This window comes from Aedes aegypti, chromosome 1 (assembly GCF_002204515.2).
Source record: "Aedes aegypti strain LVP_AGWG chromosome 1, AaegL5.0 Primary Assembly, whole genome shotgun sequence".
Lineage (NCBI taxonomy): Eukaryota > Metazoa > Arthropoda > Insecta > Diptera > Culicidae > Aedes > Aedes aegypti.
The window spans coordinates 70,552,115-71,686,529 of NC_035107.1; the positions used below are offsets into that span (position 1 = coordinate 70,552,115).

At 38.7% G+C, this 1,134,415-nt stretch overlaps 14 protein-coding genes and 2 long non-coding RNA genes across 34 annotated transcripts; 8 read left to right on the plus strand and 8 right to left on the minus strand.

Annotated features, from left to right (window-relative positions):
* Positions 1–620: 620 nt before the first annotated feature.
* LOC5569551 (proto-oncogene tyrosine-protein kinase ROS) lies at positions 621–148,044 on the minus strand. 4 transcript variants are annotated; one of them, XM_021839478.1, is made up of 14 exons: positions 147,071–148,044; positions 45,445–45,507; positions 9,750–9,809; positions 9,340–9,684; positions 9,164–9,274; positions 4,703–8,807; positions 4,423–4,642; positions 3,644–4,365; positions 3,330–3,523; positions 3,165–3,272; positions 2,482–3,107; positions 2,274–2,419; positions 2,085–2,144; positions 621–1,995 (listed from the first exon to the last, which is right to left on the minus strand). In XM_021839478.1, the coding sequence occupies exons 1-14, from the start codon at positions 147,251–147,253 to the stop codon at positions 1,400–1,402; spliced, it is 7,539 nt and encodes a 2,512-aa protein (XP_021695170.1). In that variant the 5' UTR covers positions 147,254–148,044; the 3' UTR covers positions 621–1,399. The 4 variants fall into 4 exon arrangements, with proteins under 4 accessions (XP_021695170.1, XP_021695169.1, XP_021695167.1 ...); XM_021839477.1 differs by having other exon boundaries at positions 3,330–3,460; positions 9,032–9,274; XM_021839475.1 differs by having other exon boundaries at positions 9,032–9,274.
* A 54,935-nt stretch (positions 148,045–202,979) lies between these two features.
* LOC5569552 lies at positions 202,980–676,947 on the plus strand. 9 transcript variants are annotated; one of them, XR_002499267.1, is made up of 9 exons: positions 202,980–203,697; positions 299,679–300,784; positions 627,241–627,398; positions 658,873–658,975; positions 659,039–659,188; positions 659,309–659,459; positions 660,682–661,123; positions 661,431–661,463; positions 675,513–676,947. XR_002499267.1 is itself a non-coding variant. In XM_021839480.1 (8 exons), exons 2-8 carry the CDS (start codon positions 300,026–300,028, stop codon positions 675,578–675,580), a joined length of 1,422 nt encoding a protein of 473 aa, XP_021695172.1. In that variant the 5' UTR covers positions 202,980–203,697; positions 299,679–300,025; the 3' UTR covers positions 675,581–676,947. The 9 variants fall into 9 exon arrangements, 3 of the variants coding, with proteins under 3 accessions (XP_021695172.1, XP_021695173.1, XP_021695174.1); XR_002499268.1 differs by having other exon boundaries at positions 675,516–676,947; XR_002499270.1 differs by lacking the exon at positions 661,431–661,463 and having other exon boundaries at positions 202,981–203,697; positions 299,679–300,233; positions 300,426–300,784.
* Positions 464,043–464,939, minus strand: LOC5569555. The gene is made up of 2 exons (XM_001658563.2): positions 464,705–464,939; positions 464,043–464,648 (listed from the first exon to the last, which is right to left on the minus strand). Exons 1-2 carry the CDS (start codon positions 464,915–464,917, stop codon positions 464,307–464,309), a joined length of 555 nt encoding a protein of 184 aa, XP_001658613.2. The 5' UTR covers positions 464,918–464,939; the 3' UTR covers positions 464,043–464,306.
* Positions 475,729–478,206, minus strand: LOC5569553 (transmembrane protein 205). Its single transcript, XM_001658564.2, has 2 exons — positions 477,610–478,206; positions 475,729–477,231 (listed from the first exon to the last, which is right to left on the minus strand). Exons 1-2 carry the CDS (start codon positions 477,870–477,872, stop codon positions 476,484–476,486), a joined length of 1,011 nt encoding a protein of 336 aa, XP_001658614.1. The 5' UTR covers positions 477,873–478,206; the 3' UTR covers positions 475,729–476,483.
* Positions 676,948–679,014: 2,067 nt separating the features above from the next.
* On the minus strand, positions 679,015–686,556 carry LOC5569554. The gene is made up of 2 exons (XM_001658568.2): positions 686,385–686,556; positions 679,015–679,560 (listed from the first exon to the last, which is right to left on the minus strand). Exons 1-2 carry the CDS (start codon positions 686,442–686,444, stop codon positions 679,129–679,131), a joined length of 492 nt encoding a protein of 163 aa, XP_001658618.2. The 5' UTR covers positions 686,445–686,556; the 3' UTR covers positions 679,015–679,128.
* Positions 686,557–692,674: 6,118 nt separating this feature from the next.
* On the plus strand, positions 692,675–694,220 carry LOC110675039. The gene is made up of 2 exons (XR_002499271.1): positions 692,675–693,071; positions 693,281–694,220. It is a non-coding gene; the product is annotated as an uncharacterized LOC110675039 (long non-coding RNA).
* An 8,034-nt stretch (positions 694,221–702,254) lies between these two features.
* On the plus strand, positions 702,255–705,135 carry LOC110675050. Its single transcript, XR_002499272.1, has 2 exons — positions 702,255–703,970; positions 704,180–705,135. It is a non-coding gene; the product is annotated as an uncharacterized LOC110675050 (long non-coding RNA).
* A 939-nt stretch (positions 705,136–706,074) lies between these two features.
* On the plus strand, positions 706,075–707,609 carry LOC5569556 (malignant T-cell-amplified sequence 1 homolog). The gene is made up of 4 exons (XM_001658569.2): positions 706,075–706,246; positions 706,322–706,474; positions 706,972–707,274; positions 707,336–707,609. Exons 1-4 carry the CDS (start codon positions 706,236–706,238, stop codon positions 707,415–707,417), a joined length of 549 nt encoding a protein of 182 aa, XP_001658619.1. The 5' UTR covers positions 706,075–706,235; the 3' UTR covers positions 707,418–707,609.
* Positions 707,610–716,861: 9,252 nt separating this feature from the next.
* LOC5569562 (brefeldin A-inhibited guanine nucleotide-exchange protein 3) lies at positions 716,862–725,694 on the plus strand. Its single transcript, XM_021839484.1, has 8 exons — positions 716,862–717,009; positions 717,317–717,638; positions 717,700–717,833; positions 717,896–718,527; positions 718,588–718,908; positions 718,967–720,574; positions 720,635–721,070; positions 721,130–725,694. The coding sequence occupies exons 2-8, from the start codon at positions 717,554–717,556 to the stop codon at positions 724,094–724,096; spliced, it is 6,183 nt and encodes a 2,060-aa protein (XP_021695176.1). The 5' UTR covers positions 716,862–717,009; positions 717,317–717,553; the 3' UTR covers positions 724,097–725,694.
* Positions 725,695–742,004: 16,310 nt separating this feature from the next.
* LOC5579329 lies at positions 742,005–744,029 on the minus strand. 2 transcript variants are annotated; one of them, XM_021839485.1, is made up of 4 exons: positions 743,907–744,029; positions 742,747–743,841; positions 742,534–742,689; positions 742,005–742,465 (listed from the first exon to the last, which is right to left on the minus strand). In XM_021839485.1, the coding sequence occupies exons 1-4, from the start codon at positions 743,934–743,936 to the stop codon at positions 742,262–742,264; spliced, it is 1,485 nt and encodes a 494-aa protein (XP_021695177.1). In that variant the 5' UTR covers positions 743,937–744,029; the 3' UTR covers positions 742,005–742,261. The 2 variants fall into 2 exon arrangements, with proteins under 2 accessions (XP_021695177.1, XP_001647638.2); XM_001647588.2 differs by having other exon boundaries at positions 742,111–742,465; positions 742,543–742,689; positions 743,907–744,027.
* Positions 744,030–771,523: 27,494 nt separating this feature from the next.
* On the plus strand, positions 771,524–1,115,314 carry LOC5569559 (sn1-specific diacylglycerol lipase alpha). 6 transcript variants are annotated; one of them, XM_021839515.1, is made up of 14 exons: positions 798,303–798,753; positions 800,504–801,258; positions 808,641–809,226; positions 926,575–926,670; positions 1,021,920–1,022,026; positions 1,022,081–1,022,685; positions 1,022,744–1,022,842; positions 1,022,902–1,023,111; positions 1,034,645–1,035,063; positions 1,035,122–1,035,496; positions 1,053,740–1,053,763; positions 1,090,146–1,090,281; positions 1,112,455–1,112,655; positions 1,112,710–1,115,314. In XM_021839515.1, exons 4-14 carry the CDS (start codon positions 926,576–926,578, stop codon positions 1,114,348–1,114,350), a joined length of 3,912 nt encoding a protein of 1,303 aa, XP_021695207.1. In that variant the 5' UTR covers positions 798,303–798,753; positions 800,504–801,258; positions 808,641–809,226; position 926,575; the 3' UTR covers positions 1,114,351–1,115,314. The 6 variants fall into 6 exon arrangements, with proteins under 6 accessions (XP_021695188.1, XP_021695207.1, XP_021695182.1 ...); XM_021839490.1 differs by having other exon boundaries at positions 1,112,455–1,115,314; XM_021839502.1 differs by having other exon boundaries at positions 1,090,149–1,090,281; positions 1,112,455–1,115,314.
* On the plus strand, positions 790,152–791,422 carry LOC5569560 (fatty acid hydroxylase domain-containing protein 2). Its single transcript, XM_001658572.2, has 3 exons — positions 790,152–790,313; positions 790,518–791,148; positions 791,212–791,422. Exons 1-3 carry the CDS (start codon positions 790,223–790,225, stop codon positions 791,351–791,353), a joined length of 864 nt encoding a protein of 287 aa, XP_001658622.2. The 5' UTR covers positions 790,152–790,222; the 3' UTR covers positions 791,354–791,422.
* LOC110675150 (ornithine decarboxylase antizyme-like) lies at positions 907,799–908,924 on the minus strand. Its single transcript, XM_021839533.1, is given in 2 exon segments — positions 907,799–908,673; positions 908,675–908,924. Coding segments are annotated over 2 exon segments (768 nt in total). The 5' UTR covers positions 908,903–908,924; the 3' UTR covers positions 907,799–908,133.
* On the minus strand, positions 1,003,642–1,015,662 carry LOC110675153. 2 transcript variants are annotated; one of them, XM_021839541.1, is made up of 5 exons: positions 1,008,369–1,008,654; positions 1,004,793–1,004,954; positions 1,004,615–1,004,732; positions 1,004,437–1,004,555; positions 1,003,712–1,004,038 (listed from the first exon to the last, which is right to left on the minus strand). In XM_021839541.1, exons 2-5 carry the CDS (start codon positions 1,004,889–1,004,891, stop codon positions 1,003,895–1,003,897), a joined length of 480 nt encoding a protein of 159 aa, XP_021695233.1. In that variant the 5' UTR covers positions 1,004,892–1,004,954; positions 1,008,369–1,008,654; the 3' UTR covers positions 1,003,712–1,003,894. The 2 variants fall into 2 exon arrangements, 1 of the variants encoding a protein (XP_021695233.1); XR_002499295.1 differs by lacking the exons at positions 1,004,437–1,004,555; positions 1,004,615–1,004,732; positions 1,004,793–1,004,954; positions 1,008,369–1,008,654 and adding an exon at positions 1,015,274–1,015,662 and having other exon boundaries at positions 1,003,642–1,004,038.
* Positions 1,097,565–1,099,173, minus strand: LOC5569558. The gene is made up of 2 exons (XM_001658574.2): positions 1,098,909–1,099,173; positions 1,097,565–1,098,845 (listed from the first exon to the last, which is right to left on the minus strand). Exons 1-2 carry the CDS (start codon positions 1,098,909–1,098,911, stop codon positions 1,097,691–1,097,693), a joined length of 1,158 nt encoding a protein of 385 aa, XP_001658624.2. The 5' UTR covers positions 1,098,912–1,099,173; the 3' UTR covers positions 1,097,565–1,097,690.
* Positions 1,115,315–1,125,583: 10,269 nt separating the features above from the next.
* Positions 1,125,584–1,126,559, plus strand: LOC5569563 (nucleoside diphosphate-linked moiety X motif 8). Its single transcript, XM_001658576.2, has 2 exons — positions 1,125,584–1,125,993; positions 1,126,053–1,126,559. Exons 1-2 carry the CDS (start codon positions 1,125,699–1,125,701, stop codon positions 1,126,472–1,126,474), a joined length of 717 nt encoding a protein of 238 aa, XP_001658626.2. The 5' UTR covers positions 1,125,584–1,125,698; the 3' UTR covers positions 1,126,475–1,126,559.
* Positions 1,126,560–1,134,415: the final 7,856 nt, after the last annotated feature.

Here is a 1,134,415-nt window from a genome sequence, read left to right on the forward strand (position 1 = left end):
ATTTCATAATGGAGTTCTTTCTTCTTCTTCTTCTTCTTTATCTTCTTGGCATTAATGTATTTACTGGGACAGAGCCTGCTTCTCAGGGGACTGAGGACTTCTCAGGAACTGGGACAGCACCTGTGCTCTTATGAGCACATCCCCAGTTATTAACTGAGAGCTTTCTTTGCCATAGTTGTCATTTTCGCCTTCGTATATCGTGTTGTAGGTACGATGATACTCTATGCCCAGGGGAGTCAAGGAAATTAACGAAAAGATCCTGGACCGACCGGGAATCAAACCCTTCAGCATGGCTATGCTTTGTAACCGTGGATTCTAACCACTCGGATAAGGAAGGCCCCTTAATGGAGTTCTAAAATATGAAAATACAAGAAACGACTAATTAATTGCATCTGCTCAAAATGTAAGAATGCATGAGAGTTAAACAGCTTCTAACGTGTTTTCAACCACTGCAGTCGAGTAAAGTACGCTTGCGTCGAAAAAGCTTGTTCCATTCTCATGTTATACCAGTTCTGACTGGTATAAATTATAGCAAGTTTGTGGGTGTATTTTTATCAACAGAGAGCTTTCCGTTTTCTTGACAATGCTTTCGAAGAAATAAACTATAAGCCCTTCAGTTCTTACATTGAAAATAAATCATTTTATCAATCCTGAAAATTCTATTTTTTGGTTTCGTTCTTACTCCTAATCCTAGCACAATAAATTGGATAAACTATAAACATGAAGGAAAACGAAAATAATTTACTGTAGCATAGAAGTAGATCTGATAAACGTAGTACATTGGATTTACAACTTACAAGTAAAGGTTTAAACTTTGATCAACATATTCCCTTTCCCACTCTCTGGGAACAAAAAATATCACCTTTAATATAAGGGTGAAAGTATTGCCACTGTTATCATTATTTACAATTGATTTCCATCGGTGAGCTTTTCGGTGATGTATGTAAAGTTCTTGGGTTATGATCCTATGTACAAATGCTTAATCCTAGTAGGAAAATTTTACACGGAAGCTTTGCACGCTTCGCCGGTAGAAGTTTGCGTCGAAACTTCAACCGCCGCGTGGAAGGCTCCCTTTTTTGGCGACGAGAACACTGACATTGCGGAACTTAACATCTGCTTGCCTATCTTAAGCCTAATTTTTTAGCTAGGGCTAGGTGTGATGGAGTTGGGTTCTTTGTAGATTTTATGTACACATGTTTGACTGAAAATTAGGCTAAATATCGTGCGATTGGAAGAAATTCGTTTGACAGTCGGTTTGACGTAGGACTACGTTTGTCTAGTAGTTCTAGTAGGTGGTGCGATTTGAGCGATTCTTCCTACTTGAGTTGTTCGCTTCTTTGGAATGTTAGTATCAGAGAATGTCGACTTTGTAGTTCTTGTAGGGTTTCTCGGAAGAGTTTCACATGGCCGACCTGCTCTCGTCGGCGCTAGATTCCGCGATCGGAAGCTGTTCGTCGTTAATACTAGTTTCGTTTGGTTCTGTAGACTGAGATGTTGCGGAGTCTACGCCGTCGATGGTCGAGGGTTCGTCCTCAGTGGGGAGTTTGACGGTGAGGATCGAGGCCATCGGGAGCAGTGCCTCCAAACTGGAGCAGTCGTCCTGACAGTGGGACGACGAAGCAGCCTCAATTAGAGTGGTTACCGCTGGCAGCGTACTCACGTTGCTCACCGTGGAGGAGTTGGAGAACGTTCGACCCTTTATACTGTTGCTGGAGTGCTGCCTCAGGAGGATCTCGTTGATCGGGATCTCGTAGCCGTTATCGGTGGGCATGACCTGGTTCTGCTGAGATGAGGCAGGAGGTAGTCCGACGGTTAGCGGGACGTCCTCTCCGGTCGAACACTTGCTGTTCTGACTGTGACTGTCGTCGTAGACCAGCTCCAGGTACTTGGGGATCGTCGTGGTCATCACGGTTGCTCCGCTTCCTCCGCTCGACGAAGTCGGCGGAGTTATGATGAAGCCGCCACCACTTCCGCTGTTCCCGACGAATTTGATATCTGTTTGACGAGGTGGAAGGATACAGTTAGTTGAAGGCGAACGACTGTTCGATCATTGGCAGTATGAAATGGATCTTGACTATATGTACCTGTCATGAACGGGTTGTGATTGATGTCGGAAAGCAGATAGGATCGGTTAAACACCGCACCTAGAATGCGTAACGAGAGATAGAGAGAGAGAGCAAAGTGAATTGCCGGATTAGTGTGATGCGTTCAGCGCGATGAGCGTGGATGAAAGTTAGTGGATGATCGAGAAGTGCGGATCGTAATAGACGTACCATTCTGAACCTTGCAAGGGAACTGGGAAGTGATTTTGATGGAGTCACTGGTTCCCGCCTTGTGTTTTTTCAGCTCTTCCAGTATGTAGCGGAAGGTTGGCCGATCCTCCGGCGAATAGCTCCAGCACTTGAGCATCAGTTGATACCTGGAAGAAACCGTGAATGCATTAAGGATTTGTGCGAAGCAGTGGAGAAGATCAAAACCTACAGCTCTTCTGGGCAGTCCTGTGGTCGCGTGAGTCGACCACCATCCCGTACGTAATGCAGCACTTCGACGTTGTTCCTCGCGGGGTAGGGCTGCTGCCCAAGGGTCATGATCTCCCAGAGAAGCACACCAAATGCCCAAATGTCCGACTGCGAGGTGAATACTCCGTCGACCAAGCTCTCCGGAGACATCCACCTGACAGGCAGGAGTCCTTCACCTTCCTTTCGATAGTAGTCGTTCTTGTAGATGTCCCGCGCTAAGCCGAAGTCTCCAATCTTGACCACACGCTCCCTCGGATCCATCGACGATACCAAGCAATTACGGCAAGCCAGATCCCGATGAACGAAGTGCATCTCTTCGAGGTAGCGACAGCCGGTGGCCACATCCACGCACATCGAGATCAGATCCAGGAGTGTAAGCATTGACGGGTTGCCCGGCGTTGGTCGGTTCGAGCGCAGGTAACTCAACAGGTCACCTCCCTGCATCAGTTCCATGACGATGTACAGCGAATCCAGATCCAGACACACTCCGATCAGCTTCAGAATGTGCTTGTGCTTGAAGTTGCTCATCAGGTGAGCTTCCTGCAGAAACTCGGCCTTCTCCTGCTCGGTCGCTCCCTTCCGGAGAGTCTGTAAAACAGGGTTTAGGTTAACTCAAACTTGTCAGCTAGATGGAAGTGGACTTACCTTGATAGCTACTCGAGTCTCCGCTTCGCCTCCGACTCCCTTGACGATTCCTTCGTAGACTTCACCGAACGCACCACTACCCAAGAACGGTGAACTGGTCATCGAGATCTACAACGAAACACGTCATTGAAACACTAACATTCCATCTGCCTTACCGGAACTTACCTGTTCCCGGCGGATCTGCGGCAGCAGGGCAATCTCCGAGTCCGTCAGCGGGCTCGAGCTGTACAGGATGTTGTTGCTGTGAATGAAATTGCCGCGGCGTGGCAGCTCGCGAAGGTTCGCCAGCTCCACATCTGGAATGCGAGTAGTGGTTGCATCGATTAGAATTTTCTTTTTAAGCTCGGCCCGACGGCACGCTGCAAAGGAGAAACACAATGGAAATAACACACATGAAGCATGAGTGATGGCGAACGATGGCATGATTCCGGGATGGAACGAACGATGGAGATGCGCAAAGATGCCGCAGCAATACTCACCACAGACGAAGATCAGCACGAAGAAAACGATCACGATCGCGGAGATGATGACCCCCACGATCATCAGGTAGCTGCCGGTTTGACTGGAGAGTAGGGGCTCGCTGATTGGATCGCTCTCACCGCTGAATGGGCCCCAACCGCAGGAGTTTCGGGCGCGGACTCGGAACTTGTTCTTGTGAAAGGTCAACTTCTCCGGAATTATCCAGTAGACGTCGGTTCCGTTATAGACCAGGTCCCAGCGTTCATCAAAGGTCACGTACTCCTGGCTATCGGTTGTCATGACGTCCATGCGCGTCGGAATCGTGTTATTCATGTCCTCGGAGCTGTCTCCGTCGAGCTGTTCAACGCTTCGTTCAACTCGATTCGTACTGCGAGGTAGTCGAACCAATGCTTCCAGGGCGTATTCCAGAATAACAGCTCCGTTGTCCTTCGCAGGTTCCCAGGAGACTTTGTAGACGTCCTGTCGGAGTTGTGTCACGATCGGACGACCCGGAGCGCTTGGATGATCGGCATCGGTTTCGTAGACGAACCGCGCATCCGGAGGCCACACGTAGGGTTCCTTGCGGTTCGGGTAGAACAGCAGCACAATGAAGCGATACTGCGTCTTCGGTTGAAGCCCGGTCACCTTGAACTCGTCGTTCTCCGGAGAGGTTTCGTTGACCCCCGTTTCGAAGATCGTCACCCAGGACTTGCTGCCGACCGCTGAGTACTGGATTTTGTACCTGCGGGAAGATCAATAAGTTACGTGACTAGTGAAAGGATCGTGAACCTGAACTTACCGGGAAATATGCTGGTGAGGAACCCAGCTGATGCTGAGCTCCGTGGAGGAATTGTACACCAAGTGGATATCGTCCGGCTCCGGGAAGGTAACGATCTTCGTCTGATCGCTCACGGTGAACATCGTTTCGGTCGAGTACGCTTGAACCCAGATGGTGTAGGCGTGGTTCGGTTGAAGTCGGTTGAGGTTGATCGAGACATTACCTAGCAGTTCGTCGTAGTCTGCAATCAAAATGAGATTCTACTCTGCGTTCGATCTTTGCTGAAGTCCCACAAACTTACCTCCGATCACCTGCTGCTGCTTGTTCTTCACCCCGTCGTGGATGTTCTCCGTCTGCCAGTGGATCTCGTACCAGACGCGATCGCTGTTCTTCACCGCCGACAGGGTCCACTGCACAACCGCTTCAGTTGGGCTGATGGCCTCCGCGTAAATATGCTCCGGTTTGGACGGAGCACCCGCGGCCGTACTGAACACAGCGATCGACCCCATTCGGGGACTATCCAGCTCGGCCACCTCTCGGTAGTGCTCCTGGTAGTAGTTGATCAGCATTACTTGGAATTTGTACTTGGTGAAGGGTTTCAAACCCTCGATGGTCTTACTGCGATCGTACGAACTAACCTGCAGACAACTTCTGGGACTGCAATCGATCGTTCCGTTCAGATTCGCTTCGTTCAGTTCCTCGTAGAAGATCATGTATCGGATTCCGCTGGGCTGAGTGGAACAGTTCGGGTAAACTTCCGCTTTTGGCAGAAGCAAAGTCAAAGAGTTCTCCGTACGCTGCAGAAGATTCGCTCGATAATCCTGATCCTTTTGCAGCGGAATCAAGCATCTCCGCTCCGGGAAATACTGAAGCTGCAGAGGCAACAGTGTCTTCGCATAAGGGATCGCGATCGTTGCTTGATCTCCAGTTTCATCCATTCGTACGATCGTATCATTTCCATCCAGCCAATAGAAGTGATCACTATCCTTCGCGATGCTCGTCATATTCGGATAGTACTCCAACCCGAAGTTCACGCAAGTCTTGTTGTTCAATCCAATGTACCTCAAACCAGTCTCACCCCAAAACAGCTTGGCTTCTTCGCTGACCGATGTCTGCAGCGTGAGCATCGGATGAACCGTAATACCCGCCGTCCTGTTGGGACATTCCTCGAAGCTGTCGTCGAAGAACTCCCTTGTCCTGTTCTCGCTGAAGCTGTGCACAAAGATCACGTCCTCTGGAACCTTCTCCACCCAAAACAGCTTTCGATCGAAGGGAGACACCACCAGATTACTGAAGTAGCCTTCTCTGTGCTCGATCTTCTGCAGATGTACTCCTTCGTGTTCGAAGCGGCTCAAATCGAACGCGAAGATCGCACTGCCAATCAACTCCCTCTGAGACCAATACAGTATCCGTTGGATCCAGTCCACCGTCAAGGCTGTAACAGTCCCACTGATCGAGTACAGTTTCAACTTCGTCAACCCGTCGTACTGGAAGAGTTCGTTGTTCTCATCCACCCAGAACAGCTTCCGTTCCCTGGCCAAACGAGCCAAGAATTTCACCGGAGTCGACGTTCCCACCATGTAGGTCCAATTCTTCGTATCGAAGTCCACCTGGATGATGTGATCCCGGGTCCCGATCATCGCCTGCGGGATCGGGTGATCTTCGGCAGTGTCCACCGAGCGAATCGGAGTCATTTCGCTGTCCCGGGCAGTCGTAGCAGCTTGCACCCGGAAGAAGTAGGTAACGTTGTGCAGCAGGTTTCGAACGATTCTCTCCGTCCCGTTGATGCGCTCGCCCTGGAGGACGTGATTGGAAATGCCGTCCTCTTCATACCAGCAGTGGACCTTATAGGCGATAATGGGTCCATTGGGAGTTTCTGGCGGGGACCAGCGGAAGATCGCTTCGATGTTGTGAGTGTCCATAATGGGGTCGATGAAGTGCCTTACGTAGACTCGGGGTCGCGTTGGTTGAGAAGGTTTACCGGAGGGACTGAACAGCCGGGCGGAGGAGGACGGCGAGGACCGCCAGTACGTGAAGGCGCTGATCGTTACGTTGATCTCCGTGTGAGGGGTGATGTGATTCGGTCCGGAGACTACGAAAGGGTGAATGGGCTTGGACAACTCAAGGATCTCTTCGGGTCTACCGGCAACTTTGATTGAAAGCTTATAGAAAACCTTGCCGTAGTCTACGTTAGTGACAGGATCCCACACGATCTGGAACTTCTTCCAGGTGCCATGGATGCGGATGGAGCTGTCGTTAACTTGCATGGGCAGAACGTTGACTTTCCGGTTGTCCTCCGGGTAGACGTGATGAGCCGGATCGATGATCGCGAAGGCTCGAGTGCCGTTGAGCTTCTGGTTCTTGATATGTGCGAGGTTCTCCGCTTGGAGATCGCCCACAACGATCTCGTCTTTTTGTAGCCAGAGAAGGCGATCGCTAAAGTGCGTCAGAGGACCTACGGAGTGTTGATCGGATAGGACGGCTATGGTGGAAATCGCCTTCGGCGAACCCGTTCCGGCCATGTTTGCGCTGAACACTTCCAGGTTGTTCATAGCCCGGACAATCCAGTAGAGTTTCTTGCTGTCCATGTCCAGGGTCATCCCGATCACCTCTTTCCCAGCGAATCGGTTGTTCTCCATGTAGTAGCTGTGTCTGTCCTTGCCATTCAACCGGAATGCTTCCACGACGTAAGCCGTGAAGTGGTAAATGAAGCCTCTCAGCGCATCGAACTTGATCGACCGCACGTTGTTAACGTTATGAATCAATTCGGGTTGCTCCCCATGTAGACTACTCCGCATGATCATCTGCTGCGACGGGTTGTAATAATACAACCGCCTTCCGATCCAATCCACAGCCACACACTCCACCGACTCCATCTCCCGCAGTTTCGTCACCCCACTCTCGCTCTGATTGTAAAACATCAACGTCGAGCTGCTGACCACGTACAAAATGTTCTCGAACCAACCGATATCCGTAACTTCCCCATCTTCCAACTCCGTTCGGCTGATTAAAGTCTCAACGCTATCACCTATCACGTCACTGCGCAGAATCCCCTCGCTGCTGGACCACACCAGATGTCGATCGTGTGTGTCCTTCAATGTCCGCACCCGAAACTCGGAACTCCACGGCCCCTGACCGGCATCCGTATAGGCCGCCGCCTTGATCAGATACTCCTGCCCCGGGCTGACCAGCGCCAGATCTTCTGAGGTAAACGTCGTCCCGTTGATGTTCCGTATCTTCTTGCCGTCGTTCACCTCCAGCACGTAACGCCACTCTTGCCACGCGCCCTTGCCCTTGATGCCCAGCAGATGCGGAACGTTCCAGAAGATTTTGATCTTGCTGTTGGTGAGGAGCGCTTGGACGTTTCTTGGGGGGTTGACGGGCGTCGGGACGGGTTGGGCGGATGAGAGATTCACGTAGATGCTGAGGTAGGTGATGTTGGTTTCGATCGAGATCGTGTTGTGGTAGTAGCGGTCGTACGTTTTGTGGTGGTCTTCGACGAAGACGTCTTTGCCGTTGGTCCAGTAGAATAGACCGTTGACGAGGACGATCGATTTGACCTTGCGGAAGCGAGCTTGCTCCGTGTTTTTGCGGATGTCCTCGGTGATGGAGCCGTCGAGTGAGATCGAAAGGACTGTATTGTTGGTTTGATCGGAAACGAGGACTCGGAAGTTGGCGTGGTTGATCGTGAAGGCACCGAGGTTGTGGAGGTTGTTGAGCCGATGGGGACTGATTTCGTGCTTGACGCCGTTGGAGATGTCACCGAGGTCCAGTCGGAAGAGCCCGGCATCTTTGCCGAAACCGCTGATCACCCAGAAGAGATAGCCGTTGAAGGGGTCTACCTCGAAGTGGGCCGGTTCGCTTTGAAGTCCGGCGTAAGCGACGGTCATGCGATCGCCGTTCAGATCGCAGCGGGAGATTTGCCATAGGTCGGTGGCTTTGACGTAGCCGAGGATGTACAGGTGATCGTTCAGCCAATCGATGGAGAGAAGTGTGGGGCGGAAGTTGTGCCCGGCTTCGGGAACAAGAATGGCGGTTCGATTGCGTTCGGCTGCTTGCAGGGGTGTTTTGTAGATGTAGCCGGCATCGTCGGAGATGAAGATAAGGTTACGGCGAATGTGGATGGCAGTGCCGCGGATGGCGTGCACCTTGCTGCGGTAGAAGTAGGAGGGCCGGTCGGTGAACATGTTGGAGCTTTGCAGGAGGACCGAGCGGTCAGCGCACAGTATCAGGGTGGGGTTGATGGCTTCCTCCTGGTCCGGAGGTTGAGGTAGGGTTTTGACGAAGGTCGTTGAACGAGGTCCTTCGCCTTCGGGGTTGCGCATGGATACGGATACGGAGTAGTTGCGCTCCGGCTTGAGCTTCTCGTAGATGTAGTAGCGAGACGAGTTGGACTCGGGGATGTCCTGTGGGGGATGAGCAAAAGCGAGATTATAACGGGCGTGGATTACCGGTGAATTTGGGTTAGTTCTGTTAAAGTGATAGCGAAATGCGAGGGCATGCATGAGCGGGTGCTGTTAGTGAGACTTGGCAACGAAGAGAAGCAGATCGGGTGCCGCTGCGAGGAAGCAGTGCAAAAAGCGTAAAAAAGAAAGATCAAACACAGCAGAGATCGGGGAGTTGTTAGAACCTTGAGGGCACTGTAGTCTTCGGAATCGAGATCTGTAATCTGGAGCACGTATGAAAGGATGGGACCGTTCGGGAACGGTCCGGGTTCCCATGAGATGGATATTCGTGAATGATCTACCGCAACGGCTCGTACAATTTTCGGCTCCGACATTGGCACACCCTGCGAAAGCGTCAGGATGATGACGCTCTGCTCCGAGATGAGGGCGTCGTCGCGGTTCGGCGACAAGATCAACGCTACCCGGAACTGAAAAGAGGAGAATACTGTGCGTTAGAGACTCGATACGTGTCAAGAGTTATGAGAGATCCTACCCGATACTTGGTGTACGGCTGCAGGTTGTCAACTCGGATAGTCGAGTTATCGCCCATACTCTGATTCCGGCAGAACTTCCAGTCGCCGGCGACTTCTTCGTACCGCCACTGCACCAGGTAGCTCCGAGGAGCGTGATCCTTGTGTCGTGAAAGCTGCACCAGCCGATCAGGGATCTTCCACTCCAGAGACAGCGAGGTAGCGGTCAAGCTGTCGGCCACCAGCGCCGGTGCCGGTGGCGAGCCAATCTCCGCCTTGAGCCACTTGAAGTACCGCTGCAGCGCATCGTTACATCCCATGACGCAGTACAGCTCCTTCGGCTCGAACAGCTCCTGATCGGTTTTGTTCTGAGGAAGATGGAAGGGTCGTTGATGCTAGGGAACCATTCTTTGGAAGGTGTTGAACTACTTACGCAAACATTCTGACATGAAGATTCCAGCGCTAGCTCCCACAATCTACAGCCGACTCCACACTGGAAATAGACAAAGCAGTAAACGATCGTTAATCCAAGCAACTCAGAATTTCATTCATAACATTTATTTTGGACTACTCGATTGATAACTTCGCAAATTGCGAGATTTGATTTAATTACCCTCCCCAAGCAGATCGCAGTCGGCCTTGTGCCGTATTACCATTCAAAATCTCCCGTCTGATAACAACGGGATTAAAAAACAGTGCGAAAAGTCCAGAGTTATCACTTCAGATTAAGGAGCATCATAAAACTCGAGTTGAACAATGACGCGTCGCGTCACAAAGTCGCATATGCTCTCTCTGTCTCTAAATCATTGCCGTTAATAGACCTAATGCGCTGATTGCGCGTCGCCTTCGTCCACTAACTGGCCGAAGCAGCAGTCCGTGTCTCAATGGGCACTTCTTGTTAGTTGCCGTGGCAGCTCAGACCGGAAGGCGTAGGAGTTGACCGCACGCGTGCCATCTGACGACCGGCACTGCAGTTAATCGACCGAAGAGGTACAGTACGTAATCTAGTAGGCCATTTCTTGATGTCAACGCAGATCCACACTGCCTACTAAGGTGAAGTGACGGCAGTTGGTTTGTTGATGTTTTGAGTTCGTTGTCGTTTCGCCTTATAATGAAATTTCGGGGACACGTGGCTGAATTCTAGCCGCTACAGAAGTTGCGCAATCATTGCATGGGATCAATTCCATTCGAAGCGAATTCGCTCCGGACACATGTTTGTCTACAATGCCATTCATATGTGTGTAGAAACGATGAGTTGCGACGGGCAAGATTATCTCTAGTAACGGCGGAAGCTATTCATAAGATGCTTTGAGGGAAATTCTCACGACACAGCTCTAGGTCACAAGGTTGCCACTGGCGAATGCTACTCGAAATATGGGATTTGTCATTTGAGAGTAGTAGTTCATCGAAAAATGATATTTTTGCGTTATTTGCTGAAATTTACTCGCTTTTTTGTTCGAAGTGTGACTTTTGACAGGGAGTAAACAAAAAACAATGACAATTGATCGATCCAATCCATTGTCAATCTTATTGATTAGCTGTCAAACGACAGAAGCTGAATGTCAAATCGATTGAACCCTACCAAAAAGTAAGCTTAATTAAGGACAGCCGTTATCGTTCGCAGAAATCTGGATTCTGACAGATCCAGAGTTGGATCTAAAGTTGTCATGTTTATTTAGTTTTATTCAAATATCAAACTAATTTCTCAAAGTTTATTATTACCCAATAAACTGTAAATGAGCCACCCACAACTCGTTTCCAAACCGAAATAAGAACCCCGAAAAGTCACACAAACCTGTCAAAACAACAACATGTGTCAACCGAGTTCAAAATATGCACGCTATTTCGCTCGTGCAACAATTCAGACGAATCATAGAAGACGCAACATCGGAAAAATGACCGCAAGTCTGAAATGCGCGCGAGCATTTTCTTCTTTATCGTCTGTTTATTTTGACGATTTTGAACCCATAACCTCTCTGATCCCATAAAAACGACCGAAGGCACATATGTCTTGCGAGGTCCACGCAGAGCTGTCCCTAACAAATCGACCGGCTGGAAGACACTTGCCAAATTGTCATGTTTCTCTCATTCGTTCTTTTTTCTTCCAGGGCAACCTAATTCTAACCTCAAGTGGTTGATGCGTTTAGGATCGGATCGGTAGCATGCGGACCGATAATTTGTATCCATGGCCTACTACTGCACTTGAAGCGGTTGCTACGATCGATTTCAAAGTTGTAAACAAGAGAAATGCGACTTTTTCGGACTAGAAGGAAATTCCCACCATCTTCGATGGTGGGTTGCGGCTAATTTCACCATAACTCAATTGCGTTTGTTTACCAGTGCAACTCCCCATGCATGTCGAGTGCCTGAAGTCAAGTGGATGCGTTCATTTTCGTTAACTGAATTATGATGATGATAAACAGACGATAATCAAGATCGTAGTAACATCCAGACGAGATACGATTAAACATTTGTAGCGCCACGATCGCGGCCTGCTACGATCGTGGCGGGAAAGTTACTTCACAGATACGCAGGCGTACCATTGTAAATATTTCCATCGATCATTAATTTGACGATCATTTAAAACTTACTATGTTGCAAATCTCACAACCAGAGGCGCGTGCATCGTTTTTCTTCGTGGTTGACTACCGCCATCTGCAGGTCTCGATGTGAAATGGGCGATAACTGTTAATGACAGTTTTCAAATGTTATGTCTGTTTGTCTGTAGTTTCCCGCCCGCGTTTGCTTCCACTCAAAAATGTAAACAAATGTAGCGGCTTTGTAAAGTGGATGGCGATGGAAACGCATTTATTTATCAATTCCAATGATGCAGTTTATTCGTTGCATATCAGTAGCGCCTCTGCGGAGATGCGTTTTGAAACGAATCAAGTGACATTTTTCGCTTCCTAACCACTTGTTTATGGGCGTTGATCAAGATGAATAAATATTGGATGTGACAATGATTGGATGTCGTGAGAATTAGGTTATAATATTTTGTAGAAGCTATTGACAGACAGCTCTTTTTAAATGTAGGAACTGCGAAAATGACAAATCGAAACAACGTACCTAATATATGAAACACCAAACCGGCAAAAAATGCCACAAATATGATTTTACAAAAAAAAAAAAAAACAGTAAAATCCACAACAAAAAAAGGTTTAAACAATCAAATACAATGGATAATTCCAGAACAAAACTATTAGGAAGGCAAAAAATAAAAGCGAACGCAAATATTAGAAACTAGTGGTCCCGGCAAACTTCGTCTTGCCATCAAGTAGGCTGTTAAAAAACATGACAATGACATGTCTCATACAAAATGACAGTCCCGTCTACTCTCATAGGCCAGGGGAAGTGGTTCAACTAGAGTGAATTTATAGCAGAGAAAAGTAGATTTTGTATGAAATTTTTTTTTTCTATCTTTATTAACGAGATTTTTAGCCCTGGGCTAGTTCATCTCGGGACCAACGGCTTTACTTCCCTTCCGAAGGATGTCGTCACTGAAAATTAACAGGATTTCCCGATGAATATCCTGAGCTTTATATACACACAAACACGTCGGAGCATTTCAGGAACAGAACTACGAAAGAATTTTTAAAATCCGATAATTCGTTCTCCAGCCATTTCGTGACATACAAACATCATTCCATTTTTATTTATATAGATATAGAATAGAGAGATAACTCAGCGCTGAACATATGGTTGAAAATGGCAAATAACAGAAAGCACGCCTACAACTATTTGTCCGTCGTTACTGACACTGTGGCAAAAAATGGCGTAAAATGACAAATAATCTAAAAACCAGCAGTAGAAGTTTTAATTTGCCTTCTACTGCTGTTTTTTACATTAATTTTCATTTTAGGCCATTTTTTGCCAAAAAGCAATCAACTGTAAAATGATGTGGAACGACAAACATAAACAGCATAAAACGGTTGTAGCCGCGAATATTTTGGTCGTTTTCGGAAGCACGGAACTTATAACGCGACGGACTTCGCCATGACTAACACCTTTATTCCGGTTAAACTTCGAGCAATTGGGACACAGATAGTATGATTCAACTAAGATTATATTTCAACTAACTTCAGTCTGGTTTGTGTCTTGCAATATATGCGAAATCAAAACAGAACATTTTTGATAAGTGATTACGGGCAAAAAATAAGAAGAAGGAAAAACAACAACCAAAAACAGCAAACGACGCCGAAAAGAAGCAAACAAGCATCGACAAGAGACGCAAAAAGAGTAGAAAATGCCAAAATAACATAAAACGGAGAACGACAGAAAACGAGATGTAAAAGGTAATAAGGAAGAAGGCCAAAAGATGGAACATATGTGGCAAACAAAGGCGAAGAATGACAAGAAAATGCAAAACCACGATAAAGTGAAAAGTTGGAAGAAGGACTCAACCATGATTCTGAAAAAAAATGCTCTCAGCGTCGAGAACAACATTCTCTTGAATCCTGGGATGGAATTGGATACGGATTCTTAACCGACCTGCAGGAGAATTTGCTAAGAACGTAGAGAAAGGATAATAAAGAAAAATATTTCAGAATCCTGAGAAGAATTTTCCCAGAATCCTGACCAGGATTTTCAAAGAATGCTGACCAGGATTTTCAAAGAATCCTGGGAAGGATCCTCTCAGGATGCTGGGCAGGATTCTCTCAGAATCTTGAGAAGGATGCTCTCAAACTCCTGAGAAGGATTCTCTCAGAATCATGAGATGGATTCTCTTAAAATCCTGAGAAGGGTTCCCTGAGAATCCTAAGATGGATTCTCTCAGAATCCTGAACAGTATTCTCTCAGAATCCAGAGCAGGATTCTGAGAGAATCCTATTACCAGTTCTGAGCAGGATTCTCTCGGAATCCTGAGCAGGGTTTTCTAGGAATTCTGAGCAGGATTATCTAGAAATCTTGGGCAGGATTCTCTCAAAATCCTGAGCAGGATTCCTTAGGAATCCTGGACAGGATTCTTTGGGAATATTGAGCAAGGTTATCACGGAATCCTGAGCAGGATTCTGTCGGAATCCTGAGCAGAATTCTGTCGGAATTCTGAGCAGGATTTTCTCAGAATCCTGAGAGGGATTCTCTCAGAATCCTGAGAGGGATTCTCTCAGAATCCTGAGAGGATTCTCTCAGAATCCTAAGAGGGATTCTCTCAGAATCCTAAGAGGGATTCTCTCAGAATCCTTAGCAGGACGCTTTCAGAATCCTGAGCAGGATTCTCTCCGAATCCTGAGCAGGATTTTCCCCGAATTCTGAGCAGGGTTCTCTCCGAATCCTGATCATGGTCCTCTCCAAATCCTGAGCAGGATTCTCTCCGATACCTGAGCAAGATTTCTTTCCGAATCCTGAGCAGCATTCTCTCCGAATACTGAGCAGGATTCTCTCCAAATCCTGAGAAGGATTTCCTCAGAATCCTGAAACAGGATTCTCTCAGAATCCTGAACAGGATTCTCTCAGAATCCTGAGCAGCATTTTCTAAGCATCCTGAGAAAGATTTTCTCAAAATCCTGAGCAGGATTCTCTCAAATCCTGAGCAGGATTCTCTCCGAAACCTGAGCAAGATTCTCTCAGAATCCTGAGAAGGTTCCCTTAGAATCCTGAACAGGATTCCCGCCAGAATCCTGAACAGAATTCTCTCAGAACCCTGAGCAGCATTTTCATAGCATCCTGAGAAAGATTTTCTCAAAATCCTGAGCAGGGTTCTCTCCGAATTCTGAGCAGGATTCTGTCCGAATCCGGAGCACGATTCTCCCCGAATCCTGAGCAGGATTCTCCCCGAATCCTGAGCAGGATTCTCCTCGAATCCTGAGCCGGATTCTCTCAGAATCCTGAGCAGGATTCTCTCAGAATCCTGACAGGATTCTCTCAGAATCTGAGCAGGATTCTCTCAGAATCCTGAGCAGAATTCTATCAGAATCCCCTGAGCAGGATTCTCTCAGAATCCTGAGCAGGATTCTCAGAATCCTGAGCAGGATTCTCTCAGAATCCTGAGCAGGATTCTCTCAGAATCCTGAGCAGGATTCTCTCAGAATCCTGAGCAGGATTCTCTCAGAATCCTGAGCAGGATTCTCTCAGAATCCTGAGCAGGATTCTCTCAGAATCCTGAGCAGGATTCTCTCAGAATCCTGAGCAGGATTCTCTCAGAATCCTGAGCAGGATTCTCTCAGAATCCTGAGCAGGATTCTCTCAGAATCCTGAGCAGGATTCTCTCAGAATCCTGAGCAGGATTCTCTCAGAATCCTGAGCAGGATTCTCTCAGAATCCTGAGCAGGATTCTCTCAGAATCCTGAGCAGGATTCTCTCAGAATCCTGAGCAGGATTCTCTCAGAATCCTGAGAGGATTCTCTCAGAATCCTGAGCAGGATTCTCTCAGAATCCTGAGCAGGATTCTCTCAGAATCCTGAGCAGGATTCTCTCAGAATCCTGAGCAGGATTCTCTCAGAATCCTGAGCAGGATTCTCTCAGAATCCTGAGCAGGATTCTCTCAGAATCCTGAGCAGGATTCTCTCAGAATCCTGAGCAGGATTCTCTCAGAATCCTGAGCAGGATTCTCTCAGAATCCTGAGAGGATTCTCTCAGAATCCTGAGCAGGATTCTCTCAGAATCCTGAGCAGGATTCTCTCAGAATCCTGAGCAGGATTCTCTCAGAATCCTGAGAGGATTCTCTCAGAATCCTGAGAGGATTCTCTCAGAATCCTGAGCAGGATTCTCTCAGAATCCTGAGAGGATTCTCTCAGAATCCTGAGCAGGATTCTCTCAGAATCCTGAGCAGGATTCTCTCAGAATCCTGAGCAGGATTCTCTCAGAATCCTGAGCAGGATTCTCTCAGAATCCTGAGCAGGATTCTCTCAGAATCCTGAGCAGGATTCTCTCAGAATCCTGAGCAGGATTCTCTCAGAATCCTGAGCAGGATTCTCTCAGAATCCTGAGCAGGATTCTCTCAGAATCCTGAGCAGGATTCTCTCAGAATCCTGAGCAGGATTCTCTCAGAATCCTGAGCAGGATTCTCTCAGAATCCTGAGCAGGATTCTCTCAGAATCCTGAGCAGGATTCTCTCAGAATCCTGAGCAGGATTCTCTCAGAATCCTGAGCAGGATTCTCTCAGAATCCTGAGCAGGATTCTCTCAGAATCCTGAGGAGATTCTCTCAGAATCCTGAGCAGGATTCTCTCAGAATCCTGAGCAGGATTCTCTCAGAATCCTGAGCAGGATTCTCTCAGAATCCTGAGCAGGATTCTCTCAGAATCCTGAGAGATTCTCTCAGAATCCTGAGAGGATTCTCTCAGAATCCTGAGAGATTCTCTCAGAATCCTGAGCAGGATTCTCTCAGAATCCTGAGCAGGATTCTCTCAGAATCTGAGCAGGATTCTCTCAGAATCCTGAGATTCTCTCAGAATCCTGAGCAGGATTCTCTCAGAATCCTGAGCAGGATTCTCTCAGAATCCTGAGGATTCTCTCAGAATCCTGAGAGGATTCTCTCAGAATCCTGAGAGGATTCTCTCAGAATCCTGAGCAGGATTCTCTCAGAATCCTGAGCAGGATTCTCTCAGAATCCTGAGCAGGATTCTCTCAGAATCCTGAGCAGGATTCTCTCAGAATCCTGAGCAGGATTCTCTCAGAATCCTGAGCAGGATTCTCTCAGAATCCTGAGCAGGATTCTCTCAGAATCCTGAGCAGGATTCTCTCAGAATCCTGGAGGATTCTCTCAGAATCCTGAGAGGATTCTCTCAGAATCCTGAGCAGGATTCTCTCAGAATCCTGAGCAGGATTCTCTCAGAATCCTGAGAGGATTCTCTCAGAATCCTGAGCAGGATTCTCTCAGAATCCTGAGCAGGATTCTCTCAGAATCCTGAGCAGGATTCTCTCAGAATCCTGAGCAGGATTCTCTCAGAATCCTGAGCAGGATTCTCTCAGAATCCTGAGCAGGATTCTCTCAGAATCCTGAGCAGGATTCTCTCAGAATCCTGAGCAGGATTCTCTCAGAATCCTGAGCAGGATTCTCTCAGAATCCTGAGAGGATTCTCTCAGAATCCTGAGAGGATTCTCTCAGAATCCTGAGCAGGATTCTCTCAGAATCCTGAGCAGAATTCTCTCAGAAATCTCCTGAGCAGATTCTCTCAGAATCCTGAGCAGGATTCTCTCAGAATCCTGAGCAGGATTCTCTCAGAATCCTGAGCAGGATTCTCTCAGAATCCTGAGCAGGATTCTCTCAGAATCCTGAGCAGGATTCTCTCAGAATCCTGAGCAGGATTCTCTCAGAATCCTGAGCAGGATTCTCTCAGAATCCTGAGCAGGATTCTCTCAGAATCCTGAGCAGGATTCTCTCAGAATCCTGAGCAGGATTCTCTCAGAATCCTGAGCAGGATTCTCTCAGAATCCTGAGCAGGATTCTCTCAGAATCCTGAGCAGGATTCTCTCAGAATCCTGAGAGGATTCTCTCAGAATCCTGAGAGGATTCTCTCAGAATCCTGAGCAGGATTCTCTCAGAATCCTGAGCAGGATTCTCTCAGAATCCTGAGAGGATTCTCTCAGAATCCTGAGAGGATTCTCTCAGAATCCTGAGAGGATTCTCTCAGAATCCTGAGCAGGATTCTCTCAGAATCCTGAGCAGGATTCTCTCAGAATCCTGAGCAGGATTCTCTCAGAATCCTGAGCAGGATTCTCTCAGAATCCTGAGCAGGATTCTCTCAGAATCCTGAGCAGGATTCTCTCAGAATCCTGAGCAGGATTCTCTCAGAATCCTGAGCAGGATTCTCTCAGAATCCTGAGCAGGATTCTCTCAGAATCCTGAGCAGGATTCTCTCAGAATCCTGAGCAGGATTCTCTCAGAATCCTGAGCAGGATTCTCTCAGAATCCTGAGCAGGATTCTCTCAGAATCCTGAGCAGGATTCTCTCAGAATCCTGAGCAGGATTCTCTCAGAATCCTGAGCAGGATTCTCTCAGAATCCTGAGCAGGATTCTCTCAGAATCCTGAGCAGGATTCTCTCAGAATCCTGAGCAGGATTCTCTCAGAATCCTGAGGATTCTCTCAGAATCCTGAGCAGGATTCTCTCAGAATCCTGAGCAGGATTCTCTCAGAATCCTGAGCAGGATTCTCTCAGAATCCTGAGCAGGATTCTCTCAGAATCCTGAGCAGGATTCTCTCAGAATCCTGAAGGATTCTCTCAGAATCCTGAGCAGGATTCTCTCAGAATCCTGAGCAGGATTCTCTCAGAATCCTGAGAGATTCTCTCAGAATCCTGAGCAGGATTCTCTCAGAATCCTGGCAGGATTCTCTCAGAATCCTGAGAGGATTCTCTCAGAATCCTGAGCAGGATTCTCTCAGAATCCTGAGGATTCTCTCAGAATCCTGAGAGGATTCTCTCAGAATCCTGAGAGATTCTCTCAGAATCCTGAGGATTCTCTCAGAATCCTGAGCAGGATTCTCTCAGAATCCTGAGCAGGATTCTCTCAGAATCCTGAGAGGATTCTCTCAGAATCCTGAGCAGGATTCTCTCAGAATCCTGAGCAGGATTCTCTCAGAATCCTGAGAGGATTCTCTCAGAATCCTGAGCAGGATTCTCTCAGAATCCTGAGCAGGATTCTCTCAGAATCCTGAGCAGGATTCTCTCAGAATCCTGAGCAGGATTCTCTCAGAATCCTGAGCAGGATTCTCTCAGAATCCTGAGAGGATTCTCTCAGAATCCTGAGAGGATTCTCTCAGAATCCTGAGAGGATTCTCTCAGAATCCTGAGAGGATTCTCTCAGAATCCTGAGAGGATTCTCTCAGAATCCTGAGAGGATTCTCTCAGAATCCTGAGCAGGATTCTCTCAGAATCCTGAGAGGATTCTCTCAGAATCCTGAGAGGATTCGCTCAGAATCCTGAGCAGGATTCTCTCAGAATCCTGAGCAGGATTCTCTCAGAATCCTGAGGAGGATTCTCTCAGAATCCTGAGCAGGATTCTCTCAGAATCCTGAGCAGGATTCTCTCAGAATCCTGAGCAGGATTCTCTCAGAATCCTGAGCAGGATTCTCTCAGAATCCTGAGCAGGATTCTCTCAGAATCCTGCAGGATTCTCTCAGAATCCTGAGCAGGATTTCTCAGAATCCTGAGCAGGATTCTCTCAGAATCCTGAGCAGGATTCTCTCAGAATCCTGAGCAGGATTCTCTCAGAATCCTGAGAGGATTCTCTCAGAATCCTGAGAGGATTCTCTCAGAATCCTGAGCAGGATTCTCTCAGAATCCTGGAGGATTCTCTCAGAATCCTGAGCAGGATTCTCTCAGAATCCTGAGAGGATTCTCTCAGAATCCTGAGGAGATTCTCTCAGAATCCTGAGAGGATTCTCTCAGAATCCTGAGCAGGATTCTCTCAGAATCCTGAGAGGATTCTCTCAGAATCCTGAGAGGATTCTCTCAGAATCCTGAGAGGATTCTCTCAGAATCCTGAGCAGATTCTCTCAGAATCCTGAGCAGGATTCTCTCAGAATCCTGAGAGGATTCTCTCAGAATCCTGCAGGATTCTCTCAGAATCCTGAGCAGGATTTCCAGAATCCTGAGCAGGATTCTCTCAGAATCCTGAGAGGATTCTCTCAGAATCCTGAGAGGATTTCTCAGAATCCTGGAGGATTCTCTCAGAATCCTGAGAAGGATTCTCTCAGAATCCTGAGAGGATTCTCTCAGAATCCTGAGAGGATTCTCTCAGAATCCTGAGAGATTCTCTCAGAATCCTGAGAGGATTCTCTCAGAATCCTGAGAGGATTCTCTCAGAATCCTGAGGATTCTCTCAGAATCCTGAGAGGATTTCTCAGAATCCTGAGAGGATTCTCTCAGAATCCTGAGGGATTCTCTCAGAATCCTGAGAGGATTCTCTCAGAATCCTGAGCAGATTCTCTCAGAATCCTGAGAGGATTCTCTCAGAATCCTGCAGGATTCTCTCAGAATCCTGAGCAGGATTCTCTCAGAATCCTGAGCAGGATTCTCTCAGAATCCTGAGCAGGATTCTCTCAGAATCCTGAGAGGATTCTCTCAGAATCCTGAGCAGGATTCTCTCAGAATCCTGAGAGGATTCTCTCAGAATCCTGGAGGATTCTCTCAGAATCCTGAGCAGGATTCTCTCAGAATCCTGGAGGATTCTCTCAGAATCCTGAGGATTCTCTCAGAATCCTGAGCAGGATTCTCTCAGAATCCTGAGCAGGATTCTCTCAGAATCCTGAGCAGGATTCTCTCAGAATCCTGAGAGGATTCTCTCAGAATCCTGAGAGGATTCTCTCAGAATCCTGAGCAGGATTCTCTCAGAATCCTGAGCAGATTCTCTCAGAATCCTGAGCAGGATTCTCTCAGAATCCTGAGCAGGATTCTCTCAGAATCCTGAGCAGGATTCTCTCAGAATCCTGAGCAGGATTCTCTCAGAATCCTGAGCAGGATTCTCTCAGAATCCTGAGCAGGATTCTCTCAGAATCCTGAGAGGATTCTCTCAGAATCCTGAGCAGGATTCTCTCAGAATCCTGAGCAGGATTCTCTCAGAATCCTGAGCAGGATTCTCTCAGAATCCTGAGCAGGATTCTCTCAGAATCCTGAGAGGATTCTCTCAGAATCTGAGCAGGATTCTCTCAGAATCCTGAGAGATTCTCTCAGAATCCTGAGGATTCTCTCAGAATCCTGAGCAGATTCTCTCAGAATCCTGAGCAGGATTCTCTCAGAATCCTGAGCAGGATTCTCTCAGAATCCTGAGCAGGATTCTCTCAGAATCCTGAGCAGGATTCTCTCAGAATCCTGAGCAGGATTCTCTCAGAATCCTGAGAGGATTCTCTCAGAATCCTGAGGATTCTCTCAGAATCCTGAGAGGATTCTCTCAGAATCCTGAGCAGGATTCTCTCAGAATTCTCTCAGAATCCTGAGGAGGATTCTCTCAGAATTCTGAGGAGGATTCTCTCAGAATCTTGAGGGGGATTCTCTTAGAATCCTGAGGAGGATTCTCTCAGAATCCTGTGGAGGATTCTCTCAGAATCCTGAGGAGGATTCTCTCAGAATCCTGAGAAGGATTCTCTCATAATCCTGAGCAGGATTCTCTCAGAATCCGGAGCAGGATTCTCTCAAAATCCTGAGCAGGATTTTCCCAAAATCCTAAGCAGGATTTTCCCAAAATCCTAAGCAGGATTTTCCCAAAATCCTAAGCAGGATTTTCCCAAAATCCTAAGCAGGATTTTCCCAAAATCATGAGCAGTTTGCGCTCAAAACCCTGAGCAGAATTCTCTCAGAATCCAGAGCAGGGTTCTCTCAGAATCCTGAGCTGGATTCTCTCAAAAGCCTGAGAAGGACTCTCTCAGAGTCCTCAGAATGAATCACTAAGAATCGTCAGAATGAATCTCACAGAATCCTGAGAAAGATTCGCTCAGATTCCTGAGAAGGATTCTCTCAGTTTTCCGTTATTTTTGTCACTTTCCCCTTTTTAAGAGTCTTTTCCTTCTATTTGCCATTTGTTACGATTTTTCCTTTATTTTTTATGCTTTTTCGTCTTTATTTGTGACTTTTGCTACACCTGTCGTTTTTGTGGAACACTTGGGACGGTTTTGCAAATTTCCATTGTTTTTATTTTTGGTGTGTGACGTTTTTTGCCGCTTTTGCCAAACGTTTGTTTGTCATTTTATTTAAATTTTTTTGAGGTACATAATTATTTTTGTCATATAAATATCATTCGTTGCCTTTTATGTATTTCTTTTGATGACCTTTTATTTTTTATGATTACCACTCATTTTTTTTTTTTTTGTTATTTTTTTGTATTTTCTGAAATCGCTGGCTCTTTTTCCGATTAACTGCTTTTGCCTTTCTTTGTTTTTGTTTCAGTCATTCTTCTATATATTACTAATTTCTCGTGTTTGATCGATTGAATCCTTTGTGTTTAATATGCTGTTATATACCTTTCATAATATTTTGCTAGTTTTTGTTGTTTTTTTTTTACTAATTTTTCAGATATGTATCCGTTTTTTTACAAGTTTAGGAAGCTGTCTATTCCGTCATTTAAGTGTTTTTGTAGCTTTTTTTTTCGTTTTTGTCAGATTGTTATTATTGTTTATTTTTGCTAGTTATTGCTGATGTTTTGTGATTATTTTTTATTTGTTTTTGGCTTCAATTTTTGTTGTTTGTTTTACAAATTTAGTGGTTCTCTTGCCAATTTCTACAATGTTTTAGTATATGGCTTCTTTGTACTGTCTAATTTATTCCGTTCTAATTGCCGTATTTTTTAAAGCTTTAAGCGTTGTTCGACGTTATTTTGCAGTTATAGACATGTTAATTGTTTTCAACATTTTTTTTTCCAATTTTTCCTGTTTTATGTTTTTGGGAAGCATGTGGTAGACGATATTTTCATAGCTCTTACAGAATTTTGGCATTTATTACAGTTTTTTCATGATAGTTTATGATGTTTTTGCCACTATATAAAATTTTCTTTTTTATTGCCGCTTTTTCCATTATTAAGGTTTTGTTTTTCTTCTATTCGCCATGTGTAGCTATTTTTACCCCTTTTCACTCTTCTTTGAATGTCGTTTCGTCTTTATTTATGTGTTTTGCTGCTTTTTTCGGCTTTGTGAAAGATTTGTGATGTTTTTGCCAATATCTACCGAGTTTAAAAGTGTAACGTGTTGTGTCATTTGTGCCAAAAGTTTGTTTGTTATTTTATTGTTCTTTAATTTAAGTATTTTGCTGTTTCTTGTCATATGGGAATCTTTTTATGCCTTCGATTTAGTTTTCGTTGTTTGATGCTAGTTGCTGTTACTCTGACGTTTTATTATGTCTCTCAGTTTTTTGGCTGATTTTTAATCATTCTTTAATTAATTTGGCTGTTCTTCAGCATATTTTATCTGTTATGTCGATTTCATTATTTTGTTTCTTCATCCTGTTTTCATTGAACTATTTGCCATTTTGCCGTTATGTTAGCATTCTTTTCGTTTTTCGTCACTTTTTCATTTTTCTTCCGCTTTCTTTGTGACGTTTTGTATGTTTTCTGTATTTATATTTAGTTATCATAAGCTTTCTTTATTTTTTTCCATATTCTTAAGAGATGCTTTTTATGAATCCTTAGAGATTTTCTTCTTAAACGTTAGAGGTTGTGGAGACTACTTCTCACTGTTTTTTTTTTTGCAGTTCTATTTCAGATAACCTTTTATTTTGATGCTCAAAAGAGTATACAAACATTATCATCATAATCATTCCCCCTTTGAATGAATTTAACTACAAGCAAGATGAATGAAAATTTCCGGGTCATAACCTCACTTCCCATTTGCGACCACAATGCGAAGGGACGACAGAGTTTACGATGATTGGAAACCGCAGTGAAAACAAAACCAGAAAGAACTCCCTCCACACAACGAAAAACCCGACCTAATTAGGAAGTTAGATTTATCTGTTACTCACATGTCGTTAATGTATACTGCGTGTAACTACAACAGCAAATTGCCTTCACCATGGAAACGCGAGCGGGGGTCTCCCTGGATGTCAAACCGTTTAAATGCGTATCTTCCCTTTCTTTGGCCCTTTCTCTCGCATCCAAGCAGCCTAGAGCCCTACCGAGGTCGAAGCAACAGTTTGACGTGACGAAAACAAGGTGACAGATGATTCGAACCAGAATCAGAGTATGGAATGGAGACGCAACATCAACAACGCATGTCAACCTTGCTGTCAGGTTGTCATAACATTAACCTGACGCAGCCATGCTTTCGGGTATTGTCGCTCCCATGCAGCTCCATGGCATTCCCATCAATCATCCCTCTATTGTCAGAAGTACACGTAATCTCAAAACCGTCGGACGGGGCTACTTTTGATTCCAGGGGCTACTTTGGACACTCACCTTTTATATTTATTAGCAGCGTAAATATTAATCTGAGCTATTTTGTGTCTTCAGCACTTTTATTAACCAATATATGCTCTACCACTAGGCATGATTTTTCTTGGAACAATATCAACAATAACAGGATAAACAAGAAAACATTTCAAAAAAGCCCGAATAAATATTCACAAGGTATAAAACATTGGCTATACAAACATTGTTTGAATTTTACCCATGTCTTGGAAACTTATTGGGAGCATCACAAAACTATCAAATCGTCATGTTTCATGAAAATCTTGTGATTTGTTTTGCTTAAAATTGTTGTTTTATTTAAATACTTGATCGAAGGTCTTATTTTTGCGACTTTAATTTTATTATAATGTTTTGGTTTGTGTATTTTACAACTTAAAAAAAATAAAATAAATGTTTGTAAAAGTGAACAGCCATAAAACGCATATATTTTAATACGTACCAATGCCAAATCCACAACATAATCTCTAAAAAACAATTTTTTGTCATAATTTACATGAATTTGTAGTACAGAACAGTTGCATCTTTCAAATGCCTAAATTAAAATACTCTTAAGCCAGCTCTAAACTGCTTAGAAGCTAAAAGCATATTACAAAAGCAAACTTACTTCTTTACGATTATGCTAAACTTTACTTCATAGATTGCGTTTTTTATGAAAATTACTGACTGGTATTAAATTAGTTACCAGTATTATTGTGATCCTTCAACATATCGTTCATATAACAGTAAGAATAGAAAAAAAGAGTTTTTGTACATAACTCGTTTATCATCGCAGTACCTCGTAGTCACGACGTTCGTTTATGTCAACTTGAAAATCGAGCATTCGTAACTGATAGTTCCATTTAAGAGGAAGTTGAAAATTTAAGTTTCATACTGCAAACTGAGAATAGTGAATGGAATCTTTCGTTCTAATTTGTTATATATGTGTAATTGATTCTAGCTTTGCAATTTTCTACATTAAGTTTATCAATGAAAAACGTTTCATAACATCACAGTGGACGACAATTTATTGAATCAGTTTGAAAGTTATAAAAAAAATCATTTCATTAGCAAATTGTGAAAATGTCCAAAGTAGCCCCTTTTTTGTCTTGAAGGACACGTTTTTTTCGCTATTTAAGCATTTTTGTTATTTCTTGATGGATTTGCCTCATATTTTGCACATTTGTTACGTACATATACAACTTAAATATAGGCAAAAATTATCAACATCTATCCATAATTCTAAGAGTTACAAATCCTCAAAGTTAAAGAATGTGGAAATAATGTCAAAAGAAGCCCCGTTTGACGGTACCCGAAAAAGGGAGAAAATTGATTTATCTCTTCTGAAATACACCGCGACCGCGAACGTAAACAACTTCGAACTCTATATGGATGCTATTTTCGGCTAAATGGCATTTTCTTTTTTGACCACCCGTCCGTCCGTTGCCACAGAGACGGATCGGAGTCAGTCAGACAGAGACAGTGCACGGTGGTACCGTCCATAGGCCGTAAATCGGAAAATAAATAGTCTGCTTTCCGAAATAATAACGAAAAATCGGACTCTTCTTAGCATACGCATCATGTGTTATTTGCACACATCCCGTAGTAATTGTGAAGAGGCAGAGTTATTCTCGGTCTCTAGAAGGAACAATCATTACACACTAACATTTCTTCCCGATCCCAACTGACTGTAAGGACTTAGTCGGTGCCGATATTGTTCAATAATAGAAGAGCTGCTAGCTCAAAAGTTTCGTATGATATTTTTTTACGAAATGTATTGTAAGATTATTTATGACCGCTTCGTAGAATAACCGGAACCACTGTGCTGCGCGGGAAGTGGAACAAATTAAGCTCAATTAACGCATGTTCTATACAACTCTTCGGATTCGAAAACGGGAAGACGGACGCATAATTGAATCTGTGCCTCGTTTTTGTTGTCGTTGCGGTGGCGGGAGTTCAACTCGTTCGATTGGTACATATAATCTGTTTTCCTCTAAAAAAAAATAAAATGAGGAAATTTCAAACAGATTCTAGCCCAAGTGACCCCAGGTCTTCCGAATCAATTGACTCGGGACACGTGCTCAATTGGATGGATCCGGTGGGAACTGGAGATGCGGTCGAAGTGGATAGTGGCCTTGCTCTAAATTTTCGGGATTTTGATGGTTCGGGCTGGCGGGTGGTCTTTCAGAAGAGATTCCGCTTTCCAGCGCAATAGGCAAATCGAATTAATTGCGATCTGCTCTGGCAGATGATCGTAAATTAATTGATGATCGGTCGATTCCCTGTCTGGCCTCAGATCTCGTGCTAGATGAAACGGCTAATTTTGGCTTTTCGCAGAAAACAAAAGCTGAGGAAAAGATCAAGTTACTCTGATCGTTCATATTCATCAATGCAGCTCCGAAAGATTAGCGCAAAATGTCCATATCTGTCTCAGGGTTCCAAGAGAGAATCTTTCACAAAATTCTGAGAGAATTCTGTCCAGGATTCCGAGAAAAGTTTTCTTAGTATTCCGAGAGAATCCTGCACAGGATTCCAAGAGAATCCTGCTTAGGATTAGGGAAAGTGTATAACTGGTACATAGTGGTTCCCTATTTGACCATATGTGAAATATTGATAACTTTCACATTTTAAATCTTTTTGAATGTTTTAACATCACGATCTATCTTAAATCTAACTACTACAACACACAAAAATTTTCAAAATTTGAAGACATGAAAGTAATCAGGTATGGCGAAATAGGGAACCAGTATGTCCATAACTGGTACACCTACCCTATGAGAGAAACATGCTCAGGTTCCCGGTAGAATTATGCTCAGGATTCCAAGATAGTTATGCTCAGAATTCCGAGAGAATTCTCCTCAGGAAGAATCCCTCTCAGGATTCTGAGTAAATCCCTCTAAAAAACAAAACGATGCAGAACGGTAAAAGTAAGTAAACTGATTAAGAGTCAGCAATTTCAAAAACCGATTAGAAAAGAAACAACAACAAAAAATAGGATCGCAAATTTGATAAAAAAATATACCGAGGCAGAAAAGGCAAAAAACGTCACAGAAAAGATAGAAATTTGCAAAAACAACACAAATTGTCCACAAATCCGAAAAAAGTGGCAAAAAGAAAACAAAAAATATTAATGAAAGAGTAAAAAAATAAATAGAAAATCACTGAACATGGCAAATATAAGCAGAAAAGCGTTGAAATAGGAAAAGCGTCAAAATAGCAGAAAACTTATATAGTGACGAAAACATCATGAATCGTCACGAAACAGGAACATATTTGCGATACAAAAAACCTTCAAAGATTGCCGAAAATAAAAAAAAACTGAAAACGACCAGTACGTCTGTAGCTGCAAAATAAAGTCGAATAATGCCAAAAACTAAAAAAGTGGATTTAAAAGAGATGCTGCATAAGAGCCAACAACTTTTATAGAATTCTGCAGAAAACGACTAAATTTGTAAAAAAAAACAACAACAAACAGCATTAAACAAATTAAAAAAAATAAATAAACAAAACCAACAATCTGCAACAAATGACAGAAATAAACCCACCTAAGTAACGGTAAAGCCAAAAGTGTCAGAAGACACAAATAAAGCAAGCATTAATGAAACAGTCAACAAATGAAATTAAAATCGCTAAACACGGCAGGAACAACAAACAAAAAACGTTGAAAACTGAAAAGCGACAAAATAGCACAAAACTTAGGGAAAGTGTACCAGTTATGGCCATAGTGGTTCCCTATTTGGCCATATGTGAAATTTCGATGACTTTCACATTTTTAAACTTTTTGAATGTTTCAACATCAAGATATATCCTATATCTTACTGCTAAAACACACAAAGCTTTTCAAAATATGGAGACATTCAAGTTATCACGTATGGCGAAATAGGGAATCATTATGGCCATAACTGGTACACCTACCCTATATGGTGACAAGAACAAAATAAACCGTCATTAAAAAACGGTACAAAATGCGAGAATTCTACAGAAACTATAACAAAAATCAGCCGTAACATGTTGAAAAAAACTTTGAAAACTAGCGAAAATTAAAAAAAAATAATGAAAACAACCAGTGCGTCTATAACTGCAAAATAACGCCAAACAATGGCAAAAATACTAAAACATAGGTCGATAAAACATCACATAGGCTTCGAAGGAAAAGGTCGCATCTACGTGAATGAGAACTTGACACCACTCTCCAGGCGAATATTGAATGCTGCAATCCGACACCGTAATGAAGGGCGTTTACATAAAGTGTCTACGAAGAATGGGCTGGTCGCTGTTATCACCCACAAAGAGTGTGACGTCATTGTAGTGGATACTCTCGATCGATGGCTGCTTCTAGAATCAACCTTATCCTAACCGATTTCTCTTTCCTGCCTATTTTATTCCATGTTTCACATCCATTATTTTTTCCATTGCTTCCATCCGCTCCTAAAAGTCAAAACATTATCACCTTTCCCAGCTTATCTCACTTTTGTCCATGTATCCAATCCTTCAATATCCTTGTTGTTTCCTTCCTGAAAGTATTGAGGGTTGGGTATGTGGATATGTTTCCACTCGTTGTTGCTGTTGCTGACGCTGTTGGACGCTGTTGCTGTTGCTGCTATAAATTTGCTGTTGATTACCACATTAATATGCTCGATGCTGCTAATGGATTATTGAGTGCCACGTTTTGTTTTTCTTCAGTTGCTTAGAGCCACTTGACTGCACCACAGAGTCTGTGAAAATTATGTTAGTTAGAAATTTTAGTTTATGGTTCCTGGTAATTAGTATCTGTTCATGTTGTGTGGGTCTCGATAATGATCTTAGCTTAATCCAACTTCTTGTTCCTATAAATGCTGAATAACGTTAACAGTGATGATGCTTCCACAAGTAATTTGATACCCAGGGCGGTTTTGAGGTCGGCTTTAGATTCAGATTTGTTCAACATTTGTCATATCAATGTTCAGAGTTTAACAGCCCGTAGATTTTCAAAGTTCAATGAACTAAAAATGAATTTGTTTGATTGTAATTTGGATATGATCTGTATGACAGAAACATGGTTGGATGATTCCATTGAAAATAGAATGATAGCTGTAGATGGTTACAAAATTTATAGGAACGACCGTACCCGACACGGTGGGGGAATCTGTGTGTATGTTCGTAAAAACTTAGTATGCCGTGTATTAGAAGCATCTTCCATAGTAGGTAATGATGCACGAATTACGGAGTTTATGTGTTTTGAAGTCATGAGTGGCAAAGATCGGATTATGTTAGCAGTATATTATAATCCCCCAGATGTAGATTGCTCAAATACTTTAATGCAACACTTTGATCAGTTCACTGTGAAATATAAATCAACCTTTTTCATAGGTGATTTTAATACAGATCTTCTCAAAAATAATAGCAGACAAAGACGATTCAGAGATGTTATTTCAGGCATGTCTTATGTATGCGTCAATAATGAACCAACATACTTTCATAACACAGGATGCTCGATGCTAGACCTCTTTTTAACTGATTCACTGGATAAAGTATGTAAGCATGACCAGATTTCGTTACCTGGAATTTCCCATCATGACATGATATTTGTATCGTTGAAAATAGAAGCACCTAATGTAAATGTCAATGCATCCTACCGAGATTACGCTCATTTCGATGCTAATGCTTTACAAAATGCATTCAATGCTATAAACTGGAACGAATACTTTTCACAAGACGATCCCGATCTTCTTCTGCAATTTCTGAATGAAAAATTACTCATGATGCATGATTCTTACATACCTCTCAGAATGATCAGACCCAAAAAAAATCAGTGGTTCACATCTGACATAGAGCGAGCGATTATTTCAAGAAATATTGCTTATAAAAATTGGCTTAGGAATAAAACAAGTGTCAATAGTTTACAATATAAGCAGATTCGTAATAGAGTTACCAACATGATTAGAAATGCCAAGTCAAACTATGAGAAACGTGTATTGAATATTAATATGCCAAGCAAACAATTGTGGAGTAACATTAAAAGGCTTGGTGTTTCCAAAGATAATAGTTCCGGTATTGACTGTAATGCTTCTCCAGACGACATTAACCGTTACTTCTCTTCAAATTTCTCTTCTGATAGTTATCCTAATCATTCATTTCCAGCTAATTCAAATGGTTTCGTATTCCGTGAAGTTAACGATTTTGAAATCGTGAATGCTATATTCGATATCAAGTCTAATGCTATAGGACTAGATAACATCCCCATTCAGTTTATTAAAATAGTTTTACCATTAGCAATTATTCATTTTAAACACCTTTTCAACAGGATTATATTGACCGGCAAATATCCCACTGTATGGAAGCAAGTCAAGGTTATTCCGATTAAGAAGAAATCCAAAAGTACTGATATTACGAACCTTAGGCCAATTAGTTTACTGTGTTCACTTTCGAAAGTCTTCGAAAAAATCTTAAAGATTCAGATCAGTGAATACATAGATCATATGAACTTCCTCGATCCACATCAGTCTGGTTTTCGTAAAAAACACAGTACCACTACTGCACTTTTGAAAGTACACGATGACATCGCCCAAGCTATTGACAAAAAAGGAATCGCTATACTTCTACTAATAGATTTTGCTAAGGCCTTTGACCGTGTATCCCATCATAAACTGCTCAACAAATTATCGTCAAAGTTTCTTTTCTCGAACACTGCTGTCTCTCTCATTAAATCATATCTTTGTGATCGTAATCAAGCTGTCTTTCACAACATGATATATTCATCTTTCGTAGATATTAAATCTGGCGTACCACAAGGGTCAATTCTTGGACCATTATTATTTTCATTATTTATTAATGATTTACCGTCTGTTTTAGAATATTGCGCTGTGCACCTGTTCGCAGATGATGTGCAAATTTATCTCTGCTGTCATAAAAATATGAGTCTAGACGAGGTAGCAAGAAGAATAAATTCTGATCTTCAAAAACTTTTTGAATGGTCAAACAGAAATCTCTTACCAATTAATTCAACCAAAACCAAAGCTCTTTTAATCAATAAATCTAGAGATGCACTGAGAACACCAGATTTATATTTGGGTGGCGAAAATATAGAGTTTGTTGATCAAGCTTCTAATCTTGGTATGATTTTCACATCTAATCTGTGTTGGGATGCTCAGATAAACCAGCAATGTAGAAAAATATATTATGTTTTGAAGCAACTTAACTTAGTTACGATTCATTTGGACGCTCAAATAAAAACCAAACTTTTCAAAGCACTCTTACTACCGCATTTTATCTACTGTGATTTTATATACAGTAATGCGTCCATGGCTGCCATGAACAAAATGCGTCTTGCCCTTAATGCTTGTGTGCGATATGTCCATTGCCTTCCCAGATATTCCAGAGTTTCACATTTGCACGAATCATTACTTGGATGCTCTTTCCGACGTTTCTATGAATACAGATTATGTTTAAATTTTCATAAAATAATTAAATCTAGAACCCCGAATTATCTATTTTCAAAAATAACTCGTATGCGACAGCCTCGTACAATGAATTTTAGCATCCCTCAACATTATTCTGTTTATTACGGCCAATCTTTCTTTGTGCGAAGCATCGTACACTGGAATGCGTTACCCATCAGTATTAAATTATGTTCTTCTGTTATTGGATTTAGGCGGGATCTTATCAGATTCAGCAACATGAATTAGGTAGTACGGAACCTTCAGGAACTAGGAAAATAGAATTGTATAAGATAAGTGAATTAAATCATGAACTCCAATTTGAAGTCAGTTTGTGGCAATTTAAAAGACAATGTCTTACGTCGCAATAATTATTACAAATAAATAAAAAAAAAAAAAAAAAAAAATAAAAAAGGAACAAATGAGACAGTGTAAAAAATCCAACATCCAAAATATTGTAGAAATCAGAAAAAAGCGAAACAATTCGTAAAAAAACAACCAACAGCGATTAAAGACAAAATCAAATTGAAAAATCCACTCAAAACATTAGCAACAACTAGCAAAAACAAGCGTTAATCAACAATCTGCGATAAAACGACAGAAAGCTACAAAAACTCTGAATAACGGTAAAGACAACATCCTTAATTGGCCAAAAAACGGATACACATAGCGAGAAACTGGGAAACTCTCACAAAAACTAGCAAAACGTAAAAAAAGCTGAACTGTATCAAAAACATATGACCCAACTCGAAAATAGGAAAATATAGCAGAACGAAAAAGCAGTTAAAACTGAAAAAGAATTAGTAATTTCAAAAATCATTTAGAAAAGATAAGTAGGAGTGAAAATCGTAAAAAAATAACAAGAACCGACAAGAAAAATGCACTAAATGATACACATACGACAAAAAAATCGATGTACTTTAATAAACGAACAAAAATAAAATAAACAAACAAACTTTTGGCAAAGGCGGCAAAAAACGTCACACATCAATATACAGAAGAAATTTGCAAAAACGTCACAAATCGAAATAAAGACGAAAAAGCATTCATGAAAAATTAAAAACTAAAATAAAACATCATTGGACATGACAGGTATAAGCAAAAATAAGCGTAGTAGAAGGAAAACCGAGAAAATAACTGAAAACTTATGTAGCGAAAAACACATCTTAAGCCGTCAAGAAAAAACGGAAAAAATGCGCGAATTCTGTAAAAACTATAAGAAAAATCAGCCGAACCAAGCCTGAAAAATAACTTTAAAGAATGACGAGAATAAAAAATTGAAAACAACCAATACGTCTGTAACTGCAAAATAACGTTGAACAAAGGAAAACAAGTAAAAAAACGGTGAATCAAAATAAATATATGGGACACTGCGTAAATGTCAACAACTGATATAGAAAACAAAAATAATCTTCAATCAAACGGCAAAAATCGACAAAAACACCTTAATAACGGCCTAAAACACCTTAAAGTTGTCGAAAATCAGAACCACATGCCTATAATTGGGGAAAAATCAACAAAAACAAAACAAGCAAAATAGTAAGAAAAGTCAACAACGGCATTAAAAAAAAAACATGTATAATCGACCAAACATAAAATAATAGGGATATAAAGAAGAAACGAAATGAACGGTGGAGAATGACAAAAGTAATTGAAACTGATTAAGAGCAAGAAAAATTAAAAATTCGGTTAGAAAAGACAAACATAAACAAAAACCAGGAGCTAAAGCTGATCAAAAAACAAAAAAAAACGTACAAAACAGGCAGCAAATGAGAAAATGAGACACTGCAATAAAGCCATCAGCTATTGTAGTTTTCTGCAGATAACGACTAATTTATTAAGAAAAAACAGCAAGTCTAGGGGGACGGACCTGGTGTAGTGGTTAGAACACACGCATCTCACGCCGAGGACCTGGGATCGAATCCCGTCCCCGAGATAGTCACTAAAAATTTTAGTGACGAATTCCTTCGGAAGGGAAGTAAAGCCGTTGGTCCCGAGATGAACTAGCCCAGGGCTAAAAATCTCGTTAATAGAGATAAAAAAAAACAGCAAGTATCGCAAGAAACAATTAGAGGGAAAAGCAAATATCAAGCAAAGCAAAAGCAAATTCAAAAAATAACTAGCTAAAACAATCAAAGAAAATCGGCAAAAACACTTAAATAACGGTAAAGTCAGCTTCAATGGTGCCAAAAAACAATTACACAAGCCAAAAAATGGGGAAAACATCAACAAAAACAAAAAAAAAAAAAACAAAAAAACATACAGAGTTTACAGGATGCTAATAATGGATATAATCGACCAAACATGGAACATTAGGAAAATAAACAAGAAAAGGAAAAAAATGACAGAGAATCATAAAAATAGTTAAAGCTAATTAAGAGCAAGCAATTAAAAAAAAATTGACAAAAAAACAGGAGATGCAAAAAGTAAAATGCAAAATAAAACGATCAACGGCAAAACGCGACAAAAACAAGCAAAAACGTCGAAAACATAAAAATATAGTGGAGACAAACATCGACAAAAAAAAATGAGATATCGTCAAAAAAAAAACCGCAACCAAAGGGAACAAAACTTCCAAAATCCAATTTTGGGGAAAATAGCAAAAACCAGAAAAAAAAACCCAAAGCATACATAACGTCAAAATATAACAATTCCAAAACGGTAAAACGACAAAAACGTCAAAACAGCAAAAAGGTTAAAAAAAAATCAGTAACGCCAGTAAAATAAAAACCGTTATCTAAAAAAAAATCGTCGATAACCGCAAAAACTGGAATAGCAAAACGAGGCGAAACATCAAAAATTCTAGAATTATGGTTAAAAACGGAGAAAACATGATGAAAAGAGTGTAAATAGATAAAACGAGGTGCACTAAAACCTCAATTTACGAAGTTTTTTTTTAACGCAAATTCAATTCACGTCACTTTTTAACGAAGTGCATAAATTGAGTTTAGATAATTATGTGGAAAATTATGTACTGGAATGACCTCCGGTTGGGGAAAACCATTGGAAATGCATGCAATATGGAAATTTTTTGGAAACAGGCACGACAAGGGGATGACGAAAATCAACGTCCGGCGCCATTTTGAAATCCAATTTGACGATCTTCGCACGCTATGTTCGAACCAGACGATTAAAAAAACCGGATGTACATCGGATTTTTTTCTCACTAGAGTTTATTATTTGAGTTATATTTTCATAATCAAAAGGATTTAAAATACCTATTCCATCGGTAAAATTTTAATTGTTTTCACTTCACCATATTTTATCATACTAAAACTCATGAAAATCCTGTTTTTGACGCTTTTCAGCCCGTACAAAATGGATGAAAAAAAAAAACACGGGTTGAATATATTAACCCTCTAATACCCAACCCCACCTTTAGACGGGGTACACTTTGGAATTTTGTGTATTTTTTCGTAGCTCGGAAATCAAAATGATTTCATTTTCGGCTTGAAGCTTGACTCATAACACGCATATGAGAAAGTTTTTTTTTTTGACTTTTGAAACTTTTTTGTATTTTTGAAAAATTGTATTCTTATGTAACCTACAAATGCCTGAGGTTTATTTAACGTGTAATATAAAAAATCGTACTTTTTATATTTTTCTGCTATCAACATATAAAAGAAGAAGAGCTGTGCGGCATTTAAATAATTTCAAACCTGTTTTTTCGTTGATTACACGGAAAATAAAAATATTTCCAGTTAAATATTAAAAATTTATTATTTTTCAAAGTACCGTAAAAACTTGAATTTTTATTATTGCCAAAAATCAGTAACTAGAAGAGGCTTCAGGAAAAAATGAAAAAGGATAGGGATGTTCAAAAATAAAAATTATAAAAATCAAAAACCAAAATTCATAGATTTGCGAATAAAAATATATCATTGCCCAAAACGTGTTTAGAACGATTTTAGGTAACTAAAAATGATATTTAGATCGAAAATAAAAATTTGGGTATTAGAGGGTTAAAAGCATCCTATTATGAATATATAAACCAAATACTGATCTCTAGCGAGAAATCCGATATGCATTCGATTTTATAACATTTGTTCAGACGGTGTCCGGCCATTTGGCCGAACGCCGTTTGGCCGAATGCCGTTTGGCCGAACGCCATTTGGCCGAATGCCATTTGGCCGAAAGGGTCATTTGGCCGAATGCCGTTTGGCCGAATCATGAACAAAAAAAATTGCTACAATGCTGATGTATAGGATTCATAAGCGTGACCCAATAACTGATAAGCTAATTAATATGTCGATTTTTATGATGTGACAGGACGTCATGTTTGCCACTATATGAGCTGATAACATCGAACCTTTAATTCAGGACGAAGCTGTGAACAACACACTTCGCGTCAAGACTCTGAGGTGATGATTGAATCGCCACTGGATTACCAACGGTGTAATAAGGTTTCAAGTGTTTTTATTAATTTCATCAGAAATTTTTCCTTCTTTAAAAAAAAGGCTATTCTTTCGAGTTATACTGGTTTCATAACTATCGGTAATAGTTTTGCTTATATTTTAATTGGGATTTTTTCCTTCTTTAAATAATCGGTAGTTCTTTGTAGTTGTACGGATGGAATGATTATATGCATTACACTTGCTTTAATTTTTATAAGAGATTTTTCCTTCTTTTGATCATAGGCTTTTCTTTCAAGAGAGAAATATTTTTCATAGTTATTGGAATTAAAGCTTATAATAAGTTTTATTCAAAACATATTGTTTTAGCTCAAGGGTTAACTTAGGTGAGGTGTTATTCTCTTCCAAGATTAAGATTACAACATTAGAACTGAAAACTGCACCGTTGCTTGAGTATAGTAATTAACGACTCGACGAACACTTACGTCAATGTAAAGCAAACTGTTTCTCCGTCTTGAAAAGAAGAAGCCAAGACTTGTTGATGCCAGAATTATGACATATATCACTTAGTACGGTTCGAGAGATCGAAGCAAGCCGATCCAGCAGAAGAACGAATAAACCGTTTTAATTACTGTCAAAAGCTAACTACAGACGCGATGCCAAAACATCTGCTGGTAGCTATTACCGTTGGCATCGAAGTGAACAACTGCTTACATTTAGGATCTTTCAGCACTGTCTGTTTCTTCAACTAATACTAAAAAGCTTATGTATATCAATGATGATTTATCTTTTCTAAGAATAAGCTGACTAAGTTCATTGGAATTTATCATAAATTCATGCTAACTGTAGTTCACTTTTGTTTTCAATTTCGGCCAAACAACATTCGGCCAAATGGCATTCGGCCAAATGACCCTTTCGGCCAAATGGCGTTCGGCCAAACGGCATTCGGCCAAATGGCATTCGGCCAAATGACCCGGAACCGTTCAGACATAGCGTCCTCCGGTGGGGGAAAATCGTTGGAAACCCATGCAGTATGGGTATTTTAGCACATCGACAGGATGATGAAACACGATGTCCGATGCCATTTAGGCATCCAATTTACTTAAACCTTAATTAAAGAAGTATATTTTTAGGCAAACAACTGACATCACAGTTTTACGTAATAAATTCAAGATCATCAGTACAGATCAGTACTGATATATTATATGAAGTGTTAAGATTTTATGCCAATACTAAATATTATCAATATACAACTACTTACGTTTGTAAATACTCAGGCCTTTATTCCGTGGAGTCCTAGGAAGTCCAAGAACATCGACACATCTCAATACAATACATCATTTACTAATATGGATAGGTGCCTTCGCAATTGAAGAACTATCAAATCTTCGATAAAAATCTTGGAGGACCAAGAACATTCGTATAAATTAATACAATACACTGTTTACTCAGATGAATGGTTAGGTGCCTTTGCAGTATTTGAAAACTAACCTTACATTATTTATTACGGTCGTAGGCCTTGTTCTATATTCAATGGAGTCCTTGGAAGATCGAAAACATTCGTACAAACCAATAAAATATTCCGATGATTCAAATAAATGGTAACAAAACTGTACCAAATTAAAAAACTATCGATAGACCATTGATAATGCTGGCAGATCTATAGGCCTATATTCGACGAAGAGGACCTAGGACATCCGTACAAATTATACCAATACTCATTTTACTGCTACGAATAGATAAGGGCCTGTCCTTATAAAAAAAAACATCAAAGGATCTCTAAGTACGCCAGTATATTGCAGGTATATATTCCAGGAAGTTTTTGGATGAACTAGAATACCTGTTGTACTCACTTTGTTACCAAAACTCGATCGATAGCCCAAAATCTTTCCACCGGACGAATTTCTGGTGAATTTGGGGATTGGCGGTTTTTGGTACAAAAATAACGTTATAGTCTTTGTACCAATCCAACGTCTGTCGCGCGTAATGGCATGATGCCAGATCCGGCCAAAATAATGACTCATCTCCATGAGACCGCAGGAAGGGCAACAGACGCTTCCGGAGGCACTCGGTGTTATAAATTTCACTGCTTATGATACAAGTTGTAATGCACGGTTTATTCAGTTTACCGCATTGGCATATGGCCTGCCATAGCAAGTTTTTTTTTTGCGAATTTGTCCATTCTTTTCTTCCTTATGTCTTCCGGAACATCAAACCGTGATTTGGCAACGTAGAACTCCGGCCCCGGTATCTGCTTTGCGTCTGCCTTGATATAGGTTTCGTCATCCATAACCACACATTTCGGTTTCGTTAACCACTCTCGATACAGCTTCTTTGCGCAGGATGTTTTGTTGATCACGCCTTCCGGACCTTGAATTCACGAAGCTCAGCTCGTTTCATGGTTTGTTGAACGAACCAAGCGGAACACTTGGCCTTCGGAGCAGCGAATCGAAAGGTTCGGATTACGATTGAAATAATCCAACACCTTCCGGGCCTTCACAGGGTCAGCTGTCTTCGATTTTATTCCACTTCCAGCCCGCCGCTCGGTTGTCTGGGACTCTTTAAAATGTTTTACCACCTGAGAGACAGTGGTATGGGTGATTCCCAGTTGTTTTCCGATCCACCTCATGCTCGCAGTCGAATTTTCCATGACGGTGCGCAAAATTCTCCGGCGATTTGTTTTTCGATGCCATCTCTATAATCACTGAACCAATGTAAACAATACACTACAATCTAGTTGTACCCAGATTTTTATCATTTTTTACCCACGGACAAAAAAGCTAGACCCGGATAAAAATGGTGTATTTTATTCAAGTACAGGCCTTATGCCCAAAACTCGAAAGAGCTCTTGGAAGACCTCAACTTGCACACATTTTAGCCTGATAAAGAACCAAATATATCAATACAGTATAATTTCTCTAAATAATCTATATTAATAAAAATGGAATGGTGTTTGTATGTCACGAAATGGCTTACGAACGGGTCAACTTATTTGAATAATTATTTATCCGTTTTGTTCCTCAAGGGCTCCGACGTGTTTGTATGTAGCGGAAAGCGGAAAAGTCGAAAAAAAACGAGAGTGAACGGTACTGTCATTTTGTATGGGACGGTCCATAGCGTTTTTCGACAGCCTACTTGATGGCAAGACGAAGTTTGCCGGGACCACTAGTTTAAAATAATTTCAAACAAATAGACTCCAAAAGGCAAAACCTCGTTTTACGAACTAAGCTCGCTCGTTTTACGCACTGATTAAATTCACGCACCATTTCAATTTGTGCACCCCTGATCTAGTTCGTAAACTGATGTTACTTAATAGCTTTCAAAGATCTTACATGGATGACACATTTTATTTGCTAACTGAATAGTTTTCCATGTCGTCACTAGGGTAACTAGATAATCGCAAATGTTGAGTTTTCGAACGATGATTTGTCGACAAAGAATGAAAGCCGGAGGTCGTGTTTGAAACTGCTTCCACAATAATATTTTTGAAAATAGATATAAAGTAATAATTTCAAACTAAAACAAAATGCATTAGGTGTGGCTCATCAAACATTCTAGACGATAGAGCACATCAGAGGCGATGAATTTAATGACGTTTTGAGTAGCGTTGCGAATGCGCTCGAGTGATCGCCATATTCCACCGTCCGCACGCTACGGCTTTATTTTACGGCCTGCTTTGATGATTGCCATATAACGTTTAAATTTCTCCTGAAATATCCCAAGGATGTACCTAATTTAGAGACCAGCCTTAATTGACGATAATTAATATGCAATTCAAACAAAGCGATTCGACGCATACTGCGATCGAGTAAACAATATTCGAATCCACTTGAATCAAGAATTATATTCCTTCGGAAACAGTGGCGTAGCTAGAGTTTTTGGGGCCCGGTGCGGAGATCGATTTAGGGGCCCTCAAAATTAAGATGAACGCCGTTTAAATGGAAGGCGCTAATGTGAAATCGATGGTATTTACGTTGATATGTTGTTGAAGTTGTTTGATGGCATAAATGTCTATTAATGAGCCTACAGTTCTTTTTTTTCTAAATCCTTGTTCAAAAATACATTATATTACTGAAAGATTGTTGAAAAATTAAACATAGAATTTTTCTAAAGATAAATATAGAGGTTACCTCATGAATTCTTCATCATGAATTCTTTCAAAGGTTCTTTCAGATTTTTTTCAAGAAACTCAATGATTTTACTACCGTTTTCTTGTCAACCAAGGTCCCGTTAACAGCATCTTCACAATTTCAAGTATTTTCTCCATGGCTTTTCTAGAATTTCCTTCAAAATTATCGTTCAGATTCCATCCACAGAATTTCTTCAGGAATTACTCCAAAGATTGTTCCTAAAATTCCTTCAGCAATTATTCTAGAAGTTCTTAGAGAAATTTCCCAACGATGTTTTCCCCGATGAATTTCCCCAATCATTTTTCCAGGAATATCTCCAGAAAAAGATCAAGGATTTTCAGGAATTATCAATGCAATTTTTCAAAATATCAGGAGATATTTCAAAATTAAATGCTAAAGTAACATGTTATGAAATTTGAAAAAGTGTGAAAGTAACACTTGGTGAACTCCCACAAAGTTCTTTGAAGGAACTCCAGGTCTCTTGGGGAAGGGTCTCCAAGATAAGTTGTTTAGATGATAGGAATTATTAGATTATTTACTGTAGTATGAGCTGATGTGCAACCTGAGATGAATTTAAAAAAACATGAAGATTTTACTTGACAACGTACACTAGAAATTGTTGGAAAGAACTGCAGAAGTAATTTCGCATGAAATGTTAGAGCAAGCTTTAAAAAAAATTTGAAGGAGCTTCAAGAAAAATCCCAACCTAAATTTAAAGAGGAATTCCTGGAAGAGTATCAAATAAATTTTCTCGGATAATCCCTGGATCCTTGAATATCCTTGACGGAATCCAAATAAAACTCCTGAAAGGATAACTGGGCATAGACATTCTCGTCGATCTTCCTGTAAAAATCACCGAATGAATTGCTATAAGAACTGCAGAATGTTTTTTTTTCTTATAAGAACTTCTGTAGGAAACTTTGAAGATCTACTAGAGTTACAACTGGGGAAACCTAAATAGTCAAGGAAAGTGTTGTACTGCTTATAGATTTCCTGGAGCAAATTACCAAAAATTCCATCCCTTGAAACAACGCTGAAGGATTTTTTTGTTTTTGAAACCTGGTGATGGAATCAATATAGACGTTTCTGAACGAGATCCCAGAAGTCTACCTGAAGAGATCTTTGTAGCAATCATTCATTATAGCCAGAATTCCTAAAGTTTTTCCTTGAGGAATCCGAAAACAAATTTCTGAAGAACCTGTGAAATAGTCTCTGAAGGTCTCCCTGGTACCGCTTGAACCACGATTCACTTTAAGCAGAATAAATAAAAAAGTTACTTTAGAGAATATTTGAGTTAAAATAGACTTTAAGACCTCCACTTAAAAATAGAGATTTGCATTAAAATAGAGACTAAGCCTCTAAAAAGAGATCTGCTATCAGCCTTGAATGTGTACAAACCATATCCCGAAGTAGATGAAAAACCGAATTTAGTACTATACCATCTAATTTCACTAGAATTAAATGGTATAATACTATATTCAGTTCTTCATCTACTCATAGGTATTCCACTAAACCAGGCCTGCCCAATCTTTTTGAACCACGGGCCAAATCGCACACGGATAAAAATCTGATTCCCACACCATGATTTACAAGTCATGAAATTCATAAATTGGTTAGGTCGTGATATCAGGACGACAAATCGTGGTTTCTGGAGTCATAATCAAGTTCATAGAACATGACAAAAATTAGTGAATGGAGTAAATTTCATTTAAAGGAATCGAAAAAGAAAGATAATTGCTGCTAAGCATTCTGCTGGTAATTGTGACAGTCCCTTTCAAAACTAAATAATAGTCTAGTCCAGAATATTTTTAAGAATCTACCCCAGAAATTTTGGATCGTGTGAGGGTTTTTTTTAATCGTACTCCAAATTCTATCAAAATCTGACCTAATATTATTAGCATGGACCGGATTACAGGATTTTAGCACATCCGGATTACGAAAATCTTGGTCAGTATGTCCAAGATTTTACAATAATCATGCCTAGGATTCCATCAAAATCTTACTCAATAATCATTTTTAAATGCCACCAAGAAATCTTTGAAAAAGCTTAAATGTATTTCAAAATTATTCTGCTAATAATTTTATAACAGATTCGTTTAGTTTTCTGGCAGAATGTTACATAGCGTTTTGTTGTAATATTGCTCAGGGTTCTAGAAAATTATGTATTGAATTCGTTGAAAATCCTGGTTAAATTGCTGTGAGAATATTGTCAATGTTAAGGCTGATTTGCTGCTGACAAGAAAAGTAATCGACCATTTTGATGCATGTAAAATTACTTGCATGAAATGGTCAAGAAAATCACATTTCTTTTATCGCAGTATGCAGTTGAGAAGAAATTTCATTTCAAATAGGGCTCTCTGTAGGAAATTTCTTGCCCCATTCAGTCAAGAAATTTCTTTACTTTTCTGTAGCAAAAGCCGTGTCCAGAATTCTTAAAAAAAAATCCTGTTCAAGATTTTGTAAAAAGCCTGTCTTTTTGTAATACTATCAAGGATGAATGGCGAAGGATGTCATGGTAGAAACATTGTTGAAACACCCAGAATTAAGATTAAGAATTTGAATTATTCAAAAAATTAAATATCTAAAAAGGTTGAAAAACTAAACAATTTGAATAATTCCTAAGCTAGACTATTAGGTTGAAACTAAATTGAAAATTAAATAGGATTAATATGTTCTAATTTCGGGCTGGCAGAATATTCACGGGCAAAATATGAGAAAAATCATCGAACCCTCCGCGGGCCGCACAAAATGAAGTCCGTGTGTTGGGCAGCCCTGGTTCATTATCTCAATTATAATGGATCATTGAAGATCACTCATTTGGCACTCACCGCATCATAAAACAGCGGCACTACCGTATATGAGATTTAAGATTGTGTCAGCATTGCTGTTCTGTCAAACACACAAGTCTACGGTGGCGGTATCTATGCATTTCATAGCGGCTCTTTTGGTTATTGAAACGATAAAATGGCCCCCGCATATTTACGTAAATCCACCTGAATTACAAAATTTAACCGATTTATCGAGAATAAAATTTTGAATAGGTATTTAGGCTACTCTAATCACTATACTATTGATCATGGGGCCCCTACATATTGCCGATCAAGGTCAACTTCAATCTGAATTTTTATCTACCTGTTAACGTGTTGGTTTTCTAGAAATAAAATTCATAATATTAAATGAAATTCTTTTCACCATTTGGGGGCCCCTGTGAACTCGGGGCCCGGTGCGGACCGCACATACCGCACCCCCCCTAGCTACGCTACTGTTCGGAAACATAATCGAGGATCTATTCCAGAAGCTTAGTCAAAGCCCTTCGCAACCTCATTTTCCGAGCGGTTTTTCCCCATTAGGCACGTACCGTTTTGACTCATATTCCGAACACTTAAGGCCAACAGTGACTTCAAATGCATCTGATAGGCATAAATTAGCTGATATTTGGAAAATATTCAATTTATTCGCTAAGTTCAACTGTTAGTTGTTGGGTGTGCCGATAAAATTGTTTAGTTTAGCTTATTTAGTATTGTTTTTACGTTAAAGTATGAAACATCATTTTGATTCAAATGCCGAACACTGTGTTAATTCTGTCTCATATTCCGAACACCTTGATTCAAATTCCGAACAGCACGAATAAATCGTATTCAAATGAATAATTTCGCAAATAGATTTATCTGAGCTAGTTTTACTGGTCTCAAACTAGAGAATCATCACTACTCCAGAGGTATAAAATAGATTTGAAGACGTTAAAATTGAATTGCAATTGGCTGCCTTTTCCTTTTAATTTGATGACATATTTCAGCGAAACATTTCAGCCACATCGCCATACAAAAACCGAGTGTTCGGAATTTGAGACAAAACGGTACATCGCTGGAACAAACAACACTTCGCTTTGACCGGAGCGAGCTACCGTTTTATGTGTGCGACAACCATCACATCGTGAACAACAACGATTTAATCGGAAGCACCCATTTGCATGCAGCCCTCAATTTCATTGTTTGGTGGCTGCGGCCTGCGGCCGGCGGTGGGTTGGCTTCAGTGGAAAACGATTATTATAAACGCGCATCATCAGTTCGCTACCACCCACCGGCTTCTCCTCACCCACACTCACATTTGATATAAGCTGTTTGGTGCATAAAGTTGTCGGTCACCGTCACTAGCTATCGTCATCAGCAGAAGCTGCAGCCCGAATGGATGGATCGTCATATGATTGCAGATGTTCTCAGACTTGCTAGCCACCCCCAACCCGATCCTATTCGACTGCACAAAGCAGCGTCGAGTTTTAATCGGTTGAATAATAATTGCACTTTTAAACTTTCATATGCACAATGAAGACTATTTTGTTCCGAGTTGATGTTTGATGTTTTGGACAGCTGGCGGCAGACTGGTCTGATGGGAAAACAAACTTTAATCTGTTTTATAGAAAGACAAAACTTCTATCAGCTGACGATCGTTGCTTCCCATCTTGAGATAAGATGACTTCACGATTAGAACGTGTATGTTAGACACAAATTCGACGAAACAAATATTATTGAGGTGTACACAAATATTGAGTTTATATTGGCGCCATTATTTAAATGTTCCAAGTCAATTAACTGATTACATATTCCAGAAAATTGGGGCCTTCCTTAGCCGAGTGGTTAGAGTCCGCGGCTACAACGCAAAGCCATGCTGAAGGTGTCTGGGTTCGATTCTCGGTCGGTCCAGGATCTTTTCGTAATGGAAATTTCCTTGACTTCCCTGGTCATTGAGTATTATCGTAATTGCCACACGATATACGAATGCGAAAATAGCAACTTTGGCAAAGAAAGCTCTCAGTTAATAACTGTGGAAGTGCTCATTGAACATTAAACTGAGAAGCAGGCTCTGTTCCAGTAAGGACGCAACGCCAAGAAGGAGAAGAAATTGAATGAAATTCCACCATAACTAGTGATCGAATTGTAACATGTGCTGTAATTGTTGCACATGGTTTTTACTAGTTAACCAAAGTCACCCATCGAAAAGCAAAAGGCGAACCTTCGCTTAAAAAACAATAAATGAACTCCCATTCATACTTCTATGTCGGTTCTTGGTGTACTTGGTGCTCGCGTTCTTGCTTTCATCCGCTCGGCACGCATAGCCGCGTCCGGAATCAACCATCGAGAACGCAGAGCCCACCAGAAAAAAAGGGCACCAAGCAGAGCAAAGCCAGAGTGAGAGAGACCCCTTCCTGTGTCCGGACGGACTTACGGTCGAGTGATTTTGTAAGTCATCGCTTGGCTCGCGATGTCGAAAAGTCTCCAGCGAGATGACAATCACCAAAACTGAATCAACCATCCAAAGCGAGTCAGGTGTTGAGCTGCTGGTTTTTGCGACGCTCTTTACATATTTCACCCAAGCACACTGATGAGTTTCCGTTCCTCAAGTAGCCGAGGAAGCCGCAAAATTACCTGCGTAATGTAGCAATCACTGCCACAGCTGACGTCGATATGCTCGTTGAAGCCGGTTCGATTCTGAAAGTAGAATGGAATGGAAAAAGAATTAAGAGATTGAAATTGGATTTTTAAAATATTAGGGGTATTCACTTAAAGTCGCGTACAGTGTAATTTTGCGAAACTTCTACAATGAAATGTTTCAAATGAAATATTCCTTACATTTTTCGGTGGGATCTGGGAGGGAGGCACCGATACTACACACGAAATATAAGACAACGTTATTTTGAACTGCAAGATAACTCCAGTATGCCAACAACAATCAAGGCAGGCTTCGAGAAAATCGGTAGTTTCCTTTTGTTGTGCACCTTCGATCTTTCCTGAGAAACATGAAAAAAGGGCCACAGTTTTCTATGCACTAAATATTCATTTTCATTGGAAAAAGTAGAACACTGCGTTTTTCAATGCTTTATGTTTAATCAGATTAAATGGTGCTCACGTGACATTACTAGCATTATGTGCATGAATTGATTTTTATTCAATTTTTATCACTTTTGAAGAAATACGAAAATGTGTTTTAATCAGTTACGCGCTTTTTTCATGTTAGTCCAATGTTTGAGATCTGGGCTCACAGTGACACTTCGTGACAGCGGAATCTCGGCTCACTATGACGTACAGAAATTTTGTATTGGTTTCTCCCTCCCAGGGTGGGATGTCAAACGAGAAATTTTCAATCTAGTTGTCTACAGATTTTGCCGCTGTAAACACCAATAATTTGCGTCAAAACCTGTTGTTCCAGCTTTCAATTGAGTTCTCTTTGGGGTCTAAAACACTGAAAATTTGTTGGCGCACCATGTTTGATGTTCAGAAATTTCAATTAAAATCGCTTTCTGCCCTCGTGAGTTGCAGCTGATTTTGTATAATCAAGAGGGAACTCTTGTAATAGGCGATGAAGATCTCTTCAATAATCCCAAACATTGCATAGCTCTAAAATTGATTCGAAAACATTCCCAAAGTACTGAAGCCTTTTTATTGTCCGTCTTCACTAACGGTACACAAAATTAATATTATACACCATGGTCTTCACTCAATTGGTATAAAATAAAAGTCCTGGTGATTGAGTTAACAGCTTGAGATATTTACGCGTAGAGACAGTCTCAAAAAAAATCCCGTTTCCTATGCGGCTGAACCAACTCATCTAAGATTGAGGTATTCAATTTTCCCACCAGAAGTCCTGGTCCAGGACACACAAGTTACGGATCGGAATACAAGCTTTAATTGGGAATCAGCAACCGTTTGGCAGCATCAAGTTGTAGTTCATAGTGCAATTTCGTCTTGCACCCAGCCGAGAATCTAAACTTTTTTCTTCCGTATCCGTCCCAACAAAACAAATGATTGACATTTGTTAGATTACCAAAGCGTTCTTGGATTGTTTAGCTGTTGAATTTGAGCACTCCAAAATGTTTCATTTGCATTGTTTGACAATGTCATGAAATATTTAATTAATCAATTTAGCATGACTTACGCAGCGTTTTACGCTGTTAAGTGAATACCCCTAATAGGTATTATTTCAAACATTACATTCATTTTTTATATCTAGGTGTTCTGTAATAGAGAACACTTTCATCCTATTTTGGTAAAATATATTCAAGCTTTTCTTAACATTTTGTTAACAACATATTAACAGCATATTTGTCGTTGCAGATTGGAATTTTCACAGGTGAATGATTTCGATTTTTGTTCAAATTAATAATAATTTTACTGGACATTTGTTCCAATGTATCAACATAGGATATTCTATGTAACTCATTGGTACTATACCAGGGAGGAAGCTTCAGAATCATTTTCAAAATTTTATTTCGAATTCTCTGCAGAGCTTTCTTTGTGGTATTACAATAGCAAGTCCGTTTTGGTACAGCATACAACATGGCTGGCCTGAAAATTTGTGTCAATATCAAAAGCTTGTTCTTAAGACAAAGTTTAGATTTTCTGTTAATGTGTGGACACAAACAATTTATATATCTATTTGTTAATTTGGCTTCAATGCCCTCAATGTGATTTTTGAAAGTTAAATTCTTATCTAGCATGATACTAAACATCATCTGACTAATTCATTGGAACTCCTCTCATCGTGACAACATGTCTACTTGAAGGTTTCAAATAAAGAGCTTTTGGTTTATGTGGGAATATTATTTGTTGAGTTTTGGAAGCATTAGGAGAAATCTTACATTTTTGCTAGTATGAGGAAAAAATATCCAAACTTTTTGCAATCGACTACAGATGACACGCAGACTTAGTCCTTTGGCGGAGAGGACTGTGTCAGATGTGAAAATATTGTATAATATTGGTCCCAAAATGCTGCCTTGAGAAACATCAGCTCTTACAGGAAGTCTTTAAGATCTGGAGTTCTGATAATTAACCTGAAGTGTACGATTTGACAGATAACTTTGAATGATTCTAACAATGTATGTTGGAAGATTAAAGTTTTTTAATTTTACAATCAAACCTTCATGCCAAACACTGTCGAATGCTTTTTCTATGTCTAGAAGAGCAAGACCAGTAGAGTAGCCTTCAGATTTGTTGGAACGGATCAAATTTGTTACACGTAAAAGTTGATGAGTGGTCGAATGTCCATGGCGGAATCCGAACTGTTCATTGGCAAAAATTGAATTTTCGTTGATGTGGACCATCATTCTGTTCAAAATGACCTTTTCAAAAAGTTTACTGATGGATGAAAGCAAACTGATTGGACGATAGCTAGAAGCTTCTGCAGGATTTTTGTCTGGTTTTAAAATTGGAACAACCTTAGCATTTTTCCATTTGTCAGGAAAATATGCTAATTGAAAACATTTGTTAAATATATCAACTAAAAATGATAAGCTACTTTCTGGAAGTTTCTTGATGAGGATGTAGAAAATTCCATCATCGCCAGGAGCTTTCATATTTTTGATTTTTTTTAATAATAGTTCTCACTTCTTCCAAATAAGTCTCCAAGGAATTTGTCGAAAACGTCCTCTTGATTGAGAATGCTTTCGAAATCCTGAGTAACTTGATGTTCAACAGGACTAGTGAGTACTCTATTGAAATAGCGCGTGCTTGCAAACTGCATAGCAAGTTTATGAGCTTTTTCGCAATTAATTAGTAATATTTTGTTTTCCTCTTTCAAATCCGGAATTGGCTTCTGAGGTTTTTTTCAAAATTTTCCGAAAGGATTTTGTAGAGCTAATTTCCATTCCATTTTTTTTTTTCTCCAAAATTTTTGTTCCTAATAAAGAAAAACGTTTTTAATTCTTTTTGCAGATCTTGCCATATCGTTTCCATAGCAAGATCGCAAGTACGTTGAAATTGCCTTGTAATTTCTTGGTTTACCGAAGTAATATCGGTCGCAATAACCACGATTTTCACAAATTTCGTAGTTTGTGATTTTTGTCTCATGCCGCTGCAAATATTCATTCCTTGTCTTATTCAGTAGAAAAACTCCTTCGAAAATACTTCCAACGAACTCACGTGATATATCCCTTTGTAATTATTCCACGAACTTCTCAGACATGGGAAATTTTTTCATGAATTATGTTCAATGCATTCCAAAAACTCCTTCACCAGTTTTTACTAAGCTCCTGCTAAGATTCTCACGGAAAATCATTCCCGGTATAAGTAGATTCAGATTTCTTATTCCTGATGTTTCTTTAGGTTTTCTGATCTAACCAGAAAATTTCTAAAGAAATCTGTATAAAATTGCTTAAAAATCTATTGAAGTATTCCACCGGAGAATGCATTTGGAATTATTTTAAACAGTTTTAACATTTCGCAATTAAGGTTCTCCACAAACATTCCATTTGATAATTTAAAATATCATAGAGTTGTTCAAGATATTTTTTGAATTATTGACAATTTCTCCAAGAAATAGTACAAGAAATTTTAGGCGTCTCATCACAATTGTCCTCAAGATCATCAGCATGAATTCTTTCCACAATTTTTTCAGAAAATGCACCAACATGTTTTCCAACTTTGCTTTTGAGCAGGGATGCCAGGTGATTTTTTCCAATGTCTTCCAATTGCACGGAAAAATGTCTTCCAATGTCTTCCACTTTAAACTTTTCAATTATCATGGTAACTTAAGGGCAACTTAAACGGTGGTCCATTTTTTGGTCCAAATTTATTCCAAATATGTCAGAATTAATTAGACAAGTAAAAATAAATCAAACCGCCCGCGCATGCACCGGTGTTTTTTTATCTGATAAATTTCAAACGTGATCACAAAAACAAACATGTTGGTGATGCTTGGAACAAGCGAAACTCTAGCTGAATCCTTTGAGGAATTTCTGTAGAAATTCACGTAAGAACCACCGGAGGAATGGGCATTAAATATACCGCGAAATGTGCAAAGGAGTTCCTGGCAAACTTCATTCATCCTGAAGTTTCTGGTGGACTTAGGAATTCTCGGCGTTTTGCATATTGGAACTACTGGTGAAACTTATCGTTTCCGGAAGAACTATGACCTAGGAGACGGGCTGATTGAACTCCCGGTAAGAGTTTTTGAGGAACTTTTGGGAACGGAATCATCCAAACATTTTGGAGGATCTTTTAAAAGAATTTATGCAAGAACTCCCGGGGGGATTCTGGAAAATTCCTAGCTCCGAAGGAATTCCAGGCGGAGTTCTGAACGAAATCCCAGGAGCTATTGCTATTGGAATTCCCCTGAGGAATTAATGGATAAAATACCCGGAGGAGTTCTTGGGGGATATCTTCGGAAGTATCTTTGAAATAACCGGTACATCCCCAGCGGAATCCCTGGAGAAAAACTCCGGATGAATTCTCGGAAAATATCCCTGCATGATTTTCTGAAGAAAATTCCCGGAGAAATTTCTCAATGAAATCCCAGAAAGAATTTCTGGACGAAATCCCCAGAGGAATTCTTGGAGAGAATCCCCGAAAGTTTTCTGTGGGAAATCCCTGGAGGAATTATTGGAAAAAATCCCCGAAGGTATTCCTGGAGGAAAAAACTAACGGAATTCCTGGAGGAAATCCTCGGAGAAGTTCTTGGAGGAAACCCCGGAGAATTTCATATCCCCGAAGGAATCTCTAGAGGCAATCTCCTGAGGAAGTCCCCGGAGAAAATCCCAGGAGAAATCCCAGGAGGAATTCCTGGAGAAAAGTTCCGGAGAAATTCCTGGTGCAGATCCCCACAGAAATAACTGGAGGAAATCTTCGGATAAATCTTCTGAAAAAACCGCAGAAGGAATTTTTAAAGTTCATCTTTCCTTTATTAATGCATTGCTGAACAAAATCAAATTGGAAATCCCAGGAAGAATTCCTGGAGAACATCCCCGGAGCAGATCTTGGTGGAAACCCCGGTGGAAATCTTGGTAGCAATTTCAGGAGAAAATCCCCGGAGAAATTCCTGGTGGAAATGTCCGCCTAAATTTTCCTAAAAATCCCCTAAGGAATTTCTGGAAGAATTTCATAATGAAATTCCCAGAGAATCCACGAAGAAACTCTTGATTTTTTTTGAAGAACTCTGGAGGATTTCCCGGAGGAAATGTAGAGAATTTTCTGAAGTAACTTCAGGATAGTTCGAAGTGGACTACTAGAGGAACTTTGAATAATTCCTGTAGAATTCCGAAAAAAAATCTAGGAAGAAATATAGAGGAAATCCGAAGATATTCCCGGGTAAAATTTGAAGGAACTCCCGGAGGAACTTCAAAGAAATTCAATGAAGAACTCCGAAAAAATCCATGAGGAACTCTGAATAAATTTTTGAAAAGTCTTCAAAGGAATTCCTGCAGGACTCCGAAGCAATTTCTGGAGGAAATGCGGATTATTTTTTAGAGAAATTCCGAAGAAATTCCTAAAATCCCGGAGGAACTCTGGAAAATAGCCTGGAGGATCTCTGAAGGAAATTCTGAAGGAGCTCCAGGAAATGTATGCAGGAAATCCTATGAATTTCTGAAGGAACACTGAAAGAATTCTATGAGAATCCATGGAAAAACCCGTAGGAGTTTTCGGTGGAGCTCCGAAGGAATTCCCGTAGTAACTACTATAGAATTCTCGGATAAACTTTGAAGAAGTTTCAGATGGACCTCCGTAAGAATTCCCGGCAAGTATTCTGAAAAAAATCCTGAGGGCTCTAAAAGAATTTCTAGAGAAGTTAATTCTACAGAAACTACGAAGAAATGCTGAAAACGTCTCCGGTGGTGTAAATCCCCAGAGGAATTCCTGGAGGAAATGTTCGGATTAATTCCTGGAGTAAATCCCCGGATTAATACTGGAGGAAATTGCCTAGAAATGCCTGGTGAAAATACTTAGAGAATCTTTTGATGAATTTCTGGAGAAAATCCCCGGAGAAATTTTTTTTTAAATCTTCAGAGGAAATCCTGGACAAAATCCCCGGAAAAATTTCTATACAAATTCCCCAGAGGAATGCTTGGACGAAGTCCACGGAGGAATTACTATTTGAATTCTCCTGAGGAGCTCCTGAAGAAAATCCCCATTGGAGTTCTTGGGGGATATCTCCAAAGGACCCCCGGGAGGAAATCTCATGAGGAAGTCTCTGGAGGGAATTCTCCTAAGAATTCCTGTTTAAAAAATTTCCGGAGGAATTCCAGGTTAAATTGCCCAGGTCTGTATTGGTAGCAAAGCTTAAAGCTTTTAGCCAAACTTTCTCCAGTAGAGAAGCTAGGTAGAATACAGAACGCTTCGATGCTTACTGACTTAAAAAGGGCTTAATTTTCACCACTTAATAAAATTTTAATCTTGTCGCTTCCTTTGCGATGCCTATCCACCTATTCATTTCCATCATTTGCAAAAATCTGCTATAGACTCCCTTTATCTTTGAATCGCATGACCGCTATGGCCATAACAAAAATAATATAAAATGACAAAAGCTAAGTAACTGCTCAGAAAATCCTAAGTCACCTACTTACCATGCTCAGTTCAAAATTTGTGAAAAAAGGATTTTATTCGCTAGAGATTTCTCTGGAGGTTCCTAATGCAAAGCTTTGAGGGATTTGTCTACAGATAATATATTAAATATCTCCAATAAGTTTTTTTTTCACAATTTTTAATGTATTCCTTCAGCAACTCTCAATGCCTAACAAAATATCTCCACTGTTTCTTGTGCTAATTTTTAGAGTAATTCCGGAAGTTATTAATTACTCGAAGAATTTCTTCAGTTTTTTTTGAAGGTTTCAATACTTCTTGATGTTTCTCATTGTTTTTTTTTCTCAAGATGTTAGGGATTACTTGGATAATTTGTGCTTTATTTAAAATGCATGAAATACATAAAAAAAATCAAACCAGCTTTTTTTATATTCACATGAATGACTTATCTATATTTTATTTTAGAATCTCCCAACAAATCCCAAAATCCGTAAATTTTTAAAGGAGTTCGATGGGAATCAAACCAGGAATTTTATTGAAAATTCAGTTTGTTTTTCTATATCCAGGGATTTTTTTTTCAGGAATTACATGATCCAATAGCTCTATAAAAATCGTTAAAGATTCTCAAAGATTTTCACCAGACATTTATCTACGGACAACTTTCTTCCGAGAATTTCTGAGGTAACTAATGAAAGGGCACTTCATAGAAAGTTTTAAGACAAGTACACAAAATATTACTAGTATTTGAGCCTTTTTTTCCTCTGCAAAAAAAAATAAAAAAAAACATAAAAAATTCTGGAAACGGTTTTAGTAGAAACCCCCTGAAAAACCTGTTTTTTTTTTTGTTTTTTTTTATCCTAGTAAAATTTTCGAATAAGTTTCTTGGTTAGAAAATTGGTGCTCTTTCCATAATTGTTTAAAATCTGGGTGGAGTTTCTTAGAAAACTCCATAAATTGCTGGAATAATTTGTTGGAAATGTGTAAGAATTCCAGAAAAAAAAATCTGAAGAAATTTCTATAAAAATTCATGGAGGTATCGCCAGTGGTATCTGTGGACAGATATGTGAACGAATACTTGCCTTTATTTTACTAGAAATTCTTGGTGCAGTGTAAGTCAAAGTTGTTCTGAAAAGTCTTTGGAAGTAATCCTCAATATTCCATAGATGAATTATGGATAGTATTCCAGGACGAAATGCCAAAAGAATTGTTTTAAGAGTCTCCAGAGAAATGTTCAAAGTAGCGACTAGTAAAATTCTAGAATGAATAATTGAAGATTATATAAGTATAAACTTTTAGCAAAATTCATGTTTTTGAAGAAATAAATTCTCATTTAGTTTTTGAAATCATTATTTTTTTGAGAAATCTCTGGAATATGGATTATTATTATTTTGGTGAACTATAATAAATCTCCAAGAACTGTTCCATAGTCAAATTATTCTATTAAAATGCATGTTGAAGAGAATGTTAAAAAAATTAAGACACTTCTCACACTTGTTTATTTTTGCATTGCCCATGATGTGTGTATTTAAATCAGTGATAAACTTCATGGATCAAAATTTCAATTTCAAAGCATTTTTTATTGCACCTTTACTTCTGGTTGTTCAGGATTTCTCTAGGATTTCCCATGTGCATATCAGCAATATACTCTAGGGTTCGTTCCCAAGCATCTCCCAAAAAACAGTATCTGTATTTCATTGGGCTATTTATCCGAGAATTTTGGTAAGGATTTCTAGCAAGATGATACTTCCACGATATTTTAAAAAAATCGATAACAAAATTATTTATGATTTATAAATTCCTACACATAGTTTTAAGAACTGGCAAAGAGATTTCTGCAGGATTTTCACTAGGATTGTTTCAATTAGTTTCATCCCAAAGTATCTAGAGTACTCCACAGATTCCTTTGAAACATACCTAAGAGTATTCCCAAACAAATCTAAAATAATATCATGGAAATTTCTTAAGGATATTTTTGCAGATATTTTTCGAAATATTGTGAAACAATTGTTCAAAGAATTCTTAAGGAGTTTCCGAAGAAACCAGTGGAAAAAATCTTGACAGTTATCCCGAAAGTCCCTGGGATAATTTAAGAAGCAACGATTGTAGCATTCTCAGGAAAAAATCATAGTTGTATATTTTTTTTGAATTCGTAAAAAATACACGAGAATCACTGAAACAGATCATAGAAAAAATGATTGTAGGAATCCTTGAATACCTTTGATGAATCTCTGGAATAATATTTAAATGCATTACTAAAATGTTTTTACAAATCTCTGCAAGAGTTTATAGAAGAAATTATGGAAGAATCCTTGGCCGAATTCTCAGATCAATATCTAAAGAAATCAATGGAATTTGGAGAGGGTTAGCTAAAAATGGAGTGAGACGTGCAAAAATCTTATAGAAGCATTTCTGTAATTTTCAACTCACATTTTTTTTTTAAATCTAGGAATTGTTAAAATGCCAATAATTTAAAATTGTCTTCCAAATGTCTTCACAAATTGTGAAAAGTCTTCCAAAAATCTTCCGTCTTCCAAATGTCTTCCACACTACTCAAATGTCTTCTAATGGAAGACATGTCTTCCAACCTGGCATCCCTGCTGAGATTCTTTCCGAAGTTGTTCTACATATACTTTCAACAAATCTTTCAGAAATCTCTCGGAAATTCTCAAGCGTTGCTTGCTAAATTTATCCAGGATATCTGCAAAAAAAAATGTTCCATTTCAGGTTACTTTACGGATTTCTCCTAATAATTCAAAACATTGCTATCAAGTTTCTAATGGAATACATTTGACTGTTCATTTATGAACCCTTCAACGAAAATACTCAAAAACTTCTGGAGCAATTTGTTCAGGGATCCTTCGAAAAAATATGTTGTAGCACACGTGTTATAATTGAGGCAGAATAACTCTTATATAACTAGATCTGGTCATATAAGAGTTATTCTGCATCAATTATAACATGTGTGTTACTCGGTTGTTTCCTCCTCTGGGATGTCTTATTTCAGGCTGTAAAAAACACACCGTAATTTCTTCCGAAAGTTAATTCAGGGATTCTTCCATAAATACTATCTAGAAATTAATCTACTCTCCACACTTTGAACCAATCTACTCCAGAAATATCTCAATATTTTTTTAGGGATTTATTCACAAACTTCTCTACGAATAACGCCATTTCCATATCCAATTTACACCAGATTTATAGAGTTTAACAAAAAACTTCAAGTTTTTTTTTCGATATAGACAGCATAAATTAAATTTGTAAAATTTACTTAACGCTTATCGGGAAATTGAAGAATTCACCGCAGAATTTCTGAATCTTTTTGACTAAATTCCTGACGATGTACTTCACAGAAAAGCTTTGATGTTTTTTGTAGAAATTACTACAAAAAAAATCTGGTTGTTTTTAATTCGTCCACAAAAATAAATGGACAATGATTTGTTTTAAAAATGATGGAATTTCTACTGAAAGCATTTGTGTCCAACATCTTGGAAAATATTTCGCATAAACTCCGAAGTGCATGATACTATGGCGAACAGATTTATTTAAAAAAATGTTTTTCCTACCTGCAGAAATTCCAAACTTGGGGCTTTGTTTTACTATTGGGGTAGAACAGTTTTAGTTTAACGTGAAAATATTGGGGTTTTTTTTAACAACATTGCTAAAATATCTAAAGTAAAACTCATTATGTAAGATTTTACTGAATTTAAATCTTGGAGGAATGTTGCTTTTTCGAGTATGAAAAGATTTTTTGCACGAAGTTGTTCAAGAAAGCGTCATGCGAAGGAAGGAGAAACAACAAAATGCTGAAGCATGTAGAAACTACCGATGAACAATGGAACAACTACAGGCAAGCGATAATTTACAATATTTTTTTCTCTAGATGCATGACTACAAAGTCAGTTGGATTAAATACAAATACAGGGCAATTTGAACCTCTTTAATGAATTAAAAAATCTCAAGAAATTGCGTCAGAATTTTTTTGAGATATTATTCTCCTTGAAATTGCACAAAAATTCAATCTAAGAAAACGGATTCGGTCAATAATTTATTAAACTATCTCTAAAGTAATGTTTTGAGGAAGATGCTCACAAATTTCATTTTGAATTTGTTAATAAATCCATCCCCAGTTATTTTACAAAACGTCTCTCCACGGATTCTTTTACTGCTATGCTATGTAATTTCGGAAACAAAAGTATGCCTGAGAGCTTGCAGACATTCTAAAATTTTGTTTTGTAGCTAATTCCTGAATAATCCAATGAGTTGAAGTAGAATGTATGGAAAAGCAAACCAAAGGGAATTTGCGATGCAATTTGAGATGCATTTTGAAAATGTTTCCGAAGGGTTTTTAATGAACTATTCGAAAGAATTTGAAATACATTTTGAGAAAACCATATGAAGCAATTTGACAGAACCAATGAAAAAAATTGCGAGGGAAAATTTTGAACTTTTGAAAGATTAAGTAATTTTTTTAGTCAACTCTGGGAACATATTTTAGCATCAATTTGTGGATAAAAAGTAGACAAAGAAGGAATGGCTGTTCTTCAGAAAGAATTCACGCTGAAAGTATAGACAAATCTTGTAATTTTTTTCGACGAAAGTATTTGTTGCAAAAAGTTGTTGAAGATTTTTATTATACTAAAGTTCTTCATGAAATATCGAAAGGTTGCTTCAAGAGTTTAGCTACAAATCTTGGAATAAATCAAGTTATTTTTGAAGTTTCTAAAAATTTGTTTTTAATAACGCAGTTTAGAGTTTAACTTAGAATTCATGCAAAATTATTTTAAAAAATTGAAGCGAAATTGAAGAAAGAATGCAATCCTGGAATAAAACTATAGCTGATTTGGTTGGGCTTTCTTCGAAGTCTTAGAATTTCCTTTAAAAGATCTGTTATGAATTAGGTCTTATTTTTCGTCAATCCACCTATCTTTTGTCTAAGAATTACCTTTAGTAATTTTGCCTATTTGCAATTAATTTACAATGTTTCGTATAGGTATATGCAATTCCTTACATAATTCTTTTAAGGGCAACCATCATCATCGGACACCTCGAGTAGGGCACCTTCCAAAAACATGGGAAATCATAATGCAGTGAACATGCTGCCTTATGCTTAAACATTTGAATCAGTATTGTTGGTATTATTGAGAAAATACGGATTTGAAGACCCGAATTTCTAAGATACTGGCGTTTTTTAGTGTCAAGAAATGTTTTGTAACGGTTACATTTGCTTATTGCTCACAACAATGAGCTGGTTCTAGAGATAATCAATCGATCAACATCCAAGCGGTTGATTTTTCGGTTATCGCGCCATTCACCTAAGTCAAAATCGCCACACAGATGTTGTGTACAACGTTGCACTAAATAGAAGATCATCACTACTAAAAAGCTTTTCTTTGTCAATAATAAAAGTCATGTAAATTGATTCCAACATTTTGCTTCACGTTAGAATCATGTATACACTAAGATTTTTTTTTAAACGGTCCCCCATTGCTTGCAAAAAATTCCGCGCAAATAAAACCGTGCTAATTCCGGAATTTGTGTAAAAATAAACCGTGTTAATTCTGGAACCCGTGTAAATAAGTAAACAAAACCGTGTTAATTACGAATTTCGTGTAAAAACAAGTACAATGTAAATTCCGAAAGGCGTGTTTAAAAATGCTGTCTAAAAATAAAACGTTTAAAAAGAACCAAGAAAACAAAAACTTTAGTGTAAATCGTTTGTTTTTTTGTTGTTTAATTTTTATATGTATTATGATCCAACATTCTGGGGAAGCCTGGATGACCCTGGGTGAGGGTAGTAGCATATATCTAACGAGGCTTTGCCGAGGAAAACACCGTAAATTTGAAACATGTTCTGGAAATTGGGAGCAAAACGGACTGTACACTCTACACACAATCGTCCAGTCGTATTCTGATACATATCAGCGCGATGTTATGCTACTTGCCTGACAAATGCGCGCGAGCAAAATATGAAAGACAAGCGTCCAACCGTCGCCGCCTGGCCGTCCCCGGTCCGAGTTGCATTATAAATTCTAATTGACCCTAAACTAAATCTTCCGGTCGCAGCAGCCTGATGCTGTTTGTTGCCATTGGTACTGCCGCCGCTGCATCCAGCTCTGGAAACGATCCCTTGTTTTAAGTTTTAACCGCAGGGATGATGGCCGCAATTCGTTCCGCTCGAATATTTCGGACCAAGTCTCGCTCCGAGCAGGACGCGCGGTGCCATAAAATTATGGCAAAAGTGACGGACAAACAGACGTTGCACTTAGAACAAGTCGCGATCAGAGTCGCTAGCGCGAGTGTCAATATATGTTAGCGTGTATGTTTTTTAGCGTGTCAGCATTGACAGATCGCAAGCTTGAATAAGCGCGCAAACGCCTACACGGCAACGCGGATCTACTTAAATCTGAGTTGTTTCAACGCAAAACCGTAGTTGAGCCCAATAACCCAAATTTGGCTAAATTTCCAAGGCCTCCATTAGGTACTTTGCCTTTAAAGCCATAAGAAAAATTTACTTAAATTTGGTTTGATTCAACGCAAAATTGAGTTCATTCAACCCAAGCTTGAGAATAATGCATTTACCCAAATTCGGCTTATTGGGCCAAACTACCCCCATTAGGTAGGTGCAGATCTCTCTGTTTATGACAACATTGGTGGGGAAAAGAAAGAATACCGAGAGATTTTGGGTTGAGAGAATAATCGATATACTTATTTTTGGGTAAAGTCAGCTCAAAAATTAGGTAAACTGTTTTTTTTCGTTTAGCTACTTGTCTCATGAACGAGACGTCAGTTAAATGTAGATTGTTGTGGTCTAAAATGTATCCAAATTAACCATTGGAAAGGTAGTCGATGGACATCCGGTTGTCTGTGCTCGTGGTTTACCAACGGGCGCACGCTAGAATGCTTCTGCAATCCGCGCGATGACTGGCATAGTGCACGAAAGGTAAATATTAATTATCGGCGATGGAGTGGCCAACCAGATTTGCGCTTGGCTGAAGATGCTTCCGAAGAAAGCTAATGACTGTGCTCCAGAGCAGAGCAGAAGGGGAATCCGTGTAAATTGACCATTCAAGTGCATTTGAGTAAATTGGAGTGTCCGTGTCCAGCAACGGCTTTCCGCACGCTTGGATGGCGGTTTGGTTCGGTTGTTTTGTTTCAACGGCGGGTGTTCTTGTTTTGCACCGGGGGTCCAACGATGCGTCGCCAAGCTGCATGCTCTTACAGCATTGTCGAGCCCGTCGTTTGTCTTCGCAGCAATGGTTGCTCTGTTACAGAGATTGTAAGTAAGACCACCATCAGCAGGCGGCGGAGACAGTGGCAGTAGGCGCCGAAAGTAATCGCTGCCAAGGGATTTACGATGCGAAGGAAAAGCATAAGCAGAAGAGAAGACGACGAGGAGGATGTAAAAAGTGTACAATAACAAGCTGTTGTCGGACAGCGGCGGCACGCGAGCTTATGGTTACTTGCACTTGCTCTTGGTTCTTTTACATACATTGATGAGGCGAAGATGAGCAGTCGCGCGTGCCTCTTTCTCTGTCTTGAGCATTATCCATTAACGTTGACTTGAATGGTACCTACATACAACACTAAATCATAAATTACTGAGTAATTCATCTTGCGGTTTGATACAGACTTTTTTAAGCAACCGATTTTGTGCACAATATTTGTCATTGCAGACAACTCCGTAACCTCACTTTTTATTAGTTTCAGGACACTTATCATTGTATTTATAATAAGGGACCCAAATAGTAGTGAACCTACCCTAAAAGATCAAGATGAGGGTCGTGGAATCGAATCCCATCGATCAAGGAACCTTTCAGGTTGGAATTTTATCCAATATTTCGTTGTTTCAAGTGCAAAAAATATTTTTTTTTTCCGGTTCTTGAGTTTTTCTCACACCCCTTGGCTTAAACCTGGGAGGGAGAAATTGATACAAAATTTCTCTACGTCAAAGTGAGCCGAGATTTTGCTGTTACGGACTGTCAGTGTGAGCCCAGGTCTAAAAAAATGGACAAACATGATAAAAGCGCGTAATTAATCAAAGCATATTTTTGCATTTCACCAAAGGTAACAAAAATCGAATGAAAATCAATTCATGCACATTCAAAAGTAACGTCACGTGAACACCCTTCATTCTAATTGAATATAATGAAAAAATGAAAATTGAACGCATAGAAAACTGTGGCCCTTTCTCAATGTTTATCCAGAAAGATCGAAGGTACACAACAAATGGAAGCTAGCGATTTTCACCAAGCCTGCCTTGATTGTCGTTGGCAAACCGGAGTTATCTTGCAGTTTGGAAAAACTTTGTATCAAATTTCGCGTGTAGTATCTGTGCCTCCCTCCCAGGTTTAAACTCAAATTTTGGTTGTAACATGTTTTTCCTGTTCCCCGGTGTTAAAAAAAGTAAAAAGGCAAAACATCTATGAGGTTCTTGTTGACTAAGTGAACGTCAATCATGTTCAAAAGTGTCAAAATTCCAATTCGGACCCACATTTTCACTTACATTTTATATATGATATAGCCGTTATTTAAGCGGCAAAACAAGATTTTATCAAAAATTTTAGGACCTAACTATCAACTATTTAGGTGACGGCTTGATTTTAAGTTTTAAATTAAATAAGATTCTCACTCAGAACATAAGGTTATTAGGTGAATAGGATCATATAGACTTGTTCTAATAGAGTCCTAAAATGTTTAATGAATCTTTTTTTATTTAATAACCCGAAAGAGCATGTTACTGCAACTACTTTAGCATTTTTTCCGCTCAAATAACGGCTATATCATATTCAAACTTTTATTTGAAAATTGGGTCCATAAATGAACCTTGACACTTTTGATCAGGTTTGACGTTCGATTAGTCGACAAAAACACCACAGGGGTTTTAGTTTTAACACAGGGTTTGTTCGTATCTGACATTTTGGAAGCGAAACGGGAAACAAAATACACCCAAAAATTTTAGTTTAAGCCAAGGGATGTGACAAAATAAAAAAAAACACAACACAATGGTTTTTGGTCTTAAAGAAACGAAAAACAATAAAAAATTGAGTAAACATGTGTCTTTGGCCTGAAATTAAGCGTTTGGCACTAAAATTGGGACAGGGATTTAGGACCCTATTTTTGTATCAAACGCTTAGTGTAGGTCTGAGCTACATACTAACTCAATTTTAAATGTTTTATTGTTGATAAAAGAAAATCAAAAATAATCAACTGATGGCACATACACTTCATAGTTGCTACTCCGTGATCAATCATGATAGTGATAGTGCACAGAGATTCACTCAGATGAAGCTTGGGTTTAAGCTTTTTTCCATCTTCAACGTACATAAGCACTACCCTTGATATTTCTAGATTGATAACGGCGCCGGCCACGTCCTTAAGTCCATCGGGAAGAGGAAGGAATGTTAATTAGAAATGTCAGAAAAGAGCGACCTCCTGCTTGCAAAGCAAATGTGATATTTGACCACCAACCCCGTCTTTAAATGTTGTTTTTTTGTTGATTAAAGCTTTTAAGCATTCTTACGAGTTTTTGAGATTCGACACACCGTATTTTGTTTACCGTGTTCCTTTTGAAATGTCAGAAAAGAGCAACTCAAGTGCATTATGGTCCAGGAATCAGTTTTACGCGGAAAGATGCATTTTGAGCTTTAGAATGAAACATTAAACGGTCTTCTACAAAGTTGTTTGTATTAGTTTAGCCCTTTGTTTGGTTTTATTGAAAATTAGGGTGGACCACATTTTCATAGAAATTGTGTAACTAACTTTCTTATTTGTAGAAATTATATTATTTATGCTTCAGCCAAGTTTTAGACCATTCAATTTTAAGCAAATTTGCCAAAAAAGTTTTATGTATCTCTTAAATTGACCGATTTAGAGGTTTTTTCCTACGGTGACATAGGGTGGTCCGAACAAAACTGGTTTTCTGGCTCTAGAGTTTTCAATTCAAATTTCTCATCAAAGTAGTCTATGGAACACTTTTAGAGCTTTGAAAAATGCGGAATTTGGTGAGTGAAGAAACTCGCTATCTCCTTCCTATGCATAGCATAGCCCTCAAAAGTTCTGGCTCGTTTGAAGAATGATTAGGTATATCTATAGTGAAAATTCAGAGAAACTTACTGTAAGAATTGTTACAAAAAAATTTGGCCGTCAGAAAAAAAACTAAACTAATCCTCTGAATGAATGATTGTATATGAAAGAATTTATGGCCAACCCTATATATGCTCTGGAATGAACTGACATGAGTATTCCTGGAAATGGTTCTAAAGAAGTTTCTGGAATATTCATAGTAAAATTATCAGTTTATTTTTGAAGAATCTTTGGAAGAAGTTTTTAATAATAATCTAAGACCAGTTGTATCGTGTAATAGGTACACGGCATAATCAATCAAAGCATTGGTGAACCTTTGATGATTTTCAGGAAATTCTTATAAACCTCCCACAGCATTCTCTTTAGAAGTTCTTTGCTGATTAAAAATTGCCATTAGAATTTCTGGAAGCAATTATTAGTTAATTTTTGAAAAATGATTTGATAAAACTTCCATTGAAGTTTTGCGGTTAGCTCGGTAAATTCGGTGCAAAAAAAAAACCCACTTCATAGAATTTTTACAATTCATCTGTTTGTCAACTAGAAATAGATAAGGAAATAATACTAAAAAATATATGTCATTTACACCCCTTTGTGATTGGGCCCTTCAAATATAATCACTTCCAATTTCCAGCCTAGGTTCCCTTAAGTTTATTAATTTTCTTGCCTTCATTGTGCACAAAATATTAGCCAACGTTTGTCCTACCCATGGTTTGGAACGTGGACGCGCCTCTGGCTGCCGTTATTTATCAAGCTTGTTAAAACTTGCGAGACATTACCGATCATGGACTGTCACAGATGTGATGTTTTTCTTCGCCTGCTTTGATCGTGTTTCAAAATAAAATGAAAGCAATGAGCCTGTCAATGCTATAAAACGTTTGACTTTTACTGTGCGCGCTGTTTTCAAGTTACCCGTGAGAGAGAGCGAGAAAGCACCAACACACGGCGCACAGTAAAAGTCAGAATAACAAAAGAATTCATAGCACGTACAAAGGCCCATGCCCGGAGGGAGTGAAAAAATACTACGCAACGAAAGAACACAACAAAGAAAAATTCCATAAAAAAATAGCATCATCACAACCTCGCGAGGCCTGTTTTGTTCGGACGGGTTACGCAAGAGTATTTTTTAAGTGTGAGTAAAGACGAGCATAGCAACAAGAGAGAGAGGGTTCCAGACAAATCCTCGCATTTCGTTGCACTCTTTCTCGAATCGTTTGAGGAATTGTGTAGTGAATTTTAAGTTTGATCATTACTCCTCAGAAAAACCTCCAATCCAGCTATTTACGCTAGGCATGCCATAAATTTTGCATCACCCCTCTCTGACGTTTGATTCGATTTGTCTTTGATTGTCCCGATTTTAACAAGTCCTACGTTATTCGCAATTGCGTAAGGTACTGGTTGCTCCACCGTTACCAATAGATCAAAAATGCTTTTTTTGTTAGTATTGGTCAAGCAAGTTTGTGGGATAGAAATATCTATTAGAATCAAGGAGGGCTTTCTTCTAGCAAAAGCGTGCGGAAGTTTGCGCTCTAAGGTTGAGTCATCTGGTAACTAGGGACATGAGGATGTAATGTACAGTGGCTTTCTGTGGACCTTAAGAATGAGTAATTTATTCGTTTATTAATGCATGGGACATTTATATTTCTTTACTAAGAAAGTATATTAGTGAAAGCAACTGGTTTCTTCTCAAAGCTCTTAGTTTGTTTCGGTATCAAGCAAATATTTGTATTTGTCTGAATGTATTATTTTGATACCTGATAAATAATAATAAATAGAAATCCTTCGGTATACAATTCGACTGCCAGGGCTCAAAGCGTATTGTTTTTTTTTCGGGAAAGTGAGCAATTTGCACTTTTGTAAATTTTTCACAATCCAAAAATAATCAAACTTTTAAAAGCACCGATTATCGCATACGAATGGCCGAAGAACTGTGATAGGTAGGATAATTTCAGTATTTTGACGTGATGTGACGATGTTGATGTACTTTGCGTGTTAACTTTAATTCCGTCATCCAAATAATCTAAAATTCGTTCACACCAGAAGAACTGCGATGAATCATAATAATCGACTGCCTTAAATGGTACAAAATAATTGAACTTTATTAGAAAATGGGTAATAATAAAAAAAATGATTTCGAAGCTATTGTAGATGCACACATCATCAAGGAAAACTTAATGAAAGTTCAATCAACAACATGAAATCATTGCCTACTATAACCTGGCTGCCGTTTTGACTCATTTTCCGAACAATTAAAATATGTTTTTCATTTAATTTTGACTCATAATTGGCTGTCATAAACTCGTCGTCACACAGTATTCCGTCTGGAACCCGCTCAAATCAACAACTCCCGAAAGGATTAATTCGGAAAAAAAGGAAGAAGGGTCCCATATTTCGCACATCCACCACCATTGCTCTCGCATTCTCATCCTTCATCATCACCACCAATACCCAATCCATTGACTTATCGTGGACAGACAGCTTGTCGGGATGTCGGGATCCTGTGCCACTGCAGTCGCACCGATTCTGTCTGGGAACATTTTTATTTTTATCACCACCGACGACATCGTCGGCTTATAGCGCTAACCCGAACAGGAAATTACAACAAAGTGAAAACTTTGATTTTGTAAATGTGTTGTTAGATGATGATAACATGATTTGATGTCATTTCAAGTTAATCACAAATACATCAGTAATTTAGATTAAAGTTTAACATAAGAATTATCAACATGTTAAAAAATTATAGATAACAAATCATAACTAATTATGTTATGTTTTGTTGAAACTATCAGAACAAGTAATCTAGTTGTTTTTTCTTTATCGCAGAAGTATAAGAAGCAAACTTGTGTTTGTGTACAAATTCAAATTTTTGATATCAAAACATGTCATCATAATTTTTTTTCAACATTATGAAATATAATTTAAAAACCGAATCTGCTCGGGTAACCACTTGTCTTTAGTTCTTCCTTTTTTTCATATTTTAATTTGTCGATTTGTTTTCATTACCAATGCGTTGCTCTGAAGCATTTGTTTTCCCCCTTTTTCTTGTCGACGATGACCGTTAGCCTCGTAGTGACGGTGGAAGGCTTCCTGACCATTTTTTCTGCTCTCCCCCCTTTCCATATAACTCTGTTTTTATTTTTTATCCGCTTAATTCATTCACTCTCCGAGACAGGATCCATTTCAAACCTTGCGGTGTGGTCGGCTTCCGTAAACTTTAGTTTTAATTCAATTCGCATAAATTGGTCTCACCCCTAAGCCAAAACCTCACAGCACGGTTTTTTTTTGCATATAACAATGTAATTTGAATTAATTGGGTTGTCGGTCGAACAGAATAAGGGTCACCTGAACTCGGTGGGAAAATGAGGTTTTCTGAATCAAATGTTTGGTTGGAACAAGTGCAAAAGGACTTCCTATCGCCGGATATTGGAACAATACGGAGGAACTTGATTTTGAGGCTGAAAGGTGCATGTTTTCAAGTGACATTCACATTTAACGACATCAACATTAAACGGGATCAACAAATTTTCTGAACAAAACAGTGAATCACAGAGAAACATATTGTAGGATCCACAGCCACAGCGCTCGCATCGTTTTCGTTCATGTTTGACGTTTACACACTATCGCCATCTGTTGGTTCATCGCACAGGTCTTCGAATGTATGGAACCTCGGAACAAAAATCATAACTTCCGCCATAAGCGTTTTAGCTCAATGATGTTAATAGGAAAGTTGTCAGGAATCATCAGAGCTATAATTGACATAATCACCTATGTGATAAACGAAACCGCATAAGTAACATAATCTATTCTAAGAATTGGAGATGGCAAAATTTGGTATTGGCAAAAAATACTCACTATTAATTGATCCCATGAGTGGCGTAAACGCCAAACGATCATAGTCTATTTTCCAAATTATGACAGATAAAATAAAAATACAAAATCACTTTTGTAAAAATCTTCTATATCAAGATTATTAAGAGGTATTCTACAGCGAATAGATCAAAGCAATAATCTTAAACTTGCATTTGATGGTATTTCGTCACATATTTTTGTTTTCCAAAAATTATAGAATCGAAGTGCACAGCAGCTGCATATATGCCATCAAATCCTTGTGACTGTTAAAACCAAAAAATTATGTCTATATCAAACAAAATTTAAACTTTTCCAACCGGTGAGCTATGTTAATCACACAATGAAAGCAGTCGAATTAGCAATGGAGTGCGTGGATATCAAAAATGCAAATTTTGGCGTTATGAAATACTTGAATGAGCCCGAATGACAAGAAAGTAAATTTTCACTTTTTGAAAATATAGTATTGAAAAAAATATTATTGAAAACAAATCAAAATCTGTATCCATTGAACGAAACTATTCAGCAACACCATGCTCAGGGCCCTGGGTTCTAATCACTCCAGTTGAGGACTTTTCCGAAATGAAAATTTCCTCCAAAAATGTATGAATGCAAATGCAAAAATGATCAAATGAGCATAAAAGTCTCAATTAACTACAGAGGAAATGGTTATTGGAACACTAAGCTGAGAAACAGACTCTATTCCAGTATTTTGTCCAAGGGACGCAGCACTGTGCATCGGCCAAACACGATTCTACCCCATTACCCCGAATGCCATTTTCCCGAATGCGAAAATTGGTTGAAGTTTCTACCCCATCAATGCAATCGAATGCTATTTCCCCGAATTTACAATTAACTTGACATAATATTGATGACATTTCCTCATCATATTGGAATTTGGGGTAATGTCATTCGTGGTAATGGGGTAGAATCTTTAACGAATTTTACTTTTCTTCATCAATATTAGAACATCTTCTGTCTTTACCTGCAACCATGTTCTTTGGATTGCTTCAATTAATGATCATTTTTTTTTCATCAAAGCTAAGTTTTCTAGTTTCCTCAACGGATTGTCGGTGTGATTGTCATGGATGATTTTCAAATGGATTTTGACGTTTATCTGTCATCCTCCCGTCACATTGGCAACTGAAGGGAAGTGCAATACGAAAGAATCTAGGTTGGAGAGTGTATCCTCGACTCGAAGAGAAAAGTGAAACACCTGGGAGTGATGATAGATAATCTGCTGAACTTTAGCAGTCTTGTTAACTGTGCATGTAGAAACGAATTTGATTTTTTATTTTCGGTTTCTCCAAGACTTTTTTAAGAAATTCCTCTAAACATACCTTCATAAATCTTTTAGAGAATTAAGGTTACAATAACAATTCTTTCAAGGTTACGCGTATGAGTTCCTTCTATGCAAGAAGCTGAATAAGCTTCTACACGAAACTGTCTGAGATTCTACGATAAGCTGGCTGAACTTCTACAAAAAACTGCCTGAGTTTCTACAAGAAGCTGTCTCAGCTCCTACGAGAAGCTGCCTGAGGTTTTAGGGAAAGCTGTCTGAGCTTCTACAAAACCCTACATGAGCTTCAAAAGAAGCTACCTTATTTTCTACAAAAATCTGTTTGAGCTTCGGCAAGAAACTACCTGAGCTTCTAAAAGAAGCTGCCTGAGCTTTGAAAAGAAGCTGCCTGAGTTTTACAAGAGGCTGTTAAAGCTTTCACAAGAAGCTGCCTACAAGAGGCTGCCTGAACATCCACAAGAAGCTGCCTGAGCTTATACGAGAAGTTGCCTGAGCTACCAAAAGAAGCTGCCTGAGGTTCTAGGGAGCTTCTACATGAAGCTGCCTGAGCTTTTGAAAAAAGCTGCCTGGGTTTTACAAGAAGCTGCCTGAGCTTTGAAAAGAAGCTGCCTGAGTTTTACAAGAGGCTGTTAAAGCTTTCACAAGAAGCTGCCTACAAGAGGCTGCCTGAACTTCCACAAGAAGCTGCCTGAGCTTCTTAAAGAAGCTGTCTGAGGTTCCAAGGATAGCTGCCTGAGCTTCTACATGAAGCTGTCTAAGAATCCAGGGAAAGCTGTCTGAGCTCCTAAAAGAAGCTGCCTGGTTTTTATAAGAAGCTGCCTGAGCTTCTACAAGAAGCTGCCTGGGTTTTTCAAGAAGCTGCCTGAACTTCTACAAGAAGCTGTCTGAGTTTCCACAAGAAGTTGCCTGAGCTTCTACAAGAGACCGCCTGAGCTTACACAAGAAGCTGTTTTTTTTTTTTTTTTTTTTTTTTTTTTTTTTTTTTTTTTTTTTTTTTTTTTTTTTTTTTTTTTTTTAAAGTTTTAGAAGGTGGTAAATAACATTTACGAACTAACCCAGCGTTTCACGTTCGATATGGAGGCTAGTCATATCGAATTCGTCCATCGTGCGCCAGAGTGTCGGACTCTTTTATACCGACTAAAGTCCACCTTCGCCCACGAGCCATTCCCCCCGGAACTGCCTCTTGGCATTACTTCATGGGGGAGGCTATTGTGCTAACCACTGCACTGCTCCTTGCTTCTTACGCTCCTGTACTTCCCTTGCTCTCTTCGTACTGCTGGCATCACGCCAGGGCCATGTTTCTACTGCCGCTTCTGTCATTGCTACGCTTCGTTGCTCTAATGCGACGTGTTTGGGGCTGGCATCTCGCCAGAGCCCTGCGCAACTTTTGCGCCTGCTGCTAATCCGCCGATTCTCGAGTTCTCCAGGTTGGACCAGTTGGATGCCGAGGTCGGTCCAGCGATTCCGGTTGGAGGGTAGCTTCCGGTTCACTGGCGCCCCGACGACCCAAAACTGGTGGTTGTCACGATCGCTACTCGGCATAGTCCCCGACGGTGGATCTATCCTACTCCAGCGGAGAGTTCCTGACGTAGGAATGTCTCCCGAAACCGTTAACGTTACGCGTTTGTTCCCGCTTCACTGCTGCTGACCGGTGAAGTGCCGAGGTCGATCCTGCGATTCCGGTTGGAGGATGGCTTCCGGTTCACTGGTGCCCCGACGACTTAAGCCGGTGACTCGCTACGGACTACTCAGAATAGTCCCCGACGGTGGATCTATCCTACTCCGACGAAGATTTCCCCGACGGCGGAAGATCTCCCGAACCGATGCTTTCCGGGCTGATGCCGAGGTCGGTTCTGCGATTCCGGTGGAGAGAAACTTCCGGTTCACAGGCGCCTCGACGACCATTTGCCGGTGCAACTACGCGTTCTACTCAGTTAGTCCCCGACGGTGAACTTAACCTACTCCGAAGCTGACCGGGCAGATGCCGAGGTCGGCCCTGCGATTCCGGTGGAGGGAAACTTCCGGTTCACAGGCGCCCCGACGACCATTTGCCGGAGCTGTTTCGCGATCTACTCGGCTAGTCCCCGGCGGAAGGACATAGCCTACTCCGACGCGATGTTGGTCGGTAAGTGCCGAGGTCGGTCCTGCAATTCCGGTTGGAGGATGACTTCCGGTTTGCAGGCGCCTCGACGACTTATTACCGATATTACGTTACTCCCGCTCTACTCGGTCTAGTCCCCGGCGGAGGATCTAGCCTACTCCGGTCGCGCCCGTAGGTCTCCTTCATATGCTCGCTTCAACAGGCTGGCTTGTCAAGCGCCAAGGTCGGTCCGCCGATTCCGGCTGCCCCAACGATTCAGAGCCATGTGCTGTCCGCTGTGTTGAGTTCCGCTGCTCCTCTCGCCATCTTCGTTGTAAAAGAGACATCATCTGAACGATAGTCGTGTTTACCGCATCCCATTTCTCTTCGTCGGCACACATTCGTTGGACGATATTGTGCACATTAACGTCATTGCCGACGACGGATGTCATCTCGGCTCGCTCATGCTCGAAGCGTGGACATTCGAAGACCACGTGCTCAGGGGTTTCGTCAGCATCGCCGCACCCGGTGCATAACGGCGATCTTGCGTGTCCAAACCTATTGAGGTATTTCTTGAAACAGCCATGACCAGACAAAAACTGCGTCAAGTGGAAATTCACTTCTCCGTGTTTTCTGTTTACCCACGTCGACAGGGCACGGAATTAGACGGTGGGTCCATCTACCGTTCTCAGCGCTATCCCACTGCTGTTGCCATTTCCTCATGGTTTCATCCCGGGCTCTTTTCCGAATTCCCCGCGTGCTTCGGTCCCTGTAGCACTCGCTGTCCTCTTCGAGTTGAAGGCTTATAGGGATCAATCCTGCAATCACACAGACTGCCTCCGATGAAATCGTACGATACGCGCTCGCCACACGCATGGCCATCAGTCTGAACGTACTGTTCAGCCGGGAGCGGTTCCTCTTCGTCTGCAGTGCTGTCACCCACACGGAGCCAGCGTATCTGAGTACCGACGTCGACACGCTCGCCAGTAGTCGCTTCTTGCTGCTGCTGATCGCTGAGTTGTTGGGCATGATCCGGGATAGAGCTGATATCACCTTCACGGCCCTCTCACATGTATAATCGACATGGCTGTTGAAGCTCAGCCGATCATCGATCATCACTCCTAGGTGTCTGACTTCCCGCTTTGAGTCGATGGTACACTGTCCAACCGAGATTCTCGCCTTCTACACTGCCTTCCGGTTGCTTATCATCACAACTTCGGTTTTGTGATGGGCTAACACAAGCTTCTTTCCTCGCATCCATTCTTCCACGGTGTCTACTGCTTCGGAAGCAAGTATCTCTACTTCCTCTAGTGATTCGCCGATGACCACGAGCACCACGTCATCCGCGAAGCCGACGATCTTCACACCCCGGGGGAAGCTCAGCTTCAACACTCCATCATACATAGCGTTCCAGGTGAGTCGGGCCAAGAATAGAACCCTATGGGACGCCCGCTGTGACTGTCGTGCACCTTTTCCCAGCGTCTGTTTCGTAGATCAGTGTACGATTTTGAAAGTAGCTCCTCAAAATCTTACAAAGATACTCGGGGACCTCCAATCTGTGCAGCGATTCGGCGATCGCAGCCCAACTGGCACTGTTGAAGGCATTTTTTACGTCTAGAGTGACCACACCGCAGTACCGATTTCCTCTCCTCTTTTGCTTCCGCGCCGTATCCATAGCTTCCACGACCGTTCGGATGGCATCAACGGTGGATCTACCTTTCCAGAAACCGAACTGCATGTCGCACAGGCCGTTTTCTCCCTCCGTGTATTTCGTAAGCCTGTTTAGGATTACTCGCTCCAGCACTTTGCCAACTATGTCCAGCAGACATATCGGTCTATATGCTGAAGGATCTCCAGGAGGCTTGCCTGGTTTAGGCAGCAGCACCAGCTTTTGTCGCTTCCAAATGTCGGGGAAGTTACCCTCCCCGATACATTTTTGCAGAACGGTCCTGAACATATCCGGGTTTTCTTGGATTGCTGCTTTCAGAGCTACGTTGGGGATACCGTCTGGTCCCGGAGCCTTCCTGGTTTTTAAGGCTTTTGCCACCGCGATCAGCTCATCGTTCGTTATCTGGGCTTCTTCTTCGTCGTTCTCTTGTGCTCCGTAAGGTGTGGACGGCCAGCTCGTCGGATCGTGCCGGGGGAACAGCACTTCAATGATGGTCTTCATCTTCTCCGGACACCTATCGGGTGGTACAACTGGGCCCCTCAACTTCGCCATTGCAACTCTGTAGGCGTCACCCCACGGGTTTGAATTGGCGTTGCGACAGAGCTCCTCCAGACAAGCTTTCTTGCTGAGCCGGATTTCCCTGTTGAGAGCGGTTTTTGCCGCCTTGTACGCTGGTCTTCGATCTGCTCTTTCAGCGTCGTTGCGGGCTCTCTGCATCATTCTCCTAGTCCGAAAGCAGCTTGTACGCAGATCGGCAATCGTCGAGTTCCACCAATAAGCTGGGCGGCGACCATGTCGCGGTTTACCTTCCCTCTGCATGGTTGCATCGCACGCTCGTGCTAATGCCGCTGTCAACTCATTCGCAGTAAAGTGCTGGGCATTGCGCTCCAATCTCAACGCTTCAACAAACACCTCCTTGTCAAACTGCGACGTTTTCTACCTTCGCTCCTTTGATGGAATCGCACGCGCTTCCAACTGCCGTCCGCTACCAATATTGTATCGAAGCGCTTGGTGGTCACTGTGCGTATACTCCTCACTCACTCGCCAGTTCAAACTTCCTGACAGCCCAGGGCTACAGAAAGTTACGTCGATAACTGACTCTCGACCATCCCGACGGTATGTGCTGGTGGTACCATCGTTGGCAACATCGACGTTTAGCCTTGCCAAGGCCTCCAGTAGACTGCTCCCTCTTGAGTTGGTGAAGCGACTGCCCCATTCTATGGCCCACGCGTTGAAATCGCCGGCTATGACGACTGGTCTGCGGTCTGTGAGCTCTTCAGTCAGCTTGTCGAGCATCTCGTTGAACTGGTCAATAGACCAACGCGGGGGTGCGTAGCAGCTACAGAAGAAGACTCCGTTAATTTTGCCTATAACAAAGCCTTCATCTGCACGATGTACCACTTCTTGGAAAGGATATCTTCCCACCGTCCATATCGCCACTGATTTTGCGTTGTCTGCTATCCAGTTCCCATCGCCGGCCGGGACACGGTATGGCTCCGAGATGATAGCCACATCGCACTTGTACTTCGCCACAGATTGCCTCAGCAAGTGTTGTGCTGTGTCACAGTGGTTGAGGTTAATTTGAATTACCTCCACTGTGGTTTGGTAGCAGTCGCCTTTATGAAGGCCGGGCATCGCAGGCCTCCTGTAACGTGGTTGTTATTATCTCCGTTAGCGCAGATCATGCACTTTGGAGGCTTCCGGCAGGCTTGCGCCTCAGTGGACATACCGACCAGCCTACTTTAATCTTCTCCGTTTTAAGTGCCTTGACGGCCGCTTCAATCGGAAGCCTAATTGATGCTATTAGCATTCCGGATGGCCCCTTCCTTATGCGGATCTGCATCTGCACTTCTCCTAGCTTGCACTGCTCTTTCATGGCAACCCTTACATCGTCGTCCGTAGAGATTGCGTCCAAGTTCTTGCATTCAAGGACTGCCTCCGGACACACGGCTCTCACTTCTACCGTATTACCCATGGCTTTCTCGGCGAGCTCTTTGTAGGAAGAGCTGCTGGCCATCGGGTCTCGTTTTAGCTCCAGGATCATATCTCCGGTGCGGGTGCGCCTGACTTTCCGCACGTCTGCACCCAGCTGTTCGAGCTCCGGGTTTGTCCGCATTGCACGGAGAACCTTCTCGTACGAGTCATCGCTTGCCTTGACTATAAGCGCCTCGCCTCTCTTCCGGCCCTTGAAGAGGCTTTGTTTTTCGGACCTGCTCTTGGTTTTCGTCTTCCGATTTTTTGCCTTGACGATTTTCCATGGGGTATCGTTGCCTTCCTTGGTGGTTGCTGCGTTCGCTGGGCCTGACTCGTTGACGCGGGTGTCCTTGTGTTTCTTGGAACCACCCGGTCTTGCATCTCCTGGTGATGCTCTTGGCTTCTTCGGTGTGAAGGGCACGCTCTCCGTCCTCTGGGATTTGTCCCTCTTTGCGTTGGTTTCCCTCGCAAAAGTAATTGGCATCGCCGTTTGTTGAATCGGCACTTGCCTTATTTCTAAGGCAGTCTTGGCCGCCGACAACTCCTTCTCAGTCGATTCCACTTTCTGTGCAACGGCCGCCCATTCCTTGACAGCTAGTCCAAGGGTTCCTTGGATCTTCAACACCAAAGTCTTGATGTCTTTGTGCACATTACTTCTTTTATCGACGAACTCGTGCAATTCGTCCACCAGTTTCTTGGCTGCTACAACTCTCGGTAGCTTTGGCACCTTCGACCATGCACTGACCTGAGCCTGTTGCTGCTGCTGAAGCTGTTGCTGCTGCTCTCGAGGCTGCTGCTGTTGATGCTGCTGCTGCTGCTGCTGAAGCTGTCGCTGTACCTGCTGCTCCTCCTGATTGCGCTGCTGTTGCCCTAGTTGCGATGGTGGTGACCGTACTAAGCCACCTTTAGCGAAAGGGTTCGCCGCGCCTTCTTCGATCTCAATTATACTCTCTTCCATTCTTCAGGGTCCCCCCTCTGGGCCGCTATCATTTCCCGCCGTACGTAGTCGCCTTTCATGATCCCATGGTTATCTTTGCAAGCAGGGAGGCCATGCAAGGGTTGACACGATCCCTTATGAGAATCGTGTTCAGAGCCGGATCGGCGTAGATCGGGGTTTAGTCATCCGAGCCTAGTACTCATCACTTAAGATGGACGGGATCCGAACGTATCCAGAGGCCTGCCAAGGTTTTACCGGGACGGGGACAATCGCACCATTAGCCTACTCGCCGTTTCAAGTTGGTATCACCCATCCTTACTCGGGGAATAGAATAACACGACTGTCAGCTCTGTGTCGCAATGTGGTGTGTAATCCGTAATCCGTGTCCTGTCCGTTGTTCTGCGCCGTGACCAGTATACCATAATCAGGATTTTACTGGCATCCATCCTGATGTGCCGGTTGGCACTCCAGAGGGCTAAGGTACTTTGAAAGCGGTACCAGGTCGCTTGTTCAGGGCTACTTGCAGATCTGTGGTTTTTTGTAGAGATTCACCAGAGCCCACTGATGAACCCCCGCCACATCCTAGGTAGACCATGCTTGAGCCCCTGGTCAGATGGACCAGACGCTCGGCCACCTCCCGAAGGAAGTACTAAAGGTGGTATTCCATACGGCTGTATGTATGAGTTTCGCTTGGAAAGGGTAAAAATCCCAAGCTCCCACCTGGCACCTCCTCACTCTAGCTGATGTCAGAAGGACAACAGTGCCCAGGTTGCACTACCAGCTAAGTACGCAACCCTTAGCTGGCGGTCTTTGTCATCGTTAGACCCGTGAAAGCGTGAGGTAGGGGCTTGTGAGGACCAGAGCTATGTTGGACGCTCCTTCCTGGTTGTCGACTCACCATTTTGCAACCCACACAAGAAGCTGTCTGAGATTCTACAAGAGACTGCCTGAGCTTCAACAAGAAGCTGCCTGAGCTTGTACAAGAAGTTACCTGAGGCTGAGCTGCTACAAGAGGCTGCCTGAGCTTCCACAAGAAACTACTTGAGCTTCTACGAGAAGCTGCTTGAGCTTTGAAAAGAAACTATCTGAGCTTCTACAAGAGACTGCCTGAGCTTCCACAAGAAGCTTCCTGAGCTTCTTAAAGAAGCTGGCTGAGGTTCCAGGGAAAGCTGTCTGATCTTCTATAAGAATCTGCCTGGTTTTTATAAGAAGCTGCCTGGGTTTTACAAGAAGCTGCCTGGGTTTTACAAGAAGCTGCCTGGGTTTTACAAGAAGCTGTCTGAGCTTCTAAAAGAAGTTGTCTGAGGTTCTAGGGAAAGCTGTCTGAGTTTCTACAAGAAGCTGCCTTGGTTTTACAAAAAGCTACCTGAGCTTTGAAAAGAAGCTGTCTGAGCATCTACAAGAGGATGCCTGAGCTTCCACAAGAAGCTTCCTGAGCTTATACAAGAAGCTGCCTAAGGTTCCAGGGAAAGCTGTCTGAGTTTCTTGAAGAAGCTGCCTAGGTTTTAAAAGAAGCTGCCTGAGCTTTGAAACGATGCTGCCTGAGCTTCCATAAGAAGCTGCCTGAGCTTCCAAAAAAAGCTGCCTAAGGTTCCAAGAAAAGCTGTCTGAGCTTCTAAAAGAAGCTGCCTGGGTTTTACAAGAAGCTACCTGAGCTACTACAAGAGGCTGCCAGAGCTTCCACAAAAAGCCGGCTGAGCTTCTTCAAGTAGTTGCCTGAGCTTCTGAAAGTAGCTGTCTGAGCATCTACAAGAAGCTGCCTGAGTTTCTACAGGAAGCTTCCATGACGTCTACAAGAAGCTACCTGAGCTTCTACAAGAAGCTACCAAAAGAAGCTGCCTTAGCTTCTACAAAAAACTGGCTGAGCTTCTACAAAAAGCTGGCTAAGCTTCTTCTAGTAGCAGCCTGAGCTTCTAAAAGTAGCTGTCTGAGTTTCTACAGGAAGCTGCCTGAGTTTCTACAGGATGCTGCCATGACGTCTACAAGAAGCAGTCTGAGCTTCAACAAGAAGCTGCCTGAGCTTCTAAAAGTAGCTGTCATAGTTTCTACAAGAAGCTGCCTGATTTTCTACAAGAAGCTGCCTGGACTTCTGCAAGGAGCTGCCTTAGCTTCTACAAGAAGCAACCTGAGCTCCTACAAGAAGCTGCCTTGGCGTTTACAAGAGGCTGCCTGAGCATCTAAAAGTAGCTGCATGAGCTTCTGCAGGAAGCTGCATAAGCTTCCAAAAAAAGCAACCTAAGGTTCCAAGGAATGCTGTCCGAGCTTCTAAGAGAAGCTGCCTTGGTTTTACAAGAAGCTACCTGAGCTTTGAAAAGAAGCTGTCTGAGCATCTACAAGAGGATGCCTGAGCTTCCACAAGAAGCTTCCTGAGCTTCTACAAGAAGCTGCCTAAGGTTCCAGGGAAAGCTGTCTGAGTTTCTTGAAGAAGCTGCCTAGGTTTTAAAAGAAGCTGCCTGAGCTTTGAAAAGATGCTGCCTGAGCTTCCATAAGAGGCTGCCTGAGCTTCCAAAAAAAGCTGCCTAAGGTTCCAAGAAAAGCTGTCTGAGCTTCTAAAAGAAGCTGCCTGGGTTTTACAAGAAGCTACCTGAACTACTACAAGAGGCTGCCAGAGCTTCCACAAAAAGCCGGCTGAGCTTCTTCAAGTAGTTGCCTGAGCTTCCGAAAGTAGCTGTCTGAGCATCTACAAGAAGCTGCCTGAGTTTCTACAGGAAGCTTCCATGACGTCTACAAGAAGCTACCTGAGCTTCTATTAGAAGCTGCCTGAGCTTCTATTAGAAGCTGCCTGAGCTTCTATTAGAAGCTGCCTGAGCTTCTACAAGAAGCTGCCTGAGCTTCTGCAGGAAGCTGCCTGAGCTTCTGCAGGAAGCTGCCTGAGCTTCTACAAGAAGCTACCAAAAGAAGCTGCCTTAGCTTCTACAAAAAACTGGCTGAGCTTCTACAAAAAGCTGGCTAAGCTTCTTCTAGTAGCAGCCTGAGCTTCTAAAAGTAGCTGTCTGAGTTTCTACAGGAAGCTGCCTGAGTTTCTACAGGATGCTGCCATGACGTCTACGAGAAGCAGTCTGAGCTTCAACAAGAAGCTGCCTGAGCTTCTAAAAGTAGCTGTCATAGTTTCTACAAGAAGCTGCCTGATTTTCTACAAGAAGCTGCCTGGACTTCTACAAGGAGCTGCCTTAGCTTCTACAAGAAGCAACCTGAGCTCCTACAAGAAGCTGCCTTGGCGTTTACAAGAGGCTGCCTGAGCATCTAAAAGTAGCTGCATGAGCTTCTGCTGGAAGCTGCATGAGCTTCCAAAAAAAGCAACCTAAGGTTCCAAGGAATGCTGTCTGAGCTTCTAAGAGAAGCTGCCTGGTTTTACAAGAAGCTGCCTGGTTTTACAAGAAGCTACCTGAGCTACTACAAGAGGCTGCCAGAGCTTCCACAAAAAGCCGGCTGAGCTTCTTCAAGTAGTTGCCTGAGCTTCTGAAAGTAGCTGTCTGAGCATCTACAAGAAGCTGCCTGAGTTTCTACAGGAAGCTTCCATGACGTCTACAAGAAGCTACCTGAGCTTCTATTAGAAGCTGCCTGAGCTTCTACAAGAAGCTGCCTGAGCTTCTGCAGGAAGCTGCCTGAGCTTCTACAAGAAGCTACCAAAAGAAGCTGCCTTAGCTTCTACAAAAAACTGGCTGAGCTTCTACAAAAAGCTGGCTAAGCTTCTTCTAGTAGCAGCCTGAGCTTCTAAAAGTAGCTGTCTGAGTTTCTACAGGGAGCTGCCTGAGTTTCTACAGGATGCTGCCATGACGTCTACAAGAAGCAGTCTGAGCTTCAACAAGAAGCTGCCTGAGCTTCTAAAAGTAGCTGTCATAGTTTCTACAAGAAGCTGCCTGATTTTCTACAAGAAGCTGCCTGGACTTCTGCAAGGAGCTGCCTTAGCTTCTACAAGAAGCAACCTGAGCTCCTACAAGAAGCTGCCTTGGCGTTTACAAGAGGCTGCCTGAGCATCTAAAAGTAGCTGCATGAGCTTCTGCAGGAAGCTGCATGAGCTTCCAAAAAAAGCAACCTAAGGTTCCAAGGAATGCTGTCCGAGCTTCTAAGAGAAGCTGCCTTGGTTTTACAAGGAGCTACCTGAGCTTTGAAAAGAAGCTGTCTGAGCATCTACAAGAGGATGCCTGAGCTTCCACAAGAAGCTTCCTGAGCTTCTACAAGAAGCTGCCTAAGGTTCCAGGGAAAGCTGTCTGAGTTTCTTCAAGAAGTTGCCTAGGTTTTGAAAGAAGCTGCCTGAGCTTTGAAAAGATGCTGCCTGAGCTTCCATAAGAGGCTGCCTGAGCTTCCAAAAAAAGCTGCCTAAGGTTCCAAGAAAAGCTGTCTGAGCTTCTAAAAGAAGCTGCCTGGGTTTTACAAGAAGCTACCTGAACTACTACAAGAGGCTGCCAGAGCTTCCACAAAAAGCCGGCTGAGCTTCTTCAAGTAGTTGCCTGAGCTTCCGAAAGTAGCTGTCTGAGCATCTACAAGAAGCTGCCTGAGTTTCTACAGGAAGCATCCATGACGTCTACAAGAAGCTACCTGAGCTTCTATTAGAAGCTGCCTGAGCTTCTATTAGAAGCTGCCTGAGCTTCTATTAGAAGCTGCCTGAGCTTCTACAAGAAGCTGCCTGAGCTTCTGCAGGAAGCTGCCTGAGCTTCTGCAGGAAGCTGCCTGAGCTTCTACAAGAAGCTACCAAAAGAAGCTGCCTTAGCTTCTACAAAAAACTGGCTGAGCTTCTACAAAAAGCTGGCTAAGCTTCTTCTAGTAGCAGCCTGAGCTTCTAAAAGTAGCTGTCTGAGTTTCTACAGGAAGCTGCCTGAGTTTCTACAGGATGCTGCCATGACGTCTACAAGAAGCAGTCTGAGCTTCAACAAGAAGCTGCCTGAGCTTCTAAAAGTAGCTGTCATAGTTTCTACAAGAAGCTGCCTGATTTTCTACAAGAAGCTGCCTGGACTTCTACAAGGAGCTGCCTTAGCTTCTACAAGAAGCAACCTGAGCTCCTACAAGAAGCTGCCTTGGCGTTTACAAGAGGCTGCCTGAGCATCTAAAAGTAGCTGCATGTGCTTCTGCTGGAAGCTGCATGAGCTTCCAAAAAAAGCAACCTAAGGTTCCAAGGAATGCTGTCTGAGCTTCTAAGAGAAGCTGCCTGGTTTTACAAGAAGCTGCCTGGTTTTACAAGAAGCTGCCTGGGTTTTACAAGAAGCTGCCTGAGCTTCTACAAGAAGCTGCTTGAGCTTCCACAAGAAGCTACCTGAGCTTCTACAAGAAGCTGCCAGAGCTTCTACAAAAAGCCGGCTGAGCTTCTTCAAGTAGTAGCCTGAGCTTCTAAAAGTAGCTGTCTGAGCTCCTACAAGAAGCTGCCTGAGCTTCATCAAGAGGCTGCCTGAGCATCTACAAGAAGCTGCCTAAGGTTCCAGGGAAAGCTGTCTGAGTTTCTTCAAGAAGTTGCCTAGGTTTTAAAAGAAGCTGCCTGAGCTTCCCCAAGAAGCTGCCTGAGGTTCTAGGGAAAGCTGTCTGAGCTTCTAAAAGAAGCTGCCTGAGCTTCTAAAAGAAGTTGCCTGAGCTTCTACAAGAAGCTTCCTGAGCTTCCACAAGAAGCTACCTGAGCTACTACAAGAGGCTGCCAGAGCTTCCACAAAAAGCCGGCTGAGCTTCTTCAAGTAGTATCCTGAGCTTCTATAAGTAGCTGTCTGAGCTTCTACAAGAAGCTGCCTGAGTTTCTACAAGAAGCTTCCACGACGTCTACAAGAAGCTACCTGAGCTTCTACTAGAGGCTGCCTGGACTTCTACAAGAAGCTGCCTGAGCTTCAACAAAAGGCTACCTGAGCTTCTAAAAGAAGCTGCTTGAGCTTCTGCTGGAAGCTGCCTGAGCTTCTACAAGTAGCTGTCTGAGCTACCAAATGAAGCGCCTGAGCTCCTACAAAAAGCCGGCTGAGCTTCTTCTAGTAGCAGCCTGAGCTTCTAAAAGTAGCTGTCTGAGTTTCTACAAGAACTGCCTGAGTTTCTACAGGATGCTGCCATGACGTCTACAAGAAGCAGCCTGAGCTTCAACAAGAGGCTGCCTGAGCATCTAAAAGTAGCTGCCTTAGCTTCTGCAAGAAGCTACATGAGTTTCTACCGGGAGCTGTCTGGGTGTCTACAAAAAGTTGCCTGAGCTTTTACAAGAAGCTGCCTGAGTTTCTACAGGAAGCTGCCTCGGCGTCTACAAGAAGCTGCCTGGACTTCTACAAGGAGCAACCTGAGCTTTTACAAGAAGCTGCCTGAGCTTCTACAAGAAACTTCCTGAGCTTCTACAAGAGGCTGCCTGAGCTTGTACAACGAGTTGGCCGAGCTTTTACTGACAAGCTGTCGAGCTTTTTGTGAATCTTAATAGATTAACCTTATGGTAAATTTATCTGTGAATAATTGTATTAATTTTGAGATGAGATCTTCTCTAATATTCAAGTCCATGGCCATCCGCTTGTAATGTGTAGTGTATGCCGTCTCGAACTTCAATTCATTTATGTTCTTTAAGAGCTTTTGCTTCTGGGTGTATAACTACCTATTGTACAAATACAGCAACTGATCAAACAAAATTGCCATTTTCCCATCATTTACTTGAACACCAAGTAGTCACTGTGTAGCAGACACTTTGTTCTTAAATTAGAACCAAGCCGAACACCTAATTGAACGGAATCGAAACGAGGAAGCACTTGTAGTCGATCCCATAGACAGAGGTACAGATCGGGAGATCGAATGACCGTTTTCAATTCAATTGTTGGACACTGGTCAGCTCCCACCTCTAACGACAGGTCACCTGATGAGGGCCCTCCTATAATTGAATCGGCTTCCGATCCCATTGGCGACCTTCACCGCGCGACGGAAAACTTTGTAGTGTGATCTGGAATGTATGATGTCACTTGTCGCGAGAAGATGTTTGCTTGGAATTTAGATATGTACTCGCCATGATCCGAAGCTACCGCGGCTAACTAAACGTTTACATTCAAGCTGTATTGTGTCCGCACTTTAATGGATAATAATAGCGTTGCGAGCAATCATAAACCCTACGAAGAAGGTGCTCACGAACGGCCATATTCACAGTTGACATAGTTCAGTGTCGAGCGACGAAAAAAAAATCTAACGCTCGGAGAAATTGAGGCTAGCAGGCGGATGGTAATTTGCGTGCGTGCTCTGTGTATTATGATATGGCGAAATTGGCTGGCCTACTGAGACCGCGATGGTGCTGGAAACTATCTGAACAATGCCATGGAAGATAAATTTGCGGATTTTGAATGTGATGTTCCTGATGCTAATTCAAGAAATCTCTGGGTGACACTATTGTATGCTATGTAAGATCGCAACCTCGCTGGTCGTACACTACACCAGCGAGGTTGCGTCGACCATATTCGTTACAATAGTTACGAAAAATCCATGATTTCGAACAAAAAGAACCACATTCGTTCAAAATGATCATCCTAATTTATACTCATCTAGATCATAGTCTCTCTGTATGCGTGTCCGTATTGACGTGCGTGACAATCCACCGTCACGCTTGACAGCTTCAAAAATATGTAGCTCCATTTAGGCAAATCTAGATCCGCCTCATGGTGATGACCGCTTTAGCCCCAAGGGGGGAAAATGTGCTGATGCTGATGAGCAGCCTCCCGTCATCGTCCCCCTCAACAATAACAACAATAATGCAATGCAATATTATGGCCCCCGGGGCAGTTCCAGTTCCCGGCAGACAAGTGGCAGCAGTTTGTGAGGTTGGTTGTTCGTTGGTTATGATTAAATAACTACCGGATACATCCTTCCTGCCTGCGCACGCTGCACTGCCATTCCGCGATGCGATGTGTTTCACATTCGCTTACAGCTTGAGCTTTGCTGGGTACTGAATGTTTTGAAGTTGATGTTCTGTGGTGGACGGGTTCTGGGTAGAATGAGTGATCCCTGTCACCGAAATGAGAAACCCATCGCAGTAGGCCACAGTGACGTACAATGAACGATAATGGGGCATTTTCAGTAGGTGTCTTAGTTATCCTAATGAGCAAAGCGACAGAACATCAATCCTGAAGCTAGCCAGTTCGATTCTCGGTCTGGTCAAATTCGACTATGAGTAAAGAATATTGTAAAAACGTGGAAATAGCCTCCTTCCATCAAAACAAGTATCTGATTATCAACGTCCCATTCGACCTCATTATCATATTAGTACGTGATTCATCGATAATAAAGCTTAAAAGCATTCCAGAGAACGCTATTCAATAGTTTCAGCCAGCATCGACCCCGATTCGTGTGACCAAAACAAACAAGACATTGATTGATTGGTTTTCATTCATGAACCGAAAACGGCCGCCGACGCTTCCATGAGTTGAAAATTCAATTGAATTGATTTCGACCGGATTTCGTTTGGCAGACTCCAGCAGCAGAGTCACACGAATACTGACAGTAGAAGCGCACATCACTTGAGAGGGCTGGCAGCGAATCATTGTTCTGATAATATAGGCACAATTCTCGATCCGATCACTTAAAAGGCACTAATTGCAACAAAACAAAAAAAAACTCTTTTCTCATTTTTTTCTTCTTTAAAATGATCATTAAAGTCACTTTTTTTATCCGACGAAAAAAAAACGATAATTAGGTATTTGTGTTTGCTGTCCTACTAAACAGAGCAAACCAGCAATGTTTCATTGAATTTCATTATTCTGAAGATAATTTTTTTATATAAAAAAGCCAACTCGAAAAAAATGGAAAAAATGAAAAAAAAAATGGAGGGGAACTGTCTGGATAATGTAGTTCAATATTCGGAATAGATATTTCTGGTGACACATTTGAACTTGTCGAAATTTCTAGTGAAATTTGGTGATTTTAGGCTGCATTTCCTGGCCGAGTTATTTAAATTAAGCTCTTCTCGGCATGATGCGAACTTACCAAATTGATCATCTATTCTTGACTGAGTAGCCGTAATCTGCTTCTATCGGCATGCACATTAGAGTGATGCAAATTTTGAAATTTTGGCTCCCCTATGCTTAAACGATTTTTATTATGGTAAATAGCATCCTCCCAAAATTTGAAGTGATTCGGAAGATATTTGACTGTGCACACGCCATTTAAAGTTTATATGGAGATTACTATGGAAGACTCTCACCTTTTGTGTTCAGCCCTCTATCTCGCGGTCATAAAATTTTATGGAAAAGTGAATAATCTCTACTCATGTGAAATTCTTGCAGCTACAACTTTGCCGAAAACCATATTTCGATTGGACTCCAGGATAAATTGCTATTCATAATCATAAAGTGAGTTTGCATTTTTTATGCTTAGCCAACTGCTCGGCAGGCAACATTGGTGATCCTGGTGGGAAGAATAGATCAAAGTAATCCAGGCTACTATGTTCTACAGCAAAAAAACAGTGTTGCTCTGAAAGTAATTGAATGATCATCTCCGCATGGTTTAGACTTTGGAATCAAGAATAATAAATTATCCTTACGTCCCAGCAAAATGTGGTCTTCGGCTAAGTTGTAGCAGCGAAGATTTCACTTGGGAAGAGTGTGTTCACTTTTTTATATATTATTATGACGAGCAGATAGAGGACTGAACACAAAAGGTTTGTCTTTTCCATAGTAATTTCCGTATAAACTTCAAATGGCGTGTGCACAACCAATGTTCTTCCAAATCAATTCAAATTCTGGGAGAATGATTTTCATCATAATTGACATCGTTTAAGCATAGGGGAGCAGAAACTTCAAAATTTGCATCAGTCTAATGCACATTGCACTAAAAAAGCACTCAAAACTAAAAATTAGTAAACGAACTTACATTATCGATTTATCTTACTCCGCAGATAAAATTCTAAACATTTCACTCTGAATCTACTCGGTTTTCACGTTTAATTTCCGAATTTACGAAACGACTTTAGTCAGATTTTCTACTTTCGATACCTAACCACAACTTATGACGCTGCGTTACATAGAGAGACAAAGCGACGTAAGCACGAATCAAAACAAAAAACTACTTCTGGACAAACATTTCAAAAGGGTACATCGACATTGGTAAACATTGGGCTTGCAAGACGCTGTTGAGCCCCATTCAACTCGATCACGCTCACCAATACCACTATCAGGAAGAGCTAACATTGATCTGGTGGTGTTAGTTTGCGTGGGCAGACTAGAAAAGGCTCAACAGCAACGTTTCTGTAGAAAGGCTCAAGACCTCTTGTGCCCTTCTGTAATGTTTGTCCAGACTTGAGTTGATTTTACACTGGTGAAAAACGGTAGTGAATAATTGAATAAAACGTTGTTTTATTTTGTCATCATATTATTGTGGAAAACAATAGAAACTCCCAAGTTTTTGAACGCGAGCTGATTGCATGCAAAATTAAAGCGATGTACATGTTGAAAAAAAAAATGTTAAAAAAGGAATTCGTTTCAAAACAGTTTAAGAAGACAAATGGTGATTCTTCTAAAATAATTTTTCAAAACTGTATGATAGGTTCTTACGTCTGTTTGAAAAATTAGTCGAGATTTGTTCATTAATAAGCCATTTAACGAGACGTTTCGGAACAGCTGATCGCCGCAACGGCGTCAATTGACAGGTGACCTGGTATTAAATCCAGCATGATTTTTAACAACGCCTCATTTTACCAAACGGGGACATGGAGAAAATGACAAAAAAGAGATCCAAAAATGTTCGTTACTGCAAAATCACAGCTAGTTATTTTATCAGCTATCTCTTTGTTGCCCATATTGCGCATAAAATGGCACTTTTGTGATCAGAAATATTTCAATAATTTTTCTCCATTTATGTTTTCGCCTGGATGAAAACTTACTCTAGAAAGGAATCATCAGCATCGCGAAAACTGTCATTTGACCAGTTTCGTAAAATGGCTTATTACATGAGAACAAAGTTGTCGAAATTCGCCAGACAGACCGGTAAATGAACCAGAAATGCTGGCTTATGACAGATTCCACTGGAATCCCTAAAAAGTATCAATGAATTTTATAAGGATTCCGCCAATTTGATGTTGATTGGCTGTTGCAGAAATTTCAGAAACATTTTCCCTAAAATTAGTTTTGTTTAGGTTCGTCATAAAAAGTTCAAAAAATATCGTTAGAAGACCTTTCTCCGTGATTCATGAATTCGATATTTCAAGAAGTTTCCTACTTTAAGCGGTCAGGATCCGTAATTAATTTCGGAATTTACAAAAGCAGTTTTTTCATTCAAAATCAAGAACATATACAGGAAAATGTGTTTACTGTATTCTATTCTCCAACCGAAACACAGTGGACACATTTTCATCGAATAATTTTTAGTTTTGAACAGAAAAACTGCTTTTGAAGTTTCGATGATGACGATGATTAAGATGACGGAGCGTTGAACGTGAACTTTTCCTCATCATGATGCTTCATGCGTATTGTAATTCAGTGACCTGATTTCTAAAGAAGGGCTGTTTAGAAACATTTCAAATTACTGATTTTTACAACAACTCTAATTTGAATATAAAAATTGCACATCGGCTGGTATTATCCATTTTTGTAAGCAATGTATCCTAAGTCGAGTCTAGTACACGGCACTGAAGACGGCCTTACCGTTGAGGTCGAAATACGCGTATCCTTCAAAGGATACAAACTCTAGTGGAATTTAATGGTATACCGGGTACCCCCGTTGGTTTGACCATATATAATCTGAACACTTTTTACTCTGTACCCCGCTAATTTGCACATCGTTCAGATTAAAAATGGTTCAAACGTCATTTGCCCCATGGAATGGAGTAAAGCGGAATGGAACGCTGTGGAACGGAACGCAGAATCAAAACAAAACAGTGAAAGAGGTAACCAGCAACACGGTTCTTGGGTGACTAGATGTTCAAATTAAAAATGAACCCCGATGGTTTGCATGAGGTACCGTTCAAATTAGCGGGGGTGCACGGTAGTACTAAATTCGTTTTTTTTTTCATCTACCGTAATCCGGGGTATCATTGATATCAGCGGGGTAACATTGATCGGAATGACTCATCTCGTAAGAAGTTGGTATTATCATTTATTGGTGGAACATTTCCAAATCATGAATGGTACACCATGGTACTCATATTCATAAGCTAATAACAGCGACGATTTTTGCAAAAATTGCGTTTACCTTTTGCATAAATTTGTCAACTTTTCGAAACAATGATTTCAATGCTTAAGGATGACACTACCGAAGATTCATGTCTCACATAAGTTTGGCAAACAATATGAACAAGAAAAATGTGGTTCTCACTAAAATTGGCATCGCCAAAAACTATTCCGTTGTCAAAACTTTCATAAGTATGCTCAATTGGGCAAAATTAACGAATAACTGTTAAGTATGTAGACATCCCTTAGGAAATTGCCTACATTTAGGCGTATTCCGTGGTTCGAGGTGTTTTTAATTTTAAAATCACTCAAAAAGTATACGACTTGTAAGCGTTTGGCCTTCATATTCGGCTTCAGGAGCCATGATTTAAGCAAGTAACGCTATATTAGATATTGGCGAACGTTGTTTACATAGGTGATCAATGTTACCCCATATCAGCAAATCAAAAAGTCGCTCAAAACATTTTTTTAAACATGCTTAAATCTTTCAAAAAAACAAAATACAGTATACAGTCACGAGCTATGGGTGACAGTACGTGTTTTAAAAATATAAAATTGGCAACATTTGCATTTTCAAACGATATATTTAAGAAATATTAAAAAAAGGTCAATGTTTCCCGGATTACGGTTCTTAATTTATTCTCGTTTCTAGGCATATTTTTAAAGTTACTTTTAAGCAGTGTTGTAAGCAATCACGATGGTCGACAAGTTTAGTTGGCAAACAATCACAACACGAGCGATCAAACGAACGTCGGAAAGAAAAATGTCAATTGAATGCCTCCGACCACGATCGATAACTTCGCAAGGAAACGTTACGGTTTTGTTTGTTTCTGTCATTTAACGTAATAGGCGCTGCTTTTACTGCATGTGTGTCACATGCGACATAACAAGCAAGGTTAAACTTTTCATGTTGTCATCGATCCGATTTGTCAGAATTCAATGCAAAAATTATGATTTTTGCAGATGTCATCGTGTCAGATGACATTCAATTGACAGTTTTTTTTTGTGTTTCTCGATGTTAATTCTACCACTTGTGATATGTGTGAGAGATGACGCTAGCGGATGAATGCAGAAAAATGAAATGACTGCTGATCATGTACATGAAACAAACATCGCGCAAAGGGTCGAATGTTTATAGCACTGCTATTAAGTCATTAATTTGAAAATTTTGGTCACTAAATTCACAATTTTACTGTATGGTTACTGTTTGGTTACTAAAGTCACAATTTTACTGTATAATCGCTGTCAGCCCAGGTTCAGTAGGTTTATGGACAAGAGGACGAAAAAAAAAACGTCGAAAGATCAAAAAGACAAAAGGTCGAAATTGATTTGCTTGGTAAGAAATTTTTCCTTCTTTGAGAGGAGATTTTCGACCTTTTGTCTCATCCTGTTTTTTATTGAACTTTTGTCTTTAGACCTTCTGTCCTTCCGACCTTTTGTCACAGATTTATTTTAATCTTTTTTGAAATTAGCAAATATTTAGGCCAGTAAACCCCGTAGCGGTAAACGTACTGCTATTCAGCAAGCTGAAGGTCATGGGATCAAATCCAAATCGTGAACGAAATATTCTAGACTTCCTATACAGCAAAAAAAAATAAATAATAACGACCGACGTAATTTTTTTACTATGTATCAATAAGATGAGATGACCAATAGGTATCAGACGCAGTTCTCGCTCGCTAGACCAGGGTTCAAATCCCGGACAGACTTTTACATCTTTTTTGTCAACTTTTCTGCTGAGAGTTCGACTGTATTTTCAATGATTGATAAAATATCGGCAACGCAGTCAGCCATAACCCTAGACACAAAACGAAAGTATCAACCCTGAAGAAGACGCTATACCTGCATCGAAACGTCGGGTTTAATAATAAAACTCGTATTTAACAAAAAAAAAAAAGACTGCGTTGCCGATATTTCATCAATCATGTTTTGTCAACTTTTCAAACCGGTTCCACCGATTGCTTGACCTCGATTTTCATCAGTAGCTGGCTGGTTTTATACGTTTAAGACAGTCTCCATTCAATATATAACGCTAAACTTAAAAAGTTTTGGGAAATTGCGTAAAAATCTTTACTAAAATCTTAAGTTATACCCGCCGAATTTGTCTATTCAAACTTTTTGGCTTACAGTGATAATCAACAACAGATATTCGAATGAAGTCTGTTTCACAACATAACGTTCCCATAAGTCGATGGTTCCTTCAATGTTGATTGATGGAGGTATCTTTAATTTAGTCTATCACACAAACATGATGTTTTTTTTTATACGCTTCACTTGTTGTGACCTTATATTTCCAACGTATGTCAAAGCCTTTCCAAATTCTATAACGACCAAGTGTTGACCATAAAACCCTACAATTATTCTTCTTCCTCTCTCTCTCTCTCTGAGATACGGTTACACTAGACGACAAAATCAAAACTTTTTCCACGCAGTTTGACCATTTGCAATAGATTTAATAAATTTAAAAGAAGACTTAAGTTATTTGTTTCAGAGCAATAAATTATATTTGCTTACTAAAATCCATGCTTAATAGACTTTGAATGTTCACCCTTGAAAGTGTTTTATTATGTAGATTTTCCAAAATAGTAAAATTTGTGTTTTATAATCATAAGTTTCACTCTGTCTTTCAAAACCTTAACATGAATTTCATTAAACACACATCGCCTGAATTTAGTGTACCCTGCAAAATTGTATATGACGTAGTTTTTTTTTAACAAATTGTTTTATTCATAAATTTTTGCATTGCCATTTTAAATGCCATCAAAAGATATCTTTATATTTACCCCTATAAGTGATATTCCCAATCAAAATAAGCATATTTCTGTAAGAAAAACGACAATAACTCCCAAATGGAAAGAGTTAGTAAAGGAACTAGTTTACTCACCAAATGTCGTATTTTTTAAAGCTCTAAAAATGTTTTATTGCCTACTTTGATAATGTATTCGAATTGAAAACACTAAGTATAGGAAAAAAAAAATCTCAATCGGTCAATTTGTTTATTTACTAAATCGTTCAATTTAAGAGCTGCAACATATTTTGGCACAACGAATTAGCACAAAAAACTTTATGGAAGATAGTACAGGATCTGTCATATGTTTTATTATAAAGAATGTATCTCTTCACGTGAAAATGCTTTCTGGACCGCTGTGCAATACTGAGAAACAGGATCTGTCCCAATCGAGCCGTAATACAAGAAAGATGCAAGAAGAAGAACATGATATTCAGGCGATGTCTATTTAACAAAACTCATACGAATATTTGAAAGGGCAGTGTTAAAACTTAAATATGTAGCTTTGAAATTTGAACTTCTTCAAAAATATGGTACTTTGTGATACAAAAAGCCATTTCTCTCAAATATTGTACGTGTTATAATAATTCTGAGAATAATTTCAGTCTTCCTAAATCTATTGCGTTTATTGCAAATGTTCAAAGTGTGTGAACCAGTGTTGACCAGTGTTACCGCTCATCATATGCGAGAAAGAGAACAGAAGCGAACAAGACGGCGATGATGTGAAAACACTGGCGAAGATTGGAAAATTATGTGTTAGGCGCTATCAGATGTTGGCTGATGTCTTTCATAGAATTTGGTTAATTTTGACGCCAAAAAAATCGGATCGTACACTTGCGATATAGAAGCCTCGCTGGCGGATAGCATCTGATTAGTGGGAAGAGGTTCTATGTTACGTTGATGAATGGCGAAAGAGCGTTTCGCTTTTCAGAGACACATGTGCGTTAAAGTGGATCACCAAAACGTTAAGATCAGAGGCACGGCCACGTTCCCAACCATGGGTAGGACAAACGTTGTAAAATGTTTTATGAACAATGAAGCTAAGAACAATGTTAACTCTGGACTGGGAATTGACAGTTAGTATAAGGAGTGTATGTGTCATTTTGGTCGGGTTTTCAATGAGTTGAGGAAATTCTACAGTTTCCAAGCGCTCTAACGATATTTTCAGGAGATTGTTTCGCTCAACAACAAAAATGACATAAATCTTAGGAGTTTCTTTTGTGACTCCCATACAATATACAGATTATTAAGAAAATACTGAAAAAAAAAATAAATTTTCTCAAAACTAGGTTTCTATCACTGACATGCCTTTGTTGCTAACACCTTCATTTTCATGCAAGTCGTTACCACAAGATTAAGAAAGCTTTTCCCTTTTAAAGTGCTGGTAGCGACTAAGTGCCTTGAAAGTAGGAAATTGAAGACCTCTTTCCAAAAAAAGAGACATAAAGAGCCCCAAAAGGAATCGATAAGATGCCGAAAAGAGACTAAACAAAAACAAAAAAAAAAACATAATAAGTGTCAAGGGATAAGTTTAAGAGAATCCTTCAAGATTTTTTTTACGTTTTTTTTCAAGATTTTTTTTAGGATACCTGAAGAGATCAACTTGGATATTCCCAAGAAAATCCACAGAAATAAAATTCCGCCAACGATTGTTTCAGAAACCATCTGAATTCCTTCACAAATTCTTTGATAAGTTTTTCAAGAAGGTCCTAACTCTTCCAGTAATTCATTCATCGATTTCCTTATGACATCCTCCAAGACTCTCGACCAAAATGTGCTCTAAAATTTAAAATTCTATCAATTTTTTATCCAGAAAATTCTAGGGGTTCCCTTTTAAATTGTCTTTCAGGATTTATATAAGATTTCAACTAGGGATTTCTCTAAAGATATCTTCAGTAATTGGTCCAGAGATTCCTTCTAAGATTTCTACAGAAACTCCCCCAGTTGTTCTTTGAGATTTTCTCAAGTAATAGCATTCCACATCATTTTCTAAAGAAATTTATCAAAAAAAATTGGACAGAATCTCTACAGAAATTTTGTGTAAGAATGGTTAGAGGAAAAATTGGAAATTTTTTTGTAGTATTAACTGATGTAAAAACATAAATAAACTTTTGAAGATAGCATGGGAATTTTTTGAGATACTTTTAAAAAAATGTTTTGTAATACTGCAGGAATCAGACTTGGATGAAATGTTGGAAACATTCCTACAAAAAAAAATTGTCCGAAGAACCCCCCAAAGAATTTTGGTTTCTGGGAGAAACGTGGATGAATTCTTGAAGAAATCCAAATGAAAATTTGGAGGAATTCTTGTAGTTTCTTGTAAAAAAAAAACTCTTAAGCTATTCTTTCCATGAAACTCACCAATAAACATTTGTGGATTTCCTCGGAAGAAACTCTGTAGAACTCTTCTGAAGATCCCCAAGAGCAACAACTGTGGAGAATTTGGTTGAAGAATTAGTGAAAAATATATGGAGGATATTCTAAGAAAAGTAATACCAGAGGAAATAACTAGAGATAGTAGCTTTGGAGTTTTCAAAGATTTTTGGAGTGAATTCTGAAGAAATTCTTTCAACCATCCTTTGAAAAATCGCTGGAAGAGTTTATGGGAGAATTGGTAGAGATATCTTTAGAGGATTTTCTGGAGAGATCCCTGTAGGAGAACGTATTTGGAATATAACGACTATGATAACTCTTGAAATTCTTTCTCAAGGACGAATTTCTTGAAGATGCTCTTGGACCCGTTATAGTCACTGAAGTTTTTTTAAAGCCTGTACTATTTTGCATCAGAATTCAATGCAAAAATAGGCACTTTTTAGACACTTGCATTAAAATGGAGACCAAATCTCTGTAAAGAAACCAGTCCTGTCGTTAGGATCATTCATTGGATCAAGTCAAGAAAATATGAATGTCTTTTGTATTTATATTATTTTTATGTATTTTTTCAAACAAATTTGACAAAAATAGACCAAACTGCTTGTCTTTACAACCCGAGAGGTTGTTCTAATTTCCTCATATATTTCTACGGCAACACTGATGATATTGCTGTTACTTTCACACGTTACGACACCGCCTCCTGTCAAAATTCTATTCATAAAATAAGCGATAAGCTGTTCAAAAACGTCTCGTAAAATGGTGTATTCTCAATAGTTCTTCTCACGAGCCGGAATTTTGCGGAGGTCATGCACAAACCATGTTGCGCTTTAGTAGGCAGGAAAATACTATAGTCACTCTATTCACAGTCTGGTACATAAAACTATCGGATCCAATCGGATCGCAGCCAATCGAATATGACATGTAGAGTGTTTGAATCGGTGAGCAGTATTCTGACAACCAACAAAATATAAGAAATTATATGAAAAATTGACAAAACTTTATTGGTATTAAAACAAAGTGCAGTTCAAAAATATTTGGCGCAATTTGACCTTAATGAAACACATTCGTTGAACGAGAAAAATATTATTTTGTCATTGTTCAAACAAAAAGGTCACTTGAAGAATAAAACATTTTGTTCAGTTGCCAGCGATTTAAGTGAGATTATCACGTTGCCAGTTATTGGGATTTTCTATTTGCCAGACTGCAAATAGAGTGACTGTAGAAAATATCATGAAAAACCTTATAGTGTCTTTCATTCTCCATAAGAATAACTGCGAAGTTGATCGAGTTTGAATGTATATTGAACAGGTGATAAATAGTTCAATTAATTTTTCAAGCTTTCTTCGGTTTTTTTTGTTCAATCGTGGGTAGGACAATCCTTTGACTGTCCTACCCAGGTGTTTTTGTGCGTAGTACATGTCCTACTTGTCCTACCCACTTCCCGCGCCACTGGTTAAGATTAACAGAAAAAAAACTCGATAATATCGAAAGTTGTCATTTATACCAACCTAAGCTAAGATATTTTGCAAAATAATTAATTGAGTGCAACTTCAAATCATGTCATAGTTATAACAAAATTAGTTATTAGTATGTGAAATGCATGCGATTTATATTGATATACAATTGTTGTTATTTTAACACCTAATCGACTACAATATATCACTCATTCTATTATAAAATATGTTTTGAAATAGTGTTAACCCTCTTTGATCCAGAAACTAAATTATTAGTAATTGTAATGATTCTTAAAAATTATCATATTATTACTGCTTCCACCTAGTTCAGCAAATGCTAATAATCATGAGTGCCTTCATGATTCACAAGCAAAACCGTTACACTAATCAGCGTCCAACCGTTACAAAAAAAAATGCGGGTTGACTTGAGCAGCCAATTGAACGGGAATTCCGCAAGCCAACGATGCCTCCAAAGTAGCAGACGACATGATTCACATCGCTTTTGATCGGGGTGATCTCTTTTGGCCAGGAAGTACAAATTTAAGCTTTCGGCACCAATCAGATCCACACGACAGGATACCGCATATCTGCTATCCCGGGTACAAAATTGATGATTGTATCCTCTTGAGCGGAGATTCTGCACCCTTTGAGGGTATGCGATACTTTGAATTATTCCGTCGAATTGATTTTTTCATGAACATTCTTCTTCAGAAAATACCGTTTTGCTGTGTTTTTAGGCTAAGCAGTAAGTATGAACCACGTGGTCAAAATTTCTAGACAATGGCTTTTGAGCATCAGCATAGATGACCGTACAATTCGTTGTTTGCTACTGGGGATTTTTTTTTATTATCGGACAATTTGGGCCGGAGGTTCTCCGATTTGCATGAAATTTTCACCAAAGGTAGAGCTCGTGGATACATGACCAAAAGTGAAATTCAAAAAAATATAGTGGCCTATTTTCCCGGAAAACTCTAGATGAATTTTCACGATTTTTCTATATACCTCAAACTTTAAAAATTCATATCTCCTGAACTTTTTTTTTTTATCTTTATTAACGAGATTTTTAGCCCTGGGCTAGTTCATCTCGGGACCAACGGCTTTACTTCCCTTCCAAAGGAAGTGGTCACTGAAATTTTTTAGTGACTATCTCGGGGATGGGATTCGATCCCAGGTCCTCGGCGTGAGAGGCGTGTGTTCTAACCACTACACCAGGTCCGTCCCGTCTCCTGAACTATGCATTGTAGAACAAAAGTTTTTTAGTGAAATCGAAAGGAAATTTTCTCAGCAATCTATTAAAAATATAAATCGAAAAACATTTCTCGGAAAATTTTTCACCATGGAGAAAATTGTCGGAAAAATAGCGAAAAAACTATCGTCTGTATCATGAAAAATTTTCAAAAAAACATTTTTTGTTTCATCAATCCATACTCTAACTTTCGTCCATAGACGCCAAAGTGGTATCTTTTACCGTTTGGGCGACAGAACTGAAAAACCGATGACCACCCGCACGCTTCCCATAGAAAAATTTGTTCTCTTGTGGGCCTCATAATCGTGCGCTAACGGCGGCAGTAATTTACACGCATTGTAAGTGTAACACAGTAAACCATCCTTTCCTTTCCAGTCAGAAGAAGCTTTTCGTCAATCGGAGCACTCTCCTTTGGTCTGTTGGTCCTTTATTCGTAACCTTTACTATTGAGACCAACAGTCTTTAATTGAAAACGATCCTAACATTTAATAATATAGATAATAGGAACTGACCCTCAACAAGCATGGGAAAATTCACTCACTCACCCGAACGCCACCGATGAAAAATAGCAAAAAATCTGCTGCTATCGAACATTCAGTGATAGCTGAACCGTCCTAGGCTACACTCCGTAGCATGAAAGCGTCGAAACCGATTTTGTAAAAGCGACAATCGGAAGGAACGCGAAGAGAAGTGAATACCAATACACTTGTATCTGCGTACAATCATTCCTGGACAAACATTTCAAAAGGGCACATCGACATTGGTAAGCATTGGCTTTGCAAGCCGCTGTTGAACCCAATTCAACTCGATCACGCTCACCAATACCACTATCAGGAAGAGCTAACACCAATCTTTCTGATAGCGGGGTTAGTTTGCGTGGACGGGCTAAAAAAGGCTCAACAGCAACGTTTCTGAATAAAGGTTAAAGACCTCTTGGGCCCTTTTCAAATGTTTGTCCTTTGTCCGAATTTTGGTATTGCATTCGACTGATCAGATGCCGTTTTTTGTTTCGCTTAGTGCTCGCCGAAGAAGCAGAATGGGCACTGGAAATTGAAACTTTCGGCTTGGTTAAAAAAACGGCTTTTTCGCTCCCGACTGTGCGTGGAAGCGAGTGAGGGAAACACAATAACTGAGTGAGTGTTTCCCATGCTTGACCCTCAGTATCATATAGTTGCCAAGCAAAACGGATATTTATGCATATATAAAGTGCTATTTGTAACTTTCTTGCTTTTTTCAAAATTTGTTCAATTTATCAAATGATTAGATAATTAACTAAAAGCTTGCGAATAAACTTTCAGTTTTGTTTTCTATACAAAGTGATTTATTTGATATAAAATAAATTCTGATTGTTCCTTGGAAGAATATAGTACAGTATTTGCATGTACATAATATCAATCAACTGTATAACACTCAGGGACGCTATCTATTGTTCCATTGATGGCTGCTGTGGAATATTCCACTGCCACCCAGCGTGCAACCTCTACAGTTGGCGCCAACCCAACAGCGCGCCAAACTGTATTGAGAAGCGTACGCGCGTAATGAATATTTATGGTATGTTTTGTCTGGCCCTATCGTGCGCCTATATAAGGCGCACCCATTGTATTTGTAAGAATGTAGTTTCTTTCGTTTCTCCACCGAGTAGACATGCTGCATCTCAGTGGTAATAAATCTGTTAAAGAGAAGCCAGGCTTGATAATTTTCCTGAACATCATCAAAGTTCGGTGACTTACAGTAGAGCAGCGTGCTGCCTTTGCCTGTTTGCGAGGGAGCGAAAAAATGCTAAGCAAAGAGGCAACGAGAAATGAGCGAGGAAGATGCTGTAAGGTATCCCGGGGCAAGTGAGAAAACGGCGTAAGTGAGAGAGAGAGAGAGAGAGAGAGAGAGAGAGAGAGAGAGAGAGAGAGAGAGAGAGAGAGAGAGAGAGAGAGAGAGAGAGAGAGAGAGAGAGAGAGAGAGAGAGAGAGAGAGAGAGAGAGAGAGAGAGAGAGAGAGAGAGAGAGAGAGAGAGAGAGAGAGAGAGAGAGAGAGAGAGAGAGAGAGAGAGAGAGAGAGAGAGAGAGAGAGAGAGAGAGAGAGAGAGAGAGAGAGAGAGAGAGAGAGAGAGAGAGAGAGAGAGAGAGAGAGAGAGAGAGAGAGAGAGAGAGAGAGAGAGAGAGAGAGAGAGAGAGAGAGAGAGAGAGAGAGAGAGAGAGAGAGAGAGAGAGAGAGAGAGAGAGAGAGAGAGAGAGAGAGAGAGAGAGAGAGAGAGAGAGAGAGAGAGAGAGAGAGAGAGAGAGAGAGAGAGAGAGAGAGAGAGAGAGAGAGAGAGAGAGAGAGAGAGAGAGAGAGAGAGAGAGAGAGAGAGAGAGAGAGAGAGAGAGAGAGAGAGAGAGAGAGAGAGAGAGAGAGAGAGAGAGAGACTGAAAAAAACGAATCGCTTGAGGATCTGGGTTGATTTTGCGGCCGAAACGAAAGACGTGGTGGCGTAGGGTACAGATTTTCTTCGAAATTCTAGGTCACTTTCACTGCACTCGCGATCGCACTGGCGGACTTCTCGGACGCGAAAGGAACGAAGACGAGGAGCACTTGACTTAAGCGTGTATTTCTCCTGATGGTCAAACACTAACTGGTTACATGAAACCTAATATACGAACTAGCTATATCGATCTCACAATCTCCTTCTGCCGTTAAATGAGCGTGAGAGCCCCCTACTGGTCCAATTTAGTGAGAGAAGGACTCAGAGAAAACAAATTCAAGCTAATCTTATATATACCTACAAACTAATATACAACAGAATTCATATCAAACAAATATGTTTCAACATGTCGGGCCCCGTTGAAAGGGACTTTCAAAATATAATTTGTCTTATACTAATGGAGCCGCATGGTGCAGCGTCGCTGCCGGTGGAGAGGAGGCGGCTGGTTCTTCATTCGCTGCATCAGCAGTTTCAATTGGAAGAGGGCATATTTCAGTGATGGATCGTCGATAACTTCCGGTTGCCGTACGGACCTGTACAACCCGCACGTGACCGTCTTTGCCAGGAAACACGGTGTCAATCCGACCAAGAGGCCATTTCATTGGTGGAACAGCTTCCCTCTTTAGCAGTACCATCGTTCCAACCTGTACGTCTGGTTGGACTAACGGCCACCGTTGTCGACTTTGGAGCTGACCAATGTAGTCTCGAGACCACACCTTCCAGAAATGCTGTACCTTCTGTTGCATGAGCTGAAAGGAAGTGAGACGATTAACGGGAATGTCACACAAATCTGGTTCTGGAAGAGACTGTAACGGCTCTCCTATCAAAAAGTGCCCTGGTGTTAGAGCTACCACATCAGCAGGATCGGATGTTAAGGGTGTGAGAGGCCGTGAGTTCATGATACCCTCGATTTGAGTTATGAGAGTCTGGAACTCTTCGATGGTCAGGAGTGTGGTCTTCATGATGCGATAGAGATGATGTTTGAATGTCTTGACGGCGGCCTCCCACAGCCCTCCGAAGTGAGGAGACCGCGCTGGGTTGAAGTGGAAGTTGATTCCAGCTTCGGTGCAGCTTTGTGCTAGGGCATCCGAACGGTGAACATCATCGAACTGCTGCTTGTGCTCTTGGAGATAGCGATTTGCCCCAACGAAGGTGCGAGCATTGTCGCAATACACGTCGGTCACGTGATCGCGACGAGATGTAAAACGTTTTAGCGCACTCACGAACGAATCCGATGACAGGCTATAGACCATATCGATATGGACTGCCTTGGAGGCCATACAGACGAAAATCGCGACGAATATTTTTACCGAATTTCCCCGACGATTCGGCGGCCGAACGAAGAATGGACCGCAGTAGTCCACGCCGGACTTCACGAACGCGCGCGACGAAGTCACTCTCGCTGCTGGCAAAGGCCTGCTGGATTGTTTTCGGTTTACAATGGAAGCATACCATACATTTGTTCACTACCCTTTTCGCAACATCTCTTCCTCGAATAACCCAAAATCTTTGCTGCAATGTCGCTAGGAGTTGTTGTGGGCCAGCATGCAACGTGTCAATGTGGGTTTTGGTTACAATTAGGTTAGTTAGATGATGTTTCGAAGCAAGTATAATGGGGTAGCGGGTATCGAAAGGTGCATCCAACATTTCCAAGCGGCCATGAACTCTTAATAATCCTTCAGTATCCAAAAACGGATTCAGTTTTTTCAAAGGAGATTTGAAATTGAAGTTCTTCTTTACTGGACCAGGATGTTGTAGCAAAAAGCGTATTTCAGAAGAAAAGCAATCGTTCTGAACTTGCTTTATAAGCCACTTTAGCGAAGTATCCACTTCTTTTGGCGTGAGTGGACCAACCATTCGATTTGCAATAAGTCAAGCGACAGTTGAATACAAATCGTCTAACCCATGCGAGAGTGTGGGTGAGTGCAGCTAATGTCGAATATTTGTTAATGAGAAAGAGTGCCATGGGCAGCGAGGTCGTGACTAACGATACAGTTTGCCGAACTTCTTCTTCTCTGGCACGAAGATGTAGCGGGGAAAGCTTGATGATATTTTGAGGCCAATGGTTTCTCTCAGATCTCAAAAACGGTGGTCCATGCCACCAAATCTGAACGTTGACGACTTGCGAGGGGGGCACCCCGCGAGATACACGATCGGCTGGGTTCTCTTCTGATGGCACGTGGCGCCATTCGCTACCACGAGTGAGCCGATGGATTTCAGCGATGCGGTTAGAGACGTACACTTTCCATGCTGACGAAAAAGATGCGATCCAATGCAATACAATGCTCGAATCTGACCAAAACGTTGTTGAACAAGACAATTCAGTTGCTTTCTTTACGCTATCAGCTAGTTGTGCTGCCGTCACGGCTGCACACAATTCGAGACGTGGGGTTGATTGTTTCGTTAACGGAGATACTTTGGATTTCGAAATGAGAAGATTGCGAGCGGAATTGCCACTTCTATCGATCGATTTGATGTAAAGGCAGCATCCATATGCTTTGTTTTGCATCCGCAAAACAATGCATTTCGACGTGGACATAATGGTCAATAAGAACCCTTCTGGGAATCTTGAGAGTGGACAGAGTCTGGAGTTCTTCTCTGAAAAACTTCCACCAGTTCTGGTAATCCTGTGGTAGCACGCTATCCTATGAAAACGAATTAGACCACAGCGATTGTAGGAAGATTTTTGCGGACACAATTACTGATCCCACCAAGCCCATGGGGTCAAATAATCTAGACATTTCGGACAAAGCAATACGCTTTACTATTGGTTCTGACGGCGATAGTTGGGGAACTTTGAATCCAAAGCAATCAATTTGAGGATGCCACAACAACCCAAGGGTTTTCACTGAGTTCGATTTATCAATTTCCAAATCATCACGATTGTCTCGCAAATGTTCCGGAATGTGAGAGAGGATTTCGGTGTCATTAGAACTCCATTTTCTTAGAACGAAACCTCCCGAAGCGAGCAATTCTATCAATTGATCACAACTTTCCATCATACGCTGCTTATCGTCGTCTCCAGCCAAACAGTCATCCACATAGAAACATCTCTTTACTAATCGAGCTGCCAACGGGAATCGCTCCTTTTCATCATCTGCGAGTTGGTTCAAAACACGCGTTGCGAGATACGGCGCTCACGCTGTGCCATAGGTCACAGTATTGAGTTGGTAGGTTTTCAACTCTTCACTCCGGTATTTTCTCCAAACAATTTGCTGTAGTGCACGATCAGAGCAATGTACCCAAATCTGCCTGTACATTTTTTCGGCATCAGCGGTGATAGCATACTTGGTCATGCGAAAATTCAAACTAGTAGCGAGCAGTGGTGGCTGAACAGTTGGACCTACATAGCAAATATCGTTTAGCGACAGATTATTTGCTGACCTACACGATCCATCAAAGACAACTCGGGTTTTAGTCGTCGTACTGTTCGGTCGAAGGATAGCATGATGTGGGAGAAAGAAATGGGGAGTGGAATGATCAGGGTCAACAGCTTCCATGTGTCCGAGCGACTTATACTCATCCATAAACTGGCTGTAATCAGAATGCAGCCTTGTGTTGGTGAGAAACTTTCTCTCCATTGCTTGGAACCTTTGATGAGCGACCGGTAACGACTCTCCGAGTTCCGACAACATTTCTTCACGAATCGGCAATCGCACGACATACCGACCATCAGGGGCTCTAGCGTAAGTGCTTTGAAAATGGTCTTCGCAATATTATTCCTCCAGCGATATAGCCTTCCCTTCCTCAAAGCTTTCAACCTCCCAGAATTTTTGCACCGCAGTGGTCAACATGTCAATAGTGAGAGCAGCATTACATACAACCGTTTCGATTTTCTCCGTGGTCGCATGATCACCTGCCACTGCATACCCGAATACCGTTTTACGTAGTATTGGGAGCTGGGGACCCAAAATGATCTGATGGTCTTCTAGTAGTGTGAAGAACCATTGTATCCCAATTATCATGTCGATGCCGTGGGCGACATTAAACTTTGGATCAGCTAATGGGAGGTTTCTAGGCACAACCCATTTCGAAATGTCCACATTTGTGGACGGCAAAATTCTGGTTAAGCTGGGGAGCACAAGAAAGTCTATGCTAGCACTAAATGCAGCTACTCGTGACGATAGGTTGACCGAAACCGAATGAGTAACATGTTGTACACTGTTGCCAATCCCGTACACGTCGACGTCTGCTCTCTCTCGCTTGAGACGCAGTCGTTGAGCAAGATTCTCGGTCACAAAGTTTCGCTCTGAAGCTGAATCTAATAGAGCGCGAGCTAGCGAGTAGTTTCCATCAATGTCACGAATCCGGACGTAGGCTGTGAGCATAAAAATGGTCGAATTCGTCCGTCGACGAAGACCCCTGAGCCGACTCTGACGGTGTAACCGACGGCGGAGAAACGAACGATTGAGAATGGCCTCCAGCCGACGACGAATTGGGTCTCATTTCCCGAGAGACCACGTGCGACTGATCGGCAGTGCACGCCCTAACCGACGACGACGACTCGACGACCGACGCCAATTGTGAAGCATGTCGGGATTGTGGGGGTATCGGATTTTCCACTTGAACAGCCAATGTAGTGGAAGCGTCGATATGCAACAAAGTGTGATGTCGTTTGTTGCATGTTCTACAAGAACCAGAAGAACAGTCCTTCACCAAATGCGAGGACCGCAGGCAGTTCAAACATAAGCCGTACTTCTTGGCAACACTGAAGCGCTGCTTTGGCGTTAGCTTCAGAAATTCCCCCAACGAAGACAGGAAGTGAGTATCTTTTCGACAGGCAACACAAGGTTTCGAACTCTCACCGGTGGTAGCTGAGTGAGATGAAACACGAACGCGAGTAGTCCGTGGTTCTGTTTTGCTGTTGGCGTTCGAGGATTGGGAGAGAGTCAAAGATTGAAGCACTCGGGATCGCTTGTGTATGAATGCAACCAACTCCTTGTATGTTGGCCGCTGATCGTCAGGCAACTGATTTTCCCATTCCTTTTGTGACGTGGGATCTAGTCTGCTGCTAAGAAATTCCACCAAAAACGAATTCCAATGATCATCCGTTTCTTCCAATTTGTCCAGCACACCAATGTGCTTTTCGAAAATATCGGCGAGATCCGAGAGTGCCAACGAAGACTCCTTCTTCAGTGGCGATATACACAGGAGAGCTGAGAAATGTTGCTTAATCAGCAAATTTTTGTTGTCGAAGCGTTGCTTCAAGAGATCCCAAGCAATGCTATAGTTCGTTGCCGTTACTGCCAGGGACTGCACTAGACGAAGCGCATCTCCCTTCAATACTGCCTTCAGGTATTGGAACTTTTGAATGGCGGAGAGTTTATGATTTGAGTGGATGAGTGTACTGAACAAATCATGGATATTCATCCACTCATCGAAATCTCCCTTGAACTCTGGAATTTTGAGTTCTGGGAGCCGAACGCCTAATGCGTGGGTAGGTGGAGCAACAGAGAGTGAGGTACTTGGCGACGATGTAGACGGTGAGTTACTCAAAGCGAGCTTGGAGTCCAATGAACCTTTCAACCGATAGTACATATCTTCAAAGGTCGCCTTTCCCTCCGAAAGTTCTTCGCTTAGCCCATATTCTAATTCAATTTCAGCTTGGACCTCATTAAATTCGATCCAGAGCGTGTCCAGCTTTTGAAGCCGAAATTTTAACTGAGCGTAATCAGTATCTGGATTGTATCTCTCGTTAAAAGCCCCAATGAATGCCATTTCGACGAATAATTAAACGTTTACATTGTTTGGTGGCTGGACTACCTGGGTCGGATACATCCTCGTGGCCCGATGTCACCATTTTGTCTGGTGGCAAAACAATGAGGTAGGAGTATAAAGGCTATTCACTCACCTGCTCTTTGTAGTGATACTACCCTGTGCTCACTTGGCTGACCTACCACCACGTGTTCGTAGCTGAACAAAAGACTCGTCGATTTCCGCTGATCTCGTCCGAAAATGGTCCAAATGTGGTCTGGAACTGCCTTGAAGTGCGCTGAAACTGCTAATGGGCATCCAAAGCCCCGAAATAGCGATAATCCACCTCGAAATGTGGAATGACGGGAAAACTAAAACCCACGCTAACCTCCAAAGTAGCAATGGCGATGATCCGTAGCCGAAATCCCCGGCACCAAAAATGATGTAAGGAAACTCACTGCGGTCGAAACGAAAGACGTGGTAGCGTAGGGTATAGATTTTCTTCGAAATTCTAGGTCACTTTCACTGCACTCGCGATCACACTGGCGGACTTCTCGGACGCGAAAGGAACGAAGACGAGGAGCACTTGACTTAAGCGTATATTTCTCCTGATGGTCAAACACTAACTGGTTACATGAAACCTAATATACGAACTAGCTATATCGATCTCACAATCTCCTTCTGCCGTAAAATGAGCGTGAGAGCCCCCTACTGGTCCAATTTAGTGAGAGAAGGACTCAGAGAAAACAAATTCAAGCTAATCTTATATATACCTACAAACTAATATACAATAGAATTCATATCAAACAAATAAGTTTCAACAACTACTTTACACTTACAATGCGTGTAAACTACTGCCGCCGTTAGCGCACGATTATGAGGCCCACAAGAGAACACATTTTTCTATGGGAAGCGTGCGGGTGGTCATCGGTTTTTCAGTTCTGTCGCCTAAATGGTAAAAGATACCACTTTGGCGTCTATGGACGAAAGTTAGAGTATAGATTGATGAAACAAAAAATGTTTTTTTTGAAAATTTTTCATGATACAAACGATAGTTTTTTCGCTATTTTTCCGACAATTTTCTCCATGGTGAAAAATTTTCCGAGAAATGTTTTTCGATTTATATTTTTAATAGATTGCTGAGAAAATTTCCTTTCGATTTCACTAAAAAAACTTTTGTTCTACAATGCATAGTTCAGGAGATATGAATTTTTAAAATTTGAGGAATATAGAAAAATCGTGAAAATTCATCTAGAGTTTTCCGGGAAAATAGGCCACTATAAATTTTTTGAATTCCACTTTTGGTCATGTATCCACGAGCTCTACCTCTGGTGAAAATTTCATGCAAATCGGAGAACCTCCGGCCCAACCCTGTCCGATAATAAAAAAAAATGCCCTACTCCTTGATTGACATTTTGAAGTCCAAACATTTGAACGACACCGACCACGTCCTTAAGATTATCGGGGAAAGGGAGTATGACATCTATTGTTACTAAAGACTGAGTTTTCCTCTGCATGCATGGTTCTAACTGTAAGGATTTTTCGTTATCGGGAAGGATTAAAAAATTACACGATCTGGATTCTAGTTGGCAAGTGGTGCGATTCATGTAACCTCAATTAAAAGTCAAATTTTGACGTTAATTTAACAAAAGATTTTAAAGCTTCATTTAGTTTCGTCATTTTCTTTTCGAATCGACATGCTAAAAATGCATATCGCATACCCTTTCGCTCAGGACGTGAACGGGACAAGGTGACCATTGCCGATGAAGTCGATTTTTGTCCGTTCATCCGACGAAAGGATGATTGATGAATGGACCATTACCCAGACAGTAAACGAGACGATGACGGTTAGAAAACTAAGCAAGCTGAATGGTTATCCCGCGACCAAACAGAAAGGTGAATGACATTCGTGTGGCCTGGAAAACTTTAGAAGGCGGTGCGTGACATTGTGACCGACAGAGATGATTGGGTTTGACAGTAGCAGAATCTTTCGATCATCATTTTAGTTACTGTACTGACAGTGCAAAAAAAAAAACTGTCAAATACAAATTACCGAATTCATCTATAAATAATGAATATAGACCAAACGAGAGGAAAGCAAAACAAAACATGTAAGTCAGCTGGGGAAAAGAAAACTCGGAAAAAGTCAATCACAGCCAGCCCTGTCGTCGTAAAATTTGAGCTTCTTAGTCGTCCCTTTTTTAGGGGGGCGTTACTATAATCCAGATGGCGTTCCAAGGGGTGGGACAGCTTATTGATCTCGAGTTGAATCACGAGTTGTTTTTGAACAGCTCTGACCTAGGATAGGCCGTGACAGCTCAACTAAGACTGCCCCGTTTTTTTCAGTCGATATCCTTGACGGTACAAAAGCCAGTGCTATCAGTATTCTTTTTTAAGTAAATCTTGTGAACATATTCAAATATCAAGACTCATAATTTTGTTGTTTCTTGCACGTTTCACTCATACAGTGCAATAGAGGATGATAGCTTATTTGAAAATCAGGTTTATATTTAAAACCGGCGAGATTATTGAAGAGAATTGACATAATTTCTATTATTTTGCTTTCATTTATGTATTTTTTAATTATTGTTACATTGTAAGAGGACTTGCGGTAAACTTAACATCGAATATAAATGGATTTGAAACAAAAAGATTTCATGAAAAATTTCCAAACTTTTGATAAAAACTCTACCTTATAAACTAGCAACACGGCCAGGCTAGCAACAAAGTGCCCTGTTGTAATGCAACTCAACGATGTGAAAGTAGGCCTTTGCCAAACCGACCAATGAGAAGTGGTCTTTTTTGACAGGCAATTGGTTTCATTTTTGTACTTCGACCTGACACGTCTTGTCTTAGGCTCTGACTAACTCGATTTGCACGGCTACATGTAAGCATAGCAACCATAAGCGTGGCCTTGTTTGTTTTGTAGTGAAAATTTTTCGCGTCTTGTCATACCGTTTTGATTCATATTACGGACACTTAAGGCCTCAGTGAAGTATAACCCAGCAGAGAGCATACAAAATAAATCATTCTGTATGATTCTTTAGCATTATCAAGCGTTGGAAGCCCTTAACTTTCGAATGGTGGATAAAGAATTCGCTTCCGCAACTTGAATAATTTTTAATAAATCAAAATGTGTGGCCTTTTCATGATTCTTATTCCGGACGCTTCCTCATTTTTGCCTTATATTCCGGACACTTTGATTCGAATTCCGGACAGCTCATGATAATCATTAATGGAACAGTCAAATCATTATTTGAAATCGTCAAACCACTAAAGAGACATCTAAGGTAGTTGGGCAATATAAATTTTCAAAGATATTTATGGAAAATGCTTACTAAAATGAGCCTTGAAATCGAGAACTTTTAAACGGCAAAAATTGAAACATTTCGTGTGAAATGTTTCCCATACAAAGTAGAGTGTCCGGAATTTGAAGCTGTCCGTAATATGAATCAAAACGGTATGCAATCGGCAATCCTTATCAAAGGTTTAGCTTTGAAATTTAAAGTACAATTTATCATACTTTTTTGTAATCTAATCCACCAAACATGCAAAATAGAACTTGAACTTTCATTTCAGACATAATTTGATTGAAATTGCTCGATTAAATTTCGATTAAACCGATTTTTTTAACATGCTTGCAGTCTCCATACAAAATTCTTCGTTTCTTCTATATGGCAAAATACAACAATTCTTTAAACCATCAAAAAATAACTTTTCCGTATCGAAAATAATACAAACTTTGATGATAAGTATTGTTATACACATAAAGTTTGAATTCAGTGGCAAATTAAGCCAATATATTACCTTACAAGCTGGGAAACTTGCATGCAAGTTGGCTGAAATAGTCATTTTTTGCATTTTCAACAGTCAATATCTCAAATACTGGACGTGCTATGATATTTCTGAAAACGGCAATGGATTCAGCAACCCTTAATTAAGTGAATAGCGGTATTTTGGTGCTGGAGACAAAAACGTGTTCCGCAGTGTAATGGGAATGAATTGGGGAACGTATACATGTCGGTTTGGAGGAACCTATAATCTATTATTCGATTTAAGAAAAGTGTAAAGTATAATTGATAAAATGTAGCGGATATTTGTTTACGAACACCACTTTTTGTTTAAAACTTTTGATTCATCTAAGATTAAACAAAAATACCAACTTCCAGGTGTTAATGAGGTCGCCTTATAAGAAAATTTCATTAATACATCAACTTGTACAGGGGATAGGCAAAATGATTGAGAGGGGCAAAATTTTGCCCAAATTCAAATGCTTACAACTTTTTGAAAAATGGATGAAATTGGATGCATCTGGAAGCATTCGATGGCAAATTTGGTCTAGTTTCAGAAATTTACTTGGCCATGCATATTGGCCGAGATATTATGATCAGTTACGTTTGTATTTCCAATCAACCAACCAGAACTATATCCAAATGGCATCAAATTTTAAGATGATACATCCGGGAAAATATTCAGAATCATCAGATGCTCTGACCAATTTATAGTAGGTTCCGGGTACCCTGAGGGAAGTGGCCAATTATGAACATGTGCGATGCAATATCAATGTGGGTATAAAATTTAAAGATTTTTGAAGGTAATGCTTTCGAAAGCACTTCCAGAATCACTTGATGTCATGGCCACTCTATAGTAGGTTCCATGTACCCCGGGGGATGTGGTCAATTTAAAACATGTCCAGAACCATATTAATATTGACAACAAACTTCAAGATTTCTAAAGCTGAGGCTTCCGGAAGCATTTTCACAGCCACCGGCAGCTATGGCCACTCTACAGTAGGTACGTAGAACCCCGGGAGAAGTGGTCAATCTCTTCCATGTCCGAAACCATATCAATATAGGCATCGAACTTCAAGATCTTTGAAAATTATGCTTCTGGAAGCAGTTCAAAATTTCTTACATCCCCTTACTCAAACCTACTATAGATTAGTCATAGCAGCCGGTTGTTCTAAAAATGATTCCGGAAGCACATCCTTCACGAACCTTGAAGTTCCATACCCATCTGGGTATGACTCCGAACATGTTTTGAGTTGTCCACATCCCCCAAAGCACATGGAATCTACTATTGAGGGGTCATGGCAGCTTGTAGTTTTGAATTTGTTTCCATCACCTTAAAAAATGTTAAAGTTTGATTAAAGTTAAAGTTCGATACCCATATTATATAATTACATATATAATATATAATTACGAACACGTTCGAAATTAGCCACATACCCCGGGGCACCTCGAACCTACTGTAGAGTGGCCATAGCAGCCAATGACTCTGAAAATTCTTCCGGAAAACTCAGCTTTAAAAATCTTGAAATTTGTTACCCATATTGATAAGGTTCTGGACATGTTTTAAATTGGCCACATCCCCGAGGTACTTGGAACCTACTATAGAGTGGTCAAGACAGCAAGTGATTCTGGAAGTGCTTTCGAAAGCATTACCTTCAAAAATCTTAAAATGTTATACCCACATTGATATTGCATCGCACATGTTCATAATTGGCCACTTCCCTCAGGGTACCTGGAACCTACTATAAATTAGTCAGATCATCTAATGATTCTGAATATTTTCCCGGAAGTATCATCTTAAAATTTGGATATAGTTCTGGTTGGTTGATTGGAAATACAAACGTAACTGATCATAATATCTCAGAGGATTTCCAACGAATCTTATTGTGTCCACCTGCATTCAATCTTCAATTGGATCTAGTTTCTTGGAAAAATCTGCAAATCTATAGAAAGTCACACCGCACAAAACTACAAGCGACAGAAAAAATGTGTTTTGGACATGACCTCGGAAAATCTGGAACATCTCCGGTGTCCGGTGGCCAATATACATGGCCAAGCGAATTCCTGAAACTAGACCAAATTTTCCATCGAATGCTTCCAGATGCATCCAATTTCAGCCATTTTTCAAAAAGTTGTAAGCATTTGAATTTGGGCAAAGTTTTGCCTATCTCAATCATTTTGCCTATCCCCTGTATGCATTTGCACGAGGTCAGTTTGTATTCTAATTCGATTAAAATGTGGAACAAACAATTCAAGTAGGGGAAGTGGTGGTAAAATGAACAGGGGTGGTAAAATGAACACCTAGCCTTTTATCGAGAAAAAACAAATTTCGATAAATTTTTATCACGCACGGGCGATTTATAGCATAAATCAGAGTGTTCGAGTTGATACGTAGGTCAATTGAATTGAGAATATCAACGAAAACTAAGATTTAAGAAAACCACGTTTGAAAATTAGAACCGACGTAACTTTTAGCTCGGAAGACTTAAGGTTTTTCAGTTAGGTGAATGTCGTTATAATATGAGGTCAAATCTGATATCTTTGGAATTCTCTTTGAATGGGTTACAATCATTAGGGTCAGTGTTCCCTTAGTGGACAGTCCCCTATAGTCGCACTAGTGGCTTTTTACGGCCGTTTTGCTATGATTTTTTTCAAAATATTCTTTGACATGAAGGTCAGGAGCTATTTATCTAAGTACCATTGATACACAGCTTGATTTTGTTCAAAAAATGATCGAAATAATTAGTTTTGCTTAAAATTTGAGCTCCCTTGCGCCTATAGTAAACCTATTGATCCTATAGTAGCACTACTGAGAGAAACAATTTTTTTTAAACGAAATAATTAATGAATTAAGCACTTTTTTTACATCAAACGAAAGCTTTTGATGCACACTTTGTAGGAAAAATATAAAAGTTTTGTAAAAATACGGTTTTGATAAGTATTTTGCCAACGCCGTGATGCTAGTGCTACTATAGGAACAGAAATTAGAAATAGTGCTACTATAGGCACATGTATTCCTATAGTGGCACAAGCGATAATAAATGCAAACATATGAGTTTTCGCAGTTTTCATATTTTTCCCACAAAACCAAGATAAAAAGCTTTCAGATGATGTAAAAATAATGACGCTAGCGTTATTTTTAGATTTTATACGAATATTTGTTCTTAGCTATGCGGCTATTGGTACATCGATCCTAATAGATATATTTTCGGTGTGGCAATAAAAATTTTCAGAAATATTTGTTTTGCTCACGTTTTTTGAATGATGTTCATTTTACCACCAACAGCTGTTCATTTTACCAACATAGTGCAGGTAAAATGAACATTTACATGGTTTTTTGCTAGCGACAAAAATATGTGAAAATTCAGCTGTTTTAGTCTGAATTCGTGTTGCTGCTATAGATAACATCCCTGTTTTTGATGTTGTGGAATAGAACTATACAGATTCCTCGTTTTTCTATAAGAAACAAGATGATTTCCTTAAGGTGTTAATTTTACCACCCCTTCCCCTACAAAGGATCGTTCAGTTCAAATATTTTTTCTGAAAGTATACCCCAACTTGTACTATAATTCGGCTAGTAGTCCATCGGTTTGGAGAAGTAACCCGTACCCTTATGTATGAAGTGTCAAGAAAGCCTAAATTCAGTTTGAAAAACTTTAAAGCTTTAGTGTGGTTCAGTATAAAATATTTCGAAAATTAACACTTATGCTAAAGCCAGTGCCGTAGCGTGCGGTTGGCCAGGTTGGCACCCGCCAAGGGCGCCAGCCTGAAGGGGGCGCCAAAATGCGTGAATCACTCGGTAAAATTCTCAAAGGTGCATATTAGATAAGGGCTTATTATCAGTAACAATTCAAAAAAAAAAATAGGACATAATAAAGAAACATACAAAACAGGTTTTGAAAGGCTTTAACAAAAAAATGCAATAAGTATTTCAAAAGATATTGTTCATTCCTATATATATATATATTTAATGTATAATGTTCAAATAAATACACATAAATTAAGTTTGTTAATGATAAGACACAAAGATTTGTATCATTCAGATTTGTATGTATGCTAAAAGTAAGACTGTATGTTTCGATCACTCGTTTTTTTTAAGTAAAATTACAAGAAATATTTTCACAGAATACTGAACATGAATCTAAGATTATCCTGAATGGGATCCACGAAATTATGGGCAGGATTTCAACAGAAAATTGGGCAAGATTCTCACAGAATCAATTACAAGAATCTAAGCAGCAGGCTCTTGCTTTATCTTGATCTTGATCTTTTCAACGTTCCCGGTGAATATCCTGGGATTTTTATACACACAAACTCGTTGGAACCCTTGACGAACAAAACGGAGAAAAAATCATTCAAATCCTTTGACCCGTTCGTAAGCTATTACGTGACATACAAACACCATTTCTTTTTTATTTATATAGATAACCGTAAACATGTTCTACACTAGCTGAAACTCGTTTGGTTTAAAGAAAAAATGCGGTGGAAAAGTTGAATGTAACTATTTAGACTTCTTCATTAACATTTTTGTTAATATTTGACTACCTTTCAAGAAGTTTGCATGATTGACATTTTCCATGTTCACCTTTTCTTCCACCGTAAAGGTTCTTGGAAAAAACTTTAGATTTTTTGTGAATATTTCCATTTTTCGATAAATATCTTACTGTGAAGAATGCTTTCAATTTGAATGGTAATAGCAATTCCTTGAAAGTATATTGAAAACTCTTAGATATATTTCAAATATTATTTTATTGATTTACAAACAGCAGTTTTGCAATAAAGCTTTTAAATAATGTCTTGACTAAATCTACGCAATATTTCAAATAAAAATACTTCCTTTTATATCCTAGAGAATTTTTTTGCTTTCTCTATGAATTTCCTGAAAAATGATATTTCTTTAAATGTCCAAAGAATCTAAACCATCCTATTATATCTCAGAAAATATAACAATTTTTTCCTTACGATTACTATTATGAGGTTGGTCTTTGTTTAAGAATCATAATTTTGTAAAGAATTGCTATGGCTTTCGAGTTGTATTTCTGGCATAAGCTCTAAAATTCTTTCCAAATATTCAGAGCGAAAAGTTTTAAAACTCTGCTTGAAAGCAAATGATCTGACATGTAGGGGCAATGGGGGCAATATGAACATACGGGGCAATATGAGCCGCTCCGGTTTTGACCTCAAAAACAGTGTTTTAATGTCTAGTGTCATTATGATCTGCTATAGGATGCCTCAAATAGCCACCACAATGAAAACCGTAAGAATATTCGTTTGAACACTTAAGATATTTACAAAACTGTACAAATTAGTCCTTCGTCATGAAAAGCTTATAATTTTGGCAGTTTTTAATTAAGCCTATAAGACAATTATATTTATAATTCTGGTAAATTTTACCAATCCATTGAAACTTCTGATCATAATGAACAGTTCGTGAGCGAAATTAGATTTGTTCGTAATCAAAATTATTGAAAAACAATATATTATTTTCAAGATGAAGGAACGGGGCAAAATGAGCCACCTAGATTTAAGCAAAACAAACGATGTTTTGAACATAAAAATACATTGCCTAAATATACCAGATTACTCTTTTACTGCATAGTCATCTTTATGCACCATTACAAGTGGAACACTTTGCTAGAAAATACGTTGAACCAAGTATCGCAATTTAGTACTAGTATAACATGGTCGATTTACTATGTATTATGTATCTTTAAAAAATAAGCCGTCAGAATCAATAATTTCAAGCAGTGCTAATACAATTTCCTTTCCAATAATGTACTCTTCACCACTAACTCTTCTCTATACTGTTTTAAATAAAAAATCATTCGATTGAATGAGATGGCTCATATTGCCCCGTAGGGTGGCTCATAATGCCCCATATGGTTGGTGACCACGTAGAAAAACATGGCTTTCCAAAAAGTTCCTGAAATGATTTGCAAGTTGATGTTAACATTAATTACCGACGTAACATGGAAGATTACATTTTATAGTGCAAGTCACTTGCATTTAAACCATAATTTCTGCTGTTTTTCTATGCATTCCATGACGTTTTCCTTAGGCGGCCCATAATGCCCCGATTACCCCTACAGGAGAATTTCTTCAAAAATTTGCATTTCACCAAAATTTACAAATTTTGTATGAAACATCTAGAAGAAACTGTACATTTGTTCTTAGTTATATAAAATCTATTTTTCTTCGGAATTTGTCAATGCATCTTTCAGATATTTTTCAAATGTACTCAGAAATTTTTCATTAAAAAATAAAAGATTATTTATTTATTCTTGCAGGAGATTTAGTCAATAATTTAATATGTTCTGATCTCAAGGAAATAATAAAACTTTTTGTGACACTTTTGACGATTTTCAAAAAAATTCTCGTAGAAATCGCTGATTTTTGTTTTTTTTGCTGAGCTTTGATTAAGGGGCGCTGAAATGGAGGTTCGCCAAGGGCGCCATAAAGCCACGCTACGGCTCTGGCTAAAGCATATGTCAAAATTATAAAATAATTTTGTATTACATACGAAACAGGTGATGTTTATACCAAGGGGCGATTTCAGAATTGATTGGTTAAGAAAACACTGGTCTACTGCGTTCTTTTGCAAATTTGGGTAACGTTCAATTTTATGAAATTCACTTGCATTGTTTTTTTCATAATAACATTGATAGCTGAATAACAATCTATGCAGCTACAAGGCTGTTTATAAAAACACTTTTCAACTAAATAAACCATTATTTAGCTAACAATATAACCTGGGTTTTCTAGTATATTTTCATAAATTGTCCTTGAATTGAAAATTTTTCAATTGCTTCCAAGATTTCTTTTTTCTGTCAATAACTCGTTCGTTTACTTGCAAGTGAAACAATTAAGAGCTATCTATAAAGCACGTTATTTAATGTTTATGTTTAATTGCTCCATCCCTTCAAATCGTAGTTTCTTGACCATACTTTTTTTTTAATTTATATGGGTCATAACCCTGTTGAAGCCCATGTGATTCTATTTGTAGATCTCTGTAGGTGTCAAAAAAACTGGAACCAGAAATTTCTTAAATACTAACGAGTAATTACTTATCAGTAGACGAGTTGCGGCGAACAATTTTCAATGAAAGATTTTTTTTCCATTTCAAGCTGAGTAAAGGAGAAGAATATCTACGAACCCCGAATGTTTATCACATGTTAAATTAAAAACTTTTTGTATAAGACACGTATAGGCCTGAGTGAAAGCAAAAACATCAAAACCTTCACTGCTCAGCGAATACTTAACAGATTTCAATACCTATTTTGTCAGTATACTCGTACATATATCTAGTTTCTGAAACTGGCTAAGGGAATTCTGGGATGTACTTACAGTGCTGTTCTGAATAATAGCAGCGCATGTCGATTTTCATACAAAATGCTCAACTTTGACATGCTGTAGTTTTGTTCCCTTTCAAGCAATCGAGTTGAAATTTTCTCCACAGAACTACAAATATAATCAATTTTGTTACTACAAAATTGCAGTTTTTTCTGAGTCCCTGCCGAAAAGTGAGACACTAGGTGAATATTTTCGAAAAAAATAGCAGTTTTTCATTTTAAAATTTTTCTTCTACAAATATTTTAAACATTTTCGGTTTAGGTGTAGGTTTGATAAGTAGGAGGAGATTGTTCCAATGGCAAGTGATATACAATTTAAAACTATAATGTCAAGCCGAAATTCAAATTTTTAAAACTGCTATTTTTTCGAACAATTTCACCTAGTATCTCACTTTCCGGCAGGGGCTTAGAAAATTTTGAAATTTTGTGTTTACAAAATTTGGCATATTTGTAGTTCTGTGGAGAAAATTTCAACTCGATTGCTTGAAAGGGAACAAAACTACAGCATGTCAAAGTTGAGCATTTTGTATGAAAATCGACATGCGCTGCTATTATTCAGAACAGCACTGTATGTTCAGAGTGGGTCACTGGGTCATTTCAGGTTAAAAGGGCTATTACTTGGGACACGCCAAATTGCCTGGTGCGCCTGAACTAATTAGGATAACACATCATACTCCAGGGCGTTCATACAGCTTAAAATTTTCAATGTACGTCCAAAAGAACTCAATATGCAGTTGATTTACATGGGTCAAGGTAAAATTGCCTCAGGTAGCTGATACAGCTTGAAACTTTCAATTGATGTCCTTGATGGCGTTAAGATGCAATTGATCTACGTGAGACGAGATCAATTTACTCCAGGGCGTTGATACATCTTGACAATTTCTATTGATGTCAAACAATACGTTAAGATTCACCTGATCTAAACAGGATAAAGAAAAAAAAATCTTCAGGGCGTTCATACAACTTGCAATTTCCAATTGATATCCTTGAGGGCGCTTAAATGACTTGATCTACGTGGGACAAGGTCAGATTACACAAGGGCGTTGATACATCTTTACAATTTTTATTGATGTCATACAGGGCGTGAGGATGTAGCTGATGTATATAGGGCAAGGTCAAATTTTTTAGGGTGCTGATACAGCTTGGAGATTGATGTCCTAAAGGGCGTTAAGATGATCTGATTAATGTGAGATAAGGTCAAAGCACTTCAGAAAATTGATATATCATTACAATTTCTATTGATGTTGAACAGGGCATTAAGATGACATGGTCTACGTGAGACAAGGTCAAAGGCGTTGATACAGCTTGAAATTTTTAATGTATGACCTAAGGGGCGTTAAGATGCATCTAGGTGAGATGAATATGATTTACTTCAGGGCGTTGATACAGGTTTATATAGTATAACGTTGATACAAGTGGATACAGTATGACAATTTCTATTGATGTTATACAGGGTGTTAACATAACCTGGTTTTAAAAGGATAAGGTCAAATTTATTCAGGGCGTTGATACTGCTTAGAGTTTTCATTTGATCCTAAAGGGCGTTGAGATGACCTGATCAACACTAGATAAGGTCAAATTACTTCAGGGCATTAAGAATCACCTGAGCTTGTAAGGAAAAAATAATCCAGGGCGTTGATATATCTTGGAATTTCCAATGCATCTGCAGCGCGTCAAGATGCACCTACATGCTACAAGGTAAAATTTCCCAGGAAGTTGATACAACTTGATGATTTTTATTGATGTTATTCAGAACGATTAGATCTGATCTAATTAGAACAAGGTCAGGTTTAGATTATTTTGGATAGATTTAGATACGGGGTGTTGATACTGCTTAGAGTTTAGAATTGATGTCCTTAAGGGCGTTAAGATGACCTGATATACGTAAAACAAGGTAAAATAATGTCATACAGGGCGTTAAGGTGCACTTTATCTCAATAAGATTACAAAAACATACTCCAGGGTGTTGATATAGCTTGGAAATTTTCAATTAATGCCCTAGAGGGCGTCAAGATGCAGCTGATCTATATGAGACATGGCAAATTACTCAATGGCTTTGATACATCTAGGAATGTTTTATTGATGAAAAAGAGCCAAACTACTTCAGGGCGTGAACATTTTTTATTGATGTCATACAGGGCGTTAATATGTACCTGATCCCGCAAAGTTATTTGATAAGGGTTTGGTAATTTTAATTGATGCCTTATAGGGCGTTAGATTGTAACTGATTTCAGAAACATTTTTGTTTTTGAAAAAGAAAAGCTTCTCAGTCGTCGACTAAGCGCGACTAAGCAGGACGACAGGGCTGATCACAGCGTGTGCGAAGGAAACTTTTCTCGCGGTTTCAATGCGCGCGCGAAGAGTGACGCAAGCGAAGTGCGCGAAAAAAAAGTGCAAGATAAATTGATGAGCGGTCGCATTTTTGAACAGGTTTGTTTTGCTTTCTGTTTTTTATCCTTCGGGCAATTGTTCTGCAGTTGAGTTAATTTTACGATAATTTACGGTGGAATGTGATTTCGGGAAATTCAGCAAGGAATTGTGCAACCCAAAGAACAGATTGGCGACAAAATTTTATTTTTCCCTTATTTCATAGGAAAAATGCATTATATTTTACGAAAATTGTTGATTTGTTGATTTTTTATTGTTGTAAAAAGCAGTATCTGCCCAGGTAACCAATAAGCCGTATATTGGGCCAAAATGTTGATTTACGGCTGATATAATTCCAATAAGCCGCTAAATAGCATTATATTAGCCGTATATGGCTGAAAGGGCCCGATATACGGCTTATGGTTACCTGGGTGGGCTCATCTTGACGTACATAAAATTCGGTTCGGTACGGTTTCTCCCTTCCATGTGGTGACCAGTGAGTAAAATTTGCAGCGCAAACGGTTGTCTGGATCTCTAGATTTCACTATGGCTTATCAGGTGGCCAATAATCAAAAAAGTGATGTGCCCCAAATTTCAATTCTTGTTCGCCATTTCATTGTAAACATGTCTGCTAAGAAATCCCCAAAATATTAGGGCATGATTTGCATTGCACACTCAGATATGAGATGCCAAAGTTGAGCCTATGGAGAAAAACTTGTTTTTATTAATAAAAACTATGATTTACTCAAATTAATATAACTTTTTTTCTATAATACTTACGTGAAATGTTTTTACACCATTTGAAAGCTTACAAAAATAGCTTCCTAGAAACTATAAAAAAAATAAAAAAAGCTTCAAAATAGTGGCTTTTATGATGTTTTTTTATAAAGCGTTCAAAAAAATCGAATAAGCTTATAGTTAACACATCGAGTACTTTTTTGTCCCAAGTTGTCCCAGGCTTAAATTCAGTTCCAAGGGTACTTTGAGATGTAAACTAAAGGATCGTGAAAAATTTAGCTGCACAAATTTGCACTTTTTTAATTTAAGGCTTTTTGAATTTTTCCAATATTTTTAACCATTTTCTATTGAAAACAGCTAAAAACTAATTCAGAACATAACTAAATTTCGCTAAATCATTCATATCATCATTTCTATGTAAGTTTTAATATTTATAATGGTTTGCACAACGTTAATCGCATAAATGGCTTATATGAATCATAAGTAACAAATTTTAATATTTCGCTATAGGCCCTATTCAAAAGATAGTCTCGAAAACTTGTTTTTGAAAATAAAACATCAAATTTGTATCATAAAACTCATAAATACGACATGAGATGGAAAAAATATTTTTGGCCGCCAGTCTGTATGGAAACCGCCCATAGTGGATTTGTGCCCTTGAAAATTCGAGGTTTGTTTCGATGCATTTTCACCTTAAAGTACCACAGCCACAACTTCCAAAACACCGAAGGTCACAAACCGCTTATCGGTGTGTAGTTTCATTTTTAAAAAACGCCAGTTTCCCGTTACAAACTCCCAGGACAGTGCAAGTGAACCGCGTTTGCTTTTACGTACAGCCAAACACGATAATCTCGCTCTATTAAAAGCACGGTTCTGCTTCTAACCGAAGAGCGCATCAAAGTTCTTCAGAGGTCATCAAGGTCCGCTGGCTGGCTGATATGCTGCTGCTGCTTGGGATGATGCTGAACGTTAAGTTTAAGTTCGTATCAGCGTTCATTTGGCCGTTGTGTCAAGATTGTTGTTGGTGGCACACGCTTCTCGCGTCGATCACAGATAGGCCACAGAAGGATCTTCCGTCTGTAGTAAACACCAACCAAATCAAATCAGTGACCGTTACGACGACGCAAGAAGATTCTAGTCCTACGTTCAAATCTATGGTTCGAATATTGCTCTTTCTCCACAAACACCGATAAGCGATTTAACCCATCTAGCTCGGTTATGGGTTTTCCCTACTCTAGTGATAACGTCCGCGGCTACAAAGCAAAGCCATGCTGAAGATGTCTGGGTTCGATTCCCAGCCGGTTCAAGATTTTTGTGAATCCTTTAACTGGGCAAAAATTTGAATTTTTTTGTTTGGATGAAAATCTGATTAACTATGTATTATGATTCAAAGATTTTAAAAATAAGTGCTGGTATCATAGTTATTCATTTCAGTTGAATCGTTGATGATGATCGTGGAACAGACAGCGTTAACTTTAAAAGCTCATCAATTTCCAATGTTCAAATGTAGAGCCTTAAATGTTATCAACCGCAATGAAAATATCTTGACTATGTCCCAGTTGGGACATAATGCCAAACAGAAGAATCTCGGTTCTCCTTCAGCGCCATCATTTTCTTTCACTTGAGCGAAAGGATGCTAACTTGGAAGTGGAAGCAAACAAAAAGCGTGCCTTCCACGCCGTGCTCGTAAGAAAGGCTATGGAGCGTAAAATATGCAAAAAATTACAGCGATTTTCGTCTGCACTGGTGCACTTCATTTCGCACCGCGCTCGAGAAGCTCGGACGCCACGCGCGTCGACGTGTGACGATGCGCGAAGGAAGAGGCTCTCATCGACGGAACAAGATCTAGGGCAAAGTGATTCAAATTGCACTCCTAGGGTAAAATGTTCCTGTTCCCATTTTGATTTGATGCAATTCCGTTGCATATCAGCCAACTCTCATGAATGGTATGAATATTTTCCTAATAAAACAGACAGAACCTGGTTGAAAATACCGACTTGCTTCTACGCAGGGATGTCCATGAAGATTCTATTTTAAATTTCGATTTTGCTCCCAGAAATAATAATAAAAAAAAATAAAAACAATAGCAAAAATATTCATCATATACATAAATCATCATTTACTTACAGTACAGTACTTACAAAGCTGGTAATACGCAAAAGCACTCCATTGGTAGTCTAATATCTTTCTCAGAACTAGATTCTCTTGCTGTTCCACTTCAATCAGAATAATTATAGAAATCGCTAGATCTTGGTGAATGCATACCAAACACAGACGAGCTATATATATAAGCTTTTTACACTACCACAAGCACAAACATTTTAAGGATTTGCCAGGGGATCGGCATAGTAGAGAACATGCTGATATTTTATTTTTCTGTTTTTTTTTTTTTAATTCTTCGTTTGAGGTCTTTGAAACCGCCTTGAAACTCGCTTAAATTCATCATAACCCGCGTTCTACACAACCTACCCAGACAACCAAAATGTACGTAAAACGAAATCACCTGGAGGCTTTGTATGTGCAAAATTTCACTTATAAGATGTTGCGAAAAGGCCTTCTACGTACAAAAGTGGAGGCGATATACGTGCATATATTATGTGATGAACAAAAACATACAATGCGAGTGTATAAATTTTCTTCCGAACTAACCTGTGATCTTAAGCGACTTAACTTATGATTACAAATGTTGATTTGACAGCTGCTACGGATTGATTCGACTTACTTTGTACGAGTGTACGGGACAAAACAAAATGCACAAATGAACTCAGAAAAAAGTGTTTTATGCGAGGAAAATCATCAATCTGACGATTTTACCCACCGTGTGTTGCGGGTTTAATGTAATTTGTATGAATAAACGAGTTATTACGAACACTTTCATGCGACTTCTGGTTGTCTGGGTAATGAAATTCCGGGAGAGTTTAAATATGTGTTCGAGAGAGCTTTAGGGGAACGCAAATTGAATTCCATGACCGTTTGAAGAAGTTTACAGGGGAGGCATCCAGTATTGGTAAGAGGTCTGAGTCAACTGATATAGAACCATAACAATTTTTTTTTCAAATCCCCTTCAAATTCATTAAACCCCTTCTATTATTGACCCCTTCTAACACCTCGTTATATTTAGGGTGAGTTGGACACTGTCCTAGAGTGTTTTAGAGGCACACAACTTGAATTTCGGAGCCGTTTGTGGGGGGAAGTATATCAGATTCTAATTATGGGGAGTTGGCATCTAGTCAAGTTTTTTTTTTATCTTATCAACAACTTTTTACCAGTAGTCTTTAAAAAATAAAATTCATTCACATCCTCCTTTCTTACGCTTATTATGACCCCCTCTCACAACCCTTAATGAGGTGCAGGAGGTTTGTTTAAGAAACCAGCGGGGTTTTAGGGGGACAGAAATGGATGTTTACGTTTGAGGTATTCCAGTAGAAGCGTATCCACTTCAATATTGCTTGTTGTTATGAGGATATCGAAATGTTACAAGATTTATACCACCAATACATTAATCGACATTGTATAGAAATGAACCAATGATAACATATGTCCTGAGTGGCAACGAAGGAAATGCAAGTTACTATTTTTGGTACAACTTCAGAATTAGATTTGCGTTACCCAGATTTAAGATAATTGATTCTATGTATGTCAAGGGAGTCGGGCATGGATTATCTGTTCACACCCTTTTGGCCGAATCTAACCTGCTGGACGGTCTACGATTTTTCTCTTTTCAGGATTTCGAACGGACCACCAAACTTCGCTAATGGAACCTATGGGCTGAATCTACAACGTTGGTTTGCTGGACCGATAATGCCGCACGAATTCATTTGCATGACCTACTAAAAGTCCTGTTTTCTAATCAATTAATCACACAAACTATTGTATAACTAATTTAGTAAATTCACTGTACTGAAATTAATTTACTGAATGTTTCACTTTTCACCTCACTGGAGCTAGCTAATTTTCGACTGTGCACTTTCAGATCTGATTTGGAAAAGGACGACCGGAAGCAGCATCTCCGTAGTGATATCTGTCACTCGTGATGAAGCAGCGCTTTGACAGCTGTTGCATGCCCTTCAGTATTGTCGTTTGGCAGGGTTGCCAGCTTCCTGACTCCTGCGCCGACAATGTATAACCCAAGTAACACCAAACACATCTTTTTCTGCAGCATTCACCACAGCAGACAGAATCGCAAATCGACCACGTTCTGATTGATGGTCGGCATTATCGACGTCAGGGCCTATCGTGGCCCTAACATCGACTCTGACCACTATCTGGTGATGGTCAAATTGCGCCCAAAACTCTCCGTCTTTAACAACGTATGGTACCGACGGCCGCCCCGGTATGACCTAGAGCGGCTAAAGCAATCAGATGTCGCAGCGGCATACGTGCAGCACCTCGAGGCTGCATTACCGGAAGAGGGTGAGCTGGACGAAGCCCCTCTTGAGGACTGCTGGAGAACAGTAAAAGCAGCCATCAACGATGCATCTGAGAGCAACGTCGGGTACGTGGGACGGAGTCGACGGAACGATTGGTTCGACGAGGAGTGCCAGGAGGTTTTGGAGGAGATGAATGCAGCGCGGGTGGTCATGCTGCAGCAAGGGACCCGGCAGAACGTGGAACGCTATGGACGGAAACGGCAACAGCAGACCCGCCTCTTTCTGGAGAAAAAACGCCGCCTGTAGGAGACGGAGTGCAAGGAGATGGAACAGCTGTGCTGGTCTCAAGAAACGCGTAAGTTCTATCAGAAGCTCAACGCATCCCGCAACGGCTTCGTGCCGCGAGCCGAGATGTGAAGGGATAAGCATGGGAGCATTCTGACGGACGAGCGTGAGGTGATCGAAAGGTGGAAGCAGCACTTCGACGAGCACCTGAATGGCGCTGAGAGCACAGGCAATGAAGGGCGGGACAACGGAGGAAACGCCTTCGTCAGTACTGCGGAAGATGGAAACCAACCAGCCCCCACTTTGAGGGAGGTTAAGGATGCCTTTCACCAGCTCAAGAACAATAAAGCTGCTGGTAAGGATTGTATCGGAGCTGAACTCACAAAGATGGGTCCGGCTGGTCATTTGTCTGCACCGGCTGATAGGCACAATCTGGGAAACAGAACAGTTACCGTGGGAGTGGAAGGAAAGGGTAATATGCCCCATCTACAAGAAAAGCGACAAGTTAGATTGTGAGAACTTTCGAGCGATCACCATTCTAAATGCGGCCTACAAAGTATTATTCCAGATCATCTTCCGTCGTCTGTCACCTGCAGGGTTGGGAAAAAATCTGAAATTCATTCTGCAGTAGCCAAACGAAGCCAATCGCAGTCAGCGAAGCCAGTGAAACTCACGGCTATCGCTGCTGTAGGCAAAGAGCCTTGAAAATTGCAAAACACCTGTTGCCAAGGGCAACCCAAAACTACTGTAGAAAAATGTTCTATTTCCCGATGCACTTCCCGCATTTAGAGCCTTCAATGACACTAACGATTTAGAATATGCATGCACCCAACATAGGCTACTCGATGAGGTTCACATTTTTGGAAAGCCACGTGATTTTTGCGAAATTCAAGCCTACTACTATTACCATTCCCAGCACTGGTCACCTGTAGTAAACGAGCTCGTGGGAAGTTATCAAGCCGGACCAGATTTTTACTGTACGGCAAATCCTCAAAAAATGTCGTGAATACCAGGACCCAACGCATCACCTTTTCATCGATTTCAAGGCGGCATACGACAATATCGACCGCGTAGAGCTATGGAGAATCATGGACGAGAACAGCTTTCCCGGGAAGCTCACGAGACTGATAACTCTGTTTTGTCCAATACTGTAAGAAGGAGAAAAAGTACGAATATGGATCGAATGAATTCACTAATTTTACGTTTGAGCAATGCCAATTTAACTCAAGAGAAAAAGTTCTTTGCATACTGTACACCACTTACAGTGCATGTGCTGGTTTTAGTGTGTCCTCGGTGGTGCGGCAACCTCACACTCTCTGAGGAACCTTCTCTAGTTGCGGATTTTCCACTTGTAACAAAAAATCGTTCGTTGCCATGGTTACGTATATAACACTATAGAATGAAGTGCATCTAATAATCCTCCTGGAATAATGTTTTTGGAGTATGATTCCTGTTGAATATAATTCCGAATAGAGTGTCCATTTCCCGGCCATTTTGCTTATCCCGAGATTAGGAACAAAAAATGGAGCTTGTCCCGACCCCCGGGATCCTGAGACTTTTCAGTTCTCATAGTTAACTAGCATTTTGTGGTGAAATCGAAGTTAAATTTCAGCAAAAAATGTTTTACAATGTATAGAAAGTAAGTTTCCAAAGCAAAAAGTTAATTATAACATGTTATATTTTATATATAACTGTTTTATTACGATCAAGTAACTAAACGAAAATTAAAGCTTAGCTTGACTAATATCGGATTCTACGTTTTTCCAAGTTTTTTTTTAAATATAAATAAAAGTGTGGTAAACATTCAAGTCATAATATCAAAATAGTTTGCATCGACAATTGTGTATTCTTTCAGAATGGCTTTTTCAATTGTGAACAGAATCACAATGAGCACAACTAGATGTATGAAGATATATTTTACCGTTTTGATTCATATTACGAACACTTGAAGCCTCAGTGTAGTATAACTCATCGAAAAGTATATAAAATAAATGATTCTGAATGATTCCTGCACGTTATCGATCCTTGAACGCACTTAACTTTCGATTGGTGGGTGACAATTTTGATTCCGCAATCTGAATAGTTTTAAATAAATAAAAATGTGTGGACTTTTAATGATTCTTGTTCTGGACGCTTCCTTACTTTTGCTTCAAATTCTGGACACTTTGAATCGAATTCCGGACAGCTTTAGAAAATCATAGTCAAATCATTAATTCAACTTGTTGGAATCTATGACAAAAGGTCGAAAGACAAAAGGTCGAAAGGACAGAAGGTCGAAAGACAAAAGGTCGAAAGGACAAAAGGTCGAAGAACAAAAAAGAAGGGACAAAAGGTCGAAAATCTTTTTTCAAAGAAGGAAAAATTTCCCACCATACAAATCACTTTCGACCTTTTGTCCTTTCGACCTTTTGTCTTTCGACCTTTTGTCCTTTCGACGTTTTGTCTTTCGACCTTTTGTCCATAAACCGAGGAATTTGAAGCTGTCCATAATATGAATCAAAACGGTACTTATTTAGAAGTATGGTCTTCACATGAAAAAATGACATGTCTATTCCCTCTCTTTTATGATGCTTTATAATTTATCAAATTAAGCTTGAGTCTGAAAGTAAAGTCATTTTTTGTATTAAAATAAAGTGGTTTTCATCAACTTATATCCAGGGAAACGGGAAATCCCGAAATTTATCGAATCACGGGATGGCCCGGAATAGACACTCTACTTCCAAATAATATATACACGATTAAGTTTGGAAATTTAAACATGACTGACCATATTTCCCGGAATCCGTTTTGCGGAAATGGCCATATTTCGGAAGATTGTGAACGAACCTTAAATCGTCAACCGGCAATCAATTTTTGGTTGGTTATGATTTCTACGAAAATCGTCAACATAAAAAAATAAACACTTCAAACCGCATAAAAATACAAGTGACAGAAAAAATGTGATTTAGGCATAAACTCGGAAAACCCGGAGCATCTAAAGTGTTTGGTGACCAATATGCAGGACCAAGTAAGGCACTAAATCTATAGGGTAGGTGTACCAGTTATGGACATAATGGTTCCCTATTTCGCCATACGTGATTACTTTCATGTCATTAAATTATGACAATTTTTGTGTTTTGTAGCAGTTAGATTTAAGATAGATCTTGATGTTAAAACTTTCAAAAAGATTTAAAATGTGGAATTTATCAAAATTTAGCATATGGCCAAATAGGGAACCACTATGGCCATAACTGGAACACTTTCCCTATTAAATTTGCCGTCGAATGCTGTCAGATAAACTCAATTTCATCATTTTTTTTATGTTATGAGCATTTGAAACATGTAATGTTCAATGGAATGTAAAGCCAATCTAAAAGCATGATATCAAAACAATTTTACCCACCCTAATAAAACCTACAAATTAAGCATTGTATTTGAAATTGGTGCAAATAAATTCATAGTGAGACAGATATGCATAGAAATTCAGTAGCGAGACAGTTATGCGTAGAAGTTCAATAGTGGGACAAATTGTCTTAGTATGCTTTTCATAGAGTCTTCGAGCAAAGTATATTGTGTTATATTGTTTTTCAATAATACAGATTAAAATAGACTATTTGGCTACAAAAACTTAAAAATGACAAAAAGTAACATGGGACAATTATGCGTTTAACGGCAGTTGAGGACTTCATCAATTCAGTTTTTTTTTCGATGTTATTTTAATACCGATAATCATTATAAAAAGATAAATTCCATTATTACAGTAAATAATGCAATAAATTCATTGCTGTAGTAGGCGTTGAACTGACAAGAAGTTGTTTTTTCAAGCTACTGACATTTTTCTCTATTTTCAGAGAAAAATTTTTCAAGCGATTCGAAAATCGAACTCGAGTCATTTGTGATTCGAGTAGCTGATTTTCATTCTTCCTGTCTGGTGCGGCAGTGGACTTTTTCCTGTGTGGTGCGGCGGAAGTTTTTGGAGTCGGCGTGATACTTGTGGAGCGAGAAATCTCCTCGAGATTTATTTTTGAAGCTATCAGATTGAGAGGACTATTCGATTGAGCCTGTGTGGCGCGGAGGACGTCAAGAAGTATCGTTAGTGCGGAGTAGGATTTTTTCAAGAGGAGGTTGTACACTTCTGGTTTGAAGCTTGAAGTCTCATCTTCCAGACATTTCACGTGGAGTTTCAAGTTGCTAAGTATCTTTTCATTTTTACTGTATTATATATTTATTTTCATATTCGTGTTGGTTTTTTTTCTCTTAAATTGTTTATTTTTGCACCCCAATCATGGATATTGATGTAAATGGTTCAGTTCTAAAAGATGGTGATCCTCCTCCGGGACCATCATCTTCTACTGCAAAACCTTTTCGTATCAAAATATATCCGGTTTCTTTTGCCGGTCCATTTGTAGTATATTTTCGAAAAAAAAACAAATACCTATAAATGTTTTGTTGATTTCGGCCAAAATATATGAAAAATATTCTTCCGTCAAGGAAATCAAAAAGATTTCACTTGATAAATTACGTGTTGTTTTCGGTTCTCGTGATGATGCAAATTCACTTTTAGAATCGCAACTTTTTTCAGATTCATATCGTGTATATGCACCATGTAATTTCTGTGAAATTAATGATGTTTTATATGATGAATCTCTTCAATGTGATGAAGTGATAAATTACGGAATTGGTATTTTTAAAAATCAAGCCATTTCACCTGTTGATGTTTTAGATTGTCAACGTTTATCAAAATTAAAATTGAACGATAAAGGCTCTGAATATATTCATTCTAATTGTATGAAAATTACGTTTGCTGGATCAGTTCTTCTTGATTTTGTAAAAGTTAATAATGTTATTTTTCGCATTAGGCTTTATTTTCCAAAAATAATACATTGTGAAAGATGCCTTCTTTTTGGACACACGAATTTATTTTGCTTCAATAAACCTAAATGTACAAAATGTGGTCAACCACATTTATCATCAGATTGCACTAAAAATTCTGAGCTTTGTATATATTGTAATCAAAAACATAACCTTTTGAAAGATTGCCCTGTTTACATTAATAATCAGTCCAAATACAATCAAAAACTGAAAAACAAAAATCAGTCATCTTATTCTGAAATTTTGAAAAATTCTAAGGATAGAACTGCTCCTAATATTTATGAATCTCTAACTGATGATGAGCTTGATGACACTTCGAATTTAGATAACTTTATTTATAAACCCCCTTCTAAAAGAAAAAGAATTCAAAAATCTTCTTCTGAAGTTCAGGGTCAATTTGATTCTAATACAAAGTCATTTAATGAAAATTTTCCGCGGTTAAATTCTTCCTCTTCCCGTATAATTCCAGGTTTTCAACGAGTAGAATCTGATCCATCAAATTGTAATATGAATACAAATGCCAATTCGTCGAATAATAACAAAAATGTTAATGAAAATTCCCCAATTTTAGGAATTTTGGAGGAATTATTAGAAATGTTGGGATTCAATGATTTTTGGAAAAAGATAATTAAAATAATTTTACCATTTCTTGCCTCCATCCTTGATAAATTGAATACATTTGGACCCATCATTGCTTCATTATTTTCATCGTAATGGCTTCAAATTCTAATGGTATTTTGAATATTTTACAATGGAATTGTAGAAGTTTACTTCCTAAAATAGATAGATTGAGAGTTATGCTTGAACATCACAAAATTGATATTTTCTGTTTGAATGAAACTTGGTTAACGGAGTCAAAAGTACTACGCATTCCATCATTTAATATAATTCGTAAAGATAGAGATATTTCTTTTGGTGGGGTTTTGATTGGTATTCGTAATGGCATTGAATTCAAATATATAAATTTATCATTAAATATACATTTGGAATATGTTATTATTTCTATAAAACATATAGATTACAATTTTCATATTATTTGTTTATATATCCCTCCCAATGCAAACTTCTTAATATCTGAATTGAAAATGATTTTAGATAGTGTTCCTCATCCATTTTACATTTTGGGTGACTTTAACGCTCATAATTATTCTTGAGGTAGTGATAGAACTGATGGTCGCGGTTCATTATTAATGGATTTAATTGATGAATATAATTTAAACATTCTAAATGATGGATCATTTACTAGAATTGCTGTTCCTCCATTGAAAAATTCATGTATTGACTTATCCTTGTGTTCAACTGATTTATCTTTCAAATCTACTTGGAACATAATAAATGATCCAAATAATAGTGATCATCTTCCAATTTTGATTCACTTGAATCATTTAATGCAAAATAGTAATAATGTAAGTTCTTCTTTTCCAAATTATACCAAAAACGTTGATTGGAGTAAGTTTTCGGATTTAATTTCTGTGTCACTAATTAATTTGCAAGATTTAAATTCCCCAATTGAAAATTATATTAAATTTATTAAAATTATGATGGATAGTTCACTTAAATCACAGAAAAAGAAAACTCTTTGTAATATTAAAAAAAATATTCGTCCTACGTTTTAGTGGGATAACGATTGTTCTATTGCTCTTAAAAATAAATCGGAAGCTTTTAAAAAATTTCGTCGTTTGGGTACTAGAGAAAATTATTTACTATATTGTAAAGCAGAAGCTTGGTTTACTCGTACTACTAAATTCAAGAAACGAAATTATTGGAAACATTTTATTGAGAATCTTGATAGTGACACTTCATTGTCTACATTGTGATCTGTAGCAAGAAATTTAAGAAATTATGATAATTCTTCTCCTGCTTTATTGGAGTACTCCGATAATTGGATTGATCAATTTGCATCAAAAATTTTCCCAGATTTTGTTCCTCAATCTATTAATTTTAAAACCAAACAATCAACCAATTATTTTCCAGAATTATGTTCTCCATTTTCAATACATGAGTTTAATTTAGCATTATCTATTACCAATAATACTGCGCCAGGTATTGACAACATTAAATTTATCGTTCTTAAAAAATTACCGCACGAAGGGAAAGCTCATTTACTTTCAATTTACAATTTATTTCTTTTACAAAATGTTATTCCATTAGAAAGGGGGGGGGGCTTTTGAGAATGGTTTTACGTTTTCTGTGCAAAAAACTAAATATATTATATTTTCACGTAAACATTCTACAGTAAATATAAATCTATTTCTTAATGGATATGAAATCGAACAAGTATATGAATATAAATATCTTGGTATTTGGTATGATACAAAATTAAATTGGGGTTTACATATTAAATTTATCCAGAAAAAATGTTCCAAAAGGATTAATTTTCTCCGAACTATTACTGGTACTTGGTGGGGTGCTCATCCTTCTGATATGATAGTTCTTTATAAAACAACAATACGCTCAATTTTGGAATACGGTTGTTTTACTTTTGGTTGTGCCACTCAAACTCATTTTGCAAACTTGAAAAAATTCAATTTCGTTGTTTAAGAATTTGTTTGAAATTAATGAATTCTACTCATACTAAATCTGTTGAAGTTTTATCTGGAGTTGTTCCTCTTAAAATTCGTTTTCATGAACTAAATTGTAAATTCCTCGTACAATGCTTCACAAATAAGCATCCGCTAATAAATATTTTAAAAGATTTACATAAATTAAATCCTTCTAGTAAAATGTTGAATTCATTTAATCATTGTTCTACAGAGCATATATTACCTGTTTTATCAAATACGTTTTACAATTGTGATATAAAGGTACATTCTTTTCAACCCTATATTGATAAATCTTTACATTGGGAACTAAATCAAATACCAAATAATATGTGTATTCAATATGCTAAATTGTTTTTTGAACGTAAATTTTGTGGATTTGATCAAAAATTTGTGTATTACACTGACGGATCATTGATTAATAATAATGCAGGATTTGGAGTGTATAATATGGATGTAGCATATTTTTTCAAATTACAATCTCCATGTTCAGTTTTTGTAACTGAATTGACTGCATTGTATTTTACATGTAATATAATAAAGGATTATTCTCCAAACATATTTATCATTTGTACAGATAGTTTGAGCTGTATCAATTCTATCGAATCATGTAATTTCAATTTTAAAGCCCATTATTCAATTTTATTGTTAAGAAAATTGTTATATGATTTGCATTCTCGGGGATTCATTATTAGATTTGTTTGGGTTCCATCCCATAGTCATATATTTGGTAATGAACAAGCTGATTGTTTAGCAAAATTAGGAGCTACTCGTGGAATTATTTATAAACGAGATGTGGCTCATTCGGAATATTACGCAAAATTTAAAAATAATGCTTTGAATTCTTGGCAAGATGATTGGGATTCTAGTGACAAAGGTCGATGGTGTCATTCCATTTTACCAATTGTAAATAAAAAACCTTGGTTTAAAAATTTATCTGCTGGTAGAAATTTGATTTGTACGATTTCAAGACTTATTTCTAATCATTATACTTGTAATAGTCATTTATATCGTATTAACATTATAGATTCAAATTTATGTGATTGTGGTGAAACTTATCAAGACATAGAATACATAGTTTTTTATTGCAAAAAATATATTTTGCCTAGGAAAAAACTTATAAATAACTTCAAGAATTTAGATACTGTTGTACCTGTATCTGTTCGTGATATTCTTGGTATTAGATCGCTTCCTATAATTAAAATTTTATATGATTTTTTCAATGATATTCATTATGTTATATGATACTGTTTTGCGTTTTATTTTATTTCGTTTCAGAAATCAAGAACTACGGCCTCCCTTGAACTCCTCCATCATCTCCCATTTTTGGTTCCTGAAACTCCTTCTCAAGATTATGGCTCTGATATGGATCATTCCCGGTTGAGCCTTTAGTTTTAAGTTTTTTTTTTGTAACGTTATTAGAAAAGATAAAGAGGTTTTGTGCCCTTTTGAGAACGATTTCAAAGGAAATCACTCAAAGGGGTTTTCCCTCTTTCTAAATTTGTTGTTTAATAAATAAATAAATAAATAAATAAATAAATAAATGAAATAAATTATAAATTTCAAATTAAGTTTTTCTGAAACTATGAAAAAGCACTTGGTTCAGTATGTCTGAACACCGACAAATTGTAAATCGAAAAAACATGTCGAAAATTAAAAGCGGTTCGATCCCAAAATGGTTAAAGTGCTGGAGATGTCGTAAAAAGCAATTTGTCAGGAATTCAAAAAGTTCAAAACCTACAAGGAAACCCTGAATGTGGGAAGGAATCAACGGATCTTCAATAAAGCTGGAACCAGGGATCATCAGCTGCACAGTAAGGTGGTAAGGTACGTTAAAGCAAAACCCGGTCTTTCGATCCGAGATACGGTCAGAAGGTCTAACTGTCAATGTAACAAAGAGAGATTTTTAAAAAAAAAAGACACTACACGTTAATGCTTCCAGTGGGCTATTTGCCCTTTGAAGGAAGCACCACACTAGACAACGGACTAGCATGCAACGCCCTTTCGATTATAACAGTAAAATACTAAAGTTTTTGAGAAATTTATAGATTTATAGAACCATAGATTGAAAGACAGTGTCCTTGGCTAGCGTTTCATAAAAAATAACAAAAGAAGAGGTAAATGTGGCTCAGTTATTGATTAAAGAGATACATTTTTTTCACTCCGAATAATCGAATCTTTCGGATAATCAAATCACTAAGAAAAAAATTGAAATAAAAAAGGGCCTCTCAATGTTAGATAGGTCGTTTTGAAAAGTTACGCGAGAAATTGATTCAAAATGTAGCGTTTTTTGCGAGGATACTCGTCAAACAAACATTTCATCCACCGTGTAGTGCGTGTATGCAGTAATTTGCTTTTTTGACCTCAATTCTTATGCGTCCTTTGGTTGTCTGGGGTACTAATGGGCTCCATCAAGAGAAAGGTTTTGTTCGAACTAAATAAATCTAATCCTGCAATGTTGTAACTTTGAAATTTAAATTAAAAAAAAAAACTGTAAAACCACCATTCCTGGTCTTGTAAAACATGTTGAATCGTGAATACCAGGTCTTTTTGTGCGTATCAATTTACTTTTTTATCAATCTTTGATAATTTAAAAAAAAAATAGTAAAAGTGTCAAGAATAGTATTTGACTCCCTACGTTACAAAGCTATAGTAAAACTATAGTATTTGTGTATAAAATGCTATCGATTTTAATGAGGCAATTTGAATCCTCTTCCCTTAAGGCCTTTTGGTACGTCATCACAAAATGGCTTCTTCCAAAATCATTAACATATTGTTATGATGGTATTGGTATTTACAACATCGATGAAATATAACTGCTTATCACCTGATTTAATGGATAATTCATGCGAAGAAAAATGCTTCAGGTGGTATTTTAATATTTAATCAACACTTTCAGATACAGCATTATCAATTTAGCGACAATATACATGAGATTTATATTCTCAAAAAAAAATCTCCGATTTCATGCCGCATTTCATTGCCTCACACAACTACACTTGTAAATAGAAGGTGTTACCTTTTCCATTGTAATTCTGCAGTAAGCATTTGTTTTTTGGATTTCATATTGCGTTCACTACACTTCCACTTAACAAATGTTTCATTCACTTTCCTTGAAGGAACACATTTCAAACGGGAATCCAATATTTATAATGTTTTATCAACCGCATCATTCAAAACTATTATGGCGATGGTTTTCACTTGCTGTGAATCGACGCCGCCACCGCACACTGAGACATGCCTGTGTTTATAGTCTAAAATATCCAACTTTTTTTCTGTTGTATTAATTTTCAGTACGGAAAGGTTGGGTAAAGCATAGAAACTTGAAACTCATACGTTGTTTGTTTTTCGATTCTCTCAAATTACAGAAACCATCTCTACAAAGCATAAAATCATACCAAGTGTTTATCAATTTGGACCACCCAAAATAATTGAAAAGCTCCACAGTGCGATGCGTCGGGATGCCTCGGGACGCGTCTATCGTGTGTGCACAATCATCGCGATCGTTGAGCGCAGTGATGTCAGAGTTTCTATCTGTAAAATCATATCATTTAAGGCCGCACGGGACGTCATCATAATCACCCTATCCATTTCAAGAAGCAAATCTCAAGAACCACTCCATATATCGATGCGAAAATGTATCACTATGATTCTATATATGTAGTGCACAACCCGATAAATTTTCAGCTTCATCGGTTCACTAAAACTCGAGATTTGCTTCCACAAAGTTTTGATGATTATTGTTAGAGTGAGACGAAAGATAGGGAAAATAACACGGTCTCCCGTGTCCCCTTAATGTGGATTGATCACAAAAATCATTAAAATTGTATTAGATCAGTGATCTTGTGATGGAAAACTATTTGCAAAATTATAAGATTTTATAATATGCAGCAAATGTTCCGAAAACAAGCATATAACAATTGCTAGAAAAATCTGCGATAAATCCTATAAAAAACAGAGAAATTCCGTTGCCCTTCATTAAATTGTAATGTTTTCTTTTGATATGTACGATTGAACGGTTGATTTTGATTTCCAATACTCGTCAATCTACTAAATTTCTCATGTGTTTACATAAAAATATGCTTGACAAAAATGTTATATTTCTTGTTTGTTTGTTTTGAAAATATACATGGAAAGGCGACACTACTACTATTACATCAATGATGATTCTAATGATTCTTTGAGTTACACGCCGCTTCACCTTAAACTAAATGTACTAAATGTGGATGGCAAATAATTTGGCAGATTTTTTGCTGGGATAGAAAGGTATGCAGTTTCTAGAAAACATTCGTGAAATCTAGCTCTGGATGTTGCGTAGCAAACTCAAGTTTCAGCTTCAGACAGTGCCTACTGTGCAGAACCGACTCTGTTTGACAGTTGAGGCGTTAGATAATGCCGCATATGTAGCGTAAAACACTACAGATGTTTGCGCGGTGGTTTGACGATTCTTCCCTCAACAATACATCATTTGTTATGTAAATCACATGTTTTCAGCGGAGGAATTCTCGCGCGCATCATCTTTTGTCGTTCACCACTTCGCACTCTTTCAAAAGATTTGCCTCTTTTTATCACTGTGCCGTTGTTGTGGGGCTTCAGTTGTGTGTCGCCGACTTCTAAGTAAACGTCCGAAAGTAACGATAGTGGAGTGTTTGCGAGGATGGTGGGCCGAGCTTCGAAGTGGGAAATTCTCTACGAACGGGAAGTTTCAATCAATGGGCAGGAATTCGTTTTCTATTGAAAATGCCGTCCGCACTCCCAAGGGCACAATGCTCCGTCGTTTATTGGCAAAGAGAGCTTCCAATGAATACTTGAGGAAGTGCAAATAGAACATTTTGTCGGAAACTTGACTCTTTCTTCTTCTTCTTCTTCTTTGGCATTAACGTCATCACTGGGACAAAACCTGCTTCTCAGCTTAGTATATGTATTTATGTGCACCTCCACAGTTATTAACTGAGAGTTTTCTTTGCCAAAGTTGGGTGTCCGGCCATTTGGCCGAACGCCGTTTGGCCGAATGCCGTTTGGCCGAATGCCATTGGCCGAAAGGGTCATTTGGCCGAATGCCGTTTGGCCGAATCATGAACAAAAAAATCAAATTGCTACAACGCTGATGTGTAGGATTCATAAGTGTGGCCCAATAACTGATAAGCTAATTAAGGTGAAGATGAATCGAAGCCAAAGTTCAAATTTTCAAGAGCACGGATCTGGGGAACCAAACATCCGATTGAGCTGAAAACCTAATCGATTGGTCACTAGCTAGTGGTGACCAATCGATTAGGTTTTCAGCTCAAACGAATGTTTGGTTTTCCAGATCCGTGCTCTTGAAAATTTGAACTTTGGCTTCAATTCATCTTCACCTTAATTTGTTGATTTTTATGATGTGACGGGACGTCATGTTTGTCACTATATAAGAGCTCCAAGAGAATGATAACATCGACCCTTTTATACAGGACGAAGTTGTGAACTCCACACTTCACGTTAAGACTCTGAGGTGATGATTGATTTGCTACTGGATTACCAATGGTGTAATAAGGTCTCAAGTGTTTTTAATGATTTCATCAGAATTTTTTCCTTCTTTTACACATAGGCTATTCTTTCTAGTTATACTGGTTCCATTACTATCGGCAATGATTGACCTTATATTTTAATTGGGAATTTTTCCTTCTTTAAATCATCGGCAATTCTTTGTTGTTGTACTGGTGAAATAAATTATTATATGCATTGCACTTGTTTTTATTTTCATAAGAGATTTATCCTTCTTTTGTTCATAGACTGTTCTTTCAAGAGGGAAATATTTTTCATAATTAATTTAATTAAAGCTTAAAATACGTTCTTTTCAAAACATATTTTTTTAGCTCAAGGGTTAACCTATAGATGAGATGTCATTCTCCTCCAAGATTAAAGTTACAACTTGGGAACTGAACACTGCACCGTTTCTTGAATATAGCAATAAACGACTCGGTGAACACTTACGTCAAAGAAGTACACTGTTTCTCCGTTGTGAAAAGAAGAAGCCAAGACTTATTGATGTCAGAACTATGCCATATATTACTTAGTACGATTCGAGGGATCGAACCAAGCCGATCCAGCAGAAGGACGAATAAGTTTCAAACTGTTTCAGTTACTGTCAAAAGTTAACTTCTAACGCGATGCCAAAACATCTGCTGGTGGCTATTACCACTAGCATAGCATTGAACAACTGCTTACATTTAGGATGTTCTTCTTTCAGCTCTGACTGTTTCTTCAACTAACACTAAAAAGCTCATGTTATGATATTTCCTATTTTTATGAATAAGCTGAATAAGTTCTTTAAAATTCATAATAAATCCATGCTAACTGTAGTTCACTTTTGTTTTCAATTTCGGCCAAACGGCATTCGGCCAAATGGCGTTCGGCCAAATTACCCTTTCGGCCAAATGGCGTTCGGCTAAACGGCATTCGGCCAAATGGCATTCGGCCAAATTACCCGCAACCCCAAAGTTGTCATTCTCGCATTCGTATATCGTGTGGCAGGTACGATGATACTCTATGCCCAGGGAAGTCAAGGAAATTTCCATTACGAAAAGATCCTGAACACCTTCAGCATGGCTTTGCTTTATAGCCGCGAACTCTAACCACTCGGCTAAGGAAGGTTCCCTTCTCCATGGATCACATGATGTAAATCTCCTCAAACATTCCTCCAGTAAAAACTACATAAATTGCTTTTGAAAAACCTCTTCATGGATTCCTCCAGAGATTTGTCCAGGAATTTCTTCATGGATAATTTCAGGGATTTCTACAGCTTATTTTTGTAGGAATATCTGTAGGGATTTCACCAGGTAATCTTTACAGTAATCCTTTCAGGGATTCCCCCAGAGATGTCTCTAGGAGTCCTTCAGTAATTAGCTTAGATAATCTTTCAAAAAATTCTACAAGAGTTTCTCCAGAGACTCTTGCAGGGATTCATCTAGGAAAATCTCTACAGACAGTCCGGCAGAGATCTCCAGTTTTTTCTTCAAGGATTGCACCAGAAAATTTCTACAAAATTTCCTCTCGAAATTGTTCCAGAAATGAGCTGGCAGAGAATCGAATACGCTTTTTGTCTGCGCATACTTTCTTTTAAAGAGTAGTTAATAATGAAGACTGCGTAGCCGAAAATAATACATGATATTCCAGGGATTTCCTCCATAGGATCCTGCAAGAATTTCTCCAGGAACTCTTCCTGGAATTCAACCGGGGATTCCTTTAGGAATTACCGTAGATTTTTTCTAGAGGTTCCTCCAGGAATTGCTGCAGGAACTTGTCCAGCGATTTTTTTTTTTAAATCGGAAAGGAGTTCCTGGAGGAATCTTTAAAAAATATCTCGGAAGAAGCCCGGGAGTAATTCTTATTATTTTTGATGAAATTCCTAGAGAAATTCATGGATGGATCTCTGTAGAAATTTCTAGAGAAATTGTTAAATGAATACTCTACCGGATTTTTTGAGGCCCAGAACGAATCTTTGGAGAAATTTTCAGGGGATTTCCTGGAGGATTACCAGGAAAATTTCGTAGAATAATTCGTGTAACGATTTTCCTGGAGGTAATTGGGGAAGAATTCCTGAAGAAAACTCTAGATGGATTCCTATATGAATTGGTGGTAGGTCATTTGGCATAAAGTCGTTTGGCATAACGGTCATTTGGCATAATGGTCGTTTGGCATAATAGTCGTTTGGCATAATGAGTCTGCAACCAAGAATTTCTCATTTTTCCATTTTTACGTTTCCATTGAATCTTTCTGATGACATCAGGCGGCTCCATCCCATTACCCCGAACGCCACTACCCCGAACGCCACTACCCCGAACGCCACTACCCCAAAATCCATTACTTCGAATGGGTCATTACCCCGAACGCCACTACCCCGAATGAGCCATTACCCCGAATAGTATGAGATACAGTACAGTATCTTGTTTTGCGTGCAAAAATGCGTCTCTAATGGAGGCTGGTAATTAATGGCACGTAAAATTCGTCGGTAAAATGTTCATCATATATTTATTCTTTTGAAATATCTTGATGGCTATATTCTTCTCATTCTTTCTGAGACAGTGCCTGTTTATCAGCTCAGTGGGCCCCTTCGCAATTCAAGGGTTCATTCACAAATTTAATTTCGCCAACAATTGACATTTTTAACACCTACCCACCCCCTCGTACTTTTTTTTTGTATGGTAATTCTACATATTGTGAATGGGCTGTAACATTTTGAGGACAACTACCCTAAACTTTTTTGCTTCCTTCAGCGTTACGAAATTTGTGAATGGGCTTTAATAAAATAAGCCTTTTATTGACTGAAAGGAATTCGAATCCATAACCCTCAATATGGTGTTGCTTAACAGATGCGTAATCACCGGTATTTGGACTTGTTGGTGGTGTACATATTTCAATTTTGTTTTTGAACAAATATTTTTCTTTTTATGAATATAGGTTGTATTATAGCATCACGTTGTTATAGTTATCATTCACGTCATAGCTGCAAACATTTTACCAGAAATTTGCCCTTCTTTCTTAAATAGGCTGTTCTTTCACGTTTTTGTTGGATAAGCTAATCACTAATATTTCCATATAGAACAGCTTTTTATAAAGCAATATATCTTGAAGGCATTCACTAATTCCTGCTATAATTCTAATCGGAAATTTTCCCTTTCTTTTATCTTCTTGTATTAAAAGAGACAGGTCTCTTATGGATTTACTCATCACTTTTCTGCCATCATCATTTCTTCATTATCTTGAATCAAAAAAATATTTTTTTTGTGGTTATCTCACAGAAATTCAAATTAATGATCCCACAAATCAACAAAAGTTCTTACTGTAGCGTCAATCAGAGGCCGCCGATTTTTTGACATGTATAAGTGTACAAGTGCGATAGCGGAACGGTCGTCTATTAGGTTGGTTTTTAGGCGGGTTCCATAGAACAACACATGCAGCGACTATCTCAGGGTGAACTTCCATTACCATCGTTTACGAAACAAAATCTTTACGAAGATCTTAATCTTAATGCCCGACACCTATAAAATGAGTAAAGGAAGTGGCTACCGACGTCCAATAAGAGACTTTACTACATCCTAATTTTGTACATATTATAGCTATCCTTCTCATGATAAATTCACCCTTCTTTTCAAAAGGCTGTTCTTCAGAGCATTGCAATGTGGCTGTGTGAATCTTCTCAAAATTAGAGGACAAATCTTAGTGTGTAAAAATTATTTGCAGAACAACTAGCTGCTTTTTTATCTTCTAATATTTTAAAAATACATTTTTGAGCCAAACTCGTGAAATACTCAAAAGGAATCGTACAATTATCTTCCCACTCTCTAACTAGAATATGTCTCAAAATGTTATCCATTCGGGGTAATGGCGTTCGGGGTAGTGACCCATTCGGGGTAGTGGCATTCGGGGTAATGACCCATTCGGGGTAATGACTTTCGGGGTAGTGGCGTTCGGGGTAGTGGCATTCGGGGTAATGACCCATTCGGGGTAGTGTCATAGAATCCATCAGGCATGTTTTGGAGTCAATTGATACAAAATGACACTTTATCCAACAATCATGCGCTCTTGAATAAATTTAAGCATATTAGTTGTTGCCAATAGTATTTTATTATTTATCTAAAAATTACCCTTCTTTCCAATATTAATTCTTCTTCTGAGTTTCGCTATTGGAACAAATTTTTGCAATGAAGATTTTTATATATTTTTAGCACTTTTGATTGTTCTATTTTTTTTTTCTAAATATGATGTAACCATAATTATAGGTATGAAAACTGTTGATCTAAAATTTCAATTAATTTCTTCTTCTTTTATGAATAGGATGTTCTTTGGGGTAAGTATTATTTTGTTACCAACTGACATAAGGGCGGCAATCGATAACATATATCTGCTCAAATTATCAGCGAAAAGAGAAATTGATTACTGCAGTTACTTCGAGGGGTTGCGCTACTTTTCCTCGAATGTCGTTTCCCCGAACGCCAGTTCCCCGAATATCCCGTTTGCCCGACTAGCCCACTTCCCCGAAAAGTTTTTAGCACTCATAATTGTCGTAACTTTGTACATTTCCGGGTGGTGAACGAACTGACCATCTAATATGCACCCTTCTTTATTTAATTGGCGGTTCTTTTCGAGTTTTACTGTCCTCAGAATTTTTGCCAACATGTGTATAGCCGAGAATGGCAGAATACTTCCTTCTTTTGACTGTTTATCGTTATTACTCGTCACCACTTTTCGGAGAAACCGGTAATTCGGGGGAATGGCATTCGGGGAAAAGTAGCACAATCACTTCGATGATTCTGAACGCACTTTTTTATGTCTTTTCGTTTTATTATGCCGCAATAATCTTTGGCGTCCATTCTTCTATTGGTTTAATTATGAATTTTGCCTTCTTTTAAAAATAGGCTGTTCTTTTTATTTATACTGATTCAAATTTTATTATTTAGTATAGCTAAATGTTAACGATTTTTATATTTTGCTGTTTTATCAATTCTTGCCAGATGTGTTGTTAGAATGATAATTACTTTAGAACCTGCCAATATTCAACATACACTTTTTTGGGCAAACGCGTGATCTCCTTCCGAGATATGCTGGAAAAAATGTTATTTCAATCACAAATTTTCCCTTCTCTCGATAATAGACGATGTTTTTGATGAGCACTTTATTGTTTAAATTTATATTGAATCGTTGAAAAGTTTTGCCACAAATATTTCTTTTAAAGATGTGAAGCTATGCTGTAAAAAGATTTTTTTTGCGTTAAAGCCTCAAACATTTTAAACGGAAATTGATCTGCTCTCGTATATAGGCTATTTTTGCATTAAGTCGCATTGATAGATCTTTGGATTAGAGCTTTTGTTATTTTGCAAAATAAATTCCATTCTTTTATCGAGTACCTTTCATCGAGTGTTACGTCCAAACTGGGACAGAGCTTGATCTGCAGCGAAATATTCTATGAGCGTTCCCTTGATGAATAACTGCGAACTTTCTTTGCCAATTTACTGTTTTCAAACATGTATATCGCAACAAGCTCAAAGATACTCTATGTTCTGAGATGTAGAGACTCGTCACGAGTTTTATTTAGCATTGCTCTCTAATGTCACGACAATCTTTTAAATTCTTAACTTGGAAAACCTATGAACGAACACCACGCTTGTTTAGAACCTACCATTTTTTTTTTGCTATGGGCTCGGTTGTGTTGATCTCGGTAAAAGCTTAAAAAATGCCGATATTTATTTTAAGTCAATCATTATGCCAAACGATTGTACCCCGTTTGGCATAAAGTCGTTTGGCATAAGGTCGTTTGGCATAAAGCCGTTTGGCATAAAGTCGTTTGGCATAACGGTTGTTTGGCATAATGGCCGTTTGGCATAATGGTCATTTGGCATAATGGCCGTTTGGCATAATGATTGACTTAGAATGAATATCGGCATTTTTGAAGCTTTTACCAAGATCAAACCTACCGAGCCCATAGCGTGATGTTCGTTCAGAGATTTTCTAAGCAACGAATTTCAAACATTTTTGTGACATTAGAGAGCATAACTGAATAAAACTCGTGACGGTTCTGGTGGAAGATAATCATTTTCCCTACATCCCAGAACACATAATATCCTCGAGCTTGTTGCGATCTACATATTTGAAAATAGTAAATTGTCCCAGTTTGAACGTAACACTTGATGAAAATTACTTGATAAAAAAGGGAAAAATTATTTGTAAAATACTAAACTCTCTAATCTAAAGATCTATCAATGCAGCATAATGCAAAAATATCTTAAATTTTCTGTTATTATTCTCATATTATTGCGGCGCTTATTTTAAATCCACATCCAGCGGCGGTGGTAACGCGCAGAAGATATGCGCGCAATTCAAACGCAACGTCAAAATTCAAGTAGGCTTGGATTTTTTCGTCCTTCAAGAACACAAATGTTTCAAATTCGCTAAATCTGAAACATTTGGTGATTTTCATTACCACTGCGACGGTATATCGACATTTTCAGATAATCGCATTACGTGGATTTATCTTGCAGAGCACAATATTTCTCGTTTAAAATGTGTAAGACTCTAACACAAAAAAAAAATTCTCACAGCATTACTCAAATGAACAACACATTTTTAAAAGAAAATAATTGCGGCAAAACTTTTCAACAATTCAATAAAAATTTTAATTTTGGAGGCTTCACTAACACCGTCTGTTATCGAAAGCAGGCAAAATTTGTGATTGAAATAATATTTTCCCAGCATATCTCGAAAGAAGATCATGCATTTGCAAAAAAAAATGTGTTGAATATTGGCAGGTACTAAAGAAATTATCACTATAACAGCACATTTTGCAAGAATTGATAAAACCGCAAAATATGAACAAAACAGTATAAATATATAAAACAGCCTACTTTTAAAAGAAGGCAAAATTTATGATAAAACCAATAGAAGATTCGACGCCAAATATTATTGCGGTATATTAAAACGAAAAGACATCATAAATTGCGTTCAGAATCATAAAAGTAATTGTGCTACTTTTCTCGAATGTCGTTACTCCAAATGTCGGTTCCCCGAATGCCAGTTCCCATAATAAGCCTTTTCCACGAATGCCATTTCCCCGAATGACCGGTTTCCCCAAAAAGTGGTGCACTTTAAATAGGTGCTGTAATAGTCTTCAGTGGCTGGATAGTGAACGAGAAAGAACGATAAGCAATCAAAAGAAGGAGGTATTCTGTCATTGTCGGCTATACACATGTTGGCAAATATTCTGAGGACGGTAAAACTCGAAAGAACCGCCAACTAAATAAAGAAGGGTGCATATTAGATGGCCAGTTCATTCACCACCCTGAAATGTATAAAGTTACGACAGTTATGAGAGCTTAAAACTTTTCGGGGAATTTGGTTAATCGGAGAAGCGGGAAAAGTAGCACAACCCATCGAAGTAACTGTAGTAATAGATTTCTCTTTTCGCTGATCAGATCAATGTTATCGATTGACGCTCTTTCGTCAGTTGAAAACAAAGAAATTATATTAAAGTATATAGCTCCTGAGAACAGCCAATGTATAAAAGAAGGTGAAATTTATTTAAATTTAAAATCAACCGTTTTAATACCTATGATTATGGTAACACCATATTATCAAAAAATAAATAGAACGTCTGAAAGAAGGGTAAATTTGTGCTAAATATATCAAAACCTGCAGTGCAAAAATTTATTCCAATATTTAGTCCAATAATTCCAATACTTAAAATTTATTCCAATTTATTCCAAATTTATTTAAGGATTATTATTTGAAAGAAGGGTAATTTCCAGATAAATAATAAAATACTATTGGCAATAACTTTCCTTATATGCATTCGTTTATTCAAGAGTATATGATTATTGAAAGTGTCATTTTGTATCAATTGACTCCAAAATAAGCCTGATGTCATCAGAAAGATTCAATAGAAACGTAAAAACAAATGTCATCTGGAGAAATCCTTGGTTCCAGATTCATTATGCCAAACGACTATTATGCCAAACGACCATTATGCCAAACGACCATTATGCCAAACGACTTTATGCCAAATGACCATTATGCCAAACGACTTTATGCCAAACGGCTTTATGCCAAACGACTTTATGCCAAATGACCTACCACCATGCCAAACGGCCATTATGCCAAATGACTTTATGCCAAAGGGCTTTATGCCAAACGACCTTATGCCGAACGGCTTTATGCCAAATCATATGAATTCATGAAGTTATTTCTTGTGCAACTCCTAGAGGATTTTTTGGAGGAATTTCAAGAGAAATTACTTGAAGAATATTTCGAGGAGTCCTTGAAATCATCTGTGCAATAAACCGAGGAACTGTTTCCCAAGAAATCATTGTAGAAATTCCTAGAGAAATCCAAGTGATTTCAAGTGATTTTATTTGATGAATTTATGCTTTTTTTTTTAAATGATAATGTTTAACTCCCAAATTTGCAAGTTTTGCAGAATAATTAAATTAGCTTATTTGGAACCGGTTCCACGGAGGTCCCATAAATAACCGAAGCAAACTCTGCTCCCATTTTCTAATATAGTTACCAAATGACGTCCGCAGTCGAAACTATAAAAAGCGATTCGAAATTGTGTCAGATTTATATCAATTAGTTGGGTTAAATTTGATTGAAAAAGAAGTAGGGGTCTTTTTCACCCGACTTAACCTTTACGTTACCGGCCTCCGACAAGGCATTTTCAAACAGCTGCCATTTCGTCAATTTCTATTCGATTTTTTTGAAACTACCCTCAGTTTGCTTTAAAAAGGTTTCAGTTATTTGTCATAAATGGACAATTCTGTATTCGGAACCATGCCGGAGATATTCCGGGTTGTACTGGGGTCACGAGGGTGCCAAATTCGGAAATGTGATTATTTTTTTATCTATTTCAGCTACAACACTAAAGTTTTTATGTAAAACGTGAGATAATGGTCGATTGTCATCATTTCAACATAATTTGAATAAGTGGACCGTTCCGGAATATCGTAACCGATTCCGCCAGGGCCAGTTTGGGGACATTTCCGTTTCATGTCCAAAACATATCGTGCGACGTCTTTTATTACCATGTTACCTGTGCCAGGATCTGGAGTGGCCACATCTGTTTTTACCGAAGTTTTTCTTGGCATGTTCTCTCGAATTCATGAAGATTGATACGTCGCACGGTATGTTTCCGACAAAAAACGGAAATGTCCTAAAAGAGGCCCTGGCGGAACCTGTGTCAGATGCTCAGGAGTGGCCAAATCTATTGAAATTTAGTTTATTCTTCCTCTATTGACATGTTCTCCCGAATTCATCAAGATTGAGACGTCGCACGGTATGTTTTGGACATGAAACGGAAATGTCCCCAAACTGGCCCTGGCGGAACCGACTACGATGTTCCGGAACGGTCCACTTATTCAAATTACGTTGAAATGATGACAATCAACCATTATCTCACGTTTTACATAAAAAATTTTAAGGTTGTAGCTGAAATAAATTAAAAAATAATCACATTTCCCGAATTTGGCACCCTCGTGACCCCAGTACAACCCGGAATATCTCCGGCATGGTTTCGAATACAGAATAGTCCATTTATGATAAATAACTGAAACCTTTTTAAAGCAAACTGAGGGTAGTTTCAAAAAAATCGAACAGAAATTGTCGAAATGGCAGCTGTTTGAAAATGCCTTGTCGGAGGCCGGTAACGTAAAGGTTAACCTAGTGACCCACCGGAATAACTCCAAACCGATGAACGTTTCCAAAAATTCCAATAATTATTGGAAAAAAATGAACATCCAGACGATTCCATTCGAACTAAAACGAAGGCAATCCGTCAAGAACTGCCAAAATGGCAGCAATTTGAACATTTTCCAGCTTGCTGGGTGTATACGGGTTAACTAGGATTAAAAAGTGACTTTGATTATGAATCCGATAATTGTTTGCTTTATTTAGGTGAGAATTAGTCATAATTAGTAAATGTTTCCATTTTTTCAAGATCTATTGTTGGTTGTCAATAAGGCTAACGTGTAATAAGAAAAGAACAAAACTGATCAATAAAAGAAAATTAAGACAACACATTAGTTAAAAAATCGATCATATATTCAAGATATGCTTCTGTTTAATACTCTTCGATAGAGTTAAATAAATTTACTCTTACTCTTGTATGTATCTTTGCTGTAGCAATCTCAGGAACAATTTTGAAGAAGTGATACGAAAAGTTATTAATGATTAAATTCTTGCAAATCTATTGATCAGTCACGGATAAATCACATTATAAATCCCTGAAAAAATGTCAAACAATTCTTCGAAAGTTTACCTTGAAAAATCTGATGAACGAATAACTGTTGAAATTTTTCAGGATTCCTGGAAAAATTTCTAGATGAACACAAGATATTTTTTCTGAGAATTCTTGAATGAATTCCGCGAAAAATGCATTAGGAATTCGTTGGAGATATTCGTAGAAGAAGAATTCTTGGAGTAACGCATGGAAGAATTCTTGTAGAAATTCGTGAAGGGTCATTTGGCCGAACGCCATTTGGCCGAATGCCGTTTGGCCGAACGCCATTTGGCCGAATGCCATTTGGCCGAAAATTAAAACAATAGGGAACTGTAACAGTTAGCATGTAATTGAAATGAATTTCAAAGAACAGCTTATTTTTGGAGAAGAATAAATCATCATAATGAGTCCAAGTAACAGTCAGAGCTGAAAGAAGAACATCCTTAATGTAAGCAACTATTCACTTCTCTACTACCCGGAACAGCTGTTAGTTGAGGTTTTTCTCATCGCCTTTGTAATCAACTTTTGACAGTGACTTAAACGGTTAACGACTTCAGGATCGGTTTGCTTAGATTTCCCAAGAATCGTACTTAGAAAATTATTTCATAGTACTAGCAATCAAAGTAACATGCAGCTTGTGCAAACACGAAATATTTGACAACGGAGAAACAGTTAGCTTCTTTGACGTGAGTGTACGCCGAGTCACTTGATTTACGGCTTCGCGCAAACAACGGTGCAGGGTTCAGTTCACACGTTGCAAACTTAATTTTGGAAGAGTAACATCTCTAACAACCCTTGTACTGTTTTGAATAAGTCTCTGTGAACGTTTATAATACGTTCTTAATGCCTTATTCCAAAAAATATGGAAGAACAGCCTTTGGTAAATAGAAGGAAAAATCTCATATGAAAATATAAGCAAGGGTAATGCAAATAACAATTATATTAGTACAACTACGAAGACCTATCGAAGATTTAAAGAAGGTTAAATCCCTAAATAATTGCCAAAAATTATGAGCAACACGTTGCTTTTGAAAGAACAGCCTTTTGTCAAAAGAATAAAAACACTTATATGAAAACATTAGCAAATGTATCGCAAATAATCGTTAGATCAGTATAACCACAAAGAACTGCCGATGATTTAAAGAAGGTATAATTCCCAATCAAAATGTAAGCGAAATTATTGTCAATAGTAATGAAACCAGTAGAACTCGAAAGAAGAGCCTATTTCCAAGAGAACGAAAAATTTCGGATGAAATAATTGAAAATCATCTTAAACTTCAGCACACCGTTGATAACCCAGAAACGAACCAATCATCAGCTTAGAGTCTTGAAACGATGTTAAGTTCGCAACTTCGTCCTGAATTAACAAGTAATTTTTTTTCATTCTCAACAAAAATGACGACCTGTCCTATCACAGTTATGGGGCCACTCTACAGAATCCTACACATCAGTGTTGAAGCAATTGGATTATTTTTTGTTCGTAATTCGGCCAAACGGCATTCGGCCAAATGACCCGTTTGGCCAGATGGCATTCGGCCAAATGGCCGGACACCTTCTTTAAGAAACCCTTTCAAAGATTTTCATACAATTATACTGGTAGATATTCCAAAATGAATCTGTGGGGAAATCCCTGGGGATATGTAAGTGGTGATCTTCGAAGAGAAATCTGGAAGGGTTCTCGATGGAACCAATAGAGGATTTGGTGAAGGAACGATGAGGAGATTCCATGGAGAAATGTTTACATGAATTTCCATTAGAATCCCTGCACGAATTCCCAATCAGCGTAAACATGCAGTGGTAAAAACTTTGAAGAACTTTTGGACAATTGAACCGAGATTCTCGTAGTTTCTCGAAACTGTCAACGATGGGAAAAATCCAATTATGGAAGATTGATCACCTTTCCAAGAAGCACTTACTGTTGGTTCAAAATTCCTAGTATTTGAATTCAATTCATCGTTGCACAAAAAGATGGATTGTAAATTGCAGTTGCATTCGTTCCAACAAGGAACTTTCTCCTTCGAAACCCACATCGACTGAGATTGACTATAAAGCGCCATCAGCTGCTGAGCGCACAACTTCCATCCTATACCAGCTTTGAACATCACTTATTGGTCATGTTTGTTTGTCAGTGGTAATCCTTATCAAACATTCCCTTTTTCCTAGACACATGACAACGAAGTGCGATTAAGATGAGACTACACCGGGGAAAGTCGTCACACTAGTTTTGAATGAATTCTAATAAGATTGAATCAATTAACAAGTATCATTCACTGATCTGAAGATTTTATCAGATTTTGATCAAAGTCAAATGAAAACATATTTTTGGTAAAAGTTCATAATGTAAAAAATGGACAAATGTTCATCATTCGTCTGAGTCTGAATAGCGATTTCCCCAAGTGTAATTAAAAGTGATACTATTTTCCAAGAATCATAATTTCAACTGTATTATGGCGGATTTCATACGAATCAAATAACGAACATATTATTTATTGTTGAGTATTCGCACAAGTGCCAACACCATCCTCATCTACCAGTAATAACTTTTACTCGGGAGCAATCATTTGTTTACATGATTTCTCGGTAGCGTCTTCGAACTCTGATGGAGCGTGTTTTTTAATATTATATTTAGTTCAACTTTATCTGCTGAAAAACCGTGTCCGAGTCGGAGAGGCTTCTTGCCATAGGGCGCACAGCACCCGCTTATCACCCGCTTATCGCCTCTTCGAAGTCTTGAGTTCAACTCAACTAACCTGGTCCGGACATCGATGGATGCACTGCTGCTCGAACTCCTTGGTTGCGACGAGGTAGTCATCTTCCAATTCTACGTCCGTCAGGGCTTCCGACCCTTGGGCCCCAAGCCCCACCACAATCAACCCGATCAGTACCGCTGGACAGAATACCCCCTTTTTGGGATCGCCCAAAATCCGTTGCATTTTTTTGAATCTTCTCTCTTCTGAACACACTTGACTCCCTCAACGAAGGCTTCGATCTTTATCATTCACTGATCACGACCATCATGTTTCACCTGTTTCGAAATAGATCACACACCACTCAACAGTCGTCTCAGAGGATCACCTTACACTTGGATGTCTTCGACAGATCGACAACCTCAAAATCTTTTCTCACCGTCTATGCGATGACCACGATGAGCACCGCTGGGAACTTGGATTACACCGATCCCTTCCTGAACTCTTCATGCTTCCGCTCTCCGATCCACAGTGATCACTCTTGTTTTTCGGGTCTGGAAACCACAAGATCTTCAAATTACTTCACTCCGAACCTCCGATCTTTTCCCCCGTTCAGAAATTTGTGTAACTCAATCCTTTTTCTGTCTTCGTTCGCAGCCACGGATCGACCTTTCCAAAGTCGATCCCTTGTCGTCGAAAGATGTTACTCTGTTAATCCTTCCTTCTTATCGCACTCTCTCTCTCTCCCTCTGATACTTAAACCACTTGCCACACACTGATCACCGAACTCTCGGACTCGGACGACTTAATCCCACGACGGTCAAACGGCAACTGACGGTTCGAGATCGAACTCAATCGAGTAACGTGTTCAAAGTTCCACTCATGCGATCGTCGTCGAAGGATCGCGCGCGATCACGAAAGTTAGTTCGACGCTTCACATTCAGATGGCGCAAAACCAACGAAACCCTTTGATTCGGGCAATAAATCGCTTCACTTTCGGTCCTAACGAACGCACATCCACGCAGAACAAGTGCCGATGCACGACTGGCTTAACTATCATTAGTCGTTGCTCGTTCGGTGGCGATCGTTAGCGCAGCAGAGTTAAACTGAATGAGTGACTTTTTTCCTGCCCCCGCCGTCATCCTCAACATCGTCGTCGTTGAATTCATTCTTTATTAGCCCGTAAGGCTACTTACTGTTGGCTTTTATTGTTCTGGTTGAGTGTCACGGACGGCTGACGACGGCCGGTGGTCAACATGTGGAAGTAGCGTTCGTTATGACGAACGAACGGGGCCGAAAACGAATGGCAAGAAAAACAGTCAGTCGGTTTCGGGATCGGATGGAGCGGAAAACGTTCGCGAGTTTCAGCGAGGGAGGAAAGAGCGGGAAATGGGAAAATGCAGTAGCAAGCAACAAGTGATCGTGCGTGAAATGATGATAGACGATCGTTTGCGCGCGATCTTCGAGCCGGGCGCCGGGGAGGTGAAAAGATGCAAAAGATCGTCAGCTGATAAGATTTGCAGGAGGAAATATTTAAAAAGAATTTTTGAGTAAGGATAGTGTTTTTTTTTTTTGACTTTATTTGTGTGAATTTTAACTCATCAGGCTAGTTCTTCACTCAAGGATAGTGGAATTGCCACGGACATTATGTTTAACATAATTTTCAAAATATGAATATGTTCGTTCGATTTGAAATACCTAATAAAATATCAATCAATCGAACAAAATCATGTCTAGTAATAACCAAAATTGATAACAATTGTGTAGCGAATAATAGAGGGACGTCTTTCAGGTTTAAGCGTTTATTACATAATGAGCCAGTTTAATGTCACTCTTTTTCTTAGTACTAAGTCAAGACCTACTACCGCCTACTACATCTCGGGCATCCTGACATTATCGATGTCCTCATCGATATCACTATCGTCAGATATATGATCACTCATCCATTTCCTCATATTTTGAGGTGAGCACACCGAGTTAAATGGGATAATTGCAATTTAGAACCCATCTATGTCAGTCACAACGTACCTATCATTTGGCAAAACTTTACGAATTTTATATGGACCTTTATATTTTGCAGCTAATTTTTGTTTTTCATCAGTTTTCAGAACTATGAAATCACCTTCTTTATAAACTATGCACTTATTTCTCTTACGATCAATATTCTTTTTATTATAAAGTTGATTTTTTAGATTTTGCCCTCCCCTTGGTTATGCGACCTTGCCGCGATGGGAGGGCATAATCCATTAGCCCATATGATGGAAACCAAAGGCGTAACCTGTAGTGGTGGTATCACATTTTGGCACTTTTTGCTTAAAGCCGCGTCATAATTCATATGGCATAGACGCAATAATATCTCGGATGTGATCCAACGGACATTCTGCGTCATTGATAGAATTGATATATGAAATGAATGTAATGTTTGGAATGATACTAATAAAGAAATTAAAAAAAAAAAAAAAAAAAAAAAAAAAGATAGAATTGATGCCCATTTCAAATAATTTATCTATTCGAAGTGGACATTAATACTATTGGTGACGTTCAGTTTGCCTTTTGCTAACCAGAATGATCCGTAGCCACTCTTACTCTTACTATTAGCTAGCTAGATACATCGTTATCATATACGACGTAGGGAATACATAGGAACTCTTAGGAAAATGACTAGTAGATTCACTGAGTAGAAATAAGTGGCGACAATCTTATTTTAATATGGTTTTTACATTGCCATAATAAGAAATACCTCTTTTGTAACAGCGGTATAAATAATCTAATTCCAGCTTCATTTTCGCAAAATTTACAAGTAGAAAGTAGGCGTTGTGAAGCATTGCATTTGCCACCGAAAAGTGAATCATGTAGGAGACTGTAATAGAAGCCTAAGGTAACTTTACTTTTCAATATTCACTATAAAATGACTGTGGAAAGTAAGACGCTGAGATCGATCATTAGGGTACACTTGCTAGTTTCGAAAAATTGTTGAACAGACAAGGAAAGCGACTTTTTTTCTTCAAGGATATATGAACGTAATGACCAATAAATACTTTTAACAACAACAAATTAAATTAACTAGAACTACTACTAAACAGCCTAATTTTGTTGAAACTTGACGACAATTGACATTTAAGACTCTAACACAGCGTAACAAAAATAACATTTTTGCGTGTCTCAAGGATCAAATTATGTGTCTCTAGTAGATTTGGGGTTGCTAAATCTGGTGTCATTCTCAGAAATGTTCCAGCACGTCACATTTTTTAGCTACAGATTGCCAAAGTTGTATAAAACACTGGTTTTATTAATGTTTTCATGAAATTTTAAGTACAATTTTTCATACTATTTTGTAATCTAATCCACCAAACATGCAAAATAGAACTTGAACTTTCATTTCAGACATAATTTGATTGAAATTGCGCGATTAAATTTCGAATAAACCGATTTTTTCAACATGCTTGCCGTCTCCATACAAAATTCTTCGTTTCTTCTATATGGCAAAATACAACAATTCTCTAAACCATCAAAAAATAACTTTTCCGTATCGAAAGTAATACAAACTTTGATGATAAGTATTGTTATACACATAAAGTTTGAATTCTGTGGCAAATTAAGCCAATATATTACCTTACAAGCTGGCAAACTTGCATGCAAGTTGGCTGAAATAGTCATTTTTTGCATTTTCAACAGTCAATATCTCAAAAACTAGACGTGCTATGATATTTCTGAAAACGTCAATGGATTCAGCAACCCTCAATTAATTGAATAGCGGTATTTTGGTGCTGGAGACAAAAACGTGTTCCGCAGTGTAATCTAACGTAAAAGACAGGAGTAATCAGAATAGCACTTGAATGACAAATTATTCAAAACCATTTCGACTAAACAGTATTAGTAATGACACTACTACACTACTATTTCAAACAAATTCTGATGGAGCTGCTGATTTTCACAATGCTTCCTTTTCTCAGAAGCAAGGGAATATGGGTACTTTTCAAAAACTACCACGTCACAATACTAAAGTTGATTTTTTAGATTTTGTCTACGAGTATTTTCACGAGTATCCAAAATATTAATTGGTTCAGATGATTCTTGTCTGTTTGCAACAAAATTAGATATATTATAACTTTCAATATTTAAATTATTTTGTGGAACTCCAAACAACAAAACGCTAGCTAAATTACCAATCGACCTATTAAAAGAATTGTTAAATACAAACTCAACTTTTGGCAATAATTCATTCCAATTTTTAGTGTTTCATGACACAACTTTGCAAGCATAGGAGTTAGTGTTTTATTCATCCGCTCAACTTGACCATTTGCTTCCGGAGTGTAAGCTGCTGTTTTTACATGCTCAATTTGATTGATGTTGATAAAATCTTTAAATTTCTGTGATGTAAAACATTTACCTTTATCAGTAATGATTCTTTTAGGTGTGCTATAATTATTCATATAACTAGTCAAATGAACAATTGTATCATCAGAACTTATTGTTTTTGTAGAGTATAGCTTAGTAAATTTTGAAAATGCGTCTGTTATAACTAAAACATACTTTGCTCTATTCGAAGATGATAACTGAATTGGTCCATAATAATCTAAATGAATAGTATTGAATGGTTTATTTCCTTTATCAATAATTTTAACAAAACCTTCTTTTTTTACAGCTGGACTATAAAATATACAAGTTAAACAATTATTTATATAAATTTTAACAATTTTTTTCATTCTACTAAACCAAAATTGCTTCTTTATCTCATGTATAGTTTTTTCTATTCCAATATGTCCAACATTATCGTGATTTAACTTAATAACTTTATCGATCATTAATTTGGGAACAACTAATAAACGTTTACTACCATCTTTTTTGAATAGAACTCCATTTAATAATTTAAATTCTGGAAATGAAGATCTCTCTAATAACTCTTTGATTTTAACTATTTTACTATCTTGTTCTTGAGCAATTATTATATTATGTTCTATATTGCTATCATTCAACACATGTATAGTATCATCCACAATATTCTTTTCAATTAGCCCAATCTTTTGAATTTTGTCATCATTTGGATGTTTTTTAGCTATGGTGTCTAGGCGGCTTAACGCATCTACATGTTGCATTTTGTACCATCTCTATATTGTAGATCAAAGTTATAATTTTCTAAAGACATAGCCCATCTACATATTTTTGGATTAACTTCTTTTTTTGACAGTGTGTGAACTAAAGCACTGCAATCTGTAAAATTTTTGAAATGTATTCCAGACAAATAAATGTGGAACCTTTTGATTGCATAAACTACTGCAAGGGTCTCAAGCTCAAAACTGTGTAACTTTGATTCAAATTCGTCAGTCTTTTTGCTAAAGTAACTAACAGGATGAAAATTGTTGTCATCTTGCTTTTGCAGCAAAATAGCTCCGAAACCAAAAGAACTTGCGTCACAATGTAGCTGTGTTTCAGCATGAGGATCATATGTGGCAAGAATTGGTGACGAAATCAACTTATTTTTCAATTTATTAAAAGCATCTAACGCTTCATCATTAAATATAAATTTAGCATCCTTTTTTAAAAGACAATACAATGGTCTCGCTATCATAGCAAAATTTTGCACAAATTTTCTAAAGTAACTTGTTAGTCCTAAGAATCGCTGAGCATCTTTACTATTCATAGGAACAGGGAAATTCGAAATACTTTTTATGTGACTTTTATTTAGTTTTTTCCCGAATTTATTGATTGTAAATCCTAAATATTCTATTTCTTCAAACAAAAATTTACATTTACTCAGATTAATTTCTAACAAATTATCGTTTAATATTTGAAAAACTTGTGCCAAAGTTTCTAAGTGTTATTCAAAAGTTTTATTAGCTATCAAGATGTCATCCATATATACTAAAATTTTACCATTATCAATCAAATGTTTAAAAACTTTGTTAATATATCTTTGAAATACTGCAGGTGCAGTACATAATCCAAATGGAACGCGAAGATATTCATACTGACCTCTAGGCGTAACAAAAGATGTATATTTAGTAGATTCCTTTGCTAATCTGATTTGATGGAATCCGGATTTTAAATCTATTATTGAATATATAGTTATATATAGGCAATGGATAATTATCTCTATCTGTGTTTTTGTTTAATTTTCTATAATCTACACATAATCTGAAATCATTTTCTTTTTTAGGAATTAATACTATAGGACTTGCATAAGACGAATTGCTTTCTTTAATTATACCTTCTTTTAAGTAGCTCTTGAATTTTTCATCAACTTTATTTTTCTGAGCAAAAGATAATCTTCTAGGTTTAAAGCTTAGCTTAGCTTAGCTTAGACTGACTACACATATCAATGGTTGCTATTCCGTGATTGACCGAAGTCAGTGAAAATGCACAAAGAATCAACTAGAAGTTTGGCTGGGATTGGCCATAATCTTCTTCAATGTGCATAATTCAGTGCCTCTATTTATACAGGGTCAATAACGGCGCCGGCCACGTCCTTGCAGTCAGGTGGGATTTGGGGAAGGAATGTTAGTGTGTAACCTTTGCTATTTGGAGACCGTGTTTGCCTCTGCATCTCCGCAAAGGTTACTGGGAGGGATGTTTGTTAATGGGGAGGATCGTTGGGTCACAGGATTCACTTTGATAAGCGATTAGACCATGATAAACGATTATTCGTGAGATATAAACATACTTAGAAATATAAAATTTTCGATTGACATGAAAAATTTTCAAGTAAGAGAAAATAATGCCGTTACTTGAAGTGACGAACCATTCAAAGTTTGTTGAACAAATAGCTAAAAGCAACATTCCTACAGGATATTTTACTCAAATTGAAAAAAAATATCGATTGGCTAGACCATCACATAATATTCTTATGCCGACACTTACAGTGGCGATCCATTCAAAGTTTTTTGAATAAAATGAACGTTTTGCAAGTCTACACTTCTAGCACAGACCAAACCATTCAAAGCATTTTTTTATGTATAAAAATAAAGGTAAGTGATTTAATACAAAAAATATAAAACAATAAAGTTATGAATAAGAGTTTATGTCGACACTCACAGTGACGAACCATTCATAGTTTGTTGAAAAATCATATTTATGTAACGATTAAATGTGCGGTCATACATATTTTATAGACTTGAAAAAAAAGGCATGAAACGAGCTCACCGATTGATCCTTCATCCTTGATTGAGCAGCCACAATCCACTTTCAGCTTCACTCGTGTGCTCGGCCATATAAAAGCACTCAGAAAAAAACGCGTCACCTGAGAGGAAAAAAAAACTGACGACTTCTCGGACTTTCTCGACGCACTGCCCGGCAGAAAAGAACGCGTCACCTGAGAGGGAAAAATAATGACGATTTCTCGGGCTTTCTCGACGCACTGCCCGGCAGAAAAGAACGCGTCACCCGAGAGGGAAAAAACTGACGACTTCTCGGGCGTTCTCGATGCACTGTTCGGACTTTCTCGACGCACTGCCCGGCAGAAAAGAACGCGTCACCCGAGAGGGAAAAAACTGACGACTTCTCGGACTTTCTCGACGCACTGCCCGGCAGAAAAGAACGCGTCACCTGAGAGGGAAAAATAATGACGTTTCTCGGGCTTTCTCGACGCACTGCCCGGCAGAAAAGAACGCGTCACCCGAGAGGGAAAAAACTGATGACTTCTCGGGCGTTCTCGATGCACTCTTCGGACTTTCTCGACGCACTCCAAAAGATAATCTTCTAGGTTTAAAGTGGAAAAATTCTTCTTTCTTTAGAGTAATGGTCATCTCATAGTGTGTAACTGGTTCCATTGGTTTTTTGTTAAAGTAATATTTGGTCTTGAAACATTCTAAAAATTTTGCCTTTTGATTATCACATATATTGCCAATATTAGATAACAATATTTGGTACGTATCTGAACTAATATTGCATATTTCTTTGTTATTTACCTTTTTAATAGATGGATTTTCAATTTGCAAATACCTTTTATTGGTTTCATAAATTTTGATACCGTTTTGAATGACCTTCGAATTTCCGGACGCATGATCACATTTCTTCCGATAATGGCATCGAAGAGTCCCATACACTTGTCAGCAATTACATGGAATTCAATTCTGAAAGAAATATTTTGAATAGTTACTTCACTTGTAAAAATACCTAGAATTTTGAGTCTCTTTCCACTAATACTCCGATAATGATTGTTTTTAACGCATTTAGAAATTTTAGTTTTTTTCGACCAAACCACGGCGTATTAATGAAATTGGACTCCCTGTGGCATATAATGCTTTATATCTACAGTGTTGACCAAATAACTCAAAATCTACCAGTCCGTGATGTCCATCTCCTATCGCTACGTCATTATCTACAACTACATTGATGTGTTTTGGTATTGGAACTTCATTTTGAGGGTTTCTCCTGTAGTGATCTGGTCGTTCAATATGCTCACGTGTGTTCCGACAAACAGCAGCAACATGACCAAGTTGATTACAAGCATAGCATCTTACTGATTTCCTTATTGGTTCGTGGTATCTTGAATCATTCCCAATCATGCGAAAAGCTTGAACTATTTCATTTACGGTTTTGAAGTTTGATTGTTCAAAACAGGATCGAGAATTCCTTCAACAATTATTTATTTATTTATTTATTTATTTATTTAGATGGTATTACATCAATTAGTTTGATAAAACCTCGTTAACGATGTTACGCCAATTTACTCGGTCCATGGCTGTGTCTCTCCAACCTCGATTTTGGCCCACGTTCTCCAGATCTTGTTGCACCTGATCAAGCCACCTCGCTCGCTGCGCTCCTCGCCTTCTTGTGCCAACCGGATTCGACGCGAACACTATCTTTGCAGGATTGTTGTCCGGTAGTCTTGCAATATGCCCTGCCCAGCGCACCCTACCGGCTTTCGCAACCTTCTGGATACTGGGTTCGCCGAAGAGCCTAGCGAGCTCGTGGTTCATTCTCCGCCGCCACACACCGTTTTCCTGTACTCCGCCAAAGATCGTCCTAAGCACCCTTCGTTCGAACACTCCAAGTGCTTGCAGGTCCTCTTCCAGCATGGTCCATGCTTCATGTCCATAGAGGACCACCGGTCTTATAAGCGTTTTGTACATGGTACATTTGGTGCGAGGGTGAATCTTTCTCGACCGCAGCTTCTTCTGGAGCCCATAGTAGGCGCGACTTCCACTGATGATGCGTCTCCGTATTTCACGACTAACGTTGTTATCAGCCGTTAACAAGGATCCGAGGTAGACGAACTCATCAACCACCTCAAAAGTATCCCCGTCTATCGTAACACTGCTTCCCAGGCGGGCTCTGTCGCGCTCGGTTCCGCCTATCAGCATGTACTTTGTTTTTGACGCATTCACCATCAGGCCCACTTTTGTCGCTTCACGTTTCAGGCGGGTGTACAGGTCTGCCACCGTTCCAGATGTTCTGCCGACAGTATCCATATCATCCGCGAAGCAAACAAATTGGCTGGATCTTGTGAAAATCGTACCTCGGTTATTGAACCCGGCTCTTCGCATGACACCTTCTAGCGCGATGTTGAACAGCAGGCACGAAAGTCCATCACCCTGTCGAAGTCCCCGGCGGGATTCGAACGAACTGGAATGTTCACCCGAAATCTTCACGCTATTCTGCACACCGTCCATCGTTGCTCTTATTAGTCTTGTGAGCTTCCCGGGAAAGCTGTATTTGTCCTTCAACAATGTAGTCTACTAATTCTGCTTCAGGCATCTTCAATGTTTGGGCAAGAATTTTCTTAGCTTGACAATAATCAGCAAATGAATCAAATTTTCCTGACCAAATCCTCTTCTCCAAATGCTTTCTAATTTCAAAACTGTTGATGGGACGATCAAAAAAATCTTTCAAGCTTTGTATTATTTCATGGTAACTTTTCAACATAAAGTCGACTTGAGAATGTAACCAGGCTTGCGCTTTCCCCTTCAGGTTACGAATCACTACCAGATTCATAGTAAAACTATCAACATTCAAAGCTTGTTTCGTATTTTCCAAAATAGCAACGAAATGGTCAACGTTTTCTTCAGGACTTCCAGAAAATAATGGTAGCATCATTGAAATTTCTTCTGGCTTGAATCGACCAAAAACCATTTGAGGATTGTCTCGCTGAGCTTCATTTACTGTACTCCTATCGAGTGACGATACTTCTCCTTGAACTGACATACCTTGATTCAAATTAAGGTCATTACGGACGTAGTCTCCACCTCCATTTCCAATGCGATTCAACATCAAAGTTGGTTGGGCAGCGGTAGCAGCAGCATTCATTGCGTTCGTGACGTCGATACCTGCAGCACATGATCCGCCTTTTTGAAGTGAACTCCTTACATTTCTCGTCTCATACGACAAAACATCAGCAGCAATGGTTGCACCGGAAATGATTGGATTGGCATTTTGAACTAAGTTATCATTCCGTGTCTCTTCATTCTCCAATGTTCCGGACCTCGTTACGATAATATTCTCCAGTTCGGCCTAAGTTTTCTGGCTTCGAAGTAACATGGTGTATCCCACTTCTGACTTGTAGCGAATAATAGAGGGACGTCTTTCAGGTTTAAGCGTTTATTACATAATGGGCCAGTCTAATGTCACTCTTTTTCTTAGTACTAAGTCAAGGCCTACTACAAATTGTATAATTTAAATGTTTTGACCAGTTATAACCTGAGAGAGAGGAGGCAGCTGGCTTAGATTGCGAGCTCCCAAAAGTCAAGGGAACCTGTCATCAACTGTCACTGGAAAACCGCACATTCGAAGGGCAGAGCGTGAAAAACCGTCAAAATTTGGCCAAACTAAAACTGGATATGATAGTAAATTCAGGTCGGTTTCCTGTGATCTTGCATATAAAATCGTAGATTATTTAAATATTGTCGGTTAAACTCAAATTGATATTGAAATTTTTAAATTTTATGATCTTTTCAATAGCAAATGGAATGTGGAAATGGTTTTGACCCAGTTTTTGCTCTCCGAACCATTGTGCACAACCCAAACATGAGAAGAAGAAATCAAAGAAGCCAAGAAAACAAGCCAGTTGTCAGTGAGCTGTCTACTCTCTCTTAGGTTATAACGAGAAACCATAATTAAAATTAAAATATAAATTTTCTGAAAAACCTGAAATTATTAGGGAATTTTATTAAACCTGAAAAAAACCTGGAATTTGTATAACAATCAACAATCAGGGAAATTTCTTTGAGGTAGTTATTCAAGGTAAAATATGTTCGTTACAAAGGATTTTCGGGTCAAAACCGCTCAAAAAATTAGTTATGTTGACGTAGAGAAGTCAAGCCTGATGCATTCTGGAGTTTTTGGAAACGAAAATCGATCTTATTTGAAATCCCACAAATTATTCTAATCGCTTTCGTATTTTAGATTGACAGACAACGGTTTACCAAAAAAAGTGCATATGGCTGTGATACTAACCGATTTCAAAGAAGTTATACACGTGGGTTGCAACTAAGCTGTAATCTGACTTCTCCAAGGAACTGACAACTTAAAATACGTGGGCTTCTACTGCGAGCACCCTTTAAATAATTTATAAAAAAGTGTTGGAAACCAATTTTTAGTAGATGGTTCCGCTGACTCGTCCAGAGACCGTTGAGTTCATGATTGTGTGTAATGGGGATTTTTTTTATTTCCGTACGGGTTTGGGCAGAAAGGTCTCAGATTTTCATGAAACTTTTTCCACAGGCAGGGCTCATGAATATATGAATAAAAAAAATTCAGGGTCGCCTATTTTCCCGGAAAACTCAGTTGGAAATTTTTTGTTTTCCCCTGACACTACTTACTTTGAAAAATCATAACTCAAGAACGAAGCATCATAGAAACAAAGTTTTTTTATGAAAATGAAAGCAAATTTTCTCAGGAATAAAAAAAAAATATTAACTGGAAAAAGTTTTCCACAACCTTTTTCACCGTTGAGAAAATTCGTAAAGAAAAGCCGGAAAAACTATGCTCCAACTCGTGGAAAATTTTCAAAAAAATATTTTTGAGAAGATAATTTTATAAGCTTTAATCGCTGAAATTTTTGAAATGTACTTTTTTTCGTTTTTGAGTTATGGCCAATTTTGTGGAATATGACCATATAAGCCTTTTCTTTGAAAACCCATATTTCAATCGAGGCATCGGATAAACAAAGATTTTTTATCAAAGCAATTGCAAATTTTCTAAAACATCTGAAAAAAAGATATGGGATTAGTTTTAATGAAGTATAAGTCGGAATAGATGATATTTTTCATGAAAAATTACATTGCTAAGAAAAACTGAAAAAAAAACTGTTTCTGCCTCAATTTTTCATTGCAAGGAAAAGGGGTTCTTTTTTTTCTATGGAACAAATAAGATTATTATTATTTTTTTTATTTATTCAATTATTTAGTATATAACTTAGATTTTCATCTTAATACTATCTATTTTTTCAACCGGGAAGATTGTCTTTGGTTGCTAACACCAGAAGATTTTCGTTTTTTTGTATTATTAAGAACAAAGCATGCTGTAGAGTTTGTTTTCAGGACGCCAGGAGTTTGTTTTTGTTTTTAGTTTCGCGCGTTTGCGGGACGCCGGGAGTTTGTATTTCGTTCTCGCGCGTTTTGCTGGGCAGTGTTTCGGAAAGCCCAAGCAAGACAGTTTGTTTTCGGGACGCCGGGAGTTTGTGTTTCGTTCTCGCACGTTTTGCTGGGCAGTGCTTGGAAGAGCCAAAGCAAGACAGTTTGTTTTCAGGACGCCAGGAGTTTGTTTTTGTTTTTAGTTTCGCGCGTTTGCGGGACGCCGGGAGTTTGTATTTCGTTCTCGCGCGTTTTGCTGGGCAGTGTTTCGGAAAGCCCAAGCAAGACAGTTTGTTCTCGGGACGCCGGGGTTTGTGTTTCGTTTTCGCGCGTTTTGCTGGGGAGTTCTGTTTGATCTTTCGACCTTGACGCTTGCTTTTGCCGGAGCGAGCGACGAGGGCAGGATCAAACATGTCGCGCGTCGATCTCGTAAGTGAAAAAGTGGCGTGATCGGGGAGTTCGGTTGGAGTAAGTTAAAAAGTGCCGCGATCGGTTCGTTCATTTTGATCTTTCGACGACCTTGACGCTTGCTCCTGGGCAGTGCGTCAAGAAAGCCCGAGCTGTCGTCCGTGTTTTTTTTCGGGTCACGCGCCTATTTTTTTATTTTTTTTTTTCTGAGTGCTAGCCGAGCAAACGAGTGAAGCTGAAAGTGGATTGTGGCTGCTCAGTCAAGGATAACGGATCAATTGGTGAGCTCGTTTCATGCTACTATTTCTAATCTATAAAATGTATGACTGCACATTTAATCGTTACAATGGTGGGATGTAAATATGATGTTTCAACAAACTATGGATGGTTCGTCACTGTGAGTGTCGACACAAACTCTGATTCATGATTTATTTATGTTTAACATTTTTTTGTCAGAACACCCCTTATATACCTTTATTTTTGTAATTAAAAAAACTTTGAATGGTTCGACACTACAAGTGTAGACTTGCGAAAGGTTCACTTTATTCACAAATCTCCCAACTGGTGGGGAACGTGCCTTTGGAGCCGGCCTTCTGATGATGTCCCACCCAATCAAGTTTTTTGTTTCTTTTCAAATGAGTAAAATATAATAACACATGCTTTCGTACTGACAGCTGTAGCAATGTTACATTTAGGTATTTGTCCAACAAACTTTGAATGGTTCGTCACCTCAAGTGTCGGCATAATTTTCCTCTACATAGAAATTATATGAACAATTATATTTACGTATAAGCATGTATATATCTCACAAATCATTGTTTATCATGGTCTAATCGCTTATCAAAGTGAATCCTTTGACCCAACGATCCTCCCCATTGACAAACATCCCTCCCAGTAACCTTTGTGGAGATGCAGAGGCAAACACGGTCTCCAAATAGCAAAGGTTACACACTAACATTCCTTCCCTCAATCCCACCTGACTGCAAGGACGTGGCCGGCGCCGTTATTGACCTTGTATAAATAGAGGCACTGAATTATGCACACTGAAGAAGATTATGGCCAATCCCAGCTGAACTTCTAGTTGATTCTTTGTGCATTTTCACTGACTTCGGTCAATCACGGAATAGCAACCATTGATATGTGTAGTCAGTCTAAGCTAAGCTAAGCTAAGCTAAGCTATTAAGAACAAAGCATGCTGTATTTTCTTGGTTTTCATGTGCATCTGAGAATTCACTAGAAAAATGCTTCGTTCGTCTTTTGGTATAAATGAATTATATTTTTTGTTCCAGGAATTGGAACAAGATTAGAAAATCTTTCCTGAAGAAAATTTTCAGCCTCTGAATCTGAATAGTCATTTTCAGTTGCATAGATTAGTTCCCAATCTTTTTTAAATTGGTCTTTCACCTTTTGCGACACAGCCCAGTCGAAAATTTTTTTGGCATTATTAATTTCTGCTGACTTTCTAATACTAGCATCTCTAGCCATTCGCTTAATGTTGCCACCGATACCATCGCAAGGACTTTTTCCATGTGAGGTTGTGAAAAAGTGCCATTCTGCTTTAATTTTAAAATCATTTTCATGGTTGCTTACATTTTTGAAATTTGACATTAAACGAATGGCTAGAGATGCTAGTATTAGAAAGTCAGCAGAAATTAATAACGCCAAACAATTCTTCGACTGGGCTGTGTCGCAAAAGGTGAAAGACCAATTCAAAAATGATTGGGAATTTATCTATGCAACTGAAAATGACTATTCAGAGGCTAAAAAATTTCTTCAAGAAAGATTTTTTAACCTTGTTCCAATTCCTGGAACAAAAAATATCATTCATTTATACCAAAGACGAACGAAGCATTTTTGATAGTGAATTCTCAGATGCACATGAAAACCAAGAAAATACAGCATGCTTTGTTCTTAATAATACAAAGAAATGAAAATCTTCTGGTGTTAGCAACCAAAGACAATCTTCCCGGTTGAAAAAATAGATAGTATTAAGATGAAAATGTAAGTTATATACCGAATAAGTGAATAAATAAAATTTAAAAAAAATAATAGTAATCTTATTTGTTCCATAGAAAAGAAAGAATCCCTTTTCAGTGGGATGAAAAATTGAGGCAGAAACAGTTTTTTTTTCTCAGTTTTTCTTAGCGGTGTAATTTTTCATGAAAAATATCATCCATTCCGACTTATACTTCATTAAAACCAATCCCATATCTTTTTTTCAGATGTTTTAGAAAATTTGCAATTGCTTTGATAAAAAAAACGTTGTTTTTCCGATGCCTCGATTGAAATATGGATTTTCAAAGTAAAGGCTTATATGGACGGATTTCACGCCAACTCGACAAAGGGATTGGCAGCACCCCTTCAGAATTCAATGAAACTTTCTGGGTGTGAAGACTATGTGAAACTAAGATACTTTACATACTTTGTTTTTTCAAAATCGATCTAGACTAACATTTGGAAAGGGTCAAAGTTTATTTTTACTTTTTTTATAAACCCGAAAACGGTAAGACTTACAAAAAAAGTTGTATGGAGGACTGTCGTTCAATTTCCTGACGTTTTAGAGAAAAATATTGAAAAAATAAAAACACATTTTCTACACTGAAAAAAATGATCCAAAACTTTAAAGTCGATTTAAAAAAAACGGCCATTTCAGATTTTGTTCATCCTTAAGCAAAAAGTTTGGTAATTAAATTTACTAAAAGTCTTCGATACATTGCAAATTGGGCATATTATAGGGAAAAAAGTTTTTCTAACTTCGAATTTTTTAAGTCCTGGTTGTTTTTTAGGAATATCTCCAATTTTATCTAAGGATTACAATTGCAGATCTTCCAAACATTTTCAACGTATTTCTGAAAAAAATCTCATGGAATCTACAAAAGTTTATTTAAGGTTCCATTAACTAGTATACTAGCATTTTTCCAAAGTTCCTTCAGCAGTTCCTTCAGAAAATCATGCAGGATATTTATTATCCAGAGTTTTGATTGATTTGTTTTTTCAAAAATCCTCACAATTTAACTGGAAAATCTACTGAAATTTCCTCGAGGGTCTGTGAATTTTTTTAGTAACCCTAATTGATCAAGGGTGACTTAATAACTTACACAAATTTTGTCGTACGCTGTTCGGCTGCTTGGGCACGTCATGAGTTAATCAACAATATTAACCTCCTTTTCCCGAGCAGCCTAGATAGCCGCGTAGTGTCGGTAGCGGTTGTTCCAACTGGCTAAGAATTAACACTACGGACTGCCTGTTCCGGTGGTAAAAGTCCACCTCACAGGTGACCCCTAATTTATGGTGTGATACGTACCGTGCCTAGGAATGAATGGTTAGGGGGGTCTAAATAAAACCTAACCGCTAACGGAGCCTGTGGGGTACCAGGGCGCCCTCCACAGTGTTGAGCCCTTCCTGTGCTACCCGGAGCAATGGTGCAGGTGACCTTGTGTTTCTCCGAGATAATCGGCTGCCCTTCTTCAGTCTCTATCCTGAGGCTTAATAAGGGTGGGCATATGAATATGTTGACATTTAATTTAAATTATCACCTATATGGATTTGCATTATGCGTTTTACACAGTGTATTCTGTGCTCTTTTGCCTTTGGCGACTTTAAGTAGATACCGATCTAGTTTTTTCGTGCTGAGATTGCAAAAAGCTTAATCCTGCCTAGTTTGGGTAGTGGCTACAGTTAGGTTAGCTCAGATCAATCTTCAGCATTAGACTGGCCCTTAAACAAAAAAGTTGTAAAACTCAACGGGGCACCCCCTAGATATGAGCCTTAGGGTAAGAGAAACGCTCTCTCAAAATTCCAACTCAATTGGTTGCTCCACCAGCTGGCGCATTCGATTTGAAGTTTGTATGGGATATTCGTCTCAAATATATTGAAAATTGATCCCATATCACTGTTTCGTTCCGTATACTAATTGTTCACGTTCAAATAAGCCCAGAATGACAAATACACTAGTTGATACCCTAAAGAACATAATTGCAGAAGGTTGTATCTGGATTTAATCTAATTTTCATTACTCTTTCAGTTGTTGAAAGTTAGGCTTAGATCAGCACTCCCGTACAGTCACTTATATCCATGCGACATGTGCCTCAGCTCGCCCAGCGTCATAGGTGGCTATGATGCGTTTAGTGGCTACCTCCAAGCTATGTTGAAGAAATGCAAGCAGTATTGCATGATATACTTCAGATGGTTAAAACACAAACTTTATTATATTTGATCATTTTACAATCTTCTACAATATTCTTCGCTATTACATCAAGTAGTGTTTTTGACATTCTGGGTCTAATTGAACGCGATCATTTATTTAACCAAACAGTAGATGATGTGCTGTTGCTCATATGTTTGAGCTGAAAATCCCATATTAACTTCAATTCAAATGCGCCAGCTCATGGAACGACCAAATGAGCTGAATTTTTCAGAAAGGCTTCCTCTTACCCCAAGAAATAAACCTTAGGGGTGCCCCTTGGAATCATGCAACTTGATTTTTCTCCCATACTGAGCTGGGCCAGTCTATTCAGCATAAAAGAACAGCAACGATCAATATTTGCAGACTGATGCAAAATAGTGCATCTGATCTGGATGATGCCGTTGATACTACAACATCCTACATAATGGAAGCTTTTGAAGAAGCATGTCCTCTGCGGTCTGTAAAGACTACAAGAGGGATCACAGTCGTTAAAGTCGGCTCGCAAGGCTTACAAGAAGGCTCTTCGTTCTGCTGAACGATCCAGCTGGAAAAGCTTTGTACAAATGTTTCCAGTTTGAGTGCAGTCAATCGGCTAAACAAAATCCTTGCAAAATCTAAGGATTTCCAAGTGAACGATATTCGCTTACCTAATGGTGGCTTTACTTCTTCCGATGAAGAAGTTTTAGAATGTTTATTCAATACACACTTCCCCGGATGTGTGGACATAGCATCTACGGATGAACCAAATGTCTTTTCATGTAGTTACGAGTCTCTGGCCTCGGCTCGCAGTATCGTAACTACTGAATCGATTCAATGGGCACTTAATAGTTTTGCGCCCTTCAAATCTCCAGGAGCGGATGGGAGCTCAAAGTTCAAAACTGTGGAAGTGACCATTAAACTCTAGGTGATGAGAAGTCTATGTTCTAGACTAACTGCTTATGTCTCCACCTGCAATCATGTACCTTATTTCACCAACGCTTATCTACTTCATAGTTTATGTACAAAATTGTTCACTGAATTCCAAAATTTATTATCCGCCTCATATTTCTTCAGCAATTGCATATCCCCAAAAATCAACGACCAAAAAACACCCCAACAAAACGCGCGCGCTGCTCCATTATTCATAAAACTCAATTCGGATCAAGGGGAGCACAGAACGCAGCATCCAACGAGCTGAATCGCATCCCCTTGCAACTCTGAGCCTCTCTCTCGCTCAGATATCCAGCAAACAGCAACCATATCTCTTTGGGTGCGTTTGATTGAAGTGAATGAAAACAAGTGGAGTCGAATTAAATTTGATCATATTTCATATTTTGCGAGCTCGCAGCACTCCCTCTCCGGTCGCCGTCATATTTCATACAGGGCACAGCGGTCGTGATCCATGCAAAGAGGCGGCCAAAACTAGCAAAAATTATTATGGATTTATGTATATTATTTTTTTTTTTTTTCAAAACATACCTTTTCTATTAAAGTATTAGAATCCGTGATTGATTTGTAGTAAAATTCAGATTTCTTTGTTTTTTATGTCCTACCGGTAAGGCAAAATATCGTTTAACATTCTTGTGCGAACAGTCGATCGAAACGGACGTAAGGTAAAAAGGTATAATACGCCCCCCCCCCTTAAGGAAAAACTGCCCTATCGCAATAGCAAATGCATCACTTCTAAAGTTTTCTATGTCAATGTGTTGCTTACTTAGTTGGCCATGCTCTGCACGCAATTTGCTCTTTCCAGGTTGCTTAAAAAAGTGTACAAGATGTTTTTTTTTTGTAAACGGTTCCAATGTTTACGTTTCAAAACAACCCGGGCAATATGCCCCTCCCGTAGAAAAAAGGTCCACAGCGTAATAGAAATGTTTCCAAGGAGAATTCCACCACCTGCTTATCTTAAAAAGGTCCATTAGCAGTCGTCTTCCGGTAAAAGTTTTTGTATTAAGTACAATATTAAAGGATGGGCTTCATCCCCACTGAGGCTTGCTTATCAAAAGCAATTTTTTAAACAAAAGACCTGATTTTCGATATTTTTAGAATTTTTATCGATTGTTTATGCTTTTCAAAGAGCATATATGCGTAATTTCATTTTTTTCGCGAATATTCAAGATATGTAATCATATTTACGTGTGAAAGAAGCCTCAATCCCGTGAAAATGAAGAGGGGCGTATTGCCCCGTTGGGGCGTATTACACCCAGTTACCCTATATATGATAATGTGAAACTAATATCGATCAGTGATAATAGTCACACCAGCACCTATTGTGCTGTACAACAATTGTCGGAAGCGTGCTCTTGAACAAAAGAGCAAAATGGAAACTCGGGTTCGAAAGAACACGGTGAAGCTAGTGTGCTCCTCTGGAAGCAAGACCCCAGCTCACTTGGAAGTATTGAAGTTTACTCTGCAGCACCTGAAAGTCCCCCCAGCTGACCATCATTCCGTTTATCGGGATGAAAACGAAAACAGGTTTTACCTCAAGTTCATCGACGAAGCAAAGTTCTCGAACTTCATGAGTGGCCTTGAAGAGGCCTACACGTTCTACTACGAGGATGGCAGCACGACACGAGCTCACCTGGAAATGGCCAGTAGGATTTTCAGGTTCGTCAGAGTGTTTAGTTTACCCCCGGAAATCGAAGATAAGGACATCGCGCACGTCCTTGGCCAGTATGGTACAATCCGGCAACAAGTAAGAGAGCGATTTGCTGCAGCACATGGTGTTAGCATCTACACGGGTGTCCGGGGAGTTCATATGGAAGTGGCCAAAGAAATCCCCCCACACGTGTACATCGGTCATTTTCGGGCCAGAGTCTTCTACGATGGCCTGAAAAACAAGTGTTTCCTTTGTAAGGTCGAAGGCCACGTGAAAGCAGTTTGTCCTCGAGCGGTATCCAAAGATGGCGGCAACGGCAGTAGTAGCGGCGGATCATCATACGCCAATGTGACCGCGCTGGGCGAAGCGGCAAAGAGTGAACTACCAAGCGTCAGCGTCAAGCAGCCCGGAAGTGATGGAGCGGATGCACAAAAACCGTCATGCTCCAAACTTGCAACAGATCCAGCAATCAACGAAACAATCTCACAAGACACAAGCGCGGCAGAGGCTTCGAACGCGGCCGACGATCTCGAAGCATCCAATGGTGAGGATGTGCCTGTTCCACCCCAGGATCAGGAAACAGATCAGGAAGCCAGCGAGGAGATGGAAATGGACGAAAAGAAAGCGGCTCTCAAACGTACAATGATCTCTTCGTCGGATGATGACACGTGATCAACGAATGAAACCCCTTTCGTCACGGTGCAGCAACGGAAAGGTAAAATTGAAGCGAAAAAAGGTAAACTAACAGAGCCGTTGCCAACCGCAGCTCTTGAGAAAAGATCCTTATCCAAAAGTCAACTAACACCCGTGCCAAAGGTACCACCCAACTTACAAAAGCGAACAAAATGATCTTTATTAGAAAAATTGCAACACTGAACATCAACGCAATTGGAACAGACACGAAAAAGTCATTGCTTAAAGATTTTATAAGGAATAACGACCTGGATGTTATTTTCTCCAGGAAGTGTCTTTCGAAAGTTTCGCGTTCATACCATTTCATTATGCATATGTCAATATTAGTTCGACCAACAAAGGCACTGCTATTCTTCTGCGTAAAAATATTGAACCAAAAAGCGTTCTACTAAATCCAAACGGTAGAATCTCGTCTATTGTCTTCGACAATACAAATTTTGTTAACATCTACGCACACTCTGGAGCTCAATTCAAAAAGCAAAGAGACATTTCTTCACCGAGGATGTCATCCCGCATCTCTCTGGTGACTACCCCAACATCCTACTTGGCGATTTCAATTGTGTTCTTAATGCCAACGATTCAAACTCGAACGTAAAAAACTTGTGCAAGGGTTTACAAACTCTTGTCACATCGTTACAGCTTTTCGATGTAGAAAAAGTTTGGAATAAGAAAAATTTATTCACGTCTTCCCGAGGTTATTCTAGATCACGATTAGATAGGATTTACAGCCCAGATGCGTTCACTAAATAAGTAAGATCGATTGAAATTCTCCCAACGGCATTCTCTGATCACCACTCTGTGATCATGAAATACACATTCACTGATCCTGCTTGCATGTTTCGCCAAGGTAAGGGGTTTTGGAAAGTAAACCCTTCCTTAATCGATAAGCCGGAAGTTATAGGCAAATTCGTTCGAATGTACAATCAGTTGAAATTGCAAAATTGTTTCAATGAAAACTTCAATGTGTGGGGGAATCTTAACTATAAGAAAAAGACAAAGTATTTTTTTTTTAAACAGAATCATTTGCAATCAACGAAGAAATTCGAATGCAAAAATCTTTTTCATACGCCTGCTTGAAACAAATATCTGATTCTATGATGCTCGGCAGATCATGTCCAGATGAGATGTCCTTCGTAAAATCAAAGCTAATGGAAATTGAAAACAGACGGCTTCAAAACTACAGTTTGAAGTATCAGCCGAGTACCTTACATGAAGAAGAAACACTAGGATTTTATCAAATTTCGACTCGACTGAACAACAGTAGCCAATTAAATTTGCTCAAACTGAAGATCAACGGTTGTATAACTGCGGATAGCGCTTCCTTGAAGATTTTCTTAGAGAATCATTTCAAAGATCTCTTTGAAAAGAAAGATTTCAATAGAGTTGGTGTCGAATCCATCTTAGACCATGTTAATGGATCTCTAAATGCATTAGACAGACAAAATTTAGTAGAGCCAATCTCCAATGAAGAATTTGAAATCGTATTAAGACAATGTGCCAAAAAGAAAAGTCCCGGACCTGACGGCTTAACATACGAATTTTATGTTTCGCTTAAAGATCAAATCAAGAATGAATTGATTAAATTGTTTAATATGTACCTGTTAGAAGGAGTGCCCTCACCGGCAGCTTTTTCAGAGGGAATGATAACGCTGATTCCAAAAAAAGGTGATTCCACTGAAATTTCCAACCGTCGTCCCATTTCAATGTTAAATTGTGACTACAAAATTTTTTCAAAGATACTTATGAATCGGCTGCAACCATTAATGGAAAAACTTCTCGGACCCGGATAAGCAGCTTGTGATCCGGATAAGTCTTGTATCACTAACCTCAAGTTACTCAGAAACGTTATACTCCGGTCACAACAAACGAAACGGTTCAAGGGACTTTTGTTATCCTTAGATCTGGAGAAAGCCTTTGACCAAGTGAACCACGATTTTTTGTGGATCCTACCTAAAAAGTATGATTTTTCGAGACAATTTATAAAATGCATACAAAACTTGTACTATACTGCTTCGTCAAGAATCCTTTTTAACGGATTTCTAACGAACCCCATTAAAATTACGTCATCCGTAAAGCAAGGTTGCCCCATGAGCATGGCGCTCTTCGTACTCTTTATAGAGCCCCTCGTTAGAATGATATACAATAATATTAATGGAGTGCTGATTGATAACATTTTTATCAAAATTGTGGCCTTTGCGGACGATATCAATATAATTGTTCTGAATGATAGTGAATTCGACACGGTTCTAGCGTTAATCAACTATTTCAGCATTTATTCAACAATCAAACTCAACATTTAAAAATCTCAATTTTTAAGGCTCAACAACTGTAGATCAGGACCGCATATGTTAAAAGAAGTTGAAAAACTGAAAATATTGGGAGTAACCTTCAAATCAGCTTTCAAAAGTATTGTCAGTGAAAACTATGACGATCTAATAAGGAAACTAAATATTTCTGTCAGGAATCACTCTAAGCGAAAACTCAATTTTTTCCAAAAAGTTCAAATCCTCAATTGTTATGTGCTTTCGAAAACCCGGTATGTAGCTCAGATATTTCCTGCTGAAAACAAGCACTTTGCTCAAATAAGAACCATTTGCCAACAATTCGTTTTTAATTCACACATATTCAAAGTTCGGATGCAACAATTATATCTACCAGTTGAAAATGGGGGATTAGCTCTTATAGATGTAGAATCAAAAACAAAAGCATTGTTCATTAAAAATTTAATTTTTGTACCAGGAGAACAACCGGTAGACAATTTTATGCTCTCTCAAAAAACAAACACGAAAGTTAAACGTAATACTCGCGAGTGGAAAATAATAGCAGAGGAAAAAATACAATACGATCAGTCAAATACATGCAATCTTATATATAAAAGCTTGATAAACGATCTGAACATAACTCCAAAAATAGAATCAGAATCTCGATTGGGAAAACATATGGCAAAATATGAATCATGGATTTTTATCCACTGATGGTAAGCATGCTATGTTTATCACACTCAACAACATTGTACCATATATAGAGATAAGTTGCTCCGTAAAAATGTTCGTGGAACGGTTTCAAATTTATGTGAATCGTGTGGAGAAATAGATTCTTCCAAACATCGTATCAAAGAATGCGTTACTTCGAAGAAAGTATGGACATGGGTAACCCAAGTAATGAACTACAGAATGCGATTAAAAATCAATGATCCGGACGAAATGATATGTACAAAAATATATAAAAAGGCATCAAATAAAAAAGCAGGGCTGTATCTGTGTACAGAAGCAATGGCTTACAATTTGTTACATTTTGGTTCAGGCTCACTTTACGATTTCCAAAGTATAATACGTGATAAAAGATGGAATAACAGAAAACTGTTCAAAACACATTTTGATAACTTTATGAGCATTTGTTAAAATTAGTTGTAAGTATTGTAACGTTTTTAAATATGCCACAATAAATAAACAGAAAAAAAGACAATAAATTGTAAGACTTTCAAACTGTTTTTCTTAAATCAAATATTTTTACTAAGGTCAAACTTTTGCCCCACTTTTCTCTTATTATTTCTTGGATGCAGAAGATACTTCGATACAGACTAGGTTTGGCCAATTTCTATCATTCCCCGACCATTGCACATTGGTCCCAAAGCCATATCTAGGAAGACAAAAATGATTGCGCCTAAACCGTCAATTTTAGATATATGGTGTCTTCGGCAAAGTTTCTCCATATTTTTCAGACATTTTTTTTTTCAGTGATGTGAAATTAGGGTGGCCCACATGGATTACGAGATCAGCAAATAAACTTTTTTGCTGACGCATTTAGGACTACACAATGTTCTACAATGTTTTAGAACAATCGATTTGGAGCATTTTTGCCGAAGAACCCAAATTTCTATCTCTTATGGTTCACGAGTTATGATTTTTTTAAACAAAAACGTTAGGGTGGTACTGAAAAATCAGTTTTTCCGTGATAACTTTTTATACGATAATTTCTCGCAAAAACTTTGTTCCCAGCACTTTTAGAACTTTTGATTTCGCAACTTTTTGCCGAAGGAACTACTGTTCTATCTCTTATGATTACAGAGTTATCAGAAATTTTCTTCGAAAAAAATGGTTGTTTTCAAATGCCGACATCTCCGAAAGACGCAAACGGATTTTCAATCATCTGTCGCCATTAGAAAGATTATCTCTTTCTCTGTTTATGGTGAAAAAACTATGAGGACGTTTTTTGTTTGAAAAGTTTGACGAAATTTTGAAAATAATATGTTTTTTAACCGTGAATTGTCCATAACTTGAAAAATAATCGAGATAGCTCTTTGGTGCCTTCAGCAAAAATGTGCAAAATTGGAATTTCTGAGAGTGTTTCATACCAAGTATTCATAAAAAAATCAACGCTTCAAGATATATTCACCATAAATCGAATTTAATATGGTAGAGAAAGCGAAAAATGAGATATTTGCTGTAACAACTGGAATAACTGTATGTAAAGTCTTTTAAAATTGAACATACATGTATTGATATAACATCGATCACAGTAAGCGAAATCTTAGAAGTTAGAGAGAGTTAATGTCTGAAACAGTTTTAACAGTGATCCTTGGAACATTAATCCTTAAACGAAGTCTTGTTATTTCACGCGACATAAAGTTTGTCCAGCTATCCTATGCCGTGGACGGTTATAAATTGCAACCGCTTCGGCTTACTAAGCAGAAGGTCATGCGTTCAATACCGGTCCCGTTCATTGTACTATCAACCCTAAACGATAACAAAACGTATACTTCGAAGAATTCCTTCATATTACCAAAACCTTACTTCTTGTAATATCCTCTCATAGAAATATAGAAGTATCTGTAATTATTCTATCTGGGCATCCAACTTATCCCATTCAATTCAATCAAATCCAATAAATCTGCCACAACAAATAAGTCAGGGCGGCATTCACCTGTTGCAGAATGCATGAATCTTGAACAAGAGCCAGATGTTAGTCCCAATTGTCTGTCTAAGGTAACGAACCAGATGGTGGGCCTTGATCCCTTGAAAACTGCTTCAGCAAATAATTTTCCTTCTTTCATTTCCTTAGATTCCGCTTACTATGATCGATATCAATACATGTGTATTCAATTTTAAAAGACTTTACTTACAGTTATTTCGATTGTTCTAGCAAATATCTCTTTTTTCGCTTTTCGGTTTATGGTGAATATTTCTTAAAGCGTTGGTTTTTTATGAATACTTTGTATGAAACACTTTCAGAATTTTCAATTTTGCACATTTTTGCATAAAGGCACCAAAGAGCTATCTCGATTATTTTTCAAGTTATGAACAATTCATGGTTAAAAAACATATTATTTTCAAAATTTCGTCAATCTTTTCAAACAAAAAACGTCCTCATAGTTTTTTCACCATAAACAGAGAAAGAGATAATCTTTCTAATGGCGACAAAAGATTGAAAATCTGTTTGAGCCTTTTGGAGATATCGGCATTTGAAAACAACCATTTTTTCGAAGAAAATTTTTGATAACTCTGTAACCATAAGAGATAGAACAGTAGTTCCTTCGGCAAAAAGTTGCGAAATCAAAAGTTCTAAAAGTGCTGGGAACAAAGTTTTTGCGAGAAATTATCGTATAAAAAGTTATCACGGAAAAACTGATTTTTCAGTACCACCCTAACGTTTTTGTTTAAAAAAATCATAACTCGTGAACCATAAGAGATAGAAATTTGGGTTCTTCGGCAAAGTTGCTCCAAATTGATTGTTCTAAAATATTGTAGAACATTGTGTAGTCCTAAATGCGTCAGCAAAAAAGTTTATTTGCTGATCTCGTAAACCATGTGGGCCACCCTAATTTCACATCACTGAAAAAAAATGTCTGAAAAATAGGGAGAAACTTTGCCGAAGACACCATATATCTAAAATTGACGGTTTGAGCGCAATCATTTTTGTCTTCCTAGATATGGCTTTGGGACCAATGTGCATTGTGCAGTGCATAGCCGAGAAGCGAAGGTTAGTCAACGATGACGACGACAACGACAATGGCTCGCAAAGTATGAATGAAATTGTACTCTCGCTCCTTCCATCCCGCTGTCTCTGGAGCGCATTAGAAGCGTATGCAAACATCAATAAAAATAGGATTCGGATCAAGCGCAGTTTTGCGGGTCGGCAGGGGCTAATAAATGTGCGGAATTGCCTCTATGATGATGGTTGGGTGATTTGCTTGGCGTGGTTCCGAATCGTTAACATCGGGTGCCGCCGCATCAACGTTGACGACTACGGGTCTGCTGATGGGGTCAGCTTTGGTCGCATAGCTTTTGTCTAGTAGAACGGTAATATATTTGAGTTGAATTTGATTAAATTGCTTTTGAGCTGATTTTGGGAATTAAACTTTTGAATTTTTGATACCATACATTGTCGAAGCAAAATTTAAAGCATGTAAAATTCAAAACAATCATGGAAAAGATTATCTTAAAATCCTAAGAAGGATTTTCTCACAATCCTGAGAAGGATTCTCTCAGAATCTGCGAAAGATTATTCCAAAATCCTGCGAAAGAATCTCTCAATCCTGGGAAGGGTTCTCTCAGAATCCTAAGAAAGGTTCTCTCAAAACCCCCAAAAAAATTCTCTCAGAATCCTGAGAAGGGTTTTTTCAGAATCATGGGAAGGATTCTCTCAGAATCCTGAGAAAGATTGTTTCAGAATCCTGAGAGGAATTCTTTCAAAAAACTGAGAAGGATTTTCTCAGAATCCTGAGAAGAATTCTCTCAGAAACCTAAGAAAGTTTCTCTTAGAATCCGGAGAAATATTCTCTCAGAATCCTGGGGAGGATTCTCTCAGAATCATGTAAAAAAAAGCTCTCAGAACCATGAGAAGGATTTTCTCAGAATCTTGCGAAGGATTCTCCCAAAACCCTGAGAAAAATTCTCTCAGAATCCTGTGCAGGATTCTATCAAAATCTTTCCAAAAATTCTCTCAGAATCCTGAGAAAGATTCTTTCAGAATGTTTCTCTCAGAATCCTGAGAAGAATTCTCAGAATCATGAGAAGGATTCTTTCAGAATACTGAGAAGGGTTTTTTCAGAATCATGGGAAGGATTCTCTCAGAATCCTGAGAAAGATTGTTTCAGAATCCTGAGAGGAATTCTTTCAAAAAACTGAGAAGGATTTTCTCAGAATCCTGAGAAGGATTTTCTCAGAATCCTGAGAAGGATTCTCTCAGAATCCTGAGAAGAATTCTCTCAGAAACCTAAGAAAGTTTCTCTTAGAATCCGGAGAAATATTCTTTCAGAATCCTGGGGAGGATTCTCTCAGAATCATGTAAAAAAAGCTCTCAGAACCATGAGAAGGATTTTCTCAGAATCTTGCGAGGGATTCTCTCAAGAATCATGCGAAGGATTCTCCCAGAACCCTGAGAAAAATTCTCTCAGAATCCTGTGAAAGATTCTATCAAAATCTTTCGAAAAATTCTCTCAGAATCCTGAGAAAGATTCTTTCAGAATCCCACAAATGTTTCTCTCAGAATCCTGAGAAGGATTCTCTCAGAGTCCTGCGAAGGATTATTTTAAGAATCCTGAAAAAGATTCTTTCAAAATCTTGAGAAGGATTTTCTCAGAACCCTGAGAATGATTCTTTCAGAATCATGAGAAGGATTCTTTCAGAATACTGAGAAAGGTTTTTTTCAGAATCATGGGAAGGATTCTCTCAGAATCCTGAGAAAGATTGTTTCAGAATCCTGAGAGGAATTCTTTCTAAAAACTGAGAAGGATTTTCTCAGAATCCTGAGAAGGATTCTCTCAGAAACCTAAGAAAGTTTCTCTTAGAATCCGGAGAAATATTCTCTCAGAATCCTGGGGAGGATTCTCTCAGAATCATGTAAAAAAGCTCTCAGAACCATTAGAAGGATTTTCTCAGAATCTTGCGAGGGATTCTCTCAAGAATCATGCGAAGGATTCTCCCAGAACCCTGAGAAAAATTCTCTCAGAATCCTGTGAAAGATTCTATCAAAATCTTTCGAAAAATTCTCTCAGAATCCTGAGAAAGATTCTTTCAGAATCCCACAAATGTTTCTCTCAGAATCCTGAGAAGGATTCTCTCAGAGTCCTGCGAAGGATTATTTTAAGAATCCTGAAAAAGATTCTTTCAAAATCTTGAGAAGGATTTTCTCAGAACCCTGAGAATGATTCTTTCAGAATCATGAGAAGGATTCTTTCAGAATACTGAGAAAGGTTTTTTTCAGAATCATGGGAAGGATTCTCTCAGAATCCTGAGAAAGATTGTTTCAGAATCCTGAGAGGAATTCTTTCTAAAAACTGAGAAGGATTTTCTCAGAAACCTAAGAAAGTTTCTCTTAGAATCCGGAGAAATATTCTCTCAGAATCCTGGGGAGGATTCTCTCAGAATCATGTAAAAAAGCTCTCAGAACCATTAGAAGGATTTTCTCAGAATCTTGCGAGGGATTCTCTCAAGAATCATGCGAAGGATTCTCCCAGAACCCTGAGAAAAATTCTCTCAGAATCCTGTGAAAGATTCTATCAAAATCCTTCGAAAAATTCTCTCAGAATCCTGAGAAAGATTCTTTCAGAATCCCACAAATGTTTCTCCCAGAATCCTGAGAAAGATTGTTTCAGAATCCTGAGAGGAATTCTTTCTAAAAACTGAGAAGGATTCTCTCAGAGTCCTGCGAAGGATTATTTTAAGAATCCTGAAAAAGATTCTTTCAAAATCTTGAGAAGGATTTTCTCAGAACCCTGAGAATGATTCTTTCAGAATCATGAGAAGGATTCTTTCAGAATACTGAGAAAGGTTTTTTTCAGAATCATGGGAAGGATTCTCTCAGAATCCTGAGAAAGATTGTTTCAGAATCCTGAGAGGAATTCTTTCTAAAAACTGAGAAGGATTTTCTCAGAAACCTAAGAAAGTTTCTCTTAGAATCCGGAGAAATATTCTCTCAGAATCCTGGGGAGGATTCTCTCAGAATCATGTAAAAAAGCTCTCAGAACCATTAGAAGGATTTTCTCAGAATCTTGCGAGGGATTCTCTCAAGAATCATGCGAAGGATTCTCCCAGAACCCTGAGAAAAATTCTCTCAGAATCCTGTGAAAGATTCTATCAAAATCCTTCGAAAAATTCTCTCAGAATCCTGAGAAAGATTCTTTCAGAATCCCACAAATGTTTCTCCCAGAATCCTGAGAAAGATTGTTTCAGAATCCTGAGAGGAATTCTTTCAAAAAACTGAGAAGGATTCTCTCAGAGTCCTGCGAAGGATTATTTTAAGAATCCTGAAAAAGATTCTTTCAAAATCTTGAGAAGGATTTTCTCAGAACCCTGAGAATGATTCTTTCAGAATCATGAGAAGGATTCTTTCAGAATACTGAGAAGGGTTTTTTTCAGAATCATGGGAAGGATTCTCTCAGAATCCAGAGAAAGATTGTTTCAGAATCCTGAGAGGAATTCTTTCAAAAAACTGAGAAGGATTTTCTCAGAATCCTGAGAAGGATTCTCTCAGAATCCTGAGAAGAATTCTCTCCGAAACCTAAGAAAGTTTCTCTTAGAATCCGGAGAAATATTCTCTCAGAATCCTGGGGAGGATTCTCTCAGAATCATGTAAAAAAAGCTCTCAGAACCATTATAAGGATTTTCTCAGAATCTTGCGAGGGATTCTCTCAAGAATCATGCGAAGGATTCTCCCAGAACCCTGAGAAAAATTCTCTCAGAATCCTGTGAAAGATTCTATCAAAATCTTTCGAAAAATTCTCTCAGAATCCTGAGAAAGATTCTTTCAGAATCCCACAAATGTTTCTCCCAGAATCCTGAGAAGGATTCTCTCAGAGTCCTACGAAGGATTATTTTAAGAATCCTGAAAAGGATTCTTTCAAAATCTTGAGAAGGATTATCTCAGAACCCTGAGAATGATTCTTTCAGAATCATGAGAAGGATTCTTTCAGAATACTAAGAAGGGTTTTCTTAGAATCCTTAGAAGGTTTCTCTTAGAATCCGGAAAAGGATTTTCCCAGAATCATGAGAAAGATTCTCTCAAAATCCTGAGAAGGATTCTCTTAGTATCCTGAGAAGGATTCTTCCAGAATCCTGAGCTGCATTTTCTCAGAATCCTTAACAGTATTCTTACCGATTTATGAACAGGGTTATCTCCGTTTATGCCATTCATCTAATGATCTTCAAATTAAGAACATTAGCTGAAATGCGTTCGCCATTTCAATGCCATACCCATAAAAGTATCATTTTCAGTTGATCGATTCTCGATTCTCCGAAACCACTTGCCCCGATGTCTGTTTGTAACATTCCCTCTAATCCAACAATCATTGCGTTTGACAAACAACCGATCAGTTTCTGGAAAAGGGTGAAAGACAAACATAAAACCTCAAAATCTACACAAGAAAAGATCAACAGAACAGAAAACCTAAACTAAATATCATTGTCAAGTGATCCATTACCGCTCAGATTATGTTCTCGAAAAAAGGGGTAGAAAAAGTCAACTGTCAACGAACAAAAAAGTCATCCAAATTGAGTTGTCTCTTTTTTCGAACTCCGATCCGTATCGTGGACTAATGTAATAATAATTATCTTTATTGTTCCTGTCGTCGGCCGGGATTTGGATCGGTTCGAAGTTACAAGTGGGTGGATCAAAGCGTTGTACCGATTCGTGAAAGTGCTTTCGGAACTTGTCAGTTGGCTGTCAAGTGCCATACCGCATCGACCACGCGTGGAGCAAATCCCGGAAAAGTCGTAATCGCTTTGACATTTCCCGTTTGCCATGGACTTTTGGGAGGTCTGGCCGTCTGGTTATTGTGGCCGGACGAGAAATGCGGAAATGAGGCAATAATGGATCACTTTAGGTAGAAAGTTCTATCGAAATGTGTTCTGGCAAGGGTGGATTTGTTTGACATGGCGAAGAGGAAAGAATTTCTCGCACCTTCGGTACGTCAGAAGAAGCGAGCAAGTTAAGCCTTTCGGTCAAGTGTTCAATATTTGCTTCCTTATGCGCTTTGTTCAATGACCGATGACATTCGAACAAGTTTCATCCTATACAGGGTGTCCGCAAATTATCCGCACAGATTTTGGAGGCATGGACATTCGTTCGGAATTAATTTTAGAATATCCGTTGGAATTCCCTTCAAAATTTCCTTTGGAACTTCTTTCGGAATTTCCTTGAGAATTTTCTTGGAAATTTCCTGCGGAATTTTCATTGGCATTTCCTCCAGAGTGTTCTTTGAAATTTCTTTTGGAACTTCCATCAGAATTTCGTTCAGAAATATCTTAAAAATTTTCTTTGGAGTTTCCTTCGGAATTTGGAATTTTTCTGTGCATTTTTTTCGGAATTGTCTTTGGACTTGCCTTTGGAATTTCCTTTGGATTGTCCTTTGGCATTTGTATCCTAATTTCCCTTGGATTATTTTTTAATTCGTAATTTTCTTCTGAATTTCTTTCTGATTTTCGATTGGAATTTCTTTTGCCTTTGGAATTTCCTTCGGATTTTCCTTTGGTATTTCCTTCGACATTTTCTTTGTAATTTTCTTCGGTATTTCCTTCGGGATTCGAAATTCACTGTGGATTTTTTTCGGGAATTTTTTGGACATGCCTTTAAAATTTCCTTTGGGATTTCCAGCGTAACTACCTTTGGCTTTTCCTTCTGAATATCTTTCGGATTTTTTTCCTTTGCAATTTCCTTCTGAATTTCTTTCATTTTCTTTGTAATTTCCCTTGGAATTAGGAACTCCTTTGGAACTTCCATAATTTCCTTCAGAATTCAAAACTTTCCTTTGGATCTTCCTTCGGAACTTTCCTTAGCATTTCCTTTGGAAAACGCTTGGAATTTTCTTCGGAATATGCTTTGGATTTTTTTTCGGCATTTCCATCGGAATTTCCTTTGGAACATCCTTCGCTATTTCATTTGGAATATTCTTCGGAATTTCCTTTGGAACTTTCATCGGAATTTACTTTGAAACTTACATCGGAATTCCCTTCAGAATTTTCTTTGAAATTTCCTTCGAAATCAAGAATTTTCTACGGAATTTCCTATGAAATTCCTCTATCCTTCGAATCATTCTGCGGAATTTCTTTCAAATTCTTCTTCGGAATTTGCTTTGGATTTTCCTTCGGCATTTCCATTGAAATTTCATTCATGGGAATTTCGTTCGGAATTTTCTTTGGACATTCCTTCGGCATTTCCATTGAAATTTGTTTCGTGATTAGGAACTCTTTTGGAACTTCCATCGAAACTCCCATGGTTTACTTCGGAATTTTCTTTGAATTTCCCTTCAGAATTTCCATTGGTATTTTTTTTGGAATTTTATTTGGAATTCCCTCCGGAGTTTCTCGAAGGAAATTTTCCTCGGAAAGTTTCTAGGAAGTTTTTCCAGAAAATGCTCATCCAGAAGTTTCCTTCTGGAGAAATTCCAAAAAGAATGGAGGAGTTCCTGGAAAAAATCCCTGTGGAAATCCTGGTGGAGGATTTACGGATAACATTTTGGTGGATTTTCGAAGGAATTACTAAGGTATTCTTGGAGGAATTTCCAGCATAATTCCTGTAGGAATTCCTTGACGAATGATGGAAGAATACGTTAAGGAGAGTTGAAAAGAATCCCTAGAGTAATTCATGAAGTAATTTACGGTAGAACCAAAGAAGAAATATCTGGAGAAAAACCTAAGGATTTTTCTGGAACATCCAGACATCTTTGTGGAGGAATGGAATGCAATGAGTGGATTTCCCGAATAAGTTCTGAATAAATTCCAGAAAAAAATCCTTGATTTGAAGTCCATTAATTACGTAAGGGATTATGGGGGAGGGGGGTCTGATATTTCTTATGCGCCATACAATTTATTTTTAATTTCCATACGAAAAACCTTATCGTAGGGGGAGGAGGGTGTTTGAAAAATCCCGAAAATTGTCTTGCGTTTGGACCGCCCCGAAGGAGCTTCCTGAATAGATTCTCAGGAGGAACTTCCGAAAGAAATTTCAAAGGAAATCCCGAAGAAATATCCAAACGATGTTTAATTTTTATAGAAATTCTAAAGGAAATTTTCAAATAAAACATGAAGGCAAATTCTAAAGGAAACTCCGAAGGAAATTCCAAATAAAATTCCGAAGAAAATACAAAGCAAATGTAGAAGATAATTCGGAAGGAATTCCGAAGGAAATTACGAAAGGAACTTCGTAGAAAATTCCAAAAGGAAATTCGACACGAAATCCCGGAGGAAATTTATTTGTAAATTTTGAATTAAATTCTAGAGCAAATTCCGAAAGAAATTCTGAAGAGAATTCCAAAGGAAATTTTGAAGCGAATTCCGAAAGTGATTCCGAACGAAATTCCAAAGAATATTCCGAAATAAATTTAAAAAAAAAATCCAAAGGAAATCACCAAGGAAACTTCAATGGAAGTTTTAAAAGGAATTCCGAAGGAAATTCCAAATAAAATTCATAACGAAATACCTAAACGAATTTCAAAGGAAATTCCAGAAGGAAATTTCTAAGGATATTTCAAAAAAAATTTCAAAGGAATTCCTATGTTAATTTCAAAGGGAGTTATAGAAGGAAATTTCAAATAATATTCCGTAAGAAATTTCAAAAATTCCTTATTCCTTTCGGGATTGCTCCGAATTCTTAAGGATACTCCAAAAATAATTCAAACGGAAATTTTTATGTTAATTTCAAAAAAAAAATCAAAATTCCGAATACTTCCGAAGAATAATCCGAAAAAAAATCTAAAGGAAGTTCCGAAGAAAAATTCAATGATAATTCCAAAGGAAATTTCCATGGAAACTCTAAAGGATATCCCAAAAGGAATTCCGAAGGAAATTTTTAAGGGAATTCCAAAGGAAATCATGAAGTAAATACCAATGCGAATTTCGAATAAAATTCCAAAGGAAATTTGGAAGGAATTCCAAAGGAAATCCGGAAAGGAATTTAGAAGGATATTCCAAAGGAAATTGCGGTGGAAATTCCGAAAAAAATTCTAAAGTAAATTCCGAAGGCATCTTTGAAGGTAATTCCAAGAAATTTCGGAGACAATTCGAAAAGAAGCACTCGAAAGAAATTCCGAAGAAAAATTTAAAAAATTCCAAATGAATTTCCGAACAAAATTTTATAGGAAATTTCTATACTAATTTCTAAGGAAATTCCAATGGAATTTCCTGAGCAAATAAAAAAAAGTGTAATTTCCGAAAAAAATTCCTTAGGAAAATTCAATGGAAATTCTCAAGGTATTTCCGAAGAAATCCCATGAGGAATTCTGAAGAAATTTTCAAGGATTTTCCGATGAAGATTTCAAACGTATCCAAATTTGAAAATTCGAAGAAAATTGCGAAAAACTCCAATAAAGATCCAAAAGGAATTTCCTAAGGATATTCTGATGAAACTCTTCCAGATTAATTCTCATTCCTGAAGAAATGTCCAGAAAATTCCTGTAATAACTTCAGAAAAAAAAATCCATGAAGAATTATGTTGGAATGCTTGGAGAAATTCCATGAAGGAGGAATTTATTAATTTATTACCTAAATAAATTTCGCTGCAACGATTCTATACCAATACCCGGAATACTATTACCCGGAATGCAATTTACCGGAAGACCATTTACCGGAATGCACCATCTATCGGAATGAACCATTACCCGGAAAACCAAATGTTTCATTTTCGACGACCTTTATCAGTAGATTTGTATACAATGTTTATTCTCTTTCATTGATGCTCAGCACTCAGGCTTCCGAATTCTCACTCACTCTCACGATAATGGATTTATCCCTCACAGCAATTTTCAGCGATAAGCTGCCTTACGATTTTATCCATCCACAAAACAAAGCGAAAATAGATAATTGCACATTTCCGCAGTTGTGAGAAGTTTGTTTTTTCTTTCTCCGATCAATGGAGAACTTTTCCTGTATCCATCGCCACGAGCAGTAGTTGCTTTTATGCACCAAATTAACCACACCTTTCGTCAAGTGGGTGTGGTAGCATGGTTAGCGTGCACGCATTGTGGTTGTTTTTAGCAATGTTCTAGGTTCGAATCCTGTCGCCGGCACTAGTTTTTGTTTATCCACATAGTGATAATTCTTGGGAGCAGTTGGTGAGCGAAAATATGATGGAGTGAAAAATAAGTTATCCCCAGAGTGGAGTGATTTTCAGTTATCCTACATCATAGCTGCCTGACGATGAAAAGAAACACTGATCTTGTGAAGGAAGCGACATACAACAGTGCAATTCTCATTTCAGTTTTGTGGTTTGAGGAAAGCTAAAAAATCAAGACGAAAACTAAGAGCGCTTTGGTGATTGAATGTAGGAACACTATTCGCCATTGTGACGTCTATCTTTGGATTCCGAAATATTGAACCTCAATAGATCTACTTTTCCTTTGAATGTTCTTGATTGTGCTATTTGTCTGTATCCCGAATTCAATGCCAGGGCAATACACTAGAAAGAACAATAATCAATCAAAAGAAGATATTTGATCATTTTCGACTAAACACATCGACATACTAAACCAAAATTCGGTGGAACTCGAAAGAACCGCCAACCAAATAAAGAAGGGTGAATTTCAGATGACCCGAAATGGGTCATTCTAGAATAAGGGATATACGGGGAATTTGCATTCGGTTGATTGATGTTTGCGGAAACGACAATCGGCGAAAAGTAGCACAATCAATCGTATTAAAATTTCTAATCATGTTTATTTATTACCAATTGGATACTAGGAGAACCGACGGTTGAATGTTAAAAGTAAAATTACATAGTTGTAGCCAAATTTAGCCAGTTCAGCCACGACAAGCTAAAGAGATAAGTTGAAAGAACAACTTATTTTTGAAAGAAGGGTGAATCATTTATGAAATGCAAATATATGAAGATGGAGCATATTGACATAATCAAGTATGAAGATATCTTGGACTCCTCTTCGATGCTTATGTGTTGAGGGAAGAACCTTCCCTGTCCATTATCGTTGGTGGTTATTTTAAATATTTTAAGTCACCATACTGATCTGAATGACCGTGAAACGGTTGAAAGGAAGTTAATGAAAAAGTCGAGAAATGGAGATATAATTTTCCGGTAAATGGTCAATCCGGGTAATGGTTTTCCGGTAAATGGTTCATTCCGGTAAATGGGTTTCCGGTTAATGGTCTTCCGGGTAATTGCATTCCGGGTAATGGTTTTCCGGGTGATGTCGGAGAACCGCTGCAACCTATAATTGATTTATCTTTACATGATGAATTGAAACAAATTTCATGTCATGACTATTCTCGATTTGCTACTTTGTTTTTTAATCGTAAATTTGTTGGAATAAGTTCTGATCAGTTTTATTTTACAGATGGATCTTTAATTAATGATATTGCAGGATTCGGGGTGTACAATCATTTTACAGCACATTTTTTTAAATTACAATCTCCCTGTTCCATTTTTGTTGCTGAATTAACTGCATTATATTTTACATGTAGTTTGATAAAAACTTGTTCACCAAATATATTTTTTATTTGCTCTGATAGCTATAGTTGCCTTGAAGCCATTAGCTCAGTGAATTTTCATATTAAAACTCATTATCTAATTCTAATGATAAAACAATTATTATTTGAACTAAATTTACTAGGTTTCATTATAAAATTTGTATGGGTTCCAGCTCATTCAAAAATTTATGGTAATGAACAAACTGATTCATTAGCTAAACTGGGTGTTCGCTGTGGTATTACATATAATCGTAATATTTCTACATTTGAATATTATTCAAAATTAAAAAGATCTTCCTTATTGATTTGGCAAGCATCTTGGGATTCAAGTGATAAAGGACGTTGGTGTCATTCTATTCTTCCAAAAGTTTGTCTAAATCCATGGTTCAAAAATTTATCAGTTAGCAGAAATTTTATTTGTAGTATTTCAAGACAAATTTCAAATCATTATAATTGTAACAGTCATTTATATCGCACTAACATAAAATATTCCAATTTATGCGATTGTGGGGCTTTTTATAAAGATATTGATCACATAATTTTTCATTGTACAAGATTCATTGTACCAAGACATACATTTTTGAAACAAATTCAAAATTTAGGTAGTCCCACTCCAATATCAGTTCGAGATATTTTAGGAAATATGCATCTCTCAATTTTGAAACTTTTATTTCAATTTTTGAATGACATCTCCTATTATGTATGATATTGTTTTATCCTTTTTCGTATGTTTCTTTTCAGATTTGAAGAGTAGTTTACTATGTGTGGTATGCTAATAATTATGGACATCTTCACGGACCTCTCGATCTTTCAAGAACCTGGCTCTGCTATGGATCAATGCCGATTGAGCCTTTTATTTTTAAGATTGTTTATTTTGTAATGTTTTTTTTTGAAAAGATAAAGAGGTTTTATGCCTTTTTGAGAAAGATTTCAGTAAGAAATCACTCAAAGAGGCTTTTCCCTCTTTCAAAATTTCAAGTTAAAAATAAATAAATAAATACTTAAATAAATTGCTGGAAGCACTAACTAAGTAACTATCGGAGGATTTCTTGAAGTATTTTTCAGAATTGTTCTTGTTGTATCCTCCAATGGAAATCCAGTACAGATTTGGAGAAAATTTTTTAGAGAATCTGTAAAAAAATCACAGAAAGGTGCAGAGCTACTTAGGTACTTCCATGATTCACTTCGGCATGGGTTTTTTTCTCGGCCGAGTTGTCTGAAATTTTGCTTTAAGAAGCATTTCAATACGACGCATATTGTGGCCGAATATGAGCTCAGTAGTTGAAAACAAAACCCACTTCTAAAATGAATCAAAAGTGCCAAGAATAGGATTCGGCACCCTATATTAAAAAAAACCTTGGAATTACTGGATCAATCTAAACAGGAATATTTTTGGAACCTCCGTGGCATTATTACTAGTGTTCCTCGATGATTTTTCTGGATCTTCACTCAGATATCTCTATAGGAGTTTCCGGAGAGACAAATGCAACAGCAAAATTGACCCGAGTGGACCTCTGCAAAATTTCCTTTCTCTGCATTTTTCCACCACCATAATCACTTCACTGGATCTATAAAAACACATACATGCATGCCAATTGAATATTGCTTTTTAATCCTTCCATTTTTAGCGCACTTGGGCATGGTAATTTTTTTTGCAATTTCTCATCGTAATAGGCTGTTTTTCATCACGCCAGTCTGTCATGATACGGTCTACTTTCCTGCACTGAAGTATGCAGTGCTGTAATGATTCATAACGCAACGTTTTCTCATTACGCAACTGTTTTGAGTTGAATGAATCATTACACAACAATATTTCAGAAATTGTAAATAAATGGTGAATGCATTCCGACATAATTTGTGATACCCTCAAGTGTTCTTCTACGAAATTGAAAAAAAAAAATGGTGTTCGTAACTCGTTGAAGAATTAGATTTTTACAACACTCGTCGTAATTATCCTACTCGGTTAACCTCGTAGGATAAATTTATAACTCGTGCTGTAAAAATCATCATTCTGAAACTTGTTCTGTAAACTTAGGGTTACCATCCGTCCTGATTTTGAGTTTCTTTTGAGGTGTCCTGATTTATGATTCAAATTTTAAGTTTTGTCCTGCTTTTTACTGCTTGGTGAATACCGTAGAATGTCAAAGATATTTTGAATTAGCTGTCCTAATACCGAAAAACAGCAAACATGTTCAAATGGCAAATATCTCAAAATCCATGTTGAGTTTTGTGAAATATCAATCAAGTACAATTTGCAATTTAAGTAGAGTTTTTTTTTCCTGTGTCGGGCATATTATCACTACGGTCATTTGGTTGATCTTTCAATGGAGTTAATATTTATGATGCTTGGCTCGCATTCCATGACTTCTAGAAAGATCGTTAACAAATGGTGCCTGTTGACCACAATATTTTCAAGAATATGAACGTTGAGTTAGCATAACTGAAATATTATTTCCAATGTTATCACGTTATTTCGGTGTAAAGTTATTCATAGTTGAAATTGTACTGAATTGACATTTCCGAAGCAAGCAAAAATGGCGCACACGGTGCCCCGACAGACCGTTATTATGTAAAAAAAATTGTCCATCAAATCTGAGTACAGGGCTCGATTCCTAAGGTCATTCTGCACCTCTGGGCCAATTTTTAAAAAAATCCCTAGGCGGAATCTCGAGAAATCGTAATTTGAAGGTTTTGACTTAAAATTTCATTATAATTTATATACAAATTACAATTAACGCCGGGAAAACCTAAAAAATCGTCCAAAAAGACGTTTGGTCGTCTTAACTAGTTAATAATTGTTATGGATGTTATATTCATAAATATTTTCAACTAACTTAACTAACCAGCGTGGTTTGAGTATGTTTTTATATGGCTTAAACCAGTAAGCTTAGTTCAATGGAATGAAATCAAAAAAACTAAATTTCAATTTACTAGTGATGCTTCGTTCGAAAAAAGTAAAGCTTTCAATGGTTGATATTATTTATTTACAGCTTGTTTTAGACTTTTACACTAAGTGACCAGCCCACTGAAGTCTGCCGTGTTAATTTTTCTTAATATTATTTGCTTCTTTGTACGTCTTGTACTACTCTTGATGTATACGTCAAGCTTTCCACCGAGTAGTGTTCTTGAACTTTACGTTAAAATTAACGTATTTTGTTTTCTCATCCACAACATGATTTTGACTACTCGGGGAACATCATTGTCACATGTCGGAAGTATTCTAAGATTTACAAAGTCTTCAACAATTTCAATGCCTAGTTCTATCCGAATTTCAACATCACTTGGACTCTCACTCTCTTGCCCTGCTATCATGTATTTTTTATTATTATTATTGAAGACTATTTTTTTTTCGAAACTCTTTTCAGTTCACTTTCTACGATAAAGCATCGCGATATCGTAAGATAGAAACATTGCAGTGGTGTTTATTATTGCGAAATTATTTACGAAAGAGAGAATGGATGAAGTTAGATAAGCTTTTATTAGGCAACAGTGTAGAAATGTAATTAGTCATTGCAAGTACCGGGTTCTCAAGCTAATTACGTAATCCATAAAAGTTGATAATCGTAGCCAGAATAAGTGTTTTTACTGCACGGGAGACATAATTGTCACACGTCCAAGGTTCTTCGACAATTTCAAATACATCCCCTTCAAGCACTGCCTCAGCCATAACACAACTGAACCTGCTTCTTTCTATTCATGCAACCATGTACATTTGGGTAGGTTAAATGGCATCACAAGCTTATCTTAGTTGTGTGTCTTCAAGATAGTGAAAGCCCGCTCAACTGCGCTGCGATCGATTCCAATAAAGTCATCGCCTACAAAGCCTGCAAAAGTGTATACATCAGAATGTAATGGTGACTAGTAAATTTCGAAATGCATTTTTTATAATTCATGTAATATCACAAACGAAGTTAACACCTCGTATGCAATCTATACACTTGATCGTATATATCAGCTTAATCAGCTTTTAAAGTATTTCCTGCCACAGATAGATTAGCGTAACTGAGTCGAACGCGACCTTGAAATCAATAAACAGATGACAATGAATTGCATAAAAACAAATTACATGGTAACAAGCTAAGTAAGACAAGAACTAGGACTCCCAGTGATGTTGAAACTTTAGTAGTACTTATTGGGTTTTTTTTATGAAGTTGTTGAAAACTATGTTAATCTCGGAACACTTTTGACATGTGGAAATGATGCTCTACGTGTAGTCAAAACCATGGAGGAATCTCCCTGGTCAAAACCCTGTTGTGGCTAAATATACAGAATACGTTAATTGTAACGTAAAGTACTGAGGACAATACTTGGTGGAAAACTAGACGTATACATCAATAGTAGTACAATATGTATGAAGAAGCTAATATTTTCAAAAAAAAAAACGGCAGACTTCAGTGGGCTGGTCACTTAGTGTGAAAGTCGAAAAATGGGCTGTGAATAAATAATATTAACCATTAAAAGTTCTAATTTTATCGAACATAACAACAACATTATATTGAAATTTAGTTTTTTAGATTTCATTCAATTGAACTAAACTTACTGGTTTAAGCCATATAAAAATATACTCGAACCACTCTGGTTAGGTAAGTTAGTTAAACATATTTATGAATATAACCACTATATCAATTATATACTAGTTAAGAACAGTTTGGCCGTCGTTTTGAGCGATATTTTTAGGTTTTCCCGGCGCTATTGTGTAATTTGTATATAAATTATATTGAAATTTAAAGTCAAAAACTTCAAATCAGGATTTCTCGAGATTCCGCCTAGGGATTTTTTTAAAAATTGGTCCAGAGGTGCATAATGACCTCAGGAATCGAACCCTGTACTCAGATTTGATGGACAATTTTTTTTACATAATAACGGTCTGTCGGGGCACCGTGGCGCACCCTGTACTTGTGCTTACACCCACTAATTAGAAGGTTTTCAAGATCGTACATCTTCGAATGTCTTCGAAATAAAAAAAAAATGAAAAAAAAAATCTTTGTAATCACTACTGTTAGGACTATAAATTTGAGACAAAATATAGTTTGCTCAAAAAAAATTGAAAATTGCAAAATCTCCTTATTTTGAATTTTCAGGATATGGTCGGTCACCCTACGTTAACTACTATTGCGACACTGCATAATCCAGTGCATGAAAGTAGGCCGTTTCATGGCAGATTGTCGTGATAAAAAATAGCCTGTTACGATGAGAAATTACAAAAAGTAAAGTTTATAAAGATTGCATATAATGATTATTCTTGTGTGAAATTAATATAAAAAATTTAATTGCCACTCGCCCTCCTGATGGAAAACTAGGCTACGCCCTTGTTTGTTTGACATGACGAGGATAAAAGAATTTCTCGCACCTTCGGTATGTCAAAAGCAGCTAGCGATCTAAGCCTTTAAGCCAGTGGTCAATATTTGCTTCCTTCTGAGCTTTGTTTAATGAGCTATGATGTTTGGACAAGTTACATTCTTTTCAAATTATTGATATTTGGAAACCAACAAGATGTTGCAATGAGTTGAAGCGACGAGGTACCAACCATTGTAAATTTCGAACATATTGTCCTATTAAGGTAAAAATTGATAAGTTAAAAGCCCTGTATCTTTCTAACAACTATAGATCCTCTGTATTATTTTCATTTTCCAAAAAATCATTGAAACTGATCATAATGTTCCAAAAATGAATATTTTTCTAAAATCTAATAATTATTTAAACATCTCATCTTAACTTGAATGCAACAGTTTCGATGCAATATTCAAAAAATCTAGTGCCCATCAGATGTCGTTGCACATTCGCTCGGTTTGCAAATGCCGGGTGAAGCGTGAGCTCACTCCTCACGTTGAGCGTGAGAAGTTGTATTCTCTTTGATGGTTCCAAAACTTGCGAGCTCTCTCTTATGCTACTGCTCTCGACACGACGACCCTGCGCCATGGATTCTGTACTCTTTATGCTCTTTATGCTGTCTTTGCATACGCACTTACACATTTCTGTGCGATGAAAACATTGGCTACTTTAGAGAGGGGTGTTTTGATGCGAGAAGGATAAAAAACAGCAAGTATACGATCGTATGAGTTGACCATACAGTCGATTCCATACGAAATAATTTTGTTGGTTTTATACAAGAGGGACACAAATCCCTATTAAATTCCATTGTTGAAGCAAAGAGAATAACAATATCAAAATGTGAATAATAAAATTTGAATCAGTTATAAAAGACGGTGTTCCAGAGGGAAATAAAAAAAATTCGAAGCAGCTGATTGGTTTTCAGCATCGCTCAAACTGTAAATATTTATTACTTCTTAATTTATATGTTTCTTAAAATAAACTGTTTTGATGGCTAGTTACAAGAGAGTGGTTTCCTTTCCTTCACTTCTGAGTATCTGTATTTCGCTATCTTTGGGTTGAATATTGCACCGGCTACCCTAGTTTACTTCTGCAAGGCGGATTCACAGGTAATTGGCTATATCAATGCATGCAATCCTATCGTAATCTACTGTAATTTTACACTCACTAGCGTTAGCGTAGTTACGGTATACTTCGTGAATTGGATACTAACAATATTCATGTTTTTTTTTTGATAATCTCATCTAGAATGCCTTCAGGAGCAAGCCTAGGGAATAAACCATGATCCAATCTTAAACAAGAATACCAAAATCATGAATATTGCTATTCCCGGCCACGACCATCTTGACCGTAACTTGGGATTGGGGAAGAAAATGTTGATGTAGCACTTACTTAACGAGAGGCCTCCGACTCAGCGACAGCCTCATAAGTGCTACGGAGTTGAGGGTTGGGAGGGGTATTAGGTCATCAGGATTCGCCTAAAAAGCTAGCGATGGACCCAGAGCATTTATTGTTTAATTGTTTTCAATTTAATCTGCCGGCATTCAAAAGAGGAAAGATGTTTGATTTACAGAATGAAGAATTCGATTACGCGTTCAACGGTATTAACGATCTGCTATTTACCGAGTAGAAGCAGAATAGATCCCTCCAGGGTCATCTTATAAAAAAAAGGTTTATGAACTTCGCGAAGCGACCGGTTGGAACAGGTAAAATGAGGTGCGGCAATAAACAAGACCAAAAAAAAAATATTAGCACCATAATATCCGACGTCCATGTAAGCATAAACGGAAACCGCAGAAACAGGTTGCACTCCAAAACGCGAAAAGCGTTAAAATACACTCAAATAAAGTTTTAAAAAAAAAAAAAAAAAAAAAAAAAAAAACAAAACGCGAAAATCTGATCTCCAAATCGTTACGTCTAATTCGGGGTTTTTGTATAACAGGAACGGACTCACCAAATGCTTGCATCCTCCGGAAAAAAAAAGTTGCTTAATCCCCCTCCGTCACGCCGGTCAACGTTCACCACACTCTTCGAAGTACTGGACTGGAGCAAAAGCTGCAAACCCCGTATCTGCTATCCTTATTTTATTTTTATTTATTGGGGTTTGCAACCGGAAGTTGTAAATTATTCTCACATGTTCACAAACTGAATGCATTCGATTGTTTTCAACGCGACTCTGAACAACACAAAAATGCCGGAAGAAAATTTCCACTCTTTTCCACTTTCACGAAGAACAATTCTAAAAATTTGAAACGATTGAAACATTCGCACTATTTATTACAGAAAAATTTTAAGTTGATATCGTAGAAATATTATAATTATTCCGCCCGATTTGCGATTGCATCAGTCGAATTAATATGATGCGCGGAAACGAAAAAAAAACGTGACAGTAGATCTAAAACACAACCGCTCGCGGGCGAGGCTTGCTGCGATTTCTCTACTGTAATTTTACACTCACTATGCAGAAACCAACGAACGCTAGGAACTTCTGTTATCACGTATAACTTTTGATCTTCGGCACCATAGTTTGCTACGGGTATGTATTTCAAGGTAAGTATCCTTTTCTTTTAAACTATCGATTTCATGTTTCTTCTACTTACAGGTTCTATTACGATACTTCGAAACTATTTCAGTTTCTTCTGGTGATAATGCTAGAGCACAAACAGCGCTACGCGGTGAAAATTTATCCCATTGCTCACCACCAGAAAGCAAGCAATTTGATTATTTTTTTTTTTTTTTGACGTGAACTGTTGTCAGATTATCCAGTATTGTGCACTTGAAAATTCAAAATTTGGCTTCGTTTTATCATCGCCTTAAGTGTACATAACCAATAAACACCTATAAACACGATCAACATCGATTTGATCACTCGATTTGCTAGTAAACGGCAATTATGTTTTTTTTATCTCTACTCTATTCCGCATAGATTGACACAACTATATAACTATGTTAACAACTACCACTACAGCTGTTCTCAAGCTGGCATGGTTCACCTATGCTCACGATTAGGTGTGTTCAAGCGACGTCGCAACAGACGGTGATCTAGAACACTCGATTCATCCTAAAACGTGCAGAAATGGTAATTTAAACGTACTCGTGATCTTGTTTTGAAAATTTTTTGTCAGGACTCAGGATCTGCTCGATCTATTCGATTTTTTTTTCATCTTAAAGTTTGGTCCTTCTCTTTGTTACATAGAAAAAACAGCACCAACAGTGTTTGGTATGAAGATTTCTCACGTAACTTTTCAAAACGACCTATCTAACGATTCACACATTTGGAGAAAATAGAGCTTGAAGGTTGTGAAAATATATTTTAAAACTGTATCAAACTGAAACCATTTTTCCCCACTGTGTTGCTTGCAGAGGGAAGCAGTGTAATAGAATTCAACGTAAGAATTCACATTTTGTATCTACGTGCGCAACAATTCAATTTTTTTGTGGTGCTATCAGAGGACTGACACGGCTGTCATCTTGCATACATTTCGGCTCTTCCTCACACTGATTTTTGAGTATACGGCTCATGTGCTGCTAGTGCTAGTTTCTGGAAATTAAATATATTGCGTTGAACCGTCGTATTTGATGACGCTTTTCCTCTCTTCGACATTTTGTTGGATGTTTTACGCATCAGTAAGGTATCATTGATGTCAAAATAATCTCTTTTTGTTACTTGAGCGTTTTAAATTTTACGAGGCAGTGCGAGTCTGAAAATATCGACTAAAATGATTGAGAATTAGTCTTTGTAGCATTCTATACTTCTAAGCAGTGTCTCAGACACGATTCTACCGTTAAAACTACATTCCAAAGCTATCTATATTCATTAAAGTCCAATGTAACATTAGAAACGTGTTTACTTATAAACGTGACAAACACTGAGGCAAAAATACAAAGATTTTCCATAAATCATGACTTATGAATCAACCAAATTATGGTTTTATTAAACGCTTAATCAATTCGAAAATGGGATCATAAGTTTCATAAGTGAGAGCTTTAAAATATTTAAGAACCATTACTTAACCCTTCAGTCGTCGCGCGGTTTGCCACCGTTAGAACAACCACGCTGTAGCTGTGTACGAGAAGCGAGGTTTTTTCACCACTGTTGTACAAAATACAACAGCGCGACGACTGAAGTGTTAAAATAATTTTCATAGCAATCGCTTGAAAAACTGCTCCGCTTTCGACGGCTACAAGTTAATCGAAAACAGAACGCATGTTATTCAAACACGTCAATTTTTGAGCTTGTCTGATATAAAAAGCAACCGTTCTTAGTGATTGATAATTTTAATAAAGCAATTTTCATTGCGCTTATTACTGTTTTCATTGATTTACTTATGAAATTTAATAATGAAATTCTTCACCAAAATCATAAGTTAACTATCAGAGTGATGAGTGAGTTGGGATCAATCTGATCACCTTTAGTTGAGTGTGTAACTTACATTACATGAATTCATACACACCTTGGACCGTTTTTGTTAATATGTATTTCGTCGGATCGAAGTGAAGGGATTTGTTTTTTTTTTTTGGTCGAGTGAGAGTTTTTTTCACAATGGAAGTGGACAGAAAAGTGTATCTGTTTGACGGGAGCAATTTTGCTAATTGGAGCTTCCGGATGGAAGTCCATTTGGAGGAGCTCGGGCTTCTCTCGTGTATCGAACAGCCAGCGAAAGATGTGCCGGAATATCGTGTTGTTGCGACCGACGAAATTGAGGTTAAGTTGGAGAAGGAAAGGTTGCTGGCGGAAAGAAGAGTGAATGACGTGAAGTGCAAATCGGTCTTGATTCGAAACATAGGGGACTCGCAGCTTGAGTACGTCAAGCAGAAGCGAACTCCGGTTGAAATCTGGAGGGCCTTGCAAAGTGCATTCGCTCGGAAAGGAATTTCGGGCCAGTTCTTTCTGCTCAAAAAGTTGTCGGCAATGAAATACGATGAGTGCGGTTCGTTGGAAGAGCATCTGTTGGTGTTTGACAGAATAGTGCGCGATTTGCAATCAGCGGGTATCAACTTGGAGGAGCGGTTGATCGTTTTCTATCTGTTGCAAACGATGCCGCGGTCTTACGGTCAGTTGGTGACAGTGCTCGAGACGCTTTCGGATAATCAGTGTACCGTAATCCGGGGTAACAATGATCATTTTTTTGACTATTTTTTAAATATTTAGTTTGAAAATGCAAATGTTGCCAATTTTATATTTTTAAAACAAGTACTGCCACCCATAGCTCGTGACTATATACTGTATTTTGTTTTTAGAAAGATTTGAGCATGTTTAAAAAAATGTTTTGAGTGACTATTTGATTTAGATGATATGGGGTAACATTGATCATCCATGTAAACAACGTTCGGTAATGTTGAAAATGTCGTTACTTACTTAAATCATGGCTCCTGAAGCCGAATATGAAGGCCAAACGCTTACAAGTAATTTACTTTTTGAGTTATTTTAAAATAAAATACTCCTCGAACCACAGAATACGCCTAAAGGTAGGCAATTGCATATGGGAATTCTACATTCTTAACAGTAATTCGTTAATGTTACCTAATTGAGCATACTTATCAAAGTTTTGACAGCGGAATCGTTTTTGGCGATGCCATTTTTAGTGGGAATCGCATTTCCCTTTTTCATATCGTTTGCAGAACTTATGTGAGACATTAATCTTCGGTCATGTCATCCTTAACCATTGAAAACATTGTTTCGAAAAGTTGATAAATTTACGAATAAGGTAAATGCATTTTTTTTCAAAAATCTTCACTTTCATTAGCTTATGAATATGAGAAAGAGGAACACCATTCATGATTTGGAAATGTTCCATCAATAAATAATAATACGATATTGTTATGAGATGAGTCATTACGATCAATGTTACCCCGCTGATCAATGATACCCCGGATTACGGTACGCTAGATTTCATGCGGGCAATCTGCTGCATTCGCTGGGAAATCGTTTCCGAAAAGTGATTATCGAGGCAAGAGCAAGTTGAAGTGTTTCTCCTGTGGAAAGCTCGGACACAAACAATCCGAGTGTCCGGATCGAAAGGATCAGGTGTCGGAAAAGGAGAAGAAGAAGAATGTGTACAAGGGAAAAGCTCACGTGAGCGAAAAAGAAGTGGCTTTCGTTAGCAGTCTGATTGGTGGTAGTTCGGGTGGCAGTGCAAATGACTCGCCGAACAGTGCCGTTACGTGGATTTTGGACTCGGGGGCGTCCGACCATATGGTTGGAACGGCAGAGTGGTTGCGCGATGTAAAGAAGCTCGATGAGCCCGTGTTCATAAAAGTTGCGTCCGGGCAAGTGCTCGAGAGTAAATACAGTGGAACAGTGGACATGGTTGCACGTATTGGCAACAAGCAACAAAAGTGTGTTGTGAGAGATGTTCTTTACGTTCCCGGACTGCGGTACAACTTGTTCTCGATACGACGGGTTGGTCTGTTGGGAATGGAAGTTGTGTTCGAGAAGAATAGCGGAGTGATAAAGCGCGACGGTGAGATCGTTTGCATTGCCAAACGAGAAGACTGCCTTTACGAACTAGACTCGGACGTGCGGAAAGTGAAGAAGTCGAAAGCCCTACTGAGTGAAAAGACGATGAGTGATGAAGAATTGTGTCATCGGCGGTATGGCCACATAGGAAAAAGTGGACTCATGAAACTGATAAATGAGGATATGGTGAAAGGCTTTGTGCTTAAGAAAAGTGAAGTGCCAGAAAGCAAATTGTGTGAACCCTGCTTGAAGGGAAAGCAGACGCGGCGGCCCTTCATCGAGACGCCCTTGCCTAGGAGTACACGACCGCTGGAGCTGATTCACAGCGACGTGTGTGGAGGTATGAAACCCGCAGCATGGAACGGTAAGCGATACTACGTTTCTTTTACTGATGATTATACCCATTTTTCGGCGGTGTACATTTTGCACTCCAAAGACGAGGTTCACGATGCTTTCGTGACATTTGCGGCCATGGCAGAGTCGCACTTTGACAGCAGAATTTCGCGCCTCAGGTGCGATAATGGAGGCGACTATGTGGGAGAGAAGTTTCGCGATTTCTGCCGGGTGAAGGGTATACAGTTGGAGTATACCGTTCCGTACACGCCGCAGCAAAATGGCGTGAGCGAGCGGCTTAACCGGACCATTATGGACAAGGCAAGGGCGATGATAGAGGATGCAGGGATGGACAAAAATATGTGGTGCGAGGCGGTTTTGACAGCAGTCTTCATTATCAACCGGAGCCCAACAGCAGCGTTGCCTAACGGAAAAACACCCTACGAGATGTGGTACGGCCATAAGCCCGACGTTTCTAAGTTCCGGATTTTCGGTAGCCGAGCTTTCAGTTTTATACCGAAGGAAAAGCAGAACAAGTTGGAGTCGCGTAGTAAGCCTTGCTTCTTCGTCGGATACGGTGTTAATGGGTATCGGCTGTGGGACGGGCGGAAAATCTTCATTGCCTGTGATGTTGCTGTTGAAGAATCTGCTAAGTTGTTGCGTGAGGAAAGCGAAAATGTTGGGGATGATGGTTCCGAAACTGTGGAGTTAGCTGGACCACTGCGGGCGTCAACAACAGAAGCTGAGGCTACTGCGTTGAACAAACCTGGACCGGTCGGCTTGAATCCGGAAGTAGCTGCGGAAGACGATTATGACCGTCCGCTGGAGATGCTTGACGTCAGCCAAGATGAGGTATTCGATGACTGCGAAGAAAACGACCCTGAAGAGAGAGATCCCCTAGAAATCCGTCGAAGTGAACGAGTTCGCAAACCACCAACGAGAATGGAAGACTATTCTTGCGTGGCTTTCGCTCTCAACGCAGAGAGCTACGTGGACAACTTACCAGCCACAATCGAGGAACTACGAAAACGGGATGATTGGCCCGATTGGAAAGTAGCCGTAGACGAGGAACTCAAGTCTTTGGCTGATAATGAGACGTGGGAACTGGTCAACATTCCAAAAGGTCGAAAACCAGTGGACTGTAAGTGGGTATTCCGCTTGAAAACCAACCCTGATGGTTCAATTCACAAAAGAAAGGCTAGGTTGGTCGCAAAGGGATTTACCCAGCGTTATGGCTACGATTTCCATGAAACGTATGCCCCTGTCATCAAGATGTCAACTGTGCGAATGATGCTGGCCTTGGCAAATCACCACGACTTTGTTGTCCACCAAATGGACGTCAAGGCAGCATTTCTCAACGGGGTCCTCACTGAAGGCATATACATGCGTCAGCCCGAAGGATTTGAGGAGGGGGAGAAAGTGTGCAAGCTTCACAAATCAATCTATGGGCTGAAGCAATCTTCCAAGACCTGGAACAATAGATTCGATGAATTCGTGAAGAAGATTGGGTTCGGGCGCTGTGAAAATAGTTGTTTGTATGTTCGCCAAGGGAAGTTCGGTCCCGTTTATCTCGTGTTGTACGTCGATGATGCTCTTATTATGTCGAAGAATCTGCAGGAAGTCGAGACGGTCAAACGATTGCTGTTAAGAGAATTTCGCATGGAGGATTTGGGCGAAGCTCAAATGTTTTTGGGCATCCGGATCGAGCGAGATATCAAGAAGGGAGAAATGAAGTTGAGTCAGCCAAGCTACACCGAGGCGATCCTAAAGCGTTTCGGTATGGAAGCCTGCAAGCCGGCCTCATCGCCAATGGCCACGAACTTGCAGCTACAGGAGTCATCGGAGGTAGAAAAGCTCGAGAAACCCTACCGTGAGTTAATAGGTTGCCTCACATACCTGATGGTAACCACACGTCCTGATATAAGTGCGGCTGTTTCATACTTCAGCCAATTTCAGTGCACTGCAGGAACACTGGACATACGCCAAGAGAATACTACGATTCTTGAAAGGAACGATGCAGCATGGCTTGGTGTATAAAAGACAGGAATCGGCAAAGCAGATCACTGGTTTCGCAGACGCAAATTGGGCAACCGATCCCAATGATCGCCACTCTGTTTCGGGGTACGTATTTCAGACGTATGGAGCTACTACTTCCTGGAGTACTCGTAAGCAACGAACTATCGCTTTGTCATCTACGGAGTCAGAATGTAGCGCCTTATCCGACTGTATGTGTGAATCACTATGGATTTCAAAGTTATTCAAGGAGCTGAACATACTGGATAATGATACCGTTGTTATATTTGAGGATAACCAGTCGGCCATTGCGATTGCTCAATCAGAGGGTCCTTCGAAGAAGCTCAAGCACACAGACGTGAAATTGCAGTTTATCAAGGAGTGTGTTATTTATTTATTTGGTTCTACATCTTCAACACTTATGGTTGCACAGATTGTGACTTAATCTAGATTCCTTATCCTACTAGCAAAAACATTTTTAGAGATATTCAGGTCAAATTTATCGGAAACATCATTAAATAATCTACAACTATCGTCAAAAGGGTCAAAAAAAGCGTATTGAGTGCGTCTAGTAGGAATCCACAATATAGAACGATTACGAAGAGTGCGTACAGGAGCATAAAAACAAATATTACCTAACAAATAATTACAGTCAATACGATTCATAATCAGGTCAAACACGAATAATCTGCGCAATTTTTTCCTACGGTTCGCTAGCGTTTCTATGTCAATTAGTTGGCAACGGTCTTCATAGGCCGGTAATTCGATGGGATTGGACCACGGTAGACGACGTAACGCGTATCTAAGAAACGATTTCTGGACGCTCTCTATTCGATGGCACTGTTCGTTATGATACGGTGCACAGACTTGGACAGCATATTCCAAAGTGCTACGCACTAAGGAGCAAAAAAGAGTTTTTAAAGCATACACGTCGTCAAAGGCAGCTGTGTTGCGCCGGATGAAACCCAATAGTGCATACGATTTGGCTGTGACGGTAGATATATGCTCGTTAAACCTTACTTTAGAATCAATAACGACGCCAAGATCCCGAATTTTGTCAACACGTTCCAATTGTTCACTGTCGAGTCTGTACGGGAAGAAGAACGGAGAGCGCTGACGACTGTAGGATATCACCTTGCATTGCGAGATGTTCACTTGCATTCCATTCCTTCCGCACCAGTCCAAAACAATGTTCAGATCTTCCTGAAGAGCACAGCAGTCCAACGGTGACAATACGGTGCGGTAGATTTTTAAGTCATCCGCGAACATCAAACAGTCACAGCGAAGAAGACTACAGATGTCGTTGACGAAAATTATAAAAATTAACGGGCCAAGGTGGCTGCCTTGTGGGACTCCGGAGGGAACGGAGAAGGTATCGGAAAATGCGTCGCTAATTTTTACGTAACTCTTACGATTAGTTAAGCACGATGACGTCCAGTTGATGATCCAGTCGGGCAAACCAATGTGCCGCATTTTCTCCACAGCTAACGTGTGGGGCACTTTATCGAAAGCTTTGGAGAAATCAATATAAACTGCGTCAACCTGCTGCCTCTTTTCGATCCTCTTCGTTAATTTGTTTGCAAATGTCATGAGATTTGTAGTCGTCGAACGGTTTTTCATGAATCCATGTTTACTATCAGATATCACATGACGGACGGAGCGGTAAAGAACTTCATGAACCATTTTCTCAAGTACCTTACCCAAGCAGTTTAGTATTGAGATCGGCCGATAATTCTCGATATCGTGTATACTGCCACTTTTGTGAATTGGCGTAATAGATGCAATCTTCCACGCTTCAGGAAAGATGCCGTCCAATAACGACTTGTTGAAAATAATCGATACTGGTAACGAGAGCGAGGACGCACACTTTTTGAAGAAAACGGGAGGAAGGCGATCCGGCCCAGCACCTTTCATCGGGTCAACATCTGACAGCGCTGTATGGACATCGTTTGTTGATACTTCCAGGCGAGGTAGATGTACGGAACTGTTAGAAGCAGATTGAACGGCGTTGAATTGTTGGTTGCTATAAACGGTTGAAAAAAGTCGGCAAAGAGATTTGCGGTATCTCGGAAACTGGACGCTTTACAGCTGCGGTAAACCATGTCCGACGGGACTCCCTGGCCGTGCTTCCTACTTTTAACGAAAGACCAGAACGAAAAGGGGTCGTGCTTGAAGTCGGATTCCAGTCGTCTGATGTAATTCCGAAATGTTATGAAGCGAAAAGTGACAATCAAGTACATGCAGAGCAGCGAGCAACCGGCGGATATGTTGACGAAAGGTCTACCTCCCGCCTCCTTCAACAAGCACTGTTCTACTTTGGGGATTAAAAAGTGATAAGTTTGAGGAGGGGTGTTGGGATCAATCTGATCACCTTTAGTTGAGTGTGTAACTTACATTACCTGAATTCATACACACCTTGAACCGTTTTTGTTAATATGTAATTACCGTGTAATAAAACCATTCCAATCTGAAAGTCAAACTATACAGACGTGTTTGTGTTTTACTCCGCTCGTATCCCTGACTCGATCATCTCACACTCGACCTGATAGATTTTCTGTAAAAGCTGGAGTTTTTCGAGGTAGCATTGTGTGACGGATATATATTTGCACACTTGATTTACCTGACTTACCTCAGGGATGTCAAAAACCTTTGTTTACGAATGACACAGGCCTTTTCTTCCAAGATTTAGGTCTGATTTTTATTTGAAGTAAATTGAAAAAAAGTTTGGATTAATTTTTCATACCTGCTAAAATAGAAGATTATCCTGATGCTTATTGAACTCAACTTTAACTCCGACATCAACCAAAAGCTCTTTATTTGAAACCTTTAAGTAGCATCTAGAACTCATGTCAGATAACAATATAACTTTTAAAAATTACATGGACTCCTGTTAAGCCAAATTTTACATTTGTTTCTAGGGACTGTTTCAACTTGTTAACAGATAATCAAAACTTTGTCCTAAGAACATGCTTTTGATCTTCAAATGAATGTTCAGGCCGACCATGTTGTATGATGTTCCAATAGGCCTAGGGTGATCAAAGTATTTTGGACAGACTGTTACGCGTATATAATTTGGCCATTTACGGCATAATCAAATGGAGGTGGCCAAATTATATATGCGAAACGCTCTGTCCAAAATACATAAAACACCCTAGCTGTTGTAATGTAATATCAGGAGGAGAGCTCTGAATGATGATGTCTATCACAATCTGTCTATTTGAAATGATACTAATAAATTAACAAAAAACTTACTGATAGAGCAGAAGGATGTAACACTTTCATACTCGGTATGGCAACACTGAAAACATCCTCAAAAATTCTCACGTCTTTTTTCACCTTCTCACTAGTTTTCTGCTCCGATACTGAAAATGTATCTTTCGCACATGACTTCCTCATTGACCGGAGCGTAACACACATTCTCACACTCAGCTCTTTTTAACAACCGTTCCTCTCCGATTGCGTTGTGCAGCTGATTGTGCTTCCTCTCTCTTCCGTTCGACAATAATGGCAATTGTAAACACAGCACGCACATGTGTAAGTGCTTGTTATTGAATCGAAACTTGCACTAAGGAGTGTATCGAAAAGTAGTCGCAAACATTCAAAACAATCTTGCTGAACTTTAAGGTTAATGTGGCTCAGTTATGTATTTAAGAGAAAGTAAACAAAGAAAACCTCTTAATGGTAGATAGATTTTTTTTTTGAAAAATTACACTTGTTTGTAAAATCAAACTCTCGCATACTTTATGATCTCGCCCTAAAACCATTGGTAACCGAGTGTGTAACACGTTGTTTCTAAGCAAATGAATTGACCGAGATGAATACTATCACCATTGGGAGATATAAAAAAAATCCTTTCTTCATCGTAGCATTGTTAAATGACGTGTAAATCTATTCATTTGCTTAGTAACAGCAAGGTACAGTCTTGGATCCCATGGCTTTTAGGGTAAGATCATAAATTAAGCGGAACAACCCAAGTAACATTCGTTGCTGAATAACAGCTTGATCAGCTAAAATTCTGTTTACACAGCTGAATAAACCGTTATCCAGTTACCAATGTTACCTGGGAACACACTTAAATTATCTTCCCGACGCAAGCAAAACAAATCGTCGAGATCCAGTGGTGGAAATCTTTACATCACAAAGTACCTCAAGACTGTGAACCAATGCAAAACAAACATGACAGACTCGCGAAAAGGCTTGGTGTGAGTAACTTGGCACCCGCTTGATCGGATGAACGTACCAAATGAAATAGCAAAAAGTTTACTCGGAATCGAACAAGGTCTGATTTATTATGGTTTTCACTGACAAATCAAATGTATATTCATCAGCAATCTACCAGTTTGTGGTCAAAACCCCTTGAAAGCCAGAAATCAGCAATCTTTCAGGACAATAGCATTTTTCCCAAAATCACAATTGATTCTGAACAGCTCCGAAAACGTTCACGAGTAACCATAACTTCGTTTACTCGCGAGCACAACAGATGCAAGTAAATCAGCACTCTGAAGCTCGCGGGCATTTTGTTTTGTTTTTATTTCCGGCAGCCAAGTTTGCCACTTTCCATCACTGCCGAGAACCCAATAGCTGAGAATTCGGTATTTTACAATACCGTGTCTTGATACTCATTTAACCGAGTTTACCACAATCCATTTTTTTACTGGTGATGGATATGGATATAAATGGATATCTCGGTGAAAGTCTTACTGGAATTCGTTAAATAATCACCGAGATATCAGCAGTTGGGTTCTAGGCAAATCCGTTTACCGAGGTCGATTTCCAAATTCAGGTGTGTATGCTCTGATATATAGCGTTTTTTTTTTTCAATTACTTATCGACACACTCCTTACAGATAGCAAGTTTAACTTCCACGAACAATCTTCAGAGTGGAAATTCTCCTCGCACATGAATCACAACCGACACAGCGTTCTCCGTAATCAACACTCTCGACTTCTTTTCGCACAAAATCCTCTCCCTTTTCATCGTCTGCGAGTGAGTGAGTGAGTATTGTGAGAGCATTTGCTGCTGCGGCTGATGCCTTTTCCTGTACACCAAACAACCACCAGTATTGTTCGGTGTGGAGACCTGTCCAGTTCGCGGTGTCGTCCGGTTCGTTTGAAGAGACTACACACAATTTGGTGCATCCCAAAACAGAAGCTGAAAATTTGTGAAAATTTTTGGGTGAAATTTTCACTCCCCCCAATACGCGCGTCGCCCGAAAGTGTTTAATGGCAGGCGTCGGTACCGTCTCCTAGCTGCTATCACGTGTGTGAGAGGTGGAGTTTCACGGCGAAGGTTCGCTGTTCTCAGGTTACTTGGATGGTGGAAGGGTGAATGCATGTGCATTAATTCAGAGTGTGGTGTTAAAAAAAAATCGAAAATAAAGGTGCCTACTTGGATCAGGGCTCCCCGGTGTTTGTGTGATCTATTGTGAATCGAGTAGGCGAAGGTGATTAAAGTTTTTTAAGTAGGAAGAAAGGCATTGGTGTTTTCTCGGTGTCTAATGGAAGTGAAGGGGATTCAGCTTTAACAGTGTACTTCGGAAGATTGCTTATCGTGTTTCGTCTGTTCGAGTGCAAGTGTCTGTGTGGTGAAAGAGAGTACCAGCAAAGGGTGTTTGGGGCAGAGCAAGTAACGCACGTCTTTGATAAGAAAGAAGAAAATACCAACGGAGAGAACCGTGTCAATTAGAATACGTCCAATGCTACACAGTTCTGCGGAAGGCTTTGTGCACTTCCGGACATCGAGGTCGCCGTCATCAAGCCAAGAAGACGTGAGTTCCAATTAACTCGACCGAGACGAGAGTTGAGCTATTAACCATTCGCAAATTTCGCTTTCACACCATCTATGGGTTTCCCCAAAATTTGCCTCAAGTTTTCGACGAATATCTAGGCTCGCAGAAATGGCAATAATCGTCGCTTGACACAATAAACATCCATACAAAACCGAAAAGCAAAGAATCATGCGGGAATACAGTAGCAGAAGGGGAAGAAACTTTACTCGCCTTCACGGAAAAAATCGATTTTCCAATGTCCCTTTCTCCGTAGCCTTAGTTGGATGATCTAACGTGGAAGGGGGCAAACAATGTGCGTGCGATATATGGGGAAGTCTCCGTATCGCGAGAAGGGAGAAAAACTTTGACACATGGACGACAAGTTGATCAATTACTGCGGCATCGCGGCTTCACTGCCAGCGACAGTGAATCAAATTATCATCAAAATAGACGAAAAACAAACAACAAAGCAAGCTCGCTCACAACCGTTTGTCACAACTGTTGCGGATAAGGACACAATTAAAAGCAGAATTGTCATGACAATCACAGAGCGCAATATTGTTGTAACCTTTTCAACTCGCGAATAATCAGTAATTTTAAACACAAAACCTAATTTGTTTTATGGATGCTGTTTGATAATGTGTCAATGTTTACCAACACGGAGAAAGTTCTCGAAAATTGCAATGCGAAGCCCAGAAAATCGCCGCGCACGTTGTGATAGATCTTTGTCATATTCTGTTCAGGTGATGACAAACTCATGTTGCGGAATAAAATTGTTGCAACAAGAATAGGAGGTGACAATGTCTTTGTTGCTGCGTGTTGGGTGACAATTTATTCACTGGCCAGCGATGTAAACTTACATACATTACACGGAAGCAGCAGAAAGGGTTGCTGCTAGCCTTTCGCGAGAAACAGAATGTAAAAACGGGGTGCAGCTCCCGTCTAAGTAGGCTTGGGCGGCTGAACAGCAAGCAGCTGCGGTTCTAACAATAGAATGCAGGTTCGAAGCATGGATGCAGTGCTATACAATAAACAACTTTGCTGGCGATGTAAATACGTAAGGTCGCTCTATGTTGGTTGCGTAGCATGCGTCATGCTTGGAGGAATGGTGTCTTACGATTTTACTTCTCATGAGAAAAGGAGTGTTTGTTAGTATTCTCAAGTGCTCATAATTTTATTATACTACACTGTGGCAAAAAAACTTTATAGTTTCTTAAGGAATAATTATGATTTGGCGCCACAACGATTATTGTTGAAATTTTTAAGTTTTACTTATGATTTTGGTGAAGAATTTCAGTAATGAATTTCATAAGTCAATCAATGAAATTCGGTAATAAACACAATGATAATAACTCAAATCGAACTATCAATTGATAATGATGTTCGCCTTTTATTTCAGGCGTGCACAAAAATTGACATGTTTTGAAAACATGTGATCTGTTTTCGATTAACTTGTAGCCAACATCGAAAGCGGAGTAGTTCTTCTAGCGATTGCTATGATACATATATCAAGTAATTATTATTAAAGAATTCAAAGCTCTCACTTATGAAACTTATGATCCCATTTTCGAAATTTTTAAGCGTGCAATGAAACCATAATTTGGCGGGTTCATAAGTCTTGATGTATGGAAAACCTAAGCATTTTTGCCTCAGTGTAGATTGTTTATAAAAAAAAATGTTTTTCTACTTATCCTGTGCTACTTTTCCTTGAATGTGGCTTCCCCGAACGTCAGTTCTCCGAATGGCGACTCCACAAAAAGTAATTTCCCCGAAAAGTTTTTGATACACATAAATGTCGTAACCTCATACATTTCAGGACGGTTAACAATTGATAAGGTGAGCGTTAATAGTGGCTTTTAACGGTTCTGTAGGCCAATTTTGGCGCGTATTCTCTTCGAAGAAATAGAAATTTCCTTGCTGGTGAGCAATGGAAGAATGTTTCTTCTCTTCAAAATCTTCCAACCGTTTGTTTTTAGTTTTGATGTTTTTATGCGTTTTTTAAATTAAAATATATTTTAGAGTCCGCAGAAGATGGTTGAAGTAAATCGACCGAAACGTCCGGACAGTCAAGTAAACACAAATAACCCCTTCGAAAACAGTTCTAAAGGCTTCTGATTCGACATCATATCATTACGTTATTAACCTAATTGAAAAAGCTCAACATCTCCGTACCTAAAATTACATTAGTTCTAACTTTTGAACGTGGTTTTCTAAAATCTTGGTTTTTGTCGAAGCTTCTTCCACTTTAAATTTATCTCCGTAATTTTTAAGAGTAAGGAAATCTCGGAGGAATTCGGAGGGAATACTAGTTTCTACTCGTGAGAAATGCCCCGAGGAACTTTGGAGGATTTCTTGGAAAAACTCTGGATGATTTCCCGGAGGAAATCGATGGGAATTCTCGGAATAACTCCAGAAGGATTCCTAGTGGAACTCCGGACTGTTTCCAAGGAATTACTGGAGGATTCCTGGAGGAATTCCGATTACATTTTTGGAGGAACTATGTCGCAAATCCGAACGAATTCCCAAAGGATCTCCAAAGGAATTCCCGGAGGAGCTCCCAGTGGAGCCACCCAGAAATTACATCTTGAGATTCGTTTTTAAGAATTCCCCCGAAGTTTTCCCTGAAAAACTCCTCCCGTATTTTCTCCAGGAATTTGTCATGGGATTTCCAATAGCATTTCCAATTCCTCCCGGGTATTCGTCCAGGATTTTCTCTGAGGATTTCGCCCAGAAATTCATAAAGAAATTCTTATGAGGATTTTCTTCAGAAATTCTTCCGGGGATTTTTTTTTAGAGAATTCAAACCAGCTCTTTGGGGATTTGCAGCAGGAATTGCTCCGGAAATTTCCTCCAGGAATTTCTCTTGAGATTTATACAGGAATTTATCCGAGAATTTGCTCCAGGATTTTTTCGTAGAATTTCTCCTCCGGGAGTTTTCTCCACGAATTTCTGAGGGAGTTTTCAATAGTTATTACTCCGTGGATTTTGTCTAGAAATTCCTCGATGAATTTAATCTAGAAATTCTTTCAGGTATTCCTACCAGGAATTGTTCCGGATATTTCTTCAAAAAGCACGTCCGAGAATCTCCGGAGGATTTTTTAGATCAAATCACCAGAGGAGTTTCTGGATTAATTCTACGAATGAATTCTCTGAAAAAAAATCATCGAAAGAATTTCTGGAGAAAATCCTGAGTTCTTGAGGGATATCTTCGGAAAAATTCTTGGAGGAAATTTCCCGAGAATTTCCTGGTGCAAATCCCCAGAGATATTACTGGAAGAAATCTTCGGGTTATATTCTCTGAAAAAGTCTCCGCAGGAATTTCTGGAGAAAATCCTCGTAGGAACTTCCTAAACTTCCGGAAAAAGTCCGGGAGCAACTCCTCAGAGAAATTTCTGTAGAAAATCCTTTCTGAAGAAAATACGAATCCGAAGGGATTCCCTTAGCAAATCCCCAGAGTTATTCTTGCAGCAAATCCCCGGATAAGTGCCTGAAAGAAATCTCCAAAGAAATTGCTGGTGGAAATTCTGTTGGACACTTCTGGAGAACTTCAGTGGGCAGACTACGTGGTAGACTCTTCAAATATATTCCCGTACAAATTCTTGGTGGAATCCTTGAACGAATTCCGAAAGGATTCCCCGGAGAAAAGCCCTGATGATTCCTGGAGGAGTCCCCAAATGAATTGCCTGAGGAATCATTGGGAGCGAAATAAAAATTGTTCAAAAAACATCAGCGATGCAATATTGTTTTAGTTTTTGCTCTCCTCAAATGAGTAGGATAAAAAGACGATGGCAGTTTCAGCGAGCAAAATCCGAACTGATAAACAAACATGTGTCAAACCAGTTTTGGAACAGTTCAAATCTTGGTCCAAATCCGACAAAAAATGGACCACGTTCCTGTTCCAAAAAAATAGACCAGAAAACTGGCATAGAACAAAATTGGACCATTATTTGCAACACCTGTGCAAGCTCCAAATTCAAACATGGTCCAAAAATTTGAAACCAACCCGTGATTTGGACCACCGGTGAAGTCGCCCTAAATTGAAAATCGTCAATCAGGCATGCTACAAATTACCTGAAATGCAACGGCATTGTAATTTGTTTTATTTTTCTAAAATATTGCATTTATTACCAGTGCCACTTGGGTATAGTTGCACTACTAAGAGAAACTTTATTATATTAACCCAAAAATTGAAGAATTTTGAACTCAATAGCTTTTGATATATTATTCATAGGAAAAGTATCCAAGTTCTGTAAAACTTCGATTTTATTCCATGTTTTACCTGCGCCTGTGGAAAATAAGAAATAGTGCTACACCCCAACCTCTTTTAACGAGGGGTCGTAAAAAAAATCGGTCGTAAAAAAATCAGGGTTATAATTATGTTTTTGAAAAATGCAACATCTAGATGCGGAAATACTGATTCGACATATTCGGCAAAGTTGAAGCATGGGTTGAGAACTTTCCAAAATGGCCGTTCAAGTTTTCATATTTTGGTAATAGATGGCAACACTGCTCGATTGTTATCAAAAGAGCCAATTTTATGGGGGTGTGATATGCAAATACCAAGAAAATTTTAAAAATAACGATACCGAATGTTCACCAAAGTTGAAGGAAGTGTTGCGTGCCATACAGTCGGCCGAATCACAAATGTTCATGTGGCTGGCAACACTGTTTAAGAAGAATAAAGTAAAGATCAAAACCATCAAACTTCAGCGGAACAGAAAAATATAATGCTTAGGAACATAGCAATACTCTTCAACTGTAATCCAGTTTTTCATGAAGGGTTCAAAATTTTTTTCATAGCTGGCAACACTGCTTAAGTGAAACTGCGCCACCAGGCAGTACAAGTGTGTTTTGCGGATATCTCAGGATCCTGACCACTTAGAAAGATGGCGTCTTCCGCTAAGTTGTTCAGTAGCTCAAGCGCTATCATTATAAAAGTTATGAGATTCGAAAGTTTGCAACCAGGCGGCGCTAGTGAGCATTGAATGTTTATTTTGCGGATAGCTCAGGATCCTGGCCACTTAGAAAGATGGCGTCTTCGGCAAAATAGTTCAGTAGCTCAAGGACTATCATCATAAGAGCTATGCGATTCAAAATTTTGCCACCAGGTGGCGCTAGCGAGTATGAAACTTTTGTTTCGCGGATATCTCAGGATCCTGACCACTAAGAAAGATGGAGTCTTCGGTAAACTTGTTAAGTAGCTCAACTTTGCCCAAGACAACATGTCTATATAGTCGGGATTCTGATATATCCGCAAACTTAAAGTTTCATGCTCACTCATAATCTAGAGCTATCCAAAAAACAAAAATTATGTGCTCACTAGCGCCGCCTGGTGGCAGAATTTCAAATCTCATAGCTTTTATAATGATAATCCTTGAGCTACTGAACAACTCTGCCGAAGACGCTATCTTTCTAAGTGGTCAGGATCCGGAGCTATCCGGCAAAACAAAAGTTTTATGCTCACTAGCGCCACCTGGTGACGGAATTTTGAATCTCATAGCTTTTATAATGGTAGTGCTTGAGCTACTGAACAACTTTGCCGAAGGCGCCATTTTTCTAAGTGGTCAGGATCCGGAGCTATCCTCAAAACAAAAGTTTTATGCTCACTAGCGCCGTTGGTGGCAGAATTCCGCAATTAAATGACCACCATATGTTAGCCCTTGAGCTACTGAACAATTTTGCTGAACACAGGGTGTCCATCCATCCGGGAAATCCGGAAAAAGCGGGAAAAACCCGGGAATTACAAATGACCGGGAATAATACGGGAAATACACGGGAATTTGGAGATCACACCGGGAAATTGTGTATTTGTGTACAGACAGCTTCATTTTTTCAGCACAAAAAATATTCAAATCACGAAAACTTTTTTGTTTCTCAATATTTCTGCATAATTTTTCACAATTGAGAACTTTTCTATTCTTAGAATCATTACCGGTTTTGATCAATCCCAGATTCCTTGGGGGACCGACGCGTAGCTATAACCCATGAAAATATCTCAGGCTACATGCTGCATTCCCATTTTCGGTCATTTGCTTTTCAAAATTATACTTTAATTAGAGTCTGTTGCGAAAAAATGATACAAATCGGTGCAACTGTTTTTGGATGAGTAATGAGTAATGAGCTTTTATGTTTTTTGAAACACTCCGGCCGTACAAGGTCTTGAAACTTCAAAAAACTTTGTTTTGTAATTTTGATATTTATATGATTTTTTACAGAGAAAATTCTCATTGCCTAATATTTTATAGTCCACATTTTAGTTTTTTTTTATAAATTCACTAAACATAAAAGGACGACCAAATAAATTTTATATGAGAAGTGTCGGTCCTTCAAGAAATACCGGAATATCTTAAAAACCAGATAATCAATTGTCAATGCCGATACAGATTAATATAGAATAGAGTTTTTTTTTAGAATTTGTAAATATTGTGAAAAAATGGTGCAAAAAAAAAATGGAGATGAACCAGCCACGGGCTGAAAATCTCCCTAATAAAGCTAATAATAATAATAGAAAAACAAAATTCGTCAAAACAACAAACATGTTATCGCGATTTGAATATTTTTTGTGGTTAAAAAAAATAAGCTGCCGGTAGAAAGGTTAATTGAGATTCTTGAAATATTTCTAGGAACGGATTTAGGGATTCTTGACAAGGTTCTTTATGATATGCTTGTTAGATTTCCATTTCGATTCATTACAATCTTTGAATGAGATTTTTGCTGAAATCCTAACGGTAATCGAGTCAATAGTTGAACAGTTTCTCAAAAGTTCTTTCTGACACTTTAAAGTTTATAAGTACAATGCTAATAAGGTTTTTAGATATTCTAGAAAATATGCTTGTATGATTTTTTAAAATTCTTGAACGTTGACGAAAAGTTGAGCCAAAAGAATATATATCTTGGTGGATCTACTGAAGTCATGGACAGACTCATTATGAATTTTCGTTGGCGGATTTCTAGGGTTGTTACGACACTGATTCTGGACTAATTTTGCTATCAAGGACTGACAAATTCCTTACGTAGCCTTTACGAGATTTTGTATAGATTTTGGCAGATTTATAGTTTTATTTTTATTATTCCCAACAAATTACTTGTAAGATTATTTATGAATTCATATCAAGACCTTCGGGGATGAATAAATAGCGAGGTAGTTTAGGTATTCTTGCTCTGATTTTGTGATGTTCTTCATTAGATTCTTGGCTAAATCAATGATATACTGCTTAAGTGATGCATGTTTTTTATTTACGACAAAAATTTCAACCAGCCTAATAAGAGAACAAGTAAATGTTAGACATACTGTCCCAGTTAGGGTTACCATATTTGCTCTTACCGGAAAGAGTACATTTTTCGAACTCTATAAAAAAGTACTTAAGAGTACACTTAACCTAATAGCTTAATATTTTGAAAATTCTTTTTTTACTAACGGGTTTATCTAAATTTACTTGTTTTGATCATTTTTGTATTATTTTTTAATCTCAAGTAGTTGCTCACATTATCTTTAACCCGTATAGGCCTGAGTGAAAGCAAAAAATACTAAAACATTCACCGCTCAGTGAATATTTAACGGATTCAAATAGTTTTTTGTCAGTATACTGGCCCACATATCTAGTTCCTAAAGTGGCCAAAGGATCTCGGGAATGCTCCTGTGGTCGGAGATTTTCTGGTAAGTCACTGGGTCAGGTCGGGTAAAAAAGGGCAATTTTTTGGGACACGCCAAGTTATCTTCATTTATTTGCAATGGCAATAATTTTGAATTGCATAAATCATTAAGATCTGATATTTAACACTATTACTAAATAGGTTAGGACCGTTTAGGATGTAATGGATGTGGCCAATCGGACTTCATGCCCTGAAGAACCGGCTATAGATTTGTAGGATACTAAACTGGTTCAATTCTCTAACAGGAGAGATCAAACAAAATAGTTTACTGAAATGTGTTCCCATAAGCTTGAAACATATGTTTAGATTCAAACTGGCCACTTTGTCGTAAATTTGAGGCGTCCTGGGGACCTGATATGGTAAATTTAAGGACCAACCAAAAGCAGGACATATGCTTATCCAATTCAATCGTTTCTGGACAGGTTTACGTTGATGCGATTTTCTTCAAATTCCTTGATATAGTGGCCACATCATAGCCGATTCCGGAAATTATCTTTGACTTGAAATTTGCCTTCCTTCAGGGGCACAGAAGTAAAGCGACCTTTTCAGCCGACCTGACCCAGTAACCCACCTGAATAACTCCGACCATAGGAATATTCCCGAAATCCTTTTGCCACTTTTAGAAACTAGATATATGTGCCAGTATACTGACAAAAAATAATTTAAATCCGTTAAGTACTCGCCAATCGGTGAGAGTTTTAGTTATATTTCTTTCACTCAGGCCTAATGACATTGATTCTAGGTGAATAGATTTGTTCAGTCGTTTTTTTCATAATGACACATATCATAAAGGGGCCCAGATAGCCGTAGCGGTAAACGCGCAGCTATTCAGCATGACCAAGCTGAGGGTCGTGGGTTCGAATCCCACCGGTCGAGGATCTTTTCGGGTTGGAAATTTTCTCGACTTCCCAGGGCATAGAGTATCTTCGTACCTGCCACACGATATACGCATGCAAAAATGGTCATTGGCATAGTAAGCTCTCAGTGAATAACTGTGGAAGTGCTCATAAGAACACTAAGCTGAGAAGCAGGCTCTGTCCCAGTGGGGACGTAACGCCAGAAAGAAGAACATATCATAAAGAAAGCCTTTCGAGTTTTGGCAATTTTATAGTCTATCAATTATTTTTTTAGTACTTAGCAAGAATGTTCTATACCAAATGTAGAACAATATTGGTTTGTACAGTATACTAGAACTGAGAAGAGTGCTTTTTCAAACCTTGGATCTGAAAAGAATCTCGAGTATTGTCATTAAATTAAATTTTTCTAGGGAATTGTTGAAGAAATATAGAAGACGTAAGCTTGATTAGTTTAATAGTTTATTTTCGTCTTTTAGGCACTATATTTTAAAGTTAAATCCTTCCATTCTCACAGCTGTGTTCAACCATTGGACCATCGGGAAACGACGTTCTAATAAAAGTGCCTGAGCAAAAATTGTTCCCAATAGTTCAACTAAATCGATAATCAATAATGAACTATAAACTAAAAATCAATAGTTAGCTAATTACTTAACAATAGTTTTACCGTTAGGTCACTTATATCTATAATTAGTGAGATATATGACCTTATGAATACTTGCTGATAATTATTGAGCGAATCGTACCAATTCGAATCAGCTATAATTTAACAAAAATCGTTGGATTCCTGTTTTCATGGGAAATTTCTGGTTTCTTCATAATATTATTTGATTTGTTCGGCAATCGTCAGTTATAACTAGAAAAGAGTATAATTTTGCCCATTTAGCAAAAAGAATAGTACACAATTTTTGAAGACAAAAAAAAGTACATGTACTCTAAAAAGAGTACGTCTGGTAACCCTAGTCCCAGTGCATCCAACATGAGTTTCAACAGATAAATATTTTCTTCAGGAACCAGCCATAAGCCATATCTACCCCATAGTTTCGAAGACATTCTTAAACGGTAATGGGTTAGCTATTGAACTTTACTATTTTATGGAAATATAGTCTTAATTAAGATGCACCGAGCAAAAAATCTCTTTGAACTTCCCATAGATTCTAGGAGGTGGACGGTCTTTTAAATATTTCAACAAATTGTGTGTATCTTTCTGTCCAAAACTCCTTCGAAATTCAAACCATTTTGAGATCACAATATTTTATAATTTTAATCAAAAAATAATACATAAAACAGTTAGATCAAGTACTCCAAATTTGACCATTTTGTATTTAAAAACAAAATAGAAAATATTAAATCAAGAATCATTTATCAATCCGTTTTTTACCTTTTTGGCATCCGGGAAAAATCCGGGAAACGGAAAACTGATTTTGAATGGACACCCTGTGAACATCATGATTCTCTATTTTGAATACTTTTTAAGATAATGATCGTTTATAAAAACGGTCGTTAATCTGAATTTCGGTCGTAAAAAAGTGGTCGGTAAAAAACGGTCGTAAAAAGAGGTTGGAGTGTACTACACTGCCCATGTTCGCATTGTCGACATAAGCACCAATATGACCAAAGATATTTTTTTCATTGCTACGCTTTCTTCAATTAATGATACACTCGTAAGACATGCGAACGGCACTATCTGTTCGAAACAGGAAATAATAGTGAATTACAGTTAACATTTTATTGTAGTGAGTTTCGTAGCTGAATTTCAAAGAACTTATTCAACTTATTTTTAAAGAAGGTTAATCATCATTGATATACACATCATCATCTGTTTCTGTTCGGGATGAACCACTGCGACCAGTTTTCTTTGATCTTTTGTGGTATACCCGTGTCCTTTGTTTAGTGCATGTCGTTCTACTCCATTACTTTTGAGAAATAATGAAGTTGTCGTTTTTTATACAAATATCATTCTTTACAATTTTGCATAGAGCCTCTTTAGAAAAAGATACCGCTATTTATATTTTTTGGAGAAAACAATTTATCACCATTAAACTCTCAAAAGCGCGCCCCTTAATCAGGTTCGGCCACTAAGCTGGTTGAATGATACTGATTTTGACCATGCATCGGTACTCGAGCGTACCAAATTGTTGGTTCTACTTATAAGGTTCAAAGTCGTTTTTTGTTTAACTATATGAGTAAACGTGGTTTACGACTTAAGCCATGGTGAAGAAATCGACCCTAAGTAATATATCACATCTATGAAAATGACCATAAGCTGGATTGTGAGAACTTCGGAGCAATTACTATTCCAACTTACTTACATAGCCATAGCCATGTGTGGTCGAGGATCTTTACGAAATAGTAAAAAAATGTGTGTGACCACTATACGATAAAGTTAGTCGCGTAGAGCTATGGAAGATCATAGTTGAGACCAGTACTCTTGGGGAACTTAAAATATCAATAAGAACGACAATGCATGGAATCTCGCTGGAGACTACAATAAGTAATGGGTTTAAATTGCAATTGTTCAATATTTCGTCACGATTTTCAACAGATCCCGACAGTTTATTTGCTTCGTTGATATGGATATTGTCGACCAAACATTTGGAAATGACGACTGCAAAAATCGGACAAAGACAAATTTCATTGCTGGACAGGACAAAGTACGCATTGGCCGTAAGAACCTGGATTTTATCGCAAACTGAACCCAGACATAGATAGCCTTACTTTATGGCCACTGACATTACTACAAGGCTTAGAAGGATTCTGAATGCTAAGATAGGCCTCACGTCTGTAGGTTTTCCAATACCTCGCGCGGAAAAAGTAAACATCGCGATTCCAATATCCACCACATACGCACACTGCAACCCATGTGTGTGCTGTGCACTCGTTATAGCGATGTCTTCAAACGAATATCAACGGATGAATCAACATTGACTGTTTCATGGAAGTTTGCTTTACAACCGCGGCAGACTACGACGACGATGAATTTAAAGGTTAAGAAAACATGCAGGAAAATGAAGAACTGTTCGATTACAGCAGTTCCTTCGAATGCGCGTCTGACAGTTATTGTAATTTCTCAGTTGTATTCAAAAGAATAGAGTAGGCCTTCCTTAGCCTAGCGGTTAGAGTCCGCGGCTACAAAGCAAAGCCATGCTGAAGGTGTCTGGCTTCGATTCCCGGTCGTTCCAGGATATTTTCGTAATGGAAATTTCTTTGACTTCCCTGGACATATAGTATCATCGTGCCTGCCACAAGATACCAATGTTAGTCAAATGTTCTATCAACATTGAACTTGATGCGTCACTCTATTTGAATTAGTGGAATACGTGGTGGCAAAGCCATGCGCGTAAATCGAGCGATTACTGTAGCTCACAAATCAGCGTAAAAGAACTTCTTGATGCGGTGTTATAAACAACCTTGTTCGGTCCGTGTGTGAAGGAAGCCTATTTCCATTGGATGTTTCCTCGCTACTGTTGATCTATGGATATAGTGGTAGATCTAAATGTTCGCTCTGATTGATGTGCTGGTGCTGGTGGCGCTGCTACCTTCTGTGTCTACCGCGGACGGAGAAGAATCCGGAATGGAGAGCATCAGACAGACGAAAATGGAAAACAGAACTCGAATCAATACCTTGCTTGTTGGTTTCTAATTTTTCAAGTGTTCTGTCTGTCGTAACACGCGCCAAGTGGAAACAGCCAGATCCCGCGTTTGGACCGACGAAATAGGGTCCTAAAACCCTATTTCAATTGATATACCGCACCTCTTGATTTAAACTAAAATTTTAGGTGATTTTTATGTTTGTGTAGCTTTCAAAATGTCAGATAAGAATATTCTGCCTTTGACGTTTTTGTCAACAAAAGAAACGTCGTATTTGTACGATAGTGGCAAGGTTTAAATTTTGACTGAAATATAGTTGTTAGAACCCTATTACGACGGTTACGTAATAGAGCGAACAGATGGCGCACAGGGTGAGTTTATAGGACACGGGAGTTTTTGATTTGATGAGTTAGCCGATATGAAACACGGGAATGTCAATTAAAGTCGCTCTGGTTCGACGCGGGGTACGGCTTCAGGGATGAAGGGATGAGTCAGTAGGTAAATGCTGGTTAAAGTGATTGATCGGCCCGAACCGGGGGTTCAATTAGTTTAATGAATATTCATTTTATCTGATGTTTAATAAGAGCTAATGGACCTGTTGGGATGTTGGTTATAACCAGCTAATGTAGTTTGGCATGAAAAACAATATTAAAACGATTTATCGAACTGTTGTTATGTTATGTATCGTACAGGCAGTGTCTCTCACTTATAGCTCTTTGAAACAATCATGATCCGCAGCACATCATGAGAGTCTGTGTATCGTCTACTGCTACCCCAGACAACCAGAAGTTGCATGAAAGTTCACGTAATAACTCGTTTATTTATGCAAACTTTATCAAAACCGCAAAACACGGTGGATAAAATCGTCAGATTGATGATTTTCCTCGCATAAAACACTTTTTTCTGAGTTCATTTGTACATTTTGTTTCGTCCCGTACACTCGTACAAAGTAAGTCGAATCAATCCGTAGCAGCTGTGAAATCAACATTTGTTATCATAGGATAAGTCGCATAAGACCACAAGTTAGTTCGGTAGAAAATTTACGTTCTCGCATTGTATGATATTATTCATCACATAATGTATGCACGTATATCGCCTCCACTTTTATACGTATAAGGCCTTTTCGCGACATCATATAAGTGAAATTTTGCACATACAAAGCCTCCAGGTCATTTCGTTATACGTACATTTTGGTTGTCTGGGACAGCTTTGAATCTATCGGGGGGATAACGATGCATGATAACACCCATCTAAACAAGCTCCAAACCTGGATGGTGTAGAGACGCCAAAACAAGTCTTACTTTTATGCTGTTCGGAACAAGAGTGACATTTATTATCCTCGCAACCTAGAGACTTCTATGTCCCAGCCTACTACATCTCTCTTTGTCTTTAATAAAAGTGAAATACTTAGTTGACCTAATTTCTAGATTTATATCTCTGATTTTGTATGTCAATTTGAGTTGCATCTCCAGCTGCAGTCTGCCATGGACATTCTTTTCCATATCCTTAGGATCAATAACCATTACCATTCTGATTTTCTTCATCGTGTTTGACACTGCGTATCTAGCATAAGTCGTAATCGTTCGCCAATCGCCATGCTGTGTTTTTCCGAAGTATATCATGACCGAGTGAAGATAACATAACTACCCAGACAACCAGAAATCGCATGAAAGTTCACGTTATAACTCGTTTATTCATACTAATTATATCAAACTCGCAAAACACCGTGGATAAACTCGTCAAATTGATGAGTTTCCTCGCATAAAACACTTTTTTCTGAGTTCATTTGCACATTTTGTTTCGCCTCGTACACTCGTACAAAGTAAGTCGAGACAATTCGTAGCAGCTGTCAAATCAACATTTGTTATCATAAGTTAAGTCGCATAAGATCACAGGTTAGTTCGGTGGAATATTTAAACACTCGCATTGTATGTTATTATTCATCACATAATATATGCACGCATATCACCTCCACTTTTGTACGTAGAAAGCCTTTTCGCGACATCTTATAAGTAAAATTTTGCACATATAAAGCCTCCAGGTGATTTCGTTATGCGTACATTTTGGTTGTCTGGGTAGCGTAACATTTGAAAAGGGCCTATCTGCAAAACGTAAACATTGAGAAATTCTCAATTGAAGATTCCATACCATATTTATATTTCTATTTTAAACCCATTCGCATTTTTACTAGTTTCATACCTGTGTTCGACACCCATTAAAGTCTGTTGCGTGGCCCATTATGTTTCTAATCTCAAATAACACAACAACTCGTAAAAATTGTTGAATTCAAACATCATCGACAGATAGGCCCTTTTATGAATCTTCAAATCAGTTAGGCCCTTTCTGTTAGGCCCTTTGATTGAACATGGTTTCAGTTAGGCCCTTTTATAATTTGCTAATTTTATTGATTTTTGAATTGGTTTGCATAAATCTTGAACAAAATTTAGCGATTATGTAAAAAAAACACTATATAATAGCTAAATATTGGAAAATTTCGGTTGAAGATTCAGTACCATATTGATTATTCCTATTTCAAACCCATTCGCTTTTTACTAGTTTCATACTTGGGGAAGATCTAAAAATGACGTCCATCGTTTTTCGGGATTTCTAGAACCCTTCTACCCCCTCTGTCACGCTTTTTCTAATACCCAATCCATGCACTGTCACATTTTCGTACATCCCCCCATTGGAGGAGGCCCCAATTGATGGACGTCATTTTCGGATAACCCCTTGTGTTCGACACTTATAATGGTCTATTACGTGGCTCACAACGATTTGAATTTGAAATAGCACAACAACTCGTAAAAATAGTTTAATTCAAACATCATCCGCAGATAGGCCCTTTTACGAATTTTCAAACCAGTTAGGACCTTTTTGAATTTGCTAATTTTATTGATTATTGAAGTAATTTGCATAATTCTTCGACAACATTTAATGATTATGTGAGAAAACAACACAATATCATACAAGCTAAATATTGGAAACTACTCTATACAAAATCAGCAATATATTGATTATTGATATTTCAAACCCATTCACTTTTTTTTACTAGTTTTATACTTTGTTTAGACACTCATTATGGTTTATTACGTGGCCCAGAACGTTGGTAATCTCAAATAGCATGACGACTCGTGTAAATGGTTGCATTCAAATATCATCAGCAGTTAGGCCCTTCAATGAATCTTCAAATCAGTTAGGCCCTACGATTGGACATGGTTTCAGTTAGGCCCCTCCAGTTAGGCCCTTTTATTAAACATAGTTCCATTTAGGCCCTTTTGGAATTTGTTGATTTTATTGCTTATTGAAGTGATTTTCATAGTTTTTAAATAAAATAAAGCGAGAGAAAAACAATGTAATAGCTAAATGTTGGATATTCTCGGTTGAAGGTTCAGTACCTTATGGGTTCATTCATTTATTTCATAACGCTGAAAATGACCATTTTTGACACCCACCCACCCCCTCGTAACACATTTTGTATGAATATTCTACAAATTTTGTATGTGCCGTAACATCATGAAGACGCCCACCCACCCCCTTCAGCGTTATGAAATTTGTGAATGAGCCCTATTGACTATAACTATTTCAAACCCATTCACTTTTTTACTTGTTTTATACTTGAGGGCCTTCCTTAGCCGAGCAGTTTAAGTCCGTGGCTACAAAGCAAAGCCATTCTGAAGGTATCTGAGTTCCATTCCCGGTCGGTCCAGGTTTTTTCGTAATGGAAATTTCCTTTACTCTCCTGAATATAGAGTACCTTCGTACTTATCACACGATAAACGAATGCGAAAATGGCAACTTGTCAAAGAAAGCTCTCAGTTTATAACTGTGGAAGTACTCATTGAACACAAAGTTTAGAAGCAGGCTCTGTCCCAGTGAGGACGTTAATGCCAAGAAGAAGTATAAGAAGAATTCTTGCAGGGCTGTTACAAAAACAATCGAATTTGTTTTTGTGAAAATCGCGTATTTTGGAACTCGATCCACAACTAGAGGCAACAAATAAAAATTAACAAATAAAAATTATTCAAAATTTTTAATGTAATTGATTTTTTTTCAGGATAAAAAATCAGTTTTTCAACTAACTTCGCATTAAGATTATGATAAAACTACTAAAATAGAGAATGGGCTTGAAATAGGAATCAATAAAGTACTGAATCTTCAATAAAGAATTTTTAATAATCAATGTTGATTTTCTCACATACCTAATCGATTGATTTTGATCTAAAACTTTGAAAATCACTTCAATAATCAATAAAATTAACAAATTCCAAAAGGGCCTAACTGGAACTAAGTTTAATAAAAGGGCCTAACTGGAGGGGCCTAACTGAAACCATGTTCAATCAAAGGGCCTAACTGAAAGGGCCTAACTGAAAGGGCCTAACTGGTTTGCAGACTCGTAAAAGGGCCTATCTGCCGATGATGTTTGAATTCAATCAATTTCACGAGTTGTTTAAGATTTAAAACGTTATGGGCCACCTAGTAGACTATTATGAGTGTCGAACACAAGTATAAAACTAGTAAATAGGAGAAAGGGTTTGAAATATGAATAATCAATATAGTACTGAATCTTCAATAAAGAATTTTCAATATTCAATGTTGATTTTCTCACATAATCGATTGATTTTGTTCGAAAACTTTGAAAATCTATTCAATAATCAATAGAATTAACAAATTCCAAAAAGTGTAGAACTAGCCCTCGTGTGTTAAAATACACTCAAATAAAGATTAAAAAAAAAAAAAAAAAAAAAAACAAATTCCAAAAGGGCCTAACTGGAACTATGTTAAATAAAAGGGCCTAACTGGAGGGGCCTAACTGGTTTGAAGACTCGTAAAAGGGCCTATCTGCCGATGATGTTTGAATTCAACATTTTTTACTAGTTTTTATGTTATGTTAGATTTAAAACGTTACGTGGCCCAGTAATAGACTATGAGTGTCGAACAAAAGTTTAGATAGCAATGAGTCTAAAATAGTAACAATCAATATGTTACAGAATCTTCAATCGAGCATTTCTCAATTTTTACGTTATGCTGATAGACCCTTTTCAAATATTTCACTAGGTTCCATTATGTGAGAAAAACGCTATACAATGGCTAAATATTGAAAAATATGGAGGAAAATTAAAAATGCACGGAAGGGCCAATCTGATTTTGATGGAAATTTTCAGTTAGGCCCTTTTATGACCAGTTAGGCCCTCTTAGTTTTATCATTTTCAGATAGGCCCTTTAAAATTTGAATAAAATTACCATTAATAATGCATTTTGCATGCCCGTAAGAGTATGTAGGAGTAATTTACGTAAAAAATGATACGAATAATGAATAATCAAGTTTGTTTACATTTTGCAGTTAGGCCCTTTTCAAATGTTACGCTCAAACCATTTGTTTCTCGTTCATGTTACTCAACGTTGACACTTGTGCTTTTCTAAATTTGAGGGGAAAGAAATATGAGTAGATACACTAACATGTAACATTCAATTATATATTTGTCTGATACTTCGCTGCCTATTAGTTTCTCAATGTAAATAGAGAAATCCTTACAACTGCTTCGGATTCACGCTTTCCATTTGCTTCGCCAGTGCTTCATGTTTCCATACCGTGCAGCATCAATACCCGGACACTTAAGCTGTCACGAATGTTTAAAATCCGTTTTGGATAGGGTATCTTCAAAAGCGATGAAAGTGTTGTTATGCAACGAATTCTTTCATGTTTAACCTAAGCAAAAATGATCAATTTTCAGATTAAATTGAAGAATTTACTATAAAAATGATTAAAACAATGCAGCATGTCTTGTCCTTAAATCCGGACACCATCACAAATTATGTCTGTAAATCCGGACACTTGTGAATCAAAATCCGGACAGCTATTTATTAGCATACTATTAAAAAATAACTGATTGTAAAACTCATTAAATCAACTGAATTTATCACGCTCTTTCAAATTGGAGCAATGCGTATGTTTTTCAATAGCTTTAACACACAACAATGTAAGCAAATGTGTGGTTTGCTTACCTGGACTGAGACGTCTGTGGGTTGAACTGCACCAACCACTTATTGGTTCAAATTTTTCACGTAAAATGACGCTCTGTCATGTTTTATCATTAATCTCACTTGTATTGGTTGTCTTAAAAGTATTCTTCCGGTTTTACTGGTGAATTATGTTCTTACACCTTACAAACACAATATTCGATTTCAATGTCCGGGTTTAAAAAACTTGGCTCCAGTTCCGGACAGCCTCTTTCTCAAGACCTTTTCACTGTTTCAAACGCGTGTTTGCTCCATATTTGTGTAATCCTGTGTCGGTAAACTCTTGAACAATCACTTCGTGCACAATTATGTTACAATCAATACATTAGCAGTATAATTTCACAACCAAACGTTGTGAGTGCGTTCGTTGACGCTATCAACAAAAACACTTGCACCGCGTAGAAATGACGTTCAACTGGAGCTACTTTTCTGTTTTGTTAATTTTAATTGATATAAAATGGTAACTAGATGATAAATAAATTTCAAACGATTAGCGTTGTTCAAGCAAAAGTTATTATATAAATACAACATGTTAACATATTAATTCTGCCTTAAATTAACGAATATAATCATAGTGTCCGGATATTGGTGCCGTCCGGATTTTGATTCACCACGGTATATCCGCTCTTCACTACACTTCTTCATTATTTTTTTCTGCAAACCTAAATTGGTGTCTTGATTCAATCATGCTGAAATCAAACTAAGGTGTCTATTTTATTTGTTGGATATGTTTCTCGTTTTTATCTTGTTCGAGTTTCACTTTATATTATATTTTTCTCTTTCAAATAAAGATTATTTATTCAGAACACAATTTATTATCTTTTGATATAACTTCAGATTTGTTATTCTTTCACATAAATGGACCATGATTATGTTATCCTCTTCATTGCTTACGGAGAAGTAGCCCGGAATCTTGTTAGACATTCCCTTTATTCTCTATTGATTTACCATTAGTTGATTGGGAGATTTATTGTGCTTCTTTATTTCTTTCTAGATACTCAAAATTTCCAAATCACTCTTATAATATTTTTTTTCTATAAAAACGGACCAGGATTGTCATCCGCTTCGTTTCATGTAAGACTGAACAGTAGCAATTTTACCATGTTTTTTTTTTCAAGAAACGGACTGGATGATGCGTGATATTCCTACGGATCTCTTATGAACATGACCGAATATTCACGAACACCCTATGTTCTTTTCCCAGAAATGGACCAGCATTATTTTATCCTCTACATTTCTTATGGAGAAGTAGGCCAGAATCATTCAAAATGTTCTCTTTACTCTCTACTTAGTGACTAAGAACGAGTCGGACGATTAGTGTTATTCCTGCATTTCTTCCTAGAAATGGCCCGAATTTTCACAATCTCCCTACGTTCTTGTTACATAAAAGGACCAGGATTTCTATCCTCTTCGTTTCTTATGGAGAAGTAGACGAGAATCAGGTGTTCCCTTTACTCTCTACTGTTTGATAAAGAGCGGACCTGACGATTTGAGTTATTCCTTCATATCTTTTTGAAAATGGGCCGAATTTCCACAATCTCCCTAATTTCTTTTTTTCAGAAACAGACCAGGATGACTATCCTCTTTGTTTCTTCCGGAGAAGCAGACCGGAATTACATTTAGTATTCCCTTTACTCTCTACTGTTTATTAAATGCTGCAACTGGAAAGTTCACAATATTCCTTCATTTCATTATTGAAATGGACCGAACTTTTATATCCCTATCTGCCATTTGCAAAGAAAGACCATAGTAATTTTTGTACACCAAAATTAATTGACGAATTATCCTCACATCACGCATCGTACTTAAAATTATTTTCAATATACTCCTGCAATCGCATTGAAGTACTAATTTCATATTATTTTTGTTATGAGCAATTCTCGCTGAAACCAGGCCGCCATCGGCACCCATCGTTAGAATTCCAATTTTATGTCTCTGATCGCTAGCTTTCGATAAAACTTAAGGGTGGTCCTTTTTGTTTTCTCAAATTGGTGGACCCCTCGTACGCCAGCTAGCTAAACAGTTTGCAAAAAAGCCCATTTTTTGATAAATCTTGGGTATTTCTTCACGTGATATGTCTCATATTTCCCTTGGAACACATACCAAACTTAATGGCATCGTATAGAGAAAGAATATAGCTTTCATTTGAAGTTAAAAAAAAATCCGGCGGCCATTTTGAATTTGGCCGCCATCTTGAATTTTGTTAGAAAAATCGTTTTTTCACCATTAGCGCACCGCTCGTTTTGAATTCTGAGATCACCATCAGAAAGCTGAGGAAAAATTGCGTAAGATAGGCTACAGAAACTAGGTGTGCAATGGTATTTACCCTATGAAATGAACGATTTTCTAAAACATGTTCCACGATTTTGACGTATATGGCGAGTGCAATCAATGCAAACATCATTTTTTGTACAACAAAGATACAAGTTTTCAATAGTTGGTGTATTTTTCGAGTCAGATGAAGAATAGGAGTATTATTTTGAGTGAAAAAATCTGGCGGCCATCTTGGATTTTGACGCCATCTTGGTTTTAAGTAGTAGAATGAGTTTTCACCTTGATAACACTCCACATGTTGAATTTTAATGCCACCGTTACACTTACTATTCTTCTTGTTCTTCTTTTTCCTGACGTTTCGTCCCTATTCCTCTATTCCAGGAGTCAGCCCCTAAGCTTCAAAAATAAATTAACAAGTAGAATTTTTTAACGCTTATTTGCCACCTGAATGATTGTTCTGCATATCTGCGAGTTGAAAAATAGCATTAATTCTTTTATTTATTTGGTCTAAAACCATTGATAGAAATGAACAATCTGTTGAACAGCTAAAATAAGATAAGAAATAAAGAATCTGTTTGTTTTTTAACGGAGATCTTTAATTAATTAAACATGAAGAGCGCTGAGATGGTAAAAAATCTTTCTACTGCTAGAAACTAAGATGGCGTCGAAATCCAAGATGGCCACCAGATTTTCCAAACTCAAAATGATTCACCTGAATTTCGGCATTACGTCCACATTAGAACAAAGCCTGCTTCTCACCTTTCAATTTCGCTATTTTTCACATGCATGTTGGGTGTTAGTAAAAACAATACTTTATGATTCAGAAAATCAAGGATTTTTTTTGCTTAAAAATTAAAGATTTCCATTCTAAATTAATGCACTTTTGGAAATGCTTTACGTTAAAACTACAGATATTACCACAAAACTTACTAATGTCCCAACGCACAATTTATAAACTTCATTCGATGACAAAAAAGCATATGGTAAAAAAAAATTGTTTATTTCAATAAATGTTTTTGGACGGTTTTTATTCATTAAATTTATTTATTCATAATAACTGAATTCAAAGATATGTCGAAGAAATATTCTGTTATTAAAAATCGTATTATAAAAGAAAATTCCTATTTAATAACCTGTATTTATAACTAATAAAGCTGAGTATCAGGCTCGGTTCCACTAGGGACGTAATGTCAGGAAAATGAAGAATAATAAGAAGAAGAGTATACGTAACCTTGTTTTTATTGGTAACCTCTAAATTCGACATGCTGAGTGCTATCAAGGTGAAAAATTCATTCTACTAGTCAAAATCAAGATGGCGTCAAAATCCAAGATGGCCGCCAGATTTTATCACTCTAAATAATACTCCTATTCTTCATCTGACTCGAAAAATACACCAACTATTGAAAACTTGTATCTTTGTTGTACAAAAAATGATGTTTGCATTGATTGCACTCGCCATATACGTCAAAATCGTGGAACATGTTTTAGAAAATCGTTCATTTCATAGGGTAAATACCATTGCACACCTAGTTTCTGTAGCCTATCTTACGCAATTTTTCCTCAGCTTTCTGATGGTGATCTCAGAATTCAAAACGAGCGGTGCGCTAATGGTGAAAAAACGATTTTTCTAACAAAATTCAAGATGGCGGCCAAATTCAAAATGGCCGCCGGATTTTTTTTAACTTCAAATGAAAGCTATATCCTTTCTCTATACGATGCCATTAAGTTTGGTATGTGTTCCAAGGGAAATATGAGACATATCACATGAAGAAATACCCAAGATTTATCAAAAAATGGGCTTTTTTGCAAACTGTTTAGCTAGCTGGCGTACGAGGGGTCCACCAATTTGAGAAAACAAAAAGGACCACCCTTAAGTTTTATCGAAAGCTAGCGATCAGTGACATAAAATTGGAATTCTAACGATGGGTGCCGATGGCGGCCTGGTTTCAGCGAGAATTGCTCTTATAACGATTACTCAAAAATCTATGTTATATGTGATTTTACATATTCAATGCCATTCTTCCGAATCCACAGCTGCTGAGTATGTTTTTAAGTAAATAAACTCTGTATAACTGCATGTATAAAACAATGTAACTTTTTCCTAGAAAATACCAAATGAAATATGAAATAAAGTATTTAACGAGTACAATCGCAATAGTCACTTGGAATTGTAATGATGGACCATCAATAAATAACGACAACTTACACCGGCTTCAGCTACAAACTGCACAGACTATTTTTTGACAACTAGTGGCCCAATGAAGAATATATCGTTTGACGAAGAGTCACAAGTGAGCAGATAGAAAGAATTGTTTATTTGACCATTAATTCAAACAAAAGCGCTGAAAATTATAGCAGTCAAGAAAATCTATGTAAAATTCTTATAAATTTACTGAAATGTACTCTTTTTCCATATAAATTATATGAAAACTCAGAGATTAATTAGCCCTGAGCCAAAAGTCTCTTACATAGAGATAAAATAATAATAAAATTTAATGACTTAGTGTATTCTTTAAGCTGGTGCTCTCCGTATTCTTATTTTCTCAATTGATATAAATATGCATTTATGTACAATCAAGTGTATTTTTGCTATTCATTCAGAATCAGGATAACTGGGACTGCGCTCTGTCATTGCATCTTCCTATCGTCATGATTATTACTAGTAATTTGGAATAAGCTGTTCCACCACCTGTCTTTTATTGTTCAATATATGAGCACAAGCTTCTTAGAGATTATTATCGTTTATTGATTTATGTTTCTCCTTTTGTTAGTTTAGCATACATGTTTCTCAAGCCATTTTGATTATTTAAGAAACTGTATTTGGAAAGTCATAATATGGATTTCTGTTTTCTACAAATTAAGTTGACACATTATATCTTTGAAATTAATTCTACAAAAAGCAAGACAAAAAGCTATTATTTATAACTGTCACATTGAATGCACACAATGTTTCACTTAAATTAACTATTGAATTGACTCTTTATTATGGGGAAATTAAGCCCGAGGCTGGCTCATCTCCGAATTCACTTAAATAAAGAATTCTCTACTCTGACTAATGAAAACACATTATCTTACTGCGCATTCTTAATATTTAATTCTCAATAAAAGAAGTCCATCGTATGATGATAAATCATGTTATTAAACAAAGTTTCACTGTCGCTCGCAAATTGTCACAAAAAAAAATCACTCCTATCAGAATGTTAGACTAGAGTTCGTTGATTGTTCAGAAGTAGACACTCTCTGATGTTTGCCAAACTGTTATTCACTATGAAAGCACTGAAATCATAAGAAATACCGACTGTCAATTGTTTAAATTTACTGCAATTTAAAAACACTTAAAATGTCAATCATCAAAAACCATTTGTCTTCCAAATAACCAATGTTTGTTTGTTGAATCGTTCTAATGCAGATCGGATATTGTTCGTTGCAAGCTGCTTTTTCGAAGTGTTCAATCAGTGGCAGCTGCTTTTATTTTTTTAAATTCATTTCTACATCAAATATTGCACACAACATGCAAAACATATATTCATATTTACTATTCCAAATCACATCCTTCCAACTTGGGATTTATCTAATTTACCTTTTTTTCTAGTTCATTTATTTGAGGCTCAATCGCGTTTAACGCTTTACGGAGCCGAAATTCATTTTTTGTATTGTTTACAAATCATTCACTTTTTTGTACTAAGATTAGTATGGGAAGGAGCCAGGGTACTCGTGGCAACTCGAGGTTAATGGTCACATTTTTTGGAAGGAAGGACATGGTGAGGATTGGGTTTAGGGTTTTCTGCAGCACATCCGGGAGGTATATCGTGGTATCGCGATTAACGTGTAGTGGCGTTGGTACCAATTTCTTGCCGGTATTCGTCTGCCGGATGGCCAGGATCCTCAATCCAACATACAAGGGACAAAACACAGAAAAAAAAACTGGAGAAGAGAACACAGAAGAATTAAACTTTTATACTGGACAAGCGAAGAAAATCGTAAATTGCGACCATATAAATTAGATCGCGGGTGCCCAACACATCTCTAACTGGAACATAGGGTTGTCTACCTCGGGCCGCAAGGGTATCCAAAAGTTGCGCTCTGGAGGCGTCCATATCCGGGCATTTCCAAACTACATGATCGATGTCATCATAACCTGAACCACACCTATTACAAATATTGCTCAGCGCGAGGTTAATTCTGTGCAAATGTGTACCTAGCGAGTAATGGTTGGACATAAGTCTTGACATCACGCGAATGAAATCTCGAGTTACATCCAAACCTTTCCACCACGCTCGCAAGGAAACTTTAGGAATTATGGAATGTAACCACCGTCCCAGTTGGCCATTTAGCCAATCGCTTTGCCAACCGTGAAGAGAACTTTGACGTACTAAATGAAAAAATTCATCGTGTGAAATTCTTCTATCATAAATCTCACCTTCCTCAGCGCCCACCTTTGCGAGAGAGTCCGCCTTCTCATTGCCATAAATTAAGCAATGGGAGGGGACCCATACAAAGGTAATCTTATATGATCTTTCGACCAGTGCACACATCTGCTCTCTTATTTTTGTAAGAAAGTAAGATGCATGCTTTACAGGTTTCATCGATCGAAGTGCCTCAATAGAACTGAGGCTATCCGAAAAGATGAAGAAGTGGACTGCGGGCATGTTTGAGATCATCCCCAAAGCGAAGTTGATTGCTGCCAGCTCAGCAACATAAACCGTGCAAGGTTCCTGAAGTTTTCGGAAGGCGGAAGAGTTTTCATTGAAGACACCGAAGCCAGTGGATCCATTGATGCGGGACCCGTCAGTGAAATATCTCCTGTAGGAATCGACATTCTGATACTTTGCGTTAAAAATAGTGGAATCGTTATACATCGAAGTTGATCTGGGATTCCATGAATAGCTTGTTTCATGGACAGATCGTATTCAACAGAGGAACTGTCATTGGTGAAGTGTACACGTGGAGCGTTATAACATGGAAGACTTATGTCAGATGACATGTAGTAGAGATAAACTCTCATGAATTTTGACCGAGTATTCAGTTTGAGCATTTCTTCGAAGTTTTCGATAACGAGTGTGTTGCTCACCCCACACTTAATAAGTATTCTTAGCGAGAGCTCCCAGAATCGGTTCTGTAGTGGTAAAACCCCTGCCAGCACCTCCAGGCTCGCATTGTGAGTCGAATGCATACAACCTAAGGCGATACGCAAACAACGATATTGAATTCGTTCCAATTTAATAAGGTGGCTGTTTGCTGCTGAGAGAAAACAGAAAGAGCCATACTCTAGAACAGAGAGAATTGTTGTTTTATAGAGTTTTATGAGGTCTTCCGGGTGAGCACCCCACCATGTTCCGGTAATTGTTCGTAGAAAATTGATCCTTTGTTGGCATTTTTCCGTTAAATACCTAGTATGGGTTCGCCAAGTGCCTTTTGAATCAAACCAGACCCCAAGGTATTTTGAAGTCAAAGACTGGTCGATGTCTGTTCCCAATAGCTTAAGCTTTAGTTGGGCTGGATTCCGCTTCCTAGAAAATACAACCAGTTGAGTTTTTTGCGGCGCAAACTCGATCCCTAAATTTCTAGCCCAAGTGGATAGATTATCAAGGGAATTTTGCAATGGTCTTTGCAAGATTTCCGCTCGTGGGCCCTTCATAGAGACCACAGCATCATCTGCAAGTTGTCTAAGCGTGCATGGTTCTTCCAAACAGTTGTCAATATCTTTAACATAAAAATTATAAAGCAAGGGACTTAGACATGAGCCTTGGGGAAGACCCATATAGCTAATTCTGGAAGTTGTCAGTTGACCGAGAGTGAAGCACATGTGTTTTTCTGACAACAAATTGTACAAGAAATTATTTAACATTCCAGGTAGTCCACTATTGTGCAGGCTTTCTGACAATATTTCTATGGAAACTGAATCAAAAGCGCCCTTAATGTCCAAGAAAACCGAAGCCAATTGCTCCTTGTCTGCAAAGGCTAGTTGAATATCTGATGAAAGCAACGCTAAACAATCGTTTGTTCCTTTGCCCTTACGAAAGCCAAATTGTGTACTGGAAAGCATGTTGTTTGATTCGACCCAGTGATCGAGTCGGGATAGGATCATTTTTTCTAACAATTTCCTTAAACATGATAACATAGCGATCGGGCGGTACGAATTATGATCAGACGCTGGTTTCCCAGGCTTTTGAATAGCTATTACTTTGACCTGTCTCCATTCAGGTGGAACAATGTTGTGCTCCATGAATGAGTTGAACAAGTCAAGCAACCGTCTTTTAGCGATATCGGGGAGATTTTTAAGAAGATTGAACTTAATCATATCGCGTCCCGGAGAGGAGTTGTTTGATGAAAGAAGAGCCATAGAAAATTCCAGCATAGTGAATGGTCTGTCCAACGCATCGTCTCTCTGGGTTTCCCAAAAAGGCGGATGAGCTGGAACTGAGTCTGGACAGACCTTTTTTGCGAAGTTGAATATCCAACGATTGGAGTATTCGTCACTCTCATTTGAGGATGAGCGGTTTCGCATGTTGCGAGCCACTCTCCAAAGCGTCGTCATTGAAGTTTCTCGTGAGAGGCCATCGATGAAACGTCGCCAATAGCTACGCTTCTTCGCTTTAATAAGATTCTTCAGTCTTTTTTCGAGCTTCGAGTACTCTAAATAAAGTTCTGAGGTACCATATCTACGAAAAGCTTTAAAGGCATTAGATTTTTCTCGATACAACTGAGTGCATTCATCATCCCAACCAGGTGTGGCTGGTCGTCTTTTGAAGGATGCACTTGGAACTCGTTGCTTTTGGGATTCTAATGCACTTTTATAAATCAATTCTGTTAGGAATCGATACTCATCCAACGGTGGGAGAGTGTTGAATGATTCGATACCGAAAGTTACCGCTGATGCAAATTTTTGCCAATCTATATTCCTAGTGAGGTCAAAAGGAACCTGAATTGACTGTTCTGACCTTTCACAATTATTTTTGATAGAGGTTATTATGGGCAAGTGATCACTACCATGGGGATCATCGATAACCTTCCACATGCAATCGAATGATAGTGAACTTGAACCCAGAGACAGGTCAAGGCGGCTTTCTTTGCCGTCGGATGAAATACGTGTCACTTCACCTGTGTTCAAAATGTTCAAGTTGAAATCGTCGCATAAGTCATAGAAAATAGCCGCTCTATAATCATCATAAGATTCGCCCCATCCAGTACCATGGGAGTTCATATCACCCAGTATTAAAATCGGGAATGAGAGCATGGAAACTGCATTCCAAAGATGACGGCGGTTTATTGAAACTCTTGGAGGAATATAAACAGAAGCTACGCAAAGATCTTTACCCTTTACGTTTATTTGGCAAGCAACGATTTCTATGCCTGGATGAGTCGGAATGGGGATTCTGTAGAATGAATGGCACTTTTTGATCCCTAAAAGCACACCCCCGTAATTATCATCTCGATCCTGGCGTATAATGTTAAAGTCGTAGAAGTTAAGATCATCTTAAGAAGAAAGCCATGTTTCACAGAGTGCAAATATATCACAATCGGAATTGTGAAGCAAAAACTTAAATGTGTCTAATTTAGGTTTTAGACTATGACAGTTCCACTGTAGCACTGTGATCATATCATGTACCTCACTTGATGAATTATCCATCGAAAGATATGATCGAAGCAAGGAGGGGCCACGAGATAGTCAATTCCCTGAGATATTCTTCTATTGCGGGGAGAAAAAGTTCGAGTATGCCTCTGAATGAGTCTGAAACTCCGAGAGCATTACATATGCGATCCACAAGGGCCGTAAAAGTTATCAGTCCTCGCTTAGCCCGGGCCGTTTTCGAGGAAGAGCGAGGGACTTCAGTAGCATTTCTTTTGCTTTCTTGTCTAGAGCTTCTTTTCGAAGTGTATTTTATCTGTGGAGGCGGGGGCGGCAGATCTTTGCTGCAACACGGAACGGAAGCATCAAAGACCTGTTTCTTCGGGTTTTTCAAATTTGCCCCACCTCCTTTGGAATTAGGCAAACTTCTGAGGGAAGATTTCAATACCTTACGGCGCAGTCCCGGAGAAGATGGAGACTTTCTTTTACCGGGTGCGTGTACCTCCGAAGAATCTCCCCCATCGGTTTCGTCGTCGTTCGCTTCATCGGAAGACAACTCTTGAAAAGAGTTACCAACTGGGATGGCTGATGAAGACTCTTTTGCAGGCGGATTCAAAGCTTTCACCATTTCCGCATACGTCTTCTTGGAGCGCTTCACAATTGAGCGACTCTCATTTCGAATGCGCTTTTTGTATGCCGGGCATTTTTGCAAGTCATGCAGATCCTTGCTACAGTAGCTGCATTTTTCAGCTTCCTGTATGCAAGCATCTTCTGAATGAGCTTGGTTGCATTTGCCACAACGGGGCTTGTTGTCGCAAAAGCTAGCACTGTGGCCAAGCTGCTTGCAGTTGGTACAATTGAATACCTTCGGCACGTAAAGACGCACTGGGTAAAAAACACTATCAATGCAAACAAATTTCGGGAGGACGGAACCAGGAAAAGTCACTCGAAACGAGGCTGACGGCGAAAAAACTTTCTTATTTCCTTCCATGGAAACTGATTGCAACTGTTTGCAATCCAGTATAGCCACATCAGGAATTGACCGGTTATCAAAAACACCTTTGCCAGTCTTAATGTCTTCACATGTCAGACTCGCGTCGATGATTTTCCCTTCCACCTCGACTTCTCGTGCCGGAATATAGGTAAAGTATTCCACAGCAAAAGCCTCATGCTGAGCAATCTCGTTCGCTGCTTTGTAACTAGGTGCAGTTACACGCAGCTTGGATTGCTTCACTTGGTGAATAACGGTCCCTGGATATTTACGCGTCAGCTCTCGAGAGATCGAGAGCACATTCAAAATCTTATTTTTGCGCCGGAAATAGACAACCCAAGGCCCAGCCGAAGACGGTTGGTAAAACCGCGTTCGAGCAACGAGATCTTTTGGAGGCGTATTGCCTCCATCCGAATCGTCCATGCGGGATAAAAATCAACCGCAACCAAATAAAAAAAAAATAATAAAAATAATAATAATAAAAAAAAACAAAACAAAAATATGCAGAAAAAAAATTAACCTATCAGTGGACTATTTTGTACACACCTCCCCTAAATGAGCAAAGCAAAATTACAAAGGAAAAAAAAAAGAAAAAAAAACTTAACCAATCAGTGGGCTATTTTGTACCCAACTCCCCAATTCGGTCGAAAGAATCGCACCGGGAGAGAGACAGAGGAGAAGCGAAAACAACCTTGAACTCAGCACTGTTTGTTCGGAGAAGTAAAAGCAATTCAATAGATATCCAAATTGATACTTATCCGTATACAGCAGCTCGTCCACGCACCGTAGGTAGCAGAACCGATTTGCCTTCTGCCTTGTTGATGCTCTTGGTGCGGGGAGAAAAAAATCAATCACCGTTGATGCAGTTGGTGATGACTTTCCTTATGGTGGAACGATGCTAGTTTCACTAGCTCGCTTCCTTCGCGAAGCGCGATCGCCTAAGCACACAATTGCACTAATTTAATATTGATTGTGAGCACAAATTGAACCAAAAACCCACGCGGGCGGTGGGAGAAAAAGGCCTAAAATACTTTGCAAGAGTGCCGTGCGATGAGACCGGGAATCAGTCAACCGACTCGTACAAGCGCTAAGCAAGGAATGTATCTAATTTACCTTAACGAGATTGAATTTGCTTTATCAAGCTTGAAGAAGATTCCAATTTTCCACACTCCATTTTCGGCTATCCTGTATCCATGACTTTAATTCAAATTTATCATTGCAACTGGCCAATTGCACTAGTTTATACGAGCAATATCAATCTGTTTTTCTATTTTTACGATCCTATTTATCACTCCCCAGACAACCAGAAATCGCATGAAAGTACACGTTACAACTCGTTTATTCATACTAATTACATCAAACTCGCTGAACACCGTGGATAAACTCGTCAGATTGATGAGTTTCCTTGCATAAAACACTTCTTTTCTGAGTTCATTTGTACATTTTGTTTCGTCCCGTACACACGTACAAAGTAAGTCGGATCAATCCGTAGCAGCTGTCAAATCATCATTTGTTATCATAAGTTAAGTCGCATAATATTGTAGGTTAGTTCGGTAGAATATTTATACACTCGCATTGTATGTTATTATTCATCACATAATATATGCACGCATATCGCCTCCACTTTTGTACGTAGAAGGCCGTTTCGCAACATCTTATAAGTGAAATTTTGCACATATAGAGCCTCCAGGTGATTTCGTTATACGTACATTTTGGTTGTCTGGGTCGTCGCCATTGTAGAGACGCCAAAACAAGTCTTACTTTTATGCTGTTCGGAACAAGAGTGACATTTATTATCCTCGCAACCTAGAGACTTCTATGTCCCAGCCTACTACAGATGGCACTATTGTTATAGAATGTTCGGGGATTGTTTATCATGCCAGTAGAGCAGGGATTGAATCCTGAGAAAATTGAGAGAATCTCTCACGTATCGCTCTCTGTAACTATCATAACATGATGCACATTATGAGAGACTGTTTATCGTATCCTGCTACAACTTTGATCAGATTGGGGGGATAGTAGTGCATGATAAAACCCCTCTAAACATGCTCCAAGCCTGGGGGACACTATTGCTATTGGAAGTTCGTGGATTGTTTATCGTGCCAGTAAAGAAAAACACCTATCCCCAACGATAAACAAGCGAGTAAAATGGGTTTTTATCATCGCTCTCTCTTTGGGGCTCTCGCTCGCTGCTTCCATTTATCAGACTTGTTACACCTTGCGATACAATGACGATCGTGGATCGCAACAGATAGGATGTTTTTTTTTTGCTTGCTTTAATCGTGTTTCATACTCAAATGAGAGCGAATTCTGCAATGCCTGCAGTAGAGTAAGTAAAACACCTACTCCCAATATGGTAAACAAGCGAGAGAAATTGGTTTTTATCTGGGAGGGAGAAACCTATACAAAATTTATGTACGTCATAGTGAGCCGAGATTCTGCTGTCACGAACTGTCACTGTGAGCCCAGATCTTAAAGAATGGACAAACATGAGAAAAGCGCGTAATCGATCAAAACAAATTTTTGCATTTCAACAAAGTTGACAACAATCGATTGAAAATCAATTCCTGCACACCCAAAAGCAATGCCACGATAGAATGTTTCAATTTGATCGAATATAAAGTATTGAAACACGCATCTTTTTACGATTTTCCAATCAAAATTAAAACTGGATGCACATAAAACAATGGCCCTTTTCCCAAGTTTGTCCAGAAAGACCGAAGGTACACAACAAAAGAAAACTAGCGATTCTTCGCAAGCCTGCCTTGATTGTCGTTGGTGAGCGGGAATTATCTTGCAATTTGCAAAAGTGTTGTGTCATATTTCGTGTGTAGTATCTGTGCCTCGCTCCCAGGTTTTTATCATAGCTCTCTCTTTGGGGCTCTTCTTGCTGCTGCTATTTATCAAGGTTGTTACAAGTTGCGAAACACCGATACAGATGCAATATTTTTCTTCGCTTGCTTTGATCGTGCTCAGAAATCAATTGAGAACAAATTCTGCAATGCCTGACAGGCAGTGATCAACTGTTATAAAGCTATTTCAAATTGCTTCTTAAGAATAATGAATTTTCATCTCTGTGAAATAGTTACCCTACCTGAAAAATATTAGGATTTCTACAAGAGAATGAAACCATTTTTGATTCTACATCGTTGCACTGGTGCATTATAATCCACAGTGCAACACATCATCATCGCTTGCGATCATATGCGTTCCATATGTATGTCACAAACGCGTGTACATCGGTACTCAAACAACATAGACACTTTTCGATTTTACATTCGGTTCGTTTTTACGACCAAAAACCTACTGACCGTCTTGTCTGTGTGACGACCATGTGCTCGCACATGACCCGCATAATTTGTCCCTTTCGACAAGATGCTGTCTTGGATGCAAAGAGTCGTAAAACCGGACATCCATTTCTGGGTACTCGGCGTTAAAACGTTTAGTTACAGTGCAAATCCTTTAATCCGGTTCGTCGTTCTTACGAAATCGATTTACGACGGATAAACGTAGCGATCGTCGTTGTTAAAATTTCCTTCATTCGACAGCTATAGCGAACCGCCGCCTATGGCAATAAATCGACTGTCATCCGCGTTTTTGCCCGGTGACGTAATTTTTACGCTTCCAGCCCTTTTTCGGCCACTTGACATTGAACTTTTGTCTTCTTATGGCGCGATGGATGTTTTTTTTTACCTACTCTCAACACAAGCTCGATTCCATAATTCATTGTTATGGGTTTCGGCTCAGTTTTCGTGAATGTATTATGGCCAAAGGCGTCCAACGGGTGCTGTAGCTTAAAAAAAAAACACAACAACAATATTACAACAGAGTGGCGCACAGAGGTCCAGTTTATAGAGAAGTTGACAGAAATTCAATTCGTATCCGTTTTTTTAAAGGGCAACATTAAGTCAGTCCTCGCATAACTTGTGATCTTGCCCTTGAAGCCATTGGTAACCAAGTGTGTAGCTTGTTGTTAGCGAGCAAACGAATGGATTTAAACGTTATTCAACAATGTTACGATGAAGAGAAGATTCTCCTCTATCTCCCAATGCACTATGGGCCAGGGACGCAATCTGGCGGGACAAAATTAATAACTCAGTAACGAAGCGTTTCCGGTATTTGGTGTCTTCAGCAAAGTTTTCTGTAACAACGAGGACCATTTATTGACATAAACGGATAGTTCGTAAATCTTCCGCATAGGTGGCGCCACAATCTAACTTATTACTGTGACGTTCTAGAGACTTGGCATGTTCGACAAAGTTTTTTCATTTTGATAAAATAAACAACTCTCTGGAAGACGTCAAAATTCCACAGCCTACTGTTTTCGAGTTATTGGCAAAATTAGAAAAAAATAGTGAAAAAACGATTTTTTCACCGAATTTGACATTTTTCCTAAGAATCATGTCATATAATATTTTTTGCTCATAAATATATAACAAATGCAAGTTCTGGTGGAAAAAATTTAATAATACGACGCACAAAAATTAAGAAACTATGAAAAAACTTGAAAAATAGAGAAATTTTTTAACATTAATATCTCCAAAAGCGCAAAAAATCGCAAGCTCAAATTTTCAGGAAACATAGAGCAATGCTTGATTAAACGGATGTCAAAATTCCAGAGAGGTATATTTTGGTGTTTTTGAGATATTTCATTTTTTACAATGATTATATTACTCCAATATAGTTAGTTTCCATTAGGAATCTGAAGGGACGATCGACTTTAAGAAATAACGAATCGTGGAACAAAAACTTTCGAAAAACTGTTTAAAAAAGCCATCATAGTAGCCATGAAATTCAGTTTAAGAGACTGAGTTGATATCGAGTAATGTAGATGAAAGTGTAGATTAAAAGTGGGTACATAATTTTTGTTCTTCAATAATTCAAATGGTATAGTATGCCATGATAAACTTGATCATGTATCAGTTAATTGTTGTCATCATGGTTCGAGGTGAGTAATTTATTTTGTGAATGTGTTACTTTTAACACGGAAAATCAAATTTTAAAGCATATTCATGTCGATATCTTTAAATACTGAAATTTCAGAGCGCACGATCTCTTGTCCGGAGCTTGTATATTTGTTTCAAAGCGGAAAGAGCGTTGATGCTTGGATGTTTCGAAACAGAGGATCAACAGATCAAAGGTATCAATTTGGAGATTCCTTCGATTTTGAGAACTGTTAGGTTGTTTAACCTCAAAAATGTGTTTAATCACCGGATTTACTTAAATTTAGAGCTTCCGGAAAACTGTACCAACGAATTCGAGATGAAATCCAATGCAGCTTGTACTGTGAGAAGATATAATAATTTCATGAAATAATAAAATATAATTTTCCGCTTATTTTAAAATACACTTACATATTTTCCACGAAAATATTAATCGCGTAATGAAAAGAAAACCGTAAAAAAATTAAAATATCTCAAAAACACCAAAATATACCTCTCTGAAATTTTGACATCCGTTTCATCAAGTATTGCTCTTTGTTGCCTGAAAATTTGAGCTTGCGATTTTTTGCGCTTTGGGAGATATTAAGGTTCAAAAATTGCTCTATTTTTCAAGTTTTTTCATAATTTCTTAAGTTTTATGCGTCGTATTATTAAAATTTTTTCACCAGAGCTTACGTTTGTTATATATTTATCAGCAAAAATATTATATGCCATGGTTCTTAGGAAAAAAGTCAAATTCGGTGAAAAAAATCGTTTTTTCACTAATTTTCTCTAATTTTGCCAATAACTCGAAAACAGTAGGCTGTGGAATTTTGACGTCTTTGAGAGAGTTGCTTATTTTATCAAAATGAACAACTTTGCCAAACACGCCAAGTCTCTAGAACGTCACAATAAAAAGTTAGATTGTGGCGCCACCTATGCGGACGATTTACGAACTATCCGTTTATGGCAGTAGATGGTCCTCGTTGTTACAAAAAACATTGCCGAAGACACCAAATACCGGAATCGCTTCGTTACCGAGTTAATAATTTTGTCCCGCCAGATTGCATCCCTGGTCTATAGTGCAGTGGTGATAGTTTTCATCCTGGTTCATTCATTTGCTTAGAAACAAGGAGCTACACACTCGGTTACCAATGGCTTTTAGGGCGAGATCACAAATTATGCGAGAGTTGTTCTTCTACAACATCGAACAGTTAGCCAAGCAGCACCTGCAACATCTCTGCAATGCTGTTTCACATATATTGCTTCAATAAGGTTTCATTGAAAATACCCCTAACATTCCTTGTACCAGTTCAGTTTCATTTTACCGTTAACAAGTCTTAAAGTTTCAACTCAGATCCACTGAAATTGCGATCTGTCATGTGTTTAATGACGAAATTCGTCACTTTGTTGGTCAAACGTTGGTTTGTTTATGTGTTGATCACCGACCCAGTTCCTAAAAACAAAAACGACAGTAGATGTTTTATACAAACACCAATACGGTCAAGTTTCACAAGATGCATCATGCAACATCAAGCTCCAATTAACCCGTAGTCTACGGGGCTGACATACAAAATTCAAATAGCTCGTATTTGGACATAACTCCATATTTTTTAATGAAATTTTGAGCATTGCTTCACTGTTAGTTGGAGTTTCATTAGTGATGGGACGGTTTAGCTCCGGAGTATTGTAGACAAAGTTATTCCAGAACATCTCATTTTTCATTTGGAAACGAAATGTTTTCATATAAAATGTGAACAGACGCGTTATTTGTAATAAGTTACGAAGACCAAGAATATTTTTAAAATTTATAATTAACCTAAAGTAAAATTAAGGCCTCCAGAATATTCTGGAATTTTGCCATAATCAACACAGGTTCATAAGTTATTTTTTAGCGATTGCCTCACAAAGCCTTAACAGACGTGTCCACAAATTTTGACAAGAAATTGTCCTGGAATTCAGGTCCTTATGATCTAACAAATCTACTACAGTCTATACTAATACAATTTTCTTGAAATTTTCTCGTTTCTATCCATAAAGCTTCATATGGCCCACTGTGTACTGCTATGGTCTCTAGAACATACTGAAGTTATGGGCATCAATTTCTATACGCAACTTAACTTATTATTCAAATAAAATGTTTTTAAGATATTCATACTTGATCATAAATTTCCGTTACAGGTAAAAATAGTTGTTTCGAAGTTTATTGGCTCTACTATGAATTATAAATTACTCTGATGACAATATTAACACTACTGGATCTACACTGTTTCTTACTTGTTTTCAACATCTGATATCGCAGAATCTCTAGGAGTATCTTCAAAGCTTTGAAAATGTGGTTCGGATGTTTCCTCTTATTTTTGGCCTTAAATCACAATTGAGACAGAACCAGTTGAGGCTCTCTTTGTTATGAAAATCATTGATAAATTTAAAGATCCCAGTAAATAACTGTGACAGAAAAGATCCCAAATAACTGTAAAAGTTTTCATGAAAACAGGATCTGCTGAGGAGCATGTTCTGTCTCAATTGGGACGTATCGCCAGAAAGGAGAGGAAACATCTGAATCACATTTCCAAAGCATTGAAGATGCCCTTGGAGATTCTGCGATCTGATGTTGAAGGCAAGTGAGAAACAGTAACAGTAGATCAAGTAGTAGTAGTTGTTAATATTTTCTTCAGAGTAATTTAAAAATCATAGTAGAACCAATAATCTTCGAAACAATTATTTTTAACTATAACGGAGATTGGTGATCAAGTATGGATATGTTAAAAACATTTTATTTGAATAATCAGTTATGTTGCACATAGAAATTGATGCCCAGTATATTCTGAAGACCCTGAGATTATCAATATTCATAGCAGACGAATTCCATCCAGAATGAGTTGAAAAAAAAAATTAAAATTGTGCTCGATAGTCTTCGATTTGGATTAAATTTTGCACATGTTTTTGATATGGTTAAATAAGCATTTTCCATAGAAAATTTGATCATTTCGACTCAAATGTAACTTTTGAAAATGACCTATAAATTTTTGCATGCAACTTATTTGAAAAAAATCTAACTTCGAAACTGTTGATTTTAGAGAAAAATGTTCTATGAAGAAGTTGTAGTGAACCGTTTGAACTATAAGAAAAAAATATACACTGAAAAAATATTTTATTTACTTTCATAAAAAAAATCAAAAATGAAACTTAAATTTTAAATTACACAAAAACCCCATTTTTGATATTTTTAAATTTTCACCATAGAATTTTGATAGTAAACATATATTTGAGACAAAGTTTCATGATGGAGAAATTTTTAATAAAAAACTTTTTTTTAAGAACAACTTATGGTCGATTTTCCAAATTTTGATTTTTTGTCAAAATAATACGTTCCGATGATACAGTAAGCATCTTGAAATGATTCTAAGCCATAATTATTATATGAATACCCAGACAACCAGAATGTACGTACAGTTGTGTTCAGAATAATAGTAGTGAAAGCCGATTTTCATACAAAATGCTCAACTTTGGCATGCTGTAACTTTGTTTCCATATGAGCAATTGGCATGAAATTTTGGCAGTGAACTACAAATATGCTCAATTTTATTATCACAAAATTTGAAAATTTTCACACTACCGGCTAAAAAGTTAAGCACCAGGTGAAATCGCTCAAAATAATAGTAGTTTTTCTTTTGTAAATTTTTGTTTAGCAACAATTTAGTAAAAAATTGTATTGTCTATACATTTAAAGCTTGGGTGGAAATGGTTGAAACGATGTGTAAAGAAAAATTCTAAAACTCAAAATACAGCAGATATTTAAATTATTAAAACTACTATTATTTTGAGCGATTTCACCTGGTGCTTAACTTTTTAGCCGGTAGTGTGAAAATTTTCAAATTTTGTGATAATAAAATTGAGCATATTTGTAGTTCACTGCCAAAATTTCATGCCGATTGCTCATATGGAAACAAAGTTACAGCATGCCAAAGTTGAGCATTTTGTATGAAAATCGGCTTTCACTACTATTATTCTGAACACAACTGTATATTGAAATCATTTTTTGCGTTATGCGATGCTTATGGGTGCAAAGTTTCACGTATAAGATGTCGCGAAAAGGCCTTATACGTACAAAAGTGTAGGCGATATACGTGCATATTTCATATGATGAAAAATAGCATGCAATGCGAGTGTGTAGATTTTATTGCGAACTAATCTGTACTCTAATGCGACTTTATTTATGATAATAAAATTTATTTGACAGCTGCTACGGACTGATCCGATTTACTTTGTATAAGTGTACGGGACGAACCGAAATGTATATATGAACTCATAAAATAGCGTTTTATGCGAGGAAACTCATCGATGAAACGATTTCATCCACCATTTAGTGCGGATGTGATACAGTTTGCATGAGTAAACGACTTTGTTCGTAAACTGTTACGCGACTTCTGGTTGTATGGGTAATTTCTCTAGAAGTATCCATTTTCGAATTATATCGAGTTTAATGCAAACAATATTATTTAAATTATTCATATAATCATTATGGCTTAGAATCATTTCAAGATGCTTACTGTATCATCAAAACGTATTTATTTTGAAAAAAAAAATCAAAATTTGGAAAATCGACCATAAGTTTTTCTTAGAAAAACTTTTTTATTAAAAATTTCTGCATCATGAAACTTTGTTTCAAACATTTGTTTACTATCAAGATTCTAAGGTGAAAATTTAAAAATATCAAAAATGGGTTTTTTGTGTAATTCAAAATTTAAGTTTCATTTTTGAATTTTTCATGAAAATAAATAACATATTTTTTCAGTGTATTTTTTTTATAGCCCAAACGATTCACTACAACTTCTTCATAGAAATTTTTTCTATAAAATCAACAGTTTTGGAGTTAGAATTTTTCAAATAAGTAAATAAAATGCTTATTCTACCATACCAAAAACATGTGCAAAATTTAATCCAAATCGAAGAAGGTCGAGTTCTGTGACTGACCGATTTGACATGGAATCCGTCAGCAGTAAACTCTTTGAGCCATATGAAGCTTTATGGCTAGGAACGAGAAAGTTTCAAAATTATTGGGTTAGTATAGACTATAGTAGATTTGGTAGATCATATGGACTTGAACTTCAGGATTATTTGGATGCCTTCCAATATCCAATTTCTTGTCAAAATTTATGGACATGTTTTTTAAGGCTTAGTGAGTGCTGTAAACCAACATACGTAGACATCAATCTCTAAAAAATTATGAACCTTGATTATGGAAAAATTCCAGAATATTCTGGTGGCCCTAGTCTTACTTTAGGATAATTATAAATTTTAAAAATATCCTTGGTCTTCGTAACTTATTACAAATAACGCGTCTGTTCACATTTTATATGAAAGCATTTCGTTTCCAAATGAAAACTGAGTTTTAAAAGGAAGTTTATGTGATTTTTACCCTACCTGACCCAGAGATGTTCTGGAATAACTTTGTCTACAATACTCCGGAGCTAAACCGTCCCATTGCTTATAAAACTACAACTAATATTGAAGCAATCCTCTAAATTTCATTACAAAATATGGAGTTATATCCAAATACGAGCTATTTGAATTTTGTGTGTCAGCCCCATAGCCTACGGGTTAAGTTTTCGATATATTACAAGGGACCTTGGGTTCTTATGGGAGACTCCTCATTTTTGACACCTGACCATGAAGGCACAATGAAATAACAACAATAACTTGAGCTGCTTTCATCGTGGATTTACCTCTAGGATAGGTGTACCAGTAATGGTCATAGTGGTTCTCTATTTCATCATTCGTGATAATTAGAATATTTCCACATTTCTATAGTTTTTTTTGTGTTTTAGCCAGTAAAATATAGGATATAGCTTGAGGTTTAAACATGCAAAATGTTCAAAAAGTCCTTTCAAAAAAGCTGGTTTGAAAATGCTTGATAGAATAAGTGAATGATTATCGCGACGCCCTTGGTGTGACTTTAGTTTCAATCCTTCCCTTGTTTAACTTTTTTGCTCTGTTTATGTTGCAAATAGACTCCACCCTCTGCGTTTTCACAAGTGCCGACAAGTTACATATAACGATACAGTAACCACCAAAATATAGTACCCACTTGCTCTTAACCAATCATGAGAATTGTATTACGTCAAATCGAGAAATTCTTTGATTTAAATGTCTGTTCTTCAGGCTTAACATATACTCTGAGTTATGCACAGTAAAAGTTCTTATTTTTAAATAGAAATAGTTTTCTCAAAAACAAAACAAATGTTTCCAAAAGAGATGTACCACATAATGGCGTACTAAGCATCTCCCTCACATAGCAATATTTTATTCCATTTGATCAAAGAACTTTGTCGAAAGATATTGTTTTAGCTAGTTTCAGTCGAAATCTGTTCAATTGGGTTGTTTTATGGCGTAAATGTATTTTCAGCTGAAAAATCTTCTGTTATTGTTGGTTTTAATATATTTAAAAAAACGTTAAAATTAAAAGGGTGATACGGTCAAATTTTTATTAATTTCACCTTGACGTATTTCTTTCAATTGTGCTTTTATAAACCTGAACACCACTCATTTTAAAGATGTGTGAGTGTAGAATGTTGCTCCTATTTTGATTCTGAAATTCAATTTGTCAAAATACCGTCCAAGCAAGAAAAGCAGTGTATCAAAATTTTGCTCGCGCATTACGAAAATCACTCGCACGCAAAGTTACCAGAATCGCTAAAAGTTGCCAAATCAATCGTTATAAATGTAAACGTTTGTCAACAGCTAGGTAGCCTGGATCAGAGGAAGGCGGGGTTGGTGGTCCAATTGCTACCGCTTCTGCTTCATAATTAGAATGTCATGGGTTCAATCCCAGGCCCATCCCTCTCTTACTTTGTAGCTGAATATTTCACTTCTTTTGTCATCTTAATGTATCACAGTTCATAGCATTTGCTGGATCCCGAAACGAGCAAAAATCGTTGCCCTACGTTTGCTATCACCTTCTAACTCCTGGACCAAAGCTATCTGCAAAAGCAAAGTAGGATTGCAGATAGTTTTTTTTTTCATAATATCACTGCCGGACAGTGGGGGTTAGATGGAATACACACACATACACAAATCCCGGGACGAGCAATATGATCGGGAAATGGACACTCTAGGCCAAACGTTCTTATGCCGCATGTCCAAGTCAAACGATCATTCTTTCATAATAGGGTAACGGTCGTATTTTGGACCCCCTATGGAAGTGATTTCAGTTTTGCGTCCCAATTAATCAATTGCACAGCGTAACCAAGTCAAAGAACATGTCAAAATGTAGTGAAAAACTTCCTCTAAGAGATAAAAATGCCCAAACGGTCATATAGGATCCAAAAAAACGTCGAAAATAATTGAATTGTGAAGCACTGTTTTTCATTATTTTGGACACAAAATACTATCCATGACCATCCAGACACCAATACATTTTGGATCCTCACAGTATATATTTTGGACCCCCGGAATTTTTTTTATCGTTTGGCGACAAAGTCCATATCACTGGATGTATAATATACTTGCCCATAGTCTAATCAATCGGTCGACAATGGAAAACCGAACAAATTCTACGCTTTTTGTCCAGACATTTGGAAAAAATTTTTTATTTACCTAAATGACCTAAAACTAACAGCCTAAAACCTCAAATGAAGTGAGCATGTTAATTATACCGTCGATGGGGGTGACAATGGGTCTAGGGGGTGAGATTGGGTCAAAACGAAAAAATATGTTTTGTGAAATATTTCAGCTAATAACGCTGATATTACTGAAATTAATAATTCATATGTTAGGGAACATATTATTACACAAAATTCATAGCAATATACATTTTTAGAAATAGTAGTTTAAACTAAACTTGCATGTTGAAACTAGATAAAATTTACAACATTAAATTTCCCTGTACAAATTATCACGCATGTACTCTAGCCGCTATCGTTGTATAAGTAGAATGTTGAAAGTCTTTTCATTACACATCACAGGTATTTTCCGAAATCTGTTTGATTGTCCCACAAAAAAAATCATTTTTTCGATACGATGTCTATAACATTGAAAATGGGGGTGAGATTGGGTCAAGCAAGAACGATAGTAAATGAAATTCCAAGTCCACTTTTTTGACATTTTACGGTGCCGGGTGTTCTCTTTTTTTCATTAAGATGTGTTTATTATTTCTAAATACAGCATCTCTGAAACATCAAACAAGTCTACTTGAGTATTCCGTGCATTGAATAACAATACAACGCATTTTGACAACTTCTCAAACCAGCAACTGTGTTTCGTGTGCAGCATCATCGTAAATTTTTATCAAAAGGTGTTTTTTTTTTAAATTTGATTATTTATCAATGTTTTCATATTATAGAAACATCTCACGGAAGTACAAATGAGTTGGATCGCTGAAATACTGCGATTATGACGTCAACTTCTGCCTGAAATTTATTTTGCGTGGTATGTCGCACCGAAATTTAACTGTTTGCGAAGGTTTAAAATAATCACTGTTTCAGTACACCTTTGGGGAAACTGAATGGGCTTCATAGCAATGGGTATGACACTTTGAAGACAATTTGAGGGAAAAACCAAGAAAATTTATGTGAACTTGATGATAAATGTTGGGTTTAAATATTTTTTCTCATAGCTGTTCAATTTTCAGTATAATCTTTCTTTTAAGTGGGTTTATTATACTTGTGAAACATCTTAGATATCTTTTTGTCTTGTTTGCATCGTTTTTTGTCAATATTTTTCAGTTGTGAATGGTTTTGAAATCATATTCTCAAAAACAAGTTATTTCAATTACAGTGACCCAATGTCACTCCCTCTATGGGGTGAGATTGGGTCATTTTTCATTCACTTGTGGTGCCGCTGTGAATAAATATTTGTCTTTAATATGTTGAACAGTTGTTAATGTACTATCAAAGTACATACACACCAAATTTGAAGTTTATTGGAGTTAAATTGCGATAGTTATTCAAAAAACAAATCGTACATATCCCTTTTTGACCCATTGTCACCCCCAATGACGGTAAATAAAATAAAGGCTAATAATCACTAATACTAGAAAATAATGCCTATTCAATGGAGAATATTTATAACGAGTAGATCGAAAGCATTGAAAATGTTGAATCAAAACATTAGAATCTGTGATATTTGCATTTACAAAAAATGTTAAGGAATATCATATAATTACCAGATAGAAATCTGTTTAAAGTTTCAGTAGTTCTGTTGATGTTTGTTGATATATTTATCTAAGATCTATATTTACATTTATTAGGGCTTCCTTAGCCTATTGGTTATAGTCAAAGCCCTGCTCAAGGTGTCTGGTCCCGATTCCCGGTCGGTCTTTTTGTATGAAAATATTCTTGACTTCCCTGGGCATAGAGTATCATCGTACCTGCCACACGATATACGAAAATGACAACCTTGGCAAAGGAAGCTCTCTGTTGATAACTGTGGAAGTGCTCATAAGAACAATAAACTGAGAAGCAGATCTTTCCCAGTGGTGACGTCTTCATCGCTTCCTGCGGAGACATCTTGTACGAGTGCTCTTTCGAGATTAGGGAATTGATTCGAAACAATTCACATGCTTAACCTTGCCAAAACAATAGATTTTCGAAACAGTTAGTAGCCCCAAAGTGTATGAAAATGTTCAAAATTGTTCCATAAAAACCAAAGCTAATGGCAATCATTAGTGTTTTCCACAATACTTTTTAGAAATAAACATTTTGCTTGTTTGATGCTGTTTTCCTCAATCTAGACCCCTGTGCGATGGCAGATTCTATCGGCACGATGACTATTTTAGTCATTTTTGTTGCTCTCAAGCAGCAGTAAACCAGCAAACCGTGTGGTGCCTCTCAAGTGGCTAGCCATCGTTTTGTCGTGTCCGAGGGGATTGCAAGCGCTTAAACACTCTCTATGTTTGTCATCTACCATTGCATTTCGACTGGGGACAACATTAGTCACACACTGTCCCGACGACGCCGGCTGTTATCTACTCTGGTAAATGTTACGGTTATGAGCCGTTTTGGTGTCACTGTTTCTTCTTTGTAAAATTACTTTCCAAGTGGTGCAGGGGCTCCAAAGGCTTTTACGCAGTTGTGATCTTATTTCTCTGTCAAGACTAAGACTTATAAATTCTTGAATTTATTTATCAAAAAATGGTTGCACTTTAATTGGAATCGATCTCAGACACATTTCACCTAACTGACTACACAATGAAAGACTCCAATCTCGTTGAAAATTTAGAATTGGCGCAGGTTGCATTCCATAAATGTTCGATCACACTTTTTATTGTAGGTACTGCAAAACATCGAAGAACTTCACTTCAAGGTGAATTAGTCACACATGTGTTTTGTAGGGTTTCTTTTCTCTGCTTCTCGATTCCTAACCGACTGACTGAAGTAAATGTGTCGCGGTTATGTTCTTTGTGTTATAATGCCACAGTTAGTGGTGCATAGCAGTTGGTTATTATGATTCACAACGTATGCAGCGAATGCGGAGAATTTGCGCTGCGGACACTTTCGACCACCGATTTTTGGGATTCTTCTGGCATGGATAGAAGCTACCCCTGTCATTTGCATTTTCGGATTAATTCTTGTTAAAATCAGGTTGTCTTGCTATTCAAATATACACAGTTAAAAATAATGAAGATTACACGTCATGTAAACTTCATTGATGCGATGTAAACATGACGTCATGTAAGTTTAAGTCTGAAATCATGTAAAAATGTGTTATATGTCATGTAATCACACAGAATCCTGCTGAATTACATGACATATAATTGAAGTTTACATGACATATCATGTAAATATCCTTGGTATTCCACGCTCCAATTATATGCATTATATGTCTCAGAAATTTACACGTTTCGTTCGAACTGTGTACATAGTATACATATTGCTTTCTTATACCCAAGTATTATCAATGCACTGCAAATTTAAAACTATATTCATCAAATTTTCAGGATCGATCACAAAATTATTCTATTTTTTGGTGCTTCGGTCGTTCATTGAGTAGTGTTTGATCCTTCGACCTTGACGCTTGCTCCTGCGGAGGCTAGTGATGAGGGCAGGATCAAACTTGTCACGCGTTGTTCGCTCAGAGAAATGTAAAAGCGCCGCGGATCGTTAATAGTGTTTAATCTATTGATCGTGTCGCTTGCTTTTGCGTGGGCGAGTGACGAACACTTTTTCGGCGTACAATGCGATTATCGAATTATTTCGCGAATCCGGTTAGGCGTGATTATATCATGGATCGCATCACCAAACATTGGTGACTCCCAGATCTCTACCTTATCCCACTAACTCAATATCCTTTCCATGACAACCGTGGAGATGCAGAGGTGATCTCGGTCTCTTGTAACAACGGTAGTCACACTAACATTCCTTCCCTTCCCCGATGACCGTAAGGACGTGGCCGGCGCCGTTATTGACTTTTAAATTTGAGTTCTCGATTTGTGCACATTGATGAATGGTAAGTTAATCCCAAGCCCCATTCATTAATTCCCTGTGCAACTTCGATTGTTCTGGTCAATCACGGAGTAGCAACTACGAATTGTACGGTCATCTATGCTTATGCTTATGCTTTTTGGTGCTTCGGTCGTTCATTTGGAAATTACGATTGTTCTGGATTTATCGCTGGGAGTACCAGGGTATCCCATGAATGTTGGAAGACATAATTTGTGAAAGTGACCACTATATAACCTAAACCCGGCTTGCGATGCATTGAAATTCAAGATTTTGCTAATCAAGACTAAAGAAGAATGGCTGAAGATTGGAGGAGGTGTGGATCCCCGAGGGAAGTAGTCACAATATTGATGGCTTGCGATGTAGTAAAAATCGTGATTTTTTAAACCAAATCTGAACAAGTTTAACTATTTTTAACCGATTTGACCACCAACCAGCGTGATCTGGTTACCCGATTCCCAGAGAGAAAGAGTGTCATATTGGTGGTTCTTGAATCTAGATCGCAACTTTTCGAGTTTAGGAGACACCTTCCTTAGCCTAGTGATTAGAGTCCGCGGCTACAAAGCAAAACCATGCTGAAGGTGTCTGGGTTGGACATCCGTTCGGTCCAGGATCTTTTTGTAATGGAAATTTTCTTGATTCCCCTGGGCATAGAGTATCAACGTGCCTGTCACACAATATACGAGTGCAACAATGGCAACTTAGAGCATCTTTAACGGGGGCGACTATTCCGGTGAGTAAAATGATCACCCACAGAGCTGTCATTTTAGTTTAGTCACTCATTCTCACATCGGTTGCTACTATATTTAGTAACTCATTTCCGTACCGGTCGTTGCCTTTTGGGTCAACATATTAGGTCATATGAATAAAACCGAGTACTTGCTCATGCTCAACTCGATTTGACCAAAGTAAAGTCTCTGAGCATTTACTCAAAACCGTATGAATAAAACAATACTTTGCTCAGAGTAAGTTCGAATTTCGAACATAGCTTTTACTCTGTCAAAATGTTGTTTTTGTTTTGACTATCCGATTTTTGCAACGAACAAAGTTTAGTCCCGAGGTGCAAAGAGAAGTGCCTTTGCGGATATTATTTGTTTTTTATCGATTATTACCGCTTGATGATGGAGTCACACACCCGGTGGAACCCAACCGTCTACTGAAATGCGTCGGTAAATGCTGCAGATCAGGAGACCCTTTCAGCGGAATCGATACCTGCGGTGTTGATTACCGTTCTCGATCAACAACAAAATCAGAATCCGAAGCGGTAGCAACGGAGAAGCTGTCGGTGTGAAATACCATGACCACCTCGGACACATCGGCGTAACCAGATGGTTGCGGATACTACATCAGGGTGGATAAAGAGGGAACGCCATCTAAGGAGCCGGATACGATTCTTGGCACTTTTGATTGATTTTGGCAGTGGGGTTTTTTTGAAAGTTACAGAGTTCATGTTTGGCTAAAATATGTGTCGTACTAAAGTGCTATTTATGCAAAGTTTCAGACAATTCGGCCGAGAAAAACCCCCCATGCCAAAGTGAATCATGGATGTGCCCAAGTAGCTCTGCACCCTACCTGTTCACCTGCCATCAAAACTATGTGGTGCATGTTACGAAACCTAATCAGATGTTTAAATGTTTTAAATACCTTATGGAACAATTGCGGAAAGGGGAACTATTGGATTTTTGTTAAATTCCAGAATTAATGCAGTGATTACTCTGAGAAAATCTTCTGAATTTCTCCAGGAAATTTAAACATTGATGTTTCCAAATATTCTTCAGTAAAGAACAAAGATGTTTCCTATAGATATCTTAACAATTCTTGAAGAGGTTCCGGAAGGAATATCTTCATATCGTACAATAATTACCTATGGTATCTGTTCTGGACTACTTCAATAATGCTTTTAAGATTTTTTGAATATTTTTTTTAAAGATATGTACTTCCAGAAATTCTAATAGGAATCCAGTAAATTTAAGGAATGTTGAAAGTTTTGAAAATACTCATCAAATAATTCTTGAAGATTGCTGGAATAATTATACATGGACGTATAAAAACCACTTCCAATGGAACTTTCCAGGAATCGTTTGAAAAATATGAAAACTGTGGATTCAGGAATTTCTTGCATATTCTTATATATGAATGCTCGGAGTTTATGTTGGACTTTTCAAAGAAATTCTTTAAAAAATCTCAGGAGGAATTTTGATGTTATCCGTAGAGGAATTGGGTCCTAAAATTTTTAATAAAATCTTGTTTTTATTTAATAACACGAAAAAGCATGTTACTGTAACTACATTAGCAATTTTTCCCGCTCAAATAATGGCTATATCATGTTTAAAATTTAATTTAAAAATTCGGTCCATAAATGAACCTTGACACTTTTGATCATGTTTGACGTTCGCTTAGTCGACAAAAACACCACAGAGGGTTTAGTTCGACCACTGGGGTTGTTCCTATCTGACATTTAGTAAGGGACACGGAAAACAAAATACACCCAAAATTTGAGTTTAAGCCAAAGGATGTGACAAATTCAAAAAAAAAATGTTTTTTGGGCTTAAACCAACGGAAAACATTAGAAAATTGAGTAAACATGTGTTTTTGGCCTAAACTCAAGCATTTGGCACTAAAATTGGGACAGGGCTTTAGGACCCTATTGTGTCATTCTAGTAGAACAATTATCAGGAGTAATTGCTGTAGAAATTTATATTGAAACTCTTGGAGATGTTCTAATGGTGATAAGCTCCATCGAAGTTAATCGAGGATAATACGCGATTGGCGTATTAACTTCGATGGAGCTTATCACCATTAGAACATCTTCGATGGAGCTTACCACTATAAGAGTTATAACTACGAGAATTATGACATGGATGAAAGCATAAATTTTTCATGCTGATTGATAAGAAATATCCGCAGTTCATATAGGGCAAATGTAAAATTATAACTGTTCGGATTTATTCTAGGAACCAGTCTTTGGAATCACCGTCTTCTTTTACAGCTGATCAAAGCTAGAATATGGTATGTATTTAGTAAATTTCAATTGACAGTAAAGATTTTACTACTCACAATTTGGTTTTCAATCCGTCAGCCTCTTGCAAGGTTAGCACTGGCAATGTTCGATCTCCTACTCCATATAGTTCACGATTAAATTGTACATAGTAGAATAAGGAATTTGTAAATAGTTTCAAGCAAATGTATCTAGTATTAGGATTTCAGGTAGTTGATAGGAAATGTGTAAGAACTTACTTTAATTTTCTGGAGTTTGCAATAGCCTTTGGTGCAATTGCTGCAAGCCTAACCTGAGTTATCGTTCCGTGCCTAATTATTGAACTTTAAGTTAGTTTGAGGATAAATATTTACCCAATTCAATAGAAATTACTTCTTCAGCAAATTTTCAAGCTTATTGGAAATTTATGCAGTGTATTTTGCAACAAAATAGAGTAAATTTTAATGATTTCAATATAGCACACCTCCACGTTTTATGAATAATTATTTTGGTTTGTTTTGTTCTGGATCTTACAACTACGTTACTTATACTGTCCTGAGTTGCCAGTCTCGCTGTATTGTACGTGCGCACCGACTCTGCACACTCCGGCAGGGATATCGTGATGAGCCCAGTGGTGTTGATCGGAACAATAACATAGGGTGCTTGGGCACTTCCATGATTCACTTTGGCATGGGGGGTTGTTCTTGGCCGAATAGTCTGAAACTTTGCAAGAAGAAGCACTTCAATAGGACGCATGTTGTGGCTAAATATGAGATCAGTAACTTTCAAAAACACACTGCCGAAGTGAATCAAAAGTGCCAGAAAATAGGATCCGGCTCCCTATGATCAATAATTTTAACTGTTGTAAGGGACCGATCAAAAATATAGGCTTTTTTATGCATCAAATAAAACTGTTCTTCCAATGATGAAATTTGAAAATATTCTTTTAGTTCAGCTTGGGAATATTATAAACTTCCATCATCGATAATAATATCCAATGAAAATAGAATTTTCGATGAGTAGTGGGGATTAAAGACTCTTATACCGCAATAATGGGCTAATAATCCTTATTCATTAACAAATTTAACCAATCACATTAAGATTTTTTTTAGATATTTTTAAATTATTTGTTCTTAGAAAATCTCCAGATTTCTCTAAGAGCCTCTGATAAACATTTCTTCAAGGATTTATACAGAAGCTTCTTTAAAGTGGCTGGACAGACTGAACAAAATATGGAGGTAAAATCAGGTAATGTTAAACTGTAATATAATGCGTTTTGTTTTAATTGCTTAAATAAATAATTTTGAATTAGGGTTCTAGAATCAAGCTATGCACGGATTACCAGGATTCATGTGTAATATTATAGAACCCATATTTTTGTAGGAACCTTTAGAGGTTTTGTACTAAAGTATCTAAATTAATCATAACGTGAATTTCTCGAGTAGTTTTTTATGCAATTCTAAGTTGATTTTTTACAGGAATTCTGAAAAATATTTTGCAAAAGCTTTTATGGATATCGTTTAACTAAACTGCTGTAGAAATTGCAACAGCAAAGTTTGGGTAAACTACTAAATAAATTCACATATATAAGTTATTGATGAATTCTAGGATGAAATCTGGAGAAATTCCTTAAAGAATTATTTTGGGTGTTCTCTGTGTACCTCCGAACAATTTGTTGAAAGTATCCTCAATTCGTCCTAATAATTATTTTTATTTTAATTCCTTGGGGTAGAAAACCATGAAAAATGATGAAGAACAGAAAATAAAAATATTTGAATAAAAAAACAAATGATTCCTGAAAAACCCATTGGAAGTCTTCTTTTTCTTCTTCTTGGCATTACGTCCTCACCACAGTTTTTAGCTGAGAACATTCTTTGTCAAAGTTGCTATTTTCGCATTCGTATATCGTGTGGCAGGTACGATGATATTCTATGCCCAGGGAAGTCAAGGACATTTCCATTACGAAAAGATCCTGGACCGAAAGGGAATCGACCCAGACACCTTCAACATGGCTTTGTAGCCACGGACTCTAATCACTCGACTAAGGAAGTATTCCTGCTGTATTCCCAAGAATTCTAGAACCACTCTTAGACGTTGTCAAGACGAAATGGCTGATTTTTTTCACATTTTTTAGATAAACCTAAGTATACATAAATAGTATTGCTGTTTGCATTTGAGATGCAAATTTTGACTAAACGTCCTCCAAATGCGGTAAAACAAAACAATCAAAGGACACCTAGCAACGTTTTTCAAAATCACCGCCGACCTTGGGTTGTGAAAATAATGGTGATCATTACAGGTTGGGAATTTTTGGAACTCTACTGGAATATCTATTATATTGTGGTGCGGAATCATAATATTTCAATGTGAATCTGACTACAATCCTTGGGATTCTGACTGGAATCCTTGGGATTCCGACTGGAATCCTTTGGATTCTGACTGGAATCCATGGGATTCCGACTGGAATCCAGAGGATCCTTGGGATTCCGACTGGATTCCAGTCGGAATCCCGAGGATTTCAGCTGGAATCTGGTTCGAATACCAAGAATTCCGGTTGGAATCCCGAGAATTCCAGTTGGAATCTCAAGGATTCCGGTTGAAATCCCAAAGATTCGAGGTGAAATTCAAATGAAAGACAAATTCTTTCGAGAAATCGAATATTTCAAAAATTTCTCCCGGATTTCCAATAATTAAATCAGATTCCTAGTATTCTTATCAAAATCTTGAAATTTTACTAGAATTCCCAAAATTTCATAATTTCCACTTTATGCGCATCATATTTTCAAACTTCCCACCAGAATCTCAGGACTCCCACTGTATGCTTAAATTAAAATCGAATAGCAGCGCTACTATCGCGCAACTAAATTTGCTCACCCGATGCTTCCCGAAAGCAGCGCTGTCTTTTTGCTACCCCGGTTAGCAGCGCCCGGTACGGATCAGCGTAATGATGCTGCGCAATGTAATTTAGTTTAGTCGCGCACCGTTAAAGTTGCTCTTAGGCAAAGAAATCTCTCAGTTAATAACTGTAGAAGTGGAAGGAACACTAAGCTGAGAGGCAGACTCTGTCCCTTGAGGTCGTAATGCGGAAAAACAATTGAAAGATTAATTTAGAGAATTCTTGAAGGAATTTCGGATGAAATCAGTTTGAAAATCGGTAGAAATCTTCAAATGAGATCTCGGTGATCTCAATAGGTGATTTTCAGCTCTTTCTTAATTTTCTTAGTGACTCTAGGTTTCAGCCGAAAAATTGATCAATTTATCAGTAGAATCAAATTTTCTCGATACACCAGAGTGAAATAACTGATAATAACTATGCATTCGTCCACATTCAGACTTGGGTGTAAATATCATAAGTGGAGCCTGGTAAACGACAGTTGAGGTCAAAATACGCGTATCTGTCAAAGGATGAAAAGTATAGTGAAATAAAATGGTATAGTACTAAATTCGGTTTTCGTTTATTTCAAATCATGAAGTTTGATACGTTACAAAATATTTACATAGCGACGACAAAGTGGGCATTTTTCTGAAACACGAATCGAATATCCGGAACACATTGCACAATGGTCCGAATTAATAATATAGTGGGTAAAAAGTGTTTTCTCTTTTTCCGTTTATTTCAGATCATACGTCTTCAGAAAAAAAACTTTTTCGTAATTGAGTTTTGCATCTTTTTTGAAAAAAAAAAAAAATGAATGGATTGGTCCCTATTTAGGGTTTTATTCTGAACCAAACTTTTTTGCTTAAGAAAATTTGTGATTGCAATCTGTGGGCTTCGTGGCCTTGCGGTTAGCGGTGTCAGTCGTCTAGGCGTATTGTGCCACGAGGTGTGGGTTCGATTCCCGCTCCAGTCAGTGAAAACTTTTCGTCAAACGAGAAATTCATCACTGGGCTACTGGGTGTTTCGTGTTGTCCGTTGCCTAATGTTAGTGATCGTTCAGTCTGTGCAGCCTATGGCTGAAGACGGTGTAAATTGTCTTTTTTTTAAACAAACTTTCAGAAAATGTTTTTGTGGACAACTTTGCCCAAGACGCTTTTTATCTAACTCTTCATTTGGACGGAGTAAATTGATACTCAAAGTTTCATCTTAGGGTGGACACAAAAAAATCAGTTTTTAGTTCTAACTTTTTTGTTTTCAGTTTCACGTGAATCTGGAGCTGTAGAGGATGCAATGATATACATTTTTGCTAAACAATGAATTTGTAATTTTTGCCATTTTGAAGTTATGAGCAGATTTATTAATGTGAAAAAATATATTAATGGGAAAATCTTAAAATGCCCATAACTTCATAAGTTGGTTCGATGAAAAATTTCTTTAAGCGGCGTATAAATGACCATACATTAGGATACTTTTGCTGTGCAAACTTCAGCAAGGTTTAAGATTTCATATCAAACATGTTGAAGAAATGTAAAACGAAAAATGTAGAACCTGGAATACATTTCAATATTTGTTTGATATATTTTTACTTTCATTTATTCTGCACATTTTTGATAATCTTGGTCAGCTTATTCCACCGCTGCAACAGCTCAGATCCCCATGACACTACTATATGTAATTGGTAGCAATGGAAGCATTTTCGATGAAACAACACCTAAAGCTTTCAAATTACATTAGCAAAATTTATCATTTAGAAATATATATGACTTGCATTACTAAGTATTAATAAAATAATAAGAAAACCACAAAATCATACAAACATGATGACAACAAGTATATGGAGTTCGTTAGAGTTAGTTAGAGAATTACTTTAAAAAAATATGTATTGAAATAAATACAAGGTGCCGTACATCTGCATTGTATAATAATTACTACATTTTGTGTTTTACATTCCTCCAAAACAATTGTTTGGGAAAGTTGTAGGTTTAGTTAAAAAACTACAACTCTGCTGAGGACAGTAACTTTAAAATCCTGTGATGAAGATGTGATTCTTGGGTGTTTAAGGGTATTTTTGAAGTAATTTTTCTCAATTCTTAAAAAATGACGTTCACACAGTTTTGAAAGCAAAAGTATCCTAATGAATGGTCTTTCGATTGCCCCAAATAAATTTTTTGAACCAGCTACTGGGCACCCAAAATTTACATAGTCTTTCACTTCAATTTGCTTACAACTTCAAAATGAGAAGACTTGAAAACTTACAAAGCACAGAAAAAAAATGTGTATCATTACTTCCTCTACAACTCTTCTACAAGACCAGATTCACGTAAAACCGAAAACAAAAGAGTTAGAACAAAATAACTGATTTTTTGGGTCCCCTTAAGTTAAAACTTTCAGTATCAATTTAGACGATCAAACGAAGAGTTAGATATAATGTTGATTATAAGTTCCCCGAATGTCACTCTTAGAATTCCCTGTCTTCCCAAATATCCCATTTCCACGAAAAGTGTACGGTACTCATAATTGTCATAACTTTATACATTTCAGGGCAGTAAACGAACCTGATATGCACCCTTCTTTATTTGATCGGCGGTTCTTTCGACTTTAACTGTTCTCAGCATTTTCGGCAATATGTATGTATTTGAGCGATAATGACCCCACATCTCTTTCTTTGGATTGCTTATAGTTTTTTCTAGTTCATCTCAGTTCATCTTTTGGATACAATGTGGCAACTACATATTCATTTGTTCCATAAAAAATGTAGAGGCCGCGAGAAATTCTACAATGATTTTGCTTAGCAATTCCTCCGGAAAATATATTTTTTTAATTGTTTTGTCTAGAGTCTGGAATAGAGTTACGTATTTCTCAGGAGCACATCAATGTACAGACGAGCCTCCAACCAAACAGTCTCTCAGCTCATCGGAATCCTAGTGTGCTGCGCTAGACGGAGGCTCACAAAAATTCTAAAAGCACGCGCTAGCTAATGTGCTCCCGGGGAGACTCGTCTCATGCGCTACTCGGCGCTACGGCTCGCCATCGGTATCCAAGATTTGAAACAACTGCTTAATAACGAAGAGCCTCTACAACTATTTTCACCTCATTATGTACACGCAGCGAACTGGACTATCGAAATTCATACATTTTGCCTTATGAATGGTGGAACGATTATTGCAATACGAACGCTTTATGTATCGTTTTAGCATCACTCCACATCAAGGCATCGGTAGGCGCGTGGTGTACGCTCGGGTCTATTGATTGCAAGGTTTCTGTTTCGATTCCAGGTTGCCACGAAAACGTTTTTTGTTTTCAAATTCTGGTTTCATAAGGCAAAATTATGAATTTCAATCCGATTTCTTATGGCGAATTTTCATAAGGGGTTCCTATGTTTATCGATAGTCAGTTTGGCTGAGTGTAGGTGTCTGGATGGCCTACATGATATGGTCGAAGACTCACGATCCAAGAGTACAATTTCGATTCTCGTTGAAAGCTTTTGTAATCAATTATTGCGCTGAATTTTAAACAGCACATGTGACGGAGTGCATGAGCCCGCAGTGAGACACATCCCAAGAAAAATGAGGCGCACCAAAAAAGGTCTCATAATGTACAGCGTGCTCGTGCGCTTGTAATGTAACTCTAGTCTGGAAGCAAATTCGTCAACTCAACATCTTTTTTAGTGGAATCAGAGAAAATTGTTAGAATTTTTTTGTTTCGCCAATCCAAGTAGCACGCGAAACATTTCACAAAGAGATGTTTTTACAAAAATGGTTTCAATCGCGTATCAATAAAAGCATCTGTAACTTACCGGGTTCTAGTTCGATTGCATATCAAAATAAAAAGGCTCATAAAGTTTCATTGCCGTTCCAATGAACATGCATTTCACTCCTTTTTTACGTTCAATATTTTTGAACCGACAAGATTTGCTGCAAATGTCCTTTGCAAATAGCAATGTAGTCAAGTTTATCAAGATGTTTTCATCAACTTAACAAACAAACTCCTGAAACTTCTCCCGAAATGCCGGTTTAAATGTAATGTTTCAAATTACTTTCATTTAAAGCATCCGCAACTTGCATTCAATTTTCAAGAAGTTCCATCTCAGTTGCGAGGAAGTTAGTTTGTTTCAATCCAGTTGCAATATGGTTGAGTTGCACCTTACGTATCATCTAACAACGAAAACATGGTCTAGCAACAGTTTGTTTGTTTAAAAGGTGTTTCTCATGTGTTGCGAGGAAGTTTTTGCGAAAAGTTTGGATTATTTCAGGCGTGGCCTAAATTCGCCTCTAATTAATTGTATTCCGAAGGATGAAGTAAAGTTTTAAGCAACACACTTTGATTAATGGGCCATGTGGTCGCTTTTATAGTGCATTGGCGAAACAATTGTTCGAAGAGCTGGTGCGCTTTTTGCTCTGCTATTCAGTGTAATTGAGCAATTCCACCGAACATGACGATTTTTTTTTTAAATTTAATTTTTGTATATTTTGAATCGCCTGAAAATTTGCATACAGATTCTTTATGACCAAAAATGACATTTTGCACCTTCAGACTGCCATTTTGAATCTCGCCTTATTTTTGAGAAGGGCGTATCGGAAAATGCATAGCAAATCTTTAAAAAACTGTAACTCGAAAACAGTTTGTCCGATCGATTTGAGATCTTCTACAAAGTTGTAGGTATTGCTTAGGACTATATGGAGAAAAATATGCACGGTAAAAAAAGTTACAGATTATTTTTTATTTCAAAAACAAAATTTTAAAATCGATTTTCTCCAGAAACGCAGTTTTGATTTTTTTTTAATTTTTGGATTTGTTTTAGGGGACAACTTATGTGATTTATTGCACAATGTTTCAAAATGGAAGAATTATGGACAAAAAAGTTAAGATTTTTAAAAAAATTACAGATTTTGAAAAAAATCGAAATAGAGGAAAACAATAATTTTTTATGTGATTATTTGAAAGTACAAAAAAATTGCAATCGAAAAGTACTAAAGTAATTTTTTTCTAGGTTGCATCAATTTCGAGATATACTCATATTTATATAAAATTTTCAAATAAAAAAAAACAAAATAGGCCCTTTTCAAACATATTTCGTGTTTCTTCATTCCAGAAATATTTTATTTTGATTGAGTGAATCGTAGCTGAATTGTTTATTGTTTGATCAAAACCTATATACCAAAGTATTTAAAAAAGTATGCACGGTAAAAAAAATATGAACGAAATTTTCAAACGAAAATTTGAAGTTCATTGTTCTTAAAAACCGCAAAATTGATGTTTTTAATTTTTGGATATGTTTTGCAGCATATTGTTTGTAATTTCTTGCACAATGCCCCAAAACGGAAAATTTTTTGGATAAAAAATAAATTGTTTAAAAAAATAAATAAAACAAATTTATGTAAAACGATATTTTTGGTGTGTTTTTTTTTGAGTACAGAAAAATAACTATATATTTTTAAAAATGAAAAATTTCTATCGAAAAATACTCAAGTAAAATTTAGCTGAGATGCATCACTTCCGAGATATACACGGTAAATCTAAACGTGGTATTAAAAATGTAATTCTATCACAATGGTGTACCTTTGGTCCCCAGAGCTAAGCCCGGCTAATGGGTTAAGCCCTCTCTTCGCGGCAAGATCGTACAACCATGGAGAAGGAGTTTTTTTTTGTTTTATTTTTATATTATTTTATTTTATTATATATATTTTATTTTTATTTTTTTTTCTTAATTATATCAACTACTTTCTTGTTATCGTCACAGCTCAAAAATTGTCTAATTTCAATTTGTGTTACAGAGATAGGGATAAACGAGTGATATTTCTGAGTGCCTTGAACTGTTTTTGCACTTGAAAATAGTTGGTTAAGTTCTTGTGTAATGATATCATATTCCTCAGTAATTGAATAACAAAAGGAGATTTGTGTAAGCTGCTCTTCTTTCCGATTTTGAGCCCAATCATATAGTTCCTTAGCATTTTTTATCGGATGTTCACGTTCTTTGGCAAGACTGGCTCTGGTAGCCATACGTTTTAGTGTCCCTCCTATGGCATCGTATGGCCCTTTTACATGTGATGTTGCAAAAAAAATGCCATTCAACTTCTATATCATATTTGATTTTAAATTGCCGAAGAGTTGAAAAGTTCTTCCTATTTTTATACTGTGATGAGGCTCCGTCGGACATAAAATATATCTTGTTGACAGTCAATTTGTGATCCAATCGCAAAATTATAACTTTTTGTCCATAATTCTTCCATTATGAAACATTGTGCAATAAATCACATAAGTTGTCCCCTAAAACATGTCCAAAAATAATAAAAATCACAGATGCATTTTCATAGAAAATCAATTTTTTTTTTATTAGAAAGATCTGTCATTATTTTTTACCGTGCATATTTTTTTTTTCAAATAGTCCTAAACAATACCTACAACAACCGCAAAATATATCCAAAATTTAAAAACATCAATGTTGCGGTTTTTAAGAACTATTAGCTTCAAATTTTCATTTGAAAATATCGTTTATATTTTTTACCGTGCATTCTTTTTTCAATACTTAAGCATAAATGTTTTGTTCAAACGATAAAAGATTTAGCTAAGATTCGCTCAATCAAAATATTTTTTTTCTGGAATGGAGAAACACGAAATATGCTTGAAAAGGGCATATTTTTCTTTTTTTATTTGAAAATTTTATATAAATATGAGAATATCTCGAAATTGATACAACCTAGAAAAAATTTACTTAAGCACTTTTCGATTGCAATTTTTCTGTACTTTCAAATAATCACATAAAAAATATTGTTTTCCTCTATCTAGATTTATTTTCAAAATCTATAATTTTTTAAAAAATCATAACTTTTTTGTCCATAATTCTTCCATTTTGAAACATTGTGCAATAAATCACATAAGTTGTCCCCTAAAACATATCCAAAAATATAAAAAATCGAAACTGCGTTTCTGGAGAAAATCGATTTTAAAATTTTGTTATTGAAATAAAAAATAATCTGTAACTTTTTTTTACCGTGCATATTTTTCTCCATATAGTCCTAAGCAATACCTACAACTTTGTAGAAGATCAAATCAAATCAAATCGATCGGACAAACCGTTTTCGAGTTACAGTTTTTTAAAGATTTGCCATGCATTTTCCGATACGCCCTTCTCAAAAATAAGGCGAGGTTCAAAATGGCAGTCTGAAGGTGCAAAATGGCATTTCTGGTCATAAAGAATCTGTATGCAAATTTTCAGGCGATTCAAAATATACAAAAATAATCGGGTTTGCGAAACGGCGTGGAACCGCTCAATTGTAAGTCATATTTTCAGTCATATTTGATTAGTTTCAAGAGATAATTTTATTCTTGAGTTGAAACAAACTGTGTTGCTTGGGATACTAAGAGCTTTCATGTTTTTTTTTCTCAATCTAATTCCGATAACTTATGGAGGGCTATTTTGGATACTAGCCATCCCATCAGAGTTCAGAGTTGAGAAGATACGAAAGCTTCCATTGCCGACCACGTCCATCTTCTCCGTTACTGGGATAAGAAAGGATAATGATAGTGTGATATCTACTAAGCAACGCTGACCCGTTGCTGACTTACCGACTCCCACATAGATATTAAGGATTTGGGTGGGTGGAAAGTTGGCCTAGGATTCACAATATGCGAGCGATACGACCGGATTATGACCGTTGGGAGTGGTATCACTAAGAATAATTATATTATCACCATAGTTATCCCTAGGTCCAGAGTAGGAACAACGGAATTTCCACCTAGTGTTCTGGCTCTTACTAAAGCTTAGGCTTAAGCGCCACTATTCGCACTCTGGAGCGATAAAATGAAAAAAGGATGCATCACTCAATATTTAACATCCTTTAACAGCATTCCGATAGTTTAAATGCGATATAAAAATATTGTGTTTCTGTAGCATCGTACATTACGGAGATTAAAAGAGGATTGTTGTATGATATCTACTTAGCAAGAGGTATGTGACTCATCGACGCTTATATTTATATCAGAAGATAAGGTGAGTGAGGAGGTATAAATCTAGTTTTCGTTATTATTGAGTGATGCTTTTAGATAATAATATTCGGGGGGTCTTCAAGAATATTCGAATAATTCTCTATGAATGTTCCAGAAACTTCTCAAGAATTACTAGAATTAATTCCACGACATTTATAGGGTTTAGATTTTTTGCAACCATTCATTGATTCATTCAGAAATGACATCGAGGAATTGCCTCATTAGTTTTCCTAACGGTTAAAGAGCTTGTAACAATTCTTACAGTTAGTTTCCCAGGATTTTCATTATAGGTAATAATCGCACAAACCAAGTCACGCTTCACTAGGCATTAGTAAACAATGAAAAACCTTATTGTGTATTCGATCTTCCATAAGAATAAGTACGACCTTGATCAAGTTTGTATGTATATTAAACGGATGATAAATAGTTTCTGCTGATATTTGTTTTTTTATTTTGCTTTTGTTGAACCATGAGTAGGACAATCCTTTGAGTATCCTACTCAGGTGTTTTTGTGCGTAATACATATCCTATCTGTCCTATCCACTTCCCACGCCATTGATCGCAATAATAACCATAATTTTTTTTTGCATTTTCAGATGGGTTTCTGCTTATATTTCTCCAAGAATTTCATATAAATATCTATTGAAAACTGCCACAGAGCTTCTTAAAGTTCATAATAATTTCATTTGCGGAACTTCTAAATTCTTCCAAGGACGCCTCTATGTATAACTTCAGGAATTCCACATTATAATCTTTATTTGAGATTCCCCTGCATGCAGGTCTGCCCAACTTTTTTCAATTTCAATCCTAAAATCTAACAACCGATCTCTATCTTTTGTTAGATTTTAGGATGATGCAAGTTTTTTTTTTTGAGGAATGTTGAAGAAATTTCTCCAAAGTAATGAGATGAAGCAAGTTATTTTGTCCTGAAATTGAAAATAAATCTGATGAATATCTCGCTAGATATGATATGAAACGTGTCCGTAATCATGCGATCCAGTCTAAAATTTTATGAAAAAGTTTTCCATGGATTCTCGAGGAATAATGACAAGGAGTTCATAGGGTTTTTGGAGCCTACCTTAGCCTAGTGGTTAAAGTCCGCGACTACAAAGCAAAGCCATACGATCCTTACAGCAGCTTTATTACTCTTGAGCTGTTAAAAGGCATCCCCAACCTCCTTCAAAGTGGGGGGAAATTTGGTTCCCATCGTTCGCAGTACTGACGTAGACATTCCTCCGTTTTCTTGATCTCTTTTTTTCGCAGCGCTCTCATCATCATTCAGGTGTTCATCGAAGTGCTGCTTCCACTTTTCCACCATCTTTCGTTGGTCCGTCAAGATGTTCCCATCCCTATTCCTGTTCATCTTGACTCGTAGCACGAAGCCATTGAGCCTTTGACAGAACTTATGTGTTTCTTGAGATGGCATGATTTTATGAGTAACGTTGTACCTAATAGCAACAAAACCATTGGTCATATCTGCGGAAATAGCATTGCAAGCTCACCAAAGTGAAGCCTCCTGTTCTTTTCTCGCCAACCTCATTTGACAGCTCAAGTTTGGTAGAAATGAAATCGCCATTGAAACTTTTTTTTTTCTTTGGCAACAGCACAAAGAAAACGGTTGACCTTCTTCTTTCCATCGCTAGTTTTCCCCGCTACTCACTCCTCACTTCAATACAAGCCGCAAAGAATCCATCATGTCCAAGTATAGATGAAATAATTTGAACGGGAACACGTTGGAAAGCTGGTGATATTTGAAACAAAAGGGGATACCGACGAAATGGGTGTCTTTTGGACGGTTTGAAACTACCGGTGTCGTATCATAGAAGCGGCATTTTCGCTGGAAGTGAGCCAGAAAATCGAAAGATCTATCGCTCCAGCTCTGACAGTAGCATTTTGGTGCATCGAAAAATCTTATTGGGACGGAGCAACACTCAGCATAAAGTGAATCGACTGTCTTCCATTTCACGATGAAATATTATTGGTAGATCGTTTCGGTCGCCATCGATGCCGGTAGCAGTAGTGGTATTGCTGACAAGTGTGACGAAATTGACACCCCTTGGGAAAAGGGGGGGTAGCCTCGGTTTCGGCGGAATGTCACTTGGTTTTGTCTTCTTTGGCGCCGAGGAAGACATTTTCCTTTTAGGTTTGCCGAAGAAACAGTTGAACTCTCCTAAGCAACATATCAAATAGTATACAATTTTGTATTCGTATATATTTAGACAAGCACGATGATATTTTTTAGTATTATACGTTTAAAGTAGGAAATCTGAAAAGCTCTTCAAACAGATTAGAATTCACATTCAGCATTATCTCGTTTAATACTATGTATTCTAAAATTATCACCGACGTGACAATATCGTGCAATTATCGACAAATCTGTCACACTATTACACACAATTTCCCGTCCCTAAATTTGCTCATTGCGTGCCAAATGATTTGTTTTATGTGGCGTGCCACATTTCCCCGCGAGTTTCGACAGCAATTAACGCTAGAACGATAGACAAAACGATAATTCAAACCAACGTCCGCCCAGCGCCTCCAAATGATTCCACCAACAACATATATGTTGTATGCATAATTCAATACCCTTTCAATTATGACCGACATCGACAACGGGTGATCAACGAAAATATGGCAAATAGCTATTTCTATGCTATTGGCGAATGCTGAAAGAGCCAACGCTGTCGGCTATGCATCATATCGTGGGGTGCGTTTCTATATTTATATCTACCGGCGAAAATAGCATTGCATTTTTATATTGTAACTAATAAATAATAAATTCTGTGAATGGAAATGAACCGCCCTTTGGCACCTTCGGCGGGTGATAGGTGATAACTAAATACACTGAACGAAATCGTCTGGTGTATCTAGGATAATTTATCTTTGCTCGTTTTCCTGCAAAATCGTATTTCATAAATTGCATATTTTAATACATTTAATTTGATAGTATGAGGAAATCACAACACAATTGCAACAGCATTAGTAATAATGGCAAAGGTCGCGTTACATTAAACCCTCTCACGGAAGCTTCATTTTCTCACCACAAAATGAATTCGAATCGCGATAACTTTTTTGTTTCTCAGTATTTTTACACCATTTTTGTACAAGTTGTCAAAAATCTCTTCTATTTCTAGAATCAGTGTTGATATTGATCATCAGTCATCTGGTTTTGAAGATATTCCAAAGTTCCTTGGAGGACCGACACTTTCTAGCAGATGTTAAAACGAGAAATAAATCAAACATACATATTAGTAGAAAGTGTAAAATGTCATAATCGGCAAAGAGAGCAAGAAGAAAAGTTAAAAAGGGATTGTTGTGGCCAACAACAAGGCACCGAGGTGCATCATTCCGCGGCCACAAACACTCCATAAATTCACAGCCATTCTGGTAACACTCTACTGGTACGTCATATCGATGTATACACGCATAGAACATACCTGAAACAAAACAAATCATAAGAGGACAATTAACATTAATTTGAACATTTACTCACCATCGAGATTATTCCAGATCCATACATTGAATGTGCATTGTTATTGTTTACCTTTCTTGCATTGTATCATTGTCTGACAGTTCCAGAAGATTCAATCTATCAATTGTATAACAGTTACCTTTCAACACATTATTGTATACAACAATACACTTCTGGAAAATTCTATACAAGTTGAATAGGGAAGAGCGGAGTATAAATATGACACCATTACGTTGTACAAACCAGTCTGAAATAAATTAGTACGTATCTCTCATAGTTATTATACCCTACCGGATCGCATCCGTGGGAACAGGGCATATATGCTACATAGAATATACAAAAACAGGCAAAACCGACCGAAAAAATAAAAAGTATCTACAAAAAAAAGTTTAAAAGACAAAAACAGGAACAAACAAGAGAAAAAGATAGGAACATGCAAAAAAACGTTGGAATAAAACTAAACAAAATTAAACTAAGACCAAACAACTTTTAAATCACATAAGAAATGGCAAAAACCATAAGAGAGCAAATATTTGTAAAATTAAAAAAAAAACGATGCGATATCCTAGATATGAAACGATCTACAGCCAAATCTCCAAAACTAGATATTCTGTAACCCGTGAATGGCAGTTGCACTGATTTTGTAGTATTTTACTCGCTTTCTCCCCAACTTAATGATCCATTCAATATCAAGTGATAAGAAATTCACCTTAATACACGATGACCGGGCTCCATATAAAGAAGCGGCCAAAACTACCAAAAATGAATTTGAGATATTTATGTTTTTCATCATTCTAAAATGTATGGTCCTTGATTGGAACTGGAATTAAATTTATTATTATTATCATCTTTATTAGGGAGATTTTCAGCCCACGGTTGATTCGTCTTCATATAAAAATGATAAGTTCTGAAGCTACCTTAAGGGCAGCAGCAGATTACAGAGTTGTTACTGGGTATAACTTGATTTTTTCCTTACTCACAGTTAAATCTAATATCAGAACGTATCCAGCTTTTTACGCTAGCATGCCATAAACTTTGAATCACCCCCCTTCTGACTTGTATTGCCTCCACTATAATTTTTTATAGTTCGATCGAAGCAAGCTTCGTGGAAGTAAAAAAAAAAATTGTTTATGAGCCTCTGTACGTGCCATAAATTCTTTTGTTCTCATGACTTTTACTGTGCGCCGTGTGTTGGTGCTGTCTCGTTCTCTCTCACGGGCATTTTGAAAACAGGGCGCACAGTAAAAGTCAAACGTTTTATAGCATGCATAGGCTCATGTCAGATTTTTTCGCCTTTGTTTTCAAGAACTTGTTACTCATTTTTCTAGTGAAATGCTAATCCTTTATGGTAAATAAGAAACAGTAGACAGAGGTTGACAGTAGCTAATCGATGCCAATAGTGGTAATGTGCTAAAGTGAATTATGCTACCATAATTTAGATTGTCGTTTAAGGATGTTTCAGCCATTGAATCGAGCACCGCTCACTAATCCAAAAGAGACTTATTCTTTTCCTCAAAATATGCAGTGGCGAATCGCCCCTATTTGCATTTTTACAACTGTATTAAATAGTTCGATTTAACAAATATGTGTTGGATTATTTAGTATGAAGATTTAAAAACAATCGACCAACAAGTTTGATGGATAACTTAACAAGAAAATATTCCACACAAAGATAATGCATGTAGTACTTCTACTTGACCTGCGTTGAAACTGTTGTACAGTCGCCTCTCCACATCTCGATATCGAAGGGACCATCGAGATAGGGAGAGATCGAGACAAAGAACAAATTTTTGATGCATACTAGATTGAAAAACACTCCGTTGCCAAGAAAGTAATACACAAACAGACGTCATTTTGCGCTTCTAATTTGTTTTGAATCCCAAAACTTTGGTCTAGTAACCTTCGATATTGGTCACATCGACATACGGAGAGAAAATTGAGAACGAAAAATCAACAAAATCACATCGAGATATGGAGATATCGAGATAAGGAGGATATCGAGATATGGAGAGTGAAAATGTATGCAGACTGAAGGGACTTATGAAATCATCGACATAGGGAGAGATATCGAGATGTAGAACATCGAGATGTGGAGAGTCGACTGTAATCCTAAACAAATAAGAATTACAACTTCGACTAACTACGTCTGCAAATTTTTAACATAGATTCAAAATTGTAAAACTATGTAAAACAGCAACTTCCCGTATAATAAAAACAATGCTAACGCATTTTTGCTAGTTTTTTCTTCATTGTATCGGAGATACATGAGAACTAGTGACACAGTGAATTGCTGCACAGATAATCCATTTTCTGTATTAGTAACCATGAAACGATTGATTTTTGTTCCAATTCCAGAGATTTCAAAAGCAGCACCGATAGATTGTCTTAAATCCACATCGATTAATGATGAGCATGATTCCTTCAATAGAATACCTAAAATAATATAATAAAATGCAATTATTGAAATAATTAAGATACATGTAAAAGAATTTGGATACTACGAAATTCATAACAAATCAGGTGAAAATTTTTGACAAATGAATCAACAAACATACTTCATTGCCTACTACGACCAAACCATAAAAACTGTTGGCAAGATTTGTCAAAATCAATTCACCCCTCTTTGTTTTATGGCTAGCTAAAAGCTGGACTCGGAAGGGTTTATAAAAACAGAAATGCTGACAGAGTACCTTAAATATAAATGTAACATGAGTTAGATGCTGTCGAAACTTCCTGCGTCCTTTAGAAAATTCATCAATCGTTTTTCAGATGATGGATCATTTTGACGACTAAAATTTAGATTTCTTTGCTTTTTATGCCGTCGAATTGCCTGAAGTCAAAAAAAAAAAATAGAGTATAACAATAAAAAAAAAAAAATTTATATATTAGGAAAGCAATATTTTCCTCATACCTGAAAGCTGAATAGTTCAACACTTTTATCGAGCATGAAGATGAACAAAATGTTTGGTTGAAGTTTTTGTGTTATTCAATATAACGCTTAAGTTATTTTGATGATTTTTAACATGACAAACAATTTTTGTCGTATCTTGTCACCGCCAATTCGAATAGTGCAGATCAAAAAAGCATCCTATGGGTTTACAAAAAGTTTAATTTTTTCGTTAAAAATATCTGATTTTAAAGTTCGGGGTCATTCAAAAATGACGTCCATCATTGGGGGGGGCGACTGCGAAAGTGTGACAGTACGTGTATAAGGTATTAGAAAAAGCGTGACAGAGGGGGAAGGGGGCCTAGAAATCCCGAAAAACGATGGACGTCATAGGGGTCATGCACAAATTACGTCACGCTCCAAGGTGGGGGAAGGGGGTCAAGCCAAGCGTGACAAGCCTTACAAAAAAATCGGAGGACTCATACAAAAACGTGACAAAGGGGGGGGGGGGTCAAAAAACTTGAAATTTAGCGTGTCATAATGTGTGTACCATCCCATATTTGAATCGTCCCTTGAGCTATTTGAACAATCAATAAATTACATATATTTTGACTATATTAATCAAACTAAGTTCATATAAAATATATTTATTCTCTCTTCCTAAACATTATGATCAAACTCGATCGAATACAAATAAAATACAAACCGCGTTTAAAAAAATATGATGACGAAAAAATGTTACGTAATATGAGAAAAGTCACTTCTGAAACAATAAAAACAACAAGTAACATTCAGATTACATATTTTTTGGATTGAGGTGATAAAATAAGCTTTGGCCAAACTTCATTTTTCTTCGACCATTGTGTAATAATGTAAATTATATATGTATCGAGATACGGCGAAAAACATGGAATATCACAATAGGAAAAACAGGAAAAAAGAAGCTTATAGACGAATATGTCATGAAAAAACGAAAAATAAAAACTATTTGAAGTAGTAGTAGCAAAATGAATTGAAAACATCAAAACTCGACAACAATCATAAAATATACAAAACAAACATATTTACAAAATATGAATGCGACAAATGGGGCAAATATTATCAAAAATATTGTGTAATTAAGACTCACAAAAAATCGAGAAAACATACAAAACATTTGTATCAGGCCAAAAGCCACCAATAAACTGCAAAATGTACCAAAATGCGTATGAAAACGTTAAAACAAACAGAAAATGGAAAAATTCGACAAAATTTGCAAAACACGCAGCAGCAGCAAAATATACAAAAAAAATCACGACAAAAATCGTCAGAAAACAGCAAAAACTGATAAAAAGGAAAAATAAGCAGATACTACTAATTACACAAAACAACGGCAATTACAAAATGCAATTAAAATAAAAGGCAAATAACGTAAAACGGCAAAATGTTAAAGAAAAAAATGGAAAAGGAAAAATAAACTGACAATAAAGAGCTTCAAATAATGATAAAATAACATGCAGAAGCAGCAAATGTTATTTAAAAAGAGAAGACCTATTGTAAAAAACACTGGATAACAGAATAATGCTAAATATGGTAAAGGCTTAAACAGTCTTAACGACAAAACATGAAAAAACGTAAAATAAACGGCATGAAAGGTCTAATAGACAAAAAAACGTGGGAAGCAGCAGAATATGAAATATAAGGATGCTCCAAAAAATCATGTTTTCTTCACACCACCCATTCAATTCTAGATCAATTTGAATACAGTCTTCAACCAAATTTTATCTGATAAATGTACCTAACAGTATCAGCACAAGTTTGAATCTATATCTACCTAAGAAAATAGCACTGCATTGTATCTAACAAAAAATATTCTGTGAATGAAAATGATTCTCTCATTGGTACCTTTGCAACGGATAGGTGATAACAGAATACACTGAACGCATTTGTTTGGTCTATCTTGGATGGCTTATCTTTATCCGTTGTTCTGCACATTTGTGTTTCAGTCATATCAAATACTGTAATAGAGTACAAATATTGTGATTGTGCTATTTTTACCTGATTGTCGGTTCCACAAATGCCGTTTCTCCGAACGCCAGTTGCCCGAAAGCCAGTTCCCCGAGTATCCCATTTCTCCGAATAGCCCATTTCCCCTAAAAAGTTTCTGACACTCATAACAGCCATACATGAACACTAGGGAGCCAATGGAATGTATGGGAAAAATTTTGTCATCGAATTTCAAAAAATGGTAGGGCTCAAAAGTTTTGTCGCCTCGAAAAAAGTCCCCATGCAAAATTTGAGCTCAATCGGACCTCATTAAGTGGACCCCCAAAGCGGTCAAAGTTTGGCTTTTTTGACCCATGAAAAATCTCCAAAGGGGTACATGAAATATCCGAAATCGATTTTTTTTTTTTGATGCCAGATGTCTTAGAAATGCGTGAAACGTCGAGATCTGGTGTTATTTGAAATTTTTGAGTTGGGGGTGTGAATTGAATTTGAAATGAACGATTTGAATTCAATTGCTGAGAAATTCAAGGCAATAGTATTGAAACATATCCTATATCATTGTTGGCCACTGAAAGCATATTATATGTGATATTTCATTAGGGTGGTTCATTTACTTTCCATTAGGGTGGTCCTTTTTGTTAAAAAAAAAATAAAAACTAGAATTTCAATTGAATATTGAAGACAATAGTATCGTAAGCCATTTTCTACATTTAATATGTGGTATTTTATTAGGGTGGTTTACTTATTTTCCATTACGGTGGGCCTTTCTGTCGAAAAATCATAATTTGAATGGGATATTAAAAACAATAGTATTTTATCACCTCTTCCATCATCGTAGGCCATTTCCTTCATTAGATTCGTGATATTTCATTGGGAAGGCTCACTTATATTCCATGAGGGTGGTCCTTTAAAAAAATTGAGAATTTTATGGAATAATAAATACAAGAGTAATTAAACATCTCCTATGTCATCGTAGGCCACGGTTAACATATAATAAGTGATATTTCATTGGGGCTATTGTCCTCAGTTTTGCATAAGGGTGATCATTTAATTTGTAAATAAAAAAAAATCTCAACAGATCTAACAAATCAACTTTGTTTGTATAGTTTTGAATCATGATTCTTCATTGGCATGCAACTCTTCGTTAAGATATTTTCATTAAGGTTTTCTTTTGAATAGTTAAAATAAAACGTTCCAATAACAATAATCAGTGAATTCAGTGAAGCACTACTCTAACTGCCATAATCAAAATACAGATAAAAAAGGAATAAAACAATTTTTGACGTATTCAAATTATGACAATAGTTTGATGGGCGACGATGAAGGGCAACAAAAGTGTTTAGTTTATATTTTAAAAAGAGATTCTCAGCCTTGGGCTCCTTCATTCCCGAAACAAAAGTACGTTGCCTTCTGCTTGCTATAGTACACGCGATTCGGTTGTGACAACGTAGGCAATTCCAGTTTTAACAATCAGTTCTCGTTTATTCTTCAAAGATGTAACAAAGGTCCTTATAGAAATTTCGTCGGATTTTCATATGAATTTTTTTGTTGGAGTTTTCAACGGAATTTTCTATGGAGTTTCCTTTGGAATTTTAATCGGAGTTTCCTTCGAAATTCCTTTTAAAATTTTTTATTGAACTTTTCTACGAAATTTCCTTTGAAATTTTCTACGGAATTTTCATCAAAATTGGAAATTTATCCTGAATTTTCTTCGGAATATCCTTCGTTTCTTCGGTATCTTTAGAAGTGCCCTTTTGAATTTTTGGTGGTATTTCCTTCGAAATTTCCTATGAAGTGTCCTTCGGAATTTCATTCTGAACTTTTCATTGGAATTTTCTTCGAAATTTACTTCGGAGTTTCTTTTTGAGTTTCCTTCGAAATTTGCTTTGGAATTTTCTTTGGAGTTTCCTTCCGAATTTCTTCTAGAGTTTGTTTTGGAATTTCCTGTGTAATTATCTTTGGAGCTTCCTTCAGAGTTTTATTCGAAATATTATTTGGAATTTCTTTCGAAGCATTGGAATTTACTTTGGAATTTCCTTCGAAATTTTCCTTGGAGCTTTCTTCGGAATATCATTTGGGATTTCTTTTGGACCTTTGAAATTTAGTGCGGAATATTCTTAGAAATTTCCTTTACAATTTTATTTGGAATTTCTACAGAGTTTTCTTGAGAATTTCCTTACAAATTTGCTTTGGATATTCCATAGAAAATTCCTTAGAAATTTTCAACGAAATTTCCTTTTAACTTCCTTTTTTCATTGCATTTTGTTTCGGGATTTGCTTTGGAATTTTCTTTGGAATTTCCTTAGAAATTCCCTTTTGAATATGTTTTGGATATTTTTCAGATTTGTCGTCGGAATGTCCTTTGGAATGTGCTTCAGAATTTCTTTTAGAATTTTATTCAGTTTTTTTAATTTTTTTTCGGGATTTCCCTTATATTTTGAAAGTTTCCATCGAAGTTTCCTTTGAAATTTCTTTTGGAGATTTGATTTTTTCTTCGAAATTTCCATAGAAATTTCCTTTTTGAATTTCATTCGGAATTTGCTTTGAATTTTTTTATGGAATTTCCAAAGGAGTTTTTGAAATTTCCTTTGGAATTTTCCACGGAATTTTCTTCGGAATTTCCTTTGGATTTTTTTCGGAATTTCTTTTGGAATTTTCTACGCAATTTTCGCCCGAATTTTCTCTGAAATTTGCTTCGGAAATTCCGTTGGATTTTTTTTAGTTTCCTTCGGAATTAACTTTGGAATTTCCGTCGAAATTTCCTTAGGAGTATCCTTTAAAATTCCTTTGCAGTTTTCTTTGAGGCTACTTATCAAATTTTCTTTAGAATTTCCTTTGGAATTCCGTTATTACTTCCCTGAAAATTCTCTTTGAAATTTCTTGAGAAATTTCGTTTGAAGTTTACTTCCAAATTTGTTATAAGTTTCCTCGGAATTTCTTTTGGAATTACCTTTGGAATTTCCTATGGAGATTTCGGAATTTTTTTTAGAAGTTTTGATTGGAATTTTTTACGGAATTTTCCTTTGGACTGTTTTACGTAATTTTCATCAGAATTTCCGTTGAATTTTCTCGGAATTTACTTTGGAATTTCCTTCGAATTGTTTTTTCGGAATTTTCTTAGGAGTATCCTTTAAAATTCCTTTGTATTCTTCGGAACTTCATATCTCATTTACTTCAGAATTTCCTTTGGAATTTCTTCATGAATTTCTTTCAGTAAGTTGCTTCAGGAAGTTATTTTCGGTTTCTTTGAAATTACTTTCGGAATTTCCTTCTTCAGTTCTTCAAAATTTTCTTCGGTGTTTCCTTTGGAATTTCTTTCGGAATTTCTTCTGGAATTGCCTTCGGAATTTCCTTTGGAATTCGCTTCGGAAGTTCCTTTGAAATTTCTTATGGAATTTACTTTGCAATTTCTTTTAGAGCTGGCTTCGGAATTTCATTTGGAATTTTCTGCGCAATTTTCGTCCGAGTTTACTTTGGAATTTGCTTCGGAACATCCTTCAAAAATCCATTCGGATTTATTTTTATGGAATTTCTTTTTGAATTTGCTTTTAAAATTTCATTCGGGATTTGCTTTGGAATTTCGTTTGGAATTTTTTTTGGAGCTACCTTTGGGATTTGATTTGGAATTTTCGACGTTATTTTCGTCAAAATTTACTTTGCAATTTGCTTCGGAATTTCTTCTGGAGTTTCCTTCGGAATTCCTTTTGGAGCTTCATGCTAAATTTGATTCGGAATTTCATTTGGAATTTCTTTTGAAGCTTTGAAATAATTTCGGAATTTTCTTCGGAAGTACCTCTATAATTCTCGTTTCCTCTGGAATTTCCTTCGGTATTTCCTTCGGAATTTTCTCTGTAATTTCCTTCGGTATTTCCTTCGGAATTTTCTCTGGAATTTCCTTCGGAATTTCCTCTGGAATTTCCTTCGGAATTTCCTCTGGAATTTTATTCGGAATTTCTTTTGGAATTTCCTTCCGTATTTCCCCTAGAATTTTCTTCAAAATTATCTCTGGAATTTCCTTTGGAATTTCCTCTGAAATTTCTTTCGGGATTTTCTCTGGAATTTCCTTCCGAATTTTCTCTGGAATTTTCCTTCTAGAATTTCCTGCGAAATTTACTTTGGGATTTCCTAATAAATTTCGTCTGGAATTTCCTTCGGAATTTTCTCTGGAATTTCTTTCGGAATTTCCACTGGAATTCCCTTCAGAATTTCCACTGGAATTTCCTTCGTAATTCCCTCTGGAATTTCCGTTGGAATTTCCTTTGGAATTTCCTTCAGAATTTTCTCTGGAATTTCCTTCGGAATTTGCAAAACTAAATTGGAAAGGGCACTGAGGCTCAATGCTTGATCTCTGAGATGAGTGCATCTGAAATTACGAAGTAGCAAGCGGATTTTGTATGAGACGAGGACTCCGAACTGGTTCAGCTTAGTGAAGTGTTGCATTCCGAATGAAAATCACGCAAAACTTTTCAAAAGGACCTTTCTAACAATGAGAGGCTTTCTAGAAAACTCTTTTGTTGTTAACTAAGTTACTTTTACATTTTTCGTCGAACATTACGCAAATATTATGTAGTAGTTCACACCATAATCTTTCGGTCTGTAGAAATTAAGGTTGAAATTTTTACAATGACACCATAATAAACGGAAGTGGACGAGACTTTTTCGAGAAATCATGGTTTCAAACTGTACGAAAAATGATGCACCCTAATGGAAAATGAGAGAAACTCCCTAATGAAATATGTTAACAGTGTCCTACGATGATGTCGCATATCAAATAGAACTAGAGACGCATGAATTTAAAGGAATTTAAAGCCTCTCTAAACAAAAATGAAGACAATGGCCTACGAATTTCTTGATATATTTTTTTTTTTAATTTTCGGCAACACCAATGGAAAATAAGTGAGCCAGCCTAATAAAATATCACGAATCTAATGAAGGAAATGCCCTACGATGATGAAGAAGGTGATAAAATACTATTGTTTTTAATATCCCATTCAAATTACGATTTTTCGACAGAAAGACCCACCCTAATGGAAAATAAGTGAACCACCCTAATAAAATACCACATATAAAATATAGAAAATGGCTTACGATAATGTGAGAGATGTTCCAATACTATTGTCTTCAATATTCAATTAAAATTCTATTTTTTATTATTTTTTTATTTTTTAACAAGAAGGACCACCCTAATGGAAAGTAAATGAATCACCCTAATGAAATATCACATATCATATGCTTTCAGTGGCCAACAATGATATAGGATATGTTTCAATACTATTGCCTTGAATTTCTCAGCAATTGAATTCAAATCGTTCATTTCAAATTCAATTCACTCCCCCAACTCAAAAATTTACTAAGTCCCAAAAGGTCGATTTTTTCAAAAAAAAATTTCCAAATAACACCAGATCTCGACGTTTCATGCATTTCTAAAACATCTGGCATCAAAAAAAAAAAAAAATTGATTTCGGAAATTTCATGTCCCCCTTTGGAGATTTTTCATGGGTCAAAAAAGCCAAACTTTGACCGCTTTGGGGTCCACTTAACAAAGGCCGATTGAGCTCAAATTTAGCATGGGGACTTTTTTCGAGGAGACAAAACTTTTGAGCACTACCATTTTTTGAAATTCGAAAAATCGATTTTCATTGGCACCCTAATGAACACCAGGGTGCCAATGGAATGTATGGGAAAAATTTTGCCATCGAATTTCAAAAAATGGTAGTGCTCAAAAGTTTTGTCTCCTCGAAAAAAGTCCCCATGCAAAATTTGAGCTCAATCGGCCTTTGTTAAGTGGACCCCAAAGCGGTCAAAGTTTGGCTTTTTTGACCCATGAAAAATCTCCAAAGGGGGACATGAAATTTCCGAAATCGAAATTTTTTTGATGCCAGATGTCTTAGAAATGCATGAAACGTCGAGATCTGGTGTTACACTGATACCTCCATGAGTCGATGTTTCATGACTCGATATCGACTTATGGAACCATACTAAAAACATAATTTCATGGTTGCTATGATGGTCCCTAGAAGTAGCTTTCCAAAGGATTGCTGTTCCTTGTCTCGATATTTCCTTGAGTCGATGGTCCCTTCAATATCGACTCATGGAGGTTTTACTGTATTTGGAAAAAATTTTTTTTTGAAAAAATCGACCTTTTGGGACTTAGTAAATTTTTGAGTTGAGGGTGTGAATTGAATTTGAAATGAACGATTTGAATTCAATTGCTGAGAAATTCAAGGCAATAGTATTGAAACATATCCTATATCATTGTTGGCCACTGAAAGCATATTATATGTGATATTTCATTAGGGTGGTTCATTTACTTTCCATTAGGGTGGCCCTTTTTGTTAAAAAATAAAAAAAAATAAAAACTAGAATTTCAATTGAATATTGAAGGCAATAGTATTGGAACATCTCTCACATTATCGTAAGCCATTTTCTACATTTAATATGTGGTATTTTATTAGGGTGGTTTACTTATTTTCCATTACGGTGGGCCTTTCTGTCGAAAAATCATAATTTGAATGGGATATTAAAAACATTTCTCCAAGAATATTTTCAGAGTTCCTGCAGCAATTCCTACGGAGTTCCTGCAGGAATTTTTCCAGACTTCCTCTGAAAAATCCTCAAGAGTTCTGTCGGGAATTCCTCCAGACTTGCTCCGAGCACACCCCCAAGAATTTCTTCGGAATTCCTTCAAGATTTACTTCGGAGTCTCTCCTGGACTTCCTTCGGAGTTTCTCCATGAATAATTTTTGAAATTTTCTAGGAATTCCGTCGGTGTTCCTTTAAAAGCTCCTCCAGGAATTCTTTGAGAGTTCCTCTGGGAATTTCTCCAAGAATATTTTCAGAGATCCTGCAGCAATTCGACAAAAACGTACGTAAAAACAACAAAAACGGCAAAACTAACCGATAAATAGTATATTTATGTATGTTTGTATGTAGGTAGCCACCATCCTAGCTTGAGTCTTGCTCTGCATGCGGTTCCACTTAACAGTACAGCCAAATTTCATTATCCATCTGAATTCAACATGCCATTGTATGAAGGGCCAAAATGGGGTGTGGCGGACCCGTAAGCAGAGACACTTACGCGAAACCCGCGGGAAATAGAGAATATCCTTCGAATAATTTGATCCAACGGAAAGTATAATGAAATTTGCAATACCTGTCAAGTTATCCACGGGATGGTTTGTTATAAGAAGGGCGCGTCAAATCCATTACAACTGTTGGGATAGAAGAACCCATCTACAAGGATGTTACGGTTACTTCAACCCTTGACTCCGGCTGGCACTCCACTCCATTGTCCAGCTGTAACTTCAATGATGCCCTGATGCACCCTCCCAATATCACCCATGTTATATGATTCCATTAAATGATTGTTATGTAATACAATTAAAACTAACCGAAAAATAGAATATACGCAAAAACAATAGACAAACAAAATGGCGGCAACTGCGAGAAACAGAGAAAAACAGAGCAAAATACGCAGAAACGGTAATCATAAGCAAGAAATGCAAAATTCCACAAAAAATGGAACAAAATAGACAGATGTACAAACAAAAACAGTAAGGCCGGTATAACAGACAAGCAACGATTAAAAAAAGCAACAATAACGAAAAAAAGCGAAAGTTGTAAAAGGCAAAAATGAAATGTATACATTGAATGACAGTGATGTAAACGACGTGAAAAAGCAAAATCAAATGACAAAAATCATCACTATAGCACACTTGAGAACAAGCGATGAAATCGTATGAAAGTTGAAATCATCGGGAAACTGTCATTAACAGCAAAATAGGCATAAAACCAATTAGGTGTTAAATGGCAAAATAAATATTGAATAACGTAACGGCGATAACACAAAAAAAAACTACAAAAAGAAAAAATTAAGAAAATATTTAAAAATAATTAAAAAATGGCAAAAACACACCATAATTTACATCAAAGAAAAACGTTAATCGTAAAAAGTCAAAAAAAGGAAGAGAAACACAAGTCTGGTATATTATTATAAAGCACAATTAGAACAATCCAAATATGCAAAAAATATTTGAAAATAGATAAAATTTCCAATACAAGGCTAACGTTAAACAAATAAGATAATTAACGTCAAAAAATAAAAATGGATGCCTCTGTTAAACTTGAGGAAACGCATTTATAAAATTTCTGACAAAACCCTTAAGATGCGAAAACTATCTTCACTTTCCAAAACACAGAATAGTTTTTTGCTTGTCACACGATATACGAATGCAAATATTCATCTGGTCCATTGGCAAAAAACGCTCATCTAACACAACACTAAGAGGCGTAAGCGCTATATCCGTCAGAAAGTAACGCATTACAGAAGCAGATGAGGAAGGAAGAAAACCTCTAGGGATTCTCAGTGGTTGCTCCAGGATCCCCTGGTAATTATTTGAGTATCCTCTGGGAACCTTCGAAACACCTTCGGAACGTATCACCTGAGAACACCTGGGAGCCCTGCCATCTTCTGGAAATCTGTAACCAACCTCTGAGAACTTCAAGAAAACTCCTTGGAAATTATTAAGGAACCTTGCTGAACCTCTGTAAATGCTTTGGTATTCACTGCTAACAGTTTGTGAATCTCTTAAACTCATTTAAACCTGAGAAGCACTTGAAAACTTCTTGAAGAACCCTTAAGAACATCTGTCAACACTTTGGGAACTGCTTTAAAAGACTCGATGACGGACCAGGTGCAGTGGTTAGAACAGACGTCTCTCACGCCGAGGACCTGGGATCGAGTCCCATCCCCAAGATAGTCACTTATGACGCAATGGTTATAATGATAACTTCCTGATAACTTTCTGATAAAAATTGAAAAAAAAGTTTGTTTGGGAATTACTATGGAAAAAGCCTGCAATTTATTCAATCAGTCATACTATTTGCCCAAGTGCTCTCGAGGTTTAGAGCTACGCTGAAACCGTTCGTCAATTACTTAGGCGTCCGACTTGAAAACGGTCTTCGGAAAAGTTGTAGCTGACGAATGTATCTAACAGTTTCAGCGTAGCTTTTAATCTCAAGAGCACTTGGGCAAATAGTATGACTGATTGAATAAATTGCAGGCTTTTTCCATATAAATTTCCATACAAACTTTGAAGGGCTTGTACAGTCTCAGATTTTATCCAAATGAGCTCAAATTTTGGGAGGAAACTCAAAATTTGATCTAGAATCGAATAAGCCGTGTGGAGCAAAAAGGACATTTTGAACCACCTTCGTTTAATATCACAGATAAACAGAACATCTCTTTTGAAGTCTTCAAATTCAATTCTACGTCCAAACATGGTTTTATTAGAGTTATCCAAAGACCTACGTCCCCACAGTTTCTGTTGCCAATGAAGCCACTATCAATATGCACTTTACCACTCATCGTGCATTCAACAAGACATGTCGAGCTAGTGAGTACCCGGTCTTTGCAGCGAAGCCGTATTCATATTGACATATTGTTTATATTCTGAAGAGTGTTTGCCGGCGCCTTTACTCCGCCGTACCGATGAATAAACGTTGGCGTTGGCAGTGTAAACACGCTGTGTTCCGCTATCTACTTGGTCACCTGATGAGGGAAGGGGGGGGGGGATTGGTTGTTAGCCAGGTGCTATCGATGAAACAAGGCTCCCTGCCGTGAAATGGTAAATTAATGAACTCAAAATGAGTGGCGTAACCGTCTGTGCATTCTGATGCATTTTGAGACGAAAGATGTAGATTGCTAGAGCAAATCGGATTTGGTTAACCCGACCAGGGGACTACAGCAAAATTGTAACAAATGTTGTTATTGTTATAAAATGTGCTATGATTTTGGCTGGAAAGCTCAAGGCTTCACTGCCTGCTTTTCAGCATAGTGTTCTTATGAGCACTCCCTCAGTTATTAACTGAGAGTTTTCTTTGCCAAAGTTGCCATTTGCACATTCGTATATCGTGTGGCTGGTACGATGTTACACTATTCCTAGGGAAGTCAAGGAAATTTCCATTACGAAAAGATCCTGGACCGACCGGGAATCGAACCCACTCAGCTAAAAAAGGCTGGTTAGTTAATGAAATAACGAACTTTATAAGAAAATTTTCTTTACATAAAAAAATTGAAACCAAATTTTTTATAATTAAAATAATATTTTACCTCATTGTGTTATTTCCCGTAGCTGATTTATAACAGAGTATAAATAAGACTGCCCTGTATTTAAAACAAGTTGTACTATAATTATGTTTTCAAATGAAACAAATTTAAAACAGCTTATAGTATTATAGCTGGTCTTGTTTTAATTATGTTATAAATTCCTCTACCAATTCATAATGCTTCTAACGAAAACGAAAAGAAATGTTATTTGTAACAAATTTTGTAATAACTGTGATACAGTTTTGCAGTTATCCACTGGTCGGGAATTTAGTCATAACGAATGTGGGTGAAATGCGCGATGGAAGTTTATTTCTTTCGATCAGCTCCGGAACTGTGTGGGCGTTTCCAATTGGTAAGAACAGGCGTGACTTCTGCTTGTGCTCAATTCTCAATGGTGATCTTTTGACTGATGCCGCCGTTTATGGTATGGGAGCAGTGGGTGAGTTGGGATGTAACTGGCGCTTAATTGGGCGCTGATCTAATCTGCCTTACTTGGTAATGTCTATCACGATGCGATCTGTTTCAATTTTCGAACAATCAGTTTTTTAAATCGCCAAATAAACCTTTTCCTGTTGAAAAACTTTCGCGAAATATCAATTTTCAAGCTTATCTAGAACATTAAAGCAAGATTGTTACAAGCGCCACCAAGCAGATGAATTTTCATACGGATTTTAGACAGCCAGCTATACCTTGTTCTGCTAAACAATTTTACCTAATGCAGCCCACAGACGCTCAGATGGTTTGACCAACATTGACTCCGCCCCCAAGTTGGTCAAACCGACTTATGTTGATACCGTTTGACCAACTGTCAAGGTTGGTTGCAGCAACACGATATTTCTTTGCATTTTTTAGACTTGCCGAGAGTCTAGTGAATATGTGATTATTATTTTTTCGAATGCTGTGGCTGTGAGGGAGAATCTTTTCGTGATTTTCTGGCAATAATCGCAGTTAGGAAGAAAAGAATATTCAACATTTAAGTACCGGAAAAAATAAATATTTAAGAGGATTTCCAGTTATAATTCGTACGAAATATTCCAGCAAAACTCAGAAATCATGATGGGTCTCTCTCGGGAAATATTCTGAGCAATCATTGATATGTGAATGGCCGAGGGATTTTTTTCAAACATTCTATCCAGAATCTTTTAGTCGTTTCCTCTATTTATTCTGCTTTGAAGCACTTCCTGGGATTTTTTCCACGAATTTTATCAATAATTCCTTTAGAAATTCATCCACAGATTCAACCAGAAATTTCTCCGGAGAACATTCTTCAGGCATACCTTCAGGAAGAATTTTTCCAAGGATTTCTTTAGAGGTTTCTCTACAAATTATTGTGGATTTCAACCACTGATTCCTTCAAAGATCTGTCCAAAAAAATCCCAAGGAATTTCTTCAGGGCTAACTCCAAGGCTGCCTCCTTGAATTCGTCCAGATTGTTTTCAAAATTTTCTCAAAGATTTCTTCAGAAATTTCTCTAGAAGTTAGTTCCAAGGATTCCATCACTCGTTACCCAAGAATCGCATCACGAATTCTATCAGATACTTCTCAAGGGATTTCTAAAAAAAAAATCATCACCAGAAATTCTCCCAACGATTTCACCAGGACTTTTTTAAGGGCTTGCTCCTAGGACTCCTCCTCAAATTCCTCAAGGAGTTACATCAGAAAATCCACCAGCAATTTCTTCAGCGATTCTTTCTAGCAATTTTTTAACCTATTTCTCCAGGAATATATTCAAATGTTTCCCAAGGGATTTCTCCAGTGGTTCATCCAATGCTTTTTTGAAGAATTCCACAAAAATTTCCTCCAAAGATTCATTTCAGAACTCCTGCAGCGAAACTTCAAGCATTTCTATACAGATACTACCCACAATTTATCCAAGGATTCATCAAGTTCCTCCAGGGACTCCACCAACAATTCCTACAAGAATTCCATCAGAAAGCCTTCAAAGATTTCAAGAGAAATACTGCAAAAAAATTCATCAAAACTTGATCAGCAGTAATTCTTTTAGAGATTCTACTTGTAATTATTTGAGAGGATCCCACTGGTTATGCTTCGGTATTCCTCTAGAGAGAATCTTCAATAAATTCTTTTATAAACTCCACCAATGTTTCATCCAAAGATTCTTCCTTGTATCTCTGAAGGGACCCTACGAGGTATTCGTCCTGGGATTTCTGCAGAAATTACTTCAATAATCTAATATAAATTTCTCCAAGGATTCCTAAAGGAATTTATCCATCGTTTCCATCCAGTATTTCTTGAAGGATTTTTTCCAAGGAATCTACCAGGAATTACCTTAGAGAAGCTTTCAGAAACTCTTTCAGGGATTGCTTCCAGAAATATACTAAGGAATCTCTCCAGGAAACTCTCTAGGAATTAATCTATTGATTTCTTTGGTGATACCTCCAAGTATTTCTAGAGATATATCTTCATTTCTGAAAAAAAAAATCTTTTAGGTCTACTTTAGGGATTCATCCTGAGGCATTTAGAGATATGTGTTGTTTGAAACTCTGAGTAAATATCAGTTAACTCCCTGGAGGAATTTATGATAATCCTGAAGCACAATCCTAGTAACACCTTTGAAGTATTTTATGGTTGAACTTCTGGCGAAACTCTGGTAGATTTTTCTGGTGGTAATTCTAGCGAAACTCTGGTGATATTCCCAGTGTTAACGCTAGAAGAACTCCTTGTGAAATTAATTAAAAAACTTCTCTCGCGAAAAATTACAGGTGATATAATTAAGGAAAATACTGTTAAAGTATCTGAAAGAATTACTAGTGGAATCTTTATAAGAAATTGTGATCGAATCGCATAGAAAATTCGTTATTGGATAATTTGAGTTCATCTTGGAACCTCCCAGAGGAAATCCTGAAGGGATTCCTGTTTTGAATCCCAGGAGGAATTCCTGATGGAGTCACTGGATGATATATTGGTAGATTCCTAAATTACAGGTAAGACTATTATAATAAATGTCTGGTAATATCGCTGGAGGGTTCCTGAAAACCCCCAAGAGTCCCTGAAGTTATTCCACGAGAACTTTCTTGAAAAATCCGAAGAAATCCCTTGAGGATTTCCGGGATTGATTTCTTAAGGAAATCCGGGAGAAGCCCAATGATGAATTCCGCGAAGAATCCTTTGAGAAATTCCGGAAGGAATCTCTTGAGTAATGCCGGTGATGGAATACTTATAAGAAATTTCTGATAAAATCCCTGGAGGAAATCCTGATAATCTTCGAGAATCGTTGGAGATTTTGCTGAAGGAATTATTCTATTATTATTCTCTAGAAGTTCGGGTAGTATCTCCTAATAAATTTCGAAAAGAATTCATAATAAATTAAGTCAGAATAACCCTAGAGGGATTCCTGAAGGAACCTTTAAAAGAATTCCTGATAGAATACCTGACAGAACTTCTGATGGAATCCCAGTAGGATTTATAATAAAGTCTTAGAAGTTTTTCTAATGGAATCTATGAAAGAACTTCCGATGGAATCTTTGCAGAAATACCCAAAAAAATCTATTGAGGAACTCCTTCAGATGGAATCACTGTAGTAATTCCTGATAGAATCATTAGAGAAACTCTTGATAGAATTCCTGTATAAATTTCAGGTGGAATCTCTGAAGGAACTCCTAATGGAAACCCTAGAGGAACTCCTGATAAAGTCCTTAGAAGAACTCCTTATGGAATCCCTTGGGAACTAGTGATGAAATGCCAAAAACGACTTCTGTTGTTTTGCCCTGTAGAAATTTCTAATTGTATCCCTATTGGAACTCCTGATAAAATCCTTAAAAGAGCTCCTGGTGGAAATCCTTGGAAACTCCTATTGGAAGACTCAGGGGAACTCCTGATACTCCCTATAGAAACTCTTGATAGAATCCCAGAAGGAATTCCAGGTGGAATGTCTAAAGAAAATGCTTATGAAACCCCTGAAGGAACCCTTCTTGAAATCCCCAGAAACTCATGGTGTAATTCCCAGAAGAAATCCTGATGTTATCCCTAGAAGAAACTTCTGATGTAATTCCTCAAGGATCCAGGTAAAACCTCTGAAGAAACTTCTGATACAATCTCTAGAGGAACTCCTGATGGAATCTCTAAGGGAAATCCCGTTTAAATTTCTGAAGAATTTAATGATGATTCCTGAAGGAATTCCTGACGGAATCCGGAGGAATTCCTGATGGAACCCTTGGAGGAATTCTTGATAAAATTCCTGATGGAACTCCTGATAGAATGCCTAAAGAAATTCCTTATGATATCCCTAGAAGATCCTGATGGAATTCTTAGGTGACCTCCTGATATAAACACTTGAAGAAGTCCTAATAGAATCTCGGAAGAAATGCTAGCTGGAATCTCTGAAGGAACTCTTGGTGGAATTTCTGGAGAAACTTCTGATGAAATCCTCAGAAGAACTCTATTGGTAGCCCTAGAGGTACTTCTAATAGAATCCCTATTGGAATTCCTGATAGAATCCCTGGAGGAACTCCTGATGAAATCCTTGGAGGAAATCCTAAATATATTGTTGAAGGAGTTCCTGATGGAATCCCTAGAGAAGTTCCAGTTGCTATCACTGAAGGAACTCCTTATTGAATCCCTGGAGGAACTTCTGATGGAACTCCTGTAAGAATCCCTAGAAGAATTCCTTATGATATCCCTAGAAGGAGTCCTGATGAAATTCCTCAAGGAATTCCTGATTTGATCTCTGGAGGAAATCCTGATTGAATCTTTGGAGGTAATCCAGGTGGAATTTCTGAAAGAACTCTGGAGGAACTCCTGATGCAATCCCCAGAAGAACTCTAATGGAAGCCCTAAGGCATTCTAGATAGTATCCCTATAGGAACTCCTGATGGAATCCTTGGAAGAACTCCTATCTATAGATATTCTTGAAGGAACTCCTAATCATTGAAGGGACTCCTGATAAAATCCCTGAAGAATTTCTGATAAGTTTCCGGATCGAACTCCTGATAGAATCCCTAGAGGAACTTCTGATATTTCTAGAAGAAACATTGATGGGATTCCTCGAGGAATATCTGATTTAATCTCTTGAAGAATTCCGGGTGAAAATTAAGAAGGATGGAATACCTGGAGGATCAAAACGCATTTTGACTTTCCACTCCTGATGAAATCTTCAGAAGCCCTAAAGCTACTCCCGATAGAATCACTACAGGAGCTCCTGATGAAATCCTTGGAAGAATTTGTATAGATATTCTTGAAGTCCATAGAGGAATTTCAGGTGAAATCTCTGAAATTAGTGATAGAATCACAGGAGAAACTTCTGATGAAATACCTAGTTGAGTTCCAGGTGGAATCCCTGAAAGAACACCTGATCGAATCTCTGGAGGAATTTCAGATGGAATCCATGAAGAATTCCTGATGGAATCCCTAGACCAACATCTGATGAAACCCCCCCCCAAAGAATTCTTGATGGAATTCCTAAAGGAACTTCCGATGGAATCCGGAGAGGAACTTCCGATAGAATCCCTAGAGCTAGTCCTGATAAAAACCCTGAAGGAACTGCGTGTTTAATTCCCTAGAATAACTCCTGATTCTAGAGGCCTTCCTTAGCCGAGTGATCAGAGTCCGCGACTACAAAGCAAAACCTTGCTGAAGGTTTCTGGTTTAAATTTCCGGTCGGTCAAGGATTTTTTCGTAATGGAAATTTCCTTGACTTCCCTGGGCATAGAGTATCATCGTACCTGCCACACGATATATGAATGCGAAAATGGCAACTTTGGCAAAGCAAGCTCTCAGTTAAAAACTGTGGAAATGCCTATGGAACTCTAAGCTGAGAAGGAGGCTCTGTCCCAGTGAGGACGTAACGCCAAGCAGAAGAAGAACTCCTGATTCTCAGAGTAATCACTTATGGAATCCCTGTAGGAACTCCTGATAGAATCCCATGAGGAATTCCAGGCAAACTTTCGGAAGGATTTTATAAAGGAATTCTTACAGGAATTTCTTGTTAAATCACTGGATAAAATTTTGATTAAACTCCTGGAAAAACACCTGGTGGAATCATGAATCAGTTTTGGAAGAATTCCTAAAGATATTACAAGAGGATTACCTGGAGAAATTTATGGTTAAATTCCTGATGGAATCCCTGTAGTTCAAATCCAGGTACAATCCATGGTGGAATTTTTGAATCACAGGTGAAACTGCTGATGGATTCATTGAAGATGTTTCTGGAGAAATTGGTTGAGGAATAATTAAAGAATAATTGGTGAATTTGCCAAAGAAAACGGTTATATATAGAAACAACTCAAGAGCGGGCATTTGATAGATCACTATGGCACCGACGCTGCGTAAATTCACGCATTTTGACTTTCCACCCATCTGCATCGGCAGTTCCTGGGACGTCCAAGCTTCAATTTGACATGATGACGTCGATGTTCGTGCAACATCCCTACAGACGGTACGATCGGTTCGTCGAACATTTGGCTCCGCCCACCGGTGGTTTGAGCAACATCAAACTCGTTTGATTTTGGCCGATCGATTCGTCAACCGTCAAATTGGTTTCACAAACTGTCAAATTGGTTCGTCAAACAGCATCACACACGGTCAAACATATCACCAACATGAGCATCAACCTGGGGGGCGGAGTCAATGTTGGTCAAACCGTCTGAGCGTCTGTAAGGTGCATAAGACCCCAGCCTTCTAGGGCAAACGCTCCCTTAGTGGAGGTAGCTCCAATAGTGGAGGTAGTGTATTTTGGCATGTTTCGCGCTAATAAATGATTATGTGATATTTTTGTGTTATGTACGATGCGAAAATGATACAAGTAATCAAATAATATTCATGAAATTTAACCGTAAAACTATTTAAAACAATTATTTTGCTTAATTTTTTTGCTCCTTTGCACCTATAGTGGTGCATCAGTACCCATAGTGGAGGGTCCCATAAGAAATCAATGGTTTGCGCCACTAAAGGAACCATCCTTAAAATATACCTCCACTAAAGGAACAGTGTTCCTATTATTGGTGCAAGGCTTTTTGCAGGGAAATTTCAAATGAATCGTGATTTTTATACATTTGAATGATAGAAGGATTTGAGATCTATCGAATGATACGTTAAAATCATATATTTCATGATCTTAACACCGTGTTTAAGCAGTTTTCCCTTAGGTGCACCACTAATGGTACACTTGCCCTAGCTCATTCAGATCTCGAGATACTGCAGATTGAAAAATTCGTAACTAGCGTTATGTAGCTGACGAATCCTCAACTAGATATAGCACTGTTAGATCGTCCTTGGTCTGCTTAACAATTTGGCTGAATACACCAACCTTCTAGTTTAGCTAGATCTCGAGGTATCCAGCTTTTTACGCTAGTTTACTATAAACTTTGGATCACCCCTTTCTGACATTTATTGCCCACACTATAATTTGTTTATGGTTGAATCGTAGTAAGCTATTTAAAAGTGAAAATTTTCCGTGTTGATGAAAGAACGTCAGAAAATTGCATTCTTGTTCAAGAGGAAATTAAAATCGGTAAATTTCTTAACATTCTATTTAATATTAGCTCTGATTATTTTAGGTTTGTGTATAGCAACAAATACAGAGTTATTGATACCGATTGATGCTGAAAAAAATTGGTCTTACTATCAGCCTTCCTGAACTGAGCTACGAAATGCACGCCCAAATTATTTTCCAGGAATTATCATTTAAGCTTTAACATTCATCTGCATGCAAGTGAGCGTACCAATGACAATAGAGAAGGTTTAGAGAGCACTCAACAGCCCGAGGAACGCTGGCCATTATTATTAGTCGCTGGTCAATTATTTTAGTCCTGGAAGTACGCTCACTGTCGTTTCAACAGGAATTCAATAAAATGTGTGATTTTTTTATCTCCCACGTTTTCCCTGTATCTACATACATTATCGCCCCACAAATGAGAAGCACAAATTGGGATACCTTCTTGCACATGAAACTTACCATCCAAACATCTATATCTTGTTAGATGATAGGTATTAGTCATTAATTACATAGACCTAGGTGAAAGAAATGAACGTGCCATACCACGCTTCCCCTTGTAGACAACTTAAATGGATCATAGGTAAATTTGAGCCAGTCCCATTTTCACATAATGTGCACCTCATAAATTAATGCTCCTTCTTAAAATATGCGTTTGGATTGTTCCCATCATGCTGGTCGTGTTATTAAAAGAATAGTCTAGCCAACTATCATGTACAAAACGATGATTGAACTTAATGTTTCAAAATTTGCTACATTCCGTATCGGTCTAACGTAGCAAAAATTCCTTCGTATAGGCTTGCTGTCCTCCAGTGCCTAAAAAGGTATAAAAAGAATAATTACTGAAAAATATGATAATCTTTCAATTTTGCAATACAAAACATCCGAAAATAAATGAAAGAGAAAATTACTGACAGTAGAATAAACAATCTAATATCAATGCCTGCTAAGACCGCACTATAAAATCTGTAGGAAAGAAATGCCAAAATTGAATTACCCCTCGCAGTTTTATAGCTAGCGTAAAAAGCTGGATAGAAAGTTGAAGGAAATTTGTTACTAGTGCCACCTAGCAGATGAATTTAGAATTAGATTTATCAGAGTTATCCTTAATGTACTGAACAACTTTGTCGAAGACGCTTACATGCTTGTTTAGCTATGCTAAGGTACAGAAGTTTGAAGCGGATAAATTCCTAATAAGATTTGGTACTTCATGTACCCCTTCTATCTCGTCAGTGTCTTATGATATAGAAGATTGAAGGAAATTTGTTACTTTTTGACCTGCTGAACAACTTTGGTGAAGACATCAACTTTCTAGCTCATCAAGGTCTTAAGATATCCGTTGAATGGATGATTTGGCCAATATAGGTATCCTAAGACAATCCGGATCAACTTCGGAACCACTTGGACCATGTTTCCAAACATTCCGGATCATCAACTTGAAGAATTTTTCAGGAAGTTCTGAAAATTTCAACAAATTCCGTCGAGAAACAATAAAGATATGCCCATTTCAGTGTGTTTTTCAGCATGTAAAAAGTATGTTGGCTGGATGTAGGTTAATTGCCTCAATTATCGGGAAACTTCTTCTTCGCTTCTAGAAGCTCACTTTGAGGTGAGCTGGTGGATGGCAACAGCAAACTTAAGTATTGTGGTACCTAAAATGTAGCTTGCCACTGTATGCCTTTTATACAAAGCGATCCAAGCAACTCATGACAAGAAGTGTTATGACATCAATTTCTAAAATTTAAACTTGAAAGAAAATATAAAGCAAAATTTGTTGTTTTACTGTCTACAATAATCATCATTATCGAAGACTGCATTTTGGATTTTGCTCGTGCTTTGAACTTCCGGTTTTTTTTCACTTGAAGATAAGTTTTGCTTAGGGATACGTTGAAACATCTTCTGTAGAAAGTAATCTTGAGGTTCCCTTCATTACATAAATTGGTATGCTACCAAAATATCGACATGACAAAGAATATAAAAGAAATGTAGCAAATCGTTGTTTATTGGAGTATACTTAAAGAGTTGGGAAATTTATAATCAATACCTTTAAGTTTTCATGAAGTGAAAAAAGGGACACATTATTTTTTATAATATTTTAAACCCATCCACCCTTCACAAATCGTTCCGACCTTACGCTTGAATGGCAATCCTGGGCGAACTTTCTTTCTTAGAACCGATCTAAATTGATATCACCTTTCGGGGGAAATCTCCAAACACAGACCCACAATCGCAAACCGCAAATCTTCTATTTACAACACTTCGGTGTGGAGTTGCCGGTAGCTTCCTCTAACTGGTGCTGTAAATTATCTGCTTGAGTGGGTATTTTATTTATAAGTCGGCATTTATCGCTCGGTAGAGCCGCCGCCGCCGCCAATTGGTGCCAGTCTGGCGAAGATGAATCATTGCGGGTTCGGTGATTAGTGGTGCATTTGATCGAAGGCTTTTTTTTCTTGTTCTTCTTCTTGGCATAACGTCCTCACTGAGGCAAAGCCTGCTTCTCAGCTTGGTGTTCTTATGAGCACTTCCACAATTATTAACCGAGAGCTTTCTTTGCCAAAGTTGCATTTTTCGCATTCGTATATCGTGTGGCATGTACGATGATACTCTATTCCCAGGGAAGTCAAGGAAATCAAACCCAGAAACCTTCAGGATGGCTTTGTTTTGTAGCCGTGGACACTAATCACTCGGCTAAGGAAGGTCCCAAGGCTCTAAGAACGCTAAATTTCAATTGACTGTGGAATCTCTTTCCTTAAGTTTTCCAATTAAGAAGAAGTTTTGGCCATCAGACCAGAACATCAGAGATTCAAGACTTAAATACTCAGTAGGCCACCTCTTTGGATCTATAAGGCTATTATGCGATTTATATAGGGCCTGTCAGCTCTATAATAGCTCTGATCAGGATTCAGGGCGAATAAGAGTGCTATTTAGTAACGAGGTAGCCTATGTCTTCATATTCTAACCCTGTTATGATCTCAGGTCATTCAAGTCATTATGCAGTTGTAACATTTAAAATAAACAAATTATTCAGTCTCTTTAGAATTTTGAATGACTCGTTAACTTTCGTTGTGCATTGGTGTCATTTTTCGCTAATTGACACTGTAACAAATAAAAATGAAAATGGTTTGTAAGAGGTATCGTTCAAATTAGCGGAGGTGCACTATATGTTTAAATTGTTCCAGCAATTACTGCGGGGATTTCTGCAGAAAGTTTTATAGGGAGAGGAATTCATGTAAATGGATCTAGTAGTTCAACAAAAGATTCATTGACCATACTCTTCTTCAGCGTTTCCACCAAGAGTTTCTCAAAGATATTTATGGGCATTATTCTAGAAAGTTTAAAAAGATTGCTTCTAAACGATGTACAGGAATCGACTGTGATGGAGGTATAATATGATAAATATGATAGAAGCCGAAAACCCATAGAAAGATTACTGCAAAACTTATTCCAAGTTATCCACCAGTAATTTCTCCCAGACATCCTACAGGAGTACCGCTAAGAATTCCTCCAGAGCGTTTTCACCGAAAATTCTCATACAAATTGCTCCAAGAAAGTTTTCAATGATGGTTCCATGAATTTCTGCTGTAAATATTCGAGAAACCCTTTCAGGAATTTCTCGAAAGTTTTTGCTGGAAATTCCTCTTGGTATTTATCCAATGAGTGCTCTAGGTGTTGCTTCGTGTATTTCTCGTAGAAGAATTCTTCCAATTTTCTCATGAATTCCGGATTTCTTCACAAATGTTTCCAAGATTCATCCAGTAGTTTCTCAGAAATTCGTTCGTTAATGAGTTATTTGTATAATTCCTCCGTTGATTCTTCCTAAGATTCCAGCAAACTCTGTAATATAACCTGCATAAATAAAAGTATGTGTTTAAAAAAATTCTGAAACTATTCAGTCATTTAATCAAAAATGCCTCAGTGATTGCTCTAGGATTGTCCAGTGATATTCCTAAAAACAATCTTTTTAGAATTCCTGCAAAAAATCCTACAAGGATTCAACATGTCATTCCTTGGGGGGTTTCTCCAGGGACTTCTCAACGAGATTTCCTCCAGAATCTCTTCTGCCAATTTTTGGAGTAATTTCTCAAGTAGATTTAAAAGAAATCCCTTGAATATCTAGAGGAGATCCTTAAGCAATCTATTGCGGAATTCCTGTTGATGACGAGATTTCATAAAAGATAACAGTAGGAAATCCTGGCAAAGCTCCTACTGAAACTCATGGAAGAACCTCAGAAGGAATCATTAAAGAATCTCAAAATGAATGGAATACATGTATAAATCTCTGGACGAGCTTCTGGGGTAATCTCTGAATTTCAGGCGTAGTTCCTGGAATTAATTCTGGTCTTATAACTAGACATACCTTTGAAGAATTCCTGGCTAATTCTCTGGAGGTATTATCGAAAGATTTCCCGAGATAAAATTCTAAAAGATTTAAAATGTATAACTGGAAAAAATCCTGCTAGACTCCCTCTATAAAATCTTTGGAAGAATTCTTAGATTTATGTTTGAAGCAACCCCTGAAGAAATGAGAGCAGGGATACCAGGAGAAATTCCTCGAGGATCTTATGAAGCAATTTCAAGTAGAATTTCTGTAGTGATCTCTGAAGGATTTACTGATGGTCATCCAGGAGAAATAATTTGATATAACTTTGGAGGAAGTTTGTGGCTAAATTCTTGAAGAACAGAAGCACAATCCTGAGAGAATTATGAGACGAGAATTTTGAGGGGATTCTGATGAGAATTCTGAAAGGATTTCGATGAAAATTATGAGAGTATTCTGATGAGAATACTGATGAGAATACAAATGAGTATTATTAAAGGTATCTGTAAGGAATCTAGAGAGAATTCTGATGAGAGTCCTAAGCAAATTCTAATAAAAAAGGAAGATATTGAAATTCTACATTAGAAGATACCGATGAAAATCGTTGGAAGGTTCTGATGAGAATATTCAAAGGGTTCTAATGATAACCATGAGGAAATTCTGATGAGAATTCTGAGGGGATTCAGATGAAAATCGAGAAAATATTCTGATTAGAGCCCTGAGACAATTCTGATGACCGGAAACGAACCAGACAACGGCTGAAAGTCTAGAAAATGAAGATTATTATTAAAATAATTTTGTTGAGAATCCTGAAAAATTTCTGATGAGAATCCTGAGACGATTGATATGACAATCCTGAGATGATGCTGATGAAAATCCCGAGAGGATTCTAATGAAAATTCTGAAAAGATTTTGATGAGAATCCTGATAAGATTCTGCTTAGAATCCTGAGAGGATTCTGACAGATTTGATTAATATCGATCATATCAGCTGATGGCTGATGGTCTAAAACTATCACTATCACTTGCGAGCTATCAATATCACTTTGATTTGACAACCAACAGCAGTGATGCGACATCGCACTCTAGATCATAATCACTGCGGAATGAGTGATCACGTGGTAATTATCCATGTTATTACTATTTTTCTGTGACCAACAAATAGTTTCAATCTATCTGCAATACTGTAAAAAATATCGTACCAATAAATTACCATTTTGACTGTTTAATTTAAGGCTAAACATAATCCATCAGTGATATCCATAGTCTATCGCCATCAATGCACTTGTGATGGAGTTAACAGCATGATGTTGATGTGATAAAGATTGATCCGAATTGTATCGCAGTCGGCCTGTACAAATCAGCAAATTTTAAGCGTTGATAGTGACAACGTGCAACTCTGGATTCTGATGAGAATCCTGAGAGGATACTGATTGGAATTATTAGAGTATTCTAATAATCCTTAGAGGATTCTGATGATAATTCTGAAAAAAATGATGATAATTCTGAGAATCTTAAGAGGGTTATGATGAGAAACGTAAATGGATTTTGAAGAAAATTCTGAAAGGATTCTGATGAGAATACTGAGAAGATTCTGATGAGAATCATGAGAGAGTCCTGATGAGAATCCTGGGAGGATTCTGATGAAAATCCTGAGAGGATTTTTATGAGAAACCTGAGATAATTTTGAAGAGAATCCCGAGAAGTTTTTATGAGTTTCTGATGAGAATCGTGAGAGTATTTTTATGAGTTTCCTGAGATGGTTGCAACTAGATGGAAATTACTGGAGTATTCTGTTGACAATCCTGAGAGGAGAATGCTAAGAAGATTTTGAAGAGAATCCAGAAAGGATTCTGATGAGAATGCTGAAAAGATTCTGAGATCATTCTGATGAGATTTCTGAGAAAATTTTAATTATAATGCTAGGAGAATTCTGATGGAATCCTGAGAGGATTCTGATGAGATCCTGAGAAGATTCGAATGAGGATACTGATGAGAGTCTGAATCACAGTCAGCGAAGACAGTGAATCTCACGCCCATCACTGATGTAGGCAAAAAGTTATGAAAATAGCAAAATACCCGCCGCTAAGGGCAACCCAAAATTACTGTAGAAAAATGTTCTATTGATCCTGCTGCATTTCCCGCATTTAGAGCCTTCAATGACACTACTGATTCAGAAAATTCATGCACCCAACATAGGCTATTTGATGACATTCTCGTTTTTGAACTACTGTACTGGGAAGAGCGACGTGATTTCCTCGAAATTCAAGCCTTCTACTATTACCATTCCCAGCACTGATCCTGAGAGGATTCTGATAAGAATCCTGAAAGGAAGCTCGAGAGAAACATGAGAGAAATCTGATAAGAATCCTGAGAGGATTTTTATGAGAACCCTGAGAGTATTTTGATGAGAATCCTGAGAGGATTCTGATGGGAATTATTAGAGTGTTCTATTAACAATCCTGAGAGGATTCTGATGATAATTCTGAAAAGATATAATTGATAATTCTGAGAGGATTCTAATGAGAATCCTGAGAAGCTTCGAATGAGGATACTGATGAGAATCTTAAGAGGATTCTGATGAGAAACGTAAGAGGATTTAAATGAGAATTCAGGAAGGATTCTGCTGAGAATCCTGAGAAGGTTCTGGTGAGAATCATGAGAGGATTCTGATGAGAATCCTGAGAGGATTCCGGAGAGAACCCTGAGAGATGAGAGTCCTGAAGGGATTGTTATGAGAATTTTGAATCCTAAGAAGATTTTTCTGAGAATCCTGAGATGGTTCTGATGAAATTTCTAAGAGGGTTTTGATGATTACCCAAAGAGGATTTTTATGAGAATGTTGAGAAAATTTTCTTCAGAATCCTGAGAATATTCTAATGAGTATTCTGAACAAAACATAGCGAGGGGGCGCTGATGAGAAACCTGAAGGGATCTTGATGAGAGTCCTGAAAGTATTCTGGAAACAATCCGGATAGGATTCTGATGAGAAACGTAAGAGGATTTTGGAGAGAATCCTGAGAGGATTCTAATGAGAATCATTAGAGGAATCTGATGAGAATCCAGAGATGATTCTGAAGAGATTAGCTAGTGGTTTTTGATGATACTTTTTTTAATATTTAAATGAAAATCTTTAGCGGACTTTTCCTGGGCTTGGAATTTTATTTTCCAGGGAGCGATGAGTTTTGATAATTGATCGCTGTTGTTAGTAGTTTTGATTAGATGTTGGGTGAAAATCAAAGCAATGGCAACCTTTTTATAACAAAATTTAGATTTTATCTTCTGACCCAAAAGATTCTGATTAGACTACTGCATAGTACGGCTATCACTCAACAAAATTACTTTCACTTCGGGAAAATAAAATTTCAAGCTGGCGAGAAGATTACAAACTGAGGGTGGGTAAGGAGCACAATCAGACCCTTTTGGTGGTATGGTATTGATGGTTTGTAATCTTCTACGAGGGTTTCGAAACCCAACAGGGCGCATGCACCGGGTTGCGGATAGGAGCAAAAGTCGTTCCATGATTAGGTAATGGTAAGCAATCTTCTATGGTGTACTATAAAATTCTTCACTCATTGGGAATTCTTGCCTTGTTAATATCAATAGTAATAAAACATAAAATAATATGTTCCTTATACTTTTAAGTACAATGTAGCTTTACTGAAGTAATAAATGAAACAAAATCACTTTTCTATACTTGACAAGGTTTTGAAGACAATCAATGAGTGAAAAAACTACCTATTAGAAAAGCCACATCAGCTAAGCCTATACATATACAATTGTTGGTCATAGGGTCATGGCGAGCATTCGGTGTGTATGTCTATGACTGATTCTTATCTAACAGGGGCACTAGAAGACCACGCGGGCGATTTCGAAACAAATTATTTTTATACATCGGTCTTACGATCAGAAAGGCCTATGCTGTGAAATCATTCTTTTGAAGCTACTCAATAGTACTGTTACACTGTTTATTTCTCTAACAAAATTACATAATCAACTTATTACTAATCACTGCACTGTCCCTATATTCTCTCTTTCTCACCGTCTTATCTGTTGCATGATTATGATCATCTATCTATCTATCTTCTTCTATATAAATAAAAATGGAGTGGTGTTTGTATGTCACTAAATGGTTTGAGAACGGGCTATCGGATTATAAAAATTCTTCCATAGTTATGTTCTTGAAGTGTTCCGACGTGTTTGTGTTTATAAAAATCACAGGATATTGAACGGGAAAGTTGAAAAAACAGGAGAACATGAGTGTACGGAACTTCCATTTTGTACGGCACAGTCTACTTGATGGCAAGACAAAGTTTGCCGGGACCACTAGATACTAATATATTGCATGAGCATGCACAATAAGAATAATTTCATGATTTTTAGCAGTACATGGATAACTGAACAGAATAGCTTCGAAAAGGGTGCTTAAAATATGATAATCCTGGTCAGAGAAGTATAATAAATAAATAAATTAATAATAAATTAAATAAATAATTCTTCATTATTCACACAAACAAATAAACTAAAAATATCAAATATCTTTATATAAAACAGTACTGTCAGATAGTGCACTCAATTAAATTATATATCAGCACATGATAAAAACAGATAAAGTTTGTAAAGTCGTCATCATCGATTGAATTACGTTCTTTACAGTAATGTTCATCCATTGTTAAAAACTCCTATAGCATCGTAAGAGCAGCACCCTCGTATTGTTATTATTTTGTTGTTTATAAAGTTTATGAATAACGATCAGCTCATTCTTCCTAACTTGTACAATTGCCAGTCTATTTCAAATTTTAATAAGCAAATTAAGATTTTGATAAGGATCCTTAGATAATTGTGATGAGAATCCTGAGAGGATTCTGATAAGAACTTTGAAAAGATTTTGTTGATAATCTTTTGAAGATTCTAATGATAGTCCTGAGAGAATGCTAATGATAATTCAGAAATGATTTTGATAAGAGTCTTGAGATTATTTCGATCAGAATCCTGAGAGGGTTCTGATGATAATCTCAAGATCTCCTAATAGCACCCTCGAGTGCAATGTTGAACATTGAATTCGAAAGTGCGTCTCCATGCTTCGACGATTAACGTCACAAACAAGGTTGATACCTCGTTTGCAATCCGAACATTTGATTTCGAAGCATCCAGCGTTGAGCGTATCAGCCTAATTAGTTTCGCCGGAAAACCGTGTTCAGACATTATCAGCCACAGCTCATTTCATTTCATTGAATCTTACGCTGCCTTGAAATCAATAAACAGATGGTGGGTCTACAATTTGTACCTCACGAAAACCATCCTGATATTCTCCGACGAAGAACTCCTCGAGTGGTCTCAGTCTGTTAAACAGGATGCGTAGCATAATTTTGTATGCCAAATGCAACAGTAATTGACATACTCGAGTCTGTGCCTTTTCTTGTAGATTGGGCATATGTGGCTATCCAAATAAACCAGTAGGCATTTCTTCAGCTCGCTGACAGCCTTTTTAATCTCTCCTATAGACCAATGCACGGGTTCACTATTTGACGTTTGAGCGGTGCCGTGTTTTTTACGTGGCCATGGCAACGAGTGAATTCAGCACCGCTCAAACGTCAAATTAGTGAACTCGTGCATCGGTCCATGGACCGATGCACGAGTTCACTAATTTGACGTTTGAGCGGTGCCGAATTCACTAGTTTCCATGGTCACATAAATAACACGGCACTGCTAAAACGTCAAATAGTGAACCCGTGCATAGGTCCATGGTCGGTAAGTCCACAGTTTTCATCAATGGGGCTCTGCACAAAAATCTTCCTCTCTCTTTCACTCTACCATGAAATTAGTAAACAACAAGGCCAGTAAACGTCAAAATCCCAAACATAATCAAAATAGTGCAGAACCCCATATTCACCCTGTTTCCACTACATTTCCATTTTCGCCGTTAAACAACTGCTGAAGTGATCCATCCACCTGGCAACCACTGCTATTTTATCGGTCGGAAAATTCCTCTCTCGATTATTGCGCACTACTATTTTAAATTACCGTTTTGACTCATATTCCGAACACTTAAGGTCAGCAGTGACTTCAAATGCATCTGATAGGCATAAATTAGGTGATATTTGTGAAAATTTAAATTTCTCCACAAAGTCTAACCCTTAGCTGTTGGGTGTACCGAAAAAAATATTTATTTAGACTTGTTTACTATTGTTTTTACGTTAAACTATGGAACAACATTTTGATTCAAATACCGAACACTGTGTTCATTCTGTCTCATATTCCGAACACCTTGTCTCAAATTCCAAACAGCACGAATAAATCTTATACAAATGAATAATTTCGCAAATAAATTTATCTGAGCTAGTCTTACTGGTCTTGAACTAGAGAATCATCACTACTCCAGAGCTATAAAATAAATTTGAAAACGTTAAAATTAAATTGCAACTAACAGCCATTTCGTAGTGATTTGATGACATATTTCAGCGAAACATTTCAACCAAATCGCCATACAAAAACCGAGTGTTCGGAATATGAGTCTGTTCGGAATTTGAGACAAAACGGTATTATAAAAATTGTCTTAATTTCAAAGTTCCTCAATCAATAATAATGATTTCTTCTCTTTTACAGGTGCTCTCTCTTCAGCAACAAGTGTAACCAGTAATGAAGCGATGATTAAGTGATGTGAAATAATAACGAATAAAGTTCGATAGTGCATTGTGGCAACAATCATCTCTAATCGAAAATGTGATACTCCTCGCCAAGGCATTGTACAACCACAAATAGTTCACCAGAAACTGGCATGTCACCAGAATACTCTCGCCTTGTAATGCCTCTCAGTTCATCAGCAGCCGCAACACCCCCATCACACCTGTGAATGCTCCGGAAGCGCAAACGTAGGCGCAACCTCCGCATCAGCTCGTCTAGTCATCCATCGCCACCAGCAAAGCTTCAAACTGGAGCTCCTACAGCGAGTCATGTTCCTGCTGGGTTGGACCCTGGCCTTGGGGTTGGTGGAGACCACCAACCCTCTCAGCGCGGTCCATCGAGCCCAACAGCAGCAACAGCAGCAACCGGCTCCACCACCTTCCGGGATCGGTAGTCCCGAGGGGCTCATCATCGAGGACTCCCCGATAGCCCCTTCCTCGCAGTACATCGTCCAGAAGGACGTCTGGAACGGAGGAGGTGCCAGCAGCAACCATCATTCTCACCACCACCATAGTAGTAGTCAACCCCAGTCACCGTCATCTCCATCATCTTCCTCATCTTCCTCCTCTTCTAATGGTAGTAGCGATAGTGACCCTAGCGATGTCCCCCATCGATCCCCGCTGATTCCCGGCGTAAGAAGTAACGACACTTTTCGTTCTCACGGTTCAGGATCAGGCTCGTCCTCATCGTCCGGAGGAGGATTCGCGAACTTTTTCGGCTTCGGCAGTGGCACCGAGTGGACGCTGATGGATTGCTTCTCGCTGCGGAGGACCCATCATCTGTACTACCAGCTGGGCTGTGGGTTGTTCTTTTTGGCCTTTTTGGCGCCGAATGCTCCCTTTGGGATGCTGTGGCTGCGGTGTATGGTCATAGCGGGGAGTGTGCTGCTGATCATTTGGGGATGGCAAGTGGAGTGTACACTGGATGCCGTAGTGTGGGCCAGTCTGTTCCTGATCATCAACGCGATCTACGTGGGAGCGCTGCTGTGTAAATTGAGGCCGGTCAAGTTCGAGAAGGAGATCGAAGCGGTGAGTAGAATGAGCTATATATTACTCAATACATGTGATTTTTACAAGAGGGAAATCTGCAATAGGACTAGAGCATCGTTTCATAAACTTGCATTTCGCGACCCTCCGGCCGCGAAATTAAAGTTTGGGAAACAATTTACTAGAATATTACTTTGGGGAGGGGCCAGCGCTCATTGCACTTTAGCACAAGGTTTCTTTTGTTCCAATATGACACATTTGATACTATCCGAATGATGCCAGGAATTACAGCAGAGCTGTTAGACATCATCCTCGAAAGCGCTGCTGTAGAAACCCTTTTACAGGCATAACGTGGCTAGCGAAGCTGAGCTATGCCTAAGGGATCGCTTTGTGCAATAAACTAACAAGATAAGCGCCCATCGCTCGAACCATCACCACCTCTGTCTTGTGACGGGCCAGTCCTAGTTTCCTAGACTTCATCCATTCCTCAGCTATGGGAATAGAGTGCACCCGTCGGAAGGGGCAGCCTCAGTGGGTCATCGTACGTACATCGCCTTTACATAATATCGGGCCCAGGATTGAACCTTGAGGTACTCCCAAGGTAATTCGAACACTTTTCTGCCCCTCTTCTGTGTCATACAGTAGAATCCTACTATTAAAATAGCTTTCTAGAAGCTTACACAACAGTACCGGTACCTTGAGGCGGTAAAGTGCGTGGACTATCGCTTTCCAGCTTGCGCTGTTGAACGCATTCTTGACATCCAGAGTGACAACCGCGCAGTAACGGAATCGGTTGTCATTCTGGATGTCAAGAATGCGTTCAACAGCGCAAGCTGGAAAATGATAGCCCTCGCAGCTTGTTTTATGCTCGATTACCACCTCAGCTGTCTGAACGACCGACTAGATGGCGTCCAGAGTAGATTTACCTTTTCTGAATCCAAACTGGTTGTTGGACAGGCCGTCCACATCTTCCGTTTACGGTACTAGGCTGTTGAGGATCAACCTCTCCAATAACCTATCCCGTCGTATCCGGTAGACTGATAGGACGCCGACAGGACACCTCGTGGTATCCCCGCCTTCGGTAGTAGCACCAATTTCTGTCGCTTACATAAAAAGTCGCTTAGATCTGGGGGCGCTTAAAGCTGCACCACGTTCTTCTCTTTGTGATTCTGTGCATGCGCGTTGCATTCTTTGTCTGACCCTAAGGCAGATTGCTCGAAGATTTGCAATTGATTCGCACCACCAGTACACCGGCGGCCTGTTCTCTGTAGGAAGGGACTTTCTCGGCATGGAAGTATCACAAGCTCTTTCGGATCGCGTTTCGAATAATATCATCTGATATATTCACATTACCTTTGAAGGAAAAAACTTTAGTCTGGTATGACTAAGTGTCCTTTTTGTCTTCTGCCTTGCAAAGTTATGCCCTGGCTCTCTGTTTCTTTCGGTTTTCTAGTTATTTTTGATGTTGCTTTTACTCTTACTAAACTCGATGAAGACATCGAGTTGTCCAGCACACCTACATTTTCGGGAGGTGCTCTCTATTGCGATCCATGGCCTCGATTAGTCCCGGGCTATCGGTCACCTCACATGTTGCACTGGAGCGGCCAGTGCCTGCCGTCGTCACAGTATCTAGGCTATTGCCCACACTGTTCTCACTTAAGTTGATGTTGGTCGCCTCCTTTCTTGGCGGGAACCTTAGCCAGTTACTGATGGGTCTAGAAGCCTCTCCTTCACATTCCGCTAGTTGTTTGTTTTGATGGATCATCTTCATTGAGTCCTCCTAATAGCCGCAATCCATATCCGCTGGAATAGTCGCGATCCCATGGTTATATATGCAAGTGAAGAGGTCATGCTAGGGTTTATTAAATTTGGAGATCCGGAACCAAACCGGATTATTTGGGTTTCACTTTGTGATAACAGCACTACTTGTAATAAATACTTTTACTTCAAATGGGGGACTTTGTTCGGGTATGTATAAAGATGTTGACACGACTAAGTTCAGTAAATGAAAGAGACCGTCACGGGTTTGTTTATTTTCTTTTATGCTGTTCGACAGCAGTGTTGCGCGTACGCCTGCGCTTGCGCTTGATGATTGATGATTTTTCTGAATACACTCTAAAGTGTTTTAACTCAAATTGAAATACAATATACATTAGGGTTGACATTGTCTATCATGGGGTTTAAAGCCGGATCGGCACAAGTCAGGTAATGGCATCTGAGCCTACTCCTGTCGAGTTGGAACAAACAGACAGATTTGTAACGTACTCTAATTAAAACCTGCTACGGTTTTCGGGGACGGGAGCAGCTTGCACCATTAGCCCACTCACCGCTGTCAGCCTCAACGCATATTGTCCAGTACTTACATATACCGTTACTTCTCCTCAATCGTGAGCTGCCAGGATCAGGATCTTACTTGAGTTTCCTGGAGGCGACAAAACGTGTAGAGCAACAAGTAAGTAGCTACGCTCAGGTAGCCACCCAACAAAATTTGCTCAAGAATAAGCTGAAGGAGTTGGAAGCGGCTATGGTAATGAAAGATAAGGAGAATGCCAAACTGCAGGGAGAGAGCAAGCAGAAAGAATTGAGCAGATAAAGGCTTTCATCCAGCAGATGAAGCAGCAGTCGAACACAGAACGAGTACACCATGCTAGTGAAACTGAACAACTCTCCGGCCGTTTAGGAAACAAAGCGAAACCATTCACCTCACCAGACACCAGCCCGGCCCCCTAGGTAGACCGCACCAACCACCCATGACCTGACCCAGATTGAGTATTCAGGCGAAGAGTCTGGGGTATCGGAGACACGGACAACGAGACTTTTCAGTTCGGAAGTAGGGAAAGTGTAGTACCTTTTCCGTCGCAAGTACGGCAGACTGAAGGAGTCATCCGGGACGTCTTACTCCAATCCTTTGATGACGAACTCACCTCCGTGGCCGATGGAATCCTACACGACACCATGACATTGCAAATCCACCGAGATACCATTCACTCTGTACCAACATCAAGCAACAGCAGCTATTGCTGGTGTTTCTGGAAGCAGTCGTGTAGTAGTTTCGGCAATGGCTGGCACTGTGAGACAAGACGTCCCACAGGTCAGTCTTTCTACTTTACCATCACAAACGGTTGCTGCTGCGCCTGATAATCTTTCAGGGTACGCTGCATCACCCCCATCTCCCGGGGAAGGCCCTTCGAGAGTTCATCGCAGAGACATTACCCAAAGTGCTTCCCCGGTGCCGCCAATCCGAAGAACATCAACCTCGTCATCCACCACACGATCAGCTACGGATGGTCGCTCCGGCGGCTGCTCCGCCCTGCAATGGAATATCCGTGGTCTTAGGTTCCAATATCAGCGAGCTAAAACTGGTCATTTCTGACCTCGAACCATGCGTTGTAGCCTTGCAGGAGACCAAGGTGAACCAGACTGTTGTTCCGCCAGACTTCGTTGGTAGAAACCTGAGAGAGACTCGCGAAGAGGAAAAATATCAACGTCATATGCAGCCCAGATTCCCCTCTCACGAAACGTCAAATGCAGCCCACCGTTTTTATGGCTGAAAAAGTGAAAAGTATTGTGTTCAAAGTAAACTGTTATTAAAAACTTCAATCGGCGGAGCAGTTTTTTCCAAAGATGCTGATAAATCTAAGCAGAAGAGGTTGTCTGCTACGTTTGCTGGCATGAAATTTCACTCAAACGGCTATTTATGATTCGATGTGATGCAAACTCAATCATTTTTTGCTGAGAGGTTCATGTGAGGATTTGAACAGCATGCGCATAATTGGTATAAACACAAAGTGGAATAAGAAAAAAACTCAGCAATCACAGAAAAAGAAGACCGTCTTCGCGAGTCTCGTCTCAGGTAGAAACTACACGTTGCTGCTACTGTCGAAGAACGCCAACTATTGGCAACACGGTGTAGACCTTGCCATCCGAGAAGGTATAGCGTTCGAACGTGTGCAGATCCGCCGAGTTCAGCTCAGTGCCAGACCACACTGGCTGAATTGTTCGATCAGCTTGAAGGTCCTATTTTGCTCCTACACAGAAATAAATCCATTCTCGCATCCGTGAACAGCAGACGTGAACTTATCAACAAGCAAAAATACACCGTGAACTAGATCATGTTTATGCATAAACATGATGGTAGTTTATGGTGTATTTTTGACAGTTCACGTTTTCCAGAACTCTTTTTTGAGCGTGTACACGGTGTACTATATTAAGAATGTGATATATTCCGAAAACTTGACGACGTCATTCCTATCCACCTCGAACAAATTTGCGAAAAAAAATCATCTAGTGGTCCGGATGATATATGGTACGATAGGAGTGACGTCACATGTTTACAATCAAACTTGATATTTACATCAGTAAAAAGCCTGCCTTGTTAATTTTTGTGCCGTGAGCATGTAGGAGACTTCAACGCGCACCACATCATGCGCGCTTGGGCAATTCATAGCAGAAACAATACCTGACGAAGCAAATGGTGATCTTGAATGATGGCTCAGCTACCCGCATCGACCCGGCTTCGGGTAACACTTCGGCGATTGATGTGACCATCTGCTTAGAGAATCTGCCTCGGAGGTTCACCTGGCGAACCTTATCAGTCACGCACAACAGTGATCACCTACCAATTGCGGTGTCCACACCTGGGTGGTCAAATCAGCAAACAACGCGACTATACGATCGGGCTTAAGAATAAGAATATTAAGAATGGGTTACAGCAGAAAACAGCCGTCCATTTCGAGTCGAATGCAGGAAGCTTCAACGAAAAATAATTGCAGTAGCGTCTAAGTACATCTCGCGAACTACTAGCCTAATCGGACCGAAAGCAGTACCATGAAGGTGCCCCGAGGCCAAGGCGGCAATTCGTCGGCGACGAAAGTGTCTTCGGTAGCTCCGACGTCTACAGCAGGTCAACCCAGATTAACCCGAAGCGTTGACGGAATTCCAAGCTGCGGCACGAAAGGCAATTAAAGAAGCGAAGTAGCAATCTTTGGATCTCAAACGGCCCAACGAATTCACGGACAACCCCGAAGAAGTAGCTGAAGAACTGTCGACGTTCTACGGCAAAAGACCGGCGACGTCTAACTACCCTCCATCATTTCAGATGGTACAGACGGCAGCTGATAGAGTGTCCATAGATGATTCGGCTAATACCGGCGACGTGTACAACACTGTCATTACCCTAGCCGAACTTCTGTGGGCTTTCGACAAAGGGCGAGGTGCTTTGATAGGTACCGATATGATAGGGTATCCGCTTCTTCAACGACTTCCTATATCCTTGAAAATGATTCTGCTTGAGCAACAAAATCTGGCAAGGTGGTGAATTTCATTCCAGCTGGCGAAACGCTCTGATCATTCCCTTCCCGAAACCGAACTGTCAAGATTCCGGGCATGTTGCCTTTCGTTCAATCTCGCTTTTTAGCTGCATGGCAAAGCTTCTGGGGCGAATTCTCAACCGTCGCCTCATAAACAAATGAAGCTGAGAGATAGGAGACAGCTGGCTTACATTGCTAGCTCTCAAAAGTCAAGGGAACCTGTCACCAACTGTCAATGGAAAACCGTACATTCGATGGGCAGAGCATGAAAAACCGTTGAAATTCAAGTAAATGTAAATAAAATTTCTGGGTGTTTTTGAATAATTGCACATATTTAAAAGTTGCATACTTAAATACAGTTGTGTGTTGACAAACCATTAATATTTTTTTTATTCATATTCTTTTTCATAGTGTGCAACGAGAAGTGAATATGATTTTGACCAAAATAAGTTCATTTAGCCGTTGTGCACGACCTAAGAATAAAAGGATGAAGTCAAAGAAGGCAAGAAAACATGCCAAATGTCAGTGAGCTGTCTCCTCCAAGAGATTGCTACGAGGATACTTTTCGGTTGCCTCTTATGAACCGATAGCAGAGCTCACCCATACGAATGTGCACATCAACAAAGTAGCTGGTGCGAATGTGCTGAAACGAACCACAGCACACAAATTCAACGCATTACTTGCGTTTCATTCTGAAGAAATAGGGTCCTAAAGCCATGTCCCAATTTTAGTGTCAAACGCTTAAGTTTAGGCCAAGAACACATGTTTACTCAATTTTTTTATGTTTTCCGGTAGTTTTAAGTCCAAAAACATTTTTTATGTTTATTTTAGATTTTGTCACACCCCTTGGCTTAAACTCAAAGTTTGGGTGTATTTTGTTTTCCATGTTCCTTCCGAAATGTCAGATAGGAACAACCCCAGTGTTAAAACTAAAATCCCTGTGGTGTTTTGGTCAACTAAGCGAACGTCAAACATGATCAAAAGTGTCAAGGTTCATTTTTGGACCCAATTTTTAAATTAAAGTTTAAATATGATATAGCTGTTATATGAGCGGGAAAAATTGCTACAGTAGTTACAGTAACATGTTCTTTCGTGTTATTGAATAAAAACAAGATATTATTAAACATTTTAAGACCCTATTGATTCACACTTCCTATTTTAGTCTGTTATCTATGGCTTGATTATCCGAAGAAACATTTGCTTTTCTGTAGCTCATTAACATCAAATAGCTAGCAGATTTCGTTGCGCTCCATGCATTTTGTACAGTTTTCCCTCGTAGGAAAAGGTAAACTTCCGAAAAATATACGTGTGTGAGTGGAATTTAAATTCTGGAGTATAAATTCTGGACAAACATTTCAAAAGGGCACATCGACATTGGTAAACATTGGCTTCGCAAGACGCTGTTGAGCCCAATTCAACTCGATCACGCTCACCAATACCACTATCAGCAAAAGCTAACACCAATCTTTCTGATAGTGGTGTGAGTTTGCGTGGGCGGGCTAAAAAGGGCTCAACAGCAACGAATCTGAAAAAAGGCTCAAGACCTCTTGGGCCCTTTTCAAATGTTTGTCCAGAATTATGCTCTCGATAAGGAGGCACAGCTCAAGCTGTCAAATTCCGTAGTGAAAAAATAGGACGCCATCCCTCTGGTTTCCTCTCTCTCAAGAATCGAGTAGGCGGCTCGACAAGCGTCAACACGCTTTCTGTGCCGGGCATGGCACCGACACGGTAGACACAACAAGTTAGGCTATTCCCACGTGTAAACAACGGTTTTCAATCAAAATATGTGTCGTCAAAAAACGCCGCCTGAAGGAGACGGAGTGCAAGGAGATGGAACAGCTGTGCCGGTCTCAAGAAACGCGTAGGTTGTATCAGAAGCTCAACGCATCCCGCAACGGCTTCGTGCCGCGAGCCGAGATGTGCAGGGATAAGGATGGGAGCATTCTGACGGACGAGCGTGATGTGATCGAAAGGTGGAAGCAGCACTTCGACGAGCACCTGAATGGTGCTGAGAGCACAGGCAATGAAGGACGGGACAACGGAGGAAATGCCTTCGTCAGTACTGCGGAAGATGGAAACCAACCAGCCCCCACTTTGAGGGAGGTTAAGGATGCCATTCACCAGCTCAAGAACAATAAAGCTGCTGGTAAGGATGGTATCGGAGCTGAACTCATAAAGATGGGTCCGGAAAGGCTGGCCATTTGTCTGCACCGGCTGATAGGCACAATCTGGGAAACAGAACAGCTACCGGAGGAGTGGAAGGAAGGGGTAATCTGCCCTATCTACAAGAAAGGCGACAAGTTACACTCTTAAAAATAATGAAAATTACTGTGAACATAATTCATAGTATGACTGAGTGACACATGATGTAAATGATTAAACGACACAAAAATGTGTCCCTGAAGAAGTTTTGAACAAAATATGTAATTTTACACGTTAAAGGACACGAAAACGATGTCACTATAATCGGCATTTCCCGAATCAGACGCTATGGTAATTGAAATATGACATAAATTCACGTCATACGGCTCGCTTCTTTTATGTGCATCCAAAAGACGTAAAATCACATGATTTTTTCGGAGTGTGTAGATTGTGAGAACTTTCGAGCGATCACCATTCTAAATGCGGCCTACAAAGTATTATCCCAGATCATCTTCCGTCGTCTGTCACCTGTAGTAAACGAGTTCGTGGGAAGTTATCAAGCCGGCCGTTGACGGCCGATCGACAACGGACCAGATCTTTACTGTACGGCAAATCCTCCAAAAATGTCGTGAATACCAGGTCCCAACGCATCACCTTTTCATCGATTTCAAGGCGGCATACGACAGTATCGACCGCGTAGAGCTATGGAGAATCATGGACGAGAACAGCTTTCCCGGGAAGCTCACGAGACTGAAAAGAGCGACGATGGAAGGTGTGCAAAATTGTGTGAAGGTTTCAGGCGAACACTCCAGTTCGTTTGGATCCCACCGGGGACTACGACAAGGTGATGGACTTTCGTGCCTGTTGTTCAATATTGCTCTAGAAGGTGTTATGCGGAGAGCCGGGCTTAACAGCCGGGGTACGATTTTTACGAGATCCAGTCAATTTGTTTGCTTCGCGGATGATATGGACATTGTCGGCCGAACATTTGTAAAGGTGGCAGACCTGTACACCCGCCTGAAACGCGAGGCAGCAAAAGTTGGACTGGTGGTGAATGCGGCCAAGACAAAGTACATGCTAGCTGGTGGGGCCGAGCGCGACAGGGCTCGCCTAGGTAGCAGTGTTACGATAGACGGGGATACGTTCGAGGTGGTCGACGAGTTCGTCTACCTTGGATCCTTGCTGACGGCTGACAATAACGTTAGCCGTGAAATACGGAGGCGCATCATCAGTGGAAGTCGGGCCTACTATGGCCTCCAGAAGAAGCTGCGGTCAAAAAAGATTCACGCCCGCACCAAATGTACAATGTACAAAACGCTCATAAGGCCGGTAGTCCTCTACGGGCATGAAACGTGGACGATGCTTGAGGAGGACTTGCAAGCACTTGGAGTCTTCGAACGTCGGGTGCTTAGGACGATCTTCGGCGGTGTGCAGGAGAACGGTGTGTGGCGGCGAAGGATGAACCACGAGCTCGCCCAACTCTACGGCGAACCCAGTATCCAGAAGGTGGCCAAAGCTGGAAGGATACTATGGGCACGGCATGTTGCAAGAATGCCGGACAGCAACCCTGCAAAGATGGTATTCGCTGTGGATCCGGTTGGTACAAGAAGGCGTGGAGCGCAGCGAGCTAGGTGGGCGGATCAAGTGCGTATCGATTTGGCGAGCGTGGGGCAGAACCGAGGATGGAGAGATGCGGCCACGAACCGAGTATTGCGGCGTGAAATTGTTGATTCAGTGTTATCTGTGTAGATGTTAACTAAATAAATGAAATGAAATGTGTCGTCATTCCTATCGTCAAGCATGAGGCTTACAGGATGGTAGAAGATAGCGAGCCTTGCTTTTTTTTTTGCACTATTTCGAGTTTGCGATAGGAATGACGTCACTGCCAATTGTCATTTTTCGTCTTATTTTTACCGTGGGCATAATACATACTTCGCCGAACTAGAGAGATCACTACCAACAGTCGATGAGCACTGCTTGGTAGCATCCCTGGACCTATCGAAAGCGTACGATACAACCTGGCGATATGGTATCCTACGTACACTCAAGTCGTAGCGTATTCGAGGTCGCATGCTGAACATTTTGCTGAGCTTCCTCTTGGAGCGAACGTGCCAAGTCTCAGTAGGTGGACATATATCTCATGAACACGAGTTGAAAAACGGAGTGCCACTAGGTTATGTGCTGTCAGTGGCTTTGTTCCTCGATGCAATACAACCCATCTTCCGGGTACTGTCGAATAGAGTCGCTGTTCTCTTATACACCAACGAAATCCTTCTTAAAGGGCATTTTTCGGTTATTCAGTCTAGAGAACCTTTGCGTTGATTATTATAGAATCTCCGCCATCGTTTCGGTCCTTGTTGGGACCTTCTTCAGGGCAACAACAACAAGTTAAACAAGTTTTTTATAAACATGAAAACGTCGGGTCTTGAGAGGGTCAATAGACCATTTCCGTGAAAATATTTTATTGGCTTATATGCTTTCTGTCAATTTACTGAACAGACTTTCCTAAGAAACCGATATGTTTTGAAGCCTCTTACTATTAGAAAACCATGAAAAACTTGCGGCACGTTAGTTCACCCCTCGGTCCCCTACTATTTATTTCTCTCCGTTTTTTATGCGACCCCTTTTTGCACTATGATTTTTTCTCCACGTCGTGGTGAATATTTGATCAGCTGGTTCGGATCAATCATGATAGAGAGAGTGTACATGGTGACATCACGGAAAACTTTTCATCTTAGTCCCTCTTCCATTAACCTATATTGACTGTCCCGCTCTTTGACTTTCCTGCTGAATTTTTTTATAAGGAGTTGCCATTCACTGCTGGAAATGTTGGAGTTTCGAGGTTATGTCAGGCGTACAACCATCTATAGCTTTATTCATGTTTTAATACGTTATATATTAGATGCTGTTTTGGTTTGCTGGTGACTAATTTGGTGGAAGCGAAAGATCACGACGAAATCTTTTGCGATCATACCATCTCCTTTGCCTGGAGCTGCTGTGATGCTCCAATTTGATATACGAAGAATCTTTCTCTCTTCCGGTTTTGTGGTCGACCGGGGGCTGGCGATGAGCGTAGCACCATGTTTTGAACCTTTTTTCCAAACTGTAAATACGGAATTTTATACAAGATGTCCTCGATTGGCACATCCATCATTCAGTATGGATTCCCCCAGCTTCCATGCATGGTTATTATGTGGTCAGAACAAAATGCTGTCGCATGGAGAAATCTTCGTCGCTCCCTCCAGTTTACCGCCGTCCTCCCCACCGTTTTTGGGAACTATTGTGGAGCACCGCAGCGGCTGCGGACGGGGAAAATATTTGTTGTGGTCGTGAAGGTTTTTGTTGTGGAGGATAAGATTGGAGGAACTGCGAGAATTACTTTTGTTTCAGGAAGACCTATGAGAGGGGTAAATTAAACGGGGAAGCGCTCATGGTTCCGGAAAATAAATGAGGAAGCGGAACCATAAGGCTTCCGGTGGCAGTCTGATAACAAATATGCATCTGAGCTTGCGACTGATTTCTCCGCAATGTTCTGGCTTACTTAGGTGGCAAATATAATTGATGCGAACCACTAGCTCACTTTTTTATTCTTCCGCTGTGCTTATTCAGAACAAATAGTGACGTCACAATCTGCGCGGCATAAGCACAGCGGATGAATAAGAGAGAGGAACAATGACACGCATCGATGATCTTCTCCACCTGAGTAGATTCAGAACATGGATTATTCCATTTCTGTTGATTGTCGTGATTGTCCGATTTGACATTGACATTTCATCATGTCTACAAACACGCAACGCAGGGGTATGACTAAAAGTTGTGGAAAAATCTCCACTTTGTATCCAGCTTTTTACGCTCGCCATGCTATAAAATATCTGACAAAAGCTAACTACCACCACTGAACTGAAACTCGAAAAAAAATCCTTAGTAACCCATCACTCAAATATTGCTTGTCTGTCACTCAAACTAAAATATAATTCCAAATTGCATTGATAATGTTTTAATCGCTTAATAATCATTCCTTTATTTTTAGGTTTCCTTTAGGTCATGTCCGCTACACTTTTGAGCTGTAGGCCAAATTTTTGAAGCAATATAGTGCGGTACGAAACTTCCGTAAATCAAATGACAACCAATCAAGGAACTGTTGTCCGGAAAATTAAATGAAATTTGTCGTGAATGAAATCTCTACTACATTGCAATTTGCACAACATTCTGTGAGAACATCTTCCAGGATTTTGTGATTACCCAAAATTAAAGTCGCGCTTAATATTACGCCGGACTCTAGCTCTGAATTCTAAGAACTATTCTTTCCAATCTGTGAGAATGATTTCCAGGATTTTGCAATAATCTCGCCAAATAATTTAAATAAAGCTTCAAATTTTCTAAGAATACTAATTGGAATACTGTAAAGGATTTTGCGAGAATCTTTTTCAAAATTAAGTAACAATTCTTCCTAAGATTAAGTGAGAATCGTGTGCTGGAATCTGTAATAAACTTTTCATCAGAATATTTTCCAAAATTCTAAACTACAATCCTGTCATGGAATCTGTAAGGATGTTGTTCAGATATGTGTCAAAACTATGCTTTGAACTTGTGAATTACGGCATGAAGACATGCTGCGTAAATTCCTTGCGTAAATCGAAAAGCTAAGCCGGGTCTTTTAAATATTTCTTCTTCAAGCTGTTGTGAGGTATGCCAAACCAACTTCATCATTATCATCAAATTGTTTAAGCCTAGAATAAAATAAAGAATTCTTTATAATTAAACTTAACTGGAGAAATATAACAATAATATATCATGATTATTTCCGCAAATGAATAAACAAATCATTTTTGACAGAAAAAAGAAAACAATGAAATTCAACTGTTCGTCACGGCATGCTGAGAATATATTTCCAAGTTTCAGTTCAATGGTGGAAGTCAGCTTGTGTCAAATATTTTATAGCATATTGATTTTATAGCGAGCGTAAAAAGCTGGATACCCACAGGGTTGAAACAACTGTGCCGCACGACAGTTTTGACATCAAAAAGTGATGAATTTCCAAGTTTTCAAAAAATTGTAAGAAAATAAGGACTTCAAATAAATTAGATCTTGAAACGCCAATAATCATTAAAAATGGTCATCTTTCGAAGAAAAATATAAAAATATGGGGTAAGATCTGACGGAAATGGTCTATTCTGTTCCACTCGTATACCTGTTCATTTGATACCGTTTGGCTGGATTTTTCTATTCGGTAGAGTTTTAGTTTTGGGAGTTTATACTGTTATTTCTACGCTGCGATTTGGGTATGGCACTCGGTGATAAGTCTACTACAGATAATATATCTGTAGTAAAGCATTATCAGTGATTCTCAAGTGATCCAGTGATTAAACAAAGGTTTTCAAAGGTATTTTAAATCTTCCTAGGAACTCTCAAGAGTTTCTGCAAATGAGGGACTTAGTGGTTTTCAGAAGTTATCAAGCAATTCCAGGAGTTTCAAAGGATTCCAGGGGTTCGAAAGAATTAGTTAAACCTATTGGAAGCCGTTGGAATTCCCTTGCCAATTTGTGGAAACCTCTTAACATAAGAGTACTAAGCTGAGAAGCAGGCACTGTTCTAGTTGAGATATAACGTCAGAAAGAAAAATAGTTTTATAAGGGGCTATAGGGGATTTTTTATTATTTCCGTACGGGTTTGGGCCGAAAGGTCTCAGTTTTTCATTAAACTTTTTCCACAGGCAGGGCTCATCAATACATGAATAAAAAAAATTGAGAAAAATTCAGGGTCGCCTAGTTTCCCGGAAAACTCAGTTGGAAATTTTCTGTTTTCCCCTGACACTACTAACTTTGAAAAATCATAACTCAAGAACGAAGCATCGTAGAAACTTTTTTTTATGAAAATGTAAGCAAATTTTCTCAGGAATAAAAAAAAATTAACTGGAAAAAGTTTTCCACAAAATTTTCCACCGTTGAGAAAATTCGTAAAGAAAAGCCGGAAAAACTATGCTCCAATTCGTGGAAAATTTTCAAAAAAATATTTTTGAGAAGGTAATTTCATAAGCTTTAATCGCTGAAATTTTTGAAATGGTATTTGAGTTATGGCCAATTTCGTAAAAAATGTGCAAATGTGCCATTTTGAGCCTCGTAGCATCGTAGAAACAAAGTTTTTTCATCTTGCTGTGGTTTTAATCACCCTTCTCTTAATCTTTTCTACTTTATTGGTATTTTTCGGTGACGTCACCGAAAAATACCAATAAAGTGAAAACAAGTTTTTTTTATGAAAATGAAAGCAAATTTTCTAAGTAATAGAAAAGAATGTTAACTGGAAAAAAATTTTCCACCGTTGAGAAAATTCGTAAAGAAAAGCCGGGAAAACTATGTTCGATTAAAGCTTATGAAATTATCTTCTCAAAAATATTTTTTTGAAAATTTTCCACGAGTTTCCAACTCTATTGTTTTTCCGGCTTTTCTTTACGAATTTTCTCAACGGTTGAAAATTTTGTGGAAAACTTTTTCCAGTTAATATTTTTTTATATTTCTGAGAAAATTTGCTTTCATTTTCATATAAAAACTTTGTTTCTACGATGCTTCGTTCTTGAGTTATGATTTTTCAAAGTAAGTAGTGTCAGAGGAAAACAAAAAAATCCAACTGAGTTTTCCGGAAAAATAATCGACCCTGAATTTTTCTCAATTTTTTTATGCATATATTGATGAGCCCTGCCCTTGGAAAAAGTTCCATGAAAATCTGAGACCCTTCGGCCCACTTTGTACGGTAATAAAAAATATCCCCATACTTGAATTATGCGTGTTACCTAGATCATGCAGTTTGCTGCTCATCAGGAATCTTACAATAATTATGCCCAGCTTTTAATCAAAATTGTTCTCAAAATATTATACTTTCTGGGTAGTGTCAAAGAGTCGTTTGCGAGATATAGCCATACTAAGGAAAAATCAAGATGAATCATTGAAAAGGGCATAACTCCAAATTTCGAGCTAACCCAAAAAATCATGCGATTTTCGTCTTTTGGGATGCACTTAAAAAAAGCGAGCCGAATGACGTAAATTTGTGTCAAGTTCTAAATACGGTAATGTCTGATTCGAAAAATGTGGATCACAGTACCATCGTCTTTATGTTCTTTAACATGTAACATTACATTTTTTGTTTAATACATCTTCAAGGACACGTTTTTGTGTCGTTCCATCACTTACATCATGTGTCATTCATTCATAACCAGAATTACGTCCACAGTAATCATTGTTTTTAAAAGTGTACTTTCATAATTTTGTTCACATTTTGTTATATATGAAGATATCATTGATTGTATTGCTAGAACAAGCTCTGACTGCTGATGTTTGTCAGTTACCTATAAAATAAAAGCTGATCTATTCACAGCACATTGTATCTATAGACTATCAATCGTGCTTGGTTTGCAGTCGTGCAAATGTCCAATTTGAGCATTGAGAGATCGATTTTCATTCAGCCTATAACAAGAGACCAAAAGCCTCCAACGAGAAGCGTCGCATACCACGCATTGCGTCCACGCAAATAGTTCTAAACAACTCAAATCGAAAACAAATACCAACCTTGAAATCGAAACCTAAGCCACTTAACGGGCTGACTGATTGACTGCGACTTCTCAAAGGTTTCCATAAACCACGTGGTCATTCGTGGGGGATGAGAAGGAGGTCTGGCCAAAGACAACGGCAAAAGACCACGAGGAGACAGAGGATGTCTAGATATCCAAAAAATGACCACGTGATTTAGGGACGACCCCTAAGCTACCGCCTCAAACGACGACATTGAAGGTGTCCACCGATAAAGATCTCCAATTTCCATGAACAACTCTCAACCCTCGCACACCGCTTCAAGCTCGATCCAAAACGAAACGTGCACCGAACGTAAGCTGGGATCCAAAATATTTACCGAATCCGAATCGATTGGTTGGTGGTTGGTGGGTGTGAAATTGGAAACATTTGGCGAAGCTGATGATGGACGGCGCCAATGGCGACGCGTCGTGTGTGCTCCCATCTGCAACTAATTAGCAGCCCGCTTCCAAATTCGATGTACAAACATCATAGAGTAAGGCGGGGTGAAATTTTGAATACACTTATGCTGACAAAATTTGTGTCAAAATATTTTCCCATTTCTAGTCATAACCTGCGGGATGCGAAGCAGTTGTTCGCAAAACTACGGTAAAACTTCAAATTTTGGTGAGTTTTTTCATGCAACCAGGCTAATTTTGTTAATTTTAAAACTAATAAGTCGATTTTGAGCAATTTGCAAGTTTTTACGCGAGATTGGCTTGAATTTGCCCCACTTTACTCTATGAATATTACACTTCTTCGCGGGGTCACAATTTGGCTGTCCAATTAGGGAAGTGGGGTTCTTTTTCGCGCCTTCCTTTTGCGGACCCAAAATCAGGTATCGCTGTGCCTTCCCTTCGTGTGACCACGTTCCTCACTTTTGCAAGTCGTTGGAAGTTACGTGGTCACGTCGGGTGCATAAATTTTGCTCCAGCAATTGACGACGATGACGACGGCGCAAATGGTTGTGATGGGAATATGTACGTTTCTGTGGTACATGAACCAGAGCAGTACGAATTAATGATTAATCAAGCAGTGCGCCAAACGGCGAATGTGACATCCATACCAAATCGCCGGTGGTGCGAAACTGTGTAATCTCCAGCCGTTTGGTCATCGTCGATTAAGACGATTGAGAAGGGGGTGGAACAGATTTTCTTCGATTGACTGGCTGCAGTTGTTCAGAAGTTATCAGTTATATGGCTCATTAGGCAAGCAGTCTGTGTGGCGTCGATGGAAAGTGGTACGCTAAAGACTTCCATCAAGACTGCATTTTTTTTTTGCAAGGTAAAACAAATTTTCGCCTTCATCGTTATACATATGATGCCCAGATTCGTACAGCACTGATCTTCCAAGGTCATGATGGAACTATGGAAGAGCAATAAACAAAATTATTTTATGCACCTCTCAAGTTTGAAAGCTCCTTTCCCCTGCTTACAAAGTACTCGACCTGAGTAATTACCCATAGGCTGCGCTGGCAGTGGCAACTGCCTAATTAAAATTTACTGTGCGAACTACTCTGCTAGCCACCAAAGCCAACATGTGAGGCTCCAATTCTGTAAGTACATACTGCCAGTGCAGCAAAAGCACACGGCTCGGGGAAGATTGTTTATTTTTTTTTGATTAATGTCCCCTTGAAACGTAACGCTTTGTGACTGTAGCCAGTTTGTTACCAGTGCGCTAAGCTCTCAGAGTTAAGCCTGAATTGCCTCGCTGTCTAAATCCGAAATAATCTGCATATTTATTCGATCAGGAGATACCTCCGCGGAAGAGTTCTAATCTTGATCTATTTTAATCAAATTGGACGCGTGCGCTGAAAGGTAAACGTGATTGGCATGTATCAAAATCGATTGATACCAAGCAGACCACTTTTTGTGGCAAGACCCTCTTTCTTTCCTTCTCTTCAACCTACAGAGGAACCTTCTTTCCTGCCCGCCGCACCACAATCCAATCAATGAATGGAACGCGACGATACCCGCATCAATCAATTAGGTCCAATTGCGCTCCACATTCGGTACCTTTCCCCCTTTCCACTGCAGACAGTTTCGATCTTGCGGACGCTAGACCAGTGGTTTCCAACCTTTTCGAAGCTGCGACTCCCTTGAAAGTTTTACAAACATCCCACGGAGCTCTGAATGGATGATTTTGAAATGGAGATATATGAAAACTTTTTAACGATTACATTATGAACCAACAGATATCTTTGCCGCCCAAATTTCACAACTGTACAATGTGTCCCATGAAAATGCGAATTTATTTATTTCGTCAAGCATAGGTAGACTACATACAATAATTACAATACTTTCTTACATGCTATGGATTACTTCTATTGTTCTTTAGTCGTGTTTTAAGCTGCTCTTTGGACATAGTAATGCCAATGAATTCGCAATGTACATTATACTGACGCATCATACGGTTAATTGGTCCGTTTTGAGCATAATGCGTTCTGCATGATTTTTCTGAAATTAATTTTCTTGTTCTTAAATGCCGAGAGGGGGTGTAGAAGTTTAATTGAGAGAGAAGTGCAGCGGAGTCTACACGATTCGGAATAATGTTGTTTATAAAGAGAATCATTGCGAATTCCCGGCGTTGCTTAAGTGTTTCCAAGTTGATGAGCATGCAGCGTGCTTCATATGACGGAAGTGGCAGTACAGTCCAATTCAATTTCCGAAGGGCGTATAAAAGGGATTGCTTCTGTACTGATTCTATGCGTTCTTCGTGTATGACATGGTACGGGTTCCATACAAAGTGACAATATTCCATAATTGGCCTTACATATGTAATATATAATAATTTAATAGTATATGAGTCTTGAAAATTGTTGCTGAACCTCTTGATGAAGCCAAGCATGCTGTTTGTTTTGTTTATTATGGAATTATAATGTTCTACAAAAGTTAACTTAGAGTCTAGGATTACGCCCAAATCCCTTACAATTTTACACTTCTGCACTACTTGATTTCCTAAAAATACTTCAATTCGAGCTGTGGCATATTTTCGACTAAATGCTATTGAATTACATTTTTTGATATTGAGTTGAAGTGGATTTTTTGTGCACCAAGCGAAGAATAAGTTAATGTCATTCTGGAATTCTTCTGCTTCGCTAGATTTACTTACTTCCATGAATAATTGAAGAATAAGAAATAAGAATTTTTATTTTTCTAAGTGAAAAGGAAATGTCGTTTATATACAAAATAAAAAGAAGTGGGCCTAAATGAGAACCTTGGGGTACTCCAGAGGTTACAGAAATGGGTGCTGATAATGTATTTAGAAAGCGCACTGTTTGTTTACGATGTGATAGATATGACTGGATCCAACTCAACCATGCTGCCTGTAAGTAAATTGGTTTTTTACTTGCTGAAAAAATTTGTCGTTCACGAGAGATTCGAAGAGTTTGGGGATACAGGAGATAATGGCAATTCCGCGATAGTTCCGTATGTCAGATTGTGTACCCGATTTGAAAATAGGCACCAAATACGAGGATTTCCAAGCTTCTGGGAATTTTCCATTTTTAAGAGACATGTTGAAATCTTCTGGGAGATTTTTGAAGAACACGGGTGCAATGCCATCCGGTCCTGCTCCCTTTGATACGTCCAGGTTTTTTAGTGCCGATAAGATTTTATGTTGTGATAAATTTTCAATAGATATACTATTAGAAAATTCTGAAAAAAAAAAAAAATTGCCGTCGCGGTCTTCTTCGGAATAGGTGGTATACACTTCTTGGAAGAAATATGCAAAGAGGTTGCAGATATCGGAAGAGTTTTCAACCTACTTTTCCGTAAAAATGCATACGCGAAGGGAAATTGCCACTTTTTAATTTAGTGTTTACAAAATTAAAAAAGTTTTTAAAACATTATTTGACTTTGGATTCGACCTTATGATTATATTCTTCATGTGCGGAGTTAATGGCTGAGTTGAGTTGGTTGCATATGTCATGATACAAATGTACTTTATTTTTTGTATAAATTTCTGCTTCTTGTTCTTCAGGTTTTTAAGTTATTATTATTATTATTTTTCTTTATTAGAGAGACTTTCAGTCCGAGGCTAGTTTGTCTCTAGGGTTCTTCAGTTGTGGGCTAAACTACACCGGTAATTTGTTATTTTGTATACGTCTTCTTCCTCTTGTTGGTACAGTTCCTTAATTATTTGTTGAATAATTGAATGGAATTTATCTACTTCGGTGTCGATATTTTCTTCAATACTGATAATATGTTGCCAATTATTTGTACATAGTCTACGTTTGGCTTCTTTGTAATTTGCTTTATTGTATTCCGGCACTTCCTCGTACTCCCAGTCGCTGGGGAGAGAAGTTTTATGTATGCAGCCAATCCATGAAAAACCGATCTAGTTGGTCACCGAATTCCGTGAAAATCTGCTATTTTGTTCCTTATCCGTGTTTTTGGATTTTTTTTATTAAGGTGGCCATTTTCAAAAAAAAAAAATGACCAGAAAAATCGCGATTTTGCAAAATTTTTATTTATTTTTAAAAAAGTCATAACTTTTGAACCGTTTGACCGATTTTTAATTTTCTTGGACAGCATGAAAGCTAAGGACTTTTCAAGAAAAATATAAAATATCAAAACAATTTTTTTTTACGTAAAACAAATCAATAATTTCCCTTTTTCGTGTTTTGAAGGCTTCGGGACCAAAGGGACTATTGCTGTTCTCATTTTTTCTTCAATTTTGCCGGAATTAGGTGACCTACTAGATCGGTTTTTCATGGAATGGCTGTGTGAAGATTGAGTATTCAATTGCTGTGTGAAATACTTCATTTTTCCATAGAGGTGAAAATGGTGCATATACACAGAAATCTTCAGTGCGATTTGTAAATGAGAGGTCCAAGTAAGAATTTTGCTGGTTTTTTGTCGAATAAAAATTGTAAAGTGCTGTCTTCGCCTACGACGCAGTTTTTCTTCAGGTTTCATAATTGAAATAATAGTTTCGACAATTTTGAAGAATAATTCAAAATAATGTTCGTTAGCGTGTTCAGGTGAAAAATACACGGATGAAAAAATATGCGTTTTTCCATAAATCAGAGGTTTAGCCCAAATATTTTTGAATTCTTTGTGTTTGAAAGTTTCAATTTCTTCAGAAGTCTGGATTGATGGCTATGAGGACTCCACCACCGGAATTTTTATTACAGTGTTGCAAATTTCGGTCGTGCCGAAATACCTTAAAATTGTTTAAAAAAATGTCTTCGCTTCTTACGCTTTCGTCCCAGCTGGTTTCAGTACCATTATATCATGTTATGTGGTAGTTTTTATATGGAATTTGAAAACGAATAATAAATGTAAGTGTTAAGTCGAGTCGTTCAATGTTTTTAGAATCTATTTTTTGTTTTGCATATGATTTTGAATTGTCCATTTCCCTTACGAGAGAGGATTTGGCAGCATACATTCTAAATGTATCATGTAATCATCGAGTTCAATAGCTTCGTGATTAAAACTTCAATTTAAAGCTTTTAAACGTCAAAAATCTGAAGAAACTTTTCGCATGCCTTGCCTTGAACATTCGCACTTGTCAAGTAATAGAAAGTGAATAGAAATAGCACTGGAGATATAACCATACTTTCACTCAAAATGTGTATTCTAATGTACCGTGATTTAGGTACTATTGAAGTGTGATAAGCGGCTCTGTATTGCTAATAAACTCTGAGCCGGTGTTCATATTTGTGGTCTCTAACTTAAGGAACGCATTTATTTTAAAAAAAAAAATCAAACAAACCTCTGTATTTACATTTTATTACACTTTTAATAATATTTAAGGTACATGTAAGTTACATCTAATGACCTGCTTTCATTGAAAAATTATCAATAAATTCTAAACATTTAGCGCCAACCCATCATTTTCCCAGCAACACTGGTCCACTAAAACTCGAGATTTGCTTCCACAATGTACCGTCAAAACATAAAAGATAAAATAAATCAAACATTTTTTTGATTTTCTTCTAGTTTTCCGCCAATTCTTCATGGTGAAACATTTTTAGGAAAATGTTTTTTTTTTAAACATTTAATAGATTGCTGAAGAAATTTCCTTTCGATTTCACAAAAAGACTTTTGTTCTACGATGCATAGTTCATGAGATATGATTTTTTAAAATTTGAGGGATGGTGCATAGCTACTTGGGCACTTCCATGATTCACTTTGGCAGGGGGAGTGGGGGTTGGTTTTCTCGGCCGAATTTTCAGAAACTTTCCAAAAATTTGCGCTATAGTACAACGCATTTTGTGGCCAAAAAAAAATGCCAAGAATAGGATCCGGCTCCTTAAATAGGGAAATCGTGAAAATTAATCTAAAGATTTTCCGAGAAAACAGACCACTATAAATTTATTGAATTTTACTTTTAGTCTTATATGCACGAGCTCTACCTCTGGTGAAAATTTAAAAGAAAAATACAAATCGAAGAACCACCGGCCCAAACCTGTCCGATAATTTAAAAAAAAATGCCCCTTAGTTAGGCCCTTTGTTTGGTGTTGTAGAAAATAAAAGTGATACGTATTTTCATAGAAATGGTGTAACTAACTAACTAGTCAATAAGTGTTTCATAGACTACTTTAATGACAAATTTGATTTGAAAACACTAGAGCCAGGAAACCCATTTTGTGTGGACCACCCTAAGACACCGTAAGAAAAAAAATCTAAATCGGTCAATTTAAGACAAACAAAAAACATTTTTTGACGAAGTTGCTTGAAATTTAACTTTGCTTAACTTTAACATGTATACTATAATTTCTTCAAATAAGAAAGTTTGTGACATCATTTCTATAAAAATGTGGACCACCCTAATTTTCAATAACACCAAATAAAGGGCCTAACTAATACAAACAACTTTGTGGACCGTTTTTCATTCTGAAGCTCAAAATTACTGCTTTCTGGACCACTGCACAATGGTCTGAATCGACATTTTGGCAGGAAAAAAAGTGTTTTCTCTGTTCTCGTCGATTTTTGACGTTCGATAGCTTCAGAGAAGTTATTCGTCATTATGTTTTGCATCTTATAAGAAAAAAGTTGAATAGGGTGGTCATCGTTTATGTTTAAATAATGACTTAAACCTTTTTGTTTGATTAAATTTGTGGCTGCGCTCTTCTGCAAACTTTTAGAATATGATTTTACACATCTTTATCGAAGACACTTGTTGTGGCCAACAACAAGCCATCGGGGTGCATCATGCCGCACCACACCGGTGGGCAAACATGCCTCATGTTGAGGCCACAAATCATCCATACTGGCAACACTTTACTCACCTGAAATAATACACTCATTCATGCTGCATACCTAGAAACATAAAACAATTAGTATCAAATCGTTATAATACAGAGTAATCAACTTACCTTTCAAGCATTGTTATTGTTTATCTTCGCATTGTATCATTCACTGACAGTTCCAGAAGATTCTGCAGTACAAATAGGTTGTATAACAGTTTAGACACAACACATTATTGTATACAACAATACACTTCTAGAATATTCCATGCAAGTAATTAGGGAAGAGCGGTGTATAAATAGGACACACTTACTTTGTAAATATCAGTCTGAAATAAACCGTGATTTCGAACGTATCTCTTTTCGTGTAATTCAGTACTTCCCAAACTGTGCGCCGCGGCGCCCTGGTGCGCCGTAGCACTTCTTCAGGGGCGCCGAATAAATTAAATTTGAAACTTTCTCATTATCTGAGAAAATGTTTCAAAATTTCGGATATAAATAATGATAAGGCTCGTTTAAAGAAAACCGTTTTTCAACGACATTGAAGCAGATTATAGCCAGTCGATATAAATACTGTCATTTGAACATTCAATGTCGAGAACTTTTGAACTTGAACTGATTTTTGGAGTTCAAGGCCGTGCGGTTAGTGTCGTCATGCATTGTGCTGAGGAGTGTTACTACGATTCCCACTTCACCCCTGAAAACTTTTCATGAGGAGCGTTTGTTCCGATTGTGTCACAGGGCGTTGCATGCTGGTCCTTTATCTGAAGTGGTGCTTCTTCTTTCAAGGGACAAAATTGTCCACTTGAAGCATTTATGTGTTGGTGTCTTTAAAAGATCCAAGTATGATTAGTGTATTTATTTGATTGACTCAAAATAAAGCATTCAATACTATTTTTGCAAAGATTGCTTGGTTTTCCACTGTAAATTTTGAAAAATATCGATGTTAAATGGTTTTTGACACAATGAAATTTAAAAAAAAATTGTTAACAGCAGATTTTTAAAATTGTTACCATTGGAGGTTTTACAAAAAAAAAATGGTTATATATGGATATTTTTGGTAAGATAAGCAAGAAAATTTGATTCAACATTAACAGTTCAGAAAACACTAATTTTTGATGAAACGCTATCAAATTTATCATTTGTTGAATGTCAAATCCAACGTTTTATTTGAGTTTTGAAAGCTGGAGCTTCTCTTTTATTTTTTTTTCTTATCTCATTGCTTGAGGTGCTTGCACAGTTAATAAGTTTCAACAAATTTAAAGTACAGTTTAAAAAATTATATAAGCATCAATGAACAATAAAAAATATTTATAAAAAAATAGATTTGATGTGCAGGATAATTTTCAAGAAAATTGTCAATCGTTCACAATAAAAGAAACAAGAAAGTTTGGAGTGTGTGCATTGATTGTAATTATTTAGTAAAGTACATTTTTATCGCTATTGAAAATTGAAGTAGAATACTCACTTATTAGACTAAAAGTTTCACGAATTCACATTTTATTTGCAACAGCATATTTGAATGTGTAGATTTGGGAATAAATTAGATTATCTGAATAATGAAAATTAAACTCATTTTTGATTTCAATAACCCCTAAAGTTGTGCTAAGAAAATAAGTATTTTGGATAGACCGTTACGCGTTATAATTTGGTTATTTACGGCAAAATCAAATTGAAGTGGCCGCATTATTAACGCGTAACGCATTTTCCAACATACATAAAACATTCTAATAATCCTCGAAATTATTTTAGTGTTTTTGGTCCATATTGAAATTTTTATACTTATGGTTATGAAGTAAGGAAAATACAAGAAAAATATATAGCTAACCCTTCAGTTTTTTTTTTTTTGTTCCGGTGCGCCGCGCCATTCCCAGAAAATTGTTAAGGGCGCCACGCTCTTAGAAAGTTTGGGAACCTCTGGTGTAATTATTCCCTACCGGATCGTATCCGCGGGAACAACACTTTTGATCTAACTCTTCATTTGAGCTAAGTAAATTGATTTTAAATGTTTTAACTTAGGATGGACCCGAAAAATCAGTTATTTTGGTCTTACTATTTTATTTTCAGTTTTACGTGAATGTGGCCTTGAGAAGAGTTGCACAGAATGATATACCTTTTTGCTGAACATCACAAGTTTGTAATTTTTGTAATTTTGAAGTTATTAGCAAATCTAAGTGAAAAATTGTAAAATCTTTAGATGCTCATAACTCACGGAGTTGGTTCCATAAAATGTTTCTTTTACTAGCTTTCGGAAGGTCATACAATAGGCAACTTTTGCTGCAAAAACTGTGAGAACGTATTTTTTTGTAAATTGAGAAAAGTCTCTTCAAAAATACACTTAAGAAAATTCGCCTGTAACTCACAAGATTTTAAAGTTAACGGCGTGCTGCCTTCAGCAAAGTTGTAGAATTTAACTGGATCTACAGCTTTTTCATATGGATCTTTACGGAGAAATGTATGTGGAAGTGTATTCTCTGGAAGAATTCCTGAAAGGACCCATAATGAATTACTGGAGTCATACTAGTATATATTTGTTGAGGAAAATTGGGGAGAAATTCAGGTAGAACTTCTTAAAGCAACACTTGGATGAATTACTAAAATAATTGAAGAAAAAATCCCTGGTGTGATTCCTAGTTAAACTCCTGAAACATGAAAAATTTCAAGTAACCTTAAATTTTGAGTTAATTACTGGTAGAATCCAATAGAGAATTTGTAAATGTGTACCTGAAAAAACAATCCTGGAGGAATTCTTGGGAAAACATCCTTTAAAATCTTTGACCTAATTTAAGAATGAACATTTGAAAGAATCCTGTGATAAGTTCATAGAAGAATTCAGGTTTTTATTTTCACGTGAAAAATAATTACCGTTTTGTCTCAAATTCCGAACAGACTCATATTCCGAACACTCGGTTTTTGTATGGCGATTAGGTTGAAATGTTTCGTTGAAATATGTCAACAAATTACCGGGAAATGGCAGTCAATTGGAATTCAATTTTAACGTCTTCAAATCAATTTTATACCTCGAGAGTAGTGATGGTTCTCTAGCTCAAGACCACATAAACTAGCTCAGATAAATCTATTCTCGAAATTATTCATTTGGATACGATTCATTCGTGCAGTTTGGAATTTGAATCAAGGTGTTCGGAATATAAGACAGAATGAACACAGTGTTCGGCATTTGAATCAAAATGATATTCAATACTTATACGTAAAAATAATACTAAAACTAATATAATCAACATTATTATTGGTACAATCAAAAGCTAACAGTTATACTTTGCGAAGAAATTAAAATTTACACCAATTTCAGCTAATTTAAGCCAATCAGATGCATTTGAAGTCCCTGTTGGCCTTAAGTGTTCGGAACTGTTCATTTTATAAAGTGGACACTTTGTACATGCAATATCTTTTTAATTTTTCAATGAAATCGCAATCGGTTTTCTGTACATCGTTCGACTAATGTTGTACAATGTTGTGGTGAAAAAAAAATCATAAAAATACTTAAATTTCACACTTAAAAGGTACAACGTTTAGAACGGTCGATTATTGGAGGTTTTAAAAATCAATGATTTGCAGAAATTGGCTAGAAAAGTCGACAATCTATATTTTTTTATTTTCAAAAAAGGCATGTTCTTCAAAAGCATCATCAATCAGAAGCCTGCTAAAATATATCAAGTTATTTTTGGAGTAACAATTTTCCAGATATCATAAAATCATTTTTTGATAGAAAAATATTTAAAATTTAAATAGAACTGACATGAGTAGAATTTTAAGGTTTAAAGTAAGTGCTGACGGAAGCAATAACATAGTATGAATATGAAAAATAACCTACGCCTTCATAGAGTTGCTTATTTAGTCCCTACATAATATTTTAAGCACAATAGAAAAACAAATGCTTTATTTCAAGATGTGCTCTCAAAGCTCAATGACAATCATCAAATTTGGGAACACTGCTTTAAAGAAATCGAATTTATTTTCTTTGTACCATATTCAAAATGTGTAATTCTAAGATTACGTATCAAAATATTCGAGGGAAAACGCTTACAGTTTGCTCTAGATCGATAAATATGCGTAAATAATTTGAAAAGTATGGGATTTTTCAATAAAACGACCATAAAGAGTAAAATATGTACCTAAGAATGTGGTCAAATCTCAAGATTTAGCTCTCTTATATACAAATATAGTTTCTTTAGTAATCTAAACCCATTTTTCATACGCTTTTTACTTTACTTTTTTGTTGAGAGTAAAAGGATGGTGTGTCAGCAAATTTGGCCTTAAGGAATAAATCACTAAAGTGACCTAGTCTCAAAGAATGGTGGAATATTATTGATGTTTTTAAAGCTCTACATTCAGTTGAATGGTAAAGGATACCAACATACAATTTGTTCATATGAAATAGGATTTTTTTTTCAAGCAAAAAATAATGCTTAACTTTGACCAACAGTTTTTCTTATGAGTTTGAGCTTGAGCTTGAGCTTGATTGGCCGCCCGTGGATGCACTCCAGTATCGCCAGATCAGCTGCACTTACACAAGGAACCAACCGAATGACTGCTTGGGACTAACAGGCATCCTCAGTGTATAAGTGCTGGTGATCTCCTATTTTTAGGCAACAATGGCACCTGCCACGTCAGAATGCAGACCAATGAGGGGAAGGGGGAGGAATTGATGATGCATTGAACTGGCTCCCACGTAGACCGTATATTCCACTGCATCCACGCCAGTTTATGCGGGAGTGTATGGATTGGGGGAAAGGCATGGCAGAGAGGTTTGCTTTTGTGGTTAGCAGACTGCCTATGTATCAGGCGTAAGAAAGGCGTGCGCGTGGAAGTAGGAAGCGTTAGGGAAACGGTTCCTTGTCCGTCTCTGGTTCTAGCGTTTGCTATGAACGAATAGTTTGAGTGTGATATATTTAGAATGGAAGATAGAAGCAAGTGAGAGATATACAACTACAAAGTACGTGGAAAGGACAGGCCTGGGATTGAACCCATGACCTTCTGCATATGAAGCAGAAGCGGTAGCCATCAGACCACCAACCCCGTCGACCAACAGTTTTTCTTATGAGTTTTTGGAAAAACTATTTAGTTCTAAAACCAAAAACATTTTACAGAAAACCGATTACGATGTGATCAATAAATAAAAAAGATATAGCATAAACAAAGTGTCCACTTTATAAAATGAACAGTCCTTATGTACAGCTTATCATAATTTACCAAACATAACCAAATAGTTTTGAATTTGCAAATTGTAAAAACGTTCTCCAATCAAAAATTTTGGGTTAAGACTATTCACATTCTATGGCTTTCTCCTGGATTGCTTCATTGAACTCCTTTAAAAACTTTTACAAATATTCATTGAAATGTTATTCAAGAGAGTCACCAGAGATTTATTTACGATTTCCTCCAAATTTTCATTTATTTCATATTTATGATTTTTTATAGACTGTTTTAGAACTCTTCGGATGCGCATTTTATTTTGCATTGTTCAGTAATTCTCCCAAATTATCCCTTAATAATTCCTGAAGGGATTTTTTCAGGAACTCTTTCAGATCCCTTAATCTGTTTCTCAAGAAATTTTTTGAGGACTTTTACAAAAAACAACCTCCCGGAATATCATTTTCGGCTAATTGAATCGGCTTATGCTGCATTGCCACCCACCAGGTCGTTTTATTATTCATAATTTTCTCCAAATTTCGACACTTTTTTCAGAGATCTATTTCACCAAAGATTCTTCAAAGAATTTTGCAAGACATTTCTCAAAAAAAAAAAAAAAAATTCTAGCGATTCCCTTAGGGGTCATCCATATACCACGAGGTCATTTATGAGGAGATGGGGGGTCTGGCCAAAGACCACGGTGCATACAAATTTTAAAATTTTTGTGTGGACAAATGACCATGATGGAGAAGAGGGGTGGTCTGGAATCCCAAAAAACTGTCCAGCCCTTTAGAACTTTCAGTCACAATCGTATTTTCCTGACCAGTTTCGATAAAACTCCATTCCATTACTCCAGGTATTTTTCTAGAGAATTTTACCGGAGACTGCTCCGGTGATTTTTTCAGAAAAAATTTCTGTGATTTCTCCAGGTATTTCTCCATAAATTTGGCAATTCGTCCAAGAATTATTCCGGGAATTAAAAAAAAATATGGGAAGAGATTTCTCCAGCATAATTTCTACAGTAATTCCTCCAGAAATTTGTCCAGGGATACTCCAGGGATTTCTTCAAAGATGACTTATGAAATGTTTCCGAGGATTCCTTCAGCAATTTACTCCGGTAATCCTTCTAAGATTTTTCAGCAGTTTCTTCCGGAATTTATCCAGAGATTGTCCCGGGTGTTCCTCTAAAAACTCCGGCAATAATTCTTCCAGGGATTTTGCCAGATATTTAACGAGAGATTTCTCCAGGAATTCTCCCAAAAGTTCGTCCAGAAATTCCTCCATAAAATCCTACAGGGATGTTTTTATTTTTTTCTTGAGGTTCCTCTTGGGATTGCTCCTGGGATCCTTCCAAGTATTTCTCCAGGAATTTCTCTACTAATGTCTCCAAAATTTCTGCATGCAAAGAGTTTCTGGGAAAATTCCTAAAGGAACCCCTGGAAGAATTCTTGGGATTATTTCTAATGAAATTTCTGGGGGAATTCATGATGGATTTCTAGAGGAATTTTTAGAGAAATCCCCGAAGGTATTTTTTGAGGCCCAGAACAATTTTCTAGATGAACTTCTAGGTAAATCACTGGAGGATTTGTAAAAATAGTTGTGTAGTTGTAGAAATCTTTAAAATACTTCCAATAATGATTTTGCTAAAGTTATCTCTAGGAGAATTGCTGGAGAAAACTCTTGAAGAATCCTCTTAAAAATTCGTGATGTAATTACTTTTAGAATACCAGGAAAAAATCCTGAAGGAATTCCTGATAGAATCTCTGGAGCAATAGTTAGAGAATCCCTGAAGAAATTTCCGGAATCACTCTTGGAGGAATTTCGAGAGGTTTACCTGGGGAATACACTAAAAGCATCCTCGAAGGAATTTCTGGAGAAATATCCGGAATACACCTAATGGGATTGTTCTCACTGTAACCCCTGAGATATCTGTCCAAGAATCCCTTTAGATATTTTTCCAGAGAAAGGCTTGGAGAAGTCTTTGGAAGAATTTTTGGAGGAATGTTCCAAGAAAAATCATGAGAAATCGCTTGAAAACGCCTGCAGGAATTCCTGGACCGTTCCCTGAAAAAGTTCCTGGGGGAGTTCTTGGAGATGTTCCTAGATGAATCTTATTAAAAATTTTACCGAAGAATTCTATGGAAAAATCACTGGAGATATTCCTGTTGAATCTCTCTGAGAAACTAGTTGTGAAATCTGTAGAGAAATCACTGTTAAGATTTCACTGGAGGAATCTCTGGAAGAATCCTTAGAGGAACTCCAGACAGAATTTCCGTAGGGATTGCTGAAGGTACTTCTGGAGTCCTATCTGATCCGGTTTTAAAAAATCTGGTTGCGATTAAAACTTCTCCGTCAATGAATCTCTGGCAAAATCGTACATCGCTGTAGAGATTATCTTGGATAAATTTGTGATTAAATCCCTTGAGAAATCTTTCTTTGGAGAAGTTTTCTTCCAACTCCGCGAACCACCAGTTGGGAGCCGCTGTGCTAGACGGTCCGGGAAAGCATTTAACCGCTATTTTTTCTCCATCGTCCGTCGTCGGTTGAGGAGCGAGCGTCGTTTGCAAGACTGCAGACAGCGAGGGAATTACACATATACGGCAAACGTCACACCCGGGCGGCGATCCAGGTTGATTTGACGGGGGAAAGAGCGATCTTGGTTTGTCTGGATCTTACCCCAGATTTGCCTTGCTGAGTGCAACGAAGTTGAACTTTCATTCAGAAAAAGGTGCATCGAATGCTCAGTATGTGTGACTATTCGGTCGGTCAGAGGATCGCCATATGGATAAAAATTATTTGAATGATCAAACTTTGATAGTCAGATTCTATCGGATGCATTTTGGATTTGTTTCAACTAGTGAGGGGGTACTATGAATTACTGCAAACCACGTATAGCGTGAAAATGGATGAAACAATGAAGAATGTACAGTGGCTCAATCTCATTTTCGTACGGGGCACTGTTTTCATATCAAGTTGGTAAAAATCTATTAAATGGTGCATGGACTTCGATATACTTTATCAATAATGAAGGTTATAGGTGTCATCTATTGTTTGGCAATGACAAACTATATTCATTTGCATAAATCTTTGGAATAATGGAAAAGTATTGAGTTTCATTTATTTAGTTAACATCTACACAGATAACACTGAATCAACAATTTCACGCCACAATACTCGGTTCGTGGCCGCATCTCTCCATCCTCGGTTCTGCCCCACGCTCGTCAAATCGATACGCACTTGATCCGCCCACCTAGCTCGCTGCGCTCCACGCCTTCTTGTACCAACCGGATCCGAAGCGAACACCATCTTTGCAGGGTTGATGTCCGGCATTCTTGCAACATGCCCTGCCCATCGTATCCTTCCAGCTTTGGCCACCTTCTGGATACTGGGTTCGCCGTAGAGTTGGGCGAGCTCGTGGTTCATCCTTCGCCGCCACACACCGTTCTCCTGCACACCGCCGAAGATCGTCCTAAGCACCCGACGTTCGAAGACTCCAAGTGCTTGCAGGTCCTCCTCGAGCATCGTCCACGTTTCATGCCCGTAGAGGACTACCGGCCTTATGAGCGTTTTGTACATGGTACATTTGGTGCGGGCGTGAATCTTTTTTGACCGCAGCTTCTTCTGGAGGCCATAGTAGGCCCGACTTCCACTGATGATGCGCCTCCGTATTTCACGGCTAACGTTATTGTCAGCCGTCAGCAAGGATCCAAGGTAGACGAACTCGTCGACCACCTCGAACGTATCCCCGTCTATCGTAACACTGCTACCTAGGCGAGCCCTGTCGCGCTCGGCCCCACCAGCTAGCATGTACTTTGTCTTGGCCGCATTCACCACCAGTCCAACTTTTGCTGCCTCGCGTTTCAGGCGGGTGTACAGGTCTGCCACCTTTTCAAATGTTCGGCCGACGATGTCCATATCATCCGCGAAGCAAACAAATTGACTGGATCTCGTAAAAATCGTACCCCGGCTGTTAAGCCCGGCTCTCCGCATAACACCTTCTAGCGCAATATTGAACAACAGGCACGAAAGTCCATCACCTTGTCGTAGTCCCCGGTGGGATCCAAACGAACTGGAGTGTTCGCCTGAAACCTTCACACAATTTTGCACACCTTCCATCGTCGCTCTTATCAGTCTCGTGAGCTTCCCGGGAAAGCTGTTCTCGTCCATGATTTTCCATAGCTCTACGCGGTCGATACTGTCGTATGCCGCCTTGAAATCGATGAAAAGGTGATGCGTTGGGACCTGGTATTCACGACATTTTTGGAGGATTTGCCGTACAGTAAAGATCTGGTCCGTTGTCGATCGGCCGTCAACGAAGCCGGCTTGATAACTTCCCACGAACTCGTTTACTACAGGTGACAGACGACGGAAGATGATCTGGGATAATACTTTGTAGGCCGCATTTAGAATGGTGATCGCTCGAAAGTTCTCACAATCTAACTTGTCGCCTTTCTTGTAGATAGGGCAGATTACCCCTTCCTTCCACTCCTCCGGTAGCTGTTCTGTTTCCCAGATTGTGCCTATCAGCCGGTGCAGACAAATGGCCAGCCTTTCCGGACCCATCTTTATGAGTTCAGCTCCGATACCATCCTTACCAGCAGCTTTATTGTTCTTGAGTTGGTGAATGGCATCCTTAACCTCCCTCAAAGTGGGGGCTGGTTGGTTTCCATCTTCCGCAGTACTGACGAAGGCATTTCCTCCGTTGTCCCGTCCTTCATTGCCTGTGCTCTCAGCACCATTCAGATGCTCGTCGAAGTGCTGCTTCCACCTTTCGATCACCTCACGCTCGTCCGTCAGAATGCTCCCATCCTTATCCCTGCACATCTCGGCTCGCGGCACGAAGCCGTTGCGGGATGCGTTGAGCTTCTGATAGAACCTACGCGTTTCCTGAGACCGGCACAGCTGTTCCATCTCCTCGCACTCCGTCTCCTCCAGGCGGCGTTTTTTCTCCCGAAAGAGGCGGGTCTGCTGTTGCCGTTTCCGTTTATAGCGTTCCACGTTCTGCCGGGTCCCTTGCTGCAACATGACCGCCCGCGCTGCATTCTTCTCCTTCAAAACCTCCTGGCACTCCTCGTCGAACCAATCGTTCCGTCGACTCCGTCCTACGTACCCGACGTTGCTCTCAGCTGCATCGTTGATGGCTGCTTTTACTGTTCTCCAGCAGTCCTCAAGAGGGGCTTCGTCCAGCTCACCCTCTTCCGGTAATGCAGCCTCGAGTTGCTGCGCGTATGCCGCTGCGACATCCGGTTGCTTGAGCCGCTCTAGGTCATACCGGGGCGGCCGTCGGTACCGTACGTTGTTAACGACGGAGAGTTTTGGGCGCAGTTTGACCATCACCAGATAGTGGTCAGAGTCGATGTTAGCGCCACGATAGGTCCTGACGTCGATAATGTCGGAGAAGTGCCGACCATCAATCAGAACGTGGTCGATTTGCGATTCTGTCTGCTGTGGTGATCTCCAGGTGTATCGGTACGGAAGGCTGTGCTGGAAGTAGGTGCTACGAATGGCCATATTTTTGGAGGCGGCAAAATCAACTAGTCGTAGGCCGTTTTCGTTCGTCAGCCGGTGGGCGCTGAACTTTCCAATCGTCGGTCTGAATTCCTCCTCCTGGCCAACCTGAGCGTTTAGATCTCCTATGATGATTTTGACGTCGTGGCTTGGGCAGCTGTCGTACTCGCGTTCGAGCTGCGCGTAAAAAGCGTCTTTATCATCATCAGTGCTTCCGGAGTGAGGGCTGTGCACGTTTATTATGCTGAAGTTGAAGAACCGGCCTTTGATCCTCAACTTGCACATTCTCTCATTGATCGGCCACCACCCGATCACGCGCCTCTGCATATCACCCATCACTATAAAAGCTGTTCCCAGCTCATGTGTATTGCCGCAGCTCTGGTAGATGGTATGGTTACCTCTAAACGTTCGCACCATTGATCCCTTCCAACACACTTCCTGCAACGCTACGATGCCGAATCCACGGTCCTTCAGCACGTCGGCGAGTATGCGTGTGCTCCCGATGAAGTTGAGAGATTTACAGTTCCACGTACCGAGCTTCCAATCGCTAGTCCCTTTACGTCGCTGTGGTCTTCGCCGATTGTCCCGGTTCGTATTCTCTCGTTGATTATTCGTTGCTTGATTTTTTTACGGCTGGCTTGCAGGGCCTGACACCAACCCCCTAGATTTCCGGAGGACCATTCCCCCTAAATGTTCGGAGGACCATAGTGCGCAGTTTAGCTTAGAGTCCTTCTCTGGCACTCGGACGATGATCAGCCGCCCCTGACATGGGGAACAGACGCTGTTGTGAGCCGCTCCTAACATGGAGTACAGACGCTCAAGGTTTGCAGAAGCAAAAGCAAAAGCAAACCCCCCCTTCCCTGTCAGCATACGACCAAAGTTCCCACCGGGGGTTGGTTACCCGATCTTCCCTAAGGTTACTCGTACCCCGGCCAGTACCGCGAGGAGGTAGGGATAGGAGTTGCTGGGCAAGAGGCTAAGGACCGCACAAAGGGGTCTATTTTATTCCTTCAGGTACGCGAGGTACCAATGGTACGCCATGCCCAGCCATTTACCAACCGGAAAAGTATTGAGATTGTGTCTATAATTGACCCAATTCCATATTCGTACACCTAACAAAACAGAAATATACAGCATTCAAAACTAATTTTTAATGGACTAGATGATTACTAAAGCTCTTCGTTGTGTTGTTCAGATGCAGTAGAATACATTTGGAAAATTTAAAAGCGGACATATTTTAAACTTAAGTAAATTTAAGAAAAATAGCAGTTTTCCCATGTTTTTTGCTAAAATATTCGGTAAGTCGAACAATAAATTGCATTTTTGTCAACATCACTTCCTTAATAATGATAACTGCGAATATTGAACAAGTTTCAAAAAAAGTATAATCAGTTTTAGAGTAGCTAGGAGTGGATATCGACAACTTATACTTTTGAATCTTAGGTAGTATAACATTTATAACAAATCCAAAACCACAAATTTTAGTCAATTTCTTTATGTTTGGCTCCTAAATGTATATACATAATCCATAGTTAATGTTTCTATCAAAACATTGCGTAATTATCATTTTTAATTTACATTTTACTACCAAACATGATTATAGAGATTTAAAGAATAAATATTATTGCCATAACCGCAACACAAACGTTTTTTAAAATGATGAAAACAACAGGATATATTCTATTAAATAGTATATCAATGCTCTCTGCTCATTCAAGTTATTTTGTATCTTTCTTATAAAATCAATAAATTGCGAAATAGGGTGCTATTTTGAATATAATTTGAATATTATTTCAAAGATAATTGAATATTACGATGACATCAATTATGTGGAGGTATGTACAGCGTAGTTTAGGGTACTTTATTGTAAAACGAAGTTCGTAGTTCAAATTATTTTTACAGGCAAATTCAAAATTAACATTTACCTGTTGTTTAGAATGAAAATTTGGTTTACATTGATTAAAAATATCATTTTAGAAGAGTTTTGAACTTATGGCACAACAATTTTCTGAACTCAAAAGGGATAAAAACTGTTAATGATTTCTGTAAACTATATATATTTCAACTAAATTTCTATCAGAGCTTACGAGTATAATCTATAGATCGGATCCAATGACAAAAATAAACGTTATTGTTCGAATTGTAGGATTTAATAGCAAAAATCAATCGAAAACTGGCATTTTTCATAACTTTACCTAAATTTCATATATGTCCACTTATAAATTGTCCAAATGTATTTCACTACATCTGAACATCATAATAAAGCAAATAGAGCTTCTAAATTTAGTTTTGAACGTTGTGCGTATGAATTTTGGTAGGTGTACGAATATGGAATTGGGTGAATTTTAGACATCAATTCAATATTTTTCTATTAATCCATAGATGAATGTAAATGGAAACATTTTGTGATTGGCAAACAATAGATAACACCTGTTACCTTCAATGTGGATAAAGTATTTGTAGCTCAATACTTCATTTAATAGTTTTTTACTAACTTGATGTGGAAACAGTATCCTGTACGAATATGAAATTGGACCACTGTAAATGTACAGGGGAAACGACTAAACGCAATTCGATAGCACATAAAACAGACGTTACTTCCGATGACTCAATGTGTAGAATGGAGCAATTGGACGGAAAGACACTGAAAGCTTGACCTATCCTACTAGCTGTCAACCAACCACACCATTATGTGAAGGTTTCGTCTGATGGAATGGTAAACATCCAACGGAACATGTCAATCAATTAGCCGTCACCGATTGACTTTGCCCCGTTCGTTGGGCGTTTTGTGGTTTGTGGACTGGTAAATTTCTTTGTGCTAAGAAAGAAAAGAAAAGGCTTTAGCAGACTATTAACCCCTCTTAAGTCAACCTAATTCTTCACCCAAAAAAAATTGGCATCAAAAACAATAAAAATTAAACTACATCCTGTTGCCGGGTTCACTCAGAAAAGTTCATCGACCCTCTTCATCAGAAATACAACAAGTGTGATACCCATCACTGACTCGGTAGGGTTAGCGAAATATTTTACGATGATTATCTCAATTTCGGGCACTGACATAACTCGACCCGGCTGCCTTCCTTTACAGGTACATCTACTTCGAAGCCAAACCCAAAGTGGGTGGAAATAATCCGGATTTCTCATTTTTTATGCAAACTCGGTCCATTTCGGTTCAAGGTAGGCAGACCTCTTTGGGTCGTGGGAGTTTCCCGCTTATTGTATTCCGACGACGACGACGACGACGACGACTACGGTCACCGAAAGCGCGGGACCCATTTCGCTGCTTCACTGTCAAGTTGAATAATACAGTAAGAAAATTCAAATTTTTAGCGAGTCGATTGCTGGAACGTGCTTCCGAGGAATCGTTCTTTCTTGTCTTGTGAGTCTAATTGAAGTCGTCTCCATCCAGAATGAGATCGCGGTATCACGATGGATATTCATCATTTCTGTGTCGGGTTCTTAAGTTGCCAACACAGAGGAATCCAAGATTCCAAGAGCACGAGTAAATGATTTATTAAAAAAAAAAGAACAACAGCGGCAGTTGCCAACAAGGATGTGAAACAAATTGAATGTCTAAATAAATCATCGTTGCTGTATGGGAAGTGGTGGCAAAATGAACAGTGGTGGTAAAATCAACACTGTGCCTTTTACCAAAAAAAAAAAAACAATTTGAATGAATTTTTATCACGCATGGACGATTTAGAGCATAAATCAAAGAGTTCGGTTGATACGGAATTCAATTGAAGCGAAAATATCAACGAAAACTAAGATTTTAGAAAATCACGTTTGAAAATTGAAACTGACGTAACTTTTAGCTCGGAGGTCTTGAGGTTTTTCAGTGAAATGAATACCGTTATGATATGATGTCAAATCTGATACCTTTAGATTTCTTTTTGAATGGGTTACAATCATTAATGGATACATTTTGGGAAATACAATGAAAATTTTCATAAAAAATGGTTTAGCTCTCGTTTTTTGCATGATGTTTATTTTACCACCAACAGTGACGGGGTTGGTGGTCTAATGGCTACCGCTTCTGCTTCATAAACAGAAGGTCATGGGTTCAATCCCAGGCCCGTCCCTTTCATCGTACTTTGTGGTTGTATTCTTTCTTCTATCTACCACTCTTAATGTATCACAGTTAATGTTATCTATCACAGTATTTGCTAGAACCCGAAACGGACAGAAATACGTTACGCTTCCATTCGTTCATCATTATAGCATGCCTTCCTTTACGCCTGATACATAGGCAGTCTGCTAACCAAACCAGCAAGCCTTTCTGCCATAAAAATTACCCCACCCTTTCACCTTTCCCGCATGAACTGGCGTTGACGCAGTGGCGTTGACGGTTTGCTGCGTAGTTTCTGGCTTATAGAATAAAACTACGGACGACCTGTTCCGGTGGTAAGAGTCCACCAAACGGGGTAACCCCAATTCAAGGTGTCAAGCGAAAAACCGTGCTGAGGAATGAATGGTCGAAGGGGTGAAAAAGATGTTCGGCCATTAACGGAGCATGTGGGGCACTTGGGCACCCCTTACAGTATTTTGTCCCTTACCGCGTTAATGCAGGGCTCTGGCGTGGTGGACCTCTTTTCCTTGGTGCTCTTGTAAATCGGAATGAAAAACCATGAAATTCGAACCGTCGTTATATACATGTGTATGAACTGCTGAATATGATATACGCCAGTTCCTTCTGAAACAGGTTCCAGGTCCCTTGTGCCCTTGTGCCCAGAATGACCATACTGACAAACAATTTCCAGGGTTCCATTCTTGAGTTTCATATCTTTTATATAAAGCTAATAGAATCAAAATCGGTTCAAAAATGGATTTTTGAGTGCATTTTAAAGTCATGGGTCATTTTTGACCCTTAATGCATAATGTGTCACTTTTTTTGTAGCGCCGATCCTAGAGGTCGCTGAAAGCTTCTTTTAGCACGAAAATGTTCGTTTTCAAATGTTAGGAAAAGTCAGAAAATTTCAGATTTATAACTCTTTTCTCAACAAAGCTACAGCTTATTTACCGTGCCGATTGGCCAAAAATGACCCCAATGTACAAGGAAGGTTAAACCTTTTTTCGAATGTTACTTCTAAAATATAACCATGATAGTTGATCCAATGGCTTCCCGAGGAGGAAAAAATAAATCGCAATAACTTATGCATACCATATTTTGTTATCATACCTTAATTAGGTACTGTTCAGTTGTCATTACCTTATTTTTGTATTATAATGGTATTGGAAAAAAATTTTTGAAACAATTAAAAATACTTCATTTTGGTATTCTATAGCTATTGAGGATAGCTGGAGGTATTTAAAAATTACACTTTTGTATGAAAATCCATCATGTATTATTGAGGTATTACAATACCTAATCTAATTATCAGTTTGGTATTTGTAGCATATGCTTGAGATACTATTTGAGGTATTTTACCTCTTATGCAGGACTCATTCATATCTCACTCAGGTTGTAAGTATTGGAAATTATCTGGTACGAAATTCTTTAGCACAGACAAACAGACGTAACACTTAGAACAAATCGCGATCAAAATCATAGTCGAGAGAACATGTACGCCCAATGCTAAAATCGGTGTGTTTGGCCGATGGGCCAACAGGTGGCGCTAGTGTGTAAACGTCAAACGCGAACAAAAACGATGCGAGCGCTGCGGGTGGTGTATTAACCACCTACAATATATTTGAATTGACCGTTAAAAAGGTGGTCGTTGGAGAATGATGAGAGTGTGACGTCTGTTTGTCTGTGACTTTAGTTTGATATTCAGTAGTTGTTTTCTTCTGCTCGGGTTATTAAACTTATTAAAAGAATGCCATGCGTATAATTGCAGGACCATTTCTATTACACATTATTATATTTAAACAACTGCGATTTTAACAAATGCCTGCATATTAGAATGTTACTAGGTATTTGCAGCTTTCTGTAAAAAGAAAAACAGAATTTATGAAAGAAAAATACGTTATATTCGACTCCAGAAATGTGCCCCATTTTTGAACTTCCTTTCTCCCATTTTTTTCATCCAATACGCTATGGTCAGCCTATCCCATAACAATCTCCACATTCCACCTGGATTTCAGAATTCTTAGGTTGTCAGTATACTCACGAACATAGGTTCTCAATGTCCCATAGATGCCCACCAGAATGCTAGGATAACCATTGAAATCCCAGGAATGGCAATATACCCATAGGGATCTCAGGGATCTCAGGATTCCCACCAGAATGCTAGAATAACCATTGAAATCCCAAGAATTGCAAGATACCCATGGAGATCTCAGGGATTTCCGTAGAAACCTAAATAAGCTTGCAAAAATTCCAAAAAATAACACTGAATTTATCAACATTCCTAATTAATTTCATTCTACGTATTCTAAAAAAAATCATAAAGTCTATTTCACTTAGTAATTAGCCGCTTCATTTTAGTTACTATGGTGCATCTAGGATTCACTTTTGTAAGTGATACGATCCATGCAGCCTTAGTTCAAACAGTCACTTAGTCACTAAAAACATCGTGAACCTATAGTAAGTCTACACTTAGAGTGTCAAACAATCCAAAAAAATTCTGTGATGACAAAAATTAAGTTAAAATATGAGATATGTGTTTTCGAATGCTATTTAAACATTAACAAAAGTTTTTGTCGACATTTACAGAAACCATTATTTGAAAGTATGAAACGAACTCACCAAATTAATTATTCATCCTTGACTACGCAGCCATAAGCTGCTTCATCAACATGCTTGCTATACACCCAAAAAAAATCACTTCGGCGACGCGAAATTCGTACTCGCTTGCTTGGGCCTTCCAAAAGTACTTTGTCAAATTTTATGTTTAATAGATTCAAAAATGTATTCAACCCAGAACTTTATAGAAATGCGTTTTTATGACAATTTATTCCTGTATTCTTACACAGTTTCACGAAAATTCACAATTCATGAATTAGCAATTTAAGCGGTAAAAAATGTGTGGAATGTATACCGTTTTGATTCATGTTACGGACACTTAAGGCTGAAGTATAATTCATTGAAAAGCATATAAAATAAATCATTCTGTATAATTCCTCCGCCTTATTAAGCCTTCAAAACGCTTAACTCTCAATGGGTGAGTAAAGATTTAGATTCCGCAATATAAATTTATTTTTTCATGATTCTTATTCCGGACGCTTCTTTATATTTGCCTCATATTTCGGACACTTTGATTTGAATTCCTGACAGCTCATGAAAATCACACTTTGCTTAAAGTCAATTCAAATCGTTAAACCATCAAAAAGGCGTCTAAAGCAGCTGGGCATTATAAATGTCAATAGATATTTATGGAAAATGCTTCTGAAAACGAGCCTCCAAAGTCAAAACTTTTGAACCAGTTCATTATTTAAGAAAACATCTGGATGCATACACTTTCAAATATTGAATGATCAGAGACGAACCAGCTCAGGACTGAAAGTCTCTATAATAAAGCAAAACAAAAATTCAATGTTATTCAAAAACTGAATAAAATCAACCCATGCATCAGTCGGCCTTTGCCGATTGGAAAACACATTCCATTCATCATAAAAATTTTCATAAAAAAAATTGTTTCTACGATGCTTCTTTCTTGAGTTATGATTTTTCAAAGAAAAGGCTCAAAATGGCACATTTGTACATTTTTTACAAAATTGGCCATAACTCAAAAACGAAAAAAAGCACATTTCTAAAATTTCACCGATTAAAGCTTATGACATTATATTCTCAAAAATATTTTTTTGAATGTTTTCCGGAACATAGTTTTTCCGGTGTTTCCTTACAAATTTTCTCAACGGTGGAAAATTTTGTGGAAAACTTTTTCCAGTTAATATTTTTTTTCATTCCTGAGAAAATTTGCTTTCATTTTCATAAAAAAACTTTGTTTCTACGATGCTTCGTTCTTGAGTTATGATTTTTCAAAGTGAGTAGTGTCAGAGGAAAACAAAAAAAATCCAATTGAGTTTTCCGGGAAAATAAGCGACCCTGAATTTTTCTCAAGTTTTTTATTCATATATTGATGAGCCCTGCCTGTGGAAAAAAATTCATGAAAATCTGAGACCCTTCGGCCCACTCTGTACGGAAATTAAAAAAAATCCCCCGCTCTTGGCAAAGGTATCTATATCCGTAAAAGCTGAAAAGGGGTATATTACTGCCACTTCTGTGGTCGCTAGTGGTAGATGAACTACTGACAAACGTAGAATCACAAGCATTCGAAATAATAGACTACACGATTCAATGGTGAAGGATTAGACATAAATCCTAAAAAAAAACGCATATTATCCCATTTACCAAAAGAAGAAAATTGGTAATTTCTAGACTGCATATGAAAGTAACTTTAATGACACTTTCTACAGAAGTAAAGTACCTAGGAATTATGTTAGATTGTAAAATAAACTGGAATTCACACCTGAAACAAATCACAGAAAAAGCAACAAATGCGCTATGGTTGAGTAAACGTACTTTTGGTAATAAATGGGGTCTGAGGCCGATCATGACTCACTGGATATATACGACCATCATTAGACCCAGAATAACATATGCTGGTCCACCACCCAAAACTAAAAAAAAATGTGCTATACAAAAACTAGCAAAACTTCAAAGACTAACAACAATGTGTACAACAGGTGCAAAACTTTTAGATGCGATTCTAGTGCTCTTCGATTTTTTTTTTCTTAGTGGTGACATCAAAGGACATTTAAACATCTTAAATTATATCAAAATTAATCCATTAGTTACTGTCAACACAGACTGGATGGAAATACAGTTCAAATTCAATCGTATGTTCAATGTGGTAGAATCAGATGGACCATGAGAGGACCACAAATTCGATCTAGATCATTTTTTACACCGATGATTCAAAACAAAATGGGCAAGTAGGAGCTGGTGTTACAGGCCCTAGTGTGTTTACCTTTCAGTTTCAATGGGTAGATGGCCAACCGTCTTCCAGGCAGTAATACAAGCAATTTTGGAATGTGCTTCTATTTGTTCAAAAAATAAATAAATAAACATTCTAACATATGTATATTCTTCGATAGCCAGGCAGCTTTATCTGCTTTGAAATCGTTTACGTGCACGTCAAAACTTGTATGGGAATGTTTTCTCTTGCTCCAATAACTTTGTATTAATAATACGGTAAATCTTTACTGGGTTCCTGGATATTGTGGAATCGATGGCAATGAAAAGGCTGATGAATTAGCCAGGATTGGATCAACCGAAAAATTTCTAGGTCCAGAGCCATTTTGTGGAGTTTCAACATGCTTCATAAAAATGGAACTCATGAACTGGAAACAGTCAATGGTGATTACAAACTGGAATAAAACTGCTATAACTCGACAGTCAAAACAGTTCATAACGCCGCATGCTTCGAATGCACAAAAGTTATTATTTTTGTCTAAAAAAGACCTGTGCAAACACAGGAACTGATGAACCTAAGACTGATGAGTAAGGTTGAAGTTGATATTTGTCGTTTTTGTCATGAGAGTTGTGGAACCTCTGTACATTTACCTGCTACTCGTGGGATCCAAAATGAGTACAAATTCAAATCAAAATAGCAGTAGTAGCGCAGGTAGTAGCAGTAGTAAGGAAGCGAACCCCTTCGCAAGAAGTGGGCTAGCTAGGTCTCCGTTGAGGAGAGTGGAAGCAGGAGGAGGCAGCAGTGCACGTAGTGCCAGTGCTGGAAACCATATTTCATCCCCGGCTAACGCATCAGGTGAGGTTATGGATGGAGCGTGGTTGATGAGGGCCATCAATAAAAGAAGAGATGGGCTCTCTGCGATGGAAGTGGCTGCACAGCAGCTCGACTCCATAATTGACTTTGCGTCCTCGAAGTCTAACATCAGCAAGGACCTCAAGCAGGCCCTGTTCAGACTTCGTAAGTCGATGTTGGCGGCCAAGCAGAACCATGCTGAACCCATGGCGACTGTGGCTGCGGTAGAACCCGTGGAATTTAAGGTGCCGAAGCCTACCCAGACAGAGCCCTTCGTCTTCGCGGGTAGCCCCAAAAGTGCGGAAGCGAATGCTTACAACAAGCAATCGCAGAAGCGTGCGAGGCAGCCGTCATGGGAGGAGCTACCCGGCGGCGCTCGCAAGGCCAGGCGAATACTGACCCCGAAAGTCGGCAAAAGTGCTAGAAAATCAGACCCCAGCCAGGCGTCCCGGAAAGCCGAGAAGGGTGGGCCCGAAAAGGTTGGCCCCTCACGGAGTGATGGGAACAGGTGGTTGCTACCTTTGAGAGGTCCTCAATCACCACAGGTTAGGGCGGATCATGGGGGGACGCCCCCTGGACAACCGTTGTGAGAAAAAAGAAGAAAAAGAAGCAGGAAGTGCAGGAGCGCAGAGATACCAGGCCTGAGAAATCATCAAGACAGAAGAGTCCAAGTACTCGGAAGTCCTGAAGGCGATGCGCAGTGACGCAAAGCTCGCAGATCTAGGTGCCGACGTACGCAGTGTCAGACGCACTCGTACAGGTGAAATGATCCTCGAGCTTAAGCGCGACAAGGAGCGCAAGGGCGCCGCCTACAAAAGTTTGGCGGAAGAGGTCTAAGGCAAGGGTGTCCAGGTGAGGGCTCTGACGCAGTCAGTGACTCTGAAGGTGATGAACCTTAACGAGATCACCAACGCAGAAGAGCTCGTCACGGCACTGCGGCAACAGTGTGAGATTCAGGTGCCCACCGCTGCCGTTCAGCTACGGAAATGTCCGGCAGGTACTCAGGTGGCCTTAGTACACCTACCTGTGGCGGACGCAAATAAGTCCGCTAAGGTAGGCAAGATCAAGGTTGGTTGGTCAGTATGCTCACTGAACATACATTAGCAATCGGTGATCTGCTTTAGGTGTAGGGAACCAGGACACAAGTCCTGGGGCTGTAAAGACCCTGATAGGACCAAGTTGTGCAGGCGTTGTGGTGAGGAAGGTCATAAGGCACTAGGCTGCAAGAACCCTCCCAAGTGCTTCATTTGTTCCGGTAGGTCCGTGAACAACAAGCATCCAACGGGAGGCTCAAGGTGCCCGACCTTCAAACGAGCCATAAACGAAAAGTCACAGTGCAGGTAACGCAGTTGAACCTGAACCACTGTGACGCAGCTCAACAACTGCTGTACCAGTGGGGTCAAATCCTGCTAGAGGCACTGGCTGTGCTAGATGTTGATCTGGCTAATGTTGGTACCAAAAGTACCTTCAGCCGAAACGGAGCGGAGTCGATTATCGATGTTACTTTTTGTAGTCCTGGCCTAACGAGTAGTTCGAACTGGAGGGTAGACAATGCCTACACTCACAGCGACCACCTGGCGGTTCGCTACAGTATCGACTACAACAACAGCAGGCAGCGCGTAGAGGAAGCGGCTATAGGTCAAGGCCAAGCCCTCGTAGGTGGAAGACATCGTACTTCAATGGCGAAGTACTTAGGGAGGCGCTCCGTCGTGAGCGTAACCTACTCGGCCTAAGCGGGGACGAACTGGTAGCGGTGCTTTCGCGTGCGTGCGATGCGACCATGCCTAGGAAAGTCCACCCAAGAAATGGGAGACCACCGACGTACTGATGGACTCAAGCAATTGCGAACCTGCGCCGTGCCTGCCTACGGGCCAGGAGGCGGATGCAGCGAGCACGTACCGAGCAGGAGCGTGAAGAACGACGGGCGGTGTTTACCGCTGCCAAAGTCGCGCTGAAGTCCGAAATAAGGGCAAGCAAAAAGGCCTGCATTGAGGGACTCTGTCAGAGTGCCAACGCGAACCCGTGGGGTGATGCCTACAGGATCGTTATGGCGAAGACAAGAGGTGCAATTGCTCCTACGGAGCAATCTCCACAGATGCTCAGCGAGTCGCGTGGATGGTTCGGATTAATGGACATGCATAAGTCACGCAACTTCGCGGTTGATCAAACTGATTGCCTTTTGTTTATTTTTCCATATACTTATAGCTACCTTACATTCTACTACTTCAATTGGACATTCGCATAAGTGCGTTACTCACGCTCTCACTCTCTTAAGCCTATACGGTCAGCTGTTAAGAGCACGCTCGCAACTCGACCATGCCTTTGTTTTATTATACTAATGACCTGGTTCTGGTGTGGCATGAATAAGGAAGTTTGAATGTTTGCTACTCAGCGCTTTAAGGTTGCTACTGGTATGTTTGGTGTTATGCTTTACTTTCGGTTGGAATGTAGGAAATGTATAGAAATGGAAAGCTATGTAGGTCATGTAGAAAAGGTCACCACACCTCCCCCTTTTAAAAAAAAGAATGGTGTCACCATTCTGATTAACGAGTTAATAATTAACAACGATTAACGATTAATAATAATAAACCATATTTTTCTTTTGCTTTATTTTACATTTTGATTAACCTATTTTTATGAACTGTAGATTGTTTTTTAGATTGAGGGTGAATTATAACACAGTTTGGATCTTCATTTTTATGAACAATATACGGTCCTAGATAGAAAGGATCTAGTTTTTTTCTGTTATGGTTAGAAAGATATACACTATCTCCAGGGCAAATGTTGATTGGATTAGTCTCTTCATTATTTTTCATTTGTCTCTTTTCTTTATTTTGAATGAGATTTTTTCTTGCAATTTGGTTGGTATACTGCAATTTGAATTTAAGTTCGTTATGATATTGTTCGATATTATAAATTGGCTCAATTTTGTGTACATCATGTTGAATATTTTGTGGTAATTTAGCCTTTTGGCCAAAAACAAGCTCAAATGGGGTATAACCATGTTCAGTGTGTGGAGTCGTGTTAAAGGTAAATTCGTAATATTTAACCCAATCGTCCCAATCTGTTTGGTGAGCGTTAGTGAATGATCTCAGATATTCATTTAAACATCTGTGATTTCTCTCTAACGCTCCTATAGATTGTGGGTGATAGGCAGTTGATAATGTATGCTTGATTTCTAAATGTTTACATATTTTTTCAATTACTTCGTTATTGTATTCAGACCCTTGGTCTGTTCGAAGTTGAAGAAATGATCCAAAAGTTAAGATGAAGTTATCAACAATTGCTTTAGCTAAAACGTTTGCTTCTTTTGTTGGTACAGGGATCAATATCACGTATTTCGATAAGTTACATTGCAATGTTAGTATAAATCTATTCCCGTTGTTCGTTTTTGTAAGTGGTCCCACAGTGTCTGCGGAGATAACTTCGAACGGTTTGGAAGGAGTCGTAGTAATTACTTCTGCTTCCTTTGTGTGTCTATAGACCTTATTTATTTTACATTGGACACATTTTCCGACAAAATTCATTATGTCATTTTTCATGTTTTTCCACACGAAATATTCTCTTACCTTCAGGTATAATCTATGTCTACCTACATGTCCACCGGTGGGTATTATATGAAATTGTTTGAGGATATCCTGAATTTCTTTAATATTCTTCAATATTCGTGGAGGTGTAAACAGGATAATTTTATAATTGGATATGGCAATATTTGCGATTTCCTTAAATGTTTCAATCGACATGTTCTTGAACATGTTATCCTTCTTTGAAATTGCTAGCATGTTTCTGTTATATTTACTCATGAGTGTTGATAATTGTAGGAACGCAAACTCTAAAGCTTGACTTCCATTTTTGTTTAGTATTGGAACAATAATTTGTCCTAACATTTTTCGATAGTTATGATTGAATAGTTTTAATAAAAGTTTGCTGTGGTGCACTTCACAACTAACTTTAAGAAGTTTTCTTACTTCCGAGGGGTTGTCCGTTTCCCAAATTGCAAGGTGATCAATCTTGTTCAATGGTTTTGACACTTCCACCGGTTTATTATTAGTTCTGAATGATCGAGTCATCGATCTTGTGTTTACTCTAAGGATACTTAATGTTTTCAAATCTTCTGAATTACTTGGTATTCTTGACAGTGCGTCAGCACATACATTGTCTTTACCTGGGACAAATTCAATATCAAAATCAAACTCTTCAAGTTCGAGACGCATTTTGGTCAGCTTTGAAGTTGGATTTCGCATTCCAAATAAATGAACTAGTGGTCTATGGTCCGTACGAACTTTGAACCTTCGACCGTACAGATATGATTTAAAGTAGTTGATTGCCCAGTGTATAGCAGTCAACTCTTTCTCAATTACGGGTTTATTCTTTTCTCCTTTGGTGAATGCTCTACTGGCGAATGCAATAGGTAAATCACCATGTGTGTATTTTTGAGACAATACAGCTCCACAAGCAATGTTGGAAGCGTCTGTTGTCAAAATGAATTCTTTTGTAAAGTCTGGATAGCTAAGAATTTTTGGAGAAAGTAAACAACTTTTGAGCTTATTAAATCGGTCTTGATGAAGATAATTCCATTTGAAGCTAACTCCCTTTTTTAACAAATCGTTGAGAGGTTTAGTTATTTCTGCGAAATCAGGAATAAATTTCCTATAATAATTACAGAAAGCTACAAAACGACGCACTTCATCTGCATTTGTAGGTACAGGATATTCTCTTATAATTTTGAATTTGGAATCATCTGGTAAAATTCCACAATCTGTTATTTTATGACCTAAGTATGTTACTTCGGTCTTGAAAAATTTGCATTTCATAGGGTTGAGTTTCAGGTTATAATATCTCAGCCTTTCAAAGACTTTTGATAAATTATTCAGGTGATGGTTGACTGAACATCCAATAACTACGATGTCGTCAATGTAAACGAAAGCACATTCTGGATTCAATCCAGCCATTGCTATGTTCATCATACGTTGAAAGCTATTTGGACTGACATTAAGCCCAAATGGCAATCTTTTGAAATTAAAATGTCCGGATGGAGAGGAAAATGCTGTGTATTTTTTTGATGATTCTTCTAGCGGAATCTGATGAAACCCGGCCATCAAATCTAGAGTACTAAAATATTTAGCTCGGCCCAGTTCATCCAAAATTACATCAATACGTGGTAACGGGAATTTATCCGCAACTACCTTTTTGTTGAGTTGTCGAAAGTCAACAACTAATCTCCATTTCTTTTCATTGCTATCGGACTTTTTAGGAACTAACAGTATTGGCGAATTAAAAGGTGAAGTTGATGGTTCGATGATGTCATCTTCTAACATTTTGTTTATTTGTCTGTTAATTTCATCTTTTTGCGCATGAATAATTTTATAATTGGGAATGTAAACCGCTTTTTGGTCTGTCAGTTCAATGTTTTGAGAGTAAAAATTATTTGTTGATAATTTTTCATCTGTGAGCGAAAAAATATCTTCATATTTTTCTATCAACTTTTTAAGAGAATGTTTTATGTGTGGAGGAAATTCATCTACTTTTGTCAAATTTAAAATTTCTTGTACTCTTTTTTTATGAGGTTTAGTACAACTTGTATTCACTGCCTGTTTGTAGTTTTCTAAATTTTCAATTTTTGGGACAAAATCTGTAATAATGACTGATGAATCAGTTGTGTTAATAAATTTTACTAATGGACTTTGATGTGAGACGATGGTATTGCCGCAAAAGATACCTGGTTGAATCTCTTGAGACAATATCAAAGAATCTTTAGATAAATTCAAATTTGGTATTCTTCGCACCACTTCACATCGTGCAGGTATGCATATGTTGTTTTGGTAATTGTCCTCAATTGGTATTGCGATTTCTTCGTTGAAAATTCTAAATGTCAATAGCCAATGGTCGTAATCTAAATTGCATTTAAATTTAGATAAAAAATCACGGCCTAATATGCCATCAGTGTGGATAGGAAATTGTGAATCGACAGTTTGAAAATTATGACATATTGTTATGTCATTCTCAAAATATAAAGTTGCTAACGTTTCAGCTAAAGTTTCCTGGGTTCCATGCGTTATACCTGTAATTTGGAACCGTTTATTTTCATTGACTATATGTTGAGGTGGTAATTTATTTATTTTTATTATTGAGATATCTGCACCACTATCAACTATAAAGGAACATTCACGATTTCCTTCTAACCAAAGATTGACAAAATTAGCTGCCTTCAGATTTATTGTATAAATGGAGCTCGAGGTGTTGTATGGGGCAGCTGATCCATTTGACCTAAAAAATGTCGATTCATATGTTGACGTTGATTATTGTCGAAGGGGCGTTCTTGTATTTCCGACTCAGGATTCAAGTTCGGAACATTAGCAGCACCTGCTACATAGACATTTCTAGCATTGTTATTCCGATTATTATGGCCTCGATTACTATTAAAGTATCGCGGTTGCATGCGATTCTGAAAATTATTTCCATTTCTGGTAGAATAATTACCGTAAGAATTTCTGTTGTTAAAATGTCCACGGTTGTTGTTACGATAATCGTATCGTTTATTATTTTGATTCCGATATTGATTTTGATAATTATTAAATTTTTGTTGAAAGTTGTGATTTCCTTTCATAGTTAGTAGTTGGGCGGAATTATCGATTTCTGGTATATTTTCGTTTACTTTTTGGATCGCATCCTTGAGATCTGTAAATGTACCTGCCTTCAGTATCAGTTTCACATCTGGATTACTGACTCCATTTATCAGGGCTTCTACACCAATCTTAGTTGACATTTTAGAAGCAACGTCCGCAGGAATTTTGCTTTCAATGTAAACATTTTTCAGTTGAATAGTGAGATTTTCAACTTCTTCGCAAAATTTTTGATTTGATTGTTTAGATTTTATCGCCTTAAGTTTTGCTATGATACTCTCAGGTGTTGTTTTATCTTGACACCTGTTTTTAACATCTTGGATTATTAGAGGTATTGTTATAGCTTCATTTGGCAATCCAATACGAGCCTTTCCTGTAAGTCTAGTTCTGAGGAATTTTGCGGCTATTTCTTCCTCACCAGCTTGAATAATTTCCAATAAAAGATTGGATGCATCTATAAATGCATCTAACCCCGCAACTGAACCATCGTATGGTTGTACCAAAGAAGTAGCCGTTTTATAATCGAACATGTTTGTTTGTATATGTTTTTTTCGAAGTTTAAAAAATGCAATTATTATATTCGCAAGTGCTTTAAATTTAATCAAATGCTTACCATAATCTAATCTGATATCAATGAATATTTTTATTTCACTAAATAAAGAACGAGCATCTCTTAATAATGCTTTTTGATGATATTGATCATAGTCTTCTAAGATATATAGAATATTTTCGTATAATTCTTTTGCTTTCCTAAGTTTATCTAACAGGGTCGTTTTTAAATACTTCCTGTTTGGGGATTTTCTTAGGGTTTTCAGCTCTTGCTGGAGATTTGATAATAGTTCATCTACTTGTCTTTGGTTGTACATACCGATCACATATCAATTATCTTTATGGTGCGTTATGGTGCACTGTATTCCTCTGCTGCCAGGGCTCCGACGACGGCGATGAAGAGGACGAATGCGGCGATGACCTTCATTTTGACGATTTGTTGATTGGTTATTGCTGGAACCACTGTGCTGGTTCATGCTGGAACTGCGATGGATCTTCTTCGTGACACGTTGCTTTTTCAATGTTATTTTTCACTAATTATTAGTCACATCACATTGTTCTTGTTCATACATTTGTAACACGCGAACTCTTGTTACTTTTCGCTATGCGCAAATCAATTTCTCTTTTAAAACAACGCCACACGAAATATGCGCTTGTGGCTAAGATAGCCAGTACAAAACATGCTGCGATAATATCATTCGATTCTAAACTGTTTTTTGTTACAGCAGGAGCAACTTGTTGGGCTTGCTGAGCCACAATGATATTTTCTTCTTTCGACTCGGTTGCACCCATTTTTGTACTTTTAGTTCACTTTCACTTAGTTTGTAAGGGTGATGTATTTTGCTTGCTTCATAGTTTCACACCAGCTGTCAAATTCTTCTTTTAAAATTTTCACGACAATCACTGTTGTAATAATTACAATTGCTATGGAAATCGCGATTAATTTCGACATTCTTCCCAACAGTGCTTTATGGTTCGTTTCTGCACTGATCACTAATTGCACTTGTTCACTTTAAGTAACTGTCTCTTATTAATCCTCGCGGCGCTTTTTGATTAAGTGCGAATTCACAGGTTCACTTAGGACGGTCGCCATCAGCGAGTCGCGTGGATGGTTCGGATTAATGGACATGCATAAGTCACGCAACTTCGCGGTTGATCAAACTGATTGCCTTTTGTTTATTTTTCCATATACTTATAGCTACCTTACATTCTACTACTTCAATTGGACATTCGCATAAGTGCGTTACTCACGCTCTCACTCTCTTAAGCCTATACGGTCAGCTGTTAAGAGCACGCTCGCAACTCGACCATGCCTTTGTTTTATTATACTAATGACCTGGTTCTGGTGTGGCATGAATAAGGAAGTTTGAATGTTTGCTACTCAGCGCTTTAAGGTTGCTACTGGTATGTTTGGTGTTATGCTTTACTTTCGGTTGGAATGTAGGAAATGTATAGAAATGGAAAGCTATGTAGGTCATGTAGAAAAGGTCACCACAATGCTGGAGAGGATCATCGAGGGGCTCTTTCCGCGCCACAACCCTAGCCCATGGCCTCCTTTTGTAGGACAGCCGGGGATTGGGGCTGGCGATGAGGATAGAGTAACCGATGAGGAACTTGTAGGGATTGCAAAATCCCTAAGCATGGGGAAGGCACCAGGTCCGGACGGAGTTCCAAACCTGGCCCTCAAAGTCGCAATCTTGGAGGCTCCCGGTATGTTCAGATCTGCTATGCAGATATGCCTGGACGAGGGAGTATTTCCAGATGTGTGGAAGAGGCAAAGGCGGGGAAACCACCCGGCGTATAGACCAATATGCTTGATTGACACGGTGGGGAAGGTGCTCGAGAAGATCATCCTCAACAGACTGTTGAGGTACACTGAGAGTGTAAATGGTCTCTCAAGCCAGTTCGGCTTCCGGAAAGGGAGGTCCACCGTGGACGCTATTGTGACGGTTAAGAAAACCGCTGAGATAGCATTCCAGCGTAAGAGGAGGGGTATTCGCTACTGCGCAGTAGTGACTCTGGATGTAAGGAACGCATTTAATAGTGCCAGTTGGGCGGTTATTGCTGATGCGCTCCTGCGTCTGGGGATACCCGAGTACCTGTACAAGATTCTCGGAAGTTACTTCCAGAATCGGGTATTAGTCTATGACACAGAGGTGGGTCGGAAGTGCTTTCACATAACCTCAGGAGTCCCGCAAGGTTCCATCCTGGGCCCGGTGTTATGGAATGTCATGTACGACGAGGTGTTGAGATTAAAATTCCCGGCGGGTGTGGTCATCGTTGGCTTTGCCGACGATATTACGCTGGAGGTCTACGGTGAATCGATCGAAGAAGTGGAATTGACTGCAGCCCACTCGATCGCAATTGTGGAGGAGTGGATGAGCTCCAGGAAACTGGAATTGGCTCACCACAAAACTGAGGCTGTTGTTGTCAACAACCGAAAGTCGGTGCAGCAAGCGGTGATCAGTGTAGGTGACTGCACGATCACTTCGAAGCGCTCCGTCAAACACTTGGGGGTGATGATCGACGACAAGCTTACCTTCGGTAGCCATGTCGATTATGCCTGCAAGAGAGCCTCCACAGCTATTGTGGCACTGTCCCGGATGATGTCCAATAGCTCTGCGGTGTACGCCAGCAAGCGTAAGCTTCTGGCCAGTGTCGCCTCGTCCATACTGAGGTATGGTGGCCCGGCTTGGGGCACGGCTTTAAGTACCGATAGCTACCGTAGCAAGCTAGAGAGTACTTATAGGCTAATGTGCTTGAGGGTTGCGAGCGCGTACCGTACCGTGTCACACGATGCACTCTGTGTCATCACCGGTATGATGCCTATTGGTATCCTTATCATGGAAGACATTGAGTGCTTCGAAAGGCGCGGCACAAGAGGCATACGCAGGACTGCCAGACTGGCCTCCATGGTCAAATGGCAGCGTGCATGGGACAGTTCCACCAAGGGAGTGTGGACTCACATGCTGATTCCGAGGTTAGATATCTGGGTCAATAGGCGCCATGGGGAACTAACATTCCACCTAACACAGGTCCTTTCGGGCCATGGTTGCTTTAGATAGTATCTACACCGTTTCGGTCATGCGGGTTCTCCCGAATGTCCAGTTTGTGCAGGTTTAGAGGAAACGGCGGAACACGTTTTGTTCGTGTGCCCGCGTTTCCGCACAATGCGTGACCGCATGTTTGCCACATGCGGTCGGGACACGAATCCGGACAATTTGGTCCAGAGGATGTGTGCAGACGAGTTTGGCTGGAATGCCGTTTCATCGGCTATCACCCACATCGTCTCGGAACTCCAAAGGAGGTGGCGTGTGGACTCGAGGAGTGACTAGTGCAGACGCTAAATCACAGGTGGTCCAAGGGTTCGCAGTCGGCTACGTAGGTCATACCGGTGCCCTACGGTCGAAATCGACCCTTACAGCGATTAAGTGGCCGCGGGGAGAACATCCTGGTAGCGTTGCTGTAGTGGCGCCGGCCTACTGGGTTGGAGTCTCTGGTTGTTCGGGGCAGGTGGAGGCCCCTTCGTCAGCAATCCCAGCTGGTGCTAGCTGATAGGGCCTGAGCCTTAAGTAGGTCAAATTGCGAAGCCCGCAGTATCAGTTCTTGATACCTGCGGTGCAGCTGGGCGCGGGCTTAGTGGTCGACCCTGCCCGCCTTCAGCGGACAACGGGAGGTGAGGACCACCCGGGAAGCTGGCAATGCGCCAGCATGCTACCTTGGTGGACCCCCCTAAGCGTGTCATCGATGTTCGTTGCTGCATGGCTACGCAGCTAACCTGGAGGATGCGATGTGCAATAGCCCCTCTCCGAAGCAATGCCTACTTGGTGGTCCCGGAGAGACGAAGGGTTTGGCGGCAACGGAAATGGTTTAGTGGGTCGGGGGTGTAGTCCTGTTTACTGCTTGCATGTAGTAAATGGTCCCCAACCCCACTCTCCCGGACCTCGGTCCGGAGTCTGTTGAGCAGATTATCCCCCCATTGCTTAGAAGAAAAAAAATATACGGTCTACCGTAAGAGCCAGTTGAATGCAGGCACCATTATTGCCTAAAAATAGAAGATCGCCAACACTTATACACTGATGGTGCAGCTGATCTGGCGATACTGGAGTAGTAACCACGGGCGGCCACCACCAACAGCTGTTCATTTTACCTACATACTGCAGGTAAAATGAACGTTTGAATAGTATTTTACTAGATATAAAAAAATGTGCAAATTTAGCTATTTTAGTCTTAATTCGTGTCGCTGCTATAGATAATATCCCTACTTATGATGTTGTGCGATAGAACCATATAAATTCTTCGTTTTTCTATCAAAAAAAAAAGATGATATTCTTAAAGTGTTCATTTTACCACCCCTTCCCCTATGCTGGCGTTTATTGTGCTTGTTTCAAACTTGCTTCAAGCAAAAAGTGCTGCAATTGAGTTCGATCTGTTTCAATCTTTAACTTCAGAGAACTTCTCTCGTATGACAGTGATATTCAATATGGTATTCATTGCAGAGCTTTGAGAAAAAATAACAATGAATGTTTAAATAAATGTCAAAGAGTGCTGTTATAGAAACAGATGTTCCAGTGGCATCGTAAAAAAAACTTTGTTTCACCAGGCGAGTATCCTGATAATTTGTCACTGTAATGACTCTCTACAAACTTTTATTTCGAGGTAAATACGACGAGTAAGAATTCGGCGGCGCACAGTTTAGGAAGTACTGGGCTAAGGTAATATGTTCTGGCAATTCGAGAATTCGCAGTACAAAGTCCTTGTTACTGGCAATAGTTTTTGAAATCAGGTCAATTTTATCTAGTTGATGGTTGAAGACCTGTCGTTTTTCAGTCCTAAGTTTACTATAGAAGCCAAAACAAAAATCATATGTCAGATCTAACTCATCAAGAACTGTTGTAACGGGTATTTTACCCTTCCAGTCGTCGCGTGATTTGCCACCGTCAGAACCACCACGCTGCTGTTGTGAACGAAAAGCGAGGTTCTTCCAACAGTGTTGTACAAAATACAACAGCGCGACGACTGAAATGTTAAGAACTCACTTCAGAAGCACTGGTGATAATAGAGACGCTTTTTACGCGCAGCTCGAATGCGAGTACGACAGTTGCCCAAGCCACGACGTCAAAGTCATCATAGGAGATCTAAACGCTCAGGTTGGCCAGGAGGAGGAATTTAGACCGACTATTGGAACGTTCAGCACCCACCGCCTGACGAACGAAAACGACTTACAACTAATCGATTTCGCCGTCTCCAAGAATATGGCCATTCGTAGCACCTACTTCCAGCACAGTCTTCCGTACCGATACACCTGGAGATCACCACAGAAGACATAATCACAAATCAACCACGTTCTTGTTCATGGACGGCACTTCTTCGACATTATCGACGTCAGGACCTATGGTGGCACTAACATCGTCTGTGACCACTATCTGGTGATGGTTAAACTGCGCCCAAAACTCTCCGTCGTTAACAATGTACGGTACCGACGGCCGCCCCGGTACGATCTAGAGCGGCTTAAGCAATCGGATGTCATAGCTGCGTACGCGCAGAACCTCGAGGCTGCATAACCGGAAGAGGGTGAGCTGAGGCGCTTCATCCTTCAGCTTGAGGACTGCTGGTGGACAATGAAGGCAGCCATCAACAATGCAGCTTAGAGCAACGTCAGCTACGTGGGACGGAGCCGACAGAACGATTGGTTCGACTAGGGTTGTAGGCAGATTCTGGAGGAGAAGAATGCAGCGTGGGCGGTCATGCTGCAGCAAGGGAGCCGGCAGAACGTGGAACGTTTTAGACGGAAACGGCAACAGTAGACCCGCCTCTTTCGGGAGAAAAAACGCCGCCTGGAGGAGACGGAGTGCAAGGAGATGGAACAGCTGTGCCGGTCTCAGGAAACGCGTAGGTTCTATCAGAAGCTCAACGCATCCCGCAACGGCTTCGTGCCGTGAGCCGAGATGTGCAGGGATAAGGATGGGAGCATTCTGACGGATGAGCGTGAGGTGATCGAAAGGTGGAAGCAGCCCTTCGACGAGCACCTGAATGGCGCTGAGAGCACAGGCAATGAAGGACGGGACAACGGAGGAAATACCTTCGTCAGTACTGCGGAAGATGGAAACCAACCAGCCCCCACTTTGAGGGAGGTTAAGGATGCCATTCACCAGCTCAAGAACAATAAAGCTGCTGGTAAGGATGATATCGGAGCTGAACTCATAAAGACGGGTCCGGAGAGGCTAGCCATTTGTCTGCACCGGCTGATAGGCACAATCTGGAAAACAGAACAGCTACCGGAGGAGTGGAAGGAAGGGGTAATCTGCCCCATCTACAAGAAAGGTGACAAGTTAGATTGTGAGAACTTTCGAGCGATCACAATTCTAAATGCGGCCTACAAAATATTATCCCAGATCATCTTCCGTCGTCTGTCACCTGTAGTAAACGAGTTCGTGGGAAGTTATCAAGCCGGCTTCGTTGACGGCCGATCGACAACGGACCAGATCTTTTCTGTACGGCAAATCCTCCAAAAATGTCGTGAATACCAGGTCCCAACGCATCACCTTTTCATCGATTTCAAGGCGGCATACGACAGTATCGACCGCGTAGAGCTATGGAAAATCATGAACGAGAACAGCTTTCCCGGGAAGCTCACGAGACTGATAAGAGCGACGATGGAAGGTGGGCAAAATTGTGTGAAGGTTTCAGGCGAACACTCCAGTTCGTTTGGATCCCACCGGGGACTACGACAAGGTGATGGACTTTCGTGCCTGTTGTTCAATATTGCTCTAGAAGGTGTTATGCGGAGAGCCGGGCTTAACAGCCGGGGTACGATTTTTACGAGATCCAGTCAATTTGTTTGCTTCGCGGATGATATGGACATCGTCGGCCGAACATTTGAAAAGGTGGCAGACCTGTACACCCGCCTGAAACGCGAGGCAGCAAAAGTTGGACTGGTGGTGAATGCGGCCAAGAGCGCGCAGGGCTCGCCTAGGTAGCAGTGTTACGATAGACGGGGATACTTTCGAGGTGGACGACGAGTTATTGTCAGCCGTGAAATACGGAGGCGCATCATCAGTGGAAGTCGGGCCTACTATGGCCTCCAGAAGAAGCTGCAGTCAAAAAAGATTCACGCCCGCACCAAATGTACCATATACGAAAAGCTCATAAGGCCGGTAGTCTTCTACGGGCATGAAACGTGGACGATGCTCGAGGAGGACCTGCAAGCACTTGGAGTCTTCGAACGTCGGGTGCTTAGGACGATCTTCGGCGTTGTGCAGGAGAACGGTGTGTGGCGGCGAAGGATGAACCACGAGCTCGCCCAACTCTACGGCGAACCCAGTATCCAGAAGGTGGCCAAATCTGGAAGGATACGATGGGCAGGGCATGTTGCAAGAATGCCGGACAGCAACCCTGCAAAGATGGTATTCGCTTCGGATCCGGTTGGTACAAGAAGGCGTGGAGCGCAGCGAGCTAGGTGGGCGGATCAAGTGCGTATCGATTTGGCGAGCGTGGGGCAGAACCGAGGATGGAGAAATGCGGCCACGAACCGAGTATTGTGGCGTGAAATTGTTGATTCAGTGTTATCTGTGAGGATGTTAACTAAATAAATAAATAATAATAATATGTGAACAGTCCTTTATGTTCCTCGCTACTGTCTCAAATACCCACCTACGTAAGTACTACTTTAACCACCCTTTTGCCACTAGTTTGCACATTACGCCACAATCCAAGTGGGATCCGATTCCACACAAAGGAATCTCAACTTTTCATAATTAATTGCTTGCTCGGGGGGGAAGGAATTATGCTTCCTTCGCTCGTGGCCTTGCTTACCAGTTTGCATTCATTGTATGTAAAATGGGTCCTCGACGAATGGAAAAAAGGGGAGCATATCCAAGGCATAACAAGAGCTCCTTGTGAGTCAAGGTTGTTTTCCGCACTGGGAGTCGTCGGATTTGTGCTTCGCGAGTGGAATCTATTATCAGGCATCTGAATTCTGATCTAGAAAAAAATCTTTATAATTCACTCAAGTAGCACACATGTTATAATTGAGGCAGAATAACTATTATATGGCAAGATCTGGTCATATATCAGTTGATACGCTTTAATTGTCACATATGTGTTAATCAGGCTTTAGTTTTCAATGAGTATTATAGATTTTCGTTTCTTTTTGTCCTTCGAGCGTCAATCAATATAATATGGTCGAATATAAGATCGATATATTTTCCAGTATTTTTTCTGCTGACTCAAATTACTAATTCAAGTTCAGGGTCATGCGATTTAGTGGTGCAAAATTGCGAGAAACGACTCTCTATTGCCAAAAATGCTAATTATCTACCGAAAGTGGCCATAAATCTTTATTTACGGGCCCGGATGGTTGGATGCCTCCTCTCTTGAGCAGTTGAAAACATAAACACAATCAAATGAGAATTAATGCGAGGATGTATCTTGGGCAACAGACACATACCTTCGTTTTGCGTGCAAGTGCAAACCGAAACAAAATGACAAAAGTTTTCCTTCAAGGTCGGATGCAACTTTACTAGTCTCTGCTCTCATGGGGGGAAAACTTTCTCAATTATATTATATGGGCAGCCTCAGCAGCGACGACTGGTGGCGCCCTTGCACGTTCCTCACTTTGTGGCTTTTTCCTAGAAGGAAGTAAACGGCTTTTTGACGAATATCATAAGTGCTAGAAGTTTTATTTTTCTTGGAACTAAGGCAGGAAGCAGAATTTTCCTTTGATATTGAGGCAAACTATCTTAGAATATCAGACGAACATGACTCGGAAATCCGAAAGATTCTGTATTAGTCAAATATCATTTGGAATAAAAATAATGATCCCAAGGAAATTCAGTCAAATTTCCCTAGGAAATTCTATCGAATTGCCCAAGGAAATTCAGACGAATTGCCCAAGGAAATTCAGACGAATTTCCCAAGGAATTTCAGACGAGTTTTCCAAGGAAATTCAGTAGAATTTCCCAAGGAAATTCAGTAGAATTTCCCAAGGAAATTCAGTAGAATTTCCCAAGGAAATTCAGTAGAATTTCCCAAGGATATTCAGTAAAATTTTCAGGAGAAATTCAGTAGAATTTCCTAAGGAAATTTAGTAGTAATTCAGTTGAATTTTCCGAGGAAATTGAGTAGAATTTCCCGAGGAAATTCAGTACAATTTCAAAAGGAAATTCAGTAGAATTTCTAAAGGAAAATCAGTAGAATTTCCCTAGGAAATTCAAAAGAATTTTCCGAAGAAATTTAGAAGATTTTCCCGAGGAAATTCAGTAGAAATTTTCAAGGAGATTCAGATGAATTGCCCAAGGAAATTCAGACGAATTGCCCAAATAAATTCAGACGAATTTCCCAAGGAATTTCAGACGAATTTCTCAAGGAATTTCAGTCGAATTTCCCAAGGAAATTCAGTACAATATCCCAGAAAAATTCAGGAGAATTTCCCATGGAAATTCAGGAAAATTTCCCATGGAAATTGAGGAGAATTTCCCATGGAAATTGAGGAGCATTTTCCATGGAAATTGAGGAGCATTTTCCATGGAAATTCACGAGAATTTCCCATGGAAATTCAGGAGAATTTCCCATGGAAATTCAGGAGAATTTCCCATGGAAATTCAGGAGAATTTCCCATGGAAATTCAGTAGAATTTCCCATGGAAATTCAGTAGAATTTCTCATAGAAATTCAGAAGAATTTCCCAGGGAAATTCAGTAGAATTTCCCAGGGAAATTCAGTAGAATTTTCCAGGGAAATTCAGTAGAATTTCCCAGGGAAATTCTGTAGAATTTTCCAGGGAAATTCAGTAAAATTTTCCAGGGAAATTCAGTAGAATTCAGTTCCCAAAGGAATGCAGTAGAATTTCCCAAGGATATTCAGTAGAATTTCCCAAGGAAATTCAGTATAATTTCCCGAAGAAATTCAGTGGAATTTCCCAAGGAAATTTAGTAGAATTTTCCAAGAAAATTTCAGTAGAATTTCCCGAGGAAATTGAGTAGAGTTTTTCGAGGAAATTCAGTAGAATTTCCCAAGGAAATTTAGTAGAATTTCCCGAGGAAATTCAGTAGAATTTCCCAAGGAAATTCAGTAGAATTTCCCGAGGAAATTCAGTAGAATTTCCCGAGGAAATTCAGTAGAATTTCCCGAGGAAATTCAGTAGAATTTCCCGAGGAAATTCAGTAGAATTTCCCGAGGAAATTCAGTAGAATTTCCCGAGGAAATTCAGTAGAATTTCCCGAGGAAATTCAGTAGAATTTCCCGAGGAAATTCAGTAGAATTTCCCGAGGAAATTCAGTAGAATTTCCCGAGGAAATTCAGTAGAATTTCCCGAGGAAATTCAGTAGAATTTCCCGAGGAAATTCAGTAGAATTTCCCGAGGAAATTCAGTAGAATTTCCCGAGGAAATTCAGTAGAATTTCCCGAGGAAATTCAGTAGAATTTCCCGAGGAAATTCAGTAGAATTTCCCGAGGAAATTCAGTAGAATTTCCCGAGGAAATTCAGTAGAATTTCCCGAGGAAATTCAGTAGAATTTCCCGAGGAAATTCAGTAGAATTTCCCGAGGAAATTCAGTAGAATTTCCCGAGGAAATTGAGTAGAATTTCCCGAGGAAATTCAGTAGAATTTCCCGAGGAAATTGAGTAGAATTTCCCGAGGAAATTCAGTAGAATTTCCCGAGGAAATTCAGTAGAATTTCCCGGGAAATTCAGTAGAATTTCCCGAGGAAATTCAGTAGAATTTCCCGAGGAAATTCAGTAGAATTTCCCGAGGAAATTTCCCGAGGAAATTCAGTAGAATTTCCCGAGGAAATTCAGTAGAATTTCCCGAGGAAATTCAGTAGAATTTCCCGAGGAAATTCAGTAGAATTTCCCGAGGAAATTCAGTAGAATTTCCCGAGGAAATTCAGTAGAATTTCCCGAGGAAATTCAGTAGAATTTCCCGAGGAAATTCAGTAGAATTTCCCGAGGAAATTCAGTAGAATTTCCCGAGGAAATTCAGTAGAATTTCCCGAGGAAATTCAGTAGAATTTCCCGAGGAAATTCAGTAGAATTTCCCGAGGAAATTCAGTAGAATTTCCCGAGGAAATTCAGTAGAATTTCCCGAGGAAATTCAGTAGAATTTCCCGAGGAAATTCAGTAGAATTTCCCGAGGAAATTCAGTAGAATTTCCCGAGGAAATTCAGTAGAATTTCCCGAGGAAATTCAGTAGAATTTCCCGAGGAAATTCAGTAGAATTTCCCGAGGAAATTCAGTAGAATTTCCCGAGGAAATTCAGTAGAATTTCCCGAGGAAATTCAGTAGAATTTCCCGAGGAATTCAGTAGAATTTCCCGAGGAAATTCAGTAGAATTTCCCAAGGAAATTCAGTAGAATTCCCCAAGAAAATTCAGTAGAAATTCCCAAGGATATTTAGTAAAATTTTCAGGAGAAATTCAGTTGAATTTCCTAAGGTAATTTAGTAGTAATTCAGTTGAATTTTCCGAGGAAATTGAGTAGAATTTCCCGAGGAAATTGAGTAGATTTTCCCGAGGAAATTGAGTAGAATTTCCCGAAGAAATTCAGTAGAATTTCCCGAGGAAATTCAGTAGAATTTTCCGAGGAAATTCAGTAGAATTTCCCGAGGAAATTCAGTACAATTTCAAAAGGAAATTCAGTAGAATTTCAAAAGGAAAATCAGTAGAATTTCCCTAGGAAATTCAGAAGAATTTCTCGAAGAAATTTAGAAGATTTTCCCGAGGAAATTGAGTAGAATTTCCCGAGGAAATTGAGTAGAATTTCCCGAGGAAATTGAGTAGATTTTCCCGAGGAAATTGAGTAGAATTTCCCGAAGAAATTCAGTAGAATTTCCCGAGGAAATTCAGTAGAATTTTCCGAGGAAATTCAGTAGAATTTCCCGAGGAAATTCAGTACAATTTCAAAAGGAAATTCAGTAGAATTTCAAAAGGAAAATCAGTAGAATTTCCCTAGGAAATTCAGAAGAATTTCTCGAAGAAATTTAGAAGATTTTCCCGAGGAAATTGAGTAGAATTTCCCGAGGAAATTGAGTAGAATTTCCCGAGGAAATTGAGTAGATTTTCCCGAGGAAATTGAGTAGAATTTCCCGAAGAAATTCAGTAGAATTTCCCGAGGAAATTCAGTAGAATTTTCCGAGGAAATTCAGTAGAATTTCCCGAGGAAATTCAGTAGAATTTCCCGAGGAAATTCAGTAGAATTTCTCGAGGAAATTCAGTAGAATTTCCCGAGGAAATTCAGTAGAATTTCCCGAGGAAATTCAGTAGAATTTCCCGAGGAAATTCAGTAGAATTTCCCGAGGAAATTCAGTAGAATTTCCCGAGGAAATTCAGTAGAATTTCCCGAGGAAATTCAGTAGAATTTCCCGAGGAAATTCAGTAGAATTTCCCGAGGAAATTCAGTAGAATTTCCCGAGGAAATTCAGTAGAATTTCCCGAGGAAATTCAGTAGAATTTCCCGAGGAAATTCAGTAGAATTTCCCGAGGAAATTCAGTAGAATTTCCCGAGGAAATTCAGTAGAATTTCCCGAGGAAATTCAGTAGAATTTCCCGAGGAAATTCAGTAGAATTTCCCGAGGAAATTCAGTAGAATTTCCCGAGGAAATTCAGTAGAATTTCCCGAAGAAATTCAGTAGAATTTCCCGAGGAAATTCAGTAGAATTTCCCGAGGAAATTCAGTAGAATTTCCCGAGGAAATTCAGTAGAATTTCCCGAGGAAATTCAGTAGAATTTCCCGAGGAAATTCAGTAGAATTTCCCGAGGAAATTCAGTAGAATTTCCCGAGGAAATTCAGTAGAATTTCCCAAGGAAATTCAGTAGAATTCCCCAAGAAAATCCAGTAGAAATTCCCAAGGATATTTAGTAAAATTTTCAGGAGAAATTCAGTTGAATTTCCTAAGGTAATTTAGTAGTAATTCAGTTGAATTTTCCGAGGAAATTGAGTAGAATTTCCCGAGGAAATTCAGTACAATTTCAAAAGGAAATTCAGTAGAATTTCAAAAGGAAAATCAGTAGAATTTCCCTAGGAAATTCAGAAGAATTTCTCGAAGAAATTTAGAAGATTTTCCCGAGGAAATTGAGTAGAATTTCCCGAGGAAATTGAGTAGAATTTCCCGAGGAAATTGAGTAGAATTTCCCGAGGAAATTGAGTAGAATTTCCCGAGGAAATTGAGTAGAATTTCCCGAAGAAATTCAGTAGAATTTCCCGAGGAAATTCAGTAGAATTTCCCGAGGAAATTCAGTAGAATTTCCCGAGGAAATTCAGTAGAATTTCCCGAGAAAATTCAGTAGAATTTCCCGAGGAAATTCAGTAGAATTTCCCGAGGAAATTCAGTAGAATTTCCCGAGGAAATTCAGTAGAATTTCCCGAGGAAATTCAGTAGAATTTCCCAAGGAAATTCAGTAGAATTCCCCAAGAAAATTCAGTAGAAATTCCCAAGGATATTTAGTAAAATTTTCAGGAGAAATTCAGTTGAATTTCCTAAGGTAATTTAGTAGTAATTCAGTTGAATTTTCCGAGGAAATTGAGTAGAATTTCCCGAGGAAATTGAGTAGAATTTCCCGAGGAAATTGAGTAGAATTTCCCGAGGAAATTGAGTAGAATTTCCCGAGGAAATTGAGTAGAATTTCCCGAAGAAATTCAGTAGAATTTCCCGAGGAAATTCAGTAGAATTTTCCGAGGAAATTCAGTAGAATTTCCCGAGGAAATTCAGTAGAATTTCCCGAGGAAATTCAGTAGAATTTCCCGAGGAAATTCAGTAGAATTTCCCGAGGAAATTCAGTAGAATTTCCCGAGGAAATTCAGTAGAATTTCCCGAGGAAATTCAGTAGAATTTCCCGAGGAAATTCAGTAGAATTTCCCGAGGAAATTCAGTAGAATTTCCCGAGGAAATTCAGTAGAATTTCCCGAGGAAATTCAGTAGAATTTCCCGAGGAAATTCAGTAGAATTTCCCGAGGAAATTCAGTAGAATTTCCCGAGGAAATTCAGTAGAATTTCCCGAGGAAATTCAGTAGAATTTCCCGAGGAAATTCAGTAGAATTTCCCGAGGAAATTCAGTAGAATTTCCCGAGGAAATTCAGTAGAATTTCCCGAGGAAATTCAGTAGAATTTCCCGAGGAAATTCAGTAGAATTTCCCGAGGAAATTCAGTAGAATTTCCCGAGGAAATTCAGTAGAATTTCCCGAGGAAATTCAGTAGAATTTCCCGAGGAAATTCAGTAGAATTTCCCGAGGAAATTCAGTAGAATTTCCCGAGGAAATTCAGTAGAATTTCCCGAGGAAATTCAGTAGAATTTCCCGAGGAAATTCAGTAGAATTTCCCGAGGAAATTCAGTAGAATTTCCCGAGGAAATTCAGTAGAATTTCCCGAGGAAATTCAGTAGAATTTCCCGAGGAAATTCAGTAGAATTTCCCGAGGAAATTCAGTAGAATTTCCCGAGGAAATTCAGTAGAATTTCCCGAGGAAATTCAGTAGAATTTCCCGAGGAAATTCAGTAGAATTTCCCGAGGAAATTCAGTAGAATTTCCCGAGGAAATTCAGTAGAATTTCCCAAGGAAATTCAGTAGAATTCCCCAAGAAAATTCAGTAGAAATTCCCAAGGATATTTAGTAAAATTTTCAGGAGAAATTCAGTTGAATTTCCTAAGGTAATTTAGTAGTAATTCAGTTGAATTTTCCGAGGAAATTGAGTGAAATTTCCCGAGGAAATTCAGTACAATTTCAAAAGGAAATTCAGTAGAATTTCAAAAGGAAAATCAGTAGAATTTCCCTAGGAAATTCAGAAGAATTTCTCGAAGAAATTTAGAAGATTTTCCCGAGGAAATTGAGTAGAATTTCCCGAGGAAATTGAGTAGAATTTCCCGAGGAAATTGAGTAGAATTTCCCGAGGAAATTGAGTAGAATTTCCCGAAGAAATTCAGTAGAATTTCCCGAGGAAATTCAGTAGAATTTTCCGAGGAAATTCAGTAGAATTTCCCGAGGAAATTCAGTAGAATTTCCCGAGGAAATTCAGTAGAATTTCCCGAGGAAATTCAGTAGAATTTCTCGAGGAAATTCAGTAGAATTTCCCGAGGAAATTCAGTAGAATTTCCCGAGGAAATTCAGTAGAATTTCCCGAGGAAATTCAGTAGAATTTCCCGAGGAAATTCAGTAGAATTTCCCGAGGAAATTCAGTAGAATTTCCCGAGGAAATTCAGTAGAATTTCCCGAGGAAATTCAGTAGAATTTCCCGAGGAAATTCAGTAGAATTTCCCGAGGAAATTCAGTAGAATTTCCCGAGGAAATTCAGTAGAATTTCCCGAAGAAATTCAGTAGAATTTCCCGAGGAAATTCAGTAGAATTTCCCGAGGAAATTCAGTAGAATTTCCCGAGGAAATTCAGTAGAATTTCCCGAGGAAATTCAGTAGAATTTCCCGAGGAAATTCAGTAGAATTTCCCGAGGAAATTCAGTAGAATTTCCCGAGGAAATTCAGTAGAATTTCCCGAGGAAATTCAGTAGAATTTCTTGAGGAAATTCAGTAGAATTTCCCGAGGAAATTCAGTAGAATTTCCCGAGGAAATTCAGTAGAATTTCCCAAGGAAATTCAGTAGAATTCCCCAAGAAAATCCAGTAGAAATTCCCAAGGATATTTAGTAAAATTTTCAGGAGAAATTCAGTTGAATTTCCTAAGGTAATTTAGTAGTAATTCAGTTGAATTTTCCGAGGAAATTGAGTAGAATTTCCCGAGGAAATTCAGTACAATTTCAAAAGGAAATTCAGTAGAATTTCAAAAGGAAAATCAGTAGAATTTCCCTAGGAAATTCAGAAGAATTTCTCGAAGAAATTTAGAAGATTTTCCCGAGGAAATTGAGTAGAATTTCCCGAGGAAATTGAGTAGAATTTCCCGAGGAAATTGAGTAGAATTTCCCGAGGAAATTGAGTAGAATTTCCCGAGGAAATTGAGTAGAATTTCCCGAAGAAATTCAGTAGAATTTCCCGAGGAAATTCAGTAGAATTTCCCGAGGAAATTCAGTAGAATTTCCCGAGGAAATTCAGTAGAATTTCCCGAGGAAATTCAGTAGAATTTCCCGAGGAAATTCAGTAGAATTTCCCGAGAAAATTCAGTAGAATTTCCCGAGGAAATTCAGTAGAATTTCCCGAGGAAATTCAGTAGAATTTCCCGAAGAAATTCAGTAGAATTTCCCGAGGAAATTCAGTAGAATTTCCCGAGGAAATTCAGTAGAATTTCCCGAGGAAATTCAGTAGAATTTCCCGAGGAAATTCAGTAGAATTTCCCGAAGAAATTCAGTAGAATTTCCCGAGGAAATTCAGTAGAATTTCCCGAGGAAATTCAGTAGAATTTCCCGAGGAAATTCAGTAGAATTTCCCGAGGAAATTCAGTAGAATTTCCCGAGGAAATTCAGTAGAATTTCCCGAGGAAATTCAGTAGAATTTCCCGAGAAAATTCAGTAGAATTTCCCGAGGAAATTCAGTAGAATTTCCCGAGGAAATTCAGTAGAATTTCCCGAGGAAATTCAGTAGAATTTCCCGAGGAAATTCAGTAGAATTTCCCAAGGAAATTCAGTAGAATTCCCCAAGAAAATTCAGTAGAAATTCCCAAGGATATTTAGTAAAATTTTCAGGAGAAATTCAGTTGAATTTCCTAAGGTAATTTAGTAGTAATTCAGTTGAATTTTCCGAGGAAATTCAGTAGAATTTCCCGAGGAAATTGAGTAGAATTTCCCGAGGAAATTGAGTAGAATTTCCCGAAGAAATTCAGTAGAATTTCCCGAGGAAATTCAGTAGAATTTTCCGAGGAAATTCAGTAGAATTTCCCGAGGAAATTCAGTAGAATTTCCCGAGGAAATTCAGTAGAATTTCTTGAGGAAATTCAGTAGAATTTCCCGAGGAAATTGAGTAGAATTTCCCGAGGAAATTCAGTAGAATTTCCCGAGGAAATTCAGTAGAATTTCCCAAGGAAATTCAGTATAATTCCCCAAGAAAATTCAGTAGAAATTCCCAAGGATATTTAGTAAAATTTTCAGGAGAAATTCAGTTGAATTTCCTAAGGTAATTTAGTAGTAATTCAGTTGAATTTTCCGAGGAAATTGAGTAGAATTTCCCGAGGAAATTCAGTACAATTTCAAAAGGAAATTCAGTAGAATTTCAAAAGGAAAATCAGTAGAATTTCCCTAGGAAATTCAGAAGAATTTCTCGAAGAAATTTAGAAGATTTTCCCGAGGAAATTGAGTAGAATTTCCCGAGGAAATTGAGTAGAATTTCCCGAGGAAATTGAGTAGAATTTCCCAAGGAAATTCAGTATAATTCCCCAAGAAAATTCAGTAGAAATTCCCAAGGATATTTAGTAAAATTTTCAGGAGAAATTCAGTTGAATTTCCTAAGGTAATTTAGTAGTAATTCAGTTGAATTTTCCGAGGAAATTGAGTAGAATTTCCCGAGGAAATTCAGTACAATTTCAAAAGGAAATTCAGTAGAATTTCAAAAGGAAAATCAGTAGAATTTCCCGAGGAAATTCAGTAGAATTTCCCGAGGAAATTCAGTAGAATTTCCCGAGGAAATTCAGTAGAATTTCCCGAGGAAATTCAGTAGAATTTCCCGAGGAAATTCAGTAGAATTTCCCGAGGAAATTCAGTAGAATTTCCCGAGGAAATTCAGTAGAATTTCCCGAGGAAATTCAGTAGAATTTCTTGAGGAAATTCAGTAGAATTTCCCGAGGAAATTCAGTAGAATTCCCCAAGAAAATTCAGTAGAAATTCCCAAGGATATTTAGTAAAATTTTCAGGAGAAATTCAGTTGAATTTCCTAAGGTAATTTAGTAGTAATTCAGTTGAATTTTCCGAGGAAATTCAGTAGAATTTCCCGAGGAAATTGAGTAGAATTTCCCGAGGAAATTGAGTAGAATTTCCCGAAGAAATTCAGTAGAATTTCCCGAGGAAATTCAGTAGAATTTTCCGAGGAAATTCAGTAGAATTTCCCGAGGAAATTCAGTAGAATTTCCCGAGGAAATTCAGTAGAATTTCCCGAGGAAATTCAGTAGAATTTCCCGAGGAAATTCAGTAGAATTTCCCGAGGAAATTCAGTAGAATTTCCCGAGGAAATTCAGTAGAATTTCCCGAGGAAATTCAGTAGAATTTCCCGAGGAAATTCAGTAGAATTTCCCGAGGAAATTCAGTAGAATTTCCCGAGGAAATTCAGTAGAATTTCCCGAGGAAATTCAGTAGAATTTCCCGAGGAAATTCAGTAGAATTTCCCGAGGAAATTCAGTAGAATTTCCCGAGGAAATTCAGTAGAATTTCTTGAGGAAATTCAGTAGAATTTCCCGAGGAAATTGAGTAGAATTTCCCGAGGAAATTCAGTAGAATTTCCCGAGGAAATTCAGTAGAATTTCCCAAGGAAATTCAGTATAATTCCCCAAGAAAATTCAGTAGAAATTCCCAAGGATATTTAGTAAAATTTTCAGGAGAAATTCAGTTGAATTTCCTAAGGTAATTTAGTAGTAATTCAGTTGAATTTTCCGAGGAAATTGAGTAGAATTTCCCGAGGAAATTCAGTACAATTTCAAAAGGAAATTCAGTAGAATTTCAAAAGGAAAATCAGTAGAATTTCCCTAGGAAATTCAGAAGAATTTCTCGAAGAAATTTAGAAGATTTTCCCGAGGAAATTGAGTAGAATTTCCCGAGGAAATTGAGTAGAATTTCCCGAGGAAATTGAGTAGAATTTCCCAAGGAAATTCAGTATAATTCCCCAAGAAAATTCAGTAGAAATTCCCAAGGATATTTAGTAAAATTTTCAGGAGAAATTCAGTTGAATTTCCTAAGGTAATTTAGTAGTAATTCAGTTGAATTTTCCGAGGAAATTGAGTAGAATTTCCCGAGGAAATTCAGTACAATTTCAAAAGGAAATTCAGTAGAATTTCAAAAGGAAAATCAGTAGAATTTCCCGAGGAAATTCAGTAGAATTTCCCGAGGAAATTCAGTAGAATTTCCCGAGGAAATTCAGTAGAATTTCCCGAGGAAATTCAGTAGAATTTCCCGAGGAAATTCAGTAGAATTTCCCGAGGAAATTCAGTAGAATTTCCCGAGGAAATTCAGTAGAATTTCCCGAGGAAATTCAGTAGAATTTCTTGAGGAAATTCAGTAGAATTTCCCGAGGAAATTCAGTAGAATTTCCCGAGGAAATTCAGTAGAATTTCCCAAGGAAATTCAGTAGAATTCCCCAAGAAAATCCAGTAGAAATTCCCAAGGATATTTAGTAAAATTTTCAGGAGAAATTCAGTTGAATTTCCTAAGGTAATTTAGTAGTAATTCAGTTGAATTTTCCGAGGAAATTGAGTAGAATTTCCCGAGGAAATTCAGTACAATTTCAAAAGGAAATTCAGTAGAATTTCAAAAGGAAAATCAGTAGAATTTCCCTAGGAAATTCAGAAGAATTTCTCGAAGAAATTTAGAAGATTTTCCCGAGGAAATTGAGTAGAATTTCCCGAGGAAATTGAGTAGAATTTCCCGAGGAAATTGAGTAGAATTTCCCGAGGAAATTGAGTAGAATTTCCCGAGGAAATTGAGTAGAATTTCCCGAAGAAATTCAGTAGAATTTCCCGAGGAAATTCAGTAGAATTTCCCGAGGAAATTCAGTAGAATTTCCCGAGGAAATTCAGTAGAATTTCCCGAGGAAATTCAGTAGAATTTCCCGAGGAAATTCAGTAGAATTTCCCGAGAAAATTCAGTAGAATTTCCCGAGGAAATTCAGTAGAATTTCCCGAGGAAATTCAGTAGAATTTCCCGAAGAAATTCAGTAGAATTTCCCGAGGAAATTCAGTAGAATTTCCCGAGGAAATTCAGTAGAATTTCCCGAGGAAATTCAGTAGAATTTCCCGAGGAAATTCAGTAGAATTTCCCGAAGAAATTCAGTAGAATTTCCCGAGGAAATTCAGTAGAATTTCCCGAGGAAATTCAGTAGAATTTCCCGAGGAAATTCAGTAGAATTTCCCGAGGAAATTCAGTAGAATTTCCCGAGGAAATTCAGTAGAATTTCCCGAGAAAATTCAGTAGAATTTCCCGAGGAAATTCAGTAGAATTTCCCGAGGAAATTCAGTAGAATTTCCCGAGGAAATTCAGTAGAATTTCCCGAGGAAATTCAGTAGAATTTCCCAAGGAAATTCAGTAGAATTCCCCAAGAAAATTCAGTAGAAATTCCCAAGGATATTTAGTAAAATTTTCAGGAGAAATTCAGTTGAATTTCCTAAGGTAATTTAGTAGTAATTCAGTTGAATTTTCCGAGGAAATTGAGTAGAATTTCCCGAGGAAATTGAGTAGAATTTCCCGAAGAAATTCAGTAGAATTTCCCGAGGAAATTCAGTAGAATTTTCCGAGGAAATTCAGTAGAATTTCCCGAGGAAATTCAGTAGAATTTCCCGAGGAAATTCAGTAGAATTTCCCGAGGAAATTCAGTAGAATTTCCCGAGGAAATTCAGTAGAATTTCCCGAGGAAATTCAGTAGAATTTCCCGAGGAAATTCAGTAGAATTTCCCGAGGAAATTCAGTAGAATTTCCCGAGGAAATTCAGTAGAATTTCCCGAGGAAATTCAGTAGAATTTCCCGAGGAAATTCAGTAGAATTTCCCGAGGAAATTCAGTAGAATTTCCCGAGGAAATTCAGTAGAATTTCCCGAGGAAATTCAGTAGAATTTCCCGAGGAAATTCAGTAGAATTTGTTGAGGAAATTCAGTAGAATTTCCCGAGGAAATTGAGTAGAATTTCCCGAGGAAATTCAGTAGAATTTCCCGAGGAAATTCAGTAGAATTTCCCAAGGAAATTCAGTAGAATTCCCCAAGAAAATTCAGTAGAAATTCCCAAGGATATTTAGTAAAATTTTCAGGAGAAATTCAGTTGAATTTCCTAAGGTAATTTAGTAGTAATTCAGTTGAATTTTCCGAGGAAATTCAGTAGAATTTCCCGAGGAAATTCAGTACAATTTCAAAAGGAAATTCAGTAGAATTTCAAAAGGAAAATCAGTAGAATTTCCCTAGGAAATTCAGAAGAATTTCTCGAAGAAATTTAGAAGATTTTCCCGAGGAAATTGAGTAGAATTTCCCGAGGAAATTGAGTAGAATTTCCCGAGGAAATTGAGTAGAATTTCCCGAGGAAATTGAGTAGAATTTCCCGAGGAAATTGAGTAGAATTTCCCGAGGAAATTGAGTAGAATTTCCCGAAGAAATTCAGTAGAATTTCCCGAAGAAATTCAGTAGAATTTCCCGAGGAAATTCAGTAGAATTTTCCGAGGAAATTCAGTAGAATTTCCCGAGGAAATTCAGTAGAATTTCCCGAGGAAATTCAGTAGAATTTCCCGAGGAAATTCAGTAGAATTTCCCGAGGAAATTCAGTAGAATTTCTCGAGGAAATTCAGTAGAATTTCCCGAGGAAATTCAGTAGAATTTCCCGAGGAAATTCAGTAGAATTTCCCGAGGAAATTCAGTAGAATTTCCCGAGGAAATTCAGTAGAATTTCCCGAGGAAATTCAGTAGAATTTCCCGAGGAAATTCAGTAGAATTTCCCGAAGAAATTCAGTAGAATTTCCCGAGGAAATTCAGTAGAATTTCCCGAGGAAATTCAGTAGAATTTCCCGAGGAAATTCAGTAGAATTTCCCGAGGAAATTCAGTAGAATTTCCCGAGGAAATTCAGTAGAATTTCCCGAGGAAATTCAGTAGAATTTCCCGAGGAAATTCAGTAGAATTTCCCGAGGAAATTCAGTAGAATTTCTTGAGGAAATTCAGTAGAATTTCCCGAGGAAATTCAGTAGAATTTCCCGAGGAAATTCAGTAGAATTTCCCAAGGAAATTCAGTAGAATTCCCCAAGAAAATCCAGTAGAAATTCCCAAGGATATTTAGTAAAATTTTCAGGAGAAATTCAGTTGAATTTCCTAAGGTAATTTAGTAGTAATTCAGTTGAATTTTCCGAGGAAATTGAGTAGAATTTCCCGAGGAAATTCAGTACAATTTCAAAAGGAAATTCAGTAGAATTTCAAAAGGAAAATCAGTAGAATTTCCCTAGGAAATTTAGAAGATTTTCCCGAGGAAATTGAGTAGAATTTCCCGAGGAAATTGAGTAGAATTTCCCGAGGAAATTGAGTAGAATTTCCCGAGGAAATTGAGTAGAATTTCCCGAGGAAATTGAGTAGAATTTCCCGAGGAAATTGAGTAGAATTTCCCGAAGAAATTCAGTAGAATTTCCCGAGGAAATTCAGTAGAATTTCCCGAGGAAATTCAGTAGAATTTCCCGAGGAAATTCAGTAGAATTTCCCGAGGAAATTCAGTAGAATTTCCCGAGGAAATTCAGTAGAATTTCCCGAGAAAATTCAGTAGAATTTCCCGAGGAAATTCAGTAGAATTTCCCGAGGAAATTCAGTAGAATTTCCCGAGGAAATTCAGTAGAATTTCCCGAGGAAATTCAGTAGAATTTCCCAAGGAAATTCAGTAGAATTCCCCAAGAAAATTCAGTAGAAATTCCCAAGGATATTTAGTAAAATTTTCAGGAGAAATTCAGTTGAATTTCCTAAGGTAATTTAGTAGTAATTCAGTTGAATTTTCCGAGGAAATTGAGTAGAATTTCCCGAGGAAATTCAGTACAATTTCAAAAGGAAATTCAGTAGAATTTCAAAAGGAAAATCAGTAGAATTTCCCTAGGAAATTCAGAAGAATTTCTCGAAGAAATTTAGAAGATTTTCCCGAGGAAATTGAGTAGAATTTCCCGAGGAAATTGAGTAGAATTTCCCGAGGAAATTGAGTAGAATTTCCCGAGGAAATTGAGTAGAATTTCCCGAAGAAATTCAGTAGAATTTCCCGAGGAAATTCAGTAGAATTTTCCGAGGAAATTCAGTAGAATTTCCCGAGGAAATTCAGTAGAATTTCCCGAGGAAATTCAGTAGAATTTCCCGAGGAAATTCAGTAGAATTTCCCGAGGAAATTCAGTAGAATTTCCCGAGGAAATTCAGTAGAATTTCCCGAGGAAATTCAGTAGAATTTCCCGAGGAAATTCAGTAGAATTTCCCGAGGAAATTCAGTAGAATTTCCCGAGGAAATTCAGTAGAATTTCCCGAGGAAATTCAGTAGAATTTCCCGAGGAAATTCAGTAGAATTTCCCGAGGAAATTCAGTAGAATTTCCCGAGGAAATTCAGTAGAATTTCCCGAGGAAATTCAGTAGAATTTCCCGAGGAAATTCAGTAGAATTTCCCGAGGAAATTCAGTAGAATTTCCCGAGGAAATTCAGTAGAATTTCCCGAGGAAATTCAGTAGAATTCCGAAATTTCCCGAGTAAATTCAGTAGAATTTCCCGAGGAAATTCAGTAGAATTTCCCGAGGAAATTCAGTAGAATTTCCCGAGGAAATTCAGTAGAATTTCCCGAGGAAATTCAGTAGAATTTCCCGAGGAAATTCAGTAGAATTTCTTGAGGAAATTCAGTAGAATTTCCCGAGGAAATTGAGTAGAATTTCCCGAGGAAATTCAGTAGAATTTCCCGAGGAAATTCAGTAGAATTTCCCAAGGAAATTCAGTAGAATTCCCCAAGAAAATTCAGTAGAAATTCCCAAGGATATTTAGTAAAATTTTCAGGAGAAATTCAGTTGAATTTCCTAAGGTAATTTAGTAGTAATTCAGTTGAATTTTCCGAGGAAATTGAGTAGAATTTCCCGAGGAAATTCAGTACAATTTCAAAAGGAAATTCAGTAGAATTTCAAAAGGAAAATCAGTAGAATTTCCCTAGGAAATTCAGAAGAATTTCTCGAAGAAATTTAGAAGATTTTCCCGAGGAAATTGAGTAGAATTTCCCGAGGAAATTGAGTAGAATTTCCCGAGGAAATTGAGTAGAATTTCCCGAGGAAATTGAGTAGAATTTCCCGAGGAAATTGAGTAGAATTTCCCGAAGAAATTCAGTAGAATTTCCCGAGGAAATTCAGTAGAATTTCCCGAGGAAATTCAGTAGAATTTCCCGAGGAAATTCAGTAGAATTTCCCGAGGAAATTCAGTAGAATTTCCCGAGGAAATTCAGTAGAATTTCCCGAGGAAATTCAGTAGAATTTCCGAGGAAATTCAGTAGAATTTTCCGAGGAAATTCAGTAGAATTTTCCCGAGGAAATTCAGTAGAATTTCCCGAGGAAATTCAGTAGAATTTCCCGAGGAAATTCAGTAGAATTTCCCGAGGAAATTCAGTAGAATTTCCCGAGGAAATTCAGTAGAATTTCCCGAGGAAATTCAGTAGAATTTCCCGAGGAAATTCAGTAGAATTTCCCGAGGAAATTCAGTAGAATTTCCCGAGGAAATTCAGTAGAATTTTCCCGAGGAAATTCAGTAGAATTTCCCGAGGAAATTCAGTAGAATTTCCCGAGGAAATTCAGTAGAATTTCCCGAGGAAATTCAGTAGAATTTCCCGAGGAAATTCAGTAGAATTTCCCGAGGAAATTCAGTAGAATTCCCGAGGAAATTGAGTAGAATTTCCCGAGGAAATTCAGTAGAATTTCCCGAGGAAATTCAGTAGAATTTCCCGAGGAAATTGAGTAGAATTTCCCGAGGAAATTCAGTAGAATTTCCCGAGGAAATTGAGTAGAATTTCTCGAGGAAATTGAGTAGAATTTCCGAGGAAATTCAGTAGAATTTCCCGAGGAAATTCAGTTAGAATTTCCCGAGGAAATTCAGTAGAATTTCCCGAGGAAATTCAGTAGAATTTCCCGAGGAAATTCAGTAGAATTTCCCGAGGAAATTCAGTAGAATTTCCCGAGGAAATTCAGTAGAATTTCCCGAGGAAATTCAGTAGAATTTCCCGAGGAAATTCAGTAGAATTTCCCGAGGAAATTCAGTAGAATTTCCCGAGGAAATTCAGTAGAATTTCCCGAGGAAATTCAGTAGAATTTCCCGAGGAAATTCAGTAGAATTTCCCGAGGAAATTCAGTAATCGGAAATTTCCCGAGGAAATTCCGGAAGTAGAATTTCCCGAGGAAATTCAGTAGAATTTCCCGAGGAAATTCAGTAGAATTTCCCGAGGAAATTCAGTAGAATTTCCCGAGGAAATTCAGTAGAATTTCCCGAGGAAATTCAGTAGAATTTCCCGAGGAAATTCAGTAGAATTTCCCGAGGAAATTCAGTAAAATTTCCCGTGGAAATTCAGTAGAATTTCCCGAGGAAATTCAGTAGAATTTCCCGAGGAAATTCAGTAGAATTTCCCGAGGAAATTCAGTAGAATTTCCCGAAGAAATTCAGTAGAATTTCCCGAGGCAATTCAGTAGAATTTCCCGAGGAAATTCAGTAGAATTTCCCAAGGAAATTCAGTAGAATTCCCCAAGAAAATTCAGTAGAAATTCCCAAGGATATTTAGTAAAATTTTCAGGAGAAATTCAGTTGAATTTCCTAAGGTAATTTAGTAGTAATTCAGTTGAATTTTCCGAGGAAATTGAGTAGAATTTCCCGAGGAAATTCAGTACAATTTCAAAAGGAAATTCAGTAGAATTTCAAAAGGAAAATCAGTAGAATTTCCCTAGGAAATTCAGAAGAATTTCTCGAAGAAATTTAGAAGATTTTCCCGAGGAAATTCAGTAGAAATTTTCAAGGAGATTCAGATGAATTGCCCAAGGAAATTCAGACGAATTGCCCATGGAAATTCAGACGAATTTCCCAAGGAATTTCAGACGAATTTCTCAAGGAATTTCAGTTGAATTTCCCAAGGTAATTCAGTAGAATTTCCCAGAGAAATTCAGGAGAATTTCCCATGGAAATTCAGGAGTCTAATGGAAATTCCATGGAATTTCACAATGGAAATTCAATGGAATTTCCCAATGGAAATTCAGTGGAATTTCCCAATGGAAATTCAGTCGAATTTTCCAAGGAATTTCAGCCGAATTTCCCACACAAATTCAGTCTAATTGTCCATGACATATGAAACGTCGAAGAAATGTATCCTTGTAGGAAGGTTTACCTTCGCACAAGATAAAATTCAACAGATCAATATTGAACAGAACATTAATGAAATCATGCATTACTAAATCATAATATTCATATAAAAAAGTCTGCAATATTGTCCTGACAGCTACTGATTCAAATTTATTGCACCTTCAAGTTGTTGTTCCTTCTCCTCATAACTGATTTCCCGAAACCAAGAACGTTGCTCTCGAGGCAAACAAACTTTGATCCAATTAGGCGCTCCTTTTAACAGGAATTACGTCACCTTCTTCTGATTCGTCGAAAAAATAAATAAACTTTTATGTGTCGCCAAAATTTGCGCTCAACCCGAGGGGGTAACCAAACTCACGTGCCGCACCGCATACGAATGAGACTTGAGTGAATTATACATACATACGGGAGTTTGCCAGGGAGCAGTTTTCCTTTCACTTACTCTCTGGCCCGAAGCGCCGAAAGGAACGAAATCCCTAAGTCAGACTTCAGTTTGCATCGCCCCATGAATCGTTGATGAGTTTCGGAGGTCGAAGCGCGCTGCTCACACCAGTTGAGCGTCGTCGGACTAGTTTAAATTCGAAACCGCACCACCAACCGGGTTGGGCCGAATCAGAACTACTTCTCCACCAGGATGTGCGGCGGGCCCTCTCAGTGCCAAACCGTTCTCTGACAGACTGCATCAGCAAAATGTGTTCGTTCTGATTCGGTGAGATGTGTCTCGCTTGAAAGCAAGTGCCGGAAAAGTGGTTTTCCCATGCAGGCAAAACCACCTCACCTCGTATACTGCATTTTCACTGTGCAGTAAGCAGCGCGTCAGCCGGCGAAAGTTTCTGCTTGGGCGGTTTTATTTTTAAATGACGTCAAACCATTGCCACCGACTAGCTGCTTTGATGATGCTGCAACTTACCAGTGCTAAAGTTTGGGGGTTTTGAGTAGTTAAACTTATGATGATGTGACCTACTTTTGCTACTTGTTTGTTACTGAGAAGCTTCTCGTTATTATCGGGCACAGTGGCGCGGGGAGTGAGAAGAATTGTCCTACCCACGATCCAACAAATAAAAAACAATTTAGGCAGAAAGTTTGCAAAATAATTTAAATAATTCATCATTTAGAAAAACAGATGCAGCAATCCTCTATGGGATTTTTGAATGGATCAATGAATATTTTCTTAACAGTATCTGGAAAAAATTGGCGTGAGCATTCCTGGAAGTAATTCTTTATAATTTTCTGGAACATCCGTAGAGAATTATCAGAAGATTATTGAAGAATCTTTGGATGAAGTAAAGATTATACCAGTCGCATTGTGTTATACACAGCATGAGTGTGATGGTCCTAGCGATTTCTGAAAGCATTGCTGAGTCTGTTGATGATTTTCAGAGCGATTCCCATATAACCTACACAGTACACTATCTAGAAGTTCTAGGCTGATTCACACCTAGAAATCTATAGAAGAAGTTCTTAGTTAATTCCTGAAAAATGATTGGATCACATTCCTACTGATATATTGTGGTATCATTCATAAAATATTAAGAGAAGACGATTATTGTAAGACTTTTTTTTTGGGAAGTTGTTGGAGAGATTCCGGTGGAATATTTAATGGAATATCTGCGCAATGAAACATTTTTAAGGTGAAGTAGGCCGTCATTGAAATTTGTACGCGTCGTTGATGATTGTTGCTGATTCATCTCACGATTTTGAAACAAAGAAAATCAGTTAGTTTTCAGCTGAAAATGTATTAGCATACTTAATGCATGTTAGCACGTAAGGGATACTTTTTCAAGCCAATGTGAACTATCAAGACTGAGTTTTATCACTTTGAAATTGCAAGAAGAAAAGTCATCATTGTTGCTAAAACGAATGACGGGCTACTTAGCCTTAAAGCATCTTCAGTTTCTCCTGAAAACTTTTGCGATGATTCGGGTCACTTCAATGCAAATAAAAAAAACAAAACAAATTCATTGAGTTTTTGCTGATTATCCATTTGTTATCTAGAAATAAATGAGGAAATTAGAAGGATTGTTCTCTGGTTGTTAACTTTTGTTAAAATTGTTCAAAAAAATTGCTTTAAAATGAATGTAAAGGTCTCTAAAGTGTCTATTTTAATCAAATTGTCTTTTTCCCTTATTCTGCTTGCAATTAATGCTGATGCAAAATTGTACAGGCTCCGAAGAAACCTTAAGAGACTATAACGGATTCAACAGGCTTTTCAAGAATTTCCTCTTAAATTCCTCGATTAAAAGCTTCAGAAATTATCATTGTGATTTTAAGGTCTCCTACAGGGATGTCTCCAGACATTTTTCTAGAGATTTCTCTACTCTGAAATGGTTTCAGCAATTTTTGAAAGGATGCTTAGAAGATTTTTTCAGAATTTTGCTCAAGGAAATCCTAACGAACTACTAGCTTCTACTTCCAGTAGTTCCCTCAGGTATAACACAGATTTTTTTTTCCAAAACTATCCTAAAATTTCCTCCAGATAATTTTTTACTAATCCTTCATCCGAATTCTCTAGTTGTTACTCTAGGAGATCTTTCAAAAAATTCTACCGAATTTCTTCCGAGGAAATCCATAAAGGTTAATTCCAGAGTGTTCAACAAGAATAGCACAACAATAGCCGTCTGCTCATGTGGATTTCTTCAAGAGTTCATCCACATTTACTCCCAAAAATCCAAAAATTCTTGAGGGGTTCTCAGAACAAATGTTTTTTTTTTTCTAAGATTTATTCCAGCATTTCATGCAAGTAATACTCCTGCAGTTTGAAAATCCCGAGATGAACTAGCCTAGGGCTAAAAATCTCATTAAAAAGGAAAAAAATAGATTAATTTCCTTGGCATTTCCCTGGAATAAGGCTGATACAAATATTAAATTTCTTTTATGTCCGAGACCACTTGGAAGTTACGAGGGGGGATAAAAATAAATAAGGAACAAAAAAATAAAAAGGAAAATTGTTAAACTTTTATCGAACGTCCTCTGGTTAATTATTTTACTTGATTTCTACTTTAAAAATTGAAAAAACCTAACTGATGTCAAAAAAATGATGAATCTTTTTTTTCTCCCCTTTAAAATTTTCGGATTTTTGAAGGGGGGAGGGTGACATAAAAGAAAGTTAATATTTGTATCAGCCTAATTACTTATGAAAAAGTTTTAAGACTTCTTATTTGGGAAAATTTCAAAGAATTACTAGATGAATTTCTGTAGCAATCTTAGAAGGAATCTCTGGAGCAATTGCTGAAAGTTTCTTTAGAGAAATCCCTAGTTGAAACCTCATATGAATAGTGAAATATTTCTAGACATTTCCTTCAATATTGAAAGGAAATGTCTAGAAATATCTGAAGAAGTTATTGATTGAGTTTTGGAAAACGTTTTGACCGTGAATCTTGGAGGATGTCTAAGGGAAATCGATGGATGAATCACTGGATAAAATCTTAGAGAAATTAGGACTGCCTTGTAAAATTTCTCAAAGAATTTTTGGAAGAATTTGGATTATTTCTGACATAATCTGTGGAGAAATTCTATTTTTGTGCTTCTTCTTCCTCTCAGGGTGAATTCTTGAGGAAGTTCCCTAGGAAAATTCGTGGAGAAATTCCTTGGGCAATGATCATTAAATAAACTCCTCTAGCAATACCTGCGTAATACTAGTCGTAATGTCACGAGCAGGCTTTATTCTGCTCATCTTGATCTGATAGATGAAGCGACCTCGTACGCTCACAACAATTATGAACCAGCATTCGCTGTTGGTTGAATAATCCGTGGCTGAGAGAGTGGAGAGAAACGTTGGCTCTATCCAAACGCACATCTTCCATTTGACAGCTCTAGCTTACTGCGAGGCTCTGCAAACACATCATCATTGCTTTTGGGATGAACTGAGGTTGGTTTCTCCGTCAACACAAGAGCATGATTTCGCTGTCCTCTTTGCCCTTTTGGGCAAAGAGCTACAAAGAGACAACGAAGAGCTGTCTGGAAATGCTCTTCCCCGAACTGAGAAATGGGAAAACATGCTCTCCCCCTAACTGAGAAAGGGAGAAAATAATCTCCTTCTCTTTTAAGCACTGAGGTTGTCAAAACAAGCTCTTTACCTCTGTGGGAATGAAAATAACAAAACACAAACGTGTGAACTCTTCATCCCGCAGAGCTCGTACGCTCAGTTTGTGTGTGGATAAAATCGCTTCTCTTTTGTAGTTCTCGCGGAACATTACTAAAGGACCTATGTACAAATGAGAGATTCTCTCCTCTCTCGTTCTCTTTCGATTATAACAGTGGAATACTGAAGATTTCGGGAAGTTTTTCACTATAGATCGAAAGTCAATTTCCTTGACTAGCGTTTCATACAAAAAACGCAACAGAAGAGGTTAATGTGACTCAGTTATTAATGAAAGAGAAAGTAAACAAAGAGAGCCTCTCAATGTTAGATAGGTCCTTTAGTAATGTTCCGCGAGAGTTGATCATTAAAAGGGGGAGAAAGAGGATAAGTCAAGAGCAAGGAAGAAGCCTGGTCACGATAAATTCTAAAATAATCTCAGATCTTAGATGAATGTCGGCTCTGATACTATAAAGGATCTAACTCTTATCTCTTGGTTCTTATTAGGTTTCTTATTGATTTCTTGGTTCCTGGTTGGTCACTTTTCGGCCTCTTTTTGATTGCCTTAGGGTTTTTTTCTGACAAGAGGTCTCTAATTTCCTATTTTTAAGGCACTTAGTCGCTACCAGCCCTGCACAGACAAAAAGCTTTTTAAGTCTTGTGGCATGAAAATAAAGGGGTTAGAAGCAAAGGGGTGTCAGTGACAAAAACTAGTTTTGAGAAAATCTACTCTTGAAGTCAAAAAACCAAGCTAGTTTTCTAAAAATTATGTTATTTATTCTGTTAAACGGAAAATCATCTGAAAATATCGTTCTAATGCTTGCAAACAGTAGAATAGAATTCCCTCAACTGAACCCAACTCAAAACCGACCAAAATGTTACTAACCTCTATTAACTTTCAATTTTCAGTCCAGAGTTAAAATTTTGGTTTGCTTTACTCTGCACAAAATATTTGCCAACGTTTGTCCTACCCATGGTTTCTAACGTGGACGCGCCTCTGATCGGGCATACTGTAGAGTTCTATTTACAAGGTTTCTAAAGGTTTCTCAAGCGTCAAGGGCATTTTCAGGTTTACCATAACGACCTTAAAAGCACATTTATCAATTTCTTCTGAACACGTTATATTTTGTACAATAATTGTAAAAATGCGCCCGAAACACGACAGAGTTTAATTTCTTGCCTGGGTAACTGGACTAATTACGATTGAAAGAAGAATTACGAGCTAATGCCATTACCCCGAATTCCATTTCCCGGATTCTCGAATCCTAATCAATAAAGCAACAGCATCCAGTGTTTTGGAACGCAGGGTTACGGTAGGGGTAGACGGGATAAGACTACCACTTTCAGTTTTGCATGAAAATGGCGTTTTTATAAAGTTCACCAAACATTTGACTTAAACACAAGATTTTTGTCATTCCGAAGCATTGATGATTGCATTAAATTGTCTTAACAATTATCAAAAACAAAGTTTCTGCTCATCAATATTGAATTTTATCTAAATTTAACAGATGCTCACTTAAGGAATCAAAAAAATAAACTTCCATAAATTAACAGAAATGTAAAAATGTTTCAGTGAAGTGAAATATGAATTGTAAATATTTAGCTATGAAATAAGGCGCTAGCTTTGAAAATTCCGCAAGCTTGGTAAAACGGATCACTGTTGATGGGGTAAGTCCACCATCCCTGATTTACAGGTGATTTTTTTTTTTTTTTTTTTTTTTGTTGGGAAGGTTAAGCCACTGCGTCCATTGGATTGAACTTTTGTGGCATGTTCCTTTTTACTATGCGCATCATTGAAGGAAATAAAACTGTCCACCATGAATCAAGTGAACAGCTTAAGCACTTTGACGCGTCTTTTCCCAGTCAGGCAAAATAGAGTTAATAAAACCCACAACCTTACTGGGATTTCCAGTCCAAATTTCATTTGGTGGTAAATAACCCCCGTTTAGAAATTTGGATCTGCGCTTGTATAATGACCAATATTCTTTAAATGATATCTACTCGGACAGTGTCCAGTTAATAGGCCAGTGTATATACAAAGAACTCTCTTGTTGAGCTCTAAGAGTCTTTTCGTGATAGTTTCATTTGGAACTAAAAATCTTTTAGATTGATTACACCTTATGGTGACCATCCAATTGGTCATCACCCTTTGTCGTTCCCAGCTTTTTAGTTCCAGATTTAGTGCACAGTACGATATGCACAGTACAGAATGGCTCCGGTCCAATGAACTGTGTATTTGAACCCTGTTTAGCAAGCTCGTCTGCCTTTTCATTTCCTACAATGCCATTGTGTCCCGGAACCCAATACAAACATACAGAGTTTTCTTGGCACACCTTTCGCAATGAGAGAATGCATTCCCAGACAAGTCTTGATGAGCATTTATATGCGCCCAATGCCTTCAACGCAGCTTGATTATCAGAAAAAATACAGATATTTGCATGTCTGTATTTTCTCTTAAGACAAATATTAGCGCATTCTAGTATGGTAAAAATCTCCGCTTGGAATACTGTTGGATAGCTTCCCATCGCCACGGAGACGTTTGTCCCAGGGCCGTAGATTCCTGCTCCAGTTTGTGTCCCAATTTTTGAGCCATCTGTGAAGAATTTTATGGAGCCTTGACGAACATTGGGACCTCCAACATCCCAATCCGTACGCGTCGTATCGCATACATTGTAAGGGATATCAGAATTGTCCACAGTTTTCATCCAGTCCTCATGCATAGTCATTACTGGCCCACAATGGATATGTTGTGAAATATTCAAGTGCCCAACAAGATCACCTGATTTGAACTTATTTAATCTATTAAGCCTTGGAAAACTCTTCTCCGCTTCTAATTGTACAAATTCGTACAACGGTAGCAGATGAAGAATAGCATCTGATGCTTTTGACGGAGTGCTTCGCATCGCTCCCGTTATAGCGATGGACACAAGACGTTGTACTTTTGATAGTTTTGCTTGTGCTGTGGCCTCTTTTGTTTTTGGCCACCACACTAGCGAAGCATATGTTACTTTTGGACGAATTATGGCCAAATAAATCCACATTATCATTTTTGGTTTCAAGCCCCATCTTCTGCCAAAAATTTTGGAGCATGCCCAAAATGAACTTGTAGCTTTATTAGTCACATATTCAATATGAGCATTCCAATTCAGTTTAGAATCCAAAATTACTCCTAGGTATTTGACTTGTTCACTAAGGTGCATTTGTACTCCTCCAAGCTTCAAAGCTTTTAGGATGAACTTCCTTTTCTTAGTAAAAGGGACAATTACTACTTTTGAAGGATTTATATTAAGGCCCTCCTGAATACACCAAGAATTGCTTAAGTTTAGGGCCAGTTGCATTCGTTCTGAAATGATATTGTCAAACTTTCCTCTCACAATAAATGACTATATCATCTGCAAATCCTACAACTTCGAAACCTTTTTCTTCCAAGCTTTTAAGAAGATCATCAACTACTAAAGACCACAATAGAGGCGAGAGAACTCCTCCTTGTGGACAACCTTTTGTAGCCCTTACTGTTATAGACGAACTTTCCAGCTCGGAAGTGATTTCTCTTTTTGCAAGCATATTATTGATCCAGTTAATGATATTCTTGTTGAAATTCCTTTTCTTCATTGCACGAGTCATTGAAAAATAGGAAGCGTTGTCGAAGGCTCCTTCAATGTCCAAGAATGAGCAAAGTGCTATTTCTTTCACTGAAAGAGTTTTTTCCACTTTTGTTACCGGCACTTCATCCGTAACTGTTGACTTACCAGATTGATAAGCAAACTGCGAGTCAGATAATGGACACTTGAGCATGTATGTTGAATTTATGTAATCATACAACACTTTTTCCATAGTCTTTAACAAAATTGATGAGAGACTAATAGGTCTATATGACTTTGGATGCATTTTATCTCGTTTTCCTATTTTAGGAATAAAGATAACCTTCACTGCTCTCCCATCAGATGGAACATAGTTTAATCTTAAGCTCGCCTTAAACATCTCAATTAGAGGCGAAATCAGCACTGCTTCTCCGTTTTGAATCAGTGCTGGGAATATTCCGTCCACTCCTGCAGATTTGTAAGGTTGAAATGATCTTATAGCGTGTTTCACTCTTGCATTTGTAAATATTTCGTCTGCAAGATCTGGTTCAGAGATTACTGTTCTATCAGATGACAAAGCTTCGACAGAACACCTTTCATACTCGATTGGTTCAGAGCTGTTTGAATCCACACAAGAAATTGACACAGGAAAATGAGTTTCCATAATCAAATTTAAGGTTTCATCCGGAGTTTTTGTAGAAACTCCGTCCTCTCGTTTCAACGACCCTAGCTTGAACGTGTGATCTTTGGCCAGCGCTTTCTGTAGTCTTGCGACTACAGGAGTAGCACTTATATTTTCACATATTTGAATCCAAGATCTTCTCTTAGATTTTCTTATTTCCCTGTTGTATTCAGTCAAAGCTCTCCTGTATTGAGCCCAGTCTGAAGTTTGTTTCGCTTTATTAAAAAGTTTACGAGAGAGTTTTCGTAACCTTTCAAGTTTAGTGTTCCACCAAGGCACGTCTCTACTAGAAGAAGATTGCTTCATAGGACAATTAGTATGGAACGAATGAATAATTTTCCCCTTTACTTCTTGAGAAAACGACTCTAGTTTTTGAATAGAATCAATGTTTTCATCCTTAGTAAATGAGTTGGAATTCAAGCACTGTGCATATTGTTCCCAGTTGGTTTTCCTGGGATTTCGAAAAGCAATACGCGGATAATCACCTCCGCTCCACTCAAACATAATGTGCTTATGATCGGACAGGGAAGTTTCTTCTGACATGTGCCAGTTTGAAATTTTATCATAAATTGCAGCATTACACAATGTCAAATCCAAAACCTCCTGTCTGATTGCATTTGAAAAGGTAGGTTCATTACCCTTATTACATATATCTATGTTACTAGAACATAGGTAGTCCAGAAGACATTCACCACGGCTATTAATATCCGTACTACCCAAAACGGTATGATGTGCATTAGCATCACAGCCAATAATGAACGACTTATTGATTTTTCTGCAATGATTGACGAATGAAACGATCTCAGGAGGAGGAACCTCTAAAGCGTCACCAGGGAAATAAGCTGAGGCTATTACAACCTCTGTAATTCCTCTAGTGGTCGGTACCTCAACCATGACCGCAACAATGTCACTTTGTATAAATTCAGTTAAAGGGTAGCATTTCAAAGTGTTATTAATGAGTACATCAGTTCTGGGTGAACTCTGATTACCATCATAAAATAGGTTACACTTATTGGTTTCAATTCCAAGTATTTTTCCTTTATTATACCATGGCTCTTGTATTAGTGCCACGTCCAATCCCTCCTTTCTGAACCTCCGACTCAAAACAGAAGATGCACCTTTTGCATGATGGAGGTTCACCTGCAGGAATTTGATGAACTTCATATTTGTGATTATTTATGTCACATAAAATGTTTTATTGTTGTGTGTCTTAGGCAACCTTTATGACGTAATACTCTTGAAGAATTATGACCAACCATGTCACTTGTGACACAACTTTTAAAACTAATCAAGACGTTTATCATCCACAAAAAATAAATAAAAATAAAAAAAAAGTCAATAAGTTAAAAAAAAACAATGATAATGAATAACAAGTTTAATATATTTTATGGTTTACTGTTATTTAAAAAAAAAATATTTTTTTTTACTCTTATTTTAAGCTTATAATTTTCCAACGAAACTTGCAGCACTGATTTGATGCAAGTTCCACAGATGTCATATCATCCAAGTTTTGACAAAATGTTGCATGCAACTTACCATCCAAGCATATAATAGCATGCTATGCAAGAAAATTATTGCTGTCACTATCATCATGCACGATGGCCGTGTTCTTTAATCGTTTTATATCTCCGTCACACCAGATTTTTGTATGAGGAAAAGTCGTTTATTTTCACTGTTTCTCACTCTTACACACGCGAAAATCTTCAAAGCGGTATCTAATGCACCTTTTGCACTGCCACTCACGATTTTTATACCGGTAATTAAACATAGAAAGTCAATTTCTATGTGAGCCGGAAAAACACTTGTGCACTTGAGAACAGTGGGATTGGTAACTTTATGATTGTATGATATGTATATGAAATAAAATGTATAAACCATTTTGAAAGTTATAGCTACGCTATATATCTTAAGTAAAATAAAAACCACAGCTAACAGGTATCGCCTTCAAAATTCCCCTACTGATGCTGAGAGTGCTGGATCGTAACACAGCTGCACCGTCGGTATAGTGTAGGAATATGCTCTACATCCCCATCGCACGTTGCATCAGCCTGATGACGTTGCCGTCTACCTTATACAACTGCAGTACCTTGGGAAGGTAGGGGAAAAGCACTAATCTTCGACCCTGTACTAATTTTCGACCCATTCATACGATTTTGGTCTACTTTGTATGAAAATCCGAAAATTGGCACAGGTTTCTTGTGGGTCGAAAATTAGTGCTTTTCCCCGACGAGTGCGGTACTGAGTCGTATGCCTTTTTGTAGTCGATGTACCTACGCCATACTCAGGATGCTTTGCTTTTGAGTAACTTGCCCTACAATGACTGCATCTACGAAGACCTGATCTTTGCTGCCTTGCATGTTTCTGCGACACCCTTTCTGTTCCTCGGTCATCACGTTGTTGGCGTCGCAATGAGCTTGCACCCTCCTCGCGATAACCGACGATAGCTCTTTGTACAGACTTGAAAGGCACGTTGGTCAGTTGTGTTTTTGGTCCTTTGGCAGAAGAAATGTGACTCAGGGGTGTGAATTCCGATAGCTGTTAGTACCGTATTGAAGCATTACGCGCCATCCGCCCATGGATTGTTATGAGTTTTACATACCAAAAATTGTGCACAAAATCAGGTCCTGGTGCAGCCCAATTCCTGGTATACCGGGTAGCCTCACGTATATCCCGAGTGATTACCACAACCGCGGCCATATCTCGAATTCCATTACTCTGTCTATCTTCTTCTGCTAACCACATCCCATCGCCGTTCTATTTGGTGGGGTTCTCCCACGATTTGGCCAAAAAATTGTGTTACGTCGCCAATCTCTGGAAGTCCCTCACCAAAGTCGACCTTGTCATTTCGGATGTGGTTGAAGAACTCCCTCTCGTTTATGTTGAACATCCGGTTTTGTTCCTTCCGCTTCGAACATTCGCCGTAACGTCGCAATCGTTTCGCAAGAGCACTCAATATGAGTGTCGAGGATCTCAGTAATATCGACTTCTCCTCGATCTCGGAGCTCTGAGTTCCTACGAACTAGCCTCGTTGATCGATTCCCCTGCTTGTATTATGTTAATCGACCAATCTTTGACCGCAGTGTGGCGATCCGATTCTCGAGATGTCACATCCATGCATGGTTTCTGTACATTGGGGCGTGTGCCAGCTTCTCCTTGCCTGCGCATTCGCAATCCCAACGTCGTTACTAATGCTACTGCAGTTGAATACACGATAAACTGCAGATCCTCAAGGTTCTTCACGGCTTCCAAGTTCTGTGGCAAAATATCCTGATTTACGATGCTTACTGCACTCGTCAGCCGGTAGGAATACCGCAGCTTTGGTATCCAGTGCCGAGACATGGGGTCTGTCCCACGGAACTGCGTAACTGCTGTCCCAGACAACCAAAATGTAAGCATAACGAAATCACCTGGAGGATTTGTACGTGCAAAATTTCACTTATAAGGTGTCGCGAAAAGGCCTTCTACATACAAAAGTGGAGGCGATATGCGTGCATATATTATGTGATGATTAATAACATACAATGCGAATGTATAAATATTCTCCTGAACTAACCTGTTTTCTTATGCGACTTTACTTATGATAACAAAAGTTGATTTGACAGCTGCTACGGATTGATTCGACTTACTCTGTACAAGTGTACGGGACGAAACAAAATGTACAAATGAACTCAGAAAAAAGTGTTTTATGCGAGGAAACTTATCAATTTGGCGAGTTTGTCCACGGTGTTTTGCGGGTTTGATGTAATTAGTATGAATAAACGAGTTTTAACGTGAACTTTCATGCGATTTCCGGTTGTCTGGGGTGCCCATATGCATAGCATAGCATAGCATAGACTGACTGTACATGTCAATGGTTGCTACTCCGTGATTGATCGGAACTGGTAAGAATTGCACTACGATCCAAATGAATAAGGGATGGGAGTTTCCGCTTACTTTCGAAGTGCAATTTTAGCAGATCTAATATTATTGATCAATAACGGCGCCGGCCAAGTCCTTACAGTCAGTTGGGATGGGGAAGGAATGTTAGGGTGTAATGATTGTTGCTTCTAGAGACCGAGAATACCTCTGCATCTCCACAATCACCACGGGAAGGGTGTTTATTAGTGAGGGAGGAAAAGATCTGGGAGTCACCTCTGGTCGGTGATGCGATCCATGGACAAGGGGGAAATATACGACTTATATTTAAAGCTAGTTTTGTATTTTTGTCTCGAGAAGTTTTTGGTAGAAGCTTTAAAAAATAGGTCAACATCTGTAATGTCGAACAATTCAAAAGACGTTTTTATTAATGCCGAAAACTGAAAATTACATGTATATATTTTAAATTATATGAAACAGGAATAATGCCGACACTTGTAGTGACGAACCATACATAGTTTGTTTGAAAATGACATATGAGTATTACTGTGCATTTTGTCTCGATATGGTAGAAGTTTTAAAAAAATACGTCAACATTCACAATGTCGAACAATTCAAACGATAATTTTTAATAATGTCAAAAAGAGAAAAATATATGTATATTGAAATTGTATAAGAAAATAGCATAATGCCGACACTTATAGTGACGAACCATACAAAGTTTGTTTTAATATTACATAAAAGTTACGCTTTCAAGAAAAAATATGTTATCATAAGCATGAAACGAACTCACCAGTTGGTAATCCATTCTCGACTGAACACAAAACTGACACTGACAGCAAAACTTCTTGGCGTTCCGAAAACAAACCGTCTTGCTTGGGCCTTCCCAAATACCTACCCAGCAAGACGCTCCAGCACAGGGAAAAAAAATTCTACGGCGACGAAAACGCGCGAAATCGTGAGCAAAATCGATCGGGCGACGTAAAACCGAACCGTCCTGCTTGAGCCTCACGAAGCACTACCTCCGGTTGTCTGGGGTGCCCATATGGAGCGTTAATTTGTCTCGTAATTGCTGTCATTGCATATCCGCTTTCGGTCCTGGAGCAGTGGGTGCAGTGGAATCACGACTCTCACTCGCGATTGACCCAACAGAACTCCTTTTCGACGTATCGCTCGATCTTGTCCTCTCCTCTCATATTTCGCTTTGCACTTCCAGCTTGATGCACGCCACTTCTGCAGCGGTCAGCATATTATGAGCATATTATGAGCTATACAGCTTGTTCAAGTCAAGCTGGTGCGCAAAGCGAGGGAATCGCTAGTTGAACATCTCCAGCATCCCTGATCTGCCAGACATGTCCGTCTCCATCCTTGTGCAGACATAGTAGCAGCGAATCACATACATATTCATCTCCCTCGTCCACATGATCCGCTGCCTGCCAAAGTGAGTGACTGACGTCTATCAGGCACAGCAACATCAGTAGGTGCAGCATGGCCTTGGTGATTTTTGCTGCTGCCGTTTCTGTTTTGCGTTCGCGGCACGGGCTGTGCCCGTTTGACTCTTGCACATTATCCTCTTCCAGTCGCTGGACGCTCACTCTGTCCCCCGTCCCAGGAACAGCTCCAATAGGGGCTCCCTTCTCGGGCGATCGCATTCTTCTATTCCTCACTGAGCGTGTTGGTTTCCATTGCTGGGTTCGCTTTTATTCCCGGAAGCAAGATTCTGCATTGGCATTTCCTCCAATTACAGTGCTTAATAGTTTAGTTCAAACCCCGCTGCTCGCCGAGGGTGGTTTTACATAGACGCCCAGGATATTTTACCTCAAGCTCCCACCTACTCAATATGGTCCATGGGTGCCAAGGATGTTACCTGAGCTCTCACCTTTATTTTTATTATTATTATCTTTATTAACGAGATTTCCAGCTCGATGCTGGTTTATCTCGGTGAAGAAATCACTGAATTATCTATCAACAAAATTGCTGTACAGAATTAAACGTAATCCAAATCTCAGTCCGTCTTTGTTTCGTATCCTATGTCTTCATCGTAGTTAGTTCGTTTCTTGTCTTTGTCTCAACGGGGTCATTTTGAAGCGCTCGGCTGGTTGAGGTAATGTGTCGCTAGCACAAGAGTGATACTAACAATTATGTTAAGATGCAAGCTGAATTCCATCACATGGGTATCTCAAGGTAATAATAGGTATACTGTCTAAGTTGCAGGAATAAATAAAAATAATTGAACATCTACGTTAAACAATGCAAAATTCATAAAACATCATACTACTTAGAATCACAGTGAACTGTTTATTGTTCGCAACACTTCACGCTCAAAAACCCCATAAGCTCTCCAGTCGACTTCCTTCAATGTCCACTATTCATAGCCATATAATAAACGGAAGTATCAGTGTCTTGTGTATTGTGAGTTTAGCTGGTTACGGAGCCCGTAGAAAGCCCAACTCTTATTTGCAATACGCCTTGTCGCCTCGCGGATAACATCATATTAGCACGTCACTAGCGTTCCAAGATACACGAATTCTTCCCCCACTTCAGAATTTTCACCACCAAGCATCATTTCGTTGCAACTAACACGTTCAGACCCACGTTGACAACCAGCTATCATATACTTCGACTTTGTGGTGTTGAGCGTGAGTCCTATCCTCACTGTCTCCCTCTTGAAAGTTTCGAACGCCTCTATGCTAAACAGCAAGTTAGAAAGAGCGTCACTCTGTTTAAATTCATCCAAGTTTACGAACAATGATGAAATCCCGTCCACGACCAGCACACGAGTTCGATCCTTCAAGCGTGGTACGAATCAGTCTAATCAGCTTCGCCGGAAAGCCATGTTCGGAGATAATTTGCTACAACTCGTTTCTCTACACTGAATCATACGCTGCTTTGAAATCCACAAACAGATGACCAGTCTGCAAGTTGTAATCCTGCAGTTTATCTAGGATTTGACGTAAAGTAAAAATTTGATCCGTCGTTCATGCGGTTTCTTGAACAAAATTCCAGACAAGATTTTGTACGCAGAATCAAATACTGGTAAAATCTCTTGAGGTATTTGTGGTAGAATATTTATAGAAAACTAGTTGCCCCGGCATACTTCGCACTGATCAGTAGGCTTTGGAAAATCCCCACACAAAATGTCAAATTTATTTTTCCGTGAGTTTTTCAAAAATATCATTCTACACAAACACGGAAAAGTGTGCGGGAGAAAAAACAAAACGCGTCAGTAGTGTCAGATCTGTTGAATCTGTTGCTTGCTCCTTTGAGATGGTACACAAATTATGTCACGCTAAATTTCAACTTTTTTGACCGTTGAATCTGTTACATGCTCCTGTGGAGCGTGAAACGAAATCAGGATCGTGTCTGGTTCGCGTAGTAGTCACACTATCGGTATCGGTCATCCATGCTTACACTCCCGTGCATAAGTTTGGGTTCACCCCCTAAAAAACATACAAAAATGTCCAGTCCATATCTCTGAGATTACACGTCCAATTGAAACTCTCTAAGCCGCATTCGAAAGGCAAAGAGTTATTCTTACTTCGTATGTATTTTTCCAAAAACATTTTTCGAATTTTATATACTAAATTTTAACTTATAGTTGTGCATTTTTCAAAAAATACACTGAAAAAACCTTTGTAATTTCCACAGCATTGGATGGACCAAAATTTTAAAACAAGGTGTCATTAGAATCGTAATCTTATATTCTCTGAAAAGCGCTCACGAATTTTTTGCGGAAAAATCTGGAAAGTATTCAAAATCAATGAAACAGTCATTCAAGTCATCGTGCAAAAGTTTGGGTTCACCTCTCAGTATGGTGTGTCGTGCAAAAGTTTGGGTTCACCTGAACTTACTTAAAACACGAAAAATCGGTGAAATATCAAACCAATCATGTACGCGCCGTTATTTGCGTTTGAAAAAGCTATGAATTATTAAAATCGGTTGAAGAATGGCTGAGATATTGACAAAAATGATTTGCGTTTAGCTCAGGTGAACCCAAACTTTTGCACGATTTGCATCATATCGAAGGGTGAACCCAAACTTTTACACGATGACTTGAATGACTGTTTCAATTATTTTTAATAGTTTTCAGATTTTTCCGCAAAAATTTCGTGAGCGTTCTTCAGAGAATATAAGATTACGATTCTAATGACACCTTGTTTTAAAATTTTGGTCGATCCAATGCTGAGGAAAATACAAATGTTTTTTCAGTGTGTTTTTTTAAAAATGTCACAACTTTAAGTTAAAATTTAGTACATAAAATTCAAAAAAATGTTTTTGGAAAAATACATACGAAGTAAGAATAACTCTTTGCCTTTCGAATGCGGCTTAGAGAGTTTCAATTAGACGTGTAATTGCAGAGATATGGACTGAACACTTTTGTATGTTTTTTAGGGGGTGAACCCCAACTTATGCACGGGAGTGTACGTATTCATATCAAATTATATCTTTATCGTTTACCAAAACGAATCCTTTCCTATTTCCAAACTCCCAGTGTTTTCTTGTGGAAGTGCAGAGGACTTCTCGGCTTCCAGAAAGCAAGTAACACGTCAACATTTCCCTCCCATCCTGAAATTGACCTGCATTCGGACGCAGCCAGTGCCGGTATTGTTTGTTAGAATAATGAGAGCACCAGTACCTGAGTAGCATCTGTTTGTTCCTTGTGTAAGTACAGCTTTTCTTGCAATAACATGCTCATGCTCAATATCATTCCACACAAACACGTCGCATCACTTGATGAATGCAACTGCAAAGGGATCACGTGAATTCGTTGACCCGTGTTCGAGCTGTTTCGTGACATACAAACACCATTCCTTTATTTTCCATTGTGGTCTATTTTCTTGAGAAATTTCTTGTGTGACCCTCTGAATTATCTTGACGGAATCACTGGAGGATTCTGTTAAGTATTTTCTAAAAGAACCTCTGGAGGAATTTTGAAATTCCTGATGAAATCATCGGAAAATTGTTGGTAGAGCCTCTGAAAAATAGTTGGTTTCTCGCTATAAGAAATCAACTGAAATACTGGAGGATTCACTTGAGTTATTTGACAAATCAAAATAAAATATTTCTGGTAGAAACCCTGGAAGAATTCCTGATATTACTCGAGAATCCCAGGATAAATTCCGGGAGAAATTCTGGGAGGAATCCGAGGAGGATTTCCGGGAGGAGTCCCAGGAGGACATCTGATAGATATCCCAAGAGGTATTTATTAAAGAAAACCTGGAATTGCTGCTGAAGTCCTTAAATAAATTCCTGACAGATTTTTTGGAGAAATTCTTACTGGAATCCATGGAGAATTGGTGGTGAAATTCCCAAAGAAAACTTTGGTGGAATCAGTAGAACAAAATTCTGACAGAATCCCTTAATAAGAGCCGTAGTGAATAACCTGATGGAACCCAGAATAAATAACCATAGATGAACTGTTAAAGAAAGTTTTAGAGGAATTTTTGGTAGCATCCCTGACAGAACTTCTTATTGAAACGCAGAAGTTACGCATGGTGAAATCATAGGAGGATGTCCCGATGGAATCTTTTGAAATTCTTCTAATGAAATCCATGGAAGAACTTTTGATCAAATCATCTTCTCTCTTTCACTCTGCCATTAAATTAGTAAACAACAAGGCCAGTAAACTTCAAAATCTTATGCAAAATCAAAACAGTGCAGAGCCCCATTCTAAGCAGACTTCAAAAAATCCCACTCCAAGAGCTGCTAAGATCAAAAACCATCAGAGCAAGATTTTTTCCGTGCGCATATTTCGTTCAAATCCAGGCATGCAATTAATCATGCCACGTGTATGAGAGGATTGAATCCAAAGATTCAATCCTTGATCGATTGATAGCCGGGTGAATGAATCGAGAAAGCATTGATATCTCATTCCATATCGGTTGACTTTTGTCTGATAGGACACACTTGGAATGTGGCTGAAAGATTTTATCATGCACAGCTGCTTCCAGTGAATGGTAGCTGGAAACCAACGACAAATTTAGTTAACGTTCTGACCTAATGTAATGACGTCTCATGTACAGGGGACTTCCAACTCCTAAACAGCAAATATGAGTCAGGTGTTATCAGGAGTTTTTAAGATTGAATTTCCACATTTCTGGATTCAACGAAGCTCTGGCGAAGCATTTTACCTTCACTCGATTGCCTATGAGCATAATGATAGAGAATCAATCATGGGATTGAATCCCAGCATAAAATCACGCAAGCTGAGATTGGAAAAATCGCGATTCAAAACGATCCCGCGCATTGAGATGTTTTCAAAGCATGCTTGTTTAAATCTGGGAGCAGAAGGATGCTCTTAGAAGACTGTTCCTAGGGAACTCCTAGTGAAATCTCTTGAAGAACTCCTAATGAAATCCCTAGGACGTCCTGATAGAATCCATGAAAGAACTTCATATGGAATCTTGATGAAATTCCTATAGCAACTCCTGATAGAAACTCCAGGATGAATCGAAGGAACTTCTAATAGAATCCATAGAGAAGCTACAGATGAAAGACCTTCTGATAGAATCACCAGAGGAACTCCAAATTGCAAACCTGGAAGAACTTCTGATGTAATAACTGGAGGAACTCCTAATCGATTCCCTATAGGTACTCCTGATAGAATCCCTGTAGGAATTCCTAATGAAATCCCTGGAAGAGCTCCAGATGAAATCCTAAGAAGAACTCTTGATGGATTCTCTAGATGATCTCATGATTAAATCCTTGGAATCCTTGGATCCAGATGGGATCTTCAAAGGGTCTCCTGATGAAATCTCTAAAAACTCCTGATGGAATCTCACTTCTGACGAATTTCCTGAAGCAACTCCTAAGGGAATCTCTGATGGAACTCCTCATACAATCTCTATCAGAAAACCAGATGAATTCTCTGGAGGAATTCCTGATGATATCCCTGAAGGAAGCCCCTGATGGAATCTCTAGAGAAACTTCTGATGGAATCGTTAGAGAAACACCTGATAGAATTCTTGGAGGAATTCAATGTGGAATCTCATAAAGATCTTCCGATGGTGAGAGTCGGGCCTGTTGTAGTGGTTAGAGCTCACACCTCTCACGCCGAGGACCCGGGATAGTGACGACTTCTTTCGGAGAGGAAGGAAAGCCGTTGGTCCCGAGATAAACTTGAGCAGGGCAGGAAATCCGGTTAATAAAGATAGAAAAGAAATCTTCTAATGGAATCCTTAGAGAAACTCCTAATGAAATTTCTAGAAGAACTCCTGATAAAATCTCACTCCTGATGGAATCCTTATAGGAACTCCCGATAATATTTCTGAGGGAACTCCTGAATGGAAGGATTTAATGATGAAATCTCTTGAAGAATTCTTGATAGAATCCCTAAACGAAATCCTGATAGAAGTTCTGAAGGAACTCTTAGTGGAATCTCTGGGGGAATTCAAGAATTTCTAGAAGAACTTATTACATTGCGGAGCACGTTTTTGTCTCAAGCACAAACATACCGTTATTTTCTAAATTAAGGGTTGCTGAATCCATTGCCGTTTTCATAAATATAATAGCACGTCTAGTTTTTGAGATATTGACTGTTGAAAATGCTAAATTTGACTATTTCAGCCAACTTGCATGCAAGTTTGCCAGCTTGTATGACAATTTATTCGCTTAATTTGCATACAAAATACATAATTCTTTCGATGCTCAAATGTTATTTTTTAATGGTTTCGAAAATTAATGTATTTTGGCATATAAAAGAAACGAGCAATTTTGTATGGGGACAGTAAACATGCTGGAAAAATCGATTTAAACTTAAATTAATCGTGCAATTTCAGCCAAATTATATCTGAAATGAAAGTCAAAGTTCTATATTGCATGCTTGGTGGATTAGATCACAAAAAATATTGATAAATCATACATTAAATTTCATGTAAACAACAATGAAAACAGCGTTTTGTACATCTTTGACGACCTGTAGCTAAAAATTGTGACGTACTGGAATATTTCTGGGAATGGCATCAGATACAGCAACCTCTAATCTACTAGAGACTAGTGGAGTTCACGATTGAATCTTTAGAAGTATTCGTGATCCCTGGAGGAACTCCTGATTCCTAGAGGAGCTTTTGATGAATTCCAGCAAGAAGTGGAATATCCTTAGGAATTCTTGGTGAAACCCCTGCAGGAACTTCTGATGCAATCTTTTGAAATTCCCTCCAAGGAGTCTCTGGAATAATTTCTTAAAACATATTTAGAGGAACTGCTGATAGAATCTCATGAAGAATTCCAGTCGGAATTTCTGGACGAATTCCTGAAAGAATCATACAGGAATTCCTATTTAAATCAGTGGACAAATTCTTGATTAAATAGTTTGGTGGAATCAAAAAAGGAATTACCGGTGAAATATTTTCGGAATGGTTTTTTTTTTGTAGATTTCCTAATAAATTTCTTGGAACGTTTCGTGGAGGAACTTTTAGTGGAATTCCTGATGGAATCCCTGTAGGAATTCCTGGTACATTTCTAGCTAACGAATTGTATTTCAAAACATCAAACGAATTCATAAGCACTGTTCCTTGTTCGGCAAACCTTGCTCATCAACAGTCGACGCTCATCACGGCGCCATGAGTTCTTAGCAGCATTATATGTATTATTCAAGGCATCTTACAAGAGACCGTAACCTTCAACAACCCACAAGGAAGGACCTCCATAAAATCTGCCTCCACGTATTTACAACTTCCCATGTTCGATGCAGTCAGTGAAGTGACAAGCTCTCACACTGCATTAATGTTAAAATCCTCTCATGTATGAAAAGAGCGCACGTGTGTGTGTGTGTGCTAGTGCTTATGCCTCCAACGCCATAACATGACAAGGCTCTTCATTTTGCGGGAAATTCCTGCTTCATCCTATGGAATGGAACGATGGCTGAAAAATTCCATCACATTCAACACCGACCATATTTCTATGCTTTACAAACGACGAGGAAACTTTCCATCACAACCAATGCACAGTGGGAAATCATTGCTGGCTTCTGAGGATTTTTCAAAATTTTATTTGATTTCCAAAAGGCGTTTGAGCAAGGGTTCAATTGAGATATGTTATTTACATTTGTTTTTGTTTCTTAATGAAGTAAAACGTAATTTTTTGCTGCAGATCCTGCCATATAATTTTAATAGCAGGATCGCGAGTGCGTTGAAATTGCCTTCTCCTCACGTTTTTAAGACGGATCATGAGTTTAAGATCATCATCTATAATCACGGATTCACATTTTGGAATTGCAATGCTCCTGGCTTCAACAATGGAATTTGTTAAAGTTTCAAGAGCATTGTCAATAACAAGTTTTGTTTGTAAAGATATGTTAACATCAAGATTAGAATCAATATATGTTTTATTCATATTCCAGTCAGCTCGAAAATAATTGAAAGTGGAGCTGATAGGATTGAGAATCGCTTCATGGGGTATTTGAAATGTAACAGGGACATGATCCGAATCAAAATCAGCATGAGTAACCAGTTGGCTGCAAATATGACTAGAGTCGGTTAAGACCAAATCAATCGAAGATGGATTTCTAGAAGAGGAAAAACATGTAGGGCTATCAGGGTATTGAATTGAGAAATATCCTGAAGAGCACTCATCAAATAAAATTCTGCCGTTGGAATTACTTTGTGAATTATTCCATGACCGATGTTTGCCATTGAAGTCACAAATGACAAAATTTTTTGACTTATTACGTGTCAATTTTCGCAAGTCAGTTTGGAGCAATTTACTGCCCAGAAAATTGATGTTTTATATGCCTATGAAAGATGAAAGCAACTCCACCACATGCTCCATCTCCGTTACGATGAACAAAAAAGTTTGGATATGTTTTGAGTTTGGCTCCAGGTTTCAGTAATATTTACAATATGTATGTTAGTAGCTGTTAGAAGATTGAACAGCACGTCTTTTTTACCATTCAAAGAAAAAGCATTCCAATTTAGAATATTTAAAAAAAATGTGGCGACATTGGTGTAGGAATTTACTTGGGTATTTCCATTTGCATATTAAAAAAATCGTAAATTGACACCTTCCCACATTTTTCGGTTTCTGGATCTGTTTCTGCCCACTGTGCAATGGATCGTATTTATTTTTGCCTGTAGCTTCTGTACTGTGAAGCGCTCTAAACTTTGTATTCTGTGTAGTAAAGCCCTCGGTAACAGCCGGCTTCCGGTTGATCCTTTTGGCGCCGTTGCCCTGGCGGCTTTTTCCCGAGCCCCCACCAGGGATTTGCGAGCGCATATCGATTCCTGCGAAGGGAAATGAGTTTCCCATGGCGTAGCGAAGAAGCTGGTGATGATGAAAAATTTCTGTCTGCGATTCCGTTTGTGATACTGGTTGAGAGAAGGTCAAAAGCCGTTTCGAGTGAGGGAACAAGGATTCGAAGCTTTAGAGGGTGTAATTGAATTTGAAATTTATTACTGTTTGTGAAATGGTCGATTCTAGTGGAAGACACGCAGAGATTGGATCATAAATAGAGACAAATGACCGAAGCGAAGAGAATGCCATTAGTGGTAGAATCTTTGCTTTCCGACAGACGACGATACGTGATCCATTAAACTCACATGAGATGACCGAGGTCCGGTCTTTGGTACATAGTTTTTGCATCGGAGAAAATTTATTTGATAGCTACATCCGAGCTTCATAAATGGAATGGAGCTTTATATGCTTCTGAGGAGAAGCTTTTCAAGCTCCTGGAGAGAAGCTTTTCAAGATTCTCAAGTTTCTGGGGAGAAGCTTATCAAGCTTCTGCAGAGAAGCTTCCAAAGCTTCTGGAGAGAAGCTTCCAAAGCTTCTGGAGAGAAGCTTTCGAAGCTTCTAGAGAGAAGCTTTCAAAGCTTCTAAGGAGAAGCTTCCAAAGGTTCTGGAGACAAGTTTCCAAAGCTTCTAGAGAGAAACTTTTAAAGCTTCTTGAGCGAAGTTTCCAAAGCTTTTGGACAGAAGCTTCAAAAGATCTGGAGAGAAGCTTCACTAGCTTCTGGAAAGAAGCTTCTCAAGCTTCTGGAGAGAAGCTTCTCAAGCTTCTGGATAGAAGCTTCTCAAGCTTTCGGCGGGAAGCTTCTCAATCTTATAGAGGGAAGCTTCCCAAACTTCTAGAGAGCACTAAAGAGAAGCTTTACAAGCCACTGAAGAGAAGCTTCTTATGCTGCTAAAGAGAATCTTATATCAAGCTTCTGGAGCGAAGCTTTTTAAGCTTCTGGAGAGAAGCTTGTCAAGCCTCTGAAGAGAAGCTTCTCAAGCTTTTAAACAGAAGCTTCTAAAAAGAAGCTTTTCAGGCTTTTGGAGAAAAGGTTTTCACGCTTCTGGAGAGAAGGTTTCTATGCTTCAAGAGAGAAGTTTGTACAGCTTCTGGAGAGAAGCTTTGCAATCTTCTGAAGAAAAGCTACTCAAGCTTCTAAAAATTAGCTTGTCAGGCTTTTGGAAAGAAGATTTTCAAACTTCTGAAGAGAAGTTTTACAAGCTTCTAGAGCGAAGCTTCTCAAGCTTCTAGAGCTTCTCAAGCTTCTGGAGCTCCTTAACTTCTGAAGAGAATCCGCTCAAGCTTCTAGAGGGAAGCTTCTCAAGCTTCTGGAGAGAAGCTTTCCAAGCTTCTGGAGAGAATCTTCTCAAGCTTCTAGAGCGAAGTTTTTGAAGCTTCTAATGAGAAGCTTCTAAAAAAAATCTGGTCAGGCTTTTGGAGAGAAGCTTTCTAAGCTTCTGAGAGAAGCTTCTCAAGTTTCACAATCTTCTGGAGAGAAGCTTCCAAAGCTTCTGGAGAGAAGCTCCAAAAACTTTTAGAGAGAAGCTTCCAAACATTCTGGAGAAAAGCTTTCAAAGTTTCTGGAGAAAAACTTCCAAAGCTTCTTGAGAGAAGCTTCCAAAGCTTCCAAAGCTTCTGGAGAAAAGCTTCCAAATCTTCTGGAGTGAAGCTTTCAAGGCTTCTGATGAGAAGCTTCCAAAGCTTCTGAAGAGAAGCTCCAAAGCTTCTAAAGAGAAGCTCCAAAGCTTCTGAAGAGAAGCTCCAATGCTTCTTGAGAAAAGCTTCTCAGGCTTTTGGAGAGAAGCTTCTCAAGCTTCTGGAGAGAAGCTTCTCAAGCCTCTGAAAGGAAACTTCTCAAGCTACTAAAGAGAATCTCCTTAGGCTTTTGGAGAGAAGCTTCTCAGGCTTTTGGACAGAAGCTTCCAAAGCTTCTGGGGAGAAGCTTCTCAAGTTTCTAAGAAGAAACATCTCAAGCTTCTGAATTGAAGGTTCTCAAGCTTCTAGCGGGAAGCTTCTCAAGCTTTTGGAGAGAAGCTTTACAAGCTTCTGGAGAGAAGGTTTTCAAGCTTCTAGGGGGAAGCTTCTTAAGTTTCTGGAGAGAAGCTTCTCAAGCTTCTAGTGCGAAGCTTTTGAAGCTTCTAATGAGAAGCTTCTAAAAAAATCTGGTCAGGCTTTTGGAGAGAAGCTTTCTAAGCTTCTGAGAGAAGCTTCTCAAGTTTCACAAGCTTCTGGAGAGAAGCTTCCAAAATATCTGGAATGAAGCTTCCGAAACTTCTAAAGAGAAGCTTCCAAACATTCTGGAGAGAAGCTTTCAAGGCTTCTGGTGAGAAGTATCCAAAATTTCTGGAGAAAAGCTTCCAAAATTTCTGGACAGAAGCTTCCATAGCTTCCGGAGAGAAGCTCCCAAATCTTCTGGAGTGAAGTTTTCAAGGCTTCTGATGAGAAGCTTCCAAATCTTCTAGAGAGAAGCTTCCAAATCTTCTAGAGAAAAGCTCCAAAGCTTCTGGGGAGAAGCTTCTCAGGCTTTTAGAGAGAAGCTTCTCAGGTTTCTGGAGAGAAGTTACTCAAGCCATTGAAAGGAAACTTCTCAAGCCTCTAAAGAGAAGCTTCCCAAGCCTCTAAAGGGAAGCTTCTCAAGCTTCTGGAGAGAAGCTTCTAAAGCTTCTGGAGAGAAGCTTCCCAAGCCTGTGAAGAGAAGCTTCTCAAGCTTCTGGCTTTTGGAGAGAAGCTTTCTAAGCTTCTGAGAGAAGCTTCTCAAGTTTCACAAGCTTCTGGAGAGAAGCTTCCAAAACATCTGGAATGAAGCTTCCGAAACTTCTAAAGAGAAGCTTCCAAACATTCTGGAGAGAAGCTTTCAAGGCTTCTGGTGAGAAATATCCAAAATTTCTGGAGAAAAGCTTCCAAAATTTCTGGACAGAAGCTTCCATAGCTTCCGGAGAGAAGCTCCCAAATCTTCTGGAGTGAAGTTTTCAAGGCTTCTGATGAGAAGCTTCCAAATCTTCTAGAGAGAAGCTCCCAAATCTTCTAGAGAAAAGCTCCAAAGCTTCTGGGGAGAAGCTTCTCAGGCTTTTAGAGAGAAGCTTCTCAGGTTTCTGGAGAGAAGTTACTCAAGCCATTGAAAGGAAACTTCTCAAGCTTCTAAAGAGAAGCTTCCCAAGCCTCTAAAGGGAAGCTTCTCAAGCTTCTGGAGAGAAGCTTCTAAAGCTTCTGGAGAGAAGCTTCCCAAGCCTGTGAAGAGAAGCTTCTCAAGCTTCTGGCTTTTGGAGAGAAGCTTCTCAAGCTTTTGGAGAGAAGCTTCTCAAGCTACTGGAGAAAAGCTTTTCAAGCATCTGGAGAGAAGCTTTGCAAGCTTCTGGAGAGAAACTTCACAAGCTTCAGGAGAGAAGCTTCACAAGCTTTTGAAGAGAAGCTTCACAAGCTTCTGGGGAGAAGCATCTCAAATGTCTGGAGAGAAGCTTCTCAAGCTTCTGAAGAGAAGTTTTTCTAGAGTAACTTCACAAGCTTCTGGAGCTTCTCATGCATCTGGAGAGAAGCTTCTCAAGCTTCTTGAGATAAGCTTCTCAAGCTTCTGAAGCTTCTCAAGCTTCTGGAGATAAACTTCTCAAGCTTCTGAAGAGAAGCTTCTCAAGCTTCTGGGGAGAAGATTCTCAAGCTTCTGGGGAGAAGATTCTCAAGCTTCTATAGAGAAGCTTCTCAGGCTTTTGGAGAGAAGCTTCTCAGGCTTTTGGAGAGAAGCTTCTCAAGCTTTTGGAAAGATGCTTCTTGGAAGAAGCTTCTTAACCTTCTGTAGAGAAGCTTCTCAAGCTTCTAGAGAGAAGTTTCACAAGCTAATGAAGAAAAGATTCACAATCTTTTGGAGAGAAGCTTCTCAAGCTTCTTGAGAGAAGCTCCTCAAGCTTTTGGAAAGAAGCTTCTCGAGCTACTGGAGAGAAGCTTCTCAAGCTTCTGGAGAGAAGCTACTCAAGCTTCTTGGGAGAAGATTATCAAGCCTTTGAAGGGAAGCTTCTCAGGCTTTTGAAGAGAAGTTTCTCAGGGTTTTGGAGAGAAGCTTCTCAAACTTTTGAAGAGAAACTGGTCAAGCTTCTGGAGCAAAACTTTTAAAGCTTCTGAAGAGAAGCTTTTCAAGCCTTTGAAGAGAAACTTCTCAAGCTTCTAATGAGAAGCTTTTCAAGCTTCCGTGCAACAGCTTTTCACGCTTCTGGAGTAAAGCTTCTTTAGCTTCTTACGACAAAACACAAAAAAAAAAAATCCCAAAAGTTGCCTCGCCTTAAAATATGGGATGAGTTTTAGAGTATTAATATTGTAGCCTTAACTAACCTTTGAATATTGAACGTTTCTCAAATTTTGCTCTTTTCTCTTTTTCTTTTCAGGTAAGTGAATCACCTTTTGAACCAAATAGGAGAAAAATCGCCTACCCATAAACTGGGTTACAAAGAGTTCGTTTAAAGTGGCAATTTCCGCATGAGAGCACCCCGTTTGCATCGTCAAGCCCCTCTCCCTCCTCAGAAGAATAAGGGCCATTGGAAAAATCCAACCGGTAAGCACAGGAATTGGTTTGCCTCTTCCATCCCCGCACCTCAATGATGTAATGGGATAACGAACGGACGGAATGGGCAAACAACTTCCCTCTTTCTTTAAATAGCCCATCCTTTTTGCTGGAAGGTGGGCTTGGTCGTCGTCCATCGGCATCATCAACTCGGAGCCTTTCTCGTTACGAGCTTAACCCTCTAATGGCTTGATTTTTATTTTCGCTCTCAATTTTTTTTTAATTTTAATTCACAAATTTACGAGTTTTAGTTTTTGATTTTTCTAATTTTTGGTTTTGAACATCTCTATCTTTTTCTATTTTTTTTTCTGGAAGCCTCATCATCTCATCAAGTACCAACCCTAACAAAAAAAAATCATATCAAATTAATTTTTTTCTGAAACATTAAATTTCCCGTGTTATTAACGGAAAACGGTTTTGCAGTTAATTTAATGTCACCAGGATTGTCTTTTGTAGATGAGAAACTGAATTTAGTACTATACCATTTAATTCCACTAGAGTTTGTGTCCTTTGACAGATACACGTATTTCGACCTCAACTGTAAGGCCGTCTTCAGTGTCGTGTACTAGACTCACTTGGTCTAGTTGAATCTAGTACACGACACTGAAGACGGCCTTACAGTTGAGGTCGAAATACGCGTATCTGTCAAAGGATACAAACTCTAGTGGAATTAAATGGTATAGTACTAAATTCGGTTTTTCATCTACTTATAGGTATTCTACTAAACAGCTCGAAGATTTATTATCATTGTCTTTTGTGTTAGATGGATTGTAGAAAAATCTAAAATGTACTCAATTCTGTATTACATTTTGGAGAAGACTCAGATATTTGTGAATCATAAAATAAATCATTTTTACAAAAATAATTAACATAATTTTTTAGAATGTCTTGAAAAACATTCCTGGCAAATGCGTTTTGATCTATCAAAATATCCAGAAAAATTATCATTTTTATATTATAGCTTTGATAAACAACTACAAATTCCAAAGGGTACCCCGTTTAAAGGAGGGATTGGATATTAGAGGGTTTGCGAGGGAAACCCATTTCGTTCGACCAAAGTTCACTCCGTGCGTTGCGAAACGAAGGAAAGCTTTTGTCCTGCCATTGCCGTGTTTTTTCCTTGCAGATTAGATGGTCTATTCAAAGGTGAATGGAAAATCTTGGTAAGGTTGAGAGAACGGGATTAGAACTGTGTGTAACCTTGACGATGATGGTGGGTGCATTTATTGAAAGAGATGCATTAGTGCTATTGAGCTATTGTAAAATCGAAAGAGATTAATTCGGTAAAGACCTATTCAAATAAAATGGATTGCAAGATGTGATCTTTAACCTTTCTAAGTTTTGGAAAAAAGTTGCTTTGGGATCATTCATAAACTACTTTAAGTTTTGAGTAAGCTTTTGGAGAGAAAATTTTTGGTCTTCCAGAGAAAAGCTTTTCAGGCTTCCGGAGAGAAGCTTTTTAAGTTTCCGGAGAAAAATTCAAAACAGTTTGAAGAGATATATGCCATCTTTTGAAGAAATATATCTAATGCTTGCAGAGAGAAACTTTCAAAGTTCCCTGAGAGAAGCTTTAGTAGCTTACGGAGAAAAACTATCATGATTCTTGAGTAAAATCTTTTCAAACTACCTGAGAGAAGCTTTTATAGCTTTTGGAGACCTTTTTGAGCATTCAGAGAAGGGATTCTCTTCGAAACTTCTCCAGATTCTGAAGATATTTTTTTTTATGAAAAGCTTTCCAAGCTTAAGAAACCAAGCTTCTAAAGTTTCTTGACGGAACCTTTTTCAAGCATTGATAAAACAACTTCCCAATTTTGCACAGAAAAGATTATCAAGCTTCCAGAAAGACGTTTTTCAAGTTTCTGGAGAGATGCTTTTCAGGCTTCCGGAGAGAAGATTTTTTTTTTCAAAGAGAAGCTTTTTAAGCTTCCAAAGAGAAGCTTTTTAAGCTTCCAAAGAGAAGCTTTTTAAGCTTCCAAAGAGAAGCTTTTCAAACTTCCTGAGAATTTTTTTTTTAAAGAAGCATTTCATGCTTCAGGAGAAAAGATTTTCAAGCTTACGGGTAGAAACTTCTCGTGTGTTCGAATGGAAGCATTCCGTGCGTCCAGGAAGAAGCTTATCAGTATCCAGTAGATAAGCTTTTAAGTTTCCGGGGAAAAACTTGAGAACTTTTGAAGAAAAAATCAAATGCTTCCAGAGAAAAACTTCCTTCACAAGCTCTACAAGCTTTTGGAGAAAGAAACTTTTACGATGCTAAATAAAAAGTTTTCCAAGTTTTCAAAGTTCCCGGATACAAGCTTTTCAAGCTTTCGAAAGAAAGTTTTCTTATTTTGCACAGCTTTAAAGGAGAAGCTTTTCGAGCTTCCAAAGAGAAGTTTTACAAGCTTTCAGTTTTTTTTTGCTTTTGAAGAGAAGCTTTTCCAGGTTCTGGAGCGAAGCTTTCCAAGCTTCTGGAGAGAATTTTGCCAAGCTTCTTGAGTGAAGGTTTCCAAGGTTCTGAAGAAAAGTTTCTCAATCTTCTGGAGTGGAGCTATCCCAGCTCTTGGAGAAAAACAAGCTCCTTGCACGAAACAAGCTTTTGGAAAGATGCAAACTTCTGGAGAGCTTTGAGGAAAAAGCTTTTCAAGCTTATGGAGAAGCTTTTTAAGTTCCTGAAAAAAGTTTTCCAAGCTTCTTGAGAGAAGTTTTCCAAGCTTCTGAAGAGAAGCTTTCCAAGATTCTGAAAAGAAGCTTTCCAAGCTTCTGGAGAGAAGCTTTCCAAGCTTCTGGAGATAAGGTTTTCAAGGTTTTGGAGAGAAGCTTCTCAAGGTTCTAGAGAGAAGCTTTTCAAGTCTCTGAAGAGAAGGCTTTCAAGCTTCGGGAGAGAAGTTTTTTAGAATTATCAAGTTTCAGGAGAGAAGATTTTCAAGCTTTTGGATAGAAGCTTTTCAAGTTTCTGGAGAGAAGCTTTTAAAGCTTTTGAAGAGAAGCTTTCCAAGCTTCTGGAAAGACTTTTTCCAAGCTTCTTTAGAGAAGGTTTTCAAGCTTCTGGAGAGAAAGTTTCCAAGCTTCTGGAGAGAAGCTTCTCAAGCTTCTGGAGAGAAGTTTTTTAAGTTTCTGGAGAAAAGTTTTTGAGGCTTCTGATGAGGAGATTTTTATGCTTCAGGAGAGAAGATTTTCAAGCTTATGGAGAGAAGCTTTCCAAGCTTCTGAAAAGAATTTTGCCAAGCTTTTTGAGAGAAGGTCTTCAAGCTTCTGGAGAGAAGGTTTCCAAGCTTCTGATGAGGAGATTTTCAAACTTCAGGAGAGAAGATTTTCAAGCTTCTGGAGAGAAGCTTTTCAAGCTTCTGGAATGTATTTTGCCAAGCTTCTGGGGAGAAGCTTCTCAAGCTTCTGGAGAGAAGCTTTTCAAGCCTTTGGAGAGAAGCTCTTCAAGATTCTGGAGAGAAGCTTTTCAAGCTTCTAGAGAGAAGGTTTTCAAGCATCGGGAGATAAGCTTTCCAATCTTCTGGAGTGAAGCTTTCAAGCTTCTGAAGAGAACCTTTCAAGCTTCTTTAATTTCAGTGGGAAGCATTTCAGGCCTGAAGAAATGCTTTTCAAAATTTCAGAGAGATGGTTTTCAAGCTTTTACAGTAAAGCTTTTCATGTTTCCAGTGACCAATTGTCAACCTACTAGAACGAAGTATTTCAATCTTTCGAAGAAAATCATTATACAAGCTTAAGGAGTTTTTCAAAAGTCTGGAAAGAAGCTCGTCAAGTTTACGGACAGAAGCTTTTCAAGTTTGTATAGAGAAGTTTTATAAGCTTGCGCAGAGAAACTTTTCATACATCTGGAGTTAAACTTTTCTAGATGGTGTAATTTTAGGCGTCCTTTAGAGATTTCGACGAGAATTTTTCCATGTTTTCCATCAGGAGTTTTTTCAATAAATCTCGCAGGAATTCCAATATTAATATCTTCAAAGACTCTGCTGATATTCCCTCAGTGTTTTTATTGAGCCGTCTATTTAAAAATGTAAATGATTCCTTCAAGATTTTTCATGGGATTCCTCCTTTAATTGTTAAGAGAATTCCCTGGATTAAATCATGGAGACTTTCTGAAAGAAGAGTTCTAGAAAGATAGAGAGACCGTAAAAAAATCTATTACAAACATTCTTGATAGCTCCTCTTCTGAAGTTCCTGCGTGACGTCTTATCTAGATTGAAGGAATCAATATTGCAGTAATTCTTGGAATAATACATAAGAAGGTTCCCTCAAGGAGTACATGAAATTCTTGAAAAAATATTTTATGGAATGTATGTAGAAATTCCCAGAGGAATTACTTTGACGAGTAGTTTATTTTTATTTACATTTAAAACATTTATAGGATTTTTTACAGATTTCCCACAATATGAATCTGTTATTCTTCAAAAAAAAAAAAAAAACCTTAAATTTTTATTTCCAAAATTATTTTAGTATTTTAACAGGGATTTTTTCAAGAAGAAATTGTTTTAAAAAATGTTCTTGAAATTAACTGAATAATTTTTCATGAGGTTCTTCAAGCATTTTTTCTTGGCATTTCAAGACTTACTCGTTGACGTTGTCCTAAAACTTCTTGTGCGCAATGATTGGTGCGTTTTCAGCCTGTGCAAAAGTTGACTTCTCATAACGATACCTTCATGAATTTTCTGTGTTATCCTCCAGTATTTCATACAGTGATTTTCGTGATATTCGCGCTGGAAATCCTCTTTGAATTTTTCCAGTGATTTCCTGGTTGAATCCATGGAGGATTTTCGAAAGGGAATGAAGGAACTCCTGAAAAATTTCGTAGGTTAAATCATGGGAAAATTTCTCGTGGTATTTTTTTGAACAATTCAAGAAGGATTCCCAGGATAAGGAGTGAAGGAATCACAAGAGATTCTTTGTGGTGTAGTAGAAGATTGGCAGCACCAAATGAACCATTCGGCCAAAACAAATGTGAAACTTTATTCTTCAATTATTTCTCAAAAGATACCTCCAGTTTCAGACATGGAATCGTTTATAATTCCTCTAGAGTTATGTTTTCAAAAACTTCCTTCAGTTTATTCAAATTTACTTATTTTTTGAATTTCTACAGAAATACCAAAGATATCAAGGTTCTTTTTTTTTCAAGAATTCCTCCATAATTTCTGCAAACTTCTCTAAAATTCTCATGAGGTTCTTCACCGAATACCTCCAAGAATCCCTTCTTTAGTTTTCAAAAAATTCCCTGAGGGATTCCTCCAGAAACTCTTAGAAATATTTTGTGATGTATTTCTCCATTGTTTTTTTCTATAAATGCTGTTCAGCAGATATAGAAGTTGATTGGGAAAAATTCAAAAAATTATCGATAGTTTGCACTAGAGGGTTCTCAATGAATTTTTTATCTTTTCTCTTAAAGAATTTCTACTGAATTATTCTAAATATCTGTTCTAAAACGTTCTCAGATTTTATCCCAAATTTAATCCAATTATTTCTGCAGAAGCTGTTCCGGAATAAATAGCAGAAACGGAAAAAAAAATTTCGGGGATTTTTTCTTTCACAGTTTTTTAAAAAGTCCTCCAAGAATGTCTGCACCAACTTTTTTACAAACACCAGGAAACAATTCAAAAATTTATAGAATATTTTCATACGACTCTCCAGAAAATTTTCTAGCAAATTTCAGGACATTTGACAAAAAACACGCAGAGATTTTTCAGAAACTTTTTTTTTAAATACTTCATAAACTTTATGAGCATTTTCACACGAAATTTCACCTGTAATTTATATAGAAAATTCCTCAAAAGATTCTGTAGCAATTTCTTCTGCAGTTAAATCAAGAATTCTCTTACAATTTTCACCAGAGATTCCTTCAAGAGATCTTCTTTGATATCAATTTCTATTACATGCTCTCATTTTGAATGAAATTTGTCAAAGTATTGTACCGCGTTTCCATAGGTTTGCTGTATATATTTGTAATATCATCAGAACAAATATCCCCAAATTTATTGAATCAAAAGACGTGTTGTTCATGGCTAGTCGTTTAAATCAAGCTTTAAGATGTAGTCACACATATATTGAGTTTTTGGGTAATCCAATCCGCATGGTTATTAAATTAATTAACTCATTACGCGTGGTAAAGATGGATAAATTATGGGTGAAATTATGAAAAAAAATCCACGTGCTCGGTTGGGATTTGAACCCAGGACTCTTGTATGCTAGACGAGCGCTTTGTCAACCAAGTCATCAAGTGGCTCGGTAGCTTAGTTAGTAAAGCGCTCGTCTAGCATACAAGAGTCCTGGGTTCAAATCCCAACCGAGCACGTGGATTTTTTTTTCATAATTTCACCCATAATTTATCCACCTTTACCACGCGTAATGAGTTAATTAAGCTTTAAGAGCTAAATGAAGTAAACGACGTCTTCTGCAGCTTACTACATTCTTCGTCATTCCCGGATACAGGATTTGCTTAAATCTCATTCCGTCGCTCAGAAGGAAATGAAAAAAAGCTAAAAAACCCGAGAGTAAAACTTTCTTCTCGGCCCATTGCTGCTAGGCAAATTGTTGAAACACCCGCTAGATATTTTTTTTCCTTTGCAGCTAAAGCAGTGGATATATCCATATTCAGGCAAATATGATTATCGCGCCTGATCGCCACCGATGTGAAAATCGCTTCTACGTGATGTGAAAATTTATCTTTCGTATCGGATTTCTTGTATCTTTTGGAGCCAGAACCATTCATCTGTTTGGTGGCCATGTTCTTCTTTTCGTTTGCAGGCTTAGGTTTGATGTCAATCAAACGATACTTTAGGTAAAATTTCAGTCGAAATGTTTCTTCTCTCTTTTTTTCTGAATAATATTAACAGAATTGTGCCTAATGCCGTATTCAAAAGATGAACATATTGGACTTGGAGCATTTCCAGTTCAAAATACAAATTGCGTAGACGCTACTATTTTCTAATTTAATTCAACTTCGTACATGTATAAGTGGCTTTCCAATATGACATTTCTCTTCAAAATTTTGCTTAATTTCCTAGATTATGTTTTGACCAAGCAAGAAATATATTTTTTCTAATTTGAACAACTTCTTCTTGTCATTAACATGCTCACGAGGCCAGAGCCTGCTTCTCAGCCTAGTGTTCTTATGAGCACTTCCACAGTTACTAACTGAGAGCTTTTTTTTGCCAAAGTTGCCATTTTCGCATTCGTGTATCGTGTGACAGGTACGATGATACTCTATGCCCAGGGAAGTCAAGGACATTTCCATCACTAAAAGATCGTGAACCGACCGGGAATCGAACCCAGACACCTTCTGCATGGCTTTGCTTTGTAGCCACGGACTCTAGCCACTTGGCTAAGGAAGGCCCAATTTGAATAAGTATAACTCAAAAACGACGACAGAAGTTCCAGTAAAGTGCAAATTATATGACAAAAAGTACATTGATAGACAAAACCATAGTAAACATATAGATAATTTGGCTCTTCAATGATGTTTCAAATCTGTACCTAATACTGCTATGGCATCCAAAACTATAATCAACAAAACAGTACCTCTCCTAATTGGGGGAGGCTCTCTTTTCAATCACATGCCAATTTCCTGCCAAACAAGCAATCATCCGTCATCGTCGTCGCGATCCAATAATGTGTCGCGTGCCACCAATTTTCGTCAGTTGCCATCACCGTACGTTTCCTCAGTCCACCCACACACTCGGCTCAGTGGAAAAACTCTTCCACGCCTCCAAATATGTGACCGGTAACAGATTGGCACCCAGCTGAAACTGGGACCGGGTGCCAACAGATATCAATTGGTAAAACTATTTGCCCGACGAAGTGAGCCATAATTGAATTTGATGCAATGTCTGGGTCAGAGATTTGCAAATTGATCCTTTTGAATGCATCATTAAAATTGTCGTAATTTTTTGATTATATCTAGAGACCTTATTTGTATAAATCCTTTTAGAAATCTTCACGAAAAATCTTAATTTACTTGCACATAACCTAAAACTGACATTAATGGAACAAGTTCATGGACAGAAGTTTCAAGAAGGTTGAAAGAAGCTTCCTCGTCGAACTTCTGGAGGGAATACTGAGAAATTTCCTGATAAAATTCAGTGAGGACTTTCTAGCAGAATACCTGAAGGACACATTTCATGGAATTACCTGAAATTTGAAAATAATCTGTGGAACTTTTGGAAAATTTACTAGTGAAGTCGATTTTGATGACATTTCTTGAAGATTAACACTTAAAACTTATTTCCAAAGAAAAAAAAAAACTGTGGAAACTGTAGCATAGCCAGTTGAAACAAGAAATGTATGCTGTAAAAAACAGATGAAAACAAATTCACCTATGTAACAGTGTTTGGATTTTAATCCAAATAAGCTGATAGAACCATATTCAGAGAGAATAACAGCTCGTGAACCATAACAGATCGTGTCACATCGCAATCTGAGAGCCCTCTGAATGTAAACATTCACTCTCTCATTTGGTACGTGGCGCGGGAGCGTCCAAGAGCAGCAACTCCCACAGACAACAACAGTATCGAGTCATTCGGGTGATTTATGTTTTGCATAAAATTGGTAATAACTTTCATATTTTCTGGTAATGAATCGATTGGATCATCCAACACCACTTTGGTTGTAAACATAGCCCAGAAGATGGAAAAATTTCGCCTCTGTTTCTTAATCAGAATGGGAGTGTGTCAGCGAATGTTACAAGTGATGACACACAGTAATCGGCACCGAACAGTGGGTGATGTGTACAGAGCCGTAGCGTGGCCTCCTGGCGCCCTTGGCGAACCACTATTTAAGCGCCCTTTATTTCAAGATCAAGTTTTTCATTTCACTAAAAATGCATTATAATAAAGATTCTTTCCAAAATCATAGAGTGAGATGTTCTTAAAAATCCGCAATCTGTGTATTAAAAATTCGAATGTCTGCTTTGAACTAGGCTTTGAATAATATTTTTTAAATTCTGTTAAAAAGCGTAGACCATGTTTCAAATGTTATTTTCAAGAGAGCTGATTGGTAGCCACGAAGTTACCAAATTTTTCAATATATTTCCTTTCATATGGCCAGAAAACAATCTGCAGGATCTACCCGGATGTATTAAACAAAACTAAGAAATGCTTGTAGACTTTGCCGATTTTTTCTAAAGGAATTTTCAGTTTACTCCTTCAATATAATTTATTTTGTTGATCAAAAAGCGATATGTTATAACAACTGCAGATTTTAAATTATATTTCAAGAAAATCTATATAAATAAAAATGGAGTGGTGTTTGTATGTCACGAAATGGCTTGAGAACGGGACAACCAATTTACACAATTCTTTCACTGTTGCTTTCTTGAAGGGTTCCGACGTGTTCGTGCGACGAAAAAGTTTAGAGAAGTTTTCGGGAAATTTGGTAAAACGGGAGAGTACTAATATGCCATTTTGTATGGGAGGTATCATTGACATCTTCCAACAGCCTACTTGATGGCAAGACGAAGTTTGCCGGGACCACTAGTCCTCAATAATCTCCTTCTTCTTGGCGCTTCTATCATATCGGGACAGAGCCTACTTCTCAGTTCAGTGCCTAGCCGAAGTTGCCATTTTTGCATTTCATTGATAAACCAGCTCGGGATTCTGTGAGAATTAAACTTATAATTTTATCAGAATTTTTAATTCGATTCTATGAAAATTCAGCCTGAATTCTCGTGATAACGAAGAATCTGTTGGACCGAATCATAGCCCGCCTGAAATTTTGTCAGAATCACACATTGGATAATGTGGAAAGACTGACCAAAATTCTTTGTTGAAATTATGGCTTGGTATGTATGAAAATTTGACAAATATTAGTTTCAACTGTATATCTTAATATCGAAGATTTTTGGTGAAACAGTGACGTGGGAAATGCACTCATTAAAAAGAAACTTGTTGAATTTCGTCAAGTACGTCACGCATTTTGGCGCCCCTAGATGCTGGCGCCCTTGGCGGGTGCCAACCTGGCCGACCGCACGCTACGGCACTGGATGTGTATCTGCCTTGTTTTTGTTTATGGCTCGTTACCTTCTACGAACGATAAATGTCATGCGTGTTGTATGAATGCAGGCGGACAAATGGGATGAAATAATGACTCGTGTGTCAATGGTCGTTAAATTTTCCAGAGCTATGTAACAATGAGATGTTCTCTCCATTATTGCTCTCTTTCGATTATTACAGTGCAATAGTGAAGCTTTTGGGAATTGTTTTACTATAGATCGAAAGACAACGTCCTTCATACAAAAAACGCAACAGGAGAGGTTAATATGACTCAGTTATTGATTAAAGAGCAAGTAAACATTAAGAGCCTCTCAATGTTAGATAGATTCTTTGAAAAAGTTACGCGAGATTTACAAAATATCACAAGAAATTCGTGCTAAATTTTTCAAAGCCAAGTTATTTTAAAATTTAAAACTCCTCAAACCAAGGAATAGGCCTAAAGGTAGGCAATTTCCTAAGGGAATTCTTTATTCTGAACAGTAATTCGTTGATGGTATCTAATTGAGCATACTTATGAAAGTTTTGGCAACGGAATCGTTTTCGATAGTAAGAATAGCATTTGCTTTGCTAATATCGTTTGCAGAGCTTATGTAAGATATGAATTTTCGGTAGTCTTATACTTAACCATTGAAATCATTGTTTCGAAAAGTTGACAAATGTATACATAAGGTAAACACAATGTTTCGCAAAAAATTTACTTTTATTAGCTTATGAATATAAGAAAGAGTAGCATCATTCAAGATTCGAAAATGTTCCATCAATAAATGATGATGCGAACTTTTTACGAGATGAGTCATCTCGATCAATGTTACCCCGTTGATCAATGATACCCCGGATTACGGTTATCTCTTATTTTGCATGTTTTGCAAAAGAACATTATTAGTGAAAGTTCAAATCCTTGATGGATCATATTATCTTAATCTTAAATCTTTATGTTTTGAATACGCAAATCGGATAAAGAACCACTTGGTTACTTCTAAGATTCACTTTGGCATGTTTTTTTTTCTTCCCGTGTTGCACAGAGGCTCCGCCATAGATCATAAATTCAAAAATTCGACTTAAACGAAATCGTGATATTTTTTCAATCATATCATGTTAAATACTTATAGAACAAGGTTCCATAATTGTTTCAACTGAACTCTTGCTTTTACGTTTTGATATGGGTCTCTTAACCCTTTGGGGCCGGCGCGGTCATATATGACCGCAGTACAAAAAAGGCTGTTAAAAAAGAATCAATGAACAAATGTATATACTGTCTTCGGCAAAGTTGTCCCAAATATACTCTTTTATCAAAGAAAAATATGAAGTACATGCCTTTATGACCTAATTGACAACCTAGAACATTAGGCTAATTCAAGGAACGTTTGGGGTATTCTAGGCCCTCCAAATTACCTTAGTGTTCGTAACTTCAGGTTTACATTTGTTTCAGTAATTTATCTCACTAAACTGAGTGAAAGTATATAATCTAACATGCTCACTAAACCATCTCATGGATCAATAAGCTCTTTCAAGGAACGTTTGGAATATTCCAGGCCCTCCAAATTACCATGGAGTTCAGAACTTCAGGTCTGCACTTGTTCAAGTAATTTATCTCGCTAAACTGAGTGAAGTTATAAAATCTAACATGTTCACTGAATTTTCTCACGGATCAATTATTTGTTTCAAGGAACGTTTGGGGTATTCCGAGCCACCCAGATTACCCCGGAGTTCAGAAATTCAGATCTACAATTGTTCTAGTAATTTTTCTTACTAAACGATGAAGTTATTTAATGTTCACTGAGCTTTCTCACGAATGAAAAAGATATTTCAAGGAACGTTTTGAGTATTCCAGGCCCTCCAAATTACCCTGGAGTTCAGAACTACAGGTCTTCCCTTGTTCCAGTAATTTTTCTTTCTAAACTGAGTGAAGTTATATAATCTACTATGTTGACTGAACCTTCTCATGGATCAATATGCTGTTTCAAGGAACGATTGAGGTATTGCAGATCCTTCAAAATTTCCCCAGGACTTCAGAACTTCAGCTCTACTATTTTTCCAGTAATATTTCCTTCTAAACTGAGTGAAGTTATATAATCTACCATGTTCACTGAATCTTCTCACAGACCAATTAGCTATTTCAAGGAACGTTGGTGATATTCCAGGCCCTCCAATTTACCCTGGAGTTCAGAACTTCAGGTCTACCCTTGTTCCAGTAACTTTTCTCGCTAAAATGATCAAAGTTTTCCCTTTGGGGCCGGCACGGTCATTTATGACCGCAGTCGGAAAATGGCTGTATAAAAAGAACCAATGAATAAAATTTACTGTCTTCGGAAAAGTCCTTGCAAATATACTTCCCTGTCAGGGAAAAATTTTAGGTGTATGCTTTAATGTCCTACTTGGCAACCTAGAACATCCTGAACATGCAGAAGTCTGACATTTTCATTTCATGTCCCGGGATATTCTACGACGTTCAGACAATCCCGAAGCTCAATTCTCGAAATTTCCAGCAGTAGTTGCTTGCGCTAGAAATAATCAGCTATGCCAGATTTCTTTGGAAATCATTCCGTAGACGAAAAGTGATAAGCGGGGGGAGCGATCCCCGGCATTGCAATTCCGTAGATTTCCATTGGAAAAATCCGTAAATTACCGTAGAATAATGAGAATTTCCGTAGCTTTCTGTAGAAAATATACATTTTCCGTAGAATTATCTTACGGATCCGTAGAAAGTGCTCAATTCCGTAGATCTACGGAAATTTCTGTAGATCTGGCAACGCTGCAAATAATAATATTTTCAACTCAAACGGAATCTATTGACCTCTGAGAATCTCAAAAGCTTTTCCAAACTATCCTGGAGCTCAGAACTTCAAATCTGCCCTTGTGGCAGTGTTTTTTTTTTTCGCAAAATGGAGTTCAGTTATATAATCTACCAGGTTATATAGGGCCCCCATAGCCGAAGCTGTAAAGACGCGGGTATTCATCATGACCATACTGAGGGTTCCGGGTTCGATTCCCGGTCGGTCCAGGATCTTTTCGTAATGAAAATATTCTTGACTGCCTTGGGCATAGAGTAAAGGGTGTCCACGATGAAATTGCCACACACAAAATTAACCTGTGAATCAACCGTTTTTTGCATGTAAACCCATACTTTCATGGACAACGAAACATATGTGAAGGCCGACTTCAAACAGATCCCCGGCAACCTGTTTTTCACAGCCAAGGATAAGTTCAGCGTTCCGGAGCATGTCCGCACTCAGAAGAGGTCCAAATTTGCGAAGAAATTCCTGGTTTGGCAAGCCATCTGCACGTGCGAGAAGCGGAGTGCACCTTTCGTGACCTAGGACACGATGAACGGACAAGTGTACATGAAAGAGTGCCTCCAGAAGCGGCTGCTCCCTCTTCTGAAGGCCCACAACGTCCCAACAATCTTCTGGCCGGATTTGGCCTCATGCCACTACTCCAAGGACGTGCTGAAGTGGTATGCGGATAATAAGGTCAATTTCGTGCCGAAAATGTTCAACCCTTCCAACACTCCGGAGCTCCGCTCTATCGAGAAGTACTGGGCGATTATGAAGCAGTACCTTCTTACACACAAATATCGTTAAAATTTTACCGAATCGGCAAACCAAATTTTTTACCGATATTTAGGAAAACGTTACCGAGATTCGGTAATGGTTTACCGAAATCTCGGTAAAAGTTTTGCCGAGATTCAGCAAATATTTTACCGAGATTCGGCTGTTGGATTCTCGGCAATCCGTTTTACCGAAGTCGAATTCGGAAATTAAGTGTGTAAACGACCTAAGGTAGTGAAGACAGTCGAGGAACTGAATAATGTATGGGTTCACATGCAAAAAACGGTTGATTCACAGGTTGTGCAGAATCTCATGGCCGGGGTTAAGGCCAAAGTGCGGGCATTTCCGTATGGACTGTTAATAAAATACGAGTAAAATGGTAAAATGAAGTTTAACAGTTATTTATCAATCCCTGAAAATTTGATGGCAATCGGATGAAAACTCGAATTTTGCGAATCAATTTTGTGTGTGGCAATTTCATCATGGACACCCTTTATCTTCGTGTCTGCCACACTGTGGAAGTACTCAAAGAACACTAAGCTGAGGAGCAGGCTTTGTCCCAGTGGGGACGTTACGCCAAGAAGAAGAAGAAGAAGAATCTACCAGGTTCACTGAACTTTCCGTGTGATCAAATGGTATTGCTAAATTCTTTTGAGATACTCAGGGTCATCCGCAATGCCCTGCAGCAGTCCCTGAAATCTACAGTCGTAGCCTAGTCCGTAACAGCAGTTGTTTTCGCTTACATAACCATTCGAAATCTGTGAGCCTGGGGGTCGGCTCTGTTCGCATGGTTTGCTGCTAGGGTTTGATTACCATCAATAAAGAGGAGTAAATATCAATAGAATGATTCGTTTGGGGAACAAAGGAGATTGGTAAGCACTGATGACGCTTAACGAAATTTCGGTAAGTTTAGTGTTCACTGTGCTTGCACTTTGAGCTGTCAACCCAATCGCAAAGTGTCCTCTTGGATAGTCTTATAGTCCACACTGCCATCTGTTGCGAGAACCGCGCGAAGCACTGTCTGCCATGATGGATTTTTAGTTGACGTTTGCCTAACACGCACACTACTACACGAATTGCCTGTAAGTTTTGTTCGCATCATTCAGCAACGTGTACACTATCAAAAGTCAAAGCGGTCGAACACTAGCGCCTCTGGTGGAACGATCGCGTCGGTCAAATGAAATTCAAATTCATCGTTAAACGCATGTACCATGAGCTTCTCAAGAGTGTTACGTCTGTTTGTCTGTGACAGTACAGTAGTGACGCCTCTACACGGATAGTCGTGTTGCACGATTGCAAAATAGAAGTAGAGCTCGAGATTTGTATGACGATTACCGGATCTTTTCGTAAAGGAAAGAGTTTTGACTTCCTTGGGCACAGAGTATGGGCGCATGCCTGCCACACGATATATCCATGCAAAAAGGTCATTAGCTGAGAAAGATCTCAGGTAATAAATGTGGAAGTGCTAAACTAACACTAAGCTGAGAAGCCAGCTTCCTCCCAGTGGGAACAATATGCCAAGAAAAAAGAAGAAGCTTCGTCGACAAACACATATATTCAAAACGTGTTTCTACTCGTTTACGCATTTAGACTCTACTGACGTTTTCACAAATTGTTCTCAAACAAAAGGTGAAAAGCAGGGGGGTTGAAAATAGTATATTTTTACGTGACATAATTTATGGATGCTTCCCAATAGATGTCGCTAATTATGACTGGAAACTTTGTCGAATACACCATGTTTCGGAAGTGCTTCGTTTCGTGGTTATTAATTTATTACCACTAAATCCTGACTCTCATCGCGTTGTAGATCTTATGTACTGAACATCCCGACAAGTTAGATAATCTAGAATATTCGAAATGATCTGATAATATTTGCTGAACACTCAGAAGGTTCAGAATATACGGTAGATTACAGTTCATCACCTTGTATGATGAACAAGGTTGTTATTACAAGCATAGACTTCAAGTTTTGAACTCAAGAGCAGTTTGGAAGACCTAGCACCTCCCAAAAAATATTTGTCATAATTTTTTGTTATGTTTAGCATTTTGAGCACCAAAACTATTGAAAGGCGTTCAAAAAACTGTATAATAGTTCTTGGAAAAAATCAGGCCCCAAAGGGTTAAGTGAGATGAGTTAAGAGGAGATGTAAATCTTAAAAATCTAAACATTATAACACCTTCATTACGCTGACAGAAATGTTAACGAAACTTTACAAGTACGCTAGCAATAGTCGTACAACAACAGCCCAAATTCAAAAAAAAAAAAATAGATTCTAGAAACATTCACTAAGCCGAAAAGAATGTTTCCTTTCCAAATCCCTTTATGCGTTCTTCTATGAATCTTACCTATGTAGTTATATTAAATTTTGCACATAAATGCATCTACGACCGTTTGCGACCAGATTGGTGGTAATCGCTTTCATGTCGTATGTCCAGTTTAACTTGATTAACCATTTGTTGTAGCTGTCAAGTATCCTAATTTTGAGTTTTAAATTTATAGTCATAGTAGGCTCTACAATACACTTATAAAACATTTATTGTACAGCTTCTGCGACTTAGTTCATTCTTCTAGTACATGTAAGTGAATAGAGCTGAAATCATGTTAAAATCACTCAAGTCAATACGTGGTGGGGGAGGGGATAAAATCCATAGCACCTCCCCCTTTTATCAGAATAAATATTTTGCATGTAGAACGAGAATACATTTCAAATTTCAGGAATTTAGGACTATCTTACCGACCCTCCTATGTAGCTGGAACCACTGTGTGTTGTCTCAAACATTACAGTTAATAGCACTCCAATACAACTCATATTGTTTCTAAAAATGAGTTCAGTTATGATAAATCTTCGAGCTTTTCAGTTGTTTCTTAAAAAAGTGAAAAAGTGAATCATAAGAATGAGATCCCTCTGTAATAAAATATTTGCAATGTCATTCTATATAATAAGAGATTGACAGCCTTATTTCACCTCATCGACTATGCTTGAATATTCTCTCAGCGCAAATTTTGAAATGAAACGAACATAGTTCCATAGTATTGAATTGAATTGAATTTAAGCTCAATTCTCGGCTAATTTTGCCAGTTCTCTAAGAAAACAAAAATCGTTGGACGTCCCTTGGCAGACTTTCGGCAGGAAATGTCAAATTCTTAACTGCTTCCACCATTGGCGTAATTCTCTTGAGCAGGATTTTTATGCCATTTTCGACTAATATGTGTAGCAGTCAAACTTGGAATTTTATGCAAAGTTTCTTGATGGATGTTTGATAAATTTTTCAAAACTTCTTAGCAAATTTTTAAACATTTTTTCCTGATGTCCATAATTTGGCTCCTAAAAGCCCATATGCTAGTTTCTTAAAAATGTTGAAAGCTGTGTGCAGAGGTGAGGCTTTTCTTATCTATCTTTGACGGAATTCTTGGCGAGAACATTGTGGATTCTTGTGAAATCCTTGGCCATATCTAACAGATTCTTTCGAATATTGTGAAATGTAATGATTCTCTAAAAAATACGTCACCTTCTTGTTCAATATATTTGGCAAATTGTTGGTGGAGATGGGAACTTCGGGAGTATGTTTCATTAAATTTTGGTAAGATCCTGTTTTGGGAGTTTAAAGCAGTCCCTTAGAAAAAAAATGGTAGACTCCTGACTAGTTTCTTATTCGATTTATTGGGATTCAAAGAATCATAGCAAAACTATACATTGTCTGTGGTGGAAAATAGACTTAACTTTATGTCATTAACATCCAGTTTTTGGGGATCCGCGGGAAAGTTGCATAGGAGCGACAGCTCCAAAAAGGTTGAGAACCACTGAGGTAGGGAAAGGATTTAGGATTAGAATAATGAATATTTTCTATGGGCTGATAGTACAACATCAAACATAAGGATTTTTTCAAAAGCAGTAAAACGAAAGCTGAGTAATCTAAAGGCTGACATAACTAAATTTTCAAATACCGACATCAAAAATCACAAAACCGAAGGTACAAATTTCTGTATTTCCAATGCATATGTAATCACTTCTGTAGGAAAACAATATTATTTTGTTGGTAAGATTTCACAAACCTTTATTTGAAATGCTCGATGAACCACATTATTTTTACTGTCAATATTTTTTTGTATTTTCATTTTTTCAACTTTTAATACAACTTTCAAGTATTTATTCACCTCCAAACTAGAATCGGACCAAGTTTCCCCAAATAAAAATGATTTTAAAATAGAAAACGAGTTATGGAGAGAAATTTACCTCTCACGTGACATCGACTAATGGAGATATCGAGTCATAGAAAAAAAGACTTATGGAGAGCATGATGTATGGAAATTTTGAAGGACCGAAAAATCCATCAGTATTGTTAGTGCAATGAAAATTGATGGAAATGTGCATTTTACGTGCACTATCCCAATCAGGAAGACATTACAAAATAAAAGACAATTTAATCCACTGTTGATATTTATCCAGCTTTTTCGCTAGCTATAAAACAACAGGGGGTGATTCAATTTTGACATTTCTTGCCTACCGATTTTATAGTAAGATCTTAGTAGGCAGGGATTTGCGTTTGTTGATTCAACTGTCAAGAATTTTCACTTGTTATCAAGGATGGAAAAAATCGTCTCTAGCGACTAACAACACAGTATTTGAATGGTTAAAGCGGGCCGTTGTTCTTGCAAAAGCATGATTGCAACACCTCATTACGCGCGCTTTGTTGAGATATATGGATCATCTGATGCACTGTTTGTCGCGGGACAAAGCGTTTGTCGGATATTGTAACATGTTGCGATTAACGTTAATCGGATCACATCCACGGCATTAATTTTTGCCCAAAGCATGCCAGATAAGCTTCCGGATCAAGAATTGCATACTAGGAGTCCAATCTCAGAATAAAAGCTTTAAAATCTTCCAAAAATTATGACTTCGGTTTGCAAACATTTGATCGTTAGCACCCATGCTGAATGATACATTATTCACGGAGCGTAGTTTGTTTTGATAACTTGACGACAAAAGGTTAATCGTTGTTGCTATGATCGCAGGATAAAGGAGAACCGCGATGCATCATTTATTTTGTCATGATCACTAGATTTTCATCCTTGCTTGTTATGCATTTATTTATATCAAGGGTCCTATGAATTTATTATTTTCCATTTTAATACATTTTTTCTCGATTTTAGGTTCTCAATCAAATGGATTTTTCGATCTTATGCTGCATTATCCTTGTAATCCTCCGCAGTTCTTCCAACATAGAGCATCTTTCATGATACAGCCTTCCACTGCTCAAAACTGTCGAAGGAGTATGTTGTCGGCATTTTAATATGAGCTTCACCAACATATGAGGATTGCCTTTGTCCGTAAAGCAATCATAAGATGACCTACGTTGAACTACGATATTTGCTCTAAAGTTTAAATTATGTGAACATTTCAATATGTGAATATATTTATGATATGAGACGTGTTTTGAAACTGGAGTATTGTCAAATATAGAAACAAACCTAAGTAAAGGGAATCTGGCTGATATATATGTTTCAACGATGGTTTATGTCAGGTTTACGCCAGTTTGAACGCCAGTTTCAAAAACAAATTCACCATCTAGGTTTATATTGTCAGTCACTTGTTATAATACCTCGAATGACGTATAAGGCGATTAATGTTAATCAAATGGAAAATTTCTCACCTCATTCGACTCGTTGACCTCATTGACTATCAGAATAAGCCTATTTATCTAGCTTTTGGCCAATCTTTTCTCCTGCATCAAGACGATTTCTAGACGTATACATTTAATCGTCCATTACGTAATATGTCTTATTTTATTGTGCCATAATAATATGGACGACGACTGCTTCAATATTTGTTGGCACATTTTTTATTTTCACAAACTCCGTATTGTTTCATTGAGTGGTACTTATTGGCATGTCTTTAAGTAACGCATTTGTAAAAGGAAAGTGTCAGAAGGGGGTAATTCAAATTTCATCAAAGCTAGCGTGAAAAGCTGGATATCAAGTTTAGTTTTATTCAAATATCCTTACGAAACGTGCTCTGCATACATTTCATAATAATGACATAATAATAACAAAACATTATTATTTATTTTAAATAATTTTACCCAAATTAGTATGTTATATGTAACAAAATGTGTTATAAAGTTTTGTGGAGTACAATGTTCAAAGAAACACTGTATTCAGTTTTTCATTAGGGTATTCACTTAAAGTCGCGTAAAGTGCAATTTTGCGTAACTTCTGCAACGAAATGTTTCAAATGAAATATTCCTTACTTTGTTCGGTGGAATGTCAAACAAGAAATTTTCAATCTAGTTGTCTACAGATTTTGCTGTAAACACCAATAATTTGCTTCAAAACCTGTTGTTCCAGCTTTCAATCGAGTTCTTTTTGGGGTCTAAATCACTGAAAATTTGTTGGCGCACCATGTTTGATGTTCAGAAATTAGAAATAGAATCGCTTTTTGCCCTCGTGAGCTGCAGCTGATTTTGTATAATCAAGAGGGAACTCTTGTAATAGGCGATGAAGATCTCTTCAATACTCCCAAAAATTGCATAGCTTTAAAATTGATTCGAAAACAGTCCCAAAGTACTGAAGCCTTTTTATTGTCCGTCTTCACTAACGGTATACAAAATTTATATTATACACCATAGTCTTCACTCAATTGGTATAAAATAAAGCTTGAGATATTTACGCCTGGAGACAGTCTCTAAAAAATTCACATTTCCTATGTGGCTGAACAGAGTGTAAACCAACTCGTCTAAGATTGAGGTTCAATTTTCCCACCAGGAGTCCTGGTCCAGGACACACAAGTTACGAATCGGAATACAAGCTTAAATTGGTCGGTGTTCAGACAGGCCGGACTAGACGATATTTTGGCGCTCTTAAGATACGTTAAGGACTCCGTCCAATCTGATTTTTCCAAAGCTTTTTTCGATACAGATGTATCATCAAATAGATAAGCTCCATTATTACAGCAAATAACGCAAATATTTTGATATTTCGAATGCCTGGGGAACGTTTTCCTGGAACCATGAAAAAACGCTTAGTCCAGTCTGTCTGAACACCGACCAATTGGGAATCAGAAACCGTTTGGCAGCATCAAGTTGTAGTTCATAGTGCATTTTCGTCTTACATCCAGCCGAGAATCTAAACTTTTTTCTTCCGTATCCGTCCCAACAAAACAAATTATTGACATTTGTTAGATTACAAAAGCGTTCTTGGATTGTTTAGCTGTTGAATTTGCATTGTTTGACAATGTCATGAAATATTCAATTAATCAAATTAGCATGGCTTACGCAGCGTTTAACGCTGTTAAGTGAATACCCCTATTGTTAATTGTAAAATTTAATTGCCTGACAGGTATGTGCCTCTTGGAAATTGTAAACCAATTATCGTGCCAAATGGGTCATCAGAGTGATTGTACAGAAAAAATTAAACTTCAAAGCAGTGTTGACAGACTCACACTCAAATCTCAGTGAATGGGCTCTCTCGCGTGAGCAAACTCACTAGAGAGCTGCTTCGAGAATCCCATGCTTGAGTTTTTCGTGCAAAATCACTCAAGCCGCCATAAACTCGTAAAAACCGAATGTTGTTGTTTACGTTAGAAATGATTACCGTTTCGATTCATACTACGCACAGCTTCAAGTTCCGGTTACTCTACTTTGTATGGGAAATATTTCACACGAAACGTTTCAAATTTGTCGTTCAAAAGTTCTCACTTTCGGGGCTCGTATTTACAACAATTTCCCGTAGATATCTATGAAAATTTATGATACTTAACTGCCTTAGACGCCTCTTTAGTGGCTCGCTGATTTCAATTATTCATTTGACTTTTCTGTTTATGATTTTCTTGAGATGATCAGAATTCGAAAATAAGGAAGCGTCCGGAATAAGAATCATGAAAAATTCGTACATTTCTACTTATTTAATATTATTCATGCAGCGGATTAAAAATGTCCACACACCATTCGAAAGTTAACTGTTTTGAAGGCTCCATAACGCGGTGGAATCGTACAGAATAATTTATTTTATAAGTTTTCTAATGAGTTACATGTCACTGGGGTCTTAAGTGTCTTCTAAAATGAATAAAAATGGTACTAGAAATTTACCAGACTAACAAGGATTAATTGCTTTTTGTGAGTTAACTGTAGAAAAACGAGACGATGAGTCAACAAGATGAGCCAACTCATCCATGCTAAGTTGCGTGATTGACAACTCACGCATGAAAAATTTCAATTGTGAGTTATGAGAATTTGAGTTTCTCGCAACACTGTTTTAATGTAGTGTAAACCACGGGCTACTGTATCAATAAACCAGACTCATGTACTGTTACAGCCAGTGATGGAAAGTGACGAATATGTCTGCGGAACAAAAACAAAACAAAATGGTGGCGAGCATCAGAGCGCTGATTTACACGCATCTGTCGTGTTCATGAGTAAACGAATTTGAAGTGATTCGTGGACGTATTCGGAGCTGCGCTTTTGGGAATAAAAACTTTCCTTTACTGCAATCGATTAGACATTTTTTTTTTTGCCAAATTCATTCATAACCACAACTGTTCAATTTAAGTGAAAAGTTGCCTCGATATGAAATTGTTGTTTTTGAATGACAACAGTGATGCCAAATGAGAACTCAATCAAGATTTTGTTCACAAATTAAGTCAAACGAAGTCAAAAGAGGAGTTAATACTGATTTTCAGCTGCTTTGTAAAATGTTCAATTAGGCTAAATGTACACAAAAAAGTGACATAACTGTCTTTTCAATCCATTTTACTGTTTTTTCCAATCATTTTTATTCTGGAATAACCCAATCAACCAGCAGCTTGATTTGTTTCATCACAAAAAAATTTGGGGTGGGTAATGTCTATTACATTACCGCGGGGTTGACGTAGAACTACGATGATTAATAATTTGATTTGTCATGTGTATGAATTTGTAAGTGTACTAGTTTTGTGTAGTTATTGATCGGATGAAGTTTTCAGAAGTTAACTCTTTTTGGACTCATTTTGGTAGTCTTGAAAAGAACCATTTGTCGTTCTGTGGTTCCGAGAACCAGTGTTTGGTGTTCCAGGAATAATGCCAGATGATTGAATTTGTTTGTTTGGTCGTTGCTTCCTTGTGTTGCTTGGTTGGGTGATCGGTTTCTGGCTCCAGCTGTAGTTCGCCAAACTTCTCCAGTAGATAAGATGTTTGATAGCTCGGGTGCTTCGATCGTTAGAATCGATAGAATCGGTCCAGTGCTTTGGTCTGTAGCAATATCCATTGCATGACCATTTAGGCTCTGTACATTGATACTCATCAATATGCAGGCTTGGCCGCTATGATCCAGTATTTCACGCAGTTCGTCTCAAAGCGTCACTAATCGATGATTGCCTAAGCGCTGCAGCTCATTCCTTAAGTCAATCTTCTTGGGAGAATTGCTGCCTTTGGCGTGATGGAACTTGAAAAAAGTAGAGTTTGTCAAAAATAGTCCTTGCAATGAAGTAACCCGCGACAAACCAACATATACCAATTGCTGATCCTGGCTTTTGTCATAGTCGTACACGACCTCGGGGAAAGTTCCACCTTGCGACTTATGAACAGTAAAAGCACAGGCACTAACCATCGGGAACTGAATGCGTTTGCATTTGATTATGCCGCACAGTTTGAAAGTAAAATAAAAAATTCTCTATACATAAGCATAAGCATAGATGACCGTACAATTCGTAGTTGCTACTCCGTGATTGACCAGAACAATCGAAGTTGCACAGGGAATTAATGAATGGGGCTTGGGATTAGCTTACCATTCTTCAATGTGCACAAATCGAGAGCTCAAATTTAAAAGTCAATAACGGCGCCGGCCACGTCCTTACGGTCATCGGGGAAGGGAAGGAATGTTAGTGTGACTACCGTTGTTACTAGAGACCGAGATCACCTCTGCATCTCCACGGTTGTCATGGAGAGGATATTGGGTTAGTGGGATAAGGTAAAGATCTGGGAGTCACCAATGTTTGGTGATGCGAGCCATGATATAATCACGCCTAACCGGATTCGCGAAATAATTCGATAATCGCATTAAACGCCGAACAAGTGTTCGTCACTCGCCCACGCAAGAGCAAGCGACGCGATCAATAGATCAAACACTACTAGCGATCCGCGGCGCTTTTTCATTTCTCTGAGCGAACGACGCGCGACAAGTTTGATCCTGCCCTCATCGCCCGCCCCCGCAGGAGCAAGCGTCAAGGTCGAAGGATCAAACACTACTTACGAACCGATCACTTTTTCACCGCTTCACTACCGACGCGCGACATGCTTGATCCTGCCCTCATCACCCGCCCCAGCAGGAGCAAGTGTCAAGGTCGAAGGATCAAACACTACTCTATTCAAAAGATGTTTTTATTAATGACGAAAACCGAAAATTACATGTACACATTCCAAACTATATGAAACAGGAACAATGCCAACACTTGCAGTGACGAACCATACATAGCTTGCCCGAAAATTACATACGAGTACTACTGTGCATTTTGTCTCGATATGGTACAAGTTTCAAAAAACACGTCAACACTCACAATGTCGAACAATTCAAAAGATAATTTTTAATAACGTATAAAAGAGACAAATATATGTATATTGAAATTGTAAAAGAAAAAAACATAATGCCGACACTTCCAGTGACGAACCATACAAAGTTTGTTTTAAAATTACTTAAAAGTTACGCTTTCAAGAAAATATGTGTTATCACAAGAATGAAACGAACTCACCAGTTGGTAATCCATCCTCGACTGAACACAAAACTGATACTGACAGCAAAACTTCTTGGCGTCCCGAAAACAAACCGTCTTGCTTGTGCCTTCCAAATACCTACCCAGCAAGACGCTCCAAAACAGAAAAAAAAATCTTAGGAGCCGAAAACACGCGCGAAACCGTGAGCCAAATCTATCGGACGCCGCAAAACCGAACTGTCCTGCTTGGGCTTCACGAAGCACTACCCAGCAGGACGCTTGGAAACAGGAAAAAAAAAATCTCCGGCGACGAAAACATGCGCGAAACCGTGAGCCAAATTTATCGGACGACGCAAAACTGAATTGTCCTGCTTGGGCTTTACGAAGCACTACCCAGCAAGACGCTTGAAAACAGGAAAAAAAAATCTCCGGCGACGAAAACATGCGCGAAACCGTGAGCCAAATTTATCGGACGACGCAAAACCGAACTGTCCTGCTTGGGCTTCACGAAGCACTACCCAGCAAGACGCTTGAAAACAGGAAAAAAAAAATCTCCGGCGACGAAAACATGCGCGAAACCGTGAGCCAAATTTATCGGACGACGCAAAACCGAACTGTCCTGCTTGGGCTTCACGAAGCACTACCCAGCAAGACGCTTGAAAACAGGAAAAAAAAAAAATCTCCGGCGACGAAAACATGCGCGAAACCGTGAGCCAAATTTATCGGACGACGCAAAACCGAACTGTCCTGCTTGGGCTTCACGAAGCACTACCTAAAATAAAAAATTCTCTATACAGGAGTGAAATTGGAATTTCAAAACCAAGAGCCTTACGTTGGCATGAAATATTTTGAACTCTTATAACTGTTTGCTGGTTTAACGAAATTCCTTGAATGGCACCTCAATTGAAAGACAACCCAAGTAACCATAGAGCATTATATCATTGCATATATAATGCAGCTGCATTGCCGTAAGCCTACCATTAAAGTAGTTTTAAAGTGGAAATGGGCACTTTTACAGTTAAATTAATGCAAGAAGGACGATCAAGCAATGAAGCAACTTATAAAGTAATATTAATGCACCAATACAATTTATAAAGTGATGTAAGTGCATTGATACATTTGTAATGTAGGGTTAATGCTTTATTGCTTGACAGCTCTTGCAATTTGTTGAATAAAAGCAATGTTGCATCAATGTTGTTGATATGCAGTAGAATACGTGCAATGTTATAATGCATGTGGTTACTTGGGAAGACATCAAAGGGTCATGTCGTTTACTTACTGAATCCTATATACTTGTCCAAATAGTTTAATTACTGTTTTAAAAGAGAACGTTGATTTCAAGCAAATTTATAAATAGGGGTGCTAGAGAAAATTTGACGTCATTTGCTTTCCATTCTCCGCTTGGATCGCATCTCAGCAGGCAATAGATCGTCTGGCTCTGATCGGGCGTGCTTCTCAGGCACAGACATCGATAGCGAAGGACCTCCCCATTTGTCTTGCTTCGCTCAAATCAAACTGTCGAGCGAGCGAGAGAAGATGCCGTCCGAAGCCAAAGTCATCACCGCTGCCACCGCCAAGAAGAAGAAGAAGGGGAAGCAGTCCACAGGAAAATTTGCGGTCGAACTGTGAACACGGTCGGGCAAGTCATTCTCGCTTTGTGCTTCACCGCTTGTTTGCGTTCACCCAGCCATCGTCATCGCCGCCATCATCAGATTTCGACTTAATCCCTGTGATCCACTACCTGTTACTGTTGTGCGCCATCCACGCCACGAAACTTTCGGTTCGTCGTATAAGCAAATAACTTGCTCAAATTTATACATTTGAGTTGAGGATTCCCCGTTTGACCATGGAAATCAACTGATAACATCCCGCAGTGTTATTTATCTGTAAGAGCATCAAAGCTAAAAAAGCCATCGGCCCTTTTCAGGGCCATCAAATTAGTAGAAAAGAGTTAAAAGAGAAATATTTCCGACTTTATATATGACTTCTAATATTCCTAAATCAATTTCACGGCTTCATACAAAATTTCATTTGTCATGAATAATTTATGACTAATCATTTTGAGACTGTAATCGCGGACGCTGCTGCAGTGCCGTCGGGGTGAGTGCTCAACATTCCACAACAATTGTAAAATAGAGTGGCATTTCCAACAGCGTCTTTGATGTTCCATATTTTAAGGGAACACTTTGATTAGGAAAATTATCACATGTAACAAAATTGCGACATATTTAGAATGCGTTTGAAAAGACATTCTCATTGAACAATTGTTATAATTTTGGCACCCATGGATCAGAAATTTACCTTCATAATAAAGAAAACTATTGATTATCAATAGCTCGTATTGAATATTTAGTTGATATCAACCCTTCCAGCAATTCATGTTCGACCAATTTCTCACGCATTAGCATTCTCCGCAATTTTCAAGTAACTCCAAGCCCAACAAATTATTGACACATACCCATTTCCCAGATTGGTCGATCAGAAAGCGAAGAGTACAAAAGGGAGGAGCATCATCTGCTATTCTGAGGTTATAAAACATGCTTCCTTCGTCGGATTCAGTTTCATTCCAATTCCGCTTTCGAGCTGGTAAGAGCTCCTCCGAACTTTCTCAGTGAGAAGTATCTCGCTGCTAGAAATCTGCTGAGCTGTTTATCTTCAAGCTGCCAATCCAGCATCTGGTTTGTGAAATCGCTCAAGATTTCTAGGTTGACCGATCCGCGCTTCTAAATTTCTAAATTTTCGACTCGTGGTAAACTCGTGGTCACAGCATCCAAGCTCAATCGGCCCTTTTCAGGGCCAACATACGTTCATAAAGGGTTTATTGGATGATATTTACTGATTTATCTATAATGATCTAAATATCGCGGTATACTATAATTTGGTTCACATAATTTACCCCACATAATTACATGAATTTGAGAATTTACCGCTGCAGCACCGTCGGACCGTAATAACATCATACTACTCAGCATTGTATGGTATTTCTAACAGCATCGTTGATTTATCATATAATGGGGGAACACTTCCTAAATTCTCGAGTATGGGAATTGGAAAATGTATTAAAATTGCGACAGATTTTAAATACTGTTCAATAAACTGGTTTCCTGACCAATTGTAATGAGCAACTATTGATCTGAAATTTTTCTACAGGTTAGTCTATTTCAAATGTCATAGTATATAAATCAGAACACATTGAACATTGATCAGAAATATTTAAAATTTGCACGAAACCAAAACATGCGTGATTTTAATTTATTGTAAGCTGTTAAAATAATGTTGATATTTTTACTGTCCATACGAACGCGCATGTGAATTTTCCAAGATATGTAAATTCCTAACCAAGACATCAACTTGATGTATCTTATCCTAGATTGGTCAATCAGAAGAAGGCGAAGAATACGAAAGGGAGGAGCATCGTCTGCAATTCAAATTATGTAAAACATACTATCTTCGACAGATTCGGTTCATTTAAGGGACGAATGACCTTCGGATTAAAATCCCTCTGTAACAACAACTGGATTCGGTTCATTTCATTTACACTTTCGAGCTAGTAAGAACTTCTCGTGATAAACACAGTATAGCTAGTAATATTTCTTAATGTGCGTACCACATACTTGCTATAATCTCTTAATTCATCTCGTAGCATCATACAATATCTGATATATCACGAATAATCGACAATACGGCAATTTGAGGATGGTCCGAGAACGCTGCTGCAGTGCCGTCGGGATGCCATAACAGCATAATGCTCATCTTGTACATCCCTTGCCAAGATCAATTTCATATAGCCTATTTCTCAGATTAACGCAATAGACAACATTTAGAAAAATCAATTCAGATCAATGATTGCTCATTACAATTGGTCAAGAAACAGTTTATTGAACAGTATTTAAAATCTGTCGCAATTTTAATATATTTTCCAATTTCCGTACTCGAGAATTTTGGAAGCGGGGGCCGTGATGTTCGGGATGGATTGTCCTCCATGACTGGTCCTGGCTGGAAATTTTCGTGGGGAGAAACTCGACCCTTTTCTGCAGGAATTTCATTAACAACTCTTTAGTAAAGCAGAAATTTTCCGAGGAAAATTCTGCTAAAAGTGAACTATTTCAAAACAACTCTTTTTGATTGGAATATTTAACAACAACTCTTTGTCAAGTAAAATCATCCTAAATAACTCTTTGCTCCATCGCCAAACCAAACCATTTCATTGAATTCATCAAGTACAAGAATATGAATGGTAAGGAGAGGCAGATGGTGTACATTTCGCTGGCTTTAGTTTCCAACAGGTCGCCGGTTGGCGCTGACTACTAATCCGTTCACTGAATGTTTTTCAGTTGTTGCTTTCGCTTCGTTGCTCTCTGGTTCCGTTCGCTACTCGCACACTGCTGTGGCTTTCACGCGCTCTTCTTTGCTGCTCCGCTGCTTGATCCGTTCGTTATGCCGTTCGATTTGTGAATGAGCTGGGAGCAGAACAACCAGTGGTTTTATTTGCTCGAGCTCCGTTCACCGATGGCGAGTGGTGGGGTTCTCGCTTGGTTGTTTCGTCACTCCGTTCGCTACTCGCACGCGATTGGTTATTGCTTTCGCGCTATTTTCGTTGATGGTGTGATTCTTCGCTGAGAAAAAAAAAACTGCAACTCTTTTGATTTTTCATGCAAAATGACCAACTTTGATAAACTATATCTCAGTTATTTATGGACCGATTTGAATGAAATTTTCACAGAATATCAGACATAACTTAAATTTTAACATATATTATTGAGTGATTTCAATCACACGTTGAAAAGCAGTAACGGTTTGACTAAAGTGAATTTTTAGACGATTTTTTCATAATTGACATAACTAAACATATTGAAGGAATAGCTTCATGGTATCTTCAGCAAAGTTGTAGATTTTGACGAGATGAATAAGTTTCCTGAAGACAGTTTTTGTGTAAGGCTATTAGATTTTAAGATAAAAAGTTTTGAAATTTTCATCGAAACTTACAGTTTAGTCAAACCGTTATTACTTATAAACTTGTGATTGGAAAACTTATTCAAAAATATATGTTAAAACTCAAATTACATCTGATGTTCTGTGAAAGTTTCATTCGAAAATATTTCCATAAATAACTGAGATCTAACTTACCAAAGATGGTCATTTTGTATGGAAAATTGAAAAAGTTTCAAATGCATGTGAATAAGTTGGGGCCTTCCTTAGCCGAGTGGTTAAAGTCCGCGGCTACAAAGCAAAGCCATGCTGAAGGTGTCTGGGTTCGATTCCCGGTCGGTTCAGGATCTTTTCGTGATGGAAATTTTCTTGACTTCCCTGGGCATAGAGTATAATCGTACCTGCCACACGATATACGAATGCAAAAATGGAAACTTTGGCAAAGAAAGCTCTCAGTTAATAACTGTGGAAGTGTCATAAGAACACTAAGCTGAGAAGCAGGCTCTGTCCCAGTGAGGACGTTAATGCCAAGAAGAAGAAGAATAAGAAGATGTGAATAAGTTCTCAGTTTATTCGACAAACCAGCTAAATATTTCATGGGTGCACAACAGCAACAGGGTAGCGGATCACAGGGATTTAGTTGGAAACGTAGCTCAATTTTGAAATCTTGAGCGATTTCATAAACCAGATTCTGGATTAACAGCTCAGCAGACTTCTAGCAGCGAGGTACTTCTCGCTAAGCAAGAGCTCTTACCAGCTCGAAAACGGAAATGGAATGAAACTGTATCCAACGAAGGCAGCATGTTTTATAACCTTGGAATAGCAGATGATGCTCCTCCCTTTTGTGCTCTTCGCTTTCTGATCGACCAATCTGGGAAATGGGTATGTGCTAATAATGTGTTGGGCTTGGAATTACTTGAAAATTGCGGAGAATGCTAATACGTGAGAAATTGGTCGAACATGAATTGTTGGAATGATTGGCATTCCCTAAATATTCAATACGAGCTATTGATAATTAATAGTTTTCTTTATTATGACGGTAAATTTCGGATCCATGGGTGCCAAAATTATAACAATTGTTCAATGAGAATGTCTTATCAAAAGCATTCTTAATATGTCACAATTTTGTTACATGGGATAATTTTCCTAATCAAAGTGTTCCCATAAAATATGGAGCATAAAAGGCGCTGTTGGAAATGCCACTCTATTTTACAATCCTTGTGAAATGTTGAGCACTCACCCCGACGGCACTGCAGCAGCGTCCGCGAGTACAATCTAAAATGGTTGAGTCATAAATTATTCATGACAAATGAAATTTTGTATGAAGCCGTGAAATTGATTTAGGAATATTAGAAGTTATAAATAAAGTCGGAAATATTTCTCTTTTAACTCTTTTCCACAAATTTGATGGCTCTGAAAAGAACCGATGGCTTTGTTAGCTTCGATGTTGTTACGGATAAATAACACTGCTCGGACCAGCAAAACTCAGGGGGCTTCTGGTATTTGCTTCTAACGGGATTGCTTCTTGACCACCAATGATGATTTCATCACGAGTCGAAATTTTGAAGCGCGGGTCAACAGCTCCTCGGCCGATGAAATTTGCGGCGGCGATGACGATGGCTGGGTGAACGCAAACAAGCGGTGAACCACAAAGCGAGAATGATTCGCCCGACCGTGTTCACAGTTCGACCGCAAATTCACCTGTGGACTGCTTCCTCTTCTCCTTCTAGGCGGTGGCAGCGGTGATGGCTTTAGTTTCGGACGGCATCTTCTTTCGCTCGCTCGACAGTTTGATTTGAGCGAAGCAAGACAAACGGGGGCGTCCTTCGCTATCGATGTCTGTGCCTGAGAAGCACGCCCGGTCAGAACAAGCCGATCTGTCGCCTGCTGAGATGCGAGCCAATCGGAGAGTGAAAAGCAAATGACGTCAAATTTTCTCTAGCCACCCCTATTTATAGATTTGCTTGAAATCAACGTTCTATTTAAAAACAGTTATTAAACTATTTGGACAGGTATGTGGGATTCAGTAAGTAAACGACATGAAGCTTTGATGTCTTATCTTTCGATTGAGGTGCTAATCAAGAAATTTCGTTAAGCCAGCGAGAAGTTATAAACGTTTAAAATATTTCATGCCAGCGTAACGCTCTTGGTTTTGAAATTCCAATTTCACTCCTGTATAGAGAAGAAAGACGTACTTCTACGTCAAAAAAACAATCGCGATAACTTCTTTTGTTTCTCAATGCTTTACACCATTTTTTTCACAAATTTCCATAAAATTCCTCTGTGCAAAAAATCTGTGTCGATATCGATCATCAGTTATTTGACTTTGAAAATATTCCGAAATTCATTGAAGTACCGACATTCTATCAAAAAAAACATGGGCAATGTCAGGTAATAAGAAGTTTTTCTGATAAAAATCATACAAATCGGTTGAGTCGAGTCCAAGAAAACTGTATGACGTTCTTAGAAGTTTTCAAGATCCTAATACGGCCAAAGTAGTACCTACCACAAATATAAATGCTAATTTCTCAAAAACGGTAGCACTAAATCGCCTTATTTTTTTCACAACAGCCTATCATTAAAGTACTGTTTTGAAAATAGAATTATCGGACATTAGACAAATTCTGGCGGTCCCCTGAGGAATTCCGAAATATCTCCAGATCCAAATACCCGATGATCAAAATCGATACAAATTCTGTAAGTAGAAGAGTTTTTTGAGATTTTGTGATGAACTGGTACAAAAATATTGAGATATGAAAAAGTTATAATTATGTCAACATTTTTAGTGAAGCTGTGCCAGCTGCGTCCAAATGCGATCAATGGTCAATTTGCGATTCGAAGGGAATGTTGGCGTTTCAATCGGTTTAAAAAAAAGCCGTTGAGTTCTCTGCACTTCCACGAAGAACACTGAGAGTTTGGAAAATGGGAAAGGATTAAATGACTGGATTCGTCTTTATAGACGACGCGTTCAGTTGTAAGGGCCTTAGAAATAACGCCACATTTTTGCTGGTTACAGATACTCCAAGCATGATAAAGTGAATTACAATGTCTTGATAGGTCCAAAAAGAAAATGACTGAACGCACAATGTGTCGATGACATTGCACGATGCTAATCACGCAACATCAATCCAAAAATTCATCTATTAGTCTTCAAAGACAAAGTTGACACTTCTAGTGTTAAACCATGCAAATACACCCCTACATTTTTTAACGACCGTTTTCAGAGGGTCGTAAAAAGAATCGGTCGAAAAAAAAAAAACGTCTAGATGTGGAAATACTTATTCGAGATATTCGGAAAAGTTGAAGCATAGATTGAGAGCTTCCCGAAATGGCCATTCAAATTTGTATATTCTGGCAACACTGCTCGGTTGTTATCAAAAGAGCCATTTATATGAGGGTGTTTTTCCAGATATCAATAAACTTTAAAGATAGCGATCACCAAAGTTGAAGAAAGTGTTGCATGTCATACAGTGGGCCGAAGCATAAATGTTCATGTCACTGGCAACACTGTTTAAGAAGCATTAAGAAAAGACATCAAATCCATTTAACTTGAGCGAAATAGAAAAACAGAATGCATAGCGACATAGGAACACTCTTCAACTGTAATACAGTTTTTCAAGAGGGGTTCCAAATTTTGACGTAGCTGGAAATACTGCTCAAGTGAAATTCCGACACTTAGCAGTGCTGTTTTGCGAAATTCTTAAGATCATGACCACTCAGAAAGATGACGTCTTCAAGGACTATCATTATTCAAGTCAGGAGATTCGATATTTTGCCTACAGGTGGCCGAGTGAGCAACAAACTTTTTTTAATACCTTAGGTTCCTGACTACTAAGAAAAATGACGTCTTTGGCAAAGTTGTCTAGTAAGTCAGGAGTGTTATCATTGTTCGATTACAATTCAATATTTTGCCACAAGACGGCACTAGTAAGTATGATTTTTTGCCAAAAATCTCGAACCTCTAGGCTAGCACAAACAATTTTAACGAAGACGCCATCATTCTGAGTGGTCAGGATCACGATCTCCAAAATAAGAGATTCATGCTCACTAGTACCACCTAGTGGCAAAATCTCGAATCCCTCTGGTAGAATAATTATAGATCTTGAGCTACCGCAAATGCTTTGCCGAAAACGTCATCTTTCAAGGCATGTTACATTCAACCATTCCTAGAAACATGAAGTAAGCTTCATTCAGTATGTAATCGACTATTTAGTAATTGCTGAACAGTTGCAAATACAGTAATGTCCCGATTTTGTCAGCCCTATGCTGCATTTAGGGTTGACAAAATCAAGAAAGAGCTAAAATCGGGAAAAATAGGTTCGATAGGTTCCAAGTTTTATTTTAACTTATGAACTTAGTTTTATGATTTTATTAAAATAAACATTGTTTTCTTACTTCCATTTTCGGTACATTACATTACATATCAAAGGTAACATTGATGAGTTTCTTGGTTAATTATTGAAAATTTGAAATTACAAAATCTCGGTCTTTAGATAATTATATATACGTGGCAAAGGTCATAATTGACTTTATTCACCCAATATTGCCAGTATAGACGTGTTTACTCTGATTAAAATAAATATAAATTTTAGGCTGACAAAACCGTCAAAAAGGGTGCTATAATCGGGGGTAGATAAAATCGGGAGCTGACAAAATTGGATCATTACTGTATGTAGTATCCCTTTCGCTGTCTCGATAATAAAATCAACACATTTAACTTAGTTGATACAAAAGCATGGAATGAGTTTAGATCCTCGACTGCGTAGCAAGCAGCTGCCAAGCAAAATTCGAAAATCGAAATTTACTCCGACGACGCAAAAAATCCGAAAGCAAGCATGCTTGGAATTTCCGAGGCATACTGCCTTCCTGTAAAAGCATCTAAACGAATTGATTCAAAAACTTCTGATATGAACATTTTTGGATTTTTTTGGTAGATCTCGGTTAGGAATCTTTGGAAGATTTCCTACAGGGGAAATCGGTGAAAGAATTAGTAAAAAATATATGGAGGTCATTCTGAGGTAGCTTTTGTGAAATTACAGGAAGTAGAAGCGCCGGAGCAGTGAAGGATTTCATGGAGCAAACACGCCTGGGAGATTTTATGGAAGAATTGGTGGAGGAATCAGGAAAATTTTTGAAGCTTTTTTTCGAAGCATCTGAGATGAATTTCCTAAAGAATTCACCGGTTCTGATGGTCTCTGAAAATTTCTTTAAAACCTCTTGAATTTGACAGCAGGATTCACTGCAAGCAGAATCGGGAAAAAGTTACTTTAGAAAACATTTTGGATAAAACGAAGACCAATTAATTTAGAGGAGACCACCCTGCGAATATATCAAGCAAAGTTCAGATCAATTTACCAAATCTAGAAGAATTTATTTATGAATTTATGAATGTTAATGTTTTGGTGGAGTCCATCAAGTCTATTAGGGAGCTAGAAAATATTGATGTTTTCATTGGAACAATAGACCCAATTTGTATACCTTATGATAACGCCCTAAAAGCCCATAGCAACCAAATGTGTAGCTCGTTGTTTCTGAGTATTTGAATTAAAGTTGGCAACACTGCATTTGAAAGATATTTTCATAAAAGTTCCATACCAGTCTTGTAATTCTAATTTTAAATAACTTAGAAACTGAATTTGACTTCCAAGTCACCAACATGCTTTCCAAGTTTGGAAGTCACTGCTGGATTTAGATAATAAAATAAACGATCAGCTTAAAAAGCTCTCCACCGTCATCACCTTTTCGCCTGGATGTATGCCACCCGAGCGTTGCACCACTCGACACACAAAACAATGTGCTTTATAAGAGCGCTGAATAAGCCCTATACCAGTGCCGTTATGTACAATCGTGCAACTCTTTCAGTGAGGCAAGCACATATTGCTACCACAGTGAGTACTGCTTCTCGCGCTCTCGCGTGATTCCCCTTTGATCTCTCATTCGCTTTGACAGTCACTTCGAAAGAGTTGACTCTCACTCGCTCTCGCGTTTCGCGATAATCTCACCTCGTGTCGCTTGTTTTTTCGCAAATATGATGTTTTTGTGCATCAGCCAGCCAGCACTATTGCTCCAATAATCAATTTGGAGCAGACAACGAATTGGGATGTCACGACAAAGTAACGCATCTCACCTGACTGTGGCCAAATCCGGTTACGGTCGGTTTATTCTCATCTTCCTCATTAACTGATGGTTAACAAGAAGAAACACAAATGTCCGTCATGAAATGTGCGGTCTTTCGCACGGTCAATCTTCATACAAACAGAGAAAGGCGGCTTCCTGTAGTGTCTGTTGTTTGCACGAAAGAAGGTGCAAATGAGTTGTTTGTCTCCGGTTGTTGTCAATGAAAATGGTTGTTATACAAAAGGTACGCAGATCACAAACGTTTGTCACTATGGGAGGGATCGGAATACCTATTTGACAAACACCTTGTTTTGCAAGTAGTAACTGCGTGATTGAATCGTTTGCTGCACGAACGTAACGGCAATGGTGCTAGCTTTGTGATTTTTTCAGAAGTAGATATTGGCGATCAAAAGTGAAGTTAAGTCGCGAAAGTTTTTCAAATTTAAATGAATATTTACGGTTTCATGTGCCTTAAATTGCAATAATCTTGTCAGTTAAATGATTGTTGTGATTTTTCTTCCAAAGTAATCATATAAAATTTCGATAAAGATGCACTAATCCCTATTCTAGAAAAGCGCCATCTACGCATTTTAGCTTTGCGTTAGAACCGATGTTCTTGATTTTATTCAAACACGGATTGTATGCCAAGTAGAAAGATGTGGACTTTATTCTGTGACATAATCAAGATAATTCCCAACCCTGCCTTCGTGACCGCAGGGTTGTAAAATTTCAAATCGCAACTACTCCATCACGTTGAGCAACAGGCCCCGACCGGTGGCTGTTTTGATCGGTTAATTTAAATCACCCAAAAGTCGTAAAACAATGTTTGTGTGCCTGTCGGGTACTTAGCACTATTGGAAGCACAAGCAAAACGACACTGACTGCGGTGGGAATCGGATTCGCTTGGCAATATGACTTTATTACCTTTTGATGATTCCCTATATAATTAATCTGTTCTCTCCCCCTTCTGACGGATCACCAAGCCGACTGCGAGCGATGTCACGGCCAGTCGTTGCATACACAAAGCTTCAGATTCAGTCAGCTGGGGTTTCGAATTTCATAAATATAGTTGCATATCGTGTTCAGACTTTGTGAAGAGGGGATTGAGGAAGAAGCAATTATTGAACAATGGCGTATCTGTGGTTTTTAGTCGACTAAACAGTAACATTAAAACAGTTTTTATTTTAATTAAAAAAAATGTGTCTAAATTGTATAGAATGTTTGAAAATTATAGATTTGACCGAAAACCATTACACTTATCTTCATAAAACTGAAACAAAAAACTATACATGGGGCTTTCTTAGCCAGTTTTATGAAGATAAGTGTAATGGTTTTCGGTCAAATCTATAATTTTCAAACATTCTATACAATTTAGACACATTTTTTTTAATTAAAATAAAAACTGTTTTAATGTTACTGTTTAGTCGACTAATCCCGGTCGGTCCAGGATTTTTTCGCAATAGAAATTTCCTTGCCTTCCCTAGGAATTGAGTATCATCGTACCAACCACACGATAAACGAATGAAAAAATGGCAACTTTGGCAAAGAAATCTCTTAGTTAATAACTGTGGAAGTGCTCATTGAACACTAAGAAGAAGAAGAAGAAGAGTGGAAACTTGATTCGGGATTCACGTACAATGCAATTCAACTGAGAATAGAATAGGTGCAACAACCTTCCAGTTATCACATCACCATCCGTCAAACAAAAGCGACCCAAGAACAGTTTTGGTTTCATAGTAGTTTTTACGATCAATTTCGGTGTTAATCTGACTTTAAAACCACGACAAAATCTCAAATATTATTCATGACCCATTTTGAACTAGCAAGCGACCATTTTCTTCAATTTTGCCCCTTCCGACGCCTCTGAGCGTTGGGGTTTTCCACTATAAATGCAATTGCATTAAATGCTGTCCGTTTTTCTTGCTTCAATAAAAATTTTGCCTACGTGACCAATGGGACGGTCCTTGCTTGCGGAGGCTGCTTGATTACCTTCACCGGCCGGCTGATGATTTATGTTCAATCCAAGTGGTTTTTATGGGTGAAAAGGGGAAGGGGGGGGGGGGGTTCATAAGCGCCTCAGGGTGGCTCATATAATTTACTTTTTGAATTTTATCAATTCATATTTTCAAATTGTAACCTCAACTTAGGAACTAGATCGGAGGTTTGTAAATTTAATTGAATCAGTTCGTAATACAAGCTTTTGCTTTGTGGTACTTGTAAAAAAAACACCGTTTGGTAACTAAGTGTGTACAACAGGTATTCCAGTTCATCCAAAAACTTCCTGGAATAAATATTCTCAATCGACTGGTGCAACAAGCATCTAATGATAGTTTTTAATGTGGCACCAACTCCTAACCATTCATATAAGTAAACAGCCGGATAGGGCGAGCTCGATGGGGCGAGCTGAAATGTGCAGGGATAAGGATGGGAGCATCGAAAGCGAAGTGAAAGAAGGGTGGAAGCAGCTCTACGATGAACACCTGAATGGCGCAAAGAACACAGATACAGAAGGTCAGGACAGCGAAGGCGATGGCTACGTCAGCGGACAGTGGAAACCAACCAGCTCACACGATGGAGGAAGTGCAGGATGCCAGGATTCAACAGCTCAAGAACATTAAGGCAGCTGGGAAGGTTGGTATCGGAGCGGAACTCATCAAGATGAGCCTGGAGAGGTTGGCCGCTTGTCTGCATCGGCTGATAGCTAGAATCTGGGAAACGGAACAGCTACCAAAAGAGTGAAATCCATGTGTTATACTTACAAAGAAGGTGACAAACTATCGTGCAACTAAACGCAGCCTACAAAGTGCTATCCCAGATTACCTTCCGTCGTTTATTACCTATAGCAAACGAGTTATCAAGCAGGTTTCATTGACGGCCGGCTCGTCAACGTACCAGATTTTTTTCGTGCGGCAAATCCTCCAGGAATGCCATGAGCACCAGGTCTCTACGCACCAAAAAATCACGATTTCATCGATTTCAAAGCATGCACAGTATTGACCGTGTTGAGCTATGGAAGATCATAGACGATAATAGCTTTCCCTTGAAGCTCACAAGATTGTTTAAAGCAATGATGGACGGTGTACAAAGCTGCGGGAAGATCTCGGGTGAACATTCCAGTACGTTCGATTCGCGCCGGAGTCTATGACAAGATGATGAACTTCTGTGCATACTGTTCAATATTGCGCTTGAAGGTGTCATGCGGGGAGCCGGACTTAAACACGATTTTCACGAGATCCGGACAATTTGTCTGCTTCGCGGACGACATGGATATTGTTTGAAGATAAATTTTAAAATTGAGCGCGACAGAGCCTGCCTAGGAACATTGTTGCGATAGACGGGGATTCTTTCGAGGTGGTTGACTTGTGCGTCTACCTCAGATTCTTGCTGAAGGCCGAAAATAACGTCAGTCGTGAAATACGAAAGAGCATCACATGTGAAACTTGTGCCTACTATGGGCTTCAGAAGAAGCTGCGGTCAAGAAAGATTCACGCCTAGGCGCGCCTGAACCAAATGCACGATGTACAAAACGCTCATTAGACCGGTAGTTCTAGTAGACATGAGAAATCCCTGCAGTGATTCTTGAATGGAACTTTGGAAAGTTTTCAGAAAAGATTAAAAAAAATGATTTTTTGTAGGAATAGTTGAAGAAACTTGCTAAAAAATGGTTGTCATTTTTATCAGTTTTACATTTGGTTGTATAACTGATATTTTTCGAAAGCTAAAGGGACCTCTGCAAAAAAAAACAAATACTGCAACAACCCTGGAAACAAGTCTAAAGGGGTGCTAAGAGAGAATCCTACGAGAATTCATGTTAAAACGCTTGAAGAAATGATCAACTACCAATAAACTAAACATTACATATATGGCAGCGTCAATTAATGACGTAGCTATCTTTACACAATGTTTGACACCCCTCTCCTCCATCGTAGCCTATTCTCCCATACCTAATACATGGTTCGTTACGAAATTGTAGACTCCAACCCGTCATCCGCCTCCCCTAAAATGCTACGTCATTTATGGACAGTCCCTACTTTGCAATTGGATTAAATGGACAAATTAATGAAATCCTTGTTAAATTTCATAATTGAATTTCTGTAGAAAATTGCCACGCGTTCACGAATTCCGTCAATATATTTTTCATCACAACATCGGTTTATTTTGAAAAATCATTTTTTTTCCTGAGGACTTTCGGGAAAGTATCATGACCCAAATCGGACAGTTGACATGAAAATGTCAATTCTAAAATTATCAAAAGCTATTGCGAATTTCAAGTACTTTTAACAAAAATAAGATTGCTGAGGATTACGGAAAGCTTCAAGATCGATTATCAATTAATTATGTACACTCCCGTACAAAAACAAACAAATTGCCATTTGTCGTAATGCCGTTTGGTCATTTAAATTAACAACATTTTTTAGCTATGTAAGTGAAAAGTTTAAATAACATGTCAAAAACAAGAAAAAACTTATTTAGGATCCCAAGGCTTATATATATATATATATATATATATATATATATATATATATATATATATATATATATATATATATATATATATATATATATATATATATATATATATATATATATATATATATATATATATATATATATATATATATATATATATATATAATATATATATATATATATATATATATATATATATATATACAGGGTGTTTGGTTCCATGTTTTTAATAATTGGAGGGTAGATAGGTCTCCATGAGATATGAAAAAGTGCCCATGGAACATAGGGTCGCAAATCACTGCTAAGTGAGTTATTCACGATTTTAAGATTTTTAACTTGTTCATCTTTGGAACCACATATCTAATTAACTATGCGTCATACATTTAATCTCAGCGCATGAATCGAAAGCTTATGATCTAATCTATCTTAGTTTCTTGGACGTAACTTTTGTAGAAAATGATTCAAAGGCTCAAATTACGAAAAGTTTGCAAAAAGTGACGGAAAAATCAGCATTTTTCGACGTATTTTTATGAATTTTATTAAAATTATCGTAATTAATGTTAAAAAAATTCTTCTACAAAATATGCATTAACATGTTAGCTACCAAAGTGTCTTTGAGAGCAAAAGTGTATCTCTTGTAGATTCGTCACAATATCATGTTGAAAGTTGTGCTTCAAAGAGCAAAAAAATCAAAATAAATATCGGCTGATAACTCTATTCGTTCGTCCGTTCGTGTGTTGATGCCTCCGCGTGTGGATGAAGTGCTCGGAAACGACAGATTTCGGTCGTGCCGAAGCGAAGGGGAAATGAAATCGCTTCGCAACATGCGCCATTTATTTCTTCTCTTCGCGGCGTTTGGTTTGCAAACAGACGCATAAATAGATTTAGTGCGGTCGCCGCACGACCACCGCAGTAGCGAAAGTGTGTTCATAAAGACTGATCCCTTTAAATTCCTCGCACTAGTAGCTGAGCTACGGTGCAGAGCAGATGGGGGGGTGCGCTTGCGCGTGTAGCGAGGACTCAATTTATGCATTTCTCGCCTATGACGTGGAACTTTTGATGCATTTTGAAGGGTTTTAGGTCGTCTATTAATTACATAGAGGTGGACAAGTGAGAGTAGAATTTATGACGTGCCATTCACGCCGTTGTAAAAGTACAACACTACCAAGTAAACCTCGCCCGTGATACACAGCACGAGCGAGGTGAATTCTTAGGTTCAATAAAGTAATTTAGGTATCGCACTAATGCTCAGCGTGAACTGTTGGAGCAGTAGGATGAAATATCTCACAAAATTAGTGACCGTCTATCCTACTACAGATTGGTTTTCTGTATAAGGTTGCTTACAAATTATGTTCAATAGATCAATAATCTCTCAGTTAACTATTTTTATAAAATCAAATAATAGACCTACATGTAATATTTCAAATAATTTTCAGTGTCGTATCCAGAAAATTGCTCAGGGGAGACGAACGATGCAAAAAAGTGGATATTTTTACAAAAATTGGGATGGCTTAAGACGGTTCAACCACATCATTTTGTTTTTCTTTTATCCAGCAAAATAATAGAATAACTGCATAAAATTAAGAATTTCTTTTGAAATTGAGACTTTGGCAGTTTAATAGGTTCTATGTGCAGTCACAACAATTAAAAGTCACAATTTGTAGATCAGTACTATTCTTAAAAAAAAAAGCCTGAAGCCTTGCAATGTTTGTAATATGAAATCAAATATTTTGAAAAAAAAAATCAAATAATTCATCAAATTCCAACATTTTTACTTCATTATTGAAACAATTTATGATAGATTGAACGAAAACGACACAATTTTATCAAGCAGGTTGATGCGGTTCTTGTACAAGAATAATAAAATATAAATAAACCTTTTGTTATGCTCTAAATCAAATAGTAATCAGATCAGTACCCAAATATTTGTAGTTCAAAATTTCATTTTTTTTTTCTCTCTCTCTCTCTCTCTGTTGAGTTACTGAGTCTTATTTTTTTAAATTTGAATTAAAAACCAAGAGAAGTGTTAATTTTGAACGATAACATTTGAAATATTTGCAGTTTGCTCTAATAGATGGAAAATTAGAAATCAAATTGAATATAATTTAACAATTAAATGTATTAAAATGCTACCACAGCAATTTACGGATGCTAATGGTTGTCACTATGGCAAGCCTGTAAAATTTCGTGAAGGGAAATATCCTTCATCATTTTAGTAACAGAACCTCCGAAATGTCAAGAAGGCTAAAGTGTAAACACGACACGTAGCAAAACATTTTTTGGGATGAACAATATTTCATTAATAGTATGTCTCACTATCAAGAACTTTGGTGATCACTAAAGCCTCTCACTAATTTGAATTTCAAATCCAAATGTTTAATTTTAAAAATAAAATTTAATTCACATTTTCAAAACTGAATAAGCCAAACATGCTTTTAAGAGCGTTTTTCGTATTTCAAGTGGTTTCACACCAAAAACTTACTCCAAAATCCACTAAGGTGGAGAGTAGACTGATGCAAATTTTGAAGTTTCTGCTCCCCTATGCTTAAACGATGTTAATTATGATGAAAATGATCCTCCAATTATTTGAAGTGATTCGAAAGAAAATTGATTGTGCACACGCTATTTGAAGTTTATATGGAATTTACTATGGAAAAGGCAAACCTTTTGTGTTCAGTCTTCTAACTGTTCGCCATAATAATCTATGGAAAAGTGAACACACTCATCTCATGCGAAAACTTCCCAGCTACAACTTTGCCGAAGACCACATTTCGATGAGACTTAAGGTTAATTTGTTATTATTGATAACAAAGTCTAAATCATGCTGAGATGCTATTCTTCCCGCCCGGAGCACCACTGTTGCCTGCCGAACAGTTGGTGAAGCATGCTACATGCAAAACAACTTTATGATGATGAATAACAATTTATCCTGAAGTCCAATCAAAAAGTGGTCTTCGGCAAAGTTGTAGCTAGAAAGTTTTAGCATTAGAAGAATTTGTTCACTTTTCCATAAAATATTATAACGAAGAGATAGAGGGCCGAAAGCAAAAGATTGGCGTTTTCCATAGTAATCTCCATACAAACTTCAAATGGCGTGTGCACAGTCAAATTTCTTCCGAATCACTTCAAATTTTGGGAGGATGCTATTTACAGTGAAACCTCCATGAGTCAATATTGAAGGGACCATCGACTCATGGAAATATCGAGTCATGGAACAGAAATCCTTTGGAATGCAGTCTCGAGGGGCCATCATAGTAACCATGAAATTTTGTTTCTAGTATGGTTCCATGAGTCGATATCGAGTCATGGAACATCGACTCATGGAGGTATCACTGTACCATAAATAAAATCGTTTAAGCATAGGGGAGCAAACATTTCAAAATTTGCATCACTCTAGTGGAGAGGGAGGGAGGGTTGACCCTCAAACACACCCCCTCCCACTGATCACTTGTTTCTGTTTTGTAGGCAATATGATCTTAATTTTCTTTCTGACGTTATGTCCCAACTGAGACAGAGCCCTGCTCCTCAGCTTAGTGTACTTATGAGCACTTACATAGTTGTTAACTGAAAGGTTTTCTCAGCCAAAGTTGCTGTTTTGTATGTGTATATGGGCAGAGGCATATACGTTTTAAATATTTTATATGGGACAAAGTCCACGAGACCCCTCCCAGCTCTGAAATTCTTTGGAAATGAGCATGTAGCTTAAGGACAGCCATAAAAGCACTGCAATATTAAATAAATGAAAAAAAAACTCTAGTGGAATTAAATGGTATAGTACTAGATTCGGGTTTTCTTTTATTTATAGGTATTCCACTAAACAGCTCGAAGATTTAATACACAATATTCTTAATTTTTTTCATGATCTCAATTAAATGCTTTTCACACAAAACAAAAGCATGATTACTGCATTCAGATGAAAATATTAATTTAGAAAATATTCAAGATCTATCCTGCAATTTCCAAGTTGTTCCAATAATTTCTCCACAAAATCCTTCAGGAATTCTTTCAGTTAATGTTCTCAGGAGTTTCCCAGGGATACCTTCAGACTGGACCACTTGAGGAATCCTTTGTCGGCCAATACCAGGCTGGTTTTTGGGAGGGCCGATCCGACAACGAATCAGATATTACCAGATACATCTTGCAAATGAACTTAGATAAATTCTTGGAGTATAACTAGGGAAAGTGTACCAGTTATGGCCATAGTGGTTCCCTATTTGGCCATATGCAAAATTTGGATAACTTTTACATTTTTAATCTCTTTGAATGTTTTAACATCAAGATTTATCCTTTATTTTACTGCTAAAACACAAAAGATTTTTCAAAATGTGAAGGAATTAAAGATATCACGTATGGCGAAATAGGGAACCACTATGGCCATAACTGGTACACCTACCCTAGCAGACTCACCATCTGTTTGGATTGGAGACGAGGTGTCAATGTCGTGTGTGAATTTAGATGGAAGTAAGGAGACGCACTTTGGAATTCATTGTTCAACATTGCACTCCAGGGTGATATTAGGAGACCAGCGAGCAAAGAAATGACACTATCATGACACGGTCACATCTTCTTCTTCTTCTTGACATTACGTCCTCACTGGGACAGAGCCTGATTCTCAGCTTAGTGTTCTAGCACTACCACAGTAGTTAACTGAGAGCTTTCTTTGCCAAAGTTATCATTTTCGCATTCGTATATCGGGTAGCAGGTACGATAATACTTTATGCGCAGAGAAGTCAAGGAAATTTCCATTACGAAAATATGCTGGACCAACCGGGAATCGAACCGAGGCACCTTCAGCATGGCTTTACTTTGTAGCCGCGGACTCTAACCACTCGGCTAAGGAAGGCCTACGGTCACATATGGTCCTTGGTCTTGTGGACGATATCGGCCTCATTTAAATCGATCGCAGGTCAGTGGAGGAGGTTTTCGAGGCTCTGAAGAAACTGTATTTTTAGGGATTACCCCTGATACTCCTTCAAGAATTATTTTTTGAATTTCTCCAGGGTTTTCTCCAGAAATTGTTTGGTAAATTCTGGCAAATTTTTTTTCAGGGATTTCCTATGAGAAACATCAAAGGATTCCTCTAGGAACTCTAAAATTTCTTCGGGGATTTCGCGGATTTCACCTAGCACTCCGTCTCTTAGGAATTCCACTAGGGATTTGTTCAGAATTTCCTCCAAAGATTTTAACAGGAATTCTTCCAAAGATTCTATCAGGAATACCTCTTTGAATGCCTCCAGAAATATTTACAAGGATTTCTCGTAAAATACTTCCAGAGCTCCCTCCAGGAATTCCTTAAATTACATTCCTTCAGCATTTTCTTCAGAAATACCACCAAGAATACCTCCAAGAGTTTCTTTGAGAATTCCTCTAAAAATACGTCCTCCACGATCTACACAAGAAATAACTTTAAAATTCTACTAAGAATAGCTCCAGGGATTCTTTAGGATTAACTTCATGGTTTCTTCCAGGAATACCTTCAGGTAGAGGAATATCTTTCAGGATTCGTCCATAAATTACTGCTAACTGGAATATCTCTGATGAATTGTTAGGAATACCGTCAGGGTTTTCTCTAGCAATCAATAATATATCCATTGATTTTTTTCAAGAGTACCACTAGGGTTTTCTCTAGGATTCCGTCAGTTATAACCCGATGAATCCTCTAAAGCAGTAATTCCTAAAGTGGGCGCCCCTTAGGGGCGATTTTCAGGTCCAAGGGGGCGAAAATTTGTAAAACAGAAATTGGGGAGCGAAAATCTAGAAAAAGCTGACATGGGAGCAGTTGAAAATTGTTACTTATAACCTTTGAAGAACACACTCAAGTACAACTATACAACAAGAAACTATTACTAATGCATCTGAAGGAGAATCATTTCTAAACTAAACCATTTTCATGATTTCCTTTATCTTAGACTGCTTAGAACTCTAAGCATGTTTCGTTTAAAATTATGATAGAAAACACTGAATGATTGTCAAAAACAAAATGTTTGTAATATGCATTCATTTTTTCCATATCATGTGAATGATCGGTATTTGAGATTTTCTCTGAATCGAAAAGATAAATCACTGATATCATTGAGAACACAGATAACATGTTTTGAAAGTTCAAAACATTTATCTGAGAATTTTAAGTAATTATCCCAATGTTCAATATTGAATACCAGGAACTTTTTTGTATGGAACTTTGAAATTAAGGACTGTTCATTTTATAAAATGGACACTTTGTGCATGCTGTAACTTTTAAATTTATTAATGAAATTTCAATCGGGTTTCTGTACATCGTTCGACTAGTATTTTACAATGTTGTGATAATAAAAAATCTCCAAAAAAATTAAATTTCACACGAATATAGAACAACGATTAGAACGGTCGATTTTTGGAGGTTATCAAAACCAATGATTGCTCAAATTGGCTGAAATATGCGACAATTTATATTTTTTATTTTCATAAAAGGCTTGTTCTTAAAAAACATCATCAATCAGAAGCCTGATGGTAAAAATCGAATTATTTTTGGAGCAATAACAGATATCATAAAATCATTTTTCCCCTATATTTTTTAGAGAAAAATATTTTAAATTTGAAAGGAACTGATATGATTAGATTTTTTTTGGATAAAAGTACGCCCTGATGGAAGTGCTAATATAGTATTAATATGAAAAATAACTTACGCCTTCACAGAGTTACTTATTAAGTCCCAATGTCACATCGAAAGCACAATAAAAACACAATTGCTTCATTCTGAGAAGACCATTCAAAGTACTTTGATATTCATCAAAATTGGCAACACTGCTGTAATGAAATGGATTCTATTTTTCACATTTTCACATATTGTTTTCATAATATGTTATTCTGAGATTACCTATCGGAATATTCGAAGAAAATCGTTAACAATTTGCTGTAGATCGATAAATATGCGTACAAAACAGAGTTGTTAACGTTAATCAACGATTAACGTCGTTTAGATAATTCGTTGACGTTAACCTTAAACAGTTTACGAAGCATGCGTTGATTGCGTGGAAATACGAAGGAAAATAAGCAAAATAATAAACAAGCAGACGTCATCTTATGCACCTATATTATTTTGAATCACGAAAATTTGAACTAGTATCCTTTGATAATGGGCATAGCGACGTACGGAAAGAAAATCAGGAATGAAAAAACTACAAGACTAAACTATCCATATCTGCATATTTGTAACATTCGACAAAAGTAGGCTTTTAGTAAATGATATACCTAGTTTGCATTTCATTGCAGTATTGAAGGAAACTAAAATTTCAAAAAATCACTTTGAATCCATAATTGCTTATTTGAGGCTGAAATTTAGTACAACTCATGTTGCATATAGGAAGAGTAGTCAAAAAATAATTCTGATAGAAATTTTGTTGCTACTACATTATGAGGCTCACGTATAATCTCAATGTGACTGTTTTGCGGTTACAATTGCCAATGTGACAAAACAACTATGCATTTTTTTTCTAGAACAATCTCATAGATTTCGGTAAGTATATTGAAAGTATTTGTCATTTGATAACTCTCCCCGGTACAAACTCGAAATTTTCAAAAATGTCGATTTTGACAAATATGCAGTTAGGCCGGAACAAATCTTAAAATCTTCTTTTGTCACCTTCCATCAAAATGTGTCGAGGGGGGGGACAATAAATAATAAAATGAAAATTCAGTTAAATTTATAGTTTTTTCATACTCATATGCTGCAAAACCATAAACCGCATAACCGTCAAATCAAAATGTTTTGAACAATAATTTTGCCATTTTTTATTTTTCATAACATTATTCTATAACATTTTTCATAATTCGATTTTTCATAACTACAATCTCCAGGTTTTTTTCTTTCTTTTTTTTTGAGTTTTTATGAGAGAAAATATTAAACTTTCAAATTGTATTCAAGCTATTTACAATTTTAGGAACACTGCAGAAATGTTGCACTTGGATGCAACTTTAAAAAAAAAATAGGTTATTTTAATTTGATTTAACATATATCTAACATTTTGTTTGGAAAGATATTTCACTAGATTACTTTTGGTACTTTTGGTCAAATTTTGCACTAAAGTGAATATACATTTCAAATGTGTTAACTCAGCGATGTGGTAATAATTGTAATTTGTATTTTACAAATCAAGGTTAAAAGTTTATTTTCAGAGTAGCAATTAAAAATTTAAAACGAAACAAGCTATCAGAAGAAGTCGAAGATAAACTAAATGATACAAAAAATTGGTGGAGGAACCTTAACTTCAAAATAAATAAGCCATTTTAATAGGAAATAAACTGAAAATTACTGCGTTTTTCATATGAATTAAAACAAACAAACGAATTTTGCGGGTTTTCCAGAATTTTGCGTCGACGGCCTAATTTCACGGCTTCCGCGAAATCGTGAATTTCCATTGTCCCTAGTTGTACGTGTCCTGAAAAGAAGCATTGATGGCACTCTTTCTATTTACGGCTTTATACTTATAGAGCGATTTTCCCCATCATTAAGGTTATATTCTTCAATGAAAAAATAGAATCATAACGTTTACACGAATACAATGAAGACAAAGACAAGGACATTTGATATGCAGCTTGTGGATGATGATCACGCTTTCAATATTTATACATCCAGAAGCAGGACTAGGAAAACATGTCTTCTTCTTCCTGGCGTTACGTCCCTACAGGGGACAGAGCCTGCTTCTCAGCTTAGTGTTCTTATGAGCACTTCCACAGTTATTAACTGAGAGCTTTCTATACCGATTGACCATTTCTGCATGTGTATATCGTATGGCAAGTACGAAGATACTCTATGCACAGGGAAATCGAGAAAATTTTCAATCCGAAAAGATCCTCGACCGGTGGGAATCGACCCACGACCCTCAGCTTGGTCTTGCTGAACAGTTGCGCGTTTACCGCTACGGCTATCTGGGCCCCTAAACATGTATTCAAATAAATTTTAAGATCGAATTGCTGAATTGATTTTACAAATTGATTGTTCATTGAAAGTTTGTATAAATAATAATTCACCGAAATCACTAAAATATTATTTTTCCAAAGGCTACACTGTCACAGTGAAAGTGACGTAAACTTTATTCTAAAAGAAAAACGTTCAATGAAAATCCCGCACCAACTAGCATTAACGAACAGATTTAGGACTTATAATCCAATAACTCTTGTTATCTCATCCAAATCTAAAAACACAAAAAAAAACAATGAAAACCATCACTGAATATAAGACATTTTATTTATTTCCCCCTCTGACTTTTTGAAAAATTTGAAGGGGGGGGTGACAAAAGTAAAATTTCAAGTTTGTTCCGGCCTTATGAGCAGTACATCGACACATGGAGATGATAATTATATGCAGAATAAAAGGACCGAAGAATTCATCGACATAGGGTGAGACATCGAGATGTGGATAGTCGACTGTATAAAATACTGTTCAGTTAATCGTTTTTAATCATTGTCCGATAACCGACAATATTAAGGGATATGCAAATCGAAGACATTTTTTGGCATACATATGTGTTTCATAAATTAAAGTGGCGATTCCAAAAAATATTAGCCTAAAGGGGGCGAAAGTTAATAAAGTTTGGGAAACACTGCTCTAAGAAGTTCCTCCAAGAATTCCTTTAGGGTTTCATCCAACAATTTCCTTAGGAATCTCTCCGATGATTCCATCCGGAGCTTCTTCATTGGTTTCTCCAAGAATTCTTCCAGAGTTTCTCCCTGTTTTTAAGAATGGATTGATTCCTGAAGGGGTCACTGTAGAAATCTCCATAAGAATTCTTGAAAAGATCATGAAAAATATCCTGAAATTATTCTAAGAAGGATTCTTTGAAGTTCCAAGAGAACATCCAAGAAGTTATTCTTAAAAACAGGGAGAAACTCTGGAAGAATTCCTGAAGAAACCAATGGAGAAGCTCCGGATGGAATCCTTGGAGAGATTCCTAAGGAAATCGTTGGATGAAACCCTAAAGGAATTCTTGGAGGAACTCTTTAGAGGAATGCCTGCAGGAGTCACCGAAGAAAAGTTTAAACAGAATTCCAGAAAGACTCCCTGAAGGAAATCTTTATAGTTTACTTGGAGCAATCTTTTGAGATATTCATGGAGGTAGGATATTTCTGAAGAAATCTTTGAACGTTTTCCAGTAGGGATTCATGGGTTTATAACTGACGGAATCCTTGGAGGTATTCCTAGAGAAAACCCTAGTGGTACTCTTGAAAAAAATCAATGGATATGTTATTGATTGCTAGAGAAAACCGTGACGGTTTTCCTAACAAATCATTGGAGATATTCCTGGAGGAAAAAATGAAAGTATTTCTGGAGGAATTTCTGCAGGAATCTCCGGAGAAGTTACAGGATGTTACTAGACAGCTCCTATACAAATCCACGGAGAAATTGATAAAAATATCCTGAAGTTTATCAGGAGGAACCCATGGTCAAATATCAGGAGGAATCTTAGAAGCTATTGCTAGCGGAATCTAAGCAGTAATTTATGGACGAATCCTGAAAGATATTCCTCTACCTGAAGGTATTCCTGGAAGAAACCATGAAGTTAATCCTAAAGAATCCCCGGTGCTATTCTTAGTAGAATTTTAAAGTTATTTCTGGTGTAGTTCGTGGAGGAAACCTTGGACGTATTTTTAGAGAAATCCTTAGAGAAACTCTTGGAGGTATTCTTGGTGGTATTTCTGGAGAAAATGCTGAAGGAATGTAATTTAAGGAATTCCTGGAGGGAGATCTGGATGTATTTTACGAGAAATCCTTGTAAATATTTTTCTGTATGAGTGAAGAACTAGCCATATGTGTCAAAATTCACATTAATAAAGAAAAAAAATGTAAATATTTCTGGAGGCATTCAAAGAGGTATTCCTGATAGAATCTTTGGAAGAATTCCTGTTAAAATCTATGGAGGAAATTCTGAACAAATCCCTAGTGGAATTCCTAAGAGAAGGAGTGCTAGGTGAAATCCGCGAAATCCCCGAAGAAATTTTAGAGGAGTTCCTAGAGGAATCCTTTGATGTATCTCATAGGAAATCCCTGAAAAAAAAATTGCCAGAATTTACCAAACAATTTCTGGAGAAAATCCTGGAGAAATTCATAAAATAATTCTTGAAGGAGTATCAGGGGTGATCCCTAAAAATATTGCTGAAGGATTTTTTGCAGATATTCCTCAACGAATTCTTAGAGATATTCAGATTCTTCAGAGCCTCGAAAACCTCCTCCACCGACCTGCGATCGATTTAAATGAGGCCGATATCGTCCACAAGACCTAGGACCATATGTGACCGTAGGCCTTCCTTAGCCGAGTGGTTAGAGTCCGCGGCTACAAAGTAAAGCCATGCTGAAGGTGCCTCGGTTCGATTCCCGGTTGGTCCAGCATATTTTCGTAATGGAAATTTCCTTGACTTCTCTGCGCATAAAGTATTATCGTACCTGCTACCCGATATACGAATGCGAAAATGATAACTTTGGCAAAGAAAGCTCTCAGTTAACTACTGTGGTAGTGCTAGAACACTAAGCTGAGAATCAGGCTCTGTCCCAGTGAGGACGTAATGTCAAGAAGAAGAAGAAGATGTGACCGTGTCATGATAGTGTCATTTCTTTGCTCGCTGGTCTCCTAATATCACCCTGGAGTGCAATTTTGAACAATGAATTCCAAAGTGCGTCTCCTTACTTCCATCTAAATTCACACACGACATTGACACCTCGTCTCCAATCCAAACAGATGGTGAGTCTGCTAGTTATACTCCAAGAATTTATCTAAGTTCATTTGCAAGATGTATCTGGTAATATCTGATTCGTTGTCGGATCGGCCCTCCCAAAACCCAGCCTGGTATTGGCCGACAAAGGATTCCTCAAGTGGTCCAGTCTGAAGGTATCCCTGGGAAACTCCTGAGAACATTAACTGAAAGAATTCCTGAAGGATTTTGTGGAGAAATTATTGGAACAACTTGGAAATTGCAGGATAGATCTTGAATATTTTCTAAATTAATACATATTTTCATCTGAATGCAGTAATCATGCTTTTGTTTTGTGTGAAAAGCATTTAATTGAGATCATGAAAAAAATTAAGAATATTGTGTATTAAATCTTCGAGCTGTTTAGTGGAATACCTATAAATAAAAGAAAACCCGAATTTAGTACTATACCATTTAATTCCACTAGAGTTTTTTTTTTCATTTATTTAATATTGCAGTGCTTTTATGGCTGTCCTTAAGCTACATGCTCATTTCCAAAGAATTTCAGAGCTGGGAGGGGTCTCGTGGACTTTGTCCCATATAAAATATTTTAAACGTATATGCCTCTGCCCATATACACATACAAAACAGCAACTTTGGCTGAGAAAACCTTTCAGTTAACAACTATGTAAGTGCTCATAAGTACACTAAGCTGAGGAGCAGGGCTCTGTCTCAGTTGGGACATAACGTCAGAAAGAAAATTAAGATCATATTGTCTACATAACAGAAACAAGTGATCAGTGGGAGGGGGTGTGTTTGAGGGTCAACCCTCCCTCCCTCTCCACCTTAGTGGATTTTGGAGTAAGTTTTTGGTGTGAAATTACCTGAAATACGAAAAACGCTCTTAAAAGCATGTTTGGCTTATTCAGTTTTGAAAATGTGAATTAAATTTTATTTTTAAAATTAAACATTTGGATTTGAAATTCAAATTAGTGAGAGGCTTTAGTGATCACCAAAGTTCTTGATAGTGAGACATACACAGAAAGAAGAATCCATGTAAATTTCAGCGTGAAATCATGCACATAAAGGGAATGCCAGATATGTCGCAAATTTACACCTCATATCGTGTAAAATTACAATAACATCATGTAAGTTTCCGCTATACATCGTGCAATCAAGCATGGGCTCTAACCATTTACTCGTTAATTCGCATAAATTTACATGATGTTGATGTAATTTTACGCGAAGTGTCATGTAAATTTGCGACAAATCTGGCATTCCCTTTATGTGCATGATTTGAAGCTGAAATTTACATGGATTTTTCTTTCAGTGTACTATTAATGAAATATTGTTCATCCCAAAAAAATGTTTTGCTACGTGTCGTGTTTACACTTTCGCCTTCTTGACATTTCGGAGGTTCTGTTACTAAAATGATGAAGGATATTTCCCTTCACGAAATTTTACAGGCTTGCCATAGTGACAACCATTAGCATCCGTAAATTGCTGTGGTAGCATTTTAATACATTTAATTGTTAAATTATATTCAATTTGATTTCTAATTTTCCATCTATTAGAGCAAACTGCAAATATTTCAAATGTTATCGTTCAAAATTAACACTTCTCTTGGTTTTTAATTCAAATTTAAAAAAATAAGACTCAGTAACTCAACAGAGAGAGAGAGAGAGAGAGAAAAAAAAAATGAAATTTTGAACTACAAATATTTGGGTACTGATCTGATTACTATTTGATTTAGAGCATAACAAAAGGTTTATTTATATTTTATTATTCTTGTACAAGAACCGCATCAACCTGCCTGATTAAATTGTGTCGTTTTCGTTCAATCTATCATAAATTGTTTCAATAATGAAGTAAAAATGTTGGAATTTGATGAATTATTTGATTTTTTTTTTTCAAAATATTTGATTTCATATTACAAACATTGCAAGGCTTCTGGCTTTATTTTTAAGAATAGTACTGATCTACAAATTGTGACTTTTAATTGTTGTGACTGCACATAGAACCTATTAAACTGCCAAAGTCTCAATTTCAAAAGAAATTCTTAATTTTATGCAGTTATTCTATTATTTTGCTGGATAAAAGAAAAACAAAATGATGTGGTTGAACCGTCTTAAGCCATCCCAATTTTTGTAAAAATATCCACTTTTTTGCGTCGTTCGTCTCCCCTGAGCAATTTTCTGGATACGACACTGAAAATTATTTGAAATATTACATGTAGGTCTATTATTTGATTTTATAAAAATAGTTAACTGAGAGATTATTGATCTATTGAACATAATTTGTAAGCAACCTTATACAGAAAACCAATCTGTAGTAGGATAGACGGTCACTAATTTTGTGAGATATTTCATCCTACTGCTCCAACAGTTCACGCTGAGCATTAGTGCGATACCTAAATTACTTTATTGAACCTAAGAATTCACCTCGCTCGTGCTGTGTATCACGGGCGAGGTTTACTTGGTAGTGTTGTACTTTTACAACGGCGTGAATGGCACGTCATAAATTCTACTCTCACTTGTCCACCTCTATGTAATTAATAGACGACCTAAAACCCTTCAAAATGCATCAAAAGTTCCACGTCATAGGCGAGAAATGCATAAATTGAGTCCTCGCTACACGCGCAAGCGCACCCCCCATCTGCTCTGCACCGTAGCTCAGCTACTAGTGCGAGGAATTTAAAGGGATCAGTCTTTATGAACACACTTTCGCTACTGCGGTGGTCGTGCGGCGACCGCACTAAATCTATTTATGCGTCTGTTTGCAAACCAAACGCCGCGAAGAGAAGAAATAAATGGCGCATGTTGCGAAGCGATTTCATTTCCCCTTCGCTTCGGCACGACCGACATCTGTCGTTTCCGAGCACTTCATCCACACGCGGAGGCATCAACACACGAACGGACGAACGAATAGAGTTATCAGCCGATATTTATTTTGATTTTTTTGCTCTTTGAAGCACAACTTTCAACATGATATTGTGACGAATCTACAAGAGATACACTTTTGCTCTCAAAGACACTTTGGTAGCTAACATGTTAATGCATATTTTGTAGAAGAATTTTTTTAACATTAATTACGATAATTTTAATAAAATTCATAAAAATACGTCGAAAAATGCTGATTTTTCCGTCACTTTTTGCAAACTTTTCGTAATTTGAGCCTTTGAATCATTTTCTACAAAAATTACGTCCAAGAAACTAAGATAGATTAGATCATAAGCTTTCGATTCATGCGCTGAGATTAAATGTATGACGCATAGTTAATTAGATATGTGGTTCCAAAGATGAACAAGTTGAAAATCTTAAAATCTTGAATAACTCACTTAGCAGTGATTTGCGACCCTATGTTCCATGAGCACTTTTTCATATCTCATGGAGACCTATCTACCCTCCAATTATTAAAAACATGGAACCAAACACCCTGTATATATATATATATATATATATATATATATATATATATATATATATATATATATAGGGTAGGTGTACCAGTTATGGCCATAGTGGTTCCCTATTTCGCCATACGTGTTAACTTGATTTTTTTCACATTTTGAAAAGTTTTATGTGTTTTAGCAGTAAGATGAAGGATGTATCTAGATGTTATAACATTCAAATATATAAAAAATGTGAAAGTTATCGAAATTTCACATATGGCCAAATAGGGAACCACTATGGCCATAACTGGTACAATTTCCCTATATATATATATATATATATATATATATATATATATATCTATATATCTATATATAAGCCTTGGGACCCTAAATAAGTTTTTTCTTGTTTTTGACATGTTATTTAAACTTTTCACTTACATAGCTAAAAAATGTTAATATATATATATATATATATATATATATATATATATATATATATATATATATATATATATATATATATATATATATATATATATATATATACAACCGTGCAGGTTGTGACTGTGAGTCTTCCTAGTACAAATTAACACCACTTTCGGCCACCTCATGCAGATAAGAGAATAGTGGCTATAATAATTCTAGAATTATCATTTGAAAGAATAAGAAAAAAGAAGTCAAAATCTTTTATGAAAACATTATGAGCTATGACACAAATAATCACAATATCTACTTAAAAAAAACTGTTTGTAACTTCAGGAAGGCGAAATTTCAAATTTAATTATTTTTTGCTTTGACACTGATATTCATAAAAAAAGTTTAACTCTAAACAACTGTCCTACGTTAAAGGAGGGAGTATCTTTGATATTTTGGGTCACTCTTCTGAACCCTATTACGGCAATTACCCAATTACGACAACTAAATTAATTGTGAATCCATAATTAACTCTCTATGACTCATTCGAAAGGCATTCAAAATCAACTAATCTTACTCCGCATGTATTTTTACGTAAACGTTTTATGAATTTTGATTACTAATTAAATTTAGAGAAAGGATCTGAAAACTATTTGAAATCATAAAAACCATCGTGCAAAAGTTTGGATTCACCCCTCATGTCTATCGCACAAAAAATAAACGAAAGGAATCCCAAGAAAAATTGTTAGACGTTGGACGATTTCATGGGTATTGTTAAGACAGGTAGATAAATGAATAAGGTTTTTGATTTGTGGTTTGCAGGACGTCAAAACCTACATCTGCTAGTGGTTCCATCGATGCGATTTTTTTCTAAATAGAAAGAAAACTTTTTAATCCTTTGTTACTAAATGAACTCAAAAGCTTAAACTGTTTTCCACTTATCTGTTTTGAGTTAATTGTATAAATACAGCGCTGCAACACGTAAGGGTGCCGTAAAGAGAATAATAACTGCTTGGACGTAAATCACACCTAATTACGCAAGGTATCAATCACACGGAAGAGTGCTAATTTTGGACGCCGCTTGCATGACTGCCCATAATTGAGCAGGATGGATAGTAAACGGACATGTGACCCATTCGCGTTGCATGTCTTATAAGTTCGTGTCATTATCGTACTCAGTTCGTATTAACAACATGAAAGTAGTCGCGCTCTCAGCCAATATAAGCAGCACCACGCTTGCTCTGTGTACCACAAGCGTGCTTTGTTCAAGCTGTGTGTACTCAGTACATGATGGGACTGGGTTTGGGTTACATACGTAGCAACAGTTCACAGCGACTCTTAGAACCCTGAGAGGGTTTCTCTCAGAATCCTGAGAATGATTCACTCAGAGTCCTGAGATGCATTCTCTAAGAATCCTGAGAGAGATTCTCTCAGAATCCTAAGAGGGATTCTCTCAGAATCCTGAGAGGGATTCTCTCAGACTCCTGTGAGCATTTCTCTCAGAATCCTGAGAAGAATTTTTGCAGAGTCTTCAAAGAGATTCTTTAGAAACCCTGAGCAGAGATTCTCTCAGAATCTTCTGAAAGGAATTCTCTTAGAATCCAGAGAGGGATTATGTCAGAATACAGAGAGAGATTCACTCAAAATCTTGGGATATATTTTGTAAAAAATATGAGAGGGATTCTGTAAAAATCTTGAAAGGAATTCTGAAAATATCCTGACAACAAATCTCTCAGAATTCTTAAAAGTATTTTCTCAGAATCCAGAGAGGGATTCTCCCAGAATCTTGAAAATTGTAACAGTTTTCTGTTAGGGATTCTCTCAGAATCTTAAGAGGGATTCTCTTAGAATACTGAGAAGGATTTTCTAGAATCCTGAATGAGATTCTCCCACAATGCAGAGATAAATTCTGTTAGAATCCAGAGAGGAATTCTCTCAGAATCCTGAGAGGGATTCTCTCAGAATCCTTAGAAAGATTCTCTCAGAATTCTTAGAGGGATTCTCTCAGAATCCTGAGAGGGATTCTCTCAGAATCCTGAGAGGGATTCTCTCAGATTCCTGTGAGCATTTCTCTCAGAATCCTGAGAAGAATTTTCGCAGAGTCCTTAAAGAGATTCTTTAGAAACCCTGAGCAGAGATTCTCTCAGAATCTTCTGAAAGGAATTCTCTTAGAATCCAGAGAGGGATTATGTCAGAATACTGAGAGAGATTCACTCAAAATCTTGGGAAAGATTTTGTGAAAATTATGAGAGGGATTCTATAAAAATCCTGAAAGGAATTCTGAGAATATCCTGACAGCAAATCTCTCAGAATTCTGAAAAGTATTTTCTCAGAATCCAGAGAGGGATTCTCCCAGAATCTTGAAAATTGTAACAGTTTTCTGTTAGGGATTCGCTCAGAATCCTTAGAGGGATTCTCTAATAATACTGAAAAAGATTTTCTAGAATCCTGAATGGGATTCGCTCACAATGCAGAGATAAATTCTGTTGGAATTCCGAGAGGAATTCTCCCAGAATCCTGAGAAGGATTTTGCAAGAATCCAGAAAGCGTTTCTCTCAGAATCCTGTGAGGGAATATGCCAGAATCCTGAGAGAGGTTCTCTTGGAATCCTTCGGGGGATTCTCTCAGAATCCTGAGAGCGATTCTCTTCGAACACTTAGAAGGGTTCTCTAAGAATCCTGAGATCATTTCTCTCAGAATCCTGAAAGCATTTTCCTCAGAACACCGAGAGGGGTTCTCTCAGAACTCTGAGAGAGATTCTCTCAGAATTCTGAGAGGAATGGTTCACTCAGAATCCCTTGAGAGATTCTCTCAGAATGCTTAGGGGGATGCTCTCAGCATCCTGAGAGCGATTCTCTCAGAACTCTGATGATACTCTCAGAATCATCAGAGGGGTTCTCTCAAAATCCTCAGAAGGATTATATGGGAGTCCAGCGCAGGATTTTCTCAGAATCTTGAGAGGGTTTATTTCAGGATCCTGAAGTGGAAAAAATCCCTCGCAGGATTCTGAGAGAATCCTTTTCTAAATTCTGAGATAATCCTTTTCAGGATTCTGTGAATTTGCCTCTCAATATATTTACAGAATCCCTCTCAGTATTTTTACAGAAACCTTCTTAGGATATTGAGTGAATCTCTCTCAGGAATCTGACATAATCCCTCTCTGAATTCTGAAAGAATTCCTTCCCAAATTCTGAGTGAATTCCTCTAAAAATTGTGAGAATATCCCTTTAAGGATTCTCAAAGAATTCGTTTAAGGATTCTTCGATAATTGCTGCTCAGGATTTCGAAAGAATCTATCTAAGAATTCAGAAAGGATTCTCTCAGAATCATGAGAAGGACTCTCTCAGAATGCTGATAGGAACCCTGAGAAGGACATTCTCTGAATCCTAAGAATTCAGGATTCTCTCAGAATCTTGAGAGGAATTCTCTCAGAATCCTGAGAGGGATTCTCTCAGCATTCTGGAATGGATTTTCTCAGAATTCTTAAAGAGATTTTCTCAAAGTTCTGACAGTGATTCTCCTGAGAGGTATTATCACAAAACCCTTAGCAAGGGTTCTTTCAGAATCCTGAGAAGGATTCTCTCAGAATTCAGATAGGGATTCTTTCAGAATTTAGAGAGAGATTATGTAAAAATACTGAGAAGGATTTTCTTATAATCTTGAATGGGATTCTCTCACAATCCAAAGATTACTTCTGATAGAATTCAGAGAGAAATTCTATCGGAATTCTGAGATTGATTCTCTCAGAATCCTGAGAGGGATTCTCTCAGAAATCTAAGAGGGATCCTTCCAGAATCCTGAGATGGATTTTCTCAGAATCCTGAGGGGGTTCTGCAAGAATCCTGAGAGAATTTCTCTCAGAATCGTGTGAGGGAATATTTCAGAATCCGGAGAGGGATTCTGCCAGAATCCTGTCTGAATACTGAGAGTGGTTCTCTTAGAATCTTGAGATGGATCCTCTCAGAATTCTGGGAGCGATTCTCTACCAATGTTTAGAAGGGTTCTCTCAGAATCTTGAGAGGGATTCTCTCAGAATCCTGAGAGCATTTCTCTCAGAATCGTGAGAAGGATTCTTTCAGAATACTGAGAGCGATTGTCTCAGAACCCTAAGAGAGATTTGTTGAAGAGCTAGTCCGCTAAGACCACGCAGATCCTAGCGAGGCTAGCCCGTCCACATCCGATTGCAAATCATAAAGAAATACAATGCAGTAGATGTTTCCTTCAACTGGGCAGCTAACTGACTGATATCTCAATCAGCAGCTGCAACTCTCTTTATTCATTCCAGGTATATATTTACAATTCAATCACACTTATCCAAATATCATACCTCTCGATAAATCTTCCACACTTTTACCTACGACGACGCATGCTTCTCAACTGACGATTCTTCTACCTGAGGTGCGACACTACCTTTATTCCAACAAGATTCTCTCAGAACCCTGAGAGAAGGGGTTCACTCAGAATGCTTATGGGGATGCTCTCAGCATCCTGAGAGCGATTCTTTCAGAATCCTGAGGATACTCTCAGAATCAAGGATTCTCTCAAAATCCTCAGAAGGATTCTCTGGGAATCCAGTGAAGGATTTTCTCAGAATCTTGAAAGGAATTCTCTCAGAATCTTGAGAGGGATGAATCCTGAGAGGGATGAATCCTGAGAAGGATTCTCAGGATTCTGAGAGAATCCTTCGCTGGATTCCCAGAGAATCCCTCTGAGGATTTTGAGAGAATCCTTGATTCTGAGAGTATCTTCAGGATTCTGAGAGAATCCTTCTCAGGATTCTGAGAGAATTCTTCTCAGGATTCTGAGAGAATGCTTTCAAGGGAGAATCCTTCTCAGGATTCTGAGAGAATACTTTCAAGGAAGAATCCTTCTCAGGATTCTGAGAGAATCCTTCTCATGATTCTGAATGAATCTTGCTCAGAATTCTGAGAAAATTCTGCTCAGGATTTTAATTGAATTCTTCTCTGGATACTGAGTGAATCCTTATCAGAATTCTTATTGAATGCTTCTCAGGATTATTAGAGCATCCTTTCCAGGATTCTGAGCAAATAATTCCCTGGATCCTGAGCGATTTTTTCTCAGGATTGTGAGTGAATCCTTCTTAGGATTTTTAGTGAACTCTTCGCAGGTTTCTTTCAGAATCTTTCTAAGGATTCCAGGACGCCGTTCATGACAGCGCAGATTCGATTGAATTTTGTGACTCAGACGTTGGAACTTAGAATATCGGAACCTTGGCTCTGGTGCACTCTTTGGAAGCTACCTATCGAATGGACTAGCATGGAAAGTGTTGGCAGTAAACAGATCAACCGTAGTTGAAGAAGCATGCTGCACCTAAATCTACCGAGTCAATGTTACTCAGTGAGTGGGTTGCTCGCTATTAAATGGATTTCAATGGTACCCATTATAGTTGATTGAATGGTAAAGATTTCACTACACATAAAGGGCGGGGCTTGGTTACCCAATCAGTGGAATAAAACAAAATTGCTTCTGAATTGTATAATGAGCACAGTTGCGAGCACTCGAAATATGAAGAAGAGAATTATAACACAATTTTTTTTACAAATTTTTTTATGATAAAAGATTTTTTCAAATGAAGTCAGCTGGTCCCGTTAGGATTCTCTCAGAATCCTGAGAAGGATTCTCTCAGAATCTTGATATCCTAGAATTGAATCCTTTATCATCCTGAATTATTATTACCGAGCTGAATTTGCCCAATTTTATTCCGACCCAATACAATTGACAGCACGAAGTCATCCTTTACCAATACGACTCCTTCGAAATCCTCATGTAGATCAGCAGAGATGCCGTCCGACCGCCCTTCTCGACTATCAGAAACGTCAGGCGCCAGTATCCTTCCGGGATCATCTGCGGCATGGTTTCCGGTTTGAAAATGAAGTGCTTGAACCAATAGTGTCCCGCCGGAAATGGGCACAAACCGTCCCGGCCGACCTGCGGGAAGTTTGTGGTGCCCTCAAACAGCTCTTGGTGCTCGGAAAAGGTATCGTTCAATGCCCAACACATTGCCTGCTCGGCAATCTTGTACGGATACTCGTTGAACTGATTGTTCCCCAGCCGGCTATAGGCACTCTTGATCTGGAACTGCGATTCAGTGTGTTTATTCGAACATCGAAGGCAGAGATGCCATACCCAATTACCGTGAAGTCATTGTCCAGGTCAACGAGAATGTCTATGGTACCGTTAAGGACGGCGCTGGTTCGGTTGAACTTGGTGATCCGGAGAGACGAATTGAGGATGTCGAAGCCGGTGGTTTGCTCAATACGTTGAAAGCTTACGTCGGCAATGCCCATCAGGTGGGCGTGGCCCAGAAGCGTCAACGGAAGCAGGAAATTAAAAATCGATGGAGGCATTGCGTGTTCAGAGAACCACTTAACTTTGGGGACTGACAGGACTGGTTGGTCAGCACTAGCTTTTACTTAATTACCGGAATTCCACATTAACTACATATTATGTCAAAATCTATATTGATCAGCAATTAATGGCATGAACTACATCATGTTGGTCCATGTAGAGTTGCGATCACGCAAGGCATGTCTATTATCGAATTTACGCTTTCTTCAGTGTAGTTTAATTGGTTCTGAATGCTTGACATTTTTACCCGCACTTAAGCTGTCGTATACATCTGAAATAATACGGACAATGTACAACAACATTTCTAGGTATTGTTAGAAAATACCACTTAGGATTCTGAGATCCTTTCAACATTTGGAGAGAATCCCTCTCAAGATTCGGAGAGAATCCCTTCAGGATTCTGAGAGAAATTTTCTCAGGATTCTTAGAGCAGTTTTCAGGGTTCGTAGAGAAAAGCTCTAAAAATTCTTAGAGAATCCCTCTCAAGATTCAGACTGACTGACTGAGAAGGATTCTCTCAGAATCTTGAAAACGATTTTCTCAGAATCCTGAAAAGGTTTCTCTCAGAATCTTGAAAACGATTCTCTCAGAATCCTGAGAAGGATTCTCTCAGAATCCTGAGAAGGATTGTCTCAGAATCCTGAGAAGGATTCTCTCAGAATCTTGAGAAGGATTCTCTCACAATCATGAGAAGGATTCTCTCAGAATCCTGAGAAGGATTCTCTCAGAATCCTGAGAAGGATTCTCTCAGAATCCACAGAAGGACTCTCTCACAATCATGAGAAGGATTCTCTCAGAATCCTGAGAAGGATTCTCTCAGAATCCTGAGAAGGATTCTCTCAGAATCCTGAGATGGATTCTCTCAGAATCCTGAGATGGATTCTCTCAGAATCCTGAGAAAGATTCTCTCAGAATCCTGAGAAAGATTCTCTCAGAATCCTGAGAAGTATTTCCTCAGAATCCTGAGAAGGATTTTCTCAGAATCCTGAGAAGGATTCTCTCAGAATCATGCAAAAGATTCTCTCAGAATCCTGAGCAGGATTCTCTCAGAATCCTGAGCAGGATTCTCTCAGAATCATGAGCAGGATTCTCTCAGAATCCTGAGCAGGATTCTCTCAGAATCCTGAGCAGGATTCTCTCAGAATCCTGAGCAGGATTCTCTCAGACTCCTGAGAAGGATTCTCTCTCCCGAAAGGGATTCTATCCGTATCCCGAAGGGGATTCTCTCCGAATCTCGAAGGAGATTCTCTCCGAATCCCGAAGGGGATTCTCTCCGAATCCCGAAGGGGATTCTCTCCGAATCCCGAAGGGGATTCTCTCCGAATCCCGAAGGGGATTCTCTCCGAATCCCGAAGGGGATTCTCCGATCCCGAAGGATTCCACCCGAAGGGGATTCTCTCCGAATCCCGAAGGGGATTCTCTCCGAATCCCGAAGGGGATTCTCTCCGAATCCCGAAGGGGATTCTCTCCGAATCCCGAAGGGGATTCTCTCCGAATCCCGAAGGGGATTCTCTCCGAATCCCGAAGGGGATTCTCTCCGAATCCCGAAGGGGATTCTCTCCGAATCCCGAAGGGGATTCTCTCCGAATCCCGAAGGGGATTCTCTCCGAATCCCGAAGGGGATTCTCTCCGAATCCGAAGGGGATTCTCTCCGAATCCCGAAGGGGATTCTCTCCGAATCCCGAAGGGGATTCTCTCCGAATCCCGAAGGGGATTCTCTCCGAATCCCGAAGGGGATTCTCTCCGAATCCCGAAGGGGATTCTCTCCGAATCCCGAAGGGGATTCTCTCCGAATCCCGAAGGGGATTCTCTCCGAATCCCGAAGGGGATTCTCTCCGAATCCCGAAGGGGATTCTCTCCGAATCCCGAAGGGGATTCTCTCCGAATCCCGAAGGGGATTCTCTCCGAATCCCGAAGGGGATTCTCTCCGAATCCCGAAGGGGATTCTCTCCGAATCCCGAAGGGGATTCTCTCCGAATCCCGAATGGGGATTCTCTCCGAATCCCGAAGGGGATTCTCTCCGATCCCGAAGGGGATTCTCTCCGAATCCCGAAGGGGATTCTCTCCGAATCCCGAAGGGGATTCTCTCCGAATCCCGAAGGGGATTCTCTCCGAATCCCGAAGGGGATTCTCTCCGAATCCCGAAGGGGATTCTCTCCGAATCCCGAAGGGGATTCTCTCCGAATCCCGAAGGGGATTCTCTCCGAATCCCGAAGGGGATTCTCTCCGAATCCCGAAGGGGATTCTCTCCGAATCCCGAAGGGGATTCTCTCCGAATCCCGAAGGGGATTCTCTCCGAATCCGAAGGGGATTCTCTCCGAATCCCGAAGGGGATTCTCTCCGAATCCCGAAGGGGATTCTCTCCGAATCCCGAAGGGGATTCTCTCCGAATCCCGAAGGGGATTCTCTCCGAATCCCGAAGGGGATTCTCTCCGAATCCCGAAGGGGATTCTCTCCGAATCCCGAAGGGGATTCTCTCCGAATCCCGAAGGGGATTCTCTCCGAATCCCGAAGGGGATTCTCTCCGAATCCCGAAGGGGATTCTCTCCGAATCCCGAAGGGGATTCTCTCCGAATCCCGAAGGGGATTCTCTCCGAATCCCGAAGGGGATTCTCTCCGAATCCCGAAGGGGATTCTCTCCGAATCCCGAAGGGGATTCTCTCCGAATCCCGAAGGGGATTCTCTCCGAATCCCGAAGGGGATTCTCTCCGAATCCCGAAGGGGATTCTCTCCGAATCCCGAAGGAGATTCTCTCCGAATCCCGAAGGGGATTCTCTCCGAATCCCGAAGGGGATTCTCTCCGAATCCCGAAGGGGATTCTCTCCGAATCCCGAAGGGGATTCTCTCCGAATCCCGATGGGGATTCTCTCCGAATCCCGAAGGGGATTCTCTCCGAATCTCGAAGGGGATTCTCTCCGATTCCCGAAGGGGATTCTCTCCGATTCCCGAAGGGGATTCTCTCCGATTCCCGAAGGGGATTCTCTCCGAATCCCGAAGGGGATTCTCTCCGATTCCCGATGGGGATTCTCTCCGAATCCCGAAGGGGATTCTCTCCGAATCCCGATGGGGATTCTCTCCGATTCCCGAAGGGGATTCTCTCCGAATCCCGAAGGGGATTCTCTCCGATTCCCGATGGGGATTCTCTCCGATTCCCGAAGGGGATTCTCTCCGAATCCCGATGGGGATTCTCTCCGAATCCCGAAGGGGATTCTCTCCGAATCTCGAAGGGGATTCTCTCCGATTCCCGAAGGGGATTCTCTCCGAATCCCGAAGGGGATTCTCTCCGAATCTCGAAGGGGATTCTCTCCGATTCCCGAAGGGGATTCTCTCCGAATCCCGAAGGGGATTCTCTCCGAATCTCGATGGGGATTCTCTCCGATTCCCGAAGGGGATTCTCTCCGAATCCCGAAGGGGATTCTCTCCGAATCTCGAAGGGGATTCTCTCCGATTCCCGAAGGGGATTCTCTCCGAATCCCGAAGGGGATTCTCTCCGATTCCCGATGGGGATTCTCTCCGATTCCCGAAGGGGATTCTCTCCGAATCCCGAAGGGGATTCTCTCCGAATCCCGATGGGGATTCTCTCCGAATCCCGAAGGGGATTCTCTCCGAATCTCGAAGGGGATTCTCTCCGATTCCCGAAGGGGATTCTCTCCGATTCCCGAAGGGGATTCTCTCCGAATCTCGAAGGGGATTCTCTCCGAATCCCGAAGGGGATTCTCTCCGAATCCCGAAGGGGATTCTCTCCGAATCCCGAAGGGGATTCTCTCCGAATCCCGAAGGGGATTCTCTCCGAATCCCGAAGGGGATTCTCTCCGATTCCCGATGGGGATTCTCTCCGAATCCCGAAGGGGATTCTCTCCGAATCCCGAAGGGGATTCTCTCCGAATCCCGAAGGGGATTCTCTCCGAATCCCGAAGGGGATTCTCTCCGAATCCCGAAGGGGATTCTCTCCGAATCCCGAAGGGGATTCTCTCCGATTCCCGATGGGGATTCTCTCCGAATCCCGAAGGGGATTCTCTCCGAATCCCGATGGGGATTCTCTGCGAATCCCGAAGGGGATTCTCTCCGAATCTCGAAGGGGATTCTCTCCGATTCCCGAAGGGGATTCTCTCCGAATCCCGAAGGGGATTCTCTCCGAATCCCGAAGGGGATTCTCTCCGAATCCCGAAGGGGATTCTCTCCGAATCCCGAAGGGGATTCTCTCCGAATCCCGAAGGGGATTCTCTCCGAATCCCGAAGGGGATTCTCTCCGAATCCCGAAGGGGATTCTCTCCGAATCCCGAAGGGGATTCTCTCCGAATCCCGAAGGGGATTCTCTCCGAATCCCGAAGGGGATTCTCTCCGAATCCCGAAGGGGATTCTCTCCGAATCCCGAAGGGGATTCTCTCCGAATCCCGAAGGGGATTCTCTCCGAATCCCGAAGGGGATTCTCTCCGAATCCCGAAGGGGATTCTCTCCGAATCCCGAGGGGATTCTCTGCGAATCCCGAAGGGGATTCTCTCCGAATCCGAAGGGGATTCTCTCCGATTCCCGATGGGGATTCTCTCCGAATCCCGAAGGGGATTCTCTCCGAATCCCGAAGGGGATTCTCTCCGAATCCCGAAGGGGATTCTCTCCGAATCCCGAAGGGGATTCTCTCCGAATCCCGAAGGGGATTCTCTCCGAATCCCGAAGGGGATTCTCTCCGAATCCCGAAGGGGATTCTCTCCGAATCCCGAAGGGGATTCTCTCCGAATCCCGAAGGGGATTCTCTCCGAATCCCGAAGGGGATTCTCTCCGAATCCCGAAGGGGATTCTCTCCGAATCCCGAAGGGGATTCTCTCCGAATCCCGAAGGGGATTCTCTCCGAATCCCGAAGGGGATTCTCTCCGAATCCCGAAGGGGATTCTCTCCGAATCCCGAAGGGGATTCTCTCCGAATCCCGAAGGGGATTCTCTCCGAATCCCGAAGGGGATTCTCTCCGAATCCCGAAGGGGATTCTCTCCGAATCCCGAAGGGGATTCTCTCCGAATCCCGAAGGGGATTCTCTCCGAATCCCGAAGGGGATTCTCTCCGAATCCCGAAGGGGATTCTCTCCGAATCCCGAAGGAGATTCTCTCCGAATCCCGAAGGGGATTCTCTCCGAATCCCGAAGGGGATTCTCTCCGAATCCCGAAGGGGATTCTCTCCGAATCCCGAAGGGGATTCTCTCCGAATCCCGATGGGGATTCTCTCCGAATCCCGAAGGGGATTCTCTCCGAATCTCGAAGGGGATTCTCTCCGATTCCCGAAGGGGATTCTCTCCGATTCCCGAAGGGGATTCTCTCCGATTCCCGAAGGGGATTCTCTCCGAATCCCGAAGGGGATTCTCTCCGATTCCCGATGGGGATTCTCTCCGAATCCCGAAGGGGATTCTCTCCGAATCCCGATGGGGATTCTCTCCGATTCCCGAAGGGATTCTCTCCGAATCCCGAAGGGGATTCTCTCCGATTCCCGATGGGGATTCTCTCCGATTCCCGAAGGGGATTCTCTCCGAATCCCGATGGGGATTCTCTCCGAATCCCGAAGGGGATTCTCTCCGAATCTCGAAGGGGATTCTCTCCGATTCCCGAAGGGGATTCTCTCCGAATCCCGAAGGGGATTCTCTCCGAATCTCGAAGGGGATTCTCTCCGATTCCCGAAGGGGATTCTCTCCGAATCCCGAAGGGGATTCTCTCCGAATCTCGATGGGGATTCTCTCCGATTCCCGAAGGGGATTCTCTCCGAATCCCGAAGGGGATTCTCTCCGAATCTCGAAGGGGATTCTCTCCGATTCCCGAAGGGGATTCTCTCCGAATCCCGAAGGGGATTCTCTCCGATTCCCGATGGGGATTCTCTCCGATTCCCGAAGGGGATTCTCTCCGAATCCCGAAGGGGATTCTCTCCGAATCCCGATGGGGATTCTCTCCGAATCCCGAAGGGGATTCTCTCCGAATCTCGAAGGGGATTCTCTCCGATTCCCGAAGGGGATTCTCTCCGATTCCCGAAGGGGATTCTCTCCGAATCTCGAAGGGGATTCTCTCCGAATCCCGAAGGGGATTCTCTCCGAATCCCGAAGGGGATTCTCTCCGAATCCCGAAGGGGATTCTCTCCGAATCCCGAAGGGGTTTCTCTCCGAATCCCGAAGGGGATTCTCTCCGATTCCCGATGGGGATTCTCTCCGAATCCCGAAGGGGATTCTCTCCGAATCCCGAAGGGGATTCTCTCCGAATCCCGAAGGGGATTCTCTCCGAATCCCGAAGGGGATTCTCTCCGAATCCCGAAGGGGATTCTCTCCGAATCCCGAAGGGGATTCTCTCCGATTCCCGAAGGGGATTCTCTCCGAATCCCGAAGGGGATTCTCTCCGAATCCCGAAGGGGATTCTCTCCGAATCCCGAAGGGGATTCTCTCCGAATCCCGAAGGGGATTCTCTCCGAATCCCGAAGGGGATTCTCTCCGAATCCCGAAGGGGATTCTCTCCGAATCCCGAAGGGGATTCTCTCCGAATCCCGAAGGGGATTCTCTCCGAATCCCGAAGGGGATTCTCTCCGAATCCCGAAGGGGATTCTCTCCGAATCCCGAAGGGGATTCTCTCCGAATCCCGAAGGGGATTCTCTCCGAATCCCGAAGGGGATTCTCTCCGAATCCCGAAGGGGATTCTCTCCGAATCCCGAAGGGGATTCTCTCCGAATCCCGAAGGGGATTCTCTCCGAATCCCGAAGGGGATTCTCTCCGAATCCCGAAGGGGATTCTCTCCGAATCCCGAAGGGATTCTCTCCGAATCCCGAAGGGGATTCTCTCCGAATCCCGAAGGGGATTCTCTCCGAATCCCGAAGGGGATTCTCTCCGAATCCCGATGGGGATTCTCCGATCCGAGGGATTCTCCGAATCCGAGGGATTCTCTCCGAATCTCGAAGGGGATTCTCTCCGATTCCCGAAGGGGATTCTCTCCGATTCCCGAAGGGGATTCTCTCCGATTCCCGAAGGGGATTCTCTCCGAATCCCGAAGGGGATTCTCTCCGATTCCCGATGGGGATTCTCTCCGAATCCCGAAGGGGATTCTCTCCGAATCCCGATGGGGATTCTCTCCGATTCCCGAAGGGGATTCTCTCCGAATCCCGAAGGGGATTCTCTCCGATTCCCGATGGGGATTCTCTCCGATTCCCGAAGGGGATTCTCTCCGAATCCCGATGGGGATTCTCTCCGAATCCCGAAGGGGATTCTCTCCGAATCTCGAAGGGGATTCTCTCCGATTCCCGAAGGGGATTCTCTCCGAATCCCGAAGGGGATTCTCTCCGAATCTCGAAGGGGATTCTCTCCGATTCCCGAAGGGGATTCTCTCCGAATCCCGAAGGGGATTCTCTCCGAATCTCGATGGGGATTCTCTCCGATTCCCGAAGGGGATTCTCTCCGAATCCCGAAGGGGATTCTCTCCGAATCTCGAAGGGGATTCTCTCCGATTCCCGAAGGGGATTCTCTCCGAATCCCGAAGGGGATTCTCTCCGATTCCCGATGGGGATTCTCTCCGATTCCCGAAGGGGATTCTCTCCGAATCCCGAAGGGGATTCTCTCCGAATCCCGATGGGGATTCTCTCCGAATCCCGAAGGGGATTCTCTCCGAATCTCGAAGGGGATTCTCTCCGATTCCCGAAGGGGATTCTCTCCGATTCCCGAAGGGGATTCTCTCCGAATCTCGAAGGGGATTCTCTCCGAATCCCGAAGGGGATTCTCTCCGAATCCCGAAGGGGATTCTCTCCGAATCCCGAAGGGGATTCTCTCCGAATCCCGAAGGGGATTCTCTCCGAATCCCGAAGGGGATTCTCTCCGATTCCCGATGGGGATTCTCTCCGAATCCCGAAGGGGATTCTCTCCGAATCCCGAAGGGGATTCTCTCCGAATCCCGAAGGGGATTCTCTCCGAATCCCGAAGGGGATTCTCTCCGAATCCCGAAGGGGATTCTCTCCGAATCCCGAAGGGGATTCTCTCCGATTCCCGATGGGGATTCTCTCCGAATCCCGATGGGGATTCTCTCCGAATCCCGAAGGGGATTCTCTCCGATCCGAAGGGTTCTCCGATCCGAAGGGGATTCTCTCCGATTCCCGATGGGGATTCTCTCCGATTCCCGAAGGGGATTCTCTCCGAATCCCGAAGGGGATTCTCTCCGAATCCCGAAGGGGATTCTCTCCGAATCCCGAAGGGGATTCTCTCCGAATCTCGAAGGGGATTCTCTCCGATTCCCGAAGGGGATTCTCTCCGAATCCCGAAGGGGATTCTCTCCGATCCCGAAGGGGATTCTCTCCGATTCCCGATGGGGATTCTCTCCGAATCCCGAAGGGGATTCTCTCCGAATCCCGAAGGGGATTCTCTCCGAATCCCGAAGGGGATTCTCTCCGAATCCCGAAGGGGATTCTCTCCGAATCCCGAAGGGGATTCTCTCCGAATCCCGAAGGGGATTCTCTCCGAATCCCGAAGGGGATTCTCTCCGATTCCCGATGGGGATTCTCTCCGAATCCCGAAGGGGATTCTCTCCGAATCCCGATGGGGATTCTCTCCGAATCCCGAAGGGGATTCTCTCCGAATCCCGAAGGGGATTCTCTCCGAATCTCGAAGGGGATTCTCTCCGAATCTCGAAGGGGATTCTCTCCGAATCCCGAAGGGGATTCTCTCCGAATCCCGAAGGGGATTCTCTCCGAATCCCGAAGGGGATTCTCTCCGAATCCCGAAGGGGATTCTCTCCGAATCCCGAAGGGGATTCTCTCCGAATCCCGAAGGGGATTCTCTCCGAATCCCGAAGGGGATTCTCTCCGAATCCCGAAGGGGATTCTCTCCGAATCTCGAAGGGGATTCTCTCCGATTCCCGAAGGGGATTCTCTCCGATTCCCGATGGGGATTCTCTCCGATTCCCGATGGGGATTCTCTCCGAATCCCGAAGGGGATTCTCTCCGATTCCCGATGGGGATTCTCTCCGAATCCCGAAGGGGATTCTCTCCGAATCCCGAAGGGGATTCTCTCCGAATCCCGAAGGGGATTCTCTCCGAATCCCGAAGGGGATTCTCTCCGAATCCCGAAGGGGATTCTCTCCGAATCCCGAAGGGGATTCTCTCCGAATCCCGAAGGGGATTCTCTCCGAATCCCGAAGGGGATTCTCTCCGAATCCCGAAGGGGATTCTCTCCGAATCTCGAAGGGGATTCTCTCCGATTCCCGAAGGGGATTCTCTCCGAATCCCGAAGGGGATTCTCTCCGAATCCCGAAGGGGATTCTCTCCGAATCCCGAAGGGGATTGTCTCCGAATCCCGAAGGGGATTGTCTCCGAATCCCGAAGAGGATTCTCTCCGAATCCCGAAGGGGATTCTCTCCGAATCCCGAAGGGGATTCTCTCCGAATCTCGAAGGGGACTCTCTCCGAATCTCGAAGGGGACTCTCTCAGAATCCCGAAGGGGATTCTCTCCGAATCCCGAAGGGGATTCTCTCCGAATCCCGAAGGGGATTCTCTCCGAATCCCGAAGGGGATTCTCTCCGAATCCCGAAGGGGATTCTCTCCGAATCCCGAAGGGGATTCTCTCCGAATCCCGAAGGGGATTCTCTCCGAATCCCGAAGGGGACTCTCTCCTAATCCCGAATCCTTAACTGGATTGTCTTCAAATCCTAAACAGGATATTTTCTGAATCCCGAACGATATTCTTCAAATTTCGAAGGCGTTTAGGTCATAACTCCGAAGTGGTTTCTCTCCGAATCTCAGAGGGGATTCTTATGGAATTTTTAATGGGATTATACTAGAATATCTAATTGAATTTTTTTTCGAATTTTGAATGGAGGTCTTTCCAAATTCATAATGGGATTTTATTCGAACACCGAATTTTATTCTGTCTGAATCCCGAATAGGGTATTTTATTCTGAAATTTTGATAATATTCGCTTAGAATCGTTAGTGCGATTAGCTTCGAATTCGGGTCAACTACCGAATGGATCTTGCTCGGAATCCTGAATGGTAATTACTCCTTAGTCCGTCTTCCAAATTGGAAATTTTTCCGAAGAGAAATTTTTCCTGAGATCGTTTGAATTTTTCTCTACTATTTGCTTAAGAAGATTTTCTTCAAATTGCTTGAGGGGATTCTCTATGAATCCCAAAAGGGAATTTTCTCCGAATTTCTACATGGAATTATCTAGGAACACAGTAGACAGTAGGGTTTAGGCATCCGGAAAGAATCCTCCGGATGCCTAAACCCTACTGTCTAAAGGAGATTATTTTCAAAATTCAAAAGAACATCGCTCCCGAATAGTGAAACAGTGAACAATTTTTTTTCAATTTCAATGAAAAAATTAAGGCAAGTGAAACCGAAAGAATTATTCCGAAGTCATTCCGACGCCAATCAGGCCACTTTGCGATAAGCAGATAAGTTCAGCACCTCTCCGGATAGAACATATTCTACCCAGTTAGCGACACGGGGAGAGGATGACTGCTAACAATTTTTTGATTGTCGCGAACTATTACCACCAACGCACCCACCCAATTTGCAACCGAATCGTCGGAGGCGGAGACGGAGAAACAGTGACGTCGAACGGTCACGAGTTTTTTTTCGGTAAATATTATTTCTACGTCGACCAACGTACGTACGTCTTCAAATGGGATTACGGCCGCAATAGGACGACATGCATATATTTATGTACAAGTGTCGTAAATTGGAGTGGTGAAAATTTTACCAGCGGTTGAAACCAGATAGATTCGATTGAAGTTCAGGGCCGAACCCGATCGGTCCAGATATTCCTGGGGGGATGTGATAAAAAATTTCGATGGATAAGTCTTGTTCAGAGTTTCAAGTTTGAAATAATTGTTTTCTAGTTTATTCAGGATAGAAGGTGCTGCCCATGGCAGTCACCTCGTTATAAATTCGTGCTTTTCCTTCGCTGACGTTTGCGTTGCTTTTTGAACTACTTACGAACTAGGCGTTTGTCGTTGATTATAATAAATATTTGCTGTCTTATGGCAATTTGTGTGATCTGATTAAAGGCTATCTACGTATATCTCCTAACGAATACTACTTCAGATCTGGTTTCTCTAGTTGATCTACGGCGGTGGCCGTAGATCTCCCTGTTTCTGGGTCCTACACGGAAAAATTTTCGACCATTGCTAATAAATATCACCGAACTAAAGAGGTCTTAACAACTAGGCTATCTATGCTACGAAGGGAACTATAAGCTTTTTTGCTGCAATAATCTCCAAAAATTCAGTGCTTTTGCGCGGACTCTTGCCGAGACCGCATGGGATCTGAAGTAGTCTGCTATTGGCTGTTCGAATCGAAATCGACTTCAGTCTCTGATTGGTTCTTTTTTCTCTCTCTACCCCCACAGCTGTGGGGATGAAAACGACTAGATTCTCTCTGATTCTGATTTTGATCGCTAGGTTCTAAAACACAAAAGAACACCATAATACTGCTATCATATAGTTCCAGGAGTAGGAATCTTCCGCAATAATACTTTGGCTTGGCACAACGCACTCGTCCCGTCTCTTTCTAATATCACAGTACACTCGACAGTCGTCGCCAAATTTTCAAAATGGCGGCCGTCTTCTACAGCAGTTGAACTCGCGATGCAAGGTAGTGTAGGTGAACAAAGGTGCACAGCAGGGACACCATATTGACCATGGCCGTCGCCATGTGGATCTTCCGGAAGCGCTTGTGCACATTCTGGTAGTGGTTGGAGCGCCTCAGTTGGGCATTCTCGGCTCCACTGAAGTGGCCAACCTCCTGTCCAACGGTTTCACTAGCCTCAAAGTGGTACTTTTGGTGCATCAGGCGAAGCATGGGAGGGGCCAGGTAGAGCCATACGATCAGCTCCAGGGCAGCACAGAGGGCCAAACTGACGAGCTGGAGCACGACCAAAGGGTCCCAGCTACTGAGGTTGGCAGCCTGGAGTTCAGGATGAGCCGTCTGCTGCAGCTTGATGAACGTCAGCAGGGTCACAACGCTCAATCCGGTACCCATGGAGAAGTACTTGGGGAACAGGATCTCCTGAACGCGACCGAAAGTGTGCCGAGGCAGGTTGAAGTAGAGGGCCAAGCCGGACACGAAAGTCATCCACATCTGGGCACCGAAGTGCGTGGCAAAGGATCCAAAGTAAGCCAACGCTACAAGAACATTGGCGCGGGATTGAGTTACGGGACAGGCCGAGAGGTCAGCCACAGCCTCCACTCCAGCACCACTCGTGCCGCTAGTGACTGGTGATTGCCCTACGAGATTGGGCCACAGCACAAGCAGGATGAAGGAGACGAACAGCATCGAGATTGCATGCGATGGCTGCGTGGTACGGGTAAGGATTCTGCAAGCAAGCAAGAGAAGAACATTCTGGTTAGAAAAGTGACCCCAATCGATGCGGACGTTGGTCCGTTGTTTATTCTCCCCCCAATTTAGTCAGGTCATCGACATACGCTACTGGTGCCGATGATGTAGAGCAAAATCTGGTTGCAGCAGGTTGGCAGAGCAAGGTGGAGCGAGCGAGCGGGACGGCATCACGCTCTGACGTTGAACTCGAGTGGCGTACGTGATTTTCGCACTGCCTTCTCCACTCGCACGCTCACGCCCTCCGCTCTGCTCCTGTTTTGCATCGCTACTACACCGTGCAGCACCGAACGCTTGTGTCAAGGTGATAGGAAACTCTTGTTGATAATCATGACCCATTGTTGAACAGTATACTCACTTGTAGGTGGTACTCCTTCGAAATTTCTCTCGCAACTCCATGCAGACGTCGAACAGCTGCCGCGTGGCTTGCGTAGCACCAACCAGAACATCTCGATAGAGCACTTCTTCCTCGGCCACGTCCTTCACTTCCGGATGCACTTTCTCCAGCAGGCTGGCCTTGGCCACTTCCTGCTCTTTCTGCATCACGCAGAATTCACTTATCACTGCACCGTCGAACAGCTGACCGCTTCCCAATCGCTGTTCCATTTTATGCAGGCACATTTTCACTTTTAATGCAGTTGCACTTGCTCCCCACTCTCTAGCAATTAATTACCGTTTGGCAGAGTTCTGCCAAAAAAGAGGTTCTACTCGTTCGTCTATTCCGCTATCGGGTTTGCTTTGCGAAGCGTTCTCGCTTTTTGGTTCTCGATCTCTATCGAGCGCGTCGGGGGAACTGAATGACGGTCAACTCGCGCCACCGATCGTATATATAACTCTCACCTTTCACCACTACACCCAAATGGACGGGCCCGCGAAGATAAGGCGCGTGAACACGCGCTTCCATTCGCGCTCTTCACCTGCTGTGCTTTGCTGCCTATTTTCGTACTCTCCACGCGCCAATAGGCGATGCTTTCGCGCTCTCGGGAGAGAGCGAGTTGCGATTCGCTCCCGATTGGGACCCGAGCCCGAATCGCAGCAACCCGATTGCAATCGGCGACCGTCGTCCACTCGGTCAGTTCGCACACGAGGAAGGTGGGTGTGTGTTTCGTAATTAATGTGCTCCGATTGCTTTGATTGCACTCGGGAGTCCCGTGGTCCGGCGAATACGTCGCCAACTCAAGAATACATCACCGGCGATCATGGGAAAGCTGCTGCAGTGAGAAAACCGGAGATCGGTGACGTCTTCCAATATTCGCGCGGAGGATGCAGTTGATATCTTCCATCCAAAACGGGATTGACCGGCTGATTCGCAGTCGCAGGATTTTTTGCGTTGACGATCGAGAGTGACGTGGACGCGTTGCGCACTCACTCGCTCTCGATCGTTAACCGATCGACGTCTGCTGCGATCGCGACTGAGTGGAATCGTGGAAGCCCCGAAAAAGTGTCTGTTGGTCAACCGGCAGCATCCGTGCGTCTTTGACGCGGGATGACGACTACCGATGCTTAATTTTACGACTCTGTAATTGAGGGGGATCTTTTACGAGCTGACGGGCGGATCGCACCGGTTTTCGGGTGCTAAAGTCCAGATTAGCGTGATGGGTTTTATGATAATTTTTGATGCGTTCAATGGCGACGATTTTGAGTCATTGAGAGGCCCACCCAGCTATAAAACTCTGAAGAGTTGGTCGAAAGTTTCCACTTTTGCGAAATAAAGATCAAGTTTGTCACGCCATTCGACTCAGCACGTCAAGTCGTGTGAATGTCCGTCTGGATGAGCGTTTTCGCAGTCCTCAAAGTAATTGCCTGTTTAAGCACTCAATGTCAATCAAATGAATGGTTTTTAAATGGCTTTAAGGAAGCTGCATCTGTTCAACTGAAATGAGATCTTTGGCTTAATTTATTCTGGCATTACCGACCAATTGTGAAGCCTGCTCCTCAGCTTAGTGTTACTATGAGCGCTTTCACAATAATTAATTGAAAGCTTTCTTCGCCAATTGGCCAGTTTTCCGTGGCAAGCACTAAGGTATCCTAAAGCCTTAGGTAGGCTGAAATATTTCATACCATAAAGATTCTTGACCAGTGGGATTCGAAACCGCTACCCTCAGCACGGTCTAGCAGCGCGTTCACCACTACGGCTATTTGGGCCCCACTCATTACCAATGAATATAATGAAGTTTTAAGATAGCTTTGAAGAAGCTATTGAACTGAAGTGTTTTTATTTGCTTATTTTACTATTTTCTAATTATTTATTACAAAGTGACGCTTCTTAGGTCAACCCTGAGAGAGAGAGAGGAGACAGCTCACTGACAGTTGGCAAGTTTTCTTGCCTTTCTTGACTTCTTTCTTTAACTCTTGGGTTGTGCACAACGAAATTATTCGAATATTGTCCTGCGGGTGACTTTGATTCCACCGTAAATTAATGCAAGTTGCGTCTACATAAGAGAGAGGTGTGATTTATAGTTCCAAAGTGTATAAAAACTTGTTTGACCGCAAGCGCCGTATGTTTTCAAGCTTTATCAATGTTGTTTTGCCTGGATGTTGATTTCTAGCTGCAATAAACGCAATAGGTTGTACACAATAATGCCGCAGGAGATCAGTGTGAAAGCGATAGTCTGATAGGGAACGACTTAGTTCATTTTGTAATCTCAAAGCGCCTTTCAACAAGCTGTTTACCTTAGTAGATTCAGTTCATTAAAAGAGAGAATTGGATTGTTCATAAGTATCCATTTTTTCATATTTTGATTCTACGATAAAAATTTCTTCATTTTCCGTATTCTGGAACTATTTTTTAAACATGTTTGAAGTTAGTATGGGAAGCATTTTTGAATCACCCCTCGACAAATTTGACTATGGGACGAGCTGTCATTATGTAAATTGAAATGTCATTGAGTCTAAATATTGAAATCTTCATTTGTCAGTTATAATGACTGGCCCAGATAGCCATAGCGGTAAACGCGCAACTACTCAGCAAGACCATGCTGAGGGTAGTGGGTTCGAATCTCACTGGTCGAGGACCTTCATGTAAAAAAAATGTTCTCGATTCCCGGAGCATAGAGCACGAAGATACATGCCACATGGTCAAATTGACAAAGAAAGCTCTCAGTCAATAACACTAAGCTGAACATCAGGCTCTGTCCTAGTTGGTACGTAACGCCAGAAAAAAAATAAGAAGAAGAAGAATGTCACATTTAATTTTATACTTAGGAAAATGTGCTCTTCCGATCAAGCTACAAAAACCCGTGACTCTTTCATCACTCAATCAACAACCCAATTAAGTTTGTGAGACTCGTTCTATTTCTTGGATTCTTTTTGTAGTAGATTAAGTTAAAATATTGTCAGAAATTTGACTTATAGAACACAAATGAGATTGTCCTGTAGCTGAAAATTTCAAACATTCATCATATGTATGTCTGTGTTATAGAACGTATTGAAATCAATATACATTACATTAAACATTAAGTTTAGAAAGAAGATTTTGAAAAGCGTTTAATTTACCTAAGGGTCGTTCCATATCAAGTGTTCACAAAAAAAGACAAACGCGTAATCGATATCACCGATTTCAACCAAATTTTGGGTAAATTTTCATTAACTTGAAACATGCATTTTTTATGCCAATCGGTACCAACTCCCGTAATTGAAAATTAGCAAACAACCCATTATTTTGCTTTCATTCCTCAATTTATATGTTATATCTTTGAACCTGTGAGTCATAGAGAAGAATGACCTTCGGCACCTCGGAATTAAATCGTTAAAGCGAAAACTATGATTCCATCGTGATTATCGGACATTTTACAGTCCAGAACACTTAACTCCGCGAGGTGTTTCGAGTAGCGTTGGGCTAATTTGTCCAGAACATCGATGTTACTGAATCGATTCTCATTTGAACTGTCGAATCGATTCACCGATTTAATCGAATCCTTTGCATCGATGTTTTTGAATCGATTCGAATCGGATGTAAATTGAAATTTTTGAAGTTTGAAATGGGACCAAATGCATTTGTATTCGATTTCAACATCTTTCAATCAAATCAGTTTTGAAAATCAATCAAAGCGATTAACTATTTCAAGACTAGTTCAACATATGGTTTCTTCTCCACAAACTTATTAAAAAATATTTAACGATTTCAACAAAATGAATCGAATAAATCGAATCGAATGAAGAGAATCGATTCACCCAATTTTAGGTGCTCCAAACATCGATTCAAAAAATCGATTAATCGGAATGCAAACATCGATTTTCGGAACATCGATTCAAAATCGCCCAACGCTAGTTTCGAGCCAATCTTCAGAAATTTCGTTTTAAAGTTAGAAGGTCGGAAATTTTCGATATAAAATCTTAAATAATCTTGGATATCGACGAAGAATTTATGTTCAATGCAAAAACAAGGTATTATGGGTGGATTAGGGACTAAACAAACAACATTAATTTAGAGCAAATCTCACAACAGTATTGTCTACTAGAGTTGCCTCTCCACATCTCGATATCGAAGGGACCATCGAGATAGGGAGAGATCGAGACAAAGAACAAATTTTTGATGAATACTAGATTGAAAAACACTCCGTTGCCAAGAAAATAATACACAAACAGACGTCATTTTGCGCTCCTAATTTGTTTTGAATCCTGAAACTTTCATCTAGTAACCTTCGATATTGGTCATATCGACATACGGAGAGAAAATTGAGAACAAAAAATCAACAGAAACACATTGAGATATCGAGATAAGGAGGATATCGAGATATGGAGAGTGCAAATGTATGGATGTATCATCGACATTGGGAGAGATATCGAGATGTAGAACATCGAGATGTGGAGAGTCGACTGTAATTTGTTTTTAGTTAATGTACATTTGTTTAAAAATTGGTTAAAGTCGGTTATGTCGATTACACGGGCTGTGGGCTCGTGGTATGAAATGATGACCCCTTACTTGATTTAAAGAGTAAAACTGTGATGTTACTGATGGAGGAGGGCCACTTCGCAAAAGGACGTTTGGCGAAATTTTAAGTGTGGACATTTAAAATAATGGACAACTGGCATAATAAGGATTACATTTCGTCTTTAAAATTTTACCAATCAGTTCACAACGGTCTTCGTAAATGGTTAAGTCAGTGGGGTTGTCCCATGGCAATTGGTGCAAAGCAAAGCGTACAAATCTGCGCTGCATTGCCTCTATGCCAGGGCTGTCCAACGTACGGCCCGCGGAGGGTTTGAAGATTCTTTCCATTTTTGGCCCGTTGTAACCCAAAGTTACAATATACCAGGACTATTCCATTTTCAATTGAGTTTGAACCTAATATTTTAGCTAGGTTATTATTTAAATTGTTTTGTTTGTTGTTTTTTAATCTTCTTATATATTTAATTTTATGCATGATTCAAATTCTAAATCTAAAATTCTGGGTGTTTAGACAATGTTTTTACCATGATTTTCTTTGACATAAAAAAATATGTAGCCTGAACAAAACTTATGGGCAAAACGCTAAATTTTCATACATAATGTCATTAAATCATAGGCTAATATTCTCACAGGATCTTGTAAATAAATTTAATCAATACCTGGGTGTAATTCACGCAGAATTCTTGACAGTATCATAAACAATACGGGCTTTTTTTTATCAAACCTTGAACAAGATTTTAATAAGAATTCTGGACACGACTTTGATGGAAAACATTGGCAAGATTCTCACAGAATTTTCAACCAAGGACTTCAAGCCGGATTTTCAAAGAATTCAATACACAATTTTCTAAAATTCTTGGTCAGATACAATATAACGCTATGTAACTTTTTGTCAAAAACTTAAGTGAATTTATAATTTTGAGCAGGTTTCATTTGAATTATTTTCTACCACTCTCAAAGGTTTCAAGTTTTGCAATGATTATTGAGTAAGATTCTGAAAGAATCAAAGATATTCGTTATAGCTTGACCAAGATTGTTGCATATTCTGGGTCATACTTAAAATACTAGGTCCGACTCTGATAGAATGCGAAGTAAGATTTTATTAAAATCCTGGGCATTTTCACACAAGATCCAAAATTCTAGATTCTTCAAAATATTCTGAACTGGATTATTATTTGATTTTGAAAGGAACTCTTACAATATGCAGCACAATGCTTAACATCAATTATATAAAACTACAAATAAAACTTTAACACTTCACTTTTTGCAACAAAAAAAACTTAAATCACTAGTATGGCGAGCAAATACCTTTAAACTTTAATACGTGTTGCTTATCTTGACAGATAGGCCTATTTCGTCTGCGACTTACAGAGTTCTTCAGTGTCGAGTGCTCGACTTTTTTTTGCAAAAAGTGAAGTTTTAAAGTTCAATTTGTAGTTTTAAAAATACTCTAATAATCCCTCCCCTAAATTTAATTCAAAAAAGTGTAGTGAATCAATTATCTGTTTTTCGAATAATTTATATTTACTTTATTCACAGATTTCATGAATGTCATTTGCTGGCTTTTGTAAACTTCATGCGAATATTTGTGCGTTTAAAAATGTGGCCCGTGACACAAATTTGTTTCTGCGATTTGGTTCAAAAAGGTTGGGCAGGCCTGCTCTATGCGATGTACACTTCTGGTCTATTCCACCATGTTTATCTCTTGAGACGAACATCTGACTTACTCAAACTAATTCCACAGAACGCGAGTTGTAATTTCGCGGCCAATTCCACCATTTGGTTAAATGTGGCTCGGCACTGAAAACAAACTTTCACGTCATGCACGAAGGTCACATATTTTATACTTCAAAAATTGATTTGAAAAACTGTAGCAAGATATTTGCTCTGAATCACGATACTTGCTGTTGAATTCAATGACAAATTTATTTTGGTTTTGCTGATTGAGCTGTCAAAACATTCCAAGCATAAACAATGTGCTTTTGTATTGTACAGCTAGTTTACGTCTTGACAACTTGATTGTAACCTTCTAGTCATAGTGATGTAGATATAGTATGACACTCTGGTGTATTCTGAGCTCATTTATAACCAACTTGGTTACTTGGGTAACCCTCCTGAATTGCTCCTCCTGAACTAGGATTCCACTACCATTACACTGCGGAACACGTTTTTGTCTCCAGAACCGAAATACCGCTATTCACTTAATTAAAGGTTGCTGAATCCATTTCCGTTTTCGGAAATATCATAGCGCGTCTAGTTTTTGAGATATTGACTGTTGAAAATGCAAAAATTGACTATTTCAGCCAACTTGCATGCAAGTTTGCCAGCTTGTAAGGCAATTTATTTGCTTAAATTGCCACATAATTCAAACTTTATGTGTCTAACAATACTTATCATCAAAGTTTATAATACTTTCGATGTGCAAAAGTTATTTTCTGATTGTTTAGAGAATTATAATTTGACACATCATTTGATCCTTGAGACACGCAGAAATGTTATTTTTGTTACGCTGCACACTGGGCCAGGAACATAATTTAGCCAGTCAAAACCTCTAGCGCTTTAGGAGTGCATTTTTTCGGGTTTGTGTCAAAGGAGACTTATCTTGAATTTGTTTGCTCTTCAATTTGATCATAAAATTTAGTTGGAAATTTCGCCGCATAGGTGGCGCGGCTCCATCCCATTACCCCGAACGCCATTACCCCGAACGCCATTACCCCGAAAGCCACTACTCCGAATGGGTCATTACCTCGAACGCCACTACCCCGAATGAGCCATTACCCCGAATAGTATGAGATACAGTGCAGCATCTTGTTTTGAGGGCAAACAGAAGAGAAATTCATATTTCTCTAGAACAACGACCCGAAGCATACTGCCAAGAAGACCAAGTCTTTCTTCCGGTCTTGTCGGATTAAACCACTGCAAAAGCCCAGACCTCAACCACTCCACAAAGACCAGACCTCAACCCCATCGAGAATTTGTGAGCGATTCTCGATGCCAGGGTTGACAAAACTGGTGTTACCAACAAAAATAATTATTTTGAAGCCTTGGAGCGCGCCTGGGAAGAACTAGATCCACAACACCTACAAAACCTGGTGAAAAGCATGCCGAAGCGCCTGCAGCAAGTTCTTAAGGCCAAAGGAGGACACATTAACTATAAAAATGCTTTTTATTTTTCTTAAATCATCTTTTCTGGGGCCAAGAAGGAAGTGGGCACTTTTTTTTTGTCACTATATTTTTTTCAATACAAATTGATTTTCTTTTTCTTTGAGTAAAACTCTTTTTACTATCAAATTTTCGTAAGTGCAACTTTAAAAGAATATCGAAAATAATATATCAAAAAAGGTATAAGTATGTTAACTTTAATTTGAACCAAATCAATGAGAGAAATTCGAAAACGGGTAAGGTGGGCACTTTATTTTGCCTATCAGTGTAGCATCACGTTGTAACAGTGATCATTCACGTCATAACTGCAAACATTCTACCAGAAATTTGCCATTCTTGCTTAAATATGCTATTCTTTCAAGTTTTCCTTGGATAAGCTAGTCACTACTATTTCCATATACACCCGATTCTGTTTTTGCACGGACTTTTTTTTACACGGCCGTACAAAAAAAGTATCCATACATTTTTTTCCGCCAAAATCTTATTTTTGCATGAACGGTCGAGAAATTATGTTACTTTTTTTTTGCACGGTTTGTGAAATTTTGAACTGAAAACTTTTTTTCACGGTACACATCCCCCGTGCAAAAACAGAATCGGGTGTACAGTAATACCTCCATGAGTCGATGTTCCATGACTCGATATCGACTCATGGAACCATACTAGAAACGAAATTTCATGGTTACTATGATGGTCCCTAGAAACAGCTTTCCAAAGGATCACTGTTCCATGACACGATATTTCTATGAGTCGATGGTCCTTTCAATATCGACTCATGGGGGTTTCACTGTAGAACAGTTTTTTTAAAGGGATATATCCTGAAGGCATTTACTAAAGTGAATCCTGCTATAATTCTAATAATAAATTTTCCCTTTCTTCAATCTTCTTGTATTAAAACAGACAGGTGTCTTACGGATTTGCTCATCACTTTTCAGCCATCATCATTTCTTCATTGTCTTGAATCAACAACATTTTGTTTGTGGTTATCTCATCAAAATTCAAATTAATGATCTCACAAACCAACGTAAGTTTTTACTGTAAAATAAATCAGAGGCCGCCAGTTTTCTAACATGTACAATTGTACTAACGTTTCCTTGATATAGCGGAACGGTTGTCTATCAGGTTGGTCTTTAAGCAGGTTCCATAGAACAACACTTGCAGCGACTATCTCAGGATGATCTTCCATTACCATTGTTTACGAAACAAATTTTTTAAGTAGGTCTCAATGCTAGTAGCCTGACACATACAAAAATGAGTAAAGGAAGTAAGTACCGACGTCCAATCAGAGACTTTACTACATCCTTATTTTGTGCATTTTATAGCTATCCCTTTCTTTTCGAAATAGGCTGTTCTTCAGAGCATTGCAATGTGGCTGTGTGAATCTCACCAAAATTAGAGAACGAATCCAAATACAACTTAGTATGTAAGAATTATTTGTTGGAAAAAGCAGCTAGTTTTTTATCTTATAATACTTGAAAAACACATTATTCAGCCAAACTCGTAACATACTCATAAGGAATCGAACGATTATCGCCCCACTCTCTAACTAGAACAAGTCTCAAAATGTTATGCATTCGAGGTAATGGCGTTCAGGGTAGTGGCGCCTGGGGTAGTGGCGTTCGGGGTAGTGTCATAGAATCGGTGGCGCTACGATGCAAACTTTTTTGTTTTGAGTCCTACAGTTTTCGCGTCTTCGGCAATGTTTTAGAACGTGTAAAAATACGACAAGTTGTCGAAGACACCAAAGTTCTAGGACTTCAAATAACAAAGTAATGGTAAAAAATGTGTAAATCACTTAAATTTTACGTTTGTTTCTACTTTTTACGTCAAAATCGTAAAATGTTTCATTTTAAAAACCATGCGTTGCTTAATTTCGCTAACATGCAACTTTACTCAAAAAGTTGCAAGTTTTTGCAAAAACTTATCAATGATTCCGAATACGCTATATTTCATCTATCAATTGTCAAAATTTGCCGGAAGTATATTTTGATATATTTGAGATATCCGAACTCAAAATAACTACCTTTTTCATATAAATAGAATAGACTTATTATTAATTTTATTATTATACTACAAGATTTTTGACAGATTGTTTCATTTAAGATTTGTTATTCAAATACTTTTGTTTTGATACTTGTGATTTGTGAATTGTGATTTATGACAGAGAGAACTGTATCGACAAGGTCATAACAGGATGTAAAAAATGAATTATAGCAGGCCACAGCGAAGTTCTAATTAGACAGTTGCTGGAGATGACAAAAGAGTCACACAACAATATGAAAATATCTAGATACTGAAGCACCTGACTTACAAAAAGTATTTGATAAATACAACTTGACTGACGCAATGTGTCAACAATCTTATAGTACAAAGGTAAAATTAATAATAAGTCTATTCTATTTATATAAAAAAGGTGGTTATTTTGAATTCGGATATCTCAAATATATCAAAATATACTTCCGGCAAACTTTGACAATTGGTAGATGAAATATAGCGTATTTGGAATCATTGATAAGTTTTGGCAAAAATTGCAACTTTTTGAGTAAAGTTATGTTAAAAATTATGATATTTTAACAATAATTTGTTCAAAAATTCAAATATTTATATAAAAATAAGGTTTTTTTCATACAGTACATGCATGTTATCGAAATTAAACGACGCATGGTTTTAAAAATGAAACATTTTACGATTTTGACGCAAAAAGTAGAAAAAACGTAAAATTTAAGTGATTTACACATCTTTTACCATAACTTTGTTATTTGAAGTCCTAGAACTTTGGTGTTTTAGACAACTTGTCATATTTTTACACGTTCTAAAACATTGCCGAAGACGCGAAAGCTCTAGGACGCAAAACAAAAAAGTTTGCATCGCAGCGCCACCTATGTGGCGAAATTTCTAACTAAATTTTATCATCAAATTGAAGAACAAACAAATTCAAAATAAGTCTCCTTTGACACAAACCCGAAAAAATGCACTCCTAAAGCGCTAGAGGTTTTGTCTGGCTAAATTCTGCTCCTGGCCCAGTGTGCGCTGTGTTATCAACCACTAGCACTATCTTTTTTTTCCCTAAGATCACTTATAAAGTTGGTAGATCTCAGGGGCTTAGAGACAAAAGATTGAGAATCACAACGTCGAAAATACAAAAAGTTGAAAATGTTTTGTTTGATGCGAAATTGTTCCTCCAAGAAAGATTTTCGACGGATTGTCCGTTATGTTTTTATTCCTCGACCTTTTGTCATAGATCCATTTGCGGTGCAAGGATTATTTTCGAGAGCTTAGATTGTATACAAATGCGATAATAGCATATGACAACGAAAGCTCGTGAAGTGTCCAAGCAGGTCCCCTAAATGGATGCTCTTCAAAATCTAACAATTTCACGTCATGCAGGCCATGGATTCGAACAAATAGGATTCGTACGAAAGTTGGGTCAGCCGGGGACACCATCAAACTGGGGGACACCATCGTTATCGGATGTTTGGAGATTGTTTATTGTGTTAGTATAATAAAACACCTACCTCCAATGGTAAACAAGCAACGACGGCATTCAAAAAACAAAATAAAATTGTATATAATATCAAAAAATTACAGATGTGTTATTTTTGTAACTCTAATAAAATGCCCTGAAAAACAAAGGATTTTAAGCAGAAAAACTTTAAAACCTTTTGAACTAAAATAGATATCATCAATATTTTTGCATAAAAATTTGCGTTTTGTTAAGTTCTTAAAATCGTTCATAGACTGCTGTGATGAGAAATCTGAAATAAGAAAGATAAGGCTCTAAAATTATTTTGAGGATTTTCATAATATGTATTTCTTTATTATTTTGCATTTTGAGCATGAAAATAAAATTTTAGACAAAAATGATCTACTACAAAATAGTTTCTTAACATATAAGCTTCCATACTGTGTCATTTAAAACTAGGGTGGTCCACAATATCACACAAATCATATAATCAACTTTTTTATTTGCAAAAATACTGATATATACTCTTAAGCAAAGCGGTAGAACATGAAATATTGATCAACTTCGCTAAAAAAGTTTTTCTGTAGCTCAAAATTTGACCAATCTAGAGCATTTTTTCCTAATCATCGCAGGGTAGGGTGGGGCTTATTTCCAAAAATCTTCCGTAGTCAGGATTTACAAAGTGGAAAATGATCATCGTTCCCAAAATAACATCCTGTGAAAAAATGAAAATTTTTGGTGACGATTTAGAGGTGGCGCAAAGGGCGTAAGTGCAGTTTTCCCATTTTAGTGAACTCTGAAAAATTTTGGTATGCTTTTCAGCTTGTTTTGGAGATTTTAAGACCCTTAAGGGCAAAAAATCACCTCAAAATTGCGATATCTCCACTCCTTTAGATGATATTTGACGAAATATATTTTATGCATGCGATTTTTGGCCCTTGAATAGGTTACGCTGACTGGGGAGAATTCCTATGCTAGTAGAATGGAACAAAGAGCAAAGAAGAATGAGAGAAAGAACAAAGAACACAGAAGAATGTAAGGTGGGGTGGGTTAAACAGGTGGGAGGGTGAAACTAGTGATATCTTGAGCGTAACTGAGGAATTTAGAAAACGATGAATATATTTATTGTCTTCATTTTTTTTTTAATCTTTATTAACGAAATTTTTAGCTCTTTAGCTATGGGCTAGTTCATCTCGGGACCAACGGGTTTACTTCCCTTCCGAACGATGTCACCACTGAATTTTTTAGTGACTATCTCGGGTATGGGATTCGATCCCAGATCCTCAGCGTGAAAGGTGTGTGTTCTAACCACTACACCAGGTCCGACCCCTTGACTTCTGTTTAATATTACCTACTTCAGAAATATTTCGAGCAATTTTTCTTCAAGTAGGGGGAGAGCATCAATTTTTTAACCATCTCTAGTTTTCGACCCATGTATACGATTTTATTGGAACTTATTGCAACTTTATTGGACTTTATGGAAAAATTTCAATAACGGCTAAAATGTCCTTAATTCCATGCGAAGTTTTATCATTATTCTCCTGGTAGATATAGATAAATGCACGTCACTTTACTGCTTTAGTTCAATAATCGTTTGGTTGTTTTTTTTTTCTGAATGATGATAGCAATTTATCGAAAGGGACCGTTGCAAAATTTACATCCTGGAAATTCAGCCTCACGCAGTATCTATTAAATTCATAACTAATGTATATAATTATTTATATATACATAGGACATCCTGTGAAAATTCCTTCATGTAGCTCTGTCCTAAAAAATATGTTTCAGAACTGTGACGACTTAATTTTGGTTTTATTTGAGAGGTTTTCAACCTGAAGTGCTTTATCTCTTGCACCCTATTTGAATTTTGACTACCGATTTTTTTCCTTCTGCTGTTGTTTATACACATCAATTTCAAATACAGATGTAGAACGATGTATTGAACTTCATCTGCATTTTCGTTTGTCCGAAGTTATGTTGAAGGTGTTGTGGTAAAAGTGAAGTATTGAAACCCCAAATGGCATCATAATCCAGAAATTCCTGTGGAAATTCTAACAAGAAGTGTTATTGCTGGAAAGCAAAAATCGTTTATGGATTTACCTAATAAGGATATATCGTGTGGGATCAAAATCCGAACACCTAAGAAATGAATCTAAACCCTTCCACTTCACATAAAACTCCTTCTATTTGTATGAAGTGTACGGATTTTGAGCCTGTATGGATTTGGGCCCCTCTATAATTTCTTTCAGATTATAAAAACAATTGCTGGAGTTATATCAAACGGACATTCTAAAATACTAAATGAGTGTTAAACTTGCATATAATCACATCTCATACATCCAACCGAGATATTTTCACGGCTCCATAGTTGATTATAATATAACATCATCAGTTACACCCTCCCACCTGTTTAACCCACCCGACCCTACATTCTTCTGTGTTCTTTGTTCTTTCTATCATTCTTCTTTGCTCGTTGTTCCATTGTACAAGTATAGGAATCCTTCCCAGCTATTCTTATTCGGGTTCATAGTAATCAGTCATTGTAACCTATTCAAGGGCCAAAAATCGCATGCATAAAATATATTTCGTCAAATATCAACTAAAGGAGTGAAGATATCGCAATTTTGAGGTGATTTTTTGCCCTTAAGGGTCCTAAAATCACCAAAACAAGCTGAAATTTTTTCAGAGTTCACTAAAATGGGAAAACTGCACATACGCCCTTTGCGCCACCTCTAAACCTTCACCAAAAATTCTCATTTTTTCACAGGATGTTATTTTGGGACCGATGATCATTTTCCACTTTGTAAATCCTGACTACAAAAGATTTTTGGAAATAAGCCCCACCCTAATCGCAGGGTGGTCCAACAAAAATAAGTTTTTTAACTCTAGTTTTTTTTAATACTAGTTTCTCATCCAAGTCATCTATCAACGACTTTTAGAACTTAACAAAACGCAAATTTGCATATAAAAAGATTGTTGATATCTATTTCAGTTCAAAAGTTATTAAAGTTTTTGTGATAAAAAATATTTGTTTTTCAAGACAATTTATTAGTGTTACAAAAATAACACATTTGTAATTTTCTGATATAATATACAATTTTATTTTATCTTTCGAATGCCGTCAAAATATATGTTTTATGTTTGCCCCAATCAGAGATATTCTCAATCAAAGTAAGCATGTTTTTGAGAGTAAAACAACAATAACTGGAAGGAGCTAGAGAGTTTCTTCACTCACCAAATTACGCATTTTTCAAAGCTCTAAAAGTGTTTCATAGACTACTTTGATGAGAAATTTGAATTGTAAACTCTAGAGCCAAAAAACCAATTTTGTTCGGACCACCCTATGTCGGCGTAGGAAAAAAGCTCTAAATCGGTCAATTTAAGAGATACAAAAAAACATTTATTGGCGAAGTTGCTTGAAAATGAATGGTCTACAACTTTGCTGAAGCATATAATATAATTTCTACAAATAAGAAAGTTAGTTACACAATTTCTACAAAAATGTGGTTCACCCTAATTTCAAATAACACCAAACGAAGGGACTTTCTTTTTTTTTTATAATGGCCCACCAACTACCCCCGCACCAAAAAGCTCTACAGAGCCCCCTGGTAGCGGACACCATTTATTAGATATTAATAACGATAAAAACAAGACAGAGTAACATTGAAATAGGAGTAGTAAAGTGAGTTGAAGTTCCAGTGGATAAAAATCCTTTGAAGGAACTCCGGAGATATATAGGAATACAGTTATGATTATGGTAATTAGATCACACTAAACAAATTCATGAATCTTTTCTTTTAAATGCATTTTCAATCTGCTTTTGAAGATGTTTCTGTTATTTACTGATTTTAAATAATTAGGCAGTACATTGTATTTTTGTGGACCAATGAAAGTAATCCTTTTTTGTCCAAGAGTGGTTTTAGCCTGAGTTCGCAATAAGTGATGTGCTTGCCGAGTGTTTTGCAGCTGATTATTTAACATGATTGGTAGATTATTATGCGTATTATCATTATATACTGCATCATAGACAAATAGGCAAGTTTGAAGCTCACATAAACCACGAATAGGAAGAATGCAATGATTTCTATTTGTATACAGATTGACTGTGGAATACAAAGGAGGGAAATTGAATATATGTTTCAGGCAACGATTTTGCAAAGTTTGCAGTCTTTTGAGTTTAGATTTGCAAGCGTATCCCCACACTATATTCAAATACTGTAATAAGGAATGAATGCAAGCATAATAATATTTCAACAAGGCAGCCTGAGATACAAATGATTTAACTCTTCTGATAGAACCACAGAGGAACTTACTAATACAAACAACTTTGTAGAAGACTAACAACTTTGTAGAAGACCGGTTTTGTCTAATGTTTCATTCTAAGGCTCAAAATGCATCTTTCCCCGTAAACTGATTTCTGGACCATAGTGCATTGCATTGAGTTGGCTGTTTAAGCTATTGCCAAGCGAAAACTATCTTCAGCAATACGCCAGTTATCCCAAGGAAGAGCCTATTTTTAAGCAAAAAAAATCAGCTCGATTCGTGGCTCCATGTAGAACACAGTAGCTATCTTGATCTATACTGCCCATGAAAACATAACTGTCCCGTATGGATTTTTGAACCAACAACACCTTTTTTCATCTTTCAATGTATACTAGGATGCGGTTTTCATTTTTCATTAGTTCTCAAAACCAAAAAAATCGTGTGCTCTTCTGAATTTAAATCACATAAAAAGAGAATGTTATTTTTCAACCAATTTTGAAACCTTTAGCAATATTCCCTTCAAAATTAAATTTATGAAAACTTTGTAGAACATTAAATTTGTCTAACATCAAAACAAGTTTAAAGTTACAAGTAGTTTACTCCAAATTTTTCTTCATTTACTAAATATTTTATCTATGGTTGACCATAACTTCATGAATACTTAACCGATTCAAAATATTTTCACATGCTTTCGAAGCTCAATTCCATTATTTTCCAACTGTTCATACAATACATTTTACCAGTAGATTGTTTTTACCCAATTTTGTTACATAAACTGCACGAAAACATGATTTTTTAACGAAAAATGCCAGTTTTTTTTTAATTTTTGCCTGTTTGACATTATTTTTAATGCTGAATCTGGTTTTTGTTTCATTTGTTAAACCTTTGAAAAGGGCTTTGCAACAATTTTTCATTAATTTTGAAACAAAAATTTTCTTGCAACTGTTTAAAAATATATGCATTATTCAACTCATATTTTTTTGTCTTTATTTATGTGAATTTCAACACACTCGTAATTGAAACGAGGTGCTTTATAAACTTAATTTTTGTAGAAAAATGCAATTTCTGTCAAAAAAATTTAAATAATCCAAAGAAATTTGATATTTTCATCAAAAAATAATGTTTTGGGTACTTGTTTTTAATTATGAATCGTGGTTTACGGCTAACCAGCCGAGTGGAAGTTTAACAACTACCGAAAAGCTAAACATTACATATTATTTGCAATTGGATTAGATGGACAAATTGATGTGAAGATTTGCGAAAAAGTTACACGTCTTCTCAGTGAGAATCGAACTCACGACTCCCCGATCTCTAGTTGGGGCGCGTTACCACCACGCCATGAGAGGACTCATGAACGCAGAAGTTAACCTGAATTTCACGATTTCAGCTCAATAATCACGTGGTCCTTTTTCGCAAAGTGCACCTCTTTTGGAAGAATTAGATGCCCATCCAAACACAACGCTTTCTATATACATCCAATGCCTAGCTAGAGATCGGAGAGTCGTGGGTTCGATTCTCACTGAGAAGACGTGTAACTTTTTCGCAAATCTTCACATCAATTTGTCCATCTAATCCAATTGCAAATTATATGTAATGTTTAGCTTTTCGGTAGATGTTTTGGGTAATTTTTGCTGAATAACTAAGTCAAAACCATTTTGTGAAAAATGTGTTGTATGGACATTTTGAAAACAACTAAATTTGCTTCAAAAACATGTCAATTTTTTTTTAGTTAGATAAGGAAAAATTTGGAGAAAACTATACGTTCAGATAAGACTGTTTCGATTTAAGATAAATTTGATGTTCTACAAAGTTTTTAGTTTTAATTTTGAAGATATCGGTGCTAAAAGTTTCAAAATTGAAATTTAAACAAGAAATTCTAAATTTTGGGATAGGCAACGTCGTTTCTCAATGATCTGCTGCAGATAATATGTTTAAAGCATATACTTAACTCGCTTACTTTGAACCACAAGCTGATCAAGCAGCTTTGGACACGTGACAGAACAAACTTAGCCATTTGTATTGAGATATTGAACTCAAAAACTATTTTTTTAAACTCATTTCTTTATTTTAAACTCATTTCTTTATTTTAAACTCATTTCTTTATTTTAAACTCATTTCTTTATTTAAAACTGTACTCTCAGGCATTACGGAGATCATTTTTTGTATTTGTTCACGACGATATCTTTATTATTTAGCAATCTATGTTAGTTTGGGAGAAATTTTGAATTACCTTGTTGTAGCATTGAGGGGGCAGTATATTCCAGGTTATTATAGTTTGTGAAAGTAAATCGCATTATCATAGTACATGTAATTCTTTTTTTTTTTCTACGCAAAGCATTTTCCGTTTGCATCACAACCAAAGGCTCAAAGGTCGCTGTCCGCCTTAATTCAACGGAACGCAGCAACGCAACGCAATGAATTCCACTGCGGCGAGACAAACGGAAACGAAAAAATCCTTCAATTTTGGCTCGAATTATCGGACCATTTGGTCTCCGCCGCCGTAAGTCAAAGAAACGAAAATCGCGAAGGAGGCTTGTGCCTCGGCCGATTGACTTGAAAGTCTCAATCCCCGGTAGTACTGGGTACTGGAACTAAGCCAAACCTCGATAAGCTTGATCCCATCCGCTCACCCGTGCTGCAGTGGTGGCGATTAAAGAATCCCACGCGAAGAAAAGTAACACTCCATCAAACGCGATCTAATCCTCGTAAAAACAATAACAAAATGGGAAAAATATTAACATGCATAAGAAGAAGGATAACCATCACTAGTTTTTCGACAAACAGCCGATTAGCCATAACAATCAATAATTGTGTATGTAATGCTTTGTTTCAATTTTCCATTGGATATTTTTTGGTTGTTGAGCTATTTTTTTTTCTTGAAATGTTTTAAACTTTCTCGTGTTTTTCATATAAATATCGATTGATTTTTAATGATAGTTTCTAATTTCCCATTGCTTATTTTTATCAATTTACTAGTGAAAATATGTATTTTTTATTCCTTCTTTACACGTTTGTTAATTTGGCTGCCATAACAAAAAAAAAGCAATCGAAATGCGAATTGTGCGCGAGCGGCACTTGAAAGGACCTCATTTCTTGTGCAATCGACAATTTCGCGCTCTTAACAGCCGGGAGCAGATCGCACTCGTGATGGGCTAAATCCCGCCAAATCCAACACCATTGAGAAATTCCATCCACACCCATCGACGGTTGATTGCTATTGTTGTCGTCCACTGGTTATGCGCGATGCGAGGGCACGAGGTTTCGATATTTTTAGCTCTTCTAATCCTGCGCAGGACTCTTTAGAAAGCAATGCTTAGCCATTTGAAGGGAAACCACTTCAGTTCGATGGCATTGTTTACCCGATGAAAGCAGATCTCGGTCGATTGGGCGGTTGTTGAAGCAATATCTTAAGCCTCCAAAGGAAAAAGACTCGATTGTCACGTACGAACCGTGAAACCAGTTGAGGATCGGTTATTTCCCCAATCGTTTATAGGCTACAATGTTTCTGAAACCGTTATTATCGAAAATAATGTTCACAAATTCGGCACTCTCCACTCGAAAGATTTAATAATGTGAATTCGAGCATCTCCGTGAAATTGAAAATATTATAACGAGCAAAACGAAAGTATTTGAGTTTTGATGGTTCTCTCTTCTCTCTTCTCTCTTCTCTCTTATCTCTTATCTCTTATCTCTTATCTCTTATCTCTTATCTCTTATCTCTCATATCTTCTCTTTCTTTTTCTTCTGCTTCCTCTACCTCTCTCTTTTCAGTGTTCTCTTCGGAAAGTTGAATTTGCAAAAGATTATCTATTGAATATTTTTCCAGTCGTTCTTCCAGTTCTTCTAGGGAATCTAATTTTTAAGAAGTTCCTCTCGAGAATATGGCATGAATTTATTTAGTTTCTATTTTTTCAAGTCTAAAGAATCAATTATCTCCTGAAAGCCAAATTTGTAAACAAATTGAGTTTCAAATTTATCTCCACGAGTTTTGTCTTGATTTCCTCCAAGATTCAATAGAGTTTTTCTAAAACTTGCTGCAGGTATTACCCCCTAATACCCAAATTTTTATTTTCGATTTAAGTATTATTTTTCGTTATCTAAAATCGTTCTAAAGACGTTTTGGGCATTTATTTATTTTTAAAATTTTTAAATTTTGGTTTTTGATTTTTATATTTTTTTTGAATATCCCTAGCTTTTTTTATTTTTTCTTGAAGTCTTTTCTAGTTGTTCATTTTTGGCAATAATAAAAATTTAAATTGTTACGGTATTTTAAAATTTATTAAATTTTTAATTTTTTTTCGGAGCGTATTTTATTTTCCGTGTAACTAACGGAAAAACAGGTTTGAAATGATTTTAATACCACCAGGCTCTTCTTTTGTGATAGGTTAATCGTAGAAAAATATAGAAGGTACGATTTTTTTATATTACACGTTAAATGAAGCCCAGGCATTTGTAGGTTATATAAGAATGCAATTTTTCAAACAATTTCTAAAAATACAAAAAAGTTTCAAAAGTCATAAAAAACTTTTCTTATATGCGTGTTATGAGTCAAGGTATAAGCCAAAAATTTTGATTTCCAAGCTACGAAAAAATACACAAAATTCCAAAGTGTACCCCGTCTAAAGGCGGGTTTGGGTATTAGAGGGTTAATACAGCAAACGCAGGAAAAAAATCAACCGGAAATTACTCCTAGGAAACATTAGTAATAAAGCAAGAGAAGAAAGATCATCAAAATATTTTTTATAAATTCAGAAATTCTGGAGCAATGATAAAAAAAAAAAACAAAAATTTCTACTGTAAAAAAATCCGATGATGGATTCGGATGGAAATACTGCGATGATGATTCATGGAGGGAAATATTACTTAAAATATTTTGGAAGTTATTTCCAACCAACCCTGCAATGCACTTCCTCCTAACTCTTCTCTTCTACTTAATGCACAAACAGTGCCGTAGCTTGCGGTTGGCCAGGTTGGCACCCGCCAAGGACGCCAGCCTTTGGGGGGCGCCAAACTGCGTCACGGATTTGGTTAATTTTTCAAAGTCAAGTCAAAATTTCAATTAACGTGAAAATGAAAAATTTAAATAATTCCTAAATCGCTTTCAAAGATTTTAGTCAGGTCTTCTATAAGACGCTGCCATTCACTTTCCTTCACGTCAATTTTTCAGCAGTTGCTCAAGGGATGAAGCCGATTTTTCGTATGCGTATTGCATAACAGCCATTTTTTTTTTTTTGAAACACAATCTTTCTGATTCACCGGTTGAATTCTAGCAAAATCCTGGAAGAAACTCACCGAACCATTCACTGAGTTTTAAGGATACGGTACAGAGTTCTAAGGATACGGTTACAGAGAATCCTGAACAGGCCTTCACATGATGCAAGGTGAATTTCAGGCGAATTTCTTAACGGCTGGGCAAAATATTCAAAAAGTCTAAACTTTGGAAAAAATCTAACAAAATCTTTACATTTTCAGAGAATTTCAGCAAACATGAATAAAAAAGAATGAAATGATTTTTTCCTGTAATGAACATTTTTACACTCTCTGACAAATTTGTTTTTCTAATATCCTGGAGATGATTTAGCACTTTAGTACAATGTTAGATCACATTATAATATCATTTCTGAAATCCAACCCCAAGAAGAGAAAATGTTGGGGGTTGTAGAACAGTTGCAATCCTAATTTAGTGATTTACTCGTGAGAGTATCGCTCAAACAAGGCTATTGAATAAGCAGTGCTTTGAAATTTGTAGCGAATTCTGCGCTTGATTTGGCTTCTATTTATTAGAAGACTCTTGCCAATTGAACAACAACAAAAAATTTGGGGGAGTTGTTTAGCAAAATCATTATAAAATTTTTAGAAGCCTCTGTATGTTTTTGAAACATGTGAAAATATAGTTAGCACATTGTAATGACGAAATTTAAAAACAAATAAACAAAATAAACGGTTCAACGATTTTAAAAACAATTTGTTGAATGCTATGCTCAGTTGTTTCTGCAGATTCGTCTCATGATCATTAATTTTCTTATACATTTCTTCAAAACATCTCTTAGATATTCTCAGACTGTTCTCAAGAAGAACTGTCTTGAACACCTTCTATTTATATTTACACAATATCTTAATGTACTCAAAATTAAAATACTTTAGTCTCAATATGATATTATTAGTGGATTTCGATAATAATTCAATACAATAGATTAGCATTAGCATTAGCATTGGCATTAAACATTTCGCACAAATTCATAGGTGGTACTGTCCTAGACCATTGTATGAGGGTAACTTCCTTCCCGTCCGTTACCAAAGTCTGAAATTTGGGACTAATCGCTAACTCTTAAAGAAGATTGACGCATCCTCCAACAGTCTAGAGCTGTCCTGGCCACGTCCTTGCGAAAGCTGGGGAATGGTAAAGGATGCTTGATTGAACACCTACTTAAGAAAGATGCAGAGAACTCTACGACCTCTTATAGGTGTAACGGGATGTTGTGGAATGTTAATGGAAAGGGTAGTGCCATAGGATACGCACGCACCGAACGAAAACCGACAAAAAACTGCAGTGCATAATCCATCTTGAACGGAGCATTCACGAGCCACATTCAGTTTTTGAATCAACTCGTTTAACACACACAGGAGATAAAAAATCACGCAAAACGAGTTCATGCTTTCTCATCTTAGGTTATTACAAAAGTAAACAAAAACTATCCGGGTGGCGTAGCACTGGCCGAACCATTAGTGGGATTATTTAAAAGCTTAGCACATTCAGAACAAACTTCAGATATAATCTTTCAAATGAAAAAAATACACTTTTATCACTTTAACAACATGTTTCCAAGTTATCCACATTTGCACGTAGCATAGCGCCATCCGCCGAATCAAATTCTTCACCAGCCGGATTAAAAAAAAAAGAAGAACGCGGGACGAAGTAAACATGAGACAAAATTCAAAACGCAGCCACATGGTTTGCTGCGATCATAATAATTTAATACAGTAGATGTCCTAGAATTAAAAAAATGCTTCAATGTCAATTGACTATAATTCCTAGTAACCATACTGCTGAAGCTGCAATTTATGCATATAAAATAAACGGTATACATAGAGCTAGCAATATTGTTTAACTACAACTAAAGTAGATTTAATGTGGAACAGGACTTCGCTAGAGCCTTAGGGCTCATTCATTTATTTCATAACGCTGAAATTGGCCTTTTTGGACACCCACCCACCCCCTTGTAACGCTTTTTGTATGAATATTATTCAATTTTTGTATGGGCCGTAACATCGTAGGGACACCCACCCCCCCTCTAGCGTTATGAAATTTGTGAATGGGCCCTTATTGATGTTATCTCATTTAACTGTAGTTGTACAGTATTGCTAGATTTATGTACACCGTTTATATGCATACATTTCCGCTTGAGCAGCATGGTTACTAAGGTTATTTCACGAAAACTTTAATCACATATTTAATCATGAAAACAAAATTAACTTAGGGGCGCCAAAAGGGATGTTTGCCAAGGGCGCCGTGAGGCCACGCTACGGCTCTGTGCACAAAGGAAACTCCTGAAAGTTCAAAACAAATATTTTGTGTGATTCACCTCAGATTTTTCCAATAACCATGAGTAGTCCAACGTTTGCTCTCCAGGACTTCTCTAGGAATTCCTTTGATGCAGGCTGCAGATACACTATGAAATCCATTTTTATTCATGTTTTAACTTTGATTCTATTTCAATAATTTTCAAAACTATTTCGTCTCTATTCTTTTTCACTATTTGATACACAGAACTAAATTTATAATAGTCTTTAAACAAAAATTGCGGAAAGGCTAAATTGTTCAAATACGATGTTATTGATTCACAGTGTTGATTCTCACAAATTCCTGGACAATTTCATGTGAGGAAAGACTCTCACAGAATCCTCGATATGATTTTGACAGACAGCAGGATTTTGAATTGATTGAGGACTATTGAATCAGGGAGATTTTCATTGAAAATCTTCAAAATAAGCTTTTCCTTATCTGACTCTCAATCAATCATACTAAAGCGTTGTAAGGGATTGTGCACAAAAAATTGACCACACGCAATATTTTTTCTGCGATCAGGATTTCTTCAAACATTCTTGTAAAGATTCTGCCAGATTACTGCAATTTTTTTTAGAGATTTCTACAACTATTTAGAAAGAATATGTTCAATAAACTCGTATGTCTAGTAGAATGCCGAACCTTCACTCGTAAATTATTTCACCGACCTCAGCATAACGATTAGCCGAATAAACAGCTGAGAGTACTGTTATTTTCAATACTAAATCTCGGTACCTATTTTTTGCGATTCCTCTTCGTAATAGGCTGTTTTCCATCACGTCTATTTCGTTATGAAACGGCCTACTCTTTTCACTAAATTATGCAATGCCGTAATTATCATTACGCAACTGATTGCAGTTGTTTAATAACTATTACTCAGCGCTTTTTCATTGCGCAACTGTTTTGATTTGTATACCGTCAAACGGGGCTTCTTTTGACATTATTTTCACATTCTTTAACTTTGAGGATTTGTAACTCTTAGAATTATGGATAGATGTTGATAATTTTTGCCTATATTTAAGTTGTATATGTACGTAACAAATGTGCAAAATATGAGGCATATCCATCAAGAAATAACAAAAATGCTTGAATAGCGAAAAAAAAGTGTCCTTCAATACAAAAAAGGGGCTACTTTGGACATTTTCACAGTTTGCTAATAAAATGATTTTTCCTTATAACTTTCAAACTGATTCAATAGATTGTCGTCCATTGTGATGTTATGGAACGTTTTTCATTGATAAACTTAATGTAGGAAATGGCAAAGCTAGAATCAATTACACATATATAACAAATTTCAACGAAACATGCCATTCACTATTCTCAGTTTGCAGTATGAAACTTAAATTTTCAACATCCTCTTAAATGGAACTATCAGTTACGAATGCTCGATTTTCAAGTTGACATAAATGAACGACGTAACTACTAGGTACTGCGATGATAAATGTGTGATGTACAAAAACTCTTTTTTTTCTATTCTTACTGTTATATGAACGATATGTTGAAGGATCACATTAATACCGGTAACTAATTAAATACCAGTAAGTAATTTTCATTAAAAACGCAATCAATGAAGTAAAGTTTAACAAGATCGTAAAGAAGTAAGTTTGATTTGTACTATGCTTTTAGCTTCTTAGCAGTTTAGAGCTGGATTAAGAGTAGTTTAATTTAGGCATTTGAAGGATGCAACTGTTCTGTACTACAAACTCATGTAAAATATGACAAAAAATAGTTTTTTAGAGATTATGTTGTGAATTTGGCATTGGTTCGTATTGAAATGTATGTGTTTTATGTCTATTCACTTTTACAAACATTTATTTTATTTTTTTTTATGTTTTAAAATACACAAACCAAAACATTATAATAAAATAATGGTCGCAAAAATAAGACCTTTGATCAATTATTTTAATAAAACAACAATTTTAAGCAAAACAAATCACAAGATTTTCATGAAACATGACGATTCGATAGTTTTATGATGCTCCCAATAAGTTTCCATGATATGGGTAAAATTCAAACAATGTTTGTATAGCCAATGTTTTATACCTTGTGAATTTTTGTTCGGGCTTTTTTGAAATGTTTTCTTGTTTATCCTGTTATTGTTGATGTTGTTCCAAGAAAAAATCATGCCTAGTGGTAGAGCATATATTGGTTAATAAAAGTGCTGAAGACACAAAATTGCTCAGATTAATATTTACGCTACTAATAAATACAAAAGGTGAGTGTCCAAAGTAGCCCCTGGAATCAAAAGTAGCCCCGTCCGACGGTACCTACAGAAATTGCAAAATAATGGTGAAAGCATAGCAATATGATTTGTGATACCTCAAGCGATTTTCTACGAAACTGCAAACTTGTTATACACAATCACGCGTTACTTTTCAAAAAGGTTTCTGTAGCAATGACAGTTTCTCTCGATTCTCGCCCATTTTCGATTTTAACAGTGCAATGCTAAAACTTTTGGGAAGTGTTTCTCTATAGATCGGGAAGCAATGTCCTTGGGTAGCGATGAATACAAAAAAAAATGCAAAAGAAGAGGTTAATGTAGCTAAGTTATTGATGAAAGAGTCTTTTTTGAAAAGTTACGCGAGAAATTATGGACACTTTTTTTTTGTTTATAATGGTTTAAGACCCACCGTGTGGTAGATACCCATTGATTCACCGCAAACATCAACGTGCAGCACTGATTTGGCGCGGAAGTAAACCTTGAACGCAGCATGCTTGCCGTAAAAAAGTTAATTGATTTTATCGATTTCGTAGAATCGGGTTCGGTTGTGAACCCCCCACTGCCTACTATGGTGCAAGTTTGGAGTTTGAACAATGATTCGATTCTTTTGGAAATTTTTACCTACGCTACTTGAGTCACACGTTGCGAAATCTTATACGCGAAAGGCAATATGGCAATTATTTTTGTAGCATCGCACGACCAATCGTTTTACCAATCTTTAAATAAACTACTTTCCTTTAAATTCCTTGTTATCATTATTCTATTTACGATCACTCTCGCGAATTGCTCTGTTTGGCTCTAAGCTTTGCAAAGACCTTTCTCGGTCAGTAGACAATTCGCTACCATGTGGGCGATAGGAGATTTATGTCGCTGAGTCTCCAGGTCTTTCGATGCGGCATTCGTCGATCTGGTTTGAGAGTTGCGTGTGCATCTGAAAGTGCAAACGAGCTTGCGATTCAAGCGAGTCCTTCATATTAGTATTTCTTCGCTCGTGAAACCTTCTTCTTTCAACCGTACTCAATGTGAAATAACGTATTTTACAGAGAACAGAATCTATCGAAATATTCGTACAGAATTTATGATGTTGCAACACATGTGTGTTGCATTGATCGAAACAAACACGCGGTGATATGAAACTGTACTTATTTAAGTAAACACCTTATTAAATAAATGATGAAATTTAGCACATGCTGACATAAGAATAATTGCTTGGGTTGAGTCTTTCTTTCATAAAGTGGTTTACTCCGTCGTTCTTTGGCTTTTAACCCATTAACGCACGAATTATTTCACATAGTAATCACCTGATTATTTCTGGAATGTCGCATTATAATAAGGGAATGCGAGAGCCGTAATTTGAATGTAGACCTACGGTCACATTGTTTTAAAAAGTACACAGTCATATGCACGCAAAATATTGAAAAAAAAAACAAGATCATGTACACAATCGTTTGTGGCGCATTAAAAAGTGACAAGATATTGTGGAAAATATAATAAAAACGGTAATAACATGTTATCATAAATATAAATAACAAAATGAAATTTCTTTGAGAAACATGAAAACTACACCACCCATTCCTGCTGGAATGGGACATTTCTCAAAATTTCTCCATAGTAATTTCCATATAAACCTACATTGTCTTTGGGCCACCTATAAATCACCACCTAGAAAGCTGAAAATTTCACAGAACACTATTTTTATGGTAAGGGTGGTAAGGAGCATATGGGAGATTGGATTTTCAAACATTTATAAAATTTGAATCGCCCTAATGTGACGCGTGTACGAAACACATACTTACTTACTTGATACGTGATGAGCTACAATCCGATGTGGGGTATTTAGATGTGCGGGCGAACATCAAATTAGTATATGTGATAACATCATTTTTGAAGTGGTAGTTGTGCAATGCCAACTTCGGTAAGCCGAAAGTTCACGAAGTAGCCGAAGATGACGTCAAGTTGCGAAAGCTGCGAACAAAATTATTCACAGCCTTGTCGTCACCATCAGCCGATCGTTTTGTTTACATCTTTTTCGTGACTTATACAAGCAAACACATACTAAGGACCTGTTATATATGACATTGGCTACAATCCGCTACGTTGAATCTACGCCGAATGGATAATTCTTCTCCACTGGACTCGGTCCTGAGCCAATCGCTTCCAGTCGCCCTGAACGTTAAGTGCCCTTAAGTCCTCTTCAACTGCAAAAAGCCAACGTGTGCGCGGCCTACCACGAAGCCGACGGCGTCGTCCGGGTTCTCTACTGAATATTATTTTTGCTTGTCGTTTTTCCGGCATTCGTACCACGTGACCAGCCCAACGCAGCCTGCCGTGTTTTATGAGCTTGATAATATCCACGTCTTTATATACTTGGTACAACTCATGATTCATGCGACGCTGCCAGATGCAATTTTCTTGTTTACCGTCTAGAATTGTTCGCAGCACTTTACGCTCAAAAACTCCAAACGCTTTCCGGTCGACCTCTTTTAACGTCCAGGATTCATGGCCGTACACTGTAAACTCGGCATTACTCTTTAATGTGGGAATAATACCCATTATTTTCTGATATATGGAAACGTCAAATAAAGGGTACTTTATTTTTTTCAAATAAAGGGTATTTTATGCCCATTTATATATTCCGTCTATTTACCCTTTAATGGGTGAAAAAAATCTTGCAATGTTGCATATTAGATTCACGAAACAGCGTTTGTTGTTCTTTTGTTAGTTAATATTATAACAGGAATAAGCATTTAAAAATGCGGATACGTCGAAGGTAGGTTACTTTTCTTTTCTTTTCGCGTCATCTATCTAAACAAACAATAACATATTTTATAGAACGACTGCTGCCCAATACATCCCGTTACATGTCTCGCTGCATAAAACTACCAGGAGCACCAGCCCCATTAGCGTGTTGACGAATGGATTGACAAGAAAATAGGAGCAGAATTGTTATTGTAAATCTTTTATTAAATAAATCTTTCTTGTATTTACGAGTCTTGAAGCTGATGATTTTATATATACGAAAATGAACATTAAAATTATTATAATTTAATATTTGGAAAAAAGAGTAAATTTTACTCTGTTTCTCAAAAACTATTTTATGGATAATGGGTAAAATTCACTCGTTGATTTGACGTACAAGCCGTTTACTCTTTAAAGAGTAAAGGCCCTTTACTCTTTTTATGAGTTAAACTAGTTTCTCTCAAAGAGGGTACTTTTTTACCCTTTAAAGAGTACTTTGGTCTTACAGTGTATAGAGCAACCGGAAGGATAAGTGTCCTATATAGCGCAAATTTTGTTTCCGTCTGCAGGCTACGGGGCTTAAGCTGGTTACGCCGCCCGTAAAAAGCCCTATTCGCAGCTGCAAGACGCCTTTTCACCTCGCGGGTAACATCATTATAGCACGTCACTAAAGTACCAAGATACACAAATTCTTCCACTACTTCAAATTTTTCACCACCCAGCACCACTTCACTGCCAACGTCACGATTGGAGCCACGCTGTCTACCAGCGATCATGTACTTAGTTTTGCTGGTGTTGACGGTAAGTCCAATCCTCGCTGTCTCCCTTTTAAAAAGCACGAATGCCTCCTTGGTTCGACGATCAATTCCGATTATATCGATATCGTCCGCAAAGCCCAGGAGCATATGCGACCGGGTGACGATGGTACCGCTTCTTTGCACGCCCGCTCTCCGTATAGGTAGCTCCTTCGAGAGCAATGTTGAACAATAGGTTCGAAAGCAAATCTTCTTGCTTCAATTCATCTAAGGTTACGAAGGATGTTGAATTCTCATCCGCAACCCGCACACGTGATTTCGATCCATCAAACGTTGCACGAATCAGTCTAATCAGTTTCGCCGGAAAACCGTGATCTACCATTATCTGCCATAACTCATTTCTCTTTACTGAATCGTACGCCGCCTTGAAATCAATGAACAGATGGTGAGTTTGCAAGTTGTATTCCCGGAACTTATCCAGGATTTGTCGCAAGGTAAAGATTTGATTCGTCGTTGATCGGCCCTCACGAAAACCAGCTTGGTATTCGCCGACAAAGGACTCCTCCAGCGGCCTCAATCTGTTGAACAGACCACGCGACATTATTTTGTACGCCGAATTGAGGAGCGTTATTCCTCGGTAATTGGCGCACTCCAATCTGGCAATTCCTCTTCCTCCCATATCCTTAACAGAGTACGGTGCAGTATTTCGTACAGCTGCTCACTACCGTGCTTGAAAAGTTCGGCCGAGAGCTCGTCTTTTCCAGCAGCCCTACAGTTCTTCAACTCCTTAATCGCTCTTCTAACCTCATCTAGCGTCGGGGGCTCCACAGCTTGTCCATCGTTGCTGATGATCAATCTGTTCTCAGACGTGCTCGTGTCCTCTCCATTCAACAATTGCTCGAAGTGTTCTTTCCACCTGGCAGCCACCAAGATTTTGTCTGTCAGCAAGTTACCTTCACGGTCATTGCACATGACGGGAGACGCCATTGACAGTTTTGTATAATCTCCGCATATCGTTTTGTTCCATGCTGTTTTGCGCTGTTTTTGTAATGATGTCTTCTTCATACTGCCTTTTCTTTCTGCGGTGAATTCGTTTCTCGGCTGTTCTAGCTTCCTTGTACCGCTCTCTATACTGCCGGGTACCAGACACTAACATCCGGCTTCTGGCAACATTCTTCTCATCCGTCACATACTGGCACTCCTCATCAAACCAACCGTTTTTGGGTCGTCTCTGATCAGTACCTATCACCTCTCGCGCTGCTGTACTCATCGCACCGTGGATAGACTCCCACAGATTGTTGAGCTGTAACCATTAAAACCAAGAAGGTTTCGGGACCAGACGGTATCCCCAACGTACCTCTGAAAGCAGCAATCCAAGAAAATCCGGATATGTTCAGGATCGTGCTGCAAAATGTATCGATGAGGGTAACTTCCCCGACATTTGGAAGCGACAAAAGCTGGTGCTGCTGCCAAACCAAGGCAAGCCCAAGTGATCCCTCAGCATTTTTTTTGGGTATTATCACTGCGACCAATAATTGATCTTTTGTGTACACAACCCATTTTAATGTACCTTGTTAAAGTGATAAATTACTATAAAAGTAATTATCAACGCATAACTTAGGTATTATCCCAATAATGTGACGTATGAAACGCACAACTTTATTGGGAGGCAGAAACCGTATTTCAAAGGGCTGTATATCTCCCTTGTTTGGATATTTTTTCTTCATACTTGCAGAAATGCTAGATTTCTCCTAATGCTTCCAAAACTCAACTAATAATATTCCCACATAAACCCAAAGCTCTTTATTTGAAACCTTCAAGTAGACATGTTGTCACGATGAGAGGGGTTCCAATAAATTGGTCAGATGAAGTTAAGTATCTAGGGCTCATGCTAGATAAGAATTTAACTTTCAAAAATCACTTTGACGGCATTCAAGCCAAATCTAACAAATATGTAAAATGTCTCTATCCTCTTATTAATAGAAAATCAAAACTTTGTCTTAAAAACAAGCTTCTGATATTCAAACAAATTTTCAGGCCAGCCATGCTGTATGCTGTACCAATATGGACTAGCTGTTGTAATACCAGGAAGCAAGCTCTGCAGAGAATTCAAAACAAAATTTTGAAAATGATTCTGAGGCTTCCTCCCTGGTATAGTACCAATGAGTTACATAGAATATCCAATGTTGAAACACTGGAACAAATGTCAAATAAAATAATTAATAACTTCAGGCAAAAATCGTTGCAATCTTCTATTGCCACGATTAATGCGTTATATGTTTAGGTTAAGTTAGGTTAAGTAAATTAAAATGTTTTTTTTCTCTTATAAGCAGGCATTGGCGTAGGAACAGGGGGGGCCAGGGGGGTCTGGCCCCTCCAGAATCATGCAGGCCCCCCCAGAATTTTTGATGGTAATAAAAAAACAATTTAATCATGAAGCAAATTTAACTTGGCTCTTTTTATTGACAAAAATCTCTTCAGTAGTAACGTTATTTTATGTTGTTGTATATATAGTGAGAAATCATCGCTTGTTGTACACAGCATCAGCGTGGTGGTTCTGACTTCGGTGAATCGCGCGACAACCGTAAGCCTAACCGTCCGGCTGTCGATCAATTGGTTGCTGTTAGAACTAGCATTTTGTTGTATGCGATATGCGCAATTTTTAGACATCACCGTTGCAAACAATACCGTGGTATAAAAAAGCGTCAATATCTTGGAAGTTTGATTTCCAAATTCGTTGTGTTTGAATAATGCGAATAATGCTGTTTCAGCATAAAACAGCATATTTTTGAGGATACTTTGCTCGAGGTGTTCGGTGATGATGATTTTCCTTATGAGAATTTACTAAAGAAATCCATACATTAACTTCAACTCCGAAAAAATAATTTAAAAAATAGACAAAATTACTATAGGAATTTCTCAGACAAAGCGGGATTATTTATCAAAAAATAAAGCTTAACTTTCAAGGAAATTCGGCATAGCTAAGTTTTCTTCAAATAAATGGCAATTTTTATTTATTATGGAAAAATGTAACAAAATCGACCATAGTGTCTTATTCCAGCAATAATTATCTCATTAATATTGATAAATTTTTTAAGTATTTCGCATGAATAAATTTATTGCTTATACAATATTTTTTCAAGAAACCTTATTATTTGTAGCAAAATTTTTCAAACAAAAAAAACTCTTAGATTTTTTTTATATAAGTTTAGTATAATCATATTCCTCAAGGAGTATTAAAGGGTGGCTTCACATCTTTTGCAAGAGATTTGAAATAAGTCGAATAATTTTGTAGGACTTGTTCATATATTTTTTTTTTTTAAGCGAATTCTCCGTGGTGGACATTTATTTCTTCTATGTCTACCTTTTATTAGAAAATTTTTTAGATTTACCTAAAAAATGTTACTTAATCTTTCAAAAGTTCAGTTTTTTCTCACGATTCTTCTAAAAAATCATTGATTCTGTCAAATCTTAAACTGAAATATTTCGCTGAAAGTTCTACTAGAAATTCTTCTGTGAATTTCTTTAAAAAAGTTTTCTTAAACAAATTACATATTACAAATTTTTCCCTGAAGTTCATTACAAGTCCTCAAGAAATGTTTCCATAATACATCACAAATTGCGCCAAAAAATTCTTCTATATTTTTTCCTAGACATTTTGCTTCGAATCCCCGGATTATTCAAGAATTGGAATGAAAATTGTTCTAGACATGTCTTTTGCCTTCTAATCAGAGGAAATTTCTTGAAAAACCCCAGGAAAACTTTTGATTCCGAAATTAGCATAGCGGGGGAAGAGAGAAAATATTTATTAAAAAAATCATAAAAAAATGTATTGATCTTTCTTAAAACACTTCTCTGGAAAGAATGCTATTAGTTGATGTCAATAATCTCTGAAGAAGATTCTGATATAACTTCTTGAGCAATATGTTTTATTTGTTAATTCAGAAGAGAGGTTTTAACTATCCTGTAATTTACCTCTAGAGAATTATAAATTATCTTTCATTTTACCATTGCCCATCTATTGTTCTACCTGCTTTAACATTTTGTTGTTTCTCTTTCCTTGGCATGATGCTTTGAGGAACTTCGTACAATTTTTTTTCCATACTCCAAAAAGCAACACTTTAAAGAATCTAAACAAGATAAATTATGAGAGTTTTGAAAAATATGCATGGTTCCTGATTTTTGTAAGTCCATAAGGAATTCCTCGACAAATTGTGTTGAAACGGATGGAATTTTTACTAAACAACACCAATCAAAGTAATGCAAAAGCACAGACAAACAGACGTCACACTCTCATCATTCTCCATCGACCACCTTTTTAACGGTCAATTCAAATATATTGTAGTTGGTTAATCCACCACCCGTTTTTGTTCGCAAACACCCGTTTTGTTCGCAAACACACCGATTTTAGCATTGGGCGTACATGTTCTCTCGACTATGATTTTGATCGCGATTTGTTCCAAGTGTTACGTCTGTTTGTCTGTGGCAAAAGCTTCCCCTAAGATTTAAATTCAATAAAATCTTACATTACGAATTTTACCACAACATATTTTCGGTTATGTTCTTAAAAATAACGTCAAAATTTCGCGTTAAACTACTACAGTGGTACAAAATAATCGATAATAGGACTTTCAAAAAAGTTTGTTTATAAAAACTCCAAAAGGTAGGAAAAAATGGGTTCTTTCTGCATCAACATGTTCACCAAACGTATCAAGAAAATTTGGAGTTCATACAAAATATTATCTAAGATTTTAGTTATAAATTCATCCAGTAAAAAATCCATCCGTTTTAACACCAATCGTTTTCTATTATAAAAGACGAATAAAAAAGAACAAGATTTTTTGTAGTAAATCCGACAAATGGGTAAATGGTCACTTAAGCTTTTCTGTGAGGTACATTATCAATAAGTTTCAGAAACTCACGATTTAATTCTTGCATTTTTACGACAGGAATTTTGGTAGATTTTAACGAATTATATTTAAGCTGCAATTTTCAAAAAATTACCATCTAAATTGTCTCAAATCTTTTTTGTAAGTGCTTCTCTAGAAATTTGATATAGAGTAATTTGTAAAGCTACTTCTTAAAATATTGAGATATTCCTGGAATAGTTTTTGAACCAAAACATGGAGAATGGATAAATTTTTAAATGTTATTTATGGAAAAATCCCGAGATTCCCGTTAGGAAAAAAAAATTGGAGTTATTTCTAGAACATAAAAGAATACTTAATGAAACTTCTGGATATTTATTTGAGATGTTCAAGAATGGATTTTAAAATCTTCGATTTGATCTGATGAAAATTTCTTCAAAAAATCCCAAAAAAATCGCTAATGTGATTTAACGAAAAAATCTCTGGAAAATAGTTCACTAAAAAAATTCTGAACAAATTACTCGGGAGATCTATGAGTAAAACCTGCGAAAGAGTTTTTGACAGAACAGTTCAACGTTACCGGTAGGAACTTTATAGGACTGTTGGAATATTTCAAACATTTCTTAATTAGGTTTTTATTTTAAATGAAAAAAATACTTTCTAGAGAGTTTTTAAGAAATGCGGGATGTTGCTGCTTGATTTTAGAGAAATCTGTAAAATAATTATCGATGAAAAAATGCAGATATAACGGAGAACTTCTTGGAGAAATTATAACATTTTCCCAATTGATTTATTTTCAATAGCTAATGAAATTTTTGTGGAATATTACGAAGAATGCTTAGAGTAACACCTAGAAGAATCTTTTCTTTTAATGAAGTCTGGATAATCTGTGCTGCGATGTTTTCAAACAATCCCGTAGAGAAACTTTAGGAAGAACTTAAGAAAGCAAAGTTAGACAAAACAGAAGGTGGTGAGACTCCTAGGGTTTTGTGTACTATTTTTTGGAGAATCAGTTATACCTGTAAATCCTTAACAATTTGTAAATGAACAACTTGAGGATATTTTGAACTAACAATTGGAATTTATATGAATAATTAATTACAAAATAAATTATTAAAATAATTTCTAGAGCATTATCTAATGGAATTCTTCATGAGATTTTCAAAGCAATTTGAAAGAGATTCTTCGTGATTTTTTTTAGTGGGATTAGAAAGTCTGGGAATGATTTTCCTTGGGAATTGCAGGACAAACTCAGTGAAAGCAGGTAATGTAGCTCTTGAAGAAGCACTGAAAATTATGAAAATAATTCATGAACAAATTCCCGTAGGAATTCTCAGAGGAATCTCTTCAAAGCACATACCTGAAAAATTGTGGAAGAATCACAACGGACATTCCTTGTAAGATTTGTTTGCTAGAATTCTTGAAGGATTTTTGACTGGATAACTGAAAGATGAAATCTCTTCCGCAACAAAAATTGAAATTCACAAATATCACTCATGTGCCACGAAATGAGATAAAATAACAAATAAATAAAATCCATACAAATTTGATAAAACTTCGAAATTTGTGAAAATCGTCATTATCGCGACCGACAATACTTCTGTAAAACAAGTATTTGCTAGACCCCCCTAGGCCCCCTCCAGAAAAAAAATCCTAGCTACGCCAATGTAAGCAGGTGATATCAACTCACCTGTAAACAATCTGAACTGCTACGGCAAATGAAATGCAATATGTTGTTAACAAAATGTTAATAAAATTTTAAATTTGTTTTACCAAATTAGGATGATAGTGTTTTCTAATAACACAGAACACCTAGATATAAGAAATTAATGTAATGTTTGGAATGATACTAATAAAGAAATTAAAAAAAAAAACTTTTATTTTTTTCGATTTTGCAGCTCCCTTTTGTCTTCATCGTAGCTCTGTAATGGGTACGGATCACTAGTTTATAAACACTAAATTATAACATTTTAATTACTATGAAGAATGAAGAATAATATGATATTGATCAAAACAAAAGCGTTAATCAGCAATTATCCTATGAAATTAATTATATTTAATTAATGATGCAATCTTGCGCAAACCGGCACAAGAATAATTGTGCGTAATTTCCACCGGTTTGAAGCGGATGTTTACTAGGTTTTACATCGACTGGTCATAACTGTTATTAGACGCACTGTAAATAGTGTAATTAAAATACCTTTACGCAAAGGCGTAACAAAATTTGCCATAATGGGAAACGCACGATTTCGAAAGATTAATATACACATTCAACGTAACAACAATTCTTTATTTCTTAACCAATACTGCCTGTATGATTGGGGTTGGTAATCCGTCATATGAATAAAAAGAAATTTGAATCAATCCAATCAGATCAGAGTTATTGATTCCATTTGAGACCTCAAACAGATATGCAAAATTTGAGGGCTTTGGGTTTCGTTTAAGATGTGCGCATTGCGATTAAACAGCAGTATGAATTTTTATATGAGATGTTTATTTGTATTTTCTGTTTTTTCTATTTTATAATTACTGAAAGATGTTATCTAATTTCGCAACTGTAACGAGTTGCAAAATAAACTCGGTTTTATTACTTTACAATTTTGTGGTCTTCGTGGCCGTGCGGTTAGTGTTACCACCAAGCATTTAGCCGCATCGATCCAAAGAGTGTGGGTTCGATTTCCACTTCTGAATCCGAAAAAAAGGATCATATTTTGACTGTACCATTGGAGGTTGCATGCTGATCCGTTCTCTAGTGTGGTGCTTTCTTCAAAAGGCAAATTATCCCCTGGAAGCATTAACATCTTGTTCTTCTTGGCATTACGTCCTCACTGGGACAAAGCCTGCTTCTCAGCTTTGTGTTCAATGAGCACTTCCACAGTTATTAACTGAGAGCTTCCTTTGCCAAAGTTGTCATTTTTTTTTGGTTACGATGATACTTTATGCCCAGAGAAGTTAAGCAAATTTCCATTACGAAAATGTGATGCATGTCTTTTTCTCTGATTAAATGCATTAGTATATCTTGGAACTGATTTTTTGACTGGCATTTGAAATGTTTTCTCTGTTCCAGCCCATCTCACAAATGTTGTTTCAAAATGATTGACTGCTGAGTAATATAGCAGGAATTAAAAAAATCTCCAGTAAGGTTTAACATGTTGCAAATACTTTCTCACTTCAAGCAACAGGTTTGCATCTTTAAAACTCCTAACTAAAATCCGCCGTGAAAATTCTCGTCCCGCGTTGCTTTGAGAAGCATGACAACGGCACGGTCACTACGATCAGCAGGTGGTCACCACAACGAATCCCCCTCATGACACACTCGCCTAGCAACCATCCAAGCAACCCAACGCAAAACGGCACATCGAAGCGCATAAAGCCAATTTCTTCCTGCCCTGGTTTCACGCCATCTCCCATCTGCAATATCACTGTAACCGAACTGCGTTGATAACTGGACTACATAAATTGGCACAAAATTTGCTGTGAGGTTCAAAAGGATTATTTTTAAAGTTTTTAATTTCAATCTCGAAAAATATGTTATTTTTTCTAAAATAAGAAATTTAAAATTAGTTTCAACAAGAGCCAAAACAAACACAAAACGGTTTGTCCAAAAATTGATATATTATACAATCAACTCGTCATAACTAGATATTGTAAGAGCCTTTGAAAAAGGGAAATGTCGAATTGTATGGAGGAAAATAAATTGGCACAACTACGATTTAAGAGACCATTGATGTAGCATGAAAACTAACTTTTACTATAATTTTGTAACCTAATATCGAGTTATAAAGAGTGTATTGTACATAGTAAAAATGCTGTCACAAAATTGTGCAAAAATATTGATGAAATTTTAAACAATTACGGAAATCGACACAAAACGGTATCATATGCTTTTCCACATCTCTTTCTTTCCGTTTAAAATGCAAAAAAAAAACTCCCTTAGCAACAATATTTGACACCGTTGTTGTCTCGCAGAGCGTGGCTGGACCGAAAGGGAACGATTCATTTTTACGTTTTGGGGAAGCCACGGGGATTGAACTTTGCAACGATGAGTCTCTTTCAGGTTTGCATTTCGCATTCACTCCTCAGGGCGCTGCCATAGTAAACGCGTCGAGCGATGCGTGCGCGTGTGCGAGCCCGCAAAGCAGAATATCAACAACAGGAAATCCTTTGATCGCATCGCGTTCGCGAACGCGGACGCGTTACTATGGCCGCACCGTCACTCCTCGCGCTTCGCAGCCACCTTCAGTGATGTCTGGTTATTCTTTTTCTTTGCATTACGTTCCCATTGGAGCAGAGACTGCTTCTCAACTTGGTGTTCTAATATACTGCTTTTCTTAACGATATGGCCACTAGCCTGGGACACGGGTATATGAAAAATTTAGATTCTCGCTCCAGTCCACTTTTTGAATTGCATTTAGGTCCCATAACAACTGTGTAAAATTTCAGCGCGATCGGAGAAACTATATTTTAGCGCCAGCCCTTCAAAGTTTGTATGGGATTTACTATGGGAAAACTTACCTTTGCAAAGAAAAGTCGCCAGAGGTCGCCCATTGACCTCTATAAAAATTCTGAACACAGATCTCGATAGGTATTTCTACGATGAACAACATTGCCGAAGACCGCAAAGCAATCCGATATGGACAAAAACTTGTGTATGTTCTTGAATGGGTAAACCCAAAGCCTCGCACGGGAGTGTATCTTATGAAAATACTGCTTCAAACTTCCACAGTTATTATTTGAAAGCATTTCTTTGAAAAAAAAAACTGATAGCTTTGATTACGAAAAGATCCTGGACTCGAACCCAGACACATTTGCTGTTAACCCTCGATCGTTACCACAAAGCCATGGAAGACTCATGTAGCTGTACCTCTTTCTGTCATTATTCGTCGGGGACTTTTTTCGGCCTTCGGCTTCGATTATTACCAGGTCCACCGAGCAGCAGCCCGGAGAAAACGAGTTCAATGTTGCGGTTTGGCAGCGTCCGACGTGCTGCGGGTTATGATTTAAAGTTGGGCCCCCATTTTTGCTAATTTACTTTTCTTTTCCACAGAAAAAATGCAAAAACTCTGATCATGTGCGTAACTCACGCTGCGCGCATTCAGGGCTGAATTTTAAACACTTACTTATCGACTTATGTTTTCTCTTCTAATTGCAGGTAAGATCACGTCACTGGAGATTCTTGTTGAAATAAGTGCATCGTCTTTTAAGCGATGGCTGTTACCGATGTAAGTTAATGCTTTTGTACATATTGAAGGCAAATATCTTGCTTCTCAATGGATATAAAATACCCCAGTCGCAGTCGAGAAATACTAAGTTTGCTCTCCCATTTGCTTGCCACTACAAATTCAATAACAATTACCTATGGTCAATAATTTGCAGTGCTGAAAATATCATCCGCATATCCCGTTATGGGCATCGGGATACGTAAAATGGATTTGCTTTTGTAGGGAAATCCATGTGAGTGCAAACGATCAACAAATGTTTCGAACCTGACCGAACAACTATTACCCCTCTGCACTGTTTGCAAACTGTCACGTCAGCGTCTGGGAGCTGTTGTATGTGAATGTTTTTGATTTGCCATTCCTGCAGTATACCGTTTTGTCTCAAATTCCGAACAGACTCATATTCCGAACACTCGGTTTTTGTATGGCGATTTGGTTGAAATGTTTCGTTGAAATATATCACCAAATAACTAGGAAATGGCAGTCAATTGCAATTCAATTTAACCGTCTCCAATATAATTTATATCGCCGGAGTAGTGATGATTCTCTAGTTTGAGACCAGTAGAACAAGCTCAGATAAATTTATTTGTGAAATTATTCATTTGAATACGATTTATTCGTGATGTTCGGAATTTGAATCAAGGTGTTCGGAATATGAGACAGCATTAACACAGTGTTCGGCATTTGAATCAAAATGTTGTTCCATTCTTTTGTGTAAAAACAATACAAAAACTAATTAAATCAACATTATTATCGGTACATCCAACAGCTAACAGTTAGGCTTTGTGAGGAAATTAAAATTTACACGAATATCAGCTATTTTTTGCCAATCAGATGCATTTGAAGTCACTGTTGGCCTTAAGTGTTCGGAATATGAGTCAAAACGGTAGATAGGCAGCACACTGATGGTAGACAGCTAGCTACGTCATTATTATTTGTGGTATCAAATTTCTTCACGAGCGCAATATTAAACTGTTTTAGGAGTGCAAACAGAACAATATAACACGATGACCTAAGCTTAAACGAATCAAATATCTGTTATTGCTAACAATTAAATATTTTGACGTAGGACTACGCCAGTGGTCAGTCAAACAGCGTGCTGTAATTGGCCCTGAAGAGGGATGTCTGCGTTCCGCGAATGGGTTTGAATATTGATGCTATTGGCAGGGTTTATGTTTCACTACACGTTAATGCAGCCCTTTGAAGGAAGCACCACACTATACAAGGGACTAGCATGCAACGTCCAGTGGCACAGTCGGAAAACGTTCCTCACTAAAAGTTTTTCGGCCTGAGGCGGGAACGAACCCATACTGACCCAAATTTGTATGTGACTGAAAACCTAAAGTTTGTCGTATCTTGAAGCCCATGAGGATTCAAATCTTCCTCAAATCCCAAAAGAATTTATAAACCCTCACATTCACTTTGTGGAAAGCATTTAATTAAGTTAAAATAACATTTTTATAACCTATTTTGATGATTATTCCTTTATTTCGTTGTAGGTCTGAACATTAAAGAGAGTATTTAGTATTGTAGGAAAGCTGGAAACTTCAGAAATGTGTCTAAAACGTTTTTTAAAGTTTTCGATATGAAATTTTTGAATCTAATGTAGAGCAGAGCGGGTCGCGATGGGTTACACAGCGTAACAAAAATTATGTTTTGCGTATCTCAAGGATCAAATTATGTGTATCTAGTAGATTTGGGTTAGCTGCAGGTCGCCAAAGTTGTTAAAACACTAATTTCATTGATGTTCACATAAAACTTAATGTATGATTTATCAAACTTTTTTGTGATCCAATCAAGCAATCATGCAAAATAGGACTTCAAAATTAATTTCAGATATAATTTAGTTGAATTTGCACGATAAAATTTATTTTAGATCGATTTTTTCAACATGCTTGCAGTCTCCATACAACACTCTTCGTTTCTCTGAGGACACCCACCCCCTTGAAATTTGTGAACAGGCCCTTTCGGATGAAGGGAATCAACACCATTGATTCTGCTAGTCACTATATTTTATTTGCACTAAACTACACTGCTGCTCACCTGAGACGAGACTCGCGGGGACGGTCTTCTTTTTCTGCGATTGCTGAGTTTTTTTTCTTATTCCACTCAGTGTGTACATCAATTTTGCGCAAACCGTTCAAGCTCTCACATGACCATCTCAGCAAAAAACTATTGCGTTTGCATCACATCGCAGCATAAGCAGCATTTTGAGTGAAATTTCATGTCAGAAAACGTAGCAGACATTATAAATAGCTAGTCGTGTGTTTAAATTTATCAGCATCTTTGTAAAAACTGCTCCGCTGACTTAGGTTTTTAATAATAGTTTATTCTGAATACAACACTTTTCACTTTTTCAGCCATGGAAACGATGGGTTGCATTTGACGTTTCGTGACAGCGGAATCTGGGCTGCAAATGACGTTGATATTTTTCCTCTTCGCGAGTCTCTCTCAGCTGCTCACTATTTACACTACTCTTACTTTTTACTGTTCACTTCACTGTTCGATGTTTAAGTTGCAGCGGTAAAATCAAGACTCGTCTACGCGAAGGGATCGCGTATTTATAGCACCGCGCCACGTGCTCTAGAAGCACGCGGAAGCTTCTAGAAGCACTTGAAATAGGCTGATATTGTCAAATTTTGCATTTGCAACACCCAATCTCTCAAAAACTAGACGTGCTATGATATTTTTGAAAACAGCAATGGATTCACCCACCCTTAACTAGGTTACAGCGGTATTTTGATGCTTGAGAGTAAAACATGTTCACAGATAATTATCTAAGGACCCTTCTTCTATCGATGAAAAAACATCAGCTGCTTTGTCAGGGAAATTACTTTAATGCTTGGAACGATCAAAGATTATCTCCCGCAATCATATTTGTAAAACCTGTGATATTTTTTTTTGTTGACTCTTTCATACCATTGAACAATCTGGCAACTGCCGGAGAGTGCATTCACCACACTCTTCGAAGGTTAGGAACCTTTCAATTAGAATTCTTTCCTGTGACCAAGTTTGGAATTACAACTGTAAGAAAACCGAATGCTTTATTACTTCTCCATAATGACAAAGTAAAACAATATGCTCATGCACTAAACAAAGTACACGGGATATACTGAAATAAATCAAATATTGGTCGCAGTGCAGTGGTTTGTGTTCCAATTAAGAAAAAAAAAATGTTCACCAGGAAAATCGTTTTTCTTTGCGTCGTCACGTCGCCGTAGTTTTTTTTCTCGTTTCTCGAAGGCGTGCATCGTAGTGAAATCGAGTTCAGGTTTTCGCGTCACCGGAGTGATATTGAGGCGCTCATTTTAAATCCACATCCAGTGGCGGCGGTAACGCGCAGAAGATATGCGCGCAATTCCATCGTAACGTCAAAACTCAAGTAGGCTTGGATTTTTTTCATTCTTCAAGCACGCAAATGTTTCAAATTTACTAAATCTGAAACATTTGGTGATTTTCATTGTCACTGCGACGGTATATCGACATTTTCAGATAATCGCATTACGTGGATTTATCTTGCAGAGCACAATATTTTGCTTTTGTGAAATGAGTATGCCAATCTAAATAGCTACAGCTGGGCAATCAAGGATGGTTGATCAATTTGGTGAGCTCATTTCATGCTTTTATTTTAAATGTACAATATATTATGAAAAGAATTTTTATCAAGACAACAATGGGAATGATACTTAAATGAATTGATTTAACAAAATATGAACAGTTCGTCACTGTAAGTGTCGACATAGATTTTTATACATTAACATTAAAAACCCCATACCTTTCCTTTTACCTGCTTTTTATCGTTATAAAAAATAACATTTGAATGGTTCGACGCTAAAAGTTTCGACTTACCGTATGTTTACGTTGTCTTTAGAGCATATCTTCCCAAACTTTTCATGTGCGCAACCCACCTAGCCATCACATGTAATTCTCGCGACCCATCAATGAAAAAATATTTTGTTATGAAACTTTAGAGGTTATCCGCTGCCGTGTTATAGAAATTTTGATCATAAAGCGTGATGAACATGCTAAAATTTTATTTGAAATCATAAATGCATATTTTTGATGTACACAAAATTTGTGTTAATCAAATGATGTTTTTTCATGTTTTCAACATTCGAAAAACATTAGATCAATTCACAGCTGAATGAACAATTTAAGTCATGGATTTGAATATCACCATCATAAATTTAATCAATTTAAAAACATTGAAAAAAAAAATAATAAGTTTGGAGTAAAAAGGGTTGGAGTACTTATCCACAGACCAGGTTAGTAAGAGACGTTAGTGTGTCAATTATACTCAATATTTTATTAAATTTTACAGAGCTGACAATTTAAACAAAAAGAGTGTTAATAATCAGTCAAAACCCACCGAACAGCTATACAGAGGAAACATATTGAACAGTTGTTCTATGGAAATGAGTGCCCCGTTTGTAGGCCTTTTCATGTGACAGCTCCGTGTATGCATTTGTTTACATCTGCCTAAGAGTAGTGCATACTTGGGAATGCCATTTCCGAAAAAGAACTGTCGAACAGCTTTCGAGTCAGCTGATTTGAAACGTCTCGTGATGCACCAGTTCTCCAGCAATGAAAACAAATGTAAACACGGAGCAGTGTAAACACGGAACAAATGTAAACTCGGCCGTTATCAGCACTAAAACAAACATAGGGAGTTGATGCCGGTTATGCACCCCCTACATAAAAACATAAAATTAACACTCAAAGCATCCTTATTCCTATGAAAATCCACCGGGGGAACTTCGATTACATTGTTAGACAGCAGTTTCAGGCAAAGTTTTTGGTTTCATAATAGGCACGTCGGTAGCGAGCCATGTTAGCCGGGAATCAAATGGAGGGTCCATAATAGGAAACGTCAAATTTGTAAACATTCCTATTATGGACCTCGGGAGGGTCCATAATAGGCATTCGGACAACAGTTTTCCAAATGCATATTTCGCTGGAAAAATCGAATGATTTTGTAGTTTCATAGGCGTACTATGGAGTAAAACCATTGAACTTGTTGTAAGACTCCACAAAACGTGTATGCGTCTGAGATAACATTGCGGAAAAGCGTCGAGAATGCTACTAAGGGGTTCTTTACTAGCATTGAAACCCTACTTCGAATGGATCACTGAAGGTCCCTCATTTGGCACTCACCGCATCTAAACAGCGACACCACTTTGAAAGCACAAATCTCGCGAAAGAAGCATCGTACGACTGTGCTATTTTTATTTTAGCTTTGTGCACTAGCAGAAAGTTTAAAATATGAAGATCGACTTCGTAGCTTCGTTATTTCTGTAGAAAAGCGTCATTGAAATCGTGAGTAGGAGCAAAAGACGGCCATTGTGACAGCCATGTCTGGACTCCGATATGTTTCACCTTAATATTGCTGTTCTGTCAAACTCACAAGACTACGGTGGCGCTGTCTATGCATTTTAAAGCGGCCGTTTTGGTTGCTTTAATGATCCACTTATTTTGATCAAACTTAAGGCGATCGTCTAATGGGTTTGAGCGATTTGAAATTTGTATGGGAGCGAAGGCGTTATGCTGACTTTAGACCATTGGGCTGCTTAAACCTGGCCGAATTGGGTCATATAAAACCTTTCACGCTACGAGGGATCATGTTTCCTTCAAATCGTGGAAAAAACTTTTCCAGAATTTTCCCTCGTTTTTCCAGCTTACTTCGGCGAAACAAGCAAAGTCGGGAAATTTTTCCACCAATTAGGTATTTACGTGATTTTCAAGAAATTTAAAGCGGTGACATATACTTTTTTTTACTCAGAAAGGTTTAAATGATCTCAAACATTGTCACTGAGGCATTTTCCGGAAAATCAGTTCTCGATTTTCCCGGAAAATTTGATACTTTAGTACCGTGGAAATGTGCCTAAATATGGAACGACTGGGCTGGATATAAATTTACAAAATATTTTCAATTACTAAATAAAGGGTAACTAACTGGATTCAGGTGATAAATTGAAAATATGAACGTTTTTCCCAAGGGTTTTCCCCAATTTTCCACAAACCGGTTCAAAAAATTGAACGCGTAACGCGTGCGTATACGGATCAGTGTACTGAAATGAATGATTTTTTCACCCTCTCATTCAAAGCTTATAAACCAAAAATATACCCATATTTTTGTATATCCTGCACCCTCATATTCCCTTGCAGGTCAAAGGCATAGTCGGGGGCCCTAATTTGAGCATTTTCGCACCAAATTTTTGAAAAATTTGGCGTGACCCAACTTAGCAGCGACATATTTTTCCAGCCAGCTGCCGTGCGGATAGAGAAACGTCATTTGAGAAGTAACGCTGCCACACACGCCTGAAATAGGCAGGGCCGAATCATGTAGAATGCAGGATGCTATCGTCAGATCGTCACCAAACCAGATGGCGCACAACCAAATCGCGACTCGGCTCGACTCGTAGCAATATAGAATCATGTTTGAAACATTACGCATCTATTAGATAATCTTTGAATACGCAGCGCGCTGTTATTAGTAGATTAGTCGCGGTACAAGGGACTGAAAACAATATATTTTCATATGAAATGTTTGTCTTACGAGTCTTTTCGGATCTGATGATCTCTTATTTTATGAATGAAAATTCGATAAGAAGCAGTCGCGTATCGCATAAAAGTAACAGCAATATCAGCAAGTTTTGCCAAATGGATTATCAATCATTGATTTAGATGCTTGATATAAACTTTGTTCAATACAATAATGTTTTCTTTGCTTGTATGATGTTGAGTAAACATAAAAAATCACAGTTCTTTCAAGAAGAATATGCAGCTATGTGACGATAAATATCAGAGAACTACGTTTATTTATCGCTTTGTTCATAATTTCGTTATTTCATTCAATTATTTCGTCAGATGTTTTTTTTTTTTTTGACAGGAAAATGTTATGAAAAATTTGGATTTCTAAACCTTAAATATTTTAGAAAAAAGATTCTTGATATTTAGGAAGAATGATCTGAGAAGTTAGTATACATTATCCCAAAATTCGTTCACTAGATATATTTTGTGACCAGGAAAAATATTTGAAAAAAATCCGACATCATTCAAATTTTAGGAGAAGCATACATACTTCACCAAAGTGGCTTAGGAGGTTGTGAGATAAGAAAATAGAAACAGATTATTCCGATATTCGATCTAAGTCATCTTAGCCTGTTTCGAAATTTGAAAATCGAACATTATTTTAGAATTATTTGCAAAATTCATAATTTCAAACCCTTAATATTTTAAAGCAAAAATTCTTCCCAGGGCATATGAGATTCCATCAATTTGGGGTGCAGCACAGTATTATCTCCCGCGAAGATTCAGCACTCAGTACGTCGGAGTTGAGGATCATCCTTTTATTTGAGAACTAACTTGTCCAGTAGGGGCGCTTTTTCTGACATGCCCTATATGAACCTTGAGGAATAAGAATGCAAACTTTGTATCCTATGATATCTCTAGATCCTGATGTTTTGGAAGGTTGGTGTCTTCGGAAGAGTTGTTCAGTTGTTCTGGCTGACACGTGGTCATTCTGATACGCAATTACGCCACCAGGCAGCGCTAGTGAGCATTTAATTTTTTTACGGGATAGCCCAGTAGCCTGACCATTAAATAATACCTTGGACAGACATTTGATACCAATACAAGTTGTCAAAAAAATTATTCCAAAGCTATCTTGAATGAAGACAATTATCAGTATGGAACTCATTTCAAGATAATAGGGAGATATTCAAAACTGAAAAGGCAATAGATGGCTCTTTTTCAGTGGTAGTAAAAACGAAATCCTTTAGCAAAAAAAGCGACACGGAAGATGAACTAAACACAAAAAGTTATGTATTCACTTTACACTTGATTTCTAATCACTACTTTTTTGATCCAATTTCCTAATTGCAAGTAATTTACGTTTTGCATTATTTTCCATACAGTTCTCCGATTACCATTCTTCCATGCGCTTGTGTTGAAAGTTTGAGAAATTTGAGAATCCAGCGTAGCGCGATCAGTGGGTGATATACAAACCACAGTGTCGCCGCTCGGCGACCAGTGTAATAAACTGAATGTTCGAAAGGATGTTGTCTGTACTTTTTGCCGCTAGCGCCAACTGTTAGCGATTATTAACGAAATAAACAGTCGTTACCCTATTGTACCATGGTACGTATACCACAAGTGTGACATAAGTATAAGATAGCGTCTTCGACAAAGTTGTTCAGTGCTAACATTATACGAGCCAAAAGCTTCAAGATTTGCTCACCTGGTGGCGCTAGTGAGCATGAAACTTTTGTTTTGCAGAAAGTTCAATAGCCTAACCACTTAGATAGATGGAGTCTTTGGCAAAGTTGTTCAGTAGCACAAGGGCAAACATTATTTGAACCAAGAGATTCAATATTTTCTCACCAGGTGACACTAGTGGGCATTGAATTTTTGTTTTGCGAATAGCTCAGTGGCCTGACCACTTAGGAAAATGGCGTCTTCGGCAAAGTTGTTCAGTAGCACAAGGGCTATCATTATTTGAGTCAAGAGATTCGATATTTTCTCACCAGGTGGCGCTAGTGAGCACTGAATTTTTATTTTGCGAATAGCTCAGTGGCCTGACCACTTAGAAAAATGTAGCAGTAGCACAAGGGCTATCATTATTTGAGTCAAGAGATTCGACATTAGCTCACCAGGTGGTGCTAGTGAGCACTGAATTTTTGTTTTGCGGATAGCTCAGTGGCCTGACCATTTAGAAAAATGGCGTTTTCAACAAAGTTGTTCAGTAGCACAAGGGCTATCATTATTTGAGCCAAGAGATTCGATATTTTCTCACCAGGTGGCGCTAGTGAACATTAAATTTTTGTTTTGCGAATAGCTCAGTGGCCTGACCACTTAGGAAGATGGCGTCTTCGGCAAAGTTGTTCAGTAGCACAAGGGCTATCATAATTTGAGTCAAGGGATTCGATATTTTCTCACCAGGTGGCGCTAGTGAACACTGATTTTTTGTTTTGCGGATAGCTCAGTGGCCTGACCACTTAGCAAGATGGCGTCTTCGGCAAAGTTGTTCAGTAGCACAAAGGCTATCATTATTTGAGCCATGAAATTCAATACTAGTGGGCATTGAATTTTTGTTTTGCGGATAGCTCAGTGGCCAGACCACTTGGAAAGATGGCGTCGTCGTCAAAGTTATTCGGTAGCACAAGGGCTAAAATTATTTCTCGCATAATTTATGATTTCGCCCTAAAAACCATCGGTAACCAGTGTGTAGTTCGTTGTTTCTAAGCATTTGAATTGAGTTACACGTTATTTAACAACGCTATGGTGAAGAAAGAATAATTCTCTATCTTCCAGTTGTGTTGGTTTGGATGTTTGTTCATTCATTTGCTCAGAAAAAATGAGCTACACACGTGGTTACCAATGGCTTTTAGGGCGTTATCTCAGATTATGCGAGATTTGAGCCAAAAGATTCGAAATTTTGGTGTAAGTTAGCGTGAAATTTTTGTTTTGCAGATAACTCCCCAACTAACAATTCAGAGCCACAAACAAGCATGCATGTTTAATTATTGTTCAATAATGGTAATGACAGCTGAATAAAAATTTTGCTCTATAAAGAGCTGAGAAGGTGCTTTTTTAACATAAACTTAGGTCAATGTTCAACGTTATGCATTAGAATGAACAAAAGTTGAATCGCCACTTATTAAACGTTTCCAAAGATTCTCATTCGACTAGTCAATATTGTTTTACTAATGAGCTGAATAAGACATGTTTCCCCCAATTAAAAAGCCAATATTCCACTAAACAAATGTATATGTATAAAAGGATATTCAGAAGACGAACTAACGTTTTACTTGCATCGCACTTCAGCTATTTCCACATGTTTAACATAAGCATGAATAAGAGCTGAATAAGTATTTTATAACATCCTAATTCAGCTTCGGTATATTATAAGAACAGTTGATTCAATAGAGGCCAAAATGACGATTAACAAACACATTGTTCAGTAATAAATAAGCCTTGTAAAAGCGATCACACTATAGCTAAATTTCATAGAATGGACAAAATATCCGAAATGCGTGTTGAGTTTCGAATGCATTTCGAAGCTTATAACTTATGCTTTCTCAAAACTTTTTGAATAGTCGTTCAGAAAATAAACATGGTCAGCCTCCAGAAATGTAGAATTATTTTGAAAAACAAACTTTTGTGCTAAGTATTCCTAGTAGGAGCGAAGTACTGACAAACAAAGCGTTATATTGACTTGATTGACATAAAAGATCTGAAGACAACATCAAAATTTTGTTTAATTTTTGTATGTAGTTAATTTTAGTTATCGTTTCCAGATCATTTACATATTATATCTCTCAGGTTATTATCACTTTCTGCTATCCATATTATAATTATCTATTTGCTAAGCTTTTTTCGCCTGCTCGGGATCTTGTTCCGTACAAGAAAAGTGGACATTTCTTTGACAGAATTGATTAAATAAATATCTATAGCGAGCTACATTTAAAATGACATTTCTTCCCAACTGACTAGTGCGATCTAAGAAAAATGATTTACTTGGCCATTTCTGAAAAAAATCCCACGCGTCAAGATATTCGAACATTTTTCTATTCAGGCGCATAGTCTTCAGAACACTTCAAATGATTTAAATATATTCATAATAGGTTTATGAAAAATACAAATCAATAATATAATTAATTAATACAAACATAATTTAAAAAATAAATGAATTTAAATTTAAGTTAATGAATCATTAAAATTGAAGTTTTGAACAAACTAAAAATTATTAAGAAATTAGATTAAGGTGAAGATGCATTGAAGCCAAACCTCAAATTTTCAAGAACATAAATCTAGAGAACTAAACATCAGTTCAAGCTGAAAACTTAATCGATTGGTCACCACCAGCGAGTGACCAATCGATTAGGTTTTCAGCTCGAACCGCTGCGCAGTCTGGTTCTCTAGATTTCTGCTCTTGAAAATTTGAGGTTTGGCTTCGATGCATATTCACCTTAATCATTTCAGACTGATTTCACTTTGTGTAAATAAACATTATTTTTGACCATCATTGACATAAATTTTCTCACTGTGTGCTAAAAATAGCCGACTGAACTCAGCTTGAATCAGCACTAAACAGCAGCTGAATAATATGCTTGTTCAGTTGTTGATTAGCGTACCATGTGTTGATTAGACGATGTCGAATAGAAGCTCAAACAGGATCAATATTCAGCTATGAGAGGTTTATATTTTGCACTGGATGATTCATTCATCAATTCTAGGATGACGCAGATGGCAAGGCATACCGCTGACGATTGGAAGCTCTCGAGTTCGAATCCATTATCCAAGCGATTTTTAAATATGGTTGTCATATCATGATAATTGTGTACACTACATTTTAATTGAAGCGCCTGAAAAATATTTTCTTGTTTTTTATTTGTTTTTAATTATTTTTGGACCAGTCGTAGAAAAGCTGAAGCAAACTGCTTGTAAAACGTTTAAAAGCTGAAAAATAAAGTTGGAATTCGACGACATGCTTTAAAGTTTCTCCAAATTTGTGTGAACAACGCCTGAACAAAGGTTGGCCATGAAAATTATTAAAATGTTATTAAACATGATGCTGAATAAAACTGCTATAATGGTGTTTCTTAGATGAGTGAATGTTAGTTGGGTCAGTAGCTCGACCGCCTCGAAAAATGGCGTCTTCGGCAATGTTGTTAAATGGCACACGGGCTTATATTATTTGAACCAAGAGATTCGAGATTCTGCCACTGTACTTAACCCATTACGCGTGGTAAAGATGAATAAATGATGGGTGAAATCATGATAAAAATCACGTCCTCGTCTGGAATTCGAACCCAGGACTCTTGTGTGCTAGACGAGTGCTTTACCAACTAAGCTAACTAGCCACGTGGTGACTCAATAACTCAGATAATTGCAAGTTACGAATTCAAGTCCCCGGATTACCGAACATCTCAATTTACAGTCGACTCTGCATAGCCCGATTTTCAAACGATAATCGACTTATAAAATAATGGAGTTATATAATATATTTAAAAAAATATATATGAAAACTTTTGCGTAATGCTTGACGAATAACGTTAGTTCTACCAACAATATTTTTTTGTTTTTTAATGTTTTTCAACTTTTAAAACAACATGCAAGTATTTTGTCCCTCCAAATAAGAATTGGTCCAAGTTTCCCCGAATACGAAGAATTTTAGAATAAATATCGAGTTATGGAAAGAAATTTAACTCCCACGTGATATCGACTAGTGGAGATGCAATGTTTCAAAATTTTAGGGGATCGAAAAATCTATCAATTTTTAGAGTATATCCATATATAGAATATCGAGTCGTCGATTGTTTGCGTCAATATATATTAGAGTGTACTGCAACTCTGTAGCAGACTGAACCAATTGATCCGATTCAATTTATCTGGAAAATCACATTGACATTCCACGATTGAAATATGATTAACTTTATAAACATCCAATAATGGCTTAACGATTTACTTATGCATCGTAAATAAAATTCAAACGAACATTGTATGCATCAGTTCAATTTTCATCTGACTGTGTTTTCATCAGGCATTACAAAATCAGATAGACGCTATATGATTGTCTAATATGAAAAAAAATATCGATGATAATCAAGTCAATGAAGTGCAAATCGTCTGAACAACAATCATCTCATTTCGTGACGCCTGTATTGCACTTATCCGGAATGTGGGGTAATTTCTCGTTCATTTCAAAACATAATAGTGATGTAAACTTTATGTTCTCATTTTAGATTGTAGCAGAACACTTTACAAAGAAGTGATCTGTTCGTCGTAGTAAATGCTAAACGCCCAGAGGACATATACTTCATGGCCGAAGCGACAGTTGATAATGTTCATAAATGTACCCAGATAATATAAGGCGATTAAAACAGGTTCGAGCAATATTATAACTGTGTGTCTATTGTATTTGAATTAATCCATAAAAATAAATATTGTGAATAACATTATACCACAGACAAACAGACGTAACACTTAGAACAAATCTCGATCAAAATCATAGTCACGAGGACATGTACGTCCAATGCTAAAATTGGTGTATTTGGCCGACAGGCCAACAGATGACGGTAGTGTGTAAACGTCAAACACGAACAAAAACGATGCGAGCGCTGCGGGTGGTGGATTGGCCACCTACCATATTTTTGAATCGATCGTTAAAAAGGTGATGAGAGTGTGACGGCTGTTTGTCTGTGATTATACTATATTAGGGGGAGATCCCCCAGTGCCGGACAGCACCCAATACCGGACAAAGTCGAAACATTGAGAAATCATGGTCCAATCAAGATGGTGTATTAGTAGAAAAGAAAGCTATTATGTAGACTAATGTTTGCGTAGAACAACACATCCTTGAAATATGCATGCCTTTTAAAAAAAAGTAGGAAAGTTTGAAAATCTTTAAAAAATTGACGTATGCTCTTAATTTTGAGCCTATTTAGTAATTATTTTAAATATGAAAAAAATACTTTGGATCCCGCAAGCATGATCGAACATAATCCTTATTTGATAGTATGAATGAATTTTGTTCCATAATTGAACTAAATATTGACAAATTACAATTTTGGTTAAGCACCTCCTGTCCCTCAGTTTCGGACAGCTTGATTTGTTATATGATATCATTGTAATTATTGCACCAGTGTCTCAAAATACTTTCATTTTTCATGGGTTTCGTCGATCATGGTATCGAACATGCAATAAAATTAACAAGAATGAACATTCAGAACAACATCGTAAAATGTGCTACTTTTCATCATATATGAAAGAGGTTTTTGATAGGCATCTTGCAAACTAAGAAAAACTCAAATTATTCTTGTAAATGTTGCAAATGCATTGAATTGGTAATTATAAACGATTCCTTTAGTGTACACATTCAATCATGTTCAAATTTACAGAATTTTGGGCATTTCCAGATCGTGTCCGGTATTGGGTGCCACCTTTCAAGATCGAACAATTTGGTACTAAAATATATCATCAAAATGCAATGTCAAAATTCATATTTACACTTTCAAATTTATTTTTGTACACTATAAAAATGATAATATTTATCATAAATGGGTAACACGTGCCCATAAAATCAATATTTTTCTTATTATGAATTTAGTGGCTTAAGTGTCCGGTACTGGGGGATTTCCCCCTACTATGATATGAATATTGTGAGAGAATCCAACACGCAAACAAATTTTGTTGTATAATCTACCGAATCCATGGTAGAATTAAGAACTGCACCAACGATTTTCAACCGACTACAAAAATCTGTTAAGTTTACTATAATCTGGTAAAAATCACTGAGCAGTGTAGTAAATGTGACTATGTCCATAGTAGCCTCGACTACAAAGCATTATATTTCAATCCGTGACACCCACCGTAAAACGCAGCGTGGTCAAAAGTATAATGCCAAACTTGTCAAATCAAGAATGTTTCTAGTCATAAATACTACAGCTCTGGTTAAATAAACAGAATATATTTTCTTGTGTAGTACTGTTGGCTATGCTTTGGTAAAATTAACAGATTAATGTAGTCGGTTGAAAATCGTTGGTGCAGTTCTAAATTTTACCATGGATTCAGTAGTTTCTACAATAAAATTTATTTCAGTGAATACGTTCAATATGCGCATAAAATAAAAAAAAGTATCTGAATTGGTATATGAATGCGATTTAAATTGATTCTATATATAATTCAGATATAAGTTATCGGATACAAATATTGAGCGCTCTTTATGATATTAATATGAATGTTTAGTGTAAAGCAATATGGGAAAAAGCTTCAAATTTTTGATAATGATTTAAATCTGACGACTTCTTAGAGTGTAGTCATGTCGTCACTTGAATGCGAACAACACGTACAGTTGTTGTGAAAGCGATGTAGGTATGATAGGCAAACAGTTTCAACACCAAATAAATTGCTCTTGCTCTGCGCGCGTGTGTAGTATACATGAGATGGATGAATATGGGTTATGAAAAGGGTCTGCGTGATCTGTAGGGATTTCAATTCGAAACATGTAACCTTTTAAGTTATTGGGTCACAAAATGGCTCGGTAGCTTAGGTGGTAGAGCGCTTGTCTAAAAATGATGAGACTACCGAACATCTCAATATTTGTACCACTGTATAAATGACATGCTCACTAGCGCCGCCTGGTGGCAAAATCTTGAAAATTTTGACTTAAATAATGTTAGCCCTTGTACTACTGAACAACTTTGCCGAATACGCCATATTTTCAAGTGGGCAGGCTACTGTGTTATCCGCAAAACAAAAATTCAATGCTCGCTACCCAGCCAACATTTTGGTTGGTATAACTTTTGCAATACATCATTCTATGAGAATCAATCCACTTGTATAACATGCATGAAGAGGCTATATACATACCAAAGTAGAGGTCAAATACCAACTTCGCACTATTTTTTTTTATATTTTCTGCGACCAGGAATAAAATGCTACAAAATTTGGACAAAAATTTAAAAAAAAAGTTTTCTTCTTGTCTCGAATACAGTACGTAGAGGAGAATGATGTACAATTTGTGCTAATAATTATGCATATTAATTTGGAATATTGTGTGATTCTGATTTTTGACGTAAGAACATGTGATTTTGGGCGCACATTCTCATACGATACGTGGTTCACTGGGTAGCGCCACCTGATGAGAAAAATCGAATCTCTTGACTCAAAACTTGATAGCCCTTGTACTACTAAACAACTTTGCCGAAGAAGCCTGACTACTGAGATATCCGCAAAAAAAAATTTCATGCTCACAAGCACCACGTGGTGACAAAACCTCAAATCTCTTGGCAAAATTTCGAAACTTTTGGCTCAAATAATGATAGCCTTTGTGCTACTGGACAACTTTGTTAAAGGCGCCATCTATCTAAAATGTCAGACTACTGAGCTAACCGCAGGACACAAATTCAATGTCCACTAGTGCCACTTGGTGAGAAAATATCGAATCTCTTAGCTCAAATAATGTTAGCCCCTGTACTACTGAACAACTTTGCCGAAGACGCCATCTTCCTAAGTGGTCAGGCCACTGAGCTAGGGCTGTGCACAAGGACGATTTATCGGTATCGGCGATATCCAATTGATTTAATATCGGTATCGGCGATATATCGGATTTGACATTATCGGTATCGAACCGATATCCGATAATTTTTAATAAAGGGATTTTCAAGCAATATCGACTATTCTGGCTTCAAACACCAACTGTTGTATTATAAAGTCAAATATTTGAATTTTGTAATTGTGGTATTTTACATTTTACGGATATTTAAAATTCCGTTAAACTAGTTTTAACAAAATCATTGAGTGTTGTCCTAATTATCGGACGGACAATAGTTTTATCGATATCGGAAAATATCGGGTCGGCATATATCGGATATCGTATCGATAAAATCGAGCCGATAATATCGATATTATCGATAATATCGATATTTGCACAGCCCTACACGGAGCTATTCGCAAAACAAAAATACAGTGCCCACTAATGTCACCTGGTGAGAAAATATTGAATCTCTTGACTCAAATAATGATAGCCCTTGTAGTACTGAACAACTTTGCCGAAGACGCCATCTTGCTAAGTGGTCAGGCCACTAAGCTATCCGCAAAACAAAAATTCAATGTTCGCTAGTGCCACCTGGTGAGAAAATATCGAATCTCTTAACTCAAATAATGAGAGCCCTTGATCTATTGAACAACTTTGTCGAAGACACCATCTTCCTAAGAGGTCAGGCCACTGAGCTATTTGCAAAACAAAAATTCAATGCCCACTGATGCCACCTGGTAAGAAAATATTGAATCTCTTGGCTCAAATAATGTTAGCCCTTGTACTACTGAACAACTTTGCCGAAGACGCAATCTTTCTAAAAGGTCAGGCTACTGGGCTATCCGCAAAACAAAAATTCAATGCCCACTAGTGGCACCTGGTGAGAAAATATTGAATCTCTTTGCTCAAATGATGTTAGCCCTTGTACTACTGTACAACTTTGCCGAAGACGCCATCTTCCTAAGTGGTCAGGCCATTGAGCCATCTGCAAAACAAAAATTCAATGTCCACTAATGCCATCTGGTTATAAAAAATTGAATCTCTTGGCTCAAATAATGTTAGCCCTTGTACTACTGAACAACTTTGCCGAAGAAACCATCTTCCTAAGTGGTCAGGCCACTGAGCTATTCGCAAAACAAAAATTCAATGCCCACTGATGCCACCTGGTAAGAAAATATTGAATCTCTTGGCTCAAATAATGTTAGCCCTTGTACTACTGAACAACTTTGCCGAAGACGCAATCTTTCTAAAAGGTCAGGCTACTGGGCTATCCGCAAAACAAAAATTCAATGCCCACTAGTGGCACCTGGTGAGAAAATATTGAATCTCTTGGCTCAAATGATGTTAGCCCTTGTACTACTGTACAACTTTGCCGAAGACGCCATCTTCCTAAGTGGTCAGGCCATTGAGCCATCTGCAAAACAAAAATTCAATGCTCACTAGTGCCACCTGGTGAGAAAATATTGAATCTCTTGGCTCAAATGATGTTAGCCCTTGTACTACTGAACAACTTTGCCGAAGAAACCATCTTTCTAAGTGGTCAGGCCATTGAGCTATTCACGAAACAAAAAATCAGTGCTCACTAGCGTCACCTGGTGAGAAAATATCGAATCTCTTGGCTCAAATGATGCTAGCCCTTGTGCTACTGAACAACTTTGCCAAAGACGCCAGCTTTCTTAGAGGTCAGGCTACTGGGCTAACTGCAAAACAAAAATTGAATGTTCACTAGCGCCACCTGGTGAAAAAATATCGAATCTCTTGGCTCAAATAATGATATCCTTTGTGCTACTGAACAACTTTGCCGAAGAAACCATATTTCAAAATGGTCAGGCCACTGAGCTATCCGCATAACAAAAATTCAATGTTCACTAGCGCCACCTGGTGAAAAAATATCGAATCTCTTGACTCAAGTAATGTTAGCCCTTGTACTACTGAACAACTTTGCCGAAGACGCCATCTTTCTAAGTGGTCAGGCTACTGGGCTATCCGCAAAACAAAAATTCAGTGCTCACTTGCGCCACCTGGTGAGAAAATATCGAATCTCTTGGCTCAAATAATGATAGCCCTTGTGCTACTGAACAACTTTGCCGAAGACGCCATTTTTCTAAAAGGTCAGGCTACTGGGCTATCCGCAAAACAAAAGTTCAATGCCCACTAGTGCCACCTGGTGAGAAAATATTGAATCTCTTGGCTCAAATGATGTTAGCCCTTGTGCTACTGAACAATTTTGCCGAAGACGCCATCTTCCTAAGTGGTCAGGCCACTGAGCTATTCGCAAAACAAAAATTCAATGCCCACTGATGCCACCTGGTAAGAAAATATTGAATCTCTTGGCTCAAATAATGTTAGCCCTTGTACTACTGAACAACTTTGCCGAAGACGCAATCTTTCTAAAAGGTCAGGCTACTGGGCTATCCGCAAAACAAAAATTCAATGCCAACTAGTGGCACCTGGTGAGAAAATATTGAATCTCTTTGCTCAAATGATGCTAGCCCTTGTACTACTGAACAACTTTGCCGAAGAAACCATCTTTCTAAGTGGTCAGGCCATTGAGCTATTCGCGAAACAAAAATTCAGTGCTCACTAGCGCCACCTGGTTCATATAATACTGCGATAATACTGCGCTACACCCCAAATTGATGAAATCTCATAAGCCCTGGGAAGATTTTCTTCTTTAAAATATTAAGGGTTTGAAAATATGAATTTTGCAAATATGTAATTCTAAAATATTATTTAATTTTTCAATATTGAAACAGGCTCAGACGCCTAAGATCGAATATCGGAAAAATACGTTTCTATTTTCTTAGCCCCTGACCTCCTTATTCGATTTTTTTAAATAATTTCTCTTGGTCAAAAAATATATCTAGCGAACGAATTTTGGGATAATGTATACTCACTTCTCAGATCATTCTTCTTAAATATTTAAGAATCTCTTTTCTAAAATATTTAAGGTTTTGGAATCCGAATTTATATAACATTTGCTTGACAAAAAAAAAACATCTGACGAAATAAATGAATGAAATAACGAAATTATGAACAAAGCGATAAATAAACGTAGTTCTCTGATATTTATCGTCACATAGCTGCATATTCTTCTTGAAAGAACTGTGATTTTTTATGTTTACTCAACATCATACAAGCAAAGAAAACATTATTGTATTGAACAAAGTTTATATCAAGCATCTAAATCAATGATTGATAATCCATTTGGCAAAACTTCAACATTGCTGATATTGCTGTTACTTTCACGCGATACGCGACTGCTTCTTATCGAATTTTCATTCATAAAATAAGAGATCATCAGATCCGAAAAGGCATTTCATATGAAAATATAATGTTTCGAGTCCCTTGTACCGCGACTAATCTACTAATAACAGCGCGCTGCGTATTCAAAGATTATCTAATAGATGCGTAATGTTTCAAACATGATTCTATATTGCTACGAGTCGTGCCGCGTCGCGATTTGGTTGTGCGCCATCTGGTTTGGTGACGATCTGACGATAGCATCCTGCATTCTACATGATTCGGCCCTGCCTATTTCAGGCGTGTGTGGCAGCGTTACTTCTCAAATGACGTTTCTCTATCCGCACGGCAGCTGGCTGGAAAAATATGTCGCTGCTAAGTTGGGTCACGCCAAATTTTTCAAAAATTTGGTGCGAAAATGCTCAAATTAGGGCCCCCGACTATGCTTATGACCTGCAGGGGAATATGGGGGTGCAGGATATACAAAAATATGGGTATATTTTTGGTTTCTGAGCTTTGAATGAGAGGGTGAAAAAATCATTCATTTCAATACACTGATCCGTATACGCACGCGTTACGCGTTCAATTTTTTGAACCAGTTTGTGGAAAATTGGGGAAAACCCTTGGGAAAAACGTTCATATTTTCAATTTATCACCTGAATCCAGTTAGTTACCCTTTATTTAGTAATTGAAAATATTTTGTAAATTTATATCCAGCCCAGTCGTTCCATATTTAGGCACATTTCCACGGTACTAAAGTATCAAATTTTCCGGGAAAATCGAGAACTGATTTTCCGGAAAATGCCTCAGTGACAATGATTGAGATCATTTAAACCTTTCTGAGTAAAAAAAAGTATATGTCACCGCTTTAAATTTCTTGAAAATCACGTAAATACCTAATTGGTGGAAAAATTTCCCGACTTTGCTTGTTTCGCCGAAGTAAGCTGGAAAAACGAGGGAAAATTCTGGAAAAGTTTTTTCCACGATTTGAAGGAAACATGATCCCTCGTAGCGTGAAAGGTTTTATATGACCCAATTCGGCCAGGTTTAAGCAGCCCAATGGTCTAAAGTCAGCATAACGCCTTCGCTCCCATACAAATTTCAAATCGCTCAAACCCATTAGACGATCGCCTTAACGGACCGTCATTTGAAACGCGCATACGGTTGATGTAACCAATTGTTGCGTTCAGTATCATAAGTGCGGAACTGCAGTGATCGATTTTTTATTCAGCTGTTTTCACTTGCTATTTTTCATTCAGTAGAAAGTACTTATGATCCTTTATCATGTTGCAACGTAAAATGTCACAAAAATTCATTAAATTATGTGTAATAATCAAAATACAAAATAGACTAAGAGAAATCAATCAATGCAGATACGCCCGTTCGATATTGAACACGAGAAATCATTGTTGTTTTCAACAAAATGTTAAATATTGTGGTGCGGTTAGTGTCGTCAGGCAGAGGTGTCATGAGGTGTGGGTTCGATTCCTGCTTCAGTACTTGAAATTTTTCCTCGGAAATGTTTCTCGGCATCGGAGCATGCTTGTCCGTTGTCTAGAGTTGAGGAGGAAGTCTCATGCACACTCAAGAACTCTAGTTATGGATGTGTGTTCGTGTTCAATAGATCATTTTGCAGAATGTTGTTGTTATTGATGTTGCTTTCACACGATTCTCTCCTTTTTGATTTGGAAACGCCATTCATGTGTTGTTATTTCACGAAACGGTCTATTGCTGTGAACACCGAAAAACTCGCAAAGCCGAGTGTCCTCGTGTGCGAGAGATTTTGAATCTCACTTGCACCTTAAGTAATAGTCTGTGCAGCTAAATGTCTGAAGACATTATCCGTCACGGTGTCTTTTTCATGTAACTTTAAAACAAAAAAATCGGCACGTCTCAAATTTGGACCAATGAAAGACAAGACCTTCCTCTTTCATTTGCTGCTAAAATGAAAATAATCCATCGGAGGGCCCAGAGCAATTTTTTTTTTTGAAATTTTGTTGTTTGTTGTTTTAAATGCACCTTAAATTAATAAACTTTGGTGAGGTGAACTGTTCATACGGATTTAGATAAAAATGTTGCAAAAATCTAGTGTCAATATGATGTAGATTATATTTTAGACAGCATAAAAATTAACAGGCCGAGGCGGAAATTTAAATTTTTGAGTTGCCTCTCTGTTGCTTTCATCCATTGTTGAAATTTGCATTGCTTTTAAAAATAAGTATGTCAAACAACCTCTTTTCAATTTTTGTTCGTAACTCAAGAGCAATATTCATCTTTCTGACTTGGTTTAGGAACAAGCGATCGAAAGACAAAAGGTCGAAAGGACATTAAGTCGAAAGACAAATGGTCGAAAATGCAAAAGGTCAAAAGGACCAAAGGATTTGCATTATGGGAAAATAAGTCATTTTTGAAAGAAAATTTTTGACCTTTTATCCCCTCTTTATTCTTTTTATTTATTTATTTATTTATTTAACCAAAATTTTGAAAGAGGGAAAAACCCCTTTGAGTGATTTCCTTTCGAAATCTTTCTCAAAGAGGCACAAAACCTCTTTATCTTTTCATATAACGTTATAACAGAAAAAATAATACTAAAGGCTCATACGGTAAAAATTAACCATAGCAGAGCCATAAACTGCAACATGGATCCAAGTTAAGTAATGGGGTGTGGGGTGGCTTCCAAAACGGGATGAGGGAGGGGGTCTACCAAAAATGAGTCCATATCCCCTCTTTATTCCTCTTCGATCTATTGCCCTTTCGACCTTATGTCATAAATTCTAGAAAGTTGGCAAGTTCACATTTGTTCCAATGACAGACGTATTATAGCATTTCATAAATCCAATATTCCAACCCAATTGCAAAAGCAATGCAATGTTGACACTATTATTGTGAGAATTGACAGAAAATTACTTTTGTTTGCGATGGTAAAACTAACAAAACTGCTGACAAATATTCTCAGATTAGCAGCCAGTCTAGGGCTGAAAATCTCGTAAATACAGATAACAATATTAACAATAATGGTGACGAATATACACTTATTTTTTAAATTGATAGTAGAAAAAAATCAAATGAATTCATACAAACATCGAAAGGTTTCATTCATAACAAATCTACCTTGTGAAAGATTGATCGTGTGATCGTAATATTTTACTCAGAGATCTCAATAAGTGCTGTATTGTTCAGTTTTAGCATAGTTTTATTAGAGTTGTACAGAATTCTATACTAATTCATAAAACAAATACATTCAATCAGCTTGAAAATGTTACTCAGTAACTTTACGATTTTACTAGCTTAACATCGAAATCATACGAAGCTTTAACAAAAATATCAGGTGAATCATAAAAGTCTCCGATTACTTTGTTTTCTATAGCTTTTTTGTGTTCTAAACTTATAAAAGCGCCAGCTCGAACGACTTTTGATGTTAATTTGATCCATCAAAAAACGTTCGAGTTGGCGCTATAATTGAATTAGAAGAGTCAAAATCATGAAGTTTGAGCCGTAGCATGCTTAGTTTTGGTGCTAAAACTTAGTGGTCCCATATTACAGGTTTTCCGTTGGTCATTTCGGTGCTTCAAAAGGACCAGAATTACCATCAATTCATTGTTTTGGCAAAATACATTTGAACATAATAAATCGTTATGAGTTGGACACAATTCATTTGGTTTTATGGCATCAATCCGAGTAATTTCATCGAATTGTCAAGATTGGCTACCTTCCGGGTCTCCAGGAACCTGTTCCGCATGGACCATACTGGGCCGAGTTTTTCAAGGGATGTGCACCGGTAATTGGTTCCTTATTACTGAGAAATGTTATGACAAAATATCCATCAACCGAATAGTACTGATGTGAATAACATACACAAAACTGCGATGGAAACTTACTTTTCGGATGTTCCGGGTTTCCGGAACCGGGTATGAATAAGTAAATGATTTGAGAATCTCTATTTACAGTCCACTTAAATACCTATTCAACAATATGAGGACGGTTCAGACTACTTGTTTAGTTACGAAACTACAGGTTGTCAAAGTAAGGGTATCTAAAGGGACTTTTTTCAGATGTAGCAGGTTCCCGGTGGCCACAGTGACGCAATTCCGGATCTGCGGATGGGTTTCCGAAAATCGACATGTGTATTTTTCATTTCAGCCCAACAAAACTAAATTCGGTCAATACACTGATATTTTCGAGCTGTTTGAATTTTCGGGTCAAAAACAACCCTAAGTCCCAATTTATAACTTCTATTTTATGAAAGCTCCTTAAGAGGCCATTCAAAACTTTTGTTTCCGCAAAATTAAATGTTCCCACACAAAAATACCTAATTGTCAGAAAACGTCAAATTGTTAGATTATTTTAATCAAAAGTTACAATGATTTGAATTTTGAAAGAGATCGAAAACGACCCAACGTCCTTACTTAGGTTAATTTATTGCCCAAACTCGGTAAAAAAATTGAAAAAAAAAATTGTTCTAGACCCCCCGACCGATTATTTTCGTTTTGGTTGCAAATAAAAGGGGAGAATCATGGCTTTCTTGTGTCAAAATTTCAGACATGCCGAATTTTTTGTTTTGAAATTGCTCTACGAAACACACCGTGTCCGTGTCTTTCTTTAAACCAGTCAACGTATGTTTGAGACATTTGCATATAGACGTTTGGCATAAATTCTACAAGCTCTTGTAGAAAACTGCTTTATGCGAAACGTGCTGATGCAAAATGTTCTTAGGTGTAAGGACGAAATGGGCTACCACTGGTCGTCGTCGTAACTCATAGCAATGTACCGATAATTCGAAGCAATTATATTTGATAACAATAATATCCCGATCGAAACGTAAACAAAGTCGCTTGATGAAAGAGCCAACAATAAATTGTCTTTTAATCAAGGTGTGTGCATTGTACTCTGTAGCCAGAATAATGTGGTCTCACTTTGCGAAAGTTGCTAGGCATCTTTAACTTGCTGGCCGTTTCGTTTACAAACATTACTGCCTGGCCTGGATAATGCTGTAACTGAACCTAACCGTGCTGCTATTAGTGCGGACGAAATAGTTAAAAAGAGAGATACAAGTAGAGAACATTACGCGCAGATACGACTGCATTAGAATAATTTTTGACACCACTTTTCTCCAGCCAATCAGATATCATTACTGCCTGGCTCGGATGATACTGAAACTAAAACTAACCGGGTGTCGTCACGGATCCCGTTCGTTCGGTAAGTTTTTGAATTCCGGCTGAAATTAGACAATTCTTTGTCAAAACCAACTCTTCTGATCAAATTTTCAGCCTCCATCCACTGAATTTCTATGTTCGATGTACACAAGTGTATACACACTTAGAATAAATCGCAGTATACTGTGAAATAAATCACCCAATATTAACTGTAAACAACAAAAATACAGATTTTCCTGTGAAATCTTGTATTTTACCGACAAAATCTACTATTTTACCGCCGAAATCCGTGAAAACAAAAAAATGTACCGTAATTCTGTAAAATAGCAACGAACAGTTCGGTGAAAGCATTATTTTCACCGAACTTCTGTGAAATCATTTGGCAGCCGCTCTGGCAGGCATGAGCTACTTTTGTTCAACTTTTAGCACACCACTTATCAGCAGTGAAAGCTGGTGTAGTGGTAACAAGTCTGCTTCCTGATCGGTAGGTCGAGAGTTTAATTCTCGATCGGACCATTTTCGTGTTTTTCTTTATGATTTTGTTCAACGATTTCACAGATTGTTCGGTGAATTTTCACCGAATGTTCAGCTGTTGAGATTTCGGTGAAATTTCACAGGAATCCGTAAAAAAATCTAAGTGTGTACCAAATGCTAAATTTTATTTATTCTGAAATTTATCTATAACTTTCTTCACAAAAACCACGTCACAGAAACAAAACATTAATAACAAACTAGTGTGGACAGTCGAAAAAAAAGGTATATGAAAAACTTCGAAACATTAATAGTGATTAAGTGGTAAAATTTCATGAAAATCATGTCAACAGTACAAAATTTATTTTTTGGAATTTGTAGATGGACAATTCTCCCTCAGGAAGATCGAATCCTCCAAAGGGTCCTCCCCTTGAGAACCACTGATCTATAACCTGCGAGAGATCACATCGAAAGTAAAGTTTTGTTTTCTTCAAATATAGCACAGTGTTTTCAATGGCATGATGTTCCAAAAATAACTTTACGGCTTTTCCCGAACCAAATCAAACTGGTTTCCGACCAACCAATCCGTAAATAAGTTTAAAATATTCCTAGAATCATCCACTTCGAAGAAGCATTTCTAGTGGCCGCATCAGACGAACCGCTACAATCGAAAACACAATCCCACACTAATAATTTCCGCAATCTGATTCATAAGAAGCGTGCCACCACACTCTTCTTCCATGGCATACTTCGAAATATCATGATTCAGCGCCGTAGTTTTGTTTTTTACGACCACAACACCTTAGGCCAGACCGGATCGGATCAAGTGAGCCAAATCTGGTTTACTACTGTACTGTGCTGCCCATAGAGGCATGACTGTCCCATGTAAACAAGGAGGCATTGAGGAAATAGCACCAACGCACGGATTATTCGTCTTACTACTATAAATCAGTAAAATATATAAACTTGAACATTCTCCACGTTTTGCAGTTCCTATTGAGTTTTAAGGTTCATATAGAGAATGTTATCCTTTCATAACACTAACTTCGAATTTTTTACAACATTTTCAAACAAAATGTGTTAATTTTTAAATGCAAGGTGAAGAAAATATTAAAACAAAAATGTTGTATTGAAAAGAGGTGTTGTTCGAAAATCCACATAAGACAGTTAAGCTCTTATGGGCCGCGTGCTTATGAATGAATGCAAAACATCCAATCTACCATCCAAATTTGGCGAAATCATTTCGATGGAACCCGTCAATCCACCACGTGGTGGTTCTTTAAGAAGGGGAATTCACAACTGACAACTTCACAGTGCACAACGTTACTCATCAAGCTTGGTAGCTCTGGTGACCTGTTCTCCTCCACTACAATTGCCGCTGGGCAAATATCAAAACCTCACGGTTCCTTTCATCTTCTGGGTGCGCGCTGATCGATGGAAGGTGTAAATTTATGGGTTTTGCATACCCGTCCATTACTGGGGGAATTGAGATTGATGGTTTATACCGGACAATTTTGCCTTAATTGAGGGTTGTTTCCTTTTTTTCTCTCTCTTCTGGGGGTTACCGTTCATGATGAATCCGCTACCTTGGAAAACGTGTTTGTGGATGCGAAGTTCTGCGATCCTCACACTGAAATAGCATCCCGAAAGGAGCTGAGCATACTGAAAGATTTTTTTTCGAGACTCGAGTAAATTCTCAACCCCGAAATTGAGCGAAAATTCAAATAAGTTTGACTTCGTTATCCCTTTCGGGACGAACCAGCACAATTGTGCTGTTCGGCACCCTTGACATCGAATGACTATTTCAGCCAATAAATCATTGTTTTACTAAACTTTTTCGATTTCGATTATTGAATTATTATTGATACTTGTAATCAAGCACAACAGCTTTTGTTTACATCGTGTTTAGAAAACACCAGCTCAGGGTAAACAAAAAGTAAACAAACACCGTAAGAATTGAAAAAGTTTTATCTGTCGCAACTTTTTAACTATTCGTTATTTCTAGGTATGCACAGATACGAATCGAGAGTGAAAGAGTCATTCTTTGAAATGGTGAAGACCAAATGAGAATTGATTCACACAGCAAATATTTCTGGAGGGACAAAGTGAGACCAGCACAATTGTGCTGGTGCCGGCACTTACCCGGTCGATGTTCGTTGTAGACTACCAATTTTCATTTTCAGTATTTTGATCGAATTAAGTGGCTGAATCTGGTTCTAATGTCCACAATAGTGCATAATATTTCATTAAAACATGAACGAGTAATTTCATACGAATCATAAGGATGATGTACCGTTCGAAAACTATGTAACAAAAACTCATAGCTTTGGTTTAAAAACTTTTATTTTTATACGTCCATATTTGAAATAGATTGGGAATCACATTTAATGTTTTAAATCTCCTTTAGCAAAGTTTAAGACAAAGTAAAAGTTTAGGGGAACGTTCAAAAATTACGTCATTCATTTAGGGGAGTAGAGGTGTATGAAAGTGCGACAGTGCATGTGGGCAAAAGCGTGATAGTGGACATGGGGAGGATTTAGATTGTCTTAAAAACAATGGACGTAATTTTTGAATTTCCCCTTGCTTTGATAATCGATTAATACCACGTTGACGCGATAATCCATTTTGGAGTTCTACAATGTATGCCGGTACAATTTCTGCCATAATATTTATGAAATTTGACAACTGAAGCTGAAAACCTTTACTTACTATTTGCTTCCAAACCACAGAGTCCTTTAAATGGCATACTATAGATGTATGCAGCCCATGCTAGTCTTCTTCTTTTTCTTCTTCTTGACATTACATCCTCACTGGGACAGAGCCTGCGTCTCAGCTTAGTGTTCAATGAGCACTTCCATAGTTATTACCTGAGAGCTTCCATTGCCAAAGTTGCCATTTTCACATTCGTATATTATGTGGCAAGTACGATGAAACTCTATGCCCAGGGAAGTCAAAAAAATTTCCATTACGAAAAGATCCTGGACTGACCGGGAATCGAACCCAGACACCTTCAGCATGGCTTTGCTTTTTAGTCGTGGACTCTAACCACTCGGCTAAGGAAGGCCCCTGCTGGTATCACTCGCAAATATGTTGTTTATGATGTATGAAATGCGTTTGAAATAGTCTACTTAACTATTAAACAATGTATGAAGTTATGGAGTCTAGATTATCCGCTCATATAAAAAATATCGTTTCATTCCTTTTACGTTTAAAAATATATTGTCTAAATCTGGAATTTTGAGACTTCTTCTTCTTCTTCTTTTCTGGCGTTACGTCCCCACTGGGACAGAGCCTGCTTCTCAGCTTAGTGTTCTTATGAGCACTTCCACAGTTATCAACTGAGAGCTTACTATGCCAATGACCATTTTTGCATGCGTATATCGTGTGGCAGGTACGAAGATACTCTATGCCCTGGGAAATCGAGAAAATTTCCAACCCGAAAAGATCCTCGACCGGTGGGATTTGAACCCACGACCCTCAGCTTGGTCTTGCTGAATAGCTGCGCGTTTACCGCTACGGCTATCTGGGCCCCTGAGACTTAGATAAGCTGATATATTAAAAATAAAAATCTGTACTTTATTGCCGTGCGTATAGTGTTGCAAAGTAACTAGCAGTATCGATCAAAGAAGTTTAGGTTCAATTCCCGCTGCAGTATTTTTTTTGTCAGATACGTATTACCATTGTGCCATTTGGCGTTGCATGCTAGTCCGTTGATTCGTGTGATGCTCCCTTTAAAGGCCAAAATCGTACATAATGCTTTCCAGGAAACTTTCCACGGTAGAATTGACAGCTAAAAATGTACATGCGACCGAAACGAAAGGGAAAACAAAACTTACGAGCATGGTCGAGCTTTACATTTTCCTTAGTAATCCGACGGTCACACCGATTGCGAAACTTTAAAAGCTCATGGAAAATCAAAAAGTCTACTGTTTGCAGCTGTCTAGCTGTAAGAAAAATGCTTAGATAATTCAAAGGTTAGGTAGAACTAAGATTCAGATTGATGCCGGTTGTATTACAGGCCAGAGCAAAATTGCCGATCAAAGGGATTCTTTGGCGTGAAATTTGAGAATGAAATTGTGAGGGCCGCTTTTCTCCCCCTGATAAACAAAAAAAAACCTGACTACGCCCATGTCCCTCGCCCCCTTTAATAGCTATGTAGGTCGTAAACGTAGTTCATAAGCAAATATTAACATGTTAAAATGTCGAATTATGCGTAACTGTCAAAGGATACAAACTGTGGTGGAATAAAATGATATAGTTCTCAATTCGGTTTTCATTTGTTTATAGCTATTCCACTAAACAATTCGAAGGTTTATTATTATTTTCAATTTTAATTTTTATTGCATAATTATTTTTGAGGAAAAATCCCACATAATTTAGGAGGATATAAACAAACATAGCAAAACAAAGACGATTTGATTGAGCTAATTAGTTTTCAAGTTATTCACACATGTATTTTACCCATTTTTATATGTCGTAGACTAGTTCTTGAATAATCTCGATAAACGTCATCGTCACGTGATGCTTTGAATCTTAGAGAGAATATGAAGTATGTTTATCTCTCGTACATTGTTCTCGTTCCATTTATAAAAAAAAAATCATATTAATTAAAATACATTATTTTTTTTAAATTTCAATGCGCATTAAAAAAACATAATTATTTCTGAATTTTTGGGTCACCCTATCTCACGAAAGAGCACCCTAATGACGAAATAAAAAAAATACGGGTCCAAAATTTTTTAAAAAGGCATGACTTAAACAACTTTCTAAAAAAATAATTTTTTTTTTTTTTTTCGAACATCGACCGCCTTGGGGACGGACCAGCACAATTGTGCTGGTCTGAATTTGACCCTAAAAAGTTCATGGAGTGATAGAATAGCCAAAATAAAGAATGTTTTGTTCTACGAGATGATTAGTTTATAAGGTAAATTTTGAAATAATCACTCAAATATGGTCCGTCCCGAAAGGGTTATGTCTGATGGCGCATGAGCCTGTAAATGAAGGAAAAAGCAAAAATATGTTCATTTCCCAGGTATAGTTGTTATCCACTTCATCCCTGGTTTCATCGAAGCTCTACAACATCAATCGCATATCCAATGATAAAAGTCGACACTGACACCTCCGCTTACGTAACTTCTATTTACGGAAGCTCCATAAAATCTTACATAATGAAAAATTTTGGTTTGGAAACACACCCAAAAGTAATTGAAGCATTTAACTTCGATTTTTGGTGAATACTGCAGAAGTTAAAAGTCATCCAAAAACATTTGGAAAGATAGACCATAAGATCCACCAACATAATAACTGATTGTTCGATATAGACGTCCAACAAACTCATGTTTTTAAGTTGAACAATTTATTGAGAACAGCGGGCGCTCTTAATAGTAATAGAAAGTATCATACACTCAGGCAAATGGACTATCAAAATACATAAGAACCCCTTATGAAAATTCGCCACAAGGAATCGGGTTGAAATTCATATATTTGCCTTATGAAACCAAAATTTTAGAACAAAAAATGTTATAAAGCGGCAACCTGGAATCAAACCAAGAACCTTGCGATCGATAGGCCCGTGCGTATACCACGCGCCTATCGACGTCTTGATGTGGAGTGATGCTGGAACGGTACATAAAGCGCTCGCATTGCAATAATCGTTCCACCTTTCATAAGGCAAAATGTATGAATTTCGATAGTCCAGTTCACTGCGTGTAAGTACCATAGAGATAGAAAAATATCCTGGAGAGCGCTCATCATATAAAACTGCCGTTGGAATTGCTTAGCGAAATATTCCATGAACGTTGTTTTGCATAAAACTCACCAATTACAAAAATTTTTTACTCTTTTCGAGTCAATTTCCGCAAGTCAGTTTGAAGCAAATTGGAGGTTTCAGTGTACATACATCGAAACTGCTTCGATTGCCATTCGCACAACCATTCTCTTCAATTCGCCGTATATCAGTTTTTTCTTCGTCTTAATCCAATCACCTAAACCACAAGCATCCAGAAGAAAACGCTACGATTTTCGCAGCACCCATCATCGTGCATAACTTACATAACCAGCAAATACGACACGATGCACATGCCCCGTTAGCAATCATCATCGGCGGATGGTCATGTGCAACGGTAGAATTATTGCCGTTTTTTTGTCGGCACTGCATTCGAAAACTAATGCGGCAAGCCATAAATATATCAGCCGGCGTGCCACCTCTCGCGGATGCATTTGTCACCGAACCTGTCTCAGCTGTTTTATCGTTCTTATACTAGGTTGAGAAAGTTATTCCCTCTAAACAAAATCTGAAATTAAAATAGTTATTTATGCAACAAGTTTAAACATTATTTATGTTTTCAGCACGAGTTGTACATGTATCCCACGAGTGTTGAAAAAATCGAGTTTGCAGTTTTCCCACCATTTCAATTTGCATTTCAGCTTACTTGTTATCAAAAGAATGAACAAGATAACGGCCTACTTTTCCTACCAATAAAATAAGTGCCGAAAAGTAGTACTTTTCAAATCAATTAACTCATTACACGTGATAAAGATGGATAAATAACGAAAAAAATCCTCGTGCTCGGCTGGGATTAGATCCCAGGACTCTTATGTGCTCTGTGGGGATTTGAATTCGAAACTTGTAAACTTCTAAGTTATTGGAACACCAAGTGGCTCGGTAGCTTAGTTGGTAAAGCGTTTGTCTAGCATTCAAGAATCCTGGGTTTGAATCCCAGCCAAGCACGTGGATTTTTTCATAATTTCACCCATAATTTATCCATCTTTACCACGCGTAATGAGTTAATTAATTTTCTCTTATGTGATTCCTGCATGATTCCCGAAGTATTTTGAAACTAAGCGTAAACACTTACAGTGCCAGGCCAACTCAGGACACAAGAGACTTCGGCAATCCCAAGGGTCGGCTAGCTTGCTACTGGGTAATCAAGGGCTTTCGCGTACAAAAACTAATAAAACGGGAACTTTCACTTTTCTTGCATTTATTATAAAAATTCCCTAATTGTGGCGTGTGCGCGTTGTTTTGTTATTTCCAATGAAGTGTAAATTTGTAAAGTGTGTCCTATTCTAATGATTTTACCGGTACATACCGCTGCCGTTAGTTGTTGATGACGAATGGCCAACACTGCGACTCAAACTTGCTGTGCGTCCGGAACTCTCGCCGGAATGGCGAAGCGGGCGGATGTACAGACGGGTTTTCCGACGGTCCAGTGGGCGTTGCTGTACTAGGTGGGCAGGCGTCTTCCCTATTAGGCGCCCTATCTGCCGGCCGTGGCATGGCCACCTTTGACGGCCGAGAGGGAGAACTCCTTGATGTTTAGGGCCCGAGATATTGGTTCTACTAGAGGACAGGGTCCTTAACATTTAGGCCCGGAAGCCTGATGGCTTCACGAGCCGAGCCGTGTACTGGACGGCGGAAACTAATCAAGGTCCGAAACGAAGACACAAGAGGTCCTGAGCTATGTTTCTTCCCTTACGCACACTTAGCTCCTGCTAAGGGCATATGGGGGGGGCTATTCGCACTATAACTTAACTACTGCACTTAGTTAAAACCTACGTCTGTAGCACACAGACGCCTGATATTGAAAGAGGCCGATTATTGGAAATGGCCGTTCTTTTAATGAATTCCCACATTCAATAATCCTTCAGTGTTACTTATGTCATCTCGCTCTACATCATTCTTCGGCCATGCTTTATTATTGACAGCAACGATGACATTTGAACGGCGCAGGATCCTATCACTACTGTGGTAGTCCACTGTAGTTGCACAAGAAACGTGAAGGGTCCGACAAACAACAATATAAACAAAACAAAAATCCACAATTTGTAATCAAACGGTTACAATTTCTAATTGTTTTCCACATAAATCTCACAGAATTTCCCAAATTTACACCGGATCCTCTAAGAATTTCCACAGAACTTTCACAAGAGTCCTAGCTTTCCCGTAAGATTCTCTATGTATTTTCAAACTATTTGCTCACTCTTTGTTCAGTATTTACACAACATTTGCGCAGCCCAAGGAATCATAGGATTCCCATTTTAACATTCCCACTGGAATACCAGAATCCTCATTGCAACTCCAGGATCCATACAGGATCCGCCAAGACTGGATTCCAAAGATCCGTAGTGAAATCCTAGGAATGACATATTTTTTATGTTTGCCCCAATCAGAGATATTAACAATCAAAATAGATATTTTTTGCGAGAAAAACAACAATATCTCCTGATCGAAAAGGGATAGCGAGTTTATTCACTCACCAAATTACGCATTTTTCAAAGTTCTAAAAGTGTTTCATAAACTACTTTGATGAGATAATTGAATTGAAAACGCTCGAGCCGCAAAACCATTTTTGTTTGGACCACCATACTGCCGTGAATCGCAAGTCAGTCCCATCTGTAAAAAGTTGGCATTGAGAAAATGGTCTGTGAAGTTTCCAAATTCGTTTTCCATACGAATATTCTAAAAATTCCAGAAGAATGGAACATGTTCAAATCTTTATGAAACTTTCACAATTTACTTTTCACTACGGTATCTTACCGAGAAAAAATATAAAAATGATCAGAACACGGTTCATTTTTGTGTTACACGGTGTGGAAATTTGTAGTGGGACTGATATGCGGTTACTTTTCTTTATGGGACAATCTGACTTGCTGTTTTTTTCCTATTTTTCCGAACAAATCATTTTATCTTATTAGTGCAGCTGAAAGAGCATTGGAAGATATGTTGAAAACTAAACTCATCTCAATTTTGACGAAAATGCAGATGGGACTGACTTGCGATTCACGGCAGCATATGGCTCCTTAGGAGAAAAGCTCTAAATCGGTAAATTTAAGAAATAAAAATAAAAAAACACATTTTTTGGCAGAGTTGCTTGGAATTGAATGGTCTACAACTTCACTGAAGAATGTAGAACGACAACAATATTTACCCCCTGAGGAAGACACAATTCCCGTGTCGAAACGTCGGGCAAATAAACAAGCCGTTGTAAAAATTAAGTCTGCGTAGCCGAAAAGCATAATTGAATAAACTATAATTTCTACAAATAATAAAGTTGGTTACACCACTTTTATGAAAATGTGGACTACCCTAAGTTTTTCATAACGCCAAACAAAGGGCCTAAGTAATACAAACAACTTTGTGAACGGCCGTTTTCGTCTAATGTTTCATTATAAAGCACAAAATGTATCTTTTCGCGTAAAACTGCTTTCTGGACCATAGTGCACTGTTATTGTGTTCGGTGACTCGATACCTCCCTAACTTAGGCTTACCTTTGGGAGGACATGTCCTCCTTTGTGATCAAATTAATCGAATATTCATTTTCATATCTAGTATTCTTATTATTTATCGATTACTTTTTCAAATAGACGTAAGTTACTTTTATACAGTTTTTCAATATTAAGAAGAATCACAACCTGTCTTCTTAAACTGTTTTAAAATCACTTTTTTACATTTTTTCGCCGTGTACATCGCTTAAATTCTTGCCAACTATTAGAGAAGGGCCCAAGAGGGCTTGAGCCTTTTTTTTGGAAACGTTGCTGTTGAGCTCTTTTTAGCCCGCCCACGCAAACCAACACCACTATCAGGAAGATCAATGTTAGCTCTTCCTGATAGTGGTATTGATGAACGAGATCTAGTTGAATTGGGCTCAACAGCATCTCGCAAAGCCTTTGTTTACCAATTTCGATGTGCCCTTTTCAAATGTTTGTCCAGAAATTGCATACAATCAGCTCGCATTCAAAAACTAGGTAGTTCTGTTATTTCCCACAAAAAAAATATGACAATGCGATAAGCCATTTTATTCATGACGATAATAAATCTTCGAGCTGTTTAGTAGAATACCTATAAGTAAATGAAAAAACCGTATTTAGCACTATACCATTTAATTCCACTAGAGTTTGTATCCTTTGACAGATACGCGTATTTCGACCTCAACTGTAAGGCCGTCTTCAGTGTCGTGTACTTAAGAAATACGCGTATCTATCAAAGGATACAAACTCTAGTGGAATTAAATGGTATAGTACTAAATTCGGTTTATTCATCTACTTATAGGTATTCTACTAAACAGCTCGAAGATTTATTATCATCTTGAATATTGTATTAATTTAAAAAAGGAGGACATTTTCCGCATAAGGGAGGACGGAAGGACACATGATCACAAAGGAGGGCATGTCCTCCCAAAGGATACCATCTGGTAAGCCTATGTTCATGTAAACTTCAAAACGTTAAAACCTTATAACAGCAAGTTTCGTTAGGCGGGAATTGCCTACATGATCATTAATTAACAAACTGTGCAATTTGCAGAAACATGTTTTTTTGCTTCCTAGAGACTTGTTTGACGGATGTATGTTGTTTTCTACAAATGAAACATTCTATTTTTTTTTAATTCAGTTTTTGTTCTAGCATGGCAAATTCTTGATACGTTCTCCTTTTTCAAAACCAGTAAAGCAAAATGTCCTTCTTTCTGAAATTTTCTTCTGGTAAGCCTACCCTAACTCGAATGTCCCTTCAATATCGTAGAGTGGACTTTACCAACAATATTTTTATTCAAAAATTTGCACATTTTCGAATTCTAACAGTCGTTTGTAGGCTACTTTAACAAATAATTCGGAATAATAAATACATACGTTTTTCATTAATTTTCCTTTCAAGGCCAAGTATGCTGTTTCGCTCACGAAAAGTAAAAATTTCTTCAACAGAAATGGTCAAGATTTTTTCTACGACAAATACTTTACAGGTATTCTGCCCCATTACCCCGAAATCCAAAACCCCGAATGACATTATCCCGAATTCCATTATCATGTGGAAATGTCATCAATGTCATTATGTCAAGATAATTGTAAATTCGGGGTAATGGGTTAGAATTCTTTACAGCTGCATAATCCCCTTGGGTATGAAAATGTCACTTCAGTCAAAAGTTGTCTTCAACCAAACAACCAGAAACATCATTTTTTTCGTACAACAAAGAAACAAAATTACATTTCAGAGCTATAGAGTACTTTGCGAAGACCCAAGCAGTCCGATTCATTTTCGCGCGCTCGGAGTGTTTTCGGTGGCTTCGTTCGCTTGGGTAGTGCTTTGCTGTCCGATTCATTTTTCTTTTATATTTCTGCTTATACGTGTTGACGCTGCGATTGTAACTGTTCAGTCGAGGATGGATTACCAATTGGTGAGCTCGTTTCATGCTTGTAATAACACATTTGTATCATAACATGTATTTTTTTATGAATTTGTTGAACAAACTATGAATAGTTCGTCACTTTAAGTGTTGACATAAGCGCTTATTCATGTTTTATAAAATTTCGAGATTCAAACCTTTGAATAGTTCGATGTTTAAGATGTCGACGCATTGATAGATAGATAGAACTTTTTAAACAGAGGTTGCATGAATCGCATCACTTACCAAGGTGAATCCTGATCATGTAGCTTTGAAGCCCTCCCACTAACAAAACTCCTTCCCGTGGCAACCATGAAGATGCAGAGGTATACTCGGTCTTTAGTAACAATAGATGTCTTACTAACATTCCTTCCCTTCCCCGATGACCGTAAAGACGTGGCCGGCGCCGTTATTGACATTACTAATTTCAGAGCCCTCGAAAATATACATTGAAGATGGTATGCTATTCCCAAGCTACATCTGTTGGTTCCCTGTACAATTTCGATGATTCTTGTCAATCACGAAATAGCAACTGAGAATTGTACGGTCATCGATGCTCATGCTTATGCTCATGCTCATGCTTAAAATTTCAGTTCAGAGCTATAAATGCATCTTCCCGCGTAAATCTGATGTCTATGCCATAGTTCATTGAGACGGCTATTATTGAGTCAGAATTTAAATTTATTGATAAGACCAAGTTTCTTTTCTAAAAAGTTGAATAAAAAAACTGATAAATTCGTTTATATTCCCATTCTGCCTGACTGTGCTTCTGACAGCAAACCCAGGAAAACCGCCCGCGGGCTCTGAACAAGGACCGTACCATGTTCGATCGTTGTAAAAATTTATTAAATTTTAAAGAAACTCGTTCATCGAAATGGGAGTAGGTATTATCTCTTTCAAACCACAGCCATCGAAAGCACACGCGAACGCACTTGAACGTGAACACGAGGCAAACGTAAGCCAGAGTGAGATAGCGCAGCGCCAATAAACGAAGGACTTAATTGAATGATGAGCAAATTGGATGATGGCAAAATGCCAGGTCGGTTGGTCTGTTGGTCTGTCGGTAGCCTAATGTCTCAGGTCTCCCCCTCAAGAAAGGCGACCACCAAAGTCTCCGCGGCCCGGCATCAATTTCTTCTTGGCATTACGTGTATGCTGGGACAGAGCCTATTTATCAGTTATTAACTGAGAGCTTTATTTGCCAAAGTTGCCTCTTTCGCATTCGTATACCTTGTGGTAGGTACGATGATACTATATGTCCAGGAAAGTCAAGGAATTTTCCATTACGGAAAAATCCTGGACCGATCGAGGATCGAACCCAGACACCTTCATCACGGCTTTGCTTTGTAGCCTTGGACTCCTACCACTAGGCTAAGGAAGGCCCCCATCAATTTCTGTCATGTATTCTAAAATCCCGCATAATTTATGTCGAAACGGGAGGTTGTCCCGGAGGCTGGAATCAGCGCAGAGTGCTTTGCGGTCCCCTCCGTCGAGTCCTCTTTGTTGGTTGGCTTTTAAGAAACCGGCAGAAAACTTTGGAGCTGCCCGCCGTCCAGTGACTGACATTATTTGCAAAGGAGAAGGCGGAGAGCTTGCGAAAATCGTGGTGACTACTTGAGCCTGGTCACGTAGACACATTTTCTGCGCGCGCGTCTCCATCGGGCTACTTAACTGCATCGCGGTTTGGCACAGATATCTCTACGTATTTATGTACCTATCTAGAGCTATGCAGCGTGGAACCCTGTCAAGTGCAGCGGTGTGCCAGGCCTTAGGCCAACTAGACATTCAACCAGCCAGTCAAATCGGATATGCAAAATGGGACGGCCTTATAGATTCCTTAGAGAGGAGTTGGGAAGGGGGTCAACTTGAAACCGGCAAATGAAAACGAAAAAAGTCTACGTTGGCATTCGTTACAAATGCATCGTCAGAGCAACTACTGCGCTAAGATTGGCTAGGCTAGTGTAGGGGAAAGTCGCTCAAAATAAACGTTTTATGAGATTGACTGCTCCAAGGATGGTTTCCGCCACTGCGCCTGCGACCAATATTTAGATCTATGGAAGGATTACTCATATCCTTAGTTTGGAGCATGTCGTATTATTTAATTGTCATGGATGAATTATCGATGTCAATATTTGGTAAGATTTTGATATTTGGCCATGCATCGGAAACCTACTGCTCATCTTCACCCTGCCTCCAGTAAACCTTATAAAATCCAGGGCCTACCAGCATTCCTGTATGTTCCATGATTACCGTAATGCGAGGTAACATTGATCAGGTTTTTAGGATCTTTATAAAAAAAAAATCATTTGAAAATGCATGGGAATGAACCTGCCTACGGCAGAAAATCCCTTCAATGAAAAGTAATTCAATTCAATTCAATTTAAAAAAGGAAAAAAATGAAGGCCAAATTCTTACAAGTCATTTACTTTTTAAGTTGTTTTTGTTTTTTAATTTTAAACAATTTGTCCGCAGAATACATCAAAAGATAGGCAACTTCCTAGGGAAATCGCGCATGGTCCAATCCAATTGCCTGCGTAGTAGTGCAATGCTGACAAAATTTTCTTTGTTTGCTGTGAGCAAAATATATAAACAGAATTGTTGCCGAGCATTCACTTCCTTGTTGGACTGACGTTGTCCCAAAGCGCGAATTACGTCAAACAAACATCAGTAGGGGAAGGGGTGGTAAAATGAACACCTTAAGGATATCATCTTGTTTCTAATAGAAAAACGAGGAATTTCTGTAGTTTTATCGCACAACATCAAAGGTATGGATGTTATCTAAAGAAGCGACACTAATTCAGACTAAAATTGCTAAATTTTCACATATTTTTATCGTTAGCAAAAAACGATCCAAATGTTAATTTTACCTGCACTATGTGGGTAAAATGAACATCTGTTGGTGGTAAAATGAACATCATGCAAAAAACGAGAGCGAAACAAATATTTTTGAAAATTTTCATTGGATATCCGAAAATATATCCTTTAAGGATTGTAACCCATTCAAAAAGAAATTTAAAAATATCAGAATTGGCATCATATCATAACGATATTTACCTCACTGAAAATCCTCTAGACCTCCGAGCGAAAAGTTACGTCAGTTCTAATTTTCAAACGCGATTTTCTAAATTCTTAGTTTTCGTTGAAATTTTAACTTCAATTGACCTCCGTATCAACCCGAACACACCGAATTGTGCTTTAAATCGTCCGTGCATGATAAAAATTCATTGAAATTTGATTTTTCTCGGTAAAAGGCACGGTGTTCATTTTACCACCCCTGTTCATTTTACCACCACTTCCCCTACGTTTTCATTCTGAGCAAACCGACTTGCGTAAGATTGATCGTGCATTGGTATTCGTGGCAGTTTGATTGTAGATTGTAGACCTGGGTAGGGTGGTAAATGACTGGACAATGCGTACCATTGGTACTTCGCGTACCTGCAGGTATAAAATAGATCCCATTTGTGGTCCTTAGCCTCTTGTCCAGTAACTCCTGTCTCTACCTCCCCGTGGTGCCGTCTGGGGTACGAATAACCGTAGGGAAGATCAAGGTTGGTTGGTCAGTATGTTCACTGAACATACATGAGCAACCAGTGATCTGCTTTAGGTGCAGGGAACCTGGACACAAGTCCTGGGGCTGTAAAGGCCCTGATAGGACTAAGTTGTGCAGGCGTTGTGGTGAGGAAGGTCATAAGGCACTAGGCTGCAAGAACCCTCCCAAGTGCTTGATTTGTTCCGGAAAGTCCGTGAACAACAATCACCCAACGCGAGGCTCAAGGTGCCCGACCTTCAAACGAGCCATCAACGAGAAGTCACAGTGCAGGTAACGCAGCTGAACCTGAACCACTGTGACGCAGCTCAGCAACTGCTGTATCAGGCAGTTGCTGAGTGGGGGACGGACATCGCCATCATATCGGACCCATACCGAGTACCCGCCGGCAACGGCAACTGGGTCGTGGATGGATCCGGAAAAATGGCGGCGATATGGACAACGGGTAAATACCCTGTCCAGCAGTTGGTGTCTACTACCTACGAGGGCTTCGTGATCGCCAAAGTAAACGGGGTCCTCTTCTGTAGCTGCTATGCGCCTCCGAGTTGGTCGACCGAGCGGTTCACGCAGATGCTGGACTGTATGACGACCGCGCTGACAGGGCGAAGGCCAGTTGTAATAGCGGGTGACTTCAATGCCTGGGCCGTGGAATGGGGAAGCCGTAACACGAACCAGCGAGGTCAAATCCTGCTAGAGGCACTGACCGTGCTAGATGTCGATCTGGCTAATGTTGGTGCCAAAAGTACCTTCAGCCGTAACGGAGCGGAGTCGATTATCGACGTTACTTTTTGTAGTCCTGGCCTAACGAGTAGTTCGAACTGGAGGGTAGACGATGCCTACACTCACAGCGACCACCTGGCGGTTCGCTACAGTATCGACTACAACAACAGCATGCAGCGGGTTGAGGAAGCGGCTAGGTCAAGGCCAAGCCCTCGTAGGTGGAAGACATCGTACTTCAATGATGAAGTACTTAGGGAGGCGCTCCGCCGTGAGCGTAACCTACTCGGCCTAAGCGGGGACGAACTGGTAGCGGTGCTTACGCGTGCATGCGATGCGACCATGCCTAGAAAAGTCCACCCTAGGAATGGGAGACCACCGACATACTGGTGGACTCAAGCTATTGCGAACCTGCGCCGTGCCTGCCTACGGGCCAGGAGACGGATGCAGCGAGCACGTACCGAGCAGGAGCGTGAAGAACGACGGGCGGTGTTCACCGCTGCCTGTGCTGAAGTCCGAGATAAGGGCAAGCAAAAAGGCCTGCTTCGAGGGACTCTGTCAGAGTGCCAACGCGAACCCGTGGGGTGATGCCTACAGGATCGTAATGGCGAAGACAAGAGGTGCAATTGCTCCTACGGAGCAATATCCACAGATGCTGGAGGGGATCATCGAGGGGCTCTTCCCGCGCCACAACCCTAGCCCATGGCCTCCTTTTGTAGGACAGCCGGGGATTGGGGCTGGCGATGAGGATAGAGTAACTGATGAGGAACTTGTAGGGATTGCAAAATCCCTAAGCATGGGGAAGGCACCAGGTCCGGACGGAGTTCCAAACCTGGCCCTCAAAGTCGCAATCTTGGAGGCTCCCGGTATGTTCAGATCTGCTATGCAGATATGCCTGGACGAGGGAGTATTTCCAGATGCGTGGAAGAGGCAGAGCCTGGTACTATTGCCAAAGGCGGGGAAACCACCCGGTGACCCGTCGGCGTATAGACCAATATGCTTGATTGACACGGTGGGGAAAGTGCTCGAGAAGATCATCCTCAACAGACTGTCGAGGTACACCGAGGGTGTAAATGGTCTCTCAGGCAACCAGTTCGGCTTCCGGAAAGGGAGGTCCACTGTAGACGCTATTCTGACGGTTAAGAAAACCGCTGAGATAGCACTCCAGCGTAAGAGGAGGGGTATTCGCTACTGCGCAGTAGTGACTCTGGATGTAAGGAATGCATTTAATAGTGCCAGTTGGGCGGCTATTGCTGATGCGCTCCTGCGTCTGGGGATACCCGAGTACCTGTACAAGATTCTCGGAAGTTACTTCCAGAATCGGGTATTAGTCTATGACACGGAGGTGGGTCGGAAGTGCTTTCACATAACCTCAGGAGTCCCGCAAGGTTCCATCCTGGGTCCGGTGTTATGGAATGTCATGTACGACGAGGTGTTGAGATTAAAATTCCCGGCGGGTGTGGTCATCGTTGGCTTTGCCGACGATATTACGCTGGAGGTCTACGGTGAATCGATCGAAGAAGTGGAATTGACTGCAGCCCACTCGATCGCAATTGTGGAGGAGTGGATGAGCTCCAGGAAACTAGAATTGGCTCACCACAAAACTGAGGCTGTTGTTGTCAACAACCGAAAGTCGGTGCAGCAAGCGGTGATCAGTGTAGGCGACTGCACAATCACTTCGAAGCGCTCCGTCAAACACTTGGGGGTGATGATCGACGACAAGCTTACCTTCGGTAGCCATGTCGATTATGCCTGCAAGAGAGCCTCCACAGCTATTGTGGCACTGTCCCGGATGATGTCCAATAGCTCTGCGGTGTACGCCAGCAAGCGAAAGCTTCTGGCCAGTGTCGCCTCGTCCATACTGAGGTATGGTGGCCCGGCTTGGGGCACGGCTTTGAGTACCGATAGCTACCGTAGCAAGCTAGAGAGTACTTATAGGCTAATGTGCCTGAGGGTTGCGAGCGCGTACCGTACCGTGTCACACGATGCACTTTGTGTCATCACCGGTATGATGCCTATTGGTATCCTTATCATGGAAGACATAGAGTGCTTCGAAATGCGCGGCACAAGAGGCATACGCAGGACTGCCAGACTGGCCTCCATGGTCAAATGGCAGCGTGCGTGGGACAGTTCCACCAAGGGAGTGTGGACTCACAGGTTGATTCCGAGGTTAGATATCTGGGTCAATAGGCGCCATGGGGAACTAACATTCCACCTAACACGGGTCCTTTCGGGTCATGGATGCTTTAGACAATATCTACACCGTTTCGGTCATGCGGGTTCTCCCGAATGTCCAGTTTGTGCAGGTTTAGAGGAAACGGCGGAACACGTTTTGTTCGTGTGCCCGCGTTTCCGCACAATGCGTGACCGCATGTTTGCCACATGCGGTCGGGACACGACTCCGGACAATTTGGTCCAGAGGATGTGTGCAGACGAGTTTGGCTGGAATGCCGTTTCATCGGCTATCACCCACATCGTCTCGGAACTCCAAAGGAGGTGGCGTGTGGACTCGAGGAGTGACTAGTGCAGACGCTAATCAACAGGTGGTCCAAGGGTTCGCAGTCGGCTACGTAGGTCATACCGGTGCCCTACGGTCGAAATCGACCCTTACAGCGATTAAGTGGCCGCGGGGAGAACATCCTGGTAGCGCTGCTGTCGTGGCGCCGGCCTACTGGGTGGATACGAGCCTCTGGTTGTTCGGGGCAAGTGGAGGCCCCTTCGTCAGCAATCCCAGCTCGTGCTAGCTGATAGGGCCTGAGCCTTCAGTAGGTCAAATTGCGAAGCCCGCAGTATCAGTTCTTGATACCTGCGGTGCAGCTGGGCGCGGGCTTAGTGGTCGACCCTGCCCGCCTTCAGCGGACAACGGGAGGTGAGGACCACCCGGGAAGCTGGCAATGCGCCAGCATGCTACCTTGGTGGACCCCCATAAGCGTGTCATCGATGTTCGTTGCTGCATGGCTACGCAGCTAACCTGGAGGATGCGATGTGCAATAGCCCCTCTCCGAAGCAATGCCTTCTTGGTGGTCCCGGAGAGACGAAGGGTTTGGCGGCAATGGAAATGGTTTAGTGGGTCGGGGGTGTAGTCCTGTTTACTGCTTGTACGTAGTAAATGGTCCCCAACCCCACACTCCCGGACCTCGGTCCATAGTCTGTTGAGCAGATTATCCCCCCATTGCTTAGAAGGAAAAAAAAAAGATCGGGTAACCAACCCTGGTGGGACCTTGGTCGTATGCTGACAGGGAAGGGGGGCTCCTCTCTTCTGAGGGTGTAGCTTATCAGAGCGTCTGTTCTCCATGTCAGGGGCGGCTCAAAACAGCGTCTGTTCTCCATGTTAGGAGCGACTGATCATCGTCCTAGTGCCAGCGTGGGACTCTAAACAGTGCTGTGCACGATGATCCTCCGGCGAGACAGGGGGTTGGTGCAGGCCTTACAAGCCAGCCGTAAAAATCATCAGTACAGGAAGCATACAATGTAAATTCGGACCGGAACAATCGGCATAGACCCAGGCATCGAAAACGGACTAACGATTGGAAACTCGGATCATGGAACTGTAAGTCTCTCAATTTTTTGGGAAGTACCCGCATTCTTTCCGAATTATTGAGGGTCCGCAAGTTCGAAATCGTAGCGCTGCAGGAGGTTTGCTGGAAAGGGTCGACGGTACATACGTATAGAGATGGTTATACCATCTACCAGAGCTGCGGCAACAGACATCCCAACTAACATTCACTCATCTAAGAAACACCATTATAGCAGTTTTATTCAGCATCATGTTTAATAACATTTTAATAATTTTCATGGCCAACCTTTGTTCAGGCGTTGTTCACACAAATTTGGAGAAACTTTAAAGCATGTCGTCGAATTCCAACTTTATTTTTCAGCTTTTAAACGTTTTACAAGCAGTTTGCTTCAGCTTTTCTACGACTGGTCCAAAAATAATTAAAAACAAATAAAAAACAAGAAAATATTTTTCAGGCGCTTCAATTAAAATGTAGTGTACACAATTATCATGATATGACAACCATATTTAAAAATCGCTTGGATAATGGATTCGAACTCGAGAGCTTCCAATCGTCAGCGGTATGCCTTGCCATCTGCGTCATCCTAGAATTGATGAATGAATCATCCAGTGCAAAATATAAACCTCTCATAGCTGAATATTGATCCTGTTTGAGCTTCTATTCGACATCGTCTAATCAACACATGGTACGCTAATCAACAACTGAACAAGCATATTATTCAGCTGCTGTTTAGTGCTGATTCAAGCTGAGTTCAGTCGGCTATTTTTAGCACACAGTGAGAAAATTTATGTCAATGATGGTCAAAAATAATGTTTATTTACACAAAGTGAAATCAGTCTGAAATGATTAAGGTGAATATGCATCGAAGCCAAACCTCAAATTTTCAAGAGCAGAAATCTAGAGAACCAGACTGCGCAGCGGTTCGAGCTGAAAACCTAATCGATTGGTCACTCGCTGGTGGTGACCAATCGATTAAGTTTTCAGCTTGAACTGATGTTTAGTTCTCTAGATTTATGTTCTTGAAAATTTGAGGTTTGGCTTCAATGCATCTTCACCTTAATCTAATTTCTTAATAATTTTTAGTTTGTTCAAAACTTCAATTTTAATGATTCATTAACTTAAATTTAAATTCATTTATTTTTTAAATTATGTTTGTATTAATTAATTATATTATTGATTTGTATTTTTCATAAACCTATTATGAATATATTTAAATCATTTGAAGTGTTCTGAAGACTATGCGCCTGAATAGAAAAATGTTCGAATATCTTGACGCGTGGGATTTTTTTCAGAAATGGCCAAGTAAATCATTTTTCTTAGATCGCACTAGTCAGTTGGGAAGAAATGTCATTTTAAATGTAGCTCGCTATAGATATTTATTTAATCAATTCTGTCAAAGAAATGTCCACTTTTCTTGTACGGAACAAGATCCCGAGCAGGCGAAAAAAGCTTAGCAAATAGATAATTATAATATGGATAGCAGAAAGTGATAATAACCTGAGAGATATAATATGTAAATGATCTGGAAACGATAACTAAAATTAACTACATACAAAAATTAAACAAAATTTTGATGTTGTCTTCAGATCTTTTATGTCAATCAAGTCAATATAACGCTTTGTTTGTCAGTACTTCGCTCCTACTAGGAATACTTAGCACAAAAGTTTGTTTTTCAAAATAATTCTACATTTCTGGAGGCTGACCATGTTTATTTTCTGAACGACTATTCAAAAAGTTTTGAGAAAGCATAAGTTATAAGCTTCGAAATGCATTCGAAACTCAACACGCATTTCGGATATTTTGTCCATTCTATGAAATTTAGCTATAGTGTGATCGCTTTTACAAGGCTTATTTATTACTGAACAATGTGTTTGTTAATCGTCATTTTGGCCTCTATTGAATCAACTGTTCTTATAATATACCGAAGCTGAATTAGGATGTTATAAAATACTTATTCAGCTCTTATTCATGCTTATGTTAAACATGTGGAAATAGCTGAAGTGCGATGCAAGTAAAACGTTAGTTCGTCTTCTGAATATCCTTTTATACATATACATTTGTTTAGTGGAATATTGGCTTTTTAATTGGGGGAAACATGTCTTATTCAGCTCATTAGTAAAACAATATTGACTAGTCGAATGAGAATCTTTGGAAACGTTTAATAAGTGGCGATTCAACTTTTGTTCATTCTAATGCATAACGTTGAACATTGACCTAAGTTTATGTTAAAAACGCACCTTCTCAGCTCTTTATAGAGCAAAATTTTTATTCAGCTGTCATTACCATTATTGAACAATAATTAAACATGCATGCTTGTTTGTGGCTCTGAATTGTTAGTTGGGATGAGCTGGGCACAGCTTTTATCGTGATGGGCGAAATGCAGAGGCGCGTGATTGGGCGGTGGCCTATCGACAACAGAATGTGCAAGTTGAGGATCAAAGGCCGTTCCTTCAATATCAGCATAATCAACGTGCACAGCCCTCACCTAGCAAGTGACGATGACGATAAGGACGCTTTCTACGCGCAGCTGGAACGTGAATACGACGGCTGCCCAAGCCATGATGTCAAAATCGTTATCGGAGATCTCAACGCTCAGGTTGGCCAGGAGGAGGAATTTAGACCGAATATAGGGAGAAGTTCAGCGCTCACCAGCTTACGAACGAAAACGGCCTTAGACTGATTGATTTCGCCGCCTCCAAAAACATGGCTATACGTAGTACCTACTTCCAGCACAGCCTCCCGTATCGGTGCACCTGGAGATCACCCCAACAAACTGAATCGCAAATCGACCACGTTTTGATTGATGGAAGACACTTCTCGAACATTATCAACGTCAGAACTTATCGCGGCGCAAACATCGATTCGGACCACTACCTAGTGACGGTGAAAGTGCGCCAACGTGAACAACATTCGGTACCGACGCTCGCCACTGTACAATCTGGAACGACTCAAGCTACCCGACGTCGCAACTGATTACGCGCAAAGCCTTGAAGCAGCGTTGCCGGAAGAGGGAGAGCTCACCGAAGCCCCTCTTGAGGACTGCTGGAGTAGTCTCAAAGCAGCCATTAACAACGCAGCGGAAGGTGCCATTGGGTTCCTGGAAGCAATTAAACGGAACGGTTGGTTCGACGAGGAGTGTCAGACGGTTTTGGACGAGAAGAATGCAGCGCGGGCGATGATGCTGCAGCAAGGCACCCGTCAAAACGTGGAACGATACAAACAGAAGCGAAGACAGCAAACCCATCTATTCCGGGATAAAAAGCGCCGCCGGGAAGACTTGGAGTGCGAAGAGATGGAGCAGCTGTATCGTTCTCAAGAAACACGAAAGTTCTACAAGAAACTAAATGCATCCCGCAAAGGCTTTGTGCCGCGAGCCGAAATGTGCCGGGATAAGGATGGAGGTATCTTGACGGACGAACGTGAGGTGATTGAAAGGTGGAAGCAGCACTACGATGAACACCTAAACGGCGCAGAGGAGGAAGATCAAAACAGCAGGAGGAATGGCTTCATCAGTACGGCGGATGAGGGAGACGTGCCAACTCCCACAATAGGTGAAGTTAAGGATGCTATCAAACAGCTCAAGAACAACAAAGCAGCTGGAAAGGATGGTATTGGAGCGGAACTTATTAAAATGGGCCCGGACAGGTTGGCCACTTGTAGGCACCGATTGATAGCCAGGATCTGGGATACAGAACAGCTACCGGAGGAGTGGAAGGAGGGAATAATATACCCAATATACAAAAAGGGTGACAAGGTGGAATATGAGAACTATCGAGCGATCACCATTCTTAATGCAGCCTATAAAGTGCTTTCCCAGATCATCTTCCGCTGTTTATCGCCACTGGCAAGCAGATTTGTGGGAAGTTATCAAGCCGGTTTTGTGGACGGGCGATCGACGACAGACCAAATCTTTATGTTGCGGCAGATACTCCAAAATTGTCGCGAATATCAAGTCCCTACGCACAGCCTATTCATCGATTTCAAAGCGGCCTATGATACCATCGACCGCGAAGAGCTATGGAAGATTATGGACGAGAATGGTTTTCCCGGGAAACTGACTAGACTGATCAAAGCAACGATGGATAGTGTACAGTGCTGTGTAAAGATATCTGGTGTATTATCGGACCCGTTTGAAACACGCAAAGGACTTCGACAAGGCGATGGTCTTTCCTGCCTCCTGTTTAATATTGCGCTAGAAGGTGTTATGACACAGGCGGGCTTCAACATGCGGGGCACGATCTTCAATAAATCCAGCTAGTTCATTTGTTTCGCTGACGACGTGAACATTGTCGGAAGAACGTTCCAGGTGGTTTCTGAACAGTATACCAAGCTGAAACGTGAAGCAGATCGGGTTGGATTGAAGGTAAATACGTCGAAGACGAAATATCTGCTGGCTGGAGGAACCGAGCGCGATAGAGCTCGCATAGGCAGACGCGTGACGATCGACGGGGATGAGTTCGAGGTGGTGGACGAATTCGTCTACCTCGGATCATTGATAACGTCGGATAACAACTGAAGCAGAGAAATTCGAAGACGTATCATTGCCGGAAGTCGTGCTTACTATGGACTCCACAAGACCTTGCGGTCTGGTAAACTTCACTTCCGTACTAAGTGTACCATGTATAAGACGCTAATAAGACCGGTAGTCCTCTACGGGCATGAGACGTGGACAATGCTCGAAGAGGACCTGCAAGCGCTAGGAGTTTTTGAACGACGTGTGCTTAGGACGATCTTCGGCGGAGTATGTGAGAACGGCGTATGGAGGAGAAGAATGAACCACGAGCTTGCGCAACTCTACGGTGAACCCAGTATCACGAAAGTCGCCAAAGCTGGAAGGGTACGATGGGCGGGACACGTTGTGAGAATGCCGGACAACAATCCCGCAAAAATGGTGTTCAACTCAAATACGGCCGGTACAAGACGAAGGGGAGCGCAACGAGCTAGGTGGTTTGACCAAGTGGAGCAGGATCTTGGAAGTGTGGGGCGATCGAGGAATTAGAGGTTAGCAGCCATGGACCGAGTTAATTGGCGTAACATTGTGGCGCAGGTCATGTCTTGAAGGACGTAGAGCCAGCAAAAGTAACTAAGACCTGGGTTGAAGCATCGCTAAGCCTCAACCCAGCCAAAATGACAGTAAGTGTAAAAGTTCAAAGCAGAATGAAAGAGAGGCAGATAGAGATGGTTAGGTGGCCTATCGAAGACTCTTCACCAACCAAGAAAGGCAAAAGTAGAGCAAACGGATTGATTTTACGGCAACAGACCGAGCAACGAATAAAGAACAACGATTGGACAACGTTGCTGGAGACGTCAACAACCTGTGGGACCCTATACACGAAGCAGTGATAACAACGGCGCGGGAAGTGATTGACAGTGGTCAACGACGGAGACGAAACTACTGGTTCGATGAAGAGTGCCAGAGAGTGACAGACATGAACAATGTCGCCAGAAGCCGTATGCTTGTGGCCGGTACCCGACAGAACAGAGAGCGGTACAGGGCAGCGAGAGCCGAAGAAAAGCGAATCCACCGCAGAAAGAAAAGGCAGCACGAAGAAAGTGTGGTAACTGAAGCTCAAGAAAGCATGCACCGGAATGATATGCGGTGATTCTGTGCAACGGTCAATGGTGCGCAGCACAATACCGTACCAGTGCCCGCCATGTGCAATGATCGCGAAGGGAATTTGCTGACCGATAAACCGGCGGTGGCTGCCAGGTGGAAGGAGCACTTTCAGCAATTGTTGATCGGTGAAAATAGAAATGTAGCGAGAAACAGGATGAACATAGATGATGACGAGCAAGCTGTGGATCCACCGACCATAGGGGAGGTTAAAAAGGCTATCAGCGAGCTGATGAACTGTAAGGCTGCTGAGAGGGATGTGATCCCGGTCGAGCTTCTCAAGCACGAAAGTGAGCAGCTTTACCAGTTGATCCACCGATTACTTCTGAAGGTATGGGAGGACGAAGAATTGCCCACCGGCTGGTTGGATGGCCTCATACGCCCAATCTACAAGAGAGACCACAGACTAGAGTGTGCCAATTACAAAGGAATTACCCTGCTGAATTCGGCGTACAACGGAGTCCTTCGTCGGCGAATACCAAGCTGGTTTTCGTGAGGGCCGTTCGACAACGGACCAGATGTTTAGCTCGCGAATGATCCTAGATAAATTCCGGGAGTATAACTTGCAGACTCACCATCTGTTTATTGATTTCAAGGCGGCGTACGACTCACTTAAAAGAAATGAGTTTTGGCAGATAATGTCTGAACATGGTTTTCCGGCGAAACTAATTAGGCTGATACGTGCTACGCTGGATGATTCGAAATGAAGTGTTCAGATCGCAGACGAGGTGTCAACCTACCGTTAGACGGGTTGAAGCAGGGAGACGCACTTTCGAATTTACTGTTCAACATTGCACTCGAGGGTGCTATTAGAAGATCTGGCGTGCAGAGAAATGACAATATTATCACAAGGTCGTACATGCTCCTTGGCTTTGCGGACGACATAAACCTAATTGGAATCGATCGCAGGTCAGTGGAAGAGGCCCTGAAGAGGGAGACAGCGAGGATAGGCCTGACCATTAATTCTACCAAAACGAAGTACATTGTTGCAGGTAGAGATAGAGTCAGGCTTGGACCTACACCACGGTGCTGAAGTAGTGTTTGATGTGGATGTGTTTGAAGTTGTTGAAGAATTTGTTTACCTTGGAACACTTGTGACATGTGACGACGACGTTTCCCGCGAAGTGAAAAGACGTGTTGCGTCTGCAAATAGGGCCTTTTACGGACTACGTAACCAGCTTAGGTCCCGCAGCTTGCAAACGGAAACAAAATTCGCCCTGTATAAAACATTGATTCTTCCGGTGGCTCTCTACGGGCACGAAGCGTGGACGTTGAAAGCGTCAGACCGGAAAGCTCTTGGTGGTTTTGTGCGTAAAGTGCTGCGGACAATACTCGGTGGGAAACTCGAAAATGGTGTGTGGCGCAGACGCATGAATCACGAGTTGTATCAAGTGAACAAAGATGCGAATATTATCAAGCGTGTAAAATACGGCAGACTTCAGTGGGAATGTCGGAAGAAAGAATTACGAAAATAATATTCAGCAAGGAACCAGGTAGAGGTCGGCGGCTTCGGGGAAGACCACGAATACGCTGGCTGTACGCAGTGGAAGAGGACCTGGCGACCCTAAACATTCGGCAACTGGAGAAGTTACGCCAAAGACCGACGAAGATGGAGCTCTACAATACTACACCCGGCAATGGCGTGGAGCTACGCTGTAGCCATCAAGGTATCAAGGTAGGTACATTGGGCGATATGAATAAAAAGCTTTGCACTTTACTACATGTAGCATCTACTCAAAAACAAAATCCACAAAGTTTACTACACTTTTGGTATGAATTAAAAACTTTTCGACCACGTAGTCAGGCTAGACTACGGGGCCCAGATAGCCGTAGCGGTAAACGCGCAGCTATTCAGTATGATCATGCTGAGGGTCGTGGGTTCGAATCCCGCTTGTCGAGGATCTTTTCGTAAAGGAAATTTTCTCGATTCCCAGGGCATAGAGTATCTTCGTACCTGCCACACGATATACGAATGCAAAAATGGTCAATCGGCAAAGAAAGCTCTCAGTTAATAACTGTGGAAGTGCTCATAAGAACACTAATCTGAGAAGCAGGCTTTGTCCCAGTTGGGACGTAACGCCACAAAGAAGAAGAAGAAGAAGTCAGGCTAGACAATCGTCACCGTCAAATGGAAAAAGTCGGCGACGAAACTAAAAGAAGCATCGTCATCGTCACTCAACCAGCATCGGATGACGATTTGCCGTAGAGATCCCATCACATAGGCTCGGCGTCATGACAAACATTGATTTTCAGAATTACAAATATTCACACAATAATTCGCAGGAATCCTACCAAAATCTAATAGATTCTTACAGAAATACCGTCTCCAAGATACTCACAGAATTCAAAGAGATTAAAAACCGGCATTCCATTATCACCCCAATTCTAGAGTTTTTACCAGATTTCTAATATTTCCACAATAATCCTGAAATAGCTATTAAAATTCCAGAATTATCATTAAAAATCCGACATCTCTATCGGAATCCCACATTTCCTACAGGAGTTCCAAAGGAAATCTGAGATGTCATAATTTACATGTAAAATTCAGAATTACATTATAAATATCGTTACTGTAGTTATGTACTCCACAAAACTGAAACTGTCTTTGATGTTGTACTGGCTGCTGAATGTGCTTTTCAGGATGTTAGCTATGTACTTCGATAATTGGTAGGCAGGAGCTGTGACATTTGGAACAACTGGACGTAGCGGTAAATTGGACTTGTGGGCTTTTGGTTGGCCGTAGATTCGAGGACAGGTAGACGTTTGGGTTTGAAGGGTGTGTAACGTTCGGTAATCTATTAGCTTGAGGTTGTGGAGACGTTTGGCCATACTGTTGATTGATTTCTGTATACTACTGGTCGGGTCATTTTGGAGCACAATATACGTGGAGTCATTGAGTAACTCTAGCATTTTGGTTTCGTAGTCCTGGAGTTTCATTACCACCATTCTTTTCCCTTTATCGGACTCTAAAATGCACAAGTCTGGATGATCGGCAAGGAATATTCTTATGGTGGCTGTTGCGCGTGTACAAAACTGTTGGAGTGCGGAGTTTGGTTGCTGCTGGTGGCGTACGAGATGATTCTGGATTTGCGTACCTACTAGGCATCTGTTTCGGTCTTGTAGGGTTTTGTCAGGGTTTGTTCGTAGGATCGCTTCTACATCTGCTATCAAATGATATACTGTACTGGGTGGGATATGATGAATCGGCAACGAAAAGTTGGGTCCTAGGCTGAGAAGTGTTTTCATCTCGTTTGGAAGGAGGATGTTTGTGGCATTGAATATGGCGTTTTCATTCAAGTTAGGAAGTGTTTCATTGTTTGTCTGGTCGAAAATGAGTAGACGTTTGAGCTTGTTGCGCGTAGTTCGTTCAGCAGTAGTTTTCCTGTTAGCAAACGCGATACGTTGCGATGTTAGGAACTGGGTTGACATGGTTTGATTTGTATATCTGAATTTCTACCGACATCCCAAAATTCCTAGAAAATAACATAATTATCGTAATGCCAGAATTCACACGGATATTACAAATTGCTACAGCCGGTAATCTTACCGAAATCTCCGAATTGGCGGGGCGAATGTTTTCATAACCTCAGAATTCCTAAGCAAAACTCAAAATATCTTCCGAAATATCAAAACTCATATCGTTTTCCCATGATTTTTACTCAAAAGTAAATTATTCCATTCAATTCCGCAACCTCTGAAGCTAACTACCAGTAGCTTTGTAGTAAATGCTACTACCTTTATTCGAAAGGTGTAGAAAGGAAAATGACATAAACATGTTCCACTCGTGTTCCACATATGGCGTTTACTACCGAAAATGTAGTAAACTCAACTTTACTACATTTTATTCATACCACCCATTGTCTGGGAGCCAAAAAAAAAACATTTTTAAAATTACGATTAAGATACTTTTCCTCATTTCTTACATACACAAAACAGGCTAAATCTCGTTTATAAAAAATATCTTACAAATCCTTTGCTTCGTTAATCGAGATTCCAGTGTACTCACTGCAAACATACTGCTAATATAATGCTATTAAATAGTTTTAACACTTCAGTCGTCACGCTGTTGTATTTTGTACAACACCGCTGAAAAAACCTCGCTTTTTGATCACAACAGCAGCGCGGTGGTTCTGGCGGTGGCAAACCGCGCGACAACTGGAAGGTTAAAGGCATGTATCATCCGTATAAGTTTGGTATGTGATGATTTACGACTTTAATGTGTTCTTGGATGATTTCACAGTGTGCAGGGATTATTACAAACACGAAACAATCTGTCTATCTATATAAATAAAAATGGAATGGTGTTTGTATGTCACGAAATGGAGTGAGAGCAGATGAACGGATTGACGTAAATTTATCACAAATGCACTCGACGTGATAGTGCGAGGAAAAAGTGTGGAAAAGTACCTGGAATGTTCGGGAAATCGGGAGTAGACTAATTTTTCATTTTGTATGGGGGTTTACATGACGTTCTACAACAGCCTACTTGAAGGTAAGACGAAGTTTGCCGGGACCACTAGTTTTAAATAGTAAAAGATTCTCTTTATTCCGAAATTTTCGAAAAATTTTGTTGCGTCTTTTTTTAATGTTAGCGTTGCGAACCGTCAATGGCCCACACCTACAAACGTCTATGTCTGCTGTAAAATCTTCTTCATAGTCCGTTGACAGCAGTTCCGAAATGGAAACAACAAAATTACACTCAATCTATCAATCTTTCACTTGACTTTTCATGTTTCGCTGATGGTGGTCGTGACCATTGAAGTAAGTACCTACAGCTCATCTTCTCAGGTTGTTGCCTACCTTTCTAGCCTTACAAAATTGCACTGGAATGTCTGCAACAGGATCAACCGCGACCTAAATCCACGGACATGGAAAGCCCCATGAATGAATCAACCATTCAAAAAACGCATCTTCAGGCCATTTACATCGTTCGCGATCTTGTTTGCCAAATCAGGTCCAAGTCAAGTGGGTATAGCGCCTCTGGTCGTGCGCTTAGTCAGGAATTTCATTTGGGAGAAACCGACTACCCGTCAATCAGACTGTAAAATCCTTTCGAGCTTGTTTGAGTTTATCATCACGGAATCGATTTATGGCGCCTCGCTCAGCGTTCCAGTTCACTTTTGACGTGCGTCCATCAAGTTGAATGGATTCAAGTCAGGCTCAACATTTAAACCTCTTGTTTCATGACGAACCCCTCCAACAAAGTGTCGACAACCTAATCTATGCTAAATTTGCTCATCCTGTTCTAGAGAAGCTTAAAGCAACGAAAATCAATGGATTAACGAAATGTTTGGCGAAACCCGTTTACATAGTTAAGCCCTCAGTGCTAAACCTGGGCGGCAAAGAAATCCCTTCTTCGGGGTTTTTCCAAAGGGCACTTTGCAGGTGTCTGTACCGCAATAAAACCGGATGCAGTGTCACTTGATAAAACAAAAGGATACTAATACCTGCTCAGGTGAGCAAGCATAGCTCACTATGGGCCAGCAATCAGAGTTTTACGACAAAATTACAAGCAGTTCCATAATGAACGAAAATTTCAATTACGAAAATATCCTGGACCGACCGGAAATCGAACCCAGACACCTTCAGTATGGCTTTGCTTTGTAGCCGCGGACTCCAACCACTCGGCTCAAAAAGGCCACTAATAAAATGTTTACGAAATAATCATACATGTTTTCAATACTGGTAAATTCACCTACCAAAAAATTGTACTTTTGTCTCACAATATGATTTTCTGGCCCATAGTGGCCCAGATGCAGAGCCACTTCTAGAAACAAACAAATCGATGTAGTAAAAGTGCCTAGTCAAAGTGACTTTCCACTTCCAGACGCGCTAGCTACTGGTGGTGGCTCGTGCCTGTCTCTCTCCGCCTCTGTATCTGTCTCGTTCTCCCCCCAATAGATTACGGGATGGACGCGAATCACTCGAAATGTAATTCATCGATAAGAAGCAAGGCCCCATTTCCGGCCTTATCCGGTTTCCGAGAGTCTCCGAGGTGGTCCGATATCGACGGCCGCCTCACGGGAAATCCTAAATTGACTTCTGCTACTAGGGCCAGACAGTGATTAACCATTAAAAACCATCTTATCAACGCCATATAGGTGTATCGGTGGGTTCATAAGTGTCTAAACAGTTGGATATTAACAATATAGATAAGAGGTTTCCTCGGGGAGCAATTGCATTGGTGCCGAGCACAGGTGCAAGTATCCAACAGTTTAGCTAACCAACTTGATATGTCTAAATGTGCTCAACTCTCGTTCCGTTTGGGGAAAAAGATCTCTGTGTTTTGTCGCTTGTAAGCTAATATAAAAGTGGTAGTCCATGGTCTTCTCTAGTTGATTCTCAGGTGTCTGTTTATGAGTGGCATGTGACGAAGTGTTTACAATAAACAATACTTTTCATTTGTTCAGATTAGTAATTGAAGCGCTTAAAATTCCTTTTCCAACCATTCTTTCTAATTCAGAGCCTAGGATCTAAAGCAGTAATTGTAACTTCAAAAGATGGACAAAGTTGTAATACGCATTCACCTATATCCCCTCAATCCCATGATAGTTCATCAAGGAAAGTAAACGATTATCCGAAATATCTAAATCAATATCCTTTCCCTGACAACTGTGGAGATGTAGAGGTATACTCGGCCTCTAATATGAATGGTTGCCTAACTAATATTCCTTCTTCTTTTCGATGACCTTGAGGACGTGGCCGGCGCCGATGTTCACTTTGGTGTTTTGATCTAGATTTGTGCATATTAAAACCCATTTTCTTAATTTCTGTGTAATTGTTCGATTATTCTCTCCGATTCAATTCCACTAGAGAAACTAGTGGAGTTTATTGCGCTATAAGTGGTTTTCTTTTATATATCCAGGACGATTTTTCACGATCCTCGCAAAAGAATTTTTTTTGAGAAAACATATTTAAATAAATCAAAACAAAAATGTTCAGAACATTCAGCGAAATGTTTTGGTTAAATGTTTAGAAAAAGCTATCTTGCATATGCCAGATCAAATATTTTCGAATATTTGAAGAAAATTATTGATCGTCTAATTTACTTCTCAATATAAATATTTTCATGCTGAGGCGAACTGGCTAATCTGGTTTAAAGCCTCATAAATAAACACGAAAGAAAAAAAAAATCATATGATTTTAAACAGCAATTTAAAAGCGTTATTGTTGTGGTTGAATTTTATGTGAAACTGGCTACACTGAGTGGTAGAAATAGCAGAAGTGAAAATTGAACTCAATGTGTTGGGAGGCCGCATCTTGGGTCGCTTTTAGTGTATATCAAAATGTATGTATAATACAGTACTGACCCGATTTTGTCAGCCCCCGATTTTGTCTGCCCCCGATTTTGTCTACCCCGATTTTGTCAGCTTTTTGACCCGATTTTGTCAGCCTATTTTAAATTTGTCTAAAATTTGTATTGTCATGTTTTACCACGTTTACATTAAAATTTATGATTATGTTTGATGTCATGCACGCATGGACGTAGCCAGATAGGGTAATGGCAATGCCTTTTATTAAGTGTTAAAAATCGATATTACTAATATAAGGGAGGGGGAGCCCCTGATAAAAAAAAAACTGTCTACGCCCATGTCCATCACTCTCTTAAAAGTCCATGTAACCGACGTGTTACATGTCAAAATTTGAAAAACAGGAACAAAATAAAATGACCTGATTTTGTCAGGTTCCCCATTTTGTCAGCCTAAAATTCATCGAGGGGCTGACAAAATCGGGTCCTTACTGTATTAAGTTGTAAAATAGTATAATATAAATGAATGAATTACAGCATTGAAGCTGCTACCACGAAAGCTGCTTTAAAAAATTGATTTATTGCGCCAACGATGACGAACCCCAGCAGTTATCAATGTCTATAATACATTCAAAACATTCACAAAAAAAATCACAAATTTTTGTAGTTCAAAATTTTTAAAAATGTTTTTAAAAGTATGAGCATAGATGACCGTACAATTCGTAGATGCTACTCCCTGATTGATCAATTAGGGAGTAGCATCTACGAATTGTACGGTCATCTATGTTCATACTTTTATAAACATTTTAAAAAATTTTGAACTACGAAAATTTGTGATTTTTTGTGTATGTTTTGAATGTGTTATGGATATTGATAACGCTTTTAAATTGCTGTTTAAAATATGTATGAAAATATTTATATTGAAAAATAAATTAGACGAACAATAATTTTCTTCAAATATTCGAAAATATTTACCCTGGCATATGCAAGATAGCTTTCGCTAAACCCTAAACCAAAACATTTCGCTGAATGTTTTAGACATTTTTCCTTTGATTTATTTAAATATATTTTCTCAAAAAAAAATAAAATTATTTCTTTCGCGAAGATCATGAAAAATCGGTGGTAGGTCATTTGGCATAAAGTCGTTTGGCATAAAGTCGTTTGGCATAATGGTCATTTGGCATAAAGTCGTTTAGCATAATGGCCGTTTGGCATAATGGTCGTTTGGCGTAATGGTCGTTTGGCATAATAGTCGTTTGGCATAATAGGTCTGAAACCAAGAATTTCTCAAATTTTCGTTTTTACGTTTTAATTGAAACTTTCTGATGATATCAGGTTGTTTTGGAGTCAATTGATACAAAATGACAGTTCATTCAACAATCATTCGCTCTTGAACAAATTTAGGCATATTAGGAAAGTTATTGCCAATATTATTTTATTATTTATCCAGAAATTACCATTCTTTCAAATATTATTTCTTTTTAAGTTTCGCTATTGGAATACATTTTTGCAATGAAGATTTTTATATATTTGGCACAAATTTACCCTTCATTTAATTTGTCTATTTTTCTTCTAAATATGATGTAACCATAATTATAGGTATGAAAACTGTTGATTTAAATTTTTAATAAATGTCTCATTCTTTTATGCATAGGCTGTTCTTTGGAGTTATATTTTTTAAGTATTTTTTTTTGTTTCCAACTGACAAAAGGGCGGCAATCGATAACATTGATCTGCTCAAATTATCAGCGAAAAGAGAATTCGATTACTACTGTTACTTCGATGGGTTGTGATACTTTTCCCCGAACGCCAGTTCCCGAATACCAGTTCCCCGAATACCCCGTTTTTCCAACTAGTCCACTTCTCCGAAAAGTTTTTAGCACTCATAATTGTCGTAACTTTATACATTTCAAGGTGGTGAACAAACTGACCATCTAATATGCACCCTTCTTTATTTAATTGGTGGTTCTTTCGAGTTTTACCGTCCTCAGTATTTTTGCCAACATGCACACTCAATCTGTTCGGTAAAAATAACTGGGTTTTGGAACTACCGAAAAAGTCAGTAAACTAAGAAAAAATGTCAAAAATCGAAAAACAAAGATTTTTCACTGAAATTTTGCAGAGAGCTTTCTTTTTTTATCATATATCTATAAAAAATAAAACATGGTGAAATTTGCTTTTCAATTTTGCGTGGCGACAGTTTTCATTCTACTGACTTTTTCGGTAGTTCCAAAACCCAGTAAAATTTTACCGACCCCAGTAATTTAATCTACACACTCAATCAGAGTATGCGCGGTCGGTAAATAAAATTACCGAAACAAATCGGTGATTTACAAGAATACCGATTATTCGGTAAATCAATAGTTTTTGACAGCTCATCACTGACAGAACTACCGAACTACGGTGAATTGTGAATGAGCTGTCAAAAAACTTACCGAATAATCTGTGAATCGTTTGTATCACCGAGCACTGTAAAAATTGTAACTGAAATTTCGGTAAAAGGTCCGCTAGATTACCGACTTCAGTAATTTGAAAAAATAACAGCATCAGTCAGTCGTCTACGTTTTTCTTTCGGGCATAGCAGAAACACTGTTCAGGGAATATCTGAAATTGAAATAGTGTCAGAATCTTCATGATTTTCTACACAGGTAATTATGACAAAGGTGATTATGATGGTAGTGTATAATCGTTTTATCTAAAAACTAACTTTTTTGCAGTCCGACCGTCAGCATCCGCTGCTTCCTTGCAGTTTCCCGTGCGCGACCTGCTGTGTTTACGACCAGAAAGGAGGTGGCATCGACCCCATCCGCGATTATGTTTCGGCAATAATTCATGAATAAATTATGTTGATTTCTATGTGCTGTAGGTTTAATGAAATGTTTGTTGAGTTTTGTTGTAAAATAAAGAAGCGTAACTATGCGAATCCATTTCCATTCTTTTTGTTTCGAGAAAATAAGGTTCCAAGGAGAGTAATCTGCGCCCCAAGTTTACAGTTCTTCGGTAAACGATTACCGACAGTTCGGTTGTTTTGACAGCTGAAATTAAAAATGCAAATTACCGAAAGATCTGTAATTTATTCGTTTACCGAACCGATTACCGATCGATCAGCTGTTGAGATTTCGGTAAATGGATTACCGAATTCGGTAATTTGATCTAAGTGTGTAAGTGTGTGTGTATAGCCGAGAATGACAATACTTCCTTCTTTTGACTGTTTATCGTTCTTTCTCGTCACCACTTTTTGGGGAAACCAGTCATTCGAGGAAAAGTAGCAAAATCACTTCGATGATTTTGAACGCACTTTTTTATGTCTTTTCGTTTTGTTATGCCGCAATAATTTTTGGCGTGCATTCTTCTATTGGTTTAATTATAAAATTGTGTCTTCTTTTAAAAATTCTTTATTTTTATACTGTTTTGAATTTTATTTAATTTATCAATTCTTGCCAGATGTGTTGTAAGAACGATAATTACTTTAGAACCTGTCAATATTCAACATATACTTTTTAGGGGCAAACACGTGATCTCCTTCTGAGATATGCTGGAAAAAATATTATCTCAATCACAAATTTTCCCTTCTCTCGACAAAAGACGGTGTTTGCGATGTACACTTTTAAAATAAGAATTTATATTGAATCGTTGAAATGTTTTGCCACAAATATTTTCTTTTAAAGATGTGTTGTTCATTTGAGCTATGCTGTGAAAAGATTTTTTTGCGTTAGAGTCTTAAACCTTTTAAACGAAACATAATCTGTTCTCGTATAAAGTCTATTATTGCGTTAAGTCGCATTGATAGATCTTTAGATTGGAGCTTTCAATATTTTGCAAAAAAAAAATCCGTTCTTTTATCAAGTTATTTTCAGCGAGTGTTACGTCCAAACTGGGACAGAGCTTGATCTGCAGCGAAATATTTTATGAGCGTTCCCTTGATGAATAACTGTGAACTTTCTTTGCCAATTTACTGTTTTCAAATATGTATATCGCAACAAGCTCAAAGATACTCTTTGTTCTGAGATGTAGAGACCCGTCACGAGTTTTTTTAGTAATGCTTTCTAATGTCACAACAATTTTTAAAATTCTTAGTTTGGAAAATCTCTGAACGAACACCATGCTTGTTTAGAACCTACCAATTTTTTTTGATATGGGCTCGGTGGAGTTGATCTCTAATGAAAGCTTAATAAATGACGATATTTTTTTCAGTCAATCATTATGCCAAACGGTCATTATGCCAAACAGTCATTATGCCAAATGACCATTATGCCAAACGGACATTATTCCAAACGACCATTATGCCAAACGACTTTATGCCAAACGGCTTTATGCCAAACGACTTTATGCCAAACGACCTAATGCCAAATGGGGTACAATCACCTAACATCAACAAAAAATGTTTTAAAATGTATCTGGAATATTCACCTTAATCGATCTAGAAGTTCTGAATCACTCTGAGAATATATAGTAGAAATTCATGTGAAAATTTGTTGAAAAAAATCGAGAATTCTCATGATTTCGAAATTGGCTTAGCGGTAAAGAAATCTATGGAAAAAAAAATCAGAAAAATAACTGTAAAAGTCAATATAACACCGGAATTTTATTATTATTTAAATATTAATTCAGTAATTTGTAAGGATCTTCCTCCAAACGTATCTGAAAAAAAATAACAATTTTGAAATCCATATTCTGGAATTAGGTTCTTACGTATTTCCTCGGCAGAATTCTTGAAGGATTTCTGGCATAATTCTTGGGAAACTAGAAGTCAAAAGAACCGATTGAAAGCAGATTTTTAGAAAACTTTCTGAAGGTGATTCTGGTGGCACTTCTAGAAAAAAATTGCAACAACCTTGTCATACTCCAAAAACAGTACTTAAAAATATTAAAAAATTTCTTAAAATTATAAATAAAATACAATTCTTTAAAAAAAATCCAAGGAATGTTCATTTTAAAAAGTGGACATTTGACGTTTGACTAATGTTGTACCATGTTGATATAATAAAAAAAAAACATCAAAATAAAAATTTCACACGGATAAGAAACACCGTTTAGAACGGTCGATTTTTGGAGGTTATCAAAAGCAATGATTGTTAGAAATTTACAGGAAAATTACACAATTTTTTTTTTTTAAACGGCTTGTTTTTCGAAAGCATCATCAATTAGAAGCCTGTTGAAAATCTTCAAGTTTTTGTTCTGGAGCATCAATTTTTCAGATATCATACAATCATTTTTCAGCGATTTTTAGGGCCCGTTTCGAAGTTATGCCCTTTTGATTGTATAAGTCTACTAATTTAAATGAAAACTAATATATTTGAACGGATTTTCATTGGCCGTGATTATCAGAAGAAATATACCATCCAAATATGGTTCAAAGTTGGTTTGTTTATTCATTTGCAATCTCTTGGTAGAATTTTGAATGAAGAAATGAACGAAATTTGGAGTTAAGCCCTTTTTTAGGTTAAACCATTGAAAACACTAATTTCAAATAGATCAATTGAACTTTTCAATACCAATAAGCATGTTCTAATAATTTCAATGACACATTGCACTTACATGTCGCAAAAGTCTTCAACTATTGATTATTTTTTCAAAGGCCAAGCGTTGTTAGGCATGACGGAGCCATTTTTTGTGACATTATTATTATTTAGAAAATATTGTCATAGCCCAACTAGCTACCCCTTCAGCTGTTCCGGCTAACTTTGTACTGCCCTAGAACATAAACTTCAATCGCTGAGTAATGGACTATTGGCCAAACTAAAGAACTCTAGACCACTGTCAATACTTTTGCGTTCATTTGTAACTTACATTTTGATTTTGCACAAAGCTGCATTTTTTTCCTTTGGGTTTCCGGTCTTTTCGATAATACATAAGAGCCCTGGATAAATATTGTATAAATCAATTCACTCATTCTCAACCTAACTCGTGAGGAGAAAGCCTCAGTACTTGAAGTATGCTTAAGAGAAGTATGAAACATGCGCTGTTGTTTGGTTTCATTGATATCAAAATAATAACACTTGCAGAGCTTAATGTTACATGTCTTTTTTAGGTATCAGAGCTCTCTTGAGAAGATTCTATACCTCAACCTCGAATTTCATTAACCCGAGTGTCATCACACTGAACGCACTGTTATGCTGAATGCTCTTATCCCGAATATAGTATTACCTTGAATGACAGTGTCTCGTGATAATGGAATTCGAAGTAAAGCCGTTCTAGGAACTGGAACACGCGGTGATGGTCTTCAGGTATTCAGGGTAATATTTAAAAAGATATATTAAATATGATAAAAGCAGAGTTGTTCATGGATTCTACGTCAATTCCAGTTTTGATTATCGGAAAATCGGAAAAATCGTTCTGTGGCCCTGTTGATTACCTGGTAGTCTACCTACCATAATATAGTTCGAAACTGAAGATTTATATGTAAACTTTATTTGTTCGTTCGCGAACTGTGCTCAAGACGTAGAGACGCCCCAGCTGCTATGACCCTTCACAAACGAAAAAAAACATACTTTAGAAGCTACACAAAGTTTTTCAAACTGACAAAGACAAACATTTAAAATTAAGCTCTGTAAATGCTACGATTTTGAATTCCATCAAACGGATGATCTAAACTTTGCATTATTTTCTTCCATTTTGTATCGCCCATTTCTACATCGGTAATTTACACTGCTACCCATAACAGAAAACTCAATTCGTAAAGTACTCATGAACGTGTACATCGCTTCGATATACAACAGGTAGCAATCAGTAGCATGTAAAATAATCTTAATCGTGAGAACATGAGTTCACCAACCTAGCCAGAATATTGTGCTACAAGAACTAATTTGGTTACATGGTGGAATTTGCTCCGTAATGGCTTAAAGCACTTGAGCCTATCAAAAATCAATTGATAGCGAAAGACTATTGTGGCATGTAAGTGCAATGTTTCATTGAAAAGATTTGAACATGCTTAACGGTATTAAAATGCCTAATTATTCTATTTAAAATTAATGTTTCCAATGGTTTAACCTAAAAAAGGGCGTAACTGCAAATTTCGTCTATTTTCTCATTCAAAACTCCCCCAAGAAGTTACCAATAACTAAACAAACCAACTTTGAATCAAATTTTGGTAGCATATTTCTTCTGATAAACAAGGCCTATGAAAATCCGTTTAAATATCTCAGATTTTCTTTGAAATAGCATACTTTTTGAAAAGACAGCTTTGAATATACAAATTTACATTTATTTTAAGTTCGTTAAGAATTTTTGCAAGTAAGAAAAAATCTATTCCTGTGTAAATCTCGTCGTCATAGTTAGGAGTTTGGGTTAAAGTTTGGAGTTCCCGCAGAAAACTTTCTGAGATTTTTGCTACAGTGTTTCCACTAATAATTCCATTTCTGCGTATCGTAAATAACACGGCACCGCCCAAAGCCAAATAGTGAACTCGTGCATCGGTCCATTGAGATCGAGATCGAGATATAGAACAATTTTTTATGAATACTAGATTGAAAATCACTCCATTGCCAGGAACATTAAAAACAAACAGATGTCATTTTGTATTTGCAAATTGTTTCGGATCTCTAACATCAAGTCTACTAACTTTGAATAATGGGAATATCGACATACGGAGAGAAAATCGAGAACGAAAGTCACATCGACATATGGAGATATTGAGATAAGGAGGATACCGAGATATGTAGAGTGAAAATGGGAGGGAGAGATTTCGAGATGTGGAACATCGAGATGTGGAGAGTCGACTGTACTAGATTAATTGAACGAGATATTCTTGCTCCATTCTAAGAAGAGTTTCAGAATAATTTCCAGAAGAATTTCTAAGAACAAAATAATCTGTACACTTAATAAAATCGAGAGAAAGCTTAGGGCTTGTTTATGGAGGAAATTAAGAAGGAATCTTTATATCAATGTTTTCCGGAACTCTTTGAGATAAACCTTTGTGAATTGATTCCTGTAAGAACTTTTAGAGAATCTCTGAAAAAAATATTGGGAGATTTCCTTAGGAAATTTTTGGATGGATTCCTTGAAGAATCTCCGGAAGAGTTCCTACAAGAATTTCTGGAAAAGCTCACCGAAATTTCTAAACAAATTCTTGAAGGAAATGAGTTTTGGAATATTTCCAGCAGTCAAATTTTGTTTCAGCATGGTAGTTTGACGTTTTTAATTCTCATGGAGTTTCCGTCACATTCAGGGAAATTGTTTTGAATTAGTAATAGCATGCTGGAATATGTCCTTTTTTCGACACAAAACTTTTCCGATATTTTTTTCAAGAACCCCTATAATAATTCTCAAGCATTTTTTTTCCTTTATTGCAGGCATTTCTGTAAGGATTATTTAAAAAATCGTTTTAAAAAAAATTGAATAAATCTATTATAAACTTTTCCAAAAATTTCTCAATAAATTCGACGGTATTCCTCATTAGGATTCTCCAGAAATTTGTCTCGGCAAATGCTATCAAAATACCGTTTTGCTTCGAATTGCCGGACGCTTCGAAAGCCGGACACTATGATTATTTTGTACATTTTTTATAATATAAATTTAAATTTTCTCTCTATACTTATGTACAAAACTATTCTTTAACTTTAATAGTATGTTGTAAATATAAATGTATCGCAGTAGGCTGGAGTATAATAAAAACAAAAATAAAAACCAAAATACGTTTCGACATTCTACAGATTTCAGTCCTTGTTTAACTGCATTTTACAGTTGCCATTGAAGGAAGATTCGATTAATTTGTGCTGAAAAGTGTTATCATAGTGTTATTGTGCCAGTATACGTTTAAAATGAAAAGTAAACTATTGTGTCCTATTGATGTAAGGTGAATATCATCGGAAAAAGCACTTATTATTGGATATTTGTGTCGAATTGTGTCCGGATTGAGAAGCAAATTATTTGACTGCTTCGGAAGCCGAACGCGCATGATTATTGAATGAAAACGGGACTTATACAGATCATTAGGAGCTGTTGTGTTGAAATCATCAACGAACAATTATTTCGGAACATTATAGATGAGAAAATGTGTTTCTGGTTAGTTATATCAAGAGTATTACCGTGAAGGTGGTGCATGACTTTGTGGGCGCTTTCCAGGCGCTAGCATAAGGTGAGTGAAGCAATTTTGCCAAAATTTCCTGTACCTTTATGGCAGCTTCAGCGTTTTGCACGACTCGAGACTTTTTTGGTTACGTCTAGCAAACTGTTCAAAATCCAAAAATTAAGGGTTGGATAGTTGAATTTTATACAAAATATGCAAATATTTAATCAAAAAGAAGTGTCCGGAATTCGAAGCAAAAGTGTCCGGAATTTGAAGCAACATAGTAGAAGTGTCCGGATTTCGAAGCAAGACACATCTCTTATTTTTGCATATTTAAGTAATTTTTGCATAAGTTATCGCTATTTTTTTCTAAACCATGTCAAATTATAAACATTTAGCTTTATGAAAAGTCACAGAACTTTATTAAAATGGATTCCATTGATTACAAAAATGATGTTTGAAGTTAATCCGGTGCTTAAGTGTCCGGATTTCGAGTCAAAACGGTATTATTGCTGTGGTTCAAACATTTTACGATCGATTTTTTTTTTAAATAAGATTTCCAAATCTCCATGGATTCTTCACAACTTCATTCAAGGTTCCACATCAGTGAATACTTACTTACTTATGGGTCCTGGACACCCATTCTGGTGCATAGGGCCGACGTGAAAGATTTCCATCCTAGGCGATTACCAGCTATCGCCTTGACCTGCGGCCAGGTCAAATTGCCGTCGACTTCTTTTATGTCTTTGTTGAGGCTGCGCCGCCATGATCCTCTGGGTCTGCCTCTGCTGCGATGTCCTGCTGGATTCCATTCCAGCGCTTGTTTGCAGATTTCGTTTCCGCCCCGACGTAGAGTGTGGTTAACATCAGTTAATACTACAGCAATTATTACAGTAAATGTTCCAATCATTCATACATAACTTTCTTCAGGGATTTTTTTTTCGATTTTTTTCAGGGATTCTGTTAGAATTTCTTCAAAAAGTCTTGAAGGCCATTACTCTTCCGTAACATTTCCCTGAAGCCAAAACAAATTATGGAGACTTCTTCTTGACATTACGTCCTCACTAGGACAGAGCCTGCTTCTCAGCTTAGTGTTCAATGAGCATTTCCACAGTTATTAACTAAGAGCTTTCTTTGCCAAAGTTGCCATTTTCGCATTCATATATCGTGTGGCAGGTACGATGATACTCTGTGCTCAGGGAAAAAATGGATAAATGGATGGAATTCATGAAGGTATCTAAAATGAAATTCTTAGTAGAATTACTATGAAAGTTCGTGAAAAACCACAAATCAAACTCCTGAAGAGCTTTCCATAGTAATGCAAAAGAATTCTGTAACAAAACGACTTGTTGTATTTTTTGTAATATAACGAGGATTGAAAAAAGGTCTAAGAAATAATTTTAAAGAAATGTCTGTTTAAATGAGGAATTGAACTCTTATGTTGTGATTCCTGTTAGGTTTCTTTAGGTTTGGTTTTTTTATATAAGAGGCCTCTAAACATGTTATTTCCAAGACTGTCGGTCACCCCAAGCCTTGATTTCCCCAAGATATTATTTATGACAAACGCAAAACTCTCTCCAGGGAATTTTTCTGGGTACGTTGCTGATGTCCAAAAATCTGAATACCATTTTCAACGCAATGCTATTATTTCTTAAGTTCAAATGGAATTTATTCTTTATTTATGACTTTTGTTGTTACAAGTACTTTCAGATTATTTGATAAGCAATCTTGGTTTTTGTGGATATTAGAACGAAGAACACAAATGTTTCTCCTAAGTTGATTACACATCTAGAACAAACAGATATTTGTTTTCTTTTAAGTGAAAAATATTTTGAAATTGATCGTTAGATGTTTTGTTTGAGTGGATATACAAACACATTTCCGAAAAATTAAAAAGAGTTTCAAAGTGTAATTTGAAGTGAATTTTTTGTAAAAAGCCAAGTAGGGTAGAAGCACCGGTTTTGGCCATACGCCAGTTGTAGCCATAGTGTATTATACACCGTTTTACATTGAAACCTTTTGTGTTCAGTTGATTATATTCATATGATAGAGCTACATTCATTTACTTGTTCAAATTGATTCAAAACATAAGAAAAACAATTCATTTTCCTTATAATTTTAACTCCCATACACCTAATTTGGTCAGGGCACTCCTAATTTGGCCACTCACATGAGAAATCAATGCAATTGGCCAATTTAGGAAGCGAAGTTAAATCTCTGGCCGAAACTGGTTCCGTTGGCCTATATTGACCAACGGGATTTTGAAAGCGAAAAAATGGTTTTAGCTCAGTTTTGATATTTTACACACATAATATGGATTGAAAGCTTGCATTTGACATATTTGTACAGTCGACTCTCCACATCTCGATGTTCTACATCTCGATATCTCTCCCTATGTCGATGATTTCATAAGTCCCTTCAATCTGCATACATTTTCACTCTCCATATCTCGATATCCTCCTTATCTCGATATCTCCATATCTCGATGTGTTTCTGTTGATTGTTTGTTCTCAATTTTCTCTCCGTATGTCGATATGACCAATATCGAAGGTTACTAGACCAAAGTTTTGGGATTCAAAACAAATTAGGAGCGCAAAATGACGTCTGTTTGTGTATTACTTTCTTGGCAACGGAGTGTTTTTTAATCTAGTATTCATCAAAAATTTGTTCTTTGTCTCGATCTTTCCCTATCTCGATGGTCCCTTCGATATCGAGATGTGGAGAGGCGACTGTAGTATAAATACGGCTTCCCATTTATTTTTTAATTACATTTTCTCTTAGGCTGGCCAAAACTGGTGCTTTTACCCTAACTCCCTTGAAAATATTAGGAAATTTTGAATATATTCCTACTCTGCTGAACATTCAAGAGTATATTGAGTTTATCTTCTTTCTGTTCGAGCAGTGTTGCCAGTTGATGGGCATAAAAATCATCGTACCTACCACACGATATTCGAATGCGAAAATGGCAACTTTGGCTAACGAAACTCTCAAGTAACAACAGTGGAAGTACTCATTAGACACTAAGCTGAGAAGCAGAATCTGTCACATAGGGAGGACGAAATGCCAAGAAAAAGAATGATGGTTTCTTCACACAGCTTTCCTAACAATTGAAGGTCACAATGGTGTTACACGGGGTTTTCAACCGGTAGATTCTACATGTCAAAATATGAAAAACCCCAAAGCCTTTCGGGTGATGGGCCAGTGGTGTAGCCAGGAGGGGCTCTAATAGGGGCAATTTTGTACGTATATTATATTACTAAGCTAATTGGAAATTTGACAAAAATATTTTTTTAGCATTTATTGTGATGGTAGAGAACATAATTGATATTAATATATGTTTAAAATGTATGTTTTCCATTCCATAGGCGCAATTGGCATGGGTTTCTTGTTAGTATACTATTCTAATAAAATCAAATTCGTTTTGGTGTCCATATTCCATGTTAGTTACGCCAATGGCATAAAAATACATTACAAATATACATTAATGTCAATTCTGTTTATTACTATCGTAATAAATACTGAGACAAATCTTTTTGACAAATTTTCAATTGACTCAATAACATTATATTCGTACAAAATCGACCCTTTCAGAGCCCCTCCTGGCTACACTGGTCCATCACCCGAAAGGCTTTGGGATTTTACATATTTCGACATGTAGAACCCCGTGTAACACCATCGTGACCTTCCCTTGTAAGCAATTTTGTTTCATGACTCAATGATTCTTTCAGATATCGATTCATGAAGGTCTGTCACACGTCTGAATGGAAATTACAAAAAAAATATGTTACATAAACTTATCAACGGTTATTAAGCTTCCGCGCTACAATAACTATGCCACTGTAAGCTTTACTAATTGCTAACGGTGTTAGCGACTTTATTGTCTGTCAGTTGAACGCAAATTAGTTGGACTGTGAACTTGTCCTATCTTAATGCACCAAATCCACGATGACAATCCAAAAACGAAACCTAACACCTTTTAATCCAAGTACCTAGAAGAAACCTTGCACCCACACACTCTGGTGGTCAACATTCAAGAGCACGCATCAGCTCTACGAAAGATGCCAACTCATGATGACTTGCAGCCCTGCTGGATGTTGCTGGGTGAACGGTGCCAAAAATTAAAGACAAGTTATTCGTTCCGCGACTGCTGTTGCCTTTCGATCTCTTTGATGTTGCCCTGATTGCTTGGGTCATTTTGGCTCGATTCCGAATTGGTTACGGGATGTCGTTATGCAAATTTTCCGGTCCGTTGTTGTGCAGTTGCAGAGAGATTTCCGCTCATGTGCAGTAGTGCAGCTGCCCTTGGAGTGGTATTTAAGCGAGGTGTGATTTATCGAACAAGAGTACGATTATGACTAAGTTGATGTTCCATATAAGGGAATCTACTTCCATGGCTCATGACGCAAAACCGGTGATTGTTTTCCTGCAAGCCATGAAATTTGACCATAAATCGGTTATAGAGCCAGTATGACAGGCGTAATCATCGCGTCATTTCATCAAAGGTACTTCGTTATCTCTTCATAAGTCATATCGTCTATCACATGCAATAAAGACACAAATCAAAATCAGTATTTTCTATCTTAGTCTGAAATCTTGAATCAGGAAATTTATTGTGTTTTATTCTTCTTATTGGCATTACGTTCTCACTGGGACAGAGCCTGCTTTGCAGCTTAGTGTTCTCATAAGCAATTCCACATTTATTAACTGAGAGCTTTCTTCGCCAAAGTTGCCATTTTCGCATTCGTATACCGTGTGGCAGGTACGATGATACTCTATGCCCAGAGAATTTGAGGAAATTTCCATTACGAAAAGATCCTGGACCGACCGGGAATCGAACCCAGACACCTTCAGCATGGCTGTGCTTTGTCTTTGTGCCTACCAATTACTCTAATTACTCTCTCTCAGAAATGACTTCTGTAGGGATTCTATGAGGAAGACCCATAAGAAATTTTGCAAGCATTTTCAAAGAAATTAGTCCACATACCGAAAAGAATATTGTCCAAGTACCGAAAACAATGTTGTGATGGAAGAAGGTTTCGATAGAAGAATTTTTCCCTAGTTGAATTTTTGAAGAAATCCGGAAGTTTTAGTGAAATCCGTTACAAGTATCGTCGGAGAAGATCTTAGAGGAACCTCTAAACAAATTATCGTAGAAATCTCCAGATGCATGTCATGAATAATCCCAAAAAAAATTCCCAAGAAAAGTTTGGTAGCAATTAAAAAAGAAGCAGTTTTTGGAACAACTCCTGGAAATAATCCTGGATGATTTTCTTCTAGCACCCTTGTAGGGACTTATGTAAAGATGCAGGCAGGTTTTCAAAGTACAATCAGATTTCAGAAGAATTGCCAGAACTTATGCCTAAAGAAACATTTAAAAATATACTGTATACATCTTTTGAATGAACTTTCAAAAGAACAGAAAGTGTTTCCTTATAAAATCTATCAAGAAATTCCAGAACAATCTCTAGAAAAATTCCAAGTAGAATTCGTGGAAGAACCCTACAGGAATACAGTACAAGCTGGAATTCATTGAAAAATCTCTTCTGATGTGAATGTGTCGTAAGATATATTCTTTGAAAAATTTATGAGAAATTACTGCAAAGAAAGGAATTGCAGAAGTAAGGCGTGGAGTACTTTTTTTTGTAGAAATTTCTGCAAAGTGTCCAAGAGCAATACATGAAATATTTCTTTTTGGTATTATTCACTTTTTTTAAAGAAGCTTTCAGCCAAACATTCATTAAGTATTTAAAGACATTTCCACAGAATTTCTCAAACTATATAGATTTCTATACTAATACTAAACTTTAGAAAATTTTCAGAAAATGCACCTTGAGTAATTCATAGAGCGACTTCTGAGAATATTACTTGTGGAGTTTTTCCAGGATTGTGATACTTTCCCCCGAATGTCATTTCCCCGAAAGCCGATTCCTCTAAAAATCCTTTCCCCGGAATGGCATTTTCTCGAATGACCCGTTTCTTCGAAAATTGATGCAGTTCCGAATTGTGCACGAATAGCCTACAATTACAGGGGTGGTGGATTATAAAAAAGATACACAATCAAAGAAGGAGATATTTGATCATTCTCGTCCAAACACCAATTGCCGAGGACAGTGAAACTCTTAAGAACCGCCAATCAAATAAAGATGGTGTCATACATATAACCGGCCGACTCATCGCCCTGTAAAACATATAGTTATGACCAGTATTGAAAGCGATCACGGTAGTCGACACGTTTTCGGGGACATTCGACATTCACAATACGAGCGGTCAAACGAACGTACGATGGTACGATTTTGTGTATTTCCTCTTTTCATAATGAGAGCTGCTTTCACTGTATGTTAGTCATATTCGACAAAAGCCAGATTCAACTATTCCTGTTTTTTTACGATCGAACATTTCTCAAATCTATGCAAAATTTATGATTTATGAAAATGTGATCGTGTCGGACGACATTCATTACACAGTTTTTATCCAAACGCTTGTGCTGAGTGAGAGGTAACGGTCGCGGACGAATGTAGAAAAATCAATTGACTGCTAACCATAGAAGTGAAACGAACGACGTGAGAAATTTCAAATGTTTGCAGCACTGTTAATGGCTATTATGATTGTCAAAAAGAGCATGAGCATAGATGACCGTACAGTTCGTAGTTGCTACTCCTTGATTGACCAGAACAATCGAAGTTACACAGAGATTTAATGAATGGGACTCGGGATTAGCTTACTATTCCTCAATGTGCCCAAATCAAGAGCTCAAATTTTAAAAGTCAATAACGGCGCCGGCCACGTCCTCACGATCATCGGGGAAGGGAGGGAATGTTAGTGAGACTACCGTTGTTACTAGAGACCGAGATCACCTCTGCATCTCCACGGTTTTCATGGAAAGGATATTGGGCTAGTGGGATAAGGTAGAGATCTGGGAGTCACCAATGTTTGCTGTTGCAATCCATGATATATTCACGCCTAACCAAATTCGCCATGTTATAGAATTTAACCGCATTGTACGACGCGCAAGTGTTTGTCGCCAACCCACAGGAGCAAGCGACGCGATCAATAGATCAAACACTACTAACGAGCGTCGCTTTTTCATTTCACTACGCGACATGTTTGATCCTGCCCTAATCGCCCGCCCCCGCAGGAGCAAACGTCAAGGTCGAAAGATCAAACACAACTAACGGGGATCGCGACACTTTTTCACTTTCACTCGACCGACGCACGACACGTTTTATCTAAGATGCACAAAAGGGGCATATCTATATAAATAAAAAAGGAATGATGTTTTTATGTCACGAGTAGGCTTGAGAACATGACGACCGATTTGAACAATTTTTCTACTTTTGTTTTCCTCAAGGGCTCCGACGTGTTTGTGTGGAATAATATTTCTCAAAATCCTCCGAGAAATTTGAAAAAACGAGTAATGCAAATTTGACACAAACTTTGGGATTTTTTCAAAGTCTGCTGTATAGCCTACTAAGCAATACAACGTAATCTTCTAAGAATAATATTATTTTTCCGATTGGACGGGAAAATCTCCTTAAAATGGCATTGAAAAGCTTGAAGTGGTTTTTTTTTTCAGTTTATTCACCTCAAAACCGATCAAAGGGTATCCCCATTTGTGTTTATGCCCCTCAATAAAAAAAAAACCAGGAAAACTGGGAAAAAGCGGGTTTTTAAAAATGAATATAGTATATTCAGATTTCAAAAGAATTGCCAGATAGTGTTTTAAGAGAAACATCTAAAGATATACTATGCACATGTTCTGAATGATTAAAAATAAAACATGAAAGTGATGAAAACCTTTCAAAAAAATGTCAGAACGATCCCTAGAAAAAATCCAATTAGAATTTTTGGAAGTACTTAAAAGGAATGCAGTGCGTGCAGGAATTTGTTGAAAAATCTTCCATGTTATGAATGTGTCGTCAGGCTTGATAATTAGAGCAACGTGCTGTCTTTGCATTTGGAAGAGAGCGAAAAATAACTAAGCAAAGAGGCAACAAATATAAGCGAGAAAGATGAGGTACAAAACACTAGGATGGAAAATTCCATTAGAAAATCGTGCCATCACAACTCCGCGAGGCCTGTTTTGTTCGGACGGGTCGCTCAAGAGTTTTTTTTAGTGTGTGAAAGGATGGCATAGAAGCAAGAGAGAAAGAGTACCAGAAACAATTCTCACATTTCGATGTACTCTCACTCGAATCGTGTGGGGATTCGTGTTGTGATTTTCGAGTTCAATTGTTACTCTTTACAAAAACCTCAAAATCGCCTCATCGCAGAGAAATTTGTGTCAAACCTGTGTGCTCTTAGACATATTTTTGGACGAATTTTGAAGGAACAACTTTAAAATAAAGAATTTCATGAGTAGTTTCTGAAGGAATTTCTGTTAAGTATCCAGGAGTAATGAGTGAAGTAATTTCTTATGTTAGTAATATTAACTTAATCAAAGAGACTTTCGGCGAAACATTCATTATGCTTTCGAAAACATTTCTACAGAATTTCCCATACGAATTTCTCTTGATAGGAAACACATCACCCCACTATCCATCATATTAGGCTTTGATAAGTGAAAATCTGCAATTTTCCCAGTATTGCAGTGAACGCTGCTGATAAAACACCGATGCCTAACAAATCTTTTCTAACACGGCTTTCGCATTGTGCAATAAGATTCTGATAAATCATGATCGTTTATTGGAAATAATGCACCATTGCTTCTATTCGTCGTATCCACTTTCATTTCGGTCGCAATAAGTTTTCAGATGCGTGTGCTAACTAACGGTTCACCGTGATATTGTGAATGGTCGTAATACAACAGTTCAATGTTATAATAAAATGTTTTACTAGAATATCTAGATCTACAGTCGTTGCTCTCCATTCCTTCAGCACGATTAAATATATGGATTTCCTTTAAACTCATTGGCGCATTCAAAATACGACCCAGAAATATAAGCACAATTCCTTTCGATCAATTAATCATGACAGCTGCTCACAGCGAAACCACCGCAATCAAACGAATCATTTTCTACGCCGAACATTGCGCACATATTGATGCGCACATGTTTTTTTTTCTCAGTCCAGACGGATGAAAAACTTTGTTTAAGTTCCAGATTATATGCGGTCGTTGAGGATGTTTCTTAAAGTTTTGTAAATTATAGAAGTTTTACGGCGTGCAATTTGAATGAAATCCTTCAGTGAAGAACAACGAAGGTTTTCTATATTGTGAATAAGTGTCCGTTGAAGTAAATCACACAGGGCTGCGAGAAGAAATGTTAATCGTAATGCGGTGTGGTTCAATCGATCGCTAATCAGGCTTCGTTGGGTACGTCTTCGTCCAAGGTGCAAAGTGGGCAATTGAACTGAAGCTATTTATAGAAATACAGAAACGTTACGTTTCCAAAGCGAAAATTCAAATCATCAAACCATAAACTATGTATGCTGGAACCATGAATTAAATTCATGAAAACATAAACACTATTCATGGATTTAGATACCTGTCATTTATGATTCCAGTTTCGTTGATGAAAAGTGGAAATTTGAGTCATGAAATCATGAAGCAGGATCATGAAATCATGAATTAACTTCATGAAAACATACAAACGTCAATTATGATCCCAGTATATTTGTCATAGGTAAACAAATAACATGAAGATGGATTTTGTGTGAGAAAAGTCAACTAAACGAGTGCCACATCTTTGGCAGGAACGCGAACATCCGGTGGCTAGGTTTGCACGCAAAATGTCATTTCAAACATCAATTTAATTTGGCACATCGTCCCTGCGCTGCAAAATGCTGATGGATTGTATTGGCGATGGATAAAACGACTCTACAGGCGTGGAACGTGGTAAAGATCATCCGGCTGCCGAAGGTTTGTGTGAGCTGCTCTATTGTAAGATGTGGAAAATGCATCACATCCGAACATTTAAAATCGCCGACGAATTTGTCAAGCAAAACCTTCGTCAATCATTGCCCGGTACTGAATGATCAGTGTGAAAGCTTACAAGTACATTTTCGCACATTTAATAGCACCGGCAGTTTAATTGGGTCATCGAGAATGTCATCGATATGATGGTAAAGTTCCGACGAGCATGGTCAGGGTGTCTACTCATTTACAGAAATGAAATTCCCTGATATTTCCAGGTTTCTCCAGATTTAAAAAATAATTCCAGTTGTGCGAAATTCTGCAGAATACATAAATGATTGACGAATGAATAAATATAGATAACTAAAAATTTGTTTTCAAAAATAGGTGGTTTGGCTTCGAAACACTAAAACAAAAAAAAATCTAACGATAAATTTCAAAGTTGTTTTTACATCAATAAATAATCTATAAATATGTTTGTTCTAAATGCGTAAACAACATACGAAAAATTTAGAGAAATTTATTTTATATACAATTTTTCAATTTCCACGAAAAACCAAAATGATTATAAAATGATCTGAAAGTGTATTTAATCATCAAAATCAGAAATGAAAGAAAAATCTATTTGATCTTGAAGAAAAAATAACCTTTCCCTTAAAATTGGATTACTATTTACAAATATTCAGCGACGTACACAGACTATTTCTCTGAAGGCCGTTTTGTATTTTTCCAATACGATCATGGGGAAATCAGGGCTGATAGCGACTTATAGTCTTAGAAATAGAACTTAAGAGAACTCTAGCCTGAAACATAAAACAAACATGAACCAAAAATAAACCATCTATGAATTATGAATATAAAAATAAACCTAACATGAACCACGACATGAGATTTTGATTCATAATTTGAACAGACATTCAAGAATATTTTTAAGACTTTAACGTGAAATTATAACAAGTATTACTACTCGGTTTAATGTGAATTTCTTTCACATATTATTCCGACGAGCTCTTCAGGTGTTTGTTTTGTGATTTTCACGAACTATTTGTGTAATTCTTCGAAGAATCGTTTAAATAACTAAAAAAAAAAATCAACCGATTTTTTTTCTAAGAAAACTACGCTATTTCATTAACACTATACCCCTACATCTACCACGGATGGTTTTCTACAGTTTTCTTTATACGAGTAATGATTTTCGCTCAAAAGATCATCAAAATGGTTGGTTCTTTATCATGGCAAAGCAATTAATTACATCGATGATTCTATCACGAATTGCCCCAAAGATTTTTTCAGACATTTATTCAAGAAAGTCCCAAGTTCAACGAAAATTTATTTTTGCTTGTTTCATTGATTTCCCTAGGACCTACCCTTTTTTAAGGATCCCCAGGAAAGAATTCAAAGTCTTCAGGGAAACGACAACAACGAATTTAAGATTTTTTATGTAAAATTTTAAAAAATCCGTGAGGAATTTCTTAAGAAAATCCTAGTGTAATTTCTGATGAAACTTGTGTAAGTTATAATGATGAATTCTTATGAGGGTCTCTGAAAGAACTCCTGGATTCTTGATGTTTTTTTTTCAAAATTTTTTTGATAAATTGCTAAGATAATGGAAAATTAAATCGAAGCTCTGAATAATATCCTACAAGGCTTTTTGAAGAAATTCGAAATGAGTCCAGAAATAACTGTAATAATTGCTGTAGTTATAACTGGTATAGAACCCTGAATGAAGTTTTGAAGAATCCATGGAGATTTAGAAATTGTATTTGAAAAAATATAAGTGAAGTGTTTGAACCGCAGCAACAGTATTTTGATGAAATGCTGGATAAATTTCTAGAGGAATCAAATGAGGAATCTCAGTTGCAGTTTATCAAGGAATTCTTGGAAAATTTTTAATAGATTCATCGTATTATATAATGATTTAAGGAAGTCTTGAGTAGTTCCGGAGAGTTGTTGTAAATGTAACACTTGGAGAAATCGGTGAAAGAATCATTAGAAAAACATCTGGAGGAAATACTGAGATTTTTTCTTCAGAGTAATCTCTGTGAAAATAACTAGAACAGTAATAATGTAGGAGTGCTCTAAATCACTGGTTGCACCCCTGATGGAGTTCATGAAAGTATTCCAGAAGAAATCTATGGAGAAATAATTACGTAATAGTCTCTGAAAGTTTTTCTGGAGCCTCTAGAATGTTGCATCAAAATTCACTGCAAGCAGATTAACCCTCTCTTTCCCACGACTTTGATCGACTGAAATGAAAAATGAATAGCTTTACTATTCGAACAGTTAGTTGACTTTTGAATTAATCTGATGATTATAGAATCAAATTTAGTATTCATCTGGTTCGGTTTGTTTCAAGTTCGTTGAATATTAATGGAGTTCTGGAGCTTCCATGGGAAAGAGGTTAAGCCAAAAAGTGACTCTAGAGACCATATTGATTAAAATTTCGATAGAGACTAGACCCAAAAATATACACTATTTATAGACATGTATCAAAATGTAACCAAGCCTTTAAAAAGAGACCTGCGACCTCGTACCTGTTGTTATATTTAATTTTCTTCTACAAAATTAATTATTTCATTTACTCATGAAAGATACCCAGCTGGAACTGGAAGTCGTAATTGCCTTTACCATTTTGGCAATCCTAAGTCCTGCTTCCTTGTTTAGGCAAGTTTTATTCGAAATAAATAGAAATAACTAAAAATTGAATAACTGAATAACTCAAGTAGCGTTGTAGGGGAACTGTCGGTAAAATGAACACGGGGGGGGGGGGGTAAAATGAACGGGATTGTGCTTTACGGTAATTATGCCATAAATCTATGCAAAACATTGCACCATCTTTAATCCTAAGACTAAGAACCTATTTCGACAACTTTAGCGCGATCTAGAACTGCCAAAAGCTGGAAAAGTAAACAAAAACAAAGTACGCCTGTCCGTTTTCTCATATGATGAAAATTTTCACTCGTGGAATTGAAGGTTTTATGATAAGTAGACGGAAATTGAAAGTATTTTTATATTCCAAATTCTTAAAACAAATGATTTGATGATGCTGATTCTTTGGGGGTAAAATGAACCACTCGAACACCATGGCAGGGCGAATACTACCAGATTTTATTTCAGATGCCGAGAGTCTTCCGGAGAAAAAACAAAGACAAACATCGACAGTTACCCACATGGTCGCAGCTAAACGTTCCAGCGGTTCCGAAATGTCTGTGAGATATGCATTGATCGTGTACAGGATGCCAAGAATCATGCCGCAACCCGTTCAATTTAAGTGGTGTTCATTTTACCCCCACTGCATGTTCATTTTACCCCCAGCATGTGTTTATATTACCCCCATTGTATGTTCATTTTACCCCCAAGTATATGTTCATATTACCCCCGTTACATGTTCATTTTACCCACATGTTTAAAACATTGACTCTGTGGATAGAAATTTTCAAAATGATAATAATGATGATAAAAGTCGATTTTGATCACAATATTTCAACTTGTTACATTGCATAAACATCCTTCTTCAATTCTGAGCTATTGAAAAAGAATCTGACAGCTTCATAAGCAAGAAAACATAAAAATTGCTTAGGGTGTTCATTTTACCCCCAGTTCCCCTATTAGCGGCGCAGCTGAAAATTTTGTTGATTGAAGTGATTTTGTGTTACAAAAAGGACATATTCTATCATGTATTACAAGTTCGAAATATTTTCCCTGAGTGTAGTCGAAATTCCCTGAGAATTCCAGGTTTTTTCCAGGTTGAATAAAATTCCCTGATAATTCCAGGTTTTCCAGGTTTTTCCAGGTAGTAGACACCCTGATGGTATTCAAATTAACCACTTCCGCAAACAAAACTTATTTATAACTTCACTGGAAAAAAACACTACCGATCGCAAAAGACGTGTTGACTTAAATGAAAAAAGTGACAGTTGGATTTATGTAACGCCCTGAGCACACAAATTCTTGATTAATAGCCATGGTTTCATGACTTATAGTCATGATATCATGAAACATACAATTTTATGATTTCATGACTTTTTGTTCATGATTCCGGAAACGGATTTTTTTCCGTGTAAGTATCGAGTTATAGAACACAAAACCAGTGCAACTGCGATCCAAGGAGCCATCGAGTTAACCATGAAAACCAACTTTTACTATGGTTCTCTAACTCGATATCGAGATACGGAATATCGAGTAAGAGAGAGTTAACTGCAATTTTATAGCATTTTTGGTGTACAAGTGGACCAACTTTAACAGCTGTCACAAAATTACACTTGGAAAATGAATCTATGGAGCAAGTAAGTTTGAATATCCGCTGTACTGTAACATTTTAAGTTTGATACGATGAATAATAGCGCTTACGTCGAAGTAGATCGAAACCCTATAGGGATTCCTATAAAATAACTTTATTAGATTTTTAGAAAAAAAATACCTGGAGATGAATGACTCCAGAGCGAGTTCTGAGAAAATAACTTATGGAGTTTTTAAGGACTGGAATCAATAAATCCTTGCTCCCACTTCTCAGGTGTCTGTTCCGTCTCCCAGATTCCAACCAATTTCTTTGAGTCCATTTGATGAGTAACTCTGAGTAACTGTTCGTCTTTGATTCCACCTCCTCCTCATCCTGGAGCTACTGTCTGATATTGCTACACACTTAAATTATTTTACGGATTCCTGTGAAATCTCAACAGCTGAACAGTTCGGTGAAATAAATTAACGGAGTACGGTAAATTTTTACAGTATTCGGTAAAAAATCACCGTAATCCGTTAAATTCCGACGAAATACGGTGTTTTATTTCACCGAACTGTTCAGCTGTTGAGATTACGGTGAAATTCACCGTAGTGTGTTTAGTGTGTACCATGTCAGCACCTCTCCTTTATTCAATATCCGGGTATATGTTACAATTGATTCCCTTACATCTATCTTACAATACTTACCCACAGACATCTCCACTGCACGATGTGTGGTACCGGTTCTCCAACAATCTTGAGCATATGTGCCAGTGTCTACTTTGTCATTCAGTTGCTTATCTACCTTCTGATCACCTCACATCCAGTCTTTATGATGCTCCCATTTACAGCAACTCCATTCCTTGAAGCTTCGCTTTTCTGGATCCGTTTCAGTTTCTTGTATCGTTACACGCTTTGTCATGTTGCAGTATTGCAGCCCTCGCCACGTTATTCTCCTTCAATACCTCATAGCACCTTGTGTTTCTTGATATTCGTTCCATGTATACGACAGTTTACTTAATCAATTACTTAATCAAAGAACTCATTAGCCATGCTGCTGCATGATGTTGTCCGTATGTGCTAGTGATATCTGATTGTTTCAGTCGCACTAGGTTGTATCGAGGCGAGCGTCGGTACCGTACACCGTTTATGACATGAAGTTTTGGGCGCCACTCTACCATGATCATGTGGCGCTACAATAGTATCTGACGTCGGCTACATCCGAAAATACTGATTTGAGATTCCGTTTGCTGTGGTGATCTACAGGTGTTCTGATACAGAAAGATGTGCTGAACATAGTTGCTACTTATGGTCATATTCTTGGAGGTGGTCAAATCTATCTGTCGTAGGCAGTTTCCAAATAACAGCCAGTTTAATTGTGGACCTTCTAATCCTCCTTCTGAACTCATTTTCGTGGATATGAGCGTTCCAATCTACTATGATGATAACATATGTTTCAGCTTCTTATGCTGTTCACCTCCAGCAGCAATGCAATTCCATACTCGCGGATTTTCAGTACATCGGAGATGTACTGTGCTTTCGCAGATTATTCCGATCTATAATCTCTTGTTGACATAAACGCTTGCAGGGTCTGAAGGTTACTTCCAGAAACTCTGGGCGACTATATTTCGCAGTTTATCCAAGAATCCTATGGTAGGACCTCCTATGGAGTACAGACGTTCAAACTTGAAGAAATGAACGAAATTTCCCTGTCAGCATACAACCGAAGCTCTAACCGGGGTTACCCGATCTTCCTTAGAGTTGCCTAAATCACGATCGATACCTCGATGAAGTAGGGGTAGGAGTCGTTGGACAAAAGATGTCTGTTTCATTCCATCAGATATCCGAAATACGTATGGTACATCGTGCCCAGCATTTATCGATCATACATATATTGTACGTTTTTCCAGTAATAATCCGAGATATTTCCACTCCATGGCTGGCCGAAAGTGCTGAACACTTGTTCCGCTTGTCTTACCTAATCCAGTATTACAATTGCATCAGACCAACCCTCAGACAACGACACCTTAAATGGAAGCTCTTTAGCTTGCAGTCGGACTTAGGCCACTGTTTCTTATCGGCCAATCCGCTTGTAACCTGCTCTTGTTTTGTCTCGTCCCATAATTAGATTTATTTCTTTTTTTTTTCGGATAATGCACAATTGACCCAGAATTATCAGCTGGGCAATCGACTTCGAACTGGTTCCGACCGGTGGCAGACGAGTACTCAATCCATCACACTCCGTGCTCGAGGTCACGTTCGATAAAAGGATGACTCTGGAAGACGATTTTCAGCGAAATTTTTGCCAAAAAGCTAAGAATGAGTGACGATTGTTTTGCCCAGAATGGCATTCCCAAAAAAAATCGTAACCAAATACGGTTTCCAATCTTAGTCCTCAGCTTCGATGTGACTCACAGTTTTCAAAACCAAATGTGCCAAATTGCAGTTCTTATCGGTTAGAAGCGTGTACGCTTGAATTTATTGGGCTCATTATTTTCGCTTGTAGTACCAGTCTAGTTGGCAACAACTTTGGGAAATGTTTCTGCGTTATCAGCATCGTCGGCGGTGGAGAGGCAAATTTCGCACCATCAAGTGCACCGTCCATAATCCAAATTCCAACTGTTGGTTGTGGAACAGGTCATATTTTACCTAACGGGTTGCACCGAAAGGGTAAAGCATCACTTGTGAATATACAGTCAACTCTCCATAACTCGATATTGAAGGGACCATCGAGTTAGGGAGGTGTCGAGTTATAGAACACAAAACCAGTGCAACTGCGATCCTAAGGGACCATCGAGTTAGCCATGAAAACCAACTTTTACTATGGTTTCAAGAGATGACTGTACTTCTGTACAAGGTTCATTCAAAAATTAAAAACTGAATCTATGTGCATGGGAGTAGGGCATTTCGCATTAGGAAGTTTGGCATGATTTCAAGCGTGAAATTTTTGCATATTGAGAAATGCTACCTTTTCTTGTGTGAAACTACTTTATGCCAAACGTCTCTATGTGGAACGTCCTCATACGAGACGCATTTATGCGGAATAGGGCACCCTGATGTGAATCGGAGGTGGCCCATTTCACAGAAAAATATAATAAAATTTTTGCATAAGGGCATTTTACATAATGGGCGTTTGTCATAAACCTGTTTTAATTGCTATGTGAAACGTCAACGCCTAATATATGCGAAGTGGGCTACCTTCATGCGTATCTATACGAATTTACTCCCAAAGAACATTAATCATAATATGTATATGAAAGAAAGTCTCCAATTTGCTTACAAATGCTAACCATTTACACTCCCTGAACTATCAAAATTGATTCTGAATGTCACTGCTAGGAGAATTAATACAAGACGTCCTTATCAATCGCCTCTGGCAGCTGTTAAAAGCATGACAGTCTGCTCTGAAGTCACATGCTTCAGTGCTTTGTTCATTCCATCACAGTTGTGATGGATCAATTCCATCACAGTTCCATCTCTTCATCTGTCAGTTAGGCAGAATAATTCAGCACTGGGTGAATTGGGTTTCCTCACAAGCTGACAGTATTATTATTGTAGCTTAAATTTGCTTTCAAGATAAATTTTTAAGATTATTCTAAGCTTTCAAAATTTTGTAAGTATAATTTATTTCAGTAAATTTCAAAGACGACCATGTGTTTTCATATCTTGTTTACAAAAAATAGGGTCCTAAATTGTTTGATATAATCTTGTTTTTTTATTATTTAACACGATTGAGCATGTTTATGCTACTATTTAGGACCTTTTTCTCGCTCAAATACCGGGTATATCATATTTAATTAGGCTCAAATTTAAAAATAGGTCGAAGTCATAACCTTTACCCTTTTGATCATGTTTGACGTCCACAAAAATGCCACAGGGGTTTTCACTTGTCGACACTAGCTGTGTTGTTATATTCACCAAAATAGTTTTTGTGAGTGCATTTGACGGATAGCGCCAACAATTTTTGTTGCATAGGCTTCATCGAATGTAGCGCGGTTGTTGCACCATGGCCAGATTCATTTCCCGAGAGCGTGCACGGAAAGAAATAACAATTGTAATTGAAAACGCTCTCCTATAATTGTTTTAAATCCACTTCGATACCGTCGATCCTCCCCCAAACCGGATGGCGTACAAATCGCCCAGCTCGCCACAATTTGTAATAATGTATTGAGCATTGCTCATCATTCATGTAACTTTTATGTACGTGACGTATATATGCTATATGTTACAAATATATTAATATATTAGTTGTGGAGCTAGACGACTTCCTGAAATCCATTGAAATTATTATACATATGTAGTTATTTCTCTGATCGCTCTGAAACCTCCTATTGGATTATCCCGAAAACCCCTCTTGGGTTATTATGGAAATCCTTTCAGGATTCTTTCAGGATTACTTTCCAGTGGAATGGAATCTATCCAGGTTTTTAAAAAGCGCTAATGGCTGCCGCAAAAAGGCTCGCTTTTTTGTAGGGATGAGACGATTTGACGTTTGGCTTGGGTAGTTTTGTATTGAACGGCTCCAACCAAACGTCTAATCGACTTATCTCTACCCGAAAGCGAGCTTGTTTGCGGCAGCTCGTAAAAAGCTGGATTTTGAAAACATGGGTTACTTCTGGGTTCGGAGATTCTCATAGAATTCCTCGGGATTCCTTCTGGCAATCCATCCGAAATTATTATTTTAATCCTTCTGATATTTTACCCGAAATCCTTCAGTAGTTCTTGCGTGAATCTTGTTGAAACTTTTTCGAATATCCCTCTGAGATTCTTCCAGAAACAGGTCTTAGATTATTCCGATTCATTTGGAATACTCTCAAAAAGACGCCTGAGACAATAATGAAAAAAAAATCTATTCTTTCACTTCACTTTCTTCCGTGCAAATTTTTGGAATTATTTCGGAAATTTCTCTGGGATTCTTTTGTAAATCCCGATGGAATTCTTCCAGAAATCCATGTGAAATACTTCCGAAAATCCTGTTAAAAACTTCCAGATGTCCCTCGGGAATTTTTTGGAAATCTTTTTATATGGAAATCCCTCCGAAATTTTTCAGGAAATTTCTCTGAAATTCATCCGAAAACTCCTCTGAAATTGTTTGGAAATCCTCCTAGCACTCTTCAAGAAATCCTTCTTATATTTTTACAAAAGTCATGATTTTTTGTTTCAAGAAATCTGCCTGAGATAATTTTGAATATCCGGAATTTTTGACGTAGAAGTACGTCTTTCTTCTCTATACAGGAGTGAAATTGGAATTTCAAAACCAAGAGCGTTACGCTGGCATGAAATATTTTAAACGTTTATAACTTTTCGCTGGCTTAACGAAATTTCTTGATTAGCACCTCAATCGAAAGATAAGACATCAAAGCTTCATGTCGTTTACAAACTGAATCCCACATACCTGTCCAAATAGTTTAATAACTGTTTTAAAATAGAACGTTGATTTCAAGCAAATCTATAAATAGGGGTGGCTAGAGAAAATTTGACGTCATTTGCTTTTCACTCTCCGATTGGCTCGCATCTCAGCAGGCGACTGATCGGCTTGCTCTGACCGGGCGTGCTTCTCAGGCACAGACATCGATAGCGAGGGCCCCCCCGTTTGCCTTGCTTCGCTCAAATCAAACTGTAGAGCGAGCGAGAGAAGATGCCGTCCGAAGCTAAAGCCATCACCGCTGCCGCCGCCTAGAAGAAGAAGAGGAAGCAGTCCACAGGAGAAATTGCGGTCGAGCTGTGAACACGGTCGGGCGAGTCATTCTCGCTTTGTGGTTCACCGCTTGTTTGCGTTCACCCAGCCATCGCTGAGCAAGTTCGGAGGAGCTCTTACCAGCTCGAAAGCGGAATTGGAATGAAACTGAATCCGACGAAGGCAGCATGTTTTATAACCTCAGAATAGCAGATGATGCTCCTCCCTTTTGTGCTCTTCGCTTTCTGATCGACCAATCTGGGAAATGGGTATGTGCTAATTATGTGTTAGGCTTGGAATTACTTGAAAATTGCGGAGAAATTGGTCGAACATGAATTGCTGGAAGGGTTGATATCAACTAAATATTCAATACGAGCTATTGATAATCAATAGTTTTCTCTATTATGAAGGTAAATTTCTGATCCATGGGTGCCAAAATTATTACAATTGTTCAATGAGAATGTCTTTTCAAAAGCATTCTTAATATGTCGCAATTTTGTTACATGTGATAATTTTCCTAATCAAAGTGTTCCCATAAAATATGGAACATCAAAGACGCTGTTGGAAATGCCACTCTATTTTACAATTGTTGTGAAATGTTGAGCACTCACCCCGACGGCACTGCAGCAGCGTCCGCGATTACAGTCTCAAAATGTTTAGTCATAAATTATTCATGACAAATGAAATTTTGTATGAAGCTGTGAAATTGATTTAGGAATATTAGAAGTCATATATAAAGTCGGAAATATTTCTCTTTTAACTCTTTTCCACTAATTTGATGGCCCTGAACAGGGCCGATGGCTTTGTTAGCTTTGATGCTCTTACAGATAAATAACACTGCGGGATGTTATCAGTTGATTGCCATGGTCAAACGGGGAATCCTCAACTCAGATGTATAAATTTGAGCAAGTTATTTGCTTGTACGACGAACCGAAAGTTTCGTGGCGTGGATGGCGCACAACAGTAACAGGTAGTGGATCACCGGGCTTAAGTCGAAATCTGATGATGGCGGCGATGACGATGGCTAGGTGAACGCAAACAAGCGGTGAAGCACAAAGCGAGAATGACTTGCCCGACCGTGTTCACAGTTCGACCGCAAATTTTCCTGTGGACAGCTTCCCCTTCTTCTTCTTCTTCTTGGCGGCGGCAGCGGTGATGACTTTGGCTTCGGACGGCATCTTCTCTCGCTCGCTCGACAGTTTGATTTGAGCGAAGCAAGACAAACGGGGGGGCCCTCGCTATCGATGTCTGTGCCTGAGAAGCACGCCCGGTCAGAGCCAGACAATCTGTTGCCTGCTGAGATGCGATCCAAGCGGAGAATGGAAAGCAAATAACGTCAAATTTTCTCTAGCACCCCTATTTATAAATTTGCTTGAAATCAACGTTCTCTTTTTAAACAGTTATTAAACTATTTGGACAGGTATGTAGGATTCAGTAAGTAAACGGCATGACCCTTTGATGTCTTGTCTTTCAATTGAGGTGCCATTCAAGGAATTTCGTTAAACCAGCAAACAGTTATAAGAGTTCAAAATATTTCATGCCAACGTAAGGCTCTTGGTTTTGAAATTCCAATTTCACTCCTGTATAGAGAATTTATATTTTACTTTCAAACTGTGCAAATCAAATGCAAACTCATTCAGTTCCCGATGGTTAGTGCCTGTGCTTTTACTGTTCATAAGTCGCAAGGTGGAACTTTCCCCGAGGTCGTGTACGACTATGACAAAAGCCAGGATCAGCAATTGGTATATGTTGGCTTGTCGCGGGTTACTTCATTGCAAGGACTATTTTTGCCAAACTCTACTTTTTTCAAGTTCCATCACGCCAAAGGCAGCAATTCTCCCAAGAGGGTTGACTTAAGGAATGAGCTGCAGCGCTTAGGCAATCATGGATTAGTGACGCTTTGAGACGAACTGCGTGAAATACTGGATCATAGCGGCCAAGCCTGCATATTGATGAGTATCAATGTACAGAGCCTGTATGCTCATGCAATGGATATTGCTACAGACCAAAGCACTGGACCGATTCTATCGATTCTAACGATCGAAGCACCCGAGCTATCAAACATCTAATCTACTGGAGGAGTTTGGCGAACTACAGCTGGAGCCAGAAACCGATCACAAAACCAAGCAACACAAGGAAGCAACGACCAAACAAACAAATTCAATCATCTGGCATTATTCCTGGAACACCAAACACTGGTTCTCGGAACCATAGAACGACAAATGGTTCTTTTCAGGACTACCAAAATGAGTCCAAAAAGAGTTAACTTCTGAAAACTTCATCCGATCAATAACAACACAAAACTAGTACACTTACAAATTCATACACATGACAAATCAAATTATTAATCATCGTAGTTCTACGTCAACCCCGCGGTAATGTAATAGACATTACCCACCCCAATTTTTTTTTTCTTTAAAAAAAACTCCTTGGCGGAGTCTTATGAAAATTACTCTTGAGTTCAAATGGAAATCCCTCAAGAAAACTACCGCACCGCCAAGTGGGGCTTTGAAAAAATAACTACTGATTAAGGATATTTTTTTTCTGAGAATCTTCCGAAAGTTACATTTAAATGGTTCCGAAATTATTCCGTTATTCTGGAGTTCTTCTGGACATCGGAATTATTCCGGAAAATATTCAAGAAAACTTCTGGATGTCTATGATTCTTCTTTAAATCTTTCAGGGATTCTTACGAAATAACTTCTTGGATTTGTTTGGATATCACTGTGGAAAACATTCAAATTCCATTTGGAATTCTCATGGAATTGTTTTAGATATTTACTAAATCCTTAAATACTTCCTTTACAAATCTCCTTAATAATATTTTAGTGATTTCTTTGTGATTCTTCTGTAAATCGACCTGGGATCCTTCCCATCCTTCCGGAAACCCTTCTATGACCCCAAAGCAATTTTCAGAAGAATTTTCAGAAGAATTTTCAGAAGAATTTTCAGAAGGAAATGTTTAAGTATCATTGATATTTTTTCTGAGGAATTTCATTGCGATTTCTGGAAAAATAACAGAACGATTTACGGTTGAATTTCACGAAAACTTCTGATAGAATGCTTGAATGTTGAATGATATCCGAAAGAATTTCAGTCGTATTTCCAGATGAATCTCAGCAGGATTTACTAAAGAATCCCAGTAGGAATTTTTGAAAAATTCCAGCAAAATTTCTCGAAGAATCTCCGAACCTAGAAAGAATAATCACAAAGTTTTCTAGAAAAAGTCAGGATGCTTCTGGATTCTAGAGACTAGAGGTAATACAAAAACAATTTCTGCAGGAATCCTTCTAGTAGGAAGGATTTGAAGGATGCTCAGAAAGATTTCTGAAAGAATCCCAGAAAATTTTCCGATGGAATCCTAGAAAGATATCCGGAAGAATTCCAACAGGTGTTTTTGGAAGAGTCCCAGAAGTATTTCAAAGATATTGACGTAAAAATCTCAGTGAAATTTCTAGAAGAATTTCATAAAGATTTTCGAAAGCATCCTCGATAGTATTCAAAAGGATTTCCGAAAGCATCTTAGGTGATTTCCGGAAGAATTCCAGAGGCATTCTCATAAGAATCCCAGAAGTATTCCCGAAAAAAAAAAATCAGAGTTATTTTTGGAGGAATTTCTGAAGAATTTCTAGCACTTATGTTTTGGCAAAATCCTCTGAAAATATTAAGAAGAATTGCATCAGGCTTTTTGGTAGAATCTTCCATAGTATTTCGGAAGAATTTCTAATAATTTCGAAAAATTCTATTTCCATGATTTCAAAAGTAATTCTTCAGAAGATACACGCAAAATCACATACAGATTTCCGCAAAAAATCCAAAAAGGTGTCTAGAAGAACCACAAAAGGATATCCAAAAGAAAGAAGTAATACCAGAATGGTAACCAGTTTTATGGATGAATCCCAAAGCTATATCTGGAAGGATTCTGTGATTTCCAGAAGAACTTAGAGACAAATCAAACTTAATCTCAATATTTCCAAAACAATCCCAGAGAGGATTTGAAGGATTCATGAGTGATTTAAGGAAGAAACCCGCGAGAAACTTCCATTGTTATTGTTTTTTTATTTTATTTTGGTTTATGGCTGTAGCGGTCATGCGACTCAAAGCTAAAGGGAGTCTATAGAAGCAAATGATGGAAACGAATAGGTGGATAGGCGTCGCAAGGGAGCGACAAGATTGAAATTTAATTAGGTGGTGAAAGTTGAGCAAGCCATTTTAAAGTCAGTAAGCATCGCAGCATCCTGTATTTTGCCTAGCTTCTGTACTGGAAAAAGGTTGGCTCAAAGCTTCGAGCTTTGCTACCAACACAGGTCTTATGAGATTGTTTCGTAATGCACAACCTGCATAAACGTTTTCCCCCTTTGTTTATGTACTAATTATAACTTCAAATCTTTTTAATTAAATTAGTTATATTATCTACTATTATACACGGCAACATGTTGCAAAATAAGTGGAGCTGCTTTTAAAACAAACTTTTACATCGATCAACCAAACCATAGAACATCCTGCGGAAAAAGAATAATAATAACCGATCATTTGAAATCGAGCCGACTGGCGTTCTTTCCGTGCGTTCTGTCAAAACAGACTTTTGTGCTTTCCTTCTTTCGCTTTCCTTCAACTCAACAACTCAGCATGATCCACCTCGGGATGGATTGGTGAGCTGTCTGGTTGTTGCAGATGAACACTTATCGTGTAGCGCGACATCATCATTGCCACCAAGATTGCAACTTATCAGAAAACGATAGGCGGGATTAACAACAGCCCTGCTGCGGTTGTTCCCATCTGACATTTAGGAAGATACACGGAAAACAAAACACACCCAAATTAGTTTTTAAACCAAGAAGTGTGACAAAATCTCTAAAACCAAATAAAATTGATTTTTAAACTTAAACCAAACACAATTTTAAAATTGAGTAAACATTTGTTTCTGACCTACACTTAAGAGTTCGGTTCTATAATTGGAACGATGCTTTAGGACCCTATTCCCTAACCAAGGAATAAGAATCGAAAATTCGAGATAAAATTCAATTCCACGACCCGGCATTCAGTGCAGAACGCTCAATTGGCAACAGTTTGAAATCGATGACCGTGAAATGACATATCAATGCTCATCCCTTCACCCCCCACTGATGGAATGGAAATTTCTTATCAGAATACCCGCGTCACACGCGTCCTGGAACAGTTGCACACGCATCGGGGAGGCTGGCGCTATGTCTGTCAATAGGTTTTTGGAACTGTCAGTCAAGCAAGGTGATAAGATACGCGGATGCGCCCCGAAACCGTTGGTATCTGAAGGGCGTCGTTCGCACTTCATCATTCTCGGTGCTGATGGTGAACGTGATGTCTACTTCGAAGTGATTAGACATTGAGGTGAGCACAATAGGGTCCTAAAATGTTCGATAAAATCTTGTTTTTCCGCTGAAATAAAAGCTTCTTCATTACATAAACTTTAATTAAAAACAAAGGGTCAAAATCTCAACCTTGACACTTTTGGATCATGTTTGACACAGTCGACAAAAAGGCCACAAGGGTTTTACTTTTCATTGCTGATGAGTTGTTGAGTCGTGAAGGAGAGCGAAAGAAGGAAGGCTCAAAAGTCTGTTTTGACAACTTCGCAGAAAGTGCGGACGCACGGAAAACTGCCGCTCGATTTGAAATGAAAAGTTATTATTATTTTTTGCTATCTGATTATTGATCATCTTATGTTTTTTTTTTTTGAGTCCGGCGGCGGTCGTACGCCCGCAGCCGTTATAGCGATGACACCCGCAAGATCAAATGAATGGAAAAATGTTCCCGCCTAAATTGAAAGCACGTGGTTTACGCAAAATGACAGCAGTACATCTATGTATTAGTGATAGATATCAGAAGTCACTGAATACGATGAGTGCACTTGCTGTCTAGTTCAAGTACTGTGCTTCGAAGTTGAAAGTTCTGTATGATCTGTGACCGCTGCGCTCATATTTGGAGACATGGGCAGATAATCGCTATAATTGGATTTATCTTGAGACAGACAATATGTTTTATGTTTTGATTTGTAAACTCTGACAGTTCTCGCGTAACAATTCAAAAGGGCCAAGCCTCAGATCGTGGATTCTGAGAAAATTCGATTTGAATATTGTTTATCACATTTTCAATTCCTATTTCTCACTATTCATATCAATCAATGTAATTTCTTGCACATTGAGTGACGCTTTACAATTACTACACGCTAATAATCGAATTTTTTCCCAGAACTGCCCAAAATGGGAAAAAAATATGAGTTTAAATGCTAGGCCCATTTTTGAATTTCAACAAGGCATGGGCCCTTTTTACTGGCCAAATTGAATTTTATTAGTGAGCTTGGCCCGAAACTAGGCCCTTTTGGTTTCCAATGAATGAGCAAGAGAGAGTCATTGGCCTCTCACCATGCTAAGGCCATTGGCAGTTTGCGAAATTGTCCGATTGTAGGAGGATTCGTTAGGATTCTTCCGGAAATTAATCGGGAGTCGTTACGGAAATCCTCCAGGAATTGTTCAAGAAATACATCGAAGATTCTTCCAGCAAATATTTCTGAGATTCTTCTAGAGAAACCTCGGGTATTGTTCCGAAAACCGTTCTGGGATTTTTCCGGATATCATTTATTATTCGTCCGGATTCGGATATCAATATTATTCGTCCGAAAATTTTCATAGAATTGTAGCAGTATTCCTTGAGAAATAGCTTTGCGATTCCTCTGAAAATGTTTCTAGGATCCTTTAAAAAGAATTTCTGAAAATCTTTAAAATCGTTTTGGGACTTTTTCAGAAATTCTGAGTTTATCTGGTTTCTCTAGGTTTTTTTTCCTGGAAATGCTCCTATCTTTTCGGAAATCCCTCTTGGATTTTTCCGGTAAAACAAGCTGGAAATCTTCAAGAAATCATTCTGGAAGATATCCGGAAGAATTGCTGTAAGATTTTCGGAATAAGTCCAAAAGGATTTTCGGAAGAATTAAGAAGAGATATCCAGCAGAATCCCAGAACGGTTTCCGTAGAAGTATTTCCGTAAATATTCCACAGCAAATTTTTTGATGAGTCCCAGAAAAAATCCGAAAGTATCTCAGAGGGATCTGCGGGAGAATGTATGAAAAACCCCAGAGGGTTTTCTGGAATATTTCCTAGAGGATTCCCGTAGTCAAATCGGAAATCCGGAAAACTCTTCGATAAGTTTTCGGAAGTATCGCAGAGGGATTGTTTCAAGAATTCCAGAGAGATTTCCGAAAACATTCTCGAATAGTTTTCGGAACATTCTAAGATTAATTTTCTCAAAAACCACAAAGGTATTTCCAGAAGTGCTCTAGCTGAATATTTGAAGTAATAGCAAGAAGATGTCAGGAATTATTCTAGCGAGATTTCTGGAAAAATTCCAAAGGGCTTTGTGGAAGAGTAGCAGAATGATTTCCAAACAATTCTAGGGGGATTTTTTGGAAAAACATCAGAGAAATTCTGAAGAATTCTAGCAGGATTTCCGTAAGTATCGAATTGCCGGAAAAAAATCAGAAGGATTTTCGAAAGAATCTCAAAGAATGAATAGTAAATTTTCAAAAAAAAATTATAGTTTCAGAGAGATTTCTGGGAGAATATAAGCGGGATCTCCTGAAGACTACCAATAACGTTTACCGAAATATTACAGAAGGATTTCTATGAAAATATCAAATTGATTAATATAATACTTTCAGAAAAAATTCCGGAAGAATTTCCAATGGAGTTGTAAAAGAATCCCCAAAGGATTTCCCCGAAAATCTTTGATATATCCAGAAAAATCTCAAGAAGGATTCATAATAATACCAGAAAGATATACTAACGAGTCCTTGGAACATTTTCGGCAGAGTTGCAGAAAACAACTATTGGAGAATCCTGGAAGGATTTCCACAAAAATTCAAAAAAGATTTCCGAAAGACTTCCAAGGAGATTTACTAAAGAATTAGAAGGATTTCTAGAAAATATCAGAGGGATAACTAAATCAATTTCTGAAGAATTTTCCTCAGTGGGATTTCTAGAAGAATCTCTGAGATATTGCCGGAAGAATTCCAGAAGGATTTTTGGAATAAACCCAGGTGAATTTTCCGAAGTATATCATGAGGATTTCCGGGAAATCCCAGCGACAAGCATCTATTTAAGAATCCCCTAGAAATTTCAAGATGAATCCCAGTAGGATTTCCAAACGGAATTTCAGATGAATTTCTGTAGGAAAAACTCCAGACGTACTACCTAAAGGATTTCAAAAGGAGTACCGAAAAAAACCAAGAAGGATCTTCGGGAGAATCCCAGGGATATACGGAATATACGGAAGAATCACTGGAGGATTCCCGGAAGAATCTCACTTAAAATTAGAAGGGGTGTTTGAAAGAATCTTAGAGGAAATTCTGGAAAAAATCCGGAAGAATCCCAGAAGATTTTCTAAGTGATTCAATTTACAATCCAAGAGGAATTTCCTCTGAGAAAATGTTAATTTTCGGAAAGATATCCGGAATTTTCCCAGTAAGAATATCGGAAAAATCACAGAGATATTTTCAGAAGATTTCCTGTGCTATTTTCGGAAAAGTTACAGAGGTATTTTCAAAATAATCCTGGATATTTTTTTATGTAAAATCATGGAGATATTCTGTGAATGTGCCTAGAGATATTTCCATGAGAATCCCATATATATTTCTGGAAGAATTCAAAAGTATTTCGAAATTTAATTCGAAAGTCTTCCAGCGCCGCAACTAATATGTCAATATGTGAATATTTTAAACGCTCCATACATGAACATTGTATCAACGAGTTGAGAAACATGTGCACCATTTGGTTTGGTGGGGTGCTGACGATATCAAAGTAAACTATAAACGCTTGGTGAAGAACGCGAGGGAAATAAGTAGGGACAATGGAAATTAGCGGTAAAATTCATAAAATCTTCCGGCTTAACCATTATTTTCAATCACGACTGTTATTTCTTTCCGTACATGCGCTCGAGAAATTAATCTTGCCATGGTGCAACAATCGCGCTACATTCGATGAATCCTATGCAACAAAAATTGTCAGCGCGATCCATCAGATTCACTCACCAACGCCATTTTGGTGAATATTTGTGATCCTTTATAAGAGAGATACGCGGAAGCTGACATTTCTGTCAAAGTGTGAGCCAATCGAGCAGCGAGAGCTGTCAAAGCATGAGCCAAACGAACATGCGTTATGCTTGTTTCAAACTTTTCTTGAGGAGTAATGTAATCCGCTTAAAACTATTTAGGTCAAAGTGGTTTTGCATAGAGCAAAATATATGAAATACCTACTTTTTTTAAATGATTCTGCTGTTTATTAGTATGGAAATGTTGCTCAAAGATCTATAACGAAACAAAATACACTTTTTAGCAATGAGAAAGTCATGTCCGTGTTACAATATTATTCTCGACGCCGAGCAAACTCAGCACTGCTGGTCTGTTGCCAAATCATTCAATTTTACTTCCGCTAATCTCTCATATAAAGGATCACTAGTGAATATAACAACACAGCTTGGGGGGTTGTTCCTACACGGAGAAATCAGAATACTCAAAAAATAAGTTCTTTTTACTCAAATTTGGGTAAACTGCATTTAGTTTTTACCCACGGTTAGGTTGTTTTGCCTCTCTCGCAACAGCAATGTTGTCAAAAACAGAGAAAGACGCACCGACCCAGCGTCGAAGTTCAATGGAATAAGCCAAATTTGGGTTCTTTCGAGTTTACCTAACGTTAAGTTGTTTTAACCCATCACGGAGACTTCGAAAGCTAACGCTGGGTAGATTTTTTTTGCACTGAGTGGTTTGTTTTGCCGCTGTCAAATGGAAACAACCTAATGATAGGTATATATCAGTTAACCCAAATATGGGTAATCCCACGGAAGAGCCGAATTGCGTCAAAAGAAGTCAAAGTTGGGTTGATTTGCGGCTCCGTGTATCTGACATTTCGAAAGGTACACGGAAAACAAAATTCACCCAACATTTGAGTTTGAACCAAGGGGTGTGTCGAAATCTAGAAATCCGGATTTGTTTTGTACTCAAACCAGTAAATAACATTTAAAAATTGAAACAAAAAAACAAACATGTGTTTCTGACCTAAAACGAAGCGTTTGGTACTAAAATTGGGACAGGGCTTTAGGACCCTATTTGCGGTGAAAGTCCGAAGAAGTTGCACTCAAACTCCATCAAGAAATGTCTAAAGAATTTCCTCAGGAAATTTTCAAGAATCACGTTCATCAGTTCAATCAGTGGCTGCACAGAAGACTGCTCGAATCAATCATCGACAGTATTCATGCTCCATTTCGCTGAAAATCCTATCAAGATTGCTTTGCGGAACTCCTCCATGCTACACGATGGAGCCGGATAGTGTCGCTGGATAAATTTATCGAGTCTTGTCGCTTGCTTTTCTCGTTTGTCAGATAACAAAGCGGCACATTTTCTTTTTTTTTCTTCCGTGATAGCACGTGTTTGCTCTACCGAGCCAAAATTGGACTGAATTTCAAATTTCCAAAGTTGCGCGACTCACAATTGAATCCCGGCACTAAGCCTTTTTGAAAGTTATCTTAAATTTTGAAAAAGCCTCACTCAGGGGTTGAAATAGGAAAACGAAATTGTATTAACTATTATAGAAAAATTCCAAAACTTTGCTGTAAAGTTTGAGAACGCCTACAATTATAAGAGGGTTCTAAAGTCCTGCCCCCGTATTAAACGCTTAAATATAGGGCAGAAATAAATGTTTACTGAACGGTTTTTGAAATTTTGTCACACGCCTTGGTTTAAACCCGAATTTGGGTGTATTTTGTTTTCCGTGTCCCCTCCGAAATGTCAGATAGGAACAATCCCAGTGCAAATAAGATGAACCCCTGTGGCGTTATTGTTGACTAAGTGAACGTCAAACATGATCAAAAGTGACAAAGTTTTTATTTGAATCAATTTTTATAATTAACATTTAAATATGATATAGCCGTTTTTTGATCGGGAAAAATACCAAATTAGTTGCAAGAACACGCTGAGTTACAGTTACTCAGGATTTTGAAAGCATCGTCAATCAAGGGGATCTTACTATTTTGACAACATTTGATCTTTAATAACAGCTTTATCGAGAGTTCTAATGGTAATTTGTGTTTTCAATTTGTTTTCACCTCTTGGTCGGGTGCCAAGTTGATGACGCCCCCTGTATATCGACAGTTTTCCTCGTCATTGTCGGTTGGTTGGTTGGTTGTCGCTCGCTCCCGGTCAAGAAGTTTTAATTAAAAAGCAGATTGATACTGTTGATTGATTCCAGCCTCTGCTGATCGGGGATTGATGACGCTACATCCTCTCATGACTTGATGGGTGACCTCCTGTGCTGACGCAAATGGGTAATCAACAGGTGAGCAGCTGACTGCGAATGGGTAAATTAATTTAAAGTTGGAGTGGCTTGACGGGGTAAAAGATGCTCGAGATATCAACCTCAACCATGGACGTAGACAGGATTTACATCAAGGGAGAGGGGTCAAGTGACCTCAAAAGAATATCTACCTTGTGAAAAACCAAATTCTAACGTAACGTAAATTCTGTAGATTCGATTGGTGGGCGATCCCATTGACCGGCAATTTTATCCTAGCCAGTTAGACACCTGGGATCCTGATTTCTCTGTCAAATATATTGATTCAAAAAACACGAGGCATGAGTATGATCGTGTTGAAAAAAATAACTTCCATAAATTCAAAAATCTCACTGAGTATTTTTCAAGAGTTTCATTGATGACGCATTAGACTGGCCCTTAAACAAAAAAGTTGTAAAACTTAACGGGGCACCCCCTAGATATGAGCCTTAGGGTAAGAAAAACGCTCTCTCAAAATTTCAACTCAATTGGTTGCTCCACCAGCTGGCGCAATCGATATGAAGTTTGTATGGGATATTCGTCTCAAATATATTGAAAATTGATCCTATGTCACTGTTTCGTTCCGTATACTAATTATTCGCGTTCAAATAAGCCCAGAATGACAAATACACTAGTTGATACCCTAATGAACATAATTGCAGAAGGTTGTATCTGGATTTAATCTCATTTTCATTACTTTTTCAGTTGTTGAAAGTTAGGCTTAGATCAGCACTCCCGTACAGTCACTTATATGCATGCGACATGTGCCTCAGCTCGCGCAGCGTCATAGGTGGCTATGATGCGCTTAGTGGTTACCTTCAAGCTATGTTGAAGAAATACAAGCAGTATTGCATGATGTACTTCAGATGGTTAAAACACCAACTTTATTAATTTTGATCATGGTACAATCTTCTACAATATTCTTCGCTATTATATCAAGTAGTGTTTTTGACATTCTGGGTCCAATTGAACGCGATCATCAATTTTCCTGAACCAAACAGCAGATGATGTGCTGTTGCTCATATGTTTGAGCTGAAAATCCCATATTAACTTCAATTCAATTGCGCCAGCTCATGGAACGACCAAATGAGCTGAATTTTTCAGAAAGGCTTCCTCTAACCCCAAGAAATAATCCTGGGGGGTGCCCCGTGGAATCATACAACTTTATTTTTCTCCCATACTGAGCTGGGCCAGTCTAATGACGCATACAGGAATTTTGCAGAAGAAGAATTCCAATAAAAAAGGCTTATGCTATCAGCGCACGCATCCAGTGTAGGCTTTCCTGGTGCATGGCATTTACCCAACAAGTTCAAAAGAACCGACCAAATCTGGATATTGAACCGATAACACGCTCCTCGGGGGGACCAAACACTTATCGCACCTGCTCGTTCGAATTCACCTCAATTGGGAAACGTGCCCCTTCCGCTCCATGTGATGTGGTTCACTGAGTAAATACGCACCACGCCACTCTCTGTCTCAACAGGTGGCGCAGTGCGTCCAAAGATACTGAATATAAGCCCCCCCTCTCATACGTAAACAAGCGTCGGTCGAACGATAAGCCAGGTGGTGGTGATGACGATTTGGATGATGGGCGCTTGGGGTTTGGTGGTGAAATTCCGAATGGATGGTGTGATTTGAGATCCGTTGCGGGAAGTCGATTGACAATTGAGATACTAATCAATTGTTAGGATACAGGTATGTTCCGTTTTTATCAACACGATCGGCAAATTTCAGTTGACAAAAACGGAATAATTTTCTTAGACAAAATATTTTACAAATATGAAATGGAAATAACAATTTTGACATGGTAATACACATTTTCACTAAATAAATGCACAGTTTTGATGTTTCGGGGCTGTGAGGAGCATTCGGTTTGATCATTCGTATAGGTTCGTAATGAAAGTTGATTGCAGACTCCAATCAATCAATATGATTCAGCGATGAACCATTATCAGTTTTAGTTTTTTATACATAATCTCAATAAATATGATAAGTAATATAAAAACGATATTCATATAAATGTAATTTGCTCCATGTGGGCCAAGCTGATCATTGTTTCTTTTTCAAGAAATTTCATTAAAAAAATATATTTTTTTTCATTTCATTCTCATATTTATGCATCTTCCTATTCTTTATGACCTTACATTCCAACTGAAAAAACAGCCTTCTTTTTATCTTAGTTTTCTTATAAACACTTCTGAGAGCTTTTTTGTCAAAGCACATTTTATACATTTGTAGTCACGCCTGATTAGCGATTAAATAGGAGGTTATGTTGCAAGAGTTTTACAAATTCTTATGAATATTTACAGTTTCTTGTGCTTTGAAATATCAAAATCATATCAGTAAAATTCTAATAAGTAAATTCGACGGGATGCAGTAATCATAAGTGATAGAGAGTAGCGAACATGTCTGCTGAATCGGGACAAAAACAAAATGCTTTCGAGCATCAAGGTGCTGATTTACTCGCATCTATCGTTCTTACGAAACGAAGCTAAAGATAAATCAATTAACTCATTACGCGTAGTAAAGATGGATAAATTATGGGTGAAATTATGAAAACTAATCCACGTACTCGGCTGGAGTTCGAACCCATGACTCTTGTATGATAAACGAGTGCTTTACCAACTAAGCTACCGAGTCATTTGGTGACCATATAACTCAGAAGATTACAAGTTTCGATTTCGAATCCCACAGATCACGCAGACCCTTTTCATAACCCATATCCATCCATCTCATGTATACTAAACATGCGCGCAAAGCGAGTGTGATTTGTTCAGTATTGAAACTGTTTGTCTATCATACCTGCATCGCTTCCACAACAACTGTATTGCAGAAAAGTAAAGATGCGGGAAGGCTGCGAACGACACGTTGAAATCCTTCCCATATCTTTACTCTTCTACAATACAGTTCTAAAAAGATTAGCGAACTAGGCGAAACTGACAAAATGTACACAATTCAAGAAAATATAGAATTGAAATTGTAGCTTGACTGTCTATTCACTGCACTTAAACTTTTCCCCTATCGATAATTTAACTATTTTAAAAACGCAAATTTGTAGAAGACGAAACTTCACCTCATGCAAAACCACTCACTGTGTTGATTACGCCTGAGTTTTTGTTTATCAAAGTGATGGGCGCATCTCAAATCGAAATCAAAACACGGCGATAGTAAACGGCGATACTGCAAACAAAAAATAAACAAGGCGTACATGGCGGGCTTAATTGAAACCAGAAGGTAAACATGGCGCAAAAGTAATGGGCGACACTGAAAATAATATCGATTACAGGCTCATAACGTTCGGCGATACTGGAATTCTCGAGTGAGTTTTAGGCAAAACCTTATAATATTTTTAGAGTACGAAATAGCTAGGGAAATTGTAGGAGATGTGTGTGGTATTCATGAGGATTTTACAACTAGGTTTATGAAATGTGTATTAAAGTGAAAAGGTTTAAATTTGAGTATATTTTCTCCAATTGGGATTAAAAATTGCACATGAGAATTTCATTGGCTCATTGTTATTGATTTGTCAGATAGGCCCTTATCACGAATTCCTCTCGATTTGTAGTGGAAGCGATGCAGGTATGATAGACAACCAGTTTCAACACTGAACAAATCACACTCGCTCTGCGCGCATGTTTAGTATACATGAGATGGATGGATATGGGTTATCAAAAGGGTCTGCGTGATCTGCGGGATTCGAAATCGAAACTTGTAATCAAATCGCACTCGCTCTGCGCGCGTATGTAGTAAACATGAGATGGATGGATGTGGGTTATGAAAGAAGTCTGCGTGGTCTGTGGGGATTTGAACTCTAAACAACTTGTAACCAACTGAGTTATTGGGTCACCAAGTGTCTCGATAGCTTAGTTGGTAAAGCGCTCGTTTTACATACAAGAGTCCTGGGTTCGAATCTCAGCCAAGCACGTGGATTATTTTCATAATTTCACTCATAATAATATAAATAAGCGAACGGCATTTTGGTATAAATGTGGAGAAAGGATGCGTGTCTACTCAAAGATCAGGATCCCAGCAAATTTTAAATGGGAATGTGCATGACGCTTGAACGTCCATAATTAACAGTTTCTCATATTGTCAACCATTTCAGCCCTTTTTCCTCCTCCCGAATACAACCTTATTGTGTGGAGATTCCTAAACTTTCAATAGATTGCTAAGTTTTGCTGGACCTTTCCCCTACTCATTGAAGCAGGACCTATTGAATGACTGTTTGCTATAACCATAGAGATGCTATTTGTGAGTTGCTATTTGTCTATAACAATCATGATGCCAAGTTATATAAGAAAAAGGAAATGTCTCTGCAACTTTCTTAAGCACGTATTCAGCTAGTCATATTTTCAGTTTTGGCTAGGACGTGGCCAGAGCAAATCTCGACAATTTAAGGATACGTTTATCTTGTCCAATAGCCCCTGCTATGTTTAAAACTTCCAACCTTATTGAATATTTAGTATATGACTTGACACATACTATATAGAGTAGTTGCTCAACACTAACATAATGTCGAAAATTCAACCCTGAGGCTATCGAAAGAACATTTGAATTGGTTAAAAATAAGACTTTTGTTTATATTCAAAGCATTCAAAAACATAAAAATTTTCAGTTATTTTTGTGTTGGTAAAAATGGAATAATATGTTGACGAAATCGGAACGTGACAAAAACGGAACATACCTGTATTGACATTTTAATCGTGTTCGCTAACTACAGTCAACTCTCATTCACTCTAAATTGAAGGAAGCATCGATTTGAAAAGAGATAACAAGTTATAGTGGTTATCACGCTCAATGGTATTGGTGCCCTAGTGTAGATGTAGTTGTGAACCTTAGAGGAAAACAATATGCACTCTGTCTCGGTAAACACCCAGAACCTGGGTGTACATATTTCAAATTGGGTAATATTTCCATATGCATTTTGATGCGTCTGGAAATTGTGTGCAAGTTTCGATGAGGAAAAAAAAAACAAACTGTGTATGATGAGCGTATGCAAGTGTTCGTGTGTTTAACTGTCACTAAGCTCTATAGACACAAAATCAGAACAACTGTATTTCAAGGTAGCATTTTGGTAGCCATGTAAACCAACTTTCACTTAAGTTCTACCACTCGAAATCGAGATATGAAATATCGAATCATCGAGAGTTGATTCTACTTCCTACTCGTGATAGTTAATGGTCAGTTTGGCTGACCACCATGTGCCATTACGATTTTTTACAATCATAGCACAGTTCTTATCTATTAACAGCCCGAATGCAGCAATTTCTAGAAAAGGAAATTTACGAACGACCTACATAAACCGGATAGCAACCACAAAACGGTTGGTTTCGGACAGGTGTCTGACAAGGAGGCAGCCCGATCAATCATTGCGTGGTTTCTGGATTGCAATTGATAAGAGATGGTTGAAGAAGTGGTTTGTTGGTTTGACTAATTGGTACATGTTAATGCTATCTTTAAGCCGGTCAAGATACTAATCAACCATTGTTTTGACCATCTGTTGCGATGCGATAAGTGTCACCTCTAAGGTAGATGTACCAATAGTGGAGTTACTAAGCACGATTGTACATACTTCATTTAACCGCCTAAATTCAAAAAGCGCAATTAATGTACATACTAATGTTTGAACGGGAAGTAACAACCATTGACTTAATGAGAAAAATGATTTCATCGCAGTTATCCAATTTTAATGATATTTCATCAGTTTTGAAGCAATTCGAACGCTCTTTTCAACTATTCCGTGTATCAACAAGTCAATACAGTGCTGTTCTGAATAATAGCAGCGCATGTCGATTTTCATACAAAATGCTCAACTTTGACATGCTGTAGTTTTGTTCCCTTTCAAGCAATCGAGCTGAAATGTTCTCCACAGAACTACAAATATGATCAATTTTGTAACTACAAAATTTCAGTTTTTTCTGAGTCCCTGCCGAAAAGTGAGACACTAGGTGAAATTTTTCGAAAAAATAGCAGTTTTTCATTTTAAAATTTTTCTTCTACAAATATTTTAAACATTTTCGGTATAGGTGTAGGTTTGATAAGTAGGAAGAGATTGTTCCAATGGTAAGTGATATACAATTTTAAACTATAATGTCAAGTCGAAATTCAAATTTTTAAAACTGCTATTTTTTCGAACAATTTCACCTAGTATCTCACTTTCCGGCAGGGGCTTAGAAAATTTTGAAATTTTGTGTTTACAAAATTGGGCATATTTGTAGTTCTGTGGAGAAAATTTCAATTCGATTGCTTGAAAGGGAACAAAACTACAGCATGTCAAAGTTGAGCATTTTGTATTAAAATCGACATGCGCTGCTATTATTCAGAACAGCACTGTACGTCGATTGGCAGTGTCAGTTCGGTAGCTAATATAATAAAATCAGTGAAAACGGCACTACGGCAACTATAGGAACACCCACAATTAAGGGAACACTTACCCTAATTACATTTTCCCGACTTTCCCACATCTTCCTTAATATCGAGTTTTGTCAAATTTTCGACTATTTTGATGAGGATTTAAAGGTGGTCCAAAGGTATTGAAGGCTTATATGAAAATGTTTTCTCCTATCAGTCAAATTGAATTTATCTGTTTAGCAACTTTCTTTTTCATGATTTGAACAAAACAATTTGACTTACAGATGATGAACTGTATTCACAAAAAAATACTACCGTGTTAGGATTATTTTGCTAATTTTCTCCAGAGTAACTTTCACATAAAACCACATCGTGTTTGGGTCATCTTCTTCTCATCATTTAAAGTGCTGACAATTAAGCAGAACTCTTTTTTTCATTATAAAGATTGTACGGATGATATGGGTGGTTGATTTTACAAACGTTTTTGAAAATTCTGCAGCTCTTGTTGATGCTTTGTGTTTGTCGACGTTCATTCTATAGCTCGTGCTGTGACTGCTGACCATGGCAACGAAACGAACGTCGCACAAAGTGTCGAATGTTTACAGCACTGATTACAACATATTTTTGAAAGCTGACAACACTGTTTTAGTGATATTAACACTAGGAGCCCATGGATCGAAAAACATCTAAATGGATTTTCGGCTATATCTCAGGGATGGCTGAACCGATATTCGAAATATCCATATCTTCAAGTTTTGTAAGGATTAATAAAACTATTCCTAGGGGCGTTCAAATTTCCCCTAGATCAATTAAACAAATACATTTTTTTTTTGACTGAATCTGTAGGAGAATCATGTCAAATCTTACCTAAACAGTTCTTTTATTCAGTTTCTCAGATTCAAATATTCGTTATTGATAAGAATAATAAAACATGCATTTAAAAAACAATCTCGTGCATCCCCAACTAGGTAAATTTGAGTAGTACGCTTATTTCGACAGCTACACTACCCGTCATAAATACGGACTCACTGAAATAAGTATTGCAACACTCAGCTGAATAATGAATCACCCCCAAAAAGTTTAGCATCACCTCAAAACAGGTTAATTCACATTGCTATACCTCGAGATCCTTACGACTTGCAAAGAAGCGATCTTCAGCAAAGTTGTTCAGGAGATCAAGGACATCCGGAAAGCGAACAGTTTAGTTCGCGATTTTTCCGCTAAGTGGCGCTAGTGAGCATGTAAAATTGAGCATTTTGAACTAGTTCTAGCTTGTGATCCATAAGAGATAGAAAGTTTGAGTCTATCGAGACTTTCTATCTCTTATGGATCACAAGCTAGAACTAGTTCAAAATGCTCAATTTTACATGCTCACTAGCGCCACCTAGCGGCAAAATCGCGAACTAAACTGATCGCTTCCCGGATGTCCTTGAACCCCTGAGCAATTTTGCCGAAGACCCGAACTTTCTATCTCTTATGGATCACAAGTTAGAACTGGTTTGAAATGCTCAATTTTGCATGCTCACTAGCGCCACCAAGCGGCAAAATCGCGAACTAAACTGTTCACTTCCCGGATGTCCTTGATCCCCTGAACAACTTTGCTGAAGATTGCTTCTTTGCAAGTCATATGGATCTCGAGATATAGCAATGTGAAATTACCTGTTTTGAGGTGATGCTAAACTTTTCAGGGTGATTCAATATTCAGCTGAGTGTTGCAATACTTATTTCAGTGAGTACGTATTTATGACGGGTAGTGTATAACCTCTAGTGTTTTGGATATGCATGCAAGAGGTTTGGTATCTTCGACTATGTATTTCGTAATAATTTGCACTATATTGTATATATATTGTAGCTGATGTAGAGCAACTTTATCATCTACTACGAACGTCTAGATAAAAAAAACGTTGTTCTATCATGTTGTTCAATGAGACATTTTTTTACATTTTTTCGATATAAATTTCTTTGTTTAAGTACAGTGAACATGCTTGAGCAGGAATATACATTTTTGATTATACTTAAAATTTATGTTACTGAAAAGAATTAAGAAATACCATTTTTCTTAACTGTTTGCCTGTGAACCAACATTTAAAGCAATGGTATGTAGTTTTTCCAGAATCAATTTGTTCTGTCCACCTATCTAAAGCAGTATTCTTTATTCTATCTTATGATTCGGGTACCTTTTATTTGTTCGTACCTATGTGATTTTTGCGAGAGAGACTTCCCGGACTGTGGACTGATTAACATATTATTTTATTCTTTATTTGCAGGATATAAAACAATTTAATTGCAGCAGTCAAAAACATATTTTTCAGTAATAACAGAATTTTGAGATTACACTCAAAACATTCATTTTTATTTATTTAGTTAACGTCTAAACGTATAACACTGAATCAACAATTTCACGCCACAATACTCTCCATCCTCGGTTCCATCCGCCCACCTAGCTCGCTGCGCTCCACGCCTTCTTGTACCAAACGGATCCGAAGCGAACACCATCTTTGCAGGGACGCTGTCCGGCATTCGTGCAGCATGCCCTGCCCATCGTATCCTTCCAGCTATGGCCACCTTCTGGATACTGGGTTCGCCGTAGAGTTGGGCGAGCCCGGGATCCCGGGATTTCTCGGGACAAGCATAGATTTTTGTCCCGAATCCCGGGATGAGCAAAACGGCCGGAAAATGGACACTCTACACTACACGGAGCCAAAAATTACGTACGAATTCCATAAGAAAACGCTTGTGAATTGCTTTCTTGACTGGGTTTCCCTCTTTCATAAGATTCTTATGAAACACAAAACGTCCGATAACACTGCGGAACACGTTTTTGTCTCAAGCACCAAAATACCGCTATTCACTCATTTAAGGGTTGCTGAATCCATTGCCGTTTTCAAAAATATCATAGCACGTCTAGTTTTTGAGATATTGGCTGTTGAAAATGCATAAATTTACTATTTTAGCCAACTTGCATGCAAGTTTGCCAGCTTGTAAGGCAATTTATTTGCATAATTTGCCACAGAATTCAAACTTTATGTGTACAACAATATTTATCGGCAAAGTTTAAATACTTTCGATGCGGAAATTTTGTTCTTTGATGGTTTAAAAAAGTACAGTTAACTCTCCCTTACTCGATATTCCGTATCTCGATATCGAGTTAGAGAACCATAGTAAAACTTGGTTTTCATGGCTAACTCGATGGTCCCTTGGAACGCAGTTATGCTGCTTTTGTGTTCTATAACTCGATACCTCCCTAACTCGATGGTCCCTTCAATATCGAGTAAGGGAGAGATGACTGTATTGTATTTTCCCATATAAGAGAAACGAAGAATTTTTTTATGGAGACAGCAAACATGTCGAAAAAATCGGTTTAATCTAAATTTAATTGCGCAATTTCATCCAAATTTAATCCAAAATAAAAGTTGAAGTGCAAAATAGCATGCTTAGTGGATTAGATCACAAAAAAGATGAATGGCATCCTTAACCCTCAAAGTGGGGGCTGGTTGGTTTCCATCGCCCGCAGTACTGACGAAGGCATTTTCTCCGTTGTCCCGTCCTTCATTGCCTTGCTTTCAGTGCCATTGAGGTGCTCGTCGAAGTGCTGCTTCCACCTTTCGATCTCCTCACACTCGTCCGTCAAAAAATCCTCGTCCCATGTACCCGACGTTGCGTTTCGTTAGTTTTTATTTTTATGCGCCGTATAACCGACATTTCCTCATTTCCTTCTCCTTAGTTTGTGTTTGTTATATTTTTATCAGCAAATAATATTAAATACCATGATTCATAATAAAAATGACAAACTCAATAAAAACACCTATTTTCACCAATAACTCGAAAACATTAGGCTGTGGAATTTTGACAACCTCGAGAGAATTTGTTTATTTTATCAAAATGAACAACTTTGCTGAACATGCCAAGTCTTAAGGTGATCATAAAACGAAGCCAAACTTTGAGTTTTCAATTGCACAAGACTGGAGAATCTGACAACACTTCGCGTTGAAAATCAATCAAATTGCTCGTTTGCTGGTTATGACCAATGGGATAAATTTTCAACGTGGAGCGCTATTTGGTTCTCAAGTCTTGTGCTCTTGAAAATTTGAGGTGTGGCTTCGTTCTATAATAACCTTAAGAACGTCACAGTAAAAAATTAGATGGTGCTGTCACCAATGCAGACGATTAACAAACTATCCGTTATGTCAGTAGATGGTCCTCGTTGTTACAAAAAACTTTGCCGAAGACACCAAATTACAAAAAGCTTCGTTACCGAGTTATTAATTTTATTCCATACCTGGCCCATAGTGCAATGACCGGTAATATTGAAAATTTCGATAGTCACTAGAACCATGGCCCCTGAAACCAAGTTTGAAGGCCTAACTCTTACAAGTCATTTACTTTTTGCAAAATTTTGAGTTATTTCAAAATTAAACGCTTTAAACCGTGGAATACGCCCAAAAATATGCAATTTCCTGTGGAAATTTCGCATTTTTCATATTAATTTGTCATATTTGCTGAATAGGGTCCTAAAGGACTGTCCCAATTTTAATGCCAAACGCTTAAGTTTAGGCCACATACACATGTTTACTCAATTTTTCAATGTTTTCCTTTTGTTTAAGTCCAAAACACATTTTTTTTAGATTTTGTCACACTCCTTGGCTTGAACTCAAATTTTGGGTATATTTTGCTCTCCGTGTCCCTTCCGAAATGTCAGAAAGGAACAACCCCAGTGTTAAAACTAAAAGCCCTGTGGTGTTTTTGTCGATTAAGCGAACGTCAAACATGATCAAAAGTGTCAAGGTTCATTTATGAACCCAATTTTTAAATCAAAGTTTGAATATGATGTAGCCGTTATTTGAGCGGTAAAAATTGCTAAAATGGTTGCAGGAACATGCTCTTTCGTGTCATTAAATAAAAACAAGATTTCATTATACATTATGGGGGGACGGACCTAGTGTAGTGGTTAGAACACTCGCCTCTCACGCCGAGGACCTGGGATCGAATCCCATCCCCGACATAGTCACTTATGACGTAAAAAGTTATAGTGGCCACTTCCTTCGGAAGGGAAGTAAAGCCGTTGGTCCCGAAATGAACTAGCCCAGGGCTAAAAATCTCGTTAATAAAGTCAAACCAACCAACCAACCCAATTGAAAATACTTATGGAAATTTGGACAACGTTATCGTTTTCGGCGATACCATTTTCAGTAAAAACCGCTTCTCCTTTGCAAACATGGTTTGCACAACTCATGTGAGACATGAATCTATTGCAATGTCATCCATAATCATGGAAATTATTGTTACGAAAAGTTAAAAAAAAATTACGTATGAAAAACTTTATTTTCATACAAACTTTCATTTTTAAAGCTGATAATATTTCTTTCTAATATAAACGCCATTAATTCAATGATAATATTCCTTCGAATCATGTTGACTAGGATGGAAAATTGAAACTTTTTCCGCGCACTTCGGCCAATTGCAAAAGATTTTGGAAGGATGACTCCGAATCTGGTCTAAGAATATTCTTAACACGTACAGTTTTTGCGAACAAATAGATATTTTCATTCAAAAAAATTCATATTTTCATGGAAATTTATATATTTCGTTCCACAACATTTGACTAAATCTGCACACCTAAACCCATACTTAGAATGTGTTTGATTAGCTCAATTTAATGTATCATGTAAAGCTTCCTAAAAATGTAATCTCTCAAAAGCCCACAATTAAAAAAAAAACGTTCTGTAACTGTAAATCTCAACTTTTTTTTATTAAAAATAGTAGCACGGAATTTAATGAACACATCGTTTGACTTTATTGTGCCCTGCAAATTTGTATATCACGTTCTTATTTTAATGTTATTTTAGAAATTCTGTATTTTTATGAGCATTCAAATATTTTCAAATAACTGTTCTGCAATAATCTGCTCCCTAATAGGGTTCTAAAATTTCTGATAAAATCTATAGAGCGTATTTTTGATAATACTTTGGCACATTTGCTCGCTCAAATAACGGATATATCATATTTAAACTTTAATTGAAAAAATGTGTTCAAATTTGAACCATGACACTTTTTGATCAAGTTTGACATTCACGTAGTCAAACATGTGTTTCTGGCCTTAATTTAATTGTTTGATACTAAAATTGGGAGAGGTTTTAGGACCCTATTTTGTTGGATGAACATCGCTAAGCTTCACAATGCCTTCCCAATCGAATTTCAATCAAGTGTTACTGTAAGCACCTATTATTCAGTATATAGTACCAGTATATTTTTTTCTTGCTATTGCCATTGTCACAATCTCTAAGTAATGGTTTAGGGACAAAAGGTCGAATAACAAAAGTCGAAAGACAAAAGGACGAAAGGATCGATTTTTCTTTATTTGAAAAAGGATTTTCGACATTTTGTCCCTTTTCTTTCCCTCTTCGACTTTTTGTCCTTTCAACATTTTATTCTTAAGTTTTTAGATTGAAAATAAGAAAAAAAAAACAACGGGTTAAACTATTTTTCCTTAAGGTAGTTTCATTTTTTGTCCTTGACTGTATTATAATGCGAAAAGAAGCTTTGATTTGTTAATGAATCTTGGAAAGATGGAAATAAATGAATATTTCTTTTGAAGGTGGTCGACCAATAGGGTCCTAAAGCCCTGTTCCTATTTTAGAGCCAAACGTTTAGGTTAAGGCCAAAAACACATGTTTACTCAATTTTTTAACGTTTTCTATTTGTTTAAGTCTAAAAAACATTTGGTTATGTTTTTTTTAGATTTTGTCACACCCCTTGGCTTGAACTCAAATTTTGGGTGTATTTTGTTTTCCGTGCCCCTTCCGAAATGTCAGATAGAAACAACCCCATTGTCAAAACTAAAACCCCTGTGGTGTTTTTGTCGACTAAGCGAATGTCAAACATTATTAAAAGTGTCAAGGTTAATTCATGGACCCAATTTTGAAATAAAAGTTCAAATATGATGTAGCCGTTATTTGAGCTGGAAAAATTGCTAAAGTAATTGCAGTAACATGCTCTTTCGTATTATTAAATAAAAACAAGATTTCATGAAACATTTTAGGACCCTATTAATACAAAATCGTTTCACAGTGTTAAATGTCGTCGTTTCGCATAATGGTCACACCGCACAATGAAAATTTGATGTCTTCCATAAAATGTTACTTGTGCTTGTATGAAAGTTCTTACAGTTCATTATGCCAAATGTCTTTATAAGAAATAGGCCATCCTCCTCTTAATGAGTACAAGATTTAAATATATGGTCAATAACTCTCATATCAGCATTCGTAAGGAACGAATGATCGAGAAGGAATGGAAAATTCAAATAATCATCTAATTCTCATTCGCTATCAATCGCGAAAACAAGTTGAATCTTACATCTAACAACATAAGATGCGAAAAACGTGTTATTGGCGAAATCATCAAAATAAACCGTCACTAATTAGCCTGAACCCTCTAGATCGTTATTTGTCTCGTTTTCCACTGCTCTACTGACACCTTCACCCGTCGTCGACGACGACGTGTGAAAAAACGTAGCACGCGAAAACACATTTGTCACAAGATCTTCCACATGCGGTTCTGCGTTGCGATATCCGTATTTTTACGCCTCCCTTGCAGTTGGAAACAACGCCCGAAAAATGTTTCATGAATCGGCTGATTGACTAACTGACTGACTGACTGATATTCTTTCCTCTTTCTCTCTTCCACCCGCAGGTCTATGTGGCGCTGTTCAAACCCTTGCGCGTGTCGCGACACCAGTTCAAGAAGGTGCTCAACTGTATGAAGCTGGTCCGGTCCCTGAAGTACCAGGAGATCTACGCCCAGGAAAAGGTCACCAAGGTGGACAGTCTTTCGCTGGTGCTGTCCGGGAAGTAAGTATCATGCATCAATCCATCCATGGACGTAGAGTAGGGTGGGTCAATTTCAAGTTCGATATCAAGTTTTGCTTGTAAAGAAATGCTAACATCAAGATTACTATCGATATATATTTCATATGCATTCCAGTCAGCTTGTAAATAGCTTGTTAATAGATTGAGAATCGCTTCATTCAAATAGCATCAATGAATTTAAGGGGGTTTCTCTAGCCAAGTGGTTGAAGTCCACGGCTACAAAGCAAAGCCATGCTGAAGGTGTCTGGGTTCGATTCCTGGTCGGCCCAAGATCTTTTCGTAATGGAATTTTTTTTGACTTCCTTGGGCATAGAGTATCATCGTACCTGCCACACGAGATACGAATGCGAAAATGGCAACTTTGGCAAAGCAAGCTCTCAGTTAATAACTGTGGAAATGCTCATTGAACACTAAGCTGGGGACGTAATGCCAAGAAGAACAAGAAGAATTTTGCGCTGGTATTTTTTTTTTTTCATTAAAACCGAACTTTAGCCCCACCTCACTCTATGCCTGCAATCGGGAAACGGAAATTCGCGTCTCAGAGTGAGCTATAAACAAGATTGAATGCGTTATGGCCAGAGCAAAGTGCTTAACCAACCATGCTCTGCTCACTTTGTGACGTAAGTCAGACCAGACAGGACAGACAGTCATTCAAGCTGCTAAAGTTTTTCGACCATTGATGATGATTCTTGTTATGTCGCGGTACTCTCGGACCGACAAACAAAAACAATTCTATTTTCAACATCTTATTCAATTGGCGAGACTTATTTCGACAGCCTGTTTGTACTGGTGACGCTAGATGTTTTTATTCGATTATTATTCTATCTAAAAAATATTGGTAACGTTTGTAGACTTGTAAGCCTTCAGGTTCTACTTTAGATTGATCATTTAAAAAAATCCTTTTGGAATGTTTTAATACACTTGATCATCTCTGATAACACAGGTTTGCAGATGAATGGAAACAGGAAAAGGAGCACCATTCATGCATTGAAAATATTCCATCGATAAAAATTCGATCCATTCTCAAGTGTGATTCAAACTGCACTTTCAATTGACGCTTGTGCACCCATACAATTCTACCACCGAGGGAAATCTGTAAAATGTGATCAGAGATCTGTTTAAGGAATTTTGCGGGAATCCATTTTTTAATATCAGTCTTGTTAGAATTCTTGTAATAAATTGTAATAATAAACCCTAAGCTTAGCAAAAGCATCAGATTTCTTATCCTTTTTAGTCTCGCATGCATGTTGGTTATCATCATAAAATTTAGTTAGGTTCTTTTTAAAACTAGATTTAGGATTAATCAAATCCAGTAGGGTTTTAGGTTTATATGAGAGTATTCGCTCAGAGGGGAATTCGCCATCCTTTTCAAGACAAATGTTCCTGTAATTAAAGAGAAAATATGATATTTGCTCATGCGTATCCAAACCCCTAATTTCTCGATCCAAAAGGAACTTCTTTAATACGTCCTTGACCAAACGAACTGTTCTCTCCGCTTGGCCGTTGCTTTCAGGGTGATATGGGGGGCTCTTCATGACCCGGATGCCTTGTTTCTCAAAAAAGTTTACAAAATAGCTTGAATTGAAAGGTGGTCCTCCATCGGTCACTAAAACATCCGGTAACCCAAATCGAGCGAATATACTCAGGAAAACCTTGGTTATTTTTTTATGATCTGTACCATTTCTCATATATTCCAACTCAATCCATTTGGTAAAGCTGTCTACGACGACCAAAAACATCTTCCTCTCAAAATAAAAGAAATCCGCAAGCAGTCGACTAAATGGCTTTTTTGTAGGTATCCAACGAGAATAAGGTTCTGGTTTTGTTACAGCATTCATCTCATTACACGGTGTCTCTGGTAGAACAACATTAATATAAAAAAATCAGTATCGCTAAAACATCCACCAAATGAAAGCTTAGGATTTCCCCTTTCATTTGAGACCTGTTTGGAAATGTTCTATCGGGGGGTAATGAAAATATTTTTTCAAAACAGTACAATGCCGTTTTTTCAGTACTGATTTCTTAATTATGGTTCACACAGTCATTTTCTTTCATGCTTATCTAGGTAGCCATGAGAAATTGTACTACGAATAGTTAACCAATTAATAAAAAGGATTTAGATTTAGCATTATACCATTCTATTTAAACCAATTATATACACGAGACTATCGATAAAGTAAATATGTACGGATAATACGGCTTACTAATGCTCACTATTGTACATTACTACAGCTCAAAGAAGCTGTCGATCATATGCTTCGGAGTTCTCTGGAACCTACTGGGTAAGCAATCCACATTTTTGAAAAGTTCTTAACTTTTTTGCAAAATCATCATCCAGACTCGTTTGAAAACAACTTTTATGTACCTGATCAGAATGATCAAGCGCCTGAAACACATTTTTTTCATTTAAAAGAGATAATTTACAGAACAGTACGATAAATTACAATTGCTAGCAAACTTAGATCCCATTACACTTCCAAGACATGCCGATTTTTCAAAAGCTTCTGACAGTTCATCTGGTGAATCCACTTTTGTTGTGGCGTTGGCAACTGATGATCCTTACCTGTGATAAAAGAATTATTTTAAGGTCATCTTTATGAATCACACAATCAAACTGCTGATGCTTACCCATTCCTCGACATTATTTGGATCAATTTGGAGCAGTGGATAGTAAATACAATTGAAGAACTGCTTCGCCAGTTTATGATCCGAGCCGAGACTTTTCCATTTCGCGGACGCGTATGTGACAAAGTATTCGTGGATGACCAGCTAAATTGGATAAATCTTTTTTGTGTGGTACAGTATGGGCAAGGAAATGTTGAACTACCTCCCATTATTACGAAAAACAGATTGACGATTTTCAAATCTCCAGCAATGGAGCACCTAAAATTATTCAAAAGCAACAGTGTCTTCCACATTTTCTCAATATTGCCATATTTTTCTGGAACGCCAGAAGCAACAGCAAACAGCAACAGTATTTTTACGCCAGTATCCTTACATCGGCCTTGAGTCCCGATGACGTCAGAATTATGCTCGATAATCGACAGGGTAAATGATTAAAGGACCCTTCTCCATCGCTTGCAGATCGAACTGCCCAGGCCAACTCCCCTTTTTGGACGTCACATAATCAACTAACCCCTGAACGTTTTTCTTCTTGGCATTAACGTCCTCACTGGGACAGAGCCTGTTTCTCAGCTTAGTGTTCTTATGAGCACTTCCACAGTTATTAACTGAGAGCTTTCTTTGCCAATGTTGCCATTTTCGCATTCGTACCTCGTGTGGCAGGTACGAACAAATGTTTTTTTTTAGGTTGCACAGATGTTGAATAAGATTCTCAGTTAGGTGGTAAACCGTGTAGATTCGACAACCAACCAATTCAATTTGCACTTACTTTTTGCATTACTGTGTCTACCACGTTTTCCCTTTAGTTTTGGTGAGATTGTTGTTCTCACATCATTACATGCTTCGAGTGGTAGGTTTTAAATTGTATTTATATTTATACAGTGCTATATTCAAAAGTTTGAACTGGTTACTGAACGAATAAACGTGCAAGCTCGACATATTTTTGTAGGACAATACCAGACTGTAATCCTGATGTGAAGAATGTGCTGTTCAATAATATCAACCACTATTGCTGATAACGGTTGCAGACACAAATTCTCATGGCTTTTCGGTTTCATGTTTCAGGTATCCTGACAGAGTGTAGTGTAAATATATATATTTATTATTAGGTGTGAAATTGGGATATATTTATTGTAATTATTAATAGGCATACCTCTAATCAGCAAACCAAAATGTTGACCCAAAACAATGAATTTATAAAATTATCACGCGATACAAGTACCAATTTTTCGCTATACCACCCTAGAACGCGACAACTTAAGCAATGAAGCGTTATAACGCAGCGCCGATTTCCCTACCATTGATGCCAATGTAGTTGTTTTTTGCAATCTGTGAAACCATTGGTAATGTAATGATCCATGAGCAGTGGCGCGGGAAGTGGGTGGGACAGGTAGGACATGTACTACGCACAAAAACACCTGGGTAGGACAGTCAAAGGATTGTCCTACCCACGATTGAACAAAAAAAAAACGAAGAAAGCTTGAAAAATTAATTAAACTATTTATCATCTGTTCAATATACATACAAACTCGATCAACTTCGCAGTTATTCTTATGGGAATGAAAGACACTATAAAGTTTTTCATAATATTTTCTACAGTCATTCTATTTACAGTCTAGCAAATAGAAAATCCCAATAACTGGCAACGCGATAATCTCACTTAAATCGCTGACAACTGAACAAAATGTTTTATTCTTCAAGTGACCTTTTTGTTTGAACAATGATAAAATAATATTTTTCTCGTTCAACCAATGTGTTTCATTAAGGTCAAATTGAGCCAAATATTTTTGAACTGCATTTTGTTTTAATTCCAATAAAGTTTTGTCAATTTTTCACAGAATTTCATATATTCTGTTGGTTGTCACAATACTGCTCACCGATTCAAGCACTCTCTACATGTCATATTCGATTGGCTCCGATCCGATTGGATCCGATAGTTTTATGTACCAGACTGTGAATAGAGTGACTATAGTATTTTCCTGCCTAGTAATGCGCGACATGGTTTGTGCATGAACTCCACAAAATTCCGGCTCGTGAAAAGAACTATTGAGAATACACCATTTTACGAGACGTTTTTGAACAGCATATCGCTTATTTTATGAATGGAATTTTGACAGGAGGCGGTGTCGTCACGTGTGGAAGTAACAGCAATATCATCAGTGTTGCCGTAGAAATATATGAGGAAATTAGAACAACCTCTCGGGTTGTAAAGACAAGCAGTTTGGTCTATTTTTGTCAAATTTGTTCGAAAAAATACATAAAAATAATATAAATATAAAAGACATTCATATTTTTCAATATGAATGATGACAAAACATGATCCAATGAATGATCCTTACGACAGGACTGGTTTCTTTACAGAGATTTGGTCTCCATTTTAATGCAAGTGTTTAAAAAGTGCCTATTTTTAATTTTATTTTAATACAAAATTATCTTTTTTTTCCTTATTCTGCTTGCCTTGAATTCTGATGCAAAATAGTACAGGCTTTAAAAAAACTTTAGTGACTATAACGGGTCCAAGAGCATCTTCAATAAATTCGTCCCCGAGAAAGAATTTCAAGAGTTATCATAGTCATTTAATTCCAAATACGTTCTCCTACCGGGATCTCTCCAGAAAATCCTCTAAAGATTTCTCTACCAATTCTCCCATAAACTCTTCCAGCGATTTTTCAAAGGATGGTTGAAAGATTTTTTTCAGAATTCGCTCCAAAAATCTTTGAAAACTCCAAAGCTACTATCTCTAGTTATTTCCTCAGGTATTACTTATCCTAGAATATCCTCCATATATTTTTCACTGATTCGTTAACCAAATTCTCCAAAGTTGTTGCTCTTGGGGATCTTCAGAAGAATTCTATAGAGTTTCTTCCGAGGAAATCCACATATGTTTATTCCTGAGTTTCATGGAAAGAATACCTTAAGAGTTTTTTTTTTTTTTGCAAGAAACTCTACAAGAATTCCTACAAATTTTCATTTAGATTTCTTCAAGAATTCATCCGCGTTTCTCCCAGAAACCAAAATTCTTTGGGGGGCTCTTTGGAGTTTTTTTTTTGTAGGAATGTTTCCAACATTTCATCCAAGTCTGATTCCGGCAGTATTACCAAACATTTTTTTAAAAGTATCTTCAAAAGTTTATTTATGTTATTACACCAGTTTATACTACAAAAAAATTTCCAATTTTTCCTCCAACCATTCTTACACAAAATTTCTGTAGAGATTCTGTCCAACGCACAGTGGTCCAGGAATCAGTTTTACGCGGAAAGATGCATTTTGAGCTTTAGAATGAAACATTAGACAAAAACGGTCTTCTACAAAGTTGTTTGTATTAGTTGAGCCCTTTGTTTGGTTTTATTGAAAATTAGGGTGGACCACATTTTCATAGAAATTGTGTAACAAACTTTCTTATTTGTAGAAATCATATTATATATGCTTCAGCAAAGTTATAGACCATTCAATTTCAAGCAACTTTGCCAAAAAAGTTTTTTTTTATCTCTTAAATTGACCGATTTAGAGCTTTTTTCCTGCAGTGACATAGGGTGGTCCGAACAAAACTGGTTTTCTGGCTCTAGACTTTTCAATTCAAATTTCGCATCAAAGTAGTCTATCAAACACTTTTAGTGCTTTAAAAAATGCGTAATTTGGTGAGTGAAGAAACTTGCTTCCGTTTAGGAGTTATTGTTGTTTTTCTCTCAAAAACATGCCTACTTTGATTGTGAACATCTCTGATTGGGGCAAATATAAAAAATATCTTTTGACGGCATTCAAAAGACAAAATAAAATTATATATTATATCAAAAATTTACAGATGTGTTATTTTTGTAACTCTAATAAAATGCCTTGTAAACAAAGGATTTTAAGAAGAAAAACTTTAATAACTTTTGAACTAAAATAGATATCTTCAATATTTTTGCATGAAAATTTGCGTTTTGTTAAGTTCTTAAAGACGTTTATAGACCGCTTTGACGAAAAATCTGAAATTATAAAGATAGGGCTCTAAAACTATTTTGAAGATTTTCATAGTATGTATTTCTTTATTATTTTGCATTTTGAGCATGAAAATGAAATTTGAAACAAAAATGATCTTCTACAAAATTGTTTCTGGAAATATAAGCTTTCATACTGTGTCATTTGAAACTAGGGTGGTCCACAATATCACACATATCATATAATCAACTTTTTTATTTGCAAAAATACTGGTATATGCTAAGGCAAAGCGGTAGAACTTGAAATTTTGATCAACTTTGCCAAAAAAAGTTTTTCTGTAGCTCAAAATTTGACCAATCTAGAGCATTTTTTCCTAATCATCGCAGGGTGGTCCAACGAAAATAAGTTTTTCAACTCTAGTTTTTTTTAATTTTACTTTCTCGTCAAAGTAGTCTTTGAACGACTTTAAGAACTTAACAAAACGCAAATTTTCATGCAAAAATATTGAAGATATCTATTTTAGTTCAACAGTTATTAAATTTTTTGTGATAAAAAATATTTGAATATTTTTTGTGATAAAAAATATTAGTTACACAATTTCTATGAAAATGTGGTCCACCCTAATTTTCAATAAAACCAAACAAAGGGCTTAACTAATACAAACAACTTTGTAGAAGACCGTTTTTGTCTAATGTTTCATTCTAAAGCTCAAAATGCATCTTTCCGCGTAAAACTGATTCCTGGACCATAGTGCAATGATTTTCGAGAAATTTGTTTAGAAAAAGATGTGGAATGCTATTACTTGAGAAAATTTCAAAGAACTACTGAGGGAGTTTCTGTAGAAATCTTAGAAGGAATCTCTGGACCAATTACTGAAGATATCTTTAGAGGAATCCCTAGTTGAAATCTTATATAAATCCTGAAAGACAATTTAAAAGGGAACCCCTAGAATTTTCTGAATGAAAAAATTGATAGAATTTTAGAGAACATTTTGGCCGAGAGTCTTGGAGGATGTCATAAGGAAAGCGATGAATGAATTACTGGAAGAGTAAGGACCTTCTTGAAAAATTTATCAAAGAATTTGTGAAGGAATTCAGATGGTTTCTGAAACAATCGTCGACGAAATTTTATTTCTGTGGATTTTCTTGGGAATATCCAAGTTGATCTCTTCAGGTATCCTAAAAAAAATTTGAAGAAAAACGTAAAAAAAAAAATCTTGAAGAAATCTCTTAGGAAACAATCACCAAATGATTTAATAAATAAGTTTCTGCTGAAACTCCTAGAGAAAATGATGAAAAATACGAGCAACACCTTGTCGTAATGTTACTAAGAATTCTCAAAAACAGTGTTCTGCTCTGTTGCTATGAAGAATTAAACTTATCCCTTGGCACTTATTATGTTTTTTTTTTTTGTTTCTGTTTAGTCTCTTTTCGGCCTCTTATCGGTTCCTTTCGGGGCTCTTTATGTCTCTTTTATTTTTTGGAAAGATGTCTTCAATTTCCTACTTTTAAGGCACTTAGCCGCTACCAGCCCTTTAAAAGGGAAAAGCTTTCTTAATCTTGTGATAACGACTTGCATGAAAATGAAGGTGTTAGCAACAAAGGCATGTCAGTGATAGAAACCTAGTTTTGAGAAAATTTCCTTTAATTTTTTTTTTCAGTATTTTCTTATTCTATACAGATTTTATGGGAGTCACAAAAGAAACTCCTAAGATTTATGTCATTTTTGTTGTTGAGCGAAACAATCTCCTGAAAATATCGTTAGAGCGCTTGGAAACTGTAGAATTTCCTCAACTCATTGAAAACCCGTCCAAAATGACACATACACTCCTTATAGTAACTTTCAATTTCCAGTCCAGAGTTAACATTGTTCTTAGCTTCATTGTTCATAAATCATTTCACAACGTTTGTCCTACCCATGGTTAGGAACGTGGCCGCGCCTTTGTCCATGAGTAAATGTTTTCAAACGCTTTGGTTATTACTAATCGTAAAAAGCAATATCTTATGAAAATAAATTTGAATTTCAAGACGGTAGCATACAACTGAATCTAAATAATGGTTATTTATTGGAAATCTTTCAAATCTCTAAATATTTTTTTTATTCAAAATTTTAAATACTATTCACAATCATTTTAGTTTTGTATAAATGAATAAATTTTGATTAAAGATATACAATTTTACTATTTACTGAATTTATAATCAACTGAACAGCAACACTGCCAAAACAAAAACAAGCTTGTTTTATGGAAAACTTGGGCAAACATTTAAAAAGGGCGCATCGACATTGGTAAACAATGGCTCTGTAAGACGCTGTTGTGCCCAATTTACCTCGATCACGCTCACCAATACTACTATTAGGAAGAGCTAACACAAATCTTTCTAATAGTGGTGTTAGTTTGCATAGGCGAGCTAAAAATGGCTCAACGTTTCTGAAAACAGGCTTAAGACCTCTCCATCCCTTTTCAAATGTTTGTCCAGAAATATTTGTCATGGCCTTCTACGGTTCGATTGAGTTGTCATCATATTGTGCAAGCGATTCATTGTATCATACTATTGGTGGAAGAAGATCACCTATGGTACGTATCTCTTACTAAAAAAATGTTCAGAACCCCCCGATAGAACATTTTTAAACCGGTCTCAAATGAAAGGAGAAAGCCTAAACTTTCATTTGGTGGGTGTTTCATCGATACTGATTTTTTTATATTAATGTTTCCTACCAGAGACACCGTGCAGAATCTGATTACTGTCTAGTTATATGGCCGAAGTATCAATACATGTAAAAAATATGCTCATACAGCAATGCTGAGGTTGTTTTAACAAGTTTGTGTAGTCGCTTTTCTAGTTTTATCTTTTATTCCTGTTTGTTCCCTGAATCACCGGAAGTGACTTCAGAAACCGGCCATTGGCTGTTCATCTGACCGAAGCATCAAAACGTAAATTAGCATGTTCTTACCGCAACGCTCACATTATTTTCTGATGCCTGAACGGTCGCATACCTATTTTCTATTATCTATGTTTGTTCCTGATTCACCGGAAGTGACCTCAAAATCCAGTAATTGTCTGATCATCTGGCCGAAGTGTCCATATAGGCAAGAAGCATGGTCTTACAGCAATGCTGAGGTTCTTTCAAGAAGTTTGAGTGGTCGCATGTCTAGTTTTACCTGTTATTTATGTTTATCTCCAGATTCGCCGGAAGTGAGCTCAGAATTCGGTCAATGTTTGACCATCTGGCCAAAGTTTCCATATAGGCAAAAATCATATTCTTACAGCAACGCTTAGACTATTTCATGAAGTTCGAGCTGTCGCATACTTAGTTTTATGCGTCCATGTTTATACCCCGGTTCACCGGAAGTGACCCTACAACCCAGCCTTGGCCATATGGTAAAATTGACAGTTGATGGCGTGCATTGGTTTCATGACGTTCAAGTAGCCGCATTGTCGCTTTGGGGCAAAATTACATGTGTTTCTTGACCGCGGCACCAACCCGTGAAGTACTTCCAGAACCAGGTTCCGGTTTTCGTCCCATGCAAGAAAATAAACCAAATGATGTATTCTTGCCTTGGTCCGATACATAGGGGGAGATCCCCCAGTACCGGACACTTAAGCCACTAAATTCATAATTCGAAAAATATTGGTATTATGAGCTCGTGTTACCCATTTATGATAAATATTATCATTTTTATAGTGTATAAAAATAAATTTGAAAATATAAATATGAATTTTGACATTGCATTTTGATGATGTATTTTAATACCAAATTGATCGATCTTGAAACGTGGCACCCAATACCGGACACGATCTGAAAATGCGTCGAATTCTGTAAATTTGAACATACTTGAATGTGTTTACTATAGGAATAGTATACAATTGCCAATTCAATGCATTTGCAACATTTACAAGAACAATTTGAGTTTTTCTTAGTTTACAAGATGTCCATCAAAATCCTCTTTCATATATGATGAAAAATAGCACATTTTACGATGTTGTTCTGAATTTTAGTTCTTCTTAATTTTATCGCATGTTTGATACCATGATCGACGGAATCCATGAAAAATGAATGTATTTTGAGACACTGGTGCAATAATTACATAGATAACATATAACAAATCAAGCTGTCCGAAACTGGGGGACAGGAGGTGCTTAACCCAAAATTGTAATTTGTCCGTATTTGGTTCAATTATGGTACAAAATACATTTATACTATCAAATTAGGATTATTTTCGAACATGCTTGCGTGATCCAAAGTATATTTTCATATTCAAAATAAATACTAAAAAGGCTCAATATTAAGGCGATACGTCAATTTTTTTAAGATTTTCAAACTTTTCTACTTTTTTAAAAAGGCATGCATATTTCAAGGATGTGTTATTCTACGCACACATTAGTCTCCACAATAGCTTTCTTTCCTTCTAATACACCATCTTGATTGGACCATGATTTCTCAATTTTTTGACTTTGTCCGGTATTTGGTGCTGTCCGGTACTGGGGGATCTCCCCCTAATGTCTAAAAAGGGCTAAAACCTATCGTTTGACATTTGTTTCGTTGTTAAAGTTGTAAAATATGTGACTAGCGAACACTTATTTCCGGTTGAAAAACATGTCCAGACCTAAACTTCCGGTTTGAAAACACCACTTGCAGGAAGTCTAACTCATCGATCATAGTAAAAACCACATTTCGTTAAACTTATTTGTTTCTGAGCACCAGTCTTTTGAAAATAAAAGGTCTGTTCCGGGGCTTTGAGGGTTAAATTGTTAAGTTGCCTAGTGCCGAGCACGGTAAAAAGAAGCAAGGTATTATACTCCGAAAAATGACATTTGGCAGTGACGTCATTCCTATCGCAATCTCGAACGAGTGAAAAAGAAAGCAAGGCTTGCTCTCTTTTACTATCCGGTATGCTTGGCGATAGGAATGACGACACATGTTTTGACTGAAAACCGTTTTTTTACACATGGGAATAGCCTACCTTGCTTAGTATACCGTGATGCCGAGTAAAATCTTCAACTGACATCAATTACTTTTTCAAATTTGTTGGGCACTTATAACCGCTTCATTATAACCTAAAATAGATAAAAAAAAACATAAGAAAATGAGAAAATATTGTAATTTTCTTTTGCAGAAAATAAGTGTGGAAAAACTCTGACATTACAACGTCAACATTACAAATTTTCATATTCCCAAGGCATGCTAAGATTGAGCTATAAAAATACGTTGAAATATCAGAAAGGGGTGATTCAAATATTATAGCAAGCTAGCGTAAAAAGCTGGATAGCGAGGTCTGTTTGAAAGGACATTTTTTCTCAACTGCGTACTAGTGCATTACTCAGCAATTGAAGTTTAAGTTCTGGAGCAATACAAAGTTAGCCGCTCAAGTTGGGCTATAACAATATTTTATGAACAACAATAATTGAGCCTGAGAAAAATCAGTTAACTCTGAAAGACTTTGGCGGCATGTAAACGCAATGTTTTGCCAAAATCCTACAGCTGATGCCAGACGCATTCAACTTTTCGACGTCTGTTTGAATTCAGTGGTGTCTGCAGAAATTCGTAAACCAACTCCTTGGGGATCTTCTTCAGAAGATCCTCCAGGTATTTCTTCGAAAATTATCATAGGAGCTTAGCTAGGAGTTCTTACGGAAGTTTCTCTAGGAGTTTTTCCGTAAGTTGCTTTCTAATTTCTTTCGGCAGATTATCTGAAGTTCATCTGGAAGTTCTTCTAGAATTTATTCTACGAGTCTTCCTAATGTCCCTCTAGAAGGACTTCGACAGGTTCTCTTGCATTTCTTTCCGAAAGTTCCTCCGGTAGTTCTTGTAGAAGTTCCTTCGGAAGACCCTTTTGAAGTTTCTGTAGGAGTTCATCAGGAAATTCTTGTAGCAGTTCCTCCAAAAGTTCCAAAAGTTACTTTTATAGATCATTATAATACAATTATCAACAAGGCAAACAAGATGTTAGCATTTATAAAACGATTTAGCTATAATTTTCACGATCCATACACTATAAAAACATTATACATAACCTATGTGCGTTCAATTTTAGAATACTGTAGCATAGTTTGGTCGCCATTTTCATCAACCCATGAAAATCGTATAGAATCAGTTCAAAAACAATTTCTGTTGCTCGCACTTCGAAAATTAGGTTGGACAAGGTTACCTCTACCATCTTATGAAGCACGATGCATGCTCATTAATATTCAAACATTGAAGAAACGTCGCGAATTTGCAATGGTCTCGTTCGTAAACGATATAGTTTCGCATCGTATTGACTCGATGACACTTTTATCAAAATTAAATTTTTATGCTCCTTCAAGACAACTGCGAAGTCGTAGTATTTTTTATACAAACCATCACCGCACAAATTATGCCAAATTTGAGCCTTTAAATCAAATAATGTCTGTTTACAATAAACATTGCGAAACCATTGACTTTACTATGACGAAATCGGAACTAAAACAAAAATTTATGTCATATAAAAATTCGAACTAGATTAAGAAAATAACGTTTTCAAACTATATAATATTAAGTGTAAAATTGTAACAAAATGGTCTACTTCTGATTGACGACATGAAATAAATAAATAAATAGAAGTTCCTCTGAAAGTATAGCTCTGAAACTACAGCAGTTTACCCGAAAATTCCTCTAGGAGCTTTTTTAGAAGGTCCTCAAAAAGTTCCTGTAGAAGTTCATCTGAAAGTTCCTCGGATTTCCTCCTAAAGTTAAAGTTACAGTTTCTCCAGAAGTTCCTGTAGGAGTTCGTCCGAATGTTCCTGTAGGAATCCCTCCGGAAGTCCCTGTAGGAGTTCCTCTGGAAGTTCCTATGAGAGTTCCTCTGGAAGTTCCTGTAGGAGCTCATCCGGAAGTTCCTGTATAGTTCCTCCGGACGTTCATGCAGGAGTTCTTCTGGACATTCCTGTAGGACTTCCTTCAAAAGTTGTTGTAGGAGTTCTCCCGAAGTTAATGCTGGGGTATGTAGGAGTCCAACCTAAAAGTCCTCTAGAAGCTCCTCCATAAGTTCCTGTAGAGTTCTTCCGAAATTTTCTCGAATTTCTTCTAGATGTTCTTCCGAAAGTTTCTTAAGCCTTTCTTTTGAAAGTTACTCTCAATGTTCGTCCGGAAGTTTCTCTAGGAGTTTTTTGTAAGTTCGTTTAGAATTTCATTCGTAAGATCCTCTAATATTTCCTCCGGACGTTCTATTGGAAGTTTCATCGGAGTTCTTCCGAAAGTTCCTCTAAAATTTTTTTCGGAAGTTTTTCTAGAAATTCGTCTAGAAGGTCTTTCAATGTTCCTCTTGGATTTTTTCCGGAAGTTCCGCCAGGAGTTCCTCCTGCAGTTCCTGTTTTCTTGTAGGAGTTCCACCGGAAGTTCTTGTAGGAATTTTTCCGGAAGTTTCCCTAGGAGATTCTATGGAAGTTCCTCTATGAATACCTATAAATGTTCCTTCAGTAATTCCTCAAAGACTTCTCCTGGGAGTTCCTTTAGGAATCCTTCTGAAAGCACCACTATGAGTTCTGCCGAAAGTTTCTCCAGGAGCTCCTCTGGAAGCTCTTCGGGAGTTTCCTTGGAAATTCCTCTGATTTCGGCAACGGAATCCATAAGTTACCCAGGAGTTTCTCCGTAAGTTTTTTCCCCAGGAGTTACTGTGAACGTTTCGCAAGGAGTTCCTTCGGAAGTTTTTCTCGGAGTTCCTCCAGAAGATCCTGTAGAAGTTTCACCGGGCGTTGCACTAAGAGCTCCCCGGAAGTTCCCCTGTTAGGTCTTTCGGAAGTTTTTCTTCTTGGAAGTTGCTTTAGGATATATTCCAGAAGTTCCTGTAGGAGTTCCAGAAGCTCCCCAGTTCTCGAGTTATTCTGGAACTTCATTTAGTATGTTTATGGTAAGTTCGTCTACGAGTTCCTCCGGAAGTTCTTACGCCAGTTTTCTTAATAATTCCTCTGCAAATTTCTCCAGAACTTCCTCCGGCAGTTCTGCAAGGAGTTTCTCCCGAAGTTTCGCTAGGACTTTCTCTGGAAGTTTATGTTGGAGTTCCACCATAAATTCCATTGAAAGATCGTACGGTACTTTCTCCAGAAATTTCTCCTAGAATTCCTCCGGAAGTTTCTCTAGGATATCCTCCGGAAGTTGCCCGAGTAATTTCTCTGCTTGGAGTTCCTCATGAGGCTCCGCATCATATTACAGGAGTACGAAAACCAACCCAGAAGTTCCTCTAGGCGTTCCAACGGAAGGTTTTTTGCTCTATGATTTCCCGTGGATGTTCCTTTTCCCTTACGAACATGTTAGGAAATTCCTCTATGAGTTCCTACGGAAGTTCGTTCATGATGTTTTCTAGAAATTCTTCCGGATGTTTCTCTAAAAATTCATTCGAGATTTTGTCCAGGGATTTCTGCACGAAATTTTCTATAGTGATTCATTCTGGAGTTCTTAGAAGAATTTTGTTGTAATAACAATATAATACAATATATTATAATATAATTTGAATTTTTGGACCAGTTCCTCCGAGGATTGCTTCAAAAAGTTTCTCCAGGAATTTCCATCCGTAGAAATTTTCAGGCGAATTCGTGTACCAAATTCCAGGAAACTTTTCGCATGAATTTATAAGGGAATTGTGGAACGAATTCACTAATAATTTTCTGGAGCAATTCCCCAAGAAATTCCCTCGAGAATTCCATGACAACTTCCTGATGGAATTCTGTTGTAGTTATCGAGAGGAATTCCTAAAATCATTTTCTGAGGAATTTCTGAAGTTATGTACTGAAATGCTCTAAAGTGATTCACTGAGGAAATCCTGAAGGAATTCTATAAGGGATTTTTAAAGAAATGCTCATAAATATGGCTGTAGGATTTTTTTTTTCAAATAATTCCTGGAGGAATTCTTAGAAAAATTCCCAAGAGATTTATTACAGATATTATTAAAACAAATAAAATTCTTATGAAATTCCGAGCTAATTTTCGAAAGGATTTTTAGATGAACTCGAAGAAATTCCTGGAACAATATCCTACAAAATCTCTGGAGAAATTCTGACCGAAATTCCTAGAGGAATTACCGGAGTAAAAAAATCCACCGAGTATCGCTTATTATTATCCTGAAGTTTTTTTTTTCAAATTTGCCCTTTAGAATTGCCGGAGCATTTTTTGACAAAATCCCCACTGAACATCCTGGAGAAATTCTCATAGGTGTTCCTTCTGGCATTCTTGGAGAAAATCCTGGAGAGCTTCCCGAAAGAGTTCCGGGAAGAATTCTGTAGGAATTTTCAGAAAAAATCCCGAAGGAATTATTCCTTGTGAAATTTTCGAAGGATTTTTGGAGGAGTCCCTGAAGTAATTCAAGGACTAATTTTTGGATTGATTCTTCGACGGTTTCGGGAAGATTTGTTGAAAAAATCCCTGCAAAAAAAGATAATCGCTGGATGGAATTTTGGAGAAATTTACAGAGGAATTATCAACCTTGACACTTTTGAAGAACCTTGACGTTTAATTTGTCGCCACAGGGGTTTTGTTTTTGTGACAAAATGTTCCTTTCCCGACAATAGGGTCCTGAAGCCTTATCCAAATTTTAGTATCAAACGCTTAAATTAAGGCCAGAAACACGTGTTTATTGAATTTTTAAATATTTTTCACTGATTCAAGCCCGAATTTAAGATTCTGCCACACCGTTTGGTTTAAACTCAAATTTAGAATTTCATTTACCGTGTACTTTCTGAAATGTCAGATAGGACCAACCCCAGTGCAAAAAAACAAAACTCGACTAAGTGAACGTCAAACATGATCAAAAGTTTCAAGGATCAAAATTCGACTATTTTTATCTTTTGAATATATGATATACCGTTTTAATTCATATTACGGACATTCTACTTTGTATGGGAAACATTTCATACGAAATGTTTCAATTTTTGCCGTTCAAAAGGTCACACTTTCAAAGCTCGTTTTATCATTTTTTTTTCGCAGATATCTTTGAAAATTTAGTGGCCCCTCTAGTGGTTTGTCAATTTTATATTATGGTTTGACTTTTTTTTATTATATTCATGACCTGTCCGGAATTTGCCTACCATTCGAAAGTTTTGAAGGCTCGATAGCACCGAGGAATCATACAGATTGATTTAATCTATGCACGCTATGTCTGGACCAGCAGATTATGCAAATCTGTATTACCTCGGTTTTTCTTAGCTAGAGTTCAGTAATTGGGTTATGTTTTCATAATCGGAAGTTTTTAACATATTCCATCGGTGAAATTTTTATTTTTTTTTTTTCCACTTTTTAGCTATTTTTTCATATACAGACTATGTAAATCAATGAAAATCACGTTTGCCTACACAAAATGTATGGCGAAAATTTTACCGATATAATATTTTGTAACCTTCCGATTTTTAAATTATAGACTGCTGGTTTAGACATAGCGTGTTATGTGCTTCATGAGGGGTAATATTTCATAGATGCCTTAAGTGTCCGTAATATTAATCAAAACGGTAGCCGTTATTTGAGCGAAAAAAGTCAAAGTAGTAGCAAAAACTAGCTCTATCGTATTATTTGATAACAACTATTTTAATTCATTCAAAAATTTTAGGACCCTATTCGAAAAGTACACGGAAAACAAAATTCACCTAGAATTTGAGTTTAAATCAAGGGGTGTAAAAAAGTTTCAAAATCGAGAAAAATATGCTTTTGGACTTAAACCAATATAAAACATTGCATAATTGATTAAACATGAATGTCTGGCCCAAGCAAAAGCGTGCAAAAATTAGGATAGGACTTTAGGTCCCTTTAGGGCTTTAGGATTCATAAAATGGGCTTAACTCGAACGACTTAAATCTACCAAACTTGGCAAACCCGTTTTCCCTTAAAACGACAACATTGCACTTCTCCCCTCAAACAGAAACATCCACGTCAGTTCCATCGCAAACCGTTTGACGCACGTGATTCGACATCGTCGATTTACTATATCCAAAAATTCCAACAACGGCCGTCGAAGAAAAAAAACATCTTTCATCGAATCACGCTCATCCAACAGCGCAAGAGGGGTATAAAATAAACCCATACATACACACTGTATTACACAGTACAAAGGTCAGTTGCAAGATGGTAGGTAGATTCGCGTAAAATATCACTCGGGTTTGCGATAGCCGAATTCGGGGTGGGGAAGGCCCCTCTTAAACAAGCAAATTTTATGACCGGCGGACCGTTTTTGTATACAGTGCTGTTCGGAATAATAGCAACGCTAACTAAACCTAAATATATAACGCATTAATCGTGACAATAGAAAATTGCAACGATTTTTGTCCAAAATTATTAATCATTTTATTTGACATTTGTTTCAATGATTCAACATTGGATATTCTATGTAACTCATTAGTACTATACCAGCGAGGAAGCTTCAGAACCATTTTCAAAATTTGATTTTGAATCCTCTGCAGAGCTTACTTTCTGATATTACAACAGCTAGTCCATACTGGTGCAGCATATAACATTGCCAGTCTGAAAACTTGTTAGAAGATCAAAAGCTTGTTCTTAATACAAAGTTTAGATTTTCTGTTAATAAGTGTTTTTTGAAATTCAATTTTTTATCCAGCATTAGCTCTAGATACTTAACTTCATCTGACAAATTTATTGAAACCCCTCTCTTCGTGACCACATGTGAACTTGAAGGTTTCAAATAAAGAACTTTTGGTTTATGTGCTCCAAGCCTGGGGGACACTATTGCTATTGGAAGTTCGTGGATTGTTTATCGTGCCAATAAAGAAAAACACCTACCCCAAAGGTAAACAAGCGAGAAAAATGGAGTTTTTCATCGCTCTCTCTCTTTGGGGCTCTCGTTCACTGCATCCATTTATCAGACTTGTTACAACTTGCGATACATTGACGATCGTGGACCGCAACAGATGGGATGTTTTTCTTTGCTTGCTTTGATCGTGCTTCATACTCAAATGAGAGCGAATTCTGCAATGCCTGATGCTTTTTCTATGTCTAGAAGAGACCAGTAGAATAGCCTTCAGATTTGTTGGAACGGATCAAATTTATTACACGTAAAAGTTGATTAGTGGTCGAATGTCCATGGCGGAATCCGAACTGTTCATTGGCAAAAATGATCATCATTCTGTACAAAATGCCCCTTTCGAAAAGTTTACTGATGGAGGAAAGCAAGCTGATTGGAGGATAACTGGAAGCTCCGGCAGGATTTTTTTCCGTTTTTAAACTTGATACAACCTTGGCATTTTTCCATTTGTCAGTAAAATATGCCAACTGAAAACATTTGTTAAATATATCAACGAAGAATGATAAGCTGGGAGTTTCTTTATAGGGATTTAAAAATTCCATCATTCCTAAGGGCATTCATATTTTTGATTTTTTAATAATAGTTCTCACTTCTCACTTCAGACTGATTTGGAGTCTCCCAGGAATTTTACGAAAACGTTCTCTTGATTGAGAATGCCTTCGAAATCCTGAGTAGCTTGATTTTCAGTTGAACTAGACACGCGCTGCCATTAATCCAAACAGCACTGTAAGTATGTGTAGCTCTGCTATCAAATAATCTTCTAATCTATATTCGACTCTCGAATCGGCGAAGTTTCTCTTTCTCCCTCTCTCTCTGCAACCGGCAATCTCACTCGCGACTCGTCGTTATCAGCGTGCTGCGCGCATACAACCATCACCACGGTAACAAATCGCTTCGTGTTGCACTCGTCCCCCCTTATGTGATCGACGGGGGGGATGCGGTGTGGGTGGTCGACGAAACCCGATCAACCACCGATAGCGAGTTTAAACGTGCGTTCGCTTTTCGGGTTTCACGCTTCGCGAGCACACGATGTTGATGTAGGTTAGTGATGTGCGCTGTTGCGAGCGCAGCCTGCTGCGATTTTGACCGTTGGTCTCCCTCGCTGATGACGCTCGGAACGGACGAATATGCGTGTTAACTTGAGCTATTTATATGTATGCGTAGGTGGGCTTGCTTGAGGATTTCACCACCATTCTGTTGTCGCAGTCAGCTGACGCAGAGCTTGCTTTGATCTCTGCGGGATTGATGGATCGCTGATTGATGGTCACTGTTATAGCGGATGGGTGTGTTCGAGTTGAGGGGAATTAAAGAACACCATGCGTTTCCATATTGATAGTAAGCTTAAGATAACGCACGATAGTTTATATCTCAGTAAACATCATTGGATCCATAGCATTTTTTTTTTCATTCGATCGTAGGTTATGTGAAGATCACACAACATTAATCCAAGATACCAACCATAAGTCAGTGAATTCTGGCATTCTGTCTTTAAACCCTTTGAACTCGGAACACAGAAATGCAATTTCCGACGCCCTTTCAAAATCCTAGATGGCAAACTTAACCCAATATGGCGATCGGGAGAAAGTGGCTTTAGAATTCAACCATTAAAAGTTAAAATATAAAAATAAATCATATAGAATGTATATTATTCGCCGGGATGCAAAATTTTTAAAATACAAATGTTGAGCAAATGTTCAATTAATTTCTGGTGGTATTCCTTGGCGGTTTTTTGGCAGGGATTCTGAAATAGTGTCTTGTATAGTTTCTGAAGGAAAGTGAATGGTATTTTTCCAAAGAATAATTAAATAATTTCGTAAGAAAATTATCGAAAAGTCCCAGGAAGAATAGAGAGTTTCTAAAGGAATTTTCAACAGAATTGGAAGACAAGTTTGACAAGATGTTATGATAGATAGTAGTTAAGCTAAATATCACACTTTATTACATTTTACAACAATTGCATCAGATTTAAACCAAAGTACCTAGAATCAATTGAACGCATAATGATGAATCACGGCGCCATCGATCAATTTTGGCTGTTATCGATTTTCTTGTCACTGTCGTCATGTAAATGACTGTGAGTCATTTAACGACGTCAAATTGTACGTAGCTGGAGTCAGATTTCAAACACTTCATACCGTGCTTACTGGTGCAATCATTTGCGATTGCATAAATTGTGTAGATATTTCACTGAGGGCAATACATCGGCACGACCGATGGCTACGTGCACGTTTGGCAAGAAATGCAACGTCCAGAAATAAATTTATGACATATTATATTACGAGAACACAAGCTCGTCGTCGTGATGCTCCGGAAGTTGTACACTATAACTGTTAAGTTTTATTGCAGATCAAGTTCAGTTCAGGGCCTCGATAGCCATAGCGGTAAACGCGCAGCTGTTCAGCAAGACCAAGCTGAGGTCGTGGGTTCGAATTCCGCCGGTCGAGGATTTTTTAGTAAAAGAAATTTCATCGACTTTCCAGGGTATCTTGGTGCTTGCCTTATTTGTTGCAAAAATGGTCCATTGGCAAAGAAAGCTATTATTGAATAATTGTAAAAATGCTAATAAGATCTTTTTTGAAATTGAAATTTATTGTGTTCAAAGCATGAAGACTACTAAAACTATCAGAACACACCATATATATATTTGGAGCACAATTTCTGATTAACCAACAAGCAAAATGGAGAGCTGTTAATTCAGCAATGTAAATAGAACAAGGAGCTTCTAATATAAAAAAAAATGTGCAATATGAAAATTGAAAACTCCAAAACCTGCTATATTATTGACCAAAGAACAAATTGTTTGAATGTATTGAATATGTTTGTTCCATTTTAGTTTAAAATCAAACCATATTCCAAGATATTTATATTCAAAAACCTGATAATTTAAATATAAAAAAATATCAATTGGAGAATGTTTACGAGAAAATACAATAAACTTTGTTTTTTGTACTGAAAAACTAAAACTATTATTATGCGCCCATGTACCAAGGTTGTCCAAACAACATTGCATAAAATGACGAATAACTTCTCTACTCTTACCACTGATAGAAATAACCTTATCATCAGCAAATTGAATAAAGATACACCCATTAGGAATAATAGAAATAATATCTCTAGTAAATAAATTATATAAAAATGGGCTTAAACCCCGAGGAAGACCAAAATAACTATAACGGATCGTTTTCGATTCTCCGTTGTGGAAAAAATGTATTATTTTAAATAAAAATAAATAAATTACACAAAAAATTTGCAGTTATTAAAGGAAGTTTAAAATCAATCATTTTATGTATTATAAAGTTAATCTATCAGTACAGAATCGTATGCACCAGAAACATCAAGAAATGTAGAAACTACATCTTGTTTTTTGTTCAATGATAATTCAATATATAATGATAGAAGAGCTACACAATCACGTGTGCCTCGACCTTTTCTAAACCCAAATTAAGATGAAGAAAATATATTATTTTTTTCTGCCCATCATTCAAGACGGTTTAAAATCATCCTTTCCATTAATTTACGAAGCCATGATAATAAACTAATTGGTCTTCTACTTTCAACAAGTGAAAAATTGTTCCCAGGTTTTAAGATACTTACAACTTTTATGAAACGCCATTCCTCAAGAAAAATATTTTGAAACAAAAATGTATTATATAATGAAAGTAAATGTAACTTCCCATCAATAGGTAAATTGTTTAAAACTATAAATTTAATATTAGCAATACCAGGAGTAGTATTTTTCGTAACTGATAATGCCAAATTCATTTCTTCAATAGAAAATTCAGTACAAAGATAAGGAAAAAAAATTACATATTGAATTTTTTAAAGTGTTATATCTATAGGTGTAAAATCAGGACATATTTTAGAAGCAAACTGGTCAATCCAATCTTCCGAATATTTCAAAACTGGTGAAGTAGAAAAATTCTAATTTCTCATATTTCGAGCAACAGTCCATAATGTTGATAGTGATGTATCAGGATCAAGATTTTTAATAAAATTTCTCCAATAATTCCTTTTTTTAATTTATAACTCTAGTAAATTGAGCTTCAGCTTTACAATATAAAATATATTGATTTCTAGAACCAAATCGTTTAAATAATTTAAAAGCGTTTGATTTATTTTTCAAAGCAATTGTACAATCATTATCCCACCAAAATGTTGGATTTTTTTAAACAATCAATTAATAATTTTGAAAAATATTTGGAAGTTTCAATGGTAGAAAGTGAATTGTCAAAACTAAGCAAAGCAAAGGAAACTAAATCAGAAAATCCAGCCCAATCCACATTTATTGTTAAATCAGGAACAGAAGATTCTTGATTATATTGTATATTATTAGGATTATGAGTGTTAATCAATATAGGCACATGATCACTTCATGGATAAACTATTCGAACAAAGAGATAAATCAATACAAGAATGATGACCAGGAGGCACAACAATCCTGGTAAAAGAACCATCATTAAGAATATTTAAATTTAATTCATCAATAACGTCCATAATTAATGAACCCCTACCATCAATTTTATGACTTCCCCATGCCAAATTATGAGCACAGCCAAACAGACGTAACACTTAGAACAAATCTCTTCAAAATCCATCGCCCAGTTTACAGCATCATCATCTGGTGAGCATGTTGCTCGAAAAGGTGTTTCGTGCAACAAGACCGACAGATGGCGGTAGTGTGAAACGTCAAACGCGAAGAAAAACGATGCGCGCGTCTCTGGTTGTGAAATTTGTAACATAGCGAATTTGAAATGATCGTTTAATAAGTGGTCGATGGAAATTTCGTCAGTGTAACGTCTGTTTGTCTGTGTTATGAGCGTTTAAATCTCCTAGTATATAAAAAGGTGAAGGAATATTATTAAAAATAGATTTCAACTCTAACAAAGATAATTTTGCTTGGGGAGGAATATAAATGCAAATAATTGAAAATTCCAAACCTTTATGTTTAACAGAAACTGCAACGTATTCAATTTCCGAATGAATTGAAAAATTTAAATTTTTGAATTCAATATTTTCACGAATTCCAATTAACACACCATCATTTGAAGTGATGCGATCTTTACGTATAATATTGAAAGATGGAATTCAAAATGATTTAGCTTCTACTAACCAGGTCTCATTTGAACAAAATATATCCAAATCATAATTTATGACTAATGCTTTGAATCTGTCAATTTTTGGAATAATACTTCGACAGTTCCACTGTAAAATATTTAAATTATTAATTTTTGATGAAGCCATTACGAAGAAAACAAAGAACAAATGAGGGGTCCAATTGAATTCAACTTTTCAAAAATAAAGGCCAAAAATGGTAAAATTTTCTTAATTGTTTTTTTTCCAAAAATCGTTCATTCCCAAAAAATCAATCAATTCTCCCAAAATATTCAAAATAGAATTCTCTGCATCTGAACTTTCAGTTTTTTGAAAAGTTGAATTTGAATTATTTTCGTTTGTGTTTACTTGTGTTGTATTTTTTTTTGAAAACCAGGAATAACACGAGAAGAAGTAGGAGAAGTAAGAGGGGAAAAATGATTATCAAATGATGTTGATGGTTGAGGATTTGAAAAACAATCATCATTTATAACTGGTTCAAAAATTCGTTTCCTTTTATTAGGAGGTTTATAAATGAAATTTTCAAGATCATCATTTGATACAGCATTATCAACATTATTTGAAAGAGCAGCAAACATATTCGTTGAGGATAATTCCGGAGAAGTTTTAATTACCTCAGAATATGATAATTTATTTCGAATTTTAATTTTCTAGTTAGATTGTTGTTGTTGCGAAATGTAAACAGAACAATCTTTTAAAGAATTGTGTTTTTTACGACAATAAATACAAAAATCTGAATTCTTATTGCAATCAGTAGATGAATGAGTACAAAAATGCGATGTGTGACCAAAAAGGAGACAACGATCGCAATGCATAATCTTCGGATAATAAAGTCTAACTTTAAAAATAACATTGTCAATGTCTACATAATCGGGAAGAACAGAACCCTCAAATGTAATTTTTATGCAATTAGAATGCATGTATGAAAATTGTTTATCGGTAAATGTTAATTTCGATAAACGCATGCAATCTAAAATTTTAACTGACTGAATTGCCTTATTTTTAAATTTACCTCGTTGTTAATCCTCGTTGATTCCAGAATGGTCGAATTTCCTCCTTCGAACTTCAATTTTCTTCAACAGTCGTTTTGTCTTGAAGTCGACAAAGCAAAATCAATTTCTTCACAATCACCAAATTGTACTCGAACAGTTGAAATTAGTCTAGTACACCTTCTAGTACCTCTTCTTCTTCAAATCTTTGATGGCCACTCGTTTGATAATCCACCTTGAAATCCTTTGAAACGAAATCCACCTGAAAAACGGAAAAAAATTGACAAGCGCAGAAAAAAAACCGGTAATCTAATCAAGGCCTACTTACCAAAGAAGAGGTTAGTGCACTACATATATAGAATCATAGTGATACATTTTCACGTCGATATATGCTAAGACAAGACGTGTCAGGTCAAAGTACAAAAACGAAACCAATTGCCTGTCAAAAAAGACCACTCCTCATTGGTCGTTTTGGCAAAGGCCTACTTTCAAATCGTTGAGTTGGATTACAGCAGGGCACTTTGTTTATAGCCCAGCCGTGTTGCCAGTTCATAAACTAGAGTTTTTACTAAAAGTTTGGAAATTTTTCAAGAAATCTTTTTACTTCAAATCTGTTTATATTCGATCTTACGTTTATCGCATGTGCTCCTACAATACTAAAGTGATTAAAAATATTTGATTGAGAGCAATATAATGGAAACTTGTTCAATTTTCTCTAAAAATATCTCCGATTCTGAACATAAACCTGTTTTTTTAAATAGCCCACAACTTCTATTGCACTAAATGAAAGAAGCGTACAAGAAACAACCAAACTGTGAGTCTTAATGTTAGAATTTGTTCGCAAGATTTGCTTAAAAAGGATACTGGTAGCACTGGCTTTTGTATCGTCAACGTAATCGACTGAAAAACAACGGGGCAGTCTTAGTTGAGCTGTCACGTCCAGTCCTAGATATATGGAGTAATTCTTGAGATTTGCTTCTTCAAATGGATAGAGTGATTATGATGACGTCCCGTGCGGCCTTACCGTTCAACGCTCCGTCATCGTAATCATCGCCATCATCGAAATTTCAAAAGCAGCTTTTCTGTTCAAAACTGAAAATTATTCTATGAAAATGTGTTCACTGTGTTTCAGTTGGAGAATAGAATACAGTGAACACATTTCCCTGTAAATTTTCTTGAATTAGAACGAAAAAACTGCTTTTGAAAATTCCGAAATCAATGACGGATCCTGCCCCCTTACACTTTTGTGAACGGGGAGCTTGTCTATTCCACAATGCATTTTCAATATCTCAAATTTCCGTTCTTTTATTTTACTGATACTGTTTCCATTGCCGTTCTACGTATATAAATCTCAAATTCTATAAAGTTTACATAGAACATGATAGACGTAGGCGAAGAAGAGCAGTATATATCGGTGGAATGTCGATATTGGTCCTGGGAGTTTCAATGGAGAAAAAAATCCGGTTCACAGGCGCCCTAGAGATCATTTACTGATGCTATTTCGCAATCTTTTGAATCTGGTCCTTCCAAAACCAATGCTGTCGCTGATTGGCCAGAAATCGAAGTTGGTCCTGCAATTAAAAAGGTGCCCATCATCCGTTCTCCGTTACTCTCGATCTACTCGGTCTAGTGCCCGATAAAACATTTAGCCTACTTCAATAATGTTCTTAGGTCTTCACGTCTGCAAGTAATCTGCGTTTTTGCTCAACGCATTCCGATTGCATTCATGCTGCTAGCACATTTCTTGCATGATGTCCATTACGTTACGCCTAGGTCGTTTTCTAGCAGCATATACTAATACTACTAGCATATACAATATCTACTCGATGTATACACAGACGGGACCAAGTGATGCTAGCGCATGCTGTGTCTGCTAGGCGCTCGCTACAAATCGGCGAACCATGAGCTGGAACGTACTTGCTTTTTATATAAATTTCTTGCACTTCTAGCAAAAGCTAGAAATAGTCACCATTCACGGCCGTCTGGGTGCCGATTGGGATTTGTCTCTGCGGTTCTCACTCTTATGTCGGCTATGACTGTAACGCTCCGTTCCGTTTCCAAGTAATCGGCTTAAGCGCCACCTTCGAAGAAAGACCGTTACTCCGTTAATTAGCCCGGAATGAGAATGCCTTCTCAGTGCAGGTCGATCAAAGTTAACAGAATTGGTGGCCTAAATTAGTTCCAAACGTCGTACGGCAAATCAAACAATTACAGCTAATTGAATTCAAAATATATGAGAGAATAGTTAGAATAATTCCTCATGGATCCACCAAAGAAGATCACTTAGTTCTAATTAGGTATCAAAAGGCCGGCTCCAAAGGCACGTTCAACGCCAATCGAGCGATGCGTGCCATTTAGCTCTAATTAGACTAACACAATTAAATTCAATTTTTTTGCGTGACGCGGAAAAAAGTAGAGTACTTAAACTAAACTTGAAGTGGTTTATTAAATTCAAATTCAATCTTGATCGCGAAACAAACTCAACTAAATCTATCGAGATAATCTAGTTTGTATTTTATGAAAAACTTTTAATTCCAAGGTCAAATTCAAGTAAACTTTATGACCTTGTATCGTGGAGTGAACGACCGTGGGTTTTAGCTTAGCCTGCCGTGCGACTTATTAGCTTGCGATGACACGGAAAAATGTTGCACGATCGACGATAGACGAGCGCGACGATTACTTCCCAGTCAACATAATCGGGTCCTCAAATGTTTAATGAATTCTTGTTTTTATTCAATAATACGGAAGAGCATGTTCTTTAAAAGACAATTTACACCGTCTTCAGCCAAAGGCTGCACAGACTGAACAATCACGAACATTAGGCAACGGACAACACAGAACACCCAGTAGCCCAGCGATGAATTTTTCGTTTGACGAAAAGTTTCCACCGACTGGAGCGGGAATCGAACCCACACTTCATGGAACAATACGCCTAAACGACTGACGCCGCTAACCGCAAGGCCACGAAGCCCACGAACTAACTTGTAACTACTTTTGCAATTATTCCAACTCAAATAACAGCTATAACATGTTTAAAATTTAATTTTAAAAATTGTTCCTAATTCGAACTTTGACATTTTTGATCATGTTTGACGTTCACTTTGTCAACAAAAATGCCACAGAGCTTTTAGTTTTAACACTGACATTTCGGAAGGAACACGGAAAACAAAATATACCCAAAAATTTGAGTTTAAACCAAGGGGTGTGACAAAATTTCAAAAACAAATAAAAATGTTTTATTAACTTTAATCAACGAAAATCATTTATAAATTGAGTAAACATGTGTTTTTGGCAGCGTTTGGTAAAATTGGGACAGGGCTTTAGGACCCTATTGTATCGAGCCTAAAAATTGCTGCGCAATATCTCACTATTAGAAGATTAAATATAGTTCACTTTGAATAGTCTTTTGTACTAGTTGGCATTTTCCTAGCTACACCTGTCTGACTTTCTCTACGACGCAGTTTATGAGATTCGACGCGCTACGGATTTGAATAAGGTCTTAAAGCCCTGTCTCAATTTTAGTACCAAACGCTTAAGTTTAGGGCAGAAACACATCGTTGGGAAGTAGTATCGAATCCCTAAGCCCCCTCTAGCTACATCACCGGACCACAGTAACCAACTGCGACCATCAGCTTGGACCAAACAATAGCTGCAGATCAGCCAGCCAGGCAGGCTAAAGATAGCAGTAGAAGGAGACCAAACGAGCTGACGATAAACAACCATTCGTGGCTACCTGCTTTGCTGGATGACCACTGTGATATCAGCGCAGGAGATCGTTGGAGAGCTGTCCGTCTGATCTTACAGTGGTGGATATGCTGCAGGAGATGATTTTATAGAGGAGAGAGATCGCACTCTCATCCACTGATCTTTGAGATCCCTGCGTAGGGTTTGTAGTGGCCTTTCGGTGTCGCAAGTCAGTTAAGATCGACCATTCCATCCGATTACAGGCGCGCCGGTTAGAGGCCTACGCACGGCCGTACTTCGAATGTTTCGTGTTTAGTTTAAGAGATCGATGTTAGTTCGTAAGAAGAATAAATGTAGTCCGTTGTAGTTTTGTGTGTTTTAAACAAATATAGTGGTTTTAATTTTCCGCGAGTGTTCAACCATTTAAAGCCATGGAAGAATAAGGCCAAATAGACCAAGTGCCCCTGGAAGGAAAATAAAGGATCGATTGTTGCCCACCCAATCCAACCCCAAACTCTGGTCGAGTGCTGAGGAGCCGCCCCAACCAATCGAAGGAGGTAATTGCCCGGTTCCCCAACACACATGTTTACTCAATTTTTAAATGATTTTCATTGGTTTAAGTACAAAAACTTTGGTTTAAACTCAAATGTTGGGTATATTTTGTTTTCCTTGTCCCTTCCGAAATGTCAGATACGAACAACCCCAGTGTTAAAACTATATGCCCTGTGGCATTTTTGTCGAAAAAGTGAATGTCAAACAAGATCACAAGTGTCAAGGTTCATATTTGGAACCATTTTTAAAATTGAAGTTTAAAAATGTTATACCCGTTATTTGAGCTAACTTGCTAAAGTAGTTGCAATAACATGCTCTTTCGTATTATTAAATAAAAACAAGAATTCATTAAACATTTTAGGACCCAATTTTCAAATATATCATTTTTTTACCTAGGCCAACTCCTAGGCGACGCTTGGAGTGATTGTTGTCTAGACTAGTGATTCTTTATATGAGAGATACGCGGAAGTAAAATGGAATGATTTGGCAACAGATCAGCAGTGCTGAGTTTGCTAGGCGTCGAGAATAATTTTGTAACACGGACATGACTTCCTCATTGCTAAAAAGTATATTTTGTTTCGTTAAAGATCTTTGAGCTACATTTCCAAACTAAAACAGCAGAAAAAATCGACAACTAAATATCGCAATGACGAAAATTCTAAAAAGGAAAACTTTTCAAATTTTATTACTCTATGCAATACAACTTTTACCGAAAAATTTGCAAGCGGATTACATTACTTCTCAAAATAATTTCAAAACAAACATAACGCATGTTCGTTTGGCTCACGCTTTGACAGCTCTCGCTGCTCGATTGGCTCACACCTTGACAGAAATGTCAGCTTCCACGAATCTCTCTTATAAAGGATCACTAGTCTAGACTATAGGCCTTTTCATGTGACAGATCCGTCTATGCATTTGTTTACATCGGTGGAGGACCGGTGCTAACACGGGACTGTCATTTTCATAGAAGAACTGTCAAAGTGCTTCCCGATCAGCTGATTTGAGACGTCATGTGAATAGGCCTATCGCATAAAACTGACAGCAATTTTGTATTCGAGCTAGCTGACAGTAATATTATTAATGGGTAAACTCGAATTCGTTCTTTTTCTCCGTGTTTCAGACGTGGTCCGACAGTTTTGGTTTAGGGATCACGCCCGTACTGTCAGTGTCCTACATATCTGAAGCTAAATTAAGCTGATCATCATGCATCACCCCCAGATGCTTAACTTCGCGCTTCGAGTCGATGAAGCAATCACCGTGATTCTTTCCTGCTACACTACCTTACTACCTTCTTGTCCCGTATCCAATCTTCTACAGTATCGATCGTCTCGGTGGCGTATACCTCTCTCGATATACCGACTACTAATAGCACCACATCGTCCGCAAAGCAAACGATCCTTGCGCCTTTGGGAAAATTCAATGTCAGGACATCATCGTACATAATATTCCACAGGGTCGGGCCGAAAATGGTGCCCTGAGGAACGCCCTCCGGAATTGGATTACTTTTCACTCCTTCACCTGTTTCGTATATCAGTAATTGGTTCTGAAAGTAGCTATTCAGAATCCGGTAGATGTATTCTGGTACTCTCGTTGAAAGGGTTTTTCACGCCTAATGTGACCGCGCAATGAACCAATGCACGAGTTCACTAGTTGACGTTTGAGCGGTGCCGTGTTATTTACGTGACCATGGAAACTAGTGGATTCGGCACCGCTCAAACGTCAAATTAGTGAACTCGTGCATTGGTCCATTGGTCCATAATGGTTTCCTCGTCTTTTATTATTTTGAGCCGTCTCCATGGTTTCCACAACAGTTTGGATGGAGTCTACAGTAGGCCTTCCTTTCCGGAACTGCATATTCGACAGACCATTCTCACTCTCCGCATGCTTCGTAAGCCTGTTCAGGATTACTCTCGAAAGCAGTTTGCTGGACGTATCCAGCAAGCATATCGGCCTATACGCTGTAGATTCTTTGTGTCCAAGGCTTTTGCCATACCGATCAACTCCTCATTTGTTACTCGAGATTCATTGTAGTCTCCATCCTGCACTTCGCATGGAGTGGACCGCCAGGCTGTAGCTTCGTGCTGTGAAAACAGTCCGTCCATAATGACCTTCATTTTCTGAAGACACCTTTCTGGTGGCATGGCTGGTCCTTTTAAGTTCGCAATGGCTACTCTGTACGCGTCGCCCCATGGATTTGCTTTGTCGCAAAGTTCTTTTAGATAAGCTCGGAGTTCTTGGAGATAAGGCGCTGTAAGGCGGCATCCTCCTAGCTTTCGAACTCTTCGAGCTTCTCCTGGTCAGTTGCACCATCCTCCGCTTGGTCAACTGCGCCGTCCTCCAAGAACCTCCTGACTTTCGCTTTCCTTCAGCTCTTCAGAGCTTGTCGTGCCTCGTTCTCAGTATCTAGGCCCCTACCCATCCAGGTTATTTTCCTCGTCCAGGCGCTTCCTCGTGGTCTCTCATCTAAATCGCCTCAGCATCCTCCAGGCGTTCCTGGGCCCATAATCTGTTGAAACCAACAGAAACAACCACCCTATCCGTTCCAATAGCAGGGTACTGACTGATCTGCCCATGTTTGCATGATCGACGTAACCACCAGCACTATCTTTGCTGGAAAAAATGCATTTTTGTGTCCTCAGCTGCATTGTTGAATCTTTCAACAATTTTAGTCAAATAATCTGTGCATTTTCTGAATATTGAAACTCAAAAAATGATTGGGGGAGACGAATAGTTTCTTACTTTTGTCATCTGAAAACGCATAAAGCATTTTATCCAAATACACAAAAAGTGACCGATAATTATTCTTCTTTCATTCCAGGCTAGTGGTGTCCCAAAATCAGAAAGCACTGCACATAGTCTTTCCTCATCAGTTTCTGGATTCTCCCGAGTGGTTTGGCGTTTCTACTGATGACTACTTCCAGGTAACACTACCATATCTACAAATCACCTGTATCAACCATTCACATGTATTTGCCCCTTTTCAGGTCTCAATCATGGCCATGGAGGAATCGAGGGTCCTGATCTGGCATCGGGACAAGCTAAAACTGTCAATTATGGCGGAACCGTTCCTGCAGGCGGTGTTCGACCACATCCTCGGCCGGGACGTCGTCAAGAAGCTGATGCAGGTGACACAGGTTGGTGGGCAGTAGCGGGTAGCTCTTTTCAGGTCCTAGGATACCGGCGCCGTTTACCATCGAACAATCGAAATCTGTGCATAGCGTTCTATAGTTCAATCCTTGTTCTTGTCGTTCTAGGTCAGCGAAACGATGGCCCAAAGCAATGGGTACATCTCGTCGGGGTACGGCGAGGACGCCGAGGACAAACCGATGCTGGTGATGAAGAACAGCAAATCCAGTGACAACGGAGGTCACGGCATTACGGCGCTCATCAATCGGCAGCTGCAGGGTAAGTTTCCCCGGTCTCGAGCTTTGCTGACCAACAACTGGCTTTGGCTTACAGAACGTTAGGAGTTCTTGACGGATGTTTTCCGCGTTTCGAGTTTGGATTGGCTTCCAGTTTTAGCTTATCGAAGTTTGTTTGTTAGAGTTTCAAATTTCGTAGCGTTTTGTGTTTCATATGATGAAAAAAAAACTCTGAAAAAAGCCAGACTTTAGATAAAATGATCAGTTAGTTATAGATTTACTACAGTTATTGAATTATGAGTGTATTTTAATTTTAACCAAGGACTGTACTCGAAAAAAGCAACAGACAAAAATTATCACAACAAATTTATTTGAGGAATATTTTTGAAACTATCGGTGAATAATTAAACAAATATTTGCAATCTTTCAGCAAAGTTAGTTTATTCAACATCCTCTTCTAGGCCAAATGCACCTTGGATCTAAAGTTACTTATCAAATAATGTGCAACCCTTGCGCCATCTTTTTACACACTTTCATCCACTTTTTCTTCAAACTCTTGTCGTTTATGAAAACCTTCCGTGTTCACCGGAGTTGCGCTTCATAATCACCCAGAATTTCTCAGTAAGGCGAAGTTCCGACTAGTTTGGAGAACTTGCTTACTTTGTCGAATAACTCCAGGCCGAGGATCTGCTTGGCGTCCACTTCAATGTACGTCTCGTCGGTCATTACGATGCATTTCAGGTTTATATTTCGCTTGAAGTAATCCCTCATCTTCCTAGCCATTATGAAGTTGTATATCTTCACTTTCCTTTCTTTGCAAGCTTAGTGCTGGGTTGTCTGGGTTTCCTTGAATGATTTTACCACACAGGGCACGGTTGAATTGTCAATTCCCAACTGTTTCACGATCTGCTTGGAAGCAATCTTAATTATCGCTTGACAGATTGTGACAAAATTTTACACATGTAAACATTACACTCTAAACCAGTTTTACCCAAAATTTCATCAATTTTTGCACAAAAGAGAGTGCTGCATTTTTTCGAGTACAGTCCTTAATTACGAGTTTTAAAGGTTATTAAACAATCTTTAATGATCAACCATCATCCCCCAATTCATGACTTTAATTTTCGTCTACATTTATTTTAATCGTTCTTTTTTCACTCTCATCTCACATTTTCACGAACCTCTTCCTTTCGCCACATCGCACGCTTTTTTTGATTTGGTTCATCGCCGTCACCACTATGCAATCGACCTCAACTAAACGTCAGACGAAAGCGTGCCCCTTCTGGAGAGCCCGTCCAACCCGACGCCGCTGATGTCGCTGCACATGCGCCTACTGCATTCGGTCGAGAACAAATTCATCAAAAAGATCTACGACGTTTGACGGTGATCGAGACGTCATCGGCAGTGGTTGCCCATGGCTACCCAACGAGCAATCAACGAAAACGAACCATCAAGAAATCAACACGTGTTTCGTGCGCGCACTGTTAAAACACGTTTTGTCTAGTCCCTTACAAGTTTTGGTGTAGTTTTAAGTTTCGTGTATTATTTTGTTTTTGTGAGTTTTTTTTTCTCATCGAACCTCGAACGTCAACGGATAACGGAAACGGAGCGGTGACAGCAACGAAGAGCGGCGACAACGATTTTTACTCACACACAACTTCTTAAGCTTTTTGGTTTTCCTGCCTGATTTTAAATCCGCCATTTTTGGTAAGTTTTCACTTTAACAACGTTTGTCTATTTGCAACTCATTTTTATAATTGTTTGAACTATGTTTTTAAACTTAACAATAACTGAGAAGGTGTTTTGACTAAGCTTCGCATAACTAACGATATCAAACTTCATCTGGCAGTGCGGTATACTCATACATTTTTCTCTCTTTTCTCTTTCTCTCGTTTCATTGATTTCCGTTTGTACGAAATAACAATCAAACGTCCATTTCCCCGTTCTGTCCAATTAACGCCGTCATTTCGAATCAATCCCCTACAATGCAATTTGATAATTGCGAACATCCTAGCCTTGCCTAGGATATCCAAATATTATTACTGTGGTAAGTTTTATGAAAGCTCCAAAGTCCCACGTTTCCTGTCATGATTTATGATTTCTACTTGCTTTCAATTGTTTGGCTCATTCACACACACATTTCTCCTTTCATGCAAAATGTATCGAACTTTTGCACTTTGTGTAGTCAATATTCAGTAGTCAACTTGTGTTATTGCAATAATTGTTGCTGATTGGCGTTTATCCATTTTGTCCATTAATTTGAAATTATTGTTTTGTTTGAGTCTTTTTCAATGTTTGGTAAACATACGCATTAAAATAAATGATAAATCTGTTCAACTAAAAAAACTGTGTAGCTAGAATTGTAATTGCATGTTCTATAAGTTCAAAATTTATCGTTCTGTTTTAAGTCATTATTGTTTAACAATGGAGGAACAATATTCACAAGATCCAGTCAATTTGTTTGCCTAGCAGACGGTATGGTTATTGTGAACGTTTAAAACTGTGGCAAATTTCTCGTATAACTTATGATCTTGCCCTAAGTTATGTGAGATTTATGCACCCATCTAAAACAACATAAAAAATCTACGTTTGTGATTTCGCCTGAGACTTACCAAAAAACTTAGGATTTTCCGTTGTTGTTGAAGGGTTCGATGGCTCGATGTTGCTCAGCTACAGGTCTGAATATCGACTTATTACATAGAAGGTAAAAAATCAGGTTGCTTATCAGTAGAAGTGTACATGGATTCCCAAGCATCCAAATGGAAAACGTTACTAAAATACTTCTGAATTTTCGCCTGGTCCCAATCTTCATTATGTTGTCGTTTATTATTTTTCCATTCGTATTTCTATAGTATTTTGCTCACCAACTCTTCATCGCCATTTCCTTCATTCCTTCATAAATCTTCTTTTTATCCATGATGAATTCTTGTCTTTCAATAAGGATATTGAAAAGGTGGTATGCTATTGAGAAGTATACGACATAATTTCAGGGTATTACTCTGTTCCTTGTACACACGACTCTCTTTTCGCACGGATTTTTTTTACACGGTCGTGCATCAAAACATAATTTTTACATGAAACATCGAAAAATTATGTTACTTTTTTGCACGGTTTTTGAAATTTTGAACTGAAAACTTATTTTGCACGGTACGCATCCCCCGAGCAAACCCAGAATCGGATGTAATCATCTTTCTCAACCGTCCATTTCGGGGTAGTGTGGCGGGAGTTGCACGTTTCGAGAGTTTGTGACAGAAAGCCGTTCCGTGCGGACTCTTTTGGACTTTTGGATCTTTACCCTGAAATCTTCAATTATCCATCTGGATGATGAATCTGTCTCAGAAATCAATCCTGCAATACGTTTATTGCCAATCCGATGTCTTGTTCACAAGGCCCACGGGTAAAAATGCGGCACTCTAAAACAGGAGAAAGAGTCATAATTTCGGGAGGAAAGTGTGTTTTCATGTTATGAAAATACACCATGACCATGAAATCATGAAGCATTTTACCGTAACGCCAGCTGTACGTTACGTTTTAAATTTTTAGCGAAGAAAAATGGCAATTAAAATTCTCAAATCATGAAGCATGTATGCTGGAACCATGAATAAAATTCATGGATTTAGTCATCTGTCATTTATGATTCCTATTTTTGATACGAAAAGTGGCAATTTCGGTCATGGAATCATGAAGCAGGATCTGATATCATGAACACAGGTCATGAAAACATAAGCACTTTCCATGTATTGCTGTTTGCGTTTGACGTGCAAACCCAGGCTTACTGAGCTTCAAATGCGGTAACACAAAGTAATCAAAGGATACTTAGCAACCATGATGCATATCACCGCCAACCTAGCAAAGAGAATCAAATGTTGACTTCGCCTTCCTTGTTGAAAATCTTACCGCATTTGATATTTGCATTTCAAAAACACACAGCAATATTCAGATGCTTGTCATTTATGATTCCAATTTTTGTGCTGAAAAATGGCAAGTTGAGTCATGAAATCATGAAGCAGGATCCCTGAATCATGAACTCAGTTCATGAAAACGAAACATTATACGTCAATTTAGATCCCAGTTTATATTTGCCATTGGTAAACAAATAAAATGAAAATTAAAATTTTTACTGCTTTTGTGTCGATAGTTTCGTAATAAACCGTGAAACATTCCACAAATGTCAACCTAACGAGTGTGACATCTTTAGCAGGAACGCGAACATTCGGTGGTTAGGTTTGTACGCAAAATGTTGTTTCGAGCATCAATTGAATTGGTAAATGGTCCCTGGGCTGGTGGATTGCATGAGTCATGGAACACTCCTTAACAATTCTGCGGATGTGGAAAGTGGAACTGGATCATCCGGCTGCCAAAGGCCTTTTGTGACCTGCTCTGTTATAGGACGTGCAAAATCTTCGCTCAAAGTGAAACATTGCCCAGTTCGGCAAAGTCAGGATTAAGTAAGTACATTGATTGTGTCGTGAACCAATGTTGGAACTCACGAGAATTTCACCAAGAATGTTATCGATATGATGACAAGGTTCCGAAAAATTTAAACTTTTTCAAAACAAAACTTTTTTTATAACTTCACTAGAACAGATCACCGATCGCCACGAGACACGTTGACTAAGGTGAAGAAAGTGACAGTTAGATTTGTGTAACGCCCTGAGCATACGAATTCTTGCATAATAGTCACGATTTCATGACTTTTAGTCATGATACCATGAGACATAAAATTTTATGAAATTATGACTTTTTGTTCATGAATCCGGCAACGGATTTTTTCCGTGCATTTGAGGAATCTGCAATATAATTATCTTGAAATTAAACTAAGCGGTAAATGCTACAGTGCCAGGCCAACTCAAGACGCAAGATACTCTCCAGGGTCGACTAGCTACTGGGTAATCAAGGGCGTTTAGCGATACAAAAACTAACTCACGGGGAACTTTCACTTTACTTGCAGATTTCATTAAAATTACTAATTGTGGCGTATGTGTGTTGTTCGGTGTTTTCCAATTTCGTGTAAATTAGTTAAGTGTAACCTAATCTAGTTGTTTGTACCGATACATACCGCTGCCGTTGTTGGAAGATGGACGAATGGCCGACACAGCGACACCAGCCTGGTGTGCGGCCTGAAATCCCGCCGGAATTGTACGAACGGGTACACAGGTCTGTGGACGGGCCAGCGAGCGTTGCTGGACTATGTGTGGCATGGCCACCTTGGACGGCCGAGAGGGAAATCTCCTTGGCGAAATGAAAATACAAGACAAAAGGCAGTGTTTGAAAAACTCAATTTCTCGTAACTCACGCTTGAGATTTTTTAATTTGTACAATAAAACACTTATTCACAGCACACGGGCGCCTAATATTAGAAGAGGTCGTCATTTTGTCATGGCCGTCCTTTTAAAGAATTCTCACATTTAATCATCTTTCATTTTTACCTATGCCATAAGACCGAAAAGCCTACAATTCTTCCCCCTCTAGTTATAAGCAATTTCATTTAATTTCAATAATATACATAGTCAGAGTTCTTGGAATGCTTGAGTCTTTTCGATCGCCAAACAGGTGTGTCCACGTTCTTGCGCTTTCTCGATAAGCTTGCATCGTACAGACTCAAAGGTAAGGTAAAAGATTGGACGGGTGCACGGTAAATGCATGATTCCGCAGCGAAACCGTAAAAATCTTCTTCTTCTGACTCGGTTTGTTCTGCATTGGTTGTGCTGGCTGGGTCTGGGTTATGTTTACGATCCGGCGCGTCCCGATCGAACAACACCGGGACAAAATTCCGATCAGAACAGTTCTCCACCAATCGAAGTTGTTGCCGGTGTGCGGATAGCAGACGACCACCAAAAGATATCTGGAAAATGTTGGTACCTAGATAACTTCTTAATAAACTTTACTCTTACCCAGCGACGTATGTCTGTAGGGTTGTGATTTTTGTAGTAAACAGGATCACCTGCAATCAGTTTGATTAAAGGGTCATGTGCAGGTATAACTGTTCTTTTCTGACTGTTAGTTTCGTCATGCTTTGGAATAGTTAGCTGTTTTTTATAATGTAATTTTGGGTTAATTAGATCCAAATCTGTTTTTGGCTTGAAACAGAAGACTCGTTCTGAAGGAAAATCACCGTTGTCTAGGCAAGTGTTTCTGTAATTAAACAAGAAATTGTAGATCCTTTCCTCTGTGTCCAAAGATTGTAATTGCGGGTCAAGTAAGTACTTTTTAAACACTTCCTTTATCAGTCTTACCATCCTTTCTGCTTGTCCGTTGCTCTGTGGATTATAAGGCGGGCTCTTAAGCACTTTGATACCTTGGTTTTCCAGAAATTTGATGATTGGAGTTGAATTGAAAGGAGGACCTCCGTCAGTAACCACGACATCTGGGAATCCAAATCTAGCAAATAATGCAGTGAATTTTCTTATCACCTTTTTGCTGTTTGTCCCATGTGGCATCAGCTCTAATTCTAACCATTTAGAATTACTATCAACTATAATTAAAAATACTTTTTGTTGAAAATAGAAAAAATCAGCATGCAGACGACTGAATGGTCGGATAGTCGGGATCCATTTGTTGAAGATTTTTGTTTTTTGTGCAATGTACATTTCGTTGCAAGTTCGACACGCTTTAACGTGACTCTCAATATCCTTGTTTAAACCAAACCAATATACACTCCTTCGCGCTAGTTGTTTCATTTTCTGTGTTCCTGGGTGATTCTTGTGCAACATTTTAAGAATTGTTTGTTGCATTGTGCGCGGTATGAGTATTCTGTCTTGGAATAAAATGCACCCATCAACTATTTCAAGATCTTGATAGTGTGTATGAACGTCTTTAAATTCTGGTTTAGGTTTGTTCGGCCAGCCAAAATTTATGAAGGATTGAACTTGCTGAAGAAAATTATCTTTCAATGCCTCACTGGCTATTTGTTGATGATCGGCTGGGAAATCTGGCGAAAAATTCAAGTTTTTTATGTATTCCCTTTGCAACGATATTGGAACCTCAATAGGTAGAGGGAATCGGGAACAAAAATCCGCGTTTCCCATTTTAGAAGAGGGTCGATACACAATATCAAAATCGTATATCGAAAGTTCCAATACATAGCGTTGAAGTCGTGTTACGTACATAGAGTTACGCCCTTCTTTTCCGAAAATACCAATGGTCGGTGTATACCGTAAATTTTCGTCCATACAAAAATTTTTGGAACTTTTTTATTGTACTTACTACCGCCAAAGCTTCCAAATGTATTATCGGATACTTTCGTTGAGCGTCATTCAAGGAAAATGACGTAAATGAAATTGGTTTTTCAACACCATCGATTTCATGGGCAATCACTCCTCCAAGTCCGTAACTTGAAGAGTCAGAAACTACTACCACTGGTTTCTTAGGATCGAAAAGTTCCAAAAGGTTTGAACACAAAAGGTATAACAACTACCGAAAAGCTAAACATTACATATAATTTGCAATTGGATTAGATGGACAAATTGATGTGAAGATTTGCGAAAAAGTTACACGTCTTCTCAGTGAGAATCGAACTCACGACTCCCCGATCTCTAGTTGGGGCGCGTTAACCACTACGCCATGAGAGGACTCATGAACGCAGAAGTTAACCTGAATTCGATTTCAGCTCAATAATCACGTGGTCCTCTTTCGCAAAGTGCACCTCTTTCGGAAGAATTAGATGCCCATCCAAACACAACGCTTTCTATATATATCCAATGCCTAGCCCGAGAGCGCATTGTTTTTTAGGTATAGGAATAGCACACTACACTAGCCAGCAACTGCGCTGGCTGAGGTTTCTATTGTGTGGGCTCCCAATGGGTCGCGACGTTCTCAAACGACCGGTTACGGAACATGAGTCCGTTGCTCGATAAATACTTGTTTTAATTATGAATCGTGGTTTACGGCCAACCAGCCGAGTGGAAGTTTAACAACTAGTTTAACGCGCCCCAACTAGAGATCGGGGAGTCGTGAGTTCGATTCTCACTGAGAAGACGTGTAACTTTTTCGCAAATCTTCACATCAATTTGTCCATCTAATCCAATTGCAAATTATATGTAATGTTTAGCTTTTCGGTAGTTGTTAAACTTCCACTCGGCTGGTTGGCCGTAAACCACGATTCATAATTAAAACAAGTACAAAAGGTATGTTTTACATTCGTCAAAAGTTTTCTGACATTCATGGGACCAAACAAAACGAGCCTCTTTTTTAAGTAATTTATGGAGACAGTTTAAACGAGATGACAAATGTGGAATGAACTTTCCGTAAAAGTTCAAAAGTCCTAAGAAAGCTTTCAGTTCAGACACATTCTGGGGAGCTTTCGCTGCACGGATAGTGTCTACTTTTTCTGGACACGGCATAAGACCTTTATCGGAAACTACATGCCCAAGATAAGGTAAAGAATCTACAAAAAATTTGCATTTGCTAAGATTCACCTTAATATTTGCTTTAGAAAGCCTGTCTAGAACTAAGTAAAGATTCTTTTTACAATCTTCAAAATTAACTCCTGCAATTAGAACGTCATCTTGATAACAAACTACCAAAGGTAAACCGCTCAAAATTTGGTCCATGATCTTTTGAAATATTGACGCACTGGAAGATGCACACTGAGGCAGCCTATTGTATTGATAAAGACCTTTAAGGGTGTTGATCACCATGAACTTTTGGGATTTTTTTTGACAATTTCAATTGAGTGTAAGCTCCAGCAAGGTCTAAACAACAAAATACCTTAGCTCCTGCCAAAGATGCAAAAAGATCTTGAGCATTTGGCAAAGGGTAGGTATTTGCAACAATGAGCTTATTTATTGACACTTTGCAGTCGATTACTAAGCGGATATCCTGGTTCTTTTTAACTACTACCACGACTGGAGAAGCTCACTCGCTCGCCTCTATGGGTGTAATTACTCCATCTTTCTCCACAGCATCAATGTGATCAATAACCTTTTGTCTCAGTCTCAAAGGCACTTCATAGGCCTTTTTGAAAATGGGTCTATCTTCCTTCAGAATCAAATCTCCTTCAAAACCAACAATTGGATCTAGGATACTGTTCGGTCTCACCGCAACGATATCTCCCATTCGCTTTATGCTATCTAGTAGGCTGTTGATCGGTGGCTGCTGTGATGTGCTGTTCAGTTCGATCTAGCTGGCTGGTGCGTGGAACTGGTGAGAGCAAACAAATGCCGACTGCTGAGATGTGATTCTCTCGTCCGTTTGGTGTGGAATTTGATTCAATTTACGTTGCAGCGGTCGAAACTGGCTGTTGGGTTTGACGGGATGGTGATGAATTGACGCTTCGGTACGATTTAACGCTTGGGTTCAATTTGCGGCGCTGTGGCTTGGTGGTTTGACGCTGACGGTCCGAAATATTGGCACTACGGCCCGGTGGGTTTTGACGCTGTGGTCCTACAGGTGGACGCTACGGTCCGGGGTGGATACTGGGTTCCTCAAGGTGGACGCTACGGTCCGGCAATGGACGGCGAAGGTCCGGCGGGTGGACGCAAGGGTCCCACAAATGGACGCAGGGGTCCGGATGGACGGCAGAAGTCCGGAAATGGGCGCGGGGGTCCCAACAGGTGGACGCAGGGGTCCGGAATGGACGGCAGAGGTCCGGGAATGGACGCAGGGGTCCTAACAGGTGGACGCAGGGGTCTGGGATGGACGTAGGGGTCCCACAGGTGTGCTTGCTTGTTGCCGCTGTACTGATAACGACGATCCGACCAGCGATTTCCTCCATCCGACGTCCAGAAGTCCTCACCAAGTGCCATCCTGATCACGGCACCAATGTTTCGTCCAGGGTTGACCAGGCCCTACGTTGTGATTAACTTTTGGTCCCGAAGGGGCAGACGAATAACGAACGATTTGGCTTTAACGATAATTTATTGCCCACCACCGAGAGGCAGTGCTCCTGCTCGGTGGGGGCAATAAATTATCGTTAAAGCCAAATCGTTCGTTATTCGTCTGCCCCTTCGGGACCAAAAGTTAATCACAACGTAGGGCCTGGTCAACCCTGGACGAAACATTGGTGCCGTGACCAGGATAACGGACACCCCGGAGGACCGATCGACAAGTGATGGGCTACAGCAACGGACAATTCACCCCGGGCCGAAGTGTCGCCCATCGAACCCTGTAGGACCCTTGTGTCCACCCGCCGGACCATCGCCGTCCATGCATTGGACCCCTGCGTCCATTCCCGGACCTCTGCCGTCCATTCCAGGACCCCTGCGTCCACCTGTTGGGACCCCTGCGTCCATTCCCGGACCGTCGCCGTCCATCCGAACCGTAGCGTTCATCTATGGGACCTTTGCGTCCATTTGCCGGACCATTGCCGTCCATCCAGACCTCGCCGTCCACCTGTGGGACCCCTGCGTCCATTCCGGGGCCATCGCCGTCCATTCCGGACCCCTGCGTCCATTTGTGGGACCCTTGCGTCCACCTGCCGGACCTTTGCCGTCCATTGCCGGACCCCTGCGTCCACCCGTCGGACCGTCCCGTCCACTAGCAAGGCCGAAGTGTCGACTTGCGAAGCAAATGTCCATCTGTGCAAAGCCGAAGAGTCGATTTGCCGAAGAAGAGCGTTAATCCCCCGTCGGACCCCCGCGTCCACCCGCTGGATCGCCGCATCCATTCATCGGACCGTTAGCGTCATAAATGGACCCAAGCGTCATCATCATCAAGTAACAAAAAATCAATCAACGAAAGCAAAACATCATCCCGTTCAAGTGTGCTACATGCCATCGACCAAAATCAAGCGAGCCCTCATGCCAAGCCAAGAATGCTACCTAGACGGACTGCGCATCACCACCGTCGAGCGTGAACCATCTCACTCTGCCAACAGCAAGCTATCGTCGCGCCGAGCCGAGTACCTACCAACAGTGGAAAACATTCGTTTTCGGGCGGGAGTATGTTCGGTCTCACCGCAACGATATCTCCCATTCGCTTTATGCTAGGCGCACTCGTAAACAGCAGCAGCGCAGCCGTGTGCATTCAATTTCTCTGCTTTCTCCCCCAGCTAGCAGCAAGCAGCCCAATTGCTTTGATGCTCTTGCGTTGGGCTGCGTGATGCTAGCTGTCAGCGCATTACAGTATTGTGATGTTACACTCTGCCGTACTACCTCGCTTGTATAAAAGAGGCACCGTTTCGTATGAAATGTTAGTTGTAAGTTGTGATTGTAACGAGTAGTATCCCCCACCGAGCAGGAGCACTGCCTCTCGGTGGTGGGCAATAAATTATCGTTAAAGCCAAATCGTTCGTTATTCGTCTGCCCCTTCGGGACCAAAAGTTAATCACAACGTAGGGCCTGGTCAACCCTGGACGAAACAGATAGTTTTCTTAAAAATATGATCAAACTTACGCTTTACATCTTCAACAGTATTTTCGATTACATTTTCCGAAATTTTGTTGACTCTTTCATTAGAAAAAGGCAGACGCCATTCTGGAAAGAAAACATCCAGCCATTTTCTTCCAAGAAGAGGGACAATTCTACGCAACCGCTTGGCGCATTTCAACACAACTAGCTCCAGTTGATGCTCTCGAATGCCATTCAACTGGACTGTAACTCGAACGCATCCTAAAACTTCCAAACTCGTTTCATTCACTACTACAAGCCTGTTATCATACCGTTCCAGAGATAAATTTCCAAAGTAATCAAGAAAATCTCGCTCATCAATGACGCTGACTGCAGAACCGCAGTCGACTTCCATACGCATTTCCACTTGTTCAACTATTGGTCTTACAAAACATGGCTCATTCCTACGATTGACCAATGTAATTTTCATGCAGTTTTCCTCAGATTCGGAATCGTCATCTTTTGGATCTTCTCTCAGGCGTTTGAAGTAATCCGAAGTGCTGGGAATTTGAACTGGAGGAGCATCAACGAATTTAACATGCAACTGTTTCTGTTTCTTTAGTTCATAGCAATACTTTTTAGTGTGGCCCTTTTTGTTGCAATAGTTACAATAAAATGACTTCGTTGGAGTTGGTGATGATCTACTGCGGCTTCTGCTATGACTATTGCTCAAATTTCTATTGTTCCTACTTCTTCTTTCTTTGCTCCTGGATCTACTGGAACTGTAAACCTTCCGCTTGTTGTCATCTATCTTAGCAACAACTGTTAAGTTATTACCGTTCATCATCCTGGTTCGAACGCCCGCGGATTCTCGGTTTACGATGAGTTTTTCTGCTTTGGCCAACGTTACATCCTCCTCTTCTATTAATCTCTGTTGAATTTGCTTATCCTGGACCCCCATTACTAGCTTATCTCTGATAGCTGTTTCCTTGAAAGCGCCAAATTCGCAGCTTTCCGCCTGGAGCTTGACCCTTAATATAAAATCTTCAGCAGCCTCTGATTCACTTTGAATCATATTGTAAAATTAAAAGCGCTGAAACATGTCAGTTTCTGCTTTACCAAAACGTCTTTTTAAAGAGTCAATCATTGCGTCATAGGTCAACGTCGCAAGGTCGACGCCAGGATGCAACAGTTTAAGTTCACTATAAGTCTCTCGACCACATAGCCCAAGAAAATAAGCTAGCTTTTCCTCCTCTGGAATTTTATTGATCTTGAAGAGTAGTGTTTGATCCTTTGCTCGCGTCGCTTGCTCCTGCGGGGGCGGGTGATGTGAGCAGGATCAATCGTGTTGCGCGTCGCTCGCGCGGCATGAATAAATAGTGGCGTGATTCGCGGATAGGGTTAGTAGTGTTTGATCCTTTGCTCGCGTCGCTTGCTCCTGCGGGGGCGGGTGATGTGAGCAGGATCAATCGTGTTGCGCGTCGCTCGCGCGGCATGAATAAATAGTGGCGTGATTCGCGGATAGGGTCAGTAGTGTTTGATCCTTTGCTCGTGTCGCTTGCTCCTGCGGGGGCGGGTGATGTGAGCAGGATCAATCGTGTTGCGCGTCGCTCGCGCGGCATGAATAAATAGTGGCGTGATTCGCGGATAGGGTCAGTAGTGTTTGATCCTTTGCTCGCGTCGCTTGCTCCTGCGGGGGCGGGTGATGTGAGCAGGATCAATCGTGTTGCGCGTCGCTCGCGCGGCATGAATAAATAGTGGCGTGATTCGCGGATAGGGTTAGTAGTGTTTGATCCTTTGCTCGCGTCGCTTGCTCCTGCGGGGGCGGGTGATGTGAGCAGGATCAATCGTGTTGCGCGTCGCTCGCGCGGCATGAATAAATAGTGGCGAGATTCGCGGATAGGGTTAGTAGTGTTTGATCCTTTGCTCGCGTCGCTTGCTCCTGCGGGGGCGGGTGATGTGAGCAGGATCAATCGTGTTGCGCGTCGCTCGCGCGGCATGAATAAATAGTGGCGTGATTCGCGGATAGGGTCAGTAGTGTTTGATCCTTTGCTCGTGTCGCTTGCTCCTGCGGGGGCGGGTGATGTGAGCAGGATCAATCGTATTGCGCGTCGCTCGCGCGGCATGAATAAATAGTGGCGTTAAACGGGTTAGGCGTGAATGTATCATGGATCGCATCACCAATCGCTGGTGACTCCCAGATCTTTACCTTATCCCACTAACCCAATATCCCTTCCATGACAACTGTGGAGATGCAGAAGATTCTTCGGTCTCTAGTAACAACGGTTGTCTAGCTAACATTCCTTCCCTTCCCCGATGACCGTAAGGACGTGGCCGGCGCCGTTATTGACTTTTAAAATTTGAGCTCTCGATTTGTGCACATTGAAGAATGGTTAGCTAATCCCAAGCCCCATTCATTGATTCCCTGTGCAACTTCGATTGCTCTAGTCAATCACGGAGTAGCAACTACGAATTGTACGGTCATATATGCTCATGCTCATGCTCATGCTCTGGAATTTTATTGATCTTGAAGATCCATTCAATTTGCTCCACATACTGCGCAGAGCTAGTAGAACCAGGGATGTAAGCTTCGATTGCACCAATCAGCGGCATATTGGGCACTTCTGATTGAAAATAATTAGAAAAAAAAACAACAGAGAAAAAATCTCAAAAATTCCAGCAAGAAAATCAATAAAATAAAACAAAACACATACCTTATTTTCAACGCTGTACAACCGACCAAAAAATACTGGCTCAGTCCAATCAGCAGCACAACTTCTCCACAACAGCAACAGCACACCAGCAGGCAGCACCAAAAACAGCCCGAAAATCCGTCACTTATTCAGCCGCAGCCCAAATATGCTCCACACAGCTTGGTATAAACAACCGCCGTTTCTTCCAAACTCCACGATCGATTCGTTTGCTGCCTTTGCAAAAGAGTTGGCCGGTAAATAACTACACCGAACCTGCCGGGCAAACAAAACAATCGAAAAATCACTCCGTCTTGTTGACAAAACACTGCCAACCATTCACAAAATACGCGATGGCCAAACCACGATAGCAACACAACAGGTAACAAAAAGCCTAACACCGCAAACAAAATTAGCAGCTGGCTGTTACACTGTTACTCACCAGCACACGACGAACTTTCTGTTTCTCAACGCCGCGCAAACACTAGCGAACCGCAAACTGCCAATTACTAGGCACTAATCACTCGAAATCACAATAATTTTCCAAAGATTTATCCTCGTACGCCACTTTAACTTGAGGGTGGCTTCTTTCACGGCCACTGATCATGCACAGTCTCCAGGTGTATCGGTATGGAAGGCTTTGCTGGAAGTAGGTGCTACGAATGACCATATTCTTAGAGGCGTCGAAATCAATTAGTCGTAGGCCGTGTTCGTTCGTCAGCCGGTGGGCGCTGAACTTTCCAATAGTCGGTCTGAATTCGTCCTCCTGGCCAACCTGAGCGTTTAGATCTCCTATGATGATTTTGACGTCGTCGTGGCTTGGGCAGCTGTCGTACTCGCGTTCGAGCTGCGCGTAAAATGCGCCTTAATCATCATGAGTACTTCCGGAGTGAGGGCTGTGCACATATATTATGCTGAAGTTGAAGTACCGGCCTTTGAACCTCAACTTGCACATTCTCTCATTGATCGGCCACCACCCGATCACGCACCTCTGCATATCACCCATCACTATAAAAGCTGTTCCCAGCTCATGTGTGTTGCCGCAGTTCTGGTAGATGATACCTCTAAACGTTCACACCGTTGATCCCTTCCGAGACACTCCCTGCAACGCTACGTTGCCGAATCCGCGGTCCTTCAACACGGCGGCGAGTATGCGTGTGCTCCCGATGAAGTTGAGAGATTTATCAGCCGCCCCTGGCATGGAGAACAGACGCTGTTGTGAGCCACTCCTAACATGGAGTACAGACGCTCAAGGTTTGCAGAAGCAAACCCCCCTTCCCTGTCAGCATACGACCAAAGTTCCCACCGGGGGTTGGTTACCCGATCTTCCCTAAGGGTACTCGTACCGCCAGTACCGCGAGGAGGTAGCGATAGGAGTTGCTGGGCAAGAGGCTAAGGACCGCACAAAGGGGTCTGTTTTATTCCTTCAGGTACGCGAGGTACCAGGTACGCGTATACAGTCGCGTAGGCCGCTTTAGGTCATATCGGGGCGACCGTCGGTACCGTACGTTGTTAACGACGGAGAGTTTTGGGCGCAGAGTGGATGTTAGCGCCACGATAGGTCCTGAAGTCGATAATGAGGAAGAAGTGCCGTCCATCAATCAGAACGTAGTCGATTTGTGTTTCTCTCTGCTGTGGTGATCTCCACGTGTATCGGTATGGAAAGCTGTGCTGGAAGTAGGTGCTATGAATAATCATATTCTTGGAGACGGCGAAAACTATCAGTCGTAGGCTGTTCTCGTTTGTCAGCCGGTGGGCGCTGAACTTTCCAATCGTCAGTCTGAACTCCGTCATATTCAATTTTACCATATTTTCAGCATCTATATAATGGTTTATGGGGTTTGGGTACGCTAATTCCCTATTCTATGTGATTCGTAGGTCTTTGATCGGCTTGTAAACTTCTTATGCATGTGTGTCCTAGAAAACATAAATGTAATAACTGCACATTTACATGTAAATCGCAATAAATCCCCATTTATGTTAGGAATGTCTATTGTATTGAGTTTGATTGATTTTGAACCGAAAATTCTGCTCAGAAATCTTCTCGTAGATTTGCGGTTGCAACAATTTCAATCAGACTCATTCGAAAAATCCCATACATACAAATGATACTTACGCTACGTTTTCTCCCCCTTAAAGCAGCAGCGGACCCGAACGCGTGGCGCCTGGGCCGGATCGACGAAACCGACCACGAAACGGCCGTCTAATATTAGGCCTGGCGGTGTGCCCCCTACCACTACCAAGTGGATCCACTGCAGAGCATTATTCCGCTGGACGTGGATTGGACGAGTTTGGACAACGAGCGCTGGAACAGTGGCAACAGCCATTAGTCTACGTCCAATAGAGGGGGGACACCGGAACCGGATCCGAAGCTGTGGCGGATGATAGTCTGAAGGAATAAAAATTGTAGTTTTCAATGTTACCAAGTTCATTTTCGGTTTGATGCAAATCTAGAAGTTTGTAGTAAAACATTTTCAATAAACTATTTTAATAGCAGCAGATGTAGAAGATGTCCGCTTTGATTCAGTGTTTAGTGTAACAGTTGAAACTTGTGGAAAATCTATCGAAAATCGTTTTACTTGCGTAGGAATAGGAGCCTTGGCAGAACGAAACTACTTTTATTTACAAAAAGAAAGTCTGCTAACTAACAGTTACTGATCAAGTTTCTATCCAACAGAACGAGCCTTCTTCAATCATTAGTTTGCAATAAAAAATAAAGTAAGTGGATGTCAGTATAAGTCGTAAAAAGATGTGTAAATATATAAAAGACAGAGTCAAATAAACAATTAGAGAGCAACAAATTGAAACCAAAAATAAACCACATAGAGTACTGTTGAAACGGAAACTAAATCATAGTAAGAAATATTTCAACTCTTGATGTTTGAGGTTATCAAATGTGTACAACTGCGAGGCACCCATTTTAGGACGAAAATGCGATATTAAAGTTAAATGTAAACCCAGTTTTAGGTCGTCAAAATTGATGCATAACTCTAATAGTACGTACTAAAACAAGTAAAGTGCAGTGAACTAAATATTAGAAGACAAAGCCTAACCCATAAGGAGTAACAAACAGAGAAAAGAGTATGAGTCGTTGAACAACATTAGATAGGTGACGTTAAAGAAGATCTTTTAAGATTTAAATCAACGGAAAAATAAAGCTAAAACCAGATTAACTTAGAACGTTTATTAAAATGGAGGTAACCTCCTCCAGTTCAATAACAGAGCAAACTAAAAACTGACATGAAAATAAATCAATCATTGCTGGAATGAGCAGAACGCTTCAAAGTCATATAGGTCTCGTGCGAGTGAGAGAAAGAGAGGGAACTTCGAATGATCGGTTGAGCGGACGGAAAAGTATGAATAAATCGTAAAATTTGGACTGTATTGTTGCCGTGTAATGTGTGTAGGTAAGATAAATTTAAATTTTGACTCGGATTCGAAAATAGGCGGAGATGGAGTTGGAAAGCAACAACAGTAAGTGCTACTCGAAGAAACCACTTTTGGTTAGATCTGTGAGTTTAGAACAGGATGGAAAGAAATTGAAATAAAAGAGTTATTTTAATTAATTTCAAAAGTTGTATTTTGATTTCTAACAAAGTTTGAAGAAGATTAAATTTATTGTCTTATTTGGTCGGTGTTCAGACAGACCGGACTTGCTGATATTTGGCGCTCTAAAGATACGTTAAATATTCATCAATTCTGTTTTTTACGATGTTATTTTGATACCGATGCATTATCAAATATATAAGATCCATTATCACAGCAAATAATGCAAAAAAATTATATTTCGAATGACTGGCGTACGTTGTTCTGAAACCATAAAAAAAAAACTTGGTTCAGGTGCCTATTTTGTAAATCGAGCAGATTCATGTGACTCGTCTGTATTCATTGTCGATCAAAGCAAGCATGCATATTTCAGATGTCACCCATCGACTGCCATGGACCGATACACGAGTTAACTAATTTGACGTTTGAGCGGTGCCAAATTCACTCGTTACCATGACCACATAAATAACACGGCACCGCTCAAACGTCAGATAGTGAACTCGTGCATCGGTCCATAGTAATCCAGTCACATAGAGTAACAACTGTCGAAAAACTCGAGTGACAGAGCTGAGTTGAGCGATTTTTTCGGTCGACAGTGACTCCAGTCGAGCCATTTTGATCGACTCATCGACTGTCTGACCTACCATTAAAAACGAGATTCTTTTTTTTTTCTTTTTTTTTTTTTTTTTTTTTTTTTTTGTATGGTATTCAGTTGGAGCTGCCTGACAGCTTAACTTGTCAAGGCTGAACCCTCGGTCTGGCTTTTGCCAAGTTTCCCCTCTACCAGGACCAATACTCAGACGGACTAGGCAATGGCGCCCACATGAACACTGTTTTTTATTAGTATTGTGACGTGGTAGTTTTTGAAAAGTACCCATATTCCCTTGCTTCTGAGAAAAGGAAGCATTATGAAAATCAGCAGCTCCATTAGAATTTGTTTGAAATAGTAGTGTAGAATTTGTTTGAAATAGTAGTGCATTACTAATACTGTCTAGTCGAAATGGTTTTAAATAATTTGTCATTCAAGTGCTATTCTGATTACTATTGTCTTTTACGTAAGATTAGAGTCTTAAATGTCAAGTGTCGTCAAGTCTTAACAAAATTAGGCTGTTTAGTAGTAGTTCTAGTTAATTTCATTTTTGTTGTTATAAGTATTTATTGGTCATTACGTTCATATATCCTTAAAGAAAAAAGTCGCTTTCCTTGTCTGTTCAACAATTTTTCGAAACTAGCAAGTGTACCCTAATGATCGATCTCAGCGTCTTACTTTCCATAGTCATTTTTATAGTGAATATTGAAGAGTAAAGTTACCTTAGGCTTCTATTACAGTCTCCTACAAGATTCACTTTTCGGTGGCAAATGCAATGCTTCACAACGCCTACTTTCTACTTGTAAATTTTGCGAAAATGAAGCTGGAATTAGATTATTTATACCACTGTTACAAAAGAGGTATTTCTTATTATGGCAATGTAAAAAACATATTAAAATAAGATTGTCGCCACTCATTTCTACTCAGTGAATCTACTAGTCATTTTCCTAAGAGTTCCTAAGTATTCCCTACGTCGTATATGACCACGATGTATCTAGCTAGCTAATAGTAAGAGTGGCTACGGATCATTCTGGTTAGCAAAAGGCAAACTGAACGTCACCAATAGTATTAATGTCCACTTCGAATAGATTAATTATTTGAAATGGGCATCAATTCTATCAATGACGCAGAATGTCCGTTGGATCACATCCGAGATATTATTGCGTCTATGCCATATGAATTATGACGCGGCTTTAAGCAAAAAAATGCCAAAATGTGATACCACCACTACAGGTTACGCCTTTGGTTTCCATCATATGGGCTAATGGATTATGCCCTCCCATCGCGGCAAGGTCGCATAACCAAGGGGAGGGACCTACCATTAAAAACGAGATTCTTGCACTAAAATAAAGAACACGTATCTGAATAGCCCTGACTATAGGAATTCAAAGAAATTTTCTATATTCTTCCACAATTTTGTTTTTCCCAGGAATTCCTTTAAAAGTTACCCCAAGAATTTTTAAGGATTCCCCTAAAAATGATTCTTCACTACTAGAAGCCTACAAATAGAAACCATGTTCAATATCACGTTTATTACCTAAAATTACCTGTCGACTTGTTCACATCCAATACTTAAGTTTAAATCATCCAACCTACCTTACCTCGTAGGTTGGTTCCAATCTACGGCCACGTTATCTTTTGCCGTTTGCTGGGAGCTGGACTGACCGCACTCCCCATCGAGCTGCTTTTACCAGGGCTAATCTCCAGCGTTCGTTTCACCATGACCGGTTTGGGACTGCTGGCCACAATTGCTCCCCCTCCGCCGGTATTGATCAGTTTGATCCGTTTCATGCCGTGGCTTACGTTGTCCACCGGGCTGTCGGAGTATACGATCCGATTTCGTACGTTCGAGCCCGGTCTTCGGCTGTCACCGTTCGAATTGGTGGATTTAGAGCAAGCATCGGCCATTTCGACGTCTTGCGGGAGGGAGGAGCTATCTGGGGGGTTGCTGGAGGATCCTCCCCTTCGTGGCAACGGTAGAAGATATTTCGAGTAGAGACTGATCAGCTCATCGCGTGTCGATTCCTCCAGGCGAGGGATCGAAATGTGGCGCTGAAATTGAAGTACACCCAATTAATAACGGAAAACTGGATAATATGCGCCCACTAAGGCAAAACTCAATTTTAACTCTGAATTTGGTCAAAACATTATTCTATTTGGGTTTACAGGAAAGTCGCAAAAAAAAACTCGCAATTAATAAAAACAGTCATTGGACTGAGTCAATCATATCTGAGAATTTAAATGTTGAAGAAATGGAACCATAATAACCATGATAACGATTTCCAGAAAATAGAATATTTTAGTGATTTCTATGAATTATTATTTCTATGAACATATAATGAACATCAAACTAATTCAGCGGTTGGTTCTTGAAATTTATTTAAAAACATGGATGTATCAAGTCTAATGAAACAACCGCGTTGAGAAGACCCATTTTGAGTGCGCTGTCGAAAAGTGTTCATTTAAGACGCGAAAAGTGATTCTAAACGCAGAAAAACCAGCGGAAGTGTTAATTTCGGTTACACATAAACGGACTTATCGAAAATTCGAAGAACTAGAGTGCACGAGAGGAAGAGTAGTCTGGCAGAGCAAAGTAGTGCGGAAAGCCACCCGGTTTTGGCCACCGCCATATTGAAATTGTTGTAGAGGAAAGCAGGGCTAGAGTAGTCACGATTCAAAGTTTAAGTAGAAACAAGGAAGAGAAAAAATGAAAAGAAGAAAATATCGGAAGAAAAGTGTAGTTTTAAGAAAAAGAGAAAAAGTGTAATATTAAACAATAAACAATAATTGAGAAAAAATAGATATAGGTTTAAGTAATTTAAGTTGAAAGTTAGCGATAGCAAAAGTAAGAGAAGAAAAATTATTCAGAAGCCATGAGTCAGATACAAACCAGGAAACAATACAAAATGAGGAGCGAAGGAGCAGCGAAACACAAGGAAAACCAACAAGGGAAAGGAAGTGGAACGGAAAACAGCACTGTAGAGATATACCAGGAAAGAAACAGAAAGGACGATGAGGAGTGGACCAGTGACACGATGTTCCTCGAGCCATTTGACCTGGAAAAATCGACCAAGCAACACCCGCTGTGCATAGGAAAGGCGCTGAAAAGCGTCGGGGTGCAAAACTACACAAGCATCTCGGCAGTGGGAAAGTTTCGCTTCAAAGTCACCTTCCAATCGGCCCACGAAGCAAAGAAACTAGTAGAGGTAAACTTGAAGGAGGAAAACCTTAAATGCTACATGCCAGTCACCCTCAAACAGACTGTTGGGCTGATAAAAGGAATACCGAAATCATACACCGAGGAGGAATTAAGAGAAAACCTGGAGACGGACGTCACCATACTCAAGGTTGAGAGGATGCGGACTATGGACTCGAACAGAAACCTCAAGGATACGGAGAACGTGAAAATCGTGTGCAAGGGGAAAGACCTTCCAGCGAACGTGGAGCTCTATGGATGCTTCTTCAAGGTCGAGTTGTATCTGTTCCCAATCAAACAGTGCAAAAACTGCTGGGCCTTCGGACATCGCAAGGAAAAATGCTGGAGAACGACAAAATGCAGAGAATGCGGAGAAAACCATGCAGGTGGAAGCTGCAAAAGGAAGAGTTGCATTAACTGCGGAGGATCGCACGATCCAACCGACAGACAGTGCCCCGAGAAAGAAAAGCAGATCCAAATCAACCTAACAATGCAGCAGGAAAAGATGACGTACAGAGAGGCCCGCACGAAATGGTACGAGCAAAACCAGTACGAATTGCTATCGAATGAGGAGGAATTCCCGGACATCGCCCCGACTCTGCACAAGCGAAACCCGACCGGCACCCAATACAAAACGATCAGGGGAACAACAAGAAAACCGGATCATCAACTTTTGCCGTCAGCACCGCAGGCGAAAGTATCGTACGCTGACAAAGTAAAGGAAAAGGCCCAAAGCCAGTTTGTGGAAAACCCCCACAAAACCAACGCCTGGGAAAAAACGATGACGGAGATCAAGCAGTTTTGGAGAAATCTAAACTTAGTCAGAAAGCTGATGAAACTTCAGTCAGCAATATACACTGACGTAGCAGGGCATGCAGCAGCAGAAATAAACTACGAGGGAATGCTGATCCGTATCAGTACAACCATAAACCAAATCTTGGATGAATTCACGGAAGAACTGGAGAGATACGCAGAGAACACCGTAAGAGAAGCAGAAGAGCCAATTGAGAGCATCGATGGATAAGTTCAACATCTTGCAAGTAAATATACAGTCACTCAGGCCGCTAGACACGAGAGAGGAGTTGACAGTATACCTAAAACGAGAGGAAATCAAAATAGCCAGTCTTCAAGAAACATGGATTAAACCCGAAGAAGACTACAAAATAAAAGGATACAAAATGGTAAAAAAATGCAGAGCGGAAGGGTACGGCGGAGTAGCCCTACTCATCAGAGAAGACGTAGCATTCGAAGAAGTAAATCTACCCGATCTCCAGCCAATTGAAGCAGTAGCGATCAAAACCAAAAGAATGCGAATAAACTTCACGATAATTTCTATTTACATTCCACCGGACTACAAATTGTTGAAAGAAGAACTTGCTCGAATAAAAGAGCTATTCAATTGCGTCGATAGGATGGACACGCACGTGATAGTGTCCGGGGACTTCAATGCAAGACATCCTTCATGGGAGCCCGATAGCCACCCTTGTCCGAAGGGAAAGCTTATAGCAGAGGAGCTTTTGACGTCCCGACTCGTAATGATGAATGACGAAACGCCAACAACCATCCCACGAATAAACAGCGATCCAACGGCCATTGACCTGTCCATGGCCTCGGGGGATCTAGCCGGTATGATGGAATGGAAGGTAGAGGAAGAGGAGTTTGGAAGCTCACACTTATGCATAGTAATGAGTATAACTACGGAAGCTCCAGTTATCAAGGAAAAACGTAAAAAGGTCAACGTGAGAAAAGCTATCGACTACCTGAACTGCATCCAACCGCAATTCCTCTACGATCCGGAGGAAATGCAAGATATATTTGAGGAGAATATCGAAAAAGCAAGCTACACGATAGTCAACAAAAAAGCAAACTACCTCAAGCGCTGGTGGAATCAGGAGATACAAGAGGCGTACGACAGCAAAAGACTTCATCTGCGTAACTACAACAGAGACAATAGTCTGCATAATCAGTTGAAATTTCAAAAGGCAAGGGCCGTCTTCAAGAGAATAGTGCGGAAGGCGAAAAGAAAACACGACTTTGAAATGAAGGAGAATATCAACGAATCCACCCCGGCCAGGAAAATATGGAATATCATCAGAGGACTAGACACAAGCCTAACAGGAAACAAGAAAGGAGCCGACGCACACCCACCAAAGGAAACTGCGGAGAAATTCGTAGCAGCAAACTATGAACCAATTTCCTCAGCACTGTACAGTTTAGGAAAGAACATCAACACGGATGACGACCTAGGAAAACCTCTGGAAGTAGCGGAGTTCATGCAAATACTAAAGAGCAAGAAGGATTACTCAGCGGCCGGAATCGACAACATATCATACCGAATCCTGAAGCAGCTGAAATTGGACATATTAGTCGAGATCTGTAACCAGCTTAATCGAGTATGGAGGAGCAAAAGTATCCCAGAAAGATGGAGGAGGAACAAGCTAGTGTTGATACAAAAACCTAACAAAGACCCGGACGACAAAAACTCCAAAAGAGGCATTGTGCTTATGAATGTATTCCTGAAGATTATCAATACAATTGTCAAGGACCGGATGTACCAATACTCGGAAGAAAATGACTTTTTCCCGGAATTATCGTTTGGATTCAGAAAAGATCACTCCGCCATAAGCTGTGTCAACTATGTAGTTAATTCGGTAAAAGAGGCGAAACAATCAAAAAAACAGAGTTTGGCGATCTTTCTGGACCTGGACAAAGCGTTCGACTCGGTGGACTGCCAGAAATTACTAGGAACGCTGGTACAAAAGGCGACACCATCGAAAGTAACGGAGTGGATCTACGAATATCTACGGGAACGACAAATCAACATCCAATCTCCAGAAGGAACGGTAGCGATCACTACGAACACTGGACTTCCTCAAGGATGTCCACTTTCCCCGTTGCTTTTCAACATTTATACGGCGAGTCTACACGAGCTAGAAGAAGATGGAGTGGTCCTTGTCCAGTTCGCGGACGACTTCACAATCCTAGTTTTCGGGGAAGAACACGAGATAGTCGGTAAAGCTAACCGTTACCTAGCAAAGCTGGATACAAGGTTAACAAACATGAACCTAAAAATAAATCCGAGAAAATATGCAGCCATTAACTTCAGCAAAATAAAAGATACGAACGTTATACTAAAAATACGCGAAGAAAGGATAGAAATAGTAAATACACACAAGTATCTGGGATACACGATAGACCGAGGCTTCAAACACAGAAAACACATAGAGGAGGTAGTAACAAAGGCAGGAAAAAGCATTAACATGCTTAAGATGATCAGCAACAGAAAAAGCCCAGTAGACCCGGAAACCATGATCAAAATAGGGAACGCCCTGATCAGGTCCAAGATAGAGTACGGAGCAGTAATCTACGGCACAGCAGCCAAATCGAACAAGAAAAAGGTAGAAACGATACAAAACGCATTCATCAGAGTAGCCATGAGATATTTGAAAAGTACACCGGTGAACGTAATGCAAGCAGACGCAGGACAACTACCGATGGACCTGAGACTAGAGTGGCTAGCACTGAAGGAAACTCTGAAGGTAAAACAGAGCAAAAATCCCAATCGTAAGTTCATTGAGAAAGCTATGACAAGCAACCGAGGCAACGGCTCCTATCTATCAGTACTAGCGTGCGAACACAAAGTAATTATGAACCAGCTACGCACGAACACGGCAGATCTAGAACAAGAGCTACGAAAGGTTCAGAATTGCTCATTCGCAGTGAAAACTTCCCTGCCAGGAATAGACTCGAAAAAAAACGAATATAAGCCCGGAGCAATGGAAGGCAGCAGCAAACCAGCTTCAGAACACCAAGTACGCTAACAACAACAAGCTGTTCACAGACGCTTCAAAGAACACGCACGGAACAGCAATAGCGGCAGTAGATGGGACAGACAACCAGTCTTGGGAACTGTGACCACAATTCACCACAGTTCATCGATTCTGCCATTCCACCAAAACACAAAGCAGCAGCAGCATCAATACCATCAGGCGTTGCGCTGCCAACGGTTCACACACTGCTTGACTGTTTTTGACTCTCCACTATGACCATTTTCGGGCAGCCATTCCAAGCAGAATGATTGAAAAAAGTGTTAAATCATTCAATCGCTAATATTTCGCTTGTGTTTTCAACTAATTGAAATCTATTAGCTCTAACAGAAAGACCACAATCATTCCGTTACGTTACATATAAACAAGTTCAATTTCATACTGCCTTTATCGAGCAAAAATGCAAAACCCCGAAAACCGCAAAAATCGTGTCACCACTGTGCTCGAGTCATTTCGCATTCGGGGTTGAAAAACGTTAGGAAGAAGAAGATTACATTTTTTGAAGAGCCGTGACATTTTTTGTTTTGAACCGTCATGGTTTGCTTTGGATTTTGATGGTCGTGTAGGAAGATGTAAATGTAGAGGCGGTAAATGTTTGCTCCAGTACTTTTCTCATCCCTGCAGACAACACATTTATCGCCGAGAAGATCAACAGCAACACGAGTATCACCAACGCAGAACTCAGAGCGATTGCAGAGGCGCTCAAAATCGTAACACAGAAGGGATACCTTCGAGCAGTCATCATAACAGATTCGAAAAGTGCCTGCGAATGCTTCAAAAACAAAGAAAAAAGTAGAACGAACCACATAGTTAGAAACATATCGCTACAGATAGAATCGCTGAAAAAGAAGGGAGTACAGGTGACGATCCAGTGGATGCCCAGTCACGTAGAGATCCAGGGAAACGAGACAGCGGACAAGATAGCAGTACAAGCCACAGAAAATAGCGAGATTAAGGACCAATAAGCCCAGGGATCACTAACGTTAGGTGACGCAGTAATCCTAGCTAAAAAAACCATTTGGCAAAAATGGACCAGGATATATCAAGAAATATCAACAACAAAAGGAGCCAAACACTTCGAGTTTGCTAAGGAACCTATGAACAGACCGTGGTGCAAAGGACTTCAAATGACGACAGAAGAAAAAATAGTGTTGAGCCGCATAAGATCAAATCACTGCATGACGAAGGATAGAAGATTCAAGTGGACATGGGAGGATAACGAATTGTGCGATTTGTGCGACGAAGTAGAGGACCTAGAGCACACATTATATCATTGCATCAGATGGCTCAACACCAGAGCGAAGGCAAAAGTGTTAGAGAACAGAAAACCCATAGCCAGAATATTTGAAGACCACAAGATTGATGAGTTGAAAAGCATTGTGCAATTCCTTAAAGACATTAACGTTAAGCTGTAAAACGGAAAAAAAAACATAGCAACATAGGGTACTTCCACCCTAAATCAACATCAAAAACAACAATTCACAAACGCAAAGTGACAACAAAAGGCAAGATGGACCAACCCATGGTCTAAGCCTGAGCAACAGACAAAAAAAAAACATGGATGTATAAATTTTTCTTCTGGATGTATAAATATTGAAAGCGTACTGATGGTCTTCATTGTGTTGTGAAAACGTTATTCTATTCTAAATTAAAGAAAAACACCGTATTAATGGGAAAATACGATAACAACGTTTATGAGCAAATACGAAACTCTAATTTTGGATTATTTGGTTTTCCCAAGTGAGAAAAAAAGATTCGTGCAATTTGGTGATCCGCTGTAGTAGCTTTTTAGGCGACAATCGTTGCATTTGATTTGAAAAAGTTGAAGGCGATTAATTTGAAAATCAACTCACCTGTCGAAATATGTCCAATAGCTCTTGTTTGCTGAGTAAATGAGGATGCAGAATATCCATTTTTTGGCGTGAAAAACGATTAGTAACAGTGATTTTTTGATAATTTTCAATTTCTCCGTTGCACTGAGTTCGGCATTTTTGTTTTGTTTTGTGTAAATGCGAAAACAAGCTGCATGTCTGGATTCACGTCCACCGGCTGCTAAGCTCACGTCTGTCATTTCCAGATGGAAATCATCATCAGCGTCATCAGAGTGATCGCTGATGTCGTTTGAGGTGACATGGAGCATCATTGAGACTCGTAATGTTCAAAAATCCGTCAACGCAATCATCGTCTGACCTCAGATCCTGAAAATCAAGTGGTAATACCACAGACAAACAGACTTAACACTTAGAACAAATCGCGATCAAAATCATATTCGAGAGAGCCCAATGCTAAAATCGTTGTGTTTGGGCGATGAGCCAACAGATGGCGGTAGTGTGTAAACGTCAAACGCGGACAAAAGCGATGCGATCGCTGCGGGTGGTGGATTGACCACCTACAATATATTTGAATCAATCGTTAAAAAAGGTATTGGATGGACAATGATAATACAGTGACGTCTGTTTGTCTGTGGTAATGCAACAGACAAACAGACGTCACACTCTCATCATTGGCCATCGACAACCTTTTTAACGATCAACGCTCCGTCATCGTAATCATCGTCATATCATCGAAACTTCAAAAGTAGTTTTTCTATTCAAAACTGAAAATTATTCGATGAAAATGTGTTCACTGTGTTGCGGTTGGAGAATTGAATACTGTGAACACATTTTCCAGTAAATTTTCTTGATTCTGAAGGAAAAAACTGCTTTTGAAAATTCCGAAATTGACGACGGATCCTGCCCCCTTAACGGTCGGTTCAAAAATATGGTAGGTGGCCGATCCACCACCCGCAGCGCTCGCATCGTTTTTGTTCGTGTTTGACGTTTGCACACTACCGCCATCTGTTGGCCTATCGGCCAAACACACCAATTTTAGCATTGGGCGTACATGTCCTCGTGACTATGATTTTGATCGACATTTGTTCTAAGTGTTACGTCTGTTTGTCTGTTGTAATGCCTTAACGCTGTGAACTAGACTATCGAAATTCATACATTTTGCCTTTTGAAAGGTGGAACGCTTATTGCAGTACGAACGCTTTATGTATCGTTTTAGCACAGACAAACAGACGTCACACTCTCATCATTGTCCATCGACCACCTTTTTAACGGTCGATTCAAAAAAATGGTAGGTGGCCGATCCGCCACCCTCAGCGCTCGCATCGTTTTTGTTCACGTTTGACGTTTGTACACTACCGCCATCTGTTGGCCCGTCGGCCAAATACAATAATTTTAGCATTGGGCGCACATGTCCTCGTGACTATGATTTTGATCGAGATTTGTTCTAAGTGTTACGTCTGTTTGTCTGTGGTTTTAGCATCACCTCACATCAAGACGTCGATAGGCATGTGGTGTACGCACGAGCCTTATAGATCGCAACCCGCATAGAAAAAAACAAAAACAATCTTCTAACTGGTAAGGTTTATGTATCACAAATAGTTGCCTTTATGTTGAACTATATGGGATTTTTCGTTTCAAACAATAAGAAACGGATTAAGTAATCTATACGAAAATGTGATCATATTTTAAACTGTGCAAATATTGTTGAACAGTATGTGAGATGGACCAATAACCGTAAGTTATAATATATAACCTATTTGGGAAATGGTAGCAATAAATGTCATAATTTCTGCTCGTGTTTGAAAAAAAATCACTCCAATAAAATTATACTTAGAGTCAATGAAAATCTAACTGGAAAATAAAAAAAAATGCTCTGTTATTCGTTTAATTCTATTTAGGAGTAGGGCAACCTAAAAACTAAGCAGTCTCACTTTTCTAAAATAAAAATAAAATAAAAATAAGTCTTGATTCTAAAATTTTAATTTATGATTTAAACATTTGAATAAAATAAACTTTAGGCTCTGCGTGGATGTTTTTTTAGAGTATATTAGTCTGTTGCAAGGCAAGAGAAAACATTCAATATTTAAATATTATTTGCGGTAAGTTTTTCATTTGATTTCTTTTTCGAAAGTGCTTTAATTTCTGTTAACTTTATAGATGTAGTGTGATTATACAGAGGACAAATCATGATAAGCAGTTCAGGCCAGTTTTTGCAGAAAGGAATTCCACCAACTGAACACCCACTTTCGGAACAGCTTTGAATGCCGCCGGTTCAGGGCTTAAACACCGCCGATTAGATCTAAATCCATTAGTTGCTGGAACCATTAGTTGCTGCGTTGGAAGATTACTTCCATAGAGCGAGTACAGAACGAAATTTACAGCTTGGAAGACGTGACGGAAGTACACAGTTTTTGGGGCTTATGCAGTGATTCCATGTGGAGCATCCCGATGATGAAACAGATCAACGTGAGCGAGATCATTGCATTGGAAGACGCTGGCGCTGAAAATTGTCCTTAAAGGGTTTGCATAAATTTCATAAAAAGGCACCCACCCTCGTAACGCTTTTTGTGTGAATTTTGTGATTTTTTTTAATATTGTCTGAGCTGTAACATTTTCCGGATACCCCTTTTAGCGTTATGAAATTCGTAAATAGGCTCAAGTATAAAAAAAATCAGTGGGTGTTGTGTACAAGACACGACCGCATGACGTTAACTACGCCATGTGATTTGCTGCATTTGAATTTAAGTCAATTGTCATATTAGCAACCTTCCAGAATGTAACGGTTTGTGAATTTAAGAACAGTGAGAAGCTCTTCGTTCGGAAAGGTGCTCCAGTCATCGATATCGTCATCGCCAACGTAAATTTAAATTTGTCGTATTGTCAATTATTCTTCTTCTTCTTGGCATAACGTCCCCACTGTGTCAGAGCCTACATCTCAGCTTAGTGTTCGATGAGCACTTCCACAGTTATTAACTAAGAGCTTTCTTTGCCAAAATTGCCATTTTCGCATTCGTACATCGTGTGGCAGGTACGATGATACTTTATGCCCAGGGAAATTAAGAAAATTTCCATTACGAAATTACCGACCGGGAATCAAACCCAGACACATTCAGCATGACTTTGCTTTGTAGCCGCGGACTCTAACCACTCGGCTAAAGAAGGCTCTTATTTGCAATTATTCATAACATATCAGATATTGTATGATGTTACGAGAAGAATTAAGTGATTATAGCAAGTATGTGGTATTAGGAAATATTACACAATTAACTCTTTAGTACACATTTGTCGGCCCTGGAAAGGGCCGATTGAATTGTTAGATTCGAGTAACACAGACACATTTTGACGGCGCACAGACTAAAATTCTCCTCGCCCGAAGAGATTTGCGGTGGCGATGACGATGAACGCTTCTACAGGCGGCTTTGGCTGATTTTCTTCAGTCATCTCGTACAAATCTTGCATTAGCGTACACTGATTCCTGCAGGTCCAATTTTCAAAGTGCGAGCCAATCTAGAAATCTTGTTCGATTTCACAAACCAGACGCTGGATTGGCAACTTGAAAATCTACATCTCAGCAGGCTTCTGGCAGCGAGGTACTCCTCGCTGAGCAGGTTCGGAGCACTTACCAGCTCGAAAGCGAAAATGGAATGAAACCGAATCTGACGTAGAAAGCATGTTTTATTACCTTAGAATAGCAAATGTTGCTCCTCCCTTTCGTGTTCTTCTCTTTCTGATAGTCCAATCTGGGCATGTGCCAATGATGTGTTGGGCTGAGAATTACTTGAAAATCTCAGAAAATGCTAATGCGTAAGAAATGAATGACATTTACTAAATATTCAATAATTATTACAATCTACTTCAAGATTATGAAACTGAATTTAGTACAATACCATTAAATTCCACTAGAGTTTGTATCCTTTGACAGATACGCGTATTTTGATCTCAACTGTAAGGCCGTCTTCAGTGTCGTGTACTAGACTCGACTGTGCACTTTTGTTACATGTGATAATTTTCGTCATCGAAGTTGTCCCATAAAATATGGGAAAACAAAGACGCTGTTTGAAATGCCACTCTATTTTGCAATCGTTGTGAAATGTTGAGCACTCATCCCAACGGCACTGCAGCAGCGTCCTCGAAAGCATCCTCAAATTGCCGTATTGTCAATTATTCGTAATAAATCAGTTATTGAATGATGCTATGAGATGAATAAAGAGATGTGGTAAAATATTACACAATCAACTCTTTAAAACACATTTGTTGGCTCTGGAAAGGGCCGATTGAATTGTTGAATTTGCGTAACACGGACACATTTTCACGGCGCACTGGTTGCAATCCTCCTCGCCCAGTGAGATTTGCGATGCTGATGACGATGTGCGCTTCAACAAGCGGCTTTGGTCGATTTTCTTCAACCATCTCGTACAAACTTGCCGCCACTTGGTGATCAAGGTTTGGAGGAGCTCTTACCAGCTCGAAAGCGAAAACAGAATGAAACCGAATACAACGAAGAAGGAATGCTTTATACCCTAAGAATAGCAGGTGATGCTCCTCCTTTCAAATTCTTTCTTTTTCTTATCTGGGAAATAGGCTATATGAAACTGATGTCTGGGTAAGGGATGTACAAGATTAGCATTATGCTGTTATTGCATCACGACGGCACTGCAGCAGCGTCCTCGGAAACATCCTCAAATTGCCGTATTGTCAATTATTCGTAATGAATCAATTATTGTATGCTGCTATGAGATGAATTAGGAAATTATAGCAAGTATGTGGTAAACACATTAGGGAATATTACACAATTAACTCTTTAAAACACATTTGTTGGCTCTGGAAAGGGCCGATTGAATTGTTGAATTTGCGTAACACGGACACATTTTGGCGGCTTTGGTCAATTTTCGTCAGCCATCTCGAACAAATTAAGGAATATTACACAATCAATTCTTTAAAACACATTTGTTGGCTCTGAAAAGGGCCGATTGAATTGTTGAATTTGCGTAACACGGACACATTTTGACGGCGCACTGGTTGCAATCCTACTCGCCCGATGAGATTTGCGGTGCGGATGACGATGTGCGCTTCTACAAGCGGCTTTGGTCGATTTTCTTCAGCCACCTCGTACAAACTTACCTTTGCGCCCCGATTCCTGCAGCGCCAATTCTGGAAGCGCGAGTCCATTGAGAAATCTTGAGCGATTTCACAATCCGGACGCTGGTGTTTTGCCGCCGCTCAATGATCAAGAGCTTGCCTCTGGTAGCGAGGTGCTGACGGCGCACTGGTAGAAATCCTCCTCGCCCGATGAGGTTTGCGGTGGCGATGACGATGGGCGCTTTAACAAGCGGCTTCAGTCGCGGCGGCGTGTTGTTGTTCCATTCGCGTTCCATTGAAAACTGAGCTGAGAATGCGAAAGGCACTCGAGACTTGCTCGCGACCATGTTCACAGTCTGACGGCAAAAAAAAGAACGAGCGAAGAAGCAGGAATCGGTCTGCTTTTATAGTGCGAAGCGGAACGCAAAAGAAGCGTGGAAAACTGCTTCCACGTGATTGGTTGCGTAAGAAAGGGGTCAACATTTTCCAAATTTTCAATAGTTTATTGTCAATAATCAATAGTTTTCTCCATTCGAGGAAATTGTTGTATACATTTCCGATCGATTGGTGGGAAAATATTGAAAATCTATCGATAAATGACTGAGTTATTAGCGTTCAAAATCTTACATAATTTCGTGACGGTCGCAAAATTTTAGATTTTCAATTGACACCCAGTATATTGCCGTAAGACGTAGTTAACGTCAAAATTTGCATCTATCTGATTTCTGCACATAAAATATAATGGAGATTTGATTTCAGTAAACAATAGTTCCGGCATCGAAAATAGATTTTATTATCACCGACGAAAACATGACTGCAAAATCTATTTGAAAATGGAGGTGCTGTCCGTTAATCCATCCCGCATATTATTTACCCATCATTGTAAAACGAATAGAAACTTCCTCATGGGGAATAAGCACCCTTTTTGTGACATTTAATAAATACTCTTTTTCTGACAACTCAGTACTGGTCATAAAAAAGGGTATTTGGAACCCATTAAATGGGTACTTCAGAGTTAGCGTGTAGGCACAGACAAACAGACGTAACACTTAGAACAAATCTCGATCAAATTCATAGTCACGAGGACATGTACGCCCAATACTAAAATCGATGTGTTTGGCCGACGCGCCAACAGATGGCGGTAGTGAGCAAACGTCAAACACGAACAAAAACGACGCGAGCGCTGCGGGTGGCGGATTGACCACCTACCATATTTTTGAATCAACCGTTAAAAAGGTAGTTGTAAACGGCCCGCGGGATTTTCTTTATGGCTGGAATCCGCGCGTCGACTCTAGCACGATCTCGCGGTGTTTACTCGATCTTACCGACAACTGGTAGACGCCAACTGAGTGCGTTTCCCCAATCTTCCCCTTCGGACTGACAGGCTGGGTGGCTGACCCAGTACCTGCTGGCGGAAGGTTCGACTAGAGAACCGTGTCTCTTTAACAGTTAAGCACTGATTCGTCGGAACGACACTCGCCAGGCGAGTGGTCCGCAACCGAAGGAAGCGAGTGTTTAACCGTTGTTACGGCGGTTCAACAACAGAGGAGAACCAGTCGTGGATATTTCCTCTTGTTTTTCCCTTCAGACGGACAGGCTGATGTTTTAACCAGTACCTGACAGTGGAAGGTTCCAACTAGTGGATTATATCCGCAAAAGGATGCACGCCGAGTCGTCGGAACGACACCCGCCAGGCGAGTAGTCTGCAACCGAAGGAATCGAGCGGTCAACCGGTGTACGACGGTTTTGTGTTCGAAAGGCTTGGTTGGAGATTGATCCCCTTCTCTTTCCCTTCAGACGGACAGGCTGATGTTTTAACCAGTACCTGACAGTGGAAGGTTCCAATAGGGAGCTCTCTCTCTTAACGATTGAAAGCTGACTCGTCAGAACGACACCCGCCAGGCGAGTAGTCCGCAACCGAAGGAGTCGAGTTTGCAATCGTTGGTGATAACCTTAGTGGTTGGACTTACCAGGAATTTCTCTCTAGAAAGACAAGTTGCCTGTTCCGAGTCTAAACGTAAGATCATGTATTTCGTGGTTGGTTCTGGGTTTTTATAGGCGACTTTCGTCGATCTGGGGGACTTATTCTAAGAAGTGACAAATGCAGTTCTATCGTAGGTCCTATTGATTCTTAAAGTTAGAAAGGGACAATTGTCGTGATTGCCTAAATCTAATTTTCTCCCACGAGAAAGAAGCAAAGAGATTTCAATGTTTTAGGTTTTTTCTCGTAAGGTATGTCTCTGAGTGCGTAGGTAATAAATTTCGAATTTAATTACTTTGTTTCTTTCGTTGCGTGGGATGATTACTTTCTATGCGTGGGTTGACGCAGGGACATATTTGTTCTTGTTGCGCCTTACCATTAGATCAATGCTTTCCCTTTCTCTTCGTTATGACTCCTGTCCGCGTATCAATCGAATGCGTCAGGCTCAGCGAGGGCCTGCGCTTTGTGCTTATGACGGTTTGGTCCTACCTGCTTGCTATGGAAGGAAATTGTTAACGATCTTTGTTTTTATGGCTTTCCCTTCCTTCTGAGTTGATGGGGCAGTGCGCCTTTACTTTCTAATGCTAATGTTACCATCTGTTTTTTGTGCTGAGTGATGGCTCTGTCTGTTTAGAATGCTATAGGGGAAGGGATCGGTAAGGTTCTAGTATATCCCTTCGCATGGTTTGAGTTGCCTTCTTCTGTTTGTGGGTCGTAAATTACGTGCTTATTGGCTAGTTGTTTAATTTCGTTTCTTCTCTCTGTCATTGGTTCGCATCCGATCGCAAATTAATCGTCGCGAATTAACACCGCCCTTCGTAAAATCCTTAATTTTACAATATTGTTTCCGCGACGTTATGATTGTTTATGCTTGTTCTTTAATTATTATAAAGGTTGTTATTCTTGAGCTTACTTGCTAAAAAAAAGGAAAACAATTGTCACATGGTTACATTGTATTTTAATATCAATATCGTATTTTTTTTTTTTTTTTATATATATATATATATGGTTTGTTTTTACTTAATTTTATTATTCTTGGTCGTACAATAGTCTTGTTGTAAATGATGATGTAAAGATTATTTTTCATATAATTTCTTACCATGTGTGTATTATGATTATCTGATGTCTTATTTAGAAGTCACTATATTGCTCGGCCTGGGGTAGGGGCGAGGTCTGCTCTCGTTGTTTGATTCTTCCTCATGGTGATCGTCTTGCTTGTCAGTTGGCTGCGGCGCTAGAGTGGTGCATTCCGTTAGGTCGTTCTTGTCTTGGTATCGCTTCATTACGTTGCGGTGCGATAGAAGAGTCGTTAGCGAGTCCCAAAAGGACGCCAATAGCTGCCATCCGAATCCGTATATATCGTATAGGATTCTACCGTGTATCAGCGTGTCGACTGCGAACTTGATCATCCTCGTTATCATGTAGATTCCAAGTGCCGTTGATGTTACGTTGCCTAACCATGTTGACCAGGAGATGAGTTTAGACCAATATTTGTTGAAAGCGTTGTCGACGATCCTTTCAGATATGAGGGCGTCGAAGGTGTATCCTTGTAGATTGGGATGCTGCCCTGATATCGCCTTGTGGAGTACCGATGATGCTATCTTCTTGTCCCCTTGCTCGTAGACCATGTTTTTCATTCTTTCAAGGCTTTCTGCGTCGTACACTCCGCTTTGCATGAGGCTTGGTAGTGATGTATATGACCAGTTTGTAATGACGTCTGTCGTTAGTTTGTTCGGGGGTGTAGACTCTCGTAGTCTTTGGTCCGTGGTGTACCATCTTCCTCCGATGGTGAATTTTGCTGGTATTAGAGGTGTGCAGTCTATTTCGGTCCCTCTTCTTTGTAGGATACGTGTTACTGGTGCCATGTACATTGACACGTTGTTGTACTTTACAGGAATTTCTTGGTAACATTCCTGTTTGCTTTCATATGTTACGAAGACTGGTTTACACTCGATGATGTAGAGCACTTCTGCTGCTACGATAGCGGTGAACCCGGATCGTTTTACTATGTTGGACACGAATTCGCTTGGGTTGACTCTTGCTAGAGTAAGTTTGGTTTCCATTAGTGCCTTGTCGATTTTGCACATTTCCGTCATAACTGTTGTATATACTTCATTCAGTTGTTGGCCCAGGTAGTTCTCGACCAACGTTATTTTCGAATTGAAGTAAGTAAAAAGGTCCAGGTTTCGTCCGGTGCTTTCCTTTCGTTTGAAGGGGGACTTGAATCCGCTGGCCTCTATTATATAGATTCTGGGGTGGTCTGTAACGTACGCGTCGAATCCACATATTTGAGTTTTGTCGCGTGCTCTTATCGAGAACATGTGAGTGTCCGACAGAAGCGTGTAGACTGCTTTTGATCTTGATTTGTCGTTATCGTGATCAAAGGTTTTGTTTACAGTCCCTTCATATATGATTTCGAATTCGGTCTCCTCGCATTGTCTCCGCAGGTCAACTTCCCACGTCATGTAGCCGAACTCAGGGTCTAGGCACCATCCGGTTTTGTAGGCACATACTATACCGTTTCTTAGAGCCACCTGGTCGTTTTCGATGTCCGCCGTTGCTGTGTAATCGTACATGCTTATCTCGTACTCATAGAAAACTAGTGCTCCTTCCCAGGTGTATGATGCGGTTCTGTAGACTCCACCGCTACAAGAGCTTCCTTTCAGACTCCCTACTATTAGTGTTTCTCCTCGCGTTGTGCTGTTGCGACGGAGTTCGCGAATCTTGTTGCTCTCGGATAGTGATATGGATCCGAGCAATTGAGCTAACCTGCATTCGTCCGGGGTGAATTCCTTGACGATGTATGCGTACCCATGCTCATAATCTGACGTATGAGAAAGCGCACCGCAGTGTCGGATTGATCGTTTTATTATTACCTTGCACTGGTGGACCTTCACGAATGCTTTTGGGCTTCTTTGTAAGACTTGTATGCGGACTTCCGTAGTCGTGAGATTCCTAGTTGGTGGAATACACGATGCGACGTCCATCAGTGAATAGCTCGTTATGTTTACGTTGTTGCTGGTGCAATCGTACGCTATGAGCCCTTTAAGCTCACTTCCTAATGCTTGGCTAATCAGTAGGAATAGTGCTATTACTGTTAAGGTCCACATGTTGGCGTTGATTACCCTGGCTTTCTTCGCCGGGTTATTGTTTTCTTTGAGTTCTCTCGTTATCAAGTCTTTTGATGATGCCGTGACGTACCTTGTCGTGGCGGTTAGGCCTTCCTCGTTAAGATGCCACGTTGGTGGTTTTATTCTTCGTTTATTCCGCCTTCTTTCCCGTAGGTGTTTATTGAAGCTCGTCAATATTGCAGGGTCGTGGTTTTTACAGATGCTTTTCTCCTTCGTCGATATTTCGTTCAGCTCGTGTTCTAGCGCCGCTGCCGTAGTGACTTTGGATGATGCTGCTTCGATGCGCTCGTCGATTGTTGCTACTGCTGCCGCTGCTCCTCCGATGCTGCTTGATGACGTTGCTTCGCTGCACCCGTCGATTGTTGCTACTGCTGCCGCTGCTCCTTCGATGCTGCTTGATGACGTTGCTTCGCTGCACTCGTTGGCTGCTGCTGTTATTGCCACCGCTGCTTCGTCGCCGCTGCGTGATGTAGCCGCTTCGTTGCACTTGTCGGCTGTTGCCTTTGTCTTCTTGACGGGTTGTGATGACGTTGCTAGGACACACTCGTCATTTACTACTGCTCTCTTCTTTATGTTATTAGTGTTTTTATCAGCTGTTATCAATGACTTTACTTCACCAATTTTTTTGTTTTCATCGTCTGTGTTTGATTCGTCTCCCTTTCTGTAGACGTCGAGTACTGCGACGCTGGATGCTGCGCGATGGTAAATTCCGAATTTGGTTGTAATTTTCAAGGATCGTACTTGTTTGTCCTTTGATTCTTTTACCTCAATGACTCGTCCCTTGAGCCATTGGTTCCTTTTAGCTTCGGCGTCGACTATTACGACAATATCGTTGACTTGTATCGGTTTAGTTTTTGTTTGCCATTTTGGCCGCTGCGCTATTATTGGTAAGTATTCTTTTCTCCATCTGTCCCAGAAGTACTTTCCGTAATATTGTGCTAGTCGCCAATGTTTCCGCTCGAGTTTATGACTCTCGAACATAGATGGCACGGATAATGATCCCGCTCTTCCTATTAAGATATGGAACGGGGTTAGTACTTCATCATCTTCACACTCTAGCGGTATATGTGTTAACGGGCGTGAATTGAGATAGAACTCTGCTTGGATTAGCGCGCCTCTCAGTATCTCAACATTTGGTGCTGAGTGATCCTTGCGTGATGTTATCGTTTCCATGAGGCTGTTTTTGACAATCCTTATCAATCTTTCCCATGCGCCTCCGAAATGCGGTGCTTTTGGGGGGTTGAAATGCCATTCTAGCTCCAATTTGATTGCTTGCCCGGCTTCCATTTTGGAATTTATCTGGTCTACCAGACTGCGTAGTTCTCGTTCTGCTCCTATGAAGTTTGTTCCGTTATCGCTGTATAAGTGCGATACTTTACCTCTTCGGTTTTGAAAATTCATGAAGCACAATAAGAATGCGTCTGTATCCAACTTCGACGCCAGTTCGATGTGTACGGCTCTTGTGGTCATACAGGTGAAGATTGCGCCCCAGCGTTTTTCCTTGGATCTGTTGACTGCGACCTCAAATGGTCCGAAATAATCCACCCCAGTATGATTAAAGGGATAGACATAGGTGTCTGTTCTGCACTTCGGAAGTGCGGCCATTATCGGTATTTTTGGTTTTATAATTGCGTTCATGCAGTGTTGGCAGCGTGACTTGACTAATTGAAATGCTGTGTTTAGTCGCGTTATGTGGTACTTCTGCTGCAGGGCTGCGAGTACAGATTTGTCTGCTTGGTGGTTGAACATTTCGTGATACCATTTGATAATTAATTGGGTTATGTGATGATCTTTAGGTAGAATTATTGGTATTCTCGCAGCTTTCGGTAGGTTGTCAGCGTACTCTAATCTACTGCGAGAGCGCATGACTCCATTTTCGTCGAGCATAGGTGTCAGTTTTGAGAGGGGACCAATTGTTGTAAGTTCTCCGTTTTCTGTTAGATCATTGATTTCATCGGGAAAAACGTCGCCTTGTGCCTTCCGGTAGAGTATATTTTCCGCTCTTACTCTGTCTCTCATAGTGAAGCTTTTAGTAAAACACGGGCGTTTTAGGCCGAAATCAATGATCTTGAGAATCGCGCAGAGGCGGAATATTAGTTTCCACCAATTCGAGAATTTGTTTTCATGTATATAATCTTTGTTGGTTTGGTGTATGCCCACGAACTTTGCCTCTACTTCTGTTTCTTTTATTTCTGTTTGGGGCCATTTTTCTGTTGGGAGTTTTAGGAATTCCGGGCCTGTTATCCATATGGATTTTTTATGACATGGCTTGGTACCTTCGTCCGCGGGGTTTTCGTTAGTAGGTACCCACCTCCATTGGTCCATAGTGGTCGAGTCGAGTATCTCACCGATGCGGTGAGCTATAAACGGTTTATATTTTCGATGCTCGGAGTTGATCCATGAGAGGACTGTTTTGGAATCTGTCCAAAAGGTGGATCCTATGATCTTCAATCGGGTTTCTTGCCTTACTGTATCTGCTAATCTCACCCCTAGTAGCGCTGCTTGTAGCTCGAGACGCGGAATTGATAGCGGTTTAATGGGTGCTACTCGTGATTTTGCTGCCATGATTCTCACGCACGGGTTTTGCTGCGTATTACTTCTTGCGTATACGATTGCTGCAAAGGCCTTATCCGAAGCGTCAACGAAGGTGTGAAGTTCTATGTGCGTGCCTACGTCCTTCATTATCCATCGAGGTATTCGTATGTTGCTCGCGGTTTGTACTTTCTCCACCCATGAGTTCCATATCTTTTGTGCTCTTTCGGATATAGGTGTGTCCCAGTCCTTTGTTTCCTTATGCAGCTCCTGTATTAGGATCTTACCTTGGATTGTTACATTCGATATTAGCCCTAGCGGGTCGAAGACACTCATGACGAACGAGAGTACCTCGCGTTTGCTAGGGTTTCTGATTTTGCAGAGTACTTCTTTGGGTAGTTTTTCTAGGTTCACCTGATACCCGATCGTATCCTTGTTGGTGTTCCAGTAGACTCCGAGTATCTTCTCGGCTTCGTCTTCCTTGTCATTAAGATACTTCTTTGTATCCATTTCTCTTCTGTTTTCTGGGATCGAATCTAGTAACATTTTGTCATTGGAGCAAAACTTCGTAATAAAGAAACCACCTTCGTCGTGAGCCTTAATTATCTGAGCGACGGTGTCCTTGGCTTCCTCCAAAGAGTTGAAACTATCGTCGTAGTCATCTACGTAGTGCTGGTTTATTATTGGCGACAATGCTAGAGGATACTTTTCTTTTAGTCTTTCCGCGTTGTGGTTCTTGGCTGCCTGGGCGCATGACGGTGAGCATGTCGAACCGAACGTCATTACTTGCATGACGTATATGTCCGGGAACCTCTGTTCGCAGTTGCGCCATAAGAATCGTTGCGCGTCCTGGTCTTCTTTTCGTACCTTTACTTGGTGGAACATCTCTTTTATGTCGCCACATACCGCATATCTTCCTTCCCGGAATCGAACTAGTATTCCGAATAGCGACGTAGTGGAGTCTGGTCCCGATAGCAAGGCCGAGTTGAACGATTGACCCTGTATCTTGGCTGCCGCGTCGAAAACTAATCTTGGTTTCGGCGGCTGTTTATTTTTGTTAACCACGACGAAGTGCGGTAAATAGTACAGGTTATCTTTCTCCTTTAACATTTCGGCTGGTGCAAGTTTTCTGGCGTAGCCTTTTTCGACGTAGTTTTGAATTGTTTCCATGACCCACTTCTGTAGGGGTGGGTCCTCTTTTAGTTTATTTTCGAGACCGACTAATCTCTTTTTTGCCACTTCCATGCTGGATGGGAATTTATGACCGTCCTTTTTCCACAGCAGACCTACCTCGTAACGTCCGTCTTCGTTGTCATAGCGTAGCGTCTTAAGGATGATTTCGTTCGCTCTTTTCTCATCCGCGGCCTGAGGTAACTCTTTTACTGGCTTGACTCCGAAGTCTTCCAGAGAAAGGTAGTTGTCCATGATGTGCCGTAAGGTGTCTTCGTTATGGGTAACCATGGCGTGACCTTCTTCGTTGTTAGTGGTTAGTTTCCCGTAGATTACCCATCCTAGCTTCGTCTTCATGGCGATTGGGTCTCCTTGGTCTCCGAATCGATGCTCTAATCCTGTAATCAAATGACTGTGATTTAGTCCTAGCATTATTCCTGGTCTCATTGTATCGAAACTGTTTAACGGTAGTCCTCTTAAGTGAGGATAGCGTTCGCATAATTTTTGATAATTTCTCGATTGTTTTGGTAGCATTAAGTTTTTAATTGTTCTAACGTCTCTCAGCACATGGCTGGTTTTTGTATCTCCTTTTATAACTACGTCGACGCTTTGACTGGAGTTATGCGCTGTAGTGACCTCTTGTGTCCAATTAAGTTGAAGAGGTATTGACTTCCCGACTAACTTCAGTTCTCTAGCGATATCCGCTTCTAATAGAGTCAGTGACGAGCCGGGGTCTAGGAAGGCGTAAGTACTTACGGTTTTATCTTTGTTTCGTAATGTTACGGGTAATACCTGGTAATGTACCGTTATCGGTGTCGCGTTATCTTCATGATTATTCACGGGTTGTTGTTCAATCGTGACTTCTTCCGTTTGAGGATGGAGCATTCGGTGATGTCTTCTTGCACACCCTTTGATGTCGCATCTCTTGGCTTTAGAACATTTAAACATGTTATGATTCGTGCCTAGGCAACTGAAGCATAGGCGTTCCAGTTGGGCTGTTTTTTGCCTCTCGTCTACCTTCATCTTCTTGAAGGCATTACAGTCCCAGATCTTATGTGCATTAGGTCGTTTACATACCTTGCACGTTCCTTGTCTGTAGGTTTCCTTGGTTCGTTGCTCGTGATGATTGATCGACGCCCTTTGATGTTCGATGTTCGGTTGATGCATCGTCATCGCCCTTGCCGTTCTCGCGAATGGTCTTAGCCAGTCGTTCAAGTCGTCTAATGATTGAACTGCTATCTGAGAGTTATTCATGCAGTATTCGGTTCTCTTGACTTGAATGTTGTATGGAAGTTTTCTTACTAGTTCCTCTACTAGTCTATGATCCGATAAGTACTCGTCTTTTTCGAGTAGCTTCACATTGCTTACGAGATTTTCAAGGGCTGTCGACATCTCGATTACGGCAGTTCTTGAATCTTTCCTGACTCTCATAAGCTCGGTTAGCAATTCCTTGTACACTTGTTCCGGTCTTCCGAAATGCTCCTCGAGTCGAGCCATAATCTCCGGCACGTTATTCGCGTCCATCATTAATTGTCGTACGCTCTTTACGGCCGCTCCGTAAAGCACCTGCTGCAACCGGTTTAAGTTTTCAATATTATTGAATGCTCCTTCGTTCGTTGTCTGTTCGTAGGCCCTTTTAAAGTTAGGCCATTCCTTTGCTGCTCCCCCGAACTTTGGGAGTCGTATTAGTGCTTGCCGCTTCAAATAGATTGTCCAATCCTCTTGGACTTCGTTTTCCCTTTTAATGCTGAGTCCTGTCAGAGCCTTCGTGATTTCATTTACTGCTCTTTGTTGCCCGTTCAACATTCTCTCGAAGAAGGCTTCCGTAGGACTCGTAGCAACTGCTCTTGCCGCTAAGGTTAATTTTTTGATTTCCTTGTCAATTAGCTGGCACTTAGCACAAAGGAAAATCTCTTCTTTCGTTGGCTTCTTGGTAAGTTTTGCGCACGATGGGTGGAACCAACGATCGCATTCTGAGCACTCCACCATGTATTCGTCTTTATCGTCGGGGTCGTTACAAAGGCGGCAGTTGCCGTTTTGGTTATCCACAAACATGCTAGACATTTTGTTCCTTGTGGCTTCTCTCTAGAATTCCGGATTCGTTCGATTTTTGCTGGTTCGCGTTTTAGTCCTCTGGTGAGGTTTAAAGTGGTTAATTCGACCGCCTTCTTTTCGGTTCTCTAGCACGTCCTCGCAAGGATCGTGCCCGTTGTCCTCTTCCTGGGGTTTCCAATGGTCGATTCGACGCCTTCCGGCTCTCTAGCACGTCCTCGCAAGGATCGTGCCCGTTGTCCTCTTCCTGGGGTTTCCAACGGTCGATTCGACGCCTTCCGGCTCTCTAGCACGTCCTCGCAAGGATCGTGCCCGTTGTCCTCTTCCTGGGGTTTCCAACGGTCGATTCGACGCCTTCTTACCGGTTCTCTAGCACGTCCTCGCAAGGATCGTGCCCGTGGTCCTCTTCCTGGGGTTTCCAACGGTCGATTCGACGCCTTCCGGCTCTCTAGCACGTCCTCGCAAGGATCGTGCCCGTTGTCCTCTTCCTGGGGTTTCCAACGGTCGATTCGACGCCTTCCGGCTCTCTAGCACGTCCTCGCAAGGATCGTGCCCGTTGTCCTCTTCCTGGGGTTTCCAACGGTCGATTCGACGCCTTCTTACCGGTTCTCTAGCACGTCCTCGCAAGGATCGTGCCCGTTGTCCTCTTCCTGGGGTTTCCAACGGTCGATTCGACGCCTTCCGGCTCTCTAGCACGTCCTCGCAAGGATCGTGCCCGTTGTCCTCTTCCTGGGGTTTCCAACGGTCGATTCGACGCCTACTTACCGGTTCTCTAGCACGTCCTCGCAAGGATCGTGCACGTTGTGACACCTTTCTCAGTATCGCAACAGCGATTATTTTAAATTGATGACTCAGCGTTGAGCGCGTATTTCAACAGAACACTTTCCAACACTTTTCTTCTGCGAATCTTCTTATGGTCGTTTAGGCCTGACCATTCCTTCCACCGATTTCGAAACTCGTTGTACAAACACCTTTTCCCTAGGTGTGTTTTCCCAGAGAACTAGTTCAAAGGACCCTGTTTCGCACAGTTCTTGTTTAGCCACTGGCCTTTCGGCCCACTGCTTGTAATTGTCGGTGTTTTTCACTTCGTCGAACTTCGCATCAATCTCGCGGAAGTATTCGACGAGCTCTTCGATCTCTCGCGTGAGATCTGACATTTCACTCAACTAAACACTACAGGAATTTTCTTCTGGTTACTCTTTAGGCGGTAACCACACCTTGCTTTTAACCGCAACGAAAACGCGCGACGTTGTGGTTCCTCACTCGGGGCACCATGTAAACGGCCCGCGGGATTTTCTTTATGGCTGGAATCCGCGCGTCGACTCTAGCACGATCTCGCGGTGTTTACTCGATCTTACCGACAACTGGTAGACGCCAACTGAGTGCGTTTCCCCAATCTTCCCCTTCGGACTGACAGGCTGGGTGGCTGACCCAGTACCTGCTGGCGGAAGGTTCGACTAGAGAACCGTGTCTCTTTAACAGTTAAGCACTGATTCGTCGGAACGACACTCGCCAGGCGAGTGGTCCGCAACCGAAGGAAGCGAGTGTTTAACCGTTGTTACGGCGGTTCAACAACAGAGGAGAACCAGTCGTGGATATTTCCTCTTGTTTTTCCCTTCAGACGGACAGGCTGATGTTTTAACCAGTACCTGACAGTGGAAGGTTCCAACTAGTGGATTATATCCGCAAAAGGATGCACGCCGAGTCGTCGGAACGACACCCGCCAGGCGAGTAGTCTGCAACCGAAGGAATCGAGCGGTCAACCGGTGTACGACGGTTTTGTGTTCGAAAGGCTTGGTTGGAGATTGATCCCCTTCTCTTTCCCTTCAGACGGACAGGCTGATGTTTTAACCAGTACCTGACAGTGGAAGGTTCCAATAGGGAGCTCTCTCTCTTAACGATTGAAAGCTGACTCGTCAGAACGACACCCGCCAGGCGAGTAGTCCGCAACCGAAGGAGTCGAGTTTGCAATCGTTGGTGATAACCTTAGTGGTTGGACTTACCAGGAATTTCTCTCTAGAAAGACAAGTTGCCTGTTCCGAGTCTAAACGTAAGATCATGTATTTCGTGGTTGGTTCTGGGTTTTTATAGGCGACTTTCGTCGATCTGGGGGACTTATTCTAAGAAGTGACAAATGCAGTTCTATCGTAGGTCCTATTGATTCTTAAAGTTAGAAAGGGACAATTGTCGTGATTGCCTAAATCTAATTTTCTCCCACGAGAAAGAAGCAAAGAGATTTCAATGTTTTAGGTTTTTTCTCGTAAGGTATGTCTCTGAGTGCGTAGGTAATAAATTTCGAATTTAATTACTTTGTTTCTTTCGTTGCGTGGGATGATTACTTTCTATGCGTGGGTTGACGCAGGGACATATTTGTTCTTGTTGCGCCTTACCATTAGATCAATGCTTTCCCTTTCTCTTCGTTATGACTCCTGTCCGCGTATCAATCGAATGCGTCAGGCTCAGCGAGGGCCTGCGCTTTGTGCTTATGACGGTTTGGTCCTACCTGCTTGCTATGGAAGGAAATTGTTAACGATCTTTGTTTTTATGGCTTTCCCTTCCTTCTGAGTTGATGGGGCAGTGCGCCTTTACTTTCTAATGCTAATGTTACCATCTGTTTTTTGTGCTGAGTGATGGCTCTGTCTGTTTAGAATGCTATAGGGGAAGGGATCGGTAAGGTTCTAGTATATCCCTTCGCATGGTTTGAGTTGCCTTCTTCTGTTTGTGGGTCGTAAATTACGTGCTTATTGGCTAGTTGTTTAATTTCGTTTCTTCTCTCTGTCATTGGTTCGCATCCGATCGCAAATTAATCGTCGCGAATTAACAGTAGTCGATGGACAACGATGGGAGTGTGACGTCTGTTTGTCTGTGGTGTAGGTGTGATCAGCTAAGTGCACCGAAAATCCATATTTCAAAGCAACCTGTAATATTGTGCCTGATTGTCTATCGACACTTCATCTAAGAATACGAGGTTGAATAAATCCCATTCAATAGCATTCAGTTCTTGGTATTTGAGCTGGCTCGATGATGGTGTACATTATCCAGTATAACGTTGGACATGATTACTTTGAGGGACTGAAACAAGCAAGTTCCTAATGGATTACCTGCTTTGCTCTTGTGCACAGTTGATCAGCAGGAGTTTTCTCATTTTATGTTGTATGATGAAAGGCATCTAACTTCAAATTTCTTGTGAGTGGAGGCTGTAATCAAAAAATTATTTGGTAAGCGTGATAGCCATCATCATCACGCACAACCGTGTGGTAACTGATGCTTGCCGATCAACTATCAAATATTTTTTCGAAAAAAGTTCCCAATTTTGAGAAATAATTCTCTATACAAATGTTTTTCGCGTTACCTTTCAGCGATTTATCGTGCATAGACGCTAGCGCATGTGCGTTACTATGTGATGAGTAGCGAATCAGGCCATGCATGTAACCCATTGAATTCTACTTTGATTAATATTTATTTAATATAATGTATTTCACCCACCTGGTGGTATACAATTTAAAACTAATGTTCAAAGATTCTGATTTTGATTAAATGCTTACAGGATCTAAAATAATACATTATGCCATTTACCTTTGTTTTCTCGCGGTTTGTATTCAGGTAACGGTGTTGACATCTCGCACTTCTGGCGAACCGCAGTCGGCTTTCAAAGCATCCGGCAATTCGAAGCATCACGTACTGATGATTACTCAATGATGAATGACAGAGATTTCAAACTTGATGAAACTGGCACCACTGTGCTGATGATGATTGTCTAGTTGTCAAACGTGTGCTGCGTGCGTGAGAGGAAAACAACAGTCCATCAGTTTTGAACAGTTTTGCATTGTGCGAAACTTTTCCGCCACAAATTTCTTAAAATTTTAACAAACTACTTTAGGCACACCGATATTTCCTTAGGTTAATCGCTAGGTCTAGTTCGTTAGGATGTTTAAAAAGTAAGTACCCGGCTTATTTCCTCGAGAAACGACAATACTGATTGATACTCTTCCATGGCACACATTTGCCCCCAGATTCGACGAGAAGGAAAGCATCTCCGGTGTGCAGCAGCTGAAGTCCTCGGTCCAGAAGGGCATCCGGAGCAAGCTGATCGAGCAGTATCCGCACATTGAAAGCCACATCGACATGGTGCTGCCCAAGAAGGACCAGTTCCGCATCGTCAAATGGTAAGCGCCTACACATCAATTTCTTCCATTTAAAATTCCACCGTGAAACGGGATAACTTTGATAGTTCTTCTTGACATTTCGTTCTCACTGGGACAGAGGCTGCTACTCAGCCTAGTGTTCAATGAGCACTTCTACAGTTATTACAGAATTCTGAAACTTCGATGTAGGCACCCTTGGGACCTTCCTTAGCCGAGTGGTTAGAGCCCGCAAAGCCATGCTGAAGGTGTCTGAGTTCGATTCCCGGTCGGTTTATCTTTTCGTAATGAAAATTTCCTTGACTTCCCTGGGCATAAAGTATCATCGTACCTGCCACACGACATACGAATGTAAAAATGACAATTCAGGCAAAGAAAGCTCTCATTTTATAACTGTGGAAGTGCTCGTAAGAACACTACGCTGAGTAGCCGGCTCGGTCCCAGTGGGGACGTTAATGCCAAGAAGAAGAAAATGTAGGCACCCAGTATTGTAAAGGTTAACGATGTTCATTTTCACACAGCCACGACCACATCGAGATCCTGGTGAACAGCACGGGCGAGCAGTTGTTCTTCCGGCACCGGGAGGGATCGTGGATGCCAACGTTGCGCCTGTACCACAAGTTCCCATTCTTCCTTCCGATGGAGCAGGTCGACAAGGGCGCGATTCGATTCGTGCTGAGCGGGGCCAACATCATGTGTCCGGGGCTGACGTCGCCTGGCGCCTGCATGACCAAGGTGGACAAGGGCACGGTGGTGGCCATCATGGCCGAGGGCAAAAACCACGCCCTGGCCATCGGACAGACTACGTTGTCCACGGATGATATGTAAGAGATGTGATATCCCGTAATTCAAAGACCATACTAATTCCATCGATTTCCATTTCAGAGCTAAGGTCAACAAGGGCGTTGGCGTGGAAAACTGCCACTACCTGAATGACGGTCTCTGGCAGATGAAACCGGTCAAGTAAACGCGTTGCTAGTCCACTCAGGGAGCTGTGTTCTCTAATAGGAAATATGGAAACGACAAATTTCTTGAAATCATTGTAAAGATCAGTTATATGTATTTCTATCTACACACATACCAACCAATCAACTGTCATATAATTGTCTAACTGTGAAATGGAATAAACTTTACGATGTGATTATTCACATGGAAAAGTAAATTATTTTGTTTTGCTTGTATAGCAGGTTAATGTTATTTTTTCTATCTTTATTAACGAGATTTTTAGCCTTGGGCTAGTTCATCTCGGGACCAACGGCTTTACTTTCCTCGTCACTAGAACTTTTTGTCAGTGACTCGGGGATGGGATTTGATCCCAGGTCCTCGGCGAGAGAGGCGTGTGTTCTAAGGCTGTGAACCGTTTCACCGATTCGTTTAACTTTTTTGTTAAATTTGACAGTTTTTTGCTCTGGTCAGAAATAACCCTGCTCTGGAGCATGGTTAAACTTGCTCATTCAGCTATAATTGAATTAGAAAAGTCACAGGTATTCGAAATCATGAAGATTGAGCCGTCGCATGCCTACTTTTGGTGCTAAAACTTTGTGGTCCTATATTACGGGTTTCCCTGTGGCCATTCCGGTGCCCCAAAAGGATCAGAATAACCATCCATTCATTCTTTTTGCAAAATACATCCAAACATAAAAAAATCGTAAAGAATTGGACACAATTTATTTGTGCAAAAACAAAATTTCCCACAAAAAAATAATTGTTAGAAAGTTTCAAATTGCTAGGTTATTTCAATCAAAAGTTACATTGATTTGAATTTTAAAATGGGTCGAAAAAGACCCAAGGTCTTTGCTAACGTTGAAATGGCTATAACGGCATAAAACAGCTTAAAATGGCTTAAACTGGCTTAAAACGGCTTAATACAGCTTAAAACGGCATAAAACGGCTTTTTTCAGCCGTTTTATTCCGTTTTAAGCTGATTAAGGTGAAGATGAATCGAAGCCAAACTTCAAATTTTCAAGAGCACGGATCTGGAGAACCAAACATCCGTTTGAGCTGAAAACCTAATCGATTGGTCACCACCAGCTAGTGACCAATCGATTAGGTTTTCAGCTCAAACGGATGTTTGGTTCTCCAGATCCGTGCTCTTGAAAATTTGAAGTTTGGCTTCGATTTATCTTCACCTTAAGGTCAATTTTAACCGTAAAACGCCGTTTAAGGCTGTTTTAGGCCGTTTCAAGCTGTTTTATGCCGTTTTAAGCTGTTTTATGCCATTTTAAGCCGTTTTAAGCCGTTTTAAGCTGTTTGAAGCTGTTTTAAGCCGTTTTAAGCCGTTTTAAGCTGTTTTAAGCCGTTTTATGCCGTTTAAGCTGTTTTAAGCCATTTTAAGCCGTTTAGAGGCGTTTTGAGCCGTTTTATGCTGTTTTAAGCTGTTATAAGCTGTTTTAGGCCGTTTTAAGCCGTTCAAACCTTTTTAAGCCGTTTAATGCCTTTTTAAGCCGTTTCAAGCCAATTGATGCCGTTTAAAGCAATTTTAAGCTGTTTTAAGCCGTTTTAAGCCGTTTAATTCCGTTTAAAGCCGTTTTAAGCTGTTTAAGGCTTTTTTAGGCTATTTTAAGCCGTTTTAAGCTGTTTTAGGCTGTTTTAAGCTGTTTTGAGCCGTTTTAGGCCGTTTTGAGCCGTTCACACTAAACACACTACGGTGAATTTCACCGTAATCTCAACAGCTGAACAGTTCGGTGAAATAAAACACCGTATTTCGTCGGAATTTAACGGATTACGGTGATTTTTTACCGAATACTGTAAAAATTTACCGTACTCCGTTAATTTATTTCACCGAACTGTTCAGCTGTTGGAGATTTCACAGGAATCCGTAAAATAATTTAAGTGTGTTCGAAGCTGTTTTAAACCGTTTTAAGCTGTTTTAAGCCGATTTTAGCTGTTTTAGGCTGTTTTAAGCCGTTTCATGCTGTTTAAGGCCATTTTATGCTGTTTTAAGCCGTTTTGAGCTGTTTTCAGCCTTTATTAGCCGTTTTAAGCCGTTCTAAGCTGTTTTAAGCCGTTTAAGCTGTTTTAAATTGTTTTAAGCCGTTTTAAGCTGTATTAAGCCGGTTTAAGCTGTTTTAAACCGTTTAAACCCGTGTTAAGCTGTTTTAAGCCGTTTTAAGCCGTTTCAAGCTGTTTTAAGCTGTTCTAAGCATTTTTAAGCCGTTTTAAGCCGTTTAATGTCGTTTTAAGTAGTTTTAAGCCGTTTAATGTCGTTTAAACTGTTTAACTGTTTTTTAAGCTGTTTTAAGGCGTTTTAAATCGTTTTAAGCTGTTATAAGCCGTTTTAAGCTGTTTTAGACTGTTTGAGGTTGTTTTAAGCTGTTTTGAGCCGTTTTAGGCCGTTTTAAGCCGTTCGAAGCTGTTTTAAGCCGTTTGAAGCCGTTCTAAGCCGTTTTAAGCCGTTTTAGGCCGTTTCAAGCTGTTTTAAGCCTAAAATGGCTGAAAACAGCTTAAAACGGCATAAAAAGGCTTCAAATGGCCTTAAACAGCCTAAAACAGCTTAACATGGCCTAAGATGGCTGTAACGAGCATGTCGTTAAGTTATTTTCGTAAATGTTTATCCTTGTTGAAATTATTATTAAACTACCAATAGAACGTAAAATATATAAAACTTTGAGCCAGCCTAATATGAATTCACCGCATAAGCGTTCATTTAGTTCATCCCACCACGCTCCGCTGGATTTATTTTAAATGAGTTCCACTGCAAAGCGCGCAAATTCTCCAACCGAAAGCGGAAGCAAATATGCTGGATTTCTTGCTATGCACGCTATCGGCAGCGTACATCGACCTGTTGAGAATCCTTTGAGGATTTATTGACCTTTTCCCGATTCCTTCCTCCCATCATTTTGGCCGAGCAGCGAGGTGGTTGATTGAGGCTGTTCGTGGAATGAGAAGCGAAAATGCGCGAATATGACTGTTGGGAGCGTGAGAGCGGTTTTCGGGATCACGAACTTACCTTCGTGATTTCCGGTGACGAAACTAATTGTATGACGCTTGATCTGAGGAGTCCCAAGTCTTGCAAGATCACTTCGAACTGATCTGTGGAAGAGACAGGAGTGGCCCAATTTTGTAATCGCGCCGTGGTGTGTAATTAAAGGTAGATGCGACGTTAAGTGTCTTCGATCAGTGGATCTTTATTTAATGTAAATCCTTTCCCTAGTTTTGCAGTTAGATTTGTTTCGTGTGCAAATAGATAGGCGGTATGTTATCGTGTGTGGCTTTGTGGATTAAGAAGGTAATTTGTGCAGTTATGTTATATGTGGATAATTTGTGCTTACACGTGCAATGTGCAATGGTTGTAATTTAGATTCGAGGCCAAGGCCGTCATTTCGCCCGACACACCACAATCCAACCCTACGTGGCCATTGCTGACCCCACCATCAGGCTCCGAAGTTTCCCCGGAGCACGCCGGAAGAGGGCCGTTCGCCAATTCACGCGCCCTAGGCAGGGCATATCGGCGAGTTCATCGCCCAAGCAAGCACGTTTTCCGTTCCGTTGGTGACGACCAGCGGAACTCAAACGCACGTGCCGCGTCATCGTAGCATCCAATGAATCCGTAGATCACCATCGCCACCCCTTCCCGTTCATGCGTCGAGCGGCCGCCGTCACCGTCGTCGTTCAAAGGTCGTGAGTACCCATTTATATGTTTATCCATGCGCATGTGATTTTTCCCGCCGCAACATAGTATCCGTTGCAAAGCGTACACGGCATATTTATGCTAGCCGTGAATTGATTTCAGTTTGCCCGTAAACTGTTTGCTTTGCAAACGTGAGATTGCACGTAGAAAACCACACCTAGCCAAGCACACACGATAGATAGATAGATAGATAGGGACCGAGCACATGGGAAAGGTAGAAAGAGTGTAGAGAGAGCAAGAAGCGAGAGAGGAATGAACACTTTGTAGTAGAAGAAATGAATAAATAAGCTCAAATGAAAGCTCCGTTTTATGGCAGAGAAATAGAAGTATTTCAATGAACACTGCAGGCAATAAATGTTGATACCCCTGAAAATGTGATTTGAATTAATGTCCCGATGAAGTGAAGTTGGTCGAAGGTTTTTTCATGTCGTTCGTGTTCCGTTTGTAGTTTTTTCGCTGTTGTTTATTTTACTGGGGAGGTTGGCTCCGAAACCAACCGGGCAACTTTTTATTCGGACACATTTTGGTCCGAAGGGAACTTGTAGACTTGGCCAGTGATGATAAAAACCGTCATCGCTGTTTTGTCACCGACCGACGATCGATTTCACGCTTCTGATAGTTATATTCAGAAGTCGTTATTAGTAGTGGAACTTCTGCGAACCGTTTTAGTCAGCCACCTTACTTCCCGTCCAAATCTGGAAAACTGAGCCTTATTCCCCCTGAAAGGTCTCAACGGTCGGGCAACCCTAATCTTGGTGGATAGTCTCCCTCGGGAGTGGCGCTTAAGCTATCCCACTTAATAAAGAGGGAAGTCCAGGAGGCTGACCGTTACATGGCTTAAAACAGCTTAAAATGACCTTTAAAAGCTTAAAACGGCTTAAAACTGCTTAAAACAGCTTAAAACTTAAACAGCTTAAAACGGTTTAAAACGGCCTAAAACGGCTTAAAACAGCTTAAAACGGCTTGAAACGGCTTAAAACAGCTTAAAATGGCCTAAAACAGCATAAAACGGTTTAAAACGGCTTTGAACGGCTTTGAACGGCTTTGAACGGCTAAAACCGGCATAAAACGGCTTGAAACGGCTAAAAACAGCTTAAAACGGCTTTGAACGGCTTAAAACAGCTTAAAACGGCTTAAAACAGCTTAAAATGGCTTAAGACAGCATAAAACGGTTTAAAACGGCTTTGAACGGCTTTGAACGGCTAAAAACGGCATAAAACGGCTAAAAGCAGCTTAAAACGGCTTAAAACGGCTTAAAACAGCTTAAAATGGCCTAAAACAGCTTAAAACGGTTTAAAACGGCTTTGAACGGCTTAAAACAGCATAAAACGGCTTAAAACAGCTTAAAACGGTTTAAAACGGCTTTAAACGGCTTAAAACGATTTAAAACGGCTTAAAACGGTTTAAACAATTTAAAACGGCTTAAAACGACTTAAAACGGCTTAAAACGGCTTAAAATAGCTTAAAATGACCTAAAACAGCTTAAAACGGGTCAAAACAGCTTAAAACAGCTTAAAACGGCCTAAAACGGCATAAAACGGCATAAAACAGCTTAAAACGGCTTAAAACAGCTTAAAACAGCTTAAAACGGCTTAAAACGGCTTAAAACAGCTTAAAATGGCCTTAAACAGCCTAAAACAGTCTAAAACGGCTTAAACCAGCTAAAAACGGCTTAAAACAGTTTAAAATAACCGTTTAAAGCTGTTTAACGCCGTTTTAAGCTGTTTAAGGCCATTTTAAGCCGTTTTAAGATTTATTTTTAAAGCCGTTTTAAATTGTTTCAAGCTGTTTTCAACCGTTATAAGCTGTTTTAGGCTGTTTTTAGCCGTTTTAAGTTGTTTAAGGCCATTTTAAGCTGTTTAAAGCCGTTTTAAACCGTTTTAAGCTGTTTTAAGCTGTTTTAGGCTGTTGAAGGTTATTTTAAGCTAAACGGCCAAAACGGCTTAAAACAGCCTAAAATGACTTAAAACAGCTTAAAACGGCATAAAACGGCTTAAAATGGCCTCGAGCAGCTTAAAACGGCTTAGAACGGCTTAAAACAGCTTAAAACGGCATAAAACGTGTGGGCTTCGTGGCCGTGCGGTTAGTGTTACCAAGCATTTAGCCGCATCGTGTCAAGGAGTGTGGGTTCGATTCCCGCTTCAGTCCGGAAAACTTTTCGTCAGGAAAGCATTTCGACTGTGCCACTGGGCGTTGCATGCTAGTCCGTTGTCTAGTGTGGTGCTTCCTTCAAAGGGCAAATAGTCCACTGGAAGCATTAACGTGTCCGTGTCTTTAAAAAAAAACGACTTAAAACGGCTTAAAACAGCCTAAAACGGCGTAACAGCTTAAAACGGCGTAACAGTTTAAAACGGCTTAAAACAATTCAAAACGGCAACAACAGCTAAAAACGGCTTAAAACGGCATAAAACAGCTTAAAACGGCTTAAAACGGCATAAAACAGCTTAAAACGGCTTAACATGGCCTAAAACAGCTTCCATGACTTAAAACAATCTGCTTAACCGGTTTGAAGTGAGCTAAAAAAGGTAAAGCTTAAAATTGCTTCAAATAACATTAAATAACTTGAAAAGGCTTAAATTTCTCAGCCCTCCTTTTGCCATGGTTAGTTTGTTTTGTATGAAAAGCTATCTACAGTCGAAGCTCGTTATAACGACAATAACTTTTATAGCGACAAAAACTCTCTATAGCGACATTTTTCGGTGCCTTGAAAAATATTTTAGTGTTACAGTTAAACCTCCATGAGTCGATGTTCCTTTACTCGATATCGACTCATGGAACCATACTAAAAATCAAATTTCATGGTTACTATGATGGCCCCCTCAAACGCCTTTCCATAGCATTGCTGTTCTATGACTCGATATTTCCATGAGTCGATGGTCCCTTCAATATCGACTCATGGAGGGTTGACTGTATAACTATTCTCTATAGTGACATTTCTCTATTACGACGGTCCCTTGCGATGTCGTTATAACAAGCTTCGACTGTCTCTATATAAATAAAAATGGAGTGTTGGTTGTATGTCATATCGGATTTTGCAAATTCTTCCATACTTATATTCCTGGAGTGTTCCAACGTGTATGTGTATTGTGCTCTGCAAGATAAATCCACGTAATGCGATTATCTGAAAAAGTCGATATACCATCGCAGTGATTATGAAATTCACCAAATGTTTCAGATTTAGTAAATTTGAAACATTTACGTCCTTGAAGAATGAAAAAATCCAAGCCTACTTGAATTTTGACGTTGCGATTGAATTGCGCGCATATCTTCTGCGCGTTACCGCCGCCGCTGGATGTGGATTTAAAATGAGCGCCGCAATACATGAAACGCACAGTCGAAAAAACGGGAGTGAACGGAACTGTCATTTTGTATGGGACGTTTCATGGCGTTTATGAACAGCCTACTTGATGGCAAGACCACTAGTTTAAAATACATTGTAAGACGCGTAGAAAATCTCTCTCCCTTACCTTATAACCCCTTACGTAATTAATGGACAGCCCCTAAGCATTCGATTACACAGCGTAACAAAAATGACATTTTTGCGTGTCTCAAGAATCAAATTATGTGTCTCTAGAAGATTTGGGTCTGCTGAATCTAATGCCGTTCTCAGAAATGTTCCAGCACGTCACAATTTTTAGCTACTGGTCGCCAAAATTGTATAAACACTGGTTCCATTGATGTTTACATCTAATTTAAACAATGATTTATCAAAAAATATTATGATCTAATCTACCAAGCATGCCAAATAGGACTTCAACTTTTATTTCAGATATAATTTGGTTGAAATTGCACGATTAAATTGAGGTTAAATCGATTTTCTCAACATGTTTGCAGTCTCCATATGAAATTCTTCGTTTTTCTTTTATGGCAAAATACAATACTTTTCTACATCAACAAAAAACAAATTTTGAGCATCGGAAGCATTATGAACTTTGTTGATAAGTATTGTACACATAAAGTTTGAATTCGGCTGCAAATTAAGCAAATAAACTAGCATGCAAGTTGGTTGAAATAGTCAAATTTAGCATTTTCAACAGTCAATATCTCAAAAACTAGACGTGCTATGATATTTCTGAAAATGACAATGGATTCAGCAACCCTTAATGAAGCAAATAACGGTATTTTGGTGCTTGAGACAAAAACGTGTTCCGCAGTGTTATCCCTAAGAACCTCTTTTTCTTCTCTTCTTCTTGGCATTACGTCCTCACTGGGACAGAGCCTGCTTCTCAGCTTAGTGTTCTTATGAGCACTTCCACAGTTCCATTACGAAAAAATCCTGGACCGACCGGGATTCGAACCCAGACACCTTCAGCATGGCTTTGCTTTGTACCCGCGGACTCTTACCACTCGGCTGAGGAAGGCCCTAAGGACCTCATAATATATTATATAGAGAACCCAGAACAACACCTACTTTGATGAATTATAATTCAGCAATTTTAACACGAATATTTCTTCTGTGGTTGTTTGTAAATTACATCTAGATAATTCATACTACGAGCGAGACAAATTCATCATCTCTAATACCTTCAAAGTGTGACAAAATCAGTCGTAGTGAAAAGAACACAACGAAAAGTGTGACTCATCTAGCCACCTGTAGATCCTTTCGTTTTTCAAACGGAACAGAATTCCACTCTTTGAATAATTTCTTTAGTGTTTTTGTGCCATATGAATGTGTATTCAATCAACAAACTTCTAGCACTGGTTGTCCCAAAGTAACGAACCTGCGTCAACGTCCGCCACCTGCCTTAATAGCACAATTTCCATGCGAGCGTCGTCCCTCCCACCCCCTAATAATATACGAAAGAAACGCCACGGAACCATTGGCGTACATAGGAGAGTGCCAAGGAGGGCTAGGACGCCTCTAAACCTGGGATTGCACTGCTAGAATTTTTTGAAAAGGAAATGACGAGATATCCCAACTAACAACTCAGAGCCTTATAAGCTCATATAAGCAGGAGAAATCAACTCATGGGTAAAAATTCTGAACTGCTACGGCAAATGAAATGCAATGTTGTTTACCAAATGTTAATAACAGCTTAATTTTGTTTTGTCAAATTAGGATGATAGTGTTGTATAACACGGAACACCTAGATATAAGAAATGAATGTGATGTTTTTGGAATGTAACTGATCAAGGAATTTGAAACAGGAACATCATTGAGATTCTTGAAAAATATCTAGGGGTTTCTGGCAAGATTTTTGGTGAGACATTATGATGATTGATAAGATTTTTGCAGGAATCCTCAACAAACGTTCTAGTGGAATAAGAGTTAGACAAACAACTGTAATGCTTATTTCAGCAGCATAAACTGTTATCCAGCTACCAATGTAACTTGGGTCGTAACGAGAATCCAAGGGATAATTAACCATCAATACGTGATAGATTTATGAAATGGTAATTCCAATGTGAAGGGGCCGTGCCCTCCTAGGTTAGATGGCTACTTACACCTATGCGTGGAACCCCTCAGAGCATAAACATTTCCGCATTGACCGAAGAAGAAGCAGTCGCCACACCGCAACATATAACACGTGGCTCGTCCTACGCCTCAACCCCCAAATCCTTCCCGAGCGAGTCCATACCAAGAGTGGGGTTCGGTATTATTGTTTTGGTTGCGTCCCTTTCCCTCCGCATGGAAGCCGGTTCGGTTTCAGAGCACGTGTCCCCCTCGAATAGACAACAACACGCCAAAACCGAAACCGGGATCACCGGAGTGGAAAACCCATTGAGGATATTGATTTTCCTGCGGGACATGCGCGCGGCATTGCGAACTGGGCACAAGACGAAAGCCAGGAAAAAATGGCGTCAAAGTAAGTGAATCTCGGTGGTGCAACAAGACCGTACGTGGATGAAAATTTGAGAAAATCTGGTGAAATTTTGGGGATTTTGACGGTGAAAAGTGTTCGAATCGGTGAATGAAGCTGAGAGGAATGTGAGTTGTATGGTGGAATTGGTGGTAAAGTGGGGATTGATGAGATATTTGGGATTTTGAATTGGACCCACCTCTAAATATGGTGAGATGACCAACATCTGCAATCATAAAATTTCAGGGTTTACTTGGATTGTACGTTTCAGGGCTTGGATTGTTCTTTGCAGGGGTGTGGGAAATTGGAATGATTCATCTCTGAAAGTACCATAAGATAACTCAATTATTCATGGGGATTTCGGGGTTCGGGAATAAGTTGGAAAATGGGCTCACCCTTTTTTGTTTTTGGTGTCCTCCTCTTACACGCACACAGGAGGAAAATCGATAGAGGATAGCTTAGGCTTTTTATTTACCGCTGTAACCCGAGACAACCGCAAAACTTTGTGTGCAGCAGTAGCAATTGCAGCAATAAGGGGGCTATCTTGTGCGTGACGGTAACCACCCCAAAACGAAAAAAATATCCAGAGTTTAGCAGCGTGAACATGAACATAGTCTAGGGTCGTTGTGGTTGTTGCAAGTGAGTCGAGTTCAGTCAAACCCACTATCCAGCATGGAAGAGCTTTTGATGACTATCGTGAAGGAGGCGACCGGAAGCAAACAGCAGAACTTGAAACAAGCCGCACAAATTGCACATGGTGAGTTGAACGACGAGGTGGCTTGTAGTACCGTAGTCCATAACTGTATTCCTCGTTGTAGACAAACTTCTACGCCAGCATGGTATCCACAGGGATCCTTCGTATGAGCTGCGATCGGTGTGCTTTACCGCCCTGCAGATGGCCCTCGAGACTAAACGACCAAAATTTGTGACCTACGGGTTAAACGGATTGCATGTAAGTCCCCTAGATGTTCTCAATATCTCACGCTTACTATAACTCGTAACTACACTCTACAGCGCATCATACGCGACGAACGGTTCTTCTTCGGTCTGGAACCGGAAGACGATTCGCTGTGGTTGCCGGCTCAACTGCTACGATCGACATCGGGAATATCTACCGTCGGCAATGAGGATACCGTAGTCAACGTCCTTCGACTATTCCTATCCATGGCCTGCTCCCCGACCTGCACTCTCAACGGTCGACTCCTAATCGAAGTCCTCTCCAAGTGCGGAGAGTGCTGGGAAAACGGCTCCCGAGCTGTGAAGGCAGCTTCCCTAGCCGCCGGCAGTCAATGTCTGCGAGCGTTCTGTACCTTCCTCAAGGACGAAGCCGAGGAGATCCTTCGCACCGGTCCGGCTGGAATCATTAGCATTGGCATGGCTGCGGCCGTTTACAACGAGGTCATTCCGGTTATGCAATGGCTGTGCAGTCGGTTGATCGAACCCAGCACCGGTAGCCCCAAGCGAATCGACGCTGCCGGATCGCTTTACCTGATGGAATGTATCCTAACGCTGGTGACCTCACTGCCTCCGGATGTTCACGCCAATCCTCACTTCACTGCATTCCTGTGGCAGAAGTTTTGTCCAACTCTGGCCGCTACTCTCGGATCTCCCGGAAGAGTCAACATTGACAAGAAGTTTACGTATAAGTAAGTTCTGAGCACCTTGAACGAAATCCCTAAACTTACCCCTTCACCATCTTCCAACAGAGATGCCATACACCTGATCGAATCGGAACACCGCGGCTTCTTCACCCGTCCGGGTCTAGATGGTCCCCAAGCCCGTTGCATCTACCTAACTAGCATCCAACTGTTGCGGATCGCCGGAGCTCAGGGAACCCTCAGACCCATGCTGGAAGCCCTGTTCCATCGGATGTTGCTGCTCCCGATACCGGCCAACCGTGCCGAACCGTTACGTTGCGTTCGCGAGATCCTCAAAAGCCCCGAGCGCCTTATCGACCTGTCGGTTATCCTCTACCCGGACAAGAACCAAGGCCAGAGCTGCAGCGATGATATGGCTCTGTTTCGGCTGTAAGTATCTTCCTCGTTTTCCACTTCAATCTTTTGAAACCCTCTGTCTCTATTGTAGAATAATCGACGCCATGGAAGAATGCGCCACAACATCTCAACACGGCAGCACTTCGGTCGACAACTCGATGAACTCAAGCGTCGAATGCATTGTAGCCCTGCTCGAAAGCCTCCAAACCCTATGCTCGGGAACGTTCGATGAGTCAATCATGAGCGACCGCATCGCCGACGCCATCAACAATCGCTACCACCAGCTGCGAGAATCCGACTATACCGGTCCGTTGACATATCAATCGATGGCACGGCTGCCGGCTCCGTATCGGGATGCCGTAGCCGAGTTGCGCCAGAATGGTTTCGAAACCTCATCCGAGTCGGAGATAGATGCTGAGCATCCCATCGATCCAGAGGCAGGCTCTCTTGGATCCGGGGACACCGAGGGACCGGAAGACGAAGCACATTCTTCCAGCGATGACGTATCGTCAAGGGCGGACGGAAACTGGCCTTGGGCTCATCTGGAAGAACCTCCACACATCCGCTCGGATGTAGACTGCGATCGCCATCACGCCAGAGAATTTGCAAAAGTGCTGACCGGGGACCTAGTTCCAAATCTGCTGAAACTGAAGGTTTCCGTCGAAGTGGATGAAGCGATTCAGGAGTTCGCCTCCAGTGTTTGTCAGCAAAACAGCCTGAACTATTCGGACTACGATTACAATCTAACCGCGTTGAACGCGGACGGCATTTATCTAGCAACTTACTCCGCATTGTTGTTGGCTCTGCAGCTCATGAAGGCCGGTCATTACGACGAAGGCCATGAACCGATCCTGATTCCCCTGTCCGAGCAACAATTCGTGACATCCGTCCAAAACGCTGGAGTTCTGGTTTACCTAAGCTCCGCGTGGCTTCGCGAACTCTATCAGAGTATCCTGGCCTCGAACCCACTAGCAACCCTGAAGTGCATTGAGAATACCGATGGATCGCACTGTGCTCTGGTGGACATGCTGTACGATGCTGGAGGCGTCGGTCCATCGCAAATGCTATCCGACTGGCAGCGGCTTCAGTCAGTTGTCCGCATCCAAACAGAACCGAACGCCAAACAACAAGCGGCCAAGAAGCTTGCACGACGCTTACTGACTTGCTGCTGGGACTCGATGGTTACGGTTTTAACCGCTGGTTTAGGCGAGGTTGATGACTCCCGTACTGCACGGTTGATGAAGCTATCCAAGAAGACCTTACGAGTCAAAAAGAAAGCTCGCAGCTCCGGCGAAGCCCTGTACGCCTTGAGCTTAGAAGGCTTGCACGCAGCGGCAACGTTGAGCAACTCGCTTAACCTCCAACATCTAGCGGGAAAAATCCTGAACCTTATCGCGACCAACGTTTGCCAGAATTCCGGCCCGAAGATTCCCGCCAGCCAGGCCCTGTCGATGGATGTGGTGCTATCTGGAGGACTGGAGCTGGGGTCGCACTCCGCGGACTGCTGGCTGCCGGTGTTCTCCGTATGTCGGCATGTGACTCAGCTAGAACACGACCTGTTTAGCTCGCAGAATGCGCAGATGGGAAACGCTTCGCAGGTGGCCGGAAATGGAAAGGAAGCTGAATCGCCCAGCAAGAGCAGTACACAGTCGGATAAGCTGAATCTGTCGTCGTACCCGATCGATGAGGATGAGACCTGGTGAGTTCGCTACATTTTCTTGGGAATCCCTGCCTGATGACGCTTCTGTTATCTTTCTAGCGTGGACGTCTACAGCTTCCTGCAAGCTCCGCTTCCCAACTCGAACGCCAACGTGGCAACCATCCTGAAGGCGTACTCCGGCAACGATACAATCAACCTATCGCAAGCAGATACGGCCAAAATGCTGTGCGCTCTTTCGCACCAGGCTGACACACTCTTCTCGGATGCTGCCGAGCGCTTGGCGCTTCCAGCGCTGCTGCACTTCCTGAAGAGTTTGTGTCGAGCGTCGCGCGAACAGCTCTACCGGGGTTCATCGTCCAAGAAAGGTAAGAAGTCCTGGTGGCTTGGTCGTCCGTGGAAGGTGAAGAACGATTCGCTGCCGCTGTCGCTGCTGTTGCATCGCGTCGGAGACGTCACACTCAAGGTATTCCGGGGACCAAGGCCGTTATTGCACATCTTGAAGGTTTGGGCCATTACCGGACCTCATTTGATGGATGTAAGTTGGGGTTGATGAAATTTCTGGGGACTCGACTGACGCCTATTCTTTCGTTTTAGGCTGCTTGTCACAAGGACCGTGCCATATCGAAACGTGCCATTGAGTATATCCACGATATCATCACCGCTCTTCTGGTGGAGCAATCGGAGCTGCCGCACTTCCACTTCAACGAAGCGCTTCTTAAACCCTTCGAGAATCTGCTGAGCATGGATTCCTGCGACGTAGACGTTCAGGATCAGATAGTGGCTTGCCTGTACGAGATCGTTGAGGCTCATCGTACGGAGATCCGGTCCGGCTGGCGACCTCTGTTCGGAACGTTACGCACCGCCCGTAACCGTCCGGTGCATTTGTCCAACATCATAGACATCTTCCATGTATTCCTCGAGACGGATAACACGCTGGTGTTTGCAAACGCCGGACTGGATTGTATTCTGTGTCTGTTGTCCTACTTGGAAATCTCCGGTAGTGGTGGCAGTGTTGCCGGTTCAACCGGAGGCAGCGGCAATGGAAACGAAGGCAGCACAAATGACGACAATAACATTAGATCCAGTGATTTTTTATATGATGCTTTGAAATTCCTCGAACGTTGCTCATCGATCCTTAGTTTTATGTACAACATGCCTCAGTGTCCGAATCTGCACTCGACCTACAAGATCAAGGGGATCACCTACACTCACATCATCGATGCTAATATTCCAAACTCGATGGAGAACTTCACCTACTTCGGGCAGGACTATCTGCAGAGCAGCAATGAGCAGTACATGATCAGTTACCGATCGCTGCACATCGATAAGGAGACGATCACCAAGATCGACGAGCTGGACAAGCCGAGCGGAGTGTTGAAGGTGTGGTTCCTGCTGTTGGATGGTCTGACTAATTCGCTGATCGTGTGCCCCATTGCACACCAATCGCCGATTCTGCAATCGATCTTCAAGTTGTTCAAATCGCTTCTGATCAACCCGGGGATTGAGTTCGGGTTCTACTGCATCAACCACTTGCTGATTCCGATGATTCAGGACTGGCTGCGGTACGTGAACAAGGCCCAGAAGAATTGGAGCTTGATCGAGAAGAACTTCAAGCACTGCTGTTGCATGACCACCGATCTGGTGGTGGAGTTCATCGAAAAGTCACAGACGTCGCTTGGCGGGCTGGAGGACCGTATTGTGATCGGGAGCGAGCAGACGTTCAACCAACACCAGCAGAGTATGAAGAAGAACAAGTTTACGAGCATTGTAAGGCCGGTGGATAACATGAAGTATAGCAAGCTGAGGAAGGTGACTTCGGTGGAAGATCAACAGCAGCAGCAGTATGCGGGGTATTATGGGAGCAAGAAGGACGACGAGGGATCGGGTGCAACGAAAATCCCGACGGCAGCTATCTTAGCGCTGAAGCAGTTGTTGCTAGTGTTGATCGAGTGTTCAGCACAATCACAGGAGACGATCGCCCGAGTCGGGGTAAGCTGCATGAAGCACATTATCTTTTCGACGGGTCACATCTTCAACGAGGATCAGTGGATGGTGATCACGTCGGCGATTCATCGAGCCAGCACGGTGACAATGGCTCCGTTGAGGCAGTTGATCTTTGCGTTCAATGAGAACTCGAACAGCTTCTACGGAGATTGTGCGAATGTGAAGGTTGCAGCAAGACGTGACAGTACGCTGGACGAACTGCAGAGGGTGCACTCGTTGGCGCAGCAGGTGTTTCTAATGGACAACCAGCGAGACATGTTGAATTCGAAGGTCAACAATAATGTTGGTGGAGGATTGAATGGAGTTAACGGAGCTGGCACGGCTACGGATGATCGATCGTATTCGTTCTTGCTGTATCCTTTGAACTGCAACACGAATATGACGCAGTCGTGTTCGGTGAACGGCGGAGGCATCAGCGCTTCTCTGCAGAGTAACGGACTCAACTTAGACAGCTACATCATTAGGATTCCGTATAGGAATCTGGTGGTCGGGCTGCTGGCAAGCCAGATGCTGTTACAGTTGATTGCTAACATCTTGCTTAACGGATTGACGAATGTTCCGAATGAGCTGAACTCTTGCATCTACAATGGTGGTGAGACTACCGCAAGCAATACAACCAAGGCGTTATTCCAGCTGGGTTATCGCAGCAAGGAAGTTCTTCTGAGAACTTTGAAGCAGTTCTTGATTTGCTCGATGGACTTTGATCTGCGACCAGGACTGAAGTTCCTGATCCAGAAAGTGTCAAACATTGAAAGTGCGGCTAACCTGTACAAACAGATGACCTCTTCCTGGATCATCAACTACATGACCTTGGTAGATGTCTACATCAACAATATTCGGGCGTATAACCTGAATGAAGACGACATCAAGTACATCTTGGACTCGTGTAGTCACATGACGGCCGCCAGTCAACAGTGGAAGAAGAATGAGAACTTCGTCCACTACCTGCTGGCCCTGCGGGATCTCTGGGATCTGATTGCGGAGCATTTCATCGACAACATGGAGAGTAACGGTAACGATGGATCGACCGTAACGCACATTGTAGAGAACAAGTTGGAGAAATACGAGCGCTTTGACGATAAGCTAGATAGTTCCGGAGGTGAAGAAGACCCGTCGAGCTCACCTGAGGGGATCAGTTGTGGAGATCCGTCGAACGATAATGACAACCCTGGGATGGATCCAGAGTCTCCATCGAAGAGTGATGAGGAAAGCGTGTCCGTATCGACGATCGTTGGTAATCACGGCGGTAGAATGAATCCGTTCAACATCTCTGCCAATCAGCAGCAGCATCTACATCACCAACAACAGCTGCAGCATCAACAGCAACAACAGCAATCGATATCTCCGGAGATCGAGCAGCAAAGAACGAATAGTATTCAGAAAGATTTGATATGTAAGCGATCGGCGCTGAAGCAGCTGATCGTGGCATCGATGGAATTGCTGAAGCTGCTCCCTGAGGAACAGGCCGAGCTTTTGAAGCTTCTGCTAACACCGAAGATCCGCGAAGCATTCCGGGTGATCCAGGAACAGGGTACGGGGGGCTTGACGATGGAATGAAACGCTCTCTTCTACGTAAATTTTTTGTCATACTAGTATAACAGGCAAACGTACATTTCGATGGAAGACAAGATATAATCGACTAGACTGAAATCGTTTAACAAAAATATATATCGCAAATTTACAGACAATGCAAACTCCTGAATTGAAGTTGAATGGCAGATCAAGAAAAAAAAAACACATATTTTGATGATATATAGCTTTACATGATTTATACATTTACGCATGGAACAAAACAAAATCATATATACCTATATACATATTGAAGCCCCTTTAAAATCCTATAACTGTTGATATAAGCTAAGGAATTTACTAAGAAAAAAGTACGCAAAACGCCATTAACTACTACACTATTCAGCTACACGCCCTCCACGCAAAAGCTGTGACAACAGTCAGCCACATTTACACTAACACAAACACGTTGCTCAAAAGTAAATGTCACTAAGCCATCTAAGCAAGCCAGCAGCCATGGCTTCAAGCTACTACAATGCGCGCGTGTTCTACTCGTTTCAACACTGACAACTCGATATGTTCAAAACCTCACCTATTTATCCAGAATGCAACCAAACAATCCCCCTTTTATACGCACCTATAGCTACCGAATCAGGCTTTCCACATATACTCACCTTCAAGCTAACCAATACCAGCGTGCTTTCGTATTTCTTTGATTTTCTTCTTTCTTTTGGATTTCGAACGCCTCACGAGGATATATAGCAAGCGTGTTAAGCCAAAGCCTACTGCGCCGGTGACTATTTTCTCTAGCCTATACCATTAGAGGAAGTTAGCCCAGCAAAATCTAACAATCATTCGCTTCTGTGACTCTTAAGCTCTCTCTCTTTAAAACCTTTCTCTCTCGACGATAAAAGGAATAAATCAAACAAAAATCCAATTGGAACAAAACATCAACAGAAACTGGCAGCAGCAGAAGATGCCAATTACGATAGTTATGATTATCATTACTTATTCGTGGTATATGTGTACTCGAGTTACTACACACACAGAACACTAACACACATACAAACAGATCAAGCAAAAAATTGTATTTAATCCGCTTGAGTTGAATATGAAAAAAGCTTAAAAAATTATGAAATCTAAAGTATTTCCGTGATCGGATCAGTATTTTAACCCCTTTTTCCAAGAAAAAAAAAACATGTGTTTGTCACAATTTTAAATTTGAATTTGATTATCGGTTCCAAACCCAAGTTTAAACGCAGCAAGAAGAAAAAGGTTAACCTTCATTCCCCTCCCCATTGAACCGTTCTCAAAAATCTCTCTCTCTGAATGTGGGTAACCAAATCCAAAAAATTAAAACAGATAAAAGCAAAACAAAAAAACATGTAACGAATCAGTAACAAACCAGTATAACCAGCAGAACATTTCAAAAACAGAACGTGAAAATAAGTATTTACTCTTTCGGAAGGAAGGTGCGCGGAACAGGAAGAAGAAGAAGGAACTGAAAACAGAAGAACAGGATTGACGGACGGAGAAGTGCGTGTGACAGACAGACAAACAGCAACCAATTCCATCACCGACGTGGAACCTGTCGAGTAAAACAATAAACAATTGAAGTAAATATTATATATTTGTGCAAACCGAAAGGAATTGTGTTGACACGCGTGTCTTGGATTTGAAAGAATTTCCTGTTATACGCTCGTTCCATGCCAAAAGTTTCAGGAATTATTCCTCTTATTATGTCGAGTTACAGAACGCAAAATCAGTACAACTATGATTCAAAGGACCATCAAGGTGGTCATCAAAACAAACTTTTACTAATGGTTTTATTACTCGATATCGAGTTCGGAAGAGTTGACAACATTTCAGAAGCATTCCTAGGAAAAATATCTGATTACTTTGAAGGAATTCTTGCAAAAAACTATGCTGAATCTCTTTGAAACTCAAAAGATGTCTCCACAGGTTCCTTCACGACTTTTTACAGAGAATCCTTTACAGCAACTCTTCCAAGGATCGCTTCAGGAATTCTCGCGTAACATTACTAAAGGACCTATCTAACATTGAGAGGCTCTCTTTGTTTACTTTCTCTTTCATTAATAACTGAGTCACATTAATCTCTTCTGTTGTGTTTTTTGTATGAAACGCTAGTCAAGGAAATTGACTTTCGATTTATAGTGAAAAACTTCCCAAAATCTTTAGTGTTCCACTGTTATAATCGAAAGAGAACGAGAGAGGAGAGAATCTCTCATTTGTACATAGGTCCTTTAGTAATGTTCCGCGAGAATTCATTCAGAGATTCATTTAACGATTTGCCAATGCATGCTTAAGGGGATGTCTTCCATTTTTTTAAAGTATTTCATCAGTAGGTTCAACTGTTTCTTCGGAAACAGCTCACGCTTGAGCTATAAAGATTTCTCAAAGAATTTCTTCTAAGAACCCCTCCCCTAGCATTCGTTTAGATAACACTTCAGTTGCGCCTTCTAATATGCTATTCTATGTTTCTTACAGGGGTTACTTCAGTGGTTTCGCCAGGGAATACTCCAAAATATTCTCAAGATAAACTTCCTGATTCAATTTCTTCCAGAAATTCAAAGCAATCTCTCAGCAAGATTCTAAGAAATTCTCCGTGATATTCAAAGCAATCTCTTCGCGAGATTCGAAGGAATCTCTCCATAATTCTAAGAAATCTCTCAATGATGTAGTGAGCGTAACGAAGTTCAAAAATCGCACTCAGAAATAATGATTCTGATTCCGTCTCACGTAAATCGAACCGACGGCTACACCACGTAAAAGCACTTCAAGACTGAAAACTTCGTCCTGCTTCTCCTCAACTCGCCTGTAGCGTTTTCACCTTCTCGCACCATCCATTTCATTCGTTTTCCTTTATCGCCCATTTACGCATACCACTTTACTCAATCACGATCGTCATCGATTCAGATTTGACGCTCTTGACGTTCTTCGAACACTCTCACAAACTAGGGAGTCGATGCCGGTTATGGACCCTTTGCGTATTATGGACCCCCTACAGAAAAACATAAAATTAGCACTCAAAGCAACCTTATTCCTATGAAAATCCACCGGGGGAACTTCGATTGCATTGTTAGTCAGCAGTTTCAGGCAAAATATTTGGTTTGAGGCGCATAAATACAGATATTTGAACAGTTTTGTAAATGAAATCACACAAGAGGGTCCATAATATGCATTTCCAGGTGGGTCCATAATAGGCACGTCGGCAGCGAGCCGGATTACATGGGAATCAAATGGAGTGTCCATAATACGCAACGTCAAATTTGTAAACAATCCTATTATGGACCCCGAGAGGGTCCATAATAGGCATTCGGACAACAGTTTTCCAAATGTATATTTCTCTGGGAAAATCGTATGATTTTGTATGTTGCATGGATGTACTGTGAAGTAAAGACATTGAACTTGTTATTAGACTCCACAAACGTATATTGCGGAAAGGCGTCGAGAATGAATTTCAGCTACTAAGGGGTCCATTACTAGCATTGACACCCTACCAGTTAGCTGAATTGTACACTAGAGTGATGCAAATTTCGAATTGTTTGCTCCCCTATCCTTAAACGTTTTATATTATAGTAAAAAGCATCCTCCCAAGATTTGAAATGATTTGGAAGAAATTTGACTGTGCACACGCCATTTGAAGTTTATATGGAGATTAGTATGGAAAACGTCAACCTTTTGTATTCAGCCCTCTATCTCTTTGTCATAATAGTTTATGAAAAAGTGAACACACTTTTCTCATGTGAAATTTTTCCAGCTACAACTTTGCCGAAGACCACATTTTGATTGGACGTCAAGAAAAATTGTTATTCATCATCATAAAGTGGGTTTGCTTTCAGTTAGCTTCACCAACTATTCGGCAGGCAACATTGGTGCTCCTGGCGGGAAGAATAACCCAAGTAATCCAGGCCAAGGGGCTGTCCATTAATTACGTAAGACAATTTTAGCGGTTTTTCAACCCCCCCTCCCCCCATGGTAAGATTTTTTGTATGAAAACCAAAAATAATTTGTATGGCGCGTAAGAAATCTCCAACCCCCCCTCCCCCCATAAACCCTTACGTAATTAATGGACCACTCCCAAGGATGGAAATCTAGTGATCATGATAAAACAAATGATGCATCGTGGTTGTTCTTTATCATGCGATCATAGCAACAACGATAAACCCTTAGTCGTCAAGCCATCATGACAAACTCCGCTCCGCGAAAAATGAATCGCTCGGCCTGTGAGCTGACGATCAATTGTTCGCGAATCAAAGTCATAATTTTAGAAGATTTCTCTGATTGCACTCCGCGATTTGTATCCTAGCTTGTCGTTTACAATATGAATGTCAATCGTGCATGGTATGTGAGAAAGTTTATCCGTGAATTTTAAATTGATTCGCATTAATCGCAACTTGTTACAATATCCGACAAACCCTTTGTCCTACGACAAACAGTTTATCGGATGCTCGATATATCTATGATTAGCGCGCGTGGTGAGGTGCTGAAATCATGTTGCTGCAAGAGCGATGGCCCTCTTGGACCATTCAAATACCGTGTTGTTTGTCGTTAGAGCTGATTTTTTCCACCCTTGATCCAGGCTACTACCGTTTTGTCTCAAATTCCGAACAGACTCATATTCCGAACACTCGGTTTTTGTATGGCGATTTGGTTGAAATATTTCGCTGAAATATGTCACCAAATAACAAGGAAATGGCAGTCAATTGGAATTCAATTTTATAGTCTCCAATAAAATTTATACCGCGGGAGTAGTGATGATTCTCTAGTTTCAGACCAGAAGAACAAGCTTAAGTTAATTTATTTGTGAAATTATTCATTTGAATACGATATATACGTGCTGTTCGGAATTTGAATCAAGGTGTTCGGAATATGAGACAGATTGAACACAGTGTTCGGCATTTGAATCAAAATGTTGTTCCATACTTTAACGTAAAAACAATACTCAAACTAATCAAATCAACATTATTATCGGTACACCCAACAGCTAACAGTTAGGCTTTGTGAGGAAATTAAAATTTTCACAAATATCTGCCAATTTATGCCAATCAGATGCATTTGAAGTCACTGTTGGCCTTAAGTGTTCGGAATATGAGTCAAAACGGTATTTTCTACAGCAAGAAAGCAGTGTTGCTCTGAAAGTAATTGAATGATCTTCTCAGCATAGTTTAGACTTTGGAATCAAGAATAACAAATTATCCCTACGTCCCAACAAAATGTGGTCTTCGGCAAAGTTGTAACTGGGAAGATTTTACTTGAGAAGAGTGTGTTCGCTTTTTCATATATTATTATGACGAGCAGATAAAGGACTGATCACAAAAGGTTTGGCTTTTCTATAGTAATTTCCATAAAAACTTCAAATGGCCTGTGCACAACCAAATTTCTTCCAAATCACTTCAAATTTTGGGAGAATGATTTTCATCATAACTGACACCGTTTAAGCATAGGGGAGCAAAAAGTTCAAAATTTGCATCAGTCTATTGTACACGCATAATGAATTCTGAACAATTATACAGCTCATTCACTACAAATGAGAGTTGAAGGAATCTCTCAGCGAGATTCGAAGGAATATATCCAATAGATACGATGGAATCTCTCCAAGAGATTGGAAGGAATCTCTCAAACAATTTTAAAGAAATCTCTCAAAGAGGTGATGATGATGATGATGGTCCCACCACATACCCCTACAAAGGTTTGAGCGAGACGATATATCTTTAAGATAATTAATTATGATCAATGTTAACCAGATTTGCAAACAATAAACGGTCTGATTATTTCAACAGATATAAACAACATTACAAGTTCCCATACTATACAGCAAAAAAAAAATGGTAAAAATCTGTTGGTCTCAACCACACTTTTCATAAGTTTTAAAGTGATCAAGAAAGTTCAACAAAATCCAAAACATTGCCAGAATTGATAACCCCGCCGATGATGTCAAAACTATCGGAAACATTTGCATTTTCAAGAAATTTCCGACATTCAACCAGAAAACTTACTACTAATGCATGGCATCCACCAACAGCATAAATTCTCAATTCAAATGATAAGTAATCAAACAGTCGTTTATACCTGTGTACCGCGCGCGGGACTCAAACCTCCGTAGACTACACATAAAAAGGAATAAACTATAACTACGTCAATATATAAAAAATCCATCATCATCATCGAGGCGAACATCGTAGTTTATTAGTGCTCCAATAATTATTAAACATATTTTACAATATAGTCAATACAAAATATCCGTTAGTCAAAACTTCGTCAAGATACAATATTAGTCAAGTACAAAAAAGTTAACATGTAGCTGTTCAGAAGGCAGCTTTGACGTGTGAAATACATAGTCTCTTAAACTGTGATAGAGTTGCAGCACGTTTGATGTGTATAGGCATCGAATTGAAAACATTTATTCCTCTAAAAAACAAAGAGTTTTGTGAAGCACCGTACAAAAACTGTGGTGTTCTTAATTCAGTCGCGTTTCTAGTATTATATCTATGAATGTCACTTCCTCTTTCAATTCGATCACACAAATATCGAGGCAACAAACCGTTAATTACTTTAAAAATGAACACCATCGTCAAGAATACAATTCTTTGCTTCACCGATAACCACTGAAGAGCATCTAATAAGAAAGACGAGGAAGTGAATCTGTTGCATCTCAAAATCAAACGCATTATTTTATTTTGCAAACGCTGCATTCTCGATATTTGTGTTTCATTTGCTAAAAACAAAATGGAAGCGCAAAACTCCAGATGTGGAGAGATGATTGATTTGTACAAATGTATTTTACTAGCAATCGTTAAATCGTTTTTTAATCGGCAGAGTATTCCATACTTCTTGGCTATTTTCTTGATAACATTGTCGATGTGAGCGTCGAACTTTAATCTGTCATCAATAATCACGCCAAGATATTTAATTTCGCGCACGCGATCAATTGTCTCATCATCAATTTGTATTGAGACGTCTATATTTGTTCGATTCCGCGATATCAACATAAATTTAGTTTTACTTATATTCAATTTCAACTGTTTGTACTTCAACCATCTACTCAGAGAACGTAAATCTGCATTCATATGTGCAACGGCATCATCAAGATTTTTAGCCGCAATGAATATCACGGTATCATCTGCAAAAAGATTTATGTCACAAAAACGTAAAACTCGTCGCATGTCATTTATATACATAATGAATAAAACGGGCCCTAATACACTCCCCTGTGGTACGCCAAGGCTGTTCACCACGGGGCTCGAAACAGAATCATTGAAAGCAGTCCGTTGGGTTCTATCAGTTAAATAGCTCTCAAACCATCTATATGCAGAACCCGAAAATCCAAAGCGCTTGATTGTTCTTAACAACAAGGGCCGAGAAATCGTTTCAAAAGCGCGTTTGAGATCCAAAAAAACAGCAACAATCGTATCTTTACGCTCTACGTTTTCTTTCCACTTTGCCAACACCAGGTTCAATGCGGTTTCACAAGAATGACCTTCCCGATATCCCGATTGCTCTGGTATTAGCAAATTATTACTATTTAAATATGCTAACAGCTGGCCTTTTACAACAAGTTCTAAAATTTTCTCTAATGTGTGCAACATGTTGATGGGACGAAACTCTTCGGCTTTAATCGTCCCAGCAACTTTTTGAATAGGAATCACAAGTGATTCCTTCCAAACTTGTGGCACGTGCCCAGTTTGTAACGATTCATTAATCAGGTCCAGCAGATTGTGGCCGATGACATCAAAGCAATCTTGTATTACTCTCGCATTAACGTTATCTACGCCAGCCGTTTTTCCCATAGAAAAGCAAATATTTCGTAGGTCTTCCAACGTTATTGGGTGAAAACATTCAAATGTGCAATTATTGTTAATCGGCTGTTTTATTTCGTCAGGTTCATCTACTAACTCAATGGATTGATTAATCGATGAAACACTGTCCACAAAATACTCATTAAATTTACATGCTATTACTTGTTCTGATTCTTCTAATGTGCCATTGAAAGTTATGGACCGCGGTTTACAATTACTAGGTTTTAACAAGGATTTCAAAATTTTCCATAACTCTTTGCTGTTGTTTTGATGCTGATCAATTTTCCTCTGAATATACTCGCAACGAGTTTGTTTAACCATTTGCGAGTATTTATTACGCGCGACCTTGTACCTATTCCAATTTGTATTATTATTATTTCTACGCCATTTTTTGTACAGTTTGTCCCTATTGCGTTTACAACGCAACAAATCCAAATTGTACCAGCTGTTCGAATTTTTCAACGAAACAAATTTATGTTCGACTAATTTATTGGTACAGGTTTTTAAAACATCAGTTAGAACAGCTGACTTTTGATCTAACGAACCGTCGTTTGTATGAAAATCAACATTTCTTTCGACAAGACTTGAAACGGCATTTTTTGAATACTTTTTCCAACACTTTAATTTTACAAAGTCACTTTTATTTCTACTATTGTCATCAATATTAATAACTAAAGTTTCATGGTCTGTTACTTTTAAATCAGAATTTTTAATAACACTAACAGAATCCAAATTAGTATAAACGTGATCAATCAAAGTTTGACTATGTCTGGAAATACGTGTATAAACATTTACCTTTTGTTTTAAATTAAAAAAGTCAGCTAATCGTTTCAAATGATTCGAATTTGAATTGTCACACCAATTAATATTGAAGTCACCAGCAAGAACATTTAATTTACTACAATCTACAAACATCTCAAGCCAGTTTTCCAAAATTTCAATAAAACGCTGGTCACTTGATCTGGGAGAGTGATACAATACACCGTAATTACCCATCTTCATGCCACGATCAACTGCGATGCCCAAGAACCAATTACCTTCACAAACTTCGTTCAATTGAAGCCTGTACTGAACTGATTCTTTGACATAAATAGCAACTCCGCCAGTGTGTCTCGAATGTGATAAACATGCAGCCACATTATAACCCGGAATACTATATTGATCAAATGCATCTATGTCAACAATATGCGTTTCTGATAAAAATACTAGATATGGACGTTTTTCTTCTACAATCTGACGTAATTCAACGTAGTTTGTAGATAAACCAGCTATATTTAAATACAAGATATCGAACTGATTCACATTACTACTGGAACTTGGTTGCTATTCATTAAAATGTAGGCTGCTCTTTTTTCTTTGATACAAATTCTTAAAGACTTCACATTCGTAACTGAATGCTCCGTGGTTGACGTCCAAGTTCATTTTACGTTCTTTATTCATTTTTATACAATTGATACATTTCAAAACAGTTGACGTACATTCGGATGTCTTGTGACTTCCACTGCACCTACAGCATGCATCGCAATTTTTACAATTCATGCTCATGTGCCCGAATTCTCCACATTTGAAACATCTCAAAACACTAATCTCTGGAACAACACGACACCGATCAAATTTAACATACACTTGTTGCGCCGTTAACAAACAACTATGCGTCTCTTTGTCAACTTCAATAACAACATTGTACTTTTTGTACTTGAAATGTGGATTTTCATACATCCTTATTACTTTGACTTCATTTATCGCGATGTCTTCATTCTGATCTTTTAAAATCCGAATGAATTCATCGGAGGAAAACTGATCGCTCATGCCCTTCACTAAAAGTCTTGGCACCGATGAGGGAACAACAGCGTTGTAGTTTTCACCCAAATCGCTTTGAATGCCATCTTTCACAACATTAACATTGTATCCTGTTGCACACTCAGCAATAATAGAGCCATCTTTCCCGTGTCTCAAGTTACTTATTTTGTGTTTTTTCGGATCCAATTTGTTAATCAAAATTTTGCGAGTATCCTCGCTACTCTGGTTGGACTCTTTTGGCTTGATCACAATGACCGGACGAGCCTTACGAGTCACTTGCATTACATCATTCGCAGTGCTTTTCTTTTTTGTACTCTTATTCCTAATTTTAATCCCAGCATTACTCTTGACAACATCCGCGAAGCTAATACTTTCAACAAAAACATCATCTGACATAGCGCAAACGTCTTCCTGAACCTTACGTTTCTTGCCTCTGGGAAGCAGGCTCGGCTCCGATGCCGTACTTGATGTACCGTGCTTATCATTCATTGCAACTAAATTATTATTCGAGTTAAATTCAAAAAATGAACATTTCATACTTTCCAACTCTTTGCTCACAGATTTTGACATTTCAAAAATTGCTTTATCCATGGTACTATTTAGACTTCTCACCAATTCCTCCATCCCGGTTTTTAACGCGTCGTTTATCTGAGCAGCAATTTGCTCCCGAACGCCACTGAACGAATCCGAAATAGAAGAAATCTTCTTCATCTCTTCTTCGAACATTCGTACGGTCGGGAGCGTTAAATTCTGCTCGCCACAACACTGGCTTGATAAACAATCACTACATTTAAATAGCAGATTTTCGTTCTCACTGACAAGCTTAGCAACAGCTTTCGTCAGTGGTGTGCACTTGTAATGGTACACACTCAAACAACCTGTACATGTGGTCGGTATTTCAGAAATTAATACCGGGGCCCCACATTGCTTGCACTCAGTCATTTTGCTTAGCACCTATACACTTCCACCAAACGAAACATGCATGCAACACTTGACACAGATGAAACAATACAGTGTACAAAAAAGTTACCAGCCTCCAGCAGCTGGGGCAAAATTAAATGCAAAATTAAACGAGGACAAGCGTTAGAGACAATTTGCCTCCTACTTATCCTGTTTCAAAATAAAATGTTGCTCGCGGTAGAAATCGTTGTTCCGCGGCAAGTCCACTATTTCACACGTAATTTAATTTATTTATCACTGCACTGCAGAAACAAACTACACTGTTCACCATTACCATCAAGGTTCCAAGAAATTTATCCTAGATATTCGAAGGAATCTCCCCTAGAGATCTGAAGTAATCTATCCCGATATTCGTAGAGATCTTTTGCAAAAGATTTGTAGAGAATCTTCTATAGATTTATAGAAAACTCTCCCAGATATTCGTGGGAATTTCTCCCAGTGATTCATCGGAATCACTCCAAGAGAGATCTCTAACAAAAATCTCGAAATCTCTAACAGAAATTCTCAAAAATCTCTTCCACAGATTCTCAGACATTTTCTCCCAGAGTTCACAGAAATCTATTCGAGAGCTTCAAAGAAACGAATTCCAGAGTCTCGAAAAAAATTTTCCAAGAGATTCTAAAAATTAAATTTTACCCAAAGGTTCTGTAAATCTATTCCAAAGATGTAAACGAATTTATCCCGGAGATTAGAAAGAAATTGTTAGAACATCTTCCAGAGATTTGAAGGAATATCGCTCGGAAATGCAAACGAATCTTTCTCAGAGATTGATATGATTCTCTGATAAATATTTGGAAGCCTCGAATTAACCTCTCCCAGAGATTAGGAAGAATCTATTCCATTGGGTTAGGTTTCTAGTTTCAACAAAATACTGACGAAATGGAAAGAGCAATAATGTTCAAATATTCAAAAAATGCTAGAAATATCCAACGTGCATGCTTTATGCCTAATGTCAACATGTGATTATATGATCCATTATCCATGGAGATTCCATCCAGAATCAAATGAGAAATTGATGACAATTGTAGAACTTTAAGGAAGTTGTTACCGTAATCCGGAGTATCATTGATCATCGGGGTAACATTGATCGGAACGACTCATCTCGTAATAAGTTATCATCATCATATATTGATGAAACATTTCCAAAGCATGAATGTTGCTTCTCTTTCTTATATTTATAAGCTATTGAAAATTTAGATTTTTGCAAAAATTGCGTTAACTTTATGCGTAAATTTGTCAAGTTTGCGAAACAATGATTTCAATGATTATGGATGACACTACCAAAGATTCATGTCTCACATAAGTTCTGCAAGCGATATGAGCAAGGAAAATGCGGCAGAAATGGGGTTCTGTGAGGGTCAAAGCCGAATTCCTCTAAGCAGATCGCAAACTCCAATTGATGGGTGCGAAACAGCTAAAAGATAAATCGGTCTGAGGATATTTTTAGTTCCGATTCCATTGATTAGCCGTAACAAATATCTTAAGAAATTATGATTCTTCTGTGATCAATAGCATAATATAACTTTCACTTGATTAAGAGCATTTTAACTGTTAGATTGCATGACTTTTCATATCACTCTCTCCTTATTACAGATCTCTCTCATCATCAATTCTATTGCATGACATTTTGGCTTGTTTGACATTGTCATTCTGTTGCTGTGGTATAACACAGCAGTGCTGGCAGCAACATACTCCCCCCCGTAACACTGGCCAGAGGCAGTTTTACCAAAACTTAAATGAAATCCAAATCTTTTACCTACCAGCTACATCTATATTCATTAAGACATGCTTTACACTACAGTGTCGCCAACAACCTGACTAACTCAATAATTCTTCCTCACTTATATTATTTTTCTAGATAGGTTATCCACAGTAATCGTAATCTGGTAACAGCAATTACTTAATGAACTTAATTCGCCATTGTTTCCACGATCGAAGGAAATGACATGTATAATTATAACGTCTTTCCATTTCCAATAACCAACCATGCATTCTGAAGGGGTTTTTTTTTGCAACGCATTCACCCAGAGTGATGAAAGATTTTGTATTCCATCCGTTAAATTAATGTAGGGGAATTCGGGGCATAATGGACACATCAAGCAAATGCTTGTTTCAAGACCATACAATGACATTTTTTTTTCAAATTACTCCCGGCTAGTTTTCATGTTTTATGTTAGTACGACGTGCCACATTCATTCATCGTAATAAAAATCATATCATATACCAGAAAAGTGAGACAGAAAATAAGGTCCAAAACAAGGCTAGTAAAATGAACACTTGCATGCAATTTAATGATTCCAAAATATTTAATGTCTATCAGTCGTTCCGATGTATAAAATGGCTCTCCCCCTACCATAAGAGCTAAAAAGAACCTTTCTGGGTTTGTTATTTTTCTCAAAAATTAGATTCTCCCACCACCTTGCTTATATGCCAATTTAAAGCGGAGAAAAACTTAAAATCAAATTTCAATCGATAATTGAAGCAAAACATAAACTTTTATACCGTCAAACATTTCAAATTCAATACAGATTTCATGCAGTGTACGAACTTTTGATGAAGTATGCGTATTCTCAGAGATTGAGGGGGTGTCCATTTCGCCCCGTGTGTTCATTATGCCCCTAATCCCCCTACGCTGAATAAACCTCGGGTGTCATGATGATTTGTGAATCGCAAGCAATCAGAGAAACATTTAAACGCCTTCGTGATGGGATATCAACGAACTCCATCTGACATATATCCCCAAATCCGTCCACTAATACAACTGTCGAATGCAGTTGATGCAGATAGTCCAAATAGTTGCAAATTTGTTGAACTTACCGGAGCATCATTCTTTTTTCTTCGTATTACAAAAGTTTTACCGCTTCGTCCAGTATTTCCCTCTTCTTCAAAATGTTCAGGTGTTTGTTCGGTGTACCTTTGCTGTAAGCTAAACCGACGGACCAGTTGTGTTTTCTTGCTCATTGCTTCACGCTGATCCAATGTATACGACAGTTCTTTCTGGCAAAACTCCTTATTACCTTCTACATTCTTTTGGGTAACGCAATATGCTGTGTTGTCCAAATACTGTGCCGATCCTCGCCATTCACCCTCGCGTCTTCGACATTGCAGTCGGTTCTGGCATCCTAATCGTTCCTCAATGAACCAATGCACCAGTTCACTATGGACCGATGCACGAGTTCACTATTTGACGTTTGAGCGGTGCCGTGTTATTTACGTGACCATGGCAACAAGTGAATTCGGTACCGCTCAAACGTCAAATTAGTGAACTCGTGCATCGGTCCATGGACCAATGCACTAGTTCACTAATTTGACGTTTGAGCGGTGCCGAATTCACTCGTTGCCATGATCACGTAAACAGGGTGTCCATTCAAAATCAGTTTTCCAATTCCCGGATTTTTCCCGGGTGTCCAAGAAATTGTAAAACAGATAGCAAAAAAAATCCTGCGTTTTGATATTTTTGTTTTTCTTTTTTTTATACGATGTGGACAAATTTGGAGGACATGATCTAATTTATTCATGAATTGATTTTAATACAATTCAAAAAACGGTTTACATTTTAAAAGGGTTATGGACAAAAAGATTTAAAATATTTTTGCACATCTTCATCGATCCTCTCTTCCGCTAATAACTTTGCTGAAATAAATCATGTTGCAGATTATTAATGAAGAAGATATAGTGATTCTTCATCCTACGACAACAGAATCAGTTTTCTGCAATAACGCAAAGGAAACAACGATGAAGAGAAATCGTTGAATGCAGATAGGCCCTTAAAATAAAATAATGCTGATTTGCTGAAATATCTGAAACACCGTTACCCCCTGGAATTCGTAGGAAGTTCAGAGAAATTATGGAATAATATAAATGCCTGCTTTGTGCATCTAAACTTCCACAAAAGGGCAAAGTTCAATAGCCAACCTATTACCTTCTAAGAATGCCTTAAGAATTATGCGTTAGACATGGCTTATGCCTAATTTATGGAAAATTATTGATCTGTGATGAATCTCATATTGGTTTCAAGAAAAGATCTTTTAACAGAAACAATATTTTCAAATACATGTTATTGTTCTCCTGTGAAGCTGGCTAAACTTATCACATTAATCCAAGATTGCATCTTCCAATTAATCTTCAAAAGAATTAATGAACATATTAATAATCTAGTCAAATGCTTTACAAAAATCTTACCAAGAATACCTAAAGGACCTCTTAATTTATTTATTCATCAAAGAACTAGCCATGACATTTGTTTTGGATTGTTGAAAGAATTCGCTGTCAATCTGCAGAAATCTATACAAAATCTCGTCAGAGGCCTAATAAGAACCGTCTAGGCCAGTGGTTCCCAACCTTTTTGAAGCTGTGGCCCCTTTCAAGTTCTACAAATATCCCGCGGACCCCTGCAAACAAAAATTGTAGAAATCTTTTTTTGTTAAATAAATAAAAAAGATTTGATTGGTTTTAGTACAAGGTGACTAAAATGCAGATCAGAAAAAGGATCAGATTCAATTAACTACAATTACAAAAACATATTCTTTTTCGTTTTTCCCAGCATATCTAAATAGATCTCACAAAGGATTTGTCTATGATCAATGACATTGAAAAAAAAAAACTGTCAATGAACCAGTGATAAAGGTGGTGAACATGTCTGCTGAACCAGAACAAAAACAAGCAAAATACTCGCGAGTATAAAAGTGCTGTAATATGTCGATGATAAATCTTTTCGTGTACGTATTCGAAGCTGTTCGAAGTCAATTGGGCTTTTGGTAGAATAGGCCTCTGAGTTTTCTAGACTTCAAGGGACTTTTATTACAAACTTGTAGTTTACTGTCGGTTTGATGGATGTACACTTGATTTGTCTGTCAAAACTATAATAAATCTCACGCGAGTAAATGTTCACGAACATTTTAATATTTGTTCTAGTATGTTCTCCCGTGCAGGCGGGTGCAAACCTACTCTCATCAAGTTTGTTCGCGAGTCTGTCGTGTTTGTTTTGCGTTGGTTTACACGCGTAAGATGCTTCGTGATTTCCACCTTGGCAAGGAACCTAATTAGCGGTTTAGGGAAACCCTTCGGTCTTCTGTATGGATCTACCCGTGAAGATATTTTTGCCAGGCAATGTTTGGAAGATATTGTAAGGAATATAGCAAGCATCAACTTTGGCGGCTTCTGTCAATATTTCAAGACACTTTCAATGGGCTAATTGTATACCGTGGGATGAATTTCATCTGGAACTCTCAGAAAAGCTAGTCAGATAACCTTCAAGAATCTTCTTAAGAAGTACTGCTGCAGGAATATGTTAAAATCTCGCAAGGAATCAAATAGAAATCCAGTTGACTGTATGCGAGTTGCGCCAAGGATTTGGGTACAATAAGTAAAAATCCACCGAGGAAAATCAAAAATATGTCAGTAATTTTTTGCGCATTCCTCAAGAAAATATCTTAGTGTAAATTTTTAATAAAACAATTTTTAATCATATAAATTCATTTGTTTTTTTCTTAAATTCACAATGAATTAATATGATTTTTCTCAGGAAACTGCTATTTAAAAAATATCTATCAGCATTTATGCTGTTTGAATGAACATTTACTATGTGGTTTGTGATTGAAATTTTGAGTAAAAAGAGCTCCTGTGAGAAAAACATTGAACGGATAATATAAAAAAAAAATATTTTTATCCAAATGTCAGAGGGACATTAACTCCTAAGAATTTAAAGCAAAATTAGCCAAGGACCTTTTCTAGAATCTACTGAAAATCTTATTAGCAATCTACTAATAACCATTTCAGTGATCTCTCAGAAAGAATTTTTAAATACTGGTCGAATATCGGTTCGATTTTTGTTAGGATTCCCGCAAAGATTTCATATGCCATGATTTCAAATGGAAATCGAACAAGCATCTCGCCAAGAACATTGTCAGAAATCCTTAAGTACCCCTTTAAAAAATTTTCAAAGATCCTAATCGTAAAGTATCTCTCTATCACCTCACCAAAAAATAATCATAATGCGAAGTACGAAGTACAGACGGTGGTGCACCCCTTGTTAAAAATTCTAGTTTTACCCCATAGTACTTGAAATTTAAATAAACCGGTACTCTTATGTTTTGTTTTCCCTGGGTGTTCACCAAATTCCCGGGTATTTCCCGTATTTTTCCCGGTCATTTGTAATTCCCGGGTTTTTCCCGGATTTCCCGGATGGATGGACACCCTGCGTAAATGACACGGCACCGCTCAAACGTCAAATAGTGAACGCGTGCATCGGTCCATGGACCAATGCGCCAGTTCACTGATTTGACGTTTGAGCGGAGCCGAATTCACTCGTTGCCATGGTCACGTTAATAACACGGCACCGCTAAAACGTCAAATAGTGAACTAGTGCATTGGTCCATAAACCTTCCTGGAAGCTAGACATAACTTTAGAAAAATAGTTCCTTCTGGAGATATTAAAAAAGGAATAATTGTTGCAGAGCATATTGATCAAGATTTTTTGAGAATTTTTTCCAAGCGACAATCTGTTCCGGAATTCTGTGAGAATTTTAATCTGCATTGCATAAGAATGTAGTTTGGGATTCTTTTGAAAATCCAGCCCTGTAATATTAGGGAATGATATCCAGAATTTTATTTAATATTACATTAGTTAAGCTTTTCGATATTGCCGCTCGCAATTTTTTTTTTGTGTTAGAAACTCTAGAATTCTGCGAAACCCCTGACAAGAATTTCGAGTTGTGTATGTCATATGGGATGGAGACTCTCTTCATGGGTTCGGTGATAGGGGTTAGTGCACTCCGAATTTGCTGTCTTTCCTTTTTGACGATGATGGCTTTTATCGTCCTTTTATTGAATCCATTGATCCTTGATGTCTCGTAGATATATTCCAGTTCCTTGGTCTTGGTCTTTGCGTCTTCGCTGAGGGGTTGAGTCTGCATCCTGTGGATCACGTGGTGAAATGCTGCCATCGTTTGCTGGAACGAATGATTCGATGTGTAGGGGATGACTCGCTGGGTGTTTGTAGGCTTCCTATAGATTTCGAAGATGAACTTTCTTTCCTGGTGACAAGTAGATTCAAAAATGCTAATTTTCCGGCTTCTCAGCTTAGTGTTCTTATGAGCACTTCCACAGTTATTAACTGAGAGCTTTCTTTGCCAAAGTGACTATTTTCGCATTCGTTTATCTATGGCAGGTACGATGATACTCTATGCCCAGGGAAGTCAAGGAAATTTTCATTACGAAAAGATCCTGGACCGACCGGGAATCGAACCCAGACATCTTCAGCATGGCTTTGTTTTGTAGCCGCGGACTCTAACCACTCAGCTAAGGAAGGTCCCTGTCTCAGAGATGCAAACAAATTTCTTCCAAAGGAAATTATTTCGCAATTAATGAACATAATGTAAGATTGGAATGAGCAATTAAATTTATATATTCTAGTAATGCTTGTATACTTTACGTATAACATAGTGTTATATACAAACTTATAAAAAAACAGAAAATGTCTTTAGTAAAATTGAGTTTAATGTAGATAAGTAGTAGATTTGGACACAGTTATGTCTTTTACGTGAAATTATGGTTTGGTCAAAGGGATATAATGGACATTATCGACATGTAGCTGATAGATTCAAACGAGACAAATATTGCTTCCAACGGCACGTCACTTATCACAATCATTCCAGCCCCAGACGGCCTCCAGTTCCCGATCCAAATCAGGCTTGGCCAACCGAACGACAGCGCACTTCCGCATACGCTCCTGCAGCGTATAGATCGTATCCCCCTCCACCTTGAAACAGTCCACCACCTGGAGTTCCCTCAGATTTGGGAAAGCTGTCGGAATATCCAGCACCGTTTTGTTGGTTATCTGCGAAGAAGACAACAGGGACGATAAAAAAGATAAACTTAATAAGGAAAATGGATAAAGAAGCCGACATATGGTACCCAGCCACTACCACCAACGCTAAACGTTCGCAGATTGGGGCACTTGGGAAAACGAATGAATGCGTTTTCCGAAATGGAAATGGACCAGCAGCGAAGTTCCAGAAGGTTGGTGAGATTATTCAGCAGCTGAAATCCTTCGTCTTTGATCTAAAATGGATAAGTTTTGAAAGTGTATGAGGAGAATTTTGATTGTTCGTTTCTTACTTGGTAACAATAATCCAGCGAAAGCACTCGCAGCGAAGTCATTGTTTTAGTAATTAATCGTAGTTGAGCATTTTCGAATGTATGATCGTAGATTTTCAGCATCCAAAGGTTTGGGACAAATGTCGACATGTGATTGTAGAACCCATTGTTCGTGGAGATTCCATCCAGAATCAAATGAGTAACTGTTGGCAGTTGTATATCTTTAAGGAAGTTGTTATCTCTAATTGATCCTTGAAGTTTAAGGATTTTTAACTTCCTAAAAGCAGTTATGTTGCTGAAGCTGGCAGCTTTAAGAGATTGAACATTCACACATAGACTAGTTATGTTTTTCCACCGGCTGCAGATGAGATCGAACGTAGCTTCATTTACCGGACCGGTAAGTGAGGCACTCTGAATCGATTCCATTTGCTCGAACACACTGAAAACCTGTCTGAAATCGCTTGGCTGTGGCCACGATACATGCATCCTCTCAAGTCCAGCCAGGCAATTCAAATTGGAGAATCGTCGGAACTGCGAAAACTCCAATAGGACGTGCAAATACTTGAGCTGCTTTCCATAGGAAATAATCAAATCGATGGCCGCATCCTCAGCGCCCACCAAATCTAACGAAACTAAACTAGGAAACATCCGAGGAATCACATCGCACAGTTCGCTCTCAAATCCTCGCTGCGTCATTTCCAACGCTTTGATCTGTTTAAATGCAGGCAGAGCCATAACAAAATCCTCGTTACAGACGCTTCCCTCTACAATGAGCTGCCTCAGGTTGGGTGCCTTCAGTAGGAATCCAACTAGAATCGGAGGAGTTATGACGTAGGTGGACAATTTCAGTGAATGAAGCTCCTCGCCAAATTTATCGATGACCTCTATCAGAAATGGAACACTGGACGCCTCGGTCCATTCCAGGGAGAGGTTCCGATAGCACCGGTTGCTCTTCAGCAAGATTTTCCGCTCCTTCTGGTTCAAGTAGTCGACCACATGAAGAACTACGGCCCTCATGGGCCGGTCGATGAATGTCAGTCGATTCCATTGCCGGGAAACGCGGGCCGCTATCTTTCGTTCCCGGAGCTTTAGGTAACTGAAGATGAGTATCAATACCTGGAAAGAGTACGTGAAAGTTGTTACTGTTCAATATTACACTCTTCTAATGGTTTAATTCCAACTTCTTCAGGGAGATCTTTTATTTTGACCATTGGATGGATGTTGATGTTTTGATGTTGACTTTTTTTCTGGCGGGCTAAATTAGCTGTGTGTGTGCGTTTCCTGTCTGACGTATGAGGAGTGTATCGAAAAGTAGTTGCAAACTTTATAATAATTTCAAAAATATTGAGTTGAACCCACAATAATTATTTTTGCAAATTCTCATCGTAGTAGTCTGTTTTTCATCACGCCAATCTGTCATGAAACGGCCTAATTTCCTGCACTGAAGCATGCAGTGCGGAAATAGTCATTACGCAACTGAAACCAGTGCTATAATGATTCATTACGCAACGCTTTCTCATTACGCAACTGTTTTGAGTTGCGTAATGAATCATAACACAACATTTTTTCAGACATTGTAAAATAATGGTGAATGCATTCCGATATAATTTCTGATACCCTCAAATGGTCTTCAACGAAATCGCAAAATAGTAGTTTACGGAACAAGTTCCAGAATGATGATTTTTACAGCACGAGTCGTAAAATTATCGTACGAGGCTTGCCGAGTTCTGCAACGAGTTACGTACAACATTTTTTGCAATTTCGTAGAAGATCACTTGAAGGTATCAGAAATTATAAAGGAATGCATTCACCATTATTTTACGATTTCTGTAAAATGGTTGTGTTATGATTCATTACGCAACTCAAAATAGTTGCGTAATGAAAAAGCGTTGCGTAATGAATCATTACAGCACTGGTTTCAGTTAGGTAATGACTATTGCCACACTGCATATTTCAGTGCAGGAAAGTAGGCCATTTCATGACAGATTGGCGTGATGAAAATCAGCCTATTACGATGAGAAATTGCAAAAAATGTTATACGTAACTCGTTGCACAACTCGATTTTTACAGCACTCGTCGTAATTATCCTACTCGGCAAGCCTCGTAGGAAGAATTTACAACTCGTGCTGTAAAAATCATCATTCTGCAACTTGTTCCGTAAATTACTTTTTGCAATTCCGTTGCAAATCAATCAACTTTTCATTGAGAAGTTGATCAACATAACGGCCTACTTTTCCTATCAAATAAAACAGTGCTGAAAAGTGCTACTTTTCAGCACTCTTTTCGGTGCTGAAAAGTAGCACTTTTCAGCACTGTTTTGGTAGGCGTCAACCGAACAACCCAGTGCCCTAGTCTCTTCATGTCATGCTTATTGTGCGCGACGTGTGAGTCGAGACGAGTCATTCTCACCTCGGGTGACGTGATGCGACTAATGTTAATCAAATGGAAGCGAGTCGACACCTCACCGACTCATCTTGCCTTACATGCCGCACAGAAAAAGCACAATTGCATCTGATTCTTGAGTTTGTTCTATGTCTGGCGTCAGGTGAGAATTGTCGGTGTCCTATAGCGAGGTGACAATTCTCGACTCGAGTGAAGTGACTTTCCATTTGATTTACACGGCGAGTCACTTCACTAGAGTCTACATCCGTTGTGCGATCAGGCTCCGACACAGGTTGGCGATACTGATGAGGGGTCTCCAGCATCGTAGTCACTGTGCTTTCTTACCTGTTCATTCCTCTCATAGGGAATATAGATCTGCATGATACCGATGGGAACGAGAAGAATTGTGACATTCATGGGTACTACTGTGTCACAGCCTACGTGATTGAAAAATACTGAATTGAAACTACGCATGGCTGTATGCCCATGTGGGTTCTCTTGCAATGTTTGTTTGTGCTTTTAGAGTTCATCGAGTTGAAACGGCATTTTTCGAAATAGCAAAAAATGTTGTATGTGTAGTATACTGCTAAGAGTACTAAGAGTAAGTACCTCTTATGGCATACCTTGTGATGTATCGCAACGTCACCTGAAGGTGCATACCTTGAGTTTAATTAACCTTGCATTGCATGGCACTGACAGGAGGGATATAAAGAAAGGTCGGGGATTATGTTGTTGGCAACGGAGAGAGACGGACGGACAGAATCTTACAGCTGGCGACGAGGAGAAAACAAAATGAGGTAAATATGCAATTAGCAGAAAATCAATTGTTAGTGATTGGATTCACAAAATGACGTCGGAGGAATGTGCGATTTGTGCAAATCTGGTGTGAGGAAGTGCCAGAAAACATGCGAAATGTTTCTGAAGCGAGAATTGGGCAGAATTCTCCGGGGCGAACTTTGCGAGAATCAGAGTGATTCTCATGGCGTTGGCGGAAATCTGTAGGATTTCCCTTGAATGAAAAGCGAGAGTTGATAGAATTCTCCCGGGGGCAAAGTTCGAGAGAACCAGATTGGTTCTCATGGCGTTGGCGGAAATGTGAAAGAATTTCCCGAGTAAATTGCGAGAATTGGTAGAATTCTCCGGATGGCATATTTTGAAAACAGGAATTATCCTGATGAAATTTATATGGCGGAAATCAGCAGAATTTAAAAATGAGAGAAGTGATAGAATGCTTCTAAAGAGATACCGAGAATGCATATGGCTGGTTAGCATTCGTATAGAATTTGCAAGAGTTCACGACGTGCATATCAGGAAGTATCTGGGGTTGTGAATCGAAGAGATTTGATGAAATGAAGCAGAAAAAGAACACCCGATTTCCCACGGAGGATTGCAATTGAACAGAGTCGATGCAAATTATAGTTCAGAGTTGGGTCATAGGTTCAGAAGTGCAATGCGGTTGTCATAAAGGTGTAATTGAACGAGCGCAAGCGCAGCATAGTGGGATTGAGTTTTGGATGATTGGATGCTATCATTGGAGGGAGATTATCTTTGTTTGTGTTGTTAGACAGATAGCTTATTCAAATTGTGTAAAGACCACTAAGAATGCAACTGAATTGCATAGGACCTAGGAGGTTTTTCTTCTGTTGCGTGGACGTCTGTTTGACAGAGAATGATTTTTCTAATTGTTTTATAGAGGCAGTAAGAGTGGGCCACTAACTATCATTTGTTTGTACTGGAGTCATGCAGGAGAGCAAGTAGCGATCTTTGTTTGAGTACCGGCGATGTGGAGTGACTGTTGTCCAGTCGAAATATTTTGCAGTACGCAGAGGATCTCCAGTTTATTCAATGATCGATGTATTTGTTTTTGATGACGACATGATAGGTTGCGAAATAGCATGTTTTTCGTTTTCTAAGTTCTGGACATAATATGTCATACAAGTCATCAGATTGAAATAAGAGATCAAGGACAAGATGTCCCTTGTACTAAAGTTTTGTACCTGTGCTGGAAGATGGAAGAGCGATTCAAAGAGTGGCTAGCAAAGTGTGTGCATTAGCCAAAGTAGTGAAGTGAACCCGCCTTGGTTTCCAGTGGGTAATATAGAATTTTGTGCTACTCCAACTGTACCCAATAAGAAAATTGTATAGTAGTTGTCAGTAATCTGTCCTTCATGGATAGGAAGAGTTTTGATTGGTTAACTGAGAAAGTGATTGTTATGCGTACTTCGACTGCGAAGACGTTGCGGTAGGCGATAGACATGGTTTGCAGTTATAGTGGTTAACACGCTTAATGGTATGGGTGCCCTAGTGTAGATGTGGATGTGAAAGTCAGAGGAAAACAATATGCAATTTGTCTCAAAAACCACCCAGAGTCTGGGTGAAAATTGTTCAAATTGAATAATACAGCATTTTGATGAGTCTGGAGAGCGTGTGCACGTTTCTCAGGGGAGTATGCGAGTGTTCATGAGTTCAAATGTTACTAAGTTCTATATACCAATCCAACCGCCTGCGTAGTAGTGCAATGTTGACAAAATTCTCTTTGTTTGTTGTGGGAACTGTCAAAACATTGCTCTTGTTTGCTGTGAAAAAGCAAACATAAACAGAATTGTTGCCGAGCATGCATTTACTTGTTGGACTGACGCTGACCGAAAGCTCAAATAACGTCATACAAACATCGATACGCTTTCATTATCAGGAAATCGACTTGTGTAAGATGGACCATACGTTGGTATTCGTGGCAGTTTGCCTGAAAACCTCTATAAAGCAATGATTCTGTAAGGTGAACGTGACTGAATTTCCTCTCAATGATGATAAAAACCTAATGAGGTTGTTAACAAATACAGAACATCGGAGTTATGTTGCCAAGTTGTACAACTAAACTCGGTTGGTTGTTTTCGTGATTCCTTTTCTTGTTGGTTCAACTTGGGCTGGAAATTTTCGAGTTTTTCTTTGAACTACTGACTACAGAAAAGCATAAGGTAATCACGTTAGTATGATGGACAAATGCGTATCTGGGTCGAGGCAAGACCGAATACAAGCTTTGTTATTGACTGCTGAAACATTCATTAGCTTGTATTCGAAAAGGACTAAAAATATTTGACAGATTTGTAATGCTGCTCATAGTCGGGGTATTACTGAAAGCAGCCGAAGGATTTGATACAGTAAAGCCTCATACATAAATACAAAAAAAAAACAATACTAAGCAATGGTGTAAAAGATGGCACGCAGTAGATGCATTAGCATGAGTTGACTTTGTATTGTGTTGGGGTTACCAATTGATGCACGCATAAAACAATCAGTTACACTTACGAATCAATTCACAGAAAAACTTAACACGATGGTGGCGTCCTGTTTGAAGTTATAGTTTTGGTTATTATGGAATTTAATTACAAGTCAATGATCGAGCGAAATGCCAAATGTTTTGTTGAATGAAAACCGATATACTAGATCAAAGGATCAATGGATGAAAATAACAGAATGTAAAACAGTTGCTTGCACTCGTATCAATGAGAATTTCAACATGTGCACGCGTTTCGATATTAATTCATACTAAAGTTTATTTACTGGATTCAATCAAAAATACCTTAACAAAATGCTTCCACTATTATGCATTCAGTTGGGACTCCAATAAGTTGTGCAATGAAAAGCTCGTTTAGTTGCTTAAGGGATATTGTTTTACGAATATTTCGTAATATTAATAGCGTTTGAATAATATTGATGGAAGTTGGATAGTATCAAGCTTGTGTTGGTAAATATACTCTTGTACGGCAGAAAGGTGCTGTACTTTACACTAGTTTAGAGGGTAGTTGATTCTAAGGGGCTTATAAAGTTTATAATGGTCAAGTGGGTTGGTACCATTTGTGTGGATGTAATCAGTGGTGGAAATGAATCGCGAATAAACAAATGTTAAGCAGGAGCAACGCTCACACGCTCTTGAACAAATAACGACCGATGTGCTCAATATTTCATGTATCGTAGAACCAGAGTAAAACAAATGTCGTTTGTCGTTTATTTTGGGCGATTATTAGCAAATAAAGCATGCAGCATGAATCAACGGAAATACAAGTTATGGTAGCATTATTTTGCAACATATTAACAGAATTTGTTCACCATATTTCACCACTGGATGTGATAGTGAACTTCAGAGCAAAATACATATGCGTTCTGAAATTATTACTATTTCTCAATAGAAATCAATAGCAAACTATGTATAACGTTTGGATGTCGGTAAGTGTTATAGATGGACTTGGAACGCGCGGTAATGATGAATTTAATTTGTTTATGAAGTTCTCGGGTGAGTTGCTAAGTCGATAGTGTAAGATCGTTTTTACATTGATCTGCCTGAAGTTACTGAATGTACGAACGTACATGGCTTGCATGGGAGTTTGTTTAGTATGATGCGCATCAGGCAAACTTTGAACTAAACTCTACCTTTGTCGAGTATGTTCGTGCGGTGTTTTCATTGTGAAGCGATGAATAATTTATTTTACATAAGCTGTGTCTGTATGTTTGTGTTTCAAATATTGTTTGGAGTTTATGACTTCTGGGATAGCATACTTTCCTTCCTGGAATAGCATACTTTCCTTCCTGGAATAGCATAAGCTTAGAAAAAAAAAAAGAAAAAAGAGGAAGGTACTGTTGAGAACTATTTAAGAGAGATAGACAGATTTTGTCGTGCTTTTAGATAATACAAATCTGGATACAAAACTTGTTTATGATTAGGAGTTCATACTTCAATCAGCAGAAGAGACTGAAACGCATGTACAATTGATGCATGTAATTTGAAGAGGCAATAGTAACCATAGCACCAAAAGGGAATAATATTTGAGCTTCAAGTTCAAAACGATATAAATTTCTATTTAAATATTATCCAGTAAGTTTGTTGCATTTTTATTGAAAAGGGGAGATTGTAGTATACTGCTAAGAGTACTAAGAGTAAGTACCTCTTATGGCATACCTTGTGATGTATCGCAACGTCACCTGAAGGTGCATACCTTGAGTTTAATTAACCTTGCATTGCATGGCACTGACAGGAGGGATATAAAGAAAGGTCGGGGATTATGTTGTTGGCAACGGAGAGAGACGGACGGACAGAATCTTACAGTATGCAACTCGTTGCAAAACTCGATTTTTTCAGCACGAGTTGTACATTTATCCAACGAGGCTCGCCGCTGTTGCATAAATAACTATTATGCAACAAGTTGCAAAATGATGATTTGTTTTGTACATTAATCCTATAAATGTCGAAAAAATCCAGTTTTGCTACAAGATGCATACAACATGTTTTGCAATTACAAATCATACACGCTGAGTTTTATTACTTTGAAAATGCGAGCTGCGAGCTGCATGGCTGCCAAAACGAATGACGCCCTTCTTCTTCTTCTGTCGGGTGTGGGATCACTGCGTCCATTTGTTAGGACTATTGTGATATACCCTATTACTCTATGTACACAATGTTTTCCAGTAGCAAATGTGCCTCCGGAATACTTTGCGCATTCGACTAAACTTTGAACCATCTGCCATTGATGGGCAGAAGTCCTAGGTTGCAGTGTTGTAGTTCCCCCAATCTGGCGTGATCAGCCTAATAAAGCTAACCACCTCCCTGGGGGATGCGTTCCAAATATCAGCTGGCTGTAAGGTGATTATAAAAGGAAGCCAAACTTCGAATTTTCAAGTGCACAAGACGAGAGTATCTGACAACAGTTCGCGTTGAAAACCAATCAAATTGCTTGCTTGCTGGTGGTGACCAGTGGGATAGATTTTCAACGCGGAGCACTGTTTGGTTCGCAAGTCTTGTGCTCTTGAAAATTTGAGGTGTGGCTTCGTTCTATAATCACCGTAAGTAGTGCTTGCCAAATATTTTGAACCTACGATGGATGTGTGCACTGCAAGAGCAGAGAAGGTGTTGTGAGGTTTCGTCCGTCTCGTCACAGAAACGGCAATTTGTGTTTTGGACGACACCGATCTTGTATAAGTGGTATCTGCTTGGGCAGTGACCAGTTATTAGACCGATGTATGTGCTGAGATCCCTTTTGTTGAGACCTATAAGTTTTTGTGTTTGTGTCGTGTTTATTGTTACGAACCTTTTGGACTGATTCGCATTGGAAACTGTATTCCAATTTGATTGAATTTGATCGAACAACCAGTTGTTCAATTCCGTGTTTAGTGCAGAGCTTGAAATGCCAAGGAATGGCTCTGGACCAAAATGACGCCCTTGAGTGCGATTTGATTGTTTCAAGCCGATGTTCTACCTACATACCTATAGAGATCAAAATGTTGATGTCATTATTTATTTTCGATAAATTCTAGAGATATCTCTACAAATAACTAAAACAAACAAACAATGTATTAGCTGAGAAAAACAAGCTAACTATGACATTTTTTTCCGTTTTCATATATAGTTCGATATATTTTTGGATCCCAGATATAAACCAATCTTCGGCTGAAAATCTCTCCAATAGGGACAATGTTGAGAACCACAGGACATCCTCCCATTCTTTTTCCGCTCTGCTTGCTCATAGCAGTTATATCTGCTTTCGATAGATGCACAAGATGAGATGATAGTCATAAGTATTGTAATCGTCGTGCCATCTACGTGTCGCATCTTACCATGTCACTTCATATGTAAACAAAGTTACTTCAAATTAGTTATTTTGTTTTACACCTGCACGGAGAAAAATCGCCTTAGTTTGAAACAACCAATAATTTTGTTGAACACCAACCTAACAATTTTGTTGTTTTTGAGTTGAATTTGGTTGATTTTAGCTTAAGCTTTTGTTTTGAAGTTACCTTGTTTTATAGGTTATTATAATATGGAATTATTATGTCATTTTTACGTGTTAGTTAGTTTATTTTAACCAAAATTGGCTTTGATTTGAACTACCGACTAGTTTGTCTAAACTAAAAATTAGGTTATTTATTTTTCGTCAGATCATTGATAGACAATGCCTGATCGTTAGCCTAAAAGAATATCTTTCAGATGGAAGTTGTTTGGTTTGCCGCTTTTGCCGTTTTCCATGATATTTTGAGACAAAAAGTGACTATTTTTTTTAACTAAAATTGATAATAACTTGGAAATAATATGAGACAGAAAGTTGGTGTCTTCGAGAGAAACAATAATTTTTCGATTGTTGACAACTTTCTAGAATAAACATTTTTGTTAAAACCGTTATGGAGAAAAATATTTGAAAAAATATGGCGTTAGGAGTATTTCATACTCCTAACAAACGTTTGTACAATGTTGGTGTCTGAAAAGAAAAATTTCCAATTATCATTATCAACAACTGTGCTGAGGACTGCTACTCGATTTGAACAAACATGAAAAAAAAAAAAAAATTTTCACACTGCATTGCTAGGTGGATCACAATGATTTTATATCAAACTAAAATTTAAGCAATATCCTCCAACTCTTCAGAACACACCACCCTTCTAAAATCACGTTTAGACATCGAAAACTAAAAAAGCTCGTTTTTCAGACTCTGAACCAGTGTGCGTGGGTGGGCGGTTTTACCCCGTTGCTAAAAAGAATTGTGTTAAGCAATCACTTTTTCCAACTTCAATAAATAAATACCTGTGACATTTTTTGATAATGCCCAAGGCTATCTCTCCGTCTATTGGAAATCCTCATGATTTGGAAGTTTGCATTTCGGGTGAATTGGGACACAATTGTCCTTGCTCCGAGCGATCTAACCATTGCTTGTCACTTTACTTATAGGAAATTTTAAACACAACTCCGTTCACGGAAAGAGTGGACGTCTGAATATGCTAAGAAGTGTGTCAGATAGTCATGAAGCTGCTATGAAGCTCTTGCTTCGGCCAACTCAAGGTCTAGGCTTGTTATCGCATGTCGAACTCAAATTAAGGAACTGAATTCAGTCAACTCTGTAACCTTGTATGGGTAACTGGTCATTCTTCCATCGCTGGAAATGAATTTACTGATGAGCTAGCTCGTAATGGAGCATCGCATGACCTCATAAGCTCTAAACCAGCTATTCCAATTTAGATATGCAATTTACACTCATGTGCTTTGCAGTGCCCTTTTTAGGGCGCTGTTTGAACCCATTGTGGTATGGAGCTACATGCTCTCATTTCGCTTATGCGATATTCCCTCTTCAAGGGATCCCACTCCTATTTCCTCCCATATTTCTCTTTCCTTTCCTCTCCCATCGGGTAGATGATGAAATAAGCTCGAATATGACAAGGGCACAAATCTCCCAAATGGCGGAGAACACGTACCTCTGTAGCCGGCCTTCTAATACCGTTAAGAAAATCTTGTCAAAATCCAACTAAAAATCAGATAGCTTACAAGAATTCTCATCAAAAACATTCGGCATGAATTTGTCAAAAATATTCCAAGGAGCAAGATGAAGATTTATTCGAGAATCATCCCAAAAGTTCACACGAATCCGCGAAGTTTACGCTAAGAAATTTCCCTTAGATAGGTAAGAAATCCACCAAACTTTCCCGCTGCAAGCTGCTTATATTATTTGAAGAAACTTTTCTAATGAGCTTGAAAGTCGCCAATAAAAACAATAATAAAAATGGGCCTCTTAGGAGCCTGTTAACGGAGATCGGAAGAAGATTTCGCAAAAAACGCTTCAAAAATTTCGTCGAATATCTTTGAAAGTCTCATAAGAAAATCTGTTGATTGTTTCTAGAAAATTCCACTAAGAGTTTGGGAAGAAAGAGTGAAGGATTGTAAGTTAGTAGACAATATTTCTTCCATTTTTTTTCAAACTTTCATAGCTAAAATAGCCGTTTTTTATCTTTTCATCATTTAAAACCTGAACTCCATTATCAATGACCTCTTGCAAAACAAGCCATATGAGAGATTTCTCACATTTGTTCATCAATCAGAATACAATACATATTGACCCCCTGAGAAGTCGTCACGGGCCACTAGGGGTCCGCGGACCACCACTTGAGAAACCCTGAATTAGATGGCTTAGGCGGGTGGTCTTACCTCGTCTTTCCCTACTTTTCAAGAGAACCCACGTGGACATAGATCCATGTGTAGTATCAGAATGGATCATTAAAATAACCAAAACGGCCGCTATGAAAAGCATAGATACCCGACTAGAGGCACACAACAAAAATATAATAAAATTTTATCAGATTATAACATGCATATCTTATTATGATATATTTCCATTTGTTTATTTTTAACAATTTTAGATTAAATTAAATACCTACACTAATGTGAAACAAAACTTAGATTCTCGCTCCAGTCCACTTTTTGGATTGCATTTAGGTCCCATAACAACTGTGCAAAATTTCAGCTCAATCGGAGAAACTATATTTTAGCGCCAGCCGTTCAAAGTTTGTATGGGATTTACTATGGGGAAACTTACTTTTTCAAAGAAAAATCACCAGAGGTCGCCCATTGACCTCTATTAAAAATCATATTTCGATAGGTATTTTTACGATGCAGAATATTGCCGAAGACCGCGAAACAATCCGACCCTTGTGAAAAAAGTTATTAAGCATACGGGTAGCGCCACCGTCAGAGGACTGACACGACTGTCATCCTGCATACAGTTCGGCTCTTCCTCACATCGTTTTGGTACTTCGCGTTTCGATACCCACTTTCTGGTAGGTTTGCCCTAAACTTGCTCCTGATTTTCGAGTATACGGCCCATACGCTGCTAGTGCTAGATTCTGACAATTGAACAAATCGCATTTAATCGCCGTATTTGATGATGCTTTTCATTAGTTCATCATTTTGTTCAATGTTTTACGCATCAGCGAGGTATCATTAATGTCTCGTACCCATAAAAACATATGTTTTGTCCCTCCCAAAATAATCAAAACAAGAACGCCATGTTGAATTGATGTTGGGCTGGTAAATATTGGCTCATGCCACCCCCCTGGACCGAACAAATCATCGATATAGGGAGAGATATCGAGATGTAATGAACATCGAGATGTGGAGAGTCGGCTGTATAAGGCTGGTTTGCTACTGACAAAAAAAGGAATTCATGAAATGGACCAAAAAATCTCTGATCGCAGTACGCAGTTGAGAAGAAATGTCATTTCAAATGCGGCTCTATGTAGGAAATTACTTTTCCAATTCAGTCAAGGAACCTCTTTACTTTTCTTGAACAAAACAGCATACTAAGCTTATAGGGGAAAAGCACTGAGTAATTCTCGCTGAAACGGGCCCACTTTTTACACTTTGCATTTCTCCAACAACCCTCTGACAATAACTTGGTTTTGGGAAGAGAAAACATAGAAGCTTCATTTGCAAAAATATATTGGATTTTTTCGGAAAAACTTAATTTTCATGGTGTTTGCAACCACCGATTTTGAAAGCTTTTTCGTCCCTGAGAAGTTTTACACAAAACATGAAAAAATCAGAGGCGCATGTTTTTTTTTTAACAAAGGGTATGGCGATTTTGTAGACCTTTTCTTATCGCACTGGTGTAATTTGCGGTCAAAAAATAGTGCGGTAGCGATTTACGCTTGCTATGATGTATTTGAAATATGAAAAATTAACTCTACAATGCTTAACATGCATGTGATATTATATGAATTGGTGCTAGAAAAAAGGGATACAAAGAGAGGAGGGTTTCAATATTGGAGATCCACCCCTAGTTTGGAAAAATAGTTTTCTCAAGTAATGATCACTGAATTCGGTATCGGACACACATACCTTGTTGTTTTCAGTCTAGATACTTCGAAGGGGTTGTAGTGTCCGCTCTACAGAGCCTTCACTGTTTTATGAATATACTGTGGTCGAATACTAACACTTAAGTACATGTAGAACAGTATAGCTGAGATCGGAAATAAACTACATTCGATCGTTCACTTTCGTTTGTACCGAGCTGGAAGATAGACGTTCGTCTTTATTGCTGCGGAACCCGAAAACCTCTACCAAACTACCTCTATAACCCTGTGCTAAAATTGTAAGTGCTGGGCATAAAAGGGGTCACACGCAAATCATGTGATGGAAGTCAGGCAGAGCGTGACAAGTTTTAAAAAACCTTCGGAGATCTTTTACATAAGACGTTTCAAGGAGGGATGGGGATAGGCGGTCAACAATATCCCAATTTATGGTAACATAATGGCGCCTTCTTAGGCCTTGTGGTAAAGTCCGCGGTTACAAAGCAAAGCCATACTGAAGGTGTCTGGGTTCTATTCTCGGTCGGTTCAAAACATTTTTGTGATGAAAATTTCCTTGACTTCCCTGATCATTAGACTGATGCAAATTTTGAAGTTTTTGCTCCCCTATGCTTAAACGATGCCAATTATGATGAAAATGATCCTCCCAAAATTTGAAGTGATTCGGAAGAAATTTGGTTGTGCACACGCTATTTATAATTTATATGGAAATTACTATGGAAAAGGCAAACTTTTTGTGTTCAGTCCTCTAACTGCTCGTCATAATAATCTATGGAAAAGTGAATACCCTCATCTCATGTGAAAACTTCACAGCTACAACTTTGCCGAAGACCACATTTTGATTGGATGTCTGGATAATTTGTTATTCTTGATTCCAAAGTTCAAACCACGCTTAGATGATCATTCAATTACTTTCAGAGCAACACTGCTTTTTTGCTGTAGAACATAGTAGCCTGGATTACTTTGATCTATTCTTCCCGCCAGGAGCACCACTGTTGCCTGCCGAGCAGTTGGTTAAGCATGTAAAATGCAAACCCACTTTATGGTGATGAATAACAATTTATCCTGACGTCCAATCAAAAAGCGGTCTTCGGCAAAGTTGTAGCTAGGAGGATTTCACATTAGAAGAATTTGTTCACATTTCCATAAAATATTATGACGAAGAGATAGAGGGTTGAACACAAAAGATTGGCGTTTTCCATAGTAATCTCCATATAAACTTCAAATGGCGTGTGCACAGTCAAATTTCTTCCGAATCACTTCAAACTTTGGGAGGATGTTATTTACCATAATTGAAATCGTTTAAGCATAGGGGAGCTAAAATTTCAAAATTTGCATCACTCTACTGATCATAGATAGAGTATCATTGTGCTTGCTACACGATAAACGGATGCGGAAAATGGGAACAATGACAATGGAAGATAATAATTTTTAAAGTGCTCAGGGGCCGTCCATAAATGACGAACCATCAATTAGGTAATATGGCCGAATGCCGTTTGGTCGAACGCCATTTAGCCGAAAGGGTCATTTGGCCGAAATTGAAAACAATAGTGAACTACAGTTAGCATGCATTTGTAAAGAACAGAAATTCTTAAAGATAACAACAGTTCATTCTTAAAGAAGTATAAATCGTCATTGATATACAGCTACTCATTTTTATAGTTTGCACTAACGTAAGAACTTCACGACATTCACGAGAAGCGACGGAGATAAGACATAACACTTATCGTTCTTACAAATCGTCAAAAAGTTTTAAAAATTAGCTTTTCGTCGACCGGTTTCGGGCGCGATATAGCCCATCTTCGGGACTATGTCCGACCTTAAAACTTTTTGACGATTTGTAAGAATGATAAATGTTATGTCTTGTCTCCGTCGCGTCTCGTGAATGACATACAGCTCTTTAGTATTAGTTCAAGAAACAGTCAATGCTGAAAGAAAAACATCCTAAATGTAAGCAATTATTCACTTCACTGCTAGCGGTAATAGCTGCCAGCATAGGTTTTTGCATTGTGTAGTTTGTAGTCAGCTTTTGACAGTTACTAAAACGGGTTACGACTTATTCGTCTTTCTGTATAATCGATTTGCTTCAATCATTCTGATAGTACCTAGTAAGTTAACTAATTTCTAGCAACCACAAGTTTGGCAAGCTAAGGGTCGTGGGTTCGAATCCCACCGGTCGAGGATCTTTTCGGGTTGGAAATTTTCTCGACTTCCCAGGGTATAGATTATCTTCGTACCTGCCACACGATATACGCATGCAAAAATGGTCATTGGCACAGTAAGCTCTCAGTTAATAACTGTGGAAGTGCTCATGAGAAGTTGGCTCTGTCCCAGTTGGGACGTAATGCCAGACTTCTTTCAATAAGCTTGATAAAACCTCGTCAATTCACTAGATTCATGGCCGCTTTTCTCCATCCTCGACTACGACCAACGCTCCTGGTGCACCTGGTCAATCCACCTAGCTTGCTACGCTCCACGTTTTCTTGTTCCGATTGGATTGGTATCATCTTCACCATCTATATAGGGCTGTTGTCAGGCATTCTTACAACATACTCTGCCCATCGTATCCTTCCAGCTTTGGCCACCTTCTGGATACTGAGTTCACCGTAGAGTTGGGCGGGCTCGTGGTTCGTCCTTCGCCGCCACACACCGCCTGCACACCACCAAAGATCGTTCTAAGCACCCGACGTTCGAAGACTTCAAGTGCTTGCAAGTCCTCCTCGAGCATCGTCCACGTTCCATGCCCGTAGAGGACTACCGGCCCTATGAGCGTTTTGTACATGGTACATTTGGTGCGGTTGTAAATGTTTTTTGACCGCAGCTTTTTCTGGAGGCCATAGTAGGCCCGACTTCCACTGGTGATGCGCCTCCGTATTACACGGCTAACGTTATTGTCAGCCGTCAGCAAGGATCGTAGACGAACTCGTCGACCACCTCGAACGTATCCCCGTCTATCGTAACACTGCTACCTAGGCGAGCCATGTCGCGCTCGGCCCCACCAGCTAGCATGTACTTTGTCTTGGCCGCATTCACCACCAGTCCAACTTTTGCTGCCTCGCGTTTCAGGCGGGTGTACAGGTCTGCCACCTTTTCAAATGTTCGGCCGACGATGTCCATATCATCCGCGAAGCAAACAAATTGACTGGATCTCGTAAAAATCGTACCCCGGCTGTTAAGCCCGGCTCTCCGCATAACACCTTCTAGCGCAATATTGAACAACAGGCACGAAAGTCCATAACCTTGTCGTAGTCTCCGGCGGCATCCAAACGAACTGGAGTGTTAGCCTGAACCCTTCACACAATTTTGCACACCTTCCATCGTCGCTCTTATCAGTCTCGTGAGCTTCCCGGGAAAGCTGTTCTCGTCCATGATTTTCTATAGCTCTACATGGTCGATAAAAAGGTAATGCTTTGGGACCAGCTATTCACGACATTTTTGGAGGATGTACGGCAACATTAAAGATCTAGTATGCTGTTGATCGACCGTTGATGAAGTCGGCTTTATAACTTGTAACTAATGGGGTAGCCCCCTATCCGGCATCAATGAGACCCCCTTCTAGACTGCCTCAGGGTCGGCATATGCGCGTGATAAACCGCGACCAAGAAAGCACTTGAATACTATTGAGCGTCACTTAAACCCACTTTATTGACTTTTCTTTCACACAAGTATCTTTATTTCCTCCCACTTTCTTACAGCCTATCTCCTACCTTCCACTTCCTCTTCTTCTCTTCTTCTGGTGGCGGGGCCCCTTCTTCGTTCCGCTACCACACCTTGCTTCGTCGCCGCCGGTTCGCTTCTCTCCTCGGTTTGACTGCGACCGCGACTCCTCTCCGTGTTTCCTTCCTACAGTCTTCCCCTTCCCAGACCTTGGCTTGCCGATGCTGCGTCGCTGCTTGCAAAATGGCGTCTCCAGACGCGGCCTCAAGCACAAGGCACGCGTTTGCAGTCTCGAGGGTAATGAAGAGTACTGCAGCGTATTTCAAGGCGGTAAGACCACTCAAGATCTTCGGGTCTACTACGCGCACTCCAAGGCCCACGCTACGCCAAGACAACGGCCAAGGTCACTCCAAGGTCACCAAAAGTAACACTAACGGTAAAACCAAGGGTAAAACCAAGGGTCCTGCGGGTATTTGGAGGACAAATGGGGTGTTTTAATAACGGTGACGATTGGGGGGGGGGGCTTGTCGAGGGTCTGTTACCTGGATGTTTCCACTAATCCACAATCCACTTCTTGCTTTAAACTTAGCGCTTTATCACTTCTTAAGTTTTCCACAGACGTCTATCTTGCTTGAATATAGGCTCGATAATGATTCTACAGCAATGGTGGATGCTCTTAGAACCCTCGACCAAGACTTTCCCGCAATATCCGAGTTCGCCACATCATGGCTCCTTTTACGCCATCCCCTAATGGCCGCCCATTCTCCTCGTCCTTTTAGGCCTAGTGGTGAGTAGCGGAACTGTCTTCTATGTGGCTGCATGCTGTCCAGTGGGCGATGGGTGGTGACGCTAACAAATATTCACACACCTTCTTGGTTTTTAAAACATAACAATACTGTACGGAACACACTACATCGCGAAAATCTCAACAATCTCGGACAGACAGACACACCACTGGTTACAAACTTCCCACGAACTCGTTTACTACAGATGACAGAAAACGCAAGATGATCTGGGATAACACTTTGTAGGCTGCATTTAGAATGGAGAGTTCTCACAATCTAAGTTGTCGCTTTTCTTGTAGATGGGGCATATTACCCTTTCCTTCCACTACTCCGGTAGCTGTTCTGTTTCCCAGATTGTGTCTATCAGCCGGTGCAGACAAATGGCCACTATCTCCGGGCCCATCTTTATGAGTTCAGCTCCTACACCATCCTTACCAGCAGCTTTATTGCTCTTGAGCTGGTGAATGACATCCTTAACCTCCCTCAAAGTGGGGGCTGGTTGGTTTCCAACGCCCGCAGTACTGACGAAGGCATTTGCTCCATTGTCCCGTCCTCCATTGCCTGTGCTCTCAGCGCTATTCAGGAGTTTGTCGAAGTGCTGCTTCCACCTTTCGATCACCTCACGCTCGTCCGTCAAAATGCTCCCATCCTTATTGCTGCACATCTCGGCTTGCGGCATGAAGTCGTTGCGACATGCGTTGAGCTTCTGATAGAACTTACGTGTTTCTTGAGACCGGCACAGCTGTTCCATCTCCTCGCACTTCGTCTCCTCCAGGCGGTGTTTTTTTCTCTCGAAAGAGGTGGGCTGCTGTTGCCGTTTCCGTCGATAACGTTCCACGTTTTGTCGGCTCCCTTGCTGCAGCATGACCGCCCGCTCTGCATTCTTTTACTCGATAATCTGCATACATTCCTCGTCGAACCAATTGTTCCGTCGACTCCGGCTCACGCACCCGACATTGCTCTCAGCTGCATTGTTGATGGCTGCTTTCACTGTTCTGCAGCAGTCCTCAAGAGAGGCTTCATCCAGCTCACCCTCTTCCGGTAATGTAGCCTCGAAGTGCTGCGCGTACGCATTTGCGACATCCGGTTGCTTAAGTCGCTGTAGGTCATACCGAGGCGACCGTCGGTACCGTACGTTGTTAACGACGGAGAGTTTTGGGCGCAGTTTAACCATTACCAGATAGTGGTCCGAGTCGATGCTAGCGACACGATAGGTTCTGACGTCGATAATGTCGAAGAAGTACCGTCAATCAATCAGAATATAATTGATTTGTGATTCTGTCTGCTGTGGTGATCTCCAGGTGTATCGGTGACGGTACACACTTAAAATAAATCGCAGTATCCTGTGAAATAAATCACCGAAATTGAACTGTAAACAACAAAATTACAGATTTTCCAGTGAAATCTACTATTTTACCGACAAAACCCGTGAAATCATCTATTTTACCGGAGAAAGTCCGTGAAATCTAGTGTTTCACCGGAAAAAATCCGTGAAACAAACAATTTTACTGTAACCCTGTGAAATACTAACGAACAGTTCGGTAAAAGCATTATTTTCACCGAAATTCTGTGAAATCGACTGTCACACGCTCTGGCAGGCATGAGCTTCCTTTTATTTCAGTTTTTGCACACCACTAACATGCAGTGAAAGCTGGCTTAGTGGTAGCAAGCTTACTTCCTGATCAGTAGGTCGGGAGTTCGCTGCCCGGTCTGAGCCATTTTCTTGTTTTTCTTTTTGATTTCGTTCAAAGATTTTACAAATTGTTCGGTGATTTTTCACCGAAGCTTCAGCTGTTGAGATTACGGTGAAATTTCACCGTAATCCGTAATTTTTTTAAGTGTGTATGGAAGGCTGTGCTGAAGGTAGGTGCTACGAATGGCCATATTATTGGAAGTGACGAAATCAATTAATCGTAGACCGTTTTCATTCATCAGCTGGTGAGCGCTAAGCTTTCCAATAGTAGGTCTGAACTCTTTCTCCTGGCCAACCTATGACGATTTTGACGTCGTGGCTTGGGCAGCTGTCGTGATCCCTTCCAACACACTTCCTGCAACGCTACGATGCCGAATCCGTGGTCCTTCAGCATGTCGGCGAGTATGCGTGTATTCCCGATGAAGTTGAGAGATTTACAGTTCCATGTCCCGGTTCGTAATCTCTGGTTGATTATTCGTTGCTTGATTTTTTACGGCTTGCTTGCAGGGCCTGAAACCAACCCCCTAGATTTCTGGAGAACCATTCCCCCTAAATGTTCGGAGGACCATAGTGCGCAGTTTAGTTTAGAGTCCTTCTCTGGCACTCGGACGATGATTAGCCGCCCATGACATGGGGAACAAACGCTCCAGGTTTGCAAAAGCAAAAGTCAGGGTTTAAATCCATTAAACTGAACGTGCAGAATTTTTATTGTTTTTGGTATATGTGTATGATAACGTTCAGTGCACGGCTGTACAAAAAGCTAGTTTAACTTAGCCACGTGTTGTCGCCGGAAGGTCGTAAATTTTTGGGAAGATTAAAATTTAATATCGGTTACGTGCACTACTTCACACACTTCATCCACAATTTTGCAGGGACAGCCGTAAACATCAGCATCCAACACCCCAACAGGAGGAAACGATTGACTTTTCCAAGCGACACCGTTTGCCTATTGTTTAAAGTGTGAAAAAATGCGAATGGAAAATGGGGGAAAACCAATAAATGGTTGAATTTCTCGATGGAGGGGGAAAGTTTACTATCCCACCCACCAGATAGGATGGTGTTGCATTACCTACCTCTGCTCGTTCATTATTGGGCAAACGAGAGTCAAGATTTCACACCTCACTTGGCGGGCTGGTGATGTAGAAAAATCACCTTGAAGAGCGACTTGAATACAGATGAGGCCTCCCAAATTAAATATTATGTATTTTGATGTTTTTGAAGCAAAGGGCATTGCAATACCAAAATGAAAATTTTTAATTCGAACCCGTGATTATAGACGACGATTTTAAACTCCGTTTTCAAACCGTGGGGGATTGGAAAAGTCGAAATTTAGCGTGACATAATTTGTGTACCATCCCGTTTTCACGATCCCGTTTCACGATTTGATTAAGTCCGTTCTTCTTCTTTCTGGCATTACGTCCCCACTGGAACAGAGCCTGCTTCTCAGCTTAGTGTTCTTATGAGCACTTCCACAGTTATTAACTGAGAGCTTACTGTGCCAATGACCATTTTTGCATGCGTATATCGTGTGGCAGGTACGAAGATACTTTATGCCCTGGGAAGTCGAGAAAATTTGATTAAGTCCGTATATTGCATATTAGAATGTTGTAACAAGCAATGTATTTTGTTCATCTCTACCTTTGAAGTGCACTTCTCTACTCTGCAAATATGCAATCTGGTTACGCTCGGTCCGAACCAACCATCTCTACAGGTGTAATCTGCATTATTTGTACATCCGATTGCATATATTGTGTCACTGCCATGTAATACACTGCACTGTCAGAAACAAGCACTTCAACTCAAGTACTTGCTGCAGAAGTACTTTATGTGCACTTCATCACCAGGGATGAGAAAAGTACTGGAGCAAACATTTACCGCCTCTACATTTACATCTTTCTACACGACCATCAAAATCCAAAGCAAACCATGACGGTTCAAAACAAAAAAATGTCACGGCTCTTCAAAAATGTAATCTTCTTCTTCCTAACGTTTTTCAACCCCGAATGCGAAATGACTCGAGCACAGTGGTGACACGATTTTTGCGGTTTTCGGGGTTTTGCATTTTTGCTCGATAAAGGCAGTATGAAATTGAACTTGTTTATATGTATCGTAACGGAATGATTGTGGTCTTTCTGTTAGAGCTAATAGATTTCAATTAGTTGAAAACACAAGCAAAATATTAGCGATTGAATGATTTAACACTTTTTTCAATCATTCAGCTTGGAATGGCTGCCCGAAAATGGTCATAGTGGAGAGACAAAAACAGTCAAGCAGTGTGTGAACCGTTGGCAGCGCAACGCCTGATGGTATTGATGCTGCTGCTGCTTTGTGTTTTGGTGGAATGGCAGAATCGATGAACTGTGGTGAATTGTGGTCACAGTTCCCAAGACTGTTCATCACATCTGTTCGCAATGTTCTTCCTTCCAGTTGAGCACGCATCTTCTCTGGGAAGAACACTAGAAAGATGATCTAATAATCGTGCAATTACAGCGGGATACTTTGTAACGTTGACCTATAAACCTTTCCCGCCATGTGTAAAGGTGCGAGCATTCAGCCTCGTTATCATTTAATGTCAGCATAAGATCTGGCATGGTACATGGAAGTTTCACCATTTACCTTCCAGTGATAATTTCGCACCTCGTTAGCTTCCTTATGGTACATTTATCTTGTTCGCACCTTGGAGAGACCGGCGCAGGCCGACAGTCCATCCGCTGCCGCTACTAATAGTGACGGTGTCAACGATAATCGATGATTATTATAAGAGCTGAGATGGACTAAATGAAAACACGCCGAGTGCGATCGAATACTCGTGCTTTATCAAGGATAGCAGAAATCGTAGAGTAAAGGTTTAACGAACAAATTTCTCGCTATAAGTTAAATACCCATAAGAAAAGCCAGAGTGGCGTCAATGTCAAAATTGGAACAGCAGCATACGTCGCGTTCCAATTGAGCAGAAGATCTGTCAAAACTGGAACATAGCGTCACTCTTGTTTATAGGCACTCTAAGAAAAGCTATTCACCGCATAAGAAGCTGTTCAGCATTTTGTGAGAATTGAGACCGTTCAACAATCGGGCGCTACCAGAATGAATGCTTATCTCGCAGACAAACATACCTAACACACGAATTACTTTCATAGTACAGAAAAATGGCGCTCAATTCTAGTATGTATTTGGTAGTTGGCTAACGGCTCACTCGTGGCACTCGCATTGCTTTTGTTCGAGTTGTTGTAAATTGTTAAGTTTTTGTAGAATAATCTCGGCCAGTGGATTACAACAAAATTGGATCACAATTAGGGGAATTTACGGGAATTCGGCAGCCGATGCCTTCTTTTGTTATTTTCTCGGACATCAGTGTAGTATCCGAATACAGTCTCACGCTCAACTTTTGGCCGATGCCGCCATCGGCCGAAGACGCACGTGCTAGGTACAAACCAGCACAAACGCTCACCGCAAAATTAAACTAAACTGAATTCGTGGTCGCGCAATGAAGCTCAAACCGTTTTTCGCGCCTATCGTCTTTCGAACTGTCAAATAAGATCACGCTCAAAACATTCAAGCCAGGTCAAATATATGTTGTACATTGACAAACAAACTAAGCACACTGAAATAAATGCAGATCGGACTCGATTTTCCGGAGACTCGATTATCCGGGGACTCGATTATCCGGGATTCGATTATCCGGAAATTTGAAACGGAATATGAATGATTTTGCAGTTTAGAACGTATTTAAGAAAAAGAGGGGTTTGAAAAAGTGTTTTTTGTGTTAGCTGGTCAAAAAAAATTTTTTCTTGTAAAGACTCCTATTGTTCTTAGAAAAAAAAATATTACTACCCCACCGCATCAGATAAATAAATAACAAAAAAGATAATATTTAACCTCTTTAGTCAAAGATTTCAATTTTTTTCTTAGTGATTCGATTATCCGGAGTGAAAAAAAAAATCGATACTCCGGATAATCGAGTCCGACCTGTATTATCTTTTTTTGTTGTTTTATTTATATGATGCAGTGGTGGCCAGAAAAAAATGTTGCAGGACGCATTAGGAGTCTTGAGAAGAAAGATTTTTTTTAACTAGCATTCACAAAAATTCCTTTTTCAAACCCCCTCTTTTCTTACCTACGTCAAAAACTGCAAAAACATTCATATTGTATATAGCAATACCAAATTAATTCAAATTTATGCATAGAAACTGAAAAACAAGAATATTAAAAAACAAACTCCGGATAATCGAGTCTAAAATTCCGGATAATTGAGTCTAATATTCCGGATAATCGAGTCCCGGATAATCGAGTCGCCGGATAATCGAGTCCGACCTGTATATGAAATCAGATAAATAAGGGACCGTTCAAATATTACGTAACACAACATGGGGATAGAGGGGGTCTTACGTAGTGTTACGGCCCATACAAAAATTTCAAATTGACCATACAAAAGCTGTTACGTGGGGGAGGTAGGGGGTCAAATTTTGCGTTATGTAATATTTGAATGAACCCTTAATTGTTCAACACATCGACTCTAGCTACAACATCCGCCCCTTGTCTCTCTATAAATTGAATTCATTGTAAGTGAAAAAAATATCATCATCATCATCATCATCATCATCATCATCATCATCATCATCATCATCATCATCATCATCATCATCATCATCATCATCATCATCATCATCATCATCATCATCATCATCATCATCATCATCATCATCATCATCATCATCATCATCATCATCATCATCATCATCATCATCATCATCATCATCATCATCATCATCATCATCATCATCATCGCTGTTCTCATTTTTCCTTGAAAGTTCAGCTTACGTTCACTTTCAAATTTTCAGTAATGCATGTTTTTTAGTTTTTGAGATATATGTTTTTCAAGGCTGACAAAATCGGGTCAAAAGGGTGCTAAAATCGGGGGTAGATAAAATCGGGGGTAGACTAAATCGGGGGATGACAAAATCGGGGTTATACTAGGGATTCCACCAGAGTTTCTTCCTAGGATTCTACAAGAAATGTTATCAACAATTCATCTAGAAATTTATCCAAAAATTCAACCAAAAATTCCTCCGGGGAAAATCCATCAGGAAATCATTCTTCCCGAGATTCCTTCAAAGATCTTCTATATCTTATTCAGGATTTTCTCCACTGATGAAATCAACGATCAATCCAAAAAAATCCCAAAGTAATTTTTTTCAGTAATTCTTCAGGGCTTATTCCAAGGCTGCCTTCAAGAATTCCTCCAGAGATTGCTATAACAATTTCATTGAAGATTCATTCAGGATTTCTTCTAGAAGTTAGTTCTATCACACATTACCCAGGAACCACATCACGAATGCCTTGAAAAACTTGTCCAAGGATTCCTCAAGATATTCATTACAAAAAATTCCTCAGGATTTTTGTCAGGCCTTCTTCCTAGGATTCCTTAGATTAAATTGAATTAAATTAAATTTCACCAGGAATTTCTTCAGCGACTCTTTCTAGTAATATTTCTAACAATTCCTCCGGAGGTTTATCCAACAACTCCCCAAGAGATTTCTTCAGTGATTCATTCAAAGTTTCCTTCAAGAATTCCACCAAAAATCTACCAAGGATTTATTTAGGAATTCCTACAGCAAAACTTAAGAATTCTTTTCCTACGGTTCCACCAGAAATTCTTGAATAAAATGCTGAAGGAATCCCTTCCAAGACATTACTACAGGAATCCCACCAAAAATTCTACCAGGAACTCCTCCTAACAAAGGTCTTCTAATGTTTCTTCTCGTGATTGCCCTGGGAATTCCAGATTCCCCCTGAAAATCCTTCAGCGGATATTACCAACGTTCTTCGAGGAATTGCTTCAGGGATTTTCCCTAAAAATTCTTTCGAAAATTCCTACAGATATACGCGCAGAGATTTGCTCGAGGTATTCTTAGAGTGATTCTACCCAGAATTTATCCACCAAGAATTTCTCAAAGGTTCTACCAGGAAACCTAATCCACCAAAACTTCCACCACGGAATACTGTAAATTCTGGCGAAACTCTTGTGACATTCCCAGTGTTAATCCTGGAAAATTCTCGACAAAATTCCTCAAAAAACTCATCTCTCGAAAAATTACTGGTGAAATAATTAAAGAAACTTTATTTGAAATTGTAGTCATATCCTTTGAGAAATTCGTTATAGGATCCTTGGAAAACATCTTTGCGGAATCCGTGGAGGATTTTTCCAGTTTTTTTTGAAGGGTGTTTTGAATTCCCCTGAGTTGTTTTAATGTTTTTTTTCTGGTGTTATCTTTGAAGGAACTCATTATGAAATCTCTGGAGGAATTCCTCATTAAATTTCTGATGGAACTCCTGATATAATCCCTGGAGGAACTCTTTATGGTATCCCTAGAAGAAATACTGATGGAATTTCTTGAGGATCTCCAGATCCAGGTGGAATCTCTGAAGGAACTCTTGACGAGATCCCTGGAGGAATTCCCAAATTTATTTTTGAAGGAACTCCTGATTTAATAATTGGAGGAACTCCTTATGCAATCCCTAGAAAATCTCCTGATAGAATCCTTAGAGGAACTCCTTATGATATTCCTAGAAAAAATCATGATGGAAATTTTTGAGGAACTCCTGATGTAATCTTTTGAAAAACTTCTGATATAATCTCTGGTAGAATTGCCGGTGGAATCTCTGAAGGAAGTCTTGATGGTATCTCTGGAGGAATTCCCAAAATTTATTTTTGAAGGAACTCCTGATGGAACCATTGGGAGAACTTATGCAGTATCTAGATCTTCTGATGGAATCCACAGGAATTCCTGATGAAATCCTTGCGGGTACTTCAGGTGGGATCTTTGTAAGAACTCCTGATTGAATCCTCAGGAACTCCTGATAGAATCCTTTGGAGGAAAAAGAAAGAAATAGGACAAAGATTGTGGTGAAACGCTTCTTCAAGTTTTGTTGAAGAGCGAAAGGGAGAGAATTCACCGTGAAATGCCTAATTTCAACATACAGTAACCCCAATTTATGAATAACCCACAGATCAGTGTTGCTTCAAATACAACATTTTTCGTTAAATACATTTTTATAGCCATTCCATGAAAAACCGATCTAGTGGGTCACCGAATTCCGTGAAAATTTGCTATTTATCCGAAATAAAGATACTTGTGTTTTTGGATTTTTGGATTAGGGTGACCATTTCCGAAATAGGATGACCAGAAAAATCGCGACTTTGCAAAATTTTTATTTTTGACTTGACACTTGACCGATTTTCAATTTTCTTGGACAAAATGTGAGCTAAGAATTTTAACTTTATAAGAAAAATATAAAATTTCACAAAAATTGTTTTTTTACATGAAAAAATATTTAAAATTTCGGCTTTGGGATCAAAGGGGCTATCGCTGTTCTCATTTTTCTTGAAAGTTCAGTTTACGTTTACTTTCAAATTTTCAGTGATGTATGTTTTTTAGTTTTTGAGATATATTTTTATGAAAATAAAAAATCAGTCATTTTTTATCAGCACACACTGTAGGTCTCAGCGCATTAGATTTTTTATTTAAAAAAATCATAACTTTTGAACAGCTTAACCGATTTTCACTCATGTTTTATGGACTGAAAGCTTGAAATTTCAACATTTCAGAAAAAATATAAAACTGAAATTTTCTTTTTACATGTTCAAATATAAAAATTTCTAGTTTTTTAGGAAATTTTTATATATTTCATGTAATTTTTTTTTCAGAGTTTTATATTTTTTCATGTAAAAATTTGAAATCTTAAGCATTCATTCCATAAAAAATATGAAACTGAACATTCAAGAAAAAATGAAAACAGCAATAGCCCCTTTGGTCCCAAGGCCTTCAAAACACGAAAAAACGTAAATTTTTGATTTTTTTTATTGATGTAAAAAAACAATTTCTGTGAATGTTTATATTTTTCCTAAAAAGTTAAAATTTTAAAAAGTCGCGATTTTTCTGGTCACTCTATTTCGGAAATGGTCACCCTAAAACAAAAAATCCAAAAACACGTGTAAAGGAACAAAATAGCATGGAATTCTCTGACCCACTAGATGGGTTTTTTTTATGGAATGGCTGTTTAATTAAAAAAGTCGACTCTCCATAACTCGATATTCAAGGGACCATCGACCTATAGAATTATCGAGTTATAGAACATACCGATATCAAAAATTTTAAAATCAAAGGTTCAAATTCATATATTTCCAATACTTTTGTGATCACTTCTGCAAGCAATGAATATCATTTTGTTGATAGCATTTTGAAAAAATATCTTTGGACACTTTTTTCAAAATGTTCGAAAAATCCTTAATTTTACTAAAAATTATTTTTTTATTTTTATGTTTTTAAAGTTTTATAACAATTTGCAAGACCTTTATGCACTGCCGAACCAGAAATAGTCCATGTCTTCCTTTATAAAAAAGGGTTTTAGATGGATATCGAGTTATGGAGGGAAATTTTCCTCCCACGTGGCATCGACTAGTGGAGACATCGAGTTATAGAAATATCGACTTATGGAGAGCATGATGTATGGGAATTTGAAGGGACCGCAAAATCCATCGAGTTATAGAATATATCGAGTTATAGAACATCGAGTTGTGGAGAGTCGACTGTATATATATATATATATATATATATATATATATATATATATATATATATATATATATATATATATATATATATATATATATATATAATATAAAAAAAGAATTTAACAAAAGTATTCGTAATTTTGATGAGTTGACTATCATGGACCAAGAGTGCAGAGCACTAAAACTAGGATTCGTAAAAAATCATTGTTTTATGTAGGGTAATATTATATTATAACATCGCAACAGCTGTTAGGTGGTTTAATCGTCTAATTTAGTTGAAGGTCGTAGACTAGTGGGTTACATATAAAAAAGTCTTACTAAAAGCATTAAACTGTTCTTACATCGTACTGTCACGCACTCCCAGCTCTTCTAAATAAATCATTAAACATTTGCTAACATTGCTGCTGACCCAAGCAAAAAAGGCCTGAAGGTGTCCACGCCGGCCGGCTGGCCGGCATATTGTATTTCATTACTCCGCAATATCCGCTTTTTGCCCATTATAATTCCCACCTTTCTGATTCGCTAATTTGGAATTCGTCTTGAAGAACCACTTTTTTCTTTTGCGGTACCTACTGTATGTTTGTATGAACAACCTGGGCCCGGTTTGCGCCTTTTAAATCTCAGTGAGAGCTGTTCCCCTTTGAAAGTCGCTACAAGACGAACTCTGCACCCAAACGTGCGCTGAACAGAATGACGTGATTCAGTTAGAGCTCTTCCACTACTTACACTTCCGTGCGTAAGTTTGGGATCGCCCCAAAAATATACAAACTTTTTTCTAAATATCTGTGATTAAACATTCAATTTCCATCGATATTTCTGGAGATTTTGTACGTTCCATACAAATTATTTTGAATTTTCATACAAAAAATCTTACCTTGGGTGGGGTGGCGGGGGTGCTGTTAAAAACCGCCAAAATTGTCCTACGTAATTAATGGATCACACCTTTGTGTATATATTTTTTTTTAGGATTTTTACCAAAACTTTTGCACTGGAGTGTATGCCTATTTCTTTGCATCAAAATAAAAAAAACGAATCACAGCCACAACACCCAAACAAGAACAACGGTCACTCATTCAGTAAGTTGTTCGCCGGTGTCGTAGCAGAATGCAGACGAATGACGCGAAGCCGGTCAAGCGGATGTTGTATGTAGTGTCTATACCGGTTCGTACTTTGTAACCATATAGTGAAGTGATTCATTTCTTTATGATAATTGCGATAAAAAATCAAACGAATCGATGCGTTTTCGGTAACGAGGAAACGTGAATTGCACAATTATTGCCTACCTCAGTAGGCGATAAGGAAAGAAAATTTCGGCGCGCGCGATCGTAGAGATAATCCAGTGATAAAGATAGAAGGGAAGGGCGAACGTGAATGAGTAAAACAGTCATCGCTAAGGGTATGTGATATGGTTTTTAATTTATCTCGAAACGCAATTACTGTTACAGAAGAAACGAAATATGTTCAGTAAAACTCGATACAAAATCTAATTTGGCGTGGAATTTTTCGAAACGAAATGGTATTCACATTTTGTTTCGCGAAATACACTTTTTTCTGCTATTTTTCATACATAAGGGAATTTACATTTTCTTGGCAGTCTTTGTCGTTCCACGTTTCTCTAGTGATTTTCTCCGAAATACGCAAGAAAATGACATGCTTGTCAATTAACATTTGTATATTTCAAGATTTATTATCGATTCACATATACAGAATTATCGATAACTATTTTGAACTGTTCTGGTATTGATTTAAGGTTCTGCATTTAGTGTAACCCGAAGTGCTTCTAATTAAAATGAAACAAAATTTTTTATTTGCAACAAATCTTGATATAATTGTGGTACAATTTTGTTGTTATACACTGGTCTGGCAGTGACGACTCCGGAAGCAAACAACAATTCCAAAGAAAATCTGTACACAATCACCGAAGTATTCGGCACTATTGACAGATGAACTTTCTCAAGTTTTACATATTATTTAATAAAGTTCAAGTTCCTGAAGGGATGTTGGCAATCGAGTGATAGATTGAGTTGGTGCAGTTTTCAAGTGGTTATTCCCCATTGCCGTGTGCCAGATAATTGTATCAAATTAGCTATTTAAATCGCTAATAGCAGTTTACGTTGTGGTATAGTGAAAAATAACTGTTTTGAAACCAACTGCTTCGGTAATTCGTCAATATTTAATTCTATCAGATAGCTCGCCAAAAACACATCCCTTCAGAAGTTTCATTATACCCAACCTTGCTATAATACATCATTACCACAATGAGCGTAAATAAATATCAACAAAACAACAACAACAGTGATAGCAAACCAATGAATGCAGATGTTTTGTGGAAAGGCATCCATCGGATGATTTCTTCTACCACTGCGAAACTGGAAGCAATGATCGAGTCATATGTGTCCAATCTCGAAGCTTGTATTGTTTGTGTCGAACGTCGCATCGAGTCCATCAAGGATGAATACAACCATAATTTAGACAACCTTACGAAAGAAATCAATTCCATTCGTACTGATCATCAGCTCAAACTTCAACACCTTAGTCGAATGGAAAGAGCGTTGGATTTAGTTTTCACGGGTGTCCCATATCATCCTGATGAAGATCTAAATCAAATATATCGTCGTATTGCCTGCGTTATTGGTGCCCCCGACGAGCATTCGATAGTACATCTAAAACGACTATACAAACACCCTGTACAATCTAGATCATCACCACCAATTCTCTGCAGATTTGCCTTCCGAGGAAAAAGAGACGTCTTCTTCAACAAGTATCTTCATGGCAGATCGCTGGCGCTACATCACATAGGCTTCGAAGGAAAAGGTCGCATCTACGTGAATGAGAACTTGACACCACTCTCCAGGCGAATATTGAATGCTGCAATCCGACACCGTAATGAAGGGCGTTTACATAAAGTGTCTACGAAGAATGGGCTGGTCGCTGATATCACCCACAAAGAGTGTGACGTCATTGTAGTGGATACTCTCGATCGATGGCTGCTTCTAGAATCAACCTTATCCTAACCGATTTTGTTACCGTTTGTAACAATAAGCCTGTTAGTTTGTAAGATTTTGTTTTTTTCTATTATTATTAATTATATGTCTCCGTGAAATTTTAAATTTAAATTCTATTGCATGCCATAAAAACACCCCTCCACCTGATATAAATTTAGTACACTACACTACAATAAAAACTAGCTATAAGTAAATGTATAACAGATAGAGTTCAGTGGAGGAAAAGTAAGAGAAAAAGACTACCCAACGATAGAGGGATCGGAGGCATCGGAGAAGGATAGATTCGGTCTATTTCCTATAAGGATCCAATTCGAAGTGGACGTTAGAAGTTAAAAGAAAGTTAAAAGGAAGTTAAGAGAGTTAAGAAAGAGAAGTGAGGAGCGAAGAAGCGAATCAGGACCCGTGGAGTTTAATCCTGGAAACTTCTTCCGGATTGAGTCCCTCAGAGCCCACTAGGGCATTTGAACCCAGGTTGGTAGCAAAACGTGGCCGACGACCCGGTTTTGAAGGACGCTAACCTCCAGGACAGGTCGTTCTTAGGAGTCGAAGCCAACGAGCGTCCATTCCCAGCACCCCGTTCAGCTTTTCCACGCTGTCAGCTCCACCGAACAAGCTCCGCAGTCTACAGTGCCGCCATCCCTCCAGGAATTCCCGAACATACCGGCCGGTTAAGTAAAATTATAATTAATAACCACACTACACCATACACCCACCCACACAGTTATGTACATTTAGGTCAATATAAAAGTAAAATTGTGAACCACTACAGTTTTCATTACACCCATCCCAATATCCGAGGTCTGATTAGCCTACTAGAGAACTCCAGCCGACCTTGAGACCAGAGGGGTGCTCCAGATCGCGCTAGCCAAGAAAAGAGGTCCTTGACGCACCCAACCTCAAAAGGCAGGCTGTTGCTTAGCCAAGCTTGCCGAGGTCTTTGTCCTGGTAACCCACGTGTTGCCCAACCTAGCAGTAACAATTACTCTTTCCTGCCTATTTTATTCCATGTTTCACATCCATTATTTTTTCCATTGCTTCCATCCGCTCCTAAAAGTCAAAACAATATCACCTTTCCCAGCTTATCTCACTTTTGTCCATGTATCCAATCCTTCAATATCCTTGTTGTTTCCTTCTTGAAAGTATTGAGGGTTGGGGATGTGGATATGTTTCCACTCGTTGTTGCTGTTGCTGACGCTGTTGGACGCTGTTGCTGTTGCTGCTATAAATTTGCTGTTGATTACCACATTAATATGCTCGATGCTGCTAATGGATTATTGAGTGCCACGTTTTGTTTTTCTTCAGTTGCTTAGAGCCACTTGACTGCACCACAGAGTCTGTGAAAATTATGTTAGTTAGAAATTTTAGTTTATGGTTCCTGGTAATTAGTATCTGTTCATATTGTGTGGGTCTAGATAATGATCTTAGCTTAATCCAACTTCTTGTTCCTATAAATGCTGAATAACGTTAACAGTGATGATGCTTCCACAAGTAATTTGATACCCAGGGCGGTTTTGAGGTCGGCTTTAGATTCAGATTTGTTCAACATTTGTCATATCAATGTTCAGAGTTTGACAGCCCGTAGATTTTCAAAGTTCAATGAACTAAAAATGAATTTGTTTGATTGTAATTTGGATATGATCTGTATGACAGAAATATGGCTGGATGATTCCATTGAAAATAGAATGATAGCTGTAGATGGTTACATTTAATTTATAGGATCGACCGTACCCGACACGGTGGGGGAATCTGTGTGTATGTTCGTAAAAACTTAGTATGCCGTGTATTAAAAGCATCTTCCATAGTAGGTAATGATGCACGAATTACGGAGTTTATGTGTTTTGAAGTCATGAGTGGCAAAGATCGAATTATGTTAGCAGTATATTATAATCTTCACAGATGTAGATTGCTCAAATACTTTAATGCAACACTTTGATCAGTTCACTGTGAAATATAAATCAACCTTTTTCAAAGGTGATTTTAATACAGATCTTCTCAAAAATAATAGCAGACAAAGACGATTCAGAGATGCTATTTCAGGCATGTCTTATGTATGCGTCAATAATGAACCAACATACTTTCATAACACAGGATGCTCGATGCTAGACCTCTTTTTAACTGATTCACTGGATAAAGTATGTAAGCACGACCAGATTTCGTTGCCTGGAATTTCCCATCATGACATGATATTTGTATCGTTTAAAATAGAAGCACCTAATGTAAATGTCAATGCATCCTACCGAGATTACGCTCATTTCGATGCTAACGCTTTACAAAATGCATTCAATGCTATAAACTGGAACGAATACTTTCCACAAGACGATCCCGATCTTCTTCTGCAATTTCTGAATGAAAAATTACTCATGATGCATGATTCTTACATACCTCTCAGAATGATCAGAGCCACAAAAAATCAGTGGTTCACATCTGACAAAGAGCGAGCGATTATTTCAAGAAATATTGCTTATAAAAATTGGCTTAGGAATAAAACAAGTGTCAATAGTTTACAATACAAGCAGATTCGTAATAGAGTTACCAACATGATTAGAAATGCCAAGTCAAACTATGAGAAACGTGTATTGAATATTAATATGCCAAGCAAACAATTGTGGAGTAACATTAAAAGGCTTGGTGTTTCCAAAGATAATAGTTCCGGTATTGACTGTAATGCTTCTCCAGACGACATTAACCGTTACTTCTCTTCAAATTTCTCTTCTGATAGTTATCCTAATCATTCATTTCCAGCTAATTCAAATGGTTTCGTTTTCCGTGAAATTAACGATTTTGAAATCGTGAATGCTATATTCGATATCAAGTCTAATGCTATAGGACTAGATAACATCCCCATTCAGTTTATTAAAATAGTTTTACCATTGGCAATTATTCATTTTAAACACCTTTTCAACAGGATTATATTGACCGGCAAATATCCCACTGTATGGAAGCAAGTCAAGGTTATTCCGATTAAGAAGAAATCCAAAAGTACTGATATTACGAATCTTAGGCCAATTAGTTTACTGTATTCACTTTCGAAAGTCTTCGAAAAAAACTTGAAGATTCAGATCAGTGAATACATAGATCATATGAACTTCCTCGATCCACATCAGTCTGGTTTTCGCAAAAAACACAGTACCACTACTGCACTTTTGAAAGTACACGATGACATCGCCCAAGCTATTGACAAAAAAGGAATCGCTATACTTCTACTAATAGATTTTGCTAAGGCCTTTGACCGTGTATCCCATCATAAACTGCTCAACAAATTATCGTCAAAGTTTCTTTTCTCGAACACTGCTGTCTCTCTCATTAAATCATATCTTTGTGATCGTAATCAAGCTGTCTTTCACAACATGATATATTCATCTTTCGTAGATATTAAATCTGGCGTACCACAAGGGTCAATTCTTGGACCATTATTATTTTCATTATTTATTAATGATTTACCGTCTTTAGAATATTGCGCTGTGCATCTGTTTTCAGATGATGTGCAAATTTATCTCTGCTGTCATAAAAAATATGAGTCTAGATGAGGTAGCAAGAAGAATAAATTCTGATCTTCAAAAACTTTTTGAATGGTCAAACAGAAATCCCTTACCAATTAATTCAACCAAAACCAAAGCTCTTTTAATCGATAAATCTAGAGATGCACTGAGAACACCAGATTTATATTTGGGTGGCGAAAATATAGAGTTTGTTGATCAAGCTTCTAATCTTGGTATGATTTTCACATCTAATCTGTGTTGGGATGCTCAGATAAACCAGCAATGTAGAAAAATATATTATGTTTTGAAGCAACTTAACTTAGTTACGATTCATTTGGACGCTCAAATAAAAACAAAACTTTTCAAGGCACTCTTACTACCGCATTTTATCTACTGTGATTTTATATACAGTAATGCGTCCATGGCTGCCATGAACAAAATGCGTCTTGCCCTTAATGCTTGTGTGCGATATGTCCATTGCCTTCCCAGATATTCCAGAGTTTCACATTTGCACGAATCATTACTTGGATGCTCTTTCCGACGTTTCTATGAATACAGATTATGTTTAAATTTTCATAAAATAATTAAATCTAGAACCCCGAATTATCTATTTTCTAAAATAACTCGTATGCGACAGTCTCGTACAATGAGTTTTAGCATCCCTCAACATTATTCCAATCTTTCTTTGTGCGAAGCATCGTACACTAGAATGCGTTACCAATCAGTATTAAATTATGTTCTTCTGTTATTGGATTTAGGCGGGATCTTATCAGATTCAGCAACATGAATTAGGTAGTACGGAATCTTCAGGAACTAGGAAAATAGAGTTGTATTAGATAAGTGAATTAAATCATGAACTCCAATTTGAAGTCAGTTTGTGGCAATTTAAAAGACAATGTCTTACGTCGCAATAATTATTACAAATAAATAAATAAATAAAAAATCACCGAAAGGTCCACCGAAAAAAAACGGCTGTTGAGAATTCGGTTAAATTTGAAGTGTGTAGTTGAATAGGTAGTTTAAATTTAGGTGTACAAGTATAGGTACAATTAGGTGTACAAGTAGAACGATACTCCATTAAATTTCCGTAAATTGCTTAAAAATTACGATTTATTTCCAATATCATGAATCGAAACGAAATTTAAAAATTAAAATTTTTCCACAGTGGATACTCTGGGATTCCGCGGAATTTAATTTTGAAGCACCTTGACAATATCGCATACCCTCAGTCATCGCAATACTGAGAGAGCGTGAGAGTGCAGCTTCAGTGCGATGAGAAAATTTGTGACGAGTCACACATGGTTGGCTTACGTCGAACTGATAACGGCTGCGAGTGCGAGTGATTCCGAGGGAATCCTTTTATCAGTTGGAATGTTTACCAGTGATTAATGCGACTTAGCGTGATTTGATGGGACTAAATTTCGACCGACTGAAAACAAAATCCTCAAAATAGAGATCCGTGAGAGTGTGTTTCAAACTTCCGGCGGTGATTGGATTTTTTTTGGAGAATTCGTGAGAGAAGCGACCGGCGGCTAATTGGATTCGTGTGTTTCGCACCGTTCTCAACGCGCACAAGATTTGGAAGTAAACGTGGAGTGCTTATAAGGTATTGTTTATGTTACCGTATTTGATGCCGTTTATGCTTTAAAACGAATACGCTGAGTTTGGTCGTACATTTGGTATGCATTGCAGCAGAAGCCGATGGCCATATATTTGTATATGGCTTCGCGTTTGGATGTCGTTAAGAGGGGCATTATGCGAGTTATATATATGAACGATTACAGGTATTAAAACGATTTATTCGGGATCCTTTGAGAGGCATTGCTTGAGTTTGCGATTTTGCATTGTCGAACGCACTTCAAATTATTTTTAATTTCCAAGATTGACGTCCTAGGACCGTTTATATTACACATAAAACCTCCATCTACAAGTAAGAGACAAGTAAGCGACAATAAGAGACAAGTGAGAGACAAGTTGGAGACAAGTAAAAGCCAAGTAAGAGACGAGTAAGGGACAAGCAAGAGACAAGTAAAAATCGAATAAACCTTATGAAGCAAGCTTCACTCTTTTTGGATCACCTTATCTAACCTTCATTTAAATGTCCCACTAACCGACGACGTCCACGCAACGTGCACCGATATTCTTATCGGATTAATTTACTTCCATGTTATTACTCGCTTTATCGGCTATTCCGTTCATCTGCTTTCCCCCAAAACGCCGGTTCACCTATACTGAGATTAGGAAAGTGGAAACGAGTGCGCTCGATTTACAGCAGTTTCTGTTTTCCTCATTACACTACTCTCATAGTGTTGGCATAGGCGCATTGTCCTCGATGCATTTCAGTTTACCCCAATATGAATTCACTGATCGTATTACCAACCTAGATAGCAGCTTTTACTTCCTACTTACTTATACTACTGGAAAACTTTGTTGTCAGTTCAAATGCCTTCATTACATTTTAGTGAAGTGTAACAGCGTGGCCTTACAACCATGTTGTTCTACTGCTGGATGGCAATCTGACAATCATTCGTTTTTGGTCCCGGTTCGGAAGCGCACGCGCACACTTCGTAGATTGCGAGCGTGTATGGGTTCCATTTCAGTTACACGTTGTTTGGGGACAGCACAGCTGGGAAAAATGTTTTCAACCGGATTTTCACGGTTTCTCTTTTTAGTTCGTTCGATATGTATGGGCCTAGAAGTTAACTGATACGGCTGACACTGAATTGCGAGGGGGACATTACCTTTGGCAATCTGGTTTGTTGTAAATTCTAGAAAAAAAAAAACATGGTTTGGACTAGGAACGTGTTGCTAATTTATAAGTTTACGACAAATCTTAGATAAGAAAATAAGGGAAAGTGTTTCATTTGATCAACTGTAACGCTAAACTTTCACAGGTTTATTTTCCTCACTTGGTCAGAGTCCACTCTTCGGTTGAACCGTTCCAGTGCACCTATTGTACACATATATTACGTACAGATTTGTCTTTTTCTGTTCATTACAGTCAACTCTCCCGTACTCGATATTCTGTATCTCTATAACGAGTTAGAGAACCATAGTAAAAGTTTAATTACATGGCTACCTAAATGGTCCCTTGGATCACAGTTGCACTGATTTTGTGTTCAATAACTCGATACCTTCCTAACTCAATGGCCCCTTCAATATCTAATAATGTAAAGTTGTAAAGCAGATTATAAATATTAGAAAAAGTAAGAGGTTGTTTCCGAGATACGACCGCCAAGTTGACGTTGGATAACGTTAGCTTCTTCTATTTCCTGATTTAGGATTGTCACGAACTTATGAAAGATTTACCTAGAAATCTAAAAATCTAATCAATTTTCAAACTATTTGTTGCATGTCAGTTCTGATCTATTATGGATATTAAGTGTTATTATTTGGTTGGCTCGGTTAACACTTCAACACCGATAGTACCGGTCCATGGAAGAAGAAGCATGGGCGGCAACTTTTGCTCTCCAAATAAACAGAGAAAGAGTTTTGGGTGATCTGTTTGTAGTATGAAAATGATGTCCGTAATAGGGAATGCATCATCAAACTCGCAACTAATCAATGATCATGACTGCGATAATTGACAAGAAAATTATGAATGAAATGGATCACTTGGGAAATGCGACCGTTCCTTATGAATAATCCCAGAGATAATCATATTCTTTAGTCCTTACATTTAATAGATGGAAATAATATCCTTAGGGGCCATCCATTTATTACATAAAAGTTCATGGGGGGAGGGGGTTTCAGATTTCTCACGCGCCATACAATTTATATTTTAATTTATTTTTATTTCTATACAAAAATCAGAGGGGGCTGTGTACAAGACCCGATTGCATGACGTTAACTACGCTGCGTCCTCGGAAACAGCCTCAAATTGCCGTATTGTCAATTATTCGTAATTAATTAATTATTGTATGATGGAATGAGATGAATTAAGAGATTATAGCAAGTATGTGGTAAACATATTAGGGAATATTATACAAATAACTCTTTAAAACACATTTGTTGGCTCTGAAAAGGGCCGATTGAATTGTTGAATTTGCGTAACACGGACACATTTTGACGGCGCACTGGTTTCAATCCTCCTCGCCCGATGAGATTTGTGATGCGCATGACGATGTGCGCTTCAACTAGGGTTTTGGTACCGGGAGTACCGGTACCGAAAGTACCGGTTTTACAGACCAATTTTTGGTACCGAAATACCGGTACTGGAAAGCATTGAGTACCGGTATTTTCGGTACTGATGAAAAATCCACTAATCATTTGAATCAATATTAATTTTTTCACAATAAATGGAACGTAAGTTATGTAGAAATAATTGATGGCAAACTTCTTAGGTCGATCAACGAACGTATTACATAAAGGCTTATTCTAACCAGCATCCTTTCAGCACTGAAGATGTTTTATTTCCGCGCATAAAAACGTTAGAAGCACGAATTATCGATTGTTGAATACAAATGAAGCTGCTGATGATGAATATCAAGTTTTCTAGATAACTAGGATCAAATATAACGAAAGCTTTCAGGATACTAAAGCATTTAAAGGTGCTTCAATTAAACCATAACGTGGTTCGACTGGTTATATTGTTCAAGGGCATTTTTCTAGACTGCCTAAAAATGCCCTTAAAGCACAAAGATTGATAGCAATTATTCGGAATAATTCGTGTATCACGAGAATACCAAATTTAACGATGCATGGGCAACGATTTGAGCAACTTCCGGACGGACTTAGAAAAAGCTTTCTCTGTGTCTGAAAGTTATGTTACAAAAATACGCACACGTATGTCAGCTAAACATTGAACATAGAACATGATTTGCATATTTTAATCCTACTTTATGGATGAAATGAAAGGCGATAAAATGGGAACAGTCCACAAATTATTAATTTTGAACGGTTTTTCGCATCACATATAGTATTACTCAGGACGTCTGCAACTTTTCCGAGCAATTATGCTGTTATTGCAACCCGACGGCACTGCAGCAGCATCCTCGGAAACAGCTCCAAATTGCCGTATTGTCAATTATTCGTAATAAATCAATTATTGTATGATGCTATGAGATGAATTCGTCCCCTTAATGCTACAACTAGATAACTCGAAAATCAAAATTTTGGGATGTGTAACTTTAAAAATATTACCGTTTTACAAGGTGATGGTTAATCGCAGAGAAAATGATTGAGAATTAAACTTCAACATGTATATATTGAATCACACGCTTATGAGCTGCGGATATTTTGCAGTCCAATTAAGAATAATGTTTTGGCATATTGAAGTCAAAAATTTCAAATTTCGAGTTATCTAGTTGTAGCATCAAGGGGACGAATTAAGAGATTATAGCAAGTATGTGGTAAACACATTAGGGAATATTATACAAATAACTCTTTAAAACACATTTGTTGGCTCTCAAAAGGGCCGATTGAGTTGTTGAATTTACGTAACACGGACACATTTTGACGGCGCACTGGTTTCAATCCTCCTCGCCTGATGAGATTTGCGGTGCGGATGACGATGTGCGCTTCAACAAGCGGCTTTGGTCGATTTTCTTCAGCCATCTCGTACAACAGCTTGCCTCTGGTGGCGAGGAGCTGAGCAGGTTTGGAGGAGCTCTTACCAGCTCGAAAGCGAAAACAGAATGAAACCAGATTCAACGAAGGAGGGATGCTTTATACCCTTAGAATAGCAGATGATGCTCCTTCTTTCATATTCTTCGTTTTCTTATCTGGGAAATAGGCTATATGAAACTGATGTCTGGGTAAGGGATGTACAGATTAGCATTATGCTGTTATTGCAACCCGACGGCACTGCAGCAGCATCCTCGGAAACAGCTTCAAATTGCCGTATTGTCAATTATTCGTAATAAATCAATTATTGTATGATGCTATGAGATGAATTAAGAGATTATAGCAAGTATGTGGTAAACACATTAGGGAATATTATACAAATTACTCTTTAAAACACATTTGTTGGCTCTCAAAAGGGCCAATTGAGTTGTTGAATTTGCGTAACACGGACACATTTTGACGGCGCACTGGTTTCAATCTGCCTCGCCCGATGAAATTTGCGGTGCGGATGACGATGTGCGCTTCAACAAGCGGCTTTGGTCGATTTTCTTCAGCCATCTCGTACAAATTAGGGAATATTACACGGACGGTGACGGCTGTGCCGCTCGATCTAATGAACCAGAATGACCGCGCTAGCCTCCCGCAAGGCAATGACAGCGGAGCACTGGCTGGTAGCGACGATTTCTGGCCGAAAACGATTATGCTGGCTGGTGCACTCAAATGAGCGGCTTCAGTTGCTGCGGCTCCGAAATGCGTGGTTCTTCGGTTCTAATGCGTGTTGAATTCGCGTCCTATTGAAAACTGAACTGAGGACGCGAATGACTCTCGAAATTTGCTCGCCGACCGTGTTCACAGTCTGACGGCAAAAAGAAGAATGAGGGAAGAAGCAGGGTGCGGTGCGCTTTTATAGTGGGAAGCGGAACCGAAAAATGTGCTTGAACGTGATTGGTTAGATAAGAAAGGGGTCAACGTTTTACGATATTTCAATAATTTGTTGCTAATAATCAATAGTGTCCTCCATTTGAATCGACGCGTAGATAAATTTCCAATCGATTTATGGATAAATATTGAAAATCTATCGATAAATGACTGAGTTATTAGCGGTCAAAACCTGACCATTTGTCGTTACATGCTCAATTTTTCGTGTTTCTGAATTGTACCCCCATATGTTGCCGTAAGACGTTATCCAACGTCAAAAACGCAATATATGCTGGAACTCTTGGTCGAGAACATAATATATTTCTCCCCCATCAATTAGCGCACTAATATTCATATTATTGATTGTAGCATTATTGGCTCTGCCGTTTACAGGGCCGCCTTGCGTGGCTGTTCTGCACGGAACTCTTTTTGAGCATACGGCAAACAACTTTTCGATCAGTTTCAACTGCGATCAGTTTCAGTAGTCTTCCACCTCCTGACCATGAGGAGAAGCGGAACTTGACCGCAGGATATCCACCCAGCATGGAGGTATGCTTCTGGGTGTGATTAGAACAATGTCCGATTACATTCACAGCCCATCGCCTGGGCTTGTTACGACGTTCACCCACCTAGCTCGCTGCGCTCCACGCCTTCTTGTACCAACCGGATCCGAAGCGAACACCATCTTAGCAGGATTGCTGTCCGGTATTCTTACAACATGCGCTGCCCATCGTATCCTTCCAGCTTTGGCCACCTTCTGGGTACTGGGTTCGCCGTAGAGTTGGGCGAGCTCGGAGTTCATCCTTCGCCGCCACACATCGTTTTCCTGCACACCGCCAAAGATCGTCCTAATCACCCGACGTTCGAAGACTCCAAGTGCTTGCAAATCCTCCTCGAGCATCGTTCACGTTTCATGCCCGTAGAGGACTACCGGCCTTATGAGCGTTTTGTACATGGTACATTTGGTGCGGGTGTCAATCTATTTTGACCGCAGCTTCTTGTGGATGCCATAGTAGGTTCGGCTGCCATTGATGATGCGCCTCCGTATTTCACGACTTACGTTGTTATTTGTCGTTAACAAAGATCTGTGATAGACGAACGGTTGAAAGTCAAAAGTATGCTCGTCTATCGTATTCCTAGTATTCACGACATTTTTGAAGGATTTGCCGTACAGTAAAGATCTGGTCCGTTGTCGATCGGCCGTCAGCGATGCCGGCTTGATAACTTCCCACGAACTCGCTTACTATAGGTGATAGACGATGGAAAATGATCAGGGATAATACTTTGTAGGCCGCATTTTGAATGGTGATCGCTCGAAAGTTCTCAAAATCTAACTTGTCGCCTTTCTTGTAGATGGGAAATATTACCCCTTCCTTCCACTCCTCCGGTAGCTGTTCTGGTTCACAGATTGTGCCTATCAGCCGGTGCAAGCAAATGGCCAACCTCTCCAGGACCATCTTTATGAGTTCAGCTCCGATACCATCCTTACCAGCAGTTTATTGTTCTTGAGCTGGTGAATGGCATCTTTAACCACCCTCAAAGTGGGGGCTGGTTGGTTTCCATCCTCCGCAGTACCGGCGAAGGCATTTCTTCCGTTGTTCCGACCTTAATTGCCTGTGCTCTCGGCGCCATTCAGATGTTCGTCGAAGTGCTGCTTCCACCTTTCGATCACCTCACGCTCGTCCGTCAAAAGGCTCCTATCCTTATCCCTGCACATCTCGGCTCGCGGCACAAAGTCATTGCGGGATGCGTTGAGCTTCTGACAGAACTTGCGTGTTTCTTGAGACCGGCTCAGCTGTTCCATCTCCTCGCACTCCGTCTCCTCCAGGCGGCGTTTTTTCTCCCGAAAGAGGCGGGTCTTCTGTTGCCGTTTCCGTCTATAACGCTCCACGTTCTGCCGGGTGCCTTGCTGCAGCATGACCGCCCGCGCTGCATTCTTCTCCTCCAGAATCTGCCTACATTCCTCGTCGAACCAATCGTTCCGTCGACTCCGTCCTACGTACCCAACGTTGCTCTCAGCTGCATTGTTGATGGCTGCCTTCACTGTTCTCCAGCAGTCCTCAAGAGGGGCTTCATCCAGCTCACCCTCTTCCAGTAATGCAGCCTCGAGGTGCTGCGCGTACGCAGTTGCGACATCCGGTTGCTTAAGTTGCTGTAGGTCATACCGGGGCGGCCGTCGGTACCGTACGTTGTTAACGACGGAGAGTTTTGGGCGCAGTTTAACCATCATCAGATAGTGGTCAGTGTCGATGTTAGCGCCACGATAGGTCCTGACGTCGATAATGTCGGAGAAGTGCCGTCCATCAATCAGAACGTGGTCGATTTGCGATTCTGTCTGCTGTGGTGATCTCCAGGTGTATCGGTATGGAAGGCTGTGTTGGAAGTAGGTGCTACGAATGGCCATATTCTTGGAGGCGGCGAAATCAATTAGTCGTAAGCCGTTTTCGTTCGTCAGCCGGTAGGCGCTGAATTTTCCAATAGTCGGTCTGAGCTCCTTCTCCTGGCCAACCTGAGCGTTTAATCCGGTCGAGTACTAGTTACATACCTAATTAGTGACATAGTGAAGAATATTGATGCAGTAAGTGCTTCTAGTAATTTTATGATGTAACCTGAATGAAGAAATAAAATCCAAATAGAGAGCGTCGGAAAAATAACTCGTGGACATTATTGGTACCCAAGAGCTTTTTGAAAAGGTCATCAAATAAAGGAGCACAATTTGTTACATATTTAAGAATTCAGTGTTTACTACATACCCACAAATATTGGAAGAATTTATCTGCGATTCTTGGTGAATACACCAAAAGATCTAAGTCATCCAAAAACTCTTTCGGAAACAAAGGCTATTAAGATCTACAAGATCTACACAGTACGAACGAAACCTGTAAAATTATAGCGAGTTGAATGTAACAAAAGGACTCCATCATATATGATAGATATTTATGTGCAATCTTAAAATTACACTGCTGCTGGTTTGAAAATAAGCTATAATTAGCTACCAAACTAGAAGAATATATAAAAACCTGACTTAACCCCTCTACCGGCAGCTCCATATTTTACCGCAAGAAAAAAAATTCAAATCGCGATAACTTTTTTGTTTCTTGTTATTTTTGCACCATATTTTTACAAGTTCTCAAAAAACTCTTCTAGTTTAGGAATCTGTGTCGGTATCGTTTATTGGTGATCTTTTTTTAAAGATATTGCAATATTCCTTGGGGGACCGACATTTTCTATATAAAATGTCTTAAGTGGCCATTTTGTTTTACGTCAACTTATCGAAAAAATAAAATGTGGGCTATACAATGTCATGTGATAAGGAGCTACTCTGAAAAAATCATACAAATTTTTAGTATTCTTAGAGATATCTGAAAATTACGAAATGAGTTTTTATGTAGTTTTCAAGAATTTTATTTGGCCAGCATGGTACCAGCAACATTAATGCTCATTACTCAAAGACGGCTGGACCGAATTGCTTCATTTTTTCACAACATACATTCATTAATGTATTGTTCCGAAGAGTGGATATCCGAATACGATAAAAATTCTGTAGCCTACGATATATACGTGGGTTATGTGTACGCGTCGGTCCCCCAAGGAATTTCGGAATATCTTTGGATTCAGATGACCAATGATCAATGTTAACACAGATTCTTAAACTAGAAGAGTTTTTTGAGAATTTGTGAAAAAATTGTACAAAAATACCGGGAAACAAAAAAGTTATCACGAAATGAAACTGCCGGTAGAGGGGTTAATCCACTGATGGTGTGATTGAACCATTCTAACATTTCCATACAGGTTTGAGACAATTATTATTCATCATTCATTTGAAACCTTGTACCAGTATAACTAAACTTTAGAATGTTGTGACTATGTTCTATCTGCCCTAATAGTTTAATGGTTTGCGAAAAAGTCCTGGAAACTGCACGTCAAAAGGCGGATATCAAACTTTAAAATGGATATCGTTTTTGGCTAGAGATTATATGCCATATAATATAAAGAAATTTTCGAGGGATCTTTTCTATGAATTGAGTAGGCTTATAAAGGTTTTATGGATGTAACAGTCACAATTTTCAATATATGACTCTAGTTGGTTTTTTTTTTCTAAATTTCTTACGATTTATCAAGAATAAACTCCACGGGAACTTTAGCTTAATGTTATAAACTTTCTTGTTTTAAAGCCTAGCGTTTGAAATGAAGCTAACATTTTTTTAGAGCTTAGCTTAGCTTAGACTGACTGTTCCGTGATTGACCGAAGTCAGTGAAAATGCACAAAGAATCAACTAGAAGCTTGGCTGAGTTTGGCCATAATCTTATTCAGTGTGCACAATTCAGTGCCTCTATTTATACATGGTCAATAACGGCGCCGGCCACGTCCTTGCAGTCAGGTGGGATTGGGGGAAGGAATGTTAGTGTGTAACCTTTGCTATTTGGAGACCGTGTTTGCCTCTGCATCTCCACAAAGTTACTGGGAGGGATGTTTGTTAATGGGGAGGATCGTTGGGTCACAGGATTCACTTTGATAAGCGATTAGACCATGATAAATAATTATTTGTGAGATATAAACAAGCTTATATGTAAATATAATATTTTCATTTGATATGAACAATATCTATGTAGAGAAAAATTATGCCGACACTTGAGGTGACGAACCTTTCAGAATTTGTTGAATAAAGTGAACCTTTCGCAAGTCTACACTTGTAGTGTCGAACCATTCAAAGTTTTTTTTTAATTACAAAAATAATGGTAAAAAGAAAAAGGTGTTTTGAAAAAAAAAATTAGACATAAATAATTTATGAATCAGAGTTCATGTCGACACTCACAGTGACGAGCCATTCATAGTTTGTTGAAAAATCATATTTACGTCTCACCGTTGTAACGATTAAAGATGCAGTCATACATATTTTATAGATTAGAAATAGTAGCATGAAATGAGCTCACCAATTGATCCGTCATCCTTGAGCAGCAACAGTCCACTTTCAGCTTCACTCGTTTGCTCGGCTATATAAAAGCACTCAGAGAAAATAGGCGCGCGACATTAATAAAATACTCACTAAGAAGAGAAATATCCAACAAATTTACTGGTAAAAAAAATCAAAACCGTATTTTTACAAAGCTTTAATATTTTTCCTATAAAGTGTGGATAAATACTTTCGATTGATATGAAAAAGTTCTTAATTCATTAATTATTTTGTTTTATTGAAAAATAGTTTCTCTTAGTAGTGCTACTAGAGGAATAATAGGTGTGCTGAAGATGCGAGGGACCTTAAATTATAAGCAAAACTTTATTCCGATCATTTTGTTCTCAACAAAATTGAGTTGTGTATCAATGGTACCTACTTAGATAATAAGTTCCTGACCTTCATGTTAAAAAATATTTTGCTACGATTTATAGTAAAATGATCATAAAAGCCACTGGTGCTTCTATAGGAGACTGTCTACTAAGGGAACACTGACCCTACACGAAATAAGAATAATTTGAAAAAGAAATTTCCACCAAATTTGCTTTGTTTTCTATTTTTACGTTTTTGTTAATTTCCAAATCCCGGGAAATTTGGAAACTCTAAATGTGAGTAACAGCCGTAGTTACTGCATTCCAGCACTAGGAATCCACACACATTCTCTGGATTATATTATCGGGAGACGTGACCCCTCCGCATGTAGCGAGCATGCGATCTCTCGTAACAATGTACTGTCTATAGTAACCATGTCCTGACAGAAACTGCATCAGGTGGAAGTTCTTTTCACCATGGTTTCTTTTGTACCAATCTGACACATTTGGTTTTAGCCGATGGGTCCATCTATCTTATCCCGTTTAGGTACAGAACATGAACATAAAGCGCACACTCTTATTCATGTTCATTTTTTCGATCGCATATGTGAACTCCAATCGAATGTTCATTTCGGCGTTTGAGCTTCTCTCAGCATTCGTAGTGTAGGCCAAGGTGTGTGCATTGCACTTTGTAGTCAGTAAAGTGAACCCGCCTTGGTACATTCATAAAGAATAAAGTCCTAAACACAATGTGAACGGCAACACGGTATTACGACAAAACGGCTGATCTACTACACTCTACTTGTCAAGTCCACGTTAAATCTGACTTTGTCGACATTGATCAAAATAATGATATGTTATTCAAATCAGTGCTGCCGTAATGCCGTAATGCCGTAATGCATTGTGTTTGATCCTTAAGAATCATGAATTTCTGTAAGTCGGAAGTCTGATTCGGCACAGCCACTGAGTTGTAAAATCTTCTTCTTTTAATAATGATCGTTGAAATTTCCAAAACCGACGAAAATACAAACACTTGGGTTTCCCCGAAAAAGGTTGAAAATGAAGATAGTAAGATATATTGTTTTCCACCAACTGACACATTTTAACAAGTGATAAGAATAGTTGTGGATTACTTTACATACTCAGATCTTACCTATAATTCCTCACTAAAATACGCCAACTTGCAAAGTGAACTATGTAGTTCAAACTAGTATTTACTCACTTCATTATGATGATTTCCAAACTTTATCTAGTTTCTAATCAATAATAAAATTTATTGCGATTCCGATTCCGAAAGCAGTGCTAGATAGCCATACATAGGAACCTTCCCTACACCTCACCGAACTCCGTTACACCTGATCCTACACTGAAACCTCATATCATGGGGAAAACTAGCCGATATCTAATCTTATCTTGCACTGTCCCGATGTAAAACCGTGTGGTGTGAGGGATAACTTAGTTTATCCAGCGACGATATGCATCGCTCTGTCTATCGGAAAATCATTGCCCAACCGTCAGTCTCAATCAAAAAGTATGTCAAGTTAGTCACCGTTGTGCGATGGACATGGAACCAATTGTGGTCGGCTTACATAACGAATCCGGATCGACATTCCTTCAGGATCGATGGAATTCGTTGCTGGACACGATTGGTAAGATTACGGATTATATCCCAGGCAACCAGTAAGCACGTGGAGTCCAATATTTTGCCAAATCGGGCATATAGTGCTAGTATAGAACTAAGTATTGAACGACTTATAAGTCCCACACTAGCACTGTATTGCCGATTTAGAGAGTTAAGTGCTTGATGGTTTCTTGAGATGCTGAGTTGAGCTGACCAGATCTACGCCTTCCAGGTGACGAACCGGAGTTCCTGTACGTGTGGGCGTTGACCACCTGGGTCAATGGGTTCTTTTGGGCCTTCGGAGGCCTGTTCGTCCTTATGGACGTCTTCAATCGTCCCCGATGGCTGCGAAAGTTCAAAACACAACCCGGAACGAATGAGCCCCTGGAATGGACCGGTCTATGGAGAGTGATGAAAACGATCCTCTTCAATCAAACAGTGATCGGAGTTCCGCTGACCTACATCGGGTTCCACACGGCAGGAAAGTCCAATCTTCCGGATGTTCGAGTCCTTCCGAGTACCTTCGAAGTCGTGCGAGATTTGTGTGTCTGCTTGTTCTTCGCCGAAGTGGGATTCTACTACATACATCGGTTCTTGCATCTGAAGCCACTGTATCGGCACGTACACAAGAAGCACCACGAATGGACGGCCCCTTTTGCGTGGGCTGCGATGTATTGCCATCCGGTGGAGCACATTCTGAGCAATATGATTCCTCCGATCATTGGTATTCATCTGATGAAGAGTCACCTGGCGACGGCTGCCCTGTGGTTTCCTTTGGTGATCGTGAATACGGTGCGAGATCACTGTGGGTATCATTTGCCGTTTTTCCCCAGCTCGGAGTATCACGACTATCATCACGCCAAGTGAGTTGATTCCTGTGCTTGTATTATGGTTCTTTCAAGATAATGAACAACTTCCATTCGTAGGTTCACGGAGTGTTTCGGAACGTTTGGCTATCTGGATTGGTTACACGGAACCGATAGGCAGTATCGCAAGAGTAAGCAGTGTCTCCGGCACAGGTGGCTGTGGTCGACAAAGTCGGCCCGGGAACTCATTCCGGATAAATGAATCATGATGGGTGGATTTTAAAGATGATAAGGGGCTTAATGTAATAAACTTTCTGATTGTGATACAAAACTCCTGTTCCGTATACCGTAATCCGGGGTATCATTGATCAGCGGGGTAACATTGATCGGAATGACTCATCTCGTAATAAGTTGGTATTCTCATTTATTGATGAAACATTTCCAAAGCATAAATGTTGCTTCTCTTTTTTATATTTATGAGCTATTGAAAATTAAGATTTTTGCAAAAATTGCGTTAACTTTATGCGTAAATTTGTCAAGTTTTCGAAACAATGATTTCAATGGTTACACTGCGGAACACGTTTTTGTCTCCAGCACCAAAATACCGCTATTCACTTAATTAAGGGTTGCTGAATCCATTGCCGTTTTCAGAAATATCATAGCACGTCTAGTTTTTGAGATATTGACTGTTGAAAATGCAAAAAATGACTATTTCAGCCAACTTGCATGCAAGTTTGCCAGCTTGTAAGGTAATATATTTGCTTAATTTGGCACAGAATTCAAACTTTATGTGTATAACAATACTTATCATCAAAGTTTGTATTACTTTCGATACGGAAAAGTTATTTTTTGATGGTTTAGAAAATTGTTGTATTTTGCCATATAGAGGAAACGAAGAATTTTGTATGGAGGCTGCAAGCATGTTGAAAAAATCGGTTTAATCGAAATTTAATCGCGCAATTTCAATCAAATTATGTCTGAAATGAAAGTTCAAGTTCTATTTTGCATGTTTGGTGGATTAGATTACAAAAAAGTATGATAAATTGTACTTTAAATTTCATGTAAACATTAATAAAACCAGTGTTTTATACAACTTTGGCGACCTGTAGCTAAAAATTGTGACGTGCTGGAACATTTCTGAGAATGGAACCAGATTCAGCAACCCCAAATCTACTAGAGATACATAATTTGATCCTTGAGACACGCAAAAATGTCATTTTTGTTACGCTGTGTTAAGGATGACACTACCGAAGAATCATGTCTCATAGGTTCTGCAAGCGATATGAGCAAGGAAAATGCGGTTCTCACTAAAAATGGCATCGCCAAAAACGATTCCGCTGTCAAAACTTTTATAAGTATGCTCAATTAGGCAACATTAACGAATTACTGTTAAGAATGTAGAATTCTTTTAGGAAATTGCCTACCTTTAGGCGTATTCCGCTGTTCGAGGTGTTTTTAATTTTAAAATAACTCAAAAAGTAAATGAGATGTAAGCGTTTGGTCATGATATTCGGCTTCAGGGGCCATGATTTAAGTATGTAACGACATTTTCAATATTACCGAAGGTTGTTTACATGGATGATCAATGTTACCCCATATCAGCTAAATGAAAAAATCGCATAAAACATTTTTGTAAACATGCTTAAATCTTTCAAAAAACAAAATACAGTATATAGTCACGAGCTATGAGTGGCAGTACTTGTTTTAAAAATATGAAACACAGAACTTTTGCATTTTTCAATTAAATATTAAAGAAATATCCTAAAAACTGATCAATGTTACCCCGGATTACGGTACTCCATTATCAAAGTTACCCCAAAACGGAAAACCGACTTTCGATTATATGAAAAATTATATATCCATTCAAAATAAATCCTATGGCAATCTATCTACTGCAATCGATAGCTATGATATCAGTACTTGTTTTAAAAATATAAATTGTAATTCTTTGAAACAGCATGCATAAATATTGAAGTTTTCTTCGAAAAAACTATCAAAGTTACCCCGTTTTACGGTCCCTTGGTTTCCTTTTCTCATGCTAGGGTTGTACACAATGGCTCGAAAAATATAATCTTGGCCAAAACCATTATCACATCTCATTCGCCATGATGAAAAACAGACAAATATAAATTCAAAAGATTTCATTGGTGATTTAAGTTCAAGCAACAATGTTATGCTCTTATATATAGGAACACAACCTAAATTTTTAATTACATTCACTTTAAGTTTTGCCAACTTTTTGCGCTCTGACCATTAATTGTGCAGTTTTCAGTGACAGTTAGTGACAGATTCACGATAACTTTTGAGAGCTCACAATCAAAGCCCCTCTCTCAGGTTTAAAATATATCCGGTTGGAATAAGCTTATCGTATGTCATAACGTAACTAACGTAACAATTTTTAAACAGTTATTATTTAAAATAAGTAGAATTATTTTTGATTGTAAGATGGAATTCTATGCTTCTTCAGTAAGCTAAATTTTTGCAAAAGTTCTCCAGTTCTCCAGTTCTCGAGACGGGATTGGTGGTCTAATGGCTAGCGCTTCTGCTTTGCAAGCAGAAGGTCGTGGGTTCAATCAGTAGAAGCATTAGCCGTAGAAGGCCAATGTCGCGACTGTTCGTGTGACCAACATCTAGTTTGCCACGCTCTGACAGCCTGAGCACCGGGTCTATAAGTGTCAAATCAAATTGTTCAACAACAATAAAACAGTCTCTACAACATGGCACTAAACAAACAATCAAAAACTTCAATAGTAAGTATTAATAAAATAATTATATTTTGTGATAACAGCGCCACTAGCGTTCTACTTCTTATATTTCTATTGTTCAATCCCGTCCATTTCACATATTTTTTACTCTTTCTAATAGCTGTCTTTCTCTATCTCTCTGCGTCATTATGGCAAGGACGTGGCCGGCGCCGTTATCAATCGGGAAATATCAAGGGTAGTGTGAGTGTACATTGAAGATGAAAAAAAAGCTATAACCCAAGCTTCATCTGAGTGGTTCTCTGTGCAATATCACTATCTTGATTGATCACGGAGTAGCCACTACGAAGTGTATGTTCTATCAGTTGATCGATTTGATCGATTACAGTTCAAATTCGGTGCTTTATTTCATAGTATACTGCGATTTATTCTAGCTGTGTATGGTATTGGATTCATCTTCGCCGTAATATTTGTCAATTGGTCTCCAATGACTTTCTTCAACCAATTACAGTCAATCGCAAAATTGAGCGTACACATCCATGAACCAATGCACGAGTTCACTGATTTGACGTTTGAGCGGTGCGGAATTCACTCGTTGCCATGGTCACGTAAATAACACGGCACCGCTCAAACGTCAGATAGTGAACTCGTGCATAGGTCCATACTGCATGATTGTAATGTGTTATACAGATCCTCATATACTTTTCAAAAGTTTACTCAAAAGGCTATAGGGGAACATGGTCCAGGTTTTTGGTTATATCTTTTCAGCATAATAAAGGACATGAAAAGTTTTATGATTGCGTGAAAGCCTGATTCAGCGCGCACGCTTTTCTCTCAAATAGTTTTGTGATATCTCCTTCCAGGTTATGACAAGACATGTTTGAATAAAATTCTTCAGAAGGTCCGAATTGGAAGAACTCTGTTCTAATTCGAACACCCCATGTTCTAATTCGTACCACCCTATGTTTCATCGTTTTCGCTATGGTAGTTATGCTTTTCATATACAGATTCCTTCATTCTTTGGTAGTCTGGTAGTTTTTTTCGAGGACTTTTTTTTGCACCAGAAACAAAGACAACTTCTGTGAGTCGAGAAGACTTTCACAGGGTGGAGCACTTGGAATAGACCGAGTGCTCGTTGAATATCAAGAGATCCTTATTAGACCATATCAGGTCCGGATTGGACCAAGGCAAGGCTCGTAGGATAAATTTACGACTCGTGCTGTAAATCTCATCATTCTGCAACTTGTTCCGTAAACTACTAAAACAATGCTGAAAGTGCTACTTCTCTGGATTTCTCAATGCCTTCATCAACTAGTGATTCTGATTTCACATCCGTCGTATGATCCAAATCGATTCCGATAAGGGATTCTGGCTTGGAATTAGATCATCTAGCAGACGTAGAAGCGGCAATCAGTTTACTCTCTAGAAAGTCGTGATCTTCATGGGGTCGTTTGTTAAAGCAGTTCGGCTCATGAAGATTTAAGTGAACAATAAAGTAAACAACTGTGTGTGGCGTCTTACCTGGTATGTCTTCGAATGAGGAATGTAGACTAGCAACGAAGGCGTGAAAATTCATGACAGTCATTCGACTATGTCACAGCCTACATGATTGAAAAACATAAGGCTCTTACTACGTATGGATGGCCATGTGGATTCTCCTGAAACATGTTTATGTTCCTAGAAATAATCCAACATCAACGGCATTTTTCGTAATCAAAAAAGAAATGTGAGCAACTCGTTTCAAAACTCGATTTTTTCAGCACTCGTCTAGAGTTTTCAAATTTCCCGGGATTTGATTTCCCGGGAAACGGGAACTAAATTTGTCATTTCCTGGGAAATCCCGGAATCCCGGGAAACTTTCAAAAACGTAAAAATAAAGCAAATTTGATGTTTTTTTTTTTAATTATTCGTATTTTTGTTATATATTTTTTTTATACCAGTAAACTTGTATGGTACCTGTATTCTCTTTTTTGTAAGTAATTTATTTATGTTTTTCAAAAAAATCTATTGATTTCGTTGTGTACGCTAGGCTTTAGAACAACACAAATTATGATATTGAGTCCGTATGGAGATTCTTGACAAATCGTATGAAGTTCAAATAATATGTTCAGGACGGACTCGATTATCCGGACTTTTATACCCGATTATCCGGAGTTTGTTCTTTGATATTCATGTTTTTGAGATTTTATGCATACATTTGAAATAATTTGGTATTGCAATATACAATATGAATGGTTTTGCAGCTTTGGATGTAGGTAAAAAGGTGGTTTGAAAAAGAGGTTTTTTGTATGCCGGTCAAAATAATTTCTTCCCAAGACCCCTAATGTTCCTAGAAATAACTTAACTTGAATAGCGTATAATCTATTTTGAAAAAAAACATAACGTCAAAGAGCTATCCTTTTTATCAACAACATCGAAGTATAACTAGTGATCTAGTAAGGTCAATCATACGATAGTTTTGGTTTGAAAATGGATGGTCATTCCTTTTTTAATAGAACTACCCGGGAAATACAGAAATCCCGGGAAATACGGGAATCCCGGGAAACAGGAAATCATTTCCCGGGAAACGGGAATCTCGGGAAATCTCATTTCCCGGGAAATGTTCCCGGGATTGAACACTCTACACTCGTTGTAATTATTAAACTCGGAAAGCCTCGTTGGATAATTGTACGACTCGTGCAGAAAAAAACATCATTATGCAACTTGTTGCATAAATAACTATTTTGCAATTCCGTTGCAAATTAGCCTACTTTTTAACAAGAAAATGATCAATGGCCTACTTTTCAGCACTAATAAAAGTATCAAAAAGTAGCACTTAGCACTGTTTTGGAAGTTGTCGAATTGATATCTGATTGCTTCTATACGTCATTTATCGATCAGGATTGAGTAGAATTCGGATCGTCCAACGGATATAGAGTCAGGAGCTAGTTGATTGTGATGGATTCTGAGTTGGAGTGGAATCTTCTTGTGGGCGTAGAGTGTGTTTGCTCGCACTCGAAAAAGCCAGCAGGTTTATGCGGTGGTTCGTGCAAGCAATTCAACACAAAACAATAATTTCGATATTGTGGGAAAATTGTATGCAGCTGGTCAGTCATCCCAGACAACCAGAAGTCGCATAAGAAATAACGCAAAAACTCGTTTACTTGTACAAATAACATCACACCCGCACAAAACGGTGACAGAAATCGTTTAAGTGACGAGCTTTCTCGCATAAAACGTTGTTTTCCGAGTTCATCAGTGCATTTTGTTTCGTCCCGTATACTCGTACATAGTAAGTCGGATCAATCCGTAACAACTGTCAAATCAACTTTGTTATCATAAATAAAGTCGCATAAGAGTTCACATATTTCGCAATAAAATCTACACACTCGCATTGCATGCTATTTTTTATCATATAAAATATGCACATATATCGCCTCCACTTTTGTACGTATAAGGCCTTTCCGCGACATCTTATACGTGAAACTTTTCACTTATAAGCATCGCATAAGATAAAAGGTGATTTCATTATACGTACATTCTGGTTGTCTGGGATTGAAAATGAAATCGGCAATGGAACTGTGAAAATATGTGACAGCCATTGCACAGCCTACCTGATTGAGAAAAACTGAGCTGTTGCTACTCAGCTTCCATGAGTGGTAGATTCTATTGAAATATGTTTAACTATTATTCTACTATAATGGCATTTTTCGTGATTGCAAAAAATGTTGTATGCAACTCGTTGCAGAATTCGATTTTTTCAGCACTCATCGTATTTATCCAACTCAAAAAGCCTCGATGGGATAATCGCACCACCTGCTTAGCTTAAAAGGGTCCATTAGCGTTCGTCTTCCGGTAAAAGTTTTTGTAATAAGTACAATAGTAAAGAATAGGCTTCATCCACCCTGAGGCTTGCTTATCCGAAGCAAAATTTTAAACCAAAAACCTGGTTTTCGATATCTTTAAAAATGTTCATTGTTTATACTTCTTAAAGAACATGTATGCGCAACATCATTTTTTCGCGAATATTTAAGACATGTAATCATATTTGCGTGTAAAGCCTAAATACAGTGAAAATGAAGAGACAGGACAATGGATTCTACATTAAGAACATAGTGGTATTTGAATGTTTGAGAAAAAAACAATGTTCCGCAGAGTTTTCTAAGCATATTTTTTGCTGAGGTGAAAGGTGTGCATGACATTATTTAAATACAAATTTTCCTTACCTGTAAATGCATGTAAATATAATTAGCATCCCTACAGCTAAAATACATTCTCTCACAACCACTATCACACTCATAAGGTAACAATGTAAACCCATCCGAATGGGGACCAAACAAGATACCGTCACTCACCACCCAACGAAACATGGAAACATGCAAAGCGGAAAACTCACTCCTCATGGGCGTCGCGACGCTCACATTGGCTCCTCTTTTCTACCGTCGTCGTCGGGGCGTCGGGAAAACTTCGAACAAACAAATGGCTTCGGTCCTGGTTCGGTCGCTCGCACACCGTCAGTCGTGAGTTTTCACTAGGATCGAACGCGTCGCGTTTTTCTCTCGTGCTTGCAGTGAGTAGTACAAGGAACCACCTGCCCATTGCCTCCGGAAGGGGTCCTCCTTCCCCCTCGACGCTTCGCTTGGCTTGGCATCCAAAAACAGGTTGGGGTGGGCATTTCAGGATTGCAGCAGGATTTTCTTGAATGAGCGTGTCGGGAATTGCACATCGTATTCCCGAGTAGTGGTAGTGCTGTGATAAAGTGAAGGTCGGAAAAGCGTGGGAGGGATTGGTGGAAACGAAGCGTGTGCGGGAATCCTGCGGGATCCTGGTGTATCAAAGTCCGGACGGTCGGTGAAGGGAATCGTGTCCTACCTCCACCTTCAGCCACCCACCCACACATACACACACCCATACATCGGCCTCTGTCCGGATCGAAGCAGAAACGCAGAGCCTGTGATATCGTGTATCGCCGAGAAGAAAAGTGAGAAAATCGTATTACGGGCGTCGCACAGAGGAGTGAGTGGAGAAAAATCGTGGCCATAATTCCAAATTTGTAAATTGAATGCTTTTCTATGTCTAGAAGAGCAAGACCAGTAGAATAGGCTTCAGATTTGTTGGAACGGATCAAATTTGTTACACGTAAAAGTTGATGAGGGGCGAAACCCAAACTGTTCATTGGCAAACATTGAATTTTCGTTGATGTGGACCATCATTCTGTTCAAAATGACCTTTTCAAAAAGTTTACTGATGGAGGAAAGCAAACTGATTGGACGATAGCTAGACGCTTCTGTAGGATTTTCATCTGATTTTAAAATTGGAACAACCTTAGTATTTTTCCATTTGTCAGGAAAATCTGCTAATTGAAAACAATTGTTAAATAGGTATATCAACAAAGAATGATAAGCTACTTTCTGGAAGTTTCTCGATGAGAATGCAGAAAATTCCATCATCGCCAGGAGCTTTCATATTTTTTAATTTTTTAATAATAGTTCTCACTTCTCTCAAATCAGGTCTCTCAGGAATTTTCGAGAACGTTCTCTTGATTGAGAATATTTTCGAAGTCCTGAATAGCTTGATTTTCAATTGGACTAGTAAGTCCTAAATTAAAATTGTGCGCGCTTTCAAACTGCATAGCAAGATTTTCAGTTTTTTTGCAATTAGTTAGTAATAATTTGTTTTCCTCTTTCAAGCCGGTATTAGCTTCTGAGGTTTTTTTTTTTTCAAAATTTTAGATAATTTCCAAAAGGGCTTAGAGCCAGTGTCCAATTGAGAAATTTTATTTTCAAAATTTTTGTTTCTTAATTGTGAAAAACGTTTCTTGATTTCTTTCTGCAAATCCTGCCATCTAATTTACATAGCAGGATCGCGAGTGCGTTGAAATTGCCATCTCCTCACGTTTTATTAAAGCAAGCATTCTGGAATTCCCATGTCACACGGACATCGAACATAAGTCTAGCTTTTTCTAAAGCTTTACTAAGATTTAGATCTTTTTTGTTAAAGTGAACTAAATAATATTCTTGAGAAAGCCCTTTCCGAACAATGCCAGATCGTGTATTCTTTTTCATAATGATTACTTGGACTGGGGAAAATCCAAGTAAATCATCAATTCCATTTTTGATCTCTTCAGGTGACTTATAGTCACTTGAGAGACCTTTCAAGACGACTTTGAACAAACGTTCAGTTTGGCGTCATAAGTAAAAAAGGCGTGCTTCTTCTCTTCAAGATGTTTGAGAAGAAGTTCGCGATCTCTAAGAGTTTCCGGCAAAACGCGACAATCTCCTATGTTCGCGATTTGGGAGGAAACCTTGAGTCCTCTAATGCAATTCAAGATCTCATGCCTAAATCCTCCAAATTCGGAACAACTGATCACGATTGGCGGTACTCTTTGTTTTCTCACTTGAATCGAAGAGCCTGAGCTAGAGGCTGCTCGGAAAATTTGTCTACAGCATCGAACTGATTTCTCATTTCAAAAATGAAATGATTGCTTTCGAAAATCAACTCAAAATCTTTATACAATGGCATGTTTTCCGATACTCACTGATAGGTGAAAAGATGCCATGTAACGATTCGAAAATGTTAGTTTAGTTAAAATCGTGTTTTACGTAATGTTAGTGCATAAGAAGACCATTTAGAACGAAATAAAATTTTGACCACGTTTTACCCAAATCACTCCTGTGTGCGCCGTCGTCGTCATTGTTTCGAAGTGAAATTTAGGCCAAACGGTGCCGCAGCAATCCAACTTGCTTGCAGGTGGACGCAGTTATTGTCCGTATTGTCCGCCGCGGTTGGCCTCTGAAGAAGAGTTCGCGTCCGTCAATGAAAATGAATGCTCTTTGAGGAGCGATAAAATGCTAGTGAGTGAGTGATAGAGTTCCAAGCAAGCAATTTTCTCTTCGGGGGATAGAAATGTGACCCCCCCCCCCCCTTCGGCATACTCAACGAGTAGAATCTCCCTGGGTAACTCCTTCGTACGTGTGAATCTGACGCCAGATTGAAGATAGTGTCGTCGTGATTGAAAAGAGTGGTGGCGTTCAAAAGAAGATTCCTTTGACCGGGTTTTTACCTGCTCTCGGCAACCTGGAACCGTGTGAAATATTAATGAATGAAGGAGGAAAATGGATCCCTCTGGCTGGGTGGGTGTGTAGGGTAGTGCCAATGTGGAAAACTTTTCACGTATTTCCGGTTTCGGGGGCGGCTTTTATGACCTAGTTTTGGGACGGACGAACGGGGGAAGTGAATTTTAATGCAGCATTATCATGTGAGAGTGCGGAAATCAAACACGGATGGGATTGAATGGCACATGGAAAATTGGTAGAATCTTGCAGTGTGTGACGACTGCCGTCGGAAGTTGGTAGTGATTATTCCTACAAGAATCGATGAGTTTTGATACTGATTCAACGAAATAACTTACTATGTAGTATTGACTGGTGTATATGTTCAGTTCCTTCAGAAGCAAATTGCAGCTGTTAATCATCATTAATTAAAGGTAATCATACAAAGTTTACAATGTAATTATAATTACTCAGATAAATTGTTCAATTATCCGTTCTTGTTTCGCAGCGCTAATTCGATACACAGCAAAGTCATCTTTTTATTTCCTAAAATTTCAATCCACACACTACAAAAGCTTTTCCTTATTTTTATCAACTCAGATAGAGCGTGTCTTTTAGCTTAGCTCAGCTCCCTGGGCTAACTGGGCCTTCTTATCTACACTCAGAAACACGGGTAGTCACAGAATGACTAAATTTAAGTAATTTATGACTATTTTCTCGTTCACTGCTTGCGTAGCGACTCAATGACACTACCCCGAAAGCCATTACCCCGATTATTGATTATTTATTTGTTATTCTACATCTTTGACAAAAAAAGTCACACAGACTGCTTAAAGATCCTTAATCCTATTTTTAAAAACTAGTTTACTAATGTTAAAATCAAAGGCGTCATACACATCATTGAATAATCTGCAACATCTGTCAACCGGGTTGTGAAATCCGTATGCAGTACAATGTCCGGGGGTCCACAGCATGTTGAAGTTGCGAAGTTGTCGGAGAGCAAATCTAACAAACTTTTTTTGGATCCTTTCAATTCGCGTTACGTGTACTGCATGATACGGAGCCCAAACTTGTACTTCATATTCAAGAACGCTTCGAATCATGGAGCAATAGAGAGACTTCAAAGCGTGCACGTCAGTGAATTCCATAGTGTTGCGACGCAAGAAGCCGATCATTGAGTTTGCCTTCGCGATGACCATAGATATGTGCTTGTTGAATCGCAATTTGTCGTCCAAGATGAGCCCGAGATCCTTGATGGCATCAACTCTTTCAAGCGGGGCATGGTCGATCGTATAATCGAATTTGATTGGGCTATTCACACGTGCGAAAGTGATAACCTTACACTTGGCAGCATTGACTAACATCCCATTGATTCGACACCATGAAGTTCTCGCGGAACATTACTAAAGGACCTATGTACAAATGAGAGATTCTCTCCTCTCTCGTTCTCTTTTGATTATAACAGTGGAATACTAAAGATTTTGGGAAGTTTTTCACTATAGATCGAAAGTCAATTTCCTTGACTAGCGTTTCATACAAAAAAAAGCAACAAAAGAGATTAATGTGACTCAGTTATTAATGAAAGAGAAAGTAAACAAAGAGAGCCTCTCAATGTTAGATAGGTCCTTTAGTAATGTTACGCGAGAGTTAATCGATTGATATCCTCCTGGAGTGCACAACAATCAAGAATCGATTTGATCACACGGTAAATTTTCAGATCATCGGCATACAGTAATTTACAGCAGTGTAACTGATCACATATATCGTTGACGAAAAGTACGAAAATTAGAGGTCCCAGGATACTACCTTGCGGGACACCCGAAGGAATGGCAAACACGTCGGACTTAGCGCCGCGAATCTTGATGAATGCTTTCCTTGACGATAAATATGATTTTATCCAGCTAACAACCCATGCCGGAAGCCCGAGGCGGCTCAGTTTTGCTATAGCGATAGCGTGTGGTGCTTTGTCAAAAGCTTTGGAAAACTCTATGTAAACGGCGTCTGTTTGTTGGCGTTTCTCATTGCTGCGGATAACGGTATTGGTGAAGCTCATCAAGTTCGTAATTGTCGAGCGCTTTTTCACAAATCCATGCTGGAATTCCGAGATAATACCATGAACTGCGGGATACAACTTGTCGTGTAGAAGGCTTTCCAAAACTTTAGCCGGGCAGTTGAGAATCGAGATAGGACGATAGTTTTCAACTCTGTGAATGTTTCCGGACTTGAAGATCGGCGTGATTGTGGCAAGCTTCCAGGCATCTGGAAAAACTCCATCCCGAAGCGAGCGGTTGAAAATGGATGCGACAGGTAATGCCAACGAAGATGCACAGTTCCTGATGAAGGACGGCGGGATGCAATCTGGGCCAGGTCCTTTCGAGACGTCAACTGAGCCGAGGGTTAGCTTGATTAAATCGAGGCTGAAGTCAGGCCGAGGCAGAAAGATGTTGTAGGATGGTAATTGGTCTATGTACTGCTGTGAAGTAGGCGGTTGATTATTATCGAAGACGCTCCGGAAGAAATCAGCAAATAAATTTGCCGAGGAGGCATCACAGGAAGAGCTATAGTTGCAGTAGGTAAGGTCTGTAGGAATGCCAGATGATTTCTTGCGAGAGTTTACGAAGGACCAAAAGGACGTCGGATTGTCTCTTAAACTAGTCTGAATGTTATCCATGTACTCGCGGAAACAAGCTTCAAGCAGACTATTATATTCTGCTTCAGCCAGCTCTACAGCACGCATCTTCTCAGAAGTTCTGGAACGAAAATAACGTTTTCGGGCTTTACGTAGACGGTTTCGCAAATTGCGCAATTGCGGGTTCTACCATGGCTGTTGGAGGCTCATAACAGGTCTACGGGTCTTAACGGGGACAGTATCGTGTATTATTTGATAAATGTTGTCATAAAACACGGATACAGCAGCATCTACGTTGGAAAGGGATCCCAGTCTAAAGCCGATATTATTGCATTGATGACACTGAAATCACATCTTGCAAAATCGTATTCATGGAACGTTCTGTATGATTGCGGTTTGCTACCCGGTTGGAAGTTGACTTTCAAAACTATTGGCTTATGGTATTGGTCTACTTTCATCATGGCAGAGGGCGGTTCGAACAGTTCAACGGTATCTGAGTCACTGACAAATACTAAGTCAAGCAACTTACTGTTTGAGTTGACAGCATAATTGATCTGCTTAAGTCCAGTAGTCAGCAATGATTCCACTAGAACAAGTTCTTGCTCAGACGAAGTGTTGGGGGGCAGAAATCCTAGCACGTCCTTTTAGAATTAGAAGGAAGGGAGATAATTATACGGTTCCTTATGAGCACTAAACGACTTTGGCTTAAACAATTATGCTTTCCAAATATTAGAAGATAAAGAAGGGGTTTTCAGCTTATTATTCCTAACTACTATGTTTCGTTTGGCATTGTCTTCCAAATTTTGTAAGATTCACGCAGATAAATTTATTACTCTGAAGAACAGCCTAGTTGAAAAGGAAGGATGAAGTTATTATGAAAAGAGTTTATGGACAAAATGTCGAAGGTACAAAAGGTCGAAAGACAAAAGGTGGGAAATTTTTCCTTCTTTGAAAATACATTTTCGACCTTTTGTTCCTTCCTTTTTGTTCTTTGACCTTTTGTCCTTTCGACCTTTTGTCATAGATTCTATGAAAAGTATATTATAGCTATCTAATATGCGCAAAATTACGATGGAGGAAAGTCTTCTTTAGGACTTCACTACCCACTTTCTCTACTTGCAATTTTTAGATTTCAGTGTACCGGCACTACGATCTTGCAAAACATTTTATTTTATAAACGATGGTAGTGGATGATCACCCAGATATTATCGCTGCAACTATTTTTCTATGGGACCCGCTTATAGACCAACCTGATAGGCAATCTTTCCGCTGTTGCATTGAAACACGGTGGCCTTGTCGCTACAATAAAAAAAACTTTCGTTGGTTTATTTGATGATTCTGCTTTCGATAAGATTTCCACAAAAATTTGCTGTGTTTGACTCAAAACAATGGAGAAATGATGATGGTAGAAAAGTGGTGAGCAGTTCCAAGAGAGACCTGACTGATTTAGCAATTTTTCTCCCGAACAGACTCAAATTCTAGAAAAAATTAAATAAAATCATTATGTCAATTATGATGCTCGGTTGTTCTCGGTTTTCTTGATTTGTTGATCATTCAGAAAAATATGTTTTTTCAGTTTTGACGATTAATCGATTCTTAAGGCCCAAACGCAATGACAGCGGAACGGCCACGGAAAGCGAAATCGGCTCGCCTATATATATGAACTATAGCATGCTTGTCGATTCCGACTTTGTTCACTGGCGAACCGGTTCCGCTTTCCGTTGCCGTTCCGCTATCATTGCGTATGGGCCTTTACTAGAGCCTGAACTTCAAAGAAAGCTGTAATGATATCTTGCTTTCATAACTAGCTGTTTCATATGAAAATATTAGTGACTAGCTTTCCAATGACAACTTGAAAAAAAAACAGCCTATTTAAGAAAGAAAAGCAACCCAAGTAACAATTTCAGTGCTTTTTGATCTTAGATGTTATTTATGGAGGTTTTATTAGAAATGTATCCATTCCTAACAGATTTAATAAAGCATTGCAAAAAAAAAATGCTTTGTAGATATCTACAAGAGCTCCTGTTAAAACTTATTTGCTGGCCACATTTTTTGATAATAAATTGTATTTTGAAGGAGCTGTGTAGTGTCTATTAAAACCTTTACTTAAAACCTCATCTTGCTTGTCTTGTCAAGGCATAAATAAAACTTCTAAGACTACGCTAAGTCATGTTAAAGCCTTCTTAAATCTCGACTGTTTGATGCATGTTATTGGAATGCAGTCTGCGTGTGGGTATCAATATCATTATGTTGATAATGATAATCACGTAGTTAATTATGGATTAATTAGAAGGCAAACATAGAAATGACAAATATTCCTCTCGAAGAATTAACAGAATATCGCATATTTTTCCCATACTTGCCTGAACTTCCCGTTCTAGTGGGACAACTATGCTGCACACAACAGCTGAGCTACACGAAAAAAGCTTTTATTTTTCAGGCACTTATCACTTACCGTTTTCTGCATCAATACAACCGATCAAGCACGACTGGCTTTATTATAACAATTCATTCCAATAAAACAGTTAGATACATTACGGCCACGCAAAAAATGATTATTTTAATTTATTATTATGAGTCGGCAGACATCATGATGGTTTCAATATCAAAAAAAGGTTATGGTTTATAAACAAATTATTGGTTGGTGTTTGTTCAATCATATGCTCTTAACATTGGTTTATTCTGTGTATTAGGATATCGTAAAAGATTTAATACCGCTAGTTGAGCTCAATAAGGCTATACAATAGCTCTTATGAATGTTTTATAGCATACTACAAGGGTAAATGTATTCATACGATACAAAACTAAGAAGTTTAGAAACGGGTTTAAGGTAAAGTCCTAACAACCTCCTGTAGTGTGGGCCTTTTCGGGCTGGCTTAACAGAGTTTTATGAAAGGTTTATTAAGGTTATTAAGACTAATAAGTTCTAAAATGAGTTTTAACGATAAGGTGGTAACAACAGCTTGTAGTAAATGAAAAAAAAAAAAACTAAAAATGTTACTTGGGAAATCTCTGATAAAATAATTGTAGATATGTCGTGAACACTCACTGTAACAACGTGATTCTGTTGCACAACCTTTGTTCATGAGAAAGTAAAATATTTGTAGAAAAAATAAAATTGAAATGTGATCACCGCCCAGGGGGCCCGAATAACGGTGAACGCGCAGCTGCTCAGCATGAACAAATTGACTTCCCTGGACAACACAAAACTGGTCAATTAACATGGAAAGCTCTCAGTTAATATCCGTGAAAATGCTTACTGAGCTGAGAAACAGGCCTTGTCCCAAAGAAGAAGAAGAAAGTTTTTTTTCCTTACTTTTATTTGTTAGGCCTCCGTGGAATCGATCTCAAATAGGTCAATTTTGTTTTCCAACTAAGCTGGCAAATTTGTGTGTCTAAGTTAACCATTCACAAAAAACAGGCATATAAATGACCAAAACAAACCATATGGAGTAAACCTGTTCATATTTAAAAAAAAGTTTGGAAATCTTCCGGTCAAGCAGTATTCTGAATTCTCATGCTAAGAACAATGTCTGGTCAAATTTTCAGCTCATTTGATAGAGATTACACTATGCTTCAAGTTGAAAATGTGTTTTAGGCTTATTTTAAGATTTAAAAAATCATAACTCAAGTATGCTAAATTTTTACTTAAAGTTGAAACATTTTTCCAAAAACACACTGAAAAAACATAGCTAATTTCCTCAGTATTGGGTCAACCAAAATATAAAAACAAGGTGTCATTAGAATCGTAATCTTATATTATTTAAAGAGCACTCACGAAATTTTTGCAGAAAAATCTGAAAACTATTCAAAATCAATGAAACAGGCAATTTTTAATGGAAGAAACGGGGACAACCGTACCAACCGTTTCATTTCAGGGAGATAGATAATAATAATCGTTGGGAGTAGCTTTGCTAAGAATGTTAATGCACACTCCATAAGTTGCTTCTCCTGGGATGAGACATAAGTATTTCTCCCATGTGCCTTGGCTCAAGAGCCTTGGATTGAGTGCCTTTCCACGCTCTCTGGAAAGAGATGGAGACCTACCAATAAATTTCGTTGAATAATAGAAAATCAATCGACTTTTGGTATTCATTAAAAAAAAACATGTATTTTAACAATATATCGGAACGAGCTCACCAAATTCATTAAATCGATTTTGCTATCCAACGAATACAATGATGACTTCCTTTTTTCACTTGCCATTGCCATATGTTTGGATTTTCACTTCCACTAGCCGTAATGATATTACACCTTGTCACAAAGCACAAAATATCACAATATATATCAATGAAGTTGAAACTACAGTGTAAATTATAATTGTATAAATGTTACCTAGTTCCATTGAAATTTTGGTTTTAGTCGATTTGCAATTTTGCCAGCCGAATTTTAACTATACGCAAAAACGAGAAAAATCGTGACTTCTGGTTTGGCACGTAAAAATATCTCAAAAAACTTATTTTTTTCGCTGAAATTTTACAGACTTCAGAGCTATTTAAAAATTAAATTCTTTACATTAGTGTTGACTGATTCCGTGTCATCTGGCCGAATACCGTTGAGCCGAAATTAGGCACTAATGGGAAACTATATGATAGAATGTCAGAAACAAGATGTGGAGCTCACATCTCGTCTAGGGTGATACGAAACATACGTTATAAATAAAACTGTGTAGAGTGCGACTGCAGTCTTATAGGAGAATGACATGCATGCCTGTATGCAGATGAATGGAAAGTGCTTATGATTATTATAACATTATCAATTGAAAGAATAGCCTAGAAAAGGTAAAATCTAATGTATACAAATAACATCATTCGTTCCGTCAAAGTAAGTCAAATCAATCAGTAGTAGCTGTCAAATCAACATTTGCTATCATTAGTTACGTCGCATAAGATCACAGGTTAGTTCGGTAGAAAATGTGTACACTCGCATTGTATGCTATTATTCATCACATAATATATACACGTATATCGCCTCCAGTTTTGTACGTAGAAGGTCTTTTCACGACATTCGATTGTCTGTGGATCCCCAATTGCTCAAGAAGCATTCTGTAATAGCAATATGAATCCCAATTAGGTTTTGATGTCCAAAAATACAATCTACTATTACTAATGCTATTAAGAGATCTATCCAGAAATAAAAACCTAACATCTAACAATATCGTTGTCTCTTCTCATTTCTTCTTCACAGTGCTATCCGCAAACCTCAGCCCAGAAATAGACATCTGGAAGGTGCCATTCATTTGTACGTGACTGTGGCAAAAATTGTTCCAGTGAAGTGTATATTTCTGTGTCGTTACCTCCGGCCCTCACAATGTGAAGAAAACCAAGCGCCAAGAGATGAAACCAAGTGGATGTAACAACACCTGTGAGCGGCCATAATCGGAAAGCTTCAATCAGCGCCCCGGTATCCTTTTCATTTTTCCTAGTTTTTCGCGAAGCGCTCGCGAAAATTATTGGCGGCGTAAGAAGAGGGGCCTAAGTCGTGTGAAATCAGTGAAAATCGGTGAAACGTGACGACCTTTTTAGGAGGTGGCAGGAATCGTCAGTGTCGATCAGATTTGGAACTGGTGATAACGGGAAGATCTGAGTTGGAGTCTTAGTGCAACAGTGTCATTCGATGGAAACATTGTTTGTGTGTATCGTTCTATTGGGTAAAATAAAATATATGTGTGGTTTTGAGATGAAGTGTTCTAATGGGGGTGTGTTTAGCATTTATTAATAAAATCAGCTGAAGATAATTCATATCGCGAAGGACACGTGATATTTCAAAAAAGGTGAGTTGTTTCTACAAATGCGACGTATTTGAAATATTTCATTACTCAACTTTGATTTAAAAACTAAACGTTCGTCCATGATTACATAAAATATTCAAGACTCTCCGATCATGTGGATTACAAAAGAATCGTATACACTTAATATTTTTATTAAATAAATAAATAAATTAAGGTTTGACCATTGAGAACCTGCAATTTTCCCAGTATTGCAGTGAATGATGCTGATACAAACCGATGTCAAACAATTCTTTCCCAAGACGGCTTTTGCATTGTACAATCAGATTTTGATAAATCTTGAAAGTTTATTGAAAATAATGCAATTAAATTATTACTTACCGTTGTCTATTCGTCGTATCAATTTCTGTTTCGGTCACCATCAGTTTTGATTCGTCTCACGATTAACGGCTCACTGTGATATACCGTTTTGATTCATATTACGGACAGCTTCAAATTCCGGACACTCTCGTTTGTATGGGAAACATTTCACACGAAATGTTTCAATTTTCGCCGTCCAAAACTTCTCATTTTCGATGCTCGTTTTATTAGGTTTTTTCCATGAAAATCATTGCAAATTTATAATGCCCAACTACCTTAGACGTCTCTTAAGTGGTTGAACGATTTCAATTGATGATTTGACTGTTCCATTAATGATTATCATGAGCTGTCCGTAATTCGAATCAAAGCGTCCGGAATATGAGGCAAAAGTGAGGGAGCATCCGGAATCAGAATCATGAAAAGGTGTGGCCTTTTGATTTATTTAAAATTATTCAAGATGCGGACGCGTATTCTTTACCCACCATCCGAAAGTTAAGGGCTTCCGACGCTCGATAACGCTAAAAAATCATACAGAATGATTTATTTTGTATGTTCCAAGCTGGGTTATACTTCACTGAGGCCTTAAGTGTCCGTAATATGAATCAAAACGGTAGTGAGTGGTCAAAATACAACACTTCAACGCTATAATATTTTTTACCAGAATATCTAGATCTATGGGCATCTCCTTCCATTCCTACAGCATGATGAAATATATAGTTTTACTTTAAAATTTATTGGCGCCATCAAAATACAATTCTTTTTGACCGAAAAATCACAACAGCTGCTCAAAGTGCAGCCAAAACTGCACAATCAAAGGAACCGTTTGCCGAACATTTCGCACAAATTGATGCGCATCAGCCTCATACCGGACGGATGAAAAACTTTGTTTACGTTATCAATTAAATGCAGTCGTTGAGGGAATTTTTATAAAGTTTCATAAACTACAGAAGTTTTACGACGTGTGATTGGAATGACATCTTTCAGTCAATATGTACGAAGGTTTTCCATAAGTCACACAGGGGGGCGGGAAGAAATTTGAATCGTAATGTGATGTTGCTCAGTCGATCGATAATCAGATTTCGATTAGTACGTCTTCGTCCATGTGATTTCGACGAAGGAGTGCAAAAAGGTTAATTGAACTGAAGTTATTTATCGGAATAAAATGGTTTTAATGCATTTTTGGTGCACCAGTAAAATGACACACTGTTCATTCAAATCACCGTCCTTCTAGTCAAATAAATCCAATGCATAACGAATCGAGATCCATCGAGCAATATGGTTGAATAGCACGAAGACATTCAGGCAGGGGTACAATTTATTGACGAATGTTATTAAAAGTGGAAACTCCCGAAGGACGAAGACACTTTCGGGCTTTGATTTGGGTTGCAGTATAAACAGAATCCTTTCCACTTGGGAAAGGATTGAGAGCAGTGCCTTTTTCGTTATCGATAAGTGTTTTCAGCATGAACCGCAAAAATAAAGCTAGCTTGGAACAACGTTTTGATGGTTGGAGTGATGTTTCGGAGGTAATCCAAACAATCGTTTGTTTGATTTGAGTTTCGGTCAAACTTTGTTTAAGATGTGTTTTTACGAAGAGTGAGATGTAAGTAAGATGTTTTCAAATGTCTCAACTCATTTAAGTCTTTCGATTTTTATCCAACATTTTTTAAAGTTATTGAATGCCGTTCAATTTTTTGATCTTTAAAAACTTGATAGAATCCCTCTGAATCATTTTGTATTTCTTTTATCTCCCTTCAATTTTTAGTATTTTTTCGAAACATTTCCAATAATCTTCTAAAAATTCTTAGTACTTGAAATATTTTCGAATCGTTTTGAATCGTTCTAGGTTTATTTATGTCTCTTGAATTTTTCCAAATTCTTTTGAACCTCTGCGAATCTATGTGAATCTTTTCACTTATGTTGATCTTTGGGACCTTTTCAATCTTTTGCACGTAGTCTGAGTCAGAGAGCTAGAGCTGAACTCGAAGTCAGAGCCGAACCTCAGCTGAAGGCAGGTCAGAGTCAGTCAGAGTCAAAATCAAATTCAAAGTCAGAGCCAGAGTTAAATTAAGAAATTGAGTAAGAGTAAGAATCAGAGTCGAAGTCAGAGTCAAAGTCAGAGTCGGAGCAAGAGCCAGAGTAAGAATCAGAGGCAGAATCGGGGTCAGAGCCAGAGTCGGAGTCAGAGTTAGAGTCAAAGACAGAGTCAGAGTCCGAGTCCGAGTCCAACTCCGAGTCCGAGAGAGTGTCAGAGTCAGAGTCAAAGTCAGAGTCAAAGTCAAAGCCAGAGCCAGAGTCAGAAATAGGGTCAGAGTCAGAGTCAGCGTCAGATCCCGAGCCAGAGTAAGAATCAGAGTCAGAATCGTGGTCAAAATCAGAGTCAAATTCAAAATCAGAGTTAGAGTTAGAGTTGAAGTCAGAGTCAGAGCCAGAGCCAGATTCAGTGTCAAAGTTAGAATCGAAGTCAGAGTCAGAGCACGAGCCAGAGTAAGAATCAGAGTCAGAATCCGGGTCAGAGCCAGAATCGGAGTCAGAGCCAGAGTCAGAGTTAAAGTCAAAGTCAGAGACAGAGTCCGAGTCCGAGTTCGAGTTCGAGTCCGAGACAGAGTCAGAGTCAGCATCAGATTCAGAGCCAGAGTAAGAATCAGAGTCAGAATCGGGGTCAGAGTCAGAGCCAGAGTCAGAATCAGAATTAGGGTCAGAGTCAGAGACAGAGCTCATTTTTGAGTCCGAGTCCGAGTTCGAGTCAGAGTCAAAGTCAGAATTAGGGTCGAAGTCAGAGTCAGAGTCTGAGCCAGAGCCAGAGTAAGAATCAGAGACAGAGTTGGAGCCAAAGCCAGAGTCAGAGTTAGAGTCAGAGCCACAGTCAGAATTAGGGTCAGAGTCAGAGTCTGAGCCAGAGCCAGAGTAAGAATCAGAGCCAGAGTGGGAGTCAGAGCCAGAGTCAGAGTTAGAGTCAGAGACAGAGTTCGAGTCCGAGTCCGAGTCCGAGTCCGAGTTCGAATTCGAGTCCGAGACAGAGTCAGACTCGAATTCAGAGAGTCAGAGTCAGAATTAGGGTCAGAGTCAGAGACAGAGACAGAGGCAGAGCCAGAACCAGAATCAGAATTAGGGTCAGAGTCAGAGACAGAGCCTAATTTTGAGTCCGAGTCCGAGTCCGAGTCAGAGTCAAGGTCAAAGCCACAGTGAGAATTAGGGTCAGAGTCAGAGTCAGAGTCTGAGCCAGAGCCAGAGTAAAAATCAGAGTCAGAATCAGGGTCAGAGCCAGTGTCGGATTTTTTTTCCCTACTGCTCCTGTGACTCGATACCCCCCGGAACTACATCAGGCAACTTCATCGGGGGAGGGCTGGGCTCATGCACTTCGTCAATCTCAGCCTCTGACTGTTCTACTAGTTCGCTGTTGGAGCTTAATGTCGTCAAAAACGCTGATCAATACGACATTTCTACGGTGTCTCTGCGACTACTCGTTTTGCCCAATTGGCGGTTGAAGATCTCGCCGGGGCTTTGGACAGCTTTCTGTGCGACGACGCATACTTTCCTTGGGCTGGCCTCGCGTCAGAGCCCTGTTGAACTTCTACTGGATGCTCATGTGCACTTCGTTGCTCTACGACGACTCGTTCTCCGCTGCTGCTGTTCAAGCTCTTCTGGTTGACCAGTTGGATGCCGAGGTCGGTCCTGCGATTCCGGTGGAGGGAAACTTCCGGTTCACAGGCGCCCCGACGACCATTTGCCGGTGCTATTTCGCAAATTACTCAGCTAGACCCCGGCGGTAAACTCAACCTACTCCGACTCGACGTTGATTGGCCAAGTGCCAGGGTCGGTTCTACAATTCCGGTTGGAGGATGACGTCCGGTTTGCAGGCGCCCCGACGACTATTAACCGATACTACGCTATGCCCGCTCTACTCGGTCTTGTCCCCGACGGAGGATCTAGCCTACTCCGATCGCAACCCGGAGCTCTCTGGTCTTCACGCCATCTCCTTTGCAGCTACGACATAATCGCCGTTATTCCCCTGTTCAACGCATTCCAGGTGCTTTCATGCTGGCACATGTTCTGCACGATGTTGTCCGGATTTAGGACTCTTGCGGTTTCTGGCATCATCTCGCTTCGTATATTCCTGAATCGAGGGCAGTCGAATATAACGTGTTCTGGTGTCTCCTCGATATTTGGACAGGCCGGACAATGTGGAGATTCTGCGTGTCCGAATCTGTGCAGATATTTCCGGAAGCATACATGGCCTGACAGAAACTGGGTCAGGTAGAAGTTAACTCCTCCATGTTTTCTGGTCGTCCAAACCGACATGTTAGGAATGAGCTTGTGGGTCCACCTTCCTTTCTCCGAGTTATTCCACTCCTGCCGCCATCTGGCCATTGTGTCCAATCTAATAGTATTCCTCACATTCCTGGTGTCCCCTCAGCCAGAGTGATGCAGATGGGGATCAGTCCGGCGATAACGCACACTGCCTCCGATGATATAGTGCGGTAGGCACTCGCCACCCGTATAGCCATGAGCCGGAACGTACCTGCCAGCTTATCTCGGTTACGTTTGGTTCCCAACGCTGCAGCCCAAGCCGGGACTCCATACCTCAGTATAGACGATGATACGGTCGCCAGAAGACGCCTCGTGCTGCTTCTTGGTCCTCCAATGTTGGGCATGATCCTAGCTACGGTGTTAGCTGCTTTCGCTGCCTTTTCGCAGTCATAGGCTATGTGGCTGTTGAAGTTTAGCCTGTCGTCGACCATTACTCCAAGGTACTTTAAAAAGCGTTTCGATAGGATTGCGTGTCCTCCGACGTTGATCTCCAACTGCTGAACCACCTTGCAGTTGCTGACCAGCACCACCTCCGTTTTATGATGAGCCAACTGCAGCTTGACTCCAGTCATCCACGATTCAATGGTGTCTAGCGATTCCGCCGTCAGCATCTCCACCTCCTCCGCAGTCTCGCCAGTTATCGCAAGAACGACGTCATCTGCGAACCCAACGATCGCGACTTCATTCAGCAGTGACAAGGTTAGCACTCCATCGTACATCATGTTGCACAATGATGGACCAAGTATGGATGAACGCGTTCTTGACGTCTATTGTTAGCACTGCGCAGTATCGATTGCCTCTCCTCTTCTACTTGGACGCTTTCTCCACACACGCGATGACTGTCCGAATAGCATCCACCGTCGAAGTCTTTTTACGAAATCCGAACTGCCTTTTCGACAATCCGTTCTCGCCTTCCGTGTAGATCGTCAGCCTGCCGAGGATGACCTTCTCCAGAAGTTTGCCAAGAGTATCCAGCAAGCATATTGGTCTATATGAAGCAGGATCTTCTGGCGGTTTTCCCGGTTTTGGCAGTAACACCAGCTTCTGCACCTTCCATCTGTCTGGGAAGCAGCCTTCCGCTAGACACTTCTGCAACGCTGTCCTGAATATGTCTGGGAACGCCAAGATAGCTGCCTTTATCGTAACATTAGGGATACCATCTGGTTCGGGAGCTTTGTTCAGCTTCAATACTTTCGCAACCGTTATCAGCTCGGCGTTAGACACTCGTATACCGGTATTTTCTACCTCTACGTCAGCGTATGGTGTGGGCGGCCACGCGGTTGGAGCATTCGTAGGAAAGAGACCGTTCACTATCGCCTTCAGTTTGTCGGGACACATTTCAGCTGGGGTAACTGGGCCCTTGATCATCGCCATCACTACTCGATAGGCGTTTCCCCAGGGATTTGCGTCAGCTTCCCGGCACAACTCCTTGTAGCAGTTCGTTTTACTCGTCGCTATTTCCCGTTTGAACGCGGCTTCTGGCCAGTCGGTAGGTCACTTTACGCTCTTCCATGCTGGCTTCGGATCTAGCTCTCTGCACGCGTCTTCTGGCTCTTAAGCAGGCTGCGCGAAGGGTGCTGAGTCTGTCGTTCCACCAGTATGCAGGACGCTTCTGCATACTGGTGGATTCTGATTCCTTGACTCCAATTTTCTCGGCATAGTTACGTCACACGCTTTCGCCAACGCTTCGGTCAGCTCTCCTGCATCCATGTTTAGAGTGTCGCTTACTGCTCGGAGTGCTTCGACGAAAAGATCCTTATCGAAATGCTTCGTCTTCCACCTTCGTTCTCCATTGCTCCTCTGCCATACTGCACAACTTCTCTGGCCAACGCAGTAGTGGATCGCTTGATGGTCACTGTGGGTGTATTCTTCGCTAACTCTCCAGTTCATATTTGTGATCAGCGAAAGGTCACGTCGATGATGGGTTCCCTACCGTCTTTGCGAAATGTGCTAGCGAGACCGTCGTTGCACAGCTTTACGTCGAGCTTCGCTAGAGCTTCCAGCAAACTGTAGCCTCTCACGTTGGTCAGTCTACTACCCCACTCCACGGCCCAAGCATTGAAGTCTCCTCCGATTATTACCGGCGTTCGAGCGATCAGCTTGTCGATTAGCATATCCAACATCTGGGTGTACTGCTCCAGTGTCCATCTCGGGTGGCGTAACAGCTACACACGAAGATTCCGTTAATTTTAACGATCACGAAACCCTCGTTCGACTACTTCTTGGATAGGGAATCGGCCCATTACTTGGATCGCCGTCGTCTCTGCTATGTCTGCTACTTTGGTGTGAACACTTGACTCAGGAACAGTGTTGTGAAAAACTCAATTTCTCACAACTCACGATTGAGATTTTTCATGCGTGAGTTGTCAATCATGCAACTCAGCAGTCAAAAAATCATGGATGAGTTGGCTCACCTTTTTAACTCATTGTCACGTATTTCCACAGTTTACTCACACACGGTAATAATTTCTTGTTAGTCTGGTAAAATTACGTTAATCCTTTCTAACGTAAACAACAACATTCGGGTTTCACGAGTTTCTGCCGGGTTTTGCGACTAAATCATTTTTTACGGATTGAGTTGATTGAGTTGATTTTGCATCAAAATCTCAAGCGTGAGATTTGCAAAGCAGATCTCTAATGAGTTTGCTCTCACGGGAGAGCGTATTGATTGATATTTTGAGTGTGAGTCTATCAACACTGCTCAGGAAGCCTGCATTCCGCTGGTTTTCCGGTGGCTCACTCAGTGTGCTGCATCTGCTAGTGCTGGCTGCTACCGTATCACTGGCGATCTCTGAGTCGGTTCTTGCGAATACTATCGCGTCTTCGTTTCCTCCAGTAGAATCTCCATCCAAATCGATTATTTGCTCCACTCGATTGGGTCCCCCCTTCGAGCCGTTATCTCTACTTGTTGTATATAGTCGCCTCTCGTGATTCCATGGTGTAAGAAACGCCAGCCCGGCAGGGCGGCCTAGAGCAGGGTACTAACACTAAACTTGGACTTCGGATGAAATCAAATGGGAAAAAGAAAGAAATATATCAATTTAAAAAAAAAACCTATATTCTAAGCTGACCTTTTCTCACTCCTCCCTTACTACGGCACTGGTCGTCACTCGTTGGGGCCCGTACTGCAGCGGTGGCGGTGGTCGTTCGCTTTCTCTCGCTCCGCACGGACTGTGCGAAGCTCCTCCTCCTCCTTCTTCTTCTTCTTCTTCTTCACTCACTGGGCAATAAAGCTACACGAAGCAGCTGTCCTTAACAGTTAGCTAGGGGGAGGAGATAGACTCCTTTGTCGGACCCCCCCCTAGCGACGCTGGTGATAAACACCGAACTGCCTACTCGCCGTAGGCAGTCCCGGCAGATTCCGCAGAATTCTGCCACAGGTGGTACGCCCCTTTGTACGCACCTGTCTTCGTTCTCCTTGACGATTAACTGTAGGGGCGAGAAACTCTACTGGCTGAGCCCCCAACAGTGAGAACGGCGGGTGTTTGAATGGATCGTTTGAGAGACCGCCGGGAAGCGATTTGCTCCTTGACGATGAGCTTCCCAAAATGGCGGTGATCCACACCCTTGGTACGGCACAACACTTTTACCGCACTTTTAATCCGTTACCGAACCACGGGCCCGGCACTTTCCGACGGAAAATCGCCCACGGATTACTTCCGACGGCGCTGGGAATGTCTTCCAGCGGACGCACTCCAAAAACGGCACTACACGGACTTTTCCGGACAAATTCTTCACCGACGGAGTCAATACGCGTCATTCACTTTTCGTGGCTCGTAACAATCCCCTCTCTACGTCATCGTCACGACCAAAACACACACCACACAAACGTCACCATCTCCTGCCAGTTATGCTGATTTATGTTGCCGTCGCTTTCCTTGCAACGGGAGGAGATGGAGGCCTAATCTTATTTAGCTCACCGAGACACTACACACGATAATTATTTCCCTACATTATAAAAATACTAACTACACATTCTGAATAAAAATAAATGAGAAAACCGAACGAAACAAAATTAATCACAACACAGTGGTGATTTATGTTGCCAACTAATACGTCAACAATATGTCAAAACAAATCAACATATTTTGACATTTTACACAACACGCTAAAATTGTTTCACTGCGGGACATTTACACACGGAAACAAAATGGGTAAAAATAGGTGTAAATTACACACTACAAAAATATTACACAAAATAGCTTAATTGTAACCACAGGTTACAATGGTTGTCTATGCAAGCAGGGAGGCCATGCTAGGGTTGACACAATCCTTCATGGGGGTTGGGTTCAGAGCCGGATCGGCGTAAGTCAGGAATGTTACAACTCAGCCTACTACTCACCGAGGTTGGTGACGAGTTTCGAACGTACACGAAGGCCTGCCAAGTTTGTCGGATGGACCAGACGCTCGGTCACCTCCTGGAGGAAGTGCTAAAGGTGGTATTCCATACGGCTGTATGTACGAGTTTCGCTTGGAAAGGGTAAGAATCCCAAGCTCCCACCTGGCACCCCCTTACTCTAGCTGATGTCAGAAGGACAACAGTGCCCAGTAGACTGATGCAAATTTTAAATTTTTTTCTCCACTATGCTTAAACGGTGTCATTTATGATAAAAATAATTCTCCCAAAATTTGAAGTGATTTGGAAGATATTTGGTTGTGCACACGCCATTTGAACTTCGTATGGAAATAACTATGAAAAAGGCAAAGGTTTTGTGTTCAGTCTTCTTACTGCTCGAAATAATAATCTAGATAAAAGTGAACCAACTCTTCTCATGTGAAATCTTTCCAGCTACAACTTTGTCGAAGACCACATTTTGATGGGACGTAAGGATAATTCGTTATTTTTGATAACAAAGTCTAAACCATGCTGAGATGATCATTCGATTACTTTCAGAGCAACACTGCTTTTTTGCTGTAGAACATAGTAGCCTGGATTACTTTGATCTATTCTACCCGCCAGGAGCACCACTGTTGCCTGCCGGGCAGTTGGTGCTGCATGCCAAATGCATTCCCAGTTTATGATTATGAATAGCAATTTATCCTGAGGTCCAATCAAAATGTGGTCTTCGGCAAACTTGTAGCTGAGGGGATTTCACATGAGAAGATTGTGTTCAGTTTTCCATAAAAGATTATGACGAAGAGATAGAGGGCTGCACACAAAAAGATGGCGTTTTCTATAGTAATCTCCATATAAACTTCAAAAGGCCTGTGCACAGCAGGGATGCCAGGTTGGAAGACATGTCTTCCATTGGAAGACATTTGAGTAGTGTGAAAGACATTTGGAAGACGGAAGATTTTTGGAAGACTTTTCAGAATTTGTGAAGACATTTGGAAGACAATTTTAAATTATCGGCATTTTTAAAATTTCTATATTTGAAAAAAATACGTTGGGAATTACAGAAACCCTTCTAAAAGATTTTTGCACGTCCAAATCAAACTATAGCAATCCCTCTCCGAATTCCGTTAAAAATTCTCCAAGGATTCAATATCTCAATCTGAGAATTCTGACAAGGATTCTTCCAGAGTTTCTTCTAGGAACTCTTGCAGAGATTTTTTTTTTTTAAAAAGACACTACACGTTAATGCTTCCAGTGGGCTGTTTGCCCTTTGAAGGAAGCACCACACTAGACAACGGACTAGCATGCAACGCCCAGTGGCAGATTTATCAAGACATTTTAGCAATGTGTTTAAGTATTATTCCATAGAATCATCAAAGTTATTCTTGAAATCTGTTTCAGTGATTCTTGTGTATTTTTTTATGAATTCATAAAAAAGTAAACAGATTCTTATATGATTTTTTCCTGAGATTGCTACAATTGTTGCTTCTGAAATTAACCCAGGGATCCTTGGGATATCTGTCAAGATTTTTTTCACTGGTTTCTCCTTAACCTCCTCCAAAATTCCTTCAACAATGGGTGCTTTAGGAATTCATCCAAGGATTCCACCATGAATTACTACGGGAAATATTTAAATATTCAACAACGAAGTCCGCCCAGATCCGTCCCACTCGGGTTCAGATAGGGTACCACGTCTAGTACTGCATTTAGTCCCTCGGTACTGCAAAATGTACCCAAGTTTGATCGCAGTACACTTTTCACGGCATTCTAGATTACCTTATGAGCCTTACAATTTTGTGCAACTGCAAGGGACATGGAGGTCTTTATTTTGTCTATGGTCCGCCTACAGATGTCTCCAAGAGCTCTTCCAGGAATCCTATTGAAGTTCCTCCGATTTTTTCAAAACAGGAATCCTCTGGGGATTCCTTTCAGGCATTCATCCGGGAGTTTATTGCAGGAATGCTTCCGGGGATGTGCTCCACAAATTCCTCCCGGGATTTCTCCTGCAATCCCTTTTAGGATTTACTTCAGAAATTCCTCTGGGGATTTGCATCATGACATTTCCGGAGTTTTAGTCCAGGAATTCCCTTGAGGATTTTTCCGGAAATTTGTTCCTATAATTCCTCCGGATATATTTTCCAGAAATTTTTCCGATGATTTTTCCAAGAACTGCTCCGGGGATTTCCTCAGTGGATTACGTCCAGGAAGTCCTCTGGGGATTTCGTCAAGAAATTTATTAAGATGTTCCTGTGAGGATTTTTTATAGGAATTCCTTCGGAGACTTTTTCAGAGACTTTATCCGAAGATTTCCTCCAGGAATATTTCTGAGGATTTGCACCAGGAATTTCTCCAGAGATTTCGTCCAGGGTTTCCTATGGGTATGAATTACTAGATGATTTATTCCGTGGATTTTCTCCAGACATTGTTTCGGCGATTTTTCAAGAGAATTTTACAAAAGATTTCCTTTCAGAAGTTCTTTGGAGATTTGCTCCAGGGATTCCTTCGAGGTTACAAGGATTACTCCGGGGATATCCCCCAACAGTTATTTCAGGGATTTTCTCCAGGAATTTTCCAGTGGATTCTCAGTAGCAATTCCTCCGGGGATTTACTTCAGCAATTCCTCCAGAAAATTTTTTGGAGATTTCCATCAGATTTTTTCCGGGGATTTGCTACAGGAGTTCCTTCGGGGATTCCCATCAGTAAGTTCTCCGGAGATTTTTCCCTAGAATTCCTCCGGGAATTCTTTTGGTACTTCACCGGGTATTCCTTCGGATTTCCTCCATAGTTCGTCCTGGATTTTTTATATCTCCAGGAGTTCTTCAGAGTTCCTCAAGTACAGTCAAACCTCCCTGTGTCGATATCTGAAAGGACCTGGGAAAGGGACTGGGTTTTTGTATGGTTTCATGTGTCGATATCGAATAATGGAACATCGACTCATAGGGGTTTCACTATGATCCCTCGGAAATGCTCCAGAGCTCCTCTAGGAGTTCTTCTGAAGTTGCTTCGAAAAAATCACTACATTCCCTCCGGGAGTTTGTCTAGAGCTTTTCAGGAAATTTCTAAAAAAAAAATCTTCGGGCATTTCTCCAGGTGTTCATCAAGAGTTCCTCCTAGTTTTTTTTTAAGTCATTCAAGAAATTGTTTAATTTTCTCTGGCAATTCTTCTGGATTTCGTCCAGCAATTCCTCGGAACGTCCTCCAGATTTCCACAGGCAATTCTTCTAGCTTTCTTCCAGGATATCCTCTGGAGCTCCTCCAGCAATTCCTCGAATGTTCCTCCGTAATTCCTGCAAGGTTCCTTTGCTGTTTCTTCCAAACAGTGGGAATTGCTTCGAATTTCCCACTTAGTTTCTCCAGGAATTTCTCCGGAGTTCGTCAAGCAATTTCCCTGGAGTTGCTCTAGGAACGCCTGCGGAATTCCTCCAGAAACACATCTGCTGCAGGAATTTCTTTAGAGTTCCTCCGGGAATTCCTTCGGAGCTTCGGATGAATTGCTGGAGGACTCAAAAAGGAATTCATGGGGAAATACAAAAAAAAATCCTGTAGCAATTCCTGAAAGAAATGCACAACATTTCCAAAGGAGCTATGAAGGAAATACAAAGTACTTCCCGGTGGAGCTTTGAAGGAACTTCGGAGTATATGCTGGATATATTTATGGAGAAAATCCCCTTGAGGTCGCCTGGAGAAATATTCTTGGAGTAAATCTCCGGAGGAATTGCTATTGGAGATCCTATGGGGGATTTCTGGAGAAAATCTCCGGAGGTCTTGATTTTTTTTTTTCAAAAAATCTCCGGAGGATTTTCTAAAGCAAACCGCCAAGGAAATCCCCGGAAGAATTTTTGAATAAAATCCCTAGAGTAATAGAGCTATTGAAAATCCCCTGCATAAAATTTCCGGAGTAGTTCCTAGGGATATCACCGGAGGAATCCTTGAAATTCCCGAAGGAAACCCCGGAGGAATTCCTGGAGAAAATAATCGGAGAAATTTCTGTTTCAAATCCTTAGAGAAATTCCTGGAGGAAATCTCCTAAAAAAAATCTCTGGGAAAATCCACGGAAGAAAATCCTCAGATAAATTCCTTAACAAATTTCTGGACAAAATCCCCAGAGAAAATCCTGGACCAAATCCCCGCAGAAATTGCTTTCCGAAATCCTCTGAGGAATTCCTGATGCAAATCCTGGATGAAATCCACGGAGGAATTACTATTGGCAATCACATAAGAAATTCCTGTAGAAAATTCCGGAGGAGTTCTTGGAGGAAATCTCCAGGGGAATTCTTGGAAAAAAAAAACTTCCGAGGAATTTCTGGACGATTCAATCGGGAATTCCTTACAAGCTCCACTGGAAGCTCCACCGGGGATACCTTCGGATTTTCGCCATAGTTCCGCCATGAATTTAATCGGAGTTTCTCAAGGAATCCACCAGTAATTCCTCGAAAATCCTCCGGAGTTCCACTAGGAATCCTTCAGAAGTTACTCTGAGTATTCTCCTAGATTTCCTCGGAAAATCCTCCAGACTTTCTTCAAAAAATTATCCAAAATTCGACCAGAATTTTCATACGAGTTTCTCTTAGAACTCCATTTGGAAATCAGAGTTCCAGAGTTCCAGGGATTCGCAGAGTTCCATCTGGAATCCCTACGGATACTTTACTCTCAAAAATTCCTTCAGTAATTTCTTTGTAGTTTCTCCAGAAGTTCATCCGGGGTACCTCTAGGAATTCCTCTGGAGTTTCTCTGAATATTCCTTAAGTCTTCCTCCGGGACTTACTCCAGAGTTCCTCCGGATATCCTCCGCAGTTTCTTAGGGAAATCCTCCACAATTGATCTAGGAAGTTCTCTAGAGTTTCTTCAGCAATTCTTCCAAAGTTCATCTGGAGTTCCACCGGAAATTTATTGGCAGTTTTTTCGGAAAAAGCGAGGTTTTTTAACAGTGTGGTATAAAATACTACAGCGCGACGATTGAAGTGTAAAATAAAATAAAGGAATTTTCATATTTTGTCTGTGGACAAATCCTTCAATGCTTTTCATCAGGAATCTTCAGAGAAATCTTTAGCGATTACAATCCTTGGTAGAATCTATGGCAGGAAAATCAGGAAATTATCCCTGAACTTAATAGTGCAAAATGTTTCTAAAGAATGCTAAAAGGAGTTCTAGGGTAACTTGCATGAAAACTTTTTACGAATTTTTTAAGATCGCGATTAGAATTCATAGAGGAGTACATGGACTACTTATTGCAAAACTGATTGAGAAATTTGCTAAAGAGTTTGAAGAAACCCATTCTGGAGGAATTCTTTAAGAAATTCTTTGTGAAATTTTGGGATAAATTCTGGCAGAAATTCCTGATTAAACATTTGAAGAAATTCTTGGACGGAGAACAAAAGTTTCTCAATGATTGGCTTGAAGCATCATATAAAATTTTTAAAGGAACTCGTAAAGAAGTATTCTGGTAGAAATTTTGTTAATTGAATTGTTCATTCAATTTATCGTCTTTGCAATGCTTAGAGGAATACATTCATATTATCTTGGAAGAATCCTTCGATATTCTTTAAGATACATTTCACAAAACATCACCGGAAAAATCCGTGAATAAATAGATGAAGATATATTCTTAGGGGTTCATGTAGAAATCTGTGAAGGTATTGGTTGAACATCTGATGAATTATCAAGAACAATTATTCATAAAATTAAAATCTGGTTGAAAATCAACCATGCACAGGGCAGCTTTTGCCTGACAAGCATGGTTTTAAAACAAGCTGTGCAGGATTTCTTTGAAGAAATTCCCCAACAATAATGTTAAACATGATAAAGGAGAGCCTAATTTTCTGACTTACCAGGCTTAACTAAAAATTGAGCAAATGTCACAACTGAAAAAACTGCGTAAAAATCGATAAATAAGAAAAACCCAGCAGTTTTTGTTCGAAAGTAAAACAGCTGTGTGTATTTATTTTTTTCAGAATTAGGGATTTTGAAGCATAAAACTGTTTATTTTTAGTTTTGACATTTGCTCCATTTTTACTTGGACCTTAACCCGAAAATTCGGACTTTATAAAGATACCATGATAATTGAAAAATTTTAAGTGGAAGACATTGGAAGACATTTTTCCATGCAATTGGAAGACATTGTAAAAAAATCACCTGGCATCCCTGGTGCACAGTCAAATTTTTCCGATTCATTTCAAACTTTGTGAGGATGCTATTTACCATAATATAAGTCGTTTAAGCATAGGGGAGCCAAAATTTCAAAATTTGCATCACTCTAGTGCCCAGGTTGCACTACCAGCTAAGTAGGGGGACTGGGAGTAGTTTGCCCACGTTAAGGAGAACAGCGATTTTACATGTGAAAAACATTATTTTATGCTCTTTTTTAATTATGGTCGGATAAACTAACATGTTTTCTACCAAATAGTAGAGACAGCTATCCATTTTAGCTTTACTGGGGTTTATTGAATAGTTTTTAAAAAATGCTTGCTTAACTGCATATATATTGTTTTGCGGGGTAAAACGCCCCGCTTGAGTTCGGCGTTAGCCATGCTGTAAACCAGTGCTTCCCAAACTTTTTCAACTTTCGCCCCCTTTAGGCCAATATATATCTGGAATCGCCCCCCCCCCCCCTGATATGTGATTCAAAATTTTCAGGAAGGCGCTATACAGATCAATATTTAATCAAAAGCGTAACCATTTGCGTGTATTACAGGCTACTCAATCAATTTTCGATACAAGTTCGGTCCACTTTCAACTTTTTAAACGCAATAAATGCATGGGTGCCAACTTGTAGTATAGCTTTCCAAAACTGAACCAAATGGAATGTTTTCCAAGCAAATGCACTTCTTTTCACAAGAACACGTCATATTGAGGTGAACTGCATCGATTTTGTTGGCAATTCTGGGTTTTTCGAAGATCTCGCCCTCCAACTACGTCGCAAGTTAGTGCGTATGAATAAATGTAATATGATTGGTTAACTACAGTGATACCTCCATGAGTCGTTGTTCCATGACTCGATATCGACTCATGGAACCATACTAAAAACATAATTTCATGGTTACTATGATGGTCCCTAGAAGCAGCTTTCCGAAGAATTGCTGTTCCATGACTCGATATTTCCATGAGTCGATGGTCCCTTCAATATCGACTCATGGAGGTTTCACTGTATAATTTCATATGGATTTATCTGCGATTTCTAAAATAACTGCAATAACTTTCAAAAATTGTGTTTAATAAATAGATGTCGATTTTCGCCTGCTAAATTTCTCAAATTTTATTTGTAAAATGATTTGTATCATCACAACAGATAAGAATCAGTGCCACCGAAATGCATCTAGGTGAAGTCTACATAAAAAGTGCAACCGAAACATAAACATGGGTACTGTACATTTTTTCCGTAAAATGCCAATATAAGAAATACTAGTTTCCTAACATCAAAGTTCCCATACAAACAAAAAAATCCCGTATAAAATATTGAGCTTTTACAACAATTTTAGAAAATTCTCAGATACATATTATTTGTGACTAATCATTCCGACCTTAAGAAAATCTCAAATATCGACTATTTTTTGAACTCACATCATGTTAAAAACCTGAATGAATAAAACAATCATTTAGTCTTTGACAATAATCAAGTGTTGTCTATCATAATTTTAAAATCATGGTCATTAGAGATTTAACAATCTAAGGTTAAACAATCATACAAATAATTGAATTTGGAATTGATTATCCTTCTGATACATTAGTATGAGCGTGTGTTATGAGTTACTATTTTTAAATGCTCCCATGTTAGCTTTTTCGCCCCCTTTTTGGATTTTTCGCCCCCCAAATTCTGTTTTACAAATTTTCGCCCCCTTGAGCATGAAAATCGCCCCCCGGGGGGCAAATTCGCCCACTTTGGGAATCACTGCTGTAAACGAACGCACACAATCATGCTTGTTTATAGGTTGCATGCATCCAGGCGTTTGTTCAGATGTTATTGTTCAATAATAGTATACATGCTGATGTGAAAAACGTACACTTGTAAGGTTCCATTTTTTGCGTAACTTCAACGTGACATTACGTTTGGTAGAATTTGAATTCAAACGGCTGTTTTGGTGTTATAAAATAGGGGTGGGCGTTTTTCCCCATGAGTTGATTAAAGTTTAGGTCCTTCAATAAGCTTTTTAAGGACATATTCACATATGTTTTGCATGTAACACAAACTATGACAGTGTACAAGTTGGCTCTCGGCAATAGTTTCAGAAATTTGATTATTTATCGACCTAAAAAATGACATTGAAAATCGCACAAAATTGCAACGAAAACAGCGAAGAACGTTTTTATACGTTTTTATCGATTTGGTTGAGAAAAACACTATTTTTATGTGTTTTTTTTTTATTAGGAGAAGCATTTTTATCCATTTTCTATGATCTAGGGTGAACAAAAGCATACTAAAACACATAGTTCGTCCAAATCGATGGTGGCGCGTTTTGCCCCCTATGGGCATATTACCCCCAGTTCCCCTACGCAACCCTTAGCTGACGGTCTTTGTCATCGTTAGACCCGTGGAAGCGTGAGGCAGGGGCTTGTGAGGACCAGAGCTATGTTGGACACTCCTTCCTGGTTGTCGACTCACCATTTTGCAACCCAAGTAAGAGCCAGAGTCAGAGTCAGAATCAGAGCCAGAGCCAGAGTAAGAATCAGAGTCAAAATCGTGGTCAGAGTCAGAGTCAGAGTCCGAGTCCGAGTCAGATTCAAAGTTAGAGTCAGAATTAGGGTCAGAGTCAGAGCCAGAGCAAGAGTAAGAATCACGAGCCCTCCGAGCGTGTCAACCCCATATATACGAACCGTGGCCAACATGATTTTGACATTTTTGGGAATTTGACACTTTTGGGGAATCTGACAGTTTTGGGTTGTTCACGTTAACTTATAAGTACTCATTAACGTGGGTTTAAGCTGGGTTAGACGCATAATGACGGAATTGATTTTAGTGTGCTATTGCTCAAAAGTTACACGATTCCTAGAAAAATGCAAGTAAATGAGTAAACAATTGTGAGCAATTCTCGCTGAAACCAGGCCGCCATCGGCACCCATCGTTAGAATTCCAATTTTATGTCACTGATCGCAAGCTTTCGATAAAACTTAAGGGTGGTCCTTTTTGTTTTCTCAAATTGGTGGACCCCTCGTACGCCAGCTAGCTAAACAGTTTGCAAAAAAGCCCATTTTTTGATAAATCTTGGGTATTTCTTCACGTGATATGTCTCATATTTCCCTTGGAACACATACCAAACTTAATGGCATCGTATAGAGAAAGGATATAGCTTTCATTTGAAGTTAAAAAAAAATCCGGCGGCCATTTTGAATTTGGCCGCCATCTTGAATTTTGTTAGAAAAATCGTTTTTTCACCATTAGCGCACCGCTCGTTTTGAATTCTGAGATCACCATCAGAAAGCTGAGGAAAAATTGCGTAAGATAGGCTACAGAAACTAGGTGTGCAATGGTATTTACCCTATGAAATGAACGATTTTCTAAAACATGTTCCACGATTTTGACGTATATGGCGAGTGCAATCAATGCAAACATCATTTTTTGTACAACAAAGATACAAGTTTTCAATAGTTGGTGTATTTTTCGAGTCAGATGAAGAATAGGAGTATTATTTAGAGTGATAAAATCTGGCGGCCATCTTGGATTTTGACGCCATCTTGATTTTGACTAGTAGAATGAATTTTTCACCTTGATAGCACTCAACATGTCGAATTTAGAGGTTACCAATAAAAACAAGGTTACGTATACTCTTCTTCTTCTTATTCTTCATTTTCCTGACGTTACGTCCCTAGTGGAACCGAGCCTGATACTCAGCTTTATTAGTTATAAATACAGGTTATGATATAGGAATTTTCTTTTATAATACGATTTTTAATAACAGAATATTTCTTCGACATATCTTTGAATTCAGTTATTATGAATAAATAAATTTAATGAATAAAAACCGTCCAAAAACATTGATTGAAATAAATATATTTTTTTTTTTACCATATGCTTTTTTTGTCATCGAATGAAGTTTATAAATTGTGTGTTGGGACATTAGTAAGTTTTGTGGTAATATCTGTAGTTTTAACGTAAAACATTTCCAAAAGTGCATTAATTTAGAATGGAAATCTTAAATTTTTAAGCAAAAAAAATTCTTGATTTTCTGAATCATAAAGTATTGTTTTTACTAACACCCAACATGCATGTGAAAAATAGCGAAATTGAAAGGTGAGAAGCAGGCTTTGTCTAATGTGGACGTAATGCCGAAACTCAGGTGAATCATTTTGAGTTTGGAAAATCTGGTGGCCATCTTGGATTTCGACGCCATCTTAGTTTTTAGCAGTAGAATGATTTTTTACCATCTCAGCGCTCTTCATGTTTAATTAATTAAAGATCTCCGTTAAAAAACAAACAGATTCTTTATTTCTTATCTTATTTTAGCTGTTCAACAGATTGTTCATTTCTATCAATGGTTTTAGACCAAATAAATGAAAGAATTAATGCTATTTTTCAACTCGCAGATATGCAGAACAATCATTCAGGTGGCAAATAAGCGTTAAAAAATTCTACTTGTTAATTTATTTTTGAAGCTTAGGGGCTGGCTCTATTTTAGTAGGGACGTAACGTCAGAAAGAACAAGAAGAATAGTAAGTGTAACGGTGGCATTAAAATTCAACATGTTGAGTGTTATCAAGGTGAAAACTCATTCTACTACTTAAAACCAAGATGGCGTCAAAATCCAAGATGGCCGCCAGATTTTTTCACTCAAAATAATACTCCTATTCTTCATCTGACTCGAAAAATACACCAACTATTGAAAACTTGTATCTTTGTTGTACCAAAAATGATGTTTGCATTGATTGCACTCGCCATATACGTCAAAATCGTGGAACATGTTTTAGAAAATCGTTCATTTCATAGGGTAAATACCATTGCACACCTAGTTTCTGTAGCCTATCTTACGCAATTTTTCCTCAGCTTTCTGATGGTGATCTCAGAATTCAAAACGAGCGGTGCGCTAATGGTGAAAAAACGATTTTTCTAACAAAATTCAAGATGGCGGCCAAATTCAAAATGGCCGCCGGATTTTTTTTAACTTCAAATGAAAGCTATATCCTTTCTCTATACGATGCCATTAAGTTTGGTATGTGTTCCAAGGGAAATATGAGACATATCACGTGAAGAAATACCCAAGATTTATCAAAAAATGGGCTTTTTTGCAAACTGTTTAGCTAGCTGGCGTACGAGGGGTCCACCAATTTGAGAAAACAAAAAGGACCACCCTTAAGTTTTATCGAAAGCTAGCGATCAGAGACATAAAATTGGAATTCTAACGATGGGTGCCGATGGCGGCCTGGTTTCAGCGAGAATTGCTCTTGTGTGAGCCACTAAATAAAGGGAGAAACTATCTTCAACGTCTTTTGTTGTAAGTTACGGGGAAATCGTCTTTTTAAGGTCCCCTGGTAAGAATCAGAGTCAAAATCAGGGTCGGAGTCAGAGACAGAGTCAGAGTCCGAGTCCAAAGACATTCGTTTGTCAACTCAATTCCATGTTTTTTGAATCCCTTTTAATTGCCGTAAAGCGGGGTAACTTTGATAGTTTTTTGGGAGAAAACTTGAATATTTATACATGCTATTTCAAAGAATAATAATTTATATGTTTAAAACAAGTACTGGCATCCTAGCTATCGATTGCAGTTGATAGATTGCCAAAAGAATTATTTTGAATGGATATATAATTTTTCATATAATCGAAAGTCGGTTTTCTGTTTTGGGGTAACTTTGATAATGGAGTATGAATCGAACAAAATTGAATGAATTACGAACATTTGTAGGGCATTGCATACCTCTATGCGTTTAACGTTAATGGAAATTGCTGACTAAGATTACAAAAATGGTCCTAGTTTGTGAAAATGCATTTCGCTAAGAGATTTGATACCGTATTCAAGTTCTATGATAACTAGGCTGTCAAAGATAAGTAGCCAACTATACAAAACTACATCAAATAATGATCGTAGAACAGATTGTTTGTAAGCGATTCGAAAATGCTAAAATCGTGTCAATTTTTAATATTCGTATAAAAAGCCTCAAATGTTCTCGATTCGAATGAAAATAGCTCTTACATGGAATGTCATACTAATATTCTTTAGTTTTGCATCCGTTTTGCTTAACCCATTAACATAAATTATGATATTTCGTTTAGTATATGGTGGGTTACGCACTATCAAAGTTACCCGCATTATCAAAGATACCCCGTTTTACGGTACACTATTTCAAAGGTAATCCTCTGCCAATCGATATCCATACCCTGCTTTGAATCCATTGTAATTCCAACCAGTAATCCCATTCAGAAACGTCCATTTTCCGTCTCAGTCGCAGTGGGAGCAAACGAAAGAACATATTTTCCAATTCGCCAGATGTCTGTTTCAATTAACAGCTCCGAAGAGAAGCGACGTGGCAGGCGAATGTTGTTTCGCAATGTCCACGTAGTCGGGATTAACATCAATTAACATTGTTGAAACAGCTTTTTTTTCTTCTGTGCTGCGAATCGAACTCTATATCCACAGGAAAATAGAAAAACAGCTCTTTTTTTCTCTGTATTTTCGTTGTCGTTCACGCTGCTGGTCGTCCATCGATCTCAAAACACATTAAAATCAAGTTTTCCACCCTGTCGCCGCCAATTGGTTTGGACTTCGTTGCGCTACTGAACCGATTCGTTGAACCGGAACCATAGACGAATAGAAGGAACTGTTTTCGAAAAAAAAAAGTATGGAAGAGGAATCACCGAAGGAAATGTTGACTTTTCACTTGCCTTATGGAAGCTGAGAAGTCTTCTGCACTTCCACAAGATAACACTGGGTGTTTGGATAAGGGAAAAGGTTTTTTAAGGGATTCGGTTCTGGTAAACGATAGATAAATAATTCTTAATGAATATTAGCATTAACATAAACATAGATGAACGATATTTTTTTCGTAATCTCACTACGCGAACCGGACACATTCCTGATTTTGTCGCTCGCACTGCTGGAGCATGCTAAAGAATCATAGTTTTAAATATGAAATTGTGTAGAAAGTGCGACAATGGAAAGCTAAATGTTTTTAAACTGAATTCTTCCTACTGCTTTTGTAAAAGAGCATTAATTTTAAATAGTCTAACACACTGAACTTATGCAATTTTAACAATATATTGATAGTTTTTTGAAAAGTAGAATAGAACTTCGATCTTCATTATTGTTTTCCTTCTTTGCCAAAACTGTTGTTCGGAACTTTTTGTCTGAAATTATTGCAACTAGCATTCATCATAGTTCATTTTTCTGCGTTATGAGTAGTGAGCACTTCTCAAAATCAGAATTGTGTAAACTATCTCGATCTCTCACAATACCCAATCCATTTATCTATGCCCGCATACATCTATGCAACAGGAGGAGGAGAAGGAGGCCCATTGATTTACAACCAACTCAGCACAGCATCGCATCGTTTTCCCAGATGGGGTGCGATGGACCACCAGAAAAACTAAATATTTATTTTGTATTTATTTACGACTTTGCTACCGAAATTGAGTCAATTCCGGCGACTGTATAACTATGAAACTACAAACCTATACATATAGCAAGTTACCATATGGTTGAAGCAATGGTCAGTTTTTCATCTCGTCTGATCTCTCTTGTGGGGATGAAGATTAATATTGTAATACAATTCCATTCAACGGGAAAACTTCCGTTTGGCCCGGTTCAGCGATTCCAATAGTGTGCGCAAAATGAAGATTAATAACGCATAGCACTAGAAATTTTAGGAATTGTAGCATCCTTTAACAAATTTTGATAAACGTTAAATTATTTTCGTGTGCTCGTATATGATACAATTGAAGATTTGTTTTAAAAATTACAGTAAACTCTCCATTACTCGATATTGAAGAGACCATTGAGTTAGGGAGGTATCGATTTATAGAACACAAAACCAGTGCGAATGCGATTCAAGGGAACATCGAGGTAGCCATGAAAATCAACTTTTACTTTGGTTCTCTAACTCAATATCGAGACACGGAATATCGAGTAAGGGAGAGTTAACTGTAAAGTTTTTATAAAATTATAACAGCTTTACTTCATGGTTTATGTTTTGTGACCTCGCTGAGCATATTTTGTAGGCAGCGAGGTTGGACAACCACTAATGAACCCGAAGACTACATTTGTGAAAATACATTATAGGTACTCAGAAATACTTATAAAAGCACTTCCTAATTGATTGACAATGCAGACATTAGCAGTAATGGAGAAGAATTGCTATTGAGATAAGGATTATAGTCAAGAACCTTTTTCTTTGCCGATGACAGTTCTACGGCACCTGTCATCACTCCATCTCTTTCCCAACTCACCTGTCGCTGTTAGTGGGCGCTCACTTCTTACGCCTCATCGACGTGGCAGTGCTCTATGCCCGTAACTCTGTCCCGGAAGCCACATCTGTCTCAGGGTTACCGTCCTCTATCTCCATTCTGGCCAGCTTCACTGTCGTTTGCTTGTACCTTCCGGGGTAGGTCTTTTCATGTGACAGGTCCGCCTATGCATTTGTTTACATCGGTGGAGGACCGGTGCATACACGAGGCTGTCAGTTTCATAGAAGAACTGTCAAAAAGCTTCCCGATCAGCTGTTTTGGAGCGTCATGTGAATAGGCCTAAGCCTTGATGGCTTCCTTCACTACTCCACGGACCCAGCACTTCCGGTTGCCCCTCTCGACTACGTAGACCAGATCACCCGCGAGTACCGGTCTTATTTCGTCGAACCATTTTGTCTTCTGGTTCAACGAAGGTATTATTCATCGTTCCCACATCAGGCAAGCCAACTGTTGTGAACACTGAAACGCATCTCGCAAGGCCATCGCTGGATGGGGAGGTGGTAGAGCAACTCATGACTGGTTCGGAGTGAGTGCTTCTGCTTCGTTGGACTGCTGCGGCACGTACGTCAACGGACGGGAGTTCAGCATGTCCTTCGCTTCAACGATGGCCGTTTGCGGAATCTCGTCGGTCACATGACTGAACTGTCTGCCCATGCGCCACCTCAAAATATACCGCGCGTGTCACCATACAGGTGAACAGCGTGATCCACCTCTTTTCCGTCCAACGTCCTACGGTTCTGGAACGGCGTACGACGAACACGCTGTTTCGTCCAGCCTTATCAGGTCATGGAGCTCCTGGTTGCTCACCGGTGCGACGGAGTGCAGATTCGACTCATAGGATTTGTCGTACGAACAGAAGGACGCAGTGTTGCGAGACTTACACTTAAATCTCAATCATTGACTTCTCCCGCGAGAAACAACTGTTGTGTTCCTACACGTAGAAAACGAAGTACTCAAAAGCGAGTTCATTCCACTCTATTCGGGGGGCTCGTGCGATAACCTAATTTTGAGTTGATGGGGTAATAGTAGTTTACGGAACAAGTTGCAGAATGATGATTTTTACAGCACGAGTCGTAAATTTATCCTACGAGGCTTGCCGAGTAGGATAATTACGTCGAGTGCTGTAAAAATCGAGTTCTGCAACGAGTTACGTACAACATTTTTTGCAATTTCGTAGAAGACCACTTGAGGGTATCATAAATTATATCAGCATGCATTCACCTTTATTTTACAATTTCTGAAAAATTGTTGGGTAATGATTCATTACGCAACTCAAACAGTTGCGTAATGAGAAAGCGTTGCGTAATGAATCATTACAGCACTGGTTTCAGTTTGGTAATGACTATTCCCGCACTCCATAGTTCAGTGCAGGAAAGTAGGCCGTTTCATGACAGATCGGCGTGATGAAAAACAGCCTATTACGATGAGAAATTGCAAAAAAGTTGTTTTCATTTGCAGCCATGCGAAAAAATACCTGTGTAGTTTCGACAATCACCGGGAAAGGAATCACCCTCCACGCGATGCTCACACAACTTACCAAGACAAGGGTCAGTTCTCAAGTGAGGCAGAACCTAAGACAAGACGTGACAGGTCAAAGTACAAAAATGAAACCAATTGCCTGTCAAAAAAGACCATTTCTCATTGGTCGTTTTGGCAAAGGCCTACTTTCACATCATTGAGTTTCATAGCAACAGGTCACTTTGTTGCTAGTCCGGCCGTGTTGCTAATTCATAGATTAGAGTTTTTATCAAAAGTTTGGAAATTTTCCATTAAATCTTTTTGTTTCAAATCAATTTATATTCGATGTTAAGTTCAAAGCATGTGCTCCTACAATGCTAAAATAAATAAAAAATACCTAATAAGATGGATTTTGTGTCATTTTTCTCTAAAAATATAGTCAGTTTTGAATTTAAACCTGAGCTTTAAAAAATATAGCATCCTGTATTGCACTAAATGAATGAAGCATGCACGTAACAATCAAATTGTGATCCTTGATTTTTGAATTTGTTAACAAGATTTGCTTTAAAAGGATACTGGTAACACTGGCCTTTGTATCATCAAGGATATCGACTGAAAAACAACCGGGCAGTCTTAGTTGAGCTGTCACGTCCTGTCCTAGGGCAGAACATGTATGCATCGAGCATGCAAGTGACAGGCGCGTGTTACTAAGGGAAACCAATATCGACAACATGACAGTGTGTATCACATTTGAACGTATAAAACCGCTTGCTGTGATCAATCCTATTATCACTTTGCAACGCAGTGGATTATATATCCCACAAAACCTACTGGTTAAGTTCTTTTCACTCAAACGGCAGATCAAATAACTCAACTTCCACTACTATGCCACTTGCTCAAATTTATGGTAACGCACTAAGGTTCGGTTTTTGGGTTGTTTTGCTCTTCGCTCTCTAACAACAACAGAAGGATCGAATGAAATAGGGAGAGAAAAATGACTAGAAAATGAGGTAAAAAATACTCAAATATGGGTTTTTCGTTTTCTCCGTGTAGTATAGCATCTTTTTTGTTCATGGTATACAGGAATTAAATCCTGAGAAAATTGCGAGAATCTCTCACTTATCGCTCTCTGCAACAATCATGATTTGCAGCACATCATGAGAGCCTGTTTATCATATACTGCTACAGCTCTGATTAGATCGGGGGGATAGCAGTACATGATAAAACAATAGAGATAGAAAACTATAGAGGACGAATATCGCTGTTGTTCCCTTTGTTCACGCTCAAAGCCATGTCGGGTATATAATTGTCAAACTGCATACATTTTCGCGTTGACAGTTATAGCTCCGCCTATCACCGCCAGTAAAAGATGTTCCGACAACGACATTCTTCATTTACAGTTTATTGCCTCTATTGACAAAACCCCTTAGAGGGGACAGGATCCGTAATTGATTTTGGAATTTTCAAAAGCGTTCAAAATCAAAAAACAGTACAGGAAAATATGTTCACTGTATTCTATTCTCCAACAGAAACACAGTGAACACATTTTCATCGAATTATTTTCAGTTTTGAACAGAATGACAACGATTACGATGACGGATCGTTGAACCAGGTCCGTCCCAATCGGGCTCAGGTTGGGTACCACTTCTAGTACTGCATTTGGTCCCTCGGTAGTCCAAAATAGTGATCCATTATATGAAAGATAGGCGGAAGTAAAATGAAATGATTTGGCAACAGACCAGCAGTACCGAGTTTGCTCGGCGTCGAGAATAATATTGTAACACGGGCATGGTTTCCTCATTGCTTAAAAGTGTATTTTGTTTCGTTATACATCTTTGAGCTACATATCAAAACTAATAAACAGCCGAAAAAATCAAAAACTAAAAATCGCATTGACAAAAATTCAAAAAAGTAAAACATTTCATTTTTTTGCTTCATGCAAAATTACTTTTACCGAAATAATGTCAACCGGATAACATTACTCCTCAAGAAAAGTTCAAAACAAACATATCACATGTTGGTTTGGCTCACGCTCTGACAGCTCTCGCTGCTCGATTGGCTCACACTTTGACAGAAATGTCAGCTTCCGCGTATCTCTCTTATAAAGGATCACTAGTCCAAAAGGTACCCAAGCTTGACAGATCACAATACATTTTCACGGCATTCTAGATTACCTTATGAGCCATAAAATTTTGGGCAATTGCAAAGGACATGGACTGCCGTGAATCGCAAGTCAGTCCCATCTGCATTTTCGTCAAAATTGAGTTGAGTTCAGTTTTCAACTTCTCTTCCAATGCTCTTTCAGCTGCACTAATGAAATAATATGGTTTTTTTGGAAAAATAGGAAAAAAAAACAGCAAGTCAAATTGTCCCATTATGAAAAGTAACCGCATATCAGTCCCACTATAGATTTTCGCACCATGGAACACAAAAATGTAATTTGTTTTGATGATCTTCATATTTTTCTCGGAAAGATATCGTAGTGAAAAGCAAGTTGTAAAAATTTCATAAGGATTGGAACATGCTCCAATCTTCTGGAAATTTTTGAATATTCGTATGGAAAACTAGTTTAAAAACTTCACATCCCATTTTATCAATGCCTACTTTTTACAGATGGGACTGACTTGCGATTCACGGCAGTGGAGGTCTTTAATTTGTCTTTGGTTGAACGTTAAACAGAATCTGGGATGTTTTTATTCGCTTGTTTTGATTGTGCTTCTAAATCAATTGTGAATGAATTCTGCAATGCCTGATAGTATTACGGTTTATAAGACAATTTTCCGGTTTACAGTAGCCGCAGAGTTCTACCGCAGCTGTCCAAAGTTCTATCGCAGGCTTCGAAATCATTCTATCATTGATGCAAACAACTCAACCATAGTATGCTTGAAAGAAAAAACGTTATGAAAAATCGCAACGAACAACAATCATCACGACGGTATCCAGTAGCGTAGCTAGGGGGGTGCGGTGGGTGCGGTCCGCACCGGGTCCCGAGATCATAGGGGCCCCGAAATTGCAGTGCGGATTTCTCATAGCAAGTTCAACCTAGCTTGACAATTTGTATGTTCTCAAACTAAAAATTAGTGTAATAAGCATAGGTTTTGAAGGAGATTTGGATCAGCTATGTACAGAGGCCCCTTTATTATCCCTTATTTTAAATACTTAATGGCTAGATTTAGAACCAACAGAGGGGCCCAGAGGGATCCTCGCTTCGGGCCCCACATTCTAGGGGCCTCCACAAATATTTGTTGTTGTTAAATCGATTGGGCGCATGAAAGAACTGAGCCTTCGAAAAGGGCCACGTTTAGCTAATCCTCATGTGGATACTTAAGTAGGCTCAGATACCTTTTTTTAAATGTCAAGTCTAATTACGACTTTGGATTTATAAACATTTACTTCATGAATTTTGATTTTTATTTAAATGTACTTTAGTTTGTTGGCCTCCAAAAATCTGAAGCATTGGTGAGCTTTTAGCTTGAGGCAATCAAAATTCCTTTTATTTTTATCATCCAAAAATACTTACCAAAAATAATCTGAATTTATTCTCGGGTGGCTTTAAATAATTATTCAGGATATTTCTTTTAAAAAATGTCCTGGTTATTTATATAAAATTATTCAATGAATTTTATTATTTTTTTTGTAAAACTTATTTTGAGAACCTTCAAGGTTTCGTAATATTTCTTCCAAGAATGTGTTTAGAAACTCTTTCAGGATTTTTTACAGAAATTTTAACTGGGTTCCTTCAGAATAAACATTAGCAACAAATTCAGGGATCTTTTTCCAGTGCTATCATGTAAAGAACATGCTGAGCAATGCAACCTGGAATTTTTCAATTAATATCTGAAAGAATTGCTCCGGGCGTAAAACCACTATAAAATAGCTAGTAATAATCGTTTTGGCTATCCGATATGCGCGTCAATTAATTAAGGGGTTTTAAAAATTGCTTCAGAGATACCAAAAATGATTACTCTGGTGTTTTTTTCAAGGATCCTGGAAGATTGCATATAGGAATCGTTCAAGGAATTTATCAAGGTTTCAACCAAGAATTTCATTGAGGGGACTTCTAAGCATTTTCCCCTAAAAAAACAACTGAAGGGTTTTCTTGGCGTACCCTTGGTCAAGCCCGAGATTTTCCCGAGTACTTCTTTACCAATGCAATGACTCCAAGGAATCTTCCACGAATTATACCCAGACTATCAAAATGTACGTATAACGAAATTACCTGAAGGCTTTGTCTGTGCAAAGTTCCACTTATAAGATGTCGCGAAAAGGCCTTCTACGTACAAAAGTGGAGGCGATATGCATGCATATATTATGTGACAGATAATAACATACAATGCGAGTGTATAAATATTCTACCGAACTAACCTGTGATCTTATGCGACTTAACTTATGATAACAAATGTTGATTTGACAGCTGCTACGGATTGATCCGACTTACTTTGTACGAGTGTACGGAACGAATCAAAATTTACAAATGAACTGAGAAAAAAGTGTTTTATGCGAGGAAACTAATCAATCTGACGAGTTTATCCACGGTGTTTTGCGGGTTTGATGTAATTAGTATCAATAAACGAGTTATAACGTGAACTTTTATGCGATTTCTGGTTGCCTGGGTACCCTTTAAACTTTGACTCGTAACACACATATGAAGAAAGTTTTTTATGACTTTTGAAACTTTTTTGTATATTTGAAAATTGTTTGAAGAATTGAATTCTTATATAACCTACAAATGCCTGGGGTTTATTTAACGTGAAATATAAAAAAATATTATCTTTTATATTTTTATACTATTAACCTGAGAGAGACTCTCGAAGAGGAAAAATATCAACGTCATATGCAGCCCAGATTCCCCTCTCACGAAACGTCAAATGCAGCCCACCGTTTTTATGGCTGAAAAAGTGAAAAGTATTGTGTTCAATGTAAACTGTTATTAAAAACCTCAGTCGGCGGAGCAGTTTTCTCCAAAGTTGCTGATAAATCTAAGCAGAAGATTAATTATTTCTAATGTCTGCTACGTTTGCTGGCATGAAATTCCACTCAAACGGCTATTTATGATTCGATGTGATGCAAACTCAATCATTTTTTGCTGAGAGGTTCATGTGAGAGTTTGAACAGCATGCGCATAATTGGTATAAACACAAAGTGGAATAAGAAAAAAAACTCAGCAATCACAGAAAAAGAAGACCGTCTTCGCGAGTCTCGTCTCAGCTATTAACCTATAACAGAAGAAGAGCTTGGTGGTATTAAAATAATTTCCAACCTGTTTTTCTGTAAATTACACGGAAAATAAAAAAAATCAGAAAAATATTTAATTTTTTTTTTAAGTACCATAAAAATTAGAATTTTATAATTGCCAAAAATAAGTAACTAGAAGAGACTTCAAGAAAAAATGAAAAAGGATAAAAATGTTCAAAAATAAAAATTATAAAAATCAAAAACCAAAATTCATAGATTTGCGAAAAAAATAACTCATTGTCCAAAACGATTTTAGATAACTCAAAATGATATTTGGATTAAAAATACAAATTTGGGTTTCAGAGGGTGATACATCTATGAAATAGCGAAAAATACAATGATGGGTAATTTCAAAATTATTGCTTTTTACTGAGATAATTCAATTGAAATTTATTGGAGACATTTTTTTTAGAGGTGCTAGCCATATTAGATATAAGTTCTATAAAATGAGTTCAAATATTCTTTTTATGATTGAAATTTTCTACAGAATCTTGGCTGTAGGATAGACTGGAAACAGAAAATTATTCAGTTTAAATCCATTGAGATCGAAGGGCTTTTCTTTTCCATCATAAAGCCCGTAAAACGGCGTTCGTTAAAACAGACCAACACGATTGGGTAGGATTTTACAAATATTTGACATCAGAAATGGGTCAAATTTGTTGCTTGAGAATATAATATTAAACCATGTATGCTCAATGTATCTATTTCGGTTGCATATAGGCATGTCTTCAAATTTAGTACGGATAATATGCGGATACCCTATACGAGAAGTTCTTCAGGCGATAAAAGCAGAAATTTCCCCAGGACTCCTGCCAGTTTTTTTTATCAAGAATTCTTTCAAATATTCCCGCAAAATGTCTTCCAAGACTTCTATTACAAGGAGTTTTTTTTTATCCAAGAATTTAGAAAATTTCGATAGAGTTCTAGTAGTTCCAAAATTTTACTTCAGAAGAATCTGTTCATGTTTTTTTTTTCTTCAAGGTATATTCTAATTTTTTTCTTAGGGTACCTCTATGAATTTTGCTGAGAGTTCCTCATAAATAAAAACATAAAAAATCAAGGATATTATCTTGATTGCCTCCTAGATCTGCACAAAAAAACACAACAACAAATTTGCCCAATGATTGCACCAGATATTTACCGATGAACTGTTCCATATGTTTTTCACGAGTTTTCAAAGATATCATATATAAATAACCGCAAGCGTACAACATACAGTAATGTATCAAAGAGTATCTTTTAAGATCTTTTTTAAATAAAAATAGATAGAAGCTTTATATACACTTATATTATTTCATCGACCTCAGCAAAACGAATAGCCGAGAATCCAACAGCTGAGAATTCGGTACTTTTCAATACCAAATATCGGTTATTAGTTTACCGAGATTTCCGCAATCCAAGTTTTTTATCGAGATTTCGGCAATCGCTATCGACATTCGGTATACGTTTGTCGAGATCTCGGTAAAAAAATTTCGACATATCAGCTGTTGGAAGTGTGTATATATATATTTTTTAGGTTCCACAAGAAGTTGAAACGGAAACGATTTCTTGGCCGAAATTGTAATTTTTAGCAGCAGATTATTTTTTGAACCTTTATCCCCTCTTCCGGCAGCTTCATTTTTTTACCGCTAAAAATATTCAAATCATGATAACTCTTTGGTTCTTAAAATGTTTGCACCATTTTTTCACAAGATCTCAAAAAATTCTTTTAAATTAAGATTAAAATTCCTTGGGGACCGACGAGTAGCCATAACCCACGTGAATATCTCAAGATACAGAATTTTTATAGTGTTTGGATATTCATTCCACGGAATGATACATTAATGCGAATATGGTATGAAAAAATGAAGCAATTTGGTGCAGCTGTTTTTGAGTAATGAGAATTTCTGTTTCTGGTACCACGCTGGATAAATGAAGATCTTGAAAACTTAAAAAACCTCATGTCGTAATTTCCAGATTTCTCCAAGAATATTGAACCGATTTGTATGATTTTTTTTAGAGTAGATCCTTATGACCTAGCTTTGTATAGTACACATTTTATTTTTTTGATAAATTGACCTAAAACAAAATGGCCACCAACGATATTTTATATGGAGCATGTCGGTCCTCCAAGGAACACGGAAAATCTTCAAAACCAGATCACCAATGATTATTATCGATACGGATTCCTAAATTAGAAGAGTTTTTTGAGATCTTGTGAAAAATGGTGCAAAAATATCGAGAAACAAAAAAGGTATCACGATTTGAATAATTTTTAGCGGTAAAAAATAGGCTGCCGGTAGAGGGGTTAATCACGATTTTTTTTACAAATACTGAAGGTACGTGTGAACTCGCTAATAAAAGACATATCTTGCAAACCCCTTTTCGAGGGGCCCCCAAATCTACCTCCGCACCGGGCCCCTAAAATTCTAGCTACGCCACTGACGGTATCCAAGGTATCATTGACGCCTACTGATGATTTACCAGTGCAACTTAGTAATGTGACAGCTGCGGTAGCTTTGCTTTGAACCGTAAAACGGAAAGTTTTCCCTAAAGGCCGATTTGCTGCTGGCAAGAATAGTAATCGCCTATCTCGATGCGTGGGAAAAAACATGCATGAAATGGTCAAGAAAATCACATTTCTTTGATAGCAGTACGCAGTTGAGAAGAAATGTCATTTCAAATGGAGCTCTCTGTAGGAAATTTCTTGACCCATTCAGTCAAGGAATTTCTTTACTTTCCTTGAGAGAAACAGCATACTTAAGCCTGATTTGCTACTGAAAAGGAATCGCTAAAGAAGATTCTCGCCGATTGCTTGCAGAAATTTTCTACAGCGACTCCCATTTGAACTGACAGTTATTTTCAACTGCGTACTGCGATCAGAAAAAAGCGTATTCTTGATCGATTCCTTGCAAAAATTTCCCATGCATCAAGATAGGCCGAGAAATTACTTGTCAGCAGCGAATCAGGCTTTAGCTTAAAATTGCAATATATCATCTCCAAGAATTTTGCAAAATGAATTACCGAATATTCATCTCGAAATTTGGTTCAGTATTTCTAGAAATATCGAATTTTCTACTTAAGGGGGCAGGATCCGTCATTGATTTCGGAATTTTCAAAAGCAGTTTTTTCGTTCAAAATCAAGAAAATTTACAGCAAAATGTGTTCACTGTATTCTGTTCTCCAACCGAAACACAGTGAACACATTTTCATCGAATAATTCTTAGTTTTGAACAGAAAAACTGCTTTTGAAGATTCGATGATGACGATGATTACGATGACGGAGCGTTGATTGTTAAGTCGAAATTTTACCGCTCCACTCCCTTACTCTACTGGTGATTCTTGATGATTGAAATGTGTGCGTGTAATGTAATTTCTTAGCTTTAAGCAGTTGAAGCAAACCTCTGCAGCGTAATGATAGGGTTTTCCATTTCATCTTGAATCTAAATTCCTCACCTCCAATTTTGTATCGCCATCACAATCTGACGGAATCCAGATCCCTCTACCCATTATGCGGTTGTTGAACTTCACTCTACAGTAGCTAGGTGCAACCGTTCAACCGAAGGGAGGAAACCTGAACGCGGGACCTTCCAAGCAACCTGCCCGCTCAGCAGCCAAGAGTGCAGCGAGCTATTGCTATCACTATCACAACGGGCACCGGATTACCATCATCGTATGTATAGGAATAACTTTGTGAGGGGATGTGCGGTCTAGCTACAGGGACTCAAATTAATGTATGGCAAATGAAATGTAAATGTTGTTAACAAAATGTTAATAAATCCTTAATATATTTTTACCAAATTAGAATGACAGTGTTTTCTAACACAGAACACCTAGATATAAGAAATGAATGTAATGTATGGAATGATACTACTAAAGAATAAAAAACTCGAATATAGACACAAACTTATTAATTTCTTATTAGCCCTATTGAGATGAATTTAAATGGAAATAGTGTATGATTTTCGGATACTAGATGACAACAATGACATTTGTTATTGATGAAATATTTTAACTCTGATCTGTAGTTCAACAAAGTGGAAAAACTTGATGTGAAAACAGTGCACAGTGGTCCAGGAATCAGTTTTACGCGGAAAGGTGAATTTTGAGCTTTAGAATGCAACATTTGACATAAACGGTCTTCTACAAAGTTGTTTGTATTAGTAAGGTCCTTTGTTTGGTGTTATTGAAAATTAGGGTGGACCACATTTTCATAGAAATTGTGTAACTAACTTTCTTATTTGTAGAAATTATACAATACATTAGACTGGCCCTTAAACAAAAAAGTTGTAAAACTCAACGGGGCACCCCCCAGATATGTGCCTTAGGGTAAGAAAAAAGCTCTCTCAAAATTTCAACTCAATTGGTTGCTCCACCAGCTGGCGCATTCAATCCGAAGTTTGTATGGGATATTCGTTTCAAATATATTGAAAACTGTCCTCATGTCACTGTTTCGTTCCGTATACTAGTTGATCGAATTCAATCGAGCCCAGAATGTCAAATACACTAGTTGATACCCTAATGAACATTATTGTAGAAGGTTGTATCTCAATTGAAGCTCATTTTCATTAACATTTCAATTGTTGAAAGTTAGGCTTTGGTCAGAACTCACGTACAATCACATTTATGCATGCGTCTTGTGCAGCAGCTCGCCCAGCGTCATAGGTGGCTATGATGCGCCGGCTGGCTGCCACCATGCGGTGTTGAAGAAATGCAAAGCAATATTGCTTGTGCTTAATAAATCTGCTTCAGATAGTTAAAACACCAACTATTTCTATTTTAATCATGATACTACCTTCTACAATATTGTTCGCTATAGTATAAAGTAGTGTTTTTGACATTCTGGGTTCAATTGAACGTAATCCACAATTTGCCTGAACCAAACAGTAGACGTTGTGCTGTTTCCCATATGTTTGATCTGCAAAGGCCATATTAACTTCAATTCAAATGCGCCAACTCATGAAACGACCAAATGAGCTGAAATTTTCAGGAAATCTCCCTTTAACCCTAAGGAATAATCATGGGGGGTGCCCCGTGGAATTATACAACTTTATTTTTTTCCCATACTGAGCTGGGCCAGTCTACTATACATGCTTTAGCAAAGTTGTAGACCATTCAATTTTAAGCAACTTTGCCAAAAAAAGTTTTTTTATATCTCTTAAATTGACCGATTTAGAGCTATTTTCCTACGGTGACATAGGGTGGTCCGAACAAAATTGGTTTTCTGGCTCTAGAGTTTTCAATTCAAATTTCTCATCAAAGTAGTCAATGAAACACTTTTAGAACTTTGAAGAATGCGTAGTTTGGTGAGTGAAGAAACTCGTTATCTCTTTCCGTTTGGGAGTTATTGTTATGCCTACTTTGATCGTGAATATTTTTGATTGGGGCAAACATAAAAAATATCTTTTGACGGCATTCAAAAGACAAAATAAAATTGTATATTATATCAAAAAATTACAAATGTGCTATTTTTGTAACTCTAATAAAATGCCCTTAAAAACAAATGATTTTAAGCAGAAAAACTTTAATAACTTTTGAACTAAAAAAGATATCATCAATCTTTTTGCATGAAAATTTGCGTTTTGTTAAGTTCTAAAAGTCGTTCATAGACCGCTTTGACGATAAATCTGAAATAAGAAAGATAGGGCTTTAAAACTATTTTGAAGATTTTCATAGTATGTATTTCTTTATTATTTTGCATTTTGAGCATGAAAATAAAACTTTAGACAAAAATGATCTTCTACAAAATTGTTTATAAAAATATAGGCTTTCAAACTGAGTCATTCAAAACTAGGGTGGTCCACAATTTCACACAAATCATATAATCAACTTTTTTATTTGCAAAAATACTGGTATATACTCTTAGGCAAAGCGGTAGAACTTGGAATTTTGACCAACTTTGCCAAAAAAAGTGTTTCTGTAGCTCAAAATTTGACCAATCTAGAGCATTTTTTCCTAATCATCAAAGGGTGGTCCAACAAAAATCAGTTTTTCAATTCTAGTGTTTTTAATATTAGTTTCTCGTCAAAGTCGTCTATGAACGACTTTTAGAACTTAACAAAACGCAAATTTTCATGCAAAAATATTGCTGATATCTATTTTAGTTCAAAAGTTATTAAAGTTTTTGTGATAAAAAATATTTGATTTTCAAGGTGTTTTATTAGAGTTACAAAAATAACACATCTGTAATATTTTTATATAATTTACAATTTTTGTTTGTCTTTTAAACGCCTTCAAAGGATATTTTTTATGTTTGCCCCAATCAGAAATATTATGCATGTTTTTGAGAGAAAAACAATAATAACTCCCAAACGGAAAGAGATAGCAAGTTTCTTCACTCACCAAACTACGCATTTTTCAAAGCTCTAAAAGTGTTTCATAGGCTACTTTGATGAGAAATTTGAATTGAAAACTCTAGAGCCAGAAAACCAATTTTGTTCGTACCACCCTATGTCACCGTAGTAAAATAGCTCTAAATCGGTCAATTTAAGAGATATAAAAAAACTTTTTTGGCAAAGTTGCTTGAAATTGAATGGTCTACAACTTTGCTGAAGCATGTAATTTCTACAAATGTAATTTACAAAGGTAATTTCTACAAATAAGAAAGTTAGTTACACAATTTCTATGAAAATGTGGTCCACCCTAATTTTAAATAACACCAAACAAAGGACCTTACTAATACAAACAACTTTGTAGAAGACCGTTTTTGTCTAATGTTTCATTCTAAAGCTCAAAATGCATCTTTCCGCGTAAAACTGATTCCTGGACCATAGTGCAGTGTCCTGTTCGAATATAAATTTGAGTCACTGTAGATGGCAGCCGAGGAGAAGAAGGCGCGTCGTGTCGTCTCCTTTTGCATCTTATCGCTCGCTCAGCAAGCGGTGAAAAACTGTAACAAGAGAACCAAGTCTCCTCAGTGCAATGGAATGAGCAAACATTTTCCTAGAGATTGATCAGAAAATCAGAGAAAAGGTACGACCGGCGTTGACACGTGACGCAGTATTTAGCCAGCAGGGGAATTCTGCCGCTGCCGCCGCCTGTTTGCGCTGTTCTTTGAGGGGTGTGCAAAAGCACTCCCCGAAGCAGGAAAGGCATTATCGCAGTCTTTTCAGTCCATTCGAAAGGTTTATTTGTCTATGGTAATAGATTTGAAAGCGAGCGAACACACATTTGCATGAACGTTTTACACTCGAAACGAGCGAAATGGGACAGCACTTGTTCACTCTCTCGGTTAGGTTCTCATAAAGTTCTCAGGATGCCAATTTTACCGAATTTATGCGGATTGCGAAATTAGCTAGGTTTGTCAAATCAGAGTGCATTTAATAAATACAAAATTCATCAGTTATTAATAATATTACATTAATCAAACAAATTTAAAGTTTTTCCAATCACTGACTATACGATTACATTGTAACTGTTTTTTTAATTTCTTTATTATTATCATTTCAAACATTATGTTCATTTCCTATATCTCGATATTTTGTGTTAGGCAATACTATCATCCTAATTTAGTAAAACTCAATTGAGCTTTTATTGAGATTTTGTTAACAATATATTTCATTTCATTTGCCGTAGCAGTTCAGAATTTTTACAGCTGAGTTGATTCACCTTCTTAAAAAAGAAAAAATGCTTTTGATTAACATAACTTAAATAAATAACGCATTTATCGTGACAACAATAACAGGAGAGAGCTTCAGAATCATTTTCGAAATTTGAATCCTCTGCACTGCCGTGAATCGCAAGTCAGTCCCATGTGTAAAAAATAGGCTTTGAGAAAATGGGCTGTGAAGTATACAAATTTGTTTTCCATATGAATATTAAGAAAATTCCAGAGAATTGGAACACATTCAAATTTTAATGAAACTTTCTCAATGTGCTTTTCACTACCAAGAAAAATATAAATATGATCAAAAAACTTTTCATTTTAGTGTTACACGGTGTGGAAATCTGTAGTGGGACTGATATGCGGTTACACGATCGCTCTGCCTCACGATTGGCTGAACAATTGGAAGCGCGCTTCCCGTAAGTTCCTCCAGACGATCCGAAGCTCGCCGAATCAGCGGAAGGTTGCCATTGTTTTTGTTTTTCGACCAAATACGGATAGCCGTTCGCGCTGTGGACTGTGCTGCAAGGAACTGAAACGGTAGCGTGCCCGTTTCAGCCATGACTGAATTTATAGGACTAGTCACAAAAGCTCCGGATGCATATCGAACCATTCTGTTGTAAGTTAGGGCTAGAATCTGTAGGTTTGCTGCTCCTGCTCGACTCACTAGTCCTATTCCGTAGGTCAACTTCGCAGTAACCAACGTTGAGCCAACTTGCAGTAAGGTCGATCGATTTCCACGAGGAAGTTTGGCACCGATCATCTGCAGTATCCCTAGGCGAGATTCACACGATTTTTTTACCATTTGGCAATGGGGCTTAAACGTTAACGTTCGATCTAGAGTTACACCCAGAATTCTTAAACGGTTGGTCTTCGGAACGGGGACACGGTCGATTGTGATCTCTTTGGTTGGCTCTCGACGCGCATCCGGGCTGCAATAAAAAAATTGCGATTTTGTTGCAGATAAGGCAAAACCTACGCTTTAAGCCCATTTGTCGACAGCTTTCACGGCAGCTTGCAGTTTTCGGTGTAAACCGACTGTTTTCGCCCTGCGCACTACAAGAAGAATGTCGTCGGCATAAAAAAATATATCGACTCCACTCGGTATTACCCGAAAGACAGGCTGCATCGCGACGAGAAAAAGCGTCATGCACAGTACTGAGCCCTGTGGAACTCCATTTTCCAGCTTATGTGCGTGGGACACCTGTCCGCCGACAGACACCTGGAATGTTCGTTCCGAAAGGAAGCTCTGTAGCATATTGAACATACGTCCACGTATCCGCCACGACTTTAATGTACGTAGTATGTAGGGGACGGACCTGGTGTAGTGGTTAGAACACACGCCTCTCACGCCGAGGACCTGGCATCGAATCCCATCCCCGAGATAGGCACTAAAAAATTCAGTGACGACTTCCTTCGGAAGGGAAGTAAAGCCGTTGGTCCCGAGATGAACTAGCCCAGGGCTAAAAATCTCGTTAATAAAAAAAAAAAAAAAAGTACGTAGTATGTTGTGTCTCCAGGTGGTATCGTACGCTTTCGACAGGTCCAAAGACGCGATCAAACAGTGTTTGATCAACGGTTGGTAGTGATCTCTCAAGCTCGGCAAAGTGTGTGTCGGTGCCACGTCCTGCACGGAAAGCGTGCTGCCGCTTGTCAAGACGATTTTTGTCCTCCAGCTCGGTAATCAGACGACTTTTGATTATTCGCTCTAGTAGCTTTTCCAAGCAGCTAGTGAGTGAAATTGGGCGGAAAGCAGCAGGCCCGGAATCTTGGCAGTTTGGTTTAGGGATAGGGACAACGATAGCGTTACGTCAGCTGGCGGGAAATTCGCCACATTGCCAGATTTTGTTGAACAAATCTAGAAGAGTCATCTTCACGGATAAAGGGAGATGTTGAAGTAAGGGATACCCTATTAAATCAGCACCTGTTGAGGCACCTCGCGCTATGTCGAGAGCCCACAGAAGTTCGGCTAGGGTAATATCTGCGTTGTATACATCGCCGGTGTTGGGCGAAAAATCTGTGGACTCTCGTTCAGCTGACGATTTCACCATCTGGAACGATGGAGGATAGCTTGAAGTCGCTGGATTATCCGTGAAACCGTCCGACTGCTTGAGAGCAACTGGCTGCTGTTGTCAGTTGCCACGCAATTTGTTGACAGAACGCCACAATTCGGTGGTCGTGCTGCTGGGTGAAATTTTCGCCACGAAATCACTCCATGATTGTTCCTTCGCTTGTTTAACCGCTTTTTTGCTGCTGCTTTGGCTTCCTGGAATTTCGCCATTGCTTCGGGTTGGTCAGGGTTGTTCTGCTGCAGACGTCGAAGCGATCGAAGACACTTTCTTCGCTGACGAATTGTTGCCTTTACCTCAGGGCACCACCACGGCACCGCTTTCGGTCCAATACGGCCGCTGGAACGCGGAATTGTTTTCTTCGCTGCTGCTATGATCTTCTTGGTGAAACTGTCTACGTCCCACTCAACATCTGAGCGGATAGTTTCCGCGGTTATGCGTTCGTACGTCAACCAATCAGCTTGGTCGTAGAGCCACTTTTGCCTTTCGTTGCTTGCACCAACCGGGCATAGACACCGCTATCGGAAAATGATCGCTGTAGTGTGTGTCTGGTAGGGTTCGCCAAGTGAACCTACGTGCCAGACTTTCGTAACAAGTAGACACGTCAATTGCTGAAGGTTTTCCCGAAGCAGGGTCGATACGAGTAGCGGAGCCATCGTTTGAGATAACAAGTTTTTTTAGCTAATATTGTCTCGGCAATGAACCGACCAAGCGTGTTCGATTGGTGGGACCCCCACGCAAGATGGTGCGCATTGAAGTCCCCCAAAAACAGAACCGGACCTTCAAGCTGCTCAAACAGCTCATCCAAAGCGGTCTGACATTGGGCTGCACTCGGTGGGATGTACACCGAAACTACGGTCATCTGTATGGGCGTATGGATGCGTGCAGCGACAAGGTGTAGAGAGGTGTCGATCTGCACACGCTCGAAGGGTATGCCTTCCCGGATAGCAAGGCCTATCCCGTGTTGCCAGTAGTGTACGGTGTTCGACGCAAGCAGCAACGTGTACTGCTTGCCGATGAAATCGGGCGGGATGACGTGCTGGCCAACTTTCGTCTCATGGAGTGCTATCACGCATGGTTCGAGGTCGGCGATGAGAAGTTTGAGATCGTTGATGTTTGCCATAAGCCCACGGAGGTTCCATTGCAGGGCGATGCAGTCGCCAGGACAGCTATCGACAATTGAACAGCTGATTGATGAAGTTACTGATGATCTCCGCGTGAGTGGGTTAACTGTGGAAAAAGAGAGTGCCGCGGTAACTTCTGCCGATGTTTGCTCGGAAATGAGACTCGCCTGTGGGACGCCTTGCCCCACAGTGCCAGCTGTTGTCGAAACCATTACACTAGATCCACCAATACCGACAACAGCCGGCACTGGGGAAGAGCATTGTGTAATGTTCACTTGATGGATTCCGGATGGACCTTCCACGGGAGACAAAGGTAATGCGGGATGATCTGGAAGAATATCATGCGCGGCGGTATCTGTCTATTGTTGAGATACATGAGAAATGACCTGTGGGGTGTTTTGTCCCACAGTGCCAGCCATTGCCGAAACTACTACACGATTACATCCCGAAACACCGGCAACAGCCGGCACTGGGGTAATACTTTGTATATATAGACGGCGATTTGGTTGCTGACAGTGAGGTGGTTAGTTGATGTTGGAGAAGATTGATCGGGATTTGTTACTATTGGTGTGTTTTGGCTGGGATCTGAAAAGATTGCAGCCGCAGCATTATCTGTTTGCGGAAGGAATGGACGAAAACTGACCTGTGGGACGTCTTGTCCCACAGTGCTAGCCATTGCCGAAACTACTACACGATTTCCAGACCTACCGGCAATAGCCAGCAGTGGGGAACGAAGCGGTTGGTTGATGTTGGAACTGAATGAACGCGGTTTGCTACTGTTGGTGATGTTTGGTGTGGTATGGCATCTGAAAAGATTACAGGCGCGGCAGTACCTGTTTGTGGTTGAGAATTTGTAAGACTGACCTGTGGAACGTCTTGTCCCATTGCCGAAACTACTACACGACTGCTTCCAGAAACACCGGCAATAGCCGGCACTAGGGAAAGACTTTGTGTAGTATCGTCGGTGAGTTGGTGGTTGGATGCGATGCTGGTGGTAGATGTTGTTGCTGATTGATAGAGGCTTCTTCGAGTATGCAATGTCGTGGTATAATAGATAGGTTCGTCGGCTACGGAGGTGATTTCATCATCGACGGGTTGGGGTAAGACGTCCCGGATGACTTCCTCAGCCTGCCGTACTTGCGTCGGAAGAGATACTACACTTTCCCTGCTTCCGAACCGAAAAGTTTCGTTGTCCGTGTTCATGCGAGAGTTGTCGTGGTTTTCCGGACGTTGTTCGAGAGTTGGGTTATTGAAGACGCTGGTTAGGAGGTTCGCTTGCTTTCTTCCTTGTGTTTAGCGATCTCCTTGTCCTTCTCCAGCACAGCGGCTTCAAGCTCCTTCAGTTTTTTCTCAAGAACACTTTGTTGGGCAGCTACTTGGGCGTAGCTACCTGATTGTTGCTCTACACGTTTTCTAGCCTCGGGGAAACTCAAATTTTCACTTACTTTAACTTTGATAACCTCTATTTTTTTTTTGTATACCGGGCACTGTCGATTTGTTGGCCGATGGTCACCGTTGCAGTTTCGGCACAACGAAGCTTCACCGCATTCTTCGCCATGGAAATTTTGTGAACAATTCATGCAACGTTGCGGTCCAGGGCAACGAACACGAGTGTGTCCGTAGCTGAAGCAGCCGTAGCAAAGCATCGGGTTTGGGAAATAGGGGAGAGTAGCGACGCGCAGCAAACCGACTTTGATATACTCCGGGTACGTGGTCTTACAAAACGTGAGAATCAGTGCCGGTGTATTAACTCTTCTACCTGCTTCATTTTGGGTGATCGAATGTGGGGGATAGGGTTTCTATTCCATTTTCATTAGTCTCCATTATTTTACATATAATCTATGTAAAAGTAAACAAAGTCTTCTCATGTGAAATACTTCCAGCTGCAACATTACACATTTTTATTAAAAGTCGGAAATAGTAGTTCACGGAACAAGTTGCAGATTTTTGCAGCACAAGTCGTAAGCCTCGTAGGATAATTACGACAAGTGCTGTGAAAATCGAATTCTGCAACGAGTACAACATTTTTTGCAATTTCTTAGAAGACCACATGAGGGTATCAGAAATTATGTCGGAATGCATTCACCATCATTTAACAATTTCTGAAAAACTGTTGTGTAATGATTCATTACGCAACTCAAAACAGATGCGTGATGAGAAAGCGTTGCGTAATGCACCATTACAGCACTGGTTTCAGTTGCGTAATGACTATTCCCGCACTGCATACTTCAGTGCAGGAAAGTAGGCCGTTTCATGACAGATTGGCCTTGATGAAAAACAGCCTATTACGATGAGAAATTGCCAAAAATTGTTATTCATCATCATAAAGTGGGTTTGCATGCAGGCTGCAGTGGTGCTCCTGGCGGGAAGAAAAGACCAAAATATTCCAGCCTACTATGGTCTACAGCAAAAAATCAGTGTTGCTCTGAAAGCAATTCAATAATCATCTCATCATGATTTGGACTTTCACATGAGAAGAGTTTGTTAACTTTTCAGTAGATTATTATGACAAGCAGTTAGTCGACTGAACACAAAAGGTTTGCCTTTTCCATAGTAATTTTCAAATAAAATTTAAATTGCGTTTGCACAACCAAATTTCTTCCAAATCACCTAAAATTTTAGGAGAATGTTTGTCATCATAATTGACATCGTTTAAGCGTAGGGCAGGAAAAAACATTTTATAAGTCCAAAGATGCACATTGAGTAATTGCATGCAAAATATGGTTATTAACAAGTACATGCGGCATGTACTGGAGCCAGATCCAGGAATATGGAAAAGGACAACCATTCTATGAAAACAAACCATATCATGCGACTCATCAGTCTTCAAGATATCTCGCCGGGAGTATGAAACTATGCATAGAGAATCATTTCTTGTAACATAGCATCATTTACAAGTGGTTTAAGGTGAAGATAAATCGAAGCCAAACCTCAAATTTTCAAAAGCACGGATCTGGAGAACCGAACACCTGTTTGAGCTGAAAACTTAATCGATTACTCACCACCAGCGAGTGACCAATCGATTAAGTTTTCAGCTTAAACGGATGTTTGGTTCTCCAGATCCGTGCTCTTGAAAATGTGAGGTTTGGCTTCGATTCATCTTCACCTTAAAAAAATCAATTCAATATATGAAACACCGCTTCGTCCCAATTTCAACTCGCCTCAGGGGTGTAGTGGTTAGAACACATGCCTCTCACGCCGAGGACCTGGGATCAAATCCCATCCCCGAGATAGTCACTGACAAAAAGTTCTAGTGACGACTTCCTTCGGAAGGGAAGTAAAGCCGTTGGTCCCGAGATGAACTAGCTCAGGGCTAGGAATCTTGTTAATAAAGATAGAAAAAAAAACTCGCCTATAGATCCCCATTTCATACTGATCTTCTAAGCTGGCACCACTGCCATTTACACACAGAACGAACCGGCGACACCGCACTTCAGCTTGTTTGTTGTGCACTTAGCATACAAAAGGCAGGGGGCGACAATTGGGGAGAAAATGCGACCATTTTTCATCAACCGTCCCAGCTTGCGGCTATAATCTAAGCACTGATGTTAATATGGGAGGGGGAGAGCGTTAAAAAGTGGACCTCTGTTGAGTATAATGAGCGGAAAGGAAAAAAACAATGACAGATTTTTTCAGAGTTTGAAAGTTTGAAATGAAGTTCACCTGATTGGTACACATGTTCCTTCAATCGCCTAAGTTCATGACGATCATCAAAATGATGATGCCGCCGATGATGTTTATCTCGCGTGCGATTCTCAGAGGGGAATGGTGGGTGATGAGATGGAAGTCATTGAACAAGGGGTGGAAAACTGTCCCAACATTCTTCTGTTTGAGTCGCCTGTCAATGGTTGACATTGGGGGAGTAAAGGCATTTTTTGTTACGTATCTCCCGACCAGTGGATTACAACATAATTGTAACAGAGTTTTTAGCACCTTTTTTCCTAAAAACATATAGGAAGTATAATTTTGTTTGGTTGGTTGATAAAATAACACAAATTATAAAAAAACTGTCGTCTTCAATAATCGCAACTAAAAAAAAAATTGTATAATTTCAACAAAAATATAACTTTTATATACTGAATTTTTCACAACCTTGGAGGAAAATACCCATCATCGTTCATTTTGTTGTAATCCACCGGTCGGGTTCGATTGTCTGAAAGTATTGACGGTGGTTGGCTGTTGTAGTTGTGCTTGTGAAGGGGGAAACAGAACAATTCCAGTTGAAAAGAGTGTCCATCCCGGGACATCCCGGGACAAGAAATCCCGGGATTTGACGAATTTCGGGATTTCCCGTTTCCCGGGAAATATGAACTGACGTCCCGGGAATCCCGAGATTCCTGAAATGAATATAAATGTTGATAAAAACCGCTTAAGTTAAATGCAAAACAATGGATTTTTTCTTCACACTCAAGCTTTATTCGATGAAGTAGAAAAGCACCATAAAGGAAAGTGAATAAATTGAATATTATGGTGAAGATGCATCAAAGTAAAACCTAGAATTTTCAAGAGCTTAAATATAGAAAATTAGACAACCATTTGTGCTGAAACCACTAGTCGCTGGTGGCTATCAATCGATCGAATTTTCAAGGCGAACGGTTGTCTGGTTATCCAGTTTTGTGCTCCTGAAGGTTTGAGGTTTGGCTTCGATTAATCTTCACCTTGATATCATGAAGAGACCAAATTACCAGTTAAGGCAAACGTATTTGACTAGTTGTAAAGGTTAAAAAAAAAAACCTGAAGTTCTTAGACACAAAAGTCAATTTGGACAATTTGAGATGTAAAATTGTGAAAAATAATGGAATCGTTCTGGTGGGCTTCGATCCCACGACTCCCAATTCGCTAGACTGGGCGTGTTAACCAACTACACCACAGAACGGGTAACGATTCTGCAGCGCAATCGACCAACTTAAAACATAAGACCGTCATGACCCCAAATTGTCCTTCACAACCCTACATGTCCATCGGCTCTCTGAGATGCCCAATTCGACTCTTCTAAGCGTGCCTACGAACAACATGTGAGATATTGTGCTGCAGAATCGTTACCCGTTCTGTGGCGTAGTTTTTAACTTTAAGCATGCTCTATTAAAATCTTTTACAGTGATCTCAAAACTATTGTTTTGTTCTTCAATGTTTTGATGATGAAAATCTGAGACCCTTCGGTCCACTTTGTACGGAAATTAAGAAAAAATCCCCTTTTTGTGTTTTCGAAATTGATTAATATTATGACTCAAATGTTCACCATATTTTCATTTATATTATAGAGAACTTCGGCAAAGCCGTTATTAGTCAAAAATAATTTTACAGTGATACCTCCATGAGTCGATGTTCCATGATTCGATATCGACCATACTAGAAACCAAATTTCATGGTTACTATGATGGTCCCTTGGAACTGCTTTCCAAAGGGTTTCTGTTCCATGACTCGATATTTCCATGAGTCGATGGTCCCTTCAATATCGACTCATGGAGGTTTTACTGTATCTTTTGTTCAGAATAGAAAAAGTCATATTAAAAATTAAATATGTTGCAATTAACAACTTATTTTGGAAATTTTTATTTTTTCCTCCTCTTATTTCATTTTGAAAGCATTCTATTGATGAAATTTTACTTTCATTTCAACAAAAATACAGGTTTTATTGAATATTTGAAAAATCCCGGGATCCCGGGATTTCCCGGGACAAGCATCAACTTTTGTCCCGAATCCCGGGACAAGCAACATGGCCGGAAAATGGACACTCTACAGTTGAACATATTTCATGCCAGGCGGATAAATCCAGCGTGAGGGTATTCTGGCAATTGGAAGACGTTGGCGTTTAATTACGAAACATTGATGACGGCGAAAGCGAGGGGGTGATGGCATGTTTCGTCGTTCGCTATTCCAGATCTCTACAGGAATGAAGTTAGGGGGAAGCGTTTGGTCTGCCGAAGGATGGCTTTGTTGGCTTTGGCTTCACGCAATCGTATCGAATTGAGGCTTAGGTACCTACCGGGCGTTCACAGTTGGACGCACTGTTATGAAACAGAGGGAGCCGTGTTTCTGTATGATAATTTAATTATTTATAAGGCAATAATTTTGGCCCGGTAGATCGCAGGTTACCGTTTATCATAGAAGTTCGACCTACGAAAGAATATGATATTCAGCTCAGTGTCCGATTGAACGCACATCAACAAATTATGTATTCTGTTTCTTCATTCTACAATTTGACAAATTTTCAAATTCTATTGATGTTTTACGACTATTACAGTTCGTAAATCGAGTTGAGACGATTTAATGAGAAAGTAAGCATTGGAATGATAAGTTTCGTCGACATATTATGATTTCTGTTCAACTTATCGTTTGTAATTTGAGGACTGTTCATTTTATAAAGTGGACACTTTCTGCATGCTGTATCTTTTTAATTTATCAATGAAACTTCAATCGGTTTTCTGCACATCGTTCGACTAGTATTGTACAATGTTGTGATAATAAAAATTGTCCAAAACAATTAAATTTTGCACGAATATGCAACAACGATTAGAACGGACGATTTTTGGAGGTTATCAAAATCAATGATTGTTAGAAATTGGCTGGAAAATTTGACAATTTATATTTTTTATTTTCAAAAAAAGGCTTGTTCTTCGAAAGCATCATCAATCAGAAGCCTGATGGAAAAAATCAATCAGAAGCCTGATGGAAAAAAGAAGCCTGATGGAATTATTTTTGGAACAACAATTTTACAGATATAATAAAATCATTTTTCTTCTATATTTTTAGAGAAAAAGTATTTCAAATTTGAAGGGAACTGATATGAGTAAAATTTTTTGGTTAAAAGTACGGCCTGACGGAAGTCTTAATATAGTATTAATATGAAAAATAACTTACGCCTTCATAGAGTTGCTTATTTAGTCCCCTCGTCACATTTAAAGCACAATATAAACACAATTGCTTTATTTTAAGAAGACCTTTCAAAGTACATTGACAATCATCAAAATTGGCAACACTGCTGTAATAAAATCGACTTTATTTTCCACATATTATTTTCACAATATGTTATTCTGAGACTACCAATTGAAATAATCGGAGAAAACCATTTACAATTGGCTGTAGATCGATAAATATGCGTTCACGATTTTTAAAGTATGAAACTTTTCAGTAAAACTACCATAAACAGTAAAATGTGTACTTAAGACTGTGGTTTAAACTAACGATTTAGCTCTCGTTTGTACAAATATAGTATTTTTAGTAAACCAAACTAGTTTTGTACACGCTTTTTACTTTTCTCTTTTGCTGGGAGTGAAAGGATGGTGTATCAGCAAATTTGACCATAAATGGGTAAATCACTAAAGCTACCTAATGTCAGCGATTGGTGGTATATAGGAAAAGTGTACCAATAATGGCCATAGTGGTTCCCTTTTTGGCCTTATGTGAAATTTCGATAACTTTCACATGTTAAATCCTTTTGAATGTTTTAACATCAAGATATATCTTTAATGTAACTACTAAAACACACAAAAATTTTCAAAATTTGAAGACATTAAAGAAATCATGTATGGCGAAATAGGGAACCACTATGTTCATAACTGGTACACCTACCCTAATTGATTTTTTTTAAACTTTACCTTTAGTAGAATAGTGAAGGATACAAACATATAATTTGTTCATAAAAAATAGAAGTTTTGCGAAAAATAATGTTAAACTTTGACGAACAGCTTTTCTTACGAGTTTTTGGAATAACTATTTAGCTCTTCAACGAAAAGTATTTTCTAAGATTTTATATTTTTATAGCATTGTAGAATAATAGTTGAACGATGCACAGAAAACCGATTACGATTTTATCAATAAATAAAAAATATATAGCATAAACAAAGTGGCCACTTTATAAAATGAACAGTCCTTAGTTCAGATGTGATTAACCAATGACATCGTGCTAGAGAAAATGTGCGTCAGTGGGGCGTTCGATAAAAAATCGACGTTGAGAAAATTCAAGCCCTAACGGCTAAATTAAAACTGAAAATTTTAAAAAACGATTTAAAAACATAAGAAAATTGGAACAATTATAAGCAGTAGCAGCAATTAATTGAGCAGCATCTTGAGCCGCAGCAGCACGTTATACATCTTGAAGCTACAGTAAGCAGCAGCAGCAGCAGTACATTTTTGTGCATTTTGAATCCGCAGCAAGCAGAGGCAGTGAGCATTTTTGGTGAGGTGATCCCAAATCTTTTGAAGAAATATTAAACAAAATCAATGATTTATCTGGGGATGATCCAATAACTTGGATCCCCATGTCAGAAAGTTTGAAAGAGTCAAGTAAATAATATTTGTAATATTTTTTTTTGATAAAAAAAATAATTAATGTCATTATTGTAAAATATTTTTATCTGTATTGAACCGTTTTATAAAAGCCCTTTTTATTTTGTTCAATCAATAGTAAATTGTCCTATTCTTTTACCAATATTTCAATTCACATTTAAATCTCTACTCAAATCATTTATACAATTTTTCAGTTTTTTTTTTTTGGCTCCAAACATATATCACAGAAATCTCACATTGTGGCTCATATCACAAAATTATTCGGCTCTTATCACATATCACATGAATTTTATTATATATATCTTGGTTCATATCATAGTTTCGTAAAAACAAATTCTATAATAAATCTATTTGTAGGTTTATTCTCGTCTACTATAATGCTTTATACATTTTCATCTATGGATAAGTTCTACTCACTCTTTAAGATGAACTTTTAACTCTTCAATGGAAAAAAATAGTTAAACAACTTTTCAAGGAGTTAGAAACAATTATTACAAATTTTAGAAAAGCTCCTTCGAGAAGATATTTAAAACAAACTTTACTAGCAAAAAATAAAAGAGCTGGTGAGATTTATGAGCACATTTTGTATTTACTTGAGGATTTTCCACAACCTCAGCAAAAAGTTCTCCTAAGGGAAGCACGTAATCTTTATAACGATATTAAAGTAACAATTGTTACGCGCCTGGATTTAGCGACAGGCCATCTAGTAAAATTAAAAACGATTAGCAATAGTATAATAATATTCAATAGACTGTATAAAAATAATAAAAAAATGGCTGCCCCAAAAGTAGATTTAAAAATGGGAACGTCAATCGTTCAAAGTAACGATGGTAGCCAAGAAGGACTCGAACCATTTATCGATTCGGTCCGACTTTTTGAAGATGCAGTCAATTCAGAATTTGCATCAGCAACTGTAGAACAAAAGGCAGCAGCACTAGCAACAATTTTAACCTTTTTTAAAATCTTCAAGTTTTTACGCGAGAACTTCGTTTCGCTGCGCGCATGACACTCTTATTTTCTTCATGATTTCTCACTCAGGGTTTAAAAATTTTAATGAATCGCATTTTTTGCGTATTCCATTTGAACTTTCAGCTCTTTAAAGTATAATACCACAAACCGCACTCTTGTACGAAAATTATTACTGTCACGAGAATAAACACCGTTATAATTTTTTCCTTGTCCATGGTCATGGTTGACCGACTGTTCTTTGCACTTGAAACACAACACGATTCTTGAACGCAGTGACAGGGCCGTTCTGCGTTTATTGCACTTTTGTGCGGCGTGGTTGATATTCAATTTCACGCTGTTCGTTCCGCGTTGTATTGCACCTGGGCTTTTGATTCTTCTGAGCCCATTTTCAGCAGTTCACTAAACACGTAAAGTCATATGCATGCGTTGCACTTTTCGCGAGCGATGACTCGCATGCTCTTGCGGATTCACGTTTCAAATCGGTGCACCTTACAAATTAGGCTCTTCAGGCACTAGCTTCCGATTTTAAATTTCACTCGGTTTTTCTGATTACTAAATCCACTTGACTTGACGGAGAAGGCTATTTGCAGGCCGTCCTGTCACGGTCGCCATGAAATATGCTGGAACCACTGATGAAGAAGCTGGAACCCGCGGACCACATTTGGCTATACTTACGAACCGAACACTACAGTCGGACCATGGACCTTATTCACTAATTGGCAGTGGTATAGATTAAAACCATTTGGTTGGCATTGGTCCGAAGACCTGATGGAACTGCCTTCCTGCTGGTGCAGAAGGCGCTTTTATTCACACATTGTCACCAGTCATTACTATCAACAATGATGCTAAATTTACGAATTTGCCTAGACCTTATGGGCCAAGACCTTTGGACTCGGTTACGATCGATTATGGTTTAATGATTGGCACCGCGCGAAATGCCACCGAACAGTCGCCAGCAGGTGCCTGCAGTTCGGCCGGACATTCCGCGTGTGTAATCAAAACAATTTCGTCGATGCTCCAAGTGAGTACCGGATTAATTAAATTGGCATGGGCACGTCTTTGATTGTGCACCACAATAACGCATTGTTGGTCATACCTGCCATAAACTTCAGAATACTCTGGAATATAGTCTCAAGATCTATAAGGATGATCTCTGAACCTTACAAGGGAAGGTCACGATGGTGTTACACGAGGTTTTCAACCGGACTATTTTTGTTAGGTTCTACATGTCGAAATATCAAAAACCCCAAAGCCTTTCGGGTGATGGGCCTGTGGTGCAGCTAGGAGGGGCTCTAAAAGGGGCAATTTTTTACGTACATTATAATATTAAGCTGATTGGAAAGGAGATTGGACAAATCTGGGCCCGTAATGTACACAGATGACTCATATGTCATTTGAAAGATCTAAATGAGACAAGAAAAAGTTGGTATGAGGTCAAAAATATCCGTCGTGAGAGAAAACAGTTATTCCGATCGGTTTGAGATGAATTTTCTATGTGTTTTATTATATTTTTAATATATTTTTATCGATTAAAAAACAACATTTTTCTACATCTATATAAAAGTTAAAAGCTCTATGTTTTAAAGAAGTGAATTAGGACTTTGATTAGAAGATGAAAACATTACATGGTGATGTAAGACCGTAATAACATTAAAAATCGTTTTAAAATACATATGTATATTCAATAAAGTTTCCTACCAGAACCTGCTGCCCATATTATACAAACCAAAATGCTTAACGGTTTTTTAACCGACTTATACGGTATTTTTGTTCGTAATAAGGTAATATTACGACTTGTATTCTAGTAAAAAAGTCAGCCTCATTCGATGATAAATAATTGGGAAACAGTGGTGAAAGAAAAGTGTGTGATGTCTTATAAAAGAACTGACTGTAATTGTTTTTGCTGAAGTAAATATTTCTACAGAATGGAGTTTGCGGAGAGATCAATAAAACCATCAGCTTATCCTCAATGAACAACATCATCAGCATAAAAAAAGTTTAATGTGAGTTGAAATGCTCATTGTTAAATGCTACGCAGCCTCTATGTAAATGCGTAGTTTTAGGATTTCATGTGTTTAAATCAATGATAAACTAGCTCGCTAGTATAAACCATCTCGCGCTGTATACTGCATACGTGGATGTTTAGTATTACCTTTACTCCTACATTATCCAACCAGTCTTTAATTAAAATGTCAATCATTATCGTTTTACAAGTTGGTATACGAAAGACGTGGAGTTCAATGACATTATGTTTTTCTAATGAGTGCATATCTTATATTATCTCCTACCTCTCTCTTCGTCTATTATCCTTCAGTAACTTGTGTGCAAGCCCTTGACAATGTATTACAGATAGAAGAAAAGACAGATAGATGAGCACTAACGTTTTCTGTAGATAGAGTATTTAACCCGTTGGCTCTACTCCTCTTGCAGATGTGATGTCTGCCAGGTTCTTACTATCAGCCGATGCAGACAAGCGATCAACTTTTCCGGGCTCATCTTGATGAGTTCCATTCATATACCATCCTCAGCAATTGCTGTGTTATTCTTGAGCAGTTGAACGTCATCCTTAACTTCACTCAAAGTGGGATCTGGTTGGTTGCTTTCGTCCAACATTCGGACGTAGAAATGCTCTCCTTAGCCTTGAACCAGTGGTCCTGTGTCATCAACACAAGTCTGCTGCTTCCGCATCTGTGTATGGTGCTTCATGTTCTTTTCCTCAAGAATAATTCGAAACCTTTCAGCTAACCAATCGTACCATAGACTACGTTCAACGCACAATGACTCCATCTGTGAGTTGATGGCTACTTTTACTGTAGTACAACAGCCAAGAAGGGTTTCAGCAAGCAAAACCTATTCTGGTTACGCTTGCTAGAGATGTAGAACTATGCTGTGGCGACATCCGTCTACTTCAGACGCTGAAGATCATGCTGAGGTGGGCGTCGGTACCGTTCATTGTTAACGACAGGAAGTTTGAAGCGCATTTTTATAATTATCAGGTAGTGGGTAGAGTGAATGTTAGCACCACGATAGTTTTTAACGATGATTATGTTGAAGATGTGCAATATATCAAGCAATACCTGATCGATTCGAAATTCCATTTGCTTGTGGATAACTGTGGCGATCACCATTGGTACAGGAGGTTATCTTGGAAGTAGGTGCTAGACCATAATGACCATATTCTTGGAGGCGGAAATACAATCAAGCATTGGACATTCATGTTTGCCAGTCCGAGAGCACTGATCTTCCCAATCGTCCATCTCGATTCCTTATCTTGGCGTTCAAATCTCATATAATGATCTTGACGTGGAAACATGGGTAGCGGTCCTACTTGCGTTCAAGCTGCGTCTTTGTTATCATCCGTTGATCGACTGTTGATCCTCAACCTGCACATTCTTTTGTTGATCGACCACCATCCGATCTCATGTTTTTGCATGTCGCTCATCACGATGTAAGCTGTTCCCAACTCAAGTGTGTCGCGCAGATCTGGAAGATGGTATGATTACTTCTAAACATTCACATTATTGGAATCCTCATGAGTATTTAGCGTTCTTAGCGAAGCATTTGTGGAGCCACATGTGCTCAGGCGTCGCCAATGGAGCTGATATTGATACGAACTGAAATGGTTCTGGTCGGATTATTGGCAGTTTGTTCACAAACAGTCAAATACTACAGTTACGTCTAGTTCAAATGATCGCCTTCTCTGAGAAGCAATAGCATGCTAGTATAATGTTATTGATATCAAAGATATTAGTGTGGAAACTGTCGCGCGGATTTCTAGCACGCTAAAGCTGTGTACGATAAGCAAGGTATTTTTTTTAGTGTAGTACAGAATACAACAACGCAACCACTGTAATGTTAAAACGGATATAGTCTGGAAAATCCTTCCTGAGTAAAACCCCGGTTTATACAAACATATTGCTAGAACACTGAAATAGGTAATACGATTTGATATTTGTGTCCAACTGTTACTTGAAGTGACGTTTTTGTCAAACGCTCATACCTATATCTTTATATTTTTTATCTCCGTATGTTTTAAGTATTCACATTTCAGCAACTCAAAACGTTCTGAAATCTGTGTCAAATCACAACATTTTTGAAATAATTACAATTAAGATAAATATATACCTAAGCACATTTAAAGGCACGAATTCAAAACATTTGCGCAATCAAATATTATTGAATAGAAAACTGTCCAAAACATACCTCTTTTTCCATCATTCCAGTAAACATAACTTTTTTCTCCCACGACGAATATTTTTGGCCCCATATCAACTTTTTTTGCCTCATTTGGATCTTTCAAATGATATATGAGTCATCCGTGTACATTCCGGGACCAAATTCCATACATTTTTGCCCAATCTCCTTTGATTATTTTCCTTTAAATAGGAATCATTTGAAAATTGGCCCAAAATCACCCCTTTGAGAAGGTGACATTGGGCCAAACAAACTACATTCAGGAAAACGAAATATCGATAATCATAGGAACCCCTTATGAAAATTCGCCACAAGAAATCGGATTGAAATTCATACAATTACGTCATGGAACCGAGATTTGAAAACAAAAATAGTTTTCGCGGAAACCTGGAATCGAACCAAGGACCTTGCTTAGTTTAGTAACAAAAACTACCCAAAAACGTGATTTTTTTTAAAGAAAAAATCGAATTTCTTTGGATTATTTAAGTTTTTTTTCGCCAAATATTACATTTTTCATATGAAACTTATGTTTCTAAAGCATTTTGTTTTAATTACAAGTTGAATAGTGCATTTTTTTTAACATGTGCAAATATATTATTGTTTCAAAATTATTTAAAAAATGTTGCCAAGTCCTTTTCAAAGGTTTAACGAATGAGAAAACCAGTTTCAGCTTTAAAAATATTGTTTAACTGACAAAAATTAAAAAACACTGACGTTTTTCGTTAAAAATCATGTTTTTGTACGGTTTTGTTGAATAACTTGGTCAAAACAGTGAAATGTGGTGTATGAAAAGTTTGAACACATTTATATAAGCTTCAAAACCATGCAAAAAATTTGGAATCGCTTGAGTATTCATGAAGTTATGGTCAAACAAAGATATTTTTTAGTAAAATAAATAAAAATTGGAGTAAACTACATTTTATTGAAACTAGCTTTGATTTTACACAAATTTGATGTTCTACAAAGTTTTCATAAAAGTAATTTTTAAGGTAATGGTGCTGAAATTACTGAAGTTATGAAGTCTGAAAGCCATTTTTTATAACTTGAAAATTCACCTCCAAGACGCTTGCACCACCTCTAAATTTTAATACTTTTGGCTCAAACTTTGATGTTTCTCTAGTAATATGATACAATTTCATAAGAGTACACGAATTTATAGATTTTGAGAACTTTTGAAAAATAAGCCGCACCCTAATAGACAGTAGTGCATGTGCGAGTACACTGAGAACAGCGTTGCGGTTGAAAATACTATATCAGAGGGTTAAATTAAATACACAACGCCACTTGATTTGTGCAGACTAAATTCGCATTTATTTAGAATATTTTGTGCGTTCAATTTTACCATAGCACCATTTGTATAGTAAAAATTACTATATCATGGTTAAAAACTTGCAGCAGGCTAGAATCGAACCGAGGATCTGGCGATTGTCAAGCGCGAACGCTAGCCGCTCGGCTATCGACGCGGTTGGATTGAGAGGGAACAAAACGCAAATAAAAAGCGTTCATGATAGCTCAATCGTGGTTGGAATAGTAAATTTAAAAACACGTTCATGGTTCTCATTACTGCAACGCTTGTTTCAGTGTAGCGAATAGGAGCATGAATGTAACCCATTCAAACGCAACTCTGGAATTCAAGTAATTCGATAATTGCGTTCCGTGGATTTTTCTTGCAGAGCACAATATTATGAATCAATTAACCTTGACGTCACGCTGCAACTTCTAGGTTGGATACGCACCTTCTGCATGTTTATAACCATATGACATGGCAATTTTTACAGCCGAAATGCTGCAATAGTGAGATTGAATACAAAAAATATTCGATAAAATAAATGAAAACGAAATTAGGCAGCGTCCATTTATGACATAACGTTAAAATGAACAATTTTCGACTATTCCCATTGCATGAACAAAAATAATAAATTTTGTGTTTGGGCAGGAACGTTTGAGCCTACTCCCCCTCCCCCTAGAGCGTTACGTAATTTGTGGACGGCGCCTTAGTCTGCATAAATTTAGTGGCGTTGTGTATTCAATTTGACTCTCCGCTATTCTATTTATAACTGCAATTCTTTTCTCAGTGTAGTCTTTATTTTTCTGCATTTGCCCTTTCAACGAGTAGAACATAATGAGTGACGTTTAATTTCAGGAATTGTCAACAAATACGAAATGTTACCAATACATAAACTAGTTTTTGCGCAGTTTTGGATTGCCGAAGTGAACATTTTTGTTGCCGACAATATTAATTGCATTGCCGATAAAAGAACAAGTGCCTCGTGACTTTGGTGAGGAAAAATAGAAGATCAAGAGAACAAAATAGTGTTTTATGTATAATAATTAATAAACGAAGAGTGCTCAAGTGTAGTTCAGGTGTCTCCTGCTAATTGTTGTGCTCTATTGTTGCGTAAAATTGGCGTCTTCAAGGTTCAGCTGCCTAGGCTGCCGACAATACGTAAGTTCCCCTAGACACAATTATTTTTGAACTTCAACAAATTTGGGTAAAATTAAACGTCCCATATTCCAATCCAAAAATGGCTGAAGAATAAGAACAATTTCAAGAATCAGCACATATACTAATCATGTTGTTAAGAATAAGTAACAATTATCATATAGATCGATTCGTTTTTGACTTCTGATGAAAATTATGTTTGCCCAAAAATTAACTTAAAATACTCCATTGTGCAATAAATCTAGTTCGGCTTTATATCTATCAAACCGAACAATCTTTCGATAAACCTTTACTAAACAATCTTTCGACGAAATGTTCTAGTCATTCGACCAAACGTCATTTGACTACATGTCTTTCGACCAAATGTCCTAAAGCCCTCCTTTCCCTGTAAAATTTGTAGGAGTATTTTTCCCTGCAAAGATTAAGTGACTTTGGAAAATGTTCAAGAGGAACCTTGGAGACATTCCTGGAAGAATATTGCTGCTATATTTAATGAAATTCTTTACGGAGCCCTTGGAGAAATTTAAAGATAGATTCTTGGAGGATTTCCTGTAGTATGAATTTCTGAAAAATATAATAAAAGAATTATCTTGATTAATCCCTCCTTATAGCTTCACTGGATGATCATTCGAGAAGATTATGGCGAAACTTTTGCACAAATTCCTTGAGGAAACCCTGCAAAAATCATGGGAAATTTTCTGAAACAGCTGCAGAGATCCCATCGATTGATTGAAACGTGCTCAATTTGAGATTCCGCATGTTGCGGTGATCTCCAATTGTTTTTATACAAGAGATTATGTGTAACGAATGATCATATTTTTGAAGGCAATTCTATCAGTCGTAGCCCATTCATTTTCATTAACCAATTGGCACTGAACTTTCCAACCGTCGATCAATTACTCCTTCTGATTTTCGTCGATTTTTCTGATCCGTATTCAATCGATGTAGTTCCTGTGCAAGTGATATTTACCGGTTGATTTGCGAAGCCTAGCAGAAACCTCTTATAGTTCTGCAGTTTGCCTTGATTTTTTGCCACTCGAATCATACATGGGAGACAAACGCTGTTATAAGTCGCTCTTAGTATGCAGTACAGTTGCTCAAATAGCAAAGTGCATAGGATGTGTGACTAGGAACTGTATGATGTCTGTGATAGGGAAGCATACAACAGCGTTGAAGAATGCTTGAACGTTTTTAGTTGTATAAAAATAATCAATACTTTCCAATTTGTCATTAGTTCACAATTAAAATACTTTTTTTGTAAGCTTGTGAAAAAAAATAATGCTTGATAGTCATTATTCATAAAAAATATAAATTTATAGAGTGATATGTTTATTATTTAGGATTGAAGTTTCTCAATGCTCTCAAATTCAGATTTTCGAATGACAGCACTTCCCATAAAACATACCCACGATAAATACACACAAAACAGAATAAGACTTTCTCTTCCAAGTCTAAATCAAACAATCATTAAATATCAGAAAGATTGCCATCACATTTGTCTTCACTTGTCAGTTTCCGACATGTTTAGTTTGTGTAGACTGCCAGAAGCTACATAATAACAAATGTTGCCATCATTCAATGTATAGTCCATTAAATTGAAAATCTAATCCATTTTTACCCAGCCCCACGCTCTTCTACCCCAGAAGCCCCACTGTGTGTCCCACCATTGATATCGATATGATTGCTGCGCAATATCATCTCCTGTGGCCTCTTCCGTAACCACAATGTATGCGGTTTATCGATATCGCTATCGCTTGCAATGTATCATATGCAGCATCATCATTGGTGGTCGACTCTGTTCCGATCGGAAGTCAATTCCTCCGCTCATCGGTTGGACCTCAAAGGGAAGCGGTTTGCTTTTAGAAACGGTTTGGCGGCAGGGAGGAACCTGAAGCCAACTACCCTTCAACCAGCACAAACTTGTTAGTAACATTTTAAACATTGTGTATGATTCTAATATCTATATGTTCTGTATTAGGTAACACTATGATCCTAATATGGTAAAACTAAATTAAGCAATTATTACCATTTTGTTAACAACATTTGACACTTAATTTGCCGTAGCAGTTCACAGTTATTACAGGTTTGAATTCTTCTGCTTATACCATGTTTGACATTATAGTGACAACAAAATAGACTTATTGTCAGTCAATTTCCGATTGTGATAATGATTTGCATTACAATCGCATTAATAATGACATTCTCACCCTTGAACAGTATTCATCATTATGCCATAGGAATTAATTTCCGTCGATTCAGTACCTGTTAGCTACGATGTACAGTTCAAGGACAACCGCGCCATTTTCAGCCTGAAGGTATACCTTTAGTGCTCACGCATGGGAAAATCGATCAAACTTGCCCTTTTGTTTTTCGCGACGAAGCAGAAAAAAGCGCTTCCAATACAATGTTGGCAACCATAAATCGTACCAGAACATCACCACAACATCCCATATATCTCTTGCTCTGTGACAGTTTCGAAAAAGGCACATGGATAATTAGGTTAAAAATCCATCTCGTCAGCGCCATCTGCCCGCCGCCATGGCGCTCAGCGACGGCTCTGGTGGAGCCTTTCAAAAGCTTCGGCTGCTCGTAAAATTGCCCTTGGAGCCTTATTACCTCATCCACAAGGTTCAGTCTGCTGACGCTTTCTGTTCCATGGTCGTGCCGTCGTCTCGGATTCAGAACTTAGCTCGCTATCGACTAGACTGGAAAATTGGTTTATCGTTATCCTCTGGCCTATCCATACCGCTGCAATAACGTTCAATTCGGATTAGAGAGAGTGCATAAGAACAGGGGCACCGAAAGGAGAGCAGCTAAAGCTGCTGTCGTACTCGATCAAATTTGCAGCTAAAGGGTGTCCCACATCGAATTGCGTCACGAAAAAAAACGCTGTAGAAAATTATCACGATTATTTTCAAACATTCAGACAATAAATATAAACCATTAGTAAGCATTGGGCATATTCATGTCACTCAACTTAAATAACCACAAGTTTGAAATGCATTCTTCATCTTCTTGGCATAACGTCCTCACTGGGACAAAACCTGCCTCTCAGCTTAGTGTTCTTATGAGCAATTCCACAGTTATTAACTGAGAGCTATCTTTGCCAAATTGGCCATTTTCCCATTCGTATATCGTGTGGCAGGTACGATTATGATCTATGCCCAGGGAAGTCAAGGAAATTCCCAGAACGAAAAGATCCTGGACCGACCGGGAATCAAACCCAGACACCTTCAGCATGGCTTTGCTTTCTAGCCGCGGACTCTAGCCACTCGGCTAAGGAAGGCCCCTCTAAACTACTTCTTTTCAAATTTTTAAGAAAAAATACCCAATGGGTTATTTTTTTTAGGGCGTTGTTGCTTTCGTGATTCAATTTGATGTGAGCCACTCTTTATCAAAAGGTTCACTGAGCGATGATTAAGCTCCAATTGGGCGAAGGAAGGTTGAGTCGGGAAAGGAATCCAAGAAGGAAGGATTTGCAAACGAGCCGGCGTCGGATGTAATTATATTCACATCCGACGAGTACCTGCTTTTGCTCGCACCGGCTTGGGGATGAATTTGGCTGGGAAAATATTTGTGTCTGCTATATTTGGTGTAACGAATTGAACAGCTGATGAGGGTAGCGATGAAACGATAGTGTTGTGGAAGAACAATGATTCTAAAGATGATAGAAATAAAAAAAATGGTCTTTGGACAATTGGACCCACAGAGCATATTAAAACTATTCAGTTGCAGAGTAGGACGGGTTTCTGAAACACAGAAACTTCAGCAATCAGTTTATTGAGTACTTTTGAAGGTATGAGAGGATAAAGAAACGCTTACCGATTGGTGGATGGCCTCATACGCACAACCTAGAAAATAGGCACAGACTGGAGTCGCCAGTTCAAGAGGGATTACCCTGTTGAAATCTGCGTACAAAAAATTGAAGCTCAAACTGTTTAACAGACTAGGCAAGTTTTCGTGAGGCCACTCGATAACAGAACATATATCACCTTGGGGGTCATGCACAAATTACGTCACGCTCCAAGGGGGGGGGGGGAGCGTATCAAGCCAAGCGTGGTAAGCCTTACAAAATTTTCGAATGACTCATACAAAAAACGTGAAAAAGGGGGGGGGGGGAGGGGGTCGAAAAAGTGGAAATTCAGCGTGACATAATTTGTGTACCATCTCTTGCAAATAATCATAGAAAAATCCGGGATCATAAATTGCAGATTCATCATCTGTTTATTGATTCCAACGCAGAGTACGATTCAGTGAAAGATATAAGATATGACAGTTAATATCTGAACATGGTTTTCCGACGAATCTAATTAGGCTGATACGTGCGACGCTGAATGGTTAGGAATCAATTGTTCGCATTTTATAAGTGTCACAATTTCATTTATGACACTACTCGGATTGATTCAAGGAGATGCAGTTTCGAATATACTGTGCAACATTGACTCGAGTGTATGATTAGGAGATCTAGGCAGTGTGCAGGGAAACGGCACATCATACGGTATGCTTCTTGGCTTGGCGGAAGACATCGATCTGGGAGGGAGGCACAGATATTACACACGAAATATGAACCAAATTACAAGATAACTCCAGTTGGCCAACGACAATCAAGGCAGGCTAGATGAAAATCGTTTGTTTTCTTTTGTTGTGTACCTTCGATCTTTCTGGACAAACATGGGAAAAGGACCATAGTTTTCTTTGCATTTAATTTTCATTATTATTGGAAAGAGTAAAAAGATGAGTATTTCAATACTTTATATCCAATCAGAATAAAAGGTGCTCTCATGACATTACTTTTTTACCAGTAATCCCACAGGTCAGTGCTGAATCTTTGGCGAGGTTCAGCGTCTTGAGCCTTGACTTGCTGAAAAAACTTTGAAGAATTTGAGGAGGTTGTCTCATCTAAGTTTCTGCCAAACAGAGAGGTTATGAAGTCATTGTACTGACTGGTTCCACTGGCGCCACATTTGTCAACCTCGGCTTCGGCAGATGGTCGTACGCTGTATATTCGTTCCCATGTTTCCTTGATCCCTGTATAATGTCAGTGATTTAATGAATGGTGTTCTTAATCGGTGAATCTATCTTCGCTATCTATCCTAATATTTATCTGTACCATAGTTTTCTCATCGTAATTGAAAACTTTTTTTTTTAAGGCACTCCGTGCTCATGGCCACTACTGTGCCGGAATCAGTTTATCTGTATCTTCCTTACCGATAAAAATCTATTTTTTAGCTAATCTATATTTACATCTGCTTTCACCTCTTCTGATCTTTTGTTCTCACACCGGTAAGTAGGAGAATGCTCTGCTGCTGGTCCAATCGATTTCCATAATCCATAGTCCTTGGCTCTTGCGGTGGTTCGTTTTGCCGTGTTCCTGAGTCGTTTTGAGGCTAGCTGCCTGCGAAGTGGGTCAGTTTGTCTCAGCCACCATCTGATACTGACGGAGGATGGATGTGCTCCCCTAAGCACGGTCCTCCGTGCGGCGTCTTCTGGTGGCTGGACGGGTTATTTTTTTTGGAGGGGCTGGGAATTGAATCCATGACCTTCCGCTTATAAAGTGAAAGCGTAACCTCAAGGCTACGGACCCCCCCCCCCCCCCCATAAATTGAAAACTTAGAGCTAAAAATTTTTTAACGTGGATCGAGGTACAGTGAAATTTGGAATGCCCGCGATGTTTTCAGATTATCCAAACGGTTCGTCAATGACTCCACCAAACGCGATGCAAAAGGGTTAACCGAAAACTTCCGTATTTCACTTACTGTCATCAGCCAGGCCAAATAGAAATCGGGTAACGATACATGTTTCTCCTGCATCTTCATCGTACAAATATACGGTGGTCTGAATGCTTGTGCGCAAAAAAAAAATCCAATTAAACTATGCACTTGGGTTAATATAATATTTAGGTAATATTCGGCTTTTCAGACTGGAAACTGTCCATCATTTCGTATACACACACCCGCATTCCATTTGCAATAACTTTTCGGACCAGTTCGGTAATTCCGAGGAGGTGAGCTCTGATGGTGGTTTTGTTAATCGTCCGTCACACCTACAGCTGCCCCCAAGGGCCCAAAAATTTGCTTGAATCCTTCCCATTCCATCGCCTCCAATGGAAGGCCATTACAAGTCTATCCCCGAATCCATCAATAATTGCGCGTCTATGGCCACCGGTCGCTTAGGTATGGTCCTTGCCTTTTTCTCTGGAACTTCCTCTTCTTTCAGCAAACCATTTTTAGTGGTAGCCTCAGGATGCCGCGTTCGGAAGTGGCGAATAATATTACCAACATCCAATACGGTTTGTGTATATTCACATTTGCAGGCATTGGCGTAAATACGGGGGGGGCTAGGGGGACTTAGACCCCCCTAGAAAAGTTCAAGCCCCCCCTAGAAAAATTTTACTCTCATGCTAAGTATACGCTTTACTTAAGGGATTTTTTCGATCAGAAGGGTCAAGCCCCCTCTAGATTTGAGTTCAATTTACGCTAATGTTTGCAGGTGCAATCGATCACGCATAAACCAGAAGATCCGTTCCAGCAAATGAAGCGCAAAAAGATGTTCTGGAGCGTAGACTTTCCTGCAAGCAAAATAACACAAACTTACCACATGCTATATGTATGAATTGGAGTCAATCGGACGTACCTATTTTGCGTTTTGAAGGACCGGCCTGCTCCTGTTCCATAGCTAGCAAATTCCGATTTATCACTTAAAATGAAACTCAAAGTGTAGGATTTTGATATTTAGAAATCGATAGTCAATTTTGATTTGACTGACTTTTTTCCACATTTATGAACCCTTGCCAAAACCCAATTATTGCACACTTTGAAAACATCCGCACCCTATTATAGCACACTTTGCGTGGAGTTGACTCGCTAGTGTAATTGAAGACGGCGTGGTACCACATTTTGAACAACAAATTTAACGAATTACGATGAGTTTGCATGATAATTCTATGAAATAATGATTTTATCGAAGAAAAAGTCAGTTGGATTGCAAAACTGCATTTTGTTCTGTCATTTTTGTTTATATTCTGTAACAATGGACATTGCATATCTCGCTGCGTTTACTCCATACCGTAAAACGGGGTATCTTTGATAATGCGGGTAACTTTGATAGTGCGTAACCCACCACATACTAAACGACATATCATAATTTCTGTTAATCGGTTAAGCAAAACGAATGCAAAACTGAAGAATATTAGTATGACACTTTATGTTTGAGCTATTTTCATTTGAATCAAGAGCATTTGAGGCTTTTTATACACAGTTAAAAATAATAAAGATTACACGTCATGTAAACTTCGTTTATGCGATGCAAACATGACGTCATGTAAATTTCAGTTTGAAATCATGTAAAAATGTGTTATATATCATGTAATCACTCAGGATCCTGCTAGATTACATGACATATAATTGAAGTTTACATGACATATCATGTAAATATCCATGATATTCCACGCTCCAATTATGTGCATTATATGTCTCAGAAATTTACACGTTTCGTTCGAACTGTGTACGGATATTAAAAATTGACACAATTTTAGCATTTTCGAAATGCTTACAAACAATCTGTTCTATGATCACTATTTGATGTAGTTTTGAACAGTTGGCCACTTATCTTTGACAGTCTAGTTATCATAGAACTTGAATACGGTCTCAAATCTCTTAGCGAAAAGCATTTCCACAAACTGGGACCATTTTTGTATTCTAAGTCAGAAATTTCCATACAACGTTAAACGCCTAGAGGTATGCAACGCCCTACAAATGTTCGTAATTCAACCAATTTTGTTCGATTCATACTCCATTATCAAAGTTACCCCAAAACAGAAAACCGACTTTCGATTATATGAAAAATTATACATCCATTCAAAATAAATCTTTTTGCAATCTATCAACTGCAATCGATAGCTAGTATGCCAGTACTTGTTTTAAAAATATAAATTATAATTCTTTGAAACAGCATGCATAAATATTCAAGTTTTCTTCGAAAAAACTATCAAAGTTACCCCGTTTTACGGTAGCCAATAAATTGGGCTACAGCTGCTGGCGGTGCGCCAATTATTGAACATTTTAATAATTACAAAGAAAAATTATGTTTTTCTAATAAGTTCTCCTCGCATTATGAAACCATAACATAAATCTCCATTTTCGTTGAAAAACAGTTGAAATCTATTTAGAGTTGACTTTGGTAGGAGCTTTAATTCATTGGAATCAGGTAACAAAGCATGCATTGGTAATAATTGAGCCTTTCAATACTTTCCTTATCTGAAGATTGTAGCGCATAATAAACTGAGAAACATATAAAATATACGTCTTTCAATAGGTAAACTATTTTGGCAACACTCCTGCTATTCTACAGGCAATGAGAGGATGATGTTTTTGTATCAAGTCATAAGTGCATTGATTTGCAAAAGGCCTATTCCGTCAAACGGGACTTCTTTTGACATTATTTCCACATTCTTTAACTTTGAGGATTTGTAACTCTTAGAATTATGGTAAGATGTTGGTAATTTTTGCCTATATTTAAGTTGTATATGTACGTAACAAATGTGCAAAATATGAGGCAAATTCATCAAGAAATAACAAAAATGCTTGAATAGCGAAAAAAGTGTGTCCTTCAAGACAAAAAAGGGGCTACTTTGAACATTTTCACAATTTGCTAATGAAATGATTTTTCCTTATAACTTTCAAACTGATTCAATAGATTGTCGTCCACTGTGATGTTATGGAACGTTTTTCATTGATAAACTTAATGTAGAAAATTGCAAAGCTAGAATCAATTAAACATATATAACAAATTTCAACGAAACATGCCATTCACTATTCTCAGTTTGCAGTAAGAAACTTAAATTTTCAACTTCCTCTTAAATGGAACTATCAGTGAGGAATTCTCGATTTTCAAGTTGACATAAACGAACGACGTAACTACTAGGTACTGCGATGATAAATGAGTTATGTATAAAAACTCTTTTTTTTTTCTATTCTTACTGTTATATGAACGATATGTTGAAGGATCACGTTAATACCGGTAACTAATTTAATTTCAGTAAGTAATATTCATTAAAAACGCAATCTATGAAGTAAAGTTTAACAAGATCGTTAACAATTAGGTTTGCTTTTGTAATATGCTTTTAACTTCTTAGCAGTTTAGAGCTGGCTTAAGAGTAGTTTAATTTAAGCACTTGAAGGATGCAACTGTTCTGTACTACAAATTCATGTAAAATATGACGAAAAATAGTTTTTTAGAGATTATGTTGTGAATTTGACATTGGTACGTATTGAAATATGTGTGTTTTATGTCTATTCACTTTTACAAACATTTATTTTATTTTTTTTTATGTTGTAAAATACACAAACCAAAACATTATAATAAAATAAAAGTTGCAAAAATAAGACCTTTGATCAATTATTTTAATAAAACAACAATTTTAAGCAAAACAAATCACAAGATTTTCATGAAACATGAGGATTCGATAGTTTTGTGATGCTCCCAATAAGTTTCCACGACATGGGTAAAATTCAAACAATGTTTGTATAGCCAATGTTTTATACCTTGTGAATATTTATTCGGGCTTTTTTGAAATGTTTTCTTGTTTATCCTGCTATTGTTGATGTTGTTCTTAGAAAAAATCATGCCTAGTGGTAGAGCATACATTGGTTAATAAAAGTGCTGAAGACACAAAATTGCTCAGATTAATATTTACCCTGCTAATAAATACAAAAGGTGAGTGTTCAAAGTAGCCCCTGGAATCAAAAGTAGCCCCGTCCGACGGTTCTGATTTTCTCATACACTGAGAACAATATAAACGTAAAAAAAAAGTAAAAATAGCCTGTAGAGTTTTCAATTTCGCGTTACCTTTTAGCGATTTTTGCGCATAGACACTAGGGTGCGGCTTATTTTCCAAAAGTTCTCAAAACCAAAAATTCGTGTGCTCTTTTGAATTCAAATCATATTAGAAAAGAAACCTCAAAGTTTGAGCCAAAAATATTAATATTTATGTATTTATTTATTCACCGTCTTTGACTACAGGTCACACAGAATGAAAACTTAATATAATGCTTGTTTTTAATTATGAATCGTGGTTTTACGGCTAACCAGCCGAGTGGAAGTTTAACAACTACCGAAAAGCTAAACATTACATATAATTTGCAATTGGATTAGATGGACAAATTGATGTGAAGATTTGCGAAAAAGTTACACGTCTTCTCAGTGAGAATCGAACTCACTGTAGTAGATAAAAGACCCATGGAAATATAAAGTTAAATGAAAAATAATTCAAACTTGAATCAGCAGTATTTAGCGTGTTTGACATCCAACTGATTATTATAATTTGCCCGGAAGGAAGAAAAAGGCTATAGAAAAGGAGAAATGACAAACGGGAGAAATCTGGTTGTGCAAAATTAAGCGTCCTTCTCAAATATACAGAGAGCGTGTTTGGCCGCATGAGAGAGGGTTATACTCGGGCCGAGAATGGACGACTAGGTTGCGCTGGTTGAAAGATTCGGATCGATCAGTTGAACGTGAGTGAGATTGTGAGATGGGAAAACGAACGATGGGTCGAGGCCGAACTGAGGGTTCGGTTTGATGAATGAAAAGGTTGAATGCGAAAAAGAGCGGGGAGATATTTCGGGGCGTTTGGCTTCGGGTAGATAGCAGCGTGAGTGAGAGTGGGTGATGGGGAACGAACGATGGGTCAAGGCTGGACTGATGGTTCGGTTCGACGAATGAAAAGGTTGAAGGCGAAAGAGATGGGGAATATTTCGGGACGTTTGGCTTCGAGAAAAATAGCGGAGGTCTCTCGGAAGAAGCAACGAAGCGAACCGACCCGAAGCAGCTTCTGACTGATCTGGGAATAGGTTCGTCGTCGCGGTGACGATACGGGTTTTGCATTCTGTTGACGAACGTTATAGCAGTTGGACGCGTTATTTTGTTAGTAAAACTTGGCTTCAGAGTCCCAAGTTGTATTCCCGTTTAGTTTAACCGGCGATTTCGGAGTAGTTCGCAACGAAAATGAGGAAACGTTACGACACTCACGACTCCCCGATCTCTAGTTGGGGCGCGTTAACCACTGCGCCATGAGAGGACTCATGAACGCAGAAAATAACCTGAATTCGATTTCAGCTCAATAATCACGTGGTCCTTTTTCGCAAAGTGCACCTCTTTCGGAAGAATTAGATGCCCATCCAATAGATACCTCAGCCAGCGCAGTTGCTGGCTAGTGTAGTGTGCTATTCCTATACCTAAAAAAACAATGCGCTCTCGGGCTAGGCATTGGATATATATAGAAAGCGTTGTGTTTGGAAGAGGTGCACTTGTTAATATAATGTACTTTGCTTAAATTCTATCTCTTATCCTATTAACAATTTAGGGGTAGTGCATGCGTCTTGAAGGTGAATTTTCAAGTTATTAAAAATGGCTTTCAGTGAAGTCATCATAACTTCGGATATTTATCACCAATTTCAAATCCTTTAGCATCATTATTTTCAAAATGAAATGTATTAAAACTTTGAGGAGAACATCAAATTTGTCTTCAACCGAAATAAGAGTAGTTTTCTCGAAATGTTTCTTCATTTCAACAGAAAATTCATATTTGTTTGACCATAACCTCGTAAATACTCAACCTGTTTCAAATATTTGTACAGTCGAAGCTTGTTATAACGACATGGCAAGGTGTAGGATCGCAGTAATCATTGATTGTTATACATTGTCACATTGGTTCAATAAATATTCATTCTAATACTAACACTAAAGCTCGAAGGACGTCTCTTCACAAGGGAGCGTCGTAATAGAGAAATGTCGTTATAGAGAATAGTGATAACATTAAAATCTTTTTCAAGGGATCGAAAAATGTCGCTATAGAGAGCTTTTGTCGCTATTAAAGTGATCGTTATAACGAGCTTCGATTGTACATGTTTTTGAAGCAAAAAATAGTTATTTTCATACTGTTCATACAACATGTGTTTCTAAAAATGGTTTTGGCTTAGTTTTGTAACAAAAACTACCCAAAAACATGATTTTTGAAAGATTTTCTCTGGATGATTTATGTTTTTTTCACCAAAAATTACATTTTTCCTATAAAACTTGTGTTTATAAAGCATTTTGTTTTAATTACGAGTTGAATAGTGCATATATTTTTTTTACATGAGAAAAAATATTATTGTTGCAAAATTGTTTAAAAATTGTAGACAAGTCTTTTTCAAAGGTTTATCAAATGAGGAAAACCAGTTTCAGCTTTAAAAATATTGTTTAACTGACAAAAATTAAAAAAAAAAACTGACGTTTTTCGTTAATAAATCATGGTTTTGTGCAGTTTTTGTTGAATAACTTGGTCAAATCATTTTTTTTTTTTTTTTTTTTTTTTTTTTTTTTTTTTTTTTTTTTTTTTTTTTTTTTTTTTTTTTTTTTTTTTTTTTGAGTGCTTCATGAAGCCCAAGCAGGACAGTTCGGTTTTGCGTCGTCCGATAGATTTAGCTCACGGTTTCGCGCGTGTTTTCGTCGCTGGACATTTTTTTTTTGTTTTGTTTTTTTTTTTCTGTTTTGGAGCGTCTTGCTGGGTAGTGCTTCGTGAAGCCCAAGCAGGACAGTTCGGTTTTGCGTCGTCCGATAGATTTAGCTCACGTTTTCGCGCATGTTTTCGTCGCCGGAGATTTTTTTTTTTTTCCTGTTTTGGAGCGTCTTGCTGGGTAGTGCTTCATGAAGCCCAAGCAGGACAGTTCGGTTTTGCGTCGTCCGATTGATTTAGCTCACGGTTTCGCGCGTGTTTTCGTCGCTGGACATTTTTTTTTTGTTTTGTTTTTTTTTCTGTTTTGGAGCGTCTTGCTGGGTAGTGCTTCGTGAAGCCCAAGCAGGACAGTTCGGTTTTGCGTCGTCCGATAGATTTAGCTCACGTTTTCGTCGCCGGAGATTTTTTTTTCCTGTTTTGGAGCGTCTTGCTGGGTAGTGTTTCATGAAGCCCAAGCAGGACAGTTCGGTTTTGCGTCGTCCGATAGATTTAGCTCACGTTTTCGCGCATGTTTTCGTCGCCGGAGATTTTTTTTTTTCTGTTTTGGAGCGTCTTGCTGGGTAGTGCTTCGTGAAGCCCAAGCAGGACAGTTTTTACATTCAGAAATGGAATAGTGAAAAGTGAAAAATGAAAAAGTGATTTGTTTGATTTGTGTCCTCAGTACTGTTGGTTTTTGGCTGCCCTAAGTTCACCGAACCATCCGTGACAGGCAGCACATACATTTAGAGAATCAATCCGGTGAGTTTGTTCCAGTATGATACTTTTTCTTTTGTGAGCCTTCCGGATCGTTTTTGTCCGCGTCGTGGAACTTCTGATCGTTTCTTGAACGGAAAATGTTATTTTCGGAGTTTGATAATTATGTTCAGATTGCGCATTCTGTCCGGGCGGGTTTTACGCAACTAACAATCGGTTGTGGATGCTTTTTAACCGTTCGATGACCCTGGAGGGATCGATTCCGCTTTTCGTATAATTTTGAGCAGAAAAACCGACTGTGGTATCCTAGGGTGTTTAGTTTGAACGCGCTTCCTTTCGTTTTTCGATTATCTAAAAATACAGTACCACCCAGTACAGTTTTTCAATGGGCACAGTACAGTTTTTCAATAGGCGTGATTTTTTTTTTTTGACGTTGGATAACGTCTTACGGCAACATACTGGGGTACAATTTCGAAAAACGAAAAATCGCTCGCGTCACGAAAAGTGGTTAGATTTTGACTGTTAATAACTTACTAATGCCCGGATAGATTTTCTAGATTCTTGCACCAATCGATTGGAAATCTTTCTACGAATCTACTCCAACAATGAAAACTATTGATTCTCATGGCTAAACTATTGAAAAATTGAGAAATATCGAAGCATGTCTTATTTTTCGAAGAAAAGCACATTTTTCCTGTGTATTCCTGACACAGACATCATTGAGAGATATCTTAGCCACTTTCGTCTTTCGAAGGGAAACGCCCCTTTCGGTCTTCTTCTTACTTCTCTCTATTATCTCGTGTTCAGTCAAAGCCAATCAAATTCCACTTCACGCGCACGCGCACGACCGCATTTTAATTCAATCGTCTTCGGTAATCTTTTGGTGTGTTTCTGTCTAAGAATGGAATGAAAACCCAGTTCCATGGATTGTGACTACCACCAACCGTCCTTATCAGGACGACAATTTAATTTTGAAAGAGAGTTATGAGAATTTTACACCGTGAAGAGCGACATTACTGGTGAATGGATTCATATTTCGGTCAGTCATTTGTCACATGCATGCCAAAGCGATCAGTATAAACTTGTCAAATTGAAAGCTAAAACTTATCAGCAACAGCTTTGTTGATGATTTGATTTGGTAAGAAATTGTCGATCGAAACCAAATAAGCGCATAGAGAAAACTGCAAAAATGCTACCGCCGCCCGACGGGAACCTAGCTAAAACTTTGTTTGCCGTTGAAAAACTAATCATCCGAAATTTAAATTGGTAATTAAATAAATTAATTAATTAATAATAGGTGAAATATCTTAAGCCGTAACTCTTTTACGTGGAATACATTGTTGTGGCTCTGAAAAGGGCCGTTTTGCTTGAAATTGCGTCCTAATTCAATTTAAACTCGTTCGCCACGGATACGACGAGCCAGCTAGAAGGCCTTCGGCATGATGGTGACACGCTTGGCGTGGATCGCGCACATGTTAGTACCCTCAAAGATAGGCCTCGCTCGCTTCCTGCTGGGCCATGACGCCAAGCTGTGTAATCGCAAATCGCTCTTGAAGTCCTGAGCGATTTCACGGACCAGGCGCTGGAAATACAACTTGTCGATCAGCAGCTCCGTAGAATTCTGGTAGCGACGGATCTCACGCAGAGCGACCGTTCCTGGCCGATAGCGATACGGCTTCTTGACTCCTCCGGTGGCTGGGGCGCTCTTGCGAGCGACTTTCGTGACCGGCTGCTTGCGAGGGGCTGCTTTCCAGCCATCGTCGTAGTGGTGTTCTCTGGACGGATTGAAACAAACGAATGATTGAATTTGCGCGGCTGCCGGTCCCTTTTATGACCTTCTCTTGCGAGCGAGCGAGACGAACAGTGAACAGCGAGCGAGCAAGAAGAATTCATCCATCGCGTACCGCATAAAAGCAGCCGAGCCGGCGGCCGAGCATCAGTTTTGTTACAATCGTTGCCGAAGTTAGACCGGCCTCGGAAAAGAAAGCGCCAAGCGTGACAACATCCAGTGCATCATCACCAAGCCCGCCATCCGCCGTCTGGCTCGCCGTGGCGACGTCAATCGTACCTCCGGTCTCATCTATGAGGAAACCCGCGGTGTGCTGAAGTCATCCAGAATTCTGTCGGCTACGCTCTGAAGTGGCAGGGCCATACGCTGTACAGATTTGGAAGCTAAATCGTCCCCATCACCGACAGCAAAACTACCACTGAATTCACAAACCTGAGCATGAAATGGCGATCGACGATATCCTCACCCAACCGTCCTTTTCAGGACGACAATTTAATTTTGAAAGAGTTTCGAAAATATTTCACGCAACATTATTGGCAATAGTCACAGCAACAGAACTGTCGGTGAATCAAAAATAATAGTTTTGGTGAAATTTTTAGTGATTTGCGGTAAACATTTTACCAAAATCAGTAAAATTCCAACAATATCTACAAATTTTGTTTACCGAATGTTCCACTGCTGAGTTATTATCAAAATTCGTAACTCACCCTTAGTGTGTAGACAAGAAAACCAGCATCAATAATTTACAATCATTAAGGTGAAGAATAATCGAAGCCAAACCTCAAATTTTCAAGAGCACGGATCTGGAGAACCGAAAACCCGTTTGAGCTGAAAACTTAATCGATTGGTCACCACCAGCGAGTGACCAATCGATTAAGTTTTCAGCTTAAACGTATGTATTGAAAATTTGAGGTTTGGCTTCGATTCATCTTCACCTTAAGCTGCTGCAAATCCAGTGTCCGGTTTGTGAAATCGCTGGCTACGAGATGGCTGAAGAAAATCAGCTCAAGCCGCTTGTTCAAGCGCCCATCATCATCGCCACCGCAAATCTTATCGGGCGAGGAGGATTTCAACCTGTTCGCTGGCAAAATGTGTCCGCGTTACTCGATTCTCACAGTTCAATCGGCCCTTTTCAGTGCCAACAAATGTGTCCTAAAGAGTTATTTGTGTAATATTTGCTAATGTGTTTACCATATTCTTACATTTATTCATCTCGTAGCATCATACAATATCTGATTAGTTATGAATAATTGACAAAACGACAAATCGAGAATGTTTCCGAGTCGTGCTGGCGGAATGCAATAAATATATTTTCTATTGTTAAGGAATGATTCAAATATTACATAACCCAAAATGTGCCAGTTCTAGACCCCCTCCTTCCCCATGTAACAACTTTTGTATGGAAGATTTAAATTGTGTATAAGGGCTGTAACACTATGGAAGACCCTCTCCCTCCCCCTGTGACGGAACGATATATTTGAACGATAAGGCCTGATGTCGTCACTGCGTTCGCATGTTTTCCAATCTCCGTTGTGATGCGCCGTCATTGCCAAAGCCAAGATAAAATTTTCCTCAGTACCGCCAGATGCAAAAGTTATCTTCTTTTTTGACGTTGGATAACGTCTTACGGCAACATATGGGGGTACAATTCAGAAAAACGAAAAATTGAGCATGTAACGAAAAATGGTCAGGTTTTGACCGCTAATAACTCAGTCATTTATCGATAGATTTTCAATATTTATCCATGAATCGATTGGAAATTTATCTACGCGTCGATCCAAATGGAGGACACTATTGATTATTAGCAACAAACTATTGAAATATCGTAAAACGTTGACCCCTTTCTTATCTAACCAATCACGTTCAAGCACATTTTTCGGTTCCGCTTCCCACTATAAAAGCGCACCGCACCCTGCTTCTTCCCTCATTCTTCTTTTTGCCGTCAGACTGTGAACACGGTCGGCGAGCAAATTTCGAGAGTCATTCGCGTCCTCAGTTCAGTTTTCAATAGGACGCGAATACAACACGCATTAGAACCGAAGAACCACGCATTTCGGAGCCGCAGCAACTGAAGCCGCTCATTTGAGTGCACCAGCCAGCATAATCGTTTTCGGCCAGAAATCGTCGCTACCAGCCAGTGCTCCGCTGTCATTGCCATGCGGGAGGCTAGCGCGGTCATTCTGGTTCATTAGATCGAGCGGCACAGCCGTCACCGTCCGTGTAATATTCCCTAATTTGTTCGAGATGGCTGAAGAAAATCGACCAAAGCCGCTTGTTGAAGCGCACATCGTCATCCGCACCGCTAATCTCATCGGGCGAGGAGGATTGAAACCAGTGCACCGTCAAAATATGTCCGTGTTACGCAAATTCAACAACTCAATCGGCCCTTTTGAGAGCCAACAAATGTGTTTTAAAGAGTTATTTGTATAATATTCCCTAATGTGTTTACCACATACTTGCTATAATCTCTTAATTCATCTCATAGCATCATACAATAATTGATTTATTACGAATAATTGACAATACGGCAATTTGGAGCTGTTTCCGAGGATGCTGCTGCAGTGCCGTCGGGTTGCAATAACAGCATAATGCTAATCTGTACATCCCTTACCCAGACATCAGTTTCATATAGCCTATTTCCCAGATAAGAAAACGAAGAATATGAAAGGAGGAGCATCATCTGCTATTCTAAGGGTATAAAGCATTCCTCCTTCGTTGAATCTGGTTTCATTCTGTTTTCGCTTTCGAGCTGGTAAGAGCTCCTCCAAACCTGCTCAGCTCCTCGCCACCAGAGGCAAGCTGTTGTACGAGATGGCTGAAGAAAATCGACCAAAGCCGCTTGTTGAAGCGCACATCGTCATCCGCACCGCAAATCTCATCGGGCGAGGAGGATTGAAACCAGTGCGCCGTCAAAATGTGTCCGTGTTACGCAAATTCAACAATTCAATCGGCCCTTTTGAGAGCCAACAAATGTGTTTTAAAGAGTTGATTGTGTAATATTCCCTAATTCGTTCGAGATGGCTGAAGAAAATCGACCAAAGCCGCTTGTTGAAGCGCACATCGTCATCCGCACCGCTAATCTCATCGGGCGAGAAGGATTGAAACCAGTGCACCGTCAAAATATGTCCGTGTTACGCAAATTCAACAACTCAATCGGCCCTTTTAAGAGCCAACAAATGTGTTTTAAAGAGTTATTTGTATAATATTCCCTAATGTGTTTACCACATACTTGCTATAATCTCTTAATTCATCTCATAGCATCATACAATAATTGATTTATTACGAATAATTGACAATACGGCAATTTGAAGCTGTTTCCGAGGATGCTGCTGCAGTGCCGTCGGGTTGCAATAACAGCATAATGCTAATCTGTACATCCCTTACCCAGACATCAGTTTCATATAGCCTATTTCCCAGATAAGAAAACGAAGAATATGAAAGGAGGAGCATCATCTGCTATTCTAAGGGTATAAAGCATTCCTCCTTCGTTGAATCTGGTTTCATTCTGTTTTCGCTTTCGAGCTGGTAAGAGCTCCTCCAAACCTGCTCAGCTCCTCGCCACCAGAGGCAAGCTGTTGTACGAGATGGCTGAAGAAAATCGACCAAAGCCGCTTGTTGAAGCGCACATCGTCATCCGCACCGCAAATCTCATCGGGCGAGGATTGAAACCAGTGCGCCGTCAAAATGTGTCCGTGTTACGCAAATTCAACAATTCATCAATCGGCCCTTTTGAGAGCCAACAAATGTGTTTTAAAGAGTTGATTGTGTAATATTCCCTAATTTCCCCTTTTCAGGGCCACAAAATCAATGAAAAGAGTTATTTTGAATTAATACATTTGAAAAACAATTCTTCAATATAATCTCCCAAGCTTCTGAATACATGTAAAGTGATTATTTTGTATTAACACAAAATAATAACACACAATGTCTATAATAAATCAGAATTGACATGCAACAAATAGTGTGAAAATTAATTGGATTTTTAGCAAAAGAAATGTTTCATAAGTTTGTGACTGTCTCAAGCCAGCAAATAGAAGAAGCTAACGTTATCCAACGTCAACTTGGCGGTCGTATCTCGGAAACAACCTCTTACTTTTTTTTTTTTTACGCGTATCGTTATTTTATACAATCCGATGACCCTGGAGGGATCGTTTTTGCTTTTTACTGGTTATTGAGCAAAAATATTACTGCACAATCGGCAAGCATTTCGCGAAATACTATTTATACTATAAATAAGCTATTGTTTTCTCTTTTGATTGCCGGCATTCAAAAGATTAATTTGAAAACGCTAAAACAACAAATGTTTATGGTCTATCGCCAGCTTTCTAGGCGAATCCTGACAATATACCTTCCCCAACCTCCAACTCCGTAGCACTTATGAGGGTGTCGCTGAGTCGGTGGCCTCTCATTAAGTAAGTGCTACATCAACATTTCCTTCCCCTATCCCAAGTTACGGTAAAGATGGGCGTGGCCGGGAATAGCGATATTCATGCTTTTAGTATTCTTGTTTATGATTTGAACAAGGTATACTCCCCTGCCTTGTTCTTGAAAGTAGTCAGGATGAGATTATTAAAAAGAAACATGAATGTTGCTAGTATCCAATCTACGAAGTATACCGTAACTACGCTAACGCTAACGCTAATAACTTGGTCAAATCATTTTTTTTTGTGAAATGTGTCGAATGAAAAGTATAAAATTGATTAAGTTAGCAATGCAAAAAGATTTGGAATCGGTTGAGTATTCATGAAGTTATGGTCAAACAAAGATATTATTTTAGTAAAATGAGGAAACATTTGGAGTAAACTACTTTTTATTGAAACTAGTTTGGATTTTACACAAATTTGATATTCTACAAAGTTTTCATAAATTTAGTTTTTAAGATAATGGTGCTGAAAGTTTCAAAATTGGTTAGAAATTACCGAAGTTTTGGTGACTTCACTGAAGGCCATTTTTTATAATTTGAAAATTTACCTTCAAGACGCTTGCCCCCCTCTAAATCTCAATATTTTTGGTTTAAACTTTGAGGTTTCTCTTCTAATATGATTCGAATTCATAAGAGTACAAGAATTGTTGGTTTTGAGAGGTTTTGAAAAATAAGCCGCATCCAAATAAACAGTAGTGTGAGTAGCGAATAGGGGCATGCATGTAACCCATTCAAACGCAACTCTGAAATTCAAGTAATCCGATAATCGTGTTCCGTGGATTTTTCTTGCAGAGCACAATATTATGAATCAATTAACCATGACGTCACGCTGCAACTTGTAGGCTGGATTCGCACTTGCTGCAAAACCATGACATGGCAATTTTTACAGCCGAAATGCTGCCATAGTGAGATTGAATACAAAAAATATTCGATGAAATAAATTATGACGAAATTAGGCAGCGTCTATTTATGACATAAAGTTAAAATGTACAATTTTCGACCATTCCCCCCTCCGCAACGGTCTTTGCAAGAAAAAAATAAATTTTGTGTTTGAGTCTACTCCCATTTCCCCTAGAGCGTTACGTAATTTGTGGACGGTGCCTTAGTCTGCATAAATTTAGTGGCGTTGTGTATTTAATTTGACTCTCTGCTATTCTATTTATAACTGCAGTTCTATTCTCAGTGTAGTCTGTATTTTTCTGCATTGGCCCTTTTAACGAGTAGAACATAATGAGTGACGTTCAATTTCAGGATTTGTCAACAAATACGAAATGTTACCAATACATAAACTAGTTTTTGCGCAGTTTTGGATTACCGAAGTGAACATTTTTGTTGCCGACAATAGTAATTGCATTGCCGATAAAAGAACAAGTGCCTCGTGACTTTGGTGAGGAAAAATAGAAGATTAAGAGAAAAAATAGGGTTTTGTGCATAATAATTAACAAATGAAGAGTGCTCAAGTGTAGTTAAGGTGTCTGCTGCTAATAGTTGTGCTCTATTGTTGCGTAAAATTGCCCTCTTAAAAGTTCAGATGCTTAGGCTACCGACAATACGTAAGTTCCCCTATTACACAGCGTAACAGAAATGACATTTTGGGTGTTTCGAGGATCAAAGTATTATGAAAATGATGTTTTAATCATGTGGTGAATTAAGCAAATAAATTTCCATACAACTTGCACGCAAGTTGGCTGAAATAGTCAAATTTTGCATTTTCAACAGCCAATATCTCGAAAACTAGACATGCTGTGATATTTTTGAAAGCGGTAACCCTTAATTATGTGAATAGTGGTATTTTGGTACTTGAGACAAAAACGTGTTCCGCAGTGTATTTAGCGATAAATTATACCGTTCAACATTTTACAAACAATTTATTCTGAAATTCAACAAATATTTTGTTAGCATTTCTCCAGATATGCTTTCATCCAATACACTACGAACTACTTAAAAAAATATTCCACGCTCCCTAACAAAATCCACAAACATTCCTCTGTTGTATTAGCAGGAAAATGTATTGAATGTTTTCTGGGTTTCAAATTCTTTCAAGTATTTCATCAGGAATTTCTTCATATATTTCTCTAGGAAATTCTCAAAGATTCTTTCAAAAACATTTCATAAGCTTCTCCGGGAATTCTTCAAAAGAATCGACTTTGGATATTTTAAAGAATTTCTCCAGAGTTTTCTAAGTCCTTCAAAAAAATTGTTTATACATTCTACAAGATAATCTCACAGGATTTTTCACAGTGAAAACTTCGGGAAACTGAGATAAACATTTAACTGCAGTTTTCTCCCAGTCCGCCGTCAGAGATTGTTTCCGGAATTCTTATAGATATTACTTCAAGACAAAAGAATTTTCAAAACCCAGACGAAGTAGCAATTTCTCTGGGTTCAGAAACTAAAAATGCCTCAAGTTATGAACTGTTCTGGTTTCTAATGTGATCGCAACTTTTCTTACGCACATATGCTGCACAAAACGCGCGTTTCTTGCCGTTCGAGTGGCCCAGGAAGGAAGCCGGAAAGCCCACCCAAAAAGCATTTTCCTCTTTTGCGGAAAAATCCATCTCCGGCGGCGGGGGGCTCTTTTCTTACATTATGCGTATCCAACTCAAACTCCATTTCGAGAGTGACAGCGTGATGGAAATTCGCGCGTTTGTCCTTGCTCAGCACATTCGCATTGTGCCGACACGAATATAAGTATCTATCGCATGTTTGAGGAGGGTAACAGAAAACTGTCTAATAAGATTGCTTGCTATAATGTATTCCACTTGTCGTCGAAAATCGAGCATGTGAGAGCAGAGTTCGAGGAAAATGTGGATATCGAGATGATGCTACTATTATTATGCTTGAGAACAGTTCAGTATTCACTTGAAGCAAGTCCGAAGAAGAGACATAAATTGTCTCAATTGTTTGGTCAAAAGTGGATACTGAAGTTTTATCTTAAATTCATGTTTTGCCTAAGATCCTTACGCAATCAAAATATCAACACACAATCAGCTTTACAAGCGCCAATGAAAATCGAGCACCCAAGCTACATTGAGTGGATTTTTTTTTTTTGGCAGACCGCAGCCAAATTTAAATTAAATTTTTGATTGCTTTCTGCGGATTAAATCGGGTCGCGGTCTCCCCTCCTCCCGGGGGGACTATGTGGTCAAAGACTGGTAGAAGCTGAAAGCTGAATGAAGTTGATCCTTTTGTCGACACTCGTGCCCAAGTGCAACCCAGGACCAGGAATCATGATGGAGACTCGGACTCGGAGAGGAGCTTTATCAACTTTTCGATTCACAACTTATTCATTACGTGAAGCCTGCAGGGCTTTCGGGCACTAGAAAGAGATGCAACTGACGACTGGGTCAATGGGGCATTCGTGGCGTTGTGGAACGATGAATGAACATTGCATTGGCTGCCTCTGCAGGTTTGGGAGACTTGTGCAGTATGGCATCGACCGGTCTGTTAAATTAGTAATGGAACTTGCCCCGACGCTAATTGGACGGCACAATTTATTCATGTGTCGCTATTAATTGACTTCAATTATCATGAGTGAGTGATACCCGACATTCCCACACACGGGACCGTGGAAATCGCTTTCCGAATGGTTTACAAATCGTTGTTTGGAGAGCAATTAAATCGAGTTTGGAGGGAATTGGAGTGAACTTGACGGTAACCAATACGGATCATTAAACATTCAGCATGACTGATTGACTGACAGACTCCAAAACATGATTCCAAATCATGAATCAACATCATGACCACATCTTGAAACTTAATATCCTTACTTTAAATCCTAATCCCAAATCCAGACCTCAAATCTTGAGTGAAAATTCTAACTCCAAATCATTACTTTAAATTTTGAGCCCAAATCCTGAATACAGGTCTTGACATCAAATCAAGCTTCCAAATTCAAACTCCATATCCTTATATCCGATCTTGACTTCAAATGCTGACCCCATGACTCTATATCTTGGCTCCAAATCTTGACTCCAGATCTTAGCTTCTAATCTTGAATCCATACTTGGCAACAGACCATGCCTCCAAATTGAATCTCCAAAATCTTATTTCGAATCCTGACCCCAAATCCAGACCTCAAATCCTAAGTAAAAATCTAGACTCTAAGTCATGCCTCTAAGTTTAAACCCCATTTTTTTCTTCAAACCCTGACTTTAATACCGCAAATACTGAGTAAAACGATTGACTCCAAATCAAGACATTAAATCTTGACTCCAAATCCTGGATACAGAACTATGCCTCCAAATTCAAACTCTAAATCCATACTTCAATCCTGACTGCAAGTAAGGATAATATCTTGACTCCAAATCATGACTCTAACTTTTGATTCCAAATCCTAAATCCACATCTTGACATCAACTCCAAATCCTTGCTTCGAATCCTGAATTCAAATATAAGCTCCAAATCGTGGTTCCAAATCATGTCTCCAAACCTTGCCTCCCAATTGAAACTTAAAACCATTACTTCAAATTCTGACTTACAATATCGTCAGCTTAAATCCAGACCTCAAATCCTAAGTAAAAATCTTGTCTCCAAATCTTGAGTCCAAATTAAAATTCTGACTCCAAAAGTTGAACCCATATCTCGATGACAAAACATAACTCCAAATGTAAACTACAAATCTTGACATCAAATCTAAACTTCAAATGCTGACTCTAGATCTTGACCCAAAATCCTGACTCAAAAAAATTGACTTTATATGAACAATTACGTATTTTTAATGATTATGTTTTCATTATTCTGTATCATATTCTATCATATTTATGTTCATATTCCATTTTTTGAAGATAATATAGACGGATTTCACGCCAACTCGACACGCGATTGGCAGCAGAGGGATTCCACGGAGGCATGCAAGTCGATTCTGATCGACCATTTCAAAAATATCTGAAACTTTGCACAGTTTTTCAGTTCCATCTAAATCGTCATTTTCCGATATCAAATCTTCAAGTTGAGTCACGACTAACTTTTCAAAAGGGTGTATGTGAAAATGGTTCAAAAATATTCAAAAAGCTGCACAGCAAAAACGGTTCGTTCGATTGTTAGACAACTAAAGAAACAAAGTTAGACAACTAAATAAAGATTCCAAAAAAAATACACACGGTAAAAAATATTTTATTTGCATTAAAAAACATCAAATCTCAAAACCCTATCGGAATACCAACGTAATTTTTTGAGGGAAAACGGTCCATTATATTAGCTATCTACCATAAAAATTTGGTGATGGTAAGCCAATAAACAAAAAAGTTATGACATTTCAAATATTTCACAAATTTGACACTTAGTGAAAAAAAATATTTTTTTTTCATTGTTAATTTTTTTTAGGACCGCAGTTTGTTGCTGAATTTTTTGTTAAGGGTACCACATGAGGTTAACAAGTTGTTTTCATGATATTTTATTTAATTATTCATAACTATTATAGCATCTATTAGAAAGTTAGACGCGATCCAGTGTTGTGATCTAAAGTCTTGATAGTGTCATATTTTTTATTGTGCGTAACTGAAGAAAAATTCTCTCAATAGTGTTGAAACCTTTTGATAAAAGAAACCTATAAGAAATCTAATATTGAAGACAAAAGCTACAAAAAAAGTTTTCTATACAGGTATACGACTAGTTTACCTGCAAAAAGTTTACCTCGTAGAGAACAAGGCGGGTCTATACCCAGGTGATCTAGTATACGTAAAGCAGGTCGGTTTTCTCGGCGCTGATTTTCTCCACAAAGTTAAAATCTGATTACACCTGGGTATAGACCCGCCTTGGAAGAGAATAGACTTTGTTAATCATATTTGGGAGAAAGCGAGTAACTTCAACAACATCAAAAACATGATAGGTACATACCATGAACATACTCACGAAAAAGCTAAAAATATACTACCACTATGGTTATAAAAGATTTAATTGTAAAATTTTTCTTCAGTCAAGCAAACGACACCAAACTAGTCAGTAAAAACTTAAAAGTGATTTTGTTTATTAAATTCTAACGAGCAACATGAGTAGTCACTTTCTCAACTGTTGCAGGCCGTTTGCAGAAAAAAAGTGTTCGAAAGAGCTACGAAATCTCACCGAAAGCACCATAGATGAACTGAAAGCGGCTGGTTATGCTCCAATGTCTACATTGAATACAAATTTACGCATTTGTACGTCCTGCCGTTTGAACGTTGACAAACGGGCAATCTGTACATCATCGGTGGATCAGGTTGCAGGAAGTTCGAAAACAACAACAACTGAGGAATTACTAGATGCACCGACAACAACTGAGGAGTTACCAGAAGTACCAAGTGCAGATAGTCTTGCCACGGTACCATCAGCGACATCTGTTTCAACAAATCAATCAGAAGATGAGTGCATCCAGAAGGTCAACATCGAACGCTTCAACGAAGGGATAGCTGGAATAAAAGTGACTCCGATTAAATGGACGAAGATGGGTTACGTCAATTATCCCGAGAAAAAATACCGTGAAATCAACGAAGCTGTACGAAGAAACCTCTTCAAATTAGGACCTGAGGATGTGGAAAATACAGACTATGATGAGGTAATTATGAATATGAAGAAAAGGTTCTCGAATCTAGCCACGACAAGGACAGAAAAATTATTGATTTTGTCGATGCTGCCAAGCTCGTGGTCTATTCAAGACGCCATTGCACTATGGGCCAGGGACGCAATCTGGCGGGACAAAATTAATAACTCGGTAACGAAGCGTTTCCGGTATTTGGTGTCTTCGGCAAAGTTTTTTGTAATAACGAGGACCATCTACTGATATAAACGGATAGTTCGTAAATCGTCCTGTGGCGCCACAATCTAACTTTTTACTGTGACGTTCTAGAGACTTGGCATGTTCGACAAAGTTGTTCATTTTGATAAAATAAACAACTCTCTCGAAGACGTCAAAATTCCACAGCCTACTGTTTTCGAGTTATTGGTAAAACTAGAGAAAATTAGTGAAAAAACGTTTTTTTTCACCGAATTTGACATTTTTCCTAAGAATCATGTCATATAATATTTTTTGCTGATAAATATTTAACAAACGCAAGCTCTGGTGGAAAAATTTTTAGTAATACGACGCACAAAAATTAAGAAACTATGAAAAACTTCAAAAATAGAGCATTTTTTTAACATTAATATCTCCAAAAGCGCAAAAAATCGCAAGCTCAAATTTTCAGGCAGCATAGAGCAATACTTGATGAAACGGGCGTCAAAATTCCAGAGAGGTATATTTGGGTGTTATTTTAGATATTTCATTTTTTTACAATGATTATATTACTCCAATACAGTTAGTTTCCATGAGGAATCTGAAGGGACGATCGACTTTAAGAAATAACGAGTCGTGGAACAAAAACTTTCGAAAAACTGTTTAAAAAAGCCATCATAGTAGCCATGAAATTCAGTTTAAGAGCAGTTCCTTGAGTTGATATCGAGTAATGTAGATGAAAGTGTAGATTAAAACTGGGTACATAATTTTTTTTCTTCAATAATTCAAATGTTATAGTATGCCATGATAAACTTGATCACGTATCAGTTAATTGTTGTCATCATGGTTCGAGGTGAGTAATTTATTTTGTGATTGTGTTACTTTTAACACGGAAAATCAAATTTTAAAGCATATTCATGTCGATATCTCTAAATACTAAAATTTCAGAGCGCACGATCTCTTGTCCGGAGCTTGTAGATTTGTTTTAAAGCGGAAAGAGCGTTGATCCTTGGATGTTTCGAAACAGAGAATACAGATCAAAGGTATCAATTTGGAGATTCCTTCGATTTTGAGAACTGTTAGGTTGTTTAACCTTACATATATGTTTAATCAATGGATTTGCTTAAATTTTGAGCTTCCGGAAAATTGTAACAACGAATTCGAGATGAAATCCAAAGACAGTTTATACTGTGAGCAGATATAATAATTTCAAGAAATAATAAAATATATTTTTCCGCTAATTTTAAATTACACTTAAATATTTGCCACGAAAATATTAATCGCGTAATGAAAAGAAAACCGTAAAAAAATCAAAATATCTCAAAAACACCAATATATACCTCTCTGGAATTTTGACATCCGTTTCATCAAGTATTGCTCTATGTTGCCTGAAAATCTGAGCTTGCGTTTTTTTTGCGCTTTTGGAGATATTAAGGTTCAAAAATTGCTCTATTTTTCAAGTTTTTTCATGATATCTTAAGTTTTATGCGTCGTATTATTAAAAATTTTCCACCAGAGCTTGCGTTTGTTATATATGTATCAGCAAAAAATATTATATGACATGATTCTTAGAAAAAATGTCAAATTCGGTGAAAAAATCGTTTTTTCACTAATTTTCTCTAATTTTGCCAATAACTTGAAAACAGTAGGCTGTGGAATTTTGACGTCTTCGAGAGTGTTGTTTATTTTATCAAAATGAACAACTTTGCCGAACATGTCAAGTCTCTAGTACGTCACAGTAAAAAGTTAGATTGTGGCGCCACTTATGCGGACGATTTACGAACTATACGATTATGTCAGTAGATGGTCCTCGTTGTAACAAAAAACTTTGCTGAAGACACCAAATACCGGAAACGTTTCGTTACCGAGTTATTAATTATGTCCCGCCAGATTGCGTCCCTGGCCCATAGTGCATTGATGAGTTCAAAAATAGAAATAGAAATACAGCAAAAGAGGCAAAAAAATTCAAAAATAACTGTCTTGCAACCAAAAATGCTAGGTCGAGTACTTCATTAACAGATGAGACAAAAGAAAAAATAATTCAATATTTTGAAGACGATGAAGTAAGTAGAGCTATGCCTGGCCAAAAAGATTATGTATCTGTAAAAAAAGATGGAAAGCGTCAAGCAATCCAAAAACGATTAATGATGACTACTTTGAAAGAAGCGTATACACGCTTCAAGGAAATTAACGAAAATATTAAGGTAGGTTTTTCCTCATTTGCAAGCCTTCGTCCAAGGCAATGCAAGCTTCTATCCAATTCAGGAACACATAATGTTTGTGTGTGCACAACACACGAAAATATTAACCTAATCTTACATAGTTTGAAAAGAATCAATTTATCAAAGGATATTAAAATGTTAACTGGTAGTCTTTTGTGTGAAAATACAACATCAAATTGCTATCTACGATCTTGTTCGGATTGTCCAGATTCTTCATCATTGGAAAATACTTTATTCGCTGAGTTTGAAGAATATTATATTGATCAGTTATCATTTAAGCAATGGGTGACCACGGATAGGTGTGACCTAGAAACTATTGTAAAACCTGTAGATGAGTTTGTGTCATTTTTTTGCTTGAAATTAGAAAGTTTAATTCCTCACGACTTTATTAAAACAGAGCAATCCCGCTTTTTAAAAAATAGGAAAAATACATTACAAGATGGTGAATTTTTAGTCATTTGTGATTTTTCTGAAAACTATAGCTTTGTATTGCAAGACGAAGTGCAGTCCCATCACTGGAACGTACAACAAGCTACAATTCATCCATTCGTTATTTATTTCAATGGAAGTACGCAAATTGAACATTTTAGTTTTATTGTAATTTCCGAAGATTTAAGACACGACTCAGTATCTGTAAATTTGTTCATTGCCAAAATGATTAACTTTTTACGCGTTGATAAGGATAAAGAAATCAGAAAGATATATTTCATGTCTGATGGAGCAGCATCGCAGTACAAAAACCGTAAGAATTTTTCGAGCCTATGTCAATTTAAATCAAAGTACGGAATTGATGCAGAATGGCATTTCTTTGCTACGTCACATGGCAAAGGTCCTTGTGATGCTATTGGAGGAACCATAAAGCGCATGGCCACAAGAGCAAGTTTAGCCAAAGAACGTGAGCATCCAATTAAAACTGCTAAAGAACTATTTGAATGGGCGAATCGCAGAAAAGAAGAAGATTTAACAAAATTATCATTTTGTTTTACTACTACTGAAGAGTACGAATTAACGGCATCAGAGCTCAGCGAGCAATATAATAACGCGAAAACGATCCAAGGAACCCAAAAATTTCACTGTTTCATTCCATTGTCAGAAAATAAAATTAAAGCAAAACTATACTCGAACTGTACTGATAATGATGCAAAAGTGTTCGATATTGTAAAAAAATTGAATAACAATAAATAAATAAATAAGTTGTAATAAAATGTTTTCATGATCTCATAACGCATACCCAAATCCAAAACTTTTAAAGTTTATATATAACATTTAGAAACTCATCAATCATACTCTAAAAAAATATCCTGGTAAAAAAAAATTATTTTCGTGTAATCTGTTAATTCATTTTAATTTATACATATATACATATACATATAATATTTATACATATAATATACATAATACTAATGAATACATGAAAACGACTTGTTTAATTCACGCAAGGCCCTTAACAATAAAATCAGCAACAAACTGCGGTTCCCGTAATAATTTACACCGAAAAAAAATTTTTTTTTCTACTAAATGTGAAAATTGTGACATGTTTTAAATGTCATAACTTTTTTGTTTATTGGTTTACCATCACCAAATTTGTATGGTAGATAGCTAATATAATGGACCGTTTTCCCTCAAAAAATGACGTTGGTATTCCGATAGGGTTTGATATTTGAGTTTTTGTGTCAAAAATTATGTTTTTTAATGCAAAAAAAAAATTTTTTTTACTGTGTTTATTTTTTTTTTTTTGAATCTTTATTTAGTTGTCTAACTTTGTTTCTTTAGTTGTCTAACAATCGAACGAACCGTTTTTGCTGTGCAGCTTTTTGAATATTTTTGAACCATTTTCACATACACCCTTTTGAAAAGTTAGTCGTGACTCAACTTGAAGATTTGATATCGGAAAATGACGATTTAGATGGAACTGGAAAACTGTGCAAAGTTTCAGCTCAATAGAAAAAAAATGAATTAAAAAAATTACCAAATTTTGGTGCTGTTGCTTGGAATCACTCAATAGTGTGGAGTCCAACCTATAAAATTCAATAAAACGACATGGAAAACGTAAAAATGTAATTTAAAAGCACGAATTGAATCGTTTCAAATTGGAACTTCGGTTAGTAAACTATTTTGAGTGCAATATTTACATAGGATTGCATAAAAAATAAAAATTGTATCGGTTTCTGAAAACCATATTATGGATCAATTTTCATATTACGGATCAGTGCGGAAAATCGATATTTTTAACTCATTGCATTTGTATTCCATGATTTGGCGAAAGTTATCAATATGTCACATATTACTGCAAAAAATAGCAGTGTTAGAGCTGGAAACAAGGGTAAAATGCCATTTTTGTTGTGATACTGCATTGTATTACGGTTGTTAAGAAAATTTTCCGGTTTGCTTAAATGAGAAAACGCTATGAAAAATAACAACAAACAACGATCATCAAGACGGTATCCAAGGTATCATTGAAGCCTACTGATGATTCACCAGTGCAAATCAGTGATGTGACAGCTGCGGTAGCTTTTCGTTGCACCGTAAAACGGAAAGTTTTCCCTAAAATTGCAATAGTAAGTAAGACATGTACTGTTTTCGCTCCACACCAAGTTTTCCACCCATTTTTGTCTGCTAAAAATGAAATTATCAAACCTTGTTGTTTTATTAGTTTTATCCTTAGTGCTATTGTCTGAAAATGTCGAATACAATGCTTAAAATTGCAGAAATCTACATTATTTGGAAGTGATCCATAACCGTGGTAAACAATCATTTCCCGGTCCATATTATGGATCACTAGTTAGAAGTGCTAATATTCGGTATTTAGAATCAACAATCGAGAAAAATGTTTTCCAAAGATGAATTCATACTAAATCGAAACGAACGAGCATGTTTTATGCTATAACATTTGAATATTACCACCTGTGGGGGCTTATGAATGCTGACGGCTCTTCTTACAGAACACGACCATATAATGATAGCTGTGTGGTATCAACTAAACATTTGTCAAATACACCGTTATTTAGCGGTTGAATGTTGTGCTTAACATTACTAATGGTAAAAGACAAATAGTATAACATGGGAAAAATATGTTTTAGGTCAACGTTTACGTTTTGAGCGAGTTATCCGATGTTGAACGCCAAAGTGATCCGTCACTGTGGGTGATCCGTAACTGTGTGGGCATGGTATAATACTATTGTGTGTTATCTCTTTCTGTTGTTCTACGTGTTGTGTGTTGTATCGTTTTGGTAGTGTGTAACACACCAGCGTACGTGCCGCTCAAGTTATCGGTATCTGTACGCTTGTTGACAGTGTGTGGTGTGTTCAAGATGTGGCATGACTCTAATATGGCTAAATTTTGTTTCTTGCTAGTGGAATCCAATACTTGTACCCTGTCTAGTAGAAATTGGTGGTTGTTGGTGATGCAATGATCCAGTAGTGCTGTTCTCTCCCGTAGCCTTTCCATCTCGTAGTCCGTCGCGTCCTTCCCTGCTTCTCGCAATTCTCTAACTTTGTTGATAGTCGATCGGTGGCCGGACACCCGATCTTTCAGTCGGCATTATGTCATACTTACATAGCTTGCTTCACAGTTTCCGCATGGTATTTTATATATCACGTTTGATCGTTGGTTGATCTCTACCTTGTCCTTCACTCCTGCACGCAGCGAACTGAACTATCGAATTTTTGCCTTATGAAAGGTGGAACGAATAGGGGGGTCCGTAGCCACGAGGTTACGCTTTCGCTACATAAGCGGAAGATCATGGATTCAATTCCCAGCCCCTTCCAAAAATAACCCGTCCAGCCACCAGAAGACGCCGCACGGAGGACCGTGCTTAGGGGGGCACATCCATCCTCCGTCAGTATCAGATGGTGACTGAGACAAACTGACCCACTTCGCAGGCAGCTAGCCTCAAACGACTCAGGAACACGGCAAAAACGAACCACCGCAAGAGTAATGGACCATGGCTTATGGAAATCGATTGGACCAACAGCAGAGCACTCTCCTACCTGCTCGGTGTGAGAGCAAAAAGAGCAGAAGAGAGTGAAAGCAGATGTAAATATAGATTAGTTAAAAATAGAACTGTATCGGTAAGGAAGATATAGATAAACTGATTCCGGCACAGTAGTGGCCACGAGCACGGAGTGCCTTAAAAAAAAAAAAAAAGGTGGAAATAAATAATACGACAATACGAATGCTTTATGTATCGTTTTAGCATCACTCATCATCAAGGCGTCGATAGGCGCGTGGTGTACGCTCGGGCCTATCGATCGCAAGGTTCTTGGTTCGATTCCAGGTTGCCGCGTAAACGTTTTTTGTTTTCAAATTCTGGTTTCATAAGGCAAATTTATGAATTTCAACCCGATTTCTTGTGGCAAATTTTCATAAGGGGTTCCTATGTTTATCGATAGTTCATTTGCCTGAGTGTGGTATGATCGACTTGACAGTTTTTCGTTGTTTCGGACAGATTACGATTTCCGGATAATCGGTTTTAAGTGTCCGTTAGATTGTCCTGGTAAGAGGACCTATGTTGACGATCGATCGGTATTGTTTTTCGTCATTCGTGGGTGGAGTTACGGTGGGTTGATTTACTTGGCTTTGGTTGATGAGGCGATTGATCAGTGATCTGGGATAGTCGTTTTGTCGTAGTTGGTTGTGGATGATTTTCTTCGTTGTGGCATCGTCTACGTTAGTAGAAAATGTGGTGACCCTTTTGATCAGATTCTTGGCGACATTTATCTTGAGTGTCATACTATGCGCTGATCGATAGTTCAAGAATCTGCCTGATGCAATCGGTATAGCATACCATTCTGTTTTAATTGACTGGTCTGGTTTTCTGACCAACATTAAGTCCAGATATGGTAGCCGTCCCTCATTTTCTACTTCCACTGTGAATTGTATTTTCTCGTGGTAATTGTTGAACGTGTCCCTCACGGTTTCGATTTCGCCTTTCGGGACCGCCAGCATCAGGTCATCAACATATTTCTTTATCACTGGCATGGGGAAATTGATCTTTTTTGTGACTGTATCCAACAAAGTTTCCATCATAAGATCCGCGATTATCTTGTGATACTAAGCTAAATATTTGCAATTCATATTTCACTTCACTGAAGCATATTTCACATTTCTGTTGATGGACGGGTAATGTGTTGTTTTTACAAAAAAAAAACCTTCCGAAATGCTTAAGTTAGCATCTGTTTTTTTAGATCAAATTCAATATTGACGAGCAAAAACTTTGTTTTTGATATTTGTGGTTCAGAATGTCAAAAATCTTGTGTTTATGGAAAGTGCTTGGTGAACTTTTAAGAAAACCTCCATTTTCATGCCAAACTGAAGGTGGTCCGTCTTACCACGGCGGGCGCTCTTACCCCTTCTTCCCCTACACAAGCAGCCAGGCTGCTGTCAAGCTAAAATTTTCATAAATATGATCCGAGTATGCCTAGGAATGTGCGGCCATTATTTCGTCACGCTAAAAAATCTTGGTCTTATTTTATGCGTAAGTTTTTCAGAACTTTTGTGAACTATATTTTTAACTAAAATATGGTCATAAGGTATCTGATTTTACTGATTTATTTGACTTATTGCGTGCATCAAACTGAAGAAGCTTTGTGTGAAGTGTGCATCTTGAAAATGGTTTCCCGCGAGAAAAATTAACAAACAACGGTAAGCACTAGAGCGGTTCCATTTGAATTCGAATGTCGGTTTACTTTTGTATTTTTTAATTTGGCTGAAATTTGGCATATGCTTTCTTTATACCCAAAAATGCCTATTTGCATCATCGGTTCGCCATTTTTACCATAGCGTTACTTTTGGGAAGGGCCTAAGAAAAAAAGCCTTAACAATTTTCAAAAAATTAAAACTCAGAAACTATTTGTCTGATTGGTTTGGTGTCTTCCGCAAAGTTTCAGGTTATTGTTGGAACTATCTGAAAAAAATATACACTGTAAAAAAAAATTGTAGCTTTATTTCAAAAATAAAGCTTAAAAATCCATTTTCTCAAAAATCGTTTATTTTTATTTTATTTCATATTTTAAGGTAAAGATAAATCGAAGCCAAAGTTCAAATTTTCAAAAGCACGGATCTGGAGAACCAAACATCCGTTAGAGCTGAAAACTTAATGGATTGGTCACTATCTGGTGGTGACCAATCGATTAGGTTTTCAGCTCAAACGGATGTTTGGTTCTCCAGATCCGTGCTCTTAAAAATTTGAACTTTGGCTTTGATTCATCTTCACCTTAAAGAAGACCAAAAAGGAGTCTTTTGCACAGTGGGTCAAGATGAAGAAATCATGGACAAAAAAGTTATGCTTTTCTAAAAAAAAGGTTGATTTTTCAATATGGTCTAAATAAACTTTTTGAATGCTTTTCGGCCCAATTTTATGAAAGTACGCAAAATTTGCAACAAAAAAGGTATATGAGAAAATTTTGCTAATTGCTACCGTTTCCGAGATACAGCGATTTTAAAATTAAATTTTCTTAAAATTCACAACTTTTGGTTGTTTTCGGATGTTTTTCGAGTTGATAAAATAAAGAATATTTTTTTTCTGAAAGCATATTATTTCATGTTGTTATACATTGATGGAGCGTCCTATTTTGATACAGATTTCTTACCTTTTCATAATGTTTACAATTTTTTTACTATCATTACAGTTTGAAAATTGCATAACTTCTATTTTATCTACGGAAACTGGAATAAATGAATGGTATTTTTGTGTTCCCTGAATAGTTATTGCTTTCGAATATTGTTCATTAAGCTGCTCCTTGATATGTTCATACTCTGTTGTAGTTGCATAAGAAAAGAAAATTTGTGTGTGTTAATATTGACTCATTGAAAATATCGATATCCACTTTTTGGATGTATTCAGCGACGTTGGAATCCGTTGTCTTAATCGATGTTGCTAACGTTGCTTCTAATGTCTCCTTACTAGAAACATTCAAGTTGGAGTTCGTTGATTCTATTGAAGTTGCTGACGTTGCTTCCAATGATTCCTGACTAGGAATATTCATAGTGAAATCCGTTGACTGTATTGAAGTTGCTGATGCTGATGCTTCTATTGTTTCCTCTTCCATGCAAACATCTTCCTCTTCACTACTTGATAAGTCATCACTGCTTGATAATGCTGTTTTTGGGCCAATTGTAAACGACATGAATCGCAAGTTTTAAATCGTTTATTAAGCTGATTTTCATCTGCAAATCCTAGTTCAACTAATTTAGCAATATTACTTTCCGTGAGATGTCGGTAACTTTTTGAACACTGTTTTGAAAACACATTTACACAACCTTTGTTGATGGTGTTCATTTTATACTTCATTGCTCTAAGCTATCTTTTATTTTTCACTTGATTATCACTTGCTTGTGTCTTTGCTGCATCAGCTCTTTTTTATACCAACATGGGTACTTGAACCAACTATTAGGTACGTTTCTGTCCGACCACAAAAATATACCAACGTGCTGTACTTTAAGAAAACATCAGGTATATTTGTGTGAGACAACTGGACACGTTACTCCTCTACTCATAAAGCTTTTGTTTTCGTATGGAAATATTTCATTATCTTGGAACGATATAAATGCATTTCACGTATTGATTGCTTTATATTCGTTATTTTGTTATTTTTTTAACTTTTAATATTTTGTTCCATATTGTCTTGATAATTACATATTAAAATATCACAATGTTGAATGTTAAAGTTGAGTTTCGTTAAAAAAATAAATACCGTTTTGTCTCAAATTCCGAACAGACTCATATTCCGAACACTCGGGTTTTGTATGGTGATTTGGTTGAAATGTTTCGCTGAAATATGTCACCAAATAACATGGAAATGGCAGTCAATTGCAATTCAATTCAAACGCCTCCAATATAATTTATACCGCAGCAGTAGCGATGATTCTCTAGTTTGAGACCTGTTCTACTAAGATAAATTTATTTGCGAAATTATTCATTTGAATACGATTTATTCGGGCTGTTCGGAATTTGAATCAAGGTATTCGGAATATGAGACAGAATGAACACAGTGTTCGGCATTTGAATCAAAATGTTGTTCCATACTTTTACGTAAAAACAATACTAAAACTAATTAAATCAACATTATTATCATTAGGGGCCCAGATAGCCGTAGCGGTAAACGCGCAGCTATTCAGCAAGACCAAGCTGAGGGTCGTGGGTTCGAATCCCACCGGTCGAGGATCTTTTCGGGTTGGAAATTTTCTCGACTTCCCAGGGCATAGAGTATCTTCGTACCTGCCACACGATATACACATGCAAAAATGGTCATTGGCAAAGTAAGCTCTCAGTTAATAACTGTGGAAGTGCTCATAAGAACACTAAGCTGAGTAGCAGGCTCTGTCCCAGTAGGGATGTAACGCCAGAAAGAAGAAGAATCATTATTATTAGTTATACTTTGCGAAGAAATTAAAATTTTCACAAATATCAGCCAATTTATGCCATTTGAAGTCACTGTCGGCCTTAAGTGTTCGGAATATGAGTCAAAACGGTAAATCATTTTTACAGGGCACATTTTTCATTTCGCCTCATTCCATGAAAAATTACCAAATCAATATTTTTTCAAACATTTTAGTCAAAAATTGTCTGCCCTTTCAGACAATGAACAAATTTCTAGGCTTATGAGCCTCGAAAAACATCCGAAAATAACCGAAAATTGAAAATTATATCATAATTTTGTATTAAAATCGCTGTATCTTAAAAACGGTAAAAGTAACCCTGATTTTTCCGTAAACCTTTTTTGTTGTAAATTTTGCGTACTTTCATAAAATCGAGTTTAAAAACATTTAAAAAGTTTATTATGACCATTTTCAAAAATTCACCCTTTTTTAAATATCATATCTTGTTTGTCCATGTTTTCTCCATCTTGACCCACTGTGCAAAAGACTTCATTTTTTGTCTTCTTTAACATATAAAAAAAATAAAAAAATCAAAAATACGATTTTTGAGAAAATTGATTTTTAAGCTTTATTTTCGAAATATAAAAAAATACAACATTTTTTTACAGTGTATATTTTTTTCCAGATAGTTCCAACAATAACCTAAAACTTTGCGGAAGACACCAAACTGATCGGACAAACCGTTTCTAAGTTATATTTTTTTGAAAATTATTGAGGATTTTTTTTATTCCGCCCTTTTTCAAAAGTAAGGCTAGAGTCAAAATGGCGAACCGATGAAGCAAAAAGGCATTTTTGGGCATAAAGAAAGCATGTGCAAAATTTCATCGAAATCAAAAATATACAAAAATTAAATTTGAGAAAAAAAAGTCGTCTTTTTCTGTGGAACCGCTCACTAGTAGAAAAATGTGTGTTCAAATTGAATGACCAAAATGTTCCAAACTGCACCCCTCAGGTCTAGAAATACAAATTAATTTTACATTTAATTTTGATGTAAACCCTATCCAAAGAGGTAATCATCATTCCTTCTGTTGCTTTTCATTAGTGAAACCATCAGCCAGAGACATTGAATCGGCTCATCGTTTTCCAGCTGTTACATTGTCTACCGAAGATTATTACCATCGCCATCAACCTACGTTATGATTCCATTTGTGTAGTGTGGTTTGTATTTTCCAGCGCAATTAGCGCCACCGACTGTACCTATATTGTCGGATAGAGATCGGATTTTGGCTCTGTTTACCGAATCAAAATTGGGAAAATTGAATCTACCACACCAACGCGAAGCGCTGATGGAAAATTTAATTATCTCGTTTGCGAAAATGGAAAATGATTTCGCAACAGTTGGATTATATGGCCCTTTTTAATGATGAACCCAAGGAGAGTGGGATGTAGACGTTGCAATGATGAAAATCAGTTGTTATCATTTGTCGAATTTACTGCCGATGCAATATGACCGAAATGCTAGGTAATTCCATTGTTCGTAAATTCTCAGTGGGATATTGAGATGTTTCAGAAAACTGGGATATCCTCCGATTGGTTCTAGTCAAACATTTGTTATTACTTCTAAGAGCACTGCAGATTATGTCGTGGAACAAATAGCTTTGTTACGATTATTGTAACATTAATGGCCAAACATTGGAGTGCACTAATGTACTTTAACTTACGACCGAAGGCGTCAACGCCAAGCGGTTGCAGTTGTTGTTTTATGCCATGGATACATTCTTGCTACAAATGCAATGATGGTGGTCATACTGTTGGACACTCGAGAGACCAGTTTAGATAGACGGCCTAAATCGATTATGCCAATGCACAGATGTGACATTACGGATCGTGCGATAATGGCGATAAAGTCCTATAAAGGGATTTGTTTCCCATTCGATAGCCGATGATGACCAAAATGCATTTTGTGCTGCTTTGAGTGAACGACGTGAGCGTTGCTGTTGAAATCAAAGGCTTGAAATATCCTGACCGTAGATTAATTACCCTGATTAGCAATAAGAGGGCTGATCAGGGATTGAATGTGAAGAAAATTAAGAGTGTTCTTCTTCTTCTTCTTCTTGGCATTACATCTTCACAAAGCCTGCTTCTCAGCGTAGTGTTCTTATAATCACTTCCACAGTTTTTACCTCAGAGCTTTCTTTGCCAAAGTTGCCATTTTCGCATTCGTATATCGTGTGGCAGGTACAACGATACTCTAGCCCAGGAAAGTCAAGGAAACTTCCATTACGAAAAGATCCTGGACCGACCGGGAATCGAACCCAGACACCTTCAGCATGGTTTTGCTTAAAATGGTTAAAAAGAGCATGAAACGCCCTAAAATTCTAAACACACTCAAACCGTGAATATGAATGTATGCTACTAATAATGACATAATGGATTTTAGGAGAGCTTCACACAAACACTTCTAAGAAAGATTATAGCTTAACTTTGGACAGCTTTTGTAGTCAATTAGATAATTGTGTGTGGTCTCGAAAACAACTCACAGCTAGTCACTTTCCTTTAACCACAGTTCCAACAAAGAACATCTCGGAAAAGTGCTAACCCGGCACTTTTTTTCCCACAGAAAACTCCTCGCAACGCCAAGAGTTCCTAACAATTTTGGTATCTATTTGTAAAAGGTCTTATGTTCTGCCCATATGAATATTGATTCTCAGTCCATTTATCGGCGAATTGAGGAAACTTTTCTATGAGGCAAACCAGCAATTAATTATGTGATTCAAGGGAAACCTGCAACTTAGACCCGGTTGAAAAGTTACGCCAGGACTGAAAAAGTTGTTTCCAAGTCAACTCGCCGGTATGGCATTCATTCGTTATTTAGGAAGGCTTGCGGCACATCTCGGATATCATTCACCTTCCTGGTCGTTCGCAATCTATACCCACCGTGAACCGAGGGCACTTTGAGAGTGTAGTTTTTATGGAATCATGAAAAAAAGCTCTCAGTTAATAACTGTATAAGTGCACAAGCTGAGAAGCAGTCTCTGTCCCAGGGAGGACGTAATGCTAAGGAGAAGAAGTCCTTGGGTAAAGATCAATTTCCCTTCATCGAACGGTTCCCACCCACTGCAGAGAGTGTTGTTTATAGCCTTTGGAACACATTCAGCTTTTAATGAACCGTGTGGAGTTTCGGGGAAAACTTTCCGCTCGTTTTCCATTTCCGACAACCGGACGGCGGCGGCATCCCGCATAACAGTACAAAATCTTCAGCACAAACGAAACTTTAGCGTGAAAGTTTTTCCACGGGATTATTCAGTGCACTACGTTATAACAACGCTCGCTTGTAACATACACAATCACACCCACGAAAAGGCAACTGGAGGGCAAGTTGGATGGTGCCATTTCCAGGAAATCAAACTTAGCTTCAGCTTAGTAAATGAACCTCGTGCTTTGGGTAAGTGACTGACTAGTAACAACTGGGCTGCATTGTAAAGTTGGAGAATATCGTTATCATCATTTCTCGTTTACCTTAGACACTTTCGAGGACTAATCTCGGTAAATCCATCACTAAACACCATTATTGGTCTTCTACAAATATACTTTTACCCTATTGGGACCTCTAACTTCAGCCTGGATGGAAGTTTTATCTCCGGACTAGAAGCTATTTAGAACCAATTAAGTCACTGATTAATATTTTTATTGGGCAAAGAATTTTAAGGGAAATCAACATATTTCATCATGCTGTGGGCATGGAGAGAGATTTCTGAAGATATAAATAATCTAGTTAAACAATTTATTTTAACGTTCGAATAGTATATTTTGGCCACTGACTATATCACAGAGGACCGTTAGTTGTGGGGACGAAACAAAACTGATTGCGACCGAAATAAAAATGAATAAAACGAGTATAGGCAACGGAAAGTGAAATTTTTATTGCATAATTTTTAATAAACGATCAAGGTGTATCAAAACATTATATCACAATGTGAAATCCGTCTTGGGACAGAATTGTTTGGCATTGGTTTATATCAGCATCATTCACTGCAAAACTAAGTAAATTTCAGGTCCTTCAGGTCCAAATTAACAAGTATGGTTGGTAGTTCGACTGTAGTTCCTTGTTGGTGATATATTGGCTTTTCAGTCTTGACAAAATTAAAAACTGTTATTTTATTTTGTCCAACGTTTCAGTCCGTTTGGGACCTTCCTCAGGGTGCGTTTTGCCCCGGCAGTGCATATTACCCCTATGAACCCGACATGCAGGGATGGGAAATGTACTGTAGCAAACATTTACCACCTCGACATTCACAGTTTTCTACACGACCATCAAAATCCAAAGCAAACCATGACCGTTTAGAACAATAAATGTCACGACTCTTCAAAACTGTAATCTCCTTCTTTCTAACGTATTTTCAAACCCGAATGCGAAATGACTCGAGTACAGTTGTTGCGACGCCGCTTGAACAGGTCTACTGCCTGAACAGTCCTAACGGCGCAGCATAAACACAACATGACAGCTCCCGTAAAGTGGTAGTGTAGACAGAGAGGGAAAAAGCAAAACAAAAAAACATATGTTTATGTAGTAGAAGTTGACCAGTCGGATATTGGAAAAAAGTAGTTTCGCCATCGCAATAAATCGTTGTGATTACAGTGAGCATTTAGTTTATTCCATAGGGCCTTATATTAAGTGATTATTAAGCAAGGAAGACTAGATTCTGCAACATCTGTGACACGATTCTATTGCCCTACTCTGCAGCCGTGGTGATTGCAATCAATATCCGGTAAATTACCTGAAAAAGAGAAGGATTATCCCCATCAAGTTTAGAAAATTCGCTGATAAACTGTAAGTAGAAAAGTATAGAGAAGAATATTGTGTTAATAAGAGTTTTTATGCATTAGAAAGGCATCCGCAGAGAAGTAGTTCAGTTAGGGTAGCGGTACCCAACATCATCACACAGTGGAAAAGGAAGTACAAGGAAACCACTTCTTGTGAGTAACATTTTAGTCTTATAAGATGAATAATTATAATAAAATGAAATAAATTTCATTTTTTTTTTTTTTTAAATCTTTATTTGAGTGTATTTTAACGCACGAGGGCTAGTTCTACACTAAATAAATTTCAGTTTTAAGCGTTGCTGAAAACCAATCAGCCGCTGCCGAAAAATTTGGTTTCCCTTCGGGAACATTCTTAAAAAAGAAGTGGTTTCCTTGTACTTCCTTTTCCACTGTGTGATGATGTTGGTATTGTAATCTTTCGAAAAGAGAGATGTTTTCTGTTTTCTTTAACTTTATGGGTGTATGTTCTAGTTTTTTTTTTTCTGTTGTTGTTAATGTAATTACGTGTATTCCGGTCTAATGCGTATTGATCAAAACGAACCCACCAAGCGCACTGATTTGGTATGCGACGACCTGCCACCAATCGAAGCTCAGCAGCTCAATAGGTTCTTACTTCGGTCCGTTCGATGTTATGAACGCTCCCTCTAATGATGGATATAAATGTTCGAAGGGCGGCAATCGGCGAAGATTTGATTTTGATCAATACACACCCACCAGGCTTGGTCTGAGTTTCACTGATGAGTTGGTTCACTCCTCGATGTTGTAGATCATGAAGAGATAGTCGTTCTTCTGCTGCTCTTCAATGTGAGGTGGCGCCAATGGTGACTTGGGGCTGACAGGTTGGAAACCGACAAATGAGAATGTACGCACCAGATTTGGACGATCGAGGCGGTCCTTGCGGATGCAAAGGACTACGGCGTCACACTCGAGCTTCTCTTCGGCGAATTCCAGCAGAGAGATGAACGAATGCTTCGATGCCTCGTGCGTCATGGTCGACGGCAGGTTCACATAAAGGATGTTGTCCAACGGGTTGAAGACCGTTTCCCAGACGCTGTACTTCTGCGGAGTGACGAACAGCTTCAGCGAGATTTGCGTTGGCGTGGGCTGGTTCAGCACTTCCTGGATGACGGCGGCTTCATGTTGGTTCATGAACTCTACGGTCGACTCGGTATCGTCATAATCGGTAAACTCAGACGAAGCGGTGGTTGTCGAATCGATAGATGTCTTGCGATTGTATTCTTTCAAGGGAGACGCCCTATCGTGGTCCGTTCGGGATTGTGGGACATCAGGACCACCACAGCGGTCCTACAGCCAACGAAACACAGTAGGAGTCGAAGCCTGCCGACGAAGAGGAGGAGGAAGAGGAAGAAGAAATCGTGCGCTTGGTGGCACGATTACTACTACTAATTGGCTCACGCATGTTAAAACTTAACGACGGCATTTTGGTACGTAATGGTTGCTCGTTTTCTTTACGTTTAATTCTTGAACTGCTGTATCCTCGGGGAGGTATGTTCATAACCACTTTTTAAATGACACTGACAGACCTCACCGGCTTTTGCCACTCGCGATTGCAATTTTTCGGCACCGCCGGCCTTTCCTCTTCGACACTTCGCAACAATCTGGTCTCGGAGTGGTCGCCTACACGTTTTGTTGTGCCCTCCAGTATTTCCTGGACGCGTTCCCAGGCGATCGGCGAGCCCTTTCTCCACCAGCGTGACGGACGCACCTTCGTCCAGGAAAGCTAGTACAGTAGCCGATTTTTCACCACAGTGTAGCTGAACTGGAACAATCCGGAAGAGGACCGTGCAGTTGGTCCGGATGTGTGCACTGAGCCCGACCACATTGCCAACAGGATGCATTAGCGGATTGTGGAATTCCCTGCATTCACCGATATTGCACCGGATTTTGAATTTACACTGGCCACCGTGTTCGTTGAGACACACGTGGCACAGCTTCTCGCGTTTCACCAGCCTTAGCCGATCAGCATACCGCATCTTCTTGAATTCACTGCAGTGCCGCAACCGATGTTCCGTCCTCCGACATTGGTTGCATGGTTTCAAGATTTTTTCACCGGTGTTAGCGGGTGAACTGCTGATTGCACTGTGGCAATAAAGTCCACCTCTCGCCATTGGCATACTTCTTCCGGATTGCGAACTTCTTGTGGGTGGCTTGAACTCTACGTCAACGTTGGCTTCGCAGGCATCTTCCACTATTTCCATGAGGAAGTCCGTCAGCGTCCGCAGCGTTGTTTCTCCGCGACCTTTACGGTAGTGAACCCACTCGCGCTTCTCACGATCTGGCAGCTTGGCGACCAGCGACTTAATTAGCAGCGGGTTGACGAGATGTTGCCGTAGATCAGCGGCCTCCAAGTGACAGCAGAGCTGCTCCACCGTGTTTCCAAATGGAATGAAGCTCTTTAAATTATCCGGTTGCGGAGGATCCAGGCGGTTGACCTTGTCCAGCAGACTTTCCAACAGCTGCTCTGGACGGCCGTAATGGCGACGCAACTTCTCGATAACCCTTGGGATGGTTTCGGGAAGAAGAAGCTGGCCAGATACCAGCTCGAGTGCATCTCCTTCCAGCGCTTCCTGCAGTCGCATCAGGTTCTCGTGGTTCATGTAGCCACAGGCATCGTTGGACGCTTTGTAGGCCGCGTAGAACAAGGGCCACTGTGCTGGATTGCCCGAGAATTTGGGAAGCTTATAGGTAAGTCCCCTTCGTGCAGCCAGCTGTGCCTTCGTCGGTCCGGTCTGCTGTTGACCCAGCCCGTCTTGGCTCACACTGTCGACCTTCTTCCTGCTAACTCGCGAAGCGTTGTTGCTGACCTTCCTCTCCATGGACGAATCGGAACTCTGGCTTCGCAGATCCGAATTTTTGGAGTACTCGTCGTCATCGTCTTCCTCGTCGGTGCTTTCGTCGTCTTCTACGAACTTCTGGAGGTTCCCCTTCATCAGCTTCAACGCGTTTCGGTTGATTTTGCTGGAAGGCTCCACTCGTAAAACGCCCGTATCTATTTTCGACGCCGGCTTTGGCACCTTAAGGTTCGACAATCCTGATAACTCCTTGTCCATGGATGCCAACCGCTCCTCGAACGACTCCTGGTTCGCCTTCATACGCTCGATCTGCTCCGTCTTCTTCCGAAGCATCTCCGCTTGCCAAGCCAATTCTTCTTCTTCTTCCTCTGCACGTATCTGCAGCTCCCTCTACAATAAGCATGCACACTGAATATGTTAGGAGAAATAAGTAAACTTATTAAAAAGAAATCATGATTGTTTAACAGAACAAAATTTGTAAAATACATTTAGAACATTGCACACAACACACTAAAAACTGCTGCAGGGGAAACTTTCGAGGAGTTGTCGCGAGTTGACGAAAGGACTGTGAGAAAAAGAGATGAAAAAGGGAATTTGGTACGGAAAGGGTAGGCTACTGGGGGAAATAGAAAACTGGCTCGGTCTCTTTCTTGTAGTGACCGCCAAAGCTATAAGACGTTTAATTTCAGCTAAAGCTGTTAAAAAAGCTAAAGTTAAACTTTAAGGAAATACCACCAGTGGTACAAAATATCCAGAATTACGCCGTAAAATACGTGATAAGTGAATCAGGACCCAATAGTGCTTTGCACGAACGTTTTGAGAAGCCCAACCCGAACCCAAACGTTTAGAATCAGAAATTGATCAAGTTCTAGAGGAAGTCAGAAGCGAAATAGAAGTTTTAAATGTAACAGCTACAGGTAATGACTTGGAAGAGCCGGTCGTGGAAGAGGGAGCAAGTGGGGGTGTAAAGAAGAAGTCAATTGAGTCTAAAAAGCAGGAGCTAGAGGCATCAATGATTCGATGTGATGAAATTTTGGGGGTGTTAACAGGATATGAGGAAGGAAAGCAGGAAAGCTTAAAAGATGTAATCCAACATTTCAAAAATTTTGTGTTACACACTACGAAGCAACAGAAAGAAATGAGAGAAAGAGAAATCGCTTTAGAAGAGAAACGTATGAAAGAAGCTGAGGAGAATATAGAGCGGAAAAAAAGATTAGAAAAGCTTCTTATCAACCTAAATGATCAGATAAAGTTTAATCAGGAGAGAATTGATAGAGAGTCAGAAATAAACCCTGAGAAGGTAGATACGGGAAAGGGGTCATTTGAACCGAATGGCAAAAATGACCAAGTATTAAAATCGAGTAAAGAAGAAGATATAACGATCGCTGAACAGCAATCGTTTGAAGAGAGTAGTTCTGAAAGTCCGGTTGAGGTATTTCGGAAAAATAAATCAGTAGAAAGCAAGGGAAGGAGAAAAAAGAAGGAGGGGAAAAAGGAGAAAAGTAACAGGAGATCATTATCCACAAAGTCTAACAAAAAGCGCCATCGAAAGGTGAGCTTTTCCTCAATTTCGACAAGCAGTGGTACAACTAGTAGCTCACAAACTACTAGTAGCTCAGAAGATACAAGCGAAGATACTTCAGAAAGCTCGTCGAGTACTAGTACAGAGGTTCCCAAACTTTTTATGTTCGTGGCGCCCTTGGCAATTTTTTGGGAATGGCGCGGCGCACCAGTATGAAAAAAGCGGAAGTTAAACATTTTAATTATTTATAAATTTAAGCTATTTTGAATTCTTTTGAATTTCATTGTTTTAAGTATTATTACAAGAACAACATCACAATAACTTAGAGGTAAGAAGTATCACTGAAAACAGAATTTCTATATGATGGCTAGCTTGCTTTCTCAGGCTGATTTGACAGAATAAGAGAGATATTTTAAATCACAGAACAAATAAAAATTTTAATATTGAGCTTTGAATAATATCTTGATATTAAGCCTAGAATTTAGTCTCACATATAAAGGATGAAATGCAAAATATATAAACGTAAAGCTTCTGTGTTTTATAAGGGAATATTCCACTTTTAAGGTGAAGATGCATCGAAGTAAAGCTAGAAATTTTCCGGAAAATCAGACATAAATTGAATTTGAATATTTGATCGATTGGTTCCACCAGCGAGTGATCAATCGAACATGTTTTCAGCTTAAACGGATATCTTGATGTCCAGTTTTGTGCTCCTGGAAATTAGAGGTATGGCTTCGATTGATCCTCACTTTAAACATTATTAACAACATTAAATTTATGTTTCAAACGTCGTTTTCATACCCACATTTCATATATTTTTTAAGAAGATATCATTTTTATTTATTTTTTGTACAACTTTTTAACATGCAGTTCAATTTTTATTTGGATTATTGAAAATTGAAAAGGTGAAATAACATTTGATTTAACCCTCCAATACCCAAATTTTTATTTTCGATCTAAATATCATTTTTAGCTACCTAAAATCGGTTTAAACATGTTTTGGGCAATGATTTATTTTTATTCAAAAATCTATGAATTTTGGTTTTTGATTTTTATCATTTTATTATTTTTGAACATCAATATCCTTTTTCATTTTTCGTGAAGCCTCTTCTAGTTACTGATTTTCAGCAATAATAGAAATTCAAGTTTTTACGGTACTTTTAAAAATATTAAATTTTTATTTTTTTCTGGCATTTTTTTTTATTTTCCGTGTAATTAACGAAAAAACAGGTTTTAAATTATTTTAATACGATCAAGCTCTTTTTCTGTAATAGGTTTGTCGTAGAAAAATAAAAAAGGTACGATTTTTTTATATTACACGTTAAATGCACCTCAGGCATTTATTGGTTACTAGTGTCATGGTACGTCTCATAGTCATGGCACGTCTCATACAAAATGACAATCCCGTCCACTCTCACTGTTTCGACTATCATGGTGAATATCCTGAGCATTTTATACACACAAACACGTCGGAGGACTTCAGGAATATAACTACGGAAGAATTTTTGAAATCCGATAATCCGTTCTCCAGCCATTTCGTGACATACAAACACCATTCCATTGTTATTTATATAGATATACGAAAACAGTTTTTCAAACAATTTAAAACAAATACAAAACAGTTTCAAAAGTCATAAAAATCTTTTCTTATATGCGTGTTATGAGTCAAGGTTTAAGCCAAAAATAAAATCATTTTGATTTCCGAGCTACGAAAAAAAATACACAAAATTTCAAAAAGTACCCCGTCTAAGAGTATCAATCAAAATGGTAGACTTTCGTAAGAAAAATATAAAATGTGGTCCTCAGACCTGACGGAAATGCATTGTTCCAGAAACCAACTTGAGGATGAAAAATGATATGTCGTCGACATTTGAAAAAAATGATGATTCAACATTACAAAATTAAATCTACTATCCTTCTTTCTTGTACTGCAAGGGTTTTTTTCAAAGCAAATAAGGAAGCCAATACTATCAGAAAAATGATCGAAATGTTCAATAAGAGTCAATGAGTAAAACTATGAAGGGATCAGTACCGATGTCATTTGAATGTTAGGTACATTTGCACCTGATTTATTATCTTTACAATTGTTTTAACAATTTTTGATATCTAAAATATTGAGCACGTATTAGCTTATGAGCTTATTTCAAGTTTGGTAGGGATCAACTGGCGGCGCCCCTGGAAAAGTTCTACGGCGCACCAGGGCGCCGCGGCGCACAGTTTGGGAAGTACTGTACTAGTAGATCAGCAGAACGTAGGCGGAAAAGGCATAAGAAGGAACGAAAAGCTAGGCAGAGTTTGAGGCGAATTCCAGTTTCCGAATGGAAACTAAAATATGACGGAAGGGATCAGGGACGAAAGTTGGCAGAATTTCTGAAGGAAGTTAAGATGCGGTGTAAATCGGAAGACGTATCCGACAAAGAACTTTTTCGTAGCGCAATCCACTTATTTACAGGACGAGCTAAGGACTGGTTCATGGAAGCATACGAAAATCATGACATTCATAGCAGGTCAGGGTTGAAAAGGGAGCTCAAACGAGAATTCCTACCGCCCGATTTAGATTTTCAAATCGAAATTCAAGCCACTGGTCGTCGACAGGCTCGCGGTGAAAGATTCGTCGATTATATGCATGACATGCAAAAGCTTTTTCAGTCGATGACAAAGCCGATTTCAGAGCGCCGTAAATTTGAAATCATCTGGCGAAATATGAGATTCGACTATAAAAATGCTTTAACTGGAGCAGGGGTTAAATCTCTATCCAAATTAAAGAAATATGGGCGAATCATAGATGAGAACAATTGGAATATGTTCCAGAAACCGAGCGAAAGCTCAAATCGGCCCAAAACTCACCAGTTAAATGAGATCTCAGCCTCAAACAACTCGAAATCTAAACCAACTTTTAGTCAACCCGAGAATACGCGAACTTTTTTTAAGAGTAAGCCAAAAAGTAAAACCGATAATGAGCATAGCAAGCAAGAGGAGCAAAAGAATGAGAAAGGGGAGAGGAATGAGAGGAAAGAAAATCCGATTGAGGGGTCGTCTAAGGGAACGTTGAAAGCTTTAGCTGAAAAATATGTGCGCCCACCGATACTTCCGATGTGTCTGAATCTTAAAGAGCAGAGAGGAAATTAAAAGTTGATGATCAAATCCAGAGAATTGTACGCCAAAACTTAGCCAAAGCTCATGATAAGAGTACCAGAGCTTATAATCTTCGGTTCCGGAAACCTGCTCCAGTATATCAGGTGGGACAGAATGTTTATAAGCGAAACTTTTCGCAGTCGGTGGCTGGAGAAGCCTATAATGCAAAATTAGGTCCAGCTTATACTCCATGCACTGTTGTGTCTCGCCGAGGCACAAGCTCATATGAGCTTATTGACAATCAAGGTAAGAATCTAGGGATATTTTCGTCGGCGGATTTGAAACCCGGTGTCCCCGATGAAGAGTAATGTTTGTCCAATTCCACTGTCAATTTAGAGTCTTTACGTCCAGAAATTCCAATGTTGTGTCCAGAATTGTGTAGAGCCTTCGTAAGTCAACGTACGTAAATAAGATGATCGTCGGTTATTGTGAGTTGTACAGCAAATATTGTGTAAGTGAAATAGCGAATCTGTTGGTTTAGAATGTCTGGCCGTTCCGAAAACAATATATGTATTGCTGTCCCGTTTCGTCTAAAATAGAATAATAGTCCATCATTATTGGTTGAAGCAGAAGCGACAGGGAACTTTAACCGATCAAGGATAAAAACAATAACAAATGAAAAATTTCTAAATCGCGATGTGCAGTAGCTACGGATCCAGTGATCTGCCCTGCTTTTCCAAGTTATGATAACACACTCCTAGTCAATTACCTCAATTTATCACACCACACCTAAAATTATGGTTCTCAGTTCGGCAAGAATATCATTCGTAAATCAAACCATCAGAAGATTTCGTTTTGGTAGAAAGAAAAAAATTACCTCTTCCTCGAAACAAGCAAATGTTTCGGCCATTGGGAGATGAATAGATTGAATAACCGTTCCGCGAATTTGAAATTGCATTAACAAAAGTCCTTTTTTTAAATAAGGCAACTGTTTGTTGAAAAGATGCGATTTATATCGATTTTTGGGAATTCTCGAGAGCATTAAAGTTGCGACACAACCCTGAGATGACTATAAATGAACCCAACAAGTGAAAAATTAATCCAAAACTTTGTTTTGATTAATTTTGAGGGGGGAGATGAGGTAGTGTTACCGTTGGGGCATAAAATCCTAAATCATAATGCCGAATAAAAAGAAAAATCTATTATGTGTTTAGTTTGTCAGTAAGGTTAAAATGTTAGTCGCTTAAAGCTATATTAAACTTAAACTATATATGTACTAAAAAGTAATTAAAACTTAAAAGAAACCTATACAATAAGCATGCACACTGAATATGTTAGGAGAAATAAGTAAACTTATTAAAAAGAAATCATGATTGTTAAACAGAACAAAATTTGTAAAATACATTTAGAACATTGCACACAACACACTAAAAACTGCTGCAGGGGAAACTTTCGAGGAGTTGTCGCGAGTTGACGAAAGGACTGTGAGAAAAAGAGATGAAAAGGGGAATTTGGTACGGAAAGGGTAGGCTACTGGGGGAAATAGAAAACTGGCTCGGTCTCTTTCTTGTAGTGACCGCCAAAGCTATAAGACGTTTAATTTCAGCTAAAGCTGTTAAAAAAGCTAAAGTTAAACTTTAAGGAAATACCACCAGTGGTACAAAATATCCAGAATTACGCCGTAAAATACGTGATAAGTGAATCAGGACCCAATAGTGCTTTGCACGAACGTTTTGAGGCGCCCAGCCCAAATTAGAAGCAGATACCGCCGAAGAAACCGGATAATACACACGATTGGTTGACGTTCCTTCCCGATCGGGCTAATAGGACTCCGAATTCCGCACATTCCGCGCAATCTCCCACCTCATTGTCGGTCGAAGGCCATTCCCGACTAAAGTATAACCTTCGAGGACCCGATATCTCGAAAGAGTGGACAACCCACACAACCCACACAGATCTTGTGAGTAACAACCAAATAAACTAGTAAAAAGCATTTAGAGTGTTGCCTTTAATTGAGCCCTTGGTTAGCCTCTCGAAAAGCCGAGCAAAAAGCTCACGCTCTAGCTCGCCGGTACTCAGGTCTTGCTGAGGGGTCATCCCACTCCCAAGTAACAAAGTGCGCTTAAAACATCATCATGATTCGATGCAATCCTGAGCTGCCATCACACTTCGAAGGAGCTTACACATTTGTGACGGTCCAATTTAGAGTGAAATCGTCAATATTTACCACTGGCAACGAAATAGCACTGCTTGAAGTAGAACAATTTTCCCGACCAAGACATGCGTCATTCATGGTCCGAAGGATAGGCGCGGCGAGTCATCGAAAGCATCTCTCAATTAGTTTTAGGTTCGAATCCCGGCAAAGGAATCAAGCAAAATACACATATGAATCATACTCAAAACAGAGACAGACAAAAGTAACGCAGACACCCAACGATCAAATATTTTTGTGTTTCTATTTTTGATCTCAAAATAATGGTTTCCTTCATGCATTAAATACATTTTAGCTAAAACTTAAATACGGTACAGACAGTAAGTATACTCTAGCAATTGCCATCATAGGGCTAGGAAATGTAGCCGTATTTTAACTGTAATAGTGCCCTTTTCCACTTTAATACTGCTTTAATGAGACATATAATGCGGTATGATTTTATATGCCATATTCTATAGTAGCATATAAAGCGATATTAATGCAACTATATACAGCTGTACGGTTACTTAGGAAGCTTGTGAGGCAACAGATAAAGCTAAACATTCGATCTCATTAAAGTTGTACGTCACGGAGTCATATTACTTTGAACTTGAGAGCTAAATTGAAATAATAAATTGAGTTTTATAATGTAAATTTATTATACAGCAAATTCTATTTTTTATCTATCATAAAACCAACTGCACCGACGAGGCAAAAATTTGTCTGACTGTAAAATTCTTAACCTTGTTGGCGACTCTGGCAGTCTGAGGTTTGATTTGGTCATATACAATCAAAATTTCGCGTTCAGTATCATAAGGGCGTATCTGCAGTGATCGATTTCTCTTACCTCAACTCCCTCCCCCTTGTGACACTTTTTGTATCAGACCTTTGAAAATTTTGTAAGGCTGGTCGCGCTGGGTTTGACCCCCTCCCCCCGTTGGAGCGTGACATAATTTGTGCATGACCCCATTGTAGACATGTCTGTGCGAGAAACCAATTCTTGAAAATGGCAAATTTCCCGAATTAAAAACTTTTTTTCTAAGAATTTCTAGCAGGGGAATTGAATACGTAGAAATCGCACAATCATTCATCAGAAAAGCAACAACAGCTATGATTATGACAACTAATTGGAGTATTTAAGGAGCCATGACTAATGGCTTTGTACGGTGTTTTCCACAGTATTTTTTCAAATCTAGAAAGATTCGCGAATTAGGCGAAACTGACAAAATGTAGACAATTTAAGAAACTATAGCGTTGAAATTGTAGCTTGAATGTCTATTCACTGCACTTGAACTTTTCCCCTATCGATAATTTAACTCTGGACAAACATTTCCAAAGGGCACATCGACATTGGTAAACATTGGCTTTGCAAGACGCTGTTGAGCCTAATTCAACTCGATCACGCACACCAATACCACTATCAGGAAGTGCTAACACCAATCTTTCTGATAGTGGTATTAGTTTGCGTGGGCGGGCTAAAAAGGGCTCAACAGCAACGTTTCCAAAAAAGGCTCAAGACCTCCAAATGTTTGTCCAGAACTATTAAAAAAACGCAAATTTGTAGAAGACGAAACTTCACTTCATGTCAAACCACACACTTTATTGATTACGCCTGTATTTTTGTTTATCAAAGTGATGGGCGCATCTGAAATCGAAATCAAAACACGGCGAGAGTAAAAGGCGACACTGCAAACAAAAAAAAACAAGGCGTACATGGCGGGCTTAATTGAAACCATTATGTAAACACGGCGCAAAAGTAATAGGCGCCGCTGAAAATAATATCGATTACAGGCTCATAACATTGGGCGATACTGGCATTCTTGAGTGCGTTTAAGGCGAAACCTTATAATATTTTTTTATTACGAAATAGCAAGGGAAATTGTAGTAGATGTGTGTGGTATTGATGAGGATTTTGAAACTAGGTTTATGAAATGTGTATTAAAGTGAAAAGGTTAAAGTTTGAGTATATTTTCTTCAATTGGGATGAAAAATTGCACATGAAAATTTCATTGGTTATTTTCTCATTGTTTTTGATTTGTCAGATAGGCCCTTATCGCGAATCCCTCTCGAAATGTTGAGCTCTAGTACTCTAGGAATCTAATGTCAAAACATTGATAAATGTCACCAAGGTGACGTCAAATAGTGACCCTTTATAATAGAGATATGCGGAAACTGACATTTCTGTCAAAGTGTGAGTCAATTGAGCGGCGAAAGTTGTCAAAGTGTGAGCCAAACGAACATGCGTTATGTTTGTTTTGAACTTTTCTTGAGAAGTAATGTAATCCGCTTGAAACGATTTCGGTGAAAATTGTTATGAATAGAGCAAAAAATAAGAAGGATTTTCCTTTTTTTGAATTGTCAATGCGATTTTTTGTTGTTGATATTTTCTGCTGTTAATTAGTTTAGAAGAGTAGCTCAAAAATCTTTAACGAAACAAAATACACTTTTTATCAATGAAAAAGTCATGTCCGTATTACAATATTACACAGTTCGAACGAAACGTGTAAATTTCTGAGACATATAATGCATATAATTGGAGCGTGGAGTATCATGAATATTTACATGATATGTCATGTAAACTTCAATTATATGTCATGTAATCCAGCAGGATCCTGTATGATTACATGACATACAACACATTTTTACATGACTTCAGACTTAAATTTACATGACATCATGTTTACATCGCATAAATGACGTTTACATGACGTGTAATTTTCATTATTTTTAACAGTGTATTCTCAGCGCCGACGCCGGGCAAACTCAGCACTGCTGGTCTGTTGCCAAATCGTTCCATTTTACTTCCACTTATCTCTCATATAAAGGATCACTAACGTCAAACCAGTGTTAACAGTGTTCACGATCAAATCAGGACAAACATTAGAAAAGGGCATATCGACATTGGTAACCAATGGACCGACGCACGAGTTCACTAATTTGACGTTTGAGCGGTGCCGAATTCACTAGTTTCCATGGTTACATAAATAACACGGCACCGCTAAAACGGCATTGCATATCTCTAGGCGTTTAATGTTGTACGGAAATTTCTGACTTAAATTACAAAAATGGTCCCAGTTTGTGAAAATGCTTTTCGCTAAGAGATTTGAGACCATATTCAAGATCTATGATAACTAGGCTGTCGAAGATAAGCGACCAACTATTCAAAACTACATCAAATAGTGATCGTACAACAGATTGTTTATAAGCGTTTCTGGAGTTTTCAAGGAAAATTCTCGGAACTGTTAGGGCGCCTGGTTGCCTTAAGGGAAATGGTCAGGGGTTGGTCTATCAACAAGAAAGATAACGGGTATTTTTACTACTGATTTATTTATTCACTAACTTGACCCTTTGCCAGGTCGATCGAAACTGTATACCGCAGCGTTCCAAACGGTTATCCCAATATCCCAAAACGGTTGTTTGGATCCTTCTAGAACGCTGCTGCCATGGTGACGACGTCGATACCTAGATGTCAGGCTCCTTACATACAGAGGGTGGTAGACTGTCTCTAAGACAAGACGTGTCAGGTGATAGTGCAAAAATGAAACCAATTGCCTGTCAAAAAAGACCACTCCTCATTGGTCGTTTTGGCAAAGGCCTACTTTCACATCGTTGAGTTGAATTGCAACAGGGCACTTTGTTGCTAGCAACGCCGTGTTGCTAGTTCATAAGCTAGGGTTTCCATCAAAAGTTTGAACATTTTGCATTAGATCTTTTTTTTTTCAAATCTTTAAAAAATCGATGTCCAGTTTACCGCAAGTGCTCCTACAATGCTAAAATAAATAAAAAAATAATAATTGAAAGCAAAATAATGGTATTTGTTTCAATTACCTCTAAAAATATCGCCGGTTTCAATAATAAACCTGATTTTTCTCAAAGCTAGCATCCTCTATTGTATTAAATGAATGAAGCGTGCAATAAACTAACAAATTATTAGCCTTGATATTTAAATTTGTTCAGAAGAATTGCTTAAAAAGGATACTGGTAGCACTGGCTTTTGCATCGTCAAGGTTATCGACTGAGAAACAACGGGGCAGTCTTAGTTGAGCTGTCACGTCCTGTCCTAGGACTGTCTAAAGTACATAACATAATTTCTTCCAAGTTGCTATGATTGTTTAATGTTGAAGGAAATCGTAACTGGACACGTGGTTGCCGGAGCGGACAGTTTGGGCGCGAACAGGAACTTCCAAGAAACATTCACTAGAGTTTTCAATGAAAACTCAATGGAGTTTTCTAAGACGAATATTCGGAGTTTTCAAGGCATATTCTCTGGAGTTTGCAATAAAAAATCTTTGAAGTTTTCAAGAAATTTTTACTGCAGCTTTCAAGAAAAATTCTCTTCAGTGTGCTGGAGCTTTCAAGGAAAATTCTCTTAAGTTTCTAAGGAATATTCTTTAGAGTTTTCAAGAAAAATTCTCTGTTTCGCTAGAATCGTGTCAATTTTTAATATTCGTGTATAAAGCCTCAAATGTTCTCGATTCAAATGAAAACAGCTCTTGCATGAAGTGTCATACTAATATTCTTCGGTTTTTCTTTCGTCTTGCTTAACAAATTAACAGAAATTATGATATTCCATTTTGTATGTTGTGGGTAACGCACTATCAAAGTTACCCGCATTGTGGGATTCTTAAAAAATATTCTTAGGTAGGCGTTTTTGAAGAAATTATTAAATATTATTTTCGAGAGCGTTTTGAAGAGCGTGGAATGCAGATAGATCTACAGACAACTTCTCTAAAAAAATAAAGGTTTTCTGAAAAATTTGTTGAAGGAATCTGAAGGGAACATTAAGAAGAACCTTGAAAGCAAAATTGGAAAAAAGTTGGTTGGTAAACTCTCTAAAGAATTTATGGAAATCCTTACTTGATATTCTTCAAGACAGTTTTATTGATACTACTAGAATTTCTCACACTGTTTTTTCGAGAGATTTCCAGTAATATTGGAATTTATATGTAAAAAGTACGTAGAGGACGTTCCTGAAGAAATGATTAAAGTAATTTCTCAAGCATTCTTTGGTGCAATTTTTCGAGAGATTTTTTAAGCAATTGGCTAGAGATTCTTTGAGAAATTTTCTTATTAAATCAGAAAAGCTAAAAAAACTTAAGGAAAAATATGATGAATAATGATGAACTACTTATCCCGGGAATAATTTTCCGTGGGAATCTCAGAATGAACTTGGTGAAAACTGGTAAAGGAGTTCTTGAAGAAAACACTGAAAAATGTTGTATTCATAAAGAGAAACGTACTTTGAGCTTTTGAAATCCAAAAATATTTGCATTATTTGCAGCAATACTATTACGACGAGTTTAAAAAATTCTCAATCATGGGGACGGACCTGGTGTAGTGGTTAGAACACACGCCTCTCACGCCGAGGACCTGGGATCGAATCCCACCCCCGAGATAGTCACTTACGACGGTAAAAGTTGTAGTGATGACTTCCTTCGGAAGGAAAGTAAAGCCGTTGGTCCCGGGATAAACTAGCCGAAGGCTACAAATCTCGTTAATAAAGATTAAAAAAAATTCTCAATTCTACTTGTAATACGATTTGTTACTCAGTTGAAAATGCCCTAAAGCTTGTGAAACGAGAATCAATTAAACTGAATTATCTTTGCATTTGATCCAATGATAAAAAGATTTTAATTGTTGGATGGTTCGTAGCTTTTCATTAAATGGAATGTAACACACATGTTTCAAGTGACAATTTTTCACTTTCATCTGAAATATCATTGAAAAAAGCTGCAGATATCTGCATAGGAATTCACTCCTTCTAACGCCCCATCAATCCAGTCTTACAGTTAGGTCTACAGTTAGACGCAGCCACCCACGTTCCTCGCACCGAAATTTCGCAACCGTTAACATGAGATGGGAATAAGAGATTGAGCTTGATCTTGATTGGCCGCCCGTTGTTGCTACTCCAGTATCGCCAGATTAGCTGCACTTACACAAGGAACCAACCAGATGACTGCTTGGGACTAACAGGCATCCTCAGTGTGTAAGTGTTGGTGATCTTCTATTTTTAGGCAACAATGGCGCCTGCCTCGTCAGATTGCTGACAAATGAGAGGGGGGAATGATGATGCACTTATAACTGGTCCACTGTAGACCGTGGAATCCGACTGTATCTTCGTCAGTTCATGCGGGAGTGTATGGGTTGGGGGTAAGGCAATTTTATGACGGATAAGCTTTGCTCTTGGTTAGCAGACTGCTTAAGGAAAGGAAGGCGTGCTGTAATGGTGAAATAACGGAAGCGTAGAGAAACCTTTTCTTGTTCATTTTTGGATCTAGCAATTGCTTTGAACGAATATTTTGGGTGTGATAGATTAAGAGTGGAAGATAGAAGCAAGTGAAAGGCGCAACTACGACGTGTGAAGAAAGGGACGGGATAGGGATTGAACCCATGACCTTCTGGTTTTGATGCAGAAGCGGTAGCCATTAGACCACCAATCCCATCTATGACAAAATGCCGCCCGGAATAGCAGACATAATCCGGACAAAAGAACGTGTGCCATCATGGCAATGAAATGCAGATGGGAGAGGGATGAATAGATCGAGTAGAGCGAGTGTAACGTAAAATCAGGAACGGTTCGTCGAGGCTATTGCTAACCAGAAGTCATCCTCCTACCGGAAGAACAAGACCGGTCTAGACACCTGACCAGAAACAAACGAACATCGAGTTATCGGCTTTGTAATATCTTTCATCGTCGAGATAATAATTCTCCGTCTGAGTAGAATAGAATAACCGCAGTAGACTAGATCGAGTAGTTTGCGAAGTAGCACCGGTAAATAATCGTCGGAGCGCATGTGAACCAGAAGATCTAGACACCTGCCAGGATAGCATTCATTCAGGAGAACTTCTACCATCTGGAAACTGTTTGTCTGTGTAAGATAGATCCACCGTTGGAAACTAGGCCAAGTACTATCAACTATAACGAATCACTGGCTCTGGGTTGTCAGGTTCCAGCGAATCAGTAGTTATCAACAAAGCGGAATCACTGAGCCGGCCGTGGCATCCAACTGCTCTACGTAAGGAGCAATTTCATAAAGAACAACGGAGAACCGCCAAGAAGGGACCAGACCTCCTTCGCTTTCCACAGAGCCTAAACTTTGTTCGCATTAAAAAATGCAGAGCTTCTCAGAGGTTCCTAAGAAGTGTCCATAGACTTTCAAGCGGTTCAGGAGTCTCCAAGAGGATCCTTAAAAGTTTCTGAGGTACACACAAAGAAATCCAAGAGATTTCAGAAGTTCCCAAAGAACGTTTATATAACCATTTAATTAAATTTAGAAATATGGTCGAACGAACTCCAATAATTCATTAGCAACACCGTTTCGGGAAATTCCAGGAAATCTTTTGCCGAGTATCTATTGGGTACAAAAATGTATCGTTTCAGTTGAAAAGCTTGAATTGTTATATGTGGCAGATCTTTCTGATGAAGTTGGAGAATTCCATTCGTTTCACACAATCAAGCCATTTCGACTAAACTTCCTTTGCATTCCATTCAATTTAAATAACTCTATATTGTTAGATAGAAAATAGCGCTTTATATATTGGAATGTCCCACACATGCCTCAGAAGCCAATTATTCACCTTCATCTGAAATATCACTCAAAGGAGACGCAGGTTGGCATCTGCGTAGGAATTCACTCTTTCAAACGCACTATCGCAGAAGTCATACACCATCAAAAGAAAGAATGATGCCCTTGAGTCTTGACTCAAGAGGGACCTCTTATGCTCCCAGCTCAATCAGGCATCAACCATTTCTGGCTGGTGGACAAAAGTGACGATAAAATTTTATTGTCCTCAGTCAGTCAGTCAGGTTTGCTGCTGGCTAAGGACTTTTAGCAATAGACTTGTCCTATCTTCCATCGAATAATATCGTCGCCAATAGTAGGGGCCAAGTGAGACATAGTGGATGACAACTCTTTCACCGTTCGAGAGGACCGGAGATGTTGGCACTGAGTACAACTCCCTCGCACCCCCACTCTCGTTCAGATCGGTCAAGAATAAATCCTACACTAACTTGTGGGTGGAATTGGATTGAAAGCATGGTGGGTGGCAGGGATGCCAAGACGTATTTTTTTTTTGTTTTCAAAATCTTGGTGCGTTCGTCTGGAAGAAGACAGGATCTTGTATGTCGTATATGGAGAACCTTACAAATTCATTACATTTTTTTCAAAGCTTCCAGATTTTTTTGTAAATTTAAGCTTTGAAAAACATGATGAATAGCTGGGACACCAAGCTTTTTTTTTATTCTTGACGATTTTATTAATTTTGTCTGCAAGAAATTTGGATCTTGTATGTCATACATGGAGAACTTTATAAATTAATTAAAAAATATCTGGAGCTCCCAGGTTTTTGTAAATTTGAGCTTCAAACAGCATGATAGATAGCAGTAATGTCAAGTCGTATTTTTCAAAAATCTTGTAAGTCATATATGGAGATCTCTACAAATTCATTTCATTTTTTGTGGGACTTCCATATTTTTTGTAAATTTAAGCTTTGATAAGCATAATGAATAGCAGGGATGCCAAGTCGTTTTTCTTTTCAAAAATCTTGATGATTTTGTAAATATGGAGTACTTTACAAGTTCATTACAAATTGTCATCTGGATTTTCCAGATTTTTGTATTTTTGAGACTAGAAAATCTAGAATATCCCATGTTGGCAACGCTGGCGGATAGTGCCAGTGGGTGAAAGCGAGCATTCTATTTTTCGTGTTATCAAGACTCACAAAGCACCCGCAGGAAAAGTTCTTTCTTTGCTCGGAACTTGTCTCTCAAAGGAAACGCATGCCATTCTCGAGCGGTTCTGCCTTGTCGGCTAGACTTTTTCGGAGAACAATAGACTTTTCCTACCGGCTCACGATACGACGACGACAACCAGAGAAGTGCTGGGAGATTTTATTCGTCGAGCTATAATGGGAGCACAAAAGGGAAAAACTTGCGTCGTAAATTAGTATGATAAATTTCAACTTCTGTCATCAGTTTCGGTTCTCTGGTGGTTCTATGACATAGAAGATGGTTCAGTTGTTGGAGTTTACTGCGGGGATGTCACAAGTCGGATTGCGGTCATATAAATGACTCGTGACAGACGGATGATAATTGTATCCTGTACTGTCTGAAGACGCTTGATGAAAACACATAGTTTGACTTTATAACAAAGATATAAAAGCAAATTGGTCACTTCGTATTTACTGTTATAGTGATTTTCCTCGATACAATCTTTCATCCACGGAAAACATTATCTACACTCGAACTGTCTGTCTCTGTTACCTTGTGAGACTATATGTTGAAGAAAATTATCTCATTACGTTTACAGGTTTGAATAAATTAATAAAAAATAAAAAATATATAATTTTCTTCATATTATAATCAGAATTGTTCGTTCATTACCTCAACCCAAAATGTCTCTATTAAGTCCGGGCCAAAGGCGAATAGCTCTCAATGAAACGTGCTCGACATGCTTCTGTCCTAATACAGAATTCCATCCCCCCAAAAATCGGACACGCCATATTACCATGCATAATAAATGACTCCGAGTTGATTCGTTCATTATCTAAAAGCTTACTTTTTGCTTTGTTTTACTTCTCTTCCGCAGGATGCCCGGTATCGTAGTATTCCGTCGACGGTGGTCGGTTGGCTCCGATGACCTCGTGGTGCCCGGGCTGTTCCTCTTCGTCATCCACTTGATATGGTGAGTTTTGGTTTTCCGGTGAACTTCTGAGTAGTTTTTCTTCGTGTATCGTGATTGTCAATCACGAAAATGGAATCTGATGGTTTTTGGGATCACTCGTTTTGGGAAAATATGTAAATATTTATATTGTGTTATAGTCAACTCTCTATAACTAGTTATTGAAGGTACCATTGAGTTAGAGCGATATCGAGTTATAAAACACAAATTCGGTGCAATTGCAGTTCAAGGGACCCTCGAGGCAGCCACGAAAACTAACTTTTACTAGGGTTCTATAACTGGGTATCGAGATACGGAATATCGACTATGGAAAGTGGTGTGTATATCAGGATCAATGGTTTTTTGCTACTCAGTTAAGGATGTAGCATCAATTGGTGAGCTCGTTTTATGTTTTTACTTCAAATTTGTAAAAAATGTGTGACATGCGCTCCCGTGCAAAAGTTTGGGTTCACCCCCCAAAACACATACAAAAGTGTTTTGTCCATATCTCTGTGATTACGCGTCCAGTTAAAACTCTCTATAGCGCATTCGAAAGGCAATGAGTTATTCTTACTTCCAAAAACACTTTTTGAATTTTTTATACTAAATTTTTACTTGAAGTAGTGACATTTTTCAAAAAACACGCTGAAAAAACATGGCTAATTACCTCAGCATTGGCTCGACCAAAATTTAAAATCAATGTATCATTAGAATCGTTATCTTATATTCTTTGAAGGGCACTCACGAAACTATGGCGGAAAAATCTGAAAACTATTCAAAATTATTGAAACAGTCATTCAAGTCATCGTGCAAAAGTTTGGGTTCACCTAAACTTACTCAAAACACGAAGATTCCGTGAAATCTCAAACCAATCATGTACGCGCCATCATTTACGTTTGAAAAAGCTATCAATTAGTAAACTCGGTTGAAAAATGGCAGAGATATTGACAAAAATGTGGCTCAGGTGAACCCAAACTTTTGCACGATTTGCATCATACTAAGGCGTGAACCCAAACTTTTGCACGATGACTTCAATTACTGTTTCAATAGTTTTGAATAGTTTACAGATTTTTCCGCCATAGTTTCGTGAGTGCCTTTCAAAGAATAAAAGATTACGATTCTAATGACACATTGATTTAAAACTTTTTTAGATCCAATGCTGAGGAAATTAGCCATGTTTTAAAAATGTCAGAACTTCAAGTGAAAATTTAGAATACAAAATTCGAAAAATGTTTTTGGAAAAATACCTACGAACTCATTGCTATTCGAATGCGCCATAGAGAGTTTCAATTGGACGCGTAATCACAGAGATATGGACAAAACACTTTTGTATGTTTTTAAGGGGGTGATCCCAAACTTTTGCATGGGAGTGTATTTCTATTCATTATTTTATCTGGCAAACTTTAGGCATGCGTGCTGTAATAATTTTATTTGACCAAGAAACATATAGGGTGCAAAGCTACTTGGTCACTTCCATGATTCCCTTTGGCATGGGGGGTTTTGCTTGACCGAATTTTCTGAAACTTTGCAAAAAGAAGTACATCAATACAATGCATATTGTAGTCATAATTGTGTTTCATAATATAATATTTCCCATTGATTTCTTTTATTTTAGAAAATCAATTCTTGTGTAGCCAGTACAGACACTACTTTTTTTGTTTTGTTGGATCTTATCTACTAATTAATGTTTTTATCAAAATCATTCGATGTGGTGAGTTCAAGCTTATTATATCTATTTTTGTTTGAAATTTGCTTTGGCTTTGCTGGAAAACATTTGACAAAATCGTTAAATTCTAAAACAGTTTTTTTGCTATTCCGTTGCAAATCAATCAACTTTTCATTGAGAAGTTGATCAACATAACGGCCTACTTTTCCTACCAAATAAAACAGTGCTGAAAAGTGCTACTTTTCAGCACTCTTTTCGGTGCTGAAAAGTAGCACTTTTCAGTACTGTTTTGGTAGGCGTCAACCGAACAACCCAGTGTCCTAGTCTCTTCATGCCATGCTTATTGTGCGCGGCGTGTGAGTCGAGACGAGTCGTTCTCATCACGGGTGAGGTGATGCGACTAATGTTAATCAAATGCCGCACAGAAAAAGCACAATTGCATCTGATTCTTGAGTTTGTTCTATGTCTGGCGTGAGGTGAGAATTGTCGGTGTCCTATAGCGAGGTGGCAATTCTCGACTCGAGCGAAGTGACTTTCCATTTGGTTTACACGGCGAGTCACTTCACTAGAGTCTACATCCGTTGTGCGATCAGGCTCCGACACAGGTTGGCGATGCTGATGTGGGGTCGGATCGTCCAGCATTTGTAGTTACTGTGCTTTCTTACCTGTTCATTCATCTAATAGGGAATATACATCTACATGATACCGATGGGAACGAGAAGAATTGTGACATTCATGGGTACTACTGTGTCACAGCCTACGTGATTGAAAAATACTGAATTGAAACTACGCATGGCTGTATGCCCATGTGGGTTCTCTTGCAATGTTTGTTTGTGCTTTTAGAGTTCATCGAGTTGAAACGGCATTTTTCGAAATAGCAAAAAATGTTGTATGCAACTCGTTGCAAAACTCGATTTTTTCAGCACTCGTTGTATTTATCCAACTCAGCGAGCCTCGATAAATGTACAACTCATGCTGAAAAAATCATCATTTTGCAACTTGTTGCATAAATAACTATTTTTTGTCCACATGAGATAATTTCATGAAATCATGGCTTTTCAGGTATTTTCAATAACGTGTGGGTTAGACTGGCCCAGCTCAGTATGGGAGAAAAATAAAGTTGTATGATTCCACGGGGCATCCCCCAGGATTATTTCTTGGGGTCAGACGAAGCCTTTCTGAAAAATTCAGCTCATTTGGTCGTTCCATGAGCTGGCGCATTTGAATTGAAGTTAATATGGGATTTTCAGCTCAAACATATGAGCAACAGCACATCATGTACTGTTTGGTTCAGGAAAATTGATGATTGCGTTCAATTGGACCCAGAATGTCAAAAACACTACTTGATGTAATAGCGAAGAATATTGTAGAAGATTGTACCATGATCAAAATTAATAAAGTTGGTGTTTTAACTATCTGAAGTATATCATGCAACACTGCTTGCAACATAGCTTGGAGGTAGCCACTAAGCGCATCATAGCCACCTATGACCGTGGGCGAGCTGGGGCACATGTCGCATGTATATAAGTGACTGTACGGGAGTGCTGATCTAAGCCTACCCAAGTAACCACAAGCATTAAGGCATTACCGTATTTTAACTTTAATTCAACGAGTGCAATGCATCATTGATTTTATTCTGCAATATGCGTGCAGTAATGCTTTAATTCCATTTTATGAATGCAATGTAGCATTGTTCTATTGTAGCAATGAAATGTGCATTAATGGGTGATATACGGTCACCATTCAATGCTTCATTGCATCATCTTATTCAATGCTTCATCGCAACAAAAATGGCAAGATTTCATTGCTCTATTTATTGTCAACCTTCCCCTCACTCAGGCAAATAGACTATAGAAATAGTTGAATATCCCAAATGAAAATTCGCCACCAGAAATCTTGTTGAAATTCGTAGATTTGTCTTACGAGAAACCAGAATTTGAAAACAAAAAATAAGCAACAGCCTGGAATTGAACCAAAAACCTTACGATTGATAGGACCGTGCGCACACCACACGTCTATCGACGATTCAATGTGCCGAGATGCTAAAACGATATATAAAACGTGAAGATTTAGCCCCACACAATGAAAACAAAACAAAATCTCAACAGCAAAAAAGCGACAGCCGTGGTAAACTTGGAAGTGCAACAGTCGTGTCCACTTACTCATTGCGCACTTCACCCCAAATTGGACTATCACAAAGTTTGTAGAGTGCAAAAAAGTGTGATAAGGGTGCACGCTTGCATCGGATCATTAAAACGTATTCGGTACACTTGTTCCTTGAACCACAAGGAATAAGTGCACTAAAAACACCATCATGATTCGACGTAATCCTGAGCTGCTTACATACTTTGAAGGAGCTTACACACTTGGGACGGTCCAACTTGGAGTGAAATCGACAATATTTATCACTGGCGATGAAAGGGAGCTGCTTGAAGTTGTACAATTTTCCCGGCCAAGACATCCAGCATTCATGGTCCGGAGGACAGGCGCGGCGAGTCATCGAAAACATCACACAATTAATTTAGGTTCAAATCCCAGCAACAGGGAGTAAACAAAATACACATATGAATCATAGCAAAAAAAAAGCAACGCTGACCTGACATCCAACAAACAAAAATATACAAAAAATTTTTTGTGTTTCTATTTTTGATCCTTTCCTTTATGCATTAAATACACTTTGGCTAATGCTTTTATACGGTACAGACAGTAACTATACTTTAGCAATTGCCAACATAGAGCTAGGAAATGTAGCCGTATTTACACTTTAATAGCGCCCTTTTCCACTTTAATACTGCATTAATGAGACATGTAATGCAGTATGACTTTATATGCCATATTTTATAGAAGCATATAAAGTGATATTGATGCAACTATATACAGCTGTACGGTTACTTGGGTAACTTTCAACAACTGAAAAAGTAATGAAAATGAGATCAAATCCAGATACAACCTTCTGCAATTATGTTCATTAGGGTATCAACTACCCGGGTAGAGGTGAATAACAAAATAATGGTACAATAACAACAAATTTTGCAATCATATCTAGTTTAACCATTATTATGTTATTAATATATGACATAAATATCTCATCAATAGCAAAACATACAATCATAGCAAAATTTGTCATTGGTATGTTATACTTGAAAGTCATGTAATAACTAATCAATAACAAAATATACTATCATGGTAAAATTGGTTATTTGTGCAAAAATACTAAAAACACATTAAATATTTAAAGAATAACAAACATCGCCATCACAGTAAAATATGTCATTATTTTAATATTTGAAAACTTTATTGAAATAATTCATGAGAACAAACCAACATCAAATTTTGCCATAATAGCTCATTTTACAATTCGTATGATATTCATTGAAGATTTAAAAAGCAAATGTTTTTTGCAGGAAAGCTAAAAGTTTATTTTTCAATCATGCTCAATTTAGATATTAAAGTCAAAGAACTAAAATTACCATTATTTTGATTTACTCGTGAATAGCTTATTTAGTTATTATTTTGTTATCAATATTAAAATAATAACATATTTTGTTATTTACTGTTGCCCATATTTTTACTATTATTTTGTTATTACAATGGCAAAATATGATATTATTTAGTTTTTATGCCATATAAACTTAGTTATTATTTTTGTTATTTTATCTCTTATTTCAAACAAACAAAGAACAAATTTTGCTATTCAAACATTCTATTTTAATGGTAAGTTTTGTTATTCTTTTGCAATTTTCCTCTACCCGGGTAGTGTATTTGTCATTCTGGGCTTATTTGAACGCGAGCAATTAGTATACGGAGCGAAACAGTAACATAGGATCAATTTTTAATATATTTGAGACGAATATCCCATACAAACTTCAAATCGAATGCGCTAGCTGGTGAAGCAACCAATTGAGTTGAAATCTTGAGAGAGCGTTTTTCTTACCCTAAGGCTCATATCTAGAGGGTGCCCCGTTGAGTTTTACAACTTTTTTGTTTAAGGGCCAGTCTAGTGTGGCTAACCCATTCTGTCATATAACTAAAGGCTTGACAAAGAAATATTTTGCTTCAGAAACTCGCTTAGTTGTTCGAACTAACAACAAAAATTGGAAAAACTCTCAACCAAAGCAATTCTGCCGTTTTCACGAATTTTTAAATATTTGTCTGAACCAAATATAGGCTTATTGTCATAGTTTAACCTTGCAATAAATTAAATTTGCGTAATCAAATAAATCAGATATTTAAAGATTAAAATTAAAATTTAAAAATAATATCAAATTTATTGAAAAATTGACTTATATAAATCTTACTCAACGATTTTCGTAGGAATTATAGGGTCGATATTAGCGCGTAAACTTCCAGAGATTTCAAACGGAGTGCTGATGAAGAACAGATGCTCCAAAAATCCTGAAAACCCCTGCTTTAAATTGCAGAGTCTTAAGATGTAATATTTGTAATGTATGTAATGTTCGAACATCAAATAAGAAGATGGATGACCTATTTCTCATAGAAATTTTTCGCATAAATACGTTTGGTATAATTGACGTTTTGCACAAAGCAGCTTCAGGTCCACTACCTCGTGGTCTTGCGGTTAGCTGCGTCAGCCGTCTAGGCGTAATGCGCCACGGGATGTGGGTTTGATTCCCGCTCCAGTCGGTGAAAACTTTTCGTCAAACGAAAAATTCTTCACTGGGCTACTGGGTGTTTCGTGTTATCCGTTGCCTAATGTTAGTGATCGGTTCAGTTTGTGCAGCCTATGTGCTGAAGACGGTGTAAATTGTCTTTCAGATATCGTTTGAAGAAAGCATATAATTCTCCTTATGTCAAACGTCTATTATGCGAAACGATCACCTATAAAATTATACGAATCGTCCCGCACTCGGTTGGAAGGGCAACAAAAGGGTAAAGTAATGAGACAGGTCCTCACGTTCTTCGCAGGCCGCACACAATGAACTTGGAGCATACCTGGTTTACACAGAAAAATGTTCTTCATATTTTTGCTAATTCTCGAAAACATATTCATATAGACTGAAGTCAAAAAAGTATACAAACTTACTATATCGATCCTACGTGTTTCGCAGACGAAATTCTACATGTTTCGCTCTGAACCAATTCGATTTTTCACTTTCAGAACGTTCAATTTCTGGATTTACAAAACGACGAAAGTAAGATTTTCAACTTTCGCAACCTAACCACTACTTTCGCCGCCCCGCTGTATGGAGAGACAAAGTGACTTAACAACGAATCAAAACAAAACACTACTTCAGTCGATTTTACACTGGTAGAAAAACGTCGCAAGAAACTGAATAAAACGGCTTATCATTTTGTCATGAAATTCTTGTGTGAAATAAAAGGAACTCCATAGTTTTTGAACACGAGCTCATTGTATGCCAATTTCAGCAATGTAAACGTCGAAAAAATGTTAAAAAGGTGATTCATTTTAAAACAGTTTTAGAAGACAGGTTGTGATTCTACTGAATTAATTTTCTCAAAACCGTATGGAAGTTACTTACGTCTATTTGAAAAATTAATCGAGAATTGATGCATATTGTAAAATAATATTTCGTACATGTAATGCCATCATCATTCACCCTACGAAATATTTGTAGTTGACACAGTCCCGCTAGTCAGCACATTAAAACGAGGTTGTGGCTTGTGGAGTCTGCTTGAGAGTTAATTTAGTTTTATTTTTTCAAGAAATTATGATTTTTGGTATGCTAAGCATGTAATTGATTCTTAATATGGCTAAAATCGAGGTTTTACTGTAACGAAGTTGTTTCGTCTACTCATTTCCCAAAAAAATCTGAACTGTTAATTCCTAACAATAAAATCCATCCTATCATATATTTTGTAACATGTACTATCCCATTTTGTAGAACTTCGTACTATTTCTACGAAGGATTTCTACATTGTGTTACAATTTTTGTTCTTATTATTAAATAAGCGAATTTCGACTACAACATTTTTGATGCAATAAAATAACTAAGAGAATAAGAGCCATTTCGCGAGAGCAGCAACCCTATCTTGTATCGTTGATCTTGTATCTTGTGGTTTGATCTCTCATGTAAAAGAAGATATTTTTCAAATTTTCAGATTTGTATTTTTGGGGAAAGTGGGACAAAAAAAAACTAATTATGACGTTTTGTAGGGCAAGTCATGGGCTTTCATTTGAGGTGTGATCTAGGAACGCCGATTCAAAAATTTCCGAAAAAAATGTGTTTGAACACAGTCATTTTGTGAGAGCTCCTTTTTCATATTGTATCGATTTTCTCAGAATGGGCCGAAATTTTGAGGTTTTTTTTAGTTCGTGTAAGAGAAGATGTTGGTTAGTAAATGGCTGGGCATGGCGTACCATTGATGCCTCGCGTACCTAAAGGAATAAAATTGACCCCTCTGTGCGGTCCTTAGTCTCTTGCCCAGCAACTCCTACCCCTACCTCCTCGCGGTACTGGCCGGGGTACGAGTAACCTTAGGGAAGATCGGGTAACCAACCCCCGGTGGGAACTTTGGTCGTATGCTGACAGGGAAGGGGGGTTTGCTTTTGCTTTTGCCTTTGCAAACCTGGAGCGTCTGTACTCTATGTTAGGAGCGGCTCACAACAGCGTCTGTTCCCCATGTCAGGGGCGGCTGATCATCGTCCGAGTGCCAGAGAAGGACTCTAAGCTAAACTGCGCACTATGGCCCTCCGAACATTTAGGGGGAATGGTCCTCCAGAAATCTAGGGGGTTGGTGTCAGGCCCTGCAAGCCAGCCGTAAAAACATCAAGCAACGAATAATCAACGAGAGAATGCGAACCGGGACAATCGGCGACGACCACAGCGACGTAAAGGGACTAGCGATTGGAAGCTCGGTACGTGGAACTGTAAATCTCTCAACTTCATCGGAAGCACACGCATACTCGCCGACGTGCTGAAGAATCGCGGATTCGGCATCGTAGCGCTGCAGGAAGTGTGTTGGAAGGGATCAATGGTGCGAACGTTTAGAGGTAACCATACCATCTACCAGAACTGCGGCAATACACACGAGCTGGGAATAGCTTCTATAGTGATGGGTAGAATGCAGAGGCACGTGATCGGGTGGTGGCCGATCAATGAGAGAATGTGCAAGTTGAGGCTCAAAGGCCGGTTCTTCAACTTCAGCATAATAAACGTGCACAGCCCTCACTCCGGAAGCACTGATGATGATAAAGACGCTTTTTACGCGCAGCTCGAACGCGAGAACAACAGCTGCCGAAGCCACAACGTCAAAATCATCATAGGAGATCTAAACGCTCAGGTTGGCCAAGAGGAGGAGTTCAGACCGACTATTGGAAAGCTCAGCGTCCACCGGCTGACGAACAAAAACGGCCTACGACTAATTGATTTCACCGCCTCCAAGAATATGGCACCTACTTCCAGCACAGCCTTCCATACCGATACACCTGGAGATCACCACAGCAGACAGAATCGCAAATCGACCACGCCCTGATTGATGGACGGCACTTCTCCGACATTATCGACGTCAGGACCTATCGAGGCGCTAACATCGACTCTGACCACTATCTGGTGATTGTTAAACTGCGCCCAAAACTCTCCGTCGTTAACAACGTACGGTACCGACGGCCGCCCTGGTATGACCTAGAGCGGCTGTCGCAGCGGCATACGCGCAGCACCTCGAGGCTGCATTACCGAAAGAGAGTGAGCTGGACGAAGCCCCTCTTAAGGACTGCTGGAGAACAGTGAAGGCAGCCATCAACGATGCAGCTGAGAGCAACGTCGGGTACGTGGGACGGAGTCGACGGAACGATTGGTTCGACGAGGAGTGCCAGGAGGTTTTGAAGGAGAAGAATGCAGCGCGGGCGGTCATGCTGCAGCAAGGGACCCGGCAGAACGTGGAACGCTATAAACGGAAACGGCTACAGCAGACCCGCCTCTTTCGGGAGAAACAACGCCGCCTGGATGAGACGGAGTGCGAGTAGATGGAACAGCTCTTCCGGTCTCAAGAAACACGCAAGTTCTATCAGAAGATCAACGCATTCCGCAACGGCTTCGTGCCGCGAGCCGAGATGTGCAGGGATAAGGATGGGAGCATTTTGACGGACGAGCGTGAGGTGATCGAAAGGTGGAAGCATGTACCATGTACAAAACGCTCATGAGGCCGGTAGTCCTCTACGGGCATGGAACGTGGACGTTGCTCGAGGAGGACTTGCAAGCACTTGGAGTCATCGAACGTTGGGTGCTTAGAACGAATCTATGACAAAAGGTCGAAGGACAAAAGGTCGAATGACAAAAGGTCGAATGACAAAAGGTCGAATGGACAAAAGATCGAATGGACAAAAATTTAGGAAGAACAAAAGGCTATCTTTATATAACAAGCAAGTTATCACTAAACCAAGCACAAGCGCTACTGCTTAAATAGACGTGGTAAAAACGCGCTTATTTTCAGAAAGACCGTGCTGAGGGAGGTTCAATTTCAGCTGGTCAACGATCATTTCGGGGTGTAAATTTGTTAGACTTTTCAGGTCGTAGTGTATCCAGAGTTACTGTGTACGTGTTGTAGCCTTATGTGCAAGAGCTCACCCGTGCTCTGTACATTTTGAGACCTATGGTGGTGTTCCTCGCTTTTTTAGGATAGTTTCTCAATGCTTCTCATGCGCTCCGTCAAATGCGTTACTCAAAAACAGCGCAATAATTGATGTGAAGACAACATTTTGCAACGAGAATCGAAATCGTAACTTTCGGATCGCACGTCTTCGACCGTATCATGTACACCATCTAGACACCTGCATTATGAGGTAAAAATAGTTGTAGAGACTCTTCGTTACTAAGCAGTTGTTTTACAACATGAATGGATACAATTGATGGCACATGGATACCGATGGCGAGCGTAACACTGAGCAGCGTATGTGTTGAATCGCCCCTAGCGCGCGCTTTCAGAATTTTCGTGAGCCTCCGGCTAGCGCAGCACACTACGATTCTGATGCGTTGAAAAGCGGTTTGGTTGGAGACTCGTTAGTTCATTTATGTTCTCCTGGTAATTATGTAACTCTAAGTGCATCGAGGTGCATGCCATTCGATGTGCTATGTGTTGGGGTGCCGATTGCCGAAATGCAGTAACTACGGCTGTCATTCAGATTATACTGGAACTATAGCACCTATGGTGTGCAACCATGAGTCGACTGCAGAGCAAAGGGTTCGCTGTGCCGAGGCTGGTTCCAAGTAACAATGTTCAAGGCGGCTAGGATAAGCAGTTTGCCGCATATGTTGAAGTTATATATGCAATAGCCGCTCCTCGAAGTAAAACCATCAGGTGGTTCCGAAGAGAAATGAGTCTGAGTCCAAGAGTAATGTATGTGTTTTCCGTAAACCACCATTCAGAGCCTGGGTAGATTTCAGGTCGTCGGTGGTGTGACATCACACCTGCATTCCTTAAATTATCTTTTAACGGTTCGGGTTGCAGATCATCTCCTAATAAAAAACATGATGCACAAACGAAAAAATGATCAAATTATCAGAAAAGCTCTCAGTAAATGCTTGAGTAGCTGAGAAGCAGACCCTACCCTAGTTGGGGCCTAATTCCAGAAAAAGGATGATTATTTTTCTCTGATGCTAATTTAAATCAGTCGAAACCAACAGTCAGATCTCTAATGCATAGCCCTAAAACAGCAAAACTTGAAAAGAAGGAAAATCCTCTGTTAGAAATGCAATAGAAATGCCCATAAACACTGTAAAGCATGAAGAACAGGCGATATTTATAAGAAGGCAACATTTCAATTGAAAAAGAAAATGCAGGCAAGATGTAGAAGTGAAATCTATAAAGAACAGCCGATGTATAAAAGAAGGAATAACCATCGATACAAGTGTCTACAACAGAATAAAATCACTATAATGTATAACTCCGGAAGAACAGTCAATGGTTAAAAGAAGGACAAATCTCTATTGAGAATGTATAAAATAAAAAACTAATAATAATTACTCTATGCTTTGGAGTATCAAAATAATAACAACCGACGTTCAGAAAATGAATCTTTTGCTTGGAAAATAATAGCCTTAATTATTGCTTCAAATGGTAATTCTAAAGAACAGCTATCATTTGAAAGAAGGAAAAACTTCAGATGAGAAGGGAGGAAATAGTGGTCAAAATGTTAGCTACTGTGTGTACGATAATCTTTTCAACGGTACAATTTGAACCTTTCGTCAATGCGACCTTTTTTCCATTCGACCTTTTGTCCATTCGACCTTTTGACCCTTCGACCTATTTTCCATTAGATATTTTGTCCATTCGACCTTTTGTCCATTCGACCTTTTGTCCATTCGACCTTTTGTCCCTTCGACCTTTTGTCCTACAACCGCTTAGAACAATCTTTGGCGGTGTGCAGGCGGTGTGTGGCGGCGAAGGACGAACCACGAGCCCGCCCAACTCTACGGTGAACTCAGTATCCAGAAGGTGGCCAAAGCTGGAAGGATACGATGGGCAGGACAGATTGCAAGAATGCCGGACAACAACCATGCATAGATGGTGTTCGCTTCGTATCTGGTTGGTACAAGAAGGCGTGGAGCACAGCGAGCTAGGTGGGCGGATCAAGTGCGTTTCGATTTGGCGAGCGTGGGGCAGAACCGAGGATGGAGAGATGCGGCCACGAACCGAGTTTTGTGGCGTGAAATTGTTAATTCAGTGTTATCTGTTTAGATGTTAAGGTGAAGATAAATCGAAGCCAAACCTCAAATTTTCAAGAGCACGGATCTGGAGAACCAAACATCCGTTTGAGCTGAAAACTAAATCGATTGGTCACTCGCTGGTGGTGACCAATCGATTAAGTTTCCAGCTCAAACGGATGTTTGGTTCTCCAGATCCGTGCTCTTGAAAATTTGAGGTTTGGCTTCGATTCATCTTCACCTTAACTAACGAAAATGAATCAAATGGTTAGTCTTTCGAAGAAAGCTCTCAGTGAATAATTGAAAACTAAGCTAAAAAGCAGTCTCTACTCCAGATGAGACGTAATGTCAGAAAGAAAAAAAAATGTAGCTAAAGTTACAACCTGAAAAACGCACTATTTACTATATTCGCTGAGTTCATATTCCATAAACAACCACTAAGAGCAAACTATCGTTTACAACACTTCAAATGACATACAAATGTATGCAAATCAGTGGACGGCGCCGTTTGACGTGACGACAGCAATCTATCGAAATATGCTGGGGAAGGGCTCTAAGGGAGCAAGCTGGAGCGGTAAACATTTGCAACAAAGTGCTTTCTGGGGGAGTCAGTGACAAAAGCAATCTGTTCTGTTTATCGACTGTATGGTTTTTTACTAAACACAGAAAAAGCAGTCAAAATTTTGCTGTTTCTGTCAGATATAACTTACCATCAAGACCTTGTCAAAAGAAATAGAAAATAGTTTTTTTTCTATTTGTTGGAATTTAAAAAAAAAAATCAAAATTATGACAATCCTCAGATGTGCAAGTAAGAGTAAAAAAATCTAAAACATAAAATATAGAGTAAAACCTTAAACAAGTGAAAATGATACTGAAAAAACACACATCAATGATTTCCATTTGAAGTTCATATGTTCCGTTCATTTTACATCATCCTCCCCTACTACGAAAGTACAATGAATTGGAAATGGAATGAGGCAAATAACTCTTCCCTCGAATGTCTGCGGGAAAGCGAACACATGTTCAACGGCATTTGTATGCAGTGTCACTTGCAGAACACAAGTTCAGTTGTTGCGACTGATAAAACAGCTGTCAAAGAATTATTGAAATCATTAAATGAGTGTCACGTGCAAATGTAATCCCGAATGTGGATCGTTGATTACTGTAGTGAATATTAAATTATTTGGAGAAAATGTTACGTTATCATTGATGAGCTGGTATCTAAAACGTCCATTGACGTATTGTCAAATGAGACGGTGCTCTCTTCTCAAATTCACTGTTCTAGCATCCTTAAATATGTATATCACTTCAACCAACTAGAGCACTTCCCCATCAACGCGAAATTCATAGAAACCCCGAAAGAAAAAACGACTCAGCTTTCCAAACGCAAAAACCTAAGCTCGTAAAAGCCACCTGATACTCACTCGTAACTTCCCTTCCATTAGAATACGGAAGGAAGGCAGCCAAAAGGGCGGCGAGAAGCTTAATGTTGACGCGAGGATATTGACATTCGTGACGACCTACATTTAGAAGGCAGGGCCAGTCAGTGGTCAACGCCCAGCAGCTCCACCGCCAAGTGAAAGTGGAAATTGAACTTTTACGCACGCGGGAAAGCAAAGCCTAGCGAATGATTGATTAAGGTAGGTTTATCAGCTCTTTCGGAGGCTAAATTATACGATCTAATGTGGGTTAATGTCGGACAACAGTCGGTGGGAATGGGGCAGTTTGTGCGATAATTGGACGATGTTATCGAAGCAAGACTTTGCTTATGATTGAATGTGAGTTGTTTGTGTTTCGTTTGGAGGCTTCAGAAGCGTGGTTCACACGACTAATCACTTATAAATTAATTAAGTTATTGGATAAAGTATTGTAAACTTGTAATTTCTATTCCTATTCCTCCACCAATGAGATGATGAGGAATTTATGTACGGAAAATCATGTATTGCATTATTAATACACTATGGTACTTAATAATGATGGCCAATTTTATAACAATTACAAATTGGCTTCAAAAATATCAAAACTGTAAATTGTATCAAAAGAACACCTGTGAAACCTACGAATGCAAGAGGATGTATGTTTCAAGAACATACTTTAAACGCAATAATAGCGCTCAGAATAGGCATTTAAAGGCAAGTTTAAAGGCGGCAATATGATAAAATATGTCTAAAATTGAAGCTAAGTTCATCTAAAATCTTAACATTAGTATATAAGGCATAAATCAGGTGGTGTCCAAAATAGATTACGGTTTTTGTTCAGTTGATATAATTTGGCCATCTGATGAAACGCACTGGAATGTCGCATGCATGCATACTTGCAGGCGTATTTCGTGGATCTGATGATATTTGCTTCCATTAAATGACATTATTGATTACCGTAAAACGGGGTAACTTTGATAGTTTTTTCGAAGAAAACTTGAATATTTTTGCATGCTGTTTCAAAGATTTAGAATTTATATTTTTAAAACAAGTACTGGCATCCTAGCTATCGATTACAGTCGATAAATTGGCAAATGATTCATTTTGAATGGATATATAATTTTTCATATAATCGAAAGTTGGTTTTCTGTTTTGGGGTAACTTTGATAATGGAGTATGATTCGAACAAAATTGAATGAATAACGAACATTTGTAGGGCATTGCATACCTCTAGGCGTTTAACGTTATATGGAAATTTCTGACTTAGATTACAAAAATGGTCCCAGTTTGTGAATATGCTTTTCGCTAAGAGATTTGAGACCGTATTCAAGTTCTGTGATAACTAGGCTATCAAAGATAAGTGGCCAACTATTCAAAACTACATCAAATAGTGATCGTAGAACAGATTGTTTGTAAGCGTTTTGAAAATGCTAAAATTGTGTAAATTTTGTAAATTCGTATAAAAAGCCTAAAATGTTCTTGATTCAAATGAAAACCACTCTTACATGAAGTGTCATACTAATATTCTTTAGTTTTGCATTCGGTTTGCTTAACTGATTAACAGAAATTATGATATATCATTTAGTTTGCGGTGGGTTACGCACTATCAAAGTTACCCGCATTATCAAAGTTACCCCGTTTGACGGTATCACTAATATACACATTCAATAAGCGAAAAAATGCATAAGTCACATGTAAACTCTTCAAACATTATGATATGATCGTCCTTTTAAGAAAACATTTAATAGATAGTGAGATAACGGCCCTGTCCAAATTATATTCACATGAGGGTGTCCAAAATGTATATTTGATGTCCGAAATGTATAACAGACAGGCAATTAAAAACGCTATTTTGGCACCTATTGCTATAGTTTGTAAGCTTTTTCTCTCCAAAAACTCAGAAAACAATGATACATTAAGCATATAAGTATCATAACATAATAAAATATTAGTATCTAAGGCAATTAATTGATCGCCGTTTCCAGACATATCCTTAGCCTGTCCAAAATACACAATTTACCCTATATCCCTTTCGGGACGAACCAGCACAATTGTGCTGTTTGGCACCTATGACATTGAATGATTCTTTTAGCCAATAGGCCTCTGCACTGTTTTGATTTTGTATGGGACTTTGACGTTTACTGGCCTTGTTGTTTACACATTTCAAGGTAGAGTGAAAGAGAGAGGTAGATTTTTGTGCAGAGCCCTATAAATCATTGTTTTACTAAACTTTTTTGATTCCGATTATTGAATTAACATTGATACTTGCAATTAAGCACAAAAGCTTTTGTTTACATCTTGTTTAGAAAACACCAGCTCAGGGTAAACAAAATGTAAACAAACACCGTAAGAATTGAAAAAGTTTTATCTGTCGCAACTTTTCAACTATTCATTTTTTTCTAGGAGAGCGAAAAAGTCATTCTTTGAAATGGTGAAGACCAAATGAGAATTGATTCACACAGCAGAAATTTCTACGGGGACAAAGTGGGACCAGCACAATTGTACTGGTGCCGGCACTTACCCGGTCGATGTTCGTTGTGGACTACCAATTTTCATTTTTAGTATTTTGATCAAGTTTAGTGGCTGAATCTGGTTCTAATGTCCACAATAGAGCATAATATTGCATTAAAACATGAACGTAAAAAAATATGTACCGTACAAAAACTATGTAACAAAAACGCATCCTGTTTAACAGACTGAGACCGCTCGAGGAGTCCTTCGTTGGCGAATACCAAGCTGGTTTTCGTGAGGGCCGTTCGACAACGGACCAGATGTTTAGCTTGCGAATGATCCTAGACAAATTCCGGGAGTACAACTTGCAGACTCACCATCTGTTTATTGATTTCAAGGCGGCGTACGACTCAGTGAAAAGAAATGAGCTTTGGCAGATAATGTCTGAAAATGGTTTTCCGGCGAAACTAATTAGGCTGTTACGTGCTACGCTGGATGGTTCGAAATCAAGTGTTCGGATCGCAGACGAGGTGTCAACCTCGTTCGTGACGTTAGACGGATTGAAGCAGGGAGACGCACTTTCGAATTTACTGTTCAACATTGCACTTGAGGGTGCTATTAGGAGATCTGGCGTGCAAAGAAATGGCACTATTATCACAACGTCGCACATGCTCCTTGGCTTTGCGGACGATATAGACCTGATTGGAATCGATCGCAGGTCAGTGGAAGAGGCCTTCGTGCCTCTGAAGAGGGAGACAGCGAGGATAGGCCTGACCATCAACTCTACCAAGACGAAGTACATGGTTGCAGGTAGAGATAGAGTCAGGCATGGTGGTGTAAGTGCTGAGGTAGTGTTTGATGGGGATGTGTTTGAAGTTGTTGAAGAATTTGTTTACCTTGGAACACTTGTGACATGTGACAACGACGTTTCCCGCGAAGTGAAAAGACGTGTTGCGGCTGCGAATAGGGCCTTTTACGGACTACGTAACCAGCTTAGGTCCCGCAGCTTGCATAAAACATTGATTCTTCCGGTAGCTCTCTACGGGCACGAAGCGTGGACGTTGAAAAAGTCAAACCGGAAAGCTCTCGGTGTTTTCGAGCGTAAAGTGCTGCGGACAATACTCGGTGGGAAACTCGAAAATGGTGTGTGGCGCAGACGCATGAATCACGAGTTGTATCAAGTGTGCAAAGATGCGAATATTATCAATCGTGTAAAATACGGCAGACTTCAGTGGGCTGGTCACGTAGTGCGAATGTCGGAAGAAAGAATTGCGAAAATAATATTCAACAGGGAACCAGGTAGAGGTCGGCGGCTTCGGGGAAGACCACGAATACGCTGGCTGTACGCAGTGGAAGATGACCTGGCGACCCTAAACGTTCGGGGCAACTGGAGAAGTTTCGCCCAAGACCGATGAAGATGGAGCTCTACAATACGCCCGGCAATGGCGTGATGCTACGCTGTAGCCATCAAGGTATCAAGGTAGGTATAACTCGAAAACGGTAAGACCTACAAAAAAGTGTTGTATGGGGGACTGCCGTGAAATTTCGTGAAGTTTTAGAAAAAAATATCGAAAAAATAAAAAAACATTTTCTACACCGAAAAATCAATGATTCAAAACTTTAAAGTCGATTTAAAAAAACGGCCATTTCAGATTTTGATCATCCTTTAGCAAAAAGTTTCGTAATTAAATTTACTAAAAGTCGTCCATACATTGCAAATTGGGCATATTTTAGGGAAAAAAGTTTTTCTAACAACGAATTTTTTAAGTCCAAAAAAATTTTTTTTTTTTGATTTTTGTTTATTTTGCTTTAAATAGTCTAGTATGCTCATATTTTGAAGTGATAAATGAGTTTTAATCACAAAATAGATCATATTTGTTTTATTGGGAGTAGTTAAAAGAAATAAAACGGAATTAGACAGAGTTTTTTTTTAATTAAATACAATTGATCTCGCACCATACCGCTTATGAGAAAATGAACTCCGTCTAACAATCCGATGGGTTTTTAATGGATGGAAAGATATCACAATAATATTTTATTTCTTATTTGGTCAAAGCCAATCTTAACAGGTGTCTGGAAAGGGTCAATATTATGCTTATAAAAAAAAAGTCGTGGTTTTTTTTATCATGCATCATTATTTTTATTATTGCTTTATATCCTAAAACGTAGTATCTGCACATGAATATTTACATTATTTTTGGACTTTACTGAATAAATTGAATATTTTTGGTTCATCCTCTGAATTGGTATACCGCTTTGGCTGCAATTTGTGTATCACTAATATGCATAAAACAATGATATTTTTGGGTACCAGGGACAGTTTTAACCTTATCAAACAATTCCATCAATTCCTCTGACATTTTAACATACTGTTCATTAGATATATAACAGAAATTTAATTTGGTGATACATGTATCAGTTTGTTTCACTGCCCAGTCGAATAGTTCTCGCGGAGTTGCGATTGTGTTTCCATAGTCTTTTGCAAGACTTGCTCTTTTTGCCATTCGCTTGAGAGTGCCACCAATAGCGTCACAGGGGCCTTTGCCGTGGGATGTGGCAAAAAAGTGCCATTCATTCCAATCCATATATTTTCTTGAAATTACATAAGCTGGCAAAAAAAAAATTATTTTTATAATGAGCTGCAGCTCCATCTGACATAAAAATAACTTTTGAGAAATTTATTTTTTGTTTAACAAAATTTATCAATTTTGAAATAAATAGCTGAGCTGCTACTGTATCATGGGTCAACACTTCTGATATTATAATAAAACTAACGTTTTCCAATTTATTATCTTTTTTATGGCAAATCTCGAATGAGTGTATCGTTGCTTGGGAATTATTCCAGTGATATCCTTGAGCAGCGTTTTGTATGATAAAACTATAATTTTCAGAAAAGTCGCTAATTACCAGTATTTCACCTTGTTTTGAGGAGTTTTTTTTTGTTTCGTAGAAAAGAAGACTGTTCTTTGCAAATAAAATCATGAGTTATTAGCTTATCAACTTTCTCCACGAAATACGTAACAAATTCTTCAACAGGCTTTATTATAGTTTCTAAATTACAGCGATCAGTGGTGAGTCATTGCTGAAAAACTACATCTTCTTTGTCGCTTTCCTCTAAAAGCGAGATTAGTTCTCCTGTAATATTTTCTTTGGAATTACACTTTACACATTCTCGAAAAAAACAATCAGTCGTTCTTACTAAAACATCGCATAACAGTTTTTCACAAATTTCTGCCTGAGAGACAATTCCTAAACTGTTAAGCATTAATTTAACATTTTCGTGGTATGTGCACACACATACATTGTGAATTCCTGTGCTATCGAGAAGCCTACAATGTTTAAGCCTCAACATAGTAAACAAAGTAAAACCAATTTCTACATTTTGGTATCTTTCTTCAAAAATCATGTACGCCTCTTTAAGAGACATTATCAATAGACAATTTGAACTTGTTATTTACTACCATTTCGGTAATCAGAAACGAAGTCATTGGCTCCTGGCATAGGCCTACTAATATCATCACTATCAAAGAAATCAATAACAACCTGTTTATCTGTTTCACTAATTCCATGCCCACTTCGAGCCCTTGTGGTACATAGAATGCCCTGTTCATTCACAAGTTGTTTCACTTGTCTTACCATGTTAATTGGTGCCTCGAACTCCTCGACAATTTTGTTGATCGACCACGACTTAGGAAGAACCGATAATATTTTCAACTGGTCATTTCTGTCAATACCAGGTGAGTTGAATTTTTCTTTCAACTGATTGATGATTTCCTCGAATGCCTCCACCTTGTCGACGTCCATTGCATCCATGCCTAGTTTGTCATGACGTACAGCTTTGGTGATCTCCACTGGCTTTTTAATTCGATAGTCCAAGCTCCTCATGTTTCTCGACGAGATTGGGGATAAATTCAAAGTTTCAATAATACTGCTGAATTTTTCCACGTTGTAGGGGCCTAGTAATTCATCCGCTGATGGGACGGATGGCAAAGATGAACAGGACGGGACTGCTTCTGAAATATACAATAATGTCGAATTAATATATTGATATGGGTTCTATGTAAACAATCATTGTCGTTTAATGTGCTGCAAAGTAAATTTATCTTACTTAGCATTTCATTGGAGGCCTGACCGCTTGTTGGTGGTTGTGGATTTTGATTCACTTCGCCTCCACCCGAACGTCGTTTTTTCTTAGGCGGACTTCTGTGGAGCCTGATCACTAAGCGATATGACTCACAAATATGCATAGTTTCATCTAGCTGATGACTATATCCCATAGCACGTATGTGTTCGATCATTGTTGGTGACAAGTTTCGCAACTGGCCTGCACTTAGGATTGTTTATACCGACGCAACATCTCGAAATTTTGATGCGCGATAAATCTTGTTGATCCATCTTTAACTTCTTTTCACAAATGACTTAGATATAATGAAAAGAGTTTTATTGACATCAAGCTTAAATAGTTATATGCATAGGTAGAACGACAATTATAAGTTAAATACCTATCTTTCTATACACTCACGCGGTGATTGTTGAGTAACTCAGGTCGTTAACGGACATTTTAGGTAGATAACAATATAAACATTATTTCTTATTCATCTGGCTTGTAACGCAGGTACGTTTAGTAGTATTTTCTAGAAGAAAATTTAATGGGGTATGGATAAGGTTGTTCCTTTTCAATGTTTGCAATCTTTCGAACCATAAAAATCCGTCGGATTGTTAGACGGAGTTGATTTTCTCATAGGCAGAGGCGAAATCCATAGATTGCCTTCATTTAAAAAACATAATCACTGCATAATTCCGTTTTTTAACTATTCTCAATAAAAAATACAATTTATTTCTGATTCAAACTCATTTATCACTTGAAAACACGATCATATTTGACGGTTTAGAACAAAATCTTTGAAAAAAAATTCAGTTTTGGACTTGAAAAATTCGTTGTTAGAAAAACTTTTTTCCCTTAGATATGCCCAATTTGCAATGTATGGACGACTTTTAGTAAATTTAATTACGAAACTTGTTGCTTAAGGATGATCAAAATCTGAAATGGCCATTTTTTTTAAATCGACTTTTAAGTTTTGAATCATATTTTTTTCAGTGTAGAAAATGTGTTTTTATTTTTTCAACATTTTTTTCTAAAACGTCAGGAAATTTCACGACAGCCCCCCATACAACACTTTTTTGTAGGTCTTACCGTTTTCGAATTATACGGGTTTATAAAAAAAAAATAAAAAAAAAACTTTGGGACTTAAAAAATTCGATGTTAGAAAAACTTTTTTCCCTAAAATATGCCCAATTTGCAATGTATGGACGACTTTTAGTAAATTTAATTACAAAACTTTTTGCTTAAGGATGATCAAAATCTGAAATGGCCGTTATTTTAAAACCGACTTTAAAGTTTTGAATTTTTTTTTTCAGTGTAGAAAATGTGTTTTTATTTATTCAATATTTTTCTCTAAAACGTCAGGAAATTTCACGACAGTCCCCCATACAACACTTTTTTGTAGGTCTTACCGTTTTCGAGTTATACGGGTTTATAAAAAAAGTAAAAAAAAAACTTTGACCCTTTCCAAATGTTAGTCTAGATCGATTTTGAAAAAAACAAAGTATGTAAAGTATCTTTATTTCACATAGTCTTCACATCCAGAAAGTTTCATTGAATTCTGAAGGGGTGCTGCCAATCCCTTTGTCGAGTTGGCGTGAAATCCGTCTATAGCAAAGTTTAAGAAACAGAAAAATTTTTGGGGGAACGTTCAAAAATTACGTCAATTATTTAGGGGAGTGGGGTGTACGAAAGTGTGACAGTGCATGTACAAGGAGCTTGGAAAAAAGCGGGATAGTGAGCATAGGAAGGATTTAGATAGACTTAAAAACAATGGATGTAATATTTGAATGTCCCCTTACTTTGATAATCTGTCAACACCATTTTGAATTGATAATCAATTTTGATGTTCTACAATGCATGCTGGTTCAATATCTGCTATAATATTTATGAAGATGGACAACTGGTGCTAAAAACCTTTACTTACTGCAGAGTCTTTTAAATGACATACTATTGATGTATGCAGCCCGTGCGAGTATTACTCGCAAAAATGTTATTCATTATTTTGATGTACGAAATGCGTTTTATAATGGGAAACTTTAAACTAATGCAGTACTATGAAATACTCATTTAAACTATTAAGCAATGTATAAAGTTCTGGAGTCTAGACTATTCGCTTATATAAAAATAAATATCGTTTGGTTTCTTTTACCTTTAAAAATATATTGTCCAAATCTTGAATTTTGAGACTGATATATTAAAAATTAAAATTTGGACTTCATTGCCGTGCGTAGAAGTGTAGGTTCAATTCCCGCTGCAGTGTTTTTTTCGTCATGAACGAATTACGGCTGTGCCATTTGGCGTTGCATGCTAGTCCGTTGATTCGTGTGATGCTCCCTTCAAAGGTCATAATCGTACATAATGCTTTCCAGGAAACTTTCGACGGTAGGGTTGACAGCTAAAAGTGCCCATGCAACCGAAACGAAAGGGAAAACAAAACTTACGAGTATCGTCAGAGCTTTACATCTTTCTTTGTAATCTAACTCCAGCTATTTGAAAAATTACATAAAACAATCAATTTTTTTTTCGAATGTCTTCAAATATATGGAAACTATCAGATTTGAAAATAAAGACACTGACAATGCTTCTAATAAGACAATCCATAAGACAGCTGCGATCAGCAGGCTTTTTGGTTTGCCATGAGTTTTTAAAGTTTCGCAATCGCAGCTGTCTTATGGATTGTCTTATTAGAAGCATTGTCAGTCTCTTTATTTTCAAATCAGATAGTTTCCAAATATTTGAGGACATTCGAAAAAAATTTAATTGATTTAAGCAATTTTTAAATAGCTGGAATATATGTAACAATTTCAAAAAGCAAATTCATGCTTTAATATGTTTTAAAATTCTCTGTAATATATAAACTATCCGTCCAAGTTCTTTCTGTCCTACAAACTACTAAAAACTAATATTATAAAGACGTAAATTCAATTTTAAGCAAATAGGGTGCAGAGCTACTTGGGCACTTCCATGATTCGCTTTGGTTTTTCTCGGCCGAATTGTCTTTAAGTTTGCAATAAGAAGCACGTTAGTACGACGCATATTGTGGCCAAATATGAGCTCACTAACTTTCAAAAAACCATGCTGCCGAAGCGAATCAAAAGTGCCAATAATAGGATCCGGCTACCTACTCGATGTAAAAAATAAAGCAAAGTAAATTTGATATTGGGGGCCACATAGCCATAACGGTAAACGTGCAGATACGATGCTGAGGGTCGTAGGTTAGAGTACAGCCGGTCGTGGATTTTTTTCGTAAAGTAAATTTTCTCGACTTCCCTGGAGTATAATCGTACCTGTCATACGACATACACATGCAAAATTGGTCGATTGACAAAGAGAGCTGTCAATTAATAGCTGTCGGGCACATATTACGTAAATTTCCATTGAATTTTTAAGGCAGCTGCTTACGCAGACTGCATGTTTTGAAGTTTCCATTTAAATTCTAAGAAAAAAATAAATGATTCCAGTTATTAAAAGTTAATCAGTTCCATGTTACCAACCTTTACAAAAACATCGTATAAGCATCATTTAAAGGAGGGCTATGAAGTTTCAAAAGTGATAGTGTATATGTTAGGTAAAGTGAGTGAAAGAGATTGGAGGGGGTCTCCAAAAATTACCTTAATTTTCGAGTCTAGTAGTAGAAGCATTAACCTAAGAATGCTAATGTCGCGTGTTACTAACATCTAGTTTGCCACGCGCTGACAGCTTGAGTACCGGTCCTCAAAATGTCAAATAAATTTTAAAATCATCCACTACAACATGGCATCGAACAAACAATGAGAATATACAGTTAAAGGTGATTATAAACTAATTCAGTTTTGTGAGAACAGCGCCATTAGCGTTCTACTACTAATATTTCTATTAGTCTAGTACATGACTGATAACGGCCTTATAGTGGAGGTCGAATTACGCGTATCGGTCAAAGGTCATTCATTTATAAGTATTCCACTGAACAATTCGAGGGTATTATTATTTTCAATTTTGATTTTCATTCCATAAATTATTTTTGAGAAAAATAAAATGGTAGGTATATAATTTTTGAGGTTATAAACAAAATAGCAAAACCAAGATGGTTTGGCTAAGACAATTAGTTTTCAAGTTATTCACACATGTATGTTTACCTATTTTTCTATGACGTAGACTAGTTCTTCAATTATAGCGATAAACGTCATCGTCACCTAATGCTTTGAATCTTAGAGAGAATATGAAGAGAGAATATATATATATATTTTAATTTATATGTACATTAAAAAATATATTTCTGAATTTTTGAGTCACCCTATCCCACGAAAGAGCACCGTAATGACGAAATGCTTTTTTAAAATATGGAGTGATTTTAGAATCTGAAAGAAAACCAGATGGACTTTCTGGAGAATATTATTTGAGAAGTTCGCATCATTTGCAAATCTGATCAAAAATTTCTTTAAAAAATCCTAATTCTGATTCTGTTTGAAGTAACAAACCTTTGAAAATGCTTGGACTACACCCCAGGGGAAACAACAATATAATACTCAGAATACATTTCTGAGCAAATTGTACGGGGAATTTACGAGAGTTTTTACGAAAGAGTTTATGAAAGAACAGATGAAATTTTCTTAGGTAAGCGTTTTTTTTTTTTCAAAAAAATATTTTATGATTATTTTTGTGAGAAAGAATTCTGAAGGAATGCTTCTAGCAAAGTCAAATTGATTTTTGAATATATCTAAAAAAACACTTAGATAATTTTCTGACAAAAAAATGCAGATAGATCTGACGAGAATTCAATAAGAACATTATCTCAATTGAATTTTGTTCAATTGTGTATGGAAATCTTGTGGAATATTAACTGGAACTCCAGAAGAATCTTTTTTTCTTTGCATGAAGTCTTGGATAATTTTTGCTGTGTATTTTTCAAGCAATCCTTGATGAATTTCTGAGAGATTTTCTGAATAAAGCTGCTCTTGGAGAATGTATTGAAAAAGTTATTGCGAACGACATTACTTCGGTAAACCAAGAATTTGCTAGGCCCTCCTAAGTCCCCTCCAGAAAAAAAAATCGTACCTACGCTAATGATAATGCTACAAAAATTGATCTTTGGATCAAAGCTTTCAATATTTTGCACATAAATTTACCCTTCTTTTACCAAGTTTGTCTTCATCAAATGTTATGTGCTAAAGTAATACTTTTAAATAATCACTGAAAACCTGTTCTTCAATATTTCAGTCCTGCTTTCAATCACCTTTTTTTTTTGTTAAAATGTGATGTTTCAAAAATTCTTGACAACCAATGCCAATTTCGGTTAGAAGCTTCGAAAATGCCGATATTCAAGGAAAATGAATCAGTATGCCAATTTTCAAATGTGCAGAAGAAATCACTAATTATATATGATGTGTTTCAATCTGCTCATTTTAATTCACTCATTATGCCAAACGGTCATTATACCAAACGACTTTATACCAAACGGAATACATTTGACACACGCAGTTCAATTTTTTAAACCTTTCTGTGTATGTACTGAATTAGAGATGGGCAAAAAGAATCGGAGCCGTTTAAAAGATCCGGATCGCACAAAAGAACGAGTGGTCCGTGGCTCTTTTTTGGCGAGAGTCGATTCATTTGATCAGCACGAATCAGATAAAAAGTGACCCGGAAAAGGAACGAACCATTTTTTTTTCCTTTTCTCCTTCGTTCGTTTCTCGGCTTTATTATAACGCTTGGCACGTGCATTGCTTTGCACGCCACGCCACACATACAAGCAAAGCGTTTTCTGCTGCACCGTGTTCTCTGCGCTCTCAGCATAGACAGACAAATTATCCCCGCCCACTTGCCCACAGAGTTCCAGATGTGCCAGAGTTTTACTTTAGAAGAATCTTTGTGTGTTATTTTTAAAAGTGTTAAGCTGCGGCCACAATGGTCCGTTAGCGTCGACTTCACCGTCAGCTTTAACTGACAGCTAAGTTTAAAGTAATGATATTCAATGCAGCACCCCACAATGATGCGTTGCGTCTAACGCACGCATGTACTAAAAACGCTGACGCTGTGCTAAACTTTGAAAATCTTCAAAGTTGACGCAGCAGCCAACGCGTGACGGAAGATTCAAAACAAAAAAAATGGCAAAACTTCGGATTCCGCTAGAAATGCAGTCAACATCACACAACTCCGAGGAAAAATTGATCACAACTTGATGTAGGTAAACAAGACTACGATGAGAATGACGCAATTCAACAATAATAACAACGCACGACGCAACGCAGTATTGTGCGCATGTGTTGCATTAACGCATCCGTCAACGTTTTTAGTACATTGACGGATGCGTTAACGCTGAAGTCGAAGTCGAAGTTGACGGACCATTGTGGCCCCCGCTTTATTCTGTAAAAAATACCTCTATGAATTTCGTAAAATAACATAAATGATAAATTCAAGCATTTCATCTCGATTGTCTCCTAGATCTGCACAAAAAAACAACAATGATTTTTTCAGTGATTTGTGCAATACTACAGGAATTTGTCTAGCGATTGCACCAGATATTTGCTTATGAATTGTTCCAAGATTTTTTTCACAAGTCTCCAAAGAGTTCAACTAGAAATAATCGTAATCATACTTCTAAATATCGTACAAAATAAAGAAATTTATCCAAGGATATCTTTGAATATCCTTTTTAGGGGGCCGTCCATAAATGACGTAGCATTTTTTCACTGATTTTTTACACCCCCCTGTAAGATAGAGAGAAAAAGTGCCTACTGAAATGGCAAGCACATTTTTTGCTTCTTCCTTTTGGTTCGGATAGGCAAAATTGTGTAACGTGAGCAGGCTTGAGAACTGTGATCACTATTTACAACAGTTCATCGATTCTGCCAGTCAACCAAAACACAAAGCAGCAGCAGCATCAATACCATCAGGCGTTGCGCTGCCAACGGTTCACACACTGCTTGGACGTTTTTGTCTCTCCACTATGATCGTTTTCGGGCAGCCATCTCGAGGTGAATGATTGAAAACAATGTTAAATAATTCAATCGCTAATATTTCGCTTGTGTTTTCAACTAACTGAATTCTATTAGCGCTAATAGCAAGAGCACAATCATTCCGTTGCGATGCATATAACAAGTTCAATTTCATGCTGCCGGAAAAATCGTGTCACCACTGTGCTCGAGTCATTTCACATTCGGGTTTGAAAAAACGTTGGGAAGAAGAAGATTACAGTTTTGAAGAGCCGTGACATTTTTTGTTTTGAACGGTCATGGTTTGCTTTGGATGTTGATGGTCATGTAGAAAAATGTGAATGTCGAGGCGGTAAATGTTTGCTACAGTACAATTCCCATCCCTGATCGTGAGTTTCTGAGGAAAAATGTACAAAGAATGAGAGAGAAAAGGATGCGAAAGGAAAGACGCATGTTGCGCAACAGGGAGTGAACCGCTCTTTTTCCGTTCGCTCTTCTTTTGCGAGCCGCTAAGTCACTGAACCGTTCGAAAGATCCAGTTCACTAAAATGAGTGATTCAGATCGGATCCGTTCATTGAAATGAGCCGTTTTGCCCATCTCTATACTGAATTGAAAAATCTTCAATGGATTATTTTGTTTTGCTATTGCTTGTATTATGTTGTATATTTCATTATTCATATATCAGGAAGTTATGGATGATCTAAATCAGTGATTCCCAAAATGAGCGAATACGCCCCCTGGGTCGATTTTCAAGCCCAAGGGGACGGAAATGTGTAAATCTGAATTTAGGGGGCGAAAAAATCAGAAAGTGGGCGGAAATGCTACTATGTGAGCAATTCATTATTATTATTAACTTTAAAAGGGAGATTTTCAGCCCGGAGCTGGTTCATCTCTATATGCGAGGAATTGAAAACAACGACTCATAACATTTGTAGAAGACACTCATGTTAATGGATGATTATACTCTTAAGGCCGCACGGGACGTCATTATAATCATCCTATCCATTTGAAGAAGCAGATCTCAAGTACCACTCAATATAGGGATGTGAAAAATTTATCACTATATTCTATATATGTGCTGCACAATCGATTAAATTTTCAGCTTCATCGGTTCACTAAAACTCGAGATTTGCTTCGGCAAAGTTTTGATGATAATTGTTAGAGTGAGACAAAAGATAGGGAAAATAACACGGTCTCCCGTGTCCCCTTAAGACTGTTTCGCTGCTGACAAGTAATTTCTCGGCCTATCTTGATGCATGGAAAATTTCTGCAAGCAATCGATCAAGAAGACGCTTTTTTCTGATCGCAGTACGCAGTTGAAAAGAAATGTCAGTTCAAATTGGGGACACTGTAGAAAATTTCTGCATGGAATCGGCGAGATACTTCTTTAGCGATTCCTTTTTGTCATGTCTACCTATCTCAAGTGTTATTAATTGTTCCTTGAGATTCTGGTACTTTTACTTGTTCGTACCTACGGGATTTCTTAGCTATAAATATGGGCTGTCGTAGGCACAGAGGAGAGACGAACTGTGGACTGATTAACATATTATTTTATTCTTTATTTTGCAGGATATAAAACTTTTCAGTAGCCACCAAAATTTTACATTTTCACTTAGTTTTACGAAAAAACTGCAATACCCTAAATTTTACAATTACAGTCGAAGCTTGTTATAACGACATCGCAAGGGACCGTCGTAATAGAGAAAAGTCGTTATAGGGAATAGATATAACACCAAAAGGTGTTCCAAGGGACCAAAAAATGTCGCTATAGAGAGCTGTTGTCGCTATGAAAGTTGGTTCAGCAAAATTATAGCCAACATGTTGAAGGTTTACTGTACGGTATTTATTTTGTTTCTACTGCTATTGTTTTTCTGGAAACTTTGATTATACCACTAAGGTCGATCTTTTGCTCCACCTCACTCTATTCACTTTGGCATTGGGATCTAATGTCTAATATCTTGGAATAAAAAGCACTTTAATACGACACATTTTGTGACCTAATATAAGCTCAGTATCTTTCGAAAAACCCCACTGCCTAAGTGAAACAAAAGTGCCAAAAATACGATCCGGCTCCCAAATATAAATACGTTTGTGTTAACTGTGAAAACAAAAATTAATTAATTCTATAAACACTCCTTCCTTCGAATGCTCCCTTCAAACTACAACTCTTCCCCAACGATCCAAAACCCAAATTGTTTTCCACAGATTCGGATGTGGTCATCGCGATTATTTATTATATCCCAACGCTGTTTTACGCCATTCAGCTAGTGACACTCTCCCGAACACGTCTCCGTCTGCAAGTGGACAAACTTTTGCACGAATGCTTGGGCACGCAAAATCACAAATCCTTTTCCCACAGATTGTGGCCGGTTACGGAGGTCACACTCACCGCATCGACCTCTGGCCGGAAAGGACCGACCGGAAGAATGATGGCTTGCAACAGTAGTAACAGCCAGCCCAGCTAAGGCTAACCGAGAAGAATGCCGTTCGCAGAGTCACCATCCATGTATGAACATTAGGGTGGCTCTTAATAGTGATAGTGTAAAAATCATGTCGTATTGCCAACAAATGTGTTCGTTGTTGCTGTACCATTATGGATTAGGTGTTGCTACACCAGAAAGCAAACTCTCTGCAGATGATTCATAATTAAATTTTGAAAATGATTTTGAAGCTCCCGCCCTGGTATAGTATTAAGTTAAATAGATAATCTAATGTTGAAACATAGGATCAAATGTCGAATAAAATTATTAATTATTAAGTTTAATTAATTGAAAGCGTTTTATTTTCTCTTATAAACAGGTGAAATAAACTCACCTGTAAAATGTCTGAACTGATACGAAAAATTAAATGGATTATGTTGATAAAAAAATGTTGATAAAAGCTTAATTTAGTTTTATCATATTAGAATGATAGTGTTTTCTAGTTTCATACGAAATGAATGTAGTGTTTGGAATGATACGAATAAAATAACAAAAAACCATGGTTTTTACAGTTCAACCTTTTTTTCATAAAAATGGGTCACCTTAGTCTCTACCCTTATATGAGCATGGATGCACGAATAAAAATGTTCGCTTGATTTGAAGTGTATGTTGTGCAAAATTATCTGTTGAAATATTAAGGACAAAGGGATATATTTTAAAATTTCAGGAAAAAATATTGATGCATGTTTGAAAAATATGACTTCTATTGTGTATACCTATGAGCTATTACACACTCGAAAATCTAGGAACTTGTAAGCTTCCATTCAATTTACATTAATTAATTTAATAATATAATTCATGCGAAAATCCAGGGAAAACGTTCCAAAGGTAATTGATGCCTGATTGACACCTCCATCCACATTCATCGTATTTATTTCCGTGTCAATTCCCAATCAGATCAGTGCAGTCGAGGTTGAAAGAATTTAACTTTTAATTATGAAGCGTTCCGTCAGGGCAAATTCCATACGGTGTGGCTTGGGACCGGTTGCCTGGCAGTCAGTAAAATATTTATACGGAAAAGGTTCTCCAGGGAGCCACTTTTAGCAGCACTGTTGGCACTGATCAACTGGTGGAGCTGCGGAAGCTGCTCGGCAGTATATGTACATCAGCCTGTCTAAACGACAACAAAAACGTTTATTTCCACCATCTAACAGACCGAAGCCGGAAGGTAATGTCACGTAAGCCATCTTAGCGCTCTGAAAGCGACGGGTAGGAACATTATTCTTCGTCACTTCCGAGGCTTTTTGTAATCGCTACAATGGGGGAATCAGTGAACATTTTTGGATGCTTCTCTTTGAATTTTGCGACATCTTTAGCAAGTTTTAAAAGAATTGATTTATTTAGGCTTTTGTGGAAGTCTTAAAATCACTGTGAGATTCCATACATAGGGATTCCTGGAGAATAATGCTTGCATGTATTCATAGAGACTCTTAGGAATCCTTGGTCGAATTCTTGAGATTTTCCCGGAATAACTGTGTGTGGAAATTATCTTACAGAACTTTCTGGAGTTCAAGACAAATATGAACAAGAATATTAAACAATATTTTCTTAATCAAATTATAAAGTAAGAAAAAAAAATGGCAATAACGTAAATGGCAAAAATTAAGTTCAACGTAAAAACGAGGTTTTAGTGAAGAACAGATCCATCATATCATCACAAAATCTGAATCTCATAGCAAAAAGATTTAACTCAGCTCGCTATGAAAAAAAAACTACACAAAGATTTAGCTGCCATTCATTCATCTGGATACTTTTTTCCCAGCTGGTAGATAGCCTCCAACCGGAATGAGTCCTCAACTAGTCCCGAGGCAGTAAATGCTATTAGCAGCTATAGAGAAATACGTATGTAGGAGGCTTGTTTTCATTTCCATTCGAAGGCTCGACAAACTGAGCGGAAACGTACAAGAGCAAACCGTTTCCCCGACTCACGTCGTCGTCGTCATCGTTCAAGAGATTCATCATATAGGGAAAAGTGGTTGATATTGACCCGGTTTAAATTTTAATGCAATTTGTAATATTTACAGTAGGTACTTAATGGGTAGGAAGTACTTATAACAGAAAATTAATAGAGACATTTGTAGCTTTTTGGTTAGTTTACATCAAACACAAATCTCAGGGGTCCTCCATAATTTTATTAGTTTGCTGCAAATTCGATCAGAGATGTTCCGATATTCCTAATAAATCTTTAGTTACTCGCTACTCTTGGAATCAAACTTTAAGCGGATAAAAGGATCTTTTTACTCCCCTTGAAATCTATTATGACCCCCTTCTCTTCCATTATGATCCCTTTCTCTTCCATTAGAGTAAAGTGGGGCAAAAGTTCGAGTGGGGTAAAAGTTTCTTTTCAAGATTTCAAACTCAATTCAAAACAAAACTTAAAAATGTCATGGTAGTTCGAATGCTATTCAAGTAGGAGACTTTCACTCCAAATAACATAAAATTCGGTTAAGATTTGGAAAAGTTATGGCTATTTGTTGTTTTTTGACAAGAATATTATAATTTTTGGTCAAATTTTCGCTTCATGAAACCAAATAAAGATAAAATATTTTTCAATATTTTATGTAAGGGCGTTTCTAGGCCTACCATAAGGATGCTTTGAGATGTATTAGTTTTTGCAGAAATGCTTGGAAACAATTTTTGGCTCAAAGTGGGGCAAAAGTTCGAATCAGCGGGGCAAAAGTTCGACCCATGTATAAAATCACGGAAAAAAATTCAAATTACCCAAAATCCACATATTATATTAAAATTTATCGAAATTTGCTTGACCGTGCTAAAAATTTTACATATTCACTTAGTTTTGCAAAAATTTGCTTTTCTTGGGTATATTAAAATTAAAAATATATGGTATAAAAAATGCCTGTCATAAAAGTATCAATATTAAGTGTTTAGCCAGCGAACTTTTGCTCCACACTTGATTCGAAAGTTCGTTTAAGACAATCAATTTTGAAACTGTTATAACTAAAAATGGGTAAATATATTGACACAAGTATGTTCAGTAAAATTATAGTCATTATGTTGAAGGTTCACTGTATGGTATTTGTTTTGTTTCAACTATTGTTTTTCTGGAAACTTTAATTATATCACTAAGGTCGAACTTTTGCACCACCTTACTCTATGACTCCCGTTTTACATCCCTTTATGAAGTTCAAGAGACGTTTAACGTGTAACGCTAAAATGTACAATTTTCGCCCCCTCCACCCTCTTTGTATGGAAAAAATAAATTTTGTGTATGAGCCGCAACGTTTGAGCCTTTGTGGACGGCGCCTTATTCTGCACTAGTGATCCTTTATATGAAAGATAAGCGGAAGTAAAATGGAATGATTTGGCAACAGACCAGCAGTGCTGAGTTTACTCGGCATTTAGAATAATATTGTAACACGGGCATGACTTGCTCATTGCTGAAAAGTGTATTTTGTTTCGTCATAGATCTTTGGGCTACGTTCCAAACAAATAAATAGCAGCAAAATCAACAACTACATAGCGCATTGACAAAAAATCAGAAAAGGAAAATATCTTATATTTTTGCTCTACGCAAACCAACTTTTACCGACACAATTTCGAGCAGATTACATTACTCTTCAAGAAAAGTTCAAAACAAACATAACGCATGTTCGTTTGGCTCACGCTTTGACAGTTCTCGCTGCTCGATTAGCTCACACTTTGATGGAAATGTCAGCTTCCGTGAATCTCTCATATGAAGGATCACTAGTCTGCACAAATTTGGTGGCGTTGTATATTCAATTTGACTCTCTGCTATTGTATTTATAACTGCAACGCTGTTCTCAGTGTAGTATGTATTTTTCTGCATTGGCCCTTTCACGAGTAGAACATAATGAGTGACGTTTAATTTCAGGCATTGTCAACAAATACGAAAAGTTACCATAACATAATCTAGTTTTTGCACAGTTTTGGATTGCCGAAGAGAATATGTTAGTTGCCGACAATAGTAATTGAATTTCCGATAATAGAACAAGTGCCTCGTGACTTTAATGAGGAAAAATAGATGAATTAGAGAACAAAATAGTGTTTTGTGTATAATAACCAATAAACGAAGGGTGCTCAAGTGTAGTTCAGGTGTCTCCTGCTAATTGTTGTGCTTTATTGCCCAGCAAACCAGAGATCATATAAGGATGTTCATTTCAAATTGTATAAATGTACAATTTCCGTTGGAATTGGATATGATGCTAAACTGAATTGATTGAAATCGTTAATAAAATAATAAAATTCATCTGACTTGAATTTGCATCTTATAGAATTCCAATTTAGTCTGACCAAATATGTAACTTTAAACTGTCATTCCATTATGATTTTAACTTCACTTGGTATGACTCTATTATAATCATCAATGTGAGATTACATATGAGTTCATCTGATGTAGAAATAAAGTTATACAAGGCAAGAACCCAACATAAACAGAAAAGGTGGAATTCATTAACATAAGTATTGACTTTCTCATTAAAAGAACATCACCGTTCAACAGAAAAACGATGAAATAACTTTGCATCAGTATTTTCGTACGATGTCTATGACAGATTGCTGCACTTCGTTCCAACTGCAAACGTTAACATGAAACAGTAGAAGCATTAGCCGTAGAAGGCCAATGTCGCGACTGTTCGTGTGACCAACATCTAGTTTGCCACGCTCTGACAGACTGAGTACCGAGTCTATAAGTGTCAAATCAAATTTTTCAACCATAATAAAACATTCTCTATAACATGGCACAAAACAAATAATCAATATCTTCAATAGTAAGTATTAATAAACTAATTCTATTTTGTGATAACAGCGCCACTAGCGTTCTACTACTTATATTTCTATTCATGAAACATTCAGTGTTGCACTGGTTTGGTCATTTGCAAAATGACAATTAAGATTGATAACATTCACTTACGATGCTCTACAGTGTTTCATTTATATTTGCTTAAATACCAAGATCCGTAACAACAATTGCGCGGTATAGTGGTAGTGTATCAGGCCAGTAATCTAAGGGTCAGTGGTTCAAGGCTTGGTTTGTTCTATTTTATTCGTTTTTATTTTATTTGTTTGTAAAAATTAAGTCATATAAACTGCAATACACAATCATACATGAAATTATAGTGAACGCCAAATCAAATTGTCTGGAGTTGTATTGACCATGATAATTTTTTTGAAATGTACGTATATGGCCTCCAGATTTGTGCGAATAGAGGGAATGTGTGCATTTTATACAATCTGTTTTTACCGAATAAGTGTTCACTTTATTCGCTTGAAGTCTCAGTTATATGAACATATTTGTTGGCTGGGTGTTGTGTACAATTGCGTTTATAAATGACCGAGAGATTTTTGGAAGGACAAAATTGGGGTTCAATGCCGTTAAAGAAGTTTTCCAGTAGGTGGGGCATATCACATTTCAGTAAGGGAGTAAGAAGTGAAGTAAGGTATGGTGGGGCAAGTGGGTAATGAAAATCGTATAGTTGAGATTCTTTAAATTCTAAAGACTTTAAATTTAAATAAATAAAGTCGTGTACATTGTTTAGCTTGACTCCCACCAAATATGAGCGATATGCTGAAATTTATTTTTATGTGAAATTGAAGAAAAAAATATAAAAATTTTTTTTTGATAAATGAATTTTTCACTTGCATCAAAAGTGGGGCAAGTGAAAAGTTTGTCGTTTTGAACAATAAATTAAAAAACTAACAGTTATATTTACGATTCCTATTAACTTTAACATTTGTTTGGCAATCGCAACGAACAATAGCATAAGTAACAAGTAAACAAATAAAATTTTAATCTTGTCAATTCAATTTATTCGACATTATTATAACAACAACATTTTCAATGTTAGTTCATGAGGCAACAAATGCATTTCTGCTCTGTAGAGTTTCCACCGCTCGTTATTTATTTTTTAGAAAGTCAGATATGGCGTCGCATAACTGTTCGGAAGAAATCATTTCTTGGAACGGAAACCTTCAATAAAGAATTTATAATATTGTTTCTGTGGATAGACATATACCCCATTCGTATGTTTTGAGCTAGCGTTTCATAAACATTCTACAGGATTTCCGTGCGTTCTCTTATATTGGAACTTTTCAATTAACGTCTTCTTTTCAATCGGACAAATTGATTTCATAATGTTTGGCAACCTATTTTAGAAAAGTTCTATGATTTCTAAAAGCTTTTAATGCTTTGAGTTAAGTGTTTCTTGAATTATCAGCACGTTACGTTTTTCTCTGATAATTGCGAACCTTGTTTACTTATAGCTACCTAAAAAGCAAATACAACTTCTATATCTAATGGGAAACTTTTCACTCACCCTACGTGTTTAGAAAATTGACGGTGTTTTAATTTAGTTGTTTAATTCTAAAACCTTTTTATTTCAGTTTGAATCTGATAGAAAGGACAACTTAGAAGTGGTACAGAAAAATATTTTCAACAACTTTTTTCCACTAAAAATTTTAAAATAAGATTGCACGCCACCAACTTGTTACGAAGTCATGTTTGACAGGTTAACAATCATTCGCTCTATTACGCAATATTGGTTGAAAAATCTCAGGAAAATCTTACCTATCGTAATGTTCTGAATGGCTTCAAAGGTTTACGCATAAGTTTAAAACGATAATTTACATATCCAATAAAATACACAAATAATTTTCACTTACCCACTTGCCCTCTTCTTAATCTTCTGAATATCCCTCTTTTTAACCATCCAACTGATATTATTATTTCTTTTTGCATCATGACCACCGTTATACACCCCTATTGAAATCAAAAAGAGTTTAGTAATTAGTAATCGAGAGGATTTTAGGAGGACCCAATTCGAGTTCCACGGTCTTTTGAAGAGTATTTCAGGAGAGCATACCAGATTCCAGAGGGAGCGTAAGGAGAGACTTATCAGAAACTTATCTACATCCGCTTAACATTCCCCATTTTTTATAACCCTCATTCTTTTGTTGTAAGATTTTGACATTTCCATGTAAACGACGAACATGTGTAAAATTTACAGGAAAATGTTATAACATCTCTCTCGCTTTGATGTCTACATGTACACGATGGTGTATGCGCAGACAGACGTTTAAGCAGGAACAAATTTTTTTCAAAATTCCTGTGTAAATTCTACCGTGGTGTCACCTAGGGAGCAAATTGCTGCAGTACAGTGACAGTTCGTAAAAGCACGTGGCTTCATCTTCTCGCTTACCACCCAGTCCACCACCCACTGAACAAAAATATCAAAACAATCACTTTAAAAATGATTCACACAATTGTGATATTTTCACGCCAATTTATTTTACATGAGTTACGATTATTCAAGGGTGTTATACTAGCATGAATCTGTGAGTAAATTAAATGCCAACTTGTGGTAAAAATTACAATGGATTTTATTAACTTTTACATGAGAAATTAGAACCAAAAGGGAACATCACCCACCCAGCGCGAAAAAAAGGCGCATAATTTTTAGCGTTGAGCACGTGGACTGTGGGAGCGGTTGTGTGTCATGCTGTCAACGAAATGTGACCAGGATGGTGGCGGGACGCATACGCCACTAACGCCATCTGTTAGCTTATTGCCACTTGGCGATTTGTGGCGGCCATGTTTTTACACAAGTGGCTGAGTCTAACTTGAACGTCTGTCTGCGGTGTATGTGTCAAATGTACCGTCGTTGGGGGTGACAATGGGTCAAAAAAGGATATGTACGATTTATTTATTGAATAACTTTCGCAATTTTACCCCAATTAACTTCAAATTTGGTTTGTATCTGCTTTGATGGTACTTTAAAAATTGTCCAAAAAATGATAGAAAAATATTTATTCACTGCGGCGCTATAAGTGAATGGAAAATGACCCAATCTCACCCCATAGAGGGGGTGACATTGGGTCACTGTAATTGAAATAATTTGTGTTTGAGAATATGATTGCAAAACCATTCACAGCTGAAAAATATTGATGAAATACGAAGCAAACAAGACGAAAAGACATCTAAGATGTTTCACAGATATGATAAACCCACTTTATAGAACGATTATAGCAAACAATTGAAGGGCTATGAGAAAAAATATGTAAACCCAACATTTATCGTCAAGGTCACATAAATTTTCTTGTTTTTTTCCCTCAAATTGTCTTCAAAGTCTCATCTCCATTGCCATAAAGCCTATTCTGTTTCCTCAAAGGTGTTCTGAAACAGTGATTATTTTAAACCTTCGCAAATAGTTAAATTTCGGTGCGACATTCCATGATCAATACATTTTAGCAGATGTTGACGTCGTCATAATCCCGAAATTTCAGCGATCCAACTCATTTGTACTTCCGTGAGATGTTTCTTTAATATGAAAACACTAATAAATAATTAAATTTAAAAAAAATATCCAATTGATAGAACATAACGATGTTGTTGCGCACGAACAACAGTTGCTGGTTTGAGAAGTTGTTAAAATGCGTTGCATTTTTGTTCAATGCACGGAATTCCCAACTAAACTTGTTTGACGTTTCAGTGATGCTGTATTTAGAAAGAATAAACACATCTTAATGAAGAAAGAGTACACATGGCACCGTAAAACGACAAAAAAATTGACTTGAGATTTCATTCACCACCGTTCTTCCTTGACCCAATCTCACCCCCATTTTTAATGTTTTAGACACCGTACCGAAAAAAATGAAATTTTTGTGGAAAAATCAAATAGATTCCGGAAAATACGTGTGAAATATAATAAAAAGACTTTCAACCTTCTACTAATAAAACAAAAGAGAATAAAGTACATGCGAATTACTTTACACAGGAGAAATTTAATGTAGTTAATTTTGTCTAGTTTCAACATACAACTTTGTTGATATATTAAACAAAAACTACTGTTTCTTAACATGTATATTGTGATTTATTCTGTGTAATAATATGTTCCCTAACATATGAATAATGAATTTTAGTAATATCAGCGTTATTAGCTGAAATATTTCATAAATCATATTTTTCCGTTTTGACCCAATCTCACCCCCCAGACCCATTGTCACCCCCATCGACGGTACATCTCATACAACCGAAGAAGGTTTAGATAGCGAACTGATGATATCATGTGCTTCGGGGTAATCGAATTCAGTTCGCCTCCGAGCGTCAGGGTCTCTCAAAGGCTCCGCAGCTTGTAGGTTGAAGCGCACATCTAGAGAATAGGGAGTTGCGGGTTCGATCCCCATCGGAGCTCGTCGTTTCTTTTCGCATTAATTTCAATTTGTAATTTGGTCAAAACCTTAACAACATTATAATTCCTTAGGGTAACTTCAATGCTGGTCCAAATCATCGATTTGGTTCGAATTTTTGGACCATGTTAAAAATTGGAGCTTGTACCTGTATTGCAAATGATGTTTCCATTTTATTTTATACCAGTTTTCTGGTCTATTTTTGGAACAGACTAACAGCCTGTGGGCTACATGGCCGTGCGGTTAGTGTTACCAAGCATTCAGCCGCATCGAGTCTGGGGGTGTGGATTCGATTCCCGCTCCAGTTCGGACAACTTTTCGTCAGAAATGTATTTTGTATTGTAGTTGTCTATGTGGTACTTCCTTCAAACTGGAACTGGTCCACTGGAAGCATTAACGTACCAACGTATTTTTTTACATATTACGTCCTTTTTTAACAGCCTGGTCCAATTTTTGTTCAGATTGAGACCAATATTTGAGTGGTTCCAAATTTGGATTGACATACATGTAGTTCGGATTTTTCCCCGAGAAACAGCCACCGTCTCTGGTTGTCTAGGAAGTGAAGATGCAAAAGTTAAGAGTGATTTAAGAAGGAATGCGATCATCAGGTTATTTCTCCGGGGAATCTTTTAGGAATTCGTCCAAGGATTCCACCACGAATTTTCACGGAAATCCATCTGAAGATACCTCAACGAAGTCCTCGCACAGAAATCTCCAGGAGTTCTTCCAGTTATTCTACCGAAGTACTTCCAATGTGGCTAGAAGGATTTCCACCAGGAGTTCCACTACGGGGATTTCCTCTAAAAACTTCTCCGGAGATTTTCTCTAGGAATTTCTCAAGCAATTTCTGATAACAATTCCTCTGGGGCTTCCCTCCAAGAATTGCTCCAAAGATTTCCTCCAGGGAGTTCCCCAGCAATTCATCCGGTTATTTTTTCTAAGAATTCCTCCGGTGATTTTCCCCAAGAACTCTTCCGGAAATTTGATCCAGGAAATGCTCAGAGGATTTACAATAATTCTTCCGTAGATTTTATTTTGTCCATAGATTTTCTTCACAAATTCCTTCGGGATTTTTTTTTCAGAGAATGTATCCGGAGATTTCCTCCAGGAATTTATCTGAGGATTTGTAACAGGAACTTGTCAAAAAAATCTTCCAGAAATTTCTCCGGAAATTTCCTCTAGTAACTTCTTAGAGGGTTTTTTTTCTAGGAATTCCTTTGAAGTTTCTCTAATATTTTGTCCTGAGTACCTCCAGATGTTCTTTCAGCGTTTCTCCGGGAATTACTTCGGTGCTTCACCGATAATTCCTCCTGAGTTTCTCCAGAAATTCCCCCGAAATTCTTTCAGCAATTCTTCAGGATTTTACTCAGCATTTCCTCCAGAGCTTCACCGGGTATCCTTTTGGATTTCTTTCATACTTCCTTTCGAAATTTTTCCGTAGTTCTTACAGGAACTTTCGCATTTCCTCAGGAATTCCTTCAGAGTTCCTCCGAGAATTCCTTCAAAGTTCCTCTGGGAATTCCTTCAGAGCTCCGGGCATTTTCCAAGTTTTTGAAGAGTTCCTCCAGCAATTCCTCCGAAGTTGCTCCAGTAATTGCACTAGATGTCCTCCGGGAAATCCTCCAGAGCTCCGCCAGAAATTCCTCCAGAGTTCCTGCGGGAATTCCTTCAGAGTTACTACGAGAATTCCTCCAAGAATTTCTTCAGAGTTCTCCCAGGATTTACTTGGAGTTTCTTTCGGAACTCCTTCGGAGTTTCTCCATAGATTCTTCCGGAGTTTCTGCAGAACTTCTATCGGAGTTTCTTTAGAAATTCTTGCAGAGAATTTTTGCCAAGAATTCCTTCGGATTATCTCCATGGATCCTACAGGAACTCTTTCAGAGTTCGTCCAGAAATCCCTCGAAGTTCCTCCAGGAATTTCTTTGGAGGTCCTCCAAAAATTTCTTCAGAATTCCTCATGGAATTTTTTCGGAGTTTCTCCTGAAATTCCTTTGGAGCTCCACTGAGAATTATTTCGTATTTTCGCAATAGTTGCACCAAGAATTTCTCCAGGAATTTTATCGGATATTCTCCAGGAGTTCTTCAAAGTTCCTCCAGTAATTCCTCGGAAATCAACTACGGAGTGTTGGGTGCTGCACTTAACCACGGCATCGCCCATCCATCTTATTTACAGCGGGGCGTGTGCCAACATCGACAAATAAAAGAGTGAGCAGCAACTGCTGCGAGCGCATTGATTTCCTTTTCCGTTTTTCATTGTAAGGCGAACTTTGCTATCGAATACACGTTTATGAGAGTAGCTCGTGTGTTAAGTCTTTTTCTTTTGTCCTAGTGTTTTCGATTCCGGTTCCCGAGACCACTTTTTTTTCCAACTATACTGGAATTCGTCGATTGTAGATTTTACCATTTTCAGAAATTGAATTCTGAGCAAATTGAAAATATGTCTCACTTATCCCTCTCTGTAATAATCATGGGCAGCAACACATCATAAGAATCTGTTTATCATCTTCTGATACAGCTTTGATTTTATCGGGGGGATAACAGTGTTTGTTAAAACCCATCTCCAAACCTGGGGAACACTATTGCTACAGGATGTTCGGAAAATGAAACACCTTCTCCCAATGGTGAATGAGCGAGAGAAACGGGTTTTTATCATCACTCTCTCTTTGTAGCTTTCGTTCGCTGCTGCTATATATCAAGCTTGTTACAACGTGCGATACACTGCCGATCATGGACCTATACAGATGGAATGTCTTTCTTCGCTTGCTTTACAATCAAATGAGAACGAATTCTGCAATGCCTGATCATTTTATTACTCAAATATCGAAAATCATAAAAATAATTATTATTAAACGAAAAATCAACTTTTTTTTTAAATGTTTGATAGGGCATGAGCCATACATTACAAATTTCTTGTAAAACTTTGTTATTTATCTGTTGAATGCGATTGAGACAAGATGACATTTTGAACCATCTTCCCCTGAATTCCGGACTTGACGGCGGATGCTACGCCGGTCTCAGTGGAAAACTTGTTCGAGGATGCTTCTCGCGCTGACATGCACTGGAACTGTGTCCTGTTGTGTTGTATATCTACACATAGAGGACGATGTATGTATGTTGGGCACACACAAAAGCCGAGTGAATTCCGCTTTTCTGTTTTATTAAATTTAATAACATTCCCGTCTCGTGCCTCTCCAGACTTGTTTCCGATGGTGCTCTGTAGTACACGGTAACTCGCCATATAAGGTTTCAAAGAGGCACAGAATTCCCGGTGCAGTGCAAGTTCGTTACAACATTAGTGTTTGACAATTTAGCAAAATATGTTATTCGTTCGTATCGTTTACATGTCCTCAAAAGGGTAATGCTCTGAACTAAGGTAACTAGCTTCGCTTACAGGAAACTTCTCGATTTCTGGTAAAAACTTTTAGTTAGACATATCATCAGAGTCTTAGATTGCTTGAATATGTCATTTCATTGTTCAATATTGCGCTTCAAAGTGTCATGCGACGAGCCGAACTTAAAAGTCAAAGTACGATTTTCATGAGATCCAATCAGTTTGTTTGCTTCGCGGACAACATGGATATTATTGGGAGACAATTATAAACGGTGGCCAATTTGTTCACCCGCTTGGAACGTTCAGAAACAAAAGCCAGATAGACGTAATCTCTGTAATGTCAAAACATTCTCGTAGTAATTCTAGCACGGATACGGCGTATCCGCAGTGATCAATTCCATTTAATCGTTTTCTCTTTTCGTCAGGCGAATGTTTCAGGCTGCTATTCTTGTTTCAGTTGGAAGTTCTGTTGGTCCTTCTTCTATTTTCATTGTAAATTCTAACGAAAATCTACTAAATTTTGCGTAATACAGTTCACTCTCCCTTACTCGATATTCCGTATCGATATCGAGTTAGAGAACCATAGTAAAAGTTGGTTTTCATGGCTAACTCGATGGTCCCTTGGATCGCAGTTGCATTGGTTTTGTTTTCTGTAACTCGATACCTCCCTTACTCGATGGTGCCTTCAATATCGAGTAAAGGAGAGTTGACTATAATATAAAAAGAAAATCAATCGAGAGAAATCGATGACTTCATAAAAGCCGTTATGATATTAAACGGGAGATGTGTTTGACTTGTATCATTTCTATCCAACAATTTGTTATCGTGCACTGATAAGCTTATTTTTGTCTTGCAAACAAGCATGGCAAGATTGGAGACAGATCATTGGCTTCCAAGAAGATTTGAATCGCATCATATTCAAATGCACCCAAGTTATTCCAAAAGATTCCAACAATCCGGACTTAATTTTATCACTACCATCAAGAGGAAGGCAAGTGGCAAATTAACTGGATTTCTATTAATTTATTCTCATTCAATGCTCTATCCCTGTGCCACCCAGTTTCAATCCAAAGCGCACAGTAAGTCCTGTGCCTGCAACCAAGTCGACCACCTGCCTCGTCCTACAATTATAAAAACAGGACGAGCTTGACGGCACTAATGAAGTGGCAATGGAAAACATGCCCGAAGCAAATCGTATCCATTTTTCATTTCGTCTCACGTTCTTTGCATCTGAGGATGATGGTCCCTATGCAGCCCACAGACGCGCAGACGGTTTGACCAACACTGACTCCGCCCCAAAGTTGGTCAAACCGATTTATGTTGCTCCAACCGTTTGACCGACTGTTAAACTTCGTTGCAGCAACACTTGCAGCAATATTTCTACGAACGTTTTGAATGATCTCGGTAAGTCAAGTGAATATGTGATTGTTTTTTTTTGTTCAAATTGTGTGACTGTTGGTGGGCATACTTCTACGATTTTTGGGCAATAATCGTAGAGATGAAGAGCAGAACTTTCAAAATTTAAGTACCGGAAAAAATAAGATTTATGAGGAATTCCAAATTCTAAGGAATTCTAAAATTATCACGAGTCTCTGTCATCGATAAGGAAATGGCTATGGTAATTTCTTCAAAGATTATATCCAGGATCCTTAGCGGTTTCCTCTAGTTAATCTACCTGGAGTTTTTCCAGGAATTCGTGGGTTATACTAGGGATTTCACCAGATATTCTTCCTGGGATTCTACCAGGAATTTTACCAATAATACCTCCAAAAATTTATCCACAATTCCAACCAGAAATTTCTCAGGGGAAAATTATTCATGAATAGCTTCAGGTGGCATTCCTCCATAGATTCCTCTACTAATTATTCAGGATTTACTCCACTGGTTCCTTCACAGATCACTCGAAAAATTAACAATTTCTTCAAAGGTTCTTTCAGGAATTCTTCAAGAAGTTATTTCCAAGGATTCCATCATGCATTATTCAAAAATCACATCACAAATTCTTTCGGATACTTATCAAGAAATTCATCACCAGAAATTCCCCCTAGGATTTCACCAGGACTTTTTCAGAGCTTCCTCCTTATATTCCACCAGAATTTGCTTCAGAAATTCCAAAAGGGATTTCTTCAGAAATTATTTATTGTATTCCAGGGATTTACCCAAAAAAAAACCAAGGCTCTTATGATGCTTCCTTCAAGGTGGAATACAAATCCTCCAAATATTTACTTAGAAATTCCTCCGGCAAAACTTCAGGAATTCCTAAACAGATTCAATAAAGATTCTTTTCCTGCGTTTCCACCAGGAGTTCCTCTAAAAATTCTTATAGAGATTGCTCAATGAATCCCTCCCAAGAAATCAATACAAGAATACAGGAATTTCCACCAGAATCGCTTCTTGCAGGGATTTCTTCAGGGAGTCATACATGAAATTCGTTCAATAAATCCTACAGAAATTTATGCCAAGATTTACTCCAGAAATTTTTACAGTGATTCTACCCACATTTTCTCCAAGGAGCCTTCCAGGGATCCCACCAGGAAACTTTCAGGGATTCCACAAGAAATACCGCAAAAGCATTTAATAAATTTCGTACTCGGGATTCCCCCAGGAGTTCCTTTAGAGATTCTGCTTGCAATTTTTTGAGAGGTTCCCCCAGGTTATTCTCAGAGGATTATTCTAGCGAATCTACAATAAATCATTTTATAAATTCTTCCAGTGTTTCCTTCAAAGATTCTTTCTTGTATACCTGAAGGGTCCCTACGAGGCATTCGACCTGGGATTTTGAAGGAATTAGTTCAATAATCTACCATCAATCCTTCCAGTGTTTCTCCCATGACTTTTTTTCTAGGAATATCTTAGAGAATCCTGTAGGATTACTTTAAAAGTTCTTCCAGAGATATATTAAGGAATTCATCCAGGGAATTCTCTGGTAATTTCTGAAGTGATTTCTTTGGTGATTCCTCCAAGGATTTCATAATAAACTATTCCATGATTTTTTCCAGAAATTTTCAAAAAAAATCCTTCCAGGGATTCAACCTGCAAACATTAAGAGAAATGCTTTGGTTAATCTTCTTCGTTATGGGATCCTTCGAGATCATCTTGGTGGAACCCTTTTTTCAGAATGTTTTAGAAAAACCTCTAGAGGATTTTTTGAATTTCCGGTGAAATCACTGGAAAAATATTGCTGAAGTTTCTGAAAAAAAAAATCTAGTGGAATCCCTATGAGAATTTCAGCTGAAATTATTGAAGGTTTTCCTGATAGAAATCATGGAATTCCAGATGTAATCCATGGAAGAACCTCTGGTGGGATCCCTTGAGGAATCCCTGAAGGATTTTAGTTGGAATCCCTATAGGATTTTTAGGAGGATTTTTAGTTGGAACCCTTTGAGGAATTCCTAGCGGAATTTTCGAAGGAATTCCTGATGGAATTACTGAAGCAATTCTCCCAGAAGGTGTCCATGCTGGAGTCCCATGAGGATTTTATAATGAAATCTTAGAAGTATTTCAAAAGGAATCCATGGAAGAACTTCTGATGGAATTTTTGCAGAAACTCCTAATTAAAGCTATTGAAATACTCCTGATGAAATTCCTAGAGGATCTTCTGATGAAATCCATGGAAAAACCTCTGATGTAAACCCTGGAGGAATTTCTGATGAAATCCCTAGAGAAACTCTTGATAGAATTCCTGTATGAATTACAGGTAGAATATTTGAAAGATCTCCTAAAGGAATTCGTACGGAAACTTTTTAATTCTTTTTTATTCTTTAGTTAGAGGAACTCCTGACAAAATCCCTAGAAAGACTCCTAATGGAACTCCTAGAATAACTCCTGATATAATGCCTGCCTCCCAATGGAATCTCTCAAGGAACTCCTGGCAGGATTCTTATAGGAACCCCTGATGAAATCCCTGAAGGGATTCCTGGTAATATGCCTGGCGAAACTCCTGATGCACTTTCTGATGAAATCCCTGGAAGAACTCCTGATATAGTCTCTGGAGGAATTCCAGGTGAAAATTCTGAAGGAACTTTTGAACTCTTGATGAAATCTTCAGAAGGACTCTGAAAGGTACTCCTGATAGAAACTCTATAGGAACTCTTGATGAAATCCCTGGAGGAACTCCTGATGGAATCCTTGGAGGAATTCCTCAAGGTATTCTTGAAAGGACTCCTGATGAAATCATTGGAGAAACTTCTAATGAATTCTCTATATTCCTGATGGAATTCCTATAGGAACTCCTGATGAAATCCCTGGAAGAATTTCTGATAAGATTCCTGATAGAACTCCTGATAGAATCCTTAGATCCAGATGCCTGTTAATTACGTTAATTCTGATGGAATTCCTCGAGGAACTCCTGATGTAATCTCTGGAGGAACTCCTGATATAATCTCTGAAAGAAGTACAGGTGGAATCTGTAAAGTAACTCTTGTTGGAATACCTGAAGGAACTCCTGATGCAATCCCCAGGAGAACTCTGATGGAAGCCCTTAAGGTACTCTTGATAGAATCTGTATTTGAACTCCAGATTTCCTGCTGAAATCCCTTGAAGAGCTCCTGATGGAGTACTTATAAAAACTCCTGATGAAATCTCTTGAGGAATTCCTTTTAAGATTCCTAATGGAACTCCTGACAGAATCGCTAAAGGAATTTCTTTTGATATGCCTGGAAGAAATCCTGATGGAATTCCTCTAAGAATTCCTGATATAATCTCTGGAGGAAATCCAGATGGAATCTTTGATGGAATCTCTGGAGGAGCTCCTGATGAATTCCTCAGAAGAACTCTCGAGGCACTCTTGATAGAATTCCTATAGGAACTTCTGATGGAATCCCTGGAGCAATTTCTGATGGAATCCTTAGAGGGATTCCTTGAGATATTCTTAAAAGAACTGCCAGATGAAATCATTAGGGTGCCGGTGCCATTAGTGGACTACCTAAGCTATAAAAAATCATAACAAAATAACGAAAAGCCTTAACCGAGATTTTTTTGGCGTCAACAGAAAGATTTAAACCTCTACTATATGGGAAAAATATAAAAAGAGTGATAAAACTATTTTTTTAACATAAAATCGCTTGAGCCACTATTGGTACACGTGTTCCAGTAGTTGCGCTAGTGCTCCAGTAGTAGACGTTCGGGAATGATACAAGGAATTTCGAACAAAATGGTAAATGTTTACATAATTTTAACATTTTTCCCTCAGAACAGCAATTAATATCATTCAAATGAAGCATAAAGATCATCTCTAAGGCTTTTCTTCATTTTTATACATTCATTTTAAAAACTGCTTCCATTTGTTGATCCACTATTGGAACACGACGGCAACTACTGGTGCAAGGGATCAAATTTTTTGCATAAACTTAATTATTTATATAACATTTTGATAAAATAATAAGCTGAAATTTGGCAAATCGACTAAATTAGAGACAATCTATCCACCAAAAATTGCACATATCGTTTTTATCGAAAAATGTTCATTTTATTCCTTAGTCAAATCTACTGGTACATTACAACCATTGGTACCGGTACCCTATAGGAACTCCTGATGAATTCCCTAGTAGAACTCCTGATAGAATTCATATAGGAACTCCGGATGAAATCCCTGATAAGATTCCTGATAGAATTCGTAGAGGAACTCGTTATGATATCCCTAAAAGAAATCTTGATGAAATTTCTCACTCTCTTGAGGAATTCCAGGTAAAATTCCAGAAGGAACTCTTGACAAAATTCCTGGAGGAACTTCGGATAAAATCCCCTGAAGAACTCTGACGGAAACCCTCAAGATACTCCTGATGGAATCCCTGGAGGAATTCCTGATCGAACCCTCTAAGAAACTCCTGGTGGAATCGTTGGAGGAACTCCTTAGAAAAACTCCTGATAAATGAATCCCTGGAGAAATTCCAGATGGAATCTCTGAAGGAACTCCTGATGGAATCCCTGGAGAAACTTGTCATAGAATTGCTAGAAGAACTCTTGATGGAATTACTAGAGGAGTTCCAGATGGAATCGCCGAAGGAACTCCTGATGTAATCCCTGGAGGAACTCTTGATGGAATCCCTAGAAGAACATCTGATGAAACCCTTATGATGGAATCCCTAGAGGAACTTCCTGTGAGGTATAGAATAATAGAAATATAAGTAGTAGAACGCTAGTGGCGCTGTTATCAAAATATATAATTATTTTATTAATACTTACTATTTAAGTTTATGATTGTTTGTTTAAAGCCATGTTGTAGAGAATGTTTTATTATGGTTGAAAAAATTGATTTGACACTTATAGACCCGGTACTCAGACTGTCAGAGCGTGGCAAACTAGATGTTGGTCACACGAACAGTTGCGACATTGGCCTTCTACAGCTAATGCTTCTACTTATAGAATCCACTACGATGTAGGTTGTAATTATGATCGATCACAGTATTGCGGCGCTTATATTAAATCCACATCCAGCGGCGGCGGTAACGCGCAGAAGATAAGCGCGCAATTCAAACGCAACGTCAAAATTCAAGTAGGCTTGGATTTTTTCGTTCTTCAAGGACGCAAATGTTTCAAATTTGTCAAATCTGAAACATTTGGTGATTTTCATTATCACTGCGACGGTATATCGACATTTTCAGATAATCGCATTACGTGGATTTATCTTGCAGAGCACAATAAACAGTTTTATACGTTTGTCTGTGACAGTAACTGTCATGTGTCAATGTTGGCATCCCTAAGTGAAGCGCTCCTGTCACTTGCACACTTGATGCATTCATGCTGGCTCACTTGCGAACCGACACTTGCGTGGGTAAGTTCAGTGTGCATCGCGTGGAGGGTGATTCCTTTACCGCGGATAACTTGAACTCTAAATAGAAACCTTGATGGAACGCCTGATGTAATCCTTAGTGGAAATCACGATAGAAACTTTAGCAATACTAAGAACTTTAAAAGGAATTCCCCCCTGGATGAACTCTTGGTGAAATTCCTTGCAGGAATTCCTGGTACAACCTCTGGAGGAATTCCGTATTATAGAATCATCGGTAGAACTAGGTAGAAATAGGTTAAAGTTTGTACGAAGACGCCAGTGCAATATGAAGAAACAACTCAGGAGCGTACATTGGCTAGATCACCATGTCGTCGACGCTGTGTAAATTCACGCATTTTGACTTGCCACTCATCTGCATCCGCAGTTCATGGGACGTCAAAGCTTCAATTTGACATGCTGACGTCGATGTTTGTGCGACATCCCTACAGACGGTACCTTCAGTTTGTCAAACATTTGTCTCCGCCCACCGGTGGTTTGAAAAAAAATCAAACTCGTTTGATTTTGGCCGACCGAATTGCCAAACGTCAAATCAGTTTCACAAACTGTCAGATTGGTTCCTCAAGCAGCATCACACACGGTCAAACATAGCACCAATATGAATGAGCATCAACCTGGGGTTGGAGTCAATGTTGGTCAAACCGTCTGAGCGTATGTGGGATGCATAAAGGTACCATTAAGTCGTCTACTGATAGGTAGATTTGTTTTGAAATTGGGAATTGTTCCAAGGAATCTTAGGTTTCTATTTTATGAATTCTTTTTATTTTACTTCTCTTCTTGGCAATGGCCGAACCAGGATTTTGGTGAATAACCTCAAAAATTACGTTACGAAAATACCCTAGGCACGAGACCATGACCCTGATCGTAAAAAGATCTTTGAACGGATTGTTCACATAAAAATATCTTGTTTTACTGTTTCATTTGCTTCATTGCATGCTTTAAAAATCGCACTTCTTGAACCATTCAGATGTTTGTCGGTTTGCTGCTCCCACCTTTCAAAAAAATCCTTTTTATACGTTATGAGTACCTTTTTTCAATTCGCTTGCTCTAGAATTATCCTTTTCTGTGCTTCATCTTTGACAAATTTACATAATACGTGAATAAAATCGAGTTACATACGCTTAACTGTTACAAAACGCATCTACACTCCCGTGCAAAAGTGTTCACCCTCTCAAAAACATACAAAAGTGATCTGTCTATATCTCTGTTTGATTACACGTCCAATTCAAACTCTCTAAGCCGCATTCGAAAGGCAAAGAGTTACTCTTACTTCGTATGTATTTTTCCAGAAACATTTTTTGAATTTTGTTTATTTAATATTGTGGGCTTTTTCAAACGTAAATGATGGCATACATGATTGGTTTAAAATTTCACAGATTTTTCGTGTTTTAAGTAAGTTCAGGCGAACCCAAACATTTGCACGATGACTTGAATGACTGTTTCATTAATTTTGAATAGTTTCCAGATTTTTCCGAAAAAAATGGTGAATGCTCTTAAAAGTATATAAGATTACGATTCTAATGACACTTTTTTTTTAAATTTTGGTCGATCCAATGCTGAGAAAATAAGCTAAGTTTTTTCAGTTTGTTTTTTTTTTTTAAATGTCACAACTTTAAGTAAACTGTAAATGGACCCGGTAGGGTCCATAATAGGCATTCGGACAACAGTTTTCCAAATGCATTTTTCGCTGAAAAATTCGAATGATTTTGTATGTTTCATAGGCGTACTATGAAGTAAAAACTTTGAACTTGTTGTTAGACTCCACAAAACGTATATGCGTCTGAGATATCATTGCGGAAAAGCGTCGAGAATGAATTTCAGCTACTTAGGGGTCCATTACTAGCATTGAAACCCTAGTTACTAATGTTTTCTAATTTAAAGTGCCAAATATCTGATACTGTAGGTCGAAACACATTTAAGTCTGGAATCTACCGGGAAGTACCGCCTGTTTGTTTACCAAGTATTTACCTAACACTCTCATAAAATTAAATCAACAAACTACTCGATCGCACTCCATTGAGTGATTCGTAAAAATTTACTTCACTCCAACGAACGCCCCAAACAACCATCTGTCAGCAGAATAAGGTTGATTGGGTTGAACGTTTGTCGGTTGTTTACCTGTTTACTCGTCTATTTATGGTGGAAAAGCGGAGTTGGGTGGGTTGGAAAACGGATACTTTTCCATCGAGGATGAGAGAAAAACTGAGCGCTATCGATACAAACCGGACAGAAGGTTAATTGCCTTGCATCGCACGGTTTCGTCTCTGATTCTGTCGGTGTGGATTGTTCAATAGATGCGTGAGTTTATTCCTTTCACAGGGGTGGTAGCGACTATGTGCTTTGAGCAGTGCTGGGAATGGTAATAGTAGTAGACTTAAATTTCGCGAAAATCACGTGGCTTTTCCCAGCACAGTAGATCAAAAACGTGAATCTCATCAAGTAATCTATGTTGGGTGAATGAATTTTCTTAATCGTTAGTGTCATTGAAGGCTCTAAATGCGGGAAATGCAGCGGGAAATAGAACATTTTTCTACAGTAATTTTGGGTTGCCCTTAGCAACGAGTGTTTTGCAATTTTCAAGGCTTTTTGCCTACAGCATCGATGGGCGTGAGTTACACTGGCTTCGCTGACTGTGATTGGCTTTGTTTGGCTACTGTAGAATGAATTTCAGATTTTTCCCAACCCTGGTTTTGAGAATATGAACTTTCGAGTTCTTTTCCTGAAAAAAAAGAAAACAAAGAAAAAAATATACAAAAAGTTACCTAACAGGAACCAGGAGATAAAAGTATGATTCCTCATAGAATTTGACCAGACATTTCTCTAAGAATATTTTCAAAACATTTTTTCTTGAAATTGCTCGTGACGTGACTTTACGACATGTTTTACTGCTCGTATTACTGTTTATAAATGTTTCAAGATTTTGTCCTGAAATTTCATCCGAAATTATTCGAGATATACTACCAAAATTTTAAATATTGATCCGAATATCTTTTTAAGAGTTCATTTAGTGGTTTCTTCGGCCTTCCTAAGAATTTTCCCCAGAAATTTGTTTTATAAGAATTCAACCTAGAATTTGACAGAAGACAACCACAGAACATTGTTCCATCAGTTTCTCTACTTCATTCTCTCGTTTTTACAATTCCGTAGATGCTTTATGCCCTGGGAAGTCGGGAAACTATCTTTACGAAATAATCCACGACCCTCAGCTTGGTCTTGCTAATTGGCCAATTGGGCCCCGGGGAATCGGCCACATTTTTATATGTTCGGTCGACAATGTCCATTAGGGTGCCAATGAAAATCGATTTTTCGAATTTCAAAAAATGGTAGTGATCAAAAGTTTTGTCTCCTCGAAAAAAGTCCCCATGCAAAATTTTAGCTCAATCGGACTTCATTAAGTGCAGAAATGCATGAAACGTCGAAATCTGGTGTTATTTGGATTTTTTTTTTTTTAAATCGACCTTTTGGGACTTAGTAAATTTTTGAGTTGGGGGAGTGAATTGAATTTGAAATGAACGATTTGAATTCAATTGCTGAGAAATTCAAGGCAATAGTATTGAAACATATCCTATATCATTGTTGGCCACTGAAAGCATATTATATGTGATATTTCATTAGGGTGGTTCATTTACTTTCCATTAGGGTGGTCCTTTTTGTTAAAAAATAAATAATATAAAAAATAGAATTTTAATTGAATATTGAAGACAATAGTATTGGAACATCTCTCATATTATCGTAAGCCATTTTCTACATTTAACATGTGGTATTTTATTAGGGTGGTTCACTTATTTTCCATTAGGGTGGGCCTTTCTGTCGAACAATCATAATTTGAATGGGATATTAAAAACAATAGTATTTTATCACCTCTTTCATCATCGTAGGGCATTTCCTTCATTAGATTCGTGATATTTTATTAGGGTGGCTCACTTATTTTCCATTGATGTTTGCCGAAAATTGGAAAAAAAAATCAAGAAATTTTGAATTTGATCCTTTTTTTAGCACAATAGTATTTTAACACCTCTTTTATAATCGTAGGCCATTGTCTTCATTTTTGTTTAGAGAGGCTTTAAATTCCTCTGAATTCATGCGCCTCTAGTTCCATTTGATATGCGACATTATCGTAGGACACTGTTAACATATTTCATTAGGAAGTTTCTCTCATTTTCCATTAGGGTGCATCATTTTTCGTATAGTTTGAAACCATGATTTCTCGCAAAAGTCTCGTCCACTTTCCTTAATTATGGTGTCATTGTAAAAATTTCAACCTTAATATCTACAGACCGAAAGATTATTGTGTGGACTACTACATAATATTTGCGTAATGTTCGACGAAAAATGTAAAGGTAACTTAGTTAACAACAAAAGACTTTTCTAGAAAGCCTCTCATTGTTAGAAAGGTCCTATTGAAAAGTTTTGCGTGATTTTCATTCGGAATGCAACACTTCACTAAGCTGAAGCAGTTCGGAGTCCTCGTCTCATACAGAATCCGCTTGCTACATCGTGATTTCAGATGCACTCATCTCAGTGATCAAGCATTGAGCATCAGTGACCTTTCCAATTCAGTTTTGCAAATTCCGAAGGAAATTCCAGAGAAAATTCTGAAGGAAATTCTGGAGGAAATACCGAAGGAAATTCCAAAGAAAATTCCAACGGAAATTCCAGAGGGAATTACGAAGGAAATTCCAGTGGAAATTCTGAAGGAAATTCCAGTGGAAATTCCGAAAGAAATTCCAGAGAAAATTCCGAAGGAAATTCCAGACGAAATTTAACAGAAAATTCCAGAGGAAATTTCACAGGAAATTCTAGAGGAAATTCCGAAGGAAATTCTAGAAAAAATTCTGAAGGAAATTCCAGAGAAAATTCGGAATGAAAATCCAGAGAAAATCCCGAAGGAAATTCCAGAGGAAATTCCAAAGGAAATTCCAGAGATAATTTCGAAGAAAATTTTAGGGGAAATACGGAAGTAAATTCCAAAGGAAATTCCGAAGGAAATTCCAGAGGAAATTCGGAAGGAAATTCCAGAGGAAATTCCGAAGGAAATCCCAGAGGAAATTCCGAAGGAAATTCCAGAGGAAATTCCGAAGGAAATTCCAGAGGATATTCCGAAGGAAATACCAGAGAAAATTTCGAAGGAAATACCGAAGGAAATTCCAGAGAAAATTCCGAAGGAAATACCGAAGAAAATTCCAGAGGAAACGAAAATTATAGAAGAACTTCCGAAGAAAATTCCAAAGGAAACGCCGAAGAAAATTCCGTAGAAAACTGCAATGATAAATTATAATAGAAACTCTGCACAAAATTCCGAAGGAAATTCCATATGAAATTAAGAAGGAAATTCCATAGGAAACTCAGAAGGAAATTTCTCAGAAAATTCCAAAGGAAATTCCATATGAAATTCCGAATTAAATCCTAAGGGAAATTCCGAAGGGAGCTGCAAAAGAAATTCCATAGAAAATTCCGAATGAAATTCCAAAGGCAATTCCGAAGGATACTCCAAAGGAAAGTCCAAGTGGGATTAAAAAAATTCCGTAAGGAATTCCAAAGAAATTCCGAAGGAAAATCCAAGACAAATTTCGAAGGAAATTTTCAAGATAATTCTGTAGATATTCCGAAGAAAATTCCAAAGGAAATTCCGAAATAATTTTCAATTCCAGAGGAATTTCCGATTCCAGAGGAAATTCCGCAGGAAATTCCAGAGGAAATTCCAGAGGAAATTCCGAAGGAAATTCCATAGGAAATTCGGAAGGAAATTCCAGAGGAAACGAAAGTTATAGAGGAACTTCCGAAAAAAAAAATCCAAAGGAAACGCCGAAGAAAATTCCGTAGAAAACTGCAATTATAAATTATATTACAAACTTTGCACAAAATTCAGAAGGAAATTCCATATAAAATTGGAAGGAAATTCCACAGGAAATTCAGAAGGAAATTCCTCAGAAAATTTCAAAGAAAATTCCAAATGAAATTCCGAATTTAATCCTTAGGGAATTTCCGAGGGGGCTGCAAAAGAAATTCCAAAGCAAACTCCAAAGTAATTCCAAAGGATAATCCGAAGGAAACTTGGAAGAACATTTTGGAAGAAATTCCAAAATAAATTCCTATGAAAATATCAAAAAAAATTCCGAAGGAAATTCCTAAAGAAATTCCATAGAAATTTCCAAATGAAATTCCAAAGTCAATTCCAAAGGAAACTCCGAAGGAAAGTCCAAGAAGTATGAAAATTTTTTTTTCAAGATAATGCTGTAGATATGCCGAAGAAAATTCCAAAGAAAATTCCGAAATAATTCCAAAGCTTCAAAAGAAATTCCAAATGAAATTCCGAATCAAATTTAGCATGAAGCTATAAAAGGAATTCCGAAGGAAACTCCAGAAGAAATTCCGAAGCAAATTGCAAAGTAAATTTCGACGACAATAACGTAGAAAATTCCAAATCAAATCCCGAAGGTTGCTCCAAAATAAATTCCAAAGCAAATCCCGAAAGAAATTCCAAAGCAAATTCAAAAGGAAATTCCATAAAAATAAATCCGAATGGATTTTTGAAGGATATTCCGAAGCAAATTCCAATGAAAACTCGGACAAAAATTGCGCAGAAAATTCCAAATGAAATTCCGAAGCCAGCTCTAAAAGAAATTGCAAAGGAAATTCCATAAGAAATTTCAAAGGAACTTCCGAAGCGAATTCCAAAGGAAATTCCGAAGGAAATTCCATAGGAAACGCCGAAGAAAATTTTGAAGAACTGAAGAAGGAAATTCCGAAAGTAATTCCAAAGAAATCCAAAACAACTTCCTGAAGCAATTTACTGAAAGAAATTCCAAAGGAAATTCTGAAGTAAATGAGATATGAAGTTCCGAAGAATACAAAGGAATTTTAAAGGATACTCCTAAGAAAATTCCGAAAAAACAATTCGAAGGAAATTCCAAAGTAAATTCCGAGAAAATTCAACGGAAATTCCAATGAAAATTACGTAAAACAGTCCAAAGGAAAATTCCAATCAAAACTTCTAAATAAAATTCCGAAATCTCCATAGGAAATTCAAAAGGTTATTCCAAAGGAAATTCCGAGGAAACTTTATAACAAATTTGGAACTAAACTTCAAACGAAATTCCGAAAGAAATTTCTAAGAGAATTTTGAAGGAAGTAATAAAGAAATTCCAAAGGAAATTCTGAAGAAAATTTGATAAGTAGTCTCAAAGAAAACTGCAAAGGAATTTTAAAGCATACTCCTAAGGAAATTTCGACGGACACTCCAAAGTTAATTCCGAAGGAAACTAAAAAAAATTCAACGGAATTTCCGAAGCAAATTTCAGAGGAAATTCTGACGAGAATTGCGTAGAAAATTCCAAAGGAAATTCGGAAAAAAAATCCAAAGGAAATTCTGATGAAAATTTCGTGGAAAATTCCAATGAAAATTCCAAAGGAAAATCCAAAAAACCAAAAACCAAATTCCAAATGGAATCCAAAAAAGAATTTCTAAGGAAATTTCGAAGAAAAAATCACAGCTCCAAAAGAAATTCCAAAGGAAACTTCGATGGAAACTTTCAAAATATAAGGGAAATCCCAAAAAAAAAAAATAAAAAAAAAACTAAATAAAATTCTAAAAGAAATTCTGAAGCACATTCCAAAGAACATTCCCACGACAATTCTGAAAAATATCCAAAGCATATTCAAAAGGGAATTTCTAAGAAAATTCCAAAGAAAATTCCAAAGCAAATCCCGAAGCAAATTCCAATGAAAAAAGGAAATTAAAAGGAAATTTCGTAGAAAATTTCTAAGGAATTTTCTATGAAATATCCAAAGCAAATTTGTAATGAAATTCTCAAAAAAAAACTGTAGAAATTCCAAAGAAAATTGTAAATGAAATTTCTAAGAATATTCCGAATTAAATTTCAAAGGTCCAAAAGAAATCCCTAATGAAATATGTTAACAGTGTCCTACGATGATGTCGCATATCAAATGGAACTAGAGGTGCATGAATTCAGAGGAATTTAAAGCCTCTCTGAACAAAATTGAAGACAATGGCCTACGATTATAAAAGAGGTGTTAAAATACTATTGTGCTAAAAAAAGGATCAAATTCAAAATTTCTTGATTTTTTTTTTAAATTTCGGCAAACACCAATGGAAAATAAGTGAGCCACCCTAATAAAATATCACGAATCTAATGAAGGAAATGCCCTACGATGATGAAAGAGGTGATAAAATACTATTGTTTTTAATATCCCATTCAAATTTTGATTTTTCGACAGAAAGGCCCGCCCTAATGGAAAATAAGTGAACCACCCTAATAAAATACCACATATTAAATGTAGAAAATGGCTTACGATAATGTGAGAGATGTTCCAATACTATGGAACTATGCACGGGTTCATTATTTGACGTTTTGGCGGTGCCGTGTTATTTATGTGACCATGGAAACCAGTGAATTCGGCACCGCTCAAACGTCAAATTAGTGAACTCGTGCATTGGTCCATTGTCTTCAATATTCAATTAAAATTCTATTTTTTATTTTTTTTTATTTTTTTAACAAAAAGGGCCACCCTAATGGAAAGTAAATGAACCACCCTAATGAAATATCACATATAATATGCTTTCAGTGGCCAACAATGATATAGGATATGTTTCAATACTATTGCCTTGAATTTCTCAGCAATTGAATTCAAATCGTTCATTTCAAATTCAATTCACTCCCCCCACTCAAAAATTTACTAAGTCCCAAAAGGTCGATTAAAAAAAAAAAAATTTCCAAATAACACCAGATCTCGACGTTTCATGCATTTCTAAGACATCTGGCATCAAAAAAAAAATTTCGATTTCGGAAATTTCATGTAACCAAACCCCCCCCCCACCCCCCTTTGGAGATTTTTCATGGGTAAAAAAAGCCAAACTTTGACCGCTTTGGGGGTCCACTTAATGAAGTCCGATTGAGCTCAAATTTTGCATGGGGACTTTTTTCGAGGAGACAAAACTTTTGAGCACTACCATTTTTTGAAATTCGATGACAAAATTTTTCCCATACATTCCATTGGCACCCTAATGTCCATATCACCCAAGAACCAAACAAATTTATTGGATCTGATGAAAGTCGTTCCTAGGATATAACACCCGGCTCTCCATCACCTTATTGTAGTTTTTTGGCGGGATTCACTAAAAGAGAGACTTGCATTGAAATAGTGACCAAGTCTCTAAGTCTTAGTCTTAGAGTCTAAGAAGAGGCCTGCTATCAGCCCTGCTTTCGAGCAACAAATAGCATTCCTCTGCTATGGATTCGATGACTCGCAGCATAAAAAAATCGCATCGTAGCACGTGCCGTGAGGATATGCTTTCTGATTGCAGCCATAGGCATTCGGCAAACATCAACTGAAAAGAGGGATCACGGAGGTGCACACGAGATACCATCGCCAGTATGCCACGTGCCTCTATTCCACTGTCCGTTCAACGTTCGATTGATTACACAATTAATTTCATCGATTGATGACTGCGATGCAGACAAACTGAAAGCATTCAATTATCAGAACCAGCAAGGAAGTGGAGAGGATGTTCGTAGGAGGACGAGTTGTTGTTTGTAAGTTTCTTAAGGCGAAGTAGGCCGTCATTGAAATTTGTGTATGGACCGATGTACGAGTTCACTAATTTGACGTTTGAGCAGTGCTGAATTCACTAGTTTCCATGGTTACATAAATAACACGGCACCGCTAAAACGTCACCCAGACAACCAAAATGTACGTATAACGAAATCACCTGGAGGCTTTGTATGTGCAACATTTCACTTATAAGATGTCGCGAAAAGGCCTTCTACGTACAAAAGTGGAGGCGATATGCGTGCATATGTTATGCGATGAATAATAACATACAATGAGAGTGTATAAATTTTCTACCGAACTAATCTGTGATCTTATGCGACTTAACTTATGATAACAAATGTTGATTTGACAGTTGCTACGGATTGATTCGACTTACTTTGTACGAGTGTACGGGACGAAACAAAATGTACAGATGAACTCAGAAAAGAAGTGTTTTATGCGAGGTAGCTCATCAATCTGACGAGTTTATCCACTGTGTTCTGCGGGATTGACGTAATTAGTATGAATAAACGAGTTGTAACGTGAACTTTCATGCGATTTCTGGTTGTCTGGGCAAATATTGAACTCGTGCATTGGTCCATTGTGTATCGATGATTGTGGCTAATTCATCTCACGATTCGTGAGTCACAACTGTGAATTAAAGAAAACCACTCAGTTTGGCACTGACATAGCTGAAAAAGTATCAGCATACTTTCTGTATGTAATCGCAAGTAGTGAAACTTTTCAGAAGCAATATTACTTAGGATGACTAAGTTTTATCACTTTGAAATCACAAGCCGCAAAATCAACATGGCTGCCGAAACGAATGACAGGCTACTTAGTCTTAAGATCGAAGGAATTTTAGTAGCGATAGCCACTAACGTAGTAGTCGATGGCTACCACCAGCCGTGACCCTAGCGACTAGTTTTTATCTTAGCAACCATGTTATTCATAAGGCATCAACTGTAAGCAATGACAGCCCGGCAGGTCAGCCTAAAGCAGGGTACTAACACTAAGTTTGAATTTCGGATGGGTTAAATGGGAAAAAGAAGAAATAATCAATTTAAAGCTCTATTAACCCCTCTACCGGCAGCTTCATTTTTTACCGCTAAAAAAAATATTCAAATCATGACAACTTTTTTGTTTCTCGATATTTTTGCACCATTTTTTCAAAAGATCTCAAAAAACTCTTCTAGTTTAATAATCCGTGTCGAAATTAATCATTGTTGATCTAGTTTTGAAGATATTCCGATGTTCCATTATTCTTTATATAAAATGTCTTTGGCGGCCATTTTGTTTTTGGTCAATTTATCAAAAAAATAAAATGTGTACTATACAATGACAGGTAATAAGGAGCTAGCCTGAAAAAATCATACAAATCTGTTCAGTATTCTACGAGAAATCTGAAAATTACGAAATGAGGTTTTTAGAGTTTTCAAGATTTTTATTTGTCCAGCGCGGTACCAAAAACAAAAATGCTCATTACTCAAAGACGGAAGCACCAATATGCTTCATTATGGCTACGCGTCGGTCCCCCAAGAAATTTAAGAATATCTCCGAATCTAGACGACCAATTATCAATATCGACACATATTCTAAAACTAGAAGAGTTTTTTGAGGGCTTGTGAAAAAATGGTGCAAATATACAGAAAAACAACGAAGAAATCGCGATTTGAATAGTTTTTTTTTTTTTTGGTAAAATATGAAGCTGCCGGTAGAGGGGTTAACCCTCTAATACCCAAATTTTATTTTCGATCAAATTATCTTTTTTTTTTTGTTGTCTAAAATCGTTCAAAACAAGTTTTGGGCAAAGATTTAGTTTTATTTGCAAATTTTTGAGTTTTGGTTTTTATAATTTTTATTTTTGAACATCCCTATCCTTTTTCACTTTTTTCTTGAAGCCTCTCCTGATTACTGATTTTAGGCAATAAAAAAAAATCAAGCTTTAACGGTAGTTTTAAAAATATTGAATTTTTATTTTTTTACTGGAGCATATTTTATTTTCCATATAACTAACGGAAAAACAGGTTTGAAATTATTTTAGTGCCAACAGGCTCTTCTTCTGTGATAGGTTGATTGTAGAAAAATATAACATAGGATTTTTTTTTGTATTACTCGTTGAATGAAACCTAGGCATTCGTAGGTTATATAGAACTACAATTTTTGAAACATCTTTCAAAAAATACAAAAAAGTTTCAAAAGTCACAAAACACTTTCCTTATAAACGTGTTATGAGCCAAGGTTGAAGCCAAAAATAAAATCATTTTGATATCCGAGCTACGAAAAATACACAATAGTTTAAAGTGTACCCCGTCTAAAGGCAGGATTGGGTATTAGAGGGTTAAAATTATTTCTCATCAATCTGCACATGGTCGTCCGTAGCCATATTGAGAAATTCTGATCATAGTAGGTTGTACTGAGCAATTGTCACATTTTTTCAAACCACCGTCCGATACAATGAGCGATTTCGATTCTGATGTTCCCATTAATATTAAGTCGGCAGTGGAAGTAGCCCTGAATAGTCTCCTGCCGGCGAAATCCAATCTGAAGCCACCAGCAGATTACACAGGACACTGCTTTCTTCGATCGTCCGCGTCTCTACTGGCAGCTTCTGGGGTAGATATTTATGATCTGGAGAGGCATGGGGTATAGAAATCTTCAACTGTTGCTGGAGGATACGTTGAAACTTCCTTGCAGCAATAAAATAATTATCATTATTTTATTGTCGCAACCAGTGAATCAAATTGTCATCAGAACAGACAAAAAACAAACAACAAAGCAAGCTCGCTCACAACCGTTTGTTCCAACTTTTGCGGATAGGGATACCGTTTTGATTCGAATCCCGAACAGCTTCAAATTCCAGACACTCTACTTTGTATGGGAAAGATTTCACTCGAAATGTTTCAAAATGCGCCGTCAAAAAGTTCTCAATTTTAAAGATTATTTTTATAAACATTTTACATAGCAACCCATGAAAATTTACAATGTTCAACAAGTTCTGACGTCTTTCCAACGGCTTAGTGCGTTTAATTAATGATTCGACTATTCTGATTATGTATTTCAAGAGCTGTCCGGAATTCAAATCAAAGTGTCCGGAAAATGAAGCGAAAGTGTGGTTGTGTCCGGAATAAAAATCATGAAGAGGCCGAACATTTTTATTGATTAAAGTTAATTAAAGATGTGGAGTCCAAATTTTCATCCACCATTCGAAAATCAAGTGTTTGCAAGGCCTGATTACGCTCAAGTTTTGAACAGAACGATTCAATTTATATGTGTAGTGATTAGTTGTACTTCACTGAAGCCTTAAGTGTCCGTAATATGAATCAAAACGGTACAATCAAAAGCAAAATTGTCATGTCAATCACACACGGGTAAAAATGCGTCGAAATAAGGAGAATGAGTCATGATTTCGGGAGGAAAGTGTGTTTTCATGTTATGAAAATACACCATGACCAAAAGTCATGAAATCATGAAGCATTTTGCCGTAACGCCGGCTGTACGTTACGTTTTCAATTTATAGCGAAGAAAAATGTCAGCTGGAATCCTCAAATCATGAAGCATGTATGCTGGAACCATGAATAAAATTCATGGAAACATAAGCACTATTCATGGATTTAGTCATCTGTCATTTATAATTCCTATTTTTGATACGAAAAGTGGCAATTTCGGTCATGAAATCATGAAGCAGAATCTGATATCATGAACACAGTTCATGAAAACATAAGCACTATTCATGTATTTAGATGGCTGTCATTTATGATTTCGATTTTGGTGCTAAAAATTGGAAAGTTGAGTCATGAAATCATGAAGCAGGATCCCTGAATCATGAACTTAGTTTATGAAAACAGAACATTATACGTCAATTTAGATCCCAGTTTAAATTTGCTATTGGTAAACAAATGAAATGAAAATTAAAATCGTTGCGATTTTTGTGCCGGTAGTTTCATGAATCCGGCAACCGATTTTTTTCCGTGCAGCTGAAAGATAAAGAGAAAAATGTCCATTGGAACAGCGAAGTACATTTTGCTTCTTCATTTTGATTCGGGTAGGACAGAGGTTCCCAAACTTTTTCAGATCGTGGCGCCCTTATTTATTTTCTGGTAACAGCACGGCGCACCAATGTAAAAAACGTTGAATTTGAAAAACCTTCATATTTTCTTATTTTACAGGTAGAATATTTTTATCAGCTCATTTTTATAGAATCGAAGTTATCTACAAAAAAAATTTAATCAAAATTGGATATTTGCCGTGAGACCAGTTCCACAAAAATATGCGCTCTTGCAAATAAAATATGAAATCATCAAACACTCAATTTCAATAATCGCTGAAAAATGAAGTTAAGATTCTTTCATTCTTACAATGACTAGAAAGCATACTCTGCTTCTCATATTGTGAACAATATATCATTCTCGTCAGATTTAATCTCTGAGTTTTATTAATGCATATGGGATAACATCATATTTATAAATCAGTCACTTGAAGTTGAAAATCAGACATTTAAAATAAACAACTTTAGTATTGATGTTTGTCATCTCCGAAGAAAAACATTATAGATGGGTGTTCTGTATGTAATACCTCGTTCTTGAAAGTTTGCCAAAACTTACAAAAATCTATTCATCAAGTATTTTTTGCTTATCTTTTGAAAAACTTTTGCCCAAAGCCAATGATTATGTTTTTACACATCTTAAATTGAATTCACTACTTTTCTTCTTTGCAAAAAACCTGTCCATATAAAAGAACCTAGTTTTGAAAGCACTTTTCTATCAAAATTGAGAACATATGTGCATATTTTCATTCCTTTTTATTCTGGCTACCACTGATATTTTGAAGATTTTTGTGAGAGAGTTGTACCAAATTTGATTGGAAAGTAATCGCTGCAAAAAGATTGTCGCAAAAAGTTATTAAACAGTCTTTTCCGACGTCATTTTCTGATTTTTTTCAAAACCAAAAATTACTGTCAAGCGAGTCTTCAATGGATTAGTCACGATAACGATTATTTCAACAATTGAATTCAAATTTAACCGTATTACAATCAGGTTTTTCAGAAATTAATGATGGTCGATTTTTCGTACCGTTTTTCCAAGCTGATTTCCGAGTAAATTGATTGAATTAATTTGCGGCGCCCCTGAAGAAGTACTACGGCGCACCAGGGCGCCGCGGCGCACAGTTTGGGAAGTACTGGGGTAGGAGAATTCGGCCGAGTATATCGTGAGTTTCTAGGGAAGAATGAGAGAGCGAACGATACGAAAAGTACGAAGCATAACGCGCAACCGCTCTTTTTTCCATTTTTGCGGTTCAGTTCGCTCTTTCTTTGCGAGCTGCTGAGCCACTGAACCGTTCAAAAGATCCGGTTCACTAAAATGAGTGATTCGGATCGGATCCGTTCACTAAAATGAGCCGTATTGCCCATCTCTATCAAATATGGTCCATCCCGAAAGGGATATGTCCATTAATGTTAATAATACTGTTCAGTATTGTCCCATCCAATCCAGTTAGTCAAACGACAGAAAACCTATGTTGCGCAAGATGAGGTTGACATTAACCGAAACTTTACAGAAAAATCATCAAATTAAGATAAGTGTTATATGTGTTCGAGTGTCTGCTAATATTTAAAAACAAAGTTGAATTTGGTTATTCCCATAGATTTTACAAAGGAGCAATTACTTACGTCTGTCATGTTCTTCAAAATGCTCTATAATATCCATTTCCACTCCATCTTCAAGAAATTTAAGAAAAAGACTATTCAATTATCGTATAAAAATACAAAAATATTTTTCAAATAAACAACTTTTCGACTTTTTTCCGCCGTTGCATCATTGTGCGGCGGTGCCAAGTATGAGAAATGCGATTATTTTTCAATTCATTTGTATTATAACACCATTTTTTCAATGTAAAACATGTGAATATGATTTATTGTGATCATTTGAAATAGTTGTCCGTTACGGAACACCGTGGTCGGTTTCGCCATGATCCTTCATTTCCGTTTTATGGGCAAAACATACCGTTCGACATCTCAATCTTCATAAATTTGAGTGAACATATCAATGAACGCAGAATGAACATTGTAATAATGGATGTTGCCACTCCGGAGCACTCGACACAGGTTCCACGAGGGCTTCTTTGGACCAAAACATACCGTCCGCCGTATCAATCCACATAAATTCAAAAAAAATATATCGACAAACAATCGAATAAACTCAGTACCAACAGATTTCGCCACCCTAAAGCATGCGACACAGGTTCCGCTGGAGTCGCTTTGAAGACATTTCCATGTTATTGCCAACATGTTTCTTACGATGTATCAAACTTCGTGAATCGAAAAAAAGGGACAAAAATCAAGAATGAACTCTGGACCTATTCATCGGGTCATTACAGAGCATCTGGCAGCACATGTTCCGCCAGGGTCTTTTTTGAATCATTTCCATTTTATGACCAATATATGCGGTGCCACGGCCCCTTGGACTGAGAACCACATATTAAAAGCACTGGCTTTGAATAAATTGTAGTAAAAAAAATCCAATGTAGGTCATAACCTTACCTCACAATCCCGCAAAGTTCTCATGGCATAATGGATACTTGGTTAATGGTCCAGCTATAATACCACTCGTCTCAGCTTTCAGTCCGATGTGATTTTTCTTTCCATCTACTCAGCAGTAGTACCAACTAAGTTTGAATGATGATGAAAATGAAGTGCTAACGAGAAAAATAATACCTCTCAGCGAATGCGGCACGGGTGGAAACGGGATCTGTGCCTCATCCTTTTTTTACGTCTGCAATCTCCTGAGAACTTTCTCGAGCGGATGGAACTGGAAATAACCGAATCAATGCAAAACAATTTCCTCGGGTTTACATTGTACCTACGTAACGAACAACGGTTCCATTCATTCAGTGTACCACCTACTGCTTTTCCCAGTTTATAACTGCATCTGGGTTCTGTGCCACTTCAAATGTAAGTTAAGTTAGCCACGTAAATCTGTACCGCAATTACTTCCTGTGAGATGCGTTTCAGCTTCTTAGACAAAGAGTTCACCGTGAATGGAGACGCTTGGTGTTGCACATTGAGCTCAGCCCCGTACGCTGGGCTACGCACTATGGGCCAGAAAACAAAATTTCGCGACAAAATTCCAAACACTTCCAAAATGAACAAAAATTAATCTAAAAGTAATACAAACTTAAGGAAGCATGCAAATGTCGTGTTTGGGATGACTAAGATTCATTTTGAATTGAATTGAGAATATTTGTAAAGATTATGAGTATTTGAAAAAATATGTACATAAAGGCATTATTATTTCATATTCGCTCATAAATAATTTTACAAAATATATAGTACTTTTTCAAAGATATGTTTCAAACATTTCAAAGTATTTTGAAGATACACTGTTAAGTTTCTCTGAATAGTAAACAATGCATGAAAATGTGATCATAGTTATCATAGTTGTTTGGAATGCATTGGCAATTGTTTATTTGATGTATTTATTGGTTTTTCACCTTACATTTGTATTTAATTTACTATTGAAATTTTCTAACGCAATATTGTTAATGTACATAACCTATGAAAAAGCCATACAATCATCAGAGAGTTATATAGGCATGGTCCAAAATGGAACAATATAATATGAATTACATATTTGTAGATGCTATGCTGTTTTAAAATGTGACAATTCAAATTGTTTGAAGCGTTTCAATCAAAATCACTTTCAAATTATTATTTTCAGAAATATTTTAGCTGTAATGGAGGCCTACTTTGATATGTTAAAACATCTGAACATCTGGTTTACACAAGCTTATGAAATTCAATATATGATTACGTGCAGCAAGTTCTTATATAAGAAACGTGAATTTTTGTTCAGATCTCGTATTAAATTGATTTTAAATTGCAATAAATCAAGTTGAATTAAAAATCTTCATTTTCTTTCGCCGGAATAAGATAATTTTTTTATGTACAGATGAATATTTTATCTGATTAAACTAGTAACATTCTCCCGGCAACATTACGCTTAAATAGCCGATATTTCTGGTAGGAATTTAAAAGGATTCAAACGATTTTTTAACGTTCTTTGTTGATAGCCATTGACGTGGCCATTGGGTGCTGTCTTTTTATTATTATTTTCTTTCATTATTTTGTACTGTATTTTCCTGATAATCCAACGTAGTTTGAGAAAATAGTACAGGAGGTTGCCTGATTCTTTTATAATCTATGAGGGCAATTCTATTCACTCTATGTGAACCATCAAACTTAAAAACGGGCAAGTTTTCGATGTTCCTACTTAATGTTTATAAATTTTGTAAAATATTATACCATTTTTTTAATCCTGGTCGAAAAATAACCAGCAGAGTTTATGTGATAGTTTTTAGAAAATTTCTACTAAATGTCTATATTCAATTTAAGCCACTGCGATTTGAACAAAAAAAACATAGACACACAACAATCTCAGCCGTCTTATATTTCTTCAAAAATCTAGTATTTTTACCTGAATGTTGTGCAGAAACCACGCATTAGTCCCTATATCGCGAACCTCAAACAGATTCCTCTATTATGGTCTTATCATACCATACAAATCATAGCCTCAAAGAATATTAGCAAAATTATTATTTTTTTGTAATTTTTCAACCGACTCAACCCAGATTTCTGGATGTCACCTAGCTCATGAACGGAAACTTGCTCAAAAGTAGTGGATTATGACTGCTTGAGTTGTTTTATACCAATCAAAATTATTTAATTTGTACAGCAGCGAAGTTAAAAATATGGGGTTGAAAAATCAACCAAATTATCGCATGTACTTAAACCGATGTATCTCGGCCATCCGCAAATATATGCAAAAACTTTTGGTAGCACATGAAAGAGTGGAGTCTAGGCTTCCACCTCATACTGGTTGCAAGCCGAATACGGTGGAATACCATAACTTTTAAGGTGAAATAGTAAGAATATAGTGAATATTACTGGTACATTGTAAAATTAATGCTTCAATTTAAAATTAACATTATTTTTATACCAGACATGTAAAATGCACTTAATTTGCTTTCCAAAAATTTACTCACAATAATTTGTATTGCCATTTTCCCCCTCAAACTAAATTTTCTTAAGATAGGGTGAAATTCAAGTTTTTCAGTATAGACAATATTGAGCCCCATAAAGTGCAATGAAATAATGTAATTAATCAAATAAGATAGTTGGTATACAATCACACATGTTCTCAATAATGAGAAATTCATCTCAATAATTCATTTTATTGAAAAAAGGTTTTTGGACTTTTGTCGCGAAATTTTGATTTCTGGCCCATAGTGCTACGGTTAAATAGAAAGAAAATGCTTCACATGTTGTTTGTTTTAGAAGAGGACCCGTGTGAAATCTTGTTGGTGCATCAAACTATTTAGGCGAAACACTTTTTGGAAAGTTATAACACATTTCGCACGTTTTCCTTCGCAACCTGACCTATTTGAGTAACTGTAACATAACTGTATGATGTTAAGTGACAATGCTTCTGATGCTCATCGTTCAAGGACGATTCATATCCTTGAAGGTTCTTTTTACATGCCGCTGAGTCTGAGTGTACTTAGCCGACAAAGAGAAGAGTTGCTGCTAACCCCCTCTTCTCCCTTCATCCATCGTGTGGATGAATGGAGCACAAGAAGTGTGAAGTGCTTTTGTTTATGCCACAGCTCCGTTATCTTTCTGCTGCTTCCATGCCATTCTGGATGCCTCTTTGGCAACTCCTCGTCGAGAGTCGTTGATGCCACTTTATTGCGTCAACCCTTCAAAGAGAAGCGGGTGCTGCTGCAAGTGATGTGCATAATGTCATCACCTTTTTTCGGAAAAGGTTGCATTCTGAGCGGTTCAAGTGAGGTGGGTCAGTGTTGCCAGCTGCGGTTTACAAGTAGGGATACCATCTGATCGGTATGCAAAACAGGACATTTTATACAGTTTTCAAAATTTTGCCAAAATACACCAGATTTGTTAAACAATTGAGGCCTAAAAGAACTGAACTGAAAATCAGTACAGGTTCTGCAAAATAAGGACGGTTGGTAACCCTATTCACCTGGTTTGATTCTACGAGTTTCAGTAATGTTTCTTCACTGGCAATCCGCCAAAAGATATTGAGCTTCTTTGAAATTAAATTTCTTCCTGAGGACATGCTTGCTGTGGTCCAATAAATTCTACCGAACTTAGTGACTACATATCCTCCATCATATCTTCTCTTCTCTTTAGCAACACGTCCTCACTGGGACAGAGCCTGCTTCTCAGCTTAGTGTTAAATTAGCACTTCCACAGTTATTAACTGAGAGCTTTCTTTGCCAAAGTTGCCATTTTTGCATTCGTCTATCGTGTAGCAAGAACGATAATACTCTATGCCCAGGGAAGTCAAGGAAATTTCCATTACGAAAAGATCTTCCATTACGAAAAGATCTTGGACCGACGTAATATATTTATGCATGCGATTTTTGGCCCTTGAATAGGTTACGCTGACTGATTACTATGAACCCGAATAAGCATATGAATAGCTGAACAAAGAGCAAAGAAGAATGAGAGAAAGAACAAAGGACACAGAAGAATGTAAGGTGGGTTGGGTTAAACAGGTGGGAGGGTGTAACTGATGATATTATATTAGAATGAACTGCGGAACCGTGAAAATATCTCGGTTGAATGTATGAGATGATATTATATGGTCGGCGTTGAATCAGAGTGGACCAAGTGACATTTTGAATATTTTGAGAAAAATGGGTTTAAAGTCTAACACTTTGAAATTTTTAAACTCGTTTAAATTTTGGTTCAATATTTCCACACATCTTTGTGTTACTTTCAAACAATATAATGTGAAGTAATAATCCCGAAAAAACATAATCTAAACCACTAACAGAACGATTTTTTGATGGACTATGTGCACTTGGTTCACTCTGCCTGAACTAAAGACTACCGTTCAATGACTTGGTTCACTCTGATTGAACAATGGTCAGCATGGTCAAACTGGGTGCATATCTCTAAGATGAACACTGCCCATAAATGCATATTTGTAACATTCGACAAAAGTAGGCATTGAGTAAATTGAATACCAAGTGTGCATTTTATGGCAGTATGGAAGGAAACTTAAATTTCCAAAATATACCAGGAACTCAAAAGTGTTTATTTTAGACTGATATTCTGTACAACTCATATCGCATACGAGGTGAATAGTCAGAAAATAATTATGATAGAAATTTAATTGCTATTACATCACGAGGCTTATTTATAATCTCAATGTGACTGTTATGCGGTTATAATTATTAATGTGACAAAACAACTTGGTATTTTTTCGAATTTTCTAGAACAATCTCACAGATTTTAGTAAGTTGATCGAAAGTATTTATCATTTGATGACTCTCCATGGTATTAACTCCAATTTGTCAAAAATGTCGAATGTGACTGTTATGCAGTTATGGGCAGAACAGATTATCAACGTCCTTCGTCATCAGTATAGTAAATTTTTCAACATTCCATATCTTAAATACTAAAATCAGTGGCATTACGATGACTTGAAAATTAAAGTTTTGCAGGGTCAGGGCATTGAAGATCAGATATATTCAAATATGCGTTCAGTCAGAATAGACCAAGTGAAAATCTTGACTACCGGTCAAAATATAGTGGTCTAATGATCAGATTCTAGGACACTACATACAGACACCATAGAACTGCCAAAAACTACTATCGGACTCTGAAAACGGCAAAAAAAAACAATAATCAATCAGTTTATTGCTTTTTGACACTTGGTCCGCTCTTACTGTACAGAAACTGGGTTTAGATTCATTTCTTAGGTGTACAGATTTTGGTCTCAAACGATATATCCTTATTAGGTAAATCCATAAACGATTTCTACTCTCTAGCAATAACACTTCCTCCTAGTATTTCCACAGGAATTTCTGGATTATGATGCCATTTCAAAAATTAATTGCGTTTGAGCTTCATACTTCACTTTCGCCACAACACTTTCAAACTTCAACTTCGGACAAACAAATGCAGTTGAAGTTCAATGTATCGTTCTACACCTGTATTTGAAATCGATGTATATAAACAACAGCATAAGGCAAAAATCGGTAGTCAAAATTAAAATAAGTGCACGAGCTTCTGTATGGTGCAAGAGATAAAGCACTTCAGGTTGAAAACCTCTCGAATAAAACCAAATTTCCAGGATAAATTGCTATCAACATTCCGAAAAAAAAACAACCGAACGATTACTTAACTAAAGCAATAAAAAATATTTATGGACATGCATTTATCTATACCTACCAGGAGAATAATTATGAAACTTCTCATGGAGTTGAGGACATTTTAGCCGTTATTGCAATTTTTTCATACAGAGTAATCTAAAATCGTTTGCATGGGTCCAGAACTAGAGATGGGTAAAAAATTGATACTCTTTCCCTACTTGAAGAAAAATTGCTCGAAATATTTCTGAAGTAGGTAATATTAAACTACTCTTAATATTACAAATTATTAACCCTTCGAAGAGGGTCAGTTTGTCTCAGTTAGGATATGCTCCCCAATGCACGGTCCTCCGTGCGGCGTCTTCTGGTGGCTGGGCGTTATTTTTTGTGGAGGGGCTGGGAATCGAACCCATAACCTTCCGCTTATGAAGCGACATCGTAACCTTAAGGCTACGGACCCTCCTGGTAATTTTAAATAAAAGTCAATAAAATCATCGTTTTCTACTGGAACTTTTCTCCATTGCGTAAAATCAAAATTTTTCAAGATTCCTCAGTTACACTAAAGACATCGCTAGTTTCACCCTCCCACCTGTTCAACCCACCCAACCTTACATTCTTCTGTGTTCTTTGATCTTTCTCTTATTCTTCCATTGCTCTTTGTTCCATTCTACTAGCATAGGAATCCTCCTCAGCTAATCATATGCTTACTCGGGTTCATAGTAATCAGTCAGCGCAACCTATTCAAGGGCCAAAAATCGCATGCATAAATAGCGGAGATATCGCAATTTTGAGGTGATTTTTTGCCCTTAAGGTGAAGATGAATCGAAGCAAAAAGTTAAAATTTTCAAGAGCACGGATCTGGAGAACCAAACACGCGTTTAAGCTGAAAACCTAATCGATTGGTCAGCACCAGCTAGTGACCAATCGATTAAGTTTTCAGCTCAAAAGGATGTTTGGTTCTCCAGATCCGTGCTCTTGAAAATTTTAACTTTGGCTTTGATTCATCTTCACCTTAAGGGTGCTAAAATTACCAAAACAAGCTGAAAAGCATACCAAAATTTTTCAGAATTCACTAAAATGGGAAAACTGCACTTACGCCCTTTGCGCCACCTCTAAACCTTCACGAAAAATTCTCATTTTTTCACAGGATGTTATTTTGGGACCGATGATCATTTTCCACTTTGTAAATCCTAATTACGGAAGATTTTTGGAAATAAGCCCCACCCTAGTACCACAGTTATGAATCAACAATAAGACGATTCCGAAGAAACGCCGAAACGTATACTTTCACTAAAACACCATTCGTTTGCTTCACAGATAAATTGCTTTTATAGTGCTCTGATCCATAATATGAGTCGATTTGATCCATAATAAGGACCATCCTGTTCCACTGATCCACATCTGTGGGATGGACAACGTTTGAAATTTCTTTCGAAATCGACACTTTTTCGTAAATAACCGTGATTTTTAATGTGCATTATCGAAAACAATTATATTCGGCATTGCCAGGCGGGTAAAATTGTTCTGTACAAGGTCATTATGATTTGTAATCATATTTTATTCTAAAAAATTAGCCTTAGCTGATCCATAACTGTGGGGTGACTGTACCGTGAAAACTTATATTTTTATTATTACCAAAAATTAGTAACCAAAAGAGGCTTCAAGAAGAAATGAAAAAGGATAGGGATGTTCAAAAATAAAAATTATAAAAATCAAAAACCAAAATTCACAAATTTGCGAATAAAAATAAATCATTGCCCAAACCTTGTTTAGAACGATAACGAAAAATTATATCTGGATCGAAAATAAAAAATTGGATATTAGAGGGTTGAGGCCTCACTGAAGTACTCACGATAACTCTTTGGAATCAAACCAATTTGGAAAAATCTGTATCAACAAGGTTGCCATCTCCATCAAAGCTCATCTGTAATTGGTTCTAAAGTTAGAGCCACAGTTATTGTTTGAGAGCTGAGAGATTCTGTGTGCCTGTGCAGGTACTGCCTACCGTCATGTAGAAGTTCACTTCCCCTTGGTTTATTATATACCGAACCCTATGATTCCTTCAGGAATTGTTCAGGAATTTTCCCAATACTCCTTCCTGGAGTTCCACCATACCCCACCCAAAATTTCTTCAGAGTTATATCAAGGTATTTTTCAGAAAATTCCTTCAATTACATTTCTCAAGAAATTCCTGCAGTACAAGATTCAATCAATTTAATAACTTCTTTAGAAATTTAAATTGAGAATTGAAACAAGACAAGATTCCTTCAGGAACTTCTCTAAAGTTTCCTAGATTTGTTGAGCTCCAGGTAGAAAACAATTTCTCTAAAACATCTCATTCATAAGAGATTTCTACATGAATTGAATTTTCACTGATACTCCATAATTTATTCTATGTTATTTTCCTGAGATTCTCCTAGGGATTTTGCAAGGAACAATTCAAGGATGATTTCCTGCAATGTTTCCCTAACACCTTCGAAAGTTCAACCAGATTGTCAGCTGTAAATTCTACCAAAAACAAAAAAAAATACTCAAGTATTATTTATCCCTTGTCTAGAAATTCCCTAATGATAAGTTAAGTAATTAGTTAAAACTTTAACTTTAACTTTAAAAATTTCAATGGTAGAGATTTTCAATGGAAGGTATTTTCATGGAATTTCTTGTAAAATTCCTATACAAAATCGTGCCTAGGAGGGAGGCACAGATAATACACACGAAATATGACACAAAGTTATTTAAAACTGCAAGAAAACTTCAGCTTGCCAACAACATTCAAGGCAGACTTGATGAAAATCGCTAGTTTCCTTTTTTGTGTACCGTCAAACGGGGTAACTTGCAACAGGGTGAAACTTGCAACACAACGACATGTAACTAAATTGAGGTTTTCTAAAGCATTAAGTTAAATTGTTCTAATTTGTTACACCGGTCAATGACCTTAGGTATAAAAAGAGAGGTTTTGGTGAGGATTTTGGTATTATTTCTACTTTGGTTGGTTTGCTGGAGGAGAAAATTATACCACACGTTTGATCGTATAAAAACAAGGCGGAAAATCGTTCCTAGTACCATACAAACGGGTTATAAATATTATTCTAGGTATTTGCTTTTCGCTACAGTATTTAATAGTGTGCAAAAGCACTATAAATTTTTTTTGTTAATTTCACGTTTATACACTGAAAATAATTGAAAACGTTTTCGACTACCCTTGTGGGGTAACTTGCAACAGCAGTTTTAATCTCAATAGCAAGATGTTTTCTGCCGCTTGTCATCAAAAACACATGAAAAAGCAAGATTGACCATTTTTTTGTGAAATTACATTAAAATTGTTAAACCTCAACCAACTTATTACACGTTTGGTAGAAAAAAGTAACATTAATCGCATTATTATTGGAACTTATTATTTTTTATTCGTGAAAACTATGATTAATTTTTAAAATATGTTTCAAATGTAACTTGCAAATCTGTCTTTATGAACTTTTTGCATGAAATACAAATATAGCTATTTTCAATGATTAACAGAGGCCATTTCAAGACATGCGATCAATATATGATACGTTGCTTTGGTTAAGGACATATCCCCATGAGTACCAAAATGGCCTCTAATATGGCACCTTACTCCCCCCTTCGCTTTCCGCTCCCTCCTCCCACACTTCTCTGTGTTTTGCAGAGCGATCACAAAAAATGATTGTTTGAAGTTACTAACCTTATTGTAGAGCGGTGGTTTCTTAACTGAAAGCATTCCATAATATGTTTTTCACAAATCACCAGTTTTTGAATACAAATACGTAGTTATTGCTGTGATTTGTGTTGTAAAATACCACGCACTTCCTAATCACTTCTTCTTCACGCACCGAGATATTGTTTGCTGGCTTTTCGGTGCCCGTTCTAAACTCACTTTTAATCGTATTTCTACTCACCGTAGCAATTCAATAATCTAATGCGATACTTGAAACACTTTGATTATTCACGCACGATGCTCTTGGGAGCAATAAATCACTTATATTAGTCAATTTGTGCTCGAAAACAGCACCGGAACGCGAATTCACTGAGCCAACATTGTTTATGATTCGGATGCGCCGCTCTCACTGGTTGGAAGTGATGCCAGTTTTTATGTTTGTAATTAGAATGGTTTGGATATTCATACACTTGCTACAACCACGTATTTTACAATTTCATAATACTCAAAAGGTGTACAATGTCACAAGTGTTGCAAAACATTTTTATGCGTGAGAAAAACAATGTACGACGCAATTTAACAGCAAAAATGAATATAAGATATTATACAGTACAATTGACTGTAGAATTCAAATGCATACTGATGGCAACTTTCTCCGTCCGTGAGAAGCGAGAGAAGAGAGGAGAAAACTGCCAAAAATAGTAAACAACACACGCATGGTGTGAAAAATGCTTATAATTTTGGTCGAAAAACATGTTTTCACTACTAAATGAAATAAATTGTGATTTTGAGTTTTTATGAAGTTGTTGATGAATTCATATCGACAATAATACCTTTGTATGAAACGTGTGCAAGTAACACTACCTACATAATTTTGTTGGTGGAGGTATACATGAAACATGATGATTTATTTTTGGCCGACGCACATAACATTGTGCTCCGACTTGTTGGGTGGCTCGAGAGGGTGCTTTAGCGGGTGGCTCGAGTGGGTGGCAACATTATGTTTACGTGCTCAATGAACCTTCACTTTAAAACATGAATGAAAAATATCTTATGTCAAGCAAAACCTCAAAAACATTGCAGTTGAATAAAAAGTGGCACTAAAACTTTTAAATGGCTTTCTACTAGCCGTCAAGACTTGTGATTTGCTAAAAATTTCCACTTGTGGAACAAATAAAATACAAAATCAATCGATTTTTTAATCGTATATGTTCAATACTCATAGTGCAATCAAAAATAATGATTTTTCAAAAATGATGATACCTAGTTTCTGTTTATTGTCATGTTTTTACTGCAGTTAATTATTTAATGATTTAATAAACGGTGTTGATAACATTTTTGATAGTAAGCTTCAGTCTGTATTGTGTGTTGCATGTTACCCCACATCAGGGGTAGCATGAAAAAAGCATATTTTCAGCCCCTCCTAATCCCAGCAAAACGAATTTTAATAAAATAAATACCATATGGCATTCTTTACGTAGCGATTAGGATACCAGATTGTATTTGGTTCATCTAAGTCCTTAAAATTTTCGTCCAAATAGATTTGAAGTTGAAAAGTGTTGCAAGTTACCCCGTTTGACGGTACCTTCGATCGTTCTGGACAAACTTGTAAAGAGGGCCAAAGTTTTCTATGCATTTCATTTTCGTTTTTATTGGAAAAAGTGTAATGACGCGTATTCAAATACTTTATATTCAATCAGAATAAAAGGTGCTGTCGTGACATTACATTTGAATAAGCAAGAATAGCTTTTCAATACATTTTTGGTGCATTTGATAAAATTCAAAAATATGTTTTGATAAATTGCGTGATTTTATCATGTTTGTCTATTGTTTAAGATCTGTTTAAGATCGTTTCGTGACAGCAGAATCTCGGCTCACCTTGACGTACATGAATTTCGTATCGGTTTCTCCCGCCCAGGGTGAAACCATCAAATTTCTCACGTTGGCTCCATAGGCAAATTTAATGCGCCACCATCATAGAGGTCGCTAGGGAAGAAGGAAATAAATGTCATTGAAAATGTTTGTTTACGTCCAAAATTCAATTTTTCGACCCAAAAATTAGCTCATAATCAATTAATTATTAAACTATTTTCCATTGGCATAATCATTTTGACTTTATTCTTGCGATATGCGTGATTTCACAGCAAATTTAACCACAAACAAAGAATCCGGAAGTTTATAACCTATGTAGTCAAACACCAATTTTCCATTTTTATCCCACTAATCGTGCATGAACACTGACCGGATCTGTAATTTTCGAAGGAAAAAAAGTTTATCATGTTTTTCAATGCTCTCTGATTGTCTACAACATATATGTATACACACTAAGATTTTATTACCGAAGTCGGTAAAATTTTACTGGGTTTTTGAACAGCAGAGTTAAGTCGGTAATTTGTATTGTAGCTGAAAAGTCCGTAAACTACAAGTTTGCCCAGAACTGTCAAAAATCTTGAATACTGATTTAGTCAGTAATTGGAAAGCAAATGTGACAATAAACATTGCTGACTTTTTCGGCAAGTTAATGTTTTTGTTTATTTTATTTGCTGATTTAATCGGTAAAAAAATTGAATTAATTAACGGAAAACTCAGTAAATTTACAAAAACAACTGATTTATCGGTACTTTTTTTTCGCATAAAATAATAAATAATGTAACAACGCTTCCTTTTAACTTCATTTATTGTCTTTTCAAATGGCAAAATTACATTTGTTTGCGTGCGATAACTCAACGTTCAAATTATTCATTCAGAACCCTGTCATGTGGTCATGAGCTCCCTACAAAGTGCTCATAAATTTCTCCCCTGTGGTTGATAGAGTATTGACTCCCATCAGTGTCGCTTTAAGAAGAGTGAAAAATTGCCTATCTGTTGGCTTGCACGCAGAGTTAAAAACAAGAATCGTCTGACAAAGCAGTTCAAAGCAATAAAAAAAAATCTTGCTTCGCCACGATCCTGACTTTTCTCCAGGAAATGGTCCCTTCGCAGTTGTCGTCCGGAAAGTTTCCTCTCATATATAGAATAGGGTTGTCGCTCTCATTAACAGGCATTGGGTCATCGTACTGCAAAATAGAAACAATATTTATAGTTTAGTAATAGTCATGGAAATCTCTCAAAATGATTGTATAGCATTATTTTTAAATTTTCTTTCAAAAAGTAGTCAATTTTTCAATAACTATGCATGTTATTTTCAACTCAAATTACAGGCTATCTTGAAAAGTGTGATAATCCAAAAGATCGATTGCATCAAATGGTATTCAATTAAACTAGTACATATAATAATCATTAATTTTTGCGGGCTTCGTGGCCGGTTAGTGTTACCAAAGATCTAGCATCTAAAAAATTGAATAAAAAAAATCTAGAACGATTTGATGCAAATCTGAGCTTTTAGCTTGCTTCACTTTCACAGTTTACTAGGGAATCAAATGTACAAAGCTTTTTGAAAAGTACTGGTAGTTACCTGAATCCATTCAACAATTCCATTAAGTGGATTGTCGTTCGAATCATTTCCGTGAATGGTACGCTTCATTCCACGAGTAGGGTTTTTCAACCAGATTATTCCGAGGGTCCTGATGGTTTCTAGAAACAAATAAAAATTAAATAAGGTTTTATTCTATTTTTTTATTAAAATAAATTACCATTTCCAATATGTTGCAGTGTGCTTGAGTATGTAGTTAGCACCTTGGGTTTTAAGTCCTCAAATCTATCCCAAAATTTAGGAGCGGCAGGGTAAAGCTTTTGAAAGTCGAGCTTGAGCTGAAAAAAAAAATTATTTTTTTTTTAAATGGCTTGTCAAAATACATTTTGACGACTTACCAATTTACCATCGAAACAAGTGGCCACTGGAAAATCTTCCAGATATTTGTGGAACTCCCCAGATTTTCGGACACGATCTCGCTCATTGAAAGTTTTCATCCACAACTCCTCAGCGCGCGGTTGTGTTTTTGGAGTTGGGCAAAGAAATTTCAGTTCTCCGATCTAAAACAAAATTCAGTAAAAATAAAATTATTTTTACTTTTGAACATGGATTTATACCAGAGCAGAATATGACATCAAAATCAAAACTTGATACCATTTTGGTATTCCTGAACCCAAATTGAAATTTCAATTGTTCATCAAAACTCACAATAAATACATGGTTATTTTGATTTCAGGTACAGTGAAATCTCGAAGAGCCGATTTTCAGACTCGATATCGCCTTATGAACCATACTTAAACATATTATGATAGTCCCCTCAAACAGCTTTCCAAGGATAATCTCTTCTAGAACTCTATATTTCGACGAGTCGATAGTATTTCCAATATTGGTTCTTGAAAGTTCGACTGTACTGCCCATATTTGCATGGGTGACGTTTTTGTGTTCCCAACTGCATTCTTGATTTTTATAACAATTTCGGTCAAATAATCTGTGCATTTGCTAAAGATTCAATTCAAAAGTTAACTGAGGGAAACTTTTTAACTGATTTCATACTTTTGTCATCTGCTAACGCATGCTTCATATTATTTAAAAACAAAAAAAAACAGTAAGTTTGATGAACGATTATATGGAAGAGGTCACTGTCATAGCAACCAGGTTTATATGCAAAACCATCCGAATCACGGTGTTAATATTTATGCCGTGCATCCGAAAAAAAGTAGGCAAAGCGGATGTTTCTTCGGATAAGTTGTATGTGCTCATGTTAGTTCGTTTTCCTCTTATAATTGTTTGAAAAGCTTCGACCTAAGAAACTGCACGGAGATCCAATGAAATGTCGATGTAAGGTTGATTTAAATATCAAAAATGAGAATTTGGTCTATATGAAAAGATCTGACTACTTTATTGAAGGATTCCATTTGGAAGAATGATTTCTCTCCAGTATTTTTCCAACGTCACATCATTTTTTTTAAATAAATTACAAGCAGTAATAATTCTTCAACACAGAAAAGCAATTGTTGAACAAACATTAATGGACTGAAGAAAATAAAATTATCAAAAATAAAATGTTCTTCATTTGAATGTTATTGATTATCGTGACTCCTTAAAAAGTGATTAAGTTATTATAAACTTAAATTCAACTGTTAGCTTTTCAATTTCTTATTTAATATGACAATACAGTCAACTCTCCATAACTCGATATTGAAGGAACCATCGAGTTATGGAAGCATCGAGTTACAGAACACAAAACTAGTGCAACTACAATGCAGGGACCATCGAGTTAGCCATGCAAACAAACTTTTACTATGGTTCTGTAGCTCGATATCGAGATACAAAATATCGGGTGAGCGAAAGTTGACTGTATACTCAATCTAAAAAATATATACGATCTCATTAATTAATCTTTAGAGTCGGTTTTCGTTACCTACTTGTCCCATGCTCCCTTATTTCCCCAGATAGTTGTGTTGTAAATCTACCTTCGATCCAAAACAACAAAAAAAAAAATTCAGCTAAGCAAAAATACACAAAAAGTGATACAGGACTGGTAGCGAATATCTGCTTTTAAAAAAGGAACTCTAGAGACCTTATGCTTGAGAAAAGTAGACCGCCCAGAAACAAAAACGAGACCAAAAAGAGACCATACAGAAAACAAAAAGAAAAAAAAAAAACAAACAAAAATCAGGAGATTGAAGTTTTATTTGATTTTCTCTGAAAAACTGAAAAGACATTTTTCTATTAATTTTAGAATTACAAGTATTACTGCTCTTAGTTTACTGTCTGCACACAAATTGCAATTTCTGACCAACTATTCATATATGGCAAATTACCAGAAATCATAATCAGATGCATCGAATTATGCAATATTTATAAATTTCTATTGGTGGATGAGAAGAAGAATAATTTAATCATCTAAAATAAAGTTGTTACATATCTCTCGTAGTTTACAACATTCATAAAATCTGATCAAAGTGCAATGGTGATAAAGCAATTTTGCAATTAATAACAGAATGTGCTCTAGGAATAATTTCTCCAGAGATAACTAAAATGTTTTCTTAGAATTTTCGTTCAATTTGGCAAAGATTTCAAACAACAATTTATCAGAGAAACTACTCCGAAGATTCCTCTCATGATTAGGAACTTCAAAAAGTACTGAAATATCTCTGAGATATTTCTCAATGAAATTGTTAAAGAATTTATTCTGTTTTTTTTTTCATGGCATTTTTAAGATATTATCAAGACAATCTAAGCCCCTAATAATCAATTGAATCATTGGGAAAAATCCTGCTGGATTTTTTTGGAGATATTAATTGAATACAAAATGAACAGAATCCCTGAATAAACTTTTGTAGAATCGGAAATATTGCTGTATTATTTGATGGTATGAAACCTAAGAATGATCATGAAGAATCCATGAAAAATAAGCTTGAAAAATTACACGATTTTTATGTAAAAAAAACTATAGGATGAAATGTTTAAGACATTTTTAGATAAATTTCATTACTAACTCAATGATAAATCGCTAGTAGATTTTTTAGGTGCAGTTCTGGAAGAGTTCTAACAGTTTTCCAGGTACCGCTGAAAGAAATTTGGAGCAATCCATAAGATAATCCGTAAAAGAATCCACAATGAAGTTCAAATGTACATGGCTGGGGAATTAACTGAAAAAATCGACAAGAACTTTTTGAGGAATTCTTGAAAGAGTTCTAGGAAACCCCTCAATTGAATACAGTAAACTCTCCATAAGTCGATATTGAAGGTTATATAACACTAAACCAGTGCACATGTGATCCAAGGGACCATCGAGGTAGCTATGAACACCAACTTTTATTGTGATTCTCTAACTCCTTATCGAGATATAGAACACTGGGTTAGAGAGAGAGTTGACTGTAAACGTTAACAATAATTAAAGCAAATATTCGTAGAAAATCGAATAAGAGACCCAGCGTCATTATTTTACGTTATCTGAAAGCCTTGGCCTTGTGAAAAGCATATGAAAACTAAAAAAAACACATTTTTGTATGTAATATTCCTTATACCACTATAGGAAAACATGTACCTATAATAGCAATATTTCTAATTTTTGATCCTATAGTAGCAATAGCTTCAAGACGTAGGCAAAAAACAAATCCAAATCGTATTTTTACAAAACATTGATATTTTTTATTTTTTAAAGAATGGATCAAATGTTTTCAATTGATATAAAAAAAGTTCTTAATTCTTCCTGTATTTTGTATTGCTACTATAGGTACAATAGTTTTACTTAATTATTTCGATCATGTTTGAACAAAATCGAGCTATGAATCAATGGTACTTAGATACAAAGTTCCTTATTTTCATGTCAACGAATATAGTATAATATAGTAAAAAGCCACTAGTGTGATAATAGGGAACTGTCTACTAAGGGTTCACCAACCCAAATTTAAACAACGGAAGATACAAAATAAGAGAGGCACATCATCCACACTAAAATGTCTTACCAATTCTTCAACATTCTCTTCTGGTTCATCATAATCCAATAGTTCTTGAGGTTCAGTTTTCGAAGTTCCTTCTGTAACCTGTTTGCTGCGGACAATTTTCCTGTCTGTAGACTTCCGAATGAGATATTCAAGGTGATAATGCAATCTTCCCGAATGTCTATGTGGTCCTCTGGCATGTTGATGGAACCACAATGCTTGAGGTACGTTCGCGTTACTTGAACGTAATATCGGATAAGTCTCCACGAGTGAACGTGCGACCAGATTTTTATGGAAAGCCGAGGGGCGCCTGCAGTATAAAAAAAACTACATCAAGTTATTATACAAACATAAAATAAATATGTTACTCACGCTCCGTATTGTGCTCTGCAAGATAAATCCACGTAATGCGATTATCTGAAAAAGTCGATATACCATCGCAGTGATTATGAAATTCACCAAATGTTTCAGATTTAGTAAATTTGAAACATTTACGTCCTTGAAGAATGAAAAAATCCAAGCCTACTTGAATTTTGACGTTGCGATTGAATTGCGCGCATATCTTCTGCGCGTTACCGCCGCCGCTGGATGTGGATTTAAAATGAGCGCCGCAATATGATGACCTCAGATAATCGCACAAGACATTTTTAATTTGAGTCAGAACCTTATCGTTAGGCTTGAGCCCTTGCTTCAATGTTTCCATGATGTTCTGCCCAGGTACTGTTCTTTTGAAAATCCGATTAATGTTGATTATTTCCTCCAGCCGAATTCCACTGTACGGGTTTTCTTCAGTGGCACCTGTATCCTCTTCATCTGAGTTGTATTCAGCAACATCTGCAATCTCCTCTTCGTGGTTATCTTCTTCTTCGTCGAGTTGTTCTACAACAAATTCTTCAATTTCGGGCCCTTGCGAAATTTCGTTTTGAATGCGCTGGATATGTTTTATAATTTTGGTTTTGAGATGAAGGCGTGTAAAATCGTTGTCGTTCAGGTCCATGAAGGTTTGTACATCGTCGATGCCTTCTGATACTAAAATTTCATGAATGGAATGATACTGTTTACTTATTTATGTATATAGAAAAATAAGAAGAGGAATAGATCGAAAACAGTCAGCTGATCGCTTATTTGGCAACAAACCCTCCTCCACAGGAAAACCCTCTCCTGTCGTTTAAGATGTATAACACCCCAAGCCTGGTACTGCGGATTGAAATGGTGTATATAAAGCTAGCATTGCAGTACAACCTCAATGAAAGTTGATTTAAAGTGGGAAAGGCCCCACTAGAGCCATATTTAAGTTATAATTTATAACATTAACTCGACATGTGGGGCCCTTTTCCACTTTAAATCAACTTCAATTAAGGGAACACAGTAAATTTTCTCTGTTAAACCTTTATGATCATACTCTTTTGCTATATAGGCCTATTCACATGACGTTTCAAAACAGCTGATCGGGAGGCTCTCTGACAGTTCTTCTATGAAAATGACAGCCTCGTGTATGCACCGGTACTCCACCGATGTAAACAAATGCATAGACGGACCTGTCACATGAAAAGGCACATTGGCAGGAAAGGGTTTTCTCGTTTATCTGTCATGTCAAGACGTCGTGTTAGCAATCAGCTGTTGTTAAACTTTGCTTACCTAATAAGACGAAACAAATATTTAATAGTGGTAATTGTATTACTAGGGGGGGATGTAGAGTAGTTGTCTACACGTCTGATTGATAATCAGATGGTCATGGGTTCGATTCCCACCCCCTTCACCCTTTAGCAGTAAGGGAACTCGTCTACGGACGTTAAAAGAATAGGAAAGTCTACGGACACAATAAACATTCTGCAGATCGATAAAGAAGATCTGATCATTGTAAACTCCACGGAGTATAAATAGAAATAGGTTGGACATATAGCCTTAGATGCTGGTCCATTAGAAGGTGGGATCGCACAAAAGAAAAGCACCACCGATCAGAATAGAAGAAGAAGATTGTATTACTGACATAAGTTGGTTCGGAAACATTTGATTGAAATCAGTAATCCTGATTGAAACAGCGTCTTGAAACAAATGTGTCAGTACTGTTATGTGGTTTCCAAATTGAAAATGTTGTGTATTGAAAGACACCGCTTATGGGAATTAGCTGCTCCACATCCAATTCTCGCGTAACTTTTCAAAACGGCCTATCTAACAATTCACACATTTCGAGTAAATCGAGCTTGAAGGTTGTGAAAATATATTTTGAAACTGTATCAAAATGAAACAATTTTTCCCCACTGTGTTGCTTGTAGAGGGAAGCAGTGTAATAGAGTTCAACGTATGAAATGAAATGTTATCAATTTATTTGGAAATTACACTGAAATCTATAAAAACATCAGATAGGACGTTTTGACCAAAAATATGTACATAGGATAAATCACATAGGTCGTTCTGTTTCAACAATTGTTACATTGGACATTCATTTCTGTCATTTTGTTTCAGTTATAGTAACATCGGATATTTTGATTTGAGCACACAACAATCATGTTTTATTTCATTTTATATCCACGTGCGTTGAACTGTTCATTTTGTTGCGGTGAGATAATCGCAGGCACCAGCTGTGCTTTGTTTTTATTCATTTGAAGAAGAGACGAATGACCTTCGGGTTAAAGTCTCTCACGAACAACAACAATTTGATTCATTCAATGCCACGCCGTCACTTTCTCCCCCCCCCCCCCGTCTATGTGTCCTATGTAACAACAGAAGGAGGGGAAACGTTCAGCTGTATTTGGGACTTTTTGCTTTCTCACTGTTTCTCTCTCAATATGCCCCCCGTTTCAATGCTGGTTTCGCCCACACTTGTTCGTGTGTGAGTTACCCACTGCACGACGGGTAGTGACCAATGAGAATATATACCGAGGTGAGGAAAATACATTTAGTGTGCGTGACATCTGTGTACGGTGCAAATTGTTTCACAACTACAAGCGAGCGAGCTCCCATAAGAAGCCGTGTAAATTAGTGACGTAGTTATTTTTGTTTACGTTTTCTCTCTTTACTAATACACAGCCATTGCTTCTTCTTCCACACCTTGGTATATATTCTCATTGGGTAGTGACGACTGTGTTGCATTCGGCACCAGCCGTCGGCGCAAACAAGAAATAGCGGTGGGAAATGATGACGATGACGGCGCCGTCGATTGTGTTGTAGGTAACCAATGCCAAACAAATACATACAGCTTCTCCGCTCTTCGGTGAATGATTGCTCTGCAAATATATGTGCGCAAGTCGCGCATGCACGTTGCTCGTGTTGCTGCCGTGAAGCATACGTATATGCTTCATCGACCATGGATCTGAATCGGATTGATACAATAAGATCATGATGCTGAATATCATTTCCCTACATGCACTTAATACGCTGATAATCGACATTTTGTTGCGGTGTGCTAATCGGAGACACCAGCTGTGCTTTGTTTTGATTCATTCAATCCCACGACGTCACTTCTTCCCATCCGTCTATGTGTCCTATGTAACAACAGAAGGAGGGGAAACGTTGAGCTGTATGTAGGACATTTTGCTCTCTCACTGATTCTCCCTCAATTTCCCCCCCGTTTTTATGACGGTTTCGCCCACATGATCATGTGAGAGTTTCCCACTGCATGACGTGGTGGTGGTGACGGCTGTGTTGCAATCAGCACCAGCCGTCGGTTGAAACAAGAAATTGCGGTGGGGAATGATGACGATGACGACGCCGTCCATCTTGTTGTAGGAACTCGAGAAAGGAGCCCATGTCTAACAAATACATACAGCTTCTCCTCTCTTCGGTGATTGATCGCTCTGCAAATATGTGTGAGCAAGTCGCGCATGTACGTTGCTCGTGTTGCTGCCGGGAAGCATATTTATATGCTTGATCCACCATGCATCTGAATCAGATTGATACAATGACATCATGATGCTCAATCTTGTGCTCAATATCATTCCCCTATATGCACGCAATGCGCTAATAATATGAAAAGAGATGTTGCAGCTGATCCAATCCAGCGAAACGGTAAGACATGGTTTGGCAAAAAGACCAAAATACAGGTTTGTGTAACTCATTCTCTTTTTGTCACTTGAGCGTTTTCAATTTTGCGAAGCAGTGCGACTCTGAAAATATCGACTGAAATGATTGAGACGCAGTTATTATGGCATTCTATGCATCTAAGTAGTGTCTCAGACACGCTTCTACAAATCATTCTACCTTTTAAACTCCATTCCAAAGCTTTATTCAGGAATGTCCTATGTAACATTAGAATCGTGTTTATTCATAAATGTTACATAGGACATGTGGTTGGTTCTCTGATCAAAGGTCCAATGTAACAATTGATTAAAAGCGATGCAGTTTTGAACATTGGTCATTTTGTTAAGCTTTGAATATATTAATTTGTTGTTAATATATCAGAACGAGTGTTCTAGTGTGCTGCTAAGTGGTGCAACGCAAATGATTTGCAATGATAATCTCGATTTGTTTACATTTGTTACTTAGGACGTTTTGAAAAGTTACGCGAATTATTCATCGATGTGATACGCCTGCAGGAAGTTGTCATAGTCCAGCGTTTTACAACATCTCAACAGGAAATGTATCTGTCCACCGATGTCCATGACCTCCTTAATAATGCCATACGAGGGGAAGAGCATATTTTTATGGACTCTTATGGAAACCAGAAGATCTTTCCTGAATTCAATTCCATTGATCTTCACAGATTTCAGATAGCACATATCATTTTTGGAATTGTTTGCTTCAAAGTGTTCAGTGGTCTGTTTCTTAGTTGTTTTCGGCTTGAAAGTTATTTTCTCACGAAATGGTTTCTCCAGCAAATCAATTACCATTGCATAGCATTGCCGTTCGGCCAAGCTTTTACATATGTTTTTAAAATTTCGACATACTGATGCTTGATTTTTTGCAGGTTTGTTTTTTTGCTCAAATGGCAGGCAATTAGACTGCTTTGCACTGCCGTTTTGCCTTATACATTCAGCATAATGTTGAAGGTGATGAATTTTATTTATTCTTCTATCAGAATTATCGCAAAATAGTATAGTGAAAAGGCGCACATGTTCGTCAAGCCACAAAAGCATATCCTCCGATACAGTTGGTGATAGAATGATTCGTGTAATATTTATCAGGTGTCCAATCATAGTCATTAAATCACAATCTTTAGGGATTTTATGGCCGAAGAGAAAAGGAAATGCTCGAAGTAGTAGAAAACTTTGAGAAGCGGTCTGTCTGAGTTTGTGAGTTTTTGGTGATGATAGCATATCTTTTGTTACATTGGCCATCGGTCGATTCTTTCGATCAACATGTCCGTAATCCAAATTATCAATACAACTATTTATAAACTCTACAGTGAATCCCATATTCTTCTGTTGATAATAATGACACATAACTAGCTGCAACGTTAAAGGTATCACCCCTTCTGCCAAGTCGTGCATAGGGTCAAGGGACCAATTGTTGATGATATGATAATTTTCCAGGGTATTCAATATGCAGCCACTTTTTTTCAGACCACATTGAGCAGGTTTCAACTCACCAGCCTGCACAGCATTCAAGTTGCTATTGTACCATTCAAGGGTTCTGACAGGGTATTTTTCCTCGGGATTGTTCTTGAACTGAGAACGGGAAATAGTGCAAATACGACAAAAAAATGTTGCACTTGGACTCAAGAGTCCGAAAACGTCGTGTACAGCTAATGAATCTCCTACTGCACTACTGCACGCAGCACAAAACTCTCAGATCCATAACAGATGATTATACCCTTTTCAAGCTTTTTAAGATCAGCGACTAACGGTTCCATTATCTTATTATATCCATATTTTTTAACGACTCGGGAGGAAGCAAATATTAGTGGAAATATTGTCTTGGGAGAGCTGTTGTATTCGTCGCGGAAGTTCTGAACTTTGAATAAGAAATTTGCAATTTTGTTCTTTCCTGCTCTAGAGCTCAGAGCGTTGCCTAGCTCAACGTCGTCCTCGTAAATGGTTAATCTTACAACGCTAGGGAACTGTTTGAAATAATCACTGTTCTCGTAACGCAAACCTGTTTCAAATGAACCATATTCTTTTATACCCGCTGTCTCTTGAAAATTACTGGTCTGAAGCAGCATCCTATTATGAGGATCTCTAAATATAAGTTTTAGGGTGTCAATTATCGGCAGATATGTGAAGGTTTCATTGATATGTACAGTCTTGGGGATATTATGCAAATAGCGTATAGTAGACCGTCTTCCAACGCACTTTTCAATGGGCTCTGGAATTTGGACAGCAAGTTTCTCAAGATAGACTTTTTGTTTAGAGTATGTTTTAACATCACTGAACAAATCGATGTGTTGAAAAGACTTCAAACAGCTTTGCACGGAATCACTTTCAAGATCAATATCATTAGCTATCAGTAATGACTTTGTTTGGCCGACTACAAATTCTAATAGCTGTGAAATAATGTTTTCACAAATTTGTATGGTTTCCGTGACCTTGCTCTGTGGTAAACCCGTATCTGCCATTAGCCGGCAAATACTCAGCGATGCAATCTTTTTGATTTCCTCTATTGTTATCTGTGACTCAACGGATTCATTCACAGGATCGTTAGTCTCCTGGAAAAAATCTTCCGGAATTTCGGTTATAACTGGAACAGAGGAATCAGCACTGCTGGATGGATGTGAAAGGCGATGACTTTCTTTAAAATGACGTTTCAAACTTGAAAAATTCTGATACCGCATTTTGCAGTGCTGGAAAGTACAATCATAACGGCAAAAATCCGGAGATAATTCCCCGTTTCGGATGTGCAAATTCACATGACGACTTAAGCCCTTGATTGAACCAGGCACAGCGCGTCGACAAAAGAAGCATGAGATTGAAACATCACTGATGTCGGCCATTTTGCTTGTCTAATTTCAGAACTGTAAAACAAATAAGTTTAGAGGAATATTCGTTACTTACGGAATAAATCGTTTATCCCTACATCGACCTGCAGGAGTTGTTCGATAATAGATTCCATTTACACACGAGGAACACCGCAAATTAACTTTTAAAACTGGAATTTGTATGGAGCCGATGCAGCACGGGAAAGATCGCGGAGCTTATTTCAAGTCGTCGTCGTTCGATGCTCGGATTTGTTTTGATGATAACTCGGTAAAAATGAACAAGCACTGAAAACTCAGTACTCGATTTTACTGACTTTTTTTTCGGTACAGTAAAATCTGAATATTACGGTGAAATCAGTAATAACATTTACCGTTTTCAGTAAAATGTAAAAAAGGTTACTGAAAATCAGTATTTCATAATAAAACAACTGAATTCTCGGTAATTATTGCATTTTACGGTTCAAAACCCGCAAAAAAAATTAACGAACAGCGAAACCGAGATTAAGTGTGTAGCTACGTTGCGATACGATATCAAAATTGAAGACGCAAGAGCCAGAAAACCAGTTTTCCATGGACTACCCTTCATAAGTCAACATAGGAAAAAGAGCTCTAAATCAGTCAATTTAGGAGCTACAAAAACATTTTTGGCGAATTTGCGTAAAATAAAATGATTTGCAAACTTTGCTGAAAAAAAAGTTATACCTTTTGTATGGAAATGTGGACCATTCTAATGTTAAATGAGATAAAAAAGAGCATAACATAATCATTTACTTTTCAGAAGACATTTTTTGTCTAATGTTTCATTCTAAAGCAATGATTTTCATGATTATAGATGACACGATCAAGTAATCATGTCTCACATAAGTTCTGAAAACAATATGAGCAAGAGAAATGCGGTTGTTACTAAGAATGCCATCGTCGAAAATGATTCCGTTGTCAAAACTTCGAACTTTGAACTAAAGATGTTCATGTAATTAACCCATATCCGCCCAGCGTCCTAAAAATAGGACAGAAGCCCCGAACGCCCAGCGTCCTATAAATAGGACAGTACTTGTAGTGCACATATCTTGAAAATAAAGAGGTTTACGAGAAAACTGTCTTCTGCAAAGTTGATCACAGGACTGTTGACTTCCACTTGGTAACTATTTTAATTCAGAATTAACTCACCAGGTGGCGCACAGACGCCAACAAATGTTGCATATATAAGCAACATATGAAATAACTTTCCGACATACAAATATTTGCTTCGTTTATATCTCAGTCCACCGATGAGATACAAAATTGGTGTCTTCGACAAAGTTGAACAACTAAATAATACCTATTTTCATAGAACCTTATAAATTCGGAAAACACTCCCAAGATGGCGCTAGTGAGCCAAAACTTTATTTGCTTATATCTTAGTCCAGCGATAAGATACAAAATTGGTGTCTTCGACAAAGTTGAAGATCAAAATAATACCTATTTTCATAGAACCTTATAAATTCGGAAAACACTCCCAAGATGGCGCTAGTGAGCAAAAACTTTATTTGCTTATATCTTAGTCCAGTTATGAGATACAAAAATGGTGTCTTCGACAAAGTTGAACAACTAAATAATACCTATTCGCATAGAACCTTATAAATTCGGAAAACGCTCCCAAGATGGCGCTAGTGAGCAAAAACTTTATTTGCATATATCTTAGTCCAGTTATGAGACACAAAAATGGTGTCTTCGACAAAGTTGAACAACTATATATTACCTATTTTCAAAGAACCTTATAAATTCTGAAAACATTCCCAAAATGGCGCTAGTGAGCCAAAACTTTATTTGCTTATATATTAGTCCAGTTATGAGATACCAAATTAGTGTCTTCGATAAAGTTGATCAACTAAATGAAACCTATTTGCCTAAAACCTTATTAGTTCGGAAAACACTCAAAAGATGACGCTAGTGGTCGAACATTTTGATTGTTCATATCTCAGTTCAGTGATGAGATACAACATTGGTGTCTTCGACAAATGTGTTCAACTGAATGAGATTTATTCACCCGAAAACTTATTAATTTGGAAAACATTCACTAGATGGCGCTAGTGGGCAAAGATTTTATTTTGCTAATATCTTAGTCAAGTGATTAGATACAAGGTTTGTATTTTGGACAATGTTGAACAACTAAATGAATCCTATTCGCCTAGAACCTTATTAGTTCGGATAACACTCACAAGGTGGCGCTAGTGGTCAAATGTTTTTTTTATATCTCAGTCCAGCGATGAGATTCGAAATTGGTGTCTTCGACAAAAGTGTTCAATTAAATGGGATCTATTCGCCAAGAAACATAGTTGTTTGAAAAACTCTCCTAAGATGGCGCTAGTAGACAAACATTTTATTTGCTTATATCTCAATCCAGTGATTGGATACAAAATTAGTGTCTTTGACAAAATTGAAGAACTAAATGAGACCTATTCGCCTGGAAACTTATTACTTAGGAAATCACCTAAATGGCACTACTGGGCACAAATATTATTCGCTTATATATCAGTCCACTGATTAAATCCAAAGAAAGCTATGCGCCTAAATCCATCTTATTTCGGAAGTCATTTTCATGATGGCGCTAGTCGGCAAATATTTTACTCGCCTATATTGAAGTCCAGTGATGAAAAATTTGGTATCTTCGAAAACGATGATCAACTAAAGGAGATATTTTCGCAAAAAAAAACTTATTAACTGGGAATTGCTTTTATGTGCGAACCATCAAGGAAACAACCAATAAGAAAATGGTCTGCCAAGATCAAAACAATGGATACTTACTATCGAGTCGAGCAACAAACGCTTATTTCGGATGCAATGCTCCTTACATTTTTAGATGAACCTTGACACCATTTATTGAAGGCTAAAAGAAGAAAGCACATGTTTTCTAGCCGTTGAATGAAAAAGATGATTTTTTGAAGGGAGTGAAGAACGAAAAAACCGACAAATTGACTTATCCATCCATGAACTGAACTCCAAGGGTGAAAAGCGGCTGTCAAATGAGAGTAAAATTGAATAGCCGCCAACCTAAGTCCAGAACCAGTTTAATGGCTTAACGTGGAAAAGTAAAAATTATTATTCTCCAAATTACAGGTAATAATTCACCATTGTTTGATCGTATTTTTATATGGTTGTTCGCTATTTAGAACCAGCGTCACATTGAGGTAGCAGTACAGAGCCTCCCTTGCTGAACTCACTCGGTCCAAGAATTGTGACATTTGAGCGGGCACGCTTCCGTATGCTCCCCAGGTATTCTAGCCCGCTCTAGTGTCAAAAATCTTGGACCGCGTGGATTCGGTTCTATCGGTGGATAAGACCATAATATTATGCATCAGTGATGCAGTAGCTTCAACGTAATAGACGAATAATGTTGGCTTTAAATATTCACGTCTGTAAAGCATGTAATAGTTGGAGTGCAATATTTGACTGTCAATGGACTGAAGAACTAACTTTTGATTAGCACTAACGAAATTCTGATATTGCCAAATATATATTTCGATAGCTGTCTCGGCCTTCCTTAGCCGAGTAGTTAGAGTCCGCGGCTACAAAGCAAAGCCATGCTGAGGGTGTCTGGGTTCGATTCCCGGTCGGTCAAGGATCTTTTCGTAAAGGAAATTTCCTTGACTTCCCTGGGCATAGAGTATAATCGTACCTGTCACACGATATACGAATGCGAAAATGGCAACTTTGGCTAAGAAAGCTCTCAGTTAATAACTGTGGAAGTGCTCATAAGAACACTATGCTGAGAAGCAGGCTCTGTCCCAGTGAGGACGTTAATGCTAAGAAGAAGAAGAAGAAGAAGAAGCTGTCAGATCCGAGCCACATTGTATACTAATAACTTGATCCAGCAAAAATATTTTGATAGTTATGTTTTCATTATCAGCTGGCAAGTTTTGTAGAATCTTTTTGAAGACTATTCTGAAACATCTGTAGGTTTTTTTTTATAATCAAAATATCCATACATCTACATATATGGAAATGTATGTATGTCTGTATTTTACTTACGTGGTAGAGAAGAAAATTGAATTGAATTGAATTGAAATCATTTAGTGAGATTTAGTTCTGGCATGCATCTTTCGCCTCTGAAATTTTTATTCTTTATGTTGCAATTTATTTATCAGGGTACGTCCATATATTACGTCACGCAAAGTTTTGCCATATTCATCCTCCTCAATTTTCCTCTATATCGCACTTTTTGTATGGATTTCAATTTTTATATGGGTAGTCGCGTTTTCTTGTTTCCTTCCGCTTCTGTACGGGACGTAATTTATGAATTACCCCTCACCTGCAGTTTTTTCAACTTGTTTACATTATAATGGGTCAAAGAGCATGTAAATATTTTTGATAAATCTCGAAAATAAGCTTATAGAACAGCTAGATATGGACGACACACTTTCAAGAATTTTTTTGGATCCCCACCATAGACTTCAATTTTTTTGGTGAAATAAGGTTTAATATATGGGAATACGACTATGAATACCAAAAACGGAGTGGAGTTCCAATTGTGAGATACCTTGGGCGTTAACGGGTTAAAAAATATGCTGTTATACGGAAAATGAACGATCCGATTCTCGGAATCGATTATATTGGCGCGTCTTTAGTATGCTTCGTGCAAAACTACAATTTCGCGAAGTGAAATTCAAAAAAAAAACGTCGAGCTGGCTCAAATGAACTTCATTATCTTGGTCGCAAGTTTCACAGGCGGTTGAATATCAGCAAGTTGAAGGAGACCGACAATCATGTGTCGAGCGGTTTGCCATTCTTTGTTATGTTTTCAAGGTGAGGATAAAAATTAACGCAGATCCTACCCAGTAAATGTAAATATCTAGGTTTTTAACATCGCTAATGGCTGCCGCAAACAGGCTCACTTTCTGGTAGGAATAAGTCGATTTGACGTTTGGCTTGGGTCGTTTTCTATAGGCCTATTCATAAGACTTTTCAAATCAACTGATCGGGAAGCTCTTTGACAGTTCTTCTATGGAAATGACGGCTCCGTGTTAGCATCGGTCCTCCACCGATGTAAACAAATGCATAGAAGGACCTGTCACATGAAAAGGGCTGTTGCACACATCCAAGCCAAACGTCAAATCGTATGATCCCTATCAGAAAGCGGAACTATTTGCGGCAGTCATTAGCGCTCGTAAAAAGCAGGATAGGCACGGGTAGATTGATAGTTTCGTTCATGGGCTATACAATGTGTAGAAATCTTGTTCGAATCAATGAAAAAATCGTTAGACTAAATGTAGAAAACTGTGGAAAACTGTGGAAATTGTTCTTATATGTGTAGGCTGTATTTTGATGGCTCCAATGCATTTTAAAAGAAATCAATACATTTCATCATGCAGAAGTAATGGAGGGAGATGCCCGTAGATCTAGATATTCTAGTAAAAGTGTCTGGTTGAAGTGTTGTATTTTGACCACTCAATTCATCACAGTGAGCCGTTAGTTGTGAGACGAATCAAAACTGATTGCGACCAAAATGAAAATGGATACGACGAATAGAGACATCGGTAAGTACCCGAGCGGACGAAAAAAGCTAACTAATAGCAAAATGTTATATGGATAGTAAAAACTGATGTTAACTTGATAGATATAAGAGATATAAGAGACAAAAGATCTGGAAATGATATCTGAAATTTACCTCTGGAATAACATTGGCATATCATATTTATCTTATGTAAGATCTGACCGATAGTTGCAAGCTGTTGATTAGATCTGAAAGCATCACATTTGTCTATGGTACAGAAGTTACAGGTACAAAATTTTGATATTATTTTTAGATCTTTTATCTCATATGTAAATTAAATCAAAATCGCTTTATGACTATCAGAACTTTGCTTCTACCTGAGTAATAATTTCATTGCATTATTTCCAATAAACGATCAAGATTTTTCAAACTCTTATCGCCCAATGCAAAAGTCGTCTTGGAAAAGAGTTGTTTGGCATCGGTTGTTCGGCACATCACCCTAGCTGGGAATAAAATTATTTGGATCATTCACGCTCGTAAAACTAAGTGGTCCAATTGTTTCTATCGAAAGACCAAAATTCTTAATTGCGTTCTAAAAATTATCTCGGCTACCATAAATCAAGAAAGTTATACATCTAAGCCAGTCGTAATGTGCCGGTACGACTAAAATACCCGTTCGTCGTCGTCTTCGGAATAACAATCTGCAGAGCATCCTGCAAGCCATAAGTACACAGAACCAGACGAACAAAGTGGCACCAAATAAGCTCCTTTTGCTCGTCTTCCAGGGAGCAAAACTGATTTGATTAGGTTTGTTTGTGTTTACTCAAATTTTCACCACCGCAAGAAAACCCGACAAGAGGGGGAGGAGGAGTTTGCGACGACAATAGAAATCTTCTTCCACCCCAGGGGGGTTTGTTTAACTTTGCCTGAAATTTTACGGGTTCATGGGATGCTGAGGGCTGTCGCCGTAGCATAAGAGTAATTGCCTGAAGATAGGCTTAGTGCAGAAAGCTTCTTCTTTGCTTGAGCTTAAAAATGGGTCACACCGGCATTAACATCGATAGCCGAGCAAGTTGGAAGATGGTATATGATGTTGGCAACCTGCTTGGGAAATTACGGGATTACGGGAAGAATTGCCATAGGACTATTAATTTTATGGGGATACATTGAATGGGCCGGCAGGGATTAATTCAATCAAAACCTAATCTCATATCGTCTATAAAATTTTCTTCTTTTCTTCCTTCTTCCACAGGTTGATTGTGCTCGCAGTGGTGACGGGAGTTTTCCAATACGATCGATCCGTACGATGTATAGAATTGTTATGGTTCTTCCAAATTGGTTACATAACCATTTTATGCTGTAAGTAGACTTTCCCTAGACATCGAATTCCATTTTATAATTTAAATTTCTTAGGTTGCATACTACTGGAGGTTGCAATATGCATTGTTTCGATGCGGGGTAGCATTCTGGATATGGAACCGCGAGCTATCATGCCGTACCTGCTCTACACCCGGGTCCTGGTGATGATCGTTGATCTTACCTGGTTGATCCTGGGTGCAATCTGGCTCAAGGACCACTATCTCGAGTGTCCCATCCAAGAGCCCAAGGAAACGATGATCGCTGTCATCATCTGCAACCTCCTTGTGATCTTCAGTATGTTCACAACGATCTGGTGCACGTTTGACCCGGCGGGGCGATCCTGGGTCAAGATGAAGAAGTACCAGCGATCGATGCGAGAGTCGGAGTCGCGGTTCAACTACAAACGCAGTGGCAGCCGGAGTCGTAACTGGCGCCAGCGGAAGGTGATACGAGCCTATCAGGACAGCTGGGACCACCGGTGTAGACTGCTGTTCTGCTGCATGGGCAACAGCGATCGAAGTCGGAACTCTTTCACCGACATCGCCAGACTGTTGAGCGACTTCTTCCGCGATCTGGACGTGGTCCCGTCGGACGTGGTAGCAGGTCTGGTACTACTCAGGAAGTTCCAGAAACTGGAACGAGAAGCCATTGTGCGGCAGGTAATCTACTTCTGCGTTTCCTTAATACACCTTCAGATGAATATTCCTCGAATTCCAGCGCAAAAACGGCACCTACGAGTTCCTATCCGGAGTTCCCATAACCGCAAATACTCAGTTCTTGGCTCTGAACGATTCCAAGGACTACGATCACTTTCAGGTAAGCTAACTTCGATCTTGGTCTGTTCCGTTCTCTGAGATAATCGTTCCCATTCGCAGACTGTGATTCGCTACATGTACTTCGCCCAAGGTGCCTACGGTTGGCCGATGTTCCTAATGAGTCACTCCGGCACGGGCATCTGCCAGCTCGGGTCCGAGCTGACGTGCTGCTTGTCCTGCTGCCGGCGGAAAAGTAGCGTGGACGTGGTCGAGGACAACTGCTGCCTGTGCAACTACGCCGCCCTCAAGAAGATGCTCAAGATTGGAGAGGTAAGTGGGTGGGATATGTGGCTAAAGCTTACATCTTCCAGAGATTTTATAAAAGGTTAAAATTGTGACGAATATGATACCACAATCAGCACACTTCGAATTGCTCTGCGAATCTTGATTTTTTGATGAAAATTTGAACGAAACAACTTGAAGGTTGTGGCAAGACCATCGTACTTGCTTTGACTTTGTCTCGTTGACGAGTTCAACGCGTCAGAGATATTTCAGTCTAGGAAGGTGATCCAAAGGCTTTTGCATTCATACCTACAGTAGTATACCATTAGAGCCTACAGTGAGTAGGATCAATGACGAGAACTAAGACAGACTTCGATTTGAGTGACGAGAGATAAGAATTTATTCAATCATAGGATAGGATTCAGTGCAACTTCAAAGTTGGAGACTAGAAACATCCAGGACTTTGACGCAAGAACTAATTCCACCTCTTTCAGGCAACGCTTGTTATTCCAGAATAGACGGGTTGGCTATTTCCGCTTCAATCTGTATCGTTCCACGTTTTGCAACATGCTGCATTCTTCTCCTCCTTCTGGCACTCCTCGTCGAACCAATCGTTTCTTGAACTCCATTCTATGTATCCGGCAATGCTGTCGGCAACGTCGTTAATGGTTGCTTTGACTATCCTCCAGGCATTCCTCAAGAAGGGCCCTATCAAGCTCGCCCTCATCCGGCAACGTTGCCTCAAGATGCTACGCGTACGCATTGGTTGTTTCAGTCGCGCTAGATTGTACCTAGGCGGGCGTCGGTACCGTACATCGTTGATGACGGATAGTTTTGGGTGAAGCTTCACCATCACCAGGTAGTGGTCGGAGTCAATGTTAGCGCCAAAATAGGTTCTGACGTCGGTTATGTCGGCTACGACACAAGTTATAGGCAGATTACCTGTTCAAAAAGTGATGGACAATTCAGGTGATCAGGTATTGCGTATCGCTACCGTATCAAATAACAAAACCCTGTGGCAAGGCTGGTTAAGATAACATGATAGCGGAAGTGGAAGGCGAAAGCCTTCAACCAAGTAATATTCGTTGAGGCTGGACTGCTTTAAGTAGATGAAAACACCGAATTTAGTACTATACCATTTAATTCCACTAGAATTTGTATCCTCTGACAAATACGGTTGTCCTCGTACAGGGTGACAGGTTTGGTGGATTCTTGAAGGTCTTCAAGTATTCCTTGCAGCCACAAGGATTCTGCAACCGCTGCACTAAGCGCGATGTACTCCACCTCGCTAGACGAAGTTGCAACCGTGGTTTGCTTCTTACTGCACCAGGTCACCGTGGATCCAAATACATGAAACAGGTAATCGCTTACCGATTTCCGGTCTTGAGTATCTGACGTCCAGTCGGCGTCAACGTATCCAACCAATGGATTACTAGATGGGTTACGCTTGAACTGCAACATCAGCTTCTTTGTTCCTTGCAAGTAACGGACAATTCGTTTTAGGGCTTGCCAATGCTCGACGGTCGGCTGTAGCTGGAAACGCCCCAGGTATAACAGGATAACAAATGTTCGGTCGAACGCTGAGCATCACGTCACTGATGTCCCAGCAACTCAAGATATGGTTTGCGTCCGGTCCATTTCAATCGAGCACCAGGCCTTTTTCCATCGGTGTACGAGCAGGATTGCACTCAGCCATTCCAAAACGGGTCACCAGCTTTTCGATGCTGGCATCTTGAGAAAGCTTCAGTAGCCCATCGTCGCGATTGTACTCTACCTTCATGCCTAAGAAGTGTCGGAGCTCCCCACAGTCGGACATTTCAAACTTCGATGCTAGGTCCTTCTTCAGCTTTGAAATTAATTTCTGATTGCGTCCAGCCACCAGGAGATCATCAACGTACAGGATCAGTATTAGCTCGTCGTTGTCATCCAGCTTGGTGTACAGGCAATAATCGTGTTGTGAACGCTTGAAGCCCATTGTGACTATCGCCTCGTTGAATCGCTCATTCCAACACCTGGGAGATTGCTTCAAATCGTACAAGGATTTCACCAACCAACAGACTTGACCTTGTTTCGCAGCTACGCCATCCGGGACTTCCATGAAGATGGTTTCCTTCAAGCGACCGTGGAGAAACGCGGTACGAACATCCATTTGGTGGAAGTAGTATCGCGGATGTACGCCAACTGTCAATACGGTGCGGATGGTTGCCAGGCGAGCCACCGGAGCATACGTCTCTTCGTAGTCGTGACCTTGCTGCTGGCGATACCCCTTCGCCACCAGTCGGGCTTTGTAGCAAACCGGTCTACCGTTTTCGTCCTCCTTCAGTCGAAACACCCACTTTGATTTGAGCGGTTTCACGGCCTTGGGGCAGGTCACAAGTTGCCAGACATTGTTCTTCTTCAACGACTCCAACTCGTTTGCCACAGCACGCATCGAATCGTCTTTGTCATCTCGGCGGGCGATTTCGTCAAACGTTTTGGGTACATCTGTGGACAATGGGACAGCAGAAATTGCTCCGTAACCAACGAAATAGTTGAGCAACTTACCCGGAAGTGTGCGCTCCCGATCGCTGCGCCTCACCATCGCTTGTCCTTCGGACTCGTGGTGTTCTGGTTGCGATGGGAGCGCCGATGCTGTCGCCTCGTCCATCTCATCATCGGAATCATCAAGCTGGTCTAGCAGATCTTGTTGGTCTGGTTCTTCAAACTATCTTGCCACTTCTAGTTCTTGCGTAACGGGTTCGGCTTCGGCTTCATCATCCCCCTCTTTTTCGTAGGAACATTGAACTACCAACGGTGAATCTGTTTTGGCTTCATTGTCAGCTTCATACGGAAAACGACCTTCATCGAACTTCACGTCACAAGCCACGATGATCTTCCGATGAATTCGATTCCAAAGCCGATAGCCATTCGGCGCGTAGCCGACCATCACAGCTTCAAAAATTATTGCGTCTAGCTTCTTTCATTCAGGCTCTGCATCCGAAAATTCGAAGCTTCTCCAGATTGGGTTTCACTCCTAGCCACAGTTCCGCGGGGGTCTTCTGGACCGACAGGGCTGCCGTCGGACTCCGGTGCATTAGGTACACACCAGTCAAGGCAGCTTCACACCACATCTTTTTCGGTAATCTGGAATCTAGAAGCATAGCACGTACCTTTTCGATGAGCATTCGATTGAACCGCTCGGCCAACCCCATTTTGTTGCGGGGAATATGCAACCGTCGCCTCGATTTGAATTCCTTTGCTCTTGTACCATTTCTTCTGCTCATTGGATCCATACTCCGTGCCTTGATCCACCGTCAGCTTCGAAATTTTCTTGTCAAAAGCCGCAGTCACCATTGCTTCATATTCTCGGAACAGCTCGAAAACTTGACTTTTTGTCTTCATCAGATAAATCACCGAAAAATGGCTGTAGTCATCGATGAAAGATACGAAATAACGTGAGCCGGGGGGTCGATAGTTCCACATACGTCCGAGTGGATTCTCTCCAGAACCCGAGTTGCACGTTGACGAGTTCCGTCGAAGGGCTCACGGCACTGCTTGCTTTGCACACATGGTTCGCAAAATCGGATCTTCTGTGGCTTCGTTCTGATACCTTCAACCATATTGTGTTGGACCAGCTTCGAGATTGCTTGTTGGTTCAGGTGACCCAGCCGACGATGCCACAACTCACTCACCTCGGCTTGACATACATTCGCAGAAGACGCTTGAAGCTTGACATCCAACTCGTACAAACATCCTTTCAAGTACGCTGTAGCAATAACTGTGTTGTTTTTCTGCAAGGTAGCTTGCTTACCGCAAAACGGCACCGAGATTCCAGCCTTGGCCAATTTCTTGACAGACATCAAGTTGTCTCTTAGCTCCGGCACAAACAGGACTTCGTTGATCGTCATCTGAACACCTTTGTTGCTCACACCTTCGATGGTTCTTTTCTTTCGAGCATCCAAAGTTTCACCGTCCTTCGCGACGTTGATGATGATGGGACTTGATAACTTGCTCAACGACGAGAACACGGCAGCATTGTTCACTAGATGATCGCTTGAAGCTTAATCGTTGTCTAGCTTGGAGCTTAATCGTCCGTCACTATTTCGGGCTTCACCTGTGCGACCAGCCATAAAACTTTCCGCCTTGCTTCCAGATCCAGTAGCCGAGTTCGCTTCACTGGGGTTCTTCTGCCGGCAGTCCTTCTTCATGTGCCCTTTCTTGCCGCACTTATGGCACTTTCCGATGAATTTTTTCGGTCGATCCTTATTCTTCTCACCTGCAAACGCCGTAGATTTCTCGATCGTGCTGTCCTGTTGCCGTTCGAGCTGCTTGACTTCTTCACCCAGAAGCCATTGCTTCACTACGTCCAACGTCACCGAGGTTCTCCAGAGCAGTTATCAACGGGTCATACCTTTTCGGGAGCGTACCGAACAGCGTTAATACCATATCCGGTTCCTTCAGTTCCGCGCCTGATACTCGTAGTTGCCAGATCAGATCGTCGAACCGCTCCAAATGGTTCCGCATGGTTTCGCCTTCCTGTAGCTTTTGTAGCTGTAGCGTTTTTGCTTCGCGTACCGTCTCCAGGTACTCATCTCCCAGGAACCCGATCAACCACGACTTTGCCTTCTTGTCCGCCTCGTCGAACTTCGCTTTTTCAGCAGCTTCATCCGGGGCATCCTTCGTCAAGGTATGTTCCACTCCCATAGCGTCCAGGTACGCACGTACACGAAAACTTCAGTTATGGAATCCAGGACCTCCTTGGTATTGAGGGATACCGTGCACCGAATCCTTGCTGGATGAGCCCATAACCTCTTAGGAGGGGTACCGTTTCAAAGGAATGGAATAAGCTTGGAAAGCGTCTGACTTCAACGGAGGTTTATTAGCAAGTGATCAGTTATGAAAAATAACAAACTCTTAGTTACTAGGGTCGGTGGCGTAGCCAGGGATACATTGATTGTTTAGCTACTTAGATTACAGTAAGTGAGGAGTATACCCATATCAGTCACCAGGCAATCCGCTATACCATTGGCCGACGGGACTGCGCGGCAATGCCGAGAACCACAACTATCGTACAGCAGTGGAAGACAAAGGCCTTCCATAAGGACCTTTTCGTCGAAGCACTTCGTGCAGACAGCAGTGATATTACGGATCTCGATGCGGTGGAGCTGACAAGGGCGATGGTCAGGGCGTGTGACATAACAATGCCAAGAAAACGGAGGCCATCAAACAACCGGCGTCCCGTATATAGGTGGAACGAGGCACTCTGCACTCTTCGCGCCGCTTGTTCTCAAGCGAGGAGACGATATCAGAGAGCGAGACACGAGGAAGTCCGAGAAGAGCGAAGAATTGTTTTCCAGCAAGCCAGAACGGCTTTCAAACGAGAGATTAAGCTGAGCAAGTCCAACTGCTTTAAAGAGCTGTGCCGAGCAGCTGATGCTAATCCTTGGGGGATGCCTACCGAGTAATAATGGCGAAAATCAAGGGCCCGTCGACGCCGGCCGAAACATGTTGAGAGTCATCGTCGAGGGTCTATTCCCAAAGCATGGCCCTACTATGTGGCCGGCCACACCCTATGGCAATGAAAGCGCTGAAGCTAAACAAAGCCCCGGGTCCTGACGGAATCCCCAACGTGGCATTCAAAGCAGCGGTCCTTGTATATCCAGATATGGTAAGGAAGGTTATGCAGAAATGCCTGGACGAAGGTCAATTTCCAGAAATATGGAAAATTCAGAAACTGGTATTGTTGCCGAAGCCAGGAAAACCGCCTGGGGATCCAGAATTATACAGGTCTATATGTTTACTGGATACACTCGGTAAACTCTTGGACGGGTTATCCTTAACAGGGTGATGAAATGCACAGAGAGCGAGCACGGGCTATCAGAAAGGCAGTTTGGATTCCGGAAACGAAGGTCGACGGTGGACGTAATTCAGACGGTGCTGGAGAGGGCCGTAATAGCATTGAAACAAAAGCGTAGAGGAGATCGTTACTGGGAGGCCATTGCCACAGCGCTGGACAGAACGCGGGTTCCCGACTACTTGTGCCAGATTTTGAGGAGCTACTTCCAAAACCGTGTACTGAGGTACGAAACCGACGTCGGCCCGAAGGAGTTTAGAGTAACGGCTGGAGTTCCATTGGAGTCGAGATTGTCTGCTTCGCCGATGTCGTCCTACATGTAACAGGTGAGACGCAGGAGGAAGTAAAAATGCTGGCAACGGAGGCAATTGGTCTGGTCGAAGATTGGATGAAGGGAGTCATGCTGAAGATAGCCCACCACAAAACGGATGTGCTACTAGTTAGCAAATGCAAAGCAGTCATGCACGGTGAGATCACTGTAGGGAGGCATGTCATAGCATCACAGCGAAAGCTGAAAAACCTGAGCGTAATGCTAGGCGATCGGCTGAACTTCAACAGTCACGTCAATTATGCATGCGAGAAGGTAGAGAAGGCGAGCAATGCGCTCACAAGACTTGTGCCCAACATAGGTGGTCCTAGAAGCAGTGAGAGGCGTCTTCTGGCTGTCGTATAAACATCGCCACTAAGATAAGCTGCGCCAGTCTGAGGCGCGGCGCTGCAGACCAAGCGGAATCGGGATAAGTTAAACAGCACGTTCCGACTCATCACCATGCGAGTGGTGAGCGCGTACAGGACTATATCGTCGGAGGCGGCATGCGTAATCGCTGGGATGATCCCGATCTGCATCATCCTGTCCGAAGACATCGACTGCTATCAGCGAAGAGAAACTAGTCAGGCGAGGAAGTTGACAAGAATTCGTTCGCTGGCTAAGTGGCAGCAAGAATGGCATGCCTCCGAGAAAGGCAGGTGGACCCACAGGCTCATCCCGAATCTATCGGCCTGGGTGAACAGGGAGCACGGAGAAGTGAACTTCCACCTGACACAGTTCTTGTCAGGTCACGGCTGCTTCAAGCAGTATCTGCATCGATTCGGCCATGCGTCTTCACCATCCTGTCCTGAGTGTATGGAGATTGAAGAAACGCCAGAACATGTTGTCTTCGACTGCCCGAGGTTCAACATAGAACGAAACACGGTGGCGACTGCTTTTGGTGACTACTTCAGGTGTGGTCCACGGAATGGTAAGCGATCCCGATCTTTGGAATATGATGACCAACATGGTGGTGCAAATAATGTCAGACTTACAGCGCAACTGGCGAGAAGAGCAACGAAGCGAGACGCAGAGAGCAGCGCTTGACGTCGGGGCGCTGATGAACCGGAAGCCAAACTCCCACCGGAATTGTCGGACTAACCTCGGCACTTGATAAGTCAGTCTGTTGTTGAGAGGAGACCATCGAGCGCGATCGGAGTAGGCTAGATCCTCCGTCGGGTACTAGACCGTGTAGAACGAGCGTAACGTAGTATTGGTAATAAGTCGTCGAGGCGCCTGTGAACCGGAAGTTACCCTCCAACCGGAATTGCAGAACCGACCCTGACAGGGCCTGACACTTGCCCGATCACCATCGAGTCGGAGTAGGCTAGATATTCCGCCGGGGACTAGCTGAGTAGATCGCGAAACAGCACCAACAAATGGTCGTCGGGGCGCCTGTGAACCGGAAGCTTCCCTCCACCGGAATCGCAGGACCGACCTCGGCATCTGGCCGGTCAGCTTCGGAGTAGGCTAAGTCCACCGTCGGGGACTAGCTGAGTAGATCGCGGAACAGCACCGGCAAATGATCGTCGAGGCACCTGTGAACCGGAAGTTTCCTTTCACCGGATTCGCAGGATCGACCTCGGTATCTGCCCTGATAGCATCGGTTCGGACGATCTTTCGCCGCCAGGGAAATCTTCGTCAGAGTAGGATAGATCTACAGTCGGAGGCTATTCTGAGTAGTACGAGCGTATCACCGGCTTGAGTCGTCGGAGCGCCAGTGAACCGGAAGCCATCCTCCAACTGAAATCTCTGGGCCGACTTCGACACTCTACCGGCCAACAACGAAGTATGAACAACGCTTAATGTTACCGGTTTTTGGAAGATATTCCTCCGTCAAGGTACTCGCCATCGGAATAGGCTAGCTTCACCGTCGGGAACTACGCCGAGTAGTATCGTTCACGATTAACCGCCGGCTTTGTGTCGTCGGAGCGCTTGCGAACCGGAAGTCACCCCTCATCCGGAATCGCAAGACCGACCTCGGAATCCAACCGGTCCACCCGTAGAGCATGACGAGTAGAAAAAAAACAAGCGCACCAACAAAACACAATAGCATCTATCGAAAAAAGTCTCACATGGCCCAGGCTTATGGTCGTCCCAAAATGTGAGTGACGATGAAGAGACAAATTGCAGCCAGATCGAAAAGATCCAGAGGTGCCGAAAAGGCGTAGAGGCATTAACAAGCCCTCTGCCTCCTGAAGTAATACCATGAGGTAGTACCAGGGGGACATCGGACTTGTATCCCAATCCGATGAAAAGTGGTACACAGTTGTTTTCTCCTTTTTTTTCTCTATTACCGCACTCAAGACGTGTATCCGCAGTAGATCGTTGAGTAATAGACCGTAATAGACCGTTAAGTGAGAGCCACAGAGCCTAATACCCTTGTGCACCCCAGATAGCCGGGTTAGGTGAAAGTTTCTAACTTTGCTAGAAGTGCGAAAATTCTATTAAAAAATACTAAGCATTGCATACCTCTAAGTCGCCAAATTCCTCGCCCAGGTCCTTCCGAAAATCACGAAGCTCCTTCTACTTGTCCACATGAAGATCAGTTTCTACCTCTTAGCGAATCACGAAGCTCGTCGAGGTTCTACCTTCTGAGGATCACACAGCTCCTCCTCAACTCGAGCCATGTACAAGTGGTCCGACTTCGAGGCTTGTAATTGCTCCGACCAGCCAACAGCTCCTTCTACGGCGTTACATGACTCCACCATGTGACTTATGCGGCCGATCCTCCAGTAGGGGCTCGCAGATGAATCGCAAGCTACTGACTGATATCGCTACCATAGCGCTGCCATGTCACTGCGCCGTCCTCCAAGCTCCTCCTGACTTTCGAGTTCCTCCAGCTCTTCCAAACTCGTCCTCCGATCAATCAGTATCCTGTCCAGCCTCGTTCTCTGCATCTTGGCTCCGCTTCAGCCGCCTCCCGTCCAGACTCCACCTTCCGCCCCATACCCCCTCGTTGAGGTTCCAGCCTTCCATACCGATACACCTGGAGATCACCACAGCAGACAGAATCGCAAATCGACCACGTTCTGTCTTATGGACGGCATTTCTCCGACACTATCGACGTCAGGACCTATCGCGGCACTAACATCGACTCTGACCACTATCTGGTGATGGTTAAACAACGTACGGTACCGATGGCCGCCCCGGTATGACCTAGAGCGGCTCAAGCAACCGGATGTCGCAGCGGCATACGCGCAGCACCTCGGGGCTGCATTACCGGAAGTGGGTGAGCTGGATAAAGCCCTTCTGAGGACTGCTGGAGAACAGTGAAAGCAGCCATCAATAATGCAGCTGAGAGTAACGTCGGGTACGAGGGACGGATTCGACGGAACTAGTGGTTCGACGAGGTATGTAGGCAGATTCTGGAGGACCCAGCAAAACGTGGAACGTTATAGACGGAAACGGGAGCAGCAGATCCGTATGTTTCGAGAGAAAAAAAAACCGCCTAGAGGAGACGGAGTGCGAAGAGTTGGAACAGCTGTGCCGGTCTAAAAAAAAACGTAAGTTCTATCAGAAGCTCAACGCATCCTCCAACGGCTTCGTGCCGCGAGTTGAAACGTGCAGGGATAAGGATGGGAGCATTTTGACGGACGAGCGTAAGGTGATTGAAAAGTGGAAGCAGCACTTCGACGAACACCTGAACGGCGCTGAGAGCACAGGCAATGAAGGACGGGACAACGGAGGAGAAGACTTCGTCAGTACTGCGGACGATGGAAACCAACCAGCCTCCATTTGAGGGGGGGGGGGGTTAAGGATGCTATTCACCAGCTCAAGAACAATAAAGCTTTATTTTTAACAATAAAGATTGTATCGGAGCTGAAGTCAAAAAGATGGACTCGGAGAGGCTGGCCATTTGTCTACACCGGCTGATAGGCACAATCTGGGAAACAGAACTGCTACCGAATGAGTGTAAGTAAGGGATATTATGCCCCATCTACAAAAAAGGCGACATGTTAGATTGTGAGAACTTTCAAGCGATCACCATTTTAAATGCGGACAGGGCTCGGCTAGGTAGCAGTGTTACGATATAAGGAATACGTTCGAGGTGGTCGACGAGTTCGTCTACTTTGGATCCTTGCTGACGGCTGACAAGACCGTTAGCCGTCAAATACGGAGGCACATTATCAGTGGAAGTCAGGCCTACTATGGCCTCCACAAGAAGCTGCGGTCAAAAAACATTCACACCCGCACCAAATGTACCATGTGTAAAACGCTCATAAGGCCGGTAGTCCTCTACGGGCATGAAACGTGGACGGTGCTCGAGGAAGACTTGCAAGCACTTGGAGTCTCTTAACGTCGAGTGTGTAGTGATAGCGGTTAAATCGATATTTTATTTGCCAAAACATAGACAACATAATAAACATCGACTAATATTAGCAAGTCGCCCAATTCTATTGACAGACACGAACGATAAAAAAAAAAGCAAAAATTGTTTTCCTGACTGACGATGCGAAGGAGGACGAAACGACAACGAATAACAAATATATACCCGCGCTTATTTGGAATCGAACCAAAGACCTCCCGATTCATAAACCAGTTCTAACTCCACGCACCTATCGACGGCTTCAGATTTACAGCTAGAAATATTCGTTCCAACTGACAGAGGGCGGTGCCACCCGCTTACTCGTAGTTGGAACGAAGATACTGTTTTCTGATGCCGGATTCTGTTGAAGCCGGCCGCATTAAAAGAATGTATTCAATTCTAATCTGCGAACCGGTTGATGTTTGGGCGCTTCAACGAAGCTTGCGCCGCTAATTCCTTCGCTGGCCGAAGTGAGGGAACTCTCAAAACCTCACTTCTAGCCGACTGCGGAATGGGTGCTTCGAAGAATCCTCTGCCCTGCTGCTGCTGCTGCTGGTTCTGGTTCTGCTCCGTATGCATCCGTTAATCTACTGACTGCAAACGATCTGCGCGTCGGTTTTATATTTTGTTGTTCGTTGTCGTTGCGTCCTCCTTCGCATCGTCAGTCAGGAAAACAATTTTTGCTTTTTTTTATCGTTCGTGTCAGTCAATAGAATTGGGCGACTTGCTAATATTAGTCGATGTTTATTTTGTTGTCTATGTTTTGGCAAATATTAATATCGATTTAACCGCTATCACTACAGAGTGCTTAGGACGATTTTTGGCAGTGTGTAGGAAAACGGTGTGTGATGGCGAAGGATGAATCACGAGCTTGTCCAACTGTACGGCTAACCCAGTATCCAGAATTATTGTGGCGTAAAATTGTAGATTCAGTGTTATCTGTTTAGATGTTAACTAAATAAATTAAATAAATATTTGGATTCATATAAAATTTCTATCCCTTTCAGACAATAATCGTAGCAAAAAAAGAAATTTGTCGAAAATGGTTTATTGACGTTCAATGATGCATTCCCTGTAGAGAACACCTTTCTGTTCAACAGTTTAATGTCAACCTTCCTTCTCTTTCTTCCAGGTGGAAGTCATCTACGCGACTTATCATGTAGACATCGGCGAAACCCCGTTCTTCGTCGCAGTGGACTACACCCAAAGCAAGGTCGTGGTCAGCATCCGGGGGACGCTCAGCATGAAGGACGTCCTTACGGATCTGAACGCCGAGGGCGACTGCCTTCCGTTGAATCCACCTCGCGAGGATTGGCTGGCCCATAAGGGCATGGTCCAGGCCGCAATCTACATCAAGAATAAACTGGAGGAGGAGAATCTCATTCAACGGGCTCTCAATCACAATCCAACGCGGGGAACTCCGGGCTTTGGACTGGTGCTGGTGGGGCACTCGCTCGGGGCCGGTACGGCAGCCATCTTGGCTATTCTGATGAAGCAGCAGTACGACGATTTGCACTGTTACAGCTACTCACCGCCAGGTGGCTTGTTGAGGTACTTAAGAATTATTATTTTGCGTGGACTGAACAACCAAAATTTGAACTAATTACAGCATGCCAGCGGTCGAGTACAGTAAATCCTTCATCACTTCGGTGGTCGTGGGGAAAGATGTTGTTCCACGGATAGGTCTACATCAAATGGAAGCGCTGCGAGCGGATCTCATCAACGCCATCCAGCGGAGTATAGATCCCAAGTGGAAGACTATAGCCTGTTCGGTGATATGCTGCTGTTGTGGTCCAGAGCCGACATCCGTGACAATGATGTCCACCAAGGAGGAGAATGTCATGCGTTACGAACAGGATCGGAATAGTGCTCGCCAGAGCACGGTACATCCCAACGACAACTCCATAGCCCTAACGCTACACCATCCTCTCTATCCACCCGGACGAATCATCCACATCGTACGACACCACCCCAGCCAGGACGAGTAAGTATAACTTTTCCTCTCTGTATGTTTTCGCAATGTTGGTTTCGATTGACTTCAATTGACTCCCCCCAGAAAGTCAAAATGCTCTAAACGACGGAAATTTGTCATAACAAAGTGTCATCATCACTCTCTTTTTGGTGGTGCAATAGTAGCATGACCCACCCCAAGCTCTCGTCGTCATCCCCGCCTCCTTCTTAAAGTGCTGCAAACAAGTGCTTTTTCGCTCGTTTGGAAAATTGCATTTCCCGTGTACAATAAAACACTCGTTTTCAACGCTTCGAATCTTGACACACATTACCGGTGCCGATACACTGAAACCTCCGTTTGTGTAAATTTCATAACGTAAATGGAATTGTATGAATTTGAGGCTAGGCAGAAAACGTTCTGTCTCAATTTAAAAATATGTTGTAAACTTGTAACATCAAAGCTTGTGCTAAATCAAGACGAATCTCAACGGCAACTATATCTTTAGTGAGGATCTACGACATGTCTTCTTTGAGTTTTATAATGGTTACCAGTGATCATCGGATGCTTTATCATTGCACATCATACTCACACAGGATCAAATAATAGGGTCATTAAATGTTTAATGAAATCTTGTTTTTATTTTACAACACGATAGACTACCTTAGCAATTTTTCCCACTCAAATAACGGCTATATCATATATCATATTTAAACTTAAATTTAAAAATTGGGTCCATTAATGAATCTAACAAAAATACCGCAGGGGTTTTAGTTTCAACACTGGGGTTGTTCCTGTCTGACGTTTCGGGAGAGACACGGAAAACAAAATACACCCAAAATTTGAGTTTAAGGCTAAATAGCCCGTCATTCGTTTTGGCAACAATGATGACTTTTCAGCTTACATTTCAAAGTGATAAAACTCAGTCTTGATAGTTCATATTAATTTGAAAAAGTATCATTGTACGCGCTAACATGCATAAAGTATGCTGACACTTTTTCAGCTGCGTCAGTGCAAAACTAACTGATTTTCTTTGATTTAAAATCGTGATATGAATAAGCAACAATCATCATCGACGCGTACAAATTTCAATGACGGCCTACTTCGTTTTAAGTCAAGGGGTGTGACAAAATCTAAAACAAACAAAAAGAAAATTTTGGACTTAAACAAACGAAAAACATTAAAAAATTTAGTAAACATGAGTTTTTGGTCTGAAATTAAGAGCTGAAACTGGGAAAAGGCTTTAGGATTCTATAGTAATTTTTTACGTTTTGAGTCCAACGCCTATCCAAATACTCCTTTGAACATAGAACTTCAGATCTTCATACGTAACCAGTGACCTTTCTGATGTTAAAGAATAAGATCTATGCCCAAACGGGCTCAATAAAATGTTAAGTTCTACAACAGTTTATCCGGTTATCCTAAAACTTTTTATGAGTATAGGCCTTTGATTTTACAGGCGTAACTACCCGCATAGCGAATAGAAAACTACATTTTGCCGTAAATTCATAACAGTATATTGCTTTTTACCGTTAAGGTTGATGTCTCACAAACAGTCAATTTTATGTGGAACAATACGAAACCCCATGTTTTGGACCATAAAGAAAAGTTTAAATAATCCATGCTATACAGTTACAATGTATAACAGTATTATGATACTGTTAAATGGTATAAAGATAGAGGTTCTTGAGATACGGTAGAAATATTTAATTTTGGCAAATAGTTTTTATTCATATTTAGCAACACACAACCACATGTACATTTTACTATATGTTACTGCAGAACGTTCTCTGGACTGAATTGGAAATATGTAGAACCCACACTTCTTGACAAACAGATTATCCCGAAATTTCTTAAAACACCCACCACTTCTACTCAGCAATCAGTTCTTGGTAGATGTTTTGGAACATAAAAGGGTATTCCACTTTCCTTGCCACTCCAGGGAAGTCCATGGAACTCGATATCAATAGACCCGTTTCATGAGAAGCCGTTGAATGTAGACTAGCATCATTACGTCAATGCCTTGTAGTGGAAAAGCGATACCAGCTGATAGCGATACAATCAATCGAAAGCAGAATTACGATTGTACAACTCTCCATTAACTCCACTCAAGTTTTCCCCAACTAATTTGGCATTATAATAAAAACAACTTACGTACAGCGTCTTTTTTATATACAAAATTCATTGAAAATGGGAAAACACTAATTCAAGCATTAATATAGTTCAAGTTTTAAAGAAAACCTTAAGTGGTATAAATCAAATATCATTGTAGTAATTTCGCGTTCTTTTCTCTTTGCGGGCTTCGTGGTCGTGTGGTTAGTGTTACCAAGCATTTTGCCGCATCGAGTCAAGGGGTGTGGGTTCGATTGTCGCTTCAGTCCCGAAAACTTTTCGTCAGAAATGTATTTCGACTGTGCCACTGGGCGTTGCATCACATAACATAAGTGGAACTCGTGCGCATCGTACCTTCGTGCTGTGCGTACACGAATTCTCTCTGCTCTTGGAAGTTTTCTTAAAAACTACCTAAAGCAATAAAACAGTACTTTTCAGTGCTACACAAACAGTACTTTTCAGTGCTAAAATTAAAAACGGTACTTTTCAGTGCTACTTAAACAGTACTTTTCAGTACTATTTTTTCTACTATTGATCCCTTTACGATCCTTGTTTGGACCCGTGCCTTCGATTTTTCGTTGGACCCGTTGGCGAAAGCTAGCGGTGGTAATCCTTCTTGGACACCGTCTAGGGAAAAAACCTCTCGAAGGTCACGTCTTTCTCGTTTATTAACTAAACATGGTATCAACAACTAACAAAAGGAAGGGTGAATCTCTGAATTCACTACTTCCTTCCAAAAAAGTGGGTTTTAAAATTGTCACTACACGTGGCAAGAATGGAAGAAAGGACCCTTCCGCGGTGAAAGGCGAACTTTCTTCCAAGGGTGAAATGAATAATTGTATCGAAATGAGCAATCAGTTCGATGCTCTAGACAAATTTTCCGAACACCAAATCGAAGCAGCCTCTAGCCCAGGCTCTTTGATTCAAGTGAGGAAGCAAAGAGTGCCGCCTATCGTGGTCAGTTGTTCCGAATTTGGGGGATTTAGGCAGGAGATCTTGAACTCCATTAGGGGAATCAAGGTTTCCTTCCAAATTGCAAAGAAAGGAGACTGTCGCGTTTTGCCGGAAACTCTTAAAGATCGCGAACTTCTTCTCAGATATCTTGAAGAGAAGAAGCACAAATTTTTTACTTATGACGACAAAACTGAACGTTTGTTCAAAGTCGTCTTGAAAGGTCTCTCAAGTGACTATAAGTCACCTGAAGAGATCAAAAATGGAATAAATGATTTACTTGGATTTTCACCAGTCCAAGTAATCATTATGAAAAAGAGAACCCAATCTGGCATTGTTCGGAAAGGGCTTTCTCAAGAATATTATTTAGTTCACTTTAACAAAAAAGAACTAAATAATATTAAACCTTTAGAAAAAGCTAAACTTATGTTCGATGTCCGTGTGACGTGGGAACATTTCCAGAAACCTGGAGGAAATTACCAGAACCCCACTCAGTGCCGTCGGTGCCAAAAGTGGGGTCATGGTACAAAAAATTGTCGCATGGATGCTAAATGCATGATTTGCGGAGGTTCTTCTCACGCTAAGGACGACTGTCCTGTGAAAGAAGATACCAGAAAATTTCAATGCGCCAATTGCAAGGGCCCTCACAAAGCTAACTTTTGGGAATGCATTTCACGCAAAAGAGTCGTTGAGGCTCGTGCCAAGCAGATGAAGGATAATATCCGTTACGATAACGGTCGTTTCCGGAATTTGCCTGGTAGAGTATCGAACAATGCTCATTTTTCAGTTAACGATCGCTTGATTAGGAATCATACCCACCAGGAAGATCATAATCATGCTCATTCACAAACAAATTTTAATCCGTCGGGTAGCCGTTCGAATCTTTCAATTTCGAATGTATCTACCCACGGTAAATCCTTTGCCGATATCGTAGCAGGTAATTTGAACTCTTCCCCTGTTCGTTCCATGAGTACCCATTCTACTTGTTTCAAATCAAATGGAAAAAACCCTACCGCCACAGGTAACTCCTACCCCGCTTCTTCGTCTACCGAAAATTCCAATGGGAAATCATCAGATGATATGTCTGCCTCTGATTTTAATTTTCTAACTGAACAATTGAATCTAATGATTGATGCAATGTTCAAAGCCACCACTATGACTGAAGCAGTCCAAGTAGGTGTAAAATTTACAAATAAAATTGTTATTGGATTACGTTTTTCTAATGGATCCAAATAATAATTTAAATATTTTAAATTGGAATGCTCGTTCTCTGAATGGTAAAGAGGACGAGCTGTTTAATTTTCTTACAGCTAATAAAGTGCATATAGCAGTTATTACCGAAACTCATTTAAAACCTGGATCCAAATTTAAAAAAGATCCTAACTTTTTTGTTTATCGTAATGATCGACTTGATGGGGCATGTGGGGGAGTTGCAATCATCATTCATAGGCGTATAAAACATCAACTGTTTTCGTCATTTGAAACTAAAGTTTTTGAAACTTTAGGTGTTTCTGTTGAAACACAGTTTGGTAAATATACTTTCATAGCTGCCTATTTGCCTTTTCAATGCTCTGGACAGCAAGTTAATTGGCTTCAAACTGACTTGCGAAAATTGACTCGCAATAAGTCAAAATTTTTTGTCATTGGTGACTTTAATGCCAAACATCGGTCATGGAATAATTCTCAAAGTAATTCCAACGGCAGAATTTTATTTGATGAGTGCTCTTCAGGATATTTCTCAATTCAATACCCTGATAGCCCTACATGTTTTTCCTCTTCTAGAAATCCATCTACGATTGACTTGGTCTTAACCGACTCTAGTCATCTTTGTAGCCAATTAGTTACTCATGCTGATTTTGATTCTGATCATGTCCCTGTTACATTTCAAATATCGCATGAAGCGATTCTCAATCCTATCAGCTCCACTTTCAATTATTTACGAGCCGACTGGAATATATATGAAACGTATGTTGACTCTAATCTTGATGTTAATATTTCTTTAGAAACTAAAATTGATATTGACAATGCTCTTGAAACTTTAACAAATTCCATTGTTGAAGCCCGGAGCATTGCAATTCCAAAATGTGAAGTAAAATTTGAATCCGTGATTATAGACGATGATCTTAAACTCTTGATCCGTCTTAAAAACGTGAGGAGAAGGCAATTTCAACGCACTCGTGATCCTGCTATGAAAATTATATGGCAGGATTTGCAGAAAGAAATCAAGAAACGTTTTGCAGATTTAAGAAACAAAAATTTTGAAAATAAAATTTCTCAATTGGACCCCGGCTCTAAGCCCTTTTGGAAATTATCTAAAATCTTGAAAAAACCTCAGAAGCCTATACCGGCATTGAAAGAGGAAAACAAATTATTACTAACTAATTGCGAAAAAGCTCAAAAACTTGCTATGCAGTTTGAAAGTGCTCACAATTTTAATTTAGGACTTACTAGTCCAATTGAAAATGAAGTTACTCAGGAGTTCGAAAATATTCTCAATCAAGAGAACGTTTTCGAAAATGCCTGGGAGACTGATTTGGAAGAAGTGAGAACTATTATTAAAAAATTCAAAAATATGAAAGCTCCTGGCGATGATGGAATTTTCTACATCCTCATCAAGAAACTTCCAGAAAGTAGCTTATCATTTTTAGTTGATATATTTAACAAATGTTTTCAATTAGCATATTTTCCTGACAAATGGAAAAATGCTAAGGTTGTTCCAATTTTAAAACCAGACAAAAATCCTGCAGAAGCTTCTAGCTATCGTCCAATCAGTTTGCTTTCCTCCATCAGTAAACTTTTTGAAAAGGTTATTTTGAACAGAATGATGGCCCACATCAACGAAAATTCAATTTTTGCCAATGAACAGTTCGGATTCCGCCATGGACATTCGACCACTCATCAACTTTTACGTGTAACAAATTTGATCCGTTCCAACAAATCTGAAGGCTACTCTACTGGTCTTGCTCTTCTAGACATAGAAAAAGCATTCGACAGTGTTTGGCATGAAGGTTTGATTGTAAAATTGAAAAATTTTAATTTTCCAACATACATTGTTAGAATAATTCAAAGTTATCTGTCAAATCGTACACTTCAGGTTAATTATCAGAACTCCAGATCTGAAAGACTTCCTGTAAGAGCTGGTGTTCCCCAAGGCAGCATCTTGGGACCAATATTATACAATATTTTCACATCTGACTTACCTGAGTTACCTCAGGGATGTCAAAAATCTTTGTTTGCGGATGACACAGGCCTCTCCGCCAAAGGACGAAGCCTGCGTGTCATCTGTAGTCGATTGCAAAAAAGTTTGGATATTTTTTCTTCATACTTGCAAAAATGGAAGATTTCTCCTAATGCTTCCAAAACTCAACTAATAATATTCCCACATAAACCAAAAGCTCTTTATTTGAAACCTTCAAGTAGACATGTTGTCACGATGAGAGGGGTTCCAATAAATTGGTCAGATGAAGTTAAGTATCTAGGACTCATGCTAGATAAGAATTTAACTTTCAAAAATCACATTGAGGGCATTCAAGCCAAATGTAACAAATATGTAAAATGTCTCTATCCCCTTATTAATAGAAAATCAAAACTTTGTCTTAAGAACAAGCTTTTGATATTCAAACAAATCTTCAGGCCAGCCATGTTGTATGCTGTACCAATATGGACTAGCTGTTGTAATACCAGGAAGAAAGCTCTGCAGAGAATTCAAAATAAAATTTTGAAAATGATTCTGAGGCTTCCTCCCTGGTATAGTACCAATGAGTTACATAGGATATCCAATGTTGAAACATTGGAACAAATGTCAAATAAAATAATCAATAATTTCAGGCAAAAATCGTTACAATCTTCTATTGCCACGATTAATACGTTATATGATTAGGTTAAGTTAGGTTAAGTATATTAAAAACTTTTTTTTTTCTCTTATAAGCAGGTGAAATCAACTCACCTGTAAAAAATCTGAACTGCTACGGCAAATGAAATGTAATATGTTGTTAACAAAATGTTAATAAAATCTTAGATTTGTTTTACCAAATTAGGATGATAGTGTTGTCTAATAACACAGAACACCTAGATTTAAGAAATAATGAATGTAATGTTTGGAATGATACTAATAAAGAAATAAAAAAAAAAAAAAAAAAAAAAAAAAAAAAAAAAAAAAAAAAAAAAAAAAAAAAAAACATAAGTGGAACTCGAGCTCAAGAAGTGATACCCACTTTAATATTTGCATGCTAGTATAAGGACACCGAAATGTCAAAAGAGTTATACCACCAATACATCAATCGACATTCACGCTAAGCCAGCTACGCAGCTCATGTGTTCAAACTACACAGAATGAGACAACCAATGCAGAACTGGCTGACTGAGTGAAACTGGGTTACATGCATGGCCTGATTCGCTTCTTACCACATAGTAACGCACATGCGCTAGTGTCTATGCACGAAATTTTTTTTTTTCGTACGGGTTTGGGCCGAAAGGGCTCAGATTTTCATGAAACATTTTCCACAGGCAGGGCTCATCAATATATTAATAAAAAAATTGAGAAAAATTCAGGGTCGCCTATTTTCCCGGAAAACTCAGTTGGAATTTTTTTGTTTTCCCCTGACACTACTTTCTTTGAAAAATCATATCTGAAGAACGAAGCATCATAGAAACCAAGGTTTTTTTTATGAAAATAAGGGCAAATTTTCTCAGGAATAAAAAAAAATATTAACTGGAAAAAGTTTTCCAAAAAAATTTTCCACCGTTGAGAAAATTCGTAAAGAAAAGCCGGAAAAGCTATGCTCCAACTCGTGGAAAATTTTCAAAAAAATATTTTTGAGAAGATAATTTCATAAGCTTTAATCGCTGAAATTTTTGAAATGTACTTTTTTTTTCGTTTTTGAGTTATGGTCAATTTTGTAGAAAATGTGCAAATGTGCCATTTTGAGCCTTTTCTTTGAAAAATCATAACTCAAGAAAGAAGCATCGTAGAAACAAAGTTTTTTTTTATGAAAATGAAAGCAAATTTTCTCAGAAATAAAAAATAAATAAACTGGAAACAGTTTTCCACAAAATTTTCCACCATTGAGAAAACTTGTAAAAAAAAGCCGGAAAAACTATGTTCCAATTAGTGGAAAACTTTCAAAAATATATTTTTGAGAAGGTAATTTCATAAGCTTTAATCACTGAAATTTTTGAAATGTACTTCTTTTCTGTTTTTGAGTTATGGACAATTTTGTGGAAAATGACCATATAAGCCTTTTCTTTGAAAACCCATATTTCAATCGAAGCATCGGAAAAACAAAGATTTTTTATCAAAGCAATGAATTACATGCATGCCCTGATTCGCTACTCGACACATAGTAACGCACATGCGCTAGTGTCTATGCACGAAAAATCGCTAAAAGGTAACGCGAAAAATATTTGTAAGGCGAAATGCATCTAACGAATTATTTCTTTAAATTGAGAACTATTTTCGAAAAAATATTTGGTACCGGATGTACGTAATGATAATGACTATCACGCCTATCAAATATTTTTTCGATTAATGCTTTCATTTACGAGAAATTTGAAGTTAGATGCCTTTCCCCATACAAAATGAATCGAGAAAACTTCTGCTGATCAACTGTGGGCAAGAGCAAAGCAGGTAATCCATTGCAAATTTTCTAAAACATCTGAAAAAAAGATATGGGATTGGTTTTAATGAAGTATTAGTCGAAATGGATGATATTTTTCATGAAAAATTACACCGCTAAGAAAAACTGAAAAAAACTGTTTCTGCCTCAATTTTTCATTACACTGAAAAGGGATTCTTTCTTTTCTATGGAACAAAAAAGATTATTATTATTTTTTTTTTTAATTTTATTATTCAATTATTCAGTATATAACTTACATTTTCATCTTAATACTATATATTTTTTCAAGCGGGAAAAATAAATAAATAATAAAGATAAACTCCCAATCCTTTTTAAATTGGTCTTTCACCTTTTGCGACACAGCTCTTTCTCTAGCCATTCGCTTAATGTTGCCACCGATACCATCACAAGGACCTTTTCTATGTGAGGTTGGGAAAAAATGCCATTCTGCTTTAATTTTAAAATCATTTTCATGGTTGCATACATTTTTGAAATTTGACATTAAGCGAATGGCTAGAGATGCTAGTATTAGAAAGTCAGCAGAAACTAATAACGCCAAACAATTTTTCGACTGGGCTGTGTCACAAAAGGTGAAAGACCAATTTAAAAAAGATTGGGAATTTATCTATGCAACTGAAAATGACTATTCAGAGGCTGAAAAATTTCTTCAGGAAAGATTTTCTAACCTTGTTCCAATTCCTGGAACAAAAAATATCATTCATTTATACCAAAAGACGAACGAAGCATTTTTGCTAGTGAATTCTCAGATGCACATGAAAACCAAGAAAATACAGCATGCTTTGTTTTTATTAATATTAATAAACGTAAATCTTCTGATGTTAGCAACCAAAGACAGTCTATGCACGAAAAATCGCTAAGAGGTAACGCAAAAAATATTTGTAAGGCGAAATGCATCTAACGAATGATTTAATAGAATTGAGAACTATATTCGAAAAATATTTGGTACCAGTTGTGAGCGATGAGGATGGGTATCACGCCTACCAAATATTTTTTCAATTAAAGCTTTCATTTATGAGAAATTTGAAGTTAGATGCCTTTCCCCATACAAAATAAAATGAGAAAACTTCTGCCGATCAACTGTGGACATGACCGAAGCAGGTAAGGGTTTATTCACAAATTTCATAACGCCAAAAATGGACATTTTTGACACCCACCCACCCCCTCGTAACACTTTTTGTATGAATTTTTAACAAATTTTGTATGATCCGTAACAGCACGAGGACACCCACCCACCCCCTTCAGCGTTATGAAATTTGTGAATGGGCCCTAATCCATTAGCCGTTGGTAAGATGGGGAGTTTTCTGGGATTTTTTTCTAGCGAAAAACCGGAAGATGATCGCAAATGCGACAGTTTTTCCTGATTTGCTTCCGCTTCGGCTATTCGAATGAAAAAACTTTATAATAGGGTCCTAAAGCCCTGTCCCAATTTTAGTATCAAACGCTTAAGTTTAGGGCAGAAACACATGTTTACTCAATTTTTAAATGATTTTCATTGATTTAAGTACAAAAAACATTTTTCTATGATTTTTGAGATTTTGTCACGCCCCTTGGTTAAAACTCAAATTTTGGGTATATTTTGTTTTCCGTGTCCCTTCCAAAATGTTAGATAGGAACAACCCCAGTGTTGAAACTATAAGCCCTGTGGCAATTTTGTCGATAAAGTGAATGTCAAACATGATCACAAGTGTCAAGGTTCATATTTGGAACTATTTTTAAAATTGAATTTTAAAAAGGTTATAGCCGTTATTTGAGCTAGAAAAACTGCTAAAATAGTGGCAAGAACATGCTCTTTCGTATTATTAAATAAAAACATGAATTCATTAAACATTTTAGGACCCAATTTGAATGTTTTTTTTTTCATGTTTTCGGAAGCAAAACAAAAATGGAAGCGAATTCCGCAAGCGTTCCACTGCCCATACTCGCATAACAGTCCCATATATATATATATATATAGGAAATTCCATACAATATGGGACTATTATGCGAGTATGGGCAGTCCACTTCTGTGCGAAATTCACTCATTTAGTTTTGTTAACCACCGTTTGCAAAAAACTGTGTCAGCCCCCTTTGCACAGAATATGTGTTGCACGAAAAGAGGCCGATTTTGTGCGCTCGGCACTCATTTTTGAGCGGAACAAGTTTATCGTGTTGTATTGAAATGAATCAATGATAACATATATTCAAAGTGGCTACGAAGGGAAGAGAAATAATTATTTTTGATACAGCTTTAGAATTAGATTTCGGCCTTGATATCCGAGATAATTGAGTCAATGTATAAGCTATCTATGTTGTTTCTAACATAAAGCATTTTTGCAGTATTTTGAAAAACAAAAGCTTTTTCACTTTAGTAAACAGGAATTGTTTTGACAGGAAATAATATTTTCAATGAGATCACATTCTGTGGTTATAAAACATGAATATTGGAGATTATGACAGAAAACCTTTACATAGGGGGACGTATCCTATTCTTGGCACTTTTGATTCACTTTGGCAGTGGGGTTTTTAGAAAACTTCTTCTTCTTCTTTCTGGCGTTACGTCCCCACTGGGTGTTCTTATGGGCACTTCCACAATTATTAACTGAGAGCTTACTATGCCAATGACCATTTTTGCATGCGTATTTCGTGTGGCAGGTACGAAGATACTCTATGCCCTGGGAAGTCAAGAAAATTTCCAACCCGAAAAGATCCTCGACCGGTGGGATTCGAACCCACGACCCTCAGCTTGGTCTTGCTGAATAGCTGCGCGTTTACCGCTACAGCTATCTGATCCCCATATTAGAAAGCTACAAAGCTCATATTTGACCACAACATGCGTCGTATTGAAGTGTTTCTTATTGCAAAGTTTCAGACGATTTGGGCGAGAAAAAACCCCCATGCCAAAGTGAATCATGGAAGTGCCCAAGTAGCTCTGCACCCTAGTATGACAAATAAGTGTTATATCGTCATAAATTGCTTTTCAGCGTTCCCCGATCTGGTCTATAGCTCGAATCATATGGTTTTTGTTTACCGTTGGCAATGACTGTTCGATGTCTTCTATACTAGATATACCACTTGTCAGCAACTGAAAGTGGGTACAACTTTTCAACTTGCTGTGGCTTCTGCGTTCCACATATGTTATGTGATAATAGCATACAATGCGAGTGTATACATTTTCTTCCAAACTAATCTGTGACCTTATGTGACTTAACATATGATAACAAATTTTGATTTGACAGCTGCTACGGATTGATTCGATTAACTTTGTACGAGTGTACGGGACGAAACAAAATATACAAATGAACTCAGAAATAAAGTGTTTTATGCGAGGAAACTCTTACTTGCTTACTTATTTGGCTTTACATCAATTATCTTGATAAAGCCTCGCCAACAATTATTTGCCAATTCACTCGGTTCATGGCCGCTTCTCTCCATCCTCGACTGTGACCCACGCTCTCCAGGTCCTGGTGCACCTGGTCAATCCACCTAGCTCGCTGCGCCCCACGCCTTCTTGTTCCGACTGGATTCGTAGCGAACACCATCTTTACAGGGTTGTTGTCCGGCATTCTTGCGACATGCCCTGCCCAGCGTATCCTTCCAGCTTCAGCTACCTTCACGATACTGAATCTTTCTTGACCGCAGTTTCTTCTGGAGCCCATAGTAGGCACGACTTCCGCTGATGATGCGCCTTCGTATTTCCCGACTAACATTGTTGTCAGCCGTCAACAAGGATCCGAGGTAGACGAACTCGTCCACCACCTCGAAGGTATCTCCGTCTATCATAACACTGCTTCCTAGGCGGGTCCTGTCGCGCTCAGTTCCGCCAACCAGCATGTACTTTGTTTTCGACGCATTCACCATTAGCCCGACTCTTGTTGCTTCGCGTTTTAGGCGGGTGAACAAATCTGCCACCGTTTCAAATTTTCTCCCAATAATATCCATGTCGTCCGAAACTGTTCTCGTCCATGATTTTCCATAGCTCTACGCGGTCGATACTATCGTATGCCGCCTTGAAATCGATGAAAAAATGATGCGTAGGGACCTGGTACTCACGGCATTTCTGGAGGATTTGCCGCACGGAAAAGATCTGGTCCGTTGTCGAGCGGCGGTCGATGAAACCTGCTTGATAACTTCCCACGAACTCGTTTGCTATAGGTGATAGACGATGGACAAGAATCTGGGATAGCGCTTTGTAGGCGGCGTTTAGGATGGTGATTGCACGATAATTTTCACACTCCAGTTTGTCGCTCTTTTTGTAGATAGGGCATATAACGCCTTGCTTCCACTCCTCCGGTAGCTTTACCAGATTCTAACTATCAGCCGATGCAGACAAGCGGCCAACCTGTCCGGGCCCATCTTGATGAGTTCAGCTCCGATACCATCCTTGCCAGCGGCCTTGTTGTTCTTGAGCTGTTGAATGGCATCCTTAACTTCCCCCATCGTGGGAGCTGGTTGGTTTCCGCTGTCCGCTGTGCTGATGTAGCCATCGCCTTCGTTGTCCTGACCTTCTGTGCCTGTGTTCTCTGCGCCATTCAGGTGTTCATCATAGTGCTGCTTCCACCTTTCGATCACCTCGCGTCCGTCCGTCAAGATGCTCCCATCCTTATCCCAGCACATCTCAGCTCGCGGCACGAAGCTTTTGCGGGATGTGTTGAGCTTCTGATAGAACTTCCGCGTTTCTTGAGAACGGTACAGCAACTCCATCTCTTGGCATTCCACCTCTTCCAGGCGGCGCTTTTTGTCCCGGAATAGGCGGGTTTGCTGTTTCCGCTTCAGTCTGTATCGTTCCACGTTTTGCCGCGTACCATGCTGCAGCATTGCAGCCCGCGCTACATTCTTCTCCTCTAAAACCTCCTGGCACTCCTCGTCGAGCCAATCGTTTCTTGAGCTCCGTTCAACATATCCGACAATGCTTTCTGCAGCGTCGTTAATGGCTGCTTTAACTATCCTCCAGCAGTCCTCAAGAGGGGACCTATCGAACTCGCCCTCATCCGGCAACGCTGCCTCAAGATGCTGCGCGTACGCATTGGCGACATCCGGTTGTTTCAGCCGCTCGAGATTGTACCGGGGCGGGCGTTGGTACCGTACATCATTGATGACGGATAGTTTTGGGCGTAGTTTCACCATCACCAGGTAGTGGTCGGAGTCAATGTTAGCGCCACGATGGGTTCTGACGTCGGTTATGTCGGAGAAGTGCCGTCCATCGATCAAAACGTGGTCGATTCGCGATTCTGTCTGCTGAGGTGATTTCCAGGTGTAGGTGCTACGAATGGCCATATTTTTGGAGGCGGCAAAATCTATCAGACGTAGGCCGTTCTCGTTCGTCAGCCGGTGGGCGCTGAATTTTCCAATCGTCGGTCTGAACTCCTCTTCCTGGCCCAGCTCGCGTGTGTTGCCGCAGCTCTGGTAGATGGTATGATTACCTTTAAACGTTCGCACCAATGCACCTGTCCAGCACACCTCCTGCAGCGCTACGATGTCGAAACCGCGGGTCTTCAGTACATCGGAGAGTATGCGAGTACTTCCAATGAAGTTGAGAGATTTGCAGTTCCACGTACCGAGCTTCCAATCGCTAGTCCCTTTACGTCGCTGTGGTCTTCGCCGATTGTCCCGGTTCGTATTCTCTCGTTGACGTTCCTGTGCTGATGCGTTTTTACGGTTGGCTTGCAGGGCCTGACACCAATTCCCTAGATTTCCGGAGGACCATTCCCCCTAAATGTTCGGAGGGCCATAGTGCGCAGTTTAGCTTATAATCATTCTCTGGTACTCGGACGAAGATCAGCCGCCCCTGACATGGGGAACAGACGCTGTTGTGAGCCGCTCCTAACATGGAGTACAGACGCTCAAGGTTTGCAGAACCCCCCCTTCCCTGTCAGCATACGACCATAGTTCCCACCGGGGGTTGGTTACCCGATCTTCCCCAAGGTTACTCGTACCCCGGTCAGTACCACGAGGAGGTAGGGATAGGAGTTGCTGGGCAAGAGGCTAAGGACCGCACAAAGGGGTCTATTTTATTCCTGCAGGTACGCGAGGTACCAATGGTACGCCATTCCCAGCCATTTACCGCGAGGAAACCCATCAATTTGATTATTTTATCAACCGTGCTTTGCGGTTTTGATGTAATTTGTGTGAATAAACGAGTTATTACGTGAACTTTCATGCGACTTCTGGTTGTCTGGGCTATGGTTGACGATGCGGTTCATGATTCATTCACGCCTAACTAATTCGCGATATAATAGATAATCGCATTGTACACCGAACAAGTGTTCAAAGGATCAAATACTACTCAGTAGATTTTCATATGCATTCATGAGTATAAATGCAGTTCATGACACTGCAGTGCACTGGTTACGTTTGTAGTTCTGATGACCTATACTCACATGAATTGGAGTATAAGACTTACACTCTAGAATTGGACAACCTTAAACGGTCGTTAATCTTAGATTATGGTTTTGTGAGTCTTCAAGGATATAAACGATGTTTTAAAACTTCCGAGAGATCATTGGTTATACTTGTAGATGGAGGTTTCAGTGTACCTATATAAAAGTCAGTGCCTTCGTCATCCGCCATCCGGAGCGTACATTCCGACAAGAGAGTGACAAAATTAACATAGCGCACTTCAACCACGAGGATGGCGTAGGGGAACTGGGTGTAAAATGCGCCGTTAGGGTAAAACACGCCACCCTTGTTTTGAACGAACGACGTGCTTTGGGACGCTGTTTTTCGCCCGAGATAATGGAAAATGTATTTAAATGCTTCTCTATATATATTTTTAAGTGTTTTCTCGGCAAAAATCGTTAAAAACTCAAAAAAACGTTTTTTGCTGTTTTTGTTGTAATTTTGTGTTATTTTCTAGGCCATTTTTCAGGTCGATAAACAACAAAAGTTTTGAAACTATCACCGAGAATCGACTTGTGCACTCCCATAGTTCTTATTCCATGCGAAAAAAGTGTTGAATTTATCTTTAAAAAGCGTATTAAGGTGAAGATGAATCGAAGCCAAACTTCAAATTTTCAAGAGCACGGATCTGGAGAACCAAACATCCGTTTAAGCTGAAAACTTAATCGATTATTCACTAGCTGGTGGTGATCAATCGATTAGGTTTTCAGCTCAAACGGATGTTTGGTTCTCCAGATCCGTGCTCTTGAAAATTTAAAGTTTGGCTTCGATTAATCTTCACCTTAAAGGACTTAAACTTTAATCAACTCGTGGGGCAAAACGGCCACTCCTATTTCATAACACCAAAACAGCCGTTAGAATTCAAATTCCAGCAAACGTAATGCCAAGCTGTAGTTACGTGCCAATTTGAACCTTACAAAAGCACATTTTTCGAATCAGCATGTATACTATAATCGAACAATAACATCTGATCAAACGCCCTTATGTATGCAACGTATTTGCAAGCATGATTGCGCATGCGTGCGCGCGAATGACTAACGCCGAGATCAGGTGGCGCGTTTTACCCCGCAAAAAATAAAAATGCAGATAAGCAAGCATTTTATAAAAATTGATTTATAAACTCCAGAAAAAAGAAAATGGATGGCTGTTTCTACTATTTGATAGAAAACATGTTTGTCTATGAGATAATGAATAAAAAAAGGCTTATAATAATGTTCTTCATAGCTAAAAACGCTTCCTTCCTTAGGGGGCGCGTTTTACCCCCAGTTACCCTAATACAGTTTTGTCAATTCACTTCCTGCATCATACACGATTCCGTTCAAATACCGAAGCGAAAAAAAATACTGCGAGAATATGGCAATCCTTTAAGTGAGGTGGGGGTGGCATATGCAGTAGCAAGAGCGCAGCAAAAGTATGTCAACTTCAACCACTCAAACGACGGATGGATAGCGGAAACATAAACATACCCCGAATGACAAACTTGGCAGAGAACAAGTCCTTTCATTGCTTTTCGCTTGTCTGCGACTTGGACATGGGATTCAATTAGAACCATGTCAGCTACTTATAGGGCAAGTGTACCATTAGTGGTGCACCTAAGGGAAAACTGCTAAAACACGGTGTTAAGATCATGAAATATATGATTTTAACGTATCAATCGATAGATTTCAAATCCTTCTATCATTCAAATGTATAAAAATCACGATTCATTTGAACTTTCCCTGCAAAAAGCCTTGCACCAATAATAGGAACACTGTTCCTTTAGTGGAGGTATATTTTAAGGATGGTTCCTTTAGTGGCGCAAACCATTGATTTCTTATGGGACCCTCCACTATGGGTACTGATGCACCACTATAGGTGCAAAGGAGCAAAAAAATTAAGCAAAATAATTGTTTTAAATAGTTTTACGGTTAAATTTCATGAATATTATTCGATTACTTGTATCATTTTCGCATCGTACATAATACAAAAATATCACATAATCATTTATTAGCGCGAAACATGCCAAAACACACTACCTCCACTATTGGAGCTACCTCCACTAAGGGAGCGTTTGCCTACCGTCACTTTTTGAAGGATTTGTTTTTTTACATTTGCGCTAATAAGTCTGCTTCTCAGCTTAGTGAGCAATTCCACAGTTAATAACTGAGAGCTTTCTTTGTCAATTGATCATTTTAGCATGGGTATATCGTGTGGCAGGTACGAAGATGCTATATGCCCTGGTAGGTCGAGGAAATTTCCAACCCGAAAAAAAATCCTCGACCGATAGGATTCGAACCCACGACCCTCAGCTTAATCTTGCTGAATAGCTGCGCGTTTACTGCTATGGCTATCGGGGCCCCTATTCATCAATTCCTATAACAGAATTAAATACACTGTAGCCCGCAATTTTATTTCATTTCCTGATAAAGCCTTCGGCGTAATTTGTCATTTCTGCGAATTCCGTCCAATCCTTTCGATTGGATTTCTAGGTCACACGATTCGCCCATAGCTTTTCCCGATCGGGTAAAGGGATGAAAAAAAGGAAACAGGGAAATTTATTTCCATTTCAACCTACACCTCCTCGATAGAGCAAACCTCCCCACGTCGATTAACTTGATTTATGAAAGGGTTTTATCATTGCTGCCGCGTCGCCTCTAATGGGCGCTCTTCAGAGAAGCGCCTAGCAGGCCATGAACCATAACGTCATCCATCATTTGTCTCTTCGGGTGAAGTCCAAAGGCATCGTGGTGATGTTGCTACTAGCTACTGTCACTGTTCCATCATTCCATGAATATATCTGCAACGCCATGACATGCCAACAGTAGTTTTTTTTTGGTTCGTATTCAAGCACATCATCCAATCTCAAATGTTTGCAACAAGACAAAAAAAGTTCAAGCCGAAATAAACGATCAAACAGTTGCTTTATCCAGCTATTTCCCGTAGTTCCATAGACATAACGGAATAGTGAAAACACAGATAAACAAATGTAATACTTAGAATAAGAAGCGTGTTCGAATGAAATTTCATCTGTGTTACGTCTGTTTGTCTGTGGCGAAAGACTCGTAGCCTACTTTTCCGAGTGTCTTTCCACTTTCAAATCCTTAAATGCACTCAATCTTCAGCTCTAGTATTTCACACGCTTTTCTCGACGCCCTCTATTTCTTTCTCACGCTGTATTTTCTTCATCTCGTTCTTGTTTCGCAAAATCTTTTGGCAAACTCGTCAGACACAAGTACGAGAAGGGTTGGAGGTACGCTAGTATTTGCAAATGTCAACCGTTTTTAACGCCCTCACCCTAGATTACATTGTGCTTTTGGTAATCCCCAACCCCATCCTGAAACAACAAAAAAAAAGAATCTAGCAACCCTAGTTCGCGCACGTGAAACTGTCAAAATTCTAGCCACGTCCCGTCATCTGCGCCATGTTTGCCGCGTGTCCAACTGTTATGCCCGTTAACTATATTACGATTTTATCGCCATCATCGCCGTTTCGGTTCACTCTGTTGCATGCTCTTTTGTTCCACTTTTGCCCGCAATTTAGTAGCCCATTTGCGCTTCCAAACCTTTTGTTTCCTCGAAGCGTAAATAGGAAAATAGCTGCCATTTCGAAGAATGGGAAAACTTTTCTGTCAGTATGTTTCGTTAGATTCGCTCGTAGCTAATAACTCAGCTCTTTTTTGTAGTTAGTTTGTTTTTTTTCTTGTAGATTTGTGCGTTAAACATTTCAATTAGCGTGATAATCCTTCATTAGATTTTTTTTCTAGAAAGTTGTGGCCTTAGTTTGTTGCGCGAAAAAGATAATACTTAAGAATGTGTGTTAATATCCGCAGCTACTCTAAACTGTAATAATATCATCTGCCCAGTCATTTATAGGGTTTTTGGAAATTTGGGTGCATTGAAATTCGAAACTTATGTTTCCCTGCGACATTTGTAAGGTTATACAGAACCCTATAATGTCGTTTTCGATTCAGAACCCTACAATGTCGTTCGAAAAAAGCTGAGATCACCAGTTAAGGATAGCATAGTAGCTGAATTCATAAAAATGGGTCTGGCGAAACTGGCAAATTGGCTGAGCCGAATGATAGGTACAATTTGGTAAACAGAACAGCTACCCGAAAAGGGAAAACATTAATGCACCAACATTAATGTGACCGGGATGGAGAATATTTTCGACTGTTGATATTTCAACTGACTGTTGTTCCCGTGAATGCGAAAATGATAGAAAAAACAATATCAATGAATAATTATGATTGAATGACACCGCGTTTCAGAGGCGAGAAAATATTTATGAATAGTCAAAACAAACTAATTGAAAAAATCATTAGTGCGAAATTTTAGCTAATCATCGTCCATTAGTATTTGTCCAATGGCAACATATGTACCAGGATTTAATATTTAATTAAGGAGTTTTCCAGTAGAGGGGGAAGGATTCCTACAGAATATCCTGCAAAGAATCGAATTGAAATTTCACTAAGTCAGTTCTCTCATTAGAAATTTGTGCAGAAATTTGTCTATGTACATGCATTAAGATTTTGAACATCGCCGTGATAAGTAAAGATTTAAATTAATTCTGAATTCGTCCAGGAAATTCTTCAATAATTCTTTCAAAATCCTGCCAAGGTTTTGCCTGCAATTCAACCAGGTGTCAATCCAAAACATAAGGAGTGTTAATTCAGGTACTTTTTAACAAAACTCCAAGGAATGTTTCCAGTAATTCTTCAGTTTATTCGAACATTTCTCCAGATATTCGTTCATGAATTTTACTAGGAATTTTTCCAAGATTCATCCTTCCAATCTTTCGAAAATTTGAAAATTCCCATGAAATTCCACTAGGTATGTACCTGCAATTCCTTCCCGAATTTATCCAACGATAGTTCTACAAGGTTTTCTCCAGGGATTTTACCAGGGATACTTGTAGAAGTTCTTCCAGGAATCCCTACAAGAATTTCTACAGGGAATTCTACATGAATTCCTATCGATAGTGTTCTTTTTGTTTAATCAGGGATTCCCAAAAAAAAACTAACTTTATGGGTTCCCCTAAATATTCTTCTGAAATTCCTCCAGGAATTACTTCAGAGGTTCAACCAGGATTTTTCCTAGAGATTCACTTATCAACTCAGGTATTCTTTCAGAAATTTCATCATGCTTTATTCAACCACATTTTCCAGAAATTTTCCCAAGTGTTTATCCCGGTATTTATTTAAAAAAAAAATCTCCGGATATTTCATCGCAAATTCCTCCACTATTTTCATTGAAGTTTCTCTAGGGATTTAAAGGATTCCTTCTAAAGTTTATTCAGGAATCCTTCCAGAATTGTTTCCAATGATTCATCCACGAATTCCTGCAGGTATGTGTGTAAGAAATCCAAGGATTCTATATGGAATTCGTCCAGAGATTCCATATGCAATTCCACCAGGAGTTTCTCCAGCGATACGTTCAAAAATTCTTCTAAAGATTAATCCAGGAGTTTCTCAAGGGATTAAACATGAAATTTGTGTTATATTTTTTCTGGGACTCCTCCAAGTATTCCATCAATAATCCCTTGTGTATTTTCACCAGAAATTTCTTAAGTGACTCATCAATATATTTCTTCAGACATCCCTACAGGATTTTTACCATGAAATTTTCCAGAAATTCTCCCAGTATTTTCTCCCGGAATTTCCACAGGAATCTTTCCAGATACTCCTTCGCTAATTACTCCACCATTTTGTATGAAGCTTTGCCAGAGATTTCTGCAAAGCCTCCTTCAACAGTCTCCTTAGGGATTCTTACAAGGGTTCTTCCAGGAATTCCTCCAGAGATACTTAAGGAGTTTATCCATACATACCATTATGAGTTCTGTCATTAATTTTCCAGGGATTACTTCAGGCATTTCTCCCCTAGTGATATTATCGGCAAATAGTGAACATTTCTTTTAAAGCTTTTCCAAGAATTACTTCAGGTATACCTCTAGGGATTCTTCGACGAATTTCTTAAAGAGCTTCCCCATAAGCAATCCTACAAAAAAATTTTCAGAGATTTCTTCCAACACTTTTTCCATGTATTCCAAAACAAATTGCGCATCTCCTATAAGAGATAAGCCCTCGATACCTCCTTTACTTCTCACAGAGTTTCTTCCGTAACATCTCTCTAATAAGTTTTCACAACTTTCTCCCCAAAAAATACTGTAAAATTCCTTCAGAAATTCTTCAAAGATACCCCAAGGTACTCCTCCAGAAGTTTGCTAAGAGATTGCTTTCAAAATTCCACCTGGAATTCCTCCGGAAGTTTCTCCAAGAATTTTCCAGGATTTTCTCCAAGGATTCCTTTTGACGTTCCTCACCTACAGAAGTTTGTCAATGGATTCATTAAAATATTCCTCCAGGGATACTCCAAGAAATTCTTTTAGGAATTCGTTTGGGAACTCATGCAGAGATTCTTCCAGAAATTTCTTCAATGGATTTATCCAAGAGTTACCATTTAAACTACTCAACAATTTCCTGCAGGAATTTCCCAGGGAACCCTCGAGAATTTTATCACAAGATTGTCCAAAAAATCCTCCAGGAATTCTTCAGGAGATTTCTCCAGCAATTTTACCAAAAATTCATCCAGAGATATCAACAGTTTCTCCAAGGTTTCCACTAGTATTTCTTTCAGGGATTCTACCAGATATTACACCAATTTTCTCACCATGAAGTCTGACAGGAGCTTCATAAGGAATTTCACAAGTATTTTATCTGAGATTTCACTGGGAATACTCCCAACAATTGAACCCGGAATTGGAAGGCTTCTCCCAAAAGGCTTGAAAGGCTTCTACCCAGAAGCTTGGAAGGTTTCTCCCCAGAAGTTTGGAAAGCTTCTCCCAGAAGTTTATAAAGCTTCTCCTAGAAAAACTTGAACTGTCTCTTCTAGCAGCTTGAAATTTTTCTATTAGCTTGTAAGGCTTCTCCTAGAAGCTTGCTAGGCCTCTCTTGGAAGGCTTTTCCCATAAGCTTAGAAGGCTTCTCCTAGATGCTGGGAAGGCTTCTTCTATAAGCTTGGAAGGCTTCTCCTAGAATCTTAGAAGGCTAGAAGCTTGGAAGGCTTCTCCAAGAAGTTTGGAATACTTCTCCTAGAAACTTGGAAGGCTTCTCTTAGAAGCTTGGAAGGATTTTCTTTGAAGCTTGGAAGGCTTCTACTATAAGCTCGAAAAGCCTCTCTCAGAAGCCAGAGAGACCAGGTGGTGACTTGGAAGGCTTCTCCGTGAAGCTTGTGAGGCTATTCCCTAGAAGTTTGCAAGGCATCTCCTAGAAGCTTGGGAGACTTATCCTAGACGCTTGGAAATCTTCTACTAGAAGCTGGGGATGTTTCCAGGCGTCACACTACTATTTTCTCCAGAGAAACTCCCTGGTATTCTTGCAGAGATTATACAAGACATTTCGAATGGAATTGCACCAAGAATTTTCGCAACCATCGGGATCTTCTCCAGAGGATCCATTCTACTATACATTCTGCTTTGGGAATCCCTCCAGAGATTCTACCAGTGAAATCCCTCCACCAAAAATTATTCCACTTTCAAGAGTTTTTCACCAGGAAATCTTCCAGAGACTCCTTCAAGGATTACACTAGATTTTTTTTTCAAAAATTCCACTAGTTTTGCCTCATAGTATTCAACTAGCAAATCCATCAGAATTCCCACAAAAAAATCTTTCAGGGATTCCGTAAGTATTCACGGTAGTGGAAATGGCGTTTACTTTGTTTTCATTATTCTATTGAGTTTTTTATCATTTTTACCTCAAATTTTGTTGTAAAAGTAACAAAATTTGTAGTAAAAATCCTAATAATCCTAACTTTGTCGATACTAAAGAAAAAACAAATCATACATTTTGGCGCTTACGTCACATTGTGCAAATTACGACAGTACACTTGGTACCCAAGTTTGACATACATTTCGCAGCATTCTAGATATTGCTCTATAGCCTCAGGTGCCATACATTCTTGGGCATATGCAAGGGGCATGAACGTCTTTATTTCACTACACTTTTTTATATTAAACTTTGGGAGGGATTATTAGAGTATGTTTAAAACTACAAATGAACTTTAACACTTCACTTTTTGCAAAAAAAATAAAATAAAATACTAAAATCACTAAGGTGAGCAAATACCTTTAAACTCTAATATGTGTTGCTTATCTTGACAGATAGGCCTATTTCGTCTGCGACTTACAGACTTCTTCAGTGTCGAGTGAAATTCCTCCAGTGGTTCTACCAGAGGGCTTTCACCTGAAATTTCTACCAGGATTTATTTCAAAGAATGAACCACGAATTATTTCAGGGATTCCATTTTTTCCATAGGATTGCACCACATTATTCTTGAAAAAGCCCTCAGTATGATCTCTATGGATTCTATCGAGAATTACATCATATTTTTAACATGAAATACTTTTAGGGATTCCAATAAGAAAATCTTCAACCAGGAGCCCCTACAGGGATTCATTCGAAAATTCATCCAGGGTTTCGAATAGGAATTACCCAGGCATTCGACCAGCAACTTTTCCAATGATTCTACTTGTATTTCCTCCAAAGACTACAAGTGGAATTCCAACAGAAATCACATCAGGAATTTCGACACCCATTTTATCAGAAATATTTCTAAGGATTAAACCAGGAAATGCTCCAGCCATTCCAACAAGTCTCCAGAATTTTTTACAAATTTCCTAGTACCAATTCTACCAGAAGTTTCACAAATATCTATTACTGGGATACTCCTAGTATTTTCTTGGAAATTTATAGGAATATTCTCAGGGACAACACCAAAACTCCTCCAAAGTATTCTCTTAATGGATTCCTTCGGAATTCTTAAGGAGATTTAATCAAGATTTCCGACCGGGATTCAACCGTGGTTTTCCAAAAATACCCTCAGATTCCACCAAACATTTTAATAACAGATTTGAGGGATTTTTTTGTGGAAATTCTTGTATAATCTTAAGGAAACTTCCTGGTGAAATCACTGGAGGAAATTCCTAATCCCTGATGAAATTCATGCCAGAATTTTAGTAGAAATTAATGATAGAATGTGTGGAAGAATGTGTGGAAAAATTCCTAAAAAATACTGGTAGAATGTCTGAAAGAATTCCTAGTGAAATCCCTAGTAATATTTGTGGAGGAATCGTTGAAGGATTTACAGATGAAACCCCTGAGATTATTCGTAGTGGAAAATCTGGAGAAATTTCTGTTCGTAAAGTTCGTAAAAGAAATATGAAAGGAAGCCCTTCATGGTGAAGTCGTTGGTGGAATTGCACAAGGAATTTCTAAAGTAATCTTTGAAAAAACCCTAGTGAAATACTTCTCGGAATTCCTGAATGAAATTATTGGTAGAATTCCAGGTTGTTTCCATGAACGAATTCCTGGTGGAATCCTTAAAGGAATTTCTGGTCACATTCCTGGGAGAATTCCTTGTCGAATCCCAGAGAAAATCAATGGAAATACTTCTGGTGAAATCTCTGTAAGAAATCTTGATGTAAATCGTAGAAAAAATCCTTGTAGGAATTCGAAGTTAAAATTTCTGGAAAAATTCCAGGTTGCCTGTAGAAAATACTGGTTGAATCCCATGTGGAATTTCTGATGGATTTCTTTAAAGATTCCCAAGAAAAATTCTTGCTTGAATATCTGGTGGAATTGCTGCTAGAATCCGTAGAGAAAATGCCGTGGAGGAAATTCCGGTGAAATCACGATGGAAGAATTTCTGGTGCAATCCCTAGTCAATATGAAATCCCTGAAGAACAGTTTTCCTATCAAATATCATGATGAACTACTGGTGCGAACGTTTAAAAATTTCCTGGGGGAAATTATCGGAATTTTCCTGGTGCAATATCTAGCGAATTCTTGGTTAAATCCCATGAAATGTTTAAAAGAATTCATTTCAAAACTCAAAAAAAAATCATGATTGAATCCATGTCGGTATTTCTGACGAAATCTCTGGACCTAAGCTAGTTCACAATTGTAAAAATCGGTTCGCTCGCCGGAAAAAAATAAGGAACGGTTCGTTTTTTGGTCGCACGCAGCAAAATGTAACTATTACAATGATTCTACCCAGAATTTATCCAAGGATTCATCAAGCAGTTCCTCCAGGGATTCCACCAAGAATTCCTCCAAGGATTCCACCAGAAGGACTTCAGGGATTCCACGAGAAAAGTGCGAAATAATTCATCAAAACTTCCTACACAGGATTTCATCAGGAATTACTTTAGAGATTCCGCTTGCAATTTTTTTAGAGGTTTCCCCAGGTTCTCCTCCGGTATTTTTCGAGGGAATTTTCAATAACATATTTTATAAATTCCACCAGTGTTTCATTTAAAGATTATTTCTTGTATCTTTGACCCTACGAAGTATTCGTCCTGGGATTTCTGCAGGAATTACTTCAAGAATCTACCAGAAATTTCTCCGAAAATTTGTAAAGGAATTAATTTATCAAATCCTTCCAGTATTTCTTAAAGGCTTATATTTTCAAAATAATCCACCAGGAATAATCTAAGAGAATCCTATAGGAATTTCTTCAGGAATCCATGAATGAATTCCTGTTTTGAATCCCAGGAGGAACTCCTGGTATAGTCACTTTGTACTGGTAAATACCCAAATCACTGAAATCCTTATTAGAAATTTCTTGTACAATTGCTGGATGAATTCCTGAAAATCATCAAGAATCCCTGGAAATAATCCGTGAAAAATTGCTTGAAAAAATCCTGATGAATCCCCTGAAAATTTCCGTGAATAATTCCTTAATGAATTCCTTTGATAAATTCTGCAAGAAATCCTTCGAGAATGGATGGAAGAATTGCTTATAACCCTTAAGAACCCTTTGAGCAATTCCGAGAGGATTTTCTTAACGAGTAATTCCTTGAAGAATTTCGGCAGGCATCCCTTGATTGAATCCCTTAAGGAATTCCGGGAGGACTCCCTTAAAGAGCCCTCTGAAAAAATCTCCTGGAAAAAAATTCTGGTAGAATCTTTGAACGTATTCCGGAAGGAATCCGTAATAATGATGGAACCCAGAATAACCCCGAAGGAACCTTTAGCAGAATTCCTGAAATAATCCCTGACCGAACTTCTGATTGTATACCAGGAGGATTTTATAAACAAATCTTAGAAGTATTTCTTATGGAATCCATGGAAGAACTTGTCGTATTCGTTCAAAATAAAACAATTATTTTTGCCATGGCAACATCAGTCGTCATATTTTTTTTTATTTTAATTTTTCATCACGCACAAACTGAACACAATCCGTCCGCGTCGAAAATCGTCATTAGACTGCCGAGAATGCGCACCAACACCGACCAGTCTGACTGCAAAGAACTCCATCTCTCTCTCTCCTTTTCCTTTTTTCCTTCGCTTGGTTTCATTCACCATCAGCAGCATGCATTCAGCTCAACCCCTCTGTCTCTGCATCCGTTCCAGTTGTTAGCATCATTTTTGTGTTAATTTCTTTCGCTTGCACTTCCAGTGAACGCACAGGCAATGAAAATTACACTGATAAAAATGCATTGACAATTATTATGAGTGAAGTTTTTCGTTATAAAGATGAATTGACACATCCTGTTTTCGTTACTATGCAATAGTTATTATTATTATTTTCAATTTCCTCTATAATACTACATTCGCTCCCTTCTCTACTCTTCATGTCAAAACTTTAAAAATATTACACGTATAAATTATAAAATAATGTATGTAAATATTATAGTTTTTTATTTAGGGAATGATTACTACTTTCTTGTCTTTTATATCAAACTTGGCAAAAAAAACAAACAATTTGGAAGTAAAATTATCAATGCATTACAACATTTCTACATAATATTTTGCAAACAATAAGCTGCAAAAAAATATAACAAAATATGAATAATAAAAAAATCTAGCCTCTATACATACCAGTACTATTTATTTGTATTTAAATACATGTTGTAAATCATATACGAAGTCAAATGTTACCAATAAATGCTCTACGGCTTTGCATAATGGTTGTTAACTTGTTAATTATCTAAATATTATTTTGAAAAACAATCATATTCATAACAAGTAGCAGTATTAATTTCACCTTTGGATGTTTATATATATATATATATATATATATATATATATATATATATATATATATATATATATATATATATATATATTTTTTTTTTTTTTCAAACAATTATTTTATTCTTGGCAAAATTACTTTTTTTATAAAATCCGTAGGAAACACTTTTCTTTGTTTTATCCTTTGACTAGCTGAAATCAACATTAGGTGGGCTTATAAAAACTATAAGGGAAGCAATACTCTTTGTTTTGTCTTTTATTTTTATTTTACTGTTAAATTAGGCTTAAATTGGATTTGAATAAAGAATTCTAAAATGTCATAAGCTTTCGTACAAAAATATAACTGCTATTTTGAGAGGGATTCCCGATAAGGGCCTATCTGACAAATCAACAAACTTAAACTTACTTAAACCTTTTCTCTTGAATTCACATTTCATAAACTAGCTTTAAAATCCTCATGAATACCACACATATCTCCTACAATTTTCCTAGCTATTTCATATTCAAAAAATCTTATAAGTTTTCGCCTAAAACGTACTCGAGAATGCCAGTATCGCCCAATGTTATGAGCCTGTAATCGATATTATTTTCAGTATGGCCTACTACTGGTTTCAATTAAGCCCACCTTGTTCACCTTGTTTATTTTTTTTTTTTTTTTTTTGCAGTGTCGCCGTGTTTTGATTTCGATTTCAGATGCGCCCATCGCTTTGATAAACAAAACACAGGTGTAATCAATGAAGTGTGTTGTTTTGCATGAGGTAAAGTTTCGTGCTCTCCAAATTTGCGTTTTTTTTTTATTTGTTAAATTATTGGTAGGGGAAAAGTTGAAGTGCAAAGAATAGACAATCAAGCTACAATTTCAACGCTATAATTTCTTTAATTGTGTACATTTTGTCAGTTTCATCCAGATCGTGAGTCTTTCTAATTCATTTTTATCTTTCACTATTTGTATTTTATTGATTAAATACTGTTAGAATCATAAACTACTCTTAATTCCGGTAATAAGACATGTTTCAACAAGTCAATTCAAAGATTTTTAATAAAAAAAAATCAAAGAAAATTTAAATACTGCTTCACGCTCATAATTTTTGCAACAACTAAACAATTGAGCTATGTATTACAATTAAATTCTGGTGTACTGGCAGCTTTCTTCCGTAATATTTTATAACAAGCGTATATTTGTTTATTTAAATGGTAATTGTGCTCATAATGAACAACAATATAGTATTTGAATTCTGCAATAAGGCTTGACATTAACTTTGAAATAACAAAATACCTGTTGACTACCTGTTGTTCGTCAATTGTTACCAGTGTCTGAAATTTTTTTGATTTACCTCTGAAAATAATTGAACATTATCACAATTTAATCGCTATCTACCTAAGAAGTCTGAAATTAGAGTTTTTTTTTCGTATATTATTAAACGTTCCTAATGCGATATAAATGAAACATTTTATTTATTACAATTATACAAATTAGCTTTTTTTTTAATCGTAAATCTCAATGAGTACTGATTTTGTTTCATTATTGAACACAGTTTTTTTATCCCTATTTATCATAGGAAAATGAAATAATATTTCATATTCTAAAATTTTGAACAAACATTAGTGCATCACAATCGACAAAGTTTATGTACTTTCTACGTTTCAAGCACCTAAAATATAAAATAAATTACAATATATTAATGTAAATGATATATTTTTGAGATACAATTTTACTACTCATTCCGGAAAATATTAACACGATAGGTGCATGTTTTACACCATAAACGAACAAGAACATGTTACTATAAACTTGATTAATAACTTATTGATAATATTGATTACTCTCTGTAAGGTTTCTAATTTCTGTATAGATCATACCTGAATTTCCTGTGATTATTAATTGTATATATTTGTGATCACGAACTTCTTTACATACTAGAAAAAGAAGCTGTATGTAATATAATCTATCACGAAGAAATAATGTTTTCACAAGTATTGATTTTTTTTTTAACAAACACAAACATAAGAAAATCAGAAACACTTCAAACAAATCCCTCTAATTGGATTCTTTAAATGATTCGCTTCTTGAAATAAGTATGATCTGATTTTCTTTAAATACATTGAGTAACAAAACCAAAAGTTGAAGCTAGCCAGGCTCCTGAAAAATTTCAAACAATTTGGAATTAATTGACTGAACAAACGAATTTTACATATTTCAATATTACAGGTCGATAAGTAATACTAGCTGAATTCTTATCATTTCTGTTCGATGAAGCTGACCAGGCTGCTGAGAAATCTTTCAAGTAAGAAAAACTGATTTTCATTACATCTTTTGGATAGAGCTAACCAAGCTCCTGAAATGTTCTATTCATTGTCAAAGCCAAAAAAGTTACCAACAATTTTTTAACAAATATTTTTCCGTATTCTAACTGTTGATAAAAATATTAGCTGATTCAAATCACAAGTAACAAACAAAATTTACAATTATCTTCCACAATCAATAAAATTTGATAAAATTAGCTGATTTGCATTGGTCTTAAATATGACCAGGCTCCTGAAGAAATCTATTCAGTAACTAAACCAGAAAATTTACAATCAAATTTCTCACCAAACGAATTTTACATATTCTACCTGTAAACTAGCAATACTAGCTGATTTCCATTACTTTTCTTGGATGGAGCTGTCCAGGCTCCTGAAAAAATCCTCTGAGTAACAAAATCAGTAAATTTGGAAACAATTTTTTCAACAAACTTATTTTACATGTTCTACCTGTCAGTAGAATATATAAGCTAGTTCAAATTACTACTCTTAAATGAATATGACTAGCTTCCTAAATAATATTAGCTGGTTTTCATTACTTTTCTTGGATGGAGCTGACCAGGCTCCTGAAAAATTCCGTAAAGTAACAAAACCAGAAAATTACATTCATTTTTTTTTGACGTAGAAGTACGTCTTTCTTCTCTATACAGGAGTGAAATTGGAATTTCAAAACCAAGAGCGTTACGCTGGCATGAAATATTTTAAACGTTTATAGCTTTTCGCTGGCTTAACGAAATTTCTTGATTAGCACCTCAATCGAAAGATAAGACATCAAAGCTTCACGTCGTTTACTTACTAAATCCCACATACCTGTCCAAATAGTTTAATAACTGTTTTAAAAGAGAACGTTGATTTCAAGCAAATCTATAAATAGGGGTGGCTAGAGAAAATTTGACGTCATTTGCTTTTCACTCTCCGATTGGCTCGCATCTCAGCAGGCGACAGATCGGCTTGCTCTGACCGGGCGTGCTTCTCAGGCACAGACATCGATAGCGAGGGCCCCCCCGTTTGCCTTGCTTCGCTCAAATCAAACTGTCGAGCGAGCGAGAGAAGATGCCGTCCGAAGCTAAAGCCATCACCGCTGCCGCCGCCTAGAAGAAGAAGAGGAAGCAGTCCACAGGAGAAATTGCGGTCGAGCTGTGAACACGGACGGGCGAGTCATTCTCGCTTTGTGGTTCACCGCTTGTTTGCGCTCACCCAGCCATCGTCATCGCCGCCGCAAATTATCGGCCGAGGAGCTGTTGACCCGCGCATCAAAATTTCGACTCGTGATGAAATCATCATTGGTGGTCAAGAAGCAATCCCGATAGGAGCAAATACCAGAAGCCCCCTGAGTTTTGCTGGTCCGAGCAGTGTTATTTATCCGTAACAACATCGAATCTAACAAAGCCATCGGTTCTTTTCAGAGCCATCAAATTTAAGGAAAAGAGTTAAAAGAGAAATATTTCCGACTTTATTTATAACTTCTAATATTCCTAAATCAATTTAACGGCTTCATACAAAATTTCATTTATCATGAATGATTTATGACTCAACCATTTGAGATTGTACTCGCGGACGCTGCTGCAATGCCGTCGGGGTGAGTGCTCAACATTTCACAACGATTGTAAAACAGAGTGGCTTTTCCAACAGCGCCTTTTATGTTCCATATTTTATGGGAACACTTTGATTAGGAAGATTATTCCATGTAACAAAATTGCGACATATTTAGAATGCTTTTGAAAAGACATTCTCATTGAACAATTGCAATAATTTTGGCACCCATGGATCAGAAATTTACCTTCATAATAAAGAAAACTATTGATTATCAATAGCTCGTATTGAATATTTAGTTAATGTCAACCCTTCCAGCAATTCATGTTCGACCAATTTCTCACGCATTAGCATTCTCCACAATTTTCAAGTAATTCCAAGCCCAACACATTATTGGCACATACCCTTTTCCCGGATTGGTCGATCAGAAAGCGAAGAGCACAAAAGGGAGGAGCATCATCTGCTATTCCAAGGTTATAAAACATGCTGCCTTCGTTGGATTCAGTTCCATTCCATTTCCGCTTTCGAGCTGGTAAGAGCTCCTCCGAACTTGCTTAGCGAGAAGTTCCTCGCTGCTAGAAGCCTGCTGAGCTGTTGATCCAGAATCTGGTTTGTGAAATCGCTCAAGATTTCAAGATTGAGCTACGTTTCCAGATTTCAACTAAATCCCTGTGATCGGCACATCTTCACATCTTCTTCTTCTTCTTCTGGGACAGAGCCTGCTTCTCAGCTTAGTGTTCTTATGACACTTCCACAGTTATTAACTGAGAGCTTTCTTTGCCAAAGTTTCCATTTTTGCATTCGTATATCGTGTGGCAGGTACGATTATACTCTATGCCCAGGGAAGTCAAGAAAATTTACATTACGAAAAGATCCTGGACCGACCGGGAATCGAACCCAGACACCTTCAGCATGGCTTTGCTTTGTAGCCGCGGACTCTAACCACTCGGCTAAGAAAGGCCCCAACTTATTTACATGCATTTGCAACTTTTTCGATTTTCCATACAAAATGACCAACTTTGGTAAGTTAGGTCTCAGTTATTTATGGAAATATTTTCGAATGAAACTTACACAGAACATCAGATGTAACTTGAGTTTTAACATATATTTTTGAACAATTTTTCCAATCACAAGTTTATAAGTAATAACTGTTTGACTAAACTGTAGTTTTCGACGAAAAATTCAAAACTTTTTATCTTAAAATCTGATAGCCTTACACAAAAACTGTCTTCAGCAAACTTATTCATCTCGTCAAAATCTACAACTTTTCTGAAGATACCATGAACCTATTCCTTCAATATGTTCAGTTATGTCAATTATAAAAAATCGTCAAAAAATTCACTTTAGTCAAACCGTTACTGCCTTTCAACGTGTGATTGGAAAAATCACTCAAAAATATATGTTAAAATTTAAGTTATGTCTGATATTCTGTGAAAATTTCATTCAAATCGGTCCATTAATAACTGAGATATAGTTTATCAAAGGTGGTCATTTTGCATGAAAAATCATAAGAGTTGCAGTTTTTTTTTCTCAGCGACGAATCACACCATCAACGAAAATAGCGCGAAAGCAATAACCAATCGCGTGCGAGTAGCGAACGGAGTGACGAAACAACCAAGCCCCACCAAACCAAACCCCACCACTCGCCATCGGTGAACGGAGCTCGAGCAAATAAAACCACTGGTTGTTCTGCTCACAGCTCATTCACAAATCGAACGGCATAACGAACGGGTCAAGCATCGGAGCAGCAAAGAAGAGCGCGGGAAAGCCACAGCAGTGTGCGAGTAGCGAACGGAACCAGAGAGCGAAAGCAACAACTGAAAATCATTCAGTGGACGGATTAGTAGTCAGCGCCTACCGGCGACCTGTTGGAAAGTAACGCCAGCGAAATATACACCATCTGCCTCTCCTTACCATTCATATTCTTGTACATGATGAATTCAATGAAATGGTTTGGTTTGGCGATGGAGCAAAGAGTTGTTTAGGATGATTTGACTTAACAAAGAGTTGTTGATAAATATTCCAATCAATAAAAGTTGTTTTGAAAAAGTTCACTTTTAGCAGAATTTTCCTCGGAAAATTTCTGCTTTACCAAAGAGTTGTTAATAAAATTCCTGCAGCAAAGGGTCGAGTTTCTCCCCACGAATATTTCCAGCCAGGACCAGTCATGGAGGACAATCCATCCCGAGCATCACGGCCCCCGCTTCCAAAATTCTCGAGTACGGAATTTGGAAAATGTATTAAAATTGCGACAGATTTTAAATACTGTTCAATAAACTGTTTCTTGACCAATTGTAATGAGCAACTATTGATCTGAATTGATTTTTCTACATGTTGTCTATTGCGTTCTCGGACCATCCTCAAATTGTCGCATTGTCGATTATTCGTGATAAATCAGATATTGTATGATGCTACGAGATGAATTTAGAGATTATAGCAAGTATGATTATAGCAGATTTCTAGCAGCGAGATACTTCTCGCTGAGCAAGTTCGGTGGAGCTCTTATCAGCTCGAAGGCGAAAATGGAATAAAACCGAATCCGACGAAGGAAGCATGCTTTAAACCCTTAGATTAGCAGATGATGCTCCTCCCTTTTGTGCTCTTCGCTTTCTGATCGACCAATCTGGGAAATGGGTATGTGCCAATAATGTGTTGGGCTTAGAATTACTTGAAAATTGCGGAGAATGCTAATGCGTGAGAAATTGGTCGAACATGAATTGCTGGAAGGGTTGACATTAACTAAATATTTAATACGAGCTATTGATAATCAATAGTTTTCTTTATTATGAAGGTAAATTTCTGATCCATGGGTGCCAAAATTATTACAATTGTTCAATGAGAATGTCTTTTCAAAAGCATTCTTAATATGTCGCAATTTTGTTACATGTGAAAATTTTGCTAATCAAAGTGTTCCCATAAAATATGGAACATCAAAGACGCTGTTGGAAATGCCACTCTATTTTACAATTGTTGTGGAATGTTTAGCACTCACCCCGACGGCACTGCAGCAGCGTCCGCGATTACAGTCTCAAAATGTTTAGTTATAAATTATTCATGACAAATGAAATTTTGTATGAAGCTGTGAAATTGATTTAGGAATATAAGAAGTCATATATAAAGCTGGAAATATTTCTCTTTTAACTCTTTTCCACAAATTTGATGGCCCTGAAAAGGGCCGATGGCTTTGTTAGCTTTGATGCTCTTACAGATAAATAACACTGCGGGATGTTATCAGTTGATTGCCATGGTCAAACGGGGAATCCTCAACTCAAATTTATAAATTTGAGCAAGTTATTTGCTTATACGACGAACCGAAAGTTTCGTGGCGTGGATGGCGCACAACAGTAACAGGTAGTAGATCACCGGGCTTAAGTCGAAATCTGATGATGGCGGCGATGACGATGGCTGGGTGAACGCAAACAAGCGGTGAAGCACAAAGCGAGAATGACTTGCCCGACCGTGTTCACAGTTTGACCGCAAATTTTCTTGTGGACTGCTTCCTCTTCTTCTTCTTCTTCTTCTTGGCGGCGGGAGCGGTGATGACTTTGGCTTCGGACGGCATCTTCTCTCGCTCGCTCGACAGTTTGGCCGAGGCCATAGTAACGCGTCCGCGTCCGCGAACGCGATGCGATCAAAGGATTTCCTGTTGTTGATATTCTGCTTTGCGGGCTCGCACACGCGCACGCATCGCTCGACGCGTTTACTATGGCAGCGCCCTTTGATTTGAGCGAAGCAAGACAAACGGGGAGGTCCTTCGCTATCGATGTCTGTGCCTGAGAAGCACGCCCGGTCAGAGCAAGACGATCTGTCGCCTGCTGAGATGCGATCCAAGCGGAGAATGGAAAGCAAATGATGTCAATTTTTCTCTAGCACCCCTATTTATAAATTTGCTTGAAATCAACGTTCTCTTTTAAAACAGTTATTAAACTATTTGGACAGGTATGTGGGATTCAGTAAGTAAACGACATGACCCTTTGATGTCTTGTCTTTCAATTGAGGTGCCATTCAAGGAATTTCGTTAAACCAGCAAACAGTTCTAAGAGTTCAAAATATTTCATGCCAACGTAAGTCTCTTGGTTTTGAAATTCCAATTTCACTCCTGTATAGAGAATTTTTATTTTACTTTCAAACTGTGTGGCATAATCAAATGCAAACGCATTCTGTTCCCGATGGTTAGTGCCTGTGCTTTTACTGTTCATAAGTCGCAAGGTGGAACTTTCCTCGAGGTCGTGTACGACTATGACAAAAGTCTGGATCAGCAATTGGTATATGTTGGTTTGTCGCGGGTTACTTCACTGCAAGGACTATTTTTGACAAACTCTACCAATTCTTCCCAGTTCCATCACGCCAAAGGCAGCAATTCCAAGGGTTGAATTGAGGAATGAGCTGCAGCGCTTAGGCAATCATCGATTAGTGACGCTTTGAGACGAACTGCGTGAAATACTGGATCATAGCGGCCAAGCCTGCATATTGATGAGTATCAATGTACAGAGCCTAAATGCTCTTGCAATGGATATTGCTACAGACCAAAGCACTGGACCGATTCTATTGATTCTCACGATCGAAGCACCCGAGCTATCAAACATCTAATCTACTGGAGGAGATTGGCGAACTACAGCTGGAGCCAGAAGCCGATCACCCAACCAAGCAACACAAGCAAGCAACGACCAAACAAACAAATTCAATCATCTGGCATTATTCCTGGAACACCAAATACTGGTTCTCGGAACCACAGAACGACAAATGGTGCTTTTCAGGACTACCAAAATGAGTCCAAAAAGAGTTAACTTCTGAAAACTTCATCCGATCAATAGCAACACAAAACTAGTATACTTACAAATTCATACACATGACAAATCAAATTATTAATCATCGTAGTTCTACGTCAACCCCGCGGTAATGTAATAGACATTACCCACCCCAAATTTTTCAAAAGAATTGTACATGTTCTACCTGTCAACAAGCAATAGTATCTGATTTTCATTACTTTTCTTGGATGGAGCTGACCAGGCTCCTGAAAAATTCCGTTAAGTAACAAAATCAGAAAATTAACGATCTATTTTCTCAACAAAAGAATTTACATTTTCTACTTTTCACCAAGCAATTTTATCTGATTTTCATTACTTTTCTAGGATGGAGCTGACCAGGCTCCTGAAAAATTCCGTAAAGTAACAAAACCAGAAAATTACATTCATTTTTTTCAAGAGAATTGTACATGTTCTACCTGTCAACAAGCAATAGTATCTGATTTTCATTACTTTTCAAGGATGGAGCTGACCAAGCTCCTGAAAAATTCCGTCAGGTAACAAAATCAGAAAATTAACGATCTATTTTCTCAACAAAAGAATTTACATTTTCTACTTTTCACCAAGCAATTTTATCTGATTTTAATTACTTTTCTAGGATGGAGCTGACCAGGCTCCTGAAAAATTCCATAAAGCAACAAAACCAGAGAATTTACAATTATTTTTCTCAAGAAAAGGATTTACACGTTCTACTTGTCAACAAGAATTACTAGTTGATTTTCATTACTTTTCTAGAATGGAAAAAATCCATTAAATACAATCAGTTTTTATAACAAAATATTTTTTTATTCTACCTGTCGATAAATAATATCAGTTAATTCACATCACTTTTCCTCAATGAAGGTGGATACGTTTTCTAAATAATATTAGTTGATTCCCCACTTTAATTATAGCCTACGATAAAATATCAAAACAAGAAAACTTCAAATAACATTCTCAGTTATAAATCTCACAAGTTCTACATATCCTTAATAAATAAAACTGATTTCCATCAATTTTCTTGAATTGAGCTGACATCAAATTCTATCTTCGAAACAAGCGCTGTGTTTTGTTAGTTTCAGTATCTATCATCTCATCATTAGAATTTCATTATGCTTTTGCTTGTTCGCTGTGAAATTTTATTCAATTTACTTTTTTTCATAGAAGATATTTTTCTCATACTTTCTTCCTCTAGCATATACAGGAATCTGCTCATCTATAGGTATTGCTAGCAGTAGCCCACTCGCTCTGCTGTTATTTTTTTATTACTTTTTTTATTATTTTGAAACATAATGCAGGAATCCGCTCATCTGCATTTGTAGCAGTAGCCCACTCGCTCAGCTATATTTTTTTTTAATTATCCTTTTTTTCTTAAACAAGATGCATGAATTCGTTCACCTGCATTACTAGCAGTAGCCCACTCGCTCTGCTTATTGAATTATTATTTTAAATCATTTCATTTCTTCAATCATAATGCAAGAATCCGATCTTCTACATCGCTAGCAGTAGCCCACTCGCTCTGCTTTTGTTTTCTCTTATCTCTCTCTACATATTTCTTCAAGGCTTTATGCAGGAATCCGCACATCTGCATTGCTAGCAGTAGCCCACTCGCTCTGCCTGATTTTGTTTTTATTACTTCATATATTCATTAGTTTTCAAAGCAATAAGCTAGATTTGCTCGCCTGCAATGCTAGAAGTATTCCATTTGCTCTTTCTATGAACTAGTTCCTTTATTCTTATTTATATCTGAAAATATTATTTTTACGCATAATGCACAGAAATTCTAATTTGATTTGAATTGACGTGAGTAAATCTTAATTACAATTACATGCCACAAAATTCAACAAAAGCTCCTCAAATTCATTCAAAACACAGGACCGTAAGTTGTTATTTTTTTAGCTTGATGATATAGATCATCTACCAAACTCGTCAAAATATCACTCCAAAGCCATTTTAAAATTCAAATAAAATATTCTATCAGCTTTAATATTCTCCAGCAATATCGTATTATTATTTTTATTTGCAGCAACTTCAATCTAAAAAAACGACATATAGTTTTTTTGTCCAAACCATATTAAGTTAAAAAAAAAGCACAAATAATATTGGAATTTGAGTGAAACAATTGCCAAGAAAAAATTTAGAATGTGATGTATGTTCTTATGAATGATTAATATCTTTTCAAAACGATAAGCAGCGCAAAATTGGGGAAAAATTCGTCATTTGTTTAACAATTTGGTGGTTTAGCGATGAAAAGTTGCAGGTTTTCGTAGATTGATCGAAGGAACACAGTTTTATAAGCTCAACACAATTTTATCACGCTTCAATATCTCAATTTTAACATAATTATTGGATAATGAAGATTTCAATCTGTAATCTCAATGACATTTCACTTTACATAACAACTCGTCCCGTAGTAAATTTTCCGAAGGGTGATTCAAAGCGATTTCTGTACTAAATTCAAAAGCGTTTTAAAAATAGTTCCAGGTACTTATACTCACCACTGATTGCAGCAATACGCTGTGTGGCGGCGCTAGTGTTTTCAACGAGTTTAAGTTTGAACATTTACACAAATTTTCAGAAGATTTTTGTTCTAGCATAAACATCTGCTATCTGTGGTATAACTTTACCTATGCAGCCTTCCTTTCCTGACCCGATGCACAGCCTTCCAAAAAGTTTATCTACTCAGGCTTGTCCTGGCCCGCAACAACCAAAATGTATCGAAAAACAAACTTTGGACCAAGTAAATCTTCTTTTTTACCACCCTCTTCACGTCTCTGTCACCAACTAAACATCTTACCTCAAATTTCCGCCATGATGTTCCACTTCACACTTTAAAAGCCATGAACTTTCACAAAATTCCAATTCATTCACAAAACAAAATAAAACAAAACTTAATTCCTGCTAATATTTTACTAGAACTACCGACTGTGCCATGTCGTATTCGTTCAAAATAAAACAATTATTTTTGCCATGGCAACATCAGTCGTCATATTTTTTTTTATTTTAATTTTTCATCACGCACAAACTGAACACAATCCGTCCGCGTCGAAAATCGTCATTAGACTGCCGAGAATGCGCACCAACACCGACCAGTCTGACTGCAAAGAACTCCATCTCTCTCTCTCCTTTTCCTTTTTTCCTTCGCTTGGTTTCATTCACCATCAGCAGCATGCATTCAGCTCAACCCCTCTGTCTCTGCATCCGTTCCAGTTGTTAGCATCATTTTTGTGTTCATTTCTTTCGCTTGCACTTCCAGTGAACGCACAGGCAATGAAAATTACACTGATAAAAATGCATTGACAATTATTATGAGTGAAGTTTTTCGTTATAAAGATGAATTGACACATCCTGTTTTCGTTACTATGCAATAGTTATTATTATTATTTTCAATTTCCTCTATAATACTACAGAACTTTTGATGGAATCTCTGCAGAAACTCGAAATGGAATCTATTGAAGAATTCCTGATGAAATCCAAAGCGAAACTTTTGATGGAACACTTGATGGAACTTCTGAAGTAATCCCTGTAACTCCTGATGGAATCATTAGAGAAACTCTTGATAGAATTTCTGTAGGAATTACAGGTAGAATCTCAGAAGGAACTCCTAATGGAAACTCTGGAGGAACTCCTGATAAAATCCCTAGAAGAATTCCTGCTGTAATCCCTAGAAGAACTTCTGATGTTATCCCTGGAGAAACTTCTGATGGAATCTTTGAAGATACTCCTGATGGGATCCCAGTAGGAATTGAAACTTTTGATGGAATCTCTATTGGAACACCTGATGGAATCCCTGGAGGAATTCCATATACAAAACTCTAGAGGAACGCCTTATGATATCCCTTGAAGGAATGCTGATAGAATTCTTCGAGGAACTCCTGATATAATCTCTAGAGGAACTCCTGTTTAAACTTTTGAGCAATTCCATGTGAAATCTCAAAGGGAATTCTTGATGAAATCCCTGGAGGCTCTCCTGATGAAATCCCCACAAGAACTTTAATTAAAGCCCTAAGGGTACGTCGGATAGAATATCTATAGGAACTCCTGATGGAATCCCTAGAGGAACTCCTGATGGAATCCTTTGTGGAATTTCTAAAGATATTCTTGAAGGAACTCCGGATGGAATCATTGGAGAAACTCCTGATGAAATCTCCAGAAGAATTCTAGATGGAATCCCTAAAGAAACTTCCGATGGAATCCCCAGAGGAACTTTCGATGGAATCCCTAAAGATCTTCTGATGGAATCTCTTGAGGAATCCATTTGTAGAATCTTATGAAGAATTCCAAGTGAACTTTCGGAAGGAACTTCTAAAGCAATTTTTACAGGAATTCCTTGTTAAATCACTGATAAAATCTTGATTAAATTTCTAGAAAAATCATGAAGGAATTACCGATGAAATCCTTAAAGGACTTTTGGAAGAATTCCTAAAGAAATTCGTGCAGCTGCACCTGGAGGAGTTCCTAGTCAAATTCCTGGTACAATCCCTGGAGGAATTCCTTATTGTACTTTTGATGGAATCACAGGTAGAACTGCTGGTGGATTTGCGTAAGAAAAAGCTATTTTTTCAACCTAGGTTAAATATTGTGGGAATTCGCTGGTGGAACAACTTAAGAGCGCACATTCGCTAGACAAGTATGGCGACAACGCTGCGTAAATTCACGCTTTTTGACTTGGCACCCATGTTCAAGCAACATCCATACAAACAGTAAGATCAGTTCGTCAAACGTTTGGCTCCGCCCACCGGTGGTTTGAGCAAAATCACTAGACCCCCCGATGGATTATTTTGATTTTAGCAGCAAATGAAAGAGGAAGGTCTTGCCTTTCATCGGTCCAAATTTGAGACATGCCGATTTTTACCCTTCTTACAACCATAAGAAGGGTATAAAGATCGCTTGAAAAACCGACTTTTGATCCGAGGCCCGGAGGGCCAAGTCTCATATACCAATCGATAGAGCTCGACGAACTGAGCACATGTCCGTGTGTGTGTATGTGTGTGTGTGTGTGTTACAAAAAATGTCACTCAATTATCTCAGCCGTTTGTCAACCGATTTAAACACTTTTAGCTCTAAAAGAAAGCTACAACATTCCCATAGAACGCTATTGAATTTCATTACGATCGGACATTTCGTTACAGAGTTATGATTCAAACAGTATCGTGAAGTACTAGAAAAAGCATATTCTAATATTTTCAACTGTCTGCATTTTGATCGATATCTCAGCCATTTTTGAACCGATTTAAGTTCTTTTATCGGCTAATGAAAGCTCTGACATTCAATGATAAGCCTTCAAATTTTCATTGAAATCGGATTACTAGTTTCAGAGATATCATTGGAAGAATTTTCTAAAGTACTGGAAAAAAAAAATTCTCTGAAATATTCATTTTTTTACATTTTGATCAATTTCTCAGCTATTTTTAATCCAATTTAAGCTCTTTTTTCGTCGATTGAAAGCTCGGATATCATTCACAACCATATTGCAATCGAATTATAAATTACAGAGATAAAAATCATTATTTTCAAAAATCTCTAAATTTCCTCTTTTTACCCTTCTTACAACCATAAGAAGGGTATAAAGATCGCTTGAAAAACCGACTTTTGATCCGAGGCCCGGAGGGCCAAGTCTCATATACCAATCGATAGAGCTCGACGAACTGAGCACATGTCCGCGTGTGTGTATGTGTGTTTTTTTTTTTTTTTTTTTTTTCATGCAACTAGGAGTTTAAAAAACTTCATAGACTGGCCTGTATATGTTCATGCTCATGCCAGTGTAATTTTTGGCGCGGTGTGGGATCCACAAAGTGCTTTCCCCACTAAAAACACTCTCCTAGGTTTAGTACCATAACCCTCCGGAACCACCTTCCAGTATTACTTCGGAGGGGAGGCTAACGTGCTGAGCGCACCTCTTCAATTTGTTACTCTACATGCTGAGCCCTTCGGCTCCTGAGCCCTTCGGCTCCTGGGCCCTTTGGCTCCTGAGCCCTTCGGCTCCTGTTAGCAGTTTTCAAACCGTTCAACGTTATGCCTCATGCTGAGCCCTTCGGCTCCTCACGTTAGTAATTTATTAGTACCTATTTTCGCCCATTGGCGACCCGTCAATTTGTTAGTACCTACATGCAACATTCTGAGCCCTTCGGCTCCAGTTTGTACACTACTCTGCACTCATTCAGGGCGCGTACTCACACAGTTACGACGACCTTCTCCTTTTCTTTGTTCAGCTGGTAGGATGCCGAGGTCGGTCCAACGATTCCGGTTGAGCATAACTTCCGGTTCGTAAGCACCTCGACTACCCATTACCAGCGTCCCGACGTACTCTACTCGACTAGTCCCCGACGGTGGACCTAGTCTACACCGACGAAGAATTCCCCGGCGGTGAAAATTCTCCCGAGACCGATTCTTCTTTTTCTACGTTTCGAGCCGACCGGAAGGGTGCCGAAGTCAGTCCAGCGATTCCGGTGGAGCCTAGCTTCCGGTTCACTGGTGCCCCGACGACCCTAAAACCGGCGCTACGACACGTCTACTCAACTAGTCCCCGGCGGTGGACCTAGCCTACACCGACGAAGAATTCCCCGGCGATGGAAGTTCTCCCGAGACCGATTCTCCTGCTGCTGCTGCTGCTGCTGCTACTACTGCTGATCTTCACTTTTTTTTACGGGACGACCGGTAGGGTGCCGAAGTCAGTCCAGCGATTCCGGTGAAGCCTATCGTCCGGTACACTGGTGCTCCTACGACCCGGGACCGGTGCAACGCCGCGTCTACTCAGCTAGTCCCCGACGGTGGATCTAGCCTACTCCGTCAGAGAGTTCCCCGGCAAAGGAATATCTCCAGAAACCGAGCAGTCATTCTTCCTTTTCGTGCGTTCACTCTAGCTAGCAGATCGTTGGTCGCTACGCCACTTCCTCTGAAGCTCGGACATTATTCTCGATACCGTGCTATCGACAGCGTTCCAAATGCTTACTTCTCGGCACATCTCTTCGACAACGTTATCGACAGTGACTCCTCGCGTGTCCCTCCTCACTTCTTCGAACCTAGGACATTCGAAGACTACGTGCTCTGGTGTTTCCTCCACATTCTCGCAATCCGGGCAACAAGGTGAAGAAGCATGTCCGAACCGATGCAGATACTTCCGGAAACAGCCGTGTCCGGACAGAAACTGCGTCAGATGGAAGTTCACTTCTCCATGCTTCCTATTAACCCACAGTGACACATTTGGAATTAGACGGTAAGTCCACCTTCCCTTCTCCGCGTTGTTCCACTCTTGCTGCCACTTAGCCAACGAGTCCGTTCTGACGATCCTTCTCACATTTCTGGTGCCTCTTCGCTCATAACACTCCACGTCCACGGCCAGGGTGATGCAGATGGGCATCATGCCAGCGATAACGCATACTGCCTCCGATGAAATCGTCCTATAGGCGCTCGCTACTCGTATGGCCATGAGCCGGAATGTGCTGTTCAACATCCTCCGATTACGCTTGGTCTTTACCGCTGCGGCCCAGACTGGGACTCCATACCTGAGAATAGAGACCGCTACACTCGCTAGGAGACGCCTCTTACTACTTCTCGGTCCTCCGACGTTCGGCATGATCCTCGCTATCGTGTTGACCGCCTTCGACGCCTTTTCGCAGGCGTAGTCCACGTGAGCGTTGAAGTTTAGATGGTCATCTACACAGAAAAAAATATTTAATTTTCAATGTGATGTAAACTGAAGTCTACTGTAAAAATAAATCAAATTCGTGTGTTGTTACAGCATCATGTAAATTTAAATGAATATACATTCAATTTTCAACTAAAAATGGTTGAATTTTACATGATCGTGTAAATTTAAAGTGAATTCTATTGAAAAATAATGGATTTGTCGTTGAAATTTAGGTTTATTTTGATGCTCCAAATATGTGCATGAAAATAAACTTAAATTTACAACATATTTTTAGCTGTGTACCATCACCCTCAGATGCTTCAAAGCACGTTTTGATGAAATATCTTGTCTACCGATGTTGATTTCAACCCTCTGAACAGCTTTGAGGTTGCTAACCAGCACTAGCTCCGTCTTATGATGAGCCAGCTGCAGTTTTGCTCCAGTCATCCATGCTTCAATCGTGTCAATCGCTTCCGTCGTCAGCATTTTGACCTCTTCCAACGTCTCGCCAGTCACCGTTAGAACGACATCATCTGCGAATCCAACGATTTCCACTCCGTTAGGTAGCACCAGCATTAATACTCCATCGTACATCGCGTTCCAAAGCGTTGGACCAAGGATTGAGCCTTGTGGCACTCCTGCCGTAATTCTGATCGACTTTTGACCCAACTCCGTTTCATATACCAGGACTCTGTTTTGGAAATAGCTTTTTAGCATACTGCACAAGTAGCCAGGCTGTTGAAAGCATTTTTGACGTCAATCGTCACTACGGCGCAGAACCGATTGCCTCTCCTCTTCTGTTTGGATGCCTTCTCCGCATTCTGTACAACTGTCCGGATTGCATCCACCGTCGAGACCCCTTTCCGGAATCCGAATTGTCTCTTCGATAAGCCACTCTCGCTCTCTGTGCATTGTGTCAGCCTGTTAAGGATGATCCTTTCCAGGAGCTTACCAAGTGTGTCCAGCAAACATATCGGTCTATACGATGCTGGGTCCCCTGGTGGCTTCCCTGGTTTTGGCACCAACACCAGCTTCTGAACCTTCCAACTGTCTGGGAAACAGCCTTCATCCAAGAGTTTCTGCAGCGTCGTCCTGAACAAATCCGGGAACGCCAATATCGCGGTTTTTAGTGCTACATTGGGGATCCCATCCGGACCGGGAGCTTTCTTCACCTTCAGACCCTTCGCCACTGCTAGTAGCTCTTCATTAGAGATTCGCACACCTCCGGGTTCTTCTTCCTCGTCTTCGTATGGCGTAGGCGGCCAAACTGTTGGGTCATGATGCGGAAACAGACCTTCCACGATAATCCTCAACTTGTCTGGACATGTTTCGACTGGTGTCGCCGGACCCTTAAACTTCGCCATCACAATACGGTAGGCGTTGCCCCAAGGGTTTTCTTCGGCTTCTCGACATAGCTCCTTGTAACAGCTGGACTTGCTCCGCTTAATCTCTTGTTTGAAAGCAGCTCTAGCTTCGCGGAAAGCGATTCTCCGTTCCTCTCTCTCTACTTCGGTTCTTGCTCTCTGGACGCGTCTTCTGGCTCGGAAGCATGCAGCACGGAGGGTACTAAGCGTCTCATTCCACCAGTACGCTGGGCGCCTTCGGTTCCTAGGCTCCAACTTTCTCGGCATCGATGCATCACAAGCCGTTGCTACCACTTCTGTCAACTCTTCTGCGTCAAGGTTCGCCCTGCTGTATGTTCGAAGCGCCTCAATAAACACCTCCTTGTCGAAGTCCTTTGTCTTCCACTTCCGCTCGTATGTCCTCATTCTCATCGGCGCTGGGGAGATTCGCCGGCCGATGCTGTAGAGAATCGCCTGATGATCACTGTGGGAATATTCCTCACTCACCCTCCAATTCATGTCATCCAACAACAATGGGCTACAGAACGTAACATCGATGATGGACTCCCGACCGTCTTTACGGAATGTACTGACAGCCCCTTCGTTGCACAGCCTCACATCTAGCTTCGCCAGAGCTTCGAGTAAGCTGTACCCCCTGGCGTTGGTCAATCTGCTGCCCCACTCTACGGCCCAGGCGTTGAAATCTCCTCCTATGACTACTGGCGTTCTTCCCACCAGCGTATCTGTGAGCAAATCCAACATACTATTGTACTCTTCGTCTGTCCATCTCGGAGGCGCATAACAGCTGCATACGAAGACTCCGTTGACTTTGGCAATAACAAAGCCGTCGTGTGAGCTATCGACTACTTCTTGAATGGGGAACCTGCCCATCACATGTATTGCCACCATACCTGCTCTATCAGCCACCCAATTACCGTTTTCGAGGGGAACCTGATATGGCTCCGCAATTATTGCTACATCGCACTTGGTTTCTGTCGTGAACTGCCACAACAATTGCTGTGCAGTGTCGCAATGATTGAGATTCACTTGCGTGATCTCCATCCTTATTGGCCCGCCTTCGCTTTTTTATACGCCGGGCATTTGAAGCCTCCCGTCGGATGATCGTTTCCGTCCTCCGGCATGCATAGCAGGCACCTAGTCCGCTTTGTACAGTCCCGAGCAACGTGACCATTTCCGCCGCAATTCCAGCATAGGTCGGACCTGTCCGGGCCCTTACAGTGTCTCGACTGATGGCCGAATCCCCTGTATTTGAAGCATCTCTCCATTTGCTTGGCGACTCTAGGTACCAATCTCAGCGGGCACACCGACCAACCAACTTTGATCGTGCCTAGCGCCACCAGTTTGTTGGCAGCATCCACTGGCAACCGGATTGCCGCCGTCTGTGTGCTTCCATACGACTTCCTTAACCGCATAGACATCTGTCCTTCTAGGTTACACTGCTCGGCCAGTGCCCACTTCAGGTCTTCTTCCGTCGTGATCTCATCCAGATCTCTGCACTCGACCACTGCCTCCTGCGAAAGAGCTCTTACGATGGCCTCGTCGCCCAAGGATTTGGCGATGAGCTCCTTGTACGCCGTGCTCTTGACAGAGGGGTCTTTCTTCAGAACGAAGATCATGTCGCCCTTCTGCGTGCGCCGCGTTTTGACAACGTTTTCGCCCAGTTCCTTTAGCTCCGGATCTTCCTTCACTCTTTTGAGGAGCGCAGCGTACGTTGTTTTGTCGTTCGCTTCCACGACCAGAGCATCACCCTTGTACCTCAGCCTAGGAGGTTGACGTGTTTCTTTCTTCTTCTGTTCCGGCTTCTTTCCTTCCTTCACTTTCCGGTTTTTCTTCTTCTTCTGCTGACTTCCGACGATACGCCATTCACCTTCACTTCCAGCATCTCTCTGGTTGTTGACGCCTTTCTTCTCGTTTTTGTGCTTCTTTGCATCCTCTTGTTCTCCAGGTGATTCCCTGAACCTTTTCTCCGAGCGGGTATTCTGGTGACTTCTCGGCGTCTCCTGAACATCCGTCGTAGGTCGTTCCGCTGCTTCCGTAAGAGCTTTCTCAGCCGTTTCCGCTCGCATTCTGAGCGCATTCTGCTCACGCTAAGCTGCTGATACGGCGGACCTAATGCTCGTCACCATGTGCTTAATTTTCAAGTGCACATTATTTCTCTCCTTCACGAACTCGTAGAGCTCGTTAACCTTCCTCCTAATGTCTGCCAAACTCGACTTCTCCAGTCGCAACTCGTTGTGGGTAGTGCTGCTACTCGAATTGGGTGTGAACACGCGGTTTAGCAACGTCCTCTCCTGCTGTGTTGCTTGTGGCTCGCTATGTACTTGGCTAGTACTCGCTACGGTGTCCAGTGGTGTAACTGGTGATCTCGCAACCCTACCACTTCTTGCGAACGCGTTCGCGTCTTCTCCAACTGCCTTGGTGTCATCAATACTCTCCATTTTAGTGGGTCCCCCCTCCGAGCCGCTATCTTCATCCGTCGTACATAGTCGCCTTCGCGATCCCATGGTTATCTCGTACCTATGAGCGTTATAGGCAGTGAGGCCATGCATGGGTTGACACGGACCCTTATGGGGGCCGGGTACAGTGCCAGATCGGCGTAGATCGGGGATGCTACATCCGAACCTATGTACTCATCACGCTTGATGGACAGACGTCGAACGTACTTGAAGGCCTGCCACGGTTTTAACGGGACGGGGGCAACCGCACTATTGGCCCACCCGCCGTTTCAGGGAAGTATCACCCATCCTTACTAAGGGAGTAGAATAGTGCGGCTGTCAGCTCTGTAGCGTAGATATGTCGTGTTCCTTGTTCCAGTTCCTCAGTCCATGCCGCCAGTATGCCGTAATTAAGATCTTACTGGCGTCGATCCTAATGTGCCGGTTGGCACTCCATATGATGGGCTAAGGCACTTTGAAAGCGGTACCAGGTCGCTTGTTCAGGGCTACTTGCAGATCTGTGGTTTTTTGTAGAGATTCACCAGAGCCCACTGATGAACCCCCGCCACATCCTAGGTATACCATGCTTGAGCCCCTGGTCAGATGGACCAGACGCTCGGCCACTTCCCAAGAGAAGTACTAAAGGTGGTATTCCATACGGCTGTATGTACTAGTTTCGCTTGGAAAAGGTAAGAATCCCAAGCTCCCACCTGGCACCCCCTCACTCTAGCTGATGTCAGAAGGACAACAGTGCCCAGGTTGCACTACCAGCTAAGTACGCAACCCTTAGCTGGCGGTCTTTGTCATCGTTAGACCCGTGGAAGCGTGAGGTAGGGGCTTGTGAGGTAGGGGCATATTGCAATCGAATTATAAATTACAGAGATAAAAATCATTATTTTCAAAAATCTCTAAAATTCCCCTTTTTTTTAATTTAAACTTGCACATAAATCTTTAAAAAATCGCTGGCAAAATCATTTTAGGACATCAATTTTTCATTTTTCGATATTATTTTACAGGATGGCAACATGGGTTTATAGACCCTCTTAAACTATGATAATAAGCGTATGAAAACTAATAAAGTTCGATATCCACCTTTTGACGTGCAGTTTCCTGGACTTTTTCGCAAACCATTAAACTATTAGGGCAGATCCCGACCAACCAATCTTCATAATTCTTTATAGATCTTTGACCAACGATGGCGATCGCTAACGGTTCAAAACGAATCTATATCGATCGCTATCGAAAATCACTGACTGGTTGACCGGGATAGAACATAGTCACAACATCCTAAAGTTTAGTTATACACCGGGGATTTGCTGGTTGGAACACGACTGCCTTCCATCTAGCGAATCCGACCCGTTAGTAGGAAAGACTGACAACTGGTGAAAATGCTCCACACGAACGCATCTGGACAGCAAATCGCCACAAAACGCACATATACATACGCATTTGTTCTATATATGGAGACTTCAAAGCGACGATTCTCAGACGTCAAAGTCAGTTTGACATTTTCTGTTGACATTTGAGTGCTTTTAGTTGAAATATTTTCCAATCAGCGAACATCCAACCATCGAGTCATTCCATGTAGCGGAACCCCAACGAGCGAATCCCCACTGTACTGGTACAAGGTTCCAAATGAATGATGAATAATAATTATCTCATACCTGTATGGAAATGTAAGAAGGGTTCAGTCTCACCATCGGTGGATTAAGTCAGGTTTTTTGTTATAAAGTTACATGAAAAAGACACCGTGCAAACTCGTTCGATTTTGGCCGACCGATTTGTCAACCGTCAAGTCGGTTTCACAAACTGAGGTAGCCATGAAAAAACGTTTCTAGCTACCACGGTATACACAACAAGGTAGGCTATTCCCACGTGTAAACAACGATTTTCAATAAAAACATGTGTCGTCATTCCTATCGCCAAGCATGGTTCTAGAGGGATAGTAAAAGAGAGCAGGCTTTGCTTTCTCTTGCATTCGTTCGAGATTGTGTGGTACTGAATGAACATTGTCATAGATATTGTCTTCCAACCCTGTTATGATGGCTGATAATCAAAAGCATGTTGAAAGAACTCCGAGAATGTAGCATCGGAGCGAACATCAAATGATCTAGTAGGCATGGCACAACTTCTACGCCTTACTCCTATAGTAACGTCAGAATGGAATGAAAGGTTCTTCCTGGTGCTCCCGCTTGCCAACAACGATTCTAAACTGCACAATTGGCGATCCTGCCAGAATGTAAAACTTATTTGTGTGTTCCTCGAGAGCCTGGATTTATTAGCAAGCGGGAGTGTCCACAGGAAAATGTGTTTGTATCGTTTGGTCTTCCGACACCGCGGGTGAAAGTCAGTGTTTGAAAAGTGATTGTGGAGTGAATTTTCAGTCTGGAATAGGTAGATTGGAAAAAAAACGAATACATCTGTAAGTAGAATTATGTTCATGTTTTCTGAGAACAGTTAAAAACTATGGCTGACTGATGAGACAAGGTGAGATAGTTAGCCGCTGCACTAAACGTTGAAGCAGCATTGCTTGCTCTTGTTGAAAACAATACAAACCAGCATCTCCTTAACAGTTTAAGTTGCGCAAGAGTACATTCGAAAAGCATATTTTGTTCCGCTTGATTTTTTTCATTATTTCGACAAGCTTAGGCTAGTTCATCTCGGAACCAACGGCTTTACTTCCCGAAGGAAGTTAAGCAGTTTTGCTTGAAGAATATTGATAATTTCATGAATATTTAGATTCTAGCGAAATTGTTCATTTGCTAGATACAATCTACAGACTCACTAACAGTAGTAGGCGTGGGCTATAAAAGCTGTAACGTCTCAAAATTATTCAAAACAGTAAGATTGATTTTCTCAAAACTTGTATATTTCCGCGCACGATTTTACTTCGACAAGCTTTCCTAAGACCGTATAGAGCTCATAATTGGCCACAATACGCATCGTATTGAGATTGGTACATGTAGGGCATGGCATACCATTGATACCTCGCGTTCCTGCAGGATAGAATAGACCCCTTTGTGTAGTCCTTAGCATTCTGCCCAGAAAATCATATCCTTACCTCCTCAAGGCATTGGCCGGGGTATGAGTAACCTTAAGGGGACACGGGAGACCGTGTTATTTTCCCTATCTTTCGGCTCACTCTAACAATTATCATCAAAACTTTATGGAAGCAAATCTCGAGTTTTAATGAACCGATGAAGCTGAAAATTTATCGGGTTGTGCACTACATATATAGAATCATAGTGATACATTTTTGCATCGATATATGGAGTGGTTTTTGGGATTTGCTTCTTGAAATGGATAGGTGATTATGATGACGTCCCGTGCGGCCTTAAGGAAGCTCGGGTAACCAACCCGGTGAAACTTTACTCGTATGCTGAAAGGGGAGGGGGGTTAGCTTCTGCAAACCTAGAACGTCTGTAATCCATGTCAAAATCAGCTCACATCACGTCTGTTCGCCATACAGGGGCAGCTGATCATCGTCCGCGTACTTCGAATCGGTTCCGTTTCCCCGTTGCCAGATTCTGGTCGTAGTAATTGCTCACAATCATCCAGTAGCGTGGTGGCACTCCTGACAATGTTGGGATAACATTCCGAAATGAGTTGTGATAGTCAGAAATCTCGTTTGATCACTAGAACACAAAGAATTTCAAACAAAGCACTTACCAGGGATAAGTTGCGGACACGTCACTTATATTTTGATGGAAATCTGAATTACTGCATCAGTTTTTGCAAAAATTAATGACTTACTTATATAATGATAATCGTTCGCACAAAGAAAAATCAAAACACATACGAAAAATGTTGGTATCGAAGCAGCTGTCAAACTGTTACGCAGGAGTATGTGTGAGGTGTGAAAATATTCACTGTGCACAATTTTTTTGCACAGTAGTCTAATAAGGTGCAAAATGCTCAATACTCAAACAAATTGCTTTGATTGTAAAAAGTCGGATGTACACACAATTGACAAAAATTCAACAGCTCATCAGAATAAGAATAATTATATCAATTCGAAATTATGCTTATTTTGAAAACTCCAAGTTCTTCTCAGCTATGAAGTAAACATCCAGCTGATAATGGAACATATTTTACTGCATTCGATTATAGAAAACAAAAATGAGTTTAACGGAATGAACATTTTAGAGCTGAACTTTATTTCCGCAGAAGTCGATTAGACATGTCCGTGCAAAATTGGTAAAATCAATTTGATTAGTTAGTAATTTAACCCGTTCGAAAGTTTTGGTAGCATTTGAAATTCTGCTTATTTTATATACAAGTAATAATAAAATTTCGCTACAATTGTGTGTGTCGATTTTATCGTCGCTTGTCTTAATATTTGTATTTCTATAGTGAATCTCTTCTTTTTACAATGTTAAAAAAAATTGATTTATTGTGGCTGTATTTCCGTAAAATGAAATTAATCTATTGAAAATTAAATGTTGGTGAGCGTGAATGATTATTATCTTTCATATTTGCTTCAGTACATTACGTATCCAGTTATTTTTGCCTAAAAGCTTGAATGTAAAGCTGACTGATTGGTTGGATTTTTATGAAAGTTTTATCAATAATCGGTGAGATCGAACTGATTATTGCTCAATGTAATTTTTTTCCTCTTGAGTATCATGTAGGGCAAGTGTACCATTAGTGGTGCACCTAAGGGAAAACTGATAAAACACGGTGTTAAGATCATGAAATATATGATTTTAACGTATCATTCGATAGATCTCAAATCCTTCTATCATTCAAATGTATAAAAATCACGATTCATTTGAAATTTCCCTGCAAAAAGCCTTGCACCAATAATAGGAACACTGTTCCTTTAGTGGAGGTATATTTTAAGGATGGTTCCTTTAGTGGCGCAAACCATTGATTTCTTATGGGACCCTCCACTATGGGTACTGATGCACCACTATAGGTGCAAAGGAGCAAAAAAATTAAGCAAAATAATTGTTTTAAATAGTTTTACGGTTAAATTTCATGAATATTATTCGATTACTTGTATCATTTTCGCATCGTACATAATACAAAAATATCACATAATCATTTATTAGTGCGAAACATGCCAAAACACACTACCTCCACTATTGGAGCTACCTCCACTAAGGGAGCGTTTGCCCTATCATATGATATTGTTTTGAGAAAAATAAAAAATACTGCTAATAACAATACTACTACTACACAGTGGCAGTTAGAACGTAGTAATTCATACACACAAAAAAAGACTAGAAATTGTCTTCACAAAAATATCCTTCACGCGACTGGTGGTCGTAATGAAAAAAAAAAATATTTCCTCAATGGACTGAAATAATAAGAAAATGTTCCCTACGCTACTGATGGTTGCAATAAATAATATGTTATTAATGCGACTAGTGGGTGCAATGGAAAAAAAAATACCTTAACGCGACTGGTGGTCGCATATATTTGTTCTTAGCAATGGTGGTGTACACTTGCTACAGCGACTGGTGGTCGCAAACTTGTTCTTAGTTACTGCTATTGATGTTGTTAGCGGGACTGGTGGTCGCATATTTGTTCCTAACAAGTATTATTGATGTTGTTAGCGCGACTGGTGGTCGTATATTTGCTCTAAGCAAGCAATGGTGGTGTACACTTGCTCGCAAACTTGTTCTCAGTAATTGCTATTGATGTTGTTAGCGCGACTGGTGGTCGCATACTTGTTCCTAACAAGTATTATTGATGTTGTTAGCGCGACTAGTGGTCGTATATTTGTTCTTAGCAATGGTGGTGTACACTTGCTACCGTGACTGGTGGTCGCATACTTGTTCCTAGCAAGTGCTATTGATGTTGTTAGCGCGACTAGTGGTCGTATTTGCTCTAAGCAATGGTGGTGTACACTTGCTATCGCGACTGGTGGTCGCAAATTGGTTCCTAATAAAAGTGATGCTCACATGCATGTGCGACTGGCGGTCGAAAATGTATCTAAAGAACAAGAGATGTAAGCCCAATGATGTGTGGTAACTTACATTTACATTCAAATAGATCAAGGTATGTTATATCAAAACAAGTAACAAAGGTCATACAAGTCCGAGTGAGCATTTCCGTAGAAGTACGGCGAATTGAATGTATAACGCGATGAAAGCCAAACGCTAATGCTACTCTGTAGAACACGTTTATGGCAGTCCATTGATGGCAATATTTTGTTCAAAATTAGTTCGTCTTAGTAATGTCGTTGCATAGAATTAGCTTGCCGTTTCTAATGAATCTAATGACATTCAACCGATCAATGATTTCAATGCCGTTCTGATTGTGTGGGTATCCTATAGCGAAAAAATGTTTCAAAATCTCATGCGCAAGTGAACAGTAGAGATATGAAGCATTATACATCAGTGAAGTTCTTAGCAATGTAGAAGATATTCCCTAAATTCCTAGAAGCTTTCGTGTTGACGACCGATGTGAAAACTCATCACTTCATTTTTTTTCCTGAGAAGAGGAGGGATGTGTGGTACTGAATGAACATTGTCATAGATATTGTCTTCCAACCCTGTTATGATGGCTGATAATCAAAAGCATGTTGAAAGAATTCCGAGAATGTAGCATCGGAGCGGATATCAAAAGATCTAGTAGGCATGGCACAACTTCGACGCCTCACTCCTATAGTAACGTCAGAATGGAATGAAAGGTTCTTCGTGGTGCTCCCGCTTGTCAACAACGATTCTAAACTGCACAGAGATTGCGATAGGAATAACGTCACTACCAAATGTCATTTTTCGAAAAATAATACCTTGTTTCTTTTTATCGTGCTAGCTACTATCATGCTACATCTCGATATTGAGACATCGGATATCGGGATGTAGACTGCTATGCGACACTTACGTCTCTCCATTCTAGGTGAGACGGTGAACCGTACTAACTTACTTAGAACATAAGCTCAAGAGTGATAAAAAACTGTCTGCAATCAGATGCGTGGATATGGGACCAATAGAGGTTTCTGTGCAGAACACTTTCAGTCATATCGTAGATACATCTTTGTATTACTACCGTCGTTATAGTCCATTACCTACATATGTAGTTTAGTAGCGATGATATCCACAGTTTTATGTCCCTCTGTACCTTTCTTGGATCCTTCAGTAGATGATAGACAAAAGTCCAACTTTGATTGCCCCCAGTTGCCTTCAGTTGACCTCGACCGCCTCCAACCTTCGTTCGTTACTTTTAATGGCTCGTCTTGTTCGGTAGAGATGTGCTAGTTAGATGATAGTATAGGTAGTTTTATGAGAAAACCCCTTAACCACAGACAAGCAGACTTAACACTTGTGGAATTTTCATTGACCACACACTCAACGTTTAAAATCTCACAACCAGAGGCTGCCATCTGCAGGCCTTGTTGCACAAAACAGCATTTCGTGCAACAATGCTAGCAGATGGCGATGGTGTGAACTGATCCATTGATTTTAAAGAAATTTGTTCCAAGTGTTACGTCTGTTTGTCTATGCCTCAACCAAATGTTCCCCCAACATAATCTCAGACAGATCCAATCTAACCATATTTCCGTTCCGTTTTTTTTTTCTTCCATCTCGACCCACCACAACCCAGCAGACAAATGCTGAAAAAGCGAGAACCCGTCTACCAGGCGATCTGGGCCGACAACACTGCCTTCGACGAGGTACTCATCTCCCCGGTTATGGTGCAGGACCACATGCCGGATAAGGTGCTGGCCGCACTGAACAAGGTAAGACTGCCAACGCCGCCTACGATTTCGTCGTCCCGACAAGACGATACACCGCCAGAATCGATTACAATGCTGCCGCTAGCTGCTTGAAATCTGGTTTGGCCTGCTTAGGTGCTTGATGTACTGGATTGGATGTTATCAATAAATGTTTGACGTACTTTTGGCGTTGGTTACTTAGATGTTAGATTATTTTAGATGTTAGAGTGGCCTGCAGCGTTTCTCAATCGGATGTCAATTTGTGATAGGAAAATACCCTTTAAAAAATCTGCTAGGAATGCTCTCTTACAATTTCCAGCTATAATTCAAAAAATATCTTCCGTACGTTCCGTCGAATTTTTTTTTGGAGAACTTCTTGAATTCCTTCAAGTAATATTTTAGGAATTTCAGAGACTTAATAAGTAAATTTTTCAGGATTGTTTAAGAAACCACCTTGTTTGACAATGTATTTTACAGGTTTATGCAGAAACTAACGAGTTTTTCAAATTATCAGGAAATTGCTCCAAGAAATCCACCTTTCACTCTAGCAGGTAGGGTAAAAGTGCCGGTTTTGGCCAGCCTAAGAGAAAATGTCAATAAAAATTGAATGGGAAGCCGTATTTATACTACAAATATGTCAAATGCAAGCTTTCAATCCATATTATGTGTGTAAAATATCAAAACTGAGCTAAAACCATTTTTTCGCTTTGAAAATCTTGTTGGTCAATATAGGCCAACGGAACCAGTTTCGGTCAGAGATTCAACTTCGGTTCCTAAATTGGCCAATCGCATTAATTTCTCATGAAAGTGGCCAAATTAGGTGAATGGGAAAATAAAATTGTTTTTCTTATGTTTTGAATCAATTTAGACGTGTAAATGAATGTAGCTCTATCATGTGAATGTGATCTACTGAACACAGAGGGTTTCATGCTGATTGGCTATGTAAAACGGTGTATAATCCACTATGGCTACAACTGACGTATGGCCAAAACCGGTGCTTCTACCCTAGTCCTCTCGTAGTTTCTGTGAATATTGCACCAGCGATATTCACGAACCAACGATATTGCACCAACGAAATCTGGTGTTTAGTAGGTCAACTTGCTTGGATTTTACTTAAAATACCGATTTATCCACATATTTAGTAGGATTACGTCGGCCCACCCTATTAAATCGGGTGATATTCGGTTGATCCCTGTGTTAACCTTCCATAAGCGTCGGTGCAACAATCGACAGATTTTTCAACAAATTTAGTCGGCTGTTGAACTGTCAAATGTTTAATGGGGATATAAATCACAACTGTTCTACAAAGTACAACAGCGCGACAGCCTGAAGGTTAACTATGCCTATCGTATTTTGCAACAAAGATATCTATCGATACCAAACCAATATGTATTCCTCAAGAATCTTCTTAAGAATAATATTCGACAGTTATTGTTAATAGTATGACCCTTTATAATACGGTAAAACTAACAAATGTACATGGAAGTCGCATAATAATGAACGCAATATATACGGTTCGAGCAGGTCCGTCCCACTCGGGCTCAGATTGGGTACCACTTCTAGTACTGCATTTGGTCCCTCGGTACTGCAAAAGCTACTCAAGTTTGACAGATCGCAGTACACTTTTCACGGAATTCTAGATTACCTTATGAGTCATAAAATTTTAGCTAACTGCAAGGGACATGGAGGTCTTTATTTTGTCTTTGGTTCGAGTAAATCACTGTTTGAAATCGGTATATTTGAAAATCCAGATAATATAACTTGGGGTCTTTACTAAAGTTGTTCTGGAGATAAAGCGCTATCTGATGGTACCACATTCGGAATTTGACCGCTAGGTGGCACAGTGGGCATGGGAGTTATACTTTTGTTTTGCAGATATTGTAAGAGATTGTACCCCGTTTGGCATAAAGTCGTTTGGCATAAGGTCGTTTGGCATAAAGCCGTTTGGCATAAAGTCGTTTGGCATAATGGTCGTTTGGCATAATGGTCGTTTGGCATAATGGTCGTTTGGCAGTTGCTGCGATATACATATTTGAAAATAGTAAATTGGCAAAGAAAGTTCGCAGTTATTAATAAAAGGAACGATCAAGCTCTGTCCCAGTTTGTACGTAACACTTGATGAAAATTACTTGGTAGAAGAAGGAAAAAATATTGCAAAATATTAAAAGCTCTTATCCAAAGATCTAATATTGCAGCATAATGCAAAAATAGCCTATATACGAGAGCAGATTATTTTTCGTTCAAAATGTGAAAGGCTCTAACCCTACATATCTTCTCACAACATAACTCAAATAAAAATGTGTTTTTGAAAAAAAAAAATATGGCAAAACTTTTGAACTACTTTTCCCCGAATGTCGTTTTTCTGAATATCGGTTCCCCGAATGCCAGTTCCTAGAATGACTCGTTTCCCTGAAAAGTGATGCAGTTTAAATAGATGCTATAATAGTCTTTAGTGGCTGGAAGGTGAACGAGCAAGAACGATAAGCAATCAAAAGAAGCTGGTATTCTGTCATTCTTGGCTATACACATGGTGGCAAAAATATTGAGGACGGTAAAACTCGAAAGAACCGCCAATTAAATAAAGAAGGGTGCATATCAGATGGTCAGTTCGCTCACCACCCTGAAATGTTTAAAGTTACGACAAGTATGAGTGCCACAAACTTTTCGGGGAAGTGGACTTTTTGTTGAAGCGGGATATTCGGGGAACTGGTATTCGGAATACTGGCGTTCGGGGTAATGACATTCGGGGAACCGACATTACGGGAAAAGTAGCAGAACCCATCAAAGTAACTGCAGTAATCGATTTCTCTTTTCGCTGATAACTTGAGCAGATCAATGTTATCAATTGCCGCCATTTTGTCAGTTGGGAACAAAAAAATATCTAAAAAATAAAGAAATCTTAAAAGAATAGCCTATGTATAAAAGAAGGTGAAATTTGTTTCAATTTGTTTTCAATTTTTGAAAGAAGGGTAAATTAGTGCTAAATATATCAAAATCTTCAGTGCAAAAAAAATATTCCAATAGCGGAACTCAAAAGAAGAATTAATATTTGAAAGAAGGGTAATTTCTGCATAAATTATAAAATATTATTGACAATAACTTTCCTAATATGCTTTAGTTTATTCAAGAGCATATGTTTGTACAATAAAGTGACATTTTGTATCAATTATTGTCAATTATTGACTCCAAAACAAGCCCGAATCTCATCTTAAGAAATTCTTGGTATCAGACTCATTATGCCAAACGACTATTATGCCAAACGACCATTATGCCAAACGACCGTTATGCCAAACGACTTTATGCCAAATGACCATTATGCCAAACGGCTTTATGCCAAACGACTTTATGCCAAATGACCTACCACCATTTTAAGATCCTGACCATTTAGAAGGATGGCGTCTTCGGCAAAGTTGTTTAGTAAGTTAAGGATTATCATTGTTCGAACTAGTTGGTTCAAAATATTGCCACTAGGCGGCGCTAGTGAGTATGAAACTTTTGTTTTCAGATATCTCAGGAGCCTGACCACTTATAAAGTTAGTGTCTTCGGTAAAGTAGTTCAGTAGCTCAAGGGCTATCATTATTTGAGCCAAGAAATATTGTCGCGCGCCCACCAAATCGGAACGCGCGTGTAGGCACGCGACGTGTGACTCGTTCCCGACATAACTGTCATAATGACATGTGTGGCGCTGCATTCTTACGATGTTTATGAACACAGCGCACTATTCAAATATTAGTCGCGACGCTTGGAGATTGAGAAAAATTATATTAAAAAAAAATGTTTGCCCTTATTTCTGTCGGATCCATAATAGGATATTTTGCCACCAGGCGGCGCTAATGAGCAAGAAATTTTTGTTTTGCGGATACTACAGGATCTTGACTTTTCAGACAGGCACCTTCGGCAAAGTTGTTTAAAAGCTGTCCCTGAGCTTTATTCATTATTTTACAAAATCTCGAACTTTAAGGATTAAACAAAGAAAGAATTTGAGCTACTGAACAACTCTACCGAAGACGCCATCTTTCTAAGTGATTAGGCTCCTGAGATATTTGCGAAACAAATGTTTTATGCTCACTATCGTCGCCTGATTGGAACATTTTGAATCAAATAGCTCAAACAATGATAGTTCTTGAGTTACCAAATAAGTTTGCCGAAGACGCCATCTTTCTAAGTGGTCAGGACCCTGAGATCTGCGAAATAAAAGTTTCATGCTCACTAGCGCCGCTTAGTAGCAAGACATTATCTTTCTAAGTGGTCAGACTCCTAGGATATTTGCAAAACCAAGGGTGTTGTACAATCAGTGCGCATCGTACCTTCGTGCTGTGCGTACGCGAATTCTCTCTGCTCTTGGAAGTTTTCTTAACCTTCCTACGGTGTTCGGGTCAATATGACCCGAAACGCACTTTCAAAGCGCCACAACTTTTGTTTGTTACTTCCTATTGTTATGAAATTTGGTGACTTTTAATCTTTTGTGGAAAATAAGAGTTTCACGTTTGAACATTTTTTGTGGGACAATTCTAAAGGGCGGGACCCGGATTTGACATACGAATTTCGCAGCCGTTTTTTTACCAAATATAAATGTTTTTGTACTCAAAATTATCGTCAAGGCTTATATTTTGTGAATCTGGCTAAAAATCTTGATGTGGTTGGACTTGGCCGCTCAGAACCGGTGCCAAAGGGACCAAGGTTTGGCCATTTTTGCAAGAGCATTAGTAAGAGCAAAATGCATTTGTTGTGAATTGTGAAACACAGTATTTTGCCTGAAATGCATTGAAAATTGTAGCTTATCAACTGGTTAGTTGTTCACGGCACTACTTGTTACCAAGTGGCCAAGGGGCCAATCCTGTATTCTGTCAAAAATAACTTAAAGACGCCCTCTAAAAAAATCTTCAAAACTTACTTTTTAAATTACAAATATCTTTTTAATATGTGTGTACATATAGTTTCACCGTCGGTCAAAATTCGTGTGAAAATGTCTGAAGGAATTTACAAAAATAGCGTATCATTTTTTGACGATCTACCTGGAAGCAAATCCTAGAAGCAAATATAGAATGATTCAATAAGAAATTCAAGAGTAATCTCCTATAGAGTTTCTGAAGTCCTCAAGTAGTTGTTGAAGAAAAGGCTGGAACAATTATTGAATTTGAAGAGAAGTAATATCCCAGATGGATTCCCAGAAGACATTAATAGATGATCTCATGAGTGAATTTTGTACTTGCTTAAGGTGAAGATGAATCGAAGCCAAACTTCAAATTTCCAAGAGCACGGATCTGGAGAACCAAACCTCCGTTTAAGCTGAAAACTTAATCGATTAGTCACTAGCTGGTGGTGACAAATCGATTAGGTTTTCAGCTCAAACGGATGTTTGGATCTCAAGATCCGTGCTCTTGAGAATTTGATCCTTGGCTTCGATTCATCTTCACCTTAATTCCAGAAAAATTACGTTTTCTGAAAGTAATTTCAAAATAGTTCTTTGAAAAAAGTTCTGTATGAATCCATCCATTTAAAACATTTTTTTTAATTATTAGTAGAATATGAAGAACCATCGGAATAAGTGTCTGATAAAATAAACCAGACAAATGTCCTGAAAGATTCTAATAAATGAAATCACATTATATTCCCCATAGAAAACTCTGAAGAAATATTGGCAAGGATCACTAGAAAAAAAACCTGGATAAATTCTTGAATGAATTTCTAGGAGTTGGATCTGGAGGGCTCGTGAAACTCGTTAATTTTTTTGGAGAAATTTGTGTGAGACCTCGTCGAAAAATTATAAGAGGTGTTCCTGAAGATAATCCCAGACATACGTGAAAGAAAAGCAATGGAAACCGTTATGAATGATATAAAGGAAATTGTGAAAAATATGTTAAAGGAAAACCGGACAGCGGAAATTAAAAAAATGAATTTCTGGAAGAACTGTTGGAGAAATTATCCGAAGGAAGTTCTTTGAAGAAAACGAGAACTTTAAACTCATTAGCATTTTATTCTGTCCATATGAAAATTATGAATTTATAAAGACTGCTGAATTGTAAAGCGACTTAAGACAAGTTCCGAGAAAATCATGAATTACGAGATTCGTAAAATTGCGACACTCGTGACACTAAAATACGCTACCCGTCCCCTAGGCCCTTTCCAGACAAAAATCCTAGCTACGCCAATGTTGGATAAACTCCTGTATAAACTAAATAACTTTTGGCATAATAACTGAAGAAAATCCTGGGATAATACCTGGGGAATATATTAAGAGTAATCCCCGTTGAAGTTACTAAAGACAGTAGCGTTGGAGTGCCGAAGAATTTCTTGTAGAAAATTCTAGAGAAATTCCTCCAAGCCACCCTTGAAAAATTCCTGGACGAATTCTTGAGAAAATTGTGGTCTCTTGCCCATACAAAAAAATGTATGGGCCGTGGCCATTGACCAGACACCACGTGCTTTATGAACGACCCTAGAGGAAATCTATGGAGAAGAATTCTTGAAGCATTTTCTGAGGTAATGCTTGCAGAAATTCTCGAATAACCTGTGCTGCCGTGAATCGCAAGTCAGTCCCATCTGCATTTTCATCAAAATTGAGTTGAGTTCAGTTTTCAACATATTTTCCAAAGCTGTCACAATATTGTCACATAATGAAAAGTAATCGCATATCAGTCCCGCTACAGACTTCCGCACCATGTAACACAAAAATAAATTGTGTTTTGATCATCTTTAAATTTTTCTCAGAAAGCTTTCGTAGTGAAAAGCAAATTGTGAAAATTTAATTTAGATTTGAACATATTCGTATGGAAAACGAGTTTGGAAACTTCACACCCCATTTTCTCAATGCCTACTTTTTACAGATGGGACTGACTTGCGATTCACGGCAGTGTGGAAGTCACGGAAAAATTTCTGAAGGTATCTCTGGAGCCTCTATCCTATCTGCACCAGGATTCAATCACAAAGTGAAAAGTGACTTTAGATATCATTTTAGTGAAAAAGAAGCTTCAAAGACCTTTTATAAAAAAGAGTCTTTTTAAAAACTTGAATTACACTAAAGGCCAAGGTTAAAAAAACTGCTACCAACTCTGCGTAATCGGCAATGTCGTTCAGTAACTGATTGCAAAATATAATTACAACTGTCCAATACTAATCTAACGATTCTGCCTAGTTGGTTCATTATACCATTAAAACTGTTCATAAATGAATGATATAACAACCAGTACCAGATTGAGAAACGCTGTAGGTCGAACGTTGTATTGTTAGTAATACATAGTAGCTTAATGTTAGTTTTTAATGTGCGTAGTAGGTAGTGATATTTTTCATTATAATTGTTTTCATGTAGTTTTCTTAACATATTTATTATCATTATCACCCATGGTTTGTTAAACTCAATTGGCATTTCAACTAAAAAGAAAATCACAGCACATTTGTGTCTCAGTCAAATCCAAGACAACAAGTATAGCAATTAGGAACCGTTTTCGAACATCTTTGAATAATATGCAAGCTTCGCTCGCACGGCTTTACATCCGTAACGTCCGACATCCATGCTGGCAATCAGCTCTTCCCGCAGACCGGAGTGTTCGTCGAGCTTTATCCCTAAATCGGATGTTTCCAGGTTGATACACTTCATCAAATCTTCCTCGTTCAACGAGCGTAGGAAAACCTGTTCAATATTTCTGTTCAGATGTTGAACCACATCGGAACCGTCCTTCATCAATGCTCCCTGAAATACGTACAGCACCATCAGCTGCACGTCGTCCTTATCCGCCACAAACCGCAAACGAGCATCCATCTTGTTGATCATGTCCACGTCGCCACGTCCCAGATGATCGACGATAATCAAACTGCGGCCACACTTCAAATCCACATCCCGTCCATGCCGTATCCCATAAAGGAACGACTGAAACCGTTCGAATCGCTTCTCCGCAGTGGACGTAAAGTCCCAAAAGAAGTGATGCACATTCGACTGCCACTGGAACTTTTTGGCGATTATGTTGGCCATTAGGCTCTTGCCAACTCCTGTGGATCCCAGCAGGGCCATCGATGTGAATCGCTCATGCTGGCGTCGATTGACTATTTCGATTATTTTTTTAACAGCTTCCGATTGGCCAACCACCCCAGAGAACAATTCCCCAGCGGTCGCCGAAAAGTCAAACTCTTGACTGCAGTAATCATCGACGTCATGCAGAAGTGCCTGGTATTGCTTCATGTATCGTTTATAGAACTCCTCTCTCAGATCCTCCCTACTGGCAAGCGCCACCAAAACGGCCACTAAAACGACCGTCGAGAAACAGACAACCATCCGCAGTCGCAGCATCCCTCCACTCCTTTTCTGATCGCTCCCAGATCCACTGGTATCGTCCTCACAATTGGCCAACTTCCGAATCTTAAGCCTCGCCCGACCACTGTTCAGTTTCTGTTTCTTCTCACTGGGACGGGGCGACGTAATCGATGGGGATAGTCTAATCGGTCCACCAGAAGTGTCCACGTCCATCGGTTGCGGGAGCTGTTGAGGTGATGGCAGAGAAAAGTGGAAGTCATACCGTCGTTTTCGATCCGTTTCACTGGAGCCGCTGAATATTGAGAGGGCATCCAGGTGGTCTTCGTCGTCTTTGTCGAGCTGTGAAACATCGATATCTGGTGATTAGATTTGTAACGATGGAAAATTAAATGGAAAACTTACCATGATTCGTGGGAATGCTTTTTCTTGATCTGATTCAAAGTGGATAAACAGGATATCGTGAGCAGCAAATACTAATTCAAAATTCAGCCAAAATTACGAACAACGGTTCATCACAAATTCACAACGTAAATCGTGCGCGCGGTAATCTGTCGGTGAGAAGACGATGTCAACAATGAAACGTCAAACAGAGGGATGCTCAAAAACTCAAATCGCATCAACATGAAATGCAGCGAGGGGCTCGTAAATGGAGGAAAACAAAGGACATTATTGTAATCACAATCCTTCCAATCAACAGTGGTTCGAGCTAGAATCAATTTCGACTAAAACCTCAAACACATTTTAAAAAGGGCTTAAATCATATATTTGACTTATTTTACGTCATACTTCAGTAAGGGTGACGGACCTGGTGTAGTGGTTAGAACACACGCCTCTCACGCCGAGGACCTGGGATCGAATCCCATCCCCGAGATAGTCACTTAAAAAAAAAATCAGTGACGACTTCCTTCGGAAGGGAAGTAAAGCCGTTGGTCCCGAGATGAACTAGCCCAGGGCTAAAAATCTCGTTAATAAAGATAGAAAAAAAAATCATACTTAAGTATTCCGGGCAGTGTTGACCAGACTCATTTCCCCGAAATTCGAATTGTGAAGCCATGAACTGGTATAACTGTGCGTTGTATTCCTGTGATGGAGGGGGAGGTGGTTAGGCTTGAGTGTTGCACATGGGATCCTACAGTCTCGATCTCGGTGGGCCGCAATTCAAGTTTCGGTGAAATGATTCGCACTCACTCACTCACTCATTTCATTTCACCGAAACTTGAATTGTGGCTCTCTGGGATCAAAATTGATCGATTTTGTATGCAGTACTCAAGCTTAACCATCTGCTTTTCTATCTTAGGAGGATAGAGCATGGTTGTAGTAGTTCGTGGCTTCGTAGTTCGGAAAATGTTATTTTCGGGGAAATGAGTCTGAGCAACACTGATTCCGGGCTTTTACTTTCAAATGCATCTTATTTTTTGGTCTGACAATTAGAATATAATGGTTTGGACAATGCATTTGCAACCATTTCAATCTACCATACAAAATGATCAACTTGGAAAGAGCAGTTCTTACTTATTTATGCTTGATTTAAATGACATTTTCACAGCATGTCGAGCATTACTTGAAGGTCAGCATATATTTTTGAGTAATTTTTTCAAGCACGACTTCAAAAGTAATAACTAATTATACTAAAATGAAATTTTTGACGAAAATTTTGAAATGAGTTTTCCAAAATCTATGAGTGTTACACAAAAACTGTACTTAGCAAATTTGATCATTCCGGCTAAATCTATTAGGGGGAGATCCCCCAGTGCCGGACAGCACCCAATACCGGACGAAGTCGAAACATTGAGAAATCATGGTCCAATCAAGATGGTGTATTAGGAGAAAAGGAAGCTATTATGTAGACTAATGTTTGCGTAGAATAACACATCCTTGACATATGCATGCCTTTTTAAAAAAAATTGAAAAGTTTGAAAATCTTTCAAAAATTGACGTATCTTTTTAATTTTGAGCCTATTTAGTAATTATTTTGAATATGAAAAAAATACTCTGGATCCCGCAAGCATGATCCAACATAATCCTAATATGATAGTATGAATGTATTTTGGACCATTATTGAAGTAAAAATGGACAAATTACAATTTTGGTTAAGCACCTCCTGTCCCTCAGTTTCGGACAGCTTGATTTGTTATATGATATCTTTGTAATTATTGCGTCAGTGTCTCAAAATACTTTCATTTTTCATGGGTTTCATCGATCATGGTATCAAACATGCAATAAAATTAAGAAGAATGAACATTCAGAACAACATCGTAAAATGTACTATTTTTCATCATATATGAATGAGGTTTTTGATAGGCATCTTGCAAACTAAGAAAAACTCAAATTATTCTTGTAAATGTTGCAAATGCATTGAATTGGTAATTATAAACTATTCCTATAGTATACACATTCAATGATGTTCAAATTTACAGAATTCGAGGCATTTCCAGATCGTGTCCGATATTGGGTGCCACCTTTCAAGATCGATCAATTTGGTACTAAAATACATCATCAAAACACAATGTCAAAATTCATATTTATATTTTCAAATTTATTTTTGTACACTATAAATATGATAATATTTATCATAAATGGGTAACACGAGTCCATAAAATCAATATTTTTCGAATTATGAATTTTGTGGCTTAAGTGTCCGGTACTGGGGGATCTCCCCCTACTTTGCTAAAGACACCATGAAGTTATTCCTTTATTTTTTTAAAATATGTCTATTTTTTCAATTTGTAAACAATCATTATAGTGAACTCATGCTTCGAAAAATTATTAAAAATCCCAAGTAACAATTCCACAGCAACTTGGCTTTCGTGAGGATTTATTAATGTTTTATGACAGTTAAGTGATTGCTATAATACTTAGAGGCGACATTTGCCGTTGCCAAAAGATGATATTTTGTAATTCGGCTCTTGGCTGTTTTCAAAACCTTTTAGAGCCAAAACATAAAGTCAAAATTTTGTAGCTACAAAACATGCTTTATTGCAGCATACAATACCTTATTTGAACTGCTTGCCGTGGCTGAACGACTCTTATTTGTTACGGCTATGATAAAAGACTCATATAATACAGCTTGTTGTCTTAAAAGCTGCTTTTAAGCTGCATGACTTCCACTTGGTTTCTGTTGACTTACCTTATTTATACCTTCCAAATCAGTATTGGGACTCATAAGATGCGAAAACACTATTTGCATTGCAAATTCAATACTAACAACACCAATATAAAGTCACTAACATTGCGTTATTACCAAGGAAAACTTATTCCTAATGGTAAAATACAAAACTGATATGCGTTTTCATTTTTTTTTTTTTGCGTATTTTCTTCAAAACAGCACTCCCGAACTGTCAAACTGTGTTAAATGCTGCTTAGTTACCATAAAAAGCGAAAAAAAGCTGAATCATCTTCAATCAGCATTTATTAAGGTATTTTTACATCCACAAATGCCGAATCATAACAGTGTGCCCTTATTTATGTATTTATGATATCTAAACAGCATTTGTCGATGGCAATCTATCAATTATGGTTCCGCCATATTAATCACACTCCGGTTGCCATAATTTCACTTTTTCAAATCATATTATCTCCATGAATTCGCTCATAAGACGTTATGGTGTGATGATATAAATGACTGAATATAATATAAAGCACATTTACTGCCCAACCAAACCAAGAAATGTTGAATTTTTATCTGGCGGTTTATTTTAGCAAAAGCTAAATAATTAGAAATATGTCACTTTCAGAGGGGGCACAGGGAAATTCACTTTTTTCTCATCACATTTCACAGTAAATCTCACTCGGCACTAAAGCTTCGAGCACTATAAGCAAATAAATTACTTCAAAGAAGAAGCACTGAGAAATAAACTATCACAGACGTGTTTTCAATCTTATTTTGGTTTGTTTACGTTGGAATAAATTCGGCAAGATCGACGTAATGATAAAATCATTTTCAAGATGAAGCAACATTCATCCAGAAAAGGTAGCCTCAAAATAGCTACCATAAATGCTATTTTGCTTTATTCGTGTGACATAATTATACTCTTCATAGCCTCTTTCAAAGTGGGCCTTCTAATCTACAAGAGGTTTTGGGGAAGCGATGAAGGCAATAGTGCCTTGACCATGGTTTTATCGGCGTTTATTTATAGCACCCTGGAAGTAATTCTTAAAACTAAAATTGTTACTTGGGAAATGTTTGTTAAAATTCAAATGATGACCAAAAATTTGTGAAAATTCCCTCAAATCAAATGCTGCATAATTTTAAATATCATCCGTTACATCATACTTGTTTTGATTTGTTTCCTTTTATCTGGAGGTTGCATTCCAAAGGAGGTAGTTTCGTTCGACTATCTTAATTTGTGTTAAGATGACCATGACCTTGATTTGTGTTATATTATTTAACGTATATGTTTGACAACAATAATTTCCTCAAAGTACTCTGAATTGAATCTTGAATGAATTTATAATATGATGTAATCTTACAACTTGCTGTTAATGCCACGATTTGAAACAATTACTGTGCGAAATTTGTCAATATAATAGTCCAATACCTCAAGCAGCTCTCAATAACCTTCGACTACCAGAGGTATTTTTAATTGTATTATACAATATTTTCAATACCATCATTATACCACAATTATACCAAATTGAGGTGTGGACAATAGCTAATTAAGATATGATACCATAATACGGTGTGCATAGAAAGTTACAAGTTATTTGTTCCTGTTCAGGAACCCATTCACTATGATTGGAATGCATGTATTAGCACAGAACAGGCATGTTATTATTTAATAGGAATCGCGTTCCGTACACCATTAAAGGTAAAGGTGGTCTGTCACAAGTTTTCTCAAAATAAATTGTACCCTACTTGAAAACAAGCTCATGTTTTAAGCTTTCGACTGAACTTATTCTCATCGCGGGCATTCGCAAGCTACTAATGTCTATGTTTTTTGAACAATGTTTTAACTTAATTCACTTTGTATGAACTTTATGAAAATATTGATTCAAATCAGGTATACTTAGTTAGAATGTCGACGCCGAACTTCTGCGAACTTTTGTTGGTGATATTTCGTTTCATTCAAGGAACTGTATAAAATTCATAATCCAATGAATCTGCTTCAAAATTTGGATTTAAACCGCAGAAGTGTTAAGGAAGTCGTGAAAAATATTACTGTTCGAACAGAACAATCACAGATAACAGATGTTAATGCTAGAACAAAAATTTTCGAAAAACCTGTGTAAATATTCAAATTACAATCAAGCATAGGAAACATTCACTCGAATATTGCGTTTCTCATCCGCTCAAAAACGAGTGCCGAGTACACAAAATCGTCCTCTCTTCATGCAGCACAGATTCTGTGCAAAGGGGGCTGTACACAGTTTTGTGCAAACGGTGGTAAACAAACCGAATGAGTGGAATGCGCACAGAGGAAGAACGCTTGGAATGCGGAATTCGCTTCCATGTTTGTTTCGCTTCTGAAAACATTGAAAAAACATTCCGATTTTAAAGTTTTTCAGAGATTTTTTCATTCGAATAGCCGAAGCAAATGGGGAAAAAACTTTCTCATTTGCGACCATCTTCCGGCTTTTCGCTGGAAAAAATCCCTGAAAACTCCCCATCTTACCAACGGCCAACTGTTTGCTGCCGCGCGGGAGATGACTGACAGTTCCATTTCCATCGATCCGCGCACAGCCAATGGCTGACACATGGGTTACACATAGCATGAGTGCGACTTACACAGAATTTTCACTCAGCCAGAGAGTCCTGCATTGGATGCCTGATTCTGTGTAGTTTTAACTCATGGGCTACGTTGAGCAGGCTTAGCGTGTTATATCTTTTCATTTTCGGTTTATCTCAATCGTTTGCGATTCTTTGGGATTGCACCCACCCTAGTAGCGTTCTGCAGCCATTGAACATTCGGTGGCAGTAGACACTTTGCAGATCACTATGAGAGGGGTTCCAACAAATTGGTCAGATGAAGTTAAGTATCTAGGGATCATGTTAGATAAGAATTTAATTTTCAAAAATCACATTGAGGGAATTCAAGCCAAATGTAATAAATATGTAAAATGTCTCTATCCCCTTATTAATAGAAAATCAAAACTTTGGCTTAAGAACAAGCTTTTGATATTCAAACAAATTTTCAGGCCAGCCATGTTGTATGCTGTACCAATATGGACTAGCTGTTGTAATACCAGGAAAAACGCTCTGCAGAGAATTCAAAATGAAATTTTGAAAATGATTCTGAGGCTTCCTCCCTGGTATAGTACCAATGAGTTACATAGAATATCCAATGTTGAAACATTGGAACAAATGTCAAATAAAATCATTAATAATTTCAGGCAAAAATCGTTGCAATCTTCTATTGCTACGATTAATACGTTATATGTTTAGGTTAAGTTAGGTTAAGTAAATTGAAAACGTTTTTTTTTTCTCTTATAAACAGGTGAAATCAACTCACCTGTAAAAAATCTGAACTGCTGCGGTAAATTAAATGTAATATACTGCTTCGCGACTAAAAATGGGTGAACCAACGTGCGAAGTTCGATTTTTGACCAACTTCGCCGCGTCGCGAGTCACTTCTTAATAGTGCGCATAATGCACACGGCGGAGGGCATAGATGCGCACTATAGCGAAGTGACTCGCGACGCTGCGAAGTTGGTCAAAAATCGAACTTCGCACGTTGGTTCACCCATTTTTAGTCGCGAAGCAGTATATGTTGTTAACAAAATGTTAGTAAAATCTTAAATTTGTTTTACCAAATTAGGATGATAGTGTTGTCTAATAACACAGAACACCTAGATATAAGAAATGAATGTAATGTTTGAAATGATACTAATAAAGATATTTAAAAAATAAAAATAAAAATAAAAATGAAAAGATACTTTGCAGATATTTTATTAGTAGCACAAGAACAGATACAACAAGAGTACAATATGGTAGATCTTACCTCGTAACGCACCTCGAAAAGGTGATCTACCCGCGTTACGGGAAACCAATGACCTTACCTCGGCTGTTAAACAGTAGTAACATTATAAGTAGACTTTATAATGTTTATTCAACATTTAATCCCTCAGGTATACAGCAAACATCCAAGGATGCTTATTAGGCGTTTGTTTGACAGGATTTCATGACGTGTTATTTTTAAGTTGTCGAAGAAAAGTTATAGATGCCATCATTACTCATGGTAACAAGTGTACAAAATAGTAGACTTTGTTCAGCATTAGTTCAACAACACATGCTGAACACAGTATTTTTAAGTGGTTTGTTAAACTGAATAAGACATCATAATTATTTATAGAATTTATTATATAAAGGGTCAAAAAAAGGTTTGTTCGATGTTTCTTCAACATTTATTTTATAATGGAAACAGCAAAAACATTGGTAGTTATTTCCTCACTTCATCAAATACTCATATCTGGATGCCCAGGAATTTGGCACTTCATTATTAAATTTCAAATATTTTTTTTCAGTGTAGAAATTTTTTTTTTTTTTATTTTTTGAATATTTTATTTTAAAATTTCAGGAAATTTCATGACAGTCAACACTTGTTTGTAGGTCTTACCATTTTCGCGTTATACGGGTTTATAAAAAAAAGGAAAAAAAAACTTTGACCCTTTCCAAATGTTAGTTTAGATCGATTTTGAAAAAACAAAGTATGCAAAGTATTATGTATTTTCTTCACTACTGGACTGCGAAGTGCGGCTTCATAAGTGCGAAAATGCGAATAAAAGTGTGAGATTGCATCGCATCATTCTGTTGTCTTCAGAGCACTTATTTTTTGGACTTCGATGAATAACCCCGCTGAAGACATCTACTCGATTTGATGCAATCGCGCACTTTTATTAGCGTTCCTCACTTGTAAAAACTTCTGGGATAATGCAATGGTGAAAGAAATGCGCAATATCTTAATTTCACATAGTCTTCACACCCAGAAAGTTTCATTGAATTCTAAAGGGGTGCTGCCAATCGCGTGTCGAGTTGACGTGAAATCCGTCATGGATGAGCTCCGCTATCGTTTTATAAGAGGCAACAGAAAAAGATCCTCGTATCATCCCCCAGTAAACACACGATCGTATATGATGGGATATCAGTGTACAAATGTGGAGGCAATATACGTACATCTTGCATGCAGCCTTATGGCGCATGTACGTATATCGCCTCCACATTTGTACTCTTATGCGCTATCGTATACGAGTTTGTGTTTACTGGGCCCTTGGTAAACATCCAAAAAATATACGTGTGTGAGTAGAATTTGATTCTGGAGTATAAATTATGCTCCCGATAAGGAAGCACAGCTCAAACTGTCAAATTCCGTAGTGAAAAAATAGGTCGTCATCCCTCTGATGTTTACCTTCTCCTATGAGAGAAAACAGTACAAAATGCATGGACCGCAACGAAATTTGCTAAAGCTGTTTAATGGTAATGAGCTGCAGAAAAGCCAAATGTTTCTTCGGATAATTAAACCATAGATAACAGACAAAAAAAGGAAGTGTGGACCAATTTCTTCAGAATAAAACGCAAGTAATGCGTTGAATTTGTGTGCCGTTGTTCATTTCCACGGAATTTGTTGATGGGTATATTCGTATGGATGATCTCGGCTATTGTTTTATAAGAGGCAACAGAAAAAGATCCTCGTAGATCGTTGCACGCTTGACCTAACCTCGAAACTCCATATAAAAAAAATGTCAACAATTCCAGCAGTGAATGTCAACTCCATATAAAAAAAAATCTAAACAATTCCAGCAGTGAGTGTCAAAGAGCAGGACAGTCAATTGAGCGTGATGAAAGAGGGACAGAGAAGGAGAATTTTTCGTGACGTCACCATGCACTCTTCTGTAGGTATCAATCCCTTGCTAATTACTGAAGCATCCGATTTGAAAACGGTCTTCGGTAAAGTTGTAGCTGATGGAAGTATCTCACAGTATCAACGTAGCTCTAATCCCCAAGATCTCATGTTCAAACACTATGACCGACTGAATGAATTGCTTGCTTTTCCCATAGTAATTTCCATATAAACTTTAAAGGGCTTGTGCAGCCTGAGTTTTCATCCGAATGAGCTCGAATTTTGGGAAAACACTCAGGATTTGATCTAGAATCGAATGAGCGATGTAGAGCAAAAAAGATTTTTTGAACCACTAGTATGAAGCACTCAATTAAAACATATGCTGAAACCAAAATTTTCACGGGTTGAAAATGATTAGGTCAAGTTTTGAAGCAAAAATTTAGGTTTTTGGACATGTGCAGCAAATTAGAGCCCGAAAATGTTGAAAAATATGTTTTTTTTTTATATTGTTATATTTTTTGTTAACTATCTGACATTGTAGATAAGTGTTTTAATTTGTTTTTCAACTTATAACTAACTTTGTAAATTGGGTTTTTGTCAGCTTTTTGACAAACTGGACCTCTGAATGACGATGGCTATCACGCATATCAACTAGTTTCTCGATTATAGTTTTCATTCACGAGAAATTTGAAGTTAGATGCCTTTCCCCATACAAAATAAAATTACTAACATTTCAAAAGTAATTACTAAGCACTATTATGAGCTGTAAATGAGCGGTTCAACAGATTTTCCGTGCCAATGGATCATTAAAATAACCAAAACGGCCGCTATGAAAAGGACAGATAGCGCCACCGTAGCCTTGTGTGTTTGACAGAACAGCAATGCTGTCACAATGTTAAATCCCATATACAGTGGCTCCTTTGTTTTGATGCGGTGAACATTTGCAAAAACTACCTTCAATGATCCATTAGTATCCTAAGACATTTTTCAATGCTTTTAGGCACTGTGATCCACAAGCCCTGAACAAAAAAATCAACTTCGATGAGGAGCAAAGAAACATAGAACAGTACAGAAACTAAACATATTTTTTCGACCCACTTACGTGCTATAAAATTTTGACGTCTATTATTTCAGTGACTCGGAACGAGTAGGCCGTTTATCGGTCAAATAATTCGCACAAAGTGGCCTTTGAGTGGCGCTTAATTACGATATAGTTCCGATCATCCCTGTTGGGCATGCCTTTAAGTCCACTATAGAACTGACTTGGTGCCGGTTTTTGAGGATTTACATACGAAGTTACAAAGTTTCCAAACTCGCTTTCCATACAAATTTTTCAAAAAATTCCAGGGGATTGGAACATGCTCAAATTCTTTTGAAACTTTCACAATTTGGTTTTCACTACGATATTTTTCGAGAAAAATATAAAGTTGATCAAAACATGGTTCATTTTTGTGTTACACTGTGCGAAAATCTGATTTGGGACTGGTATGCGGTTACTTTTCATTATGGGACAATTTGACTTGCTGTTTTTTTTCCTAATTTTTCAGAACCAATCATATTACCTAATTAGTGCTGCTGAAAGAGCATTGGAAGATATGTTGAGAACTGAACTCAACTCAATTATGACGAAAATGCAGATGGGACTCACAAGATTCATATATAGCTCAAGTGTATCCTTGTCCATGTTAGGCCTCCAGTATTCGACAAATTAATCGCCTTCCACACTGCAGTCAATTCCTCATCAACCTTAGTTTCAGTTACAACTTCTTTTATGTCGATAGCTGCTGCTTCTTGGATCGCCTTTATTTCGATTTCCATGGATATACAACGTCTAAAATCCACAGCACAATCCTCATTCAGGGTTGCTAAAGCCTCAGTCACAACTCTTTGTATAAAAACCTCTGACTCTTCATTCCAGGGAACATTATCTCCGTGGGAAGCCAATCTAGAAGGACAGTCGGCTAAATTCACTTTTTCGATAAACTACCTCAAATAAGAAAACTTGGAGCACAGACAAACAGACGTCACACTCTCACTGCTGTCGATCGACCATCTTTTTAACATTCGATTCGAATATATGGTAGGTGGTCAATCGACCACCCGCAGCGCTCGCGTCGTTTTTGTTCATGTTTGACGTTTACACACTACCGCCACCTGTTGGTCCATTGATGGTGATATTGATCGCGATTTGTTCTAAGTGTTACGTCTGTTTCTCTGTGCTTGGAGTCTAACGTTTGGCCACGCATTCCATCGAATTAAAGAAAATATCGAGTTAGGGACAGTTGACTGTTTATGGACAGGGTTTATACTAGGGATGCATCCTGTATTCAGTTCCTATTATTCCTCTGGGTACTCTGCAGTACCAATGGAAATTTTTCAGAAATTCCCTAATGTTATTGTATTTTTTGAAAACACAAGGCATGACAGTATGAGTTTTATATTAAGATTTTTGTTAAGATTTCTCAATAAACTACTCTAAGATGCCCTTAAAAAAATTTTCACGGATTCCACTCAGCATTTTTGTAAACGTCCATCGATGACACTTCCCAGTAATTTCTCAATTATTTTTAAGCTTGAAATTTCTTTGGGGTTTGTTTTAGGAAAATTCTTGAATGTGTCATCTGTGGAACTCTACAAACATGCTTTGCGGAACCCTAGTTTTTTTTTGTGGAATCAATTTAAAACTTTTTTTCAACAAATTTGTTTTAAACTTCATCCACCCTTTTCTCAAGTTATCCTCAAGAAATTTCTTCACACATTAATCCACTGGTAACTTTTTTAGGACTCTGTCATAAATATTCCATATATCCTATCATAGATTGCTTTACTAATCTCTTCCTGTGAAATTTTCAGGAGACTCTCAATAAAATGCATCAATCCTTGGATGCATTTTATTAGGAGTCTCCTGAAAATTTCACAGGAAGAGGATTGCTCTACATCTATGATAGATAAGTTCTTTTAGAGATGTCTCTGAGAAAACCTTTAGAAATTTCCTCAAGAAATCCTTCCAGGCATTCCTTCTTACTCTGAGATAATCTTAAAATTAACAACTAAAAGAATCTAATAACTTCTCTCAAAGCAAAAATTTAAGTTTAAATTAACGTTTCTCGAAAAAAATGAGTTCATATTATGAGTATCAGTATGCATCATTCTAAACGTTTTTTTTTATGTATATGTTGCACGCTTATAGTAGCTGTTTTTGTTTGTCTGTTTAACTGCATGCTTATAAAATAAGATTTCATTTTTCAAACCACTTATGATCGCTACTATTTCCACGTTTTCAAGCTTGCCAAAGAAATCAAAATTTCCAGCACACCGGAAAGATCTTCTCCATTTTCGGTTATTTGTGTAAATGTAGAAGACGAATATGACTAAACATTCATTTTAAATTTATTTCAAGATGTTAAAAATTCCAATTGAGTACAATTTGAACAGTTTTTTTCCATCAATTTCACGTTTCAATATTTCTTATCTTGCGTTCCATGTTGATTTAGTATAGATGAGTTAAATTTGACGTATATTTTGAAACAACAAAAGAAAATAATTCCGTCCACTCCCGAACTAGTCCATTTACTTGATCAATAGATAGTTTATTTCACAAAATCAAGAAATTATCATCGTAATCTTCGTTGATACCGTTTCCGTCTACCATCATGGATCGTCGATCGAAATCAAACCATCCGATAACACAACAATCATCCATTCGTGTTGAGATCTCCCAGCTATACGAAATCATGAACGCAAACAATTGGCAAATTTTCTTCCATTTGAGGTGCTTTTCAGCTGACACAAATTTCTATGTAAAACGATATTTTTCATTCAATGTAATTCTAAAAATCTCTTTTATCTGATTTTGTGCTTTTTTCTCTTCCGATCAATGAACTTTTCCTCTTCGCAAGCTAATCATATCAGCTAAGCATTCATAGTTTTCCTTAAAAGCATTTACCAGCTATTCGTAATTCATAGTGACTGATAAAGAATCGACCTTTCATTCATTTTCATCGCATTCATTCGTAGCTTCAAAGCCAAATCGCATCGAAAACTTGCGCATCGAAATTTGCTACAATGATTTCCCTTTTCTTCTGTTTCTTTCCTCGAATCCGATTCAAAATCAATCTACATCCCCATACACAAACATACGCGCGCCTCTATATTCCATATGAAATTTTCGAAATCGCGATCACCACCATTCGGCGCCGATCGAAATGACGGAAACGACGATCGTACAGTTCGTAGAACAATCAACGCACGGCTCGTCGTCGGTGAAGCAGCAGATCAGCACGAGTGGACCGGAGCCGACAAACGACGAACCGCCGAAGGCGGCCGAGCCGAGCCGAACAGTGGCTGCCGACATCGCAACGAAGCGAATAGCAGTAACGGTTGTAATGCTGGATAACATCGCCACCGTGCATGGGTCTAGTCGGAAAACCGATGGTAACGGTTCGGCACCCGATGTCGATAGGGCGATGCGCGACACCGAGATAACGCTGCACCCACGCTCCGTGAACGATACCAGGTAGATGCGAGTCTTGATGATAACAGTGTGGTACAGAGGAAACGAAGAGAGTATATCAATGAGTTGAAGGCGAAAGGTGCTTTGCAAGGACGGATTATTTTCTTTTTCATTTCCGTTTGAAATTTAGTTTTGTACGAACAAAATTTTCATTTGAATCGACACATTAGTTAGGATGGCGTTGCACGTGGTAAGTTTGCATGACTTTTTTTTCCTAGCGTGGAAGCTGTTCTTTGAGTAGATGCTGGAAATTCAATGTTTTTAGAGGTGAGTAGCGTAGACAACGTTGGGCATGATTGTCGTTTAAAGCAAGTAAGTACGGTTTGAAAAGCTGCTAGTTCTAGACCTCAAATACCCAGTCATCATCAATGACTTGTACTGGGCTAATCCCCCCTATGAAGTCTTGAATTGGTAGTGCGGAAAAGTCTAAGGGCTGATTTCTTCACCTTCGTTTAAGCCGTGAACCACGTTTACTCATATGATTGGACTAGGTTTAAGGCTTAAGTGGTGATGAAGAAATCGTTAAAAAGTCTTCGAATACTGAAAAGTTTCACTTCTGATTGACTCACAGTCTACGACTTGCACCCTTGAACCTTGAACTCACGTAATCTACACAACTCCACTACATCTGTAACTAATACTTGTCTTCCTCATTTTCTAGGTTATAACCACGGTGGGCCCTCGCAAGCCCCAACGTCAGTCATCGAACGCCAACTCATCGATCGCTTCGGAAGCCATCGAAGCCCTTCTGCAAACAGAAGGATACCATCAGCATACCAATCACACAACAACCCTCAACAACAACGCAACAAGTGGAGTGGATCCCGCGCTGGTGGTTCTGCAAAGTCCGGCCTCACCTTCGGTACCGCACAAGATCTGTTTGGAAACTTCTTTTACCAGCCTTCAATCCCCACAGGACCACAACCCACCTAGTAAAGCTTCGTCCATTGCCGGCGGTAGCATTCTGGGTGTACGCAGCCAGCTGTCCAGCGTTGTAGACGATAGCGGGATCCCGAAGAGTCTGTCCGGACCGAGCGAGGCCACCACCGTCATTTTGAACGATCCTCAGCACCATCAGCAACCAAGGGCTTCGAGTTCCGCTAGCAATACCGGACGCACGGTAGCATTCAACACTTCGCCAAACGTCATACGAAATGGAAGACCTCCAGTTCCAACGACTTCCAGCTCCAAACAACCCATGAGCCTTTCGTGGAACGGCACTAGGCAAAATTCTTGTGAAATCAAGAAGATCGATTTGATCCATGACGATTGGTTCGGGTTGGCCCCACTGGCAAGCCCCGAGTCACTATCGGAGCTGTCCAGCATAAGTTCTCGGGCAAGTTTTGGAGCTAACCTGGCGTCCAGCATTGATCGGTATCTTGAGAAGATTAGCGAAAGGAAAGAAGGTACTGAACGGAAGGGCGATGGGACTGACCCGCTGCTAGAGTCCCAACTTCATACCCCGAAGATCATGCGAAGGACACCGAAAGTAAGTGGAAACCTGTCATTGTGCGCGGAAGACGTTAAAACGATAAACAGCTACAAGCGGATGGGTAAGATCTTTGTACTGAATCGAGCACCGTCTGACAGCGATTCAACGGTTGATAGCTACGAATCGGCACACAACGTAATAGTCCTAGATGGAAATGGAATCATCGGTGCGGAAGCACTAACCACTGGTAGTTCGTCACCAATCAAGGAAAACTCCAAATCCGCGGACAATCTTGACGATTTCAACACTCGGCAAATAGCCCCGGGTGGCACCTCCAACTCCGGTGCCTCAGCAACCAAGAAGACCTCATTCACCGTAAGTGATAGCGCAATTCCGCAAGAGTGTACCTCAAACTGTCCATCGTGCCCATGTCGAAGGTCACCTGGTGGACCGTGCTGTCAAAAGTTCAACCATCGTGAATGCTATAACTACAAGTACACCTCGTTCAACATCTTCAAGTTCAACAACAGCCGGGACAGCAAGACTACTAGCTCCAGCGATACCTATCATAGCGCTATGTCTTCGTTGACCGGTGATCTAGACCACACCGGTTCCAGTACAAACAATTTCCACTATAGTAGTAGCAGTAGCAGTAGTAGTCGAACACTCCAAAATACTAACTTGAAGCCGGGAGTGTTGGAGTCGCATTTCCCTGTCTACCAGGAAACAGTTTCCGAAGAACGACTCTCGTTGCTGTCTAATATCAGGGAGAGTAGTCCTGTACGGTTATCTTCTACCACAACGACAATAAACAACCAGCGGTCGAACCAGAAAGACCAACCCGTGAACAACAAGCGGCACAACGAGGATGACCTGAACGCGTTTGCCCGCAACGAGTCCCTGCCGCTGTTGGCAAACCTCGTGGAGAAGTCTTCGCCCACCAACTACGTCCGCAAGAAACATTCCGTCTATCCCAGCGAAGCTGGTCACCCGATTGCCACGGCAGGTTTCGGCCCGGGCAGCAGCAATGGACGTGGCAGCATAGCTACCATCCATTCGTCTTCGTCGTACTCATCCGTCACCTCATCGCCCAGTCGGTTTCACAAGAACGAAAGCAACGTATGAGAGCGGAACAGCTCGAGCTCCGAAACGCTAGTCTAAACCGTAACGTATCTCAATCACACTCAATACCTACATATAAATTTGAATCTCTTTTACCCTTCACTCGCAACCATTCTCAGTCCCAGTGTGGGTCTTTCTAATTTTAGTCCGACTGTCGTTTTCTAGTTCCCCTTCCTCTAAAATGTTCTACTCGGCCGTCTTTATAGTTGCTACATATAGCGTCAACTCAATCCGTGCGATTGCTACCAACTACAGTAGACGTTCGGTAAGGGTCACATGCTTACGTTTCACGCTCGCGAATGACATGCGTGACCTTCAACAACTGACAGATGTCTGCAATCCATGTCAAATGCAGCCTAAGTTCATACGATAAACATCGCAATGCGGATAAACCGAATTACTACTGTAGAACGTCCAGTTTACTGGCTTCCATTTTGTCTCTGTCAGCTTTCACGAGCGCTAATGGCTGCCGCAAGCAAGCTCGTTTTCTGGTAGGGGTGCTTGGGTCATCTGGCAGCTGCACGATAAGTTTTATGAACGATCTTATCGATTTGCTCTCAAACGACACCGGTCAAACGTCAGATCATTTGAGCTCTACCAGAAAACAAGCTTATTTGTGGCGGCCATAAACACTCGTAAAAAGCTGAATTGTGATGAGTCCAGAGGTGTGTCGTCCAAAAGCTGGTCACCCCTTTATATTCTCCTGATATAGGCTTTTTCATGCGACAGGTCATTTCCATAGAAGAACTGTCAAAGTGCTCTAAGATCAGCTGATTTGGAATGTCTCGTGAAAAAGCCTATTATTATACACACTAATCCGATGCCGATCACATCACATCTGTTTCCGAAGCAGAATTTTCTCCAATTTCCATCAAACAGACTTGAATAAAAATGCTCTTCCAGCTCCAGGTATGATGTTTCTCCAACTTCTAGAAGCTTCTGAAGGGAAGCTTTTGCAGCTTCTGAAGAAGGCTTTTACAGCTTCTAGAAGGAAGCTCTTCTAGCTTATGGAAGGAAGCTTTTCCAGCCTTTGGAACTTTTCCAGCTTCTCCAACTTCTGGATGGAAGCTTTTCAGCTTCTGTGAGGAAGCTTTTCCAGCTTTAGAAGGTAGCTTTTCCAGCTTTAGAAGGTAGCTTTGCCAGTTTTTATACGGCAGCTTTTCCAGCTTCTGGAAGGAAGCTTTTCCAGCTTCTGGAAGGAAGCTTTTCCAGCTTCTGGAAGAAAGCTTCTCCAGCTTCTGGAAGGAAGCTTCTCCAGCTTCTGGAAGGAAGCTTCTCCAGCTTCTGGAAGGAAGCTTATCCAGCTTCTGGAAGGAAGCTTCTCCAGCTTCTGGAAGGAAGCTTTTCCAGCTTCTGGAAGGAAACTTTTACAGCTTCTAGAAGGAAGCTTTGCCAGCTTTTGGACGGAAGCTTTTTCAGCTTCTGGAATGAAGCTTTTCCAGCTTCTGAAAGGAAGCTTTTCTGTCATCTGGATGGAAAAAAGCTTCTGCTTCTGGAAGGAATTGTTTTCCAGCTTCTGGAAAAAAGCTTTTCTGCCTTTGCGAGAAAGCTTTTCCAGCTTCTGGAAGGAAGCTTTTTCAGCTTCTGGAAGAAAGCTTTTGCGGCTTCTGGAAGGAAGCTTTTCCAGCTCATGGAAGGAACATTTCTAGCTTATGGAAAAAAGCTTTTCCAGCTCCTGGAAGAAAGCTTTTTCAGCTACTGCAAGGACGATTTTCCAGCTTCTGCAAGGACGCTTTTCCAGCTTCTGAAAGGAAGCTTTCGCCAGCTTTTGGAAGGAATCTTTTCCAGCTTCTGGAAGGTAGTTTTTCCAGCTTCTGGAAGGAAGCTTTTCCAACTTCTACATTGATCAATTTTACTGATCGAGCGGTCCATTCCACACCACTGGACTCGAACTCGTAAGCCTACTTCTCCCAGATGATGAATAGCTTACAATTTGCGAATCCTCAATCCACGTACGGAAACCAGTATAACTAGAACACAGGTCGCCATTCTAGTCAAATCTATTACAACAAGCGATGTGCCAAACAGAACTACAACCAAATGGCATTTACTATTTCTCAGTTAGTTAGTAGGGGGATCAGAAAAAGTCAATTTTACTATACAAGAAAAAAAACAACTGTTAGTAAATAGAAAACCGTGCATACACACAATGATAAAAGTCAAGAATAGGGGCAATTTTCAGCTGTAAGGTGTTACAATTCTCTTCAAATTTAGAAAATATACAAAACTCCGTTTGAACTAATGATAAGAAAAACTAACTAGAAAACAAACGAAAACCAAACTTGAAAATCATACAAAGAATGTTAAAACAAACGGTAGAACGTCGTTTAGAATTTTTACAATTTCCAACTCCAGACAAGAACAGACTTTTAATCAGAGCATTTGTTACTTAAATAAATCTATAGTACCAGAGTAGCGAGTAACCTAATTATAAACGAGGCAGGAAAGGCACAGTAGCAAAACAAAAGGGTCTAAATATTCTAAATTTTTGTACATAATCGTTCCTGCAATGCGTCGTGTGGAGATTTTGAAAAACTTTCTGCAGTGATTTATTGAAACGCACGCGGGAATGTTATCCACAAAACACGGACACGGAAACAATAACAGCACACAAAAATATATGAGCAAACTACAAGAAACGTGCTGTAAAGAATGAAAATCAATAAGAAAAAAGCACATGAACAAACACCGGAGAAAATCAAATTGAAAGACAATTTTAGTGAAAATTTCCAGTCTAAATAAAAGCCGTTAAAGTTGAAGTGAATGACTAATAAAAATGTAAATGATCAGCATTTTACGATTCATGTTCTTAAATTTAAAACAAGAATGCTAAACATAACAAAAAACAGACCTAAATCAGAAGCTACTCTAATGCAGCCATAAATTCAAGAAAACTTAAACTAGACGCAAAGGCGAGCGCATGATGAGGAGTATGGAACATTATTACCTATATATATTTATAGAATATATTTGTTAGTTGGTTGAAGGTAAATTCGTGGCTCAGTGTCAATGAACATGTGAACAGAAAAATCATCGAGACGAATGAACGGGAAATAAAATCTCTAATCAAAGTTGGTCACGTTCGTGTTGGATGTTTGGTGGTTTATGGAATAGGAAGAAAGAAATTCCGTTATTCTTTGCAGTTGAAATGCTCCTATTGGATAAAACGCAGTTTACGGCCGGTAAGCTTTTGCTTGTAGAAAAATGTTCTGTTCATTATTCCGCAAGGAAAAAGTGATATGCTTCTACTGAATCAGATAAAAAAAATTGCGGGAGCTTGACTACTTTCTGACCAGATACGGACTAAGAGTTAAGACTAGGTAAATTGACACTGAATTTGCAAGAAAGGTTTTTGTGGGAACTGCAATCTTCAGCTTTCTGCAATGACATTTCAATATTACACATTTGTCATGGATCCGAAAAGGATGAAGGCCATATTTTTCATGGACTGATTTTTTCCATTGACAATCGTAATCTATTTCCATATAATTGATGTCATCGATTCACAGATTAAGCGTAAGGAGACGGCTTGTTGGCCGAAAGTGCCATTAACAAGTTCAACTATCAACTATCTTAAAACATCCCAATTCTAAAACACCTATTTTCTATGATAGTCAGATGCAAGACTGTGGACTGCCATTTTCATTATTACAATCTCCCGGCTTCCGCCAACCAACTCCGATATCAGTCTCAAGCGAACTCCATTTGTCCGTCACTTTTGGTCGTTCATTGATCTTGAAAATTGAAATTAAACTCAAACCAACTTAATATAAACACTCCGTATCCCTGTATATTTCTCGAAAGAGGAAAAAATTGCCTGCTAAAACTACAATTGCTTCAAATTGGTCGATGGGCTATCGTGATTACTTAGTTTCTAATTACTGATCAGCGCTGATCACGTAGGGGCTGTACTGATGAGCGTCAATCCTAAACGAGCTTGCCAACTCACCGCCTACCCCTTAGCTGAGCATCAATGGTGCCTGAAATCGGCCGATTTTTGCTCATGAGCTGAGCATTTTCAATGCCTGTTCTAGGCAGATGATACAAATATATTCACAAATAGAATAAGAACATTTAACTTAGATAAACAAAAGTAAACGTAATTAAAATTTTAAAACTACGATTCTCGTGCGAACGATTTTAGGAATAATAATGCTCCTGTTCAACTTATGTGTACAAAATGGAAGAATTTTCTCCGAAATATTATAATCACAATGCATTTTTTTTAGAATTAGTGTGAACTAAAAATATGTTACAATTTCATTATTCACGTTAGCTGTACATAAAGATAAGGTTAACTATTGGTTTGTCTGTATCCACTTACCCCACGGTACCTTATCTGCTTTCAAAAGTGATTTCCATGTTAATATCAGACGCGTAAAAATTAGGAACTGTTCCAGGAATGCTTAATGCATTAAGGACATATCTCCTTGGGTACCAAAATGGCCTATAATATGGCACCTTACTGCCGCCTTCACTTTCCACTCCCACGCTTCTCAAAGTGTCTTGGAGAGCAATCACAAAAAATGATTATTTGAAGTTACTAACCTTATTGTACAGCGGTGGTTTCTTCCATAATGTGTTTTTCACAAATTACCTGTTTTTGAATGCAAAAAAGTAGTTATTGCTGTGATTTGTGTTGTTAAATATCACGCATTACCGAATCACTTCTTCTTCATGCATCGTGTTGTTGTTTGAAGGCTTTTCGGTGCCCGTTCCAAAATTCACTTTTCATGGTATTTCTACTCACCGTGACAATTCAAAAATCTGATGCGATACTTGAAACACTTCATGTTTTCTCGCGCCGTGTTCCTAAAAGCAATAAAACATTTAAGTCCACCGATTTGTGCTCGAAAAATAACACCGGAATACGAATTCACTGGGCCTACATTGTTTATGAATCGGATGCGCAGCTCTCACTGATTGGAAGTGATGTCAGTTTTTATGTTTGGAAATAAAATTGTATGGGTATTCATACACTTGCTACAACCACTTATTTTACAATTTCATTACACTCAGAAGGTGTACAATTTCACAAGAGTTGCAAAACATTTTGAAAACAATGAAAAACAATGTACGACGCAATTTAACAGAAAAAATTAATATTAGATATTATACAGTACAATTAACTGTAGAATTCAAATACATACTGATGGCAACTTTTTCCGTCCGTGAGAAGAGAGAGAAGAGAGGAGAAAACTGCCAAAAAAGTAAACAACACACGCATGGTGTGAAAAATGCTCATAATTTTGGTCAAAAAACATGTTTCTACTACCAAATGAAATAAATTGTGATTTTGAGCTTTAAGGAAGTTGTTGAAGAATTCATATCGACAATAATACAATAATACTGCCTACATAATTCTGTAGGTGGAGGTATACATGGAACATGATGATTTATTTTTGGCCGACGCACATAACTCGAGAGGGTGGTTTAGCGGGTGGCTCGAGTGGGTGGCAACATTATGTTTACGTGCTCAATGAACCTTCACCTTAAACCAGGCAATTCCAATGAAATTTCTCCTGAAATTTTTCTTCCGGTATTTCTTTTAGGGATTACTCCTGAAGTTCTTGTTAACATTTTTCGAGTATTTTTTTTTTTTTTTTGTTATAGGCACTCCGTGCTCGTGGCCACTACTGTGCCGGACTCAGTTGATCTGTAGCTTCTTTATCGATACAGATCTATTTTCAACTTATCTATATTAACATCTAGTTTCACTCTCTCCTACTCTTTTACTCTCACACCGAGCAGGTAGGAGAGAGCTCTGCTATTAGTGAGGCTAGCTGCCTGCGAAGAGGGTCAGTTTGTCTCAGTCACCATCTGATACTGACGGAGGATGGATGTGCTCCCCAAAGCACGGTCCTCCGTGAGGCGTCTTCTGGTGGCTGGACGGGTTTTTTGTGGAGGGGCTGGGAATCGAACCCATGACTTTCCGCTTATGAAGCGAAAGCGTTACCTCAAGGCTACAGACCCCCCCAACATTTTTCGAGTAATTCACTAATTAAAATCTTGAAGGATTCTTCAAAAGTTTATTATGGGTTGCGCATCAGCAAATACAACATAATTGATTCCAGTGATTTCTATGATCATTCCCACCCAAATTTTTTCAAGTGTTCCGTTCGATGTATTTCAAGGATTTCCTTTAGAAAATTCCACAGGAACACAGGAAATTTATTGTGGAATTTCTAGCACTAAGCGGAATTTAAAAATAATATATGGCACAAATCCCATAAAATAAATTATTAGCGCATTAGCTCAAAAAGACACGCTGTGTTGCCCAGAGAATAGGATGGGTATGAATAAAGCTAGCATTTACAACAAATAACTAGTAGTTAGCTTCGGAAGTTGCTACACTTGCTTTGAGATTGCGGAATTGAATGGAATAATTTACTTTTGAGCAAAAACCATGGGAAAACGATGCGAGTTATGATATTTCGGAAGGTATTTTGTGATTTTCATAGGAATTCCGAGCTTTCGAAAAGAATTCTGATATTGGGGTAAGACTACCGACCGTCGGAATTTGAAATTTCCGTGCGAATTCTTGCATTGCGATAATTTTGTTGTTTCCTCGGAATTCTGAGATATCGTTGGGAATTCAGGTAGTTATGAAGTAATTCTGAATAGTACGTGTGAATTCTGACATCCCGGATTCTTCGATTTTCTTTGGAATTCCGGAATCCCTGTAGAAACTTCGGGATTCCGATAGGCATTCTGAATTTGTTATGATAATTCTGAATTTTGGAATCCAATCTTGGATTATTATGGAAATCTGGTAAACACTGTAGAATTCGGGTGGGAATTGGAATACTGTGGGTATCTTTGAGACTGTATTTCTATGAGAAACTATGAGATATCGGTGGGATTCCTGCGAATTCTGATATGAATGTTTGGAATTCTTAAAATCAATCATTTGAATTATTGTAAAAACCTGTGAGGTTCCGTTCAGAATCACTACAATTTCCATAAAAATCTTCCCATTCTCACCAGATCGAATTGATTATAAGAATTCGACGAATCGAACGTAGTAACACAAGATAAAAAAAAAACTCAGAAATTTTTCTGGACGCACAAGGATTTTTATAACGAAACGGCGAATTTAGTCAAAAATTGAGCTTCGCACGTTGGTTAACCCATTTTTTAACGCGAAGCAGTATATTGGTGATCTACACTTAAATCAAATCTCCATTATAATTTATGTGCAGAAAACAGATAGATGTTGATTTTTGCCTCAAATTTGATTGTATGTGCCCGCATGTAAATTTAAGTTGATAACAATAAACTACAATGCCAATGCACATAATCTTTACTTGCGTTCTAATGTATTATAAAGGCCAGGTTGTTACATCCTGTTTATGTTTCTAATTAAATTCAAGAACCCTCGTAGAGTAACGGGAAGTAAAGATGTCACCTTTTGCATCATCCTGCTAGCACGATTTGCGTTTTTGAAATTAATTGCTCTTTTGTTTAAAAATATGATTTCAAGTTCTACTGCAACGACTTACACGACGGATTATGGAGTTTTGTTTGACTAGATGGTATGTTGCTTTAACTGAAAATGTTTGAAAACAATATATTGACGAATCAGCCATTTATTTCTTTCCAGAGAATCTGAATCTGACCGAGAATCTGACTGTAACGGATTCAAATTCTGTGACGGTGAACGACATAGACTGCAGTAAAAACAGTGCTACGCTCCTAGGACGTTTAAGGATTCGCCTATTCCAAACACATGCCAGCACAAACTCCCACATGATCTAGCTCTACCCGTACTGCGGCATAAATGAAGACTTTCTCATCAACCCTACCGCTGCTCACTTCACCATAACCAAGGCTGCCGAAAATCCACTAAGGGGTCTATTTTATAAGTCGAGTCGATCGAAATGACTCAACTGGAGTCACTGTCGACCAAAAAAACCGCTCGACTCGGCTCTGTCACTCGAGTTTCTCGACAGTTGTCACTCAATGTGACTGGATTACTATGGGAGTCGACGGGTGACATCTGAAATATGCATGCTTACTTTGATCGACAGTGATTACAGACAAGTCACATGAATCTGCTCGAATTACAAAATAGGCCCCTAAGTCCACCAAAATGATTTCATTGAAGTGCAAATAAACATGAGATTGAGTTCCGTTAACCGTATAAAGTGTTTTATTAGCTTTTAGATTATTGTTTTATTTAAAAAATAATAGAGGGAAATAAACATTTGATCGCAAAATAAATATATTGGCGAGATTTATAGAAATTACATGCAAGTGCATATAATTTATAAAGGCGCTCCATTTTAAATCTAAGGGTTACAGAGCATTTAATTTTATGTGCATAATTAATACAGTCCAAATGCGAAGCTTGATTGCAAAAATATATGTGCGCTGCAATATAATCTAGTAGGAGATTCAGCTCAGTGTAACGCAAAGCTAAAATGCATAGATAACGCTTTTCTAGAATAGAGAATAGTGCATCTCTATCAAAATTTCTTGTGATAACTTTGGAAGAAAAATCACCACAATCATTTAACTGACAAGATTTTTGCAATTTAAGGCACAGGAAACTGTAAATCAATACAGAGTCAGAATTAGGGCGAATGTGATTGTCAGTAAAATCGGTTTGAAGTTTGCGGGTTAAATTTTAATTCTATATTATGTTTCCGATCGATTTAATCGCATGATGCATTTTTGTAGGATCCATTACAATATTATTTTTGTAGCAATACATTTAACTTATTTAAATATTATGAATAACATGTTAAAATAAATAAAAATCCATCATGCGCCATTCAACAAAATTTAGAGTTGTTGCGCCCCTCGGTTTTTCGTCTTCTCCAGTTTGACAACAGCGATTGTGCCTTTTGACCTCGTCCTTCTGGTTTGACTATCATCAGCTTCGCCGTTCTGCTACGCTCTCTCGCACGAACCTATATCACTAACGCCCTTCTGCACACTCAGTTTGAAATGCGCCCTGCTTCCATACTCAAGCTCAAATGCGCCCGGTTACCGCAGAGGGGAAGATGGGCGAAATTGACATCAGAGTTCGAATCGAAAGAGAATATCATATGCGCCCTCATGTTTTTCTTACTTATTTCGTGAAAAACGTTATTTTTAAGGAACAGATGTGCATTATATGATTGCAATTTATCAAACAAATTGTTAACTGAATAAAACTCAGTTTGTTTACATTTGTCAGTTAGGCCGTTAATCTGGTACTGTATTGAAATATTCATTTCAATTTGAAAAATTTTCGCAACCTAACCTCACTGTTGATCGCCAATACAGAACAAATGTGCATGCGTCCCAACTAACGGGTCTCACTCACTAGATGAAGGGCAGTCGTGTTTCAACCAGCTAATCCCCGCTGTATTGAAAAACACATTACAAAAATGTCATGTACCAATAGTGGCTCGAACGATTTTATGCACAAAAATAAATTTATCGCTCTTTCTATATTGTAACCGTTGGTCCCATAATGTATGCTTGTAGCTCCACCACAAGTATGCTTTCCTTTTCCTAATTTGTCCTTTATGAGTTCTTACCAAAAGTACCATTCGACCCTGTCCTAATTAAAAGAACTCAAACACTCATGTTGTCTGACAGTCACTCACCTGCCCAATTTAGTTCATTTGCAGCGGTTTGAATCTTAAACTTGTATGCAAGACACAATGTATAACGGCACGAAAGGTAACCCACGGAGGGCAATTTAACAAATGTTCGGCAAACTTCGTGCCCATTTCTCACATATTTAACGTTTCTGAGCTTGGCCTAAATCTAATTCTGCTTTTCTGTCCGTGACCTTTCAAGGAGTCAGAAGTGCGCGACGTGTCCTTAAAATTTAAAGTGTGTATTGCATTGTATATAGTTGGTGTAAATTATTTAAATTATTTGTATATTTCTAGGATAAAACTTAAAAGCAAAAAACTAAAAGTAGTTAAAATCGCCTTAAATCTAGTATCACCAGTTATTAGTACGGTTAGTCTAGTGCGAAGAAAAGTTTAGGCATTGTGTGATAATGTGGTCTTTTGTTCTTTTATATAGTTGTAAACCTATTGTAAAAACCAAAAAAGAATAGGAAACAATCGTGTGCCAACAACCATTATAAAAAGATAATTGTAATCTAGATTGTTAATTATGCGACTAGATATAGTGGTACAAGCGGTTAGGGTATCACCCTATTTCGACAACCTTCTAATCTGCTTGGACAGGTCCGTCCAGCGGGCCTTTTTGGTTTCTCTGTTCAAGTGACTTATCCAGGACGATTGCTGGTAAGCCCATATTTTCCTCAGAGCCACCTGTGCGACATCCGAGGACTGAAGGATCGAGAAACGCCAAGAAATCTCGATTTACGACAAACGGACAGAAATTGTATCCCAGCCTTGGAAGACGACAAAGCTCTACATAAGGGAACCGTGTCCTGTTCAGGACGAATTAGCCACCGCCATTGTTGAACCACCATTTGTCACCATCGTCCAGCCGCCACCACCATTGCCATCTGCCACTTCCACCGCATGTCAACCCGCCGCCACCTTTATAAACCACTGCAAAAAGTGTTAAACCGCAAGTACCGCTAGCTAGAGTTAAGAGAGTGACGTCACTTCAATATTAAGCCAATGTTAGGAATAAAATCAGGCATGTTGTTAAAATTTGAATCAGTGGCATAGTTCTTTCCTAGTTATCCCTGATTTGGGTAATTTGCACCTCTTTTGGTTAGTTTCGGCTTTTCGTGTACATTAATAAGTCCCCCAGGCCTCGCCCTGATTGGACCGTTCTGAAGGGCAGATAGTGTGGTTTTTGAGCAACCTTTCCGTGAGAAGTCTGTGGTTCATCTTTCCAGCATAACATCGTTTTTTGTTTCTCCCAGCGATCCCACTCGGTGAACATAATTGTGGTAGTGTGAGTGTAACCGACTGACAGCATAAGCGACCCTGTTAACATAATTACCGTAAATGGTAGTAATATTATCCTAGCCTAGCATAAGTGCATCTAGGCGAAATTCCTCCACTGAGCAGCGTGTAGGCTACAATATTTTTTCCTTATAATGGATGTTAAATTCTTTCGATTGACACTAAAATATAATTGTGTGAATTTTTGTGCATAGTTAATTCACTATTGGTACCGTCACCCTAGTTACATTTATTCATCCGAGCATCTCATGTTAGTGGAACCCCTCGTTGTCTTCTTTACCGATTCGATGGATATGTTGCAGCTACTTCCCGCTAGTTGATTTTCAACCGGCACTCACTCAGAAGCAGAAGCCGAAACAGCTGATGTTGTAATCAGCTAACGTCTCTCACCCACATCATAAACATCCGAATCCCAATGTCTCGACCGTTTTGCCACTATTTTACTCATGTTCAAATATGATGACCTTCAAAATCCGAACTCCACTCCTACGCTATTCCCTTAGCCGCTTTTTTGGAACCACCAAATCACCTGACGAACTACTCAGTCCTGCTCTTTTATCAGACCAATCCATCCAGCAAAAGGTCATAGCAAATTTCCAGGCCCTTCCCCGGATCCGCCTGAACAGTAAACCGCCCACGAAACATGCTGCCGTTTTGATCGCACTCTGCCTAGCAGATGACAAGGTCAGTTTCCTCTACACCCAGCGCTCGGTTAAGTTGACTCACTTCCGGGGACAGGTCTCGTTCCCAGGTTCGTACCTTCCGGAATCGTTAGCACTCTGAGCTTCAATATAGAATCTTTCTCCGTAGGTGGCATCCGGGACCTAACGGACGGAAGTTTCGAAGAGTGTGCCATTCGTGAAACGGAGGAGGAAGTTGGCATACCGCGGGACCTCATACAGACATGGGGCTGCGGCAACGAGCTGGTGCCCAACTTTGGACCCGCCATTACCCCGGTCGTGGGTACGATTCGGGACTACAGTCCGGCCCTACTGAAACCGAACCCGGACGAGGTGCAGAAAGTTTTTACGGTGCCGATTGAGACGTTTCTGGCGGACGGGAATCGGAGGCATACGCAATTCAGGGCGCAGTACACGGTGCCGGTGTTCTTGGGAGGGGAGGAAATTGTTTGGGGCATGACGGGGATTATTACGCACCTGTTCCTGTCGGCACTGCTGCCGAAAGAAGTCTATGCGAGGCGACTGCCATTTGTGAAGCAATATAAGGCGTGATATTACGTGGAAAGCGTGGGTTGTTGATTACTATCAGTCTTAGATTTTTTGTTAGAAAATAAAATTGTTACATGTTCTGAAAAAATGTCGTTAAGCCCTATTCTTTTTAATCAAAATAGTCTCTATAGTCATTTTTTTCAGTGAAACATGATGCAAAATTCTATAAAGACTTCAAAAAATTTCAATCGACTATTCCACAGATTCTCCAGGATTTTTCTTCTCAGATTCATTGAAGAAAGCTTCAGGAATACTTTTAGTGATTTCTCCTGAGATTCCTTCTAGAATACATCGATCCCACAATTAAGAATCTTTTCTGGAATCTTTTACCCATCAAGTATCCAACATAATACAATTTAGGAGCCTCACATAAACAACGTACACAATCTTTGGCCACCTAAGATCTCCCTAATAAAGCTGTTTGGTAATAATTTTGAGCACAAACTTTTGAAACTTCGGAGATCTTTTTTTTTTTTGCAAAAAAGTGTTTGTTTATCTCTTAAAATATATATAATATTTGACTCAAATATTTCAGACGAGTCTATTGTATTCAGCATATTTACATACAGTCATGTTTATTTTATCTAGAACATATTATTCCATAGGGATTTCACGTTCTTTAGTTGTCAGAAAACTCTCTTCAATCGAGAAAAAATCGGGTTGCACCGCTATCAAAACACTATCATATCAAGGCATTTCAGTGAGGATCCTTTCGAGTTTGAAATTTAATTGACTTACCAAAACATGCTTGATGTTTTAAATATATTTAAATTTAAACAGTAAAGGATTAAAATATCTAGGGCAGATAGCAGGTTTCTTTCAAGAGACCATTGTTATACAACTTACAACAGTACACACTTAATTTAAAATGCCGAATATCGGCCAATTTTAACCGAGATCCGCACTGCCGCAATTCTGGGAAATAGAAGTCGAGCATCAGTAAATCGTACTTCGTTGCTAAGCAACCGGACAATTTGTTAGCTGAGTCATGGTAAAAATTGTAAAACCGAGACTCACACAGCCGAGCTCGTGAAAAAAATCTAAATGTGTATCTATTTTTTGGTAAAAGGTCTCTTAAATCACTATTTTAACAGAAATGGTCTCTAAAGTTTATTTTCCTTATCTTGCTTGCACATAATTATGATGCAAAATGTTTCACGTTTCTCGAGAACTGCTTCGGGAATTATCCTAGGGTTCAATTCAAGAAATTCCTCTATCAATTTTGTCAGCAAATTTTTCAACGTTACTACCTCCAGTAATTTTCTCAGGGATTACTGTCACACTGATCGATATTACAAATATTCCCCAAGAATTTCTTCCAAGAAAACCCGCAAAGGTTAATTCCAGAGTTTCTGGTAAAATTCGTTCAAGGATTTTTTTAAAGTAACCCGACAATAATTTCTACGCTATATGGTTATTCCAAATAATTGCTCCAAAAATTCCTCGAGGGGTTATTCCAGTGAATCTATTAAGAACATTTCAAATAATTTCTTGAATACGACACGTGTTTCATTATTGAGTTTCCCTAGATTTTTTCTAGGAAGTTCTACAGCATTTCATGCGAGGATTACTGGATTTCTTCCTAACATTTTTCAATTAATTTCTTGAAAAAATCCCCATGGAATATTGAATAGTTCATTTGAGGTTCCACACCAGTCAACACTACAAATCATCCGATCATTCCTACACATTTTTTTAGGGATTTCGTCCAGTGTTTTTCTAGGAGTTCCATCACAAAGTCCTGCAAGATATTATCCAGAGGTTCAGTTGACTTGTTTTTTCAATTAACTTAATCTGGAAAATCTCATAATGGTTCTTCAAGAGTGAGGCCTTCTAGAAATCCTTATTCAATGGTGACTTGAAAACATACACAAGCTTTACCAGAAATTACTCTAAGATTAGCTTTAGGAATACGTCGCGATTTATTTTCAACAATTTCTTAGCGCTCTGAAAAATTTCATTGGAGAAATAAAAATTTCCTGGAAGATTGCTTAAAAATATTGAAAAATTTCTTTAGAAATCTCTTAGTACACATTATTGGAGTACTTCCCAAAGAAATCTTGGGAGCAATCTCTGGAGTAATTCCTGATGGTATCCTTAGAAAAATTTCTAGTAAAAATTTTCAAGTACAATTTTGTAGAAAATCCTGAGAAATCCATGGAGACATCTGGAGAAGTTTCTAGGTTCCTGTATTGTTTTTTGATTACTGTTTGATGTGTTTTCGGTATCTTTTTGGTTACCGTTTAGGAGTTATTCTTTTTTCAGAAAAGGGATTTCTAAAATTCCTAATTTCAAGACACTCAGTCGCTACCAGCCCTGCTTTATACACAATTTTCAAAATTATTGGAAAATATTTGATTTTAGAAAAAAAAAACGTTTGTCAAAAAGTAATCAAGAATTTAAACAAATTTAAATTTAAAATTTCGGAACAACTATTATTAATTTAGAACTCTTTAACGTTTTCGAATGAAATGCAACAATGCATCATTTATCTAATTTACCACATTCAAATATTATCCAGGTCAGACGTGATTAACAGGGGGCTTGATAATCCGTGTTTCTATTACAAATCTATATAAATAAAAATGGAGTGGTGTTTGTATGTCACGAAATGGCTTACGAACGGGTCAATGTATTTGAATAATATTTTTTCCGTTTGTTCCTCAAGAGTTCCGACGTGTTTGTATGTATAAAAATCCCAGGGTATTAATCGGAAAAGTAGGGAAAACGAGAGTGAACGGAGCTGTCATTTTGTATGGGAGGATCCATTGCGTTCTTCAACAGCCTACTTGATGGCTAGACGAAGTTTGCCGGGACCACTAGTACAATATAAATACAATTCATATAAACACAACTTAAGCTTTGGTGTTGTTAGTAATGGAGTAATGGATAGTGTAAAAGCTCCAGTTTGTTTTAAAAAATGTCTAGAAGTGTATAAATAGTACATAAAACAAAAACACTTTAAAATGTGTCATTAGTTTGTTTTGGCCATATCAAATTGGAGTATTTCTTGAACCTCAAAATATTTTGTAAAACCTGGAAATATCAGGGAATTCGATTTCGGTAAACGACTTACTGAAAAATTTCCGTAGAAACTCCTCGAGCAATGTTTATACGAGTCCCTTTAATGATTTTTAAACGAATATATTGAACAGAATCCCTAAGTGAACTTTTGAAGTAATCTCTGCGGAATTGGACAAAAATTTGAGGCCTTTGCCTTGGACTGCTGGAGACCCATTTTCAGTAATTAATCTGAGCATCCCTTGAAAAAACACTAGAGTAATTTCAGGACGAATTCTTGGTGGAATCTGGAAGGATCTCTTCAGGAATATCTAAATGTATTCCTGAATAAATCTTCGGAGATTCCCTAAAACTGTTCTTCGAGAAATATGTGAAAGAATCAAAGGTGACTTTTTACATGTTCAACGAATCTAAAAAATGTATTTTCGTCATACTTCTGTCAACGCACGATTCTACCCCATTGAGTTCTCGCCGAGCGGTGTCACGAACACATGCGCAAATTTGCTGGTTGAAAATACTGCCATTTGATTTTGCTGGGAACAGCTGATCTTTGTTTATATTTTCCACCAGCAATTTTAAAGTAGTGTTGGTGACATGTACCGTATATTTACACGAGCGCAGAAACCACTATTACCTGCTTCATGAAGCCCAAGCAGGACAGTTCGGTTTTGCGTCGTCCGATAGAATTAGCTCACGGTTTCGCGCGTGTTTTCGTCGCTGGAGATTTTTTTTTTTTTGTTTTTTTTTTTCTGTTTTGGAGCGTCTTGCTGGGTAGTACTTCGTGAAGCCCAAGTAGGACAGTTTTTACATTCAGAAATGGAATAGTGAAAAATGAAAAAGTGATTTGTTTGATTTGTGTCCTCAGTACTGTTGGTTTTTGGCTGCCCTAAGTTCACCGAACCACCGGGAAGTGACAGGCAGCACATAAATTTAGAGAATCAATCCGGTGAGTTTGTTCCAGTATGATACTTTTTCTTTTGTGATCCTTCCGGATCGTTTTTGTCCGCGTCGTGGAACTTCTGATCGTTTCTTGAACGGAAAATGTTATTTTCGGAGTTTGATAATTATGTTCAGATTGCGCATTCTGTCCGGGCGAGTGTTACGCAACTAACAATCGGTTGTGGATGCTTTTTAACCGTTCGATGACCCTGGAGGGATCGATTCTGCTTTTCGTATAATTTTGAGCAGAAAAACCGACTGTGTTATCCTAGGGTGTTTAGTTCGAACGCGCTTCCTTTCCTTTTTTGATTATCTAAAAATACAGTACCACCCAGTACTGTTTTTCAATGGGCACAGTACAGTTTTTCAATAGGCGTGATTTTTTTTTTTTACGCGTATTGTTATTTTATACAATCCGATGAACCTGGGGGGGATCGGTTTTGCTTTTTACTGGTTATTGAGCAAAAATATTACTGCACAATCGACAAGCATTTCGCGAAATACTATTTATACTATAAATAAGCTATTGTTTTCACTTTTGATTGCCGGCATTCAAAAGATTAATTTGAAAACGCTTAAACAACAAATATTTATGGTCTATCGCCAGCTTTCTAGGCGAATCCTGACAATATACCTTCCCCAACCCCAACTCCGTAGCACTTATGAGGGTGTCGCTGAGTCGGTGGCCTCTCATTAATTAAGTGCTACATCAACATTTCCTTCCCCTATCCCAAGTTACGGTAAAGATGGGCGTGGCCGGGAATAGCGATATTCATGCTTTTAGTATTCTTGTTTATGATTTGAACAAGGTATACTCCCCTGCCTTGTTCTTGAAAGTAGTCAGGATGAGATTATTAAAAAGAAACATGAATGCTGCTAGTATCCAATCTACGAAGTATACCGTAACTACGCTAACGCTAACGCTAACGCTGTCAACGCACGATTCTACCCCATTACCCCGAATGCCATTTCCCCGAATGCCGTTACCCCGAATGTACCATTATCCCGAATTCCATTACCCCGAATGCTATTTCCCCGAATTTGCAATTATCTTGACATGATGATATTGATGACATTTCCCCATGATGTTGGAATTTAGGGTAATGTCATTCGAGGTGATGGATCGTTCGGGGTTTTGGAATTCGGGTTAATGGCATCCGGGGTAATGGGATTCGAAGTAATGGGGTAGAATCCAACGCACAGAGTAAGTAGATTTGAAGATTAAGAATCGTCACTGGAAGGAATTCCAGCAGAAACTATGGAATAGTCTCGTAGGAATCTCTGGAGCCTCAAGAATTACCACAAGGGTTCACTAAAGTGAGAAAAATATAAATAATATTCTATAGACCTTGAATCAAAATAGCGACCTTTTGAATGCTTGTACTTGCTACCAGCCCTGCAAGCTGGGTTCAGTGATTGGAACATACCTACCGGATGACTGGCGCCCCTACGATCTGGAACCGGTAGCTCGACCAATTGATTCGTTAGTCAGTTCTTAATTTTTGGCTATGTGATGACTATCCCGTGCAGAGGGGTATTCCATGGACAACGCATGACGATTAATGATGATGAAGGTCATCATCTTTTCATCATACAGTGCCCGTTCGATTTTGGCGCGGTTTGATTTTAGCAACTTTATCGTTCAATTTTGACAAGACGGAAATCCATGTACACAAAAAATGGATCATGATCAGTCACAAATCCTGTCAATCTCAATGTTTCTGTGGGCCTTCTTGAGGCAAACCATATACAAAATAGGTAAATTTAATTCGTTGTCTTTATGACGGTTATACAAATTTTAATAAAAATAACCGTTAAATTTTGGAACGGTTCAATTGGCTTGTTTAGGAGTATATAACGATCATTTTTCAATCACCCCTCGGCATGTTCTACTTCGGAGCGGGCTGTCATTACGTGAATTGCAATGTCATTGGGTCGACAAATTGAAAACTGTTTTAATCAAAATTAAGATATTGAAGAGCAATAAAATTGTGTTAACTGTAATTTTTTCATTACTAAACAACCCAATATGGGCAACATGAAATTGTTTGGCATGTTGGCAAAATCGAACGGGCACTGTTACACCCTTCCTGTTTTCACGAGGTTTTTACACATGTTTTGTACAAAATACAACAGTGCGACTACTTGAGCTCTAATTATTCAAAATTAAAGGGATCTATTCTTAACTGACACATCCAAAAACATATGATTAGTGTGGATTAACTCTTATTCAGCTAGTAATGTTACTTATGTATCTTGTCCCGCCTTACCCTACTGTAAAAATGTCCCCGCATCTTGGCTTTCGACTCTTGGTTCCTCGTCAAGCTACCTCTTCGTCTACGCTCTACCTCCTCGTCGAGGTTCTGCCTCCTCGTCCAGGTTCCGCTTCCTCGTCATCGCTCATCGAAACGGTCTTACCATCTCCTCCAGGGCGTACCTGGCCCCATAAACTGTTGAAGCTACAATTCACAAACAGGGAGGCTTTTTTTCTTATCACACTGCAGGCTACTGACTGATATCGCTACCAGCTCAGCACTTCTCTTTTATGCAAGTCTGTGTATACATTTCAAATCTCAGTCGCCCACGGCGCTGCCTCCAGACATCTCTACTGCACACAGTGGGACGAAATAAAAAAAGTGGGACATGTGTGTTTGCGCTGAAACATGTTCTACAAAGTTTCATCATTTGTTGAGTACTTAATTTAGACACTGAAAAAATTTCACAGTGTATATCACACTGAGAAAAAAATTAACTTTTTTAATTATTGTCAAAATTGAAAACTGTCTAAGGAAGTATTGTAGGCGACCTCATTTCATGAAAGTTTGTCGAAGACGGAAAAGCAGCTGCATGGTGATGTACCTACTCTCCCACAGCATGGACCTATATGCTTGCTGGCGTGGACAAGCGTCTCTGGCAGATCATTTACAGCAGGAGCTGTTCACACGCTGGTTCGGCTAGGAGTTTTTAAACTGCTAGTTCAATTCTAATCCGGCTGGAGTTCCACAGGAATCCATAATCAGTCCAACAGAATGGAGCGCCTTGCGCCTTGTGGTGGCCAATGAACAGTTGAACTTCTACAACCATGTCGATTATGTCTGCGAATAGGTGATAAAGACAGCTTATACAGGTGCTAGGATCATGCCGAACATAAGAGGACCAAGAAGAAATACGAGTCATCTACTAGCGACCGTATCATCGTCCATACAGAAGAATATACCAAAAGCACGTGGAAGGCGGAGAATTAGACCGTATAAATCGGGCAAACGTAATATCGGTAATTGGCCGTTGAGGCACCTGGGAATCGTAAGTCATAAAACACCCGCAAGGACCCACCAAGGACTACCCTGGTGAGATTCAACTACCAATGAGTAACCGAGCAGGTGTATAGACACCGTTGAAGTGTCGTAGTTAGCAGCGTTCTTGACCACAACAAAGCTTCAGCAGCGAACTAGCAATACCTATATAGTCTGAAGGGTTTGAGCGCAACCCGGTTAACTAACTAGCCTAAACTAGCTATAAGCACTGTACCCTACCATAAGCAATATCACTGTGTGGTTACGGGGAACATTGGGACTTGGAATCAAGACTAATGTACCCTGGCGATGTATACCTCCATGCAGATAATGATACTGGTTTTAGTGGGGCGGCCAACCTCACTTTCTGAGTGATCTACTCAGAAGTCTGAACACAGATTTCCCATTTGTAAAAAAGAGAATCAGGTCATCAGAAACGCCCTAAGAAATTTCGATACCTCGCATACTTCTATTTCGTACAAGTCTCCGGTTCCTGAAAGAGCTCTTGAGGGCATTACAGAGGTATTCAGGAATCATTGTGCTGTCTAACGAAGAAGCGATTGCTTCCCAATTGGTGTCGAAAATAACTACCATGCAGTAGCGAGCTCGCCTTCTCCTTTGTTTCTGCGCTGTATCCATAGCTTCAACTACCGTTCAGAAGACATCCACTATATACCTTATCCGGAAGCCG

Bases quoted from the DNA above. Each gene is read 5' to 3' on its own strand.
- LOC110675153 (XM_021839541.1), bottom strand. From the start codon at position 1,004,891: ATGAAAACTTTCAATGAGCGAGATCGTGTCCGAAAATCTGGGGAGTTC. The intron at 1,004,733-1,004,792 runs GTAAGTCGTCAA...TTTTTTTTTCAG, and splicing joins CTTGTTTCGATGGTAAATTG to CTCAAGCTCGACTTTCAAAA. The intron at 1,004,556-1,004,614 runs GTAATTTATTTT...ATTTGTTTCTAG, and splicing joins ACTGCAACATATTGGAAATG to AAACCATCAGGACCCTCGGA.
- LOC5569563 (XM_001658576.2), top strand. From the start codon at position 1,125,699: ATGATGACCTTCAAAATCCGAACTCCACTCCTACGCTATTCCCTTAGC. The intron at 1,125,994-1,126,052 runs GTTCGTACCTTC...CTTTCTCCGTAG, and splicing joins GGGACAGGTCTCGTTCCCAG to GTGGCATCCGGGACCTAACG.
- LOC5579329 (XM_021839485.1), bottom strand. From the start codon at position 743,936: ATGGTCAAAATAAAAGATCTCCCTGAAGAA. The intron at 742,690-742,746 runs GTAAGAAACGAA...TATCCATTTTAG, and splicing joins CGCTGGATTATTGTTACCAA to ATCAAAGACGAAGGATTTCA. The intron at 742,466-742,533 runs GTCGGCTTCTTT...TCTTCTTCGCAG, and splicing joins GTAGTGGCTGGGTACCATAT to ATAACCAACAAAACGGTGCT.
- LOC5569562 (XM_021839484.1), top strand. From the start codon at position 717,554: ATGGAAGAGCTTTTGATGACTATCGTGAAGGAGGCGACCGGAAGCAAA. The intron at 718,528-718,587 runs GTAAGTTCTGAG...ATCTTCCAACAG, and splicing joins GACAAGAAGTTTACGTATAA to AGATGCCATACACCTGATCG. The intron at 718,909-718,966 runs GTAAGTATCTTC...TCTCTATTGTAG, and splicing joins GATATGGCTCTGTTTCGGCT to AATAATCGACGCCATGGAAG.
- LOC5569552 (XM_021839480.1), top strand. From the start codon at position 300,026: ATGTTCCTGCTGGGTTGGACCCTGGCCTTGGGGTTGGTGGAGACCACC. The intron at 300,785-627,240 runs GTGAGTAGAATG...TTCCACCCGCAG, and splicing joins TCGAGAAGGAGATCGAAGCG to GTCTATGTGGCGCTGTTCAA. The intron at 627,399-658,872 runs GTAAGTATCATG...CTTTCATTCCAG, and splicing joins TCGCTGGTGCTGTCCGGGAA to GCTAGTGGTGTCCCAAAATC.
- LOC5569553 (XM_001658564.2), bottom strand. From the start codon at position 477,872: ATGTGCCTGCATAAAATGGAACAGCGATTGGGAAGCGGTCAGCTGTTC. The intron at 477,232-477,609 runs GTGAGTATACTG...GCTTGCTTGCAG, and splicing joins CGAAGGAGTACCACCTACAA to AATCCTTACCCGTACCACGC.
- LOC5569560 (XM_001658572.2), top strand. From the start codon at position 790,223: ATGGACATGGAACCAATTGTGGTCGGCTTACATAACGAATCCGGATCG. The intron at 790,314-790,517 runs GTAAGATTACGG...TACGCCTTCCAG, and splicing joins TTCGTTGCTGGACACGATTG to GTGACGAACCGGAGTTCCTG. The intron at 791,149-791,211 runs GTGAGTTGATTC...TTCCATTCGTAG, and splicing joins CACGACTATCATCACGCCAA to GTTCACGGAGTGTTTCGGAA.
- LOC5569551 (XM_021839475.1), bottom strand. From the start codon at position 147,253: ATGCAACGGATTTTGGGCGATCCCAAAAAGGGGGTATTCTGTCCAGCG. The intron at 4,366-4,422 runs GTAAGTTCAGGT...ATCTTCCCGCAG, and splicing joins CCTCACCAGCATATTTCCCG to GTACAAAATCCAGTACTCAG. The intron at 2,420-2,481 runs GTAGGTTTTGAT...GGTTTCTTCCAG, and splicing joins CAGGACTGCCCAGAAGAGCT to GTATCAACTGATGCTCAAGT.
- LOC5569559 (XM_021839496.1), top strand. From the start codon at position 926,576: ATGCCCGGTATCGTAGTATTCCGTCGACGGTGGTCGGTTGGCTCCGAT. The intron at 1,022,843-1,022,901 runs GTAAGCTAACTT...TCCCATTCGCAG, and splicing joins AGGACTACGATCACTTTCAG to ACTGTGATTCGCTACATGTA. The intron at 1,090,282-1,112,454 runs GTAAGACTGCCA...CTCATTTTCTAG, and splicing joins TGCTGGCCGCACTGAACAAG to GTTATAACCACGGTGGGCCC.
- LOC5569556 (XM_001658569.2), top strand. The intron at 706,475-706,971 runs GTAAGCGCCTAC...ATTTTCACACAG, and splicing joins CAGTTCCGCATCGTCAAATG to CCACGACCACATCGAGATCC. The intron at 707,275-707,335 runs GTAAGAGATGTG...TTTCCATTTCAG, and splicing joins ACGTTGTCCACGGATGATAT to AGCTAAGGTCAACAAGGGCG.
- LOC5569555 (XM_001658563.2), bottom strand. From the start codon at position 464,917: ATGCCTCCATCGATTTTTAATTTCCTGCTTCCGTTGACGCTTCTGGGC. The intron at 464,649-464,704 runs GTAATTGGGTAT...ACTGAATCGCAG, and splicing joins ACCTGGACAATGACTTCACG to TTCCAGATCAAGAGTGCCTA.
- LOC5569554 (XM_001658568.2), bottom strand. From the start codon at position 686,444: ATGGATATTCTGCATCCTCATTTACTCAGCAAACAAGAGCTATTGGAC. The intron at 679,561-686,384 runs GTGAGTTGATTT...CTTCAATTTCAG, and splicing joins TATTGGACATATTTCGACAG to CGCCACATTTCGATCCCTCG.